This window comes from Equus przewalskii, chromosome 1, assembly GCF_037783145.1.
Source record: "Equus przewalskii isolate Varuska chromosome 1, EquPr2, whole genome shotgun sequence".
Lineage (NCBI taxonomy): Eukaryota > Metazoa > Chordata > Mammalia > Perissodactyla > Equidae > Equus > Equus przewalskii.
Window position 1 is genome coordinate 84,097,359 of NC_091831.1, and position 1,153,433 is coordinate 85,250,791.

Here is a 1,153,433-nt window from a genome sequence, read left to right on the forward strand (position 1 = left end):
CAATTACTTTTTAAAAGTATAGATTAAAGAGTCCTGCAGCAATAAGGTCAAGAAATGCACTTAGCCCAGGCTTTGGGGTACCACACTCTGTAGTAAGATTGTAATTTCATCCCCAAGTTGATAAAGAGCTGCCAGCTCAGACCAGATTAGGTGCAGAAATGCTTCAGCTTTATGCACAGAAAGCTGGCCTTGCAGGAGGGGCAATTGAGTTTCCAGAAGGCATGATGCGACTCCCAGGCGTAGATTTATTTTCTGCAGCTGTGTGTCCCAGGAGAGGCTTTTGGGGGACCCGGCAATTTATCTATCCCTCATCTGTTCTGCAGAATGCCCCTAATCTCTTTGTGGGGCATCCTGGCAACACTGAGTTCCTTTTATACATTTTAGATACATACATTTAAGCAAGTGATATTGTGTCTGTCTTTGCATCAATCAGAGCTTATTGTTGACTTTGTCAATATCTTGGTGGTGCTTTAACCTTAATACATAAAGAGCTCATATAAATCAAATAAAAAATTGAGTATCGCGATTGAAACAAGGGCAAAGGGCATGAAAAATAAAATTCATAAAAAGTTAAAAATGCCCACTGTTGGTGGGGTGAAACTTGGTCGTCACCTTCTATGACTAGGCGTGTAATTTTATACAATCTTTCAACTGAGAATAGTTTCAAAATTTTTGAATGCGTATCCTCTTTGATCAAGCAGGTCCACAACTCGAAATTTATCCTGTAGAAACATCTGCCCAACTAAGCAGAGACAGATGTTCAAGGATTTTCCTTGTGGCATTATTTTCTATATAGGCAGGTTGGAAAAAGCATAAAAGTCTGTCAAGAGTAGATTGGTTAAACTATGGTATAACCATACAATGGGACACCACATAGCTATTAAAAAGGATAAGGTAGATCCACACATCTTAAGCCATGCCAGTGTGTCCTCAATATATTGCCAAGTAAAAAAAGTGGAGAAAACACTAGTACGTTTCCTATGAGTTCTCCTATGTATATACAGAAATCTACGTAAATCTATAATATAATATAAAAATATAAATCTATGTATATACAGAAAATCTGGAAAGTTCTGCAGCACATTAAACCTTTATGAATGGCTAGCTTTGGGATGGATTTTAAACTTTCTACACTTCTGGATTTTAAAAGACTTTTATAATATTTCTTAGTATTATGATCAGTAAAAATAATAGAATTCTCTTCTGGGGAGAAAACAAATACTCCAACGTTTTAATCCCTGTATCTTTGGATGTTTTATGAGTTCTCTGCCTGTTGTGTATTCTTTTGATATGATTTCAAATCCCCTTGTTTATGACCTAATTGAAGTTGTTTTAATCCACTTGTTTAGGGCAAAGATTTTTTAAAAGTTGTTTTTAGAAGGGAAGTTGTGTTGATCTGAGAAGGAAGTCATGTTGGGATGTCACCGTCTCACCTGTTGTCGTTGATAAGCACTCAGTCGCCCAGCTGCTGAGGGGCCCCACTGGGGGCTTATTGATAAGAACGTGTGGAGAAGCAATGATGACAAGGGGACATTTAGACTATAAATACCAGGAGTTCGGGAGGAATATCCGAGGGTGTTCGGATTGGGCAAGGCGACCCTTTGCTGATCTAGATAGTTCCCGAGGACCTTTGGGGCATCAGCTCCAGGCGTGGTAAAGGCGACTCTGAAGGGCAGTGGTGGAAGCCTTGCAGCAGCCTCAGGAGATCATCTTGTCCGTCAACACCGTCGCCATGGTCGCTCCCTAGCAACGTGCTCTAGCAACGGGACTTTTACTTCTGCGCTGGCAGCTGGACAGCAGCTTGCGGTTGGCCAGGCCATCTCTCTCGACACCAACTCATATAAAGGTACACCTCGACCTAAATTTGGACTTTGTTCCTTTCATCTCCCCTTGCCTGGAACAATAGCATGATGAACCTATCATCGATTTGGAGCATGTTATTTCTTTATTGGCTTATTAAGAGACATTATCCTATATGCTATTGGCCTGTGAATTTCCCACAGTGAACCAGTGTTAAATAAACTGCTGGCAAAGAATAAGCTCACTCTCTGAGCATTAATTTTGCCAAAACAAAAGAAAATAATTAGCATAGTGGGCAACTTGACCCAAAAGTAACAATAATTAAAATTAGCTGTGGGATATATCATACTTCACCCAAATTTGAAATACAGATTGATAAGTTATAATTGACCAAAATCTGGTGAAGCCCATGACTGGACTGACAAACTTTAAACTTAATATACTATTTCCCATCTGTGGCATCCTACTGAAATCATAAATAGCCTGTGAATAGACGAAATTGATGGAGCTGTTATCGTTTGGATGCTAACGCTGGCCACAGTATTTATCTTAATACTGCTTCACCACATTATAAATGATTTGGCGTGCTCTGCTAAGCCTCTCCACAATAAACCATACTTGGAACGCTGTTGTGAAAGGCACGAGGACAAGAGCAAACCCGCTTCACTTGTTAACCCTGCCAACATGACTCAAGAGGTGGGTTGGGGCTGAACTGGGCTATATATTAACTTCTGAGGATCCCAGGAGACCTGTTGAAGACTTAGTCTGGATGAAACTTAAAATTAGGAAACTCCAGATGTTGGCCTGATCACCCACCCCAGTGAGTTATCCTATATTAAAAAGAGCGAATAAGGAAGAAATCCAGTGCTCTTATTAGGAGCATTAAGCAGCAGATGCCGATAGGCAGAAAGGAAAAGTCCTGGCACAAAAAGTTCTCTCCAGAGTAGGAAGAAACCAGACCTGTTTGCACCTAAGGGCACAAATTCACTCCCCAGGGTGATGGTTATTATAACACTTTGACCCAGGTAAATTTAACCTACTAGAAGCCAGGCCCATGAAAATAAGTAAAACTACAACAAATGATAATAATGATAATATGGAAGCTGAAGAGAGAGCTTATACTAGACAAGAACTGACAGATGTTAGAATGGAATCCCAACAAACTGATTTGGACACAGAAACCCAGTGGCTATTAGATTTATGGTCCAGAAGGGGACACAATCTGATCCTCACAGGAGCAGAGATTGCGCAACTCGGACCCATTACCAGTGATGCTAAATTTAATCAACACCTTAGAACATTTGGAGAAAATGATATTAATATACAAAGATCTTTGACTGGGTGGCAGCAGCCTGGAGATTAAGATGGCCTGTAACTAACATATTATCCCTTAAAACATCTCCATGGAAAACAGCAGGTGAAGCTGCTGTTATAATAATGACATTAGGACCATTGACTATGCTTTGTGATAGGGGACAGACACCCTCACCGCTACACATGGAAGTGACAGAACAAATTTAAAAGGTCATCCTAAAAGTTGCACCCGCACAGGACAGAACAGCACTATTTACGGTATTTGTGGTGTCAGAAACGCAGGAGGACTGACGTGATCAGAACAGCTGAGGAAGTGAGTCAAGATCAAAGGTAGCTTTTTTTTAAATTTAATTTTTATTGAGTTAATGATAGGTTACAATCTTGTGAAATTTCAGTTGTACATTGTTGTCTGTCAGTCATGTTGTAAGTGCACCCCTTCACCCTTTGTGCCCACCCCCCCACCCCACCTTTCCCCTGGTAGCCACTAATCTGTTCTCTTTGTCTGCATTTTTAAATTTTTCATATGAGTGGAGTCATACAGAGATTGTCCTTCTCTATCTGGCTTATTTCACTTAACATAATTCCTTCAAGGTCCATCGGTGGTTGTTGCAAATGGGGCGATTTTGTTCTTTTTTACAGCTGAGTAGTATTCCATTGTATATATATACCACATCTTCTTTATCCAAACATCTGTTGATGGGCACTTAGGTTGCTTCCATGTCTTGGCTATTGTAAATAATGCTGCAATGAACATTGGGGTGCATGGGACTTTTGGAATTGCTGATTTCAAGCTCTTTGGATAGATACCCAGTAGTGGGATAGCTGGATCGTATGGTAGTTCTATTTTTAATTTTTTGAGGAATCTCCCTACTGTTTTCCACAGTGGCTGCACCAGTTTGCATTCCCACCAGCAGTGTATGAGGGTTCCTTTTTCTCCACAATCTCTCCAACATTTGTTACTATTAGTTTTAGTTATTTTTGTCATTCTAATGGGTGTAAGGTGATATCTTAGTGTAGTTTTGATTTGCATTTCGCTGATGATCAGCGATGATGAACATCTTTTCATGTGCCTATTGGCCATCTGTATATCTTCTTTGGAGAAATGTCTGTTCATGTCTCCTGCCCATTTTTTGATCAGGTTATTTGATTTTTTGTTGTTGAGTTGTGTGAGTTCTTTATATATTACGGATATTAACCAAGATCAAAGGTAGCTTTAACGCTAATGTTTATAGATGAAACAGGCCTACACCCAATGTAAACAGACGCCATCAAAATAGACCATATAGACCTAAACCTACAAGGCCCTTTTGGCCCTCTAAACCATTTAGACCACCACTCTTTGACCCAAATTATAAAAACAGAAACCCAAAGAGAAACACCAGAACCTACTCACAGTGGGCAAGACATGGAAACAAGCAACCTTTTAGAAGAAATAAACCTACAGAAAATAGACTCACTAACCTGCTTACTGTAGACACTAACCCCTTTATAAAACCCAATCCCATTAATAATAGGTGAAGGAGAGAAAGCTCGAGGATCCCCCTGTAGGGATCCGCCGTCTCCATCTCCTGGCCAAGCCGGATCCAATCGCCCATGTATGACAGTGGCCATATCAACAGAAACCCCTTTTGTAAATAAAAATGCTACATATGCTAGTATGTTGTCAGATACAGGGTCCCAAGTAACAATAAGACAAGGATATCCTACTAATTTAGAAAACTTTATCAACAAGAAAAACTTTATCAAACAAAAACTTTATCAAGAATGATATGTGGATTAGGAGGCAAACTAATCTTAGGAACATGGGTTAATAAATTCTTAATAATAGATGACAGGCCACCTATTAAGGCTAAATGTCTTATAAGTCCCAATTTAGAAAACACTCTTGGAACAGGTGTAATAGCACACCATATAACAAATAAGGATGTAACAATTCCTAAAAGTAATTTGGCTATGGTAAAATGGACTGCCATTAAACTGCTCATCCCATGTAAAATAACAAATATACCTCAGTACAACCTTAAGGGAGGACATACTCTAGGAGAAAATTTCAGGAAAAACTGAAGGAACAAATTATTGTGCCTGTTTCACCATATGATCACCCAATCTGACCCATTAAAAAGCCAGAGGAGTCATAAAGATTCACAGTAGATTATAATAATTTAAGCAAACACTCTCCCAAAATTGAGGGAGCACTGCCAGACACAGGCACTGTCGTAAACAGTGTCACCACTGGATCCAGAACTTATTATACATTGATAGACTTATTGGACAGGTTCTTTGCTAAACCAATTGATGAGGGGAGCCAAACCGTGATTGCATTCACATGGGAAGGTAGACAAGATCAGTTTACTAGGTTACCATGAGGAAACCGTAATGGTCCAGTGATAACTCACAACCTTCTAAAACGAGACATCCAGACCATTCAGGAAAACACAACGCATACACACACAAGCCATGACATCCTTATTAATGGTGATGACTTGGAAGAACAGACTGGGATCAAAATAGAGTTAACTGAATTCCTTACACTCAGAGGATGGACAGTCAACCCAGGCAAAGTCCAAGGACCCCAACCTATAGGACAAGTTCCAGGCATAATGTGGTCCTCTGAAGGTAGGAAAATATCAGACCCAGTCATAAACAAGATAAATTGCGTACCAACTCCTACCACAAAGGAAGAAGCTCAGAAACTGGTAGGACTGTCTGGATATTAGAAACTGCACATAGCACCTATGGGGATAATGTTAAAACCTATCTGTGAAATAACTAGTAAAAGTAGGGAATTTAGATGAACAGAGACTCAGAAGGCAACCTGTACTTACTTGAAAAATGCTGTCAGAACTTTTAACACATTGGCACCAGCTAATGAGGACTCTTACTATAAACTAGAGGGTCTATACTCTCAAGGGTTTACAACATGGTCACTAAGGGCTAAAACACCATAGGACCCCAAATTCTACCCAACTGGGTTTTGGACTAAGAAGTTCCCATGGTCTGAAAATAGATACCAACCACTCTATGAGTTCCTACAAAATACAGAGCCACTAACAGAAAGTAAACCAATTATACTTACACTTGAGCAGCCTATTCTGGGTTGGGTAAAACAGACTCTGACCATAAAACCCTGACATGGAAATGACATATTTCTGAGCAGGACACACGGATGGATGGTCGACCCTCTGCATTAGCTGAGGAAATCTCAGCAACACCAATAGCGGAGTTTGCTGGAATTCCTGAGGGGTGAACTTACGCAAGCTGGAGCAGTTGGGCAATGGAGAACACCCTGGTTCAGGGAGCTCAACAATGCCCGGTTTACAGATGGATCAGCCCCCATGACGCCATCCAGAGTATGGAGTACGCTGGCAGGCTGCGGCCTTGATGACTAAGGACAGTCTAACCCTGACAGAACCAGGCTCAGAATCAGCACAGTACACTGAACTAATAGCCATAAAATTGGCAATTGAACAGTCTGTCAAGGAAAATCAGAATGAGATAGATCTTTTCTTGAAGTCATGGGCAGTAACTAATAGAATAGCTGTTTGGTCAGGAACATGGTGGGAAAATGTCAGAAAAATAGGAAATAAGGACATATGGTCGAAAATAGCACTGGCTGACATCTCCATGTTCATCACACATGTCTCTGCACGTCAGAAGGACGTCTTCCATCTCTTCTATACCTGTGATGTAGAGATCTTGCTGCCCCCCGGATTGCTTTAGTCCAAGCTTTCATATTTAGATTGTTAGTTACAAACAGCTCAGAAGTAATTAGACTTAATAACCAGGTGGACAAACTCACTATGAAAACTAAAGAGGCTAGAATCCCTAAAATATGTCTCAAAAAATACAATGATTCTTGGGTGAGGAGGAAACTAATTCAAAATATGACCATACTGGGCCGGCCCAGTGGCGCAGCGGTTGAGTACGCACCTTCCGCTTCTCGGTGGCCCGGGGTTCGCAGGTTCAGATCTCAGGTGAGGACATGGCACTACTTGTCAAGCCATGCTGTGATAGGCATCCCACGTATAAAGTAGAGGAAGATGGGCACGGATGTTAGCTCAGGGCCAGTCTTCCTCAACAAAAAGAGGAGGATTGGGAGCAGTTAGCTCAGGGCTAATCTTCCTCAAAACAAACAAACAAAAAAGACCATTCATAAATTAGAATGACAGTGGAACATAAAACCTGAACACGCAGATATGCTAATTGATAGGATCAATGCATGGGCACATCACCAAACACGTCCTGCTGGCATACATGGCACTAAAACATGGTTAGAGGAAAGAAACATGCCTTTACCTACCAAACACCTCCATCCTCAAATTAGTGAACACTCCAGCTAAGGTCAAAGCTAACAGGCCCTTCCACACTATACGAATTGATTATATGGGACCCTTGCTTATATCAGAGAGTAAACTATATGCATGCACCATTGTAGACACATGGTCAGGAATAGGATTACCCTACCCCCGCAGGAGAAGTGATCAAAAATCCACCCTCAGAGCACTGGAAATCTGGATTGCTTGCTATGGTGTCCCAACCATCATAGAATCAGATCAGGGAATGTACTTTGCAGGAAAATAATGTAAGACTGGCCCAAAGAACAGGGCGTAATGTGGAATTTCCATATGTGCTACAACCCAACTGCCTCTGGATCAACTGAAAGGTATAATGGCTTGCTCAAGCAAAAGTTTAGTTTGTAACTAACAATCTAAATATGAAAGCTTGGACTAAAGCAATCCAGGGGGCAGCAAGATCTCTACATCATAGGTATAGAAGAGATGGAAGAACTCCTATTGAATTAATATTGTAGGCACCCACCGAGATAAGAATTGGCATTAACACCCCAGAATCTAAGTTAAAAGGAAAAGTGTTAATTTAAAAATAGAATGATACATATAGTACTGGAGAAATGATAGCCCCTGCTACGAATAAAACCTACTGGGTGACCAAAGGAAAAGGCCTATTACATCAAACTAAAGAAAATAATATGCTGCCTCTGTAAAATTTTCAGGCATGAACAACACCGTCTTCTATTATATCAACACTGGATGCAACGTTGCTAAAAACTCTGATATTTACTCTGTATATGATGGCAGGACACATTTTTGTATGACATCGTTACTAGATGCCTAATACTTAGCGTAGCATGGTGCAGGGCGGTTATATTTGGGGCAACATTGGCAGTAATGGCCATAACAACTATAGATTTACTTGAGTGGCAAAAAAAAAATGACAAGGAAGAATTAGAAATTTATAGGACACTATATTTTGCAGGCGTGAATCTGCTCTGCATCATGAACCCTATAAATATTGCTAGGTGGGTCAGTGTGGCACGCTGCCTCCTGCCCATACTATTTTGCTTATTGCTCACTATTGGGTACCATACTCATTGCAGCCATGGCTACTCCTCCGACAGCGCCAATAGCAGTTGTGCCACCATTTCAAAATGGAACACCACCTTCTGGTCCAGATACAACGCCCCTGTCTGTGACATCCTCTATTTCCTGCACGGATCACAATCCTGGGCACCTTGTTGCAACTGAGGGCTCACCAGCATCACCAAGCCCAATCTTTTCACCCTACCCATCACCATCAGCACCACCTCCTCACTGGGAAACCTTTGATCAATGGGGAAACCAAGTCCTGAGGGAAGCTGACAAAGCAGTGGAAACCTCTACTTCAATCCCCACAAGAATCAACGAGGATCCTGACCAATACCTTCCGTTAGACCCTGACTCAAAGGATGAAGATTGGCCTGAATTGCTAACTGACTCTTGGTGTTATAACCCAGCATATATACCAAGACAAGCAGGTACTGACTTCTGTACTCTTCCCTTACCTTATCTTTGTGAATTGGGAGCTGCGCTAGACATGTTGCAAGGGCTCACTGGAAATGACACAGATCTGATCCCTGATTTACTAAGTGATTAGCACACTGCTGCAACAGAGCAATATACAGAAGGCTATTTAGAGAAACAGAGAGAGAATATACAGAATTGGGGGCACTTCGGTTCCCACAGCTAAGACTGTGTCTAAATCTTAGGGCTATTTATATACTAGGCCAACTTGCTGCTCTTGCTCATTCAGAATTTGGAGACTAGTTATCCACCCATTTGGTATCCCCAGACATTGCGTGTTCCTTAAATCGCTTATTACTTTATGTTTAATAGGAAAAAGCCCACGTGTGCCCAGTCCTAGTGCAGCTACATCTCCTATGCATGCTTCCTCTGTAGTTAACCCTATCAACATTACTGCTGATCCTTATCCAGTAAGTCAAAATCTTATGCACTATAAAGGCAAATATTTGGCTTTAGCAATAGACCAAGGATGGCTACAAGAAATTACAAACTTGCCTGCATATACACATTCTAATAAGGATATATTAGAAAAGATATTTAAACCATTCTGCAGAGAAGTGTATAACCACCAATTTATGTCCCATGCTATGAAAAATTAAATATGCAGTAAGAAGAAATTTTCATCTGCCACATTGGTGGAATATGACCAAATATACTAAATATATACAAATGAGAGATTGTATGTGCTCTACACACAGACCCAAAAGATGCATTTATAGAAATGCAGCAATGTTTTACACTCACAGGATGCTCTTTCAATACATTTTACCAGTTGGCGGGGCAAAAAGTGATAAGGCTAATGACACATATAGAACCACAACCAGACATTCACAGGACATCCGACTGATATTTAGAGGCATCATTCAAAGGATTGTATCACTTAGCTATGTGGCAATGGACATCTGTGTGGGACAAGGTGGGGAACCATGATGATGATGATGATGATGATTATTTTTATGATAAAAATGATGGGGACAATACTACCAAGCAAACACCACCATACCAATTGATATATTTAATAAGATACTCATTGATTCCACCAAAAATGTACCTGAAATAAACTACACCTATCATCTCCACTTCCATACAAACATCACCTATACTTAGAAGTCCCATGGGAATACAATATCACTAATGGCAAAGAAGTTAGACTTTATGTCACAGCGTGGCCTAACCTGTCCCATTATAGCAATCTAACCATACATGAGATACCTATTGCTACATCCATCATAGAATTCTTTAACCCTTACATGTTCTTTAAAACTCATAATGATTCTCTTGCATACTCCGAGCTAAACTGGCAACGTAAGATTTTCCCATTGATCTTGACAACCTTAAATTATGAGACATATGAATATGATCTAACCTATCAAAAGCCCTTAAAATACCCAACAGGATAGTCAGAGAGCAACGTCGCATCACTTGTATCATGGATAGACCCTTTCTGTTTAATAAATGCTATGGAGATGACTGTAGACCAGGAAACATGATCAAAGCAAACAGTCTGGTCACCCAGGGAGAAGACCAGTAGCACGTGCACAGGCAAACGTCATGATGCTAAACCACCATATGGGGATGCAGCAAATATTGCAACTATGAACCAAACATTATGGTGGCCCAGGCCTAAGGTCACATATTAAACTTTGAATTTTATAAACAACATGTTCTTGAGTAGAACATATGACATGACACACAGATACTGCGAGTAGGAACCACAGGCAGTTGCTCCTCTAGTGATAAGATGGGAATCTCAGAACCAGTGTATACATTGGGATGTACAAAGACTAATGAAGATATAAACACCACTAGATGGGGAGCAGGAGTATGGTCATATCAGTGTAAAAACCTTTATTATACTAATAATATATGAAAAATTGCCAATTGGAGCAGAATCTTGTTCTATATGGAATAGAACTCATGAAGAATCAATAGATACCTGGTAGAAACCAAGACTGAGAAGTGAAATATTAAATTCAAAAAGTTGAGATAACCTAGAAAGAGCATTAAAAATTATCAGGATGAGATTACCACATGGAATACAAAATATGTAATTCCAGCCATGGGTAATGACAATACTTTAGGAATAGACATCGTCACAGCACATCCACATGAGGACAATTAGGCAATTATATCTTTAAATATAAATAGGCCAAAAATTGATCAGTTACTACACCCTCAACTTACACTGTTTAATCTGTATTCACTTCTTAGAAAATTAACAATAGATCCATGGACACCATGTCCAACTTTAAAAGAAACGGGGACGCCTTGTAAGGTATATAGGGGGCACATAGGAAACTTAGCATATAATACACGTCATTATCCTTGGTGCTGTACATCAGGCTTGTATCTCACCACAGATTTCTACCCCAAGAATATGGGAATCCAGGTTAATAAAACCTCATGGTCATTTTAGAGCCTATAATAGTGGCCTATACCTTGAAAGTTCATATACTAGACTTGCAAGCCAGATGGAGATTCCCAAACTGTGCTCAGTTTTATCCATCTTCATTTATACCCAAAACAGATTCACTGAAATGAAGGAAATCCTTACAGTTCCATATTGCATTGGTAGGAGGTTTAATTGCAGGAGCAATGGCAGCCACTTTTTCTCAATTCCAAATTGATCAAATCACATTAAACTTTAAAAACTTTGAAACCAAACAATTTCAATTTAACACACATGCAATGGTAGCTTTGTCATTGTTGGGTACACAGATGGATAAAACTAGCAATAAATTACAAAACATAAATGAATTTCACACAGGAGTAAATAGAGCCATGGAAATTCTACATGAAGCAGTTGGAGAAAATGCTAAAGATAATGAAATACTGAAAAACGACATAAAAGACATTTCTCTAAATGTAGATTGCCGGTTGTTTCAGTTAAGATTGGTTGATATGTGAAATACTCTTAGAACAGCTATAACCTGTGGTTAATACTGGTCACCTGAGATAACAGACAACCCGCTCAGAAGTAGAATAGATACTATATGTCCTGGTGGCTGTGATTCCTTGGGCAACTGTGAAATTAGAATGTTGGCACTTGAAGGAGGAAACATGACAATGGGTTACCACACTTTTGTGGTTCCCCAATCTCATAAGGGAGAGTAGAGTCTACAGGCCACAGAAAGCCTCTTTCTGATAGAAGGAAAACATGTTCCTAAGGATGTGTTGGTGGAATGGAACCAAAATACTCTTATCACTGCCAGACCTTTGGATACACCTATGGTACAAGTACCCATGACTATGGCCTTAAACCCTCTTCAACCAGTTATATACAACATGGGAACCTGGCCCATAATAGTATGCTCTAAGCCGAACCTCCCCTAACCTACTGGAGTCAAGGGAAAAATAAGAAACACAACATGAGGGGATGTGTAAAACTGCAACAGGCAGGAATGTAACAACAGAAGAGAAAAGACGTTATTCAAGGTCAATAGAAGATAAAAGAACCATTAAAATAACCTGAGAAATATTTCACATTGAACCTCCTAAAATTAATTTAATAAATGTAAATCGTACATTAGAAAACCTAAGACAAATGAAAGATCATCTGGAAGATGAAACTAATAAAGTCAAAATAACCTTGCAGGAATTGAAGAGAACAAAAACACACTTTTCCCAGAGTTACGACAGCTTTAAATCCTGATGGAATGGCAATCGAGACTGTGCTTAATGACGCTGTGTAAGCTTGTACCTCCTGGAGTTTTCTAAAAATGGCTGTTACGTGGAAATGCAACTGTCAAGGAAGCTTAACTGAGTGGCTTAAGAAACCTAATCTTTGGCCTTTTGGTAATTGGATATGCCACCATATTAAAGAATTCTTTGTTATGCTTATATTGATAATATTAGATTGCTTAAACTGGTCATTAAACTATGGTCTAAAAGGATGTGTGTCAAAGGACAATTACCCACATAACATAATTGAGTGTTTGCGAATAAGATTATAAATGACATAGAATCACAGGGTGGGGTGACATTTTCGTGAACTTAGATTTGTATGGGCATTAGGCCCTTAGGATTAATTAGAGTGTGAGAGATTTGAAACCACAGGGCGGATTGCTGTGTATTGGTTTGATACGGTTTCAAATCCACTTGTTTATGACTTAAGTGAAGTTGTTTTAATCCACTTGTTTAGGGCAAAGATTTCTAAAAGGTTGTTTTTAGAAGGGAAGTTGTGTAAGGAGGAAGTCATGTCAGGATGTCACCGTCTCACCTGTTGTCGTTGATAAGCACTCAGTCGCCCAGCTGCTGAGGGGCCCCACTGGGGGCTTATTGATAAGAACGTGTGGAGAAGCAATGATGACAAGGGGACATCTAGACTATAAATACCAGGAGTTTGGGAGGAATATCCGAGGGTGTTCGGATTGGGCAAGGCGACCCTTTGCTGATCTAGATAGTTCCTGAGGACCTTTGGGGCATCAGCTCCAGGCGTGGTAAAGGCGACTCTGAAGGGCAGTGGTGGAAGCCTTGCAGTAGCCCCCGAAGAAGATCATCTTGTCCGTCAACACCGTCGCCATGGTCGCTCCCTAGCAACGTGCTCTAGCAACGGGACTTTTACTTCTGCGCTGGCCGCCGGACAGCAGCTTGCGGTTGGCCAGGCCCTTTCTCTCGACACCAACTCATATAAAGGTACACCTCGACCTAAATTTGGACTTTGTTCCTTTCATCTCCCCTTGCCTGGAACAATAGCATGATGAATCTATCATTGATTTGGAGCATGTTATTTCCTTGTTGGCTTGTTAAGAGACACTATTATCCTGTATACTTTTGGCTTGTGAATTTCCACAGTGAACCAGTGTTAAATAAACTGCTGGCAAAGAATAAACTCAGTCTCTGAGCATTAATTTTGCCAAATAAAACAAAACAAAGCAAAACAAAATACTGCCCCTCTCCAGGTCGGGCAGGAGGTCAATCGCTTCATCTCGGTCTTCCATATGGTCGCCTGGAACCCCCAGGAGGACAGGGAGCTTGGGAGGGTCACACGGACAGAAGTGTGTGCTCACATCTCTTCGACTAGGTGCTTCCCAAGGAACTTTGCTCTCTTTTGCTTTTCCTGGGAGCTTCTCCTCTCTGCCCTCAGGCCCAGCTGCCTTAGTGTCCTGTATTTTCCTGCAGCAGATGCTGTCGGTACCTGCCTGTATCTTCTTAAGTTGGTCATTTCATCGTACACTGGCCTGACTTCTGAATGCCGGCACCTGCATCTAATTGCCTGAGAACTCCGGCTGCTGGAGCCCACTCTGCCTTCAAAACAGTCTAGAAGTGACAAAGAATTCCTTCCTCCCAGCAGGAGCCCTCTGCTCAATCACAGGCAGGAGTTGGTGTGTAAATATCCCAGCTCCCTCACGCCTCGGGTGGGGTAACACGGAGCCAGGTGCTCTATGTTGCTTCCAGAATTCCATGGCAGACTGACCTCCAGTTGCCCACAATGGTAACTTGCTTAACAAAATAATGTATTGACTTCCTCTCGCATCCTGCTTTCCCACTTAATGGGGTTTCCAGGGAGCCTTTCCCAAATAAACTACTTTCACTTAAATTCGTACCTTAGAGACCACTTCTGGGGTTAATCAAACTAAGACGCTGTGCTTTGTTAGCAAGCTGGGAATGGGAATCAGCCAGGATGGAGGAGGCAAGAGGTCTGAGGGTGATATTCACACCCAGGAGGCTCCTTGATGCCAGGGTAGGGCTCTGGAACAACCTAGAAAGAGGAGAATACCAAACTTCCCTCACTGTTCCAGTGCTCTAAAACAGGGGTTGGCAAACTTTTTCTGTCAAGGGCCAGATAGTAAATATTTTAGACTTTGTGGACCCCGTGGTTTCTGTTGCAATTGCCCAGCTCTGCCACTGCGGCAGGAAAGCAGTCATAGATAATACATCAAAAAATGGGTGTGGCTGTGTTCCAATAATAATTCATTTGCAAAAAGCCAGCAGGCTAGATTTGGCCCACGGGCTATAGTTCACGGATGCCTGCTCCAGGACAACAATGAGAGGCTGGGCAATCAGCTGGCCAGAATGGGGTGCTGGGTGGGAGGCGAGGCCAGTTGCTGCCTTAGACTCTATGAGTCCAGCAGCAGAGCTCTCTGCATGAGAGTCCCATGGCTGTGCAGCCTAGATAGGAAATACTCTTACATCTCTATTGGCAGTGGGGCACTCCATGTCTTAGTTTCGAAGCTCAAGACAAGCTTTCCACCTCATTTTTATGATAACAGGTCACTTTTCCTAATGGGAAAAGTACTACCCCACTAGAAGAAAAATATTCTACCCCACCAGAAGGGAAAGCAACTTGTTATCTTAAAAGATATATAAAATTGTGAATTCAACTGATATTTCAAACAAGGCAAGGAATGCGAAACTTGATTGCAAATAATTTATGAAGCAATGAATGAAGTCTTTTGCTGGAAACTGAAGCTGTAATAGATAGATGATTGTGGAAAACCCTTTGTTTATGTGTTTATGGTACTGAAAAGTCCAGAACCAAGTTGACCAAGAGGGATGTGATCCAAAGATGGGTGAAGGCACTAGTAAGAAAACTGTTCTAAATGATATAGGTGAATTACATTCTGGAAAACTTGCAAATAAGCCAACAAAACTACAGTTGGTGACCCTTTCCAATTTCCAAAAAGAATTCTCCGTAGCAAGCTTCATGCAGACCTGAGGCCACGTTCGAGCCCCAGTTTTTGGAGAGGTTGGTTTGTGAGCTCACCTAAAAAGGCAGCGAGCCTCATAATGAAGAATAGACAGTGTCAGACTAACTTTATTTTCTTCTTTGATAGTGTTACTGGGCTGGTGGGTCAGAAAGTGCAGAAGACAGAGGGTGTGGCAGAAACATAGTTTGAAATAGTAATCTTTGTGCTTTTCCCTTTTCCCTTCCTAGGACCGTGGCCCTCCCCAGACCAGTTAGCCAGGACCTCCTCGCAATCCTGCCTCAAGAGAGGTCAGATACTTCACATGGGCACAGATATCAAAGAACTCTTTAAGTTTTAAAATAGGCTTTTGGAATTTGGGACTAAGACAATGCTTCAATAGAAAGGGTTTTAGAATTCACAAAGCTTACCCTTGACTTGTATGCTGAAAGTAAAACACAGAAGAACCCAGGGCATATAACTTTTGCCATGAATAACTGTTTTGTCAAGTATAGGTATAATGCCAAATTAATTGCACTTCACAATATGACTTTTATTTTGGGGGAGGTTTTTGATTACTGTTTTGATTTCCTTACTGGTGAGTGATCTATTCAAATTCTCTCTCTCTTCTTGATTAAGTTTTGGAAGATTGTATGATTCTCAGAATTATCTATTTCTTCTAGATTATCCAATTTGTTGGTGTATAGCTTTTCATAGTATTCTCTTATAATCCTTTGTATTTCTGAGTTGTCTGTTGTAATGTCTCCTCTTTCAATTCTGATTTTATTTATTTGAGTCTTCCCTCTCTTTTTTTGTGAGTCTAGCTAAAGGTGTGTCAATTTTGTTTATCTTTTCAAAACACCAGCTCTTTGTTTCATTGATTTTTTCTATTTTTTTTTAGTTCTATTTCATTTATTTCTCCTCTGATTTTTATTATTTCCTTCCTTCTATTTGTTTGTTCTTCTTTCTCCAGTTCCTTTAGGTGCACTATTAGATTAGTTGAGATTTTTCTTGTTTGTTGAGGTAGCTCTGTATTGCTATAAATTTCCCTCTTAAAACCACTTTTGCTGTATCCCATAAATTTTGGCATGTTGTATTTTCATTTGTCTCCAGGTATTTTTTTATTTCTCCTTTGATTTCTTCGTTGAGCCAATCGTTGCCCAGTAGCATTTTGTTCAATCTCCACATATTTGTGGCTTTTCCAATTTTCTTCCTTTAGTTGATTTCTGGTTTCATACCTTTGTGGTCAGAAAAGATGCTTGGTATTATTTCAACCTTCTTAAATTTATGGAGACTTTTTTTGTGGCCCAGTATGCAATCTATCCCGGAGAATGTTCCATGTGCATTCAAAAAGAATGTGTATTCTGTGGTTTTTGGATGGAATGTTCTGCATATATCTAGTAAGTCCATCTGGTCTAATGCGTCATTTAAGGTCAATGTTTCCATATTGATCTTCTGTTTGAATGAGCTATCCACTGGGGTAAGTGAAGTGTTAAAGTCCCTTACTATTATTTTCTTGCTGTCTATTTCTCCTTTTATGTCTGTTAATAATTCTTTTACATATTTAGGTGTTCCTATATTGGGTGCATGGATATTTACAAGTGTTATATCCTCTTGTTGGATTGTTCCCTTTATCATTATGTAGCGCCCTTCTCTACAGTTTTTGTTGTAAAATCTCTTTCATCTAATATAAGTCTTGATACCCAGCTTTCTTTTCATTACCATTTGCATGGAGTATCATTTTCCAACCCTTCATTTTCAGTTTGTGAGTGTCTTTAGGTCTGAAGTGTGTCTCTTGTATGCAGCATATATACAGATCTTGCTTTTTTATCCAATCAGCCACCTTACGTCTTTTGATTGGAGCATTTAGTCCATTGACACTTAAAGTAGCAATTAACAAGTATGTGCTTATTGCCATTTTGATACTTCTTTTCTGGGTGTTTTAGTAGTTTTTCTCTATTCCTTTCTTCTTCTCTTGCTCTCTTCCCTTGTGGTTTAATGGCTTTCTTTAGTATTCTGTTTGGGTTCCTTTCCCTTAATTTTTTGTGTACTTATTATAGGTTTCTGGTTTGTGGTTACCATGAGGTTCATATATAATAACCTGTGTATATAGTGATCTAAATTAAGTTGATGGTCTCTTAAGTTTGATTTCTTGCTAGAAGATCTACTCTTTTACTCCCCTCCTCCCACATTTTATGTTTTTGATATCATATCTAACCTCTTCCTTGTGTACGTACATCTGTTACCCTCTTATCGTGGCAATAGATAATTTTAATACTTTTGTCTTTTGACCTTCATATTATCTTTATAGGTGGTTGATCTGCTACATTTACTGTATATTTACCTTTACCAGCGATTTTATTGGGGTTTTTTGGGGATAATTTTCTTATTCCTATTTGTGGTCTTTTCTTTTCCACTTAAATAAGTCCTCTTTAGCATTTCTTGTAAGGCTAGTTTCTTGGTGATAAATTCCTTTAGTTTTTGCTTGTCTGGAAAACTCTTTCTCTCTCTTTCTATTTTGAATGATAACCTTTCTGGGTAGAGGATTCTTGGCTGTTGATGTTTTCCTTTCAGCCCTTTAAATATATCATGCCACTCCCTTCTCGCCTGTAAGGTTTCTGCGGAGAAGTCAGCTGATAGCCCTATAGGGTTTCCTTTGTGTGTAACTTGTTACTTTTCTCCTTCAGCTTTTTGGATTCTCTTTATCTTTAGTTCTTGACATTTTAATTATAAAGTGTCTTGGTGTGGACCTCTTTGGGTTTATCTTGTTTGGTGCTCTCTGTGTTTCCTGTACCTCGATGTCTGTTTCCTTCCTTAAGTTAAGAAAGTTTTCAGCTATTATTTCTTCAAATAGATTCTCTGCCCCTTTGTCTCTCTCTTCTCCTTCTGGGACACTATGATGTGGATGTTAGTGCACTTGATGTTGTCCCAGAGTTCCCTAAGACTGTCCTCGTTATTTTTAGTTCTTTTTTCTTTTATCTGTTCAGCTTGGGTGATTTTCTCTAGTCTTTCACTGGCCCATTTTTCTGTACCATCTACTCTGCTATTGAGTCCCTCTAGTGAATTTCTCATTTCTGTTATTATATTCTTCTTTCTGATTGGTTCTTTCTTATATTTTCTAATTCTTTGTTGAAGCTCTCACTGAGTTCATCCATTCTTCTCCCAAGATCAGAGAGCACCCGTAAGACTATTACTTTGTGCTCTTTATCAGATAGATTGTTTATCTCTGTTTCATTTAGTTCTTTTTTCTGAGGATTTGACCTGTTCCCTATTTGGAACATATTCCTTTGTCTCCACATTTTGCCTCTTTCTCTGTGCTTATGTATGTAGTTTAGATAGATGAGCTATGTCTCCCAATCTTGGAGAAGTGGCCTTATATAAGAGATGCCTCATGAGGCCCAGCAGTGTGCTTCCCTCTTGTCCCTATTCCAAATGTTCCAGAAGTGTCCTTTGTGTGAGCTACTTGTGTCCTTCTGTAGTGGCATGCTTTCTTTTGCTGCAGGTGCTTGGGGAGGTTAGGCTGCCCCCCCGGCCAGCTGGTTGTAATTCTCAGCCACCTGTGGATGCTATGGTCCCTTCACTAACTTTATTGGGTGTGAGGAGACCCAGAACAGTTGGCTGCAAGGTCTAATAGCACATTCCTTTTGCAGTCTTTCTGTTAAGTGTGTAGGCCCCCAGCATGGCTGGTTGCTAGGCTTAGGGGCTTACAATAGCTGTAGGCCTCCAGCATGCAAGGCTCTTGTCAACTCTCTCAGAACTGCAGCTGGATGGGGCCAGCCCTGCATGGCAGCACACAATTGTTTCAGGAATTGGAAGATGGGGCCAATCCCCTATGTGGCTGTTTGAAAAACCCAAGTCTGTTGCAGCTGACAAGCCCCACGATCTGCAGGCTCATACATACCGTCAACACAGTCCTGCCCTGTGCACACACCCCAACCCACTGAAGTGGACCCACTCACTCTACTGCAGAGGCCCCACAACTCCACTAATGCAGGCTCACCCCTTGTGCACACCCTGTCCTGCATGCATGCCCTGCCGCACAGAGTTGGACCCGCCTATCCTACTGCAAATGTCCCATACATCCTGCCTAAGAGGGCCCATAAGTTGCCTGAGGGCTTGCTGTTGGCTGGGGCCAGTCCCTAGGGCAGGTTGCCTGCCCTGGCTGAGCTGGATTAAATTGATGCTCTAGTGGGTGGGACAGATCTCTGGGCTTATAGGCCAGGGGAAGAACTCTAATGGTATCTGCCAGCGTCTGTGTCAGCACACCTGTACTAGGTCACAATAATGGTGCCCACCAATGTCTCAGTGCCTAGGGAGGTGGTCCCAGCCTGGGGAGGTCTCACCTCTTACCAAGATGCAGCCAGATCCTATCAAGTGAGTCTCTCTTCACCAAAGGACCATGCACCTTTCTTTCTGGTGATTTTAGGTTGCTTTCTGAAAAGGGTGAATTTTTCATGAGCCCTTTATGGGCTGGCTTTTCTTTCTCTCATGTCTGATAGCTTTCCTGGGGACATTCCCCATTGTTGTTAATAGCCAGCAATGCCAGATATTATGACTCTCATCTCAGCTGTGCTGAGTCCAAAAGCTGCTATTGTGGCAAAGCTCTCCCACTCAGATCCCCCACTCCTCCAAGAAAAGCTTCATACCTTAGGATTGCTCCTGGCCATGAAGTGCCATGGCTAAAATGTGGCTTTTTCCTTTCCAGAAAGGAATTCCTGCCTCTTCCACCTTAGTCAGCACTGTCCCTTGTTGTAGGGGTTCTTCTTCTCCAGTTTTTACTTCTCTATCAGAGGTAATTGTTCCAAGAGTAGCTGTAAATTTGTTGCCTCTGAGGGTGGAGGGGAGTTCAGAGTCCTCCTATGCTGCCATCTTGACACAGGATCCCTCATATACGAGAGAAAAGTTCTACTGCCTTGGGAATGGGCAGGATAAATGTGACCTAGGAAAGAGATCAGAAGGGTTCAAGTCAAGCTTAGATGGACATGAATGACATGGCAAACAAGGTTAGAATCAGCATGAAGAAATGGCCAAGAATGCTTTCCTTAGCTTGGAGTGAGGAAGTCCTTTCTAACTTCAAAGTTCAAACTCCAGAAGTTACAGACTGAAAATTCAATCAATTTGATTACATAAAATTCAGACATTTCTGTGTGGCAAAAAAAAAAAAAAAAAAAAAAAAAAATTTAAACAAAACAAAGCAAAAACTGTAAACAAATTGTCAAAACAAATGACAGACATTTGTTTCAGGGTGTAGTGTAATAAAAAGGACCAAATTTAGCATCCTAACAAAACACAGATACACAAACAGAAAACTGGACAAAACATTTGGACCAATTGCTTTCAGACATCAAATAACAGTCAACACACAACTGTAATACTTGAGAGAAAGGAAAGAAGTGACTTGAACCCTATGATCATCACAGCTTTCTGCCTGGAGGCATATTTCAAACTATGGAGTAAGGAAGGGGAATCCAAACAGAGCCCAATATTCTTGCTTAGATGAAGAGTCAGAGCCAGAGTTCAGGATATCTGAGGTGGCTGGAAATTGCAGGGCAGAGTTCAGAGTGAAATGAATTGTGCAGAAAAAGAATTCCAGAAATCTCCATAGGTATCTCCATGAATCTTTGCTGAATACTAAGATGTGAATGCATAGGATAAAACTCCACGAGGCTGGGTAGAGAGCAGCCAGGGTGCTATGAGCTGCATATCTCCCAGAACTCACAAAGGACTGGAGCACATTTGAGTTCTGACTGGTCAGAGCAGAGAGCTCTAACTGATCACATGGGGCATTCAGCAGAGGCCTATGTGGTCTAAACTATCCGGAGAATATAGACCTCTCTATACCCATTTTAATGACCCTTTAAAAGAACCTCAAAAGGGTCAAGCTGAACCGTAGGTAAGTTTGTTGAATATGCCAACAAAGCCCAACATTCTCTAAAGGGAGAAAACAAAGTTCAGGCACTCAACAACTTAAAACATTGTTTAGCATCCAATAAATTTACTACACATGGAAGAAGCCAGAAAACGTGGTCTATAACTAGGAGAAAAATCAGTCAACACAAATAGACTCTACAATAGATTTGATAGGACTAGCAAACAAGAATATTAAAATGGCTATTATAACTATGTCCAACTATTTAAAAGAAAACATGAAAATAATCAGGAGAGAAAGGAAAGGTAGAAGAAAAAAGACAAACAAAATGGAACTCCTAGAGATGAAAAATATAACACCTATAATGAAAAACAAATCACTGGATGAGATTAGAAGCATATTAAACAGTGAAGAAAACAATCATAAACTTGAAGATACAGGAATAGATTCTATTCAAAATAAGGCAGAGAGAAAAAAAAAGATTGAAAAAAGTGAACAGAATCTAGTGACATGTGGGACAATATCCAATGTAACAAATGTGTACTTGGAAAGCCAGAAAGAAAAGAGAGAAACAATACAGAAAATATATTTGAAGAAATAATGGCCCCAAATTTTTCCATAGGTGATGAAAACTACAAGGCTACAGATCCAAGAATCTCAACAAACATGAAACAGGGTGACTACACACACACCACCACCAGCAGCACCCAAACCAACACACATTATAATCAAATTGCTGAAAGCCGAAATAGGATTAAGAGAAAATCTTAAAATTAGCCAGAGGAAAAAAGAAACAAAGGAATAAAAGTAAGAATTACTGGAGATTTCTTTTCAGAAACTATGCAAGCTATAAGGCTGTGGTGCATCTTTAAAGTGCTAAAAAAAAAATCGTCAGCCTGGAATGCTACATCCACCAAAAATTGGCTACAAAAGAAGGTAAAATAAAAACCTTTTCAGGAAACCGCATTAAAAAGAGCTGAGTAAATTTGTCATTAGTTGACCTGTACCACAAGAAACATTAAAGGAACTCCTTTAGATGTAAGGAAAATGAAACCTCATGAAAACTTTGACCTATAGAAAGAAAAGAATGGAACCACAAATGGTTAGAGGTTATGACAAACGCAGAAGTAAAATGTGTGAAAACAGTAGCACAACAGTTGGAAGAAGGAAAATGGAAGTATGCTGTTGTAAGAGTCTTAGATTTTGCATCAGGTGATGAACGTTATTTGGAGGTAGAATGTGAAAAGTTGAAGGGGTGTATTGCATACCCTACAGCAAACACAAAAACTAATGAAACAAAGAGGTAAAGCTAATAAGCCAACAGAAGAGGCAGAGTGGAAGCAGAAAAAGTTAATCCAAAATATGCAGTAAAAAAAGAAAGAAAGAACAGATGGCACAAATAGAAAACATATAGAAGATGGTAGACTTAAATGCAATCATTACAATAAGTACAACAAACACACATGGTCTAAACATTCCAGTTAAAAGGTAGAGGTATCAGATGGGATAGAAAAGCAACACCTTACAATGTGCCATGTACAAGAACCCCAATTTTTTTTTAAAGATTTTATTTTTCCTTTTTCGCCCCTAAGCCCCCTGGTACATAGTTGTATATTTTTAGTTGTGTGTCCTTCTAGTTGTGGCATGTGAGATGCCACCTCAGCATGGCCTGATGAGCGGTGCCATGTCTGTGCCCAGGATCCGAACCAGCAAAACCCTGGGCTGCTGAAGCGGAGCGTGCGAATTTAACCATTCGGCCAGGGGGCTGGCCCCAGAATCCCAATTTTAAACATAAAGACACAGACGGATTAAAAGTAAAAGAATGTAAAAGATATACTATGGAAACACAAATCATAAGAAAGCTAGAATGGCTGTATTAATATCAAGGTAGACTTAGATCAATGAATATTACAATGGGTAAAGGGGGACATCACAAAGAAATAAAAATCCTAAATATGTACACACCCAATAAAAAAGCTTCAAAATACATTTAAAAAAACAAAAAGTCTAAAAAGGTAAATAAATCTATAATTATAGTTGGAAATATAAACTTGCTGCTCTTAGTAATTGAGTCAATAAGCAGGAAGAAAATCAATAAGAATATAGAAAATTTGAAAACCCTACCAATCAACTTAATTTAATTGAAATTCATAGAGCATTCCACTCAACATATAACTTTTAAGTGCACCTGGAACATTTATCAAAATATACCATAGGCCATAAAACAAGTTTCAACAATACTAAAATGATTGAGATTATACCAATACAAAATGAAGCACAGAAAAAGACTGAAAAAAAAGTGAATAGCATTCAATGAGCTATGGGACAATATCAAATAGTCTAACATATGTATCACTGGGATTAAATTAAAAATTAGTAGTTAAATGGAATTAAATGAAAACTCAATATTAAGAATATATCTGGAAAATCCCCAATTTTTGGAAGCTAAACAACACTTCTAAATAAGCTATTAATCAAAGAGAAAATCATAAGGAAATCAGAAAATCCTTTTAACTGATTGAAAATGAAGACACAGCATATCAAAATCTCTTGGATGAAGCTAAAACAATGCTAACAGGGAATATTACAACTTCAAATGTTTATATTAAAAAAAGAAGAAAAGTCTAACATCAATAATTGAATTTAGTACCTTAAGAAGCTGAAAAAACAACAAACTAAATCCAACCTAAGTAGATGAAAGGAAAACAATTAAAAATGAAAATTAATTAAATAGACAAGGAACAAATAATCTAGAAAAATACATAAATCAAAAGCTGATCCCAATCAGTGTCCCAGTGATGTTCTTTGTGGAAATAGAACAACAAATCCTAAAATTTATATGGAACAATGAAAGAAGCTGAATAGCCAAAGCAATCCTGAGAAAAAAGAATGAAGTTGGGTGTATCACACTCCCTAAATTCAAATTATACTCCAAAGCTATAGTAATCAAAACAGCATGGTACTGGCACAAAAACAGACACACAGATCAATGGAACAGAATCGAGAGCCCAGAAATAAAACTACACATCTATGGACAGTTAATCTTTGACAAAGGAGCTAAAAACATACAATGGAGAAAGGAAAGTCTCTTCAATAAATGGTATTGGGAAAACCGGACAACCACATGCAAAATAATGAAAGTAGACCATTATCTTACATCATACACAAAAATTAACTCAAAATAGATTGAAGACTTGAATGTAAGACCTGAAACCACAGAACTCTTAGAAGAAAATATAAGCAGTACACTCTTTGACACTGGTTTTAGCAGCATGTTTTTGAATACCATATCTACTCAGGCAAGGGAAACAAAAGAAAAAATAAACAAATGGGACTACATCAGACTAAAGAGCTTCTGCGCAGCAAAGGAAACCATCAACAAGTGAAGACAACCCACCAAGTGGGAGGAAATATTTGCAAATCATATATGCAACAAAGGTTAATTTCCAAAATATATAAAGAACTCATACGACTCAACAACAAAAAGATGGACGACACGATCAAAACATAGGCAGAGGATAGGAACAGACATTTTTCCAAAAAAGATATACAGATGGCCTACAGACACATGAAAAGATGTTCAAAGTCACTAGTTATTAGGGAAATGCAGATCAAAACTACAATGAGATATCACTTCACTCCCATCAGAATGGCTATAATTAACAAGACAAGAAATGACAAGTCTTGGAGAGGATGTGGAGAAAAGGTAACCCTCATATACTTCTGGTGGGAATGCAAACTGGTGCAGCCACTATAGAAAACAGTATGGAGATTTCTCAAAAAACTAAAAACAGTTATTCCACTACTGGATTTTTATCCAAAGAATAACAAAAAACAGCTATTCCAGCTATTCCACTGCTGTATTTTTATCCAAAGAATATGAAATCAACTATTCAAAAAGATGTATGCACGCCTATGTTCATCACAGCATTATTCACAAGAGCCAAGACGTGGAAGCAACCCAAGTGCCCATCAATGGACGAATGGATAAAGATGTGGTCTACATACACAATGGAATATTAGTCAGCCATATAAAAGACAAAATCATGCTATTTGCAACAACATGGGTGGACCTTGAGGGTATTATGCTAAGCAAAATAGGTAAGACGGAGAAAGACAAAGACCATATGATTTTACTCATATGTGGAAGACAAACAAACAAACACATAGACAAGGAGAACAGGTTAGTGGTTACCAGAGGAAAAGGGGAAAGGGAGGATTAAAGGGGTAAAGGGCCACATGTGTATGGTGACAGATAAAGCTAGATTGTTGGTGGTGAACACGATGCAGTCTACACAGAAACTGAAATATAATAAAGTACAACTGAAAATTACAAAATATTAAAAGCCAATATGACCTCAATACAATTTTTTTAAGTTGGTTCTTTGAAAAGATCGATAAAAGTGATAAGTTTAACTAGACAGATCAAGATAAAAATAGAAAAAACACGAACTACCAACATTAGGAATGAAAAAGAGGACATGATAGCAGATCCAGCAAATATTAAAATAAGAAAAGCATGAAAAACTTTATGCTAATAAATTCTGCAACGTAGGTCCAAATGGAAAATTTCCTTGAAAGACAAAAATTACCAAGAAATAAATTAAAAATCTGAGTATCCATTTTTTACTAAAGAAATAGCGTTTATCATTATAAACCATCCTATTGAAAAAGGAGGAAATAATATCAACCTCGCCTGGTACTTCCCAACTTACTTTATGAAGCCAACATAACTTTGATATCAAAACCAACTAGAGCTTATTGCAGGAATGAAAATTTAGTGACATTGTGGCATGAATCAATGTAATTCAACATGTTAACAGAATAAAGTGGAAATACCATATGTTTTTCTCATGAGATGCAGCAAAAGAATTTGACAGAATTCTACACACATTCATGATTTAAAAACAAAAACCAAAACCTCTCAACAAATGATGAATACAAGGAACCATCAACCATCTGATAAAGAATATCCACAAAAAACCTCCAGGGAACATCATGCTAAATGGTGAAACGCTAAAGTGTTTTCCCCTAAGACTGGGAACAAGGCAAGGATGTCTGCTCTCAGTAGTTTATACAGTATCGTACCGGAGGTCTTCACCTGTGCAATAAAACAAGAAAAACAAACCTACACACTGGAAACTTTGGCAAAGGTAGAACTCTTTACTTGCAGACCGCAATCACATATGTATAAAATGCAAAATAATCTACAAAGAAGCTACCACAAAGTCACAGATATAAGATCAGTAAGGAAAATTCAATTGTATTTTTGTCTACTAGTAATAAAGAGCTGGAAATTAAAAATTTAAAAATAGGACTTACATTACTATAAAACACATGAAATACTTAGGGAAAAATTTAACAATATTTACAAGACCTCTCCCCTGAAAACGGCATAATCAAGGTTCAGAGAAAAATGAAAGAATATTTAAATAAATGGAGAGAGATTCCGTGTTCACAGATTAGATGACTGAATATTGTTAAGATAATCTTTTTCATCAGATTAGTCGATAAATTTTGGATACTCATAATTCTGAAAAAGAAGAAGAAACTTTGAGGATTTACACCACCTGACTTCAAGACTTACTATAAAGTTACAGTAGCTTTCAAAATAGTGTGCCCTGGGGCAGGCCCAGTGGCGCAGCAAATTTCGCACATTCCCCTTCAGCGGCCTGGGGTTCACCAGTTCAGATCCCGGGTGTGGACACGGCATCACTTGGCAAGCCATGCTGTGGTAGGCGTCCCACATATAAAGTAGAGGAAGATGGGCATGGATGTTAGCTCAAGGCCAGTCTTCCTCAGCAAAAAGAGGAGGATTGGCGGGAGATGTTAGCTCAAGGCTAATCTTCCTCAAAAAAAAAAAAAAATAGCATGTCCTTTTTGTAAAATAGAGACACAGAACAACAATAAAAAGAATACAGAGTATAGAAATATAACCATGTATATATATGGCAAATTGATTTTTTACAAAGATGCCAAAGTAATTCAATAGGAAAATGATAATCTTTTCAGCAAATGCTGTTGGAACAATTTGACATTCATATGGGGAAAAATAAACCTCAACCCTTATCTCACATCATCCACAAAATTCCAAAATTAATTTTGATTTAAAACTAAATCATAGAGGAGTGGAACTTCTGGAATGGTGGAGTAAGGATCTCAAAAATCTGTTCCTCCATAAAAGCAAGGAGAACGCTAGCAGAAAAATTTTTTTAGACTCTGGAAATTAACCAAAGGCTTGCAACAATCTGTGGTATGTTTATTGAAGAAAAATAGCTGGATTCCAGTCAGAACATCTAGCTTTGCCGTGTTATAACTGGCCTTATTCCCATCCCCTTCTCACTGACTCTGCGGTAGCCATGAAAATCATCAGCCTCACAACCATGGTAGCTGTGAAAATTCAAGAGCCTACCAGTTATAGGAGGGAGAAGACTTTATTTAGATGTCCCCAACAGTCCCATCCTCAGAATTGGCACTCTTTGACCTGTCATCGCTTCCTGGAAGAGTCCTATTTGAAGGCTTATTGTTATTTGACATGTCTCAAACCTCACTCAGTGGGAAAAGTCCCCAGGGAGTTTGTAAAAAGAAAAAAATTATTGGTAATTTTTTAACATAGAGGTAGCCTGAAGTGGGGATATTAGCTGGGCCAAACAAGATGATGGACAAACACCTTAAAAGGAAGATCTAGGAAATGAGGTGTCCATAGGGGACTAGAAGGGCACATGCATGGGCACAGTTGTGTGCATGCCCAGGAAAGACCTGAGAAGGCATTAGTCTCCCACTTCTGGCTGACTTTGAGGCCCCGTGCAAGCAAGAAGTGAAGGCTAAGACAGAACTGTGAAGTGTTGGTACGTTAAAAGCTTCCAACACACACGCACAGAGCTCCTTGGCAAAGGGTGGAAGACTTACTAGCTTAAGGAATTTAAAGAAATCCTATCCAACTATTAGCTACCCACTGAGCTAACTGACCAGAGATATCAGTGGTTGCACACACTAGGGAATACACGTTTTACAGAATTGGTCTAGGAAAGTCACTAAACAAAAATGAGCAGCAATAACAACAACAACAACCAACAACAACATCAAACCTAGAAGAGGGGTTTTGGCTTTCAGAATTGCCACATTATACTATTTATATGTCTAGTTTTGACAAAAAATTATTAGACACACAAAAAAACAGGAAAGTATGACCTACGCACAGGATGAAAAGCAATCAATAAAAACTATCTCTGAGCAAGCCCAGATATTGGAAATACAATATTGTGTATTTTTTCTTGCTTTATTGCACTGGTGAAGACCTCCAGTACAAAATTGTGTAGAGTACTGAGAGCTGACATCCTTGCCTTGTTCCTAAGCTTATGGGAAAAACACTTCAGTCTTTCGCCATTCAGCATGATGTTCCTTGTAGGGTTTTTGTAGATACTCTTTAAATCAGCTATCACATATATATTTGAAAAAGTAAAGAAGCTATGTTTAAAGAATGAAAGGGAAGTATAGCAATCGTGTCTCACTATATTAACCATGTTTATTGATTTTTGTATTATGATGCTTTGACATCTGAGACCTTGCTCACTCTGAAGGGACTACCCCTGTCAAGGATTAGCCAATTCCTAGAGATAGTAAACAATTCAGCTTTCAAATACAAGCCAACCAATCCAGAGTCCACACCCCCAACCATCTTTTACTGAGCTCTCACACTCTGGGCCACTATCCACCGGTCCTAATCACCCTGGGACCAAATACCGGACAACTAGTGGCAGCCCATAAGCCCCGGATCCTTCTGAAAATTATTCAAATTAGACAATCCTAATTACATCAATCCTAATTACACTGTCCCACCCATTCCTTCCTGCAGAAACCACAACAAAGTCTCTTGCTCACAGATTCTCTCTTTCCTTCTGCCTCCCGACTGACTCCAGTGCTTCCCCATGTGGCTCCCCTATGGCATGACATGCACATTCTTCTGAAGTACACATGGACCTTTCTTCAGGATAGACCATATTTTGGGCCTTAACATAAGTCTTAATAAATTTAAAACATTTTAAATAATACAAGGCATGTTCTCTGACCACCATAGAATTAACTTAGAAATCAATAACAGAAAGAAATTTGGGAACTTCATTAACATGCAGAAAGTAAACAACTCTCAAATAACCAATGAACCAAAGAAGAAATTATAAGGGAAATTAGAAAATACTTTGAGATAAATGAAGACAAAAATACAACATGCCAAACTTATGAATACATCTAGTGCAGTGCTCAGAGGGAAGTTTATATTGGTTAATGTTTATATGAAAAGAATACATGAAGTCTTAAATCAATAACCTAATGTTCCACCTTAAGAAAATGGAAAAAATTTCCATCCAACAGCAGCAGAAAACACATTCTTCTCAAGTGCACATGGAATATCCTCCAGGATAAATCATATGATAGGTCATAAAACAAATATTAGTAAATTTAAGAAAATTGAAATCATAATGACTATCTTTTCTGACCTCAGTTGTGTGAAACTAGAAATCAACAACAGGAAGAAAGCTGGAAAATTCACAAATATTGGAAACTGCACACCACACTCCTGAATAACCAGTGGGTCAAAGAAGAAATCAAAATGGAAATTTAAAAATATATCTGAAACAAACAAAATGGAAACACAACATACCAAAACCCATGGGATGCTGCAAAAAGCAGTTCTATGTGGGAAGTTTGTAGCAATAAATACCTACCTTAAGAAAATGGAGGGGCTGGCCCCGTGGCTGAGTGGTTAAGTTCGCACGCTCCGCTGCAGGCAGCCCAGTGTTTCGTTGGTTCGAACCCTGGGCGCGGACATGGCACTGCTCATCAAACCACGCTGAGACAGCGTCCCACATGCCACAACTAGAAGGACCTACATCGAAGAATATACAACTATTTACCAGGGGGCTTTGGGGAGAAAAATGGAAAAAAATAAAATCTTTAAAAAAAAAAAGAAAAAAGAAAATGGAGGGGCCAGCCCCGTGGCCAAGTGGTTAAGTTCGTGTGCTCTGCTTCAGCGGCCCAGGGTTTCGCTGGTTCGGATCCTGGGCGCAGACATGGCATGGCACATTAGGCCATGCTGAGGTGGCATCCCACATGCCACCACTAGAAGGACCCACAACTAAAATATACAACCATGTTCTTGGGGGGGCGGGTGGTTGGGGAGAAAAAGAAAATGAAAAGGCAAGCCACAGACTGAGAGAAAATATCTGCAATAAACAAATCTAATAAAGGCCTTGTATCCAGGACATATAAAGAACTCTTACAATTAAGAAATAAGAGGAAATCTCAATGAAATATGAACAAAAGACTCACCAAAGAAGACATATAAAAGGTCAATAAACACAGGAAAAGATGCTCATCAACTGTAATCACTGAGAAAATGTAAATTAAAATCATGATCAGATACTATTTCACACCCACTAGATCAACTAAAATTAAAAAGACTGGCAAGTGTTTATGATTATAGTGATAAACCAGATCTCTCATATATTTCTGGTAGGAGTGTTAAATGCTAAAACTAATTTGGAAAACAGCTTGAAGTTTTTTAAAAATAAAATTAAACATATTCTTGCCATGAGATTCACCAATTATACTTCCAAGAGAAAGAAAATATATATCTACGTAAAAACTTGTATGTGAATGTTCATAATAGCTTTATTTATAATAGTCAAAACCTGGAAACAATATAAATGTCCATCAACAGACAAATGGATAAACAAATGGTTGTATATCCATACAGTGGCTTACTATGCAGCCAAAAGAAAAAAAGAGGGACTGGCCCCATGCCCGCGTGGTTAAGTTCACACGCTCTGCTGCAGGCAGCCCAGTGTTTCATTGGTTCGAATCCTGGGCACGGACATGGCACTGCTCATCAAACCACGCTGAGGCAGCGTCCCACACGCCACAACTAGAAGGACCCACAATGAAGAATATGCAACTATGTACTGGGGGGCTTTGGGGAGAAAAGGAAAATAAAAAAAATCTTTAAAAAAAAGGAAAAAAGAATGAGCTATTAATATATAAAACATGGCTGAATCTCAGAAATAATCTGCTAAAGTGAAAGAAGCCAGACAGAAAAGAGTACATACAAATCTATAGTTAGAGAAAGAAGATATATGATTTCTTGGATCTGAGAGTGGTGGATGGAGATTGCCTGGGAAAGGGCACAAGGGAATTTTTAGGGATGATAAAAATGTTCTGTAACTTGATTATGGGTTCTGGTTACACGAGCGCATACATTTTTCTAAACTCATCAAACTGTACTCTTAAAATGGGAACATTTCATTGTATGTAAATTATGCCTCAATTGAGCCGATTTTTAAATTTTCAAATGGGTTTGAAAAATATTTGCAATTCAGATCACAAAGGCCGATCTCTCTAATAATAAGGAACCTCTAGAAATCAAGAAATCAAAGACCAACAATTTAATTTTAAAAATACAGAAAAGAGCCAGCCCCGATGGCCTCGCAGTTAAAGTTCGGCACACTCAGCTTCGGCAGTCCAGGTCCAGTTCTGGGCGCAGAACCACACCACTCATCTGTCAGCAGCCATGCTGTGGTGGTGGCTCACGTAGAAGAACCAGAAGAACTTACAACTATACGCAACTATGTACTGGGGCTTTAGGGGGGAAGAAGGAAAGAAAAAGAAAAGGGGGAAGATGGGCAACAGATGTTAGCTTAGGTCAAATCTCCCCCTGGAAAAAATTAAGTACATAAAATAAAATGTGGTGTCCAGATTCTAGGAGGTCTAGACAAATTTGTCAAATTTGGATGGAAAGCATTACTAAGGTTGATAACACTTGGTTTGATGAGAATATCCGAACCGTCACATTTTTCCATGTGTTGAACAACCACTAGATGCTGCTCTAGGCTATGATATGGCTCCCAAACAGGCCTCGTTTGCCTTTTCTCCTTCCTGCGGGGAAATGACAAACCCTCACTTAAGCGTTTTGTGTTAGGACACACTTGTGGGCATTTTTACACCAAGCAAAGCCCAGTGAACTGGAAACATCGCCTTGTCTGCATCTTTTGAGCAGAGAGTTGGAACTGAGTCTACTGAGTATCTTCTCTGGGCCAGGCAGTTTTCAAAAATCTTTCCATTCAATCTCTGTGCAGAGTGCCTTCTCTTCCCCGTCCAGATCTGCTCTCCACCCACCGTGTGCTCCAGAGGCTGAGCTGTGGACACAGCACTGTCCACACCTCCTCCTCTGGCTTCCCCTTGGGCGTGGCCCACGGGGGCATGAGCAGGAGCGGGCACACAGGGAGAGCACCTGAGGCCTTTGTTCTCCAGGTCCCTCTGCAGGGGCTCTGCTGGCTGGCTGCATCCTGCCACCAACGGTCCCACCTCCCGTAGGGTGGCCTCTTTGTCTCCAGGTTTTGTCTTTCAGGCCCAGGGGAGGTGACGGCCCTATTGTTCCTAGTCCCGAGTCCCAGAGTACTGCATTGTCCCTTGTGGTTACTCTACACCATATTCACACCTTTATAAATAGTCCCTTTACTAAACTCTCCTCAAATTACCCAATCGAGTATGTCATCTGTTTTCGGCCAGGCCCCTGAGCGATGTAATCGCTGAAGAGACAGGGAGTAACTCATCCCAGTTTAAGAGTTAGTCGGTGGCATAACCAGGTTAGGAAACAGGTCTGTCTGCATCCCTTGCCAGGTCAGACTGCATTGCCCAGGAAGCAGCCTGCTTGAGAAGGGGGCAAGTTGGGCACCCTGGATGAGCTCCAGCACCGGGCCTAGAGAATGGACTCTTCTACTCCATGTCCCGGACCACTGCACATCCAGGGTCCAGTCCCCCTTCTGTCTTCCCTGAAGTCGGTGTGTGCCCTCCTCGTTACTCAGCTGTCGTTGCATTTGTCCAGGAAGCCTTTGCTTGCAGAGCCCAGAGTACTCTCCTTAATAGCTCCTGTGGTGATTTTTAAAACATGTCTACAAATTTTTGGAGATTCTCCATCAGGCGTGGAGTCTAATTCTCCTTTCCTTTAATATGGGCTGTCCCTAGTAATTTGCTTCTAACAAATAGAATACGGAAGAAGTGATGTGGCATGACTTCTGGGGCCAGGTCAGAAAAGGAGATCAGCTTCTGCCTGCCTCTCTCCTCTTGGCACACTCATTCATGGAACCCAGCTGCCTCACTGTGAGAAGACCTAGGCCACATGGAGAGGCCATATATGGGCAATCCAGCCGAAATCCCAGCTGAGGTTCTAACTGTGAGAAAGCTTTTGGGCCTCAGCCATGGTTTGACTACAACTACATGAGAGATCCCGTCAAGAACTGCCTAGCCAAGCCCTGCCAACTCCAGAATGGAAAGCGATAATAACAATAATAAAATGATTGCCATCATTTCAAGTCACAAGTTTTGGGATAATGTGTGACACAGCAATGGAAAATGGATTAACTCCTTTCAGCACAGGCGTGGTGGAGTCACCAATATTGACTCTCTTTGCTATGTCCAATGTGTTTTGGGAGACCCACTCTTCTCTAATTCTCTTTTCAAATGTCCAAATCTCCAATTTTTAGTTCCACCATGATCTTGTCCTGGATTTTGCTCCTGGATACTTGAAAAGTCGACAACTTCTTGGGATTAAATGTACCTGAATTTTTGTTCAGAACAAGTTCATGTTCTCGAATTTGGTTTTTTTCACTAAGTAACATATTGTTGACAACTTCCCAAGTGAGTAAGTATAGATATCTCGCTTTAAAAAAAATAGTTCATAGCACAAATCTCCCATTTTTAAGAGTTTTCCCAAGCTGAATATGCCACCAGATAACATCTACCTACTACCAGAGAATTTGTTCATTCATTCATTTATAAAGCCATTCTCTCACTCACTCATTCAAAACACCACCAAGTGTTCACTACATGCCTAGTGGTAGTTTTTGAGAATATCAAGAACTTTTTAGAACTCTAAGCTTAATTTTATAGAGACAACTTTTGCTTGTTAACCAGAGTTGGTTTTTAATTTTGCAGTAAAGAACCCTAAATAAAACAGCAACTCACATGAGGTGTGAGGTGTAAGCTAGAGACTCTCAAGTAAATGGAAAGAATCTGAGACTGGTCATCTTCCCTAGGTAGGGTGGAAGATAATCGTGGTAGGCAGCCTTTAAGATGGCTCCCAAATATTCATGTTACTATGTAACTTGGACGTAGTGACTTGCTTCTAACAAATAGAATATGGCAAAAGTGATGAAATATTTCCATAATTAGGTTACAAAAGAGTATTACTTCCATCTTGTTCTATTACCTTCTTTGTTTGCATGCTTTAATGAAGCAGGCTGACGTGTTTGAGAGGTCCAAATGGCAAGGAACTGAGGGTGATTCCAACCAACAGTTCACAAAGAACTAATCCTGTCAACAATCGTGTGAGTGAGCTTGGACATGGACCCTTCTCCAGTCAAGCCTGCAGATGAGACCACAACCTCCACTAAGACCTTGACTGCCCACCTTGTGAGAGACCCTGACATAGAGAATGGATACACTGTACCCAGATCCCGACCCACAGACACTCTGAGATAATAAGCATGTGTTGTTTTAAGTTGCTAAACTGTAATTTGTTATGCACCAATAGACAACTAACACAGTAATTATTTAGGTATGGGAACTTGCAAGTTACGGCATGTGGTGATGAAATAAGTGATTTAACTACTGCTTAGGGTTACCCATAGGGAAGTCTCCATTGAGGCAAGGCTCTGGGGCACCCAGTGGCTGCCACCAAAAGCATCATATAGGAAACAAGGACTATGGATGATGCCATTGCTTTGAACTCTGCTGGACAATTTAAGGAAAGAGATTAATAAGCAAAAGGTCATAAATTCTTGTTCCTCTTCCACTTCCTTTTATTTTTCTTCTTTCCTTCTCTTTTCTTCTCTTCTCTTCCCTTACCTTCCTGAAAACTTCAATGCCAAAGGCATTACGTAGAACAGAACTGGGAAGACATTTGTGCCTGGAGTGGAAGAAACTGTGCAGGCACAGAGTGGAGTACTGGCAATTGGATTGGGTAAGAAGAGCATTTGTGTGGGAGGGCTGCCCGGCATGGAGAGTTAGAACTTGAGCTGGCCGAGGAGGTCATTGACATAGGATGGCCTACCATACGTGTCAGAGCCCATGAAGGGCGAGGACAGCACTGCAGAGGAGTAGCTCGGTGAGGATGTCACAGCCTTAACAGGGTAAAGAAAGTGTATGTTATCTCTTGCTGCATAAGAAATTACTCCAAAACTTCATAGGTTACAACAATAATCTTTTACTATCTCACAGTTTCTGTGGGTTGTGAATTCAGACAGGGCACAGTAGGAATGGCTTGTCTCTGTTCTGTGCTGTCTGGGGCCTCGTCTAGCAGACTCAATGGCTGAGGGCTGAAATAATCTAGTCTTGGCTGAGGCTGGCGGATCTGCTTCTAAGGTGGCTTACTTCATGCCTGGAAAGTCAGTGCTAACAAGTTGGTTTCTTTCCATGTGGGCCTGTCCACATGTGGCCCCCACCACAGGACTGTTAAGTGTCCTCACAACACGGCAATGGGCTTCCCTGAGAGCCAGTGATCCCAGAGAGTGAACCAGGTAGAAACTATCCTTTTAACGACCTAGCCTAGAAAGTCAGATGGCATCGTTTCCGTCGTATTTTATTCATTAGAAGCGAGTCGCTAAATCCAGCCCACAGTCAAGGAAAGGAGCATTAGGTCCCACCTTTTGAAGGGAGGAGTATCAAAGAATTTGCAGACATATTTTAAAACCACTACAGAAGACAGTGAAGGGTGGCCTGGGTTGGGGCCTCAGAGCCTGAGCTGGGTGAGGAGGGCATACCCACAGAGTGGAAGCCTGGCCTGGGTTTTGAGAGCCCAGGCAGGATGAAGAAGGCATCCATGTGGGAGAGACAGACTGGCGTGGGGAGGTGGAGCCCATGCGTGTTTGAGGAATGTGCTTGTGCGGGTGTGGGAACAGTTGGCAGACGGTTTGCATAGAGGGGATTGATCACATAAGTAAATGTATTAAGGATAACTGGAGCTAGATTGCTGTCAGAAGAGTGAGTTACCAATATGGAAAGCAAGAAAACCAACATAAATCCTGTGACGTTGGATTGGTAACTGGAAGTATGACTGTGAACCCATGATTTTCAAGATAGGTGGATAGACAGATAGTCAGATGAAGGTGTGCGTGTATTTCCTACTGCTGTCCAGGGGGCCTGGAAGAGCACAATCCTAATAGCAATGAGTACACCTAGCACCCAGAAATATCATTTCCCCTAAAAGAAGCCAATATTTCTTAAAGAAATGGCAGATTCCAGACTAAGAGCAGGGAATATACAAGATGAGCCCAAAACATCTTTTTGCACCAGAAAGCAAGGAGTTGCTTAAAGAATGTGGGGGATATGTCCAAAGGCCCTATGCAGCATGAAGGGGCTCCCGCTGACCAACTCTGGGACAATTTGAGCCAGTCAAAATGAATAATGACATTAAGTAAGTATAACCCATTGAAATAGAATAGGAAAGCATGAGTTTATACCATACGTATTAATAAATGAGGACATTGATGAGAAATGAGATAATTACTGAGTTCCAAAGTATCCATAAAATGCTTATTAATTTCCAAGGGAAAAAGGTGACTTTATAGTAGAGAAGCCTGGCAGACACCATCTTACTTAAGTGGGCAAAGTCAGCGTCATCAGTAATGTGACAAATCAACAGAATCAGAATTCCTGCACCATCTGATGGACGCAAATAGAAGAGCACAGCATCACTCCTGCGATACCCAAATCTAATCACGAGGAAACAGCAACCAAACCAAAATTGGGGCCTACAACAAAATAACTGGACTCTCTCAAGGTCAAGGATACAATACATCAAGGATATGAAAGTTAAGGAAAGACTGAAGAATTGTTCCAGAGTGAAGGAGATTAAAGAGACATGAAAACTCAAAGCAAGATGCCAATCTGAACGGAATCCTGTTGTTCTAAAGGACATTACTAGGATATTTGGCAACTTGAATGGGGTCTGAGGATTGGATGGTAGTAATATTAATTTCCTGACTCTGATGTAGGTTGATTCTTTGCAGGCAATACACATTAACTCAGAGTTCTAGGATAGAAGTAAGCTCTAATATCCCAAGGCACCCAGAACATAATATGAATTAACTCTCCCTGGAGCACGATGATACTAAGTAGGTACCACCCTTGGGGGGAACTGGAACAAATAGCCACACAAATCATTTTCTCCTCTTCTGTCATTCAGTTCAGAAGCTCTGGTTGAGAAAGGCTGTGCTTTAGTATTACAGGATGACCAGGTCAGCAACTTACTCTCGAATGCTTCCGGAAAAAAAGAAAAGTAAATCTGAGATTGTTTCGAGGTTAAAAAGAAAGAAAATGTGATAAATGCTTAATCTAACACATGACCCAAGGACTTTCTATGATTGTGCTGAGTGGGTCTCTGACCTCTTGTTGCCCCACGGCTGAGGCAGCCAAAAATCAGACCCGAAGTTTGAGCAGTAATTTGATAAATTTCAGTTTCACGTGAATTCACAGCCACATGGTTTCTTAGCTGAAAGTTCAGGCAGGGATGAGGAAACAGTAGGAGTCTTGAAAGTGCAATGAGGTTTACACACTCCTACCCACACTCAGCCTCCTTTGTCTAAGGAGCCACCTGGCTCAAAGACCCCCTAGAGACTCAGGAGTAAGTCACCCACAAGAGAAGGCCAATCGTACCGGGTGCTGGATCTAGACCTACGACCAGAACTGTGGTTCTCAACTTTTGCTGCATATTGGAATCACCTGGGGAGTCTTAAAAACCGCTGGATCTCGGATTGCACGCCCAGAATTTTGATTTGATTGGTCTGGGGTCTGATTTAATTTGGGTCTTAGCAGCTCCCAAGTAGATTCTAACTTGCAACCAAGACCGAGAACCACTGAACTAGAGATAAGGACCCAGCATGGAGGTCACATTGCAACATAAAACCCAGGGGCAGCCTCATATGCAAAAAGAATTGCGAGATTTAGCCAATACGTTATTTGGAATTCCACATGGGAGATTTGTCTCTTCTCCCATTGTTTTTATTGATCGATCATTTATATCAGTATAGATTCATGGATATTTATTTTATATTTTGGGTTATAATCCAACGCTACTTTTTTTTTTTATATATTTTATTTTTTCCTTTTTCTCCCCAAAGCCCCCCGGTACATAGTTGTGTATTCTTCGTTGTGGGTCCTTCTAGTTGTGGCATGTGGGACACTGCCTCAGCTTGGTTTGATGAGCAGTGCCATGTCCGCGCCCAGGATTCGAACCGACGAAACACTGGGCCGCCTGCAGCGGAGCGCGCGAACTTAACCACTCGGCCACGGGGCCAGCCCCAATCCAACGCTACTTTTGTTGCTCAAATTGCTCCTGCTTTAGCCATTGGGAGTTCTTTGTCCCTTTGACTTCCATGTCCTTTTGACACCCAGCATTGTGGGGTTTTGTTTACTTGTCTGTTTCTCAGTACTTCTTTCCTTTCTGGTACTACTAAATACTCCAGGCTTATCTTGTACATTTCTTGCCCCATTCCTAGGATAAGCCATTTCTTCTTGGGGCCCTGGTTCCTTTCATCGGTATTTGCAACCAAGATCTGAGAGCTAGGTGTAACTTTTATATCCTGCCACACTAAAAAAAAATGAAAAAGAAAAAAAGTGACCCAAACAAAAAAGCTGTTAGAGACCCCAGGGCTAACGACCCCCAACTGGCATGTGCCCAACCTGGGCATCCCTTTCCTGGCTGTCCTTTGAGAATCAGGGTGGGAGGCTGTCCTGACCACCACTTGTTTGGTGGGCTTCCTTCAGGTGAATAGCAGCCTGGCTCTGGTGGGCACTGACAAAAGTAACAAACGATAACGTAGTAAGTGTTCAAAAAGAGTAGAGTAAAGGGGCACAAAGGAAGGAGAAACTAATGCAGAGGGGAGGACCTGGAAGAAAATTTCAAGCCTTGAGAGCAGCTCAGGAAGTGCTGCTCGAGAGCAGACACCATGGCTGTCATCTGTCAGACCCCAGGCTCTTGGTACCCCCTAACCCCCAATCCGCTGCCTGGCCCACAGCAGACCCCCACCAGCACCTGCTGAGGTCCCACTTCACTGAGTTCAGAGCAGCCCGCAGAATAGTAGCAGAGCCCTCAATTTGGGAAGCCCCACAGTTCTCCAGCCCTGATGGTTGTTCTAGGAGGAAGAATCCTGCGAAGTTTCTGATGCTTAAGAACTCATTCTGTGTGCCTTCTTGGGATTTCTGAACCATCCTGGGTGGCATCTCTGCTCAGAGCAACATTTGGGAGATTTTCTTGGGGGTGAAGTCATCAAACTGGTCCTGAGTCAGCAAGGCAACTTGATAAGTTCTGAGAGTGGGCTGGACTAATGGGGTGGGGAGGGGAACGGAGAAAAGCCAAGAAAAGGCCCTGTTCCAGGGGTGTGGGACTCTCCGCGGCTGAGACACCCAATCAAGACAAAGGCCAGGAGGCAGCAGTGGGCTACCCAAGAAAGGTTTAGCCAGCTGCTAAAGCTGTTGGGAAGTGATGGACCCCGCTGTGGTGGAGGGAAAGACCTTTAAGGAGCGGAGCATTCCTGTAAGCAGACTGGCTTCTAGCAGAAACACTGAAGCTGACAGCCCAGCACCCGCTGGGGAATAACAAGTAGGCTAGCTCGGAAGGAGAAAGAGGGCTAAGGAGGGAAGTCGAGTCTGGGAAGGTTCTGGAACAGGGGCTGGATATATTTCATGGCCTGGAGCCTGAATCCGGTGCCTTCAAGAGAAAACTACAGGCCCCAAATCGCGTCACTTGTGCTAAGGCCCATGACACCAAAGCTAGACTTAATACCTGACCTCATTGCAGTCCCAACCTTCCCCAGAAATGCAATCTTCATCAACCAGTCTAGAATTTTGCGTCTGCACCAACGAGGTAATCTGTCACGCGCGCCCTCTCGGTCTCCCCTCCCCCGCAGAGGAAGAAGGGGGATCTGCATGATAAAATCTGGCCCTTCCCTTCCCCCAAGAAACGAGGTGACTCGGCCTGAAACAATTCTTTCTTTTCTTTCCTTAGTAACTTCCTAGCCCTAGGCTCGTTCCGACTATCAAAAACCTTCCATCCTGTACAACTCCTGGGAGCGCCCTTGTACTTGTCGGGATGTCTGTCCCCTGACTCGCGAATAGCTTAATAAAGCCAATTAGATCTTCAGATTTACTCAGTCGAATTGTATTTTCTGACAGCGCAAAACTGGCAGACGGCCTGCATTTCTCAGGGCACAGAGTTAGCACCACATGCCTTTCTCAAAGGTTGAGACTGCTGAATCTGCAGCGTCGGGAGACCCGCCGGGGCTTCTGGGCAGAGCGAGATAAAACTGGAAGCTGCCTGGGATCCGGCCTTCCAGTTTATCAACGAGGCCTGAAGTCGTGTGGCCCTTAGCTCACTGGTGCCCCCTAAAGCCCTGGCGGGAGGGAAGAGGGTATTAGTATAATTGTCCTCATTTTACCCAAACTCATCGCCTCATTCCCTTTCCACAATCCTAGAGGTCCTCCCAGGGGTATCTCTGTAACTCCAGATAATGGGGTGCATAGCGTGAGGTGAGTGCTGGAGACCCTGCGTGCTTTCATTCTCCAGGGGAGCCCCAGGAGCCTGTCCAGAGGGAGGCCAAGGCCTGGGGAAGCCCGGGGCTCACAGTTAATTATAATCGCGACTACAACTTTGTAGAGTCTATCGGGGTCGCTGTGGGGACAGAGGCGGAGAAGAGGCCACGGGCTCGGAGGTCTCGGGGTTTGCAGTGTCGCTCAGCTTCAGCGGATCAGCTTCGGTAGGACCGAGAGAGCAAGGCAGACGTGAGCGCGGGGGAAAGCGGAGCGCAGCACAGCCGTGCAGGAACCGTGCCCCTGGCGTCGGAGAGCCCTGGAGCGCGGCGCGTGGCGGGGTGGGCACTGCAGCCGGTGACGCGCCACTAGGTGGCCTCGGGCCCCAAGGCCCGCTCCCACTGCCAGTTCGCGCCCAAACCTCGGGCTGCGCAGGCCGCGCCTGGATGGGACGCAGCGGGCGGCAGGCACCCAGGTGCGAGGTGTCCACTTCGTCTGGGCTGGCGCCGTGCCCGTCGTTGCTAAGCCCTTTTGGACTCAAAAGCCTCAGATTAGGAGATCAAAGCCGAGGTGGGTGTGGATGGGCCAATCTCGCCACCTCTAGCCCGTCCCCAGCGGCTCCAGGCGCGGCCCGGGCCGCAGAGCCGGTGCGCCCGGGCGAGGGCAGCCGGAGCCCCAAGACCCGCCTGCGCTGGTCGCCCGGAATCCGCTCCCTAGCCGCAGGCCGACAGCCCCTCGCAGCCGCCGGGCCATCGATCAGGCTAGGAAGTGGCCGCGAGGTCATCCGCACCACAAAGGCGGCCCGGAGCGGGGCCTTCTGTCTTGTAAATATCGGGTCCCGCCCCCGGGCAAAGTGGAGCCCCGGGGGAGGAGCAGCCCGAGGCAGCCCAGCCCCCTCCCTCACAACCCCGGAGCGCATTCATTTGAAATGTTAATGTCTTGAAGCTTCCCCCTTGGCCCGGATCTGTCTCCTTGAAAGCGGTGAAGCCTTTGGGATTAATAAACAAACTGGCATTTGGCTTGGGTGGGAACCGGGTAAACATTTGTTGGTCTAAAAGGGAGAGGCAGATGTACGTAGACAAACGCGGGTAAATTATTACAAAGCCCCGGCCACTCGCTTTAAAAGGACTCCTTTGTGCACCGACTCCGGGAGCTGGAGTTTTCCCTAATTCGCACCCTCCAGGCCCAGGGCCCGCCCGCGCCGGAATCCGGGGCACAGGTGGAGGGCGGGGCTGGGCTGCGCGTGGGCGGAGCCCAAACCAGGCCCCGCCCGCAGCTCCACCGCTCGGCGGCAGCTAGGACTCCGGATGTCGTCACTCAGCCCTGACCATCGCGAAGTTGGGTGTCTCTGGCCCGTAGGCCTAAGGCTAACACGCCCGGCCACCGCGCCCGGGGATGACAGAGGGGTGTCACAGCAGGTGCTTTAAAAAGCCGTAGCATGCTTTTCTCTGCCCACTTTTGATAGTTTATCGGGTTACTCCCAAAATATTGTCAAGTCGGATCGCTTGCCCAGTCAGCTGCCAGCCATGATGACAGTACCCGTGAACACTTTGGGGGCGCTGACATTCTGCCAGGAACTGTTCGGAGGCCCTTCACATGGATCAACCTGTGAGGAGGTGACGCAAGTCACAGACTTGCCTCTTTCTAGAACAGGTACATAACCTGCTCTCCATCCGTCCTTGTGGCATGAGAGCGAATTGGGGCATGCGCCCCCAAGGGCAATGGGGTCTCAGTTGTGCAGGCGTGACTCCCAGGGCGCGGGGCTGGTGTGCTCCTGGAGTGGCCGCTGAGGTCACCAGGGCACCACTGTGGTTCTGGAACTCTGCCAGGCCCCCACAATTCTCCAACTTCTGCGTTCTTTAATCCGGTAAATACTCTAAGCAGGCGCTGCCTCGTCTTCCAAAAGCTTCTGCCTCAAGCTGGGAAAACCCAATAGAGGAATGATCACTTTTCAACCATGGGAAACCGAAACACTCATACATAATAAAGCAAGTCGCACAAAGGACAGAATTCTTTGCTACTCTCCTGGGAGAGGCCCCTCAGCCCGGGGGATCTTCAGAGCTGCCCAAGCTGGCTATCCAAACTATGGGCCACGTGTGGGTTTATACAGAGGGATGGAGGCTGGCTGAGGAGCCCTCCTACCCAAGAAAAGGCTGGGGTTTATCGCCAGAAGAAATTCATAAGCATTTCTTAGAAATCCCAGTTTCTTCTATTTTTCTGCCCCAAAGACCAGTTGTGGACCCCCTGAGGGCCACAGGGACGGGAGGAAGAACAACTCATAGCTGAGGACCCAATGGGCAGGGTGGAAAGAGATTGTACACCTGCTGAAGACCAGGCGCTGTGGCCTTGAGTTGGTGTACAAGCCTGGCCTTGTGTGCATCTGTCTGCCCCTCCACCCTCAGTGCTCACCGACACACAAACTCCTCCCAGGTCTGCTGTCCCTGCCTTCAGGCACTAGTCCTTCCCTGACTCCTCCAACCTGGCTTGTTCCTCTAAATGCGCCTGAGGTCTCAACCAGATGCTTCCTCCTCCAGGCAGCTCTGGATCTCCAGCCTGAAAGGACAGCGGAAGGATGGAATTCTTCTGCCCGGCTTGATATTGAGGGCCCAGGATAGCACGTGCTTCATGCCTGTGACCTTTGGAGAAAGACGCCTGTTAAGTAGCTGGGTGACCTTGGGCTAGTCATTTATCTTTGTACAGTATGTGTTTCTTGAGTTTTCCCGAGAAGTGGTTGGATAATTGAACATCCTGAAAAGGAAGGGATGTAGGGAAGTCTGCGGTGTAAACTCAGCACCTGGGAGCCTACACAGGTGTGTTCTCACGTGCTCTCCTGAGGCTCTACTATATGATGGTACAGAGAGGATAATGTCACTGCCATGCTGTCGTCTGCCTTGGAAGTGAAATACCTGAAACCGAATCACCCTGGCACCTTGGCCTGGGTGAGCAGCAGTCAGAGGCAGATTGGCTTTCAGGGCAGGTGACAGCCCAGGGGCCTCTCTCCTATCGTCCTCGGCAGGCAGTCAGCTAACACCACCTCCCTGTTGGGATGGATCTTGCTCCTGGCAGGGTAGCCCGCCTCCTTCTACCTAGGAGGTGAGCCCAAGCAAATCTTCACTGACATTCAATAGCCCTGTTCTGCTTCCACTGTTTCCATCTCAAGGATATTAATCCTAGCCGGCCTGCAGCTATCAGAATTTTTTTCAACATTTCCAAAGTTAATATATACATTCATCATATCCATTTTCCAAATTTACTAGAAAGAGGCATGAAAGGCCAATAGGACCAAGATGCTGTATGCCCAGTATTCTGTTTCTACTTTTAATTTGGAGCCTATGGAAACAAGGACGAGAGGATGACTGACTTAGATGGGAGGGTGTATGACTCATGATAAGGTTCCACCTGTGAAGAGGGAGAAGGATGCTCCAGGCAGGAGACTGCATGAGTCCTGCAATGGAAGCTTGAGTCCTTCGGTACAGCTGGAGAGGGGAGGGGGTGGGGAATGGGGGTGTGGTAAGGTGCCAAACAACTGTAAATGCGAATGCAAATACCCGTGGATATGAACTTATTTCTGGTAGACAGGGGGAGGTTGCCAAAGCTTTTTTAAAAGAGGGAAGTGGTTTACTAACTTTATGTTTTAGAAATATTCTAGTGGCGGTGCAAGGGTGAATTCGTTCTTTTTTAAATAGACTTTTTTAGAATGGTTTTAGGTTCATAGAAAAATTGAGCATATGGTACAGAGTTCCCATATACCTCGCTCCCCGCCCCCACAGTTTATTATTGTCTTGCATCAGTGTGGTGTATTTGTTACAATTAATGAACCAACAGTGATATACTGTTAAACCCATAGCTCACATTCGGGTTCACTCTCTGTATGGTACAGTTCTCTGGGTTTTGGCAGATGCCTAATATCATGTATCCACCATTACGGTATCATACAGGATCATTTCACCACCCTAAAGAAATTCCCTGCGCTCTACCTAGTCCTTACTCCTTCCTCCCCGTACCCCTTGGCAACTGTTGATCACCACAGTGTTGCCTTTTCCAGAAGTCATGTACTCGGAATCATATAGTACGTGGCTTTTTCCGACTGGCTTCTTTCTCTTAGTAACATGCATTTAAGTTTCTTCCATGTCTTTTTGTGGCTTGATAGCTCATTTCTTTTGCTAAGTTTATTTATTTATTCATTTTTTTAAAAGATTGGCACCTGAGCTAACATCTGTTGCCAATCTTTTTTTTTTTTTCCCTCCTTCTTCTCCCCAAACCCTCCCCCAGTTGTGTATTCTTGGTTGTAGGTCCCTCTGGTTGTGGTATGCGGGATGCCGCCTCAACATGGCCTGATGAGCAGTGCCACGTCTGCGTGCCCAGGATCCGAACCTGCGAAACCCTCGGATGCTGAAGTGGAGCGCGTGAACTTAACCACTCAGCCACGGGGCTGGCTCCTAGGTGACTTTATTTTTGATATTTTCCTTCAACAAATATTTACCAAGCTTCTATATCATGCTGTCCAATAGAAAAATAATGCAAGCCACAAATGTACTTTTTCTAGGAGCCACATTTAAGGAGGTAAAAAGAAACAGATGAAATTAATCTTAATAATATACTGTACTTAATATAGTCAAAATATTATTTTAACATTTAGTCACTAGAAAAATTCTTGAGATACTTTATATTCTTTTTCTTTGGTACTAAGCCTTTTGAAATTCAGTGTGTATATTATATTTTCAGGACATCTCATATTGGACTAGCCCTATTTCCAGCACTCAGTGGACACACATAGCTGGACAGTGCAGTATTGTGCTGGGTGTCAAGGAGAGAACAGGGAACAGGATGGGCAAGGTGTCTGCCTTCACTGAGTTGACAGTCTAGTGTGGGAAACAGGTAATAAAGAGGTAAATAATTTTGGAGAGTGTTATTGAGAAAATAATACATCGGTATTTGAGGGATTGCGAAGCTGACTTAGATGGCCTGGGGAGTTAGGAAAGCCTCTCTGAGGCTGAGACCCAGATAGGAGGCATTAACCATCAATTATCTATTGCCACAATAATGCTGTATACACTAAACCATTCCACAAGTCAGAAGCTGAACATAGTAACTAGTTATTATTGTTCATGAGTCTACAAGTTAGCTGGGCGGTTCTTCTGGTTGCAGGTGGGCTCCTGCATCTGTGGGCGGCTGCAGGTCAGGCAGGTGGCTGTGCTGATCCTGGCTGGGCTTGCATGTTTGGGGTCTGCTGGCTGTTGAGTGGTGTAGGATGACCTCAGCCCTTTTCCATGTGGCTTCTCATCTTCCAACAGGCTAGCCCAGGCCTGTTCTCACAGTGGAGGCAGGGATCCCAGAGAGACCATGGAAGCCTTCAAGGTTTCTTAAGGCTCAGGTTCAGGACTATATCACTGGAGGCCGGTCTGGTTGCACAGTGGTTAGGTTCGCACATTCTGCTTCGGTGGCCCGGGGTTTGCCAGTTCGGATCCCAGGTGTGGACCTACTCACTGCTTGGCAAGCCATGCTGTGGCAGGCGTCCTACATATAAGGTAGAGGAAGATGGGCACGGATGTTAGCTCAGGGCCAGTCTTCCTCAGCAAAAAGAGGAGGATTGGTGGCAGATGTTAGCTCAGGGCTAATCTTCCTCAAAAAAAAAAAAAAAGAACTATATCACTTCTGCCACATTCTCCTGGCCAACGAAAGTTACAAGGCCAGCCCAGTTTCTGGGAGGAGCTACGAAGTCACAATGCAAAAGGTGTACATACAGGGAGGGAGGGAAAATTCGGGTGATTTTTGCAATTAATCTTCCATTATACTTAAAAAGCTTTTAATTCCACCAGGAAGTTACAACAATTCCAAACTTGTATGTACCCAATAAAATATCCTCAAAATATAAAAACGAAAATAGAACCACAGGGAGAAGTTGACAAAATTACTGACAGTGGGAGGTTTTAATGTACCTTGTGCAATTATTGATAGGTCAGGCACATCAAAAAGATTAATAAAGATATAGAAGAGTTGAACATATTTACAAGGTATGCAGTCAAAAATACTTATGGCACACTTTCTGTGTGTGAGGCACAATTCTAGGTGTGCTGGGCATACAGCAGCGAACAAGTCAACAACCCCTGTCCTCATAGAGTTTATATCCTAGCGGAAGGAAATAGATAACAAACAAGTTAATATGTAAAACAGACATGAAGACTGCTGTTGAGACAAATGACAGGGAAAGGAGATCTAGCCGGCTGGGATGGCAGGATGAGGATTTAATTTAAGCAGCATCAGGGTAGGCACCACTGAGGGGACACAGGAGTGAAGACCTGAAAGAGGCAAGGGAGTGAGATGTGCCTATCTCCAGGACTGGTGGAGGGAACAGCATGTACAAAGGCCCTGAGGCAAGATCTGGTTTGGCAGGTTCTAGGAGTAGACAGAGGCAGGCTTGGCAAAGTGGGAAGGGATAGGGAGAGGAGTAGTCAGGGGCCAGATCATGCGGGGCCTTGTAGGCCATGAGGATTTTGGATTTTAGTCTTGGTGATGGGAAGCCCCGGTGGGTGAGGGGAGAGGGGTGACATAGAGCATTAGGGGTGAGGATCCTGGGGACAAGAGGGCTATTTTGAGACAACGGTCAGGTAGCCAGACCTCTTAGAGGTTGCTGGGTACCAATCCTTGTCAGGCAACATGTCCCCAAGGAAATTCCCTTGCTTTGTCTTTCAACTACCTAGACAGCAGTTTATTCCCTGAAGGATGTCACCATCTCTGGAGAACATATTCCAATTATCCTGGAAAACAAAGTAATTGGGTTTATAGTCGTATTCATCTTCTCAATTCTCGGAATGAAAACCTATCCAGAGCAAGAACAAAAGGTAACTCCAGAAACCAGTCCTCTCCCCACTGGGAAAACCCAGCCAGCAATTTATGCAGCCGCTGGTTATGGGAAACTCTTGTGAGTTTCAAGTCACTTTCAAGATAGAATCTTACATGAGAGAAGGAAATAAAATGGGGCTGTTTATTCAAATATTTATTCAGCCCCTACTGGGTGCCACACACTCTTTGATGTGCTGGGGATACAGCAGCAAACAAGGCAGGCTGATTCCTGCCTTCATAGGGAAGCGAAATACATAAGAGAAACACACAAATATGTGACATGTTAGCCGGGGAGATAAATGCCCTGGAAAAAAAGCAAGTAGGAATAGTGAACATTTGGGAGTAGAGGTGTTGCAATTTGAAACAGGCTGGTCAGGGGCAGATTACTTGAAAAGCCTTATCTGTCCAGTATGGGCAGAGCAGAGAGAAGGGCTGGGGAGTGTCAGAGATGTAAGGGCAGGGCCTGGCCCACATCTCGTAGGGCGTTGTAATGCAGACACTACAATGTGCGAGGGTGCGATTTATAATTTTATTCCACATTCTATGACAAGGAAAAATTAGCCGATGTGGTAATTTCTGACTTCTAGTTCTCTGAATTCTATAAGATGTAATATATTTTACTTCATATTATCAGAAAAAGACTAAATAGCTCTATTTAGCAGTTACAGTGCTGGCAGTTCCCCTGCCTGAGCTAGAACAATGGCACAAGAGATTCTTCCACTAGTTTTCTCTGCAGGAATTTTTTTTTTTTTCTTTTTTAGCTAAAGCAAAGTATGAGTCCACCTGAGTGGCGCTCAAGGTCCCAGGGATTCTGCCCTTCTCCAGGCAGCACACAGGAGGGCAGCCTGCAGCATCAAAGGGCACGAGCTTGGCTCAGATCCATGATTTCAGTTTGGGGCATAAATAGGACATTTAATGGGAAAAAAACCCCAGACATCTGAGAGCTTGCATAGAGGCATTCTAGCAAACAAGAAAGCATCTACCAGCTACCTGGCATCTGTGTGTGAAGCAGACTGGAATGAAGTGTGGAGCCCAATCTAGGGGGTGAGGGTGGGGGTGGGAGATGGGCCAGTGGTGGAGTATAAACTGAGGGAACTAAGAAAACAAAAGCAATAAAATAAAAATAACACAAAACGCTGCTTGCCCGTGCATCCTCCATGCTGGAGTCCAGCTCGCCCACTCGTGTGGAAGTCAGGGCTGTGGTCAGGGAATGGGATCGGGGGGTGGGTTTCAGGGCATTTGCTGGCCTCAGAGGAACTGGGGAGGTAAAGGTGGTGGTACAGCCTGAAGGCCGACTCTGAACTTGCTCGAGGAGGGGCGCCAGAGTGGGCAGCCTCCCCTCCGCCTAGCGTGGGACACATGAGGGTGAGAGTTCTAGCACAGAGCTGCTCACTATTCACATATTAAGCTTCCACAGACTAAACACACACCCCTCTTTACTTTCCAAATCCTGTACCATTTTCTACCAGATTCAAGAATGTTTGTAAGTAATAATGGATACCTAATGTTTAAGAAAACGCTTGACTCCCTCATTAGTTACAATACCTTGAGCAGATGCCAATCTCTCCATTTCTTCACCTGTAAAACAGGGATAACAGGCAGGGATGCAAATGAAGCCTTCCAGAGAGCCTGGCATCACACCTGAGGCATAGTAGGCTCTTAATGTTCTCCCCTCCCCGCTCCTGACGAAAAGGATTAGGCTGCTGTCAAATGCTAGGGGTATACTTTAAAACAGTGCTTGTCAACCTTTAAGGTGTGGGCCAATCACCGGGGAGAATCCTGCAGGTTCTGATTCAGTGGTGTTGGGGACAGGGAATCTGCATTTCCAACAGGCTTCCAGGTTATGCCTATATGGCTGACTGGTGATTGTTCGAGAGCCAGAATTTAACACTACTGAGCTCCATTCCTTAATACAACTACCACATAAAGAGCCCTTAAAAGGGCTCCACAGATTGTCTATTTCTTTAAAAAATTAACTCTTCCACTTCAGCTTCACGCAGAGTCACTGGTCCAGCCAAGCGCCCAGCACCAGCCAGGCCAGAGCATCAAGAAGACATCCTTTGGTCCTGGTGGGTTCACAGCACCCTTCTACAGGAAGACCTTGCAGTTGTCTCTCCACCACGTTTAGCTTTTTGATCTTAGCCTTTGCCTCTGAGAATAATTACCCCTTAATTAGCACCCACCACCGTGTCATCTAAATAATTATAGTAAGTGCAGCTTGCACCTCTGCCGGCAATCTTCAAACAAACTGATAAAACAAGATCCGATGCGGATTTTTTAAAAAGACAAAACTGACCCAAATAAAAGTCAGGCACACACCACCCACCGCTCTCATTCACAGAAACTACGGAAGAGCTGATTTATTTTGAAACAATCAAGAGAAAGTACTGATATGATCTTTGGGAAATTGTAAATGTCAGAATATAAATTTTACAAGCAGTCGCGGGGAAAGTAAAACTATTCACCCACGCTAAAATCCACCTTAAATTCCTACTGGGGAGGGCCACAGGATCTCTCAATTATTTTTTCTTTATTCGGAGTTTCCCGAATATATTGGCCGAGCCTGGTAACTTCTGGATGCACTCAAAGTAAATTAGCCATTTGTGGAAGAAGGGGCAGGCTTTTCACTGCAAGCAATCAGTTTTCTAATTTCCCAGGTGGATCTCCATTAACCACCCACCAAACAGCAGGGCCGTCCGAGCCCGATGAATCATGCATCTCTCTTAGGACAAACCGATGGTCCTACTCTTTAGCACGCCGTTTTCCTGTTGCAACCCTAAAAACAAAACACACACACACACAGACACAAAACCCAACTTTCTGAATAGGTTAAGACACTAACCCAGAAAAAACCTCAAACAGCACAAAAGAGCGTACAGCAAAAAATACTCTTTCCTTCCATCATCTCCCACCTCCCTATCCTCCCCAGAGGTAATCACTGGTTTATTTCCTTGAACTTTTTATTCTGGAAAATTTCAGAAATACAAGTACAGAGACCGACATAATAAGCCCGTGTGTACGCATCCCGCTGGCTAGCTTTATTCTCCCTCGCCCAGTTTTTGGAGGACTTAAAGTAAGTCCCAGAGACCAGATCATTTACCCGTCCAAACTTTAGTATCTTTTTTTTTTTTTTTTTAACGTAACCACATTACCGTTATCACACCCAACAGGTTAACGATAAATTCCTTAGTACCATCCAGTATTCTCGGGGTCACTTTTCACTGGTGCGGGACACAAGGAAGAACTGCGAAGGTAAGGGCCCAGGGGTTGTACGGGGCACATTCAAGAGCCGGGGCTGACGTCGCTCGCGGCCACCGCCGTCAGATGCCCAGCACCCCGGGCCTCCGGGTCCCTGCCGTCGGTACCTGCGCCGGGCGCGCGCCGGCCAGGCAGGGTCGAGGGCGGCTCCGAGCCCCGAGCTCCCCTCCTCCCTGCTCCCGGGCGGCGGCCCCAGCAGGCCCGGCGCAGCTGCACAACCCGCCGTCCCTAGACACCGGCGGGTCCCAGGAGGGGAAACGATTGACACAGCTGCCTGCACTGCGCCCCCGGCCCTTCCCCGCGGCACCTGCGTCTCCCGGCGGGGACGGGAGCGACAACGGGCGCCCGGGCTCGGGCGGGCCAAGCTCGCCGCCAGCACTCCTCCCGCCGCCCACTCCCGCGCCCAGCTCTCAGCCCCCGCGACCTCGCGGACCGGGACTACAAGTCCCGTCGGGCCCCGCGGCCGGGCCAATGGCGGGCGCCGGAGCATGCGGGGCGCGGCGCCTGCGCGGCGGTTTGAGTAAGCGGCCGCGCGATTGGCTGCGGGGTCGGGCGGCCGCGCGGGGCCTGTGGGAAGCGGAGTGACGGAGCGAGCGGCTGTTGGAGGAAGGAGGTGGGGGCCGGGAGCGCAAATGGCGTTGAGATGGTTCAGGGCCCTGTTCAAACTCCAGCGCTGACCATTCACCGGCGGAAGCGGCGGCGCAGGAGGCGGCGGCGGCCCAGCGGGGGCACGGAGCGGGCTCCGCTCCCGGCTCCGGCGGCAGCGCCCGGGGAGGCCTAGGCCCGGGCCCGGCCGGCGGCGCTCGAGGCGGGGAGGGAAGTTGCGGTGCCGCCGCTCCTCCCCCCTCCGCCGGTTTCCTATTTACCGAGAGCCGAGTCGCGGGTCCCGACGGTGGCGGAGCCCCTCGCCGCCCTTCGCGCGCCGGCCGGCCCTGCGCTCCCGCCCGTCCGGCGGCCGCTGGGAGCGGGCGAGACGGAGGCGGCCCGAGGCCAGAGAACCCGCCAGGCGCCGAGGGTAAGCGAGGTCTCGGGCGGCCGCCTAGGCCCGGGGCGAGCCCGCGCGGGCGGGGGCGGCGGGGGTCTGGGCGCGCGGGAGGCGTCTTGCGCTCCCCCGCCGCCGGCCTCCGAGGAAGTTGGGCCGGGGGGCGACCTGGGGAACTCTCCTTTTCCGCTTGCATTTTCCCTTCTTCCGAGTTCCCCGCGGGCGGCTGCTGATGGGTTCCTCTCCCCAGGCGCGGTCAAGTGTGCCGGTTTCAGCCCCGAGCCCTCCGCCGCCGAGGCCCTCCCCTGCCCGGGGGACTCGGTGGCACAGGCTTCCGGGGCGTCGGGAGCGACATCCCTGTCCTGGGCGGTGGGGGCGGGGAGGGGAAAAGTTGCGTGCGCCTCCCGCCGGCGGGGGCCGCCCCTCCTGCCGCCTGCCCCGCGCCCACCGCCCCCAGGTGAGGCTGTCTGCGGGGTGCGGTTGGCCCTCGCCGGCTTTCGATCTTGCGTGGCAGTCGCTAAGCCCTCGGGGATCCGAAAGACGCTGGGTTTGGGTGGGGGCTGTGTGTGAGGACTTCTCATCCCGGCGCACTTCCCTGAAAAGGCGACCTGGCCGAGGCCGAGGCCCAGCGAGGACCGAAAAGACTGAGTTGCGAATCATTCTTTCCTTTTGAGTTAGGGTAGTCGTTGGAGTTTGAAGCCCGAGCAAGAGAGGCTGTGTACTTGAACTATACGTAATATTTAGTGTCAGATGGGTCTGCGCGCTTATCTTTTCATTTATGCATGCATGTTACACTCTAGGCTTGGATAATGCCGTCGCAATAGTCTGTCCAGTGACTTTTAAAGGCGTTGTGGGAAACTATAGGGGAGATCAGAAGTAGGGGATGTTACATAATTATCTGCCATGTACTGGTCGCTCGGGTTCAACAGTTATTAACTCTTAGCCAAATCTTTCTAATCTACACACTTTGCATTTCACACTCCTTGAAGTGAGAGCATCGCTGACGTTATTTCGTCTTTATTTCGTTGTGTATTGGTAAAAGGCATGGACTCTTAAAAAATAAGCTTGGTCTTCTTACCGCTTAAAATAATTAACTCCTTAATAGCAAATATTCACCTGCAGACTTTGAGCTTGGAACGTGAATGCTTCGTGGTCCTAGGACCATTTATACATTGAGTTTTTCTGGGGTGGGCCTGCAGGAGCTCGAGTCTAGATTTTTGGTTTGGCCTTTAGTCAGCGTTTTTAGGTGCTTATCATGTAAGTGTATTGAAAACGTTCCAGCTTTGCTGGTGCGTGTGTAAAAGTAAGTCTTCAGATCAGGGCTTTATGTTCTTGGAGAAATGAAAAGAAATGACTTTATTTTGTTGTTCTTGGAGCTGCCAAATATACTTAGTTTTGTTTAGGCCGTACTAAACAAGAAAGACACTAAGATTCTTCAGCAGTGTAAATCTTCAGTAGAAGGGGAAATCGATCTACCTCGGAGAACAGTTTGGTGACATGTTAAAAGGCCTTCAAACAGTTTTCTCTTAATGCAGATGTATATGATGACTAAGTTAATTATTTTGTCACATTAAAATTAGCTTCTAACCAGACATATAGGCATATGTATAAAACTAAGTTTATAGTAAGTCACTATAAATTGCAAAAATTTAAGTTAATTAATAAAGGGAAAACATTTAAAGTATAGATAAAAACATTCAGAAGTATGTCAAATATTCTGATCGTTGTATTGTAAATTTCAAAGGATGCAGATTTTTTCCAAGCCCCTAAGCAGTTCATTTTTTTCTAATTATATTTAATGTATTGATATTTAAATTTAGGTCTAAGTGTAAGAAACGGGTAAGAATTGATAGTGTTTGAAGTATAACTTGTTTTATAACTTGTTTCAAGTGTAACTTGTTTTAAAACAGTTTGACTCTTGATTTACTGTTCTGAGAATTTTGTTTGTTCTAGTTATTATTATGTAGGTAAATCAGATGAATCAGTTTATCTTTTATAAGGTGAAGAGGGAAATAAAGATATGTTTCTGTTGCTTCATTTAATAATCCATGGACCAGTGTAATATGCTGGAGTTCACCAGCTCCAGAAAATGTAACTCAGCAAATGAGCACAGCACTGTAGGGACAAGGAAGACAGAATAAGTATGCTTTCTTGCGCTTAGGGAGATGAGTGACTGAGGAATATTTTTGAAGTCACAGCTCAAGTGACATTACGCCAAGAATCAGAATCTTTAAGGTTGGGTGAAAAACTGCAGGTTCTAATACATGCAAAAATAACACCATTTTTTCCGGCTTTTTTTTATCCCTTCACGTGATAGGTGCTGTGAAATTTCAAAGAACTAAATTTAGTCAATTATTGGATATTTCTGAGATCCTGAAAAAAATTAACGTTTTGTGCTTAAGATTTTATGTTAGGGGCGGTTACTCTATTTAGATTATTTTTTTAAGGTAAAAGTGATGTTTGTGAGACTAATAAGTAGATTCACTTGAAACTTTAGAGAAAATTGATATTCTGTAAGTTAGTTTTGTGGATGCGGTATTATAAATTGGTATGTCGTTATGCATTCTTACTTTGTAGGTGGCATATGAATATGTACTCATTGTAAAAAAAAAATTGACATGTGGAAGTATAAAGGGTAAAAAATGAGCCCCTCTCTTTATATCCCCTCCCCATATTTAACTGTTTTTAGAGATTTGTATCTTCAATGTTGAAAAGCCACATGGGGAGAATCCCTGGGTTCTTATTTTTATATTCACTGTTAGAACTGGTTAGGTATTTGGTGATTATATATTTTTACTTTTTTTTTTACATTTTTTTTCTCACAGAAAATGTCTTACATTTTTTTTTCACAGAGAATATGAAAGAGGTGTCAAAATGACATCCAGATTTGGGAAAACATACAGTAGGAAAGGAGGAAATGGCAGTTCAAAATTTGATGAAGTCTTTTCCAACAAACGGACCACCCTTAGCACAAAATGGGGAGAGACTACGTTTATGGCTAAGTTAGGGCAGAAGAGGCCCAATTTCAAACCAGATATCCAAGAGGTTCCCAAGAAACCTAAGGTGGAAGAAGAAAGTACCGGAGATCCTTTTGGATTTGATAGCGATGATGAGTCTCTACCAGTTTCTTCAAAAAATTTAGCCCAGGGTAAGGGCTCCTCTTACTCCGAGTCGAGCGAAGCTGCTCCGCTGGAAGATGTGACTTCTGTACTTGAAGCTAATAGCAAAATTAGTCATGCAGTGGGGGAAGACAGTGTCGGATCTGATAAGTGCGTGCATCTGGAGGATGCTTTGCTTGGGAAGGAAAAGAGCACAAACCGAATCTTAGAAGATGATGCAAGCAAAAGTAGCTGCGCTAAATTAATGACTTCAGGTAAGTTTTGATTTCGTTTATCTGAGCTGGGAGAGCTTTGTGGGAGCCGTTTAGTTAAATGATTTAAATTCTAACATGTTATACTTCTTGGGTTTTCTTTCCGTGTTTATGATTAATGGGAACTAAAGATGATTTTGTAGAAGAGATTTAAGAACTTGAAAGAAACCAATCGGGGGTTGAAATTTTACTAAACAACTTGGATGTTAATGTTTGCAGACTTTTCCTCATGGCACATTTTGGGAACAGCCTTTCATAAAGCCCTGACTCCCATTCCAGTAAGAAACATCTCTTTCTGTTGTGTTAGGATTACACAGTATCTCATTTCTATTACTGTGGAGGATTTGGATGGTTAATGAAAATGAGATGAGCGTGTACGATGAGGATTAGTTTTAGGAGTGTTAGACTTTGCTCCACAACTAGTTTAGAAAGATTGAGGAGGAATTGAGTGGAAGCATAGAAGAATTGAACTTCATTGCAGGTTGAGATTAGTTTGGAGTCTGTGTGGTGCTGGTAGCAACTTGTCTTAATAGATTTTAATCCACAAAACCAGTTGTATTTTTAAGATTTTGGTTTGTAAATCTGGCATCTAGGGTTCATTCCTGAAACAATCTGTTTTACCAGTTGTATCTGTACTCCTTTTCTAAAGATTTATTATAAATGATAAAAGACTGAAGAGCTGAGATGGGAGTTGGCGGCGGGACAGCGTGTGTGCCTTGTCAGCAATAGGACAAGGATGGCACCGCAGTTGAAAACAAGCCTTAGTTCTCAACTCTTGGCAGATCTTATGAAAGGTTGTGTAGATCTCATATTTTGAAAGGAAGTAAAGACGGAGCTTTCCTAGTACTGAATTCTTAAGAAGAATTTGTCCTTTGGAGGCTTAATATAAGGCGCTCCAAACAGTATGATAAAAACCTTCGCTTTGCATAGTTTTACTAGAAACGCTGAACATTTTTCACTTTTTCTCACCCTTGGATGACAGGATGAGCCAGCTGTTATTGTCATTCCCTTGATCCTCCGGGTTAATTCTGATTTGGCTGTCCTTACGCTTTGCCCACATTTCTCCTGAAATATTGTTCATAACTTAAGGTTAGGTTAAATTTTGGTAAAAAGAAAGCATAAGAACTGTTTCCCAGATCAGCTCCTAAAATATATATTATAATCGTAGAACCATGGAGCCAAAATGAACTTTAACTCAGCTCTCCTCATTTTATAGATGAGGCTCAAAGAGATCAGGTGACTGTCCAAGGTCAGCTAGTGGCAGAGTTGGAATGAGATTCATTTACTGATTTTCACCCTGTTGACCCCTACTGTGTGTCCTCAACTGCTAGGCTCTGGGAATGCTCTTCCGCTTCAGTTATCTAGTGTTCTTTCTGCCATGTCTTGCTGTCCTCAAATAGTTAATCCACAGTGTGGGGCACATAGGCTAAAGGAAGGAAGGTGAGGCTGGGGAAGTGGCGAAACTGGTCAAGGAAGGCAGACACAGATTTCTCCAAGTGCTATCTTTTGGAGAATAGTGCATCATTGGTAGTCAGAAGGTATCAATAGGATGAGTGTTTAGGTAGAAACTTGGAAGGAAGTTAGATATTCATAGGCAGCAATTGCCTATATGGCTTTGCTGAAGTTACATCTATACTTGTCCAGATGGCCATTTGAAGTTGTTTAGTGGGAACTGGAAACAGTTTTCTGTAGAAATGAGATATTAGCTTCTCAGTCTGATGTAACTAAATGTAGTTTCTGGTGCTGATACTGTGAACTGACTGGGAATCCAAATTCCATTGTGTTTATAATGTTTGCTAAAAAACAGATAAAAAGATGTTCAAGAACATCTTGTCCCTCGTCCCCTCTCCTTCACAAGGCACCCTCAGTGGGAAGGGAATGGGGTAGCGCTGTGAGTATTTCTTTTCTTCTCCTCTCCCTTGGCCACCCAGAGCTGTAGCAACCCTGCAGCCCCCAGTAGGATAAGAAGGGAACTTTGAGGGAGTGCTTTTAATTCTCGCGGTAGTCTTATCTTAACCTGTTCTTACACACCATTTATAAGTTTGTATGTGTTTTGTACGTTGGCTATAGTTCTGGAAATACTACTTTATGTGATGACCTTCCTTTTTTTTTTTTGCCTCTCCCCTCTGAAATTTGGGCATTTCCTTGTGTCTGGACTGTTCTTGCATTATGTCTGTGAGATTGTCATTGCCTCTACTCTCATTCAGAAAGGCTTCTGATTTTAGTTGAATTTTAGAAACTCAAACCTAAGGTTTTCATAAAAGAGGTCTATAAATCTAAAGCAGTTCCTAACCTTTTTTGAATTAGAGATCCTTTTGAGAGATAAAATTTTGGACTTTAGATAAAAGTGCTTGTGCACCTGCCTTGATCTCAAGTCTCGGAGATCCTTTGCAGGTCATGTGTAGGCATTTTATGCAAGAACCTTTGAGAAATTTTGTGCTCAAGCTTGTTCAAAGTGCACAAGTTCCACAGTATCCTTCCAGTGGAATGTTCCAGCTCACTCAGACCATTTTTCACTGTAGAATTATATCACATCTGTGAAAAGGGCTTATCCCACTCAAACTTACTATGTCATTTCTCTTGGCATTAAGTTTTAAAGTGCATCCCTTTCTCTACAGCGGTGTATGTGGTTAATTTTTAGGTACTATTAAAATTGTTTTGAATATTTTATACCGGATAGTACTTTAAAAAATTGTGGCTTATTTGAAGAGGAGACTCAGAATGAAGTCATGATAAAACTTAGAATGGTTGCCATTTTCCAAATAGACGCTTGATGGATAAGCGAACCAGAAGCAAGAATACAAACTGAATGAGAACTGCAAGGAAGGATTGAGTTCCTAAAATGTCCGAACTGTTGATTTAAAAAAAACAAAACAAAACACTTGTGACAGCTTCAGTGGTTGTCAGTAAATGGCAAATCTTGTTTCATTTGTACTACACATACTCTGCACCTCCTGTCCTCTACCCTCTGGATTATTTTAAAGCAGATTCAGGATTTCTTCTTTTATCTGCACATAGTTTAGTTGCAGTTGCTGTTAAAGCCATTGAGTTCACAAACAGGTGTCCCACTTAAAAATGACTGTTAGCAGGACCTAAAGGTTTGCCCTTTTGAGAGATCTTGGAATATTCTTTAAAAGTGTGGAATCCAGGGCTGTGTGCACTTGAGGTAAAAGAAGGCTTCTCTTGCCTTTTATATGAAGCTACTTCATTTTTCATCTTTGTGCTTTCCGCTGCAGGTTTTTAATCTGGACTCTAGAATAAAGTGTGCAAAGACTTATATTTCTACTTGGCATACTTTCCTTGCCAGCCAGCTGGGATTCAGTCTACACAGCCTGCCAAATATTGAGATAACTTGCTGCATAGGCTCTTAATTTGCATGACTGGTTTTGGTAGCCAGTAGATTTTTTTCATTTGCTTAAAGCTGCACTGACTATTTGTGTAAGTTAGAGGGATGTTGTTATCAGGAAGTTAATAACTTTGATTTGAAATTGAAGATGATTTTTAGAAAAGGAAATGAATTGATCTATTCCTGAAACCTTAAATAGCCACAGACTTGTGACCTGAGGTGAGATTGTCGTGTATTCATTGGATAAAGTACAGGTGATTAATGAGAATTATTGAAGAATTCTGAAAGTATAGTATCAACAAGAGTTACTTGCCTTCATTTAGATATCGAATGTATTTGTTGTATAAAATATACTTAAGACTTACATAAAATCAGCTGCTTTTAAGAGGAGTGGATAAGAGACCTATCATTTATTAAGTTCCTGCTTTGTGCTGAGCCCTTTATATATCACTTGATCCTTAATCACAACCATGTAAGGCAACCTTTACTCCCATTTTATAGAGGGTAAAGCACAATTCAGAGAGGTTGAGTAACTTGAATATTAAGTGGAGGATCTGAGAAACATCCAAAGTGTTCTTTTCATACAGTGCTGCTATATTCTGACATCAGTGAACTTACTTTTGTCATATTTAAAGCCTTATAGACTGTCACTATATGATCAGTTTTATCTTGATGTTGGAAATAACTTTATCTTGACGAACAACACATTATGGATTCCCTCTTGCCTCTATTTAAATAATTTTATTTTTAATAAGAATGATGGTCAAAGTACTTATAATACTTAGCAAATAAAACTAACCTTATTTTTACAGGTAACAAGTGTGTTCTACTTTCAGTTTCTTTGAAATTCAATAATATGCAACTTCTGAAACACTGTAATTTGAATTAAATTTACTTTGTTTTAAAGTAGAGCTTTGATTTCTTGTAAAATATTTTCGTAATAAGAGGAGGATCATTCTCAAGGTTTGAGCAATAACAAAAGTGCAGGTGACCACTAACAAGTTTCTCCTCCGATCTGAGTTGAATACCGGCCATGAGGTAGTACATGAAAATTGTAAGCATAGTCTCTGTTACCTAGGAGTAGAGCTGTTGACTTCTGCTGGGAATGATAAATAAATGCTTCTAAAACAATGACAACACATTTATATGATACTTGATGCTTTTCAGAGTATTTTCTATACGAATTCTTAGAATTTCGAGCCAGATGATACATTATAAATTTTTCTGGTCCAGCCTATGACTCTTAGGAGGCAGTCCTCAACTGTTTCAGAGCCCTGATGGTAGAGGAGGATGAACTTGTTCCTAGGAGGGTCTTGGGGGTGCCTTCCTTGCAACCATCCAGCTATTATTTTAGTGTCTTCCATATGCTGAATGTTGGGTGTGTGTCCATGAACAAGATCTTACCTTACATTCTAGTGGGCAAGATAGGTTGAATAAAGAATAATGTCTACTGAAAGTTACAGAGAAATATAGGGTGCTGTGAGAGTGTATAATAGGCTCATTTACCTGGTCTGAATGAGGGATGGGGCAAGGCTGACATTTAACTTGAGACCTACTGGTGCACTGAGAAAGTAAAAGTGGCAGAGCTTGGTGACATGGGCAACGAGGAAGAAGGAGACATCAAGAATGATTCCCAGGTATCTAATGTGAGCAGCTGGTAGCATCATTCATTGAGATAAGGGGACATTTTGAAGGAAAGTTCATCAGTCAGTTTTGGGCACATTGGGTTTGAGATGTTTGTGATAATGTTCAAGAGGCAGTAGGATCTGCTGGTATGGAACTTAGGTAAGTTTTGGTTGAAGATGATTAATTTGAGATTCAGCAGATAAATGTTATTTGAAAGTACAGGATTAGATGAAGTCATTAAGGAGAATGTAAGAGAAAAAAATACTGAGCTATGAAGAATTTGCAGTACTTAATGGATGGAGAGAGGAGGAAGACGAACTAGGTGAGGAAATTGAATAGAACCAGCTAGAGCTACAGCTGAAGGAAAATCAAGCAGGTGGCATTTTATAGAGGCCAGCAGAAAGGTGTTTCATGAGGGATCAACTGAAGGGGAATGCTGCTGCAAAGTCAACAAAAATGAGGACTGCGAAGCAAGCATTGGCGTTTGCAGCTTGGATTGGAGTGGTCCAGGTAGTGAGTACGCAGTGAGGAAGGAAATTGGGGTAGCAGGATATTTGAAGGGGAGAAGAAAAAGGGCAGATAGAGATATGTGAGGGGTTCTGGAAGGTTTGATTTTATGAGAGAGCCTTGCAGCAGGATCCAAAGCACAGGAGGAGAGTGGTCTTGGGAGAATGGATGTTGCATTTCCTGGCCAGGAGGAAAGATGGGTGAAAATGTGAACTTGGTGGGAGTATGGAGGATAAGGTAGTTTATGAATGAAAGCATGTGTCTGCCCCCACCCCTCTTGACAGTACAGCTTATTTCTGAGAGAGAGGAAAAAGGGCAGGGTAGTGTATGTGAGGGCTGGAGGGGAGAGGCAACAAGTTCAAAGAGATGTTGGAGAAAGTGGAAGGAGCTGTCTAGAGAGAGAATTTCTGGACATTATTGAGGCCTTAGTTGAAGTTTGTATCATTAAAAACTCCTGGTTACTAATCCACCCATTGTGTGTGTGAGTGTCCCCCCTCCTTTAGTAGGCCCTGTAGCAAGAACCTGCACAGAAGATAGAATATTGGATGGGGTAATTAGAATTATCCTGGATTGACATTTTGTCTGACAAAATGTAGAATTAAGAGGTAGAGAAGAAAGAGAATTTAGGATATTGCCCAGAAAATGATTGAAATGATGGACTGTGGAACTTAAAATGTTTAGGAACTGGACATGGCTGCTGGTGGATAGGAGAAAGAAGAGAAGAGGAGTCAGTGTACTATCTTATTAAATAAAAGTCAAAAATGGGATTACAGGAACAAGCAAGTTGGATAGTTGGTAGGTTGTGATTAAAAAGTGAGTTACCTGATTTTAATATTTAAGAGGTAAAGGCAGGACACGTTCCTGGATGAAACAGTGGGACATAGTGGCTGAGAGGGGATGTAGGAGAAGACTGTTGATGGGAGGTTAAAGAACTGGGAGATTGAGAGGTTGGGATTTGGTGGAATTCAGGATGATAGCACAGCTCGCATGGAGCAGTAGATTTTAAATCTCACGTAAAATCCTTAATAAATGAATAAGAGGTTGTTAGATGACAGGTATGGGGACGATTAGAGGGTAACTAGCTAGGTGGCACAAGTCTCAAGAGAAAGGGCTTTTATTAGAGGGTGGAGAAGTAATAGTTTTATAAAGAGGATCTGGAAAGCCAGCATACCAGTGACCCCAAACCATCCTACTCTGAGCTGCTAGAGGGGTTGCAGGAGAAGCAGCATCCTTAGTCAGGTTTCAGCTAGGGCAAGGAAGTGGTGGAGGGAATGAGCCGCCCCCCCCCCCCCCCCCCCCCCCCCGGTGTATGTGAGCATGCTGATCACTGAGGCCTGGAGACTCTGGACTTAAGGGTGTTGGGGGTGGTGGGGGTGGTGGTGGCTTGTTAGATTATGAGATTGAAAAGAAGTACTGATGCATTTTGAGTGTTAAAGTACAGAAGGAGGTAGATGACAAGATGTGTTTACATTTTGGATCATCACACATAGAAACAGAGAGGAGAGGCTTTAGAACCAAATTTTCCTAGAGCCGTTTTCAAACCTTCCTTGTTGGTAAACCATCTGAAAAGTTTTTAAAAACTGTCCCCACTTCAACTGCCCCCCCCCATATATTTTTGAAGTTTGCATGTTGATCTATCAATCACGGTCCCAACTAGAAACAGGTGCTGTGCCCCAATTAGGCTAATACCAGGAAGGTTTATTTATAAGGGGCTATTTACAAAGGTGTGGGAGGAATGTTAGGGAAAGCACAAGGGATGGTGCCCTAGCCTTGGTTAGCTGCATTCAAGCTATTATCACCCATTTTCACAGGGACAAGGGATTACCTGAGCCATAAAGAGCAAGCCATCTTAAGAGGAACAATATCCTTCTATTGAGGGGCCTCATAAGGAATGTGCTGGAGGAGTAAAAAATACCTCAGTCTCACTTTCTTCCTTCCCTGCTCTGTCCTGCTGGAGCTCCTCATGGGTAGAACCCAGTGGAAGCCTGAGGGTCAGGAACCTATTTGACACAGGTCAGCTTCCTGGGGCAGAGATCAGGGTCTAGAGGAGATCTGGAAGGATACGAGGAAGATACCTGGTGTAATGTCTTAAAAAAAACAACAAAACCGTAAAGTTCCCTGGAAATGTATACAATTATGTAATCATTAGCAAGATACAGAATATTTTCATCACCTCAAAAGTTCCTTCATGCTCCTTTGTGGTCAGTCCCTTCTCCCACCTCCAAACCCTGACATCTGCTGATGTGTTTTCTGTCCCTGTAGTTTTGTATTTTCCAAAATGTCGTGTACATGGGATCACACAGTGTGTAGCCTTATCATTGTGGCTCCTTTCATTGAACATGATCTTTTAAGAGTATTCCATGTTGTTGCGTGGATCAGTAGTCCATTCCTTTTTATTGCTGAGTAGTATTCCATTGCACAGATGTAACATAATCCATTCACTAGTTGAAGGACATTTGAATTGTTTTCAGTTTTTGGCAATTATGAATGAAGCTGCTGTAAACATTCATATTTAGGCTTTTGTGTAGACATATGTCCTCATTTCTCTTGGGTAAGTACCTGGGTGTGGGATTGCTGGTCATGAAAATACTGGTCTTAAGTTTAAATGCTTGTGAAGGATATAATTTCTTGTAAAATAAATAATATAGTTTCTTGTAAATATTGACATTTTAAGATAAAGCTAACATGAAATTTAGGGATCATAGTTCTTTTAATTTTTTTATTGTAAAATAAAACATATACAGAAAATCACACAGTATAATATATAGAAGTATACGTTTAGCTTAATGAATTATTTATAAGCAACACCCTTATAAACCACCACCCACATCAAGAAGTAGAATTTTGCCAGCTACGCTCCAGAAGCTCTTCCATGTGTTCCGCCTTCACCCCCAAAATAACTGCTATCCTGTCTTTTATTATAATCCCCTTTTTGCTTGCAAGTACCGTAATTATTTGCTGTTCACTTTCATACATTAAAAAAAAAAAGAACAAGTTCTTCAACAGCCAGAAGATTTATAATGTCCCTTTTCTTTTTGAAATTGTATTTCTATTCCACTTACCCCTCAGAATTTTTCTTTTTTTTTTTTGGTGAGGAAGATTGTTGCCAAGCTAACATCTGTGCCAGCCTTCCTCTCTTTTCTCTGTGGGACACTGCCACAGCATTCTTGGCAAGCATTGTGTAGGTCTGCACCCAGGATCCAAACCCTTGAACCCTGGGCTGCCTAACTAGAGCAGGCGAACTTAACCCCTGTGCCACCAGGCCGACCCCACCCCTCAAAGAATTTTATCCTAATGAATGTATTTACGTTTGCTGTTTTAATGGTCATCCTTTTCATAGTTCTTTGTACACAAATATGTATATAAACTTTTAAGAATTTTCTGTGATTATAATGCTCTAAGTATTTAAAAATTCTTCTAGATTGTTAAGACCACAGTTATTGGTACATAATCCATCAAACATTTTAAAGGCAAAATTTATTAGAGATGGATTTTGTAATGACAGGAGTGGGGCTTTTCTCAATTAGTTCATGTGTATGTGGATGAATATCATTGTTAGAATATAAAAAGACTTTGGCATGAGTCTCTTCTTAGTTTTTAATACATGTAAGTATTAAGAAACCATATTGACAAAAATAATAATAGAGTTTTGTTATAGCATTTTCTGTTTGAAGAAAGCAATGATTGGCAATCACCTGATGTGTGAAGGATTTGTTACCCAGACATTAGAGTCACTCAGTTATTAAGCACAGAAGCCAGTAATCTATCACATTATTTCTTTATAGCTCATGCCAGAGCTGGAGCAATGTACCATATTTAGATTAGGGATAGGGTGAGTGATATGCCATTATTCATAATGTGGGAGAATGATTAATCCCAGGTGAGTTGGCAGGTCAGTTTTTGGACCAGAGTACATTGAAAATTGAGGATTTAGAAATGAATTTCCTTAAAACTTAATTGTGCTTTTATATGTTTTGGAATGTCTTAGTGTAGTCTAGGGATCTCTTTATCTAGTTTGAAGAGTTATTGCTACCTGGAGGGAGGCCCACTGGTTGAGGAGTGGCTGGGGTATGTGTTGTGTTTCCTCTTCTGGTGGGCAGGGATGGGCAGCTTGAGCAGGAGACCATGGGAACAGACAAGCTCCTTGGCTTGTGGGTGGGTTATGGTGGTTGGTAGTGAGGCTTGTCACAGGCTGTGTTGATGGGGGATAAGGGGAGGTTGAGTTGACTTCACTGCTCTAGGTAGTGGTCCCAGTTGAGTAACACTTTTGAAGTTGTTTTATGTTTACTGTTTTATCTTTAAAGCTACATGTAAATTTTGTTTGATATGTGTGCTTTATGAAATATAAAAGTGTTTTCAATTGCTAGTTAAAATGCCTAACTTTTTTTTAAGTTCTTTATACTTTCCAAATCTTTGAGTAAAATTGATCCACTGAGGAAGATATACCATGTTTTTCCTCTGGCTTTATGGTGCCTCTGATAAACAGCCACATACCCTTGTTGCAGTGAAAAAAATCAGTTCTCTTCCACAGAAGCAAATGCCGTTAACAATGTCTTGTATAGCTTTTCACAATCTTTAATAGGCATAGCATGCAAATCTATGTATCTTTAAAAACACACTCAAATGGGAGCATGATATATGTATGTGTACACACACGTGTGTATATATATATAATACGTTCTATCTCTGATAGAGACGTTGTATTGTGCCTTAAAAGACACTTAAGGAAGAATCTTTAAGATGTACGCTTATCAGTATTTATAGATCTACCTTGTTCTTTTTTAGCAGCCTCATGGTTTTCCATTGTCTGGAGGTACCATACTTTTAGTCTCTTAGGGGATGTTTTGGCTGTTTCTTGTCCTTTGTTATTACAAATAAATGTTACGTTGAACGTCTTTCTAATGTTTTGGAGCATCGTGTCTCAGTATAGTGGTAGGAGATGTTTCTAGAAGTGGAATTGAAAGGGCATATACATTTAAATTTTCAGTTGATCCTGCCACATTTCCAACTAACAGTGTGGCTTTTCTTTTTTGCATCATCCTCCTATCAAACTTCGGACTTTGCCTAGCTGAAAGGTAGAAAAATGTTTTTTGGGGGGTTTAATTTTTTCATTTTAGAATAGATACATTTTTATCTTTTAAAAATTTAAATTAAAAAATATTATTTCTGCATGGTACAAAATGGGAGTGGCTAAAAACTTCCCAGCTCTTTTCCTCAGTCACCCCAGTTCTCCCTCCATGGCCATTTATTGTTGTTTGTTTCAGCCTTTCTGACATATGTTGTGCACATACAAGCAATACCAGCAGTTACATATGTGTGTGTGTATTTAACTCCACAAAATGATAACATGCTGTTTTGTACCTTGTTCTTTCACTTAATATAGCTTGGGGATAATTCTATGTCAGTATATGAAAATTTTCTTTCTGGCCTCCCTTTTTTACTTAAAATATTGCTGCATGGTGTGTCAGTTTCTGTGCGCTGTAAATTACTTAACTGGTTCCTTGTTAATGTCAGACTTTTGGGTTGCTTCCAGTGTTTTTGTTTTCTTTTTAAGTTGCTTAAATTTTCAGACAAACACCACTTACTAGCTGAGTCCCTATCAACCAATAACTTATATCTATTGGCCTTCAGTTGCAGAATTGGATTCGGGTTCACATTTCCTTATCTGAAACCTTTGGGGCGAGATTTCTCTTGAATTTTGGGTTGTTTGGAATATGGAAAATATAAATATTTTACATTAACACCCCATCAGGGTCTGAAGTGGCACTCTAATCAAAGACACTGTTTGTTCAGAAAAAGAAATACCAGCCTGAGTGAGATAAACGCCAAAAAGAGCCTCACTTAGGTGAGGTCAGGTTTTGCTTCAGGATGCACCATGAGAAAACTTTTAGTCTTCAGAGCTTTTTGGATGTTGGAATTGTGGATCCCAACTTGTGAACTTGTAATAGTACCTCCTTCAGATGGTTGCTGTGAGATCAAATGAATTATTAGATGGAAAGTATTTAAAACAGTACTAGATGCATACTGAGGGCTTAGTAAGTATAAATATAGTTCAACTTTGTTTTACTTTGATTTTTTCCAACTTTATTGACATAGAATGGACATATAACATTGTGTGCTTTGATTTTTAATTGTGAGTGAAATAGAGTATCTTTTCATAAGTTATCCATTCATTTCTATTTTTCTCTATTAATTACCTTTTTGTCTCTAGCTTCTTTTTTTACTGGAATGTTGGACTTATTGATGTGTAAGAATTCTTAATATATAAGGAAATTAGCCTTTTGCATTTCCCTGATAACTAATAATGAGCGTTTTTCATGTGCATATTTGATATCAGTATAGTTTCTTTGGTGATGTCTATTCAGATTTTTTGCTCTTCTTTAATTGGATTGTTTATTTTCTCATTGAACTTTGAGTTTATATATTCTGGATATGTCTTTTATCAGACTTATTTTTTGCAGGCGTTTTCTTTGAGTCTGTGGCATGTCCTTGCATTCTCTTAACAGTGTCTTTTGCAGAGCAGAAGTTAATTTTTACCAAGTCCCATTTTGTCAGCTATTTCTTTTATAACAAGGGGGTACACTCCTTTCCCTAGGCACCCCTTTCTTTATTGGACAGCTCCAACTGATCTTAATGTTCTTGCTCATCAGCTTTTATAGTTTCTATGAATTGGATGATTTCTACACGTTGAATAAATTTGTTCCCTCTTATGACAGTCACTCAGATATTTAAAGGCACCTTGCGTATAATGACAGCACTCCTTTACCCCCTAAATTAAACTTTTGTAGTTACCTCAACTGTATTTCATGAGTTATGGTCTCCAAAGGCATTTCTCTATCATCTGTACAGTCTCCTTAGTCAGAAGCCAAAGGTTTTGTTTAAATTTAGTCCTCAGCACATCGTGTGATATACATTTGCCATTTGCCCAGTGTATTAGATTTTTAACCTCTTCATCTGGACCTCTTCTGTTGTGGATTAGGATGGTAATCTGCTTCAGTGTTTCAATTTTTAGTAGCTAGCACTAAAGGTAGTGTAATATAATAGAACTTGATATGGGTCTTTTTATGAGGTCTTTTGGCCATTGGTTGAATTGGTAACTTTTGCCATCATTAGCCTCACTGGGCCTCTTTTTCCTCATCTATATAATGATGGGTTTGGTGAAAAGTGAAAGGGAATATCTTCACCTTCTTGTAAGAAGGGGGAAGGAGGTAATATATTGTTAATGTATACAGGCTAGCGTACCTTAGAGAGATGTCTGTGTATCCAGCTTCAGTAAACATTCATAGCCAATCTTATTTTATTTTTATCCCCACCTACTCTCTTTCCACAAAGGATTGTTTTGAAGCAAATTCCAGACGTATTTCATTTATAATTCTTTAACAGATAGGGACTCCAAAGAAGATAACTAGGGTACCATTGTTAGACTTAAAGGTACTTAATATATACCTTTGCCAGGTTTTACGTTTTAAACTTTTGAACAGACTATTTATAGACAGTATACAATTGAAGAGCAGGAACAGCTTTCCCCTCATCTCCATTGCTGAGGGCAACCATAGCTGTACATGATGTAGACCTACCTCATTCTTTTTAACAGCTGCATAGTGTTCAGATATGTGGCTGTGTGATAATGTAATTAGTTCTTTATTATGAAAGCAAAACCCAGGAAACAGTGTTGTAGTGAATTTCCTTCTTAGTTATGTTAATGCATACTCGAGGAAAATTATTTGTAGAGTAAATATTTGTAAATCAAACTGCTTAAGGGGGCTGGCCCTGTGGCCGAGCGGTTAAGTTCACGCCCTTCACTTCGGCAGCACAGGGTTTTGCCGGTTCAAGTCCTAGGCGTGGACTTGGCACCACTTGTCAGGCCACGCTCAGGCGGCATCTCACACGCTACAACTAGAAAGACCCGCAACTAAAAATACACAACTGTGTACCAGGGGGACTTTGGGGAGAAAAAGAAAAAGAAAATCTTTAAATAAAACTACTTACTTTGAGGGTAAGTCCATTTCTTTGACATGTACATTTTTAAAGATATTACCAAATTGCTCTCTGCAGTCCTGGCACTAAGATCCTGCTCCTCCAGAAATGGAGTTTTATTTATTTTCATTGCTCTGCAGTATTTCTCTGTATGAACAGACCACTCTATTGATTATATTGTTAATGAATATTTAGGTTTCACTATTTTGGAGTGATGTTGCTGCGAGTATACTTATATTTTGTTAAACCATGTGGAATTGCTAATATTTGATTATTTTAAAAATGGAAGTTTCATGTGGTTTAGTTTAATATACTTTTGGTGAACGTATGCATACATTTCTGTTAGATGAGTACTTTGAAGTGGAATTGTTGGATCATAGGATAAGTGTTATATTTAGCTTTTATAGATAATGCCAAAGTGGTTGGTCCAGTTTCCTCTCCCACCAGCTGAAGTGGTTTTACCTCCTCCATGATACTTGGCATTGTGAACTTTAACTCTTTTGGTGGTTGTGTAGTGATAACCTAATTATGGTTTTACTTTGCATCTTCCTAATAACTAATGAATACAACCACCTTTTAATATATTTTATATGTTTATTAGATGTCCTTTCTTATGAAGTGACTGGTCAAGTCTCTCGATCACTCATTTTATATTGGGTATCTTTTCATTATTGAGTTGTAGGCGTTCTTTGTATAGTCCTAATACCCCCTACTCTGGTTTGTTTGGTAGTTCTCTTAAATACTGGTTTTTTTCCTCTCTTTTTTTTTTTTTTTATAAGGAAGATTAGCCCTGAGCTAACTACTGCCTGTCCTCCTCTTTTTGCTGAGGAAGCCTGGCCCTGAGCTAACATCCGTGCCCATCTTCCTCTATTTTATATGTGGGATGCCTACCACAGCATGGTATGCCAAGTGGTGCCATGTCCGCACCCAGAATCCGAACCGGCGAACCCCAGGCCACCGAGAATCGGAATGTGCAAACTTAACCGCTGCGCCACCTGGCCGGCCCCATTATGGACAGATTTAGTTTTGATGAAATGAAATTTCTTTTCCTTTATGGTTAATGCTTTTTGTTTCTTCTTTAAGAATCCTTTCCTGCCTGAGGTCATAAAGCTAATACTGCTGTATACTAAAAACTTTACATTTTCTCCTTCATATTTAGGTCTCTAATTCATCTGGATTTGTAGGAAGTCTTATTTATTTATTTTTTTGTTAAGATTGGCAGCTGAGCTAACATCTGTTGCCAATCCTCTTTTTCTCTTCTTCCCAAAGTCCCCCCAGTACATAGTTGTATATTCTAGTTGTAGGTCCCTCTGGTTGTGCTATGTGGGATGCCGCCTCAGCATGGCTTGATGAGTGGTGCCATCTCCGCCCCCAGGATCCGAACTGGCAAAACCCTGGGCCTCCGAAATGGAGTGTGCAAACTTAACTGCTCCGCCACAGGACTGGCCCCGTGTAGGAACTCTTTTTAAATTAAGAAACTTAAGATTTTTTTAAATAATATGAGTTGCAATTATATTTTTCACATTTTATTGTTTCTTTTGACTTAACATTTTTCTGATGCTGAAATTTTAGATTTTATGTAGATTAATACAGATTATGGGTTTTGTATCTGAGAAAGAACTTCCCCATTCCAGGGTAATATATTTCTTTTAATTCCCTTTTATTTTATAATATGTATCCAGTTTCATTTTCCATGTTTAACTCTTTGATTCGTCTAGCATATATTTTCACGTTTGAGGTAAAAAAACAACTTTATTTTTTCCCAGATGGTCCGGTACCCTTTATTGAATAGTCCATCTTTCCTGTAGAGATTTGAAACTCCATAATCGACATATACTGATTTCCTACTGTGTTTTTCTCCTTCTTTTGTCCTTTAAACCAATTAAAAAATATATTTTAGAGTGTTTGAAAACTTGCTAAAACTAGATACTCTCCCTGAGAAATGTGTGCACGTTTTTTTCATACAGTTTCACAAGATCTGCAGAATGCATGAAACCCATTCATAGTGATTGGACTTTGCCTCCTGCTTTGAAATACTTCAAAGAGTTTACTTCACTCATGGAAACCTTAAATCATCCCACCTGTTTATTTTTCTTTGTAAAGCTGTGTACAGTTGTGCATTGCTTAATGGTAGGGATAAGTTCTGAGAAATGCATTACTAAGCGATTCTGTCATTGTGCGGACATCATAGAGTATACCTACACAAACCTAGATGGTGTAGTCTACTGCACACTTGGGTTTATATGGTCCTAATCCTGGGACTGCTGTCATATATGCAGCCCGTGGTTGACCGAAACCTTGTTATGGGGCACATGACTGTATACTCATATTATTGCAAATACTGATAGGTTTGTGTCTTTATTTTTAAGGGAACCATCTATTTCTTTCAAAATTAAGAATCTTTAAGGGAATTATAGGCATTAATTAATGTTTTATGTGAGATTGCTTACTGTTTTTTAGGGAAGCAGAATGGAGCCTAGAGACGTAGTAGGACTTGCTGAGTTTTTGCGCATCTAGTTATTGGCTTAGCTATGTGTTCCAACTCTGTGCTTGTCACACTCCAAATTCCATGTAGCCGTCTTCATTAAGATAAATTCCATCCCTTATATGTTACCCAATACAGAAGCTTGAGTAGCTAGAGATGCTAAAGTCTAGTGATGTTAAAAGGCATTTAGTAAGTATTTGATTGCAGATGGTGCTAGGCTAAGTGTTGTACTGAGAACTTTCTACACATCTGGTGTTTACCGTCTAGCATGAGGAGGAACAGTAGGCCTTCGAGTGTGGTTTTGGATTCCTTACTAAAAGATTATTAAAAATATATCCTGTATTATGGCAAATTGTAATAGCTGTGATAATTTACATTTGTGTGATGCTCTGTAACTGCAAAATATCCTTAAGTATATTATCTTCTTTTATCTGTTCAGCCTGTCCTTGAGACAGATTTTACTAGTTTATTTTTTCAGGTGAAGAAATTGCTTTTCTTTTTTTACCCCCTTTAGAAACAGCAACTTTATTTTTTTATTTTTTCAGGTATACATCATTATATTTTGATTTCTGTGTAGATTACATCATATTCACCACCCAAAGACTACTAACCATCATCATCATACACATGTGCACAGTCACCCCTTTCTCCCCCTCCCACCCCCTTCCCCTCTGGTAACCAGTGGTCTAATCTCTGTACCTATGTGTTTATTTGTTGTTTTTATCTTCTATTTATGAATGAGAGCATGTGGTATTTGGCTTTGTCCGTCTGATTTATTTCAATTAGTGTAATACCCTCAAGGTCCATCCATGTTGTTGCAAATGGCAAGATTTCATCTTTTTTTATAGCTGAGTAGTAGTCCATTCTGTATATATACCACATCATTTTTATCCATTCGTCCCTTGAGGTTGTTTCCAAGTCTTGGCTATTGTGAATAATGCTGCAGTGAACATAGGGGCACATAAATCTTTATGGATTCATGTTCTTTGGATAAATACCCAGCAATGAAATAGCTGGATCATATGGTAGTTCTCTTCTTAATATTTTGAGAAATCTCCTTACTGTTTTCCTTAGTGGTTGCACCAGTTTGCATTCCCACCAGCAGTGTGCGAGTCCCCCTTTCTCCACACCCTCTCCAACACTTATTTCTTGTCTTCTTAATTATAGCCATTCTGATGGGCATGAGGTGATATCTCATTGTAGTTTTGATTTGCATTTCCCTAATTAGTGATGTTGAACATCTTTTCATGTACCTGTTGGCCATCTGTATATCTTTTTTTGGAAATCGTTCAGATCTTTTGCCCGTTTTTTTAATTGGGTTATTTGTTTATTTGTGGTTGAAATGTATGAGTTCTTTGTATATTTTGGATATTAACCCCGTATCAGATAGGTTGTTTGCAAATATCTTCTCCCAATTTTTAGATTGTCTTTTCATTTTGTTGATGGTTTCCTTTGCTGTGCAGAAGCTTTTTAGTTTGATGTAGTCCCATTTGTTTATTTTTTCTTTTGTAACCTTTGCCTGATGAGACGTGGTATTTCAAAATATGCTACTAAGACTGATGTCGAAGAGCATACTGCCTATTTTCTTCTGGAAGTTTATGGTTTCAGGTCTTAGATTCAAGTCTAATCCATTTTGAGTTAATTTTTGTGGATGATGTAGGATGATGGTCTGCTTTCATTCTTTTGTGTGTGGCTGTCCAATTTTCCCAGTACCATTGACTGAAGAGACTTTCCTTTCTCTGTTGTATATTCTTTGTTCCCTTGTTGAAAATTAGCTGTCCATAGATGTGTGGGTTTATTTCTGGGCTCTCGATTCTGTTCATCTGTGTGTCCGTTTTTGTGCCAGTGCCGTGCTCTTTAATTACTATAGCTTTGTAGTATATTTTGAAATCAGGGAGTGTGATACCTCCAGCTTTGTTTGTTTTTCTCAGGATTCCTTTGGCTATTCAGGGTCCTTTGTTGTTCCATATAAATTTTAGGATTCTTTGTTCTATTTCTGTAAAAAGTGTCGCTGGAACTTTGATGGGGATTGCGTTGAATCTGTAGGTTGCTTTAGGAACTCTGTTAATTCTTCCGATTCAAGAGCAGGGAATATCTTTCCACTTTTTTGTGTTGTCTTCAATTTCTTTCGACAATGTTTTATAGTTTTCAGTGTACAGGTCTTTCACCTCTTTGGTTAAATTTATTCCTAGGTGTTTTATTCCTTTTGTTGTGATTGTAAATGGGATTGTGTTCTTAATTTCTCTTTCTGCTACTTCGTTTTTAGTGTATAGAAACACAACTGATTTTTGTATGTTGATTTTTATATCCTGCAACTTGAAACTTCTTAAGGCCTCATTTTAGCTAATAAGTGGCAGAGCTAGCACTCATTTATGTATCCCCTAAACTGTTAGCTAGAAATACATTTCTCTTTATATAGTCAGTTTAGATTAAAGGAGAGTAATGCTTAGCCTCTCTGTAAGAAAATAACTCATTTTTATTTACTTTTTTTCCTCTTTATATGCTTGATGTTTTGTGATGTTAAGTGGGTTTATCTGACAGGGAAGCTGGTTGGTTGAGGGAGGAGGGCAGTTGAAAGTCTTTGCTGTTCTGCGTTTTAGGGTAAGACAGCCTTACTCTCTTCTGAAGGTACAGTTAGGCTTGTTTGTTGGAGAGCTGAGTGATGAAGGACTGTGGAAAGCACTGTAGACATGAGAATGCCGTGGAGGAGAACTGGGACAGCCTTTCTCATGCAGAACTCTTTGTTGATTAGATTGGCTTCATCTGTGTAACGGGTCTCAGCAGTTTAAAGAAATAAATGTGCTTCAGTAATTCAGCTGTAGGATTATTTATGCCATAGAAATGAATAAATGAGTAGATTATACTTGCTGATATGACTTAGCTATATAACTTTCAATGAGAATACTTTTTTCTGTAGGGCTCTTTATTACTCTTTGCACCCAAAACAAATTTACAGGAAAGGTTACAATGAGGTTAGGCTTATCATATGAAAGGCAACCTGTTTATGAGAATAGTAACTGTTAAAACACAACCTGTGCTTTCTCTGATTTTAGAGCAAATGAGAATAATAAGTCAAACTTGAAGTAGTAATTTTAAGAAACATGGATAATAAAGTTTATTGTTCACAGAAACTTTTTTTTTAGTCAGAAGGATGTTTATTATGTAAAACACTAAGAAACACCCTAAGTAAATTTTGTGACATTAAGACAATGGAATGGTGTATAATTATAAAAATGCTGTAGTGTGACATTTAATGACCTCTAGCCCTTTGTGTAGCTGACTGTACTAAGCATTTCCTTAGGCGTTTGTTAGGGAATAATCCTTCAGGAACTGTGAAGTAGTCTAGGTCAGTGGCTTCCCTTTCAAGCAGAGGAGAACATTGAGGCCCTCAGCAGAACTCCCAAAGCTCAGGTCTTGCCTGAGCTCTGAAGAGCTAGTTTACCCAGAACAACACAAGCCTCCAGACTCAGCTACCAGTGCGCTTTCCACTTGTTAGAAAAGCAGTTGTATTATCTCTCCAGGTCTGGTTTTAGACTTGGCTTTCCTTCTACCCTTTTTAAGGTATCAGACTTCAGAGTCAGCTTTTAATTTTTAGTTTTTCAGTATCTTATGCTTAATGATTGGTGTTTCTGAGATTATGAAAACTGTAGTTCCTTGCCTTCGGCTGGGAAATATCCAAGAATAAAACAGATAGAGCTATAAATTAGATGCCTTCTAAAGGTAAGTACATATAATCTTAAGTTAAATTATATTTAAACTCATTGGGTAGTATTAAAAATTAAAAAGTGAATTCATGCAAAGCATCCCTTTGTCTGTATTTGATGGTTTGCTATTTGAGAGCTATAAATGGCTTTCTTAAATGTAGGTGCACTTTTTTAAAAAAGTAATTTCATTGCCTGGCATAAACATTTTATCATTGTTTTTCTACCAATAAATGCTGGAAGAATTAATCATAATACCAATTTGAATCATATTTTCACCTGTCACTTAGAAAGGAACAAAAAATGTTTCTGATGAGAAAAATTAAAAACAACAAAAATGAATTCCCCAAGTACAAAATGAATAGGCAGTTTAAGTTTTTCTACTGGCTGATACGCATAAATAGCCACTTAACTTAGGTACCAGAGCCACTGTTAAAAAAAAAATCCTTCAAGTTAATATGGCTTTTAGGATTAGAAGAAAGAATGGAAAGCAGAAATAGCTGAAGAAACTTGACCCTGGGACAGGTTTCTAGACAGAGCTGGCATACCTCATGGGCAACCCTACCCCAGAGAAATACACACTCTGCTGGAATGTTTTCAGTTATTGTGTTATACTGTCTAGATTCTACTAAGTAATTTTTAATTTAAGCATTTTTATTTGAAAAACCCGTAATACCTCAAAGAAGGTTTGCCTGAGTCATTTACATGTCATTCTGAATTGATCCAGTTCCTTAACGCTGCTGAAATCTCTTGAATTTAGGCCTTGGATGCCTAGGGGAGTGGTCACTAGCAGACATGAGAGCTGTATTCTAAGAAGGTGGAAACGGAAATGTCAAATATGTAAACGTTAATTTCATCATAACTTAAAATTATTGCAATTACTTTAAGATTGAGTGGTTCTATACGATTTGTTAGCCAGATATCCCTGTTACTTGTTAAATTTTATATTGATGTCACTCATGTTTTTATCTTTTGACTTATTTTAATTTTTATAGATAAAGTGGAGAATTTTAGTGAAGAATATGAAAAGAACAGTCACCATATTTACAAAAATGCTGAAGACAGTACTAAGAAACCCAATGCAGAAACTATAGTGGCTTCTGGATACAAAGCTGATGAAATCAAGGAAACAAATGATACTTGGAACTCCCAACTTGGAAAAAGATCAGAATCTCCATCAGAAATGTCTCCGATGAAGGGATCTGTAAGAACTGGTTTGTATGAATGGGATAATGATTTCGAAGATAGCAGATCAGAAGATTGTATTTTAAGTGTGGATAGTGATCCTCTTTTGGAGATGAAGGATGAAGATTTTAAAAATCGGTTGGAAAATTTAAATGAAGCCATTGAGGAAGACATCGTGCAAAGTGTTCTTAGGCCAACCAACTGTAGGACGTACTGTAGGGCCAATAAAGCAAAATCCTCGCCAGGAGCATCCAATTTTGATAAGCTAATGGACGGCACCAGTCAGGCCTTAGCCAAAGCAAACAGTGAATCAAGTAAAGATGGCCTGAATCAGGCAAAAAAAGGCAGTGCTAGTTGTGGGACCAGTTTTAGAGGGACGGTTGGACGGACTAGAGATTACACTGTTTTACATCCATCTTGCTTGTCAGTTTGTAATGTTACCATACAGGATACTATGGAACGCAGCATGGATGAGTTCACTGCATCAACTCCTGCAGATTTGGGAGAAGCTGGCCGTCTAAGAAAAAAGGCAGATATTGCAACTGCTAAGACCACTACTAGATTTCGACCTAGTAATACTAAATCCAAAAAGGATGTTAAACTTGAATTTTTTGGTTTTGAAGATCATGATGAGACAGGAGGTGATGAAGGAGGTTCTGGGAGTTCTAATTACAAAATTAAGTATTTTGGCTTTGATGATCTCAGTGAAAGTGAAGATGATGAAGATGACGACTGCCAAGTGGAAAGAAAGACAAGCAAAAAAAGAACTAAAACAGCTCCATCACCCTCCTTGCAGCCTCCTCCGGAAAGCAATGATAATTCCCAGGACAGTCAGTCTAGTACTAATAATGCAGGTAAGATTTAAAAAAATTTCTGTAGGTAAATGCTTCTCAGGCTTACGTCAGTTTAGTTTCCTCCTAGATACTCAATTTTAACTTATGTTTAATTGTAATAGAAGTACTGTTTAGAACCACAGATTACCTTATCCCAAAGTACAGCATTTTAAATGTTAATAATCAATTCCCACATTCTAAGGAGCCAACTGGTAGATTGAGAAATCTTTCCCTGTTTATGTTTTAGTTGTACCTTTAACACCTGAGAGTCGTAAAGTGTGTATATGTGTACAGAGATACCAGACACCTTGATGTTTCAACTTTGAAAATTCAAGTGCAGTGGGCACAAGGATATATTTTGGACATTTAGAACTATACAGATAATAGATGGTTGTAATAAGGGAAATATTCTCAAGACGTCTTAAGTTTAAAGTTAAAATTGTCTTAATCTTAAGAATCATCCTTTTAAGTTGATTTAATAAAATTGAAAAGTACCAGTTAAGTATTTTTTCACTCTTAACAGGGAAAATTTGTCTTTTAAGATAGTGGGAGCAGTAATGAGTAGAGGTCCTCACCCTCCACTGTGAGAGACAGACAAAAGAAGTAGGTTAGCCTCGCTCTAATTAAGTCATTACCTGACAAGGGCTTTGTGAAGTGGTTGACTGTTGAGTGTGGAGGAGTGTGGAAGCCTCTGGGCTACAGGGGCTGTGTTTGTTTATATTTAGCCAAATACAGGTTTCTGTACTGGTTTACTTGTTAAATAAAACTTTTGTCCTCTTAGGGTCATAGAAGAAGTGCCGTTCGTTATGGTGAATTAGAATCCTAATAGTGTTCCTACATATAGATTTTTCTCTATAGAGTAGAGAAAAGTCATACAAGTAGAGAAAAGTAGAGTATAAGTCATGCTTGAGACTACCTACCATTTTGCTTTATTTGGCCTAAACATAGTTTTGCTAGATTAGAATCACTTTTATCTTCAAAACTAGAATTATACAGGAGTAGGCCCTAAGGGTTCAGCCCTTGCTCCAGACTGCAAAAAAAATAGATAAATAAAATAAGGGTATTGTCGGAATTCATCCAGTGTTGTCTTGAGTCCCTGGGAGAACTGAAGTTTGCAGCAGCCTTGCTGGTCACTTGAGATCTGCCTGGGCAAGTAGCTTTCCAGTTGCTTTCTCAGGAGGAGGGAAGGAAGGAAGCATGTGGAGAACCTGTGCTCCTGCCCTGCTGCATCTTCTTTTACTGAGCTCTCCTGCTGACCTCGAGAGCAGAGCACGTTATCCTAATCTGCAGGTGAAAATTTGTGGCTGAAATTGACATCTTGGGGCAATATAACTTGTTAAAGTCTAATATGTGAAATCATTAGGCTCCCTTTCAAAAGCTTCAAATTGATAACTAAATAAAATTTAAAAATTAGAGACCATTTGATTGATATATCTAAAGGTGGAATTTGAGTCTTCATATAATGTATGAAAAAGCAAACATTTTTAAGGGTTGGTTAGAAAAGAGTCTTCTTTTTTTTTGTTGTTTAGGCTAAGCATTTATAACCATTTGAGAATTAATCTAATCCTTTGGTTAGTTTTGTGTGAAGACCCACAAATCACTGAACTGTGTTGGATGAGGTCATTTTATTTATTTTGCCAAGAGTAGCTATCCTCTTTTTGATTTTTTAAAATGTGGTCTTTGTGTATGTAAGCAGGCATTCTTTGTAGGCCAACATGATTCAGTGTACTTAAATTCAAGAAAAATACGTAGATACCATCTGATATTGTGTGTGTGTGTTTAGACCGTACCAGTGTCAGTCTCCTTAGATATTCGGCAGTTATTTTGGAAGAGAATTGATTTTGCCATTTACACAAAATAAAACTGGAGCACATACACAGCTAGTTGCTTCTCAGTTTCTTAGAGTTGGGCATAAGCAGGGGGTGAGAATGGCAGAATGAGAGTTAATTATCATTGGGAGTATTTTGTCAACTATGTGGTACTTTCATTTATTCCTTTATTCTTTTCTCTGTACACTATGCCCTAATGTTCTTAGGTTGTTTGGTAGATAATTTGAAATATTAGGAAGCTAGCTGGTTTTGATTACCATTTCAGAAAACTTGGATTTTACAGAGGACTTGCCTGGTGTGCCTGAAAGTGTGAAGAAGCCTCCAAATAAACAAGGAGATAAATCAAAGGAAAATACCAGAAAGATTTTTAGTGGCCCCAAAAGGGTAAGTAAAGCATTATCAGTGATTTGTGTTATTTATTCATTATTAGAGGGCTCAACTCTTAATTTTTGTATTTGAAAATGACTAACATCATGACGATTAAAGTTTGTCTTTCAAAGCATGTATGTAAGTCATTTTTTAAGACATTGTAACCATTTTTTTGTGGGGGGGGGCAGGGTTAGGGAGCTAGCTCTGTGACATAGTGGGTGAAGTTCAGTGTACTCTGCTTTGGCGGCCCAGGTTCACGGGTTTGGATCCTAGGTACAGATCTACAATTTGTCAGCCATGCTGTGGCAGTGACCCACATATGAAGTAGAGGAAGACTGACGTGAATGTTAGCTCAGGGCCAATCTTTCTCAAGCAAAAAAAAGAGGAAGATTGGAAACAGACGTTAGCTCAGGGCTAATCTTCCTCAGCAAAACAAAACATTGTAACCATTTTTTTTGAAGTGTGGTAAAATATACACAGTCACAGTATTTAGTGTTACACAAGTGTACAATTCAGTGACATTAAATACATTCACGATGTTGTGTAACCATCACCATTATCTATACCCAAAACGTTTTCATCTCCAACAAAAACTCTACCCATTAAACAATGACTCCTCCTTTGTCCCTGCCCTGCTCCCTGCCCCTAGTAAACACTATTCTCTTTTCTGTCTCTATGAATTTGCCTATTGTAAGTACCTTATATAAGTGGAATCATACAATATTTGTCTATGTTTCGCTTATTTCACTAATCATAATGTCAGGGTCCATCCATGTTCTAGCATATATCAAAATTTCATCCTTTTGGGGCCAACCCTGTGGCGTAGTGGTTAAGTTCGTGCACTCTGCTTTGGCAGCCTGGGATTTGCAGATTCGGAGCCCAGGCGTGGACCTAACACCACTCATCAAGCCATGCTGTGGTGGCATTGCACATAAAGTAGAGGAAGATTGGCACAGATGACTGCATCTTGCTCACCACTGACAGTCTAGTCTTTATGTATCACCATACACATGTGCCCCTTTACCCATTTCGTTCATCCCCTCACCCCCTTCCCCTCTGGTAAATACTAATGTGTTCTCTTTATCCATGTGTTTATCTTCCACATATGAGTGAAGTCATATGGTGTTTGTTTTTCTCTCTCTGGCTTATTTCATTTAACATAGTACCCCCGAGGTCTATCCATGTTGTTGCAAATGGGGCAATTTTGTCTTTTTTAATGGCTGACTAGTATTCCATTTTATATATATACCACATCTTTTTTATCCATTCATCAGTTGATGGGTACTTGGGATTTTTTTTTTTTTTTTAAAGATTTTATTTTTTCCTTTTTCTCCCCAAAGCCCCCCGGTACATAGTTGTGTATACTTCGTTGTGGGTTCTTCTAGTTGTGGCATGTGGGACGCTGCCTCAGCGTGGTCTGATGAGCAGTGCCATGTCCGCGCCCAGGATTCGAACTAATGAAACACTGGGCCGCCTGCAGCGGAGCGCGCGAACTTAACCACTCGGCCACGGGGCCAGCCCTGTACTTGGGATTTTTTTGCTTAATAAAAAAATGGATTCTCATATCCCCTGCATCTAATGTATTTCATTATGTTGTTTTGGTTGAAATATTTAAAGAAAATCTAGGCTCACACAGATATATAGCTATATTTTAACTAGTCTTTTCAGGTAATTGTGAACATTCTTCTTTGATACTACCCCAGAACTTAACAAATGGGAGTTTCTTAAAGATTTTTTGCAACTTGGAATCTAAAAGCATGCCAATGAATGAAACTTTCATACTGTTATATTAAAATCTTTTAGTCTGTTTTGCACTTAGAATGGATCTTTTATACATGCATGCTTTGTAATCTCATTCATTGGTCATTTGGAAAATGCTGGTTATACTGATTTATACACATCTTTCTAATGATGTCACGTCTCATTATATGGTATCAAAAAATCACGTTAATATCACTGCTAAACTCATCAGAAAAGTCTTTATGTATGGGGAAGCTATCAAGTTCCCAGTGGTAGATAAAAGTTCTCCAAAATTTTAGTTTTTGCTTAAAAATTGAAGTTTTTTCATTGGCAGAAAATGCTTCAAGGAAAAGGACTGACAGTGGCAGGCTCACTTTGTTCATTTTTGAGAAAATGTCTGGCCCAAGCCTGTATAATGATAGTTTGTCAGTCAGCCTTTCAAGTAAAGAGTGGTGTTCCACAAAAAGTGTGCCTGGTTCAGCTCACAGCTTGAGCGGTGATGGTTTTCTGTTTGATACAACCACCATACTTTGTATGCAAGTAGAAGTATTTTTGTGGACTTGTTTTGTCACACAGAATATTAGTGCATTTAAGGGTTGCAATTTAACACAATAATTTTTACACTTTGATCAAGGGCTTTTCTTTATGTGAAACTGGTGTTGTATTTTTTAACTGTCAAGTATGTGGCAGTGAAGAACGTGACTACTTAGACAGTCCTGAGCTTCTGCGTTGATTCAGGCTGAGGCACCAACAGCTTTACCCACCCTTGCCTTTGCACCATCTGTGCAAATGCCAGCACAGTGAAAAAGGCAAATGGCATAATATTATTGTGAACGTGGCGGGCTTTCTAGACACCCTGAAAAAGTTTTGTGGGTCCACGGACCACACTTTAGGAACTGCTGATTTATAGCATTCTATATTATTTTCCTCCCGCTCAGGTTTTTATTATGAAAAAGTTAAAATATACAGAAAATGCAAAAGAGCAGTACAACGAATACCCTTATGTCTCTAACTAGATTGATTCCCTGTTAACATTTTGACATAATTGCATACATGGTCCCCTCCCTGTCCTACCCCCATTATATTTAATTTTTTTCTGTCTTATTTGTAAGTAAGTTGTAAGGTTGTAGATAGTATACATATCTTATGAAAAAGGACAATCTCATACCTAAGTTTGGTTATATGATTATAGTACTTAGGAAAATTAGTAATTTGATGTAATCTGATATCTAGCCCATATTTACTTTTCTCCGTCTCCAAAATGTCTTTTAATGCTTTTTTTTCCACTAGACCATAATCAGTTATTAGATCTCTTTAGTCTTGAACAGTCTCCTGGTCTTTTAAAAATTCCCCATGGCACTGGTTGGTTTTATTTTTGAGACAGGTGTTTGTCTTGTAGAATGTTCCACATTCATAATTTATCGGAGTGTTTTCTGATGGTGTCACTTAGGTTGTTACTCCACTATATTGAAGTAGAATAGTGTCATAGAACCCTGGAAGTTATGTCTATAAGCTTGATTAGGTTCAGGTTAAACATATTTCGGCAAGAATACTTCAAAGTGATATTGTGTGTATTGCTTCATATCAGAAACTACATAACACCTGGTCATTCTGCTGTTAATATTGTTTGACCACCTAGTGAAGGTTGAGATCACCAGCTCTCTCCAAAACAAAGGCACATTTTTCCTAAATTGGTAAGTAAGCTTCCAGGTGCTACTCTGGCCCCAAGTGGATATCCTGTTCCCCATTATTATTTCAGCTCATCATTTTAGCATCCATCGTTGACCTTTGCCTGCATCATCTATTACCCTGACAATTGCAGAATTGTGAGTTTTCTAATTGCCATTTTTCTACATTTAATAATTGGAATTCTGTAAAGAGGAATTTCCCCCTGCCTGCTCCCTCACTTCTTGATCTCACTCTTCTGTTACCCAATAATTTTTACTTGTTATATGTATTTACAATAGATTTGACCAGTGTGAACCATTTCAAGCTATCTCTTGTGTCCTTTTGATATAACCCCATCATTTTTGAGTACTTCCCTTGCTTTCTGTACAAGACGATCCAGACTCATCTTGTACTTTACCTCTTTCAGTCATGGAATCCTCCATTTATCCAAGGATCCTTGGGTCCTTTTGTGGGAATTAGTACTTAGAAACCCAGATCTGAGTGCTGGGTTTATTCATTGTTTCTAGGCTCTTTCATTGGACAGAGTTATGAAATATGTTGAAAAATAAGCAGTGAGTTCATGTGGATAGTTTTATTTCAAATTTACCATTACAGAATTTTGTATCTAGCTTAACTTGCTTTATCCTACAGCACACATTACTTTTAAAAGTATAATACCCATATCACTATGAACAGTAAATTCACCGAGTAAAATTTAAGATTTCTTTCCAGTTCTTTTTGTGTTTAGATTATTTCACTAAGGATGAAGTCATAGTAATGTGTTTGAAAGTTTTGAAATAGCTTTATCTGGTTTGCTTATGTAACTCAATATTCATTTGAGTTTATTTGTACTTATTTCTGTTGAGTTTTTTTAACTTAGTTTTCAACTTAATATTGGAGTCATTTCTCTGCTGTTAACATGGCTTAGAAGGCAGCAGTGTGCATGTACTTGACCCAATTATTAAGGAATCTCTCTGGCCTGAAGTAAATCAGGTCATGCAGCCTAGCAGGCAGAAGGCCTATTTACTGTTGATGGATAGTGTCAGGAAAACCAAGAAAATTATTGTCATTTATAAAACCAAAAGAGCTATGAGATTGAACTTATTTGAAAGATACAGTATGGGTAAAGCCCTGCCTTGAAACAATGGTCCTAACGTTTTACTCTCTGAAGAACTTAAGTAAATGTTTTAATTTCCTTTTTAACCTCCTATTAAAATATTTGCCAAAACCCTTTTTATTTTAAGTGGAATTGTGTCAGAATTTCTGCACTTAGATATTACTGCTATTTAGGTGGATCAGTAAGCTTCAAAAATGAACTTTGGATCCTAAGTGTTATAGTACTTTAATAAAAAGTAATAAAACATGCTTTAGATCCCATGGAAGTATGTATCCTTATGAAAATATCGAGGTATTTAGAAGCCTGCTTCAGGAAGAGAGCAACGAGAAGTTAAGCAGTATAAAATCCCCAGCTCTCACTGTAAGAAATAGGTCATCCATTTGCCTTCAAGACACTAAAAGACTCCTTAAGAGTTGTTAAAAAGGAGAGAACCACTGAGAAACAGAAATAAGGGAAGTTTTACGTACTGAGTTTTGATGAGTGTAAAGGAATAGAGGAAATAAATGTGATCAAAGTTTTAAGCATTTAGTTAAATGGCATGTATAAATCGATATAGTGGAAATGATAGATTTGTTTTATATATAAGAAATTAGGATTCATGTTTGCTGTGCAAAAATAAGATAAGCTCAGTTCTCCAAGGAATTTTTATGTAGGTTATCCCCCAAATCTCCAGAGGAAAAAAGGGGTGGGAGTGGCCAGGTAGGTGGTTATAGGAACGTTTTTAGGAGTTGTTTCAGTTCCCCGCTGTGATAGAAACATCCTCATGCAGCTGATAGGCCAGTGGAAGTATCTGGGTCTTCTCTAATCTGATTAGATTTAAAGACTCCAGTGACCTCATTTCCAAGGGGTGCAGAGGTGTCCATGGCTTGTAGTGGCAAGAGCTTCCCTCCCTACCTCTCAGGCGTTCTTAACTTCAACACTGTTGATGTTTTGGACTGACTAAAGCCTTTCTTGTGGAGGGTGAGCCTATACGTTGGAGGATATTTAGCAACATTCCTGGCCTCTACCCACTAGATGCTAGTAGTGCTCCCCCCGCCTCTAAGTGTTTCAACCAAAAATGTCTTCAGACATTGCTAAATGTCCTGTAGGGGTCAAAATGGGGCACCCCCCTCCTACTAGGGTGTATATGTGGTGTGTATGTTACTTGAGAGTTAGTTGCATGCTTGATAATCATTACTCCTAAATACCTTAGTTTGTACTTTATAAACACCAGAGCACGTTCCTGTGTAGCTGCAGGATACTCATCGAAACCGGAAAGTCAATAACACTGCTACAATAATACAGTCTAATCTACAGATCCCATTCAAATTTCATCAGTTTTCTCAACAATGGCCTTTATTGCAAAACAAATTTACCACATCTCCCAAACAAGGAGCCCATAATTCAGTCCAGAGTCACGTGTTGTGTTTATCACAAGTCCCTGCCCTCCTTCAGTCTGGAACAACTGTGTCTTTCCTGGTCTTTGCATGGCTTTGACATCTTTGAAGAGTTAAGATGAGTTATTTTTAGAATGTCCTTCAATTTGTATTTGTCTGATATTTCCATGTGATTAGATTTAGGTTATATGTATTTGGCGGAAATAGCACAGAAGAGATGCCGTATTCTCTCAGCATCCTGTCAGGTGGCACCCAATGTCAGTTTGTGCCATTACTATTGATATTCACTGATCCTTTGTTGTCTGTCAGGTTCCTCACCGTTCTTTCTTTTTTTTGCGCAAGATTAGCCCTGAGCTAACATCTGCTGCCAATCCTCCTCTTTTTGCTGAGGAAGACTGGCCCTGAGCTAACATCCATGTCCATCCTCTATTTTATATGTGGGACGCCAGCCACAGCATGGCTTGCTAAGCATTGGGTAGGTCCACGCCTGGGATCTGAACTGGTAAGCCCTGAGCTGCTGAAGCAGAGCCCACAAACTTAACTGATGCACCACCAGTTGGGCCCCTCCTCACCTTTCTTTTTGTTTTTGTTTTTTTTTTTGATTTATTTTATTTTTTAAAGATTGACACCTCAGCTGTTGCCAATCTTCTTCTCTTTTGTTTTCTCCCCAAATCCCCGCCAGTGCATAGTTGTATATTTTAGTTGTGGGTCCTTCTAGTTGTGGTCTGTGGGACTCCACCTCAGCATGGCCTAATGAGTGGTGCCATGTCCGTGCCCAGGATCCGAACCAGTGAAACCCTGGGCTGCAGAAGCGGAGTGCGCGAACCTAACCACTTGGCCATGGGGCTGGCCCCTCACCTTTGTTTATCAAACTTTCACCTGCCAGTTTTGGCATTGATTCTTGCCTAAATCAGTTTTTACTATGATGTTTGTTGAATGTTTTTTCCTGATTATATCATTCCTTCTGCAGTTATTAGTAGTTGGCCTTCTACTGTAAGGTAGATTTATTTCCACCCTACATGTGTATAAGAATATATGTATTTATATATAGATTCATTATATAATATATACATTATATATTCATTTGTATATTTATTCCTTTATGTTGATAAGAACATGGATTCTTGTTTTATTCAATCATTTGTTACTGTTATTTAAATGATAGTACTGTTATTTTTTCAATACTCAGATTTTTTTAGATTTATCCTGTGGATGTTTCTTCAAACTGGCTTTTGACGTGTCTCACCATTTTGCATTTTCTTATTTACTGACAACACTGAGATGTTCAAGATTCGTCATACACATCCCTAGCCCTAGAATCAGGCATTTCTCCAGGGACCCCTGTTTTCTTGTAGTGGAGAATAGTATATAGAAATAAGGATTTGGTCACTAGATACTGTCTTTTCTTCTGGGGTGTCATTGTTTTTAGACTTTGTTTGAGTTGACAGAGCTAGGAAACATGGAAATAATGTGCACAAACTCTCTCACACAGACATACTTATTTTGTTAGCTTGTATATTTAGAACCCTGAGTTCACACTGGTACCTCCAATTCTAGTTGAACACCATGTGTTTTATTCTAATAGCCTTCTCATTTTACATATTTCACTTCACTTCTCAGACAGTGAGAAATCGGCTTCCCTTTATCCTCAGCGCATCTACGTGTTTGCTCAATCCTCATGAATATAACCGATTTCCTGACCACACAGGCCGTCTCCTCAGCTTGAGTGCCACTAGCCAAGAGGTTCCTCTTCCCGCCTCCCCGTATTAGAAAACTTGAACTGTTTAAGCATGCCAGTTGTGAGAATTTTCCCCAGCTTCTCACCAGGGATCTAGAGAAGGGTTGTTCATAGCAGGATTGAGGGCTGGCTGGGGGAACACGTGCAGGAGAAAGCAGGTGGAGGAAGGTGAGGAAAACTTCTGGTGGGAACATAGCTGACGTGGTTACTTGGAGAAGTTGTTGCTTGCTGGGGAGGGAAGTACAGATGGGGTTTGAGGGATTCGGTTGGAATATAGCTGGATTGAAGTACCTCTTGTTTGTGTGTGTAACGGTTTTATTGATCATTTGGCAATTGTAATGCTTTGTTTTTAATGCCATTCCATTTCTGATTGCTGGCTCCAGTTTCCCTGCATTCCATCATCTGCTGTTGTCATATATGTGCTGATAAACTTAGAGTGTTTCTTCTGCCTGCCCTGCTTTTGAGTTTTCTAGCTTTCTATTCACCTGCTGCCTGACTGCCCTCTTCGTCAGATGTTATCTTTTGCCTGACTCTCAAAGGAACGTTCTGGACTTTATTTTTTTCTTTCCTTCTGTCTTTCAATATAACACTGGATAGTGGGCTTCTGGGCAGTTGAATTAAAATTTGATTATCAGTGTAAATCATGTTTATATATTTAGTTGTATTAGAGAGTTAAAAGTGCATAAATCTCCAGTTTTAAAGTTAAATATAGCTTTATAGTTTTATAAACTCAATTTTTGTTTCATAAAATGAGTTTATATAAGTTGTCAACTTAAAATCTTAACAATTGAAGAGATTTTAAAGGACAAGTAGTCCCGCCTCCCACCCAAGAACAGATGTTCCTTTACAGTATCCTTGTCTAGCAATTAGAACTCTGTTCTGAAGCAGCTTATTTTTCTGTCAAATTGTTTTACTCATGGTTACCTTTGTTCTGTGCCTGGGATCCAGTCATCAAGATAGCAGTGTGAGATTTGCTATATTCTCACGGACTAGAAATCTGAGACATAGATAGATGTGAAGCCTGAAAAAAAAAGAGACTGCCCATTGGTTTGCTGGTGAGGGATACTGGCCAAAGTGTGAAAGTAAAAACACTGCTACCCATTTAGAACTCCTAGGTTGGGGATGTAAAGAGTTGTTGAAGCTGAGCATGTTCTGGCTAAGCCTGGGTATGGAAGAGGGTCAGTTTTAGTTGCCTTTTCTTTGTTGCTTTCATTCAGCATATACTACATGCCTTTCACTGTGCTAGGTGTTACGGATACAGAAAGGAGTAAGATAAGGCTGTCTGGTGAAGTGGAATGTTCTTCCCCCATGGAAACTTTTGAGTAGTCTTATTGTGTTTGTTCAAAAGCAGAAGTATCTGTCTTGCTTTTATATAGATAGTATTTAACTTAAATATTAAACCAGGTACTTAAATCATTGATCTGCACTACATAAAGACTTAGGAAAATGCAAGCTATTTTCTCTGTGATCTAATTCTTGTGTTGTTTTCCTGTAATATTTTATTCTGTCAGGATTTTAATAAGAAATAGAAGTACTATTAATCTTTTTATTTTAAGTGACTTTAAAGTTTGAAAGGTTCAAAATGTTTCACTTTAACTTATTTCCCAGAAAATTAAGTTTGAAATGAGAAAATGTAGCCATAGGTTAATCAAGAGCCTGAGAACTTTGACATACATTTGAGACTTAGTGAAAGAGTGTGTGTGTGTATTAGGATGTTTGTAGTTTATAGAATTTGTTTTCGAGCTGGTAATATATTTTATTTAGAGTTCATTGGGATTCAGACATCCGGAAACCTCTGCTGGACTTTCTTTTCTGGATGCTCTGATGGCTTCATGCCAGTGCTGAGCACAGATTAACACGTAAGATGTGTAACGCTGGGAGTGTTCGAGGATGGTAACCTTATTTTTTTTCACCTTTATATTCTCAGTGTCTTGAGATATAGAAGGAGTTCACAAATGTTTATTTTTGGGATTCTTGGAAGTATCTTTCAGCCAAGAGTCCTCATTTAGCACTAAGTGTTTGAGGTTTTTTTTAATAGATATTTGAAAATTGGTAAATTTACCAAATTTGGTAAAATTTCAACAAATATTCTTCAAGTATTTTTTGTCTCTCTGTCCCCCTTTGGGGCTTCCAGTAACACTTGTCCTACTCAGTAGGCCTAAAATCAACAAGTAAAACCTGTAGTCTGACAAATTCAGGCTTAGTGACTTATTGTAATAAAGGTTACTGCACACCAGAGGAACCACGGGGCATCTACCAAGGAAAAGTTTTTATAGGATTGGCCCTCAGCTAACATCTGTGCTAATTCTCCTCTCTTTGCTTGAGGAAGATCGTCCCTGAGCTAACATCTGTGCCAATCTTTGTTTTCTCTGTGGGTCACTGCACAGCATGGCCGCTGACAAGTGGTATAGGTCTGTGCCCAGGAACCAACCCCAGGCCGCTGAAGCGGAGTGCACCAAACTTAACCCCTAGGCCCGAGGGCTGGCCCCCAAGGTTTTTGTAGGATTTTGAGGGAACTGGGGACTTTTGGTGAAATTTAAATGAAACAGTGTTTGAGAGGCTCAGAGTGAAGCAGTGCTTTCTGTGAAGGGATCAATATCAGGTCTGGGCTGCGGGTGGTCCCAGGGCTCCTCTCTACTTAGAAACTGAAGTTGAATTGGTTGTGGAATGTTGTGTCCAGAAACCCATTATTTGAAGCTCTGCATCTCTCCAAAGTGACTTAGATCCTCCAAGCAAGAGTGGGATGTTTTAATCTTACTGATAGGATTTCAAACAGTAAAGTTTCTGTTAGTTTATGGTTTTAGTAAACAGAATTTCACTGTAAAAAAGCAGTAGAGGTAAAGAAGTCAGAGAAGACTGTCTTTGTAACACTTTACAGCTGTAGCATGTCCTTTGGAGCAACAGTGTTTCTTGTTAACTTTATAGCTGGTTTTATGTGTGTGTTATTCCAGCCCGATGAATGACAGGGCAGGTTTTTACAATCACAGTTAATTTTTACCTTCTCATACGTTTATTAGGCTGGATGAATTTGTCCCAGTGCACACTTACATTCTGTCTTTTAAAATTTTTTTCAGTCTTTTTTCTCTTAGTTTCATCTTAGTTTCTCTTGCTACATTTTCAAATTGTTCTGCAGTATCTAATCAGCTGTTAATCCAAACCATTATAATCTTCACCTCTGAAAGTTTAGGTTGGGTCTGTTTTATATCTTTCTTGTCTATTTAACATATTCAGTGTTTGTTCTACCTTCTTAGATATGTGGAATATAGTTATAGTTGTTTTTAACGTCGTTGTCTACTAATTCTGGTGGTCTAGTGGTTAAGATTTGGTGCACTCACTCTGTGACCAGGATTTGTTTCCCAGTCAGGGAACCACACCACATGTAGGTTGTCATACTGTGGAGGCTGCGTGTTGCTGTGATGCTGAAAGCTATGCCACCAGTATTTCAAATATCAGCAGGATCACCTGTAATGGACAGGTTTCAATGGAGCTTCCAGACTAAGACTAGGAAGAAGGACCTGGCCACCCACTTCTGGAAAAAACTGGCCATGAAAACCCTATGAAAACTTGCAGAGCATTGACTGACATAGCTCTGGAAAATGAGAGGGTGGCACAAAAAAGACCGAGTAGGGTTCAGTTCTGCTGTGCACAAGGTCACAAGGAGTCAAAATCAACTCTGTGGCACTAGCAACTGTTAACTCTATCATCTGTATTGTTTCTGGATCTGTTTCTCTGGATTGATTTTTCTCATTATGGATCGTATTTTCCTGCTTCTTTGTATGGCTGATAATTTTTGATTGGATGCTAGTCATTTCGACTTCTACTTTGTTGGGTGCTGGATATTTCCCTATAAGTTTTGGCTGATTCTAAGATTATATGTTTATATTTTAGTTATATTTGATCCTTACACGGTCTTTACATTTTAGGTGAGAGAGCAGCCTTTAGGGTTCAGCCCTTCTTCCTCCAAAATCTATCACCTGATTGCCCTTAATTACAAGGTTTTCCACTGTGGCTGGTGGGAACATAAACTTTTTCCAGCCCTGGGAGGAACAGTCTAGGGATTGCTTCTTCTGTTCTCTTTGGAGAAGTCCTTTCCCTTGCCTCAGCTACTATCTTTCTTTGTTTTACTATGATTATCTTTATTTTTAAAAATGGGAGTTATTGTGGAGAGAGAAATTATGCTTGCACCTTTGTAGATAGTAAATTCTAGTCCTATGAATTGTCTTTAAAGTTTTGTTATATACCTGTAAGCTGGACTGGATCCTAATTCTTGTAGTTTCATTAAATGTCTGGCTATGATACTCCAGACTGACGTTTATAATTTTACTGCCCTTGGAATCTTAAAAGGAACTATACGAGATCCTCCTTACTACCAGATGGTAGCCAGACTTCAGGGACTCAAGTCTTGAGTACACATCTCACAGCTAGAGGAGGCTCCACCTGATACCCGGTCCTGAACAAACCCTGGAGACTTCCTATCACACTGACAGGCAGGGAAGCATCAGCTCCTTTCCTAACACGTTAGCTCGTCAGTACCCACCTACATATTTGAGGGGACCTTCTGTAGATCTCCAGAGTTCTTTGTGCAGTGCTCTCTGGCATTGTGCTCTACAAACTCTAGCTACTTCGTCTCCCTGGACTCCCAGTTCCATCTCAACTAGGAGAGACTGCTACTGGTTGGACTCTGAATTCCCCCTCCCTGTGCCATTGCCTGGAAGCTCAGGCAGTTGTAGGGCTTACCTCATTTGTTTTTCCTCCTCAGGGATCATTGTGCTTTGCTACCCAATGTCCAGTGTCTGAAAACTGTTTCATTGATTTTGTTCAGGTTGTTAGGTTCAGGTGGAAAGGTAAATTTGGTCCCTGTTACTTCACCTTGTCCAGAAATGGAAACCCTAGATTTGTATGTTGTTATGATAATTACTATGTTCTCTACCTTTGTACTCTAGAAAATGATTTTTTTTTCACGAGAACGTAAGAATATAATGATTACCTCCAAAACTAATGATCCATTTTTGTTTCCTTCTCTTTTGGTTTTTTTCTCTTCTCTTCTAGCCTTACTTTTGACCTGACTTGATCTGGAATTCCATATTAAATTGAAATACAGTTGTATCTACTCATGTTTAGTTGTGATTTATAGGCTGCCTGTGTAAAAACCATTTGAGAAAGTGTACAGATATAAATTTGGTAGAACCAGGTTGAAAATAAATGAAGAAATTGTGTTAAGAAAAGGTAAGAAATAGAATACGATAAAGCCAAAATTCAAGCCTTTTTGTTTTGATAGATTTCCTAAGGACCTACCACACATATGACTTTGAGCTTTTTAGAAGCCAGGGCAGAGAAGGTTGTCGGTGGCTCCTTTGCTTTTTAGGAAGGACTGCTAAAAATAGAAAACTTACTGGGGCTGGCCCCGTGGCCAGTGGTTAAGTTCGCACGCTCCGCTGCAGGCGGCCCAGTGTTTCGTTGGTTTGAATCCTGGGCGCGGACATGGCACTGCTCATCAAACCAAGCTGAGGCAGTGTCCCACATGCCACAACTAGAAGGACCCACAACGAAGAATATACAACTATGTACTGGGGAGCTTTGGGGAGAAAAAGGAAAAAAATAAAATCTTAAAAAAAAAAAAAAAAGAAAACTTACTACCCTTGGGCCAAGTATGTGTTATGTTTTAATCTTTTTCTATGCCTCAACCGAGGAAGTATTGCTATTAAGCTTTCATTTGTTATTGGTGGGTTATTTAATTTTAGAATATAAATGAAGGATATCTTTATCCCTTCCCACTTTGTAGGATTGCCTGTATTAAAGTCATAGTCATCTTTTTATTATTTTTTGATTTCTTACTTTCTGTTACTCTTGTCTGCATTTGATATAGTTGCTTCATGGAAATTAAAATACTGACTGAGAAAATGGTAAATGATTTATAGTTTTTCTGTATTACAAGTTTTCTGAATTTAAATTTTTAAAAATATATTCTTTTAAAGATTTTATTTTTTTCCTTTTTCTCCCCAAAGCCCCCCAGTACATAGTTGTATATTCTTCGTTGTGGGTCCTTCTAGTTGTGGCATGTGGGACACTGCCTCAGCGTGGTTTGATGAGCAGTGCTTTGTCCGCGCCCAGGATTCGAACCAACGAAACACTGGGCCACCTGCAGCGGAGCGTGCGAACTTAACCACTCGGCCATGGGGCCAGCCCCTAAAAATATTTTTTATTTGGAATTAATTTAAATTTTTCCGAAAAGTTTTTATTTGGAAATAATTTCAGAATTACAGAAGAGTTGCAAAAATAAAATAGTACAAAAATGCTCCTTACCCTGAGTATCTTAACATTTGCTTTTTCGTTTGTTTTTTTCTCTCTCTGTATTTGTGTAAATGTACACACTTAATTTTTTTCTGAATATTTAAGGGTAAGATATATATATCACACCCCTATCTCTAAATGTAGTGTGTATTTCCTAGTCAATTACATGTCCACATCACAATAATCAACTTCAGTCAATTTAACATTGTTCCAGTATTTTTACCTAATTACTGTTGTGTCCATTTTGTCAGTTGACATCGCAATACCGTTTGTTGCATTTTCTGCTCTCTGGTACAGGATCCAGTCTTGGGTGAGGTATTTCATTTAGCTGTTATATCTGTTTATTCTCCTTTAACCTGGAACATTTCCATAGTCTTTCTTTGTCTTTTATGACATTGACACGTCTGAGACCTTTCAGAAAAGCTTCTCATTCTGGTTTAGTCTGAAATTTCCTCACGGTTAGATTCAGGTTGTTCATTGTAAGCCTGGATACTATGTAAGTGATTATGTATTCTTGTCTGCATATACCATATCTGGAGGACGTTAGTTATGATCACACAGTCAAGGGGTTGTCTTTCCTTTGCTGTATAACTTTTTTTCCCTTGCAACTAAAAAGCAGTCTTTGAAGAGATACTTTAAGAATATTCAAATACCCCATTCTTCATGAGAATATAGTCTTAGATTTAGTATACATCATAATTTTTTCTTGATCCAGTGTTTACTATGCTGGTTGCAAAAGAAGCATGTTCCATCTCATGCTTCCTCTATGTTCACCAGTCAGTTCTCAACACTCTGCTGTATCCATGGGCCTGCCTTTTCATTTATTTATTTATTTTTCTGTGATCAGTATGGATTCATGAATCCTTGGTGGTTGGTTTTTTTTAATGGTTCATAATTCATTACTTATTTTGGAGCTAAATTTGTCCTGATTTGGCTAGTGGAGCCTCTTGAAGCTGGTTCTTGTGTCCCTGTGACATGCTGTCATCTCTGAGCACTTTCTTACTTTCTGGCACAACAGTGTTGCAGGTTCACCTTGTACCTGCTGTGCTCTAGCCCTGGAAATCAGGCCATTCTCTGAGGAGTCCTCAGTTCCTTTGGTGTGGAATGGTGTTAAGAGACCAAGATCTGGCACTAGATATACTTATTGCTTCTTGGCCCTTTTAGCGGATGGTGATAGGAAACATGCATATACGTTCACTTATTTTCACATATCCCTATAGGTTCCTGCATATGCACATATGTCTTCTAGAAATCACTATCTCCATAGTAATCCGGTCCTGCAGGATTCTTTCTCCCCTTCTCTCTTAACCCTGACTCCCAGCAACATCAAAACATTTACTCAAACCTATAATACATCTGAAATAGTTACAGAGTTGCTTTGTCCATTCCACTATAATAGATAAATCTACTAATTTGTTCAGGATTTGTTTGTAGTCCTGCATTTGCCTCACCCTACCCTGCCCCCACTTGAGGGTATTAAGTCAAATGCTGTGTTCGTAAATTATTTAGATTAGTTCTATCTGCCTGCCTCTTGGTCTGTCTTTGTCTTCCTTCCCTTCAGTGTGTTTGCTATTCACTCGAATTATGAGTAGGTTTATTTGTTCTGCTTTGCTTTCAGTTTTAGGGTTTTTTCCCTTCCATTCTTAATTTATTTTTTGAATATGTACGACATTAACATGCTTCCAAAAGTTAAAACTATACAAAAAGGTAAGTTCATGAAGGATCACTTCACTGAGGTGTCTTCCAGCCCATCACCAGCCCTTGTAGGGCACTGGCTTCATTATTCTCTGCTTTAGCCTTTCTGTGTTTCTTTTTATGAAATGAGCACAAATTTCCTTATTTCCCCACTTATGTGCTCTTTTGCACTTTGCTCTTTTTTATTCAGTAATAACTCTTGGAAATCACTCTGAGTTCATAGAGATCTTCCTCAGGGTATATATATTTATAGTTCTTTTAAAAATTTGGGTTTAGATTGTATTTTTTCCTTAATTTCTTTCTTCCTCCATTCATGTTGTTTATATCGTGTAAGTTGGTTGTTTTTATTTTTTAAAGACTTTATTTTTCCTTTTTCTGCCCAAAGCACCCTCCCCCCCCCCCCCCCCCCCCCCCGGTACATAGTTGTCTGTTTTTAGTTGTAAATCCTTCTAGTTGTGCCATGTGGGATGCCGCCTCAGCATCGCCTGGTGCGCGGTGCCATGTCCGCACCCAGGATCCAAACTGGTGAAACCCTAGGCTGCTGCAGCAGAATGCGCGAACTTAACCAGTCGGCCATGGGACCGGCCCCCAAATCTTTTCTTTTTAAGGTTATGTGTCTAGGTTTTGTATATATACAAATCCAGTGTTGACAAAATTTTTGTATATTCAGTACATCCCTGTCATTATTTGGTCCTAATTTCAGTTAAAGATTGTTCAAAGGTTGTTGTCTTAGGATTTGATTCAGCTGCTGTAAATGAAATCCCAAATTAGTTTTTAAATAAGTAGCCTATTTTCTCTGGCTTACCAGTCCTTGGCTGTTTATCCTTGACTATTTTCAAGTTGCTGTATTGTCAGGGAGCAGCTTTCTCTGTGGTGGTGTTTGACCATCTCTAGAGTATTGAAGAATATAGAAGGAATGGGAAGAGGGGCAGTGAACCATCCCTAGAAGGCCAGGACCCAGAAGGCATACTGCCCTTCTCTTCACATATCACTGACTAGAACTTAGTCATGTGCCACACGAGCAGCAAGAGATGCTGAAAAATTGGGATGAGCATGTGCCTAGCTAATTATTCTTAAAGGAAAATGAAGGGGAGAATGAATATTCTCCAGCCACAGGTGTCTCAAGATATTTAAGTCTTCTCTTTTCATATTTCTGACTTGATAATCATCTCCCTGTTAAAACTGTGCCATTATATATTTAATGGTATTTTTAGTTATAAGAGCTGACACCTGCTTTGGCTGATAGTTTCATCATGGCTCATTCTAGTATCTTTTATTTTATAATTGTTGAATTGTGGGCTAAGTTGTATTAGTTTTCACAAAGTGCCAAGTATTGAATGCTTTATTGCCTGGACTTTTTAGAGTTTATGCTTAGATTATGCTATTTCAAGGTGATATTCTGATGTGACAATGGCCTGCTTTTAAAAAATGTCATACCAATTATATTTTTGAAGTTATACTCACAAACAACTGAGTAGTAATATGCATTGTTCTTCATGTAGGTAGCAGTTGACAATTTTTTCATAAAAATAGCAGCCATGTCTTTAAAAGATTTATCTGTAAAACTTAATTGAATCATGCAGAAAAGAAAGACTTTTCATCTCTAGTTCTCCCTTGTATCTGTGATTATATTCTCAGCATAGTGCTCTGTATTAACATATTCTAAATGTCTGCTTCTTAGCAGTACAGACATTTTTGGTTTTTAGTTTAGTAATATCTGCAGTTTTCCCTCAGATAATACTCTGAATATTTAACAAACTATGAAAATTTATTTTAAGATTTTTTGGGGTCATAGTTTAGGACAATTTGAGATTATATGATTATGTTTAAATTCTAAAGAGCTAAAAGGTATCCTAATCTTTATAAACTTTCTTCCTCAAACTTTCCCTGCTTCTACCACTCATTTTTTAAAAAAAAAATCCTTAACAATTTTTTTCAATGCCAAAACCAGATTAATTTCTCCCTTTTTGAATTGCCGCTAAAGTGCCCCCCCACAGTTGTTCATTGCACTGCTTTGTTTTTTCAGAACTCCTTTAGTTGTAGAGCATGCTGATTGAATCACTCGTGAGAGTGTGATTCTGTTCTCATGATGTCCTTGTGTGGGGAAGGCTGGATGAGTTCTAATCAGCTTATCATATTTGTCCTCATTTAGTACGTAGTCTTCTTTAAACTCAGAAATAAATTGGTACTGTTAAAAATTTTCATATGGCTGAAAAGCAGTTATTCTAGTTTTTTCCCTTTAGGAGCCAGCTCAATGAAGGATAGCACAATATTATCATCTTTTCTTAGCTTTTCATGAAGGATTCTCTTCTTTTCTCTGCTTTATAATTGCGATTCAGCAAGCCAATCTGTTGACCACAGCCTTGACATTATAATTATAACCAATTTTTATCCATTGTTTCTATAGAAACTGGATTCTCTCTCATGGATAAATGCTCCGTAGGTCTGTCATTGGTGTATTTTTACCTTAACTGTAATAGTGTATTACATTTGAGGTTCTCCTTGTTTGTCATGCCCCTGCAGAATTGAATAGAAAAGAATAGCATGTTCAAGATTACTAGGACTGAAATATGCTAAGATGATTCCAAACCTTTAGAATGTTAGAGTATTCTTAAGAGTTTTCTACTGATTTTCTTCTAAATATTCTTCTCATTAGATTGTAGAGCAAACAGAATCCACAAATATTTTAACATAGAGGAAAGTTAAGGATTCTGGTTAATATATTTCATCTGCTTTTTAAACTAGAATAAAATTAACAAGATTAAAGATAATCCTGGTGGTGCAATCAGAATGACCCAGTTAAAACTCAGCTAGGTTGCTAAATGGTAAGGATGATTTTCATTTTCCATGAAAAGTTGATTGCTGTATGGTATTTTTGCGTACTCTACACAATCGCTTTCACTGAATGACATTAGCATGTGATGTGGTATTGTGTAATTTCCATATATAACTCACTTAGGTGCATTAGAATGATCATATCATACATTTTGGAATGATATAAAGGGCTCCGAGTCATTCAGTCATGCCCTCCTTGTATATTAGCTGCATCCACATGCTATTTTTTATTTTAATTTTTAGACAATAGAATGTATCTTCATCTCCTCCCTCTCCCTGTAATAAACCTTATAAAACTTCGAAGTAATAGTCCAGGAAAAATTCTAATTGGATCCACTTTCTTTTAGATTACTCATTAGCATTAAAATGATAAAACATGATCAGAAACTCTAAAAATAATAGTATTATTAAATCACCTTATTCAACAGAGTAAATAAAAAGTTCATTGAATGTGTCATTTTGATGTAACTTGTTCAGATTCTCTATCCTGTTAGGTTTCAGGGGCTTTTTGAAAAAAATTTTTATTGTGAAAAAGACAACATGAGATCTCCCCGCTTCAGAAACTTTTAAGTGTTCAGTACAGTATTGCTAACTACAAGCACAATATTATACAACGGATCTCTAGAACTTTTTCATCTTGCATGACTGTATCCATTGAACTATATCCATCTATATCCATTGAACAGTAACTCCCCGTTTCTTCTTCCCCCAGCCCCTGGCAACCACCATTCTTGCTGTTGTTATGAGTTTGACTACTTTAAATATCTCATATAAGCGGACACATGCAGTATTAGTCTTTCCGTGCTTAGCTTATTACATTTAGCATGACATCCTAAAGTTATCCGTGTTGTAGCATATGATAGGATTTCCTTCTATTTTATGGCTGAGTAATATTCTAGTGTACGGTTGTATCATATTGTCTTCATCCATTCATCTGTTGATGGACAGCTAGGTTGTTTCTACCTCTTGCCTTTTGTGAATAATGCTGCCGTGAACATGGGAGTGCAAATATTTCTTTGAGATCTTGATTTTAATTCATTTGGATAAATACTCTGAAGTAGGATTACAGGATCATATGGTGGTTCCATTTTTAATTTTAAGGAACCTCCATACTGTTTTCCATAATGGCCTCACTATTTAAAGTCCTTGTGCAACAGTGCACAAGGGTTCCAGTTTCTCTGCATCTTCACCAGTGCTTGTTATTTTTTGTTCTTTTGATAGTGGCCATCCTAATGGATGTGAGGTGATATTGTGATTTTGATTTGTATTTCTCTTATGATTAGTGATGTTAAACATCTTTTCATATACCTGTTGGCCCTTTGTATGTCTTTGGAGAAATTTCTATTCAAGTCCTTTGCCCATTTCTTAATCGAGTGGTTTTTTTTTGCTATTGAGTTGTAGGAGTTCCTTATATATTTTGGAGAGTAAACCCTTATCAAGTATATCGTTTGCAGATATTGTCTCCCATTCTGTAGGTTGCCTTTTCGCTCTTTGATTGTTTCCTTTGCTGTGAGGAGGTTTTTCGTTTGATGTAGTCCTACTTGTCTATGTTTGCTTTTGTTGCCATATCCAAGAAGTCATTGCCAATACCAGTGTTACCTATCTTTTCTCTCATGTTTTCTTCTAGGAGTTTTATAGTTTCAGGTCTTATGTTTAAGTCTTTAATCCATTTTGAGTTGGTTTTTATGTATGGTATAAGATAAGATTTTAATTTCATTCTTTGCATTGTGATACCCAGTTTTCTCAACACTATGGAAGAGACTGTCCTCATTGTGTAGTCTTGACACCCTTGGTGAAGATCATTTGACCACGTATGTGTGGATTTATTTCTGGGCTCCCTGTTCTGTTCCCTTGGTCTATATATCTCTCTTTATGCCAGTACCCTCCTGTTTTGGTTACTGTAGCCTTGTAATATATTTTGAAATCAGGAAATGTGAGGCCTCCAGGTTTTTGGTTCTTTCTCAAGATAGTTTTGGCTGTTTAAGGTCCTTTGTGGTTGCATATGAATTTTAGGTTTGTTTTTTCTATGTCTGTAAAAAATACCATTGGGATTTTGATAGGAATTGCATTGAATCTATAGATCACTTTGGGTAGTATGGACATGTAACAATCTTAAGTCTTTCAATCCATGAACACAAGATAGTTTTCCATTTATTTGTGTAATTCCTTTCAGTGGTGTTTTGTAGCTTTCAGTGTACAAATCTTTTGCCTCCTTGGTCAAGTTTATTCCTAAATAGTCTTTTTGATGCTGTTGTAATTGGGATTTTCTTCATTTCCTTTTTGGGTTGTTCTTTGTTACTGTATAGAAATGCAACTGATTTTTTTGTCTGTTGATTTTGTACTGTACAGCTTTACTGAATACATTTATTAGTTCTAATGGTTTGTTGGCTTTTTTTGATGGAATCTTTAGTGTTTTCTACATACAAGATCATGTCATCTGTGAACAGAGAAAATTTTACTTCTCCCTTTCTGATTTGGATACCTTTTATTTCCTTTTCTTGCCTAATTGCTTTTGCTAGTATGTCCAGTACTATGTTGATAGAAGCAGTGAGAGTGGGTGTCCTTGCCTTGTTCTCTGTTATAGGAGAAGCTTTTGGTTGTTCACTGTTGACTATGATGTTAGCTGTGGGCTTTTCATATATGCCCTTTATTATGTTGATGTAATTTTCTTCTATGCCTAGTTTGTTGAGTTTCTTTTTTGTTTGCATCGTGAGAGGGTGTTGAATTTTGTCAAATGCTTTTTCTGCACCTATCAAGATGATCATGTGAATTTTGTCATTTGTTCTGTTAATGCAGTGTTATCACATTGGTTGATTTTCATATGTTGGGCCATCCTTGCATCCCAGAGATAAATCCCATTTGGTGATGGCATATGATCCTTTTAATGTGCTGTTGAATTTGGTTTTCTAGTACTTCTTTGAAGATTTTTGCATCTATATTCATCAGGGATATTGTTCAAGGACTTTTGAGATGATTTAGAACATTGTACCCCAGTCTGTTTTTTATAATACTGATACTTGTTAACAGAGTGTTTTCAGGTCACTTATCCCATTTGTTTATAGCAGTCAGTCTGTTAGGTGGGTAGACCATATATTCCAATTTTCTTATGAAGATGCTGGACTCAGAATTACACATCATCACATAACAATTATTATCATTAGTACTATCTAATAATTAATACTCATATAGCACATAGTGTTTCAGGCACTCTTCTAGTGTTTTGCATATATTCATTTAATCCTCACAACAACCCTTTGCAGTTGGTATTGTTATTCACCCCATTTTACAGATGAGAAAAATGTTGAGTAACAAGTAGTAGTAGAGCTTACTATTTATCTGGATTTTAATCTAGACTATCTGGATCCTGAGTCTGCTCTGTCACCTGTTGGATATATTGCTGCTCACAATTAGCTAGAAGGGGTCTGTTTTAATTTACAATCTTTACCTGCCCAGCTGTTTTGTTACCAGTGGAATCAGATAAACTTTTAGTTGTTTCTTACCTGAAATTAATGCTTTTTAAAAAGGAGTAAAGTGCTCGAGCTTTGAGGCACCTCTTCTTTCCAAAAGTCTGTTATCTTCCTGGGCTTATGACTGTGCTTTTGGTATTAGAGGTTGCCTAAATGAGGGATCTAAGAACTAGCAGGCATATAGGTTATATAGCTGGTGTTTGAGAGAATAACAGTAAGGAATAGAGAGCTAGGTTTTAAAATTTATGTTGAGTCTACTCTATGTGATTGTGCCTCAAGAGGTCATTGCATGAGTGCGTAAATTACTTTAGACCCCTAACTAATGCATCATTACTTTACGCAAACCCTGGTATACAAGGATAATGGGTTTCTCTACACAGTGCAATTGAGAGACTTCCTGCTTTATGTAAGTTTCATAGTAGGATTCCGTATAGCGTTAAGATTTTCTAACATTTAATATGTGAATCAATTTAAACTTGATCTTTTAGTAAACCAGTTCTTGTGGAGTTTACATTGTTAGCTTGATGTCACAACATGGTTATTGTAAAGATAATATTTGTATAAGAAAATAACTTTGTATGATGCTTAATTCCAGTTATCTTAGTTCACTGCAACTAGTAAGGGAAGATACTTAATTTTTTGATGTAGATTTTTGGCCAATCTTGAAGTATGTTTCTCTACTTGTCCTCTTAATTTTTGTGTGAAGTACTGAGAATATGAAGATTATTATACTCTTATAAACAGAAAATCTCTCATGAGATCAAACCATTTATTTGAACGTTAAAGGACAAAATGTAACATCACTTCTATATAGGATGGAGAAAATGTTGTCAGTCTTGGTTTAATCAGTCTCTTTTTGAAAGTGAGGATTTGTTCCCTTTATACAGATTTAATCCTATGGATTTGATTATACAGACTCACAGTCCTTTATTCTCAATTCTGAAATTCAAAGTGCTAAAACTGAAAGTTTTTTTCATTAAGTTTATAGTAAATTGATTTACCAGCAAACTAACCTGAACTGAAGTGGGGCAGTTTACATCTTTATCCCACTTAGTGTGAATATGTATACATTTTGCTGTGGAAATCATGTATGTTATTACATAGTACTGCTTTAGACTCCACTGTGTTATGTAATATGTGGTATATGTACCATATTTATGTTTATAAAATTTGAGAACTTCTGAATAATGGCACTTGTCTCGCCCCAGCAGTTTCACTTAAATAAATATGGAGTTTTAGCACTTGTCATACGCTGCCTGGTTTCCATTGTTGGAAGATTGTGGGGCATGAATCAGTATATGAGGAATAAAGAGCATGTTGAACTATCGATTTGTAAGTTAGTACAAGCCTGGCAAGAGGTTTAGTTTCTTCTCTTGGTTGGTAATAGTTGCCCAGAGCACTAATTGTTGATTTTGTAGCAGAATACCACAGTGACTCCAGGTCTGCCTTAGGCTTGGGAGCATGATGGGAATACGAGCCAGATAGTAGTTCTCTGTCCTGCTCTGTCTAGGATATATGTTTATGCATTTAAATTATTTCTTATAATTTTTAATTTATTAAATGAGACAGTTTTATAAGGTTGTAGAGTAAGATGGAAACAGTTGATCTTTTTCTTATTTCTCCAGTCTCCTACAAAAGCTGTATATAATGCCAGACATTGGAACCATCCAGATTCAGAAGAACTACCTGGGCCACCAGTAGTAAAACCTCAGAGTGTCCCAGTAAGTGAACTGTACTTTGTAATTTTGTGTTTGTTCATAAATTATAAATTAATTCAGCAGTTGCTGTCTTCATTCATAATTTTAAAGTCTCTGACTTTCCTCTTTAACAGCTTATTATGGACTTCCTCACCAAAATTTAACGGCTTCAGTTTAATTCAGTGGGAAAGTGAAGATAGTGGACAGGATTCTAGAAATTCTAGTGCTACTAGGTTATAAATAAAAGCTTTAAAAAAATATTGGACCCCTTTTTACTCTTGACCTACATTTAATGGAATTACAATATTTAGTGTTTAAGGGCAGATTATTCCATATTTGAAGTTTGTATTAACTATTGAGAGCAATATTATAAATTACATCCTACATGGGTCTTAAACTGGCTTTGAGTAGTTAATTTGCTTTTCAGAGGAGAACTTTTTCCTGCGTTCTAGTAATACCTTTCAATTCAAAAACATCTATAAAAGATTCTTATCAAATTATTTTCTTCAGAATAATTGGTAAGACCATACATTAATCCTTCTAGGTTAATGGTGACAGCTCAGTCATCTGGAGCTATCAAGGAATTGAGTTCTTTATAACAACAAAAAAATGTAGGGATAGAGATCTTTCTAAAATATACAGTTCCCTGTCTTCTTATGTTCAGTATATTAAAATCTTTTTACTAGTATAAAATCATTGTACATATTACTAATTGTGTATCATGCTTTTGTTATGGCTCTTTAATACTACCCTAAACTACAGATTCTTGTACTTGAAAAAAACTTTCATCTGTTGTAGTTTTCCTGTCCCCTCCCTAGCTGCCTATCAGTGCTGTTTATGTATATAATTGTGGTTCTTAATTCCTTTGAATGGTCCTGGAGACAAATAACAAATGTGTCAAATGTAAGGTTACAAAAGACCGGAAGGAATTCCTGAGTGGTTCTTTTGTGAGTAAACATATATGAGTCTTAGCTAGTAGTGCATGGAGTTTTAAAGTATCCCTTATGACCTTTCAGAGGCCTCCCTCCATCCCCCCCACCTTTTTTTTTGCCTTTATCACTATCTTTTTTTTTTTAAGCTCAATTAGCCAGGTAGATGAGATGTTACTATTTTTATATATTTATTTAGAACAACTAATTTAATACCTTTATTAATAGGTGAGGCTGTCTTCAAAGGAACCAAATCAAAAAGATGATGGAGTTTTTAAGGCTCCTGCACCACCACCCAAAGTGATAAAAACTGTGACAATACCTACTCAGCCCTACCAAGATATAGTTACTGCACTGAAATGCAGAAAAGAAGACAAAGAAGTAAGGAGCCATATACAGTTTTACTGCACGTGGATAGATTTTTGTATGTAATATTTAGCCTTTTAATGTCTTGAACAAATATCAGCACACTGATATTCACAGTTTTGAGCCATGAACTTATCTTGTCCTACTACTGCCAATGTTTTTAAAACTTTCCTTTTGGTTGCCGTCTAATGAACTATTTTATATACTCTTAGTACAGCAAGCTCATAGATTCAAATATGCTAGTTTATAGATACAAAAGAGGTGGACTTATTTTTTCTTGGCAGTTGTATACTGTTGTTCAGCACGTGAAGCACTTCAATGATGTGGTGGAATTTGGTGAAAATCAAGAGTTCACTGACGACATTGAGTACTTGTTAAGTGGCTTAAAGAGCACTCAGCCTCTAAACACACGTTGCCTTAGGTAAGGTCTTACTTGGGTTTGGTAATTGTGTGCATGCTGTGTCTCATTAAAATCTGCATCTGGATGGAGCCACACATTTGTGATTTTGTTATCATGGGTGTAGTTATAGCCAGTGACAGGTTAAAATATGATTGATTCCTTGTAAGGGACTTGATTCTACACGGATGAAGAAAGATGGGTGATTGTAGTGTCATGGTTTACTCTAGGCTTCAGTTTCCAGATGCTTAAAAGAAGTGTTATGCTAAAGAGTCTTTTAAGTTCTTTTCAGCCCAAAGTTTTAGACATGCAAGTGATAAATTTGATTAATTTAAGCATGTTTTGATTTGGATCTTTTGCATACTATAATGAGTTGAATATCTTGATTTGATTCAATTATCCGGTCAATTAGAATATGTACAATCAAATAGTATTTATAATCTTCACGTATCAGAAGCATTATGAAAGGTACCTCAGACTTCTTGCTTTTAATGGTAGTAGTAATGTAAGGAATACACTAAAGATGATCATGTGTTATTTATATTTTGTAATATAATCACATACCATGCATCAGTAAACTTTTAATAATTTAGTTTGCTCCTGTTTTTTATATCGTGATCTGTGTGAGCAATGCTTTGACACAATCCCTTCCCCACCCCCACTCCCCATTTGCTTGTTTTGGTATTGCGCAAGCGAAAAACTAATGCACTAGCTATTTTCAGTCCCCCTAATCTAGCCTATTTTCTTCCAGTGTTATTAGCTTGGCTACTAAATGTGCCATGCCCAGTTTTCGAATGCACCTGAGAGCACACGGGATGGTAGCAATGGTCTTTAAAACCTTGGATGATTCCCAGCACCATCAGGTATTTTTAACTGTCTGGGATTGAGAAGCATTATTTGCAAACTCTAGTCTGTTTGGGTATTGAAAAATACCTTCATTGGATATTCATATCTAAATATTTCTTAATTATGGATTGAGTTTATTTGCTAAATATATACAGCTTAATGCCAGAAGTTTTGCTTAATAAATCATTTAAGATTATTTTCTCATGTCATTTTTTCCCCCCGTAACTTGTCCATTTATACTATTAAAACATTGTTCAGTTACCATAGCTAATATACCATGCCATACTGGAGATATTTAATTCTGTAAGCATTGATTTCCTCTAATCAGAAAGTACTGGAAAAAATCTTTTACTAGTCTTTGATATTATTAATAGCATGAAAAGAAAAGGTTTTGAAATTTAAAAAATTACTTTTTGTCTGGATGTTGAAGCTAGGATATAGCCCTTTGTGAAAAAGAATAAATTCCTTATTTTCTTCTTCTTTTTTTTTTTTTTAAGATTGGCACCTGAGCTAACAACTGTTGCCAGTCTTTTTTTTTTCCCTCCCCAAATGCCCCCAGTACATAGTTGTATATTTTGGTTGTGGATCCTTCCAGTTGTGGCATGTGGGACGCCGCCCCAACATGGCCTGATGAGCGGTGCCATGTCCACGCTCAGGATCCACCCGGCGAAACCCTGGGCCACCAAAGTGGAGCATGCGAACTTAACCACTTGGCCACGGGGCCGCCCCCAAATTCCTCATTTTCATTATGACTTTGACACTTTCTCTTAAAAATAAAGCATATGTAATGAAAGTCAGGTTTAACATTATCAAAGTTAGAAAAACATCATTACTTATCTTTATCAATAGTGGTATTTTGAGGAGGCTTTATTATATTTTTATTCAAGGAAATTATGTTCCAAATGCAGATTTGGAACAATCTAATACTGAGTCTTCTGAAACTGAAAGCAATGTGCTTTACAGTGAGTGAGGGTGACTCCATTACCAAGTTGTGGCAGACAGAACAATGAGGGCAGAGAAGAGAATCAAGAATTCGTTTGCTTTGTCATGCACTTGTGAGAGGACCAAGGCTTTAATGTGTGTTCATGGGCACAGTGGGTTTCCCAAGGCCTGTACTCTGACATCCTAATTTCCAAAAATAATTGGCTATGTAAGCATTTAATTAGTCACCTAATCTGAAATTTCTTTACTTTTGGGGATTCAAACTTTAAATCTTTAATAGTTAATTATGTTTTTGTGCATTGAAATAAGTTTAAGTACAGAATATCCCAAATGTTGGAATATCCAAACATAGACCTTTTTGTTATATTAATGCTTACCTAACATATATCACCTTTAATACTTGTAGATTTTAGTATTTGTTATAAGCAGACTGTGCTTGACTACCTGATCTGAATGATTTCGAGAGTATATTAATGGTTTTTAAAAAATTATTTGATTCAACCAGACCTGATTGGTTTATTTTAAAGAAATAGTCTAAATATGTTTATTTGAGCATCCTTGCTTTATATATTGACACAAACTCAATTGTGTTTACCCTACAGAAAACAGTAGCTGATAACGTATTTTCAAACATATTTACATTATTGATTTTAAACTGAAATTTGACTTTATAACGTAAAGAATAAAGACTGAAGTGTATTGTAAAATAGGATTATATATAGAGATATACTGCTGAGAAAAATGTTCTGTAAACTTCATTTATCACAGAATGGCCAAAGAAATATGTAATTCCACTTAGATTCTTCTAGCATTGGGGCATTCATGTCGGGAAGGCTTATAGAAAGGGAAATTGTAAGCAACAGTGCTTTATTTATTTATTTATTTGATTCACGTTTGCCTAGTCCCCCTACTCCCCTCAAATATTTTAAGAGGGGGGGTTTCACTGAATAAAACATTTTCAGGGTTTCCAACGTGAACAAATGTCAAACTGGTCTTATTTTCTGAAATTGTTACTAATTGCTTATGTTAACTTTTTTTTTTGTCTCAAAGAATTTGTCCCTTTGTACAGCTGCCCTCATGTACATACTGAGTAGAGATCGTTTGAACATGGATCTTGATAGAGCTAGCCTAGATCTAATGATTCGACTTCTAGAACTGGAACAAGATGCTTCTTCAGCTAAGCTACTAAATGAAAAAGACATGAACAAAATCAAAGAAAAAATTCGAAGGCTCTGTGAAACTGTGCACAACAAGCATCTTGACCTAGAAAATATAACGGTGGGTTCCTTCCTTCCATTATGAAATCAAAATTATTTTCAGAAATCTTTTAATTAGTCACAGCAAGTTTGTGACATTGGACAAATCATTTAACCTCTTGGTTTACAATGCAGCAAATTCTTCTAAGGTGTAGCTCTGGGCATAATTCTGTTCCCTGCCTGAAATTCCTAAACTAGCCCATCTATATTTAGATTTTTGCCAGTAAGTTTTCTGTTGCATTTTGACTAATCCTTTTCTCTTGATTTTTTTTTTTTAATGTAGAAATTACATTTTGGCTATTAGGAATTCAAATTCTTATTTTCTGGGAGTTTCAAGAATAAAGATTCAGAGATTTGCAAGGGCCATTTTCAGTGAGCATTCACTTGTTCCAGGGTCTCTGTGGGTATCTGATTAACGGCTTCAAGGGGCCAAGACTCAGCAGGAAGGTTCCTAGGCACCTGCCCTCACTGGAGTAATGTCTCTGGTAATTGGGGTTATGGCCACTGGCTACCATCATGCTCTACACAGCTTCCCAAGATCACCATCTTGCTTTTGGTTAATTCCAGTTCTGCTTACAGGTCCCCAGAGGTTACTAGGCCAGTAGAAGATAATTGGCCTTGTCATTTTGAAAAAATAAGATATTTGTCCAGATATTTCCAACATCAAAACTGTATAATCATTGTTTTTTCTATTGCCTGCTAAACTGAAGACTGCAGCATTTGCCTCAGAAATTACAGGATGCCTTGTGCTAGCCAGATACCACTTAAGAGGTGTTGCTTTGTTTAGTTAGGGTAGAGTAGGCAATAGATTCCAATAAAGTGGGGGTTGAGAGGAAGAGCAAGTTAGCATTAAAAGGCAAGATGCAAAATTGACATGTATTCAGTATTTTCACTTACTAAAATTGGAGAAATAGCTGTTAACTCAGATGATGGATAAATGATCCATCTACCTCACCAAACTATTTATTTGTATACTGCTTTTAAAATGCTTTGTAATTTTTGTTTACTTCTATCATTTTTAATAATGTATACAAATTTTTTAATGATATAAAAGGATAAATTTGAGCCTGTTATTTTTATTTGCTGCATAATTGAATAAATGTGCCCTTTTTTGGTCTTCTGTTTTGTTCAATGTTTAGATTCTTCCCAGGCATTTGCTATTAAATAACATGATGATGAACTTGTTGAATGAATTTAATCCATGGTTTGTTGAATTTATTAGAATGGCAAATACCAGTATGAAAATTTTCTTACATATTGTGTTAGTTAACTCACATGATTAAAACCAGAACACAGATGCTAATTTTCAGTTGCTAAGTTCAGCTGTTCTTGAATATATTGTATTTGTTTTAAATCTTCCAATGGACATTGTGTACAGTGACTATCCCATATATATTAGTTTTGTTTGTTTTATTAATTGCTTAACTTTTTCCTAGAAATATGTTGCTGCTGCTGATGTGCCATGGAAAGATAATGTAAAATATTAATATTATAATGTTTTCAGATATAATTCAAATAACTGAGAACTAACAGTTGCTGAATAGTATTCTAATTAATGATTTGGCTGGGCTCTTGGAGGGCTATCCAGTTTCCAAATAAAATGTTTGAATTGTGGGCTATTTGTAAATGCTAGCTTATAAATAATATAGTCTAAAATATCAAATAATCCTTTTTATGCCAATAGAAGCAAACAATAAAATCCCTTTTTAGCATAAAAACTTAGCAGTTTTGGCTCTATTAACATAAACAAAGCGGACCTCATTCGGCTTCAGCGTTACTGCTGTGACTCGTGAGCTGATAGACCTGGACTGGTCTCACTGATTATCCTTTCAGGGACTTAGAATGAGAATGGGGCAAAATTGAATCTGTTTTTATAGTGTTCAATTCTAGTTCCGCATTTGTCACCTTGGACTCAGCCTTGCTCTTTTAAAGAATAGACTAAAATATGCTAGATCTCTTCTAAGTCTCTAATAAGAAGATTTTTGCTGGTAAGATTTGTTTTTTGCATTTCCAAATATCTAGTTTATATTTAGTTCCAAATAGGCCAGGAGGACTTAATGGAAACTTGCATCTTTCAAAGAGAAGGAGCTTTGGGAAGAAAACCAGATCTTTTCAGCTTTGCTAATTAAGGCATTTATTTTGTTATGTTCAAGTTCCTTATTGCAACAGAACCAGATTGCTCTTTGTTGGGGTGGCTATATGTTTTTAATAAAAAATACAGTAAAAAATAATAATAATTAAAGGCAAATAAAGAAAAAGAAAAACTTTAGTCTGGTTGCAAATATGGCTCTTAGCGTTCTGTGCATCCTCTAGTGGTGGTCCTGAATCATTATCTATGTGGTTTTCTCATGGTGGCCAAAGGATGTGTATCCAGGCTGCTAACCCTGCAGTGTAAAGTTTAAGACTTGTGAATCTGAAACACTAAAAGGAACTAAGGATTTTTGTTCAGAATAGATAAGAAAATATAGAGAGCAATAAGAAAAAGGCCAGCAACCTTGCAGGAAAATAAGCAAAGAATAATTGACAGGGGATTCACAGTGGGAGAAATACAGTTCACTAATAAATATGTGAAAAAATGCTGAAGTTTGCTGTAGTTAGAAAAATACAAACCAGAGCAATAGGATACCATTTTTCACCCTCAGGTAGAAATTTAAAGTGATAACTCTTGCTTTTGAGGATTCAGGGCAACTGATGCACCCACACGTTGCTCCTGGAGTGTTACATGTCACAGTGTTTATGGTAAATTAATCCAGTATGTTGATTTACAGTTAAAATACATGCACACTTTGATTCAACAGTCCCACCCTTGAATCTCTATGCTGTAGAAATAATAGCACTAGTATATATTTAATTTGAACTGACAAATGTTAGACTACTTTTTCTTTTGTTTTCTTCGCTGAGGAAGATTTGCCCTGAGCTAACATCTGTGCCAGTCCTCCTCTATTTTCTACCTGGGTTGCCACCACAGCATGGCCACTAACAAGTGGTGTAGGTTCGTGCCTGGGAACCAAACGTGGGCTGCCGAAGTGGAGTGCACTGAACTTAACCACTGGGCCATGGGGCCTGCCCCCTAGACTACTTTTAATAATGGATTTTCTCTATGAAAACAAGCCAATGGTTAAAAACATTTCTTCAGCTTAGACTATTCTGATAAAAGTTAAAATTAGTTCAGTTATAAAAGCTCTTACTGTATTAGAAAAAAATACTGTGGGCTTGTAGCATGCAGTGAACTTTTCTGAAGAAAAACAATCTCTAGAAGTGTTGCCTCAGAATTATTGCTCAGAGTCAATATTCATTAATGGTGCTTCTGGTTTTTAGACGGGGCATTTGGCTATGGAGACGTTGCTGTCCCTTACTTCTAAACGAGCGGGAGACTGGTTTAAAGAAGAGCTCCGGCTTTTGGGCGGTCTGGATCACATTGTAGATAAAGGTACAGTGCATGCACATGTCACAGCTTTTCTGTCTTATTTAAAGCCTCAAGGAACTACTCTCTTTACATACTTCAAAAAATAATTGCATCAGTTTGAAAGGATCTGTTCTTTTGGTAGTATCTTGCAAATCTCTAACTTTTAAAAGAAAAGCCATTAACACTTAGGGAGTTAGGGAAATAGCTAATTGAGTCTCATGCTTGTCAACATCTCACAGTATAAAACGTAGAGTAAATAATGTCCAGAGAGGTTGCAGCATGTTCGTGGTGCGTGCAGACGGCTTTCAGTGTTAGTTTGGGGTGAGTGTGGAGGGCTGAGCCTGCTAATATCCCTTTCTTCTCTCCTAGTGAAAGAATGTGTGGATCATTTAAGTAGAGACGAAGATGAAGAGAAACTAGTGGCCTCATTATGGGGCGCAGAGAGATGTTTACGAGTTTTAGAAAGTGTGAGTATAAGTGTGGACAACTATTTGGAGAAAATTATTTAATCTTAATTGTGACTGTGTGTGTGTGACTGCCAAATATTTTATATTACATATCCCTACAATTTCCCTTTTGTTCATCCAAATTGAAATTGATTGCATTCTTTGAGCAATGTTGATGAACAAGTTAAATGTGCAGTTTAGCTTTTTAAAAATACAGATATTGTTGCTCCATATGAAACCTTGCAATCAAGTTTGTTTATGTTGCTAAATGTTATTGTTGTTTCCTTAATGTAGAATTCTGCTTAAATATATCAACTTGTTTGTGGAAAACAGCAGTTAAATGCAGTCAGGTTTTTTTTTTTTTAAATTAAAAAGGATTTTCTTGATTTAGCTATTATTTGAATCAGATTGTAGTCACAGCTTATAGTAGTATTTTGCTTTGAAGAATGATACTCTTGAACCATATGCCAAAAGTATAGTTGTTCTTTGGCTTTTATGAATGACTGAACCCCATTCAATATAGATTAGAATTTATGTTGCCAGTGAATTTCAGGATGCATAGATTGTGTGTTGACTAGACTGGATTGGTTAGGTACGTTTTGAACCATCTATGGGAAAATAATTTAATGTGAATTAAAAGTTCCTGGCATAGATGAAATTGAAATTGTTCCTTCTCTCTTTTAAAGTGCTTCAGGTATATTAGATAAACATACCTTTTTTCTTTTTTTTTTTTTGGTGAGGAAGATTAGCCCTGAGCTAATGTGTTGCCAGTTACTTCCTCTTTTTGCTTGAAGTTTGTTGCTAAGCTAACACCATGCCAGTCTTTCTCTATTTTATGTGGGGTGCCACCACAGCGTGGCTTGATGAGCAGTGCTAGGTCTGCACCCGGGGTCTGAACCTGCAAACCTTGGGCCACCGAACTGGAGTGTGCAAACTTAACCACTACGCCACCAGGCTGGCCCCTCATTTTTTTTGTTTTTTTATTCTAAATGAATCCACGTAAGAACTTTGAAGTATTAGTTAGTTTATAAGTTAGAGACTGCTCCTTTCTGACATTTGAAGAAGTGCTTAATAGTTCACTACAGTGAATGTGTAGTACAGAATACATTAAATTATGTGCAAGCAATTATAACAGGGATGTTTTAAGTTGTAATACAGCAGTAGCTCTGTTACTTTAAGTCTGGAACATGTGGGTTGTTCCCTTAGATGACAAGAGCTGATTCTTCCCCATCTGTGTCTTTTAGAGTGCCAGGCATTGTGTGTTGTAGTGAATGAATGAAAGTTATGAATTGCACAATCGTTTCACATTTTTCCCTTTTAGGTAACAGTGCATAATCCAGAGAATCAAAGCTACTTGATAGCATATAAAGATTCGCAACTCATTGTTTCATCAGCTAAGTAAGTTTTTCTGAAATATCAGGCTATTTATTGAAAGCATTTGGATTGACCACAAAGGAAATACGGTTATATCACCTTCTTCCATAAAATACTTCTGTCTGTTGAGTTCTGTGAAGCAGAAGCACTGCAGTGCAGTACAGAAGTTAGAGCCAGAGGACTTGAGTGTGGCTCCCAGCTTCGTAACTGCAGCCCTGCGACCTTGGGCAGGTCGCTTCCTTGCTACAAGTTCTTCAGAAGGGGAGTAATAATTGTATCTACCTATCTAAGGTTGTTGTTACAATAAAAAGAATTAAAATGTATGTTAATATATGTTAAATTATATATAAAATTTTTAAAATGTGTATATTTATTTATTCTTTTTAAAGATTTTATTTTTTTCCTTTTTCTCCCCAAAGCCCCCCCGGTACATAGTTGTATGTTCTTAGTTATGGGTCCTTCTAGTTGTGGTATGTGGGACGCTGCCTCAGCATGGTTTGATGAGCAGTGCCATGTCCGCGCCCAGGATTGGAACCAACGAAACACTGGCCGCCTGCAGCGGAGCGCGTGAACTTAACCACTTAGCCACGGGGCCAGCCCCTAAAATGTGTATATTTAATATAGCGTATATATGAGAAACATTTTTAAATTCTCAAAATGACTTTTAAATGTCTCTTTATAATATATATCATGTACAATAAATATTAAAGTGTTAATATATATACACGCACATACATATGTAAAGCGTCTTACAGTACTTGGCATATAGTAAACACTTAAGTATTAGTCCTTATTTTTATTATAAGTGAACTTTACTACCCCTCTTCTGCCCTTTGTTTATACCTTTTTTCTCAGATCTGTATGTGGCTTCCCTCATTCCACACTTTCTCTGCCCAACTTGCCTGACGTGATGCTAATGCTACCACCTCTGCTGTAAAATTTCCAAACGTGTCCAGTCCTGGTTTTAGCTTCTCCCAACAGCTTCTTCTTAATACTCTGTCCTACTTCGTGATACCTCCGTCCTAGTTCTCTGTCCTGTCCACCACAGTACCACCGAGGGGGAACCTTCCCTAAATCTCCGCTTTGTAAAAATACTCCCAAACACCAAGTTTCTGTTGTTCCTTATTGTCTATGGATATATGTCCAGAGTCCTTAGTACAGTGTCAGAAGCCCACTACAGCCTGACTCAGGTTTCTCTCTTATTTTGGAGAGCTTCAGACGTAGACAAAAGTAAACAAAATAGTATGATAACCCTCCGACGTACACATTGTTCAGCTTGAAAGATGATCAGTCATAACCACTCTGGTTTCTGTCTGTAACCTTCTCCGGTCCCCGTCTGTCCTCTTTTGAAGCAAGTTACACATTTCCTATCATTTCATCCATAAATACTTGAGTATATAATCTCTGAAAGAGGACTCTTTAAAAATATAACCAGTACCATTTTTATATCCTCTAAATTATTAATTGCTTAGTGTTATCAAATGTCCAGTGAATATTCCCATTTTCAGTAGTCTCAAATTTCTAGTAGTCTCTAGTTTCCAACAGGTTTTTTAAATCTGTAGGTTACACCTCCATCTCTTGTTTTGTCTTGTATTTGTAAATTTTCTGTCACACTTAGTACCCTTGAGTCATTTGTCTAGTTGTTTGTTACCATGTTTAACCTCCCTTACCAAAGAGAATGCCTCCAAGTTAAATCTGTTTCTTATTTTTAAAATGTCTCTTGTATACTTCATGACCCCTGACAAGTGCCTTCCAAATGGAGGTGTTTAAGATGACAGCTTTCAGCTCTTTCATTGTGGTTAGGAACTTTGCGTCAAAGGTCTTAGAGGTGGCAGCAGAAGTCAGAACTGGATGTTTGTGAAAGACCACTCATGTGGCTTTTTGAGCTTTTTACTAGAACCCTGACAAACGCAGGGACAGCACATTGAAAGAGTAAATAATAGACCCCTGCTGTTTCCCCTCCTCCCAGCCCACCTGCGGTTTAGCTTAGTACCACCGAGGGCAGCTGTGCTCACAGTAACAGCACAGCCGTTCTGGTTAACATCCCCACCCAACCCTAGGTTAGACATGAGGAACACCTTCTTAACAAAGGGTATGTCTCAAGGAGCATCTGGAGGGGGATTAGACTGTACACTTTTCTTTAAGGGTTTTGTATGATACATAATGCATGAAGAATCAACTGACAGAGTCAGCTTACTTCATCTCTCATAGACTTTTTTTAATTAATGGAGTTGGTGATTTAAAGAGAGTCTTCAGAAATACTAGACCCGCTTAAAGATACATTTCCTTGTTATTTTGGGGAGTATCTTGAGAACCCTTTGGTGCAGCTGGTACCCTTGTATGGCTGCCAGGAGACATTTCAGTTAAGTGACCTCATTTTAAAAAACATGATTTGCTTTAATGTTTATGAAGTATTTAATACCTGTCTATACAAGGTTATTTATTATGCAGTATTAATATAAATAATATTCTCTACCTGCTAAGAGCTTGCATTCTAAATGAAAAACATCTAAGTGAAATTCAGAAGTGTCCAGTGTTAGTTCTTAAAGGTTTTACCTTGTTTGGGCAGGGGTTGTGGTGGATCTCTTGTGTTGGAGAGACTGGTACAGATGTAAACTTCTGCAGTGAGTTTACAATTTTAACTTTGCTTAGAACAATTTAAATTATCAAGTTTTACCAAAATAAAACAAAATTTAGCACCTGGTGTGGGGACAGACATACTTGGTTTATGATTGACTAGTTAATACATTATAACATCTGGAATAGGAAAAGAAATTAATTTAGCAGCATTTATACCAGATTTGAAACATTAAGGTCCAAGTAAGTAGAAATCCTTAGGATAACTGTTTTTGTTTAGCGTAACAGTCTACATTTTGTTTTCTCCTAAGAGCGTTACAGCATTGTGAAGAACTGATTCAGCAGTATAACCGTGCGGAGAACAGTGTGTGTGTACCTGACAGTAAGCCTCTGCCTCACCAGAACGTGACTAACCACGTGGGCAAAGCCGTGGAGGACTGCATGCGGGCCATCATTGGGGTGTTGCTCAATTTAACTAATGATAATGGTAAGAAATAAATTGTCTACAGATAGTCTCATTGGAAGAGTGTATATTACATGTAAAAACAGGGTAGTCTCCTTGTTTCTTCTTTTCTTGGTTTGCTGATTTTTTAATTGCCATCACTTATTCATGTATCGATTTAACTGCTTTTAGGAGTTGATGTTTTCAGAATTACACTGGTAGCTTGGCTCGGAAATAGTACAGTCAACAATGTAATTCTATAAAGGAAGAGCTATGTATTTCTGACTTTTAATATCCGTGTTAGTAAATGTTGGTTGTAGTGTCGTAAAGAAGAATCAGTAACAATTGTCATGTCCTTGCGCTCCCTCTTTCAGAGTGGGGCAGCACCAAAACAGGAGAGCAGGATGGCTTGATTGGCACAGCCATGAACTGTGTTCTTCAGGTTCCAAAGTACCTACCTCAGGAGCAGAGATTTGATATTCGCGTGCTGGTGAGTTCACGTGACTCTTTCAGAACGAGTGCTTGATCTGTGAAGATGATAAAAACTTCAGCTTAGTTGTGGGTTTAAGAACCAGTTGTTCAATATATTGTGGATTTCAATGGATTCCTTATGAACATAAACCTCCTGTGTTACGAGAGAGCCATGAAGGGCCCTATGTAAAGATAAAAAGTGTAAGAAATAAAAGTGGTCATTTTAAAAAGTGGTGAAATCATTCTTTGGGAAGACCATTATCTTACATTTTGGCTTTTAACCATTGTATAGATGGTACAACACTGATTAGGTTTCTAGCTGTCAGTAAAAGTTAAGTCTGTTGTGTTCATTTGCTTTTCCTTCTCGCCTGTGTTAACGTGTGTGTGTTGATTTTTTAGGGCCTAGGTCTACTGATCAACCTAGTGGAGTACAGTGCTCGGAATCGGCACTGTCTTGTCAACATGGAAACATCATGTTCTTTTGATTCTTCCTTCTGTAGTGGAGAAGGAGACGATAGTTTAAGGATAGCTGGACAAGTCCATGCTGTTCAGGCTTTAGTGCAGGTAAGCAACAACTTAAAAACAAACACACACCTTCAGTTTGTTGCATCTGTCTGATTTCTTGGTCACTTGCTCCCTGCCCAGCCCGTTCCCATTCAGTGAGAGGTACACTGGGTTAGAATGTGTCCCCTTACTTACTTTACTTTGCTGACCGTCTTCAACTACTGTAATCACTCCTTAGGCGTTATTAGCAAAAAGCAGAAACAAGGCGTATTTGTTTATGAATCCAAAGTAGATTATTAATAACAAATTAGGATCAAGTTCCACCCCCATCCCATCCAGTTCAAGTCCCCTAGCATTTACTTACTGGTTTGATCTGTGCCCGGGGCTGTGTGTACCTAAATATCAGGCCATGCTTTCCAAAGTATGTCTGTGGAGTAATTTCCTGGCTTAGGAATTGTGTCAGAATATGTATATTTAAAATGAACGTCCTCAACTTGCCCCACCTAATCACCAAACACACCCATCTCCCCTCTATTTATATTCCCCCGTGAAATCTGTATGTGAGTCTTTGTTTCTTGTCAGTGTTGGACGTTACAGTTTTTACTTTTTGCCAGTCTAATGGGTTCCTGGCTACCTTTGTTATTTCCTTCAGTGACAGCTTGCACATGTTCAGAAGTGATAACGAACTCCTTTCCATTGTTCCTGAAGACTTTGCTAGTCTGTTGGTCCTTTTGGCCATTTTGAAACTGGTAATGCTTGAACTCCTGTCTTCAGAATGTCTTCCACAACACCTTTATCTTTTTGTACATGCTAACTAGGAGCCCATCATTTTCTTCTCCAACATTTTGATCTCAGGACTTCTTTATACTTTTAAAAAGTATTGGGGCCTCCAAAGAACTTTTGTTTATGTATGCTCTATCTATCGATATTTACTGAATTAGAAATCAAAACTGAGAAGATTATAGAACACAGGCATTCATTCCATTAGTTGTTAGAGCAAGAACATAATCACAGGCATTGTAGACTCTGGAAACTCCACTGAACAGTCATGAGAGAAGGAAAGAAGTTGGGTGACCTCTTAATATTATGATGACGCAGTTTTGACTTCACAGACCCCCTGAAAGGGCCTCAGGGGCCCCAGGGGTCCTTGACCCACTTGTAAGAAGCAGCGCTTTCCGTGAAGCCTGCATTCTAATGTCTTCAGGGTGTCAGCGCACGTGCTGCTCCTCTAGACCCAGCGAATCCTCGACACCTCCGCGGTGTCTGATTTTCAGGTCATGGTCTTCAGTAACTTGAGGTTTTTCCCAAACCTCGTCAGTGAATAGGTTCGCCGCGTTCTCTGTATTCAGCACTGTCCAGCGCAGGGAGGATGAAGTAAGAGAAGGCGCGGAATCGAGGGTGTTTTGTTTTGACTTCAGGTTTTCCCTGTGCACGTCCACTGACAATTGTACTTCCAGTAATAATGACATTGTTTGACATCCAGTTTTGGGTCTTTCTCTAAGACCTTTTGCTTTTACTTTTACTGATTTTTATGTCTTTTAATTTACTTTAAAGAAGTCGTGTTGCTTTCCCCCAAAATATGTAGTTTTATTCAGTGTCCTTTCTTCCAGTTAATTTATCCAGTCTGTTCCAGTTAAAAAAGCTTTTTTTAAAATCAAGTTTGTATTTTTTGCTTGAATATCCTGTCAGTATCCAACTTAAGGGAAAGAGTTGGGATTTTCTTTCTTACAAACAGAGTGCTTGATCATTAGTAGATCCACTAATTTACTTGATTGCATCCCAGTAGCATTCATACTTTTGTTTTGACCTTCAGTTGGATGTAGAGCAAGGGCTTTAATTGATCCTTACTTTGTACCAGGCAGTATGCTTCTCAGGGTTAGTGATGTTTAAAAGCAGTCAGAACCTGATGTCTGGGTACATACATGTTGGTTGGTGATCTCCTTTTAATGATCTTCAAAAATAATTTTTATCAGCTATTCCTTGAGCGAGAGCGAGCAGCCCAATTGGCAGAAAGTAAAACAGATGAGTTGATCAAAGACGCTCCCACCACTCAGCATGATAAGAGTGGAGAGTGGCAAGAAACAAGTGGGGAGATACAGTGGGTGTCAACTGAAAAGACCGACGGTGCAGAGGAGAAACAGAAGAAGGAGGAGGACGACGAAGAGCTTGACCTCAATAAAGGTATACTTATTTCGAGTGGTGTATTCAAGTTGAAAATAATGGCTTGTTTGTTTCTCCAAAACCTACTTTTAATGCATGTGGTCGTAATCTTGCTGTTATTTTATGGCCTCTCTAGTTCAGCGCAGACAAGCTTTCGTATTCAGTGCTCATAGTTGTTGTTCTTTGCCGGCTTCCTGGCAGCAAGCAAGGCACGTGTGCAGTGCAGAACGGGTCTGCCTGCCTTCCGGGGCCGGCCTTTCCTCAGCCCTAAAGAGAAGCAGCCGAACAATAGGACCCCTGAAGGTTGTCACAGTTTTGAAATTTGGAGATTGTTTTATTGGCCTCACTTTTATCAACTGACATCTGCTGTCATAAATGACAGTACTTGTTCTCAGATGGTATGGAGTAGGTGGCACACGCAGAAAAGAAGGCAGTGATTTCACTGACAAACAGTTATCTGCTGTGTCCAGACTGTGGCACTTGATTTACTGCTCGTCTAAGTTCTGCAGAATGGCCATTTGTAACTTCGTGTCACTCGGGTTATGAAATTTAAGTAATATGTTCAGCTTACCCAGCTGGGAAGCAAGCCCCAGATTAAAACAAGTGCCTTAATCTGAGCCTAGGCTCTTTCTCTTATGCCCACTGCTCCCCAAGGTGAGTGTCCTTAGTTCTGATACGGTGAGAAATCGCTGTTCCATTTTCTCAGTTACTACCTTTTGATGTTTCCTTTGGCATAGTATGTGTGATTGCTTAGCGGTCTTTTTTAATAGCAGCTTTATTAGGATAAGTATTAGCTTGCAAGAGCTCCCGTAACAAAGTACCATGGACTGAGTGGCTTAAATGACAGAAATTATTTCCTCACAGTTCTGGAAGCTCTGAGTCCAAGATCAAGATGTCAGAAGGGCTGGTCTCTTCTGAAGCCTCAGTCCTTGGCTTGTTGATGGGCGACTTCTCCCTGTGTCTTTACGTGTTCTTCCCTCTGTGTATGTCTTTGTTCTAATTCTTCTTATGAGGACAGCAGTCAGCCTAGGCCCCTCCATAATGACCTCATTTAAAGTAACTACCTCTTTAATTAAACACCCTATCTCCAGGTGTGGTATACCCTGAAGAATTGGGGGTTAGGAGCTCAACATAGGGATTTGGGGATGAGGGACAAAATTCAGCCCATTACAAGATAAAATTCACCTTTTTAAAGTTAACAATTGAGTAGTTTTCAGTATATTCACAAGGTTGTGCAACCATCACCACTGTCTAATTTCAGAACATTTTCTTTTTTTTTTTTAAAGGTAATTTTTTTTTTTTAATTCCTTTTTCTCCCCAAAGCCGCCCGGTACATAGTTGTATATTCTTCTTTGTGGGTCCTTCTAGTTGTGGCATGTGGGACGCTGCCTCAGCGTGGTCTGATGAGCAGCACCATGTCCGCGCCCAGGATTCGAACCAATGAAACACTGGGCCGCCTGCAGCAGAGCGCGCAAACTTAACCACTCGGCCACGGGGCCAGCCCCTAATTTCAGAACATTTTTATCACCCCCAAAGGAAACTGCATACTCAGTAGCAGCCATCATTCCCTGCTCTCCCCTCCCCCAGCTACTGGCAGCCACTGATCTGCTGTCCTGGGCATTTCATATAAATGGGGTAATACACGGCCCTGTGTGACTGGCTTCCATCACTTAGTCTAGTGTTTTCAGGGTTCATCCATGTCATAGCATGTGTTAGTACTTAATCCCTTTTTATAGCCAAATAATCTTCCATTGTAGGTATATATCACATTTTGTTGATTTAGTCATCAGTTGATGGACATTTGGGTTGTGTCTACCTCTGGCTGTTAGTAATGCTGCTGTGAACATTCATGGACAAATTTTTGTGTGAACGTGTATTTTCAGTTCTCTTGGGTACATACCCAAGAGTAGAATTGCTGGATTATTTGTTAACTCTATTAACTCGTTTGTTAACTCATTTTAAGGAACTATCAAACTGTTTTTCAAAGTGACTGCACCATTTTACATTCCTACCAGCAATGTGTAAGGGTTCCAGTTTCTCCACGTCCTGATAGTTATTTGTCTTTGTTTTAGCCATCCTAGTGGGTGTGGAGATGTCATTTGATTTGCACTTCCCTCAAGAATGAATGGTTTTGAGCATCTTTTCACGTGCTTATTGGCCATTTACCTATCTTCTTTGGAGAAATGTCTATTCAAATGCTTTGCCCATATTTTAAATTTGGTTACCTTTGTGTTGTTGAGTTGTAAGAATTCTTTATATATCTAGATACTTGACTCTTATTAGGTTGTTACATATATACTTGAAGAAAAAAATATATATATTATATATATACTTGAACTATATATATATATACTTTGAGGAAAAGATAACAGAGTTATTGGTCCTTGGGTTTTTATTTCTGCTGCACTGTTACAGTTGTTGTTTAAATACCCTCAGCCCTTCAGCACGCTGGCAAACACATGGAGGACTGCATCGTGGCCTCGTACACAGCACTCCTGCTCGGCTGTCTCTGCCAGGAGAGTCCAGTGAGTAACCTTCAGTGTCATTTTATGTGTCTTTAAAAGATTCCAGTGTGACAGCTTCATACCATTACATAATTAACTTATTTATTACTTGATTTTTCCCCTCATGTTAAGAACTTTAAAATATTTGTTGAACTTTTAGAGGTATATTCCAAAGTTAAGAGTACATTGGGTTTAATAAGGAAGTTCTTAGTTTATGGATGCACTGATTCCCACGCCTCTGGCTGAGGGAGAAGAGAGCATGATGTAAAACCTGCCCTCGGCTGGCTCGTGGTGGAAGTCTATCCTCGGGGGTGCCGTCCGGGGCTCGGATAGTCTCTCTGTCTTTGAGCTCTCGTCCTCTGCATGTTGAATGACCCTGTGCTAGCTCTCCTCATGGACCCTGCTGGCTCTAGCTATGGCCTCATGTAGTTGAATGAGGTCCAGCAGCAGCAGGTGGCCTCTTTCTGTGTGTGTGTGTTTTTTTTTAAAAGATTGGCACCTGAGTTAACAACTGTTGCCAATCTTTTTTTCCCCCCAAATCCCTCTAGTACATAGTTGTATATTTTCAGTTGTGGGTCCTCCTAGCTGTGGCATGTGGGATGCTGCCTCAGTGTGGCCTGATGAGTGGTGCTATGTCTGCGCCCAGGATCTGAACCAGTGAAACCCTGGGCCGCCGAAGGCAGAGCGTGTGAACTTAACCACTTGGCCGTGGTGCTGGCCCCTGTGTGTTTCTCTTTGAGAGGCATGTTTTTTCCCCAGGACCCCTCCACACCCACTGCCCCAAGTATGCTTGCCCTCATCTTGGCCACCTTTGGCTCACATGCTTTTGTTTGAACCCCTCGCTGGCCCGGAAAATGGGATTACAGTTTTAGATCTCTGTGATTGAATGACGAGAAAAGTCTGAGTCCTGATATTTGGGCTCAGTCAGCACAGAAGGGACGGTTCTGGCTACTGGGACAGTCTGCTTTAAAATGGGGGCCGCGTGGCTATTTTTTAAGGGAAGGGTCTCTTAGAAGTGCCAGATTTTAAAAAGATGAGGAGGGTTCTTTCCTAGGAGCGAGGGCATTTGGGAGGTCTCTTACATAGAGGGACGGTGAGCGTCTTCTGAGGCTGGAGGATTGGAAGAAGAGCCTAATGATGCCGTGCAGGGCTGCTTAGGAGAGCTCCTTGTGCTGGGGTCCGGCCCACCCACATTTCTGCATTTTTGCCACTGCGTTTTCTGTATTGCCTTTTTTTTCTGTATCCATTTGCCTCAAGTCCTGAGTATTTTTCTGACTCCTTCTTATCTGTCTCTTCCATATGTATATTTTAGTCAAGCCCTGATGTAAACGCACAGTAGCCTGCTCCATTCTGGCCCTTGCTGGCACCACTGCTTTCAGGATCAAGACCAAAGTGCTCATCCTGCCTCTCGGGGCCTGCAAGAGCTTGATCTCCTTTCCTGGAATGTCTTCAGCTCAGCCCTTTTCCTTATTGCCTTAAAATCCAGAGATTTCAAGGGCGAATGAGAAACATAGCAATCAAAGGGAAGGAGGAAGAACAGGTCTCAAAAAAACCAATGGGCATACTATTTAAATTTAAAGGTTTTTAGGTATTCTGATTTGTACATGTCCTAGTTTCAGTCATTTTCTTTCTTAAATTTGTGTTTACCACGTGTGATTTATTTTGGGCCATCTTTCCCATGTTAATAAATTCCTATTTGTCTTTATCTCTCTTGTCTCGAAAGAGATCATGAGATCCTTAAGTTGTGGACAATGTCATGAATCTGTGGAGTGCCAGATGTCTTTGTTGCCTTGGGGATCATTATGATTAACCCAAAAAAGCTCGCTGACTCCACAAAATGTAAAGGAAATGGGTTTGCCTGATGTGTAAGTGGAAGAGAGACAAGAAAGCAGGTGGTTATATGCAGTGGATGCTGCTTTGTGGTGAAGGGCCGCATGCTTGGGGAGCCCAGGAGACACTGGCATCGTTTTCCATTGCCCACTAGGCGTGTGGTGCATTGCAGTGGTCAGTCAGTGCTCTCCTGACTCTCCATTCCTGAAATCTTACACACTGCCACCACAGCTAACTTAAGAACACATCTGATCACAAAGCTCTTCTCTTACCAGTCTTTGTTGGCCCATCATCATTTAGGGGACAATGACCTTGTTTACTTCTGCAAGCCTCCAAACTTAAAACTACTCCAGTTTCTAAATCTAAATCCAGTTTCTAAATCTAAACCCCTTGGGAACTTTCTAAACTTCCAAAATGGGCCATGCTGTTTCACACCTTTTCTTTCTTTCTTTTTTTTGGTGAGGAAGATTGGTCCTGACCCTAACATGTTGCCAATCTTCCTTCTTTTTTTGCTTGAGGAAGATTGTCGCTGAGCTAACATCTCTGCCAGTCTTCTTCTATTTTGTATGTGGGATGCCACTACAACATGGCTTGGTGAGTGATATGTAGGTCCACCCCCGGGAGCCAGACCCATGAACCCTGGGCCACCAAAGTGGAGTGTGTGACCTTAACCACCATGCCACCAGGCCAGCCTCCACACCTTTTCTTTTTTTCCTGCTACCCTCTGTTTAAAAATAAGTGCTGTGACTGTCCCTCTCATGCCCCAGCCACTGTATGCTGCATTCTGTAGTGTGTCGATAGAAGAGGATTTAATTTGGGTTATTGGAGGGCTTTCACTCAAACACAGGCTCTCATCGTTTGTTCCGTATTCTAGAGGTGCACTGTTGCACTGAGCAGTCTTCGTCACTCCGTAGCCACTGCTCCTCCCGCCACTGTGCTGGCATGCCTCCTTCCTAGAAGTCAGTTAAAGACATTCTTCATCCAGCTTTCCTTTGACTCCGGAGTTACCATAGCCATTACCCCCACAACATGTTCTCCACATAGCGGTACCCGACAGGAAGAAGAACAGAGAGGGTACCCATAGCAGATTTCCTAGAGGAGGAATATGTAGTCTCGCCAACATATTTTCTTCTGTGCTTTTTTATTATGTGTGAACCTTCTTAGAAGGTAGAAGAGCTTTTCCTTTTATTCTTTATGAACCTTAAAAGCATTTTTAAAATATATTGAAACAGAACAGGTTTTAAGCAGGTCTTATTTTTCCTTGTAACAGACCGGCTGATATATAGTCTGCTTGCTGCTTGCTAACCCTGGAGGGAAGCTCTCAGTCTCCTCTCCTGGCAGCGCCCACATTCTCCTTCTCAGGGACAATACTGGATACCTTTGGGAAGACCTTGTTAGCTCCTAGCTTGCATAGGAGGATGAGGAGTTGTCTTTGATCCTTTTCTTTTTATTCCACGTATCAACTAAAAGCAATGAAAGTTTAAATCTACCCTCCTAACACACTCACAAACACAGACACACACACACATACACCAGTGTATTTTGTTACTTCAGGCATTTGTCTGCATTTCCCAAAGTAGGTATGCACACAAGCATTTGTAGCCCTTGCCAGCTTTACCTCTGTCCTTTCGTTCTGAGGATGGGATGGGCTCAGAATGGACACACACTAAGAGTTGAGGAGCGTGGAAAAGGAAATTGCCTGTTAACCAAGGCGTTCAAGGACCTTGTAGAAGTTTCAGACAGGATGTGTGCCAAAAGCAGCACCACGCTGCAAGCTTGTGTTTTCTGCCGCCTGACCAGTGTTTCTTTGATCTGTTTCCACAGATCAATGTGACCACTGTGCGGGAGTATCTGCCAGAAGGGGACTTTTCAATAATGACAGAGATGCTAAAAAAATTCCTGAGCTTCATGAACCTTACTGTAAGTAGCGTCTGTTGCACCTTCTGTAGCTTCTGTATAAGTAGGATACATAATGACAGGAGAATAAAAATCCTGTGGCCGTAGTGAGTAGAAGCAAAAGGGATTCTCTTTTCATAATTGTGTTCTGTTTCTTTAAGGTAGTTGTTAGTTATTAGGCCAAATATATTGATAGTGTATTGTCAGAGCCACAGTGTGATCTCAGTGTGTTTTGACTCACAGTGTTCAGTTTACTAACACTGAAGAATGTAAGCTTTACTGCTTTGTAAACGTGTTAAATATTAACTGTTCTTCCTCCCCTCGCCCTCAGTGTGCTGTCGGAACCACAGGCCAGAAGTCTATCTCGAGAGTGATTGAGTACCTGGAACATTGCTAGCTGCTGTACCTTTGCTCCAGGTGCTCGGTGTGCTGGAGCTGTCCTTAGACAAAGACGGCCGTGGGGATGTACCAAGAACATTCATCAGTATCATTCATGTTTGGATTTTGAGGCCACCTGATTTCTTCGTCATGCATTCTGCGTTTGCTAAAAGACAGTTACCACATCAATCTGCAGCTATCAGAAAGGAGGGGAAAGGTTCAGGCTGTCAGCGCCATGCAGTATTTACGTACACTTCCCTTGGCAGAGTTCCTTCTCTCCCCTGTTCTCTTGCTTCATTCTGGGCAAGTTTAAGGGGACGATTTGTGCTGCTGTTAGTGCAACTGCTGTGTATGTTGAGCCACTGTTGTCAGGCCAGCCAGGTGCAGAGGCAGCTTAGCTACTGAGGCGTCGAGTGTTCGGAGGACATTCTCGACCACAGCTTAGTTCCTTTTTCAGGCTCATTTGCTTTTGCTTTTTTGTTGAATGATTCCAATCGTAAATAAAGCTTTTAATAATTTTGTGAATTTTTTTTGTTGTTGTTCCCTAAACTACTGTCTATATTTAAAATTAGATGGAATCCAAAGACACAAGGGATTAATAGTATATTTTTTTATTCTTGATTTGGTTTGGGTTGTCAAACTATTTTTCACTTTTGAGACCATGCCCATATTCCTTTTCATACCATAATGAGTCATAGCTAAAGACACAAGAAAACAAATAACAGTTTGAGGGAATATTACGTAAGAGGAGGCGCCCTTAGAGGAGGGAGCGAGACAGACCGACCCAGGGTAGTTTAGTCTTCAGTTCTGAGGGAGGGCTCGCCAGGGATGTTTGCTAATGTTCCGTACAGCAAATCTAGGGAAGTTGAGACATCAATGTGGAATTCATGTTGCCAGAAAACGTGTATATTCTTCTATAGAGTGACAGGATCAAATGCATAAACGCAAAGCCTTAAATTGCTGGTTTAGAGAAGATCCTTTTTTTCATTCAGATTCTTAGTTCATAGAAGAGTGTGTTGTTTGGAAAACAGTCACGGAACACACAAAACACACTTACATATTTAATTTTACAACATTGCAAATTTTCCTTGTCTTAATTAGTGTTCAGACCACTGGTTATACATTTCTTTCTTTTTATTGATTGGGCCTGAATACATTACAGGCTTTCCAGAGATCTGTTTCATGAATACTTTTAAATACCTTTCAGGTAGTTATATCATGTTTCTTCATTGGATTTGTAAAACTTGAAGCCATAAAAATATTAGTTTGGTGTGTATTGGGGAAAATAGCTAAAAGTCTAATTTTTACCCCTTAAGACTTTGTTATTTCCTTGTATAAAGTGACAAATCGGGGCTCTTGTATCAGTGCCAGCTGTAATGTTTTTTAATGCAGTGGCTGCCTTCTATTGTCTTCCTATTTTTGATAATGCAGATTGTTGGGAAATCTATAAGGAAGTAACTGATTCCAGGCAAATTGTCTTCTTCCTCCTCCTGCCCACCTGACCCCACCTGTCACCTGTGAGAGCATAGTGTGCCAGTGTAACCTGGACAGATTGAGGTGGTATTGCCCTGAGTGTAATAAGCCAGCGTAGCAAACTTTTAAAAGCAGATCGTTAAATGATATTCATAAGATTGAACTAGTTAGATATATTTTGTTTGTTTAATTATTTTAAAATACGTTGATATTTATTAATCATTGGATTTAGGAAAAGGAACAGATTCTTGGTAAAACTGACTTGTGGCAGATGGTAAGGAATATTATAAAAAAAATTTGGATGAGAACAATCAGGGCGAACTACATTTTTCTGTTACACTGGTAATCATTTGAGAATTGATTTACCTCAGTGTTTAACAGTTTTTGTTTTGTTTTGTCTTTTAAATAACTAATTGTCAAGCACTGATAGATGCAGACTTTGGTGGGGGTGGGGGAGAAAGCACCTCACCAGTTGCAGTGCGTTTGTGTGTTTTTAACCCTCAGAACTCTGCATTTTAGGGTACTTGAGGCTGACTTGCAAATTAACTAAAGTTTTAAAGTAACCTTTTTTTTCCATTGTAAATATTTCTGTAAATACTACCAATTGGAAATTAGAACAGTAGAGTACTTTTCTGAATCCAATCCTATTTTTATTTTATACAGTATTTCTCAGCTGTGATCTTTGGAGCAAAAGCCAACGGCAGGAAAAAAATAGTTTGTACCAGTTTCATGAAGTATGTCTTTGGGTTTTTGTAAATAATTTTAACTCAAATAAAATTGCTACTTTCAATACACATGTTGTCTTTAACATAAATCTATTGAACTCTTTTGGAGGAAGAAGTCTCATAAATTTGGTATAGCCGACTAATGGGAAACACAGTGTCACTTCAGTGAATGTCACACTTTCAACATACACGCAAAATTTTTACTGATTCTTCTTAAACATCATGGTGCTTCTCCATGTTTTTAATAGTACTCGTCTGACTACAGCATCAGCTCCCAGCAGCTCAGGCTCATCAGGGACGGTGGCTCTCTGGTTGTGTCGTTGTGCCCTTGCTGTGTTCATTAGGTTACTGTAGTCTTTTTGCCCCTCTGAATATGACCCAAGACTTCCTTGCTCTTGAGTTTTTATAGCTGCATTTTAGTTCAGTTTTCTTCTTGGTTGTCATCCTTTAAGTTGCCTGCGTTTACTACGCTTGCATTCCTCACCCTCTCCTCACTCTTTCTAATCACAAAACCAGATTGAAGGATCTCTCCTGGGAATTCCTGTCCACTGTCCCCCTTACACACACAGACCGTGTGCAGACCTGCAGGCTGTGGATGTGGAAGGACCTAAATCACATGTAGAACGTTTGAATCTTAGTGCTGATGTTTATTTTATTGACTTTGAGCAAATTCCTGAACTAAGTTTTATCCTGTTTACTCACCTAGAAAATGGGGGTAGTACTTAGCTCAGGGTCGCGCAGATTAAATAAGAGACTGCGCGTGAAGCATTGGCACAGTGTTCCGAGCTTAGCTCTTGGCAAGTGGTAGCCTTTGCCAAACAATTCTGTTTTCACTCTGCCGGGAAATTAAAATGTTCTACACAACGGAATACTCTCCTGTTGACTGTTTTGGACGCCTGGGATAACGCCTTTTCAGATCAGTGAGGTCACTGGGTTTGAGTTACTTTAATAGCAGATCTCTAAAATGGTTTTTTCCAAAATCGGTATTGCTAATATCTTGGCAGTGAATAATAAGGCAGAGGAAATAGAACAGACTTCAGTGATCATTAACACACATCCTTCAGGGGTTTTCTTCGTTATAAGGAAGGACTGGAAGAGACTGGCACAATTCACTTCAGATCAAGGTCTCATCATATTGGATGCATACATTAATAACCATGTAGAAAGTCTTTAAACTGAACAAAGAATTTGAATACTGAGTTTTGGGTCAAACCCCTATTTCTGTAGCTTCTGTGTTTGCAATTTGAATGCACCAAAGGCCATATACCGACTTAAGGAGCAAAAGTAGAAAACCATGTCTGTATACTACCTAGTTTTTAGTTATCTAAAAGGATCTGTCTGCTATCCAGAGTTGTATCGTAGGGGGAATGGGTAAATGTTGCAAGGTTCATAAATCTTAACATAAAGTAAAGATGCATGTTATAATGCCTAGAGCATCTGGTAAAAAATGATGCTAGAGCTGCTTACAAGAATCAAAATGGAACACTGAAAAATATGATTAACCAAAAGAAGGTGGGGAAAGAGTAACAGTAACAAAAAGCCAATGCAGAAAATAGAAAACAAATAGCAAGAACAGATGTAAGTAAAAAGCAAAAAGTCCTTCCTCCTAAGAAAGGAGCAAGCCAAGGATGTCTAACAATACTAATAATTATATTAAATGTAAGTGTACCAAATAGTCCAATTAAAAATGCAGAGATTGTCATACTAGAAAATGAACAGACGTACTACATACAAATAGTTTGAAGGAAATCAATGGGAGAAGATGTAGCATGCAAGGATTAATCATAAGAAAGTTGGAGTGACTAATATCAGACAAAATAGACTTTTGGAGGCTAGAGAAGATTAGCCCTGAACTAACATCCACCGCTAATTCTTTTTGCTGAGGAAGCCTGGCCCTGAGCTAGCGTCTGTGCCCATCTTCCTCTATTTTATATGTGGGACGCCTGCCACAGCATGGCGTGCCAACTGGTGTGTAGGTCTGCACCTGGGATTGGAACCAGCGAACCCCAGGCTGCTGAAGTGGAGTGTGTGAACTTAACCGCTGCGCCATCTGACTGGCTCCCAAAATACACTTTCAAGACAAAATATTAACAGGTCTACAAAGAAGTATTTCATAATGATCAAAGGAGGGGAAAAATATATCAGACATAATTGTTTCTATACACCTAGTAGAACTTTTAAATAGAGCAAAAACTGAAAGGGAGAAGTACACAAGGTCATAATCATAGTTTGATATTTTAATGCACCTCAGGAATTGATAGGATCTATTTTTTAAAATCATTAAGAGAAGATCTGAATGGCAGTATCGACTACCTTGACCTAACTGACATTCATGGGACACTAGGCTCAACAATTTTGGAAATGCACATGAACCTGACCAAGGTAGACCACATGGGTCATAAAGCAAGTCTCAGTGAATTTCAGATGATTGAAGCCTTGACCACAGGAAATTATATCAGAAGACAATATAGTACAATATCTGGAAAATAATACTAGGGAATTAAATACACTTCTAAATAACCTATGGGCCAAACAAAAATATCACAAGAGAAATTAGAAAATATGTAAACTGAATGACAATGAAAATACAAAGTAGAGGAAGATGGGCACGGACGTTAGCTCAGGGCCAGTCTTCCTCAGCAAAAAGAGGAGGATTGGCAGCAGATGCTGGCTCAGGGCTAATCTTCTTCATAAAAACAAAAAAAGGATAAATATTATAATATGAAAAACTTAAGCCAATAGGTTTTACAACTTAGGTGAAATGAATAAATTCCTTAGAAAAACAAAACTTACCAAGACTGGCTCAAGAGATAGGAAATCTGGTAGGCCCTATATCTATAAAAAGCAATTTAATTTATATTTTAAAATTTTCCTACAAATAAGTGTCCCAAAACATCATTGGTGCATTATAAAGCATTTAAGGAAGAATTAATACCAATCTTAAATAGACTTATTGAGAAAGCAGAGAAGGGAATATTTCTCAAATCATTGTGAGGCTAACCCAATGCCAAAGGCAGACAAAGGAAAAACAAACCGAAACAAGAAAGCAACTACAGACTAACAATTCAGGAAGATAGTTGCACAATCTTTAACAAAATATTAGAAAATAAATCCATTAATATCTAAAAATAATACATCACAACGAAGTGGGGTTTATCAACAGAGTACAAAATAAAGCACTAAAATCCTATGATCATCTCTTTAGATAGAGAAAAATCAGACAAAATGCAACATCCATTCATAATTTAAAACCCAAACTCTCAGCAAACTCAAAATAGATGGGAACCACCTTAATCAGATAGAGCATATGTGAAAAGTGCAATAATATAATGTATAATTATATTTAGACTACTTCAGATCAAGAACAAGGCACAGACGTCCAATCTCAACACTTCTACTCTTTTTTTTTTTTTTTTCTAGAAATAAACCTTTACATATATTGTAAGCTGATGCTTGGCAGAGGCACCAAAGCACTTTAAGTAGAAAGGATTTTTTTAACAAATGGTTCTGAAACACCTGGATATCCACTGAAAAACAAATCTTGACCCTACCTCATGCCATAGAAAAAAATTAATTTCAGATGTGTCATAGATCTAAATGTAAAAGCTAAAACTATAAAGCTTTTAGAAGAAAGCATGGAAGAACATCTTCATGATTTGAGGATTGACAAAAATTTTTTAGAATACTGAAATCCATAACCATTCATGAAAATATTGATTAATTAGACTTTATCTAAATCAAAAACTTCTGTTCATCAAAAGACATCATTAAGAAAATGGAAAAGCAAGTCTCAGCCTGGGAACAAATATTCACAAATCATATGCTTGACAAAAGACCTGTATCCAGAATATATAAAGAACTACAACTCAAAAAGCAAACAATCCCATTTTAAAATGGACAAAAATCATAGAACAGGCAAAACTAAAGTGAAAACATTCCCAACAATTAATTTAGAAGACAATAACGAAAGTGAAATGAAAACTTCTATACGTTTAGAAATTTTAAAACACCACCTCCAGATAACTCACGGGTTAAAGAAATTATAATGGAAGTTAAAAAAAATTAGAACTAAATGATAACAAAAATAAAATGTATCAAAATTCATGGAATATAGCACAACGGTACCTAAGGAGAAAATGTTTCACCTTAAATGTTTATATTGGAAAAACAGAATGGCTGAAAATTCTCCATTTGAAAGACAGAACAAGAGCAACAGAACAAACCTTAGATAAACAGGAAGAAGGTAATAGAAAAAAAAAAATTGGCCCAAATCAATTCTTTGAAAAGGGTAACCTAACTTGAGGGACACTGACCAAGAAGGAGGAAATGAAGTTCAAATTTTAAAATTACGTATAAAAATACGTAAGTACAGAGACAGAAATTTAAAAGACATTAACTGAATACTCTGAATAAATAGATGCTCATGAATTTGATAACTTAAATGAAATGAACAAATTACTAGAAAAATAAAGTGAACAAAAACTGACACAAGAAGAAATGGAAAGCAGAAGAGTTTTATAACTTCTAAAAAAGTCTAATCAGCATTAAAAAAATTTCCATACCACTTACAACCCAAAGTTCATGGTTTTGAAAGATATTTCCACTAAATTTTCAAGAAATAAATGATTCTAATCTTATATAAATTCTCCTGGAGTATTGTAAAAGATGAGACTCCTCTAAACATTCAATGAAGTCTATGTAACATTGATAACAAAATAAGACAAAGACAACAAGGAAAAGGAAAATGGTAGGGTTACCCCACTCATAACCATGGACACTAAAGTCCTTTAAAATATGTTAGCAAATTGAATCCAGCAACTTATAAAAAGAGAATACAACATGTCCAAGTTGGAATTATCATGGGAGTGCAATGGTAAATTAACATCAGAAAAACCAGCAACTGTAACTCTCCACGTTAACAGAGTAAAGCAAGAAACCGTGGGATCTTCTCAGAGGATGTACAAACAGCACTTAGGTAAATTCAAATAACATTCAAAGATAAATATTCAAAATGAAATAAATTGAAAGACTAGCTGAAAGAAATATTTTATTTGAAGATTTGATATTAACAAAACAAATTCAAAGGTATTCAAAGAAAAGTCTTTTAGCAAAGTAGGAATAGAAAAGAACGTGACTGAAACAATGGAAGGTATCTAGTAAAAACCTACAGAAATTTATCTCAATAGTAAAATCCTAGAAGCATTTGCGTTAAAGTTAGAAACAAAACAAGGTTTTCCAATGTTAGTACATCTTTTCAACATTATATTAGAGGTCCTAGCTAGTGTGATAAGACAAGACAAATAACTACAGACATAAAAGTTTGGAAGCAATAAACAAAGCCTGAAATTATTTGCAGATGTCATGATTGTCTACATACAAAATCCAAAGAGATCCATAGAGGATTTGTTAGAAAGAAAAAGATAGTTTAGCAATACGGAGATATAAGTTCAGAAAACAAACAGCCAGCAGAGGAGTTCAGATCCACTGTCCTGCTGAAGACATTAAAATGCTGGAAAAAATATTTTAAAAAAATCTTTTTAAAAGGCACAAAAGAGCTAACAGGATAATGAGATATTACTTGCCCTAACTGAGAGAAGGTTCTCGAAAAGGCAGACCCAGCACTCAACAATCAGTTTTGCCCTGAGGAATTTGCCAGTCCTGAAGAAGTAACAGCAAAACATTAAGGCAAAAACTATCACGAATAATAAATATTATATTGTCATTTCCTAATGATAAAATGGTCCATTTGCTAAAAGACTTAAAAAATTGTTTTCACTTAAATAATATGACCTCAAAAGGCATAAAGCAATGATTTCTAGAATTCTAATGATAAATAAATTGATAAGCTGGACTTTCTCAAAACTAAGAACCTGTTTTTAGAAGAACACTGCTCAGAGAATGAACATACAAACCACAGACTGGGAGAAGATATTTGCAAATCTCCTATCAGATAAAGGACTTGTATCCAGAATGTATAAAGAACTCTCAAAACTAAATAATAAGAAAACAACTCAAGAGGAAATGGGTGAAAGATTTCACCACTTTGCCAAAGTAAACTAAATGCAACACACATCTCAGTGACTGTCTGGATTTTCAGGGGATGGGAACGGCAGGAGGCAGAGACCCCCAGGGGCATGAGAAAACTTTTGGGGGTGATATATACGCTCATTGCTCATTATTTTGATTGTGGTAATGCTTTCATGGCTAATACTTATGTCAAAATTGTATCAAATTATACAATTTATATATATGTACTTTATTGTATGTCAATTATACCTCAATAAATCTATAAAAAATTATAAACCTTCCTATAAAGAAAACACTAGCCCATTTACCTTTACTGGTGACTTTTCCAACATTTAATGAAAAAAAATAACATTCTTACACAAACTCTTTAAGGGAACAGAAAAAAAGGAAACACTTCCCAACTAACCCATTTTACGGGACCATTTTGTCCATAATATCAAAACTTGACGAGGACATTATAAGAAAGAAAAATTATAACCCAAGCTTTCGTGATTTAGAAGTGAAAAAGTAAACAAAATATTAGTGAGTCAACTTTAGCAGTATATAAAAATGTGAATACCTCACAACCAAGTTGAATTTGTATTAGGACAAAAACAAAGCAGGGCGTATGTACAGATGTTTCTTGAACATCCCTGTTCTCAATTTGTGGCCCTCTTCTCTATCCTTCCTCACTGCTTAGTGGTCTTATCCAAACTCACGGCTTTGAATATCATCTATGTGTTAATGACTCCCAAATTGATACCTTCAATCCTAACCTTTTCCTGAACCTATATATCCAGCTGCCCCGCTCACCCTTTCCCCTGGGACGTTTAATAGGCGATGCCCACCTAGTACGTCTACAGTGAACTCTGGGTCCCTCCAACCTGTCCTTACCCCCTCAGGCTCTCGTATCTCATTGCCTTTCAGTGATTTCCTACGCTCCACACTTGGAATGACTGTGACCCGGTCCACTTGCCTTTACATTGAATTCATCCATCATCCTCTCGTCTCCATCTTCAAACATGCCCAGAATCCAACTACTTCTCACCATCTTTCCTCACTGCCAGGTACCATATTTTTATGATTTATGTTTATCATCTCTCTCCCCCACAAGCATGCAAGGTCCCTGAAGGCAAGGCCTTGTCTCTCATTACTACCAAATTCCAGTGCTCAGGACAGTGGCTGCTACAGAGCAGGAACCCAATCAATATTTTTACAATGAATGACCTACAGTAATTTTCACACATCACAAAAACTTAAAAGATTGCTATCAGTTTTGTAAGGATGTCGGTCCACAGGTACACATCCATGTACTGTGAGTGTGAGTATAAAATGTTACAGCCCTTTTAGAGGTCAATTTAACGGCGTCTATTGAAACTTTAAAGATGTGTATCTTGAGCCCAGAAATTTCACTTCTGGCAAGCCACTGGAGAAAACACTTGCCTTGTGCAAAAAGAGTGAATATGAATATGTTCTGCAGCATCAGAATAGTGGAAGATTGGACTACCTGGATGTGCTCGGGCAGGAGACCTGCTGAAATGTCAGACATTGTTCTTGTACTGACAAGAGCTCCAAGTCACATTGTTAAGGTGGAAATTTACGTTGCATAATAATATGTACAGTGTATCCTAATCAGCTAAAGTATATATTTACATAATATCTACATATGCTTGTGAGTGCATAGATAGCAAAATTCCGAAAGGCTACATACAAACTGATGACAATGATTATTTCTGGGGGAAGATGAGATGAGGGGAGATGTCAAGGCAAACTTGATTTAATCTGTATTGATTTGGTTGTTTTGTTTGGTGAGGAAGATTGTTGCTGAGCTACCACCTGTGCCAGTCTTCCTCTACTTTGTATGTGGGATGCCACCACTGCATGGCTTGATAAGCGGTGTGTAGGTCCCCGCCCGGGATCTGCACCTGCGAACCCTGGGCTGCCGAAGCGGAATGTGTGAACTTAACCACTATGCCACCAGGCTGGCCCCTAGTTTGGGTTTACAAATAGAACATATTTATTCATTCCATAAATTTAAAAGGACAGAAAATCAAATGAAGACACAGTTGGTATTACTGGCATTGCTACTCCGTAGCTGTCTGCAGAGGGTGCTACATATCGAGCTGCACAAATAATGATCTGGTTACATTCAACAGTGTCCCAGCAAACCACGCTTAACTTAGTTAATAAAGTCCTAATAGCTCAGTGGAAACGACCTTTGTGGGAGCAGATTATCCTTATATATTGTCAGTGGCAGGTGGAGAATATAATTAACATGCTATCTGTAACTAGGAGCTCTTGAGAGGTTAACAGGCAGTGCATATTTCAACAAGCATCATTTGAATAGATTAATGCAAACTTGGGAATGGTTCTCAGCTCCTTTTACTGAATGTCTTGAGCCGCTAAAACCACCCTGGGAAAGAGCGAATACCACTGAAAACAGGATCGATTTCCAAACCGTTGAAGGCGTTCAAAGTGTTTTAAAACTTCAGGAGCTGGGAGGTGACTCAAAATGACTCCGTGCAAAGATGTGACGAGAACGTGACCATCCTCTGCTGACAAACAGTCAAGACTTTGGGAGGAAAAGCAGGAGGGTGAGCAGCCTGAGCCCCTCAGGTGGTGAAGAGCCCAGCTGAGGTTGTCACCCTTTTCAAACTGTCCCTTTAGCTTTCAAGTATTACCAAGTGATGGCTGAATGAAAGCATATCCTTCTCTTACAATACGAAACATCAGAATTTTCACTGGGGCGTTGCTTCTCACAACCGCTATGAGGAGTTTCTGCCATGCAGGACTTGAGTCGAGCTCTGAGATGGGCACGAACTGGAATGAAGTTATTACCTTCCAGTAAAATTGAACTTTTTACCCCCATAGTTACAAAACTGTAAAAGTACAAAAAATTGACGGTGATTTTTTGGAAGACATTTGCCATACGAGTGGCACAAATCCTAAGGTAAGTGGCCTTAGGATTGTATTTGGAGAGTGCTTCTGTCACTGTGGCAGTTGAGTCGGAAGGGCACTGTCATTTCAAGGGTCTAGCGTGGTGTAAGAGCTCTCCCCTCTTCTCTCATATGCTCTATGCACCGTCCTGAAGGGTGAGTGGAATCTGTATTTCACAGAGAAATAAACTGACGTCCTGGGGGTTAGGTTGGCTGCTGAGGTCCCACAAGGGGCAGAATCAGGATTCAAACCTGGGTCTGCCTGATTTCAAAGGCAGGCAGGCAGGGTCCCAGCACCCCATGCTGTCCTCCCTGGGGTGACCTCTTATCGTATCCCCAGCGTCTGTAAGTGTCCTCGCATCTTTCTGTTTTGTAGGTTTTCCTGTCCAGGCCGAGTTTGCTGGGGCAGGAAGCAGGATTTACTCATGTCTGAATGCTCAGGGTCCTGAGGAAACTAGCCTAAAATACCATTTTATTTTTATCTCTACCAATTTCTAAAATAAATTCCGATTTCTTATAGCAAGAAAGAAACCATCAAAAGTTCTAAGGAAGACAGTAATTAGAAGCAGGAGGACCCCAGGAGGGAGAGAGGCAAGACAAAATGAAGCTGAGAGGCGTCCTTATGGGTTTGAATGTTTTGAGAAGCAATTTCCAAGTCAGTTGGCAATTTAGGATGAATTAGGGATAGGTACTGAGAAAAATCAGCAAATTATTAACTTAGTGGTAACAGAAAGTTGCACTAGAAATGGCATCATGGTACAGTATATACATAGTTGTAATAACGAATATTTAATACTAAATAGTGATTTCACCAAGACTTGTGATACAGCTCTGTTGGGAAGCTAAGTATGTGGGGTGGGGAGGAGATAGCAGAGGGAAATCTTAGCCTTCCAGGGTAGCCAGGCAATGGAAAAATCCAGAAATAGCAGTATAAGCATATTGTTCAGAAATATAGAGGTAACAGGCAGAAGAAACACTGAAGGAGCTAGAAGTGGGGGCTTCTGGGCAATGGTGAGCGGGGTGCTTCAGAGAAGAGGCAAGGGAGCCGCTGCTTTTCATGGTGAGCTTTCCCATTGTAAAACTTTTGACTTTTTAAGGTGCATGTAACTTTGAAAGAGATAAAATAAATTATAAAAGTAAAGTGAGTGGCAGCTGGGACCTGTTTCAGAGTGGAAACCACATCCTGAGTTGAACCTTTAGACCATGGGACAGTCTCTGAAGTACTCAAGCGTGAATTCTTGCATGACTGGCCACCTGAAGCATCAAGTAATTTTGGGTGACTAAACTGAAATAATAAAAGATAAACTTTCAGGGTTTCAGTGCTATAGTCGTCAGGACTCTAGCTGTAGAACATAGTGTGGAAAATAAAACAATAAGAATCAGACATTACTTGAGCACGCGTTGCTACTCCAAATTTTTCTGTTTTCTGTTGCTGTCATCAGAGGGGAAAACGAAGCGTATTTTCATAAACAGAGCTCACCTGGACTGAGCAGTCAGTATATATATATATATATAATATATATATATATATTAAAATATATGTATATATATATATATCCCGGACCCTACAGAAACCACTTCCGCCTTTAACCTTTAGATCAACGAACAGTTTCTGAAATGGCAAGCATTCAATCTACCGTGTCCAGCCAGAAATAGTTTAAGTGGACTAATATTAAATACAACGTTTATTTTAGGGTTTTAGGAGTAAGTGACATAGCAAAATCACACACAACAGAAACCAAAATGGAGTAGAGTAAACCATCTTTTTTAAGCACCTGTTTTTCTTCCCAACTATTAACCTCATCCTGCCTCTCCAAGCTAGGATGCCATTCTGAGGGATGTTTTAATATAAACTGCTAACTTTTGCTGAGCCCCAAGATAGGCCTGGCAGAGCCTTCAACTTTTAGATACTTCCAGAAGAGCTGAAGTTTCAGTTCTGGGGGGTGCAGGTCCACGCTGGAAGAGTTCATAAGGCGTGAACAAACCAACTCAAATAATTGTCAAGGCAGTGTGAAGTTTAAAAAAAAAGATTTACTTTAGGACTTGCCTGGAAGTTGAGTTATTTATGATAGAGCATGTGGATATCTTCGACACATCAAGTCAATATGACAGCGTTTTAATCAAATCTTCTACTTGGTAAAAACGACTTGACAGTGATGTACAAATGGGGCGAGCCACAGGTGTGTACGGCCCTGGGTGGCAGAAAAATGAACAACTCCTTTGCAGGGGGCAATGCCAGTGGGCACGGCCCTAGGAACCAGGGCCTGGTTCCATGATGGTTGATAAAGTAGACATGGCCAGCTCTCTGCAGGGCTGGGCTGCTCCAGTAGTTGGGACCAGTAGAGGCCAACATCTCCTGAGCACCTGCCAGGTGCTGTGTACCGTGCTAGGGGCTTTGTGCGCACAATCTCTGTGCATCCTTGTGCATCACCATCAAGTGTCCCACTGATAGACGTGGGAGCTGTGGCCTAGAGAAGGCCAGGACCACAGGGAGCAGACAAGCGCTAAGGCAGTGCTGTGACCCACTTCTCCAAGCCTGTCCTGTGACAGCCATGCTCCCTGCATCTGTTGCCTCTGAAGGCCACAGGGATTTCCTGTCTGAGCTGCGTGGGTGTTTCCTGAAATAGTCTTCTGGGTCGGAAGGGTGATTGATGTATGTTATCTGTGCCGTCTTTGACATTTAGTTGTTTGGCTCCACCTACATTTGTACTGATGCTTTGGTTTCAGGAAGATCTAGCCCGAGCAACAAATCCTCACTCACGCTGTAGTGGGGGACAGGGAGAAGAGAAGGGACTGACTTAACTGTCCAACCTGGGGTTTACTCAAGATGAAGTTTTCCTTCCTTTCTTAAAACAAAGAAAATAAAACATTTTAAGACCAGCCTTAGTCTCCTAAGCGTAGAATGGACAACATCTCTGCGTGGCTTCTTAGAAACACAGAGGACCCCTGATGCTGGTGCAAAGCTCCCGGCCCTGGTTTAGCATCATTTATGTTGGTTTTAGGAACTATGGCAGCCATCATCTGAAAGTTTTTAGGAGAGCACAATGGAAAAGAAGATGATGTGTTGAAGTAATTCCTAATGAGCTGGCATTGCTAAGAAGAGGGCAGCCCTAGCTGAGCCGCCCCAGATGACACCATGAGGAGGAGAAACTGTCCACTGCGCCCTACTCCAATGCCCGACTCACAGACGCATGACTGACAAGGTGACTGTTGTCCTAAGTGACTAAGTTTTGGTGTACATTGTTACATGGCTATAGCTGACTGAGACAGACGTTTATTAGAAAGAGCCTAAGCTGGAAAGATTCATAGATTCACGGGCCAAGGTTGAATCCAAGCCAGCTAACCTCATGAGACAGAAAAGGTCCACAGAGAAGAAGGTGACACAGGGAGGAAGGTACAGAGGGAAACAGAGTCCCCACGAAGGGGAAGATCAAGCTAGTTCTGTGCTGAGAGGTAAATCCGACGGCCTGATCCTTAGAGGAGAACTTTGCACAACGCCTGCAACGTGGCAGAAAGTCAAAAAGTACCTGTTGAATAAACAAACGAATTTGGGAGGCAGTCAGCCTTCCTGTTCTACTTATCTCCATTCCATCAGCAAAACACATTCCTCCCAACTGTGTCAGCGGGTTTCCTGTTCCTCTTGTGAGCCATTTTGTGCTTCCTAATAAGACTCAGTTTCTCTGCTGTGTTTGTTCACTGGGATTCAAGTGGCTTTCCTCAGGCAAAATGTCAAGGGTTCCAGAATTCTTATACAGGGCACGCTGGAGAGGAGAAATCTGGCCAAAAGGAGATGCTGGAGGTCTCTCTTGTTTTCAGAGTATAACCTATATAGAATAGAACACACAAATCTTAATTGTACTATGTGATAAAAACTCGCATATGTCTACACCAGACGGAGATCTAGAACACTTCCATCCTCCCAGAAGGTTCCCGTGTACAACTTCCTAGGCACCACGAGGTAACCAATATCCTGACTTCTCCCATTATAGATTAACGAACCCCATCCTTGGACTTCAGCTATATGGAATTATACAGCATGTGTGTGTCTGACTTCTTTTGCTCAACGTAATGTCTGAGATTCATACACATTGTTGCATGTGTAATTTCTTCCGTATTGTATGAATATGCCACAATTTATTGACCTCGTTGACAAACACGTAGGTTTTTTCCGGTTTGCGGCTATTATCAATAAAGCTATGACGCACATTCTTGTACACATGTTTTGTGGACACACGCCTTCATTTCTCTTGGGTAAATATCCAGGATTGAAACTGCTGGATCACAGGGTTGGGCCTATGTCTAACCTTAGTGGATAATGTCTAACAGTTTTTCGAAGTGGGTAAACCGATTTACTTTCTCTCTGGCAATTAAGGACACTTCCGGGTGCTCCATATCCTTGTCAGCACGTAATCTTGTCAGTCTTTCACAGTTTAGCTGCCCTGTCTCATAGGCAGTGGCATCCACTGAGGTTTTAATTTGCATTTCCCCTACAAGTGATGAGGTGGAGCTCTTTCCATGTGCTTATTGGCCATTTAGACATCCTCTTTATGAAGTGCCTGTTCAAGTCTTTTGCCCCTTTCTTAATTGTTTGTCCTTTTCTTATCGATATGTAGGTCTTCTTTGTACAGACATATGTGCTATGAATCTATTCTCCCAGTCACTGACTTGCGTATTAATGATGTCTTTTGTTTAATGTAAGTACTTAATTTTAATGAACCAAGACTTACCTCTTTTATTTTTTTTTGTGAGGAAGATTGGCCAGGAGCTAGCCTCTGTTGCCTACCTTCCTCTTTTTGCTTGAGGAAGATTGCCCTGAGCTAACATATCTGCCAAATCCTCCTCCATTTTGTATGTGGGATGCCACCACAGCATGGCTTGACGAGCAGGTGTAGGTCTGCACCTGGGATCTGAACCTGCAAACTGCAGGCCGCTGAAGCAGAGCACGCAAACCTAACCACTACACCACCAGGCTGATCCCAGGACTTATAATTTCATTTTTAGTTTTTTTAAAGATTTGTTCTGAGCTAACATCTGTTGCCAATCTTCCTTTTTTTTCCTTCTCCCCAAACCCCCCAGTACATAGTTGTGGGTCCTTCTAGTTGTGGCATGTGGGCTGCTGCCTCAGCATGGCTTGATGAGTGGTGCCATGTCCACACCCAGGATCTGAACTGGTGGAACCCTGGGCTGCTGAAGTGGAGCTCGCGAACTTAACCACTCGGCCCTGGGCTGGCCTCTGGGACTTATCTTTTTAAAAATACAATGTATACATAAGTTATAATGAAAATAAAATAAATACCTGCAAACCTACCCCAAACTTTAGATCTAGAACATGACCCCTACTTGGGAGTGGCATGCCCCTCCTTAAGCCAGCTACTCCCACCTTGCTATTCCCTCAGAGATAACTCCTGCCTTGACTTTTATCATTCTCATGCTTTCAAAAATAGTGTTACCTAATATGAATATATCTCTGAATACATTGCTCAGTTTTGCTTGTTTTTGAGATTTATGAAAATAGTGTCTTATAAGTGTGCTGTCCTCTGAGGCATTGTTTTTTTTTCATTTACTTCGTGTTTCAAAGGTTCATCTTGATTGCTGCATGTGGTTGTGGCTCATCCACATTCACAGCTGCATAATATTCCATAGTATGAATTCTTCACAATTTACTTATGCATTAGCACAGCCAGGGCAATAGAGGTTGTTCTCAGATTTCTTTAAAAACTTTCAAAGAATGCTGTTACGACCCATCTTGCAAATATCTCCTTATGCGCCTGTGGAAGAGTTTCTCTAGGATGTACACCTAGGAGTGGAATATCCCGCTCATGGGAAATGTACACATTCAGCTTTACAAAATACTGCCAAATTGTTTTTCAAAGTGGTTGTACCAATTTATACTCTCACCTGCAGTTAAAGGTGCCCCCATCACCCCATGTTCCCCTCTGACATTTTGAACTATCAGGTTTTAAGATTTTCTCTAATTGGTGGGTATAAAATGGCATCTCATTGTCATCTAAACTTCCATTTCCCTCCTTACTGATGAGCTGGAGCCTATTTATGGACTACTGGTCTTTTGCCCATTTTTCTTTTTTCTTTTTTTTTGAGGAAGATTAGCCCTGAGCTATCCTCTGCCACCAATCCTTCTCTTTTTGCTGAGGAAGACTGGCCCTGAGCTAACATCCGTGCCCATCTTCCTCTACTTTATATGTGGGACGCCTGCCACAGCGTGGTTTGACAAGTGGTGCATAGGTCTGCACCTGGGATCCGAACCAATGAACCCTGGGCCGCCAAAGTGGAATGTGCGCACTTAACTGCTGTGCCACCAGGCCGGCCCCTGCCCATTATTCTATTGGGTTGTTTACTTTTTCCTTATTGACTGTTATAGTTATTTCTTTGCTCTCAATACTATTCCTTTTTTAGTTCTGTATGTTGTGAATATCTTCTCCCAGTGTGTGGCCTGACTTTTCCTTTTCTTTACAGTGTCCTCTAACAAACAGAAATTCTTAATTTTCATGTAGCTGCATTTATTAATCTTTTACAATTAGAACTTTAATATTGTTTAGTAAGTCCTTCTCTATCCAAGTCGATAAGACATTCTCCCGCATTATCTTCTAAAAGTATCAAACTTTGCTTTCCACACTTGAGTGTTTGATCTGTTTGGAATTGATTTCATTGTTGCAAATTTCATTTTTTCCATGTGAATAACCAATTGTGCCAGCACAATTTCTGTCCCTTCCCTGTTGGTCTTTCTGGTAGTTTGCAAAACAGCTCCCCAAAGATGTCCACTTCCTAGTCGCTGGAACCCGTGAATATGTTACCTTATATGGCAACAGAGAACCTGCAGGTATGGTCAGGTTAAGGATGGTGGGGAGATTATTTTGGATTACCTGGGTGAGCCCCATGTAATCAGAAAGGTCCCCATGACAGGCAAGAGTAGACTCAGAGTCAGAGAGATGTACGGACAGAAGCAGAGACTGGAGTGACGCACTGTGACAATCCAGGACAGGGTCATGAGCCAAGGCACGGAGGCAGCCTCTGGAAGCCGGAAAAGGCAGAAAATGCGTTCTTCCCAGGACCCTCCAAATGGAGCACAGCCCTGTGGACATGTTGCAGAGTTCTGACCTCCTGAACTGTGTGATGAAAAATTTCTGTTGCCTTAAGCCACTCAGTCTGTGGTGATTTCTTGCAGTAGCAACAGAAAACTAACACAGTCTTCAACACCACTGCTGTCACACACCACGGTTTCACAGTCTTCTGAGGCTGCTTCTGGGCAATCTATCCTGTCCCATTTGTCTATTATCTATCCTTTTGTAAACACCGCACTGTTTTAATTGCAGTAGACTTATAACAAATGTTGATACCCAGTAAACCGGGTCCTTCATTCTCTTCCTCCCCATGTCTCGGCCACTTGACTCTTCTTAAGCCTTTGATTTTCCAAATAAATTTCAGAACCTGCTTGTCAAGTTCCTTAAAAACACCCTACTGGGGGGCCGGCCCAGTGGCGCAGCGGTTAATTTTGCACGTTCCGGTTCTTGGCGGCTCCAGGTTCGCCGGTTCGGATCCTGGGTGCAGACACGGCACCACTTGGCCAAAGCCATGCTGTGGCAGGAGTCCCACGTATAAAGCAGAGGAAGATGGGCATGGATGTTAGCTCAGGGCCAGTCTTCCTCAGCAAAAAGAGGAGGATTGGCAGCAGTTAGCTCAGGGCTAATCTTCCTCAAAAAAAAAAAAAGACCCTATTGGGGTTTTGTTTAAAATTACATTCACTCTCAAATAGTCAGTTTGGGAAAAACCAACCTCTTTCAATATTGAGTTTTCCTAAGAACTGAAGCAACATTTTCCAGGAAGAATGGATTGTCCCTCTGTGGCCTTGGATTGCTTCTCTTCAGCTTATCTACTAGATATGTTATTCAACTTCTGACCTTATCTGCTTTGCCAAAGCTCAGGGAAGGGCAACCCGGGTGACCTCACCCAGGAGTAGGCACAAGCAGGTGTGGCCCAATGCCGACCAAGAATTCCAATGTCAAGACCCTAAATTGTGTTCAGAAGCGTGGAGCATGGGAACTTCCAGGCCACAGAGATGAGGGGTCAGAAGCGGTGCCATGGCATCCCGGACCACTGCAAGAGGGAGTCACAGGGAGCAGAACCCTGGAACCAGGGAGCACAGGGGAGACGGACAGAAAGGAGAGACACGGACCCCACGCATAAGCCAAGTGAAGCCTCCTCCCATTTGAATGATTCCCAGATCCTGGCCTTGCTCCCGGGAGGCCCGGCTCTGCTTCATTTCCGCCTTCACACAAAACACCCCTTTCCGCCCTCCTAGTAGCCTGTGTGGGCTTCTCCACATGATTCAACAGGCCTCACCCATATCTCCTCCCACATCAGCACCCACAGCACAGGCCTCCACAGCACCTGTCACCCTGCCCCGCTTTTCCATCCCCACCGCCTCATTCAGGTGCATCTCACGTTCCACTGGGGCTCTTGTGTTGGGGCCAAACCCGTCTCGGCTCGCCCTGAGGCAAACCACCTTCCCCAGCTTCTAGTCGCATCAGTCTGCAGCCCAGCACTGAAACGGCTCCTGCACGGCCACGGCACCACCCGTTCTGGAAGTCTGAACATCTCACCTTGACATTCAAGAGCCCATGTGCTTTGTTTTCATTGCCTCTCAAACTTATCCCTCCTCTCAGCCTACAAGCGACCCAAACTGTGACAGAACGGACTCTCTTTGGGCTCACACTCTGGTCCTCAGGAGCCCTTGTCCTGCTTTTCACTCGACCTGCAGAGCCATGCTCCTTGCATCCTCTCAGGCTGCACAGGACAGTGACCCTCTCAGGTCCCTTAGGGATGGGGACCACATGACAAGTCAGGACACATCTCAGCGGTGGTTACTAGTGCTCAGGAGCACATGTGCATCGGTCCCTGGCCAGCAGTCCAGCCATTGCCACGACTCCCGTGTCCTCTGTCACTTCTCCTGCTCCACCTACGGCCCCCACTCTTCTCTCTTCAGAAGGCACCTGCCAGCACCTGGGCTCTCCCAGTCACCGAAGCTGCCACTCACCAGAAGGGTTCCACCCAGGCCCCTTTCCTTTCCTTAAAGCATCTGTGGGTGTGACAGATGCCCACAGATCTCAGGGATTCCTCTCCTCTCCAGGATAAATGCCTTTTTCTTTTTTTCTTCAGGTTTCTGTACTGAATATAAATACTCAGGTTCACAAACAATCTCTAATATATATATATATATTAGTAAAAATAAAAACCACAGAGATAAAGCTGGAGTCCCACTGACCCCCTCTCCTTCTAATCTGGCTCCCCTAATCAGAGTAACCTCGATAACCACTTGGGATGTCTTCCAGCCTTGAAATAAAGTTTTATAAAGAAATAAAGTTTTGCTGCATTTTTACATAAATTATATTTTATGTACTGATGACCCCCGACCGTCTTCTTTATTGTTGCTTATGTTGAAATATTTTCTCTTCCTATTTGGAATAGAAAGATAGATACATGGTCCAACATTCACAAGGTAGAAACGGACAAACGAGGAGAACGCTCCGTCACTCACTACCGTCACTGGGTGGAGGCCTGCTCCAACCAGGATACCTGTCCCCGCCCCTTACCCTGACTGACCTGTTCTCCAGGCACTTGTCACCACCTGGCACATTATAAGTAGACGTGCCGCGCCCGCCGCCCTGTCCCAGCCGCCTCAGCCAGGCGGTGATGGGAGGAGAGCTCCGGAGGCAGCCAGGAGGGCCGGGCGCCGCAGTCCTGGGACTGGAGAGACGTCCTTTGGGGAAGGGCACAGAAGAAAGTTGAGGACAGAGGTGCAAGCGGGAGGAGGGGAAGGATGCGGCTCGGAGGACGTCGGGGGTGGGGTGGGAGAGCGCCGGGTCCGGCCTGCTCATTTTCTAGGACACTTCGCTGGGCAGGGCCACTGCTGCGTCCTGCCTCCCTCTGGCCGGCACTGAGCAGGCCCGACCCGCCCTCTGCCCCGAGGCCACCTCAAACCCATCCAGGAGCCGAGGGAGGGCAGGAGACGGTCTTTGGTGGACCCCACGCCCAGCGCCGGCCCGGGCGCGTCTCTACGGGATGGATCGCCGAGGAAACCGTGTCGCTGACCCCAGCCAGCCCAGACGCCTCCGCTTCGCTCCCATCACTGGGGCGCAGAATCGGAGGCCCAGGGAGGGGCGCGCCGCCACCGCCGTGGGCGGCCTGAGGCCCCGCGCCTGACCTCCGTCCTGGGCTGTCCTCTCCTGGCAGCTGGCCAGCCCTGGGGGTGGGCGGTGGCGGGCAGGGCCAGGGTTCGCAGTGTCACCTGGTTGGGTAAGTGGGTGGCGGAGTGACGCATCCCCGCATAGATGCGTCCTCCCGGGCGCTCTCTCCGCCCCGCTTCCTCCCTGGGGACGGCAGGGGCGCTGGCACTTCGGGTCCCTGTCTTGCCCGCGGCCTCGCGCGCCCAATCCGCGAAGTGGCCGTTTAGAGAAGGGATGGTGAGCCAAGCCGCCCCTTACACTCCCCGAGATCCCTAGCGGAGCCCCTCTGGCACAATTCCAACCTCCTCTGTGCCCGCGCCACCAGCCCTGGCCCGGCCTGGGGGGACCTTGATGCCTGGGGGCAGCGGGGCCGACCCCAATCTGGCGCTCACCGCTCCGGAGACCAGCTGGGAGTCCGCTCAGGCTTTGGCGCCTGAGAGCCGGGATCTGGGGGCGACAGGGTCGGTAGGACCAAAGGAGCCACCGCGCCACGTGCAGCCCGGCAGCCCGCCAGCCGCACGGGGCCAGCCTCCTCCGGGCCGTGGTGCCGGAGCGGCTCGGGGCGCGCCGGGCTGTCCGCCTGTCCCCCGGCCCGCGCCTGCCCGCCCGCCGGCCCGCATCCCTGTGGCCCCGCTTCGGCTCCCTGCGAGTGCGCACCTGGCTGGCCCGGCGGGGTTGGCTGCCAGCTCTGTGGCCGCTGCGCCCCGGCACATGGTGGCCACGGGGGCTCCTGTCCTCGCGCCTCCTCCCTGGCTCTCCAGTTCGAGTTGCACGGGAGAGGGAGGCCTCTGGGCGTCCCTGGAGCCAGGTCTGGGAATTGCACTTCTTTCCTCGGTCCCAGCGTGCCTGCAGCACCCCCTGCAGTGAGTCCCTTGCACGGTCGCCGGGGACGCATACCCAAGCACGGCAGTGACAAGCGGCCCCCTCCGCCTCTGCGGGTTGTATAGTAGCCTTCAGCGTTGGAGTTACAAGGTCTTGATTTGAATCAGATCTCCAATATACAGAAAACGACGCAAAACAAATGTGAAGCTTAGTGAATTATTATAAAATCAACACCCTTATAACTACCATCCAGGCCAAGAAACTGTACTTTTCCAGCCGCCCCAGAATACTCTCCCCGGGCCTCATTCAGATCTCAACCACTTCTCTCCTTCCAAAAGTGCCCGCTGTCCTGACTTTAACAGTAATTACTCTCGAGTTTCTTTATAGTTTTTAATCATCCAAATGTGCCTCTCTAGACGCTATAGATTAGTCTTGCTTATTTTGTTGATGTCTGGCAAGTCTCTGTTAATCTGCAGGTTCCGTCTCCATCTCTTTCCCTTATATTCCTGGAAGAACCTGAGCCATGTACCCTGTCGAGTTCTCGAGTCTGGACCTTGCAGATTGCATTCACACAGCGCAGTTCAACACATCCCTCTGTTCTCCACATTTCCTGCACGTGGACAACTGGGTCCAGAGGCTGGATCAGACTCAGGATCAAGTTTTTTTTGTTTGTTTGTTTTTTAGGAAGATTAGCCCTGAGCTAACTACTGCCAATCCTCCTCTTTTGGCTGAGGAAGACTGGCCCTGAGCTAACATCCCTGCCCATCTTCCTCTACTTTATATGTGGGATGCCTACCACAGCATGGCGTGGTAAGCGGTACCGTGTCCGCACCTGGGATCCGAACTGGCGAACGCTGGGCCACTGAAGTGGCACATGCGAACTTAACCGCTGCGCCAGTGGGCCGGCCCCAGGATCAAGATTTTTGATGAGACTGTAGGTGTCAGTGTGCTAGCTCACCAGGGGCACATGATGTCTGGCTGTGTCTCTTTTCTGAGATGTTGGCAGAGATGATGTTCAACGCTTACTTTCGTCAATTCATTGGGGGGTGGAAAATGGGAATATTCTAATTCTATCATTTCTCTTTCATTTATCAGCTGGATAAATTTTGTAAAGAGACACTGCCCTTCATGTACTATTTGGTTGCCCAGTGGAACAGTTAGTTCACGGAGGAAAGGCAGCGTAGACGCTTGTCTCTTTTCATTTATTTATCCATTTTCAGGAGAACGAACTGCTACCCTGTTATCCTCTAAAGATGATGAATTGGTTTAAAAAAGTACCATGAAAAAGTCAAGGACTTAAACATATTTGACGAATTTCAATACATTCCAAATTAGTATCATTATTGATGTTCAAATTGTCCCATCTTTGGCCAGTCGGAGCCTCTTCAGATTAACTCGAGTCCTTTTGATGTGTCCCTAGTAGTCTGAATACTTCCTTGCCATCTGGTTTGGCAAGATGTTTCAAGCTCATCTTGTGTGTTTCCCGCCCAAGACTAGAATCAGCCATTTCTTCAGGAAGCTGTGGTTTCTTTTAGTGGGGAATAATATTGAAGACCACATTGGGATGTTAGGAATCCTCCTGGCTTCTGGGTAGATCAATGTTTCTAAGTCTTTCCAGCGGGAAGAGCTAGAAATTACATACATGATAAAATACACAGAGAGTTTATACTGATACATCCAGTTCAAATTGAGGACCGGAGGGTTTTTACTTAACCTCTTCTGTTACATCTGTATCTCCTTTCTTCCACACTGGGAATCCTGGTTCCCAAGGATGCAGGGAATAATTGAATTAGAATATCCAATTAGTTATTTGTTGTATCTCAACTTATGCACAGACAAGTTCAGAATAGCAATCAATGATACCATATAAGATATTGATGAAAGAAATTAAAGAAGATACAAATAAATGGAAAGATATTCCATTCTCATGGATTGGAAGAATTATTATTGTTAAAATGTTCATAATACCCAAAGTAATCTACAGGTTCAATGCAATTGCTATCAAAATTCCAATGGTATTTTTCACAAAAATAGAACAGATAATCCTAAATTTTTGTATGGAACAACAAAAGACCCCAAACAGACAAAGCAATCATGAGAAAGAAGACCATGGGGCTGGCCCCGTGGCCAAGTGGTTAAGTTCGCACGCTCCGCTGCTGGCGGCCCAGTGTTTCGTTGGTTCGAATCCTGGGTGCGGACATGGCACTGCTCATCAAACCACGCTGAGGTGGCGTCCCACATGCCACAACTAGAAGGACCCACAACGAGAATATACAACTATGTACTGGGAGGCTTTGGGGAGAAAAAGGAAAAAAATAAAATCTTTAAAAAAAAAAAAGAAGAAGAACAAAGCTGGAGGCATCACATTCCCTAATTTCAAAGTACATTACAAAGCTATAATAATCAAAACAGTATGGTATTGGCATAAAAACAGACACATAGATCAACGGAACAGAACAGAGAGCCCAGAAATAAACTCATGCATATATGGTCAATTAACTTACCACAAAGGATCCAAGAATGTACAATGGGGAAAGGAGAGTCTCTTCAAGAAATGGTGCTGGGAAAACTGGACAGCCACATGCGAAAGAATGAACCTGAATCCCTATCTGACGCCATACACAAAAATTAACTCAAAATGGATTAAAGACTTAAGTGTAAGACCTGAAATCATAGAACTCCTAGAGGAAAACATAGGCGGTAAGCTCCTTGACATTAGCCTTGGCGGTGATTTTTTGGCTCTGACTCCAAAAGCAAAGGCAACAGAAGAAAAAATAAAGAAGTGGGACTACATCAGACTAAAAAGCTTCTTCACAGCAAAGGAAACCACCAACAAAACGAAAAGGCAACCTACTGAATGGAGAAAATATTTGCAAATCATATATCTGATAAGGGGCTAATATCCAAAATATATAAAGAACTCGTACAACTCAATAGCAAAAAAACCAAACAATCTGATTAAAAAATGGGCAGAAGAGCCGAATAGACATTTTCCCAAAGAAGACATACAGATGGCCAATAGGTACAGGAAAAGATGCTCCACATCGCTAAACATCAGGGATGCAAATCAAAAGCACAATGAGATATCACCTCGCAGCTGTTAGAATGGCTATTATCAAAAAGACAAAAAATGACGAGTGTTGGAGAGGATGTGGAGAAAAGGGAACCCTCGTGCACTATTGGTAGGAATGTAAACTGGTGCAGCCACTATGGAAAACAGTATGGAAGGTCCTCACAAAATTAAGAATAGATCTACCATATGATCCAGCTATCCCACTGCTGGGTATTTATCCAAAGAAAATGAAAACACTAATTGAAAAGATATATGCACCCCCATGTTCACTGCAGCATTATTCACAATAGCCAAGATATGTAAACAACCTAAGTGTCCACTGATGGATAAATGGATAAAGAAATTGTGGCATATACACAATGGAATATTATTCAGCCCTAAAAAAGAACGAAATCCTGCCATTTTCAACAACATGGACGGACCTGGAGGGCATTATGCTAAGTGAAATAAGTCAGAGAAAGACAAATCTCACTTACATGCGGAATATAAAAAAAAAACAAAAACTAAGCTCAGAGAGAACAGAGTGGTGGTTGCCACAAGCAGAGGGTGGGGAGGGAGTGAAATGGGTAAAGGGGGTCAAAAGGTAGAAACTTCCAGTTATAAAATAAATAAGTCCTGGGGATGGAATGTACAGCATGGTGACTATAGTTAATAATACTGTACTGTATAATTGAAATTTACTAAGAGAGTAGATCTTAAAAGTCCTCATGACAATGAAAAAATTTTTTGTAATTGTGTGGTGGTGGATGTTAACTAGACTTATTGTGATGATCATTTTGCAATATAGTCATGCATCGCTTAACAATGGGGATATATTCTGAGAAATGCCTCATTAGGTGATTTCCTCCTTATATGAACATCATAGAGTGTGCTTACGCAAACCGAGATGGTATAGCCTACTGCAGACCTAACCCCTAACCCTAACCCGTCGGATGCTAATCTTATGGGACCACCATCCTATATGCTGTCCATTGTTGGCCGAAACGTCATCATGTGGCACATGACTGTATATACGAATATCAAACAATTATGTCGTACACCTAAAACTAACATAATGTTATATGTCAGTTATACCTCAATAAAACAATAAGTAACTACAATATCCTAGGAAAAAATACCAGAACTAGTTATGACTTGTTGCATATTTCAATTCTCTCCTTTTCCTCCCCCATTTTTTTGTCTGTACCCTATCTACATTCTCAGAACATACAGTCATTACATACTATAATCTCTCCTGTTTAGCACTCATTTAATGTTAATTCAACAAGTAACTATATATTTGCTGCTCACCACCAATCCTTAGGGCGATGTCTCTTTATCTTGGTTTCTGAAGCCGGTTCTTGAGTAGATTCCTCAAGGAAGACTTCCAGAACACTCTACAGTAAAAGCATAATAAAGACGGGATCACTATGACTGATTTTTCCTTTTGCCTCAGGTTCTAGTGTGGCTTAGCACAGGACCGTCAATGATCCTATCTTTATTTAAAAGTTTGACATTTTGCTTGTCAAGAATTTTTGCCATTAAATTTCCTTTTAAAAAAATTATTGCATTAAAATCTCATTATCTTGATGACTGAGTTGTTTGGCGCCCCCTGAAATTTCACCCAGGACAAGTGCCTTTCTCACCTCACCCAGACCCTGGCCCTGAGTTGGAGCTTCTCTTTCCTCTGTCTTTGCTGTTCCCATCCTGCTTAATTTGGATCCCACTCCCGACAGGTGCTGTCCATTTTGGGGTCCACTTCGGGACAGGAGCCCTGGTGGCTCAGTGTGAGAATTCACAGACCTGCAGACCCCACGATAGAGCCCTGACTGCCTCACTCACTGGTGGAGCGAACGGGGCCCCTCCCCGGCTCAGCTGCAGGTCCTCACTCCTCCGTTCCTGTACCGCACTCCCTCAGGCTCTCCTGCTGGTCCTCATTTGGCTCCTGCCCCTGGGCTCTGCTGGAGGTGAGGGAGGGCCTCCCTCAGCTCTTGCACTGGGTGTGTGTGCAGGGCCCCAGGGGCCCAGGCACCCTGTTGCTCCCTTCTGCTTTCCCCGACACTCACAGCTGTTGTGCAGGTCTCATGGCTGCTCTCCACTCATTCATATTTTGTAGTAACAGGGAGCTTGTCGCCTAGTCTTGTTGCAAATATTGCCCAAGGGTTTTGGTTTTAATGTCTTATTGCTCTGTGTTTACGTGGGGATTCTGGGAGACACAAAACTATGCTTCTACCACAACTGCCATCTTCCTAGAATTCTTAAACTTATTTTTAAAATGATACTGTAAAAGAAAACAATGGAGTGCCAGAATTACCTTTTCATGTATAGAAAGCATTAAAAAAAATAACCACGTAAAAGACAAAAATACAGCCTGCCGTCTGCTCCAGGCTCAGGTCTATTCTCACTGTTAACAAAGGAGTTGGCCACTGCTGGGCATGTGACAGCTCCTGGTCCAGGCAAGATGGTAGACTCAACAGTCTGAACACCCTTGTGCTCCTAACACCCAGACGTGTGAAGGCCTGGCCAAGCTCAGAAGGGAGAAAGGCAAAGGCCCAATGAGTGAAGAGGGAAGGGAAACCAGGGGTGCACATTCATGATCCAACGCTTCAGCTGCCAGGGTGGGGGTCCTGCTATTGGCCACGGAGCCTGATGGCTGAGTTTCATTGCCTTGTGACAGGAGAGGAGTCAGGGATTAGGGGCTGAGATACAAACACATAAAGCCAGGTCCCTGGGTGGACCATACCCCTAACAGAAAGTCAACCAGGAAACATTCTACTCATCGAGGAAGGTTTATTGTCTGGGCTCTGGGTGAGGAAGAAAAGGACTCCTCTGAGGGGACAAAAATTCGAGGCCTATGCTATGGACTGAATATTTATGTCTCCCCCTAAATTCCTGTGTTGAAGTCTTAACCTCTAAGGTAATGGTATCGGGGGGTGGTCAGGTCATCAGGACAGAGCCCTCATGAAAGGGATTAGTGCCCTTATAAGAGGCCTGAGAGAGGCCCCTTGCCCCTTCTGACACGTGAGGACACAGCAGAAAGTTGGCTCTCTACAAACCAGAGAGTGGGCCTTCACTAGACACTGAATCTGCGGGCAATCTTGGACTTCTCAGCCTCTAAAATTGTGAGGAATAAATTCTGTAGTTTCTATGCCATCCAGTCTATAGCATTTTGTTACAGCAGCCTGAATGGACTAAGACAGCCTGTGATCTGGACAGCCGGTGTCTGGGGACAGGTGTTAAAGATGTAAATAAAACAGAGGAAGGGGGTGAGCATGGGGAGTGGGGGACATTTTATTTTAACTAGGGTAATAAGTGAAGTCTTTGGGTCAGGAGGAAGATTAGGGAAATGATATTTAAGGAAACTATATGACCATAGGGCTTGAAAATGCACTTGAAAAAATTCAATATCCTTTTCTGATTAAAAACCAAAATAACAAAATGGCAATAGGTACAAATGTCCTTAGCATGACAATATATGTGTGTGTGTGTGTATATAATATATATATATATATACACACACACACATCTCAACCCCAAAGCCAGCAACATGCCCTGATCTTACCATGAACAAGAGTCAACAGACAAATGAAAGGATTAGAATTTCAAGGAACTTCAGGAAATTGAATAATCAGAGAAAACTATAAAATAAATTCCTTTAAGTTGGTTAAAAACCTAAAGATTGCATGGAAACAGAATAAGAGACTATGAAAAAAATAACAGGAAAATTAGAAAAGCTAAACAAGATAAAAAGAATTTCTAGAATTAAAAAAACAGTGCCGTGGAAATGAGAATTCCATTGGATGGGTTAGATAGCAGATTAAACGTGGTTGAAGAGAGAATTAGTGAACTGGAATGCTGAAGAGAGATAAAGTGATGGAAAATAAAAAGAGGGTAAGTACAATAAGAAACATGAAGTATAGAAACAAAGAGTTTAATATACACTGAAATTTTAGGATGAGAAGTAGAAGGAGTGGTGAAGAGACAATATTTGAAGATTTTTATAATTATAGAGAGATGGATCTTGATCCAAGTCCTAAGCAGGAAAAATAAAAATAAACTCAAATCTTGCCCTATAGTAATTATTCTGTAAAATATTAAATACAAATGCAGACTTTATCACAACAGAGGAGGAAAAGCAGACTACTGAAAGGAGCATCAATGAGACCCAAGAGCAGACTACTCGGTCGTAAGAACTAAGGGCAGAACAGAAGGCAGTGATATCTTCAGAGGGACAAAGGAAAGTCACAGAAGTGGTCCAGATTTTTTTTCACTCTGAACTACCCTTCAAGAGTAAAGACAAAATAAGAAAATTTCAGGGCCGGCCCGGTGGTGCAGCGGTTAAATGTGCAGGTTCCACTTCTCAGCGGTCCAGGGTTCGCCGGTTTGGATCCCGGGTGCGGACATGGCACCGCTTGTCAAGCCATGCTGTGGCAGGTGTCCCACATATAAAGTAGAGGAAGATGGGTACGGATGTTAGCTCAGGGCCAGTCTTCCTCAGCAAAAAGAGGAGGATTGGCAGCAGATGTTAGCACAGGGCTAATCTTCCTCAAAATAAACCAAAACACTACATATCAAAACTCATAGCATACAGCTAAAAGCAGTGGTTTTGGGGAAATTTCCAGACAGATTAAAGACCTAACCACAAAAAGCAAAATGTTTTATAGAAAATATAGGAAACTACCTCATGAAATCAGAGATAAGGAAGAGCAAGACACAAAAAACCAAAACACGTAAAATAAAAGAATGATAAATTTGACTATATTAAATTTATAAACCAAAAATAAACAAACAGAAAAGACAAAATACAGGGTAGGAGAAGGAATTTCCAATGCATATAACTAAAAATTAGCATGAATTTATAACAAACTCCCACAAAATAATAAGAAAAAGATAAGCAACCCAATTAAAAACATGCAAAGGATGAGAATAGTCAACTTGCAAAGGAGAAAACACGATTGGCCATGAAGAGTCTTAATCTCAATAATAACGGGGAAACGCTAATTCAAAAAAATGAGATGCTTTTACACACTCACAAGATTTGCAAAAATTAAAAAGTTAAAAAATTAAAAAGCTAATACACTGAGCAGGTGAGACCATGATGGAAACAGGAAATCCTACACTCTGCTTGTTGGACTATGAATCAGCTGACCACGTGGAGAGCAATTCCCAGCCCTGCTTAGGTCTCTGCACACCCGGCGATGGAGACATTCGTACGTTGCTGCTCTAGACAAGCCCTTTCTCTTATTCATCAGGACACAAGTGCCAAGAGGCTCACTGGGGCACTGTTGATGATTCTAGAAAGGTGCAAATAACCCAACTCTACCTTGTAGGGGAATGAGTGAGCAAACTCTGGAATTGCTCTAAAGCAGCAAAGCCACAGAGGAAGAACCCCACCTGCAACGCATCTAAATATCAAAACACCATGCAAGGAAAAAGCAACCTGCAGTATGACACACACAGCATTATAATACTTTAGGTAAAGTGAAAAACGCAAGGAAACTGTGATACACATCATTAATGGAGATGTACTCATATGCCAAAGTGTAGAAAAGTCCATTAGACCTTACAACAGAATAGCTCACCCAATAACTGATACTATACGCCAAGAGCCATGGTGCGGTGGGACGGAGGCAGCAGTAAGGTAATGGATGGGCCTTGGCTATATCTAGACTGGATTATTTATATTATACAGAGAGTAGGAGCTCTGAAGCAGAAGGATATCGTGGTTATTTCTGCATGATGGATGCAGGGGCATCTTTTATCTCTCTACTTCTCAGCATGTTTAAAAGTTTTCTAAGTAAAATAGATTACCTTTGTGTTGGTACTTTTTTTATTGAGTTCATAATAGTTTACATCAGTGTGAAATTTCAGTTGTACATTATTTCTTGTCTGTCACCACATAAGTGCTCCCCTTCACCCCCTGTGCCCACCCCCCAACCCCCTTTCCCTGGTAACCACTGCTCTGTTTTATTTGTCCATGTGTTTATATTCCACACATGAGTGAAATCATATGCTCTCTGTCTTTCTCAATCTGGCTTATTTCCCTTGACATAATACCCTTCAGGTCTATCTAGTTGTTGCAAATGGGACGATTTTGTCTTTTTTATGGCTGAGTAGTATTCCTTTGTATATATATACCACATCTTCTTTATCCAATCATTGGTCGATGGGCACTTTGTTTCTATGTCCTCGCTATCGTGAATAATGCTGCCATGAACATAAGGGTACACAGGTCACTGTGAATTGTTGATTTCAAGTTGTTTGGGTAGATACCCAGTAGTGGGGTAGCTGGGTCGTATGGTATTTCTGTTTTTAGTTTTTTGAGGAATCTCCATACTGTTTTCCATAGTGGCTGCACCAGTTTGCATTCCCACCAGCAGTGTATGAGGGGTCCCGTCTCTCCACATCCCCTCCAACATTTGTTATTTTTAGTCTTAGTGATTACAGCCATTTTAACGGGTGCTAGGTGGTATCTTAGTGTAGTTTTGATTTGCATTTCCCTGATGATTAGTGATGTTGAACATCTTTTCATGTGTTTCTTGGCCATCTCTATATCTTCTTTGGAAAAATATCTGTTCATCTCCTCTGCCCAGTTTTTTTTTTTTTAAAGATTTTATTTTTTCCTTTTTCTCCCCAAAGCTCCCGGGTACACAGTTGTATACTCTTCGTTGTGGGTCCTTCTAGTTGTGGCATGTGGGACGCTGCCTCAGCGTGGTTTGATGAGCAGTGCTATGTCCACGCCCAGGATTCGAACCAACGAAACACTGGGCCGCCTGCAGCGGAGCGTGCAAACTTAACCACTCGGCCACGGGGCCAGCCCCACCTCTGCCCAGTTTTTGATCCGGCTGTCTGCTTTTTTGTTGTTCAGTTGCGTGAGTTCCTTATATATTATGAAGATTAACACCTTGTAGGATATATGAGTTGCAAATATTTTCTTTCAGTTGGTGGGCTTTTTGCTTTGATCCTCATTTCTTTTGCCTCACAGAAGCTCTTTAGTCTGATGAAATCCCACTTGTTTTTCTTTTGTTTCCTTTGTCTGAGAAGACATGGTATTCTAAAATATCCTTTTAAGTTCGACGTCAAAGAATGTACTACCCACATTATCTTCCAGGAGTTTTATGGTTTCAGGACTTATCTTCAAGTCTTTGATCCATTTTGAGTTTATTTTTGCATATGGCATGAGATAATGGTCTACTTTCATTCTTTTGCAAGTGGTTGTCCAGATTTCCCAACACCATTAATTGCACAGACTATCTTTTCTCCATTGTATGTTCTTGGCACCTTTGTCAAAGATTAGCTGCCCGTAGATATGCAGTTTTATTTCTGGGCTTTCAGTTCTGTTCCATTGATCTGTGTGCCTGTGTTTGTACCTGTACCATGCTGCTATGATTACTATGGCTTTGTAGTACATTTTGAAGTCAGGGCTTGTGATGCCTCCAGCTTTGTTCTTTTTTCTCAGGATTCCCTTAGCAATTCGGGGTCTTTGGTTGCCCCACATAAATTTTAGGATTCTTTGTTCTATTTCCGTGAAGAATGTCATTTGGATTCTGATTGGGATTGTATTGCATCTGTAGATTGCTTTAGGTAATATAGACATTTTAACTATGTTTATTCTTCCAATTCATGTGCATGTGCATGTAATCTCTTTCCATCTCTTTATGTCACCTATTTCTTTCAATGATGTCTTATAGTTTTCATTGTATAAGTCCTTCACCTCCTTGGTTAAATTTATTCCTAGAGATATTATTCTTTTTGTTGCAATTGCAAATGGAATTGTATTCTTGAGTTCTCTTTCTGTAAGTTCATTATTAGTGTATAGAAATGCAACTGATTTTTGTAAGTTGAGTTTGTACCCTGCAACTTTACTGTAGTTGTTATTTATTTCTATTAGTTTTCTGATGGATTCTTTGGGGTTTTCTATATATAAGATCATGTCGTCTGCAAACAGCGAGAGTTTCACGTCTTCACTCCCTACTTGGATTCCTTTTATTCCTTTCTCTTGCCTAATTACTCTTGCCCAAACCCCCAGTATCATGTTGAATAAGAGGGGTGATAGTGGGCATCCTTGTCTTGTTCCTTTTCTCAGAGGGATGGCGCTCAGTTTTTCCCCATTGAGTATGATGTTGGCTGTGGGTTTCTCATACATGGCCTTTATTATGCTGAGGTAGTTTTCTTCTATCCCCCATTTTGTGAAGATTTTTTATCATAAATGGCTGTTGGATCTTGTCAAATGCTTTCTCTGCATCTATTGAAATGATCATGTGGTTTTTATTCCTCAGTTTGTTGATGTGGTGTATCACGTTGATTGATTTGTGGATGTTGAACCATCCCTGTGTCCCTGGTATGAATCCCACTTGATCATGATGTAAGATCCTTTTGATGTATTGCTGTATTCGGGTTGCCAATATTTTGTTGAGGGTTTTTGCATCTATGTTCATCAGCAATATTCCCTTGTAATTTTCCTCTTTTGTGTTGTCCGTGTCAGACTTTGGTATCAGAGTGATGTTGGCCTCACAGAATGTGTTAGGAAGGGTTCCATCTTCCCTAATTTTTTGGAATAGCTTGAGAAGACTAGGTATTAAATCCTCTCTGAAAGTTTGGCAGAATTCTCCAGGAAAGCCATCTGGTCCTGGCCTTTTATTTTTTGGGATACTTTTAATTACTGTTTCAATCTCTTTACTTCTGATTGGTCAATTCAGATTACGTTTCTTCTTGATTCAGCTTTGGTAGGTCATAAGAGTCAAAGAATCTATCCATTTCTTCTAGATTATCCATTTTGTTGACATATAGCTTTTCATACTATTCTCTTATAATCCTTTGTATTTCTGTGGTATGTGTTATTTCTCCTCTTTCATTTCTTTTATTTATCTGAGCTTTCTCTCTTTTTTTCTTTGTAAGTCTGGCGAGGGGTCTGTCACTTTTGTTTATCTTCTCAAAGAACCAGCTCTTTGTTTCATTGATCCTTTCTATTGCCTTTTTTGTTTCAATTGCATTTATTTCTGCTCTAATTTTTATTACGTCTCTCCTTCTGCTGACTTTGGGCTTTGTTTGTTCTTTTTCTAATTCAGTTAGCTGTCGTTTGAGATGGCTTATCTGGGATTTTTCTTGTTTGTTGAGGTGAGCTTGTATTGTGATGAATTTCCATCTTAGTACCACTTTTGTTGCATCCCATATGAGTTAGTATGGTATGTTTCAATTTTTATTAGTCTCCAGATATTTTTTGATTTCTCCTTTAATTTCTTCAATGATCCATTGGTTGTTCAATAGCATGTTGTTTAATCTCCACATCTTTGTCTCTTTCTCAGCTTTTTTCTTGTAATTAATTTCTAGCTTCATAGTATTGTGATCGGAAAAGATGCTTGTTATTATTTCAATCCTCTTAAATTGAGGCTTGCCTTGTTTCGCAACATATGGTCTATCCTTGAGAATGTTCCGTGAGCACTTGAGAAGAATGTGCGTTCTGCTGTTTTTGGACAGAGTGTTCTGTACCTGTCTATAAGTCCAACTGGTTTAGCTTTTCATTTAATTCCACTGTTTCCTTGTTGATTTTGTCTGGATGATCTGTCCATTGATGTGAGTGGAGTGTTGAGGTCCCCTACTATTATTGTGCTATTAATATCTCCTTTAGGTTTGTTAATAGTTAATTTATGTACTTTGGTGCTCTTACATTGGGTGCATAGATATTTATAAGTGTTATGTGTTCTTGGTGGAGGGTCCTTTTGATCATTATATACTGTCCCTCTTTGTCACTCTTTACCTGTCTTACCTCGAAGTCTACTTTGTCTGATATAAGAATCGTGACACCTGCTTTCTTTTGTTTGCCATTTGCTTGGAGTATCATCTTCCTACCCTTCACTCTGCACCTGTGTTTGTCCTTGGAGCTGAGATGTGCTTCCTGGAGGCAGCATATTGTTGGGTCTTGTTCTTTAATCTATCTTGCCACTCTGTGTATTTTGATTGGAGAATTCAATGCATTTACACTTACAGTGGATATTGACATATGAGGGTTTAATACTGCCATTTTATCTCTTGTTTTCTGGTTGTTCTATATTTCCCTTGTTTCTCTTCCCTTGTATTTCTGACTGCCATTTCAGTTTGGTGGTTTTCTCTGATGGTTTTCTCTTTATTTATGATTTGTGTCTCTTCTCTGATTTTTCGTTTTAGTGGTTTCCATGAGATTTGTATAAGAGATCTTGTAGATGACATAGTCCACTTTCTGATAGCCTCTTAGAACCTTGGCAGGTTCCATCCCTTTCCTCTTCCTCCTCTAAGCTATTGTTGTCACAAATTATTCTGTTTTGTGTTGTGAGTTTCTGATTAAAAGGAAGTGTTTATAGTTATTTTCGATGCTTTCTTTTCCTTTATCTTTTATGTCATAATTAAGTGTTTGCTAACCTGTTCTGATAGTGAGCTGCTTTTTGATTTTGTCTGTCTATGCATCTCCTTGCTGAAGGCTTTGTAAACCTTTGCCTTTTTGTTTCAGGTATGAGGGCATCCTTGGTCCTTTCTTGTAAGGCAGGTCTAGTGGCAACTAACTCCCTCAGCTTTTGTTTATCTGGGAAAGCTTTTATTTCTCCACTGTATCTGAAGGATAGTTTCTCTGGATAGAGTATTCTTAGTTGGAAGTTTTTGTCTTTCAGCATTTTGATTATATCATTCCACTCTCTCCTAGTCTGTAAGGTTTCTGCTGAGAAATCCACTGAAAGCCTGATAGGGGTTCCTTGGTAGATTATTCTCTTCTGCCTCACTGCCCTTAAATTTTTTCTTTCTCATTGACTTTTGCCAGTTTTACTATTATATGCCTTGGAGAAGATCTTTTTGCATTTATGTAGTTAGAGGAGTTCTATTGTCTTCATGTAGTTGTAAGTCCAGTTGCTTCCCCAGGTTTGGGAAGTTCTCAGCTGTTATTTCTTTGAACAAACTGTCTAATCCTTTCTCCCTCTGGAAGACCTATAATCCTTGTGTTGCATTTCCTGAGTTGGATATTTCATGAAGAATTTCTTCATTTCTTTTTAGTCTTAGTTCTCTCTCCTCCTCCATCTGAAGCATTTCTATATTTCTGTCCTCTAAATTAGTAATTCCGTCCCCCATAATGTCAGCTCTGTTTTTTAAGGTTTCCAGATTTATTTTTTTTTATCTCATTCATTGTGTTCTTCATCTCCAGAATTTCTGGTCAGTCTTTTTTAGAGTTTCAATCTCTTTGGTGAAGAACTCCTTCTGCTCATTAATTTCTTCCTGAGTTCACTGAACTTTGAGTTTTCTTGTAACTCGTTGAGTCTCTTTATGACAACTATTTTGAATTCTCTGTCATTTAGATTGTAAATATCTGTGAGTTCAGGATTGGTTTCTGGAGATGTGTCATTTTCCTTCTGCTCTGGAGTAACATAGCTCTTCATGGTGTTTGATGAAGTGATCCTTTGGCAGCACACAGCAGTAGCATCATGTTGCAGATTCCACCTGCCAATGCTGGGGAGGGGCAGCATTTCTGAACCCTCTGAGTTTTCTGAACCCTCTGTGTCTGCTGGAAGTTGTGCCCATAGTGCTCATCTGCATTTGCCCACTGGCCACAGCTGCTTGGCAGGTCACACATGCACGTGCAGGTGCTCTGATGCAGGTGTACTGCCTCTGCTGGGGACCAGCCAAGCCACTGTGCCAGGGGGAGGGGTGCTTTCTTCTGCACATATACAGGCTCACTCTGTGCTCACAGTCAGTTTGCCTGGGCTGCTGCACTTGGTGGGGGTGCCCACGAGGTGGCTGAGCCGTGCCACTTGGTGTGGAGCATTCCTGCATTCCGGGCTGCAACTCCAAAAGCAAAAAGCATTTGTGCACAGGCCTGCCTGCTCCTCCACCTCCTCTTACAGTCATGCGCCAGCTGCTGCGTGAGGACCCATGACCTAGATCACTGCCACTGGGGAGGGGGCGGGGATCTGCTCACCTCATTCCCTGCTTCCTGGGGAGCCAGTGCCTCCACCTTCAGATGTTTGCCTGTGTGGATCTCTCAGACATCTTATTGTGCTTTGTAGGGAATCTTCTGTTGGTTACTGAATGTCTGTTTGGTTGTAAGTTAGAGGGGAGAGAACAAGGGAACAGCTCACTCCGCCATGATGCTCACATCACTCCCAAAGTCCCCTACTATTATTGCATTGCTGTCAATTTCTCCTTTTAGGTCTGTTAATAGTTGCTTAACATATTTTGGTACTCCTAAGTTGGGTGCATATATACTAAGAAATGTTATGTATTCTTGGTGGACTGCCCCCTTTATCATTATATAATGTCCATCTTTGTCTTTTGTTACCTTTTTTGGCTTGAAATCTAATTTATCTGATATAATTATGGCTACATCTGCTTTCATTTGGTTGGCATTTGCTTCGAGTATTATCTTCCATCCCTTCACTCTGAGCCTATGTTTGTCTTTAGAGCTGAAATGAGTCTCCTGGAGGCAGCATATAGTTGGGTCTTGTTTTTTAATCCATCCAGCTACACTGCGCCTTTTGATTGGTGAGTTCCAATCCATTTGCATTTAGGGTGATTACTGATATATGAGGGCTTAATACTGCTATTCTATCTTTTGTTTCCTCATTGTTCTATATTTGCATTGTTTCTTTTCTCTTGTTTCTGTCTGCCATTTCAGTTTGTTGGTTTTCTATGATGTTTGTCTCAGTTTCCTCTGTTTTTTATCTTTCACGTCTCTGTTCTAGATTTTTGTATTGTGGTTACCATAAGGTTTGTATAGAACACTCTCATGGATAAAACAGTTCTTTTTCTGCTGATAATGTGTTATCTTAATTGGCCCTCACAGGTTTCCTCCTCCCCTTTAAGTTTTTGTTGTCACAAATTCTCTTTTGTTGTGAGTTCATTAGCATATTGAAGTAGCTTTAGTTATTTTTAATGGTTTCCCCCTCTTAATCTTTATGCTATACTTACATGTTCAGCATCTTATCCTGTAATAGCTCTGGAATGTTCCGGTCAGTCTATCTATTTTTCCCCTTACTCAAAGTTTTGTGTACTTTTGCCTTTTTTTATTTTAAGGTAGGAAAGCTCTTTTCAACATTTCTTGTAAGGAAGACCTAGTGGTGGTGAACTCCGTCAGGTTTTATTTGTCTGAGAAAGCCTTTATTTCTCCTTCATATCTGAAGGGTAACTTTGCTGGCTAGAATATTCTTCGCTGTCAGTTTATATCTTTCAATATTTTGAATCTGCTATTCCACTATCTCCTTTCCTGTAGAGTTTCCTGCTGAGAAATCTGCTGATAGCCTAATGGGGGTCCTTTGTAGGTTACTGTCTCTTTTTCCCTGGCTGCTTTTAAAATTATTTGTCATTGACTTTTGACAGTTTTAATATAATGTGTCTTGGATAAGGTCTTTTTGTGTGGAGATAGTTAGGAGTTATATTAGCTTCATGGACTTGTATGTCCAGTTCCTTCCCCAGGTTTGGGGAGCTCTCAGCTATTATTGCTTTAAATAAGGTCCCTTCTCCCTCTTTTCTCCTTCTGGGATACCCATTATCCTTATGTTGCTTTTTCTAACAGAGTTGGATATTTTTAATAGTTTCTTCATTTTTAAAAAGTCTTAGTTCTCTCTCCTCTTCCACCTGAATCATTTCTAGATTTCTATCTCTGAGCTCACTCATTCTCTCTTCCATACAGTCTGCTCCATTTCCAATGCTTTCTAGTGCATCCTGCATCTCATTTATTGAGTTCTTCAGCTCCAGAATTTCTGTTTGCTTCTTTTTTTAGAGCTTTAATCTCTTTGGTAAAGTACTCCGTCTGTTCATTAGTTTTATTCCTGGGCTCATTCAACTGTCTGAGTCTTCTTACAGCTCACTGAGTTTCTTGATGACAGCTATTTCAAGTTCTCTATCAGTCAGACTGCAATCTTCCGTGACTTCAAGTTCAGTTTCTTGAGAACTGTCATTTTCTTTATGTAATACTGTGTTACCGTAATTCTTTTTTTGGTGCTTGATGAATTGTTCCTCTGCTGGTCATTTGTAGTAGTGAACACCTTCCTTATTTGGGCAAGGCTTTGTGTTCTTTGATTCTTAGCTGCCTCTGGTTATAGCTGAGAACCAGTGCCTTCCACCCTCTACTGCCTCTTCCAGAGGTGGTGTCGGTGCTCTCGTTGTTGCTGCTTTTGCCTCCAAGGTCACTGGTGCCTTGCTGCTGCCAGTGTTGTTGGGGTCAGGGGCACCACTACTGGGGTCACCAGGCTGGCGAGAACCTCTGCTGCTTCTGGGGTCATCTAGGTCATGAGGGAAGATGGGGCAGGAGCTGAGGTAGCAGGTGCCTCCACTGTGTCCAGGATTGTTGGGTTCACAGGTGCCATCACCACCATGGATGGGGGGGTCAGGTTGCAGGCACCACTGCAGCTAGAGAGAACTGGGGTTACGGGCTCTGCTGCCACTGCTGCCCAGTTCCCTGTAGCCGGGGGGCCAGAGTCACTTGTGTTGCCTCTGCTGCTGTTACCAGGTTTTCTAGGGGTGGTGGCACTGCTGCTGCTGAGGGTGCCAAATTCACAAGCACCACCGCCACTGCCAGGCAGGCCGGGGTCGAAGGCACCACTGCCACCACCACAGGGTGCGATACCCACATCACAGGCACCACTTTGATTCCTGAAGCCTCAGGTTGCAGACGCTGTAGTGATTTCTGAAGCTCTGGCTCTAACCACCATTGCAGTCTCTGGAACATCAGGTCACAGGTGCTGCTGCTGTGGCTGCACCAGGGCCTCAGATGCATCCCCTGCAGCCAGGAAGGCCAGGGCTGCAGGTGCTGCTGCCACTGCCAGGGGCAAGGGGGTTGAGCTGTGGGTGCCACTGTGGTTCCTGGAGCCTCTGGTTTGGGAGCTGCCACCAATGCTTCTCTGGTTTCACTGCCTCCACAGGATCCAGTCGACCCACCTTCGGATGTGCAGACGTATGGATCTCTCAGGTGTCCTGGTGTGCTGTGCAGAGGGCACTTCATCGGTCTACGGATGTCTCACTGGTTGTAACTTAGAGGGGAGAGACCCAGGGAATGACTCATGCTGGCCATGATGCATATGTCACCCCAGTACTTTATTTTCCCCCATGAAGTAATCAGAAGAATTGAAAAAGAATTAGGAAGGGGATAACTTCACCACTCTGTAGTTCAGTGTCATTTAAACTTACATCCCCGGTGATCTGAAAATCACCCCCGACCCCACCAGCATTTGGGAAAGGCTGAGACAAGATGTAGGAGGGCCTGGCCCATGGCCAGCAGGCGTTTCCCCTGATGCTATCCTTGCTGCTGGCCTCATCCTCCCACTGCTCCACCCCACCCCAAATTCAGCCTGATGTCCTGCTCAGAGGCACTGCCCTCCACCCTGTCTACCGCACCCCACCCCTGGCCTCCCCTATGTTCCCCTTCAACGTCCTTGATTCGTACGTATCACAGGCAGTGCTGGAAATACACGTGTGAGGTCATCATGGGTCTCACTACCCGAATACAATGACAAAATGAGCGTTTTAAAAAGAAAAATTGGCACCATCCCCCCTGCCCCTGGTCACTGCCCCACCTGTGTTCCTCCCAGGCGTGTCCACATTCCTTGTCCCACATCTCAGTGCACGGGCTGGGCCGTGCTCACTGACCATTATATCACTTGCACACACTTTCCTGCAGCTTCAGTCCTCCTGTGCCGGGAGGGGACAGCAACAGTGTGGCAACAGTGTGGGGTCCCAGCCCTTGAGGAGGAGTAGGCAGAAGGCTGGCGGGAGTCAAGACTTGGTCTTCCCGTTTCATCTGACTTGGAAGTTTTGCTGGTTCACCCATTCTGCTCTGTGGATCCCCTGGGACACCCAAATGTTATCTTTTAAGCAGCAATCGCTTACTCATTTTGTTTATTTATCCATCCCAGCCCCCCCGATCCCTGTCTGACCCGGGCTGCAGGCTGGCGCCAGCGCCCAGGGGTGACTCCGGCCAGGCCCTGGAGGAGTACAGCCTCATGTGTGGTGAGCAGAGGGCAGGTTCCAGAGGGCTCCACCCAAGGTGCCCTCAGCGTACAGGGACAGACAGGAAGGAGGACCTGAGCTCTTCTGCGAGCGTGCAGATTTCCAAGAGGGTGGCGCTGGAGGTGGCCAGGTACGAGGGGAGGTGTAAGGAGCCTGGGGTCCAGCCTCAGTGATGCTGTTTCACCCGGCAGGTTCCATATCTGGTACCCACTCTGCCCCTGGCAGCCCCTCCACTGGTCCCACCTCCACTCTCCCCTCCCTCCCTGCTCCTCTCTGAGCATTCTTGCCCTGCAGCCTAAACAGATGTGGGGACCCCATCCCCTGTGGACAGCGGGTGGGGTGGTGGGCTGTTTCCTCTCCCCCCACCAGCAACCTGGGCCTGGGAGACAGTGGAGTCTATGTCCTCCTTGCTGCTGTTAGAGCACTTCTCCTCTCCTTCCAGGCTAGCCCTCTCTGACCCCTGCATCCCCACTCGTGTCTTCGGAGGGCAGCACAGCCACGGTGGAGCCCTCGCATCTCCCCGGCTCCACACACCTCACCCAGCACCTCCCTTCTCTCTCCTCACTCTGAGGTCATCCCTCAGGACCTGCTCCCACACCCTTCTCTTCTCTCCTCTTTCTCCTGGAGGCTTCCCCCAGCACCCCAACATGCCCAGGAGGCCCCATCCTAAAAAGAAAACAAAGGAAACTTCCTCTGACTCCACATCTCCCTCCTGCTGCCATCTGTTGTCTCCCCCTCTTTAGACCTACAGGCTTCTAAGAGAAACTGTCTACACATGTCCACCTCCTCCCCATCTCCTCTCCCTGTCTCCTTGGTGTCTCTACTACCTGGTTCGGGCTTTTATCTCCACACAGCGTCCCATCCACTAAGATCACCAGGGGCCTTCAGGGGCCACGTCCAAGCCCTGCAGCCCTTGACTTCTGTGGTCAACGCATGCCTCGTTCCCATCTCCGCAAGGCTGCCCGCTCCTCCACTGGTCCCCCCTCAGAGTCGGATGGTTGCAGTCTCCTTGGTCGCTCCTCCTCCTCGGCCTGCCTCTAAATTGCACCCCTGCCCTCCTTCCCCACTGCTCCGCTCTTGCTGCCCTCTCTGCCTGACCTCCCTGGACCAGAGGTTCTCAGCGCCAGCTGGGCACTGGGATCAGCTGGCAGCCTCTGTGAAATGCTGCTGCCCAGGCGCACCGCGACCACGCCCCCAGGCGCGGGGCAGGGCACTGGTGGGGTGGGGGGGCGGCGGGTTTCAAAGCTCCCAGGTGATTCTGATGCCCAGGTTCCCTCCCAGCCTGATCCCTCCGTGGAGCGCCAGCGGGCGGGGTGACGGCGCCACCTGGCGGCTTTCTCGGGCCATAAGGTGAATTGCAAAGAGAAACGATTGTTACTTGTAAAACCTGGCGAGCTCATTAAAGAAAGCTGCGGCTGCAGTTGAGCTGGTCCAAGGCAGCCGCTACCTCGACAGGCTCACAGCTCTTCCTAATCAAACAGCAAACTCTGCAACGCACCTGGCACTGTCTTAAGTGCCCCACCACAATCGTACAACATAGGTATTATTATTATTCCCATTTCACAGATGAGGAAACTGAGGCACAAAAACTTGCCCAAGGCCACCCAGGTAGCAGAAGCTGGAGCTGGCGTGACAAACCCAGACGGTCTGGCTCAACGGTCCACACTCCTGGCTGCAACAAGGCGGCTGCTTTTACGGGGACAGCGGCTGGCAGCGTCTGCTTCTTTGGCAGGGCACACGGTGGCACAGCACAGGCAGGCAGATGACGGACTGCCATCAGGAGATGTCATCTGCTGCTGCCTTTATATTCCTGCCCTGAAACGCCTCTCCCTAAGGCTGAAGCTGGCTGTAACATTTTATCCAGGCCAACCCAGCATGAACCAAGTCCAGCTTCACCAAGTACAAGAGCGTTTTTAGTCCTCTGGAGTAAAAAGATGCTCTGCTCCGCTGGAAATCCCCTGGGAAGCACTTTCTCCCAGTGACTTCCTTAGGAAAGCGAATCACTTTGACCTACTCTCATCAGTGTCTAAGGTTTAACTGGCCCCAAAGTGCCTTCTGGAACGCTCTTCCCACACCCCACCTCCAGGTTCATGGCGTAGCGGCTCCATCTCTCCAGCTGCTCAAATCAGAACCCCGGGGGTCCGGTTCGGCCCCTCTTTCTTCCTCGCCCCCACATGCTATCAACTCACCCCCATGAGCCATGGATTCCAACTCCAAAACACACTTATCGCCTCTCTATGGCTCCCTCCACTCCGCTAGTCCAGGCCACCACTGGGGCTGTCCCTGATTCACGCTCTTCGCTTCTCTTTCTCACTCCCTCCTGTGCAAGGGAGGGATGTTTACAAGACAAATTTGATCCTGTCACTCTGCTAACAGACAGTAAAAATATCAGTGGCCCTTTGGGGAGAAACCCAAACCCTCAGCTAGATCTCAAGCCCCTCCTCTCAGCAGCCCTCCTAGCTTTGCTCCCCTCAGTCCAGCCGCACTGGCCTTCTGTCTGCTTCTCCCCCGCCCCCCGGCCCAGCCTTCAAACGCCCCAAGCTTCGACCCTGTGTTGCCCTTTACCTGGATAACCACACACCTTTCAGGTTTTAGCTCAAATGCCGGAGGCCCCTCTGCCCCGGGCCCGCTGTTTGTTCCCCCCGCCTCGGTCCAGGGTCCCGGGCGCTGTCACTCTGGCCGGCGACGTCCCGGCGGTCGGACGAGGAAGGGGCGGCAGGCGACCTCACGCGCCGAGCCCCGCGGGTCCGCCCCCGCCAGCACCCAGGGGCGCCCAGCGGGGTCTCTAGTCCCCTGGCGGCAGCAGCGGTCCTGGCCCCTGGCTCTTCCAGCCGGCCCTGCGAGGCCTGGCGCCGTCGGGATCCGGGGAGGATATGCCCCCTACGCCCTCCGGACCCGACCCCCGGCCGGCTTTCCACGTGGAGTCAAGAGAATCCCTCCGCACCGGACGCGAGCCCGGCTGGGGCGGGGCTTCCCGGCGCTGGCCCCGCCCACCTGCGGCCCCGCCCCCGCAGCGTCCGCGGTGGCATCCAGAGGGACTTTGCAGCATCGGTTAGCGACACCTGCGTGCAAATCCTCACCTCTGCCGCTTTGCTGCGTGGCTTCTTTTACTAGATGGTGACCGACCTCCTTCTACGGGCCACGCATCCACCCAGGCGCTGGGGCTGCCGGGGTGAATAAAATCGCTTGGAGCTTACCATCTAGTGTGGGGAGACTGACAATAAAATAAATAGTGTTAAAAAAGTATAGAATGTTAGGAAACAAAAGAAAAAATGAACAAGTGGGAATTCGTCAGACTAAAGAGCTTCTGCAACACAAAAGAAACTAGGATGAAAACAAAGAGACAACCCACCAATTGGGAGAAAATATTTGCAAATCATATATCTGACAAGGGGTTAATCTCCATAATACATAAGGAACTCACACAACTCAACAACAAAAAAACAAACAGCCCCATCAAACAGTGGGCAGAGGAGATGAACAGATATTTTTCCAAAGAAGATATACAGATGGTCAATAAACACATAAAAAGATGTTCAACATTGCTAATCATCAGGGAAATGCAAATCAAAACTACACTAAGATACCAGCTAACACCTGTTAAAATGGCTATAATCACTAAGCTGAAAAATAGCAAATGTTGGAGAGGGTGTGGAGAGATGGGAACCCTCATACACTGCTGGTGGGAATGCAAACTGGTGCAGCCACTATGGAAAATAGTATGGAGATTCCTCAAAAAACTAAAAATAGAAATACTATATGACCCAGCTATCCCACTACTGGGTATCTACCCAAACAACTTGAAATCAACAATCCAAAGTAACATATGCACCCCTATGTTCATTGCAGCACTGTTCACAATAGCCAAGACATGGAAGCAACCCAAGAGCCCATCGACTGATAACTGGATAAAGAAGATGTGGTATATATATACAATGGAATACTACCCAGCCAGGAAAAAAGGCAAATTAATCCATTTGCAATAACATGGAAGGACCTAGAGGGAATTATGCTAAGTGAAATAAGCCAGTCTGAGAAAGAGAAACACCAGATGATTTCACTTGTATGTGAAATATAAACAAGTACTGGGACAATGAAAACAGTTCTGTGGTTACCAGGGGAAGGGGGGTGGGGGGTCATAGCGGTGAAGGGGAGCACTTATGTGGTGACAGTCAAGAAATAATGTACAACTGAAATCTCACATTGATGTAAACTATTATGATCTCAGTTAAAAAAAAAGTATAGGATGTTAGATATAGATAAGTCCTTAGGGGGGAAATCAAGCAGGGAGGGAAGATGGGACTTTGGGAAAGAGGGTTACAATTTTAAGTAGGGTGGTCTGGGAAGGCTTCCGCTAGAGGGTACACGTGAGTAACAACTTGAAGATGCAGACGTGTGTCTCGGGGAGGAGCATCCTGTGGGGAGCAAACGGCAAGGGCAAGGGTGTGTTCACCGGACTCAAGCAGGCCGGGTGCTGGAGGCAGAGAGGATGCAGCGGGGCATGAGGGCAGAGAGGAAACCCTTGTGAGGAGGTGGGCTTTGCCCCTGAGGGAGAAGGGAGGCTGGAGGGGTCTCAGCCCAGGAGAGACAGGACTGACACACAGCAACGGAGTCTCTTTGGCTGCTGCTGTTGAGAACAGACTGCAGGAGACAAGAGATCCGGCACCAGTTAGGGGCTATTGCAAGGGCAGGAGGCCACGGTGGTGGTGGGGGTGGAGGCTTGAGAAGTGGCTGGATTCCGGATCCAAGTTGAAGCCACAGTGGACGGGATTTGCAGCTGGACTGGATGTGGGGTTGGAGAGAAACTCACAAGTTTCTGAACATCAGAAAGGATGGAACTCTCTGGGACGGCGAAGGCTGTAGGAGAAGGAGGTTTAGGGGTGGGGAGACAAGAGGCTTATCTTTGGACATGTCACTTAGAGCTGGATATTCCACCTGTACGAATTCCACCTCTAGGGCTACGCTGGAAATCAAGATCTGGGAGTCATGAATGTGCAGATGGTATTTAAAGCCTTGGAGCTGCGTGAGATCATCCGGAGAGAGAATGTGGAAAGAAAGGAGCAAAGGGGTGTGTGTATGCGTGCATGCATGCACACAGGGGAAAGGGAAGGAGACAGAGCCAGAAGCAGCCAGGAAGGTAGGAGAAAAAGAGGGAAGGGAGGGGCCCTAAAGCCAAGTGCACAGAGTGCTTCCTGGGGAAGGGATGGTCAGCCGTGCCAAATGCTGATGGGGGAACGTGAGGACTGAGAGGTAACCGTGGGATTTAGCAACGTGGAGGCCGTTAGTGACCTTGACAGAGCAGTTTGGGTGAATGGTGGGGGTGAAGGGTGGTTGGAGTGGGTTCTAGAGAGAACCAGAAGAGAGCTGTTGGAGAAGGTGAGTCTAGACCAGCCTCTGGCAGCGTTTGCTTTAAAGGGAAGGAGAGAGAAGGGGTTGTAGTTGGAGGGAGATGGGAGGGGTCCAGCTCCAAGAGAGGTGAACACAGGGATGCAGGAGAGGAGAGGGTTGTGGAGCAGAGTCCCAGGGTGAGGCGCTGGACTTTCCAGGAGCGAGCACACTTTGTCCATAGTGACGAGAGAGTGGATCATGTGTGCACAGGGACAGCTGCTGGGAGCCTGAGGAAGTCCTCCTCTTTCTTTGGCTTGTGAAATATATTTACAGAAAAGCACATAAAACACATAGATACCATTTCATGAATAAGATAGGTACCTAGGTAACCATCACTTAGAGCCAAAAAAAAAAAAAAGGGCGTTATTACCATGTGACCACGATTCTGGGGTCACTGACAGCATTTTAAAACACAGTTTACCATTTAAATGCATTCCTGAGCCATTTTTGGATGTTACTTAACTTCATTTGAGTTTTTAAAATTTAATTTTTATTTTTTCCTGCTTTATTGAAGTATAATTGACAAATAAGATTGTTAGATATTTAAAGTGTATGACGTGATGATTTGATACATGTATACATCGTGAAAGGATGCTCCTGAATTAATGAACACATCCATCACCTGACATAGATAGTTGTTTTGGTGAGGACATTTAAATTCTGCTCTCTTAGCATATTTCAATTATACAATACAGTGTTATCAACTACAGTCACTGCGTTTTACAGTAGATCCTCAGAACTTATTCATCTTATAACTGAAAGTTTGTACCCTTTTACCAACCTCTCCCTACCTCTCCCACCCCAGCCCCTGGCCACCACTTTTCTACTCTCTGTTTCTATGATTTCAACTTTTTTTTTTTTTTGTAAGATTCCACATATAAGTGACACCACGCAGTATTTGTCTTTCTCTGCCTGGCTTAACTTCATTTGAAAGGAAACCTGTCCTTTTTCATTCAACACTATGTTTGTGAACATCATTCACGTTTTCTATAATTTATCTTGTCCATTTTCATGACTGCATAGTATTCCATGGTAGAAACAGATCACACATTATTTATCCCTTCTCCTGAGATGGACATCTGGGTTGTTTGTGGGTTCTGGCTGTCACAAACGGTGCTGCAGTCCACGTTTGTGGGTCTGCCATTTGTGTGCATGTGTGGGAGTCTCTCCAGGGGATAGTGGAATTGCTGGACCAGAGAAGCTGTGTATCCTCAGCTTGAATAGATGATACCAAATTGTTCCCAAAGTGGACATAGGAATTTACACTCCTATAGTTCGATGGGTGTGTAATGGTTTTTCATTCTAGTTTTAATTCACATTTCCTTAATCACTAATGGATTTTCTCTTTTGAAAAGTGCCTGTTCCAATCTTTGGTCCATTTTTCTATTGGGTTGCTGTTCCAGTTCTTTATTGCTGCACAGATAAACTACCCCAAAACTTAGTGGCTTAAAACAGCAACAATAATTTTCTTTGCTCACGAATCTTCAATGTGAGCAGTGCTGGGCCTCAGCTGGGATGATTCAACTGCTGGGAGCTGGACCAGCTGGAGTACGGCTTCCTCACAGCAGGGGGGTCCCAGGGTAGTCAGACTTCTTGCATAGCAGCCGGGGCCCCCTCAGGATAAGCCTTGCAAGAGATCTGGGTGGAAACAGCAAGGCTTCTGACCTCGTCTTGCATGCCCCAGATGTGTTCTAGACGTCAAGCAAGTCCCTAAGTCCAGCCCAGATTCAAAGGAAGGGGACTTAGATTCTCCTTTACAATGAGAGCAACAGCAAGGAATGTGAACCCATCCCTCGTCTCCTGCATGACGTAGCTTGTTCTTATCGATTTACAGGAGTTCTTTATAGATTCTGTATTAGTCTGATGTCAGTCACATGTTTTGGAATGATCTCTTCCATCATAGCTTTCTTTTCACTCTATGTCTTTCCCACTTTGTGGCTAATGCTTTTTGAATCCAAACAAGTTTTTCTCTCCCTCAAGGTCGTACAAATATTCTCTTAAGAGCTTTCTCACTTTCTCAACTTCTAAAAGCTTTCTAACTTCGTCCTTCCTATCCACGCCTTTAATTCACCTGGAATTTACTTTAGTGCATGTAGTAGTCTTTTCCCATATGGGTGTTTAAGAGCCATTTATTAAGAAAAATGTGCTTCCCCCACTGCTCTGTGGTGGCGCTTCTGGTGGATGTCAACTACTTGTGTTTGCAAGTATCCTTTCTGGGCTCTCTGTTCTGGTCTGCTTTTTTTTTCTTTCTATCCTTGGGTCAGTACCACACTGTCTGAATTTCTGTTGAATTATAATAGGTCTTGCTATCTGGTACAGTAAGTTTTCCCGTCTTGTTCTTTAAGAGCGTCTTGGCTATCTTGGTCCTTTACACTCCCTACAAATTCTAGAATCCCTCGACAAGTTACAAAAAATATCTGTTGGGATTTTGATTGCGATTGACATCAATGACGTGTTTACTCTTCTGACATTTATTCACTGTATATCTTTCCGTCTATTTAGGTGTTCTTTGATACTCATCAATGAAGTTTTATAGTCTTCCTGCACATTTTTTGGTTCCATATAATCTGTAGGTTCTTCATAGTTTTTGACACTAATGTAAATGCGATCTCTTTTTCTTATTCAATCCATTACAGTGTGGTGAATATCATTAATTGATTTTCTAATGTTCCACCAACTTTCATTTCTAGAAAAAACCAGATTTGTTCATGATGGATTAACCTCTTTACATATTGCTGGGCTTGGTTGGCTGTTTTGTTTAGAATTTTTGCATTTCCTTTCACGAAAGTGATTGGCTTATAATTTTTATTTCTCTGTCTTTCTGAAGTTTCGATTTTAAGGTTTGCTGGCTTCATAAACAAGCTGGGACATGTTTCCTCTTTCTCTATCCTCTGGAAGAGTTTGTTTAATATTGACATTATTTCTTCCTTAAATGTTTGGAAAAATTCACCAGTGAAGCCATTGGGTTTGGATGAGTTACATTTCTTTAATAATTATAGGACTATTCAGATTTTCCATTTCTTTTGGTGTAAATTTTGGTAAATCGTATTTTTTAAAAACATTTATCCATTTCATCTGGATTTTCAAATATATGTTCAGAATATTTTCTCATTATTTTTAATGTCTATAGGATCCTCAGCTAATTTCTCTTTTTCTTAATCTTGGTTGGTTTTTTGTGTTCTTTCTCTTTCTCTCCTTTGTTGATCAGTCTTGCCGGGGGTTTTAACCTTTATTAGTCATTTCAAAGAACCATCTTTAGGCTTTTGTTTTATTTTTATGTGTCTATTATATGTGGTGTATACTTGTTTTATATTTTATTAATTTCTACTGTTTATTATTTTCTTTAGTCTACTTTTTTGGGTTATTTTACTTTTCTTTTTCTAATGTCTGAAATGGATGCTTTCTCATTAATTTTCTGCTTTTTGTCCTTCAAGACTATATAAATCTCCTTCTAAGTAGCCTAAGGATGGTTAGATGGAAGCACAAATTTTGCTATGTAGCTTTTTTGTTATTATTCTATTCTAAATATTTTCTAATTTTCATTTGTCATTCCTTTTTGTCCACTGAGTTGTTTAGGAACATTTTTCTTAATTTTCAAATATATGGACATTTTCTAATTATCTTTTTTTTTTTTTTTTTTGCTGAGGAAGATTTGCCCTGAGCTAACATCTGTTACCAATCTTCCTCTTCTTGTATGTGGGTTGCCGCCACAGCATGGCTGCCAATGAGTGGTGTAGGTCTGTGCCCCTAACTTAACCACTAGGCAACGAGGGCTGGCCCTAATCCTCTTTTTAAAAATCAGTCACCAAGTTGATTACTTTGTTGTCAGGAATCCTGTTTAACACTGTTTCAGTTAAGCGTGGTCTTTCTGTAAATGTTCCATGTATGCTTGGAAGGTATGTGTGTCTGTTCTCCTTGGGTGCAGAGTTCTAGATGTCTCCGTTAGGTCAAATGTGTTAGTAAGAATATTGTTCCAATTGTCTCTTCACTGAATTTTAACTTTTTTCTGTCACTGAGACACTTGTGTTAAATTCTCCCGTTATGCTTTTGGATTTGTCTATTCCTTTTTGTAGATCTATAATTTTGGGTTTTATATATTTTGAGATTCCCTTATTAAGTGCATGCAAGTTTAAAATTGTTATTTCTCCTTGGTATCTCGAACCTTTTGTCATCATATAACCACCCTCTTTTTCTCTAATAATACTTTTTTGCTTTAAAATTGGTTTTGTCTGATATTAATACAGCCACACTAGCTCTTTTTTGGTTAGTGTTCACATAGCATATTGCTTGTATCCCTTTTACTCTCAGTCTTTCTGTATCTTTATGTTTTAGATGTAACTTTTGTAAATAATACATAGTTGGATTTTTAAAAGATCCAGTTTACAACCATTTGCCATTTAACTAAAGCATTTAATTCTCTCACATTTAATATAATTATTAATGTATTTGTGTTAAAAATACCATTTTACTTTGTGCTTTCTGTTGGTTACCCTGTTCTACGTTTCTTTTTTCTTTCCTTTCTTGTTTTCTTGAGTTTGATTATATTTATCATTCCATTTTCCCCCAGAAATTTTCCTCCCTGTCTCTCTTTTTGTGTGTGTTTTCCCTCGAAATTAAAATCTGATTCTTAATTTACCGAAGTCTATATAGTTACTCAGTACTTTTACCGTTTTCCTTGAGAACACATGCATTGTCTTGTATTTTATTTCTGATTTTCCTTTTTTACTCCACAGTCATTACTGTCGTAGGCAGTGTTAATTTATATTTACCCACACATTTAAATGCTTTTTGTTTTTCATTCCTTCTTCTCCATAATGCTTCCATCTGGGATCACTTTCCTTCTGCCTGAAATATCTCCTTTAGCACTTCCTTTAATGAGTATCTACTTCTCAATGAACTTTCTGAGTTTGCGTTTGCCTGAAAATCTTTATTTCATCCTCATTCCTGAAAGACATTTTTTTCCTCAGTCTGGAATTCTAGGTTAGAAATGTTCTTTCAACTCATTGAAGCTATCATTCCACTATTTTCTGCTGTGTGTGCACGTGTGTGTGTGTGTGTATGCACGCTGTCAAGAAGTCAGCTGTCAGTCTAAGGAATATTTTATTTTTCTCCAGCCGCTTTTAATAATTTTTTCTGTGTCTTTGATTGGCTGTTATTTCTCTGTGATGTATGCAGTGGAGATTTCTTATTGATCACGTGATTGGCCAGGAGTTCCCGGGACACAGTGGATGGGTTTTAGGGCTTGGGGAGGGCTGACAGGATCAGACTGTCCTTCCTTTGGTGAACGTATTCCATTGTGTGTATATACCACATTTTGTTTATCTGTTCCTCTGTTGATGGACATTTGGGTAGCTTCTACTTTTTGGCTACTGCGAACCCTATGAACATGGGTCTGGAAATAGCTCTTTGAGACCCTGCTTTCAATTCTTTTGAGTATATACCCAGGAGTGGAATTGCTGGATCGTATGGCAATTCTATTTATTTTTAGTCTGGGTATTGCTAGGATTTTTAAAATTGAGATGTCATTGACATGTAATATTCTACTAGTTTCAGGTTTACAACATAATGATTCCATATTTGTATATATTTTGAAATGATCACCACCATAAGTCTAGTTACCATCCATCACCTTACCTAGTTACAGAATCTTTTTTCCTTGTGTCGTAATTCTATTTTTAGCTTTTTAAGGACCTGCTGTACTCTTTTCCAAAGTGGCTGCACCATTTTGCATTCCCGCCAACAGTGCACAGAGCTCCCAGTTTCTTCACATGCCCCCAACATTTGTTATTTTTTTTTGATCCTAATAGCTGTGAAGTAGTATTTCATTATTGCTTTGATTTGCATTTCCCTAATGACTAAAGATGCTGAGCACTTTTTCAGGTGCTTATTGGCCATTCGTGTATCTTCTTTGGAGAAATAGCTATTTAAGTCCTTGGCCCATTTTTTATCTGGTCGGTTGCTTTGTTGTTGTGGAGTTGTAGGCAAGGGTTCTAAGCAGAATGTTGTAATTTGACCCATGGTTTGGAGACAACTGAGCTTGAAGCTTTTGCAAGCTCGGATGGCTGCAGCTGCCTATGGACATGGACAGTCTCCAGAAAGTCCCGTTCCATCCTGTCCCGTCCCGTCCCCCACCCCCCATTCCTGGGCCCTCTTCCTGCTCTGGATCTTGGGTGGCCTAGGATGAGGGTGACACAGGTCATTTCCTTGCATTCTGGGGTCTGTCGAGATCCTAGCCTTTTAAAACTCCCTGTGAAGGCTCAGGGTGGTCCCCGGCCCGTGGGAAATCCAGGGCCTCAGTTCTTGCACGTGGTCCAAGCAGAGGATGGTTTGTAATTGGGACTGTAGGACGCCTCTCTGCTGTTCTGCAGCAGTGGCCTGGCCATAGGACCAGGCTCGAGAAATCCCAGAACGTGACACCTCGCTGGGGCATGGAAAGGCAGACTCTCCCACTCCCCTTTCTGACTAGCAGATGGTTCAAAGGGCTGTGGAGCCAGACTGCCTGGAATCAAATCCTCCTCTGCCACTTACTGGCTGGGCAAGTTGCAGAACCTTCTAGGGCCTCAGTTTCCTCCTCTGTTAGATGGGAATAATAAGTCTACCACCCTCATTAAGGATTGAATGGGTTCATCATGTATGTAAACCATTAGAACAGTGCCTGGCTCATAGTAAATTTGGCGATTATTTTTATTTTCTTTGGGACCAGACCCTGCACGGCTTCTGCCCGCTCGCCCAGATGAAGGCCCCCGGACCCTGAGCCTGGTCCCTCTCCGGGGGACCTCGTGGCGGCCACAGCCCAGCCTTTCCCCCGGCCGCCGGCAGGGGGCAGCATCGCTCCACGGCTGCCCGGCCGGAGTGGTCCAGCCTGGCCCCGGTCAGCCCCTCGCTGCGTCCCGCGCGCGGGGCCCTCCGGCCGGGCGGGGCAGACATCGGGGCCGGGAGACCGCGGTCTCTGCCCGGCCCGGGGCTCCTCGGAGCCTGGCGCCCCGCCGCCTCCCCCGCAAGGCCCCAGACCGCGTGCTCGCGTGGCTCTGTATGGGCCCCTTGCGCAGCCCCTTCACCCCGTGCACAGGGTCCCCGTCTGTGAATTGGGGTCACTGCGCAGGCTGCCCCCAACAGTAGTCCTGTCCCTGGCTGAGCTACCCTAGGCCCCACTGTCAGGATCTGGGCCTCACACCAAGGCATGTGTCTGCCTCATCATGGCCCTTAGCAGGAGACCAGGGGAGTGGCCCGCTTCTTGTAAAGGAAGGGCGAGCTCAGTGATTCCATCCTGGAATCTCAGGGCCTCCAGGGGTCTCGCCCTGGGCTGCCCGCCCCCACAGTCCCTGGAGGAGCATGAACACTGTCCGAGGGGACCCATGCTCAGCGTCCGGTGGTAACACACCTCCAGCAGGTGATGGCAGGTGCAGGTCACCCCCCTTAGGAGCCGGGGGAAGCAAAAGACCTGTCAAAGAGCCACAAACTGATGACAGAAAGCTCAGCGACCCCATCGATCAGGAAATGCACATTAAAACAACTTTCAGATACAGCTTTTCACTTATCAACCTGAAAAAACATTAGAAAGGAATAATTCCTAGTGTTGGTGGAGGTGCGGAGAAATAAACACCTCCAAGAATTGCTCCTGGAAACATAAATTGGTTTTAAAAAACAGCTTTTGGGGCAATTTTGGAAATACATATTAAGAGATTTAAATTATGCATAACCTTTCTAGGCATTTATCCTAAGAAAATAATTGCTTAAGAGCTGAAAATGCATGGATAAGTATTTTTACAGTAGCATTGTTTTTGTAATGGTGAAAATTGGAAAAAAAAAAAAGTCCAACAGCAAGAAACTGAAGTCTGATAGCTCCTTGGGATAGAACAGTAATCAGCCATTAAAAATCATGTTTTCAGAAAACAATTTCACAGCGGGGGGAAGTGCTCACGTTAAAATCTTCACTCACTAATTAATTAATTCATTGATTTAACTAACATTTGTTGAATGTCTCGACATGCCAGGCATTGTTCTAGATAAAGGGAATAAAATTACAAACAAGATAGATACCCTCCTTCTTCTCATGAGGCTTATCTTCCAAAAGGGGAGACAGACAATAAACAAGGGAAAAATAAATTAATTTCCGGTAGTGATACTTTTGTTGGCTTCTATTTAAAAATTATACCTGAGTAGAAAAAAGGACGGGAAGAAAAACATCATCGTGGCAACCGTGGTGATTTCTGGCGGGTGGTAAAAGTTAGGAATTGTGTTACAAATAACTGAAAAGTTATTTTACTGTGGTAGCTTCTTTTTTTTTTTTAATTGCTTTTTCTCCCCCAATCCCTCCCGGTACATAGTTGTGTATTTTTAGCTGTGGGTCCTTCTAGTTGTGGCATGTGGGTTGCTGCCTCAGCATGGCCTGACGAGCAGTGCCATGTCTGCATCCAGGATCAGAACCAGCGAAACCCCGGGCCGCCGAAGTGGAGCGCGTGACCGTAACCACTTGGCCACGGGGCCAGACCCCTGCAGTGGCTTAAATAGTCAAGGGCTCACCTGCCCCATGTGTCCAGGGCTAAAAAAAGCCCACCGCTGTCATCTGGTGGCGCTCCCATCCTGGGACAAGGCAGTCAGGCCCATGCTTAGCTTCTCAATGTTGCAGAGGGCAGCCCCTCTTCTGGTCTCCTGTCCACGTCCCAGGTCGGATGGAAAGGGGAGAGGGGATGAGCAAAGGCGTTCTCCCAGGTGCTGTCTTCTGATTGTCCAGGAGCAGGGCTTCAGCCAAGTCTCATGGGTCAGAAAGGGTCACACAGCTACTCCCGGCTGAAGAAGGTGGGGAGGAACATGGAGGGGGGGTTATGGGTGATGGTCATTTTCTTCTCCTTGTTTTCTGGCATCTTCTAAGTCAAAGCAGACATTAAAACAAGCTTTTGCATGGAGGAAACAAAGGGCTTTTCATGTTTTAAGAAATAGGGTGGGGTGGATTGCCCCATGGGAAGTGGGAGCAGACACACCTGAGAGGTCCCTGCGGTCTGGCCCCCCAGCTCTTGGGGGCCCCCGCAGACAAGGGCAGCTCTGAGAGGACGTGGGGCAGTGAGGTCTGCTCCCCTCTGCGGACGCCCTGCCCCCTGCGCTGGCTCTCTGTGGCTGGTCCCTAAGAGGGGAGGGTGTGTGCAGCCCGGGCTGATGCAGGCCTGAGCCCACTGGCTCCTGGGCCTTTCTCCTCGAACAAACTGCAGTTTGTCCCCGTGCACAGGTCCTAGTGGCCCACAACAGAGCCCCCTGGGTTCGAATCCTGCTTCCTTATTGTGTTCATTTCTGGTGCTGCTGTATCAAATTACTACAAGGTGGGTGCCTTGAAAACAACAGAAACTTATTCTGTCACGTCCTTGCCTCTTCCGGCTCCTGGTGGCTGTGTCACTCCAAGCCGTCCTCCACGGTCACAGCATCTTCCATCTGTGTGTCCACCACTGGCTCTCTTATAAGGACACTTGTGATGGCATTTAGGGCCCACCCAGACAACCCAGGACAATCTCCTCACCTCCAGCTCTTAACTCAGTCACATCTAAAAAGACGCTTTTTCCAAACAAGGTCACATTTACAGGCTTCAGAGAATAGAACATGGATATCTTTTGGGGGGCCATCTTTCATCCTATGGCCCCCAGTATCTGTGCAATGTCTTTACTGCTCTGAGCCTTAATGGACTCATCTGTAGAATGGGGATGAGAGCCCCGTTCTCAGAGGGTGTTGTGTGGATCAGCAGCCATATGAGCAGGTGACGGGAGGCCTCTCTGTGGTTGAGCCCTGACCCTCCCCTCTGATCTCTGAGGGCCATTCTCATCTCCAAGGGCTGCTTCTTCCTCTCTCCCCTTTTATCATTGACCGGTCCTGGTCCTGGAGACAGTTACAGAGGACCTGGGAGGAGTGCACCCCAAGGACCTCTGATCTGCAGACCCTTCTCCCCATTTCTACCCCTTCTCCTTCTTGTATTGCCGGCCCCCTGCAGTGCGCCCAAGGGTCAGGCACATGCAGCTTCCCCTCCTCCCCTGGGCACCTTCCCTTGGGGCTTCTGCTCCGGCTGACTCCCTCTCTTCTTCCTCTACCAAAACTCTGCGTCTCTCTCTACTTTCCAGACAAATCTCTGGGTGGTTAGGGACCTTGCCCAAGGTTGCCCAGCACATCCGCAGTGGATCCCGGGCCTGTGCCGTCTCCCGACCTCGTCTGAAGGAGCACTGGGCAGACCTCGCTCCACGCTGAGGCCCCAGGAGCGGCCCTGGGAGGTAGCACCTCATCCTCCGAGTTTAAAGGGTGCTAAATGCACCATGACACCCAGACAGTGAACATCGATCACAATTTCATTTCATTGCTGGATAAAGGAAGAGGTTTACAGGCTGGAAAACCTGCTCTTGGAAATGGGTGTGTCCACGAGCAGGGCAATTGGGTCTGTTGGGGGCCGTGTCTAGCAGAAGGGCTGGGTCTGGGGAAGGGGCTATCAGCCAGATGAGCCAGGGCTCCAGGTGGGCTCAGCTCCCTTCATCCTTGCTTCCCTGGGGAACTGGGGGTTTTTCTCTGAGAAGTTGCAGGCCCAGCCTGGTGGGAGCTGTTGGACTGCATCTGACTTAGGATAAGATAAGGTCAGATGGGCCTCTCATCTTCATTTAACAAAATGTTGGGGGCCTCCTCTATGCAGCTCCCAGCCCGGTGCACAGACTGATGCTTGGTACTCTATCACTGATGTGGAGTGGGCTGGGTTAGGCGTCCCATGAGTCCTAGGGCCTCATGTCACATGTGGACACCTGTAGCCCCATCCCTGGGGAGGGCAGGGGATATATGACCAGCACAGAGTGCCTTGTGTAGAGCCAGGGTGGAACAGTCTCCTGTGAGCTCCCTGGTGGCCAGGGAGACAAGGGTCTCACCCCTCTGTCTTGACTCTCTTGTGGATCAGTGATCCTATGGCTTCCCTAGGATGCCTACTGAAAACATGATGGTTGACATGTCTCTGGCTGCCTTGGGGCCACCCCAGGTCCCAGCTCTGGAGAGACGTGACTGGGAAGGAGTGAGTCTGTCCAGGCTCAGCATCTCCCATCAGGACCATTCTGGCAACTTCCCTTGGGCCTCTCCCCTGACTCCTCCTTCACATTTTGCTGCTCTCCCCTCTGTGTTCCTTTACGTGCCTGTCCTCTTGCTTCTCTCTCTGCTTGGAGTGTGCACTCTCCTCTTTAACTCAGCTCAAGGTCTCAGCTCAACCTGCGGGGAGCCCACTGCAGCAGATGTCGGGGGGGCTGGAGGAGCCCTGGGCAGTGGCGGGAGGGGTGGGGGGCCTCTGTGGTGCTCCATGTCCTGGATCAGCAGGGCTGTGGCTGGTGACGGTGTGGGGGCCTGAGTTCCACTCTGGGGACGACAGGCCAGGGTTCTGCACTCTGCCACTTGGTCCTCCCTGGGGAACTGAGTACTCCCCCAAATGCAAAAATGGCAGAGTTGCAGGGCCCAGGGGCTGGGGCAAGAAGGGAGAAGCTCCCCCAGACTTTATAGCTGGGAAGCAGGGACTCCAGGAAGCAACCTGGGAGGGATGGGGACAGCCTTCGGGCTCAGGGAGGGACTTTTTGGGGCTGTGGTTTTCAAACTCTCATTTAATGGACTCAGAGCATCCTCGTGTAAGACTGGCAGAAGTGAGGTGGGTCTACAGCCCCAGAAGCCCCGAGCCTCCTCTGAAGAACCTTCTAGATCCAGGCTGGGGGATTCACACATGGAGGACCACTGCTTTAGGAGGAGGTTGGGACACAGGCTGCCCCAGGAGGCCTGGGACTGAGATGACAGCTCGTGAGGGTCCCTCCTCGGAGCCGAGCCTTTCTTCCCCTTTGCTGTCCGTTGGCATTTGTTGATGCCTTTGTGCAAACTCTGTCCTGCCTCTTCTAGGCTTTGGAGGGGCCTAAGGAAGGGGTAGATCTTGCTGGACTCCGAGGGGCCGAGGGAGCCCTGGATGTCAGCATGGGAGCCCCAGACGGGCCTGAGGTGGGGTTTGGTCCTGCCACCCGCCCTGCTCAGAGAGCCTGGGTCCAGGGACTGACCTCTGTGGTCCCAGCTTGCTTTGCAAAGGAAGCAACTCTTCACACAGTTAACTTGTTGGACTCCTTGGTTCTGAGGAGACTGAGCACCCTGTCATGGGCCCCAGTTTCCTGACCGTATAATGGGGATCAAGAGGGCCGTGGGTACCTGCACGGTGCCATTGCCAGTGCCTGGAAAGGGTGCCTGGATGGGGCGTGAAGGCTGGGTGTGGGCAGGGTGGGGGCACCCCAGTGGTCCTGCCCTGGTGGCTCCAGCAAGGCAGGTGCAGGGAGGGACCCTCAGGCTCCCTCCTCCCACCCCCAACCTCGGAAAACCAAAGACTAAATGAATAGAACCCTGGAATAATAGAATGTGTGATGCAAAAGACTGCCTTGCTGGCCTGGGGAATCGAAAAGTCAAAACCCATGAGGCTAACCAAGATTGAAAATAAAATAAAAAATACGATAATATAAAAGAAGATCAAATAAAATAAATACAAGCTGAGGAACCGTAAAAGCAAGATGAAAAAGGTTGGCAAGCAGGGGTAAGGAAGACAAAGTAGGGATGGGCAATTAACACACAATGGAAGAGCCGAAGGGAAAGGATGGAACCAGCAAGAAAGAAGGGTGTTTGTTAAAAAGAGATAAACCCTGTGGGTCAAGGGAGGAAGGGAGCAGTGGGATTTTCTGAGCTCAGACCTGGCAGAGGGTGGGTTCCTTGGAGCCTATGGGCCGGGCTATGCCTGGGACTCAGGCTGCGGGGCTCCCTGCCCGGCTCCTCCTAAGAGGGTGGCTGACCCTCTGTGGGGGGCTGACCCCAGGATTTGGGTTGGCCTTCTCCTTGTGTACTTGGGAGAGTCCCGCAGGTTGGGCCTTGTTCTCTCTTGCCAGCCGTCACCTTCATGCAGGGCCTGGGCTGAACTGTCTAAGACATCGCGGGGGGGCTCCGCATCGGGGAGGGAGGGAGAAAGGCAGGCTTCTAGGCTGCAGTATGGTGTCGAGTCTGGGGGCTCTGTAGGAGGAACACGATTGGGGGGGTGCCTGTGCAGGGGTGCAGCAGCGATGGTTCTCCACTGAGCAGGCCATCTGCCTTTCTGGAATGACACAGCTTCAGGTCACAAGGATCGTGGCTTCCCAGTGGACCACTGGGGCCTCTCTTTGCCTTGACACATCATCTGAAACTTTGGCGGCAAACTACTGGCTTCCAGGAGTGTTCCAGCTGAGATTCCTGAGGGCCTCAGTTTATCTTTGGGCCCCTCCTTCAGTTTCCTTGTGCGTAAAATGGAATACCATTTCACGGGTAAGATGTGGGTGCTGAGCACAGTGCCCGCACGTGGTGAATCCTAAATAAATGGAGTCAGAGTCAGTGTAATGGACGAGCTCTTTAGAAGAAGCAGCAGCTGTAGTGGCTGAACTCTGTGCAAAAGACGGATTCATTGACTCAGCTTTAATTTCTTGAAAACGCCTTTGTGTACTGAGGAGTAGCAACCCAGGAGGACTGAGTCCTGGGTCTGCCAGCAACTCACCTGGTTTCTTGGGCAAGTCACTCCTTTCTCTGAGCCTCAGTTTTCGTGTCTGTGAAATGGGTGTGCATCATGTGATCCAGACATTGCTGTCCTATTGTCTCCAGCCGGGTTATGGCAGTAGAGGCAAACTTGTTTATCAGGTAGAGTTGCTTCCCCAAAAGCCTGGTTTTGGGGGCGGGGGGCAGCATCGCAGTCTCGGAGGTTATCAAGGCTTAAAGGGACTAGGTTGGCCAGGATCAGTAAGTAATTAAGGGCTTGATAAGCCTGATAAAGCCCCCAGTAACAGCCAATGTCCCTGTAACATGGCAGTCCCAACTTCAGGTAGCAGAGAGAGTAACATAGTCTTGCCCAGAGGTGGGTGTGCACAGGGCTCCAGGGGTCTCTGGGCCTGCCTCACAGCTCTAGGAGAAATGGGACCTGTGTGCCCCTTGTGGCCAGGCAAGGGGTACCCAGGCCATTCCAGGGTGGCAGGGAAAACTGGCCTGGCTCAGGAGTGTGGCAGGATGAGCATTAGGAGGTGAGCATCTGGGGATGGTGAAGGACCTCTCAGTTTGGGAGATGAAGGGGGAGAGGTACCCAGGACAGGAGGTGAGGATGTCCCGGGCCCACAGCTTCCAGGGAGGTTCCAACCTAAGTTACAACCCTCAGGTTCTAAACCAGAGGGACCGCATCATCCAAACTGGAAACTGATAGAAGTCTTCCCAAAACTGTGTGTGGGGGCCAACTCCGCAACATAGTGGTTAAGTTCGCAGGCTCTGCTTTGGTGGCCCTGGGTTCATAGGTTCAGATCCCGGGCACGGACATAGCACCACTCATCAAGCCACACTGTGGCTTTTACGTCCTGCATAAAATAAAAGATTGGCACAGATGTTAACTCAGCAACAATATTCCTCAAGCAAAAAGAGGAAGATTGGCAACAGATGTTAGCTCAGGGCCACTCTTCCTCACCAAAAAAAAAAAAAAAAAAAAAAGGAAGAAGAAGAAGACGAAGAAGAAGAACCTGAACAACACTGTGTGTGTTGGTTGGTTGCCTTCTTAATATTTGGAAAGGGGTCTTGAGGCTTGTTCTGGTGCGATCGTGCCCCCTCTCTCTAACATAACACACATCAAGAAAAAGTTCTAATAGGCTATAAGTATCACAGACCCCCTTTACTCACACACTGCATGGTCCCAAACAAGTGAGCTTGGGGATCCCTGATCCTGTGGCTCTTGACCTCAGGTTTGAGCCCCTACAAGATGACCACACCCTCCATCCTTCCAAGGTGGACACAGTGCCCAGAGGAACGAAATTGTCGTATAATAAAATCCATCCTTTATTTCCTTTCTCCCTACAAATTGTCAGTCAGTCAATGGTGGGATTTCAAAGGAATGACCACTGAGGACTGGGGGGCGCGGTCTGGAGAGGCTGGGTGGGGCATGTTTGACCATCCAAGTCCTCTAAGATGGCTTTCTTAAGGACCTGCATTTGTGTGGGCACCACACCCAGCCGAGCAGCCCAGCTCCTGCAGCCGTGGTCCTTCCTCTCTTCTTGGCCACTGGCCCCCTCATCCTGGAAGTCACTTTGCCTGCCTATGTGGTTCCCTGCAATTTCTTCATCCCAGCTTCTCTCCACCAGGCTGCCCCTGCCCAGCTGAGCCACCCCATCAGCCACTGCAAGGACTGCCTCACTGCTCTCCAAGCCTGCACCCGCCCCCTCTGCACAGCCTCCCCCCCACCTTTCTAAAGTAAAATTTGCCAGGGGTTCCTCCGAGGTTGGCAGCTTGAGACATACACACACACACACACACACACACACACACACACACACAGACACACACACTTCTTTTTCTTCCTGCCTTGGCTGGCCAACCAGCATTCAACGCCTGGAAGCTTCCCTTTCTCCTCCCTTGGGAACCCACACACAGCCTTTAGAACTGTCACCTCCTCCAGGAAGCCATCCTTGGCTCTTCCTCCCAGGCTGGATCAGAGCCCAGGACGCGCCTGTGCATACAGAGCTCATTCAAGGGCCCCGCCACATCTTTTAATGATCTGTTTAGGTGTCTGCTTCTCACCCTGAGCGGGGAGTTCCAGGCAGGATCTGTGGCAGAGCCTCTCCGAACCCCACGCGCCCAGCGCCTGGCGGGGACCTTGGGGCCGGGCCGACTGCAGGGTCAAGGGGCGCTCCCGGGCTTTCGGGAGCGCGCCCTTGCAAGAGGCTCTGCCGGGCGCGCCCAGACCGAGCGCCCGCGGAATCCCGGTCCGAAAGGCTCCGCGGTCTCACCGAAATCTTGGCTGTGCCACGTGGAGCCCAGTGCGGCTGGGACTCGGTGGTGGGGCGAGGGGGTGTGCGTCCGACTTGCCACCTCCTCCCGGCTGGAGCCCAGACAGTTTAACGCCGCATCTGGTGGTGGCCGGCCGGGGGCGTGGGCCGGGCGGTGGAGGGAGCCCCGATCCGCGCCGGCGGCGAGGAGCGGGCTCTCCGCCCGGGCTCGCGCGCGAAGGCTCGGTGCAGACTCGGAGTCTAAACACGCGGCCGCTTGGAAGGCTCCTCACGTCCAGGCGCCGCGGGCACGGCTGCGCCGGTTTCCGGCCATGAATTGGGCTTCAGAGTCCCAGCCTCCCGCCCGACCCGCGGCAGGGCGCGGGGCCTCGGGGCGGGGGATGGGCACCCGCCGAGGGCCGCGCGGCCGGCTAGGGTTCGGGCCCCCGGCCCCGGCTCTGCTGGCGACGCTCGGCTGCAGCCGGTCCCCTCTGGCTCCCTTTCCATCCCGATGCCTGGCTCAGCGCCCCGCCCCGTCTCTCCCAGCTACCCGTGGTCGGGCTCCGCGGGGAGCTCTCTCCCCGGGGCGGGGGCATGGCCCGAGGCGCTCGGGACCCCCCGAGGGCAGCCAGTGGCCGACGCTTTTCCCTCCTCCAGCCCCCAGCGAACCGGGGCCACGAGGCCCAGGGCGGCCGAGTCTCTGCGCGCCGCAGCCCCGGCCGGTCCCCGCCGCCGTGCCGGCCTCCGAGCGTCCCCCGGGCCGGGAGCGCGGAGCACCCGGCGCCCCCTCCGAGTCGCGAGCGGGCTAGCGCCGCGCGGCGAGGCTGAGGCTCCGCAGTCACGTGGTCCAGAGGAGGGCGGAGGGGAGGGAGGCGGGCAGGGAGGAGAGGGGGAGCGGAGCCGAGGGGGAGGGGGAGGGGAGGGGGCGTCCTCCGCAGTTCGCTCCTCGCCGGGGCTCAGACACACAGCGAGCCCGGAGCCGCCGCGCCGGCCCGGCCGCCGCCGCCGCCACCGCCTCCGCCGCCTCCGAAGCCGCCCGAGCCGTGGGAAGCACCGCCGCCGCCGCCGCGGGCCGCCCCCGCCCCGCCGGCCTGGGCTCGGGCTGCCAGCGCCGCCGCATCCGCCACCGGAGCGGGAGCGGGAGCCCGACCGCGCCGGGCTGGGCTGGGCTGGGCTGGGGCGGGCGCAGGGCGCAGGGGCGGGCGCGCGGGGGAAGACGCACGGGCGGGCTCGGCTCTCCCGGGGAGCGGCCCGGGACTGCACCGGGACCGGCGCCTCCCCGCTCCGCGCTGCCCTCGGCCTCGCCCCGGGCCCGGGCGGATGAGCCGCGCGCCGGGGGGACATGGAAGCGCTGACGCTGTGGCTTCTCCCCTGGATATGCCAGTGCGTGTCGGTGCGGGCCGACTCCATCATCCACATCGGTGAGCGCGGCGGGCGGCCGGGCCGAGGCTGGGCGGGGGCACCGGCGGCGCGGGGGGTGCGCGGCGTCCAAACTTGGAGGTTCCCCGGGTCGAGGGCCTCGGCGGGCGGTGCTCCCCCGAAGGGCCGCGCCGCTCCGCGGAGGGGCTGTGCACGGGCCGCGCCGCGCTTCCGCGGGCTCCTCGCCGCTCCCCGGGTCTCCAGTCCCCGCGCGGGGGCCCCGCGGCCTCTGCCGACACTTGGGGCCGCAGCTGCGGGGAACCCGGGGCTGGACGCGCATCCAGACCTGCGCCCCTGGAGGGGCCGTCGGCGGGCTCGGGCCAGCCCTTGCGCGCAGCTCACAGCAGCGGGGGGCAGGGGGCGGGCACGGCCCGGGGTCTCCCCAAGTTGGCAGGGCAGGATCAGAGAGGCCCGACTGGAACCCTGTGTGAATGAGGGTGGGTGGGTGTTGTCAGCGTGTGTCGTTGTGTGTGCGCGCCTGGGACCGTGTTGGTGTCGCTGCGAGAGGGCGTTGGGGTGTGTGAGGCCATCCGAGCCTGTGTTGGTGCGTGCACGACTGTCTGTCAGCCTGTTAGAGTGGACACAGTGTCTGCCTGTTCCCCCGGTGTGTGTCTGTGTATCTCTCGGTGTATGTGTGGGTGTGTGTTTATCTGGTTGTGGCCACCGCAGCCCCATCCCGGACAGTCCCAGAGTTTCCCGTGGTCCAAGTCTTGGGGGCCGGCAGACGGTCCGGGTGGTGGGAGCCGAGGCGAGAAGCGTGGGCGGCGGCGGGGGTGGGTGGGTGGGGAGTGTGTGCGCGCGCTGAGCGGGAAGAGATGGATGGAAGGAGAGAGCCGAAAGGGAAGATGAGCTAGAGGAGAGGAGGAGGGGGCGCGCGCAGGGGGAGTGTGTGGGACTTGGTAGCAGCATGCGCGGAATCCCGGGAAGTTAGGCCGGGTTGGGGGGCTGACAGCGGTTGCTTTGGGGGAGCCCTGCAGTCGCCTTTCCGGAAGTTAGGAAAGACCGGCGAGCACCGAGAAACTGGGGGTTGGGAGGCGTGAGAAGGCAGGGATAATGGGACAGGCGGGGATGGGGAGGGGTGGTGGGGGACTAGACTTGGGCTGAGTGAGCTGCATCGCCCCCCCGCAGGGGCTCGGGGCCAAACCCGCTTCCCGCCTGGTGCGGGTGGGGTTCTCGGGCCTCATGGTCAGCACTGCGGTTCTGGGTGTAACGTGGAACCGGGGCCTCTCCCCTCCCACCCAGCCCCCAGCTCGGGAGATCATCTAGCCCAGCCCTGGGACCGTGGGGGACCCTCCGGGCCTGGCGAGGGGAGGGGAACTCCAGAGTTGCCGAGGCTGTAGGGCCAGGCTCTGGCGAGTCGCACCGACCTCCGCTAGAAGAGCAGAGTCGGCCAAGGCTGTGCTAAGCGCGCAGAGGACCAGCTGGAGGCTGCCCTGGAGGGGCTGTTGGCGGTTCCAGAAGGCCCTCTCAAGAGCGCCTCTTTCTGGGCTCCTCAGCCCTGCCGGTCAGAAAGCAAGGGGTTTAGGGGACGGTCTTCCCCCCACCCCAACATACACGCAGGAAGAAGAAGTGGGGAGAGATGGAGAGCAGGAGGCGGAGCCCGGAGAGCCAGGCTGGGCAGCGCTGCGCGGGAGCGAGGCTGGGGTTGAGCCGCCGGTCATTTAAGGCCCCTGTGTAAGAGAGCCTTCTGGCGTAGGAAAGCCACTGTGGACCTGGCTGCTGAGCTCTACTCCGGGGGAGAGGCGCCGGCAGAAGGGATCATCATTCCATTTTGGAATTGGGGCGGATGACACTGCCTTGTGGGGGAACTTTCCGGCTCCCGGGATGGGACTCAGGAGCCATGTCAGTGCATTTGGGTGCTGCCTGAGGCCACCCCAGCTTGGCTGGGTCCACTGTGTGGGGCGTGGCTAGGACGTGAGGTGGCTTGGTTGTGAGACGTGTGTGAGCTGGTGGAAGCATGTCAGCGTGCATGTGTAACTCACGTCAACTGTGTGTACCCGAGCACTGTGCGTGGGGGGCATATTCCCCTGCTGGGTGATGAGAGTGTTAAACTATCCTGTCAAGCTGAAACCTCAGTCCATAACTCCCACCACCTGGCCACCAGCTGTTCTGCCTGCACCATGACCCCAGGGCCAGCGAGGGGCTGGGGGTGGGGTGGAGAGGGCGAGGGAGGAGCTCCGTTCTAGGCCTGGCTTGACCCTTCCTCTCCTCCAGGTGCCATCTTCGAGGAGAACGCGGCCAAGGACGACAGGGTGTTCCAGCTGGCCGTCTCCGACCTGAGCCTCAACGATGACATCCTGCAGAGCGAGAAGATCACCTACTCCATCAAGGTCATCGAGGCCAACAATCCATTCCAGGCTGTGCAGGAAGGTGAGTGGCCGCGGCCTGCGAGGCGGCGCAGCAGTGGAGACCGGCGGGGTTGCGACGGCTCGGCTGCGCGGAGACCCCCGTGCGCTTGGGCAGCTGCGGTGCCATACACGGCGCGCGCGCCCTACCCGGCCCAGCAGAGAGGTGGCGCCGGGCGTGCTGTGTGCGGCGGGACTGGAGCGCAGAGCCTGTGAGCGCGGCGAGCCCGGCCCCTTGCGGGGTTGTGCGGCTCCTTTCCAGCTTGGTGGGCGCGGGTGTGCACCCGGCGCTGGCCGCGCAGGCGTGTGTGGCTCAGGGCCGTCTTTGTTTCTCGAGTGTCTGTGGGTGGGCGTGCCTGCGTTCCGGGTACTTGTGTCGTTGCACCTCCCCTGACCCCGAGGGGCCGGGGTCGTCTTCACTGCCAGCGGAGGAGCCCCCGGTGCCGGAGCGCGCCGCCTCCCCTCTCCTGAGCGCAGCTCAGTACGCGCGCATTTCGCGCCCTGCGGCCCCTCGGTGCCTGGGCCTCGGCGTCTCTCCGCCCGCGCTCCTCCTCTGGGTTTGGAAGAGCCGGTTTATCTGTCGCTGTCCTCGCCGCGGGCGGAGGCGCCGCCGCCTGGGCCGGAGGTGGGCGCTGTTTGACCAGGAAAGGAGCCGAGATGGGCCAGGCCCGGCTGCGGGCAAATCCTAGCCCGCGCCTGGGCCGCTGTGATCCGCAGCCTCAGCCTCGGGTCGGGGCTGCGGGCGGGCGGGGGCAACAGGTGCGCGGCGGGGAGCTTCGCTTTTCTCTCCTCTCCCCTCTCCTTCCCTCCTCCCACCCAGCTCGCGGCTGGGCTCTGGAACCCGGGTTCCTCCCTCACACCACCTGCTTCCTGGTCAAGGCCTAAGGCTCTCTGCGCCCCTGACATCAGCCCAGCCCTGGTCCCTTTGCTTCTCTTCTGCTTTGCTGCCCATATCCATGGGTTGGACTCTGAGGCCCTCGCCCCGGAGTGCTGAGGACGGATAGGCACGGCTGGTGGCACGGGATGCAGGGAGTCCTTCCAGGAGGAGCTGATGGGGCAGTGGGTGTAGGGAGGAGGGGGGCTGGCTGAGGGCTCCAGGCCAGCTGTCCCTCCCCGGGTCTGCTGGGCCCAGAGTCCCCTGCTGCCATGGATTATAGGTTGGCCGCAGGTCTCTTGGGTACCCGCAAGGATAGGGTGACTCAGAGAAGGCTCTGGTCTGGGTCCAGAAGGTGGAGCTGGGGAGACCTTTGTGCTGGAAGGGTTGTGCTTGGGAGTGACCTATTCCTGGGTGCAGCAGGGAGGGAGAAGGTCCAGCTCTGGGGCCTGAAGGTCCAAGGACGTCTTGAGGTGGTTGTTCAAGCTGGGGTCCTGAGTGTGTTTGTGGTGGTGGTGAGTGGGATGAGGCTGGTGTCGCCCATCATGGGAACTGCTGCCTCTACCCTTGGCAGATGTCCGTTATCTGATGTCCAGTGGGGTACGAGGAGGAGGAATCCCTGTCCTACTTGGGTGGCTGGTTGTGTCTCACCAGCAGTCCCTGCACCCCCGTACCCCACCCTGGACTTCCTTTCTGTGTGCCCTCCTCACAACTCCTTGCAGGTGCATGTGGTGGGCTCCAGCCAGGCGAGGGCGGGGCCTCCTTAGGCAGGAGTGACCCTAATTGGGGTGGGGATCTAGGGTGACACAGACTTTTCCAGTTCCATGCCACACTTTTTACAACGCCTCCTGCTCCCTTGACACTGTCCCTGCAGACTTGTGTCTGTGGACGTTCGTTCTTTGTGTTGGGGAGCTGAGACAGAACACATAGTTCTTGCACCGGGGGGCTCACAGTGTGAGGGGACCCTGCCTGTGTTCCTTACACCGGTTTGGCTCTCGACCATCTCTGTGGACATACCTTGCTTCCGCCGGCTCCCACCCTGCAGTGTGGGGTATTCCGTGCTCATTCATTTTGACCCTGAATGATGCCTGTCCACCCCCATCAGCAGTTCCCAAGGGACTGAAGATGATGCTCTTGCACAGGTGGCCGTCTCAGGTGGGCAATGCACGTGGGTAAACTGGGCAGCTGGGCCCCGTGGGACCTGGAGTGCGGGGTGGCGGGGGGGGGGGGGGGTGGGGTGGGTCTGGAGAGGTCAACTCTATTAAAAGGAGCAGCTGTTACACAGCTTCAGCTGATTTTGCCATTTGGGAATGAAAATCCTAGTGTTATAGATGTGCTCTTTTTTTTTTTTTTTAAAAGAGGAGCCCCTGATCTGGACTTAAATGTAAAATTTGATTTTTAACTTATGTCAACTAATCAAGCCATTTAAGCAACACAGTACAAGCCAAACAACACATAGGTCTGGGCTGTTCAGCCCTCGAGCCCCAGTGTGTCTTTGTCCTGGAGGCACAAGGCTCCACCAGGGGCCTTTTCTGGTTGAGACTTTGCTTTCCTGGGTCTCAGTGTCTCTAATCAGGTAATTGGGAAAGTGTCCCAGGCTCTAAGGATGGCAGGCTGACAGTCTCAGAGGGTGTAAGAGTGAGTGTGTGTGTATCCCCAGGACTGGGGAGTGGGATTATGATGGCTGACTTTTGTCCACGTAAAGGGGATACTGGCCAGGTGTTGTGGCCTGTCTGCTGCCCAGAGAGTGTGTGCCGGGTAAAGCTGGCTTATGCTTGCAACTTCTGAGCCGTGTGGGCAGAAATCCACACTCTTATCTGTGACCTTGTGCAGCCCTTGGATGTGTACAAGGGATGGGAGGAGCCAGCCCCTGGAGGGAGGGTCTCGGGGAGTGCCCAGCAGTGCTCAGAGGCTCCTTCTCTCTAGCCTGGGGCTTGGCTGGGCAGGTGCTCAGCTGGCTGGGTGTCCTTCCTCCTGTGCTTTATGGGGTACTGTCCATCCCATGGCGTGGCTCTGCTTGACGGATGCCTTATCTCGCTCCTGGGTCCGGACAGTCATTGCACCAGGACGCGGGTGGTAGACACAGTCTGGGTGGGAAAGGAAAAGACTCCCGGGGTAGTGGAAGTGACCAAGGATGAAGGGCAAAGGCAGACTTGGCTTCAGTCTCCATCGTGGACTGGACCAGCTTCCACTGACCTCCCAGTGCATTTGGGGTTGAGGTGATGCTGCCCCTGTTTTGGCCTGAGAGGCAGCACCAGGCCAGGATATGAGCTTGGCTGCTGGAGCCCAGAAACCAGATTCAAATCCCGTTTGCCTCACGCGCTGTGTGAACTCGGGGTCTCAGCTCTGCTCTGAGCTTCTGTTCCTGTTGCTGTTAAACGGAATAATCATAGTACTTGCCTCCTGGGATTATTGTGGGGGTTAAATGAGATGAGACATATATGAATTGTCTGCAGGAGACCTGCGATAGGTGTTCGGTAAACACGAATTCCCTCTCCGTTCCTTGACCCCACAGTGAATCCATCTCAGCTTCTCTTGAGGCTGTTGCTATTTTCAGCTGCATCATTTCTTAAGCTAGCAAATTCCTTGAGAGTGGACCCTAACTGACCTTTTCATTTCCAGCTTTTTATTTAACTTTTTCCCCTATTATAAAAAAAAAAATACATTGCTACAATGAAGCATGAATTAATTTAAAAATGTAAAAAAGAAAAAGGGCAGTGCATGCTCATTGTCTAAAATGTGGAAGGTGCAGAAAAGCATCACAGGACAGAACAAAATCGTTCTGAATCCTACCACTGTTATTTCCTTCTAGTCTTTTTTCCCCCACTGTATTTTATAAATGCCGAGAGCTCTCATTCTGTTCAGTCGTGTAACCTGCTTTTTTCATTTAACATATTATTGGCTTTTTCTGAAATCACTATGAAGTATTTGTAAACATTACTTTTAGCAGCTGCATATATTTTTCAATATTCAAAACAACTTATTTTTTTTTTAAATGGGATCATTTATGCTGAGATGTGCTCAAGTATTACTAAAGAAAACAAGAAAGTCTACTTTGATTTGTTGGTCCTGAGACTTATATCTACAATTTCTTCTGGCTGAATTTGTCCAAGCTCCTTACAAACTGCCTTTTAAGACAGTTGGTCAGTTTATGTGAAAGAATGGATCACATTTAATGAAATATGTATTTGATGACGATTTAAAGTTAGCAAATGATAACACGGATGATATTTACATCTCTAAAACGTATCTTAGATTTAGTTGGCGAAGTCCATATTAGCAATAAGTGTGAAGATTTGTCTTCTAGGTACTAGGAAAGATCCTAATTTGTTAAAAAAAATTTCATAGTGTTTTAAAGTGCCTGCTCAAGTAGAAGACTGGATAAATGCATAAATGCATAAAAGGACTGCCTGAACGCGAGTCTGTTGCGTTCATAGTATTATCTTTTCCTATAAGTAAAAGACTCGAGTTATTGGTTATGCTGTAGCTATATCTGTCATAGAGTGGAAAGATAACAATTTAGGGAAGAGGAAGAAAAAAGCAATGTATGCAAGGCAATATTCCTTATAGTTACAATAAGCACAAATGCATTTTAGGAAGACAAGGTAAAAATCACCCAAGTATAGCTTGGTGTTCACAGAATAAAACAAGGAAACAATGAAATAAATTGAGACTAAAGCACAGGGAGCTGGTCGATGGCCATCTGATGGTCTTGGTCAGTTTATACTGGTCACTCCTCGGTGGTCACCCTGCCCCTCATGTGCCATGCTGGTATATAAACGTGCTGCTAGATGGGCTCCCTCCCTGAGCTTTGATGCCTCTGGCATCTTCCTTGGCTTCCCTTCAGAAGGATGTGGTCACTGAGGCCATATCCATGCAGCCCCTGCTGGCAGACCCACCGTTCTCTCTGGGAGTGACTTTATTGGTCCCTGGCCCAGAGACACTGTCAGGGTCTCCCTGAGTGGGATGTTAGTGTCATTAAAGATGCCTGTCAGCCCACCACCATCATTCCCGTCCACTCAGCGGCATTATTTTTCTCTTGGTGCTGAAACAAATTTTGCCGTAAACGTAGCTGGTTGAAAATGGAAGTTTATCATCTTACAGTTCTGCAGGTCAGAAGCCTGCCATGAGTCTCCCTGGGCTAAAATCGGGGTGTCAGCAGTGCTGGCTCCTTCCGGAGGCTCCAGGAGCCTCCAGGGTCCAGAGGCCGCCCGCCTTCCTCTGCTCCTGGGCCCCCTTCCACCATCTTCACAGCCAGCAGGGGTGGGTGGGGTCCTTCTCACAGCCCTTCCGTCCTCACACCTCCCCCTCCATCTCTGACTCTTCCGCCTCCCTCTTCCCAGGACCCTTGTGATTCCACTGGGCCCCCTGGATCAGCCAGGATAATCTCCTTATCTTAAAGTTAGCTCATTAGCAATCTTCATTCCATCTGCAACCTTATGTCCTTGCCATGAAGCCTAATATAGTCACACTTCTGGGGTTTGGGATGTGGATGTCTCTGTGGGCCATTATTTTGCTATCCCGTTGGCACACCTGTCGGTGCCTGTCGAAGCCAGTGCATGTTGTCCACTCCCACTTTCTTCTACACGGATGACTGCCCTCTTGCTCGCTGGGTAGCATCCTCTCGTCTTAGCCAGACCTGCTAGAGTCACTTGGGACGCACGGCCATGTTTCCGTGTCTACTAACTCGCTTTGGAGATGCACGCTGTAAGGCTGCACGCCTCCCAAGACTTCCCTATGTTCTCCAGTGACACACCGACTTCCTCCCCTGGGCGCGGAACCTGCTTGTGCCTAAGGAAGTGCCTAGAGGAATCTGCTTCTTGAGTAGTCTGACTGTAAGTTGGTGCCACCATGCAGGCCCATGGCCTCAGTTTTCTGCCGGGGCAGGTTCTTCGAACCCCCCTCCTCCCCTCGTCCTCCACCCTGCCCACCTCCAGCCCAAGGTGGGGCCCCTGCACAGGTCAGCCTTAATTGCCTGCCACACAGAGCTCTTGTGGCTCCCCCAGGGGCTGCTGCCAGCGATGCTTCAGGCTGGAAGATGGCCGTGGCCGCGGCTGTAGGTGCTGATGGCCCCTCGCTAGAGTTGGGCTGGGGACGGGGAACCATCTAGTCCCCCCTCGGGACTCCTCGCAAGCCTGTGGCTGTGAATGGAATGACTTCCATCTTCCCTCAGCTGAACTCACAGGCTTCAGAGTTCTCCATCATTCTAGGCTCACTCCTGTGTGTGCACACACATGCATGCACACACATGCATGCACACACATGTACACACACACTGTCTCACTTTATAGATGATGCTCCTGTCCCACCACGTCCTCATATTTTGGAGTCTAGAGGCTCCCTTTTAGTCTCCCTATTGCCATGGCCTTGCCCCCCACATTGGGAGGCTGGGCTTAACTGGCTGTGAACAGATGGCGTGTCACGCCAGGTGTGTGGGCAAGAGGCCAGGGGTCTAGGAGACACTTATCCTCATGCTGCCTCTGAGCTGTCCCATTCCAGGTGACGTGGGAACTTGAACAACCTCCCAGTCTCAAGCTGCATGTTGGGCCATTTCTCCAGATTTTTCTTGGAAGACGGCTAAGGCTGTCCCTTAGCACTCAGACCCACATCTTGGAAGGGCGGACAGATTCTTTCCAAATTCTTGTAGTGACCAGGTCAAGATCCCTTAGTCTTGTCTCCCCTGCAGCCATCTTCCCTCTTTGCTTGGCCTTTTCACTACCCAGAAAGTGCTGTCATCTAAAAACTTGGAACATTCAGTCTGCACTGCTTGTTCCCAGATCATTACTAAGCCGGTCTGACCCAGCTGTGAATCCCTTTGGACTTGGCTAAGCAGGGGAGTGCCTGTTTCCTCCTACCCATTGGTTTTGCTCCATGATTCCCTTTGTATCAGTCAGGATAGACTGAGTTATGCTGCAGTAACAAACACCCCCAAATCTCAGTGGTTTAACATCACAAAATGTTATCTCCTGCTCATGCTGTGTGTCCATCCTTGGTCAGCTTGGAGCTTGGCTCAGAATGGTGGCTCAGTTTGAATATTGCTAGTTGCCGTGCCAGAGGGAAAGAGAGCTGGGGCTGGGGAGGAGCTTAGCCCGCACGTGACATGCATCACTTCTGCTTATGACTTATTGGCTGAAACTAGTCTTGTGGTCCCAGCCAGTCCTAAGGATCCAGGAAGCACAGTCCTATGATGCACCCGGAAGGGAGAGACCTGGAAATATTTGGTGAACTACCCAAATACCTACTACCCTCTCTGTGTCCGAACAGTCCCCTCATTGCCTTGGTGACTTGTTAAAATGACAACAGCAACAAAGAAACAGAAAGCCAAAACACCTGTAGGTGTTGGATCCTGGTGGGTCCGAATCCTTGGCTCCCATCACTTCCCCTTTGCCCACTCACTTACTGTCCCTCTGCTCCAGAAAGCTCTGGGCAGCCCTTTGGTGTGGTGGGAAGTCAGGAGCCTGGGTCCCCAGCCCTGGCTCCCTGTGGCCCTGTTCCTCCCACAGGCTCCCCCTGCCTGTGCCCCATGGCCTCCTCGCCCTGCCTTCCCACACAGCAGCAGCCCTCTCTCTTGCTATGGAGACGGCCTCTTTCTTGAGGGGTCCGGCCTCTGGCAGGCATGGGGCCCAGGAGGGTGCTGGGTCCTCCAAGGCCTTCCTCCTCACCTGAAAACAGCCAGTTTCCTGGCTGATGGCTGTGGGTCGGGAAGAGAAAGACCCAGGTCCTTCCTTCTGGCCTGAAGTGCAGGCAGGTGGCTGGGGGTGATTAGATGGCCCCCTTCTATCTGTTTCTGGGCCCAAGTGGTGGGCGGGGCAGGCTCCAGTGGGTGAGGCCAGGGGCTGCCCGCTGGGGGCCCAGCTTGGTCCTTAGCCCAGGTGGTGCCTCCTCATCTGGCCAGACCTGGGACATGTGGCCCTGGCCGGCCCAGTCTACCCAGGTCACTTCCTTTGCATCAGTCCTTCGCCAGAGCCAGACAGAGGCCACCAGACGCTGCAGCTCCATCTGCCTGCCCTGGGCCTGTCCCTGGCCGGTGCTCGGCCTGGCCCTCCCATGCCTCGGCACCAGAATGGACATGGTGCCCAGCAGCCCAGTTGGGGGTAGGGGGCTTGCCCTGGACAGACTGGGGTTCCTATCCCTGCTCTGCTGTTTGACTCTGGGCAGGTTACCTCGGTGTCCTTGACTGGAAGATGGCAGTGCCAACACAGAGGGCAGCCGTGAGGGCCAGTTGAGGAAGTGCGCTATGTTGCCTCGCCAAGGGCCAAGCAGAGAGGTGGGGATGGCTGTCGTGTTGCCAGCCTGCATGGCCCCAAGGGGCTCCTGGCTCCTTCCAGTTCCCGCCCTGGGCTGGCCTGCCTTCCCCAGCCCCGACATCATGTAGCACAACTTGGAGTTGAGTCCTTTCGTTGCTGGGTATCCCAGGAGAGCTGGAAAGGAGCTTGGTACTGATGCTCTGGCTCACATGGAGGCAGCCTGGAGCCTCCTGTGTGGCCGGGGCTCCGGAACCTGCCGATGTCGCTGCACCAGATAGCAATCTTGCTGCAGCTCTGCTGCTCTGAACACGCAGAGTGACCAGAATCTGGCTTCCAGGAGCTGGCCACAGGGCAAGCATAACTGGCTCTATTTGATGGAAAGGGGTCAGGCGGGTCCGGGTTCAAATCCCGGCTCTGTGACTGATTAGCTGTGTGGTCTTGAAAGGTCACTCGCTCTCTCTGAGCCTCAGTCTCAAAGTCTGTGGAGTGGGGCTGCCTCGGGGTTGTGGTGATGGATCTAGAGAGGTGATGTCTGTCTGGCAAGAAGGAGGCCGTCGGTAAGTGGCAGTCCATGGGGGCGCCCAGCAGAGGTATGCTCCTCTTCGTGCTGGGGTTAAGGGTGTAGGTGGGAGCATAGTATGCTTGCTAGGCATTTGTCCTCTCCGTGTCCTGGCCACTGTTTGTTCTGTCTTCTTGGGCCCCTGCCAGGGGTACATGTCACCCCTTGGTCTCTGGGTGCGACCAGCCCTCAGGTCAGGCAGAGACATGGGCCCTGCAGGCTAGACCCCTTCCCCAGCCTGCCCTTGGCTGGAGCTCTCAGCTCAGCTGGTCCCCGTGCTGGCGCTGGCCCGGCCTGGAGGCTACCTCCTCACTCTCCCTTTCCTGCGTGGCTCCCCTGCTCGGTGCAGGGGCCGTGCCCGGGGGGTCGTGCCATGGCTCTGCCCTGGCCTGGGGCTGGGGGCTTTCTCCCGTCTTTTTGTCTAGGCCCCCAGAGGCACAGTGAGGGGGTGATGGGTCATGCTCTGGGTTTTGGTCTGAGACCTGAACTGGCTGCTGGGCTGGGCTCCCAGTGCTTGTCTCAATGGTGCCCATCTGGGGGCTGGCGCCAGATGCTGAGGTGGCTGTGACTCGGCCCCAGGGCCCTTGCCGCCTTCCCTGTCATGGACGCAGACATCCCATGCTGCTCCTCCTTACTCGGGGGTGGCCCCCAGCACACCTGCCCTCACTCGACTCACCCCCAGGGCTCTGGGAGTCCAGACAATCTGATGGGCCACCCTGACTCCTGCAGGCCGCCACCCTGGGCCTCGAGCTCTGAGGGGGCGTCTCTCCCTGTCACCGAGCCCCAAGCTGGAGCCTCAGCTCGGGGCTTCCCCTGCAAACCTGATGAAGACTCTTGAGGGCTGAGGCCTGACCCGCATGTCCCACAGCGCTGCGCCGGGGCTGCTCAGGGCGCGTGTGGCCAGCGTTCCTCCAGGGACAGGCAGGGGCAGGGGCGTGTTCCTGCCTCCGAGGGAGGGTGTGCGGTGGGCAGTGCCGAGGAGGGGAGGCTGTCTAGGAGGTGGAGCAGGTCCTCAGGCATCCGTGGGATCTGAGCAGAGTGCCCCTGCCCTGCGTGTTTGTGCATGTGCAGGTGTGTGTGGGTATGTGTGCGAGTATATGTGAGTGTGTGCATGTGCATGTGCTAGTATACATGTGTGTGTGAGAGTGTGTGTTTTGTAGACACCCATGCTGCAGGTTTAGCAGACAGAGCCAGCGGTTCCAGCTGCTGCCTGGAGCCCCTCTAGGCCCCGCCCTCTTCCCCTCCGCCTGGGTTTCCTTCAGGTCTCAGGCAGATGCGGCATCCCCAGGGAGCCCCCCAGGGCCCAGACAAGGCTGGCCCTGCCACGTGCTCCCCTCGCCCTGTGTCTGGCAATGTCTCTGGGAGGCTGTAGGCTGCGAGAAGGAGGGACTCCATCTATTTGTGCCCTGTTGTATCTCAACTCTAAGACAGCGCGGTTCATGGGGCACACTCAATAAATATCATTTCCCCTCCCCTCCTGGACACATCTGGGCTGAGATGTGTGGTCCTGACCCTGGACCCCCTGGAGCTCACCCCAATGAGATGGTCATGCTGGTGGTGGCCACTTGACTTGGCCAAGGTCAGGAGGAGGTTGTGCGCAGCAGCCTGGGCCCTCCCTCACTGGCGTCCCCTGTGGCACCTTGGCATCGTGTCAGTGGGATGAGGGTGGGAGCAGCCCTCCTGTGGTCCCAGCCAGGCAGGTCAGCCGACATCACAGGGTTCTGGTGTCCAGAGGTGGGGGAGAGCCCCACAAGGCGAGGACCAGGCCCAGGGATGTCCAGTGTGCTATGGACTGAATGGCTGTGTGTCACCCCTCCCCCACTGCAATACATATGTTGAACCCCCCCCCCCCCCCCGCCCAGTGTGATGGTATTTGGAAGGGGGCTTTGGGGGTCATTAGGTTGAGATGAGGTCTTGAGGGTGGGGTCCTTATGGTGGAATTAGTTATGCAAAGAGACCAGAGAGCTCGCTCCCTCCACCACATGAAGACACAGCAAGAAGCTGGCCCTCTACAAGCCAGGAAGAGAGCGCTCCCCAGGAACCGAATCGCGTCAATCGTGGACTTGCCAGCCTCCGGACTGTGAGAAATGTCTGTCGCTGAAGCCACCCGGTCTGTGGTGCTTTGTTATGGCAGCTGGGCTGACTGCAACAGGAGGGGACGGGCGGTGGGCAAACCCTGCCCTGGGGCCAGAGGCTGCATGGAGTGCTCACTGAGGGAGTGTGGACCAGCCCTGCCCCTCCAGGGCCTCAGATGGGCTCCCTGTGCCTCTGCGGATGCTGGGTCTCATCGCTGACCGCCGTCGTGCTGAGCAGGGGTGGTCTGCCCCCCACTGCCCTGTAGGTGACAGCCGCTGGGCCCCTTCTGTACTTTTTCAGGCTGCACATCTCGGAGCCTGGCTGTTTCTCACCCGATTCTCTTTTGGATGCATTCAATCGTCACTGCCCGCTTCACACACAGCATCCCCGATGTGCCTCAACAGGGGGCTTCACTTGCAGACCTCCGCTTTCCTGCCTGTCAAATGGGGACAATGGCACCTCCCCTAACAGATTGTCTTAAGGACCAAAAGAGATAATGTCTGTAGAGGACTTAGCCGGTGCCTGGCACCAAGGAGGTGCTCGGGTAAACAGGAGCCACAGTTATTTTCCTCACAATGTCGTCTGACCAGGCAGAGGGAGAGTGACGGTCTCTGCTTGTTCTGGATGCTCCGCTGATGTTAATGCACCTTGAGCGAGTGCTGGCCCTCAGCATCGCCCTCCCTGGGGTCCTGGGGGAGCCTCTGGTCCTCTGGCCCTGGCGCTCCTGCTCAAGAAAGGGTGATGCATCAGACGTCCCCACCCGGAGCGTGTGCGGTTGGCTGTTTGACTCCACTATGCAGCTTTACATTGACGCCTTGAAAGTCCAGTTTGCTCAGAGCTTTGTGACTGTCACTCATGCCTTCCAGGGGGCTGGCTCTCCTTCCCGGCCAGAGCCAGCCTGCAGGGGGCCTGTGCTGCCTTTACTCTCTGAAGAAATGCTCCAGGGGCCAGCCTGGTGGTGTCGTGGGTTAAGTTCCTGCGCTCTGCTTTGCTGGCCCAGGGTTCTCAGGTTCGGATCCTGGGCGTGGACCTACACACTGCTCATCAAGCCATGCTGTGGCTGCATCCCACATACAAAATAGAGGAAGATTGGCATGGATGTTAGCTCAGCGACAATCTTCCTCGAGCAAAAGTAGGAGGATTGGCAACAGATGTTAGCTCAGGGCCAATTTTCCTCACCAAAAAATAAATAAAAAGAAAAAAAGACAGAAACATTCTGCAGGCTAGGCCCAGTCCAACCCTGCCACTAGGCTCCCTGCCTGCTCTGTGGCTCGACGCCATGTCACTGAGCAGCACCCATGGGACACAGGGGCTCATCAGGTGGGCATCACTGACATGCCACCAGTTGGCTGTGTTTCCGCACCTGACTCGGTCACACGCACTGTTTCTGTCCTTGTGCACGCTCTTGTGGACGGGACTCAGCACGCTGCTGTCTACTGGGGGCCTAGAGCCCTCTCTGTTCCTCCTCCCTTCAGCACAGAGGACTCACAGACGGTCGCCTAGGCGGTGCCACCCAGGGAGTGAATGCGGGGCGCCTGGCAGCCTTGTTCTGCTATAGGCCCCTGGTGATGGCCTGTGAAAGGGCAGAGGTGTCGCTGGTACCCAGCTGCAGCTCTGGGATGGGGGAGCCCAGCAGCTCCGAGCTTGGTGGCGAGTGGATCTGCCGACATGCCCACCAGCACCCCTTTGATGGGCGCTCCAGGGGCTGGAGCCCATGTACAGGGTTGTGGCCGCCAGCCCCACTGCGCTGGCCTCTGAGGCAGCAGGAGCCAGACCCGTCCTATGAGCAGGGGCTGGAGGGGCGTTGATGTGCTCTTGTTGTTAATGGTCGAAGCCTCATCAGGAGAAGCCCAGTGGGTCCGAGCGTGTGGCTGCTCAGCTCTTGTCGAAGATGTGAACCTGCTTAGAGGGAGGACGGTACCCACTGATCAGCACCAGGAGAGTTCTAGGGGGTGGGGTATGGCCACATGGGACTGCATGCTGGCCCGCCCCAGTCACGCCTCTTGGACACTGCACATATGCACAGACGTGCACTGCGCACGCCAGCTTGGGCACCTGCACGCAGCCCAGCAGGGCATCTTCTTGACGCAGGTATCTGGCCGGGCCCCCAGGGTTGCGGCCTGCAGGGTGGTGCCTGTGTGCAGCATTTGAGTTCTCGTGGTCCGGCCCTGGCCGGTTTTCCAGTCTGGTCCCTGCCACATGCCCTGGTGCCCTCGCTGTGCCAGCACAGGGGGCCTTGCCCTCCCCTGACTGCATCTACCCACTTGCCCCCCTGCCTTAGTCTCCCCATCACCTTTCAGTCTCCTGCTCAGTGCGCTCTTCAGGAGGCCTTCTCTGGCTGCTCTGCTCTCTTCCTGGGGGGCCGGGCCTCCTCTTTGCTGCCCTGCTGTCCTGCACATCTCCCAGGTGTCTTAGTTTCGTGCCTGTGAGGTCTCTGAGCGCAGGTACCCTGAGCTCTGCATCTCAGGACTCCCAGGCACTTGCAGGGCTGGAGCGAGTGTTTGTTGAGTGGCTGTCTGACTGTACCTATGGCACATACATGTGTGGGCCTGCCAAACACATGGGAGGGCATGCCTGGGTGTCCTGACGAGCTGACAGTCACACATCTGTAGACAGGCTGAGACCTCGGCCCCCCCTCCCGACACTGGTCAGTGGTCCAGGGATCATCCCCCCAGTGGCTTTCAAGGGCTGTGCTATGATGACCCTGCTGGGACTGTGGCAAGATGGCTTAGCCACGGTGCCCTGGGGTGTGTGGCAAGTTTCTGCCTCTCCCGGCCTGGGAGGAAGTTGTTGTCCCCTACGGGTTTGTGGAAATGCTAAATAGGACCATCTGGGAATACCACGCCCTACCTCACATAGGGAAGCCTGCTGAGGGTCTGAAAGCACCCTCTGTACTAGCCACAGTCATCACGTGGGCATCGGAGAACCCCGTACTGGCCTAAGCAAGACGGGATATTTATTAGGCTTTGTAATAGGTAAGACGTGAAGGTGTGTAACTTCAGGCATGGCTGGATCCAGGGGCTCACATGGTAGCCCTAGGACTCTGCCTCCATCTCTACACCCTGGTCCCTGTCCCCCTTCCCCAGGCTTCCTTCTCAGGCAGCCCGGTTCACTCAGGGCCTGGTTGTCCCTCCTTCTTTGAGGGAAGAGCGGGACTATTTAAAGTCTCACAAGGGTCCCAGCATGCTGCTCATTGCCTGGCACCGGGGAGGCCTCCTCCCAAAATCAGTCCTGGTGCCAGAGGAGTGGGGTGCCCTGACTGGCCAGGCCTGAGGCCGCCCAGCCCCTGAGCCCAGAGTGCAAGGGGCAGAGCCGACGAGGGGGTGTCCCCGCAGAGGAGAGGGGCTGTCGGCCCGCAGCACTGGCACCCTCGCACCTTCCCTTTGCCACCCACAGGGAGGGAGAGCAGCTGCTCCGCGCGGCATCTCTGCCCACGGGGCACTGGAGACTGGGATTGGACTGGAAGCCCTGGGGCCACCCCCATGACAGGACGTTCCTATGCAGCAGGCTCCAGGAGATCCCAGACCGTGCTGTGCCGGGTTGAACCCTCTCTCTGGGGCGGGTGGGATTAGGAGGGGGAGGAGCCAGGCTCTGAGCTCTGCCCTGTGTCCACTCGTGGGCCGTGGGCCAGGGGACGGGACTTGGGGCTGGGCAGTTCTGGAAGGCTTTCTGGGGGGGGATGCGTGTGCTAGCCTGAGCCGGGGGGGCGCTCAGAGAGAGGGGAGCCTGTGTGCCAGGCACGTGGGGTGAGTGAGCTGAGCTGCGGGTGGGTGTGGGGCAGTGAAGGAGTCGAGGCCAGCTGGGTGGGCAGGGGCAGGAGCCTGGGAGGAGGAGAAGGCGACCTGGGGCCTGAGCCCATCCCTCCCCCATGGGATGTCTGAGGGTCCCCGTGCGTGTGGAGTGACCTGATCTCCCTTTGCAGCCCCAAATCCTGACAGGAGGCAGGGCCTAATCTTCAGGAGGTGCAGCTCACTGCCACCTTGGCTCCTGCAGTTCTTGGGGTGACCGCATTGCCCCCGCGGCCCCACTGTGTGTATCGGGAATGCCCTGCTTGCAGGAGGAGGGTGGAGCACAGGGGCTTGGCCTGACGCACTTGGCCCCCAGTTTATAGGTAGCCAGGATGCTCTTGGCCTGACTCAGCCTTCCCCACCAGGGCGGGTCTTTCCCATCCCCATGCACCTAATGTCGCCCGGGGGCTCTGCTCCCTTATCCCGATGGCCCATTTGTGACCACCCGAGAGCTCACCCAGATTCCAAGGGAGAGGGAGGGGACAGGGCTGGCAGCCAGACACCTGGCTTTGCCCCACGCCCCAGGCCGCCCTGTTCATCCTCTGTCCCAGTGGAGGGGGGGACACTGCCCCAGGCTACTGTGCACCCCAGGAGGCTGGGCCGGCCACTGCAGAACTGGGAGTGCCAGGAGGGGCTGCCTTATCGGCAAGGGCTCCCGCAGCCTCCTGGGCAGTGTCTGCCCCTCTCTGAACACGACTAATTGAGTAGCAATCCTCCACACACTGCGACGCAGAGCTAGGCTGGCCTAATCTCGTTAAGGAGTCCCCTGACAGTCTCATTAGGCGGCTGGCTGCTCAGAGAGGTTTATCTCTGCCCTGGGGTGGTTGGGCCCCCGAAGGCTGGCCCTGGGATCAGGCCCCCACCCAGCTGCCCTGCAGACACAGGCCAGGGCAGAGGCGGGGCTGTGCAGCTCAGAGGCCACCACTAGTCCTTACTTAATTGGTTACGGTTTACTGGACGTAATGACTTTAAAATTATTAATTCAGCTGGAGAAAGCAGGTGGCGGAGGTCAAGGAAGAAATGTGAGCCTCCTTATGGGGCGTGAGGCTGGTCAGGGCTGAGGGGGTGGTTTCTAGTCTGGCCAAGACCACTCTCTGGGAGAGCCCTGGCGGGCTGCCCATCCTGTGTGCTGGGGCCAGGAGCTGGGTGTGGCAGGGACAGGCGAGCGGGCTAAGATTGTGATCCGTGCTACTTGAGAACAAAGCCAGCCAGGGACTGTGGGAGCACAGATGTGGTGCCCAACCTAGCCTGGCTTGGGAGCAACCAGCGGAGGCTTCTTGGACGAAGTGACTCCTGAGCTGAGGCTTAAGTGGGGAATAGGGGTTTGTCAGGTGCAGAAGGGAGGCAGGCACTCCGGCTGGTGGAACAGCATGAGCAAAGGCTCAGAGGTGTGAAATGGCAGGAGCTGAGCTGTCTGGGGTTGCTGGGCATAGGTGGAGGAGGAGGGTGCTGACAGCCTGGTGAGGTCTGCAGGGGTCTTAGAGTTTCCTCTCTGTGGTCCTGGCAGAGGTGGCCCAGGCTGTGGGGACTGAGCCCCTAGGGCAGGCAGGGGGTGCAGGATGGGGACCATATAGGAGACTTTGGGTCCCAGAAGTGTATACCTAGATCAAGGCCTTGATCAGTGAGGGGAGAGACTCATGGGGATGGAGACACTCAAAGGGGAAGTTGGGGTACCCCCTGATACCCCATTCCCGGAGGCCTCCGTGTTCTGGGCTCAGGGGCAGAGGGCGGGGGCTTGTCCTTGAGGATCCCACACATGGAGCAAGCCCTTCTCGGAGGTCTCGGGGTTTCTGCATGGCGCGGCCCATCCCTGTGACCTGCCTCCTGCTTTCCATGCCCCTGGTGCCCCTTGGGGAGGGGGAGAAGAGGGGCAGGTGCCAGGCTATTCTGGGAATGCCACCTGGCCCCATCCTGGGGGGGCATAGAGCAGGGCCCAGGGCCCCACCTTCCTGCTGGTAGGTGTGGTAGCCCTGGGCTTCTCTGTTCCCGACCACCCAAACCGGGCTGTCCTTGGGGTCACTTTATTACATATACTGTTGATGGCAACGGCTTATGACCAGAGTGCCTGCGTTTCATAGACGCCAAAGCCCGAGGCCCCCGCCCAGGCCCAAACCAGAGCCTGGGCCCGAGGCAGGTATGCGGAGGTGCACGTTGGAGCATCGCTGGCAGCACGACCCAGGGAGCAGGGAGAGCCGGTCCGAGCTGGTCACTGCAATGGGCGGCCAGCCTCCTTCTCTCTGGGGCTGTCCAAGAAGCCACACAGATTGCCCCTTGGGTTGTCCCCCTAGTGAAGGGAGAGGGGCTGTTGGTCCACCAGCTCGTCCCGGTGGTGAGAGAGGCCTGAGGGGCTTCCTCCCCCGTTCCAGGTCTGCACTGCGGCTCGGCTCCTGTGGGCCCCTTTGCAGGGGAGGCACATGCTGCCCCGTAGACCTGCACGCAGCTGTCACAGCAGTGTGACCACAGGGGTGTGACGGGGGCCACAAAAGTTGTCTAGAGACTCGCATTCTGCCAGACGGGTTAGAATGACCCAACGGTGAAAGTTCAGGCATCAGGTGGGGACCTTCCCATGTCTGGAAAGTGTATCTTACAAGTATACTTTGGTCCCCAAAGAGGCTGGTGTCGGAAGGGCTGGTGCCCCGATCCCCCCTCAGTGCCTGGTGGCATCGATGGCCTCGGACAGCCTCAGAGGCAGCAGCTGGCTTTGGTTTGTCCCTGATCCTCCTCCAGCCTCTGGCCCAGTGGGGGCCTCATAGGCCCTTGGCGGAGGCAGGGTGGGGTGGCAGGAAGTCCCTGAATGGCCCTCGACACTAGATGACCCGGCTGGGCTTGAATCCCTCCTCTGCCTCGTGTTGGCTGTGTGATTCAGGGCACGTCCCCCTTACATTTCTGAGCCTCAGTTTCATCATCTGTGAAATGGGGACACTCACCTCTACCTTGAAGCTTGTTTATCAACTCCAAAGGAATGGTCTCTATATGGGGTCTGCACACAGTCAGTGCCCCTTCATTCCCTGCCCACATGTCTCCCAGGGGCTGACCCTGTGCTGGCCACTGTGCTAGGCCTGTGTGAGCACAGCAGACCTGGTTCCCATCCTCACGGATCTCACACAAGTGTTGGTGGCCAGGCTCCACCCCAGAGATGCTGATGTCATGAGCCTGGTGGGGCCTGGGCAACAGTACTCTTTAAGAGCTCTGTGAGCGGGGCTCATGTGCAGCTGGGACCAGCCAGTGCACGCCGGCCCTTAATGATGGAGAGAAGGATGCTGAGGGCTGGGCGCGGCCACCCAGACTCCCTCCTGGCTCATGTGACTGTCATCGTTGATTTCCTTCATCACAGCTCCAGGTGCGCTCCCTCCAGTTCACACTGAATGCACACTTCTGTCTGGGCCATGGACCATCATTTGGTCCAGCCCCCTGTCCCAGGCCCCTTGGTTGTCCCTCCCAAGACACTCTGCTCTGGAGTTGAGTAGAGAGAGGACAAGGGGGACCAGCCATTGCTAACTCAGAGACTGGGGTCTCCAGAAAAGACCTCCCTCACATTGGCTGATGTGGGGACCACCTCCTTTTCCGACTCGGGGGACCTCAGCCGCCAGATGCCGCCTATACCCAGCGAGCTCCGAGCTGAGCGGGCTTACATTCTCTGTAAGAATATCTCTCTGCAAGGAACGTTTTATCTCATCTTATCAGTAACGTGAAGCAGCAGAGTGGTGGTATGTGCACGTTCTAATTCATAATTTCACAGTAATTTAAAAAAAAACTCAAGATATTGGTTTTTCTTTCCATTAGTGAGATGGTGGCAGGCGGTAAAGCCGACTGTCTTTTTATAATCGGATTTAAATTGTTTTAATTATACAGCCCATATTCTCCCAGTAACATACCATCTCTGTGAGTTAATGGGCTTTGAAATCTCCCTTTGTTCTGTACACTGTAGATACAGATTTTTTTTTGTTAAATGATTTATTTTATATATAGAAATTCAGAAAACTAGCTATGAGGTAGCTTCAGATGAGGATCGGGAGGTTCTTTTATGTGAGAAGAAGGCAAATAAATGTGTGCCGAAAACCTAGCGCAAATTCCTGGAAGGAATGCTGAGCATCTCCAGCCTCCAGAAGAGGATTGTGAGAGCACAAGGGACGTACAGAGCTCTCAGCGTTGCTCTGACCACGGCAGAGAACATTCGTGTGCGTGTAAATTCTTCTGTTGATCATGAGGAGGAGAATGTTCATTCATTCATTTGTTCATTTCTTGAGTGCCTACTGTGCGCCTGGCCTTGAACTTGGTGATACACAGCAAGGAGAGTCATGACCTTTATCCTGAAAGGGCTGGTGCCCTCCTGAGAAACATTTATATACGTGATTCTCAAGGAGAACCGGTCCAGTGGTCAGTGCTCCCTCTGATGGGGCCGCTGGGCAGGGCTCACGGAGCACGGGGCCTACCCTCTGCTGTTGCTCGCTGACCCTGAGGCGGGTACGCTGCCGTCTGGCTCAGGCTGCCCCTGGCATGGAAGCAGCGTGGCTCCCCAGGGCTTCCTGGAGGGTGGGCTGGGCCAGTCCACATCTCCTGGTCTCCAGACCTGGGGCGTCCCTCCGCCCTGCCCACCCCTCTCGGTCCTGGGGGCCTGGCCCTGTCTCAGGCCCTCCTTGGGTATCAATTAGGGCCAGCCTTGGCTCAGTCGACCTCTTAACTGGGTGGGGCTGCCCCAGTCAGGCCAGTCGAGTGCCCAGAAAAGACCCCTGGATTGATGGCCATTGGTGGGGGACCCAGGGGACGGGGTGTGTGGGATTTGGCCTCCTTGGTTCCCCTGGCCTGGGGCTGAGACCTCCCTGGGATCAGGACCTGGCTGGTCTGGCAGTGCTGTGTGGCCTTTGTGAGTCGCCGCCCTCCCTGTTTCTGATGCTGGCTGTGGCAGCGTGTGTAGTGGTGCCTCTCCTGAAGTCGCAGGGGGATGTGACCTCCAGTGGGAGGGCAGTGCCACCCTTCCTTCTCCAGTGCTCCCTTCTTGTCCCTGCTCCTGGAGTCCATGGGCACTGTGTTTGGAGCCACGTCGACTAAGGGTCTCTTAACAGTAGTGTGGGGAAAAGGCCAGAATCTCCTCAAGAGTTCAGGGGTCAGCAGGGGTGGGCAAGGCTCCAGAGGCCAGCTGCCCCTCGCCCACACCAGCCCCTCTCTTGGAAAGGCCCAGAGCGGCTCTTCCTTACAAGTCCTCCCAGCATAGACCCTCAAGCTCAGGAGCCCCTTCCACCTCATGATAGATCTAGAATTAGTACCTTAAAGACTCGGAAACCCCGGCATAGCATCTCAGGCTAAGATGCTCCATGACAAAACCCTGGGGTCCAAACCTCCATATTGACTCCTGGGAATGAGAGCTGCAGACTCGGAACTCTCTGGGCTGGACCCTCTGATAGAGAACCCCGGACTCACACCTTTGAAGCCAGACCCAGCTCCAGACCTCAGCCCAGAAGATGGGTGCTGCCCCACTGCTGGAGGCACCTCCTCCACGGATGTAAACGCCCGGCCCACAGCGAGGGACTGCGTGTTGTGACATGCGACTGAGGTTTTGCGACACGTGGTCTCTTACAGCGTTTCTGGTGTTTAAAGTAAGGGATCCTGGCTCTGGAAACTGTAAGAATGGGGATGCTCGGGCTGAGGGAAGGCTGCCCACCATCTCTGGCTGCAGAAATGCCACCTCTCTGGTTGAGTGTTACCCTGAGCAGGCCCTTCTGGAAATGTGTCGGGGGAAGGGTGGGGGGCAGTGTGAGCACCCAGAGCTCCTGGCTGCTAGTGGGGATGTGGCTGGCTTGGGGCATCAGCCAGGCTTCTCCGCTGTCCTCCTCCTTGTTCAGTCGGGCAGTGGAGGCCCTGGGGACCCGTCAGCACATCTGCTGGGATCTGTGGGTCAGCAATGGGATTTACTCTCTATCCTGAGAGCACCCAGCTCCCCTTATTCTTCTCTTTCAGGGGCTCATGTTGAAAGATGGACCTGGGGGATCAGGGTCCCTGGTGGAGGTGACGTCATAGGTGAGGACTCAAGGATAAAGAAGACTTTGCCAGGGAAGGGATGGGGAACAGCATATGCAAAGGCAGAGAGGCCACAGGGCAGGGGCCCTGGAGGAAGTTAAGGCAGGAGGGTGAGGTGGGGAGTGGGGAGCTTGCCGAGCCTGAGGGGGAGCCTGGGAGGCCCCCGAGAGTTTAGAGGGTTGGAGGAGCTGGACTGGTTTTGTCTGCTGTAAGGTGTGGATGGGAGAGGCCCAGATTTGAGGGGGGCATAGGGGGCCACCTGTAGTCCTCAGCTGTGAGGGGCCTGAGCTGGGGTGGGCTCGGGGGAGGCAAAGAATGCTGGCCTTCCTCTTCCTCCATGGGCATCCTCCATGCATTCCTCCAGGGCCACCTCCTCCAGGCAGCCTCCAGTCCTCACCCCAGCTGCTCTGCTCTTCAGCCCCTGCAGGCCCTGGCTGCCTTAGAAGCTTCAGGGGTCAGAGAGTTCTTAGCCGTTCTTTTTTTCCTTCCTCCTTCTCTCCTTGCCTTCCTCCCTCCCTCTCTAATTTTTATTTTTATCAAGTGATCCATGCAGATCGTTTAAAGTGTGGTTTCCATTCCACCTCTCGACCCATGTCCCCAGAGCCTTCTGATGGCTGCAGGGGGCACTCTCCCTCGAAATATGTGTGAGGCTCCCTATCACCTCCCGCAGCCTCTGCTCAGAACATCACCACCTCTAAGAGCTCCCCCCGACCCTCTGTTGGGAATTTCACCCTGTTCCCCGTCCCATCCCTGGCACTCCTGACCTTGCCCTGTTTTTCTCCAGGGATCTCATCTCCTTCTAATGTGCCATTCACCTACATGATTGACCTTATTATTGTTCATCTATGCCCATCCCAAGTGGAAGCTTTAGGTGGGCAGGGTTGCTGTCTTTTGGGTCCCCCATATCTGGCACAGTGCCCGACACACAGCAGATGCCCAGTCGGTGCAGCTTGCATGAACCACCGAATACCTCTGACCTCCTCGCTAGACTCCGGCTCAGGACGCTGTCCTGTGTCTTCCCAAGAGACCCCCAGTGGCTCCTCGACACCTCCCTCCTGAGGTCACCTCCAGTCTGCTGCCTCCCAGCCTTCCTCCTCCTCCTCTACTCACTCCCTTTTGTTGCCATGGGTTTCTCAGTGAGGTGTGGCTGTCCTCATCACTGCCTGCCAGGGTGCCCCTGAGGCCAGCTCGGGGTGGGGGGGGGCCCTTCCCCAGCAGAAGTTCTTCCTCGACGTGCCTCTTGCAGCTGCAGTTCTGCTTGCCCGCCCTGGCAGCGGGGTGCCACGGGAACTGCGCACTCCTGGGAGCTGCAGGTTAATTACCGCGGCTGCAGCCAGTGCTGGGTAATCCCCGAATCCATCCCCAAGGGCAGGGGAGTGCCCGCCCAGCCCTCCTGTGCAGGGCTCTGTGTGCCCGGGCGGGCCTCTGCCAGCCTCTGCAGCTCCTCCTCCCCTGCCTTCCCCTGCAGCTCCTCCCAGGGGGCTCTTCTCTGCAGGGCAGGACTCCTGGGGGGCTCCTAGGAGGTGCCCAGTTGCAGTACTGCTGGGGCATCTGTTCACTCCCGCAGACGGTCACTGAAGTCTCGTCTGGGCAGGTGTCGTTTTGGGCGCCAGGGTGGGTGGTGGACACGGCAGGTGCATGGAGCTCACCATCTAAGGGAGAGAGGGGGTGAGAGACAGCACCTGGAGGTAGACCAGCTGGGTTTGGACCCCAGCTCTGCCACATACCAGCTTTTGACCTTGAGTAACTTCCTTAAGCTCCTTGAGGTCCACTTTCCTCATCTGTAAAATGGGGATGAACATGGCACCTGGCACCCAGGATGTTTTGTGAATTTAAATGCACACAGGTTGCTAGGAGGTGCTCAGAGAAGGTGGCCCCATCCGCGTACCAGACACACATCAGGGCAGCAAGTACCTACTATGTGCTGGGCTCTACGAGGAATGCAGAGGTGACTGCCCTGGCCTCAGAGTTCCAGGCACAGGTGAGAGGAGGAGGGGGAGGGCAAGGTGACAGAGTAACAGAGGAGTAGGACAGAGTGGAAAGGTAGGTACAGGTGGTCCTGGGGCCAGCCAGGGCCTCGAGGGGCCTGGAGAGGGGGGCCTGTTATACTGGCCTTTAAGGGTTGGGTTGAGCTTGGCGAAGAAGAGCAGGGGAGGCACCCCGTGGCTGTTGGGGTGGGTGTCATCGTGGGGTTCTGATGGCAGGTGGCCCTGTGACATGGGAGGGAGCAGCGAGCTTCCTAAATGGATGCCAGACAGGGCTCCTTCAGTTGTGCAGGACAAGGATTGAGCTCATCATGGACTTCCCCAAAAGGGGACTCAGGAGAGGCTGGATCCTGGGTTTTGAAGTGGACTCTGGCTCTGCCTGACTTTATTCTCTTGCCAGCCTTCTTCCATATGTCAGTCTCTCTTTCTGCTTGGCAAAAATGCCAGGGGAAAGAGATGGATCCCTATTCACTCCAAGTGAGAGCAGTGCAGAGGACTCTGATTGGCTCAGCTGGGGTCATGTGTGCATCCGTGACCAATCAGTGCTATCAGGGATGAGGGCATCCTGATTGGCTCAGCCTGAGTCATCTGCCCTTCCAGCAACCAATCAATGCTACCAGGGATGGGAGTATCTTCATTGACTAGCCATGTCCCTCATTCATCCCCAAGACTGCATGGAACTGGAAGAAAAAGCTCCCAAAGGGAAAGAGAAAGGCTGTCAGCAGAATAAGATGAATGAGTAAATGCACTGGTCATTCAGAACTCTAACTGCGTGGCCACGACCAGGAGCAGTTCCACCTGTCCTCGTGGATTCCTCTGTTGTCCTCACCATGCTGTTTTCAGGGCTGGCCTGGGCCTCCCCGACTGCTGGGGAGCCCCCTTAGTTCAGGACAGCCCTGGTCACCTTTACAGCTCCAGGGAGGGTCTCAAAGGTGGGTCAGGGTTTCCCCCAGACAGGGGCTTCTGTGGTGGCATAGCTGAGGCCCAGCTGTGGCTGAGAGCTGCCTACTTCTCACAGGACAATGACCCTGGGGGGCTGCCCTGGCCACAGGCTTCTTGATACACAGGTCAGGGGTCAGAGGGTCCCAGTTCCTGCCACACTCTGAGGCAGCCTCTGGTCCTGTCCTGCCCACACTCAGGACGGAGGGGAAGGTGGGCTCCCGGAGACCTCTCTTGCACGGGCTGGGCTGCATTCTTGCTGGCTGTGCTTGTGATCAGTCTGTTTGTTGATCGATCAGTTAGTCCGATGGGGTGGGCAGGCCGTCAGCCAGGCTGTGTGGGTCAGGGGCTTGTTACAATGTATGCAGGGGAATGGGCAACGCTCACATGAAGTAAAACAACTGTCAGAAACGATTTATAGCCATGCTCCCATGGAGCCAGGCCTGGTTAGGACTTTGCATGTTTCCTCCCAGCAAATGAGGTTTGTCACCGAATCATTGCGGTTTAGTACCTGTTATGAAAGCCAGCCCTGGCGCTGGACTGGGCACGGGACATCGCAGGGCTCCAGGTGCCCAGGGGACGGTGGGGGCAGCAGGTCCAGATCTGGAAGGTGTGGAGCCGGTGTGGGCAGGAAGCAGCCCTAGTTGTCCCAGTGGAGAGGCCAGGCTGTGGCCACACTCTCGGGTTTCTTCTCCGCCTCCTGCCTGGGTTCCAGAAGAGGCCCCGAGCCAGCAGGCTCCATGTGCTGTGACTCTGCTTCAGGAATGCCCACATTCCTGGAGGCCCTCGCTCCCTGCCCTCCTGACACTGAGGTGTCACAGTCCTCTCCTTCAGTCGCCAGACCCTTTCCGATGCCTTGGCCTGGGGCTAGGGATTACAGTGGAGACTAACCTTTAGTATTTGCATCCCCATGAGTGTTTTCTCTGTGTGCATGTGTACATTTTATTGTAAACACGATGAAAAAAATCTCCCTCTGAGACCCAACTTTGGACTAATAAGTCCAATGATCAAACTCCTAGGAGGGCGACCTGAACTTGCTTGTGACCAGCGCAGGCTTCAGAAAGGGGCACAGCCACTGCTGCCTTCCTGCCTCCAACCAGGGCCTACATCTATGATCAGTAGATGCGATGGTCATGTGACCGCTGGTTTCTGGTCCCTTTGCTGGCTGGTAAGACTCCAGCCCAGCCAAACCTGGGAGGCCCCCCTAAGGGTTTGCCCTGGGCTGAGTGTCTGTACAACCTGTCCCAGCTTATCTTCACATCCCCCCAGGGAGCACAGGGTGGGGAGGGGCCCTCCTGTCGTCTTTGGAGAAGTGACCAGAGAAATGCAAGCAGTTGGGAGTCAGATAGTTCCAGAGGGCTGTCCTAGCTCCTCACTGTGTGCCATCCACTTGGCATCTCTTCATGCAGTTCCCACTCGTGTGTCGAGGGCCTGCAGGGTGCTGGGCATACAGCAGGGGGTGGGAGAGACCTCGTGAGCCTGGGTCGTTATTTCTAAGTTGGGGACGGCCACAGCTACTTCCGGGGGCTGGTGAGGAATGAAATGAAGTAACACCATGTCCCAAATGGAGTTGTGCACAACTTATTCTACAAAATGTTGTAGGAGGAACAGGCTCTGTGCTTGCATGCGTGTGGCCTTGCTAGATGCTTCTCTTGGAGACGTCGCTGTGCACGCTGGCCTATTTAAGGCTCTGGGAGATCCTGCAGTACAGAAGCCGGTTAACTTTTGTGAACTCAGCATCCGCAGGCTCCGTTGAACAGGGAACTTTCTTTGGCAGAGCACCTAATGACATTCTGTGTCATTACTGCTGTGCAAAACCCATTTTTGGAGACTCCGAGGCAGCTCGGGTAAGATGCTCTGTGGAGGGCCCTGCACCCGGCCGGCACTTCATAACCAAGTGTCCCCCTGCCTTGGCGTCCTGAAGGAGGCACGGGGACGAGGCAGGCCCCGGCTGCCCGCAAATCAGCTTGGTGAACTGACTAGCTAACACCCTCAGGTTCTAATGGTTACAGCAACGGAAGTCTGAGTGAGTTTAATTTTTAAAAAGGCAAGGAGTGATGTCCCCATGCTCTGCCAGAACAAGGCTGCATCAGGACTGTGGCAGGGTGTGCTGGGGGCTGGGCGCAGCTCCTGGCTGGGGAAATCTCTGCAAAGCACTATGGGTAGCACACCGCCCCTCCTGAGCCACACTCCCGTTCTGGTTAGCAGGACACGCCACTGGATGCATTTAGCTGGTGTCACTGGCTGGCCTGGGGATGGTAGTGGATTTAACAGGCCTGTGTTCTGGAAGAGGCGTCCTTGCAGCCACCACAGTGTGGAGGGACCGAGAGCTCTGCAGACCTGACTACATCCTCCGCCTCCCAGCCACAGCGTGGGATCAGGGAGCCTCAGTTTACTTCTCTGGAACATGGGGAGCATGATGCCCAGTACTGTGTGTGCCTTGAAGTAGGAACTGTATCTTTCCCCCACTGTGTCCCCATTAACCCAGCACAAGTGAAAATCAGAATTGGGTTTTGAAGGATGAATAGGAGTTCCTTATGAATACAGTAGGAGAAGGGTATTCTAGGCAGATAGTACTCCATGTACAAAGGTGTGGAGGCCTGAAGAAGTCTGACACGTGACATGAACCATTCATAAAGAGGTACGGGGAGTGTGCAAGGACCAAGCAAGTGACAGAAAACCCTTCTCACTTGGGCATGTAGGGAATCTGCCTGCCGTGCCAGAAGAGACACCAGAAAGGGAGGCGTGGTGTGTTCAGAGACATGCGTGATCGCTGCCCCCACCCAACTCTGGAGACCGGGTTCACTTCACTCTGACAGCCGCGGCGGCAATAAATGAGGGAGATGGAATGTGTTATTTTAATTATATACTCTCACCACCTAATTATAATTTTAATTGATATGTGAGCAGGTGCTGTGCTCTTCCAAGCAGTTGAAGGCAGGCTCATCACTGGAGAAGGAGCAGAGGTTGTTCTGTTCGTTAGTCAAGCAGATGGATGGGCTAAGAGGGCTGGGAGGGGGCCGGGGGGCCCAGGGAAGGGGGCAGCAGCCTTTGCCCTGAGTGACGCAGGAGGTGAGGGTCCTGGCCTGGGCGGGCTGGGCACAACGTGAGAAAGGCGGAGGGGAGGGGAGGGGAGGAGGAGGTGGCTGGTGTCCAGCGCTACAGCATATTTATTCATTTAGTCATTCAGTTATACTCTCAACAAACATATCTTGAGAGCTCGCAGAAGGCAGGCTCTGTGCTAAACGCAGGGCATTCCCGAATGACTCGGGTATAATTCCTTCCCTCAACATGCTCCCTGGTGGGGGAGGGATGATAGATGTGGAAACAAATAATTACAGTTTATGGAGTCAATGAGAAGTTATCATAGAAATAGTGTACACCAAGGGGAAAGCTTGGCTCTCTAGTGAAGTCAGGGAAGACTTCCTGGAGGACGCTTGAGTTGAGGTTTTGAAGTGTGAATAGGAGTTGACCAGGTTGTCTAAGATTGAGGATGGAAGATGGTGGTGGGGGATGGCATTCTAAGCAGAGGAGGGAAGCTGCATGGGATGTGCAGGGAGTGCCTGGTGGTTTGCTGGAGCTCTGGCATGAGGGGAGATCTGGTAGGAGATGAGGCTGGACATTGGAGAGGTGAGTGGGTGTCCCCAGGACAGGAGCTGGACCTCAATCTGATGGTAGAGAAGGGCTGGGAGGGATTTGAGGCTGGGGCGATGTGATGAGATTTGCTCTTCTCGGGGATCATCGTGGTGGCAGGTGGGATGGAGAGGCCGATGGTGCAGCCGGTGGAGGAAGTGAGGAGGGGCCTCCTGAAGGCCAGGGCAGGAGCGTGGAGGCTGGACTCTGCATATTGGAGTGAGAGAAGGGAGGGTCAGGGTGAAAGCCTCCTCTGGGCCTAGAGACGGGAGGGCATCCTTGAGACGGGGAGTTGGGGAGGAGCAGGGGATGGTGGCGAAGTCAGCCTGACGGTGCAGTGTGGGATGCCCAGGGCCCTCCTGGGCGAGCCGTCCAGGGGGAGAGGGCTGTGCTGGAGGCTGCGCTTTGGGAGTCGTTGTGGGTAGGCGGGGGAGGGAAGCCTCAGCGGGGATGAGGCAGGGACCTGGGGAACCACTAAAAATTCTTAAATTCTTTTCCGTCTTTATTTTATTGTGGTGAGAACACTTAAGAGGAGATCTAGCCTCTTCACAGATTTCTAAGTGCACAATGCAGTGCTGGTAAGTGCAGGCACGGTGTGGTACAGCTGATCTCTAGAAATTCTTTATCTTGAATAACTGACACTTTGTACCCCTTGACCAGCAGCTCCCCGTTCCCCCTCCCCCAACCCTGGCAACTGCCATTCTACTCTCTGTTTCTAGGAATTTGACTATTTCAGATCCTTTATATAAATGGAATCATGCAGTATTTGGCCTGTGTGACTGGCTTATTTCACTCAGCATAATGTCCTCAAGGTTCATCCATGTCACATATTGCAGGATTTCCTTCTTTTTTAAGGCTGAATAATATTCCATTCTCTGGCTAGACCACCATAGTTTTCCTTTGTCCATTGATGGACAGATTGATGGGCATTGATGGATGTTTAGGTTGTCTCCACATCTGGGCCATCGTGAACGACACTGCAGTGAACATGGGGGTGCAAATAGCCCTTTAAGGATCCTGATTTCAACTCTTTTGGATAAATACCCAGTAGTGGAATGGCTGGATCACATGGTGGTTCCATTTTTGACTTTTTGAGGGACCGCCATGCTGTTTTCCACAGTGGCTGAAGAATTTTCATTCCCACCAACAGTGCACATGCATTCCCTTTTCTCTGCATCCTTGCCACGTTAGCCATCCTGACAGGAGTGAGGTGGTACCTCATTGTGGTTTTGATTTGCATTTCCCCAATGATTGATGATGTCGAGCATCCTTTTCTCCATGTACCTGTTGCCCATTCATGCGTCTTCTTCGGAGAAATGTCTATTCCAGTCCTTAGCCCGCTTTTAATTGGGTTATTAGAGGTTTTTGTTCTTTTGCTATTGAGACATGTAGACCAAGAGAACTGAGTGGAGAGCCCAGAAATAAAGCCACACATATGCAGTCAGCTGATCTTTGACAAGAGAGTCAAGACCACGCAATGGGGAAAGGACGGTCTTCTCAACAAATGGTGCTGGGCAGCTGGACCCCTATCTTACACTGTACAAACATATTGCCAAATGAATTCAAAATGGATTCAAGACTTAAATGCAAGACCCAAAACTGTAAAACTCCTAGAAGAACATGTAGGGGAAAGCTTCCTGACATTGGTCTTGCTGCTGATTTCATAGATCTGATGCCAAAAGCACGAACAAGGGCGGGCATGGACAAGCGGGACTCTATCAAATTGAGGAGCTTCTGCTCAACAAAGGAGATCAGCAACATGCGAAAAGGCGGAAGAAGGGGAGAAAATATCTGCAAACCATGCATCTGATAAGAGGGTCATTTCCAGAAGTGCCTGTATACACAGAGTTTGGCTTTATGAGGCTTATATAGGAGCACTCCTGGGGACCCATCCCTGGGGAAGGGAAGGAAAGGGACAGTCAGCCTGGGTAGGGGGACAAGTCAAGGAGTGAGCCCATCCTGGGGGAAGCCCTGGCAGACACCCTGGGAGCCCTGAAGGTGGGATGCATGACGCTTCAGGGGGTTCTGAGTTGGTGGGAGGGTGGGTCCTTGGTACCCGATGCTGCTCAGTCCTGGGGCGTGGCTGGCTCAGGAACCGACGTGGCTTGGGCTCAGTGTTTCTCATCAGCTGGGGAGATCCCCTTCGGGAGCTGACAGCAAATTGCTGTCTGAAAGCAGCATCCCAGGAGTCCTTTGCTTCTGAAGGGGGCCGGGGGCATGTCCCAATGTGCACCACACACGTGGTGTTGAAGGAAACCGGAACAGGATGCCTAACCCAGCTTCCCAACCGCTCATCACCGCTGCTTCTTCTTGCTTCCTGGCCTCTGTCCATCTTGTTTTCTCCTCCTGGAAGGCTCCCTCTCCTCTCCATGCGCCTGTTCTTACCCATCCTTCCACCCTTCGCCAGGGCGGCCTCCCCTTCTCGGGTGGGAAGTCGACCTTGATTCCAGAGGGATCCGGGAGGGCCATGAAGGAGCCAGTCCAGCCATGAGGGTGAGGAAGGCCAGGGGCAGCTGACTCGTGACCCCCGCTGCCACTGGCCAGCTCTGTCACCTCGGGCAAGTCACCCTCTCCCAGAGCTCTGGTTTTTCCATCTCTGAGGTGAGCGGTCTGGACCCAACGTGTTCTGACGTTTGCAGGTGGCTCTGGTGTGGCAGGTCTGCCCCTGGCTCCCCTAGCCTCCGTCTGGTCTGCCCGCTGTGGTCAGTTTCTGCTCTCTGTGTCATCCCCGTCCAACAAGGTGGCCAGTGTCCCTGGCAGTGGACCTGTGTCTGATTCAGGTCTGCCTGAAACACAGTGTCCGGTAAGATGTGGCCATGACAGTGGCCTGACACTCATCTCTCTGGAGAAGAGGCGGAAGCCTTGTTTTTCCCGAGCATGTGTCTTGTGCCAGGTGCATCACGAGCCCTAGCGTGTTCATTCCTCAGGACTACCTACAGAGGGGGAAACGGGGACTCAGGGGAACAGAGCTGGGGTGGGAACCCAGGTCTGGTGGCCCCAAATCTGGGCTCTTTCTGTTCTACCTGCTCCTGAGGTAACACTGTAGGGGAGACTGGAGGTCTGTCCCCCTCCAGCCCTGCCTGGCTGGGGCCACTGGTGGGCACGTCCAGCGCTGTGTTGATCCCAGCTGTGCTGTGGGCACCTTGCCCACTTCTCTTGGGGTTCGGGGGGAGGGAGGCATCGCCATGGCAAGGGAGCCCCTGAGCCGCCCCTCCCTGCGGTTCATGGAGCTGCTCAGGCTCAGCTCAGCTGTCCTGCCCCACCCAGGGGTGCCCAGCATGGAAGCCAGAGGCCAGATACCCAGTGGGAATTTGGGGAGGTGCTTAAAGAGGCCACAGTGCTCCGGGCAGCTGGAGAGGTGAGGGCAGGGAAAAGCTGGAGTTTGGAGCACATCCCCCCAAAACAAGCCAAGCCTACAGCTCTGCATTGGCCACTGTGGCCATCTTCCAGACCCTGCCCGACACCGCCTCCCCCAGCTGTCTACAGCGGGATGCTTGCCGGCCCTTCTGTGACAGGTGTCCTCGGAGAGGCCTGGGCTGGAGCCTGACCCAGGGCACACAGTCTGCCATCCTCTCCTTTCTTCACCCCGGCCTTTCTTCTCTTCCTCCTTCCTTGCTCACCAGAGTGAATGGGGGCTCTAGGCCAGCGGTCCTGCCTTCCGGGCCCTCTGAGTCTGCCCCTTGGCTGTGTGACCTGCCTCCTCCAGCCCTGTGAGCCTCAGTTTGCGCCTTGTGACATGAATGTGACACCTGTTTCCTCCAGGGGCAGTGCTGTGGGTCATGCAGGAGGCTTCCCTTACATGCTGGTCCACCCCCTGGCCAGGCTTTCCTGGCTTCTCTTTTCAGGAGACCTCTGCACCTGGCCTCATCTGGGCTTAGCAATGAGCCACACCTGGACTAGTTTCCAGCAGCTTCTTCTCTTCCTGGCTCTGTGGCCTCACACCAGGTACAAAGCCTGTCCAGGCCTCTCCTTGCTGCTTGACCCCTTCAGGGTGGGTGAGGACTGCATGAGATGATGTGTGTGGTCCTAGGCAGGGCTGGGACATGGGTGCAGCCACCATTGCTGTCCCTGTGTGGTCTCCAGGGCTCTGCTCCAGGGGGCCTCTCTTGAGCCCCAGGCTGTGAGTGGGCTTATGGAGCAGGCACTGGCCGGGGGGAGACCTGCCCAGCCCTGGTGGTCCTGCCAGCCTGCTGGGCCCGGGGCCAGGCTTGTCGGGGTGGACTGTGCCTCCTGCCCTCTGTGAGGGGTGTTCCGTGCCTGCCTGAGGAGCTCCTAGGCGAGGGACCCTGAGCTCCCCTGAGAAGGATGCGAGGGCTGTGGGAGGAAGGGAAGTTGGTGCGATCCAGGAGGGAAAGGGTATACACGCAACCCCGAGGTAGGAACGGTGAGTCTGGAGTCAGAGGGCAGGGCTGGATCCCAGGTTCACTCAGCAGCATTCTCTGAGCCCCTCCCTGGGGCTGGGACTCATAGGAAGCAGAGATGAGGCCAGTGTTTGGGGAGCTCACAGCCACATCCTTGATACAGGCCTTGATGCCTGATCCTTGCTGGTACCCGGTCAGGGCGACTTCAGAGACAGGCAGTGAGGTGGAGGGCAAGGCCGGCTGGCAAGCTCAGTGTGTGGGGCAGGGGGCCCGTCATCGAGGCGGGAGCCTGCGGGGGCTGCACAGGAGCCGAGGAGGCTGCAGCGGTCAGATGTGGGCTCCGTCACAGAGGCTGGACTGAACCCGAGGGCAGTGAGGGCCCCCTGCTGATGTGGCTGCTAAGCTGTTATGATGGGGCCTGGGCTGCATCGTAGGAGGTGCCCCCCAATTTCTCCAGGAAGATCTAGGCTCTGGGTCCTTGGGGTCGAATCCTGAATTGTCCAAATGTGGACAAGGCAGAGACTGGACTGTTGAGTGGAGCAGAGAGACCCCGGCAGGGCCCTGTCCCCTGGGACTCAGCAGCTGGGACCTCTGGGTTCTGCTGTTTGGCTGGTCAGGGGGTCAGTGGGGGAGTCAGCATGTAGAGCAGGGGGATAGGCACAGAAGGTGGCATATATATGCAGTCTCTCATTGCCGGGGTTGGGGGAATTCACTCCCCCTGACCTGCTCCCATCCTCTGACCCAGAGGCAGGGGCCCCTGGCCCAAAGCCCTTCCCAGGGAAGGTGGACCACAGGCTCTGGTTCTTGGACATCAGCTGTCTTCCCTCCTGGTTTTCACAGTGACATGTTGAGGTCCTTGTCTTCCAACCACATGGGCCACAGAACCCTGGCTGTTACAGGCTGGTGGCCCTTTATAACCAAAGTACATTCACTTGCCTCAGAGGCAAGTCCTGACATGGTTGGGGTGCTCCAGGCTGTGGGGGGACTACAGCAGGGTGGGGGTGGGGCAGCCCAGCCATGGCGGCCAGGTGGAGCCTGCAGTGGGCAGCGTGCACATCTGAGGCTGGCGGGGCGGCGAGGGCAGGGAGCCAGGCGGCCACCTTGTTTCAGTTCAGGAGCTGGGAAAGGATCCCCTGTGTCTGCCCCACCCGGGGAAGGAGATGCTGGCGGGTGTTTGCTGAGGAGCCTGCGCCCCTGCTTCTTTCCCTTGGTCTGAGCTTCTTGGATTTGTCCACCCATCCCAGGGCGGCAGGACTTTTTGGGGGCACCCAATCCTCGCGGCCTCCGGGGTCTGCAGTTCAGTCCCCGAATCCCAGGCCCTCAGCTTGTCCTCTTGCAAGCACTCGGCGGTGCCGGGAAGTTCTAGCCCAAGGACAGAGAGAGGGCTGGGGGCGAGGGGCCACCTGGGGCCTGGAGAGGGACATATATGGCTGAAGGGCCTCACAAAGTAAGTCCCCGAGGTGGGTGACTCAGGCCGCAGGAATGGTGAGTCGAAGGGGGCCCCCCTGACAGAGGCAGTGGGGGTCTTGCCAGATGCACATTCCGGGGCTCCCTCTGGACCTGACTCAATTCCCAGAATGTAGGAGCTGTGGGGCACTGGCCATCTGCACATGAAAACCTTTCCCAAAATTTTCTGATTGTAAGAGCACTACATAGGCATCATGGAAAAATTAGGACATACCGAAAAGCACAGAAAGTGGATAAACAGTGCCAGGAGCCTGACCATGCAGAGAATGGCCATGCACAGTTCCAGCCTCTTGTCTTCACAGACTCCCTCTTCACACGGTTGAATACTATTTGTTTGTCTTTGTCTTCAACCTGCACACTTCTATTTCTTTTTCTTTTTCTTTTTCTTTTTTTTTTGAGGAAGATTAGCCCTGAGCTAACTGCTGCCAATCCTCCTCTTTTTGCTGAGGAAGCCTGGCCCTGAGCTAACATCATGCCCATCTTCCTCTACTTTATACGTGGGATGCCTACCACAGCATGGCATGCCAAGCAGTGCCATGTCCGCATCCAAGATCCAAACCAGCGAACCCCGGGCCGCCGAGAAGCAGAACGTTCAAACTTAACTGCTGCGCCACCGGGCTGGCCCCCTCTATTTCTTTAAGTGTCACAAATAATATACAAATACATCACATTGACAACGATTTGAGGAACCGGCCCTGATGGCCTAGTGGTTAAAATTTGGCGTGCTCCCAGGTCGCTGAACCACATGACTTGTCTGTCAGTCCCCATGCCGGGGGGCGGCCCACATGGAAGGGCTAGGACTTACGACTAGGGTATACAACCATGCACTGGGGCTTTGGGGAGGAAAAGAGAAAAAAAGAGGAAGATTGGCAACAGATGTTAGCTCAGGACAAATCTTTTCCTGCAAAAAATAAAATTAAATTAAAAAAAAGATTTAAGAAATAATTAAAAGAAATAAAAGTCCCCTTTCTCTCCTTCAAGGGAAGATTGAAATCAGGTTGCTCCATATCCTTCCAGAACATTCCCTCTGTTTACATTGATGTATACACAAAATGGAATACAGAGTTTTGCTTTGTGTGTTTTGAATATATAAATAGTGCTGACTACACATATTATACTGTACCTTGCTTATTTTCACTCAGCAATATGCCTTGGTGAGCTCGCTGTGCTATTTCATATAAATTCACCACATTTTAAATCGAAGCTCATAACATGTTCCCCTGTGAATAGATATTTGGGTCATTTCTGATTTTTCACAATTACAAACCATACTGTGATTAAAATTCTTACCCATGCCTGTGAATATTTATCTAGATAGATTCCATGGTGTGGAAGTGGTTGGCTGAACGGCATGCATAGTTAAATTTTTTTTTTTTGAGGAAGATTAGCCCTGAGCTAACATCTGCTACCAATCCTCCTCTTTTTGCTGAGGAAGACTGGCCCTGAGCTAACATCCGTGCCCATCTTCCTCTACTTTATATGTGGGATGCCTGCCACAGCATGGCTTGCCAAGTGGTGCCGTGTCTGTACCTGGGATCTGAACAGGCGAGCCCTGGGCTGCCAAAGCGGAATGTGTGAACTTAACCACTGCGCCACTGGGCCAGCCCCTAAATTTTTAAATAGCTTCTGTCAAATTGCCCTCTGGAAAGCTGAACTAATTTGCAGCTCCACCCAGCAGGGTAAGAAGAGGACCTACTTCCTCATGCTCTTGTCGGCACTTGTTATTATCAGCCTTTTGATTTTTGCCCATCTGATGGCTAATACATGGTACTCTGTTGTTATTTGAATTCCATTTCCCTAATTACTATGAGTCTTTTCATATTACCTACTTGATATATGCCATTCTAGCAGATCGTAGTTGTTACTAAAAATATTATTTGAATTTATGTATCCAAATAGATCATAGCAAACACGGTTAACGAAGGCACTCCCCTCTGATACAACACTTACTAAGTCCAAGAATGAAACCTTTGAAAGAGCAGTATACTGTGCTCTGGGACTCAATCGATGTGCGTGCTGTTGTTCTCATGTGCATTTGCTGCTTGTGTGCATTCTTTAAGATGCTGTTGCTGAAGGCTGGGGTCTCCGGCTGTTTGCAGAGTTACTGGGTGTAGATAATGAGTATAACAAGGTTGCAGGGAGACCCTGGGAATCTGTGAGCGCTGGGATTTTAGGCAGCCCTACCTTCATATCCAATTCCAAATAAAAACAGCACCAAACTGTAACACAAACGTAAGCATGTCCAACAAAGGTGTTAGTTTTTTCAGGATGACTTTGAAATCGAATTCTTTTAAAAATGTGTTTTCGTTTTGGGACTCCCGCCTTGCTGGTTGTCTGTTGGGTGTTCTGGCATGTGCTTCCCTGTTGCCTCACTTTAATCCGGGATGTGCTTGCAGTCTTGGCCGTACCTCCCATGGCGTGTGTGTCCATGGGACTTCAGATCACTGATTACTTGCAGCCTGGCACCACCATTTGCTTGGTCCAATATCGCTCCATTACTGCTCTTCCAATGGCTGCTGGCTCTTCTCTCTCTGTTGTGCCCTTTGGTGTCTTTGCGGCCCTAGATTTTAATTTTAGTCTCATGGTCTATTTGAACTCTCTTCTGCTATTTCATTAATTTTTTCTTCTGAATTCTCAGAGTCTGTCCATATGGTTCAGACCATTTTACCCTGCTTAAGACTTTCCATCATTTGATTAAGTAAATGAATGCTCGGAAAATGAAAGCAATTCTTATAAACAATCATTAGCTACTTGTCACCCACCAGTGTCGGTAGTTGTAAATAAAAAGGTGTGTCTGTCACTGGATGTTTTGAATATATGGATTAATAAAGCAACAGGTGTCATCTTCAAATACTTATAGTTACTATCCAGGGACAGAGTGTGTCTCTCTGTTTATTTGGAATCTTTTTGATGCTTTTAGGGATGTTTTACATTTTTCTTCATACAGGTGTTGCACATTTCTTATTAGGTTTATCCCCAGGGTTTTATAGACTTTTTTTCTCTAATATGAATGAGCTTTCTTTTGGATTCCATTGTCTAGTTGGGAGTGTTGGCTTCCACGAAACGTATTGATTCCTGCATACTGATTTTATAGCCAAGAGTTTTGCTGAACTCTCATATGAGTTCTAATCGTTTATTAGTTGATTCTCTTGGAGCTTGTAGGTAGATCTCCTTTTTTCTCCAGATCAGGTCAATTTTGTCTCTTCCTTTTCAACACTTCCTTATTTATTTTTCAGGTGTTATCACATTGTTCAGGACAATGCTAAGTATTGGTAGGGGTAGAATATTTTGAAGTTTCACAATTCAGTATGACGCTTGCTGTTGGCTTCTAGACATCCTTTATCAGGTTAGAGTAGTTTCTTTTGATCCCTCATTTACTAAGAACTACTAAGGGTTTGACTAAGAGTTAAGTTCTATTTTGATCAAACCCAATAGGTGCTCCAGTTCAAATTTATTTCTAAATAGTTTGGAATTTCTATTTGTCATGTTCTCTTAAGCCAGCAGTTACATATGAAAAAAAGGATTTTTAAAGTTTTCTGAGTATATAGCTTGGAGTGGCAGTTTTCTTTCATTGTTAATTCCTATTCTCGTTGCATTGGACTCAGTTAATGTACAATGAATTTCTGAATAATTTCCCCTTTAGGATTGTACTGAGATTTCCACTGTGGAGAGCTGGGTGTGCATGGAAAAGACTGTGCTGTCTCTGTTGGGTCCCATGAGAGAGAGCATAAGTTTGGGATTGGGAGCAGACTCTGGGTCAGCCTGGACTTGGGTCCCAGCCTGCCTCCTATGGGCTGCATAATGGTGGGCAGGCCACTGGGCATCATTTCCATTATGTGTGATATGGGCATCATAGTTGTGCTGACTTAATAGCATGGTATGAGGATTAAATTACTTAATATATGCAAAACTTAAAATAGAACCTGGAATGGAACTTAAGTATTTAATAAAATAAGTATTATTGGGTAAACTTATATATAGGTGAGATGTGCAAATCTCCCATATTATTTTTTGCCTCCTGAATCTGAAATAAAAGTGTTGAAGTCACCTCTATGATTATGGGTTTGTCAGTTTCCTCTTTATTTATTGTCAGTTTTGCATTACGTACTTGGAAGTTGTGTTGTAAAGTTCATAAAACGCCACAACGGTGGTATTCTGGGTGCCCCTTGTGTCTTGTGTTAATACGAAATTTCCAGTCCAGTCTTTTGGGTCCTTCCCACCTCAAATTCCATTTTGTCTGATAAACACCTTCTGTTTCTGGCTTGTCTTTTGCTTGATATTGCTTTCCCCATCCTGTTATTTTAAACTTTCCTGGCTGTTTATCTTTGTATCTTTTGTTAAAAAAAAAAAAAAGATTAAAAAAATCTGTTTATTGAAGTATTGATTAGGGGAAGTTAACCTATTTACTTTTAATGAGATCACTGACCTGCTTGGACTGTTTCTTGCCATTTTATTTTGTGTTTCGCATTCACTATGCTTTCTTGTACTCTTTGTCCCCCTTCCTGCCTTTTGTTGGGTTGATTGGGTTTTCTTGGTCCTTACAGCTATGGTCTCGGTAGAGGCACTGCTATCGTTTTGGGCAGGACTTCTTTTGGGATGTGGCACTCTTCTTGGCCCTGGACACTAGATTACAGTAGACACCTGCCCATCACTGTGACAACCCCAAATGCCCCCTTCCCTCTGTTCCCAGTGGGTTCAAATCATATATTTTTGTTTTCTAGTGATTACTTATTTTTTCAAGATGTATTTAAGCTCAGATTGGACTCTCACCATGTAATCAGTGTTTCTATTGTTTCCCTGAACCAATCAAGGACTTTAATGGGCCTTAACTGCTCGCACACCCGAACCTCTTCACCACTTAAGATGAGGCCAATTGGGATTTTAGTTCCAAATTGTAATACTTAATGTTAGTCAGTAGAGAGTTTTAACAGTAAATTTAAAATTTTTCTCACTGCTGCTTTTGTAGTCCACATCCTGTTCTTGGATTCCTTTTTTTTTTATTGTTGTGGAGGTCAAATTCAATACCATAAAATTCATGATTTTAACCGTTTTAAAGTGTGCAACTCTGTGACTTGCAGTGCGTTCACAATGTTGTACAACCATCACCACTATCTAATTCTAGAACATTTTCATCACCCCAAGAGGAAGCCCTGTGCCTGTTAGCAGTCACTCCCCATTCCCCCTCCCTCCAGCCCCTGGCAACCACCCATCTGTTCTCTGGATTCATTTTCATGGTGCCTGGAGGACACCCTTTGGTAGTGCTTTCGAAGAGGGGTTGTGGGTGATGACTTTCTGTGTCCTTGCATGCCTGAAAATGCCTGTTCCCTTCCTAAAGGCAGAGTAGAAGATTGAAGGTTTGTACTGTTTCTCTCTAAGCTCCTCTGAGATGTTCTTTCAGTGACCTTTGTGCATCTGATGTTCTCATAATCGTAAGAGCTACGTCTTATGTAGTGAGCTCTCCATGTCAAGACTTTACATGTCAACCCATGTAACTTTCTGTCAACCCTGAGAGGTAGGTACTGTCTCCCACACAACGGAGTGGGCTGGAAAATGAGGCCGCGTGAGGAGGGGCCCTGCAGCTGGGAACGAGGGGCTGGCGTCCACCACCAGGCTGTCCACACCCAGGCCGCCTGGCTCTCAGGTCCACATCAATCACTCTGACTTCTGTTCCGCTGCAGGCAGTCTGTGTCCTTTTTTCCCTGGAGGAGTTTGGCATTTTCCCTTCTTCCCTTGGGTTCTTAAATTTCACCACTCTGTGCCTAAATCTTGTCTTTTTACGTAATCCTACTTTGCACGTGCCCAGTTCTCTCACTCTGAGGACTCGTGTCTTTCTGGAATTATTCATTTTGCTGATTTCCTGTATTCTCCCGGGTCTGTCTTTGGAACTCCTGTTAGATGGCGGTTGGAGCTTACCTCCTCCATTTCCCTTCACTTGACTTTCATCCTCTCCAGCTCTGGGTTTCTGTGCCGCCATCTGGGAGAATTCTCGTCTCAGTCTCCAGGTCACTCATTTGATCTTCATCCGCTCCATCTGCTATTCAGCCCCTTTTTATACTTTCACAATGCAGAGTTTGGTTTCCCGATCTAGTTCATTCTTTTTTGACAGATGCGATAGCCCCTCCAGTCGCTCTGAGTTTTCTTGCTCTAAAGGGTCCTTCTGTCTGTCTGAGGCCCTCAGTGTCCTCAGGTGTTAGTTCTCGTGGTAGACAGGTTTGGGGTGCTGCTTTCAATCTGTGGTCTTCTTAAATATAGGTGGGGGCTTCCAGGCTGTGCACTAGTCTTTGTGTTTGAAATTAGCTGTTGGCCCATGAGTGAGGCTGAACCCATCCCCAGCAATGACTGGGTTGCATCCTGGGGCTGCTGTGTTGGTGGCACCAGATTCTAGTGTGTGGGGTGTGGGGGTTCCCCTTTCCTGCTGGATGTTGGTGTCCTCCTAGGGCTGGCTGCCCACCCGCCCCCTGGGAATCAAGTACTCCTCTTTACCCTGTGGGCAGCCACTTTGGCAGTTCACTGCTGGCATGGTGGAGAGGGGACAGCTGGCCGCCTCTCCCAGGGCCCACCGTCCACATTTTACTGTAATAAAAAGCGTTGCCGTGAACACCTTGTGCCTGAAACTTTGTCCACCTTTGGGACTATTTTCCTAAGGTAGAGTCCTAAGGGGATAAATGTGCGTGTGTGTGTTTATTGTGGTAAAATATACATAACAAAATTCATCATTTGAACCGTTTTTAAGTGTGCAGTTCAGTGGCATTAAATACATTCCCGTTGTTTTGCAACCATCACCACCATCCGTCTCCAGACCTTTTTTACCGACTTAAACTGAAACTCTCTACCCAACGCACAGCTCCCCATCCTCCCCGCCCCCAGCCCCTGGCTCCCATATTTCCTTTCTGTCTCCATGAATTTGACCACTCTGGGCGCCTCATAAGGGTGGAATCCTAGCCATGTATACACATGTTTGGCGTTTTGTGACTGGCTTACTCACTGAGTCATAATGTTTTCTAGGTTCATCCGTGTTGTCAATGTGTGTTTTAAAACGCCCATTCTGTCCTGCTTCCCCCTGAGACTCCCACCCCATCCCCATGTTTGGGGATCCACGGGGCTCCCTCAGGAGGTGGCCTGGGATTCTGTCTGCATTTGTCGGCAGCAGGACTTTTCCTGCAGACTCTGCTGTCTTCACTTGCTCAGTGATTCATCTCAGAGCCCGGGCTGGACGAAATGGGGCTGCCTTCCCCACAGGGCTGGTCTGGAAGTTTGTGCTCATCACCTTGCTTTGCAGTAATTTGCACATTGGGTTTTGTGCTCTGTCTGCTCTGCTTGTCCTGCCTCTGCCAGAGGCCTTGCCGCGTGGGGCTGCGGGGCCGAGGCGGGAGGGGAGGCCCCGGGGTGCTCCGTGCCTGTGGGGTGAGCTGGGCTGGTGACAGCCCGGGGATGCGGTTTAAACATGCCATTGCATTTTTATTGCTGGATGACTGCTGCTGCTGTCACCGAGGGAGCGAGGGGGCTCCAGGTACAGCTGCTTCTCACCGCAGTTCGTGCTTTAGTAGCTGACCCTGGGAGGGAATTTGATAGAATACGAGCCGGGGAGGGAGCGGGCAGCACCTGTAGCACCCTGGGCACTAGACCCAGCAGGTCCTCCTTCAAGCCATCATCATCATCATCATCATCATCACATGATGCCATCAGCAGCGTCTTCTCCACTCTCACGGTCCTCGTCAGCGACCTCTGCAGACACCAAGACTTCCCACCTCCCAGATTCTCTCAGCTGACCCTCTGAGGGAGTGGACACCATGCCCATCTTACAGATGGGTAAATGAGGGCTCCTTGCCCAATGTCACAGCTCAGGTTCATGCCTCGTGGCACATTGGGTGCTTCATCCATGGGAGTGAGGGGAGAGGTGAGGGCAGTGAGAGGTCCTTGGGGCCTGGGGTGGTGGAGGGAGCGGGATCCTGATGGCTGGTCCCCACTCCCGCTCCTCCCTCCCTGGGGCTCACCCAGAGCAGGCCTGGAAGGGACAGCAGTGGTCGGCTGGTTCAGCCATCTCCTTCTGTCCTTCCTGCCCAGGGTGGGGGCTTCCCTGGGGAAGGTGCGGGGCTAGGCCAGCCGGGTCGTGGTGGACAGAACCTTTGCAGGGTCCTGGAGGCAACAAGCTCGAGACCCAGAGGATTCCTGGCTCTGTGCTCCTGGCTGAGTGACCTGGGATCACCTGCTTAACTTCTCTGAGCCTTGGCCCCTGTTGCTGTAACAGCCCCTGGGTTCTGGTGCATCTTGGTTGCAGTTGATATGTCACTCTAGGCTTTGTGCTTCTATTTCCAGCACAGCCGTCGGAGTGAGCCTTTTAAAACAAAGGCAGATCACGTCACTCTGCTGCTGATAACCTGCCATGGATCCCCATTTCTCTCGAAGCCCATGAGGCCCTTATGAGCTAGTCCCCTGTTCCCTCTTGGGCGTCGTCTCCTCCCTCTCTCCCTGTGCTCCCTCTGCTCCAGCCACACTGGCCCCCTCCCTGCTCCTTGAGCACTCCAGCATGGTCCAGCCTCAGGTCCTTTGCACTCCCTGTTCCCTCTGCCTGGAGTGCCCTTTCCGAGTTACCCAGGTGGCTTCTCCTCCCTCCTTCTCTGAGTATCTGCTCACGTGTCACCTTCTCCGTGAGACCTACCCTAACCCCTATTTTAAATGAAAACCCACTCCCCAGTCCTGATTTCCCTTTCCCTGATTTTCCATAGAACACTTACGCTGTAACACACAGCGTATGTTATGGACGTATGTGAATGCATTCACTTGCTTATTTTTAATACTTTCCTCTCCTGCTAGAATGTACACTCCGTGAGGATAGGGTTCAAAGTCTGTTTGGTTCTCAGATGAATCCCAAGTGTTTGGTGCCTGTGAGTGCTCAGCTGAATGAATGAATGAGTGAATGAGTGAGTGAGGGAGTGAGAGGGTCTGGGGAGTTGTCCTGTCTATGACAGGTCTCAGGAAGAGCGAGTTCTTTCCTCTCTGTCACTCCCTCCTTCTGCCCCCACCTCAGCTCCACCCATTGGCTCAGATGTGTCCCAGCAGGGGGTGGACGGACAGGACGCTAGGCCTGGCCTGGTGGGGTTCTCTTGTCCTGCAGACCCCAGAACATCCCTAAGGCGTCAGGAGCCAGATTGTCACAGCAGGAGGGGGCAGCCATGTGAGCTTCTCCCACAGCCCGTCCGCTGGTGTGGCCCTGGGGGTGGGCTGGCTCTGGCATGTGGAGGGCAGGGGGCTTGGAGTAGCCACTGGAGCAGAGTACAGAGCTTGACTGAAGACAGACAGGGCATATTTTGGCCCTGGCACAGCTTCTGCATGGCAGTGATGGCCGTGACCACGTCTGAGTTAAATGCAACGTGCAGAATTAGAGCCAGAGTGAGACGTGATTTCTGGGGTCAGCCTCGTTCCCTTATCGAGAGGGACTTTGGTGGACAGCACGGGGGCTGGCTGCTCAGCTCCTATGTGTCCCCTGGGCCCAAAGCCCCTGCCCCCTCCCTTTTGTACCATGAGGGTCCTTCCGTTGCCTGGCTGTACTGACACTTAACAGGGGGCAGGCACTATGGGGAGAGCCAGCCCCGACACTTGCTCAGGAACAATGGGGACAGCTGGAAAGAGGGGTCAGAATCTATTGAAAGAATCGTGAAAAGCTGGGGCCCTCGTGGTCTAAGAGAGGGGCCTACAGAGGAGGCAGGAAGGAGGCTAGGACCACCAGAAGGGGCTGGAGGGTGTCTGTCATGGGCACCTCTGCCCTTGGGTGCTTCGCCTTGCAGAGTGGGCACTGGGGAAGTGGGGCAGGGCGGCCACACTGGGCACCAGCACTCAGGCACTGAGTCATCACTGCTACCTGCCTGCCTTGAGTGGGACACCACCTTCCTCATGCCTCTGAAGAACAGGCCGGTGGTGGGTAGGCTGAGGTGCCCCAAGCACCCAAGGCCTTTTCTTTCCACTTGGGAAGCCCAGCCTGGCCTTTTCGACTCTATGAGCCGATGGACACAACTTGGGGGCTGGCCCTTGGCCTCCCACCCCCTAGGTCAGAGCCAGGGAAGGGGGCCCCCTTGCCCCCATGGTCCAGCCAGGGGCACTGCCCACCTCTCCTGCCATCCCAGCAGAGGGAGGGCGTGAGAAGGCCAGATGGGTGCTCCCAGGAAAAACAGCAGTGTGGAGAATCCATTCTCAGAAGGTGAGATGTAATTGTGGGTAATTGAAGTCACTGTCAAGCTGTTCGTCATAATTTTTATAAGTGCTTTCTCCGGGGGTCATTCGTAACACTCGCAGAACCTCACAGGCCTGCAGAACACCTATGCCCCGCGTTCCTCTGCTCTGCGGAGTCTGTCTGGTTCAGAGTGAGTGGGGGGCTTCAGGTGGGCCAGCCTGCAGGCAGGAGCCTGCTGGCCTGCAGGGACAGCCTCATGTGGGGTGGGGAAGGTCCCGGATTCGGGGGTCTGGTACGGCAGGACAAGGCACAGCCTGGTCCTGGCCGTGAGCTGCAAGCCCAGTGTCTAGACTCAGGGAATGAGGAGGTCAGACAACGGGGCAGCTATGCACCCTCGGGCTGAGCCCTGAGGCCCTGAGCAAGGGCCCGGGCGGGGGGGGGGGCGGGACAGGTAACGGGGGTGGGGGTCTGTCCTCTGCAGGGAGACGCGGGGCGGGGACTCAGGCGGTTCTCTCCTGAGGGGACTTAGACGTGTGGTGTCCTTTAGTTAGTGGCCCTGGGGCCACCTGTATCAGAATTACCAAGGCTGGACTTTTGTACAGCTTCTGCCTCCACCAAGCCCTGCAGAGGAGCCCAGCCCCTCTTGGGGAGGAGCCTGGGGATGAGCGTTTTAGCAGGGGTGTTCCTTGTGACTCCTGTGCACACTGTAGTGTGAGATGCACTGGCTTGGCGTAAGGTGGTTCTGAACCCCAGCCTGTCTCTGACTCAGAGAAAACGACAGAAGACCAAGACAGGCACCTTATCTGGAGGCCAAACAGTTAGTTTGAGGTTTATGCGTTTATGAGCGATGCCCATCAAGGTGACCTTGGAGCGACAGAAGCTGGTGTTCAGAAGCACTCAGGTTTCACGCACTCACAGCCAGGTCCTTCTAGGCTGGGCCCTGCGTGCCTGTCTTCCATGGGGTCCAGCCCCCTGCATGCCTGTCTTCCATCAGGTCCAGCCCTCCCAAGTCTGGGAGTCTTGCCTGTGCTGTTCCAACTTGGCCGGGGCCAGTTTTGAGGGGCCTCTGGGCCCGGCATTGGGGAAAGACTCTTTCGTCTGGTTTCAGGAGCGTGCAGACCCTCGGGGGCCAGGCTGGGTGCCACCGCAGCTCTGGAGACTCCGGAGGCACTGCCTTATGATTGGGCTCACTTGCAAGTCAGGGCTGTGAAGTCCCTGACGTGAAGCAGCTGGCAGTCTTGGCTTATGGGAGTGTGTGGGGAGGGTGGAGAGTGAGTGAGGTGTGATCCTGCTGGAAGGCACAGAATCTGCCTGGGGGATCAGGGAAGACTTTCATGAGTGCAGTGCCTAAAAGTTATGGAGGGTGTTGACTGAGTAGTGGTTCTGAGTATGGACCAGAGTGGACAGGGTTGCCATGGGCTGGGTCCGTGGCCAGTGGTATCTTCCCATGTTTCGTTCTACAACATTCTTGCTCCATTTTAAGAGAGGAACTGGGGAATGGAAGTTGGCTGGATGTGTAGGTGGGTGGATAGTGGTGGATGGGTGGATGTGTAGATGGATAGATAGATGAATAGGGGCTAGACGGATGAGTGGATGGAGTTGATAGACAGGATTTAGAAAGATAGGTAGGTGGATGTGTGTATGGATGGGTGAATGGTTGACTGAGTTTATGGCTGGCTGGCTGGGTGAGTGGTCAGTGGGAGGATGTGTAGATGGTGGATTGATGGGGATTGGAGTCGGACAGGTGGATGGATGGATGAATTGGAGGATGGGAATGGCTGAGTGGATGGGTGGATTGATGGAGGGTAGATGGGAGAAGATAGGTGGCTGGAGGGATGATTGGAGGGAGATATATAAGGGTAGCTGAAGGAAAAGTTGGGCAGATGGGGGTATATGTATGGGTGGGTGGGAGAATGGATGGGTGAAGGGCAGGGTGAATGGGTGGATGGATTATAGGTGGATGTTTAATGGGGGTAGAAGGATGGGTTGCTGGGTAGGAGGCAGATTAGGTGGGCGGTGAGGCTAAGTAATATAAAATTAAGCTGCAGTCAGATATGCAAAAATCCAGGTTTCTGGTGGGACCCAAAGAGGTTGTAGGGTTCTGAGAGGAGTAGCCCAGCCTCGGACCCATTAGGGGAAGCAGCCTTGAACTCTTCCCTGGGCCACGCAGACCATGTTCTTGTCCTGAGAGTTGTTGTCTTTCCCGTGGCCCCAGCCATCCTTGCCTGGTGGGTGTGGCTGCCTGGAGTCTGGGAGTCCTGCCTGGGATCTGGCTGTGCCTGGCCTGGGTGACAAGGTGAGAGCTGTGACGCGGGGCCTGGAGGACAAAGGCTGGGGGGAGAGTGTGATGTGTGCTTCATGGAATCCCAGCCAGGCACTGTGCTGAGCACCTGTGTGCCCTGTCCGTTTCATCCTCATGGCAGCTGGGAAGGTACCAGCCCCACAGAGGAGGAGACTGAAGCTGAGGGAGGGTGAGTGACTGGCCCAAGGACGTGCTGATTGACAGAAGCAGAGTCTGGAGGTCAGGCAGAGGCTGGGGGCTCTGAACTAGAGACGTCCCAATGGCATCAGATCAGCAGTGGGTCTGGGGCTAGGGATCAGTCCTGGAAAGGGCAGATTGGGTGGAGGGTTCTGACTGCAGGTCCAATCAGAGGGCAGGTCCCAGGGAGCACTCCCTATGGCGTGAATGAACCCCAGGGGCTCAGTGCCTCAGCTATGGGGCCCTGGGTCCTCTGTCTGGGCTCCACATCCACGTGGCCTTTCTGATGCCCCTGCACCAGGTCTTGGGGGCCTGGGCAGGGCACTGGAGTGGCAGCCCCACGTTCCGGCTCAGCATGGAGGGTCGGGCAGCTGGCACGCTTGTGAGAAGCGCTGGGAGAAGGACTGTTGGCCTGAGAGCCAAGGGAGCTTCATAGGAGGCCCCGCCGTCAGAGAGCTGCCTCCTTAGGGGTCTCCTGGTGAGCAGCAGGTGCCTCCTGCAGCCCACTGACCCTTTCGTTCCAAGGGCATCCGGCCATGATTTCCTAGGCCTGGCAGGAAACGTCGTCAGAAACCCTGAAACCTCCTTGCCCCTGACCCTGGGCCAGGTCGGGCGTTCCTCTGATATTTCCCCTGGCCAGGCCCTGTAGGCACAGCTGATCCCATCCTGAGGGGTTGGGGAGCAGATGGCCCCTGGACACAGGCACCCACAGGGTGGGAGGAGCCCTGGCCTCGGGAATCTGAGCCATCATCAGGCCACCCACCCTCGTCTGGAGCTTCTGAAATTAGGGCTGGGAGCTGTCACATCCGTGGTCATTGACGGCTTACACTATTGTGGGTGTCAGGCTGGGGGACTCAGCTGAAGCAGCCAGCCCCAGCTCTCGGTGGAGGAGCCCAAGGGGCAGGGCACGGGGCCTCGGGAGTGAAGAGCAGGAAGCCCCCGTGTTAGGGAGGAAGGAGAGAGGAAGCTGGACCTGAGCTGGCCTCAGCAAAGAAAGACAAAGCAGGAAAAACAGAAAAGTAATTTTAGTACATTAGGCTAGAGCTGGGAGAGCGTTTACGGATCATTTAGCTTACGGATGGTGATAGGTTAGTGGTTAGATTAGCAGGAAGCCAGTCAGCTCGAAAGGAGGGAATTAATTTATGAGATTGCAAAGGGGAAAATTGTTTGCAAGAAATACAGGGGTTTTGTTGTAATAGCATCAAGTTTAGCAGAAACAACAACTGCTGGCAGGCCCAGCTGTCCATCAGGGAGCCAGCCACCAGGAGCGCGAGTCTGTGGACTGGGGATGTGGGGGCAGTGGGACACCCCAGCTGGGGAACAGCCCAGGTGTCACCTGCTTCCCAGCCAGGAGAAGGCTGTTCCTTGTCCCGTGAATTTCCTAGGCTTCGGCTTTGAGGTTCCAGAGCCTGGAACCTGGACTAGGGGTTGGGCCTGGGGGGAGCCTTGGTGACTGGGGTTGGGGAGCAAGACCTGGGATGTCACCCAGTCCTGGGACATCAGTGCATCCTGTACCAGATCGTGCAGCACTGCACCTCTGGGGGGGCGGGGGTTCCTCCCTTCCATGGGCACCAGGAAAGGAATCTCCCAGGTGGGTTTTCTTGCTCCTGTGTCACACTGTGTGACTGGGGGACAGGGGACCTGAGCAGAGGATCCCAGAGGCCTGGAGACTCCTCCATTCATTACATAAACATTCCTATTTCAGCGTGATGTGCCCAAGAGATGGGCCAGGCCAGGGGGACCTGGCTCCGATGCTGGCCCCGCCACCTGGTGGCTGAGTGACTTGGTCAGGTGGTGGAGCCTCTCGGAACCTCTGTATCCTTGCGTGTCAGCATCTCAGGTCGTTGTCATGGGGACGACCTGAAGAGATGTGTATGAGGAACCTGCACATGGCTAGTGCTGGGTAATGGCAGTTGTCAGTATAATTACCGTATTATTCATGGCAGGGCGCTTACCAAAAGCCTGCCAAGCCCCAGGTTCTGGTGCCCTCTCCTCGCTGCCCACCCTCAGCCCTGGTCCCTCTGCAGGACGTGCCTCTCCCTATGCCCTGGAGCAAGTGCTGTCTGAGCCCAGGGTGCGTCCTGTCATTGCCATGGCTCCTCCGGGTACTGGGGAAAGAGCCCCTGAGTGTGGCATCTGCTCTCCTGGTTTCCGGTCCCATGGAGCCGCTTTGAGGTCACCTCGCTCCTCTGAATGGGATGCCAAAGTACGTGGGTCCTGCTGACGTCGTCATTGGGGTTTGTTTGCCCACATCCCCTGGCTGCAGTGGACGCGACCCTAGGCACTATTCGCTGCAGTCTAGGTGAATGGCGCCCCTGGGGTGGGGCAGGTGGCAGCCCCGACAGCACCTAACGATTTACAAGGGGCTCAGTCTCTCTAGTCACCTTGTGAGGTGTGACCGCTGGTGACTTCCAGGTGAGGACATGGAGGCCAGAAAGGTGGAGCCTCTTGCTCAGGGTGACAGGCTGGTAAGTGATGGAGCCAAGATTTGAACCCTCCTCCTGTAGCCCCACCCATGCCACCAGCTCTTCCTATTCCACTGCTGCCAGGCCGAGGCTGGCCCTTGGGGTCTGAGGTCTAAGGCAGGCTCCCCTCCACGGTCTGGGGAGGCATGACCAAGGCTTCTGAATTCACGGCCAGAGGCAGCCTGGAGAAACCCCTCTCTGGGGGAACAGCTTGCAAGGAAAGGAAAGCAGTCCTTTTCCCTTGCTGGCTGATGAAGGGTGAGCCTGCTCCTCAGGAAGTGACAACTGGGTGCTCTGGTTTTAGCTCCGGCAGAGAGAGGCAGAGAAAGGGACGGTGTGTTGAGGGCGGGGCGGGGCACCAAAAGGTGCATTTTCTCCCTTCACTTCTCAGTACTGCCATGCAAAGTCCTTTTTCCAGGTTGGGGGAATTTCTCTTTTGAAAGTACTGTGCCTCTGATCAGTCATCTGGGCTTGATGGAGCTGAACCACCTGGAAACATTTGGAGAAAGCTTGGCTTTGTTCTCACCCACATTTAACTTCACAGTAGCCAAGGCAGTCTGAACTTTACAAAAGTGCCCACATCAGCGGAAAGAGCCTGCACGGTGGCACGCAGCCAGGAGACACTTTGCACAAATTACAAGTGCTGGGAAACAGAGGCCAGCCCCAAGGGAGCTCCTGGGCTCCCCACTTCTGTCTATCTGGGGCAGGTACCCTGGGCTGAGTCAGTGGGGACCCTCGGAACTGTAGACCTAGGGGTTGCTAAACCAGCTAATTAAAACAGATTGTGGTGCTGCCACTTCACTTCTGAACCCTGAGCTCAGCTTGGAGGGATGGAGGGATGGGGAGAGAGAGTGAAGGATTGTGGTTCATTTCTTTACTCTGGGGGCCCGGTGTTCTTAGGAGCTAGGAAGGCCCTGACACCTCTGCAGTGTTGGATCAGAAAGATGTGGTCTAGGTGTTTGCCCTGCCTGGTTGTGGGGGTCTGTGTGGGAACCAATAACACCCTTAGGCTTTGATGGGGGAAAGTTTCGTTGGGAGGGGGTCACACCCCATGTATGATACGTGGGAATGTTATGGGAACAAGCGTGTAGGTGACACCCGTCTGCTGTGATCAGATCTTCCAGCTGCTTAGTGCCTGTTGGAAACTCCATGATACAGTGGAGAGAGGATGGTCTTTCACACTCGACAGTCTGAGTTTGCACCTAACTGGCTGTGTGATTTCAAGGCTGTTTCTTAAACTCTTTGAGCCTCGGTTTCCTCATTGGTAAAGACAGAATAATACCTGCCTAAAAGGCTCTTGGGGGACTGAACAAGATATCAATATATGACGTCTGAGCTCCCTGGTTGGCACAGAGGAGGTGCTCAGAAAACGTTAGTCTGTCCCTCCTAAGCCTCTTCCCCTTTCTCGTCCTCCGCTGCCCCCTCCTCTCCCTCTTCCCCAGCTCCTTCTCTTGCTCCTCCTCCTCCATCTTGACCCACGAGGCTTTTTCAGGATGGATTCGCTAGAAATCTATCATGCTCACCTTCCTGTACCCTCTGCTGTCTGAGACGGAGAGATCTGAGCTCAGAGATAACAGGCTATTACTGTGCACACCGCCAACACACGACGTTAGCAAAGCTGGCCAAGTTGTAAATTCCTCTGACTTTAGCTTTTGGGAAGCTCCAAAAATAAATGTGGGGACATTTCAAGCTCTAGCAGACTGGAGTGCACGTCGAATCTCTGGGACAGGATGACAGAAGGGCAGTAGGTGTGTCTGGCTGGGTCTGAGTGGGATCAACCACGTCTTCTAGAATTTCCAGCCTCTCTGCAGAAACCACAAACTAGGCAGTGGGAAGCCTGGAATGTGGACCCATGTATGCCCTTCTCTCCAACACTCAGTCAGCTGGGCCCCTGCAAGAGCACTGGCTGGCTGATGCCTCAAACTGTGATTGGGGTCCTGGGGGCTCAAGGCTCATTGGTGGGATCCGGGACAGGCTGAGAGTTGGTGGAGCCCATTCCTACCACTCTGTGCCACGCAGGGCTTGGACACACACTGCAAATGCTGGCCCTGGTATGAGTGCTAGGGGATGGGGAGGCACCAAGTCCAAGTGTATGAAGAACCCGTGTGGCTTTGTCCTGAGTAGCACCTTGGGGTACAGTCCACTGAGAAGGGTGGGGAAAGATTTGGGGCAATGGCCTGTGTCTGTTCACAGTGGCTGTGGGCCTGGTTAGAAGGATCTGGGCTTGTGCATGGGGGAAGGAGGATGTAAGGGCTGCCACTAAGTTGCTCTGGGTCAGGGCAGAACCAGGAGGAGAGTGGGATGGGGGCGGGGGACACTGCCCTGTGCACTGGGTTCTGGCTCAGGTGACAACAGAAGCGATCTGAAGCTGTGCGGATGGCGAAGCTGAGGCTGCTGGCCCTGGCAGGTGGCCTCGGGCCAGCCGGCTTGGATCTCTGGTGGTAGCCTTCGACAGATCTGGCTGTGAGTTCTGAGAAGATGGGGGTGGGGAAGAGTGGAGTTGGCTCTGTCCGGGATGCCTGCCTATTGCAAGGGTGGGATGGAGGGCAGGGTTCAGAGCTTGGGGGGCTGAGCTCATTGAGGCACTGGCTTCGAAGGTGCGCTGGAGAGGATGGTCTCTCCCTGGAAGGGGGCTTCGTAGGAGGAGGAACTTAAGTGCAACCTTTGTGTGCAAATTGCACAGTTACGTTCCAGAAGGAAGGCTTTGGAAGGATATTGACCCCACGCGACTGCTTGGACTTCCCTTGGGTGGGTTCTTTGATGGTGGTAACCATGGAGGGCACAGGCCACAGGCCACACTGCTAGTAATTGAAGCCCCTCCTAAGAGTTGCCAGGGGAACTGACGCTGCCTTCTCCAGCCCAGGGTTCCTTCCAGGTAGGGGTGCTGCCAGGTAGCAAAGATGAGGTCTGTTGACTCCTCAGACTCTTTATCCTGGTTGAACCCCATAGGAGACATGACAAGCAGGTACCATGCCCAGAACTCTCTAGAATGCAGGCTCCGTTGATTCCTTTTGTAGATCACCCCAGTCCTGGCCCCTATGTCCTCTTTGTTTATCCATTTCTCAACCCCTCCAAACTCTGCCCCAGTACCTCCCTCAGGGTAGTTTTTACAGGACCAAATGTTGCTGGTTACTTCACTCCCTGTGGCTTTGTTAATTATCATTCATTAGTGTGAGGAGGGGGGCCCTTAATGGATGACTGAGGATAGAGCCCGAAGCCTTTAGTCTCTGCTGACTCTCTTTTTCATTTTGTCAAATCCGGCTGTGTTTAGGACTCACCTCACTCTTGCCGTCTCAAGAAAATTAATGCTCTGCAGCGTCCCACCCCTTATCTCCCCTGTGACTTTATAAATCCTAAGTTCTAAGACAGGTTCTCCTAAATCCACTAATTTATTGCATCATCTTCCTACGAACATAAAGTATAGACTATTTCCAAACATAAATAACCAAATAATTATATCTTTAGGAACCCTCTAACCAAGTATATTTTATATACTTACTATTGAACCTGATACATTCTCTTTTTCCAGCACACAGCAAATTTCTATTTTGATCAATACCACCCTACAGAAGGGTTTATGGCTTGTAAACAGTGACACAAGGTCGCTCTGAGGCTGGGTGTTTTGTTTTCTTCCACCAATACATGTGGGCATACACCCCCTGACTTGTCAGAACGTATAGAAGCAATAGCTTGTTGGAACCAAATATCCACAGATCCTGGAAGTGGCTCTGGGGCTCACCCCAAAGACCCAAGGGTCAGGGCCTCACCCCAAAGTCTGGTGAGCCCTAGTTTAGGTCGACGGGTAGGGGGACCCGGCTGACCACTCAGAGGTGGGCTCAGTTCGTGGGTCCATGAAGGTAATGGTAAGCCACTTTTGGGGTAGGGTTAGGCTGGAAAGTTAAGTGTCTGGGGAGAGCAGCCAAGAGGCACAGGGTGGCAGGAGGTGAGGGCAGACCTGGTACCTGAACTCTGGGTGGTAGAATTCACACCAAGGTGGCAGCCAGGTGTGGGGATAAAGAATGATGGTTTTCACCATCTGGCTCTGGTCAAAGCACACTTCAGGGGGGCGGGTCAGCACCTTGGACAGCTCCCGGGCAGTGCCGTTATCCCAAGCACTTTCCAAACAGAACAATCCAGCCCCAGCCCAGACTGCCGTGGATGCCCTGTCCTCTCTCTGGGACTTTTAGTTCTTAGGGGACCTGGGATCTCTGTATGCCAACATGTCCTCAAGGGCGTTGGATCTTGGTGTCAGGGGAGGCCCTTGTTTTCTAGCCTGGGAAACAGACCTCGTTCCTCCCTGTTGCTCTCTGTTCCGTCTTCTTTTTCTTCTTCATTGCTTTGACCATTGGCTTCTGGAAGCCACATTCATGGCAAAGACCAGAGGCAGAGAAAGGAGGGAATTGAGCGCAGACACAGGGGGTCTTATCCTCTTGGAGACCCTTTTGTTTCTGAACCCAGGTTACTGCAAGTGTATACTTGGGAGTTTCCAGAGAGCTCCTCTGTCTCTCCCTGGGATGTAGAAGGCTGCTTGAAGTAGATAAGGGAGTGCCAAATGTGATTAGGAGCTATTTTAAATCAGTGAGAGGAGTGTGATTATGGAAAGTTACCCATCAAAGAGCCTTCTCCATTGGCCTTGGCTCAAGAGAGCCCTAGACAAGCCACCAGGCCCATGAACACTCACTGCTCTTGTGGGAGCCAAGGCCAGTGTAGGGGTCCAGCTGGGGCCTGGGGCTCTAGCAGGAGGGGCCCCCAAGCTGGGCCAACAGGGGTGGAGGACTCTTCCTTTCAAGTTTTGGAGAAGAGGCTGGGAGCCCAGTTGTTTGCCTAAAAACTTGCTTAAAGGGTCTGGGTGGGAGGATCTCTGAAGGTGTTTCTTCTTCTCTGCATTCACGTGTCAGATGGAGTCAGCTCATCCCATGGATGGAGGACGTCTGAGGAAGGAGCATTTCTATATGTTGTCAGGGTAAATGCCAGGGCACTGATCATTCCCCAAATGTTAGCAGGAGGAGTTGGGCTGGAAGACAGGAGCGTGCATTTTGGAGTCAGAAACACTCATATGTAAACCTGGCTTCCTACTATCTTGTTGCAAGGCCTTTGGAAAGAGGGCTTATGACAACTCCTTGAGCCTCCGATTCCTCAAATGTAAATGGGGACAGTGTTGCTTACCTTACAGAATTGTTGTGAAGATTAGAGACAGTGTAGACAGTGCTCAGTGGGAGTCTCATTCTTCCCTTCTCAGAGGACCCCAGACTTTGTATCCTTTCTGAAGTCCCGAGGGGGAGCCGCGGAATTCCCCCTTGCCGTTGTTTCTGGGAGCTTATGCCTGGGGCTAATGAAGACCCCCACCCCCTTCTCTCTGCGTGGAGACGTTGGACTGAGGAGCCTCTCTGTGCAGAGGTGCTCCCACTATGGTGGTACTTCTCCTCTGCTTCTGCCCCCACAGCCTTTGCGGCCTCTGATATGGATGTTAGATATTCTCTTGCTTCCTAGGGCAGGAGAGAGGTCTGAGAATGACTTGGTTATAAACTAATGGCTCTTTCTTTTGAGTTTTATACAATCGTAAAGCCAGGGTCAATCCTTAGCCATGTCACTTTCAGTCACTTTAAGAGAAACAAAGAGAGGTTTTTGGGGCCCATCTCAGGGCAGGCACACGCCCAGCTCCTCTGCTTGCCTCTCAGCACCCACATACTCCTGACCAGTGACGGGCTCTTGAAGGAGAGCTTCTTCCAGGAAATCGTGTATTAGGCAGGGTTCTCCAGAACTGTGAATATTTCTCTCTCCATCCGTCCATCCATCCATCCATCCGTCTATCCAGAGATAGATGACGTGATTGTAGGGGCTGGCAAATCCAAAATCTAGAGCATGCTAGAGACCCAGGGGAGAGTTGATGTTGCAATCTCGACTCTGAAGGCAGTCTAGGAGGCAGAATTCCTTTTCCTTTGGGGGACCTCAGTCTTTTCACTGAAGGCCTTCAACTGATTGGATGAAGCCCACCCACGTTTCAGAGGATAATCTGCTTTACTCAAAGTCTACTGATTTAAATGTTAGTCACATCTAAAAATACCTTTACAGCAACACCTAGACTCATGTTTGACAAAGTAACTGGCTATGATAGCCTGGCCAAGTTGACACATAAAATTAACCATCACAGATGGGGACAGTGCCATCCAGTGGCTTATAAATGCTCCTGTAGTCCATGTTTAGATCCAAGAGGCTCAGATCTGAGAAGTCCCCATAACCTGACCGTGGTGGAGTGTGGAGTTGAGTATGCCAGTCTGGGTTCTGACTTCTGCTTCCCCATGCTCTTATCCTTTGTCGAGCCTTAATTTTCTCATCTGCAAAATGGAGATAATAGCTTGCATCTTACAGGAGTGTTGGAGATTGACTGAAATGATGGCTATGGCAGGGCCCGGCACAATGTTAGTTTCCTCCTAGTTTCTCTTCCTGCCTTTGGGGGCCTCTGCCTGAAGCTGTGGCACCTGCCATGGCCTCTGGGCTGATGGAAGTGGACAGAAGCAGAGTTCTGCAGGGCTCAGCGGATCCCTGCTGAGTCCATGTCAGGGGTCCAGAAGCAGGGGTGACCTTCTGTAGGATCCCAGCAGCAGAGCTAGGGGTAGGGAAGGGCCACAGTTCACGGGAGCCCAATGTGACATGTGGAGCGTGAATTCAGGTGTAGGAAGGGGTGAGGAATCCTTTCTGCCGATGTCTTCCTCATCTTAATCAGGTCCCTGCTCATGCCTTACTGCTGTCTTGAGCATCTTAAACTCACTGCTTCTGGGATCCCCAGGAAAGATCACGTGGTGTGCCAAGGCGCAGAGTGCAGGTTATTAAGGAGGCAGGACGGGGATGTGGTACAGAGAAGTGCAGTGCAGAGAGCTGGGCCCTGGACCCTCAGGACCCTCTCAGCGCCTCCTCTGAGGGAGGTAAGAGCAGAGAGGGTCCCTATTAGGGCCAGGGGGCTCCAGCAGCCTGCTGGGGAAGCATGGTCGAGAACACTTCATGTTGCATTTTCCCATGGCACAGCCAATAGGTGCCCTGCGCGAGCGTCCCACTGGAGGGGGAGGAAATATTAGAGCTGGGAAAGGGCAGTGTAATGAGAAGTAATGACCTGAGACTAAAAAGGGAAAATTTGTTGGGTCTTTAAAAGGTCAGTGGCCCTGAGGTCAATTAGCCTGGAGATAGCTTGCAGAAGGGGGTCCAGGAGGGAATGTCCAAACGGCACCAGTGTGGGTAGGCACAGCTCAAGACGTGCCTTGCCCTTTCTCCTGCCAGCATCTGGGCGCCCAGAAGAGTTCCAGTGAGGCTTCTCAAATAGCTCCCTGTGGAACCAGCTGGGCTGCTGGTGTGTTGGAGAGAACTGGGACTGTCACCAAAATTCAGGCCCGGTGCATACCAGCTGTGTGGTGTGAGCTGTTCCCTTATCTGTAAAATGGGGCTCAGGAGACAAGCCTCATGGGGAGATGTGAAGATAGATGAGGGAAACAAATATCCCCTCCCCTCCTTCCTAGTAGGTAGAAGGTGCTCAGGAAATGCATGTTCTTCTCTTGCCTCCGCCTCCCTCACTCACCACCTTCCAGCTGAGCCTGATCCCCTGCAAGTGGGGGGTTCACCGAGCCGACTCCTACCTGAGCAGTACTCAACTTTTTGCTTATAAAATCTCTTTAATGAAGTAAAGACTCTTTCCTTTTGTTTCTAATTTTTTATTTTACGAGTTTTTCATAAATACAGAGAAGTGGTAGACTAGTATAACGGACACCCCCATACCCATTGCCTAGATTTAACGGTTGTTAACAATTAGCTGCATATCTGCTTCATCTATTTTTTTTTTGCTGTTGAAATATTTTAAAGTAAATTACAGACATTGTGACATTTTACTCCTAAATCCTTATGTATCCCTAAAAATTTAAGGACATTTCCCTACATAATCACAATACCATCCATTATCATTCCTAGCAGAATAATCATAATTTCTTATTATAATCTAACAATCTATATTCAAATTTCCATAGCTGTCCCCCAGGTATGTCTTACAGCTGATTGGTTCAGGTTAGTTTTCAACCAAGGACTGTATGTTGCTGTCGGACGTTATTTCTCCTAAGTCTCTTCTTATTTAGACTAGCTCGTCAGACTTTCATGTGTGCGTACGAGTCACCTGGCGTTCTTGCTAAAATGGAGATTCTGATTCGGGGTTCTGTGGAGAGACCTGAGCATCTGCATTTCTATCAAACGTTTGAGTGATACTGTTGCTGATGATCCATGGATAGATTTTGAGTAGCAAGAGTCTAGAACAATGACCCTGTTTCTTTCCTGTGATGTTGATTCATTGGAGAGCATGAGCCAGTTGTCCCGTAGGATCTTTCCTCTACTGGGTCTGGCCAGGTGCTTCCTCATGGTGTCATTTAGCTTGTTCATCTACCCCCTTGTATTGCTTGTAAACTAGAAGTTAGGTCTGGGGATGAGCATGGTCCAGGTAAGACAGTTGTGGTGAGAAAACATCGTTGGGGGTGCTGTGTGTTTTGTGTTGCATCATATCAAGAGTCACATAGAACCATCTTCCAATGTGACTCATGGTTGGGCATCAAAGTGTCCTTGACCACTTGGGACTGTAGACAGGTGCTGCTGGGTTGAGTGTATGCACTTGGGGAGGGGGGGAATGGATTCATTAGTTGCTTCAGATTCTCAAAGAGGTGTTAGAAGTTTTCACTCCCAAAAGACACCTTGGGTGCTTCTCAAACCCTCAAGGGACATCAGAGCTGCCCCTGCTTCCTCTTACTGTCCCCATCTCCTTACCTGCAGGAGTGCCTCTGCAGGGTGAGGATCATTGCCTTTTGCTGCAGATGTCTTTCCCAAAGAGGTGTGTTCGCACCTGTGGAGTGAGTCCCAGGGAAGAACTGGGTCATGGGTTCTGCTGTTTGTGTCCACAATCCACCCGCAGGGACCCTGGCTGGGCATGGTCCAGACCAGCTGCCAGGGTGAGGAGAGAAGTGAAAGGTCAAAGATATGGAGCTGTGCAGAGTGAGGTGAGCCTTTCCACAGAGAAACAAGTGCTGGGCCAGGAACCAGGGAGAGGGGGAAGTGGCATTGGGGCCAGTCAGGGTGAACGACTCACGAGAGAGGCGGCGAACCATGTCCTGTGTCAGAAGCGCACTTTTGGGGATGTCAGGATAGCCTTAATGGCTAAGAGGCTCCTTCAGGTACAGAATGACCTAAGATTCCAGAATGTGTTCACTCTGTTGAATCAGAATAGTGATTATAAAAGGCTGTGAACAGCTCCTCTTTAACAGTACTGAGGCCTTAAGAACTGTGAGGAGCCTGATCGGAGAAGCGGACCCTGGGGTCGGTTATCAGTGATGATTGTCAACCCCTGGGACCAGCGATGCCAGTGGTTCAGGCAGACACTACTCAGAGGCGAGGCGAGGGACTGATGTATTGGCTCCCTCCTTCCCAGGCCTTCGGGGTCCCTGCTGCCCCTTTCCTTGGAAAAGTTGGGCTGCAAGGTGGGAATGGTCCTTTGCGTCTGCTGGAGCGATGGGCCCCTTGAGAAACAGGTCTAAATCTGGGTGAGGTTTGTGCCTGCTCCCCTCTTTAAAGAGTCAGCAGGGCCGGAGAGAAAAGCACATGCGTGCAGGCTCAGGGGAAAGATAATGCTGTATAATTTTATCTCTTCTTTTATACTGTGGCTTAGCCACACACCATTAGCACAACAGGAAGGAAAATGAATGGAAATGAAGGGTGTCAGTGGCAGAGATAGATAGATGGGCTGATTGATTTTGGGTTTTTCTTCAGTGCAACCTGAAGCAGAAAATCAATGAGCCAGATGGGCCTGGGCCCGGCAGCAGGGACAAGCTGGGGCTATGCCGCCCCTGGATCCTGGGCCTGCGTACCTCCCAGCTTATCTGTGACCTGCGGCTTGGTCCCCGTGGTGAGCTGGCCCAGCTCTCTCTTTTCTGCTCCTGTGGGGGGTTTATTTTACTTTTCAAATGAGGATTTATTCATCTTCCTTGGAGGACAGGAGGACTCTCCAGGGCATGCACACACGTTCTAGCTGTACAGAAGAGACTAGCAACAGAGGGGAGCAGGAATGCTGTGCTCCCCACTCTCACGTGATCGCTCAGTTTCAGTGACTTCTCTGAGACTGCCCGGCTGGCAAACGGTGGAGGAGGAATTTGGACTCAGTCTTCCTTCTGCCAAAGCTCCTCCTCTTCCTGCTGCCCCCTGAGGCTATGGGTCTGGCTTCTTCTCCCATCCTTTCTCCTGGCCCAGGCTCCCTGGGGCCCACTCTGGACTCTAAGCCCATTCTCCAAGTCGGGGTAGGGAATGGCTGGCTCCACTGGGGTGGAGCCCAGATAGATGCTCTGCTTGGAGACCCAGGGCCTCAGAGGCTCTGCCCTCTACCCCGAAGTTACTATAGCTTCATTGGTGTTTGATGGTGCTGGTGGGACCTTGAAGAGGCCAGTCTGTGTGGCCCTGAGGGCAGGACCAGGCCAGAGGGTGGAGCCTCCAGAGAACTCTGTGTAAGGAAAGGCTGTTTCCACGTGGCCTGGGGCGGTATCCTTGATATCCTGTTAGAGTTTCCTAGAGCTGCCTATCAAATTACTGCAAACTGGGCGGCTTAAAACAATAGGAATTCCTTCTTCTCTCAGTTTTGGAGGCTAGAAGTCTGAAATCGAGGTGTCAGCAGTGTTCCCTCTGAAGGCTCCAGATTCTTGCCTCCTCTTAGCTTCTAGTGGCTTCCAGAAGTCAGACCTTGGCATTCCATGGCTTGTAGATGCATCCTTCCATCTCTGCCTCTGTCTTCACAAGGCCTTCTTCCGTTTGTGTGTGTGTCCTCTCATCTTCTTAGAGGACCCCAGGCCTTATAAAGATTTAGAGCCCATCTTAACCAATTGCATCTGCACGCACCCTATTTCCCAAAATAGGTCACATTCTGAGTTTCCAATGGAGATGAATTTTGGGGGATGCTATCAAACCCACTACATATCACATTCAGCTGGGTCCAGGCAGAGTCTTGGACAGTCCAGGCAGAGGTGGCTCATGGTGCTGGCATTTCTCTGCCATCAAGATTATCTCCAGTGCTTGGGTCTGTCCCATCGCCCAGCTGGGGTGGCCATTGATGCTGTGAGAGTGTCAGCGAGAGGCAGAGTCTTTCTGGGGCGGGAAGTGTGGTTGGTGGCCTCTGGCTGTGTGTGGGCCTTAGAGGGCAGGGATAAGCCTGGATATTCTGCTGGCTTTCCGCTAAACCTTCAGAATCCGCATTAGCAAAGTGTTACTGAGTTCTTATTGCTCACGTGGAAGGCCAGTCCCTGGTCTGCAGGTCCCCCGTGGGACAGACAGACCACAGTTGTAGGGCAAAAGCATAAGCTTTGGATACACGGACTTGTGTTCACCCTCCTGGCTGGGTGTGACTTTACCTCCCTAAGCCATCAGGGCATCTAGAATGTGGAGTTGATGGGAGTTTTCCTCTTACAGGGTTGGGTGATGGAATGGGATAAGGCATGGACACTACCCCACAGTGCCCCATAAATATGACTACCTTTCCTTTCCAGCTAATCCGTGAGCTTCTGGAAGGCAGGATGCTGTCTCCTCCTCCTGTGTACTTTCCTACCTGCCCTCCAGGGTTTGGCGTAAATTTGGAGGCCAGTGATACATGAAAGATGAGCAACCTTGGCTGATGTCCGCTCTGTACCTGGTTGGAGCTCAGTGCTGGGCCTCCAAAGGCAAACTGGACAGACTCGTTGCCCTCAAGGAGCCCCCGAGGCTAGTCAGGAGCAGGACACAGATGACCCGGCAGCTGTATCCCGGAGAGCTGCAGGTGCTCTGATGGTGGAGTCTGTTCGTCGTACAGGGAGGGAGCTGAGGAAGCTTCATGGAGCGTGTTAAGCCCTGGGATGAGTCCTGAAAGATGGGGAGTTTTCCAGGGAGCTGGGAAGGATGTTGTAGGGACCCCAGGCGAGGCACAGCAGAGGTCTGGGGCTCCCATGGAGCCTGGGCGGGCTGGACCTGGTGGGCCCTGGGTCCTGACCAGAACAGCCTGGGGGTGCCATGACCCCTCGGCCCCAGCAGGTGGTTTCTAGGGCTCAGAGGTGAGGGGTCAGGTGAGGCTGATCACACAGCCAAAGAGATTCCTGTGTCTGAGTTTTCGTGTAATACACAAAAGTGCTATACATTGGAATGGAAATAATAAAACCGAACCCCATGGTTCTGTTTTCGTTTTCCATATTCTCTTCCAGTCCTTGGTCCACAGGCATATTTTTAATCACAGCACAACTACAGTTTTGGTTACAGCTTTCTTTATTATACTGTAAACATTTTTCACTGTAGCTACAGAGTTTTCGTAATTATCATTTCAATGGCTGTGTAAATTGGCCATTAAGTTGATGTTCTTTACTCTTTTTAAACATCCCCCTGTGTCAGAGGTTTCGATTGTTTAGATTCGTGTCAGTTTCTGGATATAATAAATCATGTAATATTGAACATCTCGAAGTAGCCTTTTCCTTAATGAATTATTTTCTCTGAAGACGTGAGATTATTGGATCAAAGAGTATGGGCATTTTCATGGTACTTGCAATGGTATCGCCAGATTGTTTTCCAAAAGGACCATTTCTCCATCAGCAGTTGGCGACGATCTGTTTTGCTATAATTCAACAAGGATTTGGTGTTGCAATTACAAACCTTTGTTTTCCTTTGCTGCTGTTTTAATAGATGAGAAATGACTTCCCATTTGATGACCAGAGAGAAGAAGCCTTTCTCCTTAGGTGTGTTTACCTAGCGTACCTCTTCACATGTGGATTTTCTGTGCAGCCCTCTCATCTGTCGGCATCTGGGAGTTTTCGTAACGATTGTGTGAACTCTTTTTATATTACAGAGTTGTCAACACTCTGCCTGACACGTTGCTACAAATATTTTTCCTAGACTATTTTTATTTTCTTTATCTTGTTCCTTTTCTATAAAGCCTTTGTGCTTTCATGTTGTTGAATCTGCTATCTTTTTATTTGTGCTTTCTTTTATCAGTGTGAAACTTGAAAAGTTATCGCTCCCTCCAAAAAGAGATAAATATTTCCTGCTAAGTTTTTTTTTTTCATTTGACTTCTCGATTTGACTCTTTAATCTCTGCAGAGTTTATTTTTTTGTGTGTGAGGTAAAATGCGTGTCTGAATTAATTACTTTTCCTCAAAACTGCCAGTTATCACAGCACAATTGATTAATCCAGAATTCCTTTCTCCATTGTTTGCTGACACCTACTTTGTAATATGTTAAATTCTTATGTGCAATTAGATCTATTCCGGGGTTTGTAATTTAGATCCATATTTCTATATCTGTGCTAGTTCTATAGCACTTTAATTATTATTGCTTTATAATATATTTTTATATCTAGTTTCCTCTCACTTTTTTCCTTTATCGAATTTTATTTAATCTTCTCATCTATTTTCAAAATGATTTTAGAATAATTTTATTTAGTTGCTTGAAGAAATCCTTTTGAGATTTTGATTGAAGTTGAGTTAAATTTATGAAGTAACTTTTGAGAAAACTGACATCTTTCTAACAAAGTCTTACCATCTGGGAACAGTTATTTTCTCTGTTTATTCGAGCCATGTGTGTAACTCCCAGTAAGGTTGGCAGTTTTCTTCAGTGAGTCATGCACATCTCTAGTTAAGTTTATGCCTAAGTAGTTATAGTCTTTGTTGCCTCTGTGGACGGGCTCTCCTGTCCCTTTATTTTACATTTATGCCTATTGACAATTCAGTCAGAGAAGAATTAATTTTAAAAAATTATACTTTTAATTTATTGTATAACTAAGCTGGCAATAACAACTGCAGAATTTAAAAAGAAAGCATGGGAGTAACCCACAGTCTCACCCTTTTAACCAGCAAATGGTTTTAATTTTTCTGTGGCTTGTTCTAGAACTTTTCCACAAACAGACGTTGCACACGGCTGTAACTGCATCCATTTTGCATCCTGCGGCTTCTTTTTTATTATATCATAAGCATTCTCCCGTCTTGCTGCAGAGTTTTCCTAATGGCCCCATTTAATGGTGAGCCGTGGAGTCTGAATGTTGGTTCTCAGGCATCCTTGGGAGCCTATGGGGGCGTGGGAGACGGGCTGTGGCTGCTGGCCATGGCGTGAAGGCCAGCATGGGGGGCTGCCTGGTTCCCAGTAGGGCTCGCCAGGCTAGGCTGATCCCAGCTCCTTGAACATCCCTGGAAACAAGAGGAGCAAGGAATCAGAAGCACCGTCTGCAGAAGAAATAGGGGGAGGCGACTTTTGAATTAACTGATCGAAATTGCCCTCTGCAGTCTGGATGAACAGAATTCTTAACAGATCTCTTTGGCTTTGACGCCGCGTGGGCACAAATGTACATACCATCGGTATGTCTCCCTCCCTCATCATTCCTTCTCTTAAATGTTTATTGAGCACCTGTAGAATGTTGTTAGGGGTGAGAGATGCAGCCGATCATCAATACCATGTCAGCACCACTGGGCAAGCCTCAACCTGTGCTCCTGGTGGAGAAAAAGGAACGTCCATGCTGACTAGTCTCACTTATAAGCCAGGATGTGAGGCCGACGGCAGGGACCTTTCCCGTGCTCACCACTGTGGCAGCCTGCCCACCAGTCTGCACCCTACGATGCTCTGGACCCCTCCTGACGTGCCCACGCCCCCACCTGAGGCAGCCCCTCCCCTTGGGCACTGTGCCCTCCCTAGGGGGCTCACTCAGGGCCCTGCCCCAGCAGTTGTCCTTTCTCTCCTTCGCCGTGGAGTTTGCTTCTCTGCTGATTAGAGGAGACTGTGATATCTCCTGCCTTACAAAGTCCCTCGCTTCACCCCTCTCCCTCTCCATCGCTGCCCTGTCTCCTCTCCCCTTTATAGCACCATCCACGCTCTTGTCTTCAAAGCCTTTCCCTCCATTCGCTCCTGCCTCCGCTGCAGTCAGGTGCGCGCCCTCCCTTCTCTCAGGACTGCTTCTCCTAAAGACTTCCATGTCACCGTCCGCTGATCCAGACATCTCAATCCTCCTCTTTCCTGACCCATCGGCAGCATTTGGAACCCCTGACATCACCCCGCTCTTTCCTCCTGGCTGGGGTTGGGGGGCAGCAGGCTCCTTTCTCCCAGCTCTTTGCCCCCCTTCCCGCTTCTATTGCTGGGCCCTTCTCATCTCCTGACCTGTACACATTGCAGTGTCCCATGACCTTGAATGTCTTCTTTTCTCCAGTTACGCTCCCTTCCCTGATGTTTTGGACCCTTCTCCTACCTTTGGACCCTTCTCATACCTACACTCTGATGCCTCCTGAGGTTGTTGCTCCAGCCAGCCTCTGTCCTCACCTCCAGACTTATTTGTCCCCTTGGATGGCTAATAGGCTTCTCACACGAGCATGTCCTCTGCCAGCTCAGTTCCTCAGCCCAAGCAGGCTCCCTGAGTCTTCTCCGTCTGCCCATCGTTCCAGGTGCTCAGGCCCAACCCCTCAGGATCCCCCTCACTCTCCTCTTTTTCCCTTGCCCCAGTGACCCATCCTTCCAGCTCACCCCACTTACCACCCCCATGCTGTTGCTCTGGTCTGAGCCACCGCTGTCCATCACTCGGATTCTTGGACAGCCTCCCTGCCTCTGCCCTCACTCCTTCAGTCTGTTCTCAACACGGAGCCAGAGCGATGCTGACACAAACAACTCACATCACACCACTCCTCTGATCAAAACCCCCAGAATGTACGACGGAGAAAGGAAAGTCTCTTCAATAAATGGTGCTGGGAAAGCTGGACAGCCACATGCGAAAGAATGAAAGTGGACCACTATCTTACACCATACAGAAAAATTAACTCAAAATGGAACAAAGACTTGAATATAAGACCTGAAGCCATAAAACTCCTAGAAGAAAATACAGGCAATGCACTGTTTGACATCGGTCTTAGCAGCATATTTTTGAATACTATGCCTACTGGGGTGAGGGAAAGAAAGGAAAAAATAAGCAAATGGGATCTTATCAGTCTGAAGAGCTTCTGCCAGGCAGAGGGAACCATGGACAAAACAAAAAGACAATCCACCGACTGGGAGAAAATATTTGCAAATCATTTATTGTACAAGGGGTTAATTTCCAAAATTTGTAAAAAACTCACACGACTTAACAACAAAAAGACAAATAACCTGATCAAAAAATGGGCAGAGGATATGAACAGACTTTTTTCCAAAGAAGATATTCAGATGGGCAACAGATGCATGAAATGATGTTCAACATCACTAATTATTAGGAAAATGTAAATCAAAACTACAATGAGATATCACCTTACACCCGTGAGAATGGCTATAATCACCAAGACAAAAAATCGCAAGTGTTGGAGAGGGTGTGGAGAAAAGGAAACCCTCATACACTGCTGGTGGGAAGGCAAACTGGGGCAGCCACTATGGAAAACAGTATGGAGATTTCTCAAAAAATTAAAAATAGAAATACTATATGATCCAGCTATCCCACTACTGAGTATTTGTCCAAAGAACTTGAAATCAACAATTCAAAGAGACTTATGCACCCCTGTGTTCACTGCAGCATTATTCACAATAGCCAAGACGTGGGAGCAACCCAAGTGCCCATCAACTAATGAATGGACGTACTTTTAGCTCAATTCATGTTTTTTGAAGACCAGTTACTACAAATGACTGGATAAAGAAGATGTGGTATATATATATATATATACAATGGAATACTACTCAGCCATAAAAAAGACAAAATCATTCTATTTGCAACAACATGGGTAGACCTTGAGGGTATCATGTTAAGTGAAATAAGCCAGACAGAGAAAGACAAACACCATATGATCTCACTCATACATGGAAGATAAACAAACACATGGATAAAGAGAACAGATTAGTGGTTCCCAGAGGGGAAGAGAGTGGGGGGTTGGGCAGAAGGGGTGAAGGGGCACATATGTATGGTGATGGATAAAAACTATACTTTTGGAAGTAAGCACGATGCAGTCTATATGGAAACTGATATATAATAATGTGCACCTGAATTTACATGATGTTATAAACCATTATGACCTCAATAAAAAAACCCCAAACCCCTAGTTGCTCCCCATCCCACAGGGCAAAAGCTAACATGGTGAGGGTGCAGCCTGGCCTCTCCACCCCAGCCTAGCTCCTGCTGGCTCGCTCACTCGTGGCCTCCAGTCCCGCTCTCCTTGCTGCCCTCAAGCACCGGCTGTGCCTGCCTTGGGGACTCTGCCCAGATGCTGGGCCCTGAGCTCCCCAAGACTCCCTCTTTCGCCTCTTGGGGCCTTTGCTCAAGGAGCCCCTTATGGAGGGTTCCCTAGTCTCCTTCCAATGCTCCTCCATCCCCCTGCCCTCCACTCTGAGTTCCCTTTCCCCAATTTTGTTTTATCCATAACTGATCACTACCTAATATGCTCTGTGATTGATTTAGTCATTTTCAATTGTCTGGATGAAAGCATGAGCTCCAAGATGTCAGAGATCTTTTTTCTTTTTTCTTTTTTTTTGGTGAGGAAGATTGGCCCTGAGCTAACATCTGTTGCCAATCTTCCTCTTTTTGCTTGAGGAAGATTGTCTCTGAGCTAACATCTGTCCCAGTCTTCCTCCATTTTGTATGTTGGATGCTGCCACAGTGTGGTGTGATGGGCGGTGTGTAGGTCCGTGCCTGGGATCCAAACCTGCGAATCCCTGGCTGCTGAAGTGGAGTGCAGGAACTTAACCTCTATGCCACCAGGTCCGCCCCAGAGATCTTTGTCCAGGGTGAATCAGCTACACCTAGCACAGTGCCTGGATTAGCTGATAACATCTGTGGAATGAATGAACCGTGAGTGAATGCGTGGGTTCCCCTCCACTGCATCCTCGGTCGCCCAGGTGTCTCCCCCCTTCTGTGTGGCTGGGATAATGCCCCTCCTCAGGGCAGCGTCTTCCTGCTGTGGGCTCCATGTGGATGCAGGTTCATAGCTGCTCTCCTCACTCTCGGGGATGCTGCATCCCTGAACCCATGGGCTGCAAGCGACGGCTTGCCTTGTGGAGAACACGCACAGGCTTTGCTCTGAGCCCTGGTTTGGGCTTTTTGTTTGAAATGTAATATAAGAATAATAACAACAAAGAAAAAAATCTTTAACATGTGAGTGTCTCTGGAAGAACCAAGTAATGGAATCAAATGGCTCTTCTTTTATGCACACCCTGATTCCCAGGGCATTTGCTGGCACTGGGAAGTTCCTCTGGGGCTTGGTGAGCGAGCTCGTGGGGGTGGCTGTGGGGCCAGGGCAACTGGGCCTCAGGGGTGCCCCTTGGGAATCCGAGCGGGACATGGGAAGGGTGTCTCTCCTTTTCCCTGCCTGCATTGGTGTGTGTAGCCCCAGAGACCATGTGGCCGCCCTAAAGGGGGTCCGGAGGGAAGGAGGGGAGTGACCGCCTGTCTGGAAAAGCCTGGCGCTCTAGGACCTGCCCGTAACAGCCACTGGACACGTTCTGGGCCTCACGGTGCTGGCGGAGGCCAGGTCTGCCCCTGGGGCTTTGTGGCCAGGCCTCGGGCACTTAGGCCCTGGGTCTGCTTCCAGCCCTGGCCTTGTCTGCTGTCTTTCACTAAGTCCATCTGTCTGCCTCACCCGTCTCTTAACACATGTACCCACACTCACACACGCACACAATTACACACTCACTCACCCACTAAGTCCATTTGTCTGCCCCGTCCATCTCTTAACACATGCTCCCACACTCACATGTACACACTCACACACTGAGTCCATTTGTCTGCCCTATCCGTCCCTTAACACATGCATCCACACTCACACACTTGCACACTCACACCTACACACTCACTTACAAAGTCCATTCGTCTGTCCCCACCCATCTCCTAACACACGTATCCACACTCACATCCACTCACACACATATACTTTTGCACACTCATATCCCACTCATACACTCATATACACTCTCACACATCCACACTCACCATTATATGCACACACTCATATACACCCCACAGTTGCACCATATACCTACGCTCACATTCTCACACCCCCACCCATACTCACACACTCACACCCACCCACCTACACACTCACAGAAACATGTTGTCCCCTGGGGGGGAGGGAGGAGGGGCTGAGGGGAGGGCCGCCCGGGCGCAGGTGGGCTCCCTCTCAGCCCCAGGGGCAGCAGGGCTGTGATCCTGAGGCCCAGAGGAGGTGCCCGCGTGTGACGCTTCTCTCCATCAACACGAGCTTACCAACAAAGGCAGCAGCTCTGCCTTCCTGAGAACAGAGCCTTTCTTCCCAGCACGGTGACGCTCCCCTGGGGCATGTGGCTACAGGGCGACACAGGAATCCATTTCCCTTGTCACGCTGTCACCCTGTGCGTCGTGGCTTCTGTCAGTCCTGACAAACCCTTGAAACGGAGCTTGCAGAGGAGCAGACAGAGAGCCTCCTGCGCCTTGGAGCCCGTGGCTGGGCCGCCCTCCCGGCCGCGTGGCTGGCAGGCTGCGTGGAGCGGGCGGTGCCCCCGGGTCTGTGCGGGGGGTCAGCCTCCTTCCTTGGACAGGAAGGAAGGCAGCTGCGTCCCTGGCCTGCCCGGGGAGGGAGGCGCGTCTGGGGAGGGGCTTCCCCCTGTGGTGTGCAGCTCCCTCTCTGCCTTGGTTTCCAGGATTGGCAGCTCCAGACTCTAGGTGACGGTGACAGTGAAGGGGAGGAGGAGGTGCTGGCCTGGGTTTGAGTTCTTCTAACTGGAGCCCTGGCTGGGTACCTGCCCTTGGTTTTCTCTGTCAAATGGGATGCTAGTCCCTCCATCAGGGCCTGTATGTTGGGCTGCTGACCCCCGCCCTTGCCTGCAGGACCTTGGCATGTGCTGTGTCCGTGTCCTGCAGGTTTGGGATGCTGTGCTAGCATTTATTGAACAGTGCTTTGCTGTGCGTTTGGAATAAGCTGGATGGAGCTCTGTGTCTGGTGGGGTGACAGACACGGAAACAGAAACTCAGTGCTGGGGCCGAGATGAGCATGGGGGCTGGGGTGAGGCAGCCCCTCGCCCAGGAGGGGCGTATCAGGAGGGCTTCCTGGAGGAGGATGGCCTGCACCAAGGCCTGAAGAGTAAGTGGGAGTCTTGTCCTGTGACCCTGGGCTGAGACAGGGCTGGTGCTGAGCAGGCTGCTGCTGGGTGAGCCGGCGCTGCCTGGGGAGGTATGGTCCCCTACACGGCCTGCGCCTTCCCTGGAGTGACTCCATCCTGCTGTCCCTGGCCTCCTCAGTCCTCCTCCCTCCAGGCAGCTTCTGGTGCTGTCTCTGGGCCAAGCCTTGAGCCCTAGAGTCTGTGGGGCCTGAGAGTGGAGGCCTGGGTTCTCGTCTCCCTCCGCCCCTATTTGCTGTGTGGGCTGTCGACCTTGAGACCTTGAGACCAGAGACAGGCAGTCACTCTGGGCTCCACTTCCCTCATCTCTCCACCTGACCCCTTCCTTGGTTTGTCGCTGGACCTCGTGCACATGGCCCAGAGTGGCCGCACTCTTGCTGGGCTCTGAGCCGCTGGGAGCAGAGCCCTGTGACTCCCATGATCTTTACGTGCTGTCCTGGTCCCCGTGAGACTCTCGGGGCCTGGGCCCTTTGCTGTTCCCCCCTGTGCCTTGCTGGGTCAGAACTGGACTGTCAGGATCTCATCCCCTCTCTGGGTGCTTTCTTTCTGGGGCTGCTATCTCTGGCCTGGGCCTCAGGGATGCTGTGCAGGCTGATGGCAGGTTCTCTCTCGATTGTCTATGAAATAACGTATGAGTGCTTCCCACAACTGCCCCTCGCCTCCCCTCATTATACTGCTTCCCGTTCCCTGACGCATTGTGGCCTTTCGTGCTTTGTCTTTGCTGGTCCCTGGAATGTCCTTTAAGGAATGGCTTGGCTGGCTCCTCCCCTGGGGAGCATCCCACTGCTCTCAGTCAGAGCGCACATTCCCTCTGCAGTGCTCCCGAGAGCACTTGGCATTTCCTCTTCGTTATACCTGGCATTGAGTTCTGGGATAATTACTTGTTTATCTATCATTGAGTCCACTTCTTTTTGGAAGCATGGGAAACTGTACTAATCAGGACTATTTTAGTTGTAAGTGACAGAATCCAAGTTAAACTGGTTTAAATAAAAAAAGGAATTTTTTTTGAAGCTTAAAGACAGGGTGGTTCAAGGATATGTCTAGCTTCAGGCATGGCTGGATCCAGCAGTTAAGTGTTATCCTCAAGCCTCTTGCTCTGGCTTTCTCTTTCTTGGGTCTCCTCTCCTCTCAGTTGGCTTCACTCTCAGGAATGCCCTCTCTACCTGTGACAAAGATGACCACCAGGTGCTGCAGCTTATCTGATCATTGGTGTCCACAGTCTCAGCACAAGTGAGGGTTTCTGTTCTGAAAGCTCCAGCAAAGGCCTGGGGATATTGTGTTGGCTAAACATGGGTCGCCAGCCTATCCCCGAACCAACTGGGGAGGTGGGGGTAGGCACTCTGGTTTGGGTGGTCACCCCTGGAGTAGGGGAGTGGGGCCAGCCCACCAGAAGTCAGGCACTGGGAGTAGAGCTGGGTGTCTCTGCAAATGAAAATTGAGGATGGCAGGCTGGGCTGGGCAGGGGCTGGCCCAGCAAGAGCCATCGGATCCTGGTGAGCTGGGGACTGAGGGGGTCAGAGCTGTGCTTAGCAAGATTAAGCCAGCAGCAATTAGCAGGGTGGGTTTGTCTGAGTGCACCTGGGTCCTTGGGGATCGATCAGTCTCCTGGGTCCATGGAAGATGCTGAGGCAGCAGCGCTAGACTTTGGCTTGTGCTGAATCCCTAAGGGCAACAAAGGGCTGGCAAGGGATTGTCAAGTCTGGACGTTCAGCTTGTTGATGTTCCGTTTACTTATCAGGGATTCACATGTGAGTGATGGCAATGCCAGCGATGGTCTCGTGACACCTCGCTCACACAGGCGCGTGCTGCAAGGGTTCTATTTCTCAATGGCTGGGGCTGATGGTCCTGGCTGCTGGTTGGTCTTCGTCAGACCGTTGGAGGGTTGAGGATGCTCTGGGCCTCACGGGCTGTGCTTCTCCCAGCTAGCATGGTGGGGTCCATCTGTCTGTTGGCCTGGAGTGATGCGGACTTATCCCCTATCAAGCTTGTGGTTCTAAGGATGGGTTCTTGGGGCCTGGAGAGACGAGCTGTGGGGCAGAGCATGTTTTCGTTCACATCGAAGCTGAGGCAGCCAGAAGCGAGGAGAGGTGTGTGTCAGGTGAGCTCCTGCTGCTGGACAGGGGTCCGGCTGAGTGCCGGCAGCCGGGCGGGGTCTGCCCCTCTCCTGCAGCCCTGGCCCTGGAGCCTGTCTGGGTGTCCTGGTGCCTGCACTGCCTGCCGGTCAGGAGGCTGGCATACCTATCAGCGAGGGCTCAGAGAGGGACCCTGGCTGAGTTATTGGGCAATTTGTGTGCTGCCCCTTTGGGGCTGGGGTGGGAATGTTTGGTGAAGTTTGAGGGGGAGCCTGAAGCCCCAGGGGCCCTTTGGAGGAGGCTGCCACACAACCATGATGGTTTCCTCCTAGAATGCACCTGAAGGGCCCCTATGGGTCCTCATGTGGTTCTGCCTTGTTCCCAGTTTCTGAGACAATTCAAGAGCAAGTTTCTGAAGTGAATGGCGATCACATTCTAGAATAACATCGCCCCAGAGAAACCTCCCTCATGGGCATACGCCCCACGTCCTGAGCTGAACATCGCTAGAGAGGACCTCCTCCCTCAAAAATGTCAATGAGCACACACTCCCCAAATGAAAGGCACCATTATCGCCCTTATAAGGTCCAAACTGGAGACAGTGGGCTCTCTCAGCCTCTTGGGGCGTGTTCTGGGCAGGCCGTGCCTGTCCTTCCAGCCGAGGGGGTTCTTATTCGGGAGATGCTGGGGTCTCGCTGTCTGCTGCTGAGCACAGCTCTGGCACGGCAGGGAGGTGCGTCAGAGGTGAGATTCTGACCCGTGGCCAGTACAGCCCGGGGGCAGCCCTCCCTCTGTGTGGACAAACTTGGATCCCACCATGTGCATGACTTGGCATCTGGCAGAGCATCTTCTGGCTGCCATAGTCACAGCCACAGAGCCTTCTCCCCAGGAGGCAACTGGGAAAGTCAGCAGCCAGCACCTTTGGTAGAGGCAGAACATGGCAGGGACTGAGCAGCCACGGAGGGCAGAGCTGGAGACGGAGACCCTGGCAGTGCTGGGCCAGGCCCCAGCAGAGGTTCTGGCTAAGGAGGGACTTCCTGGAGTCTGCGTGTCCATCCTCCACTGATCCGGATCACAGCTGCTTTCTGACTTGGGTGTCTAGGTAACCTCGGAAAATCCCAGGAAAATCCCAGGACAACAGCAGTTCTGAGCTAAAAGCACAGGGCTCAGAATTTAACTAGATCACTTGAGATGCTATCCAGACCAAGAAAATTCTGAGAATGAAAGGTGGTGCTGTTAATAATTGTGCCAAACAATAAGTACAACCGGGCTGTGCTGGGCAAACCAGGACACGCGGTCACCCTGCATGGGATGGACTCTGGAGGGACGGCCAGCTCTGTCCTGTGGTCTCTCTGATGGCCCAGCTGGTCGTGGTCGGGGGCTAGGGAGTGAGGACCTGATGCTGAAGGTCTGCCTGAACATTGCATCTTCAGGATGAGCCTCCCACCGTCCTCTGTGGTCCTGGCACAGTCCATCCAGCCCATCTGAACCAGGGGTCTGGGCTGTGCAGTGTGCCGCCCTTCATTTGCATTTTTTCCTCGGCTGCAAAAAGCACTTAATAAAGTGATAGCAGCAGCTCCCTTTAATTGGGTGATGAATTACTAGGGGAGGGGGCCAGACCCAGTGCTGGGGACTCTCCCTTAATTATCTCTTGCTTTGAGGTGGGCACCCAATTGTCGGTTGGGGATGAATCAGTGAACAACCTCGCCCAGCCCTTCAGGAACACCTTGGAGAATTTGCTGAGCCCTTACAATTCAAGCTTCTCGTCTGGCCTGTCTGGCCTGTCTGCTTCCTGTCTGCCCTTGTTTCCTCCCCACCCTCACTGGAGCTCCTTCCCCACCCGGTCTCCCGTGCCCCAGGCATACGAGCTGCTTCCGTGCCCCCAGGCCTGTCTCATGCATCCTTCTACATCTCACCTTCTTGTCCTTGAGGGTCCTGCTCTGTGGAGCCTCCTGGTCCCCAGAGTGGAGTTGTCACCCTGTCCTGCTCCCCAAGGCCCTACTGCCCCAGCAGGAGTCATGTGTCATGTGTCCACCTCCCCCACCAGTCTGGGGGTTGCCCAAGAGCCGGGAGCATGGCCTAGAAGAGCCCAGTTTGATTCAGCAAACACATGTGCCTCTGTCTGTGGCCCAGGGCCTGGGACCTTGTGGGTGTCCAGGCGGTGGCAATCCACTCCCAGTGGGCTTCCTGCTGGGGAAGGGTCCTGCGGGCCCTAATTTCTCCCCCTCTTGTTCCCTACATGGGCACTGATTGCTTCCCAGTAACAAGGGAGAGAAGGTAACACTCATGGAGCATTTGTGGGGTGCCAGGCCCTGAGCAGAGAGCTTCTTCAGCTCCATCGTGTGGTGTGGGTACTGCTGTCATCCCCACCTTACGGACGAGGAAGCGAGGTTAGAAGTCAGATAACTCTGTCCCGGTCATCGAGCTGGTGCCCGGCAGGGCTGTGATTTCATCCTGCATCTTTCTGATCTGATTCCAGGATCAGATCTGTATGCCTAGCTGCTGAGAAATATTCCATCCCTGCCCTTTGTGGAGGGCATTCCTGCTGCCAATTCCTGCTCGGCTTCTCATGGCCTTACTCCTGGGAGGAAGCTGGGGTCTCATGGAGCCCGTGGTGGTTTCTCCAGACCTGGTGGAAAGGCAGGAGAGGGAAAGACACCCGGGTCAGGCATCTTCCCTGATGGCAGAGCCACCGCGACTGCCTCCATCCCCAGCCCTCGACCATCTAGAGATGGGGACACGCAGGCTGCTCCCCAGGCATCTTTCCTAGGTTCTTGATGAGGGCTGAGCTCCCAGGGTCACTCCCAGGTGGTGGTCCAGGCTCTCTGCCATCTTTGTTTCCTCATCTGTAAAATGGGGAGACTAAATAGCTGTTCCCTGGCTTGTGGTGGGATTAAGATTGAGCCTATATACGTGCATCTGTACCTCTATATACCTCTGCCTATATCTGTCGCTCTGTCTAATCTATGGCTGTATCTACATTTATATCTATATCTAATCCATGCCTACCCCTACCCCACCCATCTCAGAGCAGCCCCGGCATGCGGCGAGCCTTGTGCAGGTGTTGCTGACCTGTGATCACTGTTCCTGAAGGCTGAGTGCTAGGGCACAGTGTGGGTCTCTCTGAGGGTCTGGAAGCACGCCCACCCTCACGGCCCACCCCCGCTGCCCTCTGCCCCCTCCTTGGCCTGCGCTGCCCCCAGGTCTGAACTGCAGATCATGTGGTGCAGGTTTTCCCTTTTGTTGACCCGTTCGGCAGGGGCTCTGGGCCTGGGCATTTAAACAGCAAGTCTGTTAGAAGCTGCTCCCTTTGTTTCTGTGTCTGCGGTCTCCCTGTGCAGCCCCTTTGTGGGTCATTAAGAATGTCACATTTGGTTTAGGGGAGCGTGTCACCACAGAGTGATATGCTCTGGGAGCCTCACCTACAGGGCCATCCTGAAGGGACCCTCTTGAAACTCCCCTGCTGGTGGCCTGAGACCCTGCGGGAGATGGTGTCTGGCCACACGCCATCCAGGTGGCATCCTGGTGGTAGCAGAGCCCTGGCTTGGGGGACACAGGGCCTCATTGGGCTGCTGAGGCTGCCAATGCCAGTGCTGGGATGGTGTTTGCAGGAGCAGCCTGGTCTCTCATCCCCGCTTGGGAGGGGCAGAGGCAAAGGTCCCTGACTGCCAGGAGGGCCCGCTCCTCTCCTGTCCTGACGTCGCCTCACCATGGAGGAAAGCAGTCGACACGTGGAGTGGGAGGCCCAGGAGCGCCCATGGGGCTGGGTGCAGGCACGGGCGTGGTCTCATTGCACCATCCAGCAACCCACTGCTATCGTCCCTGTTGTGTCTCATGATGCTGAGGCCCGAGAACGACAGGGCTGTTCCAGGCCATCCTGCAGGCCGGGGCGGAACCGGGCCTGAGTGACCATGGGTCTGCTTTTCTTCCCATGGGGCACAGCGCCCGCCCGCCATGCTCTGCCATCTAACTCCCCCGTGACTCTGCCCCTTCCTCAGACTCTGACCTGGGATGCTGGCACCTGACGGCAGACGGTGTCTGGCCGCCCCCACAGCATCTGCTGCTTCTCGGGGGGCTCGCCTGGAACTTCTGCCTGCCCTGCCTGCCACACTCGTCACCTATCGGACCATGCTGCCGTGTGGCCTGGAGGGCCAACGTTTGTCACTTCAGCCAGGCTCCAAATGGCCCAGGCATGTAATGGCACTTGGTGGCCTCCTTGGCCCCTGCCCTGGGAGCTGGCAGAGGGAGGGCTGGTTCATCCCAGCAGTGGGTGGGTCGGCCCCAGCTTGGCCGTGGTAGAAGTGGGTGCTGTCATGCGAGCTGGTGCTCTGCGTTCGTTCAAGGAGGAGTGTTTGTAGTCTTCTTGGCTTGGGGTCGGAGCCTCCCCGTTCCTGGGCGCTTCCACGAGGCAGAGCCTGGATAGGAGGGGCTGAGTGCGGGAGGGCGCTCCCTCTCCAGCTGGAAGTGGGGCCCTGACCGGAGAGGAGCGGGCCACGTGTGCATGCAGGAGTGTGTGTGTGCAGGTGCACGTCTGTGAGGGCAGGTGTGTGCATGTGTGCTGTGTGTGCAGGTTTTATGTGTGAGGGCAGAAGTGTGTGAGAGGGCAGGTGTGTATGAGGGCAGGTGTGTGTGTGCATGTGTGTGTGTGCAGGAGTATGTGAGGGTATGGGCATGTATGTGCAGGTGTATGTGCATGTGTGAGTGCATGGTTTTGGCAGAAGAGTGACGTGAACAGACTCGATTTTTAGGAGGATCCCCCTGGCTGAGGGTAGAGAGGGGGCTGGAGGCAGGGTTGGTATGAACATCTGGGTGGGAGATGATGGCTGATCTGGGGCCATGGCAGTGCAGGGCTCAGAGGTCCTTGGTGGGGAGACTCAGGGAGGGCTTGGGGACTGCTGTGGTGAGGAGGGAGATGGAGGGGCCAAGAGGCCTGAGTTGGGGTGTGTCTGGGGGTGGGAGGTCAGCACCCACTGCAGCTCCCTGGGAAGAGCCCTCCATGCCCACCCTGGAGCCACGCACCCCAGAAGGTCTTGCAGTTGCTCATGGCGACTCCTCAATTACGCACAAACCTCCTCCAGCCACAGGCTCTTCTCCCCCCACGGATGGGGACTCAAGAGCTTGCCGACGGATTCTGCTCTTCCATCTGCTCCCTGAGGTGGGCTGTGGGTCCCCTGCTGGGACGGGCCCAGCCAGCACCTGGACCCCTTGGAAGGCTGTGCTCTGAGGACTCCCCGTCTCTGATTTTCCTGATGGGGTGAAGAAAAGAAAAACTCCAGTAAAATAGTCATAATGAAAAGAAGGCTTAGCTCCTGCCTGTGACTATCTCCGTTTCATAGATGAGCAGCTGAAGCCCAGCAACGTCCGATGACTTGCTCCAGTCACCCTGGGAGAGATCAGGACACCCAGGCCTCTGTCCCTGCCTTAGAGGCTGGGATGGGAGTGCGAGGGCTCTGCATGAACATGCGCTACGTGCTGGGGTCTCTGTGGGGTTCTTGAAATCCACTTTCTCGTTTCGTTCCCCCGGCAGCTGTGCAAGGTGAGGATTGTATTCTCAACTTGCCCATGAGCAAAGTGAGACTCCGAGCAGTGGGGTCCCTTCCCAGGGTGGCTCTGTGGGGTTGGGATGTGAATCTGGGTGACTGACGTTGGGTCTGTCTGCACCACCGCTGGGCTGCCCTGCCTTCCACCGAGGGGGCCAGGGACGAGTGCCATTTAAGCAGGCGTTGCCAACGGTGGCAGGTGCCCTCCCTAAGCATCTGTGGGCCGAGGGAGGGGTCCTTTCCAGGCCCAGGTTGTCAGCCTGGCCGCCCAGGAGAATCAGCTGGGGAGCTTCTAGAAGGAGCTCATGCCTGGGCCCAAGCTCGGATCAATCGAAATTCCATTTTTGGAGGGGGGGCATGGGCATCGATATGTTAAAAAAACCACCCCAGCTGATTCTGTTGCCTCGTGAAGCCTTAGGACCCAGGCCTTAGGCTGGTGGGTGCGTGGGCAGCACGGAGTCTGGAGTCCCTGCTTCCCGCCTTGAACTGCGGGACGGACGGATGTGGCTCTCTGACTCTGGAAGGTCTCATGAAGAACAAAGTCACCTTTGGCTGTAGCTCTGTTAGGCCCAACCCCCTGGCTGGTGGGCAGGAGAGGACTGTGGGTGAGGAAGCAAGAATGCCACAGTTTCCTTCCAGCCCAGCACAGCCCTGACGAGAGATTCTCTCTGAAGAGATGGCCCTCCCTGCTGTAGCTCATAACCCCTTAGCAGCCCCTGGTAGTGCTGGTGTAGCCCCTCTGTGCACCTCAACTTCTTCCTCAGTCGCAGTGGTTCAGTGCCAGACAGGAGGTAAATGTCAGATTCCCCTCTCCTCCCTATTTTCTGCCTCTCTGCATCTAGGGTTTCATTCTCTCCCTTCTTCCAGAAGAAGCTCCTTTCTTTCCTTCCCTCCTCCCTTCTTCTCCACACTTACTGATGGTTTCTTCTGTCTGTGCCAGGCCCTGTTGGAGGGGTTTTAGGGGTTGTAGAGATGAGCCTGATGCTGTCTATGCCCCTGTCTGTTGAATTCTCAGTGAGTAAAGGGATCAGACAAGAAATGTCCCAAAGGGAAAGTACCCCTGACCCCAGTTGAGGGAGAGAGTGCCCTGGGAGCTCAAAGGAAGGGCCATCCCCTGCCTGATAGAATCAGGGAAGGCTTTTTGGAGGAAGATGCATTTCAGCTGGTCCCTGAGGGCTGGGGAGGACTTGGATGTGAGCAGAAGGAAGTGTCATTGAGGTTGGGGAGGGAGCCACACAGGGAGGGAGGAGTGGGGGTGAGAGAAAATACTTGGAGATTTTATGGACTCACAAGGGACACCGTGGGGGCTACATGGGGAACGTGGAATCTGGTTAGCTGGTGGAAAGGGTCAACAAAGGGAGGGCATGGGAAATAACCTTGGAAAGGTAGGTAGGGGCCAGGTCATGACCTTGAAAGCTGTGCTAGAGTCTAGACTTGGTTTCCTAGTAGGGGGACATAATGAGACCTTTGGTAAAATAAATGAAGAGAGGGGAGGTGGAACACAGGGCAAGCCACCCAGTCCCTGTTACAATGTAGGTGACCCATGACTTGGAGAGGAGGACCCTGCTGCCCAGCTTTCTCGAGGATTCTTATCATAAGAAGTGATCCCTATGTCAACCGTTGAAACTCTCATTGCAACCTGTACCTTTGCTGTTCTGAGTTTGGGGGCCACACCGAGGAGTGGTTGAGTTTGGCCTTGACTCTCTTGAAATGGAAGAGCAAGGGGCATCAAGGGGCAGCAAGTAGAGGAGGGAGAAGGATGAAGAAGAGGACGAGATTGTCCTGGGAGAACTTTTGACAGATTTGTCCCTAAATACTTCCTATTTTCGATGCTATAGTGAATCATACTATATTTTTAAAAATTTCAACTCGTGATTGCTCATTGCTAGTACGTAGATCTACAGTTCACTTTTGTATATTAATCCTGTACTTGCCAACATTGGTAAACTCACTAGTTTTAGCAGCTTTTTTGGGTAGCTTACATCCAATTTTCTACATAAATGATCATGTTGTTTATTTCATTTTCTTGCCTTATTGCAATGACTAAAACTTCCATTAAAATGTTAAATGAAAGGGATAACATCCCTGTCTTTTGCCTCATCCTGGGGCGGGGGTCGTCATTCAGTCTTTCATCATTAGGTATGAAGTTGACTGTAGGTTTTTTGTGGATGTCTTTTATCAAGTTAAAAACTTCCCTTATCTGTCCAGTTTTATGAGAGTTTTTATTAGACTGGCTGTTGTAATAAGTCAAATGCTTGTTCTGTGTTCATTGAGATGATCAAATATATATATTTTAGTTTGTTAAGATGGTGATTTTCAAATGTTAAATTAACCTTGTATTCTTAGGATTAAGTCCCACTTAATCATGGTGAATTATCATTTTTATAAATTGTTGGACTTGACTTGCTGAAGTTTTAAAAATCTCTATTCATGAAAGATAGTGACATATACTTCATTCTTTTTTCTCGTAATGTCTTTCGGGCTGTCAGGCTAATTTGTTACCAGGGTTATTTTGGCTTAGTAGAATGAATTGGGAAGTACTCATTCCTTTACAATTTTCTGGAAGAGTTTATGTAGAATTGGTCTCATTTGTTTCCTAAATGTTTGGTAGAATTCAACAGTGAAGACACCTCGGCCTAGTTTTCCTTATTGGAAGGTTTTTAACTTCAAATTCCATTTCTTTTGGGAGATATTAGGGCTATCAGAATATCTGTTTTTTCTTGAGTGAGGTTGGGTAGTTTGTGTCTTTCAAAGAATTGGTCCATTTCATCTGTGTTGCTGAATTTATTGTGAATGTACCAGAGTTTATTCATTCACCTACTGAGGGACATCTTGGTTGCTTCCAAGTTATGGCAATTATGAATAAAGCTGCTATAAACAAGCTTGTGCAGGTTTTTGTGTGGACATAAGTTTTCAACTCCTTCAGGTAGATACCGAGGAGTGTTATTGTTGGATCATATGGTAAGAGTATGTTTAGTTTTACAAGAAACGGCCAAACTGTCTTCCAAAGTGGCTGTACCATTTTGCATTCCCACCAGCATTGTATGAGAGCTCCTGTTGCTCCACAACCTTGCAGCATTTGGTGTTCTCAGTGTTCCAGATTTTGATCGTTCTAATAGATATGTAGTGGTATCTCACTGTTGTTTTAATTTGTACTTCCCTGATGATATATGACATGGAACATCTTTTTCATATGCTTATTTGCCATCTGTATATTTTTTTGGTGAAGTGTCTGTTAAGGTCTTTTGCCCATTTTTTAATTGGGTTGTTTTCTTATTGTTGAGTTTTAAAATTTCTTTTATGTATTTTGGATAATATACCGTTATCAGATGTGTCTTTTGTAAATATTTTCTCCTGGTCTATATCTTGTCTTCTAATTCTGTTGATATTGTCTTTTGGAGGAGAGAAGTTTTTAATTTGAATGAAGTCTAGCTTATCAACTATTTCTTTCATGGTTTGTGTCTTTAGTATTGTATCTAAAAAGGCATCACCATACTCAAGGTCATCTAGGTTTTCTCCTTTTTTATCTTCTAGGAGTTTTATAGTTTTGCATTGTACATTTAGGTCTGTGATCCACTTTGAGCTAATTTTTGTGAAGGCTGTAAAGTCTGTGTCTAGATTTATTTTTTTTTGCACGTGGATGTCCAGTTGTTCCAGCACCATTTGTTGAAGAGGCTATCTTTGCTCTACTGTGTGGCTTTTGCTCCTTTGTCAAATATCAGTTGACTTTATTTATGTGGTCTATTTTTGGGCTCTCTATTCTGTTCCATTGGTCTATTTGTCTATTCTTTTGCCAATACTACCCTGTCTTGATGACTGTAGTTTTATAGTAAGTCGTGAAGTCGAGTAGCAATCAGTCCTCCAACCTTGTTCTTTTCCTTCAGTATTGTGTTGGCTATTCTGGGTCTTTTGCTTCTCCGTATAAACTGTAGACTCAGTTTGTCAATATCCATAAAATACCTTTCTGGAATTTTGATTGGGATTGCATTGAAACCATAGAGTAATTTGGGAAGAACTGACACCTTGACAATATTGAGTCTTCCTGTCCTTGGAAGGATAGGAACATATAATCTCTCTCTATATGTGTAATTTTTTAAAATTTCATTCATCAGAGTTTGGTAGTTTTTCTCATATGGATCTTATACATATTTTGTTAGATTTATATCTAAGTATTTCATTTTGTGGGTGCTAATATAAATGCTATTATGTTTTTAATTTCAAATTCTACTTGTTCGTTGTTGGTATATAGGAGAGCAACTGACTTTTTTATATTAACATTGTAGCCACAAACTTGCTGTAATCATTATTATTTCCAGGAGTTTCTTTGGTCAATTCTTTTGGATTTTCTACATGGACAGTTTTATGTCTTCCTTCCCAATCTGTATACCTTTTCTTTCTTTTTCTTGGCTTATTTTACTACCAAGGACTTCCAATGTGATGTTGAAAAGGGGTGGTGAGAGGAGACATCCTTGCCTTATACCTGGTCTTTGAGTTTCTCACCAGTAGGTATGATGTTAGCTGTAGGTTTTTTGTAGATAGTCTTTAATCAAGTTGAGAAAGTTCTCCTTTGTTCTCAGTTTACTGGGAGTTTTTATCATGAATTGGTATTGAATTCTGTCAAATGCCTTTGCTACATCTATTGATATGATCATGTGACTTTTCTTCTTTAGTTTGTTGATGTGATGGTTTACATTGATTGGTTTTTGAATGTTGAACTAGTCTTGCATACCTGGGAAAAATCGTACTTGGTTGTGGGGTATAATTCTTTTTATAGATTGTTGGATTCCATGTGCTAATATTTTGTTGGGGATTTTTGCATCTATATTCATGAGAGATATTGGTCTATAGTTTTCTTGTCTTGTAAGGTCCTTGTCTGGTTTTGGTATTAGGGTAATTCTGGTCTCATACAGTGAGTTAGGAAGTATTCCTTCTGCTTCCATCTTCTGAAAGAGATTGTAGAGAACTTGTATAATTTTGTCCTTGAATGTTTCATAGAATTCACCAGTGAACCCATCTGGGGCTGGTGCTCCCTACTTTGGAAGGTTATTAATTATTAATTCAATTTCTTTAATAGATATAGGCCTATTCAGATTATTTATATCTTCCCGTGGGAGTTTTGGCAGATTGTGTCTTTCAAGGAATTGTCCGTTTCATCATTGTTATCAAATTTGTGGGCATAGAGTTGTTCATAGTATTCTTTTATTATCCTTTTAATTTCCATGGGATCTGTAGTGATGTCTCCTCTTTCCTTTCTGATATTAATAATTTGTGTCCTCTCTCTTTTTTCTTAGTTAGCCTAGCTAGAGGCTTACTGATTTTATTGACCTTTTCAAAGAACCAGCTTTGGTTTCCTAATGTGGAAACTTAGATTATTGATTTTAGATCTTTATATGCATTTAATGCTATAAATTTCCCTCTAAGCACTGCTTTCTCTGCATGCCACAAATTTTGATAAGGTATGCTTTCATTTTCATTTAGTTAAAAATATTTTAAAATTTCTCTTGAGATTTATTCTTTGACTCACGTGTTATTTAGAATTGTGTTGTTCAATCTCCAAGTATTTTTGGATTTTCCAGCTATCTTTCTTTTGTTGATTGCAAGTTTAATTCTATTGTGGTCTCAGAGCAGGCATATGATTTCTACTCTTTTAAGTTTGTTAAGATGTGTTGTATGGTCCAGAATGTGGTCTATCTTGATGAACATTCCATGTGAGCTTGAGAAAAATGTGTATTCTGCTGTTGTTGGATGAAGTAATCTATAGTTGTCAATTATATCCAGTTGATTGATGGTGTTGCTGAGTTCAACTATATCCTTATTGATTTTCTGCCTGCTGGATCTGTCCATTTCTGAGCAAGGGGTGTTGAAGTCTCCAACTATGACAGAGAATTCATCAGTTTCCCTTTGTGGTTCTATCAATTTTTGTCTCACCTAGTTTGATGCTCTGTTATTAGCTACATATACATTAAAAATTACTATGTCTTCTTGGAAAATTCTTCCTTTGTCATTATATAATGCCCTGTTTTTATCCCTGATAATTTTCCATAATTTCATGTCTTTGAAATTAATATAGTTACTCCTGCTTTCTTTTGATTAGTATTAACATGGTATATTTTTGTCTATTCTTTTACTTTTAATCTATATATGTCTTTTTCTTATAGACAACATACAGTTGGGTTATGTTTTTTGAGCCACTCTGACAATCTTTGTCTTTTAATTGATGCATTTAGACCATTGACATTGAAAGTGGTATATTGGATTAATATCTACCATATTTGTTACTATTTTCTATTTTTTGCCCATGTTCTTTGTTCCTATTTTTGCCTTCCACTCTTTTTCTGTCTTATGTGGTTTTAATTGAGCATTTTATGTGATACCATTTTCTCTCCTTTCTTAGCCTTTTGGTTATACTTTTTTTCTTACTATTTTGAGTGGTTGCCCTAGTGGTTGCAATATACATTTACAGCTAATTCAAATCCACTTTTAAATGACACTATACTACTTCACAGGCAATATGAGTACCTTATAATAATAAACTAATACCAATTCTTCCCTCCTATTCCTTTTATTATTGCTCTCATTCATTTCACTTATATATAAGCATACATGAGTATACACACACATGCACACACACACTATATGTATATATATATCTCTACATAATCGAATATACTTGCTATTATTGCTATTATTTTGAACACACTGTTCTCCGTTAGATAAATTAGCAATGAGGAAAATAAATGTTTTTATTTTACCTTCACTTATTCCTTCTTTGATGCTCTTCCTTACTGCATGTAGATCTGATCTACATATTTTTTTCTCTAAAGAACTTTTAACATATCTTGCAACTCAGGCCTACTGGCAACAAATTCCCTCGATTTTTGTTTGTCTAAGAAAGTTTTTATTTCTCCTTCACTTTTGAAGGATAATTTCATAGCATATAGAATTCTAGGTTGGTGATTTTTTTTTTGTCTCAGTGTTTTAAATATTTCACTCCACTCTCTTCTTGCATGCATGTTTCTGTAGAGAAGCCAGATGTAATTCTTATTTTTGTTCCTCTATAGATAAGACTTTTTCCCCCACTGGCTTCTTTCAGGCTTTTTTCTTTATGTCTGATTTTGTGTAGTTTGAAAACGATACGCATTAAGTATAGTTGTTTTTTTTTGGCATTTATCCTGCTTGGTGTTCTCCGAGCTTCCTGGATCTATGGTTTGGTGTCTGACATTAATTTGGGTGAATTTCTCAGTTATTATTGTCTCTAATATTTCTTCCATTCTGTTCTTTCTTTCTTCTTCTTCTGGTATTCCCACAACATGTGTGTTATACTTTTTGTACTTGTCCCACAGTACTTGGATATTCTGTTCTGTTTTTTTTTTTTCAGTCTGTGTTGTCTTTGCTTTTAGATTTTCAAGGATTCTATGTATAAATCCCCTGGCTCAGAGATTCTTTCCTCAACCATGTCCAGTCTACTAATAAGCCCATCAGAAGCATTTCTCATTTCTGTTACAGTGTTTTTTAATTTCTAGCATTTCTTTTTGGTTCTTTCTTAGGATTTCCATCACTGTTTACATTGCCCATCTGTTTGCATGCTGTCTACTTTATGCTTAGAGCCCTTAGTACATTAATCATAGTTTTTTAAAATTCGTGGTCTGATAATGCCAACATGCCTGTTATGTCTGGTTCTGATGCTTGTTCTGTCTCTTCAAATTGTGCTTTTGACTTTTAGTATACTTGTAATTTTTTCTTGACAGCTGGGTGTGATGTACCTGGAAAAAGGCACATCACACATAATATAAATCACATATAAATAGGCAGTTAGTAATGTGGTGGTGAGGTGTGTTGGGTGAGGGAAAATGTGCTTAGTTCTCTGATTAGGTCTCAATCTTTTAGTGAGCCTGTGCCTCTGGACTGTGAACTTCACAGGTGTTTCTCAATTTTTTTCTCCCCGCCTTAGTGGGAACAGGATTGGTAGAGCAGGCTGGCTTTGGGATATTTCCCTTCCCTAGGTCATTTAGACCCTGGTATACCCCAGCTGGTTAGGCTTTGGAAACTAGTTTCTTCTGAGGGCAGACCTTGTTAAGAAGAGCAGAATGCACTGGCGTATTTCAAAATGGTTCCTTTCCCTTCCCCACTTGCCAGAAGCCTGAGGGGATTGTTTTTCTGATGTTTTCTGTGGGAACCTGGTTGATCTCCTGGATGTAAATATTACAGTGTTGTAGGAGCCCACCGTGACTGGGTAACTCCTGGAGTTTTTAGCTCTCAGAGTTGTCCACCCAGAGCCTCCAGCAATGCATCAATTAGGGGGTGGGTTTTCCTACCCCAGCACTGGTTCCCACAGTGGTTTCCAGTTTAGAGTCTCTGCCCCAGTAAGCCATGGCTACCTGTATTCTCCTGTCTCTTCAATCTTGGGGGCAGCAGTTTGCTTGATGTCCTCCCCTTTCTTATGGTTCCAAGAAGAGTTGACTTTTTTTATTTTGGCACCTGAGTTAACATCTGTTGCCAATCTTCTTTTTTGTTTTTTTCATCTTCTCCCCAAAGACCCCCAGTGCATAGTTGTATATTCTAGTTGTAGGTCCTTCTGGTTGTGCTATGTGGGATGCAACCTCAGCAAGGCTTGATGAGTGGTGCCAACTCCACACCCAGGATGTGAACCAGCAAAACTCTGGGCCGCCCAAGCAGAGCATGTCAACTTAACCACTTGGCCATGAGACCAGCCCAAAAAGAGTTGATTTTTCAGCCTGCTCAGCTTTTTACTTCTTTTTAGGAGAAAGTGGTACTTCTAAGCTCCCTATATGCAGAACAGGAAACTGGAAGTCTGCTCTTCTTTTTCAAACAAGTTCTTAAGATAGAAACTGAAGTCATTGAATCGACCCTTTTATAAATATGTAATGTCCATCTTTGTCTCTTCTACCAGTTTTGACTTAAAGTCTATTTTTTCCTGATGTTAGTGCAGCCACCCTAGTTTTCTTTTGGTTACTATGTGTAGGGAATAGCTTTTTCCATCCTTTCACTTGAGCCTACTTATGTCTTTGGGTCTAACGTGAATCTTTTATAGACAGCATATAGTTAGATTATGTTTTTGAAAATCTATTCTTCTAGTCTCTGCTTTCAATTGGAGAGTTCAACTCATTTATATTTGAAGTAATTATAGATAAGCATTGACTTACTCCTGCCGTTTTGCCATTTGCTTTCTGTATGTCTAATAGCTTTTTTTGTCTTTCTTTTTCTGCCTTTTTTGTGTATATTTGATTTTTTTGGTAACAAACCATTTGTCTCCCCTTTCATTGCTTTTTGTGTATATTTCTTAGATATTTCCTTTGTGGTTACTGTGAGGATTGCATTTAACCTCCTAAATTTATAGCAATGTAATTTGAATTGATTCTAACTTAACTTCAGTATCAAACACAAGTGTGCTCCCATATAGCTCCATCTCTCCTTTATATTATTGCTTTCACAAATCACATCTTTACGTTGTGTGTCCATTAGCATAGATTTGTAGTTTTAAAAATGCATTTGTCTTTTAAATAATGTAGGAAATAAAAATGGAGTTACAAACCAAAAATGCAATGACAGTGGCTTTTATATTTGCCTGAGTAGTTACCTCTGCTGGAGAACATTATTCCTTCATCCAGCTCTGAGTTACTGTCTAGTGTCCTTTCATTTCAACCTGAAGGACTCCCTTTAGCATTTCTCATAGGGAAGGTCTAGTGGCAAGGAACTCCCTTGACATTTGTTTGTATGGGAATATCTTAATTTCACTGTCATGTTTTTATTGTGGTAAAATGTACATAACATAAAATTTTCCATTTTGACCACATTTAAGTGTACAGTTCAGTGGCACAAAGCATCTTCACATTGTTGTGCAATCGTCACCCTCTACCTCCCGAACTTTTTCATCTTCCCAATCTGAACCTCTGTACCCATTAAGCAATAACTCCTCATTCCCCCTTCTCTCCTATTCCTAGTACCCACCATTCCACTTTCTGCTTTTATGAATTTAGTTATTCTATATATCTCATATAAGTAGAATCATACAGGATTTGTCCTTTGATGGCTGGTTTATTTCACTTAGCGTTAATAATCTGTCTCTCATTTTTAAAGGACAGTTTTACTGGATATAGAATTCTCAGTTGACAGCTTTTCCCCCCAAGCACTTTAAATATGTCATCCCATGGTCTCTAGCCTCCTTGGTTTCTATGAGAAATTGGCTGTTAATCTTACTGAGTGTCATGGGTTGCACTGTTACCCTCCTCACAATTTGTGTTAAAGTCCTAACCCATAGTATCTGAGAATGTGAACGTATTTGGAAATAGGATCATTGAAGATGTAATTAGTTAAGATGAGATCATTAGGATGGGCCTTAATCCTATATGACTGGTGTCCTTATAAAAAAGAGAAATTTAGGCACAGCTAGACACACATAGAAGGAAGAGTGTGAGAAGGGATACAGGGAGAAGACAGCCATCTACAAGCCAAGGAGAGAGGCCTCAAACACATACTTCCCTCCCAGTCCTCAGAAGGAACCAACCCTGCCAGTAACTCGATTTTGGACTTCTATCTTCTATTCTGTTGTTTAAGCCACCCAGCTGCAGTACTGTGATACAGCACCTCCAGTAAACCAATACATTGGGGATCCCTTGTGTGTGATTGTTTGCTTCACTTTTGCTGCCTTTAAGATTCTCTCTGACTTTCCACAGTTTGATTACATTGGGTCTCTGTGTGGGTCTCTTTGAGTTTATCCTACTTGGAGTTCATTGAGCTTCTTGGAATGGTTGATGTCTTTCATCAAATTTGGGAAGTCTTTGGCCATGATTTCTTCAAATATTCTTTCTTCCCCCTTCTCTCTCTTTTTCTTTCCTTCTGGGACACCCATGAGGAGTATGATGGTGTCCTGCAGATCACTGGCTTCGTCAGCTTGAGCTGCCATAACAAAATGCCGTAGATTGGGTGGCTTAATCAACAGAAATTATTTTCTCGCTGTTCTGGAGATCAGAGAAGTCCAAGATCAAGTTGCCAGCAGATTTGGTTCCTGGTGAGGCCTCTCCTCCTGGCTGGCAGATGTCTGCCTTCTCACTGTGTCCTCACATGGTGGAGAGACCGAGAGAGCTAGTAATCTGATATTTTTTCTTAGAAGGACACTAATCATCTCAGATCAGACTCCACCTTTATGACTTTATTTAACCTTAACTAATTTCCTTACTCCAAATACAGTCACATCTCAGGGGCTGGGTGGGGAGTAGGTCTTCAACATATGGATTTGGAGTGAAAACAATTCAGTCTATAGTTGTCACTTAGGAAATCATTATTCATTCATACTGCTTTGAGTTATTGTCTAATGTCCTTTCATTTCAACCTGAAGGACCCCCTTTAACATTTATCATAAAGAAGGTCATAATGGTAACAAACTCACTCAGCTCTTGCTTATCTGGGATTATCTTAATTTCACTTTTACTTTTTTATCGTGGTAAAATACACATAATGTAGAATTCACAATTTCTCATTCTTTTTTCTTTCTGCATCTCAGACCTGATGATTTCAATTGTTCTATAAAGCCCAGTGAGTCTTTTGCCTGTTCAAATCTTCTGTTGGGCAACTCTAGTGAATTTTTCATTTCATTTATTGCAATTTTCAGCTCTAAAATTTCTGTTTGGTTCCTTTTTATAATTTTTGTTTCTTGACTGATGTTCTCATTTTGTTTATGTATAATTTTTCTGATTTTTTTAGTACTTTGTTCATGTTTTCCTTGAGCTCTTTGAGCACATTTAAGACAGTTGTTTTAAAGTTATCTTCTAATAATTCTGTTGGCCACGCTTCCTCATGGATGGTTTCTGTAGATTTATTTTGTTCCTTTTAATGGGCCATGCTTTCCTGTTTCTTTGTAGGCCTTGTGATTTTTTTTGTTGCGGTTGTTGGAAACTAAGATATTTCAGTATTATGATGTAGTAACTCTGGAAATTAGATTTTCCCCCTTTCCTAGGGTTTGATATTTTTTTAAATTGTCAAAGTTTGAGCAGTCCATTGTTTAGTGATTTTTTCAAACTACTTTTTGAAAAAACTATATGCCTTGTTTTGTGTGGTCACTGAAGTCTCTGTTCCTTTGGCCTGTGTTCAGCTAATATTTTGACAAAGATTTCCTTGAAGGCCAGGAGTTCAAAACAAAGCAAAGCAACAACAACGACGACAACCACAACCAAGCACAAATGAAAAATGAAAAAAACCCCAGACATCTCTCCCAGTCTTTGCAGATTGATGTGAGCTAAGGAACCCCTTCAGCACTGAGTGAGGCTTGCACTGAGTCTAGGGGTCAGCCTGACATGAGAGCTTAGAGTCTTTTTAGGTCTTTTCTGAGCATGCATCTTTCCTTGTGCACAGTGTGACTTTCTAAATTCCCCTTTAAAGATGGCTCCTTTTGAATGTCCTAATTTCTTAAAGAATCTCCCCAGATTTTCCTTCTGGGCCCCAGGCAGTCTGCTGTGTGTCTCAACCGTATCTTTTGCCCCAGGAAGTGGGAAGGCACCTCACTTTAGATTATCGTCCCTGCCTTAGGTCAATCACTTGGACACTAAGACACACGTTAGCACCTCTTGCAGTGTTTCAACCAAAGCCTGCTGCTGTTTGGTCTAAGTTCCGAGTTAGGCAAAACCTAGGCGGGCGTCTTGTATCAGTCCTTCATGTAGCCCCCAGACAGTCTGTCACAGACAAACAAAATAATTCAAAGTCTGCTCTGCTCCCTCGGCGACTAGAGATTGGGGTTCCACACCGGGAACACCAGCTCTACCATTTGAGGACTGTTGTCACGCTGGAGAGGGAGTGGGGCAATGGCAAGTAAACATGTCACAGTGCTTTCCTACTGTTGTAAAGTTGCCTTTTTCTTGATTAAGCGTTCTCTTTGTTGCTGTAAACCTTTGACTCTTTTGCACAGCTCGGACAAAGTTGCTCTGGCAGTTTCTGCTTGTGGGTTTTTTTAATGTGTGTGACGTTTCTGTAGGGAGATGAGAGCTTAGATTCTGCCATTCTGCTTCACCTTCACTTTTGAAAGATATTTTTTCTGGGTATAAAAATCCAGGTTGATAGTTTTTCTCTTTCAGTGCCTTAAAGATGTTTCTCCGTTGTCTTCTCTTTTGCATTGTTTCTGATGAGAAATTTCTTGTCATCGTTATCCTTGTCCCTCTGTACGTAACACACCTTATTTCTCTGGCTGCTTTTAAGTTTTTCTCTTTATCCTGGTTTGAACATTTTGATCATGATGTGCCTTAAGGCAGTTTTCTTTTTCGTGTTTCTTGTGCTTGGGGTTAGTTAAGATTTTTAAATCTGTGGGTTTATAGTTTTTATACACATTGGAAATTTTTCCTGAATTATTTCTATAAATATTTTTTCCTTTCCCTCCCTCTGTCCTCTCCTCTGGGACTCCAGTTACACATGTGTTAGGCCGCTGAAGTTTTTCCACAGCTCACTAATATTCTTTTCATCCCTTCCCTTTCCTTTTCCTTCCTTCCTTCTTTCCTTTCTTCCCCCTCTCCCTCCCTTCCTCCCTCCCTTCTTTCCTCTTTTTCCTGCATTTCACTTTGGATGCTTTCTTTTGCCATGTCTTCAAATTTGCTAATCTTCTTTTCTGCTATATCGAATCCAACATTAATCCAATTCAGTTTATTTTTCATCTCATACATTGTAGTTTTTCTCTCCAGAAGTCTAATTTTCCTCTCCTTTTAAATCTTTCATGTTGCTATTTAACTTCTGGACATATGGCATGTAGTAATAAGGGAGTATCTTAATATCCTTGTCTGCTAATTCTGACATCTGTGCCAGTTCTGGTTTGGTTTTGATGGACTGATTTTCTCTTCGTATGGGTAATATTTTCCCACTTGTCTATATACCTTGTGAGTTTTGATTAGATTACAGACGTTGTGATGGATATTTTTGTATTCTTAGATATATTCTTGAGCTTTATTCTGGGATGTAGTCAAGTTACTTGGAAATAGTTTGATCCTTTTGAGTCTTGCTTTACCATTTGTTAGTAAAGACCACACCTATTACTGCTGAGACAGGACCTTCCTGTGTCATCTCCCCAGTGTCTTGTGAATCATGAGGTTTTCCAGTCTGGTTGGACATAGACACTGTTCTTGGCTCTGTGTGAGTGCCAGGCACTATTCCTTCAAATCTTTTTGATTTGATTCTCTTCCTGGCCTTGGAAAAGATGCACTCTGCTGAATGCTTAAGTGGGAGCTTCTGAAAGATCAGGGCATCTACTGGATTCTACTTGTCTGCCCTCCTCCCTATGTCACCCTGGAAATTCTCTTAAGAAGGTAAGCTAAGGCAATCGTAGGGCTCAATCTGCTTTATTTTAGTCTCTCAGGGATCACTGTCCTTTGTTGCCTCATGTGCAGTGTCTTGAAAACCATCATTTATTGGATTTTACCCCTTTTTTTGTTTGTTTCAGGAGGGAGGGTAAATCCGGTCCCTGTTACACCATCTTGGTCAGAATCAGAAGTCCAAATGATTGTTATTTTTAATATTGATAATTTGGGTTTATTTAATGATGACAGGAATGGAGAAGAGGAAGATGTGAAAGATGGTGGAGAGAAGACAATGGTTGGAATGAGGTGGGAAGGGACAATTTAATTCTTTAATCTGCTGTTGATCAGTATTCTTTGCAAGTCTCCTGTGGGTATTGGGTGGAATAACTCATAGCCCCTGCCTTCAAGGATCCCAGGATCTGAGAGTATGGGAGAAATGGCTGATAGTTGTTTCATCAGGAGGTACAGTTGCTGACACAAAGCACATGTCTCATGTTTCTAAACTATGAAGAATTAGATTCATTTAAAACATTTTTCATTGAATGTAATTAGGAATACTGTTCCAGGAAGGCCCACAAATCAGGATAGGGTTGTTCAGCCATTAAGGGAAGAGGATGGTTAATTTTGAGGAGGCTGCAGGAAGGAGCTTGAGATCTGGGGTCAGAAGATGCACGTGTGATCCCCTTGACCCTCTCCCTGCAGGGAGCCTTAGTGCCAAATGCACAGTAAAATGAGATAATGGCAGGTATCTTGCAGGGTTTCCATGGGGTGCACATGTAGTGCATCCAGCAGGGTGTCTAGCATCTAGAAGGTGATCAGCAAATGTGGTTCCCGTGTCTCTGTGCAGAGTGAGTCCTTGATTTGTGTCTCTGCACAGTGTGATGCTCAGATGGGTCTTTCCTCATGCATCTCAAGTCCCTATGGTTGCTGGAGTTGGAGTCTCCCCAGGAAGGGGTTGTGGGGGCTTTGGTATATGCATCACATTCTGAGAGATGCCATTTCTGGCTCTCATGGGACCCCTTGTTCATTAAAAGTCACCCCCTGTCATGCCCCTTAATCAGACAAATCTGAAGCCTTAGAGGGACAAGAGGACCAAACAGGATGTACCCTTGTCTCCAAGAGTTGCTGCCAACCTGCCTCAGGAGCGTCTTCTGCTTGGGAGTTGAGACTAAAGGGCGGTAAAAACAGATGGGGCTGGAGGAAAGGGCCAGCTGTGGCCAGGGAGGAAGAGAGGAAGGACTGAGGACCAGGACAGGCATGAGGACGCGGACAGGAGGACTCCTAATGAGCAGGGGTCAATGCAGGCCAGGGTTCTGGTGCCCTGGAGGAGCCAGAATGGGACCTCTCAGAAGGCCGCCATTCATCTGTGTGTTTGTGGGGGGGCGGAGGGGGACGTAACTCAGAGGATTGGCTTGGTGACCTCAGTGAGCCCAGTTCACCAGGAGCTTGGGGCCTCTCTGTGCCCCGTGTGGGTGACAGGTGGCATCATCTCAGATACAGCCTATCCTAAATTGTCTGCATGGTGCCTGAGCCTGCCTGGGCTGGGGCCTGGGGCTCAGGCCGGCTCATCCTGCTGCTCACCCTCCAGGCATCTGGAGTTAATCAAAGGGACCAGCAGCTGTTCGCAATGGGGGACTCCGAATGTGCTGGGCCGTTTCCCTGCGGTGCTGTCCTCCTGAGATCTTAAGAATGCCCTGGGGGCAGGTCTTGTTGCCCCTATTTTATGATAAGGAAGCCGAGGTTCACAGAGGTCAAGGGACTTCTCCAAGTCATGGATGTGTCTTGGCTTAGATTTGAGCCAGTCTGTCTGCCTCCAGACAGAGTCAGTCTTTCTAACACGCCCCACGGCTTCTCTTCCTTTTTCAGCTTTAGTCGTGTGGTCATCTCAGGCCTCTAAAGCATGTCTGGAAGGAGGCCTACTCACACAGCTGGCCAGGGGTGTTCGTGGCGGCCTGTAGAGTCCCCACACCTGTGCCATCCTGGGCAGGAAGGCTCTGTTCTCTGGTTCCTGGCATTGCTGGAGAGACTGGCACACATGGCAGTAACAGACAGCCTCCAGATTGTGGTGACTTCTTTCTTGCTCTGGCTGAGTGTCCATCATGGGCTGGCCTGTGGGTGCTGCTAGCCTGCTGTCATCTTCCTCACTCCGGGACTGGAGGTGAGGAGCAGCCACTGTCCAAAACGCTGTTGGCGATATTGGAAGAGAAGCAGGAACTAGCCCTGAAGCTTCTGTCCTGAATGCGTGCACATCACACCTGCTCACGTTCTGTCGGCCAGAGCAGGTCACCTGCCAGGCCTGGCTTGGTGACATGGGGGAGTGTATCTGGCATCGATGACAAGAACAGGCCACAGTGGACGCTCTGCACTGTCCCATTAGTGATGACTTTGAGAGCCCCGGAGCTGGGGCTGCTCAGGGGAGAAGGGCCCTGCTCCCTGCCTCTAGGAACTCACCATCTAGTGGAGGGACAGTCACAACCCCAAGAAAGGAATGCCTCTGAGTGAGAGGGGCTGTGTGTGTCATCGGCGTGCATGGGGCTGTGGGGTACAGAGAGCAGTGACACATTCTGTCTGGAGAGAATTACAGAGGGGACAACGTCTGAACCCCCAGTTCCAAGAAATCCCAGTGAGGGGTCCCCAAGAAGAAAGGATGGGGCTCTGCAGTTCGAAGGCAGGGTGTGCAAAGGCCCAGGGGCAGAGAGCATGGCGCTGGTGAGGGCCAGGGCCTGTGTGTTGGAGCCGTGAGGGCCTATGGGAGTGTCGCGGGAGGGGAAGAGGCTGGAGAGAAGGGAGGGCGAGCAGGGCGGCTTTCATGGCTGTTACTGTCTCCCTGCTGAGCCGTGGTGGAGTCCTGGCCAGTGGGTGTGATGGGCACTGGGAATGCCTGCCCAGGAACCCCAGCCAGCCCCTCCCTGCTGGTATCAGCCCAGCCTGGGTTGCTGCGGGCTGCAGAGCCAGTCTAGCCCCTGCTCCCCTGCCGGCAGCCCCTGCTGTTCACCCTGGGGGCATGAATCAGCTCCATTCTTCGAGAACAAAAGCTCCTGGGTTGCCAGGGAGATGCAGGGGCTGCTGCTGGTACTTCCTGGAGCTGCAGTTTGGTGTCAGGAAGAGATGGGCAACTCAGCGCCAGAGCTGAGTCCTGTCCTGAGCAGGGCCGGGCTGTGCTGAGCCGCCGCTCGCATGTCATCCATGCTGACTGGGGCTCTCTGTGGGTTGGAGCTGAGCACATTGGGACAGACCTGGATTTGAACGTCGCCGTACTGGTCCTCTATCTGCCTTCTGGCTCCTCAGATTGTCTGGGGTAATGATACCCAGTCTGCAGGGGGCCTGAGATATCCCATGAGATAATAAGTGGAAAGCCCTCCCTTCATTCATTTATTCCATTCATGTTTATCGCTGTCTCCTGTGTGCCAAGCACTGTCTAGCGCTGGAATCCATGCAGTGACATGAGGCTGACATGGCCCCGTGCTGAGCGGACAGCCTGGCTGGCACTGTGCTGGACACACGGGGACACTCACTAAATGGTAGTTACTATTGTTCTTGAGGTTGGGAGCTCTGCAGGGGCTAGGAGAGGAGTCCCCTTAGGGTTTGAGCATTTCTGGGATGTGGAAGGACGGGGGGAGGCCCATTTCCTGGTGCTATAGCCTTGATGGAAATGAGAAGACCCCGTGTACTTAAGCTCCATCCGGGCTGTGAGTCCCAGGGTACGGGGGGCAGAGAAGGTTTCCTGAGCACTGAAAGCTGCTGCCGTTGGCTTTGGGGCCCACTGTGGAGCCACAGTCTGGGGCTGAGTGGGCCGTTTCCCCATCTCTCTTAGCAGGGGACACGGCTGGCTGTGGGGAACCGGCTCGGGAGGCTCTGAGCTGAGCTGACACCTCATCAGAGACCTGGGATCGGGGGAGTGGGGCAGAGGGCCCTCCCCTGGGAAAGGCCCAGCTCATGTGCTCCTGTTGCGCTGACCCTGCCACCTGCTCACATGTGGATGGGGGAAGCCTTGGGCCAGATTTGGGTAGGACTGGGGACAGATGCAGAGCCTGGGGGCTCTCTAGCTGCCTGGAAGTGCTAGGAATACGTGAAGTGCATTTAGGGGCTAGACGTGGCGGTTTGGGGTTGTTGATGGCATTTGGGGTCAGGAAGGCCCTGTGTGGATGCTCCGTGATGGGGTTTGGGGAGTGAGAGGGGTGTGTTTGGGGTGCTTTCTGATGGGGTCATCCGTGCTGTGCACTGGGGGTGGATGGCAGGTCAGGGGTCATAGCTGGGGTCATAGGTGTGTTGAGGAGGCAGCGATGATAGGATATTTGGAGAGGATCATTGGTACGAGGGATGGGGACCAGTGAGGATGGGTGGGTGCTGTTGGCCAGGGCTTCATCAGTGCGTGTCCCAGTGGCTTCATGTTTGAGCTCTAGAGTATCTATTGCTTGTCTCAGTGCCCCTTGGGGTCCGCTTGGTCTCCTGGCGGGGTTCCTGGGCAGACAGTCGTCTCTATGTGTTGGATCTGAGGGCAGGGGGGTGAGGGATGGGCACAGGAGGGGAGGGGCTGAGCAGGGCAGCGAGGAGCCAGAAGTGCGGGAGGCTGGGCTGCTGCTCAGCGACTTTGCATATCCTCAGGGTCATTACTCGCCTTTGTCACTGGGGAAGGTTGCAAAATGAAAATTAACTGTCGGAGAAGATTGATTCGCTTGATGTCTAACCAGGAGCAGCCTTTTATGGCTGTAAAATGTTGATTTCCTCTCGCTGCCAACGACAGGTGAATCTTCGTGCCACTGAAGGAAGAGAGACCCCCGGTCGGAACCCAGGGAACTCATGGCCTCTGGGGCCCAGCTCTCCTCTCTCCACCCTCCATGTCTGCAGAGAGGGACTCAGTGACTGATTTCACTTATGGGGCAAGAACAGCTCTGTGGGCATGCCAGCCAGGTGGCGGGACTGGGAGTATGACTCGGGGTTCTGGATTCAGACACACCTGGGTTCAAATCCAGCCTGGGCCACTTCGAAGCTTTGTGCCCTGGACAAGCCTCAGTGTCCTGAGCTGTCAAATGGGAGGAGTGGGCCTAAGTAAGACTTAGACTTTGAAGCGTGCAGCACAGTGCCTGGCACAGGTTATGGGGGCTGGGCTGGGGCCGGCTGAAATGATGGGAAGCTGATGCGATGCGGGACTCAGATCAGTTCCCCAGGAGCAGCGTGGATGAGGGGTGAGCATGAGATGGAGGGCAGAATGCAGGTGGATAGAGAGGGAGTAGGCAGGGACGTGGAGCAGGAAGCTGCCAAGGACCAGTCTTTAAGATGAGACTGTGCCCCAGGCAGGGGTGCGGGAGCTCCCGCCCGCTGGAGGCTGGGCAGGGCGGGCCACTCAGCCTGAAGGCCTGGGCCAGGCAGACCACCAGGGAGGCATGGGCAGACCCACTTGTCCCTCATGTGTGGTCAGGGCGCTTCTCCTTGCTCATGGCATTTTACTTGCCTAAATGTGGCAAGGAAGAAAGGGAATGGACAAGCACAGGTCCCACCTGCTGGTACCAGGCCCTGATGGCAGATGGCAATGATCAGGGGACATCCTGGGGGGCTAGGAAGCCACCATCCTCCCTTGGGAGCTTCTGGTTGGCAAAGGGTGCCGTTGGCTGCAGGTCGGAGGGGCCTCCCCGTCTGCGGGCCGAGGAGGAAGGGGCAGTAGTGCCACCGCGAGCGTGTGGGAGGTCTCTGTGTTGGGCGTCTGTCTGCCCGCATGCCTGCCTCTCTGTTGCTCTGAAGGAGGCAGGGGCTGGGCCTGCAGCTGCCTGGGCAGAGCGGCTCCTGCGTGGGACACAGCTTCTCCCTCTGGTTAAAGACTCGCCGCTTCGCTCCCCACTTGCCTCGACGGTCCGCGTGGGGCATCGGGCCAGGCTCTCCTGAGCGAGAAGATCTTGGAAGTCTCCTTCTCCAAGCAGAGCAGCTGCCCTCGGGGAGGTGTTCAGGGACTAGGGACAGCCCCCAGAGGGGTGTGGCCAGCTCAGGTTGGGTGTGAGCTGGGCAACGCTGCCTCCAAGGCTGTGTGGTGGGGGGTGAGCAGGGCCCAGGTGTCATCCAGCCCTGGGCTGGTCTCCAGCCTGTGGGGCAGGGTGCAGACTCCAGCCCTCTCGGTGGGGTACACCGCATGCCAAGGGGCTGACAAGATGTAGGGAGGGCAGGCAGTCAGTTCTGAGAAGTTTCCAGGCCAAGGAGATACTGTAGAGGGCCAGAGAATGAAAGGAAATGACAAATGAAGGACGAATGGCCAGCCTCCAGGTGGGGGGCCTGTGGAAGTCTGAGGGTCATGGGGTTTCAACTGCTGGTGGGGCTGGGCTCGTAGCTCCAGGGCAGTGGGGGTGGAGGTGGGGGCGGTGGCGCTGCAGCTGCTGGGATGGGAGAGGAGGGTGCCCAGCTGGTATCATTCGTGGGTCAGCCTGACCTGACATTAGTAGAGAGGCTGGTAAGACCCTTACTGAAATTGAGGTGAATGAACGCTGGGAGGTCTCATGCAGCAAACAGAAAAACTTGACCTGAGGGCTGGAAGGCCTGGATTCTGCCCCTGGTTCTGCCGTGAACTTGCTGGGCTCTAGACAGGTCCCTCCCCCTCTCTGACTTTCAGTTTGCTCCTCTGCAAAACGCAAGCCGTGCAGTGGAAAAGGGCTTTTGAACATTTTTAAGCAGTGGGACCCCTGTTCAAATGAAGTAGTCCATGACTCCTCCTATTCTTCACCAGGTGCAGGGGGAGGAGTGGGTGGTTTGGGGGAGCCAGTCAACACTCTGCCCACCTTCCCCCTTATCGCAGGACACATTTAGGACCCAGGGGTCTAGCCTGTCACCAAAGGTCTGCTTACAGACACTTGTCCTAGATTTAAAAAATTATGTATATTTTAAACCAACTTTTATTGAGCACTTGATATATGCCAGGCACTGTTCTAAGCACTTTGCAAATAGTAACTTATTTAGTTCTCACAGCAATTCTAGGAATAGGGGGTGGGGAAACTGAGGCACAGAGCGGCGAAGTGACATACAAGGTCACACAGCTGGTGAGTGGCACAGCCAGGATTCCAGCGCAAACAGTAGGGGTCTGGGTTCGGGTTTCCCCACTGTTCCTCGCAGCCTGCAGGTGACAGCAGAAGGAGGTGGCTTGTTCTGCTGGGAGGAGGGCAGCCCAGCCATGACTCAGGGCTGCTGCTGCATGCTCGGACCCCGGACAGACAGGCTCTGGAAAATGGTCCCGTGGGCCTGGACAGGCCGAGCTGGGAGAAGCCGGATCCCCGCGGCTGCCCGGTGCAATTCCCAGCTGGGCCTCCCCGGGCCCCCCCTCCCACGTCAAAGGCGCGTTGATGATGGCGCGGGCGCGTGTGTTGGCGGTGGGGGCTTGCATGTGGGAGTCTCCACCAGGCACCCACTCTAACCACCAAATTTATTTAGGCAGAGAAAATGCAGGGGGTGTAATGTCAGATTAATGGATAAATAAGCGTCCTGGTTTTTGGCAGGGTGGCTGGGAGCGGCACTGAGAAGGCTCATTATGTGCGGCTCCGCCTCACAGAACAAGACTCGAGCAGCAACCCCGGCCCCCGGGCCTGCGAACAGAGCATTAAATTGTTGGAAATGGCTCCCCTTCCCTCACAGAACAAAGATGTTTTCTCCAGAATCAATTGACTCCCTCTCAGCGCACCGAGCCCCGCTTTCCCACCGATGCAGCCTTGGCTCCGCTCGGCTCGCGGGAGGGAGGCCGGGTGGCCTGGGAACTGCTGGGTGCTTCCTGCCCGCCCAGGGCTGGCCCCGGGGCTTCTGGCTCCTGGGATCTCTGATCGCTAGGCCTCTGTGTCTTTAGGGGAAGGGAGCCACTGGGCAGTTGTGTGGACATTGCAGGAGTCATGGAGGAATCGCGGTGCCTTGAGAGGCAGTGTGGCCTTGTGGTTCGGGGTTTGTGTGTTGCTCATCAGCTGTGCAATCTTCAGGCAAGTTACTTAACCTCTCTTAGCTCAGTTGTTAGCAGTGAAATGGGGCTAACAGTCCTTCCTACCTGGGCTGTGGCGAGGAGTAATGGCACCTGGGCAGTACCAGCCACAGCCCACTTTTAGGGGTGAAGCCATGGACACAGCCCTGCCAAGGCTTTGCCCCATCTCTCTGCAAACTTGATGCCCAAGAGGCAGCGTGGGGTGTGGGGTCCCAGTAGGCTGCTGCGCCTTGACCCTGTCGCGTGGACCCAGGGCTGGGCTGAAGGACCCAAGGTCCTCAAGATGGCTGGGGGAACAAGGCCCCCTCCTGGCTCCCGAAGGCTGGCCTGGTGCCTGGCAGACCCCTGGCTGGGTGGGACCAGACCCTCAGGGTAGAGGTGGCTTTGCCCTGGGAGAAGTTAGAGACAGCAGTAGTGAGCTGCTGCCCTGGGCTCAGCAGGAGCAAGGCTTACAGGGGCTGCTCAGGGGAGCTGAGCTGCTTTCTGCTCCAGAACAGCCCTTTCTCCCTCTCCTTCCTCCTTCTGGAGGCCTCCCAGGTCGGTGGAAGGAGCACAGGCTTTGAGGCCAGACTCACTGCTGTCCCCTCCTCGCTGTGTTACTCCAGGCACTTTGCTTCCTCTCTGAGCCTCAGTTTCGCCACCTGCAGAAGCTGGAGTCGTACTTCCAATGGTTTGGAAGACTGGTTTTGAAGCATGAAGCCGGCCCAAGCAATGCCTGGCTCACAGTAGGCTCTTTGGGCAGTAATGTTCTGTAACAAATATTTATGAAATGCCTGCTCTTGTACCAGGCCCTGGGCTGGTCCCCAGAGATGCAGTGGTGAGCGGGCAGCCATGTTGTGGCCTCTGGGGGTTGGCTTGGGGAGCAGGGCTGACCTGTGTGCCAGTGGCTGGCTGGATGTGCACATGTCCCTGTGTGCCCCTGCCCAGGGCCCTCAGGGTGGGTCCTGCGGCTCTGGTGCATCTGGCAGGATCTGGCCTTTGGGGCCACGGGCTGCCTCGGTGTGCTCTGCCTTTCCGTCCTCCTTCATGCCTTCCCCGTCCTCCTCACCTGCTCCCCCAGAGTTGCTGACTCATCCAGCCCGGAGTTTGGGAAATGAAAGTTCACAAGATGCCCCGGGCCTGGGCTTGGTCTGATGAGGCCGGCTGCAGGTCCATGGGGCGCCGACACAGACCCCTAACTGTAGGTGGAGCATCTCCTAGCAGGTGTCATCAGGCACTCTTCAGGCACTGGGGCCCTGGGGGCAGAGTGGATGAACTCCCTGTCGCCTAGAGCTGTCAGTCTTCTGAAGACTGACAGTTACTAAGCACCATCCCAGGGCCAGGCTCCGTGCAGTGCTTTTCACATGGAGTCCTCACCACGACAGGGACAGCCTGTGGCCAGCTTGGAACCCCACCCCCTCCCATGCTGGCAGGTCCAGTGTGCTCTCCCTCTCTCCCAGGGTCCTTTGAGCCCTGCCCAGATGGAGCTCTGGGCTCCCACTGGGTGCCAGGACAACTTGGCTCTGTCCTGTTATGTTGCAAGTCACATAACTTGTCATCCACAGAATTGGGATAATGCTCGTGTCACCGCCCAGGGGTGTGAGGAGGAAGCCACCAGGCACAGAGCCTGGACTTCTGTGGGGCTTGTCCACCGGTGTTTTGTTCCCTGGCAAGGGGGCCGGAGGTCCCAGGCAGTGTCCCCTGGCAGCAGTGGCGTCCTCAGCAGCCCCAGCCTCTACCATTCCTCCGGTTTTGTTTGGGAGGATGGAGCTGGCTCCCTGGGCAGCGCTCCATCACCCACCTGCCGGGTCTTTGTTTAGCTGCAAATTAAAGCCAAGCAGAAAACACCAAACATTTACTGCAACGTGAGGATAGGAACTGTCTGTCTTGTCAGCTCCAGAGCTGCTGGCGAGTGCTGGGCCAGTAACTGTGGGGCCTGGCTGTGGGGCCGCCCCTGGGAGGCTCGCCTCCCGTCACTGTCCATGTCTGTTATCATGGTTATCACATTCCCAAGCAGATGCTGGGGAGGCGGGGTCTGACCAGTGATTTTCCATTTTCTGGAGGCACAGCTTCTGCCCAGACTTGCCTGCTCATTCTGCTGGCCCAACTCCTTGCAGCCCTCCCTGGCCCCCACATGGAGCCTTCTGCGATGTCACCTGGTGTTGGTGCAGTTCATTTCAGTGTGTCTGTCTGTGTGTCCACTGAGACCCAGAGCTCCCTGGAGGCCTGGCTGGGGTCCAGGCAGATGTGTGCCACTGGGACCATTAAAGACATTCAAGGAAGGCAGCAGGGCCCTTGGGGGGAGCGCAAGCCTCACAGGCAGACCTGGCTCCTCAGAGGCAGCTCTGTCACTTGCTGTGTGACCTTGGGAAAGTTACCTAACTTCTCTGAGTCTTGCTTTCCTCATTTCTAAAATGGAGTGATAGTGGTACCTGCTGGCTGTGAGGATTGGTAAAAGGATTATCGTGAAGTAACATCCACAGTGTGTAGTATAGTGCCTGGCACATGGTCAGTGCTTAGAAATGCTGGCTTGAAAGTGGCAAGAAGCCAGGCGGGCAATGCCCCAATTTCCCTGTTGAAGGGAGAGCCGAGAACAAGGCCTAGGAGAAGAAGGGTGGTTGTTGCCCAGGCCGCTCCACAGGGCAGCCTCCGAGCTGGGGAAGGTGGGGCAGACTCATGATTGTCTTAGAACCAGGTAGGGCCTGACTCACATTAACCAGGCTCACGAGAGACTGATTTGTGGTTGAATACATGCCAGCACGTTAATTCACAGGCAGAAACCACTGTCTTGGCTCTCACGTGCTCCACAAATGAGAAATCCTGGCAGGGAGTCCAGTCTCAGCTAGCTTCTCCGTGAGCCAGGTGGTCAGGTGCTGCCCGAGTCCATCTCCAGGGGAGGGACCGGGTAGAGCCTGCTCTGGGAAGTAGTCGGCCCTGGCTTCCTCCGCTCGCTCCACTTTCCTTCCTGAACTCTCCATCCTCCTCCTGCCTCTCCCCTTGGTTCTGCCTCTGCCTCTCTCTTCTCTGTCCCCTCCCCAAGGGGCCCACATGCAGACCTGCACTGTTGGGGATGCGATCCCAGCTGGACTCTATGCTGGATTCAGTTTGAAATAACCTCTTCTGATTTCAAACTTCCAGATTTTTTTTCCCGATGTCACTGGTGCCCAAGTCTCCTTTGTTTTTCTGATTTATACATTAATATTTTCATTTATATAATTTTACCTATAAAATGATATATAGTTATATGATTTCATTGTATTCTTTAATGATTCAGAGCCTTTCGTTTTCTGCATGCACAGAGTTTACAGATGCATGAGGGGAAGGACGGGCACGAGGCTGTGCTTGGTGAACATGGATGGATGCAGGTTTATGAAGAGAACAGAGAAAAAGACTGTGTGGTTCTGGGAGCAGCCAGTCTCGTCTTCACACTTTGGGGGTGAACCGTGGAGCTGACAGCCTGCAGAGTGCAGTGGGGCTGTCCGCTCGTTGGCAGGGGACTGAGCTCACGGAACGGACCAAATCCATGTTCTTATGGGTTCTCCCACCTTGAGGGCGTGTCTGTGGAGCACGTGTGACAGACTGCCCCTTGTCACATGGGCCGGTGTCTGACTGTCAGCACCCGCCTGTGCGAGGCCACGAATGCCCCGTCTGCTTCCTCAGAATATCTCACTCTCTTTTTCTTTGAAAGTTAGACATCATTCAGTCCTGAAATGCAGCATCGCTGTCTGGGTATAGACTTCTCCTTAGACAGGTGGTGTCCTTTTGATCTCTCAGCTCAGCTCTCTGTGCACTTTCAGGAACTCCTCCGATGGACTCAGCCGCCATCTGTTCTTGGGTCTCCTTTGGAAATCGTAGCCCTGCATTTTCTCTTACAGTTGCTGTCTCTGCCATTTCAAAAAGCCTCTGCTCAGTTATTCTATATTCGGGATACTTATCGTTCAAAATATCCGCTGCTTCTCTCTGGGCGAGCATCACAGGCTGCTCTGATGATGTCACACCTGGCCACGTGACTTGCTTGGGCCGCTGAAATGGGGATGACAGTGACATAAGCCTCTTCTAACAGATGATTTGAGAACCATCAGTGGCTCTGCTGTTTTTTTTTCCCCTCTGTCATGAGAGCTGGGGCTTCTCCCTCAGCCTGGATAAAGATGCCACAGAAGAGAGCTGCAGCCCACGTGCCATAAACATGTGGTGTGAGGGGACAATAACCTTTTCTTGACTTAAGCCATTGAGATTTGGGGGTTGTTTGTTATGACAATGTATCTTAGCTTAAAGTGACTAATACAATGCTAATTACTAATGTTTTTCCAATGTGCTTCTTGTTTTGCTGGTACAATTTTTTGGCAATACCAATTCTGTTTCGAACTGCTTCTAATAGTGGTTTTATTAGAACCCGATATGTTAGTTTTGTTTTGAACAAATTATTTGGTGTAATGTGTTTTTTTTTTTTGGTCTCTTTGAAAATAACTGGTAGTGTTCTTTTTTTTTATTAGAATGTAACGATTTTATTTCTTTTATTCTTCGGCTCGTCTTTGAGTTTTCTCTGTTATCCCTTCCTGTTTTGCTGAGGGATTTAGCAGCCCTGTTGGGGTAGAAAGCTGGGTTGTAGGGCTGCTGGGGGACATGCACCCGGGGACCCTGGAGGGTGGTAGGAAGCGTGTGGTTTGAGGCTGGGCACGTTTTTGCTCGTTGCTGCTACAGCTCTTGGTGTCAGTGAGAGCAGACTGTTTTAATTGGATTAGAGGGAGAAAGTCCTTGGCACTGCTCCGCTGTTCTTTATCTTCCTGGAGATAATCCCTTTAGGTGTCTGGAGCTGGCTCTCATGTCACCTTCTCGCTTGGCCCGCCTCTGCCCCGGCTCTCCCTGGTGGCCTCAGCCATGCCCTGTGAGTTTCTGTGTCCTGTACCCCTGGCTTGGCTGTCCCCTTTCAAACCTTTCCCATTGTACCTCCGTCACTGCTGAATGTGGAGCCCACAGTGGACCTCAGCCCTCAGCTGACAGCCAGCCTGTTCGGCAGCGGGCTCTCCCTCCTTATCCTGGTGTCATGCTGTTAATTCAGGTGGCCGTGGCCACATCCGTCTGTTGGCTTCTTTTCAGCTTAAAGGTGTCTGAACCCAAGTGTGTCTCCCACAGGCTTCTCACTGAGTCCTCACCTCTCCTTACACCTTTGGTCTTCTAAACCACGAAGCCTCTGTCTATCTCCGTTGGGTTGTACCTTACTGTTTGTTGTCCGTTGTTCCAGAGGGCTGGCATGTCTGCGGCTCTCAGACACTGTCATTCAGTGTGTTAACTGTCTCTGCAATGGGGTCAGTAGCAGGCAGTGTCCTCGGGTAAGCCACTCATAGAAATGTCAAATGGACAGGTCTGAGGGCAGAGCCCTTAGGCATATTGCTAGAGACACTTTGCCGGTTACTGTGAATTATCCTACTTTGGATCTGGTTAATTCAATCTCTGAATCCATGTAACTGTACCGGCACCCAGCCCACCGCAGAGAGGACCGTGGAATACTTTGCTGAAATCCAACTGTGCATTGAAGCCTAAAGGGTCAGGTTCTCCAGATAAATTAGTCAGTGTCAGGCAGGGAACGGATCTCGTATCTCAAAGGGTCCTTGAGCAGAGCTGAATGAAGAGGAACCAACCAGGGACAGGGAAGTACTCAAGGCCTCACGGTTACAGGGAGCTGCACCGTCCCTGAGCCTGAGGGGCAGGGGCAGGGGCAGGGGTGGGGGCGATGTTGCTGAGCCTGAGAGAAGGATGCAGCAGGCGCAGGGGCTGTGGAGCAGCGCTGTGTCCTCCGATGGGGGAACACAGCCACTGCAAATCCGGGCCCAGCTCAGCCCTCCAATGGCCTGCAGAATGCCTGTAGCAGCCAGGGGTAAGGGAGCCCAGGAGTGGAGTCTCCAGAGGCCACCGTTGCAGGGCACACAGCAGGGTGGGTGGGGAGGGGCAAGCTGAATGCGCGGTTCCCTGGGTCAGGCGGTGAGCCCGCGGCGTGCACGCATTCCTCCTTAGTGTCCCAGACAACGCTGTGCGTTGAATGTTTGTTTGGGCGCTGACCCCCTGGGATGGAGAGAAGGCTTCTTTGTTTGCCATTACCTGTGGACTCTCTTACCAACAGGGTGAGTTTAATTGCGGTCATGTGGATGTGATGACGTTGACATCATCGTTGTAAATTAAATGCCTGTGGGAGCTAGCTGGGCCATTCCTGGGGGGAGCAGAACCCCTGCTCTGGCCAGATGAGAGAGAGAAGAGCGGGCAGAGCCCCCAGGGGTGGAAGGGGTTGGGCGGGTGCCCATGGAATCGCCCCTCTGCCCGGGCCGACCTGAGCAAGACTCACAGACAAGATTCACACGAACACATCATGGGGCCAGGAGAGCTATGTCAGTGTCTGAAGAGCTGGACAGTGTCTGTTGCACGCCTGCTGTGGAAGGAAAGGCAGGGTTGTAATCCGGATGATCCTCGTTTCCTCTCCAGGAGCTCTGGTTACCGGCTGTCGTGTGTATTCCTCGGGGGGTGGGGTGTGGTGTGGTGGTTGGGAGTGTGTAGGTCATAAGGAGCTGAGATGGAGTATGTGCTGGGCTGCGCAGCTGAGGTGAAGGCCCTGGGCGTCCACTCAATTGGCTGTCCACCTGCCGGCACAGCCTGCACAGGTGAGTGGACATGGCCCTTCTCCCCAGCTGTGATACCCAGGGCCTCTGCCCAACAGGACCACATTGCACTTTCATGGGGACAGTGCAGAGGAGACCCCAGGATCCCTAGGGGGCAGTGCAGGACCCCTCCGAGGGCCCAGGCTGGGCACTGGGCAAGGGAGCTGCTCATGGCAGGAGGAGGAGGGCCTCCCAAGTCGTGGGTGCTCAGATCCCGGCCACAGGTTGCAAGGGAGCTCGGCTAAGACCACCCAAGGGTGGAGAGCACAGGAAGGTGTCCCTGAGGGGGCTGGTGTGTGTGTGTGTGTGACATTGACCTAGGCCACGAAGTGTGGAGACCATTTGTTTTAATTATTAATTTTAAACTATAAAGGCAATGCAGTTATTTGACAAAATCTTTGAAAAAGAAAGAAAAAAAACATATACCCTTCTTCCCATACCCTAACCCAGCCAGGGTTGTATATTGGCTTGTTTCCTTCTTTTCTCAAATATTTGTGATTCTTCCACGAGGGGAGGGCAGGAGTCACGGTGAGGTGACGTGCGGTGGGTGGAGGGCCCATGGAGCGGGAGAGATGGTGGGGAACGTCAGGGAGAGAGATTGGCTACCAAGGGCAGCCCTGGCCTAGGGCTTCAGGGCTGGGCTCAGGCAGGACTTGTCCACAGTGGGTTCCCTCAGGCAGCTGGTCCTTATCTGGGCTTCCTGTATCATTGAGACTTTCCCCTGTCAGTGCAGGTGGCCATCAGTGAGGTAGCAAGTGGTGCCTAGGCAGGCGTGGCCAGTGGGTCCCTCTGCAGCCTGGCTGGAGCGGGGCAGCAGGTGTGGGTCCGGCCAGGTCTGCTCCCAGGTCCCCTGGCCTTCTGGGCATTTTTGTGCCGTAGAGGGAGCTGTTGGACATCAGGCAGGTGATGGCCAGGCTCAGGCATGAGGTGGCTGTGCTAGCAGCACAGCTGGGAGCTTGCCAGGCGCAATCTGCCATTCTGGAGATGCATGCAGGGTCGGACCTGGCTCTCAGCCCCAGATGCACCTTAGAATCGCCGGGGAGCTTGTAAATCAGTGATACCGGGGTCCCTGAAGTCTGGGGGTGCCACCTGGGGATTGGATTTTGAAAGCCCCTCGGGTGATTCTAAAGAGCAACCGTGGTGGTTCTCCAATTTCACGTGCATCAGAATCACCTGGAAATCTGGCTAAAAAACACAAAGTGTAGGACTGCACCTCCAAAGTTTGTGATTCCTTAGGTTTGGGTGGTGCCTGAGAATTTATGAGAAGAAATTGCTGGGAAATGCTGATGCTATTGGTCTGGGGACCACACTTTTTGAACCACTGGCCTAGAGGAAGATTATCGGGGAAAATCCTGGTACTTCCCAGTGGTGAGTGCAGGCTTCGGCTCTCTCAGGGGGTGAGGGCAGGCGTCACCTCTCCCAGGTGGTGAGGGCAGGTGTCACCTATCCCAGATGGTGAGAGCAGGCGTCAGCTCTCCCATTTGGTGGTGAGGGCAGGTGTTGGCTCCCACACAGAGGGGGTGAGAGATGTTTGTCAAAGATGGTGGGAGAAGAGGTTGGCTGCCACAGGTGGTGAGGGAAGGTGCTGGTTACTACCCAGTGATAAGGAAAGATGTTTGCTGTCACACCCTTAGGTGATGCGGGAAGGTGTTGGCTGACACAGGTAGTGGAGGAGGGTGTTGGCTGGTATCAGGTAATGAGGAAAGCTGTTGGCTACAGGAGGCAAAGGAGGGTGCTGGCTGTGACAGGTGGCAAAGGAAGGTATCAGTGTTAGTGGTGATGAATAAAGCTGTTGGCGGTCACACAGATGACATGGAAGAAGGTGTTGTCAGTTACGGGTGGAGAGGGAAGGTGCTAGTCCTTCTAGTTGGCTAATAGGGGCATCTGCCCCGTTTGCCACTGAGGCTGAAGTAGCCTCTGGCTCCTAAGTTCCGTTGCGTGTCCTCCGTTTCCCCTTTCCTGGTTTGCTCTGAGCCTGGCCTGTCTGTCCCCTATGCTGTGACAGAGACGGGGTCCAAGAAGGCCAATGGAGCTCCGAGTCTGCCTTTAGGGTGGGTGTGTGTCTCGACGTTAAGCGGCAGTGCGGGGCTCTGTGGTGGGGAAGTGCTTTGCACAACAACACGCTGGCCGTAGATAATGCATCCGCCCCAGAAGGCTGGCCTCAGGAAGCGTGACTTCCCGACATGCATTCAGGAGGCACATCTTGATGCAGAAGCCACAGGAAGAGCATCCTCATTGCTGTCTTTTATCGTCAGTCTCCAATCGAGGATCACAGCAGCCCGTGTCCTGGGGCACCAGCCTGGTGCCCGTGGGGAAAACAGTTTTCTCCAGAGCAGGCTGCTGAGATGGAGATGCGCGACTTGCACCCCAGTCTTTGGAGATGGCAGCATGCAGATGAGCAGTTCTTGGGGGAAAAGACAGAGCTGTCAGCCTGGCTGAGTCCGACGTCCCTGGTTTCTATAGCTACAGTAAATGTAATTACCAAAGAGTAACCCTTTGCGGATTTCTTTGTAACCTCAGATAGCTAATGACATTTACTGGGTTTCTAGCAACCTGGACAAAATGCTCATTTTGAATTTAACATGAGTAATGCCATTTTCCATCTTAGTTAAGTACTTTGTGTCATAAAAGAGTTATCTGCCCAGAGCCCCCGGTCCTGTCAGTAAACATATTACAAATATTATCACCGCTTATTTTCTGGATGAAAGATGTGGCGAAGGCCCAGAGAAGCACTCTGCCTTTACATTTACGACTCTGCTCCGAGAGTCAGCAAATTCAGCATGAAATCATCGCGGAGGAAATTCAGTCTGTGCACCAATATCTCGCACGCAGCTGGAGGTCCCCTGCAAATGGTAATGTTATCTCAGGGAGCAAGAACTATGTAAATACATCCTTCCACCACGTGGCCACGGAAGGCATCAGACAGTGTCACCTGGCTACCAATATAGATGATGGATGCTGCGTGTCTTTGGTATAGGAAAATGGGAGTCGTTGACTGTAGCTTGTTAGGGCGAAGGCGCGATTCCTCTCTGTTGCTGGAGACATGAAGAATTTGCACACCAAAGTAGAGTTGGTGTCAAACCACATAGTGGTTTGTTGATCCATTTATTCATGCACCTTGCGGATCCATTCACACAGCCCCATCAATAATCGTAACGGTGCACCGTGATGGGTGTTCTGATGGAGGGGCAACAATGGTGCTAGGGCAGGAGGAAGCATGGAGGGGAGGCATGTGAACTGCCTGGGGGAGTCCAGGCAGACCCACAGGGAAGGTGCCATTCAACCATGTCTGAGTGGATGTGAAGGAGTTGGGCAGCCTGAGGCTGAAGGATGATGCTCCAGCCTGGGCGTGATGGTGAATTTCCTCTCGGGCCAACTCCAGTATCTTTGGCTGCCGAGGGGACTGGCATTGCCCTGCCTCCCCTTGGGCCCATTGCCACTTCAGAGGTCTGTGGGATGGAAGGAAGAGCCCCAGTGGGCTCTACACCCAGCTCTGCCACTTAGTAGCAGGGTCACTTCCGGTAAGTCCAGAGCCTCAGTTTCCCCATGTATAAATGGGGTCACTCATACCTACCTCCTAGAGTGGTCGTGAAGATGACACAAAACAAGATGTACCAAGATGCAGGTGCTGCTGCAGGTCATTTAGGTGATGAGAGCATCCATAGGACACTCCCCCAGGGGTTTGTGCTGGCAGAGCTCTCCAGGACAGCCTTTGGCCCAGCTGGACCTACAGAAGTCTCAGCAGGTGCTGGGCCCTGAGCTGCCTCCCGGCTGCACAGGTGTGTGGGAGGGATCTGTCTGTGCCAGGTGTCCGTGCTCCATGGTCCCTGGTGATACCATTGAGAGGCAATAGAGGCCAGTTCACCCCGGTGCCGCCCCGTCCTGGCTCTGCCTCTCATTGGCAGTGATTGGCAGACAAATCCCACAGTGAGGCCTCTGGAGGAGGTGCTTCTGTGGTGCCCCTCCTGGCAATGGATTGAGTGGATTCAGGTGGCAGTGCCTACCCCTGGCTCCAGACCCTCAGGCCACTCCATCTGGGGCCTGACATCCTGGGGGACTGAGCAGAAGGGTGCAAATCTAGGATTTTCCAGGAAAAGCGTGACCCTGCAAAGCTTGCAGGGACCAGCTCCCCACAGAAGTAAGGGGGCCCATGAGCAACGGGTATGGAGATTGGCTGTGATCCTGAGGCTCTGCATAATTTGGGGTAATTTTTTCATCTTGCAAATAAAAATGCACACAATTCATAAACGTTCCTTGGACAAGCCTGCTGCCTGCCCCACTGGGGAACTGAGATGCAGCACACTCACAAGAGTTGGATCTTTGCAGAAAGTCGGAGGCCCGGCAGCCTGGGGCGCATTGAGAGCGTTTCCCCTTGCCCATGAAAACACTCTGCTGCTGAGGCCTCCCGAACTACCTCTTCTTCTGGAAGGCATGTGCCCTGAGAAAGTAACCGTGGAAATGAAGGGGCTGCTCAAAGGCGGAAGGAGAGGAAAGCTTAATACTGGGCGGATGCTGGAGGGGCCATCTCGTCCACACCTCTGCCTCTGCGTTGGGCTGCCCTTAATGCCCGGAAGAGAGGGAAAGGCGCCGTCTTCACAGTCTGGGGGAGCCTTGTCTGCGTAGAGAGAGAGAATATTGGTCCCTGCCTCTGCATTTTCTTTGTGTGGCATTCTTGTTGGATCTATTCATCTATGCATGTATGCAATCATTCATTCGTCCATTTGTGCAAGCATTCATTCATTCATTCATTCATCCACTCATCAGATCTTGATGAGCCTCTCTGTTGAGCCAGACCTTGTAGCAGTGACTGAGGATTTGAAGGGTCGATTTTGGGGAGAGAGACATACAAGCAAACATGCATCAGGGGACCTGGAGGCCCAGTAACTGGGTGGCAATTGGAGGCTTTCTCGAGGAGGGGACGCCTGGGCTGAGTCTGAAATTAAAGAGGGCATTAGCTCAGCAAAGAGCTGTTTGAGAGAAAGGAGTTCCAGGCAGAGGGGACTGCCTGGGCAAAGGCATGGGGGCCTGGAACAGCTCTCTCCTTGTGGTGGGGGAGGGGATGGAGAAATGGAGGTGGAGGGTGGTGGGAGAGGGGCCCGCCTGGTAGGTGAGACCCTCAAGGAGGGTGTGAACTGGTGGCTCTTTGGTCTGAGGGCTGGGTTGGGGGCACCATCAGGTCTGTGTTCAGGTCGATTTGTCTGATGTCAGAGACGGGAGACAGTGAGGAGGGGGTGAGGAGGGCCCAGGTGGATGGGGGAGGAACGGGCTCAACCCCAGAGGGGGCCTTGAAGGTAGGACCCCTGGTGACCCCAGCTGGCCTGTGGGTCTCCTGCCTCCCAGCACCAATGCCAGTGCACAGGTCCTGCTGTCAGGAAGGGGTACCCTGGGGAACCCTCCACCTCGTAAAAAATAGGGGGACCTTAGTATGGAAACCACTCCCTGTCTGACGGTGTCATGGCAGTCAGAAGGGGAAGGTATTTGGGGACAGGAGGGTTTTGTGGGCCGCCCTGCACCCAAGAAGTGCAGGCCTCTGCCCCTTTTGGGGCTGGTATCAGGAAGACCAGCGCCCTCTCCTGGGACCGCAAGGGTGGGTGTGGCTCCATTCCCCCCGCCCCCCCCCCCCCCCCCACCAAGGTGCCGGCATTCCTGACAGTGATCCTGGAAGGTGGGGATCTTCACGCCCACATTACACATGGGGGCTGAGGCCTGGAAAGCTGTGATTTCTCTGAGGTCAAATGCCCAGTGTGGAAAGTAGAGATTTCCTCCAAGTCTGCTAATTCTGAAGCTCGTGGCTGTTTTTCGTTGATTCACATAATATTGTTATCGTTTCAACGACTCCGGGCAGCAAGGCCTGCCCCTCCCCCCTCCTCCCACTTTGCTTCTGCACATCTGTCCGAATATGGCCACTGCCCTGGGCAAGGCCTTGGCGCTCAGCCTGCTGGGGGTGAAGGCAGTTGACGGTGACTGGTCACCTGCAGAGGCTGCCTCATTAGATGGTGTCTTTGCGTCTGAAGCCACTCTTTCTGGGCCGTCTCCCTGCTTTGCTTGTGGGTTTTGGGACAGAGTCTAATAAGCAAGGAGGGGAAGTCCATATATTCTGCGGGGAGTGGGAGGCAGTGCGAGGTATTGGCAGCCCCCTCCGACGGCGGTCCCTGGGTCTAAGGATTTATTTCTTAGGCTCCAGAAACAGGGTCCAGGTTGAGGCCCAAGACCCCCCACCTGGCCTCCTGTTCTGCTCCAAGGAGGTGCTGCAGCTCTGTCCAGGACACCTCCCACTCACTCTGCCAGGTGGGGCCCTGGGACTGTGCCCCTCCACTGCCCAGCGGTGCCGGGGCCTCTGGGGCTGGACTCATTTATTACCCGTCTCTACCGAGGCTGTGGTGGCATCTGGCTGTCAGAGTTGTCAGACCCGCATTCTGGGCCTGCTTGGGGGGCCTGAGATGGAAGGACGTGGCTACCAACTCATACTTGCTGTTCAGGTGCCGGCCTCAGGCCCACGTTGGTCCTTTCAAACTCTGCCAGGCCCCCTTAAGGGTGGGGTCCTGTCCTGTCCCATCTCTCTAGCTCATGGCTTGGTGCTCCCTGGGGCCTCCTGGGGCTCAGCCATGCTGATCTCTGTTCTGCCTAGTGCCACTGGTTCCCACCCTCCGTCACTTCCCCTCGACCTCAGACTGTAGCTCCTTCCTCTCCCATCTCAGTTCCCCTGCTTTGGAGAGACCTTAGGGGGCAAGGCTGCTAGTCACAGACCCTTATTGAAGCCCCAGGGCCTCTCTTCCTGGCCTGCTGCCCTTGGAGACAGTGTCCAGCCAGCCTTTCAGATTTGGGGGGCTTGTTGGGGTCTTTTTTTGGTGATTAGTTTGAGAATTTATCTGTTCATCCATCTGTCTGTCCATCCATCCTTCTCTTCTGACATCCTTCCAGTCACCTACCTACCTGTCCGTCTGTTCATCCATCCATTCTTCTATACATCCACCACCCCACCCACTCGTCCATCCGTCTGTCTGTCCATCCATCCATCCATCTGAGTATTTGTTGACACCTGCCCTGTTCCAGGAGCGGTGCTAGGCACCAGACTAAAGTCGATGAGGCCTGTCTGCAGGTGGAGAGGTGAGCTCTTTCTTCGTCTGTGCAGAGCGGCCATCAGTCCCCCTCACGGGGCGGTGGTGAGGCCTTATTTAGTGACCCGAGGCTGTCACGAGCTTGGTGAACTGCCCAAGGGCTCTGAACAGGTGGACACCTCACAGTGGTCACCACTGAAGGCTGTGTGAGCCTGGCGGGGAGGGGCAGGCTGGAGCCAGGACTGGCTGGGGGAGGCCCTGGGCGTGACTTTGGAGAGGAAGCGGCCATGGTGGGATGCTAAGGCCTGGAATAAGCTTCCAGGGGGTGTTAGGAAGATGAGGGGATGCTCTTGTGCACAAGGGGTACAGTGGTGACCCAGCACCCTAGGGAAGAGGGCTGGGCCTGCAGGAGGCAGGGGCAGTGGGCTGGAGTGAGGGGCGCTGGGTAGACAGTGGGGTGTTAGCAACAGGGGACTCTGGGCTCCGTGGCCCCGTGTCTAGGTGGACCTCAGGGTCCTCCCAGGGTCCCACTCCACTGCCCTGTGAACTGGCCCCATGGGCAGCCAGGTTTGGGACACCGAGAGCCGCCTGGAGTCATCGTCAGGAGCTCCCCTGCTTGTTTCTTCTTGTGGTGACTACAGCCCAGACCCAGCCTGTGCTTCACTCAGGTGGCAGATACGCCATCACCATCACTGGAGAGGCCACGAGAGCAAGAAGGGTTATCCATGCCAGGCCCTCAGGGCGCCCAGGTGGGCCATGTGTGTTCACAGGGGACTTTGGCTTTGCCTGAGTGGCCCTGGCCAGCAGGTGGTGAGGGTAGCACGGCCAGTGAGAGGAGGTGATGGTAGAGGACCCTCCACCCCTGGGCTGGCCCTGAGCCAAAGCCAGACAGGCCCCGGGGTGGGACGGTTCTGGCCAGCCTTGGTCCCAGATTCTGGTGCCTTAAGTGTGTGATACACATCAGCTGTGAGTGTTGGAGTAAGGCCAGTGATAGGAGTGTTGATGATAATAATAACGAGCCTGGGGAATAATTGACCATCAAGGGAGGGGCAGGTGCTGGCATGTGAGCCTCTGGATGGCCAGCATCCTGACCTTCCCGGACACTAGGCTGTGTCGTGAGCCCCCTTGCTGTGAGGGGTTTCTGTGCCAACCCCTGACACGCTGGTGAGTAATGTCACTTGCTCCCTCCCCCTGCGTGCCCCAGGTCCCGGGTACTGGGAGCTGGACAGAGGCCCATTGGTCTGCAAGGAGCCCCAGGCCCTGTGCCAGGCCAGGCTCCCAGGGCCTAAAGTACCTGCCATCGCCTCAGAAAGAGAAAGGAAAAAGGGAAAACGCTGAGTCAATGAGACAGGGGTCTAATTGCCCTGGGTGGCATCAAGCCTCCAATTTTGGGCCCGGGTGCTCCCTTTCATTTGGGGTGTTTAAATATTTACCTGAAACGGAGGGGAAAGAATCTTTTGGACTGCAAGGCTATTCTGGCAGCAGTGCGCTGAGAAATTCATTAAACCACAGTTAATTAGGGGATGAAAGATACATATATAGCTCATTAGTTCAACCCACATAATTTACATCTCTGAGGATATTCGACTACTGGCTTGGCTCAGGCTCTCAGACATGATGTCTTGAAACACAGCTTCTCGCTGCGGCTGCCTCTCTGGGCATGGGGGGCCTAGGGAGGGGGCTGTGGCTGCCCTCTGTCTGTCTGTCCGTCCAGGAGTGGGGGAAGGCCCCAGGGGCCTTGCTGCCCCTCCTGTTTCCCGCTGGAGCGGGTGGCGGCCCGGCTGGCTGTGCTCCTGCTGCCAGGGATGATAAACGAGGTGAGGTGGCGCGGCCCCCTGGCAGCCACACTGCTTAGCATAATGGTGTGGTGTCTGAGCAGATTTTAAGCTGCATCGAATCTAGTTCCTGGACCAGCGACATTATCCCCGATTTAATCTGTAGCAGTTAGAGAAATCAGGGCTCACACATCCAATCCCCATGTCTCTTTTCCAGACAGTGGTTCTTGTGCTGGCACCTGCGTGGGCCTCTGAGGGGCCCAGGGGATTCCTGGCCCTGCTGGGCCCTGAGCCTGGCCTTGGACCCCCAGCTGCCCCCCTTAAAGAAGAGGCTGCTCCTCCACGAGACCCCTCCCACCAACCTGGGGCTATGACGGGGTTGCTGACATCGCTGAGGGTTCCTGTGTAGTCACTGTCTCCTGTGGGGCGGGGGAAGGTGGTGTTGGTGGGAAGTGGGGTTGGTTTAGAAAGTTCCCTCTCCTGGCCCCACCATTCAATGCCCCCTTGATTATGCCTCCCATTTGGGAACAGAGACATGGAGAGGAAGGGAGGGGCTGTGTGTGTGCACAAGCATGTGTGTGTGCATGAGCATGTGTGCAGAGGAGTGGTAGTGAGGGCTGGGGAAGGCTGGATGCAACATCCTGGAGGACCCACGTGGCCCCTGCTTGGCCCTGGCACCTGCCCGTGCTGTGGTGGGGGCTGCGAGTAAGGGAGAACGACAGTCATCAGACCTCCCATGGGAATTCCACACCCGCTAGCGAGAGGCCGTGGACTTTGGTCAAGTGACTTCCATTGCCATGCCTTGGTGTCCTTGTCTGCAAACTATCAAGAATAATCCTGGATTCAGAGGCTATCTTTGAGCATTGAGGGAGATCTTGCAGCTGCAGCTCTTTCTCTGGGCCCTGGCATAGAGCAGCTGCTCAACCAGTGTGAGCTCTGTGCACTATTATTTTTTGTTACTTTGCTTCCCTGAGCCTCAGCTTCCTCATCTGTTAAATGGGGTTAATGTTGCCTGGCTACCAGGGTGGTGAGGAGCTGGGTGCCCATCGGCACCTGGTACACAGGATCTAGCTGGTCGCGTGGCTTGGGGCCTTGTGGACGAATGGAGAAGGGTGAGCAGAGCCCTGAGTGCTGGGTTCCCAGGCCTGTGGTGGGGCCTCTGCAGTAACTGAGCTCTCAAATGCTCCACCTGAGGACCCCACCCCTGTCCTGGCTCCCCCAGTGGAGACCTGCCCCACTGAGCTCTGGTCTCTGGAGCCAGGCCTCCTCCTCTTTCTTGGAGTTGGTGCCTGTTCGTGATGGTGCCACATCCGTGCAGGTTCCTTGCCACGAACCACAACCTGCGTCACAGCAGCAACGGCACCAAGAGTGACAGGGACACGCACTGTGTTGGTGCCATGTGCCGGGCACCCTTCCCCACCCCGACCCTGGGCACCCATATGACCCTTGTTTTCCAGATAGAGAATCAAGGCACAGGGGGCTTGAACCTGGTCCCAGGCCATGCCAGCCAGATGGGGCCTGGGTGAGGGGCTGATAGAAAGGTGATGTCTGTCTATCCATCAGCTGTCAGGGTTAGACCCCCGCCCTGCCACTTGTTACTGTGACTGTGGGCAAGTCACTTCTCTGTGCCTGAGCTTCCCCATCTGTGACCTGGGGTGTCACCGCTCGGAGAGAATGGGGTGAGTTCACCCGTGTAAAGCACTTAGCCCCGTATGGGGCACATGGAGAGCTCTGGTTATTGGGGCTGGGGGATGGGGAGAATGTGCTCCTGGGGAGGGCTTCTGGGAAGAGGGGCCCTGGAGTGGGTGCCGAGGTCTTGGGCTGGCATGGGCCACTTCCCTCACTGGGGGCCTCCTGGGCTCCCACCCTGTCTTACCCATCTCGACCTGCAGAAGTGATCTGGGTGGGCTGAGTCATGCCTCTCAGGGGAAGTCTTCCCGCGGGGCATCCCTCTCAGGCAGGCAGCTCTGGCGACTGCCATGGGCCCCCCAGGTCTCCCCCGGAAGTAGAAGTGTGTCAGCACCCTGGCCTGGCCGACCTGCGGCCTGGCTACCCGAGGCCCTCAGCAATCCAGGTTGGGGTGGGAGTCTCCCTGTGCCCCCCTGCCCTTCTCAGCGTCACCGCCCCCATGACCCCAAACTAGCAGTTCCCTGGGCCGCCGTGTCCTCCTATACACTGTTCCTTCTGCCTGGGGCGCCTGACCGCATTCTCTGTGTGGTGAACCCAGCTCAGCCTTCAAGGCTCAGTTCATGCTTTTAGAAACCCCCACCCCTAACAAGCGGGCTGGTCGTCTCCATCAGACTCCGCTGTGTCCCCTGGACGTGCTGGCACAGAGCTTGGCACATAGCAGACGCTCAACGGAGATGGGTATAATTGAATTAGCGCGCATTATTTCCGTGTGTCCGTGTCGTGTCCCTATCATCTCCTCTGTGTGAGCCCCTGGAGGGCCCTCCCTGAGGGTGGGGGCTGCTCTGTCTCTGTGTCCAGGGGCCCAGCATGGGCACCCACACACGGGAGGTGCTTCCTGAAGATCTCTTCAACTCAGTGAACACCGCCCTCTGGGCTCTGGCCGGGTTGGGGCGTCTCTGGCCGCCTCTTGGGCCAGGCTGGGCTGTGTGTATAGGAGGACATGGCGGCCCAGGGAACTGCTAGTTTGGGGTCATGGGGGCGGTGACGCTGAGAAGGGCAGGGGGGCACAGGGAGACTCCCACCCCAACCTGGATTGCTGAGGGCCTCGGGTAGCCAGGCCGCAGGTCGGCCAGGCCAGGGTGCTGACACACTTCTACTTCCGGGGGAGACCTGGGGGGCCCATGGCAGTCGCCAGAGCTGCCTGCCTGAGAGGGATGCCCCGCGGGAAGACTTCCCCTGAGAGGCATGACTCAGCCCACCCAGATCACTTCTGCAGGTCGAGATGGGTAAGACAGGGTGGGAGCCCAGGAGGCCCCCAGTGAGGGAAGTGGCCCATGCCAGCCCAAGACCTTGGCACTCACTCCAGGGCTCCTCTTCCCAGGACATCTGCCTGCTAGTGCCAGGCCTCCCGGGGCAGCAGCCGGGAGTTTGTCCCAGCAGGACTTTGAGTAGGAACTTGCACTTGCACGCTCATCACTAATTAATTATATTGTGGAATTGAGACTCATTCCCATTACTCACTCATGAGAAAATTAAAGATCTATTGATATTGCAATAATTAATTGAACAACAAAGTGGAAATAACTATGCAGACTCTGGGATTAAGTCAGTGCTTTTAGCTCTGTGACGGTCGGAGAGTGGCGGAGAAGAGTTCTGCTTAAGGGGAGTGTGGACCGGCCAGTGCCTGGGCACCCCGGGCGTCCACTGGGGAGGGAACGCAGGCGGATGGTGCTCTGTCCTGCAGGGATGCTGCACAGGGGGCCAGGGCTGTGCTGCAGCTGGAGGGCCCTGTAAGGATGTTTCCCTCCCAGCCTGCCTGGGACAATGGGGTCCCAATGGCCAGGCCCAGCCAGGGGCTGGAGCCTTTCCCCAGAGGAGCTGGAGTGGGGGCCATAGTCAGTACAGGGAGCAGGTGGGCAGGTGAGGAGAGCAGGAAGCAGTGCCCTTGGCTGGGCTGCAAGAGCCTGGGGCAGGCAGGCCGAGAGATCAGGAGGACGAGAAGATGAGAATGAGTCCTCATCTAGTGGGTGATGGGGGTGGCTTAAAGCCCAGGTCTTGGGCCCCTTGCAGAAGCATGGGAGGCAGCCACCCACTCAGCAGGGCGATGGCGTCTCCTCAGAGCCCTGGCACCTGGGCCTCAGCATCAGGCTGTCTCCTCTTGCAGGTCTGTAAAGAGATGATGTTCACTCAGTCTGCAGGTTCTCCAGGGGACTGAGGAGCCTTCTTAGGGGCTCTGACACAGCCTGGCAGGTGGAGTTTGGGGGTGCTCAGTGAAGGAAGGCCGCCTCCCACACCTTTCTGTGTGGCGGGGTGCCACTTTGTACCTGGCTCTCCTGCTGCTCTGTGCTTTGGCCTCCCAGAGGCCGGGCTGGGATCCCATCCTGTTGCATTTGTAGGATGAGGACCTGGGAAGGAGCACAGGTGAGCCACTGCTTGGCGGTGGCCTTGATGCCATGGCTGGAATGCCAGGATATTCTGGTTGCTGCCTCACTGTGTGTTGGCAGGTAGGGAGTCCTGAGACGGCACAGCCCCCAGCTGGAAGGTGCCGTGGAGACCACCGTGTTGGCTTCTGGGCCTGTGTGCAGGCCCCTGCGTGGCACTGTGCTGCTTGGACCCTCCACCAGGGAGCACTACCCACGGGCGTGCAGTGGTCTTTCCTTGTCTGGAGCTAAAATCCGCTGTCCTCCAGTGTCGTACGCCCAGTCCCTCTGGTCTGGCTCGGAGCCTGCTTCCGATCTGCTCACTGCCCTGCACCTTCTCTGCTTTCCCTCTGGGTGCCTCCTGTCCCTGCAGCACGGGGCTCGGTGCAGGGGGAGAAGGCGCTCAGCCCCCATCCCTCAGAGGGCCCTTGAGCCCCTCTGTGTGCCAGGCACAGTCCTAGGCAAGGTTCATTGTCCTAGGGGGGTGTGTGCTGGGGCAGCGTCGGGGAACAGGATGGAGACCCAGGCCTGCCTCTCCCCACCTGTGGGCCTTAGCAGGTGCCACCTTCTGAGCCTCAGTTTTCTTTGCTGGAAATGCAATGTCTTAGTTTGCTAGGGCTGCCATGTCAACGTACCACAGGCGGGGGGACTCCAACAACAGACATTTATCATCTCGCGGTCCTGGAGGTTAGAAGACCTAGATGGAGGTGTCGGCAGGGTTGTTTCTTCCGAGCCCTCTCCTGGGCTTGTAGATGATGTCTTCTCCCTGCATCCTTGCGCGGTCTTCCCTCTGCACACATATTTGTGTCCTGATCTCTTCTGAGGACACCAGACATATTGGATTAGGATCTACTCTAATGATCTCATTTTAACTTAATTACCTCTTTAAAGGCCCTCTCTTTAAATACAGTCACATTCTGAGATGCTGGGGGTTAGGACTTCAACGTAGGGATCACTGGGGACACAACTCAACCCATAACGTCGGGTAATGTCCCCTCCTCCCAGGATTGTAGTGAGGGCATGACACAGTGACCATGACATGGCCCCCGGCATGGAGGGTTCCTCTCTGGTTCTCCCCGGGCTGTGGGCTCCTTCCAGGGGGAGGAGAGCAGAGGAAGAAGCCGAGGACTGTCCTGTCCTGGCAGCATGTAGAATTAAAAATTCTTTGTGAATGCATCTTTCTATGTCACCATTTCAGCAGAGAAGCCCCAGGGGCTCCATAATGGCCTGGCTCTCCAGACACCACCCCCTCCTCATACCCTCCTGATAGCCGGGGCCAGCCACACTCCATGGGTCAGGCTGCAGGTCTGCCCTGGGTGCCCAGAGTGTGCCACGCACCTTGTCGTTCTCTGGGCTGTGCTCTTGCTGTCCCCTCTTCCAGTACATCTTGTCCTCCTCTCCCTGCTAATATCGCATCACCTTGGAGACTGTGCTCCCTTCTCAGTGCTCACATGGGGTCCTGCCTACTGCCCTGCACTTTGCTCTGCCGAGACCAGGGCTGGTGCTGCTGAGGGTGGACAGGGTCCTGGAGAGAACAAGCAGGGAGATGCCAACCTGGCCGAGGTCCTCCTCTGCTCCAGGTCCCACACTGGGCACTTTAAGTCAAAGACAAAGACCGGACCTTGACTTCCAGGGGCAATGGTGATGGTGGTGGCTCCAGTTATTGAAGGCCTGCTGGATGGCAGGCCTCATGGTGGGCGCTTCGTGCACTTCATCCCTGCTCTCCACTACAGCATGGCCAGCTGCTAGGATGAGCTCCATTTTGCAGGTGGAGAAATTGAGAGGTTGAAATATTGCCCAAGAGGAAATATTTGCAAATCACATATCTAATAACGGATTTATATCCAGAATATCTAAAGAACTCTTACAACTCAATAAGAAGACAAACCACCCAATCCAATATGGGCAAGAAATTTGGATAAACACTTCACCAAAGGCGATGTACAGATTGCAAATAAACACACGGAAAGATGCTCAACATCACTAGTCATTAGGGGAAGGCAAATCAAAACAGGAAATACCACTTCACACCCACTAGGACCGCTGTAATAAAGACAGACAGTCACAAGTGGTACCAATTTGTGGAGCAACTGGAACCCCCATCACTGCTGGTGGGAATGTAAAATGGCACAGCTGCTGTGGAAAACAGTCTGACAGTTTCTTAAAAAGACAAACATACTTAACCGTATTATTCAGCCATGCCACTCCTAGGAATTCACACAAGAGAAGTGGAAGCATATGTCCGTACGAAGACCGGTGCATGAATGTTCATGGCAGCCTTGTTTATCATCCCTAAACTGGGAAGAACCCAAATGTCCATCACCTGGCGAACAGATACACACAACCGACGATGTCTGCTCAGTGGAACGCTCCACAGCAGTTAATGAGAATGAAAGTCTGAGACACACTACAACGCACCTCGAGAACATTACTCTAAGTGAAAGAAACCAGGCACAAAAGATTCCATAGTGAATGATTCCATTTATGTGAAATTTCTCGAAAAGCCAAAACCACGGAGACAGAAAGCAGATTAACGGTTGCCCGGGGCTGGATGTCGAAGCGAGGATTGACTGCAGATAGGCACAAGGGAGCTTTGTGGGGGTGGTAGAAGTGCACTAAAACTGGATGATGGTGATGGTTGCACAACTGGATAAATTTGCTAAAACTCAAAGAACTGCACGTTACAAAGGGTGAATTTCATGGTACTTAAATTATACCTCAATAAAGCTGTGAAAACAATCTTACTGAACACCATATAGCTTGCAAATGGCCAAAAGAGAATTCAACCAAGGCCAGCCTCCTCCAGAGCCCCTGACCTCTAGCCCCACTGCCAGGTAGAGAGAGAGGTCAGCTTGGGCAGGAGCTGGGGGACCTCTGCCCTCTGCAGGTGGAGCCCCGGGTGAGGTTTCAAATCCATTTGGCGATGAGTAAAAGACTGGGAAGCTGGAAAGTGCCTTTTGGAAGGCCCAGACTTTTGGGAGGGTGTTTGTGTCATGTGCAGAGTCTGTGGGGCTCTGGACTTAGGGGTGAGGAGGCCAAGAGGCTGGCCTGGCAGCTCCAGGTCCTTCTGCAAAGTCTATCTGTATGCGTATTATGCTCATTGGTGGAGCTGTTTCTCCTCTCCACCGCGCCCCCCTCCCTTTGAGGTTTCTCTACTGCTATTGATCGGGCTGGTGGTTCCGCCATCAGTGGGCCTGCAAGTAGTAAAGCACAGCCTGATTTTCCCTGCGAACCTCATCTTGGCTCATTAAGGCAGCCGGGGGCTTCCCAGGGGCCTCCAGAACACCTTCTGTATTTTGCCGATGGGCTGAGAGCTGGCTTGACCACGGAGGCCGCTTCCTCCCCCTTCCATTCCATCATTAGCATTCCAGAGTAGAAAGCAAGACAGGTGCTTGCTGCCTAAATATTTGTGGAATACTGCTGGGGTCAGAGGACGAGAGCAGCAAATGAAATTAAAGATTTACGCTGAAAAACCAACCAGGGGAGGGCTCGGGCCACGGCTTGCTCTCTGTGTTGCTTGGAGAAAAGCGTTTTCTTTTTTCTTCCAAGAAACTTAGTTTTTATAGATTTTTGAAACAAAATGCATGAAATTTTAATCTGTTGCTTCACAGTGCATCCTTCTAAGTTGTTAGTTACTGAGCAGCGGGCGAGTGAAGGGGCAGGCACTTGCGTGGGTCTGGATGGACGCTTGGGGATTTGGGAAAAACCGGTTCTTTTGCTTGGCTTTCATTGGTATGGGCCCCCAGGGGGGCAGAGGCCATCACCAGGTGTGGGGAGCTGTGCTCCATGTCAGGTAGATTAGCTGGGAGCAGAAGTGCCAGGCTCGGGGAGTCTCAGTAACCCCAAGAGCCACATACTCCTGTTGTTGGGGCTGCGTCCGACGAGACTTCCCATTTTACACTGAGGGAGGCTGCGGCATTGCTTGTGGACCAGTCAAGGGCTGGCCGGGAAGGGAGCGCGTGCTCTAAGGGTAATGGGAGCGAGGTCAGTGAACCAAGACTTTACAAAGTGTGGGCGAGACCCACTGAGATTTGTGGAAGGGCCTGGGCTGGCATTCCCGGGAGCTCTTACTGTCCCTGGCCCTGAGAGGGGATGGTGGCTAGAGCACGGATGCAGCCTTGGCCAACCCAGCAAGGAGGGAGCAGGGGAGAGCCCCACCTCTCCTCTCCCACCCTCTCATTTCCTGCCTGTGTCCCCATTGGCCAAATCCCAAAGGAGACAGGGGGATAGGAAGTCCTGGTGACACTGTCCACAGTGGTCAGCCTCCCAGAGTACAGGAGTGGCTCTGGAGGGAGATGTGCATCATCTCTGCTGAGGGTCCCTAGGAGCAGAGCCTGGGACAGGCGCTGTGGGGGGTGTGTGATCTCTTGAGGCAAGGAGAAAGAGCCAAGCAAGGATGTGGGATCTTGTAAGTCTAGCCTATCCTGATCCGGGGACTCTGGGACATAGGGTTGTCCCCTCTGGAGGTAAGGAGGGGGCAACCTTCTCTATTGCCATGACTGTGGGTCCTTGGCTGTGAGCTACCCTCAGGTGGAGAGCGGGCCGTCACCTCCAGGCAAGGTGGCTCCCTATGGTGAGCACAGTTCGCTGGAGAAGGGAGCAGCTGAGACCGTCAGCAGCCCAATGGATTTCCCTCCCCGATGGCCCGGGCTGATCATCTTTCACCTACGTGCTCCTGCCTCCCCCTTGGTCTTGCTTCCTGTCCCCTGGCCACCATCAGAGACACCATGGCCTCCGCAAAATGCTCCCTCTTGTTATCCTGAGAAATTATCCTGAAGAGTTCCTGCAAGTGAGGAATTTTAGATGAGGATATTTATCAGAGCGGAGCATCAATAATAAATGCTGCATGATTTTTTTATTAGGGAAGCCACATAAATGTGGCCGCTTCAACTTTTTAACTCTCGGGGAAAGCTCCAAGTTGCAGGCCGCTCTGCTGTGGGAAAGTGTCGGGTAATCAGTTCCCATTCATATGCAAAGCGCTCGCTTAGCTGAGTTCATCAAAATTCAGTCGTTTCTTAAAAAAAAAAATATTTATAGACTTCCCCTCCCTGCAAAGGACTGCGAGGAGGAAGATGGAAAGCGAAAAATACAAGTTGTTAATACGCTGAAAAGGCAGCCTCGCTCTGAGCCCTGCTAAGCATTCCCTACTCTTCGAGAAAAACTTAAAAATGGGCATTTGCACTGTAGCGTTCTCTGCTTCCCTTTGCTAAGCTCTCCGCCCGTCTCCTTCCAACTGCCTCTTAGTGTCTCTCTCCTTGGAGGCTGGACCGATTTGTCCCGTGGTGGTGCTGGTGGTGGTAGTTGCACGGGTGGTCCCGACACAGATCAAAGGAGGGAGCTTGGCTGTGTCGAGTTCTTCCTGGAGGGTGCCAGACACTGTGCTGGCCATGGGGGTGGGGGGCATTTGTGAAACATCACTGAGCCTTTATATCAACTCTGTCCCCATTACAGAGACCAGAAAACTGACGCTCAGAGAGATGCCCAGCGACTGCCGGCTAGCGAGCCCTGAGCCGATCAGTCCCACTCTGGAAAGGAGCAGCATCCCAGAGCCTACAGGACGGGGCTGCAGCTTCCCCCTTTTCTTGGCCCCAATGGGGTGGCTGCTCGGTTGCTCTGGGGCCCTTGCTGGCCTCCCGTTTTTACAGGGACAGGGAGCTGGGATGCAGGGCTCCCATGACCCCTTTCTCTATCCTTTCTTCCCTCTCTGATCCCCACATGCAGTGAGGATAAGGCGCCCCATCCTCGGGAGGGAGGGAAAAAGTCAATGCAGCTACAGGGGAGGGTTTGCCTTACAGGACCCAGCCACTCCTCACGCGTTTGTTGACTGTGTTCTCTGTGCCAGCCTGTGGGAATCATGGTAGCCGAGGACCGGGACTGCTGCTTTCTTGGGGAGACAGACAGGCAAATGCGGATTACTGTGGGGGCTTTGCCGATGAGTAAATGAAGATGATGGGTCTTTGAACACAGAGGGAAGGCGCAGAATGGGTGCCGGATCAGAAATCTAACGACCCCCGTGGGTGGTTCATAATAGCTGCTTGCCCTCCGCTACCTCCCACGGTAGCGAATATTCTTTTGAGAGTTAGAAAGGTTTTTCTACCCGTTTGTGAAGTGGGGAAGCTGGGGCCCGGAGAGGCCCCCACGGCCCAGTTGTGCTCTTCACGCAAAGCTTTGGATGTGGCATTGCTCGAGGCAGGGGTGGGGTCCAGAGGATATCTCTGACCTCCCAGGAGCCAGTCCCCGACCTTCTGCCGTCCTCCCAGGACACACTCTTCAGATTTTCAGGCAAATGAGCAGAGACATCAGCAAGCCAAACATTTCCATTTGGAGTTTGAAATCGGTCGTGGACGATTTTCTGACGTGCGTGTCCCCTGCCATTTGCAGAATGTGCATCACAGGCCCCTCCTGGAAGCCCGGCTAGGCAGACAAGCGTTTCCCCCGGCGCAGCCCCCACTGCGGGGTTCCAGGTTTGCTGGAGCCGGGGTTGTGTTCAGAGACCTTGGAAAGAGCCGGGAGGCTCAGTCCCCAGGAAAGTCTCAGGGGACCTGGGATAGCAGCTTGGACAGGACAGATGTGGGGCCACCTGAGGCCCGTCACTGTCTACACCACAGAGCAGGGGTGAGTGTGCGTCCTTCATGTACCCATCCTTGGAAGGAGCCCATCTGCTGAGGCTCCTTCCTGCCAGCTCTGGGTGGGGGACGAATGGATGGCTTGGACGTGGCCCTGCCTGGAGGAGCTCACAGACCAGAGTAGGAGGCAGCTCTGGAAACACAGAGAAGGGACCTGGGAGAAATCAGGGAAGACTTCCTGGAGGTGGTGATAGCAGAGCAACTTCTTGAATTATGAGTAGGAGTTTGTGATGGGCAGGGGAGAGTTCTGCAGATGGAGGTGACAGGGCGTGCAAAAGTACAGAATCTTGAAAGAAAGATGAGGTTGTTCAGGGAACAGTGAGACATCTGGGTGTGGAGATGGAAGGGAATGCCTGTTTCCTTGATCCGGGCTTGGTGCTGATGGGGCTCACCCAGAGTGGACCAGGAGGAGCCGTATGAGCTCTGTCTGCTGCCCTCTCATTGTCCGTCACGTGACCAAGTGGCTTCTGGGAGAGGCAGCACCGGGATTCTTGGGGTTCCTGTCCCTGCTCCGAGGTTCGTTTCCTCTTCCGTGAAACAGAGATTGTGATAGTGAGCGTGACCAGAGACGAGTGGGACCAGGGGCAGCCTCTCTCCTCTGTCATTCCTGTGATTATCTCCCAGCCCCGGGGGGGGTGAGGTGAGCCAAGGCTCTGGGATGCGCAGGCACGGTGGGGCAAGGCCAGGTGGGGTCTGGAGCCAGGTGTAGGAGGCAGGGCAGGGTGGGGTGCGTGGTGGGGTGGGTGGGCACGGCAGGAGGGAGGGCCGAGGCAGGGAGGAGGGGTACCTTCCTGGAACTGTGCCCCAGGAGCTCTGGATGTCTGGAGGGTGTTGCTCTATCACTGACCGACAGTCATGTTTTCAATCAACAAACACCTGCAGGGCCTGCTCTGTGGCAGGCTCGGGGAATTCCTAGGTGAGACGGACAGGTGTGGCTCTAGGCTGAGACAGAGCCCCAAGGAGAGGGGCAGTGTGAGGTGGCAGCATCCTCCCGAGGATGCGTCCCAGCCTCGGGGCCGGGGCAGGCTGGGGGTCCAGGCCGGACTCGGTGAAGGAGGAGGCTGTGGGGGAGCCATAGCAGGTGCTGGGGCCTGAGCGAGAGCACGGGTCTGGCCCCTGGCCCCTGCCCTCTGCCCTGGCCACGCTTTCAGGGGCCGCTGAGGGCCGGGGCCGGCCGTGCTGCCCTGTCCGGGCTGGGAAGGGGGTGCCTGAGAGCTGCATTCACACGTGGAGCATGGCCGGGGCCTCCCTGAGTCCTCTCGGTAAAGCAGCACCGGGAAAATTCTGTGATCCAAGCGACGACAGGCCAGATGTTGAGGGGCCGTGTTGGGTAATCCTGTGCTGCAGCTTAGGGCTTAAGCTTCTGGGGCCCCTGGGATGACGGGAGTCCACCCACTCCTGGAAGTGTCCCTTCTGCCCCTCTGCGTCACGGCGCGAGCACACGAGGACACCCTGTGAGTCAGGCTCTGTGCTGAGCACTTTGTGCTCTTTACTCACTCAGCCCTGGGAGGTGGGGCCGTTATTAGCCCATTATGCCAGTGTGGAAATTAGGCACAGAGGAGTTACGTGTCTTGCCCAAGGTCACACAGTTCCTTAAGTGGCCGAACTTAGCTTTGAACATGGCAGCCGGGCTCCCGTGTCTTGCTCTGAACCCCACACTCTCCTTGCATGGTACCTGGTGTTTGGGGGCCCTCCCTTCTGCCTAGGGCGGAGGGGCACTGGCCATGTTGGCCCCATGCACTTGCTGGGGCCAAGGGACTGGGGTTATCGTGGGAGACATGGAGGGTATATGGCTGGAGAGATTTAGGGGCCAGGGGGCTGGGAGTGGGGGTCCCAAAGTGGAAGGCCCAGAGGAGATCACCTCGGGACCCTTTCCTGAGCTTCAAACAGTCCTTGTTTTGAGGACACAGAGCCCCCCTCTGGACCAGGCAGCCCCTCCCCACTGGGTGTGCCAGCTGCCTCCACGCTGCCCACCCTCGCTGGGAGCACCCCTGGGCCAGCAGAGGATGTGGAGGGGACGTAGCACCCCCCCCACACCTTGCAGAGTGATGGAGATGCCATTGTTACTTTCTGGTGTTGAAGAGACTCCGGTTCCAATGCGTAAAGCCCTTAAACATCCTTCCTGGAGGTGCCAGCTCTTTACAACCATGAACTGTGTCAGGGGAGTGTGAGAAGTGAGTGGCCGGAGCAGGAGGGGACCCACACATCCGTTTCCTGAGGTCCACCCAATTCCCTTGGGGGTGTACGGTCTCCTGGGGTCTCCAAGCTCTGCTCTGGGCTGCAGTTCATGGGTACTGTTGTCCCTGTTGGGCATTGGGGACCTAGGAGGGTGACTTTGCTCTGGCCTTGGCTGAGCAGGCCCAGCCCCTGTGGTCCCTCATGTGGGGCCGACGCCTGGCAGCACTGAGTTTCCTGGCCAGGGTGTCAGGTGGAATCAGGGGCAGGTGGGTGTTGATTGAGGCTGATTGCTGGGAGGCAGCGGCTGCACTGCACAGAGCTGTTTCCAGCCACTCCAGTTGTATCAAGGAGGCGTTAATCCGTCTAAGTGCCTTTGTGCTCCGGGGGTGGGGAGTGAGGGCGGGACCCAAGGCTGGAGCAAGGTCAGACTTCCCCTGGTTGTCTGCATTTCCCCTCCCTCTACCCACCCATCCACCCATTCATCCATCCACTCATCTACCCATCCTTTCATCTACCCATCCCCCTGTCTACTCATCCACTTATCCATCCATCCATCATCCATCCACCATCCACCCATTCACCCGTCCACTCATCTATCCATCCATTCAACTACCCATCCAACTATCTGTCTATCTACTCATCTATCTACCATCCACCCATTCACCCATCCACTCATCTACCCATCCTTTCATCTACCTATCCACCCATCTACTCATCCACCTATCTGTCCATCTATCCATCTATCTACCATCCACCCATTCATGCATCTACTCATCTACCCGTCCATTCATCTACCCATCCCCCGTCTACTCATCCACCTATCTATCCTTTTACTTATCTATCTACCATCCACCCATCCACTCATTTACTCATCCATTCATGTACCCATACCCCTGTCTACTCATCCACATATCTATCCATCTACCCATCCATCCACAATCCGCCCATTCACCCATCCACTCATCTACCCATCCATTCATCTGCCCATCCACCCATCTACTTATCCATCCACCATCCGTTCATCTACCATCCATCCACCATCCTCCCATTCACCCATCCACTCATCTACCCATCCTTTCATCTACCCATCCACTCATCTACTCATCCACCTATCCATCCATCCACCATCTATCCATCCATCCGTCCATCCATCCATCCTTCTGTTGTCATCATTCATTCACTCCCTCCTTCAGTGTTCACTTTTAATCTGCCATGTGCCAGGTACCATGCTGGGACCCAAGGCCCTAGGCCCTCCTGTGGCTCACAGTCTAGTGGTGGGGACAGTGCACCAAGGGCCTGTGATGGAGGGGAGCACGGCCACCACAGGACCACTGGCTTGCCTTGGGAGGTGATCCATGCTGGAGCTCTGTCTTGGGGACCAAGCAGGGACTTCCTGGGTGGGACTTGGGCTGACAGTCCTCCAGGTAGAGGGCCAGCATGGGCAAGAGCTCAGCGGTGAGAAGCAGGGCAGCAGGGGCAGGAGTCCTCTGTGTGCTGCAGCTTGAGGGCTGGGCAGGTGCTGGGAAGGGAGTTGGGGAGCTGGATGGGGCTCCGCTTCTGAGGGTGTTGGGCCAGGTCTTGGAGCCACTGTCCCACAGAGATGGGAATCCTTGCGGGTCTTAAGGAGGGGAGAGTTTTTGGAAGACTGCTTGGGTAGGTATGTGACAAAGGGGCAAGGCTGGAGGCAGGAAGATGAAAGAAGGACCGTGAGTTCTGCTTCAGAGCCCTGCTCCCTGCCTTGTGCTGGGGCCTCCTCCCTCCTCCCCTTGGAGGCTGCAGGCCCTGCTGCTGTCCAGCCAGCTCTGCAGGAGTTCTCAGAGTGGCCTCCTGGGCCTTCATGCCGGACTTGTGGACTCTCCGAGGTGCCTAAGGCTCCACCCCTGAAGGAGGGCCCCTTCCAGTGGATGGGGTGGCTTTGGCTGCCACTGTCCTGTGACCTCTTTTTCTTGACCACGCCCTCCCCCAGCTTCTCCTTCCCCTGGGCTAGTCCCTCCTCTGGGCCTCTCTGCACTGGGAGGGGGACTCCCTGTGGCCATGCTCAGGCCCAGGGGCATCCTGGGAGGCACATCCTGGAGACACCCCCACTCTCCTGGCAGTTCCACGTGCATTGGGGGCTGACTGTTTCCAGGAGCTGCACAAACAGGAGGGGCTCCCGCTCCAGGTGTTTGACAGTGCAGAGAAGGATGAACTGCGGCCTGGAGCCTGCAAGGGCAGGGCACACAGCGTCAAATCAGAGAATGGGCAAGGCCGGGCCGTGGTTCTCCGCGCCTGCCTCCGGGCGACCTTTGGTGCTCGGTTTCCTAGTTAGTGCTGAGGCTGCTGAGCTCAGGGACCGAGTCTGGGTAAGGGGCTGAGGGAGAGGTGAGGTCTGGCTGCTTCTCTGCTGGGACTGCCCCCCAAGCTCCTTCTGGACCGCAGGAGAGAGGAGGCCGGGCTGGACTTGGGGCTCCTGCCCAGGGCGGCTCCTGCTCCTGCCTCTGGGGAGCACGGATGGTGGGAGCGTGTGCTGGGTGGGCTCTGCCTGCCCACCAAATGTCAGCCCAGGAAGGTGGCTCTCCCAAGAGCTCTGCACAGGAGTGAACTCTGTGTGTGTGTGTGTGTGTGTGTGTGTGCATGCGTGTGTATCAGTGTGCTATGCATATGGTGTGTGATCTCTGCAGTGTATGTGTGGTAAGTGTTCTGTGTGTGGTGCATGTTGTGTGTGTTGTGTATGTGGTATGTGTATGCTATGGTATGGGTGTGTGTGGTGAGTGTTGCATGTTCTGTGCATGGTGTGTTTGTATGTGGTATGCACGTGTGTTATATTCAATGTGTGTGCTGTATGTGTGTGTTGTGTATTGTGTATGTTGTGTGTGTTATATGCAGTGTGTGCGATGTGTAGTGTGTGTGTATTGGGTATGTTGTGTTATATGCAGTGTGTGTTGTGTGTAGTATGTGTGTGTGGTGTGTATTGTGTGTGTGTTCTATGCAGTGTGTGTGTTGTGTGTGTTGTGTGTAGTATGTGTGTGGTGTGTATTGTGTGTGTGTTCTATGCAGTGTGTGTGGTGTGTGTGTTGTGTGTAGTGTGTGTGTGTGGGGGTGTGTGTGTGTGTTCTATGCAGTGTGTGTGGTGTGTGTGTTATGTGTAGTGTGTGTGAGTGTGTGTGTGTGTGGTGTGTGGTGGCCCAGGCTGGGTGCTGGGTAGGCGTGGGCCGGCCCGTCTCCAGGTGTGCGGCTCTGCGAGTCTTCTGGAACGCCTGTGATGTGACTCTTCTCCCCATCCTTACCCTCTCCTTGCTCCTCGCGTCTCTGCCCTCTGCCCCATTAGCCCACCTGCCCACCCACAGGCCTTGACACCTTCATCAGGCAGCTGTCAATTGAGCCAGGCCGTGGAGCTCCGAAGCCCCATTGCGTGGGGCCCGGGGGACCCAGCTGTATAGGAAGGGGCCGTGAATCCCCGGGTGCGCCCAGCCTGACCTGGGAGTTGCTGTGGTTGGTAGGACAGCAGGCCAGTTCATTTACTGAGGGCTCGTCTGCTCATTATGAATGTTCTCAATCGGTGGAAACTAGAAAACAACTACCTCAGCCATTTTTGAACTTTAAAAAAGGGTGCTGTCACTCAGGGAGGTGTGGAGGCCACTAAGCCAGGAGGATGCATTCTCAGCGGATCTTTCTGCTCCTCCCTCGGACAAGCTGGGGCCCCTCGGCCTTGTCCCGGCTCCAGGGCAGGCACCACCTGGCGTGATCTGGGTGGGGCTGGGGGCCCGGGACACCAGCACCTCTTAAGGCGCCTTCCAGACCCTGCTGTTCCCAAGGACTTCCAAGCCTCAGGCCTCCTTCCCAGGGAAAAGATGTGCTTCCAGGCATGTGCAAATTTCAGTGAGCAATATATAGTCTTTGTCTGAATACGATTATGCTTAAACACTATAAATATTCGTTATCCTCAGCCTCGAGTAGTGCTTCCCTTGGTGTTATATCCTTTTAAAAACCACTCCAGAAGTCATCCATTTAAGGCAAAAAAGGGTTGTGCTCGCTCTGGACATTGCCTTCATTGGTGCCACGGCTGCTGAAATGTGGGGAGTGAATGGACAGGGCGGATGGTGGCTTGGTTCTCAGTTCTAGGATTTACCGGGGACCCTGGACCGGTCTACCGGGCACCCTCAGCTCGTCCCCTGGCCGGTGGGAGGGACTGGGAAATGGCATGCCCCCTCTTCCACCCCTCCCCTCTGTCTTCACACCAGGGTCTTCAGCTGGAAAGCTTGAGCTACAGTCCTGCTGGGCCAAATCCATACTTTCCATGTGATGCAAGTCCTCAGCACCTCAGCTGGATCTAACTCAACAGTTTCATTCGCTCCTTCAGGACACGTTCCCTGGGCACCTCTGCTTTGGGGACCCTGGGGTGGGCTCGACACATGGTCCGTGACCTCCAGCAGCTCAGTTTGGTGGGCAGAGACAGATGGTGATCTTTCAGAGTGACAAGTTGAGCTGAGCTCTGGGTGCGTGGGGGTGGGAAGGTGCCTGGATGCTTCCTGGAGGCGGGCACACTTGAGCTGAGCTCTGAAGCCAGGGAGGAGGGAGACAAGGAGCTTGGGTATTGGTGTGACAATGGCCAGTGCTCTGGATGGCTGTGTTGAGGGAGTGCACCCTAAAGATGTCAGCTGGTTGTCTTTCCAGGTGGGGTCCGTGCCCCAAGGGCACAATGGAGGTGGAGGGGGTGGGGTCGTTGGGAGGAATAGGCTGTGTCTCTCCTATTTGGGTGTCCCCCACATCCCGTCATGCCCAGTCTCCGTGTGGCCCTGTCAGAGCAGAAGCAGCCATGCTGTGAGGACCCAGCCTGGGCTGGGGGGCACGGTGGCCATGGATCTGACCGTGGCTGGGGTGGGCTGTGGCATCTCAGGGCCCACACCTCTTTGTATGTCCCGCTGTGCTTTCCTGGGCTTGGGGGTTGTGTTCCCGTGAACAGTGCGGAAGTGTGGGCAGCTCTCTGAGAAGACATTGAGGGTGGAGTGGGCCCAGGGGAGGGGAGTGATGCCCCTCTCTGTCAAGGCTCTGCCCGGAGAGGTGCTCACTCATCTGGCCAGAGCATCTTCCTTTGACCAGCGCTATTATGGTTTAAGTAGATTTGTGAGTCTGTGTGTGTTGGAGGTATTGGAGGGGTACTTGAGAGGGTGGGAGTTCTGGGGGTTCAGTAGGAGGTGGGAAGGAGGAAAACGAGAGCCTAGTTAGTGGGAACATGTGCCTGGGACAAGAGCAGGAAGGTTTCCCTTCTTTCATATGGCTTGGAAAATCAGTTATCCCCTGCTGGTCCTCGGCCTTCCCCCGCTGGCCCTTGGTCTTCCCCCGCTGGCCCTTGGCCTTCCCCCACTGGCCCTTGGTCTTCCCCCGCTGGCCCTTGGCCTTCCCCCACTGGTCGTTGGTCTTCCCCCGCTGGTCGTTGGTCTTCCCCCGCTGGCCCTTGGCCTTCCCCCACTGGTCGTTGGTCTTCCCCCGCTGGTCGTTGGTCTTCTCCCACTGGTCCTTGGCCTTCCCCCGCTGGTCGTTGGTCTTCGCCCGCTGGCCCTTGGTCTTCTCCCGCTGGCCCTTGGCCTTCCCCCGCTGGCCCTTGGTCTTCCCCTGCTGGTCCTTGGCCTTCCCCCGCTGGTCCTTGGCCTTCCCCCGCTGGTCGTTGGTCTTCGCCCGCTGGCCCTTGGTCTTCTCCCGCTGGCCCTTGGCCTTCCCCCGCTGGCCCTTGGCCTTCCCCCGCTGGCCCTTGGTCTTCCCCTGCTAGTACTTGGTCTTCACCCGTACTACTTGGGAGAGCAGGAATAGCACCGTCTGTGAGGCCAGACATACCTGAGTTTGAAGTTGGGGTCTATTATCTCCTTGCTGTGTGATCTTGGGCAAGTGACTTGCCTCTCTTAGGTTCAGTGTCCTTATCTGAAAAACAGAGACAGTAATCCTTACCTCAGAATTGCCAGGCAGGTCAAATGAGACAAGGAAGGGAAGCTGCAAGGCACAGAGCAGTTTGCTGAATAACTTAGGTCTTTCCTTGGACCTGTTTTGCCCACAGTGTCATCATGTCTCTGTGATGAGACACAGCATATGGTTGTCACTTGCTGCCCGTGCCACCTCAGCCCCATCTTGGAGAGCAGACTCAGGGCTGGCTGGGAGCTGCCCATTCATATGTGAGGGAGTGCGTTTGCCCAAAGGGCTGAGCTGGGCTGCCCTTCATGGGGGTGGAGGTCCCTGCAGACAGGGGAGACAGGCCATGGAGTCCCATCCGGAATCTCCAGAACTGCCTGGAATCATCCCGGCCAAATCCTGTGAGGCTCAGTGGCCTGGGGTGTGGCCACTGCCTGCACCACCAGGGGAGCTCCCTCTCGGCAAGAGCAGCCTGTGTGCGCCTGCACAGGGCTGTGTGGGTGTGGGTGGTGTACATACGTGCATGCCGGGCGGGCCATTCGGAGGGACCAAGCCCCGAGCCCCACAGCCTCCCTATTCTTCTTCTTGTATGGCCCCTGATGGCTGTGTCCTCCTGCCCCCTTGTCCCCTCGTCTCTCTCTAGGGAAGGTGTCTGGGCAGAGGAGAGAGAGAGGGTGCTGCTCACCATGCCCAGGGCAGGGCTGGAGCTGGGCACCGCCTCAGCCTACAGTGCCTTCCAGGCCTATCCATCCACGTGGAGCCTCTTTCCCAGCAAGATAATGCCTTGAGGGAGCACACATCATAATGAGTGACGTATTGGGTTTTTTGTTTGGGAAGGGCCATTCTCATTTATTCTCAGAGCCTCCTTGCCCTGGTCTGATGCTCTACAGTGCCCTCCAGAAGCAGGCCTGCTGCACAGGCACATGTGTCCCTCTGTGCCATCTGTGCCATCCGACCTGGCCCTGGGGGAGGGGCAGCCTCACCCACGCTGTCACCTGCTGACGGTGCTGTTCTGTATGTGTGCCTGGCCCTGCCGTCTCTTGCTTGGCCGAGGCCCTGGTGCCCCATGGTGAGGAAGGGGGGACCTGCTGGTTTCCAGGGAAGGACTCAGGCTGTGCTGCTTGTCCCCACTTTGACTTGAAGAGTGTCATGACACAGCTCTGCCCGTGCTTACACCCTCTTCCTCTGTCGGAGGTCTTGCATGTGGTAATCCAGTGACAGGCCCCCTGCACTTAGGGTGTCCCTGCAGCCCTGATGCCCTATGTTGCCAGGCCACCCCTCCTGGGGTGCATCTTTCAGAGGCCTCTCCATCCCTTCAGTGAGCAGGCCCAAGGCAGGCCCACGCACTGGCCGGCCCCTAGGCTCAGCCTGGCCTGTAACACACATGGCTGGGTTTCCGTTAGGTGCAGACCTGAGGGAGGGCCCCGTTCTCCTTTCCACCCTGATCCACTGTCCTCTGCCAGCTCCTTCCTTGGCACTTAGGTCCCAGCCAGCTCTGTCAAGTGTCTAGAGGCGACCCAGATGCTGACTGAGGGCTGAAGGGCTGGCTATACTCCCCCAGGGCTGGGAGGCACCGGCCTCCGGCCTGCCCTGCCCGTTGGGCCCTCAGCCCAGGTGTGGGGCAGGCAGCCAGTACCTCTCGGGAGGCCTAAGTTTTCGGCCTAACTCATGCTCGCTAGCTGGGGTGTGGGTGGTACCTGGCAAGAGACCCTGTGTTGCTGAGGCTCAGCTGTCCCCTCTGTAAAGGGGGATATGGCGACACCCTCCCAGGCCTGTGGAGGAGGCGTGTAAGACTAGCATGTGCTGCTAGGTGATGGGTGCCCCTCCCCACATCCTGCTGGCTCTAGGGTGAGGCCTGGGGTCTGTCCACCTACTTGCCCGCCGCTTTGTGCCTCTGGCTGACTCTGACCTCTGACCTGCCATGGCTCTGACTGTCCTCACTGCCCTCTGTCCCTACCCTGCACTCCCTGCCCTGGGTGCTGCCAGGGCTAGGAGTGGGAGGCGTCAGCCCAGGCCTCCTGTCCTCTTGCTGTGTCCTCTCTGGGGCCACCTTTCCAAAGGCAGGCTCTGCGCAGGCCCCACCTGTGCTCAGGAACCCTCCACGGCTCCCTAGTGCTCTTGGGATCAGAACAGAGCCCCTCAGCTAAGCAGATAAGACTCCACTGTGAACCCCCCTCCGTCTGTGTCCCCCTCACCCCAGCGTGAGCGGCCCCCTCCTGGCAGATCCACAGATACCATGTGTGTGCCTCGGCTCACGCCAGGCTGCCTTTTCTCTTAGTCCCTTTTTATCTGCGTTCTGCCCCAGCATCAGCTGCTTGTTGTCTGTGAAGCCCCCTTGCCACCCCAGGCCGCATGACCCCCCGCCCACACTCCTCCTGCCTACCATCCCTCCGTGGACACTGAACCCCGTCCCAGTCCACGCCCCAGCTCCCTCTCCAGACGACCTTTCTGGGACCTGGGCCCGGATCTGCCTCATGTCTGTGTTCCCACATGTGCTCCCGCTGGGCACACAGTAGGTGCTTGGAGAGAGTTGTGATGGTCTCTGGGGGGCAATTTGATTACCTGACGGGCAGGACCTGGCTCCCCATTAGTCTTCTTGTGGCTGGAAAGGTAATAATGGGAAAATTGAGTCCCACTGGTCAGGTTTCTCTTAAGCTCCTCTCTGGTTTATGAATTTTATTGCATTGTTTTTCAATTTTCTTCAAGCATCTGCTACTGTGAAAATTTTCGTTATCACTGGCAAAGACCTCCTCTTGTCTCTGCTGCCTGCCTATTTCTGATTTCTCTCCCTTCTGTTCCAAAGCACCTGGGAGATGAGATGGGTAATGTCCCTGGGCCAGCCGGGCTCTTCCTCACAGATCTCTGGAGGGAGCCATCCTCTGAGCTGGGCTCAGCAGGGCTGGCCTGAATGAATGACCAGGGCGGGGCAGGCCACGGCCGGTGTCCTGCGAGCTTTGCCTCCACTTCCATGGGAGACAAGACCAGTCCAGCCAGGAGAGCTGGTTTTGGGGGCTGAGCCAGCACCTGCCCCATTGCCTTCTCTGTTCTTGAGAGACCCTCAGGTGGTGGCCCCTGGGGGCAGGGGCACCTGCCTCCTCTAGACTCATTCTCTAAAAGTGGCACCATCTCTACGATTTTGGAGGCTGTGTGTGGTGCTGATGGCTGTTAGGATGATGACGAGGCGTTGGAAATCAAGGCCACGCAGGCCCTTGGGATGAGCGAGAAAAGCAGCTGCGGGCTTTGGCAGGTAGACGTGGGGCTGGGTGTCGGCCCCACTCGCCCCTCAGCTGTGAGCTGCCCCTAGGCACCCTGCTGGGGCATCTGCACAGGTGGGCAGCGGATGGCCTTGGGCCTGCCCGGCGCTTGCCTGGCCTGGTTCTGGGTTTCCCTGTGTTTTTGACCCTGGCTGGGCTGCTTTCTTCTCTGGTCTCAGCTCACTCCTCTTGCAGTAGATGATCGGTTAGCTGCACATAGTGGTGGTGGCTGAATGCTTCCCAGGTTCAAACTCATTTGATTCTCATTAGTGTCCTATGAGGCAGGGACTATGGTTTCCTTTTGTCGTTGTTTTGTGTTTTGTTTTTTCTTTGCTTGGTTAAGAACATTTATTACACAGTAGTGTCCCCCTCATCCATGGTTTTGCTTTCAACGGTTTCAGTTACCTGCGGTCAACCATGGTCCGAAAATATTAAATGGAAAATTCCAGAAATAATTCATTTGTTTTAAATTGCATGCTCTTCTGAGTAGTAAGAGGAAATCTCTGTTGTCCCACCCTGTGATGGGAATAATCCCTTTGTCCAGCATATCCACGCTGTAGACACTCCTGTCTGTTAGTCACTTAGTAGCGGTTTCAGTTATTGAGATTGCTGTCATGGTGTCACAGGGCATGTGTTCAGGTAACCCCTGATTTTACTTAATAACGGCCCCAAAGCAGAAGAGGATCGATGCTGCAATTAGGAAACACCAAAGAGGAGCCGTAAAGTGCTTCCTTTAAAAGAAAAGGTGAAAGTTCTCGACTTAATAAGGAAAGAAAAAAAATCACATGCTGAGGTTGCTAAGACCTATGGTGACTTTTATTACAGTATATTGTTATAATTGTTCTGTTTTGCTGTTAGCTCTTGTTGTTGATCTCTTACTGTGCCTACTTTATAAATTAAACTTTATCATAGGTATGTATGTTTAGGAAAAACGATAGTATGTATAGGGTTGGGTACTATCCATGGTCTCAGGCGTCCACTGGGGGGTCTTGGAACGTGTCCCCTGCGGATAAGGGGGGGACACTGTATCTGAGATCACTGTGGTGAGCCCACTTTTGAGGTGAGGCCCGGAGAGGGTGTGACTTGCCCAAAGCCACACGTAGCCAAAGACACAGGGCAGAGGTTTGAGTCCAGGAAGTTGAGTGCCAGAACTTGTCCTCTCACCCTGGGCTGTCCATGTTCCTGCGAGGGAAGAGCGCTTCATTTCTCTCTGTTCTAGCCCCAGAGGGCTGGACAGCAGCCTGCGCCTTCCCCCTGTGTCCTCGGCTGTCCTCTGCCCTGATGTGGGCTTCTGTGTAAGAGAGGCTGGGCAGGAGGTGCTAAGCACTCAGTAAGAGAATGAATGGAGGATGAATGGACGAGTGGACGCTTCCCATGGGGAGGGAGCTAGCATCTTAGAATTGATTCCAGATATGTTTTGTGCCAGAGGCTTTATTTTCAAGTCTTGTGTGTAATGTGGGTGCTGTGAGCTGTCCTCGCCGCCCTCCTCCCGTTTTAAGAAGCAGGATGCTCACGTTCTCACAAGTGACCAGCCCAGGCTCCTGGACGCTGTGACAGGGTGGGGCTTGGGCTGTGTGACTGCCGCCTCCCGGGAGGGATAGCGGTGGGCTGGGTGGACAGAAGTTCCTTTGTAAGGGACACATCAGGAATTTGTGGGGCTGCTGCCCCCACCGTTCTGTTCACAGTCAACTGTGGGTTTGGACCAGTGAGTGTGGACAACAGCCTGCTTGGACTTCTCCATGCAGGGACCACGGCAAGGATGTGAAGGACACGGCGGGACCCGGGTGGTGTGACCAGCTCCATCTGACACCACCACATCCCCCCTTCACCCCAGCTCCCCCTGGTCTCAGATGCATGTGATGAGCACTGTGGGGGTCAGTGTGCAGAGGAGTGAGGGAGGCAGAAGGTGGTGCCCCTCGCTGGCCATCTCCCTGGGCTTGGCTGAAAGGCATGCAGGGGCCTAGATGGCAGCCAAGCGGGGGCTGGCAGCCAGGCTGGGCAGAGTGAGGGCACAGCTGAGCCGTGGAGGGCTGGCCCTGCAGAGGCATGGGCACCCCAGATGCCTTGTGTGTGGGACTTCGTGCAGTCGGCCTCAAGGCTCTCGTGGAGGTTGGGTGTGGCTCTCCCAGTCATGGACTCAGAGACGGCGGCAGCATGGCCTGGGGCTCCTCTGGGTCAGTGGAGCCCAGAAGCTGCAGGTTCAGCAATGGCATCCTCCCCTTGAGAGTGGGCTCTCCCTGCTCCTGGTGGGCTTCAGGTCAGTGCTTCAATCCTCGTCCCCCCCAGGTGACAAGCCGGGGGGTGCCACAGAGGGCTGTATCCACTTATGCCTGACCTGCCCAGGTGGTGGAGGGGGGCTGAGGTGTGTGTGGGTGTCCCTGTGGATGCCCACCCTAGAGACGGGTCCCCAGGGTGGTGACAACCTATTGCCCTCAGGTTTTCCTGGGGAGGGCACCTTCCCGGGCTGCCCCAGTGATAGTGGGTGGACCAGGGCCAGCATTGTGCTCATCCAGTGTTGTCCTGTTGTTGCCTGTTCCCCGGAGGCACCTGGGTGTTCAGTCCCAGGCTGGGTGCTGAGGACAGAGAGGTCCTTAGGGGGCTCAGCTCAGGGGGTGACAGAGACCCACGAGCAAACAAGGATGCTGTTTGAGCTGCACTCATGTGTAAGGCAGGGGCCACAGAGACACAAGCTGTGTTGTCCTAACCAGGGGAAGAAGGCCTCTGGAGAGGGGAGGTGCTGGCACTGGGTCTAGAATGATGAGGGGACAGTGATGTGACCTTCCAGCAGGGAATGCAGGTGCAGAGGTTTGAGCCCAACGCAGCACAGCCTCCGGGACCCCTGCTTTGCCCTTGGAGCCCAGAGGTTGTCTGCTGGAAGTGGGCTTGCAGGCAGGATTAGTGCAACGTCGTGGACCTGCAGCTTGGCAGGATGGGGCTGTTTCTGTGCCCTCCAATTTTCCTGGAAAGGCCACTGGCCGAGAGGTGACACTTGCTCCTGCTGCACTAACCCCCTGCCGTGGGAGGAAGTGGAGAGCCTAGGGCCTATCGGGCAGGCATCCATGGTGCCTCCAAGCCCAGGATGGATGCTGGGAGCCGAGGCACAGATGTGGGGCTCTGTCCCTGTGGGGCGGTTAGTCCTACCCGGGGAGAGGCTGGTGGGGGGAGAGGGAGGTTTGCACATTTACACACATGTGCACACCCCCCCAACCCCCCTGCAAGAGAGAGCTGACTCAGAAAGTGAGAAGCAACAACCGAGAGAAGGAGAGCTAGCCAGAGAAAGCTAGAAACAGACCGCCATAGGTTGAGATGGACAGGGGGAGCTAGAAGTCCTCCTTCTGAGGGCCAGCAGGCTGGGCAAGGGGCACCCGGGCCAGCCTGGGGCCTGGTGTCTGCATGGCCTTGGATTCTGGGAGACAAATGCAGGTGGAAGGAGGGGAGAGGCGGAGCAGAGTCTGGCCCGGGCGGCCCGGGGATATGGGAGGGCTGAGGTCAGGCCCTGTGGTCTGGCCTGTCTATGGATGCACGTCCGACTTTGGCCTCTGGTTCGTTTAGCTCATTTAATCCTCATGCCAGCCTTAGAGATGGGCACTGTTATCAGCCCATTTGCAGGTAAGGGACTGAGACTCAGCCAGGTTAAGTGACTTGCCTGAGGGCACACAGCTATAGCAGTGGCCCTGCCTGCCTCCTGGGCGCTTAAGCCTGTGTGCCCAACTTGGAGGGCAGAGCCAGCTCGGGGTTTGAGCCCAGGCTCCCCTGTGACCTGAGGTGCCCCCCTAACCTCCAGTCTCTTCTCCTGTGCCTCCTGTCTGGAATGGGGGAGCAGTGCGCACTTCCCAGGGAGGCACGGGGTTCAAGGATTAGGCGGATGGGCCCTGCCTGGCGCCTGGTAGCCTTCTGTGGAAGGGGCTCCCTTCCTCCCCTCCCTCGGTCTGGGGAAGCAGACAGGCTGGTCCTCGCCCCACCTAAGCACTGCCACAACCTTCCCCTGCTTCCACTCCCACTCTACACAGAGCCACAGCACTGTCCTGGGTACCTGGGGTTCTTTGGCTCCAGCCTGTCCTGGATGTGGCCACACAGGGGTGCCCCAACTCCCTTAGTCCACGTTCTGGGACAGCTGAGCCCCTGGAGAACTCCCTGTGCCACCTGGCTTTCCGTCGCTGTCCTCTCTGAGCCAGTCTGCCTCCTGGGCTGAGGCCCCAAGTGGTCCTGCCTCCAGGTCCCATGGACCCAGCAGCTCTCAGATCTGGCTGCTTGTCACTCCCTTGCCTCACCAGATCCAGGACAGCATCACTGCTTTCCCCCAGGTTCTCACTGTTCTTTTCTTGCCTCTAAACAACCCCTCCTTCTTGGGCAGAATTAGAGGACATGAATTTCCCAGGGCCCCCTGGCTCATCCACGTGGGGATGAGATTCTGGTCCAAGCCTAGGAGGCCTCAGAGCCCAAGATCTTTCTTCTCATCGTGCTGCACAAGGCAAGCCCTGCTATTGGGCAGGCAGAATGTTCCATGACATTCAGGACTCACTCCTGACATGCGCCCCATCCCATGGATTCTCTGGGTAACTTGCTTATCTTGATGCGCTGATGTTTCAAGTGATTACCTTAGTATGTGTGCATCTGTGCTTTCACTTACTCATTCCTTCACCCAACCTCCTCACATCATCTCTGTATCAGGCCCTGTGCCTGGAGATACAGAAAGCTGTGAAACTCAGTTTCTTTTCTTGGGACCTTAGGGATTAAGCATGAAGCGGTATACTATATACTCGGTAGAAGTATGCTAGGATAAAGTACTCTGGGACCTGTAGGGAAAGGGATGACTAATTTTACCTAGCAGGGGCAAGTCCAGGAAAGCTCCATAGAGAAGGAGAAATTTGGGATGGGTCTTGAGGGATGAGTAGGAGTTTGAAAGGCATAGTAGAAGAGGAAGGGCATTTCAAGAAAGGGGAATCAGCAGGTTCAAAGTTAGAGATGAGTGCAGGAATGGTGATGTGAACAGAGAGCATGGGGCATGTGAAGGTTGGAAAATAGACTGGTGCCATGCTGGTGTGTGGTGTTAGGAGGTGGTGGGTGAATGTCACAAATTGGACTTTGACGCCCAGGCAGTGGGGAGCACGGCAGGTATTTTGGGGGTGTGCTTGGTGCTGAACTTTGGCCTGTAGAGTGGGTTGGAGAAGGGATAGCTGGGAGGCAGGGAGACCACTAGGCTGATAGAGGATGTGGGCAGACATCGGGGGTGACATTGAGGTGGGGTGAGGGGGAGCCCAGGAACAGACGTCTGGGCTCAGGGTGCTGAGAGTCTGCAGGAGGTCCTCGGCTGCTTTCGAGGTTCTCCGTGTCTCCCAGGACTCATCACTGTCTTGACTCAACTTGTACAGTGTAGGCTTCTGTGTGAATCCCGGCCTGGATGCCTGGCGTTCCATTGGCGGAGCAGTCAAAGTCATTAACGAGGAGCTGGAGAGCTATAAATAAGCCAGCACCATCCCACCCCGTGTTCCCTGGGTTTCCGGTCTCCGGGAGCAGATTCTGATTCATTAATTGGCATAAAGATGAGGCCCCAGAGATGGGCATGGTGCCGCCAGCTCTTCCCCACCCTCCTGCTTGGCTCTGTGCATCCTGCTGCACCAGCTGCCCACAGTCCATCATCCTGTGGGACCCTTTGGCACTGCTTCCTGGGCTGGGCTGAGCATGAGGGCAGAGGGGCGTGGGAGCTCCCAGCCTGGAGATGCTCCAGGAGACACGCCCACCCAGGGCTGCTGCTGCCCAGGCCAGGCCTTGGGCCCAGCCAACTTTCCTTCCTACTGTCCCCTTGGCATCTCCCAAGCTTTTGGTGATACCCTCTTTACAGTGTGGATCCTGAATTGTGGGATGTGGCTTTCCTTTTGGGAGGACGTGAGCATCGCGGGACCATGGAAAGTTTGAAAACTGTGTCTTGCCTGTGAAGCATGGACATCAATAGCGCTTATCTGGCAGCATTGTTAGGAGTATTGAATGGTTCATTGCTCTGCTCTGCCTTACGGGGCGCTGGGCCAGGTGCTGGGAGGGCAAGCAGCATGCAGGTGCTTTTGCTCACGGGCTCCTGGTTCAGGAAATGAGACCAGCCTGCAGTGGCCACACAAAATAGTCCACGATTGCCAGTGTTGGTGGGTGGGATGCAGGCAGAGTAGGGTGGGGGAAGATTGGGGTCGTGGAAGGTTCTCTTGAGGGAGTGATGGTTACCCGCAAAAATCCAGAATGAGGAGTTAGGCAGACAGATGTGGGAAGCTAATGTGGACTTTAAGCAAGGACAGCACAATCTGGTTGGTGTTTCAGGAAGGCCACTCCACTGCAGTGTGTAGACTAGGTAGGGTGTAGATTGGGGACTGGTTGGGTATGTGTGGGTCCCGTGGGGAGGGGATAGTGGTTTAGACCAAGGTGATGGCAGTAGAGATGGAGGAAACTTAACAGATCCAAGACATAGTTTGGAGAGAAAACATCCAGGACTTGCTGAAGGCTTGGGTGCAGAGGGTCAGGGAGAGAGAGGGTCAGCAACAAGTGGGTGCATAGGGCTGCCCCTTTACTGACCTTGAGTGACCAGGGGGACAGAGTCACATCCCAGGGAGCTCAGTGTTGACACGTCAAGTGGGAGTTGCCAAAGGACTCACCAAGGGAGACCCCCTAGCTGGGGTCAGGAGCTTAGAGGAGGGTTGTGGGCAGGAACAATAATCATCAACAGGTCTGCTTATTTTACTTTTTTTTTCTTCTTTTTTTTTGCTGGGGAAGATTCATCCTGAGCTAACATCTGTGCCAATCTTTCTCTATTTTGCATGTGGATCATCGCCACATCACGGCTGCCAATGAGTGGTGTAGGTCTGCGCCCAGGATCCAAACCTGGGCCACCATAGCGGAGCATGCTGAGCTTAACCACTAGGCCATGGGGCCAGCCCCTGGTTATTTTTTTTTTACACAAGGAGGGTTGATAATTCTGTACAGAGAGGACATGAGTGATGGCTCTGGGTCTGGGAGAAAGCAAGAGGTGGGAGCATCCAGAGCTCATGAGCAGGGCCAGCCTAAGACAGGGGAAGCTTTCTTCTTCAACTTTCACAGGCAACTTTCAGCACAGATGCAGGTAGGTGTGAAGATGTGGCAAGAAGTTGAGTGATGGCTTCTGTGTTTATCTATGGAGAATGAGGCAAGGTCATCTGTTGAACTTGGGGGAGAAGTCTGGGTGGTTTGGGGAGGATGGGCAAGGGAGGTGGTGGAGAGGGTGCAAGGTGAATGGCAGGGACAGCCCTGTTGAGGTGGGTGACAACCTAGCCAGGGTCACATGTGGCCATGGATGTGGCTGTCTCTGACTCTCTGCTGTTTGCTCAGTCTTCGCTGTTGTGTGGAGAAGTGGGTGGGCAGGTGGATCCACCCTGGATTGACCCTGGGTTGGGCTTTTAGCAGCCGTGTCTGTAAGGAGAGAGACGAGAGTGGGAGTGAGGGGGTGAGGGAGTCTGCAGTAGAGTGACTGTCATGTCAGACAGATGGACAGGAGACTAAACTGGATTAGGTGGGAGTGAGGAGTACACGCAGGAGGAAGTGAGTGGGAGAGCTGCTTAAGCAGAAGGTCAGCAGACAGGTGCTTATCCAGTCTGCTCTGTGCTCAAGAGGGAGGCGAGGCCTGGGTGACCCTCCCCATTGGGTGCCCGTTGATGGTGGGCAGCAAGCGAGGGGTCAAGGTGTTCCCGGGCCGGTGCTCCAGGGCCGGAGCTCCAGCACACACCTCTGTATGGCCCTGCCACCCATTTCCTCCAGTTTGTGGTTTTGTTTACCTTTTGAACATCTTAATAAAACATGAAGAAATGTTTTTTCTCTATGGATCAATAATTTACTGTGAGTTATGACAATACTAAATTTGGTCAATTATTCATCGACTATAAAGTATTTATAAATGCTACCTTAATTTAAAGCATTAGCCATTAGAATTCAAATATTCATAAAGCCGGTACCCACTTAAAGGAGGCAAGGAAGGGCACAGATAACAAGGATGGCCCGGGGGAGGCTGAGGGCTCTCGGCGGTTAAGATTATTGCAGTAATGAGGTGGCCCCGGGAGACTGGCTTGTGGGGCAGGCTGAGGTGCAGAGTGCTTGCGGCTGGTCTGGCGGACCCCCTGGAGAGCTCATTCCTTCTGGGAGGGTAGGGCTGAGCCGGGGTCTGCCTTCTGCTGCCTGCTGAGGCCAGTGGAGGCTTGCCAGGCGTCCCTGAGGCGAGAGCATCTCCACCAGGCTGCTTCCACCCAGGAAGAGCGCCCTCTCTTGCCTCGTCCATCTGGAAAAGTCCTATCATTCTTTAAGGAGCTACCTAGAGGCCAGGCAGCACATGAGGTTAGGGGGGCTTGGAGCGTCAGAGTAGCAGGGGCCACACAGGCAGATCTTGCCTGTTTGGGGACCACGCCTGGTCTTCCGGGAGGAACAGGTGTGCCCAGGTATGATGCGGTCGGGGCACCAGGTGGAAAGGAGGGCTGGGATGGTGGTGGCCAGCGTCATTGCCAGGAGGTGGCACGGGCCTCCTGAGATATTGTTCCCCCCAACCTTGGCCTGAGAATTTTCTAGCACTCCTCATGGGCATGGGAAAGACTGGGCATGGGTCAGTGGTGGTGCCCAGCGTCACCTCAGTGTCTAAGGGCGCCTCTCTTATCTCCAGCAACCACCTGCAGGCACTGAGTTACTTGATGAGCCAAGGATTTGCCCTCGCAGAGAGAGGCCTTGTTTCTGCTTTCTGGCTCCTTCTCCAGGGCATGCGCTGTGGGGAGCTGCTCCAGGCGTTTCTATCCAAGGAAGGGTTGGGTGGAGCCAGCCCCCTGAATCCTGCGCTCTGTCGCTGCTGGCCACCATGTCTTCCTGGGATTGACTACGGAGGTGCCTGGTGGTCTGGTTCTGATGCTCTCCTAGCTGTTCACTCTCTGGCAATGTGGTCTTGGCCAAGCGTCCAGCCCCCTCTGTGCTTCAGTTTTCTCACCAGGGGATCAGAGAGCTCACCTGGGGAGAGGGTTACAGAGATCCTCTCTGTCCTGTGATGTGGCCAGTGGTATGCCCGGCCCATCCTACCCTGAGAGTCCCGTGTCTGGGGAAACCTGGAGCAGCAGAATGCTGACATCTCAGGGGCAGCTGGTGGGAATGTGATTGCGGGCTGTTGGGGGATGCTGGCGGAGCCTCATGCATCCTCTTGTCTGGGATCAACCCCAGCTCTGAGCAGCTTCCTTCTTCCCCATTCCTTGGAAGCCATTGAGTGGCTCAGAGACCTTCGCAGCGCCCCTGTGCTCTCCTAGGCCACCAAGCTCGGGGAAGGGGCCTCAAAGCTGCTCATTACATTCATCCTTACTTCTTCCTGGCCCGGCTGATGAGCCATTCTCAGAGAGCCCTTATCAATCCATCAAGCCTGCATTGTTATATTTAAGAGAGAGATCAGCTTTATGACCACATGATATTGGAGGCAAAGAATTATAACAAAGGCTGTTATCTTCTGGTGAGCTGCACAAACACCTCTAAGCTGGAGAGGCAAGAAGGGTGGTGACTTCTGCGTTCCTCCCACGCGCCAGGTGGTGCGAATGGCTCTTCATGTACAAAGACTTTTCATGGAATATACTCAACAGCCGTGTGAAGTGGGTGCCATCAACTCTGTCTGACAGGAAGAAACACAGAGGTCCAGAGAGGGCCAGCCCCTTGGCCGGTGTCCCACAGCTTGTAGTGGCAAGGCCTGGATTCAGACCCGGGGCAGTAGGACCCTGGCACTGGGGTCCAGCATCTCTCTCCTCAACTGGGGCATGACTTGTGTTACGTCCCATCCTGGGGATGAGCACGCAACCTGGATTGAGCTAATAGCTGATTTGACTTTGATCTGATATATTTTGATCTTATTATTTTTATGTGAGCGGCCTCTAAATAACCATCATTTCCACAGTGCCCCAATTAGCAGGCCATTCATGGTGGATTGGAAATCGACGTGCATCAGGCCCCTCCATTAGTGCCTGCGAGAGGCTTCCAGCCTTAATTACCCACTCTGTTTACCGAGGATGCCGGTGGGCGGCTTGAGGAGCTTGTGTGGCGCTGCAGGTGGCTGTGTGGGGGATGGGTCAGTGGTACCCACATCCATCGAGAGGGCTGTCTGTTGTCACTGTTTCTTGGCATCTGGGGCATGACTTGCGTGGGGACATTGATGGGGAGATGAGGTTGCCCAAGGAGACAGGCAGGACATGGACATCTCTTTAGCATCTTTTTGTGCATAGCACGGGGTTGGCACTTGGGGTCCATGTTCTCAGTGAGGGCTCCCAGAGCTCTGCTGGGTGCAGATTCTTATCCCCATTTAATGGAACATGGGGGTTCAGCAAGGAGGCATGCCCACAGCCGCACACGGGGGCTGATGGAGGAGCCCACACCCGAACTTGGGTCTGTGAGAGTCGAGTTCTCCTTCCTCCGCCCCCAGTGAGCACAGGCCCGGCCAAGAAGCTGATGTCTCTGGCTGTCAGCAGGGCTGGGGCAGGGGGGCCAGTCAGGCTCTTGTCTGTTCCCTGGGCACATTCCTGCTGCCCGGCCCTGTGTCTGTCACCCTGCCCCCCTCTCGCACGCTGCTTTCCCCCATCTCTCCTGGTCTAAATCCTTCTCTTCCTTTGAGGCCCTGACACCAACCCCTCAGGAGTTCACCTCCCTCTGGGTCCCAGAGGGCTTCCTCTTTCCTTCTCACAGGCCGAATTGTGGGGTCTGTCTCCTTGGTGGATCCTAAGCTCCTCAAAGATGGGGCCCGTGGTCACCCTGCTCTGCGTCTCCCTCCCTCGTCCTCAGTGGAGGGGTTTGCACATAGCAGGTGTATTGAGTGTGTGAAACACACAGGAGGGAAGGAACCAGCCTGTGGTGAGCAGTGGGACTTGTGTCCAGATGGGGAAACTGAGGCTCAGAGAGGTTCAGTGACTTCAGAACCTGGTGTTTATGGAGTGGGATCAGGGACTGCCGTCAGAAGTCAGGTGATGACCTGGGAGGGAGTTGAGGGCGGGGGGTGAGTGACAGAGAGCCGAGACCCAGCAATGGCCACAGTGAGAGCTCTTGAGGCTGTTGACGGCTGGCACCCAGGGCTGGGGTTCCTGGATAACTTGATGCCCAGCGATGTACAGTTTATTTCATAAGGTTCCTTTTTAAAGTTACAAATGCAACGCACTGGCGTTAAAGAGTGTCTGTACGAGAGAAGAAAGAGAAATCCCTTCATTACGGAACCTTGACTTTTAGTGCTGTGTCTTGCCTTTTTCATAAACATGCTTTCTACTTGTTGTAATTCTACCAGTTGTAATCCTGGTGAGCGTATACTTTTGTGTCCTGGTTTTGTCACTTAGCCACCTCTCAGGAGTGTTTTTAGACTGGATGGCATCTCAGTACAGCCCTGACTGTTATTTGTCGTGTGGTCTCACAACTCGTTATGTGGAAAAGGGAGGCAATGACGCCTACCCTCCACGATGTCATGAGAGTAATGTGAATTCGTGTATGTAAAGTACACGACAGAGGGTTTGGCACAGAGAAAATTCTCACAAAATAGTCCCTCCTCCTACATAGCTTCATACTTATCGATTATTTTCCTTTTCTAAAGGAATTATCTGTTCATGACACGACATTTTGGCAAAATATGAAAAAGAGGGAAAATCACTCCTAAACCTCTTCTAAAATGCAGTTAGTTTGGACTTTTTGCAACAGTTCCTTCTGGTCTTTGTCTCATGCCTTTGAGTTTTATTTAACTGAAATCATAAAATACTTAGAATTTTGTATGATTTTCACATAACTTTTTTATGACAAGCACGTTCCCGTGTTATGGTAGTATCTTCATAAATAGTTTTAAAGGCTGCATATGCTTTCAACAAATGGAGCACTTTTATGACCACTCACCGATTTGCATGTTTTAAGTCATTAGCAATATTTCAAGAGTATGGATAAGTGTCTTTGGAATGCGTTTGGAGCTAAAGCCATTCCCGTGGTTTGGATGGGTGCCCAACGGGGAATTATTGATGGAGGCTCTTTGAGTGAGCCTGCAGGCATCGGGAGCCTGCAAGACTGCCCAAGGGAGACTGACTCCATCTCCAAGGCTCTTGGGAGCCGCCCAAGGGCTTTCAAACAGGAGCATGACACGATGGGATTTCTGTTTAGGAGAGAACTTGCTGGCCGTGTGAAGCCTAGATGGGAGGGGCTGGAGCATTTGGGTGCCTGCGTGATTCCCAAGAGACACTTGGGAGAATCTCTTGTTTAACCACCCCAGCCCCTGTCTTGTGTTTAGAGGCCAAGGGTGCGGCAGGGGGAACCACGGGCGTCTGAGTTATCATCCTGCTGATGCTCATCAATGTGCGAGGCGAGCATCCTCGCATGGGGAGCACCTCACCTTTGGTGTTTGAAAGTGTGGAGGGGTCTTCCTCCTTCTGCACCTTCCCCGCTTCCCAGGCCTTGCTTCTTGGGGTTGCTTCCCCTGCTCTCGTCTCCTCCTCTCAGCCTTGTCTGAGGCATTGCATAAACCCAAGGGCTCTCAACCGAAGGAACCGCGTTGTCAAAGTTGTTCAAAAGTCTGCCGTCTGCAGCAGATGGCCTGCTGACATTCACAGGCTGTGTTTGGAAACCGCATCTGCTCCCCCACATTCCTGCCATCACATAAAGCATTATTAATAAATGTTTGCTTCAAAATTGGTGCAGTGGGTTGCAGTGTTGGGAGGTGCATCCTTTCTGCCAATTGGTCTGGTGTCCCCAAAAGGTGGAAGTGCGTGGGCAAAAGGGGCGCCCCTCGCGGTTGCTGGATGACTTCAAAAGGCGAGCCCTGAGTGCAGCCACCCTAGAAACGGCTGCTGGCGCCTCTTCCCACTCCTCCTCTGTGCCCCATAACTGCCTGAGCTGCGGGAGCGTCTCCCTGTGTTATTGTCAAGTGGCTTTTGAACAATCCTGGGCTTCTGGAACCAACTGCTTCATCTGGGGTTTGACCCAGCATTTTTATGATATGCATCAAGTCGACTTGGCCGGAAGACCTCGAGTTTCTGTCTTTTATTTTTGCCTGCAGCTGGGGTCCTCTGGGGTAAGCGTCTTCCTGGCTTTCCGATGTAATTCATTCCGGAATCTTCAGTCCCAATCAGTTCAGTTCAGCCAACAGTTGTAGAGCACATAGTGTATTCCTGGCCTGTGGCCTGGCTTTGGGGATGCACAGATCAACAAAGTGAGTTCTTGGCTCCTAAGGGGCCCACAGCCCGGGTGGGAAACAGGATGGCTAATTTAGCAGTGCCCATTTCTGCTCTGCCATCCCTCCTTGGATAGTGAAGGGCAAATGATTTTGCCTTTGCTGAGCTTTGTTTCCTCATCCGTTGAATGGGCACGAGATCGCAGCATCACTGAGGGCATCTGTGAGATGGTACATGGGAGAGCCGCTGGCCTGGCGGGGGATGGGTTCTCGGTCCCTGGAGGGAGGCGGTGTTTCTTGGGGCCTCCTGGCACGAACTGCGGGGCATGGGCCGTGTGAATGGAAGTGAACGCCGCATTGCCCTCTTACTGACTCCTTTCTCTCTCTCTCCCCTCTCTTTCCAGCCTGTGACCTCATGACCCAGGGGATTTTGGCCTTGGTCACGTCCACCGGCTGCGCGTCTGCCAACGCCCTGCAGTCCCTCACAGACGCCATGCACATCCCACACCTCTTTGTCCAGCGCAACCCAGGGGGGTCGCCACGCACCGCCTGCCACCTGAACCCCAGCCCTGATGGCGAGGCCTACACGCTGGCCTCCAGACCACCCGTGCGCCTCAATGACGTCATGCTCCGGCTGGTGACAGAGCTGCGCTGGCAGAAGTTTGTCATGTTCTACGACAGCGAGTATGGTGAGTTGGGCACGGGGCAGGGGCAGGGGCCGCTCTGGGGCTCCAGTGGAGGCATGGACGGGTGCTGGGGGACCTGTGAGCTGGGCCGTCACCCGTGCTGGACGAGCACTTTGGAGCGGGTCCGGTGTAGACAGTGGTTGGTGGTCTGAGCTGAGTGGCTCTCGAGGTGGTAGGGCCCCACCTGGAGCTTCGTGACTCGGGGAAGTGCTGCGAAAACAGATCCGTAGACAGAGCTAAAGTTGCCTAGCAACAACACCTTATCATGACAGCTGAAGTTTGAATCGTCTTAGAGTTTTCAATAAAATATTAATAAACTGCTGGCAGGGATCCGAAGGGCTGCGCGCAGGCAGTGGTGGAGGCCGGCCAGCGTGTGTCCTCCTGGCAGCCCCCTCTCCAGGCAGTGCCCCTCACGCTGGATGGTCGCCTGGCTTTCCCAGCTCCTTGCCTCCCTCTGCCGTGGTCTGCACTCAGTTTCAGTGTCTCAGGTTGGGACAAAGGTCAGAGGGAGGGACTCCCTGAGTGCCATGGGGGCAGGCTGGGGTTGTGTGGGGCTGGGGACACTGGTGGTGGCTGGACATGACTTCTCTGAAGACCTTTCATATGAAAAAAAAAAAACACCATAATTTGCTTTTTAGGAAACCAGAAAAATGGGCTTTGGAGAAATAGGTTCAGATTTCCTCATGGCAGCTCTGTAAAACACCAGCCCCAGGATAAGACGGTTTCTGCATTATGTGGTTGTTTCCTTTTTGAAAGAAGCCAGGATTTGAACCCTGAACAGGTTATTTCATCTCTTTTTTTAAGGTTGGCCCTGAGCTAAGATCTGTTGCCAATCATCTTTTTTTTCTCCCCCTCCCCAAAGCCCCCCAGTACATAGCTGTATATTCTAGTTGTAGGTCCTTCTGGCTCTGCTATGTGGGACGCCGCCTCAGCATTGCCTAATGAGCGGTGCTAGGTCTGCGCCCAGGATCCGAACTGGAGAAACCCTGGGCCACCGAATTGGAGCATGCAAACTTAACCACTCTGCCACAGAGCTGGCCCTATGTGTTTTTTTTTTTTAAAACTTAGTATTTTGAGATAATTGAGATTCACATGTACTCTAGAGAAATAATACAGAGAGATCCCGTGCACCATTTACCCAAGTTCCCCAATGGCAACATCTTGCATAACTGTCATACAACATCACAGCAGGATCTGACACTGACGCAGTCCGTGGGCCTTGCTCATATTCACCAGTTTACATGTACCTGGGTGTGTGGAGTCACGTCTGTGCAGTTTTATCACATGTAGAGTCATGTGATCATCACAGTGAGGATGCAGAACGGTCCCCCTGAGGTCCCTGTGCTATTCTTTCATAGCCACAGCCACTCACGTTACGTGTCAGTAAAGGGTGTGGGGGCCTGGTGAGGGTTGGCAGCCCCATAGCTGGGCCGGGATAGAATGAAATGGGCCCTCAAAAGTCCTGCTTTTGTCTCTTGGGGAAACACTTCCTTTGCCAAGAATGTAACTAAGAAGAGAAATCAGCATATGTTTGCATTTGCCTAAATACTCTGCTTCTCCAAGACCGTAATGTCGTCCTCAGCTCTTGAGCAAATATGCTGCTTGGAGTCTTCCAGGAGGAACTGAAAGAGCAAACAGTCACTGTGTTGAAATAAAGATGAGGTGGGATGAGGACGAGGGCGGCCCGGGGCTCCGGGCGCTTGAGGTGGACTCTGTCCAGGACCTGGCCTCTCCCTCCCACCCCTGCTCAATCCCTGGCTCTGGGGAAGAGTTGGAGCCTGTGTCACAGCCCTGAGGAGCCCACAGGGCATCTCCCAGGGGCCCAGCCTTCTCCTGAGGACCCTTTGTGCTTGTGGGTCAACCCTGACATAGGATCTACTCTAAGGCTGGACGCTGTGGGGAGTTGTGGACACTGCCAGGGCTGGAGGATGCTGTGGTCCAGTGTCTGCAGGCCCTTCCCACCTCACTTCTCTTGCTACCTTTGCTCCCCTTCTGCCCTGGCCTCTCGAAACTCTTCAACCCCTGGTTCTCCTCAAGGCCTTGAGGTGGGTTTGGTGGGAACCTCAGCCATGGGAGGCAGGTATCAGTTCTCCAGCCTGCCCACTCCATCTGGGCTCCTGTAATTCTTACAGACTGAATGACACCTGATGGCACTTGCTCAAACTCCTTGTTTGCTTCTTATTCTACCCCTTACCACCACTCAGCTCAAGAATCAAGTCCTCAAGGAAGGATGCCCTGATCCCCACCTGTCTGCAGCCTCTTCTCTTTCCCATGGAGCTGGCTCCTTGGTTACATGATCTCGCAGACACACATCTCCTTCCCTCGGCCTGTGCTCAGCATATCCAGACATGCTCAGGAGGGCTAATCCTTGAGGAACACTTTACTCCCCTCCAAGGCTGTGAGCTCCAGGAGAGCAGGGGCCATGTACTCTCACTGCTGTGTGCCTGCTGCTTAGCACAGTGTCTGGCACAGAGTAGGCTCTAAGAAATTGTCACTGGGGATGAACCACCTCATTTCTGAGGATGTGGAGTTTTCAAACAATTTTCGCAGAAGACAAAGTAGAAATGGGAGAGAGACAAGGGCGCAGCACGGTCTGACCTCTGAGGTCGGGTAGGTGGCTAGGAAACACAGGCGTCATTCTGTGGACGCGCTCTCCTGCCCCTCCCCTCTCCTCTCCCACCCAGAACCACCAATCAAATCAAAAAGTGCGCCCCTCTTTTCTGACATGGACGCCTTTGCTCCCTTTGCTGGGGTTGAAGTGAGTTTGCAATCAGACTGGCCTTTATCAGTAATTTCATAGAGATGCAAGGTGACCAATGCCTTTCTGGTGGACCACAACAGGTGACTGGGTGGCCTTGAAGGCTGTGTTGGGCAGGATTCTGAGGCTGTATGTGGACTCAGCAATAGAAAGTGCGGGAGAGTGCTCTGTGCAGGAGAGAGACTGATTCAGATCTGGAAGGTGGGGCGAATCCAGCACCTGGGAGCCGCCATTCCTTCGGCTGCCGCTGTCCAGGGTGCTGACCCATTTGACTTCAAGCTCTTTGGAGGCCAGAGCTCTTTCATCAGATTCTGTGCACAACCTTCTGCTTTTGCCTGCCTTGGTGACCAGACCCCTGATTTGACAACCTTTAGGGCCAGGTTTCTTCCCCAAGACGTTCCCTATACGACTTTTACCACGTCAACTCCTGCTACTTGTCCTGGCCACGTTCCTCATGCACAGCCCGACCTCTCCTGTTTTCCAACATGCCTTGTGTTAGGCAAGCTGAGACTGTGGATCCCACGTGTTGTTTGATGCAGCACATCAAGCCCCAGGAGTTTGGGGTGTGGATGCTCCATTGGCATGGCTGGCATCGGCCTGTCTGAGGGCTGTGGGGAGATTTATGTTGCTGATACGCCCAAGACAAATGGTGCCTCCAGAGCTCCTCAGGGCCCCTCCTTCACCCCACCTCTGCAGCACTGGCTGCAATTGAGCCCAATTAAAAAGCAAATTGAGTGTAAAGACTGTTTCATTCCTTCCAAAGTCAAACACAAGTGGTTTGGGGATAGAGGGGCTTTTTTTTTTTTTTTTGGATGCTGGTTTGCCAGTATCTTTACATACATTATTTCGTTTAAGCCGTTCCATAACTCTCTCAGGTGGGATTACCGCTGCATTTTACAGATGAGGAACGTGAGGTTCAGAGAGGTTCTTTTCGACTTTAATGCCCATACACTTAGCCAAGACGCCATCCTATTTCTGTAATCTGAGGCTCACTAGGCTCCAGCTCCCTTTCTCTGTCTCCAGCCATGAAGAGTTGATGGAAAGAAGGAGGGAGAGATGGTTGGGAATGGACTTGGCATGCCCCAGGCTGCTGTGATCACTCACTTTAGTGAATGTCATACATAAGGTCCCACCCTTGCTGGGCGAGGCCTGATCCTTTCTCACTTTAAACCCAAGAATGACCTGCCCTGGGTGGAGCCTGAGGACTGAGCATTTGGGTCAAGAGTCAAGGGCCAGAGAAGCAAAAGTCTTGGGTCCTAAGACAGAACTTGGCAGAGGGGCAAGAGAGGAGTTTGTATGTATATGGTTTAGAAAATGCAAGATGTGCCATTTGGTAAAATTCCATCGAAAATACTTGTATGCTTGTTGTGACAGTGGGAGGAAAAATAAAAGAGAAGCTGACATTTGGGAGAGAAGAATCTGTAACATTAAAATACCAAAAGTTTGGATTGAACAGAACAGAGAACTTTCTGACTTGCCACTTCAAATTCTGGGATATTCATTTCTGTGTTGGGGGGTGGGGTGGCTGCTAGAAGCTGCAGCGATAATTTCTCTCCAGTGAATACATTTAGATGAGGGGTATAGTCATGATAGGATCTTAGAAATCATTGACTCATTCATTCAACAAATATTCACTGAGTCCCCACCACATACTATTATTTTTGCTAGGCATTCATTTTAGATGAAGAAACAGATGGCTGGAGTAACTTGGCTAAAGTTGCACAGGGCTGGGATATGAAGCCAGGACCACAGGGCTCTTTCCTCCATAGCATCTCTGGGGTGTGGTAGTCCCTTCTTGACCTCTGGGGTAGCTTGCAGGCCTGGGGTGGGTTGGGAGCTGGGATTCCACAGAAACAAAAGCTCAGGGCTCTGCATGAGTGGCCATTGTCTATTTGTGCTAGTTTCGAAATTATTTACACGTTTACAATGTATATGTTAAGTTAAAAGAGTAATAATTGAGTGAACTCCCACGAACCCACGCCAGTTTAAAAAATGAGAAAGGAGCCCTTGTGTGTCCCAGTGCTATCGCATCCTCCCCTGTGGAGGGGACAGGACCACTCTCCTGATCGTGGGTTAACCAGTTTCTTGCTTTTTCTTATAGTTTGTTATACAAGCGTGGAACCTTACATATGTATGGTTTAGTTTGGTCTCTTTGTGATGCTTAACTATGTGGAATAACACTTCTCTACACTTTTATGATTGCTTTTTTCACCTAACATAAGGTTTTTGTGATCCATTCATTTGATGCAGGTGGGTATATCTAATCATTTTTTACTGCTGCATAATATCACCTGATTTATTATCCATTTTGTTGTTATGGGCACTTGGGTTGTTTCCAGGTTTTTGCTATTACAAATAATGCTGATAAGGGCATTCTTGTGTTTGTCTTTTGGCGTTCATGCGCAAGAGTTTTCTGAGGGTGTATCCTCAAAAAAAGGGGCAGAATTCCTGGACCCTTGGGTCTGTGCATGCTTCACTTCCTTGGGTCATTCTGAATTGTTTTCCAAAGCATTCCTACCCAGTTACACTGCCGTCTACAGCGTACGAGAGTTCTCCAAGCTGCCTAAGCTCACCAACACTTGGTGTTATTTTCACTTGTAAGATTTTTACATGAAATGGTATCTCATTATGATTTTAATTTACATTTTCCTGATAACAGATGAAGTTGAGCATCTTTTCATATCTTTAGGGGCTCTTTTTGTTTTCTCTTCTCTGAAATGCCTGCTTGTAGTTTTTCATTTTTTTGCCCATTTTTTAAATCGAGCCTTTTCTTTGGTCCGCTAGGTGTGCCAAGTATCTTCTTTCAGTTACTTGTATTGTTGTCAGATTTCTTCATCTTTTGTATGGGTAGCGCTTTCTCCTGTCTCACTCAAGAAATCCTTCCCTGTCCACACGTCACAACGATGTTCTGCTGAAATTTCACTCTGCACTGAGAGCCGATCTTGTCTTCCTGGCTGGGTGTCCACAGCTGGGTCCCGGTGCAGTGCGTGCCTGGCTCCTCATGTTAGACCACTTCTTCCTGAAGTTGTGACCTGACATTCCTCTGCTGACACTGCTCTGCTCTGGCCTGGAGGATCATCTTGTCCTTGGTGGTGATTACATAGCCTGTGGCAAGATGGTTAGGGAGAGCTTCCTGGAGGAGGTGACATGTAAGCAAGGGCCTACAGGACTGGTAGAAGATAGGCAAGCAAAGGGCTCTGGAGGGCAGAGGGTAGGAAGAGTGTCCCAGGTGGAAGGAAGAGCATGCTGGAAGGCCTGGGGGCAATGGAGAGGGGGAAGGTATGTGGGCAGTGGCCGTGGGTGAGGCTGGAGCTACGGGCCGGGCAGGCCTCAGAGGTCTCGCTGACGAGCTCAGAGTCCCCGGAAATCCCTGGAGGCTGTACCTTGCTACCTCAGGTGGTACCTTTGGGCCCTATTCCTAATGCCCAGTCCAGAGACCTGCAGGCAGACGCAGGACCTGGGGGCTTGCATCTCCAGAAGGCTCTGTTCCTTCTGCCACCTGTGTCCAGACTCACTGGCTGCATAAGAAAGGCAAGAAACCATGATCTGACCGAGGACAAATGCCAGGCCTGGAGGCCAAGCCAGAGGCAAGGCCTGATCTTCCCAGGTGACCCTGGCAACCCAGGGGTCAGTGAGTAAGAGCTCCCATCTCTGCAGCCCTCCCTCCATGCTGGGCCCTGTGCAAGCGCTTTAGCTCGCACCAGCTCACGTCATCTTCCAGCATCCCCATCCCCATTTTACAGGTGAGGAAACTGAGGCTCAGAGAAGCAAAGGGACTTGCTCTTGGTCACATGGCTGGAGAGTGGGGTCTGGCCAGGTCTGATTCCCAAAGCCTGTGTCACAGCTCTGCTCATGGCCTCCCAGTCCTCGTGGCAAAGCCGTGGGGAGTAGATGGCACAGGTAGCCTCTTCATGCACGAGGATTTATGGAAGCGTCATTGGTAACAGCAGAAATTGCCAACGGCTTAAATGTCCATCTGTGGCCAATTGGTTAAGTATATTATGGTATGTACGTTTAATGGACAGCTCTGGTTCTTTATGTGCTAAGAGGCAGGTACTGTTAGCTGACAATAGCAAAGCAAGCACGGTGGTGTGGCGTGTCGTTGTGCAGAAGCAAGCTCCTGTGTGTGTATTTGAGCGCGCACAGCGTCCCTATAGGAAGTGCTGTGTTCTGGGGGGAAACACAATGACCTGGGACAGGGGTGGGAGATATGTTTTCACTGCACATTTTTTTGTACCTTGTAAGTTTTGTATCAAGTGCAAAAAAAAAAAAAAAGTAAAAAACGAAGGAAGTGTGGGTTCCTCCCCTCCCTTCTACTTACTGCCTGTGGTGACTTCTCTGAGTTTCAGCTTCCTTGTCTATGGACTGGGCATGGCAGTTTATGAGCTTCTAGGGTAAGGCACCTGGCAGAGTGCCTGGCACATGGCAAACAGCCTCTATGATAATAACAAACCGGGTATGGGAACCAGGAGTGGCAGGAGTTGGCGTTCTTCTCTCCCAGGGCTGGGGATGGAACCAGGGCCTTTGTAGAGTCTTGGCACAAGATATTTGGCTGTTTTCCTCTCCACCCTGGCTCAGGATTATTCTTAAGTATAGTGGTTAGGGGCGTGGGCTCCGGAGCAGCCTGCCTGGGTTGAATCCTGGCTCAGCCTCTATAGCTGTGTGATATTGGGCAAGTCACTCAACCTCTCTGTGCAACAGTTTCCTCATTTGTAAAATGGGAATAAGATAATCATCTGTGCCCAATGTGGTTGATGTCTAGATTCAGCTAGTTAGTACATGCAAAGGCCTTAGTCAAGAGCCCGGCACATGCTAAGTGCTCACAAAGACATTTACTTAGGAACTGTGCCCAGCAGCCGCCCTTTGCGGTCCATTCTCTCTTGGCCTCCGAGCTATTGCATCTCTGTTGTGGCTTGCTCTGTGCCCCATCGCATCTTGGTTGTGTTCTTGGTACTCGGGGAAGCAGAGAGAGCTTGGGGGTCGGCTCTCTCGCCGGTGGGGGGCATCCAGGTCCCCCGGCAGTGGGGCTGAGCTGCTGGCCTCCCCGTGGTCTCCCTGCCCGGTCACCATTGCACCTTCCGAGCTGGACGGCCCGACTGGTTCCTATGGCAAATGTCCGCCAGCCGTTGGCCCGCACCCCCGAGTCTTGCTGAAGTGAAACTCCGCAGAAGAAAGAGAATTACGAGGACAAATCCTATTTTAATCCGTGCTCCGCGGCGCCACCGTCTCCTTCCCAGCCCCTGGCAAAGCAGACCAGACGCCTGAACCGCGTGGCGAGCCATCTCATTAATGATGCACATCGTATCATTATGGCATTAGTTTAAGTGGAAGGAACAAATACTTTTTTCCAGACAAAATGAGTAAGTGAGTTTAATTGCTAGGAAACCTACCGGGAAGTTTGACAATAACTTTCCCGGGACGAGTGTTTTGCGTTTTTGTTCTTCGATCTAATTACAAAGCGACTGTACTTGGGGGCACGTTAATTGTACCGTTTTCTAGAAGATTAAAGTTCATTAACTCTGAAGTTCCCTCACCACCCTGTCAGATTGCAGAGCGCGTCTGGGGACACGAGGAGATGCCCGAGGCCGCTGTGGATGGAGGACAGAAAGGCGAGGCTGCACAGCCCCACAAACGCCCCAAGGTCTGGGAGGACCATTGGCCCCAGTGGGGTCCCTCGGCCTTCTCTCAGTGAAGTGGAATATTGTGTCCTCTTTCAGGTCTCAGCTGAATCATCTACCCGCCTGTTGGGGAGAGCACAGCTCTTTCCCGATAGGATCCAGCAGTGTCAGGAGAGTGCCTTCATTTTTTGAAATGAACTATATTGAGGCATAATTGACACGTGATAAAACGCATTCATTGGATGTGTACTGTTTGATGGGTTTTGACAAACAGATGCACCAGCATAACCATTCCAGTCGAGGTGCAGAACATTGCCAGGGATAGAAATGTCTTTGTTTTGAAGAGACAAAATTGTAGGTCACTTGTCCGTGGCCCCTGTCACTCCGGCACTGGTCGGTGGCCACAGGCCCCAGGTCTGGAGCCCATGTGCAGCATCCCTGTAGCTGCCTTCTCCTCCTCTGACAGGGTCTCAGGACCCTGGAGTGTCAGTGTGGTGGCCAGGAGAGAGGGAGCAGGACAGGGAGGTGGAAGGCAGGGAGGGTGGGGGGCCAGGGAAGCCCTTTGGCAGCCATGCTGGCACTCGGGCCGAAACCATCTCCAGCTGGGAAGAGAGCCCTGACCGTCTGTTCACTGGCCAGACCTGGCTCCTCATCCCTTGCCAAGCCACGCCCGGCACCTCCTTGGGAGGTGGCGTTTGGATGGTTATGAACACAGGCTTCAGTGTCAGGACTAGGTTCAAGTCCCTGCTCTATTGCTGACCGCATCCTGGGTGAGCCACATCCCCTTGGAGCCTTGGTGTCTTGGTTTGTGAGATGGGTTCACAGCACCGCCCCGCTAGGCTGCTGGCCCTCAGCACGTGCTCAGCCCGCAGTAGCAGAGGGAGAGCTTTGTGCTTTAAAGTTTTCCTTTGCCTTTTGCAAAGGGATCTCAGCTGATCCCACCCAGTGCTGAAGAAGCCTTTTCAGAGACCTGGGCAGTGGGTTTCTCTTGCCAGTTGCTCAGCACTGTCTGGGCTGGGTGGGGGCTGTGGCAGGGGCCTGTGACAGGGGCCTGTGGAAGGGAGGTGGTGGTCTTGCTTGGCTTGTGTCCAGACAGCATCTCTGAGACAGCTTTAGGATATCTTTCCCCTTGGGGGGTCTTGGGAGGCAGGAAGGCTCCGGGAGCACCCTGTGATGATGTTTCCCTGTGAGGTGTCCTGTGGGAACCTCAGATGTTAATCTGATGGTCCACTGTGCCCACCGGCACTTTCTGCTCTGCACTGGAGTGACAGCCACTGTCCTTAGTGTGGGCATCCATGCCCTGCCCACTGTCACTTCCTCTCATCCCTCCACCCTGTCCACTCCTCTCCAGCTCCTTGCTGCTCCATGGGTATGCCATGTGCAGTCCCTCCAGCCTCAGGACCTTTGCACTGGCTGTTCTCTCTGCGTGAACACTCCTGCTGCAGATGTCTGCAGGCTGCTTCCTCACCTTCAGGGCTTTGCTTCAATTCCGTCTGCCCCAAGAGTCCCCTCACCCACTCACTCAAAAATGGAACTCCCTTTCCTCTTGACACCCCTTTCCCCCTTCCCTGCCTTATTTTTTTTTCATTGAATTTACTGCCATTTACTTATTTTTTAGTGTTTGTCTTTTCCCAACTAGAATGTGAGTTGCGCACAGGCAGGGATTTTGTCTGTCTGGTTGAAAGATGCTGCAAACCCTGTATGCAGAACAACACCTGGAACAGAGGAGATGCTCTATAAATATTTGATCTATATTTTGGGGTGGGATCACACAGTGTTTGTCCTTTGGTGACTGGCTTGTTTCACAGCCTCTTCAGGGTTCTTCCATGTCGTTGCACGTGTCAGCATTTCCTTCCTTTTTAAGGCTGAGTAATATTCCATGGTGTGTAGGACTGCACTTGGTTCATGCACTCAGCTGTCCATGGACATTGGGGTTCTTGCCACCCTTTGTCCACTTTGCTTTCTGAGGGCACTGGAAGGAAAGTACAGTCTCTCAGGAGCCTCCAGGGGGCGTGTGTGTGTGTGTAGGTGGTATGGATTTGTGTGTGTGTGTAGGTAGTATGGATTTGTGTGTGTGTGTGTGCGCGCGTAGGTGGTATGCATTTGTGTGTGTGTGTGCGTGTAGGTGGTATGGATTTGTGTGTGTAGGTGGTATGGATTTGTGTGTGTGCGCGCGTAGGTGGTATGCATTTGTGTGTGTGTGTATGTGTAGGTAGTATGGATTTGTGTGTGTGTGTATGTGTAGGTGATATGGATTTGTGTGTGAGTGCATGGTGTGCGTGTTACACCTTTTGGAAGACAGCCATTCGATCTTTGCTCTGCCTGCAAAGTCCCCTTCCTTACACTCGCTGCCCAGCTTAGAGCCTGCCATGCACCACCCCTACACCCCAGAAGGATCAGGTTCAGCTGCCATCAGGTAGCCCCTGGGGCTTTAGGTTCTGTCCCTTGCCGCCCTCCCTCCTCGCCTCTTCTCTCGTCACTCCCTCCAGACTCCTGTGTCCTGGCTACACCGGGTGTGTCAGTTGGGGTGCAGTCAGGGAAACACAGTCACGCTGGGTCCTTGAGAGGAAGGGACTGAACATGGGGACCACTGGCAGGGGTTGGTGGGGTGAAGCAGGTGAAGTGGAGGCCACCTCTACTAACACTGTTGGAGGCACAGGACACCGGGGCTACAGGGACCAATGGCAGAGATGGTCCTGGAGCCTGGACCACCCAGCGGGAACTGGGACCTCCAAGAGGGGCAACCCTGAGGGAGCTGGGAGCATGGAGGAGGCACTGAGCCAATGCTTGTTGTGTGAGATGGGTTAGATGTAACAGCAGTAAAAAGATCAGACATCTAGAGGCTCACACACACGCGTGGGAACACACGCAAACACGCACATGCACGTGCATGCATGCACACGTGCACACACATCTCAGGTACCTGGGTAATTAAAGTCAAAGGCCCAGATAAATGCAGTCCATGGCCAGCTATGAATCTTGCTAACAGTCACCAGGAAAGATCAATAAATTTGCCTCCTTCTGGGTCGGCACAAAGTTTTCCTGGAGGGCCTAGGGCAGCTCAAGGGGACATTCTTCCTGTGACTTCCGGTGAGCTGGCTGTGCAGAGGGGAAGTCAATGTCAGCGTCAGGTGTGCTCCAGACCTGCGGGATGGGGATGGCGTGTCGGGGTGCCATGGGACCCGGGGACAGGAACTGGGGGAGGAGCTTGGCCCTCCCTCGAGCCTCAGTGACTGCCACTGCCATCAGAGGCCCTGGCCACAAAGCCAGGCCTTGGCCACACAGCACTGCCCCAGCATCTCTGGGACACAGCAGAGGGCACAGGAGCCTGCACAGTGAGGCTTCGTGGGTGCCACATCTGTTGTGGGGAGGAGGCGTGTCCACGTGGTGCCCTGAGCCTGCATGCACGGGCTCACGAGAGCCACTGCTCTTCCCGACTCCACGCTCCATGACAGAACCTCAGTAGCTGGGTTGGAAGTTTGACCTTACTCAGTGGAGCAGTGGTTCTTAGGGGATGTCGGCTTATGTCTGGAGACAGTTCTGGTTGTCATAATAGGAGTGGGCAGGAGTGCTGGTGGCATCCAGTGGGCAGGGGCCAGGGATTCTGCTCCACATCCAGTGCCCAGTGCAACAAAGAATTTTCTGACCCGAAATGGCCGTAGTGCTGAAGTTAGAAAACCCTGCTTTTGTAGCTAATGCAGGTTCACGGTCAGGGCTGTGTAAGTCGTATTTTTAGTGGAGTGTGTAGAACAGCGTGTATGTGTGTGTGCGTGCATGCGTGCGTGTGTGTGAGACAGGAGTGGGAAGCAGATTGGGTAAGGCAGGTGAATCAGGGAGGTGAGCCTCAGAGGTTCCCCGAGGCCCCAACTGTCAGCTCCGAAGGAAGGGCAGAGGTTCATTCACCCAGATGACAGCGTGCAAGAGAGGTGAGAGGAGAGACAGTGAGTCCTGTCTGAGTCATGGATTTCCAGGGGAACAGAATGTTACAGACATGAGCCCCTGCACCCCCTTTCTCTTTTCAGAGGAGGGGACTGGAGCCTTGAAAAGTGCCAGCAGGAGCCGGTGGCCTTGAGACGTTAGGAAATCAGAGGGAAGTGTCTCTGGACATTAGAAAATGAGCGTTTTAGAAGGAAGGCCACCTTCTGTTTTCCTTTGAGGGACGAGGCAGGTGTCAGGAGACCCCTGGGCCTGGCGGACCGTAGCTTTGCCCGTGGCCTCCGTGACCCAGACACCTAGTTCCCCTGTGCTCCTTGTGGTTTGACCCCACACTGGTTCACCTTCTGTCTCTGCCACTTCCCTAGCTGGACCACTCTGACCCTCAGGTTCCTCATCTGTCAAATGGGGATAACACTAATACCTATCCCATAGTGTTGTCAGAGAATTAAGTGAGATCCTTGATGTGCCAGGTGGGGGGAGCAATGAGTGGATGTTGGGAGTGTTTATTTTTTAACAGAGGGGGTTGGCAGTGGTGGGTGGGGGGTGGCGGGTGGAGGGGACTTGTGTCCACAGCTCCAGGGCAGCTCTGCCAGCCTGCTGGTGTCCTGGGGCGAGGGAGTGCTTTAAACGCTTGTCCCCAGCCCTCCAGCCCTCTGGCACCCTTGGCTAGAGGCTGCTGCTTCCCTAGGGGCGTGGGTCTTGGTGATGGCACCTGTTGCTAGGCTTCAGCAGCAGGCTCTGGGTTGTGGGCTTGGCAGGGCCTGGTGCCGGCAGGCCAGGCCTAGTGGGGGCTATTCTCTGGCTGTGGCTCCCGCTTTCCCTCCGAGCTGGTTTGTGGGAAGTGGAACTGGTTTTCCCTGAAGGGAGCAGGGGCCTGAGCCCTGGCCAGCCTGGGGATTGGCGCAACTGAGTTGCTCCAGCCACATGGGTCCACCGGCCCTCGGCCCCGCAGGCGGGCCTCAGCCTGGTGCAGGGGGCTGAGTACAGTTCACATCCCTTCTGCTCACTATCTCAGTGCCCTTGAATTAAATTAACTGAAGAATTAGTGCCCAACTTTCTGCAGCCCAGATAGGGTGCCTGGCACAGTGGGGGTTCCTGTGAACTCCCTTCTCCTTCCCTCCCCATGCTGAGGCAGTGTCTGGGTCTGGCTCCAGTGTCTGGGGTCGGGCAGGTTTGGGGGGTCAGGCCCCAGGGACATCACCTGAAAGCTCTCCCTTCACCCAGGCACAAAAGCAAAGGCCCTCAGTGGCTCCTACGAGTCAGTCAGTTTCCCAGGTGATGAGCGTGTGTATTTTCTACTTGTAAAGATGCAAATAAGACTGAAATACACATAGTAAAAATCGAATTTCTGGGGCTGGCCCCGTGGCCGAGTGGTTAAGTTCGCGCGCTCCGCTGCAGGCGGCCCAGTGTTTCGTTGGTTCGAGTCCTGGGCGCGGACATGGCACTGCTCATCAAACCACGCTGAGGCAGCGTCCCACATGCCGCAACTAGAAGAACCCACAACGAAGAATATACAACTATGTACCGGGGGCTATGTACCGGGGGGCTTTGGGGAGAAAAAGGAAAAAATAAAATCTTTAAAAAAAAAAAAAAAAAAAAAAAATCGAATTTCTCCTTAGCACAACCTCCCCTCGCACCCAGTTCCCCTCCCCTCCCCCAGGGCACCACCAGCATTTCCTCGCAGTGTCTTCTGGGCGGGACAACCACAGCTTCCCGTGGCCTGTGTGTGTGTTGGGGGGAGAGGGCCGCACGTGCTCATTCTTCCATTCGCTTTGTCATGTGTGTCACTTGGAGTGTGCACGTGTCACTCATCGGTGCCAGTTGAGGATCTGTGCTGCTGGGGCCCACAAAGGATGGACGGGGCAGGGCAGGGCCAAGGCCTGGAGACCTGAGGCTGTGCCCAGCCCTGCCATCACCAACCAGTGGGCCTTGGGCGGTTGTCATCCTCTGAGACTCAGGACTTGGGGGGAGGTGGTCCATGTGGCTCTGACATCTCTGTTGTGTGTGTTGTATAGCAGCTGCGATGTAGAAGCTCCTTAGAAGATGGGTGGTGGGTGCTTCTCCTTAAATCATTTCCCCCATGTAGCTGCCGTATGGAAATGAGCCGATAATGGCCAATTCCATGTGCAAATCAGCTCCTGGCTCAGCTCGGCCTGAGCTGAGTGATGCTTCCTGCACTATAAATACCTCCCCTGGACCTAGGGCAGCCCCGGCAGCGGCTTCTGAGCACCTGTGCAGCTGCCAGGAGCGTCACCTGTTCTGCCCGGGGCTCCCCAGCCCCCTGCTGCTCCCGGGGATCTCACGTTTCCTGGCCCAGTTCAGGGATGAGCCCCTTGGATATGTTCGTTAATTCTCTCCACCCCCTGGGAGGATGGTGTGATTAGCAGCAGTGATGGATGGTTAGCACTGGGCTCTGTGTAGGTTGTGTGAGGTCACCCTTTCTAGCTGGTGTGAACCTGGGTAAGGCACTCAACCTCTCTGTGCTGGGTTTGCCCGTAAGCTTCCAAGTCTCAGCATTCTAGTGAGCTTGAGAAGAGCTGGCACTGGGGTGACACTTTGCACCTGGCACACACAAGGTGCTTATCAGATGTTTGGTGTTCTTATCACCTCCAATTTGTCAATGATGAAATCGAGCCTCAGGAAGGTTAAGTAATGTGTCTCGGGTCACAGATCCAGCAAGCGGCAGAGCAGGTGTGTCTCACCTCAAAGACCATACTTTTTCTACTACAACCTTCCTGGATCTGTGTCCTCTGAGGATTTGTTAGTTGAAGGGTCAAAGGCTAAGGTATAATTTAAAAGGGGCCTGGGGATGCCTTTTCTTGGTTGTTCTCTGGGATGGCCACCAGGCCCATTGGTGTCATGGCAAACCTGTCTCTGAGTTTCTGGTTTCTCTGGTTTCTACCCCTAAAGCTAATGCGCAGGGATGCGTGGCTGCATGGGAGCTCATCTCTGCATCTCAGTTTGCATCTCTCTAAATGAATAGGTCGGTTCTACTGGACTTTTGTGGCTGCATCCATTTCTGTATCTTGTGACTGTGGGGGACTTATGGGCCCTCGAGTGTCACCCAAGGAGATGATGGGGATGATTGTTTGTCATAGGAAGGGAAGATGCACTTAGTGATCAAGGACTGTGTGCTAGCATCAGGCTTGGTGTTTAAAATTTGATCCCATTGAATTGTCATAATAACTCTGAAAGGTGGGTACTATTGGCCCCACTTTCCAGACGGAAAAACTGAGGTTCAGACAGGATATTTAACTAGACCAAGGTCATCCAGCCACCATCTTACAAAAACTGATGGCTAATATGACTTCAGGTTCCCTTGCTTCTTAGAAAGGCAGAAAGTTCTCAAGTCGGTTATCTCGTCTTCCACCTGAGAAACTAGAAGTAGGAGAGCAAATGAAATCCAAAATAAGTAGAAGAAAATAAATAATAAAGAACAGAGTGGGAAACAGAGAAATAGAAAGCAAACAAAAAACCCAGAGAAAATAAATGAACCCCAAAACTGGTTCTTTGTGAAGATAAAACTGATAAACCTCTAGACAGACTGATTAGGAAACAAAAAGAGAGAAGACAAATTACCAGTATCAGGAATGAGAGAAGTGACATCACTATCGATCTTATAGACATTAAAAGACTAGGAAGGGAATATTGTGAAAAACGTATGCCAACAAATTTGATAAGCAAGCTGAAATGGACAAATTCCTTGAGAGACACAAACTACTAAAGCACATTTAAGAAGAAATGGAAAACCTGAATAGCCCTGTAACTATCAAAGAAATTGAATTTGTAGTTAAAAAACTTTAGAGAAGGAAACCTCCAGACCAAGATGGCTTCACTATTGAATTCTGCCAAATATTTAAGGAAGAAATAATATCAATTTTAGGCAAACTCTTCCAGAAAATGGTAGAGAAGAGAGTATTTCCCAACCCATTCAATCAGATCGGTATTATCTTGATACTGAAACTGACAAAAACATTACAAGAAAACTAAACCAATGTCCTTCATAAACACAGACACAAAATAAACCTCAACAAACTATTAGCAACAGCAAACAAAAAAGATACTTCATTATGACCAAGTTGGTTTAGCCCAGTGATGCCTGGTTGGTTCAACATTCAAAATTCAGTTGATGTAATTCACCATGACTACAGACTTAAAAAGGAAAACCATATGATAGTGTTGCAAAAAAAAAGCATTTGACAAAATCTGACATCCAATTCTGTTAAAACTCTCAGAAAACTGGGAATATGAAGGAACTTCCTCCAGGGCATTTATGAATAGCCTACAACTAACATCTGACTTAATGGTGAAAGACTAAACACTTCCCCCCTCAGATCAGAAATAAGACAGGTGTTTGCTCTCATCACGTCTATTCAGCAGTGTGTTTGAGGCTTTAGCGTGCAGTTAGGCAAGAAAAAGGAATAAAAGGTGTCAAGATTGGAAAGGAAAAACTAAAACTTTTTATTTACTGATGACATGATCATCTATGTGCAAAATTCAATGGGATCTACAAAAAAGCTATGAGAATTAACAAGTGAGTTTAGCAACCTTGCAGTATAAAAAATCAATATCCAAAAATCCATTGTATCTATCTACTAGCAATGGACCATTGAAATCAATAATCAATAAATAATAGAGAATACTATTTACAATAGCATAAAAAATGTGAAATACTTAGGGATCAGTCTGACCCAACTCAGAAAGTTCTGTACACTGAAAACTATGAAAGATTACTGAGAGAAATTAAAGAAGAGCTAAATAAATGGAGTGGTATACTGTGTTCATGGATTGGAAGACTCATTACTGTTAAAATATCAGTTCTTCTCAAATTAATCTATAGGTTCAATGCAATCCCAACAAAAATCCCAGCATGCTTTATTTTGGGTAGAAATTGACATGCTGATTTAAAAATTCATGTGGAAGTGCAAAGTACCTAGAAAAGCCAAAACAAATTTGAAAAGAATAAACTTGGAGGACGAATTACACGACTTTAAAATGTTAAAAAGCTGCAGTAATCAAGACAGTGTGTTTTTGCTGTAAACACAGACAAATAGAGCACTGGAACAGAATAGAGAACTGCAAAATAGACCCCCACGTGTATGGATGATTGATTTTCAACAGAGGTACAAAGGCAATTCAGTGGCAAAAGAATAGTCTTTCAAAAAGTGGTGCTGGAACAAGTAAATATCTGTGTGCAAAGAAATAAATTTTAGTCCATACCTTGCAATATATATAAAAAATGGATCATAGATGTGAAAAACCTAAAACTATAAAACTTCTATGAGAAAACACAATAGAAAATCGTTGTGGCCTTACTTAGGCAAAGCTTCCTTAGCTACAGCACTGAAAGCACAATGCGTAAAAGAAAAAAAACTGGTAAACTAGATTTCATTAATATTAAGAACTCTTTAAGAATTAAGAACTCTTTAAGCCCTCTTTAAGAATCAAGCTTTTTGAAAGACTGTTCAGAGAATAAAAAGATAAGTCACAGACTGGGAGGAAATATTTCCAAATCACATATCGGAGGAAGGAATCACGTAGAGAATATAAAGAACTCTTAAAACTCAGTAATAAACAACACAAGGCAAAACCGGCAAAATATTTGAATAGACACTTCACCAAAGAAGGTATATAGATGGCACATAGGCACATGGCAAGATGCTTATTAGTGATTAGGGAAATGCAAATTAAAACTGTCGCGGAAGGCTTCTATATACCTATTAGAATGGCTAAAACTAAGAGATTGACAATACCAAGTGTTAGTGAGGATACAGAGCAACTGGAATTCTCGTACACTGCTGGTGGGCGTGTAAAATGGCACAACCACTTTGGGGACACTTTGAAAGTTTCTTAAACAGTTAAACATACACCTACCATATTAGCCATTCTACTCCTAGATATTTACTCAAGAAAAATAAAGAGCATATGTTCACATGAAGACATATAGCAGCTTAGCTCGTAATAGCCCCAAACTGAAAACCACTGAAATGTCCGTGAACAAGAGAATGTATAAACCAATTTTGGTGCATCTGTACAGTGGAATACTACTCAGCAATAAAATGGGATCAGTCATTAGGACAAGCAATAGAGTGGATCAATTTTAAAATAATTGGGCTGAGAGAAAGAAGACAGACAAAAAAGACTACATACTGTATGATTACATTTATATAAAACTCTAGAACACGCACACTGATCTGTAGTGGCAGAATCCTGCCTGGGAAGGGAGTGGGTGGGAGGGACCACAAAGGGACCCAAGGAAACTTTGGAGGCTCATGAATATGTTCACTATTCTGATTGTGATGATACGTATGTCAAAAATGTATTCAATTGTGCACTGTAATATTTGCAATTTATTGCATATCAATTATACCTCAATAAAGCTGTTAAATTCCATTGCCTTTTCCAGATACCATGCTGCCTGTCACAGGGGTTCTGTTTCCATGCCAAAGAAACCATCATGCTTGAATTCATTCAAACAATTGCACATCCCTTATGCTTTCCAGAGATGTGTTAGCTTGATAATCCATCTGTGTAACATCCACCACATAAGTGAGTCATGCTGGCTTGCTGGAATACTGTCTCACACGGGAGAGAAAGGGTGGAGTGGTCAGGATTATGTCAGGGGCCCTGAATGCAATGAGCGGTTTCAACTAATAGTCCTTGAAATGCACTACAAAGGGGGCTAAGTGAATCACGATCTTCTAGAAGCTGGCATCACGGTTCTTAATCTTGATGTTATAATTTTCTTCCGTTATCAACTGTCTGCATTAGGGTTGATTAGTAAGTCTCTGGCCTGCTCACAAGCCATCAGTTGGGGACAGACAAGCGTGTCGGTTATGGAACAGTGGTGGGGAGAAGCTGATCGGATGCACTCAGACAGCACAGTAATTAGCGTGCCTGAGACACCAGGCGGCTGTGCTGGGGCGGCCTTGGCTGGTCTCACTGTGGAGCAGTTTGTTCCTTCCCACAAAGAAACTCATGAGTGGAGATCAATGGCCAGCAGCATGGAGGCCCCCCACCACTGCCCTGGGTCTCCACAGCCAGAGGCGGAGGTCCACAGGCTAGTTCCCCTGCTGTTCTCCAGGGCCGGTGGGTAGCCTCCTCAGGACAGGGCTTCTGGGAAGCGCCCGCAGTTCCTGGAATTCTGCATGCCCCCACCGGCTGGCCCCAGACTCCCCACAGGAGTGGCCGGCTGTGGCTCTCTGCCTCTGGAGGTTGGTGTGGAAAGGACCCCAGGGTGGAGTTCTGGTGGGGAGGGAGTTGGAACTTGCCAAGTCAAGCTCGTAAAAAGTCCTCTTCTTTTCTGCGCTTTGTCCCATGCTGGTTTGGGAGCAAGGCCGCAGCAGCTGCTAAGTACTGAAGCACAAAGTTGTTAATTCATTTATTCCTCCAACAAGTGTTTATGCTGTGCCTTCTGCGTGCCCGGCTCTGTTCTACGTACTGGGAATTCACCGAGAATGACAGAGTCAAAGTTCCTACTCTTCTGGGGCTTCTCGTCTAGCAGAGGAGACAGAGAATAAATACATAAGGAAGCCAGAAGACACGTACTCATAAGGAATTAATAATACTTGTTATTACTTAATGCACAAAATACACGTGGCTTCCTTTCATTTAGAGGTTTTCTTCATAGCTTCACAGACTCCATAAGCTCCTTGAAATTGTTTGGAAAAGAGTGTATATGTGTGCATGTGTGTGTGTGTGTGTGTGTGTGTGTGTGTGTGTCCTCGCGTGCACATGCATGTTTCTACTTTTTCTCTGGGAAAAGTCCATAGTTTTCACCAAAAGCTTCAAGTGTCCATGTTCTGCGGCAGAGTAGACTCTAGTTCACCAGCTCCCCTCACGTCCGTGGGCACAGAGGTCCATTCCTCACCCTCCCCTGGGCCCTCATGACTGTCTCCTCGTCTCGCTGAGTCAGCTCACTCCCAGAGACGTCTGTGTTCCCTTCTCCTAGCTGGGCTCTGAGCTGTGGCCACCCTCTCTGAGGTCATGTCTTGCTTTCTGAGTGGCAGGGCCCACTGAGCCCCAGTTCTAGGTTGCCCTTCATTCGTGGGGAAGGTCTCCATATACCGTGGGAGGTCCAGGTCCTCGGGCCAGGGCTTCAGGGGCAGCTGGATGGGGGACCATTCAGCTCTGCCACCCCCAGCCTGACTGCCTGGCTCTGGAAGGTGATGACTGCAGTGGGAGGCCTTGGGTGCAGGCCAAGCTGGGTGGGTGCAGGTAACAAAGTCCACCTGTGGCTGTCTGGGTGAGTGGTTCAAAAGCAAGCTGACCTGGGCCTGAGGCTTGGGGTGTATTGGGGAATATATCCTGCTCCTGGGACTCCTGCTGGGAGATGACAAGGGCACTACAGGGGTCATTGCAGGCATCCAGTAGGTCATTTGAACCCCGTTCTGGATGTTAGACTGGCCTCTGGGGCTCTCCACAGCTGCACCACCAGCGCCACCCCCACCCTTCTCTCTCACTCATCCGACAGCCTGGGCGGAGAATCTTGTCGTATGTAGAGAACTGGATCCTCAGCGCTGAGCCTCTCGCCAGCCCTGGCACACATCTCCCAGCACGGCAGGGCAGACACTGCCCCAGAGTTCATGGCTTTTAGTGGTGCTGGTGTGGAAGACCTCCAAGCACTAGGGTGTCTGTGCTTCCCGACAGGACGGCTCCTGTCTGCCTCCCCAAGGCTGCTGGCCTCCAAGTCCGGGCACTTTTCATCTGCGTGGGTCACAGCCAGAATTTCTTTTGGCTTGAAGGTGCCAGGGGGCCATGGAATGCCTGCTGCCATCTGTTGCTTCGTGTCTCTAGACATTTTCTTTAGAAGAAAATGTTCTCAGGACCTGAGAGATGATGAAGGGCATTTTGTCGTTCTTCATTTTGGCAAAACAGAGCTGCTGGCGCTGGTTGGAGCTGGGGTGCGTGGCCTGCAGCTGTCTGTGGGTGCCTGGGGGCAGCGATGGGCCATCCTCAGAAACTTTTGCTTCCCTGTTCTGGTCCAGTTCTACAAAGGCCACTCGGGAGCCCGCTGGGCACCAAGTCTGAGCTGTGGCGTTTGTCCAGCGTCCAAACGAAGACCCCACCCTGCCAGGTTAGCCTTCCTTGAGCTCACCAGGTCCCTGCAAGGACCTGTGGCCTCTCTGCTCTGGCCCTGGGTTCCCTTGGCCCCATCTCAGGAGGGGCTTCAGGGGACCTGGGGGCACAGTTGCTATTTGTGTCCAGTCTCAGAGGACTTCCGTGACCCAATTCTAGGACCTGTCCTCAGGCGGTGTTCCTGCCTGCAGCCCACATGGAGATGGGGCCTTTTGTGGACGAGCCCTGGGAGAATGTGGGGGTGGCTGAGAGGGAGTGGGTGCACTGGGGCTTTCTCCCACAAGGCTCCCTGGTGCCCGTGCCTTTGGCTCAGCCCAGCTTGGAGCAGGGAGTGCGTCGGGGATGGCTGCTTTGGTTGCTCAAATCGTCCTTGCCCTTGAGCCCAGGACCTGACCCCTGCATTCAGCAGACCACAGGTTCTGATTATGATTGGGACACGGTCAGTATGGGGGTCTGAGGATGACCTCTAGGATCCCAGAGTCACTTTCACCGCAGAGAGTAAGGCTATCAGACCTACCCAAGCATGACCATGGGCAGCCATTTGATCACCTGGGGCCTCCGTGCCATTTGTCGGTAAAATGAGGAGAGGGCCACTGCTCGTGGGGTCGAGGAGAGGTGCAACTGAGGTGATCCCTGCAGGACCCGCTGGTGTGGTGCCAACCCACTGCATTCTCTGGGTCTCCTTCCCTTGCACTGGCTGGAACCTCTCTCTCAGAAGCTTGCTGGCGGATCGCCTCACCTGTGGCCACCAGCTGGGGCGCTCCTCCCTTTGTTCAGCCCTGCTCCTGCTCCGCCCTGCCCCACGCTCTTGGCTCTGTCTCTGTTTTAGGTCAATGGCACTCGATTGTCATGGTGGTGCCCCCGCCTCTGAGCGATGCGGACTCCTCTGGGAGTCTTCCGGCCCCGGAGCCTGGGACTCTCCCTGCCCGTGCGCAGCCGAGGGAGCAGGATGGAGGAGGATGAGTAGAAATGTGAGCCCCCTTCCTCTCTCCCTTTGCGGGAGGCTGGCTTTTGGGGGGAAGATGGGCTTCCTCCTGGTCCTCCGGAGGGTGGCTGGGGAGGGCTGTGTGGTGACTTTTCACTGTCACACCTCTCTTGATCAAGGTGGCTGAAATCCTAGCTAGCGTTTATTCAGATATGATTGCATGGTTTGGGCCAGGAGGGTCATCTGTGGCTGTCGATGACACAGGGCAGAGTTGGTGTGAACTCTGGCCCCATGCTTCATACAGACGTTCCTGTAGAGGAAGGACACTGTCCCGTGGCCAGTTGGGGCAGTGGCTCGGGGACCCAAGGAGAAGAAGGGGCCTCAGGGCCCCCCAAAATCCCATCATCTGTCAGAGCAAGTGAAATCCGGAATTATATTGTGGCTTTCCCTTTGCAAGTTGTGTGACCTCAGGCAAGGAAGGGAAACTTTCGGAGCTGCAGTTTCCTCCCTTGAAAGCTGTGGATGGAAGTGACTTCCTGCTTGAGCTGTAGAGAGAGTCAGAGGAGGTGACCCCTGTGATGATGCCTGGCTCACCATCAGGGGGAACCTGAATGAGTTAATGCTCCTCTGGATCCTGGGAGAGCGAGGAGAAGGATGGAGGGAGATGCCAAAGCTGCTGGAGACTGGCAGGCGCCCAGCTGGGTCTGATGACTGGAACCCCGTGCTTGTCATCACATCCTTATAGCTCAGGCCAGGCTGGCTGGGACCCTGGACCAGCCTGAGGAGAGTGGGGCTGGAGTAGGGCCTAAGTATCAACCAGACTCTATAGCCTCTGCAGTCCTGCCTGCCCAGGGTCAAGGCCCTGGACTCAAAGTCAGAGAAAATTCTCCCCATCGGAATACTTGCCAAGGCCTCCCTGGTCACGGCACTCATTTTGAGGGTCTCTGGGATGGATAGATGATCCCACTCAGAATTAAGCAGGGATGCTGGGGAGAAGTCGTCTGCTGGGAGGAGGGTGGACTGGGGGAGGGGGGAGAAAACAGAGCCTCTCAAAGTCAGAAAGGCCCCAGAAGGCCTGGTGGTGGCTCCTAGGCTCCGAAGTGTGGACTGAGGGGCTGTTTAATTTAAGGACCCCCTCACCGCGGTTCACCATGTGAGAACATGGCTCTGAGGAACGAGCCATGTGTTGGTCACCTGGAGCGGGTGTGTGGGAGCGTGGTCTCTCTTGGGTCTGTCCTCTCGGGCAGTTGGCTGAAACCCTTCTTGGGGCCCATCAGCGGCAGCGAAATGGCCCATGAGCATGATTCTGGGGCATGGATGGGAGCAGCCTGCATGTCCATGCCAACCACCCCTCACCAATTTGCCAAAAATCAGGCCAGTTTGTCCTTAGAGCAACTCACTGAATAGCCAGTTTGCTGAAAGCTTTGCCGGTGTTTTCCTGGTTTTGCTTCCCCTTGCCTCTGCCCCCGGGTCTTCCCTCCCTCCACTGCTGTTCTGTATGCAGATGGTAGGCCGGGGAGGTCGAGATGGGTATGAAACAGGAAACCCCCTCAATGATGCCAACTGGCATGTGGGAGATGAGGGATGGTGTGGTTTGGTTTCTGCTGAGTTTGCGACTAGGAGAACTGGTCCCTCGGTGATTTTGTCATTTGGAGAAGTGACTTTGGAGATTTGCTTTTGGTTGACGTAACCTGATTTCTGAATTGAAATGTCAGCGCAGATGTTTACAGCAAGCCAGAGGGCTCTGCCCTTGATAATTCACACCTCACCCATTGTGCCCCCCGAGGCTGTGACCTGTGTCCTCCTGGAGGGCAGCACAGGCATGTTCCTCACCACACTGGGTCTCTCTCTCTCTCTACCCCTCTCTCTTTCACACACTCGCACAGACACACACACACACCCTGACACTTGTGCCTCAAGCTGCCAGAGCAGTAAGTTGGATGTTGGGCAGGCTTCTCCCAAGGGGTGGCTGAGACCAGACATAATTGAGGGAGTAGGGAAAGACGGTGAGCTGTAATTGGTCTAAATCACCCTTCTCGCTGAGTGTTAAAGGCAAATAAGTTCTCCAGCAGCAGACACAGCTTTCTCCTTCCTTGGGTTTTCTTGCCCTTTTGGAGGCAGTTGTTCCTGGAGGACGTGCTCATCTCTCCTCTCAGGGCAGGTGGGGACCCTGGGTGCTGCTGGCGTTTGCTGCTGTGGAGCGAAACACCAGACAGTCACACGGCAGAAGCCATGCTGTGTGTTTCTGGGGCTGTCTCATGGGCACAGTGTCTGAACTCACTGTTTCTCCTCCAGATCTGGTCCCCTCCTGTCTTGGCTGGTGGCGCCACTGTCACTGGGTGATAGTGCTTACTTTCTCTCATGACTCTCAGCCGATTGATCCATGACTCTTCCTGAGCATCCTTGAATCTACCCTTTCTCCATCCCCACCACTGCAGACCTATCATTTCCTACCTAGGTTAGCATGACAGTGACCTATCCAAGTTTCCTCAACCAGCATCTTCTTTCCGCATCTTAATCCATCCCCATGGCCACCGGGGGGGACTTGGGGACACGGATCTGATCAGTTCAATCCCAGCCTGAAAGCCTTTGGTGACTCTCTGTTGACTCAAGGTCAAGGTTAAGCTTTGCAGCATGACATCTAAGATCCTTCCTTGCTCTCCAATAGCGTGTTGTCATACTCGCCCACCCCTGCTGTTTGTCTCCAGGTGGCTGAATTGCTTTAGTTCTCAGGACATGCATGGACTGCTCCCTGCTAGGCTCTCCAGCTTTCCAAGCCTCGGTGCCCTTGCACATGCCCATCTCCCTGCCAGGGAATGCCTTCCTTTTGCCTCATACCCCAGTGAATTTGATACACCTTCAACACCCAGCTCAGAGAGCATCTTCTCTGTTCTTTCTGTACCTTTAATACGCTCTCCCCTGTGCTAGTTCTGTTCTTCTTCCTCTTTTTTCCCTGGATGATGGCTATTTTGCTTCTAATATTGTGCTATATTATTAATTTGTTTCCACATCCTGCTGTCTTCTTGAGTGTGACATTTGAGGGTGGGAACCATGCTTTGTCCACCTCCGTATCCCCAGCTTCTGGCCCGGGACTTGGCACATACTGGTCCTCAAGAATGGTGGTCCATTCTGCCCAAATGGGCTCATTCCTTAAATGTTTATCAAACACCCACTGTGTGCCAGGCACAGCTCTGGGCACCAGAGATATGGCAATGAACATGACCTCATGGAGCCTTGATTCTAGTGGCGAGAGGGGTGGATATAAACAAAGAAACAAGTAAATATGTCAGATGATGCCATGGAGAACCAGCAAAGGAGACTGAGAAGGAGCAGCCACCCAAGTAGGAGGAGCACCAGGAGGAGAGGCCAAGAGAAGAAGGCGCTGCACAAAGGGGGATGGGCCGGGCCTCGTCCGGCGGTGCTGGTGGGGAGGAAGATGAAGGGTGAGTGCTGACCGTTGGATTCACAGTGGGGAGGTATTTGAGGTCCTCGACAGCAGGTGTTACAGCAGGGTGCTGGGGCCAGAGGTGATGAGAATGAGCTCAAGAGAGAATGGGAAGAGAAAAAGGGGGCCGGCAGGTGTAGACTCCTTCTTATAGAAGTCTTGTTGTAAAGAGAAGCAATGTCATGGCGGGTGGTGTCAAGGGTGGGGTGTCTTAGAAACATGGGTGATCTTGGCAGTGTGCTTGAGTCCTGATGGAGTGCCCCTGCCAGGAGCATGCTGCGTACTAGAGACAAAGCACAACTGGTCAAGCGATGTCCTTGAGTCGGCCAGAGGGGGTGGGTCTGGTGCTTGAGATGTGTGTGTTGTAAGTGAGATGAGCCTCGTCTGGCTTCCCCCAGCACCATTAACCAGCTGGCCGCGGATGAGCTCAGCCCTGGAGAGATTTGTAGGCCATCCTTTCCCCACTGTTTCTACGTGTCGTGATCGTGACCTCCAGGACTCCCGACGTAAGTAGGTGCAGGGCGGAGCAGCTCCACGGATGTGGCAGCCCAGCCCAGGACAGTCAGAGCAGGCTGGGGGTGGGATGATGGGGCTGGGGTCAGGTCTAATTATGCTGTTGCTTGAGGAGAAATGGTACACAGAGTAGCTGAGTGATGGTAGCCATTGGCGTGGGGTTCACAGTTGGCCAGGCTGGTCGGGACTAGCAGAGAGCTGTCCATAGGCTGAGGCCAAGGTCACATTCAAGCTACTAGCTCCTGTCGAAGAACGTTGAAAACAATCAGGGATAAGTCAGAGCCAAGTTCAGGAGCTGGCAGATGTGTGGGGCCCAGGGCAGGAGCTAAGCAGAGGAGGCTGGGGGGACGTCCTGTCATGGGAAGTGGGGGCAGCATGGGGAATGGGCCAGAGCTCGCTCGGCAGTGTTGTCACACGATATCTATGCCGGATCAGCTGGGGAAGGGAACTCACAGTCGTGAGTTTTACGTGCCAGGCTCTTGGGAAGATTATTTATTTATCCATGCATTCATTCAACAAGTATTTCTCACATCTAGTTTGTTCTGCATTGAGGCAGAAATTATTGTTCCCATCTTACAGACGAGGAACCAAGGCTTAGTGGAGTTGCAAAACGTTCCTAAGGTCCCACAGCCAGTCAGTGGCAAAATGCTCAGGCTTCTGCTGTGATGTGATGCTCCACGCCAGGAGGATGTGACGCCGAGACCCAGGTGGGCTGAGGTTCTTCAGATCCCCACAGGGTGGGTTCTGCGTCCTGCAGAGGGTGTGTGTGTGTGTGTGTTGGGAGTGTCAAGTGGCTTCAGCCAGGGCAGAGGAGAGATGCAAAGGCTGGGAGCTCAGGAGGGCTGGGACAGCATCCCTATCTTGCATCTGCTCTTTGGGTCACGCAAGTCCAAGCTGGGGCAGGGATGAATGGATGCATATTTTGTGGACCATGGAGACTACAGCAGAAGCCTTGAAGGCCTCTTGGGGGCTCAACCTGTATGAGCCCACTCTGCGGGCAAAGGCAAGGAGGCAGCTTCTGGACCAAACCAGCCACTGTGGACCTGCCCTGGGGTGTCATTGTTCTGGCTCAATGCTGAGCCATCCTTGCCTGCTGGCGGCAGCCACACTCCAGACAGCAGTGTCACTGTGCTGTGGCCTCGCCTGGCAGCCTCTGTGCCCTTGCTGCTGACGGTCATCGCTCAGGGGGCATGCAGGGCAGTGGAGTTCATGTCTCTCATGGCGGTGGCTGTTTGCTCTCTCTCAGGTTCTTTCTCTGGATGACAGCTGAGCAGTGCCTGGTGGAGTGGATGCTGCACTGACCTTCAGGAAACATTTATTGAGCACCTGCTCCATGGGAAACTCTGTGCCAGAAATCCTGCCTCTTTTATCTTATTTTTTCCTCATGGCAACTTCGTCGCCTCATTTTATAGGTGGGGAAACTGAGGCACAGGAAGGCTGAGCAACTGGTCTAAGATCACAAAGCTCCTGAGAGGCAGCGCTGGTGTAGGAACCAGGTCTGCCTGACCCCAAAGCCTGCAGGATTTCCAGAACCTTCACTGACCATTAAGCCATTAGCTCGTATTAGGGTGTCCTGGATTAACACGTCTAAAGTCATTAATGTGTTTATTTGTGGACAAAGTGAAGACCAGTCCTGACAGCTCCAGGCAGTGCAGTGGGATGACAGCTGGTTGAAGGGGGAGGGCAGGGTCCAGAAACGCCTCCTGGGGTCTGAGGTGGAGAGGACTGGAAGCAGGGCCAGGGGTGTTTCTGGCAGAGGGAATAGCATGATTCAAGGCCCAGAATCATGGGTGGGGGTGGGTGCCCTTGGCAGGAAATGGCTCAAGGCACACACCCTGGCCCAGAGTAACTCAGCATCTGCCTCTGGTTCCATCAGTGTCTAGAAGCTAGTTTGTGCATGTGCATACATGTGTGTGTGCAGGCCCACATGTGTATCATGTACATGTGCGTGTGCAGGCCCACATGTGTGTATGCCTGTGCAGGTCCACATGTGTGTATACGTGTACATGTGTGTGCAGGCCCACATGTGTGTATGTATGAGCATGTGCATACATGTGCGTGTGCAGGACCGTGTGTGTGTGTGTGCATGTGCGTGTGTGGGCAGGAAAGTGTGCGTCCCTCCATCCGATGTGTCGACTGGTGTAAATTTGTCCATCTCTCTCCATCACGTACTTATCTCTGTATCTGCAGTGCTTGGTGGAGAAGGTGCTCATTGATGTTTGTTAAGACGGTGACCAGCTCCATCTCCATATCCGTTGATGCTCATGGTTACGTGTAACAGTGGCTGTGTGGCCACCACTGCCCCTGCTGACATTTCATGTCTACCTTGGGCAGGACCCAGGGACCCCCTGTCCCCCCCAACCCCACACATAGTATCTAAGACCCTTACCCTCTGGTAGGGGTCTTTCGAGCGTGCAGGACGGCTGAAGGATGGGCGGTGAGTCGGGGGCCGGGGGATTTCACCTTCATGGCACCTCCGAGTCTTCCTCTTTCCTGGTCCCTCTTATAAAAAGCTTGGCCTGATCCTCTCTCCCTCTCTCCCCAGTTTGCTGTTTAGTTTCACTCGGCCCTCGCTCTCACCTTCCCCCGGGCTGGACCTACCTGGAATCTTGGAGTGAAAGATGAAAAACTAGCCCTGAGTCCTCTCTGAGTTTTCATTTTATTTCCTTCTTCCATGGGGGTAGAGAAGTGGAGGCAATGCCCCTGGGCTGTGAGTGAGGGAGGAAGGAGGGAGATATGTGCATGGGGAATAACCAGATCCGCTCTGGGAGATGTGGTATGTGGGTCTGTATGTACATCTGTGTCTGCACATACACACACCCAGATACACCTGCACACACTTATTTTCAGATAGCTTGTCGTGGCTCTCAATGGTCCCGTGCAACACCGGTGGGTTGCTGTGGGGGAGGAAACGAGACAGAGGGGAAAGTATAGACTAAAGTGACTGAAGAAGTACACAAAACAATTGGCGAGATATAATTGGACTTTATTAGGACCCTGATTTGAAAAACTGTAAAAAAACCCATTTATGAGACCCTTGAGAAATTTGACTACTGACAGAAGGGCTTGTTCACTTTTGTAGGGGTACCCGCAGCACTGTATTTATGTGTTTTTAAGAAAACCCTTGTCTTAATAGAGGTACAATTGAAGTGTTTACATGTACAAGATATGATGTTGGAGATTTTCTTCAAAATAATCTGGGGGTGGTGAAGCATAAGGGACAGGAGCAGCTGAGTGATGGATGGTTGGTGCTTCGTTACACTTTTTTGACTGTTTGAAATTTTCCATAAGAAAAAGTAACATAAAATGATTTAATAGCATTTTTTTTTTCTAGTTATGCAAGGAATCTTGTTTGTTTTTTGTTTTAGGTTTTCTGCCTTAACTTTTCTGGAATCTTAGGTGCCGCGATCACTTGCTGGCTAGAGAGAGGAGCAGATGGCAGGATGAATGGATAAGTAACGAGCAAATATCAATGAGAACAGGAAACAATCAACTGGGTTTCCTGGAGAGCTTTCTTTATCCCTGAATATTTCTGCAAAGTTACATGCGTATAATGTAGTCGTATTATTTTTTGCAAGAAAATGATTCATACCATGGGAGTAAATAGGCCAGTACCCGATGGTGGGAGGTTCATAGAGGCTTAAGTGTGGGCTCCGGAGGCAGACTGGCAGACTCTGCATGTGGTCAGCCTCAGGCCTCGGGTAGTAACCCTTATCTGCAAGGTGAGGATAAAGACAGCACCCACTGTCTACTCGTGCAATGGAACATTGTTCAACCACAAAAAGGAATGCAGTACTGAAAAATGCCACAATGTGGATGGGCCTTGAACACATCATGTTAAGTGAAAGAAAACAGTCACGAAAGACCACACGTTGTATGATTCCATCTATGTGAAATGTCCAGAATAGCCAAATTGGTAGAGACAGAAAGTAGTACCCGGGGACTGGGGCGGGGTGCCGGTGAGGGGCCTGTTCGGACAGCTACAACAAAATACCATAGGCCGCGTGGCTTATAAACAGCAAACATTCAGTTCTCCCAGTTCTGGAGGCTGGGAAGTCCAGCATCGCAGTGCCAGCAGATTCAGTGTCTGCAGGCCCTTTTCCGGCTGCAGACTCCCGACTTCTTGCTGTGTCCTTGCGTGGTGGGAGGGAGTAGGGAGCTCTGAGGGGTCTCTTTATAAGTACACTGATCTCATTTTGAGGGCTCCAGTCTCGTGACCTGAGCACCCCCAATACCGTGACATTAAGATTTCAACCTATGAACTTTGGGGGGACACAGACATTCAGACCAGCAGGGAGCGACTGCTAATTGACGTGAGGTTTCTTTTTAAGATAGTGGGAATGTTCTAAAGGATCGTGGTGATGGCTGCACAGATCTGAATATAATAAAAACGCTGGAATTATACACTTAAAATGGACGAATTTTGTGGCATGTAAATCGTATATAAATTAAAGCTGTTTGAAAAAAAAACCACATCATGAGGTTAAGATGAAATAAAATACTGTGTGTAAAGTGTTTAGAAGAGGGCCTGGCATGTCACATAGGTTTTATAATTCTAGATGCTTCACTGAAATCTTTGGGGGGAGCATGTTCCTCGAGCATTTATTTTCTGAAATGTTTAATATGTATCATGCTATGAAAACTCTGGAAGTCAGTGGTTTAGGTAGAATTACCATCTCCAGGTTTTAATGACCATACACTGGTCTGGAATTAAAAGCCTTCTACACAGCACTAAAATAGATTATTCATATCACTTAAGATTTTTGGTCATAAAAAAAACCTCTCTTAAAACAGCTTGAAAAGACAGTTAACGACGTGGCGTTTTCTTGCTCTGCTCCCCCCCCAGCTCCCCGATACCTCCCTCCTTAGACAGTGAACGCCTGAATCTTGGTACAACTCTGCGCTTTAGATTCTCACCTCCGTTAACAGATATAAAACTAATTAGTAGCTAATCTAATTGATTGACCGTCTCCTAATTTTTCTCTCTTCCTTCAATAATTCCTTAATTGACTAAATCGTTGTGAGAGAGACCTGACCCGCAGAAGTGACTGAGAATTGATGTTGGAATTTCCCTTCCTTTTAAGTTGGAGTCCCTCTGACCGTCTTGGAGGGAAGACACACCCGGTGGGAGGTCTGAGGCAGAGAAATCAAGAGCCCTAATTAGCAGGGTGGAGGGGAGGGAGCATGCGGGGTGAACGTTTCTCTTCTCTTGACTTGTGCGTCGAGGAACTCCTCTGAGCGAACACGCTATTTTAAACCCTCGGCATTCTCCTGAAAAGAGACAGGAAGCACGGGGCCAATAAGCCAGTCAGCTTTTAGAGCAAGGACCCAAATAGCTTACCTTCTGCTCTGACATGTCCTTGGGCCCGACTCTCCCTCCTTTGTCCACTGCACACGTTGGTGGTTTTCCTCTGGCCCTCGGAGCACGTGCGTGTGACAACAGGGAGCTTTTGCTCCACCGAGGGTCCTTCTCGGATTCCTTCTCTGTCGTTCGCTGTCCCTGGGGGAGCAGAGGCGTGCAGCCTCCTAGAGGAGAGCAGACCCCCAGGGAGAAGAACAGGGTTTATTCCTTACAGAACAGGGTGTCTGGAGGCGGGCCCCACGCCAGGTCCGTTATCTCCTGCAGGCTTCAGACCTCACTCAGATGATGGGCTGTTGTGGCTCCACTTCACAGGGGGGTAAACTGAGGCTGGAGGGAGCATGCATGCCAGGATGCACAGATGGTGGTGGTAGAGCTGGGATTAGAACCGTACTGCCTGCCTCCAGGATCAGGCCGGGGTGGTGCAGGGTGAGTTCTGTGGAGGTGACACTGCGGCTGCCTGGTAAGGTGGTGCAGGGACCCAATCCCGGGGCCAGGCCGGAGCCACATAGGCTTGGGGTGGTGGCTTGGGTGTCATCACTTGCTCCCTTCTGCCTCTAGGTTCCCTCCCATCCTGGGCTTCCCTGGAGACTCCTGGGAGAGGTGTCTTGGGAAAGTTGCTTTTCCTTAAGCATGGGAACAGGCCTGCCTGCCCAGAGTCTTGGCACTGCTGACTGGGGCACCCGCGGGGGCTCCTCCCCTGCCCCTGCCAGCTCCGTCTGTACACGAGTGACAGGACACACGAGGTGGCTGTGCCTCACAGAAGAGTGGTGTCAGAAGCCCCAGGCTGGGCCACATGGATGGCCACTGGGCTGGCTCAGCAGCAGATGTTTGAGATGGGGCAACTGTGGGCGGTTCCCCCTATAGGGTGTGGTGGGGTCTTGCCTCTAGAACTGGGCCCTTTCCTGGGCTTGGGAGGGACCATGTGCCAAACACCCCAGCCTGGATCACTATCGGGAAATGTCTGGAGATATTTTGAGCTCCTCTGACTTACCCCACTCAGCAGGCCTCACTGTTGCCCTCTTAGCTTTCCCTGAAGTCTCTCTTTGGTTCCCGTCCCCATTTTCTCCTTGGTGGCCTCCCTTCCCCACCTCCAAGAATGAGGCGCATGTGGGTGCCCCCCTGGCAGTGGTGTGCTGGAAGTGGCCCACGCCAGCCGGCTTCCTAACTCTATGTTCAGTGACATCACTTTGGGAGCTCGAAATTGACCATGGTGGAAGTATTTACACCAAGGATATCGGCAAATATTCCAAATCAAGGATGAATGTATTTATTTATATTCAGAGAGCCTGTTGTTAAACCTTTACCAGCACACCACTGCCCCTGGGGCTGCGGGGCGGCCTGATAGCCTGGAAGGGCTTATGTCATTATCCATCTGTCCCAGGCCAGCATCACTGCATGCCTGAGCTTTCTCAGAAGGATGTTTCTGGAGGCCCTTTGGGTCTGCTGTGACTGGATCTGTAGGTTTGACTCAAGGCCTTATTGCTGTCGGGTACGGCTTCTGCCTGGATCACGGCACAGAAGCCACCTCTCCTGCCAGTGCCGGTGTCCTGCGGCCTCCCTGAAGTGCTGGATGCCTCTGCAGCCCCGGGGAACTGGGCGGGAGGCGTGTCAGGGTGGGAGCGAGGGGCCGGCTGGAGCTGTGGGCCTGCGCCCCGCTTCCAGCTTGACCTCCCTTCCCCATGGGCCCAGCTGAACTCGAAGTCAGTCCGTCACCCTCTCTGGGGATGGGGCTGCCTCCCATGTCCCCTCCCTCTGACGCTCACCTCCCGGCTCCTCGCACCATCCACACTGCTATGTGGAGGAGGCCTTGGAGAACACAGTCCCCTGCTGAGGCAGGGCCCACCCGTCTCAATGTGCTGGGTGAGGGCAGGGGCTGAGGGCCTTTCCCTGGCCTGCAGTGTCTTACTGGCTCCACCCACCAGCCTGGCGAGGTAGATGTCACTGTGCTTGTTTTTCAGAGGTAGAAACTGAAGCACAGAGTGGTTCAGTCCCTGTGCAAGGTCACACAGCCCATAAAGGCCAGATTTGTCTTGGACGTGAAGGCCTATGTTCTTTCTTTCCAGTCACTGCACTGCATGAGGCAGGGGTACGAAGGTCCATCCATGGCAGGCTGACCTTGCCCTTCAGTGCCTCTTGTGGAGTCTGGACCTCTTTGGGCTGCCCTCATGCCTGTGAGGGATTTCAATCCACTGAGGTCTGTGTCTGCCTCCTCCAGGCAGCCTGCCCTGACTGCTCCCTTCTTCTCCTGCCCCCCTACCCTCCTCGCACTCAGTGAGCTCTTGAGCCTGACGTGTGTGTTCAGAAGGTATAGGGGTCCATGTGGCTTCTTCTTGCTCCTTCCTTTCCTGAGAACCCACTGTGAGCCTGGCCTGGCACTTCCCTCGAATCCCAACTGTTCAGCCCGGGGTCTTCCGTCCCCTTGAAGACAGTGTCTTCTGTCTCACACGTGTCCCTTGAGGTGCTCAGGCAGGATGCCCAGGTGGTAGCTGTCCCAAACTGAACCCAGTGTCCAATCAGCCCTCTTTTGTGTCCAAAAGCCAGAAGCTGAGGAATAGCCCGGGGAGGGCTGACCCCACAGTGGTTGTGAGGCAGAGAAGACAGCAGAGCGTCAGCTTCTTCGTCTGCAAAACAGGGACAACGCTACGGATCCCGCCTGGCCTTGGTGAGGAGTAACTGGGATGGTCCAGGCCCAGCACGGTGGCCAGAGCTGGAGGAGGCCTGAGGGAGGCCCTCTCGCCTGCCACCCCTGCAGCCAGTCCTCTCTCCCCACAGGACCTAGGGTCCATTTGCCTGGTCCTGGTGTCCTTGGGAAGAGCCAGGGGCAGGGATGTGTGTGACCTATGGGAGCTGACCTCTGCATTGTGGGGAGATGGCCTCTCTTCCAGAGGTGACAGGCCCTCTGGGGCTGGTTCAGTGCTGGTGGTTCCTTCTGGAAAGCAGGCACTCTTTCTGGGCGGGGCCTGTGCCAAGGCCGTCAGGCTGCCTCTGTGGCTCCTCCTCCCCCTTCAACCATCAACGGCAGCAAGACGGGAGCAGGGAGGGTCTGCCTGGATCCCAGCTGGCAAGCAGACTGCCTCCTGCCAGTGGCTGGACACCCTCCCAGGGCTGGGCTCCCTGTTCTTCCTCATCGGAAGCCCCAGGTTGGCTCCCCAATCCACCAGCACTCAGATGGTGGGATGGCCCCTGGGCTCTCTGGCAAGATGGCCCTGGGGTTTGCGGGGAAGATTGCAGTGCAACGGGGAGGGAGGGGTCTCCTTCTGCCCCACTCGCCTGGGCCTTTTCTGGGCTGAGGGGTGCTCTTCATCCAGCCTCCTTGCCGGCAGAGCCCCCACGTCCTTGCTCCAGCAGGCAGGCAGAGACGCCCACAGGCTCCCAGACGTGAAGGCAGGGATGTTCTGAGCCCGAGCACTCGGGACTTTGGGTTTGGGGTCTGGCTCAGGCTGACCTGGAAGGCGAGGAGGTCCTGGGTTCAGGGAAGCCATCAACCCCGCCCCAAACAATGTGGAAGTAGGGACTGTACGGGAGAACCTTAGATATGGCCATAGGGACCTGTGGAAGCTGCATGCTGGTCACGTGTAAGCTTCCAGTTTGGGAACGCAAAGATAAGACTATTTGTTCCTCCTACACTTTAAATGTCAGCCAAGCCAACTTCTTCTGCGGGCCAGCGATTGGGCAGTCCAGGCTGCCAGTCCTGCTTCGACGCGTCCCAGCTGTGGGACTGCCCTAAGTTACTCACCCTCTCTGAGCCTCAGGGTCCTCATCTGCAGAATGGGACAGTCATATACACCTTAGGAAGTTCTCGTGAGAACTAATGAAAAACATATGTTAATGGTGCTAAGATGATGACAGCGACAAAAAGGGCTGAGAAGGGCAGATCTCATGTTACGGAGGCCATCCCTGGCTGGCATCTACTCTGTGGCTAGCTTGGGCATAACGGACTGCGAAACGTTTTCCTGTGACTTCAGCGTTCCAGCGTCGCCGGCGGCTCTGATGTACAGTCAACGGGGTGAGAGTCTCCTTGGAGCTCTGCCCGGGGTTTCTGGGGTTGGGAGCAGGAGGCAGGTCGGGTCTTCCCAGGTCCTGCTGGATGTCAGTGCCTGCCGGGTGTCACTTCCTGAGACTGCCGGCAGCTCACAGCCCCGCCTGGCCCTGCAGGATGCTGCCCACATGGCCTCCCTGTGCCGCTGATATGCAGGGAGAAAGGCTGTACCCCGACCCTCATCCTCGACTCCTTGGGGCCCCGAGGGAGTGGATTGGAGGAAGCGGCTTCTCTCAGGTCCTTGAGGAAACCCAGCTTGCAGCCTTTGTTCCTGTTCCTACTCTTCCATCTGCCCAAATACTGTTCCTCCGTGCATCCCCTGGCCAACTCCTCCTCTGAGCCTCAGCTCAAAGTCACTTCAGGGGGGAAGCCCTCCCTGACCCTTCTGACCAGCATGCTTGCCCTTGTTTAAATGCAGGGTTACTATTCGGCGTGCGATTATCATTTTAGTTACACACCTGGCTCCTCCACCGAGCCGGGCAAGTGCAGAGAGTGTCCACCGTGCCCGTGCCAAGTGAGCTCCCTGCAACACAGGTGCCCCTCAGGATGCATTTGTCTGGAGCTGGGGGTCCAGGGCTGGGCACAGCATCCAGCTTTCTTCCTCTGCTCCTAAGTGCTGCTGGGGGTGGGCCCACCCAGGCCCTGGCATCCTGGGAGCCTCACCCCCCACCCCCTGACTTTCCCCCAGTTCTGAGCCTCTTTCCTCCTGGTTCCTGGGCTGCTGTTCTAGGTCGCTGGGTTGGAGCCTCCCCCAGATTTTGTCCTTTAAAACTCATTGATTTTTGTGCTGACTTTTACAGTACAAATGTCACCGTTAGATAAAATAATTGAAGCGGGTAATCTATTCCCTGGGCTCCCGTGGCGCCTCCCACCTTGCCCCATGAAAGCGCGGCCCCCTCCGGCTAGCTGCGGGGACTGGTGCCAGCTGGGGTGAGCAGGACCAGGCAGTGCAGGGGCCTCAGGCCAGAGACCCTTGCCTGCCACACCAGCGCCTGCCGAGATGGAAGGTGTGTGGGATGCAAGAGGCTGTGCAGGCAGCCACTCACCAGCCAGGCTCTAGGGCTGCTCTTCATCCTCTCTGTTCCTCGTCCTCTCAGCCATTCAGTCGGCATAATCATACTTCCCTAGAAAGAAGATTAAATAGGAGACCGCAGACGGGTGGCCCCCCACTGTCCCTGCCGCTGAGCAGTGACCCGGCAGGTGTTGCTCCCTCCCTCTCCTCTCCCAGCCAGTCCTCCAGGTGTGGGAGGGGCGTATTATTTATCACTTGAAAACAAAAGGTGGTTGGGCACCCCAGAGGAAAAAGCAAATTACAAGAACATAAACCTGCCAATCTTTTTTGTTTCCAGGAGCTTTCTTTAGGCGAGGCATATAGTGGCACAAGTCCAATTTCCATTTCCAATTCTGCAAATTGAATCTTCGAGAACAGAGGGTTTCCCATGCATGAGAAGGGTCTCGGGCGCCATCATTTCAAAGGCGTGAAGGCACGGAGCCCTTTGGACGTGGAGCGGGCTGGGTGTGCCTTGGTGGGCGGGCGAGGGTGTTGTGTGGGGCTGTTGGTTCTGCTGGCACACACAGGCCTGGTGCTCGGGGCTGTGGGGAGGGAGCCCCCCTGGTCCTGCAGAGGGTGACGAAGGGTCTGGGCAAAGGGGACAAAAGGGCCTTTGCTTAGATGCTGTTGAGATATTTAGAGGAAGGCCCTGATGGCAGAAGAAAGCTAGGATGGAACTCTGGTCCACGGGGCAGACCTGGGTCTACCGCCTGGTGGGCTTTCCCCGGATTGGGGCCCGTGATGGGCAGCAGCCCCACCAGGTGTGTCAGGGCAGCACCTGCTCGTGGGTGTGAGTTCAGGTTCTGCTGCTCCGGGCTGAGGGGCATGGGGCCCATCACTACCCTGCTCTGACCCTCAGTTCCCTCATCCATGAAAGGGTGCCCACCTGTGGGGTGGTGGTGCAGATTGAGGAGTGTGGAGTAGGAAGGCTGGGGTATGGGGCAAAGAGATGCTGGCTTGGGGCCTCCACTCGCCCGGCTGAATGCTTCCTGGATGCTGGGCTTGCTGGCAGGGCAGGGGTGCGGTGGCCTCGGAGCCCGAGGGTGAGGAGGAGCAGCTGAGGAGAGAGATCAGACTCTGGCAGGGAAAGGCAGCCCCAGCCCCAAAGGCAGATGGACCAGGTGTGCAGGGGGACCTGGGGAGACGGGGCAGGGCAGAGCTCCCTTCGTGGAGCAGCCCATCCTCCTGGCTGCCCTTGCCCCTGTAGGACACTGGGAGCTCCTAAAAGGGGCATTCGCTCTCTGGGGGAGGGGAGGGGAGGGATGTGACTGCTGGGAGTTGGGGGAGAGATCTTGTCGTGGATGCAGTGAAATGGCTAGTTGAGCCTGAAGGTGCCACTGGGGTGACTGCGGCCCAGGTGACTTATCATTGGTGTGGTGGGGGCCTTGAGCCTGGACACATCACTTGGAGAAAACATTGTTCCTCTTGGCTTTATTTTTCTCCATGCTGCAACAGGCCAGGTCCTGTGGGTTGCGGATTTCTCTCCGGGGTGGGCAGCCTGGCAGGGGGCATGGGGTATATCTGACCCACAGTGATGGACGTGAGCCTGAGGGGTTCCAGAACCCAGCCTCAGGGCAGACTGCCGAATTGTAGGACATTAGAGCACAGGGGCCTGAGGGAGACACAGGGCTGAGATTCAGGACCAGAGAGGGTAGGAGGCTGGGAATGTGAGGAGGGAGGAACAGGGAGCAGCTCAATGGACCAGTGATGGGCCAGTGCCCCCAGGCCTTTACCCTTGCAGGCCTGTACAGGGCAGGCTGGAGCTACCCAGAGCGATGGAGGCGGGAGCAGTGGAGAGTGGCTGGGTGCTTTGCCCCTGAGCCCCGTGGGCTGCTGCCCCATCACATCTGGGTGAGGCTTGGCTCTCCTTGGCCCGTCTGACCTTCAAGGCCCACAGCAGAGGCAGGGCTGGTGGGGAGAGAGCTGCAGGGGAGAGTGGTTCCCTGAGCACAGGCTCCATGGCAGCACCTTTCAGCACGGGTCTTAAAGACGCTGTTGAGACATCAGCTTGAAGCCAGTGATGAAGATCTGTGAGGCAGGAACGTGGCATCCTGGACCAAACAGTCAGTCGGCTGCCCTGAGACATGGAGAAGGGGTCACAGACTGAGACTTCACACCCTGCCCCATGTTCCTGCCTCTGCTGCCGGACCCTGACTGCCCCTTGGTCAGACAATGACTGTCCTGCAGGCTGGACGGACCCCAGGCCAAGAGCAGAGGGTAGCTGAGGGGATCCCAGCTTGTGGATCTGCTTATTTTCCTCCCTGCCAAGCAGAGTTCGCTGGCCCATATCCCAGGGCCCTTGCAAAAGCCTTCCCCTCAGGAAGCAGGGAGAGTCCCTGAACATGCTGACCCTGCAGGACAGTGGAGAAGGAACGTTGAGGAGGGGTGCGCTGGACCACCACCTTGTAGACGCTGATTTCTTGGCCTCCTTGAAGGAGCCATGGCTGAGAGTTGGCTGGCTGGGCTTCTGGTCTTGGGCTGCACGGACACCAGTGCCTCCTCCTGGCTCCCAGAGGGGTGAGGGGCCCTGAGCCTCAGGGACACAATGATGATGGCCTCCTGATTTTGGCCTTTTCCCATCTCTGCTCCTGGGCAGTCTCTCCCTGTGGTGGCCACGTCCTCTTCGTCTTGACCTCCCTGGGCCTTGCTGCCCAGGACTCCAGGATGCATCTGGATAAATTGCTAACACCACAACACATCCGTTAGTTTACCATTTAATTTTCATTAGAAGGAAAATGACATCCCCAAATCACAGTGCAGCCTCAGCCCCACTGCTGGTCTTGCCCCTCCCTGGGCAGGCCCGGTTTCAGCTAGCCGCCATGAGCTCTTCGTGTGTGACTGCCTTCATTTTCCTCCTGTGAACAGAAGGTGACAATTGGAAGTTTGTCGAAAATAAAACACACTTGTTTTTCTGCCTTCTCTATTGATCTGGTTTTAGCAGGAAGAAGCTGGCTGTAATTTTGGTTTGATTTTCCTCTTGGTTTCCAAGTTAATAGAGATGTTGTTATCACTTCATCCACCCCCGGGACCTCTCATGATCCAGTTCCTTTGTGACCACCCTCACCTGCTTGTAAGCCTTGTTTTCGGGCGAATCAGCCAGCAGGTCGTCGCCGTCTCTTTTGCCCAATGCCCTGCAGACAACCAGAGTGATGTGGCTGAGAGTTCTGAGCATTTCTGGGAGGGCGAATTCTGACTGATGCAAAAACCAGCACTCATGCCCTACAGAGGCCCTCCTTCAGGGCCCCAGACTCAACCATTGAGGTCATTTCCTGGCTTGACATGCTCTCTGAGCCTCAGGGTTCTCATCTGTGTAATGGGCTTAGGGCATTTCTCTTGGGAACCAGGAGTGCTCAGTGGGGTAACGTACGTCAGCCACCTGCCCCCGTCCCTGGCACAGAGTGGGAGCGTCACCAATGCTGTCTCTTCCTGCCGCTGCCTGTCCTGCCTCAGCTTCTCAGACTGAGTCACTTCTCCAAGTGTTCCGGCTCTCCTCTTAGACCACCGACCCCACGGGACTTCAGGAATCCCAGCATAAAAACCCTCCCATTTCTGGAGCCACCTGAGTGTGCTAGGATGTCAGACCATGGCCCAGAATTTGTGTTTTCCCTCCTGACACTCTTGGTATCAGCTTATTTTCTCGCGCCGTCTCTTTCTCCAAAGAGCATGGCTCATAGCAGGTTCTCTGGGTCACTGGGTTGGGTGACCAGGGTGAGGGGGCTTTTGTGTGGTTGGGACTTTTTCAGATTTCACATAGTCAGCCTCTGTGTCATCGCTAGCAGTGACACCTCAGAAGTAGGAGGCCTGGGACAGGTACACTGCTTTCCTGAGAGCCAGCTGGGCACACACTTCTTAACAAGAACTCCCTCGTTCTTGAGTATTGAGAAGAACTTCCAAAAAGACGTTGAGAGATCGGCAAAGGCTTTTGGCCCCTAAGAATAAGGGTGCTTTGATCCCCGGGGAGCTGAGTATGTGCTCTGCCAGTGGGCTATCCTGTTCTAAGAGAACAGCTTTTGAGCTGGGCTTCCCAAAATTCCATTCTCTGCTTCCTCACTTATGCCCTGTGTGACCCTGGGCAAGCTACTTCGCGTCTCTGAGCCCTAGGCTACCGATCTAAAAAATGAGAGTGCTTATTCCCTCCTGCAAGGTTTGTTTTGAGGGGTAAATAGGATAGGGCATGGTTCCTGGCACACACTGGGCCCTCAGTGCACGCATGGCTTTCTACTCCCTGTGATGCTGGGCATCGCTACTCATGAGCTTCTCTCTGCTCAGCATGTCAGCAACAGAGCTGTGTGTAGGTACTCGGGCTGAGGAATGCTGACCACTGGCAGGTTGCTGGCTCCTGGACCCTCTGTGGGCCATGCCTCCTTCTTCCCTCCCCTCTGAGTGCCAGAAGGTACACAATGAACGTCCTTCTTGTTGGCATGGCTGTAGGAAGCATTGATGTCGTTGCTCCTAAAGAGTTACTTGAGAGCAGCAGTGCCAGGGTTGGCCTGCAGGAGGCATGGCAGGCAGGAGAGGAGGGGCAGAGCAGGTGGTCTGGACCCAGCTTGGGATTCCACGTGCTTAAGATGGAACGTGTGCTTTGGAGAAGTGTGCTCAGCAGGGATGGAGGACAGGCACATCATGGGCACATTATCCTCAGCCAGGGACTTTGGTAACACTAGGCATAGAATGTACATATGATAGTCCCTCTGTATGGAAGTCGGAGTCAACCTAGCCCAATCCCCCAGCTTAGGGATTGGTGTCCTGGAAATAGGGGATAGACAAGTGGGCTTTGGTGCACATGACAACGACAATGATGATGATGGTGATGATGATGATGGTGATGGTATGATGGTGGTGATAATGGTGGTGATGATGATGATGATGGTGATGATGATGGTGATGATGTTGGTAATGGTGGTAATGATGATGGTGGAGATGATGATGATGATGATGGTGATGGTATGATGGTGGTGATAATGGTGGCAATGATGAGGATGATGATGGTGATGATGATGGTGGTGATGATGCTGGTGGTGATGATGATGATGATGATGGTGATGGTGATAGCATGATGGTGGTGATAATGGTGGCAATGATGAGGATGATGATGGTGGTGATGGTGATGGTATCATGGTGGTCATAATGATAGTGATGATGATGGTGATGGTATGAAGGTGGTCATAATGGTGGCAATGATGGTGATGATGATGGTGGTGGTGAGGATGATGGTGGTGCTGATGCTGATGGTGATGGTGATGATGATAGTAATGGTTATGAAGATGGTGATGGTGATGGTGTTAATGATGGTGGTCATAGAGCCAATTCAGCACTTATCACATGCTAGGTACTGATCTACCTGATTTGCATGGGCTAATCCATTTAATTCTCCTAAGAATCCTATGAGCTTGCTACTATTATTATCTCCATTTTATTGATGAAGAACAGAGGCAGAGAGAGGTTCAGCAAAGTGTCCAATGTCAAAGGGTGGAGCCTGATGTTGAACCCTGGCTGACTTAACCATACGCCACCCTGCCTCTCTCCCAGGCATGCCAGGCAGCCAGCAAGGTGGTGTTCTGTGGGGCAGACAGGGCTGTGGCCCAGTGGTGTCTAGCAGAAATATCATGTGAACCACATGTAAAATGTAAAATGTAAAAAGTAAAAAGATCCAGGTAAAACGAACTTAATATGTATTACTTAGCTGAGTGCATCCATTTAGTCCATTATTGTCATTCCAACATGTAATCAACATAAAAACTTAGAATGAAATATTTTATATTCTTTGTTTTGTACTAATCTTTGAAATTCGATGTCTGTTTTATGCTTACAGCCTTTCTCATTGGACTGGCCACATTGTAAGTGCTCAGCGGCCACATGCGGCTTGTGGGCAGTGCAGAATCACCCATGCTCTGTCTTCTTGTGGCTCACAGCCTAAATGGGAGACAGATCACCTTGTTATTTTTTTGCATTTGCCGCACAAACTCCTCAGCTCCATCTCCAGCATCTCCTGACTCACCTGCCCCTTCACCCCATGACTCTGCAGCGTGCGCCCCGAATAGCTGTATGTCTGTGACTGCACACAGGTGCTGCTTTCTGTCCGGGAGCCCTCTCAGGTGGGGCTGGAGCTGAATCCTACAGGTCAGAGAGAATGTGGAAAGGTCAGGAATGGGGTGATGTTGAGAGCCAAAGCGGGGGGTGGGGGGGAGGCGGGGCACATCTGCCACTTTCTGAGGGGTTAGGAGGTGGTTAATCTCGGGGGGCAATTTCTGATGGTGGTCGTTGTAGCTGCCATTTACTGGGCAATGTGCCTGACCTTGTTCCCTACATTCTCACAATAATGCCGTAATGTAGATTTTTAATTTTAACCAATGGATTTGCTGGTGGGGAAACTGAGGCCCAGAGAGATTAGAGGCACCTCCCCTGATGGGTGGGGAAGCTGAGACTGAGGCCCGGGGCTGCCTGACTCCCACGGCCAGGGCCTGTCCTTGGTCTGAGTGCTCAGGCTCAGCTCAGGCCGAGGAATGGGAATTGCTCCCTGTGGGGACCAGCAGACCAGGCGTGTGAGCAGGGGTGTGTTGGGGGCCAAGTCTGGCAGAGGGAGGACTGGTGAGGGAGCATTGTGTTTAGCTCGGTGGATAAATTGGGAGTGGCATGAGCTGACGCGGTAGAGCATCCCGAGAGTGCTCCCTGTTGGGACAGGCTCCTGGGATAACCGGTCCTATTTCGGCTCTTCTGATCCATGCTTCAGGGGCTACAGCATCCTTCTGGGGGAGACACCCAGCCAGGCTGTGAGCTGCTGGAGTCAGACTGAGACAGCTGCCCTGATGGTGGGATGCAGCACCCCCGGGAGCCCTGTCATCAGTGGCCAGTCCCGGAATGGTATTCCTAATGACCGCTAGTTATGGAGAGGATGCTGGTGACACCTTTGCGGACTGCCTGCTATCAACTCACGTTTATATAATTTGGGCAGGTTCCAGCTTCTCCCCAGGGTAACCTCACTTTCACTCCCTGGTCTTTTCCTCTGCTTTCTTCACGGGACGACAGAGGTGGCCTAAAAACTTAGGTTGTTGGGAAATGCCTCTGACTCTGAGCTGCCCGTGGGAGGATGTTGTGCAGGTGGACACCATCAGTTGGGCTTTAAGGAGAAAAAGGGTTGGCAGGCCTTGGTGATCTCCCTGCCCTGTGGGCTGCAGACTAGAACGCTGGGATCCTTGGAGGACCCACTGTGTGTCTGTGCTCTCTCAGAGTGGGAGTCTGCAGAGCTGGGCTGAGCGCTTCTTCCTGGGCAGAGATTTCAGAGGCTTCAGCGCCCTGGCCTGCCCTTTGTTCCAGCTCAGCAGGAGAGAAGGCGCAGGGTCTTGTGGCCACCGTGTGTGGGCTTCTAGGTTTCCCAGCAAGACGTGGGACGTGATACCTAGAGTCTGCCCCCATCCCTTCCTCCTTTCTTCCCGTATCAAGGTCCGCAGCCTTGCTTCCTATTGGCGGGGCCCCCAGTAAGTTACTTAATGTCTCTGGGCTTCCATCCATATCCTTATCCACAAATTGGGGTGACTGTACGTACTTATAGGGTTTGGCAAGGATTTGGAGCAGATTTGCTCTGGTCCTGCTCTGTGGCCAGCATCCATTTGGATTATTTGGTGTCCATACTGGACTGCCTGTGTAGATTTTGACTGTCACCCTGATGCTGTGGATAATGAGAGAACGCCCCTCCCCAACCCAGTTCTCATCCTCTCTGCTCTATTCAGAGGCCTTACGTCTCACATCACTTTCTCTGTTTCTTATAATATCAGTCTTTTCCTTGCTTCAGTTCCTTCCCCCTCCATACAGGGCAAAGAAGAACCCAGATCCTTCCTCTGCCATCTTGTCTCTTCACCAAGTTCCCATCTTCCCTCAGGGCCAGATGTCTGGAAAGTGTCATCAGTATTTACTGCCCTCACTGCCTCCTCAGAGACATTCTGATTGTGTCAACTTGGCTAGGCAGTAGTACTCAGTTATTCAGTCAAACGCCGACCTAGGTGTTGCTGTGAAGGCATTTTGTGGATTGAGTTAACATCTACAACCAGTTGACCTCAAATAAAGAAGATTATCCTGGATAATCTGGGTGGGCCTCATGCAATCAGTTGAAAAGCCTTGAGACCAAAACTTTCCCTGAGGAAGAAGATAGTGCTGCTTCCCTCCTGTAGCATCAGCTGCTGCCTGAGGGTCTCCAGCCCATGGTCTGCCCTACAGATTTCAGACTTGCCAGGCCCCGCAGTCACGTAAGCCAGTGCCTTTATACGTGGCCAAGGCTTCCTCCCACCTTCCCCTTTATTTCTCCATCAGCACGTTGGCCAATTCCTTCAGCCTTGCTTCCTCCACATGACAAAAAACATGGCAGCTCTTGCTTCCTGAGCCTCGCTGGTGAGCTTTGTCCCTAGAGGGCTTACTCCTCGTCTCTTAGTTCCAGCTTGAAAATGTCAGGGAAGGGCTCTGTGAGCCTGGATCATATGCCCTCCCCTGAACCAGTGTGTGGGGCACAGGGGCCTCTGCATGGCAGCCCTCACTAGCACTGCAAGATGGAGAGGAGTAGGGAGACGTTCCCCAGAACAAGAGCAGGGAGTTGTTCCCAGAAGAAGGGGGACATACTTGGCAGACAACCATCTATGCAGCCACCGCGTCTCTCTCTTCCCTTCCTCCATGTCTTCATGAAGGGGAGGCATCTCTGGTGCTCTCGTAGCGTTACATGTGCCTCTGCTGGAGTTCTCAGTCTTGCCACTTGACGCTGCATCTCCGTATCTGGCTTGACCCCTAGCCCACTGGCTCCTGGAGGGCGGTGCTCATGCTTGTTCACTGGTGGGTCTCCTGGGCTGGCAGAGCCCCTGGCACATGGCGGATACCCAGCATATGTATGTTTCTTCCCTTTTCCTGCTCGCGTATCATTTTTCCAGTTCCCACTTTCACGTAGGCATTTTCACATCTGCTGTTGTTATTAATAAGAATAGTGACTCTTTGCTAAGTTCATTACAAGTACCTTACACTTGCTATCTCGTTTAGTCCCACATCAGCTCCTCAAAGTGGGTATTATTATTCTCATCTCATAGATGAGGAAATTGATGCTTAGAAAGGTTTGAAGTGACTTGCCCAAGGTCACGTCGCTGGGAGGGGCCAAGCTGAGCTGATTCCAAACCCAGGACAGTCTAGCTCCAAATCTGGGCTTTCCTCACTGCAGCCTGCTGCGCCTGAATTTTACCTGGGCCGTCCTTAACATCTGCTAAGTGCCTGCTGTGTGCCAGGCACGGCTCTGGGTCATGGGGACACAGTGGCAGAGAAGACACGAGGACCGATCAATGAAGATGATCACTTCAGGAGATGAGAAATGTTATGAAGAAGAGGCACGAGAGTGTAGCAGAGAGTCATAGGCAGAGGGGGAGAGGGGCCACCCGGCAGCTCAAGGAAGGTCCCTCTGAGGAAGTGACATTTGAATTTGCAATGCAATGCATTGAAGGAGGCAGTAAGATAAAAACTGGGGAACAGCTTTCCAGCCAAGGGAACAGTAGGTGTGAAATGCCCCGGGTGGCAATGATCTTGGAGTATTGATAAAGGAGAAAGGAGGGCTGTGTGGCTGGAGGGTGGTGAAGGAGGGGAGAGGAAGGAGTTAGGCTGGAGATCAGGTCAGGGGGTGTGTCATGGGGAGCATCTTCGGTCCTGGGTGAGGAGTTGAAATTTTCTTCTAAGCATGCTATGAGACCACAGTGGGGAGTTTAAGCAGAGCAGAGACCTGTCTGCTCCATGCTTAGAAATATCACTGTCACTGCTGTGTGGTGGACAGACTGCAGGAGGGAGAGAGGGGAGGCTGGGTGTCCAGGAAGGAGGCTGTCACAATTATCTCTGGGGGAGGTGCTGGTGGCATGGACCAGCGGGGCAGCAGTGGCTATGGGGAGGAGAGGTTGGTAAAGTACCTTGTGGCTTGTAGCTGAAGAGTTAGGAAAAGGGAGATCTCCAGAAAGATGCCCGGGCTTTTGGCCTGAGCAACAGGGTAGTTGGTGATGCTCTTTGTTGGGCTGGGGATTGAGAATCGAGAGCTCCATCTTGGCTGGGTTATGTTTGAAATGCTTGTTTCCAAGCGGACAGATGAGTCTCGAAATCCTGGCTGAGTCCAGGGTAGCGATGTAAGTCAGGAGTGGATGGTATTTGAAACCACAGGACTGGACGATATCATCTAGGGGAGAGAAGAGGCTGGTCAGGACCCTGGAGAGAATGGGAATGCAAGCAAAATGGAGCATCCCCGGGCAGCTCCTCTCCATCACCTAAGAGCCCCTCTCTCCCTTTCCTTCTGAGATCCTGTTTTGGTCCTGACCTCTGGACTCCTGCTTCTGCCTCTGTGAAGGAGCTGGTAGGCCCGCATGTGTGGGGCATTCTCTAGGTTCTGACCTCTTGGCTTGTAGGAAGAGCATGAGATGAGGCTGGGGCTGGACTATGCCCCGGGTGTCGGGGGGCTTGGTCCTACCCGTCAGCAGACTGACTCGCCCTTGAACGCCTTGGTCTGTCCTCATTCCTCCGACGTTTCCCTGCCGTCCATCCTCCCCAGGCCTCACTCTGCAGTAGATCCTCAGACCTTCCTGGAGCGGACACACAGCCCAGCCCCACTGGCAGTTCATGGCTCTCCTTCCTCCTGCACTCCCCAACTCCCCTCCCACAGAGAGCCTTGAAGACTCTTAACCTGTCTCTCCTTACACTGATGGATGTAGTGAACAGAAAAGCGCAGGAGAGTGGAGATGAGAAGGGGGAGCTGCCCCCGGGAGCTTCGACACCTCTAACTTCCCCAGGAACCCGTGCCAGCCAACTGACAATTGGATCTCTCTTTTCTCCCAGGGCTTGGGATAAACTGCAAATATTTCATTCCTAATGGAGTTTTATGGCTACTCCAGAACGGTAGGATTAATTCTAAGTGCTTTCTGGGGTGTTCATTTCCTTCTAAACTGGAAATCACTATGATCGCAGTGAAAACTCTGCCTCAGAATCGGAACCTGCATTTCCAGGTGCTCTTGCGAAGCTGGTGAACAAGGCAGCTGTGGGTTATGAAAGAGCCCACTGGGGGCCCCCGAGCGAAGGCTGCGTGGTCGCTGCTGCAGAGAAGGGCAGGCAGGCAGACAGGCTGCTGACATGGCCTGCTCGAGCCTGATAATGTGGGCCCCGAGCTGTCAGCTGCGGGTCATGGTGGCTCAGTCCCAGGGCCACCATGGGGCAGTCTCCAGCCTTCAGTGCACTGTGCAGCCATGGTGCTTGTCTGGTAGGAGGATACTGGGCAGAGGGAGGGTTTGTTGATGATTGTTGGTTTTCCTGGAAGGCTAAGGTAGCTAAAAATAATGAGGGGCTTCTGTGTGGCCGTCATGTTCCTATAAAGCAGGGAGGCTAAGGGCAGGGGCTTTGGAATTGTAGCTCTGGCACTTTCCTCTCTTGAGCCTCAGTTTTACCCTCTGTAAAACGGAGATAATGATAGAAGTGGCCTGCTGGGGTTGTTGGAGTGAGTCGGTGAGATGGGGAGAGCGTGGGGCTTCTCCATGCTTGCTGCTCCTAGAGAGGATGCAATGTGCCAGATATGTGGGCTCCCAGCCAGCCCATGATGGCAGCCCTGCCAGCCCCTCCTCTCCAGCTTCATGGCTTCACGACCCAGCCCCGGTGTGGGCTCTGCTTCAACCCAGGAGGGTCTTCTTGGACCTGAGCTTCCCCCACTGGACAGAGAATCGCCCTTCATCAGTTAATTCACACACTTTCCCGTGTGGCTTTACTGAGCTGTGTTTTGTGCCAGGCTCCATGCTTGTAGCTCAGCATATGCAGTGGTGAATGAGACCCCCAGGATCCTGGGCCACTGGCCAGAGACAGCTGCTGCTGCTGGGATGGACCCCTTTGGATATTAAGGGCAGCTCAGAGTCAGACAGGAGTCGGGGGTCCTCCTGGAGATGCGGGCATGGACTGTGGTCCTTGGGGCTCGCCAGTCCATTGTGTTCGCTCTTCCAGAGGCAGCAGAGTCGGGTGGAGTCAGATCCGTCTGGGTCCCCTCTGTTTCTTGAGTTACTCTGGGCTCCAGTTTTCTCGTCTGGAAACCGAGAGCACCAGCGCTGCTTTCACAGGCTTGTGGGAGGTGTCTGTGAGTGAGAGGGCACGGGTGGCTCACAGAGGGTGTGCCATGACTGGTACTTCACTCCTCCTCCCCTGCCCCACGTTCCTGTAGGGAGGACATGTGCCCTTGGAGGAGGAGCGGAGGTGGCCCTGTTCCCATCACTGCTGGCACATGTTCGTCCAGTTGTCCCCATCCTCCTCGCAGCCCTGGAGCAGCCCTGGCATTTCCAGGGCCTTCCGGTGTCTGGTGATGGATGGCCCTGCGGTCCAGGCCTTGCTTGTAGTGGGCTCAGGCGGGCGCGGGTGTGTGATTGATCAGCCCAAGGATGGTATTTTGGAAGGAAAGTTCAAATTATATTTCAGGATAATACCCTGCCTCCTCTGGCCCCCACCCTGAATCCCATTTGTAATCTGGCCCGAGAGGTTCTGGCGGGAGTCAACTAGCTTGTGATGGATGGACCAGCAGTCCTGTTAGGCCTGTGGATCCTGGCTCTTAATTAATATAGATGTGGGTTTAATTTTGGGATTCAGTAGGCGTGTTTTGAAAACCGGGCTGTGTGAGGCCACAGGAGTCCCTGGCCACGTGTTTGTGCTCCCAGCATGGCCTGGCTGCCAGGGTTAGGGTGTCCAGCCATGTGACCTCATCCTTGAGGAGCTCCCAGCCTCTGCTGACCACTAGCCCAATTGTGACCGATCTCTGCCTTCGTCTTACTTTCAACTGTCAAAGTGAGGTGCCAAGCCTCCGCTTCTGGGACAGCATGGGTGGGCACAGCATGGACACCTTCCTCTGGGGGGTCAGCTCCCTGGCCCAGGGAGGGCAGAGGCCAGAGCACACAGGGCATACAGCTCCTTCAGCCTCAGAGCAGCTCTGTTCTCCTTCCCAGGAGTGGATGTGGTTTCTGACCATCTGTGTGGTGTCAGGGGAGATGAAATGCTGGTGCATGTGTAAGAGCGAGAGAGCATTGTGTGTGAATGAGCATGTGTGTGCGTGAGTGTGTATGTGAGTGGAGGGCCACTGTGTGAGTGTGTGACTGTGAGTGCACATGTGAGTGGGTGTGTGGGTGCAGGAGTGTGTGCATGCGTGCATGTTAGTGTGGGGGGGCGTGAATGCGTGTGAGCACTGTGAGCAGTGGTATGCTAGTAAGTATTTCACAACTGACACTCCAAGGAGACAGAAGGCCTTGTAGTTTTGCTGATTTCTGGGGTGTAAATGCTCCCACGGTGGCTGATTTCAGTGTTGTGATGTCACTGAACGTGCGGCTGGGGAGGGAGGGCGCTTCATTACGGGATGTTTCAGATACAGTAGACGTTAGTAGCCTCACGAGCATAGATAATAGTAAAATGCAGCAAATATTTGGGAAGTGATGAGCTTCATGAATTTATCCCTTTTGTTTGCAATATGATTTGTTTAATTATAAGTTTAGATAATTTAGTTTACAGCAGCTGTTTAATAGCTGGCTTCTACTTAACAATGGACTCTCATGAAATAGTGCACACCTATTCCAGCACAATGTTGTATGAGCGTGCATGCGAGTGAGTGTGAGTACAAGTGTGGAAGTGAGTGTGTGTGAAGGGGTGTGTGTGAATATGTGTGTGTGAACACGAGTGTGCCTGTGTGTGAATGTGGACGCATAAGTGCACATGAGTATGTGCGTGTGCATCTATGTGTGTGTGCAGGGTGAAGGAGGGGAGGCATTCCTGTGTACCCAGCACAGGCCTGGGGCTGAACCGCTGTCTTCCCGGGGCTGAGCCCCCACCCTTCGCCCCCTCCTACATTTCTGTCCCTTTTCGTTGGTTCGCCATCCCCCTTCTGGGCAGGCATGACCCTTACTCCTTCCTTGCTTCCTCTTCTGCACCCCTGGGCTCCCACCCACCGTCAGGCTCCACTGAGTCCTGCCTGGGCCATGGCCTTAGCTTCTGATGGCTTTTGGACATTTGCCCTCCAGGTCATGCCCCCTCTTACAGAACTGCCAGACTTCAAAATCAAACCCTCCCTTCCACCCCAGGGTGTGTCCACACTGCCCCCTGTGATCTGCCCTGCCTTGGGCTCCAGCCTCATCTGCCTGAGCCCCCTAGGACCCTGTACTCTCTGCTGCACCAATGAGGGCCCCGGCAATGCCATTGGCACACCCACAGACCCTGGATCCAGCTCAGCCTGATGCCCAGCTCAGCCCCTTCCCTGCCGTCCTTCTGCCTGGTGCTGCCTGCACTCTCCTCTGGGGCTGGCATGGAAAGCTGCTCCTGGGATGGGTGTCAATGTCTCTCCCTCTCTGTGTGAGGTCGTGGGCAGCGATCCACCCCGACCTGGCACCCATGTGGCACAGGGAGGATGAGGCTCCGTGCATGGTGCCCGTGCTCGGGCAGAGCGGGTCCTTCTGCACCGGCAGCATTCCAAGGCCCCCAGCGTGGCCTCTGTGAGCCCCTTGCCGCGCTTCACTCCTGCCTCTGGTTGGCACTGCCTCTTCAAAGGCAAGTTCCAGAGGAAACAAATTAAACTCGAGTAAATATCAGAGCATAATTATGTAAATTAAATACATAAGTAGAAGCACATTCGTCATGAGGTCGCCGGAGGGCAGTGAAGATGGGGGCTTCTTACGCCAGGGCTGGTGAGCAGCAGGAGGGGGTGGGTGCCCGTCATTCAGAGCCCTCCCCACATGTGGTCTCTGGCCCAGTGCTCATGTCTGTCACCTGTTTCTGTCTCACAATGTCCTACCACAAGGAGGCGTCGCCCCGCCCATTCTACAGAGGTGGCAGCTGAGGCTCAGAGAGCCGAGGAGACATGTTCAGGCCACAGATGGTCACATGGGTGACCCCATCTCCTGCTGTCAGGCCCCAGTGCCTGACTGTCTCCCACCTACAGCCACAGCCGTGCTTTGAAAAGAGCCCCCCCCACCCCCCGCCCCCGCCAACCAGAGTTGGGCAGCGGCTGCCTGGCTCTGGCGTGGGGGCCCTCGGGTGCACACACAGCTCTGAGCTGCCTCCAGAGCACTGGCTTGACTGCCTCTTGGTCCTTCCTCTGCCTCAGAGACTTGACTTGGAGTGAGCAGGGATGGGGGGTTGGCGAGGCTGGGGCCACAAGCCCTAATCTCAGCTGACCCTCAGCCTACGTGATGCTCTTCCTTCTGTCCTGCTGTTTTTGGCCAGTCCCAAGAATGCCACTGTGGCCATCTTCCTTGGGGGCACACCAGGCTCCATGCCCCTCATGGGCAAACAGCGCCATCAGCGGGTCTCTCGGGTGGGCCACTGGCTTCCAGGAGGCCTTTGGTCCTGACTTCCTCTTGGCCTGGAGAACTCCTCCGTCTCTTGTCTACCCAGAAAAGGCCGTTTTGTCCTGTGCTGAGCTCTCTGAAGGCTTCCCAGAGACCTTTTCTCCACCAGACACTGCCCAGGCCAGCAGATTCCTTCCTGTGTATCTTCTGCGGTTCCTGGCATGACTTTGGGCATTGCTTGCTTGTCTGTTTCTGTTGAGCTCCTTGTCTGATCCATCAGGTCTCTGATCCACCTCTCTAGCCTCCACAAGGGGCACAGCATGGTGTGGGCACCAGACTCGTGCTTGGGGAAAGCGGGAGTGAGGTGCCTGTGGGGCCAGTCCCACGCCCTTGTTCTTGGGAGATAGGAGGCAGCTACTCCCAGACTGAGTGAGGAATGGGGTGGGCAGGTGGTGTTCTCAGGGTCTGCTGTTTCCAGGAGCATGGGCTTTGCCTCAGAGTGATAATTTACAGAATTAATGAAGATGCCGCATTTCACTGTGTAATGTCGGTTATTAATCCTGATTGCAAATTAACAACGGCAATGGCGTGCATCACGTTTTCATCTTTTTGCTGTTCTTAAAAGCTAGACTTCAGCACTTGGCCAGTGTGCCACGTGGTCTCTCTGGAGCTCTGTATGCCTGGCGTGGCCACTCTGTAGGCCTGGGCCGGGGTCAGGGGAGGCCCTGGCTGCCACCAGCTTTGATGTGGCATGGAGAACAAAGCCTCTGACAGTAGGTGGATCTGTGGTTGAATCCTAGCTCTGTGCTGAGCCAGGATTTATCTGTGAAATGGGCATAATCTGGCAATTCCCTGGGGATACTCGAGGCTCCGATGAAGTGTGTGTGCCAGGCGCCTGGCTCTGCATCTGTACGCAGTTGGGGATGCTGACCTGCGTCCTTCCCATTCCTTCCCGGGTGCGATGCTTTTGGCTGTTGGCGAATGTGGGTAAAGAGCTCAGGCGTGACACCAGAGGCCTGGATTTGAGCCCCAGTCCTGCCTCTCACTGGCTGGATGACTTTGGATCTGACATTGCCGTATCATGGGGATTAAATGAGACAATACACGCAAAATACTGAGAAGAGCGCCTGGCTCTGTTCGTAAGCAAGTGCTGTATGGTGATCCCATCCTCCTCGCCGCGTGTGGCGTCCGTCCTGCCATGCCAGTGGAGGAGGGTCATTTGTCTGTGGCGTTAACAAAAAGCAAAGTCGCCGGCTCTGGGGCCCCTTGGAAATTCATCCATGGCTGGCTGTTTTGGGTAAACACCTGGAAATGACTTTACTACATTTACTTCTGGATCTTCCTTAAATTAGAGAGAAGTCCAGGAAAATATCCAGAACTTTCCCAAAGCGTGCCTGTGGGTGGTTCTTCTTGCCGGCTGCATCGTGTTGATGGAGGGAACCAACTTTTCTGGCTTTAGCTTTCTCGTCGATGAAATGGCATGGTTATCCCTTCCTCACAGGCTTAAATGAAGCATCTAAGCATCCAGCAGCTTGGGGAGAGGGAGTCTGGCTCCGGGCCTGCCCGCCGGGCACCAGGACCTGCAGGCTGGAGTGGCCTCTGGGCGCTGGCGCCAGGCGTCTTCAGAGCCTCATGCTCAGCTCCCGCGGGCTTGTCCAGCGAGCTTTTGTGCTTCCCAGGAGGCCTCTCGGCACGGGAAAGACGCCTGTTAAGAAGTGCCATCTGATTCCTCGTCCTGAAAATATGGCATCTGAAGCTGCAGGCGTTTGCAAACCGACCCTACAAATCTTGGGGGAAAAACTGCTAAAATCAATACCAAATGCCTCGTAAGTGAAAGGTGACAGGAACATCAAACTTTATTTGTGAAAATTCTAAGAATCATTAGCATATTATGGATTCTTAAAAAATATGATCTCACTCAGTTGACGAAAGGGAATTGCAAATCAAAGGGACTATTTATTGCAGTGGGAATAAAGAACCTGCCAGATTAAAAAAAAATATCGAAGGAGCCAGAGATTTGAAACATGAAAGACGGCAGCAGATCGACACCACAGACTTTTATCCAAATACTGGAACCTCACTCGGAATAGAAGTTAGCGAAGAATTATTATTTTATAAACCCATTTTCATCATAACATGTGTAAAATGCAAATTTTGATCATTATGTAAATTAGTTACTTGGTGTAATTTACTTAATTCAAAGCACTTAATGCAGCGTGGTATGTTTTTTCCAAAGTGCCAGAGTAGACGTTTATTTTAAATTGTTTTTAATCTCGATCCTCCAGCCTGATTATTTAAAATGTTTTCCCCTTGTGTTTGTTTTTGAAATGCAAAGGAAGAGAACTTGAGGAGAAGTGCACATGTTGTGATCAGACGGTGCGCTCCATTGCCAGGGCTCCAGGGAGGGGGTTGGGTAGGGCTCGCACACGGACCTCTGTGTCTGAAATGACACGTGTGCACACACCATGTGCACGTGCCCATGAGTTCTCCAGATGACCCCATTTCCCTTGCCAGAATCTGCTGGCGTCTGGTTTCTCAGCTGGTTCTGAACCTGTCTGAGCAGAAGGCTCTCAGATATTATGGGTCCCTGTGATGGGCAGAAATTTGTTCTGTTTCTCAGGGAGTTTTCAGTGACAGGCCTTCCCCTCCGCCACTTACAACTCTTGGCATTTCCGTGACCACAGAAGTGAGAGCCGACCTTGTTAGTCTTCCATTGTGTCGCTCAGTTGTCAGGATGGCATCCCCCTTCCTGATGAGCCTCTCGAACAAGAGAGATGATTTGTTCATTTGGGAACCTTGTGGAGGCGTTCCTGGTGCTGATGAGAAGGTTGGAAGGGAGCTGACAGCCGCTGAACATCTATTTTGCACGGCACCAGCAGTGGTGTGTGCCCCTCGCTGAGGATCACGGTGCCCCTGTGAGGAGTGGGGGATTAGTAGCTCTCTTTGCAGATGAAGAAATGGGCTCAGAGAGGTGGCTGCCCAAAATCACCTGGTTAGTGAAGGGTGGGATTGGAACCCATGCCTGAGCTTATTCTGTGTCCCCCTCTAGGGGGGTGTTTGGCCAATGGGCTGCTTCCGTGTGCCCCTTCCTAAGCTGCATCCCAGGTCACCATGGGGGAGAGTGTTTTATTATTATTCAGGGATGGCGAGGCCAACAGATCAGGAGATGCCTGCCATTGAAAAGATAGTTTGTTACTCACAGCTCCCAGGAGGAGGGGGCATGCCACACTCCATGGGGGTGTGGCGGGGGGGAGTGGTGCAGGGGAAGCACCAGTGTTGGTCAGGAGACAGAGGGAGAAGGGGAACTCTGGGTGAGTGACTTAATGTGATTTCTGCAGGAGAGAATGGGTGAGGTGGGGTGAGCAGGCTTAGGACTGGCTAGTTTGAAAAACTTCAGCAGGCTCTGGGGCACACGAGTGTCCTGAGTTTTCTGGTACCTGGCCCTGGGGTGACTAGGGAGGGGGGACAGTGGCCCAAAGTGTGAGAGCCCCATAGAGGAGGTGGTTGGGGTGTGGGCTCTAGAGTGGTTGGTTGTATTTGAAAGGGGTGTTCTGGGGTGAGTCATTTACTATGTTCAGGAACTGGCTAGTCCTGCAGGAGCAGTGCCCCCCAGGGCGGTGAGGCCCAGACGGACAACAGAGGCCAGAACACAGACGTTGAAAGACACCATCAACACAGAGAGCAGGGGCTTTTTATGGGGTTTGGGATGGGATGTCGCTCTGGAGGACTCCTGGGGCCAGGTCAGCTATGACGTTGTCTGGGCAGCTGGGATTCTGACTAGGACAGGGGAGGCCTCTCTCCCAGAGGAGACCCTCAGGAAGACGACATGGAGCGGTGTGCCCCTGAGAACAGTGGGACGCCTCCTGAGGGTCTTCCTGCTCACCTGAAGCCCGCCCCTGCGGGGGCCCTGGGAGTCCTTGTCACCCCATGATGGGGAGGGGCCTGTTTGCTGTTTTACCGAGAGCCGGTGGCTGGGCCGCATCTGAGCGTCTCTGCTGCTCCAGTGCCCAGCTTAGGGCCTGGCCCAGGACAGTGCTCAAGACATGTTTGAGGAAGGAAGAAAGAAAGCATGCAAGCAAGGAAGGAAGGGAGGAGGAAGAAGGAAGAGAAGCAGGCAGTGTGCGTAGCTGGGCTGCCGAGGTGTGGCGAGATGCGGTACCGAATGGATTCTGAGCAGAGGGAAGGAGTGTTGACTTTTGATTGGAGCCACACAGGTAGGTCTTTGCCATCTCTTTTCTTGGAAGTGGTGGCTGCTTCCTCACCTGCAGCCCCAGCCTCCATCACACCCCATTTCTGTAGCTGTCCCGTGACTGTGGCAAAGATGGTGGCGTTTTGAGTTGGTCGCGGGGAAGGGAGTGGTCAATAAAGGAGGAGAGGAGCCGGGGCAGGGGTCTCAGGAATGAGCTTGGATTTGGGTGAACTAAATCTGGGAAGAAATTTGAAGCTTCTATTTGGGAGCCAGATAAGAAAGAAGTTTAAAAAAAGTCCACAGAAGCAAAGTTGTGTCTCCACTTTTAGAAAATTTGCCAATAATCCCAAAACGCTTCTAACTGTGAACTTCTTCTGGGTGTGAGGCGGCAGCCTTCGTACATCTATATGCACGTTACAGATGGTAAAATATTCTTCATAAGTACTCTCAGTGCTTGGAACTTTCTGGGAAATTGAAAATAGTAGGGGAAGCAATTTAAAATGTGTTCTTTCGTTTCAATTACTTTTCAGAAAGAAAGTATTTAAAATACTCATGACTATCTGATTTTTTTCAGAAGGAGTGGTGGGGTAGTTACAGCTCTAACCTTAGATTTTGAAAAAAGCCTCATCCAATTTTCATTCCTTGCCTAGTAGGGATGTGCCTCCATTGAGTGTGTGACTATTGTGTGGCTGCTGAAGTTGCACTGGGCTTCAGGCTGGTTCTTGCTTCTCAATTTGGTTCCACAGACTTTTGCTATCCCTGACTCTGGGCTGGGCACTGAGCCTTGGGGTTGGGTAGAGAAATGAGAAAGACCTAGTTCCTGCTTCCCGTGTCTTTGAGTATGAAACTCGAGAGAGGCATGAATTCTGACTTGAGGATCTGGCATGGCCCAAGGCTGGGGTAGGTATCATTTCACCTGGGTCTTGATGGAGGAATAGGGCTCTGTGAATTTCAAATTGAGAGCATCCAGGAGGACGGTATGCATGTGTGCGGTGTATGGGTGTATGTGTGAGGATGTGTGGTGTGTGTATGTGTGTGTATATGTGGTGAATGTGTGATGGAAGATGCTCAGGGAAGGGCAAAGAGCTTCTTTTTCTGGAGTTTGGCTGTGTGGTTTCTGGGGGTGGTGGTGGAAGTAGGTGATGGTGATATAAAAGCAAGAATAGAAAAAGTCGTTGGGACCAGACAGTCTCTTATATACTGGGCTAAGATGGACGGAGCTTATTTTCATACAATAATAAAGTCTCTAGAAGGCTGTTTGTGGTTGACTGATGCTTTGAGGGTATTAATTTCTTGGCAACTTGGAAATAAACTTGTGTCATTTGTGCAAGGTTTTAGAGGAGGGCTATATCATGAGCAGAGGGGAACTTAGAAAACATCCTGGTGAAGGTATTGGAGGGCCGGACCCCAGGGTTGGGAGACCTCGTAGGAGGCTGTGGCAGAAGTCTCGGCCTGGAGTGAGCTGCATCTGGGAAGGGATCGTGGAGATGCACTCGAGGGATGTGTCGGAGAAGTTGAGAGCCCTTGGCCAGTCTAGGTGCTGGTGTTGATGTTTTCCAAGCCTGGCTGACAGAATGCGTGATGTCAGAGGGAAGCCTAGGGTGGGCTGGGAATGTGAGCAGGAGTGCCAAGGGGAGGGGTTGGGAAGTAGGTGGGGGCAGAGGGAGACCATCGTGTCCGGAAGGCCAGAGGGGAGAGGGCTTCAAGGATGGCGGCTCACAGGCTGGGTGCTCCGGAGGACCCGTGACAAGTGAAGAGAGAGGAGGATCCTCATTTGTTGACGACTTTCGCAAGAGCTTTCGAGCAGTGTGGTGTGGGTGGCAGTGAGCAGAGAGGTGAGAGGCCAGTAAGTGCCAGAGGGCACACGGGCCTAGGGTAAGGAAGCTGGTCTATGGCGGGGAGGAGACCCAAGACTCAGCCACTTGGGACTTGTGTCTTCCCCTCCTCCACTGGTAGAGGTGCCTGGTGCCTGCTGACCCCAGCTTCCTTCCCTGGTGGCTCCACAGTCCAGGTCCCTCGGGCCTCCCTATTCTTGGTCCCTGTCATGGGGTGAGCAAGGCCCTTCTTCATTTGGTGTCACAGATGCTTCGTTCTGGAACTTTCTACTTGCTGTTTCTCCTCTCTCCTGGCTCCTTCTCACTGATGCTCCTCACAGGGGCCTTTCCCACCCCTACCCCCTGCAGATTCCCCCAGCCCAACATCTATTTTCTTCAGGGCTCTTATCACTGCTGGAAATTATCTATTTAGCATACTGTTTATTTGTTCCGGTCTGTTCTCCAGCCCCTGAAATCTAAGTTCCCTGACAGCAGGAACATCGTGGGCTCATTCATTCTTGTTTCTCAGCCCCTAGGAGAGGGACCAACCTAGAGAAAGCTCTCAGTGGATATTGGAGAAAAGAAGGGATGAATGAGTGTCGACATGATGACTCAGCAGGTTTGGATATTGGAAAGACTTCTGGTGACTGGGTCCCTTGAGATCCCAAATGGTGGCCAAGGACTCTGAGGCCTGTCCTGAGACATTTCACATCAAATTCCTCATAGGAATGCACTGGCTCATGTTCCCTGAACTGTGTCCTTTCTCTGGGGAGCAGGATGCCTCTCCTGGGAGCCTCTCCCTGTCCCTGTAGGGGGCCGATGCTCCTTTCCATGGTTCATGCCTCTCCTTGTCTCCTTGGAGAGCTGGTGGCCCTTTTGCCTTCTCCTGCCCTTTCTGGGGTGGGGCTGACGTGACACCCCCTGTGGCCCCATCAGCTCTGTGCCCAGTGGTGGTGGGTTTGGTTGGGGAGCTGCAGCAGCAATGGTAGACTGGGCTGGCCAGTTGCACAGGGGAGGGCCTGGGACAGCGTCCAGAGCTTGTGAGGGCCAAGGGGCTCTTAGGGTGCCCACACTGTTGCCCATGGGAGAAGCCCCAGCTCTGTCCCACGTCTACCTTCTTGGAGAATTCTTCCTTCCCAGGGAGCCGAGGTGCACAGCTGGCTTTCTTGGGGGGATGGGTGGGTGGTGTTGCAAACAGTCTCCTGTAAGGAGAAAAGGACTTTTGTTGAAGAAGCCGCTTCCTTGGCCCTGTGCCTGGGTAATGGCGGGAGGGTGGCAAAGTTAGCCTGTGCTCTCAACTGCTAGTCTGCCCCCCGCCCTCCCCAAGTGCAGCTGAATAAGAGCATCAGAGCCTGAGAGCTGACCTTTTCAGCCAGGTGGGAGCAGGCAGTTGTAGCCAGGGGCTGTGGTCCCTTGGGAGTGCTGCCTTCAGCCTGCATCCCTTTCCCCAGGTGTGAGGAGCCCACCGCTGACAGGGACCTTAAACTCTCTCTGATAGCTCAGTCTCATCCGGGGCTGCCTGAACAGAAGGTAGCGATGTAGCAGCCCAGGGCATGCAGGGGCTCTGAGGGCTATGTTCTCATGTGGGCATGTCCTTGTGGGTCCCAAGACCGTTGCCATCCCCCTTGACACCTCCTATTCCCTGAGGAAATGAAACAGTCCTGTGGGCTGAGATGGTTTTAGGCAGGGGGACCTCAGGGACCTGACTGAAGGGGACTTCTACCCCAGCCTGAGAGGACCAGCCATGCTGGTGTGATGCATGAGGTCCAGGAGCCCTACCAGACTCACGGACCCAAAGGTGTGATTGTCCTGGAGCCCTCCTTGAGGATGTGCTCATGTAAATGCACAGAAAGCACGCCTGTGCAGACTCGGCCAGTCTCTGCCACTTTAAAGACTTGCAGTGGCCTTGGAAGATGCTGGAAGAGGAGTGGGTTCTGGTAGATGGTGGTCTCAGGGTGCCACCTTCATGCCTGTCCCAGGCAGCTCTCACTGTCCTGTCAGCTGTGCTCAGATCTGGGTCAGAGCCAAGGCCACGGGCAGTGAAGACCACTGGTGTCTAGGCGAAGGGACAGGGCTGCAGAAGCCACTAGTGGCCTTGCCTTGGGACTGGCTTGCACTCAGCCACATGTGGACGGTGCCATGGGAAAGCTGTGTGGGGTGACTTTTTCAGACACAGGACCTGCTCTTTCACTGAAGTTTCCATAAGGTCTGCTAGATACAATGCCTCTGATGAACTCCATCCGTCAGTCAGTTATTGCTGAGAAACAAACCATCCCCAAACTCAGTGGCCTAGAACAACTGCCATTTATTAGTTTTTTAGAAGTCCGTAGATCACCCAGACAGTTCTGCTCTGGGCTCACTTGTGCATCTGAATTTGGCTGGCGTATGGCTGGGGGTGGCTGCCTGGGGGCCGCCCTGATTCTTCTCCGTGTGTGTCCACATCCCTCCAGCGGGCTAGCCCAGGGACATTCTCACGGTGGTGGCAGGGTCCAAGCGTGGAAACAGAAATGCGTAAAAAAAAAATGCAGGTCATGTGGCCGAACCCACAGCGGGAGCTGGAAGGTCTTCAAAGTGACAGGGCAAAAGGTGTGGGAATGGGGGGACCGTTACAGGGGCCCGAATGCAGCGAATTTGCCATATCTGGGAACATCATTTATACCATGCCGGTTAAAAGGCGATTTCTTAAGCAGTATCATGCAATAGAAACTTCTGCCATTATCCTTCATATATGATCTTTATCATATGTCCAATATGGTAGCCATCAGCCAGATATGGCCATTGAGGATTTAAATGTGGCTCATGTGACTGAGGAACTGAGTGTGTGATTTTATTTAATTTTAATGAATTTAATTTTAAATTTAAGTAGCCACGTGCGGCTAGTGCTGCTGTATTGGACAGCATGGATCGAGAGGGAACCGTCATGGGCATGAGGGGAGAGCTGTTGCATGCCTGGTGCAGGAGCCCGCTGCTGGTTTGGGCATGGATGTCTGCTCAGTGCTGAGATGCTGAAGCCTGTTGTTAGCAGGTGTGAGTTGTGCTATGCTCAGAAGAGGGAGGGGCCTGGGTAGACACCAGCCCTGAGTTTTTCCACTTGGGGGTCCCCTCCCCCTATTGCACTTCTGCTCCTTGAACCTTCTCTGCACATTTGTCCTGCCATTCCCTCTGACCGTGAAGAAGCTCTGAAGAACCTTTTCAAACTTTTCTTTCAAGACTCCTTGGGGCTACAGATCTCCAGGGGCGGGAGGAGACTAATGGGACTTCATGGCCTCTCTGGGAATTCGAGGGGTGTTGGCAGCCTGGTGCCTGTGTGTTTGGAGCCCCTGGGGCTTGGGCAGGGCATAAGGCATTGTGTGGTCATCTTTCAGTCACCTTGCCTCACTTGGCAGCTTTAGGGGGACCCTGGGGCTTGGTCGAGGGCCCATCCTGCTACCTGGCACCTTCTGTCTGTCTGATGCGGTGAGCAGAGCCACACCGAGAGCCCCGTGCTGTGCTGGGCAAGCAGCTCTGGGCACAGGTCTGAGCTCCAGGAGCCAGGCTGCCAGTGGACGAAGCTGGCTCGGGTCGTGGCTGAACTGGAACTGAGTGCCATGGGCTTGAATCTCAGTCACGCACTTGCCATCTCTCGAAGGCTCCCAGGGCTCTCGTTTGGGCACTGCCATGTCGTCCCCATGGGTCCGGCATTGGGAGGTTGGCCCTCTGTGCCTCCCAGGGGCAGGCCACTGAGACATAAGTAGGAGGAGCCCTCAAGAATTATGGTTCCTCACAGTCCCATGAAAATGGCAGGCAGGGACTTTCATCCCTAGTTTACAGATGAGCGAACTGAGGTACAAAGTGGATGGTTGATCTGCTCACGTGTTAAGGAACTAGACTAAATTCTAAGTGTCATAGTCCACAGTCCTGCTGTGGTGGGAAATAGGGACTCTGAGCACATTGCCCCCAGCACCCCAACCCTGACTGCCATGGCGCTCTGGTCTCCTCCCCAGCACTGTGTTTGGTTTCTCATGGCTGCTCTTGTCATGTCCAGTTGGGACTAGACTTACAGCTGAGCCTGTCCTCCTGGCAAGATGGGTGGCCGAGGGGCCACTGCAGCAGCTTACATGATGCCTGCGCATGTAGAGCTCAAGAAGTTTGTGGAACGGGCGTGAGCTGAAAGCTTGGGAGAGGGCTGGTTGAGAAAACAGTCAGTTGAATGAACACTGTTTACTTTGAATTTGATGCTGGGTGATTGGGTGGGCAGAGAGTCCCATAGAGGGGGTGGCCCAGGTGCGGGCTGGCCTTTGGGAGCTGGAATGCAGATATGGGCCAGAAACATCCCAGACTTTGAAAAAGTGGCTATGGGTTGAGGCTTTGGGCCGCAAGTGACAGAAATCTAGCTCAAGGTAGCTTAGGCAAGAAAGGGTATTCTTTGGCTCATGGAACTGAAAAATCCAAGAGAAACAGACGTCACAGCTGGACCCAGTGGCTTACATGACATCATCAGGACCGTGTCTCACTCTCGGACCTGGGTGCCTCTGTGTTGGCTCCACTCTGGGGCGGGTCATCCTTTGGAGAAGCCAGATGGCTCCTGCAGGGCCGCTGCTGAGGGAAGATTGGGTCCTGATTGAAAAGAACATCCAGCAGCCCCTGGCCCTCACAGGAGTAGGTTTGCACTAATGTGCATATAGCTGGGCCCCAAGCTCCTTATGGATGCCTGTGCCCTGGTCATTTCTTCCAGCTTCCCCTGCTCCCCTCCTGCCCTGGGCTTGCATCCTGCCCTCTTGGCGACCATGGGGGAAAGAGCAGTCCCCTCTCCCAGGGGCCTCACCACAGTGCCAGGGTGGTGCTCAGGGGACCATCTTGGACCATCTGCTCACCCCTGAACCACTCAGGAGGCGAAGTTCTGGTTGGGTTTGGGGTGACAGTCACCCCAGCTGGAAAGAGAGCGGAGGAGAAGAGTTGCATCCAGGAAAATCAGGTTCCTGGAATGAGACAGGGTCTCAAGCCTCAGCGCTGGGATGTGAGGGTCCAGGCTGTTCAGTCACAGGACTGGGGTGGGGACCGAGGCTGGGCCCACTCTGGTCAGGGCAGTCAGTGGCCTTAGCTCCCCACTGAGGGTCAAGGAGCCTCAGTCTTGGGGAGCAGAGGGAGGTGGAGGGAACTGGGGCCACCACCACATGTAGCTGCGGGACAGGTCTGCCAGAACGTTCACTCCCGTTGGGTGGAAGCAATAGGGAGCAATAGGGAGCTCTTGAGGGACTTCGAGGCCACAGGACGTGCTGGACAGCAGAAAGTGCTCCCCACCGTGGGAGACACTGTCCCTGGGGCTGGATGCTGGCAAGGGACATTGGGACTAGAGAGATGTCTTCCAGCCTCTGTTCAGTGCACCACCAAGGCAGATTTGAGCCCAGCTCTTGAGGTAGCCTGTGTAGTGGGGAGTGTTGGAGGTAGATGCCCTCCAAGGTCCCTTCCTGCTTAAAGACCCATCTCTCCTCCCCCTCTTCTCCGCTGCTCAGATATCCGTGGGCTCCAAAGCTTTCTGGACCAGGCCTCGCGGCTGGGCCTTGACGTCTCTTTACAAAAGGTGGACAAGAACATCAGCCACGTGTTCACCAGCCTCTTCACCACCATGAAGACGGAGGAGCTGAACCGCTACCGGGACACGCTGCGCCGCGCCATCCTGCTGCTCAGCCCGCAGGGGGCCCACTCTTTCATCAACGAGGTAGGTCATGGGGCCTGCGGCCACAGGAGCCGCTGCCCAGGGCTCCCTGGGGGCGGCTTGGGTGGGCTGCAGGCACAGTCTGCTCATGCATGGACATGGGGCCCCGTGGGTGCTGGGCCCACAGCACACGCCAGGAAGGAGGAGACCCCAAGCACAGTTTGGCTCTTGACTGGTCCCCAACAGGTGACCCAAGGCGTGATCAGGCTCTGAGAAGCTGAGGGCGGCTCGTGGGAAGCCTGTTTACAGTTCACTGCTGGCGATTTCTGAGGCAAAACACAGGCCTTTGGTTTATTGTTTTCCTTTTAATTTCCCTCTCTTTGTTGACAGGTGTAAACCTCTAGGGATAAACTAAAGCTCCAGCTCTCTGCAGAGGTGGGCAGCTTTGCCGCGGGATTGATTAGTGCCTGGAGGCGGTGTCGGTTGCATATCGCCAAATGATACTTGGTGCACACGCTTATTTTTCTGGTGCCTGGGCTAATCAGAGATTTTTTTTTTTTTAAAACACCTGTATTAGGGGTTAGGCCCTTCTCATGAAGACAGGGCCCACCTGTTTAACAAGGAATCCACTAATTTGAGAACAGACAACTAGAAATACTCTATGAGCTGGCTGATTTGGTGCCAGCCCTGGGGGTCTAATGGCAGAGAGGCGACAAGCTGGAGTTGGCGGGTCCCTCTCCGGCCTGGGTTGGTTGTAGGGGGACGTGCTGGGGGTGTGGTGTGCCTGGGAGCAGGGGAGGACAGAAGGGGTCACGGGGTGGCCAAATCTCCCTGTGGTTTCCCCTCCAACCCCAGTCACCTTGTCGGCCCTCTTTGATGTAAGGTTGACTGAAGTGAAGGGCGGAATTATCCTAATTCCGTTTGTTGTACTTTGCTTGCTTGTTCTGCATTCCCGTCTAATTAATTATCACTCACAATGCTGCCTCGTGCATCAGGAACCAGCACGAAGCCCACTGCTGGAGAACTTAAAATTCGGAAGGCTTAATTTGGTGCAATTGGCCGGCAGCCCTGATGCTCTCCGCTAATCAGGCCCTGGGTCCCGCCGGTGGTCAGCCAGGCTGTGATGTCCTGTCGGCGCTCGGCATTTTTGCAGGAACACATTTCCCTGTATGAAGTGATTCAGGCCCGTAATGGGCAGCCTAGGATTAGCAGCATTAATGTATCCAGCCTTTCTCAGAATGTTCCCAGCAGTGGATGTGCCAATGTCTGCTCACAGGAAAGCTTTTCTGCTTGCTAAATTCCCCTGCCGGCGTCGGCTCCCGTGGTGGTGTCTGTTAATTCCCTTGCCAGTCTCCTCCCTTCTCTCTTTGTGCCAGTCCCTTGCCTCCTCTCCTCCGTGCCACTGCTCTGCTCTTGAGCTTGGGAGTGAGAAGAATATTGGTTTTGGAGTTAGACAGATTTGGGGGCAAGTCCCAGCTCCTCCACTTTCTGTTTGCATGACCTTGGATAATTTGCATCACCTGCATAACCTCAGTTTCTTCGTCTGTAAAGCAGGGATGAAGGAGATGACAGATACCATAAAGCATTTGGCACACAGCTGCTCAAGAAACATCCATTCTCTTTTCATGGTACCCATTCGTCATTTCTCTTCTAGATGCATTCAGTCCTTGCTTTGTTTCTAGGCCCTGCAAGGATTTAACACGTAACCGAGACTGGCCTGAAGATGTGGCTTCCAAGTGGTTAATTATGCAGACTCCTGCAGTGCTGGATGAGCCCAGCTTGGCTTTGGCCTATTGCCTTCTCAGTTCCCCAGACTGTGTTTGCAAAGCCTTTGCTTTGCTGGGTTCTTTGGAGCTGGGGATGCCCCTGGAGTGGCCGCTGTTGGTATCGGGCAAGAGTGACAAGTCCCTGGGGGTGATGGCCGGAGACTGCGGGGGAGGATGGCCCCTGGGCTCCCTTGCCTTCAACTCTAGCTGGTCAGGGTGTTAGTCTCTGGTCCCATGTGCCTGCCATCGGGAGGGGGGGATGCCATCATTTCCTGGGTGCCCACCACATGCCTGGCCCTTGTGTGCATCCTCCAGTCCTCTCACTTTGCAAAAGAGGCCACCGAAGCTGAAGAAGTTGGATGACTTGCTTAAGGTCATGCAAGGGGCCACCTGGGGATTGAGCAGGGTTCAAGTCCAGGTTTGAGCCACTCCAGAGCCCCTCTCTGCCAGGTCGCTGGGATGACTTCAAAAAAGACAATGTATTGCAGGCACTGTAGGGGGAAAACATGGCCTGCTGGCTTCATAGGGAGGGTATGGTTTGGCTGCCTCCGGCTGGGGTTGGCAAAGGTTTTTAGGGTGCTTATGCTAAAAAAATTTTAGTGCATCAACTCGGAACAATAGGGGAAGGACTCTGGACCCTGGAGGTGAACGTGACCTGTGTGCCAGCCCAGCAGGTCCCCTTGGAGAGCCCTGGGTCTGCAGTCCCAGCGTGAAACCTTCCTTCACGCCCTGGATCCGTTGCTTGGGCTTCTTGAGCAGACCCAACCCAACCTCTTCTTTGTTGTTACAAGGACGGAGGACATTCACAAGGGTGGCCCACTGCCGGGACATGTCCTAAATTTTATGAAATTCAAAATACTGTTTCAGGGAAGTAAGTGCCTCACAGCCCCACTGCCATGGATGGCATGTCGATATTGTGCCCCATCAGCTGGTGTGGACGAGCAATAGGAGGGGGTCTGTGGCCCTCCCAGCTGTCGCTGCTCCCCTTCCCCACTCGAAAGTCCTGGCTGATGGGAGTGAGGGAGGAAGACGGCTCTGCCTGAATCGTTTACATTTTGGCTACATGTGAATTGGATGGGAAGGCTGGCACTCACACTGTCATTAGTGACAAATTCTGCATGACACGCACATGGCTGCCCGGGACCCGCCAGGCTGTCCATGTGCTGTTTTAGAAGCTGCTTCACCGCCCAGTGTCCAGGGTGCATCCATTCTCTGCGGGGGGGTTGACCTGGGGGGCCCGTGAACCACCGGCTTCTCTGTGATCCCACTTTACGGGGGGGCTACCCTCGCTGGGGGCTCCAAGTTCGGGGAGCGTGACCATGGTGGTGGGTGTCTGGAGGCCACAGCAGGCTGAGGCACGGGCTCTGCCTGCAGGGCCCTGTGGGCTCATATCAGATGCCCCAACACAAGCCCCCTCTCCTTCCATCACGCCGTCTTGATTCCACGTCCCCTTTTCTGAGGTCTTTTCATCACAGTCTTAAAGCCCACCACATCAGTACACAAGCTTTCAAAGGCTCCCCCTGGGGAGACTGTGCTCAGGGGTGACAATACTCTAGTCTCCTGGTCCCAGACCTGGAGCCACCGTGGGGCTTCCCTGGGAGGCTGCTGAGAGCACAGGCCATGGAGGGAGCCATTCCTCTGGCAGGGAAGGCCATTCTGCTCTGGGCTCAGTGTTGGAGCTCTCAGAGTCAGGGGAAGTGGGGGGCTCTTTTCTATCCCCCCCAACTGGGAAGTGAGTTGGACTCATTGTATCCTGAGCTGGGCCTCGGTTCTTCTCTGGACTGCTGGCTGCTGAGTGGGGCTTCAGTGGTGGTGACAACCACCGTGATGCTATCCTCAGGCAACCTGTCAGCCTGAACCACCAGCCAGGGGAGGTGGGGATGTGGGTGTCCTCTCGTCACCCCAGGGCCATGGAAATCCTGAAGTGGTCAAGGTGACAGCTGCTGACGGGAGCCGAGGCTCCTGGGAATCCTGCTGTGGCTGCTGGAGCCTTCTCCCTTCTCCTCATGGGTCTCTGCTTTCCTTCTCCAGCATTTAATGAGTCTGAGTGCGGGGCTGAGTTCTCTGCTGGTCACTAGTCCCTGCTTTCGTGGGGCTCCCAGCTTGGTGGGGAGGACAGAGGTGTAAAGAGACCCCTTTACCTGGAAAAGCAGAGGTGTGGACCAATCCTGTGAGAGCACCGAGGATGGAGCAATGCCCTTTGGTCAAGGAGAGATGGGGGTGGCCAGAGAGTCAATGATGCTTCCTGGAGTAGGTGGCACTGTGGCTGGGTCTACAGGAACAAACTCTCATGAACCCCATAGTCAAGGTGGGCCTGGGGCAGAGGGATCTGGAGAGCCTCAGCCTATCCAGGGACCCGTGTATCATGCGGTTGCAGCAGTGGGCAGGCAGGATGGACGGGGAGTGGCTGGTGCTGAGGCTGGGATGTCAGCAGGAAGGGGCTCCCTAGTCCACAGCGGGGAATCTGAACTTTGGGACTGGGGTCCTTTTCAGGGTCTCTGAGATTAATGGCCTACAGTGCTCTCCCTAACCACAGCCCCGGGGCTGTTGGGGATGTGCGTGTCTTACTGCTCTTTCTTCTCCGGGTCAGGTTTGATGGGGAGACCTCCTGGTCACAGTCTGTTTTGGCCCTGGGTTTCATCTCATCTTCCTGGAGGAGATTCTATCCATCTGTTTATCTGCTCATCTGTTTATCCATCCAACCATCCGTTCGTCCATCTGTCCATCCGTCCATCCCCCCCCAGCCACTTAATCATCCATCTCTCCAGTATGGATTGGGTGCCAACTACAGACCAGCAACTGTCAAGTACTGGCTGGGAGCACAGAGTTGGTGCCACATCCCATGCCCATAGTCCTGCTGGGCATTCCCAGGGGACGGCGGGAGGGCATGCCCCAGCGCTCTTGTCCACCCAGGCCTCCTCTGGGCATGTGTGGGGGGACTCCAAGACTTTGTCCTTCCCACTCTCATCTGTCGTTTCTGTGCCCCTGTCTCTTAGCTGTCCATAGGCCCCTCTCTTTCCTTTTGTATCCTCTTTATTCCCTCCTTTCCTCTCCCTCCCCGTCTCTTTTGTTTCACTGGAAAGAATAGAAAAGGTAAACTATTTTAAGCCACTTGTGCACTTTGTGGAGAAGAGTTGCGGCTCCTTGCTCACAGTTCATGTGGCAGACACTGCAGCCTGTCCAGGCCCCATAGCTCCAGCGCTGTCCATCTCTGTGTGGCCTGCAGTTGTTGGGCAATCTGTTCCTCCCATGAGAATGTGACCCCCCTCAAGGGCAGGGACTGGTGATGTCCACTGTTTTATCTTCTTAGAGTAGCACAAGTGACTGGTAGCTCACAGTGACTGGTGAGGGAATAAATGATTGGATATTTTTAAATTCTTACTCCATAGAAAGGGCCTGAAGCTGGCTTTTTCTTGGGTGTGCCTTGGTTGCCTTTTTGGCTGGTCAACAAGTCCTTGGTCAGCATATCAGCAAGGGCTTTGGTCTTAAAACTTCTGCTATTTGAGACTTAAGTTTGCTTAAGAACCCTACTCTTGGTCTGGGTGGGTCAGCAAATGGAGGCTGGGCTGCTCCTGCAGGTGGGGTGTTCCTGGGCTCACCTGGGGTGTGTGGTGGAGGAGGGCAGTGTGCAGAGAGAGGAGCATGTTGGGAAAGGGCTGAGGATAAGCAGAGGTGCAGGCAGGTGTGGGAGACTGGACACACACACACACACGCACAAGATGCAGGCTGAGACAATGACACAGCCAACCAGCCACACACACTGGTACAAGCAGACCCTCAGGCTAGCACAGCCTGACAGGGAGGGATGCACACTGGCACACACATGCACACCTGTGCAGACCTAAATACACACACATACACACAACCAGGATGATGGCACTGCAGGGATGGAGCAGCCTGGGGAAGGCACTGCACGGTTGGGAAAGAAATGGCAGGTGCCAGCGACAGGTGCAGCAGGTGACATTCACCTTCACTGGTTGACATCAGTGATCTCTTTCTGCAGTGAGAAGGGACAGCGAGGGGAACAGCCTGTTGGTAGGACAGCTCCCCATTGCTCTGGGAGTAGGGGTCACCTTTAGCCCAGGCTGGGAAGATCAGGTAAAGGTGAAGGGACAAAGGTAGAGGGGCCACTTCCAACATCCCTCGCCACCTCCGCCCAGACTGGCTTCCCAGGCAAGGAGTGTGGCTGGCGGCTAATTTCGTCCTCACTGGAAGTGCAGGCTGGGTTCGCTCCTGGCTTCCACTCTCCTGCTTCCCAGAGTTTACGGCAGCGAGTGAGTTTGTCCCCGCAATCTGAATAGAAAGACTGTGCTTTTTAATACGTTTATAGCAAAGGTAAATTAAGTAATGACAATGTTCTGTTGTCCCACATGATATATGCAAATATTTCTCCCTCCAACTCAGTAAATCTTCAGCAGATGTCTTTATCACTCAGGGCTAGGATAATTCTGTGCCATTTAAATATCATTTACCAGAATATTTTAAATTACTAATTAATTATGGGAGATTAATTTTTAAATGTGGCCTTGCATTTGCATTTAATTATATCCTACTGTTTACGGATTTTAATGCCTTATACTTAGAACTTTAGCAAAAGTGCTGTGAGTCTGAGAAATCTGTTTTTTTCCCCTCAGAAATTCTTAGAAATGAGATCATGAGGAAGAGAGATTCTCTAGTGTTTGTTCTGGCGGGTTTGGAACTCAGTGGATGGGTGCTCAAGACAGCTAGAACTCAGGGCCTGGCTGAGACGGGGAAGGGAGCAGAGAGCTGTTCTGCTGGGGCCTGTGTCCAACAATCCCCATAGCCACTGTCTGTTGCGCTCTCTGTCCCCACATTCCTCTAATCCTTCTGAACCCCATGCATGCTGGGGGAGCCGTCATGTGTTCCCTCCCCGGGTGCCAACTGGCTCTCGTCTTGCCAGCCTCTGTGCGTCCTGGCCCACCACCCCATCTCCGTGATAACATCGTCACATCCAGTGGCCTGTTGCATCCTCAGTGCACCTCCATGGTCACCTTCATCTCAGGGACGCTCGGTACCCACCACTTGTGCTGTGGCGTCTGTTTGCATCTCCCTCCCCGTGGGCCTGAGGAGCGCTTGCTGGCAGGAGCTGGAACATGTTCATCTTTCTTAATCGCCTTTGTGGGGCCTGTGGACAATGGTTTGCGAACGGATGGTTGTGCAATCCCAGGAGCTCCGACCTCTACCCCAAGCAAACATTCTCTAGAAGCTTGATCGCCCTGCAGGCAGACTAAACACATTCTTAACGCTCGGCAAAGCAGGGGCACCCGAGTAAGACATTGTTTAGAAGGAATTGAATGTTTGAGTTTCCATCTTCAAAGGAGCGTCAAAGCCCTCATGGTGGGGGGGGGGGAATGCCGAAAGTTGCTGGACCTTCCCGTGTGAGTTTTCTCGCTGAGTGTTGTTTCTATTTCGGGTTTGAATCATGCCACCTCATTCCGGTGCTCAGGGGCACAGAGGGCCTTCCTCGGCTGGCTGTCGGGGAGGCCTGTCTGCTCCTTCCTGGGGTCAAAGAGAGGGATTGCATGGGCCTGGAGATGCCTGGGGTTCTTTCCTTCCTTTGTGAGCCATTAAATAGCCAGCAAAGTGTCACTTCCTCCCTGCGGGCATTTCTGGGCCTTATTAGCAGGTGGCGCCTTTCGCTGGGAAGGAGGCGGGCAGGAGCAATAGGCTTTGACAAAGGGACACGGCCTGCAACAGAGAAATGACTCAATTACCCTTTCCGCTCCAGATCCCGGAGGGCATTCGGCTTGGGGGGCCTCCCCCGAGGTGGTGAGTCAGCTCTTTGCTGTTGAGGGGTTGGGTGGGGAGCCCAGTGGGGAAGCAGCAGATTTTCCCCAGCGCTGTGGGAAACCAGAAGAAGGCTGGGGGTGGAGGGGAGGGGCAGGTGTTAGGAGAGGCAGAGGTGAGGTGAGTTTATCCAAACTGTCATGGATTCAGCCCAGAGAAGCTGTCTGTGCCATGCAGCCCACAGCTAGTACCATTCTATGCACACTTCCAAATGGAGCCCTTGCTTGGTGCTAATGGGAACTTGGCCTTGGTCTTCTGGGTGCATGCTGCCAGTTGGCTTGGAGAAGAGAAGGCCTCTGCATCAGTCACTGGTGCTGTGTAACAAACTGTCCCAAAACTCAGTGTCATGAAACAATGAGCACTTGTTGTCACTCATGAGCCTCCCAGTCAACTGACTTGGGACGCTGATCTTGTTTGGGTCACTCATGCATCTGTGGTCAGCTGGCCACCCTGCAGGGGCTGGCTGGTTAGGATGGTGGTTGGCTGGCTTTAAGCTGGAGTGACGGGTTACTGGGCCATGAGTCTCTCATCACCGGGCACACTAGCCCACCCTTATTCATATGGCAGCAGCAGAGTTGCAAGTGGGCCAATGCACTTGAGGGCTAGGCTCAGAGACCTGGCACGTTGTTGCTTCTCCTACAATCTGCTGGCCAAAGCAAGCCACGAGGTCAGCCCAGATTGAAGGGGTGGGGAGGGAGACTCCGAGGAAACTCCTCCTGGGGGGAAAGCGGAAAGTCACATTGCAGAGGGAGGGGACACAGTCAAGGGTGGCGAGTTTGGGCCATTCTGTAATCTGTCTACCATGCCTCAGGGTGCAGGCGAGCTTCCTGGAGGAAGCAGATAGCCCACAGGTCTGTGGGTGACGGTGGGGGGGGGGGTGGGCCATATGCCTCCCGACTCTTACTTTGTTTCCACCTTGCTCAGCTCTGGGGTGAGGGTGGTGAGGAGAGGGATTTGGAGGAGAGAGAGAGATGGAGCAGGGCTTTAGGTATCAAGCTGGCTCATTTAGACCCATTAACTCACTTGATCTTCTCCACAGTGCTGGCAGGGAAGGGCTGGTACAGAGTGCTGGCGCCTGGGGGATTTTGGGATTTGCTCACACTCCCACAGATAAAGTGACAGAGCTGGAGGCGAGTTCATAGCTCCTTGACTCAAAGCCCAGCTCTTTCCTACCTCATGCCATTGGGAGGAGGAGGAAGCTTGCTGCCCTTGACAGATCAAGGGGAAGCCCATTTTCCTCCTAGCACATGACAAAGGGTGGACTCCATGAACATCACCATTGAGGAACAGGTGGGATGAGGGGAGGTTTACTGGACACGTCTGAGAGCTCATTTGGGGGACAAGAGACGCCCCAACTCCTGGTCCTGTCTTAGTAACAGAGAGCATGAGGAGATGGGCAGGCCACCTGTGCCTGTCTCCTTGGCCACCGGAAGAGCAGCTTCCATGGGACCCTGAGTGACCAGACCGTCCGAGGGCATGTCACGTAACCCTTCCGTGGTGTGGTCAGTGGGGAAGGAGAGGGCAGAGTTCCAGACCTGGCCTAAGTCCTGCCCCACCTCCTCACCATGTGGCTTTCTGAGCTTTGGTTCCCCATCCGTACAGTAGACTTCATGATACTTGACTCAGAAGGTTGTTAAGAATTAAGCACGGGGAGCATTCTGGGATGCAAGTCTCCCCTTTTCTCTGTCACCCAGAAGGCGCCCAGTAACTGTTGTGTGAATGAGGAGATGAATGAGTCTCCCCGTTGCAAAGATATGGGGCGCTGAGGGCATTGAGAAGAATGGAAAACCTGTGACTCTGGGCAAGGTCAACATTCCAAATTTTGAAATGTGCTAGTGGTTGACATCAGGGATTCTGATGGTGCCCTGCTGCTGGGTCTCTTGACCAAAGGAGAGAAGTGGGCATGTTTGATGGACTGTTAACAGGCGCATCTAATCCTCATTTCTCAGCTATTTGCTGTGCAGGAGTGGCGTCTCCCTCCCCCCAGTGCATTAGCTGCGTCCGTGAGGGATGTTAGGGAGAAAGCAGGAAACGGGGATTGTGGTCCATGATTGGAGCTGTGGAGACTGGGAGAAAGGAGTTGCTGTAGGAGACCAGCATGGAGGTGTGGGAGAAAGGAACCGGATGCAGTAGAACATCAAAGGAGACATTGACTGGGAGAAACACATGTGCATCCCACACCCCCATCCACGGAGTCCTGGGACCCTGGGACCCTGGCAGCAGGAAGGGCAGGTGTTGGGTTCCCACTATATGGGAGAGGCAGGACTTGAACCACTTTAATTGTAGTAACAAGAGACAGGGCAGAAGACTGGAGTGTGTCCCCATTCCCCCACTTCCCTCCCACACCCACCCATTCTCTTCTTTGTAGGAAATCAGGGGCTTTTAGATGCTCAGCTGGAGACCTGATGGTGCTTCTTCAGGGGCTTCTTAGGGCAGCTGGCAGCACAGAGGGAGGAGCATTGCCTTCGGAACAAGTAGACACTCAGATCCCAGCTCGCTAGTGGTGCTATCTTTTTGAGCCCGTTTACTGGTCTGTAAACTGATATAATAGTAGCTTCCCCGAGGGTTGCTGTGGGAATTCAATGAGATGACCATCTCATGAAAGGACCCAGTGCAGGGCTGGTGGTGCTCCATGGATGGCAGTTCCGTTATTGTATCTGTGGATGGTGTTTGGCTGAGATTGTGGAGCCAACCTGGGTTGTTGGAGTCGAGGGCGGAGGTGTCAGTGGCTCCGAGGAGCAGCGCTGTGAGCATCTTGGCAGAGGATGGCTCCTCACTCGCTCGGTCTCAGGAAGCATAGCTCCGGAGCCAAGCGAGGCACACCAGATGCAGGGCACACCCTGGGGTGCTGGGGGATGGGGCTAGCGAAAATGGACGAAGTGCGCACCGCTTTCAGCCAGCCCACCTGGGACTGACGCCTGGCCTTTTGTCCAGCACTTGACTGGAGAGAAGGTTAGAGTCCGTGGGGGATGGGGGAGGAGTGGGCATCTCGGTGCCCCCTCAGGCCCCCAGTGCTGCCCGGGCTCGTGCAGGTCCTGCCGGGAGCAGGGCTGGAGCTCTCGGGCACCTCTCCTCTGGGCTCTTACTGACCCATCCCAGCAGGTGCAGCTCTAGGGGCATCTCAGGACTGCTGGTTGCTGGGCTGATGGAGGAGGGAGAGCTGCTCGTGCTTTCTGCCTGCAGAGTTACTCTTTAGATGAGAAAGACTCCTTCAGCAGCCCGTCAGGTGGCCAGCCAGCACCACAGAATGAGCCCCTGTCCCCAGACCCCGTGCTTTGGGGGAGAAAGACACAGATCCTGTCCCTAAAGAGCTGCCAAGCTTATCTGGAGAGAAACCTCACACCCAGGAAGAACTGTGAGCAAGAGAATGGAGCGCCTGATGGAGACGGCTTCACGTGCAGCACAGCGGGGTGGGAAGGGAGCTGCGTGGCTGCGTCCTCTCTCTGCTCCGCAATATCAGGGGGGGTCCATCCCACCCAGGCAACCAAGGGGCTACTCTTAGATAATTCTGTCACTTGGGGCTTTTGAAGACAGCCAAAGGATTAGCTAAGAATGGTGAAAGCCACACTTTGGCATGCCAACCAGGGGTAACACAAGTCAAATCCGAATGCTCACGACATCCAGGCAGGAATATTAAAGCATAGAGCAGGCGGGCTGTAAGAAGGGCTGAGAATATAGCAACTGTGGGCGCGGGAGGACACTTCCTTCCCTGAAGGAGACGGTCAGGCTCTAGCGAGGTTCCCATGGGAAGGCCTGGGGTGGCCACTTCTTGTGTCTCGAGAAGAGCCAGGAACCGGGACTTCACTGTGAAATCTCTTAAGTTTTAAGCGTTGGCAACTAATTCCAAAATTTTTAAGCTCTCTGTTGGCCAACTCTGCTGGGGCTTGGCTGATAAGGCTTGTAGATGCCAGTGGCAATGTCTGATCTATCGCTTCTGTGTGGTCAACTGAAGCGTGTTATGAATGGGGATGGCATGAACTGAGCCCCGTTCTCCTCTTCCTCTTCTGCCTCCCAAGATCGGCCATCATCCTTAGCGTGGTGTTCCAGTGAGTTCCTGTTTCTCTCCTGGATCCTTAAACTGCCACCCCATTTTCTGTGCATCCAATACTCTTCTTGTCCTTGCTGACCTGCCTTGGGATCCTTCTTTGTATTTGCAGAAGTTCTTGCTCTTCCTGTCTGTCATTGCTCAAAGTCCCCATGAAATCTAACTGAACATGTGAGGTCAACTCCTTAGACATTAGGGTCACCGTTGGCATTGGCTTGTGCCTCTAACAGTACTCCACAGTGTTGCTGCTCGTCACTCATCCCGGGACTGGCAGCTTTCTGTTCGTGGGTCTTATGGCTTTCCTGGGCCCTGAGAGCTATTGAGTACAATACAGGGGGACTGGCAATGTCTTCGAAGCTTGGCTGATGCTCCTGGTGACTCAGCGCCTTCTCTGCTCGGCCCTTTCTGAGCACTGGGGATGCCACTGAGAGGTGAGGTTGGTCCCTTCCTGCAAATGAGATATGGTTTAGAAAATGAAAAGTGAGCCCCCAGCCCGAGGGAGGAAATGCCTGAGCCCAGCCTGGACCAGGCTCCCTGAGATGCTGCGTTGTATGGGCCTGTAGGCCACCACCTTGTGCTACCTCGCCAGATCTCAGTTTGCATGTCTTGAAATGGATTGAATGTTACTTGAGCAGCGAATGTGGACCAGGCCCTGTTCTAGGCACTGGGGCTACAGAGGGCCTGAGACAGACAAGGTCCCTGACTTCAAAGAGCTGACATTCTAGTGGAGGTGGGGGGGCAGACAGTAAGCAAATGAATGAATAAACCCAAAATAATTCAGGTAATGATAACCTCCATGAGGAAAAGTAAATCAAGGTAAGAAGAGAGTGGTTTGGTGGGGGTGCCATGTTAGATGTGGTGCTCAGGGACGGTGCCACCTAGAAGTAGGTGTTTATGGAGAGATTGAAGAATGTGATGGAGGCTGTCAAGCAATATCTGGCTGCAGAGTGATCTCAGCAGATGGAATAGCACACGCAAAGGTCCTGAGGCTGGAATGAGCACAGTGCACTGGAGGATGAGGGAGGAGGAGGGTGTGCCTGGTGCAGGAGAAACCGGGAGAAGAGTGGTAGGAGGTGAATGTGGGGAGGGGTCCAGGGTCAGAGCACAGAAGATCTTTCAGGTCATTGTAGGACTTTGATCTGGTTTGAGTCTAATGAGAAGTCACTGGAGGTCTGCGAGCAGGTCAGTGGCATGATCTGGAAAGGGACGAGGCTGAAGGTGTCATCTCTGCCGTTCTCTGACTCTGTGGGAAATAGCTCAGGGGCACAGACATTCTAAGGGGATGATTATTCGCCATTGTCAGGCCACAGAGAGCCCAGCATGTGGAGCTGAGTAGGGCTACCTGGGAGGTGTTGTTCCTTCTGCCCATCTGCTTGCCGAGGCCACAGGGAGGGCACAGGCCTGCGTGGTGTGAGAGGTCAGACAGGCCCCCCGCATTGGGTCTCACCAGGTGGGCGAGTGCAGCCTCCTGCAGCCACCCACGTGGCTTCCTGTGCGGATCAAATCGGCAGCCGAGAGAGCTTTGCATCTGATTAACGTGCGTGCAGGTGGCCCCTCCTGCCTGCTCCACGGACTCTCCTGGAAGGGCCGAGAGGACATGCTCTTTACAGTGCGGTCTCTCCTCTTTTCTTCTCCAGGAGTTCGGGGAAGCAGCAGTAACAGCAAACCCAGCCGCAGCTGCCTTTTCCTCAGTCACCCAGTGAGCGTCGGGCAGGCCTGCTCCGGCCCAGTGCACGCCTCCCAGCCTGCGGGCTTCTGTTGTTTGCACTTGGGCCAATAGGCTGACCAGTTTGGGCTGCTGTTGTGTGTTTGTGTGCCTGAGTGTGTGCATGTGGGTGTGACAGGACAGTTTGCTTATGTGTCCTGCCTTTGTCTGCCTGCTTCCACACTGGCCCTGTGAACCTGTTCAATGGCCCCCCCTCCGCCCCCATAGAGGGCCCACCAGCATGTTGGGAGATAGTGATGCAGGACCCCCCCCCCACCCCCCTGCCCATCCCACCCTTTATTGCTCCCAACTCCTCCCGCTCCACCCTCAGCATCACCCGCAGGTTCCAGGCTGTGCCTCTGGGGCCCCAGCCGTGACCTCTGCTCCCCGGGTTTGGGCTGCAGCTTTCCCCTTAGGGCAGGGTAGGCAGAGTGTTCCCCTTCTCCTGCTGTGACTCAGCAGTTTCTAATCCTCATTCCTGTGACTCATTCTAGACCCCCGGGGGACTCGCAGTGTTGGGATGGGGAGTAGGCTGGTCTGGCATTGCTTGTGGCCAAAACCATTGCATTACTTGATTCATAACCAAGCAGTTGTGTAGTGCCTTCCCAGAGTTGGGCGCCTTCTAGAATCTTCCCTATGAAGCTGGGATCCCTTGGCTCTGCTATCATGAGGCCCAGTTCTGGACTCTGAACCTGACCACTGCCCAGGCCCACAGGGGAGGATGCTAAGGAGTTGCAGCAGGTGGTCCCCACCCATCCAGGATGGGCGGTGACTTCCTCCCACCCCTCCCCCACAGCCCCCATCCACAGGCCCCGGGGTCGTCCCTGTGCTCAGACCCCGTGGGAGTACCCACAGGGTCAGTCCCCTCAGGGGCCACGGCTATACCTAGGCATCATGGGAAACCTCAGAGGCAAATAAAAGATGGAAAAAAATCCCTTTTTCTGTGTGATGGGGAACACTATTTGCACATTTAATTCAGTGGTTGATTAAAAAAAAATCATGACTTTTTCTTTCTGTAAGGGGACATGTCCTTTCAAATCTGGCTCCTTTTAGCTTCCAAAAGAAGGAAAGTTGTATAATAAGCTAGCTGGGCACCCAGCTGGGCTGCAGAGCCAGGGAGAGGCTGAGTGGGGAGAGTTCCGGCCTCAGGGCAGTGCATCCCAGCTCCAGTTGTCTGGCACTTCCTCCTACGAGGAAGGAGGCACCCCGAGAATGGCCGCCCACCCCAAGAAATGCAAAGCGAACACAACCCTGGCTGAGGAATTGTTCTCAGTGACTGTGCAGGGAATGACCCGGCCTCTCCGACAAAGTCAGACAGGGGAGACTTGGCATGTGGCACGTGGGAGCTGTCCTCAAGGTGGGGGCAGAAGGAGCCCCAGAAAGAGCAAGGGCTTGGGAGTGATGCAGTGGGGCTCACTCTCTGAATGTGGGCTCGCTGGTAGAGTGGGAAGCGAATCCCGCCAACCCCCAGGGCCGTGGTGCGTGTTAATGAGCCCGTGTGTGGTGAGTGCCCAGCACTGCCCAGCCTCACTAGATGATGAGTGCCTGCCATGGCACAGGGTCCCTCAGGGCTGACACTCTGTCCAGAGCCAGGCTCTTGTCACCACTCCCATTTTCCAGATGCAAAGACTGAGGCGCTGCAGGGTTATATTTGGGGGCCTGGCATCTCCAGTGGAATATTTCTAAGGCAACTCGGGGTGAGGAGCCATGGAGCAGGCTTGAGGGAAGAGGAGCCAGAGCAGTGAGAGTGGGCGTGACCTTTAGAGTTAGTGCATTGCGATTAGGAGCCCAGTGCTGGCCTTATGGCTGGTAGCTGTGGGCGAGTTATAAAACTGCTGCAAACCTTAGTGTTCTCGTCTCTAAGGTGGGGATAGTGGGGATAGCCACAGCACAGCATCGTGAGGACATGATGAGAGTTTGACAAGATGGTGCATTTGAAGTGCTTAGGACTTCCTGGTAAATGGTATGTGCTCAGTAAGTGTCCCTGGTGTTAATGTGGTGATGGTGGTGGTGCTGAGGGTGAGGATGATAGTGGTGGTGGTGGCAGCGGCGGTGATGATCATGATGTTAATGATGATAGCGGTGATGGTGGTGATCATGATGGTGATAATGATAGTTATGATGATGGTGGTGGTGATGATGGTGATGGTGAGGATGGCGATGATGATGATAATGGTAATGATGATAATGGTGATGGTGGTGATGATGATGACAGTGGTGGTGGTGATGATGATGATGGTGGTGGTGAGGATGGTAATGATAATGGTGATGGTGGTGATGATGATGACAGTGATAGTGGTGATGATGGTGATGATGATGATAGTTATGATGGTGGTGGTGGTGGTGGTGATGATGATGATGATGATGGTGAGGATCATAATGGTGATGATGGTGTTGATGATGGTGCAGCTTGTGCTTCCCATCAGAACCACTGCCTTTGGCATCAGCCTTGTCTTACCTGGAAACACGAGTAACCTAGAGGCTTCAGCTCAATCACAGGGTGCTCAAAGGTGATTTTTAATTTCATTTCTTGTTGGTGGGTGGGAGTAAGGTAGGGGCAAGGAGTCTTTGCTGTGTAGGGTTAACGGGGTCTGGGGATCCCAGGCCCTGTGGTTGTGGGGTCTGAATGAATGTTTCAGGGTGATGTTTGAGCCAGGAGCACCAGCACATTGGGGAAGAGACAGAGCATCCTTCTCTGTCCCACAGTGGGACCAGGGCCGCTGTGAGAAGCTGAAGTCAATTTTGGCTGCTGAAAGAAGGACCTGAGAGCTGTTCACTGCAGCTGCTCTGATGTTGGGCCTTTGTTCTGGTTGTCTATTTCTGTGTGATAAACCAACCCAAACTTTAGTGGCTTAGAGAAAAAATCATTTTGTTATCTCTCATGTTTTCCTTGGGTCAGAAATTTGGTAAGGGCTCAGCTGGGAGATTTTGCTTTGGGGTCTGTCATGCCGTTCCAGTCAGACAGTGGCTGGGTCTGGAAGAGTGAGGGGTGGGAGAGGTTGGAGTCTGGCTGGGCATCTCTCCCTCTTCACGTGGTCTCTCTGAATATGCTGGTTTGGGCTTCCTCACAGCATGGCAGCCCTAGAGTGGGAGGATTTCTTACATGACTGCTCAAGGCTCCAGTATGAGAGCTCCAGCAAGCCAGGAGGAAGCTTGGGCTTGTCTGTTCCAGAGTCCTAGCTGGATCTAGGGGGAGAGAGGGGCTAGGGTGGGACACTGCATCCTGTATTTGGCTTTTGTGGTGTGAAATTCATGGTCCTACCATTTGAGAGTGGCCTGAAGTTGATGACAGGAGGCAACATTTTCATCAAGGCACAGAAGGAAGTCACAATCACCCTAAGGATGGAGACAGAGACAGGCTTGTGAGTGGCTGGAGGAGAGGGTGTGGTAGAGGGGTAGAGGTCCCACCCTGTCTTGGCTGTGCTGTTTCTGCCTTGTCCTAGCTTCTTAGAGTCCCTCACTCATCATGGTTGTTCTTACTTCTTGTTATGAAGGGAAATCGAGGTCATGAAGGGGTGTGTGACTCAGGGACCTCCCATGGGTCCCATTACCATTACAGATCCCTTGAGAAATTCCTCTGCCTAAGGTCCTTGGCCCAGCCAGAGCAAGGCCAGCTGTGGTGGTCACACTGAGGTGTGGGAGAGATGGGGCCCATCTCAGGGCCAGTGGTGCTGGGAGCCCAGCCCCAAGCCAGAGGAGCCTTTGTCTCGAGGACAGTGGCAGCTGGCAAACCAGATGTTCTACTTGGCTTTGCTTTCCCCATGACAAAGGCACTTCTCATGAAAAAGTGGTATTTCTAAGCCTGGTAATCACAGAGTTAGAGAATAGTTACATGGAAGGTGATATTTAATATTTATGTCCAAACTGGCAATACCTTGACATTAATTATCCTGTTATAATTAAATCTAGTAATCCATTACATTGCCATATAATGGGATGTGGTTATATAGGACTCTAGTGAGGATAATGGCGTTCTAAAGAGGAGAATTTATAATTTAAAACCCAGGATCTAAAGCCCTGGATTGCTGGCTCTGATTTTTCACCCTACCTTTTTCCCCTAGTGATTTACTCATTAAATAAACATTTGGTGAAGTTTGGCCCCAGAGACACATGGGCGAGTGCACCGTGCCTGTCCTCAGCGACAGTGGACAAGCATGGACAGTAAGGATGGATGTAAGGGTAGGGACGATTGGGGCGTCCACTGGAGCCAATGCATCCAGCCTGGACAAAGGAAGGTTTTCTGTAGGAAGCAGTGTCTGAGCTGAGTCTTGAAGGACAGGCACGAGTCAGCCAGGGAAGATGGTAGGGAGAGGGCATCTCAGGTGAGGGATCAGCAAATGCAGGAGGGTGGAAGGGAAGTGTACGGGAGCTAGAGGAATAGATTTTGGAGAAAGAGCAATAGATATTTAATATGGCAACATTGAGAGAGGCATGTAAAGGAGGAGCAAGAGGCAAGGCTGTGAAAGGACCCTAGATGCCATGCTAGGGACTGGATCGGTCCTGAAGACAGTGGAAGCCATCGCGGCTTGGGCGTGCCACACCACCTCTGTGTTGCCAAGAGCTCTGGGTGGCCTCATGGAACAGGATGGATTGGATGGGGGACCTGGGGCCAGGGAGGAAGGGTGGTGCCAATATTTGGGTGATTGTTGACATAAACTGAGCTAAGGCAGGGGTAACTGGGGAGAAGAAAACACTTCTGAGGACTATTTTCGAACTATATTTTACAGAACTTAGGATAAGTCCAATTCTTAAAAATAAACTTTTAATTTTAGAATGGTTACTGATTTACAGGAAGATTCTGAAGACGGCACAGAGAGTTCTCACATACCCCACAATCAGTTTCCCATATTATGAGCATCTACATTACTATGGTACATTTGCCACAATAAATGAGCCGTTACTGATACATTTTTATTAAAGTTCATGCTTTATTCAGATTTCCTCAGTTTTTACTGACTGGCCCTTTTCTGCTCCAGGATCCCATCCAGGACACCACATTCCGTTGTCGTCACGTCTCCTTGGGCTCCTCTTGGTTGTGACAGTTTCTCAGACTTTCCTTGCTTTTGATGACTTGGTCAGTTTTGAGGCATGCTCGTCGGGTACTTTATAGAATGCCCCTCAACGGGGATTTGTCTGATGTTTTTCTCTTTGTTAGACTGGGATTGTGGGTTTCAGGGAGGAAGACCGCAGAGGTCAAAAGCCATTCTCATCGCATCCTCTCAAGGGTGCATGCCATCAACATGACTCATCACTGTTGTTGTTGACCTTGACCACCTAGCTGAGGTCGTGTGGTCAGATTTCTCCACTGTGAAGTCACTCTTTATTTCCCCTTTTCCATGCTGTCCTCTTTGGAAAGATGTCACTATGGGCAGACCTCACTCAAGGAGTAGGGGGTTGCTCCACCTCCTCGAGGGCAGAGTTGCTATGCACATTATTTAGAATTCCTGGGCATGGGAGATTCCAATTCTATTTTTAAAGGGAAAATTAGCTAGTTTGACCTGTGAGGTTGGTGGTGGACAGACTGGCAGGAGAGGATGCAAAGTTTCCTTGAGGATTATTCTTTGGGCCACTGGTGCCCCTCTGGGCTTAGCTCCAAGGGACAGTCCGACTGGTGCTGGATGGAAGTCTTGGGCCACATCCTGGGCCTCCCAGATGCATAAGAGTCAGCCCCCTCTCAGTGAGCCGAAGCCTCTGGCCACAGGGTCTGTCCTGCAGCTTCTGGTGCTCCTCTCCCCGTGAAGAGGAGAAGGCCATTCAATTCAACTTGATTCAAGTCAAGTCAATACCACAGGCGTTATTGCGTGTTGACTTTTGCATGAGCGTCAGACCTGGGCTGACCTCCAGAAATAGAAAGTTGAGTGGGACACATTCTCAGCCCTTGAGAAGCCCACCACTTGTGGGTGCCCATCGTCCCGTGAGCAGTCTCCAGCCCCATGGTTTCTCGCTAAGATGAGCTAAATTTGCCTGAGTTTCCAACCCTGCCCCTTCCAGCTTCTTGTCTCTGGGGCTCCTCCCTGAGTGCTGTCTGGGGAGAAGGGAAGACAGCAGCGTTATTGCTTTTGGGCATTTACTTGACAGATTCTGGGGGTAGAGGCATTGCAGGCACACCTCAGTCTCAACGTTCGACGCTCAGTCCTTTCCAAACACCTATTTTCCATGTTGTGTTTGTGTGAAATAACATTTTGTACAGATTTATTGATCGTAGCCAAGAAGGTGACAACTGCATTTGGTTGATTTTGTGCTATTTGTCCCTAAGCTGTTGGAAGATACACACGTTTTGGCCTCTCAGGATCATAGCCGGCAGCTCCTTCTGACAGGAGCAGCTAGGATGGGGCTGATCCCGTGTGGAGGGGTAGCTGGCTCTCTCAGTCCGCTTCAGCAAGCAAGTTGGGTCTCTGCACAGGGTAGTAGAGTGGCTAAGCAAGTAGGTCTGGAACTGTCCTCTTGAGTTGGAATTCCGGCTCCCCCCGATACTAACTGTGGGACCTGAGGTGGATGTCCCACCTTTCTCACCTGCAAAATGCAGCTGGTGTTATTACCTGCCCCCTAGATGGTCGCCAAGATTAAGTGAGTTAACACATATAAAAAGGTGCTCAGCCTGGAGCAAACCTCTACCTGGGAAATGGCAGCTGTGGTCATTTCTAACATAAGTAGGAGAGACACATGATTTTGTGAGCTGAACAATGGGTTTTGGGTTCTCATCCATGTATTCATTCATTCATCTGTTCAAGAAATTTCTTAACATGACCAATAAAGTTTATTAAACATGTTTACGTATATTCACAGATTCTTTCATAGTTGAGTACTAGAATAGACATTTACAGTTTCAGAAGTTTCATTCAAAGGCTTTTGTGTGTTTGTGTATGGGGGCAGACAACAGGCTCTACTGTGAGATAAAAAAAGAAAAAAAGAGCTAAGTTTCTTTGTATGACTAGTTCTAAATGTGTCCAACATAGTAAGTGACAGGCACTAGTGCAGGAGACCAGAGTTTCATTTGTTTGTAATCCAAATATAACCGGTGGTTCCTCATGTCCCAGTCTCTGTGCAGAGTCACATTGGGAAAAACACAGGAAAAGTGACGATGTGCTTAACAATTGCTTACAGGCTTCGAAGGCTGCCGGAGGGTCCAATCCATGACTCACAGCAACACTTCTTAGAACCTTGTTCTCTCTCACTCCTTTCCCCTTTATCTCTTACAAGCCATTGTCTCCCAAACCTCTCCAGATGTGTCACGTTTCATAGTCCAAATGTGCTGTTGCTTCTGTTCCCCTCCCCTCCTTCTTTCTGCCCCTATTTTTTTTCCCCATGAAAGCCCAGGAACCAGGCCAGGAGCCCAAGGAAGTAAAGAAGATGCATGGCTTGTTATTGGATCCCCATTAGTGGGCTGGGATGAAGGAGTATTCAGATGTGACTTTGTCCTGTGGCAGGTGATGGGCAGGAGACTGACCTGCACAGGGAGCTGTGTGCCTGCACATGGCTGGGAGGAGGGAGCATGGGAACGTGCTTGTTCTACCAGCTTCCTTCTGAATGCGCCTGGAGCTGGGTGATTGAACAGGAGACTGAGTGCAGTTCAGACTTGGGCTCAACTTGGAGGATTTAAGGGGCCTTGATTTCCCAGAGGATGGGGAGGGGAAAAGGCAGAATGAGTTGAGAATGTTTCTAACTGGACAGGTCTAAAATTGGAAGGGAAGTGCCTGACCTTTGGGGGTCAAGGTGGCAGGACTGCAGGCTGTCGCATCCATCAGATCTGAGCTCATCTCCCTGCACCACCTAGTCCCACTGCAGGACTCAGACAAGCAACTTGGCCTCCCTGAGCCTTGGTTTCCTCACCTGTGGGATGCAAGTCATGTCACCCCCTCACGGGCTGTGGGGAAACTGACTGAGATAAGTCATCAGAGTGCAGGTCATGGTGTTCCATGACTGCCCCCTCTTCCACCTCCTTCCCCGTTCACTCTCCAGGCTGGTGTCCCTGGAGGAAGGCGCAGGCCATAAACTCAGTCCTGACAGGAAGGTGCCTGCTTTCATGTGGGGCCCCATGGAGACAACGTCACCTGGAGCCTTCTGCTTTCACCTGAAAGGGAATCAGGCACATTTACTCCACTCCATGCCTCATAGATGTGTGTGCTCCATCTGTCACCATGACCCTGCCCTGCATGAGGCACCGTGGGGCCATGCTGGGAAATGAGTCTCTGACCTTGCTGAGGAGATTATGATCTGCAGGGAGAATAAGACCAGGACAGAAGAAACCAAAGTGGATGTTGATTATGGCTCATGAACTGAGGGGCTTAGAAGGATGCTCATCTCTCCAGTACATGGGCTCCAGCAGTGGCCTCTGCTTACACACCTCCAGAGATGGGAAACTCACCATCTATTAAGGAAACCCATTCTATCATTGGACAGCTCCAGAGTGAGAAAGCTCCTACTTAATGTTAGATAAAATCCATCCAATGGTTCTCCCCATTAGTCCTGGATCAGTGTTCTGGGGCCACAGGCAATTTTACTTTCTTTTCCCTATGTCAGACCCTCCCTTGTCTGAAGATAGCATGCACATACCTCGTGATCTTCTTGATAAGCCACATCCCACGAGCTCCCCTACTGCTCTTGAGTCCGCCAATATTTACTGAGCACCTCTTGTGTGGCAGCTACTCTGCAACCCTGCAAGGTGCTAGGGTATGGTGGGGAATAAGACAGGTGATGTCTCCACACCTATGGAACATACATCATAGGCGCAAGAGGAAGAGACAAAAAGCAAGATAATATCAAATAGTGAAGAGTTCCATAAGGAACCTGGAACAGGACAAGATGATGGGGATGACTAGGGGCCACTTCTGACTATGTGGCCACCCTCTCTGACTTTTGAGCTCAGACCTGATGGGTGAAGTCAGGCTCCTGAAGGCCTTTGCTTTTGTAAGAGAGAGCTTTGCTGTTGCCAAGGTCCCAAGGTGGGAATAAAGGCTGGCTGGTTAGAAGCAAAGAAGGAGAATGCCTGTGTGGCTGGAGCGTAGTGAGAGGAAGGGGGAGGGCGAGGTGGTGAGGTGAGTGAGGGTATGTCACCTGGGCTCTGTGGCCCAGGTGAGGGTTTGGGTTTTATTTTAAGTGTGATGGAAGTCATTGAAGGGTTTTTATTAGGCAATGACATGACCTGTTTCCCATTTAGTGACCCCTCTGGCTGCTCTATGGGTATGAGCCTGTAGGAAGGGAAGAGTGGGAGCAGAATGGGTATCATTGCACTCATTGCATGAATAGGTTTCTCAAAGAATTGCTTTGATCATCACTGGACAAATCAGAGGCTGAAGGTCTAGTCTCTTGCTAGACTTGGGGTCAATGAGAGCCTCTGAGTCTTGGGTCCTCGAATACCTGACCTCTAGGGGTATTTTTCTACTTAGCTAAAATTTGTGTGTATCTTTGTTCCCCCAATTCTGGGTAACTCTGGCCAATGTAAAGCCTGCACACCTCAGCCAAGGCACCCAGGCTCAGCGCATGGCCAGGCCCAGGGAGAAGAATGCTCACAATCCTTCTGCATCAGCAAGTCCCAGAGGCGCCTCGTTCTCAGGATGTATCATTAGAAAACGTACCAGTGGAAATTGGTCTTTCATCTTCATCAGCATCACTTTTACGTTGTGGAAAAGGCCCATCCTCATTAGGAGGCGAGGAGGAGGTGAGATCTGAAGCAGGAGCACCGTGGCAGATTGCACTGTCACATCCCCCACCCCCGCCCCAACTCAGCCACAGTTGTCATCCATCTGTATTTCACTCCTGCTTTCATCCTTCACTTGCTATTTGTCATTTTTGGAGAAGGATCCTCTCTGTTAGCACATTTGGAAACCTATTTCATTGCAGAGGAGAAGGGAACAATGCAGGTTTTCATCTCAGACTAATTATGCCTCCAATACACTGATGCTAAATAAAACCAAGGGGAAGGTAATTGGAAATTCTTGACGTGACATTCACAGCTTTGAGAAAAACAGATGTTCACTTGAGGAGCTGGGAAGAGAATGCATGTCCCTGTGACTGGCCAATGAGATTGGTTCCAGGAGGTTGGCGTGAGAGCTGGGCCACCCTTGTCCTACAGAGATGGCATGAGGATTCTCTTCGAGCCCATCTGTTCCTTGTTGGCCTGGACTATGCCCTTTCCTCACCTGGGGCAACACAGACGACTCTGGTGTTGAGTCGTCTCATCTAAGGCATTTAGTGGCAACTCAGGTCTTGCACCAGAAGGCATCTCTCTGCAGCCTTGTCTCTGCTCTTCATCAGTGGTGGACCTTGGGCAAGGACTTTAGTCTCTATGATTGTCCATTTCCTCATCCATCAAATGGAGCTAGCACCTCACAGCATCTCATAGGGTTCTTGGAAGAATTCACTGAGACAATGTCTGTAACAGGCCCAGAACATAGAAGGTCCTCCAGAAGTTTCCCTCTTCTTTCCAAAAGATGGTACCTTCCTGTGGATTAGGGCTGTGCCGAATCGTGAGTGCTGCTTCTCATCAGTTTGAGTTTTCTGACCTCCTTAAATGGCATGACTGATTGGACCAGCCCAGTTTTTGTTTCTGTTAGCCTGGGAAGCTGTGCATACCAGATCCACTTCCTTTTTCAAATAAACTTTTTCACCAAATGCAAATAATAGTGGAGAATGGAGGCAGTTGAGTGTGTCTTGGGCGAGCCCCTTCATGCTTCCAAGTTGCGCCTTCCACTTGTCAAATGGGGTGAGAACTGCCTGAAATAATTTATAGGATATGTATATAGGGCAAATGAGACAGGGGACAGGTGTCCTTCAGGCTAGAAAAGACGCCGGGTCCCAAGTGACCCCAGTGATTCGGGCAAAACCATGTCGTGTTGCACTCATTCTCGGAACACTGCTCTCTCTGGCCTGGCCAACAGGAGCTCTTCAAAGGCAGAGGCTCGGTGCGGCTGATTGAATGGCTGCCCCAATTCTTCATACCCTGCTGTGGCCTCCTGGTGGGTGGCATACACTTCCTATGCCGTAGCTTTGGGTTTGGCCATGTGGCTTGCTTTGGCCAAGAGCTTGTACGCAGAGACGACAACGTGCCAGTTCTGAGCCTGGGCCTTAAGAGATGTTGGATGTTTCCCCTTCTCCTCCTGAGTTTCTACCACCTTCACCTTCAAGAAGAGAAACAAGAAGCCCTGGATAACCCACTGGTCCCAAGAGGATGAGGAACGGAAGGGGCAGACCAGACCTACTGAGCTGACCCAAAAACCTGTGATGAGGAGCAGATCTTTCCCAACCAACCCATATAATGATGGTTGTTTTAGCCACTGAGTTTTGGATGGTTTGTTACCCAGCATCATTTAGACAATAGCTAACTGATACATTGGGCCTCATTTGCTTCTGTATTCCCCACATCCAGCACTGTGCCTGGTACAGAGAAGGCTCTAATAACTGTTTAGTGAATGAGCAAACGAATAAATGAGGGAAGAATTTCATCGGTTGTTAAACCTGATTATTAGGCTGATCCTTTCTTTAAGTTGACACATATATGGACATGCTGAACCTGAGGGTCTGCTGGCTGCTTTGTGGTGCCCACTCCATCTGGCTGACTCTTTCAGAGTTTTGTTAGGTTGAAAGGTATGAGGCTAGCCCTTTTCTCAATGTCAGCTGGGGAGAGAGAGGAAGAAGAATGGGCCATGAGAAAAACATGGAACGCTCAGCCTGGTCCTGGAATGGCTGTCCCAGCGGTGGCCTGCCATGAAGCCTGGGTTCCTTGGGGGTGGAGACTAGAAGTCACCCTTGTGCCCAGTGGACCCCTTGTTTCCTCTAGGGGATGGTGTCCTCCTTCCCAGGAGGTGGTTGCTGATAGAATGTTTCAAGAGCCCCATGGCAGGCACTCTGCCCCAAACCATCTTCCCCACCACCTGGGGCAGTCAGCCCAACCCCAGAGACAGAGCCAGGAGGTTTCTCTTTCCCTCTGAAAAGCCGTTTGCAGAGGCTGCACAGTGGTGGAGCGGGGAGAGAACTGGACCTGGGGCAGGATGACCCAGGGGTGAATGAAAGATAGCACGAAATCTTTATTGAGTGCTTATGTTGTGCTAGGCTCTGCACATGCATTTTCTCCTTTACCTACCAGAAGTGCTATTTTGAGTCTCCTTTTTATAGCTGAGGACACTGAGGCCTAGCAAGGCTGGGTGAGGTGCCAGAGGCAGATTGTGGAAATAGGATTTGGATCCCAGCCATCTGACGCCAGAGTTCCAGCTCGGTCTGCATGTTGGAGGCACCTGCGGAGGCTTCAGGGACCACCAAGACCCAGACCCCACTCTGGACCAAGGAAGAAGAGCCCTAGGGCTGAGGCCAGTCAATCATATGCATCAAACTCTCCCCATGTGATCTGATGAACATCAGAGTGGGACCATGATACTATGTCCAGGGTGGCCTTACTCCCTGCAGTGGGGTGGGGCTACAGGGCCTGTCTGGCATCGGAGCCCAGTAGTGAGTGTGGCTGTCCTGCTGTGGAGTTGTGAGAGGGAGCTGGCGTGGGCTTGGGGAGAGCCTTGAGCCTGCTTGGCTACAGTGACCTCGCGGGCAGCCATTGTCCTTGAGCCTGAGGACAGAGGCTCCTGGAGCAGGTTAGGGAGCCCTGTGTGTTGGGAGCCCAAGTCTTTGCTGAGACCTTTCTAAGCTGTGCTCATGCCTGGCAGGGCAGGGGTGAGGGCATCCTCGCTGAACACATGGGTTCTCGTTCTCTTTGCACATGGGGCATGCACCCTTCTCCCTTTGTCCACATGTCCCGTTAAGTGCTAGGCAGAGGCCCTTGCTGGAGTCAACAGGATGGTTGTTTTGACTTACAGAGGAGGGAATCCCCCTTGAAGCAAGATAAACAGGAAGGCAAATATGTGTTGTGAAAGATAATCAATCTATCACCACAGCTGGAAGAATGTTTGCTTAGAAAAGGGTCAGGAGGAAAGAAGAAGAAAGGATGATGAAGAGAGAGTGGGATTTCTTTACTGTGGGAGGCGTTCAGGGCTGGGCCCAGGAGGCCAAGATACCAGCGAAGAGGGAGGGAGGGGCTCCGAGGGGGAAGCGGGCCATGGTGGGAACTGATGAAAGCCAGCTCCGGCAGGGGCTGCCCTAAATCCACTCAGGAAACCAAGTGATCAAACGCAATGGCTGCCAGACTCACAGGCAGCGGTGGGCCCTCTGCTGCATGGGCCTTCTCCTAAAGGTGCCAATAGGATTCTGAAAGTGATCAAAGGCCTCCTCTGTTAAACACAGGACAGACAAATCAAAGAAGGTGGGAAATCAGAAAGACTGGAAGTAAGGCAAATAAGAAACTGTAAACAACCCCGGGGAGAAGAGAAGAGGAGAGTCTGGTGCAGGCAGTGTGAGGGCTGGTGCCGCTCCACCCTGGGAGGGGGTAGAGCGGGTCCAGGAATATTGCATGTGCATGTGTGTAAATGCATATGTGTATGTATGTACGTGTGCATGTATTTGTATGCATATGCGTGCGTGCGTGTGTGTACATCTTTTCTTATGGAAGTTTCCAGTCCCAGGCAAGAAGAAGAGGGCCATTTGGTGGACAAAACTCAATTCTAAGCAGACATTAGTAACAGCTAACACTTGCTGAGGCTTAACACAGACCAGGCACTTTCTGAGCGCTCTTTGTGTCTTATTGAATCCTAATTCTAGAAGGTAGGGTTTTTTTGGTTGTTTTGATCCCCATTTAATTTGCGGGAACTGAGATGCAAAGAGGTTACATACCAGGCCGGGATGTGGGCTGGCAGGCTGGCTCAGGGCTGTCCTGCAGGGCACGCTGCTAACACTTGTGCCACGTGCATGTTGTACGACTTCCAGGGACACCTTTTGGAGCGTGGTCATCATAGCTGTGCAAAGTTATCAGGACACACTTCCGGCTGTCGAGGATCTTGAGCAGAACAGCTGTCTGGGCTGGGGCAGGGTCCAGGGCTCCAGCCCACTTGTGGGTTCCCTTACAGAGCAGCAAATGAGCAGTGGGAAGGTGAGGCGGGGATAGGGTGCAGGTGAGTGGATGGGCTCCCCAGCGCACCCCAGAAGCTCATGGGCATGCCCCTGAAGTTTGGTGTCTTGGCTGCCTGGAGGAGTGACAATCTGCACCCTGAAGGCCTGTCAGCCCTTGGCTACGTCAGCACCAGGTGTAGGCGCTGTGTAAGGTGATCACACTCGTACTCTGTGAGCCCCCAGGAGTGACATCTGGGTCCCCGGCCTTGACATCCTGCTGTGCCTGCACTGGTAAAACCTCCTTTTCCAGGGCCTGTAGTGCAGTATCCCCTTTGTGTCCACTTGGGTTTTCCATAGGCAAGTGTGGCTCCAGCCCACCACAGGTGTCTGGATTCTCTTGCCTCAGGATTCTCTGACCTAGAAGACCCCTTTCCTAGGACCTCGTCCCTCTCCCACCCTCCTTCTTGCCATCATCAGTTCATTTTCTTCTTCACCTGTGGGTGCCTTTACCTTTTTATCTCCATCCCATCTTAACTACCGACTCCTACCACCTCAACCTGGAGCTGGCCCAGCCCCAGAATGGCTCCACCTCTGGACTCTGCCATTCAAACCTTCCGTCTTGCCCTAGTGCTTCCCTAGACATGTCCTTTGATCTCACTGAGACACTCCTGTCCTAACCTCATCAGTGAGCAGGAATCAGAGAGCTAATGACTGGGCTCAAGTGTGCAGCCCGGAAACAGAGCTTTACTTGAACTCAAGTCTGTCTCCTCCCACAACCAACACCTGAACACAGATCACTACCCCCCCCCCCCCCCCCATTCTCAACACTTGAACACAGCCCCTCCTCCCATCAACACCTGGATGCAGGTACCTCCCCCCATCCCCAACACCTGGATGCAGGTCCCTCTTCCCATACTGAACACCTGAATGTAGGTCCCTTCTCCCAGCCCCACACCTGAACACAAGTCCCTCCTTTATTCCCCAACACCTGGATGCAGGTCCCTGCCCCATCCACAACACCTGAACGCAGGTCCCTCCTCCCATCCCCACACCTGGATGCACGTCCCTCCACCCATCTGCAACACCTGGATGCGGGTCCCTCCTCCCATCCCCATACCTGGATGCAAGTCATTCCCCCTATCCCTAATACCTGGATGCAAGTCCCTGCCCCATCCACAACACCTGGATGCAGGTCCCTCCTCCCAACCCCACAGCGAGATTCAGGTCCCTCCTCTCATCCCCACAGCTGGATGCAGGTCCCTCCTCCCATCCCCACACCTGGATGCAAGTCCTTCCCCTATCCCCAACACCTGGATGCAGGTCCCTGCCCCATCCACAACACCTGGATGCAGATCCCTCCCTCCATCCCCCAAACTGGATGCAGATTCCTTCTCCCATCCCCAACACCTGGATGCATGTCCCTCCTCCCATCCCCACACCTGGATGCAGTTCCCTCCTCCCAAACCCACACCTGAATGCAGGTCCCTCCTCACACCCTACACCTATTTTTCTTATTTTAAAGGCATTAGGACAACGTGAGGAAGAATTTCATAACCTTACTGTCTAGCCCAGTCGCTTTCCTTGTTCTCTGTGTTTTCTGACCACATGTGCACCTATTTTGTATAGAGGTACTCGTAATTGAGATGCAATTTTGTGTTCTGCTTTTTTGACCTGACATCCTGGCATAAACATTTCCTGTGTTGTTGCAAAGCCTTCCTAATGATCATTTTTAATGATTGCACGGAGATGAAGAATTGATGTTCCATAACCTACCTAATGTTTCCTGTTATTGGACATTGTGGCTGTTTCCAACTCTTCAGTCAATTTTTTTGGACAGTGTTTTGGTGAAAATCTTCATGTGTCGTGTTTTATTTTTCTCCCTGGATTATTGCTGATGGGAAATTTCCAGGAGTGGACTGGAAGAGTCAGGGGCCGGGCTCCTGAACAGCATCATCTTGATCTTGGCTACCACACCCAGTGGTGCGTATCGTCACTCTCCTTTGGCAAATGAGAAAACTGGCCTTTCTAGAATCTTCTCACACTGGCTTCCTGTTCCTGGAGCAGCCCCACTGCTCCTGTGCCCCCTTTGCACATGTCGGTGCCCCCTTTGCACATGTCGTTAATTCCCTTCATCCTTTCCGTTTCAGCCGGATCACTGCTCCTCGTGGCAGCCTTTCTTGGGCGCCCCACTGAACCCAGCCCTGCTAGACATGTGCCTGGCGCCCTGTGCTTTGCTTCAGAACGCGTGTTTCATGCTGTAATCTATCAGTCATATAATCATTTGACAAATGTCCGTCTTGCCCGCTAGATCTAATCTGCACTAGAGAGGGGAGCATAGCCACATTTCTCCTCGCAGTGCCAGTCCGGTGCCTGGTGTGCAGAAGGGTTTGCTAAGTGCTTGCTGCCTGGGGAATGAGTGCTCCACGTGCCCAGGACGTCACTGGTAAGGGCAGCCGGCCCCTTGCGCTCTGCTTTCCTTAAAGAAGATGTTCCCAGCATGATCTGGATGCATGCCTTGGAAAGTTATGTCTCAAGCCTGAGAACAGAGTGGGAGCCACAGGAGGCAAGACGAGTGAGCAAATTAGTGCAAATTAGTCCTGGGAGACGGCGTGGTGCAGTGAGACAAACAAGGGCTCTGTAGTGGGGGACGTGCTTCTGACCACTGCAGCCCCAGGAGCTGTGGGACCTTGGGTAAAGTGTGCAATGTCTCTGGGCCTCAATTTTCTCACCTGGACAATGGGCACACATGGTGCCCCTCTGGACTTGGAAATGACCTTCCCTTCCCTCAGCATCTCCTTGGGCATATTGAAGCTGCCCCAGTGCTCATATCATTCGTCCTTCTTCCCAGGTATTTGGGATAACAGTTCTTGTGAAAATACAGTCTATTAAATTGAAAGTGCTCCTTCGACTTCCTGGAAGGAACGAGGGGATATTCTCATCCAGAAGGTCAGAGCAACTGTCAATTACTATTTTCTTTTGAGGAAGACTGGCCCTGAGCTGACATCCATGCCCTTCTTCCTCTACTTTATATGTGGGACACCACCACAGCATGGCTGGATGAGCAGTGTGTAGGTCTGCACCCGGGATCTGAACCTGTGAACCCTGGGTGGCCAAAGCGGAGCACATGCACTTAACTACTATGCCACTGGGCCGGCCCCAGTAAATTACTATTTTTTAAAACCTTGGGTGTAATTATGTGAATAAATCCTGCATTCAGAAGTGAGACAATTGATTGATTGGGTACATTAATCTCAGCAGCAGGTGGAGGCATGTCGGGGCACGGGGCCTTTTGCAGCCCTGTCCCCTGCTGCAGGCCTTGTTCGCTTCCAGCTCTTCTTGCTGCCTTTTGCCCTCCTGTCCTGCCTGCCTCACAGCCGTGGCACCTGCCTTCCAATGTGCTGTCTGCCTGTCGGCCACCTGGAAAGACCCAGTGGGCTGTCATGTCCCATGGAGGGTCATGGGAGCAAGGTGTTGGGGCTGAGTTTCAGCTGAACCTGAGTGTGGTACAAGCCTGGGTGCAGGCGTGTGTCTGAAAATGAAGGGGCGGGGCACAGCCCTCTTGTCATGGGGGCTGTGGTGGGGGTAGACTGGGTCCCACCGAAGTAGGCAGGCATGGCTCTTGGCTTTAGTCTGCTGAGGACTGCCTCTGATGTGTGACATGAGCTATTCTCTGGAGACAAAGGAGCCGGCCTGCCCTGTCTGTCTGTTTGCTGCTGGCTAGGGCAGGGCCTTGGGACGCACTGAGTGTGGTGGGCACGTCCCTGTGTGGACCGTCCTTGTAGCAGGGACCTGCACCCTGGGAGTGGATGCAGGGCTGCTGCCAAGCAAGTAGGTGTGAGCTGTGCCAGCCATAGGGTGAAGGATACCGGTGTGAGAGGCCTGTATGGGGCCTTCTCAGGAGGGTCCGGGCCCCTCTGCACTTGCTGAGGCCTTGCCTGCGGAGGAGCCGAGGAGGTTTGTGGATATGGGATGGGCATGGGCGCAGGTGCCCCCCAGGCTCTGAGCTGGGCTGGCTGGCAGCTTCTCAAGAAGAGCGAGCCCTTCTTACCTGTGGGGCATATTTACACATGAGCACATTTATTCTTTACAGTCCGAGAGAGACATCTTACAGCTGAGGAAGCTGGGGCTCGGGGGCTAGGTAACCCATCCAAAGTTACACAGCCAGCAAGCGGCAGGGTTGGGTTTGAACCCCAGTCCATGTGTCTCCAAGCCTGCTCTTGTCAACTCTGTGATTGGAGAGTCAGGCAGGCGGTAGGATGGGCCTTCCCCACCGGATTGGTCCTACCTCCCTCTCTGCAGACTGGAGTGTACGTGTGTGTGCATGTGTGCATGTGCGTGTGTGTATAGGCAGAATAGACCCTGAGGGCCACACCCAGAGCAGTGTTCACAGTACGGCAGAGGGAGCCGTCCTTCCGAGGTTCGGGATGAACAATTTGTGATAAACGCCTAGAGATGGGGCAGAGGCACACTGAGGGAGGCGCCCAGCATCCATCATGGGATGACTAATTTATTTCCCAGTGTGCAGGGCTTGGCCCCACAGTGCTTAGTAATGATTTTCTCTCTCCTGGTGACACGATTGAGGCCGGGGGAGGAGGACAGTGTACGAGGGTGACTCTGCCCTCTGCCGTGCTGCCCTTGGGTCATAGGCCATGTCATTTCTTAGGAACTGTGGCTAGGGGAGAAAGTGAGATCCCCCTGCCCCCCAGCAAGGTGTTGCACGGTCATCAGTGGGAGTCACCTCTGCTGCTCCCGTTTGCAGTGTCATTGCTCATCCAAAGGGGCCCCCAGCTCTGCAGGCTGACGCCTGCCCTTGGGAGCCGGGGCACATGAGCCAGGATGGCGGCCCGTGGATTGCGGGTGTGGCAGAGTCTCCTTGGGTAGCAAACTGTAAATCTAGCCCCAGGCACAGAGCTGAGGCCTGTGGGTAGGTGGGGGCTATGCCCTCCGTCACAGACTCACACGGAACTGCTGAGGGGTCCAGAATTCTCCACCTGGGCTCTGTAGGGAATTTGGGGCCAGCTCCAGCCTCTGGCCTCAGACGGAGCCAGGCTGCCGTGGATGGTAGATGGGCTCAGGTGACAGAGTGGCGGCTGAATCCCGCACCGCCTCTTTCCCGCCCGTCCTCCCTGCCACGCGCACGGGCTCAGTGGACTGATGAGTGTGGAGCGTGGTTGGGGCTGCCAGCCCCTCCTGTTTGGCTGTCCTTACTCCATAGCCCTGCTCCCCAGCCCGTCCCCAGGCCTCATATTCTGGTTGTGAACAGTCCAGGGGAGGGCCAGCTCCCTTCCTTGGGGCCTCTTGGCAGCTTCCTCAGGCAGGGACATTCCCGGACTGGGGCAGGTATGTGCTGTTGGGGTCATGTCAGGATTTCTCCTGATGTGCGATTTCTCCTTAGGAGGAGAGAATTTGCATGTCTCTTTGGCACAAGGCAAATAGTGTGGTGAGGCTGAGGAGCTGGCTGCTGGAACAGCAGCCCTGGCTCTACCTCTTGACGTATGGCCATGAGCAAATGTCTGATGCGCTCCAAGCCTGGAGTCGCCTTCTCTGTAAAATGGGCCAGACGCCCTTTCTTCGGTTGCTGAGGTTGGAAGTCTTGGTGTTGTCTTTGATGCTGCTTTCTCTCACACATCACAATTAGTCCATCAACTCTTCTGGCAGCTCTACATTCAGCGTATCTGGAATCTGAGTAGCCCTCACCACTGCCATGGCCACCGCCCTGGTCTAAGCCACCATTGTCATGACAACAGCCTGGTAATTGGTCTTCTCGCTTCTGTCCTTGCCTCTTGTAGCCAGAGCGATCCTGCTAAGAAGTCGGCTGATCACATCAGTCCTCTACTCAGAATCTTCCCAGCTCACCAGGGTAACAGCCAGAGTCCCTACCTTGACCTAAGCTCAGGGAACAGACTTCCCAGTCTGCACGGGATGGTCCTCATTTACTTCCTATGTCCCAGAAGCTTTATTCATAATAGCCCGAAACTGGAAACAACATACATGTCCTTCAGCTGGTGAATGGATAACAAACGGTGGTCCATACATACAGTGGAATATTATTCAGTATTAAAATGGAACCAACTACTGATGGAAGGACCAAACATAGCAACGTAGATGATTCTCAAAAGCATATGCTGAGTGACAGAAGCCAGGCTCAAAAGGCCTTATACTCCACAAGTCCATTTAATGATCATCAGAACCAGGCAAAACTAGAGGGGCAGAAAACTGACCAGTGTTTGCTGGGGCTGGGGCATTGGGTAGAAGAGGCACAGGGGAGATTTTTATACGGGATGTAACTGTTCTGTATCTTTATTATGGTGTTGGTGACATGACTGCCTAAGTTTATCAAACTCATAGAATTGTAAACTAAAACGAATGCATTTTACTATACGCAAATTACACTTCCATTTTGGAAACATGTCCTGGTTTGGGTGATAAATTACGTGGTCATCCCCCCCCCCCCCCCGCCAAAGTCTTATTGGGTCCATCCATTTGTCATCTCTTTGACCTCGTTTTTCACTGCCCCCCTCCTCTTTCTCTCCATTCCTCCTTGCTCTTGCTGTCCCCTGAATATGTCAGGGGGCCCTGCATATAATCTCTACTCTTACTTTCCTCAATCTCTGGAACAGCTTCCTCCAGACAGTCACATAGCTCCTTCTCTCACTTCCTTAAGGTTTTTACCCAAAGGTCCCTCTCTCAGTCACTGATGACCACCTAATGCTGCCTAACGAACAACCCCAAGTCTCACGGGTGGCCCGTGTCAGGTGCTTCCCTGCGGGCTGGCTGGGGTGGCTCATCCAGGCTGGGCTTGCTAGCTTCTGCCTCCAGCTGTGGCTCTGCTTCCTGGCGTCTCGTCTGGGGCTGAGGGTGGAGGAGGAGTTGCTACCCAAGGGCTGCTTTCTTTTGGCCGTGGCAGAAGCACCAGAAGGCAAGTGCCTGCACAGACATATTGCAAGCTTTTGCTTCTGTCATGTCTGTTAACATCTCATTTGCCAAAGCAAGTGGAGCTGTGCAGTATACACCGCCCACGGGGGAGAGGAGTGAATATTACCAATAATCCAAGCTGTTACCGTCACCTTCCTGGGTGGCCTGCCCCGGCCAACCTACTACAACTTTAACCCCATCCTGCCATTTGCTGTGGCTCCTCTCTGCTTATTGCTTTCCTCAACACTCAGGATGCTATAACTTACTATACATTTTATTTATCTTGTTTATTTTCTGTCTTCCTCTGTGCAGTGTATGTTTCACCAGAGTGGGAACATTTATCTGTTTTGTTTGCTACTGTGTCTCCAGCACCTAGAAAAATGCTCAATAAATATTTGGCTAAATGATTGGATGGGGTTATGCTAAGAAATTATTCAGATGATATATGGGACGTGCTTCAACTGCAGTCCTGCATGCGGGAAGTGCTCAGTAATTGGTGGTTTTTGTCAATCTGCAGTCTGAATGCTGGTGGGAGCAGTGCCCGCTCAGTTATGCACATGATTGCAATAACATGCACGATAGGCCTTTGAAGCAAGATCTGTTTTAATTCTGGTTTCAGAGGTAAGGGGTTGAGGCACAGGGAGGCTGTCACTTGCCCGGAGTCACTCAGCTAGCCAGGATCTCTCTGACCTAGAGCTCCTGTGTTTCCCCAGTGCTGGCTGCCTCTGTACCTTCCTTCATGCAAATTACTGGGCTCTGGCATTTTTCCATGCACCAGAGTCCCTGTGGAGTCAGGATAAGTGACCGGATTAAAGCTTAGTCCCTTGATGGTACAGAAGTTTCGTCCAAAATACCCCTCTGGACTCCCCAGGAGCCAGATGCAATGTGGGGCTTTGAGGACACTGGTGGCTGCCTTGTGCCACTTCCAGCCACCAGCGGTCCCTGTGCACTGAGACTCCGGAGGGGCATCTCTCAGCAGACTCTGGGGTCATTAGACGCTGAGGATGGGTGGCTGGGCCTCTGGGCAGAGAAGATCACAGACACACATGATCAGGAAAAACGTAGGCTCCTCCTGCTGAAGAGAGAGTGGAGGAGGGAGGGCTTGATGAATGGGACGTGGGAAAATTTATGAGAGTCATTCTGTTTGGTCTGATGACCCCTCATGGATGACATTGGGCTGGAGGAGCCAGACTGCTCAAATGTGACACTTCAGGAAGATGAATTTGACCTTGAGTGATAGATTCTGCCCTGGTGAGAGGACAAGGGGCCTGGCTGTGCCCGCTTAGTGCCTTGTACGCCCTTCTGTGGGGGCCCCGCTGTGCTGATTGGCAGTTAGCGGTGTCTGTCTGTTTTCCCTGCCGGACTCCGAGCTCCTGCTCAGCGTTGTATTCCCAGGGCCCGGCAGAGTGGCCCCAATGGCATCAGTAAGTGTTTGTGAAATGAATGATTTATACAGAGAGCAGTTACAGTGAGCCAGTTTCCGTTCTCAGCTTCGCAGTTCCGTGATCTCATCTGACCCTTTCACCTGCCCTGGGAGGAGGAAATCGCTGCGATTATCCTGGGGCTTCGAGAGGTCTGCTCTGGTCCAAGGTGGTGCAGGCGGTGAGGGTGGAGCTGGTTTGCAGACCTGGACTCAACCACTGCACTACCTTGCCTCCTGGAGTCAGATGACGTGTTCTGGTCCCGCCCTGCTATTTAGTGGTCATGTGACCCTGGAAAAGCCCATCTAATCACTTTGGACCTCTACTTTCTGCTCTGTAAAATGGGGATTACAAATCCCGTTAGTCCAACAGATGGAACTATTGTGAAAATCAAACCAGAGTGTGCTTGTGTGGACTGCTTTTTAATCTAAAGTTTCGTAACTGTCATTATTTCCGGTGGGCACCAGTGCAGTCCATAAAGAGGGGCGTCACAGCATAAGTGTGACCAAGAGGGCCTGAGAAACTTAAGTATGATCCTGATCTTCTCAGGAGGCGACTGTGCAAAGCATGTGATACAACAAATCACCAGAGGAAAGGCAGCTTGTTAACAAACATATGGAAAACCGTTAAAACCTCAGTTGTAATCAAAGCAGAGCAAATTAAGACAGGATCCCATTTTTCATTCCTCAATTACAGAACACTCAGTGCTGGCGAGACTTTGGTAAAATGAGCACTTGCGTCTTTGGCTGCGCGCTGGTGAAGACTTTCTGAGAGACAATTTAGTAATGAGTATCTGGAACCGTAAAAATGTTTAAACACTTTGACCTGTAATTCCGTTTCTAGGAATCTCTCCCAAGGGTTTATCGTAATTATACAGAAAGCTTTCTGCATGACGTAGTTCAAAACAGCTGAACAAGAAATGGGTGATAAAGAGCCATTGTTCGGAGAGTGGCTAAGAAAATGACGGTCTAGCCCAGTGACTGAGTGTCACACCTGCAGCCGTTCCATGAATGTTTGTCAAGTTGCAGGAGGTGAACACGTAGACGGTGAGGCAAAGAGCAAGCCACCAGATTGCACGTGTCATTTTATTACAACTACGTAAGACACCCGAGGGATCTCTGCATACAACCAAATCTGGAAGGAAGTTAAACAAAAATGTTAACTGCGGTCGTGCGAGGGTGAACTGAACATGAGTGACTTAAAACCATCATTGTAATAGTAAGCGTGTGCGCCTTTCATTGTAGAACAATAGTCTAGTGACCATATTGACTTGGGGGTGCAAGTGGAGGCCTGAATGCTGCCAGAAGAGAGGTGCCTTGGTCAGCCAACCCGGGTCAAGAAACTGCTTTCTTATATAGTATTTTCATCTAAATTTGTTTTGTGGAAAACAAAGGGATTGTTTTTGCTGATAAGCCATGCTGGAAAATAGCCACTCTATTGCATTTTCTTTATAGCTGGGACTTCTTTTTGTTTTGTTTCACATCTAGCTCCTTGTTGCTCTGTCATTTTCTTAAAAAGTAATGAATGTTTTTCCTGCAAACTTACAAGCTTACAAACTTAAGAGACAGCTATATAAACTTCAACCATGATCAATTGCTGTGCAATTGAAAGTGAGCAAGACCTGTCTCCCACCCTTCAGAGGTTATCACCATCAAGGAAAGTTCACTGCTTTTCTGTCCATCCTTCCTCACTTATATAGTGTCACGTAGTTATAGTGTCTTCTTTTCTTTAAAAAAAAGTTGGGTCATGTTATGCACTTACTAGTTTTTTATTTAGCAACATACCTTGGACATATTTTTATTTCAATTATGTAGAAGTTGTAGGCAAATATTCCCTTTCACACACTGTTGATGAGAGTGTAAATTGGTATAAATATTTTGGATAGCAATTTAGTGATATCTATTATGATTAAAAATTCTTATATCTGTTGGCTCCACTCCTGAGAATGCGTTCTTCAGAAACGCTCTGCTGTGGCCTGAATGTCTGTATCTTCCCCAAATCCATGTGTTCAGTCTTAACCTGAGTGTGATCATATCTGGAGGTGGGGCCTTTGGGCAGTAATTAGGTTGACTTGAGGTTCTTGAGAGTGGAGCCCCATGATGGGATTCATGTTCTTGTAAGAGGAGGGGACATTAGAGCTCCCTCTTTCTGCCATGTGAGGACCCAGCAAGAAGGCAGCCCTCTGCAAGCCAGGAGGAGAGCGCTCACCACCAACCAAATCTGCTGACACCTTGATCTTGCACTTCCCATCCTGAGAACTGTGAGAAATTAATGTTTGTTATTTAAACTACCCAATCTGTGCTATTTTGTTATAGCAGCCTGAACTGATTAAGACATACTTCCACAAAGAGATGTCTACCGGAGTATTCATTTGGCCCTATTTGTTAGAGCCCCCGGCTAGCCCTTTGATTTCTGGTGAATGAAGACAACTTCTTTTGTGAGCCTCACGTCATGGGACAAAGGCTGGGGTGGGCCGGGTGGTCCAGGCTTCCTGGGAGCAGCTGTGGGAGGCTGCACACAAGCTCAGTGGGGCTGAGGCATCATTAGCTTCTGGGAGCCCTGGTGTCATTGCCATGACCAGGACACACTCAGCTGCAATGCTTAACCTAGGCGATGCATTCTTAACAGGGCTTTGGCAAGTTAGAAGTGAGAAAGGACAGAATGCTTGCTGCGTATCCACTGTGTGGTGAGTGCGTTGCCCTGTTGAGGAGCACAGATAGTAGTGCCAGATGGGTCTGTGTTCACTTTCTAGGGAAGCTACTTAACAGCGCTGATGTTAACCTTGGGGAGTTCTTTACCGTCTTGGAGCCTCTGCTGTCTCTCCTGACCATGGGAATACCTGCCTTTAGGGTGGTGGAGACCACCAAGCACAGTACCTTAGGCTGGTGGAGACCACCAAGCACAGTACCTTAGGCTGGTGGAGACCACCAAGCACAGGACCTTAGGCTGGTGGAGACCACCAAGCACAGTACCTTAGGGTGGTGGAGACCATTGAGCCCATAGTCAGTGACCAATAAAGGTGGGTGTTATCAATATTGTTATTATTAATGAATCCCTATTCCCACTGTGTGAAGCAGGTGCTGTGAGCTCCGGTTTACACATGAGGAATTAGAGCATTTATACAATTTGTCCAAGGCCCACAGATGCTTGTTGTAGCAAAGCTAAATTCAGGTACACGACTGTTTTTCTCCAGAGCCTTTGCTGTTTGGACCATGTCCACCTGTACTCTTCTCTGGGAGAACCGGCTGCTTAGGGAGGTGGTGAGCTCCTCTCCGCTGCGTGTGTCCAAGCAGGGACCAGTGACCGTTCTTTTGGGTCTCTTGAATCCACTGGAAGTTAGGAGCAGATTATCATTTTTCCAAGTGTGTTTCTTGTAATCATATAGGAAGTTGCACGGCAATAGAGTTCTGTAGCCAATAAAATTGCAAAATATTGGCTTAAACAAAGTCGAACAGATTCTTTTTTGGTAGGACTTTTAGTACTTTTAATATGCTAATGTGCACTAGGAATTGTCAAGAAGGGCATCCAAAATAAAACAGTTCCCAAGCTAATTTCATCGTTGAGTCCTTTTCTCCAGATTATCTTGTAAACCTAGGGTCGTCCAGAACATACCTGGGACAAGAGGCTTGCCTGGCGCCCTCTCAGCTTGGCACATTTGGAGTCTGTGGCTGGGCTGGAAGGTAACTTCCAGCCTCACTGTCATTATCCTGCCTGTGTATTCATGAGCCAGAGCCATGCCCATGGAACTGGGCGATTCTGCCATCATTTCCCTCTTGTGGCGCCAGCTTCAAACCTCTCTCTCTTCAAGGCGAGGTGCTGTGATGGGCAGCAAAAGAGAATGGCCATAAGAGGATGGCATGGAGCATCTCCTTTGCCATCTGGGCTCTTCAGAGAAGTGATCTTCTGGGAGGACAGTCTTGCTCCTGGCCTCCCTTCCTCCAGTGCCATGAGCCACATAGGCTCAGGTACTGGGCTGTTTATTTCTGCAGTTTCTGGGGACTCATGCAAGTATCTTCAGGGATGCTGTTTGGCATCCTGGATGCTGGACTTTTCTCGGACTTCAACTTTTTTGGTAAAATTTAACTTTATTTTGAGATAATTGTAGATTCGCACTCAGTTGTAAGAAATAATACAGGGAGATTCAATGGACCTTTATCCAGTTTCCCCCAATGGTAACATCTTGCAAAACTATAGAACAATATCACAACCAGGATATTGACATTGATACAGTCAAGACACAGAACACTTCCATCCCCGCAAGGATCCCTCATGTTGCCTTTTAATAGCCACACCCACCTCCCTCCCAGCCCCATCCCTCCTTAATCACCGTCAACCACTCATCTGTTCTCCATTTTTGTAATTTTGTCATTTCAAGAACATTATATAAGTGGAATTCTATAGTGTGTAGCCTATGGAATTAACTTTTTTCACTCAGCGTAATTCTCTGGAGATTCATCCAGGTTGTTGCAAATATCCATAGTTCATTCCTTTTTATTGCTGAGTAGTTTTCCATAGTATGATGTACCACAGTTTGTTAACTAGTCACTCATTACAACTCATCTGTCTATTACAAATAATGCTGCTCTAAACATTTGTGTGCAGGATTATGTGTGAACATGTTTCATTTCCCCAGGATAAATGCTTAGAAGTGCAATTGACGGGTCATGGGTTGGTTGTATGTTTGGTTGTGTGTTTTAGCTGCCAAACTGTTTTCCAGAGTGGTGTACCATTTTATATTCCCACCAGCAATGTATAAGCGATCTGATTTCTCCTCATCCTCGTGAACACGGATCTTACTCTTTTTCATTTCAGCCATTCTCATAGGGGTGTCGTGATGCATCCTTGTGATTTCCATGTTCATTTTCCTGATGGCTAATGATGTGGAACACCTTTGCATGTGCTCCTTTGCCGTCTGTATCTCCTCTCCAGGGAAATGTCTCTGCATGTCTTTTTTTCCACTTCCTAATTGGATTGTTTGCTTTTTTATTGTTGAGTTTTGTGAGTTCTTTATATTCTAGGTAGCAGGCCTTCGTCAGATCCGTGGTATGTAAATATTTTCTCCCAGTCTTTAGTTTGTGTTTTCATCCCTTTGGAGTTTGAAAGATCCCTGGGTCTTTCACAGAGAGAAAGCTTTTCATTTTGTTGACGTCCAACTTATCAATTTTTAATTTTATGGATCATGCTTTTGGTGCCAAGTCTAAGAACCCCTTGCCTAGGACTACACCCTGATGATTCTCTCATATATTTTTTTTTCTCAAAGCTTTATAGTTTTAGGTTTTCCATTTAAGTCTGTGATCCATTTGGGGTTAATTTTTGTACAAAATGTGAGACTTAGTTTGAGGTTAATTTTCTTTTTTTTGCGTGTGGATGTCCAATTGCTCCAGCACTATTTGTTAAAACGCCTGTTCCTCCTCCATTGAATTACTTTGCACCTTTGCCAGAGCTCCATTTAGCCTATCTGTGTGGGTCTATTTCTGGGTTCTCTGTTCCGTTCCATTGATCTCCCTTCACCAATACCACCCCCCCTTGGTCACTGTAGCTATATAATAAATCTTGAACTTGGCTAGACTGATTCATCCTATTCTATTCTTCCTTCCTTCAAAATTGTTTTAGTGATTCTAGTTCTTTAGCCTTTCCAGATAAATTTTGGATTAATCTTGTATGTAGAGAAAATCTTGCTAGTATTTTGATAGGACCGACTCAACCCTCCGTATCAGTTTGGGTGGAATTGATATCTTTACCGTGTTGAATCTTCCCATCCGTAAACAATGTGTCTCTCCATTTGTTTATGTCTCTCTCTTTCAATTTCTTTCATCAGCATTTGGTACTTTTCAGCATACAAGTCCTGTACATGTTTTTGTTTTTAGTTTTACACTTAGATATTTCTTTTTTAGCAATTGTAAATAGCATTGTATTTTTAATTTCAGTGTATGTTCATCGCTAGTATATAAAAGTATAATTGATTTTTATATGTCTATCTTATATCACGTGGTCTTGCTGAACTCATTTATTATTTCTAAAAGTTTTTTTCTAGATTCCTTGTGATTTTTCTTTACAATCATGCCATTTGCAAATAGAAGCCGTTTTAATTGCTTCTCTTCCTACCTATCTGTAGGCCTTTTATTCCCATTTTTTGCTTTATTGCTCTGCTGAAACTTCCAGTGTTATGTTGCATAAGCGTTGTGAGAACACGGGGCCAGCCCTGTGGCAGAGTGGTTAAGTCTGCTTGCTCTGCTTTAGAGGCCTTGGGTTCGCCAGTTTGGATCGTGGGTGCGGACCTACACACCACTCCTCAGGCCGTGCTGTGGTGGTGTCCCACATAGGAGAACATTCCAGTTCTAGTTCTGGGTCATTCTAGACCTACAACTAGGATCTACAACCATGCACTGGGGCTTTGGGGAGGAAGAAAAAGAGGAAGTTGGCAACAGATGTTAGCTCAGGGCCAATTTTCCTCATCAAAAAGCATACTAAAAAAAAACAAACCATAAAGAGTGGTGAGAACAGATATTCTTGCTTTGTTCCCTATCAAATTAGGAATAAATGAAAGAAGAAAGCATTCAGTTTTATTTTACCAAGTATGATGGTGAAGTATGATGTTAGCAGTAGATTTTTTGGTAGATGCTCTTTGTCAACTTTAAGACGTTCCCTCTTTTCCTTTTTCTGAGAGTTTTTATCATGAATGGATATTGAAATTTGTGAAATGCTTTTTTTGCATTGGTGGATATGCTCATGTGCTTTTTCTTCTTTCGTCTGTTAATATGGTGGACTATTACATTGATGGATTTTCAAATATTGAAACATCTTTTCATCCCTGGAGTAAGCCCTACTTTGTCATGTTGTATAATCCTTTTTATGTATTCCTGAATTCCATCAGCTAGCATTTTCTTAAGGATTTATGCATGTGTATACATTGGTGATATTGGTCTAATATTTTCTTCTTTTGCACAGTCTTTGTCTGGTTTGGTATCAGGGTAATACTGGCTTCATAAAATAAATTGAGAAGTATTTCCTCTTCTATTTTTTGGAAGAGATTGTATAGAATTAGCATTAATTCATTTTTAAACATTTGATAGAATTCTTCACTGGAACCATCTGGGCATGGAGATTTCTTTTTGGGGAGTTTTAAAATTATGAATTCAATATCCAAAATAGTGATAGGGCTATTCCGATTGTTTCACAAAGGGTAAGTGGTGTGGTTGTGTTTTTTGAGGAATTAGTCCATTTCATCTAAATTTTCAAGTTTAGATGTACAGTCATGTGTCACAATGATGGGGATACATTCTGAGAAATGCGTTAGGTGATTTGGTCATTGTACAAACATCATAGAGTGGACTTACACAAACCCAGATGGCACAGCCTATTAAACCCCTAGGCTCTATGGTACTAATCTTATGGAACCACTGTTGCATATGTGGTCCATCATTGACTGAAGCATCGTTAATATGGTGCATGACTGTGCAGAGTTGTTCACAGTATTCCCTTATTATTATTTTGATGTCTGAAGTTCTATAGTGATATCCCAGTTTTATTACCGATATTGATAATTATGTCTTCTCGTTTTTCTTTGCCAGTCTTGCTAGAGGTTTGTCAATTTTATTGATCTTTTCAAAGAACTAACTCTTTTTTGATTTATCTTGTCTACTTTTTTCTGTTTTCGGTCACATTGATTTTGGGTTTTATCTTTATTAGTTTCTTCCTTCTGCTTGTTTTGGGTTTATTTTGCTCTTCTTTTTCTAGATTCTTGAGGTGAGACCTCAGTTTATTGATTTGAGACTTTTCCTTATTTCTACTATGTGCTTTTAGCATTATAAATTTCTCTCTCATGATTACTTTAGCTGTGTCCCACAAGTTTTGATGCATTGCATTTTAATTTTCATTCGGTTAAGTGTATTTTGTGGTTTTCATTGCGACTTCCTCTTTGATCCATGGATTATTTTGTAGTGTGTTGTTTGGTTTCCAAGTGCTTTGAGATTTCACTGGTATTTTTCTGTTATTATTTTCTGGTTTGATTCTATTGTGATCAGAGAATGCACGCTGTAAGATTTCAGTTCTTTTAAATTTGCTGATGTTTGTTGCATGGTCCAAGCTGTGGTCTACCTTGGTATGTGTGTTCTGCTGTTGTTGTTGAGTGGAGTGTAGTATAAATATATATCAGATTCTGTTGGTTGCTGGTACTGTTAGGTACTTCCGTATTCTTGCTGATTTTCTGTCTAGTTGTTCTGTTAATTGTTGAGAGAGATATGTTGAAGTGTCCAAGGAGAATTGTGAATTTAAATGTTTATCCTTTCAGTTCTATCAATTTTCCTTCATATTTTGCAGCTCTATTATTTGGTGCATATACATTAAGGATTACTCTCTCTTCTTGGTGGAGTGACGCTTTTATCATTATGTAATGTCCCTTCTGTCTCTGTCAGCTTTCTTTGCTCTGAAGTTTACTTTGTCTGATATTAATGTTGTTACTCTTGCTTTCTTTTGATTAATGTTTGCATGATATAGCTTTTTCCATTCTTTTCCTTCCAGCTCTATATTGATTATTGGAAGGATGTTCCTACAACAGACCTGAGTTGGTTGTAGACAGTGTATGGTTGCTCATGGTTTTTAATCCACTCTACCAATCTCTGTCTTTTAGTGGTTTTATTTAGACCACTTACATTTAATGTTATTATTAATATATTAGAGCTTAAGTCTGCCATTTTATTTGTTGTTTTCTGTTTCTCTCTTTCCTCTTTTCTGCCTCTTTCTGTGTTACTTGAACATTTCTTCATTAATCTATAGAGGGTTTAAGTGTATATCTGCCTAGCTTTTGAAGTACTTGCTGTTAAGTATGAGTCTTTCTTAGACATGCACACACACATAATCTTGTCACAGTTTACTGGTTTTGGCATTTTACCACTTTAAGTGAAGTTTAGAATCCTTAGTTCCCTTTTTTTTTTTTACCTTTCCCATTTCTAATATATAATTGTCTTATCTTGCATATTTACTCATCATACATTTAGAACCACATCAGACAGTGTTATAATTTTTCTTCCAGCTTCAAACATAATTTAGAAAGCTTAAGAGGAGAAGGAAAGTATATTGTGTTTACCCATATTTTTCTTACTGTATTCTTTCCCCTTTGCAATATTCTAAGGTACCATCTTTTATCATTTACTTTCTGTTCAGAGAACTCCCTTTAGCCATTCTTAGGGTAGGTCTGCTGGCAACAAAGTCTCTTAGAGGGTCTTCATATGAGAACATCTTTATTTTCCCATCATTCCTGAAGGACGTGATTACTGAATACAGGATTCTGGGTGACAGGTCTTTTCTTTCAGAACTTGAAAAATGTTGTGTCACTTCTTTATGGCCTCCATGGTTCTGATGAGAAATCTACTGTCACTTAAATTGTTTTTCCCCTGTGTGTAAGGTGTTGTTTATCTCTTGCTGCCTTAAAGAATGTTTTCTATGTCTTTAGTTTTCAGAAGTTTGACTATGATTTGTCTTGATATGGATTTCTTTGGGCTTTTCCTGTTTGGGGTTCACTCAGCTTCTTGAATCTGTAGATTTATATCTTTTGCCCAATTTGAGAAATTTTCAGCCATTATTTCTTCAAGTACTCTTTTAGCCCCACTGTCTTTTTCCTCTCTTTCCAGGAATCCAATGACACAAAGGTTAGATCTTTTTTTTTTTATATATAGTCCCACAAGTCCCTGAGGCTATGTTCGTTTTCTTTTTTTAAGTCCATTGTACCTCTGTTGTTTAGATTGGGTAATTTCTATTGTCCTATCTTTCTATTCACAGATTCGTTCCTCTTCTCCCTCTGCTCTGTCGTTGAGCTCCCACACTGGGCTTTATTTTCAGCTATTTCGTATTTTTCAGTTCCAAAATTTCCACTTGATTCTTCTTTATGTCTTATGTTTCTTTGCCGAGACCTTCTATTTTTTCATTTGTTTCAAGTACATTCACAATTGCCCATCGAAGCATTTTTATGATGGCTGCTTTAAAATCTTTGTGAGCTTGTTCTTACATTTCCATCATCTGTGTGCTGGAATCTATTGCTTATCTTTTTTCATTCAATTTAAGTTCTTCCTGGTTCTTGGTCTGAAGAGTGATTTTCATTTGAATTCTGGACATTTTGGGGTTATTATGTTATGAGGCTCTGGGTCTCTCTTAAACCTTCTTGTTTTCGCTGGTTTCTTCTGACTCCTCTCTGGGGAGAGCGTTGCTATCTTATTACTGCCAAGAAAAGTAAAGACCAGGGTCTCCTTTTGGCCTCTGTTGACACCTGAGGTGGGGTTCCTTGTTACAGCTGGGCGGATGTGGGAGCTGTGGCCCCTGACTCAGGCCTCACTGACCCCTCCCTGGCTGGGAGAAGTAGGAGTGCCCCATTACTGTTCGCCACATGAGACACTGTGGGGTGTGGGGGGGGTGTTGACCTCTTTATCCCTTGGTGGTGGTGAAAGTCCTGACTCTCTCTAAGCCTCGTCTGACATCCCCTTGGTGGGGAAAGGGAACCTTGTTACAGCCTGGCGAAGGTGGAAGTCTAGGATCTTCATGGCGCCTTTGAGGCTGGGAGTGTGGGTGGGGTCACACTTTGTTGTGTGGTGTTTGGCTGCAGTAGAGTGGTTATGGTCTGAATGTTTTCTGTCTTGCTGGTCTGCCCTTTTCCTGGACCTTTGCCTAGAGAGAAGCAGGCATATTATTTTTATTTTCTTTTATTTTCACCTGTGCTATTGGTCTTTCTGGGTTGCCCATTCCTCAGCTCTAAGCCTGGAATATACGAGGCAAAAAGAAAACTGGGCCCTTCATCACCATGTTCCTTGGCTTCCGAGGTCCCTACCTGGTCTGCCTTCTCTCCACTGTTCAGATTCCTCTTATGTTTGTTTTCTATATAATGTTTGGGGTTTTCAGTTGTGCTTGGTAGGAAGAATAGGAAAAAGTATGTCTGCTCCATTCCCCCAGAACCTCGAGTCCACACTCTGGCCTGCCCTCAACTATTCAAGCGCCGCCCCCCCCGACCCCCCGCTTCTTTTTTTGAGGAAGATTAGCCCTGAGCTAACATCTGCCAATCCTCCACTTTTTGCTGAGGAAGACTGGCCCTGAGCTAACATCTGTGCCCATCTTCCTGTACTTTATATATGGGATGCCTGCCGCAGCATGGCTTTTGCCAAGCAGTGCCATGTCCGCGCCCAGGATCCGAACTGGTGAACCCCGGCCCGCCGAGAAGCGGAACGTGTGCGCTTAACCGCTGTGCCACCGGGCTGGCCCCCAAGCCCCCTTTTGTTAAGCCAAAGTTCCTCCAAGTGATTCCAAATTTGTCCTAGAGAATGAGAGTCACTGCTTTAGAGCTGGAATTCCAGGCTCTCTGGGACGTGTCTGCTGTTCTTTTAGCTGAGAGAGAAGAAGTCAGAGCACAGTGGCTCGTTTTTCAGACATGTTTAAGGCCAGAATTCATTTGCATGCCAGACAAGTATATCTGGACTCCAAGAAAGTATTTAAAGAATCTCAAGTGGAGGATATTTATTTAGTTCTGAATTAACCGTCGTGATTTCTCTCTCTCTTTTTTCCTTTTTATTTGCCTTTTATCCCATTGTTGTCTTTTAATTAAACAATTCCTTCACAGGGTGTCCTTTAATAATTGGGAATTGTTAAAGACGTAAGCCTGCCCTTATCAAACCGCGGGCCGTGTAACTGTATACGCTTTACACGGGGAAATTTAAGAACTGCGGGAGAGAAGGTGCTTCATTAATTGGTTGAGCAAGATTGTGCCTTTAATGGAGACAAAGCCACGGAAGCATTTGTAGGGCTGGAACAGTCCGCGGTTGTTGGTGAGGACAGAGGCGGCCAGTGTTCAGGGCCCTGCAGACAGTTCCTCCTTCTGCACTGACCATGGGACGTGCCCTGCATGAGGGGATGGAGGGCGAAGGGGGTGGGGAGCACCGGCCGCTGCGGCAGCCTCAACAGGGAGCCGCTGACTGCAAGCCTTTCTGGGCAGGCCCTTGAGAACTTGGGCTGCCCGTCCAGGGAGGAGTGTCCGTGGTCCAGGGGGGATGGAGGGAGCTGGGCCAGACGGGGCGGGAGGGGCGTGTGGTCGAGGGGTGGGGCTGTCTCCCTGTGCTGTCTGGGCTGGCGCTCATTACTGTGATGCCAGGAGGCTGTGTGGACAGGGATCTGGGGGAAGGGTGACCCCTGAGTTCACCTGCTGTTAATTAACAAATTGCCTAGTTGTGCTTATTGGACACCCAAAAGGTGGCCATGAGAGAGAACAGAGAAAGAGGCCACTCGATCTCTCTCCTATCAGGAGTCTGCAAGTCTGAAGGCAGGAAACACACACACACACACACACACACACACGCACACACTCAGATCTGCTTGCAGCAATAAACAGTCCCAGCGGTGCATCACACACAGGTCCACACACACGCAGACACCCCTAGACTCACACTCAAGACTCCAGCCACCCAGACACACACATGCACACACACACACACACACACACACACTCACACTCCATCTTGCAATACAGAGGTGACACAGTAGGCAGGATGGAGAGGCCCACACAGAAAGTGCATCAGCCACTGAAGAGATGTTAGAGCTTGTGTTGGTTCCAGGACCCACGTCCTCCGTGAAAGTACATTCATGTTTTTTTTTTTGGAAAGAGTAGCCCTGAGCTAACGTCTGTTGCAAGTCTTTTTTTTCTTCTTTTTCTCCCCAAAGCCCCCCAGGACATAGTTGTCTATTTTCAGTTGTGAGTCCTTCTAGTTGTGGCATGTGGGACGCCACCTCAGCATGGCCTGATGAGTGGTGCCATGTCCGCGCCCAGGATCTGAACTGGCGAAACCCCAGGCCACCAGAGCGGAGCACTCGAACATAACCACTTGGCCATGGGGCAGGCCCCCTGCATTCATGTTTTAACCCTAAACTACTGCTAGTCTCATCTCTAGAGACTCAGGAGCACTCATTTCCCCTGACGTACACATGCAAAAAAGCAAAGGAACTTGAAACCACCATGGCTCACGTGTGCACAGCCCTTGAGTTTGCAATTAAGTCAGCAAACTTTTACTGAAGCTCACTTGAAGGCCCTGGGATAAGCCCTGGGCACAGAAATGTGAAAAGATGGGGTCCTTCTTTTCCACGAGCTCTTGGACCTGTGTGCTGGAGCCATTGCTGCTCCAGGGACCCCAGTACTCATACACTGTTCTACTTGCTTCTTATGACCCCCTGTGGGTCTGCAGGACCCTCGGACAGACGTGGCTTTGAATCCCAGCCCTGTCACTGCCTCGCCGTGTGACTGGCACTCAGTCTTCTGCGGCTCACTTTCCTCGTCTGTAAAGTGGGGACCGTAATTCCTATCTCACAGCAATTTCCTGGTAGGTCAAGTGAGACCATAGGCGCAAAAGGGCTTGGCGGATGATGTTCATTCGTTCATTTATTCTACAAATAGTTTTGACTCCTATGTACCCAGTGCTGAATTTGGGTACTAGGCCAAAGATGACAAACAAGACCCCGGCCCTCATGGAAACGTATGCCCATAGGAGGAGACAGACAAGTAAGTGAATAAACGGAGACAATATAAGCGGGGTCAATGATTGTGGGGAGTGGTGAGCTCAGCAGAAGGAAGGAGCAGGGGATGTGAGGGAGAATAGTTGGGTGGTCAGGGAGTGCCTCTTGGAGGTGGTGACATTTGAGCTGAGGCCTGAAGGATGAGCATGACCCAGCCCTGGGGAGATGGGGAGTGGCACTCCTGGTGGAAGGGACAGCAAGGGCAGAGGCTGTGAGGCTCCTATGGGCTTGGCGAGTTTGAGGAACGGAAAGCAGCCCAGCAGGACTGGGCATGGAGAGCTGAGAAGTCAGAGGGTTGAGGTGAGGTCAGGGCACTGGGAAGGACACCACAAGGGGCCCTGATGGCAGTGTGGGTGAGCCTGGGTCCTAATCATGTGCACCGTGCTCAGTGAGCATCAGGGCCATTTCAATTCCCCAGTTTGTGTCTGGCCTAGTGCCTTGGAACATGTGGTCAGCAGAGTGCATGGGGCCGACGTCCTCTCTCTTCCTGCAATCCCTGTGCACCCTGGGACCCACAGGGACATGGAGACAGCCGACCGGGTGGAGAGGTGACAGTGCCCAGCTGCCATTGACCTTCCTGGGTGGCCAGGCAATGAAGATGTGAGACTTTCCCTGTTTTTCCATTTGTTCTAGGGGACTACTCAGCTTTGTTGGCTCTGTCTCCCCAGGGTGGGCGGGAGTTGTCTTCACCTCCTGGAGAGGGTAGCTCTCATGGGCTACCGTGGGGCGGGGCATTCTCCTGCTGGTCCAGCCAGCCCTCCTGACCTTGCCCCAGGGGTGTTTCTACGTTACTCGTGGTTCCAGCGTTTTCTCACACCTGCCTGCACCTGCTAGTCCTGCTGTACCTTCTCGCCCTTGGGTGCCACACTGTCTGTCTGGGGGCTGGCACAGTGGGGCCTGTGGGATGGGCAGAACGAAGGAGATCCGCTGTGGGCAGGCAGGGGTGGGTGGAGCAGAGTATGGCAGAGCAGGGTGAGCCCCAAGAGCCCGTAGGACAGGCTGAGGACCCTGGAGGCTCAGTGACAGCCCCGGCTGCCTCCCCAGCTGCCCCTGCAGGGTGGAGTCCTCCCTCCGAGGGCAGGGGTTCTGCCCTCCCCACTCTGAGTTCCTTAGACGGAGTGAGAGAGGCTCATCATGGTGCTTCTTCTGGAAACACTCTCTCCTGGGGCCTCCTGGGGGACAAGGGTGGGAACCACCGTGCTGCTTTCTGTCTCTATGATTTGATACCAGATTCCTATAATCCGGAGACCACGCATAAGTGCCATCACGCAAGATTCGTCCTTCTGTGATGGGCTTATTTCACTTGGCGTAATCTCCTCACAGTTCATCCATGCTGTAGCATGTGTCAGAATTTTCCTCATTTCTATGGCTGAGTAGTATTCCATTGTATGTATGTACCACGTTTTGTTTATCCATTCATCTGTCAATGGAAATTCAAGTTCCTTCCACCTTTTGGCTATTGTGAGGGATGCTGCTGTGAACATGGGTGTACACGCATCTCTTTGAGGCTCTGCTTTCAATCCTTTTGGACATACACCCAGGAGTGAAATTGCTGGATCATATAGTAATTCTATTTTTAATTTTTTGAGGAATTGCCATACTGTTTTCCATAGTGACTGCATAATTTTACATTCCCACCAACAATGCGCAAGTGTTCCAATTTCTCCATATCCCCACCAATACTTGTTATTTTCTGCTTTTTTGGTAGTAGCCAACTTAGTGGGTGTAAGGCCTCTTCATTTTTTTTTTTTTTTTGAAGAAGGGCTAACATCTGCCACCAATCCTCCTGTTTTTTTTTTTTTGCTGAGAAATATTAGCCCTGAGCTGACGTCCGTGCCCATCTTCCTCTACTTTATATGTGGGACGCCTGCCACAGCTTGATAAGTGGTGTGTAGGTCCGCACCTGGGATCCGAACTGGTGAACCACGGGCTGCCAAAGCAGAGCGTATGAACTAACTGCTGCGCCACTGTGCCGGCCCCCCTCTTCATTTTTCAAGACACAGGTCAGCCATCACCTCTTCCAGGAAGTCTTCCCTGCTGCTCCCAACCTGGCTGGGCACTTGTCCTCCATGTTCCCTCAGTCTGCTGTGCTTCCCTTGGTTACGTCTGGGTGTGTGCACGTCTCCTCCCTTGCTGCTCTGTGGACATCTAGAAGGAACACACTGTGAATATTCAGTGCTTGTCCCCCATCCGTGCCGGGTCTGACCCACAGGAGGCACTCAGCGGGCACATCTTTGTGGGATGAATGCACAACCCCCAGACTCAGGCTGCTTTCCAGGTCTGAAAGCAGGGACTCCAGACTCAGGGAGAAGAGCCAGTCCCCTCCCCTGGAGCTACCAGCCCTGGAAAAAACAGAAGCACAACTTAGAGTGCACTGAGCTGAAGGGTGGTCCGCACGGAAGTGGGGTATTCAGGTAGCCAGCTGTGCGGCAGGCTTGTGCTGCGTGGAGGTCACTGGCGGCGTGGGCCAAGGTGACCTGATGCCTGAAGCTAACAGTGGCAGATTTATGGTTCCTCTTCCCAGTGATGAAGATAACGACATAACTTACGTTCCTGGTGATTTAGTGCCAGCCCCTTCATTCCTCAGAACGGCCGCGAGCCTTGAGTCTGGGCAGGACGGCTTTTTACTATCACTTGAAAAAGCAATATAAGTTGTAGCTGTCCTTGTCACCTGGGGGAATGTCTACTTCCGAAACAAGATTGAAGGAGCGGACTTCTTGACAGGAATGGTCCCATCACAGCGGAGAAGGGAGTAATTGAGTGAACTGGCAGTAATTAAGTACCTACTATGTGCCAGCACCGTGCAAACCATCAGTGCAGTTTACCTAACGTGGCCTCCCAACAGGGCATGGGGTAGAGATCGGAGCAGCCCTGTGCCGGGCTCACCAAGGTGGGGACAGCAGCATGGAGCTCCTGGGCAGCTGGGATGCTCAGGGCTGAGCCCCGGGGCAGCCCTGTGCCCTTGTCAGAGTTGGCAGCTCCCAGCAAGTGATGCATTAGAAATGACTGTGTGAGAGTATAATGTTCAAGGGAAGAAGAAAATTCTGCTTTAAATTCCAGGTTCGGGTAGGAGCTGGGCCAGGTGGTATTTCTTCCACTTCCATTCACGCATGCGCCCAGTCATTCCACAGACTTTCCTGAGCCTTGCGATGTGTCTGGCTTTGTGTTGGGTATGCTGACAAGACAAATAACAGGACATCTTTTGTCCTCCAGAAGCTTCTGCTCTAGTGGAGCGGAAAGGCAGACAAGCCCTTCCATTGCGCATCACAAACGCAGGCGTGGAACCAGGTGCCCGGAACCCTGAGCTTACAGACTGCTTCCACGACCTCTACCTGGGCGTGCTGCGCAACACTGTGGAGGAGGGCATGCATGAGCCGTGCATCGAGCATGAAAGCAAAGAAAGAGGGCAGGACAGCGGGCAGAGGGGACAGTGTGTGCAAAAGTACAGAGTCGTGGTTTGGGAAACCCTGCATGGCAGGAGCAGAAGGTGTGGGGGAGGATGGGAGATAAGGCAGGAGAGCCAGGTTGGGCCTGGGTGGCTAAAGGTTTCCTTGTGTGTTGTGTGCGGAAGCCTGCTGTTTATCCTGTAGGCACCTGGGCACCAGCAGAGGTTGTGAAGAGGGGAAGTGACCCTCCCAGATGAGTGGTCTTTGCAGCTCCCTCTGGCAGTCACGTGGAGGATGGACTCGAGTTTCAGCAGTGGGGGACCAGTGAGCGGCTATTACAGTGGTCCAGATGAGTGATGCTGAGGCTGAGGGCAAAGGGGACCATCTGAAGAAGCATGCTTGCCCAGAAGAACCCAATCCTGGTTAAGCCGAACTTCCTCCCCGCCCCGCACCTGCAGCTGCACCTGGGCCATCGGAGGTGGTCGGAGAGAAACACACACCGGGCTGCCACTGGTCTCTCTGTGATCTGCTGCCTGCCTCCAGTCGGTCCTTCATGCTGCCTGGTCATCCATCCGCTCACCTCCCCTTAGGCTCTTCATCTCCCGCTCTCCTGGATGAATATTTCACATGTTCTCTCCCCTCGATTCTCTAAAACTTCTTCTTCTGTATTTACTTTTTGCTTTTTAAAAAATTAATAGACTTGGCTTCTTTGAGCAGTTTTAGGTTTACAGAAAAATTGAACAGAAAGTCCAGAGTTCCATATACCCCTTCACTCTCATTCCCAACTTGCCTTATTAATGTCTTGCATTAGTCGGGTACGTTCCTTACAACCGATGAGTCAGTGTTGATACGTTATTATTAACAAAGTCCGTAGCTGACATGAGGGTTCACTCTTGGTTTTGACAGCTGTATAATGACATGTATCCACCATTATGGTGTCACACGGAATAGTTTCACTGCCCTAAAAATCCTCTGTGCTCCACTTAGTTGTCCCTTCCTCTCCCCTAGCCCCTGGCAACTACTGATCTTTGTACTGTCTCCATACTTTTGCTTTTTCCAGGATATCATATAGTTGGAATCCCACAATATGTAGTGTTTTTCAGATCGGCTTCTATCACTTAATACCGTGTAAAGTTCATCCATGTCTTTCTGTGGCTTCATAGCCCATTTCTTTTTAGTGCTGGATAATATTCCCTTGTCTGGCTGTGCCATAGCTTCTTTATCGATTTCCTTACTGAAGGACATCTTGGTTGCTTCCAAGTCCGTTTTGGCAATTATGAATAAAGCTGCTGTAAACATAATGACTTTGCTATTTAGATCACTGAGGAAACAGGAGCGACGCTGACAGAGCTGATCTGTGCCCCCACTGCCACACCCTCCAGCTTCCATCATGGGTACCCATGAGCCTCGGGCTCTGTCCAGCTGTGCATGAACACTGCGGGGCCCTTATAAGGGCGACCCCTCTCCTTGGACGCTGGAAACTATTCCCTGACACCTACTCAAGGATGGAACTCTTGCATCGTTAATGTCTCCTTTTCAAACGGACCATGTCCACCAGCTCTGCAACACTCTGTAATTCTTCTCATCTTTGCAAAACTCTCTCTCCATCCCACATTCATCTCCAGCCCCATTTCTCTGCTATCCTTTAAGCAAAACTCTTCAAAATAGTTATCTGTACCTGCTCTTTGCTGTTCATCTCCTCCCATTCTCTCACAGACCCTCCATAGCAGGTGCTGGTGGTGATGGGTCTGCACTCCGCAGACCCTCCTACTGCAGTGGGCTCTACCTACATCTGCCTCTCTGTGCCCAAGGGATTTTTCTGGAACCTCAGAGGCTGTGCTGTGCTTGCACTTGCAGCAGGTAAGAAGTGCAAAGGAACTAGCACACCTGGGAGCAGCCCTCACCTGAAGCCGAATGGGAGTTGGTGTGTAGATACTCCATCCCCAGCCCCACGGGTGGCACAGTCCCGAGGCCCACACTGTTTCTCAGGAGTTCTCTGTAGGAGGAAGCTCCAGTCTCTGTGTGGAAGCTTCCTCATTATTGGCTGCCTTCCCTTCCCTGTACCACTTCCCTACTCCCTTCTGATGTTCTCTGTGCCTCCCAGATGTGCCCCTTGCGCTTGAATCCTTATCTTGGGGTTTCTGCTTCTGGGGACGCAAACTCAGGTGCTTTCCAATTGGGCGATGCCCTCCATCCCAGGCCTCACTGCTGTGTGGTCACCAGTGAACTCCATGGGCCCAAGCCCAGGTCGTTCCCTGGGTGTCGCCTGACTCCATCTCTCGACAGTCCCTGTCGGTCACTTCCTCGCACTGGGAACTCCTCCTTCACTTGGACTTGAGGACACTGTTGCCTTCTGGGTTTACATTACTGGTTGATCCTTTCATACCCCTTTGCCAGCTGCTTCTCAGCTTTCTGCCCTCGGCACCCACTGCCAGGGGGATCCACCAAAATGTACAGACAGGAGATGGTGCGCACTTCCAACAGAGCAGGTGTGAAGTTTCTCTCTGACTTTTAGGTCTAGAAGGAGGTGACTGTATCTAGGACCCAATATGTGCCAGGGCCTTTGCACCGTTAATTCATTTGATCCTGACAACCAGCCCCGGTGGAGGGGCTATTTATCACCGTATACAGAGGGGAGAACAGAAGTTCAGACAGCTGAGTGGCTTGGTCAAGGGCACCCAAGGGTGGCACTGGGATTCAGACCCCTGCTGTCCCATGCCTTCTCCTTTACGGAGGGAGTGGCGACCCGAGACAGGGGGCGTAAAGTGGACGCTCATTTCTCTCCATCTTTCTCCCTTGCTCCTTGGTCTGGTGGATGCTTTATTCCCTCCAGCCCAGGGCCCCCAGCCCTTGATTAGGCTGAACCATGGAATAAGCCCCAGGGAAGAACGAACGAGTGGATCGTCCATAGTGTGGAGGGGCAGCCACTCGCAGGCGGCCCTCGCCCCCACCTGCTGGGAGCTCTCAGCCTCCATCAGGGAGAACGAGGCCGACTTCAGAAATGCTTTCTCAGAACTGTGTTCAAAGGGTGATCAGCGTCCATCCAGGCCATTTGCTCCAGCAAGTGCTGAATGATGTCCCTGGCCGCTCCCGACGGGCCCTGTGATGGGGCCTGAGCCACTGAGGCTGATAATGGGGCTTCCTGGAAGCGACAGGGCCCACGGAGCCACACTCACTTCTCTGAAACGTGTGCTGCAGCCCCATGAGGGAGCACGAGGCGCTGGGTACAAAGCAGAAGTCCCTCCGTGCCCTGTGAAGGGAACCACAGCTGTGGGTCTGCCACTCGGTTTCCTGGGGCTGTGGTACCGTCGGGGGGCATCTCGGCCCTGGAAGGGGTCTGTGCTCATGCCGTCGGGCCTCTCTCAAGGTGGCCCTGAGTCCATCCAGCTCCTGGCACAGGGCCTGGGTCGGGAAGGCTCTCAGTTGTGTTTGCGTGAGTGAGGAATGCCTCGCTGGCTCCCCTCACTGCCCGCGATGCCCAGGGAGCTGGGAGAAGGTGAGCACAGTGCCGGGGCTTTCGCTGCAGCGCCCAGGGGACCGTGGGTGCCTGGGGTCCACAGGAAGGCTGGGGCTGGACGGGTGCCCTCACGCGGGGCTCCTGGGCTCTGAGTCGTGCCCGCTGTCCCGTGAATAGTGGAACGAACAGGATGGTGTTGAAGACAGAGCCACGTGCGCCCGTATCGATCCCGCATCTTATTCCTCATTCAGGGGAGACAGAGGACACGACAAGGCAAGGCTTTCAAGAACATAAAGGCTTTTGAGAAAGACGGGATGAGCCCCTGATTTACACGACAGAGAGAAGAGGAGGCAGCGAGAGGGAAGCAGAGCAAGGAGATGGCGTGTGGCGAGGCTGGGGCAGGCGCAGGGAGCACCCGCTCCACCGCCCAACCGTGCCCGGGCCGGCCAGCTGCTGACCGTCCGCAAGAGGACGTTTCTGATTTATGGATTTTACACTTTGGGGGTTTTTGCAATGAAGAAGCAGCTGTGCATGTTAGCAGGAAACTAGAAGGAGGCAAAAAGCCCAGGCAGGAAAGGACCGATTGTGTCGCCCATTAAATTCATTCCAGGGCTTTGCTAAGCATATCCTTGGAGTTGTCACTATCTCCTGGCCTTTGGGAAGGATAAGCGATGTGATTGCAGCCCCTTTCTAGCTTTGCAGATGAAAATCAAGCCCTGTGTGTTTCCCTGGAGAGGGCCTTTGGGTGCTCAGGGTCAGGCCCACTAAGGGAGAGAGGAGGGCCAGCCCCGTTGCTGCCAGCTCCCTCCTTCATCCATGTCTTGGAGAGCCCTTGAGTGGTGGAGCTGCCAGACTGGCTGTGGGTCAGGATGTTGGCTCCTGCAGGCTCCTTGGGCAGCCTTAAACCAAAGCTCCCTGGGCTTGCCTTGTGAAGTGAGCCATTGTCCTGGTCACTTAATGTCCACGCCCTGGTGTATGCAGAGGTATGTGGGGTCTGAAGCTGAGGTTTCTTCTCCTCCATGATTTGTCTGCCTTCCATCTGTTAGTTCTTCCTCCCATCCTGACATCCATCTCCCAGTATATGTCCTCAGAGGGCCACAGGGAGCTCCAAATCTACAGGTGGAGATAGCTAAGCCAGTGGTCACATCGGGGTGGGGACAGACTCCTCCTTCCTCCTTTGACATACACGAATCACCAATCACAGTCACACAGTGTGTGTTTTGGTGGAGGTCTGTGCAGATGGACACGCAGAAATCATAGGACACGATTCCGTCTGCAGGGAGCAGGGAACGCTTCATGGAGGGGGCGTCCCAAGTGGTCCCAGATCGTGAGGTCCAGATGGGGCAGAGCAGGGCGCGGGGGAGGGGGCACTCCAGGTGCACAGGCGTGGTGGCCGGAGGCTGCAGGGGGCATTCGGGCAGTGGGGCATGGTTTGGGATGACTGAATTCAAAGGCTTCACGTGGACGAGTTGATGGTGACCAGCTCAGGAAGGGCTCTGGAGACTGTGGTGAGGCGTTGAGGCTACTTCTGCAGGTGACTTAGAGGGAAGAGGAAGGTGTCAATGAAAGGACCATTGAGGAGGGAGTGTTAGAATCTGACCTGTGGTCAGTTTTGGAGGAGGAATTGGAGGGGGTCAAACTGGAGGTCAGGAGGGCAGCGAGGAGGTTGGCACGGGGTCAGGGGGCTGAAGGCTAAGGGGACTCTTTTCCAGTGCTGCATTGACCGCTATTCTGATGAGGCTGAGATCTGGGGGCACTGTGCTGTGTTGACTTTCAGACTTCTCCAGCAGCCACTCCAACTTTCATTCCCCAGATGCGATGGTTAGTTTTATGTCAACTTGTGGGCAAACAGTCTTGTGGATGTTTCTGTGGGAGTGTTTTTGGGTGAGGTGAACATTTAAATAGGTGCACTTTGGGTAAAGCAGATCGCCCTCCACAGTGTGGGTGGGCCTCATCCAACTAGTTGAAGGCCTGAATGGAACAAAAGACTGACCTCCCCTGAGCCAGAAGGGAATTCTGCAGCAGGTGGCTTTTGAACCTGAATGTGCTCGTTGGCTCCTTCCTGGGTCTCCAGCCTCTTGACCTTCAGACTTGAACTGGAGCATCACCTCTTCTCTGGATTTCCTCTATGTATTTTCTTTCTCTCCCTCTCTCTCTCTCATTCTCTTTCCACTTCCTATTGGTTTTGTTTCTCTGGAGAGCCCTGATTAGTACACCAAGTTTGGCCAGGCTGTTGGCTGAGAGTGACAGCTACAGAGCTTCAGGTACCCCAGACCAGCGGGACCTAAACTCCAGTGACTTTGACAATTTTTACCATATCTCCATACCACTTGTTAATTACTCACCATTTTTCTTTAAACCAATTCACTTCCTAAATGTTGCCTTATCTCCAGAAATAATTTGTGTGAAATCGTGGATTCGATTTGCTAGCAGTGAATAGTTTCCCAATTAGAATTAATTAAAATAAATATATAGCTATTAAAAGTGTTGGCCACCGAATGTCATCTCTCACGCACTTGCAGCAGCTGAGAACATGTTGGGAAGAGTGATAGGGCTTTCCCTGGACGCTAGGAGCCATTTTGGTTTAGTTTGCATGAGCCTTTGCTCCTTGCTTCCTTCTCTCCTTCAAAGCTTTATTGAGCACCTACGAGGTGCCAGGACTGGGGCAGGAGTTGGGGTACCAACAAGAGGCTTGCTGTTGACTGGCTTGGCTCTGTGGGGAGAGTGAAGTCTCCAGCAGTTACAACAGTATGGGGAGGGCCGGGGCAGAGGAGGCCGCTGCCTATCTCCAGCTGCCTAATGGTGCCCCTCATATTCTCCTTCCTCTGAAGCTTTCCCAGATATCAGGCCAACCTCACTCTGTGCAGTGTTCTCCTTCTTTGCCTATGAGCAGAGGCATCCACTGTGTTTATTCAAGGAGCTACCACATGCCTGCCTCTTCCCTTGGGCATCTGCTTCAAAACAAGCTCTGCGCCCTGCTGGCATCATGGCAGCATTAGTGGTGCCTGGCCCTGGGGGGAACGGCACCGTGGCTGTCTATTGGTTTGCTAGGGCTGCTAGCAGACCACCACAGTGGGATGGCTTACCCAACAGAAATATATTGTTTCACAGTTCTGGTGGTTGGAAGTCCAAGATCAAGGTATCGGCAGGGTTGGTTCCTTCTGAGGGCTGTGAGGGAGAACCTGTCCATGCCTCTCCCCTGGCTTCTGGTGGTTTTCTGGCGATCTTTGGTCTGCCTTGGCTTGTGGAAGCATCTTCCTGGTCTCTGCCTGCTTTTCCATATGGCATTCCCCCTGTGTGTGTGTCTGTTTCCAAATTTCTCCTTTCTATAAGGACACCTGTCATACTCCAATCTGACCTCCCCAATGACCTCATTTTAACTTGATTACCTCTGTAAAGACTCTATTTCCATAAAGAAGATGCAGTGTGTGTATATATGTATATATACAATGGAATACTACTGAGCCATAAAAAGGACAAAATTCTCCCATTGGCAACAGCATGGATGGACCTGGAGGGTGTGATATTAAGCTAAATAAGCCAGAGACAGAAAGACAAATCCTGCATGATTTCACTCATATGTGGAAGATAACAAATACATGGATAAAGAGAACAGATTAGTGGTTACCAGAGGGGAAGGGGGTTGGGGGATGGGTGAAAGGGACAAAGGGGCACATATGCGTGGTGATGGATAAAAATTAGACTACTGAGGGAGAGCACAATGAAGTGTATTCAGAAATTGATGAACAATAATGTACACCCCAAATTACACAATGGTATAAACCATTATAATCCCAAGGTCTTATTCTGAGGTACTGGGGGTTAGGACTTCAAAATGTAAATTTTGGGGGGACGCAATTCAACCCGTAACAGGTTGCAACCACTGTCATTGAGTGAAAGTGGCAGGGTGGGGTGGTGACGTTTGAGGACCATGTGAATGAGCCGAGCCAGGGCCCTGGGCCTCTGTGCCTCGCACTGTGGGATGTCATGCTCAGGCTGAAGCTTACTCATTCATTTTGTACATTCAGTCATTCATTCAACATGGACAATCATACACAGTTATTCACCCATTCAGTTCATCATTCCCACGCTGGTTCACTCATTCATGTATTTATGCACTTCATTCATTCATTCAACATCCACAATAATATTCAGTCATTCACTCCTTCCCTCATCAATCACATATCAATGCTCATTCCATCATTCATTCATTCATTCAATCCCATATCAAAGGCAGTGGAGCCCTGTCTTGCCCCATCACTGGGCTAGGAGCTGAAGTCAGATTTTAATAACATCCATCCCTTCCCTCAGGCCACTCCCCGGGGCTCAGAAGACGGGGAGGGAATTTCTCCTGTTTTTTGATGGTTGAACTGTTGAGCTGTCTCAACGTCTTCAAAGTGGTGAGGTTTTCCAAGATCGAAGGAAAATAATGGTTTAGTGAGGAATGGATCTACAGACTGGATGTACACTTGGTCTCTTGGCTGCTTGTGCTCAGAAGAATGATGATGTCCCCCAACTGGCAGGGATGGAGAGCCCTGACCTACTTTCCCATCGCAGATCCCTGGGACGCACTCCTTTGAAACCAGGTGCCTGTCTGCCACTGTCCTACTGTCCACACCCCTCTGAGCGAGAGAAGAGTCGGGGTGCTCACACTGGTCAGCTGTGCGGGACGTGTGCATCCCTTCCTCCTACCCTCTGCTTTGGTCTAGGCCCTGAGTCTTGCCCTGAGGATTCCAGCCCAGTGATGTTGTTTGCTGGTGCCTGGCCCAGCCTCAAGCTGGCGTTCGAGTGGTGCCCATGTTGTGACCTGGAGCTTGCTGGAGGCCTGGGGGTGTCCTTGGTTGTCCCTGGTGGAAAGCTGTGCACTGCAGCTTCCCACCAGCAGGCAGGGCATCCAGTCTCCTTCTCCCCCTGGATCGTTCTAGCAGGAGGCAAGAAAACAGGAGGTGAACAGTGGGAACCAGACATGGCCCGTGAAGAAGGCAGTGGCTCCTATATGACCAGCAGCCACTCTCCCCGGACACAGAGACTGTCTCACTTCACCCTGCTCCAGAGTGTAGCGGGTAAACACTGGGTCTCCTGCCGCACAGAGCTGGGTGAGTCCATCCCACCCTAAAGGTCGCTCCCCTGGAGAGAAAGGCTGCATTCCAAGCACATGTAGTCGTCTGCTTAGATATTTACAGAGTCTCTGTTTTGCTAATCATTTTTTTCAGAATTATTTTGCCTACTGAAATATCTGGGGGTGTTAGTGTCTCCTCCTAAAGCCCTTCAACAAGCAAAGATTTTTCCATTACTAATACGTTACCAATTGGAAATAGGAATGGAGCTGTTTCCCTCTATTTATTCCTCATTCTCAAGACTCGCAACACCACACATCTGGATAAGAAGGGAAAACTCTATCGGTTAGCTTGATGTGTCCAGATATTGTGGCTTTGGCATTGGGTAGATGAGGAAATAGAATTAAAAGAAATTTCCTCTCACCTGCGTGCTGTGTAGACGCAGTGTGCCTATGGGAATCCGCACACTTCTCACGCCGCAGTAGTGTGGGTGAAGTGAGGGCAAGTAAGGCACTTGTTTTTCTGCACTCGCAAAGGAGTTAATCTCTGTGGTGTGGACTGAGATCTGAATGATATAAGTATGGGAGAGATTGATGGAAACGCATGGACAAAAACACACATTAAGGACGTAAGAAACTCACTGTGATGACCAGCTCGGAGCTGTTTTGTTGCACGTGTGGCTCCCAATGTTGGCCTATGGTTGGATTTTACTTTTTGATTCAACTTGATAACTTCTTTATTATCCTGAAAAATACATTTGGTCTTATTTCTGATATTTTATTCTATATTTTTGTTTTCTTTCTAGTTCTTCTGGTTTTCTCTTTTGATATGTGATTCGGGCTCCCATAGGTGATTATTTTTCTTAGTAATTTGGAATGAACACGTCTCATTTTACTGCTATAGAGCTGCCTTTCATTACCTATGCTTTTTAAAAAACAGATCTGTATTTCCTGAAACGGGCCTGTATTTCTTTACTCAAGAGAACAAAGTAGAGAGACCAGCTCTTGATTCCTCTGGGTAAGATGAGGAAGTAGCTGTTACCGTCTGATGAAAAAAAGTCTGCTGGCCTGACGAACGGCCGGGCAATGCCTTGCCCATGAGTCTTCTCTTGGCAACTTAGATGTTACAAATTGCAGAAGTTTCTCCTGGCATCGGGCCTTTGGTTGGTGATAAATCTTTGTTTACCATTTTCATCTTGGTCTGAGTCATCATAGATTTTTCGGGAGGGATGTCAGCTGAGGTGTGGATTGTTGCCAGACACTGTCTTAAACTTGAAAGTCTAAGATATAAACCTTACCTTGTCAGTCGCCTGCCCGAAACCCTTCCACGGTTCTCCACTGCTCCAGAATAATGTCCTGTTCCCTTCGCCCCCGTGGGGTCCTCAAAGAGCCCCCAGTCCTCGTTGGGCAGCCCCTGTTTCTCTCACCTCCCCTTCTCTGCAGGCAGCACCAAATGTCCACGGGCCTGTCCTCCTCACCACCCTCTCTCCTCTCCTGGCCTCTGCTCTTGTGGGTTCCTTGGCCTCCACTGCCTCTTCGCCTCACCATTCCTGCACATCCTTCGGTGTTTGCTCAGGTGCTGTCTCCTCCAGGAAGCCTTCCTGAGCATCCCGCCCAGTGGTCTAGGAGGATCCCCCTCATGGCAATCTGGACGCCCCTCTCTCTAGCGGCTACCATCTTACAGTAACAATGTGAGTCACTTAGGGGTATCTCCTTCTCCCCCAGTAGACCATGAACTCCTCGCCCCACCTGCCCACCGCCTCCCTCAGCACACATATGGCATGGAACCCGACACGTAACAGAAAAATGTTTGTCATGACCTGTAAAGAGAAGGATGTCTATCTTTGTTTCGTCAGAAGGAAGGTGTGTGAGTTTTATGGAAGGAGGGTAAAACTACAACAGGAAATGGCTTGGATTTGAAGGAAAGTGTTGCTTTTAGAGGCCATTGTCTGAGTTACCATTTGCCGAGCATCTTGCGTACGGTCACAATGCACCTACGAGAGTGTCATGGAACCTATTTTATGCGTGAGGGAGCTGAGCCTCAGAGAGGTTAAGTAAGTTGCTGAATTTCCACAGCACAGCTGGCAGAACCAGCACCCGAGTCCACGTGCCACCAGCTGTGGCATTTGGACTCTGGGCATTTATTGCTGTTAATCTGAGCAGTACTGGAACTCTGCTTGTTTCCGGGACAATGGGCCAGTTTCTCTGCTCTCCTGGGAGGAGCTCGCTCAGGACGGGCCAGGCGTGGGCCCGCTGTGCCCGTGTGTGCGCCTCCTGGGGAGATGCTCCGTTTGAGTTTATTCCCAAGCAGTTCTCCTTGTAAGAAGATTAAGGTCGGGCCAAGAGATTAAAACGTTCATGCAAGTTAACTCAATCCGTCAAGTGGATGAGTTGAGGACCGCACACCCAGAGGACAGCTTGAGTTTTCAAATTCACTTGCAACGAGCCTGCTTAGAACTGAGGGGCGAGGTGCAGACGTTGGCCCCTGGGGATGCAGGGCCCTAGGCCGACGCCTCCTCCATGCCTTTAGGTGAACAGGGAAGGGCCTGCAGTGGTTCTCGGACCTTCCCAGACACTTCCCTCTTTATCAGGTCGAATACTTCCCAGTGCGCCCTGTGGACAGAAGGGAGCCTGAGCACCTGCAGGATTTCCTTTACACTGTTCTGGTCCAGATACCAGTAGGGGTGAGGGTTCCTGGGGAGGGGCTTTTGGGGGACTGTGGGAGCAGGTAGGATGGACATGAGAGAAAGGGCTCTGGAGCCTGTGCCCATCCCAGCCTGGCCAGTCCAGAGTTTGGAACAGTTCCCTTAATTTGAGCCTAAGACCCTGAAGACCGTAGCCAGAGGAAATGGCCTCCCTTGTGAACGATTTGGTTCTGGAAGGAGCCTCTTCTGGAGAGGGGGTAAAGGGCGTGGATCACACAGCCCAGCTCTGCTCCTGTCAGGGGTTCATGCTTGGGTTTCCGCTGCTCCCGGGGTCCTAGCAATGACTCCTCCCAACTCCCAGGGCTCTCTTCCAAGCCTGGGTGCCTGGTACTCCTCTGGTTAGCTCAGCCAAGAGAGAACTGAACTTCCAAAAACTTTCCTGAACTCGGAAGGGAAATACTAAGGAGGCAAGCAAGGGGTGCATGAAGCATAAAAAAACCCTGGTGGTCTCTCCAGCTGCAGAGTGAGCACTGGCACAGCAACAAGAGCTCCTCACCAGCACTCCCTGCTTTCCTTCTACAAGCTCATCACCCTTCGCAGACACCAGATCAGGACCCACAGTGACCCAGGAGTTTCCTTTTGAGCATCCCTGTCTCTCTATGGTCAAGAGCAAGCGGTCTCCCTCCCTTCACCTACTCACCTCCTGCCTGGGGCTTTCTGGGTTTTCTGCACAGGAATGACCTTATCCCCTCCATCAGAAGATCTCAACGGAGGCATACAGGAGTGCTCTGGCCAACAGGAAATGAAGGTGCTGCTGGACTCGCTCGCTTTGAAACTTCCTGAGCATTTTTCCCATTGAAAATGGCATTCAGCAGGGTCTTACTGATGGAGCTTCTTGGCTGTTCGGGATGTCGGGGAGTGAAGTGCTCTCAAGTGCAGCGCTCTCAGGGGTCTGACGCTGTGGTCCGGATCAGTCCCCCCACCTGCGAAAGCTGGGGCCTACTTAGAATTCTGCTCACATCTGGGCTGAGCTCACTCAGCAGCCATCGCTGTGTCTGCAGCGGCTGGCGTGGCTGCAAACCTGGCCTGGGTGAGCCGAGCACCTCCTGCCTGCAGCTCTCGTTAGGGAGCCACGAGTATATAAACATGTACAGTCACGGGCCGCATGATGACGTTTCGGTCAATGATGGATTGTGTATACAATGGTGGTCCCGTAAGGTTAGTTCCATACAGCCTAGGTGTGTAGTAGGCTGTACCGTCTAGGCTTGTGTAAGTGTACTCTGTGATGTTCACACAACAATGAAATTGCCTAAGGACACATTCCTCCGAGCGGATATCCCCATCATTAAGTGATGCATGACTGTAATGGCTCCACCTTGTGCCGCTTCCCTGGTCCTCCACCACCCACCCTTCCCCAGATTTTGTCAGCACGCACTCCCTCTCCCTGGCTTCCCCAGGAGATTGTCAGGTCAAGTCAAAGCAGAGGCAAAGGGGCTGCATACCAGATTGGGGTTTCTGACTGTGGCTGTGGGAGCGGGGACCTGCCAGACACTAGGGAGGGGTGTGTGGAAGCAGAAGATGAGACTGTGAGAAAGACGCCTCCCTGACCCCCGGCTCCTGCTCACAGCACGCTGTCTGTCAGCTGAGACCCCCGGGACAGTGATGAATACCTGCCCAGCGGTGCACAGTTCCCTGTTGGTTTGTTTGAATCAGAGTGAGTCCTCCTGCCCTCTTAGGGATGACGGCATCCTTTGGTGACACCATCCAAGCAGGTTGCCTCTCCTGAGATGTGCATTGTGGAGCCCATTTTAATTAAGCTGGAGTGTGTGTGAGCGTGTCAGGAGGCACCGTCGCTGGCAGGACCCTTCTTAACCTTCATGGAAACTGTTAGCTCCTTAGGCAGGAGCCCAGAGTGGGAACACTGGCCTCAATCTACTGACCAGTGAAACATACTTCCTAAATTAAAATGTAGGAGGTCCTTTCCAGTCAGGAATCAGAGGGCTGGCCAGTGATGAGTTTCTTGCCCAGCAATATGTGTGTGCTGCACTAGGGGTGATGGGGAGCCGACAGAGTGGGGAATGTCTAACAGCGCCTGGTGCATGATGGTGCCCCAAATTCATAGTTCTCGCCCTCTCCTTTCCTCCTGCTTGAGTCTGGTTCCCAGGAAGTGGAGCCTGGCATCACACACGTGATGTATCTGGGGGCAGCTCTCAGTGAGGCCTCCAGGGTGTGAAGGAAGCAGGATGGGGCGGGAGAAGGAGCTTGGCAAAGCTGGGGTGCAGCCGAGGTCTGGCCCCAGCCTGATCTCAAGAGGAGCTCTGGAGTAGAAATTGCACCACAGAGTTATCCCAACTTGGGGCAAAAGGGCTGGACTTCTGTGTCCCATCACGGCCATTCATTGGCTGCTGGCTGCCCCCAGAGGGAGGAGCTAACCTCCCAGGCATTTCTGGGTGAGGCAGAGCCCGCAGGCACAGCATCTGGGGGATGGGCGCACCAGCTGGAAGAAGGCATCTGGGTGGGGAGCCAGCAGCCTCTACTGTATCCCCCTTGCCTACTTTGAAAGTTCTCATCTTGAGTTTTTGTATCAGCTATAAATGTAAGCATATTCGAGAAAGTTCAACAACATCCCTGATTGCCCGATACCTAAAGGTTTTCTGGGGCCTGAGGGAGGTGTCTCGATTTCTCCCACCTTTTAGGGTGAGGTCAGCAAAGCGTTCAGTGTTCACGCTGTCCTTCAGCCCTAAACTCAGGCTTGATGCCATGGGGCTGCTCTGGGGCTCTGGAGATGCTTTCTGCTGGGGACTCAGGTCCTGCACCAAGTGGAGAAGCTCCCCAGCTCTCACTGGCCAGCTCTCCAGCATGTGTCTGTGCCGAGAGCAGCTCTGTGCTGGCGGAGCCACCTCTGATCAGCATTTGCTAAGGTTTATTAACACCTTATCAGTGCTTGGGGTGACTCAGTGTACACTCCCCCGTCAGCGGCATTATCTCACTCTGGGAAATCTGAAAACATTAGACTCAGAGCCATCCTGCATGCCTCATTAGCTGTTCAAAGTGCACATGGTTTGAAGGCCATCAGGGGGAATCCAGGGGCTTCGCGTGCTAGTAAAGGAGGGGTGATTGATAGGTTAGTTCTAGCCAGAGGCTCTGCAGCACCAGGGGCATCTGGGCAGATGTGGCAACAGCTCACGGAAGCCCCAGGCCCTGCCAGCACCTATGGGGTGCTTGTGCCCAGGGGCAGCCCCTAAAGGGATCTGGGCTGTGGCTCAGGGATTTCCCATCTGAGCCCACTGCCACTCGGCATTTCCTTAAAGGGGAGGAGGTGGCGCGGTGATAGGGAAGAGCAGGAGGTGCCTCCTGAGTTAAGCCAGCTTGGGCTTGACCTCAGCTCTGCAGTTTCCAAGCTGTGTGAGCTCCAGGGCATTCCTCAGTCTCCTCGTCTGGGAAATGGGGGTAAATCCCCCCCTTGCAGGGGTCTTAAGTGTAACCACTCCCCACCCCCAGCACACAGCCTGTTGGAAAGTTCCAGACACATATTAGCTGCTCAACTCTTAGTAACGATTTTTATTGTGGCTATTGGAGTTTAATTCGCAGATTGGGTTTGGGCTTGTGGGAGGAGTGGGTCCCCCTGCACACGTCTTTGGATCGGAGCCAACCACATGTAACCACGGGCCCTCCAGGACCAGTTCAACTGACCCCATCTCATCAACAAAGTGATTACGAATGGCCTTTCAGAAAATGTGCAAAGTCCCGTAGCCAGAGCGTGCGCAGAAGAAATCTTGACCTGAAATGACCGCGGAACCAAAGATTCTCCTCCCCATGGAACCCAAGGACTGGGGCGTGACTGGGACTTCAAAGTGGGACTCTTATCAGAAGAGAGGGGTCCCTCATTCCAGAAGATTCTGTGTTAAAATTCCTTCCCCACCTCATCATAGATGTTTAGAACGCTGTCATAAAAGTTTAGAACCTCATCTTAAATATTTAGAAGCTTACCATAAATGCTGGAAGCCCACCAATCAAAATTTGTCCCATCAGTGTTTCCACATGCCCACCTGTCCTCCCTAACCTCTTAAATTTTGCCCCAAATCCTAAATCGTGGACACAGATCTGAGGGCACACGCCCTGTCTCCCTCCAGATCAATCTTGCAGAATAAAGCTGATTTCTCCCCCAAAAGCGAATTAATTGGCTGTTTATGTGCATCAGGCAAGAGAACCCCAGTTTTGTGCAGTAACACATGGAGGAGCATCTCTGAATTCCTCTCTCCGGGAAGGGGCTGTGGGGTGGAGGCGCGTGATGAATAACTTTTCTTCCAAATCTTACATTTCAGTCAACTTAGCCTCCTGCTGCGTGTGGGAAATTGCACCATCTTAGTACTTCTCTTCCCCCTTCTTTAATCTGTCTTTTCAGAATGTTCTGTCAATTAGAAAATGCTTGTCAGCTAAGTGACTATTCGGGAAAACAAGCTACATGACTTCTCTAGCGCTTGAAGAATTTAAAATAATGGAAGGGGATTAACTTGCAGGGGAAGGCATTGTAAGGAAGGAGGGCTGCTGTTCAGAACTGCCTGCTAGGCTGTATGGTTTCATTAATAACACCTTCCATTCTGTAGCCCCTCGCATCTAGAAGGATCTTGAGTGATTAACAGGTGCTGTGAATAGGAATCGCTTCATCTTCTGCTGAAATATCGCTTCTCTTGGAGCTGCAGGCATTTGATTCTCGACATCCTTGTCATGTCAGAGGAGGGCTGAGGCTGCCTCGCAGTCACTCTTCCTTCAACAGATTAGGGAGACATAAATGATCACCAAGTGAGTTGATTCAGCTCTGTAGAAGTCACTGAACCCTGATGGGGGGCCTGGCTCTGTGCTAGCTGCTGGAGAGGGTGGGATCAGAAATAGCCCTTGCCCAAAAGGACCTCACCAAGTAGGAAGACGGTTGGACAGGTAAACGGTTGGTGGCCACAGGGCAGGGGAGTGCATGCGACAGAAGGGTCATGCATGTGGTCATGAGCCGACACAGGGCTGAACTTTGCTGGGACTGAGGCAAGAAGGATGGAGGTCTGGGGTAGAGAAGGCTGGCGGAGGGCACAGCTGGCCTGCTGCTTCGGTGAGATGCCATGGTGCTAGAGCAGAGAGTCTCAAATTTGAGCGGTCATCAGAAGCTCCTGGAAGACTTGATAGAATGCCGATTGCTGGACCCCGCCCTCGGAGTTTCTGATTCAGTAGGTCTAGAATGGGGCCCTAGAATTTGCATTTCTAACAAGTTTCCAGGTGATGCTGATGCTGCTGGTCTGAAGAGCACACTTTGAGAAGCACTGTGCTAGAGCATTGAATGTAGATTGCAATCCTAGATAGATGCCTACAGAGGCCAGCAAGGGAAGCTGGGCGGGGGTGCAGGTGGGGTCCTGGGGCGGGGAGCGCTGGTGGAGTCCTTGGCGCGGGCACTGGTGGGGTCCTTGGCGTGGGTGCTGGTGAGGTCCTTGGCCGGGGCACTGGTGGGGTCCTTGGAGCAGGCGCTGGTGGGGTCCTTGGCTGGGGCACTGGTGGAGTCCTTGGCGCGGGCACTGGTGGGGTCCTTGGCGTGGGTGCTGGTGAGGTCCTTGGCCGGGGCACTGGTGGGGTCCTTGGAGCAGGCGCTGGTGGGGTCCTTGGCTGGGGCACTGGTGGAGTCCTTGGCGCGGGCACTGGTGGGGTCCTTGGTTAGGGTGCTGATGGGGTCCTTGGCTGGCTGAGAAGCACACACCCCATGAAGAGAGAACAGCTGCTGCTCAGCCACAGCCTGTGGCTGCCGTGTGGGAACGTGGGCTGAGCGTTACTAGATCTTCCACTTGGTCTGGAAAGACTGGGAATCTCAAATGTTTTTTTATAAAATGTCGTTATTTTTACAATGCCACATAGGTCTGAGAAAACACATCTGCAGCCTTCACGTGGCTAGTGAGTTTTTGGTTTGTGATCTTTCTTTTAAAATGTGAATCGGAATTTGCCAAGTGGTCTGGATGGAAAGGATTTTCTTGCAAAGGGAACCTTGTATGCAAACACCCACAAGGATAAAACACCTTGAGTGGGGAAGGGCAAAGCCTTCTGATTGGCTGGAGCATCCACTGGCTGCCCCTGGAGTGGGCAGGGGAGAGGTGGAGGAGAAGGTGGGAGACAGGCGGGAAGAGCCCCCTGGAGCCCCGGGGAGGGGTAGATGAGTTACTGTGTGAGGTCCCTGACTCCAGCGTGGTTGACTTTCCCTGCCGACCTCAGTTCTTCTGTGTCCTGGGATGGAGGAGGCGGTCTGATCCCATCACAATGGCCAGGCAGGCTGAGGAAGGCAGGTGGATTCAGTGAGCCGCATGCAGAGTTCTGATGCCCTCGCCTTGGTGAGGTGCTTCCCATCCAGGCCAGCTTCTGGGAGGAGGGGCTGCGGGTTTATGGTGGTGCCTCTCCTGGCAGGGGTCCTTTGTCCCTGTCTGCTGGGGAGAGGAGGCCCCGGCCTTCCTTCCTTTGTGGTCCTGAGAGCTATCTTTGGGTCAGACAGACTCAGGCTGGGATCTCACGTGCACCACTAGCTGTGTGTCTTCAGGCAAATTGCTAGAACTTTCTCAAACCTGGTTCTTCAGGGAAAATTATTGTGAGCATTAATGAAATTGTTTTTAATGTAAATATGCCAGTAGGTTATTTTCCTAAGCTATGTGCTTTTTAGAAGATTGTTCATTATCATGGTAGGAAAGATAAATATGTAACTAGGCATGAAGAAGGAAACCCAAGAAAATTAAAATTACCCAACTTCCCACTACCTTGAAATAATCATTAACATTTTGATATTCACTTCTGATATCTATTCTTTTAGATCAGAGTTCACAAACTCTCTTAAAGGTAGTAGATATCATTGGTTTGCAGCACATGTGGTCTTTGTCGCAACTTCTCAACTCTATCCTTATGGCCTGAAAGTAGCCATGGAAAGCCTATAAATGGATGGGCATGGGCGTGTTCTAATGAAACTTTATTTATAAAAACAGGCCTGTGGGTTGTAGTTTGCTGGCCCCGTTCTTGACTTTTCTCTATGCAAAGTTATATGTATATTCTATGTTTTATAAACATGTAAAATCATTCATAATTTTTTTAATCTGATTTTTCACTTCACAACAGAGCATGAAAGTCTTTCAAATAAACATATATTCATTTATATTTTCATTTCTAAGAGGTGCAAAGTATTTCTTACAATCGCAGATTGGTTAAATCAATTATGGTACATTATAATCGATTTAACTAGTCTAGTACTTTGGATGCTTTTCCAACTCATTTCTATTAAAACACGATACTGATGATAAGGTGTATATTTCATCTTTGCACACTTGTCCGGTTTTGAAATAACCGCTTTAGAGTCTGGGCACTGAAGGTGTAAAGTGTTAGCTGCTCCCTCTGGTCTCTCTTGGGTTCCCGTTCTGGCATTTCATATCCACCTCTGTGTTCTCTGTCCTGTTCACAGGGACCCCTCTACACTTTCCAGGGACTGGCGTGTTTCTCTAGGACCTGTGGGTCTCATGCCATTCCTCCATCTGTTTTTGTAAATCATGTGTATTCACCATTCCACGTGTGCACAGGCAAGTGGACCTCAATCTTTACTTCCTCTTTGCTTTCAAAGAGGCTGTCGCAGTGCAGCTGCCTCAGCGGTCCAGCCTCTGTCCTCGGCAGGTGGACCCTGTGCTCGGTGCAGGGGGAGGGCTCCACCTGTCTCTCTTCCTGGGCTGGGTGTTGTGACAGCCGCCTGCACTGATCCCTGCACTTATCCCAGCTCTCCCACGTTCACTCACCGCCCAGCACCTGCAGACCTCTGAGGGGCTCAGGAGAGAGGCCAGTGATCATGGTAATCTTGCCCCAGTGAGCAACGGTGAAGGGAAGCTTAGGCATCAAGGGGGAGGCCTGTGATGGCCCTGGGGCTGTGGTCAGCTGCAGCCACAGGACCAACAAAGGACCTGCCCATGCCAGGCTGGTGCTGGGTACCTGGGTTCACACAGCTGTGGAAGCCAAGGTCCCCACATTCCAGGAGCTTATGGTCCAGAGAGGAGATGACACACACACGGCTGAGAGGATGTGGACTAAGCCTGAGGAGCGGGATAGTAAGCATGGCTTTGGGAGCACATCTGTGCAGTGGGCACTGTGCCAGGACTTCCTGCGCACACTCAGCCTCTTCACAACGCTCTGCAGGGCACATTCCCCAGGAGCAGACCTTGAAATGAGGATTCAGGTGCAAGTGATTTGCTAAGGACCTTCTCTCCTCTGAGAATTCACCTGGAATGCCCCTGGGGTAAAGGGGCCCCACCTGTCGCCTTCAGTATATGTGTAGGTGATTCTCAGGTCCTTCCAGGCGGCTCCAGTAGCCAGAGAGCCGTCCTCTGGGGAAGAGCCGCAGGACTGAGTGGCAGGGGTGGAAAGCACAATGAAGCTTCATCCTCCCCAAACTACAATGTTACTGTCCCCATTACAGATGGAAGAGCTCATCTGTTGAAAGGTTGGACATCTCGTCTCTGAGGAATGGGAGCCCTCAGGGACGGATCCCGGAGGAGAGGCCTCAGTTGAGCCTGAGAAGTGGCAGGGAGGCCAGGTTTTCTGGGCCATGTGGATGCGCTTTGAATGTGGCATGAGGGACGGAAGCAGGTTGGAGCCATGGGAGGCAGGTGGGTCCTATGTGATGGGTCATGAGGGGCCTGAGGGCGTGAGTGACCATCTGGAATGACAGTGAATGGCTTTGCCTCCCCCTGCTAAGCTGCGAGGGGGCCCTGACAGTGTCCGATGACTCATGGCAGTGCTTTGAGGAATATGTATCTGGCAACAGGAGCAAGACAGACTGGAGGAGAAGAGCCAGATGGCGAGGCCACCATTTTGAAGGTTGATGTCAAATCTGAGGTGGCTGCTTTCAGGATGGAAAGGAAGTCCCCAACAGGAGTGATCTTGGAATGGGGTATCCTTCCTGTGGAGGGAGCAAGAGAGAGAGAGGAGTCAGAGACGTTGCCACAGCTTCCTGCCTGACAGATTCTTGGCATGGCTCCGCAGAGTGGATTTAACTGATGGCGTAAGTGGGAGCTGGCGTTTGGTTCTCATGAGCTGCCTTTGGCACCATGACATAGTGAAGCTGCGTGCAGGCATTCGGAATGGAGGGTCCCAAGCTCTGCGGAATGGTAAATGAGGCCCTTAGAGTCCACATTCAGGAGGGCGAGGAGAGAGGAGGGGGCGACAGGCAGCAGGATGGCCCAGTGCCTTGTAGGCCAAGGGGCATGAGGCCACTAGAAGGGTGTGTAGACAGCAGGGGAGATGTGGGGGCCCTGCAGAGTCGGGGGCTGCTCTCTCCTTCTCCCATGGGGGCTTTGGGAAGGGTGTATACTGAGTCCATTGATCTCCTGGTGGCTGAGAGGTGAGAGCTCAGCTCACTCATCTTCCAATGTCTGTACGGAGGGCTTTGACATTTTGCAAAAGAAGAAGCTGCCAGGGGACAGGGGAGAGGTTCAAGTGTCAGTCCAAGGACTTTAAGGGGCTTTCTGGACATGGGGCAGTTGTCTGTGGCCTGAAGGGTGGAGGTCTTGAGCCTGGACTGGATGCCGTGTTTTCAGGCGGGGATTCTGTTCACCCTGAGCTCTGGAGCGCTCTTTGTGTGCAAAACACTCGAAGGTGGGTCACTGAGGCTGGGCCTTGCTATGGTGGAGCGTCTGACACCCAGGGACATCAGGCACATTTAGGTGACAAGACTTCCGAGGGGGCAGATGGGGCTGCAGTCCTGGTTTGCCTTTAGTGCCTGTGGCCTTGAGCTGGTCACCCTCCGGGGTCTCTCTGGACCTGATCCCTCACCCATAAAACAGGGATACGGTCCCACCAAAATCTGGGAATGTGTACGAGGTGCTCTGGCTGGCGGGGCCACTTCTGTCTGGCGGGTGGAACTGGGCGAGCTTCCACTCCGCCCCCCGGAGCTGGTTCCCATGGATGCTGGAATGCAGAACAGCTCCCAGCAGAAAGTGCTGTTTGGATTTTCCCAGTGGGAAGATCCTATATTTAGGGGGGAGAGTCAACTTGAAGTTGAACATAGAAACTCTTAGGGAGGGAGATGAAAGAGTCAGCTGTCTATTTGTATCCCTGGATTTATTAATTTAGTTACACATACATATTTAAATTCACATGTTATGTAAAATAGGATGTTAATTTAGAAATACTGCTTTCCTCCCCCTCTTGAATTTTATGGAGCAATTTTCTTCAGGGCCTTCCCAGGTCTGGTTGGCAGCGGCGCCTCCATCATCGCCAGAGCCCCTGGGTGCAGCGACCAACCCAGTTCTCCAGGGCACAAACTCTCCACTTCTCTGGGAGTCCTTTACACTTTATGGATCTTCTGTGAAATGCCCGCACTCATTTGCATAACATTAGGAGAGTGGGGTTTTTTTCCCCTCTTTGTTCTGTAGGTATATTCGTGATCTGAACAGTGTAACTACTTACAGGCTTGTTTTCTAAAGTGATTTGTAAAAGGCTCGTTTAGAACATCACCCCCCATCCCACTTGCAAATCTAGGGGTCGTGCTCAGGAATAATTATTACACAGGGGTTAAATATCTTTGCCTCCTTTTTTAACGATTCCATCAGGCAACCTCTTCTAAGCATCTGAAACCAGCATTGATTGAGGTCATTTCAGGCTAATGTCTTTTCCCCAAACGGTACTTTGTTGGTTAAAATAAAGGAAATGAGAGAACTGCCCTTTGATAGGAGAGTTTGTCAGGAATTTGAACATAAATTCACTCACTTTTTTTGAAGGATGATTGTGGAAAAAATTACCCGTGCCTTTTGCTTGGCCGCGGAGATAGCAGTGGCTCCAAGCGATTTGTTGAATTGAATGAATGAATGAATGAATGAATGAATCTAAAGATGTCATAAATACCTGCATGTGGCACAATGACTGACATGTTGGGGGTGCTCGGGAGAGGCCGAGGCTCTTCCACTTGCCTGAGTCTCGCTGCATCTCTCCTGCCTTTCCGTTTAAAAGTGACCAGCAGCTGACCTTTGCCCACACTCTCTCACCTGCGATGTTGTCAGGCCCCTATAATTGGTATCCTCTGACATCGTCACTTCCCCAATAAACTGACTTATATTCTAATTTTGTCCCAGAATCTGCTTCTGTGGACACCCAACCTAAGACACCACGGGTCTTCCATTCCCCAGAGCAAAACTCCCAGTTAGAATTCTTGCAATGCTCATTTGTCCATCCATTCATTCAACAAATATTTGTTGAGTGTACACTGTGTGCCTGGCACTGTTAGATATTGAGCATACAGGTGTAAGCAACAGCAAACAGGATTCCTACTCTCCTGGGGTTCACTGACTAGTGGGAAAGATAGACATTAACTAAAGAGTTATATCGGCAGTAATATAACTTCAAGATGCGTTAAAGTACAGGGAAAGAAAGAGACATGGTTCTATGAGAGAGCAGATCTGAGGAAGCTGACCCAATCTGGAAGGTCAGGGGAGTCGCCCCTGATGAAGTGACCCCTGTGCTGAGACCTAAGTCAGGGGAAACAGTGTGTGCCAAGGCCTGTGTGCGAGGGATGTGGCTCGAGGACCTGAAGCAAAGGCAGGGTGCCTGGAACCCAGCGAGGGAGGGTGAGAGTGAACTTGTAAAAAGGCTTATGGGTTGGTTGGGCAAGGCCAAATGTGCAGGATCTCGCAGACTCTATTGAGGGCTGTAATCTTCATTTAAGAAAAATGGAAAGCCATGGTGTGGTTTTAAGCAGGATAGTGGCAACAAGTAGGGTGGGGATCCAAGCCATTTGGTTGGCCATCAAAGGGAACGGTGAGCCCAGATGCTGGAGAGCCTGGCACATCTGGGAGGTCAATATTTGGGTAACACAGGAGACAAAGTTCTCATCCCCATCATTCCTGACTTGAATCTTAGACAACTTCTAGGCAGATCACCTCCAGAGAAGTGACTACAGGAAAGATCTCCTTGAAGGCCCAGTCCAAAGGTCATGTCCTCTGAAGAGCTTTCTTTGAGGCCCTTCCTGCCTTTTCTCTTTCCAAGCCAGGATTAGTTGTTCTCTGTGCATAAGCCACATAACTGTATAAACCTCTGTAGAGCTCTCATTCCTCTCCTGGGCGGTTTCTTGCGGGCCACGATCATGCCTTGTTCATCAGAGTGTTCCCATAGCCCCAGAGGCAGCAGCCTTTGCCTATATGCTGAGTGAACCTCATCTTCTCTGAGTCCCTCTGCAGCCTAAAGGCTGGGCCAGGACTCCAGCTCCAAGGGAAGCACACAACATCCTCTGATGCTTCATGGCGTCTGGAATGAGGCCCTGTCTTTGCACAGCAGATGGGTCCCAAGCCCTAGGGGCTCCTGATTGCTGTGTGGTTTGCAAGCTTTTGGAAGTAGTTGCCAGGCTGCCATATGCATGGCGACAGGCAAACTGTCTCCATAAGCTACAGCCAGTGCTACAAGATCCACCGGGTGGCCCTGGAGAAGCTGTGAGGATGACCCAGGGACTCCTACATGGGTGCAGGGTGCTGCTGCCTTTATGGTGCTAGTGGGCTGAAGCAGCCTCATTTCCTTGGACATCCGATAGGGACCCAGGCCCTAGCATCTGCCCATGCTGTGTTGACTGTGTGGCTGATTTAGGAAGAGGGAAGATGGGATAAGAATTCATAAGCCAATATTAGGAGTTCTGGTTCCCAGAGCTCAAGACTGGGACCCTTGGGGCACTGGGGTTGGGAGCAAGATGAGAATTCCTGAAGGGCAATCTTTCCTTGATCAGAGTACACTTGGAGAGGCAGATCAGCCCAGTGTGGATGAATGAGCACTTTCCTGGGGGCTAGGAGACCTTTGCTTCAGCCTTTTCTTTGCTTTTAAGTACAATCTGACCTTGAACAACTCATGTAGATCATCCAGTCTTCAGCGTCACCATCTACGTAACCAGGCAGTTGGAGTTAACGCCCTCCAAGTCTGTTTCCAGCTTCGGAATTCCACGTGCCCAGGACATTTAGCTTTCCAGGATAGCTCAAGGCAGAGGGCAGCCCCGTGGTTATGGCTGAGAAATTCCCTGGAGGTGGAGTCCGCCTGCTCTGGTCACAGCCCCAAGGATGGGCAGGAAGCTGTGGACTGTTCCTTAGGAGCATGGGCTTTGATCTCTCTCTCTGTCACCTGCTGGCTGTGAGAGCTTCTCTTAGTCTGTTGGGCTGCTGTAACAAGACTTTGTAGGCTGGGCAGCTTAAACACGGAATTTATTTTCTCACAGTTCTGGAGGCTGGAAGGCCAAGATCAGGGTGTCGGCATGGCTGGGTCTGGGAAAGCCCTCTTCCTGGCTTGCTGACAACCACCTTCTAGATGTGGACTCTCATGGCAGAGACAGAAAGAGAGAGAAAGGAAGAGAGAGAGAGAGAGCGCCAGCAGCTCTCTGGGGTTTCTTCTTACAAGGCATTAGTCCCATCAGACCAAGCCCCCTCCCTGCCCCATGACATCATCTCGTGCTGATCCCCTCCCAAAGGCCCGTCTGCAAATACCAATGCACTGAGGGTTAGGGTTTCAACATAGGAATTTTGGAGGGGACACAGAATTTCAGTCCATAATAGTAAAATTTCTCCTTTTTCAACAATAATGCCGTATAACAAACTATCCCCAAAATTAGCAGTTCAAAACGACAACCATGAGTTATTTCTCGTGAGTCTGCAGGTCCACCAGGTGGTTTTGCTGATCTGGGCCCAGCTCGGCTGATCTTGGTGGGCTCTCTCATGCCTGTGGTCAGCTGGAGGGTTGGCTGGTTTAGGCGGCCTTGGCTGGGATGGCTCTTCTCCACGTGGTCTCTCATCCTCCAGCAGGCTAGCCTGCTTGTTCTCATGGAAGTGGCAGGATTCCAAAAGAATGAGTGGATGTGTGCAAGGACTCTGGAAGCCTAGGCTTGCAATTGGCACCTCATCACTTCGGCTTCACTTCTTTGGCCACGAAGGTCACAGTATCTGTCCGAAGTCAAGGGAGAAAACATAGAGTCCACTTTTCAGTGGGAGGAGCTGCAGAGTCACCTGGCAAAGAGCGTGGATACAGCAAGGAGTGGAGAAATGGGGCCATGTTTACAGTGAATCTTCTACGCGACCTCTCTGCCTTGCTGTTAGGCTTAAATAAAATTATTCATGTTATCCCAGTGCCTGATAAATAGTGAAAACACTGAATGATGGCTGCTATTATGTTATGATTAGACTGATGACTTTTCAGAACTCATACAGGGTCAGCCACTTTGTGCGGCCAGGGGCCAAAGGGAGAAGGCCACCTGGCCTCAGCCTTTGCAGGGCACACTGCTCCCTCCGTCACACTCATATGGAGAAAAGCCATGGACAAGTGTGGGGCTGTCACCTAGGAGGGGAGTCAGCAGGACACTGGTCTTGACCTTCTTTTTGAGTTGGAGGAAGACCAGTCCAAGTCTGAATCTCCAGCACCAAGTCATCTTTGAGAGGAGATGTAACTCAGCATGTTCTCAAAGACCAACAACCCGTGTTGCACTCTGGCACCTGCTCAGGGGAAGGGCTCTGACCGCCTACCTCAGTATTTCTCTGCTTCTCAGGTGCCCACTGTGGCTTCACCATGCCTGCCAGGGCCTCCCTGCACCCCCATTCTGCTCTCTAGTGGACGTCAAGCCCACTCTTTGCCTCCCAATGAATCCTGTTGCATCGCACCTCCGGGCCTTCGCTTATGCTTCCATCTGTCTGGGATAGAGCCCCTCAGACTCGTTACCTGAGTTCTGAGAAGGCATTTTCAGGAGTAATGAGAGTTAAGTCATTTCTTGGTGCTCAGACTAGGCAGAAGGACAGAGCTGTGTGGGGTAGTATTCCTGTGTTTTTTCATCTGCAGACTCCTTTGTTAAAGTTAAATCTTAGGCAGAAGGCTTATTTCTAAAACCCAAAAAAGTAGACCAACTCTGAGGGTGTGTGCGTGAGTGTGCGAGCGTGAGTGTGCGAGCGTGAGTGTGCAGGCATGGGAGGCTGGGGTGTGGAGCAGAGCCTCAAATCCTACATCCCTCCGTCTTACCCTCTGCAGCCCCTGGGGAAAGCTTTTGGATATCATCATAGCGCAATTTAAAAAATACTGGAGTAAAGAATCTAGACAAGTGATGTCCATTAGGGTAGCTCTCTTGGGTATCAATCAACTAAGCTGGGCTTTTTCTTTTCTTTTTTTTCTTTTTAATAACTTTTATTGTTTTTTGATAACACAAGTAATGCATATTCTTGGTAGAAAACTTAGAAAATATTAATATGCAAAAAGAATAAAAGTCATCCATAAACCCACGCCCAGTGATAACGCACTGAATATTTTAGTGTGTATCTTTGCCAGCAGAGAGTGAACGTCTTTGGTGTCATTAAATATCCTGCAGCATAAATTTGGTGCCTGCTTGGCATTCCGCGGCCCGGGAGGCCGTGGTTTGTTGAGTGAATCATTTATTGTAGTGCATTTGTGTGTGAGGTGCAGCTTTGTACCGAAGTCTTTGAGCACATTCTTAGTGATTTCCTTACAAAAGATTTCTAGATGTACAATTGCTGGGGACGAAGGGCATTCATTGCTCCTTGAAATGTTTTGAATTATGAAATATATATATAGATGTACACACACGTGAGTTTTATATAATGTGAACGAATAGCTCAGAACTGTCAGGGTGCCTGTTTCTTACATTCTGTTCCTTCACAATCCCAATTATTTGCATTTGGCACTTCTGTTTAGTCCTGCAGAGCCTTTCTCATTACTCTTCTTTTTCTTTATGTTCTCTATCTCTGCAGTTCTAGCATTTCACTTTATTTTTGTGGTCTCTGTGATCTATTCCGTTAGCATTTATCTATCTTCTGGAAAAAAACCCTTTAACATATTTATTTAATTCTTGAATAGATGATGCATTCCCATGGTTCAAAAATTAACAGTGTACAAAGGTGTAGAGTGAATATTCTCCTACGTTCCCTTCTGCTCCATCCCTTCCCAGTTCCTCAGATAAACACATTATTAGTTTTGGGCGAGCCCTTCCGGATTTTCTTTATGAATTATAAGCAGATATGAATATAAATTCACATTCTCCCACTTTTTTATGCAAATGGGGGCAGGCTATATGCTCTTCTGCGCTTTGCTTTTTTCACTCGGTGGCCCATCTTAGAGAGATTTCCATATTAGTACACACAGGACGCTCCCATTCTTTTTCCCAGCTGCACAGTATTTTATTGTGTGGATGTGCCATAACCTACTTAACCAGCTTCCTAATGATAAGATTTAGGTTCTTCCCAATCTTTTGCTGTGAAAAACAGTGCTGCAAAGACTAATCTTGTAATTGGGTCAGTTTGCATTTTTGCAAGTATCAGATAAAAATCCTAAAAATGGAATTGCAGAGTAAGAGGATTTTGGCATTTGTAATTTTGATAGATATTGCAAAATTCCCTTCCAAAAGGGTTGTGCCAAGTTACACTTCCACTAGCAATGTCTAAGTGTGCCTGTTTTCCCATAGTTTTGTCAACAGAATACGTTATCAAACCTTTGGATTTTTGCCAATCTGGGGGATAAAAATAGCACGAGAGCATAGTTTTCATTTGCATTTCTCTTTTGAGGGAGATTAAGCATCTTCTCACATGCTCAGGAGTTATTTGTATTTCATTTTCTGTGAATTATGTGCTTTGCCTCTTTTTCTGTTGGTTTTGGGGAATTCTTTATATTAGGGATTTTGTCATTGGCATGAGTTGAAAATACTGAACCCGGTTTGTTGTTGTTTGTTACTTTGCTTTTTTCATGAAGAAATTTTTGATTTATATATAGTAAAATTATCAGTCTTTTCTTTTACGACTTGTGAATTTTAATTCATGGGAAAACATGCCCCAATACAAAGTTATAAAGGATTGTCTCCATTTTTCTTACAATTACGATTATGGTTCCATCTTAAACATTTAAATCTAAGATCCATTTAGAATTTTGCTTGGTGTGTAGTCTCAATACCACTTACTAAAGATTTTATTTTTTCCTCATTGATTTACAATGCCAAATTTATAATATAAATTTATTTTTTTCATAATGTACTTTATAATATACTAAAATTCTGCATCTGTTTGAGTCTATTTCTAAGAATTTCTATTCTGTCTCATTGGTCTTTCCTGTGATCTGTCACATGTCTGTACCACACTGTTTTAATTATTGACATTTTCTAATATGTACTCTATATATGTGTGTATATATATATATTTTTGGACGAGGAATATTTGCCCTGAGCTGACATCTGTTGCCAATCTTCCTCTTCTTTTTTTCTCCCCAAAGCCCCAGTACATAGTTGTCTATCCTAGTTGTAACTCATTCCAGTTCTTCCATGTGGATGCCACCACAGCATGGCTTGATGAGCGGTGTGCAGGTCCCTGCCCAGGATCCGAACCCACGAACCCTGGGCCACCAAAGCAGAGCGTGTGAACTTAACCTCTATGCCCCTGAGTCAGCCTGAGTATGTACTATATTTTAATACCCAGTAGGACTAGGTCTCCCTGAACCCCTCCTATTCCTTTTTAAGTTTTTTTCTAGCTCTTCTCCTTGTTTACTTTTCCCTTTGAACTCTAAAATCAGCTGATGTAGTACCAGCAGAACAGCCTGTTGACATTTAATTGAGATTGCTTTAAATTCATAAATTAACTTAGGGACAATCCAAGTCTTTGTGATGTTGAATCCTATTCAAGACAATGGTATGTCTTTCCAAGTTTTTCAAGACTTCCTTTGCATCCTTTACTATTTAAAAGTTTTCTTCATGTGGATTTATGCATTTCTAGTTCAGATTATTCCTAGGTATTATATTTTCTATCTTTGTTTATGAATCTTCTTTTTTTCTTCCTAAATCTTTATAACTAGTCATTTTTTGTATATATGAGAATTACTGATTTTTTTAGGTTGATTTTGTGTCCTGTGATATTGCTAAATTTTCTCTTTTTTTTGCTTACAAAAGTGGATCAACATGTCATCATTTATTTCTCAGAGTTTTTATACAAGGTCAGCCAGGTTCACATGTTTAAAAACTCTCCCACTTGTTATTAAAAAAAGTACTCAAAATGTATAGAATCACTTAACTAGTTAAATACTACAAAAACTTTTGAGCATTGTAAATCCCAAATTGATTATACCAGTTGAGAATTTCTGTGTTTATTTTTAAAAGCTTAAGTAAATAATCACAAACACAGACACTTCTTATGAAGTGTCACTATCAACCTGTCACATGGTCACCCCTTGTAAATTTATTGACTTGATTTTCTAGGGATCCCTGGACATGTGGGCATCTGTGAAATCACACCTGGCTGAGTCTTGTGGGAAAGCTTCCGGATTTTTGTATGTGCATAGAAATCACCATTTCCCCATTGCTTGCCAGGTTTTGACAGAGTTGGATAAGCAGACAATTTGAGACTGAGTTCTGGTGAGTTCTTAACACACATGGTGTGCTTCACCGGAATGGTGGGAAGAAAGCCTCACCTTTTGAAACCATCCTTGTAAGGGGCAATGTGGACATTCTGTTAAAGAAAACTACAGCAGTGTGACAGGCTTGAGTGGCAACAGGGAGAAGAGAAGGGTGGAGCTGTGGGCAGGGCCCAAATATGTTTCAAGAAGAGGTTTGTATTTCTTAAGGGCTTGGACAAGTGGGACTCATGGGTTGGACTCTGGTCCCAGTAGTAGTCTACGCCAAACAATGCAGCCATACCCACCAACAGGCCCGGTGTTCTGGGAAATGCATGACATCTGGGTCAGCCTGATTCTGGTGGGGTCCCCACTGCTATGTAATGGTTAGAGTTTCTCAGTGCTGGTGAGAAGCAGCCTCTGCCTTATGCAGGGACTAGGTCTGTCTGTCCTTGGTTTATAATAACCTGGCTTGCTTTCTGCCTTCTGGCTGGGTCCCCCAACCTCACTATCAGGCCAGATTTCTCCTGGGCCATACAATGGCCCCCTCTCCACTAGTCCTCCTTATTCAGGAATAATGTCTTTAAGAAGGAAATTCTATGAGCCAAACAATTCTGTGTTGCTCGAATGTTGGGTCAGAGATCTAGCAGGATGAAATTGGATTTGGGACAACACGAAGTGTAAGAGATCCCTCTTCACCACCATCGCCTGTCATCTGATCAGTCTGTTGGCAGAGGTGAGGGGTAGGGATGGGGTGGGGGGAGTGAGGCCATGACTGTCACATGAGAGGCTGCTGCTGGCCTGCATTGACTCACACACTTAGCATCTCGTGGTGGTGATACACCCAGGACCTGTTGTCAACACACCAAGTTCACATTTCAGCTCTGCTGTTGACTAGCTCACGGCTTTTGGACCAAGTTGCTTAGCTTCCCTGAACCTCAGCTTCCCATCTGTGAAACAGGATCCTAGCAATGCCAAGCTCCTGAGGGGACTGAGACTGAGGCAACATATATAGGGTGCCTGGCCTGAGGCTTAACAGAGAGAAGGGCTCTTTTTCCCTATTTTAATTCTTGCACTAATTCTTTGAGAGAGGTGAGTTACTATTTCCGTATTGCAGAGAAGGATGCCACCCACCCCGGCCGATGGCATTTCTACACACAAGCACTCACCCGGATGCCTGGCGCAGGAGGGGAGAGGCCGTTAGCATCAGCTGGAAGCTCTGCATGGACCCCAGGCATTGGGTCTTGAGCCCCGGCTGCTGGCCTAGCCCTGCTTTTCCTTGAAATGGTTTTATTTCCAAGTGTGACTGTGTGCTCCCACCGCTGGGTCTGGAGGAGCCTCGCTGGACTACCCCGACTGTCTCTCTTAGAATATTAGGGTGCAGCACTTGGGGTGTTAGTACTTTCCTTCTCTGAGGTCCCCTGTAAGGGTTTTGCAAACTCCAAGAAAAGTGATCGTGTCAGACTTGTCATCCCAGGCAGTGGCTGCCTGCCTCTTTGCCCTACTTTTGCCTAAAGACAAGCACTCAAGTGATGCTTTAGAGGTCAGAGAAGTCAGCATCTCTATTAACAAAATTATGGCCCTCTGCTTCATATGCCTCTGAACTTGAAGTGAAGTGAATACAAATTAGAGCCTTTCCCTGGTGACGTTTGATCCTGGAGCCCGGAAATAGTTTATCTTCTTCACCACGCATTTGGAGTTTGCTCCCCAAAGTGGGGAAAACCTAAACATGTGTTTATTCCTCTGCCAGGATGATAAGCTTGAGGTCGGGGCCAGGAGAGCAAAAAGCAGAAGCCGAGGAGGGGGATGCGGCCGCCGCGTTGCCTCATCACGTGGGGTGTTTCCAATGAGGACACAGCAGCCATTATTTCCCTTCTGGGATGTTCCGGTCAGCCAGAGAGGGAGCATCCAAACGCCTTCATCAGCACAGTTTATGCCTAAGTTCTCCTAACCTGCGAGAAGGGAGCCTCAAAATGACAGCGAGCTCCCTCGCTTGTGGTTTTGTGGCTGTTTCTATCTAATTACACATGTAATTCCATTTCCCAGTCTTGATTAAAAGTCATTTTTCTCCCTGGAAACCGCATCTCCGGCACTTCTGCTGTACCACGGAGGGCATCGAGGGGGCTCTCGTGTGGAGGGAAGGCCAGAGAGACTTGGCTCATCCAGGATTACCACAAAAATCCTCTCCGGCAGTCATCGCTGGGTTCTAATTAGGCCAGAGCTTCTTTGATTTCTTCAATCCTTGAATTTTACTTCATCTCAGTTTAAAGGCAAGGAGAGGGGCGGGGGGCGGGGACATGGCTCTGTTTAGGCTGAGTAACGTAGCTGTGCTTCCCCCCAAAGTCCTAATTAACCATGAAATTGTACACACCACCCAGGCAGTAACGAGTCTCTTAACATCTCCATTCACTGGGAATAATTGCATCATTTCTCAGGTCTGCACCGTGTCCCACGAAAGGGCCAGCGCTATTAATCACCTAATGCAGAATAAGTGATTTGCAGCTTATGTTTTAGTAATGTGCTCAGGTCCGTGTGCTCAGGGCTGGGCTCCGCTCCATGCTGGTGGGTTGCTGTTCAGCCTGTGGCCACGCTCCCTTCTCCCATCAGGGCCCAGGTAGCTCAGGAGGCTGAGTGGTTTAGATGAGTTGTTTTCCTGCTGGGGAGCCGTCTTTGATGCTGACTTCAGGTTTGATATTTTCAATCATTGAGAGTGAGGCTTCAGTGAGCTTAACTAAGATTAATTGCTTTTTAATACGAGCAGCTAATTAGTTTTAAGGCAATCGTTTGTTCTATGCTCAGAGAACAGGGTACCAAGCTGTGGAGAAGTTCTGCAACCACTGTTCCAGTGGCCTGCTTTGAGAGAGGCATGAGTGGGGACAGGATATGGTTTTTGCTGTCAAATGGACAGACCTGGTGGTGTCTCCACTTGACCGCTTGCTAAGCACGCGGCCTCAGCAATGATTTGACCTCTCTGAGTCTCTTGTCTTTTATGTGAAATGAGCTTAACAATCTGCAGTTTATTGTGGGGATTCAATGTGTTCACATATATAAAGAGGCTGCCCATAAGTGACCAATAATTGGGAGTTTTATGGGGGCAATTTTCCAGAGATGAGCAAATGGCATTCCGTTCCTTGACAGTGTCACTTGTTGAGATAATGATCCCTCTTTTCTCCTCCATTGGCATGGGGAGACCAATCCAGATGGATGAAGGTGAGTTTAGGGTTTAACTATTATGTGTGATCTTTATCAAACCAACTCTTTGGGGGAATAAACTTTAAGAAGAGAATGAAGAGAGAAATTCTTAACTGCTGTGGTCATGCAGCCATGACGAAGAACTCAGACATGGGCAACGTTGTGACTTGAGGCCAAGGTGAAATTACCCTAAAACCCCCTGTCCAACGCCAAGGCCAGTGGAAGGCCAAAGCTTACCCAGAGATAGCCACATAGCTCCAAGGGCTTGAATTCTGCTGGCCTCCTTTCTCTGCAAGCTTGTTTCAGCATGTGCAGCCTCTGCCCTATACCAAGCCCCTCCAGTGAGAAGGTTAGCCCTCCTCTGCTTCCAGCAACAACCAGAATAACCCTCACACCAGTCAACCATCGTCACAGCCATCAGTCATGAGATTGGTAGACTTTCCTCAAGGTTTGCTGGGCGGGGCATCCTGAGACAGTCAGCCATCACTGGCTGCCCAGCCTTCCTTCCGCCATCTTGCTCTCTCTTCTCTCCACCCCTCCATCTCTCTTCTTTCTCCTTTCCCTTCTAGGTTGTCCCAGGTGGCCTACATGCTTATATATTATACAGGCTTCATTCCCCCTCCTCTGAAGCTTAGGGTCAGTCAACACTCAGGCCTTATGTGGCTCATCTGTTTCCCTTAGCACTTGTCACATGCTGTCCTCAGTAGAGAATTCTCTCCCTAAGAAAAATCCCAGTCATACCTGACAAGATAATTTTCCCCATCTCATTACTCTATTGATCGCCACATTACATGTTCATTTTGCTCTGCAGTAACTGCTAGAGAATATGTGGATTGGAAACCCAGTGGCTGCTGCAGTGGTTGCGAGGGAGGACTCAATAGGCAGAGAGTCAGAGTTCAAATCCTAGCTCTGTCGTTAATAGTTGTGTGACTTTGGGCAAGTTACTTAACCTCTCTGTGCCTCAATTTTCTCAAATAAAAAAATGGAGATGATAATAGAATCTACCACATTTGGTTGTTTGTGGATTAAATGAGTTAATACAAATAAAACCCCGAGAACATTATCTGGCACATGATAAGCACTTAGGAAATGTTATCCATGTTGAAATAATTTCCATTAGACTGTCGGATCCAAGAGAGCAAGGATTTGTAAGTCCTTATATCCCAGTGTTGAGAGGAGGGCCTGGCACATAGCAGTGCCCCATAAACATCTGAGGAACGAATGTGCGATGAATTTCGTGATTCTGACACTGACACAGAGCCCAAGGGTGCTCTTGCACCCTTGGGCCAGAGCTCTTTGCTACAGCAACCAGTTTGGCAGTCTAAACAGAATGTACTTTTGTCCTGTGTGAGACAACTTGTCAAAATGAGCTGCCAAGTTCCATCCAAGAACAAAGGGTTTCCACTTCTTTTTTAGCAGAGAAATGTGTGATTTCCACGAGGTTCCCAGAAAGCCTGGAAATCACTCCATCCCCTGCCCCATGCCATTCTTACACCTCCTGAGGACCTTGTAATAGCACCTTTGTGATGTGGTTAGTAGGTTTTCCTCCTTTGAGTAAGGTTTTCTGTGGGAGCCGAGGTCTGGGGGGACCTGGGAAAACTGGGTGGGCTGCAATCAATGCATTCTCAGTGGATATGCAATAGAGCAGAAGCAGGATGGAGAGAGGGCTGCTTTTATGAATGCCTAGTTCTTTTCTAAGCAAACCATCTGTCTTCTCTAGATTAGCAATGCTTCAGGTCTTCCTGGCTCTGCAGAAGGACCGACAATTAAAATATAACCAAAGTTACAGTTATTCGCGCGCATGTCAGGAAGGGTTAGGCCAACACAGGTTTATGAGTTTATGCAATGTGATTACCAAGCAGGGAAAGGAGGCAGGTTATGTGGGTGTTTGCTTGGGATTTGAAACTTAAACCCTTGACTCACTGGCATGCCATTCCTTCCATCACTCCGTCATTTAGCAAACATTTATATGGCACTTACTACGTGCCTGGCACCTGCTGGGCATTGGGACAGAGAATTTCATGCAGCATTGTTCAGTTGTTGACCTTGACGACCCTCCTAACTTGAGCAGTGTTTCTGTATTGGAGCTTGTAAAATAGCTGACATTTCTTTAGGGGACTGTTGAAAAGAGATGTAAAACTGATAATATATAATATTACCTGCTTTCTTAATGCTGAATACATGTTGTAGAAGATGTTTATTGTCTTTCAATAGTCGTATGAAAATATTTTATTTTCATCTTCTATTGTCATGGATTAATTCTCACTGAAATTTAAAGTCTCGTAGGCTCACCTTACATGGATAATTCACCTTGTAGACAAAGATCCAGCTATTAAAGCTCCAGAAAGTACCAGTCTTTGTAAATTGTTGAAATTCAGTGTAAGGGCTGATGTTTGGGGAACGGAAATGGAGGATGCGAGAAGAAATTGTTTTCGTAAGAGTGGTCAGAAATCTGGTAGTTGGGTTATTTATGATGCAGTGTACAGTTCCAGAGGGGGTTTTATTGAATTCAGTAGAGCTGTGAATTTGCCAGAGCTCAAATTGAAGCTCCAGCTGGATGCAGAGCTCAGGTGGGTCACCTATAGCCCGCAGCCTGCCCACTTGCGCTCTTTCCTGAGCCAGTAACGAGGGAACGAAGACAGGGGTCAGGGGCCTCTGGCATGAGGCCTGCGGGAGAGTCTCCAGGACACACTCCCAGGGGACCCCTGCCGTGGGCTCCCTGACATCCTCAGTGTGTGGCCCCACCCCCTGGCTGTTAGCGAAGGCTGCCTTACGCTGATGTAATTCCATTGGGAGGGAGAGGGAGCGCTGTTCTTGTTTTTGGGCCTCAGATTCTTTATAGTCTTCTAAGGGAGCCGCAGAAATGGAGGGCTAAGGGTGTGTAGAGAGGAGGGAGTCTGAGAGAGAGGCCCCACTGGGTGCCCGCGATGAAGGCTGCGGGGCCGAGGGGGCGCATTTCCTGGTTGGGGTTTCAGGTGTGTCGGAGTGTGGGTGGAGGACGTGTAACGCCGCTCTCCGCTCGTGGAGTAGACTTTTTGATGGCCTCTCGGGAAGTCTTTTGTCTGTGCTGACGTCTTGGGCTTTCTGAGCTGCTCAGAGATGAAGAGGAAGATGCTCAGGGTGCGGCTGGGATGCTGCAGGGAGGAAGGACCACCACCTGCTCCTCGCAGGTCCTTTGGTTCCCATGGAGTCCTTTGGAGGCAGCCCTGTAGAACTTGAGTTGGTCCTTAACCTGCTGCTCAGCATCTCCTGCTACTTATACTCCTCTAGGCTCCAAGAAGCTTCTTGGACCACAGAGCAGACCTTCCAGCTTGCTGGGGGCCTCTGTGCACCCCTTGGTCCTCGGGCTGTATCTCTCCTGGTCGCATCCTTTTCCCGTCTCCCCATCCTCCAGGCACTGTTGGCTCCATCCTGCACCTAGAGGTGACTCTTCCTCTCAGGGAGCTCCCACTCTTCTTCCAGAAGCTCTGTGGGCTACGAATGTGGTGTCTGGCTGCTCAGAGGCCTGACTGCCAGGCCAGGCCAACCTCCTCTGGCCGAGGATAGACCCAGGCACACAGACAAACCTCCTGTCTGTCTCAGGGGGACTGGAGACAGTCTCCTGGAAGGAAGCCGTCCCAACTAGGTGAGCCTCTGTGCTGACACAGCCCTTCTTTATGAGATTGTCTGAAACCCTCATGGGCCTCCTCTGGCACCTTCACAGGCTCCCCATCACTTGATGGGGTCTGTTGGAGGAGCTGGTGGAGCTGGTCCTGTTTCAGATCACAGTCTGTTGGAGGGGCTGCAACTAGACAAGATGGCTGGCTTTGCTTGGTCTTCTTGGAGAGGTTCCCAGGATGGGGCTGGAACCAGAGGGGATAGTTTGTCTATCCGGGTGGGAGGGCCTGACAGGCTGGTCCCCCGTAACAGGCAGCATGAGGGCTGGTATCTGCGGTGAGGGATGGCGTGTTAACACCCCAGGGGAAAAATGGTGGAAACAGAGTTAGGGCTGCACCGGGGCTCCAGCAGGCAGCTTCGCCCTCACACTCCCGTAAGATGACAAGGCTGTTGACCTTGGGATTTCTGGAGTGACTCTTGGGCCACGAACTTTACATTTGTGCTGTCTGTTAAACCCCTCAACAACTCTGAGCAACACAGCAGATTTTACAGATTGGGAAACTGAGGTTCGATGTGGTCCAGGGACCTCCCCAGGTTAGCTGGCTAGCATGGAGGAGAGCAGAGATTTGCACCCTGGAAGTGTGAATCCAGAGCCCATACTCTTTGAAAAATCCAGGCTGCTTCAGGTGGATCCCACCAGGGAAAGAAAACCATCAGGCCCCCCCCTCCCACCCCATTTCAGGTCGCTACCCCATAAATAGCACTGGCCAGGGAGGATTGTAAGTAAGGTCAGCCTCTTCCCTGGGGGTCATGGGACAGAGAGTGGCTCCTGGGCTTGCACGTCAAAGGCCCTTGGGTTTCTCCCTGAGCCCCTGGTGATGCTAATGGTGGAGGCAGATGAGTGTTCTGCTCTGATGCTGGTGTTTCTAAACTTCAGGCTTGCAGGAGGCCCCACAAGCGCTCAAGTCCTTGCCCCACCACTGACATCCTGCGTTGGTGTGCAGGAGCAGATTTCAGCAGATCTGCCCCAAAAACCACTGGTCCAAGGGGCTCTGGGAGGTCTTCATGTAGATGAGTTGGTGGAGCATGATGCCTCTCCCTCTGGGATCCAGGAGTTCTTGGCACCCCAGCACCAGTGGGCAGCCACATCACATATCACGTATGCAGCGAGCGAGAGAGAGGCAGAGTGAGAAGGAGGAAGAGTAAAAGGAACGAAGCAAGAGAGGAGATGGCAGAGGGAGGCAGAACCACAGAGGGAGCAGGCTGTGAACTGCATCTGGATCCCTCTATGGACCCCTCCGTGGTCCTGTAGCCCAGAGACCATCTTGGCTCTCCTCTTTCTGAGCATTCAGCTCCCACAACAGTTGATTCCCCACCTGCAATGGGATGGCCATTTGCTGCTTCCAGAGTGCATCCCATTCCATGGAGAAAAGACTCAGCCCCTGCCCTCCGGGGGCTCACAGTCTACCGGGGGAGACTGGGAAGGTAGCGGACAGTTACCACTCAGAGGACAGGTCCCTTCCTGCCACACAGCTTCCGGCTTCCGGGGGCTAATTGTTCATGCTCAACTCTTCTGTGAGTTTTGGACCATTGAGAGACATACATTAGAGTCAGATAGGGATAAAAATATCTGTTTTATTGCTGAATTAAAGACCTGCTTCAGAGCTGAGGTAAAAAATGGGCTTTCTGCTATTTTCCCTCAAATGTATTTATTGGGCCTTACACATGGAGACAGTCAGTCTGCAGATCTGACCTTCACTCGGATGACCAGCCTGGGCCTCAGCCCTCATGCTTCTACGCACTCTTGCTGGTCACTAGAGATATGCAAGCCAGTGGGCCTCAAACTCTTGTCCTCTTACCAAGCAGGTAAAACCTTCTTCCTAAGGGAAGGAGCCTGTGAAAGGTGAAAGGAAGAATAGCAGCTTTTTCTTTAATACATTTAAGGGGTGAAATTTCTTCTTTAGCATCTGGGACAAAACATGGGAAAGAGAATAAGCTGCTGCTCGTAGTGATTTATTAACAGTGACTGGAAAAACTCAAAAAGTGGTTTTGAAGGGTGAAGAGGAGTCGTCTAGGTAGTCCCATTGGAGTGGGGAAGGGAATTTCAAGTGAAAGGGACTGCATATGCAAAAGACACAGAGTTGTAAACCAGTGTGGGTACCAGCCTATAATCCAGGACTGCCAGAATTGAGGGGAGGGGCCGGGAACCCAAGGGAAGATGACTTTAGAGAGGTTGGGAGTGGGGAGTGACAAGGTCAGACTTGCATTTTGAATTCTCTTTCTAGTTGAGTGGAGGAGAAGGGAAGAGAAGGAGTGAGATTAAAGAAGGTGGTTAGCTAGGGGGTACTTGAATAGTCTTGGCGGAAGACCATGAAGACCTAGGGGAAGAAAGTGGCATAGAAAAGGAGAGTGGGGTGGATTTGAGAACTGTTGACAAAGCTACACTGATGGGACTTGCTGGTTGTTTGGCTTGTCACCACAAGGATGACGTTGGCTTGGAGTAGGATTTGGGGTTACAAACTTAGCCTGTTGAAGGGAATAGGGAGGGATGCTGTGAGGCAGCTGCCCTACTCCAAGAACTAGGAAGTAAGAGCAGTAAGACCACCCTCTGAGAGTTACTACTTTAGCCAACACAAGTAGATCTGCACAGACATGCACGAGAGAGCGTGGAATGGCTCTCTTAAAGGCAGAGGGATGGCTTGCAGGTCCGGACAGAATGCAGTAGTCAGAAGGACTAAAAGTGGAGGTTGGTCCTCCTAGAGGCATAGTGAGTGGCAGAGGCCAATGTTGGCCATGTCCATCTAAACACAGCACAAGTGGTCTGGGGAGACCCTGGACTGGCAGGAGTGTGGTTTCACTGGCAGTGTCGTCATCACTGTGGGCACAGCATCTGAAAGCCACTGGACCTCCAGGCTCATTGGCAAGACCCTCGGCTCTGCAGATATTTGTGCCTTTGGCTAACTCCACTCGTCCCATTAGTCCCTACTGCTTCTGACTCAGCAGCCCAGGAGGTTTGCCACCAAAAGATGAAGGCAGCTTGTCCTGCGGATGCAGGATTTCAATTCCAGGCTCAGTTTTAACAATGGCATGCTGGACTAATTTGTAGCCACTCATGAATGCTGACTGTGTGCATCTCTTCCCAGCTCTGCTGTGTTCAGTGACATTGCTTTGGGAATTGAAATCAGCCATGGTGGGAGTATCTATAGCATGGCAGATCCCACAGCTCAGGGCTTCCCCCCTCCCCCCACCACCTGAGAACTGGTTGTTAAACATTTACCAGCACACCACTGGTTATAGCTCTCTCTGCCCACTCATTCATTGGCTTTTGGCATATACATCCATTTCTGTGAGCTTGGTGATTCCTCCAAGAGAAACAGTGTCTGAGTTTCTGAATGAATAAGGCTGAGGACAGGCCCTGGACTGTCTCTGGAGGACAGGATGAGGCATCTAGGCCACCAGCCTGCAAGGCTTCTTAAGACAATACTGTCTTGAACCTTCCAATGGGAGTGCATCTTTGAATAATCGTGGCGACTTTTATTAGTGACCTCTTCTTATGGACCAGGCCCTGGTCCAAGCACCTGGCATGAAGTAACATATCAGCCCTCACAGGGACCCTGCAAGGTCAGTATTATTGTTATGAGCGTATCAATATCTGGATGAGAAATCTGCCTGACACCGCACAGCTAATAGACGACCAAGTCCGGATTCCAGCCCTGCAGTCTGATGCCCTCCACCATTCGGCTCCTGAGGCCCAGCATCTCTCACTTGACACCACTTCAAGTAACTAATTGTTATTAACTCTTTTCCAGGGGTCAGATCTTGGTCCTTGATGGCCTTTGTTCCCCTTCCAGGAAAAGAAGTAAGCCTTTGCAAACACCTTTGTCGTTCGAAGCTTGGATGGTAGATTTGATGATATTTCTAGCCACCTTGAGCCCCTTGTCCTGCCCCCAGAAAGTAGTGTCAAACGGGCGCCTTTAGAATTTGCTCTGATTACATAAATACTTTTAATAATACATCTGTAATTTGTGACATATATTCTCCAAGCAAAATATAGTAAGCTGCGCTTCAGGGAGCAAGCACACTGTGCTGCTGCACTAATTAATTTGTCAAGTTGGGGCTAATTATAAAATGCAGTGTTGCTTATTTGGGTTTGGAGTGGAGCCTACATTGTTTGAACCACTAAACGGGAAGTGGCGGAGTGTGGGAGAGCGGAGTGTTCCCTCCAGGCTGCAGAAGCCGTGGGCCCGGCATCTGGTTACCTCTGTCATGAGTGTGTGTTCCAGCCCATCCTCACTGTGTCCTATAGGGCCAGACGTCCTCCTGGACTCTATGCTCCCCCAGGCTGGTCCTCTCCCACTGAATGGACAGTGGAGGGTCCCCCGCTTGTCAGCTGCTGGATGTTCCCACTGGGTTGCAGTGTTCTGAGGGGGCTGGCAGGGTGGGACTAATGCCCTTGGTTTCCAAGCCCCCCGGGACTGGGAGGCTAGACAGGATCCCTTCCTGTGGGCCTCTGCCGGACACAATGGAGTGTCAGAGGAACTGGCTTTGGACCTCTGGCTGGGTGTCCTTGGGGCTGGAGGTGACAAGTTCAAGGTGAACAGGGATGTGGGCCAGAACACTTGGGACTGCAAAACCCACGCCTCCTGCCCCCGCGGAGAGCCCACCCAGGGAGTGCGATCTCACAGTGGGGACAGCACCTGTCTGAGCATCACCCAGGGCCTGTCCGCCCCAGGGCCTGGTGGCTCAAGTCTACGTCCTGGGCACCTTTCCCTAACAACACTTGCATGGGTGCTGCCAACTGCTGCCTCTCGGGGCTTCTCTCCCGTGTTCCAGGCTGATCACTGCCCTTTTTTCTTCAAACTGATTATAATACATTTGGCCAGGTGCCCCCAACAGCGCTGCCTTCTGAGGTCACACCCAGGGCCACTCGGGATGGACTGCAGAGGCTCTCCAAAGTCCGGCCTGAAGCTTCAGCCCAAGCATCTGATGCTGATATTTTATGATATTTCCCCATATTTTGTCACCTCCATGTAATTCTAGCAGAGCACCTACTGTTTTCACTGGGAGTGTGCATCTCAGCTTATAACCATCTGTTTAGTAATATTTATAAGCACGTTTATTTATTTACTTTCTGCTCATTGTCTGTCTCCCTCCTGGACCATATCTGTTTTATTCACCAGGGCATACCTGGTGCCTAGCCCTGAGCCTGGCTCCTGATGGGTGTTCAATAAAATAGCCATTGAATGCACAAAACATTCAGCACTGAGATGGGACTCCAGCAGCATCTCATTGACCCAGTGTGCTGCCAGCCTTTGACTCTGGACACTCCGTTCATGGCGCTTGTCAGGCTGGAGCCTCCTCTTCTAGGACCTGTGGGCATCTGACTGGTGTCAGATCAGATCCTGCACACAGACTCCCACATTCAGTGCTTTCATAGTCAAGAGGGCACTTGATGAAATTAAAAGGTCGCAAATTTAAAATAGACACACGGGAATCCTTTTTTTGGGCAACATGCAATTAATCAACCTTTGGAACTCAATCCTGCAGGATATCATTGAGGCAAATAATTCAGCATGACTAAGGAGGGATTAGAAACTCTGTGAATAAGAATAGCAGCTATTAGCAGGGAGCTTCCCTTTCAAGGGAAATCCATCCCTGGGCTGTCAGGTAAAATCTCACCACCAGCTGTGATGGAGGGATAACAGCCCTGTTAGAACAGAGGAGAGAAAATAAAGGGAGCTGTCCAGAGGGTGACCATAGTCTCTACCCTTTGACTGGCCAGGGAGAGAGGCAGCCCATCCTGAAAAGGCCTGGACAATTACCCATGATCCCTGAAGGCTAGAACCTAGACTCAGAAAGCGCCCCATGATTCCATGCATTCATCCACCCACCCACCCATCCATCCATCCATCCACCCACCCACCCACCCACCTACCCACCTACCCATCCATCCATCCATCCACCCATGCATCCACCCACCCATCTACCCATCCACCATCCATCCACCCACCCATGCACCCATCCATCCACCCACCCATCCATCCACCCACCCATCCATCTACCTACCCATCCATCCATCCACCCACCCACTCATCCATCCATCCATCCATCCATCCGTCCATTCATCCATTCATCCATCCATCCATCCATCCATCCACCCATCTATCCACCCATCCATTCATCCATCTGCCTACCTATTTGATTGTCTGTCCATCCATCTCTCCAATCATCCGTCCGTCTTCCCACTTGCCCGTCCATCTGTCCTTCTGTCCAGGCACCGTTGGGGATACAAAGGTGACAAGGTAGACAAGACTCTTGTTCTCAGAAACTCACAGTCCAGTGAGGGAGACCAAAGAAAAACAGACAATTGCAATAGTGCCTGATGAGTGTGATTACAGGGGACTTTCCAGATGTTACGGGAGCCCCAGGAAGGCCCCTTACCAGGAAGTGAAGCTTCAGCTAGTTCCTGGGGAGCAGTGAGGTGTTGTGGAAAGAAGATTTGCTTTGGAACTAATCAGGAATAGATTTGAATCCTGGCTCTGCCTACAATTTGAGTGACTGTGGGCAAGCTGTGGAACCTCTTGGAGCCTTCGTTTTCCTCACCTCTAAAATGGAGATGCTGATATCCAGCTGGGTTCTGTGAAGATACAGTGAGATGGCATCTGTGATGGGCTTGGCAGAATGCCTGCCATTAGTAGCTGGGGGGTCAGTTTTGGTGTCCTTCCCTCTCTTTGTCCTCTGCTAAGCCTACCTTTGGTTAATTTATTTATCAAATACAGATCTTGTTTAAAGATAGTTATGTATCTCATATTTTGCACAGATACACATCCGTAGAATTGAAAACTCCCAATTTCGTGTTCAAGCTCTCCCTTTTCCTGGGCAGCTCAGAAGGACCTCTGTTACCTCGGTGCCATTAGCTGTGTTAGCACGTGTTCAAGTACCTTGTTAAAAAGTCAAATGTTAACACACATAGCAGGAGCCGTGGGCCATCTATTTGATTCCTCTCAAGGGTAAGTTTACTTAATATAAGCTAATTTATAATTCTGAAGTTGTAAATTTGAATAACACCATCACCTGAAAACTTTTTTCCAATGAATCCAAGTAGTAGACATAGAATCCACAATTTCGGGAGGGGTAAGTGGGGATGAGGTGGTGCAGGGTGATGTCTGACTCAGAGGAAATGAGGTTGGCATGTTTTAACACTGGAGCTGAGTCGGTGGGAATTTGGCACATGTGGCTGTGATGTGATAGAGAGTGACTTTTGTTTCCATCCGTGGGACCCCGCCATGGGCCACTGGTTCTGTGGGCGTGATGGGAGAGAACTAACATCCTTGCTTACCTGGCGGCTGGTCCAGTCTGGAGACCCAGCCCCTAACTTGCGGGTGACCCAGTGATGCCTTCCTGTCTGGGTGCTCCTTGGGGCTGTGTTACAGTCCATGCTTCTGTAGAACAAGGCTGCTATCCTCCTACAAGGGCTTCAGGAGGTTTCCATGCAGGCCTACATAGGGTTTTTAAAAAAGAAGTCCAATTCCCAACTCATCTACTGCCAATTCCCAGCCTTCTTTGACTCTGCGCCTTCTCCCCGACCCCGTGGACAGTACAGAAGGCTGAAACATCATTCATATTAATGGGCCTCCCATTGTCTGCTGTTCTAGTTTTCTCTCTGCCTCTGAGGAGCCTGCCAAGCAGGGCACCATGTGCTCATGGGCCCTTAATAAATGTTTGATGATGATAATGAGATCATGGGCAATTTGTTACCATAACATTTATTTTTCACATTTTTCTTGGAAATGGTGTCTGTCTCCAGCTGTGCTTGACTCAGGACAGTGATTTCGATTTCTACAAAGAATGTGGCCCGGAGAGGCAATCCATTGTTGAGGAAAGAACAAAGGTTTTGGAGCTCCATGGCTTGGGCTTACATTCTGGCTTTTCCACTTTCTAGCTGGATGAATTTGGGCGAGGTTGAATTTCTGGACTTGAATTTCCATTATTGGTAAAGACGTTAGTATCTAAAGACAATTCCAAATCTGCAACCTTGCTGAGTGTATAAAATTCTCTCCCTCCATCCATCCCTTGCTCCCTCCCTCCTTTCCTCCTTCCTACAAATATTTAATGAGCAAGGGCGTGCCAGCCAGTGAGATACTCTTGAGCCAGACCAAGCCCCTTTATCACAGAGTTTAGGTTCTAGTGAAGTCTGACAGATGATAACCAGATAGCCGTGTAAATATGGAATATATCTGGTGGTGATAGACATGATGAAGGGAAATAAAGACGAGGAACGAGAAAAGAAAGGGATGAGGGTCCTATTACAGAGAGGAGGATAAGGGAGGCCCCTCTGACATGGGGGCATTTGAACAGAGGTCCAGAGGAGGCGCAAGAGTGAGCCCCTGGGACACTGGGGGAAGAGCATTCAAGCAGAGGGAAAATCAAGAGCGAAGACCCTGAGCAGGGGTGTCCTTGGCATGTTCGAGAGCCTGGAAGCAGTTGAGTGTGGGCTGTGGTCAGAGAAGCAGCCTGGCCGCAGGTCAGGTAGGGCTTTGTAGGGCTTGGTATGGAAATTGGATTTGACTCCAAGATGGAAACTGTTAGATAAACTTTAGATCAGATCCGCATGAAGAACAGACTACAGCGGGAGAGGGGAAGTAAGGAGGGTCCTTGGACACTACTGGAACAATCCAGGCAAGAGGTGTTGGGGCTTTGATGAGGAGGGCGGAGGTGGGAGAAGTGGTCAGAGTCTGGGTGTATTTTGAAGACCGACTGACAGAATTTACTGATAATGTGGATGTGAGTCTTGAGAGAAAGAAGAGTCAAGGATGGGGTCATGGCTTTTGGCCCAGGCAACGAGAAGAATGGTGCGGCCATTTCCTGGGGTGAGGACTGCAGAGGAGTGGGTTAAGGGGACACGAGAACCAGAAGCCTGGTTTTAGACCTGCAGAAATTGAGACTCATCCTCGACATCCACTTGGAGGCTTTGAGGAGGCAGCGGGCCTGCCATGCTGGAGCTCAGGGCGAGGTTGGGGCTACAGACTCAACTCTGACACTTACCGCCACACTGATGAGGTAAGTGGGGATGCTAGACGAGACCGACAGCTGAGGGAGGGGGTGAAGGCCCAGAGGAGAGGAGGTCTGGGATTGCTCCCAGAGGTGTTGTAAGGACTGAAGGTGGGAGCCTAAGGCGGCCTCCTGCCGCTCACCCCTGAGAATTCACGGGAAACTTTTGACCTCTGAGTCTTTCAATTGGGAAGTCAACTAGAAGACCTGGGACATTTCCTAAAAAGTATAGGTATTTTGCTCAGGATAATGCAAACATTTTTTTAGTTACAAACCTGTCATTCGAGATGCCTAATGCCCACTTTCCCATGGCCCCTGAATTCTGTCTACAAGATGGTCTTTCAGAGGCAAGGATGCCCCAGAGCCCTCAACGCAGGCTGAGGGGTGATGCCTAGGGGAGCCCAGGCCATTCTGATCCCTCATCTCTGGTAGGTGCTAAACATCACACGCTCCCCTTCTCTGCATTCAAGCCCAGCTCTTCCGTGTGAAGATGCACAGAATTAGCTAAAGATACCAATATCTAAAGACGATTCTCACCAATCCTAGAATATTCTAGGCAGTCAACAGATGCCCGTTTTGCTGGCAGGAAGATGAGGGTCATTTCAGTGGACTGGCTCCTCTGAAGTCAGACAGTAACTCAGGGCACCCCAGAGACCAGGGCTTCTAGTCTTTGGGCCCAGAGCCCCCATTCCATGTGCTTGCTAAGTGTATAGGCTTCCGTTACCTTCCCAGAATGAAGTGGGTAGACTTGTCCCCAAACTCAGCCTAGAAGGATGGGAGCTTTGTTAATTCATAGAGATGCAGTGGTACTCCGTTTGATGGGGCGGGAAGCCAATGGATGCAACTGGAAACAAGCAGGAGCAGGCTAAGATGGCCCATGGTTAATAATTATCTATTGAGGAAGCCTTACGTTGTGATATAGGGGCAGCTCTGGAGCCAAACAGACCTGTGGGCTGAATGTTCCCGCAGCCTCTCATTATCTGTGTAACTTGAGACAAATTACTGCATCTCTTTGAGCCGGAGTTTTCTCATGCATGTGACGGGGGATGCTAGCTCCTACCTCAAAGGGTGGGTGCAAGGATCAAGTCAGATAAAGGAGCCAGCGCGGAGCCTGGTACGAACCTGGGGCTTCCCCGATGTTTATTCTCTTTCCTCGTCTGTATGCAGCCCACAAGAAATTCATGATGACAATAGGTACAGGTTAATGATGAACAGTTTCCGTAATGACTGTTGTAATAATGTGAGGGTGGATTTTATGTCAATAAATCAATTAGGAAACTTGAGCTGAGGAAGCACAAGGCAGTGCCTAATGTGTAGGCAAAACAAAGACAGTGTGTAGAATGGAAAAGCCATCCTCTGCTGGCTTCACCTGAAGAGATCTTGGCCTCAAAGGGACATTGGGAAGGCAACTCCAGACCCCCTAAGGATGATACGATGATCTGAGTTGAGGAATTCAATACTTGAAATTGAAGGAATATTGGACCCATCCATTAAAATCATAAGGGTTTCGTGGCAGCATGGCTCACGGTAGGCAAAAAGTGGAAACAATCTAAATGTCATCAACCATTGAATGGATAAACAGAATGCAGTATATCTGTACAATGGAATATTACTCAGCCATGAAGAAGAATGAAGAACTGATACCTGCTACAACTTGGATGAAATTTGAAAAGATGCTAAGTGAAAGAAACCAGACATAAAAGGACAAACGTTGTGTGATTCCATTTATATGAAATGTCTAGAATGGGCAAATCCAGAGAGACAGAAAGCACATTAGTGCTTCTCAGGGCTAGGGGTAGGGAGAAATGGAAAGTGACTGCTTATGGGTACAGGGTTTTCTTTTGGGGTGATAAAAATATTCTTTAACTAGATAGAAGTAATAATTGTGCAACATTGTGAATGTACTAAATGCCATTGAATGGTACACTTTAAAAGGTGAATTTTATGTTATGTGTATTTTACGAGAGTTAAAAAATCATCAGATGCGGGACGCTGGGGTCTCATCCTGTAAAGCTTTCTCATGGAGCTCTTTTTCCTGCCTCTCACTGCCCTTCCGTGGGCTGGACACAGAGCAGAATGCTTGAGACACATTCTTTCTTAGTCTTCACTGCACCTCTGTGAGGAGGTGGCATTAGTCCTGCTTCATAGACCAGGAACCTAAGGCTAAGAGAGCGTCATTCGTTTTGTCAAGTCACAGAGCCAGCATGTGCTGAGCTGGCATTCCAACCCTGGCTGGTCCATTTGCATATTAGGGCTGGACTTGCCACCACAAGCATCAGTCTTGTCAACCATCATAGTCATTGCCATTTCTTGAGTGACTCCTTCTCTGTGCTGGGCGCCCAGCTAGGTCTGGGCTGTCTTCTCACCATCTGGGTTCCCTTCGGGTCCCCTAGGCCCAGCACAGTGTCTGACCCCTGGCAAAGGGTAGAACCTGAGTGTGTGTTTGATAAATAAGTGAGAGGTTTCGTCACTGAGGTTTTGACTTGGTGGTGGATTGGGAGAATGACTAGATTGGGAGAATGACTTTCTCCTTGACAACCGTTAACATGAGTGATGTCAACAAAGGTGAGCCTGACTTCTGACTTCTCTGGAGTAACGCTTCTTGCAACCCTCATCCTCCTTTTCCCTGATATTTGGCAGCTACGGCTCATCAAACAGCTGAAAATCATTTATATGTGCAGAAATGGATGATTTGGTATTGTAAATTTAAAAAATTAGCAAACCCTTAAAGGATCAGTGAACTTCAAGCAGTGGCAGAAAGCGAGCATTCCAGCTCTTGCGAGAGCAATGTGTGTATGTGTGTGTTTCAGATATTACCCATCAAATACAAGCGTACGTCCAAAACCCGCCATCTATATGCAAATAGTTTGTGGCGTGGTGCATATATCTCCCACAAACAGTGCGAAATGTATATAAATTATGCAATAATATAGTTGTTGCGCATATGTTAGTTTGAGCTAATTGTCAAAACTTTGAGCTTAGATGGGTTTATGAGGGGTGTGTTAACCACACGTTCTCAGGCCTGGCTGTGGTGCTGGGGGACGTCATGCTGCCAGGGAGAGCAGGATGGCGGTGTAGCCTGGCAGGGAGGCAGGCTGCTTGTCTCCGGGAACAGAGGGGCTAGACTCTGGGGCAAGGGTCTTAGAGGCAGGTTCCCAGGCCTGGGGCCTGGCTTTTGGTTTTACAGCCCTGAAATTCAATTTTCTAGGGGCCCTGGGGAGGGAATGGGCCAGAGGCACTGTTTCAGGTTAACTGAAGTCGCGAGACTAGATTCTTCATAATGAGAAGTCCAATGTCCACTGGGCAAGGGTCTCACCCTGGCTGAGTAGCATGGGCTCCCCTGGCTGACACAGCGCAGAGCACAGACATCAGGTTCTGCTCAGGGTTCAGAATCTAGCCCTGCCACTTGCTGGCTGTGTGTGTGCGACACCTGAGGGAAACACCCAGCCTCTCTAAGGGTCTATTTTCTCTGTAAAATGAGGAGAAAATGGGTCCTCTCTCAGGGTGATGGTGGAGACCAAAGTGATACCATTTGGAAAGAACTTGGCATGTATAATGATGCCCCTTTGGGGCCAGCCTGGTGGCACAGTGGTTAAGTGCTCACGTTCCGCTTTGGCGGCCTGAGGTTTACCGGTTCGGATCCTGGGTGCGGACATGGCATCACTTGGCAAGCCATCCTGTGGTAGGTGTCCCACATATAAAGTAGAGGAAGATGGGCATGGATGTTAGCTCAGGGCCAGTCTTCCTCAGCAAAAAGAGGAGGATTGGCAGCAGATGTTAGCTCAGGGCTAATCTTCCTCAAGGAAAAAAAAAAAAAGATGCCCCATTGGTGGACCCCTTGACTGTGACAATGACTCGGGGAAGCTAGGAGGGGGAAGCCGATTCTAATGAGAAGACTGCTTGGTCTTCTTCCTGGAGCTGGGTGATGTCAACGCACCATCAGTGAACAATGCGGTGACATGCAGCCATCTCCCCTTTAGGGCTGGCCCTGCCACCACACAGCCCAGACAGCAGGGACTGCCATATTCACTATTTTTGAGGACCTGCTGTGTGCCAGGCATTAAGTGTTTTAAATGCATTTTATTACCTATTCTCCCCAAAATGGAGAGATGGTGCCACTTCTGTTCGTGGCTTAGGCTGAGGAAGCTACAGCGCAGTGAGTGGAAGCCGTGTGCCCGTGTCACAGAGCTGGTCAGAGGGAGCCGGGGTTTGAGTTCAGCCCTGTCTGAGTCCAGAGCACGCTGCTCTGCGGCCAGCTCCTTCCACCAGAGCAGCCTGTCCCCAAACAGTGCTGGCCGCGTGGGGACACGTTTGTGCATTTTGAGCCCCTCTCATCACATGCTCTGTCTAAAGCAATTTCAAACCGTTGCTGCTGTTTCCGGTTTCTGCTCTTTGGGACCGCCACTGCAGACTCCCTAGGCCTGCCTTCCTGGGGTTAGCCTGGTTTAAAGACCCTTGGGCCTCTGATGACGTCTTAGGATGCCTGGCCTCACCTCACCTACTCTTTGGGTATTTGTCTCGTTTACGTCTTGGCAGATGGGACCACGGATCTGTCCGACTCCACTGTCTCCCTGTGCTGGGGAGCCGGCAGCCCCCCGCATGCCTGCACCAGGAGTGAGTGATGAGGCAGGGCTAAGTACTCATAGAGGAAACTCCAGGGGCAGGAGGAGAGGGGCTCCAGCCCAGCCGGGTCACTGCGAGGCCGCTGGGAAGCAGCGTGGTAGCCAGAAGGATGTCTGGACTGCAGCCAGCCGGAGAAGTGAGGCTCAGAACCCCGGATGCCTTTTGCTGGGAAGAGGCTGCACCTGGCTCAGATCTGCTCACCTTGTGGAGCCCCGCCCCCTCCACGCCCCCCATGTTGTGCCGAGGTTTCTCACAACACCTTCTTATAGAACACTGTGTACCATTTACAGCATCACACAGCAAATTTAGCCAAGTGTATTTTGGGCCAATTGAAGTTGTAGGCATGTTGCCTGGGGCAAAAATAGATCTTCTCTCACTTGATGTGTGACAGATGAGCGCGACAGAGAGGCCCACGCACACTCTCCTGCACACACAGTGATTGCTGCCTGGGGGCCCCGGGGCTGACTCCCTCATTATCCCGCTTCTCACCATCACTTCAGAGATGCTTAAATGGGTCGTTCCCACCAGTCAGCTGGGGGATAGTGGAAGAGGGGTGGCAAAGAGGGAGCAGGAGAGTTATTCTAAAGGATGCTAACCCGTTCTAGCTGTCTCTGTCCACCGGTCTGGGAACTGAGGGGGGGTCTCCTCTCAGACTGCCCATTGCAGCTGTCACTCACTTTTCCGTGGCTTGTGGGTTGTCTGAGTGTGGATACCCACCTCCTCCTCCTCACCATCCTCTGATGGAAGGTGGGGGCCCTTGGTAGGGAAATCTGACGGTTCTTATAACATCTGCACCCCCTTGGAGACATAAGTGGCTGGCCTGGGTTCAGAGGGGCTGTAGAGGATGGAATGAAGAAGAAGAGGAAGGTATTAATTCAGCACAGTTGTTAAGCACTTAATCCCTGTGTGCTAGGCATTCAGATGTGGCTATGGTTCTTATTTTGTGTGTGTACTTCTTTGTTTTTTGCTGTAGCCTGAGTGGGAGCTGGGAGGCCCTTGTCCTGTGTAGCAGGGGTGGGAAGGGGAGCTAACTTGAGTCGTGTGTAGCTGGTAGAGGTAATTGAACTGAGAGAGATGGGAGACCGATGAGACGTAAGCAGAGGCTGGCATGAGGCCTCGGTGCTTGCTTGTCCGGCTGTGTAAATTGTGTGTGATTTGTAGAGAATAAGAAGTCAGGAGGAAGAGTGTCTTTGGCCTGGGGGAGATGGTGAGTCCAGCCGTGGGCGTTTTGGGCATGCAGTGTTTGTGTGGTGTACACATGCAGGTAATTACAGCAAACAGATGGTAATAAAGAAATGGTGTTCAAGAGAGGGGTCTGGACTGGAGGCCTGGGTCTCTAGATGGTGGTAGGAGCAGGTTGCTCCAAGAGGTAGTGTAGAAGGAAAGTGGACACAGGGACACAGCCGGAGGAGACGGGCGAAGGCCGTGGGAGGTCAAGGGCACCCTTGCACAACGGGATCCTGATAGCACTCAGCTTGTGGAGCTGTGAGAATTCAGTGAGGCGGTGCGAGCTGCAGGGCTTGCCGCAGAGCCCCTAGCACAGCCAGGGGGCAGGCCAGTTTTGTTGCTGTTGGGGATTGTGGTGGCAACTGTTGTCTGCCTTGATTGGTTTCTCCAGCCTTTCTTGGGGCACACGTTTTACCCTTGGACTAGGTCAGGCGTGAGTGGGGAGGGGAGCTGGGCAGAGGAGACCCTGAAGGCAGAGTAGGGGTGGCAGTGCAAGGGTTAGGGGTGCGTCTCAGCTCCCAGGGCCGGACGGGAGGCCGGGAGAGCTGAAGTGGGTCTGTCCAGGAGGCAGTGGCTCAGATCCCCTGTGGATCTTCCCAACCTGAGCCCTGGTGTCTTAACAATCTTGTGGTCTTGAAAAAGGCGTAGTGCCACTCCTTCCCCAGTAGACTAATGGCCTTGAACTAGCCCCTCAAGGAGATCGTGGGGGAAAAAAGAATTTCAGAACCAGGCTCATTTTTCCACTTTTAATTGACTTCAGGATCATGGGGATAATGACCATTGTGGGCAGGAGATGGCATCAGCCAAGCAGTGGGCCTCCTCTGGCCTTGCCCTGTCGTCCTGCCCTGTCCAACACGGGCACCACCAGCCACATGTGGGTACTGAGTGCTTGACATGTGACTGGTGCGACTGAGGACCTGAATGTTTAATAATATTTAATTTTAGTTAATTTAAATGAAAAAAACTGATACTCTCTTCAAGCATTAGAGAAATTTTAAATATGTTTGGGATGACTTGATTACGTGAATCCACTTTTCCAAAAGTAAATTTCGTGAAACCGAAAATTACGTCAAGTATTTCTGATGAAAATTTAGCATTTAGATTGAGATGTGCTGTCCCATGTAAAAGACACACCCGTTGTGAAGACTTAGTACTAATGTAAAAATAGCTTATTGCTAATTTTTATATTGATTACATGTTGAAATGATAATATTTTGGATATATTGGGCTAAAGAAAATGTGCCACTGAAATTAATTTCACCTGTTTCTTTTTACCATTTTACAGTGGCTACTAGGAGCAGTGGGCATGGGAGCAGTTTAGGAGATAGTCTAGGAGGAAAAGAGACACAGGGACAGAGCCAGAGTGGACGGGAGAAGGAAGTGGGAGGTCAAGGGCGCCCTGGCAAAGCTGGACCCTAATAGTGCTCAGCTTGTGGAGTGAGAATTCAAGGAGGTGATGCAGGCTGCACCGGGTTTACAGCAGATTACAGACTATGGGGGAGGCCTGGCTCAGCCTCTGGTCCGAGAAGCCCACCCATGGCTCTGGGCTTCACCTTGAGAAGCCGCCATGGGGCGAATGGGAAAGCTTTGCAGATTCGAAACAGACATCAACTGTGATGTAAAATACACACTTTGGGTGATAATGTGTTAGTGCAGGTCCATCGGTTGTAACAAATGGACCACTCTGGTGGGGGATGTTGATAATAGGGATGTGCGTGTGGGGCAGGGAGCAGATGGGAACTCTCTGTACTTTCTGCTCAATTGTGCTCTAAACCTGAAACTGCTCTAAAAAAAACACAGTCTATTAAGAAAAAAATCAAGCAGAAGAGTAAGAAAAACAAACAACAAACAAATATCCAAACGAGACATCTCAGAGTGACGTCAGTGTTTTTTGGGGGAAAGAAATTTGCTCAGTTAATCCCTGCTAATCAGGGAAGGCACCTGCTCATCAAAACCACTCATCATCTGAGCATCCTCGAGGCCGCCCGTCACACCGAGCTGCCTGACCATCAAGGAGCCTCTCCTGATATTCTCACCAGGAAACCTAGAGAGGCCCAGAAGGAAAGTGAATGCCTTTTCTTCGTTTGTCTGGCCTCAGTTTTGGAGATCAAGGCCTCAAGTCAAACCCCACGCTCGCCAGCGGATTCCTCCCAAGCTTTGATCACGGACGTCATCTTTGCATGGTAGAGCGGCTCTCAGGCACTCTGACCAGAGTCAGAAAGGACGAGAACACCTTGCAGAGTGGTCCCCAAGAGTTCTCGTGGGGGCTGCTAATCAGTTCCTCATTGCTGTCTGTTCCTTTATGAAAATTCACCGGTCTTGGATTTTTGCACTTTTCTGTTTGCAGATTATACTTAAGGAAACATAGTTTATTTAACAAAAGGTCCCAGAGTTAACTGTTACTGTCACCAAACCCACGAGAAACCATGAGGCTGCAGCTCCCAGAGGGACTTCCTACCTCCCCAGGGGGAGCCTGGCTGCCCTGGCTGGCTTGCACATCAAGGGTCTGTAGTGTGCTTGCCGAAATGACATGATGCTTTAGGGTTTTGCGAATGGAGGGATGCAATTAATAATGGTGAATGACAAAGCACTTTCTACTCTTTTCCCTCAATCTCTTACTTCCTCTGACCCACACTCACCTTCACAGACTTGACTTTATTTTAAGAGGCAGAAACTGAGGCTTAGAGAAGCCGAGAGACTTCAACAAGGTCCCTGGGCAAAGATTTGAACTGAGTTTAGTCTGAGTCCCCTGGGTCCCACAGGCTGTGCCTGGGGCCATGGCCGTGATCCCTGGGAGCTGCAGGCTGGAACTGAGTGGGTGAGCTGCTCATTCCTTGCCGGGCTAGTCTGTCAGGCTGCCACTGTCCAGGAGCCATCCTGCCAGTCATGGGGGATGGGAGCGGCCAACCCCACTTTTGCTCCTCTCCTGTGCCATGCTCTGTCTTGCTCCATCTGGCACTTTACAAATGTGTGAGGGGTCTCCCCCCACCGCCATCTAAAGTAAACCAATTTTTCTCCCACGTTGGAAGAAGTTTGCTCATAAGTGGCTCTGTGCCGTCTCGCGGCCGCCCGTGCGTTGCCAGCCCTCGGAGGTGAGCGCGCAGAATGCTAAATGAGCTCCCTGGATGCTCCACCTAGATGTGTTTGTGTTCTAAATGGGTACAAATTGAATTTGGTTTTAGGTGATGTATGATATCTGTCACGTTTTCCCCCATGGTAGGACAGTTAGAGGAGAGCTCATTTATTTCAGGTTGGGCATTTCCGAGCCTGCAGTGTGTTTGGGATTGTTGTTTCTCTGCTGTAATCCTCAGGATGGAGCCGGCAGTGCTCTGGGCTGCCAGTGCGCCAGCCATTGCCACCAGGGCCCCCTGACCCTCAGTGTCCCTGTCCAGAATGCCCCATAACCCTGACCAGATGTGCCGCTGCCTTCTTTTGGCCCCTGAAGACCTGGCTTGAAGTCAGACAGACCTCAATTTGAATCCTAATCTGCTACTTATTAGCCACCACCCCTAGGGTGTGGTTCGAAGCAAGTCACAGTACCTGCTTGAATGCTGACTTCCACCCAGAGGTTTCTGGGAGGATCTGGTGGACGATCTGATAAGGGCCCAGCAAGGATGTTCGAGCCATGTGAACTGCTTTTCCTCATCTGTGAAGTGAGAGCACAGAGGCCACCTGCTTACCCTGCCGGGTCAGAGGGAGCAGGTTGGAGTGGGGCTGGGGTCATGGGCTGGACAAGGGAAAGCATCCTGTGACCTGGAGCCTCCAGTCCCACAGGAGCTGACGGTTGCTGCTTTCTCCCTGATGTGGATGCTGTAAACAGCCTGGCGAGAGCCTGTGGCTGAGGCACTGGGGGGCTTGCTATTGTGCCCGTGGGAGCACCACCACGACAAGGGGCTCAGTGTCTGTGCAGAGGGCAGCTGGGGTGGAGGGGCCGCTGCGAGACAGGGCTTACACTTGTCAGCAGGTGGGCGCGGGGGGTGTGCAGGGGCCCCTAGGCCCCTCTGCAGTGCAGAAGCCAAACCTGGTCTGGGTGTGTCCCTGCATGGGCTCCCAGGGAGCTGCCAGGCCTCTGGCTCAAACCGCCCACGTCCCTCCCCTGCTCTGCCTTGATCAGAGGCATCCTCCTGTTCGATAAGAGCCACTGTGTCCTGGATCGTCCTTGCAGTCTGGCATCCAGTATTAGCTCTCCCGACCGTGCATCCTGATTTGGGGTTTTCAAACTCCTCTCCCTACATTTCAAGTGTCTTTTTGAGGAGGTCCACTGTGGGCTGGATGTGCATGCTCTCTTGGGGTTACCCAAGTGCAGAAAAATATCTGGTTGCATCATGAGGAAGGAGAGGACAGTGTTCTGTGGATGGTGTCAGAAGCTGGGGTCTGTGGCTGGTGGCAACCGTAGAGCCCACAGTGGCCTCTCACCACTCAGCCTCTGGCAGGCCTGAGAGATGGGGCTGTTCCTCTCGGTGACAGACCAGAGCCCCCCTGAGCAAACCTTGGGGGTGTGTCTGTGGCTCCAGCATCCTGACTGTCTGTCCAGAGTTGGTGGGCCCCATGGCTTGACAGGAATAACCTCTGCCTCCCAGCAGCTCTGGAAGGCTGAGGCCTGGTCCAGCAGAAGGCGTGGGCACCTGTAGTCACATGGTTTGTGCCAAAGCCAGCTGTTTGCTTTTGGCCTCAGAGCTGTAATAAAGAACCCAGGACTTGTTGGAGCAAGAGACGGGCCATTCTGCTGTGCTGAGAATGCTGTGCATGTAGCTGGGCGGAGCTCCCCCAGGTGTTTTGGCATGGGGTGCCGCCTGTCTTGTAGTGTTTGCCGGCTGCTTCACATGGGTGCTGTCTTCTCTTTCCCTGCAGAGTCGTGGGAGGCCAGAGAGTGAGTCTTGGCTTCACTTGCATCCACCTCAGGTGCTCCCAGAATTCTGGCCAAACAGGGGCATTTTTTGCTGTGTTTCAAGGAGAGGTCTCTGATGCCAGGGTTTGGTTATGGCTCATGGCATAAAGGAGCTCATGAGAAATCTGGGTCCCCACAGTGGAGGGTGATGGCCCAGGGCTAGATTACCCCTGAATTGACAGAGTGACAATCATTCTGCTTGATGTGGCCATTGCCCCAGACTGTTCCCCTTTTTCCAGAGATGCGAAGCAAGCAAACCACTTTGCAGCTGGGGCTGAAGTGCCTGGGAGAGTCTGCACTTGAGGAGGAAGGAGGGCGAAGCCAGTCTGTGATAGGGTGGTGCCGAGCCTGGAGCTGGACTGTTGGGCTCAGAGACAGGCCAAGCACCAGAAGTTGTGCCAGTCTCCTCCCTCCGCTTGCTTCTCTCTGAGCGGCTTTCCAAAGTCCATAGAGGACTTGCATCCTCCCATCTTCCGAAGTTGAAATCCCCCAGCAGCTTTTCTTGCCCCAGAATGCTCAGACTTGCCAAATCATCCTCAGTTCTCAAGACTGGCTGCATTGATTCAAATGACTTAAGAGTGGAAGGACATTTGAGTTGTCAGCTGGACAGTGTGGCTCTCTGGACTGGTTGTCTGCCATCCACGCCTGCACCTTGTCCTGGGGACACCAGGACCAACACAGCCAAATGGGCTGTGACTTTGGACAGTGACCCAGGAGTTTCTGCTCACGGGTTCCAGGGAAGGTGGCTGGTGAACTGCCACTTCTGCAAACAAGCCTGGGGCAGTGGGCAGCTGGCGCCCTTTCCTGCCTCTGCAGACTGGTGGCTGCAGGAGCACAGCAGAAGGTGAGTCAGTGCTTTGGGGCTGGGTCAGCACTCACCCTTCTCCATCAATTGAAATTTTGACCACTTGCTGTGTGGTCCAGCCACAGATTGGGCTCCACGGGAGATGCAGAGAAAGGAGAGGGAGGGCAAGGAATGGTGGTAGACATCTTCTGATAGTTTTCCACGTGCCACGACTCTTATAGTTAGTTATTATCTCCATAGATATACGAGGAAACTGAGCCTCAGAGAGGGTTGGGTCATTTGCTCAGTGTGTCACTATAGCAAGTAAGTGTCGGGTAGGATTTGAACCCAGGAATACCTGTCAGTAAGTTCAATCTTTTTTATGTACCTGCTGATCTCCACAGTTACATGTGTGTGATCTCTTCTTGGGGTTTTAGACTGTTTCTAACTGAAGGCCTAGCAGATTCCTGCCACATGGTAACACTCAGTAAAGCTTTACTGAATGGACGAATGAGCCAGCACTGGACCCAACACCGATACTGTCGCTCATCAAAGCAAGCTTGTCCTATGGATGATGCTGAGTGTGAGAGACAATATCTCAGCTCTGAAGTTCGTGATCTCTCAGCCACATGGTTCTGGCCATGAGGGTGCTCATCGTTCTGTGGGAGACAGAATAGTGCACATACAAGAGGGAGGTGAGTTTAGAAATGGAAGCCAAGGCTCTGAGAGAGGAACCAAGGTATATGGCCAACCATTCTTTAGAGCCATCGAAAATAAAACATCACAGAAGCAGGAAGGACGTGAAATGGAGGAAACATAGGCTCAAGTTCATTCATTCATTTTATATTCCGTAAATATTTGCTGAGGACCTACTGTGTGCCAGTCACTGCCCTAGGCCCCTGAGGGATAAGAGTGAACAAGACAGGAAAAGTCTGTATATTCACATATGTGCACTTTAGAGAGGAGCCATGGAAATAAACCCTCATTTATTGCTTGTACGTACATGATTAAACATGAAGAAGCCTTACTTCCTTTGGTTTCTTAGCAAACGTGCTATTCTAGGCCCTTGGCATTCAGAGATGTATGACACTCTTGCAAGATACGCTGCTCTTTGGGGCCATCTGACTATTCAACTTAGCCTCATGTCCACTTTCAATCATTCATCCAAGACTTTGGCCCCTGGATAATCATCTTCCTCACCATCCCGAGTCCAGACATAATGCTCGTGACTTCACTGATCATGTGGTGACTCTTCAGCTCTATGACCTCTCATTTCCTTGACCTTGTTTCCAGTGACCTCTCCTCCCCTGCCCCTCAGCTTCCTGCCTCTGTGGCTGCATCCTCTGAAACGACTCCACTTTCCAGCACCTGCTTTCTGACCACATCCTTAATACTTCCCTCTCTCTTGCCTCCTGTACCTTCAGGGTTTTGATTGCACACAATGGTTGCCAACTCCAGCTAACACAGCCAGTGATAATAATGAACTGTTAGGATATTGGGTGGCCCGCAGAATCAGTGGGAAGTCTGGAGAATCAGGTTAAGGAAATGGGCAGCAACCAAGGGAGTCTGGGCCACAGGGAACACATCAGAGTCACACCCTCAGTGACAGTTTGGTTAGGCAACATGACCACTGCTGATCTCTGGCTGCCACTTCCACCTCACCCCACCCAACCGCTGTCACCACGGCTGGATTCTTGATTCCACGACCATGGTATAATTACAGTCTTGGATTTCTTGCACCCTTGTGTACTTTCCTCAGACTTAGAGAATTGGGTAAGATTATCCAGTTTCTACTTTTTACTGGAGCTGCCAGGGTGTTGAGAGAGAAAATATCCAGCCTCATTCAGCATCCTTAGTAAGAGGAATGGCCTTTTCTTCTACAAAGACTAAAATCATGGTTGAATTTCCCCCAAACTAGAAGGGAGTTTAGATGCTGGGCAGCCCAAAGAAAGCCAAATGTTCGCTACATTCTACCCTTTTGGCTGACCAATACCCACATGCCCACATTTATTCAATAAATAGTTTTGAACACCTGTTATGTGACTGGCTCAGTTCTAGGAGCTGGAATAGTGAATGAAACACAAGAATTTCTGCTCAGATGAAACTTTAGGGAGACAGACAGTAAACATAATGAATAAGGATGTAGCATATTATGTGGTGATAAGTTCTATGGAAAAAATGCAGGAGAAGGAGAGAGTGTTTAGAAGGATTCAATTTTATATATAGTGGTGAGGGGAGGTCTTCCTAGGAAGTGGGCATTTGAGCACAGACCTAGATGGGGAAGAAATGAGCTATCTAAGTGGGGAAAGGACATTCTGAGCAGAAAGGACAGCAAATGAGAAGGCCTTAATGTGGGGGCTTGAACAGATGTGGGGGCTTCACTGGAATGCTGGCCAATCAGGTGGGAGGCCAGCATGGCTGGAGACCCATGGGCCAGGCAGAGAGTAATAGGACATGAAGTCAGGGAGGTGACAGGGCTAAGGCTGAAAACCTGTTCCTTTTACGTCTTCGACAATCTGGCCAGAAACTTAGCCACTTACCGACTGAGTGGAGCTGTAATGCTGCAGCATCCGCTTCTGGATGGCATCTCCATATTTTGCCCGGAGATCTTTACAGTACACCCGAATTTATTCCTCTCCTCTCAACTAAAGGCAGTCCTGTATGGGTTGATCTGGGTTGAGAGAGGGGCTACTGCATGGTCAGAGCATGCAGGTGGGGGAAACCTTCTGGTGGTTGTCTTGTGGCTTTAGGACCTGACCAGGCAGGACCACGTATATGCCACTTCCACTTGGTGATGCACATACCCAACTTTTTGACTCAGGGAATCTGAAAGCATCCAGTCTATGGTGGGCAACCCTGCCCACAGAGTGAAATATGGTTTCCATTGTCAGACATTCTTCCTCTCCTAAGTGTCTTGGCAAGTTAGGAGCTGCTTTGCAAAATGAGAGCAGTTATTAGCCAAGAGGGCTTAGCTTTGCTCCCAAACCCTAGGAACCTCCGGCTTGCTTCACTTGTGTGGGCGCCATACAACGTTTTGACTTAGTGTCGCCATTTTGAGTCCTGAGTCCCAGCAGCTGTGTGGCAGAACTGTTTGCACTGCCATCTGCACAAGGCAGAGAGCCTCCTCTGGGCCCCACTCAAAGTTGTCAGAATCTCACCCTATCCAGTGAGTGGATGGGAGCAGCACACCTAAGTATCATATCCATTGCTTCCAGAATCGGAAGAAGTCCCCCCTCCCCGAAGTGTTGTGCCTCTTTGTTAATGACATAGGATGCAAGAAGCAACATCTTGTCCTTTAGTTTGCGGAGCATATTTTGAAAGACCCCAGAGGCCTGGGACTCCAAAAACCTTGGCCAAGTTTGTCAGGTTCCTATATTTTCATAGAAGTTATTTTCTACCATATATATGTGGGTGTCCTACCAAGGTACTTTGTCCTGCTAATTTATGCTCGCCATCTCTGATCAGCATGATGTCATCAGTGTATTCGACTAGCATGATATTCTGTTAGACGGTTAGACAGTCCAATTTTTGTGAATTTTGTGGCTCAGAGTCAGAAAGTTGATGTTGCCCTCAGGTGGGACGGTGAAGGTTTATTGCTATACCTATCTGGAGAAAACGAACTGCTTCTAGTGGGTATTTTTTTGTTGTTGGAATAGAGGGGAAAAACTACTGACAGATGGATAATTATGTACCAGTTACTGGGGTCTGTATTGATTTGATCCAATAAAGAGACTATATCAAGAACAGCAGATACACTTGGAGCCACCACTTGATGAAGTTGATTATAAGCCACTGTCACTCCATGTGACTTATCTTTTGTATCTGCCAACCTAGAGAGTTCTATAGGAATGCGATTGGAATCCTCTGCTTTGTACCTTTCCAATATTTAATGACGATGCTAATTTTCTCTCATTTCCCCAGGGATGCACTAGTGCTTTTGTTTTCTTATGTTGGCAGGGAGAGAGAAATGCTTCTCACTTGGCCCTTTCTGTCTTATCAGCCCTGAGTCGATTTTCAGGGAGTCAGTTAGGAAGTTCATCATTATTGCTGAAGATGTCTATTCCAGACATCCACTCACAAAATGGAGAAACAACCGTTGAAGAAGTCTGGGGTCCCTTGGACTTACTGTGAGGCTGACTTGGGTCAAAACTCCATCTTTCATTGACCTCCGTTAGTCCCGCTCTGATGGTGATGTTCCAGGCTTCTAGGAATTAGGATTAGCCGAGATTCAGCATTCAAGAATGCCCAATAGGCCATGGTGTTTCCTTTCCTCCAGCGCGAAGTTATCCTGATAAATAGTTTCCAGTCCCTTTGACAAAGGCCCAGAAGAATATTCACAATACTTGGTTGTGACGCTCCAGGGAGAGTTCAGATTTTCCTTTCGTTTCAAGAGTTCAGGGTCATTCAAGGGGCTCTGGGTTTGAACATTGGATGAAAACAGTGCCTCCATTTTTATGGCTTAAATAAGGCCTCTCTTTTCCCCCAGTTATACAAATTAGGTAAGATCTCGGTGGGTCACCTGTCTACTTTTGTTTTCGGGACTTCGGGATCAATGAATCACATCACTGTCAGCTCTCCCTGTGGGTGAGAACATTCTGCTGGGCCCTCCCGTCCTGCTGCTTCTTCCAGTCACCAGCCTCATGTCACCTCTGGTGTTTGGGTGTTGCCACTTGGCCTCTGCCCTCTCTGTTGAAATCAGGCGTCCAATTCCAACCGCAGTTGACCAGCACTTTATAGCCGATAGTGACCAAGCACTGAGGTGTTTCCCCAACATGCGGGCGCTGCCCTCACCTTTGTATTTATCAACCCTTGGTGAAGGGAGTGGCTTTTGGGAGTGTGGTTAACGGTGAGCAGAGGGTGATGGCACATGATAAATCGATGTCAGTATCCTGTGGTCTTTGGACTACTTATCAACATTATGTTAAAGAAGTTCTGGCGTCTCAACTTCATTTAGAGTAGATCACTGTTGAGTTTAGATTTCTGTTAAATAGCTGAGCAAACAGTTAGAACCACTTTCAGCTGTTTGAGCTAGGACAGTGAACGTAGCAGCCTGGCAAGTGCCTCCATATCAATGAATTCAGTCTGATCTGAGATGTTCTTCCTCTCTCCTTGAGTGTAGTCTTCTTGGGGTCCATTCCTATACACGCATTCCTGGTGTCCATTAGCTAAGTCCTGCTATATTTTTTGTGTGAGTAAGCCTTCTCCTCCCAGTCTTCACTTTGTAATCCAGGAGATGCTGGGGTAATACTCTAGTAACAGATATAGAAACAGTGAAATGTGTGTGAGAGTGTGTGTGTGTGTGTGTGTGGTAGTTTGGCATAGTGTTAGGGCATGATGAAAATGAATTTCTTGATTCAAAGTAGAAGCCACAATCATGGGAGTTTTGGGTCTTCAAATGAAGGAGCACAGGACCAAGAGAGCAGGGAGGGGAGGCTGCTTCAGCCCGGGTGGGTGGCTGAGTGGGGTTAGGAGTCGTGGAGCCACTTTGAGTTGTCTTAAATTCTCCCATTCATCCCCATTTTAATTCTCAACTCCCTACTTGTTCCTTGTCAATTCCCCCACTCCACCATAAGGGACTTGGTGAGGTCGTGAAAGCAACTAATATTATAATTCAGCACCTATAGGGCCCAAAATTCAGAGATCTGAGTTTTTCTCTTCCTTTGATTTATACAGTGCAGTTGGAAACTGCCATTCTAACTACTTCCATTGTCATTGATCTCTTCACGTCTTTCCTACTGCTTTTTGGGAGTGGCGTCTTAGTTCCCCAAAGCCTTGCCTTTAGTTAATTAATCCATCCATTGATCCATCCATTAATTCATTCAACAGATATTTAATGAGCATCTATTATCTATTAGGTATTATTCTAGATGGTAGGATGTAGCAGAGAAAAACAAAAGCATTGAGAAAAATCTCTGACCTCATGGAGTTCTCAATCCAGCAGGTATTTTATTTCAGATGATCACAGGTGATAAATTAATGAATTGTTTCATCATTGCAGAGTAATTGGTTTTCAGCTTCTCATTCTTGAATCCTAATAAGATTTTCATCACTTTAGCCCCCAGTGGGGCCAGAATATCAATCCTGGATATCTCTCATTATTTCTTATTCCGATAGACTGTTAACTTGTCCTCAGATATTCACTATAACCACTTCTAATCTTCATTCAGAGTGATTTTTTTTTCAAAAGGCAAAATTCAAAAGTCGTCTCCTGCACATACTCTCTCCTATCCAAAATTCCTTTTAAATTTCCATTGAATTTGTGTAAAGACCATAATCTTGCAGGTGGCCATTTTCATCCATCTGCCACCTAACTTTGCACACATTTCCTCTGCCTTATTTGCTCCTCTATTCAAACACACACACACATACATGTGCACACACTCACCCACGCACCCCCTCTTCCCCCACACACATCTTCAACAGATTACATGCTACCTTGGAGATATTGTGGGTTCAGTTCCAGACCCCTGCAATGAAGTGAATATTGCAATAAAGCAAGTCACACAATGTTTTTGGTTTACTAGTGCATATGAAAGTTATGTTTAAAAATTGTACATTACACTATACTGTAGTCTATGAAGTGTGCAATACCACTATGTCTAAAAAGTTGTGCATACCTTAATTAAAAATACTTTATTGATAAAAAATGTTAGCTATCCTCTGAACTTTCAGAGGGTCTTTTTGCTGGTGGAGGGTCTTGTTGATTATGTTGGTGGTTGCTGACTGATCAGGGTGGTGGTTGCTGAAGGTTGGGGTGGCTGTGGCAATTTCTTAAAATAAGATGAAAATGAAGTTTACTACATTGACTGACTCTTCCTTTCATGATCGATTTCTCTGTAGCATGCGATGCTGTTTGATAACATTTTGCCCACAGTAGAATTTCTTTCAAAATTAGAGTCAGTCCTCTCATGCCCTGCCACTGCTTTATCAATTAAGTTTGTCATATTCTAAATCCTTTGTTGTCATTTCAACAATCATCACAGCATCTTCACCAGGAATAGATTCCATCTCAAGAAACCACTTTTTTGCTCATCCATAAGAAGCAACTCCTCATCTATACAGTTTTATCATGAGCTTGCAGCAATTCACTCACATCTTCAGGCTCCACTTCTAATGCTAGTTCTCTTGCTGTTTCCACCACATCTGCAATTTTTTCCTCCACTGAAGTCTTGAACCCCTTCAAGTCATCCATGAGGGATGGAATCAACTTCTTCCAAACTCCTGTTAATGTTGGTATTTTGACCTCTTCCCATGAATCACGAATGTTCTTAATGGCATCTAGAATGGTAAATCCTTTCCAGAAGGTTTTCAATTTACTTGCCCAGATCCATCAGAGGAGTCACTATTGATGGCAGCTATAGTCTGACAAAATTTATTTCTTAAATCATAAGACTTGAAAGTTGAAGTTACTCCTTGATCCATGGGCTGTAGAGTGGATGTTGTGTTAGCGGGCATGAAAACAACATTAATCTCATTGTACATCTCCATCAGAGCTCCTCAGTGACCAGGTGGTACGTCGATGAGCAGTAATATTTGGAAAGGGATCTTTTCTTTTGAGCAGTAGGTCTCAACAGTGGGCTTCAAATATTCAGTAAACCATGTTGTAGACAGATGTGCTGTCATCCAGGCATTGTGGTTCCATTTATGGAGCACAGGCAGAGGAGATTTAGTGTAATTCTTAAGGGCCCTAGGATTTTCAGAATGGTAAGTGAGCGCTGGCCTCAACTGAAAGTCACCAGCTGCATCAGCCCCTAACCAGAGAGTCAGTCTGTCCTTTGAAGTTTGAAGCCAGGCACTGACTTCTCCTCTCTAGCTATGAAAGTCCTAGATGGCATCTTCCGATAGAACACTATTTCATGTGTGTTGAAAGTCTGTTGTTCAGCGCAGCCCCTTCATTACCATCTCAGCTGGAGCATCTGGAGAACTTGCCGAAGCCTCTCCATCAGCACCTGCTGCTTCACCTGCACTTTTATGTTATGGAGACGCTTCTTTTCTTAAACCTCACGAGCCAAGCTTTGCTGGCTTCAGACTTTTCTTCTGCAGCTTCCTCCCCTCTCTCAGCCTTCACAGAATTCAAGAGAGTCAGGGCCTGGCTCGGGATTAGGCTTTGGCTTAAGGAAATGTGGTGGCTGGTTTGATCATCACTCCAGACCACTACAACTTTCTCCGTATCAGCAATAAGGCTGTTTTGTTTTCTTCTCATTCGTGTGCTCACTGGGGTGGCACTTTTAATTTCTTTCAAGAACTTCTCCTTTGCATACATACTTGGCTAACTGTTTGGGTCAAGAGGCCTAGCTTTCGGCCTGTTGTGGCTTTTGACATGCCTCCCTCACTAAACTTAGTCATTTCTAGCTTTTGATTTAAAGTGAGAGCCGTGTGACTCTTCGTTTTGTTTGAACACTTAGAGGCCGTTGGAGGGTTATGAATTGGCTAGTTTCACTACTTTTGTGTCTCAGGGAATAGCAAGGCCTGGGGAGAGGGAGAGATGGGGGAATGACTGGCCAGTGGAGCAGTCAGAACTCATAGATTTATCGATTAAATTCATTGTCTTATATGGACATGGTTCGTGGAGCCCCAAAATAATTACAGTAGGACCATCAAAGATCACTGATCACAAATATAATAATGAAAAAATTTAAAATATTGTGAGAATTACCAAAATGTGACACAGAGACATCAAGTGAGCAGATGCTGTTGGAAAAATGGCGCCGATAGACTTGCACGATGCAGGGTTGCCACAGAACTTCAGTTTGTAAAAAACACAAAATGTGTGAACTGCAATAAGACGAGATATGCCTGTACTTCCTTTCCATCTTTTATAAGTCAGTTTAAAGGTCACTTCCCCATGCCCACCCTGCCAACATGATCTGGTTCCAATGTGCCTGCCCTTCCTAGCCCTTAGTTTGATTTGTAATCAAGCTACAGTATTATAACCATCTAATGAAGGGTTTTCCCTTGCTAACAAGTGGCCCCCCACACATCTGTTATATTCCCAGTGCTCAGCACACTGTCTGGGTTGCAGTATATTCAATGATATTTGTCTAATTAATCAATAACATCATGATACCATTCTAATGGTTGCTCCATCTCTAAGTGCCAAAATAAGCATGGTATTGATACTGGTGTCAGTTGAGTAAGAGACCCTTCAAGGGTTCCAGGGGCAATCAGGGATGGCTTCCTGGCGGAGAAAGAGTTTGAGCCAAGAAGTAAACTGAGTTTGTCTCTAAATCAGTGTTTGACAGTGGTCTGGGTCTTTTTGTTCTGGGTCCTATTCTCTGCCTGATATTCAAACCTGGATGAAGTAATTGTTGGTTTGAAATCACTATCTGGAGTCAAGGAAGTGGAAAGAGGTGGCATTTTTGTGTTAGCCATTGGAGACCATTGAGACATGGGTTTTCAGCCTTGTAACTTCTCTCCTCATTTATCTGCTAATGATTATGACCCAGCTTTTCGGGTTTTTTCCTTTTTGCCCATTCTGGGCTCTGATGCAGACAATTTGGGTAGTTTAAAGACCTAAGCTTAGGGTGGGTTAGAAAACTGCCAGATAACGTGTCCGTGTTCCTGGTTCTTTGAAGTTCTTTAGGAAAATGAGAAAGGCTTTGCACGGGAGGAGCATAAACAGTGTTTGGAAAACTGGACTCTGACAACAGTTTTTCCATCATTCCAGCTGTATTTGCCTTCCCTCTTAGCAATGTGGTTACCTCTTTTATCATTGCTGTTTCATTTGTCCAATAAATGCCCCATTATCCATCTTCAGTAGTATGGCCTGGCTTTATCTCAGGCAATCAGTCCAGAAGACAGACTGATTAGAAGCTATTTCCTTCCCAAATTCTATAGCTTGATGTTCCTGTTAACTTTTATCATCAGGGCTGTAGCATTCTCTCTTCGCTCTGGCTGAATGCATGTGTACATAAAAATGGCTGCCGCTAAGGCCCCATCCTTTGCCATTTAAATCCCAATTTATCTCACTCTGGGATGCTGGCATAGAAATTTCATTTATGGTATTGGTTTGAGGAATGTCAGGAGGGACTTGCTGTTAAAAAAATTCCTCTGCAATAAACATTTATGCCCCTTGCAAGGATGAGATCGCAGCATTTGTCAGACCACGGAAAGATAGATGTCCTTTGGAAAAAATTTTCCCACTTTTTTCATTTATATTTTGGACCTCAGAATTGGATTAATCCTAATCCTGGCTTACAACACACTCTCATTATTACTGTGTGTGGGCAGAGTTTGTCATATAGCATTTTGAGTACCATTACAATCGGATGCTATTGTGAATGGTGTCTCCTTTTTAATCCGTTCTCCTGTGGATGGGCATTAGGCAGGATGCCAAGATCTCGCTGTTATGAACGGTGCTGCTATGAACATTCTTGTGCATGTTTCCTGCTATGCATGTGCAAGTTTCTCTTGGAGCAGTGTCGTTAGATTGTCTGAACGGAAATTTACAAGATAATGACAAATCATTTTCTCAATTGGCTGTATCGATTTATCCTCTTACCAGCAACATATAGGAGACGCTCTTTATACACGTATCTTGCTTTTTAGTCTGTGTTGGAAGAATGTGTGTAAAATGTAATTTATGATCTTCATTTGCATTTCTCTGATCACCAAGGACAGCGAAGAGCTTATAATTTTATTGTTCACAGGTGTTTCTTTTTTTGTGAACTTCCAGTTCTGTGAACTGCCCCTCTATGTCTTTTGCTCATATTTCTGTTGGTTTGAAAATCCTTTTCTTATTAATTTGTAGTTCTTTATATATTATTGATATTAATCCATTGTCAGTTATAACCATCACAAATATTCTTTTCCTATTTTCCTTTTTTACTTTCTTGAAAGTTTCCATTGATAAACAGGAGTTCTTAATCTGGAAATATCAAAATTTATCAACCATTTATTTTGTATGGTTTTCTTTCTTTAGTTCAAGAAACCCTTTTCTATCCCTAGATCAGAGAGATATTTACTTACATAAAAGTGTTAAAGTTGCCTTTTGTCATTTTCATTCTCAGTCCAACCACAGCTGATTTTTATGTTTTAGTGAGTTAGGGGTTGAAATTCACTTTTTTTCCCAAGTGTGTAACCACATTTTCTGGCTTCATTTATTGAATAGTCCCTCATTTGTCCCATGACCTGCCCTGCCCCTTCTGTCATATAGGAAATTTCCATGTACCTACAATATCTGTTTCAGGGCTTTGCATTCCATTCCATTGCTTAATTTATCCATTACTGCACTAGTACAATGTCTTAATTGCTATAGTTTCATAATAATTCTTGATATCTGGTAAAGCAAGCCTCTGCTCGTCCGTCTTCTTTCTCAGAAGTGCATTGACTATTCTTTGTTCTCTCCCCTTCCACGTGAATTTTAGAATCAGCTTATTGGGGTCCATGAAAATCATGTTGGAATCTTGAGTAGAACTACATTAAATATACAGATAAGTTTGGGAAAAATTTACATCTATGTGATATTATATATTCCTATCCATAAGTACAGTATGCATCTTCATTTACTTAAGGTTTTCACATTTTTGTATTCCAATATTTCTTGTATTCCAATATTTCTCTTGCCTGCTGCCATGAGAAGCCCTCATCACCTGTTACACCATAGTCATAACAGGAGCTGTGCTCAATAATTATACATTCCTGTATGTTGTCTTAATTCAGTGTCTGCTCTGTTACTCAAGATTCTTAGGTGGTAATGGTTGTCTGGCGTTGAGGAGTCTGGGCGTGTATACTGGAGCCATCATCAAGCCCCTCACTGGGATTCTGACTGCATTGTGAGATCCCTTCTCTGAGCTCGGCAGTTAATTTATCGGTGATTTCCATCGGTGTTTGCTTTCTCTTCTCTTCGTGCTGTTTTCTAGGTCGTCTAGGTATCTTGTGCTTTGTTGTTAGATGTTTCAATCATATCACACCCTCTTTCACCTGCTCCCTCATCTCCACGAGTAGCCAGCACACTCCCAACAACGTCTACCCTTGCCCTTCGTTTCTCTACTCACTGTCTTGAGGGAAGCCCCTTCTCGGGGAGCAGGGGGTGGTGGCTATAAGTTTTGTCTTTGTTTCCCATTCATTTAACAAGCACTTATTGAGGGGAGCTGGCCCCTGGGAAGCACACAAAACTGTATGTCCTGGGGCAGGAGGCTGGCCAGGGAGCTCAGGGCAGAGCCATCGTGGTCGGCTGGCTGGAGCTGTGCAAGCATAGGATCTTCTGCAGGGACAAACATATTCAAATCAGCAGCCCTCGTACCAATGCTGACCCGCTCTTCGGGTTCCTGGCATTTGCCCCATTTGTGTTTGGTTGTTGGCAGAGCTGAGGTACACCCAGTCTCTGGGCCTTTGCTGTATGCTTTAGAGAAAGGTGTGGGATTTGAGCCTGAAACCACTTTGTCCCTTTGTCTCCTGATGGGAGATCTTGGCAAGTTCTTTAGCTTCTCAAAGTCTCAGTTTTCCTCCTTATAAGATGGGATTAAGAATAGCTATGTCTGAGTGTGATGTTCTGATAATTAATGGCTGCTTTGTGGTACTTTCTGTCAAGACTCCAGACAGGAGGGAAATAGGAGCTGCCCAGCCAGGTCTCTTTCCATTGGTCCATCGACAGCTGTGCTGGGGCTGCCTCTGCTGGGCAAAGGCTGGAGGGCGGGTGCGTTAGTCAGGGTTCTCCAGGGACACAGCATGTGTGTGCATGAGTGTGTGTGTGTGTGTATGGAGAGAGACAGAAAGAGAGAGAGAGACTTAAAGGAATTGGCTCATGAAATTATGGAGGCCAGCAAGTCCAAAATCTGTAAAGTGGGTTGGCAGGCTGGAAATCTGCTTTACTTAAGGTCCACCACTTTGAATGTAAATCTCATCCCAACATGTCCTCCCAGAAATATCCAGAATAATGTTTGAGCAAATATGTGGCCACCATGGCCCAGCCAACTTGACACATAAAATGAACCATTGCAGAGGGGCTTTGGGAAGCTCTTTCTTGTAGCACCTCTATCTCCTCTTCAGTAATTAGAACATTTTTCAAATGTAGGTAAATATCAGGGAGAATTGCAATATACCTCCATGTCCATTCCACAGAGGCTGGATCCCAGAGTGGTTAAGAGCACTGATTTTGGGCCAGATGGCTTGGTTTGAATCCTGGATGTGTAACCTTGGGTAAGTTACTTATCTTCTTCGGTGCCTCAGTTTCCCCATTGGGAAATGGGGTAAATAGTACACTTCCCTCTTAGAGTTGTAGTGAGGGTTAAATAGTGATCTGTATGTAAAGCGTAGATCAGTGCCTGACACATGGCTATTTCCATCACCCACTTCCCACGGTTAATAAATTTTAACATTATGACATGTTTGCTTCAATTTTTTTTAATGAAAAATAATATATGGTTGAAGCTTCCTTTGTTTCTCTTCTCAAACCCATTTCCCTCTCCCCTTCCTCAAAGGCAGCATTGTCCCAAACTTGGCATCTAATTTGGCACTTGTTTTTATAGATTTTAACTACGTATCTATCAACAAGATATAGCAATGTTTTCTGGGTTTCAAATGATGGGATGGGCATCCTATGGTATATAATATTCTGTAGCTCGCTTTACTTTTCACTCAGCAACATGTTTTGGGGATCCTACAATTCTGAGTACATAGGAGTTTGTCTCATTGTAACTGCTAATTGGATATCTTTGTATGAACCTTCCTGTGCCAGCACTGGGATGTTGGGGACTTGCTAGTGTTTTTCTGTAACAAACAGTGCTGTGATGAATGAACATGGCCCATGGCTCTCCTTGCACACTGCGCGATGGGCTCAGTGTAGGGCATGCGTGGCAGTGCCCTGGGTATTGCCAGAGGACTCTGCAAATTATTGTACTTTATTTTTCACATCCTGGTGAACACTTGGTTGATGCTGTTAGACTTTAAAGTCTTTGCCTGTCAGATGAGTATAAGTGGTGCCCTGTTAGCATGCACATCTCCCTGTTTGTAGATGTTTGAACACATTTTCAGATACTCATTGGCCACTGGGTTCTGAAGCCTTACAGAAAGAGAGCCACGCTCACATTTGGTGTCTGCTGATGGCCGCTTCCTCTGTGTACTTGGGCCGGGAAGGCTGGGAAGTGGTCAGGCCACCTCGGGCTCCATAAGCCTGCTCCCCCGTGTCCTGCTGGCCACTGGTGGCCTTGGTCACGTTGAGAAGCAGCCCCAGCTCTTACGAGTCCAGAGCCATTGGGCTCCCCTGATTCCTGCCTGAAGTAATATTCTAAGTGGGGCACAAGTGTCAGAGAATTAAAAATACTTCTTGTTTTTGAATAAGATGCTGACGTGTTCTCAGGACAGCAGGGCTATATCTGGATGAGCAGCTGTCAGCTGCCTCACGGGCTCTCCCAGCAGCTGACGTGCCACGGGCTCCCATCTCCCAGCCCCCTGGCTTCCTGGGAGCAAGTCTTCAGTAGATGAGGGCTCGGAGAGGGCAGCCACCCCATGGCTCTCCACCATCACTCTGGCTCCCCTGCCTGACACAGCGCTTGGCCTCTTGTAGTCGTGCGCATTCATTTGTTGGATGAATGTGTCAAGTGTCTCCGGTGGCCCCGAGGTTCTGGACTGGCCTGGTTCTGGCCTGCGTTGGGAGGGGAGACAGAAGGAGGGAAAGACATCTTTGTCCTTATGGGGTTGCCACTGATTTGGTGAAATGAAACAAACTAATTGGAGGGCAGTCACCCCTCTCCTTCCAGGCAGTTAGGGCACCCCCAAGATCCTGAGGGACCTTGTGCTAACCCCATGAGAACACTTGAAACACTGAATTTTTATCAGTGTTATGGCTTTGTCCTATTCATCTTTGTATCCCCAGTATAATCTTTGGGGTGTGGAGCACAGCCTGTGCTCAGTGACTATTTACCGAGTAAATAAATAAACTAATGGAGGAAGAGACAATGATCCTTGTCAACCACGGTTTTGAAATGCCATGTTTGTTTCTGTAAGACTAAAAATTTTAAATTCTATGATCTTTTAATGTATGCATAATTCACTGTAGTTCCTTTAAACAGAAGAACACAGCAGTAAATATGGCTCCTTCCTCCTAGAACAGGGGCTGAGTCTGGGGGGTTAGAAGGGGAGAGAGGTTTGTTTATACCCGGCCCCCCGGGACCAGTAACTACCGTGATAATTTTGTGAAAAGGCCAGACGGTTAAACAAGGATTTTGCTGAGACCTAGGAAATCGAAACACAGGAGAGTGCAAGCGCAAAAAAATTGTTAAATTTTACATCTGTGAGGGCTGGTTTGAAAAGTTTATAAAGAGGTGCAGCCTGCATTATATAAAACCATACAACTCAGGGGATGCTCTGTTTTTCTGAGCGATTCAGAGAGGTGATTCACGGTATGGGGAGCAGAGACTTAACGCCAGTGGACCTCTTTAGAATCAATTGCTGTTAGTACATTCAACAAATTAATGCCAGTGCTATTGCTCTACCTTTCATTTCCTATTTTCCATGAAATCTTATTTTTTTAAAAATATATTTCGAATTCTGTGTAGATTACATCATGTTCACCACCCAAAAGCTAATTATAGTCCATCCCCTCACATGTGAGCCTAATCACCCTTTTTGCCCTCCCTCTCCCTTCCCCTGTGGTAACCACCAATCCAATCTCTGTTGCTATGTGTTTGTTTTCATCTTCTACTTATGAGTGAGATCATATGGTATTTGACTTTCTCCCTCTGACTAATTTCACTCAGCATAATAACCTCAAGGTCGATCCATGTTGTCACAAATGGCCGGATTTCATCACTTCTTATGGCTGAGTAGTATTCCATTGTGTATAAATACCACATCTTCTTAACTATCTATCAGATAAGGGGTTAATATCCAAAATATGCGAAGAACTCATACAGCTCAACAAGAAAAAAACCAACAACCCAATTAAAAAATGGGCCAAAGATCTGAACAGAGATTTCTCCAAAGAAGATATATGGATGGCCAACAGGCATATGCAAAGATGCTCAACATCATTAGCTATCAGGGAAATGCAAATCAAAACTACAATGAGGTATCACCTCACTCCGGTCAGAATGGCTATAATTAACAAGACAGGAAACAACAAGTGTTGGAGAGGATGTGGAGAGAAGGGAACCCTTGTACACTGCTAGGGGGAGTGCAAACTGGTGCAGCCACTGTGGAAAGCAGTATGGAGTGTCCTCAGAAAATTAAGAATAGATCTACCATATGATCCAGCTATCCCACTGCTGGGTATTTATCCAAAGAACTTGAAAACGCAAAGGCATAAAGATAATGCCCTCCTATGTTCATTGCAGCATTATTCACAATAGCCAAGACTTAGAAGCAACCTAGGTGCCCATCAAGGGACGAATCTATGGAATCTTGATGTTGTAGTTCAAATTGTTTACCCGCAAAAGGTATGTTGAAGTCCTAAGTCCCTGTACCTGTCAATGTGACCTTATTTGGAAATAGGGTCTTTCCAGATGTGATCAATTTAAAATGAGGTCTAATTAGGGTGGGCTCTAATGCAGTATGACTGATGTCCTTACACCAAGAGGGAAATTCGGAATAGACACACATGCAGAGGAGAACGTCATATGATGACAGACGCAAAGAGAAGGCATCCATGTGAACATAGAGGCAAAGATTGGAGTGAGATGACCACAAGCCAAGGAGTGCTGAGGCCACCACAAACTGGAAGAGGCAAGGCAGGATCCTTCTCCAGAGGCTTTGGAGCGAGCATGATCCTGTAACACCTTGATTTTGGAAATCCAGCCTCCAGAACTGTGAGAGAATACATTCCTTTGTTTTCAACCACCCAGTTTGTGCTTACTTTGTTACAGCAGCCATAGGAAACTAATCCATTTGATGTAGCTGTAGTTTCAATGATCAAGCTAATTGTCAGACATATCCCAGAGAAGATGAGGGAACTTTCTGGGTCATTAGATGCTAAACTATGTGGCAGAGTCACACACATTGCTAAAGCTGAATCTCTGTGTTTGTGGTGATGCCCTTCCGTTGCAAGGCCAAAGTCCTTTAGGAAACCTTTTCAGACTCTCTGTCCAAGCAAGTGAGAGGACCAGCATTGTAAGAACTTGCCACGTTCAGGGAAGAGTGGCTGCACAGTGCTCCAGGCTCAGGAGGGGGCCCACATCTGCCCCTTCAAAGTCTTATCATTCTCCTGTGTCTTCTGGTGCTCAGTGTGTTTTTTTGTTTCGTTTGTAAGTTTCTAACCTAAAAAGCTCTCATGCAAGGCCCTGGAGACTGATTGAAGCCTGCCATAGTGTTCCATCTGGTTTGCGTCATTTTATTATTGTTTTTTGTTTTTGTTTACAGTTCTCTGGATCTTAATACATACATTCATTGGGTCACCACTCCAATCAGGATTCACAATTCCCTCAAAACACTCCCTTCTGCTCTTCTTTTATCATCCCATTATTTCCCCACCCCTGACCCTGATCTCTTCTCCATCATGATGGTTTTATAATTTCAAGACTGTCAGATAAGTGTAATCAGACAATATGTAGCCTTTGGAGAAAAATGCCTTTGAGATTCATCCGTGTGTGTCAATAGTTCACTCGTTTTATTGCTGAGTAGTATTTTTATTGGCTGTGCAATAGCGCGTTTATCTGTTCATCTGCTGAAGGATGTCTAGATCGTTTGCCCTCTTTGGTGATTATGAATAGTGCTGCTGAAAACATTTGCGTACACGCTTTTGTGTGAACATTTCGTTCCTCTTGGGTAAACACTCAGGAGTGGGTTTTCTGGGTCGTTCAGTAAAGTGTATTTTTAACTTAATTACAACTGCCAAGCTTTTCCAGAATGGCTGATTTATTTTGAGTTAACTTTTGTATAAGTTGTGAGGCTTACTTCAAGACTTTTTGGGGTTTTTTTTACTATATGAATGTCTCGTCGTTCCTACACCATTTGTTGAAAAGACTATCCTTTCTCCATTGAATGGCTTTTATGCTGTAAAAATCAATTGACCATATTTGTGTGAATCTATTTTTGGTCTCGGCTCTGTTCCACTGATCTATTTGTCTGTCCCTTCACCAATAGCATGTTATTTTGATTACTATAGCTCTATAGTAAGTCTTAAAATTGGATAACGTGATTGTTTCAACTTTCTCAAAATTGCTTTGGCTATTCTAATTCCTTTGCCTTTCCAAATACATTTTAGAAACAACTTGTCTATATTTAAAAAAATCCTCCTGGTATTTTGATCAGATTTGCCTTTAATTCATAGATCAATTTGAGGAGAATTGACATCATTGCTGTGTTGAGTTTTCTAATCTGTGAACACAGTTTTTCCTTCCATTTATTTAGGTCTTTGATTTCCTGCATCAGTATTTTGTATAGATTCTTCAAAAGTTATGTTAGCTTTATAACTTCTTTCTTTTCTTGGAGCTATTGTAAATAGTGTTGTTTTTAAATTTTGTTTTCCAACTCTACATTGTTAATATAGAGAAATACAATTGATTTTTGTGTGTTGACCTTGTATTTTGCTACCTTGATAAACTTAATTTTTGGTTCTGAAATTGTTTTGTATATTAATTGGGGCTTTCTACATAGGCAATCTGGTTGGCTGTGAATAGGTCAGTCTTCTTTCTTTCTTTCCAATCCATCTGGTTTAATTTATTTTTCTTGCCTTATTGCACTGGCTAAAACTTCTAATAAGATGTGGAATATGAATGGTGAGAGTGGACATCTTTACCTTTTCCTGATCTTAGAGGGAAAGATTTCAGTCTTTCAATATTAAGTATAATGTTAGACATAGTGGTTTGTTTTGTGGATATCTTTTATCAAGTTAAGGAAGTCCTCTTTTATGATTAGTTTGCCAGAAGTTTTTATCATGAATGCATGCTGAATTTTGTCAAATAATTTTTCTGCATCTACTGATGTAGCTTTTCTTCTTTATACTGTTAATAGTGTATTACATTGCTTCGTTTTAAAATATGGAATTAGTCTCACATTTCTGAGATAGCTCTCACATGGTCATGGTTTATTCTTTTTATGTATTGCTAGATTCAACTTGCTAATATTTAATATTTTCTTAAAGAGTTTTGTGTCTATGTTCATGGGGAATATTGATCTGGAGTTTCCTGTTTTTGTACCATCTTTGGTTTGGGTAGTAGGGTAATGCTGGCCTCATAAAATGAGGAGGAAGTGTACCCTTCTCTTCTATTTTCTGAAAGAGGTTGTATAGAATTGGTTTCATTTAGTCTTTAAATGTTCTGTAGAATTTTCCAGTAAGATTGTCTAGGACTGAAGATTTTAATTTTGGAAAACTTTTAGCTGTGCATTAAATTTATTTTGAATTTATAGTACTATTCAGGTTATTGATTTTATCTTCTGTGGATTTTGGTATTTGTGTTTTTCAGTGAATTAGTCCGTGTCATCTAAGCTGCTGAGTTTATGTGTAGAGTTGTTCGTTGTATTCTGTTATTCTCCTTTTAATGCCTGTGGAGTCTGTAGTGATGTCTCCTGTTACCTTTCTGATGTTGGTAATTTATGTCTTCTCTCTCTTTTTTCTTTGTTAGTATTTGAAGAGGTTTATTAATTTTGTTGATAGAAACTAGTTTGGTTCCATCTATTTTATCTGATGCATTATGTTTTCAATTTCTTTGATTTCTGACCTTATCTTTATTATTTCCTGCCTTCTGCTTTGGGTTTAATATGATCTTTGGGTTTAATATGCTCTTCTTTTAATAATCTCTTAAAATGGAAGCTTAGATTATTGCTTTGAATTCTTTATTCTTTTCTAATACAGGCATACATCAGAGATATTGTGGGTTCAGTTCCAGACCACTACAATAAAGCAAATATTGTAATAAAATGAGTCACACACATTTTTTGGTTTTCCAGTGCATATAAAAGTTGTATTTACATCATACTGTAGTCTATTAAGTCTGCAATAGCATTATATCTAAAAAAAACAATGTACATACCTTAATTAAAAAACGCTTTATTGCTAAAAAATGCTAACCATCATCTGAGCCTCCAGCGAGTCATAATCTTTTTGCTGGTGGAGGGTGTTGCCTTGATGCTGATAGCTAATTGGGGTGGTGGTTGCTGAAGTTTGGGGTGGCTGTGGCAATTTCTTGAAATAAAACAACAGTGAAGTTCGCCGCATCAATCAACTCTTTCTTTCATGAATGACTTCTCTGTAGCATGTGATGCTGTTTGATAGCATTTTAGCCACAGTAGAGCTTCTTTCAGAATTGGAGTCATTCCTCTCAAACACTGCCGCTGCTTTATCAACTAAGTTTATGTAACATTACAAATCCTTTGTTGTCATTTCAACAATCTTCACAGCATCTTCACCAGGAGTAGATTCCTTCTCAAGAAACCACTTTCTTTGCTCATCGTGGCACCAAAACAATTAGAATAGTAACATCAAAGATCACTAATCACAGATCATGATAACAAGTAAAATAATGAAAAATGAAAATTTGGAAATGTTACAAGAATTACCAAAGTATGACACAGAGACACGAACTGAGCAAATGCTGTTGGAAAAATGATGCTAATAGTCTTTCTCAATGCAGTGTTGCCATAGCCCTTCAATTTGTGAAAAAATGCAGTATCTGCAAAGCATAATAAAGCAAAGCACAATAAAACTAGGTATGCCTGTATACGTACTTCAATGCTACTGTTTCCCTCTAAGCACTCTTTTACCTGCATCTCATAAATTGTAAAGTGCTGTATTTTCATTTTTGTTTAGTTCAGATATTTTCCTGATTTTCCTTTAGACTTTGTCTTTGACCCAGGAATTACTTATGAGTGTGTTTTCAAGTGTCTGGAGATTTTCTTGCTATCTTTCTCTGATTTCTAGTTTAATTCCATTATGGTCAGAACATCTACTTTTTATCATTCAATAATTTAAAATTTTTTAAGATTTGTTTTATGATCAAGATTTCATCTTTCTTGGGGAATATTCCATGTGCACTTGATAATAAAGTGTATTCTGCTGTTGTTGTGTGAAGTATTCTATAAATGTCAATAAGATCTAGCAGATTGAAGGGGTTGTCCAGTTCTCCTATATCCTTGCTGGTTTTCGGTCTGCTATTCTCCATCTACTAATTCTATTACGGAGAAAATTGTGTTGGAATCTCTACAATTATGAATTTGTTTATTTCTCATTTCAGTTCCTCCAGGTTTTGTTTTGTATATTTGAATTTCTGTTTTTAGGTGCATATATATTTAAGATTGTTATATTTTCTAGGGAAATTGAACCTTTTATTATTGTGTAATGTCCCTCTTTATCCATGGCAGTTTTCTTTCCTCTGATGTCTCCTTTATCAGATATTAATATGGCTCCTCCAGCTTTCATCTGATTATGTGCTTCGGTGATGTGTTTTTACATCCTTTTATCTTTATTCTAATTATATCTTTATATTTGAGGTGAGTTTTTTGTAGGCAGCCTATCATTACTTTATGTGTTTTTTAAAAATATCATTCTGACCATCTGTCCTTTGATTGGTATGTTCAGGGCATTTACATTTAATGCGTTTATTGATATGTTTAGATTTAGGTCTTCCGTTTTCTTACTTGTTTCTTCCCTCTGTTTTCTCTTTCCTGCCTTCTTTTGGCAGGAAAATGTTCTTATTGGAACGTTTCTTAGCATTCCCTTTTGGATTTATGTATGTGATTCTGACAATATCCTTTTTTTATTATTTACAGTGGTTGCCTTGGAGATAACAATGTATAGACTCACTTTTTCACAGTTTACTGAGAATCAGTATTTTATCACTTAAAGCAAGTGTCTATATCTTACCACCATTGAGTTCCCTAACTTTCCCCCAATTTGTGTTATAGTTGTTTTATATGTGCACACATCAAAAACCCCACCAGATTATGTTATGTTCTTTTTTTTCTTGTAGCCATTCTATCTTGGAGAACTAAGAAGAAATTAGGAAAATATTCTATTATTTATAAACTTGATTGCTTTCAAGACTTTTCTCTTTGTCCCTAGTTTTAGCAGTTCGACTGTGATATGTCTAAACATTGGTTTCTTTAGGTTGATCCTGTTTAAGGGTTGCTGAACTTCTTGGATCTATAGTTTTTTGACTTTCACCAAATTTGGGACGTTTTCAGCCATTATTTCTTCAAAGTTTTTTTCTTTCTCCTCTCATTCTGAGATTTTTCATAACACGAATATTAGACCTTTTGTTTTTGCTCTATAGCTCCCTGAGCTTATGTTTACTTTTGAAAAAATCTTATTTCTTTCTCTGTTTCTGACTGGATAATTTGTATTCATGTATCTTCAAGTTCATTGACTCCTCCATCTTCTCCATTCCGTTATTGAGTGGATCCAATGAGTTTTTTTAAAAAGTTATTATATATTTCTTAACATTTCTATTTGTTTTTTCTTATCTCTTCTATTTCTTTGTAAAAACTTTTTCTCATTTGTTTTAAGAGTATTCACAATTGCTTGTTGAAACATTTTAAAAATAATTGTTTTAAAGCCTTTGCCGGCAAATTCCAACATCTGGTATCGCAGAGTTGATGTCTGTTGATTATCTTTTCCCATGTGAGCTGAGATTTTTTTTTTTTTTAAAGATTTTATTTTTTTCCTTTTTCCTCCCCAAAGCCCCCCGGTACATAGTTGTATATTCTTCGTTGTAGGTCCTTCTAGTTGTGGGACGCTGCCTCAGCGTGGTTTGACGAGCAGTGCCATGTCCGCGCCCAGGATTCAAACCAACGAAACACTGGGCTGCCTGCAGCGGAGCGCGCGAACTCAACCACTCGGCCACGGGGCCAGCCCCGTGAGCTGAGATTTTGCCAGTTCTTTTTATTCTGAGCATGTTTGAACTTTGTCTTGGATATTTTGATTATTATGTTGTGAGACTCTTGGTCTCGTTACATCCTATAGAGGATGTATCTTGATATGTTTGTCTTTGCAGCTTAGGTTAAGGCCACAAGCTTGTTGCCAGTGGTCTGTTTCCAGTGTCAGTTTCACAGCATGTGCAGTGTTCCTCTGATCTGTCCCATGTGTGTGCCACCCAGTGGCTAGTCTGGAACCTAGATGATGATTTGTCTTTAAATACTGTTCTCAGTTTTCTATATCCTGATTAGGATCCTATCCATGCATGAGCAGCTCAAGGATGAGCCCAGGAGTTCATAAGCAACTTGATGAGCTACTTTCTGGAACTCCTCCCTCTCTGTGATATCCTCAGTACCTTCCTCTTCCTGGGGGCTCCTCTTTGATGGCCCTTCAGCCAGGTAGCTGTGGCCTTTGTGATCTAGACCTACTGCACACTTTTGTGGTTGCAGCTGTCCAGGGCCAAGTGGTGAGAGAAACAGAGGATAAAAACTTGGTAAACTCAAAGCCAGTTTGGTGGTACTTCAAATTCTTGTCCTCTCCTCTGATCTGCCTGCCACTGCATGCTCCTCACACTCCTCCCGTGGCTGCTCCATGCATTCTGTCTAGGTTTTATGGCCACTTTCAGGGGAGAAACATGGTGGGATGTGATGGCTCCATCAGGTCCTATCAGTGCTTCTTAACCAGATGTGCACGTCTAGATCAGCTGTGGAATGTTTTCTCCCTCGTGTAGTTTTTACAGAGCCCTCTAAGTGGGTTTCACAACCTTTCCTTGTCCCTAAGGCTGGAGATCCTTGAGCAGCGTAGCCATGGTGGGGAAGCCCTTGGAAACGGAGACAGAGCCGACAGATGGGGTGCAGGGGATCCCACTGCTCATTAGTTGGCGACTGCTTTGCTAACCAGATGCTCCTAGGACGCTTGGTCTACCCAGAAACAAAATATGGGATAGCTGATGGCAAATCAAAGACTTGTGATACCATATTGAGAACCATTTTGCTTCTGGGTGATGCCTCTGTGTTGAGTTGTTATGTGTGAAGCTTCAATTTTCCTATGGGTGCAACATTACTTTCTATGGGTGCTGGATTCTACTTCTGGAAAATCAGTTTATAACATAAAAACCCCCAAGTCTGACATGAAAATAAATGAAAAGAATATAAAGCACAAATATGTGCCTTTGAAAACATTTCTAGTAAGTTTGTGAAACCAAACAGGGTCTATGGAGGTTAATTTTACAATTGCGTCTGTTTCAGCCTGGTCTGGGCTGGCAGAAATGTTTAAAACTATAAGCCCAATGGCATTTGCACTGAAGACACCATTTTCTCTTCTTAATAAATCTCACAGATTAGGTGCTTTTTGTTGCTCCAAGAATCTTTAAACTGCATTAAAGAATAGAGGATTCTTGTCCGTAGAAACATTTCTCTTTAAAATCACAGGCCATGTCTCCTAATTCTGCCTGGGAGCTGGAGATAAGGTACCAGCCTTGGTTCCCAGACCATCAGATGACCATCGGGGTGACCCCAGCAGTCTGTCCACTGTCATAATTGCACAATCGTGTGCTGAGCATCTCACTAATAAATGAAGTGCATGCCAGGTGCTCCGGCCAGGACAGACTCTACTTGTCCATCCTTGGGCCTCCCAGTATCTCTTGGGTTCAGTCGGTTTTATGGTTACATAGGAGAGGGCAGCTGGGGCTCTGTGTGGTCCTCAGTGCCTGATTCCAGGGGTGCCATTCAAGGGCTGGGATGTTGGGTGTGGACAATTCAGTTATTGGCTGGATTTCAGGCAACTTCAATCCTCAGTCAGCTTTGCCCACTGGAAGCCACCCTGCCTTAAACCTCTGCCCGCTCACAGATGCCATCACCATGCAATCCTCACGGCTGCCCCCGCAGGCCAGGCCGCCCGGCCGTGGGTCACTGCACAGCATCTGTAAGCCCAGATGGAGGGTCTGTTTCTTGGCTGGAAGAGCTATTTTGGGGCATTGGGTCAAGCTCCTTTCTGGATCTGATTTGCTCTTTTTTCTTTCCTGTTCTTTGTTGTGTTTGAAACATTGAAATAGCTGGCAGCCCCTGGCCCAGGACATGTCTGGTTAGCTGGTTCACTAAGGATGGCTCTGCAGGGCCAGAGTCCAATGAGGTTAAAAGATGTGGTGTCCATCTCTGTAGCAGGGGCAACTGCTCTGTGTTTAAATTGGTCTCTTGATGGGGCAGCTGCCTGACAGGGCTTGGAGCACTTCTGTGGGCGGGCTGCCGAGCAAGGAGAATCATCTCCAACAATGGAAAGGGTGCCTGCTTTTGAGTCAGCTCATTACTCTCTAAGTCACAATTCCAGCATCTCTAAAATGGGTGCATAACATAATTTACTTTATAGTTTTGTCTTGAGGATTAAATAAGACAATGCAAGTGAAAGCAATTACCTACAAGTGTGCCACGGCGTAAGTACTAAGTAAATCTAAATGATGCTCTGCTGTTACTTACTAGTTGTGGCCCCTGGGTGTGGTACCTAATTTCTCTGAGCCTCTTCCTCAGGTATAAAGTGAGAACATTCAAATCTTCTGTGCAGACTTGTGGGAAGATTAAAAGGGACACAGATATGCATGTCCTGGGACCAGTGGGTTTCCAATATTAATTGCCCCCAGACTGTCCTTGATTAATATACATGTCTATGCTTTGGAAACATTTGCCAATATATAAAAAAAGGCAACCCTTGTATAGAGAATAGCCCAAGTGAGGCAATATCCTGGGACTAACGACACCGTTGACCAGAGAATTAGAGACCTCAGCTCTAGGCCGGAATCCTTTCCCCCTATGCACATGTCAGTTACCATCCTATGGTCCCTGCTTGCTTCAGTCAAGGCCATCCCTGAACGTCGACAACGTCACTACCATTCACCATTCCCTCCCACACCCTCCTCTCTCTATCTGCAACTGCCGCTCTGGGGCTAGAAAACGCCCTGACTTCTTCCTTCTCTTCTCTTCTCCTCCTTACTGTAACTCACACCTGGTGTCCTCTGGGGACAGCCTGTCAAGTTGAAGGTCTTATTCCCCTCGTGTTCCATGTTCCCCAGGAGGTATCGTCCTTGCTTCATGTCACCACTTGCAAACCATTTCCTTTCCTTCTTCCCACCCCAGCTCTTTCTAGCTCGTGCCATTTGCCTCCATTGTCCTCTCCCTGTCCTCACGATCAGTTCACTCCTCTCTTCTGCTGTTCACTGACAGTTCTGGCTCTTCTCCATCCCAGATCTGATCATTCCTAATGACTTCACATCTTGGCCTTTCACTTCCTTAATCTCTGCATCTCCAATTACATTTCCCCGCTAACTTCAGCCTTCCCCTCTCGTGGACATGCCCACCAGGGATAACTGTATCATCTCTGAAATCGCAAAAACAATATACCATTCTCCAACCATGCCCCAGTTCTTCCCCTGAAATATCCTTCAACCTCAGTGAGACATCCAGCCCCACAGTTTTTCACAAAATCCTTGTCTTCATGTCTTCCGAGCTAAGCTTCAAAATATTGTTCCTTAATAACCCCTCCATTGCCTGCCCAATTTCCTGGATCCCTTTCCTTTGAGATATTCAGCAGGCAGAACTCCCAACAGGAGCTGAACCTGGCCACCACCTTTGCATCTGCCCCAGAGCACGGAGAGTTGCTGTAGAGAATCAGAAAGCCAGGTGGTTAGGTTTATTTTGCAGCGTTGGTCACAGATCTCCAGAGTTTTCACTTTTTTACCTCCCTAAACCCCTGTTTCATACTTAGTCTTCTGCCCTCAAACCCCCATCATCTTCCCTCCCCATTTTCAGCCATCAGATGGGAGCCCCTTCATCTCTCACCTCCAAAGTTGTAACCCCACCTACATTTGCATCCTTTGTCCCATGACCCCATCCTGTTGCTCCAGAGGAAGTGGGTGTCTCTCCTCCTTCAGAAGTCCCTTCTTCCCCTGGGCGCTGGTCCATCTCCTTCCTCCTCTGTAGGATTCCTCTTTCCCCCCTCCCCATCTCTGTCCTGCGTTATCAACTTCCCCCTCTCCGCTTGTTCATTGCTGTTCTGCCCAGAAACTTGCTTTAGAATCTTCTGAGGAAAAAAACCTGCACATATTCCCACCCTCCCCTCCAGCTACCGCCCTCTTTCTCTCATCTCCATTTCCTCTCCTTTTTGTCCACTTTTCAACCCACCACGGTGTGGCTACTGATGTCACCCTCGCTCCCCTGAAACAACCTTCGTCCAGGCCAACCATTCTCATTCTTCTGGTCCAACGCTTGTCCCCCCTTCCTTGCTCTCTCTGCAACACTTGACCAGGTTGGGCACCACCTCCTCAACACGTTCTCTTCTCTGGTCTTCCTCGATTTTATCAATAGCTCACAATCCTCCTGCTTTGCGGGTCCTTCTTCTCAGCCGCTCTCAGGCTCCCCGTCTCCTGTGCAAACTCAACTGTTGGCAGTACCGCGCCTTTTCTTTTTGCTCTGTACTGCAGTCCCCCTCACCCGCGGTTTTGCTTTGCACAGTTTCAGTTACCCACCGTCAACTGTGGTCATAATATTACATGGAAAATTCCAGAAATAAACAATTCTTGCACTTTAAATTGCACACTGTTCTGAGAAGCATGAAGAAATTTCACGCCATCCCGCTCGGTCCCGCCCAGGTCGTGAATCATTGCTCTGTCCAGGGTGTCCACGCTGTATCCGCCACCCGCCCTTAGTCACTTAGTACCTGTCTGGGTCATCAGATCTGCTGTCACAGTGTCGCAGGGCTTGTGTTCAAGTGACCCTTATTGTATTTAATAACGGCCCCAAAGCGCAAGAGGAGTGAGGCTGCAATTTGGATGTGCCAATGAGGAGCCATAAAGTGCTTCCTTTAAGTAAAAAGGTGAAAGTTCTCCACTTAATAAGGAAAGAAAAAAAATCATATGCTGAGGTTGCTAAGATCTATGGTGACTTTTATTACAGTATATGGTTATAATTGTTCTGTTTTATTATTAGTTATTGTTGTTAATCTCTTACCGTGCCTAACGTATAAATTAAACTGTATCATAGATATGTATGTCTAGGAAAAAACCCTGTACATAGGGATAAGTACTATGTGTGATCTCAGGTGTCCCCTGGGGGTCTTGAAACGTATCCCCCATGTATTAGGGGGACACCGTACCCCTCTCTTGGTGATCTCATCCATACCAATGGCTTTAAGTATTTATACATTAAACCATCCAAATGTTGGTCTCTAGCCCAGACTCTCCCTCCCAGCCTTGACATCTGCCTGCACGTTTCCCGGGCACCTTGGCCTTAACAGACTCTGAGGGGCATTCTCCAGCCACGCTCCTCCCATTTTCCCACCTCACAAAATGGCTCCACAGCCAGCCACATGCTGGAGCCCCAAACGAAATCATCCCTGACCGCCTTGCCCCCATACTCCACCTTCTAGTCGAGGGGCCCACCAACATCATAAGGAACTGGATCCAGCCAGCAGAGCCCAGGGGCACCTCACCTCATCGACAGGTGTTAAGATTTCTCAGACAATGCCGGCCATGGCTCCATACATGCTCCCTGCCCCCGTGGACCAGAGCAGGGCGGGGGGCAGGGGAGGGGGTCTGAGGAGTTGGGAGGGATATGAAAGGAATCCTGTAGGACGTCATGCTTTCTCCCCCAGGAGAAAGATTAGTCATGCCTTGGGGGACAGTGAAGGAAAGCATTAATGGGGTAAAATGAACGTGGACTTTTTAATAATTAAAAATCATTTAAAGTTTGGAGTATCATTCTGGAACCAAGGAGAATGAATGAAGGAAAAGAAACTTTTTATATTTTGAGTTCTGATTGTTCAATAAACCAATGACAATAAATGTGACCACATCACCTCCTGTTTAAGACTTTTCAAAGATTTTCCATTAAACTTAAAATGAAACCCTAACTCCTCCCAGGGGCCTCTATGCACAGTCTACCGCCACCTCTCCACCCATCTAGGGCCCTCTCTTTACTACCTTCTGCAACTCAGTCCCTCGCTCTTCCTTTCCTCAGCACTCAGCTCTTTAGCCCCAGGGCCTTTGCACATGATTTTCTGGTTTCTTGGAAAGGTCTGGGCTGCTTTCTTCTCATCTTTCTAATAGCATTTCTGTAGAAAAATCTATCTCCCATGATTGGTCTTTTTATGTCCCTCTCATAGAACCTATCACTTTATTATCTGTTGGATTACTTGTTTTGCTGTTTATTGTCTCTTTAAGTGAGTCCTGTGAGGGCAGATAATCCTTGGCTTGATCACAGTTGTTCCCCCTGAGCCTAACATAGGCTCTGACATGGGTTAGGCCACTAGTAAGTATCTGTTGGTGAAAGAATAAATTCATTTTTCTTACTGACCTGCTGATGCTGCTGTGAATGGCTATTTCTCCTGGGGTTTAGGCACCACGTGGCAAGAGATTTTTCTTTCTCTGACAGGCAGAGGTTGCTGTCACAGAGGATGCTGTGAAGCTAGTGAAGCCGAGTTTCAGGGCCCTTCTTACACTTGTAGGGGTTCCTTCTAAGGCAATGTGATTGACAAGGTCACGTGTTTCTGAGAATTTTGCAAATGTAAGATTAAAATAATTGTTTTCCTTTCTGTAGAGCACCTCTGTATTAATCATGCCTTTGATTTCCTGTAACTTATGATGCTTTGACATTTGGGGCCCTGATGACCGGGAGAGACTGCCCCCAGCAGGGCTAGTAATTCCGAGGGAGCAAGTCACGCCCCTTCTGCAAAGGAGCGTGTCTATGTGTGCAAACCGACCAGTCCAGAGCCACACCCCACTGCCACGTGTACGGACGCTCACAGGCCACGCCACCGTTCCCCTGTCCCCATCACTCCGGGTCCAGGTACAGACGACCCAGGATGGCTCCTGTACTCCAGAGCCCCGAAATTATTCACACCAGCTGGTCCTTACCCGGCTCACCCTGCCCCCCTGTGCCTTCCTGTGGAAACCACAATAACGGCTCTTGCCCATGTTTTCCCCTCTCCCTCTGCCTCCTGATGACCCTGGTGCTTCCCCGTGTGGCCCTGCATGGCGGGCTGTGCCTCCTGTTTCTAGAGAGCTGTGATTATAATACATGGCTTCTTTCATGGCGGTCATTTCTATGTCTGTATGTCTCACCATAACTGATTAAAACAAATCCTGGGTACTCATTAAAACAACTTCCCCAATTTTATAAACAGATAGTAGCCCTTGGTGAGAATATCCTTGGCTGTGGGGACCCCACACATCCACGCCCGCCCCCCCCCCCCCCATACATGCATCCTGAGGACTAAGGCAGCACCACCAGTCTGTGGCCCAGCCACCCCTGGGGGTTGGAACCTACAGCCAAGGCCATGACCTCTCGCTCCTGAGCCATCCATCCCCTTGGACAGAGGGTGACCCTGAGCAGGTGGCAGTCTCTTTGCTTGGCATCCTTACCCATTTCTCCAGGCCCAAGGATCTAGAGAGCCCAGCTGGGAAAGCAGACTTCTGGGAAGTGTGAAAATATCACTTCTGCCTCTTGCAAACGTCCATTTGATGATGGGGCCTCTGCTCGTAGTCACAGAGCTTCCAGTCGGAGGGCCCTTAGAAGCAGCTTCCTCGCACCTTCCTCCTTCCCACATTTTGTCCGTGCTTCATCTATTGAAGTTTTGCCAGCTTCTGTGTTAAGGGAGGGAGCACAAAGTCAGATCAACTCTCCTCTGCCCTCCAACACTAAACAGGCAATTGATGATTGCATCTTGATGTAATCTCCTGAGAGGGAGGAGGTGAGGCTGAGAGGGGACGAGGTGAGGCTGAGGGGGAGGGAGGAGAGGCTGTGATGAGGCAGCTGAGGCTGAGATGAGGGAGTTGAGGCTATGAAGGGGAAGGTGAGGCTGAGGGGGAGGGGGATGAGGCTGAGAGAGGGGAGGTGAGGCTGAGAGGGAGGGAGGTGAGGCTGAGATGAGGGAGGTGAGGCTGAGATGGGAGAGGTGAGGTTGTGAAGGGGGAGGTGAGGCTGAGGGGGGAGGGAGGTGAGGCTGAGGGGGAGGGACGTGAGGCTGTGAACGGGGAGGTGAGGCTGGAAGCGGGCCGGGATCCTCACAGAGGGAACCTTCAGAAGGTAGGGACAGTCCCCATCCTGGGCAGTTTTGGAAAGAATACTGGGCAGCTGGGCTGGGGAGCTGGCTGGCTGGGGGCCACTCCGAGGCCTGGGCGTTGGGTGCTGCCCTGGCGTCTGCTTGGGTGCACCCCCAGACTGTCCCTAGGTGGATGGAGCCTGAGGGCAGGGCAGGGAGCGAGGCTCTGACTTAGTCTGGGGCGCTGGCTGCCAGGCCAGTCCTCACCCGGGAATCAGCACCCATCCTGTGGCTGGGATTGCAGCCCTGCGATGGGACTGCTCTGTCCCGGGATGCTGACAGGGGTGTGGGTGGCATCCTGGCTCCGTTGGATGAACTGAGCAAACGGGGCCTGTTGCTCTTTCTCCCATTCACACGGAAGCTCTGAGACAAGGCAGCTTCATCAGTGGCTTCCTTTGCTGTACCTTCAGTATGGAGAGCAATCTTTGCATTTAATTAGTGCTCAGCAAACACTTGTTGAAGAAATGAGTATCACACGTATGTTAGACTCAGGTGCAGGTGCAGGCTGAGCTGACCAGGGAGCCAGGGCACGTTCTGGAGGCCCCGGTGGCGCCTCTGCTTGCTTCCTCACCTCCAGGGCCGGGTGCTCCATGCCTGTGCCTCTGCCCGCTCAGACCTTCCCCTTCTCTGGGGTGCTGGCAGGCAGGGCACGTTGCAGCAGGACTGGGCGGTGATGTGAACTTTTCCAGGCTGCAGCATGTCCCTGACACTCTCCGCAGCTGGCCCCCATCGGGCCTGAGTCTGCAGCTAATGCTGTTTCCCCAACAGAATGCACAGATGAACGCCTCGGACAACAACCTGGATGATTGTTTATTTTTCTCTTGGACTGACTGCTTCGGCGCCCACCGAGGGATCTCCTAGGGCATCTCATTTGAAAATAGTCTGGGCTTGCTGTCTGCAGGCGAGTGCTTCTGAGACAAAGGCAGTCTGAGACAACTTCATTACCTGTCGGGGTTTCTCCATCACACTCGGGCTGCCTCAGATCCGGGAGCGTGACTCACCGTGGACTTCTTCCCAAACATTTGTGTGTCCACCTGATCTCTCTCTGAGTTTGACAACACCTGGAAGGCAGGCAAAGCTTTTCTCTAGTCATACTTAGTGTTTCCTAATTTTATTAAATGGATGATTTACTGAGCTCCTCGAATGCAACAGACACCGTGCTGGGCGTGTTGGCCTCCAACGTCTCGTTTTATTTCCACCACGTTCCCCTGACGTGGGTATTATTATTGATGTTCTCTTGGGGAGTAAATTACTGCTTTGAGAGATGAAACCACTTGCTCAGAATTTGTCAGGATTTGTACCAAGAGACCAGACTTGACGCTGGGGGACCCAGGCCAGCGACAGCTCACTACTATTCTACTTCTGCTTCTCCCTGTGGGCCAGGCAGCCAGATCTGGGAGGTCATGTGGGGCTGTGTCTGGAGAGGGGACCTCCCCAGGCTCTGATTTGGGTCCTGCAGATAGAAAGATGGAGGGAACAGAGGGGCTCGCAGTGGGGGAGTGCTGAGACAGACACAGACAGCTGCTCAACCAGGCGGTGATGGTGTGGGGACATTCCAGGGGCTCTGAGCAGCCGACCTGGGTCCCTGGGAACGTTGGTTTTGTGCTGAGAGTGGTTCCTACAAGGAAGGCCTGTCCATGAGCTCCGTGTGCTGTACAGTAAGCCCTACCTCTGGCCTCTGAAGGCCGGAGTCTAGCTACATACGTGTAGGCAACTGCTGTTTCATGCATTGAATTCAGACGCTGTCCTGTTGATTACAGTTGGAAGAGAATGAGGTAGGCAGCAGCTTAGTGCTGCTCTTTGGCTCAGGAAATAGAGTTACCTCGGGGACAGTGGCCTGCGCTTTGAATCAGAACACCCTGGGTTCAAACAGGAGCTCTGCCACTTGTTGGTGACCTTGGGCAAGTCCATGACACCTCTCTGAGTCTTGATGTTCTCGCATGCAGCTTAGGATAGAAATATCTATTGCCATCATGAGGATTAAATGGTGTAGACCACTGGTTCTCAACTCGAGATGATTTAGTCCCCTAGGGGACATTTGGCGATGTCCGGAGACATATTGGGTTGTCACAACTGGGGATGGAGTGCTATGGCATCTAGTGAGTAGAGCCTGAGGATCCTGCTAAATGTCCCACAAAGAACTCTCCAGCCCAAAATGTCAGTGGTGCTGAGGTTGAGAAACCTGGGTGTCAATGACAAGGCATCACCTGGTGCTTAGCACCCAGGAGGGTGTTAATCATGGCGAACTGTGTCAGACTCAGCGTGTGAAGAGTGGGAGGCCTCCTTGCTAGGACTCCCGTCAGGCACTCCCATTTCCATGGCTGGCCTCTGGGATCCAGGATGGGGGTGGTGGTGCTGCGAATGGGGGGTATTCATCGTCGGGGAGCATGAGGGGTCCTGAGTCTGCTGCTGGTGGAGGAGACTTCCCTTTCCCTGTCGGGGCCTCGCTCTCCTCGCCTGTAATGTGACATGTCAGACAGCTTCCCAGGGCTGTCTGGCTCTGATACCTCTCCCCAGGGGCTGGCTCGTGCTGGGTTCTGGCCAGGACAGGGCTTTGGAGGGCTTTCCCAGGGGTCCTGCCCACCCCCTCCCGGCTCTGGGTCCAGGCACATCCTGCCTGGCTGCAGCTGGTGGGTGGGCTCTCCTCCCAGGACCCCTCAGCATGGGGCTTCGTTGTGGCGTGAGCAGCTCGGCTCTTGGCTTCAGGCAGCCAGGTGGTAGATGGATGCCAGCCCCCAGCAGATTTGGGCTTGAAGGAGACCCTCAGGCTGAGACTGGGTGTGCTGAGTCCATAGGAGGAGGGGAGCTCTTGCATCTCTTCCTTGTTCCATGTGGACTGGTCCCAGGTCTTTTCTGAGGCCATAGGACTGGGGAGCAAAGGGCATCTGTTAGCAGCCCTGTGAGTGACTGGCAACAAGCACAAAGGGAGATTAACAAGGTAGGGAGGAGACCAGGGAGACGTGCTAGGGTTAGGGAGAGGTGATGAGGCTGCTGAAGGGTCATGGAGGGGGTGGAGAGCAGGGCTGGATTGGGGCAACTTTCCTGAAATCCAGTGGTCGGGGCGTGGAGGTTGGCAGGGTATGGAGCAGAAAGGCTGACACCCAGGTGTCTAGAGGAGACGGAGGACGGGGGAGAAGGAGCAGGCACGAGGAAGAGCTGCTGAGAGGGAGGGGTCCCGGGGGCGTGGGAGGGGACGATATTGTGCAGTGAAGGATGAAGACGAGAAGCCCTCTTCCTTTGGCGGTCCCCAAGTCCATTACCCTAGTGGCAAGTCTTGCTTGTCCCTCTGTCGACTGAGATGTGGCAAGGGGAGGTCCTTGAGCAGTGGAGCATGGTCTTGAGGAGCAGCTGGACCCTGCCCTGGAGACTCCTTGGCCTGGCCACTTCCTCCTGACCATCCACAGGGTCCAGAGGCTCATTCTGGTCCAAAAACTCTGAATGTGACACACTGGCCTGAGAGAGGTTGGGCAACTAGGACTCCTGGGTCCTCTCGGAAGGAGGTCCCTTCTGTTCCAGTCTTCACATCTCTGTGAGCCTCTGTTCTCTCTTCTTTAAAATGGGATCATTGTTTGTGCCCTGTGCATCTTACAGGGCAGCTGTGAAAGTTCACTGGGCTCATTGCTGAGGTGCTGCACCACTGTGGCCTCAGGAGTGACTGCAGAGCGGAGGGGCCACTCGGAGTCAGGTCCACTCAGGGCTGGGGCCCAGTGCAGTGGGGCACAAAGCTCAGCTTACCCGCTGAGTTCACCCGTGTGCCCTGCTCCTGTCTTCCCCATCCTGCCTTCGGCACGTGGCTCTTCTAGCCTTCCTGGTTCAACCGGATCCCACCCCAAGCCCAGGGGCAACCAGCATACAAGGGGTGGGCCCCTACTTCCTCACTTACCAACTCAACAGAGGTTGTCCAGTCACCCTCACTTCAGGCAAGGTGGTGGGTACAGGAAAGGGGCTGCCCCTTGCTACCCTGGAGGCCTGTGTCCAGGTCACGTTCAGCATCCGCTCCCTCTTGGGCAGCTCCCGTCTCTGGAGGCCGCCAGCCTCTGGAAATCTGTGTTGTTTCTGGGCCTCAAATTGGCTAATTAGATCGACAACAGAGGGCCGAGGGAGAAAACACCACATGTGTTTCTAGAGTGCTTTTTAGGGAGCCATAAAAGTACCAGGTTGTCTTTTTTATGATGGTTCTTAAGGTCCTGATTTAAGAGATTCTTGAGTTTTCCTGTTTTCGCCTGTGGGTTGCTCTTGCTGAGAAACTTAGGTCTCCTCCGAGGGAGCCCCTTCTCCAGCTGCAACAGCCGGAGGTGGAGACGATGGTGGAGGGGAAAGAAAGTCCTGATAAGAGCCAGGTGCTGTGTGAAGCTGTTTGCGGACGTCGTCTCATCGCGCTACTGCCAGGAACCCTGGGGATGCTGGGACCGTCCAGAGACAGACACTGAGGCCCCAGGAAGCCCCTCACTCATCTTCAGTGACACAGCTGCCAAGGGCTGGGCTCACCAGGCGTCTCCTTGCTCCTCCCTGCCAACAATGCCACCTGGGCCACCCTTAGCTCTCGCCTCACTGACCACGGCCAGGAGTCCTCAGGGGTGGCCAACTTTTTAACCTTTGACCCCTAGAGACAATTTTCTGTAGAGCACCCAGACTGACCCTCTTCCATATGACTCAGTTCGTCTTTGTTCAGAAAGCTTCCAGTGGTTTCTGTTCTTGGAATAAGACCCAAAGTCATTTTCATCACTTCTAAGGCTCTCACGAAGTGGCTGCTGCTGCCTCTGGCCTCATCTCTGACTCCCATCTCCCAGGCTCACCTGTTGCCTCCTTTTTGGTCCTCCAATTTGCCCAGTGAGGTCCCACCTCAGTGCCTTTGCACTGGCTGCTCCTCTAATGGACCACTCTTTTCCCAGGTAGCCTCAGCTTCACTTCCTTACCTTCTTGGGACCTCTGTGGGATGCTCCCTTGTCAGAGAGGCCACCCCTGATTGCCCTTCTTAAAAGAGTCCCCTCCTGCTCTCCTCTGGCCCTTATGCTGCTTCATTCCATAGCGTTTGTCATGACCTGACATTCTATTGTACGTTAGTCTGACTTAACAATGATTGATTGTCTCCCTCCTGCCAGGTGCAATCAAAGGGGCTGTGCCCGTCTTGCCCCTGTTGTGTCCCCTGTATCAGCAATAGTGTCTGAAACACAGTTGGCGCTCAGTGCATTTGGTGACCAAAGGACTCATTGCACGAACGCTGGGATCAAAGGGGTGGTGGAGCTGGGGAAACACAGGGAGTGACAGTGAAGGACAGAGAAGGCCCGGTCTATCATATGAAGCTTCTAGATGTGGATACCGGCCTGCCAGGGAGCCTGGGGCTGGAGGGCAGAGCTTGGAGGAGCTCTAGCACCATTGGAAGGAGACCGACAGAAAGCCCTTTGCCAAGGTTCCTAGTGGCTGCCAAGCTCCTGTCCAAAGCTGGACGGGCAAGGAAGCTCACGTGAAGTTCATGGCCTTGGCAGCCAGGTGCTTCCAGATTCCCTCCCACAAAGGCTGGTAATCCACGAGGGCTTTCCCCTGGAGGGACTGTGGCTCATATCTGTTGCCTGCACATTTCAAGGCATAAACAGAACACACCCAAGCAGGTCCTGCCTTTGCAGCTGCAAATGTGACTGAAGGCGTTGCTAGCAGAGGTGTGAGTTGTCCTTGCCAAGGTGTGGAGAGGTGTGTTCATCCTGGGTGGGCTCTGTGGTCATTTACTCCAGGGATTGAACTGGAACTTGCCGCCCGTTGGTCAACTCTTCGTTCTCTGTGCTAATGGGCCGCCATCGTATGATCGTATGGTGGGTTACTGAGGTTTATCCTCACACAGTACTTGTCCCATAGCTTTCATGGGAGCCAGTGACCCCTCCACACTGGGGCTGCCCAAGCTACAGCTCACTCTGGAGGAAGGAAGAGACAATTGTCATTTCCTGGGTGCCCGCAGTGGCCGGCCTCAAGCTAGGCATCTGTGATTTCCTGAGTCCTCACTGGGAAATGGGCTTCAATATTCCTGCACATTTTACAGAGGAGGGAAGTGGGGTTCAGAGAAGCCATGTGACTTGAGAAGCCAAGTCCCCGCCTCTGTGAGTAGCACAAGCAGGGTCTGGTGCCTCATCATGTGGGGACCCCAGGTCCAGTGGCCAATTCATTACGACACGTTCAGGAGGCCAATCTCCCCGCAGAGCCCACTTGGGGCACGGCCAGCAGTCTCGGCTGATTTCTTTATTACTCTATCAGCCTTTTACCTCGTGACCTCTAGGTGGGAACATGAGGGTGTTTTCCGTGGAGAATAAGGAGTGAGGACTGGCCAGGAAGCACCTAGAAATGAGCCACCGAAGGAGGACTCAGAGCTATCCTGGGTAACCCTCAGCCTGGGGAGCTAGTAGAGATCGTGGTTGAGAAGTCGGGATCAGGAGTCAGATTGCATTAGCTGTGTGACCTTGGACGGTCATTTCTGGTCTCAGAAATTCGGCTTCCTCATCTATTATATGGAAATACAAGTTGTCTTTGGGTCTAAAGCTCCTCGTGTCTTGTGCATTGTAAGGGTTTAATGAACATTCATGAAAAGAAAATAATCCAGGATCATACACTAAAATGCATCACTGTCACATTTTGTCTTCACTTAACAAATATTGAGCACCTGCCACGTGCCTGGCATGGTCCTAGGTGCTGGGTCCAGTGGTGAGCGAGACAGACCTGACACTCACATCCTGGGGGCTGCGCTGCGGTATGGGAGATGCTGGGGAGAAAACAACTGAGCTGGGCTCTGACAGGTGAGAGGAACTTAATTGTCACCAGGTCTAGGTGACTCCCAGGTGGCAGGAGGAGGAAAGGGAGAGCATTTCGGGAGTTGGCACAGCGTTTGGAAGATAATAAGATTCAAGTGGTTTTGGTCTCTCCCCTGAGATAGCACACAGCCATTGAAGACTCTTGAATAGTGACTGCTACTATCAGATTTGTGTTTTGATTGAAAAGTTCCTCCTGGCTGCTGTGTGGAGTCTTGATGGTGGTGACAATTGTGGACTAGCGAAGACCAGCAAGGAGGCTCCTCAAGTTGTTCTGGCAACAGACAAAGGTGGCTTGGCATAGGGCGGTGGATGGATAGACCTGGAACCTGGCAGGAAGCCTGTTCGCTGCCTGGCCTCCTGGCTTCCTGATTCCTGTGGACCAGCTTTTGTCACAGAGGATACCTGTGCTGTAGCCCTTGGTTTTGGGTTGAATTGTGTCCCCCCCTAAAAAGTCATGTTGGAGACTTATCCCCAGTACCTCAGGATGTGACCCTATTTGGAAATAGGGTCTTTGTAGATGATCAAGTTAAGATGGGGTCATTAGGGTGGGCCCTAATCCTATATGACTATTATCTTTATAAAAAGGAGAAATTTGGACATAGAGATAGACATACACAGAGGCAAGACGATGTGAAGACACGGGAAGAAGATGGCCATCTACAAGCCAAGGAGAGAGGCCTGGAACAGAGCTTTCCCGCACAGCTCTCAGAGGAAATCAACCCGGCTCATGCCTTCATCTTGGACTTCTGACCTCTAGAACTGGGAGAGAATAGATTTCTGTCATTTGAGTCACCCTGTCTGTGGTACTTGGTTACAGCAGCCCTGGCAAACGCTTGTCTCTTTGTACAGAAAACTTGGGGACCTCCAAAACATCAGCACACCTGGGTCCCACTCTTGGAGCTGTAGACTCGGTGGGAGGGTGGGGGTTGGCTCTCCAGGTGATGCTGATGAGCATCCCAGGCATGGGGAGGGTGGGCTACACGGTGTAGGTCTCATGCGGTCCTCCCTCTGTGCGTTTACGCCCTTGGTCCTCAGCTCTATCCTTGGGAGAAGCCAGACCACCAGAAAGTTCTGTGTTTGGCTTTCGTTGTGCTGCAGACTCCTTCCAAGTCCCCTACACAAAGTGGAATTGATATAGGCGTAGTGGAAAGAAGTAGGCCATGGGAGTCAGAGAATGCAGCTCTGTCTCTTATTGGCTTTGTGAACTTGGCCAAGACACATATTCTGAGTCCTGGTTTCTTTATCTGTGAGGTGGAACCATGTCTTTGCTGGGTCACCATAAGGATGCAGAGAGGATGTGCATAAACAAGGCTGCCATGTACATCTGGGCAGGTTGTGTCCTGCACAAGGTGGCTGGAGGGTGAGTTAGGGCTGGACTTGGTCAGCATGCTGCTCGCCAGTCCTTCCCCACTGGGTCGTGCTCTTCTGAGCTGCTATGGACTGGGGTGGCCCTGTATGTCAAAGGTCCCATAGCGTTCCCAGCATGTAGTGGATATTCAATGAGGGTTTGCTTTGTCCCTTGAAGAAATTATCCATTACAGCATCAGGATTTAGTGAATGTCTCCTTCTTCCTCCATGTAACTGAATGTATTTCCCTTTTTGCTCTTACTGCCAGGAGGGTCAACAATATGAATTCTTATGTTAGTGCAATTATATTGCCTTTTCCCCTGGTTCTAAATGATTATGCTTTATTTATGTTGTACCAATTGATTGTGTATGATCTTTGTGGTAAGCAACCCAGTTCCTCTGGAGAAAATGTTTAAAAGTAAATGCAATATGTTTTTAGACTTTGGCTGGCACATCCTGTGGCTGTCCTGGGTCTGTTAGACTAGCAGACTGTCAGAGGTGGGTGGGGTCGCCCTAGAAGGTGCATGATGTTGAGCTCGAACCTCACAGATGTGGCTTTGGGGATATTTCCTTGATCATAGGGTGGGTGGGGAAGCTGCTGCATGGGGCCAGTGGGTGTTTGCCATGCAGACTGGCCCCGGATTTCTGCAGGAGAAGAATTGGGAGTTCATGGTCTAATCTCGGGATATAAAGGCGACCACCCCATGGCGTTGTGTCCTGAGGGGCAGCCTTGAGTGTGAGTGTGCAAGAGGGAGAGCCGCTGGGCTCTGCAGGTGCGTGTGGGGGCCTTGCTCTCATCTGCTCACTGTACGTTGCTGGAAATATCCCACAGCTGTTATTATTTCCTTACAGATTTTTGTCTCCTCCAGAGTTGAAAAGTCACTGCCTATGAGCTGACCCTGGTTCAGAGATGTGTTTGTGTGGCCGGCACGGGGTGTTTGACCATACACGCCAGGGTGCCTTTAGGTGGCGTCTCACCCTCGGGTCAGATGCAGGGCTCCTCTCCCATAGTGGGCGCACCCCTGCCTGCCCCCCTCACTCCTCACTGTGTCACTGCCCGGGACAGAGTCCGTGCTGCCCCCGGCATCTGCATTTTGACACAACAAGGCATAGGATGGAAGAGAAACATTTGCTGAGCATCTGCTTTGTGCCAGTCACTTTTCTAAGCACTTTTACAACTCTCTTCTTATTCAGACTATATCACCCCTACAATGGAGACATTAATCTCATTTACAATGGGGGCTGTTGAACCCCACCATCAAATGTATGAGAAGAGAGTGTTCCAGGATTAAGCATCCCTGGCTCCTACACAGGCTGCATGGGCTTCACCTGAGACTCTGCTGGAATCCATGGGCTGTGCCCGTCACTTAGCAGTCCATCCTCCCTAAGTGCCTTCCAGATGCGCCAGGAGAGGGAGAATGGTTCCTTTGGTGATTTCAGATCACTTATGCTCCTACGGTTCACAGATCGGTTTCCGTTGTGGTTGGAGCAAACCTGTGCCAATCAATGCACTATCTTTTCTTGGGTCCTCGGCAAATCTGCATTCCTGTTTTTGCCTGTCATGTGGGACTTTTGAACACTGTCAGTCCCAAAGGCAGAAGTTTGCAAAGAGCAAGACACAGATAAGGAGATACAGGCTATGGCGTAGAGAGCAGCTGCTGTTCCTCCTCAGGATGCTGTGGGGACTCAGGGGGACAGGGGGCTATGTCTCCTGGGTACCAACCTGGAATGTGAGCACCTCTCCTGTTGGTGCACACATCTGGGAGGGCCTGGGACAGCAGGGGCTGGGAGGCAAGCTGAGCGAGCCAAGTTTTCTGAGATGAGGAAGCAATAGCCTGCCCCCTTGGTGAGTTGTGAAAGGAGCCAGAATCTGGCACCTTCCTTTAGGGTCAGTGGGAGCTGGGAGAAGGGCTGCCCTTCTCTGCAGAGAGTGAGGCGTGAGTCAGGGGAGCGATACCTCAGCCCGCCTTCCCCTAGTCTGGAGGCATCTCCACTCCTCAAGGCAGTGATTCCAAATCTTTTGACTGCGGACCATGCTAGTAATTGTGCTGTATTGATGGAGCACAGCCCCAAACTGTGATTAATGTGGATTAAAGTGCTCAGCAGAACATGGCCTTACAGTTAGATTAATTACTGCAGGAAATGATCACAGTGTGATCTCCGGTCATTTTGTTTTTACTTGAAAACAGAACAAAAAAAAACGATAATCAAATTTGAGAAAATAAATGCTTTTATATTAATGAGAAAAAAGGAAGAGAATAGTACAAACATGTTTGGATTCTAAGAAGACAAGACACACGGCACAGACACATTGGCGTCTGTTGGACAACACCTGCCTACACGGTGGTTAGCTGGCCAGATGAACAGAGGCAGAGAGGGCCCCGAACCTTAGAGGAGCTCTCTCAGGGCGTCCTGGCTCTCTCACATGTGCCACACCATTTCTAAAGGATAAATTTTGGAAGAATAATAAAGAAAAAGACATATAAATATGTTAATATGTTTCATGTAGGTAAAATATATTTTATAAGAAAAATTTGCTATCATCTTTCTTTGGGAGCACAGATTAACCTAGTTTTTTGGAAAGATGGCTTATGACAGAGGTTGGCCTTGAGCGTTGATTTTACTGATCACCTGTTGGGCCAACTCCTGCCTCGTGGAGGCTTGGTTGAAAGAGGGCTGCTTGGAGACCCACTGATCACAAGTTTGGGCTAAGAAAAGTCAGTCCTGGAATTTGGGGTTCCAGCCCCAAAATGGCCTGGCTCCTCGTCCACAGGGAGGCAAGTTGGCTTCCTCTGTTTGCAAATTCTAGGCTGACCCCCAAGCTGATCCCTGTCACAAACTAGCCATCTGCTAGGTCTCATTGGGCATCTTATAGCTTTCTGACAATTTTGTTTCCCATATCACAGAGGACTCGGTGGGGACAATTTCTACCAGGGTCCTCAATGTGGATAATATGGAGGAACCATTTGGTAAAGTTGAAGTGAGGGGAACATTGTGACAGGCTGCCCAGACAGCCTTTCAGTTTGCTGAAGTCAGGAAGGGAAGGCCGGGCAAGCATATGCTCACCCTACACTTTGGTAAGGGGAATTTCAAAAGGCTCAAAGAAATCCTAGTGTTTTTGTCAAAATAAGAGAAGACGACTCTTTGGACTGTAGAGATTCTGAACTGAACGTAGGCAAATGATCATGAATGCCCCTAGAGGAGACAGGGGAGGTGGGAATAGATCAACAGAGCCAGACATGGAGATTCTGCACAAAATCATACTTCGGACATGGACGCCCAATGGGAGAGGGGATGCCAAAGGCAGCATATTCAGATTTAAACGAAGCCCTGGATACAGCCCCGGTAGAGACAATGGAGCAACACAGAATTGTAAGCGGTACAGTTACTTGTTGTGCAACTTTAAACATGTGTCCCCAGAGGTGGTTGATTCAGTGATTGATGTCAATCAAAAGAGGGCTTCAGCGTTGGCCCTGTCCCCTTCAGCATGTCCACCGTCCGTGAAGAGTGGGGGCCCGATGATCGAACATGCAAATTACAGCAAGTCAACAGGGACAGCTATTTCTTCAAGCCCGCCAGGTAAATATGGGATCCTACTTAGTGTAGTGCTCTCAGACTTTGTTTATTTACTTGATAGATGGTGATCCCCAGTATCTCCAACAACTGGGGCAATGTGTCAGAGATAACAAGATAAGATCTGACCTGGGAAAATGGAAAGTCTTCCACCTGGGTTCAAAAGGTCAATGGCAGTGTTGGTCTATAATTAAAAACAATATAGTACTTGACATTTATTGTGCTGTTGCTACTCATCAGGCATGATGCCAAGTGATTTTTTTCCAGACATTCTCCTGTTTAGTCCTCATGGCAGCCCCATGAGGCAGGGTGATATTCTCTGTTTTACAGAAAAAGGAGACTGAAGCTAGGGCTTTAAGTAAATTTCCTTCGGTCTCGTGGTGTGATAGACTAAATTATTGTATGGCAGATATTCATTCCCTTCACTAAATATCCATTGATGAGTATTTCCACGCACCACTCATCTTGGACCTGGCCATGAACTTGCTCTGGCCAATGACATGTGGGCAAAAGTGAGCGTGCAAGTTCTGAGCCTAGGCCTTCAGTGGCAGGGCATGTTTCCACACGCCCCTCCACTTGTGACCACAATGCAAATGTGTCCCAGGTACTCACTGCCCTCCCGCCTGAGTCCAAGCATTAGACATGCAGCAGGGCCATCCAGCTGACCCAGAGACCTGCCAGAGTGAGAAAAATGTCCTCAGTGTTGCATAACCACTGAGATTTTGTTATTGTCACCCAGCAACGCTGACTGATATGAGTCTCTGGTTCGCAGCCAAGTTGGGATTCAAACCCGGGTAACCTGAGTTCAGAGCCCTGGATCTTTGGCATTTCACCATATTTCATTGAAAGAAATAGGGAAGGGAAGAATAATCAAGGAGACTTAATATTCCAGGATGTAGTCTTTTGGCTAAATATAAAAAAATCTATTCAACTTACCATTGTAGTTCGATCTCTATTAAAATCCGAATCAATTTTTTACTGGACTTTTACGAAATGATTAGAAAATTATGCTGGAAAGGGCAAGTTGGTTAATGTAAAAATACTCAGAAAGCAGCAAATAATGAAGGGGACCAGTATTAACAGATTTCAGAATGTATAAACCAATAATAAATTAAATCATAGAGATACTAGCGCAAAACAGATTTACAGCAACAACAAAGTCTGAAAGGGATCCTATTACATAAGATAATTTAATCGAAGACAAAAGAGGAATCAAAAACCATGGAGAAAGAAAGGATTGTTTAATAAATGATGTTGGCAGAATTTATTAATTTGGAAGAGTATAGCTACACAACTCATGATGAGCCCCAAATAATTAATAGTTCTATTAAGGAATTAAATATTTAAAAAATCATAGAAAACTAGCAAAAAATAGACCACAAGATTTTTCAAATGATTTCCTAAATGTTAAAGTGACAAAAAATAGCATGGGGGGTCCGGCCCCGTGGCCTAGTGGCTAAGTTCAGCATGCTCCACTTTGGTTGCACAGATTCACAGATTCGGATCCTGGGCGTGGACCTACACCACTCATCAGCCGTGCTGTGGTAGTGACCCACATATAAATAGAGGAAGACTGGCACAGATGTTAGCTCAGGGCTATTTCTTCCTCAAGCAAAGAAGGAGGAAGACTGGCAACAGATGTTAGTTCAGGGCTAATCTTCCTCAGTATAAAAAAAAAATGAAAAAAGATTATGAAGTTAAATAGACACAAGTTGTTAAAAATTAAAAACTTGTTTATAAAGACAAAGAAGACAGAAATGATGGAGGGAAGAGTATTGTTACAAATATGACAAGATGGAAATATTTACCTTGCCTCCTTCTAATTAGTGAGGCAAATATTAGAAGCTCGATTTAAAAATGGACAAAAGCATGAATGAACAATAATAGAAGAAATAAGTTCAGTTCACCTCAAAAGATGTTTCCTGAGCTCCTTCTCTGTGTTTGGCCCTGTATTAGTTAAATACCAACATTTTGGAAACAAACACGGCAAAATGGAGAACTACTAGAATAATCAAAGAATTGCAAAATAAAAATGAAATCCATGAAATCATCTTATATCTACTGTATACAATTAAAAGTTATGATAATACTGTCAAGGTTGTGATAAAACTAGGATCTTTATATATTGTTGGTGGCCATGTCACTTAGGACACCATTTTGCAAAACATACCTAGAATCATACCTTTTGACCCAATAATCTCACTTCTAAGAATTTAGCCTGATAGTATAATTTAAATGAGAAACACATGAATATATCAGGATTGTATTGCAGTACTATTTATCATTCTGAACAGTTGGAAACCTAAATATTCAGTGCAGGGAATAGCTAAGTAAGTAGATTATGGGCGTAGCCATAGAATAGACTATTCTGTAGCCAATAAAAATGATAATTATAAAGACTACGGGAAATATTTATCATATAACAGTGTGTATATAAAAAATAGCAAAATTGTATATATGTGGTGAGTATAAGTACATAAAAATTAAATATGTAAGTGGACAGGACTGGAGGACCCTGGAACTTGACGATCTGTGGGATGGCAGGCCCATGGGAAATTTTCCTCGTCCCAATTGCATTTGATTTTCATTAGGGTCCTGACATTTTGCAGTAACAGGTAATAATAATAACATTAAAAAAAATTTAAAAGATTTAAAAGGACAGAATGAGGACGATGGGTCCTAGCTACTCATAAGGAAAAAGACACTGAGGAATTTTAGTTGACTGCAAATTCACTGTGGGTCATTAATATTTTGGGTCAGTTAAAAATGCTCAGAAATCCTTGGCTGCTTTTTGAAGACAGAGCACGAGGCCCATGGGACATGGGGAAAAAGACATGATGTGTGCTGGGTGCTGGGCAGACCCAGGCTGTAGTCCTGGGTGCAGTTTTTAAAAATAATTTATTTTATTTGATATTATTTAATATGTTTTCATTTTATCTTTGATGATGTAATCTTTTGTAAAAACTTTTTAATCATGGTTTGGTAAAGTGCATGAAAACATTAATTTTAAGCATATAGCTTGGTTTATTTTTACATATGTACACTTCTATGTAATTGCCACCCAGTTCAAGATATAGAACATAATGATATTCCAGAAGCTTCCATGGTGCTCTAGTCCTAGTCAGTTCTCATCTGTTCCTCACCTGAAGGTAACCACTGACTTTTACCATTAGTTTTGCCTGAACTTCATATAAACGGAATCATACAGACACATGCCTCTTTTTATGTCTGGCTTCTGTCATGCAACATAGTGTCTCTGAGATTTTCCCATGTTGAATGTACTTCAGGGGTTTGTTGCTGTCTAGAGTTCAACCGTATGAATATACTACAATTTATTCATTCATTCCCTGGTTGATGGATATTTGGGTTATTTCTAATTTTGTGGTATTGTGAATCAATCTGCTGTGGATGTTCTTGTCCATGTCTTTTGGTGGACATGTGTGTTCATTTCTCCCAGATATATACGTAGGAATGGAATTGGATTATAAGGTAGGCAAATGTTTAGCTTAAAAGATGCTGCCAAATATTATCTCAGAGTGGTCACAGGAGTTTTACTCTCACCAGCAAAGCATGAAAGCTTTAGATGCTCAATGTTTTCACCAACATTCAGCGTTTGTCAGTCTTTTTAACTGTACGTCTTCGGTTGTGGGTATAGAGGTGTCTCACTCTGGTTGTAGTTTCTTTTTCCCTGATGACTAAAGATATTGAGCACTTTTTCACCTTCTTACTGACCGTTTGGATATCCTCTTCTGTAAAGAACCTGTTCAGATCTTTGACTCACTTTACTTTTTCAATTAGGTTATTGGTCTTTTTCTTTTCGATTTGTAGGAAAATTTTTAAAAATGTGTTTCCTGAATTTGAGTCCTTTTGGGGCATATGTATTATGAATGTCTTCTGTCATTCTTTCACTTGTCTTTTTCACTCTCTGGTATCTTTTGATGAACAGCAGTTTTTAATTTCAGTAAAGTACAATTGGCCATTAATTTTATGATTATTACTTTCTGTGTCCTGTTTAAGAAATCTTTGCCTACTTTTGGATCGTGAAGCTATCTTCCTACATTTTATTTTAGAAGCTTTATTTTTTTACCCTTTACATCTAGGTCTGAAACTGAACGACTCCTGGCAAAGGTTGTCACTGGAGAATCTCTGCATCTGCTTTCACTTCGATTGGTTGATTTTATTCCTGAGTAGTTTATTCTTTTTCATGCTATTGTCAATGAAACAGTTTTATTATTTCATTTTCAGATTGTTCACTGCTAGTATATGGAAATACAGTTGGGTTTTGTATGTCGATCTTGTATCCTGCAACCTTGCAGAGTTAGTTTATCAGTACTAACAGATTTTTTGTGGATGCTTTAGGATCGTCTATATAAAAGTTCATGTCATCTGCAGATGGAGATGGTTCTGATTCTTCCTTCCTACTTCTAGATGTTTTAAAATTTTTTCCTTGCCTAACTGGCATGATTAGAACCTCCAGTACAATGCTGGGTAGACGTGCAAAGGTGGGGAGCCTTGTCCTGTTCCTGGTGTTAGAGGAAAAGCATACAGTCTTTCATCATTAAGTACAACTGGGCTTTTCACAGATGTCCTTTGTCAGGTTGAGAAAGTTTGCTTCTATTCCTAATTTGTTGAATGTTTTTATCATGAAAGGATGTTGGACTTTTGTCAAATGCTTTTTCTGCAACTATGGAGATAATCATGTGGTTTTTATCCTTTATTCTGTTAATACAAGGTATTAACATTGATTGATTTTCAGTTGTTAAACAAATCTTGCATTCCTGGAATAAATTTCATTTCATCATTGCGTTTAATCCTTTTTATATGCTGCTGGATTTAGTTTACTGTTATTTTGTTGAAAAATTTTGTGTCTATATTCATAAGGGATATTGGTCTGTAGTTTTCTTTTCTTGCGATGTCTTCATCTGATTTTAGTATCAGGGTAATACTAGCCTCATAGAATGAGTTGGGAGTGTTCCCTCCTCTTCTTTTTTTTGGGAAGACTTTGTACTAATTCTTCTTTAAATAAGAATTCACCAGTGAAGACATCTGGGACTTGACTTTTCTTTGTGGGGAGTTTTAGAATTACTAATTCAATTTCTCTACTTTCTTCAGACATTCTATTTCTTCTTGAGACACTTTCAGTAGTTTGTGTCTTTCTAGAAATTTGTTCATGTCGTCTAAATTATATAATTTTTCATGCAGTTATTCATAGTATTCTCTTGTAATCCTTTTTATTTTTGCAAGGTTGGTAATGATGTTCCCTCTTTCATTCCTGATCCTAGTAATTTAAATCTTCTTTCCTTTTTTCTTGCACAGTCTAGCTAAAGGTTTGTCAATTTTGGTGATCTTATCAAAAAACCAACTTTTTGTTTACTGATTCTTTTCTATTGTTTTTCTATTTTATTTTTACTCCAGTCTTCATTATTTCCTTCCTTTTGCTTGTTTTGAGTTTAGTTTATTCTTCACTTTTTAAAGTTACTTAAGGGGAAAGGTTATATTACTGATTTGGGATATTTCTTTCTTTCTTTTTTTTTTAAAATATGAGCGTTTACTGCTACAAATTTTCCTCTGAGCACTGCTTTCACTGCATTCTCTGTTTTGGTATGCTCTGTTTTGTTTTCATTCATCTCAAAGTATTTTGAAATTTCTTTCATGGTTTCTTCTTTGACCCATTGGTTATTAAAGATTGTGTTGTCTTAATTTCCACATATTTGTGGATTTCCAAAATTTCCTTCTATTATAGATTTCTAATTTAATTTCCTCTGAGGTCAGATAACACACTTTGTGATTTTTACCCTTTTAATTTTACTGAGGCTTGTTTATGGCATAGCATATTATCTATCCTGGGGGAATGTTCCGTGTGCTTATGAGAAGAATGCATGTTCTCCTCTTGTTGAACGGGGTGTTCTCTAGAAGTCTGTTAAGTCTAGTTGGTTTATAGTGTTGCTCAAGCCTATTTCATTGTTGACCCTCTGTCTAATTTTCTATCAATTATTGAAAATGAGGTATTGTAGTCTCCAACTATTATTGTTGAGTGACCTACTTTTTCCTTCAATTCTGTTGGCTTTTGCTTCATGTATTTTTGGGGCTCTGTTGTTAGATGCATGTATATCTACAATTGTTATATCTTCCTGATAGATTGACCATTTAATTGTTATAAAATGTCCGTCTTTGCCTCTAGTAGCACTTTTTATCTTAAAGTCTGTTTTGTCTCATGTTAGTCTCTTTTGGATACTGTTCACTTGGTACTTCTTTTTCTACCTTTTCCTTTCAACCTATTGTTTAATCTTTGAATCTAAAGTGTATTTCTTACAGGCTGAGTTTGGTTGGATCTTTAAAAAAAAATTATAAATGCCAATCTCTGCCTTTTGATTGGATCGTCTAATCCGGTGATATTTAATGTAATTACTGGTAAAGTATAGTTTGCATCTTCCGTGTCTCCACTTGTTTTCTATATGTCGTATGTCTTTGTCCCTCTATTCCTTCGTTACTGCCTTATTTTGCATTAAATACATATTTTTCTGGTGTAAGCTTTAAACTCTCTTGTCATTTATTTTATTATATATTTTTTGAGTTATTTCCTTAATGGTTTCCCTGAAGATTACAATTAATATTTTAACTTAAAACAATCTAGTTCAGATTAACAGTAGCTTAATTTTAGTATTATACAAAAACTTTGCTCCAATATAGCTGTTTTCCTCCCCTCCTTTGTACTACTATTGCTATGCAAATTGTACAGAGAAGTGATGACCAGCACTTGGGATTAAGGCAGTGGTAGTGGATGAGGAAAGGAAGGGATGGAATGGAGAGAGAATTCAGTAGTGGAGTTCATGGGGCTTGGGACCTAGTAGGGGAAAAGGTCAGAAGAATTATTTTGTGTCTGAAGAAACTTGTTCCACATGAAGAATGCCAGACTTCAGCTGCCTTAGAAACGTGGCCCAGAATCCATGATACAGTTACACTAGGAGAAGTGAATAGAGGAGAAGCAATTCCTGGTTCAAGCATCAGCAACACGGATCATTCTTCCAGACTCCCCTGACTGGGTTGGGCACCTCTTCTAGGTTTATACACAACCAACTTTTATCCCCAATGAAGTACTTAGTGCAATAGTTTACAATTATCTGCTTCTGTGCTTATCTTTTCCTATAAACTGTAAGTGCTTTAAGCATGGAAACCATGTTTGGTCTTACTCATCATTGTGTCACCAGCTTGTCCCAGAATAGGGGCTTCACAATTTGTGCTTTGAACTGAGGGTCGGTGTAGGGGTTTGGGATGAAAAGGGAATCTGGCAGGATAGTACTGAATTCCAGAATTCTATCAATTCCTAAACCCATCTCCAAGTTCAGGACTTCTCAAGCCTAAGTGTGTTCAGTGTCCTCACCCCACAGAGCTGAGAGTCCAAAGCTTGTGGCCCTGGTGCCCAGTGATTGGTGTGCCGAGAGTGGGCAGCATCATGAATACATAGTGAGTGAGGAGCTTCACCTCTGGTCCTGGAATGGCCAATTCTGACTTGGCCCTTCCTGAACTTGCATCTGCCAATCCTCATTCTGTTTAGCTGCTGAAGTCCTGTGAGACTTCGTCTCCTCTCCCAGCTTCTATTGACTCTTTCCCTCCAGGCACTTGTGAGGTTCCTGTGCTGACTTGGGGAGGGGCTCACTGAATTAGAGCCCCCATTCCTGTTACCACGAGCTTAGTAGGACTGTGGCTGCCCTCTGGGACTGGGCCCTTGCATACTAGTTAGGCATGAGTTAGTCATATCCCGCCTTAGTGCTAGAGACCCCCAGCCTCCCTGGAGCAAGGGTGTCTCCTGAGGCACAATGGTTTCTCTAGAGCTGCCCTCTTGCCTTCCAGCAACCCTGCTGAGACGCCCAGGCTATACTGGAAACAACCCTGTGATGGTGTGTTCTCCCATCCCTCCCCATTTGGGGAGCTGATATGACTTCAGACAATGTAACTTCCCTGGGCATCGTTTGTGAGTGGAGCTTTTGAACAGTCAGGGAGTTTTCCAGGCGCTTGGCAGTGGTACTTAGCTGAGCTGGGGCTTTTTCCAATTTTAGAGACAAGCAGCTTCAGGTTGTCTCCTTAAGTGGAGAAGCAAAGTGGAAACTGGGGAAGAGGGCTGCAGGAAGGAGCACCCCGGTCCAGCTAGATACTAAGCAGCCGTGTAACCAAAAAAGTGCATCTGTGGATGCTGGGAAAGAACACTGTAAAAGAAGGAAGGAAGGGAGGAAGAAAGGAAAGACGGGAGGAAAGAAGGAAGGATGGAAGATGGGTGTAACCCGTGGGTCCTGTGGCCTGAGGCCTTGGGACACATACTTCCTTTTGCCTCAGAGCCCCAGTGGTGAGATGCCCCTTTAACTGGTCTGGGCCTCACTGTGCTCATCATACAGTCACTGGTGGGTGCTGTTGGTGGGTCTGTTCATAGCTTCTAGACTGACAGATACATGAGGACTTGTTCAGCACAGCTAATCAGCCTGGTGGTGCTGGCTGGGCGGGGGGCAGGCTGTATGGGAAGAACCAAATGCTGCGTGATAATAGGGCCTATGTTTGGGGGGCAATTTGGTGTCTTCAAAGCACTTTCATATACATTATCTCATTCTATCCTCAGAGCCACACTATGAATGTGTTATTACCACTTTGTTCTTTTCAGAGGAGAAAATCTGAGTTTAGAACAGTCTTGCCACTCAACCAAGGCGGGGACACTCTTGAGATTCATGAGACCAAGCCCTGGAGCCCTTCTCTCCCAGGACCACAACAGCCACACATGAGAGCTGTTTGCCAGCCTGTGTGCATGGGGAGAAGGACTCCACCAGGGGGCATCCCTCTGTCAGTCCTCAGGGAGAAGGGCAATGTTAGCAGAAGACTCTCGGGAGGTCCCTCCTCCCTCCCCAAGCCATCAACACAAGTCTTAATGTTCTCCTCAAAAGACTGAATGAAATGTTTTCCTTGAGAGAGGTGGGTGCTCAAAATCGTGCACCCAGGTGGAGAAAGCAGTGTTCCGATTGAGTGAGGCAGGTGTGAAGATGGAAATGAGTAAACCATGCTCCATTCATTCATTCATTCATTCGGTTGTTCATCACACATGAACCAGCAAATGGTAGTGGCAGGTATGGTGCAAGATGCTCCGGGGTGGGGCTCAGGAGGAGAGATACCCAGGCAAATAAAACGGAGCCCTGCCCTGGAGCCCTTGGCTGGTGGGAGCATGTAGTGCTCTCTCTCCTCAGCGTGGCCAGTGCTGGATGGGCACATGTCACTGTGCACCCTGGAGGAACGGAGAAGAGCTCAGAGTTGAGGGCTAGAGAAGGCTTTCAGCAAGGAGGGGCCGCCAGACCTGGCTGGGAAGCCCTGTCCTACTGTGATACGGTCGCAAACTTTTCCTGCTCACACAGCCTGCGGGCCCTGCATGAACACCTGTCCGCCTGTCTGTGTGCCAGAGTGACACTAAAACTCTGCTCCTGGGATGGAAGGTGGTGCAAAGACTTTGGAAGATGATCTGACCACTTCTTCTAAAGTTGAGCATAAACTTACATTATAAGCCTACTACTCTGTGCCTAAATATTTACCCAGAAGACATGAAAACATATGCCCACACAAAGACTTGGATGTGAATGTTTAGAGCAGCTTTAATCATAATAGAAAAAACTGGGGATAATCCAAATGCCTACCAACAGGTGAATAGATAAAGAAATTGTGATGTAATCAGGTAATAGAAAACTATGCAGTAATAAAATAAAACAACATATTGATACCTACAACAACAAAGATGAATCTCAAAACCATTATGTTACACAGAAGAGGCCAGATTAAACAAAGAGTGTTTTATGTATGATCCCATGTATATGAAACCCTAGAAAAGACTAATCTGATCTATGGTGATGTATAGTAGGCCTGGGGTGAGGTGGGGCAGGAGACTGACTGGGCAAGGTACAGGGAACTTTCCAGGCTGATGGAAGTGAGCTCTGTCATGATTGTAGTGGTGGATGCTCAGGTACACATACTTGTCAACTCATCGACCTGCACACCTCAAAGCAGATGCTGGCAGAGCATTGGGCAATGTCCGGGAGATGCCTTGCTGTGCTGTGTTGTACCCCCTTTATTTGTCTGATCATGGGGAGGTCCAGGTTTCCTGGAGGAGGGGGCTAGTGTGGCCAAGACAATGGAGGGGTGTTGCTGAGGGGCGTTGTATTAAGGTTCTCCGGAGACACAGACCAATAAGATGCATATAAACATAGAAGAGATTTATTATGAGGAATTGCCTCCTGCAGTTATGGGAGCTGAGAAGTCCCAAGCTCTGAGTTAGCAGGCTGGAGACCCAGGTGGGCCAATGATGTAATTCTAGTCTGAGTCCCAAGGCCTGTGACTCGAGAAGAACCAAAGAGTAACTTCCAGTCCAAAAGTCAACAGGCTTGAGACCCGTAGGGAGCTGATGTTCAGGTCAAGAGGTCCCAGCTCAGTCAGGCAGGAGGAGTTCCCTCTACTCTGCTTTTTTGTTCTATTTAGTCATTTAGTCTTCAGTTGATTGGGTCAGGCCCACCCATGTAGGGAGGGGAATCTTCTTTGCTCAGTCTACTGATTCAAACGTTAATCTCATCCATCACAGACACACCCAGAATAACGTTTGGCCAGGGTACTAGCTTTCAGGTACCAGGCTACTTGTCGGGGAGGAGAGGTAGTTAGTAACTGATAATAGGATCTGATTTGCCCTCCTAGGCACACTTGCTTCCCACTCCCCCCACCTGCGCTCAATCCACATTTAGAATCGCTGCTCCCCGTTGAATCCAAGCAGTATTTGCTGTAGGACGCTGGCCCCACTGAGGGAGTAGTGACACCTGAAGACAAGCGGGTCAGACTCAGTTTGCTCATCCATTTATTCATTGCCTACTTCAATGTATGTTTACTGAGTTCCTACTTCCCTGTGCCGGATGCTAAATGCTGGTGACATTTGTGGGAGCAGAGACAGACCAGAGAGGGTCCCTGTCTTGGGGAGATTATGCTCCAGTGAGAGAGACCATCATCAATAAGTGGTCACTTAGGGAAGTAAAATTCTAACTGTGGTAATGTCCACAAAGGAGCCTTCTGGGATCGAGGAGCTGGCCTGGGTGACCTGACCAGCAGGAGTCAGTAGGGGTGTCCTGAGGGTGATGGCCCCAGGTCTGTGAGCTTGGTCTTTTCTGTCCATTTCCTGGGTTCTGGCATCACTGACCTGACTAACTAGCACATTTCCTGACTTCCCTTAGGCGGAGTTTCACATGCTCCATTCTTACTTTAGTACAAAGTAGTAATCCTCAATTTGGGGGAAAGTGCCTGGGTCTCTCTGTGGCAGGTGACCGCCGGGTTTGCAAAGGTGCCTCTGAGTGGCAGGTCCACTGATGAGCCAGACAAGACATCTCAAGCCTTGCTGCCTTTCCACTAACCCCTCGACTTGCAAGCTCTGGGGAAGGGTTCCTTGGGGAAGTGTGGCTGACCTTCAGGGTGGGTGCAGAGAGAGACAGGTCTACACAGCAGGTTTGGGGTCTTGCCAGGCCAACCCCGGCTGGGAGCCACAGTGTCTGAGACAAGATGTGACCCTGCCAGAAGGGCTCTGGGTGTTGAGACACCCTATCTTCATTTTCACTGATGATGATGAAAGGCATGTTCATCCTTTCCTCCTTCCCACAGCGCTCTGATTTCCTTTTGGAGAGCTTCCTCTTGTCCCTGTGTATGGTCTGGGGGGGATTTCCCCACTTACAGATGCCAAAGGGGCACAATATTTCTTCTCACTGCCTAGTACAACCAGAGGGAGCGCCAAGACCTAACCTGGCCGATCACATGCCTTTTTGTGGGTCTTTGAAAATTAGAGGACCAAAGACCCAGCTACAGTTCATTTGTCTGCGGACTTGTGGCTGGGGGACAGTCTGGTCACACCGTTCCTGCTCCAAGGTCATTTCTATAGTCTGTTCTGCAACCCCTGGGAGCTGCATGAGCTTCATTCTCCAGCCTTGGGCAGTGATTCTGTGAGCTCCCAGATTCCTTCCAATAATTCCCTGACTTTAATTGGAATTAATTTCTCTTCCTTGAACTAAAAAACCCCATGGTGGTGGTAGCTTTCTGGACCCATTTCAAACCGATGCTTCCTGTTCCTGCCCTGTTCTTCACTGACCTCATCAATGTGAGGAAGGGCATTTTCAATTCAGCTCAGTGGGCCCCTTTTAATTACAGTTTGTGGAGTGCTGGACTGGGAGGGGGCTGTCTTGTGCCACTCCTGAATGTTTGGGCAGCTATGGAATCAGACCACACGCATGAGCGCAAACAGGCTAAGATGGTCCCTTGGGATCAAAAGTGCACTTGGTCCCCACCTGCCTTCCTTTGAAAAGAGAAATCCTGAGCGTCTCATTTATACTTTCTTGCTACATGACATTTATGTGATGTATCAAAGTTGCAAATATTCTCCTGGACTTTAGAGGAATGAGCATTGGCAGCTCGCGAGTGTCCGGAGAAGGGTGTTGGGAAGGTTTGGGTTAGAAGGAGCTGGATGAAGTGGGAATTGTTTGGGAAGCGTGTTGGCACAACCAACTAAAGGCTCGGGTGGTCAGCGGTACCCAGGGGTCCTAGTTGTAAGGACCTTGCTCTGGGTTTCTGGAGCCCAGGGCTTGTCCAGCAGACACAGACCATTTGTAGTAGTTTAGGGTTACATTTAGAAGATTATTTTGGTTAAAATTAAAGTAAGAAAAAATATGTGGATAATGGATCATGAGCATAACAGGTGTTGAAGGGAGGAAGTAGGAGATGTCTGGCTGGTAATCAGGCTGCCTGGGAGATTGAGCATCATGGGTCCTGAGTAACCATGTGTGGACTATGGTCCTCCACTCTGAGGGCCAGGATGGAGGCTCAATTCTGCCAGGGTGCCTGGAGGAGACTCAAGCTGGTCAAGCCCACAAGAAACTGTTGTGCATGTCAGATCCTGATTTCCTTTTCATACTGAGAATGAGAAAGGGCCTGGGTGCTCATAATGGTTAGTAACCGGCCGGCAGGCCGTCTGTGGACTCTGAGCTGGAGGATCTTCGTGGGGGGTGTGGCAGCGTATGGGACCTGGGGGAGTGAAAAGGAGAGGCTTGCCCGCCCCAGCACTCAGGGATGGGTGGGCTTCCCTGTCCACTGTGCCTTTGGCAGATGGGGCAAAGTGGCTGGCATATAGGATGCTCAGGAAAGCTGTGGATGGAGGGACTGACTGAAAGAATTAATCATGGAGGCCGAATGTCTACATAGAGATCCCTCTGTCCCACTGTCCCCTTTTGTAGCTGGTTAGAGCTTTCTTCTGCCTTATCCTGGGCAAAACTGGAGGCCTGGAAACACTGGTCTGTCCTCCACCCTGCCCCGGGTCTTTCAGTAGAACAATACCTTTGATGAGTTCATGTTCCTAGGCCCTGCTATTCCTGCTTTGACTCCAGACACTCTCCTAGGCAGGGGCCAGGTAGGGGGCCTACCAGACTCTCCTCCACTGATTTCACCAGTTTTGCTCCCAAAGGAGACTCTTGCATGCAGGTTCTTGGTACTTCCAAGCTTCTCATGGCTAGAAGTTGGCGACCTAGATGCAGGTCCTGAAGGGCCTCCTGGGGTCTCCATATGTTGCTTCCTCATGGCTAGATATTTGCCACCTTGATGCTGACCACTAGTCCCTGTGGGCTGAGACACTGGGGCCATGTCAGAAAAGCTTCTGTTGCCACCAACTCCTGCTGGGTGAGCAAGTTCCTCTCTGCACCATCCAAAGGACAACAAGATGGACTCTCTCCTTCCAGCCCCAGCAGCTCATCATCTGAAGCCATGAGTTACCAAGGGGGGTCAGTGGTCCTCTCCACTCCATCATGGGCATGTTCTACCCAGGGAAAGGGGCTGAGAGCCGACAGTCATGTGTGGGAGCACCTGGTAATCTTGTACCTGTGGACACCAATCCTTTGCACCTTCTGAGTATGTACTAGAAAAGGAGAAAAGACTTTCGTATTCAACAAGTGTTTGCAGTGGGTTTGACACTATATCCATGACCTCATTTAAGTTTCACAACAACACCTTGGGGAACTGTGGCTCAGAGGGATTAAGTGACTTATTCTGGATCACACAATTAGTAAGTGTTTGAGTTCACACTACTCCAACACTTATTAATTTAATTTACTACCTTGATCTGCCTTTTTGGGGTTTAGCACAGTTCAGCAAGCTTGTGAGGACCTGGGAGGCTGGTGTAGGGACAAACATCACCTGATTTTATTTTTTTGCTAATGCTAGAATACACAGTTTATCGAGGAAACACGGTGTAGTAAGGTAGTCAATTTGGGGACAATTTTCTCAAATACATCAAGGACCAACTGTATTTCATAAACTAATTCCTTTTAAAATGAAAGGTATAATGAGTTTTTGCATGCCTAGAACGCTGATAAAAGGGTCATTTGTAGTTCCCATATTTACAACTTAAACTTTCATGTAGATTTAACTCCTGAAAATTTCCCATTACCGCAAGTTCCTCTCACTTCATTAAACAGGGCACAGGATAAGGAGAGACGATGTTTGTAATCATCGCAATGATTGGCGGCCATTGATTTTCAGCGAGGGTGAGGTTCCTTCTGTATGAGTTTGTATTTAATTGAGCCTCTTTCCCCTCTTGTTGTCGCCACTGTTCTGAGAGGACCATCCATCTATTATCTTCATTATTTCATGGCCTGGTTTTCTGGGGCCAGGGCTTTCTGCTGGTTCCCCTTCTTTCCTCTATTTTGTACACCTGCTAATTTCAGGTCAGTTTCAGCCCCTCCCCAGATCTGTGGAGCAGTCACAGCCTCCCCTTCTAGCTGACTTGGTTGGGAAGCGCCCAAGTCCACGTTCAGAAGAGTTTGCTATTTGCAGATGATTTCACCCTCTTTTGTAAATTAATTTCCTTTCCCGCAAAGACAGCCAAAGCACCGCAATGATTTTCTACCACAGAGAGTTAATGAGGCTTAGGGGAAAATGTTTAATAGGAAAACATTGTCCCACACTGAGAATTAGGGACTCTGGGAAGAGAAGAAGCCAATGAAGATTAAAGCCAGACAGTGTGATGTTTCTGTGAGTGTGTGCCCATGTTGTGCTGGGAGGGAGTTGTCCCTGTGCCTTCATGCATATTATTGATGTACTGGCATAGAGAGACTATGAAATGGTTACACACTGACCCCTCAGGGGCTGAAGCGAGGGAGCGAGGTCTGGCATAGAGTTTAAGGTTGGGAAGCCAGGAGGACCCCAGAGCCCATGCATTCCACACAGTGGGGAAGCCTTTTTCAGGGTTATATAGTCTGGAAGTTTCTTCTTACAAGATATCCTGGAAACTATAGAATTTCAGGGTTTTCAGGGTTATATAGTCTGGAAGTTTCTTCTTACAAGATATCCTGGAAACTATACAATTCTCCCAAGGTGTTAGCTCAGATCAGTGGAAGAAGAAAAATGCAAACCAGAGAGCCCACAGAACCCAGACATGGGAGATGTAGTTGATTTGCAAGGCCCTCTTCCTGGTTTTTCTGTTGCTATTTTTCGGTGGTAGAAGACTTTAGTTGGAGAGAAAGGTAAGCTTTGGAGGAAAACAAACCTTAAAAAATAATTTTTGTGCAGATACTGAAGGTATTGCAGTAACATTGCGATTGATACCAAAGTACCCATTTCATCACAGGGGAATTGGGAAATTTAGATGAGCTGGGGAATTTACTCGAGCTGGAGGATTTAGGAAACGTTGAAGAGGATCAGTAAAAGAAAAGAAGAATTTCCAGAATAGTCAATTTCCATGTCTAGCTTTTCCCCTGGATGGAGCTAAAAATAGACCATTTTGTTGTTCTCTGAGTTGTTTTGAAGTTCTAGCCACTTCTCGAAGTTTGTGCCCTGATGCTGTGTTCACAGGTTTGTGTCGTAACATTTACTCCTTCTGGTTTACTAAAAAATTATCAACTCTATCCGGTTGCTCCTGCGTTCCTGCATTCTTGCGGCCCCTCCTGCTTGTTCTTTAGAGTGCCGTGAAGGCGCCGCGCTAAAGAGATAGAGGGGGAGTCGACGTGCATCTTGTTTTAAGAGGTTTGTTGGAAGATGGGATGTTACTTTAGGTCTTATACCTTATAAGCAGAGCCTCCCATGGGGCTTCCTGAGCACTTGATTTGCTGAGGACGGGAGAAACTCAGAAAGGAGTGAGGGACATGGGATAGAGGAAGGGATGGAGCTACTCAACAATGTGGTTTCAAGAGAAACCTGGCTTCAGCCTGACTCCCGAGGAGCATGATGGCGCTGAAGAGCATCACCCTGAAGTGGGAAGTCCAACTTTTGTTCTCCAGCTAGTGGCCACCACAGGGATGGGGATGTGGCACTGTGGGTAACTCCCAGGTGCCTCTGGGCTTCACTTGCTCCTGGAAGGCTGTAGATGCGAGCCTTTCTGTAGCCTCTGAGGGAAGGTCATAGCCTCTGGACCAGTAAAAGGGATCCTGGGGTGTGTCCAGGTGGAGCACCAATGGTGTCTGCTGCAGTTGTGTAGATACAGAGCCTTAAATCAAGGTAGAGAAATAATAAATGTTACTGGAAGATTTAGGTAGCGTGCAATTGGAGTTCCAAACGCGTAGAGGGTACCTTGATGTGGGAGCATCTGGGAAGACTGTGTAAGAGAACTAGCACATGAAACAAATCTGGAGAGAGCTGAGCTTTGGAGCATGTGTAGGGAGGGGCCCTGTGGTCGTATGTGACAGGAGCCCAACTCAAGTTAGCGTAAGTAGAAAGGCAGAAATGGAACACCAAGTGGACTTGATTGGCAGGTCTAAAGGGCACACGCTCAGAAATCTCTCTCGCTCTCTTTGCACACTGGCTCTGTTTGTTCTATTATTTGCCTGCTGATCCAGTTTGATCCTGCCATATTAATTTATTCATTCAACAAATATGCATGTACTATGTGCCAGACAGAAACCCCCTGTCCTTGTGGAGCTCAGAGGCTGGTTCTCCCCACAGTGGGTAGGGTGATGGCTGGCAGCCTCAGCCCACATTTTAATGGCTTCTGATCCCAAGGAAAGCAGAGGCTGGGTCAGTCCTCGTGTTCATCTATCACCTCTTTTAGAAAGTCTGGGTTTGGTCTGGCTTGGGTTATGTTCCTATCCTTTCGGCTGGTCACTGTGAACGGGAGGATGGAAACCTTCAATGGCCAGGTGTGGAGTGGGGTCTTCTGAGTGGTGTCCAACTAGAACTAGAGGAGGTCATGTAAAGACCGTTTCGAAATGGAATGGGGGTGCCAGTCAGTCCCCAGACTCCAGGTGTCCACCATGTATACTCCAGGCCCAGAGTACAAGTCAGGTGATCGCTACCACGGATGGAAACTCTCGAGTGGTCATGTGATCAGGGTGTGGGGCGTGTGGAGGGGAGGGGTGCATGTCGGGCCGGGGCCAGATTTGGGATGATTTGAATACTGGGCCAGGACTTCAGACTTTATTCTGTAAACCACAGAGGACTACAGGGCCTGGCATGATCAACAATGGGTTTAGGAGGATCATCCCAGCAGGAGGTTTGTACTGGGCATAAGGTTTATGGGATCAGAGAACTGACTGAATTAGAGGATGAATCAAAGGTGACTGTGAGGCTGTGCTCCCGCTTTTAAATATTTTGTTATCTCAGGGCCCTTTGAGATGTTCTCTCCTTCTGCTCCTTGCCAGGACAATTTATTATAGTCTGGTCAGGTTTGGATTCTGGGAGCCTCCCACATCTGTAGCTGTATCATTTTTAAGAGTCTTAGTCTTGCTTTTCTTTGGATATTTTACAATCTCTCTGGCCAAAGTCAGGGATACATTTGTGATTATGGACGGCTTTACCCGCCTGGCTAAGACATGCTGTTAAAATCACAGGGCCTTTTTTTTCTCTCACTGTTCTTGCCACTCCCAGTTCCTGAACCACTTCTCCTTAGATCCAGAGTCGTGCCATCTACTCCATCACTTCCTCCACCTTCTGAATCAGGTGGCTGTCACTTCCAAGTGCACTGCTCCTGGTTTAATGACTCTGCGAGCAGATACCTTAGAGGATCTAAATTTCCCATTGCACTTGTACTTTGTCTGCTCCCTGTTTCTGTGAGTGGACGAGGAAGGATATTAAGTTTATTGATCACTAATTTATAACATTTCCCCCATGCCCTGTTAGTGAGGAATAACTCCTGCTAGGCATCCTTACCTATCAGGTATCTAGCTAACTGTCTGTTGGCCCGCCCATCCATCCATCCATCCTTCTAACCATTGGTACACCCATCAGTTCAACCATCCATCTTTCTTTCTATATTGCTCTATCTCTCTCTATGTTTCTGTCTCTCTCTCCCCTCTCTCCATCTATAGACATACACACACACACACACACACACTAGAGTAACTGCCAGACATTTTCATTCATTTATTTTCACCCCCTAACATAAACCCATTTAATCATACAAACTTCCTATGAAGTAGATATTATCCCCAGTCAAAACAAGGGCACTGACTTTCAGGGAGGTTAAATAATCCATCCAAAAACACAGAGCTACCCTCTGGAGGTGCCAGGATGGTAGCTCAGAGGGCTCAATGTAAAGATTGTGCTCATCAGAGCACAAACAATGTGGCAGCACCGTCTGTAATAGCAAGAAACAGGAAACACTGTAAATGAAAATCAGTAAGAGACTGGATAAATAATTTAAGGTTTATCCACAAAAGGGAATACAATGCAGCTTCTCCAAAGAATGAATTAGACCTATATATACAAAGAGTGCAAAATGCCCATGATCTATTGTTTCATGTAAAAAAGAAACAAATTATAGAATAGTACGTGTAACATGATCCCATTTCTGTTAAGGTTATCTTTATATCTTCATATACTCATAGAAAGAGTCTAGAAGGTTGCCCAAAAGTGTGCAGTCACCAGCAGTTACTTCTGGGAAATGAGATTGGGGAATAGAAAGGTGTTTTCAATTCAAACTTGTTTGGGGCCGGCCCAGTGGTGTAGCGGTTAAGTTCATGTGCTCTGCTTCAGCAGCCCAGGGTTCAGGGTTTGGATCCCAGGCATGGACCTACGTACCACTCATCAAGCCATGCTTTGGTGGCATCCCACATACAAAATAGAAGAAGACTGGTACAGATGTTAGCTCAGGGCTGATCTTCCTCAAGCGAAAAAAAGAGGAAGATTGACACCAGATGTTAGCTCAGGGTGAATCTTCCTCACCAAAACAAAACAAACAAAAACTCGTTTGAAATTTTTATAAATATTAGTATTTATAGTTATAATAGTTATTCTTATTATAAAAATTTAAGACTGTTTCTGACTACCATACCCTGATACCAAGGAAGGGCTAATATCTCCTTTTCTCCCTCCCAAGTGTCTCTCCCATTCTCATGGTGAAAACTTTTCCGTTGTCCTCTCTGCCCACATTTAGCTGTTGTGTCTAGATAGTTTCATTCCTCACCAATTTGTGTATTTTTGTGTGGACTTACAGCCTCTTTTTGTATAACTTTTCCTGATTATAAAAATAATACTTAATATTAAAAAATGTAAATTAAACAACAATAAAATATCATATTACCTTTTAGAATGGTCAAAGTATTTTGGAGGGAGGTTATTAGGTATAAATTTTTTTTTTTTTGAGTAAGATTAGCCCTGAGCTAACTTCTGCCAGTCCTCCTCTTTTTGCTGAGGCAGACTGGCCCTGAGCTAACATCCTTGCACATCTTCCTCTACTTTGTATGTGGGACACCTGCCACAGCATGGCTTGCCAAGTGGTGCCGTGTCGGCACCTGAGATCCGAACCAGCGAACCCCGGGCCGCCGAAGCAGAACATGCGCACTTAACCGCTGTGCCACCAGGCTGGCCCTGAGGTACAATTTTTTTTGTCTATAAAGCACATGTTCTATTTAAAATTGAAAAAATAATGTATGTACTTAGAAGCATTCAGAATGTCAACAAGACAGTTGCAACTTTGTTTTTCAATTGTAAATTGGTATTCAGTTCACAGAACAATTATTTACTATAAGCTGTATCAAAAGCAACACTACCATCCGATATCTAATTTGTGTTATACACAACCTGCTTTAAATTTCTGTGCCAATTTCTAACCCCCATATTGTACCATACAAGGGTATTGGCTATTGCAAATCTTACTGAAAGACAGGGTGATCTTACTACTATGTTTACTATTCAAAAAAATGATCATACATATTCTTATGATTTCAATGGTCTTCTTTAAAAAAGTAAGATGTGTACAGGGCAGGTAATTCCTTTGGGGAAGAAGAAAAGCTACTCTGGAACTAAGTAATTCATCAACTTTATCTTCAGCCACCTCTTCCTCATCTTCTTCCTGCTCTTCTGTGATCTTTCTCTTTTCATCCTTGACAATTTCCTTTTAAAAAAAATAAACTCTACTTTGGAATAATTTTAGGTTATGAAACATAGTACCAATAATTCTCATATCTCCCATCGCCCAGTTTCCCCTAATATTAACTATCTAATCTAATCCAATCTTACATTACCCTGGCACATTTGTCAAAACTAGGAAGCCAACCCTGGTACATTATTATTGATTAACCCACAGACTTTATTTGGGTTTCACCAGCTTTTCCACTAATACCCTTTCTCTGCTCCAGGATCCCACACTGCGTTTAGGACAACTTCCTTTTTCCCTATGTCAGACTCTTCTTTAACCTGGTAAAGCAGTATCACTTTTAAAACTTTGTTCAGCTCAGCAGACTTATCATAAGGTTGCTTCTCATCTGCAGTGTTGTTCAACAGTCTCCCCATTCTTCTGCAACATCTCCACAATGCTCTCCCTTGACGTCTGGGCGAGATGCAGACTGAACAAGAACAAGGTTGAAGGAGGCTATTCAATGTATGGGACTCTTGAACCTCTTTTCTTTCCTCTTCAGAGGGAAATAAGGCTTCCATAACGAGGCTTGTATATGTTTGTCATGTCTTCAAGTTTTCCACTCTCCTTAGCAGACGTGATGGTTTTCTTCTTTACAAAGCATTTTCGAGAAAATTCTGAGAAGTGGACTGAAGCATCTGGGTGCTGCTTCTTGTGCGCCTTCCTGGGGCACAACATCCTGTAGAAAGATGGCAAGGCTTTCCCTGCGGGACCGCTTGGTGGTGGCCTGGGGGCAACCCACAACTCACCCAGTACTTGGGCCTGGTCTTCGAAGGGGAATCTGATCACAGGTTCATTCACAAAACTGGTCAGCCTGCCAGGAAATGCTCTACATAGATATTTTTAATTATATTTTGTCTGAATTATAAAGTTATAAATGGCCATCAGAACAAGTAGAACAATGTAAAGAAGCATCAATCAGCGGTTTTTTCCCCCATTACCCCCACCCTATGCCACCCTCCAATCCCTGCCTGCTGAACTAACCCCTGTTCACAGCCCAGAATGTATCGTCCTTCACCTCCCTGTAGGTACAAAGGTATAACACCCATAGCGGGTACTTACCTCGAACCACAAAATCAGCAGTGAAAACAACGTAACTGTCTATGTCTACAGCTGAATTTAATTTCTACCTTGAGCTTCCCATTTGCCTGGGGGCAGAGAAGGTGGTCACAGCCGTGTTGTTTCTCCCTCTTCCCTTCTCCTGGGGGAGTCTCTCTGACTGGTGGGGGAAATGGTGATGGTGGGCGGTGGGTATTGATGGTGGTGACTGCTCTGGTCCAGGGGTACCATCTGCCCCCTTCTTCTGACCTGTACACTGTTCCTTACAGACTTCATTCATTGTCATTTCTCCTGCTGTATTTGCATTTCCACGTCTTTAGTCGTTGTCACTTGTGACTGTGTCTTTCTCATCCTCACCTATGATTGTCCCCGTCCACGACTCTCAGGTCACGAGGTGGCTCCAGGCACCACACTGGGAAGTGTAGGTGGCATTCTGTGAGGTGCCTTACATCTGTCTTCCTGGATGCCTGGGAATATTAGGCTTCTTGGCATCACAGCCTCCCAGCAAAATCAAAGACTAGCTCCTGTTTACTCAGAGCCACCAAAGACTGACTGGGTGGTTCCCTCACTAACCCCTCCCTGGGGCTGACCTTGGGCTAGAGGCCAGAACCCAGGGAGCTGGGACCAACCACCTTTCAGAGACCCCATTGGACGCTATTTTTCAAGTCTCTCTTGCTCTCTCTTCTTGCCTTAGCAAGGTGTTTTTATCTCCTTAGAAAGTATTTTCCATAGAAAGCATTTCCAAATGGGTCATTTAGAGCAATGACCTCCCAAGTGGGGTTCACAACTGGTCCCCTGGGCTATGAGAGGAAAATATTAATACTTTTATTTTTTAAGTCAACAAAGGAAAGAACTAAGCTCTCCTAATATTTAATATGATTTGGCACTTGAGCCGATGGAGTGGACAACGAGGAGAGTTGGAGTGGGGACCACAACTGTCTGTTTATCTTCAGGATATCATAGCATATCCCATTCAACCTGCTGTGGGATGCCACTGGTGATCGCTGTGATGAAAACAAGACCCTTAAATGGTAGAATTCTTCACAGTAGTTTGTAATGAAATGGGGAGAAATTTTGGAATCTTCTTCACCACCCAGAGCTTCACTGATGATCTCATGGCAAAGTATTTAAAAGACCCCTTGAAATTGAGGTTAAGATATGCTTTCTTTCACAAAAAGACAGACATTCAAGTTTACCGACCTTTGTTTGAGATGACAATATCAGTCGAATGCTACCTGGCAGATATGTGTGAAAAATTTAGTATATTTAATCTGTTCCTTCAGTGTAAGATGGTGTTTTAACAATGCATGAGAAGGTAATGGCTTTTTGAAAGAAAATCTTGCTCTGGAGAGAGCATTTTGAAAATATTTCTATTATTTTGTTCTTGCTGGAAGTAATATATGTCACTCATAAATAATAATTTTAAAAAACCCTCTTGTATCTGTAAATGAAAAAAGACCATGGGAAACAGTATTTTCTAAGTCATATATAAAAATCTTCCAGAGTGAAGAGTTTCGGATTATTTTGAAACTATTTATTAAAAATGTGACAATTTCAACCATCCCCAACACCTAGGAAACAAAATATTTTAGCTCATGTATAAAAATCTTCTGGTGTAAAGAGTTTTAGAGTGTTTTAAAATGATGCCCTAAAAACATGAAATTTCAGTGTGTCCTGACGCCTTTGCAAGAAGAACTGATTGACATCTCAGAAGATGAAAATGTTTTAGCCAATTTTTGACATATTCTTGGATGGTTGAGGTTGAGAAAGTAGTGCCACCAAAGATGAAACTCTTCAATTTGAACATATGAAACTCTGAGAGTTACCTCTTTCAGCTACAATAACCATTTAAATCAAGTATTGAAATAAATTGAACCCAGAACCAGGTCTTTGAATTACCGTATCAGAAAGGGTTAAACCAAGATTTTTTAAAAAATAAAACATTTTCAAATACATTGCTGTAACTAAAAACTGTATATGATTGAAAATATGTGTTTTTAGTAAGAGCAAAAAGATTTTGGACTATTGTGTATAATAATACAACTTATTTAAAATAGTTTTTTTCTCTTTTGGTCTTCCTTTTAATATTCATGTTTTTGCATACGCACATAATTCATGTACGTAACTTTTGAGTATGTACCTAAGTACACGTATAATAGGGCACCTGCTTCGAAGGTTTTACTGATAGGGGTGCACAGCTAGGATGTTTGCTAGTCATGGTGTAGACAGGACTGCAGAATTTGAAACTGAAAAGCCATGAATTAACCTCTGTTTCTGTAATCTTCTGTGGCATCCATTGTTTCCATGTCTTTAGAAGGGCCACTGGATAAGAGGAATTAGTGAAATGAAAACATGTCAGTATTAATCTACTAAAACGTGTACACATGTATCATCTGTTTTATTTTAGAAAAATGGAATTATGTCCGTTACATTGTAACCTGCTTTAAAAAATTGAACAGTCAAATTCATTCCTCCGAATTAGTAGCTAAAGCTTTAATTCGTTCCTTTGCTATTGACATGATTCATGATGTGCGTGTACTACATTTTATTAAACATTTTCCTATTGAGAGATGCACCTGTTTTCCCAGGATTTCTTTCCTTTCCTTCTTCTGTCTTTCTCTCTCTTCTTTCCTTTCTCCCTCTCTTTCCTTCATCTTTACTTATTTCTTTGATGATTTTTCCCCTCAATACAGACAATGCTCCAATAAGTATCCATATACAGTTTTTACTTCTGTAAGATAAACCCCTGATAGTGGTCAAAGAGCATATAAATTTTCAATTTTAATAGGTATTGTCACATTACTTCTCAAATAAGTTTGCAGCAATTTACACTCTTGTCAGCAATGAATGAAAATATTTATTTCTCCACATCCTCACCTGAAGTGAAGTGATCATTCTTCTTCATTTTTGTCAATTTGATGGGTAGAGAATGATGTTCTGTTGAAATTTGTAGCTTGTGAGTTTGAACATGTTTTTATTTACTAGCTGTTTCCAGTAGCTTCTACTGCATAACAAACCACCCCAAAGCTGGGTGGCCAGAAGCAACAGCTGTTTGTTTAGCTTATGATGCTGGGGGTCAGCAATCTGGGCTGGGTTCAACTCAGCAGTTCTACCACTGGTCTTGGCTCAGCTCCCTCATGGGTCTGTGGTTAACTACTGGTCAGTTAAGTGGCTCTGGTGCTTGGCAGTTGGCTGGCTGTTGGCTAGGGTGAGGGAGGTGAGCTGCCGCATGTCTCTCCTCATCCACCAGGCCTGCATGGGCTTGTTGGGTGGGGCGGTCCGGGGAGGGGTACCAAGTACTTTTCTCTGTTAACTTCCATTGGCCAAAGCAAGTCACGTGACCCATCTGGCTTGGGATGGCCAGGTGGGCGGGATGGGGGCGGTGGGAGAAATAGACCCCGCCTCCTGATGGGAAGGGAAAATTGTGTGGGCATTGCTTGCAATCTAACACATTAGCCTTTTCAATTTCTTCTTCTCTGCATTGCTTTTTGCCATCTTTTACCCTTTTTTTTGGTATCAGTTCTAAAGGGGCTCTGTTTAGTGATATTAACCAGTTGCCTGTCACATACATTGTAAAAATAATTTCTAATTTTTCATTTATCTCTTGGCTTTGTTTGTGGCATCTTTTACTGTATTAAAAATGATCTGGCTTAGGAAATTATTCCTCATTCCAAAGTGAGGTGACACTCATGTTTCTGGTATTTTTTACCTCCTAGTTTAGCCATTTTATTATTTCCATTTAGAGGTTTAATCTGTCTGGCATATAATTTTTAAAATGGTATATATCTAATATATCTTTGCATTTATTCCAGCATTCTTTAGTAAATTTATTTATTAAATAAGGCATTTTTTTCTGTGGAATTGAAATGTTTTTCTTTAAATCTATAATATCCCCATATATATTTTGTTGGTGGGGGCTATATAGCAATATCCTTTTTTTTTTTTTAAACTGTTTTTTGTTTTTGTTTTTTTTTTCTGCTTTATCTCCCCAACCCCCCCGTACACGGTTGTATATCTTGGTTGCATGTCCTTCTAGTTGTGGGATGTGGGACGCTGCCTCAATGTGGCCTGACAAGCGGTGCCATGTCCGCACCCAGGATCCGAACCCTGGGCTGCTGCAGCGGAGCGCTTGAACTTAACCACCTGGTCACGGAGCCGGCCCCAGCAATATCCTTTGACATAACAATTCCATGTCTAGGAGTTTATTGTCCAGAATTGATCAAGTGAACAAGAGCTATGCACAAGAATGTTCGTTGCAGCTTTGTCATAGTGAGAAATAGGGAACAACTCTATTTCTGAAACAGAGGATTAGATAACCAAATAGCACAATAGAATATTACTCAGCTGTTACAAAGACTGTGTTAGCCCAATAACTTCAAGACACAGTGTTCAGTGAGAAAAAGGACACTTTGGGAAGCGTGTGCGGTATGATCCCACGCTATACTGTTATTAAACTATGTATCTATATGTCACTCACCCAAAGACACAAATACATTAAATATTTAAAAATATTAGCAGATGTGTTTTTCTATTCTTTCTATGGCAAGCGCCCCGGCCCTGTCCAATTTCAGGCGGCAACGAGGTCCTTTCGTGCTCCTGCTGTAAGGAACGGATGATGGTGCTGGTGCAGAACATGAGACCACAAAACCAAATTTAATTTTCAGCTTCGGAATTTCAAAATAGACTTTTTTTTATAATCTATGATAGAGTCACTGGTTAGAGGGGAAGGCTTGTGCAGTCTCCAGGCTGTGTCAAAGGGCTCCAGGCATCAGGTTTCCGTCATAAACCTCAGATACCCAAGCACGCTGTCTGTGAGGCCCTTGCAGAGGATCACAGATCACAGCGGCAGGGGAGGAGAATCTGAGCGGAGAGTGATCTTGGAGATCTTGGATCTTGGAGTATGGGGGGTGTCTGAGAAGGGCTCTGTGTCTTTGGGGTCCTCCCACAAAGGAAAAGGGAAAGGGAGGTTTGGATCTCAGGCCCCAGATAGTTGGCGATGTAAGCGTCAGAGACCCCAGCTGAGCTCAGTAGGGTTGGTGGCCCTCGCAAACATCCCCAGAGCCAGGTGGCTGCAGCGTCAGAAGAGTAGAAAGTTCTCAGGCAGAGGGAGTCTGAGAAAGCCCCTCTCAGCGATGAATGGGAGAGCATCCAGAGTTTTCCATGTGGCCCCTTGAGAGGAGCTTTGAGAAACTGAGGGCCCAAGGCTGTAGGACCAGAAGAGGCCTCACAGCTGAGAAAGGGGTGTCCCAGAGTGTTCAGCGTGATTATTAGTAGATTTGGGAAACTTGGTGTCTCACAGTCCATCGGCTAGGGTGGATCCTGCAGACCAAGGCCAGGATAAAAGTACTTCTCAGCTCACACAGCCAAGGGCGGAAGCTAAGTGAGCACCAGTACGGGACACTCGGCGCCTGGGTACCATGTCAACCCCTAGGCTGAAGATGCAACTCCAAGGAGGAGGAGGGTGGGGGGAGTTAAATCCACAGAGAAAATGTTTATTTGACTGAGAAGATTCTTATTTGTCTGAGCTATCTCTCCACCACTTCAAATGAAGCCTCTGCCAATAGGTGGAATGGGGGCTTGAGACAGAAACAGAATTGAGGTGCGGAAAGCTAAAGCTGTCTCCTTCTGCACACCTGAAATTGTGGCCTGTGAAACTCCTGCCCTCTACACATATATTCAAATACGCATAGAGAAACATCTGGAAGGATTCATAACAAGCTGTTCCCAGTGGTAACAAAGTTTAATTTGCTACCCTGAACATGGATCACTTTTGCAATAAAAATGCAAATCTAGAAAAATATTTCAAAACGTGTCATGCTCATTGTCGGCAATTTGGAAAATATGAAAAAAGTACATTTAAAAATTAAATCATCTGAATTCCCACCATGTAAAATAATCATCGTTAATATTTTTATTTATTTTCTTTTATATGTATATGTGCCTATATATTCAAAGTATATAGATGTGCATGTATTCAAAGAATATATGTTCTTTTTATAAAATTAGAATTATATTGCTATTTACCATCTACTTTTTTTCTTTTAATGTTGTTAATGAGCATTTTCCTGTGCTATGAAATATTCTTTGAAAACACTAAAAGGTACATGCTCTGTGAGGTATGTACATTTATTAATATATATAAAATAATTTATAAACATATATTGTGTATATATTATAATTTCTAAATACAGATAAGAAGATGAGGGTCAGAAAGGTTAATTAACTGACCCAAGGACACCCAGCTAACATATGGTACAGCTGGGATTTGAACGTCTATTTTCCTGATTATTAAGACCAGTCCTCCCCAGATTGGAAGCATGAATGAATACATGTCATAGGTTGATGTAAGGTACCTGACATGTGGGTTCTTAGTAAAGAAAATTCTTCTCCACCCTCTCTGCCTTACCTTTCCCAGGCAGGGCAATCCTTATGATCCCCCTCTGCCAGTCTTGGTTTCTAACCACCTTTCCACAGATGCTCTTGTTGCTTCAGCTGCTATGTCAGAAGCTCTTCCTTTTGGCATCTGAGACTCTGGGTGGTCTGTTCTCTGAGGTTCTGGCTGACGCCCTTCTCTGGCCAGGCTTCGGCTCTCTCTCCTCTTCATTTCCCAGCCCCACTGGCACCATATTGTTACCATGGATCCTCCGTGCTTTGTATCCAGGTCGTCCAGAACTATAACAGAACCCTCCACAGAGGACAAGATTTAAACAGCTCAGGCAGCCCAGGTTCTCCCAGCGCCCCTTTAAATTTGAAGCGATCAATCCAATGAGTTATTGTGGAAGCAGTAACTGGGTTTCAGCTGGGAAAAGTCTGGAGGTCTATAAAACTCAGATAAATCATTCCAGAGATATATATGTAGAGCTGTAAGTTACCCAGACATCAATAGAAATGAATGCTTCTCCAATTTCTTTTTCAGAAGTCGCATCAGTATGTGTATCCTAGAATCTGCATTCATTATTCACTCCAGTAGCTTTGGAGAGAACTGTGGATGTCGCGGTGCCAGAAACTTTTGGGTTCCATTCATAAGATCAGGCCTCTGAGCTTGGCTTCCGAAGGCAAGAGTCCAAGCTAAGCAAGCTGGCCCTCTCTTGAAGATTCGCTAGCCCTGGGTTGGTGCAAAGAGTTCCAGGACCCAGTTCCAACATGTGTGCGTGTGTGTATGTGCATGTGCGTGTGTGTGTATGTGCGTGTGTGTGCGCGCGCGTAGGCTTCCCCACACCAACAAGCAGTTTGGACGCCAGCAGGGTGTCTGAGAATTCCACTCAATTCGGACACCCTCTACCTGAAGATAGAGTCAGATTCCACAGGTAAAGGGCATGGTCCCACAAGATGGCCCTCCACTTCAGATTCCAGTCACAAGCCCAGGTTGTTACCTGTACTTCTGACCGACTGGCTGTAAATCAGAGGTTCCCATGACCCCCTCCTCAGCTTCCATTAATTTGCAAGAACAACTCATAGAACTCAAGAAAACCCATTTACTCACTCGATTACCGCTTTGTTACAAAGGATACTAAAGGATGCAAATCAACAGCCAGATGAAGAGATACACAGGGTGAGCTCCTGAACAAAGCTGCTTCTGTCCTCGTGGAGCTTGGGGCCCAGCACGAAGGCACATGGAAGTGTTTTTGGTTCCCCAGCGTGGAAGCTCTTGGAAAAGGGCTGACGAGCTAGCCTTTTGGGCTTTTATGGAGGCTTCGTTACATGGTCATGATTGACTGTCATTGGCCGTTGGCAGCTGATTTAACCTCAAGCCCCTCTTCCCTCCCCAGAAATCAGGTGGTGGAACTGAAAGTTCCCATCCTCTGGTCACATGGCTGGTTCAGACCATGGGTGGGGTCTAAAAGTCACCTCATTAACATAAACAAGACTCCCATTTCTGTTTTATGGCCCTGAAATGCTTTCAGGTACCGAGGATAAAAGACCAGATATTTTAACAAAAGATGCTCCATTGCTCTAATTGCTCAGGAAATTCCAAGGGTTTCAGGAGCTTTGAGCCAGGAACAGCAGATGCAGACCGTGTATATCTGAGAAATATGTATATATTTGGCCATTCAGAAAGTCATATTTGAATGGCCAAATATATATATTTCTCATAAATCACAGTTTTGCAGTTGGAAACCTAAATGCCTCCTTGGTCCAGGCAGATAATCTAAATGAGGGCAGAGGGCTGGGGAAAGAGAAGAGCGAGTGGCAGGGACCGGGCGAACTGGAGAGGACGTGTCCTGTAGAAAGGCTTTCAAATTCAGTTGAGAAATATTATGGGGCCAAGTCCTCTGATAGTTTGCTATCCCATCCAAGAGGTGGTGTGGCATGGTAGGCAGAATAATGCTTCCCCCATCCCCAGAGATCCATTTCCTAACCCTTGGAACCTGTGAATGTGTTAGGTTACATGGCAAAGGAGTTACAGATGGAGTTAAATTGCTAATCACCTGACCTTAAAAATAGATTATCCAGGTGGGCCCAAGGTCATCACAAGGGTCCTTCAAAGTGGAAGAGGGAGGGAGAAGAGAGGAGTCAGAGGCAGATGTGACTACTGAAGAAAGGCAGAGGGATGCAATGCTGCTGATTTTTGAAGATGGAAGAGGAGGCCACAAGCCAAGGAATGTGAGCGGCTTCTAGAAGCTGGAAAGGGCAAGAAGTGAGTTCTATCCTAGAGCTCCCAGAAAGGAACACATCCCTGCCGACACCTTGATTTCAGCCCAGTGAGCCCCATATCAGACTTCTCAGCTATAGAACTCCAGATAATAAATTGGTGCTGTTTAAGCTGCTAATTTTGTGGTAATTTGCTGCAGCATCAATAGAGAGCTAACACAGGTGGTGTCTTTTCTATGAACCAAAGAGGTGAAAATCTCAGTCTGCATGATGGGGCCTAACAGGACCTACTTGGGCAGAGTGAGGTGGGAAGGCAACCACTTGGCTTCGTTGTTGGCTCAGGTGAGAGCAGGCATGGGCCCCTGAGGCAGTTCAGGTGAGCTGGCAGAGAGGCCGTCCTACAGACCAGGCCGCAGGTGGAACTGGGGCAGAGCAATGACCCATCTGTAGAGGGTTGACCTCAGGCACGGCCACTTGGCTAGGCCGTTTTCTAAGGGGGCCACAACTATCATTGTCCATCCTTAAAATAACCAGTCTTTGGCATATTTGAACAACTATGCTCTAATTGACTCAAGCCATTTTTGGTTTTTTGAGGAAGTTAATTTTAAAGAGAGATTTTAATGCATTTCTGTTTAACTTATTTGGGTTTAATATGAGAGATTTAATTTTTTTCTTGAGGAAGACTAGCCCTGAGCTAACATCAGCCACCAATCCTCCTCCTTTTGCTGAGGAAGACTGGCCCTGAGCTAACATCCGTGCCCATCTTCCTCCATGTTATATGTGGGACATTGCCACAGCATGGCTTGACAAGCCATGTGTAGGTCTGCGCCAGGGATCCAAACCAGCGAGCCCTGGGCTGCTGAAGCAGAGTGCACAAACCCAACCCCTACACCACTGGGCTGGCCCCCATATGAGAGATTTTTTGTTGCTGGTATTAGCATGTTATAATTTTTTAAAGCTGTTGAGTCAAGTGACTATCTTTGATTGTCTAGCTAGGAGCTAACAAAATTGGCTGCTGGCCTGTTTCCAATCTGTCACTATGTGGTTACAGCTGATGTCCCACCTGGATTGTTAACCACTGTTTGGACCTCTGAATGGTGCTGATTAAAAGTGGAGATGGTTTTGTACGTTTTCACCATGCTTGCTCACTATCCCTGAGGTCAAATCCTGGCTGTGTTGTATCATGGCATATTATGACATCTCTGAGCTTCGTTTTTCTTGTCTGTATAATGGACATAATGATAGAAAGTACCCCATAGGTTTGCTGTGAGCATTACAGGAGCTAAGCCGTATACAACTCAGAGCACATCACCTAGCATGTGCTAAGTGTTCAAATGAAAATAACAATTTCTCTTATTGGTGTTCTAAATATGGAATATATAATATGAAAAATTGGAGAATGCTGTATTGAGGGTCAGGGCAAGAAACGGGTGGAGTTTAATCCCATGTGAGCATTTAGATACTGGTGATCCAGTAGGGGTCGTGGTGTGGCTGAAGGCTCTCCCTCAATATTGGGTCCTACTTACAGATAAATGTGTGTAGACATTTTCCTCCTTAATTCAGGTGGATTTTCCTGGAGAACTGGCTCTAGGGAGCCGGTCTCTCCCATCCACATTTCCTCCAGCAAGAGCTTTGGGATCATCACTGGAATGGAGGCATTCAGACCTCCTGAAGGAACTCTGTTCCTTAGTCTATTAATATGTTAACTTCAAAGCTTGTCAAATTAAGGCCAAATAGCTAACAAATCTGGCATGAGGAGTCTAGATGTTTATAGATCACATTGGCCTCATCTGGGTGATGAATATGTATGGGAAGAAGAAGATTCTAGAAGGGAATGTCTTTCTGATATTTAGCGTGAGCCCTGTGTCGAACATTAGACTAAACCAGCACGATTGACACCTGGGGCCGGATGATTTTTGTGGTGGAGGACTGCCCTGAACATTGTGGGATATCTAACAGCATGCCTCACTTCTACCCACTAGATGCCAGTAGCATCCTCTCCACCCGAAGGTGTGACAATTCAAAATGTCTCCTGACATTGTCCAACGTTCCTAGGGGTTGGGGGGCAAAATTGCCCTTGCTGAGAACCACTGGTCTGGGCAATGGGGTTGCAAAATTAATCAGACTCAGCCTCTGACACCGAAGATCTCAGTTTAGAGGGAGACCCCTGAGCAGTGGGCCATGACAATGATGGTACAGTCAGGTTAAACCCTGGGCTGAAGCCACGCAGAAGATGAGAGAGATGGAGGTGAGTGATGGGGTGGGCGGTACCTTCCCCACAGCTGCTGAGCTGCGTGCAAAGACCAGTGACCCTTGTCTTGTGAATACAGGTCCGTCTTATGGTATCAGCCTTGGTTTCCTGATGCCCACAGGACATCCTTTTTGTCCCTGCAGCCAATGACCCAGGCTGCTCTACGTTTTGACTTCCTGTGTCTGCTTTTCCTGTGTTAGATTGGATGGTTTCACTTCTTATTTCTCCTAGTCTGTCTCTCTAATTCTTGCCCTTCTCTCAAAGTGTGGAGAAGTCTTGCTCAGGCCCCGCCCAGACTAATTAAGTCAGAATTGCGAGGGGTGGAGCCTGGACACAGGTAATTTTTAAAGCTTCCAGGGTGAATCCGGTGTGCAGGGTTGAAAACCACTGGGCTTGGGTAAGAGAGGGGAGACTGGGCGAGAGTGTGAGCAAGGAGGTGGGCCCGGACGTGGGCTTGCTGCATCTCTGGAAAGCCGCTCACCAGGGCTGGGCTGGTTCAGGTCAGTGAAGTCGGAGAACAACCACTTCTAGGAAACCAAAGCATTGTTTTAATTTATAAAATGACACTCCTTTGATTAAAAAAACAAATGTGAATTAAAATTAACTCATTAAGCCAATCTTTAAACTTAGTGCCAGACGGGATTTTATTAATGATTTTTTAAAATGCACTGTCTTTAACCAAATATTTTTTAATTGGACATTAAAACAGCTCGATAAAAATATGGAAAGTCAGCTTTTCCCCCTCAAACTAGATTCAAACTCTTCTTAAATAAAATCTATGAGTTAGTTTTCAAAAGATCCAGTTTTCCTTAACGTAAACTCGGAAGGAAGGAGTGACCCATATCCAATTCAAATCCTTCAACTGTATTTCATTCGGTCAGCTCACTTCAGTTGAACAGCCCTTTATGGTGCCTACTGTGCGCCCAGAGCAATCCTAGACGTTGGGAGGCAGGTGCGTGAAGAACAGTCTCTCGAGGAAGGTCTGCATACGACACGAGGGCCCTACACTATGCCTTTGGTCTGTTCGTCCATCCTTCTATCCAGTGCCAGGCCAAGAGGTAGGCAGAACAGCTAAGGGACCTGAACATTTCCAATGGCCCCTGGGGAAGGCAGGAGATGGCTGGGTTCAGAACCGCCATGGAGAAGGATGAAATGTCCTTTCTCCTGGGGCTGTGGTCAAAGGGAGGACATGGCAGAAATTCAAGAGGGGTCCATGTATAATGGGAGCCAAGTCAGCCAGGCAGGACCACCAGCCCCTCACCTAGCCAGGAAACCAACTACCCACCCCACCAGTGAGGCCAGCACATGGGGTGGAGGAGCAGACCAGACAGACCAGCTGGGTCGGAGGAGAGTGCTCTGCTCTGAGACCCCTCCACGCCACAAGGTCAGGAAACCTGCCAGTGGGAGAAGCAGCATGGGAGAAAGAGGATATCTGGAGGACTGAGCATCCGCCCCAGAGACTGCTAAACCTGAAGGGACGAGACATGCTGTATGGACATGTCTAGTTCCCTAGTGCCCAAGGGTGGGGATGGAGACCTGTGAAGAAAGTTCTGGAAAATAAAGAGGCAATGTTATCTTTGCACGTCTGAGTAAAAGGGGGGCCTAGCTTTGTGACTCAGCTGTAAATCCTGTTTGTTCGGATCTGTTGTTTGTTTTGAATATTTATTGAGTGCTGTGTTCTAAGCATGCATATCTATTGGGTAGCTCCCAAAGCGAGGATTTGCCCCAGGCACTGCGATTAAAACATTCAGTGGGACATGTGTGGTCCCGTCCAGCATGGGGACGGCGTGTGAAGGGATAAGCTTTGTAGGGGCCTGCTGTACACAGGCGCTTCACCTGCACCATCTCTGCAATGCCCGTACCAACCTCAGTTTATGGATGGGGATGGGGCAGCATCGGTCATGCTGAGATGCAGCTCGAGAATTAGGGTGGATTAGGACATCCACACACACACACTCACACGCACTCTGAAAGGTGGCCACGCACTCCCTTTCACCAGGGTTATCTCGAATGCCTCCCAGCCGCTGGCTGGATGCTGGGAGTTCCCGAGGAGCGTCTGCAGAGCCGTCCTCAAGCCCTGCAGAAGGTGGTGCCTGCAGAGGTGGGAGAGGCAACTCTTCTGTTCTGAGAGGAGATGCCACAGGTGTCTCAGGTCCCACAGGTGGCACAGGGGGTGGTTTTGGCCCATGGACCTTTTAGATTTGACTGCAGATCTGGACTCATTCTTTCTGGGTATAAAGGGACACCCAGGGTTTGAAGAAAATAAATGATGGGAAATTTTAGGGATCAATCTGAGTTGGGGAGCAGGGTTGGTTATGAGCGTGAAGCAAGCCTGCTCAACTGTCTTCCGTGTGCTGTACTCTGTCACAGTAGTATTGATAACTGGAAGTCGAGTTGTAAAAAAGATATAAAACCATAAATCCATTAAAATAAAGTTACAATGTTAAAAGCCAAATAACCAAGGGCAAAGCGATCTTTATACCAGACAACATAGGCTAAGGGAAACTCTTAATATTGACCTCAACTCTGAGCTTCCTGGTAGGCAAGGCAACCACAGAACCCGACAAAATGTATAGCCCTCAATACTTCCTACAAAGGAGAATACCAGTCTGTGAGGAAAAAAGACTTCTGTAATAAAATAGGAATTTAATTTTTTTTAGTTTAGTGCTTTGGGAGGCATTTATCACCTGGGGCTCTAGATAAGGGATGTGGGACAACATAATGGCTAGTGTCTTTGCTAGCAGTTTTACTAACAATGCAAATGTGATTCGTGTGGCTGCTTCTTGTATCAGCCCTGGCTAAAAGCCAAAGGCATAAACAGTATGATATTCTAGTTCAGTGTGAGTTTTTCTGTGGAAAGCTGAAGTGATATCATCCAGACTTAGAGCTTCCTGGGGATTTGACTTGGCACAAGGTAGAGTTTAAAAGCTTTAGAAGAATGAAAATGCGGTGTTTTCTTAGGCTGTCTTGCTGGCTAGCTTCTCCTTCATTTTTAAGATTTAGCCCCAACATTATCTGTGCCAAGAAACCTTCCCTGATTCCTTGAGGTCGAGTTAGGTGCCCTACTATGTGCTCCTCCAGTGTCCTGTGCACTGCTCCCCTCTGCAGAGCCCCCACCTAATTATCCCTGGTTATGTGTCTGTGGCGAAGATGGCGAGATCCTGAAAGGTGGACATGACCTTGCTTATGGTCATATTCCCTGATCACACAGTGGCCTTGGTGCATAGTAGGCCTTCATAAGTATTGATTAGATGTAATAACTCACAGTAGTTCATGGTATAAGGAGAGTTGGTACACAGAATGTTTGTAGTCTGCGCTTTGGCACTAGATTGCTGGGTTCAAATTTGGGCCTCTACCACTCTAACTCTCCTACCTTGGACAAGTTAAAAACAAATCACTCTGTGCCTCAGTTTACTCATCTGTAATGTGGGGCTAATAATAATCCCTACCTCACAGGATGGCTGAGGGAATGAAGGGGATGGATCTAGGGAACGTACTTAGTACAGTGCCTGGTGCACAGATATTGCTGTGTGTGTGATTGGCCCTGATGACTGGTGTGTTTGATGTCCCAGGAACTCTGTTGCCTGGGGGTAGCAGGCAGATGGTCTGAGCTGTGGCCCAGGCTGGGCCTGGCACATAGCCCCTTTTGGTCACTCAAAAACAGCTGTGCGCAGGCTCCTGGGCATGCAGGGAACTGGGCCGACACCCATGCTCATTGGCTCTCCAGGCCACCTCTGTCTAGAGGCTGGGCAGCCACCTGCATCCTTCTCAGAGCTCCCTGTCCAGCCACACTGGGGCAGATTTGTGGAAGGACATTTGTGATTCCCAGGTTGGAACTCCATCTCTGAGGCTTTCCAGCCTTCTTCCAGTAGCTTCTCACCCTGCCTCAGTTTCCCTTGGGAGGGAGTTGAGGGGTGTTTGGTCATCAGCAGACTTGGGGTTCCCTCCTGGCTCTGTCTCCTGTGGGAACTATTTCCTGTGTGAATTAAGGTGGGTAACGTAACATCTTCAGCCTCAACTGTCTCATCTTTAATAATAGGGATGATGGCACCCCCTGAAATGGTGACTCTTGCAAGGCTTCAGTGAGGTCATCTACGTGCTGTGCTTGGCTGGGATCTGGCGTGTGGTCAGCACACACTCATTGTCAGCTGCTGTTGCTCCAAACTTTGTGAAACTTACTTCTCTCAAGTCTACACCCAGCCTTTTGCTCTATGTCATGAACTCACTTTAGAATTCATCTTTGTGAAGGTAACCGGGAAGACTCTGGAGGCCTTCAAGTCTCAAGGTGGCTTTATCCTAATCAAGGTCCCCAAGGCTTCTCTGTGGACAGGGATCAATGCTCACCAACCCGAGCCTGAAGTTACGGGAGCTTCCTGCACAAGTCCCACCCACAAGGCCCTCCCACAGCAGGTAGGCGGCCTGGTGCTCAGGCCCAGGCCTGGCCAGTGACCCTGGCAGGTACTTACTGGCCTCCCACCTGCCTGTGAACATCCAGGCCAGGATGGGCTAATTGCTGCCCTGTCCATACCAAGTGTGTTTCCTTCTCTAGAAGACACACAGGCATTTTACAAGGAAAGGATTAGGAAAAAAAATCGAATACTTTTCATTATACTTGTGCAGAAGCTGATGTGTGAAGTGGTTTTCTTAGAAGAGCATTTGATTTTGCTAGTATAGATGTAGGGTACTGTGTCCTAGAATCAAAGGGGAAGCCGTAAGTTTAGGCTTTGCAGAAATCTGAAAAGTTGGCGGAAATCTGGAGGGACGTGTACACACACCCCTGAATGTGCAGGGTGCTGGGGACCGTACCTGTGAGTGTAGACTCTCACAGGGTGCGCCCAGACTCCAGCTCTGACCACAGCTGGCCTGGGGGCGGTGGGCCGTTTTGGTTGAGCGCTGTTCTCCGTGAGCAGCTCTCTCCTGTGGGCTCTTTTGTGTTTCCCATCTCTGCCACTAGGGGTACTTCCTCTCACCATTTTGGGGCATCCTGTGGGCACTTTGGACTCAGAGCAATTTGTCTACATACTCACTGTTATTTCTGAGGGCTTGAGGATATTTGGCTCTCTCGCTTCACCTTCACAGTTTTGCTCATCCTTGGTCTTCCTACCTAGGATTTTAATGACCTCCTTCTTCCTTCAAGTCTATCCAAACTTCTTCACCCTTCCAGCCCAGCCCCTCCGTGAAGCCTTTCCAGTTCTTCGAGCCTGCTGTCACTTCTCTCTGTCAGAGAACCCTCCAGACAGCTCACCCACCCACAAATGTGTGCTCTGTCTGTGCCTCATCCTTCTCCTCCCAACAGAACCCGATGTGACCTGGGAAAGAGACATCATCCATGGCTTCCCTTCTTGCCCTTAAACTCACTCTCTCTGAGGACAGGATGCCCAGGAAACCCACAGCCTGGATTTGTGATGAAGGAGCCAGATCCCTGTATCCTGTAGATTTTAAATCATTCATCCTTCTAGAGGAATGCATTGATCAAAGTGAGCCGGTATGTTTGAACTCTTTCTTTGAGCAGGCTATTATAAATCGCCAGACCTCATGCACATCCAAGTGATATAATGTGAGTCCTGTGGTTACTGATGGATCTTCTTATCTCCTTACCTAGGGTTGCCTGATGTATGTTTATTTAAATGGGCTGTGGGATGAAGACTGACATCCTTCCCCACCTAGTAGTGATAGACAGAGCCTGAGCCCAAAATGTGCTTGTGGGCTTGATCAAGAATTCTCTGTGAAATCGTTACCTGTTCAGCTGCGTGAACCCCTGAAGAACACGCTGCCCCAGACAGCCTCCAGGGGCTGCAGATTAGAGCCGAGAAGGGAGTCATCGCTCTCTCATCCCAAAGTCTGGGCGGGCAGTCTCACCACCCCAAAGCTTATGGAAATAAGTTCTGTATGAGAAGTTTGGGAGTTTGGGTTCTCAGTTAGCTTTCCAGGCTCAGTGCAGAAAAACAATATTCTTTTTGTTTCTGGTTTTGCCTCCAACTTGCCCTTATCCGTCTGCCCCAGCATAGTCCGTGCTCATGCCTCCTGTGCCCTCCTCCAGCCTTCTTGCATTAGGCAGTGTTCTCAGTTGCCAACAACAGAAACCTACTCTAGTTGGCTTGAAAAAAGGGAATTTATTGACTTCTGATCGACTTCTGATTGGTTAGACAGTTCCGATTGGTTGCCCATGTTTATTCTCTCTTTCCTCCAAACTTTTCTGAATTGACAGTGTAGGGGAGGAAGACATTTCCTCTACCCTCTCTGGGTTCTTCTGGCTTGAGAACAAATTAAATTCACATGAGACAGAGTAACAGGAGAAAATTAAACAAAGCTTTATAACATGTATACATTGGAGAGGCTCAGGCAAGCTGAGCAACTCGCCAAAATGGCTGAAGCCACCACCTTAAATATCATATTCAGCTGAAGACAAAGGAGGATGTTGGGCATGGGGGAAGTCAGTTACAGGAGGTTACCAGAAAAAGCACAGTAAACAGGAATAAGATTATTATGCAGATTTAAGTCCTTGCCTTCTGCATTGATAAGAGTTTCTAGAGATAAGATCATCCCCCCTTCTTCCTGGTACAGAGAGGGAGACACCTTTACAGATGGAGATTTCCTTTACAATGTAAATGTCTCTTAACAAAGGGTAAGTAAATTCTACTTTTCAGTTGCTTTCCTGTCTGCAGTTTATTAAAAGTAACCAGCCCCAAATAATCCTCATGCTGGGACATCTTGAGGTGGCCAATTCCACTCCCCCACAACAGTAAAGTTAATGTTATAAAGCCACAAGGTCAAAGAGTACATGAGAGGAGACAACGGTGGGTGGGAGCTTGGGGCTAGTTTTTGAAAAATAGAGAGTGGATGGAGGAAGAGTAACTGATTCAGCAGAATAAGGATGCTACAACTTCAGTGCCTGATAATGAAGATGCTCCTGGGAAGGGAGCTGGTTCTTCTGCTGAGACACTTGGCACCCAGAGACCCCAGAAAGTGGGGATGTGGTCGGTGGCAGAAACCAGTGGAAATTAAACAGAGATTTGCATGGTGGGTAGTGGGACATGTGCGCCCTTTTCCCGCCCTGCTCCCAGAATGCCAGCAGCTGGAGTCCACCCTTCAGGAAGGACGTTGGAGGAATCTTTTCTGGAGACTCTGAACAACTCTGTAGAAAAGACCCCCAGGTGCTGATGTTGTGAGCGAGAGTGGAGCCTTCCAATCTAAGGCAAGGAGGCTCACCAGTCCATCCATCCACAAGCTGCAGCCACACCCTCCAGTGGGCTTTTAAATGCCTCACTTTAAATGTGAAAGGACCAATAATGCTCATTATGCATTTGAAGAACTCCTCTTATGTGAAAGAGAAAGTAAAAAAAAACATAAAAAAGGAACCCATGACACACTTAGTTTAGGAAACAGATGAAAAGTCAAAAACCCTATCATGGATAATCTTAAAGAGATAAAAAAAATTACATCCTCAAGACATGAACAGGATACTCTGAGGACGAACAAAGAGCACAAAATAGCAGCTGATGATAAAAAAATGGGATAACTGAAAATTTAAAAATTCAGTTGAAGTATTAGAAGATTAAGTTGAGGAAAGTAAAACAAAAAGTAAAGAGGTGTAAAATGGGAGAGCAAAGTTGACAAAAATGAATGGCTCAGTCCAGAAAGTTCAATATTCTTCTAACTGAAATTCTAGAGAGAGAACAGAAAAAAATGGGGAGAAGGCAAATATCAAAGAAATAAACAAACAAGAAATTGTCTGAGAACTAAAGGACATGTGTCTCCAGACTAAAGAGTCCTACCAACCGTTTAACTCTTAGCCAAAATAAATGAAAAGAACACCCACATCATGGCACTTCAATAGCAAGTTTCAGAGCACCAGGCGGAGAAAGAGGGGGAGGGGGCAAGAGAAGAAAAGACGGAGGAAGAAGGGCAGATGACCTAAAAGGAACAGAAATCAGTGGCGTTAGGAGGCTTAAGAGAAACACTGAATGCTAGAAGATACTGGGAGACACTGTTTCTACGGAAGAATTAGTGTCCCCTGTTCTGTACTAAGGGAAGCAACCAATTGACATGAGAGCAAAATTTTTAAAAAATTCCATACATGCAAGGACTCAAAAATTTACACTTCACATACCTTTTCCTAGGAAGATTCTGTAGCATGGGCTTCAGAAAAATAAAATAGAACTCAAAAAAGGTAAAAGTAAGCAATAACAGGTACAGAGATTCCAACCAGAGAGCAGAAAGGAAAATCTCAGGACAGCCCCTGTCATCAGACGGAGACCAAACTGAAGGACTATATTATGTGGTTGAGCATTGGGACAAATATGTTACAGACCTTGTAAAAATAAATGCAAATCAGGGCACTTGTGAATGCAAGGAAAGCAAAAGTGGTATGAGCAAGGAAATAATATGATTATAGTCCAAGACTTGGCTTAGCAGGGAATAGCATTTTCATAATTGTAATAAAGTCAACACTTTTTATTTTATTTAAAAATTGTGATACAACTAGGGTGGGAATATTGGGATGGGCAATGAAGGGGTGAAGGGTTGTATAAGAGACTTAAGTCCTCATTACCGTATCAAGAAGACGATAGGTAATGCCAAAGTCTAAAACTGATCAACCAAGTATAGCAGTATGAACATATCAGTAAGAATTAGGAAAGTAAATCTCAAAGAAATAGCTAAAAGTTACAGTGTTTGCCCCTAGAGGACAGGACTAGGAGTGAGGGTAGGACCAGCGACTGCCATTTGTCAATAAAGGCTTTTAATACCGCTTGAGTTTTCCACTATGATTTGTTATAGAATAACAGGTTTATAAACTATGGTTTTTAATTGTCACATTGTGCTTTAAATTACTCCTTTTATCCGCCTTTTAAAAAATTTGATTATGTTCTTATTTAGCACATGGGTCTTACCAGTGTTTGATATTCAGATTTTAAAAATAAATATTATTTTCCCCATTGCTTGTAAAAAGTTTTAAAACAGAATTGATAAGAAATAAAGGGAATTTATTCAAGTTGTATTGGGCAACTCACAGAGGTGAGTGGAAGCCTGGACAAACAGAACTGGAAGTCTGTGGGAGGCTGGATAGCGGGGACATGGTCAAGGTGACCCCCAGGCACAGTCTGGATTAAGACACCACCATTGGACTCACAGCACTGCCCTCATCAGTGAGACTACTTTTCAATGAGATCTTTGGGTCACTCTCTCAAGATTTAGGGGAATCCACTGTGCTAAGCCTAGATCCTATGCTGGACTGTAGAGGAACCTTCTTTCTCCTCACTTTGCAAGATGCACACAGTAGCTGTCTCCACAAATCAAGCATTTTCTGATATTGGGTGGCCAAAATCCTACAACTGTATCTTACTCCCATGTGGGATACCCTTTCCCTCTCTCCCATACCACTAGGGACCTGTCCATAAAATCTTAGACTATATTGAGACTCAAGTATTGGTCTTGTCTTGCTCTCATACTTTTCAGGTGAAGAAAATGAAAGCTAGAGAAGTTAAATGAGATAGAGGAAAAGCAAGGACTAGGACCCAGGTCTCCTTCACATACAGCATCTCCCTTGGCTGATCAGCCTGGGGCTAGCCTGGTGAAATTTCCTCTTTAATAAGTCCCAGGTGAAGAGGATAATGTTGCCAGGCAGGAAGAGTTTGGGCGGGGTCTCAACGGTTTGGATGGAGCAGCGGACAGATTCTAGTAGCATGAAATTTACAAGGATAATTCTCAGTTATGTTTAGAACCCTCTGAATCAGTACAGGGTATAGAGGGGAGGTAGGGGTGTGTGTGTGTGTGTGTACAACTCACAATTTAAAAATATACATCGTTGGGGATTGAAAGAGAGGAAGCTGGGTGTGTGCTGTGTTGTCCTTGGGGACATGGTGGCTTTGCCTGCACCAGTAGAAGCAATAGTGGTCCGAAGGTGAGGGTGAAGAAATTCTTGTCCTCCTGTCATTCCCGCCTGGCTCCCAGCCTTCACAGGTCACTGGTCCTGCAGCTGGAGCCACTTGTGTGTGTGAGTAGATGGAGCCAGCCATTCCTGGTTCTTACGCTGGAGGATGGGGACTCTGGGCTGACTTGGTACTGTATAAGCTGCCTTGCCCTCTGCCCTTCACCTTTTGCCTGAAGTAAGCCCTTGCCTTGTCCCTATTCACTCCCATGATTACTCATCTCTCTCGAACTTCTGAGACTTTCCAATTTCCTGCTGCCCCAGGAGGTTACACTGGAATCCATCATCTTCCTCCTTTAGCCTGATCTACCTTCTGTCTTTATGTAATTGCATCTGGCTGTCATGTCAGATTCCTTTGTCTCCTTCACACCTCACTCAGTTTTCATCTGATGACCATATCCTGTCAATATGTTCTTTTTAATCATTCTAAACTTGTCCCCTCTTCTCCAGCCCAGTGACCTCTACTCTCCTCTGGCCCTCATCACCACTTTTCTGGACCATTGTAACTGCTTTCTAGCTGATTTCCTAAATTTCTCATGCTTGTGACATTCTCCTCCAGGTGGCCAGTCTGACCTGTCTGGAATCCAGATATGACCATACACTTCTCCCAACTTCCTCTCCTGGGTCCCCGTGGGCTGGAACGCCATTTACCCCATCCTGTTCTGTTGTAACCTTTGTGTCCTATGAGATATCATTGTGTTGCTTGAACAAAGAAACTTAATATTCTGGGGAGATAAGTTTGATAAACACTCACTTCTGCCAAATTTGATGATTTTCTGTGATATGAGGACTTTTCTGTTGGCGTGCTTTGTGGTTCTTCTGGTAGAGATATAAGTGCAGTCTATCTCACACTTTTTGACAGCAGATTTTTTTAGATGGGAGAACTTTTCGCATCTCCTGTATCGGTTTGCCAGGGCTGCCATAACAAAGTACCACACACTGTGGGGCTTAAAGGAGAGAAATGTAGTCTCACAGTCCTGGAGGCTGGAAGTCCAAGACTGAAGTGTTGGCAGAGTTGGTTTTTTCTGAAGCCTCTCTTCCTGGCTTGTAGATGGACTTCGTCTCCCTGTGTCCTCACACGGCCTTTTGTCCTAAGGCACACATCCTTGGTATCTCCCACTTTTGTTAAGAGGATGCTAGTCCTATTTGATTGACCACTCTAATGGCCTCATTTTAACTTAATCACTTCTTTAAAGAGCTTACCTCCACGTACACTCTTAGCATCTCCTGAGCTTCTTTCATTCCATAGAGCACAATCTGAGGGCTCCCGATTTACAGGGTGAAAGCCACGATCCACTGCATGGCATAAGGCCCTGGTGTTTGGGACCTGGCAGTTTTTCAGGTCATAACTCAAGCCTCATGCTACTGGTCCTGCCACCCTTGAGTTTGAACGACAGCATGACCAACAGTGGGGATGCTTTACGTGCACATTTAACACCAGCTGAGAGGTACATGGGCCAGGCAGTGCCGTGACTGCCTCCTCAACAGGCAATGGGCACAGTAAAGCTTGACATGGTGAAGGAACCTGCTGGAAAGAATGTGTGCATGGTCTCAATGGCTTCTCCACATGGCCAGAATGACCTCTCTGGAAAGCAGATCTGACCAGACAGCTCCCATCCTAACTTGTAAGGCAGGAAGAGGTAACAAAGCTGTCTGGTCTGTGTGGATAGAACAGTGATCTGACGGCACAGGATAGGGAGCCTGGCCTTGGACAGCTAGGCAAGTGAGTGACGATCTAGTCAATACCCTCGGCGAAGAAAATGAAGCTCTAATTGAGGGCCCTAGAGAAACATTGATTAATCCAGGTCAGAGGAATGGATGCAGGGTTCTTTGTACAAATTATAATTTCTGTACAATATTTTATCTGTGAGCTAAGAAGTCTTCATGGCTAATTTTGATTGTAATTGATTTTTGCCTCTTCTAATAACTTTAGAGCCAAATCCTTGTTCACAAGCTGTGAAGATGTGACTTCACCTCCTTTCCTAACCAATGCCCTTTCTTACCTCCAGGCTCACACATGCTGTCTCCTTAGGCTGGAATACCCTACTGTCCCACTATCGCCGACCCCAACATGAGGACTTCTATTCTCCAGGAAGGAGTTGGTATCTGGTTCCTGATCCACCGGACACATCTCTATCACTGTACTTTCCCCCTTTATCTAGTAGAATTCTCTCTCTGTATGGTCTGTCTCTCCAGGAGGCTGGATTTACTTAAGGATAGGGCTCAGACTGCCTTACCTCCATGTCCAGCATTGCTCATGGCATCTGGCACCTTGTGGGAGCCCAGGACATGTTTGTTAAATGGGTGGGCAGGTCCTGCTCTTGTCTCCCTCCAACCTGCTCATGGATTTTCCTGAGGGTGACACCTGCTTCTTTGACATTTTAATCCCATGAATCCCCAAAGTGGATGACTCAGAAAAGCCTGGTTTTCTCCTTTGGGCCTCCCTCACACCTTGCTTTTTCTCTAGATGGGGCAAATTCCACAGGATGCCCATGGGCCTGGGTCCCTTTCTAGCCTGAAACCTCTTGCCTTGTGCCAATGGGGCTTCCCCTTGACCCTGTACTGTCAGACCGACACTAGTTGACACTTGGCCCTTCCCCTGGGCCACAGACAACCCAGCGCTAAGGAGGACAGAGTCAAGAAGCATCACGTCTACACTGCATGACCACCAACCAGGTGGGGGGGACTGAGACCATCACGAGGCTCCTCGTCCTTGGGGGTCTGTGGGACAGACAGCTACTCCAGACGTGTTGACAGGCTGTCTTATGCTATCGTTATCGGGGCTGTGCTTCTGGCCCTCCAACCTTGGCAAAGATGATGCTGTGTCCATCTGTGACCCCAAAGAGCTGGCCATTTAGGCATTTACAAGTTTGTAAGCTTCAGTTTCTTCTTTGATTAAAGGGAGATCATAAATGGTCATCTTGTAGGATTGTTACAAGAATTAATGACAATATAGATTGAGGTTTACATTTCAGAACACACATCTTGGAGGCCATATGGAAACAAGAAAGACCAGTGTGGATCCGAGGCAGGAATTTACGAGAGATGCAATAATACCGGGGCTGGGCATTTTGTGTTTGTTGATTCATTGATATTACTTCCTTCTTATTTGTGCCCCACTTTCCCCTACATGATGTATGGAGTGGAATTGTTGGGGGTGTGTGCGAATGTCTGTGTTTGCATGTGCACATGCCCACGTGTGTGGGAGTCTTTAGAGAGTTGAAAGTTTAAAGTTGCTCTCGGGGGCAGGTAGGATGGCCTCCTACCCTTATGCCTGTCATCAAGATCATTAGATGAAGGCAGTGGGTGCCTCAGACCTACAGCTCCAAGGCAGGCTGTACGACAGGCTTGGCGGCGAGTCTCTTATCGCTTTCTCTGCTCCAGGTACCAGGCCTGGAAGCCCTGTGTTTAGAGAGCTTTCTCTCCCAGCCTTGCTATCCCATGGGTAGGCCTTTCCAGGTGCTCTGTGCTGGCAGTGGGGCTGGAGGGTGGGGCAGGCTGACCACACCCCCAAGGACAAAGCATGTGTATATTTGCCTTCTGCTTCCACCGCTTCTAGCAGCCCAGTGCAGAATGACATGGCTTTACTGTTGGACCCAGAGGGCCTTGAACAAAAACTAGCTCCTGGCAATGCTCAGGTCTGGGCCCCCACCGCATAAGACTTTATACTTGGAGAGAACCAAGTTGGCTCGAGGTGGAGAAGGCAACGATTTTTTTTGATGTCGTTTTGGGTGAGTGTGCAGATTGCTGTGAATAATGTAGTGATGGCTCCCGTCTTAAAGGCTGTAGAGCAATTGATATTGTGATTTTAAAGGAAATAGCTTCCTCTTGCCTCTTCTCTTTTTGCTGAGCTGGCAGTATCTTCTCCTCCTTTCTCCCCAAGACCTCAGAGCTCCACTCACGGCCTCTCTGAGTCATTTTCAGTGGGGCCAGAGTCCCAGGCTGAGCGCCGGGGTGAGCAGCTGTGTATGCTCCTGTCCCCCCACCCCTCTGCAAGGGAGGGCGCCTCCCTGCTTGCTCGTGTCACAAATCCGGGACTCCTTTCCCGACGATTCCCAAGCCAGGGAACTCCTCCCCAGCAGCCCGAGGAGGAAGCAGGTCTTGTCTCCATGACTGAAAAGAAGATGTTTTTCTTTCTATTCCCTTCTCCGAAAAGTCAGGCTCATAAGAAAGAATACAAATTACACCCAGCAGCTCTTATCAGCTTGGTGAAGAATTGCTACTTTCAACTTTATTGCCTTAAAAAGAATTCAAACGCTTCCATCTTTTAAAAACAATTTAGGTTGAGGAAAGGAATTAGATCTGTGTGCAGAAGTAGATTGCTTGGCATTATTTGAAAGGGTCACTATATTAACCTTGAACGCTGATGCTCTGATTGAGCAGCCCAGGCTGTGTAGTCGTTCTCCCAGTGGACGTCCTGCTGTTGGTCTGGGTCTCTAGGGCTGACGGCTGCACCTGGGGGCGGGGGGGGGGGGGCAGGTCTGCAGAGCCTCATGTGACCCGGCAGTGCTGGGAGGGACTTTTCTACCCCAAATGGTCCCCACACCCTCCTTCAGGAGCATCTGAGGCAGTGGGTCCCCAGAGCCAGTCCTTGGATGCAGGCAACGCCTTGTCAACTCCAGCATGAGCGTGCTAATACCCATGGGAGAGAGAAGAAAACATTTCTAATCAGTTTTGGACTTTGCTTTGCTTGTATCTGAAAATCGCTTGAAGCTGGAGCTGAACAGCAGAGTGTATGAGAAATGGCTCAGCACGCCCACCTGCCACCCAAGAGCTGCGTCCCCTGCCCTCTGGGGGACCGCATTGTGAGATAGTTCACAGCCCACTGCAGAGGCTGGCGGCTGCTGTCGCCAAGCCAGGGCGGGACATAAATATGCTCAGAAGCGGTTTGTTCTATTGTCCTCAAAAGAGATGGTGTGGTAGCATCCATGTGGCAGGCCCTAGAATACCTTTCCCCCCGGTGAGAAAAGACCAGCTAGAAAACCTGGCTCCCATCTCCTCTGGTCAGAACACTGCCTAGGTGTCTATGGGAGTGAGAAATGGAGGGCCTTATTTGGCTTCTGTGCCCTCCAAGTGGCGGGGAAATTATGGACCATTGATTAAAATCCAAGTATCCATCAGTTGGTACTCACTGGCACCGCCTGCCTTCACTTTTCCGAGTTGATCTTATTAAACAAATCGTGCCTGAGAGCAGACTCCATTTCATTTTTCTGCTGATATTAACGCTTCCTCATAAATTGTCCACATGTAGCATATTCTCACTTTTTATTACAGTAAATTGCACTTCCTGCACAGCCCTGGAAGCTGTCTCTATTTCATCTGAAGGAGCCACAAATGATCTGTAATGAATCTTCATCCCCCAGAGGCCGTGAGCTGGCGCTTCTGCCCCCGGAACAAAGTGGGAAGGCAGTTGGGAAGAGCTGTTTATCTCAGACTTGGTAAACAGTGAGGGCGAAGGCCGGGGAGGTCTAATGATGGACTAGAAATTGTTCAGATCTATCAGATTTTTTTTTTCAAGATTTTATTTTTCTTTTTTCCTTCTTCTCCCCAAAGCCCCCCAGTACATAGTTGTATATTCTTCGTTGTGGGTCCTTCTAGTTGTGGTATGTGGGACGCTGCCTCAGCGTGGTTCGATGAGCAGTGACATGTCCTCGCCCAGGATTCGAACCAACGAAACACTGGGCCGCCTGCAGCGGAGCGTGCGAACTTAACCACTCGGCCATGGGGCCAGCCCCCAAGTTCAGATCTATCAGCTTTTTACATGCATTTAGTTAACTATGCTTTCTCGTTTTTTTTTTCAATAGCAACATAATAGTTTTTCTGAGATTAAAGCCAGTGTCAAAAAAAAAAAAAGATCTAATGATGAATACTCTGTCTTCAGTGTTACAGTAATATCTTTTAAAATGCCATTGATTGCAAACTAGTCCAGAACTTACTCTGTTGTTAAGCAGGATATATGGGAATGTGCATCAGGAGGTTTGGCACTTAGCCCAAATGAAGAAACAATTATATCCCCATTGAAAAGCTCTAAAATGTGATCATGTTTCCATCAGCTTCCAAAGGTCACGCTATCTTGCATTTATCTACCTTTCAAGTTCACTTCTTTTCATTCTTAGGTTCTCTCAGATGTGCAGAAAAAGGGTGCTATTTTCAAATACTGGCAATACTTCCTTTCCACGGCACAGTGTTAACCGAAAATCAAGTGCATGGCCAAACCATGCAGAGCGAGGACACTGGTGTCCCATGTGTGGGTTTCCGTTAACGTGGGACCGCGGGAAGGGAAGACGGTCTGCACATCAATATCCCTGTTTACTGGAGGGGGCTTCCTATTTTTGCCCCTGACCTTCCCCAGACTCAGCACCAGGGAAATATGCAGGTGCGTCAATCCACCCATTTATTCATTCACAGACATCTTTCAAAATTCACTGTCCGCCAGGCACTGTGTGGGGCCAGGGGCTGCAAGTAGCCCAGGCCTCAGCCCTTAGGGAGGGACTGGAGGCTCCTCCCCATTGACAGAAATCCTTTGGCAACCAGAGGACCACCTGACCCAGGAGTTCTGGGGTTGGGGTGGCAGGAAACTCTAGGATCTAGGACCCAACTTTACAGAAATCCCTGTGACTTCCCAGGTCCACTCTGTAGGGCTTGACACCATCTGTGTCACCTTCCAGCTCAGCTCTCGCTTTTGCGTTAAATGTCTGTAAAAAGTGCCAAGAGCAAGTTTGCCTTCTCTTGGTCCCCAAGTTGGCATGATGCGCTAGCAAGTACACGGGCTTTGGCGTCTGAAAGGCCCTGTTGTGCTGCCTCAGTTACGCTGACCTGCTGGGAGACTTTGGGTCAGTTCCCCCGTCTGTAGGCTCAGATCAGAGCCTCTTTCTCTGGGCTGTTTGGGGGAGTCAGTGAGATGTCATGTGTAGAGGGCTCAGCTCGGGGTGTGGGGGAAGGAGGTGTGCAGTAAGTGCTGGCAGTTGCTCCCAGCCTGCTGCAGCCAGCCCTCACCTCCAGCCGTTCCCAGCTTCACCCTCCTTCAATTCCCAGGCAGCGGGTTCAGGTCTTCCTCAGCAAAAGACCCCTTTTGGGGTCCCTCAGGGTTTGGAAGCTACACAGGGTTAATTCTGCCATGCTTTCCCCAGATGGCCTCATATAGCTGAAGGTGATGGCTTCACCTCCATCATCCCCCAGAGCCCAGCCTCCTTCCCGCCAACACACACATGCTAAGCTGATGTTCCGTGTGCTCAGGTGGCTGTGTTTCCTGCTCCCGCCAAAGATGAGGGCCCTGGGCTTCAAGGAGTCTCCAACAGAGCGATGGATGAGGTGGGAAGAGATAACTCACGCTTGGTTGGGAGGGGCTGTCTCCTGGGAAGAGGCTGGGAGAAGAAACTGGAAGAGAGACCCACATAGGGTCCAAGATTCCCCAGTGGGATCTAGGAGTAAGGATGGAGTCAGAAATAGAAGCCATAGACCTGGAGAGAAGCTTAGGCACTTTTCCAGGGAAAGCAAGGTCCCAGGAGGTTCTGGAGATGAGGCTAGGGAAACAGAAGCAGCTTGGCCAGAATCTTGGGCCCTCTTCCTGAGACGGCAGGCCCCTGGGAAGCCCAGAGTAGCCTGAGACAGTTCAGCGATATCTGCCCTCTGTGTTTTCTTGAGGTTCTGGGCGTAGCCTCTGAAACTTGGGCCTTACGTAGCTGCTTTGCTCATTTCCTTGCACATGGGCTCCTCGAATCATCCCTAGTCTTGTAGTCAGCTACTCCCCTTCCTTGCAAGTGGGGGGCATTGCACTCCCTCGTGCTTCAGAGGGGTGACATTGCATAGAGAGAATTGTTCCTAAATAGCATGTCCTTGCAAAGGCAACAGTGGGTCTTTAATGTCAGCTCAGTGTCTGTCCTTGGGAAAATGCCAGGCCCTGGGCTCCGGGGGGGATGTTCCGAAATGTTAGAGTTGGGGTTTTAAAAAGATGCTAATTGTCGACAAGCTTTCATTATCTCAAGCTCCCTGCGTTGGGGGGGTGCCTAGGTAAGTGGCCAACAATTAACACATACATAAATAATCGGTGGCATTTGCACTTTGTAAAATAAATCCTCAGCAATGCCGCTGGAAGGCTTCCATGTGGAGGTTTTTTCCACTCCATTTACCTTTCCTTTAGGCCAAGATAAAGTGAAACAGGCTCATCCTTAGGAAATGCAAGTGGAGTAATGGTCTTGGGCTTGAGAACGAGTTAACCTGGAGAAGCAAGGCAACGGTGTTTTCTCGGTTATGAGAAAAAGGATCGTTTTGTTCTCACTGTCAGGGGCCAGGCCCGGGCCCAAAGGCTCGTCTGCTGGCTTTGACATTTGTTCAGTCTTTTTGGGTAGCAGCATGACCAAGGGAAAAAAAACACAGGCTTTGGAGACAGATGGCCCCGAGTTCGAATCCAGTCTCTGCTGAGCATGAGCTGAGGGACCTGTGCAAGATTTGGGTCCACAATTAGGTCTGTGAATGGGGCTGAGAACGCTGCCCGGCTCATTAGGGTATTGTGAGGAAAGCGAGGCCTGTGGGTCGTGAAGTGGAGGAGATGTCACGCTGAAGTGTCTGGCTGGGTGTTTGATAAAAGCAGGCTCTCGTTGCCCTTGGGAATGGCTCAGACTTGGTCGTGCGCAAAAGCCTGAGAACACTCAGGAAGGGGACCAGGTTGGCGGTGCTTCCTCCAGTCCCTCAGAACCTCTGTCTTCTCTGCTCCCCTCTAGGCGTTTGGATATTAGAACTGATCCTCAGCTCCATGTGGTCAAGGGGCCTCCTGGGGCCCGTCCAGGCAAGCTGCCCTGAGCAGACCATTCCCGCCAGTGCTCTGGGCTGCTTTCTGTCCACAGAGTTCAGGAGCCAGGAGCTGGCGCTTGGTCTGCATCTACTTCTCTATGGAAACCGTGGAATCAGGGTGGCTGGGTGGCCAGACAGGATGCAAATGTCCCCTGGCTCTTAGTGGGCCCGCAGGATGACATGTTGATATCCTGCATCGCTTATACCCCAGCTCTGTTGATGCCATTGGCCAGGGGAAAGGCACCCTGAGGTTCAGACAGGACCTACTGCTCATGTCAAGGGGACACTTTCCCTTCCCAAAGCGTGGGAACAGCTGCCTTCCGCTTCCTTTAACAGGGGTTTCCCATGATGGCACACTTTTCTCTCAAGAGGGTGGTATGTGGTATCCGCACAAGTGTAGACGTCCAGCTGTGCCTCTGCAAGTGACGCCCCTCCCTACTGTCCCACTGCCCCATCCACTGTCCCAGCCCATTCCATGGGCTACGTGCCACCTTCAGCATCTTGATCTCTTCTGTTCAAAAGGGGCTAAACCAGGAGACGGCATGATCCTTTGGAAGCTTCCACCTCCTCAGCTCTTCTTCTAAAGCTCTGTGTTTGCCAGTCTATTGATGGACCACAGGAGCCAGGCTCTGGGCTCTGATGGTTTGGCAAGACCCTGAGGGACTCAAGGCAACAACCTCACCTGTGCTGTGTTGAGGCGTTGAGCCACTGTGGGGGCCCCTGGGGTTCTCTGAGACGTAGTGCCCGCTCCCAGGTTCTGCGTGGACCTCCCGCAGTTGCTCAGGCCTCCGCCACCTACGCTGCATTATTTGGAGGGTTGTCCCACAGCCGTGGTGCCCAGCTCCAGGAGAGGAGCCCAGTTGCAGGAAACTGGCCTTCCTGCTTGCTGAAGACGACCTGGAGTCGATCCTGAGCAGGAGGCCGGCTCCTCTCCCTTCCCCACTCCGCCCCCAGAACAAAGGGGCTTCCCTTTATTGTTGGGTTGGCTTGGGACTTCTCTGCAGATGCGGCAAGCGTTACACAATTGTAGACCCACACCTCGGCCAAGACAAGGGAGCCCCGTTTGTGCTGCCTTGAAGGGTCTGTGGACTCTTGGAGGAGGCAGAGCTACCACATTGGCGGTGGGTGTTTATTGTCGGTCGTCTTGCCATTGTTGGCTCTGTGGTGGCAGGACCGAGGCTCCTGGCTCACGCCGGGATCCAGAAGAGTTAGGACAGTTGCTGGTGGGTGACCATCCTGGTCTGTTGAAGGAAGGAAGGAGCACATGAGCGATGGTGCACTTCTACACATTTGAAAGAGACCACTGAATGATGACCATGCAGGAGACGTGAGTGGAAGGCATGGGAGGACCTGCATGTTGACTGATCATCTGGAGCGAGCTCCTGTCTGGGCTGGAAGCTTCACATGTCACTTCATTTAATTCTCATGGTAACCCCCAGGTGGGAGGTGTTTGTCTCAGGTTGGCTTCCCAGAAGCAGACTTTGAGGTGAGGATTTGTGTGACGATGATTTATTAAGAGTATTCCCAGGGGAATTTTTAAAAGAAGCAAGACAGCAGGGGAGTGGGAACGTGGAACAAGGAATGAGGGATGCCGGGGAGGGCTCGCCATCAAGCGAGGCAGTTTTGGCTCCGTCCGCAGCGGGATTCTAGAAACAGCTGAGCTCATGCTCTGAGCAGTCCCCATCAGGGAACAGGGCAGCTAGGATTTGTGTGTGTGACACCCTCAGTCCTTGGTTAGGGCTGTAAATTCCCAGGCACTTGCTTGTGAGTGCCAAGCAGTGTTCCGGCAGCCTGAGCCGTGGGTGTCTGCCACTAAGAATGAATGCACGCAGGGCGCCAATGTGCTCAAAAATCCTCATGGGATGTGAGGGGGATGTGGGCAGAGCATTGATAGCACTGTTGGCATTTGAACGCCTTGTAGGAGGAAGGGCGGCTCAGAGAGGTGGAGGAGCTCACCCAGTAGCACTCAGCTAGGCAGTGGCGGAACTGGGATTCGAACGTGTTCTGGCTGCCTCCTCTTACCTTGCTTGCACTGAGATCTCAGCCTCCATCTGCCTCAGATGTGGCTGGGGAGGAAGAGGGAAAGGACAGCACTTAGAAGGGGAATTAGTGGTGCTGGGCGGGACACTGCCCACTGGGCTGTGAGCATTTAGGGCTCTTCCCGCGGAGCTGGCGGCTCTTTAGTAATTAGCCGGGGAGGGCGGGGTGCTCTTACTAAATCTGCAGCCGCTTCTCCTTCTCGCCATCTATCTCAGCTTCTGTGTGAGTTGCACCCGGTGGAAAAGGCTGCAGCCAAGTGCTATTTATCTCCGTGTAGGGAAAAGAGGCTTAACAAATTAGCTGATGCTTAATTGGTGAGGGAAAGTAGGACAGGAAAGTTGGCCAGTGGTCCTGTGGGGTTTTCTGATCAATTCTCTCTGTCAATATCTTCCACGCATGAGTCTGGGACCAGGTGGGAAGACTCCTTAGAGTAATCAGGGCTCCCACCCGCTCCCTGCAAGGTGCCGGCCACTGAGTCAGGTCCTCTGCGCGGCTGGCTCCTGCGGGGACATGCACAGAGACTCTTACCTGTTCAGGTGCACCTGTCCCTTCAGATTCACAGAACTCTCCATTCTGGAGCGGGGCTCCCTGCCCCGGAGGCCAAGAGTCAGGGTCGGAGCTCTGAGATGACACGGGATGGCAGGCACCTCACCATTCCCAGTGAATTAGCATCCCAAGGGGTGGGGCCCGGGCGGTCCACGTTATTCAAAGCTCCCTAGGAGGTTCTTACGTGCAACCAGACTTGAGAATCACCGCTGCAGAATGTCAGTGCGTGATGGGGTCTCAACCCCCACCCATGGTCAACCTCCACGCTGATACTTAACTACGTCCCATGGCGCCGCTGTCTGCCTGCCACTCGGGCACTTCCCGCAATGAGACCTCGCTGCTCCTCAGGCAGCCCGTTCCGTCTTGAACTACTTGGAAAGTCTGAAAGTTCTCTCTTACGCTGACTTGATATCTACCTCTTTGGTTACTGGAGACGTTGGTCCGAACTCAACTCTCAGAGGCTGCAAAGAGCAATTCCAGTCTCTCTTGCACGTGACAGTTCTGTGTGTGTTTAAAGACGCCTGTACTGTCCTGGCTGCTAAGCATCGCTGGTCACTTGAACTGGCCCTTAGTTTACACTGTCCCACTCCATGACCAGATTCCAGTCTGCAGTGTCCTCCATCAAGCAGGGTAGCCCAGTAGTCAACCCCCCAAAGGACAGAGCAGACCGCCAGCCCCCTGCTATCCCGTGGTCTTTACTTAGTGGTATTACTTTCAAATCTCCTCTCCACATTTGCCCTTCTGCCCCTGGGCCGAAGTGTAGGACTTTGAGTTCAGCCCTATTAAACTATGTCTCCTTAGAGTCAGTTCCATGTTCCAGCTTTCTCAGGCGTATGACATCCTCTCAGCTCTGTGTCATGTGCAGATTTGACAAGCGTGCCAAGCGAGCATTATGGAAATGCGGAAGTGTTGGGAGTGGAGGCAAGCCGGAGCCCAGCAGTGTGCTGCTGTGTGTTCTCAGAGCACCCCGGGTCCACATCGGCCTCCCGGATTTCCTCTCCGGGCCTCTGGGCTTCTGCAGGCATGCAGGGAAGTCTGAGTGTTGAGAGGAGAGAAGCTCAGGACTGGGAGGCTGTGACTCCACCCGCCTGGGGGTCAGAAGGCTCCTCAGAGAGCTGCTCTTCTGGAGTCCTCGTGGCTTCTGTGGAGAGGGTCTGGTTTACTGAGTTTGTGGAATGAGACAGAAGGTGTTTGGGACGTGGCCCCATGCGGTATCCAGGTTCAGGGCCTGGCATCTCTCGGAACTCCGTTCTCTCAGGTGGAGGAGAGAGAACACTTGGAGTCTTCTTCCTGAGGTAGGGGAGGAGAGAGACATAACTCATCTATCCTGGGGAGGAGAGGGTTTCGTGGGGGCATGGCTCATGAAGAGGAGAAGAACCTGTGTGGCTAGAAAAGACTCTCAGGATTCAAGAATCGGGGCGAGTCGAGGAGCAGAAGTGGAACCTGCATCTCTGCTTTGTGGGAAACACTTGGGACTTGTACGGACACCATTCTGTGTGCTTGCTGCTTCTTGAGACCAAGGACTTAAAATTTTACATACCTTGACCGACAAGAGGGGGCGAGCATTATCTACATTTCACAGATGAATAGATGGAGACCAGAGTGGTTAAATGACAGCCAGTGGAGGCAATCCCCTTCCAGCCCAGTCCAGACTCCTGTCCTCATTTGTCTTTGTGGAGGCTGGCACCCTCTTATTCATAGGCTAAAGAAGGAGAGTCTGTGTCCTTCACCCAACATGGTCTAGGAAAGTCCCCCATGCCGACCTTTGGTGTCCTAGAGGGAGCAGTCCATAAAGGACTGAGATGCTGGAGCTGGCCTGGGTCCTCCCGTGGGCTCTATTTCCACTTGCTTATTGTGTTGGCCAGCAAACTTGCCCTTCCTTGTGTAGGTGTGGTTCTAACTGAACCCTGTGCAATGGCAGTCCCACTTATGGCTGGTCACTGGAACAGGCAGGCTCCTTACCCTTCTATGTCTCATCTGTCAAGAAGAATGAGTAGGATCTCTGTATTGATAAGGAAAGATATTCTTGATACAGTATAAGTCAAAAGCAGTAGTTTTATCCTGCTGTGTATTTCATGATCTCATTTTAATGAAAACGTCCGTCTGATGTGTGTATGGAGATACGTACTTGCAGATGTGCCTAAAAACTTCTGCAAGGGGACACCACAGACAATCTCTGGGGGAGGAATTTGGAGGGATAAATGGGGGCATGTTCACTACTTTAGCACATTTTTAAAAAATGGGACAGGGACAGGCGGTGACTTGAACATTTTTATTTTTCTGTATTTTTTCAAATAAAACGAGTCATAAAAACTACACTACAAGAATACAAAACTACATAAACAAACAAGGAAACAAATACATGAGGGCCACAATCTGATAGGTCTCTCCCAGGTTTGTAGACCTCTGGGCCCAGTGCCTGGCAACCACCAAGGACTTGGCACCTGCAAACTGTTGAGTATTCTTACAGAACATGCTTGAAAACTATCCGTTTCTTCTACTTCTTTCCATCTGTTGGCTTTCCAATTAAAGGAGGGAAAAAGCACTCCTAAAAACATGAGAAACAAAATAAGTACCCAGGTCCTACCTGCCTGGCCCTCCAACACGTCAATCACATAGTCAACAACATTTATTGAATGCCTGCCATGTGCTGGTTGTAGTGAAAGCTTCTGGGACACAAGTGTGACCGAAACAGACGTGGCCCTTGACTTCATGGAGACTCCAACCTGGTGGAGGAGATAGACAATAAGAAATAAAAAACTGATAACTATTCAGGCACAGAAATGACAAGTGCTATAAAGAAATAGCACAGAGTACTATAAGAGAGAGTGATGGGGTGGGGTCACTGCCCAGAAGCAGGAAAGAGCCAATTTTATGGGTCCTACAGCTGAAGGCAGCTCAGAGCCCCAGCTGCGAGCTGCCATTTTCCGAGTGTGTTCAGCACCACTGGACAAGCTGCCATAAATCCATCCTTTCAGATTCCTGACTCTCTCGCCTTGGGCAATGATGAGACTCATCCCCTAAGTGCCCCTCCAGAAAGGTGTTTGCAGGCCTTCCCGGGGCGGGGTGGGGCAGGGCTGCCCACGCCTGTGGCCTTGTGATGCCTGCAGGAACTCGAGCTTCTAACCTTGCTCGGGGCTGGTGTACGAGAGGGCGGACCAACAGCAGGAAAGCAGATGTCTGTGTTCAAATGAAGCGTCTTTTGGTGGAGGCAGCCAGAGCTGGTCCCAGGGGGGTGGCATGTTTTGTGAGGAAAAAATTCTCCAAGAACAATGTTTATCAAACCCCGTCTCGGCAGTCGTCCTGTGTGTCTGCCAGCTTCTGGCTCGCTTCTGTTCATGTTCATTTTCTCTTTCTCTCTGCAGGCCGTGGAGACCAACCTGGCTTCCAAGGACAGCCACTGGGTCTTTGTGAACGAGGTAAGAGCCCCAGAATGGTGAGGGGTGCAGCCCGCACCGAGCCCCCTGCCCCTTGGGAAAGCCCAGAGTGATCCTTTCAGGTCCGGCTCTGACTTGGGGTGCTGGAGTGAATTTCAGGGCTCCACGGTGCAAGACAGGAGGTCAGAGAGTTGGACTTGACCTACCAAGATGCTCACCTGAGGCAGGTGGGAACTGGGGACTAATCCAGACCTGAGTCCACAACGAAGTCAAAAGTCAAAGAGAAAAACAACATCAAACAAACACAGATACAGAGAACAGATTGGTGGTTACCAGAGGGGAAGGGGGTCATGGGTACAGTGATGGATGGAACCTAGACTTTTGGTGATGAACACAATGCAATCTATTCAGGAATCAAAATACAATGATGTACACCTGAAATTTAGATAATGTTATAAACAAATATGACCTCAATAAAACAAAAAAAAGAAGTGATGTCAGACATTAGATATGGGGGTGAGGTGAGGCAGCCCCTCAGGGGTCAGAGGCTGGAAAGATTAGGGCAGGTTAGAAAATGGGGTGCACGGGGGTGGGGCAAAGGAATGAGGAGGGGATGGAGGCTGCATTTCATGCTGGAGGTTGAAGGTTTGTGTGTGAGTGTGAGCGTGTGCATAAGAGTGCATGCATGTGAGTGTATGTGGGAATGCGTGTGTGTGAGGGTGTATGGATATGTGTGCATGCTTAAGTGTGTGTGTGAGTGTGTGTATGTGTGTATGTGTGGGTATGTGCATGTGTGTGCAAGTGTGTATGCATGTATGAGTGTAAATGTGTGTGCACACATTCTCATGCAACTCGTAGGGGTGGGGATCAGTGTAACCATTTAAAGAGGATGAATGGGGAGTGTGCCGTGACTGGCCATCCCACTGGTTTGGGCCCTTGGAGGAATGGGAACACCAAGGTTTCATCATGGTGTGGTCTGCTCTTCACCAGTGACACTCTGGCTGGCCCTGGCCTCCTCCAGGCTGCTGGCAGTACACGGGAGTGGCCTGTGACCACATGCCCTAGCTTCCCCGCAGATTCCCCTCTGCTCATGTATCCACTCAGGAAGCACCCACCAGCGCAGCCCGGGTGCATTAACAGAGCTGAGTCTGGGACAGGTTTCTTGGTGCGTGCTCCCATCAAAGCTGCAGCCTTCAGCTGCTCTTAAATTAACTGATCAACTTCTAATGGCCTCATTCTAGAAGATGCAAGGTTTATGATGTCGGTAATTTATTCTTTTATGATGTGTGTTTCTTCATTAGCTCAGTGCTCCTATGGTTTTGGGTGGCTTATTTTAATAATTTTGCAGGTAGTATCAGATAGTAACTGCCGGCAAGGCCTACTTTTCATGGTTTTCCTCCATAAATTCACATCTTATTAGCTCCGCGTCCACGCGGGCCTGTTGGAGACATGCGTGGTCACTGTCCATTGATCCCTTGTTGCGGATGGTTGTGCTGGTAATTAGAAGGGACATGATGGCCGCCTCCCTATTCTTTGGAGCCTGCATGAGTCCTCCTTGGTCCTTGGGAAGTTCTAATCCTCTGGGCTTTGCCAGCTTGTCTGCAGGTTCCTTGCAGTCCGGTTTCTTTGTTCTAGAGAAAGCATGCATTCCGTGTGCCCCTTAAGATGAATGTCTGGTGCAGTCTTTGTGTTTTTGGTGACTTTTCCACGTTGGATAGCCAGCATTTCTCTGCTGCCTGTCTTAAAAGGTGCTGCGTTGTTATGTTTCTAACCTGTTTTCTTTTCTCTCCCCTGCATTCCGACCCACCCCCAGCGTCCTCTGCCTGTCTCTCCTGACTCCCTCTTCAGGGCTGAGGTTAAGTTCAGACGGGCCAGTGCGAGGCACCCCAGTGCGGCTGGAACGTGGGGCTTCCTGGGTGTTACCAGGAGTCAGGTGGGGGCAGACTCATCAGAGCCCCTGGAGCAGCCTCCCCAGGAGGACGGCTCTGTCACTCCCTGCTCAGCAGCGCACCCTGGGCCAGCACACCCATGGCCCCATTGGGAGCAAAAGTCCTGTAGTTCTGTGACAGCTGTGTCGTTCTAGGCTCTATCCAAATACGGAACCACAAACAAACAGTATCCCAGGTGCTTTTCTGCTTGTCGTATGTGATGACTAGGACAGAACAAGGTGGGAAGAGAGTCAGGGGCGGGTGTCTGGTGGGTCCAGCTGTCTCCAGGCTTCAGCCGTTGCACTGGGGCCCCATCGTCTCTCTTCCTGAGCTGTTCCCCATGTCTCTGGAAGAAGTTCAGTTGCTCAGACGAGCCCAGGTCCGTGGCTCTGTCCCCAAGAAGGCCTGCGCGGTGGTCCCCAGCTCTGCCCCCTGCTTCCTTCATTCCTCACAGGCTCCGTCCTCCATTTCTCCCTCTGCATTTGACTCGCTTAATGTATTTTCCCAGATTCAAGATAAACACTTAAGGGCATGTGTTTCTGTTGCTTTCTCTACACAGTGGCTTTCTTAATGCGTCTGCCCCCTCACCTGTGAATATCAGTGCCGCATGTGACAGGCCTGTTTGGAGAAGGGGTAATTGGGTGCAGAGAAAAGCTTGTGAGTCTGTGCGCCTCACCGATAGTTTCTCCAGGTCTCTGGGCTCCACTGTGGGGACACTGGCAAGCAGTGCTGTTGGGAGTAAACTATATTTTCATGGACTGATTAAGTTACATGTTAGCTTGGTGGAGGGTAGGGGATTTGAAAGAACTTGGGGAAAGCAAAATGAACCCATAGTCATGGAGGCCACTGGGTCCTGAGTCCCTTGAGGACAGGGCCAGAATCCAGCTCATCTCTGAATCCTCCATGTCTGGTACAGAGAGTTGATTCTTGAAAAGGTTTGGTTGAAGGCAGGTGCATGTCCATAGGATAGAGCAAGTTGCTTTGATGAGCAGTTCCCAGGCAGCCTCTGAGAAAAGACAGAGGCAGCGATGAAGACCCGAGTCTTGGGGACAGAGGGGACCGCTTGGGGCTGCTCATCAGAAGCTGCCAGGTCAGGACCCATTAGACTTGACTTTGGTTGAGCTAGGTGTCTTCCAGAACCTCTTTATCAGCTGGGCTGGAGTGCTTCCTCTCCATGTGGCCTCAGCAGATCCAGGTGAGCCAGTTGTCCCTCTGGCCCAGTGACTCACAGGTGTCCTCAGTGCTGGTGGGGCCTGGACACAGAGGAGAATGTCCTCCCCGCGAGGCTCTGCGTCCAGGCAGGAGACGTGCCGCCTCATAGTCTGGCCTCTTGGGAACTTTTCAGAGGAAATTCTTTTATGGAATATGTATGTGACTTCCAGCTCCTTCCAGAACCAACTGTGTTGCAGACGTGGAGTGCTCCATTTGCTGCGGGCACCTCTCATTGTTAAACTAGCTCTTCCAGACCTGGAGACAAAGCACGCTTTGGTGGGAATGGAATAAGATGCTGAACAAGCAGCGCAATAGCATGCATAACCCTTGCACTTAGGTTTTCTCAGTGAGTGAGCTCCTGAGCCGTGATCTGTGGCTCAACAGGGGCCCAGGGGGAGGTGGGTTCTAAGAGGGACGAGGCGCAGTTGGCAGGCCCTTGGCACCCCTGCCTCCTTGCCAGCATATGTTGATGACCCCCACATCCCATGTCCATTCCAGACCTTGTCTCTGAGCTCAGACCCAGAGATTCAGATGCCGTCTTAACTCAGCCACTTGGAAGCCTCATGATCACCTCCAGCTCAGTGCATCTCTGCTTATTCTCCTCCCCCTAACCTGGTTCTCACTGTGCTCCAATCTCAGGGACCAGTGTCCCCATCCTTCTGGTTGGCTCCCTAGCCAATGGAGAAAAGCCCACATCAGGCTCCTTGCCCCAGAACCCACTCCAGGATGACCCTGACCATGCCTTTGCAGCCTTACTGACTTCTCCCCTTCTGCTCACTGTCCCATGGCTCATCCGTGCAGGCAGATCGGTGACTGGCTGCTTCCAATATTTATTTTCCTCTCCTGGCTCTGGGCTGTGCCAGGATTTCCCTTTATGCCTGCATGCCCCTCCTGAATCTCTGATTGTCAAGGACTTATCTTTCCTTTAGGGGTCTGCTAAACATGGACTCTGATGAAAGGTCTTCCTGGATTTCCCCACTAGGGTTCCTCGTTCTCCTGCTGTTGTGTACTGCTCACCCCTGCTATGTTGTGTTGGGGACCTTATGCACATCCCTGACTCCCTGAACAGCCCATAAGTGAGTGTTGGACTCCTTTCTCTCAGGTTCCGGAGTCCCCAGCATGAAGGGCTCACACGTGGAGGAGACGCTGGGTTAAGCCTCCTGCTACTGTGTCTGCCTGTTGCTTCCTCCCTTTGTTGCTGCTTGTCTAATTGCCTCCACATGGAGGAAGAGGCATTTCTAAGCATCCCACTCCTTCATGGAGTCAGAAAGCTGTGATCCTGCTCCAGGAGCTCCAGCCGTCAGTACCCTGTGCTCCATGCACCTCCTTTTCTTGTGCCTGAATTATGAGGCCCATGCGGTACAGGCTTTCTTCTGAGGCACATGCTTGCTCCCCTTGCCCCTGGACCCAGCCATTGGTAAATGGTGGAGCAGCCAGGGAGGAGGGCAGAGGGAGCACTGGCTAGGCTTCCTACAGCAGCGTCCAAATTGTGCTGGGGGAACACGTGTTCTGCTACTTTGCAGGTGATTTGTGGAAAAAGGATTCTGTGATCAAGGAGGGTGGAGAACTTAAATGGCGTGAAACAGGTGCCTTCGGCAGGCATCTTTGGTGTCTGATGCATGCCGTGCTTTCCAAGGATGAGGCGGTACACACTGCCTGCCACATGCTGTCGTGTTTCCAACACATGCCTGTGCTTTTCCTCTTGACAGGTGCTCACCTCTGTGCTGGAACAGGTTGTTGGCAGGTGGTGCAGTGTCAGGGCCATAGGGTAGAGCTCAAATTCCTCCACGTGTCCCGTGAGGCTGTTCATGAGCTGCCTTCAGAGCCCCTTCTGGTCTCAGTTCCTGCTACCTCATGTCATATAGAGCTGCTCTGACCTAAGAGGTCTCCACCACCCCAAGCACAGGGTCATCCCAGTGTCTGGACCTCTTCAGCCCCCTCTGCCCAGAGTGCGCTCCTGTTGTTGGCCCTTAGGCCCCAGGCTCCGCCTTATCACTTTCTTTGGTTTGTCACCAATAGATCCTCCAGGAGGATGCTTTGGGTACAGACCTTGACCTACCCCTGAGGGGACTTCCATCAACAGTCCAGAGAACGTGACTCCAGACTTTCAAATCTTCCTACCCCAAAACACACGCTGAGATAAAACAAATGAAAACGAGATTAGGCTACACGTGTATAATGTGGGGGAAAGGAATGCTAATGCACTAATTGAAGAAAACAAGAAAAAATACCATGATATGAAAGCTGAATCAAATAGCTTTAGGAAATCTCTATTTGGGACACAGAGAAAGAGAGGGAGGAAAAAGATTTAATTCGTTTGCTTCCTTTCATTTTGAAGTTTCCAATTCTGTTTGGATGTTAAGTCCCCATTTACAATTTGCACATTTAATTTAGTAACACTCAAAAGCAATTATGTTCGTTGTAATCGATTTGCCTGTTTCTCTCTCCAGCCCCACTGAGGGGTCCTTGAGGACAGGGACCACATCTTACCCTCCTCTGGAGCTCCAGCTGAGAACCCAGAACGAAGAACAGGAGTTGCCATTTATCAGACATTAGACAGAGCCAGGCACTGGTTTTAAGCATCCCTTTTTTAAATCTATTTTTTACTTAAAAATTAACAGCTTTATTGAGGTTTAATTCACATACAACAAATACACGTATTTAAGTGTACAACTTACGTTTGACCTATGTGTACACCCGTGAAACTGTAACCATGGTGAAGGTAGTGAGCATCTCCATCACTCCAAAAGCATCCTTGTGACCTTTTGTAATCCCATCCCTGCATCACCTTTCCCTACTCCCTAGGCAACCTGTTTCTCGCACTACAGTTTATTTGTATTTTCTAGAGTTTTATATAAATGGAATCGTTTTCTCTTTTGCTGTGGCTATTTCCTTCCTGATAATTATTTTGAAATTCATCCATATTGCGATATATAGCAATAGTTCTTTTCTTTTTATTGATGAGGAGTATTCAAATATATGGATATACCAGAATTTGGGTATCCATTTACGCCTTGATGGACATTCGTGTTGTTCTAGATTTTTGGTGACTACAAATAAGGCTGCTGTGAACATTCATGGATAAGTCTTCCTGTGGGCATGTGCTTTCATTTTTCTTGGGTGCATATTTACAAGTGGAATTGCTGGGTTGTAGGGTAGATGTGTGTTTAACTTTTTAAGAAACTTCCAGGTTGTGTGAGAATTCCAATTGCTCCACATCCTCTTCGGTTCTTGGTTTGATGAGATGTTATGATATTAGCCCTTGTAGGGGTCTATAATGGTACCTCATTGTGACTGTACTTTTCATTTCCCTGACAACTAATGATACTGAGCAACTTTAATGTGTTTATTTGCCATCTATATCTTCCTTAGAGGGGAAGCTGAGATCATTGATTTGAGAACTTTATTTTCCTTTAGTGCTATAAACTTCCCCTTAAGTGATTTGATGGTGTCCCCTCGATTTTGATATATTGTGTTTTCATTGTTATTCAATTCAAAATTCTTTTTATATTATCTTTTGATTTCTTCTTTGACCCATGGGTTGTTTAGAAGTGCGTTATTTAGTTTTCCAATATTTGGGGATTTTTTGCAGGTATCTTCCTCTTATTGATTTTCAATTTAGTTTCATTGTGGTGAGAGAACATAGGTTCTATTACTTGAATCCTTTGAAATTTATTGAGACTTATTTGATAGTCCAGTATATTGTCTTTCTTGATAAATGTTTTATGTGCACTTGGAAAAGGATGTATAATCTGTTGTTGCGGTGTGGAACGTTCTATAAATGTCAGGTCAATTTAGCTGAGAGTGTTGTTTCTGTCTTATGCATCCTTGATGGTTTTTTGGTCTATTTGTTCTATCAATTATTGAGAGAGGGGTATCAAAATATTCAACTTTAATTGTAAGTTTGCCAGTTTCTCCATGTAGTTTAATAAGTGGTTGCTTAATATATTTTAAGCTGTGTTACAAGACACATAAACGTTTAGGATTTTTATGTCCTTTTGGTTAATTGATCTGTTATTACAAAATGGCCTTCTTTATCCCTCTGCTCTGAGCTATACTTTATCTGATAATCCTGCAGCTAGTTCAGATTTATTTTGACTAGTGTTAGCGTTATGTATCTTTTTCCATCGTTTTACTTTTAACCTGCTTGTTTCCTTTTGTTTAAAGTATGTCTCTTTAGGCCATTTTGTTTTATCCATTATAAAAGTCTTCCTTTCAATTGAAGTGCTTAGATAATTTACATTTAATGTGAGTATTGTATATGGTCATTAGAGGGTGGAATCCTGGAAGCCAAGTGAAGAGACCGTTTCAGAGATAGGACTGACCGCTGATGTCAGGTGCTGCTGCCATGAGGCTGTGCTGACCTGGGGTGAATGTGCAGAAGGCTTGGAGGACCAAGTCTCTAGGTGCTTCAACTTGTACTGTTCCATTTGACAGATAAAGAAACAGAGGCTCAGAGGAGTGGACTGACTTTTCAATGTCACTTAGTAAGTGGCAGAGTCAAGATTTGAAGTTAGGTGTGAGTGACTCCAGATTTAAGAAATATATACTCTATACCACACTGCCCCTCTCTTCTCTTTCCCCTTCACACACAGCACTCACTAAATGCTAAATACATGACCAAATACCAGCAATGTTTGATTTTTTTCATAATTGGGAAGCAATAATATAGTTCTTGTCATGAAAAGTCTTATTATAAAACTTTTATTATTTATGACTGGATTTCTTCCCTTTATGTTATTTTACATATTAGCACCTTCTTTTTAAAATCTCCTATGGAAAAGGTGAAAGAAGTCTGCAAAGCCCACACAAATCAGCTAATACATGTCACATGCACAGTATCTGAAGGGAACAAACAGTATTTACTGGAAATGTACTTCCATTTGTTAATCAGAATATATCTATTTTCCTTTCTCAGCCCCAAATCTGTGAGATTTAACACTTATGGTTACAGATACATGAGGAAATTGTTATGTAATTTCATTCTTAAGCCCTTTTCTAAGCCCCAGGGGGAGGGCACTTGGAGCTGCACAGATGGCGGATTTGGGGAGCAGTACTGAGAAAGCAGTGACGTACTGTTGTGTTCTAGGTCAGTCTTTCGGACCACACCCTGGATATGATTTGGCTCCAACCCTCACCACTTCTTTGACTTTGGGCCAATTGTTTCACTTCCTTCCTTGAACCTTAACTTTTCCATCTGCTCAGTAGGGTTCATGATAGCTGCCTCATAGGAAAGTTGTGAAGATTAAATGAGATAACTCACCAGAGTGACCCATCACAGGGCCTGGCATATATTCAGTCTCTGAACTCGGTGCCAAGCCAAATAATGAGAACAGAGGTTTGGGTGAAAAGGAAAAACATCAGCTTTTATTTTCTTTGTTGGGCAAAGGGACCACGCAGCAGGCTAGCTCTTTAAGAACCGCTGGCTCCCCATTAAGAAGTGGGTAAAGGGTTTTTAAAAGTTTGTGAGGAATGTGCCTGCTGGTAGGGAATGGGGAGCCTGTGACCCAGCTGGTCAGCATTTTCCCATCGGGCAGCATCTGGTCTTGTGAGGCTGTTTGCAAGGCAGATGGGGGTGGTGAGATGAGGAAGTCTATAGGTGGAGGTCCTTGGTTGTCTGCATCCATGGTGCATGGTGGATTCTGGCGCCAGGAAGCCAAGGAGCTGGGGCCTGGGAAGCTGCAGCTTCTTGATATTCTCTGGGCATCAGTTTCCCTGTAATAAACTTCAAGGACCCGTGATTAGTCCAAACTTTAGTGTGAACCCAGCGTGAGGCCCCTGGACTTTAACAATTTGTAACTTCTATTTGGTTGTGAAGCTCAGGGAGTCAAAGGTTAAAGAAACAGATAATTACATGTGAGTGTAACTAAAGAAACAGGGAAAGAGAATGAGTGCTTTTGGTTTTAACCCCATATATGCTGGGGTCAATGTAGGGGAAATGATATCAGGGCTGATATTAATTAAAAGCCTGTAACACAAGCACTCTTAAAAGATACCTCCTCTTACTAACAAATAGCTGATGTCCTGCAGGAAAGTTCATCTTTTGGACTTAATTAAGGGCACACCCGGAGTTAAGGAACTGATGCCAGGTCTCCATGTCTTTATGAGGTGGGCAGGGGAATAGGGACATGGCTTGAGTCATTGCCTGGATGAACCTGAATTACAACCTCTGTAACTATGTTCTGGGCTTGTGGGGACCTTAGTTCTCCCTAGCTCTGCCTTCCAAACTCCTATGCATCCTATAAGACTCAGCTCAAATAACCCTCCCTGCAATTTGCAACAACTATTGATTTCTTCCATGACCTTTTCTTCTCCAACACCCCAGAGAATTCAGGCTGTGATTCTTCAGCGGTCCTTAACCTCTTCCTCCAAGTCCTGTCTCCCTACCAAGATATATAACTCTTGACAATCTATCATTCATTTATCTCCATGGACCAAATACCTATGAGGCACTGGGGATGCATAGGAGAATTTGAGGCATGTGTTCCTCACCCTGGGAGGGCTTATAGTATCGTGGGTGAAAAACATGTGTTCCTGGATCACTAAACTACAGGTAGGCCGTGGTTATAGGAGACACTCCGGATCCTCTGCAGTTTGCAGTCAAGTTCAAAGTTCAAGTTCAAGCTCAGCCAGGCCTCTACCATTACTGTGGAATCAGATTCCACGTTTCAGACGTGAGTCAGTTGTTCCCAACAAGTATATTGTCGTTTTGCAGAGTTTTGACAGAAGAATGGTTGGGAAAGGAGTGCTGACGCTTGGAGAGTTTTAAAAATAGCTTTAATTACCACGTGTAGCAAATGTGACTGAAAACTAAAGGATAGTGTCTCTACCTTTCTGCATTCCTATCCATCGCTCTTCCCACAAATGGGTTCTGATGGATTCGCATGAACTTACTGCTTGTGCCAGAAAGACCCTATCATCTGTGCCTTCTACCCTGACACTATACCTCCTTTGCCAGGCTGGATTCATCTCGCGGAGAGGCGAGAAGCAATTGTGCGCACAAACACACACACATACATACACACGCGGCTGCTGCCTTCACACGCAGCATAGGGTATAGCAGGCCCCTGGTGGGGTTCCCAAGGAGAGTCCTTTCAAAGCTGGAAGGTGGAAGCAGAAATGGAGGCAGGAGACAATTCAAGCCACCAGAACTTCTAGTGAAGTGTCTTAAATGATGTTTGAAGGCTCATGGAGACAGCAGGCTCAGCTTTCGTTCTTTCTTGCATTGTCTCAAACCAGAGGATGTTATGTGAACTGGACCAGCCTGTCTCTTAGAGCTGGGTAAAGAATCTCAAATGAATATCTTGTAGTTTCAGAAACAGGCGTGAGGAAACCCTTTAATAGTCAGTGATCAGAACTAAGATGCACTTTCCTGCATCACTGGAGACTGGCTTGTCAGCTTCGGAGGTGATGAGGGGCTGAGGGAGCCAGGTGCTGCCATCATCATGCATGGTGTTCCTCCTGGCCAGGTGCAGAGTGGGGCTCTTGGTCAAGGACTGCTGAAGAACTCACCTTGTGAGGCCAATGGGGTCTGAATGGCCTCCTCCCTACCCTCAGATTTCTGCTTGTTTGTGGTAGAGCATTGTAAGAACAGCAAGTTGAGTGATTGCCCTCAGAAGCAAGGAAACTCACATCGTTGAATACCTACTGTGTGCCATGCTGTGCTTTGGATGCTGTATAGCCATTATTTCAAAACAAATTAAGTCTGTCCATGAAATCTCATTTAAAGGGATGGCAAAAATTTTGAACCCCTTATAACAGGATAGCTTCCTCCTTGCCCTCATGAAGGTTGTGCAAAGGTTCCTGGGTTTCATACTGTCAAGATCAATCATAGAAGGATTTCTGTAGACCCTCAGGGAGTTCTAATCCACTTTGGTCCTCAACGTTAGGCAGACTGATTTTTTTTTTTCTGAGCCTGAGAGAACCTAATGCTTGGGACCCAGCCTCCATAACTGGCCACCGGCCACTCCTTTCCGATATCCCATCTGAGGACTGATGTGTATTAGGAGACGGGGAGACCCACCCCCCCACCCCCCACTGCCAAGCTCCTCTTCTGCCCCCTCTCTATCTCTGCCAGAAGCTCCTGGCTTTGGCCGTTAGGACCACACCCACTGTCTAAGCCACAGAAGCTCCACAGCCAACTATCATTTCTGAGTTCACCTGTTTGTTGAAAGAAAACGTCTTGGAGAAAGAAGAGCACAAACTTTCTGGAGCATACGGTGTTGTTGGCTTCTGAGGGTGTGTGTGAGTGCATGTGGTGGAAGGGAAGGGACAGGACAGAGGAAAAGCAGAGAAAAATTGTTCTAATTCTTTTTGACTCTTCTACAATAGTAAAACAAAATGCCTATTAGTGTGCCCATGAATTATCCTTTCAAACAGCCTCAGATATATAGTTTATTTTGCCAAATTGAGGTTTTCCTGTTATGTTCAGTTCTGTGTCCAACTGTTTTCAATTAATAATATATCATTAACATTTTATCATGTCAGTAAATAGCATTTGAGATAATATTTAATGGCCTCGTAGTAGTCTGTCATTTGGACGACATAATTTATGCAGATCTCCATTTTTGGAAACTTAGTTTAGTTAATGCTGTTGAAAGTAATGCTGAAATCTACATCCTTCTTGCTAGATCTGCTGACGTCTCTCTGGTTTCTAATGATGGTAAAAATATTGTTTCGAAGCATGAGTGATCTCAAAGAGCCTGAGCCCCTTTTGTCAGAGTGCCTGTCTCATCCCAATCTTGTGTCTCGTGAACATGAATATAATCAACATTTTTCATTTGTATCATTATTATAGATGAAAAAAGGCTCACCACATTGTTTTAATTTATATTTCTTTGCTTATTAGCACGTCAAACACTTTAAATATTTACTGCTCATGTCTATTTCTAGCTTTGTGGCTTGCTTGCTCATGTCCTCGATGCAGATATATTAGTCTTTTGTTACATGGTTTGATCTTTACAACAACCTCTGTGAGAGTATTCTTAACACTAGAGTCCAAATAATGAAACGAGGCTCAGAGAAGGTGTGAACTATCACGGCTGGATAAAGACAAGTGGGGATTTTAAGCTCGAGTTGATCTCATTCCAAAGCCTGTGTTGTCTCCATGTAGTACTTGCCTCTGAACCAGCCCCATCCTCCGGTAATGGGAGATTCATGTTGACGTATGTCTTTTAAGGGTCAACATTTCTGCACCAAGCCAAGTAAATCTTACAATTATTATATTGGACTAGATCATTTTAATTTCTGAATCAAAACTTGGCTTTGCAACTTAAAGTGACAGAGAATTTTCTGTTAACCCTAATTAATGAACAAAGAAGTCATGAAACCGTCCCAAATTGTCATCGAGTTGAAGGGAATGAGTGGGCCCAACGGCGCATGGAAGACAACATCGAGTGGCTTTTATGACGAAACCCAAGGAATCCTGCTTGTTCAAGGCCCTGGCTCTGTTTGTGGGAGTTTTCAATGGCCCTAAAGAAGGCCCTCCAAGAGGATTTGCAATGAGGGAGCAGGTGCCCCTCTTGGTCCTATAGGGAGTGGAAGCACGTCCAAGTTCTCTTCTCCCCTCAGAGAAATGCTCCTCACTAAATCCTCTTTCCCTCAATTTTAACTCCCCCGGACTGTTTATATCCTCCTGTGGATGAGAATTTTTAGAGTCAAGAAATTGCTTCTCAGTCATTTCCCTTGGCCAAGCTGCATGTGTGCCAGGCACTTCACTATGGAATTTCATATCATTAAAGCACGGTGCCTCTAAGGGAAATTCCAATTTAGCATAATGGTTCAGTTTAATAGAAAATGCCATTTCCTGCTCCAGATATTGGCTTCAGGAAGAGGGGCTCCCTTATCCATTAGATTTTTGTACCTCAGCTCACACAACACAGCCCTGGGAGGGGTGTGTACTGCAGATCAGAAGTAGTCACAGCAACGAGCCACGGGGATGGGAAAGTATGGTGACAATTGAGGGGTGAAATTATAGGCAGATACCTAATAATTGGACAATGGCTTGAAGTATGTGAGAAAGGGCATGAGGAGATTTGGCTGCATTTCCTACTACAAGGACTTTAGCTTTTATTCTGAGTGAGCTGATGAGCCACTGCTGCATTTTGAGCTGAGGAGTGATGTCTTCTGAAACATGTTTCAGAAGGACCGCCCTGACTTCTATACTGAAAATACACTGGGGGGATTGGAGTGGGAAAGGGCAGAAAAAAGGAAAAAAAGTTTAAAAATCAGGGCCTTCAGTAAGAGCTGATGGTGGCTTTGCCCGGGGTGGTATGAGCAGAGGGAGTGAGATGTGCTCAGATTCTGGATTTTTTTTTTCCTTGAGTTCCTAATAGTTTACAACATTGTGAAATTTCAGTTGTACATTATTACTTGTCTGCCACCATTTAAGTGCTCCCCTTTACCCCCTGTGCCCACCTCCCAGTCCCCTTCCTCCGGTAACCACTGAACTATTCTCTTTGTCCATATGTTTGTTTATATCCCACGTATGAGTGAAATCATCTGGTGTTTGTCTTTCTTCATCTGGCTAATTTCACTTAACATAATTCCCTCCAGGTCCGTCCATGTTGTTGTGAGTGGGATGATTCCATCTTTTTTATGGCTGAGCAGTATTCGATTGTGTGTATATATATATGTGTGTGTATATATATATATATATATATATATATATATATATATATATACCACATCTTCTTTATCTAATCATCGGTCAGTGGGCACTTAGGTTGCTTCCATGTCTTGGCTATTGTGAATAATGTTTCAATGTATTCAAAGTATTAGCTAAGATATTTTAAAGAAGTTTTATATCTATGTTCATAAGGGATGGTAGTCTGTAGTTTTCTAATCTTGTAAACCCTTTGTCTGGTTTTGTTTTCAGAGGAGTGCTAGTCTCCTGGAATAACTTGGTATATAATTTCTTCTCTTCAATTTTCTCAAAGAGTTTGTATTGAACTGATATTATGTCCTCCTTAAATGTATGCAGAATCCACCAGTGAAGGCATCTGAGCCTGGAAGTTCCCCCCCATCCCCTTTGGGAAGATTTTTAACAATAAATTCAATTTCTTTAGTAGATACAAGGATATTTAGATTATGTCTTTCTTTCTGAGTGAAGGTTGGTAGTTTACACCTTTCGAGGAAGTTGTCCATTTCATCTAAGTTTCTTGTAGTTCTGGTATGTGATAAATTCTCCACCTCTTGTCTTTTCATTCCTTAAACATGTCATTTCACTGACTTCTGGTTTGCCTTGTTTCTGATGAGAAATCAGCTGCCATTCTTATCTTTATTTCATTCTGCATACTGGGTCTTTTTCCTCTGGTTGCCTTTAAGATTTATATTTTTCTCTCTCATTATGTGCTTGGGTTGGATTTCATCAAATTTAGAAAATGTTCGACTATTATTTCTTCAAATATTTTTTGTGCCCTTCCCTTTCTCTCTTCTTCTTGGACTTAATGACAGGTGTATTAGGTTGCTTGAAGTTGTTCCACTGCTCGCTAATGCTCTATTAATTTTTTCCAGTGCTTTTTTCATTCAGTGATTCATTTAGGAGGCTTTTTGGTTCCATGCTTTCAAGTTCATTTATTTTTCTTCTACAGTGTCTAATCTGCTGTTAGTTTCATCCAGAGTACTTTTCATCTCAGATATTGCATCTTTATTTGTAGAAATTGTTTGTGTCTCATTTCTCTCCATATCATGCACCTACTTTCCTCTATCTTCTTGAACATATGGTGTGTATTTACGATATTTATAATATCTGTTTTAATGTCCTATTCTACTAATTCTACCATCTGTATTATTTCTGGGCTTGTTTCTATTGCTTGATTTTTCTCCTCATTATGGGTTGGGTTTTCCTGTTTCTTTGCATGCCTGGTAATTTTTGATTAGATGCCAGACACTGTGAACTTCATATGGTTGGATGGTTGATTCCTTTTTATTCCTTTAAGTACATTTTCCCCCTCTCCCCCCTGGGGAACAGTTAAGTTACTTTGGAATATTTTGGTTTTTCAAGACTTGCTTTGAAGCTTTGTTAAGCAAGTCAAAAACAGTCTTTAGTCTGTTGCTAATTTGATCCGTTATTGAGGATTATTAAACCTGATCCTTTCAAGTGACCCTTTCCCTGGACTCAGGTAGTTTCCTGACACACACGCACTGATCCATACACAGCTAAAGACTCAAAGGAGACGTTCTCCACATTTCTAGAGGGCTTTTTCTGTGTAGATCTCTCTTCTCTGGAATTCTGCTTTATGAATTCTAACTGCCTTGGCCTCCTCAGAACCCAGACTCATGGAGACCGTCAGGCTTTGCCTAGGTTTCCACTTCCTCTGCTACAACTTGGAAACTCTCTAAGTGGTAAGCTCAAGCTGACTTCTTTAGTTTCTTTTTTCTTGGGTGCCACTGTTCAGCCTTTGTCCAAAGTCTGAAAACTGTTGTTTCATATATTTTGTTTGTTTTTAGTTATTAAGGTGAGAGGTAAGTTCAGCCCCTATCAATCCATCATGGCCAGCATCTGCACACTTAATTACAATGTTGTATGTCCTTAATTCTTCTGAATTTATATTCTCAGTTCTTACCTTTGGGTCTCCGCAATTGGATCTAGTTCAGATGTGAGGGCTTTGATGTGTTAAACACATAGCTGTAACCTTCACAACCATCCACTCTGGGGCTCTGGACCATGCAATTTTATTTTCAAATCATCTTTGGAATCATTTTTTGATAATATTTCTGGATTTTAAATGGTAAATGCAATTAAAAATTATAATTTTCTGTTAGCTCCTTGGGATAAAAATCCACCAGGTGTTAATGTGAATCATAAGGTCACATTTTCCTAGTGGTAAGGATAGTTGTACACAAATAGAAGCAGATTTAAATATTCTCTTGAGGCGAGCAAATAGGGATTGCAAACAAAATAATTAAAGTGGTTTGTAGCAAGCAAGCAAATGAGTGCTGTGAAGGATCAGCCACTATTATATTTATTTTTCTGTTTGAATATCTGCCTGGGGAGTAAGCTGCAAATTGAAGCCCCGGCCAGCTTTTAAAAATTTAACAGCAGAATAAAAAGCACTGGCTTTGTGTTATAGAGATAGTGACTTAGGTCAGAGTTTTAAATGTTAAAATTTTCGAGGTTCACATTTTTCTGTGGGGAATTCTGAAGATGCCTTCTCTCCTTTTCTCCCTTTCTCCCTCTCCCTCCCTCCCGTCTTCTCTCTCTTCCTCCTCCACTTGTTCCTCCATCCCCTCCCTTCTTCCTTCGTAAGTATTTGCCAGGCCTGGTGCTCAGCACTAGGCAACAGCAGAATCTGAGAGACACACCCTGGCCTTGAGAGGTGTTCTGGTTCCAACTCCAGTGTAGATGGAGCAATGGGTTGGCATCTGCACTTCCCTTCTGTTTTTGTGCGGGGAGCACTGAGAAGTCACAGTGCCCCCAGATCTGAGTCAGCGTTGTGGGTATACAATAAAGAACCAGAGGATCTGAGTAGGTGGACTTTTGTGATGCAGCTCATGAGACCCCCTTTCTGGGTGAATTTCATGCTGTTCTGCTGGGGACGTAGGGTTGCCACTTCTGTGCCTGTGACTGAGAACCCTGTTACCTAGAGGACTGTTACTCAGACTCTGCCCTGAGTTGTTGAACTGTGCACGCTCTAGATTTGCCCTGCCCTCCAAATTGTGACAAAGCTATTTTTAGCCTGTCCTTACAGTTATTTTCGTGTTTTCAATACCCAGGACAGACCTACAGAAGTATACATTTCAGGTCCAGCCTAGAGCATATTTCAGGAATATCACATCTGAAAAGGCTGGGCTGAGGTTAGCAATCGCTGAACCACTCTGGGAATTGCTTTGACCCACCTTAGACGTTCCGAGTCTGCTGGAATTAAGGGAAACTGCATGAGCCGCCGTGGCTGACATGGGGTGGTGAGGATTCAGAACTTGCAAGGTTGGTGGAAGCAGGAAGGCCGAAGGAGATGGAAGGAAAAGAAGGGAAAGAGAAGGTGGGTGGAGGATGAGTGAGACAAAGGAGAGAGTGGAAACAGGAAAGGATCAAGTTAAAGTAAGAGCCGGAAAGAAAGAAGAGAAGAGAGCTGACGGGAAGGGTAGATAAGTCTCAGAGATGGCCCACTCAAGCCCCTCCATCATGCATAAATAACCAGCCAGCCAAGGAGCTTTAGTGACTGTCCCAATAAATGCTGATGACATGTGTGGGTCCCTTGGTTCCTTGGAAGGCAGATGTCCATCTTGTGCTCACGGTCAAATAGAATAGAATAAAATGTAATGAAATAAAAATTCAATTAAATGAAATAGAATAAAAGAGCCACTAAAAATGCAAAGTTCCAGGGACTTACTTTGGGCTTCTCTGGGCGAGACAGCAGATTCTCCTGGTAAACCAGCAGGCCTGGGGAGGGTTTCTGGGAACTGTACAGAGACCCTGAGGAGACATCCATCCTGCCCTGTAGCCACAGCCAGGTTAGGTCTTTAGGGAGCAAGGCCAGCTGCTTATTGCTGGCTGCTCTGACTGTGCTCACTCATGGGAATGGGCTGTGATGGAGGAGGTGGGTTGGGGGAGAGCTCTGCCACCTGTCACTGGGGCAGCCTGGGAGAGAAGGGGCAGGCCGAATGTGGGCTTCACTGTGAGCAGAAACCATTTGTGTCATTTATAAAAATAAAGGAAGCCATACAGATTTTCAACCAATGGGCCATTTTATTTAATGATAGAATGGTTGAGTATCCTTGGGTCTCTTGGAGGTGAGGAGTGAGAAACAGCTAACTGCAGACTGGGCTGGTCTGCCACAGGCTCCCTTAAGCGTGTGGAGGAGGCTGTAGGAGCGATGGAGTGGCAGGAGAGGCAGAAAAAGGGCTGCTCTGGCTCACCTGGAGGCCAGGCTAAGGCAGGTCTTTTGTTGGCTATCCAAGAACCCAGCTTTTGACTCAGAAGGATAAGGAGTACTTGCTGCCAAGCTCTGTGCTGGACATGTTGAATCTCATTGAATTAAAGCCACTGAATTAAGTTAAAAACCCTGGGAAGTACTGTTATCCTGTCTACAGATGACACTCCAAGGAATTAAGTGCCTTGTCCAACTTACGCAGCCAGAAGAAGAAAAGCCAGGAATTGGAACCCAAACCCATCTGATTCCAGATCCTACACTCTCGTGGGGTCCGAGATTCCACATTTCTAACCAGCTCGCAGGTGATGCTGATGCTCTTGGTTTATGGACCACACTTTGGGGAGCAAGGGATCCTTTCTGCAATTTTCTATATCCTATGTATAATGAGACTCAGGCATACCCCATGAGTTTATAGGGGATGATTAATGAGAAAGGGTTTATCTCTGGTCAGAACAACCACTCAGAAGATGCTCTCCTTCCACCATCCTCTGTCCTGGGAATGTAACCAGCTCCAAGCCTTGGCAGCTCCCTCCTACCCTCTCTTTTTCACCAGGATGTCCTTGTCTCCATGGACAATGCATGGGTAGCTTTCCTTGTCTCGAGCACTCCATAGGGATCTGAATATAGCAGACATTCTGAAAAGCCTGTTGACTTCCTTGGGAGTAATTTTTTCATCACAACTTTATTGAATCTTCCTTCTATTTTCTCAACTTCTTTCCAGCCAGCTTTGTCTGTGAAGTTTCTCTACTATCATCAACTTTAGATTACCTGGCACCATGGTTTTTAGGAGAGAAATAAATTTTATTATTTCTCCAGAGATGGAATAATGCTGGTATCATGCAGATGTTTGATAGATATAGGTCTTTCTAAGGAATAAAAAGAAATGACTAATAATGTGATTGCGTAGCCCTATGTAAGTTTAGACTTCTCTATAAATGTTTAATAATATTTTCCCCTGATATCAGAAGGTTCAGAAATTTTACTGAAGTCGTGAAGATCAGACAAAAACTTATTTGTCTATGAATTTTGCATCTGGTATTCCAAAAATGTATATTTAGAAGAAGGAGATTCTTACCATTTTAATTGCTACTTTGATGATTTCTCCTCATTATAAAAATGTATCTTCTTTGCTATTCAAACAGACGTTTTGCGGAGACTTCCACAGTGATTCTCTGTTTTAAATAAAATATTTCTAAGAGGCTTAAAAGATACAGAGCACGATGTAACAAACATCTACATGTCCACAATTTAAATTTTTCCATATTTGAGATCTCCATTTTTAAGAAATCAACCATTTCAGATATAATTGAAGTCTGCTCTGTGCTCATATAGCAGTCCCATTAAATTTGGTATCAGTCAGGTTGTTTCTGATGATTAAGTTACAGAAAAATCTGAATCCAATTTCCATAAATGTCCTGAGATTTTATTATCTCAACTTAGAGAAGGCTCAGAGATGGGTCGTGAGTTTACAGGGCAGGGCGATTCTGAGGCTAAATAATATCTCAGGACTCCTCTTTTGTCGGTTGTCCTCAATGTGCTGGGCCTGCCTTTGAGGGGGATCTTCCCATGATTCACACCTCAAGAGGCAGAAAAGTGCCGTCTCTTCTTGGTCATCGTCTTAGGATTGAGCGGACACACTCAGAATCTCCCAAGGAAACCCCCACACATCTCCACAACCAGAAATGGAGTCATGCACCCTCCCCTACAACCACCTAAAGTAGAAGGACCACCCAGGGCGGCTCAGACCAAGCAGGATGTACCTCTGATTCTGGGTATAGGGGTCGCTTCTTACCACCTCGAATCCCGTAGTGGAGGGAAGGGCACCTGTTCACACTGCGGTTCTGCCAGCACAGAAGAAGAGGGACAAGGCCGTCAGGTAGGCTGCAAATCTGTTTGTCATCCCCACCTACTTCCCCAGTGCCAGCCACTCTCCCGAAGCTGGTGTGTATCCTTCACATCTGTTTTTATTACATTGCATACATCTCTACTATAAATGTACCTTATTTGATATATCATTCTGTAACTTTGTCTTTCTTTTCTTTCTTTCTTTTCTGTCTTCCTTAATTTTCTCTTATTCTCATAGTTCACAATAAGGAGAATTTTAAAAACCATCACTAGCTTCCATATCAGTTGTTCACCACCTTTTTTTGAGTCAAAGCCTTCTTTGAAAATCTGATCCAACCTATGGGCTTTGTCTACAGGAAAATGCACACATACTTGTATACTTTAAATTTTTTTGGAATGGTAAGTCCCCCTGGAGCCTGCCAGCAACCCTGGCTGAAGACACACATTGCCTCTGAATGGAGGCAATTACATCTCATTCTGTTCCTTGCTATCTTCTATAAGAAGGACAATTTTGCTTTCAATCAGTGAACTAAAGTAAGCCTTCTGGGAGGATGTAAGGATTAGCTTTTCTTTAGAGTTCATCTAACTTTTTCTTAGTCTTAATTCTTTGTAATTGAAGTAGATATTTGTAGAGGTTTCCTAATAATGTATTTGACTCAAAGTGAAGATTGTCTGAGCTTCAGTGTGCATTCTCAGCACAAAATTAGAGGCGGTGAGTATTTTTATTATTCAGTGCGTGAAGCAAGTCTCACATTTTGTTGTTTTCATAGAAATCGTCCTTTAAGTGTGCCACAAGGCGCTAAAGGGTATTTTTTTTCCTCCCGATGACTGGCAAAAAGGATGTGATGTTAACTGGGAACTTTATCCCTTGTTTCATCTCTACGTTTTTTAGTTGTTACAATATTTTTGTTTTCAAACTACAAATACTTCTTCCACTGAAAAAAGAGCTGGATCCCGCAGTATTTGCCATTGCTCTATTTTAATTCCATCAATTAATATGTGCTCTAGATTCTACTAGATAGTTAAGCTATCTCTGAAGATGATCCATTTGTAACCATCCTAGTCCAAGTTGCCATCATCTCTTACAGAAATCATATTTTGAGTGAGCAATATGGATGAGAGAGGATTTATGAGTGGAACCTATTTGATTGCAGGAGAGGAAGATAATGGAGAAATTCGGGGGAGGGGGATGTTTCTGGAGCAACAGACAAAATAAGGTAGAACCTGCAGAATATTTACCTTCTTTCACCCACAATAGTGAGATGACTCAAGAATACAACTGAGATTTGACCAAATGGGGAAAGTTGCACATGCTTCTCTTGGGCCCCTCAGAAACAGCCCTCCTTCTAATATTAATGACAGTGAACTTGGGAAAAGGCAGTCAAGTGAAGCAAATATAAATTGTAACATAATAACTAAAGTTTAGTCAGTTACCCAGTCAAGACATATGAGGAGTTTGGGAGATGGGTGTGTGTCCCAGAAAAAGAGCAAGGTCATGAGCTAAAGAATGAAAATTTGTATAAAAGGTTTAGTAGATGTCTTTACGGAAGAATAATTAGCCTGAATGACACTCCCAAAAGGAAAAGAACTAAGAAAACTGAATATAATATATTTTTAAAAGTATTTTTAAATAGATCACTAAGCAGTTGAGAGTAATGACCATAGGGGCCAAATATAAAGTGAAAAGGGAAAGTCTGGGAAATATGTGAGCTTCAGATTTGGTTTTTGCCTTGAATCTATTGGCCAAACTGTGAAGACCTTGCGCTTTTATTCTTCTGGCTGTGTGGGGCATAGAACATATAAGAACAAGTGTAAGAACCAATTAAATGTGGGGCTTAATGAGAGATTTCCACATAAAGCTAGAAACTTAGATTCTCAGAGTAAGGGTTTATGAGAAATGAACTCACTGTGCAGAAGGGCAGTTTCCTATTTTGACTTTGGAGTTGCATGGAGGGGGGAAATTTTCTTGAGAATTGATAAGCCTCCAGCAGGTTTGAGACCCAAGCCCAAAGGAAAGTTCTGTATTAAATTCTGTGGTTATGGATGGGAAGTGCTCCTAGGTAGGTGGTAGAAGCAAGCATGAACATTGCTTGAGGTAATGCAAATTCCAGTCAGACTCCAAGGAATTCACAAGCAAGTTCTAAGGAAAATAAGATTCCATACATGAAAGAAAGAAGGAGAGAAAGAAAGAAAAAAAGAGAAGGAAAGAAAAAAAAGGAAGCAAGGAAGGATAGGGGGAAAGAAAGACAGTTCAATCAGATCTGAAATGACTTTAGAGATTAGAATTATCTGACACAGACTGTTAAAGAAGGATGCTTGAATATGTTTCAAAAAATAAAGAGATGCTGGAATATATGAGCAAGGAATAAAAGACATTTAAGACATTTTAAAGTGAAGCAGAATTGAGAGATAGAGAGCTTCAGGAAATTAAAAACCTAATAATTGGACTTAAAAAATTTAAAGGATAAATTAAATATCAAAATGGGCACAGATATAGAGAGAATTAATGAACTGGAAAATATGGAAAGATTATTTACCTTGCAGCCAGAGAAAGAAAGAGAGGGAAAACATAAAGGGAGGTTAAAACACATGGAAGATAGAATGATAATGTTGGATTTCTAGAATGAAACAAGAGATAATGGGGAAGAAATAATATAAAAGGGTACTATAGTTTAGAATTCTCTAGAATTAGAGAAAGAAACCAAACTCCTGATATAGGAAGCCCAAGGATCAGGAGCAGAGTAAAAATAAAACATCCACACCAGACATGACACAATGTGACACTGCAGGGCTCCAAAGCCAAAGGAAAAAGTAAAGAGCATCTGGAGAGAACATACAGGTCATCTCCAAAGGAATGGAGTTAAACTGATTCCTAGTATCTGAGGTAGGGGGCTGATAAGGACCCCAAAGATATCCAGGGCCCAATTCGGAAACTGTGGGTGTTATCTTATGTGGCAGAAGAGAGTTTGCAGTGTGATTAAGTTACTGATCTTGAGATGGGGAGACTATCTGGGAAAATCCTAGTGGACTCAAGTGTTCTTATAAGAGATAAGCAAAGGGATGTTTAATTATACAGAAGAGAAGGTGATGTGACCGTGGAGGAAGAGACTGGAGTGATGTGGCTACAAGCCAAGAGATGCTGGCAGCCATCAGAAGCTATAAGAGGCAGGGAACAGATCCTGCCCTGGAGCCTCTGGAAGGAGTGGATCCTGCCAACATCTTGATTTCAGCCCAGTGAGACTGATTTTGGACTTCTAGCCTGCAGAACTGGGAGCGAACAAAGTTCTGTTATTCTAAGCCATTAAGTTTGTGATAATTTGTTATTGCAGCCACAGGACACAAAGACACTGGACAAAAATGAAAGCCAGAAGATAGGACCATATTATCTTCAATGTGCTAAGAGAAAATAGTGGTCAACTTAGAATTTTATCTTTCAATAATGAGATCAGAATAAAGATATTTTCCAGCAAACAAAAGCTAAGTTTATCACTAACAAATCCACATTAAAGGAAATCCTAAATTATGTATTTCAGGTGAAGGAAAATGATCCCAGATGTAAGGTTTGAGGTCCAGAGAAGAATATCTAACAAATATATTGATAAGTTAGACAAATATTAACTGTATAAAACACTGGAAATTATGTGAAATAGAAGGCATAAAGAAAGATAGAATTAAGATATTGACCACTGTTATCACATTAGTTGGGATGATGGTGCTTAGAGATATTGAAGAGGAGAGTAAAAAAATACTGATTAATTTCACACTTTGTTTGTATGCATATTAAAAGATCTAAGATAACCCATAAAAGAGTAACAGAGACTATAACTTCCAAAATAGGGTAAAAAAATGAAAAAGGAAACAAAATCATTCCAAACAGAAGCAAAAAAAGTTGGAAGAAAAAGGAAACAGTAAAATATGTAACATAAATAACATGAGAGAAATCAATCCAAATATATAAGTAATCCTAGTCCAATATAAACGGATTGAGATTTTTACTAAAAAATTAAGGATAGATTTTAAAAATTCTAGTATATGGTGTTTACAGGAATCTTTCTTACAGTCCTGCTGACTGTTAGATGGGAAAGTGATTTCTCTGATCCCAGGTTCTGATGCTTGGGGTGGGACCTCCATTGGCAGGGCAGCTAAGAGCAGAGCAGAGCACGGACATCCAGGCTCAGCTGCTTTCTCTGCTCCATGTCCTGAAGCTCAGCTGGGTTCTGGGCCTGTCTCACCTGGTGATCCTGAGAGGTGAACACTGCAATTTCTCCACCTTTGATTGTCTGTAGGTCCCAATCCAACAGGATCATCTGCCTTTAACAGAATTTTGTCTGAAATACAAAATTTAGTGGTCTACACTCAGATTTAGTATGTGACGGTGTTTCAGTTCTATTGAGATGACTGCAATTCAGCATACTTGGGAACTATTGACCATTCATTCTGCAAGGGTGCAACTCTTCATTTCTTGCTTTCTTCTGGTTCCAGCACGTGGTTTCAACTGAGGAGCAGCCTTCACGCTTACATCAGGTCCCTAAGAACCGGAAATACATTGTTTACCCTTCAACCTGTCATGTTCTTGTTTAAGGGATTTTGAAGGTCCTGATCACTAATTTGTAACCTCATCATCTCCATTTATACCATCTCCTTGTCTCAAAGCTACAATGTGTTGTCTGCAAGGAGGAAGACTGAAGACTGGTTTTGAAACATAGTGATTCACAGTTAAAATCTTGACCTGCAGCCAACACGGATTTAGTCACTTTTAGGAGACAGTCAGTGAACTAGAGCTTTCTTAACCTGGCTCTTTCCCACCGCTAAAACTCTGGGTCCATGTGTGTTTCCATGTTTTGTCATCCCATGCTGCTCCCAGCCATGGAGCAGTTTGGCTCTTCTCTAATCCTCTCTCTGTACAGCAGCCAGAGGTTTTCAAGAATGTAAGTCTGACTGTGGCTTGTTTCTGCCTCAAGTTTTTCTAGGGCCCCTCATCGCCCTTGGTGTGGATGATTCAGCGAGGTTTACGGCGCCTCCTCGCCCACATCTGGCCCAGGATAAAGATCCAGCCCTGCCTTAGACCACTATCCCTTTCTGCCAGTGGCTCCGCCCCTCCCCAGGTCGGAGGGGCACCCTGCTGCCTCTCCCTGGAAGAGGGTGCCACAGGGGGCCACTGCTGCCAGGGCCATCAGCAGCAGCATCACCGGCTCAGCTCTGCACTGCCCCTCCCCACTACATGCCAGCACTTTGCCTCAAGTTGTCCTTCCGGTTCAGCTTCAGTGCCAGTTCCTCACAGATGCTTCCTCCTGGAAAGAGCTCCCTGTGGCCTGTCCCCTTTGTTACCTTTATGCTTGAGAGTGCATATTAGAAATGGACAATAATAATCGGATCCACCTCAAAGAATTCCTAGGGTGATTGTGAGCACCAAATGAGGTTCATTTGTGCGAAGAGCTTAGCAAATGGTCTAACGTGGAAGCACAATGAGTTTTCTTTGCCTCTAGATTTCCTTATTACATCACTCCTCATAGTTCATCCTATGATGACCTTGAACTTCACCAGGTGAGATTAGGCCCGACTCATTCACGGTTGTATCCCCAGTGCTTAACACAGCACAGACCACAGATGAGATGTTGGGTAGATTTTGTGCAATGACTGAGTGAATGAATGGATATATTTTCAAAATTTATATGCAAATCTTTAAAAAAAGTTCTAATTATTAAGGAATTAGGAGAAACTCGTTGAATTTTGGTCGGCTATGTCAGAGAAAACCGGTTTTTTCCTTGTCTAAGTCAGGTAGATGACTCCCAATAAGAAAGTTAGCCTTTATTTCCAGCTAATGCCTAACATGACATTTGACAGCACTGGCTCTTAAGAGCTGGACTCCGAGGAAGCCACTGCATTGATGGTCTAGCTTCAGATATCTTTTCCTGGCCTTCAGGGAAGACACTGAGTAATCCTGTTTGCATTTTAGGATGAGCAAGTATTGGTTGTAAATAAGCAACTAACGAACTGAGTGACCTGGGCCCCCATCCCTTAATGCCTTCGGCTATTGATCTAGACGCCTCCTCATAGGCCTTTTGCAGAAATAGTTCATGAGTCAATGGTAAGAATGAGTCTGGTTATCTTCCCAGGAAATCAGCGACCCAGAGATCCTGGATCTGGTCCACAGCGCCCTGGGCAGGATGACCGTGGTCCGGCAGATCTTCCCGTCTGCAAAGGACAACCAGAAATGCATGAGGAACAACCACCGCATCTCCTCCCTGCTCTGTGACCCCCAGGAAGGCTACCTCCAGATGCTGCAGGTCAGTGCTCGCCTCGCCAGCTCCCTCCAGGAGGGGAAAGGCCCATGCCCTTGGCCCGCCTCGGGCGACTGTATGCCTCAACTCCCGCTGAGCACTCTTGCCCACCTACTTTAACTACTAGAACTCTGTCATTTACTGAAATTGAAACCAGTCAACTGGGCAGTGCCTCCGAGAAACATCAGCAGGCAATTATCCCCATTGTCAGCAGACAGGGCATATTAGCTCACTGGGTGCCTCTTGTATGTAAAAGTAACATGCTTAGGGAGTAAGGAGATTCTTGTCTCTTAGGCTTCTGTGATGACAGTTTCCTGGAGGATGGGTTCACATGGCAGGCCTGGGGATGGAGGCTTCCTATGGGGAGTCATCATCTTGAACCTGTTTTAAGTTTTCCATTCCTTCCAAGATCAGATGACAGGCTCATGGTCAGTCCTTCCATTGCTGGCTTGACATAGGTGTAATCTCTGTTAGCTTCTCTTGGGACCTGGGAGTAGGATGTGGAGCTGTGACCTGTTGTGAGAGGTGGTTTTCTCCCTGGATGTTTGGGGTAACAATGAAGCACAGTGGAGACTGTCCATTGGGCCCAGAATCTGCCATTAGGAATATCGTGCCCAAGAAAACTTTCATTTGATGCTTGGTGGGAGCCACATAATAAAAAGAAATTTCTCCCAAGTGGGTTTGTGAAAATTGTCCAGAAGTTTGTGCACGTGATATGCTTGCCATTCAGCATTTGAAACTAGTTACACCTCCTTTACTCAACCACACATAAGGAGTGGAAATCAGTGTTGCAGGACAGAGATGGCTGTATCTGCCCCACCCCAGGACATTTTCGTATCATCTTATCAGGGGCACACATTTTGGGGAGGGAAATTATTAGAATCTCTGGAGTGGGCTGGGTACACATGTCATTTGCCAAGACATCAAATCCATTCTATAATCTTATGTTTGGTGGGGGGAAGGAAATGTGCCCCAACAGATGGTAAATGCTAGAAATATGTCCTTGATTGATGAGGAAACTCAGCAGACACTGTGATTCTAACTAGAGTAACTCCCACTCCCTCCGTGTCCACTGCTCCAGGGAGCCATCAGAATGTCTGGGTCTTTCTAAGGTGGTGAAGGGTTGGCCAAGAGAGTGGACTAAGGCCTCTGCAGGACCCGTGGACTTGAGAGCCTGGAGCATATGGGCTGGGGGGTAGAAGGTACTTGATGCCAGGTTTTGTACTTTTGGATGCTCTTGCCTGCTCTGTCTTCCTCATTTCTGGAGTTTGGAAGAAGAGGTGAAGGCCAAGTAAGACTCTCACTGTGCCTCTGTATTGATTACCCCCGCTCCCCATGTGGATGGAAGCACAGTGAGATGACATGGCTCAGGCAGTGCGTGCCCATCCCCACATCCCCGCCTGAGGCAAGGAGGAGAGGGCACCCTGTCACTCTGTGGGGCCTGCTCCTGGGAGGGTCTCACTCCCTGGAAGGTCCCCCACGTTCTCTCTCCTCAAAGGGCTTCCTTCTTATCCAAGAACATGCAGCCTTGCCCTCGCCCTGCCCCGTGTCCCCCATCCATTTTCCCAGTTCTTGCTTAGTCATGCTGCACTCCTTCTGCTTGAGGAGCTAAGGAGGGGCCACTTCCCATGGCACAGACATACGCTGCACGGGTTAGGGGTGGAGGGAGAGGGGACGGTATCTCATCAAGGCCTGTGATTACTTGTTTTGCCGTGGACTAAAGGTGCGGGTGAGCTCTTTGGTAGCACGTCAGGCACACCGGATGCAAAGCATCTGTCCTGGAGGACAAGCGAGAAAGGGAGACTGATGGTAGTGAGGAGGGATCCAGTAGAGGGTGTTAGAAGATGACACGCACCCCTTAAGAGGGTAAACAGAGGCACGGCTCTGAGGCACGTGGCTCGTTGTCATCAAATGTGGTGAATGCAATATCAGACCTAGAACCCCAGCCACCTTACCTCTCTCTGTTCCTGCTGGGGCCCAGGCACGACACAAAGAGCAAGATTTAAGAGTGACATCACAGAGATCTTGTGGTAATAATAGCACTAGCAGCAGCAGCAGTAGTAGTAGTAATAGTAGCAGTAGCAGTAGCTGTAGTAGTATTAGTAGCAGTCGCTGTAGTAGTAGCAGTAGCAGCAGTAGTAGTAATAGTAGCAGTAGCAGCAATAGTAGTAGTAATAGCAGCAGTAGCAGCAGTAGCTGTAGTAGTATTAGTAGCAGTAGCTGTAGTAGTGGCAGTAGCACAGCAGTAGCAGTAGTAGTAATAATAGTAGCAGTAGCAGTAGCAGCAATGGTAGTAGTAATAGCAGCAGTAGCAGCAGTAGCTGTAGTAGTAATAGTAGCAGTAGCTGTAGTAGCAGCAGCAGCAGTAGCAGCAGTAGTAGTAATAGTAGCAGTAGCTATAGTAGCAGCAGCAGCAGTAGCAGCAGTAGTAGTAATAGTAGCAGTAGCTGTAGTAGCAGCAGCAGCAGCAGTAGTAGTATTAGTAGCAGTAGCAGTAGTAGTATTAGTAGCTGTAGTAGTATTAGCAGCAGCAGCAGCAGTAGTAGTATTAGTAGCTGTGGTAGTATTAGTAGCAGTAGCAGTAGCAGCAGTAGTAGTAATAGTAGCAGTAGCTGTAGTAGCAGCAGCAGCAGCAGCAGTAGTAGTATTAGTAGCAGTAGCAGTATTAGTAGTAGTAGTAGTAGTAGCAGCAGCAGCACAGAAACCAGATTGCCTGGGTTTGAATCCCGGTCACTCTAGTTACTAACTTTTTAACGTATTATTTTTTATTTGTCATTCTCTGCTTCAGTTTCCTCTGTAAATTGGGGATTAAAATATTACCTACCCTTTAGAGTCATGATGAAAACTAAACGAGAGAACATACAGCAAGCGTTTAGAACAAGGCTGGGTTATTAACAGGATCATTGTGGAGGAGGTGGCCAAGCGGGTTCAGGGTTTCCATGGCAAGGGTGAACATAGCCTCATCTTTTGTATGATATAGTCCGCCTATCTTCCGGAGCATGCTCTTTAAAAGCATCAGAGCAGGTGGGAGAGCATCTCTAGTCTGTCCAGCCCCTTATCCTATGCATCATGCACCACTTACTGTCCACAGTGCTCATGCAGGCACTCCATCAGAGCTGCCTTGCATGGGAGAAGAGAGGCCGTGGCTTTGAGACCCACTTAGCTCTGTATACAAGACCTGCTCGTTGGAGAACTTCCACAAGGACTGATGGAGTGGATCTGTTAGAATGCAGGTCTTAACACAAGTTAAACTGCCCTTAGAAACCTCTTTATATATCTATAAATAAAATACTTTATTAAGGGTGTCTCGATCTCCATTTGTTGCACCTGCTTCCTTGTGTGGGGGTTGACGAGAGGGAAATGTGGATTTATTTACTCATCCTGCCCAACAACCATTTGGGCAGCTTGTAGATTCATCTCATTTGCAAGCCATTCCGCTTAGGTTTCCTCAGTAGCTATTACCACTTCTTTCTTTCCTAATGACAGTGTAGAAGGCAGACTAATTTCTACTAGCCTCTAGCTGTGAGATTTATAGAGAAGACTCTAACATGTTTAGAACAACTAACTTAAGGAAAAAAACCACATTTATGTCATGGCTTATTAACTTTGTCTTGATGAAATTAATGAAAATACTTTTGGAAGTGGAGCTCTCAAGTCCATCTTTAGTTCTTCCGTCAGACGGCTGCCCTTAGAATGATTCTTCTGGGTTAGAAGTTGTCATGAGGACCATCAGGAACAGGGAATTTTTACGAGACCATCCATCTCTCCAGTTCAGCACTGAGCTGGCCTCAGAAACTCCATCTTCTTCTGTCAGGCCAGTGGTCAGGGCTGTCTGAGCTCCAAAGCCAGCCAAGCACTATTATAGCAAATCAATTTGGTTACTATTTAGTAGAGAGAAAGTCCCCTGGAAGAAAAATACTTAAGTGGCTTTTTGTGGCTTCAAAAGCATCGTATTTGCTAGAGTGTGGGGCAGTTGTTTATTTTTCCCTACAAAGTCCTGTCTTATTTGTGTGTTTCTCATTCTGGTTTTCTTGACAAGTTAGCTTAGGGTTCGCCTGACTCAGTAAGTTAATAAAAGTGATAACGAGTCCTTAAGAACCTTGAGACTTTGCTAAGATTTCACGGGTAGCCTTGCTCAGAGGAGAATCTGTAACTCACTCCGTCTTCAGAACTGTGCTGCCTGCCTGGCGACTTCAGGGCTGCAATTGAAGTAACAGACATGTTGTCACATTGCCACTCCATTTATATTCGAATGTGTTTCCAAATGGGACAGACAAATGGTATAAGCTGTGTTGTCTGGTCACCGTGGAGCCTGGGCCTTGCTGGGGGGCTAATGTGGTGTTATTATACAATGCTCCCTCAGGTTGGAATTTTTCTTCTTTGTGCATTTTAAAATTCTTGAATGGCTTGTTAGCTGGAATCGTGCATCCCACGCTCAGTCTATAAAAGCATTTGAAAACTTCCCCTCCTCCAGGAGGCCCTGTTTCTTTAAGGTTTTCTGTACTCTTGCTTGGCTGCACGTTTTTCATCAAGCTGCTAGTAGAATCGTTTCTCTGCAAAACGCTGAGCCTCCCCATTCCTCAGCTACCTTGAGCTTCATTTCACTTTCCCTGGTTTCCTTCACCCTGAAGACCCAGATGGAACCCTTCACAACCAGCGTGGAGAAGCGTGGTCATGGATGCCTTTGTCAGAGGCAGTTGCACAGGTGGTCTCCTTGGGTGCAATGGTTGCTGTTCTGGCTGCAGGTGGCCACGTGCGAATTTGGAGCCCAGAGGACCTCGGGTATGGACAGATGCCCCTCCCTACTCTCCACATGCCCCCTCCAATTCAGCCACGCAGAGAGCTCCCTATGCCCTTTGCCCTCTGCCACCATCTGCGCCCTCCTCAGGCCTGGCTATAATGCCCTCTCTCAGGACAGGTGGGCTGGCAGCAGTTTGGCAGAGAGGCCTTGCCTGGGGATGAATTTCTCAAGCTGTGACATCTGGGCGTCAGCTTGTCCTCCCAGCTGGACTCTCTGCCGGCTGCTTGTCTGGCTTTGCTGGATGACCAGAGCCTGTCTGAGGATCTGGTCAGAGGTCAGGTCCTGCTGTTTCCCTCTGTGAGGGTCTCCCCGAACAGTCTATTTTGCTTGATTAATGATGGAGGGAAGAGAAAACTGGACTCCTTAGAAGCCTGCGGGAAATGCAGCCTTTCTTAATGAAAACATTTCCCACGATTCCAGCTTTGGTGTGGGGCGGATAACGGTCGAGTGGCGAGATGCAAAGCCAGGTGGCTCTGACCCTGGCCCACCATTCATCTTCCTTTACCCTCAAGGATGATTCTTACCTTGATAATGTTGATGGATAACAATCCCCTGGACCCCTGGAATATAATGGAGACAAGGCCGGGGCACCCAAATATGACTTGCTGAAATTCTCAGATTTACTACAGAGAAACACACACAGAGTGCCGGGACGGCAGACAGCCGGCTACACAGCAGGACTATCATCTTCCAGTGGCCTCTCCCTTCCAGTCTGGTGGGGGTGGGCACAGGTCTCAGCCTGCTGAGGTCCAGATAGGATTGGAAGCGAATCTCTCTCCTGAAGAGTTCAGTACATTTCATGGGGGGTTTATATTTCCATTACTCTTGGCCCTAATCCTGCTTCTGAGGACTCAGTAAGTAAACAAATCATCTGAGCTTCTGATGAGGCCGCCTCCACCCCACCTGGTGCTGACCCAGAAGGGAAATCAGTGCCTTTTCTGGTTTCAACAAGACAATAAATCCATGTCTCAGAGATGGTGTCTTACGTACATAGCGGGAGTCGCAATGGGGCATTTGCGTTGGTGCTGCGCAGACAGCCTCTGATGTCCTAAGTTGCTTCTTGCTGGGGAACTTTCCCTGCCTGCCCTCCCTCTGTGCCAGTACCCCATCCTCTCTCCACATCTTGCTGGCTCCCCTGTCCACCCTCTATTTTGTCTCTCTGGGTCTTGACTCCAGAGTAAATTCTCCTTATTTCCTCATGAAAGTCAATTTAACAATCTTACTTGTAGCCTTTGCTCCTGCTGACACAAGGTATATTCCTAAATAAAATATACTTACTGGAGAAGTGGGAATTCTGGTGCTAACTCTTAAAAAATAAAATCTGTTTTTCCATCCCTGGTCCTCGTGTGGTTGGTCTTTAATTATCCAGCAGCCAGGAGTGTCTGCCTGGGTTTTTCATGAGCTGCGAGTTTTAGGCACAAGCTCATGGCTGAATTCTCTCTTCTGCCTCCCAAAGATGTGCCTCCATCTCCCCTACTTCCCTTCTGAGGACCCACCTCTTTTGTAGGTAATTGACTTTGGAAATGCAAGCCTTGCTTGGATTTCCACATCTTGTGGACATGCACACCCCAGATTCTGGTTGGAGATGGACAGTTCCACATGCAACATACATACAGAGCTTCTATATCCTTCCCTAGTGTGGCTTCCCGCCTCCATCGCTTATGTTCTAAGAGTCATCCTCTTTGCAAATACCTTGACATCTCTTTACCTTAGTGTTTTTTCCAAGAACAGATTTAAACTATTCGTCCAACGTTCATTAATTCCACAAACACCCGTAAGCCCTTATTATATGCCAGTTCCTGTGTTAGACTTCCCGCAAATGTTCTGTATCTTAATTCTCAGAAACTCCAAATAAATTGAGAATTTTAGTCTCTGTTTTGTAGCATGTTCCAGTTAGGGAGAATGGCATCTGCAGAGGCCCAGAGGCGTGGGGGAGCAGGGGCAGAGTTCAGTGTGTCTGAAGCAAGGGGTGAGAGGAAGAAGTATCGGGAGGCCAATTGGAGAGGAGGGCAGCTGCGAGGATGCTGAGGGCAGGGTCTAGCCCTTGGAGACATGACAAGGCGCGATGTGCATCCGAGAAAGCCAACTCTGTGCTGAGTCTAAGGGAGGACTGGAGCTGGAGACAAGGAAACCAGTGGTTACTGTCTCCCTAGGGAGAAATGAGGGCATCTGAACCATGCTGCGGCCATAGGAGGTGACCATGTAGAGAGGACATAAGGAAACTTCCCCAGGACTGAAACCCCTAAGCCTGGGCAGGGGATGGGCAACAGGTGACACAGTGCAGAGCATGGTGCCTCCCACAGGTGCTGGGCTGCAGCTGTCCCCCATTCTAGTCATATCCTGCCTGCCTCCCCCTCTCCCCTGCGCACCTGCATTGTCTTGTTACGGGACTGGCTGTACTGAACGCTGCCATGGCTGAGCCAGCTCTGCAGTGCAAATGTCAGGCCTTTGACCGCAATGGGCCAAGCCACCTTCCTTTTGGGAGCCTGGGCCAGGGTATTATAGAGGCCCCCACTCTGGGCCTTCCTGGATTGGCACCTTTTCTGGATCACTAAGGGAGCAGAGAAGTGGCCTTTCCCTCAAAGGGCAGCCCTGCAACACCTCAGGGCATGCAGCCCTGAAAGACCCTGCTGAGGCCCAGGGGGCTGTGGCAGCTGTGACTTTGCTGCTCGGGCCAGGAGGAGGCCAGAGACACGTGCACAGTTGAGCAGATTTTGGGCGGTTGGGGATGTAATGCTCAGGGCCCATCCTTGCTCAGTCTTTGGACCCACAAGCTGCAGAAGTCAGGTGCTACCCTTGCTCAGTCTTGAAAAGCTTTCAGACCAAGGGGCCTTGCGAGAGAGGTGTTGGCAGACACAAGTTTGTTTTCTCAGTAGTCTCCACGCTTCTATGTGCCAGACCCATGTTGGGCCCCAGTGACTGGGGACACCCCTGGAGGAGCTCTCAGCTCACCCACAATGAAGTCAGGAGCCCGCCTGGGTCCTTTATTTCCCTTTCCATTCCCTTCTGTCTCTGCTCCCTTGAAAACCAAAAATGCACACAAAGAACTTAGGACAGTACGTGGCACACAGAGGTATTCCCATCTGCATTTCATATGGAGGCCGATCAGGGCTGCCCCACTGCCCCTCTCCAGGCCACTGATTGCATTGTATTTTGTTGTCATCAGTTTAAGTCTAGAGTGTGAAATGACTTGTTCAACAGCAACTCAGCAAGGAAGTGCAAGTGGAGGTTCAGTTCACCCATTCGATAAGCATTTATTGAGTGCTTGCTGTAGCCATGCACAGCTGTCCACATTGGGAGCACAGCTGGCTCAGGTTGTGATGAATCGAAAGCTCCTGTTCATCCTACCAGGCCACCCGGCACAGCTGCATACACAATGGAGTAAACGTCATGCTGTATCTCCAGGGTGACCAACTGGACCAGCGAGGCCCCTTCCAGCTCTGTCCCTACCTAGAATGGAAGCCACAGGCTCCCAGGACAGCCCCATCCCCTCTCCTGACTGGCTCTTGAGTGCCTCTGACTTGACTCCCTCTGGCGTCTCTGACCTGGCCCCAGATCTTTTGCTTTGCCTCCGGTCTTTCTTCCGCCAAGCCTTTGGCCTGGACATGTTGACCTCTCTTTTGCTTCTTAAGTCTACTCTGACCTGAAATGCATTTTTTTCTTTTTTTGGTTCCTTGTCACTTGTGTGCTGCAGTGTTCCTAGGCCAGCCAGAGCCCCAGGCTCCACTGGGAGAGGACTGAGAGCTTAAATGGTGACAATATCTGCTCTGCTTGTTTGTCTTTTGCTAATGAACTCTGTGTTGTGCCTTACCTGAGTCATGAGGGAAAGAGGCAAAGACTCCTTTGGCCAGGCCTGCCGTCTCTGTCCCTGTGGCCTGTAGCTCCAGCTTTGGCTGTTAGTGAGTGAGCGTTTGTGCAACAGGGAGCCTCTCTCCTTCTAGACCTCTCCACTTGGCCCGGGAACTTGGCATGATCAAGCCCCAACACTGGTCTCCACCCACCCACCCTGAGGAAAGGCTTCTTCTGTTTGTCAGGACTTGGAGGGGCCCAAGTAGAGGCTGCCTTTTTACTATCTGCTCTTGATCTTTTCCCCCAAATGTCCCTTCTCTGGACAACCAGACTTGAGGGTAGCACTCCTCTCTTTGTGTCCCCACCAGTAAACCTACCAGGTTGCTTAAGTGAAGATGCTGGGGTTGGAGAGCAGAGGTGGAGCCACAGATCAATATGGCATGTCAGCTTCTGCCCAAGGCAGGGAGAAGTATGGAGAGAGCATCTTACCAGGAGAAGGGGCAGGAGTGAGTAGAGAAGATGGAAATATCTCCAAGTGGGAATCAAGAAGGTATTTTGGGTAGGCTATAAATGAGGAGCAAATTGTTGTTTGAACAAAAGAGATTCCCTCCCAGGTCAAAGCTGGAGGCAGAAAATATCTTTTTCCTGCTCTCTGTTTTCTATATATTCTTTTTTTGTGAACAAAGATCAATGTGTACCTGCTTAACAAGAGATCCACCTATCCATCCATCTCCCCATGTCCCCCACCCACTCACACATCCACTCGTCCACTCATTCATCCATCCGTTTATCCTTCTGTTCATCTGCCATGCATCTATCCATCAAACATACATTAGGCACCAACCATGTCTCTGGTTGGTGCTGGATACTGGGTTCTAGAGACAGTGGAAAAAAATATATACGTATTTGTGTATATATACATATATATATATATATTTCGGGGGCCCTGCACTTAACAAAGCTCAAATTTTGGTGAGGTAAATGCATTTATGAAGCGACAGTGTGTAGTATATCATGGACAAAGGTGCCCGGGGTGATAGATATGGGGGCAGTGGGAAGGCCTATCCATGCCTGGAAAAGAGCATTGCTCAGGCCTGTTTCTTTGAACTGAAATGGGTTCCTCCTTCCCAGCAGATATACTTGTGGGAAGGCTGAGGGCTTCCTTTGGCCTTTCTGAGTCGCATCCTGTTTTTTCCTCTTCATTGAAGGCCTCTCTGCATTCACACATTTGTTAAGTACCTTAATTCATTGTGAACAGAAGTGCTGGAAGGTAAAAGGGAAATTCCACTGGGTGCTGGTCTGGGTTACAGCGGGGTGGCTGCCCCATGTGTGCATGAGTGCGTGTACAGGTGGAGATATGGTCAAAGGGCCCCTTGGTTGAATAGTGTAGGCTGTGAGTGGGTGTCTGGGAGACCCATGAATGTCTTGAGAAGAGACATCTTGACATTAACAAGGACTCTCAGCTTTGAGTTATCCTTTTGGAAAAAGATAAAAAATAAAACCAAGCCAACTCTAAGGGGCTTACATTCTCTTATAACAGCATCTCCCTTTGGGTTTGTATTCCAGAGGGAAGTGGATATGTCAAAAATAATTTTACAGTGGTCGGGGCTCCTGAGAGCTGGGGGGCTGACAAGAGCAGGGAGTGGGTTCATCTTTTTCATCGAGGGAATGCTGCCCCAAGGCTCGAGGGGCTGGAGACTTGGTTCTGTCATGGTGTTCCCTGTAGGACAGGGAGTGAATTTCCAGTGGTGGAGATGACTTCTCTGGGCTGATGAGCTCTGAGGGAGGTCACTGGCCACTGCTGTGCCTGCCCCCCTCAGCCTGAGGTTCTCGTTTAATCCATGGTTGTGCATCCCGGGCAAGCTCCTGCCATCTCTGAGACATCTGTTGTCCACCCTCCATCCACTTCTCACACCTACAGTGTGGAGAGGCGCTAGGCACACAGGGTTTAGTGGCATCCATTCCTGTGCCTACGGCTGTCACAGAAAGGACACAGGTTGAAGGTGGATAGGACAGGGGTCTGTAGGAATGATCAGGGTACAGGGACACCCATGGAAGAAGTGGTCAGCTCTGCCTGGATGTGTCATGGCAGAGATGACCCTTGAGGATTAGCGTGAGTTGCTGAGCAGGCCTGATGTAGCAGATGCTTTCGATGTCCTGCACGAGCTCCCTTGGCCCACCTCTGATTTCAGTTGCAAAGGATAGTCCTACCACTTAAATTCACGTCTGGGGCTCTGCTTTGGGGGCACCCAGTCTAAGACGTGTGAGGAAAGAAGTTGCAGGCTGAGAACAAAGCACGGGGGGATGCGTGGGCATACTGGGGAGTGGTGGGAGGTGAGGTTGGGGGACAGCAGGGGTTCCTCCTGCAGCCCAAGGACCTTATTTGATCTTCCCAGGAGTCCTGTGAGGCCGATATATTCTCCTATTTATATCCAGTGATTTTGTTTTCCCGAAATATTTTTAGTGGACACCTCACTGCTTAGGTGTGTAGAGAATCATCCCCTTGGCCCACTTTGGCTGATGGATGTTTGTGCAACAGTTACCCGGGAGGGGATCACAAACCTGACCGAGGGTGGACATTATCTCCTGCCCACCCTCTCCCTTTTGTCTCCTCCCTTTGCTCTTATGATACCCCCTAGGGGAAGTAGGTTGTGGGAGGGTAACACCTGGAAACAGGGCTGTCTTCTTCCCTGTAGAGGGATCTGGCTGGACCCCTGAGAGGGCAGATGCTGGTATTCGGGCTCATCCAGATAGCAGTCTTTAATCACGCTCGGGAGGGTGAGCCAGACCTGTCCCCCCATCTCACTGCTGTGGTGTGTGATTCTCACTGTTGACTATCCCAACTTTTCCCTCACGACTGTGCTCTCAAGAGCTCTGAGATGGGCTGTGTCTCCTATATGATCCAACTGCACTGCAGACAGCTGAGCAGAGGGGTCATTCTCAGATGCACACAGTTGCACATCTCCAGCACATCCCTTGCGTGGCGGTGATGCCACTGCAGAGTGGGCTCCATGGCCTCCGGAATCTCCGTCACCACAAGCTGCCAGTGTCACTTGGGCCACCATCCACCCTGGGCACCTCCAGAAACCAGAGTGGTCTTTCCAAGGCACAGATCTGGTTTCTGGGCACAGATCCTCCAATGGTGTCCTTCTTCCTAAAGCCATCCATGTTGTTACTCCTTAGCACGTCCAGTGAGGCTTAACCTGGCTCGATCTCCGCCTCCCTCTTGATCCTACTCCCTCTCTACTGTACCTGTTGACGCAAATATCTTGACTGTTTTCAGTCCCTCTAACCCAGGAGTCGGCCAACTATGGCCCACGAGCCAAATATAGCCCGCTGCCTATTTCTGCGAATAAAGTTTTATTGGCACATCCTTTGCTTATGTGTCATCGGTGGCTGCTTCCCTACTATAACAGCAGGGTTGAGCAGTTGCAAAAGCGACTGTAAGCCCCACAAAGCCTAAAATCTTTACTATCTAGTCCTTTATGGGAAACAGTGGCCGACCCTGCCCTAAGGGGCCCTTGTCCTTTACACCTTCATGCCTTTGCATAATGCTGCTCCCTCCCTATAATGCTCCCCACCCTTTGTCCTACGAATCCTTCTTGACTGAGCTTTCTGCCCATCCTTCCCTGCATCCTTTGTTGTCTGAGCAGGATGCCCCACTCCAGTTTTGCAGAGAACCTGCGTGTGCAAGTCTCACTCATGGCACTGATCATGCTGGTTCTGTTGATGTGTGGATCTGCCTCCCATTCTAATTCCTGAAGCAGAGTTAGGTCACATTCTACTCAGAACTCAGCACCTGGCTGGATTTTTGAATGAATGACTGGGAAGCCAGTGGAGTGAGGCATAGATATTGGGCTTCACTTCTTGGTATTAGCATCCTGGGTCACCCCAGCCCTCTGCTGGTTCCCCTGTCTCTGGAAATGCACCAGTAGAAAGGGTTTCACCACCTTTGTCTTTGCAGATCTCCAACCTCTACTTGTATGACAGTGTTCTGATGCTGGCCAACGCCTTCCACAGGAAGCTGGAGGACCGGAAGTGGCACAGCATGGCGAGCCTGAATTGCATACGCAAGTCTACCAAGCCATGGAATGGAGGGAGGTCCATGCTGGACACCATCAAAAAGGTATGTGCGAAGGGGCACCCTTCCAGGCCAAGGCCAGAGACAGGCCCCTGCATGCACCCCCCACTCTGTGCCTGCTCCAGCAGGTGGCCTGAAGCTGAGCTCTTTGTGTGGTTGTCCTGGCAGGCACCCCCCAACCCTCCCTCCTTGCCACTCTTCCTGTCTCAGCATTTGAGGGCTGAGTGAGCTTGGGTTCATGGATATGTGTTGTTGTTGTTGTTGTTGTTGTCTCTGTTTTTATATAAGGAGATTGGACTTCAGAGAGGTTAGTAACTTGTCCAAGGTCCATGACCAAGTCAAAAATGGAGGCAACTGCCTAGCTCATGTCTGCCACTTAGCCCTCCATGCAGGCTGCCACCATCCATAGTCCATAAGAGAGGTTGTCTCAGTTGGAAGTGCATGTGCTGATCCGCCAGGGCCTCAGCTTGTGTGTGCATATGTGTGTGGGTGCACGTATCTGTGTGTGTGCATGTGATGTGTCCCATGACATACTGAGGTCTGACACCAAGTTGGAAGGCTGGATTAGAAGTGAATTGGGTAATCCACAGAAGACTAATAAGTCTAAGAATGAATTGGCTTTTAGAGGCTTCAAAAGAGCATTTAGTGGAATCTGTAGTACTAGGAGTTGTAGTCATGATGAATTGCGCGTGGTTTCGAGAGCAGGGAACATCTTCTGGTGTGGGTTTGAATTGAATGCACCCAAGCTAGAGCCAGGGCCCCTCTGGTACCAGCTCAGTCTCTGGGACTCTCCCAGCTCCCAATCTGGGAGATCAAGCCTGGATAGACCCCCTACCCCAGGTTTGAAGAAAGAAGGGGGCTCATCACAAGCTCACACGTCTGCCACCTGCTCCCCCAGAGCCCACTGAGCTAGCAGAGAGAGGTAAAGGACTTGCACACCTGCCACACCCCATCTGTGCCGGGTGCCATGCTTTGTGCACATTTTCTCCTTCAGTCCTTGCGGGATCTGTGACATGAATCTGATTAACTCCGACAGAAGCTGGGAGATGGGAGATGACTTGCCCAAGGTGGCACAGGTGGCACAGCCAGGACTTGAACTGGGTTTTGGCTTCCAGTGTTCAAAGTCACTGCCCCGCAACTTCCCACCGTGTGTCTGATATGGCTCCTGTTGATCTTTGGCTTCCCTCTCGGCTCAGGCTGAGGTGAGCCCCTGCAGCAGGGTGCAAGGGAAGACTAAGCTAAGGAGGGTGAGGACAGAAGGAGGGTGAGGTCACTCTTCAATCTCATAGCTAGCACCATGCAAGGCGCAGAGCAGGAGCTGTAGTCATACTGATGGCGTGCACAATAGGTACAAGCCTTAGGAATTTCTCCTGTGAGCAATGGCCTGGGCATGTTGATCCAGCTCGAGGCCCTGGGACTGCCTGCGACTCTTTCCTTCTTACAGGTGTCCATTACTTCCCCAGTCCTTGATCGTCCCCTTCTTGGTGACCACTTCCTTTTTCTTCCTTGCCTTTGAGATTTCTTCTCCTACTCAGTCCATATTGGCCCACCCTCCAATGGTCTTTCCTTCTGTCGTACAGGGCCACATCACTGGCCTCACAGGGGTGATGGAATTTCGGGAGGACAGCTCAAATCCCTACGTCCAGTTTGAAATCCTGGGCACGACCTACAGTGAGACCTTTGGCAAAGACATGCGTAAGGTAAGCCTCCGGGTCCCCGCCTCCCCCTCTTCCTCTGCGGTGCTACGGGCACTGGACTCTGAGCAGGCATGACCAACACGGAAGGCCCCTCTCCCAGTCTCTCTCTGTGGATGCTGCCCTTGATGCTGGTTTTTATGGTGCCTGGTGGGGAGGAGGTTCAGAGCAGTTTTCAATAGAAAGAGTCGCCGATACAGTCCCTCAGTACAACAGGTGCCCCTGGCGCTGACTGGTCCCACTGCTTGGGCCTGGAGGGCCAGCTTTGCAGTTCTGGGTGAGGCTGGAAGGGGCAACGTGTCTTCCCAGAGCTGCTGAAATCAGCCAAACCATGGGGACAGGTGTGACTGTGGCTGGGGCGGGAGACAGGGGTTATAGGCTAAGAGTGTCACCTAGATCCAAGAATGAGACAAAGCCGTGAACAGGAAAATGAACAACGAGGAGAGTGAGAAGTGGGGAGTGCTGGGGCCCACTGGAAAGAGACGAGAGAGACGAGCTACATGACTCAGGTGGGGTTTGGCCTTTTTATTTGGTGCTAATGCAAGTGGCAGGCCTGGGGGCTCTTCCTGGTAATAGCTTGCCTCTTCCTCCCTCCTCTTATGGAGGATTTTCAGGATTGAGGTCTTTACCCAGAGTTGGAACCCCCAAAGTTAAGTGGGGCCTGTGAAGTCAAGAGTCTAACAGGTGTGGGGACCAAGAGGTCAATGTGGCAAACAAGGGATGAAACAATTATCCAACAAGGGACCTTAGATGTGGTGACTCACTCTAAACCACAGTGTGGAGCCCATCATGGGGATGCAGGTAAGGGCAGTGGCTGGCTGCCCAGGGCCTGGCCAGCCCAGCTGGCTTGGATGCACTCCCCTAAATGGCCCTCACAGGAGGTTCACGTGCTTGTCAGGGCTGGAGATGGGAGCGTCATGATGTAAAGGGGCCACAGGGCTCAGTCTAATCAGGAAAGCAGTTAAGCACTAACTGGGTGGCACACACTCGGGCACAGGCTCGTGAAATCACACACACACACACACACTCACACACGTATATTTCTGTAAACTAGAGAGGGAGCCACCTCTAGTAATGATGGTGCCCGGAAGAGAAACAGCATAGTGATCTGTCATCAGGGCAGGAGAAACCCTTGGCAGAGAGCCCTCTGGCCTAGCCTCCAGCATTGACTGGGGCAGCGGAGGGCCAGGAAAGGGTTACATGATGCTGCTCTGGGTGAGGGGATTCTTGGGCTGTGCTCCTTGAGACAGGGTAGAAAGGATGCCTGTGTAGTTACGGAGAGTGTGAGAGCTGGAGAGCATGGAGGGGGTGGTCATCAGTTACAACACGGGAAAAAGACTGGCTCCCAAGGGAGAGGCTGGGATGATCCGGACCCAAGGATGATACTCGGGTGGTGGAATTTCAGCCCATCCTGTGACAGAAGCTAGAGTCATGGGCTGGTCTTATAATATTTGGAGGTTTAACAATTGGTTGTGATGCAATGGCAGTACACGTGGTCTTGGAGCTCAGAGGTTTGTTTGTGGCATCATAGAGTGGGTCGCCGACTCTGGTGTGATACCCTAGAGGGCCAGGGTGTGACCTGCAATGTCAAGGGTGTCGGGGATGATCTATGATGTCTGTTGGGGATGCCCAAAGCTGTGTGGCTTAGTAGGGGGCAAGGGATGGGTGGGCAACATTGGTCTGGGTCATTCATGACCACCGTAGAAATTGGCTTGTGTTGGGACTCCCACCTATTAAGGAAAAACCAGGACCAGGGAGCCTTTCAGCCATTCTGATGTGAAAGGAGCTTGAGGAGTATAACCTTCGTATCTGCCACAGTCTGCCTTCATCCCTGAGTGTTCCTCTGAGGTCAGGGACAATCAGGCCCGCCTGCTGGCTCCTTTGCTACCCCATCCGTCTTCTTTCAGCTCAGCTCTAACCCCAAGGTCCCCACGGCAGGTGGGAATGTTGGCTGGGGAGGTCCCTTTCTTGTCTTAGGCAGCTGATGGGGGGCCACTCCAGGTGCCCGAGAAAGGAGGAGGCACTGTGTCCTCCACTTCCTGCTTCAGGTGTCTGGGCCTTCCCTGTTGCCACGGCAACGCTCCTCCACTACCCTGGAGCCAACGGGAGCTGGAATCTCTCAGTCTAAGGAGCTTCAGAGCAGGAGGCCTGAATGTAATTGAGTTGGAAGGGAAGCTGATTTTCAAGTGGGCTTTCTTTTAAAATGTATCCTTTTGTCATTTTAAAATCTGCCCTTAATAACTGCATATCCTGGTTGTTATCTGTCCGCCTGGGAGCTTCTCTCTCTTCGGAGAGGTTACCTGGAAAGCAGGGAATGAGAATTACCAGAGCAAATGTTTGTTATTCAGGCCAAGGGTGCATTAAAGCAGGCTCTGGGAGGTCTTGGGATGAAGGAGGAGAGGGGATTGGGATGGAGTGTCACCGGTGTAGGGCGGCATTTGAAGGCAGGGCTGAGCTGGAGTTCTTGGTGGAAAATGGGGCTGTGAGGGGTGAGCTGGGAAATTGGAGAGACCTAAAGATACAGTTGAGGGTAGGCGGCAGATCTGACGGTGGATTTAGGATCCTGAGGCACGCAAAGGCAGGGCAAAGGTCAGTTATCCTAAGGAGGCAGGGTGACTCGGAGGTGCCTCCCTGGGCTGCATCTCTCTGTGGCCACATCCAATGCAGAGCTACTGGAGGAGCCAGCTGGGCTGAGATGCTGGATGCTGTGTCGTCGGAGCCCAGTCAGAGGATGCCTGCAAAGATGATATATATCTTCATATATGTATATATCCTAACATATATTTATATGCATATAAGTATACTATATATATATCCATCTGTACATATGTTAATTTAAAAACAACCACAGCAAACAAACACACAAAAACCAAGATTAAGATTTCATATTTAAACCAAGAGGAATTGTCTAAATTAGGGAGCGGATGGATGTTTTCTTAAAAGTAAATACTCCGGAGGATGAGTCACCCAGACGTTTGGGATTAAGCGGCATCAGGAGACTGTGGATTACTCAGCCCTTCAGAGCACGGAGGAAGTGGGCGATCGCCTTTTGCACCAGGGTGCTGGGCAGACACTGATTAAATTATCTCATCCAGGAAGCGAGTTCTTGTCTGGGGAGTGCTGCGTGGCAAAATCAAAGGTCTGTGGCACCAGCTTGCAGGGCAATTCCAGGCAAAATATTAATCATCTCTGTGTTCTGCTTGGAGCTATCTGACGGGGGTGCTCACCAAGCAGCCCCACTGGGGGCCAGGCTTTGCTGGAAAGTCGCGTCCAGCTCCCACAGGACTTGGCTTGACATTTGTCCTGGGATCCAACCTTGTTCCTATTGGAGCTCCACAAATTCCTACTTGGTGTTCTCTTTGTTCAGACAGAAATCTCCAAAGAGGGTGCTCTCATGGGCTTGTCTGTGCACATGTCCTTAGCTCCTGACACGAGCTGGGATGGGATTGTTGAAAGCCACCCGTTGGAAAGTTTCCAAAGGTGGAGGCATGCAAAGCTGCTGAGTGCCTCCTGTGGACAGAGAAGCATCACCTGTCTGTTGTCTTACTGACGTGGGGCCTTTGTGTCACTCCTGGCTGTGCCTCTCCCGAGCTTTTGCAGCCACTCCTTTTCTCTGAGCCTTCATTTTCTCCCACGGGAGGTGCAGAGAAGAGGAGGCTCCTGGTGGACTAGAGGCGGGGGTCAGTCAGTGAGATGACCGTGATGCAGAACTTGTCCGTGAGAACTCTCCCGGGTGGCATGGGCCATCAGCTTCGAGTAGAGGGGGCTGGGTAGCTCCTCGCCATGTGCCAAACCTGAGGCCAGGGCAGTGGGAGTGCTTCGTGGACCCAGGCCATGCTCAGCCCCCTTCCACTCCTTATCAAGACCAAGGGCTGAGAGGATGCTGGGAGCTTCACCTCAGATGAGATTTAACTTTTCGGAATGTTTGGTGTGGTTAATGAAAGCAGGAGAACGTGGTTGTCATTTTTCCCTAAGCATGCCTTGCCTGGACTGTGCCATCAGCTACAGCCCTGCAGAAATATTTTTCCAGGACGTGATTGCTGAGGATGTCTCTGCTTCTCTTTCCTATTGATCCTGGTGTGGAGGACTCATTCCCTTCCACTGACACAGGGTCCCGGGTGCAGTGAAACCCTGGGGAAATTGCCAACTGCTTGCAGGCTCTTTGCACCTCATTTCCCACAGGTGCCATCCACCTGATTCACTGCCTCAGCACAGGGCAGCCTGTCTCCTTGGGCAGGAGGGTGCAGAAATGGACAGGAAGCATCTGGAAAGCCTGTGGGTTTGCTCTATGTGTCGCCATTGCAGGAGAAAGGATGCCCTGGTGTGACGAGAGAGAATAGAGTTGTTTTCTGCTCCTTTGCATGGAGTAGAATTGAATTAGGACCAAGAGATTGAGGAAGAATTTGGTCCAGTGGTTTTCAAGCTTTTCTCGGGCTGCAGCAGAATCTTACTGGAATTCAAACATGTATTAAACAGTTGTTGAAGCAAACACGTGGTAGTTGCAATAGGTGGAGAATTGGGGGGAGGGGTCCTGAGGTTCCCCTGCACAGTGTTCCCTCTCCCCAGCATCCCTGTGATCTTCTGTGCAGCTCCACTGGGGAAACTGAGGCCCAGAGACTCAATTATGGAGCACCAACAACCATGTGGCTCGTCTGGGGCTGGAAGAAAGGTTTCCTGGGGTTGATGTGTGTCAAGGACCTGGAATCTCCTTTCTGAACTTAGGATGACGCAGTTCTGCGACTCCCTCACTCCCCTCAGCCCACTTTCCACTTTCCACTCCCTCCTCCTGTCCATCGCCCTCCCTCGCACCCCCCAAAGCCAGCATTAGGACCTCATAGTCCCTTCCCATTGGCCTGGAGCCTGCTGACTTGAAGTTCCACCAGTGCCCTTGGCTTGGCCTCCTTGTTCCAGCAATTATCCAGGGATATGGGGCTTCGTTCTGTGCTCCTTCACTAGTTTGAGGCACTTCTGTCTTCTCTGTCAATTTTGATTCTTCATAAAAGCTGTCTTTAGACAGCAGTCAAATGCCTCCCTTGATGTCATGTCCCTGAGAAGGCGTTGTGGCTGCTGCTGATTCATAGAGTAATAATTGCTCATCATAGAGTGATCACCACCCCATAGGACCCAGCCCTCCCTGGGCTCGGAAGTACATCATTAACACTCTTCCCCAGGTCTGCTACGCTGTGTTGCAAATTATCACACATTCTCAGAAGTTCTAAGCGCTGAGGCCAGGTGCAAAAGGCACCAGCCAGTAGACAGGATGGCTCTGGGAATGAAGTAGGAGCTGCCTCTTAGAGAGTACAGGTGGAACCCTTTACCTGGTGGCTCCAGCAGCTGGTGCCAGGAGCCGCGCAGTGGGTTCAGTAATGAGACAGGGTGGCAGTGGGCGGTGGAGCCCGGAGGATCCAGTCTGAGAACTGTGCGTTATCTCTATTAAGCTGCTCTGACGGAGACTCCCGGCCGTGCACAGTGAGTCACAGAAGAGAAATAAACTTCAGTCTCTTCATGGATTAGCATTCTTGCAGCGTATTTCCCAAGTAAAATGTCAACCGTTCCGAACTCTTGTGCAGAACTGCTTTTGACAGGGCTGAGAACCAAAACAAACACTGCTGCTTCGTCTGAGTAGAGGGATAAGGAAAAGACACAATTAAGTATTTCATTTTAAGTATCATTTATCGCTTCCTTTTCAGGATAGCATCAATACATGCTCATTTAGCGTGGAATGTTTAGAAAATTCAGATAAATGAAAAGAAGAATATAAAAGTCAGCTAAAATCTCTAAACCAAGAAATCAATACTGTTAGCATTTCTGGTATATTTTCTTTCTCCTTCCTTTTCCCTCACTCTATGCACAGGGACAAAGTAGTGATATATATATATTTATCAAATTGCTATTTAGTACATACACTTCATATCCTGACTTTCCCACTGAATTCTATATTGGGAATATTTTCTCATTTTTTCTACTATTCTTTACAACTATGATTTTTAATGGAAACACATTGCTCAACTTACATGGAACCATCATTTATTTTATCTTCCTGTATGATGAATGTTTAGGTATTTTCACCATCTTGATGTAGAATAGTATTGTAATGAGCATCCAAAATATATACAATTTTAATTACATCTATATTTATTTCCTTAGATTTTTTAAAAGGTAGAACTACCAAACCAAGGATAATATCTTTTTTAGGTTCTCTATGTAATTGACACAGATTTTCAAATTGTTCATAGGAGGATTTAATAAGTTTTACTTCCACCATTAATATATGGAAATCTGTTACATCCTATGCTCAAAAAATTGACCTGTTAAACGTTTTTGCTACTCTGGTAGCAGTATGAAAAAATAATGTTGCTAATTTTGCATTTCTTGTGGGATTGTACGTTTAAAAGTATAATCATTGATCATTTGCATTTCACATTTTGTAAATTATTCCTTAGGTCCTTTGCTCTTTTATATTAGGGATGAAATTTTTGTCAACTCATGTAACTTGTCTTTCAGAAGGGAATTGATAGTTATTTGTGTCAAGTATTTTGTTCCCATAAATTGTTTGCCTTTGAGTTAAGAAAATATTTTCACATAGAGACAGTTAAAAATTTATGTTTGTATTTTTTAGAAAGTCATACCCAATTTTCAAAGTAGACACTATGCGTCTATACTCTCTTCTAGTATTTTTATGGTTTGATTTTATTTCAATGAACTCTGCCATCCACTTGGGATTGATTTGGGATAAATTTTCATGTGATGACCTAACTTTTACGTTTTTCAGTGATGTTTTCCACTACTATTTATCCAGTAATCCTTCCTTCCCCCATTGACTTGAATGTCACATTTATCATATGCTCTACTAAATTTTGCACATCTCCTCATTGATTTTTTAAAAAAATTCTTACTCTTTTCTCCCCTTTTTTTTTCTCTCAGCTTAAATTTAATTCAACTTTGTGCATTACTAGAATGTACTTGTCTGCAAGTAGCAGAATGCTCATCTCAAGTGGATTAAACCATGAGGAAGACTTATCTCATAGAAAGAGGCTGCATCGAGGGTGGCACCGGGTTGGCCAATTCAGACGTGCAGAGTCCCTGTCAAAGGCTCAGGTCTTTTTCATCTTTCTACTTGGCAGTCCTCAGGACACGTCTGAGCTCTCCTCATAATTTCGGGATGGCTGTGGCAGTTCCATTTGTCGTACCCAGAAAGACAACAGCAAGCGGAAGAAGGCGGTCATTTCTTTCTGAGGGTTGCCTTTTTTTAAAATAAAGAGACCTTTCTCAGGAGTTGACCCAGGCTCCCATTTTTATATAATGATCGTTTTGCTTTTTTTGTTGTTGAAGTTGGGGTTTTCCACCTAGATGCATATGTGACATTGACCTGTACTTTCTCCTTCAGATGCTTGTGTTCAACTTGCATCAGACTGGTACTCCTTTCTTAACACAGATGGGGAATCGCTCATTCTTTTGCGCCTGTACAGACAGAGCTCTCGAAAGTTGGCAAGAATTTAACTTGTAAAATGATCTAGGCTAGTTGTTGGTCTTGGAGCTATTACTCTGATATCTTGGAAACTTTCTTTCCTGGTTTCTACATTTCTTCGAGTCATTTTTAGAAATCTACAGAAAATCTTGTATAACACTGGCTTTTTCAAATTCGTTACTAAAGCTCTGTTATAGTATTTGCCAATGATTTAAAAAATATATGTTCAAATATCTCTCTTTTCGTTGCTAATACAGTCATGCACCACACAGTGACATTTCAGTCAGTGACAGACTGCACGTACAATGGTGGTCCCATAAGATGAGTACCATACAGCCTAGGTGTGCAGTAGGCTATACCACCTAGGTTTGTGTAAGAGCACTCTGTGATGTTCACACAATGACAAAATCACCTAACGATGCATTTGTCAGAACATGTCCCCATTGTTAAGCATGACCGTATTGTGTGTTTGTGTTGTCTCCCTTTATTTCTTGATTAGACTTGACAGAAGTTTTTTTAATTGATTTTTTTCAAAGAACTAGGTCTAATTTGTTTAAGCAATTTTGTTATATTTTATGTTACTCTAATTGATTGTTTTTCTTCCTGTCTCCTTGCCGCCTAGTGTTCGTTTTATTGTAAAATTTTAAACTTATATGAAGTGTTAGATAATTTATTTTTATCCTTTCTGGTTTGGAATGCAATTTTATTCTGAATATAGTGGTGGCTGAATCATAGTAGTTTTTCTAATACAAACTCAAGTGTAACACTCATACAAAAACTTGCCTAAATCATGAGTAAAAATCGTAGTGAATTTTCAGGAAGGGAACACTTGCGTGCAATCAACACCCACATCAAGAAACAGAATATCCCCCAGTGCCCCCAGGTCTCCCTTGTGCCCCCTACTGGTCATTACACTCACCAGTGGAAACAGTGTTGACATCTAATGCATGTACTTTGTATTTTCTATTGTAACTGCCTTCTTTTGCTCAGCTTCATGCTTGTGAGATATTATTATTGTATGCAGTTTTAGTTCATTCATTTTTATTGTGTTTTGAAGTGTTGGTTTTATCATTGCTCAGCTATGGTAAGGCCAACAGATGAAGAGACAACTGCCAATGAAAAGGTAGTTTGTTACTTACAATTCCCAAGAGGAGGGAGCACACCACACCACACAGGGCCACGAGGAGAAGCAGCAGCGTGGGTCAGGAGGCAGAGGGAGCAGGGGAAAATGTGGGCAAGCATCTTTATGGTGGTTTTTGCAGGAAGGAGTGGGCGAGGCAAGGTAAGCAGTCTTGGGGCCGGCTAGTTTGGATAATTTCCGTGGGTTTCAGGGATGGGGGCTGCTGCTCCTTGTCTGCTGTCTCACCTGGGGTGATCAGGTTTGGGGAACAGCAGCCCAGAGTATAAAGGCTCCATAAAGGAGGTGGTTGTGGGGCGGGCTCTGCATTGGCAAGCTTGCATATGAAAGGCACCCATGTGTCACTTACTATCTCAAGAAATCCACTAATCCTGGGAGGGGCCGTCCCTCATCAGAAATAAAGAAAATAAAAAGACATGATCAATACATGTCGACGTATAATATTCCTTTTATGAATATTTCGCACTTTGTTTCTTCTATTGTTGAGGACACTTGAACTGTTTCCAGATTTTGTCTATTACCAGTAATGCTGCTATAAACACTTCCAGATGCATCTTTTTGGGGAGCATATGTATGTCTTTTTGTTTGGTATGTACCTGAGAGTGGAGTGACTAGGTCATCACACTTAAGATTTTTTTCATCTTTAGTTGTCAGAAGTTTTATTATGATGTGTTTTGATGTGGATTTCTTTCTTTATCCCATTTTCAGTCCCTGTATTCTTGACTCTATAGGTTTATGTTTTTCACTAAATTCAGTAACTTGTCAATCATTATTTATCTGAACACTCTTGCATCCCCACACTCTTTCTCTTCTCCTTCTGGCGTTTCAATGGAATGAATGTTTGATCTTTTATTATTGTCCCACAAGTCTCTGAGGCCCCACTCATTTCTTTTTCAGTCTCTTTTCTCTCTGCTGCTTATGCTGGGTAAATTTTATTATTCTCTCCTCCAGTTTACTGATTCTATCTTCTATCCTTTAAACTCTATGATTGATCCCATCCAGTGAGTTTTAAATTTTTGTTACTGTATTTTTTCAGTTCCATATTTTCCATGTAGTTCTATTTTATACTTTTTCTTTACTGACATTTTCTACTTTTTTTTTCCATTTGTTTTGAGACTTTGTAATCACTTGTTGAAGCATTTTTATGATGACATTTAAAATCCTTATCAGATAATTCCCACATCAGATTCATCTTGATCTTAGCATCACTTGATTGTTTTTTCTCATCCAAGTTGTGATTTTCCTGGTTCTTGATATGTGGGTAGTTTTTGATTATATCCTGAACATTGTTGTAATTATCTTAGGAGACTGTGTATTCTACTTAAATCTTTTACAGTATTTTATTTAGTGGGGAGTCTCCCTGTTTAATTTTAGCATACAAGCCTGGCCTACTTTTGTCCTCTGTGCTTCCAATAACTACTTAATTTCCAGAACTGGTGCTGTCTTGTGGTGCTCTTTCCGTCTGGTCTGCTTAGTTTTTATGGTGCTGTTGTGGCTCCTATTGTCCATCTTCATGCTTTGTGCTTCCTGAGGCGAGTGAAGGGGCTTCTCCAGGATAAGCCACATGGTACCTCTGGTTTAAGGAAGGGGATCTCTGGCCTGTGAAGGTGAGGAGCGTTTCCTACGTGGGGTATTTGTGGCCGGACCACCCTGGCCCTGGGGAGTGGAGAGTGCTTCCCTGGCTGAATCCTGGTTGTGGCAGTCTCTCTCTCTTGCTAATGCCACCTGGTGGCTCTCAATGGAGTAGGGGATTTTCAAGCTTATGGGACAAAGACAATCTGCCTGGCATTTATATTTAAATTGTGACTTCTATAAGCAGCTTGTAGTAGGGCACTTTCTGCTTTTTGTCCACTCTATCAATATCTGCCATTAAATTAAAGTGTTCAGACCATTACCATCTTAGCTAATTATTGATAGAATTGGAATTATGTTTACAATTTTATTATTTGTTTTATTTGTTCTCTTTTTATTGTGGTACTCTGTGCCCCTTTTCTTGCCTTCTTTTGTGTTATTTGAATATTTTTAACGTTCCATTTTAGTTTATTTATTTGACTTTTTGGTTTATCTCTTTGCATCAATATTTAAGAAACTTATTTAGGGATATATCGCTCTATATCTATCTATATCTATATCTGTCTATCTGTACTTTCACGGCCCACTTAGATTTAATATTGTTCAACTTTATATAAAATGTAGCAACCTTGTAACATATAGGTTCCTTTAACTCTCCCCCCTCATGCTTATTTTGCATTATATGTATCATATATATCTGCACTCATTGGAAACCCTGCCACACAATAGGATTTTTTTATTTCAATAGTCGCACACATTTAAAAGTACTTCAGATGGAAAGTAGAAGTCTTTAGATATTTACCATTTGTTTTATTCTTCTTTCATTCCTGAAGATCCAAGTCTCCATTTGATATTGTTTTCCTGAAGCAATTCTTTCAGCATTTTTTGTAGTATGGGTCTGCTGGCAAAAATTCTCTTTCTTTTCCTTCTTCTGAGAAGATCTTATTTTTTCTTTATTCCTGAAGGATATTTTAACTGGATGTAGAATTCTGAGTTGGCAGTTCTTTTCTTCTGGCCTCTGTATCTCTGATGGGTAATCTGTGGTCATTCCAATCCTGGTTCCCCTGTTTGTGATGTGTTGTTTACTCTAGTTGCTTTTGAGGATTTTTTTTGTTTGGTTTCCAGTAATTTCATTAAGATGCATCTAGGCTTGGTTTTCTAATTGTTTATACTTTTAAGAGTTCACTGAGTGTCTTGCATCTGTAAATGTTCATCTTTTACCAAAGTGGGAAGTTTTCTATAAGAATTGCTTTAAATATTTTTTTTTTTTTGTGGGAAAATCTTTTTCTCTTCTTCTGGGGCTCCAATGGTACATATATCAGAACTTTTAATACTGTCCATTAGGGTCCCAGCTCTAATCTTTTACTTTTAAACTTTACTGCCCCTCTTTGTTCTTCAGGTTAAATAATTTCTTTTCTTTTTTTTCCTTTTTTTTTTATTGAGGTAACATTGGTTTATAACATTATATAAATTTCAGGTGTACATCGTTATATTTCAATTTCTATGTACACTACATCATGTTCACCACCCAAATACTAATTACCATCCATCACTGTACACATGTGCCATATCACCTTTTTCTCTCTCCTCCCTCCCCCCTTCCCCTTTGGTAACCACCAATCTAATCTCTGTATCTATGTGTTTGTTTGTTATTGTTGCTGTTTTTGTCTTCTATGTATGAGTGAAATCATACAATATTTGACTTTCTCCCTCTGACTTATTTCACTTAGCATAATACCCTCAAGGTCCATTTATATTGTCACAAATGGCAAGATTTCATCCTTTTTTATAGCTGAGTAGTATTCCATTGTGTATATATACTACATCTTTATCCAGTCATCCATTGGCGGGCACTTAGGTTGTTTCCAAGTCTTGGCTATTGTGAATAATGCTGCAGTGAACATAGGAGTGCAAGCATCTTTTTGACTTAGTGTTTTTGTGTTCTTTGGATAAATACCCTGAAGTGTAATGGCTGGATCATATGGTAGTTCTATTCTTAATTTTTTGAGGAATCTTTGTACTGTTTTCCATAGTGGCTGCACCAGTTTACATTCCTACCAGCAGTGTATGAGGGTTCCCTTTTCTCCACATCCTCTCCAACACTTGTTATTTTTTGTCTTGTTAATTATAGCCATTCCGACAGGCATGAGGTGATGTCTTATTATACTTTTGATATGAATTTCCCTAATAATTAGAAAATCTTTTCCTGTGCCTGTTGGCCATCTATATATCTCCTTTGGAGAAATTTCTTTTCGAGCCTTTTGCCCATTTTTTAATTGGGTTGTTTGTTTCTGTGTTGTTGAGTTATATGAGTTCTTTATATATTTTGGATATTACCCCCTTATCAGACATATGGTTTGCAAATATCTTCTCCTGATCATTAGGTTGTCTTTTCATTTTGTTGATGGTTTCCTTTGCTGTGCAGAAGCTTTTTAGTTTGATGCAGCCCCATTTGATATTTTTCTTTTGTATGGCTTCCCTGGTGAGACATGGAATTCGAAAAGATGCTACTAAGGCCAGTGTTGAAGAGCGTACTGCCTGTGTTTACTTCTAGGAATTTTATGATGTCAGGTCTTACGTCCAAGTCTTTAATTGATTTTGAGTTAATTTTTGTGTTTGGTGAAAGATAATGGTCTACTTGCATTCTTTTGCATGTGGCTGTCCAGTTTTCCCAACACCATTTATTGAAGAGACTTTCGTTTCTCCATTGTATGTTCTTGGCTCCTTTGTCTAAAATTAGCTGTCCATAGATGTGTGGGTTTATTTCTGGGCTCTCAATTCCGTTCCATTGATCTGTGTGTCTGTTTTTGTGCTGCTACCATGCTGCTTTGATTACTACAGCTTTGTAGTATATTTTGAAATCAGAATATGAAACCTCCAGGCTTGTTCTTTTTTCTCAAGGTTGCTTTGGCTATTTGGGATCTTTTGTTGTTCCATATAAATTTTAGGGTTCTTTGTTCTATTTCTGTGAAAAATGTATTTGGAATTTTGATATTTCCAGCTAACTGATCTTTGTATGTTGATTTTGTAGTGTACATCTTTACTGCATCCATTTATTATTTTTAAAAAGTTTCTTGGTGAATTCTTCAGGGTTTTATATATATAAAACCATGTCATCTGCAATTAGTGACAGTTTTACTTCTTCCTTTCCAATTTGGGTCCCATTTATTTCTTTTTCTTGCCTGATTGCTCTCACTAGGACTTCCGAAACTATGTTCAATAAGAGTGGCAAAAGTGGGTATCCTTCTCTGGTTTCTGTTCTAAAAGGATATTTTTCCGTTTTTCACTGTGAATAAGATATTAGCTGTGGGTTTGTCATATAGAGCCTTTATTATGTTGAGGTACTTTCTTTCTGTACCCATTTCATTCAAAGTTTTTATCATAAATGGATGTTGTATCTTGTCCAATGCTTTCTCTCTATCTATTGAGATGAATATGTGATTTTTATTCTTCATTTTGTTAATGTGGTGTATCAAGTTGATAGATTTGTGGACATTGAACCATGTCTGCATCCCTGGAATAAATTCCATTTGATCATAGTGTATGATCTTTTTTTAATGTACTGTTGTATTTTATTTGCTAGCATTCTGTTGAAGATTTTTGCATCTATGTTAATCTGTGATATTGGCCTGTAATTTCCTTTATTTTGTTATGTCCTTGTCTGGTTTTGGTATCAGGGTAACGTTGGCTTCGTAGAATGAGTTAGGAAGCTTCCCTGCCTCTTCAAGTTTTTGGAAGAGTTTGAGGAGGATGGGGATTAAGTCTTCTTTAATGTTTGGCAGAATTCACTGGGGAATCCATCTGGTCCTGGACTTTTGTCTTTTGGGAGGTTTTTGATTACTCTTTTGATCTCCTTGCTGGTGATTGGCCTATTCAAATTCTCTATGTCTTCTTCATTCAATTTTGGAAGTTTGGATGGTTTAAGAACTTATCCATTTCTTCTGGATTATCCAGTTTGTTGGTGTATAGCTTTTTGTAGTATTCTCTTATAGTCCTCGGTATTTCTGTGGTGTCCATTGTAATTTCTCCTCTTTTGTTTCCGATTTTATTTATTTGAGCATTCTCTCCTTTTCTTGGTGAGTCTAGCTAAAGATTTGTCAATTTTGTTTATCTTTTCAAAGAACCAGCTCTTAATTTCATCAGTTTTTTCTATTGTTTTTTTAAGTCTCTATTTCATTTATTTCTGCTCTGATTTTTACTATTTCCTTCCTTCTACTGAATTTGGCCTTTGTTTGTCCTTTTCCTAGTTCCTTCAGATATATTTTTAGATTGTTTATTTGAGATTTTTCTTTTTTCTTGAGGTAGGCCTGTATTGCTATAGGCTTCCCTCTCAGTCCTGCTTTTGTTGTATCCCATAAATTTTGGTATGTCATAAATTAAATTTCATTTGTCTTCAGGTATTTTTTCATTTCTCTTTTGATTTCTTTGTTGACTCAATAGTTGTTGAATAGTGTTTTGTTTAATCTCCACATACTTGTGGCTTTTCTAGTTTTTTCTTGTAGTTGATTTCCAGTTTCATACTGCCGTGGTCAGAAAAGATGCTTGGTATTATTTCAATCTTCTTAATTTATGGAGACTTGTTTTGTGGCCTAATATGTGATCTATCCTGGAGAATATTCCTTGTGCATTCGAAAAGACTGTGTATTCTGTGGTTTTTGGATGGAATGTTCTGTATATATCTACTAAGTCCATCTGGTCTAATGTTTCATTTCAGGCTAATGTTTCCTTGTTCATTTTCTGTTTGGATGATCTATCCATTGATGTAAGTGGGAGTGTTGCAGTCCCCTACTATTATCATGTTACTGTACTTTTATGTCTGTTAATAATTGTCTGTATATTTAGCTGCTCCCATGTTGAGTGCATAGGTATTTACAAGTGTTATATCCTCTTGTTGGATTATTCCCTTTATTATTATGTAACGATCTTCTTTGTCTCTTGTTATGATTTTTGTTTTAAAGTCTATTTTGTCTGATATAAATATTGCTACCTCATCTTTCTTTTCATTGCAATTTGCATGGAGTATCTTTTTCCATCCCTTCACTTTCAGTTTGTGAGTGTCTTTAGGTCTGAAATGTGTCTCCTGTAAGCAGAATATATATGGGTCTTGTTTTTTTTTTTTTTAATCCATTCAGCTATCCTGTGTCTTTTGATTGGAGCATTTAGTCCCTTGACATTTAAAGTAACTGTTGACTAGTATGTACTTATTGCCATTCTTTTACTTTTTTCCTGAGTGTTTTATTAGTTCGTCTCTGTTTCTTTCTTCTTCTCTTGCTCTCTTCCCTTGTGATTTGATGGCTTTCTTTAGTATTATGTTTGGGTTCCTTTCTCTTAATTTTTGGTGTGTTTCTTATGGAGTTTTGGTTTGTGATTACTGTGAGGTTCATATATAATAACCTATGTAAATAACAATCTGTATTAGGTTGATTGTCTCTTAAGTCTGACCTTTTACTAAAAACCCTACTCTTTTACTCCCCTCCCCCCATGTTTTATGTCTTTAATATAATATTTAACCTCTTTTGTGTGCATGTGTATCCCTTTACCTCTTATCATGGAAATAGATAATTTAGTACTTTTTTTTTTTTTAGTGAGAAAGATCGGCCCTGAGCTAACATCTGTGCCAGTCTTCCTCTATTTTGTATGTGGGATGCTGCCACAGCATGGCTTGATGAGCAGTATGTTGGTCTGCACCCAGGTTCCAAACCTGTGTACCCTGGGCTGCTGAAGCAGAGTGTGCAAACTTAACTACTACGCCACTGGGCTGGCCCTGATAATTTTAGTACTTTTGTCTTTTGAGCTTCTTTATTAGCTTTTTAGGTGATTGATCTGCTGCTTTTACAGTATATTTGCCTTTACCAGTAATTTTTTTCTTTGATAACTTTTTATTCCTACTTGTGGTCTTTTCTTTTCCACTTAAATAAGTCCTTTTAACATTTCTTGTAAGGTTGGTTTATTGGTGATAAACTGCTTTAGTTTTTGCTTGTCTGGAAAACTCTTTTTCTCTCCTTCCATTCTAAATGATAACCTTGCCGCATAGAGTACTCTTGGTTGTAGGTTTTTTCCTTTCAACACTTTATATATATTGTGCCACTCTCATCTAACCTGTAAGATTTCTGCTGAGAAGTCAGCTGATAGTCTTATTGGCTTTCCTTTCCATGTGACTTGTTGCCTTTCTCTTGCTGCTTTTAGGATTTTCTATCTTTAATTCTTGACATTTTAATTATAATGTGTCTTGATGTGGGCCTCTTTGGGTTTGTCTTGTTTGGTGCTCTCTGTGCTTCCTGTACTTGCATGTCTTTTTCCTTCCCCTGGTTAGGGAAGTTTTCAGCTATTATTTCTTCAAATACGTTCTCTGCCCCTATGTCTCTCTCTTCTTCTTCTTCTGAAACACCTGTAATATGAATGCTAGTACACTTGATGTTATCCCAGAGGTCCCTTAGACTGTCCTTGTTCTTTTAATTCTTTTTTTCTTTTTTCTGTTCAGCTTGGGTGAGTTCTTCTACTTTTTTGTCCAGATAACTGATCTGTTCTTCTGTGTCATCTATTCTGCTAGTGAATTTTTCATTTCCATTATTGTATTCTTCAGTTCTGATTGGTTTTCATATTTTCCAATTCTTTGTTAAAGTTTTTACTGTGTTCATCCATTCTTCTCCCAAGATCAGTGACCATCCTTAAGACTATTAGTTTTTACTTTTTCTCAGGTAGATTCTTTATCTCTGTTCTGTTTGGTTCTTTTTCTGAGGATATGTCCTGTTCCCTTATTTGGAGCGTATTCCTTTGTCTCCACATTTTGGTTACATCTCTGTTGCATATATCTATGTATTAGGTAGATCAGCTAAGTCTCTCAATCTTGGAGAGGTGGCCTTGTGTGGCTCAGCAGTGGCTTCCCTCTCATCACTAGTTCCAAATGTTCCAGAAGTGTCCCCTGTGTGTGCTACATGTGTCCATCTGTTCTGACAGGGTTTCTCTTACTGAGGGTCCATGGGTAGGCTAGGCTGGGTACCAGCCCAGCTGCTTATAAGTCTCAGTTGTGTACAGCTGCTGCGTTCACTTCTTTATTGAGTGGGGAGGAGCCCTAGCACAGCTGGCTGCAAAACCTAATAGCACACATCTACTGCTGTTTTACTATTAAATGAGTCAAACCTCCAGCATGGCTGGTTGCTGGGCTCAGGGACTTAAAGTTGGTGTAGTCCTCTGGGCTGCAAGGCTGTTGTCAACTCTCTCAGGGGTGCAGCTGGGTGGGGCCGCACCCAGGCATGGCAGCACATAATCATTTCGGGTGTTGGAAGGTAGAGCAGATCTTCTATGTGGCTGTTTGAGAAGGCCAGTGGCACAAGTCTGCTGCGGCTGACAATCCCCACTGCCCATGGTCCACATACCCTGCCAACGCAGCTCTGCCCCACACGCACACCCCACCCCACTAAAGTGGACCCACTCACCCCACTGCAGAGGTACCACATACCCCACCTACGTGGGCCCACTAGTTCCCTGTGGGCTTGCTGGTGGATGGGGCCAGTTCCTAGGAGGGGCTGCCTGTCTTGGCTGAGCTGGATAATTCTGGTGCTCTAGCAGTTGGGGAAAATCCCTGTGCTAACAGGCCAGAGGAGGAAATCCAATGGCATCCACCAGTGTCTGTGTGTCAGTACACCTGTGCTAGGTCACAATACTGGCAGCTGCCAGTAGCTCAGTCCCTGCGGAGATCAGCCCAGCCACCTGTTGCCTCTCTGAGATGTACTCAGAGATGTGCTCAGAGCTTATCAAGTGAGTCTCTTTTACCAAAGGACTAGGCTCCTTTCTTTTTGGCAATTCTGTGTTGGTTTCTGGAAGAATTGAATTTGTGCATGGTCCCTTTAAGAGCATGCTATTCTTTCTCTCATGTTCCATAGTTTTTCTGAGGGTATTCCCCATCGGTTTTAAGAGCCACCCAAACCAGATATTATGACACTCATCTCGGTTGTGCTGAATTCAAAGGCTGCTTATTGTGGCACAGCTCTCCTGCCCAGCTCCCCCGCTGCTCCAGGAAAAGCTTTGTCCCTTAAGATTGCTCCTGGCCTTGAACTGCTGTGGCTGGAGTATGGTATTATCCTCAGCAGAGGGATATTTCTGCCTTTCCCACTTCTGTCAGTGTTGTCCCTTGTTGTGGGGATCTTTTTATCCAGTTTCAGGATTTCTCTCAGAGGAAGTTGTTCTCTCACAGGCAGTCGTAGATTTGTTGTGTCTGTGGAAGGTGGTGAGTTCAGAGTCCTCCTATGCTGCCGTCTTCCCAGCAATCTGAATAGTTTCTTTTGCTCTGTATTCAAGTTCAGCAAGAGAGAAAACAGGGAGAGAGAAATATATATGTATATTCATAAACATACATATACATATATATACAATTAATACATACGTGTATCTATGTCTATGTTTACGTCTATATCGAGAGAGGGAGAGAGAGGGAGGGAGGAGAAACTCGTCTGTGTGCAGTTTGTTTCTCTAAGTTTTGACTCTCTTCCACAATCTACCTGCATTTCTTCACCCTCCAATTGAAGACTTCAGGTAATTGTTTCTTGTGTTTTGTCCAGAAATTATAGTTCCATCAAGCGGGAGTGATGGGCTATAGTAGATATATGCCATCATAGCAGAACCAGAAATCCAGTCCTATGACTTTTAAATAAATTAAGAGAAGAAAAGAAATAATAAATTTCTCAGCTCCCTTGTCAAAAATTAGCTGTCCATAGATGTGTGGATTTATTTCTGGGCTCTTGATTCTGTTCCATTGATCTGTGTGTCTGTTTTTGTACCAGTACCATGCTGTTTTGATTACTGTAACTTTGTAGTATATTTTGAAGTCAGGGATTGTGATGCTTCCAGCTTTGTTCTTTTTTCTCTGGATCACTTTAGCTATTCAGGGTCTTTTGTTGCCCCATATGAGTTTTAGGATTCGTGGTTCTAGTTCTGTGAAGAATGTCATTGCGGTTCTGATTGGGTTTGCATTGAATCTGTAGATTGCTTTAGGTAGTATGGACATTTTAACTATATTTGTTCTTCCAATCCACATTTGTGGAATATCTTGCCATTTCTTTATGTCACCATCAATTTCTTTGTATGGGTCTTTCACCTCCTTGATTAAATTTATTCCTAGATATTTTATTCTTTTTGTTGTGATTGTAAATGTGATTGTATTTTTAAGTTCTCTTTCTGTTAGTTCATTGTTAGAGTATAGAAATGCAATTTATTTTTGTAAGTTGATTTTGTACCCTGTAACTTTGCTGTAGTTGTTGATTATTTATTGTTCCTGTTCTCAGAGGGATGGCTTTCAGTTTTTCCTCATTGAGTGTGATGTTGACTGTAGGTTTGTCATACATTACATTTATTATGTTGAGATACTTTCCTTCTATGCCCATTTTATTGACAGTTTTTTACCATAAATGGATGTTGGATCTTGTCAAATGCTTTCTCTGCATCTATTGAGATGATGATGTGGTTTTTATTCCTTATTTTGTTAACGTGGCTTATCACATTGATTGATTTGTGGATGTTGAACCATGCTTCTGTCCCTGGTATAAATCCCACTTGAACATGGTGTATGATCCTTTTAATGTATTGCCATATTCAATTTGCAAATATATTGTTGAGGATTTTTGCATCTAGGTTCGTCAGAGATACTGGCTTGTAATTTTCCTTCATTGTGTTGTCCTTGTCTGGCTTTGGGATCAGGGTGTTTCTGGCCTTGTGGAATGAGTTAGGAAGTTTTCTGTCTTCTTCAAATTTTTGGAATAGTCTGAGAAGGATAGGAATTAAATCTTCTTTGAATGTTTGGTAGAATTCTCTAGAGTAGGGGCTGGCCCCGTGGCCGAGTGGTTAAGTTCGTGCGCTCCGCTGCAGGCGGCCCACTGTTTTGTTGGTTTGAATCCTGGATGCGGACATGGCACTGCTCATCAAACCACGCTGAGGCAGCGTCCCACATGCCACAACTAGAAGGACCCACAATGAAGAATACACAACTATGTACCGGGGGGCTTTGGGGAGAAAAAGGAAAAAAATAAAATCTTTAAAAAAAAAAAAAAAAAAAAAGAATTCTCTAGAGAAGCCATCTGGTCCTGGTCTTTTATTTTTTGGGAGGTTTATGATTATTCTTTCCATCTCTTTACTTGTGATTGGTCTGTTCAGATTCTCTGTTTCTTCTTGTTTCAGCTTTGGGAGATTGTATGTGTCTAAGAATTTATCCGTTTCCTCTAGATTGTCCAATTTGTTGGCATATAGTTTTTCATAGTATTCTCTTATAATCCTTTGAATCTCTGTGGTATCCATTGCAATTTCTCCTCTTTCATTTCTAATTTTATTTATTTGAGCCTTACCCCTTTTTTTTCTTAGTGAGTCTGGCAAAGGGTTTGTCAATTTTGTTTATCTTCTCAAAGAACCAGCTCTTTGTTTCATTCATTCTTTCTACTCTTTTTTTTTTGGTTTCAAATTCATTTATTTCTGCTCTAATTTTTATTATTTCCCTCCTTCTGCTGACTTTGGGCTTTGTTTCTTCTTTTTTCTCTAGTTCTGTTAGGTGTAATTTAAGGTTGCTTATTTGAGGTGTTTTTTTTTTTATTTGTTAAGGTGGGCCTGCATTGCTGTGAATTCCCCTCTTAGGACCTTTTTGCAGCATCCCTTATGAGTTTCTATGGTATAGTTTCGTTTTCATTTGTCTCCAGATATTTTTTCATTTCTCCCTTAATTTCTTCAATGATCCATTGGTTGTTCACTAGCATGTTGTTTAGTCTCCATATATTTGTCACTTTCCCAGCTTTTTTCTTGTAGTTGATTTCTAGTTTCATAGCATTATGGTCAGAAAAGATGTGTGATATGATTTCGATCTTCTTAACTTTATTGAGGCTTGACTTGTTTCTCAACATATGGTCTATCTTTGAGAATATTCCATGTGCACTTGAGAACAATGTGTATTCTGTTGTTTTTGCATGGAGTATCTACATATATCTATTAAGTCCATCTGGTCTAGTTTTTCGTTTAGTTCCACTATTTCCTTGTTGAGTTTCTGTCTGGATGGTCTATCCATTGATGTAAGTGGATTGTTAAGGTCCCCTACTATTATTGTGTTGTTGTTAATTTCTCCTTTTAGGTCTGTTAATAGTTGCTTCATGTACTTTGGTGCTCCTGTGTCAGGTGCGTATATATTTATAAGTGCTACGTCCTCTTGGTTGAGTGTCCCTTTTATCATATACTGCCCTTCTTTGTCTGTCATTGCCTTTTTTATCTTGAAGTCTACTTTGTCTGATATAAATATGGCTACACCTGCTTTCTTCTGTTTGCTGTTAGCCTGGAGTTTCATCTTCCATCCCTTCAGTCTGAGCCTGTGTTTGTCTTTAGAGCTGAGATGTGTTTCCTGGAGGCAGCATATTGTTGGGTCTTGTCTTTTAATTCATCCAGCCATTCTGTGTCTTTTGATTGGACAATTCAATCCATTTACATTTAGAGCGATTATTGATATATGAGGGCTTAAGGCTTCCATTTTATCTCCTGTTTTCCAATTGTTCTGTATTTCTCTTGTTTCTCATCCTGTGTATTTTAGACTGCCAGTTCAGCTTGGTGGCGCTCTGTGATGGTTTTCTCAAATTTCTCTTTATTTATCATTTGTGTCTTTCTTCTGATTTTTTGTTTAGTGGTTACTGTGAGGTTTGCATAAAAGATCTCGTAGATGAGATAGTCCATTTTCTGATAGCCTCTTATTTCCTTAGTCTAGACAGGTTCCATCCCTTTCCTTTTCCCCATCTAAATTTTTGTTGTCACAACTTATTCCGTTTTGTATCATCCGTTTGTGGTTAAAAATGAAGTGATTGTATTTATTCTGGATATTTTCCTTCCCTTTATCTTTAATGTTATCAATAAGTGTTTGCTAGCCTGTTCTGATAGAGAGTTGCAATTTTCTGATTTTGTCTGCATGTTTATCTCCTTGCTCAAAGATTTTGAAACCTTTTCTTTTTTTTCAGGTATGAGGGCCTTCTTGAGCATTTCTTGCATGGGGAGGGGGGTCTTGTGGTGATGAACTCCCTCAGTTTTGTTTATCTGGGAAAGTTTTTATTTCTACACTGTATCTGAAGGATATTTTCACTGGATTGAGTATTCTTGGCTAATGGTTTTTGTCTTTCAGTATTTTGAATATATCATTCCACTCTCTCCTAGCCTGTAACATTTCTGCTGAGAAACCCCCTGAAAGCCTGATAGGGGTTTCTTTGTAGATTATCTTCTTCTGCCTTACTGTCCTTAATATTTTTTCTTTGTCATTGACTTTTGCCAATTTTACTAATATATGCCTTGGAGAAAGTCTTTTTACATTGATGTGATTAGGAGTTCTATTATCTTCTTTTACTTGTAATTCTAGCCCTTTCCTGGGTTTGGTAAGTTCTCAGCTATTATTTCTTTGAATAAATTCTCTGCTCCTTTCTCCCTTTCTTTCTCCTTCCAGAATACTTATTATCCTTATGTTTCATTTCCTAATTGAATTGGATATTTCTCAGATAATTTCTTCATTTCATTTTAGTCTTAGTTCTCTCTCCTCCTCCATCTGAAGTATTCCTATATTTCTGTCCTATAAATTGCTGATTTGTCCTCCATAATATCAGATCTGTTATTTAGGGACTTCTGATTTTTCTTTATCTTATTCATTGTAGTTTTCATCGCCAGCATTTCTGATTAGTTTTTTCTTTATAGTTTCAATCTCTTTTGTGAAGAATTCCCTCTGTTCATTAATTTTATTCCTGATTTCATCGAACTGTCTGAGTTTTCTTGTAAATAGTTGAGGGTTTTTTTATGACAGCTATTTTGAATTCTCCGTCATTTAGATTGTAAAGTTCTGTGCCTTCAGGATTGAATGTTGGGTGCTTGTCATTTTCTTTCTGGTCTGGAGTATTAGTATACCTCTAATACTATTTAATGGGGTGTATTCATGCCTACACATAGTAGTAGTATCTTGTCACAGACTCCACCTGCCACCATTGGGTGGCAGGAGCTGTGTATTCTGAGCCCATCATGATCCCTGGAAGCTGTATCTGTCCTTTGGAAATTATGCTTACAGGGCCCCTCTGTATTTGCCCACTTGCTGCTGCTGCTTTACAAACGCTATGCCCAGATGCTCTGCTAGGTGTCCCTTGCTCTGGCCAATTGGCTGAGATGGTGTGCCAGGTGGGGGAATGGGTCCTTTCCTTCATGTGCATGTTTCTGGGTGCAGTTTCTGACTGCCCTCCTGGGCTGCTCAGCTTGGTGGATATACCCCCACTATAGCTTCACCTCCTTCACGTAGAGCTTTCCCATGGGCTGGGAGGCAACTGGGAGAATGAAGGCATTCCCATGGACTGCCCGCTCCCCACTCTCCTCTCAGAGTCATGTGCAGTCCTGCATCCTAGGTCACTGCCATTGAGGGAGGGAGCGGAGATCCTCTTACCTCCTTCCACTGCCTCCTGGAGGGTCCAGCACGTCCACCTTCAGATGTATGGCTGCATGGGTCTGTCATACATCTATTGTGTTGTGTCAATGTCCTCTGTTGGTTTATGAATCTCCTTTTCATCATATCTTAGTGGGGAGAATCTAAGGGAAGAACTCACTACACCGTGATGCTGACGTCACTCCTCCAGTAATTTTTACTTTTATCTTGCACATTGTGGGAAATATATTTTTGAGTCTGGCTTGTGTTATCTTTCTCTAATGATTGTGAAATGCTTACTGAAAGATGTTTAAGTTACTAACAAAGCATAATGATACTATCGAGGTTTGGTTTCATAATTTGTTATGGTGATTCTATTGTATGGTAGTCCTCCCTTATCCATGGGAGATACATCCCATGACCCCCAGAGGATGCCCAAAACTGCAGATAATACTGAACCCTGTATATACTATGTTGTTTCCTATACATGCATGCCCATGATGAAGTTTAATTTATAAATTAGGCACAGTAAGAGGTTAACAACAATAACTTTCTTTGGCATATCCAAATTGCCAGCATCACTACTCTTGCACTTTGGGGCCATTATTAAATAAAATAAGGGTTACTTGAACTCATGCACCGCGATACCGTGACACTTGATCTGGCCACTAAGTGACTAACAGGCAGGTAGGGTATACGGCATGGATACCCTGGACAAAGGCATGATTCACGTCCTGGGTGGGACAGAGCATGATGACATAAGATTTCATCATGCCACTCAGAAAGATGTGCAATTTAAAATTTATGAGTTGTTTATTTCTGGAATTTCCCATTTAATGTTTCCAGACTCCAGTTGACTGTGGGTAACTGAAACCTTGGAAAGCAAAACCACAGATAAAAGGGGACTACTGTAGTCTTTCTCTCATTCTTAGAACATGATTCTTACACTTAGGGCACAGCCTCCTGGAGTCTCAGTTGAAAATGATTGCTATTCATCAAGCCATTTAGTTTTTGCCGAGCCTAAAGTTTAAATATCTGCAACATTCTGTGACCTATGAAATATCTGCTCATTTCTCCATCCTCCTAGCAGGTCAATCACATCTTCTTAAATTCTTTGCAAGCTAGATACATATCATAGGAGTCACCTAAGAACTTGTGTGCAATTTTTACAGAGATATTTTAAACTTTTTCGCTGCAGCTTCTTCCTCCCTCTTAACATGCTTCACCAATTTGTGTGACCTTGGCACCACAAACTGTTCCCCCTACCTAGCAAGACTGCCATCCCACGCCCATGTCAATTTCCATGCTAAGCGGATTGAAAAGTGTCCTCAGGTAAGGAGATCTAGTGTGAATATTGAGTTTCTCTCATGTTTTTTTCATTATCTCAAATGTAGCCTTGTATTGGTTGATGTATGAAATCCTGAAAACAGTTATTTTATACATTTCAATAGGTCTTATGTTTGTTGACTGTGGGAAGTTCTCTTATTTTTGTGATTCTATCACACATTTATTTATTCTTTCTCTCTTGCTTGATGCGTCGTTCAGTTTAAATAGTTTTGAACTTTCAAATAACAATATGTTAGTTCTAGTAGTTGTTTCCTAGATGTCTTTGGATTTTCTACAGACATGGCGAAAAAGGGCAGTTGACTTCGTCTCCCCTCCCTCTCTTCCTTTCCATTTTTCTTTTTGCACCTCTAATATAATTTTGAAAACATGGTGAAACTTGATAACTTTTTCTTGTCCCAGTCTTAGTGGGAAAGTATTCAGACTTTTACTAGTAAGTATGATGTGAAATGAAGGTTTTTTGGGGACAAGTTCTTTATCTGGTTCCTACTTTGCTGAGACTTTTATCATAAGCTTTGAGTGTAATCAAATTTTTTCTGATATTATCATGTTAATTTGTTGCTTTATTCTGTTAATGTGTTGAATTATATTGATTGATGTTTTGAATGATAGAACATGCTTGTGTTTCTAGGATAATTTCCCTAATGGTCATGATGCTGTATTCTTTCTGTTTATAGGTTGATTTAATTTACTTTTATGAGAGATATTGATCTATCATTTTTATTCCTTGTAATATCTTTAGTTTTAGAATGAGGATAATGCTGGCCATACAAAATAAGTTAGGCAGTATCCTCCTTTTGTTTGAAATTGTTTGTGTGAAACTGTTATTGTTTTTTTCCCTCAAATGGTTGTTTGAGTAAAGCCATCTAGACCTGCAGTTTTCTTTGTGGGAAACTTTCAAATTATGAATTCCATATTTTTAGTAGTATAGATCTCTTCAGAATTCCAAATTCTCCTAGTGTCAGTTTGGTCATTTGAATCTTAAAGTATATTTTTTTCCCACTTCATTTGTTTTTCTAACTTATTGGCATATTTTTATTTTTAACCATTCTTTACCATTTTCTTGTCTATAGAATCTGTAGTGATGTTCCCTCTTTCACTCTTTATATTGATACCTTATACTTTCTTTCATTTTTTTCTCCCCATGATCAGTTGAAATAGGGTTTTGTCGATTTTTATTGACATTTTCAGGAACCAATTTTTGGCATCACTTATTTTTTTTCAATTTCATTCATCTCCCTTTTTTAGTATTTTTAATATTGCCTATTTTGTGTTAATTTGCTCTTTTTCATATCCCCTTAATCAAAATCTCAGGTTAGTGATTTTATACCTTTTTCTTTTTAAAAATATGTGAGTATTTAGAATTATAAGTATTTTGCTAAGTACTGGTTTAGCTGTTTCCCATAAATTTTGATGTATTGGATGTGCATTATGTTTTGCTTCAAAGTATTTTCCAATTTTCATTGTTGAGTTTTTGACCCACTGGTTACATACACACATATTTTTTTAAAATTCATTTTTTGAGCTTTAAAAAAATACTTTTCTTACTAATTTCTCAATTGGTTTTGTTATGGTCGCAGGGTATTATCTGCATGGGTTTAGCTCTTTTAAATTGATTGAGACTTGTTTGATGGAAAAACAGTCGTTTATCTAGGTGAGCTGTCATTCACTTGCACAGCCCTTGTTAGATGTGGTCTTCCATAAGTGCCAGGTAGTTAAGTTTGTACATAGTGTCCTTCAAGTCTTCTGTCACTCACAGATATTTTCATCTTTTTTAAATATGAATTATTGAGAAAAAAAGGAATTTTCTGCCATTTTTTTTGGTTCATGTATTTGGTTCATATATTTCTTTTATCCGGTGCATATATAGATGAATTGTTACTTTTATTGTTATAAAAAGTCCTATACTCAGAGCCACAACTAATGCTCATTCCCTCACTTTCCTTGATGCACTAATTCCCTTGCCCTCTTATATCACCTCTGCTGGTCTCCATGGTTTACCTAGTGAAATGACCCAAACCCTGATTACTCTCCCTTGGTGATCATACTTCTCAGCCTAGGTAGTCATGACTGGTTAAGGCAGCACCAAAGAGGTATCCAAATGGACCACAGGAATTTCACACACTTCCCTCTCTGCCTCCACTATGTAAGCAGGGTCATGCCGTTTTCTGATAAGCTGAGTGTCCTCTCTTTTCTTCAGTTGGTCCCTAGACACAGGGAGTTAAAGAAAGGAGAAAAAGAAAGAAGGAGGGAGACAGGGGGGAAGTAGGAAAGGACACAAGGAAGGAAGGAAGGAAGGAAGAAAGAAGGCAGGGAAAAAAGAAGGAAGGAAGGGAAGAAGGAAGGAAGGAAGGAAGGAAGGAAGTCCTTATTCCTGGCTCTGCAGGGTACTTGCTCAGATATTAGTACAGCCATTACATCGTTTTTTGTGGCTAGGGTTTGCATGGTATGTCTTTTTTCATCTTTCTATCTTTAACCTGTTTTTTTAGAAGAACGTTTCTTGTAAACAACATATTTGGCTTAAAATCTATTCTGACAGTTTTCACCTTTTATTTGTGTGTTTATTTTGTTTGCATTTAATGCAATTATTTATATGGTTAGATTTAAGTCTGTAACTTTGTTATTTGTCTATTTGTAACATCGGGGTTTTTGTTATTTTTTTCTTCCTCTTTTACCATCTTCTTTTGTATCATATTTTAGTATTCTCTCCTTTATTGGGATATTAAATATATGTCTTTAATTTTTGAATTTATCTTTAGTGCTTGTGTTATGGTTTATCATATGCATCTTTAATTTATCATCTTCTACCTTCAATTAATATTATACCAATTAATGAATAATGTAAGAAGCTTACAACAGTGTACTTTCGATTGCCACTATCCCATATTTTATTGTCATTAATTTTATTTCTACTTATATTTTAAACCCATAGTTTATTATTAGTAATTTTGTTGTACACAATCAAATATCTTGTAAAAATGAAAAAAATTTAGCACGCTATTCTCTGCACACAGTTTCCTTTGCTTTTTATTGATCTGTCAGATCCCCATTTCCATGTGATATTACTTTCCAGCAGCCTGAAAACTTCCTTCAACACTTTTTGGTGGACATTTGTTTTTCTGTAAATGTGCTTTATTTCTCCTTATTTTTTGAGGAATTTCATTTTTTGCTGCATATAGAATTCTACTTTGATAATTAATTTTTTTTCACTAACAATTTGTTTCATGATCTTTTGGCTTGTGCTAGAATTAGTAAGAATCTGTAGGAAGTTTTATACTTTTTTCTACTCTAAGTAATATTTCTTTTTTCTCTGGCTGATTTTGAAGATTTTCTCTTTTTTTTTAGCAATTTGATGGTAATGTGCCTTGGTGTTGTGTGTATTTGTGTGTGTGTGTGTGTATCCTGCAGGAGATTCTAGTGAGAACGTCAAGCTTTCCTTATCTGTCACCCTTCTCTCGAGGGTCACAGTCTTACACTGCCTGTTTTCCAATGGCTGAAAATAGTTGCTTCCTATAGTTAGTCCAACTTTTTAGTTATTTATGTTCAAAGGGCTAGTGTGATATCGATTACTCTGTTATGGCCAGGATTAAGAGTCCTTCCTATTAAAGTTTGAAAGTTTTCCTTTCAAACTTAAGGTCTGAATCGATCAGGCAGCGATTTCTGTGCATAACATGAATTGCATATAATTTTATTTTTCACAAGTTATGGATATCCATTTACCCCAGTTTCATTTATTGAATCGTCCATTCCCTAAGGATTTATTATACCTCCTCTTCCCTATAGCAAATTTCCATATATATGTGAGTCTGCTTCTGGGCTCTCTATGCTATTACATTGGTCGATTGATCTATGTCTGTACCAATACTGAACTATCATAATTGCTATGACTTAATAACAGATCACATGAATCATACTATCCGTTAAGTTGGGTCCCCTCTCCCAATTCTTCTCCAGAAATGTCTTAATCATGCTTAGCTTTTTATGCTTCCAAGTTTCTTGGTAAATATTGCTTTTTTTGATTAGCATTTCTTTACCTATATAGATCAGTTTAGGGAGAATTGATATCTTCACTATGTTATGTCTGTCATTCCTTGATTATGGGTTAACTGTTCATTTCTTTAGTTCTTTAATGACTTTCAGTAATTTTTATAATTTTCTGCATATGGATCTTGCCCATATTTTGCTAGATTTATCTGCTATTGTAAATGCTATCCTTTAAAGATATTTTTTCTACCTGTTTGGTGCATAGACATACAATTGACTTTAGATGAAATTGATTCAATAATCATTTATCTTGCTAAATTTATCTCTTGTAGCTAAAAGTTTTTCTCAAGATTACTTTTGTTTGTTCTATATAGGCATAAACATGTAATCTAAAAATAATGACTCATTTCCTCCTATATAATCCTTACGTCTTTTTTTTCTTTCTCTTGTATAGTCTAGAACCTCTAGTATAATGTCAAATATATTTGGTAATAGCATCCTTTCATCTTTCTGATTTTAAAGTAATTACTGTTTTAGTATTTAGGATTTATACTTATTAAATGTACTTTGTAGATACCTTTTATCAGGTTAAAGAACTTTCCTTCTATTCTTAATATATCATGATTTTGGGGCTGGCCCTGTGGCTGAGTGGTTAAGTTTGCGCGCTGTGCTTCGGCAGCCCAGGGTTTCACCAGTTTGGATCCTGGGCGCGGATATGGCACCGCTCATCAAATCACGTTGAGGTGGCGTCCCACATGCCACAACTAGAAGGACCCACAACTAAAATATATACTGCGGGGATTTGGGGAGAAAAAAGCAGGAAAAAAAAAAAAGATTGGCAAGAGTTGTTAGCTCAGGTGCCTTTCTTTAAAAAAAAAATCATGATTTTTATCAAGTAGATATTGAGTATTATGGAAAGATTTTTCTGCCTCCGTGAAGTTATGACATTGGTATTCCTCGTTAATATGTTTAATCCAATTTATATGTTGTTGTATTTTGTTTCAGATATTTTGGTTTAGATATTTTGCATCTATATTTATGAAAGAAATGGTTCAGTAAAATTTCCTTCTTGTACTATGTTTGTTTCTTTCGGCATCAAAATTATAGTGGATCATGAGATGAGTTATGGTCTGTTCCTTCTTCTTATAATTTCTAAGAGGACGTATTCTTTATAAATTTACCAGGAGTTGTGTGTAAAGCTATCAAGAACTTATTTGTGGGAGAACTTTTAACTACTGCTTTAAAATTTCTTCAAAATCTATACTAATTTTCACACGTTATTTCTTCTTGACTCATTTATACATGTCTTAACACCTTTTTTAGCTTTTAAAAGATATTAACGTAGAGGAATTAATATTCTCATTTTTAATCTCTGCTATATTGGCAATTATATCACTTTTTCATTCATAATATTACTTATTTGTACCTTCGCTCTCTTTTTCTCTCTCCCTCTCTCTTTATTTTTCTTCAAAAATCAGTAATCCCAGAAGGCTGTCTATTCTGTTATTCTTTTTTTAAAAAAATTAAATTTTATCTCCAGTTGATTCTTTGTATTTTAACAAAGCAAATAGCCCACACTTTGTAGCCAGATTCTGGCTGCAGTAATGACTAGCTATGTGCCCTCATGTAAATTACTTAAGTTCTTTGCATTTCAGTGTCCACCTCTGCCTATGTGGTGTGGTTGTAATGAGGATTAGATGAGTTCCTGATTGTGAAACACTTAGAACAGTGCCTGGCAAATAGTTATATATAAATAATTTTTTAGTAAATAAATATTTTGTTCACTTCTGTTCTTATCTTTATCTCCTTTCTTATGTATTTTTGGATTTATTGTTTTCCTCTTGCTAAATTTTTAGGTCTTCTGTTCTAATATAAGGATCAGAAGCTACACTTTTTCCTCAAATTACTTCTTTTGCTACATTCCATAAATTTTGCTATGTGATGGTTGTTTTTGTTACTAATATTACTATTATTGTTATTGTTATTATTCAGTTCTTGGTGGTTTTCCTTTTCTTTTGGTGAGAAGGATTGGGCCTGAGCTGACATCTGTGGCCAATCTTCCTCTTTTTGCTTGAGAAGATTGTTGCTGAGCTGACATCTGTGCTGATCTTCCTCTATTTTGTATGTGGGATGCTGCCACAGCATTGCTTGATGAGCAGTGTTGTTCCATGCCTGGGATCCGAAACCTTGAACCCCGCCTCACCAAAGTGGAGCACGTGAACTTAACCACTACACCACTGGGACAGTCCCTGTTCTTGGTGGTTTTGAACTATTCACTATGAATTTTTCTATGATTTCTGAGTTATTTAGAAGTACTTAAGTTTTTGTTCATATGTGGGAATATCTTATGTTTTTGTTGTTAACTTGTAACTTCGGTCAAGAACATAGTTTGTTCATGTTTGGTGTGTAATTAGCTTTTGGAAGTGTACCACATGTATCTGAGAAGAATGTGTATTTTTAAATACTCCCGTGTATAATTATATGTTCATTAAATTGTATTGTTTACGTCTTCTGTATCTTTGGTGATTATTTGGTCTGCTTGACCAATAATTGAGAAAGCTGCTTATAAATTAATCATTACATTGCTAGATTTTTACATTTCTCTTTGCCATTCTACATATGTTCCCTTTATAAATTTGGAGGCTAATTTATGAGATACACGCTTATTTAGACATATTACTTTTTTGATTAATTAGACTTTTCAACATTCTGTAGTGACTATATTCTTCATACTTTTTGTCTTAATGTTTACCTTATCTGATAATTTTTTAGTTTTTCTTTTTATTAGTTTTCCTTGGCGTATTTATCTCATTCATTTACTTTTAACCTTTCAGTGTCTTCAAATACAATTTGTAAACAACACACAGCAGAGTTCTCCAAAATTATTTCCTTTAAACTGGAAATAATATTTATTATGATTACTAAAAAATTTGCATTTTTCCACCATTTGAAGATCGGACTTAAATTATCCAACTTTTTCTGCCTTTTGAAATATTTTTTTGCCTGTTCCCAAATGATAAGAAATTTAGCTGCTTTGTACCATTAGTTTCTCCCATCACCCACATCATCTTGCTATTTCCTGGAATTTTCATTTTGGTTTGTTATGAATCTACTTTGTTCTTTCCTTTAGTGGGCACTCTCAGCCTTTTTAATTAAGATTAAAAAAAAAAGCCTTACAGGTATTTTTTTCACCCCTACTTTGTGAATCTCCTATAACATCTGCTAGATTTGTTCCTTTTCTTATTTGAGTACCTTCTCACAAATTCTTTTTAAAATCTGCCTTGGGGGGCTGACCTGGTGGCATAGTGGTTAAATTGCGTGCTCCACTTTGGCAGCCCAGGGTTCATGGGTTCAATCCCGGGTGCGAACCTACACATCCCCCATCAAGCTGTGCTGTGGTGGCATCCTACATACAAAATAGAGGAAGATGGGCACAGATGTTAGATCAGCAATGATCTTCCTCGCACACACAAAAATCAAATGAATAAATAAATAAAGATGAGCCTTTGTGTGATAAACTTAGTAAAGGCAGATATGTCTGAGAATTATTTTATGACACTTGAAAGGTGATATAGCCAGATATACGATTCCGGGTTTAATGTTCCTTTGCTTCAGACTCCTTAAAAATATTGCTCCATTGTCTCGTGAAGCCAGTGTCGCTGTTGAGAAGCCCGATGTCCAATGGTTCTGATAGATCGTCTGCTCTTTCTCTCAGTAAATGGTTTGAATTTTTCCTTCGTTTTTGGATAGTCTCAAATTTCATTATACTATCAATTCTTCCACTTTCTTATCTTGCTATGTTTTATCCTGTGACATGCTCAATCCAAGGCCATTCAACTTTAAGTCTTGGAAAATTTGTCTCCAGAGCTTCCTCATTTATTTTCTCCTCCATCAAGCCTCAGGCCCTCGCCCACAGACGGCTTTTCATCTGCGTCTTCCTTTGCCCCCTCCTCTGCTTTTCCATGGGTCCAGTGTGGTCCTGGAGTGCTTCAGCTACCTCCTATACTTTATATGCTTTACCTCGAATTTTTTGATTTCTGATAATTACATGCCAATTTGCCACTTTCCTCTCAACAGTAGGATATCAAGAAGCAATTGTTGCCTCTTGCTTTCCTGGGTTCCAAATGAGCTTAGTATTGCTTCTTGACATTCTACTGTTGAGAGGAAAGTGGCAGATTGGCATACAATCATCAGAAATCAAAAAATTCGAGGTAAAACATATAAAGTACATGGTTAAATCATTTCAGTGTTCAACATCATTGCTTTCTTCCTATGATTTGCCCATCGTGATTTCTGAACTCTGTGATCTCTGTCAGGTGGCTAGATTATATATTCATGCTATTTTTCCAATATACTGGATTATACATATATTCATGCAGTTTTTCCAAGTATGTCACTTATTATTAATTTCTGAGCCTTTTATATCTGGCAGTGCCCTTCTTAACCTAGAATGCACTTCTTGTGTTATTACATAAGCTGGGGACATTTACTCCTTTTTTTCTGTTTTCAGTGTGAAAAAGGGAAAGTGTGAAATCAAACTGATTTCAGTCAACCCCATTTTTTTCTCTGTAAGAATTTGTCATAGTATATATCTTTGTTGAATTAAAATATTTTTTATCAGAATATGCCTAGATTTATTTTAAGTGATTTTGTTTAGAGCATTGTAAGTCCCTTTGATTTACTATCAACTCTTTTGAAATTCAAAAGAAATGTTTCTTCATTTGTGCCTTTTTCGGTTCTGTTAAAGTTTTTGTGTGTTTGCAGTTCTTACACGTATTTCCCAAGAATCTTCTGTAATCCTGGCATTGCTCCCCTTTCTCGATGTTCTCCACGCCTCTCTCCTTCACTCGTGTCACCGGTGTCCCTCACATTGCCGGGGAGAGGCGTTTCCCCATTCCGTCTTCTCTTCCTCGATTCCAGCGTAGACTTGAATGTGGAGATTTAGAAATTTGGTTTTATTTACACCCGTCCCTTCCTAAACTCACCAATTCCTTTTTTAAGCTCAGCTTGTTATGTTTCTCTCTCTTCCTGTGACTTTCTCTCTTAGCCTGCTTTCTTCTTTTAGATCTTTGTAACAGTTTCATGAAAAAAGAAACGTCCTCTGAATTATTTTCAAGGTAGCATTTACTACATTGTGCATTGTTCCGTCTATGGCCACTTTCTCTGGCACTCTAAATAGATTACTCAGGAAGCAACCGCAATTCCTGCCTTAAGCTGTTAAAAGTCTTTCTAAATCTCTCCCAGCCAGCTGTGTTTTGCTGGTGGGGACTGCGCTTCCCAGGACTCAACATGTCCTTGTTTGTCCCCTTCCTGCTCCACTTCTTGCCCAATATTCTCTGGAAATTGTTTTCTGTGAATGGATTTAGAGCATTTTCTGAAAATACGTTTCAGGGAACAGTAGTTCTTCTGAATGTGCATTGATGTTCAGGAAAAAATAAAAGTGCCAAGTATTCGAATGCATTTAAGAAATATGGAAGGAAACAAAACCGTAAAAGATTCTTTACTGAGTGGCTTCTAGAGCCTTTGATGGCTCTGGAGCTCCTTGAGATGGAGCTAGACCAAGCTCTCTGAGAGGCATCTTGTGAGACTGATGTTCTGCAGAATACCTTTTGGGACCCTTTGCTGTCACATGTTTGGGAAGATGCAGAAAATCACCCAGCTGCCCAGGGGCAGGAAGCGCTGACTAAGAGGATTGATGCGAACAATTCAGGTTAGGATAGACCCCGAGCTCCAATGTCAAGAGCAACCAAAGAAGCGAAGGGTGATGTTAGAGCATCCACCTTTGGTGTTTCAGAAAGGTGAGGCTGTCCTGTCTTCTGCAGGAAAGCATATGTAGTCCAATGATTGCATCTCTCAATCCATGTCCATTGACCTTCTAGTCACTGGAAGTTCTCCCAGTATTTACAATAGGATGACTGCCAGTACTGTCTTCATCTTTTTTTTGATCCTTTCTTTTTTTAATCATTTTTGTGTCTTCATAAATATTTTAGTTGGAGGTGGGGGGAGAATGTGCCATCTGTGTTTTAAATCAGAGAGCTATGTAAATAGTACAAGAGGTTGGTAAATCGTCCATACTGAATTTGCTGTCTCTTTGGGGGCATAGAAAGCCATCACTTGGGAATATGCCAACTTTACACTTCCCCATGAGTGTGTGACTTCACGGGCACAGGTGTGTTGTCTCATTATTACAGCAGGCAAATGCAAAGTCTCATATCTGGCTCAGCTGCCTTTCCCAGCACACGGCCCTGTTGGTACCCAGCTGTAAATACTGGCTGCACCCCAGGCACTGGGTCAGAAGAAAAACTTTCAACTTGCCACTGCTTGATCCCCATCAAAGGTGGGTTGCGAGAAAAACATTTTTTGTAGATTACCTGAAAGCCATTCAATCTGTCCATCCTTTGGACACTCTGATGTCTAAAATCTGGTAAAGCTGGACATCGAATGAGCTTTCTCTGATGAGAATTGCTTTCTTTCATGGAGACCCATTTCAGCAAATATTTTTGGTGTGATGTCATTGGCTGTCATTGAGGGACCTGGTTAGAGAGACACTTATGAAACTCATTATTAACTTTATTGTGAGCACGATGAAAACATTTGTGGCTTGACTCACGTTTTCTCTCTAAGCGCCGATGCACTGGGGTTCACTCTCAGGGACAGAAGTAGCTATGCTTGTTTTTGTCCTATGATGTTATAAATCGAGTAAATGATTAGGTGACTGATCATATTAAGTAGCTAAAATGATGGGTGACAGAGTTGATATTTAAATCATTATGGCGGGCTGGCAGAGGCTAACCAAATAACCTCAGCAGGGGGAAATCTACAGCCTTCATTTGGGTAAAAACAATCAATCGGAACACCTGTGCTGACAGAGAGATTAATTCAGCGTTTCCAAAAGTGTGTTCTGAGCAACTGTTCTTCAAGGAGATGCTTCCCAAAGGAAGGGGGGCTCTGGGGAAAACTAAATACGGGAAACGCTGTGTGTTAAATCTGTCTTATGATGATTCACAGCACGCATTAGCATATTAAAAGTTTGTAGTAAAGAAATATGCTTAATTTTTGTTGCATCCATTTTTTCTTCCAAAGTTCATTCACTATAGGACTTCTGCTGTTGTCGGTGCTGTTACTCCTCGTAGGACCTTGTACTATTTGAGGAGTGCTCTGTTGAGTTCACTTAAGAAAATGCTGGGTTACATCATTCATCCAGGGCCAGTAAACTTGTCCCCTGCTAATAATGCTCTTATTTTTTGTATACTCTTCATTATCTGCCTGGAAAATGTTCTTTACGATAGTAGTAATAGTTACCATTGTGGGGTGTCTGGGACACATTATACCTTGTAGAAAGTTAATGTCAATAAGCATAACAGGAATGCTGAAAGGCGGGGCCCTGGAAAGCCCATCTGGCACCGAGGCTGGAGACCCGCATGCGACAGCTGGCGGTCCGAGAGCAGGACTCGGCCCTTCATTCACATCTTTGCTGGCCTTCTCCTAGGCCTGTGCTTGATTCTGTGCATAAAGTTATGAATGAGATATAGACATTGTCTACAAGGGCTTAACATGTGGAGGGGTGACAGACAGGTGACACACAGGGGCCCAGCATATCCCAGGAGCTGGGGTGAGAGACCCCAGAAAAGGAAGTAATTAATCAAGGTTCAGGTGAAGCTTGATTGAGGAGAGCACCCCTGAGCTGCTGGATGGACAGGAGCTGCCAGGTGGGTGGCAGGCTAAAGATTCTCAGCAGAGAAAGCACGAGGCACATCCCTGTAGCACCCAGTGCAAAGGTGTGCGGAAGGAATGGCCAATAGTTGCTTCTGCCTAAGGCACTGGGGTTAGTCCACCTGGACTGTAGAACTCTTGAGGAGACAAAGGTGGAAGATGGAAGATGGGCCTGGAGAGGCTGCCAAGGCCCATCCTCGGGGGCTGAACTAGAGAGTGGGCATGCATCCACCATGCAAGGAACCCTTGAGCTGGAATCTAACACCTGGCACTTGCCAGATGTATAATCTTGAGAAAACTACTTAGGAAGTTGGGAAAGGCCTTCTTCTTTACTTGTGACATGGGGATAGAAGTGGAGCCCACCTCATGGGACTTTTTGCAAGGCTTAAATAAGATAGCATGGGCTTAGCCCAGTGCCTGGCATGTCATCTCTGTTCCCTGTAGGTTACCTGTTAGGTAATTAGCTAGCTCTCCATTATGGAAATCCCTACTGAGGAATGGGGGGTCTCCAAAGGTGATGGGGAGCCACCGAAGAGTATTAAAAGGGTGATGGCATCATTGGGTTTCATTTTAGAAAGATCATTCTATGTGGTGAGGGGTTGGAGGGAAGAGAGACTGGAGGTGTGAGAGATGGAAGGAGGCCTTTGAAATAGTTTAGGAGAGAGATATGGGGAGTATGGATGAAGGCTCTGGCAGGGAGGCTGGAAAGGGCTGAAGGATTCAAAGGAATAAGTAGAAGGGAGACAGGACTTAGCTGCTTGGGAAGACGAGGTTACCGTTGATAATTGGACTTCTAGAAGCACACATGACTCTAGAAGTGGTCCCAGGACAGTATGTCTTATAGAGGAGAGGGGGTGTGCAATGCGTGGTTCCAGAAGGATGAGATTATAGGAAGACAGAAACTAAAGTAAGTTTCTAACAGAACTGTCAGAAGACAGCATAGGCTGCTTTGTGAGGTAGTGAGTGCCCCATTGTGGGGATATTCAAGCAGAGTCCAGAAGCTAGGAAGGGGATTTCGGTTGTCAGTGGGATTTGACTATCTAACCTCCAAAGTCCTTCCAGTTCTAGGTTTCGGTAATGCTGAGCCTCCCCTAGATTCTGAGGTAGTCAGTGGTTCCTAAAACCTTAGTCATAAAGATGGGGACAGATTTAAGCCCATACCACACAAATGACAGAAAACACGGTGTTTTCTTTTCTTTTGTGATGGAGGACCTTCATATCTGGATCCAGGCAGGGCAGCCTTTCATCCTTCATATTGCAAGCGTATTAACACCTGCATCAGGCCAAGCAGGTCCTTGGTGGCTCCAGCTCAGGATGGGGTGCCTGTACACCATTTGTGGGACCGCAATCTCAGTGCATGTTGAGGGCCACAGCCAGGCAGGTTGGGCTTCATATCTGCATCTCCCTGAAAATGCTGATACGGATTTCATCCATCGTAGAGTCTGAGCATCAGGCATATTTTCCCTTAACAATTATTTTGTTTGAAGGTAGATTTCTCCGTGGTGGGGCTCCCAGAGACCTGGACATCTTGACCCACATGGAACACCATTATCCATGGATGGCTAGTTCTCTTTGCTGCTGGGTGCCTGCCTTGGGTGGGAGTGGAGAGGAACAAGGATGTGGCAGAGCCCCGAAGCAGGCATCTGACAAGATCTGAGATGTTCTGCATCATCCTCATTGCTGTCTTTCTGATGGGCCAGGGCCTCGATTGCCCTCTGCTTTGCTGACTCCTCTTGCAGAAGCACTGCACGCCGGTTTAGTTGTAGGAAGAAGAGTCAGGCCTAGGATCACTGGGGCTCCCCCTGCCGAACTCTGGGGTGTTATTTCCATTGCTGCACCGGGGTATCAGGAGGGAGGGACTTCAACCGCGAGGAGAGGAAGACAACTTCCTTTGAGAAGGCCTGGGGTGGCCCTGCCTTTGAACTTGCCCTGTGGCGCTCGGACAGGGCTGCATCGGTGGCTTTGTGTAGTGAGGACGGTAACGGGAGACCAGGGTTCCCAGGCCTTCAGCAGCTCTCAGCTCGGGGCGTGAGCCGGATTCCAGAGCAATAAGCCCTGCATTCTGCCAGAGAACAAATCATTTCAGCAAGAAAGAGGCTTCTGGCTTCCAGGGTCTGATGACTTATTATGAAGTACAGCCAAGAGGAAAAATCATTTGCAAAATATTGAAAGGCACCTCGCCAGGGCTCCCTCCACTGGTGGAAATATCAATACAAGATTTATCTGAGGCCCCGAGTCCTGTGGCTTCATCCAGAGACAGGGACAACACTGTCTGCATTTCAGAACTGACAGCTACAGCTTGTTTCTCCTGCTGCTGCTGTGGCCGCCTTCGGGAGTGTCACCTGTCACCATTGCTCTCTGCTGGCACTGGCAGTGGGACACGATCGTCCAGCGGGCTGCGCAACGGTTCCAGGGAGGCAGAGCGCCCAGACCTGTGGAAGAAGATTTGGGGAAAGGCATGCTATGGTTTGGCAGGAAGTGGACAGGGAACTTGAGTTATGCACGAGCCCATAAATGTACTTCTCCCCTTGCCCAGCCCCGCAGCCTTGTCCGCTGCCCAGGCCTCAGGGACTCTGCTGCTCCCCTCCCTCTTTGTGCTGCCACCCTCCCCCCTGGCTGAACACTGGACCCTCCGCTCCTGCCTGCCTTGCTGCAGCCCCTGCACAGAGGCCCGGGGTCTCCTGGCTCCTCTTTTCTGAGCTCTGCCGTTGGCTTTTCATCTCCTTCTGTTGTTTTATAATCTCTTCTTTGAACTCTTGTCTCTCTTCTTAGATTTCTTTTCCCTCCAAGAGACCATGTTATCTGTAACTTCTTTGAGACCGGGGAGAATATTTGTCTGAACTGTTCATCTTTTTTTCTTCTCTCCCTAAGAGATAATTCCTTGTGATGGATATTACATTTTCTTGATCTGCTCTTTCTGATGTTCCTTTCTTCCTCCTGCCTGCTCCTCCCTCCCCCACCCATTTTGGGGGGAGATTCTGTTTGTATATTCATTGTTGCTTCCTTTCTGGTTGTCACTCACTCTGACCAACGCTAGCTCGCTGTTAAGAGGATGTGGGGAGGGATCGGCGACTGGGAGAGAGGGAGCTGGGGCAATCCTCCACCTCCATGGGGACCAGAAACGCTCTTGCACCAAGTTTCAATTCGGTTTGTCCCAGGTGTGTGTCTCTTCATAATTTTCAGGATTCGAAATTCAAAGGGACTTTCAGGAAATCACCATAAGATCCCCATTCTCCTTGTTTTGACTTGGGCTGTCTGCCCTCAGCTGCTTCACTCCTCACCGTCTGGGGCATCTCTCCTGGCTGAGGCCTGGCTGGAGGCCACAGCATGGTCTTTGCCTGCTCGGTCCCCTGTTTGGGGGCTGACCCGGCCTCTTCAGTAACATTACTCACTTCTCCTGTGGGTTCCCTGCAACAATCATCTGGGGACACCTGCGTTCTGCTCATTAGCATCTGTCTCTTTACTCAGGTGTGCTGGTCACGGTGGTTTAGAGTCTCTGGGGGTGAGGGTCCCTCTTTGTCTTTGTCTTTGGAAACGGCAGGATTAGAAGTGGGGCCGATTATGGGAGGCAGTGGAGTGTGCCTCCCTCAGGCCCTCAGGAAGAGCGGGACCAGAGCTGGCTAGTATCTCACCTCCGCTTCAGAGACCATCGGGGTGTGACTGGTATCTTGGAAAGCTTCCCTGATAGGAGAGCAAGAGCTGGGTTGCAAAGCATTCTGTGCAACCCACAACAGGGCTGGGTTGGGGCAGTGGGTGGGGGTGGGAAGGAGGGGCGTGAGGAGGAGGAATGACAAGCCGGATGCACCTACAGTGACAGGTGCCAGACTCTGTGAAAGCCCCATGTCTATCAGCAGCCACCTCTGTCCTCGGCCTCTAGATGCCCACTCATCGAGCAGGGTGGTGTCCATCCCCACGTGTGCCTGACCAAGCACCCAGCCACCCCCTGCCACGTGGCTCCAGGATAGAGCCAGGCCCAAAGCCAGTGACTCCAGCATGTTGTGGTCCCCTCATGTTGGGGCTTGAACCCTCCCCAGCTCATCCCATGTGCTGCCCCCACCTCTGCCAACTAGCCCATCCTCTGTGACAGAGCTTCCTTCCTGCCCAGCTCTCAATCTCTCTGTAATTTCCCTGTCCTGCCGTCTCCTCGCAGACACAGACCTTCTTTGTTTCTTGCCAGTTTCCCTTTTTCCAGGCCTGAAATGGGCCCTGGGTGCAGAGCTGGGTCTCCTGAGGACAATTGCCTGGTGACAAACTGCTGGTGCTCGGCGGACTGAATGTCGTCTCGGTTAATCATTCCTCTGCTTGGTCTCTATTTATTGAGTTCCTGCTATCTGCCAGCCATGGGGTTGGGTGCTGGGGAAATGACAGGAGACAGAAGGAGACACAGCCTGGCCCTCCCACATTAGTCTGGTGGTCGTCCGTGCTCCACCCAGTAGACGTTTTCAGTGGTGCTCTGAGTGCTGTCACTGAGAGGGGACAGGGTGCTCCAGGAGAACACACAACAGTGGTTCCGGCCTGGCTGAGGGCGGCGTCAGGAAAAGCTTCCAGACGCGGTAATGTTGAAGCCGAGGCCGGAAGCGGAGTCAGGCAGAAGAGTGGAAAAAGGAAAAGGCTCCTGCAGGTGGAATAGCAGGTACAAAGGCCAAGAGGCATGAGATGGGTGGGTGCTGCCATCCCAGAACGGGGGTCTTCAGGGTGGGTGAGGGGGGAGAGGAGCAGGGCCAATCGCCTAGACTCTTGGAAACACACCTGTGTTTAAATGAGGCGCAGGACCAGTCGCCCAGGCTCTCGGAAACACACCTGTGGGTCTGGGCTGTATTCCGAGGGCAGGGGAAAGGTTTGCATTTTATGAGATCACTCTGCCACCGCGTGGGGATGGTTAGGACCGGCTGAGGCTGGAGCTGGGGACGCTGCTGCACCTCTGCTCTGTACCTCTGCCACCCTGACAATGAGACCCCCAAATCGTGTGAGTGCCTCAAGGACCCTCCACCCATGGGCAGGTCTGAAGTCAGCCTGGGTGCTCCCCCTCTGTTATGAAACTTGAAAGTGGTTGTGCTTTAGCTGTGCCAAGCAGATCCATGAGGCTGTGCTGAGGGTGTCACTGGGAACCTGCCCGTGCCACCGGAGGGGCTGTTTGATACCAGGAATCCTACATTGTCCAGGATACTGCAGCAGAAGCTCTGCAGAACCCCTCTTCACCTCAGAGAGGGTCTTTGTCCAAAACCCCCATTGTCCGTAAGTTCAAGCTGAGATCCAGGGTGGGACGCGACTGGTGACTATTCCTCTGGGTTCGAGGTGCTGACGGTCCCTCTGTGGATGCTCCAGCATCTCCCCTAGGCCCTCGGGGCTGCTCTCAGCCTGCGCTGAGTGGCAGGGCTGCGGGGAGTGTCGGCTTTGGCAGGTGTCTCGGTCCCAGTGCCAGCTCTGTGGTTCCTGCTTATGCAGTCAGAATCCTGAAATTCGAAAATAGATCATAAATAGACATGTGGATGACCTAAATCCGAGTGGAGTGGGGCACCCTGGGGGAAGACGGAGCTTATTTATTTATTTATATCCTGCCTCATCCCAGAAAAGGATTAGTGGCAGCTTATAGAAATATGTAATGTACAACTGGAGGGGTTTTTTTTTTTTCCCTAATCAAGAAATGGGGGAAATCAGAGCACAGAGAAAATGAGGGCAGGGATGCGAGATGAAGATGGTGGAAAGATTAGTCCACAGTATGCAGGCACCCATTCTGCCTCCCACTGGCTGGGCTCTCCAGCCCAGTTGTGTTTCCCGGGTGAGGCCTGACTTGGGCTGGAGGCTCTAAATCACCCCAGCCTCTCCCAGCTGGTGCGCTTGGGTGCTAAGAACTTGATCACTTATTAGAGGTCAGCTCCAGATGCCCCTCATGTGCCTGGGGGCCTCCTAGTAGCTACAGGGAAGAAAGAAACAGTCCTGATCAAAGTGCCAGGCTGTCCTAAGGTCAAAGTAAATCAGATACGCCAAGAGAAGATGCACCTTCCCAGATCCTCAGGACTGGAGAAATCTTCAGTTGATGATGTATGCTTGGAAATAATTAGTGTTTGCCTTTTATCAGAGAATAAATTCATGTGACCAGCCAACAAATCCTCATTGACCATCCTCTGGGCTGGAGAGGACAACAGGTCACCAGGCCATGGCAAGAACACACGTAAAAAGGATTAAAGGTCACGGTAAATGCTAGAAAGGAAACAGGGTGGGTTCTGACGGTGATGGGGTGGCGCTGTCAGCTGGGATGTGTTTGCAGAGTTCTTTCTGAGGACGCCACAGACAAATTGAAACCTAAACGATGAGAGGGAGAAAGCCACATCTAGAGCCAGGGAACCGTGTTGCAGGCAGAGGAAAGGAGAGGGCAGAGGCACCAGGTGAGACAAACCTTGGGGAGGTCCGGGCATTGGTGGAGGTCAGTGTGGCTGCCATTGTGTGTCTTCACGGTTCCTCTCTCTGCCTGGGGCTCCCGGGGCCTCTGCCCGAGAGCCTATCTCAGAGACTAGTCCCGATGAGAGGCTGGGCCTTCTTGGAGGCACAATTGGCTCAAGAGGATTCAGCACTTCTGCCTCTTGAAGCCGAAGAGCTCATCAGTCCTGGGCCTGCCCTGGCTGGTCAGGGCAGCTGTGCTTCAGCAGGAGACTTCATCCTCTCTGTTCAGGACTGGCCCCACCTGATGAAAAAGCCTGGGAGCCTGCATACCTGAGGGTTTGGAATAGTAGGCTTCATGCTTTGGAGATTTGGGGATAAGGATTAGAACAGGAAACTGGGCATCCTCTCAGAGGAGCCCTCATCCTCCAGGGACCAGGTGGTTCCTCCAAGAAGTATCCATGGCTAGAGTTTTGACCTCCCGATTCCCTGAGCATTGCATGATAAAGAACTGTCTGTGGGGACCCTCTAGTCATTCCTCGGGCTTACCTGTTGCTGGGAAATACCTTGTCCTCAGGAGAGAGGCCAGGGGTCCATACTTAGCAGTCTATTTAGGACATGGAGGAAAATGACCTTGCCTGGCTCCCCCTACCAGTGAGACCTGATCATGGGCATTACATGGTACAAAAGGACCCAGATTAGAGGTCTCTTACTTCCATCTTATCAGATTTTGACTTTGAGGGAGAGCAACAGGGACATTGGGAGGATCTGGAGGGCCAATTGAGAGGCTGTCTGGGGTAGGACCTATCCCATGGGAGGCAGGGTCCCAAGATTTCCTCTGAGTGGTTATCCAGCTGAGGGTCTATATTCTGCAGATGCTCCTGGGGCAAGATTGGTTGGATGTGTTGGAAGTGCTAGCCTTCACATGTGTGACAGTGGGAATAGGGCTGGGAGCCTGATTGTTGGGGTGATGTGGCAGCATAGCCAATGCTCTTGGTTCGTGAACACATCTGTACTTCAGTTCTCAATCAAGAGGGCAGGGGCCAACAGGCAAACCTTTGGAGCTGAAAGCAAAAACTGGCCTGGTAGCAACTTGCAGATTTTCAGGAAAGCAGTTAAGTTGGATTCAGTATTTGTTGGTGAATGTAAGGAGCAGAGATAATAATCTAGCAACACGAGATAAGCGGTACAAGCCCCACATCAAGCTCTGGGGTTTCTGCCCTTGCAGGCATGGCTGCCAGGTCAGAGGAGGCCATATGGAACCACAGATCAGCTGGTTTACTTACTTTGACTAAGACTGTATCTCCAGGGAGTAGGATCAGCCTGCCATAGCTAAGAGTTTCCAGTGTTTTCAGATTCTGTTCAGCTATGTTATTTCCAAGCATCTCCCCAGAGAGAATGGGGACCATCTTTGCAGTCTGCCACACCCTCCTTCCTTTCTGGCTTGATGGGCCCACGTCAGTGTCCTCCTCTGGCTAGGCTCCCTGCACCTCCCTACCCCTAACCATATTCCATAGGGAAAGTTTGTCCCCACAGAGAATGAATAAAGCAAGAAAGCGGAAGGCTGGCCAGCTTCTGGGCATCAATACTTTTTATTTTTCTCATTCATTCATCAACTCTTAATTGGTGTCTAATGTCTGTCAGACACTCTGCTAAGGGTAATTAAAAGGCGAAATAATTTCTTTTTTTTCCCCATGAAGTTTATAGCCTTCTGAGGGTGACCGATGAGTAAGCAGATACTCACGATGTGATAAGTGTCTTGCAGGGTAATAGGAGATGAGAACAGAGAGCGTAACCAGTAGCAACTCCTGCGGAGTGATTTTGGAATGGATCCTGTGTGGCATAGGGACCCTTCTCAGACCCAGGAGCAGAAGTGTCATACACAGGAAGACACGTTGGTGGGGAATGCCTGGAAGATGGGTCCCTGGCTGATGGGTGTCAGCAGGATAGAGCATCCGAGAAGGGCTGGGCCTTGGCTGTAGACACATCTGTTGAGACTGGCCAAGAGGTGGTCTGGCCTGGGAGATGGCAGAGGTCCAGCTGATGGGGCAGTGCACTTGGCTGGGCGTATGCCTTACTTCATCCATGGTTCAAACAAATGGGTGGCCCTGGATGTCCACATGGTGGTAGATATCATTGATGCTGACTGGGCTCTGTGAAGGTAAGTAGAGTTGGTTGGACAGGAGAGATCCACGACATCAGCTCCCAGTTTTCCCACCCCAGGATTCAAAATAGGACTCCAATTCCTACAGGAGAGATGATGGCGATGGAGCAGCGCCTAGACTTGGAGGCCAGCAATGAGGGGTACCCAGTCCATGGATAAGCCAGGAGATGCTCAGGGGGTAGCCTTACCCATGGGACCTTTTATGAATGGAGTCCAGGTGGACAGCGGAGCCATGACTCAGAGGGCAATGCAGATTTCATGGCCAAGGCAGTCATAGGCTAAGTCCTTCCACCCAAGGTTGGCATTGTTTAGATCCCGGGGCCAGACTGGTATGAGGATGGGAACACTAGCAGGCCCAAAGGGGGCTGGGAGCTGCCAGGGCAGGGGAAGAAGCAGTCATATTTACCAGGCCCTCCTCCTCGCCAGGCACAGTCTGTCCTGGACACTCTCTGTCTGTGATCTCACTAAAACGTTCCGTGAATGGGAATGGTCTCTCCATCCACCCAGGAGGACAGCAAGGCTCTGAGAGAGTCTAAGTCCCTTGCTAGTGTCTCAGTCGTACTTGGTAGATGCTGTGCTCCAGGCGGGCCTGTGTGGCCCCCATGGGAGAAGGCAGACCAGACCTGGAGGCCCAGGGGAAGTCTCTTCATAACAGGAAGACTCAGTCCCCGTTTGTGCTGGGCCATGGCAGGAAGCCCAGGCTTGACTCTGCCCCTCACATGGGTGGCTGGGTTGGCTGGATGTGACCCCTAGGCAGGCTGAGCAAGAGGCCCTGCTGTCTAATGGCTGGTTTATTTCCAGATTGAAACCTTCCACCTCCCACTCCCCTCCTCGGCTGCCCTGCCCTTTGCAGCCTGGACCCTGGGAGGCCACAGTGACATCCAACGCTCACAGCAGGCTCATTGTACTCTGCACAAATCCCCTTGTCGTCAGCCGGGTCCTGGTGGGGGGTGGGCGTGCTAATCGAATCGGCCCTTTCCCCCTCTGTAATTACTGTAATCTATAACAATAATTACAGTCCATTTTAGTTTAGCGCCACTTATCTAAATGTGGATGTGCACTACTGAGATTGCTAACAGAAATAAGCCCCTGGATGAGGCGGCGGGTGGGGAGGGCTGTTGGGGGGAATGGAGCCTCACAGCTGTGGCGACCACCTTTGCCTTTGTGAGCCCACTGCTGCCCCTACTTTGCTCTGGAGAACAGCATGCCTGCAGGCGGGTAGGCTATGGAGCCATTGGAAAAGAGGCAGGATTGTCACGTCAACTCTAGGTGGAGTGATGCCCCAGGGAGGGGATCATCTTGGACCTGAGGCCAGAGTGACCACTGGAAGGTGGCCACCACAGTCGAGTTGCAAAGTCCTTCGAGGATGGGATAACTTCCTCTACAGCCAGTTTCTCAAATGCCTAACGCGATGGCTGGCACATGGTGGGGCCGAACGGTTGTTTGGCAAATGATGTAAAAGCAGCATTAAATAAAAAAAAACACAAAACATGTCCTTTAGGCTGATCATTGATCTAGGCAGCTTTCTACCCGTGAGTCGGGACTCAATGCCTCTGTGATTTGGGAAAGATGATTGCTCGGGGGAATAACTTACAAAAAAATATTTCATTTTATGTAGCATTGTGTAGTTGGGCCAGGGAGAGTGCACATGTGTGTGTGTGTGCGTGTGTGTGGTGTGAGTGTGATGTGTTGTATGTGTATGTGTGTGCACTTGTTTGATGCCCTTTCACGGCCATGTTTCTTTTTCCTTTATTGGAGGGAGCTAATCTTCTGTCTACTGTTTTTGCCCTGAGCCAGACAAATCTCCCAATTCGATTCCAGGGTTTGGAAGTCTTGGGGGTGGTGGTAGTTGTGGTGATAGAGAGTTGAGTACTGGAGGCTTCACTGTAAAGTCGAACGGGGCTTCCTTACTGACCACACTAGACACCAGGAACAGAGAAAAAGGCAGTCACCTTCCCTGTCTTTGGGGACCAGTCGAGACAGTTATTTCATTTCAGCCTGCAAGCCTCAGACTCTGGAGGTCATGCTTCCATCAATACGTCAATATGTCAAAATGGCTGAGTCCTCATCTACATTGCAGTGGGAACCCCACACCTCCCCCTGCCGCACACCAGGGGTTCTGGGCATCTCGGGACGCTTGCTTCCTCCCAGTCGCCCATTATTCTCGTCTCTTTCCCGCCTCCATGGATTTCATCTCACGCTCCTTTTATCTCCTCCTGTGGGTCTCTTTCCTTGGTGTTGCCCTGAACCACTATGGAACCAGACTTTTTTCCTTTGATCTACAAAAGTGACCCGAACACAGGGCTGTTGCTGAAGCAAGGGTTTCCATGAAGGTGTGGGGCTGTTATGAGACCAGCATAGGGCATTCCTTACCTGAATATTTAGCCTCTGAGTTTAAAAGCTTCTCCAGCCCAGTCAGGTCTATTTCTCATTCACATAAAATCCACAACCAGTGTTTCCTGATCGCTAGTTGTGTGTGTGTGTGTGTGTGTGTGTGTGTGTGATCTGCTCCTCTCCATCATTCTGGGCCCGGGACTGAATGACTGGTCCCAAAGCAACACTGGGTGAGAATATCCCATCTACAGATGGGGCAGAGCATGGGGGTCCCCATGGAGAACTGTTGCCAGGCCGAGAAGTGTCACCTGTCACATCTCATTGAGTAGAATTCAGTCACACGGCCACGCTCAAATGGAAGTGAGGCTGGAAATGCAGTCCAACTGTGTGATCAGAGAGAAAAGAAAAAGAATGTGGCAATCAGCGACAATGCCCTGCCACAGTTAGCCCTTCTGGTCACCATTGTAATGTGTCATCTTTCTTCCCTCACTCAGAACATATGCACCTCATCCTCAAAGGGGACTAGCCTAACATCCCATCTGGTGTCTGGATCTGGTCCAAAGGCCAGAAATTCTGGACTCCATCAGCTTACGATGAGGCTGCTTGTGCTCCTGCAGCTCGGGAGCTAAAACAAGCGAGCTGATACCGCTGGTTGTCTGCAGCCGTGTCCCCAGAGCCACCTCATGCACAGTCCTAAAACTGGGTTAGGGTAAATGCAGGGAGCGCTTCCTCCCAGGAGAAGGAAGAGAGGGAGGCACGCAGCAGCAATGCTGAGTCCACAGGGAAGCCCTCGTGAGCTCTTGGCTCTCGCAGTGGACGAAGTTCCTGGAGCTGAACCCGGTTCTGTTCTCCTGGGAAAGCTTCCTTGACCCATGTCCTCTGCGGTTCCCCAGTCTCTCCCTTAGAGGTTTGCCCTTTTCCCATCAGCGTCCATGGCCACGTCTAAGGTGCTGTGGAGTCTGCCTGTAAGTTATGGGTTTGAGAACTGGTTGGTATCGTTCGAGCTTGGGTTTGATGTGTATACATATGCTAACAGTTAAGCGCGAACTCTGCTCCCGAGGTGAGAGTCAAAAACTCTTTGAGAGAGAGCTGGCATGTTCTCTATTAAATTCTTCGTCAGACAATAAACCCTCCGAAAGAGTTCTTCCAACAGAAGGTCTCCATTTCTTCAACTTTCCTAAAATGTATGCTATTCTCTTTGCTAGATGTTTCCCAGCTCTTTTTCATCTGCAGCAGATTTTACAGAAGGTTTGACAAGACAGAGGGCAGTTACAGCATAGCCCCATACAGGAGTCCACATGGAAATTGAACACTGCATTCTCTTATTCTTAACAGGCTCTCACCCCGCTGATGCCAGGGGCACCCCAACCTCAGCTAGCCAACCCCCCCGACATGACGGGATCTCCTGGTGTGCCCTGGTCTAGCTATCCATTCTCAAAGGCTCACTTCTCTGGGTGCCCTTGGGAAGTTTTATTTTGGCTGAAGCAAGTGGCTGGTGGCAATGGCTTTATATATTTTTTGGATTGAAATGATTCTGGCCATGCTAGATGGAAGGGAACATCCGGTCAGTCCCGGATTGCTCATTTGTCTGTGCCCTGAAGCAGACTCGAGGCCGTTTTCTGAGGGGATTCCTGCCCCCACCAATGACAATCTTCAGCTTCCCTCATGACACACATTCCTATAAAGACCCGTGGCTTCTACCAAAGGATGTCACCTCTGCCTGGCTCTATTTCCTGCTAAGTCTCAGAGGTTACGACTCGACTGGCAAGCAGGGAGCTACACTCCAGGAGTCAGCTGGGCAGTCCAGGACAGTCTCGAGTCCACCATTGCTCTTTCTGTCCACAGATCAGCCACAAGAAACTCCATTCAGTGAGGATTACATAAAGGATGAGAGGTCTCTCCTCTCTTCTTGATATTATGAAATACGTTCTGAAGTCAGTCTGGGCATCTGAAGGTGCCACCCATAAATGCCCAGCCCTCCCTGAGCCCTTGGCAGGACTGGTTTGATCACCTTGTGCTTTGCCACCTAAGCGACAGCATCTGGAAAGCTGCTGTCTGCATTCATTGCAAGGATGCTGCTAGTGATGCTGTTGGCCACTTTGCTTCACTGAGCCTGGGTTTATGATCCCCCAGGAAACAGTCTTTTCTGATTATAATGCCAAAAACAGTTGCAATCCCCCAGAGGTACCTGTTTGTGCGCATCTTCTGGACGTAAGGAATGTGGTGACTAGCAGCGTGTCCCTCTTGGTGCCAACTCCCAGGAGGTCGAGAGCCCAGTGAGGCTCACCTGTTGGAGATGTGGAGACCATATGTGATTTCTAGTTAGGTTCCGGCTCCAGGTTATTTCCATCCTTCTTTATTTTCTTGTTTTCTTTTGATCCCATGTTAATGCATGCTATTTTATTGTAATTAACTTTGTAAGCTGTCCCAAATCTCTCCTGGAAGCTTCAGAAACACACGCAAACACACTGATTTGTACGCGAGTCTTTTCTACAGCAGCCTCAGATGCCAGTGTGACCTGTCACCCCTGACCTCATGACTCCACTGTAGCTGTCCTGGCCTCCTTGCCACTCCTTACATCTCCCAAGCATGCACCTACTTCAGGGCCTTTGTACTTGCTGTCCCCTCAGCCTAAATGCTCTTCTCCCTCATATTCGCTTGGCTTACTTCCTCAAATCCTTCAGGTTTTTACTCAAATATCTTCTTTTCAGTCAGCCTTTTTTGGTCCACTTTACTACAAATTTCAACACGCAAACATTCCCCATCCCGCTTCCCATATAACCATTTGTATTAATCTGCTGGGTTTACATATATATAAGATACATGTAATACTTTATGTAAGGCATTGGCTCATGAGAACATGAAGGCTGATGAATCCCAAGATCTGCAGGGTGAGTGGGCAAGCTGGAGACTCGGGAGAGCTGGTGGTGTAGTTCTAGTCAGAAGCCCACCGGGCTCAAGACCCAGGAAGAGCCGATGTTTTCATTCGAGTTTGAAGGCAGGAAAAAGCCAGAGTTCCAGTCTGAAGGCAGCCGGGCAGGAGGAATGCTCTCTTACTTGGGGAGACTCAGCCTTTTTGTTCTATTCAGGCTATCAACTGATTGCATGAAGCCCACCCACCTTGGGGAGAGCAATGTGCTTTCCTCAGTTTATGGATTTAAATGTGAACCTGATCCAAAAACACCCTCACGCAAATACCCAGAATAACGTTTGACCAAGTATCTGGCCACCCCACGGCCCATCAAGTTGACCCAGAAAATTAACCATCATACTATCTAACACACTGTCTATTTTGACTTGTTTTGCTTTTTGTCTGTCTCTCTCTGCTGGACTGTAGCATACAGGAGAGCTGTGGGTTTTGCTTGTTTTGTTTATTGCTGGGTCCCTGAGGTTTAGAACAGGGCCTGGGCTGCTTGCTGAGTGAATGAAGAAATTCTGTTTTCAAGCTGTCAATAGACAATGAGACCGTCTGTCCCACAGAGATCTTGTGAAGGACGTCGATTGCCAATAATGCAAGCATTTCCTTGGCAAGATATTATAATATCAATTCAGACTTCTCTGTGTGTGTGTGTGTGTGTGTGTGTGTGTGTATGTGTGTGTACGTGTACGCACACACATTTCTGGTCTTGGGTTAATTGTAAGTGTTGTAATTAGTGTTGTTGCCATCATTATCATTTCGTGCTATCTGTAGTGGTTCCCAGACCTGGCCAGCTTTTCAACTTATGAATGTCATGAAATTCTTAAAAGAATATTAATTTGGATTTGTTATAATTAAACTTTTAATTTATGCCTTGAGGAAGATTAATTTTGAGACAAAAGACTAACAAAAGTAGGTCAAACCAGTGCTCAACTATTGAGAGTTCCTTGCTTCGTGAATAACCAGCATGCTCTGTAAGACCTTGTTAGGGCCTGGTGATTTAAGATCGTGGCTTCTGAGACCAGACATACCGGGGTTCAAATCCAGACCCAACCAGTTACTGACTGTGTGAAAACTAGTTTGAACAAGGTTTTTTAAAATGCACAATAAATCTCTGTTTCTTTGCTGGAAAATGGAGACAATGATATATACTTTGCGGACTTATTAAATATGATCCTTTGTCTAAAATGCCTACCACAAAAACAGGCATGTAATAGTTATTCATTAAATGCGGGTTTTACTCAAGAGGTTTAAAGGAATGAGTTAGCATTTCCCGAGCCGAGCTTTCTGGTTGGGAGGGTTTTTACCTCAATAATCTGCCTATTAACTACAGCATACGGGCATTCTTTTATCCAAACTACATGCTCACAGGGTCAACCACCACTATATTACAGCTTATGTCATCAATAATGCTGTATTTTCCAAAAGCAAAGATTGTTCATTTGTCAGAGACGTGTTATAAAAAAATAATAGTATAGATTTCAGAGGACAAAGAATTAATTTCTGGCTGGGCCCGAAGTGCTCATGTGGCGTAGCGGGAGCACATAGATGAAAGGAAATGTTCTTCCCCAAATGATGTTATGACTCAGGAGTCCAGGGGAATTAACTTTTGTTTCTTTCTAGTAGAGGAAAAATTATCCTTGATTCGATATTGATTTTTTAAGATGGGGTTCTGCTGCCTTCACACTCAGGCTGAGAGCAGAGATTCAAATGCCGGCTCTTAATCCTACTTTTCATTTCCCCTTCTGGTGGGGGAGCCAGGAAGCGGTTCCCAGTACTCTGCAGGGACTGGAGGAAACACTTCCTGGGGAACAAGGTCCTTAACTTCCTTTGCCGTCTGCATTTGTAAGCAGGCACCCCCAGCCCATAGAATCACCTGCTGGGCCAAGCCAGGCATCTTGGTCTCTCTTCACAAGACCGCACACTCTGGAAATCACAAGAGCGACAAGTCTTTATTCAGCACTTACTGTATGCCAGAAATTCTTCAAAGCACTTTATGTGTAACTAGTTCGATATAACTAATTTAATCCTCCTAATATTCCTGTGACTTAGGAACTGAGGTTGACTTCTGCTTTATAAGAAGGAGGCTCAGGGAGGTGCGGCTCACCCAGGATCACACGGCTCAGGAGGGGTGGAGGTAGGGTTTCACCCAGACGGCCTGCCTCCAGACTGGGCTTTAAGGTAGCCGGCTCCTGGGTGTCTGGGAGACATGCAATCACATATGGTGCCTGCTGTGTGTCAGGCACCTTGTGCATATCAACCCTCAGTCCCCACAGCCACCCCCATAGGAGGGATTATCGTCCACATTTTACCCATGGGGGAACTGAGGCTGAGTGAGGTTAAGTAACGTGCTCGAGGTCACAGGAATGGTGGCTGGGAGAGACAGGACCTTAGCCTGGTGGTGTAGGATGAGAACAGTCTCCTGTCCTCTTGGAGCCCTAGTCCTCACAGGTTCTCCTCCCTCCAGCTTTCCCCCACAGCCTTCTTCAGGCAGACCTTGGTGTGTTGGTCTGCGGAGATCTGTTGGCAGTTGAAAGTGGGAATGTTCCAGAATCCCAGATGCTGGTGGCCTTGGCGTTGAGTCCATTTGACCTGTAGTGCCCATGGAAGCAAGGCACTGAGTGGACAGGGCTCTAGCAGACCCCCCTTTCCCCCATAGCAGATTTGCTCTGAGACCCTGGGGCTGAGTGTAGGCGAGGGACCCCCGACATCCTCCCAACCCTGTGCAATGACCTGAAGTGGAGCTGCTTTGCTCCTTTTGTTTCATCCATTCTTGACGTGATACCACTTGAGTTGTAAGAGAGGACACAATCTGGGCTAGTGCTGTGGAAAGGAGATGCAATGAGAATCTGCATAAGGCTGCACCCAGCCCTGGTCAGTGCTCCCTTCCTGTTCCCTGGCAGGCATCTTTCCATCATCCCTCAGATGCTCATCTGCAAACCAACGAGGTCCCTGTGCAAAGGACCACCTCTTTGAATATGGTGGGACCATCAAAGCCACCCACCATTTCCACATTTAACTTCCCTTTTTCCCTTTCCATCCTCAACTTGGCGGCTGCTTTGCCAGTGTCTGTTGTGTGAGATTAGCTGCTATCACTGACTGCTCGCTCAGGGGTAAACTGTTAGAGGACAGGCCTGGAAGGGGCAGTCAGGACCTCTTTAGATGATGTAATTAATCTCATCACATTTCCGCTTGTAGAGCGGCTAACACTGTCCAACACTGTCCTGTCTTTCTGGTATTCAACATGTTTTAATTAAAACAGGAAAGCATGGGCTGGGCCAGGAGAGGAGCATTGAGCTTGTCCTTTTGGATTTGTAGAGGAGTTTATCGCTCTGTTGGTCTCTGTCCTTCTGACACGTCTGGGAGTCCTGTCTGATGGGAGCACCGGGCCCGGCGCAGAGTAGGTGCTTAGGAAGCATCTGACTGAGCCAAGTGGCAGCAATGAAACCCTGGCCGGAGAATTCAGAAGGTTCCCACCTGGTAAGAGAGATTTCACTCCCCAAGGCAGGTTTTGGATTTTTCCGACAGAGTGAGGCAGGGGAACAAAAATCGAGCCTTGTTCTCATTTGATGTGTTCTATGTGCTGGCCTGGAGGCCTTCATAGAGCGAGGAACACCAGCCAATGAGACAAGGCTTTCCTGGGCTGGGGGCTCTGGAGCTGCACGTTTCCCTCACATGAAAGGCATCCGAGCTTTGCCACCCAGCTTTTCTCCAACAGCCGCTTGGCGACGTGCAGAGCAGGAAGAAGGAAAGGTATTTTACTTCACTGAAAATATTTTGAGAAATGACAACCTAAAAACATTTCTAGAAGTCTGTTTAAACAGTCACTCCTTCTCAGCTTTCTTAGATGCTTTCTTCCCCTTCATATCCCTCTAAATATCCTTTCCTGGGGATATTCTATTGCTCCATACTCCTCCCAGTTAAGATGTGTTGTGCTCCAGCTTCGACGGACTTGCATTTTCTTACTCTCCAGCTCAGGAGTCTTTCTGAAGTTCCTTGCTAAGGTCTTTTTTTCTGAGAATTCTTGGCTTCTTATTTACAGTAAGTTAAAATCCAGAATGTCAGCACAGCTTGCATGGCAGCATTGTCCCCGTGCCCTGAGATTATTTCTTACAGGTCCCTTCCATCTCACTAGAACATGAACTTTCTGAGTTCAGGCTCTGCATCTTTCTGATCATCACAATATCCCAATGGCCTACAGTGACTAGCAGAAAGGAGAAGTAAAATCCATTTTTCTGGTGAATAACAACATGGTTCTTGACAACTGGGCTCTGGAGTAACACTGCCAGGAGTCACCCACTGCCATCTCACCCTGGCTCCCTTTGGTGCCTGTGTCTTACCTCACTTAGCCTGCTGCTCCCTGACCCACAAGCCCCACTGGAGCATCACCGTTACCTCACAGGGGCGTCAGATGTGGGCTCTGCTCTCACACCTCCAGGACCCCTTCTGCAGAGCTGGTGCATGCCGTGCTCCTCAGAACCTCTCTCCTCCTCTGTGATAGCCCTGATCTCACCGTTTCCTGCTTTCATCTTCTGTTTATGCCTCTCTCATGTTCCTCAGGGGGCGTGGCCTCTTCTTGTCAATCCTGTAGACAGCATGGAATCTGGCACTTAGATGCCCAAGAACTGGTTAAGTGAGTGAGTCCTGAGATGATGGACCATGGACAGAAATACATTTGAGGGGTGGATACATTCTTTCCTCACGATGTTTTCCATGATGTCAGGTATGAACTTCTATGTACAAAAGTGTTCAATGATTGCTAAATGATGAGACTCTCTTAACTGCTGACTGTGATAGCCTGAGCTATGGTGAGTATTCTTCCCAATTTGTCTGGGACTAAGGGGTTTCCCTGGAGACGGGATTTTCAGAACCCCAACTGGCAGAATCCCAGGGTCAGTTCATCCTCCTCTCCTGAGCTGTGGCCAATTAAGAAGTCTCTTTAGTAGATGAAAGGCTGGGTATTTGCTACTGTAACAATCTTTGCTGCCTCCTGCATTAGTTTATAATTTCTATGAAGACAGATAATGAGATCTTCAAAGGAAGAAAATAAGACAGCAATAAGATGTAGTTTCCTGGGAGCTCTTAAAAATCCCAATGCTCAGGTCCCACCCCACTTCACTTAAATCATAAGTCTAGGGGCGGGAGCCAGGCATCAGTCTAGTTTAAGAACTCGAAGGAGGTTCTGATATTCAGCAGAGTTGGGACCCCCTGTGACATGGAATTGTGGGGACACAATTGTGAATGGATTTGTTGAGTGGACTGTGGGCAAACGTAGATAGTAAGCAGTGGTGGCAAGCTTGTAGTCTGGCTGGGAGAAATGAGGGGCCCAGGATGGAGTGGACCCCAGGTTTCTAGTAGAGAATTGGTCTTTACCCCACTACTGATGCTGAGAATCACTCATCTCCCTGGTTTCGAGGCTTATTAGGACAAAGGGCATGGTTGATGAGGAGAAAATGCCCAGCTGTGTTGTGTGTTGGACTGGAGAACTGGAGATGGAGGTGACACCACCCCCATCCCGGTCACAGTGGAAAATGATGAACTTTATTGATATGGGCCATCAAGTTTGCTTTTGTCCAGATCATGACTTCAGCTCCCTAGACCTCATTGTATCGTAGCCAAAGGTAACAAATGCACTGCCTCTTCTGGATTCTCACCATAGACTGCCTTCCTCATCCCTCTGTGCCTGGAACTCATGGCTCCTGAGCAGGCCATGCAGAGACAAGTGGGTTTAGGGCGCTGTGGACACAGCAGAGATTTGAGGGTTCTGCCAAAGCGTGGCTGTCAGCTTTGTCCCTGCCTCTCCTTGTTCAGTTTGGCTTCCAGTTCACAGAGCCATGGGCCTTGTTGGCCAACCTCCCCTGCCCTGGGAGAGGTGTTGGGCACTCTGAGACTCTGTAGCACCTGCTTCTTTGCGTAGGAGGAACCAGTGTGACAGCCTGACTTGGGACTATGGCCATTGTGCTTGGTGGAAGCCCGCCTTCTCGGCGTCTGGCCTCCAGGCAGTGGTCTCACCTCCTGCTGCTTGCCTCCAGCCACTTGATGTTGTATAAGCCCCAGCCACACCAGGTCATGCCCATTCTCTGCACAGGTGACCCTCAGCTCTGCCCTACCCAGGACCCTGGCGCTGTCTTGTAAATGTGTTTTCTATTTTTCCTTGTAAGTGGAGGGAGATGGAAAGCATTTCCTATTTATTAACCTTTTATATTTTATCTTCTATCAATTATCTGTTCCACGTCATTTGTTGAGGAAATCATAAAATTGATCTAAGTCTCACTTTTCTTGTTTATAAAACAGGATTGCTTTGAGGATTAATTATTATTTCCTACACATATGTTACGTGCTCATTCTTGCACCTATGGCGTCAAGAGCTGCTTGCTAAATCTTTATAGCCTTCCCTCAGAGCAGCAGAGGCCTTACCCACATCTTCTCCAACATTCAAGGCCCAGCGGTGTTGAACCATTTGTCCAGGACTACGGAGGGGTTAGGGCCAAGGTCAGGATGCACACTGAGCCTCTCAGCCTACAGCTTCTCACTAGCCACCTGGATAACGCCACCACCAACAGGAAGTATTTGACTGTTTTTTTGATGGCATAGAACTCAGGCAAATATTATTTTCAAAGTCCATCAGGTTAGAATTTTTTAAATTTGTAAATTCCTTGATTACATAATATATTCACATTGTTCAAAAAAAATTTTTTTTAAGTATGTAGTGAAAATTCTACTCCTACCCTGACAAATAGGGTAACTCCTGTGTGTTCGACTCCTACTTCCTCCCTGCCTGAATCCATACCTGATGTTAGTTTCTTGCATATTATTTTTTAAATCATATAAAAACAAATAACAATATATAGACCTTAACCTCTTCCCCTATTTACTGATATTCTTGCAGTTGCTTTCGTATTAGTTCAGAAAGCACTTTTTGATTCTTTTTTTACAGGCGCATTTCTACAGGTTTTTGGTTTGTCTGTTGTCAGCTGCTTTCCTGTGAATGAATAGAGCATGATTTATTTTACTGGTGCCCAACAGAGGGACATTTAGGCTGTTCCCAATATTGTGCTATTGAAAACATACTTGAATGAATACCATTGAACAGGTATTAATTCACACGTGTGTGAGAATAACTTTAAGATCAATACCTAGAAATAGAATTGCTGGTTAAAAGGATTTGTGTGTGTGTAATTTTGCTAAATATTGCCAAGTTGCCCTCCATAGATGTCAAGTCAATCTCTAAATCCACAATGTATGGGGTAGCAATTTCCCTACTGTCTTGTTAACACTGTGCCTTGCCAAACTTTGAGATATTTGCCAACATGATGGGTGAAAATGGGAACATAGAGTAATTAAAATTTTTATGTTTATTATCCTACATGAGCCTGTGTATCTTTCAAAATATTTTAGAGGCATTTGTTTTTCCTTTTCTGTTAAGTGCTAGTCATATAATTTTCCCATGTTAAAAATTGGGTTGTTGGTGAGTCTCTTTCTTATTGATTTGTAGACGTTTTTATGCCTCAGGGAGATTGCCGTTTATGTTGTAATCTCAACATTGCCAATATTTTTCCCAGAATATTGTTAGTTTTTTTACTTTACTTATTATCATTATATTGCCATTATTATTATTTTTTACCACGTGGAAGGATTTTATGTAGTCTGATTGCCATTCTTTTCTTTTTACGGACTCTAGATTTTAAATAATTTTTCCATGTTTTCTTCTAGTATTTTTGTAGTTTTGACTTGGTACATTGAAAGCTTTGATCCTTTTGGAATTCATCCTGGTGTGCTATGTGCCTTGTATGAAGAATGGATCCCACTTAACATTTTGCCAGATGGTTGCCCAGTTGTCCCAATGCCATTTGTTGAATAATTCATATTTTCTGTACTTTCTTAGGGTTTGGTTAAGGGCAAAACACTCTCAACTTTCATCCTGCCGTAGTGGATTTTAGTCTGGGATTTCCCAGGAAGGTGATAAATCTCTTTGTCGAGGCCTCTGGTGTTTACATTGCCTGATCTCTTGGGATTACTCTGCGCCTCTTCACATGGTCTCCTGCTTTCCAAGCCTTTGTGGTTGCTTCCCTTGATGACAGGATTCTTTTCCTATAAAAAACAACATAAAAGCCCAATGTGTCTGATGTGCCTTCATGGTGGCTACAGCGACAGCACCAGCCACAGCCATTTACAGGCAGAGAGCTCTCAACAAACATCTCAAGGCTTGCTAATTTCTACCAAAGGATTCTGCCTCAGGACACGATGGATGCTGCCAAGCAAAAGAAATGTGAACAGGTGGAAGAGGGGCTACATTCGGCAAAGGAGAGCATAAAGACAGAGGAAAATGTCAGCTATTAAGCATCTGAAACAATAATAGAGGACATGCCTATTCCTTCCCCTGAATTCCACCTCGCCCGCTTACCATCTCCTCCACCCAGTGACTCTTCCAATAGAATGATTAACAACAAGCTGAAAACTCCAGAAAAATGTAAATGACTCAGGACCTCTGGATCCTGTTTGTCTATTTATGCATTTCTATATAAAGTTTATTTCCCCCTTATAAAAATAAGCATGCTTAGGGCTGGCCCAGTGGCGGAGTGGTTAAGTTCACATGCTCCACTTCAGTGGCCTGGGGTTTGCAGGATCAGATCCCAGGGGCGGACCTACGTCACGCATCAAGCCATGCTGTGCCACTGTCCCACATCCAAAATAGAGGAAGATAGGCAAGATGTTAGCTCAGGGCTAATCTTCCTCAAGCAAAAATAAATAAATAAGTAAGCACACTTGTCGTATACAGGTATGCTTTTGAACTTCTTCGCATTTTCTTAAAGAGTCTGATTCAATAAAGAATTTGAAGCAGATTTGAGAATGATGAATTTGAGGATGATGGTGTGGGAGGAGCATAGGCTCAAAGAAGTGTGAATTACGTGCGTCAGTACCATGACCACATTGCACACCAATTTGGCTCTGCATTTCATAGCAGTCATAGCAAAGAGGGAAATATTCGTTGCAACTTTTACAATAAGACGAAGAGCTACACATGGGAGGCCCAGCTTCTCCTACACCGAGTCCAGGACTAGTTCTCCCAAAGGCCCAAATGCTCATTATTGAGGAATTCTAGACCCATTGGGATTGACAATCACATACATGGGTTTGATTACAGGGAACAGGGGAAGCGTAAATGTGTCCTCACCCCCTAGAGGAAAAGGTCCTTTACTTCTGGTTAGCTCTGCAGGCAGGGTGGATCCAGGTGGCGTGACACATGGAGTGTATGCAATTTTGGAGGTTTTCTTTAAGGAAAAGACCATGAAATTGTAAATATAAAATCAGGCATGAGAGTGAATATTTACTTACTGAGACTATAAATCATAACACGAATCATAAAAACTATGAAAAAGTTGGCAAATACAACAAAATCTCACACACATAGACACACTGCCTGGCACACAGTTCTGTAATACTTTTCCCCTATCTTTTTTTGGCTACTGTTTTCTTTGGCTATCCTCTCTTCATATGACAATCTTTTTGAGTTTCATTTTCTATAGCAAGAATAGAAAGAGAATTAATTTTCCTCTGGGATGGTTTATTGAAGGTTTTTTATTGGTAGTTGTTTAGAAAGGTTTTATTTATTTTTCTCATCATTGTTAAGGTCTTGTAAATTTAAGATTGTTGTCAAAATTGGGTTTTTGTATGTTAGTTGTAAATTTGGAAGATTTTTTCCATGGCTAGCTTCTGACTTGGTTTATTTTGAAACTGGTTTCTCCTCTACTTCCACATACTTCCGGTGCCAGGGTCTGCAGGGCATATGTTACCTCCGCATGACCTCACCTGTGCACCTTGGTGGTAGCAGGCCAGGTGAGTTGGCACACAGGGCGGTTAAAAGAAATCCTGCACTGCCATTCTGGGACAGCTGGCAATAAGTTAACTGTGCTCAGAAGTGATGTCAGACCACAGAATATATCCCACTAAACTCAAGCCAAATTTACCAAAACTTAGCTTCCCCGAATTTCTATTAGCTGTTCCAACAGCAGTAGATGCAAGAGACAGTGTGGCTAAAGGGAGTTGGCATGGAACAGCAGTCTTCACTGATTTCAGTGAAGTATCTGACTTTTGCAAGTTTTACAAAACCAAAGGGGCGTGGGAGCACATGGCTAGTGCCTCTCCCTTGCAACAGAAGGGCCCTGAGGCCTAAGTCATTCCCTCTAGTTAAACCTCCCTCTGTAAGCAGAGCTCCACAGAGTAACCAGAATCACTTCCCATGCCTCCTGCGGGGGGTTAACATACAGGATTTGGACACAGACACTAGGTCCTGTTTTATTTCAGTATGACCCTGGGCTAGTTATTTAACTTCTCTGAGCCTCAGTTTCATCAGCTTGAAAATGGAGATCATCATAATAATATGAACATATGGGATTGTTTTGAGGGTTAAATGAGGTATACGTTCATTGCTTTGTGCATCATAAGCTCTAAGGTGATATCAGGTATACGGATACATGAGCATCCTGAAAGAGACCATCTCACCACTTGCGCTGTCCTCTTTGGGACCAATAAAAATCCTTGCTGCCTTTGTGCTGTACGGTCCAATGACCTGTTGTATTTTAGAACCCTGAAGGTCTTGCCTTCAGACAAGTAGAGTTTTGAATTTAGTGATTCTGATTGTTGTTTTCAACTTTTCTCTTCTCTTTTCCTTGAATTGTCCATACTTGGGTCCACACTCTGGCTAACATCCAACGTTAACCAGAGTGTGAGCTGAAATTCAAGCAAACTCCAGCTGTTTTTTGTGAGTGGAGTGAAGGGACTGACCTAGCAGGGGTGGAGGAGGACTAACCTGAGGACACAGGTTTACTAACTTGATTGGAGTAGATTCAGGAATAAGTTCCAAGCATGTTTTCCAGGGGTTTGGACCACCCCTTAGCACAGACTGGCCATTCACCTGCCTCTGTCTACCCGTTATGTCCTAGGCCCCGGTCTGCTCTGGACCCCATGGTGCTCATGGACCCCCTGCAGCAGCTCAGGTGGCTGAGTGTCCCCACACCAAGGAGGCTGGCTCCTAAGGAGACCAAGGAAACTTCATCCACCCAGGCTTGCTCTCTCTGTCCCTTTAGGGTCTCACTGTGGGCATGTGAATCCTGCCAAAACATGCTATGTGGGGCCACTCAAAGGCTCCACGTTTATTTCGGAGGCCCTGCGGTGAGTTGCTTTGCCAGGTGTACCCCTACTAAAAATGGTGCTCCTCAGGGCGCCTCTGTGCTGCCCTTTTAGAAGAACCCCTTTGCAGGACACGCCCAGCGGTATAGAAAGATGCTAGAGCTCTCTGATTATTCAACACAGCTGCCCCTGGGCCCAGGAAGGACTTACTGAGATTTATTTGGCTCACCTCTCATCACCCTCCATGGAACGGCTCACCATTTCAGAGGCTCACCATCCAGCTCCTGAACAAACCAGATTCCTGCGGGCAGAAAACGCATTTATTTAACTTTCATTAAGAACTAATGTGGAAGCATCCAGCAGTCTCCAGAGGTCTTCTCTGTGGCCTCCTCCATAATTTATGTATTATTTAATCTTCAAATGCAGTCTCACAGAGCCTTCGCCGGATTTTCCTCATCTGCCTCCCCACACGGCGATAAAATTATCCCCTGAGCGTCTTAGATCACAAAATGCTACCTTTTGGAAATGGAGAGATAATACTGTTTATGTATGAGTAGGAGAGAATTACTTTACTTGTCTGTAGTAATGCTGATTAAATTGAAATGTCAGAGCTAATGTTACAGTTAATAAATGTTATACATATTCAAATCTGTCCAAATACTGACAACTCTAACTAATGCATACGATGCTGTTTAAAATCACAGGAATACCCAAATTTTGTGAGTGCCATTGGTGCTATCCATTTCTGAATAAGGTGCAAATATAAATGAGACCCATGTTGCTGACCTCTTGCAGGTCATGTTTTGTCACTGAGAGTTTTCTTAAGTGGATAAATTGGTACTGCTATGAGAGGTCGACCTAGCCTTTGGGAAACTATTGTGAGATAAGTTGCAATATGTAAATCGGAAGGTGGTGGGGTAGGAGTGTGTTGTTAGGGTGTGATGGGAAAATAGAGTGCCAGACATCAGTAGGCCAGGGGCCATCAATGAGAGGGAGGGCAAATGGGCTTCTCCATGTCCCCTCCCCTCTTACAGCCTCGTAAAGAAGGTTTATCGTTGTGTCTTCTCTTCTTCATAAGAGAAATTGTAGCTGAGAACTGTTATCTCAGTGGGCATCCTTGCGCAGATGGTCACAGGTCTTTCTGTTCAAAGAGTAGAATGCAGAGAGCACGAGGGGGTAGGAACACAGAGGAATGGAGATTAAGGCTGTGGTGTGGGCAGCTGGCTCGGGGCACCGATGACAGAGACCAAGACTCCAGTGCCCCCTGCCTATCCTCCCCAAAGCCAAGTCTGGATATGTGAAGAAGGATGGCACCTCTGCTATGGCCACAGGAGAGGTCTTTGTTGATTTACTGTCCACCCACCCCGTCTCCCCAGATGCTCCATGTTCTGCTGTGCTTTCCCAGTTCCCAGACTGAGCATGAGATTTCTAGCCCCATCGATAGAGTTGCAAATTCTCGCCCTGCCCCATGCTAGGCGTGTGACGTTAGGCTGGGTTTTAACGCTCAGGCTGCTCATGTGTTAAAGGGAGTTAGACATAGCTGTCTCCTGGGACCCTTCTGCTTAAGGGGGAGCACATGTATATCAGGCACCTGGCAAATCACCGGCTCACAGGTGGCACCCCTCCTCCCACATGCTCCACTCCACCTTCCCTCATTTTTACAGCATCAAGACTGGAGGTTCTCTTCTCCTCCCCACTGCCCTCTGTCTGTCCTGGCAAAGCCCAGTCGCCTTTTTTGGTTGGCAGGAAGGGAGCAAGCAGCCTGTGACCCCTCTCGCCAGCACGTGGAGTAGACTAGGGCTTGGCTAGAAACAGGGAAGCCAATTGAGGTGCAGTGCCTGCATCATGGCAGATCGGGGACTGACTTGCACGCTCATACTCTACGGTGGAACGTCTGTGATGGCACAGCTGGCATCCGCTGGCAGGTAGCTCCTCACCCTAAGAGAATTTTAATTCGGTAGGATTTTGCCAGCAAGTGTCTGTAACAAAGAAAGGGTATATTAAAGTGTGCATTAGGGATTGTGGTTACTATAAATTACATTCTTTGAAATCTCATTTAGATCCAGGAAACAGACTGCATTTCGAAGCCTCGGAGGATTAATCCTTTTGGAACAATGGAGTGTCAGTGATCATTTGGAAAAGTAATTATGCCAAATTTAATTATCAGGCATGTGCATTTCATCGGCGTCACCGTGCACCCCCAGAGGACAGTGCGGAAAAGGTTGTCCCAGCACGGGCCCTTGATTGAGGAACGTGGTGCCAAATTATACATGTTGTAATTGAGTGTCACTTAATATGAGGTTTGATGGATGCAGAGATGGTGGGTGGAGCGAGTGGGAGGGGGCGTCTGGCCCACTCAGCAGATGTTTGAGAAATTTGGAAAGGCTTTTCAATGTTTTGAACGTTTTGGAGAGGAGCAAAGTACATTTCAAGTAGGCTGGTAAAAATGTTTCCCTGTCTTAAGCATTTCTTTTGTTCTCTGTTCTTGTGGTACCCTCACCTCTTCGGAACTGCAGAATTCAGTTTGGAATACTCAAGTGAGTTGCTGAACGGGACTTTGAAAGTGTGCATGTGTTTGCGGAGTGTAGGGGTGGCACAGGAGTGTCTGGGGGACAGATGGACTGTGGAAATGTGGATCATAAGGTTTTCAGAGTTTGTGATAGTGGAGGCTGACCTGTTGGTGACCCACATCGGGGTAATCCGTCTCCTGGCCCCCATCCCAGCTTCTTCCTTTTGGCTGGCTAACACTTTAGAACTTATTGTCCTTAGCTCTTCTTTAGGGGGCTTCCCCTGATGACCCTGAGTCAGGGTGGGTGCCATGCACTCACTCACTTGCACAGTGCAACAATATTGTTGCCATTTATATGCCTATGGCCTCTGTACACTATGGGCACCCACCATGAGAACAGTGACCACATCCGTTGCTCAGCCTTGGCTCCCAGCCCCCAGCACAGCACCTGCATAGAAAGGGCTCAGTAAATATTTGTCTGAGTGGATGATCAAAAACTGGAAAGAACAGGAATCGATTCTTCCTCTCTACATGTCCCTACCTGTGCTGAAGCCTAAACAAAGTGTCTTCAAAGCTGTTGCCTCTGGTTTTGGGGTGCGATCTATAACGCTCTGGAGGTAAAACCATTCGTATGCGAAACTTGGACCTTCCACTGATGTGTGACCAGGAGCTAGTAGGTTAGCTTCTCTGGGGCTCAATGAGGATTGTAAAAGTGATGGCGGGCATCCTTGAGAGGACAAAGTGAAATAGCGTATGGCAGGTGCCTGGGAGGTGACAGGTGCTCTGTTCTTCCTGGGATATTCATAAAAAGTTACTTTTTATTTGCTCAACTGAGCTTAGAGTCTCTTTTATCTTTTGAAGAGTTGGCCAAGAATTCATTAAGGATGCCGAAGCCAGGACCTTGAACTTGAGATTAGAGGTGCTATTAGTGGATTATCAATGCCTTGGGGCCAACGCCACATCTCCTGGGTGTGAGCGATTGGTGGGCAAGTCTGCCCCTGTTGAGGAAAGACCCTCTGCTGTGCTTTTGGCTGAGAACCTCGCTGCCACAGGTAGAGTCTGATGGCCTTGTGGGGTTTGGTGTCCATGAGACACTTCTTTTCCTGGCTGGGGTGTTTCACCAAGACACATGACCCTCAAATCATTACAGCAAAGCAGAACGTTTACTGCACAGGAAATTCAGGCATAACTCTTACCTCATGGGGCTCTTAGGAGACAGAAAATGGGAAAATTGGGGAGGTTGTGCTTGAGAACCGTGGAGAGTGTTGCAAATATACATTTACTGTTGACCTCTGTCTCGCCGGCTAATGCAATGTGTGACCAGCCTCAGTGCTTTTCCAAGACGTGAGCAGGCTTAAAGATAAAGGAGTGCAGACCCCCTCTGACTTCTGCTGAGTTGATCCAGTTTTCCTGGCAGCAAATGAATGGGGCAAGCCCAAAACTGGCAAAGGGAGGGAACTAAATTGCTCTGAAATTGGCCGGTGTGTCAGGCAGAGTGCTAAGTACATTATCTTGTATAATTTCATCTCGTTTTCACAACATCCTGAGAAGTAGGTGATACGGTCTCCATTTACAGCTGAGTTGCCCAAATCATGCAATTAATAATAACAATAATAGTAATACCACCTGAAATCTACCAAGGACTTGCCATGTGTAGACGTTTCATAAAGCTGAACCATATAAAATTGCCATCTCTACAGGTCAGAAAGTGTTGAAGTTCAACTTCCCAAGGATCTCATTTGTGACTGAACTAACCACAGTCATTTGAGGCTGTCTGACTCCAAGTTCCTGTTATGACACCACCTCCCAAAGAGGGAAGCTACAGTGCTAGTGACACAAACGGATGTCAGAATGCCTTTTATATATTAATGGTGGCAAGAATTGGTACTATAAATGCCCCCACTGAGAAAGGTTGGGCCTGAAGCTTGGAGAAGGTGATGGGGATTACGGGCAAGAGAGCAAGTCCTTAGAGCTATGGGTACCCTTTCTTTCTTGTGCTAATTCTTTATCCGGCATGGTGCCTCAGGGTGCAGGGTGCCTCAGATGTGGAAGATGCTTTCACTGTATTAAGTTTAAAATGTCATCACTAATTAGCTAGGAAGGCAGGGTGGGGCCGTGCAGCACCAGGCCTGGGGACTTAACTTTATAGACATAGAATTGATGGGAAATATACGTTTTCCAAACTCATTTTAAAAATAGTTTCCCTTGGAAATTAAACCATTAAATTGTTCATCATTATGCAGATCAGTATTCATGCTTTAAAGAAACATAATTTTGCCTTCATTTAATTTGTTTCTCTAAGACCTAATTATGGATTGGATAAAAAATGTTATTTTTCTATCGCTGTGCAAATCGCTTTTTCTCACCTAGAAGGACAGCTGTCTCTGGTTATCGAGGGTCGTTTCCGGGCAGTAAAGAGTCAAGGAAAAGTCAGAGAGATGTCTTCCAAGAGGGAGCTGGTTGTTCATGAAGACGAAGAAACACAATAAGTGGGTTCCTTCTCAGTAAGACGGAGTAGTGGGGGCCGGCTTGTGTGAGACTCCAGGTCTTTTCCCAAGAACAGATGTATTCAGCTCTTTGACCAGGCCCTAGGGTTGTAAGGATGCCACAGGCCAAGGGCTGGTCCAGGGGCCAGCAGCAAGTCCCATCAGACTGGGCTGCCTGGCAGGGAGCACCAGAGTGGCGGAGGGCAGGAATGGCACTCAGTGACCTTGACTGACATTCAGGCACCAGGCAGAAGACAGTGCCTCTGGAGAAGTCACTTTGCTTCTTGGGAAGTGCTGATGCTAGCGACTTGATCCAGGCAAAGACTGAGACTGGAGTTGGCTCGGATTAGGATTATAATAAGAGCAACCAATTCTTTCGTGTTTACTATGTGCCAGGCACTTTAGTGTCGTTAAACACTAAAGTGTTAGCTTTAACACTAATGTTAGCTTTAGTGTTGTTAAAGTGTGTTTTAAACAGCTTACAAGCACCCGTTTGTATAATCCGTACAACAATTCTAGAGGAGGTCTATTTTGATCTACATTTTATAAATGAGGGCTTTGAGGTGCATAGGGGTTGAGCAGCTCATCCCTGTCACATTGCTGGTGAGCAAGGGGACTCTAGCATTTGCCTGGAGCTTCTGGCTTTGACCACTCCCCTTGTCTGCCTCTCAGTCTGAGCAGGTCACTCAAGTGCTGTAGGTTTACTCATATGGTTAATCTTCTCAACAGCCTCCTGAGGGAGATGGGACGGTGGTGAGCTGTTCTTCTGGTGGTCCTCAATGAATCACACCTCCAGGTGCTCCTGCCCTTTTGTACTCCCCTCCCCTTCAACCTGGGCTGGCCTGTGAGCTGCTTTAACCAATAGAATGTAGCAGAACTGACACTGTGACCTTATGACACTTGTCGGCCTTTACTTTGTGCTCTGGAGGAAGCTGGCTGCCACGTAAGAAGTCTGACTCCCCTGAGACCATGCTCAGCAAGGAGGAGAAGCTCTATGGAGGGAAACTGAGGCCCCAGCCAACAGCTTGGCCAAGCTCCCACCTGGTAGCCCCACCCCCTCGCCAGCCAGGGGAGTGAAGCCTTCTTGGAAGTAGATCCTGCGGCCCCAGTGTCCCTGGCTGACGCCACGTGAAGCAGGCACGAGCTATTGCCAAACTCCGTCCAGATTGCAAAAGCATAAGCAAGTAGATAAAACGATTGAAGATGATTTTTGTCTTAAGCCACTAAGTCTTGCAATTGTCTGATAATGCAGCAAACGATCATTGAAACGCCCATTCACGTCACTATATAGAGGGAAAGTCTGAGGTACAAAGAGCCTATGACTTGCCCAAAAGGATGCAACTCGGAAGTGGCACATGCAGAAATTGAGTCAAGGAGTGGGAATGCAGAGATACACTCTACCCACCATTCTCTGCTCCCTCCACTGGTGCGTCTCCAAGGATTTCCTCTGGGTGAGGCCCTATAGGGAGTGCTGTGGTATGTGAGCCCCCGCCTCGCCTCCTGGGTCTTATCCATCTGGCTGGAGTTAACATCCTCCCTTTAGAATACTTCCCAGCATAGGGGCATGAGTCAGGCTTTACTGAACTCCAAGAATGTACCAGACACTTCTTAGCAGCCTTATCATGTCATCTTACAACAGGTAAGATGATTGTCCCCCCGCCTTGCACGTAGGAAAACTGGGGTGTGGAGACTTTGGGAGTTTGCTCAGGTTCACACGGTCTGTTTGGAGTACAGCTCAAATTTGAACCTGGTTCCACCACCTCCACACACAGCACATGACCCCACTTCCCCTCCCGCACCCACTCTTCCGTGTGCCCCCGGTAGGCTCTGTCACGTTATTCAAGCTGTTGCTGAACTCTGTCTAAATTCAGCCCCTCCCAGCCTTCCTCCAACGGCGAGGTCAGCCTCCATCCTGGGATGCTTTGAAAGTTTGTAAGCCCACCCCGACTTGGTAGCCCCTCCTCACCTCCCCTGATCAGTGACCATTATGCCTGTTTTTCTGTGCACGCCAATCCCACAGAAGACAGAGGAGAGGATTCCTACCCTCACCCCACCCTTGTTCAGAGCAGGCCTTGGCTCCTCTCAGCATCCCCACAGCAGCCGCAGGGCCAGCTTCCTCCTCACAGCTGTGTCAGGATTGGGCTCTGGCTGGACCACAGGGAAATCTTTCCTTCTCACCCACAGATAATGAGCAGGGAGGTCTTCCTAAGTGGGGGGCTGCTTTTTCCTAGGTAGCAGGGGTGGCAGAGTCTTGAAGGGGATTTAGAGACATTGAGGCTGTGTGGAGGCCAGTGAAGGAGCATCTGATGAATGGGTGAACCCTGAGCCCCAGGGTTTCTCCTCTGTTGGCTGTGTCTGTTTCTCATGCCTTAGATCCTGTGCTTAGCTCTGGGAACAACCCAACAGCTGGATCCCTGGAGAGGCTGTGTGCAAGGAGCTGACAGACTGTGAGCACATTTTGATCAAAAAGTGCAGGGACCAGCTTGGTGCTGTAGTGGTTAAGTTCGCAGGCTCTGCATAGGTGGCCTGGGGTTCGTGGGTTTGGATCCCAGGTGTGGACCTATGCACGGCTCATCAAGCCGTGTTGTGGTGGCGTCCCACATACAAAATAGAGGAAGATTGGCACAGATGTTAGCTCAGGGCCAATTTTCCTCACCAAAAAGAAAAAAAAAAGAAAAGAAAAGAAAAAGAAAAAAGAAAGTGCAGTCACTTGTTCTTAAACTTGAAAACTACTCCCTGCCTCTGTCTCCCCATTGGACATGGAGTTGGTAAGGATGCTGTCTCCTTAGGTTGTCACAAGGATTGAGGAGTTCCTATTTGGATGGTGTTCAGAGCAGCACCCAGCATGACCTATATGTTTGATGATTAAATCAACAAAGAAGGGACAATACCCCAGTGTGCAGGACAAATGGATGAATGGCTGGATGCCCATGTGCATCTGGAGGTGGGGGATGAGAGACAGAGGGATGGAGAGGGTGGGAGGGAGATCACCACTGTGAGGGATGTTTCTGACCTGCTTCCACTAGTTTCCTGAGCATGGCAGGGTCTCGGTGTGTCCTCATGGCCATGGAAAAAGGGCTCCAGAGGTCAGGATACCAATCCCTTGTTTTAGGATGAGATGACTGAGCCCCAGGGCTGGGGGAGGGGCCATAAAATTCAGAGTGACTTTGTGTCAGACCTTTCCCATCCAGGTCACCAAGATATGGGGTCCTTGGAGGGGCCCAGTGTCAGAGCCCCTATCACACGTGTTTTCAGGTTCCCTGCACAGGTGTGCCTGAGCAGAAGTGTGGGATCCTGAGACATGAGACTGGTTCCTGCTGTGTTAGGGTCTCTGCAGGTGGCAGTTTCCCCAGTCCAGCCTGTGCACCGGTGGTGCCCGCCTCTGCTCCTCCTTCCTTCCAGACGAGGAGTCTCTTCTTCCACCCCCGGAATCTGGGCTGGCCAGTGACTTGCTGTGACCAATAGAATGTGGCCCAAATGACACTGCAGAAATTCCAGAGCCTCAGAAGAGCCTGGAAGAGCCCAGCATGGAAACCACATGGAGGATGGGCCCAGTCTTCAGTGCCCTGCTGATGCACTGGCCAAGGAAAGTCCTATAAGTGAGCCCCATAGCCCAGTGAGCTAGTAAGTTAGAAATAACAAGTTGTAGCTGTTTCAGGCCACTAGGTCTTGGGTGGTTTCTTTTGCTGCAATAGGTAACTGAAACACCTGCCAGGGCAGAAGGGGCTTGGAATCCTGGGCCCTGTTCTAGCTGCCCCCCATCAATGTGTGAAATGAAATTGGATTGTGTATGGAAAAGGGCGCCTCTGAACCATGCCTCATGTGGAACGGTGGGAGGAACCGGTGAGAAGACTGAAGACTCACAGGTGTACCGTTCGGCTGCTTCAAATGTCAGGAGGGCTGTTGCATGCTAGAAAGACCAGACTGATTCAAAAACATCCCAAGTGCTGTAAGAAAAACCACAACAATGATAAGAATAAATTCAGTACCTCCAATGTGCTGGTTATTTTATATCCAGCCTACCCTAATCTTGTGCATAACTCTTTAAGGTGATCCTTCCGTTATATTGCAGGTGAAGAAACAGAATCAGAGGCTGAGTGACTTGCCTAAAATCACACGGTGTGAAGAAGGGCACTAGAATTTGAACCTAAGTTTGCCTCCCAAGACCAGCCTCTCTGCATTATGCCTTGCTGTCTCTTGCGTGGCCCACTGGAGAGAACTCAAGGAAAGGGGGACATTTTTGGGGGGAATGGGGGTCTCAGCATAGCATGCTCTTTTTCACCTCAGTTACACTGCATGTGCTCTCTTTAACCAGCAATGACCTTTCTGTTGTTCTCTGTTTGGGAAAATCCTATTCACTCTTGGTATCTTCTCTCTCTCTCTTTGTCATACCCTTCCCCAGTCTTCTAGGCTCAGAGGATCATTCTTCCCTCTGTCTTTCCACAGTGCGTTCTTCAAACCCTCTTCTCATAGGTAACCTATGATTTTAATTACTTTCTATCATTGTGCCTTTATCCCTTCTAGATTATAAATTTCTCTAGGGCAGGGACTATGCTTCATTCATCTTTGTGACTTGCGCCTGTCAGGTTCTATCGTGTGGCAGCCTTCACTAAATGTTTGTTTAGTTAATGAATATGTTGATGATTCAATAGAAGCACTGACTCTGTGGACCATTGCCCAGATTTGGAAAATGACGCCTGTGATGGAAGTGAGCCCCTCCCCCTCTGTCTGTTGACTGGCTAGTCATTTAGGCTGCTGTCATGTGGATTCTGATATCATGTGGAGATTTCGCTAGATCAGTGACTCCGTGAGCGAATTGGACCATTGGGTGACAGCAGATAAAATTAGAAAGTTTCTTTATAGGTTTTTCATCTCCTAAAACTTAAAATGAAATGAAGCTTTACAATATTTACTATGTAGATTGATGGTAACACTAGTGCTTATAGGGGAATGGTTCTGCCGGGATGCCCTGACAGTCTTGCCTGTATCCACACAGGCCATGCAGGCAAAGCCTTGGACTGCGGCTCATGTAAGTCTTGATGGAGTCCCTTGAGATCCTCCTGGAACAGGAGAGGAAGGCAGGCCTGTGAGGAATTGCTGTGAGGTCATCTCCCACTCCCCTCTCTATTTCTCCTAGGGGACTGTCGTAACCAGACAGTTTCTCATTGCTTCTCAGGTTCTGATGAGTTATGAGGCTTTCTGTGTACAGGGTCTAGCTGCAGGATATAACACTGCTTAGCTGAAGTCTAGAATTGGCTCCCCAGCAATGAGGTATCCCACCATTCATGGTGCAGTCATCCGGACTCTTTTGTTTCAGTGCCATCATTTTTGGTGTGTGGCAAAAGGAGCCAGAGAGCTAGCATATCTGGCTGCTCTTCCTTTCTCTGTCTACATAAGTAATAAACTGTCTGAACCTGAAAGTGGCTGGTCATAGCTTTACCATGCCTGTGTGCTTCACAATGCCTTCACTCTGTCCACACGTCAGTCTGTCCGTGTGTCATGTATGGCGGAGCTTCTCCACTATCTGTAATAAAGGACCACTTATTTTCATTTTCAATCTGCCACTAACCAATATTTTCATGAAGTATGAGAAAATGAATTTCTAAAAAGATAAAATGAGATGAAAGACATACAAAATACAAGTCCCTCCCTCTTTTAGTTAAATTCAGGTTACACCGTGTAATCTGTCAGATGGCTACATGGGTATAAACACTTAGTTTTGGTTTCTCTACTTGTCTCATTGAGGACTAGAAACAGTTTGATGGCCAACACTGGTCCACCCATCTCACTCTAAGCAGCACGGATGTGGGGAATGTGGGGCACCCCGAGGGAAAAGTAGAGATTTTGGGACACAGATGGTTTGCTAGAGTGCCCAAGCTTTAATTTGATTTCAATAAATTGTTACGTATTATAATTCATATCTGCCTATGAAGGGGTTTCTGGATAATATTGAGTTTTAAATAAAATAACCCTTAGAGAATGGGGAAAAAAAACAGCTTAAAAGTTACCTGTTAATAATTTACAGATTGAAGATAATGCTAATAAGGCAAACACAGCTAATGATATGAAAATGACACGGCGGCCGTTTCTCCAGATGTTAGTCTGAGCGCCCTGTAAGCTGTGTTATGAGGTAAAAACAACAATGCATTCTGATATTACAGGAAGCTAGTGGAAAAAGTTCCAGGTTATCAATAGAACTATTTAAGATATCAAATTTAATTTATAGTGGTTAATAATGAACCACGTCCTAAGTGTATATTGTGTCTTGAAATATTCCTTAATGATAATATGGTCTATCAAGTCTAAGATCTTTAACAATAATTCATTGCATCTGTATCTCCACTTGTAAAATTCCACTTTATAAATATTTTGTAATATATGCAATATGTTAGTACAATATGTTAGTACAGATATTATACATATGATATGTATGAGATGTATCATATCATAAATATTTCACATAGATACATCATAAATAAGCAGTCGTATATTGTTTTGAAGGTTAACATTCTCTCACTGAAGGAGTAGTATCTAGGAAATGTGGACACCATGGCCAAGGTCACCTCCAAGGCCCTCCTACCTTTGGAAAAGGTGATCAGACAAGTCTCACCCTCACCCTGCCGGTGAAGGTCAGGATTTCTGGACTTTTCTCCATTTGGAGTGGGCTTTCAAGAGCGTGGGCATGTTTCCCACCAATTCTCACTCATAAAGGGCCTGAGGGCTGGCATTGTGTGTGCTCTGGTCTTGTACCAATTACAGGGATCATAAAGATGCACTCAAGGGGCACATCGACTCTTTCTGCAGTTTGTCTATTCCAAGCTTCATTAAAGAATGTGGATTAAAGAAAGGCCACTTTGGGAAGGCTGATGTGACTCTGCCCTGGCCAGTCAGAGAAGACTGACTGGCATAAATGTGGGGACGATTGCTTTCAGCTGGTCCCTAACATGGCACTACTCTTGGGCTGCTCTGCCAGTGAACACTGTGCCTTCTTGCATAAAAGCATGACTTCATTTAAAATCACAATTTATTTTTTTCATTGTAAAAGCAAGCCAGGCTCATTATAGAAAGTTTTTGAAAGGCATTGAATTCTAAAGGAAGGAATTCAGCAATAATTTTCATTACTTGAAGAAATCATTATTAACTTCTGTATCCATCTATCTATTATAGATTCCATACTACATACCATATGCATAATATAAATATGCATACATAAATGATATAATAAATATAAAATAAAATATATATATATGTTGTAATAAGGATGTATACTTATCTTTTTTGTTTCTTTTTAAAATCATGCAATCTCGATTCCCCATCTTTTACCTATACTGACCCCCAAAAGCCACTGAGGGGATTGAGTGCTACCATTTTTTGGTCCTGAGGTTTCTTCTCCCATATAACAAAAGGCATCAGACTGAACAGATGACAACCTGTGGACTCACTGATTATGGGACCACCTTGGTGGGAGGGACGGCAAATCTGTTGTTCTCAAGCTTTCAACAACAGCACGTTTTTGTTTTGAATGTGACATTGTCTCTTCTTAATGTCCCCTTTTATCTCCTGCACAAACCTTTCCAAAACTCTTCCCCAGACCTGCAAGACAGGGCTGCATAGAATCAACCCTGCTCTTCCCTAATATCTGCTCACTTCATTTGCATGTGACTGGGTGCCTTTATAATATCATTACCAAGAGAAGGAGACCTGTAACCAGGGCAACCAAGAGAGGTGCTTCTGCACTTCACACTTAGCCAGACTTTCTGCTCCATTTAGTTGGCGTCTGATCCTCTCTTGGCTCCCTTTTCTCTTGAGACTATAAGAATGTAAACACCCAGAGTCTCCCTCAGCTCGTGTCCTTTTCTCCCAGGGCCTCCCTTCAATCTACCAACACAACAGTCTATTTCTGCTGACTAAATATTTCTTCAGTGATTACAAGATTCCCCTTCTGATGATTACTACCCAATATTTAGGGTCATGATGTTTTCTAATGTTATTACAATCTCTAATAATCATTTTTAGCACTGCATAGTATTATATCTAGGGGTGGACCATAACTAATGACCAATTCTCATATTATTGGATTTTAAAGTACTTTTCGTTTTTGTTTGTTTCACCATTATGTTTAGTTCTCTGATGATCATCTTTTGTGGATAATTTTTGTTTTTGTCATTAATATATAGAATTCCTTCTCTATGATAGTCCCCCAGAATTGAAATGAGTGGTCAAGAGGTATATTTGTTAGGCTCTTGAAGCATACTGCTAAGTACCCTCCACAGAGTGTCAATTTACCCTGTATTATGATTGTGTTTATTTCACTTATCGTCACTAGGCATTTTACTTAAAAAAAATTTTTATGAGTAAGAAACAGAATATCACTACAACTTATCTTCTTATGTTATTATATTGAACATATTTCCATGCTTGTTAGGTAATTGCGTATTCTCTTTTGAGGAATTTTTTTTTTATGTAATTACTGACTTGCTTTCTTTTGAATTTTTACAAATGTTTTATGTTTCAAGGCATTCTTTCTATGAGGCCTGGGCAGATGCCCTGTTCTGGACACAGACTATCATACCTTTCAATCAATCGTGACGGATGATCAGATGCCCACATTTTTACCTGTAATGGGTCAAAACAGTCTTGCACTTCTGAGCATAGCTGAATCTTCTCCGAATTTTGGGTGAGGGGCAGTGTCATATGATCTTATATTAGGATTCTTCTGGATCCACAGCTCAGTCAACTGGCTGCACTGGGATAGCATTGCTGTTGGAATTCAGCTAACTATAAAAATAGGCATGCATCTCTGCATTTTTTGTGATAGTGATAGTAATAATCATCAGCTCTTATTCAGTGCCTGCTCTGTGTCAGGCATTTTAATAAGTCCTGAGGGTACTACTGAAAATGGGTCAAAAAATATTCTGTCCTCATGTAACTCATATTCCAGTGAGGGGAGATAAACTATACACTTATAAAGATTTTAGCAATTAAATGATAAAGTAAGTTGGATAACATTATATAATCCTGTAACCATACTATTCAGAAATGAGACAGGAAAGTGGGATGGAAACGGACCTAGGGAAGTCTACTTAGGATTAACAAGAAGTCCCTTCAGAGAAAATGAGGACTGACGGATGCTCAGAAGCCAGCTCAGAATAGTTCTAGGGTAAAAATGTTTCTAGAAGAAGAACGTGTACAAAGACTCTAAACTAGGAACAGCTGTGAAATGTCTGAAGCACAGAAAGAAGGCCCACGTGGCTGTTTTAGATAACTAGGAGGAAGCAACATGATGTTATTAGAGAGATAAGCAGAAGTCAGATCATGGAAGATGTTGTAGGTCATGCTTAGGAGTTTGAATCTTATTTTAATTGGGAGCAAAGTGAGCCCTTTAAATGAAGGAGTGATGTGAAATCATTTATGTTTCTGAAATGTCACTCTGCCTGCTGCAAGGAGGAAGGACTATGGTCAGGATAGTCTAGACTATGCTATTGTCAGAGGCTTAATATTATAAAAATTTATTTCTTGTTCCCACAGTTTCTTAAGCCAAAGATTTCCGAGTCATCCTTGATTTCACTTCCCACATACAAGTCACCTGCTAGTCAGGAGGCCATGTGCCTGAGTTCTAACAAATGGGGATGTTTGCAGAAAGGATTCTTATTTTTGGTCCAGAGCTCATGAAAGTGTGTGTGCTTATCTTGCTGTCTCTTCTTTAGTGCTGTGGAGATTTCATGTTAGGGAAAAGTCACAGGAGAGATGTTGCCTGGATCCCTGAGTCACTGCATGGAGAAGATATTCCCTAGAGGTGACCCAATATCACTGAAATGAGGCTAAGGAAATAGGGGAAAATGTTGATATGTGATGACTGTAACTGCCTTTGACCACATGAGCCTGGCATGGAAATAGTAATAATAGGGAGTCTGGTTACAAAGCAGTTTCAATGATCTAAATGATAATGGTGGCTGGGATCTGGGGGGGCAGCAATAGAGATGGTTCAGTTTCAGGCTATATTTCAGAAGTAGAATCAAAAGCAGGTGACTTTTCTGTGAAAGGTGAAATCAAGGATGACTCTGACATCTTTGGCTTAAGCAGCTAGGTGGAATGATGGTGCTTGTAACTGAGATGAGGAAGAAAATAAAAGATTCGTGTGTGATGTGTGTTTGGGGATCAAAAGTTATATTTTGGATATTTTTGACTCTGCATTGTTTATTAGGTGCTGAAACGGAGATGCCACGTTGGAACCTGAACAGTGGAATCTGGACCAGGGACCAAATCTGATATACTAAGATAAATTTAGAAGTGATCAGAACATTTGTGGATTTTAAAACTCACAAGAACCTGCCATCAATGCTATTATGTTCTCTTTTTTAAAAAGCAAATTTTGAGGCTAAAAAGGGTTAAGTAGCTTGCTCATGGTCCTAATTTGCATGTGACTGAGGTAGGGTTCAAATTCAACTCTGTCCAAACTCATTCTACCATTCCATTCATTTCAGTTGAGTTACAAATCTCCCTACCGAGTATTTGCTCTGAGCCTGGGGTCTCTCCAGGCTACAAAGAGGCAGATACTCACAGGTGCCAACCTTCAGAGGCACACAGTCAAGATGGCCAGATACCCTTTACTCCTGCGCCTTATTTCCCTGCACATGGACTTAAAGCTCATCAGAGGCAGAGCTCTCTGCAAACCTTACAAAGTAGCGTCCTGATTATTTTCTATTTTTACTGTTGTAGAAATAAAGATGCTTTATTTTCATGATTTCAGATGGCTATTTTCAGATCTGAATTACGTGTATAATCTAAAGAAGGATCACTGGTACTGGAAGCAAATATCATTTACCTTCTGATTATAGACTGTGAAGGGGGAAATTAGAAATGGGAAAAACTATCTTTCTCCTCCTACACTGTCTCTGTAACCAGCTTATCTGAGCTCAAGGCTTTTACTATCCTCCTTAACTTGAAGTGGGTTCAAAATCACCACTTCTTGGTTTCTATTTCCTAGTATCATGCCCAGGTTTTATATACTAATCATTTTCAGGGGTAGGATTTAGCCCTCTTATTGTCACCCTGTTTGGGTAATGATAATTGTTTGACTCTGGTGTTGAAGGGAATGAGAGTGTTTGCCATCTGTGCACTGGAGAGACCTCTAAATTGTGGAGCTGAGAGGAAAGGACAGGAAGAAGAAGGTCTGAGACCTGTGAGATTTCCAGGGTGCACCAGTGTAATGATCTGGTTCCTGAATGTCAAGTAAAATGTCGGGAGAATGCTGCCCTTAAGTGTCTCTTGGTTCTGCGCCTCTTCAGTAGCTCTAGAGTCCAGATGAGATTCCATTACCATGGAAATTAACAGCCGTGGGGGCGTTCATCCTTTCTTTCTCCCTTTGTGATGTAAATAAATGCTTATGCAGACCCTACTGTGTCCAGAAACATTTTAGAAGGAAAGTCCAGTGGACTGGGATTCCGACGTCGTGAGTTGAAAGCTTCCCTAAATGATTTAATAGACACTCAGCAAGTCACACATCCTCTCTGAGGTTCAGTTTCTCCACCTGCAAAATTGAGCACAATAAATCCTGTTCAACTTAACTCACATAACGTTGGTGGCACTCAAATGAGATGTAGTGTGTGACAATGCTTTGTATAATATAAACAAATCTCCCTATTGTGTGCTGTCGGTCTGCCTATTAGATGCTGTGAGAACACAGAGAGGAATGAACCAGCTCATGCCTTTAAGATGAGCACAAGGACAAATGCATGGGAAGCTGTTATTGTTGATGCTGACAAACTACCCCAAAATTTAGTGGCTTAAAACAATAATCATTTTGTCATGTTTCAGAGATTCTGCAGGTCAGACTTTGAGCAGAGCTTACCTGGGTGACGTTTTGCTCCTTGTGGCATCAACTGAGATCACTTTGTGGTACTCAGTTGGCAGATGGGCTAGCTTGGGGAGTTCAAGAGGGCTTCACTTGCATGTCTGGCACCTTGGCAGGGGTGATGGAAGGCTGAGCTCATCTGGAACTATATACCAAGACACCTGTATGTGGCCTCTTCAACATGGTAATCTTAAGGCTGTTGGATTTCTTACATGATGGCTGGCTTCCCCCAAAGCAAGTGTCACAATAGAACCAAGTAGATGTTGCACTGCCATTTAGAATGCAGCCTCAGAGTTCACATAGTGTCACTTCCACCACAATTGATAAATTCCAAGTGGAACCAGTTAAGATTTAATGGAGAGGAGAAGGGTTAGGTTCCACATGTTGATAAGGAAGTGGCAAGGCTATGTTCTGGAAGAGTATATGAGATAGATAATGTTGTTGCTACTCTCAGAAGATACGATCTAAAAGATTCAGTCCTTCCTCTGGCCACAATGATCCATACCCCTCCCCAATGAAAAATATTCTCATTCTTTCCCTCAAGGACCCCAGAGTCTTGCTCCATTTTGGCATTGACACAAAGTCTAGGATCTTATCATCTAAATCAGGTCAAGATGAGTCTGAGGCTCCTTGGGTACAGATGCTTGATTACATCTTCCAAGTCTGGTTCCTCTCAGTCTGAAGACCTCAATCCAAAGACCCAAGTTATCTGATCTCCTTGAATTCAGTATATAAAGGTAAGACAGTGACAGGATAACTGCAATAAACGTTTCCCTCCGTAAGACAGGAGGCACATAGTGATTGCTGGTCCATAGAAATTCTGATATCCACCTGGGCTGTCTTTAGCTCCTTGATTAGGGCCTGTTGCTGCTTCCTGGGAATGATTCTCTGTCTGATCCATCCTCTGAGCTCTTGGTTCTGCCTTCTAAGTCATCTTTGCTTTTCTGTAAAAATGTGTACTCTGATTACAACTGAAGAGTTTCCTTAGCTGCTTCCTGCCCATAGAACTTCAGAGATCTAAGTCTCTTTTCATTTTGCATTCTTTCCATCCCAGTTAGGCTAACCTGGCTGTGCTTCAGTCATTACAATTCTTTTAAAAATTGTGTGGATTTTTAAAGTTTGTTGGTTGTTCACCACATTAGGTGAAAACGAAACCTACGAATCTCTTTTAGATGGGCTCTTCTCTACCTTGCGCTCCCTAACAGGTTGCTGTGGAGTTTTCGAAGTTCTGTTGTCTTTTTTTTTTAAAGGTTTTTTTTTTTTTTTTTTTGAGGAAGATTAGCCCTGAGCTGACATCTGCCAATACTCCTCTTTTTCTGAGGAAGGCTGGCCCTGAACTAACATCTGTGCCTATCTTCCTCTACTTTATATGTGGGACGCCTACCATAGCGTGGGTTGCCAAGTCGTGCCATGTTCGCACCCGGGATCTGAACCGGCGAACCCCGGGCTGCCGAAGTGGAATGTGTGCACATAACTGCTGGGCCACCAGGCCGGCCCCGAGGCTCTGTTGTCTAACAGAGGGTCTGTGACACACAGCTTTCAGATTGTAGAAAGCCATTTGTTTCTTTGAAAGGTTGATGAGACACTACCTTGAGTATTTCTGAGATCTTGAGAAAGGATTTTACAGTCGCAGCCTTGATTCCATGGGTCGACGTTTTTGGGGTAGCCTGTGGGATTTGATCTATGAATCCAGAACCTCTGTTATTTTGGAGTTGTCTGCTAGAAGAGGCAGGGGGAGAAATAGTTTTACTTTTGGATCTAACAAATCATAGCTTCTCTATATGTTCTCTGAATTTTACTTGAAAACAGATTTCTTCTTTAGCTCATCTGTAAACTATCTATGCATCTATGCTTATGTTGTAGTACACAGCTAAGAGAAAACAAAACATACTTCAAATTCTGCTGGACACTTTCTTAGCCAATCCATCCATTTATTAAGTAGATTTTCTGTTTTCTGTGTTACTGCTGGTGACAGTTTTGCTAAATTTTCTGCCGCTACACAACAAGGGTACCCTTTCCTCTTGCTTGCAGTAATGTTTTCTTCACTTTCCTTTAAACTCTCACAGCCAGTCTCCTTGAGAACCATTTTGCTTGCATTAAAAGTCTCTTTCAGGTCCTTCTGGGTTCCCCTTGCTGCACAGTCCCAAAGCCCATTCCACCTATTTTAAATTTTCTTTATACTGCCAGCACACTTCTGTACTACTATATAACAAACGTCACAAAATTTGCTATGATAAACAACAGTTTTATTATATCTCATGTATTCTCCATGTCAGAAATTTGGTCTGAGATTGGCTTGGTGCTTCTTTTGACATTAACTGAGATCATTGATGGCACACAGCTGGCTGGTGGGCTGATCTTAAGAGCCCAAGGTAGCTTCACTCACAGGTCTAGTGCTTTGGCAGAAGTGGCTGGAAGGCTGGATTCATCTGGGACTATCAACCAGAATATGTACATGTGATTTTTCCAGCGTGGTGGTCTCAGGGCTGTTGAACTTCTTAAATGGCAGCTGGCTTCTCCTGGATAAATGGTTCTAAAAGGGAGGTGATTCTGTCCCCCAGGGGATATTTGGCAATGTCTGGAGATATTTTTGGTTGCCACACTGGAGGAGGGGATGCTATCTGCATCTAGTTGGTAGAGTCAGGGATGCTGCTAAACATCCTACAATGCACGGGACAGTCTCCCTCAACAAAGAACTCTCTGGCCCTAAATGTCATTGATATCAAGGTTGAAAAGCCTTGTCCTAGAGAGAGCATCCCAAGGGTCAAGCAGAAGCTTCATGGCTCTTTTCAACTTTGACTTGAAAACATGCAGCATCAGATTTAGACCAGATTTTAAGAGAGAGGGGAATTAAACTGGGTTTCTTGATAGGGGGTGGTGAAATCACCTTATAGAAGAGCATCTAGGCTGGGAAATATCATCACAACCATCTTTAGAAAATATAATCCGCTGCAGGAATTGTCAGGGAAATCTGAATGTGATCAGTGCCATGAAAAAGGAGTGAGCATAATGCATTAAGGATGCAGGAGATGCTGTTGCTTCTGGTTGGATGGATGTGATGAGGTTTCCTGAAAACATAATTAAATGGTTTTTAAAAATGACAAATTAAACCTTGAGAGAAGAGTAGTGTTCTGAAAAGTTCAGTTGGAGGGGAAAACATTCTAGACAGAGGGAACAATAGAAATAAAGGTATCAACTATTAGGATCAGCAAACTATGCCTTTTGGGCCAAATCCAGCTTGTCACTTATTTTGTAAGTAAAGTTTATTAGAACCCAGGCACATTCATTGAGTAGTTAAGCACAGAGACCAGATGGCCCAAGAAGCCTAAATAATTTACTGTCTGGCCCTTTATGGAAAAGTTTTCTGACCCCTGGATTAGTTCATTAATTTGTTTATACAACAAATGCTTGTTAAGTGCGTGCTATATTCCAGAAATTGTATCCTATGTTGAGTATATGAGCAAAACAGACAAACAGCAAAACAGATAGAAAGAAAAAACTTCTATCATGGAGGGTGGCCTTAACAATTACAATATTTGAGAGCGCCAAAGAAAAGTAAGTCCTGCGCTTGAGAATATTGAATCCTTAGGAAGAGTGATCTGTAGGCTTTATCACGATGATGACTCAACAGGTAAGACCTGCCAAAGGAAAAAGAGCCAAGCATGGGATGTGAAGGACAGAGATAAGAATTATCAGGAAAGCGAAGGGTATACACAAGGTTCCTGAGGCAGGAAAGACCTTGGCTTGAGAGAGTAATTGACAAATGGCCCATGTTGATGGGATGTGGAGAGCAAGCTGGAAAGTGTGGCATGAGGTGGGGTTGAAGGTCAGGCGTGGGCCAGGTCTTAGAGAGTCTTATGGGCCATGAGAAGGATATATGCTTTTTAATCCATTTTTAACGGAAAACCACTGAGAATTTTAAGAAGGAGAGTGAAATAAAACAATTTTCTTAAAAAAGAAAAAGAAAGAAAACTCTGGCTGCTGGGTGGAGATTAGATAAGAGGTAGATAAAAGAGAAATTGAGAGATAAGTGAAGCATCTGATAAAGATTCTAGGCAAGAAATGATGGTGGCATGATCTAGAAACTGTGTTTCTCAAACTTTACTGTGCCCGTGCGTGACTTGGGAATCTTGTGAAAATGCAGACACTGACCCAATAGACATGGGATGGGGCCAAGATTCTTTGATTTAAACAAGTTCCCAGGTGATGTGATGCCCTGGTCCACAGACTACACTTTGTGTAACAGGAGTCTAGAGGTAAAGACATAAAAAGTAAGATTTTTAAAGTGTTTTTTGAATCATTCATTTTACTAACACTTTTCCATGACTAGAAATCTTTTTTTTTTTAAAGATTGGCCCTGAGCTAACATCTGTTGCCAATCTTTGATTTTTCTTTTTTTTTATTCTTCTCCCAAAAGTCCCCCAGTACATAGTTGTATATTCTAGTTGTAGATCCGTCTAGTAGTGCCATGTGGGATGCTGCTTCAGCATGGCCTGAAGAGCACTGCTGGCTCCATACCCAGGATCTGAACCAGCGAAACCCTGGGCCACTGAAGCAGAGCCTGTGAACTTAACCACTTGGCCACAGGGCTGGCCCCGACTAGAAGTTTTAAAGTAAGTTTGTAAAACAAAATCATACAAAAGAGAAAATCCAGCCCAGGCACTTTCAATCATTATAAATAAGTCAGTGCTACGTGAGAAAGCCTTTTACAGAGCTTCAGATATGGGACATAAGCTGAGAGCTAGAGTTTGAGAAAAAGGATGAAATTCCAGCCAGTTAATGAGCAAATGCCCGGGGGATGATAAATTTTATTAATTTTCCTAATAAAATTTTATTGAGTGAGTCAAAATGAAGAAGAAATAGTCCCTGCCTTAAAAGATCTCTTTTAAGCATATATGTAGCAAATTCACGAAGAGAGAGACATGGAATTATAACATGTTGTGAAAAGCATTTCCAACAGGGTCAAGGCTAGAGTGTTATGGGATTTCCAAAGGGTGGTGGTCTTGTTGTAAGGTGCCAGGAAGGATCTCTAGGTTGACCTTCAAGGGATAACTAGGAGTCAGATAACAAAGGAAGAGGAGAATGTTCTAGGCAGAGGAGATGGCCCAGAGTTTGGAGGAGTATGATGAGAGACACCTGCTGCTTTTTTCAACACAAGGACTTATGGTGCTGGCAGTCAGAAGGTGTCTTGTCAGACTTCAGACTGATGTATAGTGTATATAATGTGTACAGTGCCATTCACTGTAGTCGATTCAAACTAGCAAGAATTTCTTTCTTTTTTTACTTGCATTTTTCTCAGTTCATCCTCTTTTTTTTTAATTGTGGTAACATTGGTTTATAGCATTATATAAACTTCAGGTGTACATCATTGTATATTTCGATTTCTGTGTAGATTACATCATGTTCGCCACCCAAAGACTAATTACCATCCATCACCGCACACGTGCCTAATCACCCCTCTCACCCTCCTCCCTCCCCCCTTCCTCTCTGGTAACCACCAATTCAATCTCTGTTTCAGTGTATTTGTTTGTCATTGTTTTTGTCTTCTATTTATGAGTGAGATCATATGGTATTTGACTTTCTCCCTCTGACTTATTTCACTCAGCATAATACCCTCAAGGTCCATCCATGTTGTCACAAATGGTTGGATTATCATCATTTCTTATGGCTGAGTAGCATTCCATTGTGTATATATACCACACCTTCTTTATCCATTCGTCCCTTGATGGGCATCTAGGTTGCTTCTAAGTCTTGGCTATTGTGAATAATGCTGCAGTGAAAATAGGGGTGAATGTATCTTTATGCATTCATGTTTTCATGTTCTTTGGATAAATACCCAGCAGTGGAATAGCTAGATCATATTGTAGTTTTCTATTCTTCCTTTTTTTGAGCAATCTCCATCCTGTTTTCCATAGTGGCTGCACCAGTTTGACTCCCACCAGCAGTGTATGAAGGTTCCCTTCTCTCTGCTTCCTCTCCAACACTTATTGTTACCTGTCTTGTCAATTATAGCCATTCTGACTGGAGTGAGGCGATACCTCATTGTAGTTTTGATTTAGCAAGAATTTCTTAAGCTGCTAGTGTGGTCCTGAGCATAGTAGAGACTTGAGAATAAAAAAGTATTGTCAATAACACTGACTAATGTCTATTAGTAACTAATAACAGAAGAATGCACTTGAGCCCAGAGAAAGAATATGACCAATTCATGTAACTTAGCAGAGGCCCCCCAGCACATGAGTAGAAGAAACAGAATTCCAGCCTGGCTGCTCTCACTGCAGAACTGTCTTTGTTAGAACTTGCAGTTTATTTAGAGAGACAAAACCAATACACCTAAGTCAATTAGAGAGAGATACAAGATCAACATTACAGTTATCAGCTAGATCGCAATGCCTTTTCAACGTGAAAGTAGCTTTGTTGTTTTTCTTCTGATTACAGAAGCAATGCTTCCTCTTTGTAAAACAATTCAAACTTTGATAAAGTTTGGATTGTATAGTGCAAGAGATGGACATTCTCTATAATCCCATCACTCTACCTAATGCCAGAAATAACCACTTATACCTACCTTTTTGTCTTGGGCATGCATGTGCAGCATCTCACAAGAAGAAAGGTGTTAAAAGAAGTTGGAGCAAACTACGTGTAATGTTATGTGATCTATTTTTTCCTACACATGCTAAGGAACTATTTGAAGGTAAAACTGCACTTATGTTCTTCTTAAACTTTTACAAAGATGCATTAAATTCTTCTAGATTGATAAATAATTTCTTGGCCACTTGATACCCACTTAGCTCCAGCTAGCTCAGGCAGGATGATGTGAGTATACTAATACCAGTCATCGTGTTATTTTGGGATTCCTCTCCTCTCTCTATCCTTGCCAGAGGGTCATAATTGGGTCACATGATAGGTTAGTGCCATGGTCCCACCTCTCTGGGATGTGGCTTCATCCTTTTCCAAATCACTATCAATGAGTTTGTGCATGTGTGTGTGATGGGTGTATAAAACAAGTCAGCTTTTACTTAGATGCAGTTATCTGCAATAAATTCACCCATTTTAGGCATTCAGAGTTTGATCAGCTCTGACAAATGTATACAGTAGTATAATCACCCCAACACTCAAAATATAGAACACTTCTTTTACCCGCAAATAGCCTTCCTTCCTCTTTGCGTTCGATACTCTCTTATCGTTCCTGGCCCTAGGCAACCACTGATCTTTTTTCAGGACCTATAATGTTGCCTTTTCATGAAAGTCTTATAAGTGGAATCATAAAGTATGTGGCCTTCTGTGTCTGGCTTCATTCTCTTAGTGCAACGCCTTTGAGCTTCACCTATGCTGTGGCACGTGTCAGTAGCTTGTTTTTATTGCTGAGTAGCACTCCATTGTATCAATACACCCCACTTTGTTTATCCATTCACCGGTCACCATGATCAACATTTGCAGTGTTTCCCTTTAGGGGCTATTATGAATAATGCTTCTACAAACAGCCACATGCCAACTTTTGTTTGGACATATTTTACATTTCCCTTGGGTGAATGACTAGGATGGACTTGCTGGGTGGTATGGTCAGTGTATGTTTTGTGTGCATATTATCCATTCACATATAGTCTTTGGAAAAATAAGTCCTTTCTCTGTTTTCAAAAACTGAGTTGTTGGTCTTCTTTTAATTGAATTGCGAGGTTTCTTCACATATTCTGGATACAAGTCCTATATCAGATACGCTTCTATCTGATATTGTTCCATAACTTTTGGATACTCTTTTTGGTTTTTCTTCCTCTCACTCCACCCAGTGGAGACTTGGTGGAAGAAGCAGGTGAGTGGATATGGCCTCCCCTGAGGAGCCTCACTGTCGTGCTGGCCCATACTTGGTCTTTAAGAAGTTGGAAAAATTTCAGGTTTTTTCCTTCTTACCCAGTCTTATAAATATGACCTCTTTTGTTTCATTATCTGCCAAAGGTGAAACGTTTCTTGTGTCCTGTCTCTCCTTGGAAGGGCTTCTCATCCTTTGAAATTACTAGATGGTCTTGTGACCTCAGGTCTCTTAGAGGCTAATGTTTTTTTAAATATAGTTTTGCTGATTATCGGACTTTTCATTTGCCTGTTACGAGAGCAACACCATCTTGCTGCTTTCTATATCTTGAGCAGGAGTGGAATTGCCTCCATCCCCACGTTAACAGGATAGAAAGACTCCATTGCTGGCACCACTAGAGTGGGTCAGTGTGGGCTCCGGGAGCCCTCCGTGCCCTGGACTTTCAGATAGTAGGGGCTAGAGTTTGGGCATGGCCATGGTCTCTGTCATGAATGACCTGGTTGCCAAGGTCAGTGGCACTTCTGCTAATTTTCCTCGTCCTCTTCTCTAACACCACTAGGGCAGTATCTTTATCTCCTCCTTGCTAAAGGCCTTTCACGAGGCCCCCATATGTGAGATCTCTCCGGCCTATTGCATTCTTCTTTCGGTTTCTCATGGCTCTGCCGTCTGGACTTTTAGCCCAGGTTCTGCTGGGGCTTGTTGTAAGAGAGTACAACTTTCACCTAATGCTCAGTTCCCTGTGCAAACACTCCTGGCTTGAGACTTTCCATTCTCCTCTGTCTCACAGTGAGTCCCCTCCCCTGTCCTATGCAGCATATCTGGAGGTCAAGAGTGGTCCTGGTCTCTTTCTTGATAGCTATATTGGACCCCATGGTCGTCTCCTGTGGTTCGTCCTCTCCAAGGCCGGCCCTTAGTGGCCTGATATACTGGAATTCCCAAAATGACTTCTCAGATTAGACCTAACTTCAGGAACCCTGGATACAAATACTACTACTCTTCCCTCAGATGCTTACACTCTGTTTCCAAGATGCTGTGTTTGCGTCTAAACACATTGTCCCTGCATTTAGCCAAAGTTTAAAATGTGCAATTGCCTGTCTGAAATCAGTTCTGGCTGAATGCTCCAATTCCAGTTGATTCAAGATGTGGGTTCCTCCTTCATCCCATCCCTAGCCACGGCTGTGATCCTTTGAAACACACATCAAACCCATTTATTTTCCAATAAAAATGGACAAAGAAACAAAAGGTAATGGAGGGCTTATGATTTTAGGAAAGCCCATGTACTGACATGCTGATAAACCACTGTGGCTATCATTATTGATGCCCGTATCCTCGCCGAGGATGTCAGCGCTTAGCTGATGGCAATCACTGGTCGATGAGGAGACAGCTCACGTGGGACTTTAGCCACGGCTGTGAGGGCTGACAGACATGGTCATCAACACTTCCCTTCCTGCTTCCAGGGCTCTCTTGAGACAAACTTACCAACAGTATTGCTCACTCAGTTGTGAAATGTGACAATATAGGTTATTGATCTATTGTCTTGTTGGATATACTAGTTAAATATGAGATTTGGGGTTAAGCAAACCTACCTTCCTTCCCTCCCTCCCTCTCCAGGAAGTGGCAAGGCTCTGTACATGAAATTGGTCATATTCTGTCTCTGAGCTGTAAAGCAATTGGATCGCCTGCCTTCTCCTTCCACCCTCCCCATGAAAAGCCCTTTAAGAAACCTCTATAATTGGATTAAGCACCACAGAGCCCAGTCTTCCAAAGGAGGCCTGTCCCATTTAGGGTTAACAGTCCTCCAGCTATTAAGGCCGGGGCCACAAAGTCCCAAATCCCCACATCTCACACCTCAAACACGAGCATGAAGAACACCCCAATTGACTCAGGAAATATATTTTCCTGAGACCAAGGGCGTGTGAAATTTATTCTCCAATTGGCTGATCTCTGGAACAGTTGTTTGTCATAATCAGATTTTGAGATCATATATCTCCTTCCAAGTGATGGTTGTGCTGTAACCTCTGGCTCCATCCACACTTCTGGTCTGGGTAGAGCACCTTGCAGCAGTGAATGAAATCTGTAGCTGTCTTATCAAATAGTGGCAGTCTGTGTTTTGTTTAACAGTGCTGGAAATTAGTTTTTCAGGCACTGATCTTGACAGGTCAGCTGTCAAAAGTGGGTGTCTGTGGCTGTAAATTCGTTGATCCCATAAACAAAATACTGTCTGCAAAATACAAGGGGAAGTCAGAGTGGAAGCTCTTCTGTACAAATGAAATGGTCTGCAGCTGCATGACTAAGTGTCAGGACTTCTTTGGGTAAAAGGTTTGTCTGGCTTCCCATTTCTCAAGCCTATCAGCCTCATTTGGCTTTCATTGACTTTTTCTTCGGCATTCTGAGCGGGGAGCATCAGGCGCACTCATGTGGGAGGCAGGATGTAGTCTTCCCTAACCTTGGCCGGCTGCAAGTTTGGGAATCCATTGAAAGGCTTTATTGGATTTAAAAAAAAAATTCCATTGGGATCTTTCCTCTGGACTGTGCCTTTCTCTGGTCTGGTTTTATGTATCAGGTACTCAGAGGGATGGCCTCACTCAGAAATGATGAAGGTCACTGCTCTGGTCTGAAGATATGGGCAAGAGCACACGGCTTTGTGGAAGTATGGGTATTCACGCAGCCTGGGCTGCTCGGCTCCTGGCTGATGTGAGGGAATAATAAACTTTCCTGCCCAGCACAAAGGCTCCCGGATCCTGGAACATGGTTGCACTTTGATGTGTTTGAAGGCAGAATTTTGGTTTCTCTTTGAAGTATTCCTTTTTCTTTGTTAGAGAACAGGATGCCTGAAGGCAAGGGAGAGAGAAGTCTGTATTAAAAGACAAAAAAATAAATAAAAACCTTTAAGTCCTAAGTACTTGCAGACAGAAAAATAGGAATAACAACAGACTTGGAGGATGTTTTTTTCCCTCTCATGAAGATGCACTTTGACTTAAATGGCCTTGCCTTAGGATTTTTGAATAGTAAGTAGCATGATTTGCTGCTGTCCCTCTTCCTTAGTGGAGAAAGCTTGCCTGTCTCCATGGGGGCAGACCTTATCAGTGGCCACTTCCCTGTCTCCAAGCTCAACAGGCTTGTGGGCCCTACCTCATCTTGGAGAGGTCTTAATGTGCCCCGTCTATGAGATGGGCACCCCTCGGCTACAGCTCCTTGCAGCCAGAGGACTGATTTGTTGGGTTCCGACTCTCAGATTGACCTTGGCATCCCGACAGATAATTTGACTCTGATTGCTCCCTTCCATTCCATCCTCAATCACACAAGTGCGTGTGACAGGATTTTGCTTAGTCACCTGTGCTAGTTATTTTTATCAAGAGCATATTTTCATTCCTGTGAAAAACCTGAAAAACCTGTTAAAAACATAGGAGAGCATACAGAAGTACTAATGATTATTCATAACTCCACTACCTAGATATATGCACGTACTACATTTTAACACATCTCCTCCCATTTTTACCATCATTTTTTTCTTTTTTGGTGAGGAAGATTGTCCCTGAGCTAACATCTGTGCCAATCTTCCTCTATTTTGTATGTGAGATGCTGCCATAGCATGGCTTGATGAGTGGTATGTAGGTCCACGCCTGGGATCTGAACCTGCGAACCCCAGGCCGCTGAAGTGGAGCACACGGACTTAACCATTATGCCTCTGGGCTGACCCCACCACCATCTTTTTTAAAAAAACAATATAACTAAGGTTATATTGTACACATAGTTTTATATCCTGATTCTTTAGTTTGTGATGATTAAGTTATTTTATAGAAGATTATTTCGAAATGATTTTCTCCCTTGAACAGCTCCTCACCACGGTTGGCAGGGAAGGTATTTTTATTCCATTTTATAGATAAGAAAATGGAATCACAGTGAAGTCAAATTTATTCAACAAATGTTTGTTGACTGCCTTCAGTGTTTCAAGCGCTGTGCTGTAAAACGTGCGGTCTGGGGTCAGTCAGGTGAGTGGTGGAAACACAACTAGATCGTAAGAGTACCGACTTGTGCATATGCTAATTCCACACGCCCAAGTTCCCACCTTCTTTCCCAAATCTATAGCAGTTATAGCAACTTGATCTTCAAGAGGAGAATATGGCATTCAAGGCAAGGTTGGAAGCCCTGGGATGAGAATAAGCAAGAGCCTGAGACTCTAGACAGTTTCTAAAGATGGTTTTGATCCCAGGGACAAAGTAAGAAACCCAGACAGCACAGCTGGATCACAGACATAGGGCCAGCATGGAAGACACTGGTGATCATTTCCTCTGCAGCTTCATAAGATAACGATGGAGAGTGGGCTGAACAGTTATGGGGATGCAGGCAGCCCAAATACACATCACAAGTCCCTTGAGTCCCTTTTGGAGGTCCCAGAGAATGCAAGGAATCAACACCTCAACAACTTTTGTCTGAGTTTGTTCTTGTCCCTTTGACCAGCACTTTAGTCCAGCTGTAGGAACTGATTCTGGGCCCCAGTGGCAGTTCCTGAGACCCAGTGGAGAAAGAGCTGTTTGCTTTCCTTCTCTTTATGCCAGTTCCAAGAGTGCCATCTCTTTGATGTTCTTCAGCAGGGCTCTGGATAGATGCTAACTTTGCTCTTGACTGCAGTGCCCGCCCCCCCCCCCCCCCCCGCCCCAAGTAATTAGTGGTGGCTGTGGGGAGCTCCTCAGAGTACATGCTCTTAACTAAATTATTCATTCATCACTGCCGGGCATCCTATTGTTTAGGATGGATCAGATCTTAGTTGGTATTGTATCTGAAGTGACAGCTGGAGTTTCCAGGTTCCCTTTAAACTGGTTTTAGAACCACATATCTCATTCTGATGATCCTGCTTTCAGCCTCAGGGTTGTAGTATCTTCCAGGGAGAATAGTCCCACAGAGTCTGGAACTGTGGCCTCGTAGTCAAGGCTCAGTGTGGAGACCCTGCCTCAGATGTCAAGACTACGGGAAATGCTGGGGGAGTCGCAGTGTCCATAACAGGCGCTGTTGTAGCTCCTTTATGGTACCTGGTGGCGCTTCTCCATAGATGGGTGGTTTTTCTGCTCTGCTCAACTAGCGGTCTTGAACGTTTTCCCTGAGGAATAGTAGATGCTGTCTGTGGCAGTCTGATTCTTTAACCCCATGCTGCTTAAATGGTGGTCCACGGAGCAGCAGCAGCAGCCATACCCGGGAGCTTGTTAGACAGGAGCAATCTCAGCCCAGAATCAGGAAGTGCACACAAAATCCCGGGGTGATTTGTACATTTCACAGGTCGAGGATCGCTGCTTTCATCTGTAGCAGTGGTTCACAATCCTGGCTGTGCGTCAGAATCACCCCGGGAGCTAAAATCTCCAAATCCAGCTTGCTAAAGACCAATTTAATCAGAATCTCTGGAGGTGGGGCCCAGCCTTCAATCTGTTTTAAAAACCCTCTTAAAAGATTCTAACATGCAACTAAGTTAGAGGCCCAGTGACCTAGAAGAACAGAGATTCTCAACCAGAATGGCTGGGGAAGTGTTAACGTTCCTCATGCCCAAGTGCTGAGATCCTGTTAAATTGGCTTGAGAGAGGGTCAGTATCTGTGTTTTTTTACAACTCACCGATTAATGGTTGAGAATCATTGATCCGATGAAGCTGTCATCATTATTGCCCATGCCCTGCAGGGAGGCAGGGTGGGGAAGCAGACCCAAAAGTGCCTATGTCTCCCGTTGTTTCTGGGCCAGCATAGGGTGTCCTCAACTGCCATAGGGTGCCTATCAGGGATGCACAGGGTCGTTGGATAGACCCTGCAGGCTCAGGAGGCTAGAGCAGATGCAGAGCACATGTGTTCTTGGCCTCTACCTGCATATCAGGGAAAATGATGAAGCTTGCACTGCAGTGAAGACAGGCAGTGAGCTCTCGACTTTGCTTGCAGGAGGCACCTGGGCGCGCTGGGTCTCTGTTACTTGCCTCACTGCTGAGCCTCATCCTGCCCTGATGGTGGCAGTGGCTGAACTCCAGGGCCCTCTGGCCTGGACAAGTCAAAGGAGTAATTAAAGAAAGAGGACACTTTGTGGAGACACAGTGGCATGACCTCAGTAGGTGGACGGAATAAAATTGGACGTAAATATTCATCCTAAAATCGAGTTCTTACCACTTGGTTTCATTTTAAGGATGCGGCAACTGCTCAAGATCCTGATGAACTGATGGTGGAAATGGCACTCTGTCTGTCGCACTTTTATTCTTTCTAAGGTTTTAAGATGGCTCTGGGTCTCTGGGAAGCTCAGAGATATCCTGGGCCCTACCTCCCTGATTCAGGATCCCAGGTTAGGAGCTGAGTCCCTAAGGTGTGCACAGGTGCCCATTCTGTCCCTCACACTCCCTTTTTCCTTCACAGCTGGCGACGTGGGACTCAGAGAAGGGCCTGAATGGCAGCCTGCAAGAGAGGCCCATGGGCAGCCGCCTCCAAGGACTGACTCTCAAAGTGGTGACTGTCTTGGTAGGATCATGGGTCTACTGGGGAGGGTCACTCTTCAGGCTTTGAGTCAGAGGTTTCTCCCTGTTGGTTTAGTGCTGGGTTCAGAGAGATGGGGACCTTGAGTAGTGGCTTGAGTTTTCATAAAGCCTTTCACTCAAATGGTTTTGTGAATAATGAAGGAAGAGTAAGATTGGAGATTCTGCCCCAGACCTCTGAGGCTATCCATGGGAAGTCACTGGGCTGCTCTGGAGAAGAACCACTGATCCAGATCCACTGCAGAGCTCCAGAGTTGGCACAGCTGCTCTCCTTGCTCTGGGATGTAAACAGGGTCTTGACTTTAGGAAAGCTTTGCTGATAGCCAGAGTCCCCAAAAGAGGCAGGCCGGAGGACATTCTCTCAGTATCCAACACCACCGATGGGCCCATGTGACACAAAATTCATAACGAAGAGGACTTGTTGCAATTTTTCTGCATCTTGTCCTGGAATCAAAGACTTTTGCATCTTTGAGAGACCTCAGAAACATCTTCCTTTCAATTTCCTTCTTCACCTTTCTAGAACTGTAGAAGACATTTTAGATTTACCTCTTATTAGGGGGTCAGACCTGGTCCCAATGTTCCCCTCTGTCCCAGAGGCCACTGGCATCTCCTTTACTCTAAGAAGACTTTGGCAGCAGTATTCCTGCGTTCCCTATATGCACACCACAAATAAGCATTATACCCTACTTTCCCCTCGAAATTAAATTAATGAGATATATTTTCTCAGGCGATTTGCCAAAAGGCCCCTTTGTGTTCTGTTTCACAGGATTGTGGTGGGGAAGCTGAGGTGTTTTCTAGATGGCTGCATGCTCTATAGGAGCACATGTGACACAGCACAAGATGTGTGAATGTGAACGTGGCATGGCTTCGGACTTGGGGGCTGTGGGGTTTAATTCTATCCTATCCTTTGACTTCTGATATGACCTTGGCCCATTAATCACTACTATTTTCTAGTACAACCTGATAAATGTGCTCCTGTCTTCTCTCAGTCTAATATCACAGAGCTTTATTGTCATTTATTATCCTAGATGAGAAGTATTCACATTTCTTATATGACTCCCAAAGAATTCTGGCATTTCCTAAGGACAGAGCCCAGATTGTCGCAAATGAAGGATTGAAAACCTAAAACCATGTTATTCTGGGACATGGGGTTCTGGACAGAACCTGGGATGACGGGACATAGGGCAGGTAAATCTCCATTCCTCCATCCATATGCTGGTTGGAGGGATCTTCCTGTGCACTGTATCCTGAGCATCCACGAGCTGCTTTAGCAAAGGGCAGAGAGGTTCAGACTCCAGGCCTAAATTGGGTAAATACACGCACATGTCCGCAAACATTCCAAAGTTACGATTCATCAGATTGGTCTCTCCAACAACACCCTGGAAATAGGTGTTAATGAACCTGTTATTTAATTGAAGAACATTCACTCTGTTGTCCTCAGGAAGAGCCTTTCGTGATGGTGGCTGAGAACATCCTTGGACAGCCCAAGCGCTACAAAGGGTTCTCCATCGATGTCCTGGACGCTCTGGCCAAGGCTCTGGGCTTCAAATATGAGATTTATCAGGCTCCTGACGGCAGGTACGGTCACCAGCTCCATAACACCTCCTGGAACGGAATGATCGGGGAGCTCATCAGCAAGGTAGGTCCCAAAAGCTGGTCCATGGGGAGGGGCACCCTAGTCTGCCTCCGGGATGATATCTAAGTTTGGCCCATTATGCAGTTGGAAGCGTGGGCCCAGCTAAACAACCACAGCTACCACTCTGCCTACGCTAAGGCCTTCTTTTCCTCAACCCCCTCCCTCTCCACTATACCCATTTCTGCTCTTGTATTTTCTCCATCCCTGACCCTCTGTGATTTCCTTCTGTGCCCATTGCGCTCATGTCTTTGAAATCTATCTACTGTGCCTGCTCTGTAATACACTCTTCATGAACACCGTCCCCACATTTGAGCTGAAGTAGGAACCAGGTTCTCTTGGCGGGTCCTGGTGAGTGCTTATTCTCTCCCTCATGGTGCGTAAGTGGGGTCTGTATGCATGTGTGTGTGCATGTGTGTATGCTGCATTGCTGTGTGCAGGCTCTTCAGCTCCTCATACTAATTTCAAATCATTACTTTTCCTCCCTTCTATAGAACTTGGGTCCTCATTGAGATTCATCACATGAGGCCAACTCACTGTGTCCCCACAACCTCTGGGTCATTTCCTCACAATCATTTATGATGATGGCATCTGACACAAGCCTTCCCTTTCCAGTGCTACCGTTGCCACCAACCTTGATGTTTGTGACATGCCTGAGAACAACCCTGGGCTCCCAGTGCTTTGACCTCCTCACCTCCAGTGACCTTTGCTTGTGCTCCACTCCAGCACCCACACCCATGTAGCTTGTTAACATCATACATGTTGCTGTCATTGTCCCACTCCATGACTATAACCTGTTGTCCTTCTGACTCTTTTGGGCCTTTGCTCCTAAAACACAGGTTCTTTCCTTTATATACCTATAAAGGCAGACACAAGGCCTATAATTTCTCCAATTTCTCCTAAACTTAAAAAGAAAACCTTTAATGTGGCATAATTTGTATACTATAAAATTCACCCATTCCATATGTACAATTCAATGATTTTTTAATACATCTACTGAGTTGTGCAACCATCACCATAATCTACTTTTAGAGGCCTTCCATCACCCCAAAGAGATCTCTCATATCATTTACAGTTAATCCCATTCCCAACCCCAGCCATAGGCAGCCATTAATCTACTTTCTATCTCTGTAGATGTGCTTCTGAGAACATTTAATATAAATGGAATAATACAATATGCGGTCTTTCCCATCTGGCCCTCTCCACTTAGCATAAGTCTTTGAGATGCATCCTTCTCCAAGGTTTCTGTGCCCTTCTGAGACTGCATCCTTTCCTGCCTGGTGTGCCGCCTGTGGTTGAGCCTTAAACCACTGTTCTCTTCATCTCCTGTGATTTTCAGTTTCTGACTTCTTCTTGCACCCCAACCCTGACTCGATTCTATTATCTGCCCTCTGACTGTGACATTCAGATTGCTACAGGCGATTAGAGAAGAAAGTCATAAACATGTCCAGACAGATGAACAGACAATGTGTGGCCTCCAACGTCAGCTGGGCCTTCAGACAGCCCGAGGTCCTTAACTTGTCTTTAGTTGGGTCCCTTGGCTATGTCCTTTAGAGACTGTTTTAAAAGTTGGCCTTTCTCTTCAAGCGACCTAATAATCTTCTATCCTCAATTAAAATAAAAAAAAAAGATGGTGCTCCTATATTAGAGAAAGAACTGGAGACTTCTAGGCATGAAATCCTACTTCAACGTCCTATAAAATTCACATCTGCAGACATGGGCCCTCACCTCCAGTTTCAGAGGGAGGGGTGTTTTTCTTCCTGTTATGGGTCACCTCTCCACCTGTGTCATGAGTCGATTCCCTTGTCCCTCCTCTGGACCTGGCTTCAAAGATTAGTTTCCCTCCATCCTATATTTTAAACCTATTCTGCTCCACTAAATCTCTTTCTCAATCCTTAAATATGCTCCAAACTCTCTGAATCCTAAAAAAAAAGATCTGTGGATCTTAGGTTTCTGAGAAGTGAAAGCCAGAGATGCAAATGAATGTGACAAGTACAAGAGGAGAGCTCTGGCATCATCACCTCCAACATTTTTTCTCTTTACCCTTGATATGTTGTTGGATTTCACAGTTCCGAACATCAACATATCTGCCCCACTAGCCCACATTTAAACCTAATGAAATCCTTCTATGTGTGTTTCCCCAGTTCGAATATGTAGGTTGGATCCGTTGTCACCATTGGCCATTTCGAAATAAATCTAGTTCTGATGATGCCTCCTACTTGGAGGCCCAAGATACAAGATGGAGATGATCACTAGTGCTCTTGTGGTTGAAGCGGGTACTTCAGGCCCATTGTTACCCACCATCATCCATCTAGGGATAAGGATCGTTACCTCCACCAGTCTTGGCAGCTTTGTCCTCACAGTCTACCTCCATCTTAAAAGAGATCTTTGTCTTTAAAATTAAGCGCATCTTGGAAAGCAAAATCCTTGGGAGGCACTTTTGAGAACATGGTGCACTCTGCCCAGAGAGTCCCTTCACGACTTGGCTTTGCTATACAAAGAATTGACCCATATATCTGCGGACCATGAGGTAGAGGCGGTGGGAGATCAAAAGAAGTAGACAGCCCCTTTTTTCTTGGAGGATATCACTCTCTGGCATAGAATTTGCATATAAAACAATCAGGGACTGATACGTTAATGAGATGCAAGGTAGTTGTGTAGCTCACCACGTAACTTCCCAAGTATTTTTGAGAAGAGAGATGTTAGTGTGAGCTAATGGAGTTTGGAGAGCTTGATGGAGAAATGGAGTGTACTTGTGGCCCTAAAGTATAGGACAGATGCAGATGAGCCTCAAGAAAACAGGAGTGACTTAGTGTGTGCGGTGGAGGTGGGAACACCAGCAAAAGAAAGACGTCAGCTAAAGTTTGCTAGGGGGACAATAAGAGAGTGAAGAAAAACTGCAATTCTTACAGGAATGAGGATGCTTTCTATCTTCTCCAGAAGAGGTTTCGAGGAGTTTTTAGGGTTCGGGAGAGAAATTTGTAAGGTGAAGGAGGTAATAAGAGACAACTTAGTGTTGGGTTTTCCTTACAATATTCGAGGTCACAGAGTGTCAACTCTCAACTCCATTTCCTTTGACCAGAACAACTCAAAGGGCAGAGGGGCAGCCCTTGACCCAGGGCAGAACCCAGCATTAAGCTGAGGGCTGCCGTCTGATAAGATGTTTGCCTTTCAGAGAGCGGACTTGGCCATCTCCGCCATCACCATCACCCCGGAGAGGGAGAGCGTTGTGGACTTTAGCAAGCGGTACATGGACTATTCGGTGGGGATCCTAATCAAGAAGCCCGAGGAGAAAATCAGCATCTTCTCTCTTTTTGCTCCTTTTGATTTCGCGGTCTGGGCCTGCATTGCGGCAGCCATCCCTGTTGTTGGCGTGCTGATATTTGTGTTGAACCGGATACAGGCTGTGAGGGCTCAGAATGCCGCCCAGCCCCGACCCTCCACTTCAGCCACCTTGCACAGTGCCATCTGGATCGTCTATGGAGCCTTTGTACAGCAAGGTACCTTCCTGGTTTCTTGATATTGGAATATCCCCAGGGGCCCGAGAGAACTTGTCCATTGGCAAAGCTCTTACTTGCACTTTGCCAAAGTCATTTTAAATGCAATTTTATTTAATCTCTAGGCCAGTACTCATATCGTGCTGCACCCCATTTCTCTCTGAGTAATATCAGATTGAAATTAAATGAAATGACAACAAGGAGCTCAACGTCAATCCTGATTCTTCACTTTAGATAAAATTAGAGTTCTGCTTTGCACTTTCCTCCCCTCCTACATTAGATTGATTGTTATGCACGTGGGGTTGTCAGATGAAACTGTATCTTGCTTAAATTTGAAGTCATAATGGGAAAAAAAAAATCATGACTGTTTTGCAATCATCTACGCGGTACTCCAGCCATTCTTGAGATGCAGTCTCCTATCCCTGAGAAGTCTGAATAGCACTTGGGGAGTTAAGGATTATGCGATTTTGAGCAGAAACGACAAATTGCAAAGTTCCTAATGTGAGCCTTGGCCTTGTTTGCACCTGGCAAAACATGTGTCACCTTCTGTGAGGTTGTATGAGAAGAGTCAGTGAAAAGCTTTCTTCCGATACCACATAAGGGACTAAGGAGCAATAATTGGCCTCAGAGAGGCAGCTTCTGACCGAAAGTCACATGCAATGATTTCTGAAAATCCTAGGGAAAAAAGTCATCTAGTGAAGGCTGAATATTAGTAACAGTGATATGGTACATCTTATTTCTGAGGTTTAAAAGAAAGCTAAGGAACCCTCCGGGTAGGAGGTTATTCTGTATTTACAGAATTCCTGAGACTACTCTATGTGAATTTGAAATTGGAAAGGGACCTCACATCAGGTTGCAGCCCAGGAAGTTCTCAACAGAGAGAGGTAGAACCTCCTAACTGGCAAATTTTGATATTCAGAACTCTATCTTTGGTGTTTTGACAAACATCACATCACTAAAAGGCCAGTCCTGGCTTTTCCATATTTTGTGGTCCTCCATTTCTTTCCAAGATTGGTGGTCTTAGGATTCTTTCCCAGGATTGTCACAGTCCCTCATAACCAGCTGACAGTCACTTCTCTGTTCCCCAACCCATCACCAGTAGTGGCTCCCTATGCCCAGCTGCAGGGCGGGACATTTACATGGGGAAGAACGTGAGAGCAGAAGCCCGAGACCAATCCATTTTGCTTGCCTCCTGCAGGTGGTGAGTCCTCAGTGAACTCCATGGCCATGCGCATTGTGATGGGCAGCTGGTGGCTCTTCACTCTCATCGTGTGCTCCTCCTACACAGCCAATCTGGCTGCTTTCCTCACAGTGTCCAGGATGGACAACCCCATAAGGTAAGATCCATTCCTCCTTCCAGATCTGGGACCGTTCAGTGCTCAGAGGCTGTAAAGAGAGGATGCAAACCTGTCCGGGCAGGACAGGGCTTAGATCCCTGATCTGAATTTGATGCATGAAGAGCTTCACTCCTGTTGTATTTTATTTCATGCGCAATTGAATAAATGTGTAAAGTCATTAATAATATTTCTCTGAACATTTAAATCCTGCTTGTAAGACTAATAAATCAAAAGATTAAAAATTAACAATTGAAATTTCCTCAGACGTTTAAACATTGATTACAAAATTATTTAATCAAAATTTTCTAAACGTTTAATTAAAATTAATTAAAACCACAAGTCTAATATATTTTTGTAGTCTTCAAACACTTTAAAATTATTTTTAAAAACGCCGGTTATTACAGTGATTAGAAAACTTATTTCACTGATATTTATAAAATTATTAAAACCAAGGACTACAAGTATTTCTTCACTTTACCAAAATATTAAAAATATGACAAAAAAGAATTAGTTCAACATAGTGAAATATCTTGGAAATGGCTTTGTTTTATGATCAGATTCCCACATACTGAGTAAATTACAGAAGAACTTGGACATAGTGAACATATGCTGGAAATGTGGTTGCTGAAGTGATCAAAGGCACAGATCTATTCTGCCCTTCCTTGGGTACAATATCGGCTTCAATGTCACCTCTCACTTGATCCCTGATTGTGTTTTTTTGTGTCCCTGCCTTCAGTAATTTCTCCTTTAATTCATCATACTTGCCATCGTCGTATTGATTCGTTTCATCCATAGCGCTAATCAAGTCATCCATACTCGACTAGCCAGCTTCTATGGCTCCCAAATGCCATTTAAAAGAGTTCAGACTCCTTGACTAAGATTCAAAACTCAGTATGATGTTATCGGGTGTTTTTTTTTTAGTTGACATTTTTATTGAGATAATCATAGATTCTCATGCAGTTGTGGGAAATAATGCAGAGAGGTCTTCTAATATCCTTTAACCAGTTTCCCCCAATGGTAACATTTTGCAAGACTTTAGTATCATATTATCACAACCAGGATATTGACTTTAATGCAATTGACTGATTCTGCTCAGATTTCTCCTCCTGTACCTGTACTCTTTTCTGTGTGTGTGCGTATGTGTGTGCATTTGGTTCTATACCGTCTTATCCCGTGTAGATTGTGTATCCCCATCACAGTAAAGATACTAAATAATTTTATCCTTACAAGGATTCTTTGTGTTGTGCTTTTGTAAGCACACCCACTTCATTCATACTTCTTCCCCTCCAGCCCTGTTCTTAACCTCTGGCAACCAGTAATGTGTTCTCCATTTCTAAAATTTTGCCATTTCAAGCATGTTATATAAGGAATCATACATTTTGGGACTGGCTTTTTAATTCAGCACAGTTCTAGAGATTCATCCAGGTTAGTGTGTGCATTAATAGTTCATTGCTTTCTGTTGCTCAGTAGTATCAGACGTACCACAGTTTGTGTAACGATTCACTCATTGCAGGACATCTGGGTTGTTTCTAGTTTTAGGTAATTATGAATAAAGCCACTATGAATATTTGTGAGTGGGTTTTTATGTGAAGGTAAATTTTCATTTATATGTGATATATATCCAAGAGTGCAATTGCTGGGTCGTGTGGTAATGGCATGCTGAGTTTTATAAGAAACTATCAAACTGTTTTATCCAAAGTGACTACCATTTTACATCACTGCTAGTGAAGTAGGAATGATCCTGTTTCTTTGCATCTTTGCCAGCATTTAGTGTTGTCATTGTTTTTATTTTACCATTGTGTTGGGCATAGAGTGATATCTCATTGTAGTTTTAATTTGCATTTCCCTAATGACTCCTTATGATGAACATGTTTTCAAGTGCTCAGTACTATTAATATATCCTCTTTGGTGAAATATCTGTTTATGTATTTTGCTCATTTCCTAATTGAATTGTTTATTACTGTTGAATTTTGACAGTTCTTTATGTATTTTAGATATTGGTTCTTTGCAAGATATGGGGTTTGCAAATATTTTCCCCCACTCTATAGTTTGTCTTTTGAATCTCTTAACAAGGTCTTTCACAGAGAAAAGTTTTTAATTCCTATGTGGTCCAATTTGTAAATCTGTTCTTTTGTGGAGCATGCTTTTGGTGTCACGTCTAAATCTTTACCTAGCCTTAGACTCTGAATATAATCTCCTATTTTTTCTTCCTATAAGTTTTGTAGTTTTACATGTTACATTTCAGCCCACAATCATTTTTTAGTTAATTTTTGTATAAGGTGTAAGATTTAGGTTGAGTTCTATTTTTTTCCCGTCTATGGATATCAAATTACTCTAGCACCATTTATTAAAAAGGGTATTCTTCCTTCATTGAATTGCTTTTGTAATTTGTTAGAAATCAGTTGGGCATATTTGTGTGGGTCTCTTTCTGAGTCCTCTGCTCAGTTCCGTTGGTCTTTGTCTGTCCCTTTGCCAATACCACGCTGTCTTGATTACTGGAGCTACAGAGTAAACCTGACTTTGGACAGTGATTCCTCCCATTTTATTCTTCTCTATTAAGACTGTTGTAACTATTCTAGGACCTGCACCTTTCTGTACAAATTTTAGAATAAGCTTGTCTATGTCAATAAAAAAACTTTTCTGTGCTTTTGATAGGAATTCCATTAATTATAGTTGTGATTGCATTAAACCAATAGATCATAACTTGCTCAGAATATTTATCATGAATGGGTATTGGATATTATCAAATGCCTTTATTGCATGAGTTGACATGATCATATGCTTTCTCTTCTTTAGCTCGTTAATATTAGAGATGACGTTGATTGTTTTTCCAATGTTGTACACCTTGAATGAATCTTGCTTGGTCATGGTCTATGATTCTTTTCATATATTGTTGGATTCTATTTGCTGATATTCTGGTTGAGGAATTTTGCATCTAAATTCATGAGAAATATTTGTTTCTACTTTTATTTCTTGTGCTGTCTTTCTCTGGTTTTGATATCAGGGTAGCACTGGCCTCATGAAATGATTTAGGAAGACTTCCCTCGTCTTCTTTTTTCTGGAAGAGATTATGAAAAATTGGTGTTAATTCATGTTTAAATGTTTGGTGTAATTCTCCGGGGAAACCATCTAGACCTAGAGATTTCATAATTTGGAGATTTTAAATTATGAATTATTTTCTTCACAGTTCTAGGGCAATTCATATTGTCTATTTCATCTTCAAGACCAGTTGGTTTATATGGTTGTTCCTGTTTTCCATTTACTTGCTGATCTTCTCTCTAGTTGTTTTATCAGTTATTGAAAGTGGGATATTGAAGTCTCCACCTTTTTTTTGAGGAAGTGTCCATTTCTCCCTTCGATCAATTTGCTTCATATATTTTGGAGCTTTATTGTTATGTGTACATATGTTTATACTTGTAATTGTTATATATTCTTAGTGAATGACCCTTTTGTCATTATATAATGTCCTTGTTTGTCTCTCATAAAAATTTTTGTCTTAAAGTCTACTTTATCTGATATTAGTATAACCATTCCAGTTCTCTTTTGGTTATTGTTTGCACAGAATATTTTTTTCATCCTTTCAATCTTTCATCCATTCACACTTTCAATCTATTTGTCTTTGAATCTAAAGTGAGTCCCATCTACATAGCATACAATTAGATTATGTTTTTTAATCCATTCTACCAAGGTCTAGATTTTAATTGGAGAGTTTAATCTATATTTATTTATTATAGTTAGTGATAAGGAAGAACTCACTTCTGCCGTTTTGTTATATTTGTTTTCTATATGTCTTTCATCTTTTTTGTTCCTTATTTCCTTTATTGTTGCCCTTTTTGGGGTTATGTAGATATATTTTGCATACCATTTTAATTCCCCTGTGGTTTCTTTTACTATGTATTTTTTGAGTTATATTCTTAGTGGTTGCCCTAGGCATCACAATGAATATCTTAATTTATAATAATTTTCTTTGGATTAATGCCAACTTTAAAAGTATACAAAACTTTGCTCCTATATCACTCTGTTCCACTCCATCTCTGCCCTAACAACTCCCTTTTGAAGCTGTCTGATTTCTTCCTTTTCAGGAGGTAATTAAAACATTTTTCATCCAATTTGTTCAATGGATAGTCTTCTATATTCAGTTTTTAAATTGTTATTTTTATGATTTTTTTACTTATTGAATAGACTTCACAATTTGTTTAAAAACAACTATCTAGATATTAGAATATATTATTAAAATATATGTTTGTTGTTTTTTAATTTTAATTTTTAAAATTGTGGTAAAATATACTAACATAAATTTTATCATTTTAATCATTTTTAAGTATACAGTTGTGTCATTAAGTATATTTACATTGTTCTGCAAACATCACCACCATCCACCTATAGAATATTTCATCTTGCAAAACTGAAAGTTTATACAATACTCCCCATTCCTCACTTCTCCAGACCCTGGAAACCACCATTCTATTTTCTGTCTCTATGAATTTGACTACTTAGCATATCATCAAGTTTCACCATGTTGTAGCATGTGTCAGAATTTCCTCCCTGTATAAGGCTGAGTAGCATTTCATTGTATGCATATACCACATTTTGTTTATTCATTCATCTGTCAAGGAACACTGGGTTGCTTCCATCTTTTGGCTATTATTTAATAATGCTGCTATAAACATGTGTGTACAAATATCTGTTCAAGCCCTTGCTTTCGATACTTTTGGGCGTATATCCAGGAGCGGCCTTCTGAATTATATGGTAATTCTATGTTTAATTTTCTTGAGGAAGTACCCTTATTATATTCCACAGCTGCTGCACCATTTCACATTCCCACCAGCAATGCACAAGGATTCCAGTTTCTTCACATTCTTGCCAACCCTTGTTTTCCATTTTGTTTTTGTTTCCGTAATAGTTATCTTAATGGGTATGAAGTGGTATCTCATTTTGGTGTTGATTTTCGGTTCCCTAACGATTAGTGATTTTGAGCATCTTTTCGGGTGTTTATTGGCCATTTGCGTTCTTTAGAGAAATGTCTATTCAAGTCCTTTGCTCATTTTACATTTTTTTTTTGTTGTTATTGAATTGTAGGACATTTTTATACATTTTGGATATTAATTCCCTATCAGATATATTATTTGCAAATATTTTCTCCCATTCCATGGGTTGCTTTTTTATTCTGTTGATAGTGTCCTTGGATGCAGATAAGTTTTAATTTTGATGAAGTCCAAATTTTGTTGTTGTTGTTGTTTTTGCCTTTACTTTTCCTGTCATATCTAAGAAATCATTGCCAAATCCAATGTCACGAAAATTTCCCAGTAAGTTTTCTTCTAAGAGTTTTATAGTTTTAGGTCTTATATTTAGATCTTTGATCCATCTTGAATTAATTTTTGTACATGGTGTAAGGTAAGGGTCCTACTTAATTCTTTTGCGTGAAGATATCTAGTTTTCCCAACACCATTTGTTAAAAAGACTGTCCTTTCCTCATTGCATACTCTTGACACCCTTGTTGAAAATCATTTGGCCATATGTGGGATAGTATTTCTGGGCTCTCTATTCTATTCCCCTTGTCTGGATGTCTGTCTTCATGCCAGTACCACACTGTTTTGACTACTGTGGCTCTGTAGGACATTTTGAATTCAGGAAATTTGAGATCTCCAAATTTGTTCTTTTTCAGGATTATTTTGGCTATTTGGGGTCCCTTGAGATTCCATATGAATTTTAGGATGGATTGTTCTGTTTCTTCAAAAACCATCATTGGAATTTTGGTAGAGATGGTATTGAATTTGTAGATTGCTTTAGGTAGTAGTGACATCTTTACAATATTGTCTTCCAATCCATGAACAGAGGATGTCTTTCCATTTATTTGTGTCTTTAATTTCTTTCAGGAACTGGAATTGTTTTTGCAATTTCTCCTTCAGGTTGTTATTCTTAATGTGTAGAAATGCAGCTAATTTTTCTGCATTGATTTTGTATCCTGCAACTTTGCTTAATTCACTTACTAGTTCTAATATGGGTGTGTGTGTGCACATGCGTGTGTGCACATGTCTAATTTTAAGGTTTTCTGCATATAAGGGTATATTGTCTGACAACACAGATACTTTTAATTTTTCCTTTCCAACTTATATATCTTTTATTTCTTTTTGTTGCCTAGTTGTCTGGCTGTGACTTCCAGTACTAGGTTGAATAGAAGCGGTGGAAGTGGGCATTCTTTTCTTGTTCCTGATCTTACAGGAAAGGCTTTTAGTCTTTCACCATTGGGTGAAAGCTTTGGGTTTCTCATATATGGCCTTTATTATATTAAGCTAATTTTCTTTTCTTCCTAACATGCTGAGTGTTTTTATCATGAGGGGGTGTTGAATTTTGTCAAATGCTTTACCTGCATTGAGATGATGGTGTGGCTTTTTTCTTCATTCTGTTAATGTAGTGCATTACATTGATGGATTTTTGTATGTTGAACCATTCTTGCGTTCCAGGAATAAATCCTGCTTAGTCATGGGGCATAATCCTTTTAATATGCTGTTGAATTCAGTTTTCTGGCATTTGTTGAGGATTTTTGCATCAATATTCCTCAGGAACATTCGCCTGCACTTTTCTTTTCTTATAGTCTTTTTTGGGCTTTGGTATCAGGGTGATGCTAGCCTCGTAGAATGAGTTAGGAAGTGTTCCCTCCTCTTGAATTCTTTTGCTAAGAGTTTGAGGAGGATTGCTATTCATTCTTCTTTAAATATTTGGTAGAGTTCTGCAGTGAAGCTGTCTGGTCCTGGACTTTTCTTTGTTAGGAGGTCTTTAATCGCTAATTCAATCTCCTTACTAGTTATAGGTCTCTTCAGGTTTTCTATTTGTTCAAGATTCAGTCTTAGCATGTTGTGTGTTTCTAGGAATTTGTCCATTTCATTTACATAATCCAATTTTTTGCATACAACTGACAAATATTATAATATAAATATATTTGATTTTACTTTTATCATGTCTACTGATGCATTCTAAATTGTTTTCGTGATGTTTAACATTCTATTACCATTATTATTATTATGGTTCCCCACTATCACCATTGGAAGTTAAACATCCTCTTTTAACCTCCAGTAGTTTCCTTTAGGCTGAGATATACATCCACTACTATTTCTCTTTCAGAATCAAGAGTAAAACCATATATTCACATATCTCTCCCTAAGTAAGATGGTACTAGAATATCTTTTTATCCTCCTTTCCTTCCACTTATGCAACCATTTTTTGTTGATAAAACATGAGATTTTAGACTTAGTGTACTATGGTTCTTTATTTTCTTCTTCTTTTTAAAGATATTTTATTTTTTCTCTAAGATATATATTCGGCATTTTCATTCTTTTGTTTTATCTCATCCATATTTATAGTCATTATTTGGACTGAATTCTATGTTCCGGTGGTTTCAATGTTTGTTGATTGTCTCTTTATTCTATGACAACCATTGTTTATTTATTTATTTTAATGAGTTTTTGTTCAACTAGAGTAGCTCTTTGAGCAATGTACCTAACAAGAGTTGTGTATTTTCTGAGAGCATATCTGAGAATCTTTTTCTGTTGCATTCACACATGAATTAAAACTTATCTGGGTATAATATTCTTGTTTCACATGTTTTCTCCTTAATAGTCTATAGAATTTGCCCCATTGCCTGAATTCTATATAATTTGCTCCGTTGCTCTTCCTGTATGTAATCCTTTAGAGAAGCCCCATTCACCTCCTCTTCGTCCTCTCCTCTTTCCTTTCCTCTCTTCCCTTCTTATTCTTCCCTCTTTTTCTCCATCTCTGTCTTCTCCCTCCTCACCTCCCTCTTCCCTTTCTCTTCCCCTCTTCCTCCTCTCTCCCCCATTCTTCTTCTCATCCTTCGTGTTCCTCCTTCTCCTTTAATCCTTCCTCCTCCTTCTCCCTCCCATTCCTCTGTCTTCACCTCCTCCCTTTCCTTGTCACTTTCCTCTCCCCTTTCTCCTCCTTCTTCTCCTCCCCTTCTTCTTTCTCCTCTCTCTCCTCCCCACTGTTCTTCCTTCTTCCTTCTCCTCCATGTCTTCCTCGTCCTCATTTTCCACTTTTTTCTTGTCTGCCCTCTTGTCATCCTCCTCCTCCTCTCATTCTCTTTCACTTCTCCCTCCTTCTGATCCTTTTTCTCCTTCTTTTTCTATTATCTTTCTCCCCTTCTTATTTTCCTTTCCTCCTCCACCACTCCTCCTTTCTTATGCTTTCTTCTTTGTAACTAAGTTTAATAATAGCTTTGAATTAAAAATCTGCCATCAATATTTAATAAGGAGTTGACCTATATGTCATTAATTATGACTAGAATTCTCCTTTTTACATGCAAAAAGAAACTTGCACTTTAGCTCAATAATTTTGTCATCTATTAGGTATTTCCTCATCTATTAAATCTTTCCTATTTATCTTTGTCTTGTTTCCAGGAACATTAACTTTTCACGTGTTGGTGCTATGAGTCCTCCATTTCTGTTGTACTCTCTTTGATTATTTTTAATTTATTATCCTTTTCCTTTTCATTCTAGGAGAGTCTCCCGCATTTCTGATTAGATTTTCTCCAGTGTTCATAGACTTTTCAACAATGTTAATGAATGTATAAATTCTACCTGTATGCTTTTATTTCTCTTTCATTCTTTCTTCCTCCCACTCTGTTAGTACTTTTTTATTTCTCAGTCACTCTTTATGGATTTTATTTTAATTTTTTGTTATAAAGAGTCCTTCCTATAGTGAATTATACCTACAGAAAAACAAATATTCTTAAAATTTTACTTTATTTTTGAACAATATGTTTTTAGTATCTTTAATGAGATATAATATAAATGTATCTATACATCATTTCTTTCATGCTGAATCTTTTCTTTATGCCCCCATGTTGTGGTTTTTTGCTGTTTAGTTTGCTCTTGCTAGATTCTGGAGAACCCTTCCATAGACAAATAGATAGAGTCTCCTTGGATCTCCTAATAGTACACCTGGCTGCAAGTAGAATCGTCCTCTCAGATTCTAACCTGGCTTGTAAGTGGAGGTGAGGACTGTCATATAAATTCCCATTACCAGTCCTGGGCCTTAGTGGGAAATTTTCCCTTTTGAATTTTTGCCCTACTGATAAAGTTTCTGTTTCTAGAATTCTGATTGATCCAGCACCTACAACAGTAAGAAAAGCCACAGTGTATCTTGTTTTTTAACCTCCTTTCTGGCCTTGCTATTCTCCATGTCAGAGACAAACACCAGTAAACTGAGGTTTTTGCATGCTGTACCCTGCAGAGCCCAGAGGAATCCAGGGGCCTTCCATTGTTGAACTGTTTGTCTATGTAGATAGAAAAGGAAATCCACTGAGATGATGCACTTTCAAAGCAAAATGAATCCGTGTCTCCTATTGCTGTCTCCCACTAATTTCTGCCTTCTTCTCAAAATATTTGGTAAGTTGGTAGCATCCTTCCCTAGGTTCATGATACATGATTCTCTATAGTTTAAAACAATCACCTGGTAATTTCAGTAGGTATCTGGAAGGCTGAATGATGGATATCTGTCTTCTCTTTATCAATCTATCTTTCTTATTCATCCAAATGATCTTCAACCTATACATTTCAAGCTAATGTAAAACCATTCAATAATGATGGCAGTTCCCATTATAAATGTTCATACTTACCATCCATATAAATGTCCTAGTCTTTGGAACCTATAGATTTATTTAAAACACATACAAAAGTCTGGTATCCAAGAGAGACTGAAATTTTCTGGAGAACAAGAGACGTACTTAGCAACTAACTTAAGCAATTTTTACCTTTCTCATTTGGAGTGGGTATGAGGTACATTCAGGGAGGAGGTCCTATCTCACTTACAGTTCACTGAAAATGTCTCAAAATGTTGTAATTACTTTCATCTCCATTACTATTACGAATAGATCTTCCCCTGTTATCATGATGAAAGCAGAGTCGTTTGAAAAAGGTGGCATCAGCAGGTGGTTTGGCACTGCAGGCATCATTGCCCTGTATTGAGGAAATGCTTTGGCTAAAAATCCTAGGTGAGGGGCTGGCCCAGTGGCATAGCAGTTAAGTTCGCATGCTCTGCTTTGGTGGCCCGGAGTTTGTGGATTTGGATCCCTGGCGTGGACCTACATACTGCTCATTAAGCCATGCTGTGGCGGTGTCCCACATACAAAATAGAGGAGGATTGGCACAGATGTTAGTGCAGGGCCAATCTTCCTCACCAAAAGAAAATAAAAAAGAAAAATCCTAGGTGAGTAACACCCTATGTTCAGAGGCATCACATTTGGCCTAGTGGCACCTTTTGGAGGGCAGAAGCACAGTGCCACAACTGGGAGAGATACCAGAGTGTAGTTGTAATGAGCATAGACACTGAAGCTTGATTGCTGGGTTTCAGATCCTCTCTCTCCCACTTACTGGGTGTGTGATCTTGAGAAAATTACCTAATCTCTCTGTACTTTACTTTTCTCATCTGTACATAGGGGTAAGAATAGCATCTATCTCATAGGGCTATTGGAGGAGATTAACCAACACGTGTTAGAGTTTAGAATATTACCTGGCCTGTAGAAAGAACCATATAAGGATAGATACTATTGTTGTTTTGACAAGGACCTTGCTACTCCAAGAAATAGCTCTGAGGTTTGGAGTCCTGGATTGAGGAAAAAGCAGCCTGACTAGGAGCTGTGGGAGAGAAGATGACAGTCTAGGAAGTAGGCAGCTCTGTTGGGGTATTGCCACCAGCTCGCTGGATGACATTAGTCACTTGACCTTTCTGATTCTTAGTTTCTATATCTGTAAAATGAGGAGGTTGGTGTAATTGGCCTAGTCATGGCATTTAAGATGATGTTTCTCTGTTTATTGAATTTGGAAATATCAAATTTGTAAATTAAAAGTGAACAAATGCTTCCTACAGATAAATTCTTGTGTTCAGCGAGGGAAGGATAAGCAATCCATAATAAGAGCTTTGTCTTCTGCCCGCACACCTACAAAATTTCAGAGGGGAAAATAAAAAGACTGAGCTCACCGGCAGTCTGCTTATCCCCAGGCAGTTTTCCTACCAATCTTTTCTTTACCAATCAAGGTAGAGAAATAGCCTTTAGTAACACAAAACTTGCTATAAACTTTTGATTTTAAATATTGTATCATTATTTGCAGTCTTAGGATAAACTGAAAATCTAGGTGCCCTTGGGTTTGGTGGTGAATGCTTAGATACAACACCAAAAGCGTAATTACTAAAGGAAAAAATTGGTAAATTGGGCTTCATTAAAATGAAAAACTTCTGTGACAAAGACGCTATTAAGAGAATGAGAAGACAAGTCACAGATTGGGAGAAAAGCTTTGCAAAATACATATCAAATAAAGGATTAATATCTAAAATATACAAAGAACTCTTAAAATTAAACAGTAAGAAAATGACCCATTTTAAAAATGGGCAAAAGATCTGAACATACGTGTCACCAGAGAAGATATACATATGGTAAACAACCGTATGCAAAGATGATTAATATTGTATGTCGTTAGGGAATTGAAAAATAAAACAACGTTAAGATACCATGACACACCCGCTAGAATGGCCACAATGCAAAACACTGACACCACCAAATGCTTAGGAAGTGGAGCAACAAGAACTCTCATTGCCAGTGGGAATTCAAAAAGATATGGCCACTTTAGAAGAAAGTTGACAGGTTCTTACAAAACTAAACATACTCTTACCATATGATCCAGAAGTCACATTCTGTAGTGTTTACCCAAATGAATTGAAACCACATATTCACACAAAAACCTGCATAAGAGTTTTTATAGCAGGTTTACTTGCAATTGCCATAACGTGGAAGCAACCAAGATATCCTTAAAGAGGTGAATGGATAAATAAACTAGATTGCATCCGGGCAATGGAATTTTACTCAGTGCTAAAAAGAAATAACAACTATCGAGCCATGAAAAGACATGGAGGAACCTTAAATACAAATCAACAAATAAAAGGTTTATGATAGATCAATAAATAAATATTTAGATGTATTTCTAAATTATTTATATAAATATGTATATATAGAGAGAGAGAAGAGGAGGATATATATGGGTTTTCCTAAGACCTATGTCAGTTTTAAGATATATTTGTGGATAAAATGGGGAAAATTATGAATTGGAAAGGACTAGTTATCAATGAGGCCAAATAAAGCCAACTTACCAATTTTTTCTTTTATTGATCATGCCATTGGTATTATATCTAAGAAGTCACAGCCAAACCTGAGATGGATCACTTGCTCTTTGCTGACTGAACTTAAAGCCTGCTTACACATGGATCATTGTCAATTTGGATGTAAGGATTCTAATTTTTAAATTAATATGTAGATAAGGACATTGAAGAGGAATTATAAACAGTTGGGTATGACCTGAATTTGCCTCACAAGCTTGTTTTTTCTTTTGGCAGCATCATGTTTTAAATATTTAAATTTGAATGACTTTGGTGGTGCTAGCACTCTTCAGGTTGCCTCTGGTCCGTCTATCCTCTGTTTTATTACTAAACGTGCTGGCTTCACACTCTCACGTACCCACCTTCCACCATCAAGTCACTGAAGTTGGTAACCTGTGGCATAGAAGACCTGAATGACTCTGCGAGTTAGCGAGACCTATACATCCTTGCCATTCAAAGCGTGGCACACAGAACAGCATTGCTGTCATAAATTAGAACTTCAGGCCTCATCTCAGATCTTCTGGATCAAAATTTGTATCTAACTAAGTCTCCAACTGATTTTTACTCATATTAAAGTTTGGAAAGCACTGCCTTTGATTGGAAAAAATGATCTATAAAGTTCTAGTAGGCTGAAGGGATTGGCTGCATCTAACAAATGCATTTAAACAGAGCTATGGATCAGTCCCTGCCTTTGGGGCACCACAGGCTGGTGTGTAGCTCTCTTAAGACGCATTTGTTAGATGCAGCCATTAATATGGTGCATATTAATGGTACTGATGAAAAAAAATATGGACTTTCTCTACACGCTACAATGGAATAACAGATATCTGATTAGACCTCCCATCATTAACAACATAAAACTGGAAGAAATATGCTGTCTACAAGCATTTTAAGCAGGAAGTTACAGGTGGATTGAGAAGGAAGGTAAAAGATATACCATGCAGACGTAAGCATAAGAAAGCTGATGAGGAGCTCCCAGTATGAGACAAAGTGGGCTTTATGCTGTAGAGTATTACAAGGGATAAAGAGGGACATTACGTAATGATAAAAGGAGCAATTGCACCACAAAGACAATTCTAAATATGTATGCACCTAATGAAGCATCAAAGTTTATGAGTTAAAATTTGACAAACCTAATGGGTGAAATAGAAAAATCTAAAATAATCCAAATATTAACTACATTCTCTTAGAAATTGACATAAGAAGTAAACAAAAGACCAGTAAGCCTATAGAAGATCTAAACAACACTATCAACCGACTTGACATGATTGACATTTATAGAACACAACACCCAACAATTGCAGAATACACATTCTTTTCAGTATGCATGGATCAGCCACCAAGGCAGCTCATTCATTGGGCCATAGAGTCAAATCTCAATAAATTTCAAAAGAGTAAATTCTTCCAAAGTATGTTCTGTCACTGTAATTACATTAAATTAAAAGCCAATAAAAATAAACAATCTAGAAAATCCCTAGTGAATTTTAAATATCATAATTCTAAACCTATGGGTCAAAGAAAGAAATCACAAAAGAAAGGTAAAAAAACTTTCTAAGTGATAATAAAAACACAACACATCAAAGTTTATGGAATCAGCTAAAATCGTGCTTACAGGAAAGTTTATAGCTTCAAATGCCTATATAAGAAACAAAAAATTCTTAAATTCAAGATTCTTAGTTTCCCCCTTTAAAAGATAGAAAAATAAGAAAAAGCTAAACTCAAAGTTATTTTTAAATAAAGAACTAGAATATGTATAATAGCATAGAAAATTAGCAAAGTCAAAAGTTGGTTGTTTGATAAGTTTAATAAAATTGATAAACCCCAAGCAAGACTATCAAGAAAAATAGGTGAGAGAAAACTGAAATTATCAATCTCAGGAATGAGTATGGGGGTTTCATTACAGATCTTTTAGACATTAGAAGGATAATAAGACAATATTATGAACAACTTTCTGCCAACAAATTCAACAACTTAGATGAAATGGATAAATTTATTTAAAAACACAAGTTATAAAAACTGAATAAAAAAGAGAAAATCTGGATATAAATCTGTTAAAGATATTGGATTTGTAAGCCTCACCACAAATGAAATTCCAGGCCCAGATGGCTTCACTGGTGAATTCTCTCCAACGTTCAAAGAGATAGCAGTCATTGTAAACTCTTTCAGAAAATAGAGGAGGAGAAAATGTTTTTTAATTCATTTAATGAGACTGGCATAAATCTGATACTAAAAGCCAAAAAAGACATTAGAAGAAAAGAATGTTACTGGTTAATATCTTTCATGAACTTAACTTTTAACATCCTCAATGTAATAGTAGCAGATAGAATCCAGCCATCTATAAAAAGGCTAATACATCATATTCAAGTGGAGTTTTATCCACTTGGTTACAGCACCCATTCATGATTCTAAGATAAATAAATAGCAGGCACAGACAGAGAACTGACTACTAACAATATACTTAATGATGACATCTTGACTGCTTTTCCCCCAACATTGTATTGCAGGTCCTTGTCTGACCAACAAGCAATAAAAGAAATAAAACGTGTACAGACTTGAAAGGGAGAAGTAACATTGTCTTTATTTTCTGATGATGTGATGGTCTTTGGAGAAAATCCTAACAATTTTTTAATAAAATTAAATCTAGTAAATAAATCTTCATAGGTTGCAGGAAACAAAGTCACTATACAAAAATCAGTTGTATTTTCACATACTAATAACCAACAACTTGAAAACAAAATAAAAAAATAACAATAACAACAAAAGCATAAAATTCTTAGGAACATATTTTTAAAAGATGTGTAAGAATTATACCCTTAGGGGAAAACTTAGTGGAAAAGGTTGCCAAGAGAAGCTAAAGAGGATTTAAATAAATGGAGAGATATCCAATATTCATGGATTGGAATCCTTTATATTGTTAAGATGGTAAATCTTCGTAACTGAAATATAAATTCAATGCAATCCCCATGAAAATCTTAGAAGACTTTTTTAAAAGTAGAACTGGAAAAACTTGTTCCAGGAAAATTATCTATAAATGCAAAGGATTTAGAATGGGGAAAAGAATTTTGAAAAATGAAGAACAAAGTTGAAAGTTCAGCACTGCTTGATTTCATGACTTTCTACAAAGCTGTTGGGGCATTCTTCATGCCCTCTGTGTGTCTAACTTTATCTTATTTCTCAAAGCTCTTGATTCCCAGGCTTCTCTGTGTTCCTCAAAGATCACAGGTAGTTTCATGCTCTGTGGCCTTCACTCAAGCTAGTCCATATTTTTGGAACAGTCTTCTCTCCTTTTTCCCTAGCCAACGCTGACTCATCCTTCAAGTTTCTGCTCACATGTCACCTCTTCACAGTAGCCTTCCTGGATACACCTGAGTTTAAATCACCCTTTTCTATTTTTCTCTTTCATAGACTCCAGTACTTTTCTTTCTTAGCAATTATCACATTGTGTAACTATTCATTTTTGTGTTTACTTTTTGTTTAATATGCATCCATCCTTCTAGATAATAAACTCTATGGTTCTGGGGACTGAGTTTGTTTGCCCCCCATTGTGTAACAATTCTTAGCACAATGACTGACACAGCTCAGCTGCCATAACAAAAGACCATACCCTGGGTGGCTTAAACAACAGGAATTTATTTCTCACAGTTCTGGGGGCTAGGTGCTGGCAGATTTGGTTCCTGGTGAGACCCTTCTTCTTGGCTCGCAGATGCTCACCTTCTCTCTGCTGTGTCTTCATGTGGTGGAGAGAGAGGGAGCGCTGGTCTCTCTTCCTATTATTAACTCACTAATCCCATCCTGGGGGCCCCACTCTCATGACCTCATCTGAACCTAATTACCTCCCAAAGGCACCCCCTCCCAATACCATCACATTGGGAGTGAGGACTTCAGCATGTCAATTTGGGGGGACACAGCCATTCAGTGTGTATACCCAATATGTATGTTAAGTGGACGAATTAATTATTGAAGGCAGATTTGTTCTTTTTGGTCCATATGTAGAAAATTAAGAACTTTTGGCAGGACAATTCAAGATACAGGGTTTAGCTTAGAAAAATAAAGGTCTTTTCTTGGCGTCAGACCTGTCTGAAGTTGAGTGAACACCTTCGGGAGGTGACCAATTGCATGTCCCCAGAAGTCTGCAATAGGTGGGAATCATGACTGTCACTCCTAAACTCTGAAGTCACGTCTGCTGTGTTTCCTGTTCTTTGGGTCACACTCCATTTATAGCTCTGTATGCATGGAAGGAGTTGACTTTCTTGTTTTGTTGCTTTGGTTTTTTCTCTGTTTGTTTTTATCTTGAGGGCAAATACTTATGTTGGGTATACACATCGATCTCCTGCTGGGCAAAGTGGTGGCAGGACACCGTTTCCTAAAGGTAAAATTGGAGATTTTCCACGTCTTTTGATTTTTTCATCCTTTTTATTCCTCTCTTGCTCCTGTATTCATGGGTCCATTAGAATCACATGAAATGCAGTTTGCAGTCTGTGTACTGTTTCACATTTGAACCATGAGATTCATGAGTTGAAAAGCTCCAGATTTTATAACTGTGATAAGTCATCCATATACACAAACTGGCCATAGAATTTGTATTCCTGCTCAGGCTTGTGAATGTACAATACGTTAGCAAAAATTACATAATTCAAGAGAGCTGTGTTAACAAGGGGCAGACATATTGAGCAACTCCTGTGATGGACTGCATGCCCGCTTCTCTCCTGTCCCGTCTAGAGCTATAGCATCTGTTTGTGATAAAAACATCGAAGGCCTGGAGTCCAGCCCTAACGAAGTGTGGAGACAGGGCTTCCACAGGCCTCCTCTGTGGACTGGTCCAGAAGGTGACCCTCCTCTACGGCTAGCCTAAAGTGACATGCCCAAGGTGTCAGAAGACCTCAAATTGGTATTTCTCCCACCTCTTTTTTTTTTTTTTTTTTTTTTAATAATAGGCTATTTTCTTGAATGGTTTTAGGTTTACAGGAAAGTTGAGTGAAAAGTGCGGAGAGCTCCCATGTAAATTTCCTACCAAATTTCTCCTATTATCAACATTTTACATCAGTGTGGTACATTTGATGAGCCAACATTGATATATATTATTCTTAACTACAGGTCATAGTTTACTTAGAGCTCATTTGTTGTGTTGTATATTACATAGATTTTGATAAATGTGTAATAACATGTATCCACCATTACAGCAGCGTACAAGAGAGTTTCACTGTACTGAAAATTCCCTGTGTTCCACCTATTCATCCCACCGTCTCTTTCCTCGAATATTAATTTTAACTAAGCAGAAACTGGGACCACTCAAAACACCTATCAGTTCCACACTCTGCAGAACTATTCTGTTAATAGATTAAATCCATTTTACCTCCTAAATCTCTCTAACATCTGTCATTTCTATATTCTGTCTGCCATATCCAGTCCCAATGACCATTTAGTTTATTACAACACTCTTCTGACTTCCTTTTTTCTCTCCTCTTTCACTCCTTCAAACCTTTCTCCATATTGCCAACAGAAACATTTTTGTAAAATAAATTCTAATCAAGTTAGTCCCTTGCTTTTAAATCGTCAGTGGTTCCCCATATCTTTCAGGTTAAAATTCAGCTTCCTTAGCACAGCATCTTCACCTGAGCTTGGCCACCTTCCCAGCTTTAATTTTATAACTATGTGTATGTTCTTTTCTGCCTCAAATTGCTAAGCCTTGGTGGGCATCTAGATGTACTTCCTGTACCTAGCTAGTTTAAGAGTTGAATTTTTCAAGGTACAGTTTTTTTTTTACTACGTACTTTGTTTTTTTGTTTTTGTTTTTTTTTTTAAAGATTGGCACCTGGGCTAACATCTGTTGTCAATCATCTCTTTTTTTAAAGATTTTTAAAATTTTTTTCCTTTTTCTCCCCAAAGCCCTCCAGTACATAGTTGTATATTCTTCGTTGTGGGTCCCTCTAGTTGTGGCATGTGGGATGCTGCCTCAGCATGGTTTGATGAGCAGTGCCATGTCCGCGCCCAGGATTCGAACCAACGAAACACTGTGCCACCTGCAGCGGAGCATGTGAACTTAACCACTCGGCCACGGGGCCAGCCCCCAATCATCTTTTTTTTTTTTTTTCCTCTTCTTCTTCTCCCCAAAGTCCTCCAGTACATAGTTGTACATTCTAGCTGAGGGTACCTCCAGTTGTGGCATGTGGGACACTGCCTCAGCATGGCTTGATCAGCGGTGCCATGTCCGCGCCTAGGATGGGAACCCACAAAACCTTGGGCCGCTGAAGCAGAGAGCATGAACTTAACCACTTGGCCATGGAGCCGGCCCCTCAAGGTGCAGTTTTGTTTTCTTTTGTTTTATTTTTATTTTGTATGGTTCTCTTTCTCTTATTATTTTCTATGGCAGCTTCTATATATAATGTCTCAAGTAGAATTTTAACTGTTTATTTATTTGTTCTCTTTGTATTTCTATCATCAGACTTATTAAATTGAGTTATTACTGTTCATTTATAAGTTATCTCCTTCTTAGGCCATGAGCTCTTTGAGGGTAGATACTGTGTCACATTCATATTAGAATTCTCCAAGGTAAGCAAAAGACTCGTCACTTAGCTAAAACTTAGTAGGGGTTGGGTAAATGCATGAATGAATGGATAAGGGAACTCGACAGACTCAGGAACCTTGAGTTAGTAGGAAAATAAATAATAATAAAAATGAGTGTTGAAAGCTGGAGGGAGAAATGGATGGATATAGAGAGAAAAGAGTGTAAATGGAGCTGCCGGTGAAGCCAGGGAGAATAACATCTGATGCTGAGAACGAGTTCCCTCATTGTGCTTTTACAGTGTGATGTGGACCATTTGGGTGCCAGAGAGGATATCTCAAGAACTACCGAAAGGGATACAGTGACAACTTGAAGTGAGACCACTCAGTGTACAATGGGACCCTGACTCCAGTATCCTCTGAAATGGAAACAAGGTAGTTTAGATGAGTTGGTCATTACTCTTGGCGTTCAGTGACTGTGGAGCCATCTATCTTCCAGCCAATCCAGGTGTTCTTGGTGTTCAGCAAGCCCAGGTCAAGTGTCTTGGAAAACAACCAGGATATTTATGGCAAATTTATGGCCATGTGGAGCTGTTCTCATTTTCATTATTCCCAAAAGAAAATAATTTATTGATAAGGCAAGTAAGGGGAAGTTTGAGAGAAAGAGAAACTATCTTATTGAGATTTATTATAATAGACATGAAATAGAAGGAAGAGCTAGGCATAACTTGGCAGTTATCTCGGACTACAGGACATTCCAGAGGGAAAGGCCTTTAAATACTGAAATGGTAGTGGTCTAATCACAAATGATCCCAGTGAGGAAGGGCCAGCACACAGATTCCCAGGGGCTCCCCCATGAGGTCAGATTAGCTAAAAGACAAGTACAGACCTTGGGAGGTAGTGCATAGGTAATAAAACAAAACAGGGACGTCCACAGGAAAACAGGTGCAGGTAGGGCCAAGTTACAGAATTAACCCCAACTGGTGAAACGTGCTGAAGAAAACAAATATAAAGTTTCGGCGGAATTAATTTCTAAGCTCTAGTTTCGATTAAAAAATTGTTGAGAAATGCTGGTTGATATTAATGGATGGTAAAGTAAAGCAGAATCATGGCTGCATACAAAAATCACTGGATTAGAACATCATGCTAGCATAGTGGCTTGCTGTCTGTGGGATTTTAGATGGTCTCTTCCTGGATCCAAGCCTTAGCTTTCTCATCTCCAAAATAGATGGAATCCTGCTAGTTCAATGGTGTGTTATGCCAATTAATGAAATTCAATTTCATGATATCCAGCATGGTGTTGGCACTCGGTTGGTCCTTGATAAATAGATCAATCCATTTTTCCCTTGATGCCTTTTAAAATCTTGCTTCCAAATGCCAATTGGATAACTAGCCCAAGTCATTGAAAACTGGCAGGTGCATGTGTAATTGCGCTGCTTATAATGTTTGAAAATGGGAATGGTGTCATATTATTGATGATGGTTACGTATCTAACTTTTTGGAAAACCGTTGAATTTTTAAACTTTTGATTTGATGCGTCAGTGAATTTGATGTGCAACCATGGCGAAATCTATAAATGATTTGTTTGAAAGGAGATTTGTGAATACTTAGAAAGGAAAAGTGATCTCCAGGAGGAAGTACCAGTTCCCCAAGAACAAAATCTTGTTGGGTTAGGCCAACCTCTTTCAATTTGTTTCTGTTTGTTTTTGATAGGCTTGTTAGACTGGCAAATTGGAAGTACTCTATAGATGTAGTGTATCTTGATTTCAGCAATATATTTTGTGATCTTAGTAATCTTGCGAGTAAGAAGGAAAATGTGGTTTACAGTTAAATAGGTTTGCAGTTGCTTAAAAACTGTCCCAGAGCATTAATAAACTAATACTTGGTTTAACTTGGCAGATTGTTGCCTGGTTGAGTGGCATAAAGTTCTGACCTTGAAACCATTGTGTTCAATAATCATCAACTTACATGAAGATAGTAAAGACAGGGGCCGGCCCTATGGCTGGGTGGTTAAGTGCGAGCGCTTAGCTTTGGCGGCCCAGGGTTTCACTGGTTCAGATGCTGGGCGCAGACATGGCACCGCTCATCAAGCCATGCTGAGGTGGCATCCCGCAATAGCAGAACCAGAAGGACCCACAACTAGAATATACAACTATGTCCTGGGGGGCTTTGGGGAGAAAAAGAATTTTAAAAAACCAAAGAAGATTGGCAACAGATGTTAGTTCAGGTGCCAATCTTTAAAAGAAAAAAAAGATGGCAAAGACATACTAATCAATTCCACAGATGATATAAAATTTAAAAGACATATAATATGTTTTATACTAATTTTATTTTAAAAAGTACATGCTTATTAAAGACAAATGCACAAGTCAAACTACAAAAACAAGGCTGTGTATTTCAACACATACTTATTTTATTGCAGATTTAATTCATGGCCAGTTCTAATAGTTATAGTTTGTTAAAATCTTTCTCCTTAAGATAATTTTGATAAGTTGGATGTGGCTTCTGCTTGATAGGATTTTCTCTTTTTTTGAGAATTTGAAAATCATTGTATATACAATTTTTTTATATTTAGATTCTTTCTGTCAATTTAACTCTTGATTGGTGGAACTATGTTTTCAATAGGTGTTTTAACACAGAATATAGGCATTTTCTTTTCTAAACTCCATTTCTGCAGATGTGTTTTATTCCTGGTTATTTGTATATGAAGGATAACTGGTTGGATCCAATTTTATGTTCTCTACTGTGTCGTACTCTACAGGATATGAATGACCAGCTTTATTTTTCTTCCTTTGAATCTGTGCCTCCTCTCATTTAAGCTTGAATTCCTGCAGGATATTTTTGACAGATTTTTGTTAGTATATGTCCAAGTAGTATATATTTCTTTTCACTGGATTTCTTTCGAATGTGGAGCACGTTTTCAATTTTCTTGCTCCTGTATTTTGTTGTTTTGCTGTTTTTGAGGATGTTTTTCTTCCACTATAACTTTGGTTATTACTTCTCCTGCAGCTGTTTACATATATCCTGGCAACTCTTATAGTCACAAAGTGGTGCTCTGGTCTGTAGCCTCTGTAACTATTTTCATTTTATTTTCGCTTTTCTTCTGTTTCTTTGTTCTTTTACTCTGGATTCGGAGGCAACTTTTGAAGTGCGTTCTTCACACGATTTACTCTTTCCTCTACTGTCAGTGTGGATTTTATGTGGATAATTACCATTTTTCTTTTGCAGTTCTTCATTTTATTAACCGTCTTCCTTTACTCTCATCCTGTTCACTTTTCACTTCCGGCTGTTTTCTTCTTAGGCGCTCTGTACCAGTTCCAAAAATGTTTGTAAAGAAATAACACATTTACTATTTTGCAAAGTTGTAATTTTGAGTGATTGTGTGACATTTTGTCCTTTTTATGCTTATTTCATTAGGAAGTTGGGAGAGTCGTGTGTGCTAGACAGAAACCGTTTTAAACTGGAAGGTCTGGGATGGCTAATCTCTTGACCAATAGAATCATGATTTCAGTGATGTCAACAAGGTGGAATAAAGTGCTGAAAGCAACAAGATGGATAAACGTAATGTGACAGGTTGCCTAAAAATAATCAGCCACTTAAGGACAGAACACGATAGGGGATGGCTGACTTGGTATATTTCCAGCCTTACACATTCAGCTCACTGCTCCTGCCTTTTCTGGGCAATCTCATTCACTCTGAAGGCTTCAATTACCACCAAATGCTGAAGATGTGACATCTGTGGCCCTGGTCCAGGCCAGGCACCTAAACTCCACTTGTTCAACACTGAGCTCATTAGCTTGACCCCTGAACCATTCCCCAACATTATTCCTTAGTTGAAGAGCATCACCATCCACCTGGCCACGCAGTTGTCCTTAACCCAGCCTGTCTCCATTTCCCACAGGAAATCATTTGCCACCTATAGATTCAATCTGCCTCGTAATTATTTCTCGAGATCTTCCCTTCTTCACTGTACTTTTGGAGCAGGTGTTCACACACCTGGACGACTTCCTCGTGCCTTCGGATGGGTTTAAATACCTCTTTTCTGCTTTTCTTTCATCCAATACCTTCTGAGTATCTTTCTAAAAGACAAATTTGATCATGTTATTTCCCAGCGCCACCCCCCTCCAAGAAAAAGTCTGGTAATGATTCTCTGCTGGAAGAAGTATCAGCTCCTTCAGAAAGCGCCGAAGGTAATCACATTAGAACCCTCGCCTGCCTTTGCCGCCGCGCCCTTCTTCATTCCTTCTCACACACATTTTAATCACAAGTTTCTGTGCTTTTTTCCTTTCGGTGCTTTGCATTGTTTTTTCCATCTTGGAATACTTTACTCCCCCCATCTTCCTGGAAAACTCGTAATTTTCCGTTAAAGAATCTATTCAATTGCTCCATCCTCTGTGAATCCTTCTGTGATCCACCAGACTCTGAATGTCCCCTTTTTCTGTGCTTTCCCAGCACTTTTTGCATACCAGTGTTAATGGCCAACGCCTTCTATTGAAATTGTGTCATTAGTGCTGTCTTCCCTACACTTTTAATTACAGTCATTTCACCGTCAGCGAACCAGTCACTTTCAGGTTAGTTTCCCCCACTCCCCAATACACCCTCGGTCCTTCAGTTCTTTGTGACACTTTACTGTTCCTCCAGGTCTGCTTAACGTCTGCTCATCCTTGAATTGTTCTTGAACGTTTCCAATTTAGTTGGTGTTCCTTTCCTTAAAGTTCCTTATCACATACTGCCTGTTTCTAACATGTTGTCCTTCATTCTCATAGCCTTATGAGTCTTAAAATAATGATGGTTGTATTTTTTTAAGAAATGTTTTTCAATTTTACTATAAAAATTGAAATACAAAAAATAACCATCACCAAAATTCTTCCCCTCCCCCCCAAACTAATCAATATTTTCAACTGGAGAAAATCATTTTAGGTGTCTGGCTCTGCATATCTATGGATGGATATAAAGAGGTAATCTAAGAAAAATGGGATCATATGATCAGATTTATACTTTGAGGCAAAGTGGATGTATGAAAAACTAGAGGTGTTACTGAAATTTGATAGATATTTCTTTATCACAGGAAATAGGAGTTCCTAAATCATCCTTCTGTAGTTATAAAATCAAATCTGGAAAACTGAAAAAATTCATGTACATTATCACTACCTGCTTCAATTATTTGACTCTCTATCATGGCAAAAAGGGAATTATCATACACAGATATCCTCTCATTTCCCTGAGCATTACTTTCCAGTTTTGCTAGTTGTTATATTTATATTGTGAAGAATCATGACATCTGCATTCTTTTTCTGTAACCATAATAGCCCAGAATTGCCAAATATTAGTTCTATAAGTGAATGAATTCAGAGCTTGCTTGATATTTTTATTTTTATTACAGTTCACATCTCATTAGTTATCTTGGCTTTTGTACAAAACATTTAAATTGTGAAAAGTAGTTTAAAATAATATATCAAACACTTATGCCCCACCACCCACATGTAACAAATGTTATTTAATCAATTTGTTTCAAATTATGTTTTTTTGAAATGAAATTTTATACAGTTTAACACACATTTGAACCTGTCCCCAGTTTCATTTTTTTTTTTCTATTCTACCCAGAGGCATTTACTGACATGAATTCAGAGTGTGTTGAGTTCACATATGTGTGTGTATACATATATATATATATATATATATATATATATATATGCATCTGTAAATAAAATATAGGATTATTTTAATATATTTAACATCTCTTTTTAGTATCTTAATATATTTAATATCTTTATTTATATATTTAATATCAGTATAATATTTTCAGTATCTTCAAATGTATATACATAGTATTGCACTGTGTGCGATCTTCTGTATGCAATCTATTGCCCTTTACAATCAAGATTTTATACCTACAGGTTTAATTCATTTATGCAGGTACCATATTTTGGGGTATATTTCAACTGTACAACCATGTATATTTACCTGTCTCCCTACTGACGTTTGGGTTGTTTCCAGTCTTTTGCCAGTATTGACAGGACTGCCTTGTGCATTTTTCTATGTGTCTTGTGAACAGATGGATGTGTTTCTTGAGCTACCTACCTTGAAGTAGAATTTCTGGCTCATTGGTATAGGCCAGTTTAATTTTATTAGATATTGCCAAATTGCTCGCTCATGTGGTTTTGTCCATTTGCATTCTCAGTAGCTGTATAAGAGAGTACCCATAGTTTATCAATGCTGTGAGTATTTGATGGTTTCACACTTTTCGTTTCTGGCAATCTGATGGGTATGGCATGATATTTTTTTACTATATTAATTTGCAGTTTCTGATTACAAGTGAGACTAAGCATTTTTTCTATTAAAAAACTAAGCATTCTTTCATAAGTTTATTTCTACTTGCTCTTCTTCTGCACCTTTCCTCTTCATGGTTTTTTTTTTTTTTGCTTTTGTTCAATTGGGTCATTTGTTTTATCTTACCAGTCTTACTTTATCTGCTATGTGTATGCAAATATTTTCTTCCTGTCTGTGGCTTATATTTTATTCTCTTTACAGTGTCTCATTGTGAAGAAGATTTTATTATTAATATAGTTAACTTTATCAGTTATTCCCCTTAGGGCTTGTTCTATTTTTGTGTTATTTAAAAATATCGTCCCTAACTCCAGGTCATATAATTTCTTGTAAAAATGGTACAGTAGTGACTTTTCACATATAGGCTTTGTACACATCTTGAACTTATTTTGGAGAATATCATTTAACCCATATGAATAAATAACTTTTACAGCACCATTTATTGAAGACTCCATGCTTTCTCCTGTGATTCTTTTAAATAAACATTTTATTTTAGAATAGTTTATATTTACAGGAAAGTTGCAAAATAGTACAAAGAATTCATGTATACCTCTCACCCAGTTTCCCTTGTTGTTAACAACTTATACTACGGTGGTATATTTGTCACAACTATAACATCACATTAGTCTATTACTGTTCACTAAATGCCAGTTTATTTGATTTCACCAGTTTCGGCCATGTCCTTTATGTGTGCCAGGATCCCATTCAGGAGACCACGTTGCATTTAGTTATTATGTCTCCTTAGTCCCTTCTGCTCTGTGACTGTTTTTCAGACTTTCCTTGTTTTTCATGACCTTGGCGGTTTTGAAGAGTGCTGGTCGGATATTCTGTAGAATGTTCTTCAATTTGAGTATCCCTGATTTTTCTTTTCATGAACTTTTGGGAGGAAGACCATAAAGAAGAAATGCCCTTCTCATCACATCATGTCAGATTGACGTTCTATGGACATTAATTATCACTGGTGATGTTAGCCTTGTCCACCAAGATTGTGTTTACCAAGTTTCTTCAATGTGAAGTTACTTTTTCTTCCTTTCCACACTCTACCCTTTAGAAGCAAATAATTAAGCACAGCCCACAGTCAGGGTTGAGGGGATAAGAAGCTCCATTTCCTGGAGGAGAGACAATAACATAAGTTATTTAGAATTCTTCTCTAAGGAAGATGTATCCCTTCTCTCCCCATTTATTTATTTATTCAGTCATTAATTCATATTAGTACTGACTCATGAATATTTTATTCTTCAAATTATAATCCAGTACTACTTGTTTGTTTTCTTGCCCAAATTATTTCAGCTTTTGGCCAGTGGGAGCTCTTTTGGGTTGGCTCATGTGTCTCTTTGGCATATCCCCATTCTTTTGATTTTTGGCACTTCCTTGCTTTCTGACACTGGGAGATGCTCCACCATCATCTTGTATGTTTATTCCCTGCCCCAGCCCTAGAATCAGGCTTTTCTCCCAGGAGCTTGTTTCTTTTTGTCCAAGAATGGTTTTAGAACGGTTTAGAATAGGGTCTCCAGGTGTGCTCATTGCTCCTGGGGTACCACTGCTTCTAGACCCTTTTAGGGGTTAGGGCCAGGAACTATCTGTATGTAGACTAACCTATATGTCTATCTGTTATTTGTTCATCTGTATCTTTACTGAGCTGCGCATGACTCCACGCTGTTTTCTCCGACTCTAATCTGGTACCACGTTTCCTTCTAGTTTCCTCCCGTTGCTCTCTGTCATTCCTCCTTCCAACAGTCGGAAACCTGGATCCCACCACCCACCATCCATTTATTAACGTGTTCAACTCCAGTGTGTACGTACATCTGTTTCACAATTATTAAGCCATACTCCCCTGAGAGACAAATTCACCAACTCGAACACAGTGTTTATGGACGCTTCCTTTTGTCTTTAGCCTTACACTTTCCAGCAAAACACCATTTCCCAAAGTTACTCAGGTTAACATTTTCTTCCCCAAGCCTTTCAGAGGTTTTATCATACATTTGTGTTACAGTTAGATTCCTGCGTCACAATTTATATTCTATCCTGGGATCCCCCAAATCCTGGTCCATTTTTAAACATTTGTATGCATTAAAGCTCCCTTTTTGTGTACAGTTCTGTGGGTTTTGACAAGCCCTTGTGATTCCCAGAGCCTCTTCTGTCACATAGGCACACTTTGCGTGTCCCTGAGATTCCCTCTGGGCTTTCCACTCTCTTCCAGTGACGTCCCTATGCACTATCGCACTTTTGTAATTGCTGCTCTCATCTTTGTTTTTCTTTTCCAGAGATTCCTTGAAGTATTACTCTTTCTTATACATTTTAATCAGCTTCTTATATTTCAAAAAACCAAAATCATGTATATTTATAGGTAAATTTTGAGACAATTTGCCTCTTTATGATATGAATCTTTCTATTTTTGAACATACTATGTCTATCTTTCCATTTATTTTTTATTTATTTTATTTTTCCTCAATATTGAGTATTTCAATCCATGTAAATGGTAGTCTCTCCATTTATTTAAGCATTCTTTCTCTCAATTTAATTTCTGTTGATAGTGTTTTCGCCATAAAGACATAGACACCTTTGGTTAGATTTATTACTTGGTACTTGAAATTTTCATGGCATTTTAAATGGTATTTTATAATTTTTAATTTCACTTTGAATGTTTATGTTGCTAAGTATATAGAAAACAATTTATTTTGTACATTGATTTTAAATCTATTTACTTTAAGAACAGTCTTACTAATGCTAATAATTTAACTATAGATTATCTTGGAATTTCTATGTACGCAATCATCTCATTTGTGAAAACAGGATTTTATTTTTTTCCATTCCTTAGAGTTTTATCCCCCTTCCTTTTTAAAGCACTAAATAGGACCTCCAGTATCATGTTGAATAAAAGCAATTAATGGGTGCTATGGACTGAATTGTGTCTTCCCAAAATTCACATGTTGATGCTCTAACCTCCCACACGACTGTGTCTGGAGATAGGGTCCCCAGGAGTTAATTAAAGTTCAATGAGATCATCAGGATGGGACGCTAATCTGCTAGGATTGTGGCCTTATAAGAAGAGGAGGAGAGCTCTCTCTCTCTCTTTCTCTATCTCTTTGACATGAGGACACAGTGAGAAGGTGGCCGTCTGCAAGCCCGAAGGGAGCTCTCAGCAGAACCTGACCATGCAGCCACCCTGATCTCAGACTTCCAACCTCCAGAACTGTGAGAAAATGAATTTCTGTTTTTCAAGCCATCCAGTCTATGGTATTTCGTTCTGGTAGTCTGAGCTGACACAGCTGTTAGTATCGAGAAGTAGGGTGCTACTATGACACACACCTGAACACATGAAAGCCCCTTTGGAACTGGGTAATGGGTAGAGGCCAGAAGAGTTGTGAAGTGCCTGCTCGAAATATGGATGTAAAGGGCAATTCTGGCAAGGCGTCAGATGGAAATAAGGAGCAAGTTATTGGAAAACTGGAAGAAAGGTAGTCCTTGCTAAAACGTGGCAAAGAACTTGGCTGCACTATGTTTTAATGTTTTGCACAAGGTAAAACTTGCAAGCAAGGAAATTAGATTTCTTGAGGAGGTTTCTAAGCAAAGTGTTGAGGGAGCAGATTGGTTCCTCTTGACTGATTATAGTAAAATGTGAAAGGAGAGATGAATTGAAGAAAGAATTGTTAGGCAAAAAGGAACCAGAACTTGAAGATTTGGAAAATTATCAGCCTATCTATATTGCAAAAGATGAGAAAGCTTTTTCGGAAGAGAACACTAAGGATGTGGCTGAACCACCATTTAATAAAGAGATCACAGATGTGACTCATAGACTTAATCAGCCACCTCAGCAGAAGCCAGGAATGGAATCGGGTTATACCAGCAAAGGCATTGCCAGTGTGAACTGAAGGGGACAGAGAAAGTGGGATGGAGTGAAAGGAGTCAGTTGGACTTCTTGGACTCCAGGACTGAACCATAGAGCTTTTTGGCTGTGAATGTACACTATTCTTTGAGGAAAGGGAAGAATGAGCTGGAAGATGATTCAGAGATCATCAGGGCTGCCAGTCTCACCACAGGCCTGGGTGGCAAGGATTTTTCCTCCCTGGTTTCAAAGGGTGGGGCCCACCTTTCTGGTTTTGTTGGGCTAAGATGACTCCACCCTGTCTCAGAGATGGGGCCGTCCTCTCAGAGAGCCTCATGGGCCGGGTCCTCCGAGAGAGAAGCGGAGGGTTGGTCCTGCAGAGCTGCTGGGGTGGCAACCCCAGTGGGTCTGGAGGGCAGAGTAACCAAAGATGATTCTCCAGCCTTAAGACTTAATGAAATTTACCTTGGTAGGTTTTGGACTTGCTTGGGACTCATCATCACTTTCTTCCTTCCAGTTTCTCCCTTTAGAATGGGAATGTCTATCCTGTGCCTGTCCCACCATTGTACTTTGGAAGCACATAAATGTCGGGTTTTATAGGTTCAAAGTTGCAGAGGAATTTTGCCTGGGGATGAATCAGACCTCAAGTCCCACCCACATCTGATTTAGATGATATTTAGATAAGACTTTAGATTTTAGACTTTAGAATTGATGTTGAAATGAGTTAAGACTTTTGGGGCTGTTAGGATGGAATACATATATTTAGAATGTGCTAAGGACATGAATTTTGGCAGCCTAGGAATGAAATGCTATGGAATTGTGTCCACCTGACCATGATCTCAAACTTTCAGCCTCCAGAACTGTGAGAAAATACATTTCTGTTGTTTAAACCACCCAGTCTACCGTATTTTGTTATGGTAACCTGAGCCGAGTAATGCATTGGGCCTATTCATCTTTTTTCTCGTGTCAGAGGGAAAGCTTTCAATATTTTGCCATTTAGAATGATGTTTATGTTTTACAGATATCCATTATTAAGAAGTTCCTTCATTTATGTGAAGCTAAGAGTTTTTGTTTAGTTTTGCTTTTCTTAAGATGAATAGATATTACATTTTATTAAATGCTTTTTCTATATCTATGAAGATGATCATAGGTTTTCTATCTTTCCTTTAATATATTAATATGGTAAATTACATTGATAGTTCTAATGCTAAACCATCTTTGCATTTCTGAAAGAAACTCAATTAGATTACAATGTTTATCTTTAAATATATATATATATATATATAACACATATATATATATTGCTGTATTCATTTTCCTGATATTTTGTTTATGATTTTTACATCTATATTTCTGATTAAGTTTGGCCTGTAATTTTCTGTTCTTCTACTATCTTTATGAGATTTTGTTATCAACGTTTTGCCAGTTTCATAAATTGTGTTAGGGGTATATATATTTCTCAGGTTATTCTGGGCTATATTGTGGTAACAATCAAATGGGATGTAATGCAAAATGCAAAATGTCTTAATGCAATTCCTTCTGGCTCGCATTACAGTCTAATATAGTTCAGGTGACTCCCCTTGGCATGCAAATGACCAAGAGATCCTGAATCTGCACATATTGTAAGATGCCCATCTTAAATATGTGGTTTCTGAGGTTGCCATGGAAGGGGAAAGAGTATATGGACTCAGGTTTTGCGGCCTGGTCTGGAATTTTTATACATAATTTCTGCCCATGTGCTGTTAATTTGAATCTAGTCAGATGGCCCCAACCTAACTGCCAGAAAGGTGCAGAATGTGGTGTTCTGTTGTGTCCAGTGTGGGGAAATAGGTTTAACGAGCACTTAGACACTCTTTATCATGGAGGGGAAACTTCACTGGCTATTATCTGCAAGAATTAGTTGAAGAGTGGAAATGTTTACTTCTCAAATATTTGGTAGAACACTACAGTGAAGCTACCTGAGCAAGAGTTTTCAGTGCAGGAAGGTTTCAAAGTATGGATCTAGTCTCTAGTACTTGTAGGACTATTCATGTTTTCTATTTTTCTCATGTCAGATTTTACTAGAGATCTTCAATGCAGTTTCAAACATTTGTTCGTGGACAGTGACCTAGAAAAACTATAGTCCCAAGATTGTGTGACAATCTTCTGCTGCTTCTAATGAGGAAGGAAGAAGCATATTGCCTTCAGAGTTGGTTTCATGACCTTTGTGTGGTCCACAGCACCATGTCTCAGCTCACCAGTCCTCAGGACACTTCCTATGCCCCATGTCAAGTCTTTACTAAGGGCGCTAAGGTGATATTATGAAGATTCATCCGTATTTTCGCTGTCAGATAAAAACTTTCAAAAATTCCTCTCTTAAGCTCTAGAGATCATCTCTCCAATCAGATTTGTATTTTGTCATTGGGAGAGATGTGGAGTTCACCCTATCAACTTTGACACTAACACATGCCTCAAAACATGTCTGTAGAAGGAGAAGATCACCTTTACTTCTATCCAGTGAAATTTTGAATGCCTACAACAAGCCTCTAGAACTTTCTATCAAGTGAGGTCTCTCTTGTTGAATAAGTTTCAGGAAGAGATAGAAGGAACATCTGTTGGAATCGTTGTTTATCTACGAGTCATGCTGAGCTGGTTGTGAGGTCGACTAGCCAAACATGTTGCCATGGGAACCGAGTATCACTTAAGTACTCATTGTAAAAAGAAATTGTTTTACCAGACTAGCTGAGGCAAACTGAGAAACAAAGTAGAAATGAATCATGAGGGAAAATGTAGGATGTACTTCACATCCTTGGAAAGTGAGAAATGACCATAACTGAAAGGCTGTCTAGCCTTGAGCCACCTTCCCTGGAGAAGGATGCCAGAAGAAAGCTTTTCTTATGCATTTGAAGAAAATTCTCAGAACAGGCAAGTTTGTGCGGGTTTTTCCCACCACCTACATTCCATGAACTTGGCTGCACCCCAGCCACAGTGACTCAATCCAGTCAAGTCTACAGTGTTGAAGCCTTACAGGCAGGCTGGGAGGAGGCCTCAGCCTCTGTTAGGAAGGGTGCCTGAAGTCTCAGTCTCCTCTCCACACCCCAATTGGGTGTCACAATTGTTGTTTCTTTTCCACCTAGCAAAGAAGTCTGTCTGTGTTTACAGGGAGGTGAAGAAAGTGGCGAATGGAATTGACATTTTTTGTGAGCCTCAAGCAGGGGTGTGCTGGAGCCAGCTCTTCATAGTTCAGTGACATCATATTGCTAGCTTAAAATTGGCCATGGTGGGAGTATCTATACCATAGAAGTCGGTAAACTCTACAATTTAGGGCTTTTTATTTATTTATTTACTAACTAACTTACTTACTTACTTTTTTGAGAGTCTCTTGTTGAACATTCACCCTACCAACCATAGAACATACAGTCATGCGCCAAATAATAATGTTTTGGTCAATGATGGACCACAATTGTGATGATGATGCCATAAGATAAGTATCATATAGCCTAGGTGTTCAGTAGGCTATGTCATCTTGGTTTGTGTAAGTGCACTCTATGATGTTTGCACAACGACAAAAGTGCCTAATGATGCATTTCTCAGAACATGTCCCCATCGTTAAATGATGGATAACTGTAATTGCTACACACCCGCTGTATGCTAGGCTCTCTAGTAAATATCTTATAAACATAATCTCATATTATCATCCCAACTCTCTAGGAGGTGGGTACCATATTATTACCATTTCCCTGAAGAGGAAACAGATGATCTGAGAAAATGAGAGACTTGCTCACTGTTACCTGACAATGCATGGAAGCTTTGGTCGTGGGATTCACCCTGTACCTTTCTCATTTGCTCATTTCCTTTCCCTACGTGCTCAAGGTCTTATCTGGGATCTTTGTGTCTTCTGCAGAGAATTCCTCTGGTTCTGAGAGGGCAAATCTGTCTTTCTAGTCCTCATCATCCAGCACCTGTTGCTCTCTACTGCCTCCCACCTAAAGAACACTCCAGACCATAATGAGAAAGGGAATGAGGTGCTCTCCCCATGTTTGCTAATGAATAAGGTCTGCCAGAGATTTCACTGAGAGCATGCTTTTCAATGAATTGCCTGGGGTACCCCGACATTCATTCAACTCTGGTTGAGCATCAGCTCTGCGTAAACACTGTGCTGAGCATGTGTGAGGAAAACGGGGCATATGCTCTCATCCTTGGAAAGGACCCTTCATCAGAGAGATTGCTGTTTGATGTAGGAAATAATAGAGAAGCAGAAATGCCAGCAGAACAACCCAGAGTGATGTGTCAGATGCGTGGGCCAAAGGCAATGTGGAGGAAATAATTATTCTCAGCTGAAAGGCGCTGGGCCATGAAGGAGGTGTAAGATTTAGAAAGTGATGGTGTGCGGGGCATTCCAGGTCAAGAGACAATGCATGCTGGGTAAAAGCAGAGGTGGGAATCCACAGTGTGCTCAGGAAAAGCATCCCATTGGAGCGAAAGTAGCAAAGATGTGGAGACTGTCAGGCATAGTTCTGAGTTCCATGGAAACTAATAAACCTTGTTCAACTTAACCTCTCTGATCCTATTCTTTTTCTTTCTTGTTTTTCCCAGAAATAAATGAATATACTAATTTCTGCTTTATGGGGGATGTTGGATTTAAAAACAGGCTAAAGCATTTAAAAGTGTTGGATGCAGTGCTGAACTCCGAGGAGGTGCCCAGAGAATTCATTCCACCTTCCTTTTCTCTCTTCCTGGATTCAGATTAGGTGGAGAACAGGACTCAGAGGGGAGCCAAGGGAATAAACGTGGATATGAGGTTGGGCCAGATCCTTGGATGGAGGGCCTTGCATACAGGATCAAGGATTTCTATACTTACTGAATAGATGAATGAGGATTGCAATCAAGAGTTGGCCATGGTCACAGTGACACATTTGGGAAATGTGTTTGTGTGAATAGGCTGGGGAGAGAAGCTGTAAACTCCTGGGCTAGGGAAGGGAGAGGGTATGGTCTCCAGAGGACAGCCTTAGTGAAAGGAGCACTGGTGGAAGAAGATGTGGCACTGGGTGACTGGCAGAATATGGGTGCTGGTGGGATGTGGCCTGGAAGGAGGAGAAGGGTGAAGGGTCTTAAGCTTGGCCTTTCCACACCTGCCTGCTGCCTAGTTCTGCTGCCACATTCTACACCCTCCTCCCACTCCACACGCACTTATCCTTATATTTATCCTTCAGTATTTTGGGAGCTCTGGTATCTCCTTGGAATGGCTGGAGGAACAGGCGGGTGATACAGGCCACCATGTGACATAACATGGTCAAAGTTACCGTGGATGCAGTGGAGCCCAACCTGTCCACCCAGAGCCATGTGACACCTTCTGTCACCACCCACACCGACCCACTGTACCTATCTAAGCCATCACGATCATCACCTGCTCAACATTGTCATGCTGTTCCTTCCAGGGAGTGGGGCTGCCTCAGTGGCAGGGACTAGAGTGTGTTAGTGTCACTGCACTGACTTTTGCACGTGGTTTTCTCTGTGTCCTGAAATTAATTTATGGATGCTTTCTGCCTTGGTTATATCACTAGATCCTCTTTCAGATTCTTTTCAGCTAACTAGGTGGCATTTTCTCTGGAAACATTCTTGCCTCGTGTACTTCCCTACCCTTCTCAGTGACATATTTTGCCTAGCAGAGCAGAGGTTCCCTGGCTCTCTATCCTTTTCCTTCTGCCTGGGAGATCCTCCTCTCCTGCTTCTCTGGGACACCGATTTCACTATCTGTCCCTTAAGGCTCAGTGTAGTTGTTGCCTCCTCGAGGAAGCCTTCCCAGATGCCTCTAGGATGGGCTAAGGAACAGCTGGAAATTTGCACCTGCTGGTTTGGAAGAAGTAGGAGCTGCTAAACCCACAGACTTCAGAGTCTCCTGCCAAGGCAGGGGCTTGGCATTGTGGAAGTTGAATTCCCAATGGGGAGATTGTGGAGTATAAAGGCGGAAGGTTTGGACAGAACCTTGGGCAAGGATCACCTGTAGGGTATGGCTGAGGAAGAGGAGGGAGGTCTGTGGTTAGGGGGGTGAAGGAAGGGCCCAGGGAGCTGGATTTCCATGGAGTTCCAGGGAGCAGGCCTTGTGGCGATACAGCAGGAGTAGGGGAGGCCATTGGTCTGGGATTGATGTCAGAATTCCCTGGGATGTTTGATGCCCCCTGCCCCACCCCAAGAATCCCTGCCATGGTAGTTAGACCTTGTTACCACCAGGAGGATGTTCCTATCTCTAGATGTGATGGGGCATGCGAGACTAGAAAGAACTCTGGATTAAATAATAAATTAAGTCATCAGCATTCTTTGAGAGCCTGTTTTCTCTTATGGCAGGTGTAGATTACCTCTAATGACACACGTTAAGCAGCGTGGAACTTGGCTGAGTGTAGCTCCCTCTCTTCTATCCATTGAGAGAGAAATTTAGTTGCATGCTAGGGGTGTAATTTAAATTTCAAGGAGTACGAACCAAAGTTGAAGAAGTGAGGATGTATCATCATTGAGAACTTTAATGGGGGGAGGCGGGGGATAGAAGGCAGTAGCTTGCGGAGGTGATGGCGGCAGAGTTGGAGGCTAGAGGAGTAACTGTCCAGTGGGATTTGGATGTTGTAGTTGTTGTTTTTAGATGAGGCAGACCTAATCATGCTTTTATTTATTTTTTATTTATTTATTTATTTATTTATTTTTTTATTTTTTATTTTTTTTAAAGATTTTATTTTTTTCCTTTTTCTCCCCAAAGCCCCCCGGTACATAGTTGTGTATTCTTCATTGTGGGTTCTTCTAGTTGTGGCATGTGGGACGCTGCCTCAGCGTGGTCTGATGAGCAGTGCCATGTCCGCGCCCAGGATTCGAACCAACGAAACACTGGGCCGCCTGCAGCGGAGCGCGCAAACTTAACCACTCGGCCACGGGGCCAGCCCCCCTAATCATGCTTTTAGACTAAAGTAACCAGAGGTAAGAGAAAGAAGGGCTGATCAAGAGGGCAAAGACTCTAAGGAGATGAGAGAAAATGAGATTAAAGGTGAGATTCAAGTGGACAAGAGAACCAGAGAATAGAGGTGCAAAGACCACGTGAGGTGATGAGAACTCTCCACAGGCCACCAGCTGCAGAAGAAGCCAGGTTTCAAGCCCATCTTTGGGTATCGATCCTTCTAGAAGTCTGCTGTTCCCAGTTTATAATTTCTGCTCCTCGGGCTGAGTAAGGACAAAAAAGAATCCTAGGGCCATAATTGTATTTGGATACGTTTGAAGGAGGCTGGTGGAGAAGTAGAAATGAGTGCAACATGTCCAGCCTTTGATCTTTCCTTCAGGACATCAGCAATAAACACTTGTCTGCTGAATCGTGCCAGTTGAGGTCTTTTCATGGGGCACCTTGGCACCCAGCAGGGCCCTGAGCCTTCTCTCCCACTGAGGCCTCAATTGAAAGGCTCATCAGTGACAATTCCACTTTTGCCAGGAAGCCTACCACAGGCCTTGCCTCAACTCTAGCCAACTCAAAGTTTGGGTGCAGGGGGCAGGGCGGGGAGGGCTGGTGGTGGAGAAATGGAATTCTTGGCCTTTAAGTGCCATGGAACTAGAGAATGAGAAACAGCATTCTACCTGCACATGTTCTACTTAAATCCTTTCTGCACACTCTGGTGCTTTCTTGGTGTCTGAGGAGGCTCTTGTTTTTTGTGTCTCAAGATACAGCTCTATCAACTCACTTCTCTCTAGTCTCACCAGTCTTCAGAATGCATTGCGTCCTTTACTCCATCATTGCTCATGCTGTTTCTACTCCCTGGGATGTTCTTTGTAGTTTATTTACTCAAAATGTTCTACTTTTCATTCATGGCCCAGCTCGTAAACACTACTTCCTTGGGAAGACTCAAGTTCAGATGCAAGACCCCATTCTTTCCAGGGAACGTCCCATCCAACTAGGATTCTAGAAAACTATTGAGCATAGACCTGTAGTGGGGTGAAAATCACCTAGACTTTAGTACTTGACTCTCTTTTCTTTCCCTCTTCTTAAATTTCCAATTCTTGATGCATCCAGGAACTCAGTGACCTCTGATCCCCACTCTTCCCAACAACCCCCAAATCACAAGGGTGACTCAGGCTATGCCCTCTTCCTCCTGCTTGCTAGTCACTTGCTGCTGGGCATGCTGGCCAGGTTGGGGACTTTTGGTCTGCCTGCAGCCATCACACATGACTCGGGTCTTAATAAAAACTGACCTGCCCTAGTCCCACTTTATCTCTTGTCCTGTTGAACACTTTGGCCCTTGGGATTTTGTTTTAGAAATAGATTCCAGGTTTAATACTAAGGTGACCTTGGCTATTTAGGGGGTCAGGAAGGCCTTCTCTGAGATTATCGGAGGAGACCTGTCACATAGTCCAGTATCATCAGGACAGCTTAAAATGTGCAGTCCAAACACGTGGGCTGAAGAATTGGTTTCTCAGCTCATCTGTAAACAGCAGCCACTGTGGATCAGGTTTTCTCCTAGGCCTTATTTATTTTATTTCTTCCCCAAACAGAAAAATGATGGTGCTGATAACTCTGCTTGCCATTAACTAATGGCCAACTCAGCGACTAATTGTGCTTGAATCTGGTGAGCAAGTGAAACTAATTGTCCTTGCAGAGACTGGCTCCTGAGGACTTGAGGGAGAGCAGAAATGCAGGCATGCAAAGAGCCAACCATATGAACATGGAGAGTTTTATCAATCAAGTCAGACCTCCAGGATTTAATGAGCACTTACGATGTGCTGAGTTCTGTGCCTCATAGCTTTCTGGAACTTGGAAGCGTGTGCCTTCCCAGCTTCCATCTGCCAGCCTGGAGCTGGGAGAGGCTCATTGGAGTCTGCATCTCCATTATGGTGTGTTTGACCCCCAAATTCCAGGTCTCTTGCCTCTAGCTGGGACCCCTACAAGCAGAGCCTGAAACCAAGATTCTTGCATAAATGGTTTGGGGAGGTGGGGGTGGGAGGAAAGACTCTCTAGAGAAGCAGAGTGAGGGAAATAGGGTAAGGGAGGGAAAAATTGCTAAGCAAGGATGTGCTATCAGCTAGAAACTAGCTCCAGATTGATCCCACATGCCCTCTGGTGTGTGAGTTGCCCCACGGAGTTGGTCCTACCCTCAGGCAAAGGGGCTGGCCTTTTACAGCCTCATGTCATTGAGTTCTTGGCTGTCGACTGCCCCCTGCAGAGGAGATGGGAGAGGCAGTAATTTCCAGGGGAGACAGCTCCCCTCCATGGAGGGCAATGTCCCTGAGCCATTAGCAGCCAACACCCATAGGAGGGATGGCTACACCCTTGCAAAAAGAGATCTAGACAGGGAACAAACAGTGTCTCCTGAAGGTCTGGCTGACTTCCCCTCCAGGAGCAGGGCCTCTGAATATGCCCATCTTTGCTGCCGTGAAAATCCTCCTGCTGTAGCTGACCCCTGTGGCATTGCACAGCCTTTTTAGTAAACACCACCTGGTGACAGGCAGGGCAGGAGGCAGAATTTGCTAACTGCTCTTTGAGCAAGCCCAGGATTCTGAACCCAGGGCCTCACTGTGGACCTTCAGTTCCCATCGTGGCTTCCGCCCCGCAGGTCCCAGCCCTCACAGGGTGCCTGGAACGCTCACAGCCCCTCCTGTGGTCCCCTGACACGGACCCCGCCCCTGGCCTCTGACTGTGCCTCTTAGGTCCAGAAGAAAGCCTGTCCGTCTTCTGCACGCTTAAAGCTGACACCTCCAATTGTGTCTGTGCAGGTCAAGTCACACCAGGCTCCACAGTCTTTTTGTACCAGGGGCCCTGCTGGACAGTGAAAGGACATTATTGCTCTTATTCCTGAAGTTTGAATGCTGACTTCATTGTGCTTATGATCTCCCTCTGTTTGGGAGAGATAAAGATGGAAAGAAAGGTAGCGGTTCATTCTGCACCACGTCCACCTGTTTTAATTAACTTGCTTTGTCCTTCTCTCAGACATCTCCCTTAAGGGTCCCGAGCCATAGTCTACAGGACTGATCAGGGAACCCCTCAAGTGACATGCCTAGAATGTCATTCCTCAAAGCAGCCTTTCTGCCACCAGTCATGTGAAGCTCCTTCTGCAGTATTTTGCCCCAGGTTGAGTTCTTTATTGTCCCCTAACGTGGGAGAAACTGAGGTGGTGGCGGGTAGTGGGGGCAGACACTCGCGTTCTGGAGTGTCTGCACAGGGTCAATTGCGGTCCCTAACACATCTCATGACTCCCTCCTGCTCACGTCTCTTATGTCCCCAGAGCAGACACTACATTAGGTTCCTTCTGGACCCTCTAATAGTGTGAGCAATTTCTGAAAACTTTCCCTGAGATAGGTTTCTCTTTTCTCTGGGCAATTTTCCTCAGAGAAAATGACACAAACCAGCAGCATTGAGCCTGATGGACGGTCTCTTATCTCCTCCGAAACAGCTGTAAAGCCATTGATAGAGCATTGAACATGAACCCAGAAATGAGCTCTAAAAAGGAATTTTCAATAAATTCCAATGGAATACGTCGGCAGTTAAGGCAGAACAGTTCTCTACATTTCTGATTTCCATTACTAGGGTTTGTCCTATATGTGTCTCCTCTTGGGATCAAGGACCTACTGTGCCTTTGGTTATGATTTTCATTAATAATGAATGACCAATGACCGTCCCATTAGCATCCACTGGGTGTGTCAGTGGCAGGTAATCCATTTGTCTCTGCTATGGATGGATTTATGCGGTACTTAAAAAAAAAAACTGCAATGTCAACTCTTAACTTCTCTTGGGCTAACTGTTGTGGCCGAAAGGACAGGTGATAAGGTTCCACAAAATTACTAGCTCTGTGATCCTGAATAACCCTTCGCTTCTCAGAACCTGCATGTCTTCATCTTTCAAGTGGGGGTAATTAATTTCAATTGATTTCATAAGATAGTTGTGTTGATCAATCCGTGTAATCTATGTGCTGATTCCTGGAATCCTGTAAAATGTCTTATGAGATGTAACATATAAATTTTTATAATCCATCAACCTGTGAACTAGGACTTTTATAATTTGTATTTCTTGAGCTTTGAGCTGTGCAGCAGGATATGCTGAAGCTGTTCTCTTTTATTCGATTTCTGCTTAACACGCATTTCCTGGATACCTGGTCTGTGGGAGGCTTCTGAGGGACATCTAGGACCAAGTGGAGGGAGATGCTGACTTTGTCCTGTAGGTAAACACAGGGCAAGAACAGACTAGGTCACAGCTCTGTAACTGTAGCAGGCTTTGTATTGGGCAAGTCACAACACGTGAGCCAGAGAAGAGACCAGAGAGAAGGGCGCACATCCAGTCTGGAAGGGTGGATGGAAGGGAGCAGACAGGAAGTCACACGTGAGGATGTGAGGTAGGACAATGGCAAGTAGGACAGGTCGAGGCAGGAAAGAGGAGTCAGCAATTTTTAACGTAAGCCAAGTTTTAAAAAGTGGATCTATAAATTAAGAAGAGTGATCTGAGAAGAACTTGTAGTGGACTAAAGTAGAGAGAGTCTGGACTGGTGGAGGCCTGTGAGGAGAATGCTACAATAGCTGAGTGACAGGGAAAGACACTGGACTAAAAGTGAAGCAGCAGGAATGAAGAAAAGCGAGGGTTGGCAGTAGGAACCCAGTGATAAAATATGTCAGGTGTAGAAAAGGAGAGGATGATCAAACAGTCCTAAGACTTTTTGTTTGGGAGATTGAAAGGATGGCAGTGTCCTCAACGGAAGTAGAGAAGTCAGGAGGGGGAGCTTGTTCTGCAAGAAGAGGGTAGAGTGTTGGAGTTCTCCGAGCAGAAGAACCATATTTTGGCATCCTGGAGGTGCTTGTTGCAACCCCATGAGAGAAGGAGGGCCTGAGGGAGAAGAAGCAGCAACCCACCTACAAGTGGATGGGATGAGGAAGAGGTGGTGGAAGACGTGACAGAGAATCTGCAATTACAGATCAAGGAGAAAAGGTAAAACAGAGCATTTTCAAGATGCAAGTCTAAGGACAAGGCAGTTTCCAGAAGGCGGTGGTCATAGGGTCTACTGACGCTATGGCGATCCTGAGGCAGAGTGGGGTCCCCATTTGCTGACGGGTGGGGGCAGAAGGTGAAGATGCAGGACCTGAGGGGGCTATAGGGGATTCACATGTGCTTTTCATGCTCTCAGCTGTCCTCAGTTTTGTCTTCACAGACCCAAAAGACTATATGTTCTTTTGTTCCTGAGTCCCCTTTTAAACTTCTGATACTGTTTTTGTCCCTTTTTCTGAGGAATCTTCCCTTGTAGTCTCCCTTTCTCGAGAAACAGGATTCCTTCAGTTCATTATTCAAGATGGAAATGAAATGGGCTTCTAAAGGGCAAAAAAAGTCTGGAATGTTCTATTTCTAACGCAAGTCTCGATGCTGACTCAGCATTTGATGCCCATTTTCGAACCTTCTGGTCTTTGGATTGTCTATACATCAACATTTCCAAAAGGTAGTTCACAGTAACTCTATTTTCCTGAGATAGAAAAAGCTGAGCTAAATAAAGCTAAAAGTTTTCTTTTAAAGGACTTCTCAGAGTCTTTACTATGTTATTATGCATTGTAAGTCTCCAAGAAGGAGTCATAGTGCTCAGCATTTCCGAAACATATTTTATTAATAAACTCTCTTTTTTAAAAAAATCAAAAGTATTTATTTCTCAAAAGAAGATAAGAAAGACAATTCAGTAGACTAACTTGATAAAAATATTTTTATTATATTTTTAAAGGAAACAAAATCCTTTTTTTATGACACAATTTTGCCAGTATCCCCCACTGTAAGCCAAAACACAGCAGAATATGTTCCTGTATGAAAACCAGAAATGAGCCCAGGTGGTCAGCTTTCACCAAGCTGGATTCTTTGATTGCTCAGGCTTCAGGCTCGTACGTTGAAAAGTAAACTTGGTTAAACGATCTTCCACTTTAGTAATATGAGTTACTACATGGAACAAAAGTATTGTTTTTCTACTTTAGGTTGTAATTATTTGGTATTTAGCTTATTTTTCTTTATATATTAGCATTCTCCTCTTCTGTGTTCATCCAGGAAGTAGTGATTTGTGAAACTCACTTTAGGAAGCTGAGGGATTCTGGTTTCCAACTTCATGTTCTTGCCCACCAGGCTCAGAGAGGAGGCTCCCAGTTGAACAGGATACAGGAAGGAGCTCCAGGACCATATCCGTGTGGGAGATGGGAGCCTGCAGTCCTTCCTTAGGCAGTTTGGTCTAAGGATGGGTAAAGTCAGGACCTACAATGGGGGGCTGAAGTAGGAAGCCATGAGGGCTAGGGATGGGAGTCAAACTAGAGATGCAGGAGCAAACTTTGGATAGAAAATGGGTTAGGAGTCAAGTGAGAGGGGTGAAGGTGTAGAGGGTGAAGCTGGGGGCTTCAGAAAGTGCTGGCTTTGTTGTATGTGGATGTGCTTTGCTTTTTATTTTCCCTAGCTGACTTGCCCACTTGGAAATCATTTGCCTTTTATGCCTCTCCTCCTGTCCCCTGGAGAACCTGTTGGAGTCCTCTCAGATCCCTAGTTCCCTCCTCTATGGGATAACACTGACTTCCCAATGGTGCTGTGGTTATGAAAAGAGATGCTGTCTGTAAAGTGCTCTGCACAGTGCCTGGCACATAGGGATCCTCAATAAATAGGAGACCCCTCACCATCTTCCACCTCTACTCACCCTACTGCCCCAGCTGAAGTGGACTTAGTGGAGCCAGAGGAGAAGGAATGCCCTGGGTTTGGGTTATGGCTCTGAACTAGCCATTGACCATGGAAGTCGAGTCAAGTTTGGTTATGGCCACATGGTTGTTCAGACCTGGAGTGAGGAATCCTGTGATTAGCCCTGTGTTATCCTATGGTGGGATCAAGAGGATTCCTAACTTGGGTGATGCTCTCCAAACACCCGACTTTGTCAGTGCAAATCCACAGTGGTTGCCAATGTGTCCTTTGGGTCTCATCTTTTCTCTCCGGCCTCTTGAGATCTGGACCCCTTAGACCGCACTCCATTGTCATGACTTGGCTTCAGGACTCAAAGGAAGGGTCATGAGGTATTGAGAATACACTTGCCAATGTAACTCTTTGATGTGCCTCATTGAGTATGAATATCGATGGCCTTCCTTTAGGAGCCTTGTCTTACTCCACTGCTGAAACGTGGGATAAAGTCTACCTTTAAGCAGTGGCAGGTTCTGTAGCAGCCCCTCAGGCATTGTGCAAAGTCTACTGAAGAGGGACTGAGAGACCCAGTATACTCGCCAGCTGCGTGTCCTTGGAAAAGTGGCTATCCTTTTGGGCCTCATTTTCTTGGTCTATAAAATGAAGGGATTTTACAAGATTTCTAAAGTTCCCTCCAACTCCAATGGTTTGTGAGCTTATCAACAACTTTGATTCTGGTCTTACGAAGTTGGTTCTATAGAACATCTCGAAGTGGCTTCTCTTGGCTCAGCACGCTAAGAAAAGCAGGCTTCAGTCTAGGGTCAAGAGTAGACAGAATTTCTTCCCTTCTCTGCAGAGCTCCACATCAAGAGGACACATCAGCCCACACTCACTCAAAGTTGGATACACACACACACACATATCAGAGCCATGTGCTCTGTTGCTCTTACACAGAAAGGAATCTGATCTCTTTGTGTCTTGCCTTCTTTTGCTTCCCTCTCTGCTTTTGGTGGAGAAGAGCAGGGCTGTGGCTGTTTCTCTCTCTAGGATTCCTCTTGGAGCCTCTGTGTCGGAGCATTTCTGACTCCTGCGTCTGACAGGCCGTATGATGTGTGTGCGTACCTGATCCCTCACACGGCTAACGTGCCTTATATCATAATAACAATGGTCAAAACACACAGCGGGTTAGCACGGGCTTTTCTGCTCAACAGGGAGAGAACTCAGCTGATGAGATGTGTGTGATCTCTGGAGAGCTGGCCTTTGCCTGGGGATTGAGAAATGGTGGGAATGGTGGATGCCCTCCCAGTGAGCACACTGGCTCAGCCCGAATCAGTGAAGAGGTGGGAAAGGAGGAGGTGCCATTTCTAGTAGGTGAGAGAAGCTGAGTCAGACATGGGGCCAGGAGCAGAGTTTTGCCGAGCTCTGATCAGGGTTTATGGTAATGACATGCTCTGCAATAGGACAGGCTAGACTCACCCACTCACCCAATCAACAACTCTTTATTGATTGCCTACTATGGGACCGGCACTGTGCTCGGTTTTGGGGACACACTGGGAAAGAAGCCAGACCTGTCGAATGTCTTCATGGAGCTGAAAGCAGAGAAGCATGGTTGGGAGTACAGACTAGGGAGCCAGATTGCCTGAGCGCACAACCTGGACCCAGTATTTGTGGAGCCGTGACTTTGGGCAACTTAGCCTTCTGGGCCCCAGATTCCTCTTCCGTAGATTGAAAATAATAATAAGCCCTACGAAAAGGGTTGTTCTGCAAGTACTCTAAACAATGCTCTGTATGTAATAAGCACTCGTAATAATCTTCTCTTATTTTCTTTCTTCTTCTTTGTAAAAATAACAGCTTATTAGGGGAGCAAGCAAGCAAATGCTAGACATATTATGTGTACGTGTGTGTGTGTGTATGACTTTGGTTAGAAAAGAAGAAGGTGCTCTGTGTCAGGATGCCTGCCCCTGTAACATGGGGGTCACAGAAGGATGCTCGGGGAGCGGAGTCTACTCCAATTTCTGCTATTAATGAGACTCAGCTCTTCTCTATCTGTCTGCTCCTCTCTGCTTCAGCTTAATTCTCTTCTTACAGCCCAATGAACCTTCTCTATGTTTCCCTCAACTAGGGCAGTGGCATTGTTGGAGGAGGAGGGAGACCTGAGAAAGATTGAGGAGGTCAATTTGATCATGCCTGTTGCGATACGACAGATGGGAGAAAGGCTGAAGGGAGGGGGCAGGCTCGAGGACTGGGCGGCTGGCGATGCCCACACCTGACATGAGGTGTGCAGGGGAGAAGCAGACTTGGGTGGGCGCAATGAGGTCCAATTGAGACCAGGTAATTTTTAGATGCTCTTGGATGTCCAGGTGGAGATGCCTAACAAATAATGACGGTAAGGGAGCTCAGGATGAGCCGAGGTCACATCCCCCATAGTATCGGCAATCAGGGCACATAGCACAGTTGGCTGTTAAAACTGATTTAGTGACTACAATGAAATTAACCTAAATAAAACAATGCAACAGGACAGTCTCTAAAGTCATCCATCATCTTCTCCGTCTAAATCTCATACGTCCTCACCCACGTTTACCAGAACCTGCTCTCGCTGGGGAGAAGACTCTCCCTGGCGGGGAAGTCAGAGTCTGGGCGTAGCTTCTGCTGGTGGGAGAGGCAGCAGTAGGTGACAGTCTTGTAGAGGGAAGCTCTAACCCTCTCCCACCCGGAGAACTGTCTCGGGTCTGGTCCCTGGCATAGAGCCTGCGCATTCTACCCTGGCCTCCCCGTCTCCTGTTTTTTCAGAGCAGCGTGGCAGTGTGGCTTTCGTCAAACACAGTTCTGAATTCTGGCTGAACCATTGACCAACCATACTGGGCCTCAATTTCCCTGTTTATAAAATGGCACTACTCTATCTCTGTCAGTCTATTGTGAAAATAAATTGAGTGCATAATTACTATCCATTAAATATTAGCTACTTCCCAGGCCATAACCAAGGACATTTACAGAGGTGATGGTCTAGTTCTTTAGAAAAGACGTGAGCTATCAGATAGTCACCCTTGGTCTTTGTCCACCCTTTGGGAGGCGTTGGCTAGAACCAGAGCCGTGACCTCCAGGGATGGGCTGTGCACCCTCCTCCTCGCTCTCCTTGTGGTGGAATTATGCTGATCTTCCCCGGCAACGTGCCTCCCTTTCTGAGACAGCCTGGAGATGCATATTTATAAATTTCCAGTCATCACCCCAAGAGCTCAGATTTTCCTGTCCTTGGTGTCGCTTTAATTAATACACTCCCATGTGCTGGGTGACAAAATTAGGTTGCAGGGATGGCAGGCGTTTATATCACGAAAGGAGAGAAAAAGGTGTTTTCGCCGTTTTCCTTCTTGAGCTCCGTTATTAATCTTTGCAATCAATACTCCTTTATTTTTGGCTCCAGGAGGCGGTGGGGTGGAATCAGACTGTCAAGCAATTTAAGGCCACATCTGCATAAGTAATGTAGATGGTTTGTTCCTTTCATTCTAGGTGAGAACATGTGTCCCCGGCCAGATGTGGCAGGGCCAGGCTCTGTGATTCTCACGCCAACTTTATGATATGTTTGATTTAGGTAGAGTGCCTCGAACCTGCTGGGACTAAGTTGTTATTAAACGCCATCTGCAGTTTTCACTTTAATTAATATCATAAGAATTAGGATCTCATGCTTTAATTACCATGTTAACCCTTTACAATCATGGGAAGCAGGAGGACAAAGTGGCAGGGTGGTCCTCTAGAGGCCTCTGGATCTATGTGTTGAGCCCTCCACCCCGAGACCCAGAACTCTGAGCACAGGCTGGGGGCTGGTCACTGCCCGGGTGTGACCCTGGGGCTGCTGGGGTTTGCTTATGTGCAAGGGAAACTGTAGTATATGGGCCCCATGGAGAAGGAGTCCACTGAATTATCAGTCAAAGCCATTTCCTTGACTCTGTAGGGGAAATGACTTTGACAACAATCCTAATAATGGTAATTATTATAATAATTATAATGACATCAATTAGTATTATTTATTGAAGAATTACTGTTGTTTTACTATATTATACTATATACATATGTATGTGTGTTTTTATATGCATTTTACATATATATACATATATATATGCACACACACTATATTATACAGTAAGATTATTGCTAGGAGTTGCCTAAGTGCTTTACATAAATTTTATCATTTAATTTTTACCACATTGAGCTCTTATTGCAGTTAAGGAAACTGAGGCAGAGAACCAGTCCACACAATGGTAGGTAGCAGAGCCTGGGTTCAAACATAAACTTGTTTGGATGAAAGCCAATGCTTATCATCGACAGGCACCACTTAATAAACTTCTCATGTTCAAAGTTGAAAGGAAAGTCTCCAAGCTGAGAGGGGGCCTATTGTGCCCTCCTGAGTTTCATTTCCTTTGGGGAAATGAAAGCTCAGACTCTAGTATCGGTGCCACCACTACCTCCAGCGTACGGGCAGCTGTGGCTTCAAGCTGGACTCTCAGCAAGGAGACTGAGCTTGTCGCTTGGGTTCCCTAAGAAAAGCTGAGGTTGGCTGCGACCTTGAAAATGCTTCATCAGCCTTTGTCGAATGAGAAAACATGAATACATTCAGATATTACAAGAGATAAAAAGCTGAAAATGTAGTTTGTAAAGTCTGACATATTAGTCTAACCTCAAAGTCATCTTCTAATTCCAAGGGAAGAACATTCTGGAGTCAGACAATGCGAGGCGGAAATCTTTGCTCACAGCCTTACTGGCTGAGGGACCACAGACAGTCACCTATCCTGTCTGCCTCAGCTTCCTCATGGGAAAATGGAGATCTGCAAACATGGATTTAGCTCTCTTGGGTTTCATGAGGATTTGACAGGGTGCCTGACACATAGTAGGTGTTCTTTAGACAGCATAATTCCTCTTGCTGGAGGCCCTCACATGTGGGCTCTCAGACTAACTGTGCAAGGAGGGTGGGATCTTTGACTCCCAGTTAGGAGCTCCCTGCTGGGCATCTCAACATCTCTGTGCTCCCACCCTGCCACATATCAAGATCAAGTGATTCTTCCATGTGACTAGGTTCTTCTCAAGGAGTGAACTCATGCTAGAGGGAAACTGTGCCTTCTACATTCCGGGAGGGCCTGCGTCTCTTGACAGGTTAATTGACCCATTTATTCAGTCATCCATCAGCAGTCATTGAGCAGTTCCTGTACTCAGGTAGGGCTGGGCATTGGTGGGGTAACAGTACTGCAGTAACATCACTGTGTAACCAACATAATGACCATACGGCAAGAGTGGCCCATAACCAGAGGTCATCCTATTCATTCATTCATTTATCCATTCATCCATTCCTACAACAAGGAGATCATTTATTCCTATTATGTGCCTGGCATTGTGTTAGGCCATGGAGATAAAAAAGTAAATGAGAAAAACATGATGTCAACCTTAACAAGTGGCAGATGGCAGTTCAGAGGAACAGACAGACCGGTGACTCATATGGTACAGTGACACAAGGGCCGTGTTAGGGGAAGTGTGGGGGATTGTCTGAGAACATGGGGGCTGGATTAGTGTCCTGGGGCTGCTATACCAAAGTACTACCAACTGGGTGGCTTAAACCACAGAAATTTGTTTTCTCCTGGTTCTGGAGACTGGAAGTCCAAGATCAAGGTGTCGGTGGGGTTGGTTCCTTCTGAGGGCTAGAGGGAGAGTCTGTTGCATGTGCCTCTCCTAGCAAGGAGGGTCTGGTAGTTTACAGACAATCTTCGGCATTTCTTGGCTTGTAGATGCATTGCCCCAGTCTCTTCCTTCATTCTCACATGTTGTTCTCCATGTTGTGTGTGATACTCTATGTCCAAATTGACCCCTTTTATGAGGACATCAGTCATGTGGATCAGGGTCACCCTAATGACCTCATTTAACTTGATTACCTCTATAAAGACCCTCTCTCCAAATAAGGCCACACTCTGAGGCACTAGGGGCTAAGACTCCGCATATCTATTTTGGGGGGACACAGTTCAACCCATGAGAGGGGGAATGTCTTAGACTGAATTCCAGAGGTGGTGACATGTAACCCAAGACCTAGAGTACGAGGAGATGGCTCTGTGATTAGGAAGGAGAAGTGCTCCATGTGGCAGATGGGAAGGACCTGAGGTGACAGAAAGCACAGTGGGCTTGGGGAAGAGTCTGGCCAGAACATAAAATGCCGGAGTAGTGGCTGGAGGACTAGGTGGGCACAAGTCTTGCAAGACCCAGAGGGTCATGTTAGGAGGGGCTATGTTCTGAGAGGAGTGGGGAGCCATGAAGGGTTGTCCAGTCAAACATCATGGTCAGAACACATCATGGACTTGCACCAAGAACGCTATCATGCCATGCAGCAGGGAGCCATGCCTCCCATGATGCGGGGTACAGCTCTGTTCTGGTCAGTTGAGTTTCTCTGTTAGGCCGAACATCAGAGAAACACTATACAGGGCTCAGTTCAGGCATGGGGGATGTGGCCTCTTCCTGGGAGGCGAGGTCTGTGGTTTACAAAGAGAAGGGAGCCTGTCCTGGTTGGCACGGGATGTGTGGCGAGGGAGGAGCATTGGGAGAGTGCTGAGTAAGCATCGTGCAGGGCTGGAGAGAGTGGGCCTCCACTGGGACAGCCCTGCTCTTCCTGCTACTCATTGGCTGTGTCCTTTCATGGCCCAGGAAGCCTCTCACCCTCGCATCCTCCCTGGTGGTCTCTTCCTGTCAACTTCCCTCCCATCCCTTTGCCTTTGCTTTTTCCAGCCTGGCTGGTCAAACCCATGGAGAGTATTTTCAGAAATGCCTTTATGGAGAGTTGTAAGCATCCTTTGTTTGTCTACTGAGCCTCCAGAACAGAAGAAAAAGAGAGAAAACTGTGGACGAGGCAGCAGAGATATGTGGCTTATACATCATTCATTCACTTAAACAATTTAAACGCATCATTTACCGAGTGAATCTTGTGATCTGGGCATACAATTCCAGGTATAGCCTGGTCCTGGTGCTCCAGGCTCTGAATTCAGGGAGAACAGGAGGCAACCTCTGTCCTGTCTGGCTGGATGCTCTGCGAACATGGCAGGAGGGGGACATTTTAGGGAACACAGAAATCTAAAGGGATGGCAGGCACAGGGCACACTGGCTAAATAACACAGTCTTTTGAGGGGTCCCATGGAAGACTCATTGCTCTTGAAGATGGCAGGCAGCTTCCTCCTCAAATTCGCCACCCACTCTTCTTGCCAGAAGACCCTCTGGCCCCACCGAGGAAGGGGTTGGCTTTGCTTTTGATTTGTTTCTGGATGTTGCGCGTTGTCTTTCATCCCAAGGCACTGTGGGGACCATATTTTGCTGCTGAGTCAGGGAGGCCCACAGAGACCTGAGCGAACGCGTTGGAAGGTGATTAATTGTCTCTGCCCCATGCGTCTGGTGTGGTGTGGCTGCAGCGTGGTGTGACTTTGAGACGAGCTCCCTCAGCCCTTGCTTCTGGGGAGGTGGCTGCAAGCACCCCATGGGGGCCAAGCTCCTGGTGCCTGGACGAACTGGATTTTAATTGCTGGCAGCCTGTTCTTTGTGAGGCCCTCCCCATGGTAGCTCTGAGTCCCAACAGACACTGCAAAATGAGATTCCAGTTTTCAGAGAAAACACCATATTTCAGAGAAAATAGTCTATGCTATTGCTTTGTCGGAAGAGAGAATGCAAAATAAGATAAGGTTTTTAGTTCCAGCCCAGGCCGTGGAATCATGAAATAGCACAGCAGGAAGCCCTGAGAGACCATCTTGTCCAGGGGTTTCAATCACAAATGTTTACAGGGCCGGGCGGAGAATGTTAATGTGGGTCTCAGACCAAGGGGAGCACTGGGGCTTGTGATGACCTGGAAACCACATGCCCGGGTTAAAAGCATCCACATTCGAAATGAATAAACACTACGCTGGCCAAACCAGCCACTTCTGGACCTGTCGTTATGACTGGCAGTTTATAACCATAAGACAATGTAATTCTCTCATTGGATAATTGGGATAACGAGGCGACCACATATTAGTGTTGCCCATGGGCCAGCACTCTTCTCAGTGCTTTGCCTGAATTCACTCAATCTGTGGATGTCCCTGTTGTATAGAGGAGGAAATGGATGCTCAGGGAGGTCGAGTGGCTTGTCCAAGGCCACAGAGCTAGCAAGTGGTCGAGTGATACTCACAAACACAGTCTGACTCCAGCACTGAAGTTCTGGACCCCTGCCGGGCACTGCCACCGCAGACGGGTGCCCCTCAGATCAGGGATGTGCCATGTCCCCTGGACAGGGCCCAGAACCCAGGCCCTGGACTCCCAGCATGATCACACCCAACTGGACCATGTTGCTTCTCTGACGGGGAAGTCCTGCTTCTCCAGAGCTAGTGGGTCAAGGCACAGAGTCAGGCTTTGCAGCCAGAACAGGCTAGTTTACATGCTCAGCTCTAGTGCTGGCCGGCTGTAGGGTCCTGGGTCAGTTGGTGTGAATCTCTAGTTCTTAGGGAAGTTAGTTCATCTCTCAGGGTCCTGAGAACAAGCTCTGTGATAACTTCTTCCCAGGGCTATTAGAAGATCCAATAAAAGAGGGACTAGCACAAGGCCCGGATATGATTCGATGCCCCCTAAATGCTGGTGTCTTTCTCTTTGGCCGATGGGCTGCGGAAGCCATGGTGTACTTTTCCAACCGCTTCTCCGTGGTGGTTTATCTAGTCTTCTGCAGCTCGCTGTTTTGCTCCCATTGGACAGTCTTCTGTTGGCCACTGGCAGAGTAGTCCGGAATGTCCTGCCCAAACCCTCAGAAGTTAATGGGATGAATAATTATCTTAGAGAACAAAAAGCAGGACCGTGCTCAGTTCTGCCAGCATCCAGGTGCTGCAGCTGTCGGCAGTGTTCCTCTGATCAAGGGACAGGTGCCTGCCTGGGGAATTGAGCAGACAGTCTCTGTCGCCAGCCAGAGAGAGTGCCAGATCGAGGCTGTTTGGCTCGTAGGGCTCCTGGGTGGTGTGGCTGGCACCTGGCATTGCTAATGGTGTTAGAAGAGTCATTTGTCCAAGAGAAAACCAGCTATAGCTGAATGGTCCACAGCATGGGCATCATCCTTCGTTTGTTTGGGATTATCTCTCAGGCATCTCGGAGATGCAGGGCTGGAAAAGCTCAGCATCAGACAGACCAGCAAGCTCAACCTGACCCTGACATGGACCAGCCCTAAAAACCCCATAATTTCCTCATCTGTAAGGTGGGGCGAATAACTTATCACAAAGGGTGGTTCTGAAGATGAAATGAGCCAACCTGCAAACAGCACTTGACATGAAGTGCCCCTCCAACCCCTGAACTCAAACAAGATGCATCAATAAGAGAACATACCTTTCTCCTCCCAACTCCCTTCCCTAACCTTTCCATCAGAGTCCATATCCTTGCTAAAGGGATCTTTCTGTAAACTGATTCAGAACAACTAGCATCTTGTAGCTTCACACGTAATTACAGCTGGTTTTGTGTTCTTTAATGACAGGCTCACATGTGCAGGTATTTTCTCTCCAGGCTTCCCACGTGGGAAGGGCCCAAGTCTCTGTTGTCTTGCACTGTGAGTGCTGACTGCCCGGGCCCATCACCAAGCTCGAGTGGGCAGATGTCTCGTGTGCTGAGATCCCTGCACTGGCTGCTTTGGCTGGTTTCTCGTCACACAAATGTGCCTCCCATCAGGTCACCATTCCACCACTGAGGAACCCATAGCTGCTCCTTTATTTTAAAGTTTGTCATAGCAAATGCCATCCCTTAGTCTTAGTGTCCCAGCTCTCCAGCAACGCCTCCCTCCCTCTCTGATCTTGTCTTCCTGCCCTGGGGTCCTTCCATGCACACTTATACATGCATACACCCAAGCTCTAACACATATGCACACACATGTACAGGACACAGGGTCACTGTCGCTCCTCAGTCCTCCTTCTCAAACACGCCTGGCAGCTTTCTGCAGTAAGCTCCCCACTGCCCAGTGTATAGGACGTGTGCACCTGCTCGGATCTTGTAATTATCCAGGGAACATCAATAGTTCATTTTCTCATCATTTTTGCAGTTCCATCCCATTATACTATCCCCTAAGTATTTTATAAGCAATTATTTCCTCGATCGTATTCTTGTTCACCATTTCTGTTTCCTTGTAGTAAACCGTTAGTGGCTCCCAGAAAGTTTTGCTCTCTCGAAACACCCATGGTTTGAAAATACTGTCACCTTTGCCCAGAACATCTTTTATTCCTCTCTTTTATGTGTCAACTTCCGCATTCTCCTAAGCCTCACCTTTCCTGCTAACACTCTCTCCTCGCCCCACCCTCCATCTCTCATCTGCCGAGCTGGGATAGGTTCGACATCACGTTCCGATGACTCTGAGCTTTCTGCTAGCAATGCATTTTGCACGATATTTTTGATTGTCTGTTTTCTTGTTAATCCTCCCCACCTAGCGGTGGGCTGCTTATCGTCACTCTAGAATGGCAATCGCAGGCTTGGGTTTTTGGGTCGTGCAGTCCTGATTGGGAAGGCAGCTCTTCTACTTGATGCTGCTGTAACCGTCCCCAAGTTACTTAATCTCCTTGAGCCTTGATTTCTTCATCTGTGAAATGGAGGGCTAATGATATCTTGATGTAAGTGTCTGGCCAAGGTTAAAGGAAGTGATACAAATGAAGCATTAGCACAGTGTCTGGAACTTAGCGTTATTACAGCTTTCTTCCTGCATTTCAAATGCCTGCCTGCCGGGGAAGCTGACATAATAGAGGAGCTCAGTCAGACATCTGGAAAGGAGGAGAAGAGGAAGGGAAGGACAGTGAAAACAAAAGCCAGCAGGGAGAGGAGAGACTCGGGCTGTTTCTCTGAAGCAGAGGGGCACGCAGGCTGTGCCAGGAGGCAGCGAAGGCACGTTCACAACCTCCCGAAGGGCTGCTGCTCGGATTTACATTTCGCTCACATTTATGACAGCCTCATAATGGATTAAGAGCCTTAGCACTGATATATTAAAGGTTAATGGTGCATCCTGCTTTTGTATTGATTTGTGGCAGCAAATATTTGCCGCTGCTGAGCTGGGAGGCAGCCATGCTTTTGGAATGGAGGTATTACAGGCTGGTGGGGCTATTTGCGCAGGGCTCCCACCGCGTGGGAGGGGCACAGAGCTGGGGGAGCAGGCAGTGGTTGCTCAGGGGTTCAGACCCAGGGAGATTCTCTCCACCAGTGCCGACTTTCATTAGATCAATAAGGAGCTGGATCTTGAAGCTTGAAGACCCTGAGGAAGGAGGCTGGGGAGAACTCAGGCTGATCCTTGGGCCCCTTGGTGATTTGTTCCTGGGCTGGCTCTGACCACATGGCTCTGTTCCCTGCCTCTTGGCTCAGGGCTGCAGCTCTTCTTTTCAGCCTCCCCAAGCCATCATGATGCCTGCTTCTCTGCAGATGACCAACCCACACTTGTCCTGAAAGGAAGCTGGTCAGCCCCAGATGAAGACTTTTCCAATGGAAAATCCAACTAGATGTTTGGAAGGCAAGAAAAAGGCTAATTCATTAATATATTAATATATTACATATTAATATAATATATATATTTATTTATATAATTATATATTATATTATATATTAATATAATAAATAATATATATATTATTCATGTATACACACCATGTTTATTAGAGCATCTACTGTGTGCCAGGCACTGTTGTAGGCAGAGGGACAAATTATCCCAACTAGGCTGGAACTTTCTTGGTTTTAGCACTGAAATTCCTATGTCCCAGGAAATCTCTCTGTCCTGTGCAGATAGGATAATTGGTCATGAAGTTGTAGGCATTGGTGATGTAGCCAGAAACCAAACAACCCAGTCTCATTCTAGGGGGAGAACTGACATTAAATAGCCTGTGATATATTTCTTTGTTTCTATGGTATAATTTAAGGAGGGTGGTATTTTATATAGGGTCATCAGCAAAAGCCTCATGGAGATGGTGACTTTTGATCAGAGACCTAAGACACTGAGGGAGTGAGGCAATTAAAGATGTGAGGGAAGAGGATGACAGGCTGAGGGAAGAACAGCGACAGAAACCCCAAGGTGGGAAGGCAGGGAAGCCAGTGTATGAAAGCAGAAGTATTGGGTCCAGATTGTGTGGGACCTTTCCGGCCATGTGAGGATTTTGGATATTCCTCTGCAAGATGAGAAGCAATTAGAGAGTTTTCAGAAGTGAGGTGACATGATCTGCCAAAGGACAACTCTACTTGTCCTCTGAGGAATAGATTATAGAGTTAAAGGTAGAAGCAAGGAGCCCATTAAGGAGATGATCTCAATATCCAGGTAAGAGGCAGAGATGTTCACGGTGACGGTGATGAGAAGTGGTCTGATGCTGGATCTATCTTCATGGTAGCAGAGGTCAAATAGGCTGAGATTGTATGTGAGATATGCAAGAAAGAGAGGAATCCGCAGTGATTCTAAGGCTTTTGGCCACAGCATCTCAAAGAATAGAGCAGCATTTGACTGAGGTGGAAGAACCAGAGGAAGAGAAGATTTGGTGGTGGGTTTTGGGGTTTGCAATTCAAGAGCTTGGGTTTGAACATGTTCAGTCTGGGGACCTATTAGCCATCCAGATGGAGATGTCAGATAAGCAGTTGCCTGGAGTCAATGGGGTGGGTCAGGACTGGGGTGGTCCATTGGAGTCATCAATGTATAGATGTGTCTACAGCCAATTGACTTGACGAGATCATGGTGAAAGGAATATCACCAGAGAAGAGAAGGAATCTGTGGAATGAACCTGGGACACCCTAAGATTCAGAGTCTGGGAAAAGAACTAGGAAAGGAGTTAGATAAGGAGGAGTCTGCAATGTGGGAGAACTAAGAAAGAGTGGTATCCTGGAAGCCAGGTGAGGGAAGGTCTTGAAGAAGGACAGAGTGATCAAGTTCATCCAGTTCTGCTGGTGGGGGTAAAGTGAGGACTGGGAATTGGCCACCGTATTGAGGAGATCATTAATGACCCTGACAGAAGTGCTTCAGATCAGTGATGGGACGGAAACTTAATCAAGGTAGGTTCATGAGAAATAGGAAGAGAGTAACGGAGAAGGTGACCACAGATAACTCTTTAGAATAACTAGAGAGCAGTTGGAGGAGGATGCTGTCTCAAAGAAGGGTGTTTTTCTAAACGTAGAACATATATGTGTTTTCATGCTGATGGAACTGATCCGTGGAGAGAAGCAATTTCATGATGTAGGAGGGAGAGGTGACAACTGGAAGAGCAACATACTTGAGAAGGCAAGAAAGTCTGGGATCCAAGAGACAAACAGGCAGACATACATAGGAGCAAGAGCAGAACCTCCATTTTAAAAGGAGGGCAGGCATGTATTTGGTGGTTTTAGAAAAGAAAGTTCTTTGTAGAGAAGGAAAGTTCTCTACTGATTGCTTCTCCTCCCTTAAAGAGGAAGCAAGGTCGTGTTGTGAAAGTCATCTAAGAGAGTGGGAGAATCCAACGGGGGAACTTAGAAGATTGCATTAGGGTCCGCTTGAGGTTAGTGGTCATGATTCTAAAGTTAGAACCATCATCATGCTATTTCCAACGTGGATTTTCTTGAGCCATGATTGGCTATGAACACAGAGTTGTTTTAAACCAGAGTTGATTCTTCCAGAAAACATGAACTCATTGTCTGTCAGACCATATGTGGGGTGATGGGGCTCAAGAGATGGACACAGAGTCTATCCCCTAGGGAACTCACTGCTGAGGTGGGGACATAGGTACGTCAAAAGCCACACGAAGTCCAAGGGGCTGAACGTTAGGATAGACTAAGCCAGGAACACATAGAGGGGGCACGGGTCCAGGGGGGATCCACTCTTCCTCCCGGAGATGACAGGCAAGCTGATTTCTGGAGGGCAGGCAGGGTTTAGGCATGTGAAGAAGGCGGGAATTGCACTGTGGACGGACAATGAGCCTGACTGAAGACTCGGAGGCCCGAGAGAGCGGGCCATCTGCCAGGCTGGCTCCTGAGAACAGGGTGGCCTGAGAATAGGCTGAAGGAGGCTTTACAAGCTGACCGCCATTTGCCGATGGCATTAGAGGTGCCCAGATTTGACCCAGTGAGGGATGTGGACAGTCAACCCCTGCCACATGCCAGGGCCTCGGTTTGGTACCTGGCCCAGCATTTTCTGACCTGACTGAGATGAGGCTCACAGCTCCATCCCTTGGCACCTATCACAGCCCTGCTCACTCCCAGGATCTAGGCTGAGTTTGGCAAGTCAGAAACACATGACCACACACGCCCTCCTTTCAGAAACTTGTGTCTGGCTAACCTGGTTTGCTTTGGCAACCAAGGCACCAGGCTTGGGCCGAATCCAGGCAGAAGATGCACAAGTGAGGGAGGCCTGACTGGCCCTGGATGTCCAGGATGGCTTGGGATCCTCTGGGTTAGTCTGGGCATGTTTGTCTTACTCTGCGGACAGAAGATACAGTATCACAGCCCCCTCGGAGCCCGCTCCTTACAGCCAGCACGGCAGGCCTTGGATGGGCGGGAGAGGGGCCTCTCTCCTCCAAGTGCATCTTGACTGTGCTGAGCAGTTGGCAGAGGGAGTGGCCGTGGAGGAGGCAGGATAGCACAGAGCTGAGTTCCCAAGGCCCAGAACCGACAGTGGGGCAGCAGAAGGATTTTTAAATTCATTCAGATCATGTTTGTGTTTACAATGTAATAAAAAATGCAAATTTTACAGAAATACGTTTGTAAAAAGTGGAAGTCTCACAGCTGTTCAGTGCTTGTTCCTCCCATTTTTGTTCATATTTTTATTTATGTTTATTAATGGTTACTGTCTACAAGAATGCAAATCCACTATACACAAATGCATTGAGCTTTTTTTCATAGCAGTTTACTTTGGGCGCCTTTTAATTTCAATAGTTATCAAAGAAGTGGGATTTGGAGGGAAAATACTGTGGTGGGAAGGTTGGGGAGGGAGGTGAGGGCATCTTCACAGGTACTCAGTACACACCAGGTCCTCTGTGGCTAGCATGCGGGCACACGTTTGAAGAAGGGTTTTGTGGGCCCCTCTGTCCTGCAAGGATGCATTTTCCTGCCTTGGGCCACGTGGCCCTCATCCTGGTGGGTCACTAAGTGTCCTCATAAGGTGTTGACCTGACAGCTCTCCCGGGCTGGGATTCGGCTCTGCAGGCACCCTCATGACGGACTTGAGACACAAAGGAGGCCGGTGTGGTCACCAGCACCGCCTTCCCCAGGCCTCCAGGAAGGTCCCTGGTAAATGTGGAGGAGGCTGCTCCACGGGAGGAGAGCTGATAAGCTCCGAGCCTGTTGGCTCTGCTCCTCAGAAGGTTCCTCAGCAATCTCTCCTCTCATCTCCCTCAGTCCAGCCTTGGGAAAGAAAGACATTAGAGAAACACATGCCCGCAGTGTCAACTCCAATGGCTAATACACCCGCTGCCCACTTTATAAAATCACTCCTTCCATTATTTTCCATAACCCTTACTCTTCTTTATTAATCTTCATAGCACTTTTCATCACTGGATACATGACATCAGGGGTCAGCCGACTACACCCCCACAGGCCACTTCTGGCCTGTGTCTTGTGTTCCTGCAGCCTGCAAGCTAAGAATATTTTTCTTTTTTGCAACATTTTTTAAGTTTTTATTTTATTTTTTTTAAACCACAAAGCCGAGGCATATGTGACAGAGTGGTGTATGACCCTCATTGCCCACATATGTACTGTCAGTCCCTTTCTGGGAAGTTGGCATTCTATAATTATTTGTGTTTTTGTTGTCGTTGTTCATTTTTGTTTCTCTCTCCCTGCCTCCACCATTTAAGAGCAGGAACTTTGTGCTGTTCCTACTGTATCTTTAGACCCAAAACAGTGCTTGACACAAGCAGATGCTCAGGAAATAGGTTTTCTTGAATGAATGAATGAATGAAGACACATGGGAAGCCTTTCAGAGCCCAAGATTGAGAAGCATCTTGGGGTGTCTCAGCCTTCACCTGAAGTCCTGTCTACCTTGAAGAACCCAGGTCTGGGGAGGAGAGAATGGGAAATGTGACAAAGCCCCCGTAGGTGATCACTGCATGGGAGAAGGACCAGAGAGAATGGAAGCCCAGAGAGAGCCCTAGGCAAGAAACCCAGGAGAGGCAGGGAAATGCACCGCAAGGTGGCAGCACTGGGGTCTGAAGGTCCTGGAAGCCGACTCTGGAAATCTAGCCAGGCTATCCCAACTGGTTTGTGCTCAGCATCTCTTGTAGAGTCAGACATGACAGATAGAAAAGTGAGTCTGCTGGAGTGATAGTAAAGACATCTGTGGGCTGTAGTTAAGACAGCTCCAAGTTAACAAGGATGAGCATCCGCACCCTCCTGTGCCTTTTGGGCCACTCCACTACTTTCTTTTCTCCTTCACGAAGAATAATAGGGCTTTGGGATTTAGATTTATCACGATCATGATTTTGGCAATGCCACAGTTGTTGAAATCTGTTTTACATATACTGTATATTGATTCTGCTCTTATTGCAGGGGTATTTATCTCCATTGCCAACATAAATATTTCTGTAACATGCAAAGATGTATTTATAAGTTCTGTATTATTGATTTTTCTCATGCTGCAAACACATTTATCTCTTTGTTAATGAAAATGTATCTAGGAACTAGTAAGATTGATTTATGGAGAAAGGTATGAGAAGGGAGGGAGGTGGTGCAGAGCTGGGTAGACTGTCCTTGGCCACGGCTGAAGGAGACATTGTGGGACCTCCAAGAAAGTGCATGTTTAATTGGAGGAAACTGCTCTCAGAGGCAAGGGATGCTTACAAAGTTCTTTTGCAAGACAGCTTGTTGTGCATGATGGAGTCAGCTATGCTTTCAGCTAGGGGAGACCCCCAAAATCAGCAATCCAGGCCAGGAGATACAGAGAAACAGCCCCCATTGGTCCCAAACCCACTTTCAGGAGGGTACAGTTGAGTGAAAGACATTGGCTCAAAAGTGAGCTTAGAGGAGAGGCTAAGCTTTGCCATGGAGGATTCCAAGAGTAAACGCTGAGAAAAGGTGACGTAAGGAGATGGGCAGCAGACCACAACATGAGGGTGAGCCACAAAGTGTGCATGCTCACACTGTGACACTTACTGAATCCAGACCCAGGTGGGCAGCCTGGAGACAATGTTTTGAAGGACATCCTTCCCTGGCAGTTTTCCTTGCCCAGGTGCTCACTACTTCACCAGGGAGGCCTCTGCTGGGCAGTAACCATCATGGTCCACAAAAACAAGGGTCCAGATTGCCTGCCAGTTGAGTTTTGGTGTTTCCATGTGTCTCCTGGGTTCAGACTTCCTCAAGTTGTCACTTTAGGGATCCTAGGTGCCTAAAATGTACACTGTTCACAAGGCGGTAGGTTGGTTGCTGAGGGGGGAGGCATTTGCATGTACCTTGGCAACGAGATGGAAACAAGAAGATTGATGATGGGCTCCTTACTGAGGAGATAGATGGGCCGATGCGGACAAAGTCTCTGATCATGTGAGCCTGGAAGCTGAGATGTGCTGCCTGCCCGTGCTTGCTTCCATCCAGGTGTAACTTCCCTGGCCCTGTCACGCATAACTCCTTCACATAGTCCCTCTGCCTCAACCATTTGAACTACTAATTGACAGCCTAACAGAAGACCATTTATTAAAACTTGGCTGTGTGGTCAAATCAATATCTGTGGTCCTTAATCTTCACCAATCCTGTGAGAAAGGTACAAGTTAAGAAAACTAAGGCGCCAGGTATTAAATGACTTGCCTCAGTCACTGGTTCTGGAATTTGCAAGCACATCAGAATCGCCTGGGTGGCTGTGAAAACACAGATGGCTGAGGGCCACCCCAAGGTTTCTGATCCAGCAGATCTGGGGTGGGGCCCAAAAATTTGCATTTCTCGTAAGCTCGCAGGTGCTTCTGATGCTGCAGCTCTGAGGACCGCAGTTTTAGAACTACTGGTCTACCTTGGACAGCCTAAGGTGTTCCGAGGCAGGATTCATGCTCAATCTCTCTGATTCCAAAATCTATGTCTCTTTAGCTGGTATGAATTGCCCCGTGGTATGTGTCCCCAGTGAACCGTGGCTTTTCACACTTCAGTGCCTTCTCAGGTAATTTTTTCTACTAGAACACGCTACACCTTGGTCTCCATCTGGCTCCTTCTACCCATCCTTCATGACTCATCTTGACGTTTCTTCTTCTAGGAAGCCTTTCTTTTTCTCTGTGCCCATGGCCTAGTGCTTCCAGCATCTCCCATGCAGAACTCTATTTGGTCCCTCTCATGTTGTTTGGTTACTCCTGGTTTGCTTCCCTCACCATTCACCCAGCTCTCACTATGAACTCCTTAAGGATGGTCACCATTCATTCCTTGCTCAGTGTGCCCTTGTGCCTTACCTAGTAGAAATTCAGTAATCAGTGGTGGAACAACTAGTTGAATGAGTTCAGCCAGTTGCATCATGCATGATTTAGGTTTATAGAGACGCCACCTGTGACGGGCAGCTCTCCTTCATCTCTCAGTGGTAGAGGTGCCTGGACACTTTCTAGCAGTTGTTGCTGAAGAAATTAATTTGAGAAACATGCTAAATTAATTGTGCTGCTAGTGTAGCCTTCTCCAGGCTAAGAATCCCTCGCTTGTTTGGATGGCTGTCCCATCTGACGTGAACATCTGTCTCCTGCTGACTGCCAGTGTTGGCTTGGAGCCTGGATGGCTGGCTGCCCCTGCTCTCCTTTATTCGTCCCCATGTGTCCCTTTCAAAATTGTGTGCTCTGACAAGCCCCAGGGAGATGATGGCTTTGGTGTATGAATCATTGGACCTTCCTGCTCAAACCTCCAAATAGGCTTTTATAAGTTTATTCACTCTGAAGTAAGACGGTAGTACCTACTGTGGATGTGTTAGTGAGCCTGGAAACTTCCCTTGAAAGAGGGAGTGTGCATCTAAGATGGGAGAGATTTCTGTTCACAGGCTCATGGCCATAAGAGGTGATGGATGGGGGCCCGGGGGCTGAGCTATGAGTCTGGCACAGCAAAGATGGAGGTGGTGTTTTGGGGTGGGAACAATGCTCTCTGCTGGGACAGAAATGGATGTGAAGCCATAAACGTTTGGGCTGTCTGCTTGTCATCTAGAGATGCTCCCTGAGCCTCTGGCTAGGGGCACAGTTGTGAATAAATACCGAGAGGAGAGAGGAAATCTCCATTTCAAATGTGGGGATGAAACAGTAGTACTGAGCTCCTTGGCAGTCACACATTCATTCCCTACTCATGGAAACTGCAGTAATTTAGAGCAGTTCAGTATTTAGACTCAACTGTGTAATTCATCCTGATGTTTCCCATTCATCAAAGCCTTGTGTTTGTTTGTATTACCATGAGAAAAATAAAAAAAATGCGGGACAAGAAGGATCCCCCTCCTTTCTCTCCAGGCAAAACAGAGTTACAACCCGTGGGGCCTTTCAAGCAAAGGAACATCTTGCTTCAATTAGATATAAATAATGAACAATAATTAGAAAGATTTCTTCGTTGAATTTGTTATTTTATGTTTCCTTTCATCTGTAATGTATGGAAACGAATACCAAGCTGTTTCTGGGCCTTGTAGCTGGGCCTGAAGAACTCCATGGGGTGTGTTCAAAGTCGGAGGAAGCATCTACTGCTGCCTCCTCTGTGGGCATGCTCTGCAGGCTGGTGTCAGCTCCCGGTTCAGTGCTGCAGATGTGAAGACAGGACTGCTTTGGCTCCAGTCCTCTAAATTCTTGTAGTCTACTGGAGGACCTGGACGTATAGAAGAGCACAGAATCATTGTTGCTAGTGACTGGGCCCTGAGTTTGCATCAGGCACTGATCTAAGAGCTGAACACACATCACCTCATTTAATCTTCACTGTAGCCCTTTCTACAGGTTCTGCTTCTAGCCCTATTTATAAAAGATTTGGAAACCGAGGTACAGAGAGGTTAGCTAACTTGCCCAGGCCTGCAGCGTTAGGGATGGTGAAGCTGGGAGGCAAGGCAGATTGTTGGAATCCATGGTGTCTGTTTGCCCTCACTCTGGTACACTGCTCTCCAAGATCACAGTGAGATTGTGCTACCGTAGAAGCCATGCAAGGTGTAGAGAAGGCACAGCGAGGCAAGGGATAGCGATGGCCTCCCCTGGGGAGAGGCAGCAGCTGGTCCTTCAAGGGGTTTGCAGAAGTGTATCAGGTGGATGAGTGAGATAAAGAGATTCTGGGCAGAGGGAGCACCATGATCTGGTGCCATAGATGGGGACTGTGTGGGATTTCTCATTTCAACATTGACTTCGGGGCTGTTTCGAGGCAGGGGCAACAGCCAGAGATGAGACCAGACGATGGAGAGTTGTGTAGATCAGGTTGGATCTCCTTGGGGGAACAGTAACTCAGTGAGAGGTGAGCATGATGGTCCCAGTTGATAAAAAGGGGAGACAGATTTCCAGAAGAGGAATAAATAAAAAGCAATCAGATTGGAGCCTGGAGAGAGAGGCTGGCTCACGACTGAGCTTTTCGTTTTTCGCAGTTTTATTGTGTGTGTGATATTCCATCAACACATTGAGCCAGATAGTGCCCATCCCAGGGCAAGTAAGAACTTTGTGCCAATTAGTCCTCCCTGGCCTGACTAGGCCCCCTAACCCAAGGAATGTTCTCCTCCTTCTCTGCCAGGTCAGATGTCTGCTGTTGGGTCCTGCTGGGCCTTCCTGATGCGTTCTCTCCCTCGAGTGTCACCTGGCCTAAGCTACCTGTTTGTCCTCTACGTACAACAAACCCAAGGCCCTCAGAAAGGCTTTGTTTTATCTTTACCATCTTTTAAATAATTATCAACACTTAAAAGTCAAGAGATTTCGTACAAAAATCCAGCTTGCTTTCTTTATTGAAAAACAAATTGCGAGGAGGTGCTCAAAAGGCAACAATTGGTGGAGTTCTAGAACAGCTGCAAGCTTTGGAGGGGACGTGCCTCTTAACTAGCTCAATCTCTGAGTGTATGTCTGGCCCACACCACCTCTGAGTGTCAGAGGCCAGTTGTTCCCATCAACATTGCCAACCTGTTTCTCTTTGCTGCGCTGCAGGCCTTGGAGTTGGAGACCCCCAGTATCCAGCATCTCATGTTGCCCTTACTCTTTTCTATTGTGACTGTCTGTCTCTATGTTTCTGCAGCTGGACCATAAGCTCTCTGAAGACAGCAGTCATGCCTTATTCATCCTTTTGTCCCTAGACCTCAACACAGGACCTGGTTTTAGGGGTTCAGTAACCTTGTGGAGTTAACCTACACTAAGCAAGCATCACCGTGATAGAATGAGGCCCTGGCGAGTCATGCTCTGGGCTGAGGGACTCATGCTGCTGGGGTTGGGAGTGAAGAATGTGCATAGGGGGCCACAGCTGCGCTTTGACCTCAGAAGGGCCTTGCAGCTCATTTGTATCCCTGCCGTGTGCAGCACGTACCCAAGTTTCATTGCATTTTTGCCTTTCAGGACATTCCAGGATCTCTCCAAACAAGTGGAGATATCTTATGGCACCGTCCGGGATTCCGCTGTGTATGAGTACTTCAGAGCCAAGGGCACCAACCCCCTGGAGCAAGACAGCACATTTGCCGAGCTCTGGCGGACCATCAGCAAGAATGGAGGGGCTGACAACTGCGTGTCCAGTCCTTCGGAAGGCATCAGGAAGGTAGGTGGGAGCTGGCCACCTGGACATGTGTGCACTGTGACAGGGACCTTGGGTGTGGTCATTCCGAGGCAGGAGACACCTTCCAGAAGCATCTCCTTTGGATAGCCCATCACCTGTAGGGTGATCTGTCATCAGCAGGTTAGACAGGCATTTCTCACAGAGATGCAGCTGTTCAAGTGGTGACACATGTCCATTAGGTAGATACCCATATTTGGCAGCAGAAGCGGAGGGGCTGCTCATTAGGTATTTTATAAGTTTCCAAAGGGTCAGTGAAGAGCGGGCAGATGAAGCCCAGGATGTGAGTCTCCCTCTTCACGGGCTTCTAGATGGTGGCCTGGAGGGGCCAGCCACCCCAGGTGAGAATACTCAGGAAAGGCAGAAGCAGAGAACCAGGTATGAGGTGGAGGGTGTGAGGGGATGAGGTTCAGGAGAGGGTGGGCACGCTTGGGGACTGTGTGTGGAGAAGAGGTGTGCTTGTGAGATGGTGGTAAGGACAGTGAGTCTAGGATGGTGGCTCTACTGGGGGAAACTGAGGGAGGACAGGGAGGAAAGAGGCTAGGGCCAAAGAGAGGAAGGGTGGAGAAAAGTCATCACGTTCTTCAGCTGTGGATTAGACTTTGCTCATTTATTTCAGTTGGTTTCCACAATGACCCAAATTAATTGTTTTATTCCGTTATACAGATGAGAATCAGAGATATGGGATCACACTCCTAGTTAGGTTCTGACGCCTGGGGTTCCAGGCTGAGGAGTTCGGCATTTATCTACCATGAGCTGCGGATCTCTTGAAGGTCAATGAGGAGGAAGATGGGAAGGCAGATGCGATAAGCATAGTGCTGGTGGTGGTTTCCTTCTATCTGAAGACCCTCTCATGTGGTGGCTACTGGTGAATTATGTGAGGACACTGTGCACCTGTGGCCAGCACTGTTGCCTCTCCAAGCAGACCAGCTGTCCAGCCGGCCTCGGCATCTTCTCCCTTCCATTCTCTACTCTACCTCCCACCACCTCTGTGGAACTTTCTCACAGTCACACACACAGTCACATGCATTCACACACACACACACGCACCTGTCTAGCCTGCCTTGGCATCTCCTCCCTTCCTTTCTCTACCCAGCAACTCCTTCTCTGTGGAACCTTCTCACACCTCTCACACATAGTCCCACACACTCACACACACACACACACTCACTCATGCACTCTCATATTCATGTACACACACACACCTGTGTTCCACATCCCCAGCCACTTGGTGACCACTTGGCCTTACTGCAGAGGGCAGTGGATATAAGGGGCAGTCAGGGGAAAGCTTTGGGGTTACCAGGGCCCATCACTCTGCTCTTCATGATGGGAAGAGACCTCAGCAGTCTGCCAGCGCCTCCCAGGAGAGCCCCAAGGGGCCCCAGGGAGAAAGCAGAGGCCCGAGTCCTGCTCTAGAAGCAGCGGGGTGTGGAGGTGAAGCACAGCCTCCATCGAGTGGAGGGTGTGGGGCCTGGCTGCGTGCTCTGTGTGGAGGGGAGCCTGCTGGCACGTGTTCTCCCATAGTGGTTAGCTCAGATGGCTCCTCCTTGTCGTTTAGCAGCATCAAACAGCAAAAAGTATCTGGGCTCTGGAGCCTGACACATTTGGGTGTGAAGCCCAGTTCCACAACTCACCAACTGTGTAAAATTGAGCACACCACTCTTCCTGTCTGGAACTTCTCAGAGGTCAGAGATGCCTGGGCAACTGCCCATTTTGGGGTCTCCTTAGACACTTAAAATATTTACAAGTTCATGTTATGGTAGATTTTGAATGTTTACATTTAACCAAGGGATATTTTAACAAAAATAATAGAATGTGACACACATGTGCTATTTCCACGCTTACAAGATTTATGAAAACCTCTTCATTCGTAGTGCACTATGGAGGATGGCACTCTGAGCTCGAGCTGCCGGGTCTTCCTTCATTCCTGACAGTGAATCTTCATGGCTGTAGGCGACCTCATTTAGAAATCAGGAATGCAAAGTTGATTTGAGACCTTTTATGAATGTAGGCCTGCGCCAGTGGCCTGCTTTCTTTGTCTCTCCTGGGGAGCCAATAGTCCCATCCACACAGGATTCTTAGGAAGGTTCATTGCAAAAATGCTACAAAAAGCACTTCTTATAAAAGAAAAGATAACTACTTTTGACTTTATTAAACTTCTATTCATTGCAAGACATTTCAAAGAAAATAAAAAGGCAAGTCACACACTGGGGGATGGGGGGTATATTTACAATGTATATTACCCATATAGGACTAGTGTTAAGATTATATGAAGAATTTTTACAAATCAATAAGAAAAGCTCAAACAATTTAATTTAAAAATGGGCAAAAGACTTGCACAGGTCTTTCACAGAAGAGGCCACACGTATGGCCGATAATCATATAAAGACATATTCAAAATATTAATGATCCAGAAAATGCAAATCACGGCCATAAAGATATTCATTTTGCATCAATTAGACCAGCACAAAATGAGAGGTGGTGGAGAGGACGGGGGTAACAGGTGCTTAATTGCTGGTGGGAGTGTACTGAGTCCACCCGCTTTGGAAGTGAGTTTGTCATTCTCTTATAAAATGGAATATTCACGTACCCTATGACCCAGCAATGCCACTCTTACGTATCCACCCAAAACAAACTCCACACGTACCCCAGAGATAAGAAGGGCCATGGTAGCATTGCTTATAGAGCCAAAACCCTGGAAACAATCCAAATGAGCATTAACAAGCTAAAAAGGAAAATGACCTGCAATGAAATGAATGAACTACATCTTCGTGTAATAGTATGGATGAATCTTAGCAGAATAATATTGAGTAAAAAGAGCATTCAAGGCAATTTCACATGGGTCAACTAATAGAAAATAACATGCAACATAATACTCTTTTAAAAATGTATAAAACACAAGCATAGACACATCCAAAGTAGTGATGAAGTACAAGATTCACAATAGTGGTTACTACAGGTGGGACAGGCAGAGCAACAAGAGGAGAAGCATGTGGTTGGATATAAGTCATGTCAGTGTTACCTTGAGACTCACAGGGTTTTTAAAAAAAATTTTCGTTTATCATGATAATAAATAATAAATGAGTTCATTAAAATGAGGGCCATTCCTGGACAAAAGGACAGGTATCCTGAACCTAGGGTTGTGATGAATCTCGTTCTTTGCACCTATCTACTCTTCCAAATAAATCAGTCCAGACCAAGCCAGGTGGAGTTTGGTTCCTGCACCCACCAGCCCCTTCTCTCCTTGTGAGCTCGCTGTGCCTGCCCCCTCTTACTCTTGGTGGCCTTCAGGAGGGCAAACACCACCACTGGACCCCTCTGGAGGGAGATGCATCGGGAGATGGGTTGTCAGGGAAACACCCCCTCGTCATCCTACTCACTCCTAGTCCGTTGCTGGCAGGTTAGAAATCATTCACCCTCTGGTGAGTTTTAGGGTCTGACTCATGAATAAAACAGTGTAAAACAAATAAATAGCTGAGATACAAATAAGGGATTCTTTAGAAATGTCTACAGCTTCGTGGTACAGAATCTAATCCTTTTTCAGTCCACAGAATGTGTTACTTTCATGACACCTTCATTTTATAAACCCCCAAGCTGGCTTTGGGGTCACAAATCTCCCTCTTGCATTTGAATCTTCAAGAAAAAACTGACTGCCAGCCCTAGACAAATGTTAAGGGTTTTATAACTCGTGTCATAAAATCGAGTTTATAGTATTGTCAGAAAATGGAGTGCGCTGCATTTTTTACTGGAAAGAAAGCTCAGATTCACTCTCAAATTCTCCTTCTTCTTGTGCCTGTTTGGGGGCCTAGATGCTTGTCTGAAATTCTTCCTGCGCCCTTCCTCCCCCTATGGAGCTGCCCCTCACTTCCTAGGCTACAGCTTTGGAAACCTCGCGAATCTCCTGGCCAAGAGGCAGACCAAGCTGGGGATAGCCATGCCTTGGGTGAGGGCCTTGTCCTGAATTCGGAAACTGTGAAGGAAAATCCAGCATGTTGGGAAATATGGGCCTGATCCTGATTTGAGGGATGAGCGGCTTCTCTACATTCCAGAGTCTGCTTCTGAGCACTGCAGTCAGCCTGGCAAAGGTGAGGAGGGGACGCCCCCAAGAGATGTCGCAGGAGACTTCTTTCGCAGGGGAAAGGAAAGGATGACCCCACCTCTGATTTCCAGTCCCTCTTTGGTGACTCTGGCTCCATTTCTGGAGAGTGCTTGTTAGTGGAGCGATGTCTAATTGCTGCTAGAGTCAAGAAGCTTGGTGTAGAGGGCAACCTTGGAGAGCTGCCATTATTTTTCCCTTGGGAGTGCTGTAGCTTTTAATGACTTGAAGCCAATTTAGGTGGGAAATTGCTTAACAAGAGGTGATCACTTTTCCACAGTATCAGAGCTAGAGGAAGGGATTATGTCATGGTTGCCCCACTGCTGTGACTCACTTCTTCATGCCAGAAGCCACTCAGATAAGGAGGGGGCAGCAAGGAGGGCAGAAAGGAATTTGGAAGGGGAGGCAAGTTTTATTTCTTCCTTAAGAGCCCACAGCATACAGTTTTTACAACCAACCAACCTAGCACTTAGTAAGTCTCAATAAATACTGGCTTGTCCCTGAATGAGTCATCTCTTTGCTGTCTGAGCAGAGACACGTAAATCGGGGGTGTAGTTGGTGCCGTCAGTTAGCAGGTGACCTTCCGTGGGTTCCATAATGGAAAGGACAAGGGAAGATCTCCAAGGTCCCTTTCAGGCTTGTCTCTTGTAAGCCTTCTCTTAGGAAAGAGACCCTGCTGGCCCTCAGAGAGAGGAGAGACGCTGCCTTCATTCCTCTCAGCCACCTGCACCTGTCAGACCCAAGGAAAGACGAGACCAGAAACTTTGAGAAACTTTGTAGAAAAAGTTTAAGGATCCCCAATCTAGAGCAGCGAGTGGTCCAGGGATGCTGCCCCTGGATCCATATCATCTAATTGCACATAGACGCATCACCTAGCTCTTCATCTAGTAGAACAGACACATGCAGTAACACGTCATCTAGCTCTCTATCATCTAAGAGTGCATGAGCACATCCAGCAAATAGCTCATCCTCTTGTTCCACATTGTCTAACAGCATGTAGGCACACGCAGTAACACTTCATCTAGCTTGATGTCGCCTAACAGCACATCAGCATATCTACTCGTATATCATCTACCTGCACACCATCTAGTAGCATACAGCCTCTGCCTACAGACTGTCCTTGCTTGTCCTTTTCATTTCTGCCTCTGGTGGTCCAGAGACTTCTTCCTCACTGCCCTGGGACCCAGCTATACTCATGGCCTGACCTAGTCACCCCCTGAAATCTATTGAGCAGTTTCTATGTACAAGGCACTGTGCCAGATGATCTACATACATGATTTCTTCCATCCTAAAGAGAACTACTTGATTATTATTATCTCCATCATGTAGAAATGGGACCTGAGCCTCAGGGAGATTCGTGGCTTGCTCAAGGTCACACAGATGTGAGTAAATCATGAAACTATCCTCAGAGCCTCACTCCAACCTTGCTCCTTCCCATGAGGCAACATCCCCATTTCTACACCTCAATGTGTCTCTACGCCTTTGCATACTCTTTGCTGCTGTGTTCATTTCCCTTCCTCTTTTACACCAAAGTAGCGATATACATGCCTGGCTCCCATTTTTAAAAGCCTGACTTCCCCTTCCATGTGTCATCGCAAAGGTTATTTAAGTCTGTGCTTTTATTTTTGGTTTCCAAACTATTAAAAATATGTATTAGAGAAACTTTGAGAGGCAGAATTGAGCTAGCAAGTGGTTCAAATTTATATGATAACTTTGTCGCATGAAATCAGACTTTGATGTTATTGGTAAGATTTTTTTTTTTTCTTTTTAGCTTGATCAACTCTATCAAGTAGCAGCCAACATAACCCAATTTCTGTGCAGCGCCAGGGCTGACCCAGACTGCCAATTTATTAAGCCTTTCCATGAATCAGGCCTAATATTTAATAATATTGTCAAATAGAATGCAGCAGTAATAGTTTAAATGTCAGTCTTCACAGCTCATTGAACTCTTTGAATAAATAGACAAGTAGTTTGTTTCAGACCCTGTGGCTGGAGATAGTATTTTTCAGAGGGAAGTAGCTTTTGAATCTAGCAGTTGTAATAGAAGGTGGTTTTTTTCCACTCAGTAAATATCACTGAGGTCATAAAGTGTGGATGCAAATGCAGGGAGAAAACAGGCCCACAAATCTTATTTATTTCCACACTGATGTAATGCTTGCCCTGGTGCCAGACTGTGTGTGGGCATCACCCGTAGGCACCTGTGTTGGTTCCTTGCCCTTGCTCTCTGCTCTGTGACAAGGGCTGCTCTCATTGCTCTCACTCCCTGCTGAGTGTCGGGGGCCATACTCTGTCACAGAAAAGGTCATCCCCAGAAGGACCACAGCCTTCCAGGGGACGATCAGGAAATATGGTGCCCCACAATGCTCTCCATTTGGAAGGAGCAAGGTGAGGAAGCATCCTGATTCCATGCCGTGTTGGAAGTTCCTCCTGAGGTAGGGGAAGAGGCTTATGCGGGATGGCACTCATTTGTATTTTGGGGATGCTCGGTTCAATGATGAGGAAGGTTTGGCCAAGCTGATAAAGGGGATCCTTGATGAAGGTCTGACCTCCTAGAAAAAGGCCCGATATGAACTTGGTAGCCCTGGGCAGTGGAAAGCAACAATGCTGCCCTCAGTAGCAGCAATGGGTCTTGTAGGCATACTCCAAGACACATATTTTGGCCTTTCTTTACTTCCGAGTCAATGCACATCAGGGATTCCATATGCATCCTTCCTTCTCAGACTCTCACATTGCATAATCATTCATCTCTACATCTTTTGTACTTGCTCAAAAGGCACTATATCTATTTTGCAAGTTGGATAGTTTCTTCTCTTTATTCATTCATTTATTCACTTATTCATCCATTCAAGAAATGTAGTTTGAATAGCTTCTGCCTAGGAGTTTGGAGATGTGAATTTAAGTTCCACTTTCAACCTAATTTAATCTGTGGCTTTGGTCCAGCGAATTCACCTCTCTGAGCTCTCTGTGAGCTGGAGAAAAACCTGCCCAGACTCGTTGTGAGTCTACCAATGTGTAAAGTGGAAAGTGTCCAGTGGGGACGGCAGCCCAAGGTTGACATTCAGTAGATGTCAGTAAACTGCCTTAGCACCTACCATATGTCGGGAAAAGAAGATAGTAAAAATATAAAGACAAATATCACATAGCCTTTTTATGAGATATAATTCACAAACAATAAAAGGCACATATATAAAGTGTTTATTTCACAGGTTTAGACAATTGTATACAACTGTGTAATCACCACCCAAAACAAGGTTTAGAACATTTCCATCACCTTGAAAAGGTTTCTCAGGTCACTTTCTAGACACTTCTCCCTACCCCGAGAAGCAACCACTTAAGAATTTCTAGTACCATAGATTAAATTTACCTGTTCTTGTAATTCATATTAATGGATTAATAAAATACATGTATTTCTGTTTAGTTTCTTTCACCCAACAAAATGTCTATGAGATTTAACCATGAAATTGTGGATATCAGTACTTAGTTCTTTCGTTTGAGTAATATTCCACTGTATGAACAAATGCTGGTTTGTTTGTCCATCCTCCGGTTGACATACATTTCAGTTGTTGTCAACTTACGGCTATCATGAGTAAGACAATATGATCATTTTTATATAAGTCTTTTGTGGAGAAATGTTTCCATTTCTCTTTATTAAATATGAAAGACTAGAATTCCTGGGTCAGAGGGTAGCTGTGTGTTTACCTCATTAAGAAACTTCCTAACCATGTGGTTATTCCATTTTATACTCCTATTAGTTATATCCTAGTTATATACTTGTGAGTTCCAGTTGCTGGACATCCTAACCAACATTTAGTGTTGTCAATCTTTTTGACTGCAGACAATTTAGTGGACGTGAAGGATATGTCACTGTTTTAATTTGCATTCGTTTGGTGACTAATGCTGTCTACATTATTTCACATGCTTATCTGCAATCCGTGTAGCTTCTTTTGAGAAGAGTGTGCTCAAGTCTTTTGTTAATTTTTACTGAGCACTTCATCTTTTCATTGTTGATTTACATTAGTTTTTTATATATTCTAGATGTGTCTTTGATCAAATATAAGTACTGCAAATATAATTTCAAGTCTGTAACTTGCCCATTCATTTTCTTAATAGTGTCTTTTGAGGAGTAGATATTTTTATTGACACAACCCCATATATCAACTTTAATGCTTTTTGTGTTCTGTCTAAGAAAGTTTTGCCTATCCCAAAGCTGGAGTTTTTACATTTATGTCTATGTTGCATTTCAAATTAGTTTTTGTTTATGGAATAAAGAACTGGTCCAGGTTCACTTTTTTTCCATATGTATGTCCAGTTGACCTAGCACCATTTGTTTAAAAATTTTATGTTTATTTAACAAATAGATTAGATGCTTTGGTTGAAAATCAACTGGCCATGTATATGTTGACCTATTTCTTGATTCTCTATTCTGTTCCACTGACCTATATATCTATTTTTATATCAATAAAAAAATGTCTTCATCATGGTAGCTTTATAATAATTCTTTAAATCAGTTAGTGTAAGTCCACCAACTTTGTTCTTCTCTTACAAGATTATTTAGGCAATTTTAGACCCTTTGCATTTCTTTTTAAATTTTAGACTCATCTTGTCAATTTCTTCAAAGAACTTAAAATTTTGATAGTACTGCATTGACTCTATAGATAATTTGGGGGAATTACAATATTGAGTCTTCTAATCCATGAACATAGTTTTCCCTTTCAAAACAGTAACTTTTGACATTACTGATTTCCTCTGTTGATATATTGTATTTGTTTCAACATTTTTTGTTAATTTTTTTATTACGTCTATTTGCTTTGGTTTAATGTTGCTCTTATCTCTCTAGCTTCTTTTTTTTTTTTTTTTTTTTTAAAGATTTTATTTTTTCCTTTTTCTCCCCAAAGCCCCCCGGTACATAGTTGTATATTCTTCATTGTGGGTCCTTCTAGTTGTGGCATGTGGGACGCTGCCTCAGCGTGGCTTGATGAGCAGTGCCATGTGCGCGCCCAGGATTCGAACCAACGAAACACTGGGCCGCCTGCAGCGGAGCACGCGAACTTAACCACTCGGCCACGGGGCCAGCCCCCCATCTCTCTAGCTTCTTAATGTTAGACTTTGGTCATTCATTTTGCCCTTGTTTGCTTTCCTAACACAAACATTTAAGCTATAAATTTCCCTCTGAGTACGGTTTTAGCTGAATCCCGTGGACTTACATATGTTGTGTTTTCATTATCATTAAGCTCAAAATATAAGGCGTCAGACTTCGTCTTTTTCTTCAAGGCATCCCTACTGAGCTCTGGAGGATGACAAATGGCTGCGATTTAATGTTGAAAAGGCTATCGGCACAGAAAGCTGGAATTCATTCTCCTTAGTGAGGCTAAGGAAAGCTTCCTAAGCTAGTCCTGTCATGCACACACATTTTGCAATCCAAATGCCTCAATTCCTTTTCAGTTTTGAAGGTTCAAATGTGAAAGAAAACTGCCAAGCAGGAAGTAAAATACAGAGAATAATAATGGAAAGCAGAGAAGCAAAACAGGCAGTTGAACTCTCTGTGAACAAAACCCATTTTTATTTCTACTAAATGTATAATTTCCTTGTAGGAGAATGAGAGCAGTAGTATGTTCCCTGCTAACAGTCACTGTCTGCAAGCCCCTTCTCATGGTCGTGGGCTTAGTTCTAAGTATCTTGGCCACATAATATACCTGAACCTTCTTCACTTGCTTTAACTCTATGGTCCAACCCAACTCATTAAATATCCCCCAATCCATGTCAGTGTTTCAGATAATAAGAGGTTTTGAGAGGAAATCTTAGGTATACATTTATAATTTAAATAAAATATGTCACCATTAAGAACAGTTTAAACATTCCAAAAAATAAAAAATAAGCAGAAATGAACCAATCCAATGTGTTTTTTTACCACCAAAATAAGGCTCTAAAAATTTTTGTGTGTATTTCTGTCTAGTCTTTTTTGAAACTCTACAAAAATTTTATACAATTATAGTGTTATAGAAATTATATTTTATCCTGCATTTTTCTAACACTGTCATAAACCTTTATAAAAATCATTTTAATGGCTCATTAATATTTCATCAAATAGATGTAAAATAACTTATTTAAACATTTCCTTCTTGATTGTCATTTGTGTCACTTGCAATTTTTTCACAAATATAAATATCATTATAATGGACATCTTCACGCTGAATGGTTTTTCGGTTATCACATTTATTTCTTCAGGTCAGATTCTCAAAAATAGAATTATGGTGTCAAAAAAAGATATAAACATTTAAAGCTTTTGACAAAATATTACTGAGTATTGCCAAAAGCAGGGCTTTGAAAGATTACATTCTGATCTTTGGGATCAAAAGAATACTCAGGCTTCAGTGTTTTTTTCTCTTTTCCATCAAATCTCTGTGGATTTATCTTTAGTAGGAGAAATCTTTTTATAAATGGGTATTTTCTTCTACTTTTCTCATATCCTTTGTTGCAATTTTCTTCTTTCTTTCTCTTTTTATAGGCACATATGTACTTTTACTTTATTTTGCTTTATTATTCTGGGGACTCAAGTGGAGAAGAAATCACCTTATTTTCGACTCATTTCTTTCATGGCCCACATTAGGTATTGCCATCAATGACCCGTGAATTTTGGTGGTTTGAGGAAATTGAGTAGGATCACGGTTGGATGTCTACCTTTGTTCAATAATCTGAATTGATGCACATATGAACCCCTTCCTCAAATGTGTGTTTTCTGCAACAATTTGCGATTCTAAGTATTTGGTCTTTTATTCATTCCTTCATTCATCAACTCATTTACTAGTGCTGAGCTTGGTTAATATGTAAAAGTGGGCTTGATACTTTCCTCCTAAAATTGAGTTAGAATCGGTGTAAGGTCGGAATGAAGACAAAAGCTCATTTTGAACAGTGTGTTATTTCAAAAATAAAAGATTTTTGTTTCATTTTTTACTTTACCCAGGATATTCTTTCCTTCTATTGGGGGCAATCAGGAGATTAATTTAATCATAATGCCTACCATTAGAGAGGCCTGGGATGGATCAGGTGTGGTGTTAAGTTTCTCCTATGCATTACCTTAATTGTGCTTCAGCAGAACCTGATTATAAATAAGGAAACTAAAATACAACTTGCTGAAAATCAAGCTTGAGTCAGTATCAGACCCAGGTTTTGAACTCAGTGTTTTTCTCACTCCAGCGCCTGTGTCGTTACCTTGTGACACTGCAGAAATGGAGTAGATGCACCAGCAACGTGGAGCTCAGCTCCTGCCTGCCATCACCCAGTGTTCCAGTCACAGGAAACCTGAGCGGTCCTTACCCTCTCTGCACCTTTGCACACTGTGCTATTTGCTTCTGGGAACACCATTCCCTTTGTTTATTAGCCAAGCTGCTTCCTGGTTATCCCTCCAGCCTTAGGGGAAGCAGTCGCTCTTCCTGAGTGCCTCCTGGAGCTCCTCCTTGCTCTGAGCAGAGCGGAGCAGCGTCAGCGGCTCCCTTAATACACCGTGCATCCCAGAGCACAGCTTCGTCACCCCATCCTCGGTTCCCTGCTCTGTCACATCCCCCACTAGACTCGGAGTCTCCCTAGGTTCAGGCCTCTCTCTTAATGCATTTGTCTGTCCCCAGGTCCCAGAGCAGAGGTAGACACAGGGGCAAAGCACACAGACATCCAAAGCCTTTTATCCGTTTAAAAATCAAACAAAATAAATGTTCAATGAGTAAGAAATGAGAGTGCAGAAATGCAGCCATGTGCATCTTTCTTCAACACGAATGAGCGGATTGCTGGCACCCAGTGGCAGGGAGGGCAAGAAGGGGTAAGGAGGGACAGGGGGATGGCCTGGCTTAGTCAGTCTCCTGGAGGAGGTTTCCATACAATTGACTACATTGGCCCCTTCATCACGCCCTGCTGCTTAATTCTGTTTGATGATGATTGGTTCAGGATAATGCAGTCCAAAGATCAAAGAGATCCCCCACCGTGCCTCCCTTATTAAATTACTTTGCTTTGGGTTTTGAGCATTGCTGAGCAAATCTCCTTATGAATTCTTCAATTACTTTCTTTTGTGATTTTTATAATTTGGTGGGGTAAACTCTGGAATCAAACCAATATCCGTGCCATCGTGCTAACTTTAATTATTTTCAAACTCCCCATTAGAGGAGTGGGAGAATGTTCACTCCCCTTAAATCTGATTTCATTTTTCAGATTTCCTCTGCCCCATAATTTGCTTTGTACCCAGGTCTGACACGCTTCGCCTTACTGCTGCCTATAAACGTGGGCTGATTCCATTCTATTTGTTCCACTGAGTGTTACGGCTTTGGGTTTTATGACTTAAGTTTTTGCATTTTGAACTGAGTTGTTTTGTTATTTGATTACATTAAAATCAAGAAGAGATTGCTGATGAAAACAATTTTGATTTATTGCGTCAGCCAGATTGTTGGCGATTTTTGTTTGGCTTATTTTTATTTCCATTTTCTTGGTATAATGTTGTTTGTCCAGGAACAGGAAGAGAGAAAGGGAGGAAGGAAAATAACATTTATAAAGACATTATTATGTGTGGCATTGTGCTTATGCACTTTATCTTCACCATTGAGGGCATTTTGTGATAGTTCTATTTTGAAAATAGGGAATGCAAAACTCAAAAAGTTTAAGCAATTTTCCCAAAGATGATCAGACTCTTTCTACCATTGTGTGTTCATTATTATTACTACTGTTTTTACGATCGCCATCATTACTGTCATCATCAATAATATAAAACCTATTTGGGTAGAATAGTATTTCCACTGGGATGGGTGGCTGTAATGAAGAGTGTATTTACTCTCCAACAGAGAGGTATTAAGATTGGCTTTGAACCCTACATTTTAAAATTTTTATATGTGTGTGTGTGTGAGAGAGAGACACACTCACGCAGACACACACATAGAGATGGAGAGACACAGAGTGAGACAGATACATACACACACAGATAGAAAGACACTGCGAGAGAGAGAGATGAGAGGTGGATTAACTCACATCAGGAAGAGTAGTGGGACCAAGTGAAATCTGGTATTTCTGATACATTAAGAATCTTCATATGGAAGAGGTCTTGGACCTAGTCCCTACAGACCTCAGTTAGTTACACGAGAAGGGACGAGAAGTGTTCCCTACACTTTATAGTAAGTGTTTGGCATCCCCCAGCTGTGTAGTGGGCTTCTCTCATGGCAGTGTCCCTGCCAGGCCCTTCTAGTGGCGAATCTTTCTCTCTCTAACTTTACAGAGCTGTACATCTTCACAGGTAGAGCCCAGAGCTTGTTTGGCTCTGAGGGATGGGAGTCTACTTGGATCTTTTCGGTCAGAACGTAACCTCTATTATAGCTCCTCAAAGTAGTTGAAGGCTATGGTGTGAGCTCTCGCTCTCTCCAGACTGACATTTTAGCAAAGGCCATAAAGCAATACTGAGCCACAAATGGGGTTAGAGAATGACGTTCTTCAACATAAACCCTGCAGGGATGGTCTCCCAACACGTTAAGGGAGAGTCTTCAGTATTAACTGTGCTCACATGCAATTTTACTGCTTCTCTCTCCGAGTTACCAATTTCCAACAACCTTTTACGGCTAAAGAAACATTGAAAGGAGCTGGCCGCAGATGACAAAGCCACCTTGGCCTCAGGGTGTAGTTTCATGGGCCTCACTTGAACTTGGCCTCAACAAAGTCAAATGCTCAGTTAAGGAAACATAGTATAGCGAATAGAATGTGGGATTTGAGTTAACAAGAAGTGGGTTTGGTTCTTGCATCCACCTTGTGCCAGAGGTGAGATCTTGGGCAAGTTAACTGACTCCTGAACAAAGTTGACTCATCTGATAAACAGGAGTAATAATACTGGGTCTTTGCAGAGTTCCTGTAAAGACTGGAGGTGATGCAAAGGGACTAGCCTTGTAGAGTATATTTTAACACAATAGTTCTCAAAGTGTGGTCCTTGGACCAGCAGCAGCATCAGCATCATCCAGGAACATGTTAGAAATGAAATTCTTGGGCCCTACTTTAGACCTAATGAATCAGAAACTGGGGGAGGGAAGTTGGGGAAGAGTTAGGAATCTGTATTTGAACAAGCCTTTCAAGTGATTCTCGCATCCTCTTACGTTTGAGAACATATGCTTGAATGAATGGCTTGTTGTTTTATTAGTATTAGTATTTGCTTTATTCCTGAATCTTAGAAAGAGATTCTTAGCCAGAGGCCAAGGGTGTCTATAGATGCTGTCCCTGAAGGCCAGCCTCTGGAAGAGAAAGCAGGATAGGGAAGAGTGGAGTGGAGACCTGGAGGGACAAACAGCCTAGTTCGCTTTGATTCAAGGCCCCAGGCTTCCTGGATCCCAGTATCCATCTCTTCAGTTCCTCATTAGTCACTTTACACGTACTTATTGAGCACCATCTGCATGTCAGACATCATGCTTGGGCAGCGAACAGAACATACATGGCCAAAGGGCTTACATCCTTCCGTGTGTGTGTGTGTGTGTATGTGTTTGCATGCACGTTCATTGCGTGAGCCTATCTCTGTGCTTCTTTGTGAGATGTTGACCACATGGATGCCTGTCTTCTGTGCTGCATGAGTTCATATATTCTTAGGTTGTTCCCTTTCCCCAGGATGACATTTTTCATTCTGTGTTCTTTTCTCTCTGTAATCTAGTTTGAATCTAAGCAAACCAATTTACTCTTCCTGTTAGATCACTCTTAATCTTTCCCATGGAATAACTCAGATTAGATTGTTGTTTATCATGGTCTTTGGACAATTTAAAATTTTGACAAATCATTGAAAATCAATGTGTCCCTTTGCCCTGATGAGGAGGTTGTTTATGGCCCGTGGTTTTGCTGACGGTGTGCAATTTCAGTCTTCAAGAAGAGTCATTGATTCTTCCAAGTTAGGACTTTTCTTTTTCCTTTGTACCAAACCAGCTCCTTCTCTCTTGGAGATGTCAGAAACCTTCTCCTCCTAAGATAATGCTTGGTTCACTAAATAAGACTGTTTCTCCCCAGAGTGCGAGAGGCCCTAAAAGGGAATGCAGGCATAAAGCCTCAATAGGGTCAGGTGGAGGAGGCAGACATCAGTAGCAAAAGCTTGGCCAGAATCTGGCAGCAGAAGAGAAAAAACCATCATGATAACAGAGCCAGCTGCTCGGGGGCTCTCTGTGGCTCTTTGGGGCTACTGATGTTGAACTTTTGATGTGGGAAAGGGGAAGGCCATTTGCAGTCAAGGAGACCCAGGGAGACATTCAAGCTCTGCCAATAGCTGATTCTGTGGTCTTGGGCACAGTCCTTTTTGAGCCTCAATTTCCTAGGGAAATGGACACAGTTTGTACCATGAAATTTTATCCTGAACTTTCTAAGAAGAGAATGGATGGGAAAGCACCAAGTAGAGAGCTTTGCAGGAGGAAGATGTAAAGTGTGACTTTCCTTTAATGTTTGTTTCAGTAGCCTTGATCTCTCAACTTAGTCATGTATCCTCCTCCATCTAGTGCTCCAAACCAAGACCTAGAGCCGTAATACTCTCGCCCTTTCTGAATCTGCTCTCAAGAGAAGATCAGAAAGTTAAGTGACTCAGAGGTCTGTATCACTGAATCTCAACTTCAGCACACATCAGGGTCACCTGGAGAGATTATTAAAACGTAGATTTTTGGGCCCCACTCTCAGAGTCTCTTATTCAGTGGGTCTGCTATGGAGCCTGAAATTTGCATTTCTTATAAGTTCTCCAGTGATGCTGATGTGGCTGGCTCAGGAAATACACTTTGAGAATCATTCATCTATATCATAGACTTTGAGGATGTTACAGTTGGAGGTGACCTTAAGGACTATATGGGATCATCTTCCACTTTTACGAATTGATAGTGAGCCAGTAACTGGGCAAGGCTCTGACCCAGTCTAACAGTCTTTCTAATTTACCAGGCTGATGCCCGAGGACAATTTCTAGTGTTATTTCCCCAAAGGCAGTTGCATTTTAATGAGGATCCAAACTTTAAGCTGTGAGCATGATGTTGGTGATGATTATCATGATCATGACAATAACGCCTTATTGTTTGAGTTCCTTTAGTGCATCTGGCACTTTCCATGCTGTCTCTTCCTGTGATGAGCCTGTGAGGTGGATGGGCTTGCTCTTCCTGTCTTCTAGATGAGGTCACTCAGGTGGCTGGGGGAGGCCTGGTCTGCCCGTCTCATCTCCAGACCTTGCTCTCACCAACATAGCACGCTGTGCTTTCTGAAACGGAGTTGAAGATTCTATAAAGGAAGTTAAGGGGTCAAAGAGAAGATAATATAAGAGTAAAGTCATTGGTGGCCTGAGAAATTACTTGTAACTCTCTCTACCCCTTGCTATTCTCCTCACATTTGACTGTGTTACTCTGGGACACAGGAATTCCAGGATGGGACAGGTAATCATTTGCAGAAATTGTCTTGCAGGCCTAGTGCTTGGCTGTTGGGAACCATTTTCTGCTGCTGTAGCCTTGGGACATCTCTATCATCTTCAGTCCTCTTGCCCAGGTAATGGGCAACCTCACCGGGACCACCATGACAACCTACGGGGTGGCTTCATGCCTGTGCTCATGACCACACACACTCACTCACACACACACATGACATACCCCTACCAGGTGGCTTTCCCACTCCTTTGGTTGTGTTATCTCATTGTCCAGCTCCATCCTGTTCACTCTGGTCTGAATCCAGGAGCCAGATTGACTTTGTGCCCTGTGGACACTTCAGGGAAGCAGCCATTCCACTAATTGTGGGAGAGTTCAGTTGCCATCTCCCCCTCGCACCAAGCCTGCCTGGGTTTGCCTGCTTTGCTGGTCCAGGGGTCAATCTGGGTAAAGGGTCATTATCTTTTACTCCTTGGATGGCAGGCTTCCTTACAAGGGACACCCCTCTTGGTCCTGTAGATTGTCTGCCTTCCATTTCCATGTCACCTTGGATGACGTCTTTCCACTGTTCTGGGAGACCAGGGAGAGTGAGGTTCCTGATCTCCAGCTGAGGGTCTGCTTTCCTGAGCCCTTTGTGGCTCTCCCGGTGCTCAGAACCTGAGTTCACTTCTCTGCTGCTTCTCTGGGAGCCTGTGACATTCACACACACACTCACACATTCCCACACACACTTACACACATGCACCCGCATTCTCATGGTCACATACTCACATGCACTCACGCACACACACCGCATACTCACACAGAGTGTGTTGCTGACTTGGTCAAGGTGGAGGAATGGCTGACAGGAGGGAAGTGGGTGGGAGGAAAGATGTTTCAATAACAGCTGACAGATTGATCTCCTGAATCAGGCTGGGGACTGCAAGAGGGAGTAGGAGACGCAGCTTGCACTGAGCCCTCACTACATCCAGGCACGGTGCCTTGTGTGCTGTAATCTCAGAATAGTTCTCTAGGAAGCCATTATTAGCCCCCAAGACTACAGGTTCACCAAAGAGCTTGGATGTAGTGGTGGGTTTGTCTTCATCCAGAACCCTGCTCTTTCACTACACTGTGCTCAAGGAAGGAGGCTGAATCACTGAAATTACCCTCTTGGGAAGCTGCAATCACAGAAGAAAAGCTTGCTGAGCTGCAGAAAACATGAGCAACACAGGAGGCTGAAACAAGCCAGCAGAAATCACCCATGATGGCACCACCCAAAGATGACTGTGCTTGGTATTTCATGCTTGGTTTATGATTCTTCATAAACATAAAGTTTTTACATAATAATTGCAAAAGGATATCACAATGTGAATACTCTATTGCAATAGGTTCTTTTTCACTAAACAGTGTAATACTGGTTATTATTTATTTAGCACTTACTATATTTCCAGCAAGGCCCTAAGCATGTCATTTATTGAGGAACTTAATCCTCATCAGTACACTGGAGGGATGGACCATTTTACATGCAGTGGAACTGAGGCCCAGAGATGTTAAGCAACTTGCCTGCATTCACATAACCAGCAAGCAGTAGAGTTAAGATTCGAATCCATAAAGTTGGAGTCCAGAACCCAGGCTGGCTCTTGATTACTGTGGACAGCGTTTCCCTTAGCAATGTTTTAAAACACCGTAGTAATGGCAACATGATATCCCGTCATCTCGTACTGTCATTTACCTAGCTGATTCTCAATTATTGAGCACTTATATTGTTTCCAATTCTTGCTAGTTTAAACAGTGTTGCCCTGAAAAATCCTTGTGCAAACATCTTTTCAGAAACTGAATGATTCCTTAGGATAAACAGCTAGGAGTGGAATCGCCACATAGGCACATTTTAAAAGCATTTGTCTTCCCACCAAATTGCCCTTCCAGAAATATCATGCCAGCCCACACTCCTACCAGCTGCCTATAAAGTTGTCCTTTTCTCCACAGATGGTCTGGGTTTTTCCTGTTGCATCTTCTGACCTGGCACAGTGCATAATACAGGTATCACTGTAGTCAGGGTTCAGGCTGTGTGTGGCAATGTGTTGCCATTTTATGAACATGACCATAGGAGCTAAGATTTGGGGTGCTTGAGCTCTGCATGACTGGGGTGAAGGGTGGATGCAGGGAGCGACAATGAGTGTGCCACTGGATGGTGAACCCACACGAGGATGCATCAGGTTTCCAAGGATGGTGAACCCACATGAGGATGCGTTAGGTTTCCAAGGATGGTGAACCCACTTGAGGATGCATCAGGTTTCCAAGGAGCCCCTGATTTCCTAACGACCCCATCCAGAGATGGTGCTGGCCCCCGTGTCCTCCCTTTCTAGTGTTTGACATTTCCATGAACACCCTTGTTTGTAAAGCTGGAGAAAGACAGTCATTCCCATCCCATTGTGTTCTGTCACCAGCTGCATCCCCCTGGGAAGTCCTCAGAGGACAGGGACCCTGGGAGCAATTTCTGCAGCCCTCCCTTCCTGAGTCCAGGAAAGGAAGAGAGGAGCCCACAGGCCTCTTTGGAGCCTGATGGACCTCAGGTTGACCTAGCTCCACCACTCACCATCTGGATTTGTTTGGGACAAGTCACTTTATTTTTCTGAGCCTCAGATTCTTCATCTGTAAAATGAGGTTAATATTCTGCCCTTCAGAATTATGCCATGGATGGAAATGGAGTCAATTTCTGAAGGTCCCACATCCAGCAGGCCCTCAACACCCACCCCGTACCTGGCAGTGCAGACACCTGGTTTTCTTTGGCACCTTCCTTCTGATGACATTTGTGCTTGATGTTTGCAGCACCAGCATTCTTGTTTTGGAGAAAATGAGGTTGCTTTTCCCTTTCCAAAAGCAGTCAGGACGGAGTAGAACAGCATAATGAAGTTCTTGCCTCGAAGGCTGTTGTCTCTGAAAGTTTGCGCTCTGAGTGAGTTCTGGGAAGGGCGGAATCAGTGGTGCAATGAAAAGCCATGCAATCTCGTTTTATTACCAGTGTGGAGCAACTCAGAATGAGTCATCCAATATCCCAGCTCACTCGTGGCTTTGTTTATGGTGCCCAACCTTCCTCCAGCAACGTAGGCTGATCATGTTCCCCTAAATGTTGGTGAAGATGCTTTAAGCACTGGTGCCAGACACACTCATGGTCTCAATCCCTTTCCATCTGTAGTGCTCCAGGGTGTGGGTGGACTAAGGACAGAGTGGACTTCAGGGATGGGCTTGGATCCTGTTTGTTAAGATGCTCACTGGGAGACAAGCCAAGGGTGGGCTTTCTACCTGCTGCTGTCCTGGCCTCCTGGGGATGGATGCTCAGATGATTTTCTTGACTTTCTCTGAAGACAAAGATGTTCTTTCCTCCTTTCCCTAAAGTCTTCACGTCTATTCTTTTTATATGCGGACCAAGTGCCTTTTCTTTTTTTATTTAGTGAAAGGACAGAGCGAAATAAAGCAAAATGTTGAGATGCAGGCCAGGGGTGTAAGGGAGACTTTCCTGAGTTTTTGGGTGCTGTCAGGGAGCCAGTGCCCCGGGAGACTGGAGTTCTCTGCCAGACCTTTGTGTCCTGTTGATGGGCAAGGGCACCTCCAGGAGCCAAGGGCACACAGCGTGACAGAGATGGGATGTGGTGCCTCCATAGTGTGTGATAGCATAGATTGTGTAACAGGATTAAAGAAAGCATTTTAATCAACCTCTCTTAAGAATCATTGTTTATCCCATTCTGTTATGTGACCATCTTGTCCGTCTTTTGGCATGTTACATTTCACATGTATATACAACAGTAGCAATAGTTTATTCATCGTATTGTTTTCTGCTTTCATTTTATATATATATATATTTCTCTGTTTCTGCGTAGTCTTTTTTTTTTAAAGATGGGCACCTGAGCTAACATCTCTTGCCAATCTTTTTTTTCCCCTTTTTTTTCTTCTCCCCAAAGCCTCCCCAGTACATAGTTGTATATTCTAGTTGTAGGTCCCTCTGGTTGTGCTATGTAGGACACCACCTCAATGAGGCCTGATGAGCATTGCCATGTCCGCGCCCAGGATCCAAACCAGCGAGACTCTGGGCCTCTGAAGTGAAGCGTGCAAACTCAGCCATTGGGCCAGGGGCTGGCCCTTCTGCATAGTCTTTATAATTACTAACTGTTGCCCAAAACCCCATCACATTCGTGAACAATAATTTATTAAATTATTTCCGTAATATTGAATATTTAAACTACATACTTACTTTATAGTCAACATTAGATTTTAAATATCTGTCATATCTTTACAATCCATATGACATTGATTTACTTTATTGACATTTACATTATTTGACATTATTAATTCAAAAGTAAATACATTGATTTACTTTTGAGGTGAAGTTCCCAATTTGCTAGGGTAAAGGACATGTGCAGTTTTAAATGTTCATGTTGTTTTGCTGCATTACTTCCCAAAGGGTCCTGTCATTCTGTGATGCCTCTTGTGTGAAAGATCATGCCCATTTTGTCACAACCTCACCAATGCTGGATGTTATCAATTAAGAAAAAAAAAAAACACTGTGGAAGTATCAAATTTTGTTTCTAGACCATATTACTTTCAAACCTCCACTTTCTTGGACGATCTGCGAATGCCTCCCACGGCCCCTGGAGGAATCCTGGGCTCTAATCCTAGGACGCCAGAGCTAGTCCTGAAGGACTCTCTGGGTTTCTATGCCCACTGAGGCTCTGCGTAGCACTAAGGGCTTGTGGGAGGCTTGGCTGAATCAACCGGCCTTGTCTCCGGCCTAATTTTCCAACAGCCACTCTCCAAGGCATTGATGCATGATAAATCAGTGATTAGAAATCAGAATACATTTAATATTATAAATGGGCCAACCAGATAAAGGTAATTTAACCCATTAAAGAGGTGAAATACAATATTTATTCTTGTTTTAATGCAGAATGCAAATCTGTGGTGTCACTTTTTTCTTTTAGGCATAATGAAATAAATATCAACAATTTGTGAACAGCTCCCTGCCTATCATGCCTGCTCTCAGATAACATCCTCCTTCACTCCGTGCAGCCACCTGGGGGGTAGGGAATGGACAGGACTGGGAGACACAAGGAAGAATGTTGGTATGAACAGGAAATGGGAAACCAGCCCACTCTAAAGATCTCTTGTGCCATTTGGCCGAGGGACTCCCGGGCTGCCACAGGATGGTGTCCGGGTTCACCCTTCTCCCTCTGGGAGGAACAGCCAATGGCACGCTAGATTCCTGCCAACACTCTGTTTTCCCAAGAGACTGGGAAAAAAAATCCTCAACAGAAAGGAGTAGTTGATATAAATAGGAAATGGCATATGTCTCAGAGAGGGAGGGGTCTCTGCCATAGGTGAGGGGCTGGAGAGCAGAGGGCGAGGGGTAAGAATGCTGTGGAGAATATATGGAGAATAGATCTGAGGCTCAGTGCAGAAGAAGGGGCTCAGCCTCAAGCAGGATGGGGGAAATGCTCAGACTCAAGAAAGAAAGAGGATGAGCTTGCCACAGGAGGGGAGAGAAAGAGGAAATTCTTGGCTCTCCTGGAGGCAGATTTCTGATATATTCAGCATCCCCTAAATATGAAGAACCCAAACTTTGTGGACAAGCAGCACCGGATAAGAAGGTGGTTACATAATTATTGGGGGCTATGTGGAAAACCGGTTCAGATCCTAGAAAAGGAAGAGGCACATCTTAGAATTTTGGGGGGTGCGTTGAGCTCATTCTGCATGGGGGCAAGAACAGGGTCTGTATAAAGGGGACATGAACATGATGGCTGGGGTGTTTGGGTCTCTTATAGTTGGGATCTGGAGTGTTTCTGAGAGCATGGTCAGACCTAGGAAGCCTCCTGTCTTATACTGGGTCTGTTACACACTGGGAAGCCTGGGGAGATGTCTGCAAGGTCCAGAGAGTTTTCCTGGAAACAGATGGACTTAGGAAGCCCGGGGAAGGTTTAGCTTCTGCATTTTACTCAGCGTGGCTCTAAGAGGGGAGGATCTAGGAAGCTCTGGGATGCTGAGGAGGGATGCTGGGGATTTGGTATATTTCCATATTTCCACAATCTACTTTGGTCCCCTGCAGTTGGAGCCTCTGATTTGGTTCACGTGTGAGATGTGGCATGTCAGCCTCTCCATTCTGGCATTATCAGGTAATTAGGGATCCAGCCACAAGCTTCCTGAAGCAGACATAAGATAGTAAGTTTAATCCCTGTTTATGAATGGGGAGATTGAGTGTCTGGGGTCATTCAGCAGCTCCAGAAAGAGATCTTCTACTTTCCCCTTGACAACCTTCCTGGATAGCAGGGATGTGCGGCTGAGACATTGTCAGCATCCCTTCCATATGCTTCCTGCCTTCTCAGCTTAGGCCAGAAGGACTGTAAATGCAGCTTCCGTCATGCAGCTGTGCTCACCTGTCACTCAGCCCAAACTGGAGTCACAGATGCTTATGACTTGTAGGAAGCCAAGCACCCCATTGAAGTGTCCATGCCAGGACTTCACCAGAGTCACTTTCTACTCGATCTGGGCCAGCTTATTTCTTTTTCCTTCTTGGAACATCCCTTGAAAGGTAGAAACAAATCTGATCTTAATTCCTCCTTCAACATGACATGCACTTTTGAAATCGTACAAAGAACAATGTCTGATTGTCATGTCGAATTGTGAGCATGGATGTGAAATGCTCCAAAGTCGGACTGAAGCCAAATATTAGGTCATAAGTCAACATTTTGCTGAGAAACTCGGTTACTAAGAGGTTGGGAATTTATATCTTTTCATGAGAAAACATGTTTGCCGGCAGGAAAAACTTTCAAAGACTGTTATCTTCCCATGTGGAGGGAGAGAGATGTGTGTAATTTTGCAACCTGGGTCAGAGTCCTTTGGGACTTCTGAAATTGGCTTGGCCGAGGTAAGAGGCTTGATGTAATATGTGGTTGCTCCCTGAGGTGAAAGCCAATGGGTGGCACAGGTGTGTGTCATTTTTTAGAAGGTCGTTGGGCAAAATTATGTGAATGGCTAGGAGCAGCCTATTCCTGCTGGGGGCGGCCACACTCTACCCAACAAATCCTTCCGATGAAAAACTTCTGGTGAAAAAATGAGCCATTTTGGGCCAAGGACACTTAGGGTCGCAAAAGAAGTGAAATCTTAACTAGCTTCATCTAAGCCACTATGGCACTCTTTGGAAAGTGTCAATGAACATGAACACTCAACTGAATAAAGGCAGGAGACCAGAACAATGCCCTTGACAATGCCACGAAGCTTGTAGCTTGCCACTTTGGCGGATCATTGTCTGTGATGTTTCAGCCATGCCACCAAGCCCTGACTGAGGTCTTCCAGCATCCTGAATGAGCTGTGGTAGGAGGAAAGGAACGGGCAAAGAAGCGTCTGTGTGCTCACCATAGAATTAAAACCAGGCACTTTGCTGTGTTGAGAGCATTACGCTCTATTTTAAGCTGGCCAAGTGCCAATGTCTAGTTTGCATCTTCTTCCAAAAAGCAGAGCAACTCACATTCCTTCTGAGTGCCCAAACTCTAGGCAAAGTCAGAATTATGGCTCAGGATAGAATTGAGTGACTGCTGTGGGTGAGTGTGATGGTGTGAGACTTCCGCTATGGCTGTAGATGAATTCCTGATGAAATAATCTGCAACTATAGCATTGATATGGAAACACTGACAGGAGAAATCTGCTCCTGTGTGTGGTTGTGTGTGTGTGCACACGCGAGCGTGCACATGTATGTTTGTGCATGTGTGTGTACCCGTGCATGCATGTATATATGTGCGCATATAAATGTGTGTGCCTGAGGGCACATGTATGTGTTTGTGTATGTGTGTGCACACTCTCTTGTGGGCAGTGAAAGGCAAGTGGCAGAAACCCAGCGTGGCATCATAACAATCAGGACCCTGTCCTTAATTGGGTCTCCTTCATGCAGAGCAAGCCTGCGACTTAGGTATTAAGTCCTGGCCATTTGTGGGTGCTGAACCTAGGGCCATCTCCCACATTGATCCTAAGCAGGGCTCAGTCAAGTTCTAGGTAGAAATATTAAATGGAGACTATTATTCTCCTCCTAAATCTCTGATCGGAAAATCTCAATTCCCTGGGGTCAGACTTCCTGTGTTCTCCAAGATGAGTCCACCAATCTGAGAAACAGGTCTATGCCACTGTGACCAGGAGTCGAGCCTTAGAGCCCACCTACAGCTCATCTTCCCCTCCTTTCTTTCTGTGAGATGTGCTGCACCAGAGCCTACTGAGGCAGCATCACACCCTTTTCCGTCCAACCACCATCAGTGGCATCAACCAGTGGTGGGATTTGTAGCCAAAAATATGGGAGGAAAGTTTGCTGTGCTGGATGATAGGCAGGAGGATCATTCAGAAGGGGCTGCTTCAAATCCCACCATTGCGATGACTTGCCACTCAAAACTAATACAGCAGGCCACGCCCACCTGACTTCACGGTGACTTTGATCTTTTAGGCAAAGAAGGGGAACTACGCCTTTCTGTGGGATGTGGCTGTGGTGGAGTATGCAGCCCTGACGGATGACGACTGCTCTGTGACCGTCATCAGCAACAGCGTCAGCAGCAAGGGCTACGGGATCGCTCTGCAGCACGGCAGCCCCTACAGGGACCTCTTCTCCCAGAGGTAGGCACGGCCAGCGAGGTGACTCCAGCAGCCGTACTGGAGCTGGAGAGTTAACTTCTCGTGGGGGATGAGAGCAAACACAAACTTTATTCGTCACATTTTCCTCAGCACCGACTATGTATCAGCTTCTTCCTATCTCCAACTAGTCCTGTGCCCAGGTCCTGGGATAAAGAAGAGGAAGCCTAAGGTCCCTTCCCATACAAGCGTGGATCTGGGTGGAAACTCTACTGCGAGTAGGTGATACCAGCAGGGCAGTAAGTGAGTCAGGGAGGATGTGCTTGGGGAGAAGGAGGGTAGAGGAGAGCATCTGACCAGACCCAGGGGGCCAGAGAGGACTTTCCAGAGGAGGTGACACCTGAGGCCTGAGGGGTGACTAGGAGTTAGCCAGATGGGCCCAGTAATTTAAAATTAAAGGAATAATTAATTGGATCTGGCAAGGGCCTAATTATCACTTTTTAAGATAGACGTATCTGCAAAGTGGGAAGAGTCAACGTGGAGACTTGAAAAAAAGTGGGGTCAAAGGGGCATCTCCACGTCCACCTGCACACGGGCTGATGCTGGCTGCTGGGTAGGGAAGGGACCAGCCCTCCACTGCGGAGAGTGGACAGTGGCTAATTACCTGCCTCCTGCCCATCCTCCCCAGATCAGCTTCCTAGTAATGAATCCTAGCATATGTTTTGGGGGGCAAGTGGGGAGGGGGGCTGTGTAGACAGAAATGTTCCAGCTTAAGCAAAGGCACATGGACACCCCTTGCCAGAAGTGAATACAGTGTGTCTCGGTCACATAGGCCTGGTTAGCCTCCCGTGTGACCTGGTGATGCCAGTCCAGCACTTGACCCTGATCTCTGGACCCTTGGGCATGATCAAGTTTCCAAGAGCTCAGTCTGGACACCTGGCCGGCCTCCCTGAGAAAAATTCTCTCTCATCATCCCACCCCCATTTTCTGCCGCAGGGGCTTAACTTAGCCCTTGGCCAGGGGACCTGGCCTTGCCAGAGAAGGTGAAAGTAAAGAGCATGAGTAAGCTCAGTGCCTTTTCCTGTTATCCATCCTGCTAACAGTCGTCCTGGTCCCTAGTTTAAGCCTTGAACCCAATACTCACACATGCGTGTGGAGTGACATCTTGGTAGACAAAGAGCCCAGAGAGGAAGCTCTAAGGACAGGCTCAGCCCTGGTCTACCAAAATCCAAAATGTGGCAGAAGTGTCCATGTGAAAAGGCCAGCATGGTGCCCAGACTTAGGGGCAACCTCCAGTTGCCTAATTAAAGCAAGCATTCTAGTACCTTTTGGAGTATTCTTTTGGAGGGACAAGAGTTCTTAGAGATCACCCCTTTAACATCCTCAAGAAGCTCAGAGAGGGTAACTGACACTGAGGGTCACTCAGCCAGCTGCTGGCAGAGCTGGGACGAGAATCCAGGTCCCCTGAGCCCCAGTGCTTTGCCCACATTGCTGTCGGCTCTCTGAACCCTCCCACCTCCCTTCTCCTACCTCCTAGATGTTGATTGTGCTCTTCTGATCATGAGCACCTCAGCCTACGCCCCATCAGAAAAAGGCTGAAGAGGAGGGCAGGTGACCCATCCATTCAGTGGTTCATTTTCAAAACTGGGAAAAGGAATAGAACTAATTAGATTACATGAGGCTTTTGGATTTTCTCTAGAATTTAGTCATGTATACATTCCGTGCCTCCCTTTGCTCCCTGGAGCAGAGAGCGATGACAGGAGAGAAGGGGGAGAAGTGATTTATCAATTACTCAGATTAAAGGCATGAAGAAAGAATGGCTTCTCTCCAGGATGTGTAATATGTTGGTGGTGTTGAGATTTATGGCAGTTGGTTTTTCAAGACGGGAGGCTCAGCACATTCTGCAGATCATTAACCTGTGAGCTCCTCTCTGGAACAGATGGTAAGGGAGCTCGTGGGGCCAACACAGCAGCCGCACCACCAAGACAGCTAATGTGCCCCAAGACAGTGCTCACGGAAGCACAGGGGCCCCAGCGACGGAAGCTTGGAGTCCCTATGCGCTAGCGCTGCTCAGAGATCTCCTGAAAGTCTGCTGCGGTGAACATCCAGGCGCTAAAGGCAGGAGCGAGCTCCGTTCATGGCTGGGGTACTCACTGGGGTCAGGGAAGCAGGGGCTCAAACTAGCTGGGAGGAGGACCTGAGAATGCTCAGCCTGGAGAAGAGGAGTGGGACGGGGGTGGTTGCTGGCCTCCAATATCATAAGGCTTGTTGAGTGCAGAAGGACTTGGATGTCCTTTGTGTGGCTCCAGAAGGCAACGGACTAGGTTGGGGCATGGGGTCTCGGAGAGGCTGGCTTGCCCTGGAACAGGCCTGTGCATTATCTATCCACTCGCTGACAGTGAAGTTTTATTAAAAGTGTCTCCCAATAGAGACCCTGTGGACTGTTCCATGATCCCAGTGGTCACCATACACAAAAGTCCAGTTTCCTTGTTATTCTGGCGAGAAGTAATTTATTACTCTTTGCTTCCATCCGAAGGCCATGTGCTCTGTCACTGTAGGTAAATGTCCCCAGTAGGCGTGCTGGTCTCTCCCACGATTGTCATCTGTCTCTGTGCTGCACCCCTTCTGGGCTGGAAACACCTCCCCTCCCCTCCCTGGGCAGACGGGTGTCTATTGAGGGAACACTCACACCTCATATTGCCAACTCACTGCTGCCAATGGGTGGTTAAGAGGCTCCATTGTACGGTGCACACAGCGCTGTGAGCTGCCCTAGCTGTGACACGCCCCAGAAGAGGAAGGCGGTAGGTCCAGGAAGCAGTGCTCCATACCATTTACAGAAAAAGGGTCCCGTGTAAATAACAGAGCCCAGGCTTATCCGGAACTGCTGTAACCTTCTTTCCCTTAGTCCTGGGAACTAAGCTGTTGCCTTGAATATGGCTATGCTCCCTTGCTTTGGCAGAGGACAGGATCTATGGGCTACGATTTACGTGCATGTATGGCGGTGGTTGAGTGCTGTCAGCCTTTTGTGGACCGTGGCATGCAGAGTGGGCATTCAATAAGTGTTTAACAACTTAACAGCCATTTGTAGCGCACCTACTGTGTAGCAGGCTCCACAACTATTGACTGAGGGAAAGCACCTGCAATTATATCTGTCTGGGAAAGAGAACAACTGGCTTCAGGAAGTGGCTATTATTGCTCCAGCTTACGCAGAAGCAAGAGTATAGATTATCACCGTGTGCATTAGTCTAGCCGCGCGCCGGGAGTCACTTCGTGCCTGGGACTTGTTTTATCTTTCCTCTGTCGCTTACATATTTAAATTTTCTTTTTGGTTTGTTTGTTTGTTTTTATTCTATGTTTCCCGGTAAATCTCCTTACGTTCTTCCTGGAATAATATTGGGCATAAAAGATGCATACAATTATAAGGAGCAGGAAGAAGAGAAGCGTCAGCAAAATTCAGGAGCGTGCCCAATGCTGCAGGCAATGAGCGGAGGAGTGGGCATCCAGCCCCACAGCTGTGCTCGGGCCAGAGTCTCGCCATCCCTTAGGCTAGAACCTCAGAGTTCTGACTTAGCAGCCTGGCGTTCTGGAAAGAGCGTGGCCTCCCGGGTCAGCACCACCCAACCCTGAAGAGCATCTTTGCCACTTTCCAAGTGTGACCGTAGGCCGGTCACCTAGATTCTGCACCTCAGGTCTTCAACACATAAACCAAACATAGTAAGAGCTACTTTGAAGGCCATTATGAGGATTAAAACAATGTAAAATGGTCAGTCCCTGCTGTAGTCTCAATAAGGGGCAGCTATGTACATGCCAGACCGTTAGGGCTCTTGGTCCATATGGCCATCAGCCTGGGCAGCTATCAACCAGCTTTTGTTGGGCTCTTATGATTTGCCAGACCTTGAGCTGAGGGGTCCACATGTGCATGTGTTCCCTGCTTTCATTTTGTCATAATGATTGTGCCAGGTAGGTGCATTTATTATGATCTCAGATTTCAGAGATGAGAGAGCTAAAGCTGAGTGGTTTCATAATATAGCTAGAGTGATGGCAGCATCTGGGCTTGAGCTGATGTCCATCAGAGCAGAATCTGTGCCAATGAACACAAAGCTCTGCTGTGTCTCCATGCTCTTCTCAAGTGCCCTGGGGTCCTGCGTATTCAGCCCTGCGGTTCCCATAATGGCCTGGAGGCCCAGCTTACTCAGCCCTGCTGGCAGAGACTTAATTAACATCTGGTGAGCATGAGCCAGTGGACATACATCAGGAAGCTTCCTTAACATGACCTGAGCCACGTGGAGGTAGCGGGACACTGCAGCTACCCAGTTAATCATGGGGTGTGCCATGCCATAGACTTATGGTGCTCAACAGCATACCGAGCACAACCCCAAGCCACGCAAATACATGGATAAATATATGTTTCGCTCAACGACCAAGACCCAGCATACACAGTCACATTCTAAGCCTTTTTTGCTGATCCGTGTCCTTAACGTGGGCACTTAATGGGTATTATCTCATCATCTCACCATGTCCATTTTAGTTTAGAATAGTTTCATGATTCAGCTGATACTTTCACAGATTTATTGATGCTGCAGACGTCTACTGATAGCCCAGGTTGTGCCGGTCACTGTGCTTGCTCTGGGGAAAACGAGAGTAACCCAGAGTCCCTGTCTTGAAGGATCTGCTCATCCACTGGGGATTGTGGGTCTGTGTTGCAAAGATAAGGAAGCCGAGGTTAGCAGGGGCATCACTTGCCTGGGGAAACCCAGCTGAGATCTGGTGCCTCCAAAGCCTGTTCTTTGCACTGAGCTAGGCTGTTCCCAGCCAGCAGGAGGCTGTGCTATGCTGGGCTCATGAAGCTGATGGGTCAGGGGATGCCCTCTGGGCTGTCACCCACCCTCTCCACCAGTCACAGCCCCTGCATGGTAATTGAGCTCAGCCTTAGCCTGTGGTCATAGCTGGCCTGCAAGCAGGTCCAGGGCAGAGACTGGCCAGATGGCAGTGAGCTTGTGGCTACGAAGAACCGGGGTTCTCGAACTGTGCACACCCAGGGGGCTCAGAGAGGTCACTGAAGGTGTTGGCAGCTGAATAGATCACCATGGACCAGGCTTAAAGAGCCCCTTCCCCAATGGAAAAGCTTGGATATGAAGAGCCTGGGGACCACCAGCTCCCACCAGCTCCCACCACTCACTGCGTTACAGAGGAAGTCCATGAAATACGGCCACAAGGAAAACTGCTATCCAGCCAGCTACATGGGGAGGACGGGAGCAGCAGGGGCTTCAGGCAGAATAAAATCCTGGCTCCCTCTCATACCCTCTCAGAGCTCATGTTCGTGGGCTCTGCCTGCTCTGCTTTCTTTGTTTCACACCGTCCTCCTCCTCGCCCACTGCTCTCCATCCTCACTGGCCACATATTAGCCCCTCAGATGTGCCAAGTACGTACTCCAGACAAGACTTCTAAACAAGCTTCTAGTCTTGAGAAGGTTCTTACCCCTCCTCATTGAATGCCATCCTTGTCAAGCACAAGGTGACCTTGGTAAGCTATTTCTCCTCTCTGTGCCTCAATTCCCTTCTCTGTAAAAAATGGGAAGATGGAAATAACCATCTCAAAGGGGTGACATGAGAATTAAACACTATTTTTCAAGTACTTAGGATACCTCCTGGCACACAGCATGTGCTAGACGAGTGTGAGCTATTTTATGACGAATTTTCCTTCAGGTTTCTGCTTACCTGTCACCTCCTTGATGCGGTCTTCCCGAACCCTCCGGTCTGGGGCACCCTCCCAGTGCGCCATTCTTAGCACTTCTACTTTCCTTTCATTGTATTGGTCACAACTTCTGTTTGCACACTGATTGCTCTAACTGTTTTCCTGTTCGTGTATGTGTCTCTAGACTGCGGGCTCAGCAGTGTTGAACATCGTGCCTGGCCCAATGCAGGTTCACCTCAAGTTGAATGAATGAGTGAATGATTTGGTGAATTCTAGTGGGAGAGACTTAGGCTATAGTTATTGAGGTTTGAAAGAAAGCATTTTCGTAAGCATGGACATCCTAAGCCCACAGTCTGAGGGTCTGCTGCATCCATTTCTGTATCCCCTAATTTTATCCTCAGAGCTTGCCCCAGGGTCCCATGTGAAGGGCCCTTATGTGCTCTGCTCTTGAACTCTTTCCATGGGCAGTGGGACAGGGTGGGAGAGGGCACTGAGGCTTTTGAGGAGGAGAGTGACAAAACCAAATGTGTATTTTGGGAAGAGTACTCTTCCTGTGGAGTGGAGAACGGATTGGGAGGAGAAAAGGATTGGGAGGCAGAGGGCCGCTGTGATGGTTCAGCATTGTCTGCAGAGGACCTAGCATAGTAGGGAAGGGGCCAGGGCCCCCCTGGCTGTGTTCATGATGTCAGTGGCTGCGGCTCACCTGGACTGTGTCTTACAGGATCCTGGAGCTGCAGGACACCGGGGACCTGGATGTGCTCAAGCAGAAGTGGTGGCCACACACAGGCCGCTGCGACCTCAGCAGCCACGCCAGTGCCCAGACTGATGGCAAATCCCTCAAGCTGCACAGCTTTGCCGGGGTCTTCTGCATCCTGGCCATCGGCCTCCTCCTTGCCTGCCTGGTGGCCGCCCTGGAGTTGTGGTGGAACAGCAACCGGTGCCACCAGGAGACCCCCAAAGAGGTCTGTGCCCTGGGTCCTGTGTCTCTTTTCCAAAGCCTAGAGGCAGGACAGTCACCCTGGGCCACTCGGTGGGCGGTTTGCTCCCAGTTAGTATTTACCAGAGTCACCGGTCTGGATGCTGCAGTGTTTTATATTGGGGGATGCTGTCATTGCTTTATTTTGATTTAAAGGCCAGAGGACAAATGTAAGGGATGTTTTCATGCTTGCACAAAGTGCCAAGGCACCAGCCATGGCCACTAAAGTCCTGTATTTATCTATAGAGCGGGTACAGCATGAGCAGCGCCAGAGAGCCCTTCCCCACCCTGCCCTGCCCATGTGCCTCCACCCTGACCTGGAGAGACCAACTGTAGGGTAAGAGAGGAGACTGCATTCCTTCCTGGTTCTCTTTGGCTTCTCCCCAAGGGCCATGGGGCCCTGCTCTCCCAGCGTGAGTGGGGACTGGCCCCTGTTCCTCCTACCACCCCTTCCTCTCTCTCTCTCCCTCCTCCTTGCAGGGCCCGGCCTGGCCCATGTCCCTCCAGGGCACCCCCAGCACAAGGAACACTGTGGCTCTGTCCAGACTCCAGGTTCTGGGCACACCTCCCTCCCTGTGCGCACCAACCGCAAGCTGATTCTGCCTTCACACTTCCTTCTCACTGGGGTTTTCCTCTTCTTCAAGCTCATTTTGTTTTTTTATTTGCAATCTTCACCAAGGTCCCCTGGAGACAATTCCTCTAAGGGAGGGTGGCCAGGAGTGTCATTTGGTGATGATGCTCTACCAGCAGAAACACACACATGGGCATCGTGGCCCAAGCCCAGCTACTCCATTGTAGGGTGTTGCTATGTGCTGCATATACCTCAGCTACTTGTACAACCACAGCTCCACTTATACTTATGTTGATACATTTCAAACAAGAAGTAGTAAAGTAACCAAACCAAATCCAAGGAGGCAGCGTTGCAGTGGCCACCATCTCTGCAGCCTGGAGAGACCGGCCAGCCACACCCTCCTAGGTCAGTCTGTGATGGGGCCCCGGCAGGGATGGTGGTGAGGACATGCTCTTCATTCATTTCAGGCAGTGAGCTCTCTGTCATCACACTTCTTGCTGGAGCGAGCTTGCTGTTTGCCTCAGCGTGTCTGCAATGTTCTGGGGACATCCATCTTCCTCTTGTGCTTTCTGTATACTTCCATGTAAGGAAATGCAACACCTGGGTCTCCCACAGCCTCTGTGGCTCTCCTGTCACCCCCGGGCCACAGGAGAGAAGGAGGGTAGAGATTTAAGGAAAACCCGCTGAAAGGAACAGTTCATGGTTCCATCCCAAGCTTCTGCTCCTGGAAAATTTTCTAGAAAGAAGTCGCTGGGAGGGCCAGTGGATGATTCTGATGTGTGGTTTTAAGGAAGGGCCACAAACAGCTACTCGTGTCAGCTCTCTTTCTATGTTGTGGCCAGGACACCTTTCATCCGCTTATCACTCAGGTCCATCTGCACAGAAGAATCAGCGGGCAGCCAGAGTGGAGTGGCCCTGGAGCCACCCCCAGTAGGACTAGGGAGGACCAGCTCACATGGCTCCCACTCTCCTTGTTGTTTGTTTTTGGTTGTGTTTTTTGCCTAAGTCTGCAGCCTGATTTCTTCTGTGCAAATGCCCTCTGGATCAGGGGAGCAGGAGGGGTTTTCCAGGTTGGGGAGCATCGTATTGCCATGGAGCAAGCATTGCGCTGTCCTGGGATGGTGTGGGCAGAATGGGGGCCCAGGGGACACAGGCTCAGCCCTCCAAAATGTCTTGTGAGCCAGGTACTGGGAGAGGCCATCCTTCCTCTGGTCTGGAAGTCCTTGTCTGCTTCCAGTCATGTCCCTTCACATCCCCTACATCAGTGTTTAGTGACAGTGTTCAGCCTGGACAGCACAGAATGAATTGTCATGATGTGTGTGTGTGCATGTATGTGTGTGTGTGTATGAGAGAGAAGGATTGAGAGACAGATTGATCATTGGAGAGACACAGAAGGCAAAATGAAAGAGAGAAAGACAGAGAAAGACCAGGAGACCAAGGGATGACCTAGCATCCTATCTTCCTTTCTGTCTTCTGCATAAGCCCATAATCACAGGCACAAGAGAAGATGAAAGACATTGGTTCAGCTTAGAAAACGTGGAACTTTCTTCCCTGGGCTGCCAACCTACTTCTAGATAGGAACGAGGACCGGAGAAGAGACAGGTTGGAAAAGCACACTAGCTGCCTTTCCTCCAGCCTCTTCTGGGTTGCTAAAAAGAGCTACATAGTAAAAAAAAGAGGAAATATTCCATCTTTTTCCTATTTTTATGGGTTTCTGATTCTCAAATGAAATTTTTCTCTCTCTCCCCTTCTTCCTTTAATGACTCTGCCTATAGCAATACTGCCCCTGTCCTCAGGGGGCTTACCTCCACATAGGTAGATGTGGCAGAGATGTCAATCCATCCTGTTGATCAGAGCCATCTGGAAGCAAGCAGAGGTACCCTGGAAGTTCTGAGGGGTACCCAGCCCAGCCAGCGTGTGGTGGGGCATGGAGGGTAGGGGTACTAGTTAGTGAAGAGTTTGTAGGGCTTGGGTTTGTTCGAACTGACTGTTGAAGAATTGGTACAAATCTTAGAGCTACAGATGAGGTTGGAAGTTCCCCTCAGGCAGGGTGAACAGCATGGGGGTAAACAAAGCCACCACCCCTCCCGGAGCTCTGCAGGCTGGAGCATCACCATCAGCAAGGAAATGGGGGTGGAGGAGGCTGGGGTAGGAAGCAGGGCCTTGCTCTGAAGGACTCAGATGCCAGGGGGTTTGGACTCATCACAGAGGGAATAGGAACCAGGAAAGGGGTTGAAGCAACAGGATTTTAAAAGCATATTTGTTCTCCTTTTCTTTGGTGAGGAAGATTCTTGCTGAGCTAACATCTATGCCAGTCTTCCTCTACTTTGTATGTGGGATGCCACCACAGCATGGCTTCATGAGCACCTGGGATCCGAACCCACGAACCCTGGGCCACCAAAGCAGAGCGTGGGAACCCAACCACTATGCCACCAGGCCAGCCCCTAAAGGCATATCTTTAAAACCTTCAACAAATAATGATGGTATTTCATCTAGGACTACTTTGTGTTACTGGTTGCCCATGTTTTATGGAGCAGCATTTGCAATTAGGCGAGAGTGTCTGGTTAATCTTAGAATGCTTCGTTTTGGGACATTGGCCATATTTCTTAAGAGCTAGAAACCTGTCTTTGGGTGGCGTCCTAGTCATGTTTAATGGCTTATGCTGGGATGTCTTCAGCGTTTAGACACCTACTTGAGGAAGAGTAGTAATGTGTGTTCAACCCCTTAATATTCATGTGGATTTGAGCTCATATTTTTTTCTAAGGAATCAGACGATTATGTAGTTACCCAATGCAGGTGATGCGCCAAGCTCCGCAGACGCAGTCAAGAGCCACTCGCTAGATTTATGGGGGAAGTGGAGCCATTGCTCTGAGAATAAAATATTCATGAAATAAAGATGAGAACTGCACAAATAGGAGATGACATGAGGGGTGAGGGATGAATCATCCGTCACTAGGCTGGGAGCTTGGAATGCTTGTTGCTTCCTGCCTTGCCTGCCCTCCCTCGGTCCTGCTTCCCCCGTAGACAGGAGCTGATTGGGGCCAGGGTGGCCAGGCAGCAGTGGCAGAGTGGCAGCCAGGCCCCTCTGCTCCAGCAGGTGGGCCGGCTTCCATCTGCATGCCCCTAGGATGCACTCCTGCTCACCATGGAAGATTTGATCCTAGAAACACTCCCTTTGGCTCAACACCCTTCTCTGCCTCCACTCCTCTGATGCTTCTTCAACGCCACGTAGAGATTTTTCTCTCCTGTATCTTTTCCCTGCCCATTTATGCCAACCTCATAGTGTCACCCTGAGGTTCAACGAGGGAAGATGTCTAAAGTGACTTATGCAGCACCTGCCCCATGAGACTGCTTGCGGATTGGTGGCCAAGGGGCTACTCCCTTAAAGGACCTTGTGATGGGCAGTAAGGGATGTGAGGATGATGAGTCATGTCTTAGGGCCCCTTCTCTGTGCCAGGAAAATGACATGTTATCTTCTTAACTCTCCTTGACTCTCTTCAATGACATTTGAGGAAGGCATCTGTCTCCCTGGAGGAATGGAACTCAGAAGTGGCAGGAGCTGAACTGAGATATGAAAGATATGTCTGCTACTTGGCCTTCCGTTGGACGTGTGCAGGAGCAGGCGTTCCTACCTAGCATTTGCTAGAGGGTTTGGAGAAGGAAGGGTGTAACTGGGAGGCCTTCCCTGAGCCAGGCTCCTGGCTCCTAGCAAGGTATTTACATACTCTGGACCCCAGTTTCTCTCTTCTGCTGAAAACTAAATCTGGCCCAATGGTCACACTGCTGACATCAGACCACTTCGCATGAGGGTGAGGAGAGCAAGTGTGTGTTTCAGCCCTTAGCCTGGAGCCTTCCAGTGAGAAAGCACTGGACACTTATCAGACACCAGTGTGTATCTCAAACCCAGCTCAGACATCACTTCCTTCCATAAAACCTCCCCTGCCCACCTCCACGGGTCACCTTTCTGTGTATACACTCTTGCTGGGTGTGACTCTGAATTGCCGCTCATGATTTACTTGCCTGTCTCTGCTTCAAGTCTGCTGGCGCTTCCCCACCCCTGCTTTCCCATCACTTTGCCCAGTCTCTGAATGAGTGGAACCTCTTGTTAAGGGTGATGAATAAACTGAATTATTGAACGCCTGCTATGTGCCAGGGACCAAGACGGGTACTTTACCAAGAACACTAGCCCATCAGGTAGTAGGAGCTCCGAAGTGTTTATTGAATGAATAAACCAGTCTGGGCTCCTGTAAAGAAAACGTTATTAGTGTTAAATTGTTGTGTAATCACTGCACTTGGATCAGTGGCTTCCAATTCTGTCTGCACATCAGAGGTGATTAATCCTGGAGCTTTTTAGAAATACAGATGCTTGCGCTCTGTCCCCCAAAGCGTCATATTAGGTAGATCTGGGCAACTATAATTTCTAGAAGCTCCACATGTTCTTTTGATATCCTGCCAAAAATGAAAAAACTGGGCTGCACCATCCCTCCAAGAGGAAATTGGGAACGCACAGCCTGGAATAGTGGAAAAGGTGTCAGGTTTTAGAGTCAGATAGATGTGGACTCTGATCCTGACATTCCACTTACTGTGGAATTGTGTCAACTTGAGCAAGTCTCTTCACCCCATGTACACAAACTGTGACCACCTGTGATGGGAGGTGTTCACGAACTCTCTCTTCTCATTGCCCTCCCCTACAAAATCTGCGATGGAGCCCATCAGAACTTTTTCTCGTGATGATCTGAAACCCTGCACTGTCTCCTGTGACCACTTCATTGACTTAACGTTCAGCTTCTTTGCTCTTACACAACCATTACTCTCAGACCCCCAGCCCAGCCCTTTGGGGTGGGGCAAGTCTTTGGAGCAACACTTAAGAAGATCAGGTTGATGGCATTTCTCCTAGCTGTTGGGTCTCACTTACCACCTAGTTGGTCCCAGTGGTAACAAGAGAACGCCTCCTAGAAGCATTCCAGTCAGGTGGGAAGTCCCACACCCTATTTTATTCCTGCCCAACTGAAAGTAGGAGCCGTTGGACTCCAAACAAAGTCAGTTCTAATGAGTCCCACGTGTAACTGGCTGTTACAGAGACGATAGTTGGGTTAATTACTGCTTTCCAATACACTGTATTATTTCCACATTGGTGAACAGCGACTTAATTACAGAACTTTATCTCTCAGCAAGACAATGCCTCAGAGAGGGTCCCTAGTAACCTCTGTTGGTGCATCTGTCGTTATGTTTAATAGGAGGTGAGAAATGCAGGGCTGGAATTTGGCTGGATTCATGGATAAATGCAGTCAGTGAATTTTATGTCATATTTAGGGATGTCTGGCTAGGTCAGTTACCTCCAGTAAATTAATGCAGGCGCAGCAAATTTCCAAGTCTGTCTCCACAGCTGTCATTACCTGGTTGAACACCGAAACCTTGAGATAATGAGGATGTAAACTGATGTAGTTCACATAAAAAAGTCTATTATTTGAATTTGCATAACATAATAGAATGCCCCATTTTGTCTAAAATATAGATAATTATTCAAATCACTCCTACCTCTTACCTTGAGCAGGCAGATTATTTCTGCCTCCTCTTTGCTTGGCCACGGGCCACCAGACATGACTTAGTGTGCGTTAAATCTGTGACCTCGGGTGGTCCAAGGAGACAGTGCTTCCAGAGCTTCCAAGCAAAGAGCTTTTCTCCAGTTCTCTGCACTGCATCTCTGGTCCCCAAATAGCGGCAGAAGCAGGCAGCTTAGAGGACACATCAGGAGCCTCGGAAGGAAAGGGGCTGCGTCTGTTTTCCAGAGAGGTTATGGAGGCATCTGCTTGCGTTCTACCCATTTTCTTACCAGGTAACTTAATTAATCAATATAGGAAGCTCATGATGGCACCCTGTTCTTCCAGGGTGTGTTCTTGTGTTGGGGCTACAGACAGTAATAGAACTTGAACAGAGCGAGGTCCCACTGGTGTGGCGAGGATGAATTTCTCAACTGCCATTTGGGGTGTGGAGGTGTCCCTGGGAAGTAAGTTTAATCAGTGTGGACATTTTCTCTGTGTCCTGAGATGGAGAGGTTGCAGGTTAATGAGTAACCTCAAACGGGAGTTGAGACCCACTGCACAGCTGTGCAATCCTTCTTGGAAATGCTTCCTTTGTCCTTAATTTGAGGCAAGAAAAAAAATATATGGATATAAGAAACTATTTATTCAAGCTCTTTCCTCCAAAAAGACTGACTCTAGGGAAACTGGGCTGCGTCGACTCCCACACTCTGGGCTGGTCTTTATTCTAGTGCTTTGATATTACCTTATCAACTGCTCACAGCTGCCATATCCTGCTAGATCGGTGCCTGTGCCTACCACTTCTATTAGCGCCACCCGCAAACCTCCTTTCCCTGTGCCTCAGTGGGGAAGGACCCCTTCTCAGAGACCTCCCTAGCTCACATTTTTCTTCAGAGGATTTTGGTTGGTTGGTCTTCCCCCAGAGCTCTGCCTATGTTTTGTTTCCCTGGCATCTGGTAGAGAGAGCTCCTTCCACTCTACCTCCACTCTCAAGTCTCTGCCTCCCTATGGCCTTCTTGGACAGGAAGCTCTCCTTTCTCTACCTCTAGACCACAGCAAAATGTGGAGCATCCCCTGAATACTTGTCCTGGCCCCGTGTTCAGTTGACTCTGAGAAAAAGGGCCAGGCTCTCTCTTCTAACTGCCAGAAGCCAGAGTGAACCCTACTGGGACCAAGACACTCACCTCCCCCTCCAAATTAGTCTACTCTTCAACTTTACTTCTTTCCATCCCCAAAAGCATCCTTAAAGCCCTGAAAAGAAAATAGAAAGGAGGAAAAGGCAAGATTATGCAACTCACCAGTTCTTCCAATGATCCCAGGACCAATGGTCATCAGTTTTCCTTCCGTGGAAACTCTAGGCTCTGCGAGCAGAAGCAGGGGCATCGGCTCGTCCAGTCTTCTCCAAGCTTTGCTGGCTGCAAAGAAAAGAGAAGGTTACATTATTAAACTCTAAAAGTGTCTGAAGTTCACTCTCAATTTCTCCAGCTTCCAGGCTCTCTGGTACCTGTCTTGCACCCTTCATACAGTTTGAAATGCAAGTAGCCTGTAGATATGCATATTTACCAACAGAGCTGTGGCGCTGACTTGGCTAATGCAGATGAAAGAGCTATATCAGAAGCTTATCAGGAGCTCAGAGCAGCCTTGAGGAGGCTGGAGAAGCAGGCTGGGTGATGGGCAGGAGTTAAGACTTGTCCAGAGGGTTGGAAGGCAAGATCCAGGAGGATGGCCTCAGAATAGAAAGTTTGGTGGAGCACTACCGCTGTAATGGATGGAACGCTGAATATTTTCTGTCTCTTAGTCTCTTTGTTCAGGATTCAGATTCTGTCCTATTGTCCCTGCTTGGGTCATGGTCCTGCCTCTTGGCTACAGGTGGACAAGGCACCTGTCAAACTGTTATCTAGTGGGAAAGAAGTAATTCCCCAAAAGCAAATAAACTATGGTCTTCTTGGAAAGGGAGAATTGATGCTCAGTGGCCCGAAAACAGCCAGTGCCCCATATGGCAGTTATAAATACTATTAAAAATAGTTTCACATGCAAGAATAAAAAGAAGACGGATAAATAAAACACAGCAAGGTTCTGCAGAAGTGGATCAACCATGCTGTAAGGTAATTAAGATGAGAACTTGAAGTTGGTTGGTCATATATTTTGCCAGTTGTTGAAGGAGTCAGTGAAAGACAGTGCACACATCGTGTTTAGCCAGGCTAAGTAAAGGCCTCGTATTCTCCAGCTACTTCTTCTAATTTCACCCATGACACATGCCACCCAGGGGTGTCCCCAACTCAGAGCTTCCCTCCCAGCATCATGAGCTGAGCTCTGCTGTGTGGGGCTTCAGTTCACTGGAATCTTAGCTCTGCCCGTGGGACTGTAACAAGGATTTCTGATGTTGTCACCAGACACTGAGCCATACCCCATGGTCTCCTCCTCCCTCAAACCAGTTGGCTTTCTTCTCAGGTTTCCTCTTGGGCTGGAATGCATTCTTTTTTTTTTTTCCTAAGGTTCTTTCCAGTTCCCTCCCCACATTTCTTTTTTTTTTTAATCAATTTTTTTGTGAGGAAGATTGGCCCTGAGCTAACACGTATTGCCAATGTTCCTCTTCCTTTTCTTTTTTTTTTCTCCCCAAAGCCCCAGTACATGGTTGTATATCCTAGTTGTAAATCCTTCTAGTTCTTCTATGTGGGATGCCACCACAGCATGGCTTGATGAGCACTGTGTAGGTCCGCGGCCAGGATCTGAACCAGCGTACGCCAGGCCGCCGAAGCTAAGCATGCAAACTTAACTGCTACACCACCTGGCTGGCCCCTGAAATGGATTCTTCATTGTCTTATGAGTGTTGTCAGTTTTCTTGTCCTGGGAAGGGTTCTGGGAAAGACAGCAGGGGTCCCACCAGAAGCCAGGCTCTGTGTGCCAGTTTTATGAACTCAACAAAGCTGTGGAGAGAGCAGTGGCCCCGCGTTCTCCATGCCAAAGGGTGTTAGGAGCAAGGAGTCAACTTACAGAGGCAGCTTCCTTGCCTGAGAAATGCTGGGTTGAGACTTCTTGGGGGTTAGCCCCATGGTTGGACACTCTTGTGAGGCGGGGCTCACATCAGGTATTTAGGGTTCCCACTTCCTGGGGGGACCCTTCTCTCTCCAGCCCCATAGGAGCTCAAATCAGCCAATGAAAGGCACTTAGACTTGTGTGGTTCCTTCTTTGTTGTTGTTGGTTTTTTTTTTTTTTTTTGCAAACACATTTAGGGCTTCTATATTTCATGATATTTCTAACAACCCTCCAAGGAGGGCAGCAGACTGGTCCCTCTGTCTACTATGCTGGTGCCAACATTAGACAGCCTGTGGTGTTCCAGCTCTGAGTTGATCTCTGACATGCCATTTCTCTTGGAGTTTGACATCAGGGAAGCGTAGGCAGTAGGCATGACCTTGCCTGGCACGTCGGCACTCATGCTGCCTGAAAATAGGTTGGCAACTTCTAACACCTCGTCAAGGAGCTGGGGTGGCTACTCATGGACACCTGGAATGTGTCCCTCCTCGCCGGGGGGAAACAAAGAAGTAGATGACATCCTCTTGGTCTTTAAGGAGATTTCAAGCAATTTTGCCTCCTTGATTTATTCTGACACTGCAGACAAAACATCAGGTTATTTGAAAGGAATGATGTGTGTTCTATTTTTTTTCTTAAGTAAATGAACAAACAAAATCATTTCCTTGATGCCATTCAGCATACGGAGAAAGAGTCAGGTGTGAGGGTCACTCATCTCGGCAGCCTCAAGCCCTCATGATACCAGGAAGGTCAGCCGAGCCCTGGGAGGTCCCTTCCTCATGCCCCCGCCTCATCATCCAGGAAAGAGGCCTCGTGAGCCTTCCAGACACAGACCTGCCTCCTTCCTGGCTTCCCTGGAGATTTTGCACGGGGACAACAGACGCCTCAGCATGAGGCAGGACTTCACTCTCTGCTCCAGGCTCCCAGTGCTGCCTCCAGTTCACTGTGCTGTGATTCTGGGGAGGTCACTGACCTTCCCGAACCCACGCCTCCTTTTGTATAAGGTGGGGATGGTCAAGCCAAGTCTTTGGAGCGCTGTGAAGTCTAAATGGCAAATATGGGGGGCACATTAAGGGCTCAAGGACCATTTCGTTTTATTCCCATGGGACTCTTTTCTTCTCCCTCTGTCTCTGCCAGTTCTTCAAAGCATCTTCTCCCAAGGGTTGCTCTGGGTACGGCAGCAATTCTAAGCAGAGTGGAGAGGAGGGGCCCATCCTGCCAAGGCCCGTGTGCTGGGTCTTTGCTACCTAGGGATGGTGTCCTAGGCTGCTGGTTTCCCAGGTAACTGAGGGCTGGCCATGCAGTTGAGGGGAGGAGGGAGAAATGGGGGCATGCTCACCCACTGTCTAGCAGGCTGAAAAGGCCTGGGGTCTCCAGGCCTCCCAGAGTTTGTAGAAAGCCAGCCTTGGCTCACATTAGGGCTCAGCCTGACCTCCCTGTGCTTTCCCGCCAGGATAAAGAAGTGAATCTGGAACAGGTCCATCGACGCATGAACAGTCTAATGGATGAAGACATTGCTCACAAGCAGATTTCCGCAGCGTCCATCGAGCTCTCGGCCCTGGAGATGGGGGGCCTGGCTCCCAGCCAGACCTTGGAGCCGACGCGGGAGTACCAGAACACCCAGCTCTCGGTCAGCACCTTTCTGCCGGAGCAAAGCAGCCATGGCACCAGCCGGACACTGTCGTCAGGGCCCAGCAGCAGCCTGCCGCTGCCTCTGAGCAGCTCAGCCACCATGCCCTCCATGCAGTGCAAACATAGGTCGCCCAACGGGGGACTGTTCCGCCAGAGCCCGGTGAAGACCCCCATCCCCATGTCCTTCCAGCCCGTGCCTGGAGGCGTCCTCCCAGAGGCCTTGGACACCTCCCACGGCACCTCCATCTGACCGTGCTGCCCTTCCACCCACCCGACCAGCAGAGCTTTTTAATACGAGGAAACAGCAACACCAACCACACACACACGCACACACACACACACATACAAGGACTCTTTCATTTTTCTTGTACATACATGTAAATAATGACAGAATGGAGTGGGGTAAAAGTGTATTTTGAATATTCCCAATTTTCGAAGTCAGTAAAAAAAAAACACAAAAACTGTATGAATGGCTTTGTAAATTTTGTTCTATATGAATAAAAAGGCAAATTACTTGTGATCATTCTGAAGTGCCAAAGAAGCCCCCTGTTCCTGGGCTTTTCTGAGGGCAGGAGGGGTGACAGGTCAGGACCCCCATCCTGCTGGGGGAGCGGGGAAGATGACAAGCTAGTCCCTTTAGAGGCGCCCCCAATGCTGCTTGCTGCCATGTCCCATGGTTTCCTGCCATGTTCCTCCACTCTTGGACCCTTGTTTCTTTTTAGTCCTCTCAGTAATAAAGGGTGAGCCTTGCGCCAGCATTGACCTGGCCCCTGGGTCACTGTGCTGTGGGGTGATCAACTGTTCTCGTCAGCCTGGGACTGAGGAGGCTGCTGGGACATGGCAGTTGTGGGCAATCTGGGAGAAGCTGGTCACCCCACTGCGTGCCACTGCAGTTTGCAGCGTCCTGTGGGCCTCAGAGAAGCGCCCATACTGAGGTGACGGTCCCTGAGCGCTTTGATGCTAACATGCTCTACGGTCATCCTGTTGGCCTTGTTTTTTTGCTTTCTTTTCCTAATTGGAAGAATCAACAAGTGACAGAATTTGAGAGGAGAAGGGCAGGCCCCATCCTTGCCCGGGGGAGGCTGGGCAGAGGTGGGCTTGGCCTTGCCCATGGGGATAAGGAGATGCCAGGCCGGGTATATGGACCAGGTGAGGTGGTAGGAGGAGAGGCCAGGTAGATGGAGAATATTCCCTTGGGTTTGGGACCTGTGGTCCCAGGTGAGTGATGAAAAAGTGGTCACTGACGCAGCGGGTAGAAGCATTGTGATCAAAGCATCCTATTGGAAGAGAGGAGGGAGGAGCCCAGGTGAGCGCACTAGTGCCCTAGGGGATGTGGAGCGCAGGAATAGATAAAGGGGCTGTGTCCATTCGGGTAGGAAGGAGCCTTGGCTCTTAGAGAAGGAACAGCATAACTTTGTGTGATGTGAAGAGGAGTAACTCCCATCCACAGGGACGTAGCCCAAAAACTGAAAGGATGTCTCTGGGTCTTAATCCTTGCAGACAATCTGCCAAACAGGGCCAGACCTGGCCAGAATCCTCACTCCCTGCTTTGCCAACTCCTCCTGACCAGAAGCCCTCAAGCAATGACCCAGGCCCTAGCAGGGGCCCTTCTGGCTGAGAGCATCATATAATCTCGGAGATTCCCAGGCCTACCCCTGGGCTTGCGGGGAAACTGCTTCTTAAGGCCAGCACGACCTGACAGCCCCACCTCCCTCCATTGCCCTTGCTGGGGCCATTGAACTATAAAACCAGATAAAGAAGCCCTAGGAGCAGAGAAATTTGAGTAATCTAGCTGTATCACTTCAGCTTTCCTCCTTCTGAAGACAAAAGTAGTTCTGCTCTGTTAACCTGCCGGAATGGTGAACACAGCCCACATTCAGCACTGAGAGGAGTGGGGCTCCCCGCCCCAAACCCCAGCAGTAATCAGGGAGCTGAGAGCCCGGGTCTGTGGTCATGGAGAAATAAAAAGTCCTATTGATTGCCTCTCCTCTAGCCTGGTAGAGTTGCTCCAGAGATGTATTTATTAGGGTGATAACTAGCCCAGGATTGATTTCTTTCCTAAAGTCCCAGGTGACATGATTGAGCAGTAAGGAATGGCTGCATCACGTGGTCAGCTAAAGGCACCATGGGGAGGACAGGGTTTATAATTATGTGATTTATCTCTGATATGAGTGTTACCGAGGCAATCCACTGACATTTCTCCAATCAGAGCCTGTGGAGCCAGGAGCTGGGCGCCCGCGCTTGGTGACGCCTAGATGGGCTCCGGATACCTTGAGAAAGAGCAGGCTTCATTTCGTTTCCATCAGCTCTTTGGGAGCCCTGCCTTGGATGGTCAATTTTTTCCTATATATTTCTCTATTTTTTAAATCAAATTCTGGGGTCACTGCCTTATCCCACACCCAAGTCTGTTTTTTTTTCCTGAGATGACCTAAGTTCTAGGGTATACGACGGATGTCTTCTTGGACAGCTTTGCTTGGAATGGGTGTGAGAGAGAGGAGAGAGATGCGGGGGTGGGTGTGTATGTGTGTGTGAGAGAGAGAGAGAGAGAAAGAGAGAGAGCGAGCGAGCAAGCACACCTCGAAGGAAAGGTATTCTGCTTACAAAAAACGTTGACGCCTCATGGTGTTTGTCTTCACCATGTTTACCTTACTTTTGACATTTCCTACCCTTGGCATGAGGGGAAATGATTGATATTCAAGCAAGTTCTTCAGGAAAAAAAAATCTTCCAGGCTCAGATTTCTGTGTCAGCTCAGAATGTATCTTTTTTTTCATGCTTTACTCTTTGGATTTATAACTCTGTTTAGACTATTCCATACATTTTAGGTATATTTTGTGCCTTCAGACGCTGCAAATAATAATCAGCCTTTGGATTAAAGTTGTTTAATAATAAAACGTGACTTTGCTCCATACCCTCTTCTTCTCTGGGGTGAAGCAATGCTATGGGCTTGTTCCTGGGCACACCGCGACCGGGAGCTGAATTCGGTCCCATTGGCGTGGCCGCTCATGAGTGAAACTTCTGTCACCCGGTGGGTCTCAGATTTGCCTGGGGGTGGTGTCACGCCCTCCTCACCCAGTGTGTATCCAGAGTTCCCCCTACATCGACCAGGGAGCGATATGAGAGACAGGCTGAATAGAAATTCTAATTTTTGGTTAACCTAACAACTTCCTGTAAAACACAAGTTCTTAGAAAACTCCTAGGAGAGAATTGGGCCATTCCACACAGAGAACTGCTCCCACAGCCTTGTGGAATGAACATCCTTTTTAAGTGTCAGCTAATTTTTTCTTCTCTCATCTCTACACTCACTCTGGAGGCAGATAAGTTGCTTCTCTGTGCTTAGGGCCTCAGGGTGAAGGGGCTGTCATTCTTTGAGGACCCTCAGCTTGGCTTCACAATATTTGGCCCTCAGGGGGTCTGTGGGTACTATTCTTCAGTGAATGTCCATACGCCCAGTTATCTCTCTGGGCCCATGATCACCCATTCATATGCTCCCCAGCCCCACCTTTTGTTTCACAAGGTTCCCCTCTGACTTCTAGACCTTTGTGGGAGAAACAGCTCCACTGTCAGCCTTGGGCCAAATAGGGCTGGGACCTGAGAAGATGTTTTCAGTCTCAGGATCTCGGCTTCTAGGAACTGAAAGGAGAATGTCCCTTCCTTGTTTGTCTGCGCCTGCAACAATGAGAGGCTTCTCTGATGTTGGGGACATGCTCCAAAGGCTGGTCCAGGGGGAGACTGAGACCCAACAGACGTTCCCAGATGATCCGAACAGACAGAAAGATCTGGGCAGGACTCCCAAAGGGCTACAGTTTTTAAAGAAAAAGCTACCTGGTTCCTCAGTTCTAAATTCCCCCAATTCTTGCCAAGGTGGAACTGATTCCATAACTAAGTTTGGCTTTTCAAGCACTGAATGAAGACCAAGGACACATCAAGGAAGAAAGACCACTGGGAATAAAGACCGTGATGACGTGGAAGGAACGCTGGACTCCTCTGGGCTGTGCCTTCTCATTTAACACTCAGGATGGGCAAGGTCGAATGGAGACCTTGGGTGTCTCTGTGACACTGTGCTTCAAGACTAAGGCGTTGCTTACCCATGGGCCCCTGCCTTCACTTTCAGTAAACTGTCTTGAGGAACTCACCCTTCACTCCCACAGGTACATGCTCATGAATTAACATCTATGTCTGAGCAAGAGCCTTGTTTTACGCTCCTAGCTTTGGCCACGCAAGTTTGGATAAAAGCTCCAAAAATTTTAACTGACCTTTCCTTGCTACGGATGCAATAAAAAAGGACAGCATTTCTCTTCCTAATGTAACATTTCCTAGGTCTAAAACATTATTTTACTTCACGTCATTAGTTGCTTTTAATAAATGAAATTTTGTTTGATTCTTATTATTCTTGCCCTTTATACCAGGAAACTCCAGATAGGTAACAGTTCCCTGTGCCAATAACTTTAATGATTGTTTGGTTTTTTTTTTTCCATCTCCACAGTATGTAGTCAGAGAGACTACTTATGAGAGAAGCACATATTCCAGATAATCAGGAGAGCTAGCAGTCACCTCCTACAAAGGAGGACCCTTCCTCCTTTCAGACCCTGTCTCCAGCTTTCATTCTCTTATCTCTGAACTTGACATTGGTGCTGAGCTCCAGGGAGAAGAGAGGTTCTCCCCACAACAAGAAAAACTCCTGCTACAGAAATTTGCAATGGCCAATGGCCGGGATCTGAAAGAGGGGGCGCTAGGGTGAGGGACAAAATGTGTCTCAGGGAGCACTCAGTTGTTGGTAGGTTCCAGCATACGGTTGCCAGGGGCAACCAGGTGTCCAAGCTTGGAGGAGAATAAAATATTCACCAACGCACTGAGACTTATCAATGCACAAAAGAAGTATACACAAGCATGTGTATGCATATATACACACTCATGGGTGGACAGACGCTGAGGTCCATACACACTCTCACCAGTTCAGGCACACACATGTAGTATTTAAAAGCACACAGCAGTGCACATGGGCAATGCAAGCAGATGAAGTTGTGCTCATCAGTCTGGTAAACAGAGTCCAGAGGAGGAAAGAGGCTGCTCCTTGGCTGCCCTGCCCAGTGCACTGTCTCAGTGCAACATCTGGCCAAGTGATGCTCTGCAAGCAGCCACCATGGAGGGAGGCACAGCGCCTGCAAAGTGGCCTCTCTCTGGCCAGGCGTGTGCACAGAGAACTGTCCTCTGTCACCAAACTCTTGCTCTGAAATCCTCCTGATTTTCAACAAGAATCCCAAAATATGCAAAGAAGTCTTGAGCATTCTCCAAGGCATCCTAATTGTTTCCAAACAAGGACGCCCATTATCATATCCATGTCAGTGACCGTTTACCGATCAGGTGTAGTGTTCCAGGGCCTATACCCTTTACATACACATGCTTCTTCATTCTTTGACCAGCCCTGTATCGTAGAAATTACCATCCAAGATTTATAGGAAGGGAAAAGGAGACTCAAAAAGGCGCGGTCCCGGAGCTGGTAAGTGATGGTACTGGGATTTGCACCTCCTGCTCTGTCTGACTCCATAGCGCTTGTTCCTGTCAGAGCAGCTGGCTCTCCCCGGGCAGGGAGCACTCCTGCTGTCTCTCATCCACTTGACCAGCGCTGGCCTTCTCTGTCCCAAGCCGCAGTGGCACCGGCCCTGCCAGCTCTCTCGGCCTCCACATCTGCTGCCTCCTTTCCAGTGGCCTCAGGGCATGTTGGTGAGTATCTGCTTGTGCACTGCTGAAGTGGCTGTGGCTAGCCTGGGCTAACAGGGTCACTCCTAACCACAGAGTCTGGACCAGCTGCCTGCTCCCCTGAAGCTTCCCTCAGCCAGGCAGGGCGTCAGGGTCTGCCAGATTCTCTCAGAATTTGGGAAGATGGGCTGTATCTCCCAGGGTGTCTCTTTTCCTTCTCTCCCCAAAAAGCCTCTCCTTCTGCCCAAGGCAAACTGTGCATCAGGCCAAGGAAAGCTCTAGTACTCTAAAGAGTTTTAGGATTCTCCCCCAGAGCAGGAATTCCTCCCCAAAAGTCCCTGGATAGATCTCAGCGGTGCCTGAGAACCTTCCAGAATTGTTTGCCATATTGCTAGGTTACTACATGTGGATGAATTTTTCCGGGAACAGGGTCCATATCTTCCAATATAGTCTTAAAATTATCTTACGAAAGCTCTAAGCCACTGCCCTTAAGAGGTAGGAGTCAGGCAAGCCCCACTCTCCCACTCTCCCAACACCAGTGTTTAGGTGTAATCCGTTTTGGTACCCACGTGTAATCCCATTTTGGTACCCATCTGATGGGGAGAATCATCACAGAACAGTGGCCAGAGGAGGAAGTGTGGGAAATTCACTGCATCTAGGGCCCCCTGAGCTTCAACCCATAGGCAGAGAAGTCCCACAAGATGCTGGGACAATGGGGCGATGCTGATGCCCTAATCCTGGTGCATGGGAAGGAGGGCCAGACAAGGCAAAGGAGTGGATACTGAAACTGGCTGAATCTGGGCTGGAATCCTACTTTTGTCACATATTGGCCATGACATCTTGAGCATGTTTTTTACTTCTTTGAGTTTCACTGCTTCAATTGTATATTAATGACAATAATACACATTTCTGTCTTTGGTGAGAATGCCATAGCTGGGAGTCACTGAGTGTTTACTGGGTGCCAGAGCCTTCCCTGCAGGATCTCGTTTGTCCATACTATTACCAGACATGGTAGCGAATGAGGAAAATGAGGCTCAGAGGTGCTCAGTGTGGTGCTCCCACGGTGGGGAAGGGATGTGATGTCCACACGGTCCGTGTGCAGAGCCTGTGAAGCACACTCACGACCCAGTCTTCATGCTTCACGTTGCAAGCATCAGCACAGGGCCTGAGACCTGAGACACACCTGTACTTGCTTTGTTCTGCTGGGTCTGGCTCCTGGGTGGCACGTTCAGGAAGAAGGCACTGGTGTCCCTTAGACCTCAAGCTAGACAAGTGCTGAGTGTCCATAAAAGAAATGAGACCAGCTTTTTTCCTTTTGGCTCTGGATTTTCTAGCCATGTGATCTTGGATGTGAGGTGATGAGAATGAAGCTATGGTGCTATCTGATCTGATCCATGACAGCTAGAATGGAGTCTTCCCAGTGTATAGGCTCCCCTCTTCTGACATCTGAGCCTCTTGTGGAACTTGCACAGAAAGAACCTCCCCAAGGCCAGGGCTGGCTCTGATGAGCAAGGCTGTGCTCACCTTTGCTTCATGAAGGTCAAATTCCTTTCTTCTGCACTAGGGTGGAGCTAAATGTATTGCCTAGTGGTCACACAATAGGTACAAACCAGGGATCAGACAGATCCGGCTTAAAATCTGGTCTGTCACTCAGCAGATGGGTATCCTCAGTGTCATCGCTATCATCTCGGTTGTGCCCCCTCACCTGTGGAATGGGTCCTGAGTCCTGGGCTGTTGTGAGGACCAGTGATAATGTAGGTAAGGTGCCTGCACAAATACACTCGCACAAATGGCATCTCTTGGGGTGGTCGCATACCTACAGCATCCCACTTCTCGGTGGGAACCACTCAGCCTCTGAGTTGAGCCAACCATCTCATCCACGGTGTGCATATACGGAACACTTCCTTCCAGCTTGGGCAGGAGGCAGAGTTGCCTGGCAGGGCAGAAAATAACATCATTTCCTCTTCCACCCTTAGATGCAATGTTTGCTACGTGCCCCATCCCCGTCCCGCTGGGAGCTGACAGCGCCAGCAGCCCTCACCTCAGCTCCGGAGACCCACTCAGGTAATAATTCTGATTGTTCCCAGAAAGGAAATGAAAAGCAGCCTGGCTCACCTGGAGAGGCATGACTTGACTATGGGCTGTTCAGCCACTGTGCTCTCTGCGCCTGACTTCCAGACACGCTCAGGATGAAATGCAGACGAGAAGAAGCAGGCTCTGGGAAGGAAGAGCCTCGAAGCTGTCAGAGGCCCTGATGAGTCCTCAGGATGTAGCACGAGGGCGAGGCTCATAGACTCCATAAAAGCCCAGACCTTCAGGGGCTTCCTAGGGGAATAGCCCTTTGCTTCCAAAGTAGGACCCAGCTTCCCCATGTTTTATGGAAAAAATAAATGCATGAATTTGGAGGAACAAAGAGTCTATGTACTGAGATAATTTTACATGTGTTCTGTGCCTCTTTCTTTAGCTTCTGCCGCTACCTTACGGCTGACGCTCACAAGACATGAGTCTTCCTCAGTCAGCAACTTGTGGTCTGGACAAGCTAATTATCTCATGCAGAAGGTGCTTCTCGCGTTCAGGGGAAAATGACAGAGCAGGCTGCTAGGTGGGTAGGGATCCTGCTGAGGAAGAAAGAGAGGGCACTGAGGAATTGGAGGAGAGCGGCTATTCAGAAAGATTTCCACAGGCCGTGGAAAGCCATAAAGATAGTGGAGACGCCTGAGGATAGAAAGAGATAGAAAGAGAGGTGGTACGAGGGAGAGTGTCTTCTAACTGGGAGAGAGGAGGTGTGGAAAGAGCGGCCTGAGTCCATCTCCAGGGAATGAGCCATCGATGGATGCCCATTTCACAAGGAGCGAGCTGGGGGAGCACATCCTCTGACCTCCTCCTCCCTCTAATCTCCTGCCCTTCCCAAGAGCAGAGGGCAAGGAGCCTGATGAGACAGCTCACAGGGACCAGCTTCCCGAGGCACAGAGAGGGATGGAGGAGGAGGAACGGGTATGGGGGTAGGGGGAGGGGGAGAAATAAATGTATTTAATATAGCAGGGGCCAGAGGGGGAAAAAGAGGATTCACATGGATTATATGCTCATCATGTTCTAGGAGAATTAATTCATTTCTTACCTTGAAAAACAGTGAAATCTCTTTTTGACAAATGAGGAAAATGAGACAGAGTCCTTAAGTGGTTTACTCCAACTAGGCTGTCAGCCTGAACAAAACCTGCGCTCTTTCCACCCAGATTGCCCCGCATGTTCAGAGCTGTAGGAGAGAGACACCACCAGGCAGAGGGTCACCTCCCCAGATCCAGGGCTCAGCCGCCACACACTGCAAGCTTGTGGCGAGGGTGGGCAGAGTGGAGTAGGAGGCATCTGTGGAGAAAACAGTCATCCGCCTTTTCACAGTCGAGGCAGAATGACTGTATCCTGCCAAACTCTCATCTGGTTGTTGGAGGCCACTCTGCTGAACGGATCCCCCAAAAAGCCCAAGGCAAGTGACTACAAAGGAGGCAGAGTCGTGGAATCGGAAAGGTGTAATTTTGAAGTCAGGTTCTGCTACTTTCAACTATACGACCATGAGTAAGTCACTTAACCTCTCTGAGCACCAGCTTCCACATCTATGAACCCTATACAATGAGGGCGGCAATCGCATCTCAAAGGATGAAATAAAAACACTTGGAATAAAGCACCTAGGACCAGCATTAGTGGCTGGCTCATAGGGAGTACTCAACCAGTGATGACCATCATTAGTGTAGGAAATATGGTCACAAAGGGCCTGACTACAAGGTCACAGTTTAAAAATACATCTTCAAAAAAACTGTAAAATACACGCAGAAAAGTGCACAAATCATAAGTGTACAGCTCGATTCATTTTAACAAGGTGAGCGCTGTCGCGTAGCCACCAGCCAAAAAAAAATAGAACGTTACCGCCTTCCCAAGTGACACCTCCAAAACCCTAAACAACTATCAGTTCTATAAACACTGATTAATTTCATATATTTTGGAAAAATGTATGGAGAGAAGCAATTACCCTTTTTTTGTCTGGCTTTTTTCATTCAACATTGGCTTTAGAGATTATCTACTTTTCTGCACGAAGTTCGTTTTCATTGATGTCGAGGATTTAATTATGCGAATGTCACAATTTATGTATTCTCCTCTTGATAGACTTTTGGTTTGTTTTCATTTGGCATTATTACAAATCATGTCTCCATTAACATTTCTCGTATATGATTTGAGGCGAATTTATGTGTGCCTTTCTGCTGGAGTGCTGGGTCGTAGGTATGCATCTGTTCGACCTTATGCCAATACTGCTGAAAAGCTTTCAGAAATAGTTGTACTGATTATGCCCTTTACCTGTGATGTTTGAGAGTTGCAATTGTTCCACATCCTTTAACACCAACACTGGTGCTGTCAAATATTTTAATTTCAGCATTCTAGCGGGAGTTTAGCATACCTAACTGTGGTTTTAATTTGCATTTTCCTGATGACTCATGAGACTGAGCCCTTTACATATGCTTGTCTGAATATCTGCTTTTGGGAAATATCTCTCTCTACACCACCACTTGCCTTCTCACTCTCTTTCTGGTATCTTTTGATGAACGGAAGTTCTTAATTGAAACGTAGGTTCCTCTATCAACTTTTCCCTTATCCTCAATGCTCGGCGGGCCCTGTTTCTGAAAGTGTTACCCAACCCAGGCCCGGGAGGTATTCTCCTAATTTTCCTTCTGGATGTTTGCTTGTTGTCCTTTCGTATTTACATCCTCCTAGAGTTGATTTTTGAGTTTGATGCAAGGTAGAGGCTCAAATAAATTTTTCAAAATATAGGTATTTGACTATTCCTGTACCATCCATACAAAAAAAATTCCCTTTGTTGTCATCATTGCTGTGTCAGATTCATCATGAAATCAAGTGATCTTGTATATCCTGGCCTGTTTTCATAATCTGTTCTGTTGGCCTATTTGTCCGTTTGCACCAATACCACGCTATCTTAGTTACTGTAGGTTTGTAATCAGCCTGGATCTCTGGTAACATTAGTCAACCCTTTATATTCACATATAAATTTTAGAATCACCATCCTATTTCCCATAAAAATCCTCTTGAGATTTTGATTGAAACTGCATTGAATCCAGGAATAAATTTGGGGAAAACTGACACTTTTCCATTCCTTACATTCAACGTTCTTATATTTAAGGTGTGGCATTTGAAAGGCAGATGGAAGTTCTGCAAAACTGTGGGTGTTTGCATAGTACAGTATTTTAGTATAGTCCTTTAAAATCTTTAGTTGAAGTAATTAGTCCCTTCACATTTGACCTAATTGCTTATGTATTTGGGTTAGATCTATAATCTTATTATACTTTCCACTTTATCCCCCTAGTTTTATGTTAACTATCTCCTTTTTTGCCTTCTTTGTAGTAAAATAATGCTTTGTTATTCAATATCCTGTCTCTGTTAGCTTGTTGGTTATACGTTCTTCTATGCTCTAAATTCCTAAAGAAATTACTCTAAAGCTACAAATATGTATTTTTACCAGGTCCAAGACAAGGTCAAGACCTTAAAACACTTTAAATCCATATATTGTTTTATGTCTCATGTTTTATTATTTTAATTCTACATATATTCTCAACAAGACAAGACATTATCATGGTTATATACAGTCAGGAATCATTTGGGTTCATCAATATATTTATCGTTTCTGTATCTCTTCATTTCTCCCTCCTCTCGTCTCTGTTTCTTTCTGGGATTATTTTTATTCTCCCCCAAGAACTCTCTTAAAAATTCCTTTAGCTGTTCGTCTGCTGGTGACCAACATCACTTTCTTTTTTAGGAGAAGCTGGAAATATATCTTTATTTTTCTCTTCAAAGAATATTTTCACTGGATACAGAATTCTAGGTCAGCATTTATTCTCTTTCAACACCTTAAAAATACCATTTCTTTGTCTTCCGGCTTCCAGAGTTTCTGCTGAAGTCACTTCTCGGTACTACTGTTTTTCTTTGAAGGTAATATGTCTTTTTTTCTGACTGCTTTTAGGGTTTCTCTTTGTCTTTGGTTTTTCAGCAGTTTGTGACGTGTTTAGGTGTGGTTTTCTTTGAATTTCTCATGCCTGGTGTTTTAGAATTTTTGGAATCTATGAATTATTGTCATTTGTCACTCTGGGTAAAATTTTAACCATTTTCTTTCTTTCCCTTCTGTGCCTCCATGTGCATTTAAACTTTTTTTTTTCTAAGCGTGATACACTGATCTCTCAGGCTCTCTGCTGTGTTTTCCATCATTTTTCTTTTTTAACTACCTTTATCAGTCCAGTTATTTTTCACAGACTAATCACATTTTTTTTTCTTTGTCCAAATCCTAGATCAGCTATGAGTCTGATTTTATTATTTGTATTTTTTTATTGGTTATATTTCTAATGTGCTTTTTTTATTCTTTTCAAAATTTTTTCCATATTTCATATATATCCATCCTTATTAAAATAATAAGTTTATTATTTTTAATAGGCTATATTATTTAGCGCACTTTTAGGTTCATAGCAAAACTAAGTGGAAAGTAGAGAGTTCGTCTATACCCCTTGTCCCCACACATGCACAGTCTCCTCCACAAGCAACATTCTATTACCATGTTTTTGATCTCTGTTTTTTCTCTTTGATTCTCTCTTAACATTTCCATCTCTCGGCTTACATTACCCATCTGTTGTTGCATGTTGTGTACTTTTTCCATTAGAGCTGTTAGCCAATTAAGCATAGTTGTTTTAAATTTCTGGTCTGATAATTCCAACATCCCTGCCATATCTGAGTCTAGTTCTGATACTTGCCGAGTCTCTTCAATTTGTTTTTTCTTTGTCTTTTAGTGTGCCTTGTAATTTTTTGCTAAAAGCTAGACATGATAAATTTGGTAAAAGGGACTCTAGTGAATAAGCTTTTAGTAATGTGGTAGTAAGGTGTGGGGGAAAGGGAAGCATCCTGTAGGGCTATGAGTAGATGTTAGTCTTTTAGTGCACATGTGCCCAGGATCTGTGAACTTCACAAGAGTTTCTTAGCCCCCCTTACCCTGCTTAGGTTCATAGCAACTGTGAGATATGCAGAGGCAATGCACAGAATTCTGGAAGCCCTCTGGAGTTACAGCTCTTCCCATCAAAACGATGAGATGACCTACAATAGGATGGCTAGAGGGGGCTGGAGTTCTCCCAGGTTGGTTAGTTTCTGATAGAGCTCCCATAAGTTAGACTCTGGTAAAATAGTTTCTCTTGACTTGAAGCCTTGTTAAGAAGAACAGACAATGCTCTGGTGCCTTTCAAAATGATTACTTTTTCTCTCCCCCTGCTAGAAGCAGGAGATTTTTCTCTGATATTCATTGTGAGAACTTGGTAGAGCTCCTGGAGATAAAAATCATAAAAGTGTGAGAGGCCCCCTCTCGCTAGGCCCCCTGGAGTTCCTCTGAGAGCTGTCTGGCTTGAGCCTACAGCAATTTGTCCATTACAGCTCAGGTTTCCCTGCCCTGGTATTGTTTCCTACAAGGTTTATGCTTGTAGGTTTCTGCTCTAACAGGCTTTGATTCTGTGTATCTGCTAATTTGTCTCTACGATTTTTTGTGGTTTGTCCTGTGACCTTACTTCTCTGAAGGATCTAAAGAGTTTTTCATTTTTCACTTTGTTCGGTATTTTACTTGTTAGAATGGAGAGATGACTTCCATGCCCCTTACATGCCAGAACAGAAACCAGAAGTCATTATTATTATTTTTTTATGCCTGGTAGTTTTTCTTGAATGTTGGACATTGCATGTGAAAAATTATGGGCGCTCCAAATGATATTCTCTTTTTCCGGAGATCATTCACTCTATCATGTAGCAGGCAATCAATCAAGGATTGAACTGACTTGAGCCTCATTTCCCTTTTTATAAGATTCTGTGTCCTCCTAGCTCATCCCCTCTCCTAGGCTGTAGCCCTCCAGGATCACAACTGAAGTCCTGGAATGTTTACCAACACCCTTCTCGTGGCTTATCACATCTCTATTTTTTGTCTCCCCACCACAGTGAGATGGCCAAAAACCCTACTCACCTTTCTAGTTCCTTTTTTCCGCGGTTTCTTAGTCTATTAGCCTACACAGCTTAAAAATAAGCAAAGGCTTCAACAGGAAAACTAGCACATAATGTGGCTTTCATTTCACTGTGCCTCGCTTCTCTCCAGGATCTTGGTTCCTCAAGACCTGGCCCCAAATCCAACTGTCATTTCTCCAGTTCTGTGAGACGTGGAAAGTTCTGCTTAACTGATGATCTTTCCTCGGGTTCGACTCAGTTTTCAGACTGGCTGCTCAGCCCCTTGCTGCATATCAAAGTGTAGACTGCCAAGGGGAAGAGCCTCATGCACATCTCCACAGGATTGTGGTTCTCCGTTCTTGGCTGGTTAAGTACTTCCCCAATATCTTCGGACAGATTTTTTAAGTGTTATTCAGCTTTTCTCATTGTTATTAAGAATAACAATGTATTGGTCCAAGTATTGGTCTTAATAAGCAAGAATGGAAATATTGGGACCACTTAGAAGAAGTAAGAGTTGCAGCCAGGTGTTCATAACAATTGTGAGATAAGCAGAGGTGATGTGGAGAATTCTGGAAGTTTCTGCAGGGGCAGCTCTTACCATCCAAACCAGGAGATGCCCCATAGCCACAATCGAAGAAGTTACGTTTCCTTTGGGATCAGAATCCTCAGTAATATGTTTGGAAAGATGAGACTACCAAATACTTTATCCAGCGTCACCCCCCAGGAGAATGGACAAGGCAGCTCTCTGGCTAGAAAAGGATTCCTCAGAAAAAGGCCAGTGCAGGGCAGACCCATGGAGCCAGGTTATCTCCAGCGTCAGCGATGTGCTAGAGTCTGCTCTTATCATCTCACAAGAGCCTACTGTGTATGTCTTTTCCCAACTCTATTGGTAACATTACGTTAGTTGCATGAAATTGGCCATAGTCGGAGTATTTACACCAAGGAAATGAGCAAGCCCCATAAATCAGAGCTTTATTTTATCCAGAGGGCTTATTGTAAAACATGTATCAGCATGTTCCCACCTGGAGAGGGGGATGTGTGGCAGAATACCAGGGTCAGAGTTCAAGCCCTGTAGGTCATCAATATTAAGGACTGATTTGGTTCTAGGCACTTTCTTAAACTCTTTGCATCCATCCCGTCATTTAATTGGTACAATAACACTGTGGGGTCAAATCATGGAAGCCAGGAGGTTTCATGTAAGATCACATAGCAACACATGTCTGTCTGACCCCTAAATGGTTGTTCTTAACCATGGCATTAAACATCTTCCTTGCAGCAGCAAAATATAGGAGGACAGGTTATAAACTAGAAGTATGGGCAGGTGTCCAGTTATTGAAGCAGACAGTATAAGTGTTGCAAAGCCCGAAAACTGGAGCTGAAACAGCACAGTGGAACCACATAGAAAAGGCAGGCAGACCCTGAGGCAGATGCTACAGGTGCCTAGTCAGTGGAAGAGTAAGCCCTAGAAAGCTGGGAGGCAATACTGAGTCTTAGCATCTCTCTGACTGATGGACATAGCACAGTGACACGGGAGAGCAGAACTAGCAGTATGAGAGGGGTACATGCCAGTGGCCAGCAGGAATTGGCACACGGGGCTTGGGGGCCACTTGCTGCCCTCATAGTGAGTGATTCTCAAGATTCAGCCCCAGTCTCAAAGAAATTGAGGCTGTAGTTAGGTTTTTCATCTGGTATCCGGGCATAATCGAGGGCTCCTGTTTTCAGGAGAGACAACTCGGTTAGAAGAGCGCTAGCAGTCAAGATACTGATTGTGTCCCAGTGATTTATACAAGGACTCTGCAGGGGGGTTCAGGGAGGGTGTCAGATATTCTTAGCTGTGGAAAGGCCCCTTTTGGAGACCTGAAAGCAGGGGAGGAAGACCTGAAATAGTCTAAGCACAGAACAGGCCTAGCAGAAAGAACAAGGCAGGACACGGAGACCCCAAGTTAAGGGTTTGAGGGACTCAATGTAATACTCAGACCAGGCAGAGCAGTGGCCTGAGTGCAGTGGCCATCAGCCCAAGGGCAGCTCTCTCCTTGTTTTTGAGTAATGTCCCTTTGGAGGCATTTCAGCCATGTCATAGCAGAGCTTAACAGAATCCACCCTTTGTTGGATGAGTCTGGGAGATCTCCAGTGGTGGGGAGTCCCTGAATGGACTGCATGGTGAGGACAGACCATAGAGCTAGATGAAAACCAGGAGGGGTGGTCAACACTTACCACACACAACAACACACCAGGCACCAGCTTCTTCTAGGGGTACAGAGATGCATAGAAACTCCCATGGAGATACCAAAACACACTGTGGTGAGACTCTAATGAGGTTGAGCCTACATCCTGGTCTGCCAGAGGCAGTCCTCGTTTCCGTCTACTGTTCCAGCAGAGTTATTAATAGCTTCAGTTAGAAGGATAAATTATGTGGTCACTCTAGCTGTCATGGATGTGATGGTTAATTTTATGTGTCAACTTGCTAGGGCCATAGCACTCAGAAGTTTGGTTAAACACCAGTCTAAATGTTGCTGTGAAGGAATCTTTTAGATGAAATTAACAGTTAAATCAATAGACATTGAATAAAGCAGATTATCCTCCATAATGGGAATAGGCCTTATTCAATCAGTTGAAGGCCTTAAGGAAAAAAAGATCTAGTCCCCAGGGAAGAGGCAATTCTGGCTCCAGCCTGCCTTCAGACTCAAGCTGCAACCTCAGCTCGATCTCCAGCCTTCCGGTTTGTCCTGCAGATTTCAGCCTTGCCAGACTCCATAATTGCACAAGCCAATTCCATATAACCAATTTCTTTCTCTCTCTAGACACACACACACACACCCCCGATTGGTTCTGTTGCTCTGGAGACCCCTGACTAATACAATGGACTTACGTCTGCGGGGTTATAGGGATGTAGTTGCAGGAACTGTCATTTCTTCTTGGCCCAGGACTTTGAAGGGCAAGCTGTCTAAATGATAAGGCTGGTGAGGGAGTCACTGAGAGAAGAACTTGGCGTTGCTGAGGAGTTCTGTGGGGCTGGGGGAGGGGTAGGCAGGTCCTGAAAGAGGAAGTGGAAGTGAGGAGTAGACTCTGTAAAGCAGACCTAGTTTGCAGTTTTGATAAAGTGATCCCCAGGCAACGGGGAGCCACAGGGGGTTTTAAGCAGGGAAAACCTGGGTCCATTGACTTCCTCCTAAGGCTCTCTAGCTTTGGATGCAGTGGTAGGATGGCAAAAGGGAGAATGGAAAGGACAGAGATGGATTTGAGAAAAATTATCCTTCATTTCTTGTTGTTGTTACACCTGTTTGGTGACACCTGTGTCCTGAATAAACCCAACCACCTGTTTTCTCCATTCCTACACCCAGACAAAGGAGCATGGGTGATGAAAGCTATACAACAGAGCAGATTGCTGTTGTTATAAATTTATGATCACCAGTCTCAAAGAAACCTGGAAATTCTACTAGGACTTTCAATCTTCACTTTCTCCAGAAACTGTTCACACTTTTTAAATGCATAAACAGGCCACCTCTCCTCTCACTCAACATTTTTCAAATTAAACTTTTTGAAAATTTTGAGATAATTATAGATTCACATGTAGTTGTAAGAAATAATACAGAGAGATCCAATGTACCCTTTAGTCAGTTTCCTCCCATGGTAACATCTTGCAAAACTATACAATACACAGTATCACAACCAGGAGATTGACATTGATGCAGCCAAGATAGAGAATATTTCCACCATCACAGGACTCTTCATATTGTCCTTTTATAGCCATACCCACTTCCCTCTGCCCCTCCTTAACTCCTGGCAACCACTAACCTATCCTCCATTTCTATGATTTCAACATTTCAAGAATGTTATTTATGTAGAATCATGCAGAATATAACTTTTGGAGAGAAGAATTGAAATCATACAGAGTGTCCTCTTTGATCATAATGGAGTCAAACTAGAAATCAATAACATAAATATTACAGGAAAATCTCCAAACACTTGGAAACAAAAAGTCAAAGAAAAAGTTCTAGGAAAATCAAAAAATTCACTGAATTGGAAAATCAAAATTTGTGGGACAGTGAAAGCAGTGTTAAGAAGAAAAATTTTAGCACTAAATATATATATTAGAAAGAGGAAAAGTAGCAAAACAATAATACAAGCCTCCCTCTCAAGACCCTAGGGGGAAAAAAGTAAAATAAATCCTAAACAATCAACAGGAAGGAAATAATAGAGATAAGAGAAGAAATCAATAAAATTGCATGCATAAAAACAATAGAGATAATCAATGAAACAAAGATCTGGTTCTTTGAGAGGATCAATAAAACTGACAAATGTCTAGCAACACTGACAAAGAACAAGAGAAAGGTCATGAATTTTGTAGGCGTGGGAAGAGATGGGGCCATGTTTTTTTCTGTTGTTTCATTTTAGCAGAGCAGTTCTTGTCTATGGTTTTCTGTCGTGCTGGCTATCCACTTCCTGGTCCTTCAGCTAGAGAGAGCAGGCTTTTGTTGTAGCTTTTTTTTGTCTGTGCCTTTTAGTGTTCCCAGGTTGCATGCTTCTTCAGGTCTATGTGTGGGATGTGAGACAAAAAGAAAACCCAGGGAACTCACTACTATGTTGCTCCTTCTCATCCCGCAGCCTAGCCAGTCTGCCACCTTCTCTTCATCTTTCAGAGTTGCCTTCTATTTGCTTTATAGATAATGTTAAAACACATTTTATATATAATGCACTTAGAGAGAGGAGTAGGGTAGAGTATTTCTCCTCCATCTTCCTTGAAGCAGAGTCCTTGCTAAATTTATTCTGCTCCGTATCCACTTTACAGAAAAAATGAAACACAGTAGAAGCTATCAAACAAGAATTCCCTTGTCTGCCCAATTACAAACCCATGAAATGACATGTATCAGCCCCCAGCCTCTCTCCCTTCTTTTCTTGTGATGACAGAGGAGGTTTCCCACCTGGGAGCTAAGACCAAACCTACTGAACATGAGATCTCATCCGCTCCTGTTTCCCCAGGAGCATTAAAAAATAAATTATCTTCCCTTTCCCTTATACATGGATTCTTCCTGTTAACTAGATTTTTCCATCAGCTTCTAATTGTGCTCAAGTCCTTTACATTAAACACAGTCAAATCTTGGTATCACGTTCCCTCCAGCTATTGCTCTGGCTGCCTTCCTCCTTCATTGAATTTCTCAAGACAAAGTCCGTATTTCTTTATTTCCCATCTACTCCTCAATCAATTCCAGTGTGGCTTTGGTTCCCATAATTCCACCTCCAAGAAGCTCTGCTGACTAGAGATGTTTCTGTATGCCATCTTCCTTGAACTCTTAGCACCTTTTGGCTCTGAAGATCACTCCTTGCTTCTTGAAACTCTCTCTGCCCCCAGCTTCCATGAGCTATCACTCTCCTGTCTTTTCTCTTATTTCTCTGGCCACTTCTCTGTCTATTTTCTGAACTCATTCTCTTCCACCCTACCAGCAAGCATTGTTCTCAGAGCTTGGTCACGTGCCCTTTTCTCAGAGCGCTCAAATTTTCTCCCTGGACATTTTCATCTATACTAGGACTTCAGTTATCACCTCCATGCAGATAGCTCACACATTTACATCCAGCCTCCTCTCTCCTCTGCCTTTCATACTTGTAATGTATAATCTCTCTTGGAAGGCTGAAAGTCCCCACAAACCAATATGTCTTGAATTGAAATCAAGATCTCCTTAACTGTTCCTAAGAACTCTCCCGCCTTGTTCTCTAAGTCAGTGAATGGCACCACTGTCCATGCAATTATAAAAGCCAGATATTATTCCCTCCTCTCCTTTATCTCCCATACTCAACACATCACTGTGTCCCATTGATTTTACCTCTTAAATAACTCCCCACCTATCCACTTGTCTCCAGTCCCACTGCCCTCACACTGATCCAAGAGACCATCACCTCTATGTTGCCATAGCTATTGCCATATCTGCCTAAACATTTCTAACATCTACCCTTGCTCCTTACCGAGCTGGCTGCCACGCTAAAGCCAGAGAATTTTTTTTTCTCAAAATTCAAATTTGATTTTCTGTCCTTCTATCTTGCATTCTCCTTCTCTCTCACACACACACACACACACATGCATACATACTCACATGCTTAAAATCTGTAGAAGTCTCCAGTTGTCTTGCCAATACTCTTAGAACAGAGCCATAACTTTATGTAGTCTAAAGCTCTGTATGGTCAGCTTCTCCCCTAATCTTCATATCATTTTGCACAATTTCTCCCCAATTTATGCTTCAGTCACGCTGGCCTTTCAGTGGCAAGTATGCTCCATGATGCTTCTGCCCCAGGACATTTGCCTGTATGACCCTCTGCATGAGCTCGTTTCTCCTCCTCTATTCAACTCTATCTTTTCCTCATCCTTCAATTCCTGGCTCAATTATTATTTCCTCATAAATCTTTGCATCATTTATTTGATGGGTATTTTATTTATGTCCATGCTCCTCTATTAGATTTTAAGAGGCACAAAGGCAGAGAATGTTGTTTCTTGCTTGTCCTTATATCCCTCATGTGTAGCACAACACCTCACAGAGTCATTGTGTTGCACAAAATGCACGATGTCCTTGGAGTTGTGAATTGTTGCAGCTGGAATTATTTATTTCACATGCAGAGGCTCTCAAATAAATACTTTGGAATGAATGAATGAGATTCAGTCAATGGGACTTAATATTGATTGGGCACATATATAGGAGTGAAGGATAAGAAAAAGAAAAATGTCATTCTTAAGTTTTGACCTTGGGAAATTTGGCTGATGTTAATACCATTAAATAAAACAGAGATTACAAAAATCATTTTAGGAGGACAAGCTTGGGTTTGTTTTTGGATGTATAATTTTTGCTACCTAAACACAGATCTCTAGTCTTCAGTTGAAATTGATTTTAGAATCATCAACTTATAGATGATTTTTGCAGTCAAATATGTAGATAAAATCTATTCAGTGGAGGAGGGGGAGCAGGTAGCGTGAGAAGAAAAGAGGGTCAAAGATAAGACCCCGAGTAGCCGACCCTAAGATTAAAAATGTGTCATCACAGAAGTCACAGAAGGAGGAAGTTTCAAGAAGAGAGTACAATAAGCAATATTAGAAGCTGCAGATTTCCAGCAGGGTGAGAAGTAGGTTGGGACTATGGACTTAATCTTTCCAGAAGGTCCATCAGGAGATGGCAGGGAACCGAGGAGTGAATGAAGTGATTGATGATAAACACGAGGACACAGCGGACACTTGATGGCGAGGCAGGATCCAGGGAGCTTTTTGACAAAGTGAGGTGCTACTGAAGACCAAGATATTTGAAATCTGTGGAACAGGTGAGGACAGAAGTAGGAAGAGAAAAGGGATTTTAGAGGAAATTTGAAGGAGTTCGTGCTTAATGACCTCAGTTTTCTCTGTGACACACACCACTTATTCATCTGCTGAGAGAATGAGGACAGGAGCCTGGTGGGGAGCCTGAAGATAAAGACAAGACTGAGAGCCCTCGCTGTGGGGAACAGGACAGGGAGCCAACTGGAGCAGGGTAAAGGATTTTGAGTAAGAATGAAAGCTCCACGGTGGCTGAATTCATACACGTGTAGTGGGTTTGATCCAGCAACACCCTCATGCCCAGCTTAGCAAATGGAAGAACAGGTGGTTGTGTTAATCCCAGCCTGGATATCACTGGAGTCTGTGCTGAGAAAGACTGAGGGACCAGGAGAGCGGAGGGAGTTGGCAAACATGTAGCTGAAATGATTGACAACAGCAACCAGGTTGACAGGGAAGGAAGTGAAGCTGGGCTGAGGTTGATGGGCTGGAAAGATAAAGCAGTACCCTGGGACTGGAATTCTCCACGAGGCTTTAATTAGAGCAGTTTTGTTAGGACAGGTGAAGAGAGAAACTTTACTCAGACAACGAAAGGTTAAATTAAGAGACTGTAGAAAAGAAGCAGTAATGTGGAAGCGATAAAAATATATACTTTGATGTTAGACACACCTGTGTATAAGTCTTGTCTCTTTTAGTTATTAGCTGTGTGAACTTGGAACTCAACTGCTTAATCTGTAAAGTAGAGATAATAATAGTTCTTATGTCAAAAGCTTGCAGCCAGAATTAAATGTGATAATGTGTGTGAAGCACTTAGCACAGGGTAGAATATGGTGAGCTTTCTAGGAGTAGGTGGATATTTATATTCTTACTTTTATGATGATCATGATATGACCTCAGGATGTGCCTGTGACTGTGAGTGGCTGGAGATGTGCAGAGGTGCAGGATTTTGGAGTGGAGAAGACTTGAGACCAGTGGCAAGGAAAGATAACCCACGTCTGTCTGGGAGGATAACAGTATCCTTGCTTTGTCTCCATTACGGACATGGGTGCCATGGCTGTAGACTGGAGATGGCGCTCTTTGGCTTCCCCTGTCCCACAGAGGCACTTAGCAAAGGCAGCCCAAACTTAACCCAGTTGGGAGCTTCTTGAGACTGGAAGTACATGCGCAGCCAAGTTCAGCTTTGTTTGCTCATAGTCATTCAATGTATATCAGTGCTTCGTTGGACAAAAGGATGCCTAGGTTTCAGCAATGAGACCTTTTTAATTGTTTGGGTTTTGCACTTAAATTGTTCTGAGTCAGCCAAACATGCTCATAATTAGGAGACAAACAGCAGAGGCCAGTCAGTAGCATTTCCTTTTGCTTATTTAAATAGTTGGCTTTCTTGGACTCAAGCCATATTGATTCTGAGAAAGCTTTATTCAATTAGTGCCCACATGTGCATTCAGCACTGTGTAGTCAGTGAAGACGCAGGTGGGCTTGGGAGCGACTCTGGGTACTTCCCAGGAGTCTTTGGTCACCACGTGTCCTGCATAGAAGATGGAGAGACTCTGGCCTCTGCAAGAAAGCATTTGTACTACCTCTGTAGAAACCAAGCACATCAGCACCAGCCCCCGTAGTCCAGCTGGCAGCCCATTAAAGCCCATTAAAGGTCTGAGTGTCCGGCATAGCCAGGAAGAGCTGGGGAAGATGAGTCATGGTACCTAGTGTAAGAGAAAAAAGGAAGCTAGCAGTTAACTGCCTACTGTGTACCAGGGACTATTCTAAGTCCATTGCTGATGGCAAATCATTTAATCATTATCCTCTCCACAGCAAGGAGAACTAGACTCAGACAAGGAAATGCCTTGTCTGAGGTTGCACAAAGTGATGAAACTGGGATATGAATCCTGGTGTTATGGAATCTAAGGCTCACAGGCTGAGCAGACTGCTACTGTGTTTTTCTCTTTGTGTGTATATGTGTTATTTTTTTTTTTCAGGGCTTACTGGGAAATTTGAACAAATTACATGAAGGATTATGTATTTATAGCTTGAGAGACTACTTATGTGGGGAACATCAAGGACCAAGGTGAGATTCTGACAAGTCAGAGCAGGCACTAGATGTCTAGGAGCCCCAGGCCTATTGGGAAGGTGATGATGTGAATCACTGTGGCTGATGGCTGCCTATAAAGGTGGTAAGAAATCTCCTGGACGAAGTTCCAAGAAGACCAGAGATCAAAGTCCGTCAGTCTTGAATCTAATAGGAAATTGCCACATTGCAGGGGTAACAACCATCTTTCCTTTTGGCTTAAAAACCTGAAATGAAATGAGAAGACATATCAGAACCAGGAAGACACAGGCATGGGATCAGGATACAGAGTATGAGAGTTCCAGAGATTCTGGCAGAAGAAGGATTTCATTGGGATAGCTAGTAGAGTCAATGAGATGGGCCCTGAGCAGGAAAATAAATGAATGAAACAGAAATGGCAGTTAAATCCAAGAGTGGGGATTCAGGGAGCTCAACCATGCAGTTTTTCCAGGACTGTCTTGCTTTTGCACTGAAAGCCCTACTTCTGGTAAATCTCTCTGTCAGGAATGAGTCATCAATGCAGATTCCGTGAGAGGCCCAGGAGAAGAACAAGGAGAGATGGTAGTGCAGCTAGTGCTTGTCACTGTATCAATGATCTCTCTCAGCCTCAATGTCCTCAGATATAAAGTAGAGACAGGGATTCCTCTCTGGTGTTGGTACTGCAAGGAGGCTAAGGGTGTAGTGGTCATTGGAGGGAAAAGGACAAGGAGCTAAAATCATGGAGCATTCTCTCTGAACCCATGCTGCCACTACAGTATCTCCTTCCACACTCACATCTATTATTATTTTCTTTGTTTTATAGATAAGAAAAAAATGAATTAATGAGGCACTAAGTCATTCGTCCCCCAAGTTATGTGACTGGAAAGTAGTGGAGTTACATTTGAGAACCAGATAGTAGGGATGAGGAGTTACATACAGAAGCAAGGATTTCCTTGCCAGTGGGGGTTATGAAAAATCCAAGATTAGGTGCCCCACTGCCCCGGTAAGGCTTTTACTGAGAAGAATGTCTGGGGATGACATGACTCTTGTTTGAAGTGTCTGAGCTACAGGGTGCTGGATGGTTCTCACAAGAGCTGACCCATTTGTCCATAAATTTTGTATTTTTTCTTTCAACCCCCCGCCCCCCCCCCCCATATCTTTTTAAAGAAGAAAAATAACCACTTCTCTGAATTTCTGTTAAGGAGAGAGTTGGCCATTCCAAGCAAGTGAGGCAGAGATAAAATGGAATATGGTCTGCTGCAGTCATGCCCAAGAGTACTTGTCAGGGATTATTTCTTCTTGGCTTGAAAAAGGATAATCAGCTCAGAAAAGAGAAGAAAGCTTTGGGTAGGGAATCTGTTTTTACAGAAGCTGGTTGGCAAGCATTTGATCAGGTGGAGATACATACATCTTAATCCACAGCAACTCAAAGGCCCACATGTCTCCATTGGGAAATTAATCATTTCTAATGAATTAGCAAGGAACGGCCCTTTCCAGAACTAAATCCATGGGAACGGCAGAGCTCCATGGGAGATCCTTGGGTGATGGCTGTTGGAACCACATGGAGCCCTGGAGCTGCCATCCTGCTTTGATGAAGGAAACTCCAGTCGGACTGACCTTCGGACCCAGCACTTCGACATTATACATCTGAAAAGCAGCAAGTGACCTGTAGATGCTGATCTTTGAAATGAGAATATTCTAATTTTTATTCATTAGCTTTCAATTTCTGTAGAGAAGATATTGCTAAGGGGTGAGGGCAAAAATGACAGCTAATCAATGTGGAATTTGAAAATCACCCATTTGCAACCCCTAATATAAAAACTTATTCAAGAAAATATTAGCAATGGATGCAAAAATCTGTGGGTAAAAGGTGTTTGGGAAAAAATTCACACAGTGACAAATATCACAGCCCAGTTACTTACCAATTATAAAGATGTAGGTGTATAACACAGTATTATATTACATACAAATGACAATAAAAGCACAAAGGGCAATAAAACAGTGAGACTATACTATACCAAGGTTCTTATATTCATGGTAAATTTGTTTAATATTAATTTTTAAAGATTCCTATTGTAATTCCTAGAACAACTACTAAATGTGATACAGAAGTATAGCTGAAAAGCTAACAGAGAAATTAAAATCAATTATTAAAAAAATTTTAAGAGAGGAGGAGAGAAATAGAAGATTAAAAAATATACAGGATGAATAGAAAACAAATAAAATAGTACACCTAAATCCAGCATGTCAATAAATACATTAAATAGAAAAGATGAAGCATTCCAATTAAAAGCCAGAGCCTATCAGTTTACATTGTTTAAAAATGACCACAGGACTTAGCTACATACTATCTATAAGAGATGAACTTTAAATATACTTAAATTCGTTGAGTAAAAATTGATAAAAATGATACCATGAAACCAACAGCCAAAAGAAAACTGCAGTGGCAATATTAATAGTACACCAAATGGACTTCACGTCACAGACTTACTAGAGAGAAAGAGGAATATTTCTTAATGATGAAAGTGTCAACTTATTAGAAATACATAGCAATAGTAAAAATGTGTGCAAATAATAGTTACAAAATAAATGACTCAAAAACTAAAAGACCGAAGAGCGAAATGGGCAAATCCACAATTGCAGTTGGAAATTTTGTCACTTATTTCTCAGTAACTGATAGAACGACTGACACAAAAGTAGAGGATGTAGAAGATCTCAGCGTTATTCATAGGCTGTGACATCTAGTTACGTAGCTTCAAATTAAGCATTGCTTCCAAGTGTATACAAGAGGGTCGCCAAGATAGAATACACACTGAGTGATAACATAAACCTCAATACATTTCAAAATATCGAAATCTAAAAGATATCTTGCCAAAGTAAAATTAAATTATGAAAAATAAAATAAATATAAAATATTCAATAACCTATGGTTCAAAGGAAAAAATCAAGGGAGATTAGAAAATATTTTAAAATACATGTTAATAACATGCAACACATGAAAATTTACAGAATAAAACAGTAACGTTTACAGGGAATTCACAGCTATCAATGATCATATTAGAAAAGAAGAAAGGTTTGGAATAAGCTAATGTTTTACCTTAGAAAACTAGAAAAATATAAGCAAATTGAACACAAAGTAAGTAAAAAGAAGGACATGTTAAAGATCAGGGTAGAAGCCAATCAGAGAAAACAGACCAACGATGCAGAAATTAAGAAATGTAAAAATTGCCTCTAAAAAACCTTAATCAAATATGTAATCCCTGAACAAGACTGAAAAAAGAGAGAAAACACAAATTATCTATACCAAGATTATAAAAGGGGAGGTCGTTCAGATTCTATAGTTATTAAAAGGATAAGGAACTATTATTAATAATTTTATACCAATGGATTTCACCCCTTAAATGGACTAATTCCTTGAAAACAGGTCTTAACAAAACTTACACAAGAGGAAGTAGAAATTTTGAATAGTTGTCTATTTAGTAAAAGAATTTAGTCCCAAACAAAGAAAAAGAATTTCAGTCATATTCAAATATGATTTACATTCCCTTTGAATCCTATTAAACACTTGAGGAGGAATTAATACCAGTATTATACAAACTCTTTCAGAAAACAGAGAGGAGGGAAAATTTCTTAGTTTATTTTACAAAGGCAACACAACACTGATACCAAAATCTGACAAGGATATTACAAAAAAAAGAGTTATAGGCCAATACCCTCATGAATATAGAAACACACCCTTAACATAATAAATGCAAGATGAATACAGAGTCTATGAAAACTTATAGTAGATCATAATGAAACAGAGTTTATTCCAGGAATGTAAGGTTATTTGAAAATCAATATAACTTACTAGATTTTCAGAACAGAGGTGAAAAATCATATGATTGTCGTTATTGGTACCTAAGAATAATTTGATAAAATTTAAAACCCATTCATGTTGAGAACTCATAGAAATCTAGAAACAGAAGGAAAATTTCTCAATCTGAAAAAAGTTGTGTTAAAAATTACACCTAATAGTATACACAATGATAAAATATTCAACATTGTCACCCTGTGATTCAGATCAAGGCAAAGATGTCTGATCTCACCACTTCTATTTAGCATTATCCTGGAGGTCCCAGCCAGCACAATAAAGCAAGAAGTAAAAAATAAAAGGAATAAATAATTGGCAAAATAAAGAAGTAAAATTGTCTATGTTCACAGGCAGCATTATTTTTACATAAAAATTCCTGAGCAATCTATAAAGAACCCAAACTTGAATAGTAAGTAAACTTAGTAAGATTGCAGGATACCTCAGCAATATACAAAAACAATGTTATTTCTGTCTATATAATAGTAGCAAATAATTAGAAAGTGGAATATGGAAGAAAGATAAAAAATAATTCATTTTAGGGGAGGGGAGATTAGCCCTGAGCTAACATTTGCTGCCAATCCTCTTTTTTGCTGAGGAAGACTGGACCTGAGCTAACATCCATGCCCATCTTCGTCTGTTTTACGTGGGACGCCTGCCACAGCATGGCTTGACAAGTGGTGCATAGGTCCACCCTTGGAATCCGAACTCGTGAACTCCGGGCTGCTGAAGCAGAACATGCGCACTTAACCGCTGCACCACCAGCCCCCCAAAAGAACTCATTTAAAAATAGGATAAAAACAACACTAAATGCTTGGAAATGGATTAATGAAAGGCATACAGTGAAAACTTCAATACAGAGCTGAAATAAATTAAAGAAGACCTAAATAAATGGCAGGATATGCTATGTTTATGAACTTGAAGTCTCCATATTTTATGATGTTAATTTTCCCAAATTGATCTGTAGTTTTCAGGTAATTCTAATAAAAATTTCAACTAGTGTTTTGTAAAAATTTATACGCTGACTCTACAGCTATAAATGTCTTGAAAATAAGAACAAATATAAAGGAATTAAACTTTATGACTTCAAGACTTAATAGAAAGCTACCTTAATCAAGATAGTGTAATTTTTGGCATAAGGGTAAATGGACCAATGGAAGGACTCCATAAATAGACCCACACTATTCATTTCTTTTAGAAGTGATATTAGTTTTAAATTATATATTATTGAGATATAATTGACAAAATTGCGAGATATTGAAAATGTACAACGTGAAGATATGCTATACATATACATTTTGAAAGGATTCCCCTCATCGAGTTAATTAACACATCCACCACCTCACGTATTTACCTTTTTTTTGAAAACATTTAAGTTCTACTGTCATAGTAAATATCAGTTATACAATACAGTGTTATCAGTATAGTCACCATGTTATACAGGAGATCCTCAGACTGTGTGCATCTTATAATTGAATATTTGTACCCTCTTACTAACCTGTCCTTACTTCCCTCAGCCAGCTCCTAGCAACCACTTTTCTACTCTCTGTTTCTACGAGTTCAACTTCTTTTCTTTTTAAATTACGCATATAAGTGATAGCATGCAGTACTGGCATGGAATCAATTCAATGGGGAAAGAAAAATCTTTTCAACAAGTGGTATTAGAACAATTAGATATCCACAAAGGAAAAGCAAATAAATATCAACTCCTTAAAACTGAATTCAGAAAGGATCAAGAATTTACATGTAAAAGCTAAACATAAAAAGCATTTAGTAGAAAACATAGGGGAATATCTGTGTGGCCTGAATGTAGACAAAAATTTCTTAGAGAGGGCGCAGATCGCGAAATCCATAAAAGAAAACAACATGGGTAAATTATACTTCATCAAAATTCGGCTAATCAAAGACATTCTTAAGAAAATGTGGAGGCAAGCCAAAAATAGGGAGAAGTGTAATTTTTAGCATATATAGCTGACAAAAGACTTGCATCCAGTGTGCATAAAGAGCTCTAACAACTTAATGAAAAATGAAGTCGAATCATTGAACAGAAGCATCACAAAAATGACATCAGAATGATTAGAAAGCCTGTGGAATAGTGCTGAACATCTCTAGTCCTTCCCTCCCTCTCAGATTCTTCTCACTCACTTTGATGAAGCCAGCTGCAGTGTTGTGCGCTTCCTCTGGAGAGGCCCATGTGGTAAGGAACTGAAGACCAATAGCCACTAAGGAACTGAGGTGCTCAGTCCAACAAGCTGCTAAGAACCGAATCTTGCCCCCAACCACGTGCGTGAGCTGGAATCACATCCTTTTCCAGTAGCACTTGGAGATGCCCACAGCCCCAGCCACATTTTGATTGCCATCCAATGAGAGACCCTGCACCAGAGGACCCAGTGAAGCTGTGCCCAGATTCCTAACACACAAGAATTGTGAGATAAGAAACGTTGGTTAGGGGCTGGCCCCGTGGCCGAGTGGTTAAGTTCGCGCGCTCCGCTGCAGGCGGCCCAGTGTTTCGTTGGTTCGAATCCTGGGCGCGGACATGGCACTGCTCATCAGACCACGCTGAGGCAGCGTCCCACATGCCACAACTAGAAGGATCCACAACGAAGAATATACAACTATGTACTGGGGGGCTTTGGGGAGAAAAAGGAAAAAATAGAATCTTAAAAAAAAAAAATTGTTAAAAAAAAAAAAAGAAACGTTGGTTGCTTTGAGCTGTGAAGTTTTGTGGGAATTTGTTACACAGCAATAGATACCTAACACAGTGACTTTGTCAAAAATCAGTTGATTTACTGCCTGCATTTCCGGACTCTCCAATCTATTGATCTATTTGTCCATCTTTACCCAAGAACACACTCCCATGATTTCTGTAGCTTTCCGATTAGGTATTGCCAGTCCTCCAACTGTGTTATTCTTTCTCGGAGTTGTTTCACTTATTCCAGGCTCTTTGTTTCCCACATTGATTTTAGAACCATATTACCAATTTCTAAAATAAGTAAATAAACAAACAATAAAAGCCTGATGTGATTTTGGTTGGGATTGTATCGAACCTAGATTATTTGGAAAGAATTGATATCTTAACCAAGTTGAGTTTTCTGAGATAGATACCTTTCTCTCTCTTTCAATTTTTTGTCTACTTTAATTTCTTTCTGCAACATTTCGTAGTCATTAGTACAGAAGACTTGCACATTAGTGTTAATTTTTTCCTAAATATGTTTATGATGTTGTTGATGGTATTGCTGTTTTATAAATTTTGTCAATTCTTATTCGCTAGTATTAGAATTATATTTGGTTTTTGTATATTGATACTGCCTTCTGTGACCTTCCTTCCTTCTTTTCCTTCCTTCTTTCCTTCCTTCCCTCCTTTCCTTCTTCCTTCCTTCCATTTTCACTAATTTTGACTTCTAGTGCAATGTTAAATAGAAATTAGGAGAGCAGATATTTTTGCCTTCTTCCTGATCTTAATGGAAAAGCATTTGATGTTTTATAATTAAGCGTGGTGTTAGCTATAGCAGGGGTTTTGCTTTTGTTTTGTGAATGTACTTTATGAGAATGAAAAATTACTCTTCTTTCTTGGACTCCTGAGAGTTGTCATCATGAAGAGGTGGTAAATTCAATCAAATGCTGTTCTTTTTTTTTTCTTTTTCGGGAAAGATTAGCCCTGAGCTAACTACTGCCCATCCTCCTCTTTTTGCTGAGGCAGACTGGCCCTGAGCTAACATCCGTGCCCATCTTCCTCTATTTTATATGTGGGACGCCTATCACAGCATGGCTTGCCACGTGATGCCATGTCCGCACCCAGGATCGGAACCACCGAACCCTGGGACACCGAAGTGGAAAGTGCGCACTTAACCTCTGTGCCACGGGGCCGGCCCCTCAATCAAATGCTTTTCTGCATTTACTGAGATGGTCATTTTGTTCTCTTCATTTTGTTGATGTGGTGAATTACGTTGCTTGATTTTCAAATGTTAAAATACCCTTGCATTTCTGAGATGAATTGCCCTTGATGATTTATTACCTGCTTTATAGACTGCTGGGAAACATTTGCTAATATATTAAGTATTTTGTGTCCATGTTCTTGAGGGATATTGATCTGAAATTGCTTTCCTTTTAATGTCTTTTGCCAGGTATTGGTATCAGTATTATGTCAGTTTCACAAAATGTGTAAAATGTGTAGGAAATTTCTCCAGTATATTTTGAAAAAGTTTATGTAGAATTTGCGTTATCTCCCTTAATGTTCCATTGAACTGCCACGGAGTCATCTGAGCCTAGAATTTTCTTTGTGGAAGGATTTTTTATTATGAATTTAATTTTTAATAGATATTGAGAATTTTAGATTTTCTGTCTCTACTTGTGTTAACCTTGGTTTTAGTTTTCAAAAGTTTATTCTTTTAAGCTATGTTAAAGAATTTGTTGTCATAAAGTTCTTCATACTATTCCCTTCTTATCCTTTTAGTGTTTATAAACTTAGAGCAATGTCCTCTCTTTTTTTCTGATGTTGTCAATTTGTGTTTTCTCTCTTTATCTTAACTGATCTTGCTGGGATTTAGACTAATTTTATTACTATTTTCAAAGTACTGAGTTATCAACTTTTTGGGTCATTTTTCTATTTTATTGACTACCAATATTTATTGTTTTTCCTTCTACTTATTCTTGGTATAATTTGCTATTTTCTACCTTCTTAAGGTGGAAGCTAAAGTAATTGGTTTTAGTCCTTCTTTCTTTTCTAATATAATTTTTTAAAGCTGTTTAATTCTTTCTAAGTACCTCTTTATCTACAACCCAGGTATTTAGATGTGGTGTGTTTTCATTATCATTCAGTTTGAAATACTTTTCAGTTTTGTTTCTGATTCCTTGTTTGACTCATGGGTTATTTAAAATGGTATTACTAAATATTTGGGGATCCTCTGGATATCTTAATCCTGTTTATTTCTAATTTAAAATTGTTTTGGCCAGAGACTATATTGTGCATGATTCCACCCGTTTATATTGATTGAAACTAGTTTTACAACCTAAAATATCAATCTATCTTGGTGACTGTTCCATATGTAACTGAAAATAATGGGTATACTGTGGTTTTTAGGTGAGGTGTTCTATAAATGTCAATTAGGTCAAATTGCATGATAGCATTTTTCAAATCTCGTCTTTTACCGATTTTTGTACGTTTACTCTATCAGTTACTCAGAAAGGAGTGTAAAAATACCCAATTACAGTGTCTCCCAGATCTCCCGCTCTGTCCTCTGCCTTTCAGTTCTTGGAAGCCTGGCTTGCCTTGGTTAATCAATTTCTCTCCGTTCTCTTCCTGCCTCTGCTTTTGGAGGATACTTGCCTTGCATTTGGGGGAGGATCCTTGCACTTCATTGGGATCTCTCTCAGCTCTTGCCATGCGTCCAGCCTTTTACAAACTACCCTTGAGCATTCAGTGACGATCCATGGAAAAGAGGTGGTGGGTGGGAAAGGCTTACTGTGTGGCTGGAGTGGCTCAGAACTTCAGCTTTCATGCAAGCCCACTCACGGCCATGGCAAGTATGTTAAAACTTTTTGTACATCCTCCTAAACCTCATCCATGATGAATTTTTCCTCTTCACGCTTTTCCAGGAGCCATCAATGTCTTTTATCCTGTGGTGTGTTTATCCTTTTCTGGAATTTTGTGTATTTGCATTCTCAAGTTTCAGATATGTTTTTAAAAAACAGTAATTTTGTTGCATAACCAGCTTGCTTTGGTAGATAGTATAAGAATAATGGTTTCTTGCAACTTTCTAAATACTAACAGGAAGAGAAAGTCTGGTTTAGTTGATTTTTCATTTTAGGGGTTACTTTTTAAAGTCTATTTTTGAACATGTAAATCACTTACTTGGTTCAAAACCAAAAGTGTATAAAAAGTATAGTGTGAGAATTTTTCTTTGAATTTTTCTTTTCTCCTTTTAAAAATAACAACTGTGCTTTGCTTCTTGTTTATTTTTCCAGTGTTTCCTTTTTCAAATATAAGCAGGTGTGTGTGTGTGTGGGTAGATAGATAGTATAGATAGATAGGTATTAATTTCCCATCCTTTCGTACACAAAAGGTAGCATTCTAAAAATTATTTGGTACTTTTGTTGGGTTGTAAACTTTAAAAAACTATATTAAAGTTGAGTATAATGCAGAAAAGTATAAAAAATGATAAGAATATAACCTAGTAAATAATTATTTATGAACACATTTGTGTAGCCATCACATTTTCTGAGAAATAAAATGTTAACAGAAACCTGTAAGCCTTTCTTATGTTCCCTCTCAATCATTACACTCTTCATTCTCCTCAAATATAACCACCATCCAGGCTGTTACCATCATTGAAGAGTCCCGTCAGCTTTTAAAATTTTATAGGTGATATCAGACACACATTCTTTTGTGTCTGGCTTATTTACTCAACAATATATTTATAAGAGTCATCAATGTGTTTATGAAAAGCCTTAGCTCCTTCATTTGTATGGCTGCATACTATTCCCATATATGGATATCATGAAATGTATTTTGCTACTCTATTCTTCACTGATATTTGCTATTGGAAGTTGTACTTGCGAATTCCATATAATCTAAAAATAATTATAGCTTTATTTCTTCCTTTCTGATCCTTACACATTTGTTTTCTTTTCCTTGCCTTACAATGTTGAATAGAAGCACTACGAGTGAACATATAACTTGTTAAATATCGTAAGTTTTTTTTAGGATTAAGGCAAATCTTTATATTCTGAGTTTGCTAGTAGGTTTTAATTTTTCTCTTCAATAGAGCTTTAATTTTGTCAAATGATACCTACACATCTAGTAAGTAATGTATTTCTCCTTTATTCTGCTAATAAGTCGTATTATATTGATTGATCTTTGAATGTTAAACCAACCTTACAATCGGAAATAAACCTACACTGGACATAATATGTGATCACTTTTATGTATTACTGTATTTTTTGGCAAATATTGTGTTTAAGATTTTCATTTATGTTTATAAGTGGAATTGGCCCGCACTTTTCCTTTCTTACAATGCCTATATTGTGTTTTTAAACTCGGTTAATTTTGTTTTCATTAAGTAAAATACAAGTGCTCCCTCCTTTTCTGTTCTCTGGAAAGATTTCCATAAGCTTGGTGATAGTCCACACTTAGAAGTTCATCAGGCTTGGGGTCGGCCTGGTGGCACAGTGGTTGAGTTCACATGTTCTGGTTCAGAGGGCCGGGATTTGCCAGTTTGGATCCCGGGTGTGGACTTGGCACTACTTGGCAAAAATCCAAGCTGTGGTAGGCATCCCATGTATAAAATAGAGGAAGATGGGCATGGATGTTAGCTCAGGGCCAGTCTTCCTCAGCAAAAAGAGGAGGATTGGCAGCAGACAGCTCAGGGCTAATCTTCCTCAAAAAGAAAAAAAGTTCACCAGGTGGGCCCTGTGAAGTCATGTGGGACCGTCCTTTTGTTTGTGAGGAGTTTTTTGTTTAAAGTATACAATTTCTTTAACAGAGAAAGGACTATTTATATTTTCTCCTTGTTCTCATGTCAGTTTTAAGGAATTACGATTTTCCCAAGAATTTTTTCCTCTAAATTACAAAATTTATGTCAAAAAGTTGATCATAATACCTTCTATTTTTTAAATGTGATGTTCTCCTCTTCCTTCCTGATTTTGGTTTATCCTTTCTTTTTTCTCTTCATTACTGTTAAAATTTTTTTTAATCAATTTTTTACTTTTTTTTGGGGGGGAGGAAGATCTGCCCTGAGCTAACATCTGTCACCAATCCTCCTCTTTTTGCTGAGGAAGATTGGCCCTGAGCTAACATCTGCACCCATCTTCCTCTATTTTCTATGTGGGACACCCGCCACAGCATGGCTTGATGAGTGATGCGTAGGTCTGCACCCGGGATTGGAACTGGCAAACCCCAGGCCACCAAGGTGGAGCATGCAAACGTAACCACAATGCCACCGGGCCGGCCCAATTTTTTACTCTTCCTAAAGAACCAATTTTTATTTTTGTCAATCTTTTCTGTTATATTTGTGTTTTCAATTTATTTCTTCTCTTATCCTGTTGATTTTCTTCATATATTTCCTTTGCAGTCCCTTTTTGGGTTTAATTCGCTTTTTGTGGTCTTGCCTCTCCCTCCTGGTGGGTCATTCTTTTATTTTAAGTAAGCACATCTTCCGCAGAGAATGTTTTTGTCTGTAGACATCTTATACAGCCTAATTTGCGTAACAATTAATATGGATTGCTCTAAATTTGGTTTTGCCAGACGGCCTAAGAGTTTCCACAGTTTGAAATTAAATTTTACTCTTGTTTTTTTCATTCATGAATTACTGTGCTGTGTGAGTAGAGAGAATGCTGACTTCATTCCCACCCACGAAACAAGCCTATGAGTTTAATTTCCATAGGAGACATAGAAGATATTTCTGTCCCCCTCCGCCCCAAAACAGCAGGCAGAAGTGGGTTCACTTTTTATTTCGCAGTGTCATGGGGAGGGGTGCCAGTATTCTCTTCTTTCTATCATTGAGGTACAACCTTTCCGTATTCTGGTTTTGGGGCCAAGCGTCAGTTTGCCCTCCTTGACTAATTGAGCCCAAAGCCAAATATTCAGTTTGTGAGACAGCACTGAGATGCCAGCTCTTCCCCCTGAGGCCTCAAGATATCACGCTGTCACCCAGGCTTCTGCAGTGACATCCATGGTGCTTATTATTCCACTTAAGTTTGCTCACTGTTTCTGGGCTTCTTTTCTTTTAAACTTCGGGAAAGAGGTTAGGATAGAGTCGATGGGACAGAGATTTCTGCAAATTCTTTCACCATTTTGCTGCACTCCTGAGTCTAGTTGCCCTTTACAAAACTTAGACTGGAGTCTGATTTGTTTGCATGTTTCAAATGAGGTGGAGTGTGTGTGGGGGGCAATGTCAATCGGCATGTGATAGAAATATAAGAATGCATTTGGATGATCCGGAAACAAGACACATGGATGAATTGTGTAACACACATTTTATTCTGTTTGTAAGATGGCCAACATAGAAAAATACCACTCCTGAGATATCTTGGATGTCAAACAAGTCTGAGGAAGCATACGCCTGTGTAGTTAAGCATAAATAGATCAGAGCACAAGAATTCCGCTTCCTCATAATGCAAATGTATGTGAGATTTGAGGTTTAAAATAAGTCCACACTGGGAAAAAATATTAAGCCCATCAGCATAGATTGGGTTTTAGTGAATTTGGCTTGACTCACCCCTAATTTAGAGTGTCCCAAAGTTTGCAATTAAAAGCTACAACTGAACAGTGACTGAACACAGACTCATTAGTCGAGAGTTACAAAAGCTTAACAAAAACCACCTAAATTATAGACTTTGTTCACAAAGCTTCCTCCGTTTTGGCAAATCAATGTTTTTAAATGTTAAGTACGTAGTTGGGGAAGAGATTGTGTATTTATTGTTTACTGTGTATTTATTCATGTCCATCTTTTATTGGATGCCACACTCAGAGATGAGCATTACTAGAACTCCACCATTCAATCATCCTACAAAACACTCTTGGCTTTTTTTTTTTCAGTTGAGTTTTTAACTTATATTTTTACTGAGGGAGATTTGCCCTGAGCTAACATCTGTTCCCAAAATTCCTCTTTTTGCTTCAGGAAGATTCACACTGAGCTAACATCCATGCCAATTTTCCACTATTTTATACGTGGATTGCTGCCCCAGCATGGACGAGTGGTGTAGGTCCGTGCCCAGGAACTGAACCCAGGCCACCAAAGAGGAGTATGTCAAACTTAACCACTAGGTCACAGGGTCGGCTCCTTACTTTATTGTTTCAAAGCAGTTTCAGGTTCACAGCAACATTGAGAGGAAGATACAGAGACATGCCATACGGCCCCTGACCCCACACATGCATAGCTTCCCTCATTATCAACATCCCCCACAAGAGCAGTACATTTGTTATAATTGATGACCTACATGGACACATCATCATCACCCAAAGTCCGTAGTTGACATTAGGGTTCGCTCTTGGTGTTGCGCATTCTCTGAGTTTGGACAAATGCAGATGACATATATCCATTGTTCCAGTATCATACAGAGTATTTTCACCGCCCTAAAAATCTTCTGTCCTTTGCCTATTCATTGCTCCCTCTCTCCCTACCCCTGGGAACCACTGATCTTTTCACTGTCTCCAGAGTTTTGCCTTCTCCAGAATGGCATACAGCTGAAATTGTACACTATGTAGCCTTCCAGATTGACTTCGTTCACTTAGTAATACACCCTTTCAGCTTTTATTTTACCCATCCGCAACTCCATTTCTTCTTCCTAGCACAGTTACCATAATGTGTAAAATCTACATGTCTGGGGCCATATTCATTCTTAAAAATGAAGAGATTGTAATACAGAATGTTGGTAGCATGCTGCATGCCCTAACTGATGTAAATGTTGATTGATAACAATCCCAGTTGCCTCTCCTCTGGAGACTTGTCCTTAGCTGTGTGGGAGACCCCACCCCTGCCCTACCTCGCTTCCCTAATTCTCTTCTCAAGAGAGGCATTTCCACAAGAATCACTCCTTCAGGCTCTGCCTGTAAAGAATCCACTAAGACACAGGTTTGTCATATGAATGAACAATTTGATTTATATATGTATATGATATGTACTTGAATATACACATGCATGTGTATTATACATCTTATATGGTTTATATACTAAAAGGGTGCAGAATGGATAGAATAACTTGAAAAGGAGGAATAAGAGGAGGAGAACTTTTTCAGGAGATATCCTGACTAAGTCAACATTGTAATCATTAAAAGAGTGAGCTTTTTGGGCACAGAGATATCAACTTAAATAAGGGAACAGAATGGAAATCCAGAATGAGACTCAGGCACAATTAGTTGATAAAAATAACTAGTGCTTAGAACAGATTTTAATACATAGTGTATAATAAAAACATGCTGAATGAATGGAAAATTGATATGAACAGAGTTGACATCATAAATCAGTTGGGAAAGGAGGTTATTCAGTAAATGTTTCTGGAACAATAGCTTATCCATATGAAAAAAGTATTGGATCCCATCTTCACATTATAAAAATGAAGCAATTCCAGTCAATTAAAGATCTCAATGTGAAAAGTAAAACTCAAAATGTTTAGCAGAAAATATAGCAAAATATCTTTATGACCTTGGTATAGGAGAGTGTAGTTTTTGAAAAAATACGCCAAGAAAAATATGAACAATAAAGGAAAATATGGACTAGTTTGACTATTAAAAAAGTTTTTATATCAAAAACATAAATAAGTTGAAAAGTTAAGCCTCAGATCAGAAGAGAGATTCACTGTGTATAAAACTCACAAAGGATTAGCATTCAGTACATATAAAAGTTACTATAAATCAGTAAGACAGATGAAAATGGAAAAATAGACAAAAGATATGAACAAGCAAATCCAAAAGAGTCAATAAAAGCATAAGATTTTCAACTTCAGAAGACTTTTCATATTCTTTGCATAAATACCATTTTAAAACAACAACAAATAACAGTCCCTGAATGTGCCAGCTGTTGGCAAGGATGTGGAGGAACAGGTACATTCAGGCAATACTGATGAGGATGTAAATTGCTATTAGCACTTTGGAGAATCATTTGCAGTATCTAGTGAAATGGGAACATCAATGCCGCAGGAGTTGCAGTTCTAGTTTCATGCCTTAGGTGAACTCATGCACATGAGAATAAGGAGACATGGACAACAATGCTCATGTCAACATTAGTTGTAATGTCAAAAGTATTGAAACAATCTGCCTATCAACAAGACAAGGAAAAATAATATATGGCATATTCATACAATAAAATACTCTACAGTCAAAATAAGTATACTAGATGAAGAAGTAACAACAGAAAAAAATTCTTTACCATAATGTTGAATAAATAAAGCTGGTTTCATAAGGATATGTACAGTAGCACGTCTTTTTATAAGGCTTTAAACACGTAAAATAACACTATATATTTTTCTGCACAGATACACGTGTAGTAAAAATATAAAAGCATGAGTAGAAATGATCAACAAGTTCAGGCTAGCTTTAAACTCTGGTCAGGGGAGAGAGGAATACGTACCTGGAAATTTAACTTTCAATTACATATGCAATTGAATTTTATTTTTAGTGTTTTATTTCTTGAGCTGAGAGGCAGGTATATGGGTTTTTTGTTATATAATGTATACATTTGTATGCCCCAAAACTTACTTGATAAAAAAGAAAAATATATTTTATGCTGTTTCCTGTGTATTTAAATTTACATTTTCTATGCATATCTTACACAAGCATATAGGGCTTTGTTTTACACTTTGTTCCCTCGGGATTTGTTTTGTTTTGTTTTGTTTTTAATGTTGCCCGTGTCGCTCTATGCAGCCCTTCTTCAATGTTTCTTAGTGCTGCATTGCATTCCAGTACCTAGTCCTCACATTTTACTTTCATTCTTCTAGCAATGAACAAATAAATCCCTCCATCCTGTCACCTGTCCTCTGGGAGATCTGTGCAGGAGTTTTCTTTGTGTATTGCTGGATTGTAGAATTCACATGTATGTAAATTCCCTGGGTACTCCCATATAGTTCCAAATGACGTCTTGCTTCACGTTTCTACCAGAATTGGACGAGAGATTCTATTTTTCCACAATCTTCTCTGTCCTTGGTTAATGAAATCTACAACATCCTTTGTTGAACAAGAATTCTTAAATGTGAGGTAGCCAAATTAATTCATTTATGCCTTATACTATGAGATTTTTTTGCATCTGATTGAGAAAGTTCATTTCCACTCCGTTACAAAAACATGCTGGGCTGAGGATTGGTTGTTCTAAAGGTACTCTCAAGGGCGGGCAGCTCCTTAAACACTCTTGATCAAAGAACTCTTCTTCTCTATCTGAGAAGGTGCTCTTGCTCAGGCACACGGGCAGTTTCAGCAGGAATGCCCGTGGGGGTTTGAGGGAGATGACTGCATTTAGAGAGCCAGGGTGCACGTTTCCTGCACCATCAATGGAGTATGACTTGTCCCAAATTCTCACATGTGAGTTAGGAGACTTGGGAGCAAGAATTAACTCAGCCACACTGGACTCAAATTTACCCTTTCTGCAACCCAGGGTCCCCATGTGCAATATAGAGAGGATGGACAATAAGATCTCTATTATCTCCTTCAGCTCCAACAGTCCATGATAGGATATTTTTTTGGCCAATTTGCATATTCCATCATTCCAGAGCTGTAGGAATCAAGTTTGGTAATAGTTTCTCATATGACCCATTTATAAATTCAGACGATCTCAGATTCTAAATAGGACCATACGAAACTGTTTAGCAAGTGTATTGTTTTAGCTTAACTGCCATATAGATAAATTCTCAAACCACAATGATTTATCACAATAGAAACCCATTTCTCATCCATTGAAAGTCCAATCAAGGGTTTCTGGTTGAGTGGCTTTCCTAGCCATCACTCAAGGACCCATGATTCTTCAATCTTGTGGTTTTTCCCTTCTTGAGGTTCTTCGTGTTCTCTCTGGTCATCTTCCAGCCAGGAAGGGAGAGCAGTATTCACTGTGGGAAGACATTTTTGGGCTAAGCCTTGAAGAGGTACACATCACTACTCTTCACATTCTTTTTTCTGGAACTTGATCCCATGGCCACCCTAACAGAGAGACAGGCTAAGAAATCCATGTGGATGCGGCCATGAAGAAGAGGTAACACCTTTTGGAGAACACAGAGCAGTCTCTGCCATACTGGGAGTACCTGTCAGGCATCTGTAGAACGTAAACTAGTTTTGTTTTAATTATACAGGCAATATAGCAACATTAGAAAACATTATTTCAAAACTAGGGGGAAATCACCCATAATCCTATGCCAGGAAAAAAAATATCTTTTGGTATTTATGCAAATTTACATAGCTGTAATCTTAGAGGGCATGTACTTGAGTCGTCCACCCTCCATCCCTCTCTTCCTTCCTTTCTTTCTCTTTTCCTTCCTCTCTCCTTCCCTCCTTCTTTTCCTTCTTTCCTTTCTTGTTTTCTTCTCCCCTTCCTGATTTCCTAACTTCCTTCTTCAAACATTTCTTGGTTGTTCACTGAGTTAGACATCAAGAACAGAGATCAATAAAACACAGCATTTTAAATTTGCCTCCAAGAAGTTTCATTAGTGTGAGAGCAGGCAAGTAACCAACCATTACCTCATAGCTTGACAAAGGCTGTGATAGAAATAAATACAGAGTATTGTGGCAGCATTTATTCCAGAAAAAGCTGTCTAGAGTAAGTGGTATCAGAACAGAGAAATAAAGGATAAATAGAAGCTAGTGTACTGAAAAAGAGTTCAAGAACATTCCATGGAGTGGGGGACCATTCTCAAAGACCTGGAGACATGAGATAGAGCAATGAGCTCTGGAAACTTCTCGTGGTTTAGATTGATTGGAAAATAGAGTGTGAGTGGGAAGTGGTGAGAACTGTGTCAGGAGAACTCTGATGGGGTCAAATTGTGAGATTGTCAGCTTTGTTAAGGAGATAAAATTTTACTTTAAACATAAGAGGAGTTATTGAAGCCATTAGCAGATGAGTTACATAATCAAAACCTTGCTTGAGAAAGATAACCCTGGTTGCTGTGTGAAAAATACACCAGAGGTGGACGCAGTTGAAGGCAAGAGACAAGTTAAGGGACTAGATTCATAATTCATGTGAGATATGATGGTGGGTTTATTTAGGTTGTGAATGACATTGGGGAGAAATATGTAGTATTCGAAAGATAATTGGGTGGAAGAATTGGGTTTAGGATATTTGGCTTAGGAATTGATTGAATGTGAGGAGTTAGAGAGAGTGGTATGTTAGGGATGACCTAGAATTCGGTCTTGGTTGATTGGAAAGATAACTAAGACAGGGGCTGTTGGAGAAGAGAGGATAATGAATTTAGTTTTTCTTTCTGGTTTTGAGGTACTTTCGGAAATATAATTAGAGGAGACAAGTAGGATATTCAGGAGAGAGACCTACCCTGGAGTTAAGATTCATAGATGAATCTATAGGAGTAAAAGAGGTTGACCAGAGACCAGATATTGAATATGAAGACAAACATTTAAGTGAAGGGTCAGAGAATAAAAGCTAACAACAGAGGCTGTGAAGGAGCAAACAAACATATAAAAGTGAGCAATAGAGTAAGAGTACAAATCACAGAAACCAAGGGAAGAATATTTGAAATGCTGAGAAGAAATCAAAGAAAATAAAGATGAAAAAGTGCCCATTAGATTTGGCATCAAATAGTTCATTAGTACCTTTCTGAGTACAATGTTATGGAAAAGAGTCAGGTGGCTTTGATTGAGAAGTGAATGGAAAGTGAGGAATCAGAGATCATGACAGTAGATGGCTATCAATAAGGAGAGGAGAAAATTGGATAGAAGCTCTAATGTTTATTTGAACGGGGATTTTTTTTTCCTTTAAAACTGGAAAAGATTTGATAAAGTGTAAATGCTGTTGGGGAAAATCCTGTAGAGAGGGATACTCTGAAAATAATAGAGTGATAACAGAGAGAGGAGTAATTAATAGCATGAGGTCTCGCAAGGCAAGAGCAGACCTGGAGGAATAAGCTTTCCATTTCAATAGGCAGAAACAAGGGACAATGATTCTGGATGAGGCTACGTTTGCCTCTCTGGCAGTGGGAATTTCTGGTAGACCTCATTTGACAATTCCTATCTCATTTGTGATGGCGTGCCAACAGCCGAGGGAATGTGGGACGGTAAGGTCCAATATTTAAGAAAAGTAGAGATGGTTTAAAATCAACATTGTGGAAGAAAATCTCATAGGAAGAAATGTAACAGGAATACTGAGCAGTGCTGGACACCTCTTTGAGGCCAGAGATGCCACAGTGACTGCTGTCCCAAAGGGATGGGGGCTTTCTCCAGCAGTGCTCAATAGCCTCCATGTGGATGTGAAGCAAGAAGACACTTGAGTGGTTGCACACTTGCCAGGGGGGGTTGCCTAAAGGACAAGAAGGCAAGGACAATGGCCAGAAAATGGATAGAATGATCAGCCAGAAAATCTAGCTGACTATGGAAGAACGAGAAAAGCTCCACAGGACTGGAGGGTCTCCCAGGATGGAGATGAAGTGACACTAATTAATTGAGTGAAAGAAGAGGGAGAATAAATGATGGTTCTCTGAGTAGATGTGGTACTTTATACTTCATTAGTGGTCCATGGGGCTCTCAATAAATATTCATTGAATGATGAATGAGTAGATATGCCTACGGGCACGTACAAACTTCCCCCTCTTGTCGTACACTAGGTTGCTTTTATTTTCAATTTGTATCTTAAATGATCAATACAGTAAAATAGATTTTTTATTTTAGTGTACAATTCTGACTTCTTAATTAATGGATTTTATTGTTAAAGCAATTTTGGCTTTTCAGAAAAATTGAGCAGACAGTACAGAGTTGCCATATCACACGCTTCTACCTCTCTACCTCATACTCCGTATAGCTATTAATATCTTATACTAATGTGGTCCATTTGTTATAATTGATGAACCAATTTTGATACATTGTTATTAACTAAATCCCATAGTTTACATTAGGATTCACTCTTTCTGTCGTACAGTTCTATGGGTTTTGACCAACGCAAATATCATGTACCCACCATTGCAATATCATACAGAATAGCTTCACTGCCCCATAAACCCCCGTGCTCTAACTGTTCAACCCTCCCTTCTTTCCCTTCAATCCCTTTTACTTTCTTTATAGTTTTGCCTAATTCAGAATGTCATATAGTTGGAATCATACAGAATGTGGCTCTTTCAGACTGACTTCTTTCACTTTGTAATATGCACTTATGTTTCCTCCATGTCTCTTTGTGACCTGACAGTTCATTTCTTTTCAGTGCTGAATAATATTCCATCATCTGTATGTTCCACTTTTCATCCATTCACCTACTGAAGGATGTCTTGGTTCCTTCTAAGATTTGGCAGTTATGAAATTCGTGTGCAGGTTTTCGTGTGGACCAGCAAGGACAGGTGGATTGCTGGATTGGATGGTAAGACTGTGTTGAGCTTTGTAAGGTACCACTAGACGGTCTTCCAAAGCAGCAGTACCATTTTGCATTGCCACAAGCAGTGATGGAGAGCTCCTGTTGCTCCAAGTCTTCACCAGCATTTAATGCTGTCGGTGCTCTGGATGTTAGCTATCCTAATTGGTGTGCAGTGCTAGAGCATCGCTATTTCTTTTTGCCGTTACCTAATGATCTATGATGTTTAACATCTTTTCACATGCTTGTTCTCCATCTGTTTATCTTCTTTGGTGAGTTATTTGATCAGATCTTTTGCCCATTTTAAGTGAGTAGTTTGCTTTCTTATTTTTGAGTTTTAAGAGTTCTTCACATATTTTGAATACTAGTCCTTTATTGGATATGTGTTTGACAGCTATTTTGTCCCAGTCTGTGGCTTGTATTTTTCATTCTCTTAACAGTGTCTTTCTTAGAGAAGAAATTTTTAATTTCAATGAAGTCCAGCTTATCAATTTTTTCTTCCATGGATTGTGCTTTTCTGTTGTATTAAAAAGTCAGCAACAAATCCGAGGTCATCTAGATTTCCCCCTGTTATCTTCTAGAAATCTTATAATTTTGCATTAACATTTAAATCTTGATCCATTTTGAATTAATTTTTGTGAACGATGCAAGGTCTGTATCTAGATTCGTTCTTTTACATGTGCACGTCCAGTTGTTCCAAGAACGTTTGTTGAAAACATTACCTTTTCTCCATTGAATTGCCTTTTCTCCTTTGTCAAAGTTCAATAGACTGCATTTTTATGGGCCAATTTCTGGACTCTCTATTGTGTTCCATTAACTTATTTGTCTATTCTTTTGCCAATACCACATTGTCTTGATTACTGTCATTTCTATGAATTTTAATACATGTATAGATTTATGCAACCACTATAATCAGCATACAGAACTTCAAAAAAACTCCCTCATACTATCTCCTTATAGTTACTTTTCCCACTCACTCAGGATGTCTGGCAACTACTAATCTGTTTTCTGTCACAATAGTTTTGTCTTTTTGGGAACGTTATATGAATGAAATCATATGATATGTAATCTTTTGAGATTGGCGTCTATCACTCAGCATAATCCTTTTGGAGATTCATCCATGTTTTTGTGTGTATCAATGGTTGTTCCTTATTATGCCTGAGGGATATTCCATGGTATGGATGTAGCACTGTTTATCTATTCCCTAGTGGGGAGACATTTGGGTTATTTCCAGTGTTTGGTGATTAAGAGTGAAGCTGTTATAAATATCCATGTACAGATTTTTGTGTGAATGTAAGTTTTCATTTCACTAGGGTCAATGCCTAGAAGTGAGACTGCTGGGCCACATAGTGAGTGCAAGATTAATTCCAGAAGAAACCACTAACAAAATTTCCATAGTGGCTGCATCATTTTATATTCCCACCAGCAATGTATGAGAGATCCAGGTGTTGCACATCTTCTCCAGCTCTTGGTATTGTCAGTAAATTTTAGTTTGGCAGTGGTATTTTATCATGATTTTAATTTGCACTCAGTAGCCAATCATGTTGTAAATTTTTTATATGATTATTTGCCATCCATTTATCTTCTTTGGTGAAGCGTCTGTTAACGTATTTTTCCCATTAAAAAATAAATTGTGTTGGGGCTGGCCCTGCGGCCGAGTGGTTAAGTTCACGCGCTCCGCTGCAAGGGGCCCAGTGTTTCGTTGGTTCGAATCCTGGGCGTGGACATGGCACTGCTCATCAAACCACGCTGAGGCAGCGTCCCACATGCCACAAGTAGAAGGATCCACAATGAAGAATATACAACTATGTACTGGGGGGCTTTGGGGAGAAAAAGGAAAAAAATAAAATCTTTAAAAAATAAATGAATAAATAAATAGTTTTTATTTTTTCAGTATGAATTTTCAGAGTTCTTTATTATTATTGGTAGACATCTTTTGTCAGATATGTGATTTATAAATATATTCTTCCAATCTGTAGTTTGTCTTTTCATTCTTCTGATAGTGCCTTGTGCAGAGCAAAAGTTGTTAAATTTGATGGTTCAATTTACCAAAAAAACTTTTTTTATTTCTCAGGTATTTGGTGTCATGTCTAGGAATTCTAATTCTTTGTATAGTCCTAGGTCATAAAGATTTTCTCCTAAAATATTTATAGTCTTGCATTGTACATTTAGATGTATAATCAATTCTAGATTAATTTTTACATAAGATGTGAGATGTAGATTAAGTGTTTTTTTGTCTGTGTATTTTGAATTGTTCTAACATCATTTGTTGAAAAAGACTGCACCTATGTTGGAGTCATGTGGAAGGAGGACACGGGGAAAAAAGCACTGGTGGTTCACTCCACACTCTTGGGATCCCAACCCTGCTGACTGGAGAGGCCTCTGCTACCACCACCATGTTATTATGTGGGGAGTGGGCATGAGAGGGCTCTGGGCCAAAGGAAGAAAAATAACCAACCGACCAAGTAACCAATCAAAATAACAACAACAAAAAAGCCCCAGGGGATTTCCACATTCTCTCTGAGATTTTAGGCTTCCCTGTCCAGCTCCTGGAGAGAGAACCAGAGGGCTCTTCCTAGAGGTCACTGCACTGATGGCCACCTTGGTTTCAGTTTGAATTACATTCAGGCCAAGGGATCCTGCTGGAAAAACATGTTATCTCACCACTGTTTTGATGGTATTTTGAATTCTGGTGCTCCCTTCCAATCTACCCGCTACTATTTATTTTCAGAGTCCTAAAATGGCTCCTCCAGGTATTGTAGTCACAGCAGGGGGAGAGATAGGGAGGTTTGGTTACTGCACATAACAGAACCGGAACTTCTGCCATCAGGTTTTGTAAATTTTTTTTTTTGGAGTTTTTAAATTTTTCATTATAAACTAACTTTAGACTCATAGAAGGTGCCAAAAGAAAACAGAGAGTTTGTGTGTATGCGTCACCCAGCTTTCCCCAGTGACAACATTTTACATATCATAGTGCATTTGTAAAACCAGGAGATTGGCAGTGGCACGATGCTATTGATTAAACTACGGATCATATTTGGTTGTGTTGTTGTTGTTGGGTGGTGCTGTGTAGTACTATGAAATTTCAGCATATGTGTAAATTTGTGTTAACACCACCACAATCAAGACATAGAGCTCTTCTGTCACTACAACGAAACTCCTTATGCTGCCTCTGAATAGTCCCAATTTCCCCAACCCCTACCCCAGGGCAACCACTGATTTGTTCTCCATCACTACAATTTTGTCATTGCAAGGTTATTCCATAAATGGAACCATACAGTATATCCATCAGTTTTTAACACAATTCATCTTTGGCACCAAAGATTGCACATGTATTTTGCTGTTATTAGGCACTCAGACATCTAGCAATATGCCTTTACTGGGACAAAAACTGTGAAATACTGCCCTCCCTCTCCCAAAGTCCCTCTAGCAAGTATGAGACTTCAAAAAGAAGGACTTATGGCCCAGGATATAAAGAGTAACTAAGATCTGTTAAAGGACCAAACACCCCATTATTGCCCTTTTCTGAGCATCCAACTGCTGGTTGTTGGGAGTCAGACTGAACCCAGCTTCCCTGGACATAGTATATCTGAGTCACCATCTGAAGTCACCAACTACAACAAGGGGTCAGTGTGTGTCTTCTCTCTAGCCCCCAGTGGCCCCTTCTGAGTTCATGTGACTGTGAGGGCTGGAGAAATGTATGTTAGCACCGCACAGTGAAGCTGTGCAAAAAGGGGCACATTTAAACGTGCCTATTATCCCTGTGGCTTTGTCAACAAAATATTTCAACCCCTGATGAATCTCTCTGTGTTCCTAGATTTATTTTTAGGTGCAGCACAGCAGATCGTTTCTTTGTTTGCTTTCCTAGTTGCTCACGGTTATTACTTCCTCCTGAACGGTTCATCATAGCGGCAGTCATACAGTAATCATTTGGCAGCATATTATTATTTATTATGTATCGAGTGCCATAACGGCTCATAGAGCTTAACAGGTGCCTATAACGATACCAGCCACTGGCTACAGAGCTTACTGCCACACTTAGGAGCTGACTGGGGAGCTGAAGCTGGAGGCGCAAAGACGGGGCTGGCAGTTCCGTGAGCAATCTATTAAGTCTTGCTTCCTCCTGGCCGTGGAAATGGATGCAGAGCTCAGGAAGCTCCATGAGGCCAGGACACGGAGGAGGAAGCGGACAGAGCATGAAATTTGACGTGGATTTCATAGGCAAAGGAGGTGGGACCTATAGGAGCACAGGTGGCTTGACTCCTCCAGTTATGGAAACGCAACTCTGATTCTCATATCTTCTGCAATGAGATTCTATAGTATGAGAGAGGAGGGGGGATGAAAAAAGGAAGGCAAAGGTGACACCTTTATTGTCTACCTCTGTATGCTGGCACTGATCTAGGCATTGGGGTACAGAGGACTGGAACTCACGATGTACTACAGGAAATAGACAACAGATGAGAAATAAATGCATAATATAATACCCAAGAAGGAGACTAAAGTTGGGTAAGGGGATGAGGCATAAAAAGATGGTTATTTTTGATGGATTAGTCAGGGAAGAGTGTTCCAAAGATGTGGCCTTTGGGCAGAGACCTTGATGAACTGAGCTGAGCCATGTAAATATCTGGGGAAGAGCCCTGAGTAAGAGGGAACAGCACATGCTCAGGCCGAGTTAGGGCATGCTTGACAAGTGGAGGAAAGGTGATTCCATCAATGGAGCTGTGGCCCAGTGGGCAAAGGGGAGGGGGGCAAAGGTGAGGTTGGAGTAGCAGCCGTGGGCAAACCATGCAGACAGTGGGGAGTCCTGTGGATTTGTTCCCATGGCGATGATGAGGCATGAAAGTGTCGAAATGGGGGAGCTGCATGGTCCTGTTTATGATTTTAAAAGTTCACTCTGGGTGCCTTGCTGATATGTGGAGAATAAACTTGGGTGGACGAGGGTGAGAATGGGTCTGTGTGTGAGTGACAGTCACTTTCCAGGCTAACATACCTGTAACACTCGATTCCTATGCCAACACAGGAGATAGGTAATCATCTCCACGGGACAGAAGAGTCTGCAACTCAAATCCGTCGAGCAACCTGGCCCAGGTGACTCAGGAAACTCACAGGAGTGCTGGCATTTGAACCCAGGGCTGCTTCCCTCCAGCTCTCTCCTTTAATCCCCTGAACAGCCTGACTGTGGACGCCTTGCTTTTGAGAGCCTCTGTGTTGCCTCTGTGTTCTCCTCTCTGCCTGCTCTCTTTCCTTCCTGGGGCAATGGAGACAAGATGAGTTTGTCTCCTCTCATGATTGTATGTCCCAGCTACTTTGTGCCTTCTCACCTACATTTGCTATGTCCCGCCCAGGTGCCCACAGTGGTCATCAGAGAACAGGTGCACCAATAAGGGGAGGCTGGCTCTCTGAGCACACTCCTCTCCCATCCTGGGACTGCTGCTTCCCTAAGACACCACAAGGCAGAGCTCCTCCCCATTCCTGACTCTCCAGTCCTGTCTACCCAGGGAAGTGCGGTTTCTTTAGGTTTGCTCGCCCCTAGAGCCCAAATTCTGCAATTAGCTAGTATTGTCTTCTAGTGAAATAGTAATTGTTACGGGTTCTGTTTGAGAATTATGATAATCTCTGATGAAATCATCCCAGTCCACACAAAATGGGAAAGAAGGGCCCTTTCTGGTAATTGATGAAACCAATCTGGCCATATTGCAGCCCGAGCAGAGTGTGGAGGGAGCTATGGCCTTGCACATTTCCGTTGGATCTATATCATCTCTGCCATTCTTGTTCTCTTTCTTTGGTGAGGAAGCACCAAGGCCAACTTTCTGCCATGGCTTCCGCTTGAACCTGGCTGCCCTTTGTAGCAACACCCAGGGGTCCTCCTGAATGCAACAATATGGCATTGTCAGAAAGAGTTTGGCCTCTGGAATCTGGCTGTCTCCTTGAGAATCCTGGCTCTATAACTCACTAACTCTATCCTACTGGGAGGATTTTTGGTGTGTGTCTCAGTTTTCTCATCTGTGGTATGTAATGTGCACTGTAATGAGAGTTCCTTTTGCTGTGTTGCTGTTCACTATATCAGGGAAGAGCCCTGGTTGGCTGCAGGGTCACTTTCTTCAAGCTCACAAGCCTGGGGGCACTCGGTGTAGTTGCTTTCAAATACTGCCTGTTCAGGTCAAAAAGGAACAGAGGAGGAGAGCTGCCTGAGGTGGTCCTGCCCTGCAGACTTGTCCCTCGTCTCTCGTCCTCACCGGGGCATGGAGCTCCATCAGAGTATTCTCGCCTCCCTCATGGGGTCATACTTCCATCTCAGGAGGGTGGTTGTGCTCCCTTCGCAGGTGTGAGGGGCTTTCTTTACTCTTCTCCCTCCTGTGCTGGATTCAAGAGAGTATTTCACCACTGTTGCCCCATCTTTCACTTGGCATCTGCAAATCTCAATCAGCCAAGAAGATTTTGTCAAATTTACTTCTTGAAGTTTGTTTATGAGCCAATTTTCTCATTGACTTTGCTTTATCAGCCTCCTCGATGCCTCTCTGGAGCTTCAGGCATGCCTCTTTATTTTCCCCTGGATGAAAATAAGGTGTAATTTAGAAATCCCTCAAGTTTATTTTTCACTTTTGATGGCAACCCAGGTCTGACGAAGATTTTTCCCTGTTTTTATTATCTATCAATCCTTCTAATGAAATTAATGGAGATGGAGGCAGTTAGATCTCTGTGCTCAAACCACTATCTTACCCAAAGTCCTATGCAAAAGCAAATTTTGCAATATATTTTGAATGAAATGGAGCTCACATATGCCTAGATTAGCCTGCCGAATGTGTCTAGGTTACATCTTGCATATATTTCAATATAAATAAATAGACAATTAAGATAAATTTCTAAATCAGTATATAAAGAAGTATATATGTACTTTTAACTGAGAACTTTCTGACCTATCAGTCTTCACATAACCATTTACTCTAGTCCTGGTTTTATGGATCTAGTAGTTGATAGACAAATGTTGAGTTCCTGCTCCAATCGAAGGGCATTGTCAGGCATTCTAGATGTAATCTAGCACCTCAGAAAGCCTAGCTAAATCTTTAGGCTCAGTGGGATTATTCTTTCTAACACAAGGAAACTGTTTTGAGTTTGGGATACTCCTCTTCAGTCGTAGCCAGATGCTTCAGAAATTGCATTTGGCTCAATCCCACAAGCTCTGATTTTTCAACGATGTAACTCAAGAAAGTCGTCGAGCAATCTGTTTTTATTTGATTTCTTACTCTGCCACTGGTACTCTGCTCACTTTTATTCAGTCTCATCTTTCTTGTCTAGCAATGTGATGTATCTTCTTCAAGAACATTCAAGAGAAGATGGAATAGGAAAGACAGTGGGAAAACATCTTTCTGTAGAGATGTACCTGTGGTAGGCAGAGGTTCTGGGAATGACACCCAAGATTCTTCACCCTAACCTCTGGCCCCTGTGAATGGGAAGACATATTATTCCCGTTGTTGTGTTATATAGCACACTTGACCTAGAAAAAGGGAGATGATATGGGTGGACCTGATCTAATCGAATGAGGCCTTAAAGCAAAGAACTTTCTCTGTCCAGTGGCAGAGGAGAAAGCAGAAGGAAAAGTCAGAGAGCTGTGAAGAGTGAGAAGAACTTGATGCACCACTGCAAGCAGGAAGACGCAGAGGAGCATGTGAGAAAAAAATCTAAGCGGCTTCTAGGAGAAGAGTGCACCCACTACTGACAGCCAGGGTGGAACCTGGCCAACAGCCTGAATGAGCCTGGGAGTGGATTCTTCCCCAGATCCTCAGAAAAAGGCCCCAGCCAGATTATAGCTTCCTTTTGCTTTCTGAAACCCAGAGTATTGAGCCTAGGGAAGCCCTCCAGACTTCTGACCTATCCAAGTGCCAACTAATCAAAAAGTTTTGTTTTATGCTGCTAAATCTGTGTTAATTTATTACAGCAGCAATAGAAAGCTAATCCACACCCCTTCATGTGTAATTAAGTTCTAAACAGAAGAGGCAAAGGGAATCCCTGAATATCCAACTTGCAAAAGCTACATTAGAGGGTGGGCTCATTTGCACCATAAAAGAATCTTTACATCACAAAAGAATGAAGGGGTCCCTTTAAGGAGCACTTATTCAAGTGTTTGTTTACAGATCATTACTTGCCTAACAGAGGGAGAAACTAAAAGTTAAGTGTTCCAAGCTATTGCTGATTAAATAGCAATCAGAAGTGAAGATAAAGTATAAGATTACAATAACAACAAATGGACACTTACACACGCATTTCAAATATTTTCATTTTACACAACTGAAAGCAAGAATTCCAGAATCTTCAGTTCTCTCCAGGACACTTGCTCTTCTTATTCAAGTCAAGTCTAGTGCAGGCAAGAAACTGTGCGGCTCTGGAGATCTTAGAAGTACAAAAAGAACACAGGGAATTCCTGCCCTTGGGCCCTTTGCTCCAAACTATTTTGCCTCTTAATTCTTTCTAGCACTGAACTGTTGACTAGAGGAGCAGGCAGGGAGCAGAAACATCAAGAATCTCAGAACTTGAGGCAAAGATCCCAAGAGCAGGGAGCTTGATTCTGGGCAAAAGAAAAGGGGAAAGCTTTGTCAGGCTCCCACTACCAGGGACTGGTAGTAAGAACACAAAAAACTTGAATGACACTCATTAAAGATGGTAAGGCTGACTTTCTTTAGGACCATTGCCATGGGACCATGGCAATGGGATTTCACAGCAGGGGAAAGAGACTAGGCTCAACTCTGAATACAGATGGGCAAGTGGAAATTTATAGCCAATGGGCAGGGTGGGGTCAGTGGATGGAAAAGAACTCAGAAGAAACATCAGGATTTAGGGGGTTTTGGCTAAAGTGATCTAACAGGATTCTTGCTGGAGGCAGATATCATCTGGGGGATGGATGGTAGAGGATCAGGAACCTGCTCAGATATGGAGGGTGGGGGATTCCCGCTAAACCGACTTAGCGAGGTTCTTGCTAAAACTGGATTTTACAAGGAAGTGCATAGATGGTCCCAGGAGAAGTTTCAGGAGGCTGACTAAAGTTGGTAAATCTTTGCCACTGAGCCAGGCCCACTTGACTTATATCTTCTCATTCAATTCTGCCAGATAGACAATGCTGCCCCCATGTTTCAGGTAAAGAAACCAAGCTTCCAGGGGGAAGACCAATTTGTTCAAGTTCTCAAACCTTTAAAGGAAGGGCGGACTCAGCTTAGCTCCCGAGCCACCGCCATGTCTGTTTTAACAAGCTGCTCTCCATACATTTGTGGAGGCAGGCAGGTGATACAGAGAACTTACCAAAAAAAACACTAGGGCAACATCAATTCTGCCTTTGTGACAGCGACCTTAGGACTCTGACGAGGTGGCAAGCAATTCAAAATTTTGACTAAAAGATCCCTAAATGCTTTGACTCTTCCTCCTCCTATATACACCAACAAGATTATAGTTAGCCCTAATAATTTTCACAATTATCCTTAATGGTTAGCCTCAGGATTTAGTTGAAATGGAGAAACATCAGGTGCAAGCAGCCTCTTGTCAATCAAAACCTAGAGTGGCACTAGGGACTATTCATTGCTAGGATATCCTATTGTCCTGACCTCGAATTTTACCATCAGGATACTAAGCTTTAAAATTTATCCAAACCAAGTAAGCACTCTTACTTTCAAAGGAATTACAACTTGGTGAATACTGAGATGGTTCGACATGTAAGTTCAGTCTTACCCATCACTTCACCTGGCATAAAGTAGGCATCCCGTAAGTATTTCTTAAATGAATAATATTGGTCTCTAGCTACCTCTGGCCCCATCTCATAACCCATGGGTTCCATGAAGCAGTCAGTTGTACACTCACCCACTCTCTGACATTAAATAATTAAACCTCCTGTGCTTGGGGTTGTTGCATTAATATTGATTTGCCTCATTCTCTTGAGCAATCCTTTTTTTTTTTTGTAGCTCAAATAAGAGTTCAGCATTTATTGAATGGTTTCTATGTGGCAGATAAATTTCCATGAAGTATTTACTAATTTTGATACTGGTCTTTGCAAAATGCTATATTTGGTGGGAGTAGAATTCTGAACATAACTACAAATCACTCATTCATTCAACAAATATTTACTGAGCGCCAGCTACTTGTCTCACACTAGGGATGCAAATACAGAGCTGACGGACAAAGTCTTCTGCCCTTTACAGAGCTTCTAATACATGCGGGAGAGAAAGAAGAAATTATTGATTACAAGAAAAAAAGGGTAAGGACTTCTGTGTTGGGAAGATTCAAAGATGAATGCAAACATAGAGAAGGGACCAGACACGGATGGAAGAAGGGGGCAGAGGAATGATGAAAGAAGGCTTCCTAGAGGAGTTTAAAAATGAGTAGAATTGTGAAAAGTGAGTAGGAGTCAGCCAGGTGGCTAAGGGAAGAAATGAAGGACAGAGAGCATGCTTTGGAGAGTGTGCTAGTCAAGGGACACATTGAGAAGCTCAGATGGGGCTGACTGTTGCGTGAGAAGGAGATGGCAAGGTCGGCCGAATTCCCTTGTACTTCTGGATGTGCTTACACACAGGCTGAGCAGATAACCATGGTGTCCGACAAGGTCCTGGCCGAGAAGCAAAGCTGACAGATGTCTGGCTCCTGCTTGAAGTGGAACGCTGTCCCGGCAAGGTGAGACTGAGCTTATGTGAAACCATCCATGGCAGCTGGGGCTGAAATGAGAGACAGCCCAGAGGATGTGATGGGGGAGCATTGTGGGCATCTGCTGCAGAGGTGTTGTGCACAGGACTTTGGGACTAGGTTCTTCTGGATCACCAGTCACTACCAGGAAGCCTAGGAGGCCCAGATGAGATCAAGAAAGAAGCAGGATGGGGCCTAAAATAGCCCAGCCAAAGGTTTAAAGACAGTGGAGAAGTATTGGACAAAGGGCTGCACCCCAGCTCCTGCTGCACCTGCTGGCTCCTCTGGACCAGACAGACCTCAGCAAAAATCCAACCTTCGCTTCCTTTTTGAGACTGGGTGGGATCCTGACTCAAACACTGGGGATGGACATTCGGGAAAACAATAACCAGGCACTGGGGTGGACAAATCCGGCTTAGATAATGGTTTCAGAAAAAGAGACCTGAATTCTATTTAGCAGAACATGTAATTTCCAGTTTTCCATGCTCCTCACCACTCCCTATTAAGCTCTGATTCATTAACAACTTCAGCTTCCTTTCCTGACACTCAAAGTGTTTGAGATGAAGACTTCTGTCAGAAAATAGATAATGGAAGTCTGACCCAGGTCAGCTTGGGGATGGCCAGATAAAAAGGTCAGAGGGAGAGCTGTAAGAGGGGCATGAGGAAGGCCGGGAGAAAGTATGGTCACTTAGCAGAGAGAGGACGGCGTGGACCACAAGTCCAGCATCAGATGAAGGTTAGGCAAGATGTGTATTTGTAGCATCCATTGGAGGTAGCACTGAGCAAAACTAAACCAAGTCCTGTTTGGTCCCTGTGGCATTGTGAGGAATTCTGAATTTTAAGAACCAACTTTATTAGAGTCAATTTGGTTCACTATTGACTTCTCCACCAGGGTTCTGATTAATAAAATCAAAGTTTTATTCAAATTATTAAGAATAAGACAAGACCAGTTACCCATCCCCCGATGGTTTTCCATCCCTGCTCCTCTGACAAGCATCTTCACATCCACCCCTGTGAACTGGATTATCTTGGTCCACTTTTCCCAATTTGGGCCCATTCTCTTCTTTACCCTTCAAGCTCAATTCCCCTCCCTAGGACATCTGCCTACTGCTTTTCTTCAAGGCTGGGTTGATTTGGACCATTTCTGAAAGCTTTTCTCTTATCAATTTTCCTGTCCACGGCAGTTGGCCGCTTTGCTTGACAGCTGCCAAGGCCTGTGTAATGCAGACATTTTCTTTCTCCTCATTCAAGGGCATCAACGCAGGGCCTCCTAACATTTGAAAATGGAAAAAATTTGCAGAGATTACTCACCAGCAGCCCCAGTACGAGTGCCTCGTCTGGTCATGGGTGCCTGGGGTATGAGAGGATGGATTCACCAGAATTTCCCTTAACTTTCCTAATGAGGGGGTTCTTGTTCTTCTTCCCTGAGTGGGAAGGAGCTCGTAACAGTGAGGGAACCTTTGAGTCTATAGAACTTCCATTTCCCTCCTCTGGCTCCTGCGCCTGCTGATTCTCTCTGTGAGATCAGGCCCCAGAAACACAAATTCTCCAATGAGCCTATATTTTCAGTCTTTTTCCCAACTAGCATTTCACAGTTGGCTTTCTGGATAAGAAGGATTCCTAACATCTGTAAAATAATTTCTCATCACATCTGCGTAAGAGTCTCTTACAACTGTGGCAGCCTTGAGTATTCATTATCTCATTTGATCCTTACAACTGTCATGTATAATCATGATAATGATGATAAAAATTATTTAATGCTTAATCTGTTCCAGGCAGTATCCTAGAGGTTTTATGCTACCTAATTTAATTCTCTCAGACCTTATAATGAGGAAATTTTATTATCCCCATTTTTCAGATGTGGAAACTAAAATCTAGAGGTGTCATATCTCTCAGGCAAGGGCAACCAGCTTTTCAAGGTCATGATGTCTTTTGGTTACAGGGCTGTGGAGGATGGCAGAATACACAGCCTCAAAATAGGCCAGATTATTCTGAACTGAAGGCAAATGGGAAGAAGCAGATACAAGAGAAGTTTTCTGCCTTCTCCCTATTTGCCTGAAAGCAAGACATACGTTTGTAAAGGTATCTACACCCTAATAGGAAGGACAGAGGTTGTTCACTGGATATAACTCCAGAATCTTAGTCTAGAGACAGCACTAGCGGAATCTAGATAACAGACCTGGCTTAAACTAGCCCTTATCTACCACTGGTTTCCTCATATATTTGCTTTGCCACCCCTAGCAGCTCAAAGTCCTTTTCTTGTGTCATGTCGCTTCTCTCAAAATGTATTGCTCTTCTGTTAAGATGCTATATAAGCCCAAGTTCTAACCACCCCTTTGAGTTACTCACGACTGGTTACTCCCATATGTCTGGGCAATGCATATGTTAATAACCTTCTGTTTCTTTTTCTGTTGGTAAGCTGTCTTTTGTCAATCTAATTTACAGGGCCCCAGCCAATGAACCTAAGATGAGCAGAGGGAAAAAAATTGTTTCCTTCTCTGTAGGTGATACCAAAGACCAGGTGCCCCATCTCATCATCTTGTGCTTGTTTTATTATATCAGCTTATTGCAAACGTATCTTCTAGGACAGTGCTTCCCAAACTTTAACGTGCACAGAATCTCCTGGGGAATCTTGTTAAAATGCAGATTCCCATTTAGCAGGGTGAGGCCCGTGAGTCTGCATTTCTAACAGGCTCCTGGGTGAGGCTGGTGCTGCTGAGCCAGGGACCACACTTTGAGTAGCAAGGCATTAGGAGGTTGGAGATGTGGCCCCAGTCTTCAGTCCCTTTTTTGAGGTCAAAAATCACTTTCAAAAGAGAGGTTTTGCCACCTGATCCTTGTCTTGCTTGCTTTGACCACCCTGCAAGCGACTGCTTTGAATGGGCAGCTGAGCTGGATCTTCTGAAAGGCAAAGAGCAATTACTGGAGAAGCTCAGAGAATCTGTGTTATGGGGCATCAGAGTTTCTCCTTCCGGGAGCTGGGGAAGGCATTGGTTGTAGAGAAAAGGGCCAGGGCCGGTTAACTCCAAGGCAGCCTGACTTGGTATGAGAGAAGGATGAAAGCAGGGAGGAGATGCGTTTTTTATTACAAAGGATACATTTTTTTCCCCTCAGATTATCAAAGCATTGTGTATCTTTTACAAATCATTTGCAAGACACTTAAAATAACAAAATAGCAATTTAACTCAGAGCTCAAAAGCTAGCAATAACCACTATTTACATTCTTTATGTATTTAAAATGGTTTTTTAAGCTAGATGAAGACATCAACTGGTAGATAAAACAGTTGAGATCACACTGCGTTTTTAGATTTATGTTCTGCAGTTGATTTAAAATTCCATTAGAAGCATCTCCCTGTGTTATTAAGGATTCTTGGTAAACGCCATTTTTGATGGTTGCATAATTTTCCATTTTTTGTCCCCATCACCATTTCCTTAACAATTCCCATATTTCTGTTCTTGCCCGTTATTTTCAAGTTTTCACGATTATGATTGATGCTGAAATAAATCTTGCTTTACATTTTTTATACTCTCCTTATAATAAATTCCTAGGAGTGAAGTTAGTGGAGAAGTGTTTTTAGGCATTTTTAAGATTTTAGCTTCATACTGCCAAATTGCTTTCCAGAAATGCTGTTTTCTGAAATGGAAGTTTTACAGGTGTCTTCTTCAAAATATGACCCTGGACTGTGAGACTGAGCCCATCCTCAGAGCCTTCCTCCTTGGGGAAGTTCACACTGTGTCCCAGCTCTGTGCTTTGCGATTGTTTTCCGAGTCTTGCCTTCCTCTCATTATCAGAAAAGTGGCAGTGGAGGACCAATTTGGTTCTTAATGCACTTTAACTAATTGCACCGTATGTTCCACATTTGGGTCACGGTAGTTTTGGATTCTGTTTCTGTGTCTTCAGGGAAGGAAATGAAAATGAGCCAACAGGGGAAGGAACCAGTGATGTAGGAAGCCCAGCTCCCTGTGCCTCCAGCTGCACTCTCCATCCCGATCTGCCACAAGGCGATGTGCAGAGGAGGACTGGGTACAAAGACCCACCCAAGGTTGCCTTTCTGGTCGATTTGATTATCTGGCAATTTAATTGTCATTAAGTTTAACTGTAACTAAATTGCCTGTGGTTTGATTGTGGGTTGTTTCTCACCCCCAAAGTTGTATTTTGTTGTTGTACAAAGTTGTATGTCTTGTGAAACATTTCCTTGTGGAAATGTGAGTCATAGTTCCTCGTGGAAGATGTGAAGATAGCTGGGCTGTCCAGGAGGCAGCATCCTGTATCACCAGGCGACATCCTGTATCATCCTGGCAAGTCCATTTTGGAGCCTTGTCTGTACTGGGCATGAGGCAGGGCATGGGTCTGAGGACCCCAGACAGTCCAAGTTCTGCAGCGGAGGAAGGAGGAGATATGAAAGAGGTGCTGGGCACAGCGACGTTTACTGTCAACTCAGAGGCGAGTGAGGAAGAGGCAGGTGGATAGAATTGAGCCCTAAGCCTCAGGATAGACTCCAAGTGGTGGGAGAAAGATCCTGAAGCACAAATCTGAGACGTCCACAGTTTGATCTGAGCCTGGCCTCAGATGGAGCCCAGATCCTAACCTGAGCATTGATCTTGGTCACATCCCAAGTATTACCTTAGTCACAACCTAGACTTGTCTTCAGACTCACTGAGCCCTGACAAAGCCTCCATGTTACTCGGATACTTGCTGCAGAGTTCAGCTGTAATCTGGCAACTGTCTGAGCCTTAGGCCCGACCAAGAACAACCCCATTTATCCATTCAAGTAATATTTATTCAGTGCTTACAGAATGCATGATTCCAGGTCATTCTCTGACCTCAGAGCCTTATCATCTCTTCTCGATATTAGCTTGGGAGTTAGTGAGATGATCTGTGTGCCAGGTTACTGCATCTCCTGTACCCATCTATTACCATTACATACCCTGACCACAGCCTGAGCCCGCCTCACCTGCATCACTGTTGGGGGACAGTAGTCTTCTCAGGGTGTGGGGAGCAGCTCTTGTAAGGTTTTCCAGAAGCCCTCGTGAAATGTTGCCTCCCCTGGTCTTACATGCATGGTTCTCTGAGTCTAACAGTCTAATAGTCTGCATGGGTCCCCTCATTCGCTCTGGTCCCAGCTCACTCCCCTGCATCTTCGCAGCCTCCCTCCTTCTGCTCTCCTGTCTCACTGGAAAGCACTCCAAGAGGAGGAGACTTCTGGAGGAGGTCTTTCCTTCTTTGGCTTCTCTTTACACACCAAACTGCTTCCTCTCCGCTCAGATGTTCTGAGCATAGAGAGGATGGCTTCTCTGGGATCCAGACCTGGATGTTCTCTTGCCTCTTCCAAAGGCGATGATGGTCTCTGTCTTAGTTTGTTCGAGTTGCAATAACAAAGTACTACAGACTGGGTAGCTTATAAGGAGGAGAAACGTATTTCTCAATTCTGGGGTCTCTTTTATAAGGACACTAATCCCATTCATGAGGCCTCTGCCCTCATGACCTAATCAAATCCCAAAGGCTCCACCTCCATCACATTGGGGGTTAGGATTTCAACCTAGGAATTTTGGAAGAACACGAACATTCTCCTTGACACTGGACAGAGCTCTGTAGCCCCAATCTGGGGCACAACGTGGGTGGAGGTTGCCACCTGTTAGTGACTCCAGAGGATCATTCCTGATTCATTTATGATTCAGACAGTGGTGCTAGGCTTCTAAAGTCAGCCGTCACTTAATAACAGGGATACATTCTGAGAAATGTGTTGTTATGCAATTTCATCATGTGTGAACATCATAGAGTGCACTCATACAAACCTAGATGGGATAGCCCCCTATATATGTAGGCTCTATGGTGCAGCCTATTGCTCCTGGGCTACAAACCTGCACAGCAGGTTACTGTACTGAATACTGTAGGCAATTGTAACACAATGGTAAGTATTTGTGTATCTCAACATACAGATACATTGTCGAGGTACAGCAAAAATATGATATAAAAGATAAAAAATGGTTCATCTGTATAGGGCACTTACCATGAATGGAGTTTGCAGGACTGGAAGCTGCTCCGGGAGAGTCAGTGAGCGGATGTGAAGACCCAGAACATTCCTGGACACTACTGTAGACTTTCTAAATACTGTAGGCTTAACCTACACTAAATTTATAAAAGGTATTTTTCTTTCTTTGACAATAAATTAACCTTAGCTTATGGTAACTTTCTTACTTTATGAACTTTTAAAGATATTTTAACTTTTTGACTCTTTTGTAATAACAGTTAGTTTAAAACACAAACACATGGTACAGCTGTACAAAAATATTTTCTTTCTTTATGTCCTTATTTTATAAGCTTTCTTCTATTTTCTAAATTTTTAGTATTTTTTTACTTTTTAAATGTTCTTGTTAAAAACAAAGAGACAAACATACACATTAGCCTAGGCCTGATACACAGGGTCAGGATCATCAATATTGCTGTCTTTGACCTTCACATCTTGTCCCACTGGGAGTTCTTCAGGGTCAATAAGATGCATGGAGCTGTCACCAGCAACACCACAAACACATGAGTAATGCATTGTGCTATGATGTTACGGTGGCTGTGATGTCACTCGGCAACAGGAATTTTTTATTTCCATTATAATCTTATGGGGCCACCATCATATATGGGGTCTGTCATTGACCTAAACGTTCTTAGGTGTTGCATGACTGTAGTAGTGTTTGAGGTCCTGTGACATCATCAGCCTGACTTCCTCCTTCAAAGATAAGTACCTGGGCATTCTGAACATTTCTGTTCTGTGTGATGTCCACCATTCTGGTATGCTCCTACCAGGCGCCAACCCCCAGACTGTGTGGGTGTTACCCAACGACGCAAAGGTGATTCTGAATTCTGAATAAGCTCTCAGTCATCATATCTCACGGGGATTGCATCTGCAGGAACTGCTCATCTCTCTCTTGGAGACTGGCGGGAGGGTAGGCATGGGTGAATTCCTTTCCACGCTACAGAGAACTGGACCAGCAGAATCCACCAGAATGGGGCCCCTTTTTTGCTAGCACCAGACTGACACAGAGTCATGGAGAACAGCCATTGGGAGGAAGCGGTGGTTGTCTTCCTTATACAAAGGAATGGAAACATCACTTTGCTTGATCCTTAATACAGCTTTTTCAGTGAGTACCATTATCCCCGTTTGCCTGATTAAGAAATTGAAGATCAGAGATGTTAAGGAAACTGCAAGCTCAGTTACTGGCACGACTGGGGTTTGAAGACACAATTTCCACATTTGAATGAGGATGCTCTAGCATAGAGAAAACCACAAAGATTTGGACTTGTGGAATACAAGATAGAACTTCAATTTTCATATGTTTTGTGATTCTTTTTAACTGGGTCCTCTCCCTTTGTCCCTGCCTGAGATACTTAGAACTTTAGAGTAAGAATGGATCCCTCAGACCCTCAGGTCAATATTCCTACTTCATATAATAGGAAACCAAGGTCAACTTGCTAAAGTGACAAGCAGATTACCAGCAGGAGGAATTTTCCAGGACAGAGGTGATGTGCCAGAAGGAAAAAGGAAAAAGCACAGGTTTTCTAATAGACGATAACCAAGTTTCTTAACATCTTTCAAACTTCTCTGTTTCCTTATTTGTAAAATAAGAATAAGAATACATACCATCCAGGGCCATGGAAAGAATTAAATGGAAGTGCATTTCTGAAACACCTGACACTGTGCCATAAAAGTTTAAAGAAAATAAAGGGTTCCAACTTGCAGAGTGAGTCTAAAATCTAAAACGTTGGGAACCCCAATCAAGTCCCTCTGTATTCTGTCTTCCCTTCTCGGCCAGCCTTTCTTTACCTGTGCCTGCTCCCTGTAACCTCTTCTCAGGGCCTCTGCTGCAGCCCACCTCTCTCTGCTCACTCCCCGCCCCACGCACACCCTCTAATGTTCAGCCTCCGAGCATCTTCTCCTTTCCGTTACTTTCTGCTGGTCTGAACTGTTTCTGGTCTCAGAGAACACCCGTTTGACCAGTTCAATGCCCGTGGACCTCTGCCTTCTTCATTGTTTCTTGTAAGTTGGTGGCTTATCGGTAGTTCTCAACAGTGCCTGGTCTATTCCAGCAGTTTCGGAGCTGTTTTATCTGAGGGACTGTAAGACCCTCAGCAGCAGAGCTCTCATTCCTCACATGGCTGAGTGCAGCCCTCAGTTCGTGAGAGTAACACCAGGCAGGACCTGCCCTCTGGCATTTCCTAGACCAGGATAGTCTAGAACAGTGCGTGGAATATGGAAGAGAAAGGGAGGAAGAGGTTTAGCATCTTCTGCTGTTATACCCCTCTTCTTCTTGTTGCTCTCCTCAGCCCCTGACATATATGCACACACACACCCCTACACCCACACACACCTTAGCAAAACAAAGCACAGAGCCGGGCCTGTTCTAACACAGCAAAGTCTTGCAACTGGTTTCTTCCAAGCAGTTTCTTGTGAGTCTCTATTGTTATGAACTGATTTTGCCCATGACCTAATTTATCTAAACAATTCAGGCTAATTTTGTCATTGTCTCATGGCTCAAAGAGTTTGGCTAATTGCTTAGTGCTCTGTCCTCTGATGGACAGGTCTTTCCTCAGCCGTGTGAGACATGCACAATGAAGAAGAGGAGGAAGAAAGAAGCTAACCCACTGAGCTATGGTTCTCCTGATGTTGGGGGATTGAGAGAAAATTTGAGCCTAAATGCTTTCCAGAAACTTCTATAAGGCTTGCTTTAAACACAGGCCTATCCCAAAGCTGTACACATAAAATCTGACAGAGCTCACTTAATTTTCCCAACTCGGAACCGTCTGCCAGTTGTTCCCAATTGCCTCAGAGACAATAGAAAAGGGAGAGCAAAATCAGATTACTTCTGATTTGATTTCTTTCCCAGTTTCATGGATCATAGGTTTAGGTTATTTTAAGAACTGCTGCTGAAGGAGAAAAGGCGAGGAATTCAATATAATATCACTGGTAACATGACCGAATGGGTCTGTGAAAACTTCTTTGCCTTGACCTTCCTCCCTCCCTTCTTCTCATGCATCTTCCCCTCCTTTTCTCAAACAAAATTTATCAAGCCCCAAGCCACAGCCTACGAACTGAGGACAAGGAGATAAACGAGGATGATCCCTTTCCCTGGTTCACAGGCCGGTTGGCAGAGGCGACATCATAGGCTGGGCCCAATTTCAGATCAGAACTCCGGCAATAACCGGAGTGACGCTGGGCGTGTCCTTCTCCTTGCGATGCCTCAGTGTTCTCTCCTGTAATTACCGCTGTCTGTCAGATTCAGTGACATCAAAAGGGTGAAATCTCCATGGAAAAAGGAGCTTGAAGCAAGAGAGAAGAGATGGCAGCAGACAGGATTGTAATAATGCTGAATTTTAAGATTCTTCAATCCTCACTCCTTTTTTGCAACGTTTGTTTTTAGCAGACTTTCTTCTTATATGCAAAAGAAAAGCTCTTCATAGACACATTATTAAGAAAGATAATAGCTCACATTTACAAAGTTCCTACTTGGTTGCTAGGCCTTGAGCAAAGTGTTGGATATGAATTACGCATCTCATGGTTTCTGAGACTGGGAGGGATTGGGGTACCGAGATGGCAGAGCAAGTCAGTTGGCAAACCAGGATTCTAATTTAGGCGTGTTTACTTCGGCGTGCAGCATCTTAACTACTAATTTATTCTGCCAAGAAAAAAGGGGCCAGCTAATCCCACTGTAAAGTCATTTTGGTTAGTGTGCTTCCTTCTTTCTAATATTTACAAGTTTTAGTTTGACTCCAACTGCATTGGGCTCCACTGTCACATTGACATTCAGTACCATTGGTAATGCAAATTAAAACCACAATAACTCACATCTGTTAGAATGGATATCATCAAAGGCAAGAGATAACAAATGCTGGCGAGCACATGGAGAAAAGGGAACCCTTGTGCATTGTTGGTAGGATTGTAAATTGCTGTAGCCACTATGGAAAATAGTACGGAGGTTCCTCAAAATATTAAAAATAGAACTATCATCTGACTCAGCAATTCCACTTCTGGGAATATATCTGAAGGAAATGAAATCACTATGTCAAAGAGATAGCTGCAGCCCCATGTTCATAGCAGCGTTATCTACAATAGCTAAGATACGGAAACAAACTAAGTGTCCATGAATGAATAAGTGGATACAGAAAATGTGGTGTATATATATAATGGAATATTATTCAGCCATTAAAAAGAAGAAAATTCTGCCATTTGTGACAACATGGATGGACCTTGAGGGCATTATGCTAAGTAAAATAAATCAGACAGAGAGAGACAAATATTGTATGATCTTACTTTTATGTGGAAGATAAAAACCAAAACAAAACAATAATAATAAAAAAAAAACTTATGAAAAAAGATAACAGATTTGTGATTACCAGAGACGAGGGTTGGGAGTGGGAGAACTGGATGACGGTGGTCAAATGGCACACACCTCCAGTTATCAGATAAATAAGCACTAGGGATGTAATGTACAACACGATGAATATAGTCAACATTGTTGTATGGTCTATTTGAAGGTTGTTAGGAGAATAGATCCTAAGAGCTCCTATCACAAGAAGAAAACATGTTTGTCTTTCGTTTTGTATCTATATGAGATGGTGGATGTTGACTAAACTTACCGTGGTAATCATTTCATAATATATGTAAGTCAAGTCATTATGCTGCAAATCTTAAACTTATGCAGTGCAGTAGCTCGATTATATCTCAATGAAACTGTAAAAAATTAGCATTGGCAATAGTATATCGCCTTAACTTGTTTCAGATTTCAAAGTTTTATCAAGCATAGATGCTTAATTTTATCAAAATCTTCCTCAAGACCTATTGAGACTATTTTGACCACAAATATGGTTAATAATATCAATGTTTATAAATATTGAAGCTCAGCATCACTAATAATTAAGGAAATGCAAAATCACAATGCGATGCCACTTCACACTCGTTAGGGTGGCTATTATCATACAAACAGGAACCAAGTGCTGGCGAGGATGTGGAGAAATGAGAACCTTGTTCACTGCTAGTGGGGACATGAGATAGTGTAACTGCTATTGAAAATAGTATGGTGGTTACTCAAAAAATTAGAAGTAGAATTATCATATGACCCAGCAATGCCACTTGTGACAATATATCCAAAAGAATTACATGAAGAAACTCGAAGAGATATTTGACCCGACATGTTTATGGCAGCACTATTCACAGTAGCCAAAAGGTGGAAGCAGCCCAAGTGCCTATCTGTAGGTGAATGGATAAACAAAATATGGTATCTACATGCAAATAGAATATTATTCAGTCTTAAAAAGGATTAAAATCCTGACGTATGCTATAACATGGATAAACCTTGAAGACATTATGTTAAGAGCAATTAGTTAGTCACAAACGGACAAATACTATATAATTCCACTTATATGAGGCACCTAGAGTAGTCAAATTCATAGAGACAGAAAGCAGAAGAGATGTCACCAGGGGCTGGGGAGAGAGAGGAATGGGGAGTTATTGTTTAATGGTTACAGAGTTTTGCTTTGTGAAGATGAAAATGTCCTGAAGATGGATGGTGATGAGAGGGACACAACAATGTGAATATATTAATGCCACTGAACAGTACACTTGAAAATGGTTAAAATGATAAATTTAATGTTATATATATTTTACCACCATAGAAAAAATGGCACTTTTGCTTCTGACTGTGACAGAAGAACTGGCATTAGCTTAGCCCTTTTGCCACAAACATAAAACTGGATAAAATATATGAGGTGATTTTTCAGCCAGTGCAACACTGCATGTGGAAAAGAAGACTAGTTCATTAGGCAAACTCATCATCGTCTCAGGTCTCTGCTGGTGGCCAATTTTGTGATGACAATGCAGTGAGCTGGAGTCCAAGCAGAGAACAGCAGTAAACTGATTAGAGAAGGCAGATATTAGGGTCTGAGGAAGTTAAAGGTGTTGGAATTTGAGAGGCATGCACTGGAGGATAGGAAGCTGAGCAGAGGTTTCCTCATGAGTCCCCATGTGTCCCCAGTGAAGAGCTCAACTTGTGCAAGTAGATAGTGAGATTTAGAAGATGTAGCTGCTAGAGGGTGGAGAACAGAACAGATACTAGAGTTCAAGCGGTGGTCAGGGACGTTGGAGGTACCCACCTGAGACACTGCAAAGGCCTTCCCTCACAAGGCACGATTGCACTCTCAAGTAAGACCTGCTTTAGATGGCTCTAATAAAGTCTGAAGGCAAACTCTAACAAGATTTTGAGAAGAGAAGAGTTTGGAGGTGGCGTCTTGCCAAGTTAGAGAGGCTGGGGAAACAGATTTGATTTTCAACAGATTATGGAAGCATAACAAAATGTAAACAAAATCTACTCAATTTCAAGGTGAGCAGTCAGTAATCAAATTACCTACTAGTATGAAAGCCAACACTCTTCAGAGGAAGATAACCAAATCCCAAGTCCATACAACTTAACACAAATATGTCCAGCGTAAAATTAAAAATTGCTGAATGTGGGCAGAACTTAGAAAATGTGACACTTAGTCAGGGAGAAAAAAAGCCAATAGAGACTGAACACAAGATGGCCCTTAATATGGATTTAGCAGAAAACAACCAAACTTTAAAGCAGCTACTCTGAAAGTGTTCAAAGCACTAAAGGAAATACATTCAAAGAATTTTAAACAAATTATCTTATTGAGTGAAGAGATCAGGAATCTCCATAGAGAAATGGAAACTACAAAAATAACCAAATATAAATTTTGGAATTGACTAAAATGAAAACAATTCATTGAATGGTCATATTGACAGACTGGAGATGGGGGTGGGACAGGGGGAAGAGACAGTGAACATGACCACAGATCCAAAGAAATCTAATCTGAAGAAGGGATAAAATGAAGACAGCAAAAATTCAACACAGCCTCAGGGCTCTGTAGATCAATATCATATGGTCTAACATATATATAAATAGGATTTCCAGAAGGAGAAAAGAAAAAGACTAGTATAATACAGAAAAAATACTTGAAATGTAATAACTGAAAAGTTACAAAATGTGATGAAAAACAGTGACTGACACATATGAGAAAGTCAATGACCTACAAACAGGATAGATACCAGGAAAACCACTTCTATGTCTATCATAGTCAAACTACAGGAAACCAAAAATAAAGAGAATATCTTGAAAGCGTCCAGTGGAAAAAAAGTCTTGTTTTGTAAATGGGAAAAAGGATGAGATTTACCACTAACTTCCCATCAGGAAGAGGGAAGGCTAGAAAACAATGGAATGATATCTTTAAAGCACTGGGATGGTGCTGGAGTCAGTCCATCAGAATTCTACATAAACTAAAAACATCTTTCAAAACTGAGGCTTTAATAAAGACATTTTCTGATAAACAAAAGCTGAGAGAATTTGTTGCCAGCAGGTCTTCAATAGAAGAAATTCTAAATAATATCCTTAAGCCGAAAGGAAATGGTACCAGAATGAAACTCAGATATGTAGGAAGGAGAGACAGTCAACAGAAACTGAAAATAAGCAGTTAAACATAAAAGATGATGCAATTTTTCCAAGGAAAAATTCCATAAATATTAACTGACTGTTTAAAATAAAAATAATAACATCCTAAGGGAGGATTTATAATGTTTATGGAAATAAAAAAAAGAGCACTAAAGAAGGGAGTTGTGTACATAAAATTATACTGTTCTTAAGTTATTCCATTTGAAATGTGATAAGTGGGAGGTGTGAAGAGAGAAGTGGAAAGTTGTAACATCAGAAGTGGAAAGCATCATGTGTGAAGTACAGTATCAATCTAACTAGATATTGAAATTGAAAACTACATTTTGTTAGCCCTATAGCAACTACTAATGAAATAACAAAGAGGTCTTGCTGAGAAGTTAGTAAAGGAAATAAAACAAATTATTGTATTGGACGAATACCCTCACACTCCCCAAAAAGAAAAAAGTAAGAAAAGAACAACAGAAGAGCAAAACCGGAAGACACAAATGGAAGAGAAATGGCAAGATGGTGGACTTCAGCCAACCACAGGAGTAGTCACGTAGAATATAAATGGACTAAATACTCTAAAAATCAGAGCTTCTCAGACAGAAAACAAGCAAGATCGAATCCTCTGCTCTTGACAAGAGACACAAAGAAATTCCAGGCCTGTGTGGTTTCACCAATAAATTCTATCAAACATTCAAGGAAGACAGAATTCCAGTCTTACACCACTCTCCCGGAAATCAGAGGGGAAAGAATTGCTATCGACCTCTTTCAAGAGTCCAGCATTCCAAAACCAGACACTCATATTATCGAAAAAGAAAACTACAGACCAATATCCCTCATGAATATACATATGAAAATCCTTAAACTATTAGTCAATGGTATCTGTAATTGGCCTGCTTTCTCTTCCATTGGTACATTTCCTCTTTTAGCCCTTAGTTAAATTTATCAGAATGTTGTTTGTTTTATTGATATTTACAAAGACCCATAAAAGCATTAATTTTAATTTATGTTTTATTTTAATATAATTTCAGCTTTTAGGCTGTGTTAAGGGTCTGTGTGTGTCTAGAATGTAATATGTTTTATTTTGTTTCCAATATCCTACGGCCATTTAAAAAGACTGTGAAGTATAAAATATATACATCTAGCAAATAAACTTTATTTACTGTATTATTCAGTTTCCCTATAACCCATTTATTCTTGGCTATTTGATCTGTTAAAGATTTGCAGAATTGGCTTAGTGTCCTAACTTGGTTATGGTTCCATTAATTTCCCCTCATAATACAGCACTTGTTTTATTTACGCTGATTCAGTGTTATCTAGCATAAACACATTGTGTATTGAAAGCAATTATCACTATCAGTCATGTTATTGATACTAAATATACCTCCCGTTTATCTTTAATTATCCAGTTCAGGAATCTCTTCCCCTAACAAGCCAGCCGTCATTCCCCAGGCTCCCTTCCTCCACATCCCCTCTGCCCTGGCAGGTGCTTAATTCTTCTGTTGTGCTCATAGTCCTGTATTAATGTGATGTACTGTGTGATGTTCTTCCTCATTAGACTGTGACTTCCCTGAGAATAGGGTTCATGCCTTATTTTCTTTTAAATTCCAATTCTTAGCATAGTTCCTGGATTTGGCATGGAGCTGGGTAAACATTTTTTGAATCGGATTGAAAGAAAAGTGACAAAAAACAGTAAGAATTGAGAAGCAGTCATTGCAGGTCTTAGAGGATGTGCTGGGTATGAAGTCAGACAACGTGAAGAGTTTGAAAACAACCCTAAAAACAGAAGGAAAGATGCAAGCAGCTTAGAAACCGCCCTCACCACCCCTGCTCTGCCTCTCCCCCAGCTCCTTGCCCGGCTCTTCTTTCAGTGTGTCAGCTGCCCAGTCTCCTCCCTGTACCTCCTTCCCTCACCTTTTACCCCAGATTGAAGCAGGGCAGAGGGCATGCTGTTTGTGTGGCAAGTCTGCAGGATAAAAACCCTGTGTTTTGACAGCTCAGTGGAGCTGGGGTCAGTCTAAGCGGAGATGAGTCCCAAACTACTTCTCCAGCTGTAAGCTATTGCTTTTCATCTCCACCCTGCTCAGTCTTCTCACCTGGGGAGGAAGGGGCAGGGAAGGGACCTGACCAAGAGGACCACTTGCAATTCCCAAAAGTAGTTGCTTTACACACTGGCCTTTGCGCCTCCTTTGCCCTCAGCCTGGAATGCCCACCGCCCGCGCCCTTTGCACCTCTTGCAATTCTATCGATCTTTCAGGAGCCAGCTCAAATGTCAACTCTTCTAGGATGCCTTTCCTTGATTGTAAGGAGTGTTGATGATGTCCTTCTGTGTGCTTCTAGTATAACCTGGTCATTTAGCTATCATAATTTTTTAACATACAGACAATAGTGAATACTTTTGTTAAGATATCTTTCTCTCTTATCATCCTGCGGGATCCTCACAGACAGGACAAATTTAATCCATCTTTTTTTACTCTCAATACCTAGTGGTTAGCACATAGTAATACTCAATAAAGGTTGTGAACTTATCAGAATTGAGGGGGTAAATGAATTAACTCACCGAAAACTGGAGGGAAGAATGTTTTGGTATGGAGGACCGGCCTTCTCAGAAATCTGGTATCTCTGATTTCCAAAACTTTGCACATATAAGTTCCCACTGTCTAAAAAATTCCACCACTGACTCATTTTTCAAGGACTCGTAAGAACCTTAAGTCCTTGGCTAGAAGGAACTCCAGCTCCCTTAATCACTAAAGCAACCTCATCTGCAGGCTCTGGAGCCCAACAGATGTGGAGTCACGTTTCTGTTCTAACCTTGCTAGAGTCTTCGTCTTGGTCAGGTTGTAATTTTTTGAGTGAATTTTATCAGCAGTAAAATGCAGATATTAACTCCTACTTCTTTTGGCATAACCAACTGCCTGTGAATGTTTATATTCTAATAACTTTTGCACGAAATCTAGTCTGTGATTTATGGCATTCCCGGCGTCCCCAGAGTATCGTGGAGATTAAATGAGATGGCATAGACCACTGATCGGAATGGCATTGGGAGTTCATTGCCACGAATCTCCCGTTGCTTGAAACACAGCAATGATGGATGAGCTGCGCTTACAAACAAGAGGAAGCTCTTGGGGGCCCAGAGCCTAACTGGAGCCTTCTGTAGTGAGCAGAGCCGAAGTTGCAGGCCCACTGAGTTCTACGTCTGGAAGCAGGCAGAGGCAGCCTGGAGTGACTGTGACATCTGTGAGGTAATGGGAATCAAATGCACTCCACACGGGGTGGGGGTCCCTAGCCAGCGCATTGCATGAAACAAGAGTAAGGGCAGCATTTTTGCACCTGGGAAATAAGGTAGAAAAAAGATCCTGTGGACTCTGTTCTGGGGCTGTGGCTTATATAAACTGTTCACGCCTTGGCTGAAGAAATATTTTAAAAATTCACTTAGGATTTGACCCAATTCCTTGCTAAAACAGTGCTGGGATCTGCTGGGTGATATTTGCAATATCAGTCCAGGAGGGAGCCCCAAGCCACCAATATAAGATCTGATTATGGTCTGGATGCGGGCATCTGGATACAATTGTGAAGCCTCTCGATTGCAAGCCGTGAGTATAGAGAGAAGACAAATAAAATGCCAAACGAAGAAAACAGCCTCTCAAGATGAGTCTGCAAAGGGCAGTTTCAGGCAGCCTGGGACGTTCTAGGAGCTCACAAAATAATGGCGCCATCTTTCCTTTTCTGCAGTGGTGCTATCACTTCCTAATTTTTCTTATACATATTTAAATACTCATATTTTCTTCTGGACAATGTGCTCCTTAAGTGGTTTTCTCTAGTCCCCCCGCCCCCCTCCTTGCAGGAGTACAAGCCCCGGGAAAAAAGTAGAAACTCAGGGACTGTTGGCTTTTGGCAGAAATCTGGGTATGCCAGATGCTGTGACTCTGTAGTGGAATCATTGCAAAGAACCAGTGGGTGTGATCAATGTCTGCATGAAAGGGAGCTTGAAATACTTTCTTTCCGTCAGACCATTTCTGAAGACCGGGTGGTTGCTCTGGGGAGCTTTTCTTATTTCTTAGTGGTAATAACATCCTCCACAACACAGCTTCAGTGCGCAGGAATCCTTCTGGCCATGGATGCAGCCTCCACTGGAGAGCAGGAAAGTCTCAGGCCAAGACCCTCCTGTGTTCAAGGCTCGTCAAGTGTATTTCATCTTTCTGGCTGGCCAGTACTGTTTAGTGTTATTCTCCCCGCTGTCTTTTTGGATCTTTCTTTTTTCCCTCCACCTATGTCATTTGCTTGTGCCGGCAGCTGTGTGCTCTATAGTCTGGAGAAGCCAGTTGCCTTCAAAACGGTAGGATGGTTTCCTTTGTTATTTATTTTTTTTTCCTCCCATGTTTGATTTGATATTTTCTGTGAATTTCCCATCATTTGGAAGCACTCTCTCCGTGCAGAGCCTGGGGCTACAGTTTGTCTTTAAATGAACCTAACTTTGCCTCTGAAATTCTCTCCATTAGTTGTCACTATTTTCATCCCAGTCTGTTAGCCCACATTCATTCTTCAGCTTCTCTCTTTTTCACCTCTAGCTCCCCAGCACTCTCTCTTTGTTCTGAAGTGTCTGGGCTTCAAGAGGAAGAGCCCTGTGTCTTCCCGAGGCAGGCGTCTCACTGCCACCAGGAATCAAGTCAGCTCTCACTGTATTTAAATTTCATGAGCCAGCAGTCACACAGTATTCACATCCTCCTTTGAACTCACAACATTCTCATCTGAATGTGCATAAGTCAAAAGCCAGGCAAGTAAGGCAAGCCACCGCAGAGTGAGTGTTTTTAGACTCCAGTCTAGACTTAGCGGTCCAAAGCCCGTGTTTCCTCCATCCGCCAGGATGACCCCTCTCTGACCACCATCTGCTGTGCCCGCCTCTCTCTGTCCACCCATCTCATCCCCACGCTTCTTTCTGGTGTTGCCAGTCTATTTTGCTTAGAATGCCTGTCATAGTTTTTGAAAGAGGGATATAAATCTTTTGCCTGGGCTGAAATACTTACTCATTGCTCAGTTGTTGGCAGTCTGCTACTGCCCTGACAAATTTACTGAAATTACAGTCCTGGCCTTTCTCCCCGGTCCACCTCCTATTGTTGAAAACTTTCTTCCTACCTGGCCATGGCTCTGCTTCTTCCTAATCCGGCCTCCACCTGTCCACATTGCTTCCTCACTGGACTCTGGCTGGGAACAGGTCTGCAAGCAAACAGATGTTAGATCAGCACAGTCCACTTTCCTGCCACTCAGCATCCATTCTCAACTTCTGCCTTTATTTAAATTGCACACAGCAGCAACTTCACGAGGCAGCAGGAGAAACAACATGTCCTATTATTCACTGGACTCATCTCCAAGTCTAGCATCTCAGGTGATATACCATCATCCGTATTACTCCTAGATGTGGCTTTGTGTGGTCTATTGACCTGGGAAGGGAAATGTTGGTGTAAATACCACTCACGTACCTCACTCAAAATAATAGGGGAAGGGAAAAAAATAAAAGAAGAAATAACTGATTGATATACACTTCTATACTTAAAAATGTGCATCACTGCTACAATCTTATTTCTGTACCAAGCCATGGGCTGCTGTTTCTTCTTCCACCACACTTTTCAGGTTCTCTTTGCCTTCAGCCAGCATCTTGGCTGGTTGGGATTCTTGAACTGGTGGAAAAATGCAAAACTTCATTCAGGAAAAGTCTGAGTTCTTATAGCCCCACCTCTGTTGGCTTGCTTTTGCATTTTATTAACTTGTGCTTTTGGATATGGGTGCTCCAGTCAACTTTCTAGGTTCCAGACACAGTCCTTCCTGCCTCCAATGGTAGATGCAACACAATTCTCCTTTGTTAATTGGTGTAAATAACCCCAGTCAGAACAGTGCTCCATTCTCTTCTTTGTAGTTCAGTGGCCTGAAGAGCTCAAAATGTCTATGAGGCAACCTGACCTTCTAATTCAATGGGATTGTTAGTGATTATCCTGTGGAAGCAGGAAACCAAGACCTGTAAACCCAGAGAACCCCGAGTCACAAGGATAAAAAGCCAAAACAATTGTGGATGGGTTGTTTGGCATAATGTCACAAAGGGTTGCTCTCAAATCTGCTTGTGTACTGCACTCAGGTAATGTGGCAATGGAAGAAATAACGACGTCTATCAGCTACTGGTTCAAAGCATCTACCACAGCCTACAGGAAGCCTCCTACAGTCCTAGTGCACAAGATTTTGGCACCTTAACTAAGTCTTCAGTCAGGCATTTTACCATTTTATCAGATGAGTTGGGGGCGATGTGGTCTAGTCAGAGGATTTCGTGGGCTTAAGTCCATTGGCAAACTTACATGGCTGTAAAATAGTCTGTGGTCAGAACTAATGTTACGAAGAAACCATAACACTTGAAAGGTAGTGTTGGAAGAGTTTCAAATGGGGAAGATAAATACATATTTAGAATAGATGTCTATTCTTGTGAAGAAAAATCACTGTTCCCTCCATAAAATAAGGTGTCCAATGAACTGGAACTACTAACAAGTAGTGAAAGGTCCTGGATCAGGGGCTCAGCACTGGGCAGTGCTGTTAGCAAGGTGGGTACTCAGCACATGGAGTCAGGTCAGCCTTGGTGGGGGGAAACCCATGTTGTTAAACCCATGCTTACCTTCTATCGCTGCCACCCTAGCCTCTTTACTCATGGACCTATTGATCAAGTAACAGGATGGCTAAAGAAAGAGGCTGAATTTCCATGCATTGGGCCATCATAAAACACTAAACATTACAAGTGAAGTGTTTTATATTTTATATTTTACTTATGATGTTAATCAGCTTCATGAATCCAGAGGTTTATGTCTTTCACCAATTTGGGAAGTTTTCAGCCATTATGTTTTCAAATACTCTCTTTATCCTCTTCTTCTCGGACCCTGATCACATAAATGTTGGATATTTTGTTATTATTCCACAAGTAGCTGAAACTCTGTTCATTTTTTTTAGTCTGTTTTCTCTATGTTGTTCAGATTGAGTAAACCATATTGGTCTGTTCTCAAGTTCACCGATTTTATCTTTGGCATCTCCATTCTACTGTTGAGCCCATCCCATGAGATTTTCATTTCTGTTATTGTATTATTCAGGTCTGTAAGTCCCCTCCCCCATTTTTTTTTCTGGTGAGGAAGATTGGCCCTGAGCTAACATCTGTTGCCAATCTTCCTCTTTTTTCTTGAGGAAGATTGTCCCTGAGCTAACATCTGTGCCCATCTTCTTCTATTTTTTGTATGTGGGACACCACCACAGCATGGCTTGATGAGCAGTATGTTGGTCCATGCCCGGGATCCAAACTCATGAACCCCAGGCTGCTAAAGCAGAGCATGCAAACTTAACCACTAAGCCGCAGGGCTGGCTCCTATAATTCCCTCTTCAAAATAACTTCTATTCCTTTGCTCAGGTTTTCTATCTTTCCATTTGTTTCTGAAGAATTTGTAGTTACCTGTTGAAGCATTTTTATAATGGCTCATTTAAAATTCTTGTCAGATAATTCAAATATCTGATTCATCTCAATGCTGTTATGAGTGAATTGTCTTTTTCCTGCAAGTTGTGATTTTCCTGATTCTTGCTATGACTGGGTGGTTCTTTAACTGCTCTGGATCCTATGTAAATCCTTTATTTTAGCAGGCAGTCACCCTGTTTAGGTTTATCACAAAGGTTTCAGACTATGTTGGCGGGCTTTGGTTTCAAAGACAATTGAATTTGCAGTATCTTTGCAGTGCTATTTTGGTCTGCTGGATTTATCACATTTGGTGGGATGCCCAATGGTTCCTGCTGGTACTTCCTGAGGCTCTGGGAAGGGTTTCCTCAGGCTGGGCTGCCCGTTGCCACTAGGTGGACAAAGGAAATCTACAGCCCGTGGGAAGGGAGTGTGCTCCCCAGACCAGGCCCCTTGTTATGGCAGGACAGCCTCTGCTAGTGCTTTCAAACCTACGTGCTGTTGTCAGAGGGACTGTCACTCAGTCTGGCAGAGGAATGATCCTACCTGGGCTGCTTTCTGTTGCTAGGTTCGGGGTTGGAAAATGCTGGGCCTGGCCTCCTGTTGTTTGTTGTGTAGGACGAGGGGCACTAAGACGCCCTTTCCTTATGTTCTTTCTCCAGTCCTGGGTTCCCCAACCAGTTTGCCTTTCTCTTTCTGCTTTTCAGAGTTCTCCTCGATTGGCTCTCGCGTTATTTGCAGGAGTTGTAGTTGTTCTTAGCGAGGAGAATCAGACATAAACTAGTTTAGGACAACTTGTCTGGATACGGAGTCCCCAAGAGAAGAAATTTTTTTTAAAAAAGATGTCTATTGTTTTGCATTGCTGCTAAGTTAAAACCTTTCTTAATCTCTCCATTCTCATCTACAACCAATTTTCACAACGTCTATCATACATGCGCACACACACAATCATCGGTAAAATCCACATATAAGAATGAATGGGGGTGTGTGTGTGTGAGAGAGAGAGAAAGACAGACAGACAGAGAGACAGAGACAGAGAGATAATCTAAGAGAATTCACAACAACGTGCTATGGAACTAGAAATAGTGTTTATAGAAAGAAGTAATGCAGAAATTATGAAACTCCAGCAGTAGCTGAAATCAGAGCCAAAGGCCTTCATGAAGACCTGAGTCTCTTGTGCACTTAAAAACAATCTCTGAGAAAGAGAAAATTCCACAAAATGTGGCCTGGGGATTCTAGGTGATCTTAACAAGACTAGGAGACGCCAGTCTGTGTGTGAATTAATGCACTTTTCCTTACTTTGAAATCAGGACTTGTGTTGTTTTGAGTTGTAAAATTGGTAAGGTGCTTGGAAACAAGTTTGAAATTTAGATGAAGTGGCTCTACATTCTTTATAATCACCTGTGTGATATCTGTGTTTGGATTTCAAGGTGACAGCTGATATAAAGCATCCCTTTGATGCTCTGAGCTGTCGAGAGAATAAAATCTGTGCTCATTTGTCTATTCATAATCCATGCACATCTGTGAATTTTGAGGTGGCACATACATTTCTACCAGAAAGAGTGTTCAACATTTGGTTGGTAGCTGGTTCCATGGGCATGGTTGGAATTGCCAGCAGGAACATGCAAAGAAGGGAATCAAAATTAGTCTTGGGAGACCAATATATCTATGGGGCAGGCAAGGTCAAAGTCCTGAGAATGGAGACTCATACAGAACAGAGAAACAGTGGCAGCAATATAGTATTTTATCATATTACTCCAAGGAGAGAAGGATGGTAAGGTCAAAGACTTGCCCTTGAAGGAGTCTGAGATGGCATTGTGGCCGTCAGTTTCAGTGAGTGGTGGGAATGGAAGATAAATTGCGTTGGTTGAGCAGTGATCACGGAATGAAGAAGTCTGATCTTTAAGGAAAGATAGCATTTCTTGCTGAACTTTGCATTCCCAATAAAGCCCTGTGGGGAATCTGGCACAAGACAGATGTTTAATAATACCCCCATTTGCTCACTTGGAGTCCGGGTTTCTCTGCCTCCTCTGGGGAACGGTTCTGGGCACTCTTCCAAGGAATGACTAAGTTTCCTGCAGCTAGCCTTGTGACTCCACCTCCTAATGGTGCTTGACACGCACCATTGTGAGCCCTTGGGACGAAGCCATTAGCCCCAGCTCTGCTGTGGCTGACCTCAGCCTACTCGCTAGTGAGGGCTTGACGCTTATTATCTTAGAGAGGCTAGAGAGGGCACTGCAATATACACAAGGGTTTGCTTAGATGATTTCACAGAGTGATGACAATTCATCTTTTATAAGTGCAAATGTTAGAATAAAGGAAACACACTGTTTAACAGCCATAGGTTTAAGAGACGGTGTTGTCAATCATGGTCTCTCACTGGGCAAAGCCATTTTTAATTATCTGGTCTGGGAAAATAATCAAATGGAGAACATAGTTCTTGAACTGATGAATGAAAGTTGGATGCTGTCCAAATGATGCTTTTTTCCCCTGTGGTACTGACCACCTGATCAGCACGATCCACCATTCTCTGCTGCTGTTTCTCATCTGGATGCTTTCTCTCCTCTGGAGTGGCAATGTTCCCTCAGCCATGACGGGGCCACCTAGCCTCCCCATTCCATCTCTCCTCTTGGCTGCAAGTAGGTGGTGGTTTCCCCGGGCCTTGTCCTCTGGCTCCATTCCCCTGTGTCCCTTTGAGTCTTTTAGGAGGCTCCCTTTGAACTAAAGAGTTGTACCTGGCTAAGCATCCTGTGCGTTTTTTTCCAAAGGAAAAGAGTCTCAAATGCATTGCCTCTGCACTATATTCTAAGCACTTCCACAAATTTTATCTCATTCAATCTTTACCACAACTCAATAGAGTGTGTTTTATTATCCCATTTTGAAGATAAATAAATTGAGTCTCAGATAAGACTTGCTTGTGATGACATATCAATTTTACAAATAAACTCATAATTTATAATCATGTCTGTCTTACCCAGAGCGTTGCATCCCATAATGCAAATTAAGTCCGCGTGATCTGCTCGGCACCTGGTAGCACTTACTGTCTCCTCTACTGAAATATTCTTTCCCTGGGGCTGGATTCTTCTTTTCATTCAGGCACAAATTTAAATATTATCTCCTCATACAGCCTCTTATGATCACCCTAGACCTCCAATACCCTTTATTGCCACTTGGCAGTTTATTATTTATTTTTGGTCATTATTATTTTTTTTTTAAGATTTTATTTTTTTCCTTTTTTCCCCCAAAGCCCCCCGGTACATAGTTGTATATTCTTAGTTGTGGGTCCTTCTAGTTGTGGCACATGGGACACCGCCTCAGCTTGGCTTGATGAGCAGTGCCATGTCCGCGCCCAGGATTCGAACTGATGAAACACTGGGCCACCTGCAGTGGAGCGCAAGAACTTAACCACTCTGCCATGGGGCTGGCCCCTATTTTGGGTCATTATTATCTGTCTTCTAGAATGAAAATTCTGTGAGGATAGACCTCTTGTCTTTCCTAGTCAGCATCATATCCAATCTCTATAACAATGCTTGGCACATCCTAGCCACTCAATTATTGCTCGGGGAAAGAATGAATAAATAAATGGATTGTGGATTAAAGGAGTAACTGAGTAAATTAGTAAGTAGAAATTTCTCTCTCCCATCAACTATGCTTTTTAACTATTTTTTTTACCCTATAATATAAATTATAAATCAGTAGTTCTAGAAAGGAATAAAACATTCTTTTCAAACTGAATTGGGCTTAGTTGATCTAGAATAATATACACAAGTCCAAGAAATAAAAGACCAGTGGAAAAAAATGAGCTCTTTTGGGGACATAAAGGGACTTGGATTCTACAACTAATTTATCAATGCCTGGCTATGCAATTCAAATAAGTAACTTTCGTGGAATCAAATTTTCCATTCTTTCTTGGTTTAAAAATCTAAATGGATGTGCAAATATTTGCCTGGTTTTCTAAGGCAAAGCCACAGTGAGATTCAAGGACTTGGGCATTTGGGGCCAGCCCGGTGGCGTGGCAAGTTAAGTGTGCATGTTCTGCTTCGGCGGCTCAGGGTTCGCCGGGTCAGATCCCGGGTGTGGACATGCCACCGATTGGCACACCATGTTGTGGTAGGCGTCCCACATATAAAGTAGAGGAAGATCGGCACGGATGTTAGCTCAGGACCAGTCTTCCTCAGCAAAAAGAGGAGGATTGGCAGTAGTTAGCTCAGGGCTAATCTTCTTCTTCAAAAAAATAAAAAATAAAAAGGACTTGGGCATCTGGAAAGCATTCTCTGAAATGAGTCATTGCCTGTGATTGCAGAGCATGAAAAACTACATATCAGTTTACATTCCTGGGTCTGCGGGGTGTATTAGTTTCCTATTGCTGTTGTAATAAATTGCCACAATCTTAGTGACTTACACCAGCACAAATTTGCTCTTACAATTCTGGAGGTTAGAATTCCTAAATGGGTCATTTTCGTGTATTGTAACGTATTCACAAGTTTGGGAATTATCATGAGGGCCTCTTTGAGAGTCATTATTCTGCCTACCCCAAACTTGTAAGTCTTCTTACCACGGTCTGCAAAGCTATACCTGACCTGGTTCTCACGTCTCCTACCTCGTCTGTGTTGCTCCCTGCTCCATGCACTATATTCTATGCAACGTAGAGTCCTTTTAAAGACTTTGGCATTTATTTTAATAGTGAGGGAGATTTTACAGGAAGTAAGATTGAGATGGGTTTGACATGATCTTTTTATATTTTGAAAATGTTATTTTGGCTGAAGTGTGGGGACTGGTTGCGAGGAAAGCAAGAATGGATGCATAAAGGCCGATGGAGGGGCCGGCCAGTGGCGTAGTGATGAAGTTTGTGCACTCCGCTTTGGCAGCCCAGGGTTTGTAGGTTTGGATCCCTGGTGTGGACCTACACACTGCTCATCAAGCCATGCTCTGGCAGTGTCCCACATACAAAAGAGAGGAAGATTGGCACAGATGTTAGCTCAGGGCCAATCTTCCTCACAAAAAAAAAAAAAAAAAGGCCAGTCCACGTAAAAACTGATGCTCACTTGACCTAGTTTTATGATATGGAAGATGGAGAGGAACTTTGATGCCAGAGAGAAACAGGTGTAAAGAATGACGATTAGGTTTCTTTTTTACTCAACTGGATGGTTATGCCGTTCCCTGAGGTAGGAAAAATGGGAAGAGATTGCTTATTGGCAGGGAAGACTAGGAGGTTAAAATTTGACATAATGAGTCTGAGATATTGCAGAGACATCCAAGTGGAGAAACCAAGTAGGCGACTGTTCGCCCTGGATGGCCACATGTTCTGGTTTGCATCAGACAGTCGAGTTTATGCCAGTTCTTCCTGTGTTATAATCCATAGTGCCTTCTTTCACTCTCAGAATTAGTTCTTTACTTTAGTTACACTTCATCAGAGCTTCGTCAGGGTTGGAGCAACTTTGGTATTCTTCCGTATCTAGCAGAATTGAGGTACTGGGAATAGATGTTGTTGCTTAACGACAGAGCATAGGGTGAGAAAAGAAAAAAGATCAAGGACCAAGGCTTTAAAATTGCCAGTGATGACACTGAGAATGTTGAGCCTGCAGAGGAGATAGAGAAGATATGTCTAGTCTTACAGAAGACGAGGAAAAGAGAAAATAATTCCTATATCTCTATGGAAAAATATCAAGTGCTTCCAAGTTGACAGTTCTGATAAGAGTTCAGGTCATAAAGCAATATTAATACATTTCATTCTAAGACCCCATCATCTTTTCCAAATTAGCATTCTCAAGATAGAACTACCATTTGATTAAAAGAGAGGACTCAGAGCACGGAAAAAAGGAGAGAGAAGGCAGGGCGGGAACGATGTTGATCCAGGCCTGAGCCAGGATGAATATCTGGTCATTCTGTTTGTTGAAGCAAATTGTGGGGAAGGTTGGAGAGGTGTGAATTTCAGGTGACATCTACTGCCTTTGAAGACAGAAGAAGAAGCCACGAGCCAAGGAGTGCAAGAGGCATCTAGGAGCTGGAGGAGACAAAGAAACAGATTCTCCCAAACAGGCTTCAGAGAAAAATGGCTTGATCAGTACCGTGGTTTCAGCCCAGTAAGTTTGGGGAAAAGGGAGAGATTACAAAGTATTTCGAAGTTTATGATTTTATTAACTGGAGAAATGGTAGTGCTATTTATTGAAAGAGAGAAGTCCAGAGAAAGAGTGAGTTTAAAAGGGAAAATCAGGACTTCTGTTTCAGATATGCAATATTTGCAATTCCCACTAGACCATCAAATGGAGTTTTGGAGTGGGTAGTTGGACATATAACTCTGGAGTTCAAGAAAGCGGCTAAGTCTGGAGATAGTCAGTTAGTGAGAGAGACATTTTACAATGCGAACAGTTTAATTATCAATTCTAATATGTATGTTCCTAATGACAGAGCTTTGAATTGAATGCAAAGATTGACAGAAGTACAAAGAAAAATAGGCTAATCCAAACCATATCTGGAAATTTTAGCATTCTTCTCTCAGTAACAGAGGAAAGAAGCAGGCAAAATAATCAGTAAGGAAATAAAAGATTTGAACAAAATGATTAGCAAATTTGACAGAATAGGCTATATATAGAACATTGCACACACAAACACAGAATAAACGTTATTTTCAAGGATACGTGAAGTATTTACCGACATCGACCACATGCTGGGCAGTAAAGGGAATCTCAACAAATTTCAAAGAATTGAAATTCTGAAGCGTAGGCTCATTGCCCACAGTGATATTAAGCTGGAACTCAATAGCAAAGTGATAACTAGGAGATTCCCATATGTCTAAAAATTATGAAGCACAGTTCTAAATATGCATCTATCAAAATAAGCATCAAATAAAATTAGGAAATATTTGAACTGAATAATAATGAAAATTTTTACCAAAATTTTTAGAGGGTAAGTAAATACGTACTTACAGCAAAATTCATAACCTTAAATGTGAATATCATAAAAGAATAAAAGCTTGGGCTGGCCCAGTCGTGCAGAGGTTAAGTTCGTATGGTCTGTTTCAGGAGCCCGGCGTTCACTGGTTCAGATCCCAGGTCGGACGTACACACTGCTTGTCAAGCCACGCTGTGGCAGGTGTCCCACAGATAAAGTAGAGGAAGATGGGCACAGATGTTAGCTCAGGGCCAGCCTTCCTCAGCAAAAAGAGGAGGATTGGCAGCAGATGTTAGCTCAGGGCTAATCTTCCTCAAAAAAAAAAAAAAAAAAAAAAGAGAGAGAGAGGAAACAAAAGAATAAAAACTGAAAAATTAGTGAACTAAGCATCTATCTCAGTAAGTCAGAAAAAGTAAAGCAAGTTAAATTCACATAAGGCTTAGAGAAAGGAACCAAGATATGAACAGAAAATAAGTGAAATTGAAAACATTCAGGGAGAGAATTGAAAGTAAAAGATGTTCCTTGAAAAATCTAACAAAGTTGTTAAGGCTCTGACAAGAAAAAGAGACTCAAATATTTATTTTTAGGAATGAAAAGGAAACATCAAAACAGATGCTAAAGACACAAGACAGAGGGCCAGCTCTGTGGCATGCTGGTTGAGTTTGGTGTGCTCTGCCTCAGCAGCCCAGGGTTCATGGGTTTGGATCCCAGGCGTGGACCCACACACCACTTGTCAACCAGGCTGTGGCGGCGACCCACATACAAGTAGAGGAAGACTGGCACAGATGTTAGTTCAGGGCAAATCTTCCTTAGGAAAAAAATAAAAGGCATAAGATCCATAATGAGAGCACATAATGACATTATGTATATGATAATGAGAGTATATGATGAATGGCATTAGGGCAATAAATTTAAAAATGTAGACTAAATAAATACCTAGAAAAAGAAAATATTAAAATTGATAAAAGGAAAGAATTGGAAGAGTATTCTAAGTGTTAAAGATGGTGAATCTGAATTAAACCTTCCAGCAAAGAAAAGTTCATACCCACATTGATATTCCTGGAAAATTTAGCAAAATTATTAGTAAATTATTTATTACTAAATTGTTATTTAGTAAAAATTATTAGTAAATATTTAGGGAAATATTACTGTCAAAGTTGAAAGCTTTCTTTCTGAGATTTGGAATAAAACAAAATTTTTCCTCAGAATAGGAACATAAAGATTAATATTCTATTTGCATTATGTGTTCAGAAAAACCTTAATATCACAATCTGATGAGTACATTATGTAAATGAAAAGTAGAGGAAAATCTCATTCCTGAAGATAGATCCAGAGAACCTAACACATTTTAAACACATATTATGAGCAAAGAGAGCTCATAATAAATATATTATAATTATATTATATTATGTATATATATGCATATTTATATATATATATATATATATATATAAAGTATAAAGCTTCAAGAGCATATTGGGTTAATTCCAGGTGGCATGATTGGTAAATGCTAAAAAACTAAATAATGTGGTTTATCACACTAACAGATTAAGGAAGAACAGTTACACGATCATTGTAAAAATGTAAAGATGTTAATAAAATTTAACATCCCTTCATCTTTGATGTCTTTGCGACCTAGAAATAGAAGAGAATTGCCTTGATCCAATGAAAGATATCTCTAAAGAATCCTGTTCCAAATATCATACATAATGCAATATGATATTTTATAAATTATACAAGTAGACCAGAGAATTAATAAGCAGCCTAGATTCATACCTACTCATAAATAGTCCCTTGATTTAAACAAAAGAAGAATTACAGAACAGTAGGAAAAGAAATACAGTATAATAAATAATAAACTGTGCAGGGTCAATTGGATACCTGAGAGGACAAAAATGAGATTTGACCCCTGTCTTGTACCTAACGCAAAAATAATTCTCAGAGGGGTTGTAAATCCATATACGAATGGCAAAACACTAAAGCTTATAGAAGGCAATACATGAAAATATGCTCATGATCTGGGTGTAGGTAAGGCTGTTTAAACAAGACACAAATATCTATAAATGAAAAGGAATATATTGGAAAATAGGACTGAAAAATGGGAAAATCTTGAAAAAGTTAAGGATTTTGTTTAACAGAAAACACCATTAAGAAAAGAAAAAGACAAGCTACAGAGCGGAAGAAGATATTTACAGCCCATGTAACCAATAAAGCACTCACATGACGAATGTGTAATTATTTCGTCAAGAAAAAATAATTGACTACCCAATAGAAAAATGGGCAAGAGACCTGAATGAACATTTTACCAAGGTAATTGTCTAATTGGTCAATAAATATACTTTAAATGATGCTTGACTTTACGATAGTAATCAGAGAAATGTAAATTTAAATCATGATATAATACAACATTCCACTCACCAGAATGGCTGGTGGAAAATAAGGACTAATAAGGGAAAAATAAGGGCTAGTATTTCTAAATGGTGAAAAATATGACGTGGGAACAAAAGAGACTTTCATATACTGCTAGTAGGGGTGTAAGTTGGTATGCGTATTTGGAAAACATTTGGTTTATCTATTAAAGTTGCTAACGTATAAAGCCTGTGATCCCTCACGTTTACATGTCTGTCCATCCAAAACAAACGTCTATTGGTATGTACCTATAAGACGTGCACAAGGATGTTCACAGCAGCGCTGTTCACAAGAGCCTCAAACTGTAAACAATTAATGTGTCTATCAAAAATAGAATGGATAAAGAGCCTTGTTGATATAATGGAGGACATTTTAACAATGAAAGTGTACAAATTACAGTCTTGTATGACATCATGAATCTCACAAACATGATGTAGATCGGAGAAACCAGATCCAAACAATTTCATACCATATGGTTATGTCTCTATAAATTTAAACCATCAGGCAAGCTAAACTATAGCATTTAAGGACGAAATCATAGCATTTAAGGATGAAATCATAGGCGGTAAAACTCCAAAGGAAAGTGAGAAGGTGCTCAGGTAAAATTAAGAATAATTGACTTTGAAGTGTATTGAGAAAAGAATTGAGAAGAGCAGAGGGGAGCTCCTGAGGTGCTGGCCCTGTTCTCTTGTTCTATTTTTGACCTGGGTGGCAATTAGTTGGCTGTTCTATTTCCCAATTAAAAAAATTGTGCCCCTGTGTGTGTAGGCAAGAGAGAGAGAGAGAATGAATGGTGAGAAATTGCTTATGAAGACAACTCGACAAAGAATTATCCTGACAAAAAGAAAAAGAGAGGGGCCTGCCCAATGGCCGAGTGATTAAGTTTGCATGGTTCACTTTGGTGGCCCAGCGTTCACAGGTTCAGATCCTGGGCACAGACCTACACAGTGCTCATCAAGCCATGCTGAGACAGCGTCCCACATAGAAGAACTAGAAGGATGTACAACTAGGATATACAGCTATGTGCTGGGGCTTTGGGGAGAAAAAAATAAAGAGGAAGATTGGCAATAGATGTTAGCTCAGGGCCAATCTTCCTCACCAAAAAAAAAGCATACCTCTAAAAAAAAAAAGAAAAAGAAAAACATCATAGCAGATGTCAAGAAAATGTGGGTATTGATGCAGTTGCTTTTTGAGATAGGAGACACAAGGGTATGTTTGTATACTAATAGTAAGTCTGCAGAAGAGAGGGATATCAATGAGGCTGAACCCAGAGAAAATGACGAAACATGAGATGTCCTGGAAGATGATGAGAATGAGCTGCAGACCATGAGTGAAAGGGATGGGCCTTAAAGCGAAGGAGCTCCCCAGGAAAAGGGTGCTCGAAGGAGGTGGAGATGAGTGTAAGTGTAGGAAGGTTTGCAGGTATGACTATTAAAGGCCATCTCTTTTCTTAGTGAGGTCTGGACCACAGCATCCTTTCAAGCTCATCTCAGCCTCAGCTTTCTTCCTCTTCCTGCGGTGAATCATGCTCCTTCCTCCTGAAGCACCTCTCACGTGCTGTCTGCTGCACAGACAGCTCCACCTGGTTAATCCCTGCCAGTCCTGTAAGTCTGAACTGAACCACCACGTACGCAGGAAAGCCCGACCTCATCCCCCAGGACACACTCTCAGCTCTCAGGGCAACTTTCCCTCACAGCACATATCCCTGTTGGGCCTTCAAATTCATCTAATTTAGGCTGTCCTCCCACAAGCCAGTATGTGCTATGTACTCAGGGAATATTTCTTCTTTGGACCAACCCCTGGCACAGTGCCTGGTGTCTTGTAGGTGCCATTTTTTAAATGCATGAATGCATGAGTAAATGAAGGTCGTGCAGAGTATTCTTAGAAACACTGTTTGAAGAAGTCAGAATTTGTTGGTGAGAAATGTCATTAGCAATATAGTTTCTGCTCACTGATCAAAGGCTCTAATATATTTAACCCAGTAAATCACATACTCACTTGGACAGCGGTAACCTGTGTAAAGATGTGGGGCTCCTGGTGCAGAGCTTAATCCTGTCCTTGGCTAACCTCTAAGTGGAGCATTGAGGCAGGAAGCTTGTGTCCTAAGAATGGACAGATTCTGCACATTATCAGCGATGGGGGATGGATGCGAAAGGAGGTCTTGAATTGATCCTCAGATGCTTAGATAAATACTGTGTCACAACTGGAAGGAACTTAAAATTCATGCAGTCAGAACACCTTCTTTCCAGGTGAGGGCTCTATGGCCCAGAGAGGGCTTCATCTTGGAGCAGAGGGCAACCTGTATCTTAGAGATGGCGCACTTCTTCCTCTCTTGCCTGTGGGGGCTCTCGGCTGGGGTGCTAACAGGGAAGCTATTTTGAGCCAGGAGTTGTATAAAGAAAGGCTCACAGCAATGCCCAGACCTGGTTTTGCCATTGTGTTGGCCTCCTGTGATGCTCCCCTCCTTGCAAGGCACTTTGTGTCAGCGGGAAGGTGAGGCAAGTTGTGAAATTCAATTAATTCTACAGCCAGCCCACGTACTTCCTTCCAGGGCTGGCCCAGCCAGGACTAATAGTGAAGTTTTCTGAAACCCCAGCCCCTTCCCTTCTACCAGCTCTTTCATGGGTCATCCCTCACTCTCTCTCCATTCTAACCTTGATAGAAGACAAAGCTGATCTATGGCAATGTGTTTTGATATTATAATATTGTTGCTGGGGCTGGCCTGGTGGCACAGTGGTTAAGTTCGCATGTTCCACTTCGGCGGCCCGGGGTTCCCCGGTTCGGTTCCCAGATGCGAACATTCACACCGCTTATCAAGCCATGCTGTGGCAGGCATCCCACATGTAAAGCAGAGGGAGATGGGCACGGATGTTAGCTCAAAGCCAGTCTTCCTCAGCAAAAAGAGGAGGATTGGCAGTAGTTAGCTCAGGGCTAATCTTCCTAAAAAAAAAAAAATACTGTTGCATATCTAATTTTGATTTGGAATTTCTGAAAACTTGAATTATAGAACTGCTTTTGTAGAAGTTGAGAGAGAGTATCTAAGATACCCTCTCCTTCTCTCTTGAGTTCTAACACAGTAAAAGCAAAAAGCATGGAAATCTATATGACTAATGTGTTTCTGTGATGCACCTGTAATCCTTAAATATAGGGATTCCAGTTAACTAAAGCCAAAGTAGGGCCATCAGTTTTCTCTCATAGGAAGGAGGGGACAAGGAGCAGAGACTTGCCCTGGTTTTAGTTCATGAGGTGAGAAAACAGAGTCCAATGTCCTTTAAAAGGACCAGATGTCAGGAAGTAAGAGCAGGGGGAATCTGACTCCAGTTTTGAAGCAGATTAAGTGCTCCCTCTAGCTAGTGAGTCTTCTGGACTCTATTCAAGTCCAGGAAAAGAAAACGCAAGAGTGCAGAGGAGAGCTGGAAGTATTCACTCCAGTATTTTCTCCTTTTGCAGAGTTAAATCGAAGTTCCCCTTTCTATGGACAAAGTGAACACATGGAAATACTGGATTTCCTCTGACATGCTCCAAAATATTTAATCTTAACATCTCGTCTTTGAGAATCAACGGTCAATCAGGACTGTAGTTGTCATTTTTGAGGCTGGAGATCCATGACTCTTCAGAGTGAGCCTGTATTCCTTCCAGGAGGTCACTCTTGATTGAGGTGGAAATTCAGATAGGCTGCCCGACCCAGGAGACTGAAATGGGTTAGAACAGGCTGTTAACTGAATTAAATTTTAAGGCCAAGTTTTGCCCTTGGCAAATGGTTTACCCAAAACTCGGTTTCCCATCCTGTGTTAAGTTCAGTCATTGTTCAACAGAGAACAGCGAGAAAGATGGCGTGATGAACAGTGCACGTTACCAGCACTTCCAAGCTGAGTTATCCATTTCAAACCTCTTACTCTCCCACTTTTGTGAAAAGCGCACAGGATCACATAAGAATCATAGCGTCTGACCCACACACCACCACATAGAAAACACAAGGGAATCTCTACTTTTCTGGTAATTTTTTTCCCTGGAACACAGTACAGAATGTAATCGAGACTCACATTGCTTTAAAGACCATAGTGGAGACTTGAGGCTATCAAGGGGCTGTAGATAGCGAGGAGATGGGGCGGGGGAAGATGGATGTCCTTGGTATAAGCATCAACAGAGTTTCAGGCTTTCTAGTGAGTGTGTTCCAGTTTTGCGTGATGCACAAACTTCCCTGCAATGGGAGAAATCTCTCACTAAGTGTTTAATTGTGAAAATATGAGCTAGAGTTTCCTTATCATGAAAAAAATCAGCCGGATCATACTTTTCTTTAAAAGTATGCATTTAAGATATTGCTCATTTTGAAATATTTAGACAATTGTTGTGGTGACACCCTACATTATCATGTCTAATTTCACGCTTACTTTTTCCCCCTCACATCTATCACCCATGTTTATAATCCCTTTATTTCCATCCCTTTTGTTCCTGGCATCTTAATGGAGAGTCTGTCTAGTGGCCCCTTTTCTCTTGGTAACAAGGTGATCCACTTTTTTCTAGAAAGAAAGTCCTTCTAAAGAAACTCTCATGTTTTCTTTCCTTTTATTCCTCATAGTCCCAAAGTTTTGCACTTATCTCTATAATTATTTATCTCAAATAAGATATTAGAGAATTTGTCCTCTTTTCCATTCCACATGAACTCATGAACTTCTGGGTTTTAGCTGGTGAAGCCCAGTTTGAGAACTACCAATCAAGCTAATATATGACCAGGAGTTCCCCCAGTGGCAGCCATGTGTGTGGCTCTCAGGTTTCATCAAAGGCAGCACATGGGCACCTGCCCAACAAATGAGAAAATTTCATTTATCACAAATATTATAAGGTATTATAAGGACTATTCTGGATGCTGGAGATACATATTAGTGAAAGGACGGTCAAAATATCCTGCCTTCATGGAGGTACATTCTACTGAAGGGAGAAAGAGATGCTCAAAACGACCACATAAACACATATGGTATGTTAAAGTATAATCAGTATTATGAGGGAAAGCAAACAAAAATTTTAAAAGCCTAGAAGTTGCCAGGTGGTAGTGGATTGCCATTGTCAATGTAGTCAGAGAAGGTATTACTGAGATCATGACATACGTTTGACATTTGAGAACGAATTTATCTAATATCAGAAGAGAAGGCTGAGAATGCACATACACACACATACGCACACACTCAGACACAGACACTGTAGGTAAGCAGGAGTGGCAAGTACAGTTCTAATATATGATCAACCGGTGTAGCCTGAGGGTCTGGGTCAGTTTGAAAACAGAAGTATTAGAATCACACATCTTGTGGCCATATCTAGAAGCAAAAGTCAGAAGGCAAGTTGTCACCACTTGGCAATGGGTAAGACAGTTGCAAAAGAGACCCTAAGGCTATAATTAGGGGGTAAACGTAGATTAAACTGGCAGGATGAGCCCAACCACTAGGTAAAAATAAATCATGGAGTGGAATAAGAGGGCTCCAGAAAATAAGGAGACTATCAATGAGTCTATATTGCACATTGACGGTGCCTGGGCCTGTGCTGTATATTTTACAGTGGTATTTCATACACTAGTAACTTTAGGAGATGCATTGGTTTATCCCCGCTCGGCAGCTTAGAAAAATGAGACAGAGAATGGTTATGTGACTTGTCCACTGGTGCCATAATGCCTTTAATATGGTTACTTACTCTAGTTCTTCATCCAGTCTAAGACTTTGTATTCATTTCGTTATCAAGAATCTTCATTCTCCTTTGCTATGGAGTAGTTCCTGAGGTTTTCTTTGAGTTACTTGACCTTGATGTTTTTGAAGAGTCCAGGCACATAGAATGCCCATCAATTGGTGTTTGACCAATGTTTCCTCACGGTTATTTTCACGTTGTTTTTTGACAATAATAGAAGACGAGCATTGTATTCTCTTTAATGTATCAAATCAGGAATGACATGATTCCAGATATCCCCAACGTTTCTAATATTAACTTCGATCGCTTGGTAACACGATGTTTACCAGGTGTCTCAAATTACTATTTTTCCCTTTTGTAATACATAATTTGTGAGGAGATGCTTTGAGATCATATAAAATTCTTTTTCCTGTTAAACATTAAATCATTAGTTTCAGTATTAATGAAGATTTTCTAACTTTATCATTCCCTCCATTTTTCGTTGGCATACTCCTGAGAGGAAGAGTTTCCCTTCTGCTGTATTTATTAATTTATTTAGTTATAATAGCATGAACTCATAATTTCTTACTCTATTTAATGGGTGAAACCCATTACATCACCGTACATTTTGGTGCTCAATTTGCCCCAGAATTGGTTAGTAAGACCCCTTCAAGCTCCTCTTGTGACTTTTTAATATATCTATGAAAAAGGAAACATTGCTATGAAAGAGGGGACATTACTAACAACCTTACAGAAATGAGAAGAATTTTAAAGGAACAATTGTATGCCAACAAATCAGATAACCTAGGTGAAATGGAGAAATTCCTAGAAAAACACAAACCACAAAAATTGACTCAAGACAAAATAGAAAATCTTAATAGACTAATAACAAATAAAGGGATTGAGTTAGTAATCAAAAAATTTCACCAAAAAGAAAGTCCCAGGAGCACATGGCTTTGCTGGTGAATTTTATCAAACATTTAAAAGCAAATTAACACCAGTCTTTCACAAACTCTTTGAAAAAATAGAAGAGGAAGAAACACTTCCTAACTTGTTATATGAGGCTGGTATTACCCTGATAACAAAATCGGAAAAGATTTCACAAAGAAAGAAAAGTAAAGAATGATGTCCCTTAACAAATATAGACGTAAAAAACCTCCACAAAATATTAGCAGACTGAATCAGCAGCCTATAAAAAGCCTTCACACCATGACCAAGCAAGGTGGGTTCAAAACATGAAAATCAATCAATGTAATTCAATCAAGGTAATTAATAGAATTAAAGGGAAAAAACACACGTTCGCCTCAATAGAAGCATAAAAAGCATTTGAAAAATTCCAACACCCTTCCACCATAAAAACGCATAACAAACTAAGAACAGAAGGGAATTTATTCCACCTGATAAAGGACAGTCACAAAGAATTCGTGAAGAATGTTATCCTTAATAGTGAAAAACTGAAAGCGCTCCCCCTTAGATCAGAAATGTCCATTCTTGCTACTTCTCCTCTAGAATCTCCTAGAGATTCTAATGAGGATAATTATGTGAGAAATGAAATAAAAGACATCCATGTTGGAAAGGAAGAAATAAAACTCTATTTGCAGATGACATGATCTTAATACAGAAAAATCCAAAGAATCCACCAAAAAATGCCTATTAGGACTAATAAATGAATTCAGCAAGGTTGTAGGATATAAAATCAATATTTAAAAATCAGTTGTATTTCCTTACAGTAGGAAATAGCAATCCAAAAATGAAATTAAAAAAATTAAAAAAAATCCACTTACTTGTGCTTGACATCCAAAATATTAAGTGATAGGATGAAGTTTAATAAAGAAGTGTAAGACTCATACACTTAAAACTACAAAACATTGCTCCCCCCCAACCCCTAAGTAAATAGAAAGACATTCCTTGTTCACGGACTGGAAGATTTAATATTGTTAAAGTGACAGTACTCCCCAAATTTATCTAAAGATTTAACATCATTCCCATTAAAATTCTAACTGCCTCTTTTGCAGAAATTGACAAAAAGATCCTAAAATTCATGTGAAAATGTAGGAGACCAGAATAGTCCAAAGTAACCTTGACAAAAGTGAGCAAAATTGGAACACTCACACTTCTTGATTTTGAAACTTATCACAAAGCTATGATAATTAAGTCTGTATAGTGGTACTAATACAAAGATAGACATACAGATCAATGGAATAGAATTTGGAGTCCATAAATAAACATTTACATTAGCAGTCAATTGATTTTCACTAACTGTCCCAGGACAATTTAGCGAGCAAAAGAACAGTTGTCTTGCTTTTAAAAAATGATGCTGGGATAACTGTGTATCTACATGCGAAAGAATGAATTTGTACTACAAGCTTACACCATAGACAAAAGTTAACTCAAAATAGATCAAAGACCTAAATATAACAGCTAAAACCATAAAATTCTTACATGAAAACAGGTGTAGATCTTCACAATCTCAGATTAGGCAAAAGTTTCTTAGATATGACACCAAAGCATGAGTAATAAAAGACCAAAAAGATAAATTGGACTTTATCAAAATTAAAACCTTTTGTGAATCAAAGGACATTATCAAGAAAGTGAAAAGACAACCCAAAACATAGGAGAAAATATTGGCAAATCATATTTCGGATAAGGACCTAGTGTCCAGAATATATAAGGAATTTTACAGTTCAACAAAAAATAAATAACCTAATTAAAAAATAGGCAAGGATCTGAATAAACATTTCTCCATTGACGATATACAAATGGCCAATAAGTCGATGGAAAGATTCTTGACATCATTAGTTACCAGGGAAATGCATATCAAAATCACAATTAGATACCACTTCACACCCACTCATATGGCTTTAATCTAAAAAGGCAGTTGATAACAAGTATCGGCAAAGATGTGGAGAAAATGGAACCCAAATGCATATCTTGTGAGAATGTAAAATTGTACATTTGGAAACTGTGGAACAAAGTTAGTGGAAAACAAACTGATACATTACTGTAACATGGATAAATCTTAGAAACATTACGCTAAGGGAAGGAAAGAAACCAGATACAAAGGCCCATATATTGTATGATTCAATTGATGTGAATTGTATAGAACAGGCAAATCGATAGAGACGGAAAGTGGTTTAGCTTTTTCCAGGGGTTAGAAAGATAGAGATATAAGGAGTTACTGCTATAGGGTTTGGGGTTTCTTTTGGGGGGGGATGATAAAAAGGTTATGGAATTATATAGTGGTGATGATTTCATAACTTTGTGAATATACTAAAACCCACTTATTATTCACTTTAAAACTTTAAAATGATGAAATTTATGTTATGTGAATTATACTTCAATAAAAAATATCTCTATTGGCAATTTCTCACTTTATGGTGCAGAATGATGATCCAGATTAATTTTGTATTTTCTCTTCCTCAACCTCAGAATCAGACTGTACTCCAGGGAGCTCTGGGCCCTCTTTTTGAGAATGTATTTGGAAATCAAGATGTGGGTTTAGGTATGTTTATTATCACAATGGTGTTAGTGCTTCCAGACAATCTTTTCTTCTTCCTTCCTCCCTCCCTCCCTCTCTCCCTTCCATCTATCTATCTATCTATCTATCTATCTATCTATCTATCTATCTATCAGCTATTTATCTCTTTTTGTGTTAGAAAAGTATGAGTTTGTACTCATACCTCTAAATGAAAACTATACTTCAGTGTGCTTTTAGTTTCTCATATTTCCTTATTCATAATTTCTCTCCAAATGAAGAGAAACGAGTCCCATTATCTTCAATATGTTTGCTTATTTGATTAAACTACAATACATAGTTCTGTCCGTGTTTGCTATTTAATTTTTTTATTTGACAGTGTATTATTGGGTTCATAAATGGAATTTTTGTATATTCCTAGACTTACAGAATTGTTATATGACATTTTTGTCATAACGAATTATTATTAGTTTTTTAAAAATAAATCTACTATCTTTGGGTGGCTCCATAAGACTTTTTTTGGTTAATTTACATGATAAATAATTTTATTATTTTTACTGTCAAACTCTCCACGTCTTATATTTAACCTGTGTTTGTTTTAAGCAATATACAAGCAGTCTGAAAATTATAGATCATTATTAGAGAATGTAGTCCATTTACATTTGAGATAATCCATATTATAATCACTATTACATTCATGTTTAAATTTACCATTTTACTATTTGTTTGCAATTTTTCTTAATCATTCTTTATGATTTATATTTTGAATTATTTTTTATTCTAGTCCCTCACTATTAATTTATTAGTTATACATTCTTTCACTCATTATAGTAGTCATTCTAGAACAGCCCTTTCTTATACAACTTTCTGTGATGATGGAATATTATACATCTGTGAAGTCTGATGAAATAGCCACTAGCTATGTGTTTACTGAGCACCTGAGATGTTTCTAATGTGACCGAGGACTTCAATTTTTAATATTAATTAAATTAAATTAAATTAAATTAAATTAAATTAAATTAAATTTAAATGGCTGAATGTGGATACCATATGGGAAAGCACAGCTCTGGCGATTAAGCATGCATCTTTAACTTATTAAAGTTTAATGCGTTTTAGTCCTTTACCATGTTATGGAAAATGCAAGAATCTTAGTTTACTGTAACTCCATTTAACCTCCTCCTCACTGTTATTATTTTTCTCATGTATTTTAATTTCTACACATTTTAAACTTCACAGACATTATGATTTTTATACAGTCAATATAAAAGTGTATTTATATTACCATACATTTTCTTTTTTATTACTCTTCATTTTTTTTGCATCTCTGTTCCTGGATCATTTTTTTTACCTGCCAGAATAATTTTCTTTATTTTGTTTTTATTTTTTTAATTTGTTTAATCTATTTTATTTTTATTTATTTATTTTTGATGAAGATTAGCCCTGAGCCAACATCTGCTGCCAATCCTCCTCTTTTTGCTGAGGAAGACTGGCCCTGAGCTAACATCCATGCCCATCTTCCTCTACTTTATATGTGGGACACCTGCCACAGCATGCCTTGATGAGTGGTGCATAGTTCTGTGCCTGGGATCTGAACTGGTGAAACTCGGGCCACCGAAACTGGGCTTGCAAACTTAACCACTACACCACCAGGCCAGCCCCATATTTTGTTTTTATTTTAAGTGTTTCTTGGAGACATATTTTTAGTTTTCATTTGTCTCAGAATGTTTTTATTTTACTTTATTGATGAATACTTTTTCTGGGTATAGAATTTTAGGTTGGCTATTGTTTTCTTTCATTTATTTGAAAATAATGTATCACTGCTTTCTGAATACCACTGTTTTTTGTTGGGGAAGAGTCATATTATTCATATAAAATGAGCTATAGAGCACAGTATTGTTTATGTATATAACAAAACCAAAAATATACATTTCCATTATTGGGTGTATGTTTATGTATATATGTTTTTTAAAGATTGCTCTGGGCTAACATCTGTTGCCGATGTTTTTTTTTTCCTTCTTCTCCCCAAAGCCCCTCAGTACGTAGTTGTGTATTCTAGTTGCAGGTCCTTCCAGTTGTACTATGTGGGGCGCTGCCTCAGCATGGCTTGATGAATGGTGCTTGGTCCATGCCAGGATCTGAACCAGTGAAGCCCTGGGCCACCGAAGCAGAGCATGCAAAGTTAACCACTCAGGCATGGGCCAGCCAAGTAACAATATTTTTGTCTCTCTTAATAAATAAAGGAGAGTCCCTGAGTTTAAATTTTGAAAAGTTTTATTTTTTCAAATTGATCTTATACTCTCATCTATGAAAACTAACTCTGAGTAGATGACTTTCGAGGATCACTAATCTTAGGTTTAGAAATGACTCAGGGAATAATTAACCATTCCTGCTGTCTCATAAGGGATGGAAATCCTGCTGAGGGCACCCTCAGCTCCCTCTTGAGTCCTGTGGGTGGTGACCACAGCTAAGGCACACAGGTTGAAAGACCACATCAGATTTCTTCGTGAGCACTGGGCACACAAATGTGAAGGAGGCAGGCAGTATGCTGTCAAGGAGTTTGCAGTTGGGTGTACACAGCAATTCCATTGCTACGAGACATGGATGCAACAGAAATAAATTCTGTAATAGTGTTGAAGAAGAAACAGAATATCTTTCAGAGATTGTAGATGGTCCATGGGTCCAGACAGCTTCCTGAAGAACTTGGCCAGTCCAAGTAGAGGGAAGAGCATGTGCAAAAAACCAGAAGGGACAGAGAATATAACATGAACTTAGGTCTTGAAGTGGCAGAGAAAGTTTGGGAAAAGTGAGACTGACACTGTGGCCAGGTTGGATATTTCTTTGATTACTGAAAAATTCAGATTTGTTCTGAAGCCCCTGGGGAGACATTGGTAGGTTTTCATCAGGGCAGTGAGATGATATTCAACCAGATGAGCCTGGCTACAGCATGATGTATGTGTGTGCCCAGGCACTAGGCACTTGGTTGGGTCATTCCTGCAGACTTCCATGCAAAGAGGTAGATGGGCCTGAATTAATGCTCAGGAGCTGGAGGACAGGAAATAAAATTAAAAAACCTCTGAGATAGTAGAATTTGCAGAACTTGAGTGATTGATTGAATTGGGAGAGACAGTTCAGATAGTGTGAAAAAGGTGATCATCTGATTCCCAGTGGATTTTAGGCATTCATCAAAATGGCAATGTAGGTTTAACAGTGAGAGAGGTGAAGAGTGATCGGTCATGTACTTGCTGGGGATATTAACAAGCTTAAACAACAAAACTTACAAAGGTAGTTCATGGCTTTGTTCCTTCTTCTCCCACCACGTTCCTGACTTTGTAAGACCTCGTGTCTTATTAAAGTTCAGCTCCTTAGTCCCACTGGACATATTTCAAGTATTTCATAGCCACATGTGGCAAGCACCTACCATGTTGGATGGCACGGTTTTAAATTAAGGGTCAGATCAATCACTTTCCTTTTGTATGTATGCGTGTATCTATGCATGCACTTGTGCATGTGTACATGGATGTGGACACAATTGTAGTCAAGATGGTGTCCTGCCTACTCTGTAGACGGTGCTTTTGTCTGTACCTTGTGTGGCCTTGAATGTCTGTATTTATCTGAGTTTTTACCTTTAAAAGGTCTATGAGAGTGTTCATTTCATAGTGTTACTGTTAGCTCATTTCCTGGGATCTGATGTCGAAAACCATTCTCCACTTGGCCAAGGATGTGATCAATACCTGAAGTCCCACTAGTCTATTATATCTCTTGTTTAATTCCTCCTGTCTTTGGATTCATAACAGACCTGCCTCCTTAAACCAATCTGATGGATAACATCTGGGTTGCCATGGCTCTGAATGGCAGCTTGGAGGATGACCCCTGGCCTGAGCTAGCTTCAGCTACCTGTAAGATTGATATGTGTTTTCAGCACCAAACTTAGCTTATCTACCAGTGACAAAGACAAGGAGTGACTGAAAAGTCAGCAAGTAGCCTTGAAATGGAATATAGTCTTATCTTTGCTGCATTTTTACCTGTAGCCCAGAGAAAATCTAAGCTGAGATTTATTATGAATGTAAATATATCGTAGTGAAGGTGGAAGGATAAAGTTTATGCCTCATGGTATGATGACCAAATATGATGCCTTGTCCAGTGGAATCACCAAGCATCTAATGGCTCGCTGGGCCCTAGTGCATGCTGGTGGTAAACAGCTCTATCCAGAGTTGCATGAGAAATCTTAAAACTAGTCAGCACGTCCATCCTGCCTCATGTCCATACAACTCTATTCTATCACAAAACACAAGCCTTTCAACCCCATGTTGTTTTAGAGTTCCTCTATTTCCTACATCCACCTTTGCACTGTTGACCTTCCTCAAGCACTGGAGTCTTTCAGGTCTTGCTCTATGTTAAATCAGCACATGCCCATGGTCAAAGTCCTCACTGAATCTTTCTGCTATCTGATAAAACTGAAATTCCGTATCCTCTATTGATGCTAATTTCTGGCAATCCTCTTCAGCAGATGCTCATTTAAAAGTAGGAAGACAGCTTCATCATCCTTTTACTCCTTGGTGCCTCTTCCAATCTATCACTCTACACTCGCATAAACCAGGCCCCTCATTTGCATTAGTGGTTAAATGTGCACAACGAGGAGTCAGGTGGCCTGGAAGAAAATCCTGCTGTCCTGCCAGTTGAAAGGTTATCTGACCCTTCAGTGCTCATTTGTAAATTGAGGAGAGTAACAGCAGGAACATTTTGAGGATTAAGGTAATAAATGTATCAGTGCCCAGCTCACAGAAATCACTTAATAAATGTTCGCAGTTGCAACGGTTATTGTTTGAGGCTCGTGATGTCCAACTATAAAACTTTCTACTGCTCTCTGTCCATCATCTGTTTAGCCACTCACTGCAATTTGAACGACTTGGCCACCTGGTCTACGGTCTTCTGCTTTACCCCTAATACCTGATTTCCCTCCAGGTCACATGCAAAAATGCTCATCTGACCTCCTGGAACCTGGGATCTTCCCACTTCTGGATCTTACTACTACTGTCTGAACTTAAACTTCCGTGCTTTCTGCCATTTAGGGTCCTCAATTTATTAAGACAGCAGAACTTTGCTTTTTGTGTTCTCCCATCCAGCAATGTCCTCTCAGATGCGCTTTATTTTTCTATAGAGCATTCTGGCCAATATCCTCGTCCTCTTTCTCCCTCTGTTCATAAATGATTCCATGCGCCTGGATAAACAAACATCTGCCTTCACTTCTCTCACATTTGGGACCACTAGGTATACCTAGAGGGCGCAAGATGAACCTGAAGTTTGATGCTATGTTAGATGCATGGTCGCCAATGTCTTCCTGGTCGTTAGTATTTTCTGATAACCCTTCCAAATGACCCTACCTTATCTGACTTCTATTTATCTTCCCACTCTCATTTAAGAGTAGAACCATTTAAAGAAATTTTCCGTAATACAAAGCTAGTTGAGTGTCTTCTTTTAGCTCCTTAAGAACAGTGTATTCAGTTGAATAGGGTTCCCCCGAAATTTATGTCCACCTGGAACCTCAGAATATTACCTATTTGAAAGTAGAGTCTTTGCGGATATAATTAGTTAACTTGAGATGAGGTCATGTTGGATTCAGGTAGACTCCAAACCCAATAACTAGTGTTAAGAAGGTCATGTGAAGACACAGAGACACACAGGGAAGAGGACATATGACAGAGATTGGAGTGATTTATTTTCAAGTCAAGGAATGCCAGGATTTCCCAGAACAACTAAAATCTGGGAGAAAGGAGAAAGGAATGGAACAGATTTTCCTTTGGAGTTTCCAGAAAGAACCAACCCTGCTGCCGCCCTGATTTTGGATTTCAGACCTCCGAAACCAGGAGATCATAAATTTCTGTTGCGTAAGCCACCCAACTTGTGGCACTTTGTTACAGAAGCCTAGGAAACTAACACAACAGTATCTTTCATAGCCACACATTTTGCTTCTGACTCAGGGCATGGCACAAGATGAGTTCTCAGGAAATGATGGTTGATGGAAGATCAAAGCAAAAGGCAGATCTTTTGTGCAAGCTTGGTGCTAGGACTAGGGTTGATTAGTTTAGCTTGCTGAGTGTAATGCAGATTGAGCCCGAAAGATTAGATTAGAAACAGCACATGGCAGTCGTGCTTGTGGCCTAATAAGGACCTTCTGCTCAGAGAGACTCTGGGAGATGGGACAGAGATTTTCCCCACTTTAGTGTCATGGAGAGAGTTGGTTGAGAGCCAAAAGAACTGGAGTATCACAATAGGAAACTGGGAAGTAACATGACCAATGCCTTAGGTTGGGAGAAGACCACAGAGTCTGAGCTTCAAGCCAAGTATTTGGAAGGGAGAGTAGGAAGCTCAGCACCAATGGAGAACTGGGATCTTGCAGGAGGAGCAGTGAAAGATGCCAGTTCTTAGCCACAAGGTGAATATATTTGAACACAGATAAAACAAACATGCCAGAACCTGTAGGAAGAGAGGAGAAATAATTTGTCAGGAGAGTTCCCAGAATCCTATAACCAGAGGAAACACTCTGTGCTTCTATTATTAGGACTTTAGCCTACATCAAATTGGGTACCACTTGTGATTCAATTACCTAGTCTCAGATGGCAGTAGAACTTGCAGAGTGAATGAGAATTCACTTCTTGGCACCCAGGAAGGCTTAACCTCTCTAATTTGGATGAGAATTTGGCTAAAAACATTTAGCTCATCTTGCCTTGAGAGCCAAGCGCAGTCATCCTATTCAGTGTTTACCTCACCAGTAAATGTTACTAAAGGGAAGCCTTTCTTTCTAACTTCAGGCCCGTCATTTTCCTGTTCCTTTTGTTTGCTTTGTCTTTGTGCACATGCATTGCTGGGCTAGAAGCCATTCTTGTTTCCCTTTTGCTAGAATCGTAAATCCAAACAAATAAAGTTGCTGTTTGGCATAACCACACATGAAGCCATCTCGGCAATTGGCGCCTGGATTCAAGCAAAACGAAAGGACTCCTGGATTGGAACTGGGAGGCTTGAAGATGACACCATGTGTGAGTCTGTTGTCTTTCAGCTTGGTGGCCCATGGCAGGAGACACCCATCATGGTTTCCCTTCGAGCTGTTGAAAATCCCAGCTGGGAGTTTTGATTCATCTCCATCACCTCCTTATCTGTTGGCAGATTGGGTTCAGGAGTCTCCTTACTGCTGATATGCTATGGTTGAGGCACAGATTTGGCAAGTCCAGCAAAGAGAAAGTCGGGAATGGAGGCTGGTTTGCTACAAAGTAGGCTGAAATATGGAGGGAATCAGGCAGAGTAACTGAAAAAAGGCTCGGGACACAAGGAAGGGAAGGAAGCTAATAGAATTCAAACTGCTAGATAGTGGCAGCTCCCATGTTTCTTTAAACAAGGACTTAGGGGCATCAATACGAACGGATGGGAAATTGCAGACAGCAGAGAACTCTAATGAAGCTGTAATAATGCAGTTCCTTAAATTGCAAAGGTAAAATCAACCACGCTTCCTGTGTTCTTCCCATGTGTTAAACACTGCTCTCAGTGCTTTATGTATACTGACCCATTTGATTGTCACAGCAAGGCTAGGAAGGCTAGGACTACTATTTTTATTTACAGATGAAGGAATTGAAGCAAGGTCACGCAGCCAGAAAGCGGCAGTTCTGGGGCCACAAAGCCCCACGGCATGGCCCCAGGGTCCATCCTCTTCACCCCCAAGCTATATTCTGTTTCCTGCTGTGTGTTTATTTGTATCTGTCTAGCTGGTCATGGAGATAACATGATGACCCATCTTTGGCACCTGATCACTGCCAGCTGCAGGTGAGGAATTGATGAGGGCGACAGGCTGACCACATAGTTTATTGAGTTAAAATTATATCATTTTTGTAATATTCATATGTTGATTAACAACTTGGAGTTATTTTATTTTTAGGTATATAAAATATTATTTTCAAAAATATTTTTTGTGATTTTTTTCTAAAACAAAACGATGATGTCTTTCTGTGTACCTTAAAACAAAATGAAGGAAAACAAACTCTATATTGATTATCTGAAATAAAAAAAATTAAACAAAATAATGGACTCTTGGCATTACTCATGTATCAATTTTATAGCTTATCTATCTCATTAGTATTTTTGAAGATTGTACTTTTTAAAAAATATTCATTTTTTTTGTGAAGAAGATTGGCCCTGAGCTAACACGTGTTGCCAATCTTCTTCTTTTTGCTTGAGGAAGATTGTCCCCGAGCTGACATCTGTGGCAATCTTCCTCTGTTTTGTATGTGGGATACCGCCACAGCATGGCTTGATGAGCAGTGTGTAGGTCCACACCTGGGAGCCGAACCCCCAAAACTCGGGCTGACGAAGCAGAGTGCGTAAACTTAACCACTACACCACCAGGCTGGGCCCTCATATGGTCATATTAATTATTTTTTTTGTCTGACAAGTCCTTCAAGGTTGCATTTTATGCTTAACAAATTTCAAATTGTTGACATTTTCAATTAATCCTTCTCTATTGATCACAATATTTTTTAAATGAAAAAGTACAGTCATTCTAAGAGCTGAGATACTTGGTCATTTCAAAGATAATGTTTACGTTTAGCAGTCTAAATGGAAGTTACTCATAATTCTATTTTTGTAATAAAATTGATATCTATTTTAGACTGTATTTTTTCCCAGGACTGTTATTTTGCCTCAATCAAGTGTAGCTTTCTTTGAAAAATATTTTTATGACTAAAATCTCATCAAATTATTTTGAGTGTTTCACCAAACGTGGATGCCCCAGAACCAGAGGACATCTTGATTTCATTCTGCTCTGGTGTTGAATATCAATTTATCAAAACAAAAATAGGGGCTTTACTAAAAGATTCTTCCCACAGTTGAGATACTTGAAAGAGCTGTTATAAAATTTAAAAATTAAATCTTGAACACCATTTGAATTCTCTTTGTTTAAGTTGCTCAGTTCACTGTTGCTTTGGCAGGATTTGATTTAAATGTCTTCCTGTTTGCAAGCTTTGCTTTGAAATTCTAAATTTGCTCAAAACTCAAGACTGAATTTTTTTGGTACTCCATTTGTTGAATATGATGCTTAAAGATTTACAGCTGACTTTTAATAAAATGCATGCCAGATTTAGAAGACTCATTTAAACAAAGTTTAACACCTTTGTGGACATTTAAGTTGATTTACAAAATAGTTCTTCAAATGCTCAAACAATTATGAAATTTGGCTAATGTTAAGCAACAAAGAGTGAATATGTGTTGCCAAGCTGAATTTTTGTAGTCAACGTTTTTTTTCATGCTAATTCTGTAATTCATTTGCTCTGTGGATGCATAAACATTCATATATTTTGACCATAGTTTCTACCTCAACCATTAGAATATTGGTGCTTCTTTGAAAGCAACTGGGAATTATGGTTATACCGCAAACAATTCTAAGTACATATTTTTGCTCTATTGGTCCATTAACTAAGTAAAAAGAGGGCTTTTTTTTTTGCCATGAGACTGTGCCTCCCTAAAATTTTTATTTGTAGTTTTCCGATAAAACAAATTAATTCACAAAGTTGAATTTTTAGTTGAATTTAAAATTGTATTCACAATAACATCAGACGTTTCACCTTCAACAGAATGAACATCTAACAACTCTTTATTAGCTTCTCTGAATGGACTAAAATTTGACCCCTTATTAGAATTAACTTGATCTTTTTTCTTTTTGAAACATCCGATAATACCTACATAAGTCTCACCCCATTTAACTACTTGCAGAATCTATCTTCTGCTGTTGAAGACAAATTACTAGCAACTGTTCTTTACTACTTTGCATATGCATAAAAAACTTGGAATCAAATATAAATGAAACTAATTTAGAAGAATCAGCCATTTGATCTAAATGAAAAGTCATGTTTTGTTATGTAAATATAATTTCTGCAGTGAATGCATTAAATCATCATCTACAAGCATTGTTTTAAAAAATGGTAAATTTTGAGGTTGGTTGCTAAGGCTTAGTCAAATTTTTGTCTTCTTGCTTTGATGTGATCACTGCTATCTTTATAGTCCCCATTGTGAAATATAAAAAAAGACCAGCAAGTGGAAGGTAAATTCAGTGAAATTACAGAGGTCTGACATGTGGATGAAATTTTCAGAGATCCTGTGGTTTATGGCATGTTGGTTATTTTCTCCAAAATGAAGGACATGTTGCTCATGTCCATAGAAAGACGCACAAAGTCATTTTGTGTGGGCAATTTTAGATTATGGAGGTTATATATACTGGACTTGAATGTCTTTTTTGAACAATTTACTAATCGATAAATCTACTGGTTTTGAGAGGGACATAGAGCAAAAGAAGTTCAGAAGCAGATCTGGACTCCTGTTTTTTCATTTATGCCTTAAAATGCAGCAGATCCAATGGAACTTGAAATATCTGTGGTCTTTTTTGGGTTTTTTTGCTGAGGAAGATTTGCCCAGAGCTAACATCCACTGCCAATCTTCCTTTTTTTTAGCTTGAGGAAGGTTAACCCTGAGCTGGAATCTGTGCCAATCTTCCTGTATTTTGTATATAGGCCACCGCCACAGCATGGCTGACCAGTGGTGTAGGTCTGTGCCCAGGATCTAAACCCGTGATCCTTGGGCTGCCAAAGTGGAGCACACTGAACTTAAGCACTATACCACAGGGCCACCCCAAAGCTTCTGTGGTTCTTAAGGATGCTGTATGAAGCCCTTGGAAAACTATGACAGGAGAATAACACACAAAATCACTAAGATGTTGGAGCAAAGACGTGAGTCTTCTAGAGACAACTATCCCACCCTCCTTTTCTACTTTACTGAGGTGAAATTTACGTAAGATAAAATCACCACCTTAAAGTGAACCATTCAGTGACATTTAGTACCTTCACAGTGTTGTGCAACCAGCTCCTCTAGTTTGAAAACATTTCCATCATTCCAAAATAAAACCCCTTACCCACTAAGCAGCTTCTTCTCATCCTCTCCTACAGTCCCTTGAAACCACCAACCTGCGTTCTGTCTCTATGATTTGTCTATTAAAGAAATTCTACATAAATAGAATCCTGCAACATTCTACACCTTTAGTGTCTGGCTTCTTCACTTAGCATATTTTCAAAGTTCATCTGTGTTGTAGGGTACTCCACTCCTTTTTCTTGGCTGAATGATAGTCCATTTTCTAGACAATAATTTCTTTATCCAGTCATCAGTTGAGGGACATTTGGGCTGTTTCCACCTTTGAGTGCTGCTATATGCATGCATGTACATGTACATTTTTGAGTCTCTGTTTTAAATCCTTTTTGGAGTATATACCCGAGAGAAGGATTTCAAGGTCATATGATCATTCTATATTTATTTTTTTGAGGAATTGCCAAATTATTTCCAATAGCAGCTGAATCATTTTATATTCCCATCAGCAATGTGTGAAGGTTCCAGGATCTCTGCAACCTTGTCAACACTTGATATTTTCTATTTTTTTAAATTATAACCATCCTAGTGGTTGTGAAGTGGTATCTTTTCACAGATTTGATTTGCAGTTCCCTAATGAATAATGGTGTTGAGCATATGCTATTGGCCATATAACTTATAATGGCCATACAAGTGGCCATTCTTCTTTGGAGAAATGTCTATTCAAGTCTTTTGCCCTTTTAAAATTTGGGTTATCATTTTGCTGCTGGATTGTAAGAGTTATTTGTATAGGGGCCAGCCAGGTGGCACAGTGGTTAAGTTTGCAAGTTCCGCTTCTCAGCAGCCTGGGGTTTGCTGGTTGGGATCCCAGGTGTGGACATGGTACCACTTGGCACACCATGCTGTGGTAGGCGTCCCACGTATAAAGTAGAGGAAGATGGGCACGGATGTTAGCTCAGGGCCAGGCTTCTTCAGCAAAAACGAGGAGGTTTGGCAGATGTTAGCTCAGGGCTAATCTTCCTCAAAAAAAAAAAAAAGAAAAGAAAAAGAGTTATTTATATATACTTGGGTATTATACATTTATGAAATATATGACTTGGAAATATTTTCTCCCATTGTGTAGGTTGTCTTTCCAATTTCTGGATAATGTCTCTTGATGCACAAAAGGTTGTAATTTTGATGAAGTCCAATTTGTCTACTTTTTCCTTTGTTGCTTTTATTTTTGGCGTCATTTCAAAGAATCCATTGCCAAATTCAAAGTCCCAAAGATTTATGCCTATGTTTTCTTCTAAGAGTTTTATGGGTTTAGCTCTTACATTTCGGTCATTGATGCATTTCAAGTTCATTTTTTAATATGATATAAAGCAGGGGGTCTAACTTCTTTCTTTTGCATCTGGCTGTCCAGTTGCCCCAGCACCACTTGGTATACAGGCTATTCTTTCCCCATTGAATTGTCTTCGCATCTGTGTTGAAAATCAGTTGGTCATAGGTGTTTGGATTAACTTCTGGGCTCTAATTTCTATTCCATTGTTCCATAACCTATCTTTGTGTCAGCACTACACTGTTTTGATTACTGTAGACTTCCAGTAAGTTTTGAAATCAGGAATTATTTTTTTCCCAAGATTGTTTTGGTTATTTGGGGCACCCTGCAATTTCATATGAATTTAAGGATTGGATTTCCCTTTTCTGCAAAAATTACTGTTGGAATTTTGATAGTGATCATATAGAATCTTTAGATTGCTTCGTATAGTGTTGAAATCTTAACAATATTATGTCTTTCAATCTATGATTCCAATGTCTTTCCATTTATTTATATCTTCTTTAATTTCTTTTGGCAATGTTTTATAGTTTTCAGTGTACAAATCTTTCACCTTCTTGGGTAAGTTTATCCCTAGGTATTTTTGTAAGTGGAATTGTTTTCTTAATTTCCATTTTGGTTTGTTCATAGTGAAGTATAGAAATAATTTTTTTGTGTGTGTTGGTTTTATACTCTGATTTTGCTGGATTCATTTATTAGCATAGATAGGTTTTTGGTGGATTTGGGGGGATTTTCTATATATAGAATCATGTAATCTGCAAATAGGGAGAGTTTTACTTCCTCTTTTTCAGTTTGGATGTCTTTCATTTATTTTTCTTGCCTAATTGTTCTAGCTTGAACTTCTAGTACGGTGTTGAATAGCAGTGGTAACAGTGGGCGTCCTTGACTTTTTCCTGATCTTAGGGGAAAAGCTTTCTGTCTTTCACCATTGAGTATGTTTGCTGTGGGTTTTTCATGAATGCCCTTTATCATATTAATGAAATTACCTTCATTGCTAGTTTTCTGCGTGGATTCATCATGAAAGCATGCTGGGTTTGTCACATGTCTTTTCTGCATCAATTGAGATGTTCAATTTTTTTTTCCCTGTTCTGTTAATTTGGTGAATTACACTGATTAATTTTCTTACATTGAACCATCTTGCATCCCTGCAATAAATTCCAGTGGGTCATGATGTACCATACTTCTAAATGCTGCTGGATTTGGCTCACTAGTATTTTATGGAGGACTTTGAATCTATGTTCATAAGGGTTATTGGTCTATTTTCTTTTTCTTGTGATATTTCTATCTTTCTTTGATTTCAACATAATGCTGGTACCATTGAATGAGTTAGGAAGTATTTTTTCTTTAAGTTTTTGGAATAGTTTGAAAAGTATTGGTGTTAATTTTTTGTAAATGTTTGGTGGAATTCACCAATGAGGCCATCTATTCCTGGAGCTTCCTTTGTTGAAAGGTTATTAATTACCAGTTCAATCTCTTTACTTGTTATAGGTCTGATTCTGTTTGGATTTTTTATTTCTTCCTGAGTCAGTTTCAGTGATTTGTGTGTTTCCAGAAATTTGTCCATTTCACCTAGGTTTCTAATTTGTTTACATGTAAGTGCTCATAGTGGTCTCTTATAATTCTTTTTATTTCTATAAGATCTGCAGTAACGTCTCCACTTTCATTTCTGATTTTAGTTATTTGCATCTTTTCTCTTCTTTCCTTTGTCAGTATAGCTAAAGTTTTTCAATTTGGTTGATCTTTTAAAATAATCTACTTTTGGTTTTGTTAATTCTTTATATTGTTTTTATTCTCTATTTCATTTATATAAACTCTAATTTTTAAAAATTTCCTCCCTTTTTCTAGCTGTAAGTTTAGTTTTCTCTTCTTTTTTTAGTTCCTTAAGGTGTAATTAGATTGTTTATTTTACATCTTTTATTTTTTCAATACAAGTTTCTATAGCCATAAATTTTCCTCTGAGCACTGCCTTTGCTCCATTCCATAAATTTTATGATGTGTTTTTATTTTTTTTTCCTGAGTATTTAATACCATTGTGATTTCTACTTTGGCCCATTGCTTGTTTAAAAGTGTATTATTTAATTTCAACATATTTTTAAGTTTTTTAGTTTTTCTTCAGTTATTGATTTCTAGCTTTATTCCATTGTGGTCAAAGAAAGTATTTTGCTTTATTTCAATATTTTTAAATTTATTAAAACTTGTTTTGTCTCTTAACATATGGTCTATTCCAAAGAACGTTGCGTGTGCACTTGAGAAGAATATGTATTCTGCTGTTGTTGGGTTGAGTGTTATGTATATGTTTGTTATGTCTACTTGGTTTCTAGTTTGTGTTTTTTTGGCATGTTTTTTCAGTAAGGAAGATTGGCCCTGAACTAACGTCTATTGTCAATCTTCCTCTTTTTTTTCTCTCCCCAAAGTCCCAGTACATAGTTGTATATCCTAGTTGTAAAGGTTTGTAGTGTGAAGTCTTCTATATCCTGACTGATCTTTAGTCTAGATGTTCTATCCATTATTGAAAGTAGAATATAGAAGTCTCCAACTATTATGATAGAACCGTTTATTGCTCCCATCAGTTTCATTGGTGTTTGCTTCATATGTTTTGGGGCTCTGTTATTTGGAATGTATATTTTTAATTTTTATGTCTTGTTGATGAATTGACCTTTTTATCAATGTATAATGTCTTTGTGTCTTGTAATAGTTTGTTCTTTAGAATTTATTTTGTCCAATATTAGCATAACTACTTCAGCTCTCATTTGGTTATCACTTGCATGGAATATCTTTTTCCATCCTGTCACTTCCAACCTATTTAAGTTTTTGTATCCAAATTGAGTCTCTTGTGAATCAGCATACAGTTCAGAGGTTTTTTTTTAAAATCCATTCTGCCAATCTACATTTTGATTGAAGACTTTAATCCATTTACATTTTAAGAAATTACTGATAAGAAAAGACTTCTGATATTTTTCTATTTGTTTTACGTGTGTCTTACAATTCTTTTGCTCCTCATTTCCTCCAATTCTGCTTTCTTTTGTGTTGGCTTGAATTTTGGTACTGTACCATTTTGATTCCATTCTTACTTCCTTTTGTGTATATATTTCAGGTATGTTCTTCTTTTTTTTTTTTTTTTTTTTTGAGGAAGATTAGCCCTGAGCTAACATCTGCTGCCAATCCTCCTCTTTTTGCTGAGGAAGACTGGCTCTGAGCTAACATCCATGCCCGTCTTCCTCTACGTTATATGTGGGACGCCTGCCACAGCATGGCTTGCCAAGCAGTGCATAGGTCTGCACCTGAGATCGGAACCAGCGAACCAGAAGCGGAACATGGGAACTTAACTGCTGCACCACCGGGCTGCCCCCTCAGGTATAATCTTAGTGGTTACCATGGGAATTACAATTAACAGACTAAATTTATAACAATCTAGTTTGACTTGATACCAATTAACTTGAATAGACCAAAAGGTCTGCTCCCGTCTTTCTCCATCTCTTCTTGTTATGTTGTTGTCATGAATTACATCTTTATATACTATGTATTCAACAACATAGATCTATAATTCTTTTTATGCATTTATTTTTTAAATCATGTGGGAAATAGTGCACTTAAAAACCAAAAATGCAATCATATTAGCTTTTACATTTATCTATGCAGTCACCTTTATAGAAAAGTTTGCTTCTTTGTATGACTTTGAGCTACTCTTTATTGTCCTTTCATTTCAACCTGAAGGATTTCCTTTAGCATGTCGTGTAGGGCAAGTCTACTGATAATAACCTCCCTCAGCTTCGGTTTATCTGGGAATGTCTTAATTTCTCCATTTTTGAGGGGTCATTTTGCTGCATTAGAATTCTTGACAGGTTTTTTTTTTAGCACTTTGAATATGTCATCCTTTGAGCATCCACAGTTTCTTTTTTGAAATCAGTTATTAATCTTATTGTACATGGTGAATTGCTTTTCTCTTACTGCTTTCAACATTCTCTTTGTCTTTATCTTTTGAAACTTTGATTACAATGTGTATCTATTTGAATTTATCCTGCTTAGACATTGTGGAACTTCCTGGATTTATAGATTCATGTCTTTCATCAAATTTGGAATGTTTTGGGCTATAATTTCTTAAAATATTTTTTCTCCCCTTTTCTCTCTCTCTTTTTTTTTTCTGGGACTCCCTCAATACATAACTTGGTCTGCTTAATGGTGGCCCACAGTTTCCTTAGGCTGTTAACTTCTTCATTCTATTTTCTTTCTTCTCTTCAGACTGGGTAATATCAATTGTCCTATATTTCAAATTCATTAATTCACTATTCTGTCTGCTCCATTGTGCTGTTCAACCTCTCTAGTGAATTTTTTATGTCAGTCATTGTACTTTTAAACTCCAGAATTTCCATTTGATGCCCTTTTATAATTTTTCTATCTCTTCACTAATATTCTCATTTTATTCATACCTCATTTTGCCGATTTCCTTTATTTATTTTTGTTTGGTTTCCTTTAGCTCTTTGAGCATATTTAAGACAGTTATTTTAGAATTATCCTAGTAAGTCCAGTATCTGAGCTTCCTCAGGGATAGTTTTTGTCAGTTCATGTTTTTCTTTGGGATTGGAAATCCTTTGCATCCCTGTGATTTTTTTGTTGTTGTTGCTGAAAACTTAACATTTATATATTATAATGTGGTAACATTGGAAATCAGATTCTCCTTCTTTTCCAGGGTTGGCCTTTTTTTTTTTTTTGCTGAGGAAGATTTGCCCTGAGCTAACAGCTGTACCAATCTTCCTCCATTTTGTATGTGGGTTGCCACCACAGCATGGCAACTGACGAGTTGTGTAGGTCCACACCCGGGAACTGAACCTGGGCCACTGGAGCAGAGTGTGCTGAACCGAACCATGAGGCCATAGGGCTGACCCTGGGGTTTGCTAGTTTTGATAGTTGAAGGTTGTAATTATCCATTTCTTTACTGACTTTTCCAAACTATTTTTGCACTAACCCTATTTTTTGTTGTGTGTGATCCCTGAAATCTTGGTTTCTTTAGTTTGTGTTCAGCTGATGTTTTGACAGAGATTTCCTTAAATTCCAGAAACCAAATGTAAAACAAAAACAAACCACTTCTCCAGTTTTTCTAGTTTGGCTATGTTAGCTTAAAGATCAGCCAGTGATAGAAGCTCAGGGTCTTCTCAGATCTTTTCCGAGCATGCATTGTGCCCTAGGCATGTACTTTTGAATGTCCTATTTTCCTAAAGAAATTATCTTTTCAGTTTATCTTCTAAGATTTAGGTGATCTATTGTGTCTTTCAACTGTAATCTTTTGCTCCAGGTGTTTGCAGGTGTTTGTTCACCTTATAATATTTTCTAGCACTGCCTGATGCTTTCCTACCCTATGTGAGTTCTGAGTTAGGCCAAAAAGAAATGAGTGCCTTGCATCAATCCTTCAGGTAGCTCCCAGAAAGTTCAGACTAGACAAACACAATAACTTGTGAATAAGGTCTGCTCTGCCTCTTTTGGAACCAGGGACCAGAGTCCCATACTGGGAACACAGGCTGCAGTCTTTATGACCACACCCTTGATGGGGAAAGGATGGGGAAAAGGCAAGTAAAAATGCCGTGAAGCTTTCCTATTTTGAAATTGTCTTTTTCTTGACTCAACATTTGAATGGTTGCTGTAAGCTTTTGACTATTTTACAGAGTTCTGGTAAAGTTGGTTCTTATAATTTCTGCTTGTTTTTCAGTATTTTTGTGGAGGGATAAGAGCCTGTAGTTGCCAACTCTGCCATTTTTCTGATGTTGCTTATCAAGTTTTTCTTTTTTGAGAAACACCTTCTAGTTTCTTACTGGAACCTAGTAGTAATTGAACGTATGACAATGACACCCTAAGTTGCTATCTAATTAATCACATTGTAATATCAAACATGTTCTGCAGTATTTCATTAGCACCTGGAAGTTGTTTATAAGACATCAAGCTTAAGCAGACACTGAAAAGACAAGGGAGCTGAACGAATAGATGACTCAGATTCCCATGGTATTCATTTGTTTCACTTCGACACTTCTCTTCCAACTCACATTTTCAACCTAACAGGAGTTTCCTATGACCAAATATTTCATTCCTGATTTATAGATGGTTCTGACAATGTGCCCACACTAGCAGGTTTTTATAGCTCCGATCAGGGATAGCCATTAATTAATGGGGAAAGTGTATTCTCTCATTGGGCAAATCTTTGCTCAGTGAATTTGTTTCTCCGCTTTGAGAGAAGAAATTATCAGAGGCATAGATGTATACTGCTTCATGGGCAGAGGCTAATGGTTATGCCTGATAGTCAGAGACTTCGAGTCATAAGATTTGAGGATTAGTGGCAAAGAATCCGGAGAAGAGGCACATGGAAAGATCTCTCAAAATGGGCACGATAAGAGCATATGTGTTTTCTTTGTGTGAATGCACAGCAAAGGGAATTCATCGTAGAGGGGTCTTTCCATAATCAGGGTGACAAAATGATGAAATTGTGTCTGCAGTTGACCTGCCTCCTCAGCCACTACAGTACTTGTTCACAGAACTCAAGAATAAAGTGACCAGTGTAGCGAGGATGAAGGATCATATACGGGCTCAACAAAATAGGTTTCCCTTAACTAAAACTGACCTGGCCATCTTTTCTTTTATGTATCTACTGCCAGTGACAGAGACCAATGTTCAGCCTCTAATACAACCATGTTTTACAGGGGATCGGTCATCTTCCTGGTGGCAGGTTAATTACAGTGATCTCTTCCATCATGAATGGGCTTTCCATCATGGATGTATTTGTACTCAGTAGAGAGCCTTTTACTTTAGATACAGACTTGCCTTAATATTCCAATGCTTTCACCAGCGTCACCATCCATAGATTTATGGAACACCTTATTCACTATCTTTTTGTCCCAAATTCAGTGTGACTTAGACTGTCAATGTCATCTCCTTTCTGAGGTCTTTCTGGTTAGAGCTGGAACTAGTGGACTTCAGGGTAGGGTCAGCCAGCTGGTCATCCTAGATCAGCCAGTTTTCAATCACCAAGGACAGGTTCTCATCCTTCACTATGTATACTTCCCTCCATAGGTTTTTCCTTTCCCCACGCCAGGAATTCCCCCAGAGTCCTAGAAACATTGCAAAGAGCTAGGATTTCTATGCCAGTGGTTCTCAAACTTGAGTGTGCATGAGAATCACCTGTAAGGCTTGTGAAAACACAGATGGCTTGGCTGCTCCCTCAGAACTTTGGATCTAGTAGGTTACACTGGGGCCAAGGAATTTGCCTTTCAAACAAATTTCAGGGTGTTTTTGATCCTGCTCATCTGGAAGACCCACTGTGAGAACCATGCCCAACAACATCTCCTGGTTTTCTCTGGTGCTCAAAGAGGTTGAGGAAAGCAGAAGTGCCAACCATATTAGAGGGTCAGATTCTCCAGGGGCACCAGAGAGTGGACGTGCATTTTGCCAGGTTCTGTGGTCTGGGACTGGATGCCTGCCCTCAAAACTCAGAAGGAATCCCACTATCTGCTTTGGCCTCTTTCAGATGACTCGATCAAACAGCAAGAAGCAATGGAAGAAGCTAGGGAAGGGGATTGGAGCCGAATTCCTTAAAATGGACTGTTTTTGTGAGAAAATCTGTTAGTCGGTATGTTTCTAGAAGCCACTGCTGTAGAATGATTGTAGGAGCAGCCCTTTTTAGGAAGGGGGAGAAGGCAGTTCTGGGAACCCTGTGGGACCCTCTCAGCTCTAATTTCTTTCACTGTAATGAAGACTGATGGGTAATGAGATCAGCTTTTGGCCCACGGGCCTTCGTGGTTCTGTAGGAACCCTTTCCTGCTGAGGCACATTTGGTCTGTGGGGAGAGGTTGGATGCTGGAGGCAAACTTGCTGACAGGAAGCCAAATTCAGGCTGGCCTCACATCATCTGATTCCCTGTGTTCTTGGCTGGCCCAAGGGAACCACATGCCCTCCTTCTCACCCAAGGTCGAGCAAGGAGCAGCCAGGGCTGATGGCTGCTCCCAGTTACAGTCCTTCAAGGCAGGCTCTGTGAAGGAGTGCTATTCCGTTAAAACACAGCCGTCCCCCAGGGCAGCTGAAGGAGACAGTAATAATCTTTAGATCTAACCCTGAAGTTTAAAGAAATTACTAAGAGTAAAAACTTGTCAGCACACTTGGCAAAAAAACTAGACCGAATCCAAGCCAGTTAGGGAAGGTGGAATGAGGGAGAGAATTAACACTTCTTGAGCACTTTCTAAGTACCTGGTGATTTAAGTAGCTTCTCTAATTGCACATTCAGGGAGAGCCTGGAAACTAGAATTTGTCTTAATTCTTAATTATATGAGGAAGTAAACTGGGGTCAGAGGGGGTAATTGATTTGCCAAAGTTTGGTGTAAGTGGCAGAGTGTAGCTGTGGAACCCAAGCTGGCCTGGCTCCAGAGCCATGTCCTTGGGCACACGACCCTGCTTTCCAAAATGTTAGGCCTCATTTAAGCAGAATTAAGCTGGCCTTCAGGGATCAAAATGACTACACACACTGAGTACATGTCTTTAATTTTCTATGGAGAGTCCACACATTTGCCAAACCCCACACTTTGGTCTTGGTGCAAATGGAATGTTCTGTTTGTATCATCCCTAACCCTACTTTAAGAATCAGCCCAAAGGCCTAATGCTTAATAACTACCCCCTGAGCCCACCTCTGCCAGCTCTTGCTTCCTGGAATCTTGCCCTCTCAGTATTCTAGTGTCGTGACTATATCTTTCACTTCATTCATTCATTCGTTCATTGAATAGACATTTATTGAGAAGCATGTACTCCATGCCAGACACTTGTTTTAAGCTTTAGGGACACAGGCTCACAAGGTACATCAGGACTTGCCTCTCTGGACCTCTATAACAATAATAAAAGTATGTTGTTTGATTTCAGCTGGTGAAAATCGTTACGATGAAAAATACGGTAGAGTAAAGGGTTCCAGAGTGTTTTGAGGAAGGGAGTATTGGAGAGAGAATGGTCATAAAAGGCCTTACTGAAGAAATGAAATCCGAACAGACACATAAAGCCTTGGAGCAAGTGATGTAAAGATATGACGGGAAGAATATTCTGGGCAGAGAGAGCAACACGTATAAAGTCACTGTGTTGAGAATGAGTTAATATGTTTATAGAATAGCATGAAGTCTGGTGTGACTGGGATGGAGTAAACTAACATGTCAATACAGTTGACAACACGGTGGTGAAAGCTAGCAGGCTGTGGACAGCTCACAGCTCCACAGCTTCCTACCTTAACCTTGAACAAGGCAATTCTCTTTTTTGAGCTCCAGGCCGCTCATGTGTAAAATAAAGATTCTAATGCCTGTTATACTGGACTGTTTGAAGGATCAACCGAGAAAATGTATAAAAGGCCTGTCTCAAATAGACTCAAACATTTTACTTTGCTTCCTATTTTCCTCGTATTTTCCATTTTCTTTTCTGTTTTTCCCTTCCTTCTTATCTTCCTAAAAAATCTATCCATTCTGAAAACTGGAACATGTGCTGGTCTCTGGGCATATGGAAATGACTTAACCAAGTTTCTTGCTCTCACTCTTAGAGGGGAGGGTCACAGTGACTGTAGAATTTGCCTGGTGACTCCTGAGCATTGCATCTGACCCTGTGGGAGCAGGAAGGAGGAAAGCGACTAACTTTGCCAGGGAGTACCAATGAATGAATCCCAGAGGAGATGCTATTGGAACTGTATTTTAAAGAATGTCTGGAATATTCCAGGGCATTCCAAGTAGGGCAAAGTGTATTCCTTGTGGTAGGAAGAATAATGGTCCCCTAAAAAGTCCACTTCTTAGTCCTCAGAACCTGTGAATATGTTACCTTCCGGGGCAAATGGAACTTTGCAGATCTGATTGAGGTAAGGATATTAAGATGGGGAGATTATCTAGGATCATCCTTATAGGCCCAATATAATCAGAAGCATCCTTAGAAGAGATAGGGAGATAGAAGAGATAGGGAGATAGAAGAGATAGTGAGAGAGGGAGGCAGGAGGGTCAAAATCAGCGAGATAATTGAAAATGCTAGTCTGTTGTTTTTGAAGATGGAGGAAAGGAGCCATGAGCCAAGGAATGTGGGAAGGGCCTGGTCCTCCATTCTACTTTATCCGGTAATCCAAGGACATTTACCCATTTCCTTGGTTTTTATCTTGGAGCATTTCAGCATCTAACGAATGCCATTTCTAAAACCCTGCTTACCTAGTTCTAGACTTTCTTCACTAATGAAGTCCTCCTTCCTCACTTCTACCTCCACATGTATCACTATATTCATCAGACAATCTGTAGAACCATTCCCAAACCATGGTTGCTTTATGTCACATCTCAAACCCTTAACTGGTCCCTGACTATGACTTCCTTGCCTCACTTTTCACTCCTTTTAAAAACCCATCACTTCATTGTAGTTTTTCACATCAGATCCTTTCTCCTAGCTATCAAATTTACCTATCAATTTGAATGTCCTAGGGCAACTTAATTCTACAACTGAATTACACTTCCTTCCCAAAAAGCCTGCTATATCATGATGAATGGGATAAACATCTTCATAGAAAGATAGTCAAGAAAATTCAGAGGCAAATTTGGTTTCTCCCTCTCTACTCCATCCTGATGTCTAGGTGCTCATGCATTTTGGTACCAACCTCATAGTGTTTTTTGCAGGGGTCCCTTCCTCCCCCTCCCACTGTCAATATATATTTTTCCTCTTACTGTTTGCTTCTTGACTGGTCTTCTGCACCCAACCTCAGAGTCCTTCAACCTCTTCTACACCTGAATTACCTAGTGAGCCTGGTGCCATAGCACATTTTGGACTAAGTCACTCCCCACTCAAATATGCCCCATTGCATACATAATAAAGTCTGTCTTTCTTTGTCTGGCATTCCAAAATCTTCCCCATTTGGCACCAGTGTACTTTTTCATACAAATCTCACTACATTTCCCTCCCAGTGTACTATGCATTGCAATTTACCAATCCTCGAATACACTTTTATTCTTCTGATTCTATGCCCTTGTTCAAACTATGCGCGACATGCTATGACCTTCTCTCCACTGAAGTGCATCCCTTTCCTTTGAGATCCACAGGAAATATTAACATTTTTCCAAACCTTATGAGATTAACCTATCTACCTTCTTAATTAATATCCCTCTCTCCTATGTTCCAATATTGAGTATAGCAGTAGAGCTCTTGATGTAATTGAGAATTGCATTTATTTGACATAGTCTTATGTCTTGTAATCCTGAAAGTGTGTAGCCACACCTTCTTTTATTGGAAAGAGTACTAGGGACACGAGGTTGAGTAGTCATTTTTTAGGGTCTCTTGATTCTTTTTTTAATCAGCCTTCTCTCTCCACCTTCCTCTCTGGGATTTAAGGCTCATCCTCAGGGATCCCTTCCTCTCAAATGTAGTTCCAGGCTTTGGGACGTGTGTTGGGCATCTTCCACTTGTTCCTCTAACTTAACTTCCCACCCTTCTCTACCTGCTCTGTGTTTCCAGGGGCCGAACCATATAGATTCCATTGATCAGTTCCTCCACCCACTGGCATTGGGTTGAGTTTGTCGAATGGGGAGGCCCAGTAAAAGATTGGAGAGAAGGAGAAGAGAGCCGTTTATTATGGCTGCTCCTTTCGGTGGCATCATGGCAGGCTGGCTACCTCGTTGATCAAAGCCCATAGCTTCATTCTGGCACTTCTCCCACCTCACTGTTTAAGGGCTATGGGAGCTAAAGGGACATCTTGCTGTGACAAACTCAACAAGACACCCTACCGTCCTTTGCTTCACTTTTCCTAAACTCTGACTACATCTTTGCAAATAGTCCTGTTGTTAAGTTTTCCTAAAACTCTCTAATTTGAGCATGCCATCTCTTTTCTATCTGCACTCTGACAGACAGTGCAGTTTTCTGCTATTCTTTGAGCTCCCGCACTATCTTTTCTTTGTAGGTCCACAGTGCCTAAAGCGGGACCCAGCATATAGACTCCAGCAAACACCTGAGGTGGGGAGAAGGTGTGGACTACGTCCAGGCTCTTTCTGAGGCTGCAGAGCCTTGTGGAATTGGTAGTGCCAGGTGTCATCATGGTCACTCTTTTGAACTTCTGGGGCAACAGTTAGCAAACATCTCTGGGATCCCACAGTGCTCAGCACATAGTGATTGTTTGCTAAAGGATAGTGACATGGAGCTGAATCAGGAAAAAAAGGCTGAGCCCCTTTTTTTTCCTTCAGCTATTGGAACTCAGAAATGCCTACTGTAGTGGTAGAATAATACACGTGAGTCACATAATCTTATTCTTGTCCGACCTCACTGCTTCCCTATATGGATGAAATTCCCCAGAGACTATTCTGATTCTTTCTTGGATTGAAAATATATTTCATAGGGATATTTGACTGGCAGTCTAGAAAAGGCAATTTCTCTGGGAAACAGGGCTAAGAAGCTGTTGAGTGAGTGAAATAGTTGGATCTCTGGGGATGTGGAACCCCAGCTCTTGGCTGAGACAGAATTGTGGAGAAGCAACTCCCCAAGAAGAGACCCCACTCAAACTGGCACATAAAAACACTTGCTTCATTCCAGTTCCACAGCCATGGCCCATGTTATTTATAGGGAGAGAGGAATGGGTGGGAGAAGCTCAAGAATATAGTTAGGGCAAGTGAGAAGCATTTTCAAAGGAGCTGGTACAATGGAAGGCCAAAGTGTCTGCAAAGAAGCACAATGGGACAAGTCTGAAGTAGAGACAGACGAGTTAGCCCTGTCATGGCCTCTGACGTGCACTGGGGGTCTATCCTGAAGTGACTTCCAGCAGGGGCTCTCAAAGTGGGCCCAGACCAGCGGCATCAACATCACCTGGGAACTTCCAAGAAATGCCAATTCTCGGGCCCCATCCCAGAGCTATGGAATCAGAAGCTCTGAGGGAGGGCCCAGCAATCTGTGTTTTAACAGGCCCTCCAGTGATCCTGAAGCTTGCTAAAGTGTGAGAATGACTGAGTCAGAAGAATCTGTTTCTACAGAGCCTACTGGTACCCAGGCTGCATACTCCCTTCACTGCCTCTCCAGGAAATGGGTACCACCATAAGAGCACAATGCAAAGAGGCTTGAAGGTTTGGTGTGGGGAAGGAGAAGGAATTTATTAAAAAAAAAATTCAGTCTCGTTGCTTCAAATTTCACCCAAGGGACCTTTCTTTTTATAGCCCAGGATGGCTGAGAGCTGGGGATTCCTCAGCAAAGATGGATGAACAGATAATAGTCCCACAGTGACCCAAGCCCCATCTATTCAGCTTGGTCCCCAGTACTCTGCCAGCTCCTTGGGTCAGGATTACACAAAGCTAGATCATGCCACATTTCTGAGACTGAGGAACTGGACAGATCTGGTACAGCTTTGGTCTCCAGCAATCTCGGAACAGAACAGAGCCAGGGAAGATACTCAGGCAGAGACATCTCAATGCATGAGCTGAGACACTGGCATCAAGAAAGGACACTCATACCCCAAGGGCCACAAGGAAGGGAAAGTAAATTGAAGGCCAGATGCCCAAGGAAACATCATCAGCTGCATGTTTCTGGCTCATGAGTCTCATTAGGTGGATGCAGCTCTGTTTCTATCTGCTGATGTATTACATGGGACAGATGACAATCAATGCACAGACCAGTAAAAGCTCATCTCTTCAGCCTCAGAATCCCTCAGCTCGGTTGGAAGTCCTTTTCTTGGGGATTTTGAACAGATGCAAAATGTTAATCACGTTATAACTGTTACGATGCTGGATGTCGAGGCTATTTGAAGATATTCAGCTAATATTTTTTGTGATATTTGGGAACAGAATCCAGGAACAATTAAGTCAGCTATAGACACCATTGACAAGTCACCTGTCTCTGCAAGGGCCTCATGGGAAATCTGTGTGCAAAGAACGAAGTCAGGCAAAGCAGCACTTTATGCCTAACACAGTTCAGCCCCAAGCACAGTGAATAAGTGCTCACCTGGCCCTAAAAAGAATCCTTGACCTTGGGCAGGTCAGCTGCTCTGGCCTCCTCCATCTGAGAACCTAAATGTGTCAGAACTTCATTCCACAGTCCTGGGAAAGTCACACATGCAGGAAGAAGGAGACATCAGCACCAGAGATGGGAAGCATTTGTCCCAGGAGACAGATGCCAGGAAACGCAGTTGGGAAAGAGGAGAGGCAACTTCCCACGAGGCCACTGAGAAGTTGAGAGCAGTCCAAGATACTCCTATTTCTGAGGCTCCGCATACACTAAAAACACGGAGGAATTAAAAAGAGGTTCATAAAAATAATAGATATTAAATGCTTCCTTGAAACAAATTAATGTTTTAACAAAAATAAAGCAAAGATAAAATTGTGCATAACATCCCAGAATTTTAAGAACCATATGCATGTGGAGGATGTCACAGGATGGTGGTCCAGGGAACAACACACATTTAAAGTTGTAGGATGGGTGTTTCCTTCCTTCAGTCAGTCAAGTTAGCTCCTTGCCTGAGTGTGTAATGGTATTTGAAGATAACCTCTCACGTGTACATTGGAAGCCCCTGTACCATTTGATGCGTGAACTGAACGGTCTTCCTGTATTGGCAGCATCACGATGGGCTCAGAGTTGTCCTCATCATGCCCCTCGTTGCCGTGTAGCAGAGAAGATGGCATTTGTATTAGTTTGCTTGGGTTGTCACAACAAAGTACCAAAGACTGGGTGGCTTCAACAGAGAAATTAATCTTCTCATGATGCTGGAGGGTGGAAGTTCAAGATCAAGGCGTTGGCAAGGTTGGTTTCCTCTGAGACCTCTCTCCTTAGCTTGTAGATGTTGCTCTTCTCTCTGTGTCCTCACATGGTTTTCCCTCTGTGTGTGTCTTTGTCCAAATTTCCTCTTCTTATAAGTATACCCGTCATATTGGATTAGAAGCCACCCTAATTACCTCATTTTAACTTACCTCTTTAAAGACTCTGTCTACAAATACAGTCACATTCTAAGGTACTGGGGGTTAGGACTGAATTGAGAGGGGACACAACATAGCAGCATCCCAAACAGATACCATCCCCACACATCTGCTAGCTCTTAACCCAGCCTTTGACTATATCCTCCAGTAACGCCTGTCCAACCGGAGAGTTGTACATGAATCCCACCCCCACCTACCTGAGGGGGAGGAACAGAAAGCAGCAAGAAGAGCCTCAAATTCCTCTCCCACAAGCAATAGAAGCCTCACGATGACCATCGCCTCATCCTCACTCACTAACAGGGAAGCAAAGAGATGTGGCGTCTCGGTCAAGGTCACAAAGCAAAAGCAACCGGCTGAGCCAGGACTCCCGGCTTGTGATTCCTCTGAGCAAGGATTGCATCACCGACATCCCTGGAGCTGGCCACATCTTGTCATTGCCACGGATTTGAGCAACTTGAGTTTACGTGGTGTTCAACGCACAGGCGATATTTTGTGTGTGTTCTGTCTGTGTTATGCAAGGTACCATTTTGCCCTTCCCTCAGTTCCATTATGGCTCCTTCGGCAGTTCCACCTGCTGTCGGCTGTCACTTGAGAGTGAGGAAGAAGCTGGAGATGACAGAGGCCTGGCTGCTCCCTCCTTTTGTGCCTGCCCAGCGCTCTTGGAGCCCGATGAAATATGTGACTGCTTCCCTGGGCAGCAGAGCCTTGCTGGCAGCCTCCTGGGAAGACTTCACCTCGAGAGATGAGGAACAGGCCTGGCGGGCTGTCCTTTCTTCGGTGCATTTGGCCCACGCTCTGGCCCACTCCTCTGCCGCAGTGAGGCTCTGCTAGTGCAGGAGGAACACGTTCGGCACAGAGGGCCCTGGAGAGCGGTGGGGATAATAATGCCACTATTCATTATTTTAAAACAAACACAATTTGGAGTGTGGATCTATCTGGAAGGATGAAATTGGTTCCTCTTAAAGAGCAACTGGCAAGGGAAGAGCATGTGACCAGCCCAAGGACAAGGAATTCCACTTGGGGCCAGCAGTGCAGTCTCTCTGAGTCCAGGCCGGCCCTGCTGGCTCGGCTGCAGTCACCAGTAATGCAGAAATAGAATAAGAGGGATCTATCATGTCCTGAGCTCCTACTGGGTGCTCTGTAAGTTTGATCTCATTGAATCCTCACAGCTACCCTGTAAGATGAATATTATTTCCCCCGTTTTCTATAGGAGGAGGCTGAAGGTCTCAGAGAGGTTAAGATATTTACTCGAGGTCACACAGCTCCACCTAGGCAGAGATGAGTTCAATCCAGATTGATTTGACTCTAAAGCCATGCTCTCTTCATAGTACCTTGTCACAGTGGCAGGGATAACTCCTGGCCTGTGAGACTATACCCACGAGCCTTGACCCAGAGCCAAGATGTGGTGAGAGAAGGTAAGACATGGAAAGGAAGAAAGCCCCCTCCTCCCCCAACCATGGACATCAAGGCTGAATATCCCTTCCAGCCTGGCCAAACGCAGGGACCAAACAAAGATATAACTCTGGGTAGGTCATTTGCCTTTCTGCCCCAATTATGTCATCTGTGAAATGGGGATTTGAATGGGATGAGAGTTCTGCTCTTTGGGTTTCCTGTGCTAAAATCTTAGGCCAGTGGGAACATTACTTATTGATCCAGCCCGGCACTGACCAGTTCTGAAAGGACTCACAAAAGTAGGAGCTCGTGCTAGAAGCTCAGGGCTGGAAGAGACCTTTAAGGAGCGGGCAGACGTAGGTGTGGGCTGGTTGGGGGCTGTCTGTCTGGGTCTGGTCATACCCTGAGGTCCGACTCCTCTGCACCAGTTAGATGAAAGACTCACTGTGTTGAGGTGGGGAAAGCACGGTTTGTAATCGGATAACTCCAGTTCTGATTCCTATCGTGGTGTTGGTCCACTCCAGACAACCTGCTCAATGCTTCAGACCTTAGTTTCCTTGTCTGTAAACCAGAGGAAATAACGCAATCTTGCAGCTAATGAAGGCAATTGTATGAGGTAGTGAGTGTGAAGCAGCTGGCACGGTGCCTGGCCCAGTGTTGGTTTCCTTTGCCCTCTGCAATTCATGTCTCTTTAGGAGAAAGATGACTCCCTTGAGAGGTGATTTGCAGGCTCCAGATAACATCCGGCACAGTGAAATCATAAGAGCTGTGCCTCTTAAAATTATTTGGGGTCACAGGCACTTTCGAGACAAGATGAAATTTGTGCAGCTTTTCCCGAGAAAAGATGCACACTGAGCCATAAATGTTGGCTCACACTTTTAGGAATCCCCTCTCTGGAATATCAGCCATGCCTTCTGGGTGGTGTCCCTGTCTTCGCAGAAGGAAGGGGTATCGAAGGCCCCATGGGTCCTCCATCCTATGTTCAAGAATTCATTTTGCTGCCTGTGATTCAGGCTGGAGGAAACAGGAAAATCTTTCCCAGATCCTGGGAACACACTGAGAGAGGCAATTGAAGGCCAGGTAGGTTGCCCGCTGGCCTTTCCTAATTGGTCCTCTTGTGCTTGCATATGAATGTGCACTTGTTAACCTGTGCTTCCTGAGCCCCCCCGTGGCCCTGGCCCCTCCTCTCTGATCCGTGACACCGGCAGGAGCATAATTAGTGAGGAAGAAGAAAGCCTCTGAAGTGCCTGGGCTGGGCTCTGACCTCACCAGCTGTTCTGGCCTGGCTGTTTTCATGTAACTTCCTGGAGCACGTGGAAGGCTGCTAACTGCTCCTCTCCAGAACATTCCCTGGTCTATGAAGGTGGCCGCACTCCTCTATTCTCAGTTATCCTGTGCGGTTACAATCATCTGTCCTCAGGCACTTCGCTCACACCAAAGGCAGGGACGCCCATCTTCTGAGATCAATACCCCTTGATTTATGACCTGACAAGAGAGCAGAATAGACCTTGTGTTTGAATGTGAAAACAGCTCCTTGGTTCCCAGCCAGCCCCATGCACATGAAACCTGGCAGTCCAGGCAGCAGCCGAGGTGGCAGCAACAGCAGCATCTTTGAATGAAGAGGACAATTGCCACTAGCCTGCTCATAGTGCCCTCCCCTGGGGAGGCGCACCTGTAATTTGACCTTATCATCTGACTCTTTTTCTCCCCAGGCCAGAAGCTCTGTTCCTGGGACACCCTTCATGACACCCAGTAGATTCTGACATCATAACACCCATCCTTTGTTGACCTCCTACTAGATGCCAACACACATGAATTGTGCCCTTCCTCCACATTACCCTATGTTTGTGAGTCCTTGTCTCATGCACACAAGACTTAGTTAACAATAGTTTTCATCTTCCCAATGGCCACAGCTGTCCATATCTGGTTCTTCTCTCTTTCTTGAATATTTGGAGGAAACATTTCCCATTTCCGATGCAGTTATGTGGGGTCCAATGACTAATTCTAGTCAATTGGCTGGGAATGGGAATAATGTGTCACTTCTGGGCGGAGTTATTTAACAGCCAATGTTTCTCCTTCATGAGTCTCTTCCCCTGCCTGATGACCTTGGAGGACATCAATTCAGTCTAGGTCCCTTAGTGACTGTGTGGAACAGCATCCTTGCTCCCCAACTCCACCCCAGTCCCTCACTGGATTGTAATGTAAATTGGTGTAAATTTTTGTTGTGTTATGCCACTGGTATTTCAGGGGTTATTGCTACTAATATATAAGCTATTCACTTTTGTGCTCTTCCCTTTGCTTGTGATGTCTCTCTTCTTCTTTAATGCATGACAAACAGCTACATGCTTTTCACTACCCAGCTGTCATATCACCACCTTGTAGGGGATTTTCATCATTTTAGTCACACTTAGGTGTTCTCTTCATCTCCCACAGCACTTTCCAGAAACCTTATTATTACATTTTATTGCTGGTTATCTGCCCCTTGTTAGGCTGCCCCTCGTTAGGTCCTCCTTGAGGACCAAGACCAAGCATTATTCATCTTTCCATCCCTGGCTCCAGCACAGGCTTGACTCTCAGAATGACGTCACACAACAAGTCTCAGATGACTGACCTTGAACAGGACACTGTTGTGTCTCTGATAAGATTCACTGAGACTTTTCCCCAAAACTGCTCCCAGTTTCATTCATTTGGATTCATGTTCCTGGAGCCGTCATGGTCAGTGAGGTCTTACACATTTTGCCTTAACACCAGGTCCTCTGGATAAGTGTCTGGATACTCAGGAAAACTTTCCTGAGGATGGATTGCTTCTTTCGTCTCCTTGGTTAGCATCCTACTTTTATTGTTAGGCTGTTAAGTCTTAGGACATGCATCACAGTCTGGCTTTGGCTGGACCACAGTGGAATATTACAGCACGGGATCTGGCATGGGTTTGGTTCCTGATTCCTGCTCCTACTGATGTTGCCTTGATCAAGTCATATTCTCTCAGACTCCCATGTCCATAATCTGGAATAAAGAGCAACAACCTCCCTCTCAGGGTTGTAGTAGGGTTTAAATAAGATAGTCACTTAAGATAGATAGTTACTTTGCAGTTTCTCTGACTAATTGAAAAACTTCCAAGTGAGCAAACGAGAGCACTTGAAGCTCTCTGGGTGCCTTCTCTCCCTGCTTCCTACTTCCCCCAGACAGAATCCTGTATCCAGGCCTGGCTGGTGGAGAACAGGCAGTCATCTCTGCCAAGCCCTACATGGGCATTACCGGGGATGAGGCCCTACAATTCATATGTGGGCTGCTGATGGTATAGATGCTGACTGATGAACACACTGCTGCCATGGAAGCTTGCATTTTTATGTAAAAGATCATCCATGCAAGATGCAGGGGCTAGATTTGCTGATGCCCACCTCTTTCCAGGTCCAGGCCCTTGACTGAGATCTAAGGATGGGCTTCATATAGGGTATCTGTGACACCCCAAATTGCACACACATAGTTATGAGAAGCTTTTATATTCATTTTTTTGAGGTGAGGGTCCAAAGCATTCATCAGTTTCTCAAGGAGCTCTGTAATCTAGAAAAAAATGAAGGAATGCCAAATCCCACATGACAATTCACAACACAGAGGGGGCATTTGGGTACCTATCCACATTGTGGGCTCCAACAATTGTGGGGACTGAAAAGAGAGAGGGCAGGGAGGCGAGATGTGTGGGAACATTTTCAGGCTCTGATGTTTTCGCTTTTTAAAAATGTCTGTGCTAGAATGGACTAGTCAAAAACATCTGAGAGCAGGAGAGACCAGACAAAGTTGGCATTGGTTTGTCCTTGCTGCCTCCTCTAGGTCAGCCCTTTGCCTCTATAATCCCATTGGAGCCTCATGGATGACCTCTCGGGTTATGCTCTTTAGCTGTATTTTACAGTGGGGAGAGCAAGCCCAGCAATGCTAGGCAACTTTTCCAAGATAAACCAGCTAATAAGTGTAAGATCAAAGATTTAAACTCAAAAGTGCCTGACTCTCATGTCAGAACTTTTGAAAAAGGAAGTAAGAATATAGAATAGTCGTTAGAAGTAGAGGGAGACCCCCAAATATTAACCAATATGAAAGCTGTGATAGACTCAGGGACTGACCTCACCATCTTGGGTAATACAGAAAAAATCATTTTTTTCTAAAGTACTAGAAACACATTTTCATCTTTCCTTCCTTCTTTTTAGCTTGACTTTCTCCTCTTCAGCTTGACTTTCTTTCTTCCTCTTTTTTCTCCCCCTCCATCTTTTCTTCCCTTCCTTTCTTTCTTCCATCTCCTTTTTTTCTTACTATTTTCTGTGCCTCTCCTATATGAAATATAGAGTACAGGGCATTGAGGGTCACACACACTTGAAAACATGCCCAATACCTCTTTGCTCTCAAAAAGAATCTTAAACTACTAGGGCACTTATGTCTAATCCAATATACCAACAGAAATACTACCTAACAAAAATTCTTGGTGAAAATTGAGGAGAATAACTGTAGAGTTGTTGGATGGAGGCAGATTTTAGAGAAGAAAAGTCAGACTGTACAATAAAACATATACTGTATATAGCAAAATAGACAAAGTGTTAGTTGGGTCTCTTTGACTTGCAAGTGAAAGAATACAAGTAAAGCTAACTTAAGAGAAAATTTAGAGGCACTAATAGCCGGAAATCCAACTTCCACATGGCACTAACGGTTACTTTCCCGAATATGTCAGAAATTCTCACATTTTGATATGCTGTCTAGCTGGATGGTACGGGGAAACACACATATTGCTAATGGAGATATAAACTGCTGCAACTTTTTGGGAAAGTAATGTCAGGGTATTAAGCGCAATTGAAAATATCTATATATTTTGACCTTCAGGAAACAAGGGGTTTCACAGTAAAGGAAAAAAAAAAATCAAGATACAGAGCTGTGTGTATGGCATCCTCACACTTCCGTAAAGTCATACAAATGGAAAAAAGCATTTATACATCACATATGTTTTTACATCTTTGTATGATTAGAGAGAAAGGTGGGGAAGGAGACACACAGACCCAACTGCTAATGATGGTTAACTCACTTCACTGGGAGTGGGAGGTGGGAAGAAGTCGCAACAGTAATATTTTTCTTTTTATAACTGCATATTTAAATATGTTAGAACTACTGTGCATTATTTTTTAATTTATAAAAGCAACTTAAAAAGGAAAAGTAGGAAATCAAAATTCAGCATTCTCCTCTGCATTAAGAAGGAATAGATGGGCAGCTGAGGCCCAGGAGGATGAAGAGCTGGTCTTTCACAGAACTCAGTGGGACATGGTTATTTCAATATTGGGGCGTCTGCATTGACTCAGGACCCACCTTGCAAACAGGAAGGGAGACTGGCTATCCATAGAAGGCAGAGGCGGAGGGAGATGTGGAAGAAGACCCCCATATTTTGTAACCTCTTAATATTAAGAAAAAGTGAGAAAATTGATGATATGCTCTTGTAATGTGATCGAAAAGCTCCAAATTTTAGTTGTGACTTATAAAAAAAAAAGTATGGCTTTTATTTTTGTCATCACTCAGCATAATTTCTCTTTATTGTCCATTGCAGACCATTCCTTGTAACGCAATTTATTTATATTCTTCAATTTCAGCAAGTCCCTCGCTCACCTTTGGCAGCTGCGACAAGTTGGGTCACGATGTACATCATTTTAAAATCCGTGAGACACTTACTGAAGTGAGAAGACTTGGGGAAATTTTTTCAAAGTGCAAATTAGATGGAGAACATGGGTCCTAGATGGTTGTATTGGTACCAAAGGACAAGTTCATTTTCTCGGACGCTACTGAACAGCATAATTGAGGCTGTTTCACAGATTTCCAGTTCATGTGAGCTGTTTGATTTCAAACCCCGCCTGTCTTATAAGTATCTGGATCATTACCCTCAAAAATGTCAACTTGTTCATGTTAATGTGAAGTGAGTTACAAGCCAAGGGACCCTGCAGAACTGGCAGGTATTATAGATGTGGGCTTACTGTTCCATCTTCACACTTATTCAGGCCAGAAGTGGGGAGAGGGTCAGAGAGAGGGAGTAACCCACCAGGGTCTTTCTCTGTCAGACCTGCCGTGCCCAATGGGAGAAGAGCAAGAAGGCAGGTTTGAGAGGAGCAGGACTGGTGCCATAGTGCAAAATCTGGGGGATACGCTGAAGCCAAGACTGACCACATGCACAGACTAGGGGAGAAGCGCAGAAACAAGGGGTCAACTGGCAGGTACAAGGTGGCTGCATCAGAAGAACCTCACAGGATGTGGAGGGTGGAACTGTACATCCAGCTCAGCCTTTTCCCCTCAGTTCTGTAGGCCAGACCCTCTGCCCATTTCTTCAAGGATCCACAGCTCTCTGGACCTGGGGAAAGCAGGCTGTGTCTGGAGTCCCAGGTTCTTTCTTGAAATTTGGTGTAAAGTTGATGGCCAACTACTGGCTGTCTTATCTGCTCAGGCTGCCATAACGAAGTACCATGGTGTGAGTGGTTTAAACAACAAAAGCTTATTTTCTCACAGCTCTGGAGGCTAGCAGTTCAAGATCAAGGAGTTGATGGGATTGGTTTCTTCTGAGGCCTCTCTCCTGGGCTGATGGATGGCCGTCTTCTCCCTGTGTCCTCACATGGTCTTCCCTCTGTGTTTGGTCTTCCCTTTGTGTGTGTCTGTGTCCTCATCTCCTCTTCTTATAAGGACACTGGTTGTCTTGGGTTAGGGCCCACCCTAATGACCTCATTTTAACTTAAGTTCCTCTTTAAAGGCCCTATCTCCAAATTTAGTCACATTGCAAGGTACTAGGGGTTAGGACTGAATTTTGGGGAACACAATTCAGCTCATAACATCAACTATTTCTGTTTTTCCCTCTCAAATAACGCCAAGTACCCAGTGAGAAATGTGTGTGTGTTTGTGTGAATGTGTGTATGAACGTCAAATGATTACTTTTCTTCCTAACGATACTTTATTGCCCCTAGTTTTCAGCAACTACCCATGAGCAGCCGCTGAGCTGTGTACCTCCAAGGAGCATGATGATTGCATCCCTCAGAGGAACAAGGTACCTCCACGCATGTCCACATAAAACAGCTTTGAAACTGGCTTCCATCCCTGCCTCAGAGCTGGGGAAGCGCTGACCCCTTAAAGAGGGCCTTTGGGTCAAGGTGTGTCTTGAGATCCGATTTTGATCATCAGCTCCCTTGGTCTGCTCAGACCCTACGGTGCAGGCATAATTTACCAAGTGCTCACTCTGTGCCTGGACCCCACCAGGCTCTTTATAGGACTTAGTGCATTGGTGTTGTACGACCCCTTCTAACTCCCTGGCACCACAGGAATGTACTCACATTTGCATGTTGATTATTATATGGAACTTACTTGGTGCAAGGTACTCTAAGTGCTCTGCAGGTATTAATTCATTTACTCTCACAACTACGGGACCCTCACTATGCCCACTCTACAGTTGAAGAAACAGGCACAGGAAAGCAGAGCCACGTGCCTGAGGTCAAATATCCAGCCATTGTGAATTCTGCGCCTGAAACTGGGTAGTCCAGAGTGCATTTCTTCTTCACACAGCCTTGTTGGGGAGAAGCTGCAATCACCATCTTGCAGATGAGGAAGGAGATTTATGGCTGTTTAGACCCAGGGGTGTCTAATTCTAAAACCATTTTTCTTTCCATTGTGTCACCCTGTTTGCCTGGACACTGCCTGTTCCCCAGAGCCGGGCTAATCCTCCCTCCTGTCACACATCCCTCATGACACCCAGAGCCCAGCACGGTCACTGCTTCACATCAATATTTCAGAGCGCAGAGCGCCGTCAGGTCCATTTGGTGAAATGGAAAATCTGCGGGCCTTAGAGTGAAGTGAATCTTGCCTCAGACCTCAGCTCTCCTAATTTCCCAGCTCAGTGGTCTTGGCCAAGTTACTTAAGTTCTTTAAGTCTCAGTTTCCTCATCATAAAAGTAGAGATAACAATAACTAGGCAATAGCGACTTTTAAATATTCAGCAAGTGGTAGCGAACCCATTCACCTTGTCACCACGGAGCAGTGTAGTGCCTTGACTGCAATGTGACTCTAAAGTTCTTCCCTGTAGAGATGACCCTCACTTCCCCACCCCAGAATCTGGGCTGGCCTTGGGGCTTGTTTTGGCCAAAATAAAGTGACAGAAATGACGGTGTATCAGTTCTAAGTCTCAGGAAGCCTTGCATACTTCTGCTTTTTCTCTTGAACTCTTACTGCCACCATGAGAACAAGCCTGGACTAACCTGCTGGAAAATGAAAAACCACATGGAGCAGAACACAGTCATCCCAGCTGAGGCCACCATAGACCAGCAAACCCCAGCCGACTGGCCAACTGACCACAGTTGCCATCTTGTCACCTCCTGAGAAATAAGACACGGTTGTTACTGAAGTTGTTAATTTTGGTGTAGTTTGTTATACAGCAATAGCTAACTGATACAGTCAGAAATTAATATTATTAGCACTATTTAGAAAAAGCTCAAAAACAAGCCCAACTTTACCCAGAGTAGCATTCCCTGTCTTGTGAATCCTGTCCAACGCACACACACATTCTCCCCATGTGTTTGTAAGAGAAGATCCACATAGGCTGGATCTGGATGATGATTCTAAAAACAAATGAGAGCAGTAAACATTCGTTTCCATGGGCTCAAATAAACTGTCTTTACACATGCTTCTCATTGTGCTTATGTCAATATTGTTTTATGGAACTGAGATCTTTTTATGAGGGCTTTAGAGTTTGATTTTAGCAAAGAGGCTGACACTTATTTTGGCAAAGAGAACACAATTCAAACGACATTAAAATGTTAGGGAAAGAATCAACTTCCTCCCCACCTGGCCACAGAGGCCCACAGTCATGGTTCTGGGTCCTTGTTGGGCCTTCTGTTCCTTGGTTACAGCCAAAGAGCTAGGGGTCCTTGTCTGGATGGCCAAGGCACACCCCAAGTTCCCATAACAACTAGTGGCCTCACGTGAGCCTACAGGGCTTGTAGCACTTACCAGGCCTGATGTAATTATCGTTTGTGTGTGTGTGCAGGTGTGCATGTGAGTGTGTCTTTCTCCCACATTACGTTACACAGCAGTGAGATTAAAAATGGCTGTGCTTTATGGAGTCCCCAGTATTTATGATAGATGCTTCCTACTCCAGTTGAACGATGGATCAGGAATCGCACCAAAGTTCCCTGACTCCAGAAAGTCTAACAGTCCCAGCTATGGTCAAGCATGGCTGCCTTTGCATCCTTTGACTCCAACCCAGTATCGACCCAGACCCCTAGAAAATGCCAGCTGCATGATTGAGTGAACCTGAAACCATGGTCCACAAAGAACCCTTCTCTCGCCCTCCCCTCTGCCCCCTCGAACAAAATTTCATTTCTTAGAGTCTAGCAGAATTGTTCGGAGCATACGTTGGGTTCAGATTTCGCTCCAGCGCTTTCTACCTGCATGATCTTTTGTATAAGTTCTTTAACATGGATGAGCCCCAGAATGCTCACATGTCAAACACTCAATGATATTTGTGGTGCTGGGGTGAGGAGGTACACGTGGGGAGTTAGATGAGGCGGTGCACAGAGGATGCTCAGAATACTGCCTGGCATGGAGTAACCACTAAACACGTATCACCTACTCTCCATTTACACCTCCATTTAAATCATACTTCCAGAGCAGGAATTATTTACTAGCTGCAAGATATGCAGAGATATGGGGATAGATGAGATGTGGTTCCTCCGGGAGAGGCTCTCCGTGTTCAAAGAGGAAAATGGTGGTAAGCAGGTATATTATGATAGACAGGCAATGGTTTTGCAGGTGAAAACAAGTCTGAGACAGCTCAGGGGAGGGAACTTCTAGTACCCTCTCAGTCCAGGGAATTAGGGGGAAGTCTCAGAGAAGGCGATATTTGAGTTGAGTTTAGAAGGATGAGGGGGAATTTGACAGTTGAAAAGGTCAGTTATTCCAGACAGAGGGAAAGGCCTGTGGGAAGGAGTTGAGCCACGCAAAGCCTGCATTTTGTTCTGGGGAGTGTGGAGAGGATCTCCATCCAGACAGGTAGGCTGTCAGGCAGGGAGCGCCAGGGGTTGGAGCTGAAAAGGAGATTAGGGACAGAAGGAGGTCCCTGAGTTCTTGGAGAGAGCCGTGTCTCCTTCAATTTCCTGTGCAAGGGGGAGAAAACTAATGTCATTTTGGATGTCAGGAGAAGAATTTCACTCAGGGAGAGAACTGTGCTTGTTTAAAAACAAGCCTTAATGGGCTGTTTTGAATATGATTGGAGGCCCCGTGGGGATTGTCGGAATGGCTGGGGTGCAGCAAGGAGAGGTAACCGTGTGGTGGAGGAATTCCAGGAAGTGTGGGCAGAAGAGACGAACAGGAAGGGGGAGAGGGGACGCAGGGTGGAGCGGAACTGGGAGAGAGGGCAGGGGAGCCCAGGGCAGTGTGGAGGAGATCCTACCAGTGAGAGAGTTGAGGATGGGGAAGAGGCCTTCAAGGCCAATGAGAAGAGGAGGAACTGTGCGTCTTTGGGTTTTAGGCTGCTGGCTGCGCAGTGCTGTCAGGCCTTTCTAAGGAAAGCGGCTGCACAGCCAAAAGGTCTGCCTGAATGGTGTTTGCAAGAAATCAAGGGACAGGGGCTGAGTTCCAAGTCGGGGTCAGCCCAGGGCAGAGATAAATAAACCCCTGACGGAGGGGAGGTATCAAAAAGGCACAGAGAAGAAATTAGGTGACATCAACACAAAAACCCCTTGGAAGTCAAAAAATATAGGGGAAGTATTAAACTTCAGAACAGAAATAGTACAAACTTTTGAACCAATTTTATTTACATATTAAAGACGAGACACACCAGCTGTCACTCTTGGCTACACATGTACGTCCTGTGTCACCCATGATATTTGCATGCATGATGTGTTTTTTAGAACACAATGGGAAGCTATTGCGTCTTCGAGAAAAAGAGGATGGCTGATTCTGAGAATATTTTAAATTTGGAATCCTTAACTGTATATTAAATTTTCATGGCCATTTTTCTTGCTCAGTGATATTAGGCTACCCTGACATTTGAAGTTTTTCTACAGCCTCTTATTCACTAAGCCCATCAACGAGACGGCACTGGAAGATACAGGTGTCAGACTTGGTGTGTCTCCACCAACAGCAGAAAAGGAGGCTAGGAATATTCTGGAACTCATAGTGCTTCAGAAATGGCTGAGTATTTTTTTTATTCGGGCATCATTGAGTAGCAAGGAACAGACACCCACTCTAAACATCATTGACAGAGGGAGGCACTTTTGGAAGGAATGTGTAGTTACCTCAAGGAACACAAGGCAAGGCGTGGGGTCAGGTCTGGGAGGGAACACACACAGAACTGGAAGTCAAGAATCAAGGTCACTGCCTGCTCTCCAGGGGCCACAGGGCCTCTTGATTCTTTTCTTCCAGCTGCATGTTTATCTTCCTTCCTTTGCAGACAACTTCCTCCACCCCAACGTGCCCAGGACTCTGAGCCCTGCTCTAGATGAACTCGAGACAGGCTCTCCAAGGAAAGGCTCCACAGAGGCTGGCACCTCTCCACCTCAGTTCCATTCCTGGGAGCCCCAATCTCATCGCTTTGTCCCTGTGGATTGGCTACCAGGTCAGGAGTTTTCCTTCCTCCCAATCGTTTGTATCTAGGAGTGGAGGCAGGTGCGATGGAAGTGGGTTCAGATAGGAAATGGACGAGTTTCAAAGTGGCTGCAGTTTACAGTGTCCCCTCAGCCAAGAGAGGACACTGGCTCTTAGAGCACCGTGTCTGTGTGGCCTCAGGCCAGACACTTTTCTCTTATCTCACTTTTTCCCATCAGCTACTTTGGGTAGGAGACTTGGCGGTCCCCGTTTGATGATTAATGACTCGCTCAGAGCCTCATAACCACTTTGGAGTGGGGCCACGGCGCCCCCTTTCTTCATGAACCTGAGCGAGCTGACAGGACTGCTCTCCTGCAGTCCTCATGCAATGTAAGCCTCATTCCTTGGCACCCCAGGCTCTCTTGACCCCTGGCTCTGTGGGCCTCTGGAATGCACTGGAAGAGCTGGGGTGGCCTTGCCTAAGTAGCTGGTCCCACATCTGACATTGCTTCTGCTGTTGCAGCAGCAGCACTTAAAAGGGCCAAGGGGCGGCAGACGCACAATCATCCTGTGAAGAGACTGCTTGGTGAGGAAGGGCTTTTAGGAAAATAAAGGGATCAGTTAATGGATGTGGCTCAGTCCACAGAGGCACGCAGCGGAATCCTGCTTGCTTGCGATTGTCACGGCCTCTCTGCACAGAGATCCCTGTGCAGGGGACCCCTTTCATACACACACACACACACACACACACACACACACTAGGTGCACCAGCTCTACCACCTGTCAGACCAGGGATTTAAGATGTAATCCTAGCTTTGCCTCTTGCTACCTGTATGATCCTGGACAAATCTTTCTGATGCTCACTTCTGCATCAATAAAATGAAAACGATTCCAGACTTTCAAACGCTATGTGAGAATAAATGAGATGATATCTGTAAAAAACTCAGGGCCTGACATGATTTAACCACGTATAAATTGCAACTAAGTATAAACTATTGTTAAACTTCATGTGCATAGACCCACATACACACACATTCATTAGTGTGTGTGCACACACATATTTCTGTAAACATGCATTTTTGCATATATACAAACATATATAACCATACATACCAATATACACAGTAATTTCATACACATTCGTGGATGGTATTAACATTTACAACCATGCATATACATATGCATGTACATATATTTAAACATACACATATTTAAGCATACAACAAACTCTCAGACACACCTAGAACATTAGACATATACGTATGCACACACTTATAATACATACATATCACAAACATATATACATATTGTGATGTGTGTTTTTGCACATATATATGTAAATATTACACATTTTAGATAGTAAGAATTTATCTCTAATACTAAGACAAGTCAAGATAGTTCACAGCTCTGAAAATAACTCTGTGGTCTGCTAATCTTATTATCGCATGTATGAAAAACTACTTTTATTTCTTCTTTTGGGGAAAAAAGCCCCTAGACTGTGGACATGCACTCCGTGATCTCCGTTAGCCTGTTGGTGTCGGAGAAGGTCACTGCTTCATGCCGGGCGTGGAGGAGACACATCAGCTTCCCAGCCTGGGGAGAGGAGCTAGTCCTTCCCCAGCCTGGCGTGAAGAGCCGGTCTGCGTCTGGAGCACTGCCAGCCAACCATGAGATGGGCCTTCCTGGTGCAGAAGCTCTGTCTTTGGTGCTGGCTCACGGAAGGCTGGGCCTGGTTACTACAAGGCGTTTTTCTTCTCTCGGTGATATGCTCTAAGGTGAGCTGCTGGGAAGCTGCACTTTGTATTCTGAGCATGTGTGTGCAGTAGGGGTGCTGTGTGCAAGGCACCGGGTCCCCTCAATCTAACTGCAGAGTCCCAGAGTCCTGGGGAAGTTGAATTTGTTTTCAGTGGCTCGGAGGCTGGAGCACGAGGCTGTAATCGGCATTGCCCATTGCTACCTGCGCATCAAGGGGGCCTTCTTGCCAGGCCCCTGTGCCACGGCCATGAGTCTCTGTGGGGTCCGCGGGTTTGTATGGCTCAGTTTGGGAAAGACCCCAAAACACGAGGGCCGGGAGCTGCAGGCAGAGCTCTGTGCAGAAAGACCGTGGGCCGCTTCATTTATATGGACTCACTTCCATTTGTAAATTACGAAAGGATGAAGAAGGAAGACTTTGATTCATCAAATTTATGGATTCAATAACTGTTGCCATTTCAGACAGCAAGGATCCCTGGAGATTATTTTTCCATGTATGCTTAGGGAGCAGAGAGGGAGAGACAAATACTAAATATTCTGCTGTATTTATGAAATGTCAAATGTGCTTTCTGGGATAATTACATGAATATTGAATAGCCTCGCTGAAATTTACAACCTTGCAGCTGAGCGTTTGGAGATGCTTCTTGCCAGCAGCCTCCCTGTAGATAGGACAACAGCACTGGTGCAAAGGACCCACATGGAACAGAATCCAGCCTGGCCCTGCCCAGCCTGTCATTGCCATTGCAGCTGATGACTTGGACTGACTTCATAAATATTGACTATCCAAGGAGTCCATGTCAGGCCCAATGGACATCTTTAGCATAAATGGGGACCTGAGTTGACATTAAATATCCACGACAGTTCTCAAAAACAAGAAAAAAGTGATTTTATAGCATTTTCCCCTAAATCTGGTGAAATAGCATATAGCACATCAGAATCCCGGACCGTTATTCTATGGAGAAATGGATCATTCCTTTGGTGGTTTCTCCAAAACCTTGACATCTTCTTCGACTGAGAAGAACATTCTAGATTTCAGCAGGCATACAGGCTCAGCATTAACTGACGCAAAATCATTTGGACTTTCCCAGTAGTAGACTTAACATGCTATTAAAACATGGGGGGTGCATTGTAGTCTCCTTTTTGGTGAAATTTCAGTTAAATCGATTTAAGAGTCTCATGAGGCATTCTCAAGCCCTCTTTCTTTTTAACCACTGATAACATTTCTATCACAGACACGACTGCTCTAATCTCAGAAGTGTCTCTTAAAGCCCTAGCTTGCTTCGCCACTGCCTTTTCACAGGCCTCCCAAGATTACTTGAACAGCATCCTATTTGTCTCCCTGCGTCTGGTTCATCCTTCACATTTGCCCCCAGAGAGACTTTTTCTTTAGACGTCGTAACTATACTTTACAGATGTATCACCCACTATTTCCCCTAAGCCCTGTGCTATAGCTCTCTGTGCCACTCACTGCTTCCCCAGCTCCTGTCCTTTTCCCATACCTCTGTGCCTTTGCACATGCTACGTCCACTGCCCAGAGGCCCTTCTTCCTTTTCTCCACCCAGCATGTTCCTGCTTACCTGTTAAAGTCTAATTCAAGTGCTAAAGGTGCCTGATCTTCTCAGAAAACTTGGCCACCGAATATGAAATCCTCTCCTTCCAGGCCCACCAAAGATGGACAAAGCTCAAGAGTTGCATGAGAATTTTAGTTATTATGCGAAGGAACCAGGGATTTTGGGCAAAGGAAATAGATAAGAGTCCTTAGGGAGATGAGTGAATGATGTGCTGAAGAGGAACCGACTGGCCCCAGAGGCGGGATGAGGACGAATCCAGTACTACTCATATTGTAATAGGTGAGCCAAGGGTGTGGAAGGGAAGGACGATGTGAAACTGGGGAATGTTCCAGAAAGGACAACTCCAACAGAGAGTATGAGCTATCTGAGAACAGCAGAGGTGAATTAGAAGGAACGGGGTTAGTAATACTCGCTGTCTACTGTTATGATTGCTAGTTCTAGGCAACTTGAAATCTGCCTTTGCTTGTATTGTATTGTATTGTAATCTGTCCCAGCAGTCAGTCACAGGGGTCATAGCCCCCAGTTGTAATTGCCACCTCTTTTGAGATAATTATAGGACTCCTCAGAAGTTACATTCTTCCCTCTGATCCCATTGCACTTCGTCCCTGCTCAGAGAGCTCCAGATAGATGTAGGGAAGCTCTGCTGATCTTTGTGCTAAAGCTCTGAGTGCCTGGCATATTTCCATGTTTGATTAGGTACAGTCATTGCCCCATAACAGCCCTCGTTTGTCTCTTTATTAAAGATTCACATCCTGTGATCATCAAAGCTTCTCATCGTGGGAGGCTTTGCCTACACCTCTCCTCTAGGTTTCAGGCAATGTTATGGAATTTGTTCCCCCTCTTATCTACTGATAATTTGGAAGAGTTCATCTTCTCAATATCAGGAAAGTAGAAAGCCCTTATTTAACTGAAAAAAGAGAACGATTTAATTCTTTTAGCCATATGCTACATTTCAAAAATGCCTGACGTCCTCAAGTGGGCAAATTAGGTCCCAGATGGGCTCTTGAGTACAGACATCTTGTGAAGGAGTTGGGTGAGGTTTACACATCAGGCCCACCTCTCTCATCTCTCTGCATGATGTCCCAGCAACCCATAATGGGATGTAGGTATTAAAAGAATGGAAGACACAAACCAGGAGGGGACTCAATCTGAACTAGGAGGGAACTACACACATGTGGAAGGAGATATATCAGGTATCTTCCACTATTTTAATACTTGCATTCCATAATGGTTGTATATATGCATATACATTTATAGAGAGATATATATACATATATATAGTCATGTGTCACATAATGACAGGGACATGTTCTGAGAAATGCATCCTTAGGCAGTTTCCTCATTGTGCAAACATTGTAGAGTGTACTTAAACAAACCCAGATGCCATAGCCTACTACACACTTAGGCTATATGATACCAATCTTATGGGCCCACCATTGTATATGTGGTCCGTTGTTGACTGAAACATCGTTATGCAGTGCATGACTGTACACACAATGTATATATATCAACTATATATATTATATATATATATAACATATATAACTATATATGATGCATATGTGTATATATTATACACACACATATATAAATACACACACACATGCACACACACCATTTTGGCAAAGGCGAAATGGAGTATTTTGAGCTAGACTTGAGCCGTGATTGTAGTCTGCTCCCATGATGGAAATGAGCATCATGAGATTAAAACAACAAAAAAGAAACAAAATAAATAAAACGTCCTAGTGACTCAAAGACAGATGAGTCTTTCTCTTCTCTACATGACCAACGATTCTCCAGGGCCTTCACCACAGAAAGGTGGGAGATGAGGACGACGGGCTTTTAGTGCCTGCGACATCTCTAGCCCGATTTCAGCACATATCACACATTGGACTGGAGATGCTGGCTTCTACTTCTGTTTTCCCCAAGATATTGTATCCTCTTAAGATGGAAGTATGACTTTCTCACCTTTGCATTCCTAATAACTTTCTCACCTTTGCATTCCTAATACTAACCACAGAAGCTGATACATAAACACTCAGTACATTTTCTTTTTGACTGAAAGTATGTCCTTGGCTAATTGTTGTAAATCTTCATGAAATTCGATCTTGCTAAACTGTACATGCGTCGATTGAATTGAGTCTTACTAATAACATTTAAAAATAATTTCTTCTTCCACAGATTTTGAGGAAAGGCAATGAAGGGCCAGCTTAAATCAGCAATGGAAAAATGGAGACATTACAGTTTCCCTTAATGGGCTTTCAACTTGAAGGTCTAGCAATTAATTTTAATAGCCTTCTTCGTTCATGAGATTCTGTTATATAATATAGACACACAATGGATATAATATCATAATCAGATATATAATCATATGTACAATAATCATATATACATTATGGTGTAATTATATATAATATTACATAATGAATGTAGTACTCATATGTATATAAAATCACGGCTTGCTGTCATCATACCTGTGCATAGCCTCGATGTTGTAGAAGATAGGCTTTTTAATGTTTCTCCACTGGTAGATGTCTGTGGGTGGAGACTTCCTATTTTTACATTGTGCAGAGTGTGCAAGCTGATGCCATTGGGTGATCGTGAGTAGGACTGTTCTTCTCCCATTGTGAGAAATACCTCTTGTGCTATCCCAAAGTGAAACCCTGCTTAACCCAGAAGGGAGTTTCAACCAGTCTTGACTGACAGGTTCATGCGGTGAAATGTTTTCAAGTCCATGCAAGGTGAGTGCTGTGCCTGCGTTGTGCCTTAAACTTCCCAAGGGGCGAAAAGCTTCACTGCCGTCCCTTGAAATGCTTCCTCTCCCTTCCAGATCGCTCCATTTTCTCTTATCTTTCTCCATTCCTCTTCCTTACAGCCCTTCCTTTCTGGCAATTCTGCTGCCCAGTGCCCTGAAACACACTATCCTTTCTGCTTTGTGACAGTAATTCTTTCCAGTCTCCAGGTCCTCTTACAAGTTCCAGAGCCTCCGAGTCTATTCTCTGCTCAGTTTCTGTTGGTGGCAAGGAGAGAACGGTCTCTTGTCTCAGTTCTATTGACTCAAAATGAGCTCTGGATGGGAAAATTGGCGGTGCTTGGGGGACTTCCAACGTGGGATGTGCCCCAAAATATTAGTTTTTATGAGAATAAATTGCATTCTGAAAACCATCTAGCCTAGTCTTTGTCGTTAATACTTTAGAAATGATAACAGTGGCCTTATGATACTAAGGGTGCAGATCTCCCCTCCTTATTCTGGGTTTCGTTTTAAAACCACCCAGCATTAATAGACAGTGAATGTACCACGCTCCATCTGTTTCTGTCAAATTATTGGTAGGGGAAAGGGAACAGCTCAGATTTCCAAACCCAAACTCTCCCCTGTACTCTTTCTGGAGCAGCGGATGGAGGACCAAGCCTTTCTCTTTGTGAATCAGGCACTCATTAACCTTAAGGGTATTGGCTGGCCCTTGTGCATTTCAAGCAGACTAATAGACAGGTTGAAAGTCGGGGTCCCTTTCCCATGCAGTAGAAGGTTCCGGCGATACTGGTTCTGTGAGGATGCCACGTATCCAGATTGCTCCTTCAGGAGTGTATGAACTGTGAACAATGAGCTGAGGCCAAAGAAAAACAGAGAAATGCCTGCATCCAGCAGCTAGGATTCAATCTGGGCATTCTGGAGAGTGGCTGGGCATCCAGATGGTGGCCCTGCCTGCTGCACAGCCCGTATCTCTAGTGGCCTGCACAACAAACTTCCTTGGCAAGAATTAACAAATGAATGAATGAACAAATCGATGAAAGCCCAGTGTCCTACTTCCCCATCCCAGGGTGGTTGCTTTTGGAACAATATAGTGGGAATCAAGGGTAGTTTAAAAAATTATGATATTTTAACAAAAATCTTTCTTGAGTCTTGATTGAAAGAATATGATTTTATCCTATGAGCAGTCTGCTAGGAATTTCACTTTCAGAGACTTAATTTATCCAGGAAAATCAGTGGAGAACAATTGATCACAAGACACCTTGAAACAACGCTTCTCAAACTTTAATGTGCACTTGCATCATCTTGGGGGTCTTGTTAAAATGCACGTTCTGATTCAGTAGGACTGAGAAGAGGCACGAGATTCTGCATTTTCAATAAGCTCTTAGGTGATGCTGATGCTGATGCTGAAGCTGCTGGTCCCTGGACCACACTTTGAGTAACAAAGCTTTAGAGGCAACTTGCTGTAGGGCTCTCAATGCAGGATGGGAGAGTGGGAGGAGAAGGTTTTGCCTCCCTTCCTGGAGTATATTTGGTGATGTCCAGGGATCTTTTTGATTGTCGTAAGTAGAGCGATCCTTCTATCATATAGTGGTAGAGGCCAGGGGTGCTGCTAAATAACCTACAAAGCACAGGAGAGTCTCCATGGAAAGCATTATCTGGCCCAAAATGTCAACAGTACTGAGGTTGAGAAAGTCTGCTGTAGGGGAAAGAATAGGGATTTGCAGTCTGGTTGGCCTGAGGTTAATCCAGGGCCATTCCACTTGACAGCTGTAACGCTTACCATACTCTCTGAATCTCAATTCTTTGGAGAACTACATAGCTAGGATCAGTGAGTGCCTAGATAGGCAGCAAATGTTCAATAATACTTGATATCAATTGAAGGAAGGTCAAAGAACTGTCTTCCCTGGAGACCTATAGAGAAGTAATTACCATTATTGACTACCTATTATTGTATATCTAGATAAATATTTTGGATATTTCAGAGATACTTCAGATTACACAGGCAGAGCCAGGGGCATAGACTGTCTCTTGACAGTCTCTTGAATCTGTAATATTAGTTTTCTAAGAGATAATGGTGCTTCATTCCCCATTGTTAGCAGATATTGGCAGCAGCTGTTCTTACAAAGTAAGAAATTATAATGACCAGTTGATTGAGAGAGTTGGGTACTATGTCTCTGACTATCCCAATGGCAGTGGTGTCTCCTCATCTCTGGGTACCCAGCTTTGACTTGCAAAGGTGTTGGTGCAGCAGGGTCACACTGCTGCTGATTTCATGGATGGGCTTGGTTTGCGCTCAGAACAGAAGCAAAGCTAGCCCAGGAGGGAGGTCCCAGCAGGAGTGGTGGGGTGGGAGGAGGCTGAGGCTGAATACTCTTGGCACTGGTGCATATGCACTTCAGGGAAAGTCTGAGAATTCATCTTTCCCGTGTGTCTCAGAATTCTTTCCACGTGTTCTTCCCCTGCCATACTTACCCTTCAACTCTTCTGCCCATCAGATAAACAGATGAGCACAAACACACACAGACTCCAAGTACACTCTGCCCCGTCTATGTCTCAACAGATGAGTCTTTCTGCTGACTGCCTGTAAAAAGAAAAACAACCAGATGGCACAGCTGGAAAAAAATGTCTGTGTTTTAGAGGGTCTATAAAGCTCTTTATCACCCCAGCAGGAATGGGCAAGGACCTGGCAGGACACCCGGGTGCTCAAGAAGAATGTTGAACATCTGCTTGACGTGTTGGTGGAGCTTTCGAGAATCATCTCCAGGCCACTCTCCTGCCAAAGATGTTTGCATGATAGTCCTGGGACCCAGAGGTTGCCTTTTCCTGGTTCCCCCATCTTTTACCATGTGGATCTTTAGCTTGTCTGCCGTAGAATGTCATGGAGACAGTTACGCTAAAAGGTTCTTATATTCCTGGATGGAGACAATTAGATCGGTGCATATGGTGTGGTGGTAGAGTAGAAAGATCAGTGATTTGGGACTGAATTTGCTAGGAGGACTAACAAGACTAGCACTTTGGCTCATGGTTAACATTTATTACCAGCGAAAGGATGCTAAGTACGATTAGCAAAGGGAAGAGGCACACGAGGCAAAGTCTGAAGGAGACCAGCCTGAAGCTTTCAGAGTCCTCTTCCTTTGGGATCACACAGGACACAGTTAACCCCCCAGCAACATGTGTGAAGTGTTGCCAACTAGTGAAGCTCATTAGAGACTCAGCACAGGGTATCTTTACTGGGGGCTGATCACATTGGCAGCCCATGCTTGGAATGTACCAAATTTCCAGACTTCCAGAAGGAAAGCAGGTGTTCAGCATAAACCATATTGTTCACAGCAACAGTTTAGGCAGAGTGAGCCACTCTTATCAGATTATGGTGAGCACCTTTCCGAAATCTATGTTCCCGGACAGCAGCCAAGGGCCCATCTTGCAAGCTGGCCTTTGCAAGGATCACAGTTGTGACCTGAGATGTTAACTGTTGTCTGCAGAGCCGCGGATCTTGTGCTGGCTCCTCTGCCTGTCCTCCCTGGGACATTTGGCAGCTCAGAGCGAGTTCAGGGCTCCAGAGCTGTGACAAGGTGCCTTGGGGTCTGCATCCTCCCACAAAGTCAGACAGCTGGTTCTCAGCCATGCTGCCTAGAGCATTTGAAGAGGCAGGTCCTGTGGGAGACTATCACGGTTCCCAGGGAGAACAGGTTATGCCAAAACAAAGACAATCTCTTCTCAAAACCTTCTCTGTCTGTAAGATCAGCTGCTCCATTTTTTTCTTCTTTGAATTAGGAACACTCAGGGTTTTATTCTTGTAAGTCAAAGGATCTTTTTGAAGGATGGCATGTAAGATTTTTTTTTTCTCCTTTTTGGCTTGAAAGCTTGCAGGAGTCTTTCTTTATCTTTGAAATTGAAAGCTTTTCCCTCCTCCCCCTAGAATATGGCTTGGCATGTTTCCTTATTATTAACTCTGTCCAGCATGGGATCACCTCTCTCATTTTCTCACTCAGATCTTTTTTTAACATTTTCTTTTTATTTTTGTAAAGTTTTCTTCTATGAGATCTGTAATTGTTGATGCCCATTTTGGGGAATATTGACCATTTGGGAGCTGAATCTCCATGTTCTATCTTGTCCTTCATTTCCTAACTCATTCATTTATTTAGTTGGGAATTTGTCCATTCATTCAATAAACAGTACCAAACATCCGTACCCACTAGAGGCACTACCAGATGTTGGAGATTCAGAGATAATGATCTTAGTTCAGGCTGCTATAACAAATTACCATAGACTGGGTGGTTTAAACAACAAACATTATTTCTCACACTTCTAGAGGCTGGAACATCCAAGATCAAGGTACCAGCAGATCCCCTGTGTGGTGACGGCCCACCTCCAGGTTTATAGATGGCAGTCTTCTCCTTGTAACCATACATGGTGGAGAGCAGAGCTGGCTAGCTCTCTGGTCTCTTCTTATAGTGGCACTAACCTCATTCATGAGGGCTCCACTCTCAGGACCTAGTCACATCCTACAGGTCTCAATTCCCAAATACCATCACATTTGTATTAGAGTTTCAACATACAAATTTGGGGGGAACACAAACATTCATTCTATTGCAATAACGAAGGTGCATTGTTGGCATTTAGGATCTCAATAGTGAGAACACATGCACACAGATCCCCACACCAAGTAGGGCTTTAATAGAGGCCTCCCCAGCATGCCAGGAAAGACAAAGATGGGAGCTTTAGAGTGATGAGGGAGTTGTCTGTGGACTGTTTTTCTTAAGTTTATTTTCCATGTCAACATTTCGTTCCCTGTGGAGCCACATTCTGCTTATTCCAATCTCATTCTTATTTGGTTGGTTGTGGTGTCTGTGCGTTCACATTTTGTTCAAGTGCCAGGATTTTGTTCTTTGTGTGATGCGCTAGTGTTCCTTCTCCCCTAGCTGTCTCAAGGAGCTACTTTAAGCTTATTCCAAGCCTGTACCGGTCTGGTCCTAAAAGAGAAGTCAACGGGAGAGGCCCACTGTTATCTCTTTCTCCTATACCTCGGGGCTGACAATGCCCTCACTATGACCCAGAAGCAGAAAGTAGAACATGTAGAGGTTTGAGTCCTTTCACTCATCTGTTTAGAAGGACCAGGAACATAGAGTACTGCTTGGGACTGGGGCTGGGGAGATAGGCTCTGGAAATCTTGAGGAGAAACCCACAGAAATGTCATCACTGGCTGGCTGCACTAGGGAACTCTACCCAGATCTCAGCTGTATGAGAGGTGGGAGCTGCTCCTGACAAGTCCCCCAGGGGCCCAGGTGCTTTTAGATGATCTCTTAGGTCCTTGGTGGTAGCACAGACCAAGCATGGGATCAGATCCCTACTCCTAATGAGGAGGCATGGTTGAATACCGACACAGCTCTCCAGTGCGTGGGAGTGGCATGGCTGAAAGAAAAAATGTTCTGTGCCTTCCATTCCTGCGAGCCCTTGTTATTCCCTGTAATTACTGCTGCTACGGCTGTTGCTGTTGAAAACCCCTTGAATTAGATGATTTAATAGTAATAATGATGAGCATTAGGGGGAACAGATTCCTTGTTATTCATCTTCTTCTGCCATCTCTTTGGAATTCTTTTCACCAGTTTATCTTCAGAGGTAATTGAAAATTAATTTTTGTCATAAAAAATAAAAACCCTCTTAATATAATTGGAGCCACCAGAGAGAGTCTGCCTAGTTGAAATGGCAATGTCTCTCCTTCACTGCTCTCTGATGCTGTTTTGGGGGTTATTTCAGGATATCTAGGTAGAGAAAGAGGTGGACTGTCCTCTGTTGAGTACTTACCACCCATTAGGTACTGGGATCAAGTCTCTACCTGTGTTATTTCATTTGGTCCACAAAACAAACCTACAAATAAAATAATAGTATCTGCATCTGGCAGATGACAAAACCAACGTAGAGGTGAGGTTGGGAGATCTATGTTTGAATGACGGTTGGGAGTTTCATTGGTTTTTGATCCACTGTCCTCGGAAACATGCTTACCTCTCAAGGGTCAACTTACCGCTAACCTGCACAGGTGATAGGATGTCCTTCCCAGAGCTTCTCTCCATTTGCTTCACCTGGGTTTGGGTCAAGGTCCTTCTTCATTAGGGCTTGATGAGTCATTTACAGGAGGTAAGAGTCTTCACCCCCCCAGCCCCAAAACAAAGCTCCTTCACTGGCTATTCCATCCTTATCCCAGGACTGGACTGTAGGCAGGCTGAATATATGATGTATCTCTTTGTCATTAAGGCTCGCCATGAGTTTCCATTTTTAATTAACTTCCATTTTAATTACTTATCCGGAACTGTTTTTTACTAGATGACTTTCAGATGAACTACCAGCGCATTTCTTTTCCCAAGAAGATCCTTAACCCAGGCGTCCCACTGCTTGCACAGGTGATGGAGGCAGGACTGTGCACTCATGCCCTGGGGGGACCAGCGTTAGGAAGCAGGAGGCTCAGTATGTGCTTGTGCCTCTTAGATTACACAGATGTCATGTAAATGGGGAGCTACTTATTTGTTTCATGGGTGACTAAAGTACTTTTTATCATATTAGAAAAAAAGTAAAAGAAGAAAAACAGATTGAAAAAAGAAATCTAAAGCAAGGCACTGGGGTGCTTGGAGATGTTGAGTATGCTCTCCTGTCATTGGAGGCAAGATGGAGGCTCCATTGGGGTAGCTCTGATTCCCTTAGGGAAGGACAAACTTGCAGCTCTATTGGAAGCTGCTTCTTTCCACAGTGATAGCACTGCCCGTGGCCTAACATGGGAAATCATACTGTACACATGGTTGTGAGATCTGTCAATTCAAGACATCATTTGTAATTTGGGGGGAAGAAACATTTTTGTTGAAACCAGGTCTGAATATTGCACCCACAGTCTTTCATCCATGTCTTGGCCATGTGGACTCTCCCAGCCACAGCGTACTCTGTGGATAAGAATATTTTTCTACCAACTGTCACAATCATAGAGGGCATTGATGATACGCCAAAACAAAGTCCATACCTCCAGTTTTCTGGTTTGTCATTTTGTTTTCCTTTTCTTTTTAAATTTAATGATGTGCTTATCCCTGTTTGTCTGCCTGATAGGGGTGAGTCAAGATGAGATGGCACTAGACGGAAAGCATCTTCAGAGGACTAGTGAAACCTGAATCACACAATCTAGTCATTCATTCATCCAGAAATTCATAAACAGAGACCACTCATTTGCACCAGATGCCATAATGTAGCATTAGTTCTTCATCTTTTTATTTTTTTTAATGTCATGGATTCATTTTAGTTCCTGATGTTATCAATAGGCAGCATCCTAATTTCAAGGTGTTTATGATTACCTTGACACTAATATATGGGCCCCAAATTAAGAAGCTATATGCTAGATAAACTCTAATATCTCCTTCAGTTCTTACTTTCCATGATTTGTTCTTTAATTTTAATTATGAAGATATAAATAATGAGATTTCTAAGTAGGCAGTTTTAAAAAAGCACTCTTCTCTCCATCCCCACTAACATATTCGACACTAAAAATTCAACCTCTCTTCAATTCGACTCCTCCTAAAGCGGCCAGTTTTGATGTGTAAAATTTAAAATGTGGATTTAAGGCATAAACTGGCCAAGGTCTCTGGTGGGAAAAGCCTAAGGGGAACAGAATCACACGTGTGCAGAGCGGTGTGGGGATGAGGCCACTCAACTGAAGGCCTTCTCTCAGCCATCACGGTCCCTTCCACTCAGAGCCAAGTGCCCCTTGTTAAGTACAAAGGCGTCAAAAAGCAATGAAACATTAATCAAAGAGCTGCTGACTTTTCCAAGTGCAGCCACATGGGCCTAGCCTGCTCCCATTTCAGACCTCATTCAGGCCATGCATCTGGAGGGGAAGAAGTTCTGGAAGTTGTAATTCCCAGCCAAAATTGTGCCCTGATTGGACCCTCTCCTCCTCTCTCACTTGAGCTCATTGAGATGAACCTTCCAATTACTTGGGAAAGTACTGGAGGCCTGTGGAGGCGTGCTGGGACCCAGCGGGGTGGGTGGGCTGAACACCCAGGGCGTCTTAATTGAGGAACCCACATGCATGTTCACTGCAAGGAAGAAGTCTGAGGGGAAACGAACAGAAGAGAAAATTTCCCCTTCAAACCAATTGATTCTTCGACAACCACAGGAAAACTGAAGCTGGAATGTCGGTGGAACTCCAGCTTGTGAAAAGCTGCAGTGAAGGCTCTGGGGAAGATAGGAGACACCTGCTAATGAGAAGAGTTTTAAAACCATCGCAAGCCTGGGTTTTTATTGTTAAAAAAAAACCCACAACAACACCCCTAGAATGACAATTTTCAAAACTGGAGGGGAAGATAGAAATGGTCGAGATTTTTTAAAGACAGAAACTCTTGCTGAGACGAACTGTCAAATTTTTCATTATATCCATTTCATGGCAGGCATTTATTACCATTCCAGCGACTATATATCTCGTGTAATGTTCTTTCTGTGGTTTCCCTCTTAATTACCCACAGAATTTGCATTTAAACTGAGTTAAAGTGTGCCATCTACTCTTTGGCTTCCCACAGTTGTTTCCATGGCAACCAAAGGGGTCTCCCAGCGGCCAGCTGGGCTGGAATGTCTGCTTCAGCCAGCCTAGAAGCATCTCTCCCTCACCTTGATCCATCTTCTTCACTTCACTGAGGAAAGTGAGTGGAAAGCATCAAAGGATCCACTGACCCCTGTTGGATTTCTCTGGAAACTACCACCAGCAGCAAGATTTCCCTTCTTTGATGAGTCCTTCAGCATTGGGATCCGGGGTTGATTGCTCCCCATGTGGTCCACTCATATTGCTCCGCTCAACTCAAGATGCATGAACTGACCAGGCCTAATGTCCATCCTCCTCCCTTGACCCAGAAACCTTAGCACAGGTCCCAGGCCCAGGCTCCTCCTGGCCTGGAGAGTTTGAGTGGATCCTCTTCCTGATGGGGAAGCAACGTGACCCTCCGTAAGCATTATTGTTAAGGACAGTCGTAGCAGGAGGTCACGACAGCACAATACAAATGACACTGAACTGGTCATCGGGAGCACTGGAGCCCAGGGCCCCTGCAGCCTGGTTCACCCCTCCGATGCTGAGTAAAAGTGAAAGGAAGGTGGATTTGCAGTGAGTGATTTTTCTTTGATTGTTTTGGTATTGATAGCACATGTTTAAGGTTACTTTTTTCTCAAAGAGAAATGAATTAAAAACAAACAAAGGTGCACCTTAACAATTTTGGAAGAAAATCTGAGGTGTGGCCCTGCACATACCACAAAGGAAGAAACAGAGGACCCTGACTCATCCCTGGGTTGGCTTAGGACTCGTGAAGCGAGGAGGCAAGAGGGGAACCGTGCAACTCTCTGTGGGCTTCTTGCCCTCAGCTCTCTGAAAAAGCTGAGTGGAGACTATTCTTCCATCTCCAAGGACCAGAGACCAGCCCCTTGATAGTCCCCCTTAATTCTCTCGGCTGATGAGTCCCTGGGATTGGGCTGAGAAAAGGCACATGTTCAAGTCTGCATGTGATGTGTTACACACCATCTCATGATGGATGAAGCAACTCAAATTCGGGGTGGTGGTAAGGGGACTCTTGAATCATGCGGACAATAGTTAGAGGCCAGTTTGGGATTCTAGCTAGTTCTAGTTGATTATCCTGAGAGTCAACTTTCCAAGGCAACTAAACTTCAGACGGTCATAGTATAGGCGATGTCAGTCATTTTGTCTCAATATTTATTGAAGTCCTTCAAAAAAATCTCCTTCATTCGATTGGAACACTTAATCTGGTTTGCCCTCAAGGCTGGCCATGATTGAATCTGTAATTATGTTGCTTTTTACTGTATAGTTGTTTTCTCCTCTCACTGGATGCTCCAGTAAACATCTTTCGAGTATCTCCATTTCCCATTCATCAGTGATTTAGACTGAATGTCTGTGGCACGTGGGGGTTGTTGCTGGCCTCCTCAGCATACTTCCCTGGTGGGGTCCTGGCTGAATTCATGAGAGGGGATGAGCTCCCTGTCCTTGTCTTGGCCTGTTTTCGTTGGGTCCCAGAGTGAAACACAGAATGTTGTGTATCTGCGTGATGTGTGCCTCTTAGGGTGGAAATTATGAAGACCAAACTTTCCTCAACTGGGATTTAGAGAAAAACCTGTCTGGAAAGCACTTCAGCAGGTGGCTGGGTGGGGAATGTTTGGCGACCCCCAAGGGCTGGTAGGCACAGAGGCTGCAAGTCCTCTTAGGAATTAAGCAACCGCGATCTTGTATCTGCCACGCTCAGTTCTTCCCTCTTCGTGTAACTACTTGAATATAAAGCTTTCACTGGGATTTTCTGCTCCCAAAGCTTTGGGCTTCAGTGTTCTTATCCTTGACCTTAACAGCTTCCATTTTGGTTTCTGCTCTAAGGGGATGCAAAACAAATATAACCTCACTGAAGACTCGAAGACACAGACAGAGGCTCATATCTTAGTTTGTTTATTTTTTCTCACAAAGTCACCTAACACTCTAGCCTTTATAGGTGCATAGCCTGAGTCCCAGGATGTAAGTGAACTTGTATGGTTCACAACTGTGTGGTATGAATGTGCAACTTCCCAGCCAGTAATGGAGAGGTTCCATGATCTTCCAATGATACAGTCAATGCTATATCAAGAGTTATCGCTTTCAGTAGCCCGCTGCTGATTCTAATCACTCTATTAATTCTCTTTCTGTTCCAGTTAAGAGAAATCCAACCTAAAATATTAAAAAAAAAAAAAAGAAAGATGGGAATCAATTCATTGGTTCCTGGAGCTGAAAATATCAGAGAAGAGCTGATTTAGAATGGCTGGGTCCATGGGCTCACATGAGGTCATTTGGAACAAATGTATCTTCTCTCCCAGCTCTGTTTCCCCTTGTATTACCTCCATACTTGGACAGGCACTCCATCTGAAGTGACAAGATGGAAGTCACACCTCCAAGCTTATAGAGTATCATTTTCCCAGAAACTACAGAAAGAATAAGGGGATTGTCTCTTCCTCACTGAAAGTTTTAGACATGCTACTCATTGGACTAAGTCAGGCTATATGTCCGTACTTGATCAAAGCATCATGGCCAAGGAGATGAAGAGCAGTGATTGGTTTACGCTTGGTCCTTCTGACTGTCCCTGGAGGTAGACTGGGAACCATCCCATCTAAACTACATGGAACAGAAAAATCAGGTGCTACAAGAGGTACAACTACTCTATGTCTTTATTTCACTATTGTGAAGAAAGAGTTATTTTCCTTATGCAAATAAGGCAACTGATGTCAAGTATAGTAATATTACAATACTATACAGCTAATAGATCATGATTTGAACTCCTGTCTTTCTGACCCCATAGTCCATGTTCCTGATACTAATTCTCATGCTCAGTTTGCTCATAGCTACACTGTGGAGATCAGATTCAGAAAACTTTGAGGTTTGGTTCCTCAATGTACACTAACTTTAATATTGTGAATCTTGCACAGTGATGATGATGGTCTCCTTATTTGGTATTATAGTACACATTTCTAAATATGTTCCCATCAAATATTTTCTCACTTACTGGTGATTTAAGCAAGTATTTATGTCCCTGTTTCTTTGATGCTAAGAGAGATGTGGACAATTTCCATGGTCACCTAGGTAGAGAAGGGGAGAGCCAGGATTAGAAACTGGGTCTCCATTCTTTTATTTCAGAGTCCTTTCAACCTCCTCCAAACCTTTGTTTTCACAATTTCTCTTGCCAAGCACAGAACCCCTGAGGAGCAGGGTGAAACCCTGAGTATCCATATAGCAGAATGCTTTATTGGTCCTGATGGAAAAAGCCAGATGAAATGGTCTAGAAGTAAGGAGATGAACACCTATAAAGGTTTGAAAACCACTGTGTTACCTGAGAAACCACGTTTGCTACCACAGTAAGAACTCCTGGTCCCACCAGACATCTCTGTTGGCTCTACTCTGTTTTTGCTTTTCTGAAGGATTTTTATAGTACTGTAAGGAAAAGGAGCTCTTCGTGTCCCCCTCATTCAGAGGGCACCTCTCTTTATGCAGCTCCCCCATTGGTCCACAGCTTAGACGAAGCATGTGACAATCTGAGTGGTCTGACTCTGAGGCAGGGGTTGGCTAGGCTCACTAGTGAGCAAGGTCACTGATGCCCAGGTGGACAGCAGTCCATCAGAGGCAGGGCAGCGGGGAAGTCTGCCCCGACTGTACACAATAAGGAGGTATAGGGTCTGCAAGGAATTTAAAAACATACTAAAATTGACTGAAAATGGATCTGCTTTTTATTACCGCTATGCTCCCACAATTCTAAAATCAAAGTCACTGAGAAAACCCTTCTCCCCACAGAGGTATCTGCTCTCACAGTCACCCCACCCTTTTACATACCACTGTAGGCGGGTCAAAACAGGCACAGAGGCTGAGGGGTGGGATAGAAAGTCCCAGTGCTTAGCATTGACTGAAGCTCAGACCCGCTCTCCTCTCACCTGCCGGCCCCTCCCCGGCTCGCCAGCAGGTGTTCTGAGGACACACTCAGCAGGGAGATTTCTGCTGATCTATAATTGAAAACCGTCGGAGCCCACTACGGGGTATTTGCCCCTCCCAAGCAACTCCCGGCCAGAAAGAGCTCCGCAGTGGGGTCCCCAGGGGCAGCACAGTGACCTGGACTGTAAATGCGGCTATTGCTGTATTCCAGCATTGGAAAGGAAGAAAGAAGGTGACAGACAGGGAGAGTAGGAGAGGGACTCTGAGCTGGTACGAGCATGCCTGAGGGTTGAATCAGTGAGACAGAATGGGCAGGCAAGGGCGGAATGAAGGCTACAGCACTGGGGGCCAGAGAGAGAAAAAAGAGGGTGAGGAAAAGAGAGGAAGAGAGTGTCACTGAGGGTGTGAGCGCCCCTGTTCCTTCTGTCCGAATATCACCTCCTGCTAAACTGTGCCCTCACCTTTCTACCCAGGCCTCACGTGTGTCAGTACTTATGTTTCCTAAATCCTGCTCAGTATTAGAGAAGTGCTAAGTTGCTTAGAAAAGAAAGCAGGGAGTGTGTGGAAGTCCACAGAGAAAGTGTCTCCGGCCCTTTGCTGAGCTCCATCTGTCCTCTGCAAACCTTTATTCCTTGTGAAATAACCTCAGCATCCCGCCCTGTGACAATGGCCTCCTCTCTTCCTCCGTGTGCCCGAAGCCATGAAGACAGCATTCTCAAATAGACCCAGAGGTGTGTCTGCCTCCTGAGTCTTTCATCGTAGGTCAAGGAAACTCACAAGGCTGTACACCCCATCTCTTGGCAGCTAAGGGGCTGGGCACTAGGCCCAGAGAGGAGACTCAGGGACTGGTGTCGACATCGAGGTTCTGTGAGGCTTGCTCTCTGGGGCTTCCTGCTTCTTCCTCTGACACTGGGATGTCCTTGCCCTGAGATTTGGGGGTCGTCTCTGCAGGGTGTCCTTAGTGAAACATTTGCTGGGCCTCTTGGATCTCTAGGCCAGAGTGTGTTTTCTGAAACACCCATGTGTGTCAAAGATCACTTCCGTCGGCTCCCTGTCCTAGAGCTGGATCTGAGAGAAGTCCCTGGGTGTTTCTGTGATCACACACAGGGGCATTTTCTCTGCAACATCTGTCCGTGCCTCCAGGGCTGCATGTACGGAACACCTCTGTAGAAAATTCTGCCTTTGCCTCTGTGACCTCCTGTGTGCGAGTGGGTCTGGGACACATCTGCCTATGGCCCTCGGGTCCCTGCAAAGGCCATCTCCTGTAGAACAGCCTCCCTACCACCATGATCCCTGGAGAAGGATCTCCTGGGAAATGGCTTTCCTTGCCCCTGTGGCTGTGGAGGATTTCCTTCTATGGGACACCTGCATGTGTCAGTCATCTTTTAGGATTTTTCAGGGAATCGTGTTATCCCGTAGCAAGGGGATGGCATTGCCTGACACTAAAGCTGTCATTCCAGCCTGGAAGGGCCCCTGGGCAAACCCCATGGAGAGCAGAGGCTCTGCCACACAGTCAGGGGTTGAGCATCCTCTAAGGGGAGGCAGTAGGCATAGTCCACTCTGGGGCAGCAATAAGGGGTAGCATCAGCGGAAGAGAATATGGAACCTCTCTAAGTGTCAACCTGCTTTATATTTGTGCTAGTTTGCTTGGGCTGCCTTAACAAAGTACCACAAACTAGGGGCTTAAACAACAGTAATGTATTTTCTCACAGTTCTGGAGGCTGTAAGTCCAAGATCAAGGTTTGGCCGTTTTGGTTTCTTCAGAGGCCTCTCTCCCTGGCTTATAGATGGCAGCTTCTCGCTGTGTCCTCATGTGGTCTTCCCTCTGTGTGCACGCATCCCTGGTGTCTCCTTTGTGTGTTCCCATTTCCTCTTCTGATAAGGACATAACTCAGATCGGATCAGGGCATCCTCTAAAGGCTTCGTTTTCACTTAATCACCCCTTTAAAGACCCTATCTCCAAATATAGTCGCATTCTGAGGCACTGGGGGTTAAGACTTCGACATATGAATTTTGAGGACACATTTAGCCTATTACAGTATTATTCTCATGCTCAGGCAATTCTAAATAATTTCAGTAACAACATTTTCTTCCCCCAAAAAAATCTTTTTATGATTTAAGTGCTAAGCAATTGCTCTAGTTGTTGTTGAATTTTCATTACTTGAACTTTAATAAACATTATATTTAACATTGAAATTAATTTAGAGAAACCTCAGTTATACATTGACTCAGCTACATGTAGTCATTTCAAGAGCAAGTCCTTAAAAGTTTGTAATCCTTCGAGCTGCTATCTGGTACAGGTCATGTCTCCAAATCCTGTGTTTACTCTATGCACCTGTTTTTAAATGAATCATTAGAAATTAAGAGTAATTTTAAGAAATGCACATAGAGCTTGAGTTGTTCAGTTGAAATTTGTTTAAATTTTGAAACAGTTAAATGGTTACTTTATTCTTGTCTCCAGAAATTCATAATTAATTGAAATTCAATTCAAGATTTTCATTGTCTATACTCATAATTTCTGGCCATTATTATTATCATGATTAATAGTGAAAAGAGCTTAGTCATATAGAGGATAGAAATGTAAAAATAAATATCAGTCCGTGATGATCTTTAGCTCTTGGGAAGCAGATGACATTGTGGATTTAGAGGGAAAAGGGGAGGGGGAGCCCACAGGTGGGTGCAGTTAAAATGCAGGCAGCCAATAACTAGAGTCTAGGCAGGAAATCTGGGGTTCAGTTCTTGGGTAGCACCCTTCATATGCACACACACAAATGCACACATGCACCCGCACACATGCACGCACACAGTGATGCATGGGATCTTAACACCAGGACCTAGATATAAGCCCACGTCCGTGAGGCTGGGCACAGGGGCCTGTAAGACTCTGTAAAGGGGCTCCAATCAGCACACAAAGCCACAGCAATGAAGCAGTTGATCTCTCCCTCCAGGGACGGCAGAACCCAAGGACCCAGATGGAGAGTCAGGGCCAGCCTCTGGGTTGCAGTGAGGATCAGTAGGGACTGTCAACTCCCTTTTGCTCCTTAATGTAGCCAAATCCTTCTTCGCCTGCTGCCAGCTGCAAAATGCTCTGCCAAACACCAAGCACGGCTCACACTAGCAATGGGACCAAGCTTTGCCCTCAGAGAACTTGGGATGCAGGAGGAGTCAAAAATGTAAACAAACACAATTCACCCCCTGCCAAATTTCCCTTCTCCGGCCAAGAGAAAGGCGGGGGGTGTGGTTTTGACAGAGAACTTCTCTCCCCAGTGCTCTCCAAACTCTGCAGGCAAGTGTCCCTGGGTGTCAAGTTCAAACAAGCCCCCAGATCTGATGGGCTGAAGCTGACATGGGGAGTGGGATACTCCAGATATTGGAAAGAGAGTGGCGGGCTAGGGAGCGGAGTTCCAGGAAGATGACGGAGGAGCTGGGCATTGCAGAGCCATCTTGTCCGACATTTGAGGTCATGCTGTTTTTTGATTAACTGGTGGCTGATTTTTATGTGCATGCGCTAGTGTGTCCGTGAGAAGGCAAGCTGCCTCTGCTGGTCCCAGACAAAGTCAGTTACTTTAGTTGGGCATACCAAAAGGCATACCAAAAGGACGGAGGACGCTGAAGGGAGCACCCAGGAAGCTTCCCATGGTGGTGGTTCTTGAGATAAGCCCTAAGGATAGAAAGAATTTTAATTTGGTGAAGAGCAGGGAGAAGTTACGCATAATACAGGAAGAAGCATTCAAAAAGTAAGATGGTCACATGAGACAACCTGAGCTAGCTTGCAGAGAACTTCAAACATTCCTGGTGTAATTAACATGGGGTAAGTACCCATGGATCAAACTGGAAATGTAAAGCTGGGGCCAGCCAGGGGCATTCCACTCTTCCCCTGAGAGACAATGAGTCGTCAGCTTGGAACTCCGAGTTCTGGGTCAGTCTTCAGGGAGGGTGACTCAGCGCCCTGCCACCTGACTGCCCCAGGAATTGGGGCAGGACAGCTCCTGCAGGTGGAGAGATGAGAGGCTCAGCGGGAGAAGGCAAGGCAGGACTGGCAGGCTTCTGTAATCGCCTCCCTCCCTCAGTGGGGTATATCCAGCTTGTTAAAATGCAGGTTGAATTAAGCCCAAGGCATTATCTCTTTTCTGTCCTCTGATCCTGGGTTAACTTTCTTCAATTACTGTGAGAGATAAGAAAAAGCCCAAATGAGAGAGAGCCAGGAGGAGACCAGCAACTTTTTTCACTCTACTGAGAAGAAAATGGGGTGGGGGGAGAAGTCAGGCCTCAGGGAAGTGCATTCAGTCCTGAGCAAATTAAAATCAACAAATCGGCCAAGCTCAAGGATGTGCTCATTATGTCTGCTTGAGACAGACCTTCTCAGAAATTTGCAGGAACCAGGGCGTTTACCAATGACCTCCGGAAATCAGCTAGGTCGATCCTGCCTATTGGAAACTTTCACTTAAAATTGATGTCTTCAAAAAATAACGTTTTTTCTTACTATTCAAGAAATATATACATTGTAGAATCTTGGGGGAAATAGAAAAAAAATTAAACCACCCATAATACCTCATTTGGCAATAACAAATGTTGTTAAGATTTTGGTTTTAATCTTTCCAATCTTTTTACACCCCTCCCCCACATATTCACTCCACAGACGCATACACACTTACCTACAAACACACATACTACACACACATGCTTACTTTGTACATTTGTCCTACCAATATAATGAGATGACACTGTTTAGAAGCCTGATTTTTAGCACTGATTAATAATCATTCATAAAGCACATATTAATGCCACCTTTGTGAAGGCCGTCTCCAAGGCCTGAGGATGCAGTGGCCATTAACAGTTCCCGTGCCCCCCTGGAGCTGACAATGTGTGGAGGGCTACAGCATCCAGTAAGCCCCAAATTAGAGCTCACAGTCAAGTATTTTGATGGGAACCAGGCGCTGGAACAGAGCCTAGTAGGACAGGAGTGGGGCTTCTCAAGCCCAACGGTGTGACTCCTGAGACCTGTTTGAAAATGGGATAGCCAGGAGATGAGGTTCCCAGGTGGAGGGAACAGCAACCCCAACCCCGAAGGTCTTGGTGTGGGCAGGAACTCAGGATGTGTGAGGGATCAGAGGGAGGGCGGAGCAGGAGGAATTAGGAAGTCAGAGACACAAGTTGTAGAGGAAGGTCAGGGCCCGGTGAGCCACAAGGTTTTAAAATTTAAATAAAGCTGAAGTTCACAAATGGATTTTAAGCAAGAGAGTTTGTTACATAATCTTATAAATTATTTTAAAACATCACTCTGACCTCTGTGTGGACATAAGGGGGTGCATCAGAAGCAGAGAGACCAATTAGCAGCTTACTGCAATAGTCCAGGCAACACATAGTGGTGGCTTGGCCTGGGTAGGTAGCACCAGAGATGAAGAAAAGTGGATGCCTCTGAGATAGGCTTTGGAAGTAGACCAACTGTCTATGCTAATGGCTAGGATGTGAGTGATCAGTTATATCTTCCAATTTTCTAAAACAGTACAAAATTTACTAACATGGATCAGATTGGGAGAAACGAACTTTGAGTCACCTACTTTTGGGGGGACATGGACGTGGGGAAATCAAGAGATCCATCTTGGGCATTTGTTATTTGAAATGCTGGGAAACATCCAAGTGGAGGTTTTAAGCAATTAGATCTGTTCATCTGAAGTTCAGAGGAGAGGCCTACATTGGAGACAAGAAGACATTCGTCCTGGCGCTGGTCTTGGCACTGGAGTTGGAGAACGGGGTATACACGAGATCAGTGGAGACCCTGGGAGGAGTTCTACAGTTGGCAAGAGAAGAAAAACTCAATGAAGGAGACAGAAAAAGGAGAGGCCAGTAGGATCTGGTTTGGGGGCGGTGTGGGAACATGGTTTCATAGAGGCAGAAAGAGGAGGGTGTCTTACCTTTCACATGACTAAATATTCTACACCTTAAATTTTAAACTCTGTGCAATATTTTGTTGAATGGATGCATCATAAATTATTGAACTCATTCCCACTCCTGTGCCCACATGTGCACACCTGGTTAGACTGTTTACGACATTTTTGCTCTGGTAAATAAAGATGACGTAAACTTCATGGTGGTAAATCTTCGGGCACATACGTGATTAAGTTTCAAGATGGATTTTTAGAAGGAAGATTATAGAATAAAAATTAATATTAATAGACTTTAATACCTAATGTGTGTCTTTTCAATACAGTTTTTAAAGACATTGAGGAAATTAAGTGGCACAATTTCCATTGTTAACATGCTCATAGGCTAACAAAGCCAATCCAAAAAGAACAAAAAAAGCACTTATTAAGTATCTATTGCATCCTAGATGCTGTGAGATAGTCACTTTCTAGGTACAGCACTGAGATGCAGAGACCTCTTCAACTCCTAAAATACCTATTTTGTTGTAAAGTTGTCAAGATTTGAACCAATGCCTGTCTGTGCCCACATCATTTATTTAGCTAACCTGAATTTGTCGAGTAATTTGTTCCAGTTGTTTTTCCTTTATCCATTACAAACTCTCTACATTGTCCCTTCCCATAGTGGGTGCACTCACGCTTCAGTATCTTCTTTTCAGCGTTGGACAGCTCCTTTTGTTCTGTCCTCACTCGCTTCCATCAGTGACTGTGATTCTCATCAATTCCTCCATGTGGGATCATCTCCATTATGAACCCACTTTCTGCAGAGCATAGTATTACATTCGTCTTAAACCAGCATCAGTAGACAGGGAGATCCTGGGAGCCCCCAAACCACGTCTGATTAATCTCTGTAAGGCTTCTTAAATTGAAAGAATGAATAAATGTTCTTGAACCTAATCAATACACACCTTGTAGATTAACAAATATAACAGCTATCATATAACAATACAAGCATTTTTCCAATGTGCCATAACCTGTGCTAAGCAGTTTACATACATAAATATTAATCCTAGAATTGACACTGGAATGTAAATGATATCTCCATTTTAAGATAAGGGAAACCAACCTTGCAATACAAAAACTGTCTTCATTTTAGATGAGAAAACCTAACAGAGATGAAATATATTATCTGAGGTATCGCTGGTTCTCTAGGGAAAGAGTCTAACTTAAATCTGCCTGACTCTGAAGTACATGCATTTTATTGTCACACAACCTTGCTTGCATGCCTACAGAAAGTACTACTTATAGTCTCGGGATAAAATTGTTAGAGCTGAAAGAAATTGTGAAATTTTCGATTAATACAACCTCATTTCACATCGTTTGAGGATTGGAATATTTTTCTATGAATAAAGGTAGCAAAATGCCTCCTTGTGTACCACAGAACCTGAGATATAGAGAGCACTCCAAATCGAATCAATGTTTTGTGAATGAATGACTACAGCCACAACAGTGGAGCTATCACGTCAGAGGGGACCTGTCCATTCCCACCTAAAATAACCATTCCCTTTCTCATCACCGACAGTGTCCTCACCCCACCGTCCCTTTTAGGAACTTAGAACCCTGGGGCACTTTTGAAGAGAACATAGCAGTATCTTGTAGGACTGACTGATGGACTTAACTCCTGCATGAAAGTCAACAGGCAACTTGTTAGCTTCTGTTCATAAGAGGCCTTCATGGATTGCAATGGGGAGCACACAGAAGGCAGCTCCTCCACGTAGGGATTGCACAGCACTTCTCCAAAAGGGAGCTGTGTTAGGGTTCTCCAGTGAAACAGAACCAATAGGAGATATAGATGTAGATATAGATATAGATATAGATATAGTTATAGATAAATATGGGAAGAGAAAGAGAGATGTGTCATAGGAATTGGCTCATGCAGTTATGGAGGCTGAGAAGCCCTACGATCTGCCATTGTAAGTTGGGGAACCAGGAAAACTGGTGATATAATTCAGTCTGAGTCCAAAGGCCTAAGAAGCAGGGGAGCCACTAGTGTAAGTCCTGGAATGCAAAGGCTGGAGAACCAGGAGCTGAGACGTCTGAGGGCAGGAGAAGATGGACAGCCTATCTCAAGAAGAGAGAGAGAATTTGCCCTTCCTTTGCCTTGTCATTCTATTCAGGTCCTCAATGGAGTGAATGATGCACATCCACATTGATGAGGGTGGATCTTCTTTACTCATTCTACTAATTCAGATGCTCATCTCTTCCAGAAACACCCTCACAGACACACTGAGAGTTAATGTTTTACCAGCTATCTGGGCATCCTTTAGCCCAGTCAAGTTGACTCATAAAATAACACATCACAGGAACTCCTGGCAGGTAGGCTTGGGATGTGCTTTCAAGATGCTCATTCAGATGGAGGTCATGACATTCCTGGATGCTAACTGCGTTTTTCATCAGTGCTGCTCACAGGCAGCCTCTTTTCCTCTCTTTCCGGGCACATGTAGAAAGGCACCTCTGGACCCTTGAGGTTGGGCAGGGCTATATGACCAGCTTTGGCCAGTGAGTTTTGAGCATATGGTATATATTTCATCTTGGCTGGGTAATTTATTTCTCAGTTTGAGAACAATGATTTCTCTTCCTCTGACATAGCAATTGGTCACATTCAAGATGGTAGCTGCTTGGTCAGTCTAGGTCTCTGAATAACTGGAATAGGCAGAGTTCTCCAAAGCAGACTTGATAGGAATGTAAAAACAAAAACAAAAGGCATATAAACCTTTGTTACCTGAAACCTCTGAGATTTGGGGGTTGTTTGTTACTGCATCATGTCCTAGCCTGTTCTGACTGATTCCCCATTTCTTCTTCTGCCTCTTTGTTCCCTTGAGGTCCAACTTCATTAAGCTCTACTCCATGCCATGGCCTTCCCAGCCTCTCTCCTCTCCATGACCTGGGAACCTTGTCCAGCATGCGGCTGGAGGTGAGAGGCAGGTTCTGCCCCAATATCCTTTTTTTTTTTCCTTTGATGCCCTGTGTCCTCTCAGATTAGTCTATTGAAACTTTGAAAGAATCTAATAACCCTTCTCTGAAGCTTCACTGGCGAAGGCCAGGAAATAAAATATAGTATCTGGAAAAACAGAAATACATGGTTTAATATATTCAAATGTTGTTTCAGCTCAGGTACATCATGCTGGGCCCCCATAAACCACTTTATTAAACTGTGCTTTTGCGTGGTGCCATTTGATTAAACGGAGGGACACTATAAGGAATAGCCTTGTGAAATTTCTTATTGTGAATACTGTCAGAATGTTGCTGAAAACACTGTTTATTTTATAGCATAAGATCCTCTGTGTGAAGATACTCCAGAGAAATTCTGAGCAAAGAATGGTCACAATTTTGAGCAATTATTATTTTTTTAATAGTAGGGACACCGTGAGCTATGCAAATAATTAGATGTGAATCCATCCATCCATCCATCTATCTATCATTAATCAGTGAGATAATCCTCAGAGTACATATAGTAAAGCAAAACCTAGTAGTAGAATTGTACTTGGATATTCATGGTCCCTGGTGTTTGGAGCATCGGATTGTCCTCTGAACCAGGGCTGGTAGGCCTTCAACTTTTCCACGTTGGGAGGAATGGCTCTGTCAAACTTGAATTTGAGTTTGTCTTTCAGCCACTTGAAAGGATTAATAGAGGCTGTGATGGCTGAAGTCCAGGATTTGAATGTCCCCTATGAAGAGTGATGGATGGACCATGGAATAATCTCGGGAAATCCAACATCCTTTTGATGCATTGAGTATCCAATAAGATGAATCAAATCTCAGAACTTCCAGGATCCTCTTCTTTAACTCTAGCATCAACACTTCTGGGTGTGGTAGCTTTGTAATAAGGTTTGTCTAGGCAGAAATACACTTCCCCAAATTCTATTTCCTCTATGTTTCTGGTTAGGGTGGGCCTCAGGGAGATTCCTGGGAGACTTGGAGGCAGAAAAGAAGCAGAAGCCGTCTTTGCAGCTCACATACTTGTTGTTTATGAGCTGGCTTATCTTGTGGGCATGAGGCTGCAGCTGCGCCTGCAACTGGTCCACCTTCCCCTAGATTCTCCATCAGCTTCTCTGACTTCTGGGCCAAGTGAATATTTAGTTGTGTAACAAAAGGCCCTGGTTTCTGCAGGACATCCATACCCCTGTGGTTCTGCTCCTCTGGTTGAGCCCTGACTGGGTACATGGGGATCAAGATAACACACAGGAACCTTCACAGCATGGCTGCAATATGAGCCTCTTCTAAGTCTTTCTTCGGCAGCTCCATCCCCAGGATGTTCTTTTTCTGCCAAATGTGATGTTCCAAATCTGATGTTTCCTTTCTGACTCATGGCCTTCCCTGCCAGTGAATTGATTTGCATGCATCAGTTAATTCGGCAAATAAGTACTGAGCATCAAATACCTAGTGTATCTCGCTCACTTATCACATTCTGGGAATACAGAGATGAATGACACAGGTAGAGATAGTCTACCGATAACTGTCAAGATGTGGTGGGAGGCAACAAAGAGACAAAAATTTTCATGACAGGAAATGGGGGAGAATGACTGCTACTTCCTAGAAAAACCTGAGATCAGGGCGAACTTCGCAGGGAGATAAGCAATGCTGGGCCTTCAATCTTGAGTTCATCAGGCATTAATAGCCCTTGGAAGATCAGAGAAATCTAGCAGTACAAGATGACTGTTAAGCAGAGTAGGGTGCATAGGAGGAGCAGTGGGGGATAAAGTGACAGAAGATGCTGATTCTCTTTTGTAAATGTAGATGATCAGATGCCAGTAGTGCAGCCAGATAGAGAAGTCCAGGAGAATGTTGTCTATTTCAGTCCAGGTCTTTGGAAAGAGTTCTGGGCTAGACATGTAGATTTGAAAGCTTCCAGCACAAATGTGGGAGATGGAGTCATGGACAAGCACCCCAAACCGAGGACAAACAACTTGCCTCAGCCTGTGTCTCTGCTCACTGCAGCAGGAGCCAGAGACACAGTGACAGTAGCTCCTGGATTCTGGTTCAAAAGATCCACGTCTTCCTGTTCATCTCAGGCTCTGACTCCCCAATTCCAGACTCTGTTAGCGTCATGTCTTGGTTCCTGCTTCTCATCAGATACTTTTTGGATATAGTGCCCCAGATAAAGTGCCTGCCTGTGTATTCCATTCGGATATCACATGGGATCGTTCCTTAGGAATGTCCCCTAGACTCCACGCTCTGCACCCGCAGTGAAGTAGCAGGAAGTCCAGCCCACAATCCTGGGGTCTGGCATCGGTGAGTCTCCTGTTTCCCTACCCCCATCTTGGTTTGTATGTTCTGTTGATACTACCTCCAAAATGTGCCTCTGCTGCTCTAAGCATCGTTGCTGCTGCCCTGGTCTAAGCCAGCATCGTATTTCACTGGGACGCTATCGTGGCCTCCTCACCATCTCCCTGCTTCCAAAGGTGGGCTCCTATAATTCACTCCCTACATAGCAGCAAGAGTGATCTCTTTAAATTAGATTGGATCATTTCCCTCCTCCGCTTAAAACCATATAGTGTCTCCATTACACTTAATATAAATCCAGTTCTTTACCTTGGCATGGAAGCCCTTGCCTGATCTGGCTCCTGGAACCTACTCAAAGATCGTCACGTGTCTCTTATCCTGGAGCAGCGCATGCTTTGGCCACACTGGCCCCTTTGCTCTTCCTGGAATGTGCTAAGACATTCCTCACTACAGGCCTGCACATCTGTTGGCGGTCCTACATTCTATGTCTTCTCTTAGCTATTTGAAAGGCTTCTTTTCACTCTTCAAATCACAGCTTAAATAGCTCTTCCTCAGATGAGCTGTTCCCTTGCCACTCACTCCAAAGGAACCCACCACATTCACCAATTTACACACTTCCTTTTGCCATGCTTATTTCCACCAAATTTATCACAACAATGAATCCTTTGTTCATTCACCTGTTTTCTTGTTGATCTGCTGTGCTCCACACCCCACTGTGAGTTTATGAAGACACACGCTTAGCTTTTTCTCCTTTGGGTCTTGATTGCTTAGTTCAATGCCCAGCACACAGGGCTGCTCAGAATTGCTGCTGCTGTGTCTGTTGTTGGGAGGAGGGAGTGTGTGTGTGTGTAGGAGAGTAAACTTCCTCACGTCTTGAGGAAGATAATTTGATTTGATAGTTTATGTGCATGCGAAGGGGGCTGATGTCCTAGAGAATAATATGTTCTTACCGTTTTGTGTTCTACAATTTTCATTTCACTTTATTTCAGATTCATTCCCAGTTGGACAGAGTCCTAATATTTTTTACTTGGAAAAGCAACATAGTGTTTTGTTATGTTGATTTAGCATCCTCTCCATTTGCTTAGTAATTGGATTATTTACCAGGTTTTTTTTTTTTCCTATTTTCAACTGTATTTCTATGAGTGCCTAAAGTTTTATTTATTTTGTTCAAGAGAGTTGCTTTGGGTCATAATCACAGTAGTAGAATTTCTGGGTCAAAACTGTGAACAATTTTGAAGGTCTTATTACATGGCAACAGATTTCTCCTTAGGAAGATGGAATCAATTTGCTATGCCAAAAGCAGTGTACAACTGTGCGTGTTTCCCCACAGTCTTGTCAACATTCACTTCAAACATTTTTTATCACTGGTACCTTGTTTTGCTAATTTAGGTTTGCTGAAAGGCGCCCGTGGAGAATTTCACAAGGGAGAAGTCACATAGTAGAGCCACTATGTTCCAGAGTCGGGATCTCATTTCCACAACTCTGGAAACTTGATTTTGTCAGAGTCTGTCTCTGCAACAATGTTTTAAGCCGCAGAGAAAAGAAAAACCAATTCAGATTGGCTAATACCATGAAGCAGATTTACGGAGTCAGGTAACTGCTCTGTTCATCGGGGTCCTGGCTGCATTTCCCTACTGTTCTCCTGGCTTTGCTTTCCTCTTCGTGTCCAGTGGATGCTGGAAGGAAGCCTGTTGAAGCCAAGCCTCACTTCTGCATTTGATGACACCCAGCTAAAGAATGAACCTTAATTTCTGGTGATCTTTTCTCAAGATTGAGGAAACTTTTCAAAAATAGTTCCTGCCACTTCCAGGTAGATACTCTTGTGTCTCATTGGACTCAAGCGGGTCTCTTGATTAGTTCTGAACTAAGTACTATATGCCAGCGCTAAATGTGGGTATTATCTTAGGCCTGGGTGCCTGCACTGCTCCCAGGCAAGCCCTGTGAGGGGCAGATGGATGGCGAGTTGCCAATTAGGGCCCTCCCCCTGGAGCTTGGTTTGGGATGAGGAAGGGAGAGGAAAGGGAGAACACGTGAATAAAAACAGAACAGATAGGAAGGGGAAATAGATGCTGGTTAAATAAATAACAATTTCCAACAAAACACCTCAATACATTCACGCTCACATGAACCAAACTCACAGAGGCTGAGATACCAATGTATGGGATGATTTACAATGAGAAACAGCACTGTCAAGGAGATAATGTTATGCTGAATAACCAGGACATCCTCTCCCGGCATGCTGACTACAAGTGAAGCAACGCGACTCAGTTCACTTGAAAAATAGAGTAATGAAATAAGTTTGGCTATTCTTAACAGCCTGAGTCATCAAGCTGTGGGGGCTCATCTCACCAGCTCCCCTATAGGTCAGAGCTGCCAACGGGACCAAGAAATCACTGACTCCTGACCAGGGCACTCCTTTCTTACGGGCAGTGCCCAGAAACTACTGACTTCTCAGTGATTAGATCCAAGTTGAGGATTCTCCATCCAGGAACACAATTTTCATAAAACCAAACCCAATGGAAATTCTTAGATTTCGGCTTTGAAAGCTGTTGAATTTAAATTACGTGGATTAATCGAATTGTTTCTGGATTACTTTCTATTGTCTCTGAAAGTCATTCTGAGAGATGGATCTGGCCCAGTGTAGGAAGTAGATTATGTACATTGTGTCCTCTTCACGTGCTATCTACCACTTTCCTCGCTTTCTCGGCTTGAACAGCAGTGACCTCTTCCTCTTCGGCCACTGGAAGCGGACTGTCACCTCTGGGAGTTTTCATACGTCTGCCGGAAATACTTGCCTTCTACACACATGCATCTTTGGATGGCTCCTTTTCTCATTTTCTTCATCTCTATGCTCAAACATCTCTTTACAAGTGAGACTTTCCCAGACAACCTTATTTAAGTAACATCCTACCTCTCTTACTCTACTTCAGTTTTCTCCACTGCTCTCACCACGATCTGACGTAGCTATTATTTATTTGCTCATTGCTCCTCTTCGTGCTCTAAGGGTCTTGTTTCTCTGGTTCAGTGCTGTAACTCCGGCACCTGGAAGACTGACTGGTACATAGTAGGTTCTCAACAAACACCTACTGACTCAAAGGATTTGGACATGAATGTATTTTCTTAATTTTCCTTTACCTAAAGGCGTATTTATTTTGTACCCACTCTTAGAGATATAGAATTCTGGATGAAAATTATTTTTCTCTCATTAATTTGAAGATGTGTTTTCACTTCTTCTGAACTCCATAGTTTTTGCTAAGAAGATAGTGGTCATCCAAATCTTTATCCCTCTGTATGCAGTGTTTTGTTTTTCTTTGGTTGCCTTTAAGATTTTCTCTTTGTTTTTGGTTTTAGCATATTAATTGGTGTTCCTAAGAGAGAGTGTGTGTGTGTGTGTGTGTGTTTTAAATCTGCATGGAATTCAATGAGCTTCTTATATTGTGAATTTGCGATGTCATGTTTTGCTTATCCCACAGAAGTGGGATGGAGTCCCCCCTGAAAAAATTGGTACAAGTGTCAAACCTGATGACACCATCCATCCATGCCAGGAGAGTATGAAAAGATTTACGACTCATATAATGAAGCTTTCTGGGGAGAGCAGGGTGAGCTTCCCAAGCAAGTACAAATGGATTGAGAGAGCAGAGAAAGCAGACTGGCTTAGGGTTTTTCTGATGTCAGGGATTAGGGCCAGGGCGAGTGTTCCTGCGTGTAAGCCAGAGTTGCAGGGTCTGCACTTCCCATTCGTTCAAAAGGAGGGTCCACCTGGGCGCCTTTATTTGCTGGCCCACAAGAGCGTCAGAAGAGGAGAGGTGGCGCTCAAAGCAGTCAGCAATCACACACCAAAAATGGAGTCAGACTCTTCATTCCACGTCACCAAAGTTGGAGACATTTTAGAAATTATATCTTCAAAATTTTTTTCTGTTCCTGTCTCTGTCTCTCTCTGTCCTCTAAATCTTTTTTAAATCTTCCTCTCTGGCTTATGGATTGATAGTTCCCATTGCTATCTTCAAATTCACTAAACTTTTCCCTTTTGTCATCTCTATGCTGATGATAAGCCCGTACAGTGTGTTTTAGCTTTAGCTATTGCATTTCTCAGTCTTAAAATTCCCACTTAGATCTTTGTTCAGTTCTTGTTTCCTGGATTAGATGTCCTAACATTTTAAGTATAGATGCATGTTTTCCTTTGGTCATACATAGCACATACAGTTGATTTAGGACCTTTGTTACTAATTTCAGTGTCTAGATCATTTTGGACTGATTTCAGTTGATTTTTTCTCTCTTGAGTCTAGGCCACAACGCATGGTTCTTTGTATGTTGCATATGTTTTTATTGTGTTGTGTACACTGTGATTGTACTAATGCCGAAACTCTCAATTCTGCGTTTTCCTCTGAGAAGTATTAACTTGGTCGGAATCAAACTGGTAACTCTGTTTCTTTGTTTGGCAGTTCCAATATAAGTTCAGTTTTTAAAAATGTTTAACTGTATGGCTTTGATCAGCGTTACACCTATGTGGTTGCGGGCTCAGTCACAGCTTTGGGCAGCGTTCAAACTACGCCTTTATTGTTCGTCCTCTGTTAAAACTCTCCCTGCTCTGACTTTTTTTGTAGGTTTCCACACTCTGGTTTATTAGCTATGGGTCTTCAAACTCTATCCCCAGGTTTTTCAGCCAGACAAAGTAATTTAATTTTGTATTTTGCCTGTTCTTTATATTTGTTACCTCCTGGAGGTTTGGTTCAAGGAGAAGTTTACTTGACCATACCAGGTTTAGTAAAGCTACCTTTGCCAGTGTTTTTTATAGAATCGTCAAACTTTTTCTTAATGGTTTGCAGGAATTCTTTATATTTTTTGCATACAAGTCCTTTTGTTGGATATATTTCTTGCCAGCAACTTCTTATGCTCTGAGGATTACATTTTCATGTTTTTAAGTCCGTCTTTCAGCTTAGTGTTTTTTTGTAGTCTTTTGGAAACACTTTTGCTTAGGCCAAGTCATGAAGATATTTTCCTATTTTTACTAGTTTGACACTATTTATAACAGTTTTTTTTAAAGGTCTGCTTTTGGATGAGGAAGATTAGCCCTGAGCTAACATCTGTTGCCCATCTGCCTCTTTGTTTTTTTTCTCCCTAAAGCCCCAGTAGATAGTTGTATATCGTAGTTGTAAGTCATTCTAGCTCTTCTATGTGGGATGCCACCACAGCATGGCTTGTTGAGCAATGTTTAGGTCCATGCCCATGATCTGAACCCACAACCCCCAGGCTGCCGAAGTGGAGTGCTCCAACTTAGCTGCTACACTACCAAGCCGGCCCCTATAACAGCTTTTTTGAAGTCTGATAATATGATAAACTGCACACTTTGTACATTCTGACATCTGTATACATCTATGAAACCATGTCTATGATCAAGAAAATTGACCATCTTAATCACTTCTAAAGACCTCCTTATGCCCCTTTGTAATCTTTCCTTCCTGCCTCTCCCAGATCTAATCTCCTTAGCCTTTTTGTCACCATATATTTTTGTTACCATATATTTTTGTTACTGATCTGCTTTCTGTCACTATTTATTAATGCAGTTGTTTAATATTTATTACAGTTTATATGAATGGAATAACACAGTGTGTAAGGATTCTTTTTTTTGAAGGGGGCCCTTGCTCCTTTCCCTTAGCACAATTATTTTGAAACTTATCCATGTGGTTGCTAGTGTCAATAACTATTTCCTTTTTATTGCTGAGTACTAGTCCTTTGCATGGACATACAACAATTTATTTATTAACTCATTGATGGACATTTGGGTTGTTTCCATTTCTTGGCTATTACAAATAAACCTACTATGAACATTTGCATAAAAATTATGCTTTCATTTCTCTTGAGGAAATAGTTAGGACAAGGTTTGCCACATCATATGATGGTGTTTATTTAAATTTTTAAGAAACTGCCAAACTTTATTATGCTTATTTTGGGCTTGATTTGCTCTTCTTTTTCTCATTTCCTAAAGTAGAATAGGGGTCATTGATTTGCCCTCTTTGTTCTTTTATGATGTAAGAGTTTGGTACTATACATTTCCCTCTAAGCACGGCTTTGGCAGCATCCTACAAATTCTGACATGTTGTATTTTCATTTTCATTCCATTCAAAACAGTTCTAATTTCTCTTTTGATTGCCACTTTGACCCATTCACTACTTGGAAGTGCGTTAGTTAATTTTCAAATATTTGAGGATTTTCTGGATAGTTTTTTGTTATTGATTTCAAATTTAATTCCACTGTGGCCAGAAAACATACTTTGCATGACTTGAAGCATTTTAAATTTACTGAGACTAGTTTTATAACCCAGAATACGGGCTATCTTAATAAATGTTTCATGTGCCTTTGAAGGATGAGCATACTTTGCTGCTGTGGGGTGGAGTGTTACATAAGTGTCAATCAGTTCAATTTGCTGCTAGGGTTGCTTTTGTCTTCTATGTCCCTACAGAATTTCTGTCTAGTTGTTTTATCAATTATTGAAAGAAGGGTATTGAACTCTCTGACTATAATTGTTTACTAGTAATACTCTTTGCTCTGAAATCTACTTTGTCTAATATTAATATAGCTACTCCAGCTTTCTTCTATTTAGCTTTAGCATGGCGTATTTCTTCATCCCTTTACTTTTACCTTATTTGTTTCATGATTTTTAAAGTCAGTTTTTCTTGGCAGCATACATTTTTATCTTGCTTTTTCATCCAATTGCTGTTTTATATTTGGAAGCAGATGTTGGTTTAGACCATTTACAAGGAACGTGTGTATTGATATGTTTAGGTTTAAATTTACCATCTTGTTATTTGATTCCTCTTTGTCCTCTCTATTTTTTCTACTCCTTTTCCTCTTTTTCTTCCTTTTTTGGATAATTTGAATATTGTTTATGATTCTATTTATGTCCTTGTTGGCTTACTACTTATAATTCTTTGTTTTGTCATTTTGTTGCTTGCTCTAGAGTTTAAAGTATGTATCTTTACTCTATCATTGTGTACCCTCAAGTAACATACCATTTCATGAATGGTATGAGAACCTACTAACAATATGCTTCCATTTCTCTACTCTGACTTTCCCTATTTTTGTTGTTCATTTTACTTCTACATATGTTATAAACCCCACACTACTATGTTATTTGGCTTGTTTAAATAGTCATTTTTCCTTTAAAAATATTTAAATAATAAAAATTCCTTCTCTATGTATCTACATAGTAACTATCTTTTACCTTCTCTAGTCCTTTATGTAAAGTCTTGTTTTTATCTGGCATCATTTTCCTTCTGTCCCAAGGATTTGTTTAATGTTTTTTGTAGTGTTGGTCTGCTGGTGGTGAATTCTTTCAGCTTTTGCATATCTGAAGCAAGACTCTACGTTTCCTTTATTTTTGAAGATATTTTCAAAAGGGAAAGAATTCTTGTTCAGTGGGATATTTTTCTTTTAGTGTTTAAAAAATTTAACCTGATGAGAAGTCTGCTGTCATCCTTATTTTTCTAATTTTGTACTTAGACTATCCTTCTTTTTCTCGCTACTTTTATGATTTTCTCTTTATCACTGGTTTTGAGCAGTGACATGTATGTATCTATTTAGCTATCTATCTACCTACCTGTCTACATATCTATGTTTGGACATCTTAGTTTACATTCTGTATCTATCACTTTCTCTCTGATTATTTTTACTTCTTTATTTCATTTTTCTGTTCTTGGATATTTTTATTCATTTCTTCAATATTCCCTTTATTGTATAAATTCGTTCTCCTTTGGGCATCATGTAATTTATCTTTATTGCTGAGACGATGGCTCATCTTATTTAATTTTCTTTCTTGAATTCAATTAGCTCTTTATTCACAGCTTCCTTTTTTTGATATTTCTAATTTGAGTTTGATGTCAAGAAATAAATCTATATTATTTTGTTTGTAGATTTTAATTATTCCTCCCTATTGGCTTCTTTCAATTAAAATAATTCTTTTGAGAGTTATTCATGTGGTTGCAAGTGTCAATAGTCCATTCCTTTTTCTTGTAAGGATATGCCACAATTTGTTTACTTATCTACTACTTGAATGGAAATTTGAGTTATTTCCAGCTTTAGGTTATTTTCAGTAAAGCTTTTATAAACTTTTGCATACAGGCTTTTGTGCATACATCAGTTTTCATTTCTTTTGGATAAATATCTGGGAATAGGATTCCTGGGTTTATTTTACACTTGCATATTTAACATTATAAGAAATTATCAAATTGCATCCTCATTAGCCATCATGAGAGTGCCAGCTACTCCAGACCATTGTCAGCACTGGTGAGTCTTTTTTAGTTCAGCATTTCTAGTGACAATGTAGTAGCAGTGTCTCATTGTGGTCATAATTTGAATTTCCCTAAGATTGAATGATATTGTAAATCTTTTCTCTTGCTTATTTTCTCTTCATATATCTTCTTTGATAAAATTTCTATTCAAATTATTTGGTTTTTTAAATTCTTTTTTACTTTTGCTTGTTTTATTTAGATTTAAGTCTTCTTTAACATAGTCTAGATAAAGATATTTGTGTTACTAATATTTTCTCCTCGTTTGTGACTTGTCTGTTTATTATCTGAATAGTAGTGACTTGAAAGGAAAAGGAAACCCAGGTCACAAGATTTTCTCATATGTTTTCTTCTGGAAGTTTTATAGGTTTAGGTTTTACATTTATATCTTAGTGACTTGGATTAGGCAAAGATTTCTTAGATAAGACACAAATACATGAAACTTAAAAGAGAAAAAAACACATCAGACTTCTCCTTAGAAATAATATAAGGTAGAAGACAATGGAGAAATATATCTAGAGTACTCAAAGAAACAAAACAGTCAACTTAGAATTCTGTGACTAATAAGATATTCTGCAATGATGAAATTAAACTAAAAATTTTTGGGGGGGGCATACGGAAATTCAAAGAATCTATGAGCAATAGACCAGCACCATAGAGAATAATAAAGGAAGTCCTTCAGACGAAGAAAAAATTATACAAGATGGAATTTGGATCTACATAAAATAATGAATACCATTGGAAATGGTCAAATATGTGGAAAATATAAATGAATTGTTCTTGTTTTATAAAAATCTCTTTATAAGATAATTGACTATTTAAAGCAAATGATTTATGATAAATTTGTAAAATTTATGATAAATTTATGAAAACTGTATGCTAACAATAGCAGGAAGTCCAGGAAAATGAAAATAGAAGTGTAGTGTTATAAGGTTCTTATACAATATGCCAAGTGATACGATGTACTTGAAGATAGACTGCACTGAGTTAAAGATGTACACTGTAAACCCAAAAGAAACCGCTAAAAACACACAAAAAATAAATATAGCTAACAAGCCAACTAAAGAAATAAAGTAAAATCACAAAATCTGTAATGCCTAAGACAGGCACACACACTCAAAACTTGGCATTGGAATTTTTATATGTTTAGAAATTTTCCAAATATAGAATATCAATGAATGTTGAGCAAATTTCTGAAAACATCAAAATGAAATATCTTCTCATTAGTGTGTAGGAACTGCTGATTGACTTCAGGAATCATGGAAACGCGCAAGTCCAGTTTCTGCAAATACCACTGCATAACTGGAATGAAAAATGATGCTGTGATTAATTACACAGCCAGCGATGACCTTCTTCATTTAGATGCATGCATGTTTGTGAGGCATGTCTTTCAGAGACAAAAGGCGTTAAACCAAGGATCAAAATAAATTGAACTTACAACTAGATCTTGGAATTTATATATCATCAAAGTGAAACAAATATTATTAAATTAATGACACATTCAAATATATTGTTGCTATTACAATTTTATTATTAATGAGAATATTCACTCTGTGAAAATGTTTTATGTGTACTTAATATGTAAAATAAATTTTAAAATATAAACATTTGCTATTCAATCTTCATCTAATTGTTTTTACTTTTAATTTTTGTATGATCTGTAATGAACATAATGTAGTAGCTATTTAAATATCTTATAAGTACAACTTATTCTATTACAAATTATTATAAGAATTATGTTTTACATGTAATATATACATACATAGTATAAAAATATTTGTAAAATATATAATGTGTATATAATTTATGATGTCACATATTACTAATTGTACGACTTAGTATTACATAATATTAATTATTTGGGGAGTAGGATAAATAAACATAATGAGGTTTAAATGAAAGGAAGGCTCAGTTCTGAAAACTTGGTCCTTTCTGTTCCAAGAGACAGCGTAACTGCATGGACCGGATGGTCAAGGACAAACTTCCAGAAAAAGGCTCCCATGGATTCACACCCAGTTTTTCACTTTCCAGCTATGAGAAAGTGCCTTTTCATGTCTTTAATTCAGAAAGTATCTTTAATTCATTCCTTTCAGCCTTATTTTGCCCTTTTATAAAAAGGAGCATGTATTAATACCTAGCTCAATTATTTGCTGAAAGGATTAAATAATGCTGTAAAATAATTAACACTTGTAATTAATGTATGTAAATTAATTAGGCGAGTGCATGAGACACATTAGTGCTTACAACTGTGACTGGTGTTACTACTACCAATAACAATCACTAATGTTTATATAGCATTTAGTAACTGCTAGGCACTATTTTAAAGAACTTTACATACATTAACTCACTTAATCCTTGTTAAAAAAAACAATCTCAAGCAATGGCTATGCATAAGATATTATTTCCACTTTAGAGATGAGCAAATTGGTGTACAGGGAGTTGAATTTTATTATTATAGTATGCTTGTGCAAAAGCAGCCTTCTACTTGGAGAATTCCACTTTGAGATGGTAGATAAATAAGGTCTTAGGTTGGTTAAGAGAAGCTTGTGTTGATCGCCATGTTAGATTAGAACATAATGTTCTTTTTTTGCCCTTAACGTCATACTTGACAATTAAAGTTACATTTGCTTCATAACAACAAGTGAGCAAATTAACTCTGATCTTTTAAATCTATTTTAAAGCGGTTTGTGCAATATAGGAATTCTTTGGTCTTTGATATTAGAAAAAAATCCATAATAAAGTAAGTCCAGCTGGGGTATGTGTGCGTGTGTGTGTATATTAATACACAACTAATTATGATGTGCCCTGTGACACATTTCTTTGATCTCAAGTGATGACGGAAAAAATATAACCACTCTACTGATCTAAGCACTGTTCAACTGAAGATTTTCAAAGCACCTTTGGGTATACGGTGTGAATGATCATTTTGATTTCTATTAGCTGTTAATAATTAGTGCTTCCCAACCAATGATTTTCTGACGGCATAGATCCACCAGATCAATGTCTATGACCTTTATTTTTAGAAGTAAAGCAGCAGAAGCCTCATGTTCTCTTTCAGTTATCATTTATTGCACACTTACTCTTGTGCCTAGCACTGTGATAAATGTTGGGCAGCTAGCATTGAAAGGAATCAAAGTTCTCGCCTGGAGCAATTCACGATAAGTGAGACAGCGTTGCAGGAAGATAATGACAATGCACAGTTAGAGGTGCTATAATATCTAGCGATATGGGAATATAGCTACGGATTCAAGGTCTCCAAAAGGGGACCATATTTCAGCTACATCTTCAAGATGATTTTTTTTCCCCACATGAACCAGGCATTCAACACAGCAAGTGTTAAGAGATGTTGGACTGTGAAATAACAGGGCATGCTTAGAAACAGCTCAGAGTGACTGGAGCTTGTCGTGGGGGTGAAGATGAATGGGCAAGCTGGGGTTCATTCATGAATGGTTTAGCTTTTTCCTATAAAAAATAGGAAACCAATTAAGTTAATTTCCATAATCAGATGTGTCCTTTTGGTCTACAAAAAGATATGTTGAAGACTTCCCTGTTTCAGGCACTATGAAAGATAAAGTAGTGGAGATACAGTAGTGACAAAAATAGAAATACTTTCTGCCCTTGAGGTACTCAAAACGGTACCTGAGCAGGTGTCCGGGTGCTGTTGTCCTGTGCCCTGACAATAGATGTTGAGGACTGCTGAGATGTTTTGGAGGTGGACTCAGGAGTACTTAGTGGACAATTAAATGTTGCCAGTGAAGGAAACAGGAATGGAAGATTTCTGGCTGGGAGGTGAATTGGATAGTGACATTACTGAGACCTACAGGGAGAGAATCAGAGGTAGAGAGGAAGATGTCAGTTCAGTCTTTGACACGGGTGTGAAACTCTTTGCTATGGCTGAACACACAGTGGAACATAACAAAATATTGCTTCTTATCAATACTATATCAACTCAAATGGCATCTCCTCAAAGAGGGCTTCTTCAACCACCTTAGCCAAAGAAAATGCTCTCCTAGTCGCTTTCCACCCCATTACTCTGATTTATTCTCTTAACACTTTTCCCTCTCTGGAATTGCCTCATCTATCTATTTTTTGTTTTCTGTTTTCCCCAGCTAGAATGGGAACTGAAGGAGGGCAGAGAAGCGATCACTTCTGTTTCTGTTCACCACCTAATCCCAGGCAGGGGAGCACAATAGGCTCTTTACATTTTTGCTCAATGTTGAGTTAATGGACATAAGAGAGGACTCCGGTTAAATTGAAGGTCATTGGTGTTTAAGTTCCAGGTGAGTATGAGTATTGGTGAGTATCAAGTCAGTCTCTTTGAGACACATTATTAGTCTTTTTGATATCTGTCACCACCTCCTTCTCTTCTCCAAAGGGCAAGTGGATGCACAGAGAAAGGAACACATGAGAAATCATGGAGGTGGGATGGAAGCACCCTGGTGCCACGTGTGCAGATCATTGTCATTCTAGGGTCTTTTGCTCTGTCCTCATACCTACTCCCTCAGTCTCTCCAGAACACGTGGGAAACATGACCACTGATAGGTTGGCATTGATTAGCTTTATCCACCAGAAAGGGCAGGACAGCCCTACTTACCACCAGTTCTAAAATCCCTGGAAAAAAGACTTGGATTCGCCTGCCTTACATCTGGTGCCAACCTTCGATCCAATCCAAGGAAGCATCATGGGGAGTGTGACTGTGCATCCTGGTTTGCCTAGAATGGTCCTGTTTACACTTGTTATCTTGGTTTAATTATTAAAAGCACCCTTTCTCACTCTCAGAAATACTCTAGTTTGGATAATGAATGATATGGTTCCTCTAGTCATAGTGAATAGAATGCCTTCACCCATGATCACCTCTAGAAACAGGCTTGGGGTGGGCCGAAGTAGAAGGTGGCTGGAAACATAAGATAACCAGGAGGTGGCTGAACCTTTTAAGAAACCTGATTGCCTGCTTCTGTCCCTCTATCCATCCACGCCATGCCCAATGTGCCTCTTCCAGACACGGTGTTTGGAGTTAGCAGAGCCCTAGAAGACTTCATGATTTACTCATAGGTGTGTTCACCACTTGAAAACCTCACTCTTTTCATGATACCATAATGAGGGGATGGATGGTAAATTATAGAGGGATTATCCACCTGAGGTCTGCTGCCAAATGCCTCCCTCACTTCCAGGATGTCCCCCACTGGAGCAGCTCTGTACATTCTTGAGTCTATCATGAGTAAAACATCTAGTCAAGACTTCCCCTACAAGCCTTCTCTCAGGCCTGAGGAGGGTCTTGAGATTCCCAGGAAACAAGTGAGAAGTAATCTTAAGGCATTGTCTAGGTCATAGCTTGTACTTTCATCTAATCCCCTACCCCAGCCATGTGGGCCTGAAGGCAATTGAGAGTTCTGGGTGAATTCCCAAGATCTTCCTGGAAATAGCAAAAAGACAGAAACATACAGGTTACCAGGAGGGGCAAGTTTTCTGACATTCAAAGAGCTTTTATATTCTGTTGGTTGAAGATACAAACAAATGAATCAACGTGTGATTTAAGATTACTGTGCTTTTGAAACAGAGAGAACGCCAATGTGGCTGAAGTTTCGTGAATGGGGTCTTAATGGTATAGGGTGAAGCTGAGGAATAGACAGCGACAGGTTATAAAGGGTCATGATAAGGAGTATAGATTTTATTCTAAGTGTAAGTAATGTTTGGCAATCATGGTTTCATCTTCAAAGTCAAAACTAGAGACGAGAAATTTGTCATGTCTGGTAGACTTCAGGTACTGCTTGTTCTACATTCCTTGTGGTCCCCTAAAGCCTGTCCCTGAGGGAATCATTAATACTACCTTTAATATAATGTGACTCAAAAACTACTCACTTCAGAACACCTATCAGCAGAATTAATTCCAATTTCCCCTTGATCTTGTACTACTTGTTCCAGCTCCCTTCTTGATCAAGATCGGCTTGCTCAGGTCTGGTCATCTCCTGATTTGCTGTTCACTCTCTGTCTCTGTGATTATAGGTAAAATCTGTCACATGTATCTTTCTCCATCTAGCACATGGGGCACAAAATATGAATTAAAATATAAGCCATTTCAATTATTTTCCTTTTCTAATCTTTATAGACAGTTGTGGAATGTACCATGTCAAGCATCTTGCTCCGCATCCTCTCAGAGGCATGAAAATTCTACAGTTTTTCAAACTGCCAGGAAATGCAATAATAGGAAGCATGAAAAGGTGGGTTGGGCATTTTTCATGTCTCTTCCACCCAGATTGACTCCTTGACAAGTACCTAAATGTTAGTTAAACTTTGCACAGTGTTTCACAATTAAAGATAAAACTTGGCTGCGATTTCCCAATAGTCAGAATCCAATTTAGCATATCTTGGCTTTTTGTTTTCCCTGTCTAGCTTCTTGTACAATTTTCATATTTACTACATTTTTTAATTAAAGGAAACTTGCAGAATTTCAAACCTGCGTATTCAGTTATTCTCCATGGAGTTCTGCCTTTTGATAGAAATCTTCTCATTTTCAGAGCTCTACTCTGAGAAACACCTTAATGGAGTAGCACTTTCCAGTAAGATCAAGAGTCAGTAGATGCAAGCAAATTGCAGCTGAACTCGGTTTCCTGTGGCTGGGTTGCTATGAGCCATGCGTTGCTCCTCTTGGCTGTAGATCTTTGCTGGAATGTTGTTTATATCATTAATTTCTGAAGGCAAATGCTGGAGCTCAGTGAAATTTCTTTCTCAAAAGTAAAAGTGGACAACAGGGGAACTTGGATATCCTTATACTGCCTTCTTCTCGCTTCTGATGTCTACCTCCCTCCAAGGAAGAAGTATGTGGGAAATAGGAAATAGGGAATGGTGGGTAAAAATTGGGATAAAGACAAAGAGGAAATGGGGAAGAGTCTGATGAAGAGGGAGAGAACTGAGAAGAGTAAAGAGGAGAGAGGAAGAAGTCAGAGGAGGCAGGATATACGATGACCTCCAAGTGAGAGTGAGAGAAAAGTGAGAGCAAAGAGCTGAGAGAGATAAGAGGTGAGGAACAAAGAAACTGGGGACATAAGGATTAATGGGGGAAGAGGATGCAATTTTCTTGTTCTGAAACAGACTTCACCCTTATGTTAGTTTTCTATGGCTGCTGTAACGAAGTACCACAAATGTAGAGGCTTAAACAATGCAAATATACTGTCTTATAGGTTTTGAGGTCAGAGTTCCAAAAATGGTTTCACTGGGCTAAAATCAATGTGTCGGCAGGGCTGTGTTCCTTTCTAGGGCTCTAAGGGAAAATTTGTTTCCTTGCCTTTCAACTTTCTGAAGGCTACCCACATCCTTGCCTCATGGTCCCCTTCCCACGTCAACAAAGCCAGTAACGGTAATTTGAGTCTTTCGCACACTGAATGATTCTGACCTCGCTTCCATCACCTCCGTCTCTGACTCTCTCTCTTTTGTCTCCCTCTCCCACTTATGAAGATACTTGTGTGTACATTGGACCCATCTAGATAATCCAGGATAATCTACCCATCCCAAGGCCAGCTGTCAGTACCACTGATTCCATCTTCCACCTTAATTCTTCTTTGCTATGTAACCTATGATATGCACAGATTCTGAGAGTTAGTATGTAGACATCTTTATGAGGGGCATTATTCTGCCTACAAAAATCCTGGTCTTATGGCAGAGTTTTGGCTGATTCCTAGACTTCTCAGGCCAACAACCCCACCGTCAATCTATTGTTGTCCTATCTTCATCTAGAGGATGAAGCTTAGTGAAAGAACTGGTCTTCAATTATTTTTTTACAGTGGCCACAGGTAATCACTCCTCCCATTCATCTAGCATCTGGAACACATTTTCCAAATTCTACCTTTGCTCGCATTCTCCACCCATTGTGATTCAGTTCTTCAAGTAAGATGAGTCTTGAACTAGCAAACTTAAATCCTGGGGAGGTCTGGATAAGGTGAAGGATATGAAAATGCTTATGCGTGGTTTGTTCTCTCTCTGACTCGCCACCATGCTGGGTAGAGAGAAAGTCCCTGCATTCTATGTGAGCAATGACGACTGAAGGAAGAGCTGGCCCATAAGGTTGAGGGACCTCGGCTAGGGTTAGAAGTAGTGCTCTAAGAAAAACCCTAGGAAAATAAATCACACCAGAGAAAGTTTTACCTGACAGCTTTGCAGTTTTTGTATTTTCTGCCTTGCTGGAAGGATTTCATCATACTCACAGACAGTTTTTGTGATTGAGTAAACTATTTAGCCACTCAAATTAGATAATTCACCTTTTTAATTGGGGTGAATTGACAAATCCAGTTAATATTAGAGCTTAGATGGAATAAAGAATTCTCTGTGTACATGGCATGTATAAGAAAAGAGAATTTCTGAATTATATTTGTTTAAATATACTTGTATTATGAACTCATTTGTCCAAATAGTCAAGGATGCACAAATGTGAAGATACAGCACCATCCTTGTAGTAATATAATATCATGTAAACATTTTTAACATAGTGTCAAATAACAGTTATTTGGGCAATAGGATTGTTTCTAGTATGTACTAAGAGGACAATGACAAAGTAGAAATTAACAAGATTGATTTACTAATTGAAGACTTTATATGTAATTCAAAGCCAGAAATAAGATAGATACATCTTTAGCTTACGTAGGTCCAAAGTTATGTAAATAGATAGGAAACGAATTAATTCTGTGGAGCCGTGGATGACAACTGATAGAGTAAAATATCTGATTTTTTAAGACAATCAACAAAGGAGAAAACCAAAGGGGATGTTGTAAAGGTGACAGAGTGAATGTAAATCCCTGAATCCTTCAAGTTTTCTCTTCCACATCTGGAAAAGCCCAACAACAAAAGGAATGCTGGTGTGACCTGAAGTATCCAATTGAAAAATTTTAGAATACAAAGCAAAAAGCAGAATGATTACTCCAGAGAAACATATTAGTCTTCCAGTGTGGAAAACCAAATAGTTTAAATAGAAATAATTTAATGCCCAAAGAATAGAAGGTCATGAGAAGAAAAGGAGATGTAAAGTAATGATTAAGGAAAACTGATGTAGAAGTAATCAGAATTATTAAGAAAAAGATAAATGGGACAGATATATTAGAATAAATAAAAAACACCAGCTAAAAGAAATTTCCATCAAGTTTTAGGGCAGAATGAACAGATTTCTTACAAAGAAAAGAGAATCAGATAATCTGAGATTACTAAGAGGATGTGTGACAACATAGGCAGACTATAGAGAAAAAAAGAGATGTGAGACAAAAGTCCTATACCCACCAAGATATCATCCACCTGTTAGGGCAGGGAAGTTTTGTGTGTGTTTGTGTGTGTATTGCAAGGATTCACAAGTTATATTACACAGCTTTCTTATCTGATGAAAAACATAAGGACATATGTATATGTTTTTGTCAAATAGCAATTTAATTAAAACTATCAAATCAGGATGACAAAAAGAGGAAATGATATACAAAGAATGTAAAAGTGTATAGATATACATTTATACACATACATTTATAAATGTATATATTTATAGTATAAATAGATAATGACAATATGACATAATTTGTACTCTAAAATTTAAGTAAAAGTAAATAAGACGGGAGACACAAAACATCAGGGAAAATCGATAATAATATAGTAACTTATTATATAACCTAATATAAAACGTTAATTAAGAACTAAAAGACTTAAAATAGCTTCAGGGAAAAGTTAAAATTCTAGGAGCAGAAATGAGAGATTTACAAGCCCTTGAAAGATTTCATTTTTGTAAAGGTGGGGGAAGGGAAATAGGAATGGGAGATCAAAGTCTTTTATTAGACATAATAATTTATAAACTTGCCTTATTTATTTTTTTTAAAAGATTTTATTTTTTTCCTTTTTCTCCCCAAAGCCCCCCAGTACATAGTTGTATATTCTTCGTTGTGGGTCCTTCTAGTTGTGGCATGTGGGACGCTGCCTCAGCGTGGTTTGATGAGCAGTGCCATGTCCGCGCCCAGGACTCAAACTAACGAAACACTGGGCCGCCTGCAGCGGAGCGCGCGAACTTAACCACTCGGCCATGGGGCCAGCCCCAACTTGCCTTATTTTATCAGTCAATATATTGCTATAGTTGAGAGGGTAATATTTTAGATAATTTAAAAATATAGTAGAATTTCAAAATTAATGGGGATGTTGAAGAGAAAATGTTCTAAGCCTGAAAAAATAAGAAAAGGAGAAAACAACAATTAATGGTAGAAAGTTTAATGAGTAAAAAAATACAAACTAGGAAGGAAGAAACAAAACCAAATATTTTAGCCAGCGCAATAAATACAAATGGATTGAAATCTTTTGTCATGATGCTGATTTTAAGAACATTACACATAGATACATATACGCATGCTCAATTCGTTTGATATTTTCAAGTCATATGCTCAATGAGAACTACCAACGAAAATTTTGAAACAATCTAGCAAAGATCAACCAAACAAACGTAATACAATGAAAACAAGATGAATAGCCAAGGCCAGGACGAAATGCAAAGCCAAAAGCATTGCACAGGAAGAAGAAAGACATAATGCGTAAAGAATTATGAAAATATATTTCATTTATGAAAAAACAAAATGGTAGCCAAGTACATAAAGCAAAACTACAGGAGATAGAACTTGCTAACATGAAATTATAGAGGAAGATATTAATAAAATTTACCAGAATAGAAAAATTAAGTAGATAAATGCACATAAAGAGAATTTGTATTATAAAATTATTTATTAGAGGGATTTATATAGATATAATTTTATTATATTAAATATGTATTATTTTGCATTTACAAAATTAAATAATATTGAATATTTCAAAAAGTTGAGATCATATTAGCCTCCTTCCTTGCTCATAAATTTGTAAAAAAGTCAACCTTAAAATTAAATGAAAAATTAACATCATGGTAATTAAGATACTTCTTAAATCTTTGAAGCAAAAAAGATTCATAATTGAAATTAAAATTATCTGAAAAGGAGGGGCTGGCCCCGTGGCCGAGTGGTTAAGTTCAGGCGCTCCGCTGCAGGCGGCCCAGTGTTTCGTTGGTTTGAATTCTGGGCACGGACATGGCACTGCTCATCAAACCATGCTGAGGCGGCATCCCACACGCCACAACTAGAAGGGCCCACAACGAAGAATATGCAACTATGTACCGGGGGGCTTTGGGGAGAAAAAGGAAAAAAATAAAATCTTTAAAAAAAAAAATTATCTGAAAAGGAGAAATTGCTTGCTAAAATATATACAGCACAGCAAAATACACCTATAGGAAATTTATAATGGCATTTTTTATTATAAAAGACACAATAAAAAATACGTTATGTGCCTAGAAAATATAGAAAAAATTAATACAAGAACTAAAAAGGAGAAAATTAATTAAGATTAAGAATTAGAATTGAAGGAATAGCAAACAACAAATGATTAAACAGGGCAATTAAAAAAACCTCTTTTCCTCCAAAAATAGTAAAATAAATAAAATCCTAAAGAGCTCAATTTAAGGAAAAAAAGAGACTCAAATAACACTAAACATTAAAAATGACAGACGAGCTGTAAGCTCAAATACAAAAATTAGAAGACATCTAAAAAATTAAGTTTAACACTATGAATATGACAATCCAGTAGAAATGGATAATTTCCTAACAAAAAAGAAATTTCCATATTTCAAGATAGTGGGATGAGCTTTATGATAACCACATACCCCACCCCTGCCACAATGGCCTCACACAAAAGGGAACACTAAATGAAAAAACAACTAAACTAAATCAAAACAATGACAGCAGCAACACATTGGCAACAAAAAGTGGAAAAGAAATACAGCGAATTCAAAAGTCACTGAAAACGCAAAAAGTTATTTTTGGTAGAAAGTAAACAAATACCTGAAACCCAAAGAAGAGATGCTTTTAGATGCAAAAAAAAAAAAAAAAAAAGAAAGAAATCACAGACAAAAACAGGCACAGAAGAAGATTGCTAAAATAGTGGAAGTGTCTCCAGAGTCTCAAGCCTGAAAATGGAAGATTCTGGGAGCAGAAGGGGGCCCAGCAGCCCTAAGCAGTACGGTCAGCTAGTTTTTGAGACCTGTACAAGTCATCTCTCCAACGTGGCATCTGCAAAGCCACAAAGCAGCCTAGCTCCGGGCAGCAGCAGTGACTTTGGGTATGGGTGTCAGCGTGGTGGGACTACCCCAGAAACCCTCAGGAGGACGTGGTACATCCCAGCTCTTCCCTCAGACACATGGCACAGACACACAAAGCGCTTCCAGTCGGGCCAGATAACTCCCAAACACAAAAATATGCTCAGAAATATAATCAACTATTTAAGGAAAACTTGTATCTTGTTAGTCAGAGACTATATTCAACCAATGGAAAACCTTACAGCCAGTGGAGAAAATAAAAGGGATTTACAGGGTTATATCTTTGTCATGCTGAGTAAGGAATTGAAAGGGTTGGTGGGAGGAGGGTTATATAGATATGGATTAATGCTGGCAAGATTTTATTTGACAGATATAACTTTAAGTATGTGTGTTGACACCTGAGGGTAAACACTTGAAAAATAGAAATAGAATTAATAACTTACAGATCATTAGAAGAACAGAAACAATAAAAAACCCTTGAAGGAAATGTGATAAATAAAGACATATATAAAAATCCAAAAAGTGGTGGGAAGGGGCTGGCCCCTTGGCGTAATGGTTAAGTTCAACATGCTCTGATTTGGCAGGCTGGGTTGGCGGGTTTGGACCCTGGGTGTGGACCTACACCACTCATCAGTAGCCATGCTGTGGTGGTAACGCATGTACGAAATAGTGGAAGATTGGCACAGATGTTAGCTCAGGGTGAATATTCCTGAGCAAAAAAAAAATTAAAAACAAAAAGTAGGGGGAAGAGGTAATTAGAAGTCAGAATAAATATAAGTCACTACATAGGGCAGAGAATTTCCAAATATATTAATAATCATTATCAATATGAGTGAATAAAGTTCATGTATCACAAACAGATTTTGAAATTGCAAACAAAATAAAGCAAGCAGGTTCAGGTTGAATTCAAGATGAAATGCCTTAAAAGCGAAAACCAGAATTTTTCATTTAGAGGAAAGGAACAATTCGCCATGAAAATATTACAGTCAATAATATTTATGTATCCAGCAACATAGCTTGAAATATATAAAGGAAAAATGATTAGCTATAGAGGACAAATTGATGAAGCCACAAACCCAGTGTGAGAGTTGATTATACCTCTCTCAGAAATGACAGAACAGAGAAGCAGACCGCTATAAGTGTAGGTGTATTGAACAATAAAATGTTTGAACAAATAGAATTTGAAGTCAATGGAAATTGCCCATTGCTTTGTGAATTTGAATAATGAAATAAATTTATTTAAGCAAATGAATATGTATTACTTTGAATTTCACAAAACTGTACTTCTAAAAAAACACATATGAAACATTCACAAAAATTGATTATGAATTAGAACCAAAGGAAATCCCAACAAATTATAAAAACCTAATTATATGTAATCTATATCCATTGAGCAAACTCTAATACAGTTAAGAATGAACAATAAAATAGGAACACGTAATTGCACTCATTGCAAAGTAAAACACGCACATACATAAAACACACGCAGTTACAGAGAACTATTGAGTTCTCTATTTGAGTTAGAGAAAATATAAAAATAGAAATTACTATTCAAAACTTTTAGCAAAGATAACACCTAGATACAAAAAAGCAGTAAACATTGAATGATTTATGGCCTTAATATAACGTATTAGAAAAATAAGAAATTTTGGAAATAAATGAAATGAGCTTTCAATTTAAAAAGATAGAACAATTCTGTGATAAAAAAGTGTAAATAATAAATTGAGAAAGATAATATCTGAAAATAATGACAGAAAAAGGTAAAACATGGAGTTCACCAAAAACCCCAGAGTTTGGTCTTAATTATTTATACTCATATTTATAATATTTAGAAATAATAATGTTTATGAAATTTGTGTCAATGTGTTTGAGTAGGGAAATCAATTTAGGGTTATTTCCTAGTGTCCTGACATTCAGGGAAGTGAGCGGGTTGCACAATCCTTGGCAGAAGTTGACTGCTTTATGGCAAATAATCCCAGCCGTCCAACCAATTCTAGCCAATTTTACCTTCAGAGAAGACCAGAGAACGAGGAGCTCCATTCACCTGCTGGAAACATCACACGATCAGACACAAGGCGAGACCAGAAGGGGGGCGTTGGGTAGGATGACGAACTGCATTCCGGTGCCCGTTTACCAACTTGAACGGCCCTGGTCAGGCGGAGGGCGCTCTGCCAGGACGCAGACGCTCCAACACAGTGACCTTGAATCTTGGCTGGCTGATAACGAATCACAAAAAAATTGACAAAATCCGACTGCTTGCTGGAAGATACATGGTTTCCTTCAGCAGCCAGTGAAAGATGAACTAGATTGGCTTAAAAAACAAAACACCAAAGAGCTTTGAGCTCATTGATTTTTATAAACAAAACCCTTTGGGTGCCCTGTGAGCAGAAAGCCTCTACGACAATCTGTCTTCCTGGGATAAAAATAGAGATATGTATAAATTAAGTATGTTTTACTTCTGAACTATGCTAAAGCAGAAGTGGAGTTAACTACTACTGGACCTTTTCCTTTCAATAATCAAAAAGAAGCTTGCTTAGCTTTTTCTTTCTAATGAAGTGGAGAGGAACGCAGAGAGGCCTCCCCAGGTCTTAGATTTACACAGGGATTAAACTGGATTGAAGCTGGATCCTTCGGGCAGGAGTTCCACCTCATTCACCCTCATTTTTCACTAGACAAACTCACATGCATTATTTAAGTTTTAACTCGAATGAGCATTTTTGTGGTATTCTGGGTAGTTAAAACATTCTCTGCTTCTGGGTTTATAAACTTTTTGTTCATTTCTCTATTCTATCATTTCCTAAATTACATTGTCTGTTTATCAACTCACCCCCTCCAACCCTCCTTGAGGAAGCAAATTAAAAGTCACTGTGTGCTCCCAAAGGTGAAAAATCAAATCTTATTTTTGTTTCTAGGACCAGGGAGGAAGCGAGCAAAGAAATGAGGGAGAGAGGTCATGAAGTTAAATTTCAGTGAATGATTATCTAGATCCTTTCACATTTTATTGCACTTAATCCACACACCAACCCTGCTATATTGAACCTAACATCTTCAGATTATATATGAAGCTAACAAAATTTAAGGACTTTGGGAAAGGTCGCAAAACTTGTTAACTTCTATCCTCCATCTAATTCCCAAGTGAACACTTTCTTTGCTAATACACAATTATTTCAAATTTAAAACCAAAAAAGGGCTGCCTGCCGTATCGTCATTCGCTACAAGAAATGAGCCTCTAAAATGTGCAATGACCGTGAGAAAAATGAGCAGGTGATGTGGTACCTTCTGATGACGGTGTTTATTTAAGCAGGAGTAGAACAGGCCTGATATTAACATGACTGAGAGGAGCTAGCGAAAGCTTCCTTGGGGATGAATGGGGTTGTCGAGAAAAATGTACAATTCAACTGTTTGCCACTCAACAGCAATTGGAGTATGAATCATTTAAGACATTTCTGAATCTGACTTGATAACCAAAGTTATAGCAAGATACCCTCATTGGCAGGATATAAATTAATTTGCTAACTCCATAGCCTTCAAACGATGACAAAGCTTAAAGCATATGTAATTTTTTTCTGCCTGTAATAAGATTTGGACTACTCTATTTTAATTATAATTTTCACCTGTTATTAAATATATGTACATATCTGTACATATACCCCTATATATATATACATATACAGTACATATATATGATATGTGAGAGATATATATATAGACTATATATGAAGATTTTTTTGTTTCAAATAACATTAAGCAATTGTAACTTGCTTAAGCATGAATGGGAACTTTTAGAATAGTACTCTGCTCTCATGAAATCAAAGAAATTAGTGAGGGGCTGGCCCGTTGGTGCAGCGGTTGAGTTCACATGTTCTGCTTTGGTGGGCTGGGTTTTTCTAGTTCAGATCCTGGGCACCTAAGCACCGCTTGTCAAGCCATGCTGTGGCAGGCGTCCCATGTATAAAGTAGAGGAAGATGGGGGCTGGCCCCGTGGCCGAGTGGTTAAGTTCATGCGCTCCGCTGCAGGCGGCCCAGTGTTTCGTTGGTTCGAATCCTGGGCGCGGACATGGCACTGCTCATCAGACCACGCTGAGGCAGCGTCCCACATACCACAACTAGAAGAATCCACAAAGAAGAATATACAACTATGTACCGGGGGGCTTTGGGGAGAAAAAGGAAAAAATAAAATCTTTAAAGTAGAGGAAGATGGGCACAGATGTTAGCTCAGGGCCAATCTTCCTCAGCAAAAAGAGGAGGATTGGTGGCAGATGTTAGCTCATGGCTAATCTTCCTCAAAAGAAAAAAAATTAAAAAAAAGAAATTAATGAATCAAACATCATGCAGGAAAGCAACTTGATGTTGTCTACCCCAGGTCTTTGATATTAGGAGCTCTCCAAACTTCTGTCTAATTGTTAATATAAACAGGATTCAGCTCACAATCTGATCAGCTCATCTTGGATGTGGTGCCCAATTCTGGACCAATCAGAACTGCCCAGTGGTACAAAGTCACCTAGTATGGACGTGGCTGATGGGGGTGGGAGAGATTCCCCATGGTTTCAGGGATAATTACCAGGGAAAAGGGAGCCATTAATCTGAATGATGTATCCTTTTGTGAGAATTTTGATGAAAGTATTCTCTAAACTTTATTTTTATATTTCTAATAAGTTACTAATTCAGACAAAGTTAAGTCTGATTAAGCATACAGTAAGGTTTTTGACTAAACCAGAATTTTTTGTGTGTGTGAGGAAGATTGGCCATGAGCTAACATCTGTGCCAATCTTCCGCTATTTTGTATATGGTACACCACCACAGCATGGCTTGACAAGCTGTGATCTGAACCTGCAAACCCCGGGCCGCCAAAGCAGAGCATGCAAACTTTAACCACTCTGCCACCAGGCTGGCCCCCTAAACCAGAATTTTGATTCTACTTAGTTGGGCCCACCTGGTTTAGGGATTGGTTATAATAAGGACGTGGTGTATGAAGAAAACAAAATGATGCTATTCAGAATGACTAAGCCTGTAATCTGTAATAACAACTACCCATATTGCAGGTCCCAAAGATGGCCACATCCATGTATATCCCATCCCAAATATTCCTCTTACAATGCAATGTTAACACCTCTGCATTAGCAGCTTTAGTCTGTGTCCCTCTCCATTGAACCTGGGTAGAATCTTGTAACTGCTACGACCGACAGAATTGCCAGAAGTGGCATTGCAGGACAATCGAGAGTTTCTGCCTTGCCCTCTCTCTCTCTCAGGATGCTTGTTCTGTAGAAAGCCAGTCACCATGTTGTGAGAAAGCTCAGACAAGCCTATGTGGAGAGACTCCCTGAAGAGAAACTGAGGCCGCAGCTGACTGCCAACATCAGATGCCAGACATATGAGTGAGCAAGCCTGCAGTGGAGGCTCCGGGTCTCAAGCTGTCCCCTGACAGAGTGGAGACAGCCTTTGCTGAGCCCAGCACAGAGTGTAGATGCGTGACCAGCTTACATGTTATCGTTTTAAGCCTCTAAGTTTTGGGTTGGTTTGTTAGGCAGCACTAGCTGGTTGGTACAGATATTGGTACCTGGATGTTGTCTGCAGCCTGATATAAGCAAGACCAAAAATTGCGACAGCAGCTTTGTGACTAAGTGATAGACAGGAGCTGGAAGGACCTAGAGGATGCATAATGGCCCTTTTGGAGGACGTTGGTGAGGGCTTAGAGGAATGGTAAGAAAATGTTCTTGAAAACTGAAGGAAAGGAGATCCTTTAAGCAGTGTCAGGAAGGTGAGCAACACTGTTGTGTATTATAGCGTGGAAAATAGAAAAGCACCTGATGGCCTGGATGGTCCAGGTACAGAGATTTCCAGGCAAAGAGTTGAAGGTATTATGCAGTTTCTTTAAGCTGCATATAATAAAGCATAAGAAGAGGGAGACAAGATAAAAAAATAACTGTTCAATAAAGAGGGTCCGGGGATTAGCGGGATTAAAAATACTACTGCTTCTCATTCCTAGCTTCCTGGTTTCCAAATTAAGAAAGGGCTTAAGAGCAATGATGAAATTCAGGGCGGGACTAAAGGATGCTCTGTTAAGACCTCAGAAAGATATATGGTAGTGTTTCAGGGAACCAGTCAGTCATGACTGAAAGATCCTTTTCATTAAACTAAAGGCCCTGCCAGGGCCATATCACATAGCTGACTTAGAAAACCCAGAGAAAAGCTTTTCTTGAAGAGATTCGTGGATCGACTTTTTGTCTATCAGAGTTGATTATAAATTGATTCATAACAAGTCCACAAAATTGAAAAAGAATTGTATCATTTGAGACTAAAAAAGATAAAGATAACAAAAACTAGGGCTTTGGATGTCCAAATTATTCCTATTGGCAAGCACTCTGGGAGAGCTCCACAACTACAACACCAGCCATTTCTTAGGGAAAAAAGAAGGATGAGTTAGAGGACAAAACTAAGAGGTCAGAGAGTGGAAAAGAGGACCATGGAGAATCATGGCCATAGGACTGTGTTCTAATCCAGCAGCCAGCATCATTGTCCAGCTGGATTTCAGAACTGGAGCAGTAACTACAATGTGCCTCTCATTTCCTCTTCCTTGAACAGGAAGGCCCATAGTAGTTAACCAATATCTGCTTCATAGTTGTATGTTGGGTGTGGAAAGGGCATATGACTTGTCTTTTCATTTCATAGATCTTCAGAGCTAAATAAACTTTGCTTGAAGAGCTGTCCTTGAAGAACTTCCCCTGAGGAGCTGCGCCGGCAATGCGCATGATTTGGATGCTAAGAACCTAGATTTTGAAATGATGCTTTATTAAGACGAGACTTGAGGGTCTTGGTGGAGAGGAATGAATATATTTTGGATATGAGGAGATAGAAATTATTGTGGCCAGAGAATAGACTGTGGCAGATGATATTTTCCAAAGATGGAAGTGCCAATTTATCTCATCTCACACATTCTTCTTCCAAGGTGGCGTTGACACTCCTCCATCGAGAGATGAGTTTCACATCTGCCTTGATTAATAGAACATAGTAGAAGGGACACTTTGACTTCCCAGGCTAACTCACACAAGGCAATCTGACATCTATTTGATCTCTCTTCTCTTCTCTCTTTCTCTTTGAGTTTTGCTCTTTCCTTCTCTCTCTCTGTGTCTCGGGGACACTTAATCTCTGGGCAAGTCACACACTGTGCTGTGAGGAAGTCCAAACTAGCCTATGTGGAGAGATCACAGGGAGAGTCCACATGGAGGGACCCTGCGGAGAGGAAATAAAGAGCTAAAGCCCTCGCCAACTCCAGGCGTATGCATAAACAGGCCTTCAGATGTTTACAATCTTCAGCTTTGAGCCCCTTCAGGTGATGCTCATAGGAGCCAAACTTTCCCAAGCTCTACTCAAAGTGAAGATTTATGAGCAAAATAAATGTTGTTGTTTTAAGCCACCACATTTTGGGGTATTTGTTATGAAGCACTAAATAACTGGAACAAAAACTATGGATGTTGAAATTATTCCCAGCCTTTGAAATTAATATTCCCAAATTTTACCAACTGTGGCTAAAAACTAGGGTCATATGTACCTTTACGTCAAAATACAGTGGCTCTAATCCCCCATCTGTTCAAACAGAAACTCCTTCTTCGTCCAACTCACATCTTGGTCTTCCTGTTCTACTGCTTAAAAAGAAGACACACATGTGCACATGTGCGTGCACACACACACACACACACACACACTAGTTCTCCCCTATCTGTACAACTTGAATTGCCTCCATCCAAAATGCAAATCTTTTCACGCAGGAATCTTAGGCTCCAGAGATGCGTCTCTGCTTCCATCTACCTCTAGGTGCAGTCTTCAAGTACAGGCCTCTTTTCATTGAAGAACTGGTGTGAACTCTTCGTCAGAGTCACTAATGAAACACATTGTTCCATCTGGACTCATCCTCTATGTAATGGAGATCCCCTTTAGGGCCCCGTGTTGGAAATTTTTCACTGGACTGCTCAGCTTTGCTTCAAGTCTTTATTCTTCAGTTCTTAATCTTTGCTCAACCTTCAGCCTTCCCCCCTCCGCCCCAATCCATGCCCACAATGCTTGGCTTTTCTACCACGTGCAAAGGAACCTGGCGGCTTCCTGCTCTTCTCGTTAATGGCTGGATGAAACTGCAGCTCTCCGTCTCCTTCAAGTAAGACACTGCCACTGTATCGTCTCTGGCATCATGAGCATGCAGCTGAAGCTTTGGAATAGAAGTAGTGCTTTACAGTGACATTAGCAGGGAGACGCTGATATGAAAACAGACGACCGTTGAACTGAACACTGGTGCCTTTGCATTCTACCGTCGATGGTCTTTAAGGGCATCGCTGGTTAATTGTTTTATACCCAATATCATGGGAGCTTTCATGTGCAAGTATTTTTATGATAATCAAAGTGTTCATCCTATTTTCACCTTTTTTTCAGTTAAAATAAGTGTATTTCAGTGTTCCTACATGGTTTATGAAAACATAATTTTAACAGTTGCATATAACATTCGATTTAGTGGATCGACTATAATTTCCTCAACCATTCCATTTTATTGAAACAGTAAATTGCGTACTATCTTTCACTACTATGAATATTACATATATGGGAACCTATCTAAGATAATAGTTTTTTTCCCCAAATAGTGGGCAATTTATTTAATCCTGTCAAGAACTAAAAAACTATTTATGCTTCCTCAAACGTATTGTCATTTTTATTCCTTGAAGATCTCTCTTCTTATTTTCATTGTCACCTTCATTATACAAGAGAAAACATTTTTCTTATTCTTCCTAGGATCAGATATTTACCTTATTTATATTTTTCCAGTTTCATATTTCGTAAGTGCTGATTGTCTTAATGCACATTTCTTTGATTATTGGAAAAGATGAACTTTTTTTCATGTCCTTGCTTATAATGTTTACTCATTCCTATTTCACTTATGAATTATCTGGGTTTTTTTGCTCATTTACCTTTGCCAAAAATCATAGAACTAGTTTCCTGCAAAGTCTGTGTTTGAAGCCAGGATTGTCAGGCCTCAGGCAAGTCTTATCAGCTCTTTTCTCATCTGTAACCTCAGAGAGATATGGCATTTTAATGACATAATAGACATAACAACTAAAACCGGCAAATAGCGGATATTCAAGAAATGGTTCTTAGTAATAATATCATTATTTTTGTTGTTGTTATTGAATTAGTAACTTGAGTATCCAGAGAGTATTAAAGAGCAATGATGGCAGCAATCGTCATTATTTGATTTCTCAAGTCTATGGAAACATCTTTATTGTTTCACACTGTTAGTTATCATCTTGAATATTCGTTCTTAGTACACACCACCTTTTCGAAAGAATTTTATAATTTAACAAGGCTATTTGGTTTCTATTGAGATGAATTTTATTTTGCTCTATTTTTCTGGTTTGACCAATTGATTTGATGCTTTGTTACAGTAAAGTTGTTAATAGGTAACCATTTTCATGTTTAAAAGATTAAACGTTGTTTGTTTATGGTGGGATTGTTGTCATGAGCCACTGACTTCTAAGAAGAAAGAATTGGGGGTTTTCAACTCTGTGTTCATTGATCTATAGTTTTCTGTTTGTATGATCCTTGCATTTTTTTATATCAGGATTATAATTCCTTTATAATTTAAATTGGTTTGCTTTATTTCTTCTGGGTTAACATCATTGTCTGTTGTGTGGAAATTTTCTGATGCTGAATGTTTGCAAGAACTAGCTTTTATAATCAATGAGAACTGAGGCTCCAGTTGGATCACTCTTTCACAAATTTATCATCTACTTTTCATGTTATGTATTTATTCAATTTTTCTACTTCATTTTGTAATAACTTTGGTAATTTGTTTTTAATATGCTATAAAATTATCTGTTACATAAGCATTCAGATTAATCAATATATGCTACAAGTTGTATTTTACTATAAATTAAACATTTTTTCTAAAATTACTGTTATATCTCCTTTCTTCCTTTTCACTTTATTTGCAGATTTTTTCCTACTTTTAAGTTTTTTTGTTGGATATTTATTTTCAAAGCACAGAATATTGCTATCTTCTAAATTATTTTTAACCACTTTCATATACATTATTTTTTAAACTTAGTTCTTTTCTTTTTTAAATTTCCAAGGCATACCATTACTACTATTTTATTTTAACATTAAATGTTTAAATCTATAAACTCACTTCTTTATTCATCTTTGTTATAAGATATAACTCTACAAAAGGTGCTTTTACAAATTTCATTTATTTAAACCATATTTATTTTTTACCAACTGTGTTCTAGGCTAATACTAGTCATTCATGATATAATTATGACTACGATATTATTCCTCCCCTTGGAGCTTACCTGGGTGAAAAAGAGGTATTGGCAAAGAAGGATTTATAAAACATCATGGTAAATATTAAAATAATAACCACATAGTCCCACAGAAACATGGAAAAGGAAGCACATATAAGAAGTATTATAAAATGTTCTACAAATATTAACTATTGCTTTTGCTTTTCTTTTTTGCCCATGTCACCTTTAAGACATTACCCAAAATACTTGGCTTTGTTTACTCTTCGTGTCTTCCTTCCATCTCCCCACCCCTCTCACTCCCCATTTGATAAGATACTGGTGGGATATGACCAAACAGTAGCTCTTGTCTATTTATCATCTATCTATCTATCTATCTATCTATCTATCATCTATCTATCTATCGATTATTTATCTATTTGTCTAATCTGTCTGTCTATGCAGCTGTAAACTCAGAAGTTTCCTTTTATGCTTGGACTGGCCATCATGAGCTATAAGCCAGCTTGAAATAGCAGCTTTCCAGTTTGACCCTTATGGAATATTCTGTTTATTACAACACACTGTTTCCCAAAGTGGTTTTTACACTTGATAGGTATTACATGAAAAAGTAAGTTGGCAATCTCTAAGTCAAAGATTGTCTTTTGTTATTAGATTTTTAGAGACTTTAATGTGCTTTTAAAACTCCAAGAAAGGAATATAGTCTATAGAATTTGTATTTTCTTTTCAATTTAATTTATTGAGGTAACATTGGTTTATAATATTGTATAAATTTCATGTGTACTTCATTATATTTTGATTTCTGTATAAATTACATTGTATTCACCACCAAAAGTATAGTTTCCACCTTCGCAGTACAAATGTCTGCCTCTATCCTTTTTACCCTCCCCCCACCCCCTCCCCCTCTGGTAACCACCAATCTGTTCTCCATATCTATGTGTTTGTTACTTTTATTTATCTTCCACATGTGAGTGAAACCATACAGTATTTATCTTTCTCTGTCTGACTTATTTCACTTAGCTTTATACTGTCAAGATCTGTCCATATTGTCAGGAATGGCAAGATTTCATCTTTTTTCTGGCTGAGTAGTATTCTATTGTGTATGTAGATATGCATATATACATACATATACATATACATATACATATATATATATGCCACCTCTTCTTTATCTATTCATCTGTTGATGGGCACTTAGGTTATTTCCAAATCTTGTCTATTGTAAATAATACTGCAGTGAACATAAGGGTGCATATATCTCTTCTAATCAGTGTTTTCATGTTCTTTGGATAAATACCCAGACATGGAATAGCTAGATCATATGGTATTTCTATTTTTAATTTTTTGAGGAATCTCCATACTGTTCTCCATAGTGGCTGCACTAATTTACATTCCCACCAGCAGTGCACAAGGGTCCTCTTTTCTCTAAATGTTCTCCAACACTTGCCTTTTTTTTTTTTTGAGGAAGATTAGCGCTGAGCTAACATCCACCTCCAATCCTCCTCCTTTTGCTTAGGAAGATTGGTCTTGAGCTAACATCCATGCCCATCTTCCTCTACTTCATATGTGGGATGCCTGCCACAGCATGGCTTGATGAGCTGTGTGTAGGTCCGGGCCGGGGATCCGAACAGGCAAACCCTGGGCTGCTGAAGCAGAGTGAGCAAACTTAACTGCTTCACCACAGGGCCAGCCCCCTTGTCTTTTTAATAATAGCCATTCTGACAAGCATGAGGTGAATATCTCATTGTGGTTTTTATTTGCACTGCTCTAATAATTAGTGATGTTGAACATCTTTTCATGTGGCTGTTGGCCATCTGTATATCTTCTTCGGAAAAAATGTCTCTTCACATCCTCTGTCTATTTTTCAATCAGGTTGTTTTTTTCATTGTTAAGTTGTATGAGTTATATATATATTTTACATATGAACTCCTTATCAGATATATGATTTGCAGATAACTTCTCCCAATCAGTAAGTTGTCTTTTTGTTTTGTTGATGGTTTCCTTTGCTGTGCAAAAGCTTTTTAGTTGATATGGCCCCATTTGTTTATTTTTTCTCTTGTTTCCCATGCCTGAGGAGATATATCCAAAAAGATATTGCAAAGACTGATGTCAAAGATCATACTGCCTATGTGTTTTCCTAGGAGTTTTGTGGTTTCAGGTCTTACATTGAATTCTTTAATCTATTTGGAGTTAATTTTTGTGGATGGTGGAAGATAGTGGTCTAGTTTCATTCTTTCACATATGGCTATCCAGTTTTCCCAACACTGTTTATTGAAGAGATTTTTCTTTCTCCATTGTATATTCTTGGTTCCCTTGTTGAAAAGTATCTGTCCATAAATGTGTGGGTTTATTTCTGAGCTTTCAATTCTGTTCCATTGATGCGTGTATCTGTTTTTTTGCCAGTAACATCCTGTTTTAATTACTATATCTGGGGCCGGCTCCGTGGCCGAGTGGTTAAGTTCACGCGCTCTCCTGCGGCGGCCCAGGGTTCGGATCCTAGGTGTGGACATGGCACCGCTCTTCAGGCCACGTTGAGGCGGCGTGCCACATCCCACAACTAGAAGGACCTGCAACTAAGATATACAACTGTGTACGGGGGGGTTTGGGGAGATAAAGCAGAAAAAAATTACTATATCTTTGCAGTATACTTTGAAATCAGAGAGTCTGATACCTACAGCTTTGTTCTTTTTTTTTTTTTTTCAGAATTGCTTTGGCTGTTCAGGGTCTTTTGTTGTTCCATACAAATTTGAAGATTCTTTGTTCTATTTCCATAAAAATGTCATAGAAATTTTGATATGGATTGCATTGACTTTATAGATTTCTTTATGTAATACAGACATTTTAACTATGGTGAATGCTACCAAATATTTAAAGAAGATGTAATACATATCCTTCTCAAACTATTCCAAAAAATTGAAGAGAAAGGAACATTTCCTAACTCATTTTACAAGGCCAACATTACCCTATTACAAAAACCAGACAAGGACAACACAGAAAAAGAAAATTACAGGGCAATATCACTGATAAACACAAATGCAAAAATCCTCAACAAAATATTAGCAGATCAAATAAACAATACATTAAAATGATCATACACCATGATCAAGTGGGATTCATTCCAGGGATAGAAGGATAGTCAACATTTGAAAATTAATCAACATGATACACCACATTATTAAAATGAAGAATAGAATCACACAATCCTCTCAACAGATGCAGAGAAAGCACTGACAAAATTCACAATCCATTTATAATGAAAACTCTCAGTAAAATGGGTGTGGAAGGAAAATACCTCAACATATCAAAGGCCATATATGACAAGCCCATAGCTAACATCATACTCAATGATAAAACCTGAAAGCTATCCCTCTAAGAACAGGAATAATACAAGGATGCCTACTCTTGCCATTCTTATTCAACATAGTATTGGAAGTCCTAGCCAGAGCAATTAGGCAAGAAAAAGAAATAAAAGCTATCCAAATTGAAATGGAAGAAGCAAACTGTCACTATTTGTAGATGGCATGATTTTATGTATAGAAAACCCTAAAGAATCCACCAAAAAACTATTAGAAATAATAAATGGATACAGTAATCTTGAAGGGTACAAGGTCGACATACAAAAATCAGTTGTGTTTCTACATACTAACAACAACCTAGCAGAAGGAGACATCAAGAATACAATTCCACTTACAATGGCAACAAAAAAAATAAAGTACCTAGAAATAAATTTAACCAAGGAAGTGAAAGACCTGTACACTATAAATTGTAAGATATTTTTGAAAGAAATTGAATACACAGAGAAATGGAAAACTATTCCATGCTCACGCATTGGCAGGCTTTTTCATGTTAATTTCATCATAGGTTTCTTTGATCTGGGACCTTCTTAAAAGAATAATATTCCTTGCAACAGACTTTGGGAAAATCTTTTTTATATACCATGGATATATTGGGTTTAGGATTCTGTCATCCTCAGAAGAGGAGACATAGGAATGTCACTGAATTTATCTACACATGTATTGGGAAATGTTAATTGTAGGATAAACACAAGTAAAACAAAAGGCATACACATACAATAAAATATACAGTACAGTATATGTACTATTTAAAACACAAATCCCATAGTTCCTTACAGTATTATGAAACAAAATTGTTTTAATGAGACTTAGCACATGTGTGATGCATTATACAGAGATCGACAATTAGGTTATTTAGGAGAAAACAAAGTTACTCTGCTTTGTGAGACAGACAGGAAAATGATATGAAAGATGTAAAAAATTATTGCAAGACTGACTTTTTATTTTTATATTGGTGAGACTTATGATTCTCATTTCCAGGAACCAAACTATATGCAGCTGGGTCAAATGTTTAACAAATGGAATCTACCCCTACTTGGATGACACCAAAGATGAACTCATAGTGAGCAGAGAATTTCTATACTCTTATGATATGGAAACCACTAGGACTGAGTGAAAATTGTTGACAATTCAGAACAGGACAATGAAATAGAGTGTCAACCCAGAGAATCTTTATTTCCAAGGTAGAATATTTTTAGACTCCATATCACTTTATTTCCTTTAATTTTTTTGAAATAATTTCAGACTTTGAGAAGAGTTGCAAAGACAGTTTCTTTACACCCCACACACAGCTTCTCCTCATGCTAACATCTTCCATAATCATGGTTCAATTATCAAAACTAAGAAACTAACATGAGAACAATACCAATCAGTAAACTACAGACTTTATTCAGATTTCCTCAGTTTTTCCACTAATGTCCTTTTTCTTGATTCTATGATCCAATCTTGCATTGTACATTGCACCTGGTTGTCACGTATCCTCAATTTAATCAGTGATAACTCCTCAATTATTTCTTGACTTGGTGACCTTGACGCTTCTGAAATGTACTGGCTAGGTGTGTTATAAAATGCTCCCTGATTTATGTTTGTATGATGTTTTCTCATGATTAGACTGAGATTTTGGGGAAGAACATCTGAGACGCGATGGTCATTTTATATTGCATCATCGTCAGCGGCACATGGTATGAATGTGACAGGTGATGTTAGCATTGACCATTTGGTTAAAGCCATGTCTACAAGGATTCTCTACTGTAAAGTTATTATTTTTTCCCCTTTCCTTACTCTATTTGTTGGATGTGACTCACTGAATCCAACCTATGCCTCAGGGATAAGGAATTAAACTCCACCACCTGGAAGGCTAAGTAGCAAAGAATTTGTGAGCATCTGTTAAAATCACCGTCATAGCTAATAAATATTTCAGGAGAGATACTTAGAAGATGTGCAAATATCCTATTTCTCTTTCCTATTTCTTCCACTAAATTTAACATTTCTCGGTGGATTTTGTTTGCAGTGATTATTACTGTGGCATTCTAGTGGCAATTTTCCGTTTCTCTCATCTACGTTTATTAATTAGAATTTTTCTTTAAGGCCAAATAACCCTTTATACCTCATTTACTTATTTATTCAGTTATGTATTTCTATCAAGATGGACTTATGGATATTTATTTTATTCCTTGGGTTATAAGCTAATACTATCATTTTTCATTTTCTTGCTCAAATTATTCCAATTTTGGCCACTGGGAGCTCTTTCAGATTGGTTCCTGCGATCTTTTGAGATGCCCTCATGCTTTTATGTTTCTTCATTTTTAAACATTTCCTAAACTTTGGCACCAAAAGATGCTTCAGGCTAATCTTGTAGCATCCTGTTCCAGCCCTGGAAAGGCCCGTTTCTCCAAGGAGATCAGAGTGGTAGTTAGAGATCAAGATTCCTCTGTCTCTTTCTCTCTCTCTCATTCTCTCCAGAAATAAATATATACTTATGTATATATCTATATATTTGTACATACATTAAAAATATAAGTTTGTGAGAAGGATCCAAGATGGCACCGTGAGTAGTCCTCTTTGTCTCTCCCCCTTCGAGTCTACAATTATTTGGACACTTATTGCTTAACAAAGGATATCCAGACAGCATCTCAGGACGTCTGAGAGACCCACGCGACTATACATCGGAAGGCGGACGGACTTTCCTCCGGGAGGATGTGGAAATAGGTGAAAACTCTCCGACCCCGACCGAACAGCCTAGTACCCGCAAGCGGCTTTCTTCCAACGGACGCCCCCAGAAGATCAACACACATCTAGGGCAGGAGCGAGCACACAACAGAGGAGTGACGGTGGAAACAGGTGACCAGAACCCTACCTAAACCCCCCGCAACTACTCCTAAACGCAGAGGGAAACTTTGGAGTTGCACACCTGGGCCCGCGGGGAGAGTCTCTCCCCGCCATTGGCGGGGAGATCCCGCCTGGTGTTCGCGGCACCTGGAGGGTCCCAGAGAGAGTCGCTGAGGGTACGGAGGTCCCCCGGCTGCCACTGCCTGCACAGTGGGGCTAGGGATTGCCAGAGATCTCCGAGCGGACTGGGGCTGGGGGAAGCTCCAGAGGCCGGCTCTGCGCCCCGGAGGGGAAGCTCCAGAGTTCTGCCCGGGCAGCAGACAAAACTCTCTGTCTGCCATTAGCGGAGGGGCTACACCCAGCATTCAACTCCGGGAAAGTCCTGGAGAGAATCCCAGAGGGCGGGGCGACCTCCAGCTGCCGGGAGGCTGAAGATCCTCTCACCTGAAGATCCATCTCTCTCACCAGATTTGGGAAGTTCTCAGCCATTATTTCTTTGAATAGGCTTTCTGCCCCTTTCTCCTTCTCTTCTCCCTCTGGTATACCTATAATCCTTACGTTGCATCTCCTAATTGTGTCTGATAATTCTCGGAGAGTTTCTTCATTTCTTTTTAGTCTTGCTTCTCTCTCCTCCTCTGCCTGCGGCAATTCTATATTGCCATCTTCCAAATTGCTAATTCTTTCCTCCATATTATCGGCCCTACTGTTCAGAGCATCTAGATTTTTCTTAATCTCGTCTATTGTGTTCTTCATTTCCAATATTTCTGTTTGGTTCTTCTTTATCGTATCAAACTCTTTTGTGACATAGCTCCTGAACTCGTTGAGTTGTCGGTCAGAATTCTCTCTTAACTCATTGAGTATTTTAATGATGGCTGTTTTGAAGTCATCATCATTTAGGTTATATATCTCATTTTCTTTGAGATTGTTTTCTGTGTATTTGTTATTTTCTTTCTGTTCTGGAGATTTAATGTATTTTTTCATATTGCTTGATGTTGTTGATTTGTGCCTCCACATAGAGATAGAGTTTAGTTGCTCCTTTCACTTGTTTCAGCTGCTGCGGTGGGGGAGCCGCTGTTTATACTGCACCAACCAGGAACCCTGTCCGTAGTTGCTAGCTGGGCCTGGGCGCCTCCTCGTAGTCACAGTGGTCCTTTGGATTCCCTCCCCTGCCGTGGGGGCCGTCACAGGGGGGCTTCAGGCTGCTGGTGCCTACTGTTGCAGCCCACCTAGATGTGCTCCCTCCTTGGGGTCTGCAACGGTGTTATGGGCTTTTCCAGCGGCCAGGGGTGGGATCACTTATATTTGTCACTCCGTCGCTGTCGGCACCCACTGAATCTCACTTGTCCACTGTGGGTCGCAGGAGAGCTATTGGCATCTTCTATAGTCTGTGGTTAGTTCACCTAGCTATGCTACTTTTGTCTCGGGGTCTTCCAGCCTTGTGGCTGCCGGATGGGTGCTTTCTACTAGTGCTGTGCAGAGGCTTCCCTGAGGCTGCTGTGAGCCTGTAGGGTTTCCCCCTAGGCTACGGAGCTGGGTCGCTGGAACTCCCCCCAGCCCCAGTCCTGTTCCCCAGGAACTCGGGGAGCCCTTTGCCCTGTCTTGCGGGATTGCCAGAGATCCTGATTTCAGTGGTAGCTGGTCAGCTGCTGCCCTGCCTGATATTCTCCTCTCTGGGACCCTCCCGGTATTGTGGATGTTGGGCGTAGCCCCTCCGCTAATAGCAGACAGAGAGTTTTGTCTGCTGCCTGGGCAGAACTCTGGAGCTTCCCCTCTGGGGCGCGGAGCGGGCCTCTGGAGCTTCACCCTGTCCCAGTCCTCTCCAAGATCTCCGGCAATCCCTAGCCCCACAGGGCGGCAACGGCAGCTGGAGGTCACCCTGCCCTCTGGGAATCTCTCCGGGACTTTCCCGGAGTTGAATGCTGGGCGTGGCCCCTCCACTAAAGGCAGACAACTCAACGAGTTCAGGAGCTATGTCACAAAAGAGTTTGATACGATAAAGAAGAACCAAACAGAAATATTGGAAATGAAGAACACAATAGACGAGATTAAGAAAAATCTAGATGCTCTGAACAGTAGGGCCGATAATATGGAGGAAAGAATTAGCAGTTTGGAAGATGGCAATATAGAATTGCTGCAGGCAGAGGAGGAGAGAGAAGCAAGACTAAAAAGAAATGAAGAAACTCTCTGAGAATTATCAGACACAATTAGGAGATGCAATGTAAGGATTATAGGTATACCAGAGGGAGAAGAGAAGGAGAAAGGGGCAGAAAGCCTATTCAAAGAAATAATGGCTGAGAACTTCCCAAATCTGGTGAGAGAGATGGATCTTCAGGTGACAGAAGCCAATAGATCTCCAAACTTTATCAATGCAAGAAGACCAACTCCACGGCATATAGTAGTGAAGCTAGCAAAAGTCAATGACAAGGAGAAAATACTAAGGACAGCCAGGCAAAAGAAACTAACCTACAAAGGAACCCCCATCAGGCTATCAGCAGATTTCTCAGCAGAAACTTTACAGGCTAGAAGAGAGTGGAATGATATATTCAAAAATCTGAAGGACAAAAATCTACAGCCGAGAATTCTCTACCCAGAGAAAATATTCTTCAAATACGATGGAGAAATAAAAACTTTCCCAGATAAACAAAAATTAAGGGAGTTCATTGCCACAAAACCTCCTCTTCAGGAAATCCTCGGGAAAACCCTCATTCCTGAAAATTCCAAAAAAGGAAAGGGGCTACAAAACCAAGAGCAGAGGAGATAAGTAGAAGGACAACAACAGAGAGTAGCAGCTCTCCATCAGAACAGACTAAACCATGGGAAGAGAAACAAAAGGAATTGAAGAGAACCGGAAAACAAGACACAAAATGGTATTGGTAGGCCCCCATATCTCAATAATCACTCTAAATGTAAATGGATTGAACTCCCCAATCAAAAGACACAGAGTGGCAGGATGGATCAAAGAACAAGATCCAACAATATGCTGCCTCCAGGAAACACACCTCAGCCCCAAAGACAAACACAGACTCAGAGTGAAGGGATGGAGAACAATACTCCAAGCTAATAATGAACAAAAGAAAGCAGGTGTCGCTATACTAATATCAGACAAGGTAGATTTCAAAGCAAAACAGATAAAGAAAGACAAAGAGGGACAGTATATAATGATAAAAGGGACTCTCCACCAAGAAGACATAACACTTATAAATATATACACACCCAACACAGGAGCACCAAAATTTGTAAAGCAACTCTTAATAGAACTAAAAGAAGACATCAACAACAATACAATAACAGTAGAGGACCTCAACACACCATTAACACCAATGGACAGAACATCCAGACAGAAAATCAACAAGGAAATAATAGAATTAAGTGAAAAATTAGACCAGATGGACTTAATAGATATATATATAGAACACTTCATCCAAAAACAGCAGGTTACACATTCTTCTCAAGTGCACATGGAACATTCTCAAGGATTGACCATATTTTGGGAAACAAAGCAAACATCAATAAATACAAGAGAGTTGAAATAATATCAAGCATCTTTTCTGATCATAATGCTATTAAACTAGAAATCAACTACAAGAAAAAAGCAGAGAAACGTGCAAAAATGTGGAGACTAAACAACACGCTTCTGAACAAACAATGGATCATTGAAGAAATTAAAGAAGAAATCAAATATTATCTGGAGACAAACGAAAATGAGAACACGACATACCAAACCATTTGGGATGCAGCAAAAGGAGTCCTAAGAGGGAAATTCATCGCAATACAGGCTCACCTCACTAAACAAGAAAAAGCTCACATAAGCAACCTCAAACGACACCTAACAAAACTAGAAAAAGAAGAACAAACAAAGCCCAGAGTCAGTAGAAGGAGGGAAATAATAAAAATAAGAGCAGAAATAAACGATATTGAAACAAAAAAGACAATAGAAAGGATCACTGAAACAAAGAGTTGGTTCTTCGAAAGAATTAACAAAATTGACAAACCCTTAGCCAGACTCACCAAGAAAAGAAGAGAGAAATTGCAAATAAATAAAATTAGGAATGAGAGAGGAGAAATCACAACAGATACCAATGAAATACAAGAGATCATAAGAGAATACTATGAAAAACTATATGCCAACAAATTGAACAACCTGGAAGAAATGGACAAATTCCTAGACTCCTACAATCTCCACAAAGTGAATCAGGAAGAAATGGAGAATCTGAATAGGCCAATCACAAGTAAGGAAATAGAAACGGTAATCAAAAACCTCCCCAAAAATAAGAGTCCAGGACCAGACGGCTTCTCTGGAGAATTCTACCAAACATTCAAAGAAGACTTAATACCTATTCTTCTCAAACTGTTCCAGAAAATTGAGAAAGATGGAGTACTCCCTAACACATTCTATGAAGCCAACATCACTCTGATCCCCAAACCTGACAAGGACAACACAAAGAAGGAGAACTACAGGCCGATATCACTGATGAACATAGATGCAAAAATCCTCAACAAAATTTTGGCAAACCGAATACAGCAATACATCAAAAAGATTATACACCATGATCAAGTGGGATTTATACCAGGGACACAGGGATGGTTCAACATCCGCAAGCCAATCAACGTGATACACTACATCAACAAAATGAAAAACAAAAACCACATGATCATCTCAATAGATGCAGAGAAAGCATTCGACAAGATCCAACACCCATTTATGATAAAAACCCTCAATAAAATGGGTATAGAACGAAAGTACCTCAACATAATAAAGGCCATATATGATAGACCCACAGCCAACATCATACTCAATGGACAAAAACTGAAAGCCATCCCTCTGAGGACAGGAGCAAGACAAGGGTGCCCACTTTCACCACTCCTATTCAACATAGTACTGGAGGTGCTGGCCAGAGCAATTCGGCAGGAAAAAGAAATAAAAAGAATCCAAATAGGTAACGAAGAAGTAAAACTCTTGCTGTTTGCATATGACATGATCTTATATATAGAAAACCCCAAAGAATCCATAGAAAAACTATTAGAAATAATGAACAACTACAGCAAAGTAGTAGTAGTAGTAATTATGATTAATGTGCATAAATCAGTAGCATTTCTATACACTAACAATGAACTAACAGAAAAAGAACTCAAGAACTCAATCCCATTCACAATCGCAACGAAAAGAATAAAATACCTTGGGATAAACTTAACCAAGGAAGTGAAGGATCTATACAATGAAAACTACAAGACTTTCTTGAAAGAAATTGACGATGACATAAAGAGATGGAAGACATTCCATGCACATGGATTGGAAGAATAAACATAGTTAAAATGTCCATACCACCTAAAGCAATCTACAGATTCAATGCTATCCCAATCAGAATCCCAAGAACATTCTTCACAGAAATTGAACAAACAATCCTAAAATTCATATGGGGCAACAAAAGACCGTGAATTGCTAAAGTAATCCTGAGCAAGAAAACCAAAGCCGGCGGAATCACAATCCCCGATTTCAAAACATACTACAAAGCTACAGTGATCAAAACAGCATGGTACTGGTACAAAAACAGGTCCACAGATCAACGGAACAGAATTGAAAGCCCAGAGATAAAACCACACATCTATGGACAGCTAATCTTCGACAAAGGAGCAGAGGGCCTACAATGGAGAAAAGAAAGTCTCTTCAACAAATGGTGCTGGGAAAACTGGACAGCCACATGCAAAAGATTGAAAATTGACCATTCTTTTTCACCACACACCACAATAAACTCAAAGTGGATCAAAGACCTAAAGATTAGGCCTGAGACAATAAGTCTTTTGGAAGAGAATATAGGCAGTACACTCTTTGACATCAGTTTCAAAAGAATCTTTTTGGACACCATAACTCCTCAGTTGAGGGAAACAATAGAAAGAATAAACAAATGGGACTTCATCAGACTAAAGAGCTTCTTCAAGGCAAGGGAAAACAGGATTGAAACCAAAAAACAGCTCACTAATTGGGAAAAAATATTTACAAGCCACTTATCCGACAAAGGGTTAATCTCCATAATATACAAAGAACTCACACTGCTTAACAACAAAAAAACAAACAATCCGATCAAAAAATGGGCAGAGGACATGAACAGACATTTCTCAAAAGAAGATATGAATATGGCCAATAGACACATGAAAAGATGTTCATCATCGCTAATCATCAGGGAAATGCAAATCAAAACTACACTAAGATATCACCTTACACCCATTAGATTGGCAAAAACATCCAAAACCAAGAGCAACAAATGTTGGAGAGGTTGTGGAGAAAAAGGAACCCTCATACACTGTTGGTGGGAATGCAAACTGGTACAGCCACTATGGAAAACAGTATGGAGATTTCTCAAAAAGTTAAAAATAGAAATACCCTATGACCCAGCCATCCCATTACTGGGTATCTATCCTAAGAACCTGAAATCAGAAATCTCAAGAGTCCGTTGCACCCCTATGTTCATCGCAGCATTATTTACAATAGCCAAGACGTGGAACCAACCTACGTGCCCAGAAACTGATGATTGGATAAAGAAGATGTGGTATATATACACAATGGAATACTACTCAGCCATAAAAAAAGACAAAATTGGCCCATTCACAGCAACGTGGATGGACCTCGAGGGTATTATGTTAAGCGAAATAAGCCAGTCAGAGAAAGACGAACTCTATATGACTCCACTCATAGGTGGAAGTTAGTATATTGATAAGGAGATCTGATCGGTGGTTACCAGGGAAAAGGGGGGGTGGGGGGAGGGCACAAAGGGGGAAGTGGTGTACCCACAACATGACTAACAAAAATGTACAACTGAAATCTCACAAGGTTGTAATCTATCATAACATTAATAAAAAATATATATATATATAAGTTCGCACTAGAACATTTAATTCCAGTCCAGCATCATGGGTTCATTGTAGCCTTATCTCATTGCTTATCTGTTCCATCTTCCTCTGATGGTGAACAACTTGGCTTTCACTGTCTAAACACATTTTGTCCAAATTTGGTTTATATGTAGTTTCAGAATGACTAATCTTTATCTCTGTGAGAAACAAATTTACCAATTAGCATACAGTGTTTATGTACAAGTCTTTTTGTCTTTAGCCTCATGATATGATATCTGGTTGAAATCACTGTTTTCCAAAGGGAATTAGGTCAGACCCTTTCCTTCCTACATTCTTGTGTGGTTATGTTATACATTCGTGATAGAGCTAGGTTCATTTGTCAAAGTCTGGATTACATTCCGGGTTGCTGGGACCTACTGATTTTCTGTCTGCTTGTACTATCAATTGAGGGAGAAGTGTTGAAGCGTCCAATTCTCAGCATGGATGTATCTCTCAGTTCGGTTCTATCAAGTTTTCCTCATGTCTTTTGAAGCTCGGTTGTTAGATGCATATACTTTTGGATTAATATATCTTCTCAGAGAGTTAAACTCTATTATCATTAATTAATGGTCATCTTTATCTCTGCTAATATTTCTTGTTTAGAAGGCTACTTTTGTGTGAAGTGAATATAGCTACTCCAGCTTTCTTTTGGTGAGCGTTTGCATGTATATTTTTTCATCCCTTTGCTTTTAATTTATCTATTTTTTTTTAATTTAATGTGATTCCTTGTAGATAGCAACAGTCAAGTCTTGCTTTGTTTCCAATTTGACCACGTCAATCTTTTAAATAATTTGTTTATAACACTCACCTTCAACGTGATCTGGGTATAAGAGGCCTGAATTTGGGGCCAGCTGGGAGTCACTGTAGACCTGCAGTCTGCAGTCTTAATTAGAGACACGATCAAGGTCAAAGGATAGCCAAGGTGAGGAATAAGAACGCAGCTTAGGCACAGAGAAGGGCTACAATCTGAGGTCCTGGGACGTGGGTCCTGGTTCTGGTAGCATCGTGTAACATACATAGACTGTGAGAACTAGCCTACTTTCATTCATGGGAAAGGCGTAGAGGATTTGTTTCATTTGACTTCATTTCCAATTAGCCCAACAAATAGGATGGGCTCAGAGGGCTGTTGAGCCCTCCATTTGACCCATACAGATCACTGGGGCCCGGGCTGTCCCCATCACTAGCCTTTAGAAACATTTTTTCCTCAGCCCAGCACTTTCAAGGGGTCTCCTAACAACCCTGGATCTTGGCAGGTTTCATCTTAGGGATATACCAAGTTGTTAAAATTTGACCCCAGAAAAAAATGAGATTCATCAGGAGTAATAAATACACTGGCCCAGATTCTGATCTGTACCCCGCTTTTAAATACATGGGTAAGTTGGGCAATGCCCTTTGACTTCTACAAATCTAATCTTCAAAGTGGGCGCGTGGTCTGCATACCACTGACAGCAGGATTGCCTACTGGGACCTTCAACTGTAGCTTAGCTCCTCTTTTTATATCACTAATTATCAAAATGTGGAAGTCAGTATTTGTCATCCTAAAATAGGATTGGCCCATATGTTGGGATTTAAACATAGAATAAACTTTGCATGTCTCGCTCCCCCTTCCCTCCAAATCCATCCCCTCTGGGCTGACATATTGTTTGTTTGCTCTGAACTTGGAAATAGAATGTTTGTGGCTCTGAGACTCCTCTCGTTTCTTTCTTTTATGGGAACAGCATTGCATACACTTCTATTTTGGACAGAGACCTTCTGTTTTGAAAGTTTGGGGGAGAGAAAGGCCTGCGGCCCTTTGTCAACACAGCACGTGCCAGAAGGAATTTTCTGAAAAAGAGAGTGTGTTTGTCTTTACCCTTTTAAGGTGTTAGAACTGAGGAGAGATAGCGGTGCTGGGAGTCTCAGAGAAGCTGGTTCTGTAGATGAGTCTGTAAGCGGAGTGTGGAGAACCCAGGTTGAGCTTTCCTTATAGGGGTTCCAGGCGTGAAGTGGGAACTGGGACGATTTCTAGAGGATGCTCAGTGGCAGGCTCACTAGTGAAGGCAGACTACAAAGCTGATGGGCTCCCAAGTCAAGGCAGATGGAATGCTACAGACTCCAAAATGGCAGACGCCTCCCACCACCGAAAATTGTGCCACCTCCTTTACAGGTCCACGTTACCCATGAATAATTTCTCGTGGAATTATGAGAGTGAATCATGTGTTACCTCTCTGAATTCTGGTTTATCTGATTATCCTCTGGCAGAGGGTACAGTGGAGAGCGTGAGGACCTCAGAGTCAGACTGGGGACTTGGGGCACACTGCCTATCTTGTCTGAGCTTCATTTTCTCCTTCTGTGTAACGGGAATGATAGTCAAGAATAATAATTTGTTGTGCAGATTAAATATTTGAAACACATAGAATGCACTTGGAAAGAGGAAGATACAGAACATATGGAATATATGTTGGTTATTTTTATTATGAAAATAAGATAGGCTTCCTCTGAGAAAAACTCTGCCCACCCAACTGAGATCATCATTCCTCAAGGTCATCTTTTTCTTTTTTCTTGGTTAGGAAGATTGGCCCTGAGCTACCATCTCTGCCAATCTTTCTCTATTTTATACAAGGGATTCCACCACAACATGGCTTGATGAGCAGTTTGTAGGTCCCCGCTCAGGACCCAAACCCATGAAACCTTGGCTGCCAAAGCAGAGCACATGAACTTAACCACTTTGCCACTGGTCCAGCCTCATCAAGGTCATTTTTGATCAATCCGAGTAGGATGACAAATCTCTTCTCCCCATTGTTTTTATCAATCAACCAATCACAGTCAGGAAATACAACCTATTTGTCCCTTCTTCTGATAAATGTGGTTGGCTCGCTGAACACAGCTGTGCACTGCAGAGTCTTCACACGGTAGACTGAAGTGTAGGTTTCATTTAAGGACACACACACATATCTGTGACATTTCAAGCATTCATTTAGGCTTTAATTCAGCTTCTTGCATTTTGCAGATGAGGAAACAGAGACCTTGAGAGTTCAAATACAGAGTCTGGGCTCCTCGGAGCTGGAAATGGCCTCAGGGGAGGCAGTTATCTGATTGCAGCATGCATTTCTTCTACACCATCCCTGGTCTCTGACAAGTCTATTCCTTTCCTGTTTATCCATCTCCAGAGAACTGACCATGACATTGGCCAGCCCACTATCTGGGAGAGCTCCAGCCATTTCCATTTACTATCAAATGGAAACCTGACCCCCGAAGCGTCCACTCTCATGCCACACTTGGGATCCTTTAGGGACCAGTGTGATTCTCCTCCTGCATTCTGGTGCCTCAGTGACTTCTTGGGGCACCACGCCCTGCTGAGTCTTTCCTTTGTCAGAGCCTTTCTCTGTCACTGGCTGATGCTCTAAACTGGCCCGGTGGAGGGGAAACAGAAGTAGGCAGTGGGGATTGGGCACCAGACAGAACCTATGGGCTCAGATTTGTCATCCGTGCAATGGGGTTAAGAGTCATCACCCACAGGCACATCGTCAGAGGGTGGAGCAAACTCATGCATTTCTTTGCCTCCTCTGTCTTCTGAACACATACGATTCAACCAGAAACGTACTGTTTGTTGAACTACGGAGGGAGGATTGGTAGAAATCCAGAAGTTATCTCTTCTTGCTTGGTTAAGAATACAGCCCAAAATTAAGAAAATGAGAAAGGGAGAGAGATCTGTTATTTCACATCCCATTCTTTTATCAAAAAGTGTTGCATAATTGCGTTGCCTCAAAGCTATATAATTAGAACTTACAATTCTTATCCCATGATAGCAGCTTTGAGCTTTAACAAATTTTAAATTCAAGCAATATTTATATGCCCTATTATGTTTATAAAAGTAAGGAAAAAATAAAAATATGATAAAGCTGCAATTGAAGTAACGATTGTATTTATTGGTCTCCCTCTCCCTACCCCTTGCTACAAGATAAAGGCACGATCTCATGGTTGTAGAACCTCTTCAGAGCTTAGTTATGTGTTTTCTTTTTTCTGAAAGTCACAAAAAATAAGGCCCTAGCAAATGATTTGAAATTTAATTTTTTAAGCAAACTTCATTGAGGGTCTATCAAGTAGCAACCACAATAACGATCATATCGGATTTGTTTTCTTTCTTTAGTAATACAAATGTATTTCCAATGTCTGGATACGGTAAGGACCTCTGCAGCTGCTCGCAAGTGCAAAGGGCAGGGGACAGGGCGCACTTCCCCTTCGACTGCAACATGAATCCTGGACTGGGCCAGTCTTCTGCCCTAGTTGGCATGGTCCAGGGGCATGCTGAGAGCTCCCCGCTGGAGGATGAGCAGGCTGACGAAAGCAGGGGAGAGGGTGGGCAGAAGAATGTGTCCCCCTAGGATGGCAAGTAGGCAACACCCCTGTTGCGCAGGAGGATAAAGCAGCAAACCTGACTTTATTAGAGGCTGAAATTGTGTCTTAGGCGTCTGATCTAAGGCACAGGGACTGTGAGGCCACAGGGTTTGGAGGAAAAGAAGTTTCTGGTAGCTGGTGAAGAGTAGTAGAACTTATCAGGAGTTCTGAGTTGATATAAGTGATGCTAGGAATTGGATCCCACTATGGAATAAAGGATAAGGTAGAGCACAGCAAATGAACATCAAACCAGGAACTGGCCAGAAAGCCCATTAGCAGACTGAAGGCACCCAGTAGGGCTCATCTGGCAACTGCTCCTTGCTCAGCATGGTACCTGGGGCTCCCGCTCTGAGGTCCATCATGGGCCTCGTTCACTGAGAGAGGGGAGTTTTAGATATGCAGCCTGGCAGGTTGGGGTCCACGGGCTCTGGGACTCGGTGCTGGACTGCAGCTTACAGAACCCTGGGCTGGCCGAGGTGGACAGGTTGTCTCTGAGCAAAGTCCTGAGGCTGGGGGACGGGGACACGTGGAGCAGCTCCTCCTTTAAGGATAAGGGTTGGCCTCAGCAGCTCACCCTGCTCTTCTGCTCCCTCCGACCTCCTAGCTCTCCTGTTGCTCAGATAGGATGCTCACACAGGGGTGCCAAAGATTAATTATTTAGTGTCAGAAGAGGGTGGTATCTCTGATGATGAAGAGTTTCATGTAACTGCTAAGTATTATTATAATTAGGGAGCTAAGCAGACACATTTATCCTGCATCTACTAATTAGGCAGGGAAGTAAATTAATTTTTCCCTATCCATGCTCATTTTGCTTGTTGGTTATTTTTATATCAAGTACAAGGAGAAAGCCTTATCTCTTTCACTATGGATTACATATGCTGTGCTCCTCTGTCCAACCAATTTAAATGAAACTGGATCCACCCTAGAGAAATTTCATTTGGGGGAGTGGTGGTGGGAGGAGGAGATAAGACCTCCTTGTCTGAGTGAGTTATAAATAGCGGGAAAGTAAATAGAAAGTCCCAGCTGCTGTTGGGAAAAAAAATGTGTGTGTGTTTTTTTTCTCCCTGTTACTGTATAATTAGCGTGAGTCACTGTCCTCTCTGCTGGGAGTGTGTGCGGGAGAGAAAGAGGAGGTGTGGAGGAAGACAGCCAGGCCCGGGACTGGGGAAGGTGCTGTTCTTCATTGAGTTTCCAGAGACAGGAGCTCCAGAGCAAACGGTGCACGAACAGCGTTCTGGTCCTAGAGGGGAAGCCAGGAGGAAAGGGACATCCTTGCCCAATGAGTCCCATAGACAAGAGACTGTGGCTGTATGTACAAGATGGGTAATGTCTGTATTTCATTTCCTCTTTGAGACCTCATTCCCCAGGAGGTTTAATTGCTGCCAATCTGTGATCTTCTCATCACTTTTCCCTGTTGCACATACCTTCCAGGGAGTGTTCATCTGGTCCTCCGTGGTGTCCATGCTGGCAAGCTCTGAGACAATCTCATTTCCCATCTGGCCTGTGATCCTAATTCCCAGATAGAGGCAAGACCGGCTCTCTAAGACTGGCTCCATCTGAATGAAACCTTCTTGGCTCTGGGGTGTTACCAGAGTGAGGTGTTACTCTTGCGATCGCGGGAAATCATTCTACAGCTCCATATCTTCCTCCCTGTCTGTTTCTCTATGCCTCACCATAAACACACACGCACACACACACACACACACACTCACTCAGACAAACACATCCCAGCTCCCCAAACCAGCAGGGGCTCTAGTGGACTGGGTCAGGTCTGCTGCCTAGATGTAGTCCCACCTATTTGTGCTGTCGCTCTGCTTTACTCCAAGACAGGGCCCGGACTGGGGTGAGGTGAGCGAGGCACCCAATGCATAAGATTTAAGGAAGCAGTCATTTTCAGGAGCTGATCCCTCACTCAGGATGACCCCCAGAGTAATGGCCTCCTTAAGTCACGTGCCCTGCGCACCTCACTCGCCCCATCCTAGTCCCTACTCTGCTCCAGCACTTTGCAGGCTTTACTCATTAAAGGAGCTCTGTGGGCTGAATAATGGCCCCCAAAGATGACCAGGTCCCACTCCCTAGAACTCGTGAATATGTTACCATAATTTGAAAACGGGCTTTGTAGATGTTGATTAATTTAAGGATCTTGAGATGGGGAGATCATCCTGGATTATCCACTTGAGCCCTAAATGTGATCCCCATGTCCCTATAAGCGTGAAACAGAGAGACATCTTACTGCTGAGACAGAAGAGAGACGGCAACGTCATGACCTCAACAGAGAAGGTGAGATTTCAAGATGCCACGCTGTGGGCTTTGAAGATGGAAGAAGACACCAGTCAAGGAATGTGGACAGCCTCCAGAAGCCGGCAAAGGCAAGGAAAGAAGTTCTTTTCCCCTGGAGCCTTCAGAGGGAGCATGTCTCCGCTCACACTTTAATTTTGACCTCCTAAGAACTGGAAGAGAATAAATGTGTTGCTTTAAGCCAGCATCTTTGTGGTAATTTATTACAGCAGCCATAGGAAATGAATTGGGAGCCCAGCCCCCTCCACCCTTTACTTTCCCAAAATTATCTGGGATGCTTGTCATCCCTCAAAACAGGGAAGAGGATGGAAAGACACAGATGTCTCAGCCACACACATTAGAGTCTAACTCTTGGCTTCCCTTCAGACTCTGGCTCCCAAATCTTTAGCCTATTGCTAGAGATTTGGTTTCTGCAACTCCAAAGCTCCGAGTTGACACAGGTGGGGAAGGTGGAATGCCTGGGTGAGGGGGCAGCAATGAGGGAATCTTGGTAAATATCACAACGTGCTTTTTCTCCACAAAGGCAGTGAACAAGGCATTTTATACACTAAGATATTTACCCATCAAGGCGGCCCCCTTAGCCCTCAATATGCAAATGAGTAAACAGAGGATGAGAGAGTTAATTTATTTGTTCTAGTCTCACAGTTAATGAATAGCGAAACAGGGATTCTCTTTTCTCCTAACTCTTCTTTTCTCCTTCAAATCAGGAATTTAGAGCCCCCTCCTGGAGCTTGCAGGATCTGGAATTTAACATCTGCTACCCATAACAAGCCCTGGACGGGAGAAAATACTGCCTTGACAGCCACCAGGGAGGCAGCTATGTTCCATTGCTCCAGCGTTGTCAGTTACTAACAGGGTAGAGTTAAACCTTTTACCCCGATAAGGGGGGCCTCCGTGAGGCAGCCCTGGCCTCTCGCCTCACTGGGCATGGTCCGTCTCCTATGATCATTGTGCTGCTCCCCACACCTGCCCCTGCAGCCTTGGCACGATGCTCTGTCGCTAAAATACTCATCCACGCCCATCTCCCCTGGTTCTGGTAGACACACTTGCTTTTGCACATGCCCTCTCCATCTATTCTGCAAGTGCCGGTCAAAAGCACCTTCTCGTCTGATAACCCCTTGCGCAGAGTGATGGTGCCCATTTTTGGGGACTCGAAGTTTCCATCTGAGGCCCTATCTCACTGCTCTATGACTATTTACTTTCCTTCTTCCTACTACACACAGAATCTGTATCTTACAAATTCTGTATCTTTTCCCCCGAGTGACTTGCACAGTGTCCCATACATAAAGATCACTCAATAAATGTTTGTTCAATAAGTGAATAAATTAATACATAAACATAATAAAGTAGAATGTTATTCTTGATAGAAAATTAATTCTGGTGTCTCCAAACAGCACCATCTAGGACTTGCCCTGGGCTGAGATAAAGCCTAAGAGAGCACTGCAGGGGATAAATTTCAGTCTGGCCATTCGGAAGGGGGTGAGGGAGCAGTACGGCGATTTTTCCTTCTTGGTTTTTAGATTTTAGATTTTGTTGCAGTCCCTTCTCACCCACAGTGGAGCCGTATGTCTTGCAAAGCACAGCAGCGTAGAATGAGTGTGCCTGGGAGACTATGCGGGGAACCGAAGATGAACATCAATTTACTTGGGCCTGAAAATAAAAGTTTCATGGTTAGAGAAATCTGTAATGTGAATCTTCCCTTGAACTCAGAGGTAGATGAACAGACAGGGCTAAGTATGGATACTAGGAGAATGTTCCACAGAACCTGGGGGAGTAGAAGAAGCCTCATTTGGACCAGTCATGGCCGAGGTGGGGCGGGGAGGGGGAGCCTGAACAAGAGGACACAAGTGGAAAGGCTCTCTCTTCTTTCCTCCTTCTACTTCGTTTCTCTTGCTGTCGCCATGAGGTTGCCCTAAGGTGTACCAGGTTCAGGGAACTTTTGTTTTAAGAGTCTTGCACCTTCAGCCTTTTACCACAGTGATTACATGTCTTCATCCAAAAATTCTGCAATTTCAAAAGCTACGACGTATTGGAGGGTGTGAGCTGAGGAAACACAACAAGCTGAGTGAGGAACAGGTCTCAATCCTTGATCATGGAGAAACAAAATATGTTTGGCCTAAGGATAAGTCAGAAAAGACCCTACATAGGGAAGCATTTTCTGTTTCCAGGATTAGTGGAGATAGAAACATGTGTAAGTCAGACGGAGGAGGGGAAAGAACATAGCCCCTGGGGTCAGAGTGGCCCTGGGCTCAAGTCCCAGCTCTGTTGCTTGCTAACAGAGGAACTGTAGGTTGGCCAGGAGACCTCACCTCTACCTCCCTCATAGTCAGAAGTATGTTCATCACCACCATGAAGAATGTCTGTGGCCATTGTACATGAGATGACACACGTACCATCCATGACACACGCGAGGCACACTGAGGAATCGTGGCCTACGAATTCTCCTTCCCCTGCAACCACTTGCTTGCTAATTCAGATCCAGAAATACTGCTGTGTAGCATGGTAATGGTTTATCAGAGGTTTGATTATTTTAGTGCCATGACATCACCCTCCCTGACCATTTCCTGGGAAGTGAATCTTAAATTTCTCTAGATTAAGTTATAGGTTTGCTCCAAACATGTTCTACATTCTTTTACAACGTTTCTTGAGGTGAAGTTGTAGATTTGCATCCCATATTCTTCTCTCTTTGGTTTCAGGACATTAGAGGATGGCATCGAGTCATGCCTACAGGTAACCCACACTGGCCTTCAAATCTTTGTTGAGTCTTTCCATCAGAAAACTAGTCACGAGTGTGTATGAACATGTATACATGTATACACACACACACGTGTACGTGTATGGGTATGTGTGTGTTTATATACGGAGAGAGATCGAATAAGTGTCTCTTAAGCTGATGTAAGCCCCGAAGCAGTAATCCTATATCCATTACATTTGACTTCTCTGGAAGCTCTTGAGAAATTGGAAACTGTTATACACGAAATGCTGTCCCTTTTGTCACTGACATGTGCTCTGTCAGGGATTTTCTGTTGCGAGGAGCAGAAACACACTCAGAGAAGCTTAAGGAAACAGGAGGTTGATTATAAGAAGAGGGGAACGTTTAGCCAGACTCATGGGGACTATAAACTCTTTAGGCCTACGTGATCTACATGATCGGAAACAAATAACCACACAAATGTTCAATGAATCATCAGTAAAAATGCAAAAGAAAGATAAGTTCTAAATTCCCAGCAATAAGGAAAATGATTAATTTATAATCTGCTTCTGATGCATTATTTAACCATTAAGATGTGTAAGTATGATAACCATCTCTTACGTTCGTTAAAAAAAAAAAGATGCAAATTGTACATCCAGTAAAATTTAAAATATGCTAAGAATAAGCATAAATAAAATATGAAACTTAATACATCAGGATGTTTGCACCTGATGACTTTAGTATATGGATCTATATTTTCCCCATTTTTCATCTAAATTTTCAAGATTTATAAATTTTGTGTTATGAATATGTGTTATTTAAACTAAAAATTTACCGTAAGTCCTGATACTGTGTAAGAGTACTTGGCTGGCTTGCTCTTGCATTTTAGCTGCTACATTGGGATTGGAAACATACACTGAGATGTGTGAATAGAGGAGGTAATGAGTAGAGTTATAACGATATGAGGTTCAAGGAGTAAATCTGGTATATTCCAATTTGTGGCAAGAAAGATATCCTAAACAGGGCTTTCATTTTGCCAAATATCAATTAACCTTAGGCCCTTTTTGGATATGTTAACACTTCTTTTGTCTGCTAAATGATGATTATTCAGTCTGCATGTCTCCAAACCCTCATTAAATCTTCCATTGAAGTCTTCACAAATTACAGCATTTCAGAGATGCATTCTGCTGCACAATCACAAGAAACCTTGGAAAACTTCATTGATCGTGTGTTTCTTCTTGGGGAGGAAAAACTTAATTACAGTTATTGGAGATCCATCAATACAGTTTAAAATAGCAACCAATCTGGGAGAATTTTTAAGCTGGTCTCTGAAAAAGGTTGGTGAATATTCTGCATTATAATAAAGCCTCCCCTCTCCTTCTCCTGTCCCCACACACATCCCCCTGAAAAGTCAGGCTTCTTCCTGAGTGAATGCCTCTTACCTGCATACCTCATCTGGAAACTGTTGGTCGATAAGGTCAATTTTAATGCCATCGGGAAGAAAGAAATGTCAACATCGCATTGTTACAGGCCAAACAGTGCTTTGTCTCTTTCTGAATCACACATGTCACCTATGCTACTGTAACTGGCAAAGTTTTATTTTAATTTATACATCTGTGCATTTGTTCACTTACTCAACAAACATTTGTAGAAAAGCCTAGAAGAGTTATGGTGAACATTTAAACAAACCGTTAGAAGAACTCTTAAGGATGTGGTGCACACTTGGCCAGGCGGCCCTCCCTCCCCGTGCTGAGGGTACAGTAGTCAGCAGGTAACATCCCCGCCCTCATGGAACTCACATTTCAGTGGAGGAGAAACAATAAAGAAGCATGCACATATGACACATAGAATGTGTATTATATATAAATATATACAGACACACATATACATATGTATATCATATATTATAATATATACGTGTGTGATATCTGCATAACATATCATACTATATACATACACATATATAATAGACATAAAACACATAAGTGTCAATGTGCTTCCATTGAGCCACACACCATGGAGACTGTGTTACTAAGATGGATCTGGGAGTCACATAGAGTTGAGTTTAAACCCCGGCTCAGTTAAATACTAACTTCATGGACTTCAGCAAGTGAGTTAAACTCTCTGAAGACTCCAAGTAATAAATGTGCAAAAGCCTTGAACAGACACCTTCACCAAAGAAGATATACAGATAGTCAAAAAGCATTTGAAAAGACGCTTAACATCACTTCTCATCAGGAAAATTTAAATTAAAACAATGACATACCACTACATTCCCGCTAGCATGGCCAAACAAGTCAAAACACTGACAATACCAAATGCTGGCAAGGATGTGGAGGATCCCAAACTCTCATTCACTGCTGATGAGAATGCAAAATGGTACAGCCACTTTGGAAGACAGCTTGGCAGTTTCTTATAAAATGAAACATCCTCTTACCATAACATCCAGCAATCATTCTCCTTGGTATTTATACAAAGCAGTTAATGTTTATATCCACACAAAAACCAGCACATGGATTTTATCATAGTGATATTCATAATTGCCAAAACTTGAAAGCAACCAAGATGTCCTTCAGTTGGTGAGCGGATAAATAAGCTGTGGTACATCCAGACAATGAAATATGATTCAACACTAAAAAGAAATGAGCTATCAAGCCACAAAAAATATGGATGAACTTTAAATGCGTATTGCTAAGTGAAGGAAGCCAATTTGAGAAGGCCACATACTGTATGATTCCAACTATATGACATCTTGGAAAGGGCCAAACTATGGAGATAGCAAAAAGATCAGTGGTTGCCAGGCGTTGGGAGCAGAAAGGGATAAATATACAGAGCACAGAGGATTTCCAGGACATTGAAACTCTTCTGCATACTACAGCGGTGGATGCGTGTCAATATACATTAGTCAAAACCCAACACCGAGTGTCAACTCTAATGCAAACCATGACTTTGAGTGATATATGATGTGTCAATGTGGGTTCATTGATTGTAACAAATATACCACTCTGGTTGGGGATGTGTGGCAACTCGCTTGTAACTTCCTGTCGATTTTAGTGAACCTAAAACTACTTTAAAAAACAAAGTTTATTAAAAAAAGAGTAATTATTGACTTCCCATAGGAATAATATAATAATAGCCAATAATTATTTGGTGCTTATGGTGGACCAAGGCCACGTATTTCTTCCTTTATATGAGGTAACTGAGATTCAGGGTGGTTAAATCAGTCCCTCAAGGCCATGAGGCTAGTACTGAACAAATCCAGGATTTAAACTCCGGGCTACGAGACTCCCAATCCATACTAACAGTGCACAGTCTCCACCATGTGTGGCCCAGTAGGCACATTCACATCATGAGCAATAACGAGCTTGAAGCAAGAAGGCAACACACAACACCCAGAGCAGCATTCTCAGCATCTGAGGCCAGGCAAGATCTGCAATGGCAGGCTGGGGGTCTTACAAGGCAGAAATTCAACCTCCACCTGAGCTCTTATGCTATTGGTGGATGGTGCCAGCTGTTCTTTTCTCACCTCATTTAATAACAATAACAATAACAATAATTTATGATGAAGGTGCTATGTATTCATTTAACGAATGAAAGAACTGAGGCTCAGAATGTTGAAGCAATTCCCCAAAGGCCAAAGAGTCGGTTCTAGTAACACTTGCCTTTGTCCATTCCAAATTCTGTGTTCTAGTTGCCCATGCTGAAATATTATTTGCTCTACATCCATTAAAACAGCTTGTCCAAGGTACAGAAGAACTGACGTCATTGTTCGAGGATGCTGGAGGTTTAGCCACAAAATGAAACAAACCAAATGAACAAAATTCTCAAGTAGCTCAAAATTTCTGGTGCTTAGGGGTCTAGGCTGTGCTTGTTTTCCTGATCTCTCTTCTACCGGCTTAGGGAGCCTTGGGCACCTTATGGGACAGAGTACCCAGGTTTGCAATGAGACCCCAAACTCTCACTCCCGTTCTCCATAGCCTGTGTCCTGGAGTCTCTCCAAAGGGGAATTTAATTGTAATTATTATTTTTTAAGAATACGCATCTTTGTAACTCTTTTTATTCGTCATGGAAACCAGAGAGCCTGTCTGAAAGATTGACATGTCAATGAACGGGGAATTGGGAGGGTTTCAGACTTTAAGCTGTTCTTGAAAAACACTGCAAGCCATCTGATGAAAGAGACTTTAGTCTAGTCAACATCACCACAAGAGATGTCATAAAGAGGAGGGTTTAGAGAAAGAAAGAGAAGCAAGGTCTTTGGTTTCCATGATAATAACTTCTACAATATTTCACATGAGTGAGGAGGACTCATGAGTGCCTTGTAGATTTTAACCTGCGTACAAGTCCTTGTTGTGGGAAGGACTTTTCAAGAACACTCCCAACACCAATACTTTGTGTTTCCATCTTTCAGTATTTGTGGTACTGAGATTTCTGATACTCGTATTTTTATAAACAGTATTTTTGATATGTATTTCCGTTTTGGGGAATTCCTCTACTCAATATTCTTAACAATCAAGATTTCGAGATTTCTACTTCTGGAGCTCATTTCTTTCTTTTTTTAGTAATTTTTTTTTAAGTTCTCTGCATCTTAGTGTAACACTCAGGCCAAAAGTACCTTACCCTTGGGGTTCCCCAGGTCGCCAGCTTAGATATATCCCCTTCGCGGGAACACTTCTTTCTCAGAACTTCTAGAAACATCTACAAACTGGGACAAAGGTAAGTCTCACTAACATTCTTAGTACTTGGTGTTGAAAAAAGAATCAATAGACAAAATACAATCTGAAACATGCTGCCGTTGTTTACACGTTAAGGGTAAAATTGTCACTAAATTCTCCTTGTCTGATCACCGTGATGGAAGAAGAGGTCGAACGTCCTGGCATCAGTACCTCTCAGCTTCACGGTGAAGACTCCTCTGTACCCAGGACAACACATACCCCTAAGGAGTCCCTTTTCTAATACAGGTCACCATAGGCTAAGGGTCTTCCAGTAGATTTGCAAATTGAACTGGAGAGTGCAGTATCTTGAACTTACTATTATTGGCATCTTTGTTTCAGTATTGGTGTGGTGTTGGTGGTCTGTGACAGAGCACAGACCTGGAGATTCCTGCTCACTGTCTGACCTTGCTTATAGGTTATCAGGCTGACGTGTGGTTCCCTTAAAAGAGCTTGAGCCTTCCTTAAGCATGAGAGTAAGCAGTTTTATATGTAGCACAGACCATACAATTATATGGCACAATCCAGTTGCATCCACATTTCCCACTCTCCAGTAACTGCAAATATGCTGGAGTATGCCATATTTTCATTTTTTAAAACGGAAGTTCAAGACAATATTGTTCTTGGTGTGGCTTTAATTTTTCTTGATTTCTACATTTCTCATTTAAGGTAAGGAATATTTAGCAATTCTCCCTTTTGGGAGACCCCAGAGTTGTCTCTGTTCAAAATCATAGGCTGCCTTGCTTGGCTCGTTTTCTATTGCAATGGGACTAGCAAGCCTACATTAACTGCTTGACCTATTTCCATCTGACCACGACAAGTGAGTTTCCAGTTTCTCTTTATGAGTGTGCCCAAATCAAAAGTCATCATTCCAAATATGTGCCATCTGAAAGAGACTTGTATCAATTGACAACAAAATGAATATTTGTTTCCAAAGCAATGACCTCCTAGGTACCAATCATGGATCAGGACTTAACCACTGTTCAGCATATCACCTGAGCCCCCAGAACACCCTGTTTTCTTGCACTCACATGTGTCATGCGTCCACCTGATTTAAAGAGCACAGCCAAAGCAAGGCAACAAGAAGCTGGTTTTTGCTGAGGATGTGGGCATGGGAAGCTAGAGTCCCTGAGCCCAGGGCCACAAACATTTCACTTTCTGTGGGCAATTATTTAGTGTCTGCAAAACTCAGGGACGATCCTCATACAATCACAGCCCCTTATCCATTGATTGGGGTGTGTGTTGTGGAGGAGAGAGGTTGATTTATTTCCTCTTCCAATAACTGTCAGGTAAAGACTCAGGGATGAGGTGAGGTATCAGCAGTTTTTCATTCAGCTCAGGAGATCTGAGATGGACATGGACCACGGCTGGCACTATGAAAAAGATTCCTCCTCTGGGAGTTCACGCTTGTTGTATTACCCCCATATGGGGAAAATACTTTGCTGTTCTTTATCTTTGACTGAATCATCTTTCCATTTTCTCTTTGGACTCCAGCTTGAGGGGATGTGTGATTCTATTCATTTAGAAAGGAAAATACCAAGTTTTATACACTATTTTGATAAGCAGAGATGAGTTTTTTAAACAGTGCTGGTAAATGACCACAGCAACTGGGTTGAATTGCCTAAATTTTCCCAAATTTGATTTGATTCCTGAAGGTTTTTAAAGAAAATAATTATTATGATTTTTAAAAATTAACATCCTATTTATATGAACAACTATTTATTGGTTCCTATATCCAGTATATCTCCTTCTGAAGTTTGAATATGTGTATAAGAGTGCTCAGATGTCTGGAAAGGGCAAGGCTTTGACAATTTAACAGTCACTGTTCTGAGTGCTTTGAATTTGGTGAACCACAAAATAAATCGCCATTTTTTGCTGAAGTAATTCAAATTTGGATGGTATAAAAATGAAGCTAAGAATTCCTTCCACTTACTTTTAATAAAAAGCCGTTGCTTTAAAGATAATATAGGATATAGATTTCACTTGGGAAAATAGCAATTCCTGATGAGCACATTTTTTTTTAGGCAGCAATAAAGCTTCTCTTCTGAATTAGTTAAATTGATTGAATATTCTGTTTCAAATATCATATAAAGTGATCAGACAAAAATAGTTTTTAGTATCATGGGTAATCTCTTGAGTAAAGAAAGCAATAGATTGAATGTTATATTTGTAGGAGGTAAATTCTTTATGAGATTTTAGCATATTTTTTTATTTTCTTGGACAAAGTATGCTCTCTTAAATATATAATTTTAAGACTACGAAGGCCATAAACCCTAGTGTGAAATATAACATACAATTTACCTTGTCATTGAGAAACTTTAGCTATTAAGCGTTATGGACTGAATATTTATGTTCCCCTAAAATTTGCATGCTGAAATACTAGCCTGCAATGTGATGGTATTAAAAGGTGACGCCTTTGGGAGGTGTATTAGTCAGGGTTCTACAGAGAAACAGTATAATAGATAAATGAGAGAGAGAGAGAGGTAGATAGACAGATAGATAGATAGATGATAGATAGATCAGACGAGATTTATTATGGGAATTGCTTCATGAAATTATGGAGGCTGAGATATGCCATGATAATCCATCTGCAAGCTGGAGACCCAGGAAAGCCAGTGGTATAATTCAGTCCAAGGCCAAAGGCCTGAGAACTGGAGGTGGGTGGCATGACTATTCTAAGTCCTGGAATCCAAAGGACCAAGAACCAGGAGCTCCTATGCCTGAGAGCAGAAGGAGATAGATGTTCCAGCTCAAGAAGAGAGAGAAAGAACTTGCCCTCCCTTCACTTTCTTTTCTATTAAGGCCCTCAGTGGATTGGATGATGCCCACCCACATGAGGGCAGATCCTTACTCAGTCTACTGATTCAAATGCTAATCTCTTTCAGAAATACTCTCACAGATGCACCCAGAAATAATGTTGCTAAATAGTTGGGTATCTTAGCTCAGTCAAGTTGACACATACAACTAAATGTTGAAGGAGGTGATCAAGTCATAAGGATGAAATTCTCATAAAGGGGATTAGTACCTTTATAACACTTACCCCTAAAGAACTCGCTTGCCCCTTCCTTAAGGTGAGAACATAGCAAGAAGATATGACCACTTATGAACCAGGAAGCAGGCCTTCACCAGACACCAAATCTGTCAGTGCCTTGACCTTGGACTTAGTCTCCAGAATTGTGAGAAATAAATGTTTGTTCTTTAAGCCATCCAAATGGACTAAGGCACTAACTATTCTTGTTGGCTAGACAAAACTTTATAAGGTGCTTCAGATATTTTTTGTTGAATCTTTTGCACAAAGACCATAAGAACTTTTTCTTCATACATGATATCAACTTCCATATTCTTTGGTGTGTTGACTCTCATTTGTGGTATTTTGCTGAAGAGAAACTTAATTTTTGATTTTTTGCTCTTGGGAAAGTTATTTCTTTCCTCATTTAAAAAATACAGTTACTGGAAATCTTCCTTCCTACTCCATTACTCCCTCAACAGGAGGGTCTATGGTCAATCCTATTGGCTAATGTCTAATAGCCATTTACCTATGCATTATTAATGCATGGATAAACTTATTTTAGTACTTGATATTTCCATTTTATGCTACATTTTTCTCTATAGTTATAATATTCTGGATTTATGATCCTCATGACTTGTGCTATGCAAAAGTGTATCTGATACTCATTTCCTAAGTGAGCTCCACAGAACTCTTCTCAGTATTACTGGTGATTATACTTTGGGTAATCAAAGTTTTCATAACATTGCTTTAAAAACTGTATGAACATCATAATCAATAGTGAGAAACTTGAAGCTGCCCCATAAGATCAGGTACAAGACAAGGATATCCTCTCATATCACTCCTTCTTGACATTGTTCCACAAGTTCTGGCAAATGCAGTAAGACAAGAAAAGGAAATAAAAGATATAAAGATTGAGAAGAAAGAAATAAAACTGTCTTTGATCGCAGATTACATGATTGCCTATGAATAAAATCTAAAAAGATCAACAAAAAGACTCCCGGAATTAATAAGTGATTATAACATGGTTGCAGGATGCAAGGTTAATATACAAGTCAATTGATTTCCTTTATACCAGCAAAGAACAAGTGGAATTTGAAATTAAAAACACAGTAACATTTACATTAACATCCCACCAATGAAATACTTAGATATAAACCTAACAAAGTATATACAAGCTCTATATGAGGAAAACCACAAAACCTTGGTTAATGAAATAAAAGAAGAACTAAATAAATAGAGATATATTCCATGTTCATGGATAGGAAGACTCAATATTGTCTATTTTAAAATCTAAAAATGTCAGCTCTCCCCAACGCAATATTGAAGGAGAAGGACAAAGTTGGAGGACCAACGCTATCTGACTTGAAGTCATATTGTAAAGCTATAGTAATCAAGACGGTGTGGAATTGGCAAAAGAATAGACAAATAGATCAACGGAATAGAATAGAAAGCCCAGAAATAGTTCCACATAAATACAGTCAACTGATCTTTGACAAAGGAGTAAGGCAATACAAAAGAGCAAAGATAGTCTTTCCGATAAATGGCCTTAGAGCAACTTGACATCCATATGCAAAAAAATTAATCCAGAAACACCTTACACCTTTCACAAAAACAAGTCAAAATGGATCACAGACCTAAATGTAAAATACAAAACTCCTAGAAGATAACATAGGAGAAAACCTAGATGACCTCGGGTATGGTGATGCCTTTTTAGATACAACACCAAAGGCACAGTCTAGGAAGAAATAATCGATAAACTGGACTTCATTAAAATTAAATACTTCTGCTTTGTGAAAGACAATGCCAAGAAAATGAGAAGACAAGCCACAGACTTGGAGAAAATATTTGCAAAGGACACATCTGATAAAGGACTGTTATCCAAAACAAACAAAGAACTCTTAAAAATCAACAATAAGAAAACAAACAACACAATTAAAAAATGGGAGAAAGACCTTAACAGACACCTCACCAAAGACGATATAGAGATGGTAAGTGACCATATGAAAAGATGCTCCACATCATGTATCACCAGAAAAATTCAAATTAAAACAACGAGATATGACTCCACAGTGTTAGAATGGCCAAACTCCAAACACCGACAACACCAAATGCCAGTGAGGAGGCGGAACAAAAGGAGTTCGCATTCATTGCTGGAAACGGAAAACGGCACAGCTACTCTGCAAGACAGTTTGGTAGTTCCCTATAAAATTAAACATACTCTTACCATATGATCCAGCAATTGTGCTCCTCGGTATTTATTCAAGGAAGTTGAAAATTTACGTCCACACAAAAGCCTGCACATGGATGTTCATAGCAGCTTCATTCATAATTGCCAAAACTTAGAAGCAACCAAGATGTCTTTCAGCAGGTGAATGAATAAATAAACTGTGGTATATCCACACAATAAGATACTATTCAATGCTAAAAATAAATAACTTAGCAAGCCAGGAAAAGTTAGAGGAAGCTGAAGGCATATTGCTAAATGAAATAAGCCAGTCTGAAAAGGCTACATACTGTATGATTCAAGCTATAGAACATTCTGGAAAAGGCAAGACTATGGGGACAGTAAAAAGAACAGTGGTTGCCAGGGGTTGGGGGGAGGAAAAGATGAATATAAGCAGCACAGAGGATTTTTTAAGTCAGTGAAACTCTTCTATATGATACCATAACAATGCTTAAATTATTATACTTTTGGCCGATGTCATAATATGTACACCAAAAGTGAACTATGATGTAAACTATGGACTCTGGTTGATAATGATGTGTCAATGTAGGCTAAACAATTGTAAAAAGTGTACCACTCTGGAGAGGGATGCTGATAATGGAGGAAAGAGTGCATGTGTGGGGCAGGAGGTATGTAGGAAATCTCTTTACCTTCCCTTCAATTTTGCTATGAACCTAAAACTGCTCTAAAAAAGTTGTCGTATAAAAAAAATATGCTGGTCCTTTGATATTATTTTTGGAAGAGAGGATTGTCATTCTCATTCCCCACATTACTAAGCATGTTTGCAGTCAATGGATATAATCAAACCTCAGTATAGAGGTTAGTATATAAGCTGTTTACGTGAATCGCTGTACCTCAAAGATGATATATTTTTTCATTAATTCAGTCGTTTGACAAACTTATATTGTGCACTAGTAGGTGCCAGGCTCTTTGCTGCTTTTAGGGGGTTAATGTGTAGAATAAATCATTATCACTCTTCTCAAAGAAAGTAAAAAAAGAGGAATATTAGAAGAGGGAAATTTGGAAATAAAACACAAAAGCAATAAGGACGATTTTAAAAGCCCAACATTTGTTCTCTGAAAAGATTAATAAGATAGACCTCAGGAAAGATTGAACAACTAAAATTAGAAAATAAAAAAAAAAATACCAAATGATATGGGGTGATGACTTAAGACATCCTCTAGATTTAAACATATTAAAACAACAATTAGAGAAAAGGAAAACAAATAGCAGGTATATAACTCGTTAATAATATCAAAAACGCAAATTAAAACAACAATGAGATATCTCTTTGAGGCTTGTAGATTGGAAAAATTAGAAAGCTGGATGATGCCAAGGGTTAGCAGGGATTAAGAACTCCGGGAGTAAGAATCCTGATTCACTGTGACTGAGGGATCAGGCTAGGACTACCAACCAGGAGAGCACGCTGACAGCACCTCATCAAATTAAGTGTACACAAGTTCCATGATTCGGCGTTTACACTCCTGATTTCACATGCTGTGATAGTTAATTTTATGTGTCAACTTGAACGAGTTATGGGATGCCCAGATATTTGGTCAAACATTATTCTGGGTGTGCTTTTCAATATGATTAATGTTTAAATTGATAGACTGAGTAAAGCAGATTGCCTACCATAATGTGGGCAAAACTCATCCAATCGATTGAAGGCCTGAATAGGACAAAAAAAGACTAACCCTTCCCTGAGTAAGAGAGAATTTTCCCTATCTTATGACTTCCAAACTGGAACATCAGCTTTGTCCTGCCTTTGGACTAGAACCGGAACATTGATGCTTCCTGGGTCTTGACCTGCCATCCTTCAGTCTGGAATTACACCACCAGCTCTCCTGGGTCTCCAGTTTGTGACTCACACTGCAGATCTTGGGGCTTACCAGCCTCCATAATCATGTGAGCCAATTTCTTATAATAAATTTATTTATAGAGAGAGAGAGGGAGAGAGAAAGAGAGAGAGAGAGAATGCACACAGACACACACACACAGACACACACTATTGGTTCTGTTTTTCTGGAGAACCTTGACTAACACACTTGTCAAAGCCTTTATTTACCAGTCCATAAGAGGACATAGATAAGGGTGTTCATTTTGTTTGTGGAGGTAGAGAGCGACTAGGCCAAATATGGTGCAATTCATGCCATGGAGGGCTATAGCACAGTTGGAAGCAAGGGACCAAATATAGCAAATGGATGGTTAATGAAGACTGAGTGCTTAAGAAAGAAAGTTAGAAACAGAATGAAATATATTACACGATATCATTAGTGTAAACTGAAAATACATGAGTGTAAAACAACAGTATACGTTTTGCAAAATGAACACCTATTTTGCAAGGATACCGTTTTCATATAAACAGAAATATATATATTAAACTTGTTAGAATTTTGCCTAATGTGGGAGAGGAAAATGGGAACAGACTGTGTGGAGATATGAAGGAATGGATAAATAATTGAATTAAACAAAGAAGAGGAGAGTTTTGCATAAGCCAGCGGAAATAATGTACGAAGAACTAAGGAGTATGATTAACTCAACTCTCTGCACTTTAAAGGGGATAAAAAAAATCTGTATCATCTAACATCGAATTACGGTACTTTAAAGAAGACAGCTAAAGACAAGTCAAGCATCCCAGGAGGAGAAACTCACAGACTCTTGGAATTGGAGGGGTGCCCTAAGGCCATTAGTCTAATGTACCTCATGATGCCAAATCGCTTCTCAAACCTCCCTGGGAAGTGGCTGTGCAGCCCGGGACAGAGCGCCAAGGCGGTGACGAACACAGAGCCGCTTGGAGCAGAGGCAATTTCGTCTTTGCTCAACTGTGGCTGCTAGAAGGATCTCCTTCAAAACGCGATTGAAACTCTGTCTCCTCAAGCTTCCTGGCTGGCTTTAGGCCTTGGGCCTCCCAACTTCTCAATTTCCTTTTTCATGATTTCCTCAGCTTCGTTGTGCTCTCAACATAACACCATAGATGTGACAGATTTCCTCTGCATTTAAATCTTCATTGTCATGATGCTGATTGTCTTAGAAATCTTGGATATCTTAGAGATCTTGGATAAAAGATCTCCCCTCAACATCCAAACCTCGCTGTACAACGTGAAAACAAATTGCTGTAGCTCACAAAAGCCCTGTGAGGCATAGATACCTCTAATGCCTTTCTAACTGAACTCCTACTGTAATTAAGAACTCCGTAGATAAATAGAATTGGGGACCAGCATTGAAACGCTTGTTAGATAAAAATACAAAAGTTCAATCTTAAATTTGCAATCATGATTTACTAAATATTTTTTTTATTCTGAAGGGTCCTAGTATCTAGTCAGGACCAAAACATCAGCTAGAAATGAGGTTCGATAAATATTCAGAACTAGATCAATGAATCTGAGATTTAATCCATCAGAGAGGTCACAGCATTCTATCACTGGTGTCCATTCGCTTAAAAGGAAGGGTGATACAGCCTTGCTCCTAAAAAGAGTCACTTTAGATAAAATATTATGCAGTAACTAAAGACCAAAATACCAAACAACTCCAACACCCTTAAAACATGGTTATGCAGTGGCAGACTGGGTGTTTCAAACTAATTCTCTCACTAACAATAAATAAAAAGGCTGGAAAAATGCAGACAGATTTGTCTTAACAGCATCGAAGATCAAGCAAGATCATGAAGATTACTGGACCAAGTCACTGGCTGAAAATAGGAGTGCAAAATGTAGAGCAGAATGCTCTGCCCACGAGCATCTTCCTAGGAATCAGGAGAGAGGCAGTTGGGAGGCAGAGCTCCATGAGCACACAGGAGGCAGTGTTGAGTAGGGGACACTACAGAACAGGGATCAGAGAGCCTCATCTCTGTCACACACACATGCGCATGTGCACTGGCGCGCACATGCACACACACACACACACAAACACACACTGAGATCCTGTCCCTGTCTGTGCATATCTAACAAACAGCTGAGAGGTGTGCAGAGCTTTTGGTTGACACTGGGGGTTGACAGGATGGGAGCTCAGATCCACCAAAGGCAGAAGCCAAGGGTACCACCTCATCCTGCAGAGAGTCTTAATCTTTTTTTTTTTCTCATGGACCTCTGACAGTCTGATGAAGCTTATGTGATCCCGCCTCAGAATAATTTTTTTTAGATGCATGCAATGAAATAATTAGAAATACAAAGAAACCAATTATACAAAAAACAGTTATCAAAATATGTCTTACAACAAAACGTATTCTTGTTAGTGTATAATTCTATGATTTTTGACAAATACATACACTCTAGTAATCATCATGACAAACAAGATATAAAAACGTTTTCAAAAATTCCCCGTTTCTCTGTTGTCAACCCCTTCTTCAACCCTTAGTCCTGACAACCACTTGTCTATTCTCTCCCCCTATAATTTTGCCTTTTCTACAATGTCGTATAAATGGACTCATACAGTACGTAGTCTTTTGAGTCCGTCTTCCTTCAGTCAGTACAAGGCATTTGAGATCCATGTAGGTTGTCGTGTATATCAATACTTTGCTCCTCTGTATTTCTGTGTAGTATTCCAGTGCATTGGTGGACCATAATTTGTTTACCCATTCGCCCATTGAAAGGCATTTGGATTTTTCCAGACTTTTTGCGATTAGGAAAAAAGATGCTATAAACATTCAGGTACAGATTTTTACCGTGAATCTAAGTTTGCATTTCTCTTGGGTCTGTTTATTTATTTTATAGAAATTCCTAAGTTTCAGAGTATTCTTGAAGAAACGCAGAATTATTTCTTTCGATCCTTAACAAATGCTGTCTTAAAAGGTGAAACAACTTCATTCCTTGGAGGATTTTCTGTGTTTCCTCACTGCAGGGAGTGTTTGTAAATTAGTGAAGTCACTGTTGCTTATAATGGCTCTATTCATAATAATTTCATTGGCACTGAAAGTTTCTTGATCTTGATTTTGAAGGATAAATATTTCCCTTGTCTGCCTGTTGACTCACTTTGTAAACATTTCCACATTTGAACACTGTGATGATCCTGTCGTGGGTAGGCCTTCCTGTGTTCTTCTCGGTCATCATGCCATGACCAAACTGGGACTCAAGGTCTTATCCAGGCAAGGGGCTGGCCTCTCTGTCTTGAGAGCATTTCCTTGGAGCAGTGGCAAGGGTGAAGGGAGCCTAACATAGAGGGAAGATTCCAGGCCTGCATTAGAGAACCTATATTAGTTCTAGCTCTTTCACCAGCTAGCCACAAGAGCTGACCAAGCACTTCGTCTCCATGGGCATCAGTTTCAAGGCTCAAACTAAAGTGAGGTGAGTAAGGTGCTCAGGGCACAAAAATCCAGGAGACAGTCACTCTCAGAGCAGGCCCTGCACCTATCCGGTCCTGTGAGCAAGCGCCCCTCAAATTCTGCACCCTCAGCGCCTCATTCGCCAAATCCCTGTCCAGGACATGCAGATTTCACTCAACTGTGCAATAAAGAGCTAGGCTCTACAATCATTCCTAGCACTAACATTTTGTGTCCCAACCTAAAGCTTTGGCCAACAGAGAACCAGTTAAAGGAAGACTTGTATAAGTATTCAATTGATTTTGGTCAATAGCCAAGCTCAATAATTCAGCCAAAAATATTCTTTTCCTGTAAGGGGAGGGTTGATTTTCTTTGCTCTCCGCTTCAGAAAGGCTGCATGAACACTGCTCAGTTACCATGTGATTTAATTACATCCACAGTCCTCAGCCCACTGGCTTCAGTGTTTTTCTTTGACACTTAGCCTAAGCCACGCCTTCTCTTGCTCTATGACGATACATTAACTTATGCATTCTAAAAATTCTCGAAATGTCTGTGTGTGTGTACACGCATTGGTGGGAGAAAGTGTCTTCAGAGGTATGATAGCTGCACCCCTGGAGTGATATTCATTTTGTTTTGAATTTCAAACAACATAAAAGAAGGGTCTCAAAATATTTTTAACAAGCTAATTTGTGATATGATAGTATATTTGCTTTTTTAATTTAAACATTCAGTAACAAAACCAAATGGTGGATCTTAAAACTATGAAAATTTCAAAGCAGTGATGAGCGTAAATGATATTTTGAGAAATTTGCAATCACTGTAATGTGCATCTTCAGGAGAGATTGCAGAGGTGGAATTGCTGGGTCCAAGGGTAAATGTGTATATGTGATCTTTCTAGGTGCTGCCAAATTCCCCTCAAAAAAGTTGTACCCATTTCCATTCTCACCAGCGATGCGTGACAGTGTCTGTCTCGGCACAGTTTCATTGTAGAGCATATGAGCAAACTTTGGAGTTTTTGCTGTTCTGATGGATGAGAACTAATATCTCATTATAAGTTTAATTTACATTTCTCTTACTGTATATACAAGCTTGAACATAAGTTTACAAGTCATTTTCATATCTTTTTCTGTGAACTTTCTTTTCATATTTTTAGCCTCTTTTTTCCATAAAGTTGTTGGCTTTTTCTTTTTTCTTTTTGAAAGTTCTGTTTGTGTTAGGAAAGTCCAGAATTTGTTTGTCTCATTAGTATTAATCTTTTTCCCCCCAGAACACAATTTTCCCTTTTAATTTGCATAGAGCATTCCTTTGTCGAACAAAGTTTTTAAATGTAATCAAAATTATTTATCTTTATTTGCTGCTTTTGGATTTTGAGAAATAGATTAAAAGTATTTCCCAGTTTGCAGATTATACAAGAATTTACCCATATTTTCTTCTGGTACTTGCATGATTTCATTTAAATTTTGTCATCCATTTACAAACCTGGCGCACATCATAGGAGATGATCCAATTTTACCTGTTTCCAGCTAGACCAAAACCACGGAATTAAAAGAACATCTTTTCTATTGAGCTGAGATTTTTCCCGTATCATGTACTAAATTTACATATACAATTAGGTCTACTTACAGATTTTCTATTAAGTTCCACTGGTACATCTATCGATACCTCACTATTTTAATCATAGAAATTTTAGAGTATATCTAAATGTCTGATAAGACTGGAAACCACTCATTGCTCTTCTTGAAAAAGAAGAGTAAAGTGGGAGAATTCAATCTACGTGATTTTAAAATTTACAGCTATAGTAATCAAGACAGTGTGGTATCGGCAGAGGAACAGACACACAGATGAAGGAAACAGAATAGAGATCCAAGAAATAGTCTACACAAGTACGTCTAACTGATTTTTGACAAAGGAGCAACAGCAATTCAAGAAAGATGTCCTTTCAACAAATGGTTCTAGAAGAATTGGACATCTATAGGGAAAAAAATGAGCCTCAACCTAAACTCATGCCTTATACACAAATTAACTCGAAATGGATCACGTACTTGAACATAAAATGTACAATAAAAATCCATTAGAATAAAGCACTGGAAAATCAGGACACATAGCTAGATGAAGACGTCTTAGATATGATGCCAAAGGCATGATCCTATGAGAAAATATTGATGAAATGGGCTGCATCAAAATTAAAGCCTTTACTCTGCAAAAGACTGTTAAGAGATTGAAAAGACAATCTATAGATTGGGAGGAAATATTTTCAAATTGAATATCTTACAAAGGACTCATATTTACAGTATATAAAAGATTCACAAAACTGAACAGGCAAAGAATAAACATTCCAACCAGAAAATAGCAGAAGACGAAAAGAGGCATTTCACTAAAGAGGATATATGGATGACAACGAAGCACATGAAAAGATGTTCAACTTCATTAGGCAGTAAGGAAATGCAAATTAAAACCATGATGACATATTACTAGACACTTAGTAGAACAATTGGGAAAAAATAGAGGCAATGTCAAATGCTGATGAGGATGTGTAGAAACTGAATTTATCATATATTGCTGGTGGAAACGTAACATGGCATAGCCACTCGGGAAAATAGTTTCACACTTTCTGTGTAGGCAGAATAGTGATCCCCAAAGATGTCCACGACCTGATTCCTGGAACCTGTGAATAAAGTAGATTATTTAGCAAAAGGGACTTTGCAGATGGGACTAAGGACTTTGAGAGGGGGGATTATCCTGGAACATCTGGATGGGCAGAATCTAACCACCGGAGTCCTTAAAAGCAGAGAACATTTCTCAGTGATGTTCAGGGAGAGAGACTTACAGCAGAAGAAGAGTGGAGAGATGCAACACTACTGTCTTTGAAGACGGAGGAATAGAGCCATGAGTCAAGAGTATAGGCAGCCTCTACAAGCTGGAAAAGTCAAGGGAACGGATCCCCGCCCCCAGCACCCCCTGGCCCCAGTGCCCCCACAGCCACAGCCATGACAACACTTTGATGTTAGTCCAGCGAGACCCCTTCTGGACCTCTGGCCTCCAGAACTATAAGACAAGAAATTTGTGGTGTTTTAGCCACAAGTTTGTGATAATTTGTAATGGCAGTAACAGAAAACTAATGACGTTTCTTTAAAAAAAAAAAACACCTAAATATGAAGTTACTGTACGACTCAGCAATCACACTCCTGAGCTTTTATATCTTATAGAAAAGAAAACTTATGTCTGCCCAACAGCCTGCACATGAAAGTTCACAGCAGCGTCCTTTGTAATAGCCAAATATTGGTGACAACTCAAACGCTCTTCAGCAGGTGAACACTTGAACTGTGTTACCTCCAAACCGTGGAATACTACTCAGTAATAAAACAGGGACAAACGATTGATACATACAACAACTTGGATGGTTCTCAAGGGCAATGTGCTGAATGAAAAGGCCGATCTCAAAGGGTCACATACTGTACGATTCTATTTATATAACATTCTTGAAATGACAATATTGTAGAGCTAAAGAATGGATTTGTGGTTACCAACAGCTATGGACCAGGGTGGGGAAAGGGGATGGATGTGACTATAAAGGGGCAGCATCATGGGATGTTTGAGGTCATGAAACAATTCCATGTCCTGGATGTTTTGGTGATTAAGAAATCTACACATGTGATAAAATTGCATAGAATTACACACACACACACACACAATCAAATAAGTACATATAAACATGATGAAATCTGAATATGGTTTGGATTGTACTAATGTTAATTTCATTATTTGGATATTGTACTATAATTATGTAAGATGTTGCCACTGGGGGAAACTGGGTGAAGAACACGTGGACCTTCTTTGTACTAGTTTTACCATTTTCTGTAGATCCATAATTATTTCAAAACAAAAGTTGAAAATACAGTAGAAAAATATTTGGGAGAATTCCCTTGTCTATCTGGGACTGTGAACAATTTTTCTAACTAGTACTCAAAATCTAGAGACCATAAGTGAAATGATACATGAATGCAGTTCCACAAAAATAAAAACTTTTGCATGGTTACAAGAAATAAAGTCAAGTAAAGTAAAAACAAATTTGACAAATTGGAAAATATCTGCAACTTGTATTACAAAGGCTCAATATTTCTAATATATAAAGGGCTTATAAAATAGAGAAAAAATGAGAACATCTCTAAAAAAATGGACTAAGGGTATAAAGTTCATAGAAAAGAAAATTCATATAACATAATCATTTGAAAATATACTCCCATCACTCACAATAAGAGAGATGAAAGTCAAAATTGTAATAAGAGATCACTTCTTACCTCGTAGATTGGCAACACAAGAAATGTTTGATAACATGCTCTGTTGTCAAAGCTGTGGGGGAAATCAGACATTCTCACATATCCCTGGTGGAAATGCAGATTAATAAATGCCTATGTAGGCACAATTTATAGGAAAATTACATATTCACTTAAACTTTGATCCCGCAATTTCTTTTCTAGGAATTGATGCCAAAGGTGCACAGGCAAAAATATGAAAAGTCCTATCTTCCCGGCAGTCTTTGCAGGAATATCTGAAATATCAACAGACTGCAAACAACCCAGGTAGCCAACAGTTTCCAGATAGGAGACCGGATGAATGCACTGTAGTACTGACAGTGGAACACCAGGCAGTCATGACAAGGAACAAGGGATATCTCTCCATCTTAATTTGGAGAGTTCTCTAGAATAGCCTTATTGTCTGAAAATAAAGGCGAGAAAAGTGCATAGCTTGCTACCACTTATCTAAGAAAAGTGAGAACACCAAATTATGTGTGTGCGTGTGAACTTCACTATAGTTGGGAAACGAAATAGCAATATGATAGGAGGGACAGAGTTAGAAACTACACGTCATTGAAAATACTTTGTTTTATGAAGTTGATTTTGGAATAAAATCCTTGAAAACTTGAAAAGTGATATGGACCAAATGAAACTAAATGCTTGTGGTTAATCATTCAGAGTAGAATCAACTCTAAAACCCTAATCATTTGTACGTATCCTCGTAGGATATACTCTCAGAGGGGAAAATCTGCAACAAAAACCTCTCAGACTTTCTACAGTAAACATATTGTTGGTGAGAGAGCTATTTATTTACTTGTTTGTTTTTGAGACTAAGTATGTATATTTTGGAATTCATCGAATGAGTAAGTATATGATATTCTAATTCTATTATTCCTGTGTCCTGGAGCTCTGGGATTCAAACTATAATTTTATATAGATAGACAGATAGATAGACAGTAGGTAGATAGATAGACACGTATACACACATGTATATACATACACGCACATATAAATATACATACATGTAAATAGATACATGTATGTGTATTTATTTTCAGCTCTGTTCCCTGAAAATGACTTGAAAATATAACATTATAAACCAGTGTGAAGGAACACCCCCAGCTCACAGTCTTGAAATGCCATTTCTCACCAAAAGGAAGCAGAGTTCCTTTCAGAATGACTGAATCCAAGTCTGGGGCAGGAAATGTAAAAGGTGATCTTGGAATATCTTGTCATACCAGATTATAAGAACTCTATCACAGACTAGTAGGGTTACATCTAAACCAATAGGAAGGCAACCCCAGTAAGTTTTTATTGGCCAAAAGTGGTACAATTTGAGCATCACTAAAATTAATTTCTGCTGTGAATGGAAACACATCAAATATGTATAAAACTATAGAGTGCAATATAATACTGAAAGAAAAAAATAACTTTGGTGATCATTGGAAACTTGAAAATAAAGGCAAAGAACTCAGCGTTCTATCATGACTTCCCATGCTACCAGGTCACCAAAACGTAGATGAGACAAAGTTTCTCTTTATATAAGTGTTCTAGTTAATGAACAAAGAAGAAATGAAAGAACTAGAACATCGTCATTGCGTAATACAGAATGAATTTGTATATCTAAGCACCGGTCATTACCTACTTCCCACATTACAAAACGTGGCAAGCAAACAGTCCATGTAGCCTGGTGGAATATACAAATCTGTGCGTAAACTAGTCTTGTCCTCACCCAAATCAATCCTGAATCTGATCAAGCCAGATTTAATTTAGCAAAAATATGGGAGATAGAACAATATGTTGACGAACATATTAAATGGGAACAGAAGTTAAACAGCCACCATGAGGCTGTAATCAGTAAAATTCAGCTTGTGCAAAGCTCTACAGGACAAGATGATCCAATTTCTTTAACAAATACATTGCAAGTTGGATGGAGAAAGATGGAAAAGAACTTAAAATCTAAAAAGAGTCTTAAGAGGCATAATAGGAAACTGTAATGTTGGAACTTATTTGAATATTGATTCAAAGAAACTTTAAAAAACGATGTTATGGGGCAATTGGAAATTTGAACACTGCCTATTATTTTTTGACTTGTGGTGGTGGTTACCCAACGATATAATTTATCAATTCTCGTAGGACTGTACACCAATTAAATTTTAAATTGTTCTAACAAGTGGTAGCAAAGCAAGTCTAGAAATATATAAGAATAATACAGCCCACCCAAATTAGGTTTATACCATGAATACAAGGGATTTTTTTTTTACATTAGAAAAGTTGAACTATTTAATGTAGACATTAATAAATTAACCGAGAAAAAACATGAACACTTCAATGTTTCATGGAATTTAGGATCCATGTTAAAATCTTGTGCTAAAATATGAACAGGACTTCCTTAATCTGACAAGGAAACCTACAAAACTCATATAACAAACATCACATTTCGTGGTGAAATGTTGAAAGCTTTCCTTTGAGATCCTGAGCAAGATAAGGATACCCACTGTCACAGATGGGGTCCTCTTGATAGCAGACACTGAGATAAAATCATAACCAGTATCTAAAACATGAAAAAGAATGAAATGGAAATAATAGGAATTTAGGTACTTAAGGAGGTTAAAAGATGTTTCATGAAACTTTTGTTTGAATTCCACGGCATGCCTGCTAGATTGTGATGTAAAACCCATTTCTTCTTGTGGGTCACATCACAAAAGCATGAGGAACACCACCAGAAGAGAGTCCTGTAAGTTAGAGAAGGCTGTCCCCAACCCTGACTCTGCCTACCCCCACCGCCACTATTCCCCCATACCACACCTCCTTTATCTTTCTTCCTAGCATTATTTAACTACTTACAGATTTTCAAATGCACAGCATGATTTCAGGTTCTATGTGTCTGCAAATGAGAATCCCTTCCTAACTCATATGCCTAGTGCATTTCTCCAGGTGATTTAACGCCCACCTCCAGTGCGTTACCTGCAAAGCAGGTTCACTTCTGCTTCTCTGCCCCTTTGAATGCACCTGCTCTATAATACTTAGCTCAGCATGTTTGCATTACCTGCTGCGAGCTTCTTTATCTCAGCACAGGCTGCTTTTGGAAGGCAAGTCTTGTGCCTCAACTATCCTTTTAACTGGGATAATAGATATTTGAGGAAAGCAGGGAAGGAAGGAAGGGGGAGAAGAAGGAACTGAGCCCAGAGTAACAGAAGAAAATTTCCAGTAACGTCTTTATTAAGGCTTGAGCAGAGCCTGTGGGGTTGGAGGGAGCCTTCCAATGGGGAGTCCTCCCAACGCCTCCTGTCACTCACTGCCTGCCAAGCCCAGCAGCCAGCACACCTAGCTATACTTTCCCACGTGGATCGCTTCACCCAGATAGAGCGACATGCCCCCACGAGGCTACTTTCCATAATGAGAAATGAGCCACGGAAGTATTTTGGCAAACAGGTGGGCAGCATTGAACTGTCAAATTATCCTCTGCTCTGGGGTAGCCGGAGAAGCCTTGCTTCTGTCGTCATTTGCTTCTCATTACTCTGTTAGCTTTATAATCTTCATGGTGCTGTGTAGATCCTAATGATGAAAATCTACAGATAGCTGAGCTTGAACTTCAGCATTTTCCCACCAAAGCCCCAAAGGTGGTTCACTAATGAATTAGAGAAAGAAGCTCTTCTTGCGAGATCGTAGAAACCACTCTTTTCCTCTAATAATTCTGAAAATATTTTCTGAGGAAGGATGTGATCCTAGAAGTGTGTGTGCTAGAATACATTGATAAATAAAATAGACTGCCAGTCCCCAAGGAACTTAATGACCTGGGGATTCATGCAGACCAGTGCAGAGAAAAATGTAATGCTCTTAAGTAGAAAAATAGCGGTCTGCACTGTGTGCTACCCACACTCTCACGTGTGTGCAAATCATCTGGGATAATTTATAAATGCAGGGTCTGAGCGGATAGGTCTGGGCTGGATCCTGAGATACTGCATTTGTAACAAGCTGTTGCGTGATGCTGATGTTGCCTGTCTAGGCACCACGAAGAGAATAACTAGGAGCTAGAAACAGAGAAGTGGATTTATCCCCTCTGACGGTTCGTGGATAGAGCAGTCTCCCTAAAGGATTGCAGGCTTGAACCAAATCTTGGCAGCTCTGTAACTGTTTCCATGCTCATCTGGGAGTTACAGGCATTTAAGGCAGGAAGATGAGCATGCCCGCAGTCCATTATGTTTAGGTAGTTACAGTGGAGTCACGAGGCTGAAGCAGGACCGTGAATGAATCAAAGGCGGATGACAACCAAGGAAGGCAGAGACCAGATGTTAAAGGGCATAATAAGAAGCATAAATTGTATCTTGTAGACATTGAGGCACCGTAGAAAATGAAGATATATGGAAATATCTGTGCCTTTTTTACGCTGAAAAAAATGAAGGATCCATGTCTCCTGCTGTACCTGTAAAGTAATTTTTGAATAGGATAAAGGAAATGAAAGGAAATGATATCAACCCACTGGCTATATATATATTTATATTTACGTACTCATAGACATTTAAATATTTATATATATATGCATATGTATGTGATTATATGACGTGTGCAGAGTATTTTATGCTTTTCAAAATGGTTTAGCCCAAATGGAAGCAGAAATAAATTCAAGATTAAAAGTTAGCGTCTATAGGAGTTGGGGAAAAGTGTGACCGTTTTTTTTTTCTTAAGAGAAGTAAAATTCACATCACATAAATGCCACCATTTTAAGGTGAACAATTCGATGGCATTTAGTACATTCACAATATTGTGCAGCCACCATCTCTCTCTAATTCTAAATCATTTTCATCATCCCGAAAGGAAGCTTCATATCCATTAAGCGGTCACTCCGTATTCCCCCTCCTCTCAGCTCCTGGCAATCACTAATCTCTTTCTTTTTCTATGAATTTATCTATTTGGGATCTTCCATATAAACGGAATCATGCAATATGTGACATTTTTTGACTGACTCCTTTCACTTACATAATTCACGGTTCGTCCACGTTTTAGCATGAATCAATGATTGCACTCCTTTTGATGGCTCCATTGTATGTATATACCACATTTTTAAAATCCATTCATCAGTTGATGGACATTTGAGTTGTTTCCATGTTGGCTATTCTGAATAGCGCTACTATGAATATTCACATGCCTGCTTTTGTTGGAATGCTTGTTCTCAATTATTTTGGATATGTACTTAGGATTAGAATTGTTGGGTCATATGTTAACCCTATGCTGAAATTTTGATGAATCACCAAATGTTTTCCCCAGAGGATACACCATCTTACATTCTCACTAGCAATGCACAAGAGTTCCAATTTTTCTCCATTCCTTCCAATACTTACTATTTTCCTGTTTTAAAAAAGATTTTAACCATCCTAGTAGGTGTGAAATGGTATCTCATTATAATTTTGATTTGCATTTCCTTAATGTCCAATGTCGTTGAACATTTTTCCATGTACTTGTGGGGAATTTGCATACCTTCTTTAGAAAAAACATCTATTTAAATTCCCGCTCATTTTTTAATTGGGTCGTTTGTCTTTTGGTTGTTGAGTTGTAAGAGTTTTTGTTGTTGTGTTTTCATGCATTCCAAACTCTAGACCCTTATCAGATATATAATTTGCAAATATTTTCTCCCATTCTCTAGGTTGTCTTTTTACTTTCTTGATAATGTCTTTTGATAAACAAAAGTTTTTAATTTTGATGAAGTTCAATTCATTTACTTTTTTCTTGTTGTTGCCTGTGCTTTTGGTGGTGTATATTAGATTCTGTTGACAAATCCAAGGTCATGAAGATTTATCCCTATGTTTTATTCTAAGATTTTTTAGTTTTACCTCTTATTTTCAGGTCTTTGATACGTTTGGGGTTAATTTTTGTATAATGTGTAAGATAAAGGCCCACCCTCATTCTTTCGCCTGTGAATATCTAGTCGTCCCAACATCATTTATTGAAGACTATTCTTTCCTCTACTGAATATTCTTTGCACCCTTGTCAAAAATCAGTTGACCATAGATATAGGATTTTATTTCTGAACTTGAAGTCTATTCTATTGATCTATATGTCTATCCTACTGCCAATACCACATTGTTTGGATTGCTATAGATTTGTAGTAAGTTCTGAATCTGGAAAGTATAAGTCTTCCAACTTTTTCTTTTTTAAGGTTAGGACCAACTTTTCCACCTCTGCAAAAGCAGATTTGAGATTTTGTAGGCAACACATTGAATCTGTACATTGCTATCTTAACAAGATGATACATTGTATAATGTCAATATGTATGAAGATACTTTGTATGATTTCAATATTTTTAAATTTATCAAAATTTGTTTTGTGCTGTAACATATAATCTATCCTGAAGAATGTGCCATGTGCACTTGAGAAGAATGTATAGTCTGTTGTTGTCAGATACGTCAGTTATGTCTAGTTGGTTTATGTATTGTTACAGACCACAATATCCTTATTGGTTTTCAATCTCTATATTCTATCCATTATTAAAAACAGCATGTTGAAGTCGACAACTACTATTGTGGAACTATTTCTCCTTTCAATTCTGTCAGGTTTTGCTTCATATATTTTAGGATTCTGTTTTTAGGGACATAGGTATTTATGATTGCTACGTGTTGTTGATGGATTCACCTTTTTATCAATATGTAATATCCTTTGTCTCTTGTAACAATTTTTGAACTCTATTTTGTCTGATTTTAGCATAGTTTCCAGCTCTCTTTGTTTGCTGTTTACACAGATTATCTTTTCCATCCTTTCACTTTCCCTAGTTGTGTCTTTGGATATAAAGAGAATCTCCTGTAGACAGCTTATACTTACACGATTTTTTAAAATCCATTCTGCTAATCTGTGACACAACTGGCGATTTTTAACCATTTACATATAAAGCGATTGCTGATAAAGAAGGACTTAGTTCTGTCATTTTGCTATCTGGTTTTTGTATATTATGTCTTTTTTCATACCTACATTCTTCCATACTGCCTTTCCCTATGATTTATTGATTTATTTCTAATATATAAGTTTGATTCCTTTGGTATTTCTTTGTGTATTTTCTTTTTAGTATTTTTCTTAGTGGTTACCATAACATTGCAATTAATATCCAACTTTACAGCAATCCAATTTGAATTTATAGCAATTCAATTTCAGTAGTATACTGAAACTGCTCCTTTACAGCTTCACCCGTCCTCTCTTTAGGTTGTTATCCCAATTACATCTATATACGTTGTATGTCCATTAACATAGATTAATAAATATTGTTTTATGCTTTTATTTAAATTGTATAGGAGAGAAAAAAAGGGAAGATACAAACTAAAAATTAAAAAATACTGGCTTTTACATTTATCTCTGGAGCTACCATTGCAAATGTCTCTTGTTTCTTCCCATGGCTTTGAGTTATTGTCTAATGTCCTTTCATTTCAGTCTAATGGACCCATTTTGGCATTTTTTTGTTAGACAGGTCTAATAGTAATGGACTATTTTTTTTTCAATCAGGGAATATCTTTTTTATTTTGGGGAGGAAGGTTGGTCCAGAGCTGACATCTATTGCCAATATTCCTCTTTTTGCTTGAGCAAGAGTGGCCCTGAGCTAACATATGTGCCAACCCTCATCTATTTTGTTTTTGGGATGCTGCCACAGCATAGCTTGATGAGCGGTGTGTAGGCCCATGCCTGGGATCCCAGCCTGTGAACCCTGGGCCACCAAAGCGGAACGTGCGAACTTAACCACCTCGCCACCAGGCCAGCCCCAGGGAATATCTTAATCTCACCTTCGTTTTTGAAAAATAGTTTTTTTCTGGATATAGAAGGGTTTGTTGACAGTTTCTTTCTTTAAGTCCTTTAAATACAGCATCCCACTTTCTCTTGGCCTGTATGGTTTCTGAAGAGAAATGAACTGCTAATCTTATTGAAGATCACTTGTACATGACAAGCTGCTTCTCTTTTGCTGCTTTCAAGACTCTATCTTCAGGTTTTGACAATTTGACTATAATTTCTCTCATTGTGGATATCTTTGAGTTCACATTATTTGTGTTCCTTGAGCTTGGATATGTACATTCACGTCTTTCATCATATTTTTGGCCAATATTTCTTGAAACATTCTTTCTGCCACTTTCTTTCCTTTTTCTCTGAGACTCTCATTACACATATGTCAATATGCTTGATATTGTCTAACAAGTCTCTTCAGCTTCTACTCATTTTTCCTTATTCTTTTCTCCGTCTGTTCTTCAGACTGGATAATCTCAATTGACCTATCTTCAAGTTTGCTGATTCCATCTTCTTCATATTCAAATTTGATACAAACTGCTTTAGTAAATTTTTAATTTCAGTTACTTTGTTTTTCAGTTCCAGAATCTCTATTTAGTTCCTTTTTATAATTTCCATCTCTCTATTAATAATCTCTACCTGGTGAGACATAATTCTCCTGGTTTCCATTAGTTCTTTGTCCATGATTTTCTTTAGTTTTTTGACCATATTTAATATAGTGTTCGTCTAGTTAATCCAATGTCTACTTTCTCAGGGATAGTTTCTATTAATTTGTTTTTTTCCCCTATGACTGGGACATACCTCTTTGGTGTTTTTGGCGTGCCTTATCATTTTTGGTTGAAAACTAGATTTTTGAACTATTTTACTGCACAACTCTAGAAATCCCATTCTTTACCCTCCCTGGGTTTATGTTCCTGTTTGATGGGAGCTGCTGTTTGCTTGATAATGATTCCTCTAAACTCTTCTTCTAAAGTTTGTGTTCTTTGTCATATGTGGCTACTGAAATCTCTGTTCTGTTAGCTTAGTAGTCAACTAATGTTCTGAGAGAGTTTTCTTAAATATCTGACATCAAAAAAAAGAAAAAGGAAATAATCTCAGCCTTGGTAGATTGGCTCTGTTTTGAGACTCTTCTTCAATGCTTAGCCAGGTCATTTGCAACTCTGCCTTAGCCTTCACTTCCTGCCTTTGTGGAGCCTGAAGTTCAGCCAGAGGTGAAAGCTTAACATCTTTCCTGAAAATGCATCCATCCATAGGAATGGGCTTGACCTTCTTGATTCTCCTGTTTACACAGGAGCTTTTTAAACTCCTTATTCCTCTTACATATTTTATTTCCCAGCCTTTTCTTTCCCAGGAGTTTTGGTCTGTCTATTGCTTGTCCTGATTGTTTTCCCTTGCCCCAGGCTCCTGCAATCAATTCTCTTGCCTTTAAATGCTTTCACTAAAAGCTGCCTTGGAAGCCACTCAGCCCTGGGAATGCTCCAAGTCAGGCAAAACCAATGTCAGCCGTTGTGCCAATCTTTGAGGGAGCTCCCAGACAGGGTGAAGTCCACAAGCATAATTTTTTGATAATAAGATCTTTATTGTTCCCTATAGTACTTTCCACCTGTACCAGATGTTCAGACTGCATTTTCCTGGCTTCTGACATTCTAGAGAGTGGGGAGGATAAGCAGGTGATTTAAAATGCCACAGCTCCCTCTTATTTTAATACATCCACTTGCTTCTTCATTAAATTTTGCCCTGGTTATTGAAAGTTTTTGGCTAGATTTCAGAGTTCTGTAAAAGTTAGTTCTGACAGTTTTTGTCAGCTTATTAGTTGTTTTCCTAGATGAACAGAGTCGTGGAGCTTTGTGTTTCACCATATTTGTTGAATTCACCATGATATTGTTTTATAGCCCATGCTGTAATTAATCCATGTTTCTGCCCAATTTGAGCAGAAGAGGAAGTATTGTTAAGCTGACTGTTAACTATTAAAGAGAATGTTACTTCCAGAGCAATTCCTTTTACTTCTGGAGCAAAAAGAATTTCTGACCTTTCATCTACCTTGATGAAATCTCACTGTTCTGGCCTCATTGGAACTCAACAGCTCTTATCCCAGAGAAGAAATCCAACTGTTGATGGAGATAAAAAGTTACTCTTATATTGGTCTTGTCTGCACATACCTCTGTGCTCACCTTTGCCTCTCCCTCTTCCTCTCATATGGGTTTTTTAAAATGTGACTTTTAACATCCTAGACATCTCTGAGAGACTGTTTTGGAGGAGGGCCTGGGGCATGTGCAACATCTGTCATACTCAGTCATTCATTCAATACATAGAACGACTTCACACATACCCTATGCCAGGACAAAGCCAGGAACTGGAGAGACGTGGAGGAATAATGTGTGGCCCTATCCTCACGTAGCTCAGTAGCAGCAGACGCTGCAAAGGTTTCAGATCAAAATATTCTGACATTTTGTAATTGTGGAGAAGGGATGCACACTAAAAAGAAGTGATGGACTGCAAACCTATATCGTGACTTTTATCTGTCAGCAAGATGGTTTTAGTAGTTTCAGCAACATCCATGTCTATTTTTTCCGATAAATTCATGGAACTTTTTTTTAAATTTATGCCCTTATTTTCTGAGTAAAAGCAGGCAACTCTGACAGCCAAATGGACATGTAAAATCAGAGTGGGTCTGTCACAGTGTTTGACTAGACCACTCCACCCAATGTTCACATGAAAACCCATCACTACACAGTATGCTCCTTCCTTTGGAAAAGTGTTATGAACTATAATGATCCAAGTTCTAGTGACTTTATAAAATTTTATTTGTAATTAGGAAATGGAAGAAAAAGAAGTATCAATTACTTCTGTTAGTAAAATTGGAAATCCTTTTGGGGAAGCGGGTCTAAAAGGGTGTATTTAACCAAGATTGAGTAAATGTCGGACTTATTCTCTTTGCATAAACAAGTAGAAAATTGGACAAAATATATGAAAGAACTGTTTCCTATGGGCAAGATGGGACAGTGATCTCTGACTGAAGAGAAATAAATGAGGTGAGCCCTACAATTAACCTAGATTTCTGAGCCTCTCTCCAGAGAACGAGAGTCCAAGCATGGAATGTGGTCTCCCTGAGTGGAGGAAAGAGATCAGAGCTCATGAAGTCTGAGGGAGCTAGAATTTCCAGGGCAGATAACAGAGAGGAAGAAGCCACATAGATAAAACCAACAGAAATTTTCTTAGGTTTCTCTTTGAATCTTTGTCTGTGCATGTATAAGCTGATTTTTCGCAAGGCCAGGCAAAGAATGACCAAGGACCTGTAGACTGAGCAATTGTCAGAGCTCACCCAGGGATAAGCAACTTTCTAGTTCCAACCAGCCCGAGTGGAGAGGCCATGTTGAACATCTGGGACATTCAGTAAATTACCTAGCAGGGAATCTTACCAGCAGGGCTAAGCCATTTAAAAACAAACCTGGAAGGAAGATGTTCAAGTTTTTTACAGCTTCATTGAGACATAATTCTTATACAATATATTTCACCCATTTAGATTGTGCAGTTTGGCAGTTCCTCAAAATGCTAAACATAGGGTTACTGTATTCCCAACCATTCCACTCCCAGGTATACATCCCAAAGCAAAGAAACCACAAACCCACAAGAAAACTTGAACACAAATGTTCACAGCAGCATTATTCCTAAATACCTAAAAAGTGGAAACAATCCAAATGATCATAAGCTGATGAATGAATAAACTTAATGTGTTATATCCATACAATGGAATATTATTTGGCAATAAACAGGAATAAAATATTGACGCATGATCCAATATGGCAACCCTTGAAAACATTATGCTAAGGGAAAGAAGCCAATCATAAAAGACCACATATAGCACGATTTCATTATATGACATGTCCAGAACAAGCAATTGCAGAGAGATAGAAAGTAGCCTAAGGCTGGGGAGGCAGGTGGGTAATGAGGGAGTGAGTGCTAATTTGGAGACTGATGAAATGTTCTAAAATTATATTGTTGTGATGGGTTCAGAATTTTATGAATGTACTAAAAAACACTGAACTGTACACTCCAAATGAGTGAATTATGGGATCTGAGTTATATCTCAATAAAGCTGGGTTTTTTCCCCCATCAGTTTTAAAGGGCATAAAAACTACCTACAATGCCTGGCCCAGTGTTGGATGCTCATAGATAAATAAATAAATTATAAAGATGGTTAGAGAAATTTGCATATGGAATAGGTATTATTGAGACAAAGAATATTAAATATTGACATGGAAAGTTGGAAAGGTAGAAACTATTCCTCCCAAATAATAAAATAAACACACTAACAACAAACAGAAAATCCTCAGATTAAAAAACAATGTATACTTTAATTTTGGTTAAATAAAAGACAAAAAATAAGAACAGTGTGTATGGCTGTGTCTACACATGCATAAAAATTTGGAAGGCCATGCAAGAATATAGACTTAACTGTGGTAAACTCTGGGTAATTGGAATACGATGTTTTCATTTTCTCATTTTTCTTTCCTTTCATCTTCAGTTCTTTACACTGCACACATACTTATTTTATAACCAGATTTCATTTTATGTGTATATGTTTTCTATATGTCAAACATACACAGAATACAGAGAATGGAGGGACAAACCTCCGTGTAACAGTCACGCTGCTTCAGTAATGATCAGCACAGCCTCTTCTGTTTCATCGGAACCCCACCAACTGTCTCCTCTCATATGCTCCTTGCATTTTTTTGAAGCAAATTAAAATGTTATTTTTAATTCGAAGATTGTCATCAACTTGATGCTTAATTAGCTTTATACACATGCATAGGAGAAGGTCTATGAGGGCACACATCACACTGCGATTGAGAACGGAATAGCGGTGCAGTAGAGTGCGCAGATCGTTTACGATGAAAAAGTTTTCATGTACAATTTTTAAGTCATAAAACATAGAAAGATAATCTGAAGACAGAAACATCCCTCTATATGTACTAGAGGCACAAGGTTTTCCTCAAATTAGTAAGGGCCCATGTAAAGTAATTGAAGGAGCACTGAACTAGAAATCAAGAGATGAGAGTTTTATTTCTATTTCTGTCACCGTAACCATAATATTTCTGAGTCATTGCTTATAATTGCTTGTAAGGATCAAGCATATTATTCACCCATCCCAATAATATATTTGAGCATCTACTGTATGCCCTCCGTTGTCCTCATTGCTGGAGATACAGGAAGAGTTCATTTCCGTCTTAGTCAGGACTCTTTGGGTTGTAGGTAGTGATAACTCAAACTCAAACTAGCTAAACTAAAGAGAAGATGCAATGGCTTACACAACCACAGAATCCAGGGATGGACCTGAATTCATGTGCACCTGGATGCAGAGGTTAGTAAAGTTTCATCAGGACCTGGTCTTCCCATTGCTCCCTCCCATTTCCTCAGCTCTGATTTCCTCTGTGTGGGGTTCCCTTTCATGCAGCCTCTCTCAATATACTGACCCTGGTAGCTCCATGATTATATTCTCATCACATCTGGAACAAGTGCTCTGGGTAATGCCTTTCCTCCTCTTGGTCTACTGTGATCCCATCTCAATATTCTCTTGTATAAAGTCCAAAAAGTGTCCACCAAACACAAGGTTTGGCACATTAGCTGCTATGTAAATGTTATCACCTCCTACTCTCTATCTATGAGGCTTGACAACCAAGTTGTTTCTTTTTTTTCATAAAGATTGGCACCTGGGCTAACAACTGTTGCCAACCTTTTTTTTTTTTTTTCTGCTTTATTTCCAAAACCCCCCTGGTACATAGTTGTTGTATATCTTAGTTGCAGGTCCTTCTAGTTGTGGGATGTGGGACGCCGCTTCAACGTGGCCTGACGAGTGGTGCCATGTCCGCGCCCAGGATCCGAACCATGGGCCGCCACAGCGGAGCACATGAACTTAACCACTTGGCCACGGAGCCGGCCCCTGTTTCTTTTGTTGTCTTATTTATTTTCTTAATTGTTAAAAACTATTTATTTTTTATATTTTTATTTTTATCCATGATCTACTTTCTGAGGCCACAGTTTGGAAAAGATCCATGGCCCAATTATTCATAAAGATGTTCTGGGCCAATTTCCAATTAATCATCATTGGATGCTTCCCCACTGTAACCATAGGAGATCCTGCAGGAGGTTGCTTTGCCAGTACAACCCACGTTATCCACACTCAGCACCAATGAGAGAAGCTATGCTTGTTCTTTCATAGCTAACATTTCAGAAAAAAAAACAATCGCCGTGATTTCCACCTCTCTTTTATAGAACTGCTTATAGTTTCCCTGTTATGCAATGTAAAGTTGCAGCAAGAGCACAGTTCTCTTTCTTCTAGGACCAGTGAAGACATCTTTCCTTCTCTACTTTCTCTCTCCTTAGAGTCAATGAGTATTCCAGAAAGAGCAGAACTTCAGGGTCAGACAGTGTAAGATCCCTCTCATCATCTACTAGTCAGGGTTTCTTGGAAAGTCTTCTGGCCTCAGTTCTCACAGCTATTAAATGGGGAGAGTAATAGACCTACCCCACATGAGTTGGGAGGATTACTGGAAACAAGGTTAGTGAGCTTCTAGCATAGTTCCCGAGACAGAGTAGCCACCTAGTAAACACAAGTCGCCTTTCCTCCTCCCATGGTTCAGCAATTCCAGACTTATTTCTCTAGGTCTCACTTTACTTCTTGTATGACCATTATTTTTCTTATCTCTCCTACTCATTCATAAATCCCTTGAGCTTGTGAATCACATTTTGTTTCCTTTTATTGCCCACGGAGCTGAACACAATGTCTTTTCTTGGAGAGAAGCCCTATCAAATGATTCATAGCTGTATAACATATAATAACTTTGATTGATATTCCTATTTCAAAACTATGGGTAGATATATATTAATGATTCAAGCATCTGATAATCCTACCATGTGTCAGACTGTGTTATGTGATTTCCATTTATTTTCTCATTTAATCTAACATTGTGAACATAGATATGGCTCCTTTCTCATTATATAAATGAGGAAACTGAGGTTTGTGGATGCTAAGAACTCACTGTGAAGTCATTCAGCTAATGTGTAGCCAAGAGGGTCCCCAAATCTAATGAACTGATGGGGCAGGAGGTTACTCAGTCTGATTTCTTTGCCACGGTATGACTCAGGTGACTGAGATCCTGGATGGCCAGAGAAGATAGGGCTGGAAGCTGCAGGAGCCCACACACACAGATAAAGGGGTAGCACCAGAGGTCTTGACTTGGGCTGTGATGTTCTATTCAAGGGCCCTTGGACCAGGCAAAGAGCTTTGCCCTCCTTATTGCCCTACTCTTTGACATTTCACTCCCCTTGGAGGCTCTCTCTCTCACGCCGGCATTACGTGTCTGCAGAGATTTGAGAAGGTTCCTGTGCTTTCCCGTGTCCCTCCAACCTTGTAATTCCACACGGCATGTTCTAAAAATAAAATGAACCTATTCTGAAGTAGGAACGTTCATTTGCTCAGAGCTAAGCTTCTGGGGAGCTCCGGGCAGTCACCGGCACATTTGCAGAGACCTGCCTTATCAGCACTGGGGTTTGCTCCCGTACCCTGGAAACATTGCAGCCCGCCTTTTAGCACTGTATGGCTGGTGCAGGTTCTCTCAACCTCCATTTCATTAAAGATGAAACATAGATTTAGTGAGGATCAAAGCAGACATTGGTCTAAGCATCCTTAGAGCACTGGTGGTAACTTGGGAGTCACTAGTGAATAATTTGGGCTGGGGGTTGTAGAGAAGGGAGGTGAAATTGGCCTATAGAATCAGGAGCCATGGGCAGAAGTTACAGAGAAGTAGATTGTGGTCACATGAGGACATTCTAACAGCCAATACTGTTTGAAGATGGAAGGGATCACGTCGGAAGGCAATGAGTTTCTTGTCACTGAGAGTGGGGCTGGGGCAGCATTTAAGGTTGTAGGGGAAGGGCTCACTCCATGAAACTCTGGCCTGCCGGGAGGCTGAGATATCCATGCCAGGTGGGGAGTGTCAGGGCAGTGGCCAGGCACCATAGGGACAGGGCTCTGGGAAATGACTACTTCTCGTGCCTGACTGTGAAGAAAGCTAGCCATTAGCCCAACCTCATTATCTCCAAGGGGCCATTCCACTCTGGACTGGTGTGCGAGGAGGGTGGTAATTTCCAGCATCAGGAATCTGGGTGGTGATATTAATCCAGCTTATCAGGAAGCCGAAGAATGAATGAAGCAAAGCAGGCTGTTTGCCAGAATCTGAAGGAGTAGAACCAACTTTGCATTCTGAGAGGAGTTCTTGGTCAAGTCAGACCCAGCCAAGGGGCCACCGAGGTCTGGGTGGGAATCTAGAACTCGGGGAAACCAGAATGATGTGCCCTAGACACAAATAGTGTGGAGGAGGGTGAGAGAGAGTGTTGAGAGCAGGGAGGACTCCTTTGCTCAGGGCTCCTGCCAGTGGGCATGAGGTTCTTACAGAAGGAATGCCAACGTGACACTGCACAGGGAAGGGCCTACGTGTCTGTGCCGAGTGAGCAGGGGTTGACTTTTCCAGCTGAGGCTGGGTGATTGCATGTTATACTGCCTTCTCCTCTGAGACCACAGCATCTCATGGCCTGAGAGACTCTGGGACTCAGCCAGAGTTGTGTTAAATCTACTTGGTGGTGTCAGTCCTTGGTCTAAAGCAGTGATTCTCAAAGTTTGGCATGTGTCAGAATCCTCCGGAGGGCTTTGCAAACCCCAGAGGGCTGGCCCTACTTGCAGAGTTTCTGATCCAACGGGTCTGGATGGGGCCTGAGAATCTGCATTTCTAACAACTTCCCAGGGATGCTGACACTTCTGGTCCTGGGACCACCCTTTGAGTAGCTCTAGTCTAAAGTAATGCTAAGGCAAAGAGCACCCAGCAAAGTGGTGGCTGCTTTCCTCCATACGTTATTCAATAAATGTAGCACATTCTTGATCTCTGTTACCAGGCCAAAAACTAGCAATAACCCAGTAAACAAGACGGAATCCCTGATGTCAGGTGGCCTGTGTCTAGAGATACACGGAAAGGCAGTCGCAAGGCAGGGTAAGCGCCAAGACAGGGATGATTACTGGGGACGGGGAGCATGTGAGTGTGTGTGCACGTGTGTACTGAGACATAGTCTTGGGGGCACTAGAGAAAGTTTCAGGACCCTGTGATCTTGAGACCAGAGCTGATTTTGGAGTCAGGAGACCCTGCATCAATTCGTGGCTCTGCCCTCGGTAGCTGGTTGATCTTAGGTGAGTTAATTAAGTTCTTTGAACCTCAGATTCCTCATCAACCAAATGGTCCTGAGTCACTCAATGCCTTGAACACGGGCATGTTCCAGGCACAGAGTCACAGAGTGAACGAGCCTGATGTCCTGTCCTTGTGCCCAGGGAGCTCACACTCAGCTGGTGGCATGGGGATTGGAGACAGGACATTACCATGCAGATGCATAAATAAGATGAGCTGCGACAAAATAAAAATAGGATGACGATGCCAGGGAGGGACGGAGGAGGGCAGACGATTTTAGGGAAGACTGTCAGGGAAGCCCTTCCTGAGGAGGTAAGGTCTGCACTCAGATCTTGATGACAAGAAGGCGGAGGGTGTATTTTCCATGTAGGCTGTGCTGTCAGGTGGACATTTGCATAGATACGCGAATTAAATCACTTTGATGGTAAACTATCAACAAAATATGCTTATCATCATCACCATCATCCACCTTATTGTCCTTACTGTTGTTGTTATTACAATTATTACAATTACAATTATTGCAATCACTGTAATTCCAGGAAAGCAAGCGCATAAGCAAGGCCCAGAGGAGCGTGGCCTCCAGACACATTTGGAATGGTCATCGGTCATAGCAGTGAAGCACAGGGTGTTCAAGGAGGTTGTGGATGACAACACTTGAGATCCTGTAACAGATCTGTGTATCAGGCCAGACCCTGGATGTTGTCCTCGGGAGCCACTGAAGAAATCTGGGTAGCAACGTGACATGTTCATATTTGTGTTTTAGGAAAAGCACCTGCCATCTTGCTCTCTTCTGTGAGCAGTGGGGGGAGTGGGTGGAGGTGGCGACGAGGAGACGCCGACAGTCTGTGCCAGGAGTGACCGGTGGAGCAGGTGGCAACAGCTATTTAGCAGGGGCCAGGAACAGCTGTCAATCGGATTGGAGGGTGAAGGGGCTTGGGCAACGGAGGAAGCTTGCCATGGCGACAGCACATGCCTCTCCCCCACCTCCCTTCAAGCTACAACCCAGGAAGGCAGGACCACGGAGGTAGGACACTGGGCACCTGCTGTGGGATGTCAGGCAGGTGACTTTGCCACGCAGGGATTCTTTCTGTCAAATAGGATATTTTCTTGCTTCACGGAGATGTGTATTGTGAGGACTGAGTCAGATGACAGGTATGAAAAGCACTTTGGTGATTTTAAAACATTTTTCAAATGTGAGGTGCTATTTTTATTACCCTCGATTTCCCTGTATAGAATGTGACCCAATAACTGGATGACCACGTCTGGCTGCTCCAAGGGAGCGACACAGGAGGAGATGGCGGGTCCCGAGCTGCACCTGTGTGGGCCTCCGGACAAGGCCTGAGCTAGCCCGCTAGGGGTCCACCCTTTCCAACAAGGCCCTTAATGTGTCTCTCATTTAAAATGATTTGCCAGGCAAAGCTGGGTACATCATCAGAGGAAAGGCGGCAGCCTTGGAAGATTCAGTGGCTGCAAGGAAATAATCCCCATGGACTCTGACGGGAGCTAAAAGGGCAATGACATGATTACCAAGCAACCTCCAGTTATTAAGCTCCGCAGGGCAGCTGACTCCTGGCGCATACAGGCCCTCCCAGCAGGGGCAGTCCTTGAGCAAAGCATTAACAAGAACTTAAGATCAATTCCTCTTCACTGGACTTTGGATATGTAACCTATTTCAGACTGGGCACATCACATCGTGGAAGTCACTTTACACATAGCTGATCCCCTCCTCCTTTCCTGTCCTCTCTTTATTCCTCCCTCCCACTTCTACTTCCCTCCCTCCTTCTGTTCCTTACCTTTTCCATCTCCTACTGTGACATCTGAAAGAAATCCCTGAGGCATGTTCCCTGCTGCATTTGGAACCCAACTATTTACTGATGGGTAGGGGTGGAGGGGTCCTTGGGAGCCCTGAGGACCAGCCTGCAGGGGTTCACTGGATGGATGCTGCAGTGAGAATGGTGAGAAGCCTGTGGTCACACTCACCCTTCTTTCTCGGCTTGGAATGGGATTGCACAGGTTGACACGTGGCTCCTCCCATCCTTGAGTGTGTGTGTGTACATGTGTGCTCACTGTGGTCCAGCACGGCCTCCTGTCCTTTGACCCTAGCCAAGCTTCCTGAGGGCTTGTTCAGAGTAATGCAACTCACCGTGCTGAGTCCCCTGAGGTTCCGAAGGAATCTGCAAACATTGGCAAACTCATTTGCTGTGAAGGATTTTATATCAGGCCTCTTAGAAGGGCCACAGCAAAACTGATCAATCCCAAATTGCATAGGCAGCCGTGGGTGTATCCAGTTCCCACTCCTTCCCTCCCCGCAGTGGTGAGCAGTCTTTTCTGTCCAAGACCAGCTCCTCGGAGCTCTGCTCCCATCTTTTCACAGACTGAAACTCTGAACCTTAGAGGAAGTCCCAGATGTCTGTGGGAACAGACCCTGGGCTGGCTCCCCTTTCTCAGAGCAGCTTCACCCATCTCCAGGGCCTTGGCTGGGATAGGTCATCGCCTTCCCCAGAGCTCACCCCCTTTCCAGGGTAAGAGAGCGTCCATTCAAGGCTGGGCTGTTTCCTACAATAAGAGCCACTGTCCTTGTCTGAGCCTCAGAACACAGTTCAATAAATGTTTACTGATTAGTGATTGCTGGGGATGCAAATGAAAATGTCATAGCTCCTGCCTGTAAGAAACTCATAGTTTAGGGGAGAGATGTGTAAACAAATAAGTACAGTAGATTACTTTAAGCATCCTTTATCACTTGGAGATGTTTGCATTTGCTGATGTTTGTTCATCACTGGAGAAGCCAGGGTGGAATACAGCATCATATTCCATCATTCCCGGGGATCTCATGTTATGACTGCGCGTGGCAGTAATATTACAAGCATCATCTCCATCTCACAGTGTCACTAATTCCATTATACAGCTGAGCAAACTGAGGCATAAAGCAGTTAAATGACTTGCCCAAGTGTAGACATTGAGAAAGCAGCAGAGCTGTATATGAAATCCTTGCCTATTTGACTCCAAAAGACTCATTCTTTAGCCTGCCCCAGCCTGCCTCTCTCTGACACCTTCCCTTTTGGAAGGTGGCTTGTCACCAGCCTGCAAAATGGTGGAGAGTGACCCTTTTTAGGTCATCATCATGCAAGACTGTTTCAACTTCTGAAATCAGGCCAGCATCAGACATGTGACACGACAAGGGAACATTTCCCCATACAGAGGATCATTAAAGGAAATGAAAGCCGGCAGATCATTGTTATGCACTAGGAAACAACATAAATGGGAAAATCTATGAATATCACATCCGTAAGTCTCTGGGACATTTGCAGCGAAAACAAATGGGCCAGAGTGAGAATGGGTAATGCTCCACCAGTGGGGCCCTGGGAACCATGGGGCCAGGCTCACAGATCCATTCTGCTCAGCATGAAATGAATTCTCTGGCAAAATAGAGCACAGGCAGTTTAACCACCTGCTGCTCGACTGTCAGATCTATGGATCTGGGTTTTGACTTCTGGAAGATGAAGGAATGCATAAGCATATTCCTCTGGGCATATGGGCAGAAGCCTGGGGAATTCTTCTGCAGGTGGGTGGAACCTGTTTGGCCACATCCCTGCAAACTTGGCAGTGTTTGGAGATAAGGCTAGATCCACATTTCTCAGGTTCTTTCTAAAGATGGGATTTGGGGGGAAAAAGACACCCGAAGAAGTTAGACATGGCATCCAACACAATGTCTCGTAGAGTAAGGGCTGTTCAACAAGTCTCTGTCTTTTCCAACAAAGGGTCAGTTCATAGTTGATCAAGGGCATGCTTGATAACCAGGCCAAAGTTTCCATTCTGTCCTTACTTGGGCGCATTCTGAATTTCCCCCAAATCTCTATCTAGTTGGGAATTCCATTCTGCATCTCTTCAGAAAAGCGTCTTCCTCATGCAGATCTGATTGAACCAGTGGTAGCAAACCAATAACCCTTCCCCCTAAGGGTCCTTATACATCCGCTGGGAAGTCTGAATCAAATACAAAACACAGTGGTCTCTTTTTTTGCCTGCCCAGCATCCATCCTCACTTTGTATAGTAATGCCATAATTTTCCAGAGAAGTCTCTTGGACAGATATTTGTTCTCTTTCAGGATTCAGTAATTTTACAGAAGAGGAGTTATGGTCAGCTTCCATGAAATAGTATGACCCCATCTCTTTTTAAAGATACAAATCAGCAATATTGATGAGTTAGCCTTTATTGAATGTTTAAGCATTTTTCCCATGCTATCTCATTTAATCCTCACACATCCATCGATGAAGGAAATGTGATTGCTCCCATTTTATAGATTCAGAGACTGAGAGTCAAGAGGTTGATAGCACAGAACCAGATATTTGCACCCAGACCTCTCTGACTTCAAAGTCTATACCTATGGCCACTAAGCTCTGTGCTGCCTCATAACTCCGTTTTTCAGATTTATAATACAAATTAGAGGATTGAATGCTCTGAGATGCTTAACATTAATCTACATTATGAGCCTTGTTAAGCTCTACTGGGTACCATTGCCATAATTAGCAGGTACATTCCCTCCTGACCTGTATGCTGGGAACAGGACAATGGTGTAGAGGTGGGAGCAGCCATATTGGTGGTGGTGATGGTGGTGATGATGATGATGATGATAGCATTTACTGAGGGATAATTATGTTCTAGGCAATTTTCATGCATTATCTCACACATCTTTACAATCTCGCTAAGGGTTGAGTTTATTATTATTATCCCTATTCAGAGTAGATGAGGACACTGGAAAATTGAGAGTCCTCTTGCCAAAGATCACACCACCAGGAAATGATAAAACAGGGATTTGAACCCAGACCTGCCTGTATTCTCAGGCTTTTGGGTGGTATCTGCTTTTCCCCCAGGCATTTGCAGCCTGCCTTCTTTCGGTGGTTAGGGGGTCAGCTTCCAACCTAGCAGAGCCCCACCCACCCTGATAGCTCAAACTCTGAAAGGGCCTAATGATTTTCTTTCAAGGTCTTAAGCACACCAGAAAGAGCAGGTCCCCTTTTCCACCTGTCCCTCTGCCTTCTAAATGCAAAACGTCGAGCCTGTGGAGGCTCTGCTGTGGGCTGGAGACCTCTCCTTGCAGAAGCCTGGCCAGGGGAGGGCCGTCCCACAGCCTCCCTGCAGCAGCGTGAGCGTCACTTTATGTGGAACCCTATAGACTAAGGGTAGATTAAGGCTCCTAAATACACGAATTTCAAAATTGAAGCAATAAAGCAGTTTTTTTTTTCTCAGCTTGCAATTGCTCCTTAATTGGACCATGAATAGCAATTATACTATAAAGCCTAACAGGAATTTGTGGGTAATTAGAGTATGTCTTGGGCAGTGGGTTTTAATGGAGGAACCCGGCTAATATTTGAGTGACTTTCACCCTCTACCAAGTGATAAAGTCATCATGAAATGCCTATTAATCACTCAGAGAAATTGCAAGTGTGATTTTAATTCCTGCTAGAGTGGGACTAAGGCTGGAAAGCCCATGCCTGAAGGCTCTGTTGGTGTCATGGAAGGAGTGGGAGAAGCAGAGGCCAAGGTGTTCCCGTGGTCTGGGAAGCTTCAATGTCCTGTCTGCAGCTGCTTACGTACATCTCTTACCTCAGTCCTCTGCACAGCTTTGCATATCTTTATGCCCATTGCACAGAAAAAGGCATGGAGACTCAGAGTAATTTACCCAAACTTGTGTAACTAGTAAGTGACAGATCCGGAATTTAAATCTAGGTGTTTAATTTAGGTCAAGCTCAAAGCTCGTGATCTTTCGACTCTACAATTGCCCAACATTTACTGAGCGCCAACTGTAGGCAGCAGCTTTCCATGCATCACGCGATTTAATGCTTTCAACAGTTATGTAAGGCAGGTATTTTTATCGCATTTACCAGTGAAAAGGTAGAAATCCAACAAGAGTGGTAGTTTTCGTCTTGGGCTAATACCCTCTGCCACCCTTCTCATCACACACACACCCCCCACATTTCTTCTGTCCCTCAGTCTCTATTTTCCAGCAGCTCAGGCCACATTTTGGGGGTTCCCTCAAAAGCAGGCTATGGGACAACGATACAAGAGATAAGCTAAGAAGCACCCCTTGGGGGATGAAAAAATGGTACAAGAAAGGAAAAGCAGCCAAAAAAGGAGTTAGCAAAGCAGCTACCAGCGTCAGAGCCTGGGGCTCAGCCTCACAGGGAAACTAGAAAACAGGTTGCACCACACCCATCAGCGTCACCTCACTGAGGAGCGGCCACCTGAGTGTTCCTTTACCAGCTTCACTAGGCTTGGTTGGAGAATCCTAGAGGTAGGAGAGTTGATTCTTCCATGCTTCCAACGTATGGTGAGGATAGCAAAATTGGTTCCAGAGCAAGAGAGGGTCCAGAGCAAAAGAATTCAGGCACTTATAAGTGATAAGGACTTGGGCAGTGCACCGGTCAATAGCAAAGGAATGAACTGGTCTTCAATGAACCAAGAAGCAAAGAAGAGGCAACCGGAAGCCTAGCACTGGAACCAGACAGATGTGGCTAGGTATGCTTGCTGTGTCATCCCCTGGCAGTGATTGACCTGGTCTGATGTGATTGCCACTGTTTAATCAGTCCAGGTCAATTCACATGGGAGCCAAGGGCACTGATGCCCGTAGCACAGCAGAGTGGATTAAATGACTTCCAGGGACAAGATCTGTCAGATCGCAGTGCTGCACTGACCTGGCGTACAATTGCGGCTCAAGATATTCATTCACCTGCACCTTGCAGACTGCCTTAAAACCAAACAATAAGAGGGAGTTTCTGGCCTAGCCAAAATATCAGCTCATTCTTCACATAGGTCCTCCAAATCAGTAAACTGTAATTTGTAACTTCTCTAACCAGGGGCTCATGGATTCCTTTGGAAAATCTATTGAAATCTCCAAGCTCCCGTCCCAGAAATATACACGGAATACACAAAAAGACATCTTGCAGAAAGCAGAAGAGATATTTCCACAATTATCTGGGGGAATCAGTATGTAAGCACAAGGACATTTAATGAATTTGCTGGGAACTTTTTCCTACTATGAGCATTTCCGAGTCCTAATCTTGGTAGTGATGTAAGCCCATGTGGACTCTTGAAAGAAAATCATCCTGAATGGTGTCTATGAGTGGCTGAGGGCCAGATAGGACCCTTATTCTGTACCCTGGTTCCCAGCAGCATCAGGACCACATGCTTCAGCAGGGAGAAAAGCATTTGTGAATCATTTGCTCAGTTCAGCTTTGGACCATTGATTTCCCTTCATGTCAGCGTCCTTCCAGAAAATGATTTAGGTCAAGCTCAAGGATAAATGCTGACTGGTTTATTCTGAGCTCTCAACTATAAGAAAAGGAGTGATGGAAAATAGAAGCCAAGTTTGGAATTACTGAACCTGGCTAAGAGACGTCAGGCTCTCATAAAAAAGATACTGACCTGCTAACATCTTGGACCTAAGTCTTGGCTTGCTCCTTTTGGCAAAGGAAACCTCCATATGGGGGTGATATAATGTTTCATTACCTTTTTATAATCAAATTCCTAAATTTTGCTTGCTAAGGCTCCTCTTCCCTAGCAAGCAGCATAGGTCAGAACTACACAGCACAGGGACCCATAACTTACTTGATATTGCCCATTGTCCTCATTTTCTTCTCTCTCTATTCCCTCCTGCAATAGTCCAGGACAGAGAGAGCTGTTCTGAAGCTTCAGAAGAGGAGTCCTACTATTTCTACTTTGTACCAAGGGCCTCTTCCATGTAAAAATAGACTCTGTTCCGCCAGGACCCTGAGTGACCAAAGAGGGATCACTTAACCTCAGGTTTACTGCAGAGCAATCCCTCTGCTGGGCTCCTTTTCTGCGGAAGAGAAATCTGCTACCATCTGTATGTGACAAGAGCGAGTGGCTTGGGGACTGTTTGAGTCAATGAAAAAGGATTTATTCCTCCTTCAGAGATTAAAAAAGGGGCACAGTTTATGTCTTTTCCACATCCTCCCTGTTTTTCTCTTACCTTCATTTGTCCTCAATAAAGTATAGAGTTATCAACAGGCCTCTCAAATGTCATGCAACAAGGGAACACCCTGCAGGCACAGGAGTGACGGAAAAATAGCAAGAACTTCCCTCTCTCCTCACACCCCCCAGTCTCCTGATGTGCCTCCCTAGAGATCAGCACTTTGTGGGGCTACAGACACACGGCTTGGGAACCAGGTAGTTCTGGTCAGAGAGATGAGCCTCAACCTACCAGTTGTGTGACCCTGGGCAAATCCTTCTCTGAATGTGTTTCCTCACACCAAGGTGGTGACACTCACAACTGTTGGGGCTGTTGAGATCGCATGAAATAACATATGTGAAATATTGGACACATTATGTGTTCAATAGATATGACGGTTCTTCCTCACTGCTTTTGGTTCCCAGAAGTCTGTCTCATCTTTTCCATGTGTTAAAGCATCAACCATGTTACTGTGCATCCCACAGAAGTAGACAAAGAGACACACTTTTTAAAAGGATGTATAACTATAGAAACATACCTGGCCTCCCTCTACCTTAATGTGACTTCTTACAGGCTGGTCGGGTAAAATACAGGTATCCAATTAAGTATGATTTTAGTTTAAATATGTCCAAACATTGCATCGGATATACTTGTATGAAAATATTGTTTACTGTTTATCTGATGTCGTGTAGTTGTATTCACTAATTCTGGAAACCCACTTGTGCACATACCTCACCACTCTAGCTGCCCTGCTTGGTTGAATAGTGTAAGAACTCAAGGGCACCCACCAAATTAGGTTGCCCTAATTTACATCCCAAGGCATGATGACTGTCCTGAGTAATCTTAACCATGTTTTAGGCAACTTTTGAAAGATATTATCAAGCTTCAGACAAGCAGACACAAATATGTTTTTTTATGATATGTAGATTTTCCAAAAGCAATACAATAGAAAATGAAAACAGGGCAGCTAGGACCAGATAAACCACATTACTCCTTCATTCAGAGGCATCACTCTATAAAGGAAATTTAACATATTTGTCCTAAGAATGTGGAGATATAGTCTTATGATTTGTAGATTTGCCAGCAGCAATATAAAAGCAAAATGAAAACACAATGGCTACAACCCACAGAATGTTTCTTAGTTCTCAACTCAGGAGCATCAATCTCAAAGGGAAGTTTTAATATTTTTTTTATTTTAAGAGTATTTCTCTGTCTGTGCTAACATAAGAAATTGGAGAGGAAAACTTCTCAAAGGACAGACAAGATTTGTCCAAATAGAAGATTCAGTGTATTTTTCCAAAAGCCTGATTTGTGGCTGTCCTTTTTTTAGAGGAAAGTGGTTCTTTGGAGAAGGATAGAGGGAAGTAGACACTTACAAGTGTGTACAGTGGGAAAATCTGAGATCATAAGCTAGAGTCCCTAATGTAGATTTGCTTTTTTTGAGGAATTTCCAAGTTTGCTGTTCTCTTGCTGTTTCAGCTACCTATTACTGTGTATCACTTCCCCACATCACCAAATACTTAAAAACAATCACCGCCATTCATCATCTCTCACAATTCAAGAGCTCAGTTGGGCTTAGCTGGGGTGCTTCTGCTCCTCATCTCATTGGCTGGGACTGAAATCATCTGCAGGGTTGACTAGGCCGGAGCAAGCCAGATGACTCACTCAAATGGCTGATGTTTGGTGGTGCTGTTGGCTGGGAGCTCAGCTGGGGCTGTGAGCTGGAGAGTTGCTGGTCCTCTACCCAGCCTCTCCATACAGCTTGAGCTTCCCACAGTGCAGCAACTGGGCTCCAAGAGAGAGTGTTCCTAGTGCACAAAAGCTGCACATCTCTTAAGGTCCAGACTTGCAAGTTACGCAGGGTCACTTCCTCCACCTTCTATTAGTCAAAGCAGGTCCAAGGCCAGCCCACATTCAAGGGGAGGGGAATAAGTCTCACCTCTAGATGAAGGAAGTGGCAAAAAAATTACCACCATCTTTAATCATCTCTAGTTCATCCTGTGGTCACAGATTATTTACATTCCTCGCACATGCAAAATACGCTCCTCCACATTTCCAGAACCACAAAAGTCTTATTCGATTATAGCATCAGTCTTAGGCTTGAAGTTCAGGATTTTGTCATTTAACCATGTACAAGAGTGTGTGAGAAATTTATGGATGTGTTGTTCCCGGGGGGTAGGCCTTTTAGTATGGTTCTTTTGATTTGGTGATCTATGAATGAATGAGACACAACACAACACACAATGGTGAAACAAGCGTAGCACAACTACTAAAGAAACTCATGTTCACAAAGGGAGGAAACAGGAAGAATACAAGCATCACTATTCCATAGCAATTCTGAAGTCTAGCTGAGCATGTGTCATAGCAACCCCTGCTCTGGGGGCAAGGGATGTATATTGATTATGACCCAGATATGCTCCCTCTGGTCTTAGTTTGGTTAGATCTTTGTTATATCTGGTTCTCCTCAGATCTTAGCTTTGCTGTCAGAGTCCTTGGTCCTACCCTCTGAGTCATCGCTCCTGTATTGACTGTATGTTCTTATTTTCTGTATTCTTGATGTTCTGGCATTTGGGACCTTCATCCTGAAGAGACTGCCCCTCCCAGGGTGAGCTAATTCCTAGAGATAGTAAGCCCTTCCCTTTCTAGTATGCCTTTGATATCAACTAATCCAGAACCCACATCCCCAACCATCTCCCTTATCAAACTCTCACACACAAAGCTAATATTCTTTCTGTCCTAAATCACTCCAGGGCCAGGTACTGGTCAACTAGAGACTGCCCCTATAGCCCAGAGCCCATCTGAAATTATTCAAACTGTTTAATCCTAAACTGACTCAGTATATCTACCCTGCCTCACCCATTCCTTCCTATGAAAACTACAATAAAGGCTCTGAATCCTTCTCTACCAGCCCAACCCTCTCTGCCTCCTGACCATTGCTGATCCTTCCTCATATGGCCTTACATGGCATGGCATTCCTCCTGCTTTTAGGGATCTGTGAGTATAAACTTCCTCTATGAGAGTTTGCTATCTTAACATAGGTGATTAAAACAAATGCTGGGTACATTATAATGCTTCTCCTTTTATATAAGAAACAGTCCATATTTGCAGTGGGGTAACTTTCTTAGGCTGCTTCCTGTCTAAAGAAGATTGTGAGCATAGAGGCCTACTCATTTCCTGTTAGTCAGGGTTCAATTAGGGAAGGAGATACACTACAAGTACTGTGGGATAAGGGATCTATTATAGTAATTAGCCTCCTGCAGTTGTGGGAGGAGCTGGGCGAGTGAAGATCTAGAAGGGAAAGGTAGATGAGTAGAGGAAATTGACAAACTGAATGACCTGGAGACATAGAGCACGTGGACGCTTTGAAGCTTATTGAGAAAGCACCAAAGTGGACCATGAAGAGGATCTGGGAGAGACATCTATGGAAAGCCATTGCTTTTGTGTGGCTGTTGCTTTTGGGGGACTGCAAACAAGTGTCTGATGATAGCCTGGGACCACTATTGGTTAGCAGAGCTAGCGTCTGGATGAAGATCTGGACATGGAGCAGATGAGCACAAGATCGTTGGAAGCCATTGGTACTTCCGTGTTTGACCTTCACCAAATCTTTGGCCCACTTTAGACATTTAGTTTTTCTCTCCTTTCCTGAAGACAGGGATTCCCACTGCCTGTGACAGTAGACTGTTTCTTCCTTCTCTGACTCTTTATGGACAGAGTTGATCTATAACATCTGAATCACCCTCAATCTGCCAGCATTATCCCCCCACCTTTGCCCTGTGGTCCAAGAGAGAAAATTTTATTGATGGGATTGTAATATAGTTTAAGTCCTGACCTCCCTTGAGTGCATTCCTCCTTTTCTCCTTCCTTCCTCCTGCTCTTTCTTCTTGACTTCCTGCCTTCTATCCTTTCTTCATGCAAGTCCTAGGCATTGAGTACCTATAGGGTGCCTAACACTGTGCTAGGTGTTGGGCCAATCACAGTATGAGTAATTGAGTAAGGGTGCGGCTTCATTTATCTGTGCCTGCCTACCTTATTCATTCATCCAACAGTTATAACTTGAGATAGTATTTGCAAGAGTTTGTGTCAGTGTCAGGGAGGCACCCAGCTCATTCTCTAGCAGAGGACAGAAGACACAGATACTTGTAACAGGCAAAGCAGATATTGAAAAGGCCACAGGGGAGTTGAAGACAAACTGCTGGAAGGCATTGAGGCTGAAAAGATACATTAAAATCAGATTATAGGAGTTCTTTACTGTTTGTCTAAGGACTTGGGCCTGTTTCTATGCCTAATGGGAAATCATTAAAGATTTTTGAGCTGCAGAAGGCTATGGTAAGAGTTGAACCTTAGGGAAGTTTATCTGGTAATGCCTGGAATGATTGGGAGATGGGGAAAACTGGAGTTAGGATTATCAGTTGGGGGCTGAGGAAGAGAGAACTGTCACTGCGTCATTTACTAAATGAATCTTCTTGGAGCTGGCACCTAAATGGGGTGCATAGTCCTTTGCTGAGTACAGATGTCTCTGAGTTTTCACAGATGTTGGTGTGGGATGTACTACAGAATAGTTGTACTATCCTGCTGATAGAAATGGGGTTCCAAGGTAGTAGGACCAGGATGCTGGGATTTAAGCTCTTTTGAAAGGCAGAGTATTTACAGGACTCAGGAGACCATGTTATGCAAGACAAATTCACTTGGTCACACAAGGGCAGTAAACTGTTCTCTTGGCCATGTCCCCTCTGACAAATGAACTTTCTTTTGGTACCAGATCAATAGCCACTGAGCTGAAGAATTGTTGAAGATAATTTTTAACTCAGTGGAGCCTATTTTATATAAATCATATTTATTTTTGCATCCATTTGTTCACAAATATTGGTTAAGTGTGTGCTGTGGCACCATGATATGTAGGACATTGATGGTGGTGGAGGTGGGGTGTGCCTGTTCTTTCTCTTTTGAAATAATGGTGATGATAGATGGCAGCCTTTTCTTTTCTCTTTTTAATAAAGAAATAGTGCCCTTGCTTGGCAAAATAAAATATTGGCAACCTATGTTAACACCCTCCTTCCCTCCCAGGTCCATTACTCTCAGGGTACAAGTCATTGCTTCACAACAGAGTCTGCATATAGTTTTCATCTTATTCAAATGTTTATTATGGACTTAGACAGGCAATGATGATATTCTTATCAAGTTTTTACATGACAGGAATAAGAAACCGTTCTAATATGTAGGTATCTTATATGCTGGAGCACGTTCTAAATCTTTGGAAAAAAATTGCCAGTGCCATCAAGAGATGGATTTTGAAGCAGCTGACAACAGGGAGGAAGGTGGTGGCTAAGGTCTAGGCAGCGTGGTTCAGATCACAGCTGGACACTGGGTCTGGAGCTGGCCAGCATACTCTAAGAGCAACACTGACAGATTGGGACTGTCTAGGAAAGAGCGGCCAGGGTGCGGAAGTCATCATTTTAGAATAGAAAAAAGCTAAAGACTATTGTTTCATACAAAAAGAGATGCTTGAGGAAAAACGGAGAGAGTAGCCTAAGAATGTTCATAAAAAAGGAAAAATGTTATACTGCTGTATTATGGAGACTTTTGAACTTTTTGAGGGTCCCACCAAGGGGCAGGCATAGTGGGTGGAGACCACAAGAAACCCACTTGGTTTCACTATCAGAAAAAAAATCCCCCAGATATTAGCATTTACCCCAAATGCGATATATTGTTGCCTTGTCTTCTCCTTTTGATTTTTAGCTCCTCGATGACAAGACCTCATCTTGGAGCTCTGGGTGGATCCCCAAACCGGGAGCCAGTACAGTACCTGGCTCCTAGTGGGGGCTGGAGAAGTGTGTGTTGAATGTAATTAAATGGATTCACTGCTTCGGTGTTGATTTTTGTCCAGTATGGCAGTTTCTCATAAAATTCTTTTTGGGCTCCTTCAATATAGTTGAGCCACAAGTAAGTATCGCTCAGCATGCTAAAACCTTAACTTGAATTCTCTCTGGTGCATGACTTCTGGAGGCTAAAACAGCCTTCTGCGTCAGTTCCTCCATATGTACAGAAGAAACCCCCAGGAGTCCATGAGCCTAAATGGTGTGTACTTGGAGATATAAAAGATAAAAGATAGGATGTTTTGTGACACTATCCTTTCTACCGCTTATTAGTATTGATTGACAATAATTGAGGCTCAAAGGAACTGGGCAGAAGCAGCAGGGAGGAAGGACAAAAGGCTGCTTGTGGGGGTCAGGAAAGCAGAATTTGCTGGGTGGGCAATTGTTAGAGGGTTGAGGTAGAAGTGAGAGTGGAGAGCATGAGTAGAGCCAACCCAGAAGTGTCAGCGACAAGATAGTTTGGGGCTGTTGAAAATGGGATTCGATGTAATGTGAGCACAAATTTTGAGAAAAAAGGGGTTAAAGAGACAAGAGACAAAGCCACACACATAGATGAGGGGTCATGATGGTGTTATAGGGCAGACTAAGGGGTTAGTGACATCCTGCGGTTAAGTGGGCTTCTTCTTGGGTGGTCTATTCCGTGGACCATGGAAGCTTCCAGTGGTTTGACTTTCCCATCTTTCACCTACTACTTAGATAATCTTCAAGGTATGATGTGTCCAAATGGGCTGCCTTATGATGATTCAGATTTCTGGCGTGTTGTCTGCCATCAGGGAGAAGGATCATTGGTAATCATGTTAGAAAAAAGTCTTTATTTTCCCCTTCAAAATAAATGTTTTCTCTCCACTCTTCTCCTCTTTCTGTTTCTCTTATTTTGATGGCAATAAAAATCACGAATTTGACAAATGAGCAGGTGAGCTGCCTTCAGCCTAACCACAAAGGCAGTTTTTAAAAAAATATTATTTTGTTTAAAAGTGAGCTTGGCTTCTGCAACTCTTCCTGTTTTCTAAATCTGTACCATTTCAGATGGGCCTCCATTGTGAAGAGTACACACTCCAAATTACCCCTTCTCCTTGCAGGCCTCTTAAAACCGAGGCTATTTGTATGTGAGAATCATGTTTTGATAAATACTTTTTTAAAGCAAAGTTCTCTTCGTCTCACACTCATCAGCAGGGATTAACACTTCATTGAAAAATGACATCAGAAAGTAGTAAGATTGTCCTAGAGTTACCAACAGAAAAGGCTTGAGGAACCCAAATGATTTTAATAAGATAATTAGAAGCCATGGCCTGAGTTGAGGATTCAACTTCTTTCTTTTGTCTTTTTCAGTAGAAAGCACATGAGAAATAATGATTCTTAGAGCCACAGAGCAAAAAAGGATTGTCCAGAAGAAATGAAAATGTGTGTGTGTGTGTGGCCTCAGGAGGCTGGGGATGCCAAGCAGAAAATTTGCAATTCATTTGCATGATCCACACATCCAGCCAGCCTCTCCCTACTGCGCATTCAAGAGTGGAGGGCTGGCTGGTCAGACAAGAGGGTTAGAATCTTGACAAAGCAGAAACGAAGATGGAGTCACCTCCCATCCATGCTTGAGCCCAGCCAGGGATGGGGTGGGGCTTATAACATTTTTCACAAGAAAATGAACTTGCAGATAAGACAAGGCTCCTCTTCCTCTCCTTTACCCATCACTACTGCTCCAAGTGGTCCAGGTGCTTATCACCTCAACCCACTGCCTCCTGGGAAGGTGATCCTGGTTGCCAGTAGCCTCTTGGGCTCATGGTGTCCCACACACGGTAATGTGATTCCACCAGCATCCTCAAGCATCGTCCACCAGCTTCCCTGCCCCGTCTCCTGTTCCTTCTCTTCCCTTCTCATCTCTTCCTTCCAATGGTGACTCTAAACAATTCCAAATAAATATGACCCTGCAGAGTAAACAACTATTGACAGTGAAATGACTGTGGTTACAAGTACTACTTATGCAACAACCAGTACTACTGCTGGGACTTACCCAGCACATAATAAGCATGGTACTAAATGCAGTAAAACAGGTTTTCATTTTATCCTCACAAGAAACTTGGGAGGAAGCAAGTTCTTATATCCAATGTAGTTCATAGCTAAGGAAACAGAAAGTCTAGGTAACATGTGTGAGGCCACCCAGTTGGCAGGTGGCAGAGTCACGTTTGGGAGCCCCATGCACATTGTCACTCTTGAATGCTGACAGCTTGAATTCAATCTACCTTCCCCATTCATCACTGACCCATGTGAATGGACATCAAACCAGGATGCCTCTTCACTATCCTCCGACCTCAGTAATTCTGATGAGTCTGATTTTCTGAATTTAATTTCTGTGACTCTTGAAAAGAATCAGAGGGTTGTCCCCAGACCTTGCCTAAACCAGCGAGGCTCCCCAGGGCTCAGCACCAGTGAATGCAGAATTTGGAAATATACTGGGGGCTGCACCTGCCTCCCAGAAAAGCTACTTCTGGGTGGGTAAGCTCTCTGGGCTTCCTCATGGAAATAACACCTTCCTCATGGAGCTCTGATGAAGGCGAAATGAAATCTTCTATAAAAACACTGAATACAAAACCTCTCTCAAAGGATGCACTTGGAAAATATAAGTCCCTCTCCGCAGTTATTCACAGGCTCGTGCCAGGAGGGGCGGTGAACAGCAGCAGCCCTGGGACACTGCTTCGTGTGGAACATTTCCTGGTGGCATGGCCAGAGAGAGGGACAGGCTCAATATCCCTTTCTGAGAGCCTGGTCTGGAGGCAGCAGGGTGAAATGGGGTGATCCTGATGTTGGGGTGAGAAACATAGGGTGGAGGGTACCTGAGCAAGTCACTTCCCTGTTTTCCGTTCGTTCATTTGGTCACCTTCGAGACCCTGCCTCTGTGGGTAGTTTGAGAGTGATGCGCCATAAAAAATGAGAAGTATTTGGTATGATGCCGACTGAGAGGCAATGGTTAATGTTCGTAGATTCTCCTCCTCCCCTTTATTCCCTTTATGTTCAGATTCAGGTCTCTGCAAAGGATTGATCTCTGGCCTGAAGGATTTGGAAGATTAACAAGCTGAGCTCTGCCTGTAGTCGGATCTGGGACTCTGTCCAGGTGAAAGATGCACTTCGCCCTGAGGTGAGTGCTGCCCTCGAGTGTGGAGGACTCAGCTTGAAGGATGAGCCTTCTCTGTCCTCAGCACTGGGTCAGGGAGGCCAAAAATCACACTCATCCGGAGCCCTTCTTCATTTTCTGTAATGAAATTTGGGAGGATCATCTTCAATCAGTGTCATTCCCAGGAAGAGAAGGAGCCACTTTATGTGTTCACTCTGATTTCCCACAAAAAGAAAACCTTGGTGAGGCCATTCCTTGGCATCAGCCACCCACTCCGTTCATACCTCCCCAACCTGGACCACCTGTCACCTCCTCCAGAAGTGCACACACAGCAGCCCATCGACTTGGGTGAGGCTGCCCTTCCCTGCCAATCCTGTTTCCACCTTGTTTCTTGGAGGTGCTCCACTTCTGACACCCTCTCTCATCCGTTGGGTCTTGTTGAAGTTCCTTGTTTTGCCATATGACATCTAAGGGGGCTCTGTAACACCACCACCCCATATGCCAGTCACCACCGTTGGCCTTGTTCCTGAACCATGCCAGGCTCACTGATATCCCCTACCTCCTTCTCTTCCTTTTTGCCTCGCTTCTAGGGCTTGAGGAATTATAAACTTGTGCTCTTGCCTATAATTCCAATATGACACTTTCCTAAACTGCCTGAAAGTCCTTGACCTGAGACCCTCTCCATTTTATTCAAGTCTTTGAAACTTCTCCTTCAGGCTTTTTCCAGAGGGATGAGCACCTGTATTACCCCAGTCTATGGGAGAAGCCAGGCACAGTCTAAAACATTCTGTAAGCCAGCCATTCTTCATGCTCTCCACAGCTGCTGTCCTTGTTTAAGCCACTCTCGTTGGTCACCTGCATTATTGTGGTAACCAGTGCTTACCTGGTCTCCGCATCCATGTTCTTGCTCCTCCTCCCCATGTGTCTGCAATGTCTATTCTCAGAGCAACAGCAACAAAGAGACTCAAACATAAGCGAGAGATGCTCAAAACCTAGTGATGGCTCCCTCTCCCCGCCAGGCAAAGGGTTCTGCATCCTAGCCTCTCCCCACTCCACTCTCTACCCTCCTATTCTGCTGCTTGATTCCTTCATTTTACTATTAATTAATTTTTTATTGAGTAATATTGGCTTAGAACATTATATCAATCTCAGGCATACATCATTATATTTCTAATTCTGTGTAAACTACATCGTATTCTCCACCCAAAGTCTCGTTGCCATCTGTTACCCTACACATGTGCCCTTTTACCCTTTTTTCCCTTCCTTCTCCCCACTTCTCCTCTGGGAACCACCAATCCACTCTCTATGTCTATGTGTTTGTTTGTTGTTGTTGTTTTTATCTTCCACATATGAGTGAAATCATGTGGTATTTGTCTTTCTCTGCCCAACTTATTTCACTTAGCTTAATACACTTAAGGTCCATCCATGTTGTCACAAATGGCAAGATTTAATCTTTTTTGTGGCTGGGTAGTATTCCATTGTGCATATATACATATACATATCTTCTTTATCCATCCCTCTGTTGATGGGCACTTAGGTCTTCCTTCTTGCTGTCTTCCAACGTGCTAGGCAGACCCCTACGGCAGAGGAGTGCTCCACTCCTAGAAATCCAGCAGGTTTTATTTTTTTTTCTTTTCTTCATTTCCTTCACCATTGCCCCCTGCAAACACTGCCTTTTCACTAAAGCCTTCAGTAAACACTCTCTTTTAAATTGCAATTTTTAGCTGCTGCATTCTGGCTTCTATTATTCTTAACCCCCTTCCATGCTTTATTGCTTTCTTCACAGCACTTATCATTTTCTAACATGCTATATATTTTACTTACTTTTGTCTGTCTCCTCCCAGTCAATTTTAAGCTCCATGAGGATGGGAGTTTTATCTGTAGACCAGCGCCTAGAACACTTCCTGGCACATAGTGGGCCCTCAATAAATGCATGTTGAATAAGTGGACTCTAATAACTGCAGCCAAGACTGTGACCTGGTCATCTCTCCATCCAGCCCCTGGCAGTGCTATTCCTCGCTACAATGCACGTGGCCTGTCACTGCCCTCATAGTCTTCCCACAGCAGAAGAAGATAAAAGCATAGCCCCTTTCTTCAGGAGACAAATCTATCTAGACCTTTTTCTAGTCATTATTTATGCCCTACCTCTAACTAGGTTTCTTACTGACTTTGAGGGACTCTTTCGAGCACAGATGACCTTGTCCACACCTGTTCCCTATTCAAGGGCCAGCACGGAGATGAAGGATGGCCCTGTTACTATTACAGGTTGTCAAGAAATCTCTTTGGCTTGATCAATCCAGACAATCTTTATTCAGAGGGAAGAGACAAATCAGTCAAATCAGTGATTTGACAAGCTGTCAAGAACACAATCAGTTATTTGGCTGTTTTCTATCAGTTGGGTTGGTTTTGTTTAGAAATGTGTCTTCTTCCCTTAGGGGGTCTATAAAGTACACATACACCCAGTTGTTCAAATCCTTAGACAGTGAGCCCAAACATGCCTCATTTACTTGTCCTAAAGCCAGGAGCTACTATTTATGGATGGACATGGGGGAAAACGCCTAACACTCCCCTAAGCTGGTATTTGTGAGCTTCAATATCAGAGTCAGACAGGTTGCCCCTGAGGTGGGTGGGGAACTAACATTTATAGATTGGTTACACCAGCCGAGCACTTTACATGCACACTGGCACTTATTTCTCAGAATAGCCATATGAGACAGGTTTTATCATCACATTTACTTATGAGAAAACTGAGGGGCCGTAATTCTCCGAAGCCATTTGCTATGCGGTATCAGAGCTAAGATTTGAACCAAGTGCTGTCCGATTCCAAGCCCAGGTTCCTTCAGTATTTCAATCTGTAAGCTGGTCTCATTCTTTCTCCTCTAGGCTGGTTCTGTGGCCAGATGGAGAACTGTGTTTCAAAGAGCCCAAGGTTCAGGAGGAAAAGCAGATTAAATATCCAATCCCTTCCCCTTGCGTGATCCTTGGAATATATTTGCTCTCCAGCTATGTACACAAGCATCGAGGGGTCAGCCATTCTTCAGCTAATATCCAAAGTCAACCATTACTTATTTAATTCCATATTAAGACTCATTCAACTCCTCGAGGGAGAAATCCACCGTAAACTGTCTTAAGAAATAAAGGAAAGTTATTGACCTCCTAAAACATCCCATAGGTAGCACCAACTTTGGCCATGGTGGAAGACAGGTGCTAAAACTGTGGTATCAGGAATTTGTCTCTCTTTAGTGCATGTCTTTATTTTCTTTCATGTCAGCATTTTGTCACCAAGCTCTCTCCTTGAGGTGGCAAGTTGGTCATAATGAGCTATACTTATCTTACCTGTGCAATCACAAGAAAGAGGTATTTTCTTTCTTAATATTTGCAGGGAAATCCAAGAGCTGAGTCTCCCTGGTCTGGCTAGGCCATGTGCCCATCGTGAACTCACAAAATGGCCAGGATAATGGAACAATTTGATTAGCCAGCCACAGGCCATGGAATGAGGTCAGTCCCACTCAAGCAACATGTACTAAAAGTTGGGTAAATCAGGGTATTATACTAGAATAATGGCAAATGGATGCTGAACAGGCAAAAATAATAAAGAGCCACCAAACCAATTGTGTGATATAGGACGGCTTGCATATCCTCTCTGTGTATCAGTTTCTTCATCTGTAAAACAAATATCTTGTGTATCTCACAACATCTGTTAAGGATCCAATGATAAGATGTTTAAAATTGCTTAGCACAATGCTTGAGGCTTTGTAAGTCCTCCAGATAGTATAATATTATTTTATATTATAATGCCCCTCGCCTCTTGACTCTCATCCAGGCAACTGGGTTGCCTTATTTTCCTCATGCCTCTGGCTGCTTATTTAAATGGCCCAGAATTCTACGGACTGTCTTTGAATGTTTGATGGCCAGAGGGCATGAGCAGCTGGAACTTTTAGAAAGGCCGCTACAGAAGCTGTTGGCAGCCATCATTTTTCAACGGGGGTTGTGTGTGTATGATTTGTGTAGACACAGTGTGAGGCGGAGGTACACATCTCATTATCCTGTTAATCCTCTAACATGTTGCTATTTGGTCATAATCTCCTTTCCCCAAAGACAAGGAAGGAGAGAGAGACAACAACAGCAACACATGCAACAGATTGTGCTTTGATATACATGGAAGATCCGGGGCGAGAAGAAATTCCTCTGTAGAAAATACTTACTCCATAAAATTTGGCCCCCGTAGCAATTAACTGGTTGGGGAATATCATTCAGGGAGTCTTATTAAGAAAGCTGTGGAGATAAGCTTCTGGGGACAGCTTTTCCTTTCCCTGTCTTCAAATCTGTTCTGTAAATATTTCAGGATAAGTGCTGAAAGCTGACTTTCTCTCCCTGGTGGCGGATATCATTGTTTTAAAAACACAGTTTATAAGCAAGATTCTTTGAAACGCTTAAAAAAAAAAAGTCATGGTGGACATCATTGTTTCAGAAAACACAATTTATAAGCAAGATTCTTTGAAATGCTTAAAAAAAAAAGGCAGCCAACTTTCCACTGATGGAACATGAAAATGGCACAGGAAACAAAGGAACTCTGGGGATCAGGTGACCATGACAAGGACGATTCAGTCTTCTCATTTTGTTTTTGACACGTTCTTTGTCTGAACATAAACTTTTTTTCCATTTCTGAAGGAGAAGTTGTGTGGCAATCAACATTCACTCATTAAACCAGCCTTTGTTCTAGAGTCTAGAGATGCATCCAAGAACAAAAGAGACAGGGTCACTGCTCTCAAGATCCTATACTCTAGTCAGGGTGACAGGAAATCAACAAACAATTAGGCAAGAAAAATATCAGAGAATAAATGTAAGCCGAAGAGTTGAACTAAGTTTATGTGATGGAGTGCGTAGATGGCAGTGCTGGGCCAGGTGGTCGCAGCAGATGAGCTGGGGCCCTGCTGGATCCTATTTACAAGGCAGTGCACATGTCCTCCAGCTGCTGGAGGATGATTCTGTGGCCAGTGACTGAAACCTGCAACCTTTTCAGGAGAATTGCCCTTGGCTGGTAGGAGATGCCTGTGAGGCAGCCAATGACTGATGGATAACAGTGGTACAAAAGCCTGGCTTCAAGGCAGATCAGCTATGAGGAATGATTCTTGCTCCATATCCCTCCCCCTGACCACAATCCTTGGACCAGTCCAAAGCTGGACATCACCTGAGACCACATCTAAGACCACATCCTTTTACTCTGTTCCTGTTCTCCTCCCTGCTACCCTCACCTCTTTACAGGATTTTTTTCTAAGCATACACTTTAAACAAATCATGTGCTTCCAAATCCCTCTCTCAGGCTCTGTTTCTAGGAAACCCAACCAAGATTGTGCCCAAGGAAGGCCACATTTAAGCTGGGAAATGAGTGGTGGGAAGTAGCCAGGAATGCAATCATCTGGTGGAACAAGCTTGCCATGCTTCAAGAACCAAGAGAAAGTCTCAGGTGGAGAGCACTACGGAGGGGAGAAGAGGAGGTCGGAGAGACCTAAGAGCTGAGCCCAGATCTTACAGGATAATGAGCCCGGATTTTAGCCCAAGTGGAATGGGAAGCTGTTAGAAAGTTTTGAGCAGTTGTATGTTCTGACGTATGTTTTTAAAAAGATCCTCTAGAGGACAGATAATCTGGGGATCAGAATGGAAGCAGAAAGACCAGCTCGGAGACTGCAAACAATCACCTTGGTTTGGACTAGAAACTATTGGGTGCCTGTTATGTGCTAGACCATTGACATATTCTTCCTAAAGTCTACTAACAACTTCGTGAGGTGGGTATTATTCCGGTCATTTTAGAGATAAGGAACCTGAGACACGGACTGCTTGGATAGTTGATATGAAACCACCCAGATATTAAGTGATATATCTGTGATTTAAACGAAACTATTTGGTTCCAAAACCCATATTTTTCTTACTATACTGCCCTCCTTATCTGATTTCCTTGTGTATCATTTTCTCTGAAAATGGCTCAATCGCTTTGGCTTGCCATGTTTGGGTTATCAGAGGTGTTGAAGCATCTCTGTCCCACTGGGGATATGAGTCCCTCCTGAAGCATCAGTCTGTTGGGCCCCTGAAAGCCTGGTTGCCATTATTCAGACACATCTGCTTGTAATTACGAGGTGCCCTTACACTTCCCCTTTTGTCAACATAATTACTCTCAATCATATGAACACTCTGCCCCGACCAGCCCAGGGAGCCACTCCCCTGCCAACTACAATGGTTGACTTCCAATCCCCCGCCACTCCAGTCCAAGCATATGGACTCTCTTCTCAGCTCCAAAAACAGTATGAATAGAAGCTACTTCTTGCTTTGTCTGTATCACCAGCGCAATGCAAGAGATGGTTAAATTACCTGGGGCCATATTTGGAATTGTAACAAAATCGATGACTTTGTCAGCCAGAGGGAAATTTTTAATGGATATTTAATATGAAAGAGGTTCTCTTGCCATGACAAGCCATGGCAATCCAAAAACTCCTCCTCTCAATGTGATGCAGATATAAAAAGAGGAACAAAATGCATTTCCAATAATCGATTTAGAATTAGGGAAAAGGGGACCTCCCAAAGTTCAAGCACTGCACATGCCTGAAGAATAGCAAATTAGGAACAGTAGTAGCTAGAGCTTTTTTCATGGTTGATGAAGAGTCTAGACTGAAATCCTAAGTTTGAGAAAGGGCAGGTTGAAAAGTTCTGCAGTTCATGTAAGACTGTGATGTAAATACGCAATGAGTGCACTAGATGTGCAATTGGAGTGCACTCCAATGTGCACTAGAATATGGAAGGAAAAAAGGAGGAGAATTATCATTTCCTTAGCCTCCCTCTTGCCAGGCATGTTTTAAGGTGTTTTGCTCTATGATGACATTTAATCCTTCTACCAATCCTATGGGCGTGATTATTGTTATTCTGGTTCTCTAGTAGAGGAAACAGAAAGAGTTTAACAACTTGCCAGAGGCTATCCACTTAGGAAATGGCTCAGATGACATCTGGCCTCTGGTCTCTGCAGTTTCAAAGGCAACAAGATCTTTTTAACCTGCAATAGAGAAAATGGAAATGTGAGTGAACGAGGGAGAAGGCAAGAAGAGGGAGAAAACATGGGGAAGAGAGATTTTCTTTGGAGATGCCTGACCAAGAGGGTGTTGAGGGAATGGTTAGAGATAATACAGAATCCCAAAGTATATTAATTACACCTTGATGAGTGTGTGTGTGTGTGCACCAAAAATAACTGCATACTATTGCCTATCAATCATTCAACAATATATGGTTCAATTGCTCTCGAATATTCCTCTCCGACCCTGTTTAATACTCAAGAACCATTAAAGTCTTTGTAGGCCAGGTACCATGCAGTTTACAGAGTAGCTAACCACGCCCCAATGTAAGACAGAGTCTAAAGGAGTTCCACCTCCACTGGGATAAGGCAGAGCTTAATCCTGTACTGCTAAGGCAAGTCATTAATTGTCTTAGTTCTACTTCCAGACCTGTAGAGAGGACCTGAAGTTAAATCCACGTGGAGAGCAGAACTGCTGACAGGAGTCTTTCCAAAGTTTCCACTGACCTACTTGGCCTCTCCCAGCTCTGTCCTATATTTTTGTCCGTTTCTTTAAGCAATTCCCCCTGTTCTAGCAGAAGTACAGGAACGAGGCTTACTTGCAGGCTGACTCTGCAGACCTTCTGCCAGAGGGTAAGGAGCTGCTGTTGGGCTCCCTCAGTGGAGTCCCATCCTCCTCTTTGTAACGTCCTATTTCAAGATACCTCTTGGGAGCATCTTGACTTTAGCATGGACTCCTCCCTAATTCTCCCTATTATGCTGGCCCGGCTTCTATTCAAGAACTTGGATACGGTCTGTCCCTGAGGGCAAAAAGTATATGTTCCTTTTTTAAAATTTTTTCTTTTCATTTCTTTTATTTTTTTTTGCATTCTTTGTTCATCTATTTGGCTCATCCTTTGCAATTTTTTTCCCCTTGTCCACCAAGAACTCAAGCTGGTCTCCTATGTATGAACTCTTCTCTGAGTAATACACAGCCAACAACAGTGAATAGAATTTTCCTTTATCCTCTGAGATGTCCTTTGAGAATTGAGAAATGCAACTGCCAATCTTAGCAGGGTTCAAAGAGAGCTGTATTCAGAAAGGATAAGTGGAAATATGATCAAGTGAGCATTTTCAAGCCTCAGTAAAATGCATTTTGCTGAACTGACAAGGTTGAAAAGCCAGCTTACAAAAGGCAATCCTCTACCCAAAACAGCATGGTGATGTTCTCTCAGTTTTGCAGGACCTCTGTCCTGGCCAGAAGGATGGCATTTAGTTGGTTCAACTATATGAAGTCCTAACAGAATATTCAGGGTATGACAAACTCTTGGTCAGGTTTCACAATTCCTTTCCCATGAGTGTCTAATTGGGTCCCTGTGATAGAGATAAATATAATAACAACGATCACCGACTCCTGACTGTCACATGTCTGGGACTGTTCTAAGCACCGTTCCACGTATTATCCATGACAACCCTATGAGGTAAGTATCATAATCCCCACTTTACAGCTGAGAAAACTGAGGCTTAAGAGAAATAAAGCATTGCCAGGACCACAGTATCAGGCAATTTGACCACATTAGAGGTCAATGCTGATTTAAGATCAGTGCTCTTAGTACTGTGTGTCCCTTTCAAGGCTAACTGCAGAGTAGAGCTCCAGGCAGGAGAAGAAGGCCTCACCAGTCTTGGGTATTGGGGAGAAGAGAATAGGAGAATTTGAAGGTTTGGGGTGCCACTGCATGCCAGGGACCATGAGAGGACCTTTATAGACGGTTTATGCTTAATCCTCACCACAATCACTCTGGCAGTTTACTTGCATTATTCTCATTCTGCATATATGGAAATTTAGCCTCAGGGATGTTGGGGCGTCCCTTAGGAACATTCATTCATTCATTCAACGACTAAGCACTGGACATCTATGAAGTATCCTGTCCTGTGCTGGATGCTGGAGGGAATGTAGTAAGTGAGGTTATGGCTCAGGGAAGGAGTTGGACACAATCAAATAGCCACAAGAATGGACATGTGATTACAATGGTCACCAGTGCAGGCCGTGGTGCTCTTAGAATGAGTGTGTGCCTGATCGGGGTCAGAGAAGGCTTCCCTAAGGAAGTGATGAATGAGCTGAAACCTAAAGGATGCATAGGAGGTAGTGAGGAGGACAGGAGGGATCATTTTAGGCAGATAGAAAGGCAAGTAGTAAGACCGTGTGGGAGGAGGGAGTGAGACCCATTTGAGGAGTTGAAAGAGCAGAGAGAGTGAAAGAGTACCTGGGAGCCACGAGACCAAGCGAGGCCAGGGCCTTTGAGCAGGAGCAGGGTTGGCTGGGCCAGATGAAACCACACAGTTAGTGCTGGGCTCTGACTCACAGCTGTGCCCAGCCCCTGTTGTTGGCTCTGTCATTTTCCACAGGGCCTCAGGGTTCTGCAGAGTTGTCTACAGTATACTCCAGAGGTCCAGGGGAGGCCGAGGAATGAGCACAGGGCAGGCAGAGGCCGACATAGTGGAGGGGGAAACGGGTGATTCAATTCTACCCAGCAGGAAAGATTGGCTGTGGCTGCATAGAACAAAGTAGGGTTCCTGGAAGGGAGAAAAATGTCAATTGTGGGACAGAAGCCACATTCCTAAGGGTATAGAAAGTGTATGTGTATGGTGAAGTGGTGGGGGAGGTTCCAGGTATGATTCCGTTTATTATCAAGTATGGCAAAATCAGAAAACCAGAAAATCCTTTCCACAGGCTGAGGGCTTGGGTGGGCCGGTCCTCACACTCCAGTATTTCTTAGAGGCCTATGTTGGGTGGAGCGTCACGTGACTTGGAGTCATTGGGCGGGGCCTCTACAGCAGCCTCCGGGTCTGGTGTGTGATTAATTTCCACCAGGTTGGCCCACTCCTCTCTGTGCCAGGCCTCCTCACAGTGTGGGGAACAGGTGCACAGGGAAGTAGAATCTTAAATGGCCACATTATTCAGTGGATCCAGACATGATAGCCTGTCTGACCTGTCCAGAGGGTTGAGACTTTACAAGCAAAGCCCATGTAGCACTTATTTGGGAATCCTGTATTCACTCACCTGGCATCTAGGCCCTTCCCAGTCCTTCCAGTTTCAGGATGATCTATTCCATGGAACCCAGTCTCCATAAGACAGAGTCCCTGACACAAGAATCCTCACTCATCCAACCCTATTCAATACTTGGGTTTGGATATCAACTTGGATAGTGAGGATGTACTTACTGGCAGCATCCCGATGCTATCTGAATGCCTGGTCATCCTGTGGTGCCATCTCTTTATTCACCTGTGCCTCTGTTGATCTCTGATCTCATCAGCGAGTTGCCTGGACCTTGTGTAGACCATAGTCACCTGTTGCCAGCTGTCTTTGCACCTGTACCTCTGGTAATCAATAGATAACCATCTGGCTGCTCACCTCTATGTACTCTAGACACCTGATGCCACCCATCTGCCAACTGTGTGCTCATCCTCTGCTTGAATGGCCACGCTAATATTGGGTCCCATTCCAGCCTTCTGCCAGGACCACTTGCCGGCCACCTGTTCTCCCCTCCCTACGACAGACGGCTTGCTTTTGTGCTACCTTTGCATACTTGTGTTGGGTTCCGACCTCAGCAATCATGGTCCCTCTGAGTCCTCGAGGTCTGAGACCTTCACACCCAGGCCATCCAGACCCTGAGCAAAGCTGGCTGAGTTTCAACAGGCCAGGCCATTTGCAGACGGGGCTGGATTTGTCTTGCTCTCTAACCCTGGATCATCACTCATCCATGGTAGATTGCAGGCTTTTGCTAATCCCCACCACATGTTCCCAATGCAATGTGTTTGTCCTTCTGCCTCATTCTTTGCTTTGCTTTCTAGCTTTCTGCACTGTTCTGGAGTCCTGACTTCCTGCCTAGTCTCTGCCACAGGCTTCTTCTCAGGGGATGTCCTTATCCCCTTATATCTGGTCTCTGGCAGGGCTTTTCCAATAAACTGAAGGGGCTGCCTTGAGCCACAAACTGCCTCCCACCTGACTGTGAGTCATCTCTGTCCTGGGGATTCCCATGTTCACGTTCGTCCTCAAGAACAGCCTCCATCTGTTTAATGGTATTTGGATTACAGTTCTTACCATTGGGGTCAGTCCCAGCAGGACGTCTTTGACAAGTTGTATAATTTTTCTGAGCTTCAGTTTTCTCAACTGTTAGTGGGGTTAATAATCACATCTATATTATAGATGTGTTGTGAGGATTAAAAGGTTAAGACATGCAATGGATTTGAAAGAGTGCCTGGCAGACAGTGTGCTCTGGACCAAGCTTATTATTATCCCTGCTTCCTGTCTTTCCTCACTAGTACACTGTGAGTGAGGCCCAAGGTAGGCTAGGCTGATATTTTATACCTACTCTCAGCCCTGGAGTTGCTGGCCACGTTAACAATATCACTTAAGATCCTTGCTTGTCTCCAAATTACAGATCCTGCAGGAATCAGAATGTGCAAAGAGAAGAAACTTGCATCCATCTATTCATTCATTATTTTATTCATTCAAGAAATATTAATTAAGCCTGGCTTCATGCAAAGCATTGGGCTCAGTGCTTTGCATGCCTTGTCTCCTGTACATGCTCCTTGGGTTGAGCGTTTCCCAGGAGCTGGAATCCCCATATATGGAAAACTAGATCAACATATCCTGCCCCAATAAGTTCTGTTTTGTGAGCCAATGAATTCCCTATCAGATAGTGTGGTCTGTACAGCAGAGGGAGCTGAAATGCTCCACACATGCCATGTTTCCCATCCCTGCTGATGTCACCAGATCCAAAGTTGAAGTGGGAAGGGGGATTTAGACGAAATCTTCCACAGAGACACTGCCTCCTGGGGTTTCCAGTGTCCATGAGGCTGTAACTCATTTCCCAACCTTTCATCCCCAGGGAATGCTCACTGACCCCCATCCTGCTATCCTCTGGCCCTGCTTGCCTGCAGCCCTGTCTGTATCTTTCTGTGCCTCTAAGCCCTTCAAGACAGGGTCCCCATCTGTCTGAATTATCCATGTCCTTCACCAGTTCAATGCTCTGATTGTCATTATGCTAAGCAAGCACTCTGGGCAAAGCACACATTTTTCCTCCTGGAGTATATACCCAATATATCTTAGATACTCTGATCAGATTTGGAAATATGTCTATGATTAAAACTGCCAAATTGAATGCTTGCTGTAAAAATTGGTTTCATTAGTAATGGGGAAACTGTTTCCATGTGTCGGATTACAGATTTGCTGCTTTTTAAAAAGAAATGAATTTTAAAAAGAAAGAATAGAATACGAGCTAGAAAATAACTTATCCAGGCAAAGTGTCAGAAAGCCCCTCTGAAGGTTCTCTGGTCTGCCTCTCCATGCTTCTTTTTAAAAAGAAAGTTGCAAATAGTCCCCAGTGATAGGAGTGATAAAAGGAATGCCTGGGGGCAAACATGCCCTTTGGAAAATTTTGTCTAACTTACAAAAGTTGATTGATTGATGGATGGATAGAAGGATTGATGGATGGATGGATGGATGGATGGATGGATGGATGGAAGGATTGATGGTGCCTAGCTGAGGATGGGTGAAGGACCCTTCGGCATGGCCTTCCAGGCAATAGAGGTTGGCGAACATCCATGTGGTGCTTAAGTGGATATTAATCTAGACGACATCTAAATGGAGCTGAGAGGCTCAGGGACATAGTGGCTGTGGGGAGCAGTCCTGGGAGGAGAGAGATGAGTTCTCTTCTAAATGTAGACTCAGTCGCAGGCTCACTGGGGATCAAGTTCAAATTGCCTCACCTCACTTGGTCTGTTAACTCAGAAGGAAAATTGAGTTGGAAGCAGATCACGTACATGGATAACAGCTGCAGCTACCCAGGGCCATTTTTACGGGTTAGTGGGGTCTCTGAGGAAGGAGTGGATAGTTAAGGCGCATGGGTAGACAGGAACAAAGAAGTGGTGCAGGCATCCTGAGCAGCAAGGCTCCCCATTACCATCAGGGGCATCATGCTGGAAAATCTTTTCCATTTCCTACCTCTAGTTGTTGCCAGAAGTCCCTGCTTCCTCCCAGACCCACATTGAGGATTGCTGCACAAACTTGGGTTGGGCTTCTGTGGGTTGCAGGAAACAGAGTGGGCATTTTGGGAATGAGCAGTGCTTTGGGGATGGAAGCCACTCAACATACACCTGGCCAATGAAACAAAACGAACAGCCGTACTGAATCCCCCTGCTGTCTCACAGCTCAGCTCCAGCTAGAATCTAGTTCTCTGGCTCTTGCTGGAGTGGCTCTGGGCTTCTCAGACTGACTTTTGCTCAACACTGATTCTGCTCCACAGATCTCAGAGCCTGACAAGCAACTGTGTGCTCTGGCTGTCACTCAGAGCCTTTTCCCATTCCTTCCACACTCATTTCTGCCCAAGCGTTCTGCTGGCCCAAGTCTAAGGAATGGCCACCAAAACTTCCTGTAGGAAGCAAACGCACCACTGGATATTTTCCTAAGGTGAACTTACTGAATCCCCATCTATGAAGATCATGATGGAAGAGCCTAAGTTAGGTGTGCTCACTGTCTGCACCTCCAGTCAAGCGTAACCTCAGAAAAGAGAGATAAACGGTGTCCTCCGCTCATCATAGAAAATGAAAATTTTCTGCTGGGTACCTAAAGCCAGACAGGAAACTATTGATCATCCTGAAAAAACATCCTTCAATAAATCTTTATCTCTCCTGAAGATAATTGGGAGGACAGCGGCTTCTGAGTTTACTCTTTTTCGGCAGTTACCTCCGTTTCATTCTGCTGGGTATATTTGTTTTCGAAGCCAAGATGTACTGTATGGCCCCATTCATCAAGGCGAAGGAACCCCAAATGATTTCCTCTTTCAGCTCCAATGTGTCAAGCTTGAAAATTCTCTTAATCCACTGGCTTTGCAGGTGCTTGGCATTTTCCATTACAGGTGAGCATGTCATCTTGCCTCATTCCTCATGAAGGATGTATCCACATTATTAACCCTACTGCTCTCTTTGGATTCAAGGCTTCCATTTTTTTTCTCTTCTTTTAATTCACTTCTTCATTTCACATGTAACTCTCCTATACCCTTCGCTGTGCCACAAAGCCCAGATGTTTAAGTAGCCCTGAGGACAGATGGATATGCACCTGAGGTCTACCCAGATGAATGTCCCTGAGGGTCCTGGCTTCCTGTACCCCCTGAGCTGTGTAGCTAAAGCACAGAAAATCATTTTGGTGCCACATTCATAACCAAACCTATACCGTTTCAGTTCTAAAAATCATTTGAAACACTCAAAGTCTTAAACTTGGTATTTTTGATTTTCTGAGCTCTTAATTAGCTGTGTAGCTGCTACATCAATATCTTAAGACCGTATTCATTTTTTGGAAAAATCTAGGTTATTACAATGTATAACTTTTAATAAAGCCTTCTAACTATAGTAATGCAAATCACAGCAGCCCTGAAAGGTCTATGAATCAAAGCCACCAGCTCACACCCAGCTGTGCTAGTTATTTGGTATTCGCACAATAACCTTTAAATAGAAGAGTGTGTTCTTAAACATACTGGGCCTCTGCAAGGGGCCCACCCGCGTAATTAAGAGGCCCAGCCTCAGCGATATGCTGTTATGTGCAAATATAATGGAAAGAATTTTTAATGTGACAGCAACAAATGTCGACTCTTACAAGAAGATTTCACAAGCATCTATTGAGTTCGAAGGTCACCAATACAATGCAGATGGTTCTTTTTTGTAAGTATATAAATCAAAAGATGATCGTGCCTATGAATAGAGAAAGATCTCAGACCTCACTATGAAGGCTGTTTGAATAAATTTGAACATAATAAATTAAGAATGATGAACCAAGTTACCTTTACAGTGGAGAAGTCTGGAAAACTCCATGTTTACCAAGTGATGAATGCTAACCTCCCCAATAATGGGATAAATTGGCATCATATGCCTCCTGATGTCATGTGCTGAGTGGAACAGAACATCATTTTTATAGTAGTCCTCCCAAAAAACATAAATTGAGAAATATGCTACAAAACAAAAAAATGCTTGACTTTTCACAAATGTCAAAATCACAGAAGAGAAAGAAAAGAAGAGAAACCATTCCCATTAAAAGAAACTGAATAAAAGTCATGGCCCTGGATTACAGCCTGGATCAAAAAAAGAAAATGGTATACATTAGATGAAGATCTATCTGTCTACCTATCCATAAGTAATATTCCCTCTGTATCTCCATTTAAATGCATGTATGTGTGTGTGTGTATCTTCTAAGAAGAAGGACATTCCCTTACATAACCACCAATCAGTTATCAATTTTAGAAAATTTAACACCGATAAAGTAAAATAAAAATATTATCTAATCATCTGTCCATATCAAATTTTGTCAATTGTCCTAATAATGTCCTTTAGAGCAGGGATCTGCAAGCTACAGCCCACCCGCCATCTGTTTTCATAGGTCAAGTTTCATTGGAACAGAATCATGCCCATTTGTTTACACGTTCTCTATGGCTGCTTTTGCATTACTACCACAGAGTTCAGTAGTTGCAACAGAGACCATATGGTTCAGAAAACCTAAAATATTTATTATCTGGCTCTTTACAGAAATAGTTTGCCAACCCCTGCTTTAGAGCTATTTTACACTGGTCCCTTCCAGGATTTCCCACTCACTAAGTTTCTGGGTCCTTAACAGCTCCTTTAATCTGGATTAGCTCCTCATCCTTTCTTTGCGTTTCTTCACCTTGACATTTTTGAAGAATATAAGCCAGTTTTATTGTAGAATTTCATTCACCCTGGGTTTGTCTGATGTTTTCTCATGATCAGATTCAGGTTGTGTGTTTGGGGCAGGAATACCACTGAAATGAGGCTGCATCCTTTTCAGTGCAAGAAGCAAGTGATAGGATTCTGTGCCAAGATTGATGACGTTACCTTTGGTCAGTTGGCCAAGGTGGTACTCACCAGAAGAAAATGTATTTTATTTTGCTCTAAAGAACATTCTTGGGAAGATTAGTAACATTCAAATGTGGGCTGTACACACTAGCTGACAACAATCTACCAATATCACATTTCCATTATTTGATAATCAAGTCATGATTATAAGAGAATGCCTTGGTTCTTAGGAAATTTGTACTAAAGGTTTTAGGGACCGTAGGGTCATTATAATGATCACATATCAAATGATTCAGAATACACAGACACACAGACACACACACATGTAAATGTGCAAATGTTACCATTTGACCAATCTACTTAGAGTATGTGAATGCCCACTATACTATTCTTATAACTTTTGTGTAGGTTTGAATTTTTTTTAAATAAGAGGTTTAAACAATAATGAATCTGTATCACCTGGCACACAAGACAATAAAGTGGCAGAAGGAGGGGAAGAAGCGAGGCTGAGCATCAGAACATCCTCCCCTTGGTACTGCGAGGAGCCTTTGTGGAGACCACAGCGGCTAATAAGGGGGCTCCCAGAGGGAAGAACCCAGGCCGTTGTCCGTTCCCAGCCATGGCACTCGCCCGCTGACTGGTCAAAATTGACTTTTACTTAATTGAATGGAATGCTTCAGCACAGTTCTGATTTACCCATGAAAGCTGTAAATTCCAAATCACTTAGACAGAAAAAAAATTATGAAGGAAACAAAAAAGCAAAAAGAAAAGTGACAGTAAGGAATAATAAGAGAACTGAAGTAAGCCAAAACATATCAGCTATAAAAATAATTAGAATTTTTAAAGAGGAATGTCTGAGGTAGGGTCAAAACACAAAAGCAAACTAGAATATAAGCCATTCGTCAAGAGACAAGCTTGAAACAAAGGACAGAGTAGAGAAGTGGTTGCCAGGGGCTGGGGTGGGGGAAATGGGGAGAGATTTTAAGAGGGTACAAACTTTCAGGTATAAGATGAATAAATCCCCAGGATCTAATGTGTAACATGGTGACTACAGTTGATAACATTGTATTGTATAATTTGAAGCTTGCTAAGAGAGCAAAACTTAAATGTTCGCACCAAAAACAAAAAAAATACAAGGTGATATGTCAGGTGATGGATGTGTTAATTAACTCAGTGGGGGAAACCCTTTTACACTGTATATGATTATCAAATCATCACGTTGCACACTTTAAATATCTTACAATTTTCTTTGTCAATTATACCTCAATAAAGGTGGGAAAAATTACGGAAGGGAAGAGCAGCAACAGATCAAGCAAATGAAAATGCAGAAGCAGATGTAGCAAAATTAGTAACACGCAAAAGAGGATGGAGGGGAAAACATATAAAAAGATACTGTTATTTTACATTTTAAAATGAATAATCCACAATGAAGATATAACATTTGTGAAATGAATAATCAAACATTGAAGAATATAAAGGAAGAACTGATAGAAACCCAAGGAGAAATTGACAATCATAATTATAGTGAAAGTCTGAAACAAATTTTAGTCTTTGACACAGAGAGAAGACAAAAATTTTTTTAAATGATATGGAAAACTTTCTTAATTATTTTTCATTAATAGGTATATATTAAACACATAGCTACAGAAAATACCTATAGAAAATATATGTTTCTGATGCCAATGCAATTTTTGCACATTTTTTAGTATCAGATATGATCTCTGAAATTTGATACTAAAAAAGAAAGAGAATCTCAGTGATCCCAAGAGCAGAAATTCTACAAGTTACAACTGACTAATTATAATGCAAACAAACTAAATACTTAATACTAAATAACAACCTTTGACAAAATATCCAGTTAATAATTATAATTATGAAAACAATCAATAGATTTAAAACTAAATAACAAAGAATTAAGGAAAAAGCTCCAAGCGTTTATTTTTTAATTTTTAAGTTTGATTGAAGTCGAGAATAAAATTAAGGATTTTTCTCAAAGTTAATTAGTGTCAAGCTGTCTTTACAGTTTACGGATTACCTCATACAAAACTGTACTCAAGAATATTAGTCTGCATACACAATTTACTGTTAAATATGGAAAAACTAATGAAATAAACTTTCATTCAGTTATAGAACCAAAGAACAATGAAAACTTCTAGAAAAGGAACAGAAAACATGTAACAAAAATAAAGCAGAGCTTAATGAATTAGAATAAGATGCAATAAAATTGAGAAATCAAAGATCTGAGTCTGAGAAAAAAGCAATAAGATGGATATAACTCTGGCAGTATGAAAAACAGCAAAAAACCCCCACAAAAATGTGTAACATTATTTATACAAAGTAGGATATATGCACAGATAAGAGAGTAAGGGAAATAATTACAATGGAATGCAACATGTCATGATAAGCTTAATAACATGCAGTCCATTGATAAATGCTTGTCTTTGTAGAAAAATGTAAATTACCAAAATTTATTCAAGAAAAGTTAGAAGAGGGAAATAGACCATTAACATCGTAGACAATGACAAAAGTTGTTGAAGAACTTCCTCCAAAATAAATGTCCAAGACAAATGCTGCTTTGAAAAAAATTTTATCCAGCGCTATTTAAACTGTCAAAATATAAGAAATTATTTCAAATTTCTCAATCTATATAGCTATATAAAACTAGCAAAACTTGAAAAAAAGCACCAAAAGAAAATCTTCGACTTAGTCTCACTATGAATACATGTTTGTGTATGTATATTCATAAATAAAATATTTCAAAAATTTTAAAATGACATATGATAGACTTGCAAGTCTTAATCCCAATAAAGCAGCAAGGCAAAGGAATTTTAAAATTTTGGAAATCCTTTGATATATCATTACTTTAATAGGAAAAAAGCCCAATATAATTATCTCAAGTAGAAGAGGTATTTGATGAAATCTTGAATCCATAAGTTATTTTAATGTAGACCACTAGGAAGATAAGAATGAGTCCTCAGTTTCAAATCAACAGCCATCATTATGTTTAAGTGAGGTACTAGTGTCATTGCCACTAGAGCCCCAGAAGGTCTCAGGTAGTGGACTGTTATTTAACATTGCCATGGCTGGTGCAAGAAGCCAAGAAAAGTAAATATGACATGCATCTAGGAAAATGAAGGAAGAAGAGGCAGGTGACCACCCAGCAAATCAAAATAATTTACTCAACAAATTTAGAAATAGTGAAAGAATCTAAGGAAGCTAGTTTACATATAATTGTGTTTAAAAATTTGTCCTACAATTCAGAAGTAATCACTTGGAAGAGTTAAAAAAAAATCCCTTTCCAATATCAGATATATTACAAAATAGTAAGCAATCTGCAGAATTCTTTTGAGCAAAGCCATAAATTTTTGCTGAAGAAAAGAAACACTTTATATGTATTACATAATGTAATCCTCATAACCAACCTATGAGGCAGATATTATCTTCATTTCACAAATAAGAATACTGAGGTTCAGAATTATTCAGTATCTTGCCCAAAGTCACAGACTTGAACTATCATATGTCACATTTTATTTGGAACCATAAAATAATAAAAATACATAGTGACCAATATAGGAAAAGACAACAACAAGCAATAAAGGGAAACCCAAAGATGTTCAACAAAGTAGCTACATAATATGTATGATAAAGAGATTTTTTTAATCACTGGGGAAAAGATTGCTTATTCTTAAAATTCAACAATTGGTATACCACTAGAGAAAAGTATAATTTATATGCTTACTCTACAATATACACCAAAAATTTTCTGATGGATTATGAATTAAGCGATAAATAAAAGCATAAATATGATTAAATAATGGCAAATATATGTTAAATATTAGGCTAGGAAAACTCTAAGAATAACATTAAAAGAAAAATCCATGAAGAAAATCACTAATAGATTTTAGAAAATAAAAATTAAAAAGTTATAGAGGAAGAAACTCACTATAAATCGATTATAGAAGTAAGCAGAAAAATAAAGACAACATATAAGACAGGCCAAGAGTCTATGTTTTTAATCTCAAAATTTTAAAAAACAATTCTTCCAAATTTATAAGTAAAAGATCAACATAAAAATGATCTAGCTAACCTACTTTCAGGTATGTATGTTGGGTAAAAAACAGAAATGTGTGGTTAGCTAAGTTTGTTCACTGAAATATTGTTTATAAACTCCAGAATTGGCGAAGAGGAAATTAAACATCTAAAAATAGACTATCTGTACTTTAAATTATGGTATGCTAATATTATACGATACAAAGAAACCAAGAATATTATCAAATTTCTTATATTATTTATAATATACAAAATACACTGTGTATATTAATAGAATTCTATGATACTAGTATTTTATTACTACTACATTGTTCCTACGGTGGAATGTTCACAATCTAATGCTACTTCTTTAAAAATTATAAAACATCATACTCAGTATGTTTTCATCTGTATAAGAAAAATTTCAGAAGGATTTGCACCAAAATTATATCAGTGATTAATTTGGAGACATGGGTGAATTTTCCCCTTTTAAAAAAGTCTTTGGCATTTAGAATTACACCCTAACCTGTCCCACAGTCTTCCCTTTACCCCCCAGTCATAGCATATCTACTAGGTGCCAGGCGTTATGGAAGGTAACGATGCAACGCTTAGCAAGACAGACTTGCTCCTTGCCCTACTGGGTTTCCATTTCCCTGGGGAGGTAGGCAGTAAGCAAATAAACTAATAAGTTAGTGAGACAATGAATTACAAATGTACAGGGGCTTATGAAGGTACATGGAGGAAGTAACTGGGTGCTCCTTCAGATCAGGTAGTCAGGGTAGGTGTGCTTCTCTGAGGAGGCAATAGTAGAAATGAAACCTGGATGATGAGATTAAATCAACCACAGAAGATATTGAGGGAAAGGTGTGGAGGCCAAGGAATAGTAGGTGTCAAGCCTTGGGGAGACCATGGTGGTTAGATGTGTTTCAAGAAGGGAAAGGAGACAATGGAAGCTGAGTAGTACCCAGTGTGATGGGAGACTTATGCCACGATGGAGAGTTGACTTTTTACTCTAATTTGAAAGGGAGGAACTGTGTTACTTTGGGCGTAATGCAGGATCTGGTTCACCCTGTAGACTGTGTGGAGAAAGGGCTGTGGTGGAGGGACAAGAGCGGCCATGTTGGCTAGGAGGCTATGATAGAGGTCCAGTGGGAGGAGGTCATTGGCCAACGTTGTGGACAGTGTCAGGCAGCAATGGAAATAAGATGCAATCATACGTAATGTGATTCTGGAGTGAGGGAGAGAAGAGTGAAGATTCTAGAATGAGAGGCGAGTCTTTGTAGAATTCTCATTTACCTCCTCCTGATAGCTTTTGTTCCCCTTGATATCAGTTTTAAGGGAAAATAGACAAACCAGAAGTTTTCAGAGGGAAGTACCTGAGACAAGCTAAGGTATGAAATGGGGTGATGGGACTGAGAATACTAGGCCTGGTCTGAAGGGGAACCAATTGAGTGACATAATCATTGAAATACACTGTGATAGAGAAGACTTATGTGCCTGGACTTGAATGGGATCAGTGGGTTGAAATGTCAAGAACCTAGATTTGAGCCGTAGATAATGAATAACTTTCTCATAGACAGAGCAGCTCAAAGAGGTGGCAGTGGTGGGGAAGGCCTGTAGGTGTAGGAGGGATTTGACTACTCAACAGCATTGTGAGATAATATCTGATTTTCTCCCCCACGAAGCCCTGAATACTCACCATCTCTATCACTGGCCATTCCACCGTTGCAGTTATCCAGGCCAAGAACTTTGGAGCCCTCCTTCCTTGTTTCCTAACTCTTCTCTTTCTCTATACCACTCATCCAATCTATAATCAAACCCAGTTAGCTTTACCTTCAAAATGCACCCAGAATCCCATTACTTACTACCTGTATGATGACCACTCTTGCCCCGTAGTCTAGCAGTGGCTCTCCTCTTTCCTGCACTTGCCATTTAGTCTACTTGACCCCCATATAGCAGCCTAAAAAGTCCTTTGAAAACTGAAGTCAGCTGACGTTACTTCTCTGCTTAAAATCCTCCAACGGTTTTTTGTCTTATTGAGGATTAAGTTCAAATCTATGGCTGTTTTAAATTGTTTATAGTGACTTGTAAGGTTGTAGTTAACTCATTGAAGAGACAATGATCTTTCTATTTAAAGCCATTTTCAAATAGCAAGATAGTGCTTGTCTTTTTTGTTATTACAGGGAGTGCAATTCAGTAAGCTGCATGGCAGAATATGCATTCTGTAAATAAACTGGGTTTACTATATAAAAAAAAAATCCCTTGCATTTGTCCACATGCCTCCTCTACTCCTCTCTGATTGTACTGCTTCTCTCTCCACAGCTCCTCTCCTTCAGCCACACCGGACCTTCACTGATCCCTGAACCCTGCGAACATGGCTCCACCTCAAGGAAGGCGCTGGCTCTTCTCTGCCTACTGTGCTCTTTCATCAGATATCCATAACACCTATGTCCTCACTTTTTTCAGGTGTCTGCTTAACAGGGAGGCCTTCCTGGACACCTTATATGACATTGCCCTCCCTCATTTTCTAGGTGATCTCCATGGGGACAGAGAGCTCTCTTTGGCTCATGGCTGTATTTCCGGTGCCAAGGACATTACTCGACCTAAAGCAATTGTCCTTAAGTAGTGGTGGAATAGAGGTAGTCACTCAAAACATTTCCTAAGCACATTTTAGGAATCAGAAACCACATGGATGCCGGGGAAGCCAATACACATTAAGAAAAAGTCGTAGACTTGGATAGGAGATAAACAAGTGGGAGAGAAGGACCTGGGAGCAGCCACATATCGGTGGCCAACTCAGTGGATGCTCGCCTCATGCTGAGTGACATCTCATTAACCATTGCAGCTCCATGAGGCGAGCAGATGATCATCCTGAAGAGGGAGATGGAGACCCATGGGAGGGTTTCCTTCAGGAGGCTGGCATGATTAGCTTTGTGTTTTAAAAAGATTGTTCTAAGTGTTTCATGGAGCTAAGAGGGGAGTGGGTGAAACAGGAGGCTGCTGTGATAGTCCCTATGAGAAAAGACCCATGCTTGAACTAAAACAATATATCAGTGGGGATGGAGAGAAAGAAATGGCTTTTCCAGAGAAGTGGAGGTAGAACCCTGGCATTCAGTCGTGCAAAACCATAAATCAAGCATAATCTTGAGAGGCAGATATTATTCCCAGGAGCCATCCCACTTTATCTGCTAGAGTTGTTTCTTTTTATCCCTTTCAATAAAAGCAATTAGAAATACTTTCAGAATGTCTTCTCCATCAAAACTGAGGCTGTCCTTCTGCATACTCTGGAGAAATAGAAGTGACTATAACAACTCAACCCTGTGGTCAGTTGCCGGCTCAT

The 1,153,433-nt window shown here is 45.4% G+C and overlaps 3 protein-coding genes and 3 long non-coding RNA genes across 20 annotated transcripts; 2 read left to right on the plus strand and 4 right to left on the minus strand.

The window, feature by feature from the left end:
- Positions 1–46,120: 46,120 nt before the first annotated feature.
- On the minus strand, positions 46,121–52,709 carry LOC139083781 (collagen, type I, alpha 1a-like). The gene is made up of 4 exons (XM_070622566.1): positions 52,577–52,709; positions 51,082–52,004; positions 49,434–50,664; positions 46,121–46,562 (listed from the first exon to the last, which is right to left on the minus strand). The coding sequence occupies exons 1-2, from the start codon at positions 52,707–52,709 to the stop codon at positions 51,100–51,102; spliced, it is 1,038 nt and encodes a 345-aa protein (XP_070478667.1). The 3' UTR covers positions 46,121–46,562; positions 49,434–50,664; positions 51,082–51,099.
- Positions 51,101–127,971, plus strand: WAPL (WAPL cohesin release factor). 11 transcript variants are annotated; one of them, XM_070569728.1, is made up of 20 exons: positions 51,712–51,874; positions 52,048–52,161; positions 54,981–55,501; positions 76,136–77,179; positions 79,253–79,371; positions 102,909–103,004; positions 104,138–104,290; positions 104,560–104,696; positions 105,424–105,535; positions 107,511–107,738; positions 111,035–111,146; positions 111,492–111,589; positions 112,890–112,966; positions 115,831–116,006; positions 116,336–116,451; positions 116,832–116,996; positions 118,910–119,117; positions 121,533–121,621; positions 125,255–125,350; positions 125,658–127,971. In XM_070569728.1, exons 3-20 carry the CDS (start codon positions 55,003–55,005, stop codon positions 125,721–125,723), a joined length of 3,591 nt encoding a protein of 1,196 aa, XP_070425829.1. In that variant the 5' UTR covers positions 51,712–51,874; positions 52,048–52,161; positions 54,981–55,002; the 3' UTR covers positions 125,724–127,971. The 11 variants fall into 11 exon arrangements, with proteins under 11 accessions (XP_070425851.1, XP_070425869.1, XP_070425882.1 ...); XM_070569757.1 differs by having other exon boundaries at positions 79,271–79,371; XM_070569750.1 differs by lacking the exons at positions 51,712–51,874; positions 52,048–52,161 and adding an exon at positions 51,101–51,140.
- Positions 127,972–135,901: 7,930 nt separating this feature from the next.
- Positions 135,902–147,903, minus strand: LOC139075170 (uncharacterized). Its single transcript, XR_011525307.1, has 2 exons — positions 147,743–147,903; positions 135,902–140,668 (listed from the first exon to the last, which is right to left on the minus strand). It is a non-coding gene; the product is annotated as an uncharacterized lncRNA (long non-coding RNA).
- A 41,368-nt stretch (positions 147,904–189,271) lies between these two features.
- GRID1 (glutamate ionotropic receptor delta type subunit 1) lies at positions 189,272–860,458 on the plus strand. 3 transcript variants are annotated; one of them, XM_070616307.1, is made up of 17 exons: positions 189,288–189,504; positions 191,717–191,872; positions 340,837–341,121; positions 404,629–404,834; positions 613,717–613,770; positions 639,703–639,873; positions 652,422–652,583; positions 654,119–654,238; positions 746,805–746,906; positions 748,362–748,559; positions 751,729–752,053; positions 753,249–753,387; positions 817,238–817,433; positions 842,374–842,540; positions 848,911–849,151; positions 849,412–849,502; positions 859,760–860,458. In XM_070616307.1, exons 1-16 carry the CDS (start codon positions 189,426–189,428, stop codon positions 849,499–849,501), a joined length of 2,691 nt encoding a protein of 896 aa, XP_070472408.1. In that variant the 5' UTR covers positions 189,288–189,425; the 3' UTR covers position 849,502; positions 859,760–860,458. The 3 variants fall into 3 exon arrangements, with proteins under 3 accessions (XP_070472394.1, XP_070472408.1, XP_070472397.1); XM_070616293.1 differs by lacking the exon at positions 849,412–849,502 and having other exon boundaries at positions 189,272–189,504; XM_070616296.1 differs by lacking the exons at positions 189,288–189,504; positions 191,717–191,872; positions 849,412–849,502 and adding an exon at positions 286,457–286,644.
- LOC139082886 (uncharacterized) lies at positions 712,220–732,938 on the minus strand. 3 transcript variants are annotated; one of them, XR_011539226.1, is made up of 9 exons: positions 732,623–732,938; positions 726,780–726,889; positions 724,636–724,718; positions 718,675–718,733; positions 717,714–717,755; positions 716,809–716,917; positions 716,006–716,077; positions 713,822–713,918; positions 712,220–712,737 (listed from the first exon to the last, which is right to left on the minus strand). It is a non-coding gene; the product is annotated as an uncharacterized lncRNA (long non-coding RNA). The 3 variants fall into 3 exon arrangements; XR_011539227.1 differs by having other exon boundaries at positions 717,615–717,755; XR_011539228.1 differs by lacking the exons at positions 716,809–716,917; positions 717,714–717,755.
- On the minus strand, positions 855,176–964,854 carry LOC139082887 (uncharacterized). Its single transcript, XR_011539229.1, has 7 exons — positions 964,786–964,854; positions 933,079–933,159; positions 868,755–868,889; positions 867,752–868,251; positions 867,453–867,569; positions 856,575–856,691; positions 855,176–855,875 (listed from the first exon to the last, which is right to left on the minus strand). It is a non-coding gene; the product is annotated as an uncharacterized lncRNA (long non-coding RNA).
- Positions 964,855–1,153,433: the final 188,579 nt, after the last annotated feature.

Bases quoted from the DNA above. Each gene is read 5' to 3' on its own strand.
- WAPL (XM_070569750.1), top strand. From the start codon at position 55,003: ATGACATCCAGATTTGGGAAAACATACAGTAGGAAAGGAGGAAATGGC. The intron at 104,697-105,423 runs GTAAGGTCTTAC...ATTTTCTTCCAG, and splicing joins CTAAACACACGTTGCCTTAG to TGTTATTAGCTTGGCTACTA. The intron at 107,739-111,034 runs GTGGGTTCCTTC...TCTGGTTTTTAG, and splicing joins TTGACCTAGAAAATATAACG to ACGGGGCATTTGGCTATGGA.
- GRID1 (XM_070616293.1), top strand. From the start codon at position 189,426: ATGGAAGCGCTGACGCTGTGGCTTCTCCCCTGGATATGCCAGTGCGTG. The intron at 191,873-340,836 runs GTGAGTGGCCGC...CTCTCTTTCCAG, and splicing joins ATTCCAGGCTGTGCAGGAAG to CCTGTGACCTCATGACCCAG. The intron at 849,152-859,759 runs GTCTGTGCCCTG...CTTTCCCGCCAG, and splicing joins ACCAGGAGACCCCCAAAGAG to GATAAAGAAGTGAATCTGGA.
- LOC139083781 (XM_070622566.1), bottom strand. From the start codon at position 52,709: ATGAGAAGTCCTCACACACAGCCCCCACCCAAACCCAGCGTCTTTCGG. The intron at 52,005-52,576 runs GTGGGCGCGGGG...CTCGGTAAATAG, and splicing joins GACAGCCTCACCTGGGGGCG to GAAACCGGCGGAGGGGGGAG.